Source organism: Lepidochelys kempii, chromosome 1, assembly GCF_965140265.1.
Source record: "Lepidochelys kempii isolate rLepKem1 chromosome 1, rLepKem1.hap2, whole genome shotgun sequence".
NCBI classification, from domain to species: Eukaryota; Metazoa; Chordata; order Testudines; family Cheloniidae; genus Lepidochelys; species Lepidochelys kempii.
The window spans coordinates 335,544,275-336,690,174 of NC_133256.1; the positions used below are offsets into that span (position 1 = coordinate 335,544,275).

Genomic DNA, 1,145,900 nt, shown 5'->3' on the forward strand with positions numbered 1-1,145,900 from the left:
ATTTCCTTCCCTGACGAACCGAGGGACGCACCCCACCCATGTACTTATTCTCTACACCAATACTGACTCAGACTCTTAATACATTCCATGGGTGGCATACCCGAGCCCATTTATCCACTGATGCATTAAAAACTCCCACACCTCAATCTGGATCTATGCTGGTTATGTGATATGTATGTACCTCGTGAACCTTGTAACCGATACTTGCAATCCCCCATAACCCAAGCCAAACCCCAGATGTACAGTACCTTCCCTCTTAACTGTGTAAATTTGATTTTAAACATTAACTTTAATAACATTTTTAAATCTGCCTCTCTTAGGGTGGGAGGTAGGTCGGCGGAAGAATTCTTCCGTCAAGCTAGCTAGCTGAGCCTGCAGGGGGGATAGGTAGGTCGACCTAACCATGTTGCACAAGGGTGTGACATTTTTCTAGGTCGATCTAATGCTGAGGCATGGCCCAGGCCTAAGTGATTTCCCCAAGGTCACCAGAGGGTCTGTGGCAGAACCATGCCACGATCCCATATCACCTGAGTCCCAGTCCAAAACTTTAACCATGCACAACAAAGCCCTGTCACCAACACAACACCTCTCCGACCCAGAGGGGCACTGTGGTGTGGGACAGAGGGGCACATAGGGTTTTTCTCTCTTAGAATCATAGAATATCAGGGTTGGAAGGGACCTCAGGAGGTCATCTAGTCCAACCCCCTGCTCAAAGCAGGACCAATCCCCAATTTGTGTCCCAAATGGCCCCCTCCAGGATTGAACTCACAACCCTGGGTTTAGCAAGCCCATGCTCAAACCACTGAGCTCTCCCTGTGGGGCTCGGGCTCTTCGTCACAACTCCCTCTCATTCGCCCTTCCTCCCAAACACAACCCTCTCTCACCCCCCACTAGCCCCCTTCTTCGGAAACTCACAGCAGCCAGTGAGCCGCCCCCCGACCCACCCCTCTCCCCCTCCTCCCGGGGACCGTGACAACAAAGGAGGCGCTGGCTGGCTGGCTGGCTAGGTGCAGAGCCGCGGCACAGCCAGCGGGGCGGGGAGCCGAGGAGGAGGAGGAGGAGCTGCTGTGACTCAGCAGCCAGCCCCGTGCAGCTCCCCCCCGCCCCCGTGCAGGCAGCAGCCGGGGCTTGCCTGTGTGTGCGGGCAGCGCGGCAGCGGCAGCGCGAGCCGGCGGGGCAGCGCGAGCGCGTGGGGCAGGAGCCGCGGCCAGCGCCGCGCGTGGAAGCCCCTCTCCCGGAGCGGCGGGGCGCAGCGCGGGAGGAAGGTGCCTTTTGTGGCAGCTCAGGGGCAGAGCCGCCCAGAGGGGCGAGGTAGGTGTCTGTGTCTGGGGCTCGCGCTCTCCTTTGCATTGCACACAAAGACGCGCTGCTGGGGGCTGGTTGGGGTGTGTGTGTGTGCATTGGCTGGGGAGGGGGATTGGGGGGAAATAAAACCCAGGGGTTTTGTTTTCTAAAGGGAGGCTCAGGGCCGGGGGGGAGGGAAGCCCCCTCCCTTCTCCCAAATTGTCCTAACTTAATGAATAGCAAAGACAGATATTTAAACCGCCCCCCCCCCTCCGCCGCCGCCGCCTTGTGCTGGAAATCTGCTCGTGTGAGTCAGGGAAGCGGCAGCTCCAGGGCTTTCATTGAGGAAAAGTTCCCTCTGGCAGCCCCATGGGGGGTGCAAATGCCGTAGGGTGCGATCAAGGGAGCTGAGCTGGGGGTGGGGGCCAGAGTGAGTGCCCCTTCTCTGCTCCCAGAGAGAGAAAACGAAGAGGGTCTCTGTGCCTCGGTTGTAGGGTTTTTCGTAAGTGCGATAAAAAGGGAATTAAAAAACAAAAACCTCACGGAGAGTTAATTGTTCCTTTAAAAGGAAGGATGCATCGTGCTCAGTGAATCATGTGGTTCCCTGGACAGATACTGAGCTAAGTCTGGGTCTGAAATCAGGGTTCTTGGCCATGAGGCATTTTTAATCTGGAGCAGAACAGTTATGTGTGTTTCCAGATAATGGTAGGTTTCCCCTGCATTTGGCTACCACGCTTTTTTTGAGCTTGTGGGGTATCTTTGTTCGCCAGCATGTGTCTCCGAAGTAACTTCTTCTCGTGACTATTTCCTGAGTCTCTTTCCAGCGTCTCTTTTCTGTGTTAACAGTTCATTGCTGTGCCATACAGCTTCTGTCTGCTAAAGGAAGGTGTGTGCTGCTTGCATCCTCTTTCCATTATTCACAGACGTCTAACATGTCTAGGAATGTATGTATGTGTCCTTGGATAGACAATCAGAGATACTGTAGGGTGGCAAGACCTATTAGATCATCCTAGCATTGCAGAATTATTCCCTATATTGTCTACCTTTTAAAATGTGAAAATAGTGTTCAGCCTTGAAATTCTGATGGGTAGGAGGATGGGCTGCGAATGTCCTGGGCCAGTCATACCAAACCTATGGTAAAAAATTGTGTAGCAAACCACAGAGATTTGTTCTTTCTTTTTCTCTCTCCTTGGTTCCAACTCTTACAGTTTATGATTTTGTCAAAATTTCCCCTAGTTGCCTTGAGGCTGTAATCTACTAGATTTTCATAGTGCTTTGGGTTAAAACCCTGTACAAAAAGTTAACAGCCCAGATATATTTTTGCTAATAAAATCTCTGTGTTCATTTGATTGAGAGTGTAGGGGGAAGGATGTTATATATATATATAACTTTACATATAAAGTTTTTACTTCTGTTACATCATTTGATATTGGGTCATCAGATATATGTAGTCTGACTAGTATACAGTACATGTGTGCTTGACTGGATTGTTAGGGTTTGTGGGACAAGGCACAGGATCTCAGTTCTGTGTAATGAATCTCATGCCTGAAAGTTTTAGTATACGTGCATGTATGTTTGTAGCAAACTCTCAGGAATGGGACAGGAACACATGAACATTTGGTTTCACTGAGACTTTGTATAGTAAAATTAAAACACAGTAAAGAGAGAGGTATTTCTGAATGACATAGCTAGGGCCCTTCCAAATTTGTGGCCATGAAAAACACGTCACGGACCATGAAACCTAGTCTTTTGTGTGCTTTTACCCTATACTATACAGATTTCACGGGGGAGACCAGCGTTTCTCAAATTGGGAGTCCTGACCAAAAGGGAGTTGCAGGAGGGTTGCAAGGTTATTTTGGGGAAGGGCGGGGTGGGTGTTTCATGGTATTGCCACCCTTACTTCTGCACTGCCTTCAGAGCTGAGCGGTCGGAGAGCGGCAGATACTGGGTGGGCACCCAGCTCTGAAGGCAGTGTCCTGCCCGCAGCAGCGCAGAAGTAAGGGTGGCAATACCGTACCATGCCGCCCTTACTTCTGCACTGCTGCCTTCAGAACTGGGTGGCCGGAGAGTGGCGGCTGCTGACTGAAGGCCCAGCTCTGCAGGCAGCAGCGCAGAAGTAAGGATGAGAATACCATATTATCCTTACTTCTGTGCTGCTGCTGGCAGTGGCTCTGCCTTCAGATCTGGGCTCCTGGCCAGCAGCCACCGCTCTCCAGCCTCCCAGCTCTAAAGGCAGCACTGCCGCCAGCAGAAGTAAGGGTAGCAGTACCGCAACCCCCCCTACAATAACCTTGTGTTCTGCCCCCCCCAACTCAGGTCATTTTGGGGGGGGGGGGTCATTTTTGGGTCATGACTCCTACAATTACAACACCATGAAATTTCAGATTTAAATAGTTGAAATCGCGAAATTTGCTATTTTAAAAACCCCGTAACTGTGAAATTGACCAAAATGGACTGTGATTTTGGTAGGGCACTAGATATAGCTGCTGTATATAGTCAAGGATTGTTCTTTGAGTCACTTTTGGCAGTAGTGCTATTATACTTTTGGGAGGGGGCGGGTATTTTTACAAGCTGATACATGTGATAGCAAAGTCTGTGTACATTTGCTAAGGTGGCAGATTTTTAAAATAAAATTGCCTAATGTAACAGCCAGGCTTAGAACAGTTTGGGTGAGTAAGTCAAAGGTGCAATTCAATGTATTTTTGTATAGCATGATGCATATAAGGTATCTGCTTCTCAGCGAGGTCAAGGAGCAGTATTGGTTTACAGAGTTGGGTACAGTGTTCTTCAGAAGAACAGAGGCAGAAAAGCGATATACAAAGATGGAGCAGAGGAAGAAACAGTCAACAGATATTTTTGTATGTTAGCTACAAGAAGGGGAAGATGGAAGGATGTAACAGTGTGGCTGAGAATCAGTCCTAAGCTAAATGAAAAAGGGCGGTGTAAAACTGAGTTCAAGCAAGCATCTCTTCTTTAAGGAAGGCCATTCTAGATAGATGGGACGATTTAAGGGAAAGGGGGACTCTATCTTAGGTACTTTTTTGGCCTCCCCTTAGTGAAGTATGTGAGCAGCTCACAATCTTTTAATTTATTGATCCTCACAACATCCCCGTGGAATAGGAAAGTGCTATTTTTTCCCATGGGGAACTGAAAGGCAAAGAAACTAAATGACTTACCCAATGTCACAGAGGAAATTGGTGGCGGAGCAGGTCTCCCAATTCTTAGGCTGATGTCCTAACCACTGGGCCATCCTTTTCTCTCTCTGCAAACCATGAGGAGTGAAGCAAAGAGACATGGACAAGACTGACTGAGCAGAGGGGCATGAAAACCCCTTTTTCATTGGGATTTGGTGCCAGTTAATTGTGGTGTATGTAGTTGTTATCTAAGGTACAAATTTATGTGGGCCTTTGGTAGAGAGGCCATAAAACCAGGAGAGACCTGTAGAGTATGAAATGGGTGTATAGATGGGACTCTTACCCTAGTCTCAACACAGAAACCCAATTCTGTTCAAAATCTTAGGAAAAGAGCCGCTCCACTGCCTGGCACTGTGTGTAGTCACTACATGGGTATAAAACAGGACCATTCTCATTGGGTTTTGCACCTGCTTTGTGTCAGTGTTAACGAGCACGCATAGTGCGTGGTAGTGAAGAGCTGAGTCAGTGACTTCCTACATGAGGGAAATAGCATGAACTCATTAACTCAGCTTGACAGCAGAAAGTCCTGACATCTGTGAGAGGGGAAGGACGTGGGTTAACCAGACCAAAACTTCCTCTCTAACTGTAATCTTAAAACCCCTCAGAATCTCCCATCTGGGCTCTTTGCTTGCTTAATGACTAGACATTTTATTAAAGCGAATGTTAAAAAATTATATAATACACAGGTTAAGAAAAGAGTATCTGTACATCTGGGTATAGTGCTTAGATTATCCACAAATTACTAACGTCCAAAACAACATTTTCTTACGACATCGAGATTGGTAGTTGGCAGTTCTGTGGGCAAAATTAATGTAATCCTGGATGTATTGTTTTGCACAACCCTACAATAACAAATCTGTGTGTAAATGCAATGCAGAAAAGACTTTTTGATGAGGGAACAGATTTTTAGTTTAAGGCTTCCAGCTGGTGATTATAAATGAATAATCCAAAAGGGTTTGGGCTGCTGTGTGTGTAGAACCCCCATTGGGCCATATATATATATATATATAAAAGAACATCTCAAATAGGCTATCAAAAATCCAGAGTAGGGTAAAGAAAGTAGTAAGCATGCCAGTGTTTCTAATGGCCTAGAGGAGTTTACATTCTAATACAGAGCCGAATCTGGCTTGCTTTACATTCAGAATGAGGCCTGTAGTCCATCATAAGCCTAGGCAGATGTGTCCAGAATTGTAGTTTCACAACCAGAGCAAGGACTATAAACAGTTTCCTGTATGTCTCGTTTCTTGGTTTTTCATATATTATTTTCTAACACTTCTGGTTTCATGTTGTTAGAGAATGCATAGGTGTATGCTCTCAATGAAAGGGAGAAACAAGGCAGTCAGGAATTGAGGGTGAAATTCGTTTTACCCACATAGTCCAAGAAACCAGGGTTCGTGCCGTTGAGGAAGAGAAATCCTCCCCCCCCCCCCCCCGTCATGTCTTTATTCCAACCTATAGGAAGCACCTTTGCTTCCATGATGTATTGCAGATTCTGTATTTCCCTTCCCTGGGATATCCTAGCTAGCTACCATTGTTGGCCTTTGGTACAATCCATGTGGGAAACCTCTCTGTGGCTTGAAAGGGTGTGGAAGGGTTCTAACTGTTGGGAGGGTTCAATGGTTTCACCAGTGACTTCTCCCCTATCCCACACTCAGCCTCAAAGTGGGGAGATGGGAATTGTTTTTGTCCTCTGTGCCTGAGTGAATTTTACCCGCAGGCAATACAACAAGTTAAGAATCTGAAATCTACAGGACAATTCTGCGGGAGTATCCTCAATGGGTGAGTGTGAAGTGATTGGTCCCTCAGCTTCACGGTCAAAGTATATTTGTTTCAGTGATGTATATTTGATCCTTGAAACAGCTTAATATAATTGTGGGTTTCCCTTTGTGCCCATAACTTTGTTTGTTTGAATATTAAGGGGTTTCCCCCTCTGGTGAAGGACACTGACTTCACCACCCCTGTGCCAGCTGGGGCTAGCTAATACATGGAGTCCAGTTTCATCTGCTCCAGAAGGAGGCTGTGCCAGTCAGAGGTAGCTTATAATGATAACATCCACTAAAGTCTTTTTTGATGAGAGGGAGGGTTCTGGGGAGAGTGTGCTTCTATGAGGGGGAGATAATGGAATGATTCTTTCAGTGCCTTGTGTGTACAATGAATAGGCATTCATGTGACCTCATGTTTATACACTGTCCTTTGTTCTACTGAAAATAATAAATACCCAGGGATGTTAATTCTATTTTAAGAGGACGTGACAAGAAGTGGGTCAAGAATGTTCTGCTGTACATAAATACAACCTAGATCTAGGCTGGCATGTATGTATGATATTTCTATACAAACTTAAATGATTTCTAAGGCGTTAATTTACACTTTTTGATGTGCTGTTGGACCCCTGCTGAGCAAAGCACTTACGTATGGGGATCAAAATTGTTTAGTTACCTTTTGAATTCAGATTCAAAGTAAAGTGGAAATCTTATTGTCAGGTAGCTTAGGAAGGAAGGCAAGGAACCTGTTTTGGACCAAGTGAAATTTTATTACTTACTGGCAGGCCAAGGGGCATGGATCAGCGTTCATGTTGCTCTCCCCATCAGTACCCGGCCTGGGTTGGGGAAGTTAATGATCCAACCAGCAGACCAAATTCGGTGATGAATCCTGGTCATGTGCCATCTTAGGCACGTTCCGCATATGCTAAGAAGATGACTGGTAGGTTAGGTTATGAGCAGCACTTAAAAATAAATCCTGTATACGTTGACTTGCTATTTAATTTGAAAATGGGCGACAGGGGATGGATGACTTGATGATGACCTGTTCTGTTCATTCCCTCTGGGGCACCTGGCATTGGCCACTGTCGGAAGACAGGATACTGGGCTACATGGACCTGTGGTCTGACCCAGTATGGCCGTTCTTATGTAAAAATGTCTTTGCTACCTCAGTTTCCTTGTAAGTGTAAGCACCAGGGAAATGGACGGTTTACTGAACAGTCCTGTTAACTTGCTAAAGTCCTCTTCTAGGTTTTCTCCCTTAGTTGTGCCCCATAAGGTAGTTCAAGAAAGAGTGTATGTGGTTAATCATGTCTGTGCTTTCCCTGAGATGCAGGATGGGATACAGTTGTCTCTTGGAGGTCAGTTCATGAGGTAACTGAGGCAGGAGGCCAATGTTCACTTGCAGCATCAGGATTTTATTTTTTTATTTTGGGTCAGTTTGGATTATGATAATTTTGCATTATATGGTGCCTTTCATTCAGAAGGTTTCCAATGCAACTTGTCCTTGAAGGAGAGCTGTATTGAATAAAGTACTGAAAACAACTTATATTTTAAAAAAACCCTGCTTGCTACCCTCCCACCCTAACACACACAATTGCCTAGAAAGAACTGCCAGAAATTTGGAATTCAGGTTTTCTTCTGACAGTTTCAAATACAGGAATACAGAAGATGGGGAAAATTGGTTTTGTTTGCACCTTTTGATTTGCTTCTTTATAATGTATAACAGGGATTGGCAACCATTGGCACACAGCCCGCCACGGTAACTTGTTTACCTGCCGCTTCCGCAGGTTCGGCCAATCGCAGCTCCCACTGGCCACGGTTTGCCGCTCCAGGCCAATGGGGGCTGTGGGAAGCTGGGACCAGCACATCCCTCGGCTCGCGCCACTTCCCGCAGCCCCCATTGGCCTGGAACAGCGAACCGTGGCCAGTGGGAGCTTCGATCAGCCGAACCGGCGGACGCAGCAGGTAAACAAACCGGCCCGGCCTGCCAGGGGGCTTATCCTGGCGGGCTGAGTGCCAAAGCTTGCTGATCCCTGATGTATAAGAAGGCCTGAAAGGTATTTTCAAGGGTGTTTTAAAAATGTTCACTTTTAGAAATATCAGTAACATCAAATCTGGTCATCTCCCATCATGCTGGAAGTGTCTGGAGAATCCAGAGATACCCCTTGCAAGCAATTCTTAGGGTCCGATCCTGCATGGTCGTGCATGAGGATCTTTACTAAAATGAGTACTATATCCAGTGGGACTACATGCATATGAAAAGTTACTTGTTTTTGTGTTTACAAGATTGGGCCCTATGGCCTTAACTGAAGGGGTGAGAGTGACCTTTAACAAAAGTGTTTTTCTTCTAACGGTTTCTCGGGCTGTTGAGTCAAATGGACGTTAACAGGAATGCAAAATCTCAATAAAAATTACTTCCCTTCTCAATTAACCAGGTTTCACCTTCCTTTGGTGCCTGTGATGTCATAGCCTTACTAGTTCTCCAGTTGTCCCTATATTCTTTCAAGAAAAACAGGCTAGACAAGAGCTAGATTTCTAATGTAAAAGATGACCAATTCTCTCCCCTTCCCCCCCCCAACCCCCAAAATTTCAGGCTGCCTTAATAGTAGCAAAAAAACTACAAATCCATTGTTCCCATTTGAATGTCACTTTTGTAAAGGTTGATTGTTTTAAAAAAAACAAAAAACAAACCAATAGCTTACCTAAAATAGTAGAGTGGTAGTAGTCACTTCACAGATAAAGCTGCAAGTGAAGTTGTCCCGCTGAACACACATGCTTCTTTAAGACCGTTCAGAGAATACTACTCTGTTGCAACTGAGTTGGGGTTGTGGTTTACTTGGGTGTGACTGGCTTTTTGTGGAAGTGCAACCTTAACTCTGAATTTCCTAGGATTCTGTTTTTCTTTCTTAAACTAATATCCTTTAAAAAGTGTAACACACCTCAAAAACGGAGGTGCCTGGAGCTGTAGCACCAGATTTTGTGAAGTAAATTATAGTCATTTAATCATTTCTCTGTTGCATGTTACTTATTTATGGCTGTAAACGTATATGGTGCTTTACAAACACAAAGCAAGACATCGTGCCTGATCTACCAAGGAGCCTGCAATCTACTGTTAGAGAAGACTAGTAATAATAAGATGATTGTGGCCCTACAAAAGCACTTATTTTCTTACAGTTTAGTTGTGTGTTATTCATGTATAATTTGCCTTTGTTTTGTTCAGTTGAAAATACAGTTAACTCATCTCTAGTAGCTTTGAATTCCTTGATATATGTAGAGCTCAGGGGTCAGATAATCTCAGATTGATATTTGCTCATTTGTAGCTCTGAATGAATGGCGTCCAAGGATAAGAAGAATAGGAACATACGAACTACCATAACAGATCCGACTATCTAGTTCAGTATCCTGTATAATGTTGGTGCAGTACAGTGTCATAAAATGTATGCTGGCTGCATAGAATTCCCTAATTCCTATTTAACTGACAGAATAATTTTAATTCTCAGTATTTTTTTCCAGTCTGTTCTTGAGCAATTATACAAGTTGAAACTATACGGTGGGACATACAGTTAGCTTCCCACTATTGTTATAGAGATGAAAATGAAGAAGCCTAGCATACGTTTATTTTGGTTCACCCATTCCATACATGCTTTCCTCTCATTTCCTTGTGGGGATCATTGCCGGTGCACCCTTTCTTTCATTGTAATTATATTTTTCAGCAAATACCTTTTTTAAAAAAAAGTGATTGCTGAAACTAAAGAATCCCCGCTCTCTGAAAAGCAGCAACTTGGTGCTCTATAGATAGGGGAATATTTCCTTACGCATAGTTGAATTGGAAGGATGTGCAAAGATACTTCTGTAAATTTCCAGCAACTAAAAGCAACACTGTTATTGCTTGTAAAATGAAAGAACTAGCTAGATACCACTAAGCTTCGATTCTGGAGGGAATGTCACTTAAGATTTCATACCAACTTCGTGTGTGTGAGGTTTTTTGAAAAACAGCATAGTTTCCTATCATTCATAATACTCCTGCAGATCTTCATAACAAGGTTTTAGGGATGCCACTAGCTGCATTGTGTTATGAGGAACATCCAGCTGAGAAGTGTTCTGGTAAGGTGTGTGTTTCCTCTCTCTGCAATGCACTTGGTGTGTGTGATCAGTCCCTCCTTGTGAGTGATTGAATGAATGCATGCATGCATGCATGTACAGAATGCCAGTAATCCCCCAATTAAATGTGGGGATTGGTGAGCTGCTGGAACCCTGTAATGATTCTGAAAATGTAATGTTGTAGCTTAGTAACATGCCAAATATAGAGTACACTTGTATTACACATAATACTTTGGTAAGCTATTTTAATATATTGTCTCGTCTATCTTAAATCTTGCAGTCTATTTTGAAAAACTTGGTAAATGTCCCTGTAAATCATTTTGTGTGGAAGGTTTTGTGAAAGGGCTATTATGCAACAAATCACACATTTGAGATGAGCCTGATCCAAACCCCCCTTCAATTTTGGGAAAGTTAGACCCAAGTCTGCACTCTTCAGCTTGAGTGCATTTCTACTGTCTTACTACATGTGTGGAATTGTGGTTTATCAACAAAAGAGACTTTTGCTGAAAGAAAAGGCAGTCTGTAAGTTCAGGCTGGATGTGTTTTATACTTTCTGTGATACCTTTTTCACTATGGCTGCATAATCCAAAGATTCATACCTCATAAATCCAGGAATTTACTGAGCATTCACTAGACTGTGCTTACATACTAGAATTGTCAGTATGTCAGAATACGTAATAAAACAGATCTCTCTTGCTTTGAGGAAGCAACCAATGCCTTTAACAAAAAAATTTACACGCCAACTGTTAATAATTATTTGCCTTACAGTAGCGCCTAGAGACTTTACCAGCCATCAGGGCCCGATAGTGTTAGACGCTGTTCAAACACCGATAAGAAACAGTCCCTGTCCCAAAGACTTTACAGTGTAACTACACAAGAGGGACAATGTGTGGAGGGGAATCAGAGGCCCTGAGAGGTGAAGTGACATGCCCATGGTAAAAAAGCAGATAAGTGGCAGAATCAGACATTGAACTCATGTCTCTTGTATCCTAGGCCAGGTCTATACAGTCTTTGTACTGATTTAACTGTTTTGGCGAGGGCTGTGATCCACCCCACACCCCACCAAAATAGTTAAAGTAGTGCAGCCTCTAGTGGGGATGTAGTTACATTGGAATAAAGGTGCCTTGTATCGGTTTAGCTCATTCACTATTCCTTACAGGAATAAGCTATACTTATAGTAAAGCACCTTTATACCAGTGTTACTATGTTCACACTAGGGAGTTGCATTGTTTGAACTATGCTGGTACCATTTTTTGTGTGCAGACAAGCCCATATTCTAGCACCCGCTCCTCTGAACCATGCTTATCACCTCCTCCCCGTCACATGCAACAGTCTCGTTATCAACTTTGAAAATCTGGTATGAGATTTTTAATAGAGCTCAGCACCCAGCAACTGCTGTTCCTTTCTTTGGGCACTTCTGGGAGCTGAACTTCTGTGAAAATCTAGCCCCGGTTGTGGATTCTATCCACTTGTGCCAAAGCTTAATGAGTAACGCTGTACAGTCCTCATCAGAACTTTGAGAGTAGTTCAGAGATGCTGGGTCTTCTAGATGAAGTATAATGAAGTTCACTGGTTGTCTTTAAAGAGACAATTGCACTGTATGCAATACTACAGGTATTGGAATCCATATCCTGTGATAGAAGAAGGGTTATGTTCAGTGGTTAGGGCATTGTCCTGGGACTCAGGAGACCTGGGTTCAATTTTACTGCTTCACCACAGACTCCTTGCATGACCTGGGACATGGCACTTAATCTCTCCGTGTCACAGTTCTTCATCTGTGAAATGGAACTAGCAGTATTTCCCTACTCCCAAGGGAAGTTGTGAGGATAACATAGGCCTGGTCTACACTGGGGGGAGGGGGCGGATTGATCTAAGATACGCAACTTCAGCTACGAGAATAGCGTAGCTGAAGTCGACGTATCTTAGATCAACTTAGAATCACTTTCTGCACGTCCTCGCGGTGCGGGATCGACAGTGGCCCCTCCCCCGTCAACTCCGCTTCCGCCTCTCGCCGTGGTGGAGTTCCGGAGTCGGCAGCAGAGCGATTGGGGATCGATTTATCGCGTCTACACTAGACACGATAAATCGATCCCCGATAGATCACTACCCACCGATCCGGCGGGTAGTGTAGACGTTGGCCATACATTAAAGGATGGTGAGATACCCAGATACTATGGTGAGGGGCCATATAAGTATGTCACAGAGAGAGTCAGAGGGATCCTGGCCAAATTGTAATTCAGGTATTTACATTGTGCCTCTCCAAAATCTGCTGCTTATGATTTCCTATTGCTAAGTTGTTATTCCCTTCCTGAAAGCTGTCCTGGGTGTTGCTGGCATGGAATTGCTTCTGCATTCTACTGCAGAGGTTTTTCATTTTCTGTGGTGTACACATAAAGACCACTTCAGACATTATGCTTCTGGATGGAAAGTGCTAAATAAGTAAGAAAATGCCAAGCTAATAAAGTGCTTCATGTCAGTAATCTGAGAATCCCAATCAAATACGTATTTTACTATTCAGTTGTGGTGGGTGAGGTTTTCTAAGCCGTTTCTCTTGTTGTGCGGAAAACTCTACAATTAAAACTCTTTTGCTGCTGAAGAACAGTTTAACTTATCATGTGTGAATGTCATTTTTCAGTTCATCCTCCAGGAATGGAAAGCTTTGTTATGACTTTCCAACAAATTAAGTGTCAAAACTGAATAACACCCACTTGAATGAAGTAGATGCAGATTTAAAGTACTATTCTGTGCATTGAAACAGATTATTGTTAAATCCTTTAAAGAAATATATACTTAAAATAAGTTTAGTTTTCCAAATGCTTAGAGAAATTGAACTGATAAGAGTGCTATCAAACAGAACACATAATCTGTGTAACAAACCATGTTTTGTGAAATGATAGTTTTTAAAGGGATGATCCAACTCTCACTGAAATGTAAGTACAGGTCCATCTGTATGCTGGTGCCCCTTTAGATGTACTATTCATGTTTGAAAACACTATAGATTTCAGAGTTCTTCTTGTTTTATTTACAGAATCAGTCATTGATATAGGATTTTTTCTTTTTTAAAGAAAACTGGCTAGCTTTCTGTCAAAATGGCAACAAATATGCAACATTTACTTTCTAAACCCAGACACTGAAAAACAACGTTGTTATATCAGGCAAAGATTGCATTTGGGAAGTACCACACTACCAATACTCGTCAAATTCTGTCATGTATGGATAATTAGGCATCACTATAAGAGGAATGAAATAAAGAATTCCCATTCCTATTGCCACAAAAGGGGGACAAAAGTTACATGCTGTCAGGTACAATGGTTCAGAATATTTTTAAGATTAAACTTCTTTGTAATCAGTGCACAGATTTTCTAATGCACCCTCTTTAAGATGTGCAAACCCAATTTAGAACAACATGGTTATTTCAAATGAGACTCAGAAATGTAGTGTTGGAAACCACATATACAGAAAGAAAACAAAAAATATTCAAGGTTTACAAACACCAAATAAATTAATTGACAGAAAAGAATGTAGATCAGAGTATTCATTACTTCGTACTTACATAGAGCTTTCCATATGTTGAAAGCTGCACAAATACAAATTAATCCTCTCAACATCCCTCTGAAGTAGAGAAGTATTTGTTTTTATTTTTCAGATGCTGAAAAGAAGGCAGAGAGCTTGTCCAAGGCCATATATAATTGGAGGCAGAGCTAGCTAGAATTTGAACCCTGGACTTCGTGAATTCAGTAGGATTTTTAAAAGGATTAGACTTTTATATGGGAACAGAATGAGATAATATACAAGTAAGATACAGTCCTATGTTTCAGGGCATAAACTAACTGCTAACTGGCAAAAGTGAGGTAGAAACTTACCTAATGGGTAGTTTAGGCAGTTATGTGTTTAGAGATCTATCAGTTAGTGAGTTTTTAATGCATTTAATGTATGCTATTTTGATTTTATGTAGTACTAATTTTTAAAATCAGAATGTCAGGTTAGTAGAACATAACAACCATACTGGGTCAGACCAGTGATCTATCTTGCACCTTATTTTGAAACATCTGATACCGACCAGAGGGTGCTGGACTAGATGGATAACTGGTCTGACACAATTTAGTGATTTCTCTGTCAACTCTCTGCATGTTACTCTAGATCATGTCACCTCTACACTGCTTATTGCTGAGTTGAATGCCCAGAAGGGGAAGTTAGTTTGTGCCATTCCTAAATTGCCTCATTTGCTCCAATCTCAAGATTATGCAGACACAGAAAAACAACCTGGGGGTAATTCCACTTTGTTTTGAAAAATTGTAACAATTGCCTGGTGGCAGCAACATAAATAAAGTAAAGGAAACCATCCCGAGTTTCCCCTAGACAGATCCAGTATTTGCGAAAGTTGTCCACGGTGGCTTTACTGAACACTGAAATGCAGCCAACTCAGGGGTGTGATGTGGCATTTTTTCATTAGATGTCACACACGAGTTTTAGGACAGAAAGTGAAGTGAATTCATTAAGTTAAAATTTTCCCTGTTCATTCAAGTACACAGAGTGTAACTACCTATATTAGAATTTGGAGTGGGTGTAGAGGATAAACATGCCTTACTCTTGTGAAAAGTGCCTTGGGGTCAGTAAAGAACACAAGTACTCAGGATGTTGGTTTTTATGACTCATCCCCATAAGTAACACACTTAACACATAAGTAACACATAATGTCCCTACACTATGCTGGGGGCTCAGAGAAAATTTGAACTGGAGTCTGCCACCTGCAGAATTACCAACACCACTTTTTATTTGACCCTGTTTAAGCTTGAGAGATCAGATGTGATCACAGCACCAGAGGCCAGTCCTGAGATGTTACTAAGATTGAGGATTGGTGGTTTTAATCACAGAATGTTTTAGTTACATTTTTAACTCTTCTTTGTTCTTGAGCTCCAAAACCTTTTATACGAGCAGTTCTCAAACTTGAGAACGTGGATTTGTGCAGGAAATGGCCCACCTTGATTATCATACACATTGTGAAGAGAGTTGTCACTTTGGATGGGCTATTACCAGCAGGAGAGTGAGTTTGTGTGTGTGTGTGGGGGGGGGGGGGCGGAGGGTGAGAAAACCTGGATTTGTGCTGGAAATGGCCCAACTTGATGATCACTTTAGATAAGCTATTACCAGCAGGACAGTGGGGTGGGAGGAGGTATTGTTTCATGATCTCTGTGTGTGTATAAAAAGATCTTCTACACTTTCCACAGCATGCATCCGATGAAGTGAGCTGTAGCTCACGAAAGCTCATGCTCAAATAAATTGGTTAGTCTCTAAGGTGCCACAAGTACTCCTTTTCTTTTTGCGAATACAGACTAACATGGCTGTTACTCTGAAACCTCTCAAACTTCAGCAACCCTGAGGACCCACATTTTGATTTAAAAATATTCATGGACCTCCAAACCCCCTGCTCAGCCCCAAGACCCACCACTGTCCCTCCTCTTCCCGCGCCTGCTCCACCCTGCCCCTCCTCTTCCCCACCTCTTTCCGCCCCCTCCCTCCAGCACGCCCCGTCCCTGCTTCGCCTCCTGATTGCCAGGGAACAGCTTTTCACCGGCGTGCAGGAGGCACAAGGGAGGGGGAGGAGTTGATCAGTGGGGCCCACGGATCCCCTGGAGGAGGTCCATGGACTCCAGTTTGAGAAATAGTGCCTTATACAAACGAAGGGTACTTTCTCTTGCTCTAAATCTGAGTGCAAGTTGAGATCTGGCTCTTAGAAATATGCAAACTTCAAAGTGTAACTTACTTGTTACATGTCAAATAATATAAATAGGAGGGTGAAATCCCAGCCCCTTTGAAGTCAATGGGAACTGCTTGTATTGATTTAAATAGGGTCTGGATTTCACAGTAAGTCACCAGTGCAACTATTCCATTCAAATAATTTGGAGTTCCAAAGTGGTGTGATTGTAACAATCCATTCTGTATTAATTTTGATTAAATCATGAGTCTTGTGGCTTTTGGTACTTAAGAATTTAGCTATAATGTTGTAGTCCTATAATAGGGTTTAGGTTTTTTTCTTTTTTGAAGAAGAAGTTGAAAGGCTTATTTCAGTGGTCTGTTCAGACAGCTTGCTTGAGTAAGATACTAAAATGAATGGAAAGGGAGTTCCATTTCAACATAATTTTTAGAAATTTCAGCACTGCATAATAAAAGCTGCAGATAAGGGTAGGGTTCATTGATACTTTTGCATGAATGGTATGGGAAAGTGTTGGGTGACCCTTGAAAGAAAATGACTGTTGGTGCTTATACCTAGATTTATTGATCTGGTGGAAATTCCTCCTCTTATTTTTCTCAATTAATATATTTCTTTTACACTATACACTGCTTAAATAATATTCATAACAAAATAATTTAGATTCCTTTGGCTTGACTCTGCTGGACTCTCTGTTGCTTGGGCTTCAGCTTAGTAGATGCTAGTCAACACTTCACTAATGGAAAATCTAAGGTAAAAAGTGGATATATGTTGCATCATGAACTGTAGAGCAGTGGTTTTCAAACCGGCACCGCTGACCAGGCCATTAAAAATCCTGTTGGTGGTGCTGCAGAGCCAAGGTAGGCTGGTCCCTACCTGTTCCAACACCGCGCTGCACCCTGGAAGTGGCCAACAGGTCTGGCTCCTAAACGGACGGGGGGAGTGGGGGGGCATGCTGCCCCCACCCTGAGCACTGGCTCCGAACTCCCATTGGCCAGTTTGTGGCCAATGGTAGCTGTGGGGGGCGGCGCCTGAGGGTGAGAGCTGTGCAGAGCTGCTTGCATGTCTCCGCCTAGGAGCCAGACCTGCTGCTGGTCGCTTCTGGGGCGCAGCGCAGTCCATGGTACCAGGACAGGCGGGAAGCCTGCCTCTGCACCCCGGCTGTGCCGCTGACTGGGAGCCATTGGAGATAACCCCACGCCACCATCCCCTGCCCCAGCCATGAGCCCATTCTGCACCCCTCACCCTAACCCTCTGCCCTAGCCCTGAACCCCCTGCCATACTCCAGACCCCTCATCCGCAGCTTTGTTGGTTTGCGAGCATCAATAATTTTCTTCAACTGGGTTGCCAGAAAAAGTTTGAAAATCACTGCTGTAGAGGACTAAAAGATCCTGCAGTGAAAGTGCGAAACTTTTAAAACATTGCATGAAATGCTTTGAAGAAATTGTTTTTGTTAGTAGAAAATTGGATAGTTGGAATTTCTTGGCAATAGCACCCAAAAGTTGGAATCATTAAAACTTTGGACATTTATAATTCAACTAGTTTTGAATGTAAGGACTTTGAAGCTTATAATGGAGGGGGCAAAGAGTGGAAGGCAAGTATTTTTGTAAAGTGTATTATTGATCTCAATTTAGTTTTTTATGATGGATTGGTTGATCATGCTTATGAAGGGTTAGAGGATGATCTTGGCATCTAGAGCATTAATACATAGGCCAAGTGTAGTGCAGACAGCTTAACTGATAGGATTTTTGTGCTGTCTACCTTTTGTGCTGGGGTTCGGGTGTTTTTTTTGTGTGTGTGTGTGTGACACCCATGTGTTTTCAAGTTCTGCTGTATGGAGGTTTTCGCTTAACTGGGTACTCCGCCTCCCCCCTCCCCCCCCCCCCCGGAGTAACTTTTTGAAAGCATATCTTTCTTTTTATACTGGGGCAACACTTTCGAAGTTTAAACACAAGTTTAGAAAGTTAAAGGCTCTGGGCCAAAATCTTGGTAGACGTATATATGTTGACACCCACCATAAAAACAAACAAAAATTTGTCTTGCAGCTGTTGCCCCACCCCATTCTGGACTCCATATGTTGATTTGATAGGCAAAGCATAAAGCAAAGTAGCCAAGGGCTGCATGTTATGATGCAAACATGTATGCATCTTCCAGGACCAAGCAATGGTTCATACAAACAGACTCTTCTGCATTCTGATCCTACTGTCTGCATCAATAGACTAAACAAGGGGGCTAGGAGTAGTGGAAATTGTAAGGTCTTTTGCAATATAGATATGCAGGCTTTTGGGGATTAGGCTTGATTTAAATAGTTCTCTTTTCAGCAATCAGAATTTGATCTCGTACGGTCCAGTGGAAAGTGATTTTTTTAGATTTATTCATGCACAAATAAAATGTAGAATATATTTCACAGTAATGGTATTGTGTAGCTATGGGTCAAGGTTCAGGAATGTAGAATGATCAAAACCATTCTGGCAAAATCTGAATTAAGTTAATTGATGTAGCATTTAATCAAGGCAGGTAAATATTAACAGATTTTAAACCAAAGTCTCCATAATGGCAATATCTCTCTTCTTTTAAACCGGACTTTTATATTTGAAGCTGGGACACTGAAAATGCTCCAAGAAGCCATAAAAATCACATATAGGAAAAATGTTTGAGGTAGATACAGGAAAGGATATATTACTACTACTTAGTAAAGAAATGTCAGTTGCTTAAGACTCCCTCTTGTGAGTTCGGAAGGAGCGGGGCATGGTTATAACAGTATGACTGAAATGTGCAAACTTAAAAAAAAGCTATCTTTGTGGTGTGTCTGTATAGAGTGCATTTCCTTTTCCAGCTGATACTTGTACAGGCACGATCTGATAGCCCTGTGAGATGGGTGTGCATGCACGCCCTTCCCACATCAGTTTAATCCCTTTTAAAAGTACACAACTAAAAACGTAGATCCTGTTTACACACTCGCCCATGTGCCACTGGGTGAAATGCTTCTCCAGTCCTGCTCCCCCAAAATAGCAATGAGCTCCTAGGAGTTTTGGCTAACATTTAGCCTCCAAATTGACCGTAGTGCAGGGGATGATTTACCTACTTCTGAAGAATCTTGCCCCTGCTTTCTTGTTACACTAGATCATTCCCTCTCAGAGATCATTTATTGCTGGGTGAAGCTCATAAAAATCTCTAGGTAGAGCAAACCTTTTGCATTTGGAATGCACCAAATCACCAAGTGTCAAATTTCTCAGGCGAGTTTATATTTGGAATCCCCTATGAAGTGTGCACAGGCCCTCCAGCCCATACTCAACCCTAGCTACTCAAGCTGAATGTGGAGCTATCCTATTAATGTGGTCAGTATATTTCACCAGAAAAAAGTAAAAACAGTTCCAAGGAAGCACACTTAATATATGGTAAATTTGTCTGCCAAATGGTGTTGCCTTCTCCCATTGGTGCCTACTCCTGCAAGGTGATGAATGCCCTCAGCTCCCATTGGTGTCAGGAGGGCTTTAGAATGCTCAGCACCTTGTAGAGTGGGTAGAATAGGAGAATGTGTCTTGTTTAACTAGAAAAATGAATTCATACATTCTCAGTACCTCATCTTTCTCTTCTGCAAGCAAATACACTCCCCATATGTGGGGTTTATCCCAGACTAAGGGGAGCAATGTAGGAATCCTTGATTAAAATATTAGCAGCCCATTGTTTAGAAAATGTCCCTTTGTTTAAATGCATGATTATATCAAACCTTGCTTCTTGGTTATGAAATCCTTCTTGTTTGCTCCTTCTCAGTGTTTGCGTGATGCTATATGTTTTATATAGCCTATATTCAGCCACCCAAAGGACAGTCTAATGTGGTTCCGCAATGAACCCTTTAAAGCCCAGTCTGTACTACAACTAGGCAGGTTTAACTAAAATGTGTGCAACTGAACAGTACTCCAGATTCCTTCTCCTCAGTCCCTAAACGCTTTTCAACATGGTTGCTAACTTTAAAAAAAAAAAAAAAATGATTGTGAAAGAAAACCACAATAATTTCCTTAACACAGTTTAACTGCCACATGGTGGGTATCTGAGATGGGGAAATAACAGCTACACTTTCATTTTAGTTAACTTTCTAACCTGTAAACCACACATAGAGTTCATGAGGCTCAAAGGAAAAAAATGTGTGTACCTCCACTCTCCTCTCACTCATTACTTACCAAGGTACATTGCTCGTTTAACATTGTCCTTTATAAACTTTGTGTTTATCTGCATGTCTTATTCCTGTACTTCATTGACCTCAGATATCAAAGTCCTGAAACTTAGATGTTAGAAAACTTAGAGGGAATGCACATCGTTACACTCTCACACACAGCAGTTTGAAAGTGCACCTCATTTTGGTTCTTTGGCTTTTAAAAACTAACTACTAAACTAATTAGATAGCCAGATGTTAGCATGATGAAAGTACAGCAGTTTTAGCATAGTGTCTGTCATGGTGTATGGAATTAGAGTCCTTTTTTAAACTGGAGATATTGATTAAAGAAAACTGCTACAACTTCAGACACAAACAAAACGGTTTTCCCCATAGCTTGAGTTCCAGCTTGGGCATTTCTGCTTACCAGGAACAATACCAGAAAGATACCTGGTAGCTGAATAATATATTGCAAGTAAAGATATCATCACAGGATCTGGGTACACTTGGCCGAGATGGAGACAATTGGCATATTCCTATAAAATAGAGGAATCTAACTTTCCCACCCTCCTCATTCCTTTGAGTCTTATATTTTAAGTTGATCCATTTCTTCCCCGCCCCACCCCCCAGTCACCAACTTTAGTCTTTTAGTGACCAGCTCTGAGGTTCTAAGCACCCTCGACTTGTGTTGTTTTCAGTATAAGCATAAGATGCTTCCCAATTTTCAGGCATAGTCTACACAGGTTTTCTCCTGGTATAACTATGTCGGTTAGCTGTATGACATTTTTATCAGTACAGTACAACTCCTAGTGTGGATGAGGTTATACTTGTAAAAAGATGCGTTATACTGGCATAAGGGAATAAGCTGTAAAAATATTACCATAGTTATACCAGTGTAACGGTGCCCACACTAGGGGTTGTACTGCTTTAACTCTATCAGTCTAGTTAAATGGCACAATTCTTGTGGGTAGATGAGGTCTCGGAAGGTCCTCATATGCCTGGGCCTTAATCTGACTGATGCTCACATGTATCTTGCAGGGGTGAAAGTTACATGGATTTATTTATTTATTAATAGTACATCTATAGAGGTCTTAGGGCAATGTTCTCCCAGGAAGAATGGAGCAGTCACGCCACTTAAGACTGTTTCTGATATTGCTTTCAATAAAACTTGATTTAACTAAATGCACTGTCTGGCTCCCTGCCCGTGTGGTAAATAAAAATAGATGTATTTTATTAAGCTGTTATGGCCCATTTTTTTTAAAATAGTGGAATGATAGCTGCTTTCTGAGAGTTAAACACTGGGGTGGGGGACATTATACAACAAGGCAAAGATTGTTAGCGAATATTCTCCATTCAGACAAATCGTGGCAATTCATGTCACATTGGTCCTTATTTTGTTGCTTTTTAAAAAGGGTTCCTCTCTTTCCAAACCCGATGAACGTTAAACTTCCCTGTGCCTACAAATGAGAAAACCTGCTAGGGTACTTGCATGGAATTCGTTTCAGAGGACTTCGGCACTATGTATTGTATGTGATGCCATCGTCAGAGTCTGAAAGTAACTTTTTTCTCTCCTGGTTTTGGCCTTTTTTACATTTGGCAAACCTTCCTCCTCCTAGTCCTCTGCAGTTAACGTGGCTATTGTTGATGCAAAGTCCTCCTCAACGTTACTGGGGCCCTACTGGATTTAAAATATCTGAGCTGGTATTGGACAGCTGGAATCCCTCTAGCCAGAACAGGCAGACCTCTGTTTACTCCAGACAGAAACATCTCCTTATTCAACATTTCCTGAAGCTCTTCTGTGGGTGTGAGCCGCCTGTTATACACTGAAGTGGTCCGAGGAAACTGCTTCCGCAGGTCAGGCTCAGCCTTCTGTTGCTTGGAGAATCAACTCTAATGCCTTCTGTCAGGTTATTTTTTCTAGAGTACAGAGTGAACATGATGAATTAACAAAAGGGGAAAGTAATAACTCTCACTTCCTTCCCTGATCCCCTTCCACTGCATCTTGGTTCTATCTTATCTTCAAGCTTATCTTCAGGATAATGGTGTAGTCACAGATCCAAGTACTGAACATCTTCCTCGTGACTGTTGCAGAGATCTTGGAGAAATGAAATGGATAGAAGTCCTCAAAGGAAGCGGGTGAGGCTTGTGCCTGGTCTCCGCTTGAAATGGAGCAGCATTTGTTTCGCCCCCGAGTGGTTTCTTTTTTTAGGGAGATTTAAGAATTTTATTAAGATGATAAAATAAAAAGAAAATGGTACAGAATTTAAGCATAGAAGTTTCTGGTTATCAGGGAATAATGTACAGATTATCAAGGGGTACAAAGTTTGGTTTAGGATTGGATGGCATAAGGAGTACATAATCTTCAATATCCCCAATTGGGGGTTAAAAGATTAACAGATCAAAGTATAGATATTGAGATATGAGGGTTTGTTCATATAATGGCTATGTTCAGGTGTGGAATATAATGAGTGGATACGATGATGAGGATGGATTTACCTCATTTGGTGAGATTTAATGTTCAGTGAGTTTATTTAATACACTACAATGAAGTTGCTGCCTTAGGCCCCCCGACAGCAATTATGGGCCCCAGGGCCATGGCCATCCCTGGGGGGGTGGGGCTCAGATCAGAAGTGATGAATCCACCGCTTCTGGGACCAATTGCAATGCCCCGCGGGGACCCCCAAAGCGCGGGGCCCAGAGCGGTCACATGTGCCTAGGAGCCCTGTGGCTCGCCTGTGTGATTTAAAAGGGCCTGGGGCTGCCGCTGCCATGCCCTTTTAAATCGCCTGGGCCCCAGGGCAATTGCCCCCTTTGCCCCCCCCCCCCCCCCAATCGGTGGGCCTGTGCTGCCTTGATTCAGAATGAACGTTACCAAATCACTCCAGGGGATACTTCAGAATGGCAAAGATGAAGAAAAGATGGCCAAGAATTAGAAGCACATGTATTTCCCATGTATGTATAAGGGGCCCCGTTGCCACACAGGTGCACAAGGCTATGGCACAGTGTCCCCCTCTTCTGCCCTAATCTAGATTCTCCCACACAACTCCCTCCATCGCCCCACCCCACCCTTCTGATATTGGATTGGGGCAGGCAGAGCTCCACTCCTGGCTGGGTGCCTGCAGTCACCTATGCCTGGGAACCTGGGGCTGTCTTCTTTTCCTACCATATTTCCCACCTGTAATCCATGAAGGACGGCAGAGTGAACCTAAACGGCTATGGACCATCGCCTGGGCTCTGCAGAAGTGGGTGTTAGTGCACAGAGTGTCTGTCTTGCAACTCCATCCCCATCCCCGGAACACACCTGCAAGTGCCGCTGATGATTGCTGGCCTGCAATTGGAGCCACGGGTTCCTGCTGTGCAAAGTCCAGAGTTCTAGGAACTGCTCAGGTAGTACATGAAGGATGCTACGCTCCCACGAGCATCTAGCTCCCTTCTCTCTGTAGTAACTCACTCCCATCAGCGTGCAGTCATCCTCAGCCTTCGAAGAGGAGCATAATAGGATACAGAATCCCTGCTGGCTTGTCTTCAAAGGAAAAGTCGTGCCTCTAATTCACTAGACTTCTTTGAGCGTGTCAGCAAAGCCATGCATAAAGGAGAACTAGATTATAATTTAATTGGACTTTCAGAGAACCTTTGTCAGAGACCACGTGGCATTTGTGACCTGCAAAATGGCTGTTGTGCAGTGAAATCTATGATGGTTAGACTTAAGAGGCAGGGACAGAAGAAAGGAAACATCACATGGAAGTCCCACTGTACAGTATAGCAATCCTCCACCCAGACCCTGGCAACTGAAATTTAATTGGGACTCTACTTTTAACTTTATCACACTATAGAAAGTGGGAACTTCAGCTGAGCGGTCAGCCCAGGGACAGAGGAAATATCCCTTTTTTTGCTCAAGCTCACTTTTTAATTTCCTGGCTTGCCTCTGAGTTAATTTTTATTTAAATATTGTTTTGATTTGTAGCCTTAAAAATGAGGAAATGTTTTTTTCAAGAGAGGCTGTTTTGAAAAAAAAAAATAAATAAATAAAAGTCTGAGATTATTTAAGGAGTGGCCACTATGTCTCCTTTAGTTTTCTCATCCCCTTGACCCATCCTGGTATGAGTAAATTATTGTCTAGTTGCAAATTGCCATTCCTTTGCTGCAGTCATTTGCTAATTGTGGCATGGCAAGCAGTGAGCTCATACAGAGTTACTGTGCTCAAATTACTGTTGAACCAGTTTAGACCTCTTTAGTGAAAACCTTCCTCCTTCAATCCCTTTTGCAGTTGTCCTACACAAGCAATAAACTTCTTGCATCTGAGACTTTTTAAAATAAAATCTTCAATGTTAATTTCATTGCAAAATGCTTTTGATCCCTTACCTATTTTATTTAATATTGTTACCTTAGTTCCGGAGGGATAGTTTCTGAGGAGGAAAAAACTTCTACTTTATGAAAAATTAAAATGGTTTAGCTAAGGGAGACTTTATTTATAACTTAACTCATTTTACAATGAGTTAAATGTCCATTTCAGCTTAAGATTTAATGTGGAAGCGTGGATCATTCCAAAAGCCAGCAAAGTTTTCTGGATGTAATAGCATATGGATGGGATAATATTTTGTAGTGGCTGTGCAATAAAGGGACACATCAGACTGGTTATGGCAAAACTTGCATAATTTATCTAGGGGTGCATAGACTTGATCTCATGACACAGAGCAAACTCCCACAACCACATATAGCAATGAGTGGTGTGTGAGAACTTTGAGATAAAATGTCAACCAGTTCTCACAAAATCACATGATCAGTGTCACTTCACCACCATCTTTTCAAATGTGACTTTTTTTCTCCTGAGATTGAGATGTCAGGATCTACTGTAGACTTTGCTAAAGTAAATTGAATCTTTGTTTGGCTTTGCATGATATTGAAAGGTCTATAAACTGTATTTTATTTAGGGAGTGCCTTTGTTGCGTAAGTACTCATATGGGCATTTTTCTGAGCCTCTGTTCATATTGGTTGCCCATTTCTTGGTGACCTTACATTTCTGCTATCTTTTGAGTTGGGGTGACGTCATTCTAGGGCATTGCTGTCAAAAAGAGAGATTTTTTTCCCCCTCCTCCCCCCCACCCTAGGATGACAACACCCAAAACAGTACATTTTGGTGTCATCTGATGTCTCTTCTCTTCAGAACTTCAGTGCAAATCCCAGTGTCATGATAGAAGTAAACATTCTTTCTGGCCATTTTGTTTGACTTTTCTCATAAGCAACCTTACTGCCTTTATAATAATTTTAGTTCTAAAAAAATCCATTACTCTCTGCACTGCTTAGTAAATTACACTTTAAAAAAAAAAATCAAATACCTGCTTGTTGTCTTGTTGCTTTTTCCACTCTCCCTTTTCAGGTGACTTTATATTCTTGCATTTCCTTGCATTCCTTAGGACAGGTCTGGGAGATGTAGCTATTTAATAAGGGACAGGGCCCAAAGAAACCAGTTTAAGTTTCTCTTAATGTAATAAAGCTGGCAGACTTGTTTAGGCTTTTGTTTGTTGTGCTTATGTAAACTGCTCACTTATGAATTTGCACCTCAAGACGCAGCCAGGCTCCTGTACCTGGCTTATTTGTTTGTTTGTTATGTAAGTGCTCTCTTTGATTACTTCTGCCTTAATTTATTCTAATACACACACATCATCTGTGTGTATGTGGAGAGCCTAGGAAATTGGAATCTTTGAAAAATCCATCCCATAGTTTTGACGACATTGTTGTACTGACAGTTTTGGGGTGAATCTTCCCTGGGAGGCAGCCACAAGAGGGTGTACTTCATATCCCTGTGTCTGTGACAACTTTGATTTTGTCCTTCTAGGTGTGAAATACCCATCCTTAGGTTGGATTGCTCAGTAAGTCAGTCAGTCTCTTCACACTGCCCTACCTACCTCCTGCTTCTAAAGCCCTTCGTAAGGCATTTTATTGAATGTACTCAATGGGTTCGTCTCTAGAATGTAAATTTAATGCCAGCTACAACTCCTGCGGTGTATCAACTTGCTTCCTTTTTAATTGAGATTGAATAATGAGGGTGGGAGGGAATTAAATACCGCCAAATCATTTGCTTGTGATGTAAAACATTGAAACTCACAGAGCTTGGGGAACCTCGATTTACAGAAGTTCCTTCTAGGTCTGTATCTGGATATATGTACACCCAAACGCTAAACTGCTTCTCCCTTCTCCCAAGGAAGAATCACTCAGCCTAAAGTACAATATGAAAGCTCATTGTGACTCCTTCGGAGGAGCTGAGTGCTTTTGGTCTAATAGATGCTTAGATAAAGGACATCAATTAAGGTTTAAGGTTTAAAACTGTGCTCTGGGTCAAATTTCAGAGGTGACTAAAGAATATTTTAATGCTTTAAAACCTTAGCTCTACTGATGGAGACAAATCCAGCAAGTTATACTGTAATTTATGATTCTGATAGATTTCCTTTCGTTCATGACTTGATTTACAAGTTACAGCATCTGTATTGTTGAAGTATTTTAGGTGCATATGTGGAAGCTTTTTAATAGGTGTACCAATGGCAGGTGAAGGAATAACAGAAGTCAGAGATAGAAATGACCTGACAGGTCATTTCTATCTAGTCTGTCCCTAGTACCAATGCAGGATTGTTTTTGTACCACGCTATATCCTTCAGTTCATTTTTAAGTGACTGTCCAAGATCTATATATGCAATGGTTCTAATGCCTCCTGATCTTGGCCTGTTAGCCTTCTTTCTCCAGTCCCTCTGCGACACAGCTTGGTTACTGTCAGATTGCCATTAACTGAACTCCAAGCCCTCTCGCCTGTATCTTTAGTTTGAAAGAGTCCCTCTGCGCTCTCCTACCACTTTATAAGTCTGTCAGCCACAGATTCCCTGGCTGCTTCTGGGCATTGCAGACCTTTAATCCTCTTTGTCATTTGTTAGCTCAAGACAGCAATGCAAAAATTATCATAAACTATGGCTGCCCTGAGAGGAGAGCATGCGGTGTAGAACAGCTGTTTCCTTGACTCCACTGTAGTCCTTGCCACTGCAGCCATGGATGGACGAGAGGTGGATAAATGGGGGAGGAAGCTCTTCTGCTCACATTAGCACAGTGGAGATGAATTTACGCCCTTTGGTGTTTGTTTATTCTCCAGTATAGAACTGTTGGAAATATGTTTCTAGTAGATTTCCCCCCCCCTTTGAAATAGTTGAAGGATTTCTCTCCCGCCCCCCGCCCCCCTTTATATCTATCTAAATATCAGTTTTGAAGTAAAAGTGCGGGGGTTAGGGAAGGGGTTGACAGTGGTTGTATTTAGTGCATTGTACTATTCTTTGTAAATTTGCTTCTCTAGTCACTGCTGGGAAGAGTTCTGAATCCGAGGCGTTTCTACTTCAATAGAAAATCTAACCAGTGAGAGAGAGTGAATGTTGATGAGATAATGGAAAATATTAACAAATGGAAAGGTCTGGCATTGAACGGGGAGGAAGAGGCAGATATGCAAAAACAACAAAAGAAAGGCCTTAGTTTGCATGTTAATTATGGATTAAAAATTTACAATTTAAATTATGAGATTTAATCTGGTAGCTAAATAACATTTTTATAACCAAAGTGTGGGAAATAGATTTTGGGTGATAATCTATTAAAAACGGAGCCAAGATGATGCAAGGGGGCCTGATTCTAAAAGGCCTCAAGCCTCCAACTCCCATTGCAGAATCAGGCCCATGTTGTTGGATTTCTAGGATAATTTCCCCCCCCCCCCCCCCCAAAGTATGTAGTCAGAAAGATGATCAGAGAAGGCTGTAATGCAGGTATTGAAAAGTGCTTGATTCAAAAATTGAGGCCTAGATTCCATTGAAATGCCAGTGGAGTGTAAAAATCAGAGGAGGTTGAGGAGAAATGTCCTATTTGTCCATAAGACCTGTTGAATCTGTGTACAGGTAATGAATATGGATTATTGCTTAAAGTTATTAGTAAGAATGTACATTTACTGTCCATTCCAAAAAAAAATGTACAGCACCAGAAAGAAATAGAGGGCCAGAACCTCAGCTGTTTAGAATTGACATAAACCTATGGAAATTAATGGGAATTAAACATGTACTTAAAGAAAAGTGATATCTTTTGATTATCTTCCTGTTTTTCATGCCTTCTTTATACTGAAAAGCTAAGAGAAATATGAATTAAAACGAGAGGGGGAGTTATGACACAAAGTACTATATATATTGAATTAATTGTCTGGGACAAACCAAGAGGAAAATTGTAAATACTGTATTATGAATCTGCATTTACACTTCAGAAGCACTCGGCTTGTGATAAATGCAGTGAAGGCCTGTGGTCTTGTCTACATGTTATCTGATGAAACTAAGGTGTATGTACTATATTAAATCTACAAGCCAAAATAAATATTGCTATTAGGAAGTCTAAAAGTAACGTACATGGAAATGTACTTTCTTTATTATTCAAATAATAATAAAAATACATATATTTTTGGATACAGAAATAAAAAATGAATATACAAAAGATAAACCTCACATTTTCAGATGCATGTTCTAGAGATAGCAAGTCTCTGGAAATACGTGAGCAGATCAAATATGCTGGTGGCTCTTTTGTAACAAGAGTGGTAAAGTCAGAATGAGAACCTTGGGTTCATGTGGACATCTAAAACAAAAACAAGCTTGGACCAAAGGTAGTAGTGGGGAATGTATCAGCCATAGACCTACATTTAATGGAGCCCTCTCAGGCCACGGCACTGAGAATGCTCTCTGGAAACATCGCTTGCGTGATTTGAGAGTCGGCTATCTAAACTAGTGGTTTTTCAACCTGAGGTCCGCAGACTGTCTAAGGGTCTGCAAAAGGCAGCTATTAAAATAAAGTTTCAGATCCCAGCAAAGGCATTACGTTTTTCTGATCAATCATAAGTATGTGAATACCCCCACTTCCATGTCAAAGCCTGAAAGTGTAGTCATTACTATAAAAGCCCAGTTTAGCACTCTTTCTCATGATGCGTCAGATGTCGTGCTGAACATGTGCAACGTTAATAGTTGAATTCTGTTCAGTCAGTTTTCAGTCTGACTTCTATGGTAGGGGTCGACGGACCACAGGTTGAATTTTCAAAGGGGTCCGCAGATGAAAAACCACTGGCCTAAACTAAGCCACATATAATGCACTCTAATAGAATAATGATATGCTCTATATGGACACAATATAATAAACAAACCTTGACAACCGCAGACATAACTCATAAGGGAACGGTGCAAACTTGTTACTACTAGTTTTTATTAGATAGACCACCTAATGTAGTTCCTAAGCACCAGAAGTGTGAGGAGGGGATCTTTCATAGATTCATAGAAGGTTAGGGTTGGAAGGGACCTCAGAAGGTCATCTAGTCCAACCCCCTGCTGCCAATGTTGAATGTGAAATGGCTTAACCAATAAGTCTTCTAGATGGGTATTGAATCAACAGACATGCAAGATGCATGGCTTTCTAATCTCCATAGCCTAGAACCTCCATCAATATCTAGATTTGCACTAGCTTTTCTGCACCTGGTATCCAGAGACCTTCCCTTTAGACTGGCTGTCTCCTCAAGGATCTGTATGACAGCCAGGGGGGTCATTAGAGCAGCCCTACAGAACAACTGTTCATGGTTATGCTGGATGTTGGAGTTTCTGTTCGTTTCTTCAGTCAGTATAAAGGATTAAATTTGGTTGCCAAGTCTGATTTTTAGACCTGGAATCTTGCAAAAATACATGATCTTTTTAACTTGGAAATATGAATTTATTTCTAGCATGGGATTGCTTCAATACAGCCAGCATTTGGTGTTTGTCTTTACAGTGAGTTAATACAGAAGATAAAGGGTCTGATCCAAAGCCCAAAGAAGTCGGTGGAAAGATGCCTGTTGATTTCAGTGGACTGTAGATTGGACCCATAGGTACACTTGGTGAACAACTCATCCAGGAAATGCTTTTGTTGTCTTTAGAAGTTCCTGGAAGGATGATTAATAATGGGCATGCTTACTCCTTTGAATTATAGGCTCATTGATGCAAAAATAACAATGCTTATCAACTGAGAAACTGCTCTAATCTTGTTTGCAATTAAATTAGCATACTACTCCAGCATCTGTAGTACCCAGCTCCCATTAATGGTCTTTGAAAATAAAAGGACTTTCTGTGGATTAGCTCCTTTTGTTACATGTGATCATAGTTTTTCTGTAGTTTTGGATCTTGTATTCTACATTTAGCTGTAGCCTGTGATGAGTCTCTATCACAAAGGACCTATGCATGCTTCTGTTGTTTCTTGTCCGTATATTTATAATCATGCTAGTGTCTCTGTGACTCCAAGTAGTTTTAAGAATCTCTCTTCCTGCCAGGGTTTGGGTGTGAGAAGAGGTGTTTTGGTTTTTTCCATTCTTAAGAGGCTCCTAAGCAGCCAATAGCCTTGGAAATGTTTTTTGCATTTATACACAATTCTCATTTCTTCCATGTATTTCTGATAACCAATCTTGAATAGATTATTTTCTTCTTTTGGAACGCTATATGGATGAGATATGCAGGTGCTCCTCCTGTCACATATGAAGAAGCTCATTCAGTAAAAAATATTCTTTCCATCTATAGGCAGGTAAAAATTTGAACAGTGAAATAAAATTCTATTAACAATACCAGCTTGACTGTTCACTTGCACCATAAGCACCTTATTGTTTTTTTCCGTCACCTCTTTTACATGGAGTGGAGGGCAAAACTCCCAGTCAAAATCTATAAAGTTGCCATATTATAGTCCTTCTAAGTTCATCTATAAAACTCATCTCTTCTGTAATGACTATAGTAAATGTCATCTGATGAAGGCCACATGAGTTGTGAATTGTGGTTATAGCTACTAACTGTGCAAGAACTGTGCACCCAGCTAGCCTGTGCTAAAACATCCTTTTTTTGTTACCCCATCCTCTCTTCCAATCCACCCATCCCACCTGCTTGTTTGTTTTATCCTCTTGCAGTCTTTGAGGCAGGGACTGTCATGTACTGTATGTTTGCATAATGTAGCCCTGACTTGTTGAAGCCTTCTGCTACTACAGTATAAACATTAAATATCTATGTAATAGATTAAGCTTTACATGCAGTCTTTAAAGTACAGTTTTAATAATAAATTCCATCTTGCATGAACGAAGTAATTTGGAAACCTGGAGACGTATCTCTGTAATAGCATACCTAGTAACAGGACAAATCTTGCTCGTGCAAGTAGCCTCATTAACTGTAAGCCTATGTCTACACTACAGACCTTACAGCGGCACAGCTGTACCGATGCAGCTATGCTGCTCTAAGGTCTCCTGTGTAGCGCTCTGTGCCAATGGGAGAGAGCTCTCCCGTCGGCATAACTAAACCACCCCCAACGAGCAGCAGTAGCTATGTCCGCGGGAGAGCATCTCCCGCTGACATAGCACTGTCCACACCAGCGGTTCTGTTGGTGAAACTTATGTTAGTCGGGGGGGGTGTTTTTTTCACACCCCTGACTGACAAAAGTTTTACCGACCAAAGTACTAGTGCAGACATAGCCTAAGGTTTACTAAGGTGAACAAGATTTCGTCTGTCTACAATAATTCCTTGATTTTTGCATGGAATATATAAATCATATTTTTACACTGCTTTTAAACCTGTGTGTACAGATATGGTTACAGTTGGATTTTTTAAGCTGAAAAGCAACTCTTGCAAACTTACCATACTCTATGTTCATTCAAAAACAACTACATCGTTTGCAAAAAGCTGCTGCTGGTGTTCATTAAATGCTGTGGGGCCTGCTTCGGAGCCCACTGAAGTCAAGGCAAAGCCTTTCATTGACTGCAATCTCTAAATCTAGAACAGGATCCATATATTGTCTGTAAAATGTTTCTATGGCCCAGTCCAAACCAACAGAAACCTACGGTGCTCAGCAGCTTGCATACTGAACCGTTAGTTACTACAATATGATGGAATACTTGTGGCACCTTAGAGACTAACCAATTTATTTGAGCATAAGCTTTTGTGAGCATAAGCTTTTTCATCGATGGAGTGAGCTGTAGCTCACAAAAGCTTATGCTCAAATAAATTGGTTAGTCTCTAAGGTGCCACAAGTACTCCTGTTCTTTTTGCGAATACAGACTAACACGGCTGTTACTCTGAAACCTACAATATGATGGTCTTTCCACAACATGTGTGGCTAGAATTTTCAGGAAATGGCCATGAAGAAAGAATCACTGATAGCATGACAAAGACAAAAGGGGGTGGGGGATGAGAAAGCGCTGGTTGTCAGAGGAAGGGTAGGTTGCAAAAGTAAGCAATGGGTAACTGTGTGTGAAATAGACGGAGGCAGGAAACACTCAACTCCGTCTGAACTGGTAGCACAAGTAACATTAAAGAATGTTTCTATTGCTATGGATTCTGCTGTCCTAATATGTTCAATGGGAAAAATCAAGGCTAATTTAGAGCAGATTCTTTTATTTTCCCACCATGCCAGCTCACATCTCACTTTGTTGTTATCTTGGTGACGGACACAGCTGCAGATGATAATGGGACCACATACTGTACTGGTGTCTTTTGAGACTGTAGTTCACTGACACCATAAAAAGTCACACTTAAGGAAGATCTTCCTAAGAGTACATACGTAGTGCATGTTTTTATTATTATTATTTTGTAAAGACTAATCAGTCTGAAACCCATTTCTCTTCCATTAGAATGACAGCAAAGTGTTTTGTTGAAGCTGTATGCTGTAGTTAAGGTTACATCAACATTTCCATTATAAACCCCTCATTTCCTATAACTCTGCTATATAATACTGATACATTACAAAGTTCTTAGTGTAAAATGGTTTTATCGAGACTAAAGATGTCTGCTTTTTTTTTCTTTTTTTCCAAACCACCCCCTGTCCCTCTGTATCTGATTAACATGGGCTTAAATGTAGCTTAAGGCCCCTTTATGCTGCCAGAGCAGTGTAAAGGGGACATGGTGTAAATGAGAAGCAGGTGCCATGTGTTACAGTTGGAATGTAGAGATGGCTGAATGTAAACAGAACAATGTTTTCCAGTAATTGGGAGCTGTTGAAGGTTAAGAGTATTAACCTACAGTAGTAGATATTAACATTCACAAGGTTTGCACACTGAGGAGGGAAGCTTCTGGGAGTGAGTGCAGAAGAAACACAGGGGGCTGTTTTCTTGGAGGGTGTAAATTGGCACAGTGCCATGTCTTCGCCGGCACTGCGCCAGTTTATACTAGTGGAGAATTCTGACCCACATCATGGAAGAATCAACGGATAGGATTTGCATGATGAAAATAATAGAACCCAAGTGATATATGACTTGAAATAGACTAGCTGTTCTGCTTTCCAAACCCACAGTGGTAGGTATTGTACGTTTAGGGGAGCTGGGAGGATGGATGGAAAACCATTTACTTCCTTTAGGGCAGAGAAGCAAATAGCTGCTGCTTATTATCCTTAAGTTTGATGGTTTGGAATGTAGACCGTGAGGAAATGTGCAAGCTGCCATTTTTAAACCGGTGCTGACGCAGATGCATGTTGTTCTGGGTTTTGTTTTATTAACTGCTCCATGGGTCAGTCATCTCTAGCATCCTCTTGTTCGGCAGTTGAACTCTGAGTTTGTACCATCTGCATGTGATCTGTGATAGATTTTCTGTGACCTTGGACCACCTAATTCAGACAGCATCAGAGGAAATTAACAGAATTGATGAACCTGTTCTTTAAAGGTCAAACTTGTATTTTTAAACATAAAGTTTTCAGGACCTCCGAGTATTAATCCCAGTGGCCGTGACTCTTGCATGAAAGTGAAATGTTAACTTTCTTTTTCCAATTTTAAAATATTTGCTTTCCCTGATACACATGTAATTCATTGATGCTGTGGAGTATAGTCTGTGATTCCTCATTTATTCAGATTTGCATTTATAGAAGTTGTGAACAGCTTTCTATGTGGAGTTTATTGGTTGAGGAAGCCTTTAGGAATCGGGTATGTTATCTTTAGTAAACAGAAACTTAACAGTTGTTACATAAAATCTTCTAGGGCTGGGCATATGGACTGTGCCATTGAGAACTGCTGAACCGCTAAAAGACCACGCATAGCTGAAAGTGTAGTTAAAAGTTAATTGCTGTCGCGTAAGTTCAGTTCCATGTGTTTTATTACTTTCCAGCTTCATACTTTTTTAACACGAGTGAAATGAATAATTGGGTGAGGACTTATACAAAAATGGAATATTAGACTTCACAGCACATGAGGGAGGAAAAGGTGATCTCATGATGTAAATGTTGAGTTAGGACTCTCATGGTATTGTAGCAGGTCAACTAATTTTATTCTTAAGTTCTGATCTGAAAAGAATAAATTCACATCTGATATTATTAGGAGGGGTATAATTCTTTTTACAGTAGAGTACTGAAAATCCTAATGAAAGGCAATCATTGCAGACTGAAGAGAAATGAACTCTTTCAGTTAATAGTCTTAAAAAGTAGTCTTCTGTTCTTCAGGATTTAAGTAGATGCACAGTTTACTCACACAGGTTGTCCCAATGACTAGTTGTCATGAGTACAACTGTACTGAATGTGGAAGGAGAGGAAAAATACAGTGATCTAAAATAGTTTTATTGTACATGAAACTGAAAACATAATTAGGGCCTACCAAATTCATGGCCATGAAAAACGTGTCATGGACCGTGAAATCTGATGTCCCCCGGAAATCATAGAATCATAGAATATCAGGGTTGGAAGGGACCTCTGAAGGTCATCTAGTCCAACCCCCTGCTCGAAGCAGGACCAATTCCCAGTTAAATCATCCCAGCCAGGGCTTTGTCAAGCCTGACCTTAAAAACCTCTAAGGAAGGAGATTCTACCACCTCCCTAGGTAACGCATTCCAGTGTTTCACCACCCTCTTAGTGAAAAAGTTTTTCCTAATATCCAATCTAAACCTCTCCCACTGCAACTTGAGACCATTCCTCCTCGTTCTGTCATCTGCTACCATTGAGAACAGTCTAGAGCCATCCTCTTTGGAACCCCCTTTCAGGTAGTTGAAAGCAGCTATCAAATCCCCCCTCATTCTTCTCTTCTGCAGGCTAAACAATCCCAGCTCCCTCAGCCTCTCCTCATAAGTCATGTGTTCTAGACCCCTAATCATTTTTGTTGCCCTTCGCTGGACTCTCTCCAATTTATCCACATCCTTCTTGTAGCGTGGGGCCCAAAACTGGACACAGTACTCCAGATGAGGCCTCACCAATGTCGAATAGAGGGGAACGATCACGTCCCTCGATCTGCTCGCTATGCCCCTACTTATACATCCCAAAATGCCATTGGCCTTCTTGGCAACAAGGGCACACTGCTGACTCATATCCAGCTTCTCGTCCACTGTCACCCCTAGGTCCTTTTCTGCAGAACTGCTGCCTAGCCATTCGGTCCCTAGTCTGTAGCGGTGCATTGGATTCTTCCATCCTAAGTGCAGGACCCTGCACTTATCCTTATTGAACCTCATCAGATTTCTTTTGGCCCAATCCTCCAATTTGTCTAGGTCCTTCTGTATCCTATTTCTCCCCTCCAGCGTATCTACCACTCCTCCCAGTTTAGTATCATCCGCAAATTTGCTGAGAGTGCAATCCACACCATCCTCCAGATCATTTATGAAGATATTGAACAAAACCGGCCCCAGGACCGACCCTTGGGGCACTCCACTTGATACCGGCTGCCAACTAGACATGGAGCCATTGATCACTACCCGTTGAGCCCGACAATCTAGCCAACTTTCTACCCACCTTATAGTGTATTCATCCAGCCCATACTTCCTTAACTTGCTGACAAGAATACTGTGGGAGACTGTGTCAAAAGCTTTGCTAAAGTCAAGATACAATACATCCACTGCTTTTCCTTCATCCACAGAACCAGTAATCTCATCATAAAAGGCAATTAGATTAGTCAGGCATGACCTTCCCTTGGTGAATCCATGCTGGCTGTTCCTGATCACTTTCTTCTCATGCAAGTGCTTCAGGATGGATTCTTTGAGGACCTGCTCCATGATTTTTCCGGGGACTGAAGTGAGGCTGACTGGCCTGTAGTTCCCAGGATCCTCCTTCTTCCCTTTTTTAAAGATTGGCACTACATTAGCCTTTTTCCAGTCATCCGGGACTTCCCCCGTTCGCCATGAGTTTTCAAAGATAATGGCCAATGGCTCTGCAATCACAGCCGCCAGTTCCTTCAGCATTCTCAGATGCAACTCGTCCGGCCCCATGGACTTGTGCACGTCCAGCTTTTCTAAATAGTCCCTAACCACCTCTATCTCCACAGAGGGCTGGCCATCTCTTCCCCATTTTGTGATGCCCAGCGCAGCAGTCTGGGAGCTGACCTTGTTAGTGAAGGCAGAGGGAAAAAAAGCATTGAGTACATTAGCTTTTTCCACATCCTCTGTCACTAGGTTGCCTCCCTCATTCAGTAAGGGGCCCACACTTTCCTTGGCTTTCTTCTTGTTGCTAACATACCTGAAGAAACCCTTCTTGTTACTCTTGACATCTCTTGCTAGCTGCAGCTCCAGGTGCGATTTGGCCCTCCTGATATCATTCCTACATGCCCGAGCAATATTTTTATACTCTTCTCTGGTCATATGTCCAACCTTCCACTTCTTGTAAGCTTCTTTTTTATGTTTAAGATCCGCTAGGATTTCACCATTAAGCCAATCTGGTCGCCTGCCATATTCACTATTCTTTTGACTCATCGGGATGGTTTGTCCCTGTAACCTCAACAGGGATTCCTTGAAATACAGCCAGCTCTCCTGGACTCCTTTCCCCTTCAAGTTAGTCCGCCAGGGGATCCTGGCCATCCGTTCCCTGAGGAAGTCGAAGTCTGCTTTCCTGAAGTTCAGGGTCCGTATCCTGCTGCTTACCTTTCTTCCCTGCGTCAGGATCCTGAACTCAACCAACTCATGGTCACTGCCTCCCAGATTCCCATCCACTTTTGCTTCCCCCACTAATTCTACCCGGTTTGTGAGCAGCAGGTCAAGAAAAGCACCCCCCCAGTTGGCTCCTCTAGCACTTGCGCCAGGAAATTGTCCCCTACGCTTTCCAAAAACTTCCTGGATTGTCTATGCACCGCTGTATTGCTCTCCCAGCAGATATCAGGAAAATTAAAGTCACCCATGAGAATCAGGGCATGTGATCTAGTAGCTTCTGTGAGCTGCCGGAAGAAAGCCTCATCTACCTCATCCCCCTGGTCCAGTGGTCTATAGCAGACTCCCACCACTACATCACTCTTGTTGCACACACTTCTAAATTTAATCCAGAGACACTCAGGTTTTTCTACAGTTTCGTACCGGAGCTCTGAGCAGTCATACTGCTCCCTTACATACAGTGCTACTCCCCCACCTTTTCTGCCCTGCCTGTCCTTCCTGAACAGTTTATAACCATCCATGACAGTACTCCAGTCATGTGAGTTATCCCACCAAGTCTCTGTTATTCCAATCACGTCATAGTTCTTTGACATCACCAGGACCTCCAGTTCTCCCTGCTTGTTACCAAGGCTTTGTGCATTTGTATATAAGCACTTGAGAGAACCTGTTGATCGCCCCTCATTCCCAGTATGAGGCAGGAGCCGTCCCCTCACAGACATTCCTGCCTGTGCTTCCTCCCGGTATCCCACTTTCCCACTTACCTCAGGGCTTTGGTCTCCTTCCCCCGGTGAACCTAGTTTAAAGCCCTCCTCACTAGGTTAGCCAGCCTGCTGGCAAAGATGCTCTTCCCTCTCTTCGTAAGATGGAGCCTGTCTCTGCCCAGCACTCCTCCTTCATGGAACACCATCCCATGGTCAAAGAATCCAAAGCCTTCTCTCCGACACCACCTGCGTAGCCATTCGTTGACTTCCACGATTCGACGGTCCCTACCCAGGCCTTTTCCTTCCACGGGGAGGATGGACGAGAACACCACTTGCGCCTCCAACTCCTTTATCCTTCTTCCCAGAGCCACGTAGTCCGCAGTGATCAGCTCAAGGTCATTCTTGGCAGTATCATTGGTGCCCACGTGGAGAAGCAGGAAGGGGTAGCGATCCGAGGGCTTGATGAGTCTCGGCAGTCTCTCCGTCACATCGCGAATCTTAGCCCCTGGCAAGCAGCAGACTTCTCGGTTTTCCCGGTCAGGGCGGCAGATAGATGACTCAGTCCCCCGGAGGAGAGAGTCCCCGACCACCACCACTCGCCTTCTCCTCTTGGGAGAGGACTCACCCGTGAAATCTGGCTAGTGTAGGGGAGGGACAGGGCTGGGGCCTCTTACTGCGCGTCAGTCTCCAGATGCTAGTCCCGGCTGGACTAAGGAGGGACGGGACTTCCTCTTCCCTACAGGGGCTGCTCCCAGGGCCGAGTCAGACCCATCTCTGGGAACCTCCCCCAGCTGCTGGTAGCTCCGTGGCTGCTGGTTGGGAGCCCAGCTCTGAAGGCAGCGCCGCTGCCAGCAGCGGCACAGAAATAAGGGGGACAATACTGCAATCCCCCTACAATAGCCTTGTGATCCCCTTACTGCTCCCTTTTGGGTCAGGATCCCCATTGTTACAACGCTGTGAAATTTCAGATTTAAATACCTGAAATTGTGAAATGTATGATTTAAAAAATCCTATGCTCGTGAAATTGACCAAAATGGACCATGAATTTGGTAGGGCCCTAAACACAATTATCCAAAATATCTAGGCCCTTCAGGACTACAAGCAAATATTGTACATGCCAATTCAAAGCTAGTAATTTTCCTTTTTTCCCCAATAGCCTAAAATACTTGGAAAAAATGCAAGATATTGGACTTAAATCTGTGACAGGTCCAGGATTGGATGTTGCCCACCCTGGGCCTTAGGCCAGTATAATTATTGTAGGCCAGTATAAATTCCATGTTTGGTGGAAAAGAAGGAAATATTTCCCTGGCAGGTTGATTAAAAATTTAACCAAAAGATGGCATGTGTAGCTTTCTCTCAGGCTTGGAATGTTATAAGTCAACTCTGTGGAGATGTGTTGGTGGTCAGGGTGTAGGTGATGTGGTTAAATGCAAGAAGGACGACATTATGGTAGTGGACTCGGGCTTGGGAGATCTGGCTGCAGTTCCTGGCTATGCCACAAATTCTTATGTATCTTTGGGCAAGTAGCTTAATTTCTCTGGCTCTCTCAGTTTCCCAGTCTGTGAAATGGGGATCATACGTCTCAACTTCACAGGAGTGCTATCAAGATAAACTGAGTGTTAATTAAACACTCAGATACTATGGCAATGGGAGTCACACAAGTAACTAGACAGGTGCTGCATTTTTCCTGTGTGATGGTAATATCTATGTGATCTGTCTAATGTAGAATATTTCTACTAAAGTTTTCTGTATTGATAGCAGGTATCATACACATTTTTATTTGAGGAATTTTCCTTTCTAATGTCTTGGCATTTAGATACTGTACTTTAACATTTAAAATTAAATTTGTCATTGTTCCAGTCTTTTGGAAGTGACACATGTCTAAGTCTAGGCAGAACCGTCTAAAGAAGTAAGGGCAATCAAGTTTTATCTGTACTGCAACCTTCAGGTAGGATGTTGTGGGACACTTTATCCTGTAATATGCGGAAGAATGTTGAGCAGCAACTTGGTACTACCAGGAAAAGGTCAAATGCTGACCAGTTGGACAGGTTTTTTTCCTTTCTTTATGGCTAGGTGATGGAGTGTGTGTACCATACGCAGGCCGTGAATCGATTAATGTAGGCCTGAGAGTCCAGGTATGTTATCTGGCTGCACCTGGAGGGAGTGCCAGGCTTAACTGATCTTGTAGGCCAGTGGGGCAGGAGCAGGCTGGCTAGCATAAAGAGAGGAAGTTTGTCACAAAAGGAGGTTGCAGAGTGTAAGTCTGAATGAAAAATAGCGTACACAATAACTCCTGCCAGAGCAGTGTATAAGAGAGATGTCATCCTTCTAGTGTACAAGACAAGAAAGGTAACTGAGCTTCAACAAAACAGTGAAATTGACTCTGTTCTGAGTTATCAGTGCGCAAAGTAAACAGAAACAATCTATATGTAAATATATAGTCTCTCTAATCTTTCAAAAAGAAAAGGAGTACTTGTGGCACCTTAGAGACTAACAAATTTATTTGAGCATAAGCTTTCGTGAGCTACAGCTCACTTCATTGGATGCCACAAGTCCTCCTTTTCTTTTTGCGAATACAGACTAACACGGCTGCTACTCTGAAATCTAATCTTTCAGTCAGTCATCTGGGGGGTTACTTGGAGTAATAGTAGATACAAAATTTTCAGTTGGAATTGTGATTTTCTTTTTTTTCTTCAGGCTAATTGTGCCATTTTATCTCCTTTAATTGCACTGTTGGGGCACAGCAGTGATCCAGGTTGACCACAGCTTTTCTGATTGTATCTACTTGGCCTCTCTATAGAGGCCATATATTTTTTTAGGTATCTTATCACTTGATTCATGCTAATTTAAAGTGTTCAGTTTTCTGAAGCCGCATGGTGATAGAACATTTTTCATGTTAACACTAGATTCTCTACAATAGTTTCATGACAAAGTATTATGTATGGAAACTATAGAATTTCTTGCACCATCCTCTAAAGCACCTGGTGTTTGAGATAAGATACGGAACAAGATAGAACTCGGGTCTTCTACAGTATGGTAATTTCTGTCTGTCTTCCTATTTTCCTTATTGGATGTTTTGTTCCTATGATGGATTCTGCAAGGAAAAGCTGAGCTTGTCTTTTGTTCTACATAGCATTGATTTCATTTGTGCATTACCTGTAAAAGCACAGATCTGACAAATCATTGTTTTTGAAATAATTTGTAGTTCGTATGTGGTTTTTTTCCCCTTCAAATAAATTGAATTTATCAATTTTTTTGCTCAACTATTTCAGTTGAAATGGGGCATTGTATTGGGACTTTTTCTTTTACATTTCATGGACCAAATGAAATGGTTTAACATAATGTTGAAATATGAGGGGAAATGTCACTATTTGGGGATTAGAGATCTGCTGTTCAATAGTATCCAGCAAGACAACTGGCAGACGTGTGTGCAGCAAACCTGGTATCAGTATAATGCAGGTCATTTGAATTATTAGATATTGTAGTCTGACAGCATGGGCAAGCTTTGCAGAGCGTATCTCCACTATAACATTAACTTGCTGCTATTCTGAAGGCACAGCCTTCTTCATTTGATTGACAGCTGTATTTTGTGCTTCTTTCTAACGAAAATGAAACGTTAGTGGTTAGTCATAAAACATCCTTAAAGTAATATTGCTTTGCTAAATGTAACCTTCATTAAGTCTTGTGCCATTTTGTGCACTCATTTTATATTCCTACAAAACGATAGTTTAAAAATGCGCCTCCACTGAAAATTAGAACAGTAGCTCTTCCTAGTTAAACTACCGACACTGTGGTGCTAGTAATAATACCAAGCAATTACTTTAGAGCCAGCTTTCCTGCTAATTCCCAGTATATTGCGTATGGCAGCTGTTATTGCATTAGAATTTCCTCCTACCTTGCTTTGGATAGCATAATTGTTTTGAATAGCGTTGGTCACTAGTAGACTCTGATGCCTTACTGCTCTATTTTTAAGCCAATGGCACACTATGACCATGTATTTTTAAGTGTGTTCTGTCATTTTTCATTATGCACCTTAGCCTCATTTCTGGAGAAGAACTTAATTATCAAACAGATATTTCATAAACATATGCTGACTTTTTCCTGATGATTTTCATCAGATATTTGGCGACATAAATGCATAACACCAGTGAAAGCAGCTACGCTGACTTAATGCCAGCTGAAGATCTGGCCCACAATTTTCATCTCTCTCTGGATTTTGATTTACTCAGAACGTGGACAATAAGTATCTAAACCAATATGGAAAATTATTTTCACCATGTTAAAAATTTGTATTCACTTCCCTTCATTTTTAACCTTAAGGGGTATAGCTAGTTAAATGATTTTTTAACTTTTTCTTTGCAGGGAAGCAATCTGTGCATGATCATTCATTTATTGGGTGGAGGAATTAGAGAAGTGTGGAAAAATAATCACACCCAAGGTGAAACTGGGGGAATTTAAGTAACTTTTGTGGTTGAATACTTTGCTTTCTGGCCTGGAATACCTTGAGGGCCTCAGTCCTGAAGCAAATAACCCAAAGAAAGGCAAGCCCTTTCTTGTTGTTTTGCTCACTAGGAAATCTAGGAACTAATAAGATGTCCACAGGCACTTTTTTTCAGCCTGTGGTTCCAACACCAATAGCTGACGAGACTTGGATTTTACAACTCTGTCGGTAAAAGCTTCTGGCTGGAAGGACGTGATGTCCGGGTCTGTGATGCTGAGCAATGTGAATGAAGGATGTGTACAATAATTGTACCTGGGTGTACACAGTACAATGTCCCAAATCCCTAGTTTTCCCCCCCCCCAATTACTGTTAGATGTTTTTGTAAATAACTGGTAAAGAAATATAGTTAAAACTAGAAAAGTTGTATACGTGGAACATATCTCAGTCTCTGTTCAGTGATGTACATCCATGGCTGTCCAGGCTATTCCCACTTGAAGAACTTGGCCATATCCATCAGGAATGTGTGTCTGTGGAAATCCATTCTGAAGTAAACACTAACATATGATCTGCTGGCTGAGAGGTGAACTCCAGCAACTGAATTTTCTTACGACTCTGGCCCTATTAGGTTGAATTTATGCTGCCCGTCTTCTCTTGTGATTATAACGCTGAAGCTCTGGGTGGGCTGTTGGCACCAAGGATTGAATCTGGGATCTCCTATCTCTAAAAGTGTGGCCTTCTGCCTAAGTTAAAGGGCCCACCCCTCTGAGCTAGGGCTGTGGCAGGCTTATCCTCTGCCCAGCCACCACTTGAGGGGGACGTGTATCACACTGCGTGAGTGTGGGTTACATGCAAGGGTGCCACAACAGGTGGGGTGGAGAGGGTCGAAGCCCCCTACCCCCACCCCCAATTTATTTGGTAAAATTTTGTCCCCTGGCTGGTAGTTCTGCTGCTGTGGCCTCAGAAGCAACGCGATACTGAGCTGGCGGATCTCCTTCCCCTGCCCATGGGGAACGGCAGTGACGGAGGAACTCGGGCTGCTGCTGGCTGGCAGGGTCGGCGCCGCCTATGGGAAGGGAGGATGCCGAGGAGCTGGAGGTGCTGATTCTGGGGAGGGGGCGCTGGTTGCCTGGTGAATGGCGGTGCTGCTGTGAGATCTCTTATTGTGCAGCCTGTTGTGGCTCCACCCAGCAGCTTGAACTTCCCTGCTGTCTCCTAGTAATGCTTGGGTCAGGGCTGGACTGGCTCAGTCCCAGGCATTGGCCAGAGTGAAGGGCCCAGCCCAACTTCTGGGGGGGGAAGCTAGCACAGAAAAGCACCAACCCTACTCAGCAATTCAGCTCCATGGTGAAGGATCACATCTGCTAAGGTCCATCCTCCCTCACCCACCCAATTCTACCCCAATATCCTCCCTCTGCCGCTGTTACTATGGGGTAAATTTTTGTGAAATGTTCAGTAAATTGTTTTTTTTAGGTTTCACCCTCCTCCTGCTTGAGACCTCAGTAAACTAGTAGTTACTCCAGCTCTAAGCCTCAGCTTTCCCATCAGGTCTCACAAAGACAGAGGAACAAGGCGGGCACACCTACCTAGCTAACCAGTGACGCATGGAAGAGCTCACCAGTGAAATAACAGCCATGACCCCTTTTTAAGACTTCTCTGACTAACATAAGGACATGCCACCGTCACACTCTTTCATCAGTTGGGGAAGAACTGGTTGTCATAGCAGCACTCTTGGGTGCTCTCATTCTGAAAGTGGAAAACTCCCAGTTCACCTCGATTTCATGATCTCAGCTGCCCTGTTAGGCTGGTTGGAGTCAGTGATTCCTTTCTAAAGAGGGGAGGTGATGGCACAGAATGCTCAGCATGCTGTACTAAGGTCAGTGATAAGTGGCGGTGCTCCTCTATCTTGCACAGAATGCCAATGGAGACCAAAAAGCTCATTGACTCATAGGCTAGCAGACGTGAGAACAAATTCTCAGTGAACTTTAACCCTAAACTATCAAGCTGGAAAACTGCCAGTCTATAAACTCTCTCATCATAATCATTTCTGCATCTCTAATATGGTTCACAGAAAGGAACCCCCGTTTATCATGGGAAATATTTTACGTGTCTGTGGTTCATAAAGGAATAGAGTAATTAGGCTACACCACACATTAAGGAGTATTTCTCTCTTACTGGTTACTGGGACATGGTTACTGAGGATTTTTAATACGGAGAACGAAGAGGTTCCCAGAAAACTTGACTTTTTTTTTTTCAAAACAGATATTTTGCATCTCAGAAGTAAACTGTTTTAACTTCCTTAATTAAAAGTAATGATCAGCGCATGCAGACTAATAATAGAAATTAATTCTATTACACTTAATGTGAGAGTTACAATAATGGATTTATATCTTATTAAAATGGTTATTTCTTAGTGTGGTCATTTGCTGTAGCTCAAAATTTTCTTAACAAATGAAATTAATTTTCATACAGTGTTTGGAAAAAGGGCGAGAAACCAGATATGTATTTATAATTGCTACCAGTCAGGAATAAGGCATGTCTGTAATCCAGGATAGATTTATTATGAGATGAAATGGAAATGTCAAAGCACAAAAATAAGCAATAAAGTTGTTGGGGGGAAGAGAAGTTTTTCCATAACTGAAAAAGGGAAAATCCCCCAAAATAACTTTGCCTCAAAAACAGTAAAATCCGATGAAAGCTTCAGTTATCAGAATAAACTGGGACCAATACATGTTGATTTGTATGATTTGTTTGCATAATTGCATGCAAAGACATATATGGAAAAGTACAAGAAATATGTTATATACCATTTAGAATCTAGAGGATAAGCGTGAGTATGTGTTTCACACACTTAATGTGGCCCAGATTGTCTGTTCCACTTATGCAGAGGTGACGAAAACCTATAGGACTGTGAGCTGGTTGATCCACTGGCCTGGGGCTGTGGGAGAGTGCTGCCTTTGCAGCATCATGCCGTGCATCACTAGACCCCATGAGTGCTCCCCCTTCTGGATCTGTGCTTCCTGGAATTTTGGAGGTAGAGCTGGAGGCAGGAAATGATGGAACAGGGGAACTAGCCACTGTCTGTGGTGTCTTCGTCTTCCGTACCCATGGATTTCTGGTGTGAAATCTGAGTGGGAGTTACTGCGTCTTGAAGTCACATTAATTCCTGCCTGTCTCATCAGTGACTGTGACCGTGCAGTTGCAAGAGGACTCTGGTAAGATCATTTAAAGGCCAGGAAAGAGCCCTACTCTCTGCTGGGAGTCGATTTGACTGGAGCAACAGTGTGGAGGGAATAACCCTGCATGGGAACTGGGTGTCCCCCGATCTCTGCATTCTGGGATGTGGTGGATTTGGAAGAATGCAAATCCTGCTTCCTCTATCAGCTCCCTAACACCTTCCCTTAAAGAGGACGATTTGAGAGGAACTCTGAAGAGAAACTTGCAAAGTTTCCTGTGGCCTCTGTATTCTCATCTGGGTATACCATAAAAATTTTAAACTTTAAACAGTGTCCACTGAAAATACATATGTCAGGGTTTTTTGGTATCCTGTTTAATTCTAGTTCTCTAAAGAAGAAAGTCCCTTCCCCTCATCTCCTGCAAATTTAGCAATGGCACAGTTCTGGGTTAAGCACTGTTCATGTGCAAGTGTAACCCACACACACTTCTTGGGTGTGGTGCTCTGTCTCATCTAGTGGCATTGAGACTACTCAGAGATTAATGAGTCTGCTCTTTAGCTCATGCAGTAGAGGCTCATGAACTAAGCTCCAGGGGTCTTAGGTTCGATCCTGCCCACTGACGACCATGGTCTGTTGGTGTTACACAAGGATTCAACATTCAGTAGCTTTTAGTTGTCGTCATTAAAAGCACAATACCTGGCAGTTAGGACAAGGTGGGGTTTTACCACACAGTCTCCTAACCCTGAAAAGGCTGAATAACAATTTTGGGGTTTTCATGTTCATTTTTTTTTTTTTTCCTTTTGGATTGAGACCAAGCATGAAACATTTCTACCCAAAACCTTCTGGGGATTGCAGTAGACATTAGTGGTGCAAATTTATCTATAGCAGTCACCATAGGCAATTGCTACAACAGAAATGTTTTTATGACTTTTAAAAAATTCAATAGATGGGTTCATACGGGCAAAGGGGTGGGGGGCTGTGGGTGCATTTCTTTTTTTTTTTAAATAAAGATACACCTGTGCGACATTGTGCTACTCCAGCACATGCTAACTAGAGTCCCCAGTCCTCCAAGCACTTATGGATGTGCTTATCTTTACATATGTGAGTCCATGGGGAATTACAGTATTAAAAAGTAGAGGTCAGATCTTCAGCTGGTGTAAATTGAGGAAGAGCCATTAATTTTAATGGTCCTGTGCCAATTTACACTAGCTGAGGATCCCATCCTGTAGTATTTTAAAGTGTGTGCCAGAAATCTTGATCATGTAATCAGTCTGAATTTCACGCTTCTTGAACTTAAGAATATATGTCCAAAAGATCAATGCAACTAGTGATTTTTTATTTTTGAGTGCCTTGCCCAATTGAGCCACATTAAAGGGGCCTGATTTTAAGAAGGCAGTTGCTTGGCACATTCTAAAAGTCAGACTTTTAAAGGGTTTCAGGCTAGGCAACCAGAAATTGAGGTGTCCAAAATCATTAGTTTCTCTTGAAAATCTTTACTATAATGTGATTAAGTGGAATGTTCAAATTTCGTGTCAACAGCTACAATTGGACCTCTGGAAGTATCAGTGAAGACACTGCTATCATTTTTCAGACAGCCACATCTGTGTCAAATTTAGCGTGGTAGAAACTAAACATATAGAGAACATTTTTGAGCCAGATTTATCCCTAATGTAACTCCACTGAAGTCAATGGAATTACATCAGTGATGAATTTGGCTCATTGTATTTTATTTATTATCCAGGATGTGTACGTAGCTACAGCACATCCTCGCCCCGGGTCTGGTACACGAGAGGAAAACATGCATGATTCCATCAGTACTTTGTTAATTTAATTATAACAACAGATGCAGCATTTAATCTATTTGACTTCTGTTATTGGGTTACTAAATCGTACTCCGAGAACACTTTCATTTAATTATCCCCATCTATCGCACGGAGTAATAATAAGCCTTACAGCTTTTCAAAATGTTAAGCAGCTTTGTATCTTCCTCTATACTCTACTACATCAATAAGCTAATATTTTTGCTGATAGTACTTTGTTTTGAAATAGGAGATGTAAATCTTTCTTCCGCTTAGCAATACCTATTTCCTGTTACAGTCGTTTAAAAAATAGATGTATTTTTCTCTGTGACATTTTCCCCCCCAGGGCCAATGAGCTCAAAGTTTTTAATGAAAAAGTAAGCCCCCTTCAGGACAGCACTTAAGCACTTGCTTAAAGTTAACGTGCTATTTGAGGCAGTGGCCTGAAAATAACAGCAGGGTTTCCACTTGTATTTCCAGTGGTGCAATTTTTATAGCCTTTTTAAAAAGAAATGTGTGCATTCCACTGATCATGATGTGATTAAGTGGGGGTTTCCTACTGAATGGTTAAGCCCAACTGCTAATGGGGACAGTAATTCCACTCTAGGAATGTCTGCAGTTGATTTAGCGGTTCTTAGGTCTCTATGTGTCTCAGTTCCATGTGGGTTTTGTCTCCTTTTCTTCTTAGAGCTGTGATATGTGCAATGAGCGTCTTGCCTTCTTGTGATTGCTGACTTGCTCTTTCCATTCCAGCGATACACTTTTGACCACTGTGTCAGATACCTCACAGCTGCACTGGTTACTGGTGCCTCCTAAGTCCATGGACCTGACTGGTAACTGTGTGGGCAGTCAGCTGCAAAGCAGTGTTACTACGGAAAGAGGAATTCTGCATTATTGGAATGAAAAGCACCCCAATTAAGTGGATTTCACTGTATAACATTTACAGCGTACTAATTTAACATAAATAATGCTTTGTCTCTTCATTTGGTTTCAGGTGAACAGTCTTTGCTTTTAAACTTCATGTCCTTTTGCTCTGTTCCTGTTAATTTTGAATACTTCTTCCCTCCAAATATGTAGGCATATTTCTCCCTTCTCCCCGTCCTACACATTGGAACTTCTTCTAATTGTGTGAGTGCTTATTTCACCTGTTTACATAATGTTTCTGCAATATGTTTCTGCAATATCAGGAAAGGGGCTTTGCAACATATGCCATATTTGGTAGGAAATTCTGGTGCAAGAAAATTGAACTGAGGCAGAACCCCATCTATTTTGACAGTGTTCCTAACAGATAACAAGAACATGTAGCTTCTGATTCTTTAGCTGATTACTACAGACCGATGATAATAATGCTACTTGCATTCATTTTATTATCATGTGATTAGTGTAAAACAGGGGCTCTCAATCTTTTCAGACTGCTGTACCCCTTTCGGGAGTCTAATATGTCTTGCGTAGTCCCAGGTTTCATCTCACTTAAAAACTACTTGCTTACAAAATCAGACCTAAAAATACAAAAGTGTCACAGCACACAGTTATTGAACAATTTCTGACTCTAATTATATGCTAAAAATGATAAAATAAATCAATTGGAATATAAATATTGTACTTACATTTCAGTGTATCGTTTATAAAGCAGGATAAACAAGTCATTGTCTGTATGAAATTTTAGTTCGTACTGACTTCGCTAGTGCTTTTTATGTAACCTGTTGTAAAACTAGGCAATATCTAGATGAGTTGATGTACTCCCTGGAAGACCTCTGCATACCCCCAGAGGTATGTGTACCCTTGGTTAAGCGTCACTGATGTAAAAAGTATGGTAGACAGTGTGACGAGTAATACAGGAAATGATTCAAAGGATACTTTCCATGATTTCCTGTTCCCTGGTGTATGACACTGGAAGCAACTGGCACACTGGAAATATTGTTGAAAACATGGGCAGGTTAGACTTATCAGGTGCAAGTAATTTAAGAAACTTGGGGTGAAATCCTGACCCTGCTGAAGTGTAGACCCTATTGAAATCCCACAAGGTGCCTATTTCCATCTTTAGGCACCTAAATACCTTTAAACATTTGGCCCCCTAAGTGCCTACCTCACTTTTGAACTGGGGACCTAGGAACTTCTGAAAATTTTAACCCAAGTCCATGAGTTATTTTCAGTTAGTCAAATGGCAGGTAAATGTATCAAAAAATATACACCCTTATCTAAATTCTGATGATTCTTGAAGGTTTTAACAAGATAATGTAAAGTTATGTGGTGCCTGATACGATTCTTAGCCCTACCTTCTGTAAGTTCATTTTACCTTTTCTCTGCCATCATGAGAACACGTTCCACATTAAAAGGGCACCCACTGTGTTGCTACAGATGCTCGCAGTCACATAGAGTTCTGAATGGCTGTCAGACAGTGGCTGATTGACTACAGCAGCGGTCTCCATTGAGCCAGTGATCTAGCAGCCCAAAGCTCCGTATCCCATGAGTTCTTTTTTTCTTTTTTTTTTAAGCAATAATTTAATGTTTAAGACCTAATAATCAAGAGGTGGGATATATCATGAAGAATAACAAAGTGTTCGGAGGAGCCGATTGTCATTAGCTTGGCTTCAGGCTGTTGGTCCCAGCTGCTCTTCGGTGCCCAAAGAATCCCTGCCATGCTGTCGTCATTGCTAATATCATGGAAACTTTTTTTTAAAGGTTCTGTGAGAGCTGTTGCATTGTGCACAGTCTAGGATATTACTATTCAGCCCCCCAACCAGTCAAGTCTTTGGGATAATTTTCAATCTTTCAGTGGAAATTATACTGACTAGATAGTGGATTTTTTTTTTTTAATGAATCAAGAAATCTGGCAAGCGGGGGGAAGATATTGAGCATTTCTATTATCTCAACAATTCTCTTTGGCAGAGAGGGGATGGTGGTCAGGAATCTCTTTCTCTCACACACACATACGCACATGTATGGGTGTTATACATTTGTATTTTTCAGTATCCTCAGAAAAATGCTAGTTTTAGTAGTAGAAGTTGTTTCTCCATTAAAACTAATAGGCATGATCCCTCTATTTTCCTATATGCAAAACACTTGTTGGAGTCGCTGGAAATACTGTGTCCACCTTTACTTCCTTATATAGCACCCAAAGTGCACTAAGCAGGATTGCAGAAATAGTAGGTTGTGGTGGTCTACAGCAGTAACTTAGTTCCTTGAAAGGAAACTTCAGATTCAGCAAGTCCAGGTTCACTTCCTAGCTTTGCTACAGACTTGTGTAATGTAGGGCATCACTTAATCTCTGTGTGTTTTGTGTATTTAGATTTAGTTTTTGGGGCAGGGACACTATGCTGACTGTGTGTGTATGCATAGCACCTAACACAATAGAATCACTATCTCAGCTGGGACACTAGGCACTTTTGTAATACAAAATAATATATCTTACATGGCTTTCATTTGAGTTTTTTGTCTTGTGTATTTCAATCAGCCTGCTATAATTCTTTACTCGCAAGTTGTCATAAAAGACAAGCAAAGCAGCAGTTTCCTTCCTAAAGTTTCTTTAGAAGAAATCTTCTCGATTTTTTCCTTCTGGCACACACCAATTTTATCCTGAAGTGTTGCCATACATAATTTACTGCAATCTTGTCTGCACTAAAAAGTTGTACCACCTTACACCAGTATGGTTAAAGCGGTACAATCCACACAGTGTGGACACAGTTATACTGGTATAAAGGTACTCTATGCTAGTAAAGCTATTCCCATACAGGAAGGGGAATAAGCTATAATAGTATATGGCACCTTTATACTGGCATAACAATGTCCACATGAGGATTTTTACTGGTCTATCTGTAAAAAATCACAACTCTAACTGACATAGTTTTACTGGTACAAGTTTCAAGTGTAGAACAGGACTTAGTCCAATACCACTAATGCCACCAATGGCACTACCATTGGTGCAGCTGTAATGCTGTAGGTGAAGAGAAGACACAAGGAGTAATAAACACTGAAGGGCTGTCAATGCTGGGAAAATTTTCTGTGTTGCTTCTGGTGGCCTGATCCCTTTTTACTGAATGGTTTTCAAAACCTCAGGTCAGGCTGCCTTAAACCACGTAACACCACATCTTTGCTGTGGTTATATCCAGTTTTTAAATTGCTTTAGCTGGACCACTTTTTAAGAGGGTTAGTAAATGTCCCTTGTGTAGATAGGGTCTTAGATGTAAGAATGGTGCCTGGTGGAATGGCAGGGAGGGCTTAGTCAAGTTGGTATTTGAAATGGTCTCCAGAAAATATACAGTACAAAAAAAACACGAAGGAGAAACTTGTTAATATTTCATATCAAAATTATAGGATTACTGCACATTTTCTTGATGGAATGGTAAATTAGCTGTTCCTAGTAATCGATGCAGTCTGAAAAATCTAATGTGTAAAAACCAAAAGTCACACTGAAACACTGTCTGAAACTGGCGTATTTTCTCCCTTTTGTGCTTTGAGACATTTGAAGAGCCCATGCTGTTTTAGGGGAGGACCGTTTTTGATAAATGATTGTTATTGCTAAGACACTCTTGAGGACAGTGCTATATGCACTAGGAAGGGCTTAAACCCTCAGGCTTTTGGCCTTTTATTGATGGTTTTTTCAATGTGGACCTTAAGCTCTAAGAAGCTGAGTTTTCTTTAAATTTATATATTTATTAGTGCAGCTTGATGGATATCTTTTTTTTATTATGTGTTTGTATTTCTGCGTGAAAAATTGTGGACAAAAAATAAAAATCAGAAAAGAATAAGAGTGCTATAATGACTGAAATAAAGAAAATGCATAAAAGTACATGAAAAGCAAAATATCGGCATCCCCAGGCTTTCAAGCCGTAAAACTAAGGTATTTTATTCCTCCAACACTGAAAAGAGGTTTCACAGCCATTATGATGATTCCAATCCATTTTCTTAAATTTCCACTGTTATTTTATTAACCCCTATTTTTTAGCTTGCTTTTCAGTACTACCAATACGATTTCTCTCCAACGTAATATACAAGTGAAAATTATTTACTGGTTTAGTAGAATTTGGGTTTTGCCTTTTGAACAGAACATTTGTTTTTAGAAGCAATAATATTCCTTGTTTAAAAAAACAGATATTCATAATGAAATTGTTCTGTATCTCTTCCAGAAGTTTAGTCAAGGTGCTGCTTATCCTAAAATAAAGTGTAAGATCGTTCTAATGAATTTGTATGCCTTCTGTAGAGGCTTTCATCCTAAGATCTCAAAGCACTTTAATAAAGTAGGCTTCACTGCTCCTATAAGGAAGGGAGTGGTGGTCCCATTTTATAAATAGGGCAATTGAGCTCAAAGAGTTTGAGGCCTGTATTTTCAAAAGTGACCACTATTTTTTGCTATCTCAATTTTAAGGTGCCCAACTTAGTGTCTCATGTTGGGCACCCAAAAATTGAAGCACGCAAAATTAATGGACGCTTTTAGAAAACAGAGCTCAGTGACTTGCCCAGAGTCACAAAGCAAGTCTGTGGTATCGTAGAGTAGAATCTCTCTCTCTCGACTCTTGGCCCTACACTCTAATTACTAGGCCACACGCTAGCCACATGATAGAATTTGTGTGGTTGTATCTACTGGAATGTACAGATCCAATTTTATAAAAGTTACTTAATTCATGGAACGTGTGCCCTTTCCTCGGCGCTGCAGGCCGTTTACTTTGCAAGTAAATTTTAAAACCTGGTCAAATGAAGTGTCTGAGTCTGACCTAAAAGGGAAGTGTTAAGTTTCTGTTTGGCAATTCATTGTTGCTTGGTGCTGTTACAATACCTTTAAGTAAATGGGTTGGGAAACTGTTGATACTGCAAGTAGAAAGATGATTGGAACTTGAGCAATTTTAGTGGAAATGTTTGCAGGGACTGGGGAGAACTAGTTCCTCTTATTTGGATTAATAGGATTGGTACTAGGCCAGGAATTTGACAAAGAGTAAAGAACTACCCCCGCATACACTCTTTAAAATTACTCTGCTTGCATTTCAGGATCATGGAGCAACTTCAATAGCTGAAGAATGTTTTAGGCCAGGGATTTCACAGGGTGAGCTACATCTGCAGAGAGAAAGGTGTGACTCAGTTTCCTCTTCCATTCACAATTTCATAGACCACATCCACTCTGTCTTGATTGCAAGGACCAGTTCCCTCTCTTTCAAAATTGTGTAATATCCCTGTGGCATCTACAGCAATTGCTTATGTGAAAAATTAGTAGCCAGGAAGTATTTAGAGTGGGATTTCTAAATCTCTGAGCAATGGCCGATCTCTGATCCCAGTGAAGTCGATGAAAGTTTTACCATTGATTTCAAGGGAAGCAGAGTTGGGCCATCTCTGAAAATCCCTGCCTTAATGTATATGGTTAGTTCTTTTCCAGATGCTAAACTGCATTAAGGGAGGGGCCGGTATCTTGTGACTATCCACCTAAACAGGGGCTGTCAGCTTAGGCTCTGCAGATCACCAGTGGTCCATGAACAATAGTATGAATACAGTTGTTTTAGGCTCTGAGAGGAAGTCCATAGTGCCTCTGTTTGGTAAAGAAAGAGAGGGCTCCATAAGAAGAGCTTCAGAGGATGAGGAATTTAGATGAGGATTCATTTCAGATGAGATTCATTTCAGGGGGTGAAATGAATTTGTTACAGGATCTTAATTAAATGTGTCAACCCTTTCTTTCTGCATTATCATCCCCTTGCTTTTTTAAAAAACAAATGGGCTGTTTTTACCATTAAAAGAGTGCAGGCATCAGGTTACAGGTTCTTCCTCTCCCTTTCTTCCTACCTCCTACAAGTAACTGGAAGGTAACACTGCGGTCTCATTCCAGGTGGCCTCAATATGGTAACTCTCCCCATACCTCCTTAGCAGCTGCTTGCTGCCAGGCTGGGGAGCAGGGATATCTGTTGGCTTGCAGGTTTCTCCTTGAGGGTAGCAGAAGCTGGGCCTAACAGACAGCCCACTGAGTTGCCTATTCATCTGGTGAGTAAAGATCAGAGATGACTTCAGAAATGAAGTGGTACAGCTGGCAACTGGTCGTTACTGTTACAAATGAATAGGTATTTATCCTATTAATTAGGCAGCTATTGTCAAAATCTGAGATAGGGACATCTTTTCAGCCTGTCTGCCTTAAAGATAATCTGGGGCACAGAGACAGTGTTTGTAAGGGGACTCTAATGTAAGGTGAATGGAAGTGAAGAAGGGTTTCTTCAGATTCCCCTTCTCTTTTCCTCTGTCCTGAGTGTAGGCTGTAGAAGAGCCGGCTGTAACCTCTTTCAGAGCCATTTGTTGTGTTGGCTGGCCATATTTGAGTGCTTTAGGGCAGTGGTTCTCAACCAGGAGTACACAGAAGTTTTCCAGGGGGTACATCAACTCATCTAGATATTTGCCTAGTTTTACAACAGGTTACATAAAAAAATCACTAGTGAAGTCAGTCCAAACTGAAATTTCCTCCAGACAATGACTTGTTTATACTGCTTTATCTATGGTACACTGAAATGTAAGTACAATATTTATATTCCGATTGATTTATTTTATAGTGTTCAGTAATAGTGGGCTGTGACCCTTTTTTGTGTGTATTTTTATGTCTGATTTTGTAAGCAAGAAGTTTTTAAGTGAGGTGAAACTTGGGGTACGCAAGACAAATCAGACTCCTAAAAGGGGTATGGTAGTCTGGAAAGGTTGAGAATCACTGCTTTAGGGTACCTCCGCACAGCAGCTGGGAGGTGTCATTCCCAGTTTGAGTAGACGTACACATGCTAGCTGCGTTCGAGCTAGCTCCTAAAACAGCAAAGTGTGGCTAGCCACCCCTGTATGTGCCCAGGGGGTCAGGCAGAATGCTCTTTGGCAGCTAGCCTGAGCTGCTGCCTGTGCCCCTCCAGTCACACTGCTATTTTTAGGTGCTAGCTCAAGCAGAGCTAGCATGTGTATGTCTACCCCCACTGGGAATTATACCTCCCAGTCTGACGAGCAAAGAACCAGACACTGACCTGGGTGCTGATTTCCTTGCTGCTGCTGCAGTCTGGCTAGTCAGCAGGAGGCTAGGAGCCCAAGACCTCCCACATCCCATTCCTGTCTTTGCCCAGGGCTCGGTGTGTGGCCTTGAAGTCGCCTAACCTCTCCGTGCCTCAGTATCTTTTTCTATAAGATTGAGAGGACTGTGATGCTTTTTTCCTTGGAGGAAGAGCGTGAAGATTGATTAGGTCATGTGTGTAATGTGCTGAAAGCCCCCCAAGTGCACTGGGGGGGAACTTAAAATCCCAGAATTGGCTGGCCCAGTTGGAGCAGAGGTAGACAAAGAGTAGCTTTTAAGTTCACCTCTTCAGAGCAGAGCTCAAGTGAGCCATCGCTTGAGGGCTCCAGGAAAGGAGGATGTGGGGGGCGGGGGGAGGGTTCTGCCACTTCCAAGGGGGCTGCTGGACACCCCCTGAATGTTTGAGGGTGGACAGTCTCTGGATTACTGCCCTGATCCCTTGGTCTCCAGGGGCTTGACAGCAGAAAAACTGTGTGGGGGAATGATAACTCTAATATTCCCTTACATGCCTTCTCACCCACAAGCTATCTCAGCTGTCCTCTGGTACACAGATTGTAACTAGTCTATAGCAGTGGCCCCTTTTTTCTCCCTCCAACTATCTCTAATGAAAAGCAGCTTCCAGTTTTGCACACTACATCCTGAAAGGAGACCAACATTCATGTAGCTTCTAATCTGTGCTCCTGGAGGATACATTTTATCTGTGTGTGCAAAGCTTTCTGCATATGTTTGGTTTTTATTTTAAAATCATGCCATTCTGACTCCTCTGTGAAAGGGAGATTAAAGGTCCAAAGGATGCTCAACTTTGTGAGGAAAAGATCTACAGGTTGTTTGGTCAGAGATGCATTTCTTTAGAAAACGATGCCCCTCTGTCTGGGGGGAGGTGCAGTCTCCGTTGCCTGTATCTCCTGTAGGCTGGCTGCTGCTTAGTCTTGCTCTGGTGTCTTTGCTTCCTGATTTGTGAGGCTGTGATGGGATCTGCTCATTGTAAGTATACATAGAGCAGAAAAAGGGCCATATCTGTCAAGGCTGGTAGCTTGGAAACTGATCTATCTTGAGGATACTGTTCTCTGTTAATTTCTGGTTTTGGAGCCATTCCTGCTGCTAGACAAAATTTTAAAAATGCATCTTTTGACTCTCAGGGCTGGTCTACACTACAGGGGGGATCAATCTAAGTTACGCAACTTCAGCTACGTGAATAACGTAGCTGAAGTCGACGTACTTAAATCTACTTACCATGGTGTCTTCACTGCGGTGTGTCGACGGGGCATGCTCTCCCATCGATTCCCCTTGCACTTCTCGTTGAGGTGGAGTACCAGAGTCTACGCTAGAGCGATGGGCAGTTGATTTATCGTGTATATACTAGACACGTTAAATCGACCCCTGCTGGATTGATCGCTGCCCGTCGATCTGGCCGGTAGTGTAGACAAGCCCTCAGTAAATGCACTAGTGCACGCAGGCATCTCTACTGTATCTTGCCACCTCATATAACTACTGTTTACAAGCTTTGCAGACTTATTCATCCTGACTGTCCTTATTCCCCTAATGGCATAGGCCCTAGCTTTATTAAGATATTTCCCTGAGCCTTGCTGTGACTAGTATCTGTGCTCACCCCACCTGTCAGGGATCCCACTGTTGCAGTTTAAATCTACAGGGCACTGTGCCTTTGCTGTGGTGAGCCCTAGGATCTGCTTGACCCCCTTCTTTCTGTCTCTCGCTCCACTTATAAGACGATGCTGTCACATGATGTCTTATTAGTATAACTATTATTGGTCCCTTATATACTGCCATCTCCCGCAAACCCTCCTCCTCCTCTTTGTATTCGATTCTCTTTTGCTTTATGTACTTAATTTTTTAAAAAGAAAAGGAGTATTTGTGGCACCTTAGAGACTCACAAATTTATTTGAGCATAAGCTTTCGTGAGCTACAGCTCACTTCATCGGATGCATTGAATTCCACTGAATGCATCCGATGAAGTGAGCTGTAGCTCACGAAAGCTTATGCTCAAATAAATTTGTTAGTCTCTAAGGTGCCACAAGTACTCCTGTTCTTTTTGCGAATACAGACTAACACTGCTGCTACTCTGAAACCTTAATTTTTTAAGAGTGCCATGCCTAACAATATCTCAGAAAACAAAGACTTAATAAAACAGGTTGGGGCAGGAGAGCGAGTCTCTCTGTCTTTGAACACAGCATGGGGATGGATCTTTGATAATGAGGCCAGAGCCAAGACTTGCAGTTTGGGAATGTAAAATTTTAGTTTCTTTTCTGTCTCTAAGGACGAGTGTGTGTCTGGCTGATGGCAGGACTAAACCTTGGTATGTTAAGCCACCATTTCTTTTATTCCATTCCCCCTCCCCCCCTCCAGTTTTGAATAAATCTAGTTTTATGGAATTCTTCTAGTGCAGTGGTGGACAAACTTTTTGGCCTGAGGGCCACATCTGGGTATGGAAATCGTATGGTGGGCCGTGAATGCTCACAAAATTGGGGTTGTGGTGTGTGAGGGGGTGAGGGCTCCAGCTGGAGGTGTGGGCTCTGAGGTGGTGCTGAGGATGAGGGGTTTGGGGTGCAGGAGGGTGCTCTGGGCTGGGACTGAGGGGTTCGGAAGGCAGGAGGGGGATCAGGGCTGGGGCAGGGGGTTGGGGCGCCGGAGGAGAGGACTCTGGGGTGGTGCTGAGGATGAGGGGTTTGGGGTGCAGGAGGAGGATCAGGGCTGGGGTCGAGGGGTTTGGAAGGTGGGAGCAGGATCAGGGCAGGGGGTCAGGGCCCGGGAGGGGGTCAGGGGTGCAGGCTCCAGGCGGTGCTTACCTCAAGCAGCTCCTGGAAGCAGCAGCATGTCCCCGCTCCGGCTCCTATGCGGAGGTGCAGCCAGGCAGCTCTGCATGCTTCCCTGTCCGCAGGTGCTGCCGCTGCAGCTCCCATTACCTGCAGTTCCCGGCCAATGGGAGCTGCAGAAGCGGTGCTTATGGTGGGGCAGCGTGCAGAGCTCCCTGGCTGCCCCTACACCTAGGAGCCGGAGAAGGGACATGCCGCTGCTTCCAGGAGCCGGGCGGAGCCACAGCACACGCGGAAGCAGGGCAAGCCCCCAACCCCGCTTCAGTTTAGGCACCTAAATGAAGTGGTCACGTTTTTAAAAGCTCTCAGTACTTCCCAACTCCATTTGTTCTTAATAAGAACTGCCGAGTGCTAAGCACTCTTACAAAATCTGGTCCTAGTTGTGCATGCTTTTAGCAATGTTGAAAATCTTGCCCTGTATTATAAAATAAAATAATATGGGCCCTATTTAAATAAAGTAGACATTATGAAGTATGTTAAACTGAAGAACCGCTGGGACATGGGTTTTTTTAGTAAAAAAAAAAAAACCAAACCCCAAACAAACCAGATTTGGGATCATGAGTAAGATTTCCAATGCCATAATTTTTTTAGTTGTAACTATTTTGCATAAAATCCTCTTTGTCAAGGTTTTTTTTCTTCTGCTCCTTTCCAAGGTAATTTCTGCTACTGTCTGTAGGAAGTCCTTTACCACTGGGTGACACTGTTTGACAGTATTCTTGATGTTCACTACAGTAAAGCCTGAAGAAGCTGTCCTTGAACTTCTGATTTTCATACTGAAACGCCTAGAATTTATATTAGGTATGCTGTCTTCATATGTAGTCCCAAAATGTGATTTATCTGGCTCTGCCATAATCTGTCCAGTGTTTGAATTCATTCCTGATGAAACACTGTTGATGTCAATGGAATTACATGAGGGACAAATCAGGTCTGATTCTGACCTTTCTTCCCCCCCCGGCCTGCCCCGTAATCATATTTTAAAGTAATTTAAGGTTTGAAGAAAATTTACAGTTGCTCTGGGTTGTGTGTGGATTAATGATGAACTGCATATTAATGAATTGCTAATTCCTTTTTGGGGGAACAATATTAATGCAAATTATGCTGTCACGTTTATTTCCCAGGAGGCAATAATTTGAATGATCTGATTCTACTAAAAGTCAAATTTGATGCAGTAGGCACAGATTAACATTATAACTCTTCAGTGAGAACCAGATTTCATATACTTGGTTACATATTTTTAGTAAATCTTGCTTAATCCCTGTAAAATGAATTGTGTGTGTATACCCCTAAACAATATTTCTTTTATTACTGCAGAAGCAAATGTGGTTCATCCGTATGCATGCGTTCTTTGGAACAAGTCCAGGGTAGGATCAGATTGTTCCCTTGTCCCCAGCATGTTCTCTTCCCTCCCCCCCGCCCCCACAAGGCTGTCCCATATATAGGTTTGAACACTGACAAGACCATGGTGTTACCCTTAATATAAAGGACGTAGAGAAATTGATAAACGTATTTCTAAAGAGGCAGAAAATCGAAGCCAAAAGGTGTACCTGAGCCTTTATAGCCTGATTTGATTCTCGTCAGTCTCTATTGAGAGTCAGCATTGGTTAGTGGATTGGGCACTGGACAGGGAATTAGGAGAGCTGGGTTCTGTTCCCAGCTGTGCCATTGTTGTATGCGGGGAGACCTTGGGCAAGTCACATACCTTCCCTGTGCCTCAGTTTTCCCATATGTAAAATGGAGCTAATGATACTTATCTTTTCTCAAGTGTTTTGAGGGCTACTGATGAAAAGCTCTATATAATAGCTAGGTGGTATTATCATTGACCAGCTGAGAGGTCATGGGCAAGTCTCTTCACTTTTCTGCGCCTTCCCACCGCCCCCCCCCAACTTTTTATCTATTTTGTCAATTTGGACTATTTGCTCTGTGGAGCAGGGCCTGTCTCTTACTATGTGTATGTACCGTGCCTGGCATGCACAATATGACCCCCAGGAGTCTCCAAGTGCTGCTGTAATATGTATTAATTAATGGTGCTAGTCTCTCTTCTGCACCTTTGATTCCACCTCAGTCTACCCTACGGTTTGAACAACTCCTCTAGTATGGAAATCTGGCTCATTACATCCTGGAAGGGATATTCTTCCTTCTTCCCTTCCCTGCCCCCAATTCAACAATGGTATTTGTGACTGCAGCTTTTCACCATTTTAATCTAGCAGCTTCCTTTAACTATAATTCTAAGCAGGAATGGAACTATGTATATCTTATAATTCACCTCTTCACCCTCTGAAGCAGCAATTCTGAGTTTTCCATAGGATCTTGCAGCCACAGTGTGAAACCTTTGGGAGAACTAAATACAGCGTCTGTCCACCAACCCTTCCCAGTGTCTTTGGAAAGTGTAAAAATTCTCAAAGCCATGTGTCTGTTGCTGCCCATTGTTATTCCATGCAGATTACAGAACTGTGGTTCACTCCTCAGTGTAACTGCTCTGTTGGGAATTGTTCAGACCCAAGGAGGTTCATTTATCCAGCATATCCCTCAATATATCTGATTGTTTTTCTCTTGGAAGCACTGGGATGTAGAATGAGTCTGGTGGTGTTCGAAAAAGAGATGCTAGCTTATAAATATGAAGCGAGAAGCACTAATGTGGTGGCAATTGAAGAAGCAAACACTGCCACGTTTAGTCTGTTCTTCTTCCTTTGGGTGTCCGTAAACCTTCCAATGCAAACATCTTTAAGCAGATATTGCCTATTCTGGCTGCTCCATCTGTGTTCGGTTGATGTTACAGTCACTGTAGTATTTTGAGCGGGTTGGGGAAACAAACTTTAAATATTTAATTGGATTTCCTGGAGGTTTTGAGTGGTTTAACTAGTTTAATACCCACTCAAGTCACAACAGAAGTAGTTGTAGCTAGCAATGCCTGCTGCTTTCTGGATTCCAAATCCCCAACATTATTGGAGTATCTTAGGCTATGTCTACACTACAGCAGGGATTGACCCTCTGAGATCGATCCACTGGTGGTCAATTTATAGGGTCTAGTGAATCTAGTAGATCTAGCAGATCGCTCTCTAGTTAACCCCTGTACTCTACCCCCAACGAGAAGAGTAAGGTAAGTCGATGGGACCCCCTGTGGTGTAGACCCCGCAGTAACTTGACCTAAGGTACATCAACTCCAGCTACGTTATTCACATAGCTGGAGTTGCGTAGTGTATCTCGACTTACCGCGGTAGTGTAGACATAGCCTTAGGACTGGATCCTGCACCACTTAAATCACTGGTAGCCTTGCTGTTGTCACCAATGGGAATAGGATCAGGTTTGTAGTCTCTTGGCAGGTAGGTGATTAATGAATCCATTAAATGCTGTTAGTAGTATCTTATTTCTTAGGTTTAACACTGGTCTCCAGCTAACCCCATTCAATACCATTCTAATCAACAAAACATTCCAAGATAATGTTATGGAGTTTGTCTCAGGCATGGCTGGCCTAATTTCACATCACTTACCAGGCTCACAACTTTCAAGTTCATACTTCCTATCTCCCATTATCACATAGCTTGCGATTCCAGGGGGAAAGACTGCAGCTGTTTTAGAGACGAGATTAACAATAATTAACCATAACTATTTGCATTTAAACACAATGTTAAAACAATGGGCTCTTTATTACTGCCTTCTCTCAACACAGTAACCAGGGCTTTCAAATCTATATGCCATGGATGAGGAGTTAGGTGGTTACTCGTCTAAGGGAAGTTTTATGTCGGGCTGTTCTGGGTATGGTAGAGATCCAGATATTCCAGATTTGCTACCTTTGCTGTCCCCTGGCATTGAAAACCACTTACTTTCTAACACTAAATAGTCTTTGGTCTTAATATAGGGGAATCTGGGTGAAAATTAATGGTTTGTGATACACAGGAAGTCAGACTAGACGATGTAACGGTCTCCTTCTGACTTTAAACTCTATATACCACCCTGCTGGGCTCACCTTGTACCAGTTTCCCTCCTTTCCCTGATGTTAGATTCACCATAAACTATCTCTTATTCTAGATCAGAGGTTCTCAAACTGTGGCCCGTGAGCTCCATTCAGGTGCTTCACACACAGTTCCCTCTAAGGTGCGTGCCTGGGTGGCCACACACGAGAGAATGAAGGGCCACCCACCTAATTAGTGAAGCCGTGAACTAATTAGGTGCCTGGACCCTGGAGAAAACGTTCATGTAAGGTGAGGTGGTGACCTTGGGGAAATAGGGGGTACGTGGGAGGGGGCAGTGGGGGGATTTTGGGATGTGCAGGGCCGCGGCGGCCAGAAAAAGAGGCAACTTGCTCCAGCTCCAGGGCTGCAGCTGCCAGGGGGAGACCCCCCTTTCCCCCCCAGCCCCAGCTCGGGGGCTGCTGTGGCAGGAGAGACCCCCCTTCCCCCCAAGCCCCAGCTCGGGGGCTGCCATGGAGGGGGAGAGAGGACACATCCATTGCATTAGAAAGGAAAGACTATTGATATTAAAATATGAGTTGTGTGCTTTTATTTGTAGAACAAAAAAAGTTTTGTATTATGTTTTTCTTTATATAGTGCTTTTATCCAAAGTGCTTTACAATAGTTAGCTAATGGTGCAAACAACATTTGGAAATATCATTAAGTGGTCTGCCGAGACCCTCAGCAATTTTCAAGTGGTCTGTGAAAAAAAAAGTTTGAGAACCACTGCCCTAGATTATAAACTGGCCACAAATAGAATCATGAATACGCTGAAAGCTGATTATCTTGCCAACTTACGTTTGGTGTGTAAGCGCAAATCTTGGGTGGAATGACTGGGAAGGTAGAACTCCTCCTACCAAGGGCTGTCCACTGCTTGCCAACTGTTAAATAACCAATGAAGGAGGAGTGTCTAACTCCAACCAAGACTGGGTAAAAAGTTTTCCACAAATTGCTCTGGAGTACAAGCATATAGGGTGATACTGCATTCTGGAAGGAGGACGTTAACAGTCTTAATGACTCAGTGGACTATATAGGTACTGCTTGTTCTTTCCCACTCGCTACAAGCGGATTTAGCTTTCCAGAAAAAAATATCCATCCATATGAAAACTGTTTTTCATTCATGTGTTATAGCATCTTTGACCAGTCTAGTGCTTTACACTGAAACACTCACACACAACCTTGTATAATACATTATACTTGGATTGCTCCTTCCATCAGAGTGTTTTGAAATGCTTTGCAAACAATAGTGAAGTTGAGCTTCCAATGCTCCTGGGAGATAGCTAAATTATCCCCATTTTGCAGATGGAAAAATGGAGACACGCAGAGGTTCTGTGATTTGCTCAAGGTCACCTAGGAAGTCTGTGCTGGAGCCAGGAACAGAAGCCAGGTCTCCAGATTCCTAGACCTGTGCCAAAAGTGTGCCCTTTATCTGGTGTAAATAGCATATGTGGTAGTGTATTACTATGAGAATATTAAAACAATCACTACAATATGTTTATCATTTATGTACTGCCATAGGTGTATCCCTATGGTATGCCTTATGTATTCCTTGTGTCTGCCATAGGGACAGGTAATGGCCACAAGGTCCCTGACCCTTGCCTTTTATAATCTAGAGCCAAAATTCTTGCCATCTTTAAATGGCACATGCCTAGAACAAGAGCACGATCGGGCACTGACACATCATTTACCTCTCTCTACCACAGCTCCCAGCCAGCAGCACCAGAACCCGCCTCTTGCCAGCACCACCCACCCTCCCCTCCCCCAAAACAAATGTCTGATTCTTGCCTTGACCTAAATCCCATAATCCCATGGGACCCCCAAAGGATTCTTGGATTAAGAGTCAGGCTAATAAATCACGGCTGGTTTTGGGATCCCAGGTGGGTAAAGTATGAGAACTCTTTCCCTAGATTAGAAAGAGAACGAACAGTAACTGGAGAGTTAGTTCTTAAAGGGGAGTTAATATGAACATTCCTTATCTGGGATCTCTTGCATTCCTCATGAACAGATATTTAAAAAAAAAAATTATAGTGGTGCTTAGTTGATACACGCGAACAATGTGCACAGTTCGGAAGGGAAGTGGGAAAACTTGTGCAGCATGGATTTAAGCAGCCTTTTCCACCCAAGCGTGGCTGTGCAAGGCTGCGCTAGTTATGTAACTTCTGATCAGAGGCATGCTGAAGTATTTTCATTCTAATGCCCCTGGAAAGCAGAAAGTGAGAGTGGAATCATATTTCTCCTAAAAGACTGCTTTAGGGTTACTTGTTACAAACCACAAGTCTATGCAGTAGTTTTAAAGATCTAAAAATGTAAGCCTTTCAAAAATAGTGTTTGATGGGTTATAGTATGCTCAGAACAGATGTTCAAGCTCTTTAAAGAATAAAATTTCATGTCCGGAGACATTAAGCGATTGAGTGAACGCTTCTGGGCAAGATTAATTTCAAAGTTTATCTAGGCAAAAACTAAAAATTAAGTGAATAGTCCTAGTTGCTTGCTTCAGTGTAACCCTCTGAGGCCTGGATAAGTTTATTATTTATTGATATATATATATGTATAGGCCTTGATTTTTTTTTTTTTAAAGGGGCCTCAACTCTGCCTCTGCTTTCACAGCTGAAGATAATTGTGTGCACAATTTGAAATGTGTAAATGCTCCATATGCATACATTTATGGTGTTTTTGTTCTCTCAAGAAAATTTTGAAATTCAAATTCTATATTAGTTCTGTTAGGAAAACACCACATTTAAGGTGTTTTCCACTGTAAAGCAATTAAAGCAAAATATTGAGACTTCCCAAGGGGCTTGTGACCACTAGGGTGTTTTGGCATACATTTCCCATTGTTGCAAGAACCAGTAGGAACACTAGTGTAGTGAAGACTCCTGCAGCTGCCATGTTATAAAGACCTGCCTTGGAGAAGGGTCAGATGACGCTGTTAAAAATGCTAGTGGCGACCTGTAGCCCTTTTTATGCTAATGCTCGCACTGTTGCTAACATCGGTAGACCTAGCCAAAAAATCCTAGTGTAAACACAATAAAATGTGTAATATGAAGAACATTTAAAACCAAAAATGTACACTGGAGTGTATTTATGGATAGTCTCTCCACAATTCAGTTTGTAAGTTCTCAGACCATAGTGTTCTATCTGCATGTATAAAATAATAAAGATCAATGGATCGCTTCTGATTCTGCTCAATTTATTGGCAAAACTCCCATTGAGTTCAATGGAAACAGGCAGGATCTGGTCCTGACTTCTGATTTACTGAAGTGCTGATAGGATAGCTTTGAATGACTCTGAAAGTAGCTTTCATACCTCTGAAAATATAAAATTTGTAGCTGATTGGATCATTTTAGCATATGGCTTTAGTATGAGGTAGACATTTTCCTTGGCTATTTGGATACCCAAATATCCACGCTGCTATGTTTGAAAAGTCAAAACTTTTTTGTTTCTGTTTAGTATGGCATATTAAATTGATCTAGAATACACCCATGGTAAATAAGAGGTACATACAAAATTCATGTGAATCTACTTGTATACATAGACTTGGAAGAATTAGATTTTTATCAGTAAATATCAATAAACATCAATTTCACTGCACACACATACACACACACCAATGAAAAAATATTTCCATTGATGATGATAGAAATTTAGAGATAGGAAAAGTAAGAAAAATGCTGTTTGAGAATTTATTAGAGTGTGATTTAAGGATATTTACTTTGTATATTTTGACATGTCATTGACAATTTGTGCTTTAATGGTTATAAAACTTTAACTTTTTGAATCTCAACATCTGCTGTTATTAAATAACCATTGTCTAATTCCCCCATTGTCTGATGCCCCCATAATTTCCCACTATTTTGAAAACGTCAATAAACATCTAAAAAAAACCCTTAAAAATAAACATTGATATATTTATCTGTCGGAATTATAAAAAAAAAATAAAATTGAATTCTGCCAAACCCCCGTCTGCAGTACTAGACGCAGCAGATAAGTGCTTTTATGTTGCTACTGGGGCAACTTGTTACAAAATACACTGAGAAAACTAATATGCTACTGCTTTGGCCCAGAGTTTCAAACTCAGCCAAACATGTCCAACATCTGTATAAAAGGTTTCTTAGCCTTGAATTAAGGTACCAATAGTATAGTGAAGTGAACTATGCACCCGCAGTAGATTTAAATACTGCTAACAGAAATTTAGTGGAGCCTCTCAAATGCTTGCAAAACAAAATATTTGTGTTTTAATTCTTTGTACCAAAACCCACACAGTACTGCTACAGAACTGAAGCCATGACACCTATCTGGGATATCCAAATACTAGCTTTGTACAAGGACTCTCTTTGCTTCAGAGACTTTTGTATAAAAGACAAAAGGTCTTTAGGACCTAAGCTGCTTTTCTATATCCCTCAAGAACAGGGCTTGGGAAATTTTTAATGTTAGGCCCTAGCTTCTCTATATCCAAACCATCCCTCAAGAAAATACCAACCCAAAATGTTTAACATGATTCTTCGTAAGTTTCACTGCTGCCCATTAGGGTTCTGAATAGCAGCAGTGAAAACTGACAGGGCGCTATTCGGTTTTCATTTTGCTGCAGCTTGACAAAGCTATTTGTAGCAGCAGAGGCACCTGTGTGTAGACTCAGGAAGATAATGCTGCATCCTTTTACATTCACTTCACTTATGGAAGGTATTTTCGCAATCCTGAGGACTAGAAACTGCAATTTATTTTCTTCTTAAATAGGGAATTTTACATATTTTAAAGAAACTGTTGGCACTCACCTGGGAAATAATTGCAACAATATGAAAACTGATCAGTGTCTTGGCAGTTTTTATTGCTGCTGTTCAGAATTCCATGGACAGCTGGGAAACTAACAAGAACAGAGCACTTTCCTCCCTTCACCACATACTGGTGGTAGGCTATGCTTTGTTACCAGGGTATTAATTTTTGGCTAATAAGTTTAGTCCTCTGGCTGTTGTCTGGTAAAATACTCAAGCCCTCTATGTCTAGGAATTTGCCTTTAGTAATCTGCATATTAGCAAGATTCCATATTCAGTTCTGCTTTTCCACTACTGGTAAATGGCATGTGCAGTCAGTGAGAATTGTATGGCCCCAGACAATGGCTCAGTCTTTTACAAGCTAATGCAGACAAAGACAGTTATGTGTACTTAAACTTTTTAAGGACAAAAAACCTAGTGAGAGGAAAAAAACGAAACAAAAAAACCCCTTTCATTGCTTCCAGTGAGATCTAAAGTGTTATATATTGGTGTCATCGAGAAGACCCGCCTGCCCTACAACTAAGAATATTCAAGTAAAACGAACAATATGGGAAAAGTAACTGAAATCTGTTTTTGCTACTTGTTCAGGGGAGAGAGAGTGTATTAGGTTGAAAAGCAGTAGGAAAAGGAAATGATTACTGTATGTAGTACTGGTACATTTCTAAACTGAGCAAGTGTATTTACTGACTAGTTTACATGCTGTAGATAAGTGTTTGGTGAACATTTAATCTAATGTTGTGCAATGGAGGCATTTTTGTTGGGACATTAATTGTGTGCATGTTGTGACTTGAGAAAGGATTTTATCAATGTGGGAGTAGTCTGAATTCATCTGAGCCAGAGTTTGGTTCTACTCCCAGTTCTGCCACTGTGTAGCTGTGTGACATTGGGCAAATTGCTTCTGTGCCTCAGTTTTTCCATGTGTGAAATGGGGATAATACATTGTGAATGTATGAATGGAAATCATGTTAGTTCTGCTCAAATATTGTCACTGATTATTTATTTACTTAGATTGTAACCTCTTTGGCGTAGGGACTGACTTTTTGTTCCATGTTCATACAGCACCTCGCACAATGGGTTCCTAGTCCATGGCTGTGGCTCCTAGGCGCTATGATAGTACAAATAATTAATATTAATAATCATTGTGTAGGGAAATGCAGGATTGGGCCCACAGTTTGTGATTAAGGCTGGGATTTTGCAAAGGCACCAAAGGGAATGACTTGAATGGGAGTTGGGTGTCTCGCTTCCTTATGTCCAGTTGGAAATCCCAGCTGGAGCTAAGGTCCTTTGTTTTTGGTATTTACTAGTTCTTCTCCAAAAAATGTGTGTGTTTTGAAAAAGTCAGTATTTGGGCTTTACTAGTGTCAGGGTTCCTTCCCCACTCTGAACTCTAGGGTACAGATGTGGGGACGAGGCTTTCTTCCGGCAACTAACGGAAGTTACTAGATCGCAGGCCCTGGTTCTCATGGGAGACTTCAATCACTCTAATATCTGCTGGGAGAGTAATACAGCGGTGCACAGACAATCCAGGAACTCTTTGGAAAGGGTAGGGACAATTTCCTGGTGCAAGTGCTGGAGGAACCAACTAGGGGCAGAGCTCTTCTTGATCTGCTGCTCACAAACTGGGAAGAATTAGTAGGGGAAGCTAAAGTGGATGGGAACCTGGGAGGCAGTGACCATGAGATGGTCGAGTTCAGGATCCTGACACAGGGAAGAAAGGAGAGCAGCAGAATACGGACCCTGGACTTCAGAAAAGCAGACTTTGACTCCCTCCGGGAACTGATGGGCAGGATCCCCTGGGAGAATAACATGAGGGGGAAAGGAGTCCAGGAGAGCTGGCTGTATTTTAAAGAATCCTCATTGAGGTTACAGGGACAAACCATCCCAATGTGTAGAAAGAATAGCAAATATGGCAGGCGACTAGCTTGGCTTAACAGTGAAATCCTTGCTGATCTTGAACACAAAAAAGCTTACAAGAAGTGGAAGATTGGACAAATGACGAGGGAAGAGTACAAAAATATTGCTCGGGGATGCAGGAGTGAAATCAGGAAGGCCAAATCACACCTGGAGTTGCAGCTAGCAAGAGATGTTAAGAGTAACAAGAAGGGTTTCTTCAGGTATGTTAGCAACAAGAAGAAAGTCAAGGAAAGTGTGGGCCCCTTACTGAATGAGGGAGGCAACCTAGTGACAAAGGATGTGGAAAAAGCTAATGTACTCAATACTTTTTTTGCCTCTCTCTTCACGAACAAGTTCAGCTCGCAGACTACTGCACTGGGCAGCACAGCATGGGGAGGAGGTGACCAGCCCTCTGTGGAGAAAGAAGTGGTTCGGGACTATTTAGAAAAGCTGGACATGCACAAGTCCATGGGGCCGGACGAGTTGCATCCGAGAGTGCTGAAGGAATTGGCGGCTGTGATTGCAGAGCCATTGGCCATTATCTTTGAAAACTCATGGCGATCCGGGGAAGTCCCGGACGACTGGAAAAAGGCTAATCTAGTGCCCATCTTTAAAAAAGGGAAGAAGGAGGATCCTGGGAACTACAGGCCAGTCAGCCTCACCTCAGTCCCTGGAAAAATCATGGAGCAGGTCCTCCAGGAATCAATTCTGAAGCACTTAGAGGAGAGGAAAGTGATCAGGAACAGTCAGCATGCATTCACCAAGGGCAAGTCATGCCTGACTAATCTAATTGCCTTTGACGCGATAACTGGCTCTGTGGATGAGGGGAAAGCGGTGGATGTGTTGTTCCTTGACTTTAGCAAAGCTTTTGACACGGTCTCCCACAGTATTCTTGCCAGCAAGTTGAAGTATGGGCTGGATGAATGGACTATAATGTGGATAGAAAGCTGGCTAGATTTCGGGCTCAACGGGTAGTGATCAATGGCTCCATGTCTAGTTGGCAGCTGATATCAAGTGGAGTGCCCCAGGGGTCGGTCCTGGGGCCGGTTTGTTCAATATCTTCATAAATGATCCGGAGGATGGTGTGGATTGCACCCTCAGCAAGTTTGCAGGTGACACTAAACTGGGAGGAGAGGTAGATACACTGGAGGGTAGGGATAGGATACAGAGGGACCTAAACAAATTGGAGGATTGGGCCAAAAGAAATCTGATGAGGTTCAACAAGGATAAGTGCAGAGTCCTGCACTTAGGACGGAAGAATCCCATGCACCGCTACAGACTAGGGACCGAATGGCTCGGCAGCAGTTCTGCAGAAAAGGACCTAGGGGTAACAGTGGACGAGAAGCTGGATATGAGTCAACAGTGTGCCCTTGTTGCCAAGAAGGCCAATGGCATTTTGGGATGTATAGGTAGGGGCATTGCCAGCAGATCGAGGGACGTGATCGTTCCCCTCTATTCGACATTGGTGAGGCCTCATCTGGAGTACTGTGTCCAGTTCTGGGTCCCACACTACAAGAAGGATGTGGGAAAATTGGAAAGAGTCCAGCGGAGGGCAACAAAAATGATTTGGGGACTGGAACACATGACTTACGAGGAGAGGCTGAAGGAACTGGGATTGTTTAGCCTGCGGAACAGAAGAATGAGGGGGGATTTGATAGCTGCTTTCAACTACCTGAAAGGGGGTTCCAAAGAGGAGGGATCTAGACTGTTCTCAGTGGTAGCTGATGACAGAAGGAGTAATGGTGTCAAGTTGCAGTGGGGGAGGTTTAGGTTGGATATTAGGAAAAACTTTTTCACTAGGAGGGTGGTGAAACACTGGAATCTGTTACCTAGGGAGGTGGTGGAATCTCCTTCCTTAGATATTTTTAAGGTCAGGCTTGACAAAGCCCTGGCTGGGATGATTTAGTTGGGGATTGATCCTGCTTTGAGCAGGGGGTTGGACTAGATGACCTCCTGAGGTCCCTTCCAACCCTGATATTCTATGATTCTGTGAAAGATCCCCCTAAGCTTATTTTTATTAGCTTAAGTTAAAAACTTTCCCAAGGCACAAACTTCGCCTTGTCTTTGAACAGTATGCTGCCACCACCTAGTGATTTAGACAAAGAACAGGGAAAGGACCACTTGGAGTTCCAGTTTCCCCAAAATATCTCCCCAAGCCCTTACACCCCCTTTCCTGGGGAGGCTTGAGAATAAACAAGATGAGCACAGACCAGCCTTGGATTTTTAACACCCAAAAACCCCAATCAGATTCTTAAAATACAGAACTTTATTAGAAGAACAAAAAAAGATAAGAGAACAACTCTGTAAGATCAGAATGGAAGATAATCTTACAGGCAGTCAGATTCAAAACACAGAGAATCCCTCTAGGCAAAACCTTAAGTTACAAAAAGACACAAAAACAGGAATACACATTTCCTCCAGCACAGCAAATTTCACAAGCCAAAACAAAGAAAACCTAATGCATTTTCTAGCTAGATTACTTACTAACTTTACAGGAGTTGGAGGCCTTGCATCCTTGATCTGTTCCCGGCAAAGGTATCACACAGACAGACAAAAGCCTTTCCCCCCCCACTCCAGATTTGAAAGTATCTTGTCCCCTCACTGGTCATTTTGGGTCAGGTGCCAGCCAGGTTATCTGAGGTTCTTAACCCTTTACAGGTAAAAGGATTTTGCCTCTGGCCAGGAGGGATTTTATAGCACTGTATACAGAAAAGTGGTTACCCTTCCCTTTATATTTATGACAACTGATTTTGTTGTTTTTCTTCTACATGAATATTGGTGAGCTAGGACCTCTATTCCTTCCCCGCCCCCCACCCGCAACAGCAGGGAGCGAAACAGGCAGGGAGCCAGGTCTGGCAGCTGAGACCACCCGACCACCGACAGGGAGCAGGTGGTTTCCTAAGGGCTATGTCGTGTGTACCGGGCACCTCCCCCCTTCTGCTGCCCTTTGTTTGTGATTTTTGTTACGTTTTCACTCCTTTTAAAAAATTTGGAATAAACACTGGTAAGTTCCTGGCAAATTTTAGACAAAACTAAAAACCAAAAGGGCCTTGTGGCCAGATTTTCAGCTCCTGAGCAAGCTGTTATCAACTCAAGTCTGTCACCAGTCGTTCTTTTTACAAAGGGAGACCTCAATTCCTGACACAAAAGATCAAGATTACAATGGTGGATAAATCTTTTTTATATTTTTTTAATAAAGAAATGGAGAACAGTATTTGAGCAATATTTAAAATAAACCGTATGAAATTTCAGACGGATCCTTTCTGATGCCTTCCAAAGTAGACTTACGTTCTGCAAAATGCTTTATCGAACATTCCCAGACAAAGAGACTGATTCATATTCTATTTCCCGGGGCTCTTGTGTTAGAAAAATGATCCCACAGTTGTGGTGTACCTGCTGTAGGTAATTCTGCATTGGCTATCTCTGTGTGAAAGTGGCAATAAGTGTGTTGCTGGTTTATTTTTGTGATCATAAATGCTTTTAAAAATACAATATGTTTACCCTCCACCTATAATAAGCCTGCATTGTACATATTTGATTCTGTTTGAGCTGACAGACCTTGTGTTAACGCTGAGAGAATCTGAATTGTCCTGTCCCTTAAAAACAAACAGGTATAAAGCTGTGTAGCAGAGCCTGTTCAAAGGCTGCAATAAAGAGAATGGACCCTGGCATAAACCAATGGTGGGGTGCACAGTATGGTCCTTCCAGTCAGAAATGTACCTTTTTATTTTGTATGTGGCAACTTGATAATATACTGAGAGACATGCGATAAATTGTTAGTCGCAGCATATGAGAAAATGTTGATAACCCTGTGATGATAAAGATGCATTAAAAAATGGGGAGAAGTGGTGGGTTTTGTTTTGTTTTTTTTTAAACATCTCTGTATTTTTGATGTCGATAAAAGATTTTCATGACATGTCTTGAACCCTATAATAGCCAAGTCTTGAGCCAAGTCTGATATTTACATTAGCACCCAAAGGTCCTAACCAGGATTGGGGGGCTATTGAGTTCGTCACAGGGCACGTGCCTACAAAAACAAAGTCCTTGCCTTGAAGGGTTAACAGGCTAAGGCCTAGAGTGAACCTCTTACTGTGGAGAACAGGTACTCCCAGGAGTAGTTCCAGTGAAGTCCACAGCTGATGTGTGATGGGTAAGGGAAGAAATTGTATGATTCAGATAAATTATTAAAATGGAGAAGCCAAAGGGCCTGATTTATTTCAGAGGTAGAAATGCAGAGTAATTCCATTGACTCCATTGAAAAAAATATGGCAGTACTCTGGATCTGTGGTCTCCCTCTATACCACACTCACCTCTATGCTTTGGGAATGTTACTGGCATAACAAAAAAACCTGACCTAAAGGTCATTAAAGCCAATGGATTTGGGATTCTTTCCATTGACTCCAGAAGGCTTTGGATTGGGCCCGTAGAACAGATGTGGGACCCAAGCTCTGAGCTCTTTTATATGGGAATAAGTAAACAGTCCCTGTCTAATGATTAACTGGAGTGAAACTGCTGGTTTTGTACTCCACTGAGTAACAAAGTAAGGGAGATCACAGTTCAGATTTGGTTAAAGCGTGGATTCAGTTTTCGCTCTGGAAAAAAACGAAGAGGTCTTTGAGTTTCTCTCAGTAGCTCTATATTAAAAGGTCTGCAATGTTCAGCTGTTCCATCAACCATGAGGATCGAGGTCTGTATTTTTTATGCAACGTCATATCAGTTTATCTCTGAAACACAGCATGCTGTGAGGCATTTTTTGTCTTTGAAATGAGTTGTTGGTTGTCTCCTGTGAGTGTTTAGTTCCAGTGTGCCACCTTCTACTGGTGGGGCTCCGTGATAGTAAATGAAGGCAGAATTTGGCTCAAAATGTTTAATTTCAGGTGCAGGAGTTCTGTGTGGTATGACTGCTAATAAACGTAATTAATAGATGTAACTAGATATTAAATGCTGCAAACAGATAATTTCAAAACTTATTTGTGGATTAGCTGCTAATAGAAATCTCTCTTTTATTGTGATTTATGTATGATAAGAATACGCTTTTTACAGCTTGACGTAAATGTGAATCCAATGTAGTTTCATTGACTCAAATCACTGGAGCTGTCCCGATTTACACAAGCTAAAAATATGGCCCTTAATTGTTAAAGTTCCCAGGTCAAAGTTTGGATGTTTTATTCAAAATCTAACTGTGATCAAGATGTGAATTCTCATTGTGCATTTTGGGAAATATTTTCCAAATTAAATTATTCTTTTTTCTAAGTAACAACAAACAAAAAAGAGGGTAAAATGATTTGTTAAAACACATGATTCCGTTGGTTAGTAGTGCTGCATTACAATACTGGACGTACTTAAGAGAGATCGTATTTTCCACTGTCATTATTAAATGGGGTTACTGGTAGTGGGAAATGAAATCCTAATGGACTCAATGTATTTTTCTTTTTTTTCAGAACTACAAGATACTGAGGTTATGCTCTTAGGTCCCAATGAAGCAAAACAGACTTAAGCATATGAGAAGTCTCATTAAAGACAATGGGACAATTCACATGCTTGAGTTTAGGCATGTGCTTAGTTATTTTGCTGAACTTAGTCCTTAGTGTTAAGATTTGCAAAAAGAAAAGGAGTACTTGTGGCACCTTAGAGACTAACCAATTTATTTGAGCATGAGCTTTCGTGAGCTACAGCTCACTTCATCGGATGCATGCCGTGGAAACTGCAGCAGACTTTATTTATGCACAGAGAATATGAAAAAATACCTCCTCCCACCCCACTGTCCTGCTGGTAATAGCTTATCTAAAGTGATCACTATTATTAGATAAGCTATTACCAGCAGGACAGTGGGGTGGGAGGAGGTATTTTTTCATATTCTCTGTGCATAAATAAAGTCTGCTGCAGTTTCCACGGCATGCATCCGATGAAGTGAGCTGTAGCTCACGAAAGCTCATGCTCAAATAAATTGGTTAGTCTCTAAGGTGCCACAAGTACTCCTTTTCTTTTTGCGAATACAGACTAACACGGCTGTTACTCTGAAACCTGTTAAGATTTGATAACTAAGAAGGTCTAGTTTATTGAAGTCCATAGCCTGAAGAATTTTGAGGAGGAAATTGTTCCTCAGTCTCCCATCCACCCAAGAATACTGTGATTTTTAGTAAAAATTAAGAAGCTAAAGTAAACTGCTCTAGAGCCTTATCTGTACTTACTGTCAAATGTATCTATATCTATCTATATATAAAAAGGTAAATGTTACCAACATAACATATTTTAGCTGTGTGGACACAGCCACCAATTCTGTATTCCTTTATGAAAAAAGGTCTTTAAATGTTGTTTTAACGTGATTGTTCCTTGTGTTTTACAGAGAACTTGAGTGAGGACACTGAACTCAAAGATCCATATCTTATTCCAAGAAATATCATGGCTGAACCAGACTACATAGATGAAGAGAACCCTGAACTAATTAGACCTCAGAAACTAATCAATCCTGTGAAATCATCCCGGAATCATCAGGACCTTCACAGAGAGCTCCTTATGAACCAGAAAAGGTGAATTCGACTGAACTTTTACTCCGTAATCAAAGGGCTCGTCTTCATGTACAGCGATACAGCAGCACGGCTGCACCGATGTCGCTGTGCTGCTGTCGTGCTTTGGTGAAGACGCTATTACGCAGATGGGAGAGCTTACCGAGAGGCGGTAGCTTCTCCCATCAACAGCGCTGTCTACAGCAGGGGTGAGCTTGGTATAACTACGTCGTTTGAGGGGGTGGATTTTTCACACCCCATACCAATGTAGTTGTACGGATTTAGGTCTGTAGTGTAGACCTGGCCAAAGTGTCTCACTACCCAAAACCTGACTAATATTTTATGTAGCTTTAAAGATTCAGTGTTGGGAAGACTTAGGGCTTGTCTTCACAAACATTAAATTTGCAGAAAGCTGGGGTGTGAATTGACTCCACACTCGCTTGCTTCCTTGTGTGGACCCTGCTGCTGCACATTAACAGGTCATTAGTTCAGTTTGATGTAGTCACCTTTGAAATGAGACTAGATCAAAGTGAACTAATGACCTGTTAATGCACAGCGGCAGGGTCCACAGGGAACAATGAGTCTGCAGCGGGCTAGTGCAGGGTTCATTCACACCCCAGTTTGCTTCAAACTAAAAGTTTGTGTAGACAAACCCTAAATTACAATTGCTACCCATAGCATTTAATTCTATTTCAGGAGTGTGCTGGATTGAGTTGACTAGTCCTTTTTCCTTGGTAGCTGTATCTTGTGTTCCAGAACCTAATCTTGTGTTTCTTTTTTAAAATATTTATTATTATTATTATTTATTATTATTATTAATTTATTTAAATAAATAAATAAATAAATATTTATATTGCAGTAGCACCTAAAAACCTCAACCAGGTTGCGTCTTGTTGTGCTAGGTGGTGTGCAAATATGTAGGACAGACTCTGTCCAAAAATATTTCTTAGTCTATGTCTATGCTAGATACCTTTTTAGTTTGTGCTTACTGCATTCACACTGGGGAGTTACAATGCAGCACACTGGTGTGCGTTGCAATTCACACCCCTGTAGTCTGAACTGTGGGGCCATGTATACAAGCCCTTAGATAATCTTCAGAATCTGAACTGTATATACATAGGGCGGGTCTAGTATAGACCCGCCAAATCGACTGCAGATCGCTCTCCAGTTGACCCCTTTACTCTACCCCCAACAGGAAGAGTAAGGTAAGTTGACAGGAGATTTTCTCCCATCGACCCCCTGCGGTAACTCGACCTAAGGTACCTCAACTCCAGCTATATTATTCACGTAGCTGGAGTTGTGTAGCGTAGGTCGACTTACCACGGTAGACATAGCCATAAATTGATTCACTCTACAAACAGCCTAGAACAATATATTTCTGAGAAAAGTGCAAGCTTGCCCCATTTATCTCAATGGGATGATGACTTGGAACCTAGTGATGGTAATTCATTAGCTGTCTCACGGCTGATCAGAGATCACAGTAAAGAAGAAGCTTGATCATATCATGAAGTGCTGCAAAATCTGCTGTAAATGGCATTTCATTTGGCCTCACAAGTAGGCAGAGTTTGAGTTGTGGGCACGGTTGGAAAAACGCTACTGCTGGTTTTTGCCACTTCCAGCCTGACTTTTTATTTATAAAGATACCTTTAGGTCACATTTATTATTGAAGATAAAATTTCTCATCAGTTCTATAGTCTTCTTTACAACTAAGTTAGGTGTATATTTGGCATCTGCTTTCCTGATACATATGTATTACTATACATTATGCAAGTGTTACTTCCTTCATGCTGGTAGATGATACAAAGCATGCTGCTTTGTTTATGTACTGCTTAAGAGCTAAGGGCTCAGATCCTGATTCTATTGACATCTGTAGGCCCAGGACTCAGCTCAAAGTTAGCTGGGATTCTGTTTTAAATTAGTCAGCAATGGAGGGGAATAATTTTGAAAAATTTAAAAATAATGCATACAACCAGACTGTAAAATGAGCCAGATTACTTGAAAGAATTGTCAATTTAAATGGTATTAAAGATTTGGCCAATTGGAGATGATATCCCTTTGCCAATACTTTGCTGAGAAACTTGGTATCCTCTTGTGCTGTTCAGTCCATGCTGTGTCAGATTAACTAATGTTTCCAACTTGACTCCCTTCTTTTTCATTGATGTATTAGTAAAATCCCTGGTCTGAGCTTTAACACAGAGACCTGGCAACTGGTATGTTCTTAACGAGGACACTTATTAGCTCTGCAGCCTTGGGTAAACCATTTAACCTCAGTTTTCACATCTGTTAATTGGAAATTATACGTACCGACCTTGCAGGAGTGTTTGTGAAAGTTTCAGTATATTACTCCTGGGGAATTCTTCACCAAAAAATTAAAAATTCTGTGCACAATATTTAAAATTCTACATATTTTATTTGTCAATAAATAAATGTGGATGTTCCAGCATGGCAGTGGGGAGCACAGGCCACTGGCTGCACGGAGGTGGGAGATCACCCTGCAATCTTGCCCCCTTTCCCCCCAACCTCCTCCACCCCGCAACATGGACTTGGCAGTGAGGCTGCATCCGACCCTGATTCAGGGCAAGGGCTGGGCCTGCCCCAGAAATACTCTGGGGCCCTGTCCCTCCATGCCAGACACGCTAAAATAGCAAGCAAGAGGGACAGAGTCTTGGACATATACCCAGCCTTGGCCCCTGATCCAGGTGTGGGGCAGTCAGGCTCAGCCCAGCAAGATCCAAGTGTCGGGTGAGAAGGTTCTGTGTGAGGCAATCTGGATGCGGGCAGCTCAGTGAAGGATCTGGGTATGGAGAGGATCTGTATGCACAGGGGCTCATTGGGGAGTTCCCAGTGCAGGGGGAATGGGACTTTGCAGGGGGGTTCAGTTGAAGGTGGTTGGGGCTTGAGAGGGGGTTTGGCGGAGAGGCGTTTGTGTGAGAGGTTCATCATGGGGGTCCAGTTGCTGGGGAAGTGGGGCTTGGTGGGGTCAGGGTCTGAGTGCAGCTGGTTGGGGCTCAGTAGTGTGGGGATCTGGGTGTGGGCGGCTTGTTGGAGTGGTCCAGGTGCAGTGGGGATAGGGGTAGCGAGCTCAACGGGGATGGGTGTCTGGATGCAGGGGTGGGGGCCCAGATGCAAGGGAGGGGTCCAGGTGCGGGGAGGATGTGGCTCGGCGGGAGTGTCTGGGTGCAGGGGGGCTTTGGTGTGGGGGTTCTCAGTGCAGGGTGAATGAGGCTTGGTTGGGAAGATCTGGGTATGGTGGGATCCGGATGCACAGGAGTTGGACAGTCTGGGACGCAGCTCCCCGTACAGTGACCCCTCCCCCCTGCAGCTGAGGAGCAATGGGGGCAGAAAGCGGTGGAGAGGGTGCGGAGCTTCCTGCAGCTGAGGAAGTTTCTGGGGATAGGTCTGACCCACCACCAGACCCCACCCCAGTCCCAACCACTCCTTCCAGAGAAAAGAAAGTTCTGTCACCCCCTGCTCCCAGTCCAGGCAGGGTATCCCCTGCTCTGCTTCCCCCGCCCCAGTGATGAATTACCTCTCCAGCAACTTCTCCAGGTGCCTGAAATGACGTGCCTGCATTGCTGGGGAGAAGTGCATGACGGCTTTTGCGGCTTCCCTATGCTTCCATGTCAGAAGTCATTTTTCTGTGGGGAAGCAAAGAAATCTGCAGGGGCCGTAAATTCTGTGCATGCGCAGTTGTGTAGAATTCCCCCAGGAGTAAGTATGTACAAGCAGGTGAAAGGTCATTGCTACTTGGGTCAATAAGAACTACTCGCATGAGTAAAGGTTTGTAGACTTGGACCCCAACTCCTTGAGAGATGAAAAAAGGATTGTTTTTAGTTGTTGTGTCAGAATATACCCCTGCTGTTTCCACAAGCTGTTGTAATAATCTTTGTACATGGTATGCCTTGTGTGGTATCATTTATCATAATTTGCTGATCAATAATGTCACGGCAAAATGCAGATAGCAGCGTTAGATGTGAAGTTATAAACGTAAGCTGAAATCGTGACTAAAAGAATGTTTTCCAGATCAGTCTGGGGAGTGGCCAAACCACTTCCTTAGAGACCAAGGGTGAGCTGATGCCTCAGCAAGGTGTCGTCAAGGCTAGTGCATCATTACCTGCTAAGTGGCAGTTCACTGGCGGGAAAGGGGACAGGGGCAAAAAAAAAAAAAGAAGAAGAAGGCTACATCTTAGCAAGAAACAGCATGGAGTTTTTTCTCCACATCTTGCTCCCAGCTGGAAATGTTTTTTCAAGAGGGGAACTGAAACTATAAAAACAGGGGCAAATGCACCAAGACACACACACGCCCCGGCCCATTCTCCCTCATTCTCTGCACCTGAAAAGACACAGGAAGCAGCTGTTGGATTCTAGGGGGAGAGGTCCTGAATGCTGAAAGCATGTGGTGAGAAAACTTTGCTTTGAACCTAATATAGTTTGTTAAATTAGGCATCAGTAAGCATTTTATCTTTATTTTTCTTGCAACCATTTTTGACTTTGATGCCTCATTACTTGTACTCACTCAAAAGCTATCTCTTTGTAGTTAATAAACTTGGTTTACTGTTTTATATAATCCAGTGTGTTTAAATTGGATTTCTGGGTACTCTATTTAAAATAATAAACAGGTACATTCTTCCCTTTTGGAATAACAGACTTATTATATTTGTACTGTCCAGGAAAGGGCTGGGGAGTACAGGATATTAATTACGGGGAGAAGATCTGGGATGGGGTTGGGGTGCGGGGAATCACCCTGCAGCATAACCAAGGCTGGTAAGAGCCACTATGTGGCTGGTTGGCTGCAGTACACATAGACACAGCTGCGAGTGACTTGCATGCAGGAGGCTTTTTGTGAGCAGTCCAGGTTGGAGGCTTCAGGAAACCCCGGTTACAGGGCAGGGCTGACACAGCTACTCATTAGTCAGGATTGTGCCCCAGTATGTCACAGTTATAGATAATCCATGGTCAGGTAAATTGATATGGTTACAGACAGCTAGGATTTTTGTCTGATAATTTGTTCTTCATTCCTGTCTTTGTCAATGACATTCATGGATATGTCAACTCCAGAGGATCTGGAATGGGTTCAAGTAGATTGTTTTAGATTATAGGACTGCTGTGGGTACCATTGCTTGGGGTCTCTGGCCAGTGTTGGCATGACTCTCTGATTATAAAGCTCTTCTACGTTAGAGTATTGTCCAAGTCCCAGCCAAGTTTTGGATTCATATCCTTAGTTTGAGAGTTTTTGAATTCTTTTCTGGGACTGGGAGGAAAGGGGGTAAACACCAAAATCCTTTGGCAGGTTTTAAGCATTCCAATCCCTATATATTTTCCTTTTTGTTTGTAATGAGTAAATATCTCAGTTGGCTTTGCCTGGGAGCATGGATTTTTCTAAAATCAGAAATGTATTCTCACAATTGCAGAAGACTACATGCTTTGGAGTATGGTTTTAAAGTGTGTGTGTGTGTGTGTGTAAAATATGTATATATACACACACATATGCGTGTGTGTGTATATAAACACATATACACACACACTTTAAATAATTTTAATGTTAATTACAAAATGTTACATATATACCCACTATATCAATATAAAATTAGTATGACGAAATGACAGTTTTTTTAATGATCGTTTTTTAGAAGTAGTGGAAAAAACCTGAACATGAATGGGTATCCTCAGTCATTTTAGAACACAGTATATAAGTGTTTTTCAGTGGATCGGCCCTGTTCATTTAAATATTATCTTAATATTTTGCATTTGTCCAGTACATTCCATTTGATCAGCATCCTGAGGTTTAATGAGTGTGATATTTGGAATCCTGCTCCTTCCACAGCAAGATCACATTGATAGAGGGGAGGCTCTTCACTTCGCATCCATTGCTCAGGAACATTTAACTTTGTCCATTGCTTTAAGGGGGCAGGATGACAAAGTTTCAGAGCCCACTCTCTTTTATTGTCCTTGCTCCTTTCTGTCTATATCTGTTTATCAAACTTTCTACGTACAATGTTTATGGCACCCATGTCATATTGACTGAGCACATAATAGTATCTCCCTCACCCTGCAGTGTGTTTGCAAATACAAGGCACAGCTGTTGGATCAATGTCTCAGATGTAGCTATTCCTAAGGTAAGAGATGGGCGGGTGACACAGGAAATTGAAGGGGAACAGGATAGCTCAGAATTAACTTGTGGTTTCAAATACCATGAACAGCCAAACAGTCTTTATTAGACTGACTGAAACATTTCTCCATGTAGGAGAGACAGGAGTGTCATCGCTTTATGACATCCAAACTGCCTAGATTTCCACGTATTAATCTTCCTGCCTAGTTCTGATTGTTCCTCCTTTTGTATTTAGTGTGATAAGATATTGAGGGGGGACATGAAGAGGGAAGGGTCCTTTTGCGTATCTAATGCTGAAATTCTCCCAAATGCCAGGGGTCAGCTATCTAAAGCTAAATGAATCCTGTACACAGTATAATAGCTTTCCAATGAAATGGATACATTGCACAGAGGCCAAGCGGATTAGAGAAAGTTGGCAGTTTGGTGTGTGTGCGTCCTATTTTGTGTTAATGGGATTAAACATCAAAGACTAACTTCTAGCACCAAAACATTTAAAGGCATTGAGAGACACTTGGAGTTTCCTTTCTTACGCTTTTAATCTAAAGCATGTTTAGGCTGCCCTGAATTAAATCTGCTTTTTCCCTTTAAGGTTTATAAAAGCATAAAGCACCTTAATGTAGTCTGGAATTTTTCTTTCCTTGTGTAGAGGAATATCCTATTACACGAAGAGCTGTGCTGCCCGCAATATCCACACTGCTATAATTGTCATTTTGATTAGCAGCAGTATTTAATTTTAGAACCTCATTTGTTTCTAGTGAAGTGAAGTATGCCTGTGGTGCAGAGTTTTACTAAGAGAGAGAGAGGGGGGCTGCTACATTTTTAATTCTTTTCTGGGATTGGGAGGAAGGGAGTAAACACCAAAATCCTTTGGCAGGTTTTAAGCAATCAAATCCCTATATCTTTTCCAGGAAGTACTGAAGCTTCTTATTGGGAATTGGCTACTCTGGTCTCTGGCGCGATCGCAATGTTGTTGCGGAGGTCTGCTCTCTTTTAGCTTCCCATGGAGCTCTGGGTTTCACGTGGGAGCTCTCAATGTTTTCAGTGAAAATGGTTCAACTGTTGACCGTCACAGCCACCCACATGTAAAACTCCCAAATGTTGAGAAAATGGCAGAAACCGCATTTCCCAAGAGTAATGTGACAAAAAGTCCAGATGGGGAAAAACGTTCAGCTCCACTGTCACAGACGCCTCTGGACAGACCGTTCTATGCAGAGCTGACTGGATAAAATCTGTGTGGTCTGTTGGTTAAAACAGGGAGGCAGGAGTCCCAAGTTCCGTTCCTAGCTCTGTCCCTGACTTGACATGTGACCATTGTTACATGATTTCCTCTGGAATGGAGAGAGCTCCGTGAAGATTACCGCTGAGAGTGTGAATTAGTCAAGAGGAAAACTGATATGTGTATTAAAAGGAGATGTTTTTAGTGGTAATGCGGCGCTCCTCTCTAACTTTTGTTCATTTGTTAGGTTAATACTGTTGCATATTAATACAGAGATATTTATCTTAACCTGAGGGAGACGTGCATACGTTTCTGTGCGAATATACAATTTATTAAAAGCTCTATCTCTGTTTTTTTCCCCAAAGGGGTCTTGCACCTCAGAATAAACCAGAGTTGCAAAAGGTGATGGAGAAAAGGAAACGAGATCAAGTTATTAAACAACAAAAGGAAGAGGAAGCGCAAAAGAAGAAATCAGACCTGGAAATAGAGTTAATGAAACGACAGCAGAAGCTGGAGCAGGTGAGAAAGGCAATGGCGTTAAGAATAGGCGGAGAAGATCACTGGGCTAGAGATTAGAATGGACTGGGATTGATGGGGGAATTACAGGAGCCTTCTGTCTATGTAAGTATTTGTGTGTTCTCTGTGTGCAACTAAACAATCCTTAGTGGATTTTATCCTCGCAACATTCCTGTGAGGTAGGGAAGTATTATCCCCATCGTACAGATAGAGAACTGAGACTCAGGATAGGTTAAGGCCTGCCTACCGTAGGAGGATTCATAGCTGTAGTACAGTATATAGACGCAGAACAGAAGTGATTTTGCTGGTATAGTATATATCAGTAAAACAAGTAAAGTAGGCTATACCAGCATATACACTTTTATGCCAGTTTAACTTCATCTACGCTGCGGGTTTTGCTGGCATAGCTATGCTGCAAAAAAAAAATCCCATCCCAAGCCAATATAGCTATGCCAGCAAAACTTTTAAGTGTACACCAAGCCTAAGCAGCTCGCTTAGGGAAGTGCATGACTGAGCCTGGAACTGACCCCAGAGTCCTGACTCTCAACCCAGTGCTCTATCCACTAGACCATCCTTCCTACCCCTCCCTTAACAAACGTTTGTTTTAAAGGTATGCAATGTTATCGTGTATTCGCTTTTAACACAGCCAAATGCAAGGTCACACATCTAGGAACAAAGAATGTAGGTCACATTTATAAAATGGAGGAATGTCTCCTGGAAAGCCGTGACTCTGAAAAGGACTTAGGGGTCATGGTAGAAAACTAGTTGAACATGAGCTCCCAATGCAGTGATGTAACTAATGGGATTCTTGGATGTATAAACAAGAGTATCTCAAGTAGGAGTAGGAGAGTGGCATTGCTTGTGTATACATTGTAACATGACCATTACTGGAATCCTGTGTCCAGTTTTGGTGCCCACACTTCAAAATGGAATGTTGAAAAATTGGAAAGGTTTAGAAAATAGCTACAAGCGTGATTTGATATCTGGAAAATACGCCTTAAAGTGAGCTGCTCTCATTCTGTTTACAGGTTTCAGAGTAGCAGCCGTTTTAGTCTATATCCACAAAAAGAAAAGGAGGACTTGTGGCACTTTAGGGACTAACAAATTTATTTGAGCATAAGCTTTCGTGAGCTACAGCTCACTTCATCGGATGTAGCTCGTGAAAGCTTATGCTCAGATAAATTTGTTAGTCTCTAAGGTGCCACAAGTCATTCTATTTAGTTGATCCAAGAAAAGGTTAAGAGGTGATTTAATCATGGTTTACAAGTACCTGTATGAGGAAGAGATTTCTGATAGTAGACGGCTCTTTAACCCAGCAAAAAAAGTCATAATGGATGCCGAAGCTAGACAAATTCAGACTAGCAATAAGGTGCCAGTTTTTAACAATGAGTGTGATTAACCTTTGGAACAACATATCTAGGGATGTAGTGGATTCATCATCCATTGCAGTTTTTAAATCAGGTTTGACTCTCTCTTGGGGTGAAATTTCACTCTGATGCAAAGGGCCAGCCAAAGGTCTGTGTGTTCCTTAACGAGGTTTGTTGTTTGCATTAAGACAATCCAACACACACCAACGTGCCTTCAAACAACGAAATAATTTACTCAAAAGCATTATTTTTTTAATTTAAAAAATCCATTTAAATAAAAAAATCAGTTAAAATTATCATAATTAAAATACAATTAATCCTGCTAATTGTCTAGCTAAATATTAATTAATTATATTCCAAGCCCCATACAAAAAATTTAGAAATTAGAAATTTTGGGGGGTAAGAGATTCTGTTTTTTAAAATCCTCGCCCCCATGAAGAGCCCAGTCTCAAAACAATCACTACTTGGAAGCTCCCTAAAATGTCCTTGATTGGCTCAAGTTAAATCTGGAAAAATAAATCCTGTTGCAACAGGGAAAACCTGCCCATAGCAAATAGTGTTGCCACTCTGCATGTGTGGCAGGAGTGAAGTGACATCAATTGACAAAATAATTCATTGTGGAATGGAGCCATTCTTTATCATAATCAGATGAGTCCCTTGTCACAGAGCCAGAAAAAGGAGAGCTTGTTTGAGTGGTATGTGGTCCCCATTAATCATCAGGAAGACCCTAATATATTCAAATGAACAATTCCTCTCAGGACTGTATTTACTGTTCGCTTTCCGGAGAGTTGCTTCTTCCTGCCTACTGGCTCATAGGTTTGCACTCAGGACTTCCAGAGTAATTGTTGTTCAAAGCAATTCATAAACAGAGTTTCTTTACTAGCACTATATGACCACACCTCATGGTGCACAGTAAGCAACTACATGCCCTAATGTTTTTTGACGGCTGCCATGTATGGGCAGGAACGCCACGTGCTTTAAAAATGTTCGTAATTGGACACTCAAAATGTCTGCAACAGATGGGGTTGGGGGAACTGTTGTTTTACTCTTCTTCCGCTCAAGATAAGCAAAGCAATTGGAGATGTCTCCATTAGATACCTAAATCCATATTGAGATCCTACAACCATGCATGTTAATAATTCTGATCTCCTGTATTCTTTCTTTGGGCATGATTGTTCTCCTCCTGCACTGAAAGCCAGAGGAGAGGACTTTATTTATTTTTAAATTGCAAGGAAATTCTCATGGATATCTCCAAAGACTTAATCCCATTGTCCCATCATGTGAGTATGGTTTGCCCCACATGGCAAAGCTATTTCCAAGCTGGGTGGATCTTCCAGGAGAGACTGATTAGAGGATATTGTGTCTCGTCTGAATGCCACTTCACCTCTTTTTGTTAAAGTACGTTCTGGTACTTCTAAGTCTTTGAGGCTAAATTTCCTTTTGTATGAAATCATAGCTTTAATTTTGGCCTGTGACTTTTCATTCGCTAATGCAGGTATTTTATCTTTTTATAAACGTGACTCTCATTTCAGCTGGAACTTGAAAAACAGAAGGTCCAGGAGGAGCAGGAAAATGCACCTGAATTTGTTAAAGTCAAAGGCAACTTGAGGAGGACAGCCCAAGAATCGGCAGAAGCTCCAGACTCATAGAGGAAATACCTGCTAAGACTGTCAACATTCCAGCAGTGGCTGCAGAGAAGGGCTTCTGCAAATTGTCTGACCCCTTTGCCCTTGGGAGGGTAGATATATGGCATCCAGGTGGTGTTTACCGAAGATGGGTTTTGAATTCCTGGAACCTGTGTGGATTAAAAGTCTGCAACATAAACAGATCAAACTCGCCAAACACAGTACTGAGACCTGTTTTCAGGTCAGGATTATTGACATGTCTGAAGTGCTTAATGAGAGTCTTAAATCAGGGACAGTAGAGAAACCCTTTGAGTGCTGCACTGCTTGGTTTCTTCTGATCCCAGTTTAGTGGAGACATCAAGCTTATATTCTGCTTTTAAATAAAATAAAATCTGTGGTCATATTTTATGGAACTTTGCTGTGTAGGGAAGTTCTCACTTTCTGTCCCTTCAGTCTGTGTAAACTCCATTTTGAAAACGTGGATTCCTCAATTTAATTTTCATGGGGGTTAAATGAGTGGTGTGTCCTGGTCATTGCTGGGCATCTGCACTAGCTGTTACCACTGGGCAAATTGGTGCACAGATATAGGAATGTTTAAAATTCCAGGGCACTGAAAAAGCTAAAAAAGTTTTTAGGACCAAATTCTGTCTTTGGCAGTGCATGTAGAATTTGGCTCTTGGGAGCGCAAAAATTGGAATATTTCCTCTGCTGGGCAAAAATCAAAGGCTGGTTTCCCCTCTCTCCTCAAATGCTTCCCTTGCTCCTCCCCCGCCCCCCCAATAGGGCAATTACACCGTACAGGCCCATGTAGCTCCACTGGTGTACCTTTTTCCTGTCAGCTGTTAGTGGGAAATGATGCATCCTCTAGTTTTTATGTTCTGCTTGGTTTGCTGGCATGGTCTTTCTCCTCTGAGACCTACAGATCTAAACTAAGTGTTAACAGATCAGTAGCATTAAACTCACAGGACTGACTGTGAGCATTTGAACTAGGGGCCTTGCTCAGAGCACCGTGAAGACAATGGGAATGCTGTGCATGGATCAGCTACAGAATCAGGTTTAAATGAGACCAAACTAGTTCTCCAAGGCTACTGATATGAGAAACTTTCCCTAATGTTAGGTAAGCTCTGACTTCTCCCATCTTTTGTCGTCTCATAAGTTGATTCCCTTATTTCATCACTGAGTCTTAGGGCGATATTCTGTCCCCTACACGTAGCCCTGTTGACTTGCCACCGAGTAAGATGGAACTCGGTCTGAGTAAGGGTGACAGAATCTGACCCTTAGTGCTTGTGACTACTACTTTCCCCCTGTCAGGAAAGCCTGGAGTTGGAGAGGAGACTGCTCATGAAGGGTGAGAGCCCCCGCTCGGTTAGGTGTGCACGCTACTAATGCCTTCGTGGGAGGGATGTTTATCCACACCCGCTCATCGTTTTTGCCCTAGAGCGTTAAAGAGAAATAAATGCTCCTTTGTAATTACATCTGAGCTAACTGCTTGAGAATATTTTCTCTTAACATCAGGGGTGGGTGGGTGTGGGGGTGTGTGTGTAACATGCTGTTTTTCTCTCTTGCTTTTCCCAGGGTACTAGAAGTTTCAATACAATTTCAGTATTGGATTTAGGACATAGCGTTCACAATTAACAGGGTTTCTTAGGCATATCCTTCAAGTTGTCGAGATCAAGCTTTTTTTTTTTTTTTTTTAAATGAGGACCCAATTAGATTAGAAGTAAATTAAATATTGGGAAACTTATTACCATTAACTTAGATTGACAGTGCAGTTCATATTTAGAAGATTAAATGTTAGAAGTGGTGTACAGAGCCGTTCAGTCTGTGGTCATACAAAACGCAAAGGCAAAATGTAAGACACCACATTTTGTCAACTCTACCATATTGTATTTTTGGGAAACAGGACCGTAACTGCTGCAGTTTTTTTCCCCCTGTGCCTTTCTTGCTTTGGAAGAAGGTCTTCCTTTCTAGCAGCCAGTCATTCAAACACACTCTCTGACTGGATTTGCCTCCTGTCTTCTGTTCAGACAGCCCTATGCTCCAATTTTCTGTGCTGCATCCCCCAGAACAAGGGCAGTTGAAAATACTCCTTTAGAAATCGTACCTTGATGCTTAGCCACTGCTGTTTATCTTTCTCACCCACTCCCTGCCTTGTGAACTCCTTCAGGTCTGCTGGATTCCACTTCCACAGGCAGTCTTAAGTCTTCAGAAATTGAAGAGACAACCTCATTTTGCTTGACCCGTACATTGCTTCAGACAAAGCTCAGCCTCTGCCATTTCACCTCAACGTACGTGGCAACCCTACTAACTCAAACTCAAATATAAAAGAAATAGGGCCTAATCCAAAGCGTGCTGAAGTCAGTGGAGAAGGTTTCCCATTGACTTCAGTGGACTTTGGCTCAGGCCTTACTGGGAATACTGGATGGACATTTTCCACTTCCCATTCGTGTTGGTGTAACCAGTTGACTTGTGGTTAAAGGTAGAGTTTCTCTTTCTAAAAGATGGAAGGCCTGAATACTTCTTGCATGTACAGTGTGAAGTAGTTTTAAAAAAAAAAATCCCATTCTGCATTACTAGACTAAATATCAGTAGAATGACGATGTTTTTTGGTTTTTTTAAAATATCTTAGAATTCTGCTGCACTTTTGTCTAGGAACCCAAAAGTCAATTTCATGTGGATTTGGCAGGCAAAACTCTGTTTTATTTAAATCAGGTCCAACATTGGTTTAGATGATGCAGCCCTTAAATAGGTGACCAATTTGTCACACCAGAAATCCTATTAAGTCCAGAGGCTACTTGTGTGAATATCTGCTCACCAATGTGAGGAAAGGGATTTATGATCTGGCCCTTAGTTATGTGAAATTTTAAGCAATCCTCTGTTTTCATTGAGCTATCTTCTTGAATTAAAAGTGGCTTGCTTTTACCACTTTCTGTCTGTAATAGGGCAAGACTTTGTTTGTTTGTTTTAAAAAAAAAAACCCTTGCTTTTTGTTAGTAAATTTAGGATTTCTTTCTAGCTCTGAAAGCTGACTTTAACCTTCTGTTAATATCTGTACTTGTTTGAGTGTACATATATAAATATATATAAATATAAAATGGGAGCCTTAATAGGTGTGTTTTCATAATTTAATATTTTTTGTATTTGCTCTTGTATAATTGTTTTTAACTAAAGGTATTATAAAAATGATGGTGGAATACTTAGAACCAAAGTTATGCTTAATAAAATCTACTACATGCTTGGAATATGCAACTGTCTCTGTCCTGACCTACTGAAAACGGAGCTTTGGAGCTCTGCTGAAAGTTATCCAGGTCATTTTAAAATTATATTCTGTCTTTCTTTTTGCAAGCAACAATTTCAAGGCCACACTGACTTGATTCCTGTAACTTGCCTCCATATTTATATGCATGTAACATAATGGGCTAATTAGTTTGGCAGAGGCAGCTAAATCTTGCTGTTTTTTGCATCTTATTTTCACTGAGAATTTTTTAAAGACACTTAAAATCCAGGCAGCATGGAGAAGTGATTTAAGAAAGGAAAGGACTGCTGAGCTATTCAGCTAGTACAAGTGAACAAGGGGGTGGAAAGTATTAGGAAAGTTTTTGATGGGATTAAATAATTCCTGGAAGCTATTGTGTATATAATTTTGCTGACCTTATTAAAGCACATGGGGCAAAATTCATTGCAGAAATCAGCTGATTAACAACCAGGCTACATTTGGCCCATTTAAAAAAAAGTATCGAGGAAAAAGCACTGAGCCTGGCCCTGGGCTCAGTTCTGCAATGTGCTCCTGGTCCAGCAAAGCATTTAAGCATATTGATTCCTATGGGGACTACTTGGGTTTAAAGTAAAGCACATGCTTAAATAATCTGCTGGGTTGGGGGTCAGTGTGCTCAGCACCTTCAAGGATTGAGGCCTCTAAGAGCAAGATAACGATCTGTAAAGGCAGACTGGAAAAATACAGAGGGAAGAAGATAGGCCAGGGGAAAATGTGGGTGTACAATTCACTCCTCCCCGCCTAAGTCCTTAAAGAGAATGAAAATGTCAGCCTGGGTGCTAATGGCAGCGTAGTACAGATGGTGATAGGAGATTCAAAGGCCAATAATGGGGTGGAGGTAGGGGAGGAGAAGAGCCGTGAATTCAGACCAGATGTCAGGAAATGCTTTTTTCCTTCAGAAAATACTCAGCATGTGGAATGGATCCTGGCAATGCTGCTGAAGCAGAAACTGGAGCCACTCCAGGAGCCGTCAGATGTGGGGGAGGTAGGAGGGAATGGAGTTCTTTAAAAAGGGATAAGTTTCTATGGCCCGTTAGAAGCATTGCCACTTCCCATCCCCCCAACCCCAAACATATAGAAATGTGTTTCAAATTATCTTCTAGATATTTCATTCCATTTTCAGAAAGAAATAAAACAAAGAGCGTGGGATGTTTGATCTGCTTTTGTATCAAGTCCAGCTAAAACAAAAACAAAATTATCCTCCTTTGTATGTATGTAGATTGCACCATGTTAAATGGCTTTACACTTACATATCGGTTGTAAGCTCACTACAGGGTGAAAGCCCCTTCAGCTTTGCTCCTGCTGTCGTGTGCAAACTGGTGATGGCATGACATACTGTGTGGGGAGACAGCGTGGTCACTGCAAAGGTTGAGCAGACCATAGATTTTCATCCCTGATTAAAAATTACTTCATTAGACTTGATGCCATAAATCCAACTGATGTAATGATTGCTGACCTGGAGTGGGGAGGAAGCAGACTAGGCAGTGCAACTTTCGATGGGTCAAAACCAGTATAATCAAGGTTGGTAATGGGAGGGCGTCAGATTAGGTGCGATTCCCAAGCAGTCTTACTACTGAGGATCCTCAAAGGCAAGATGTGTCCTATTAGTAGAAAGTCAGTATGCCCAGATAATGGACAAAATCTGGAAACCTGAAGATTGTTTGCTTTAAGTTCTTTTCACTTTAACAGCCTTTCATCTGAGGAGATCAAGACTTGTCAGCCCCCCGTGATGCAGGTAGGGGGAATGTGGGGGAACTGTGGCACAGAGAAGGGGAGAGAATTGTCTGAGGTCACGCAAAAGTATGTAGGAGCAATGCTAACAAAACAGGGAACTCATGATCTCCATTACCATGGTCCAGCCACTGGACCATGCTCCCTTCCCCAAATTTTTGCCATTGCTTTAGGCCAAGTTAAAAGCCAGGGGTGTCTTACAGGGATGGGAATGCAAAGAGTAGACAATAAACCACTGGTGGGGTTTGTGATGGGTTCCCCCAGGGGTGCCACTAAGCCCTCTGACCCACCAGCCTGAGCTCACACGGTGCTGCTGTGACAAGCTGCAAAGCCCTCCAGCGTGCACTTTCACCAGCGTTAACACAGGGACACACCCAGCTAAAGTTACACACAGGCTCTTTAACTAGCAGCTTCCCAGTCTAGGACCCCAGAGCAGTACCGTCCTGCCCTGGTCAAATCTGGCCAGTATATGGGTTTAATACCCAGTCTGCCTCTCCTTCGAAGTGAAGAGAACAATGCACACTTGTAACCAAGCAGAGATTTTCCCCAAGCACTCCAGTCAAAGCTCACTGGTTTAGATTAAAACAAAACAAGTTTATTAACTATAAAAAATAGATTAAGTGATAGCAAACAGATCAAAGCAGATTACCTAGCTAATAAACAACAAATGCAAACTAAGCTTAATAAACTAAATAGATTAGATCTGAATAGGCAGATTCTCACCCTGAGAAATGATACAAGCAGATTCTTAAGGGGAAAGCTACACTTGCTTTACAGCTTGGAATCTCCAGGTCTTCCATACACAGGCTAGAAATCCCTTTAGCCTGGGCTCAGCACTTCCCCCCCTTTCAGTCTTTGTTCCTCAGGTGTTTCCAGGAGTCTTTTTGTGTGGGGAGTGAAGAATCCCGTATGATGGCACTCCGTGCCCCATAGAGCTTTAGCATATGGTGGAAACCCTTTGTTTCAAAGCTTGGTTCTCAGACCAGTTTGTGGAGAAATACTGGCATCTCAAGGTGGAGTCCAGCGTCATGTGGCCTGGTCACATGTCCTTGTAGTGTCATAGCAGCCATTATTTACAGGCTGTCTGTAGCATTCTCAGGAAGGTTCACTTCTATGGCCTACTATTTTTCCTAATGGCCCATTACCCTGAATAGGCCCTTCCACACCCACTATCTAGACGGAAAGCATCTTGTCTAGTGGGCGTTACCCTGGTGCGACTACATTTAAAGTACAGATACAAAGTCAGCATTTATAACTTTAGATACAAAAATAATACACGCATACCAATAGGATAATCCTATTCAGCAAATCATAATCTTTCCAATGACCCCTTACACAACCCGTCTTGCATAAAATGCAACATAATTATTCCATAATCATATCATCATCATATCACTGCGAAGAATATGGTGTGCCATGCTTTAGAAACCGTCAGGGATTGAACTCGCATACATTAGCGATGGGTCATTCTAAGAACCTGGGCGTAGGTAGATAGGAAACTATGCTGCCTGTGACACTTGTATGTGAGTGACAGGGAGGAGGACTCCCCAAGCCTATAGATGGGCTTCATCTGCTCCATTAAAATCAATAGCAGCAAGATCAAGCCCTTAAAAGCCTTTCAGTATGACATTGCCTCACAGACTGACTAGTTTACAAGCAGCTTTCGGAGCCAGCCTGAGGGGCAGACTATATAGGCCATCTTGGGGGCTGATGTGGTAGGAGAAGCTCCAGCCAGACTAACCCACCACCAGGTGGGACAGCATTAGAGTGGGGAGCCTCTCCACTGCACCGGCTGGCAGCAGCAGTCTGGCACCTCAAACTGTCCAGCATCAGCCTTGCTTTGGCCGTATTAGAGTTGGTTCTGGGAGCGCCAGTCGGGAGCAGTTCTAACCAGAAGCCATGTCAAGTAGATGTGTCACCTTGACATGTGAGTTTAGGGACAGTGGCTTTGTCATAGGGCAGGCATGCCTGGAGCACACTTCTATGGCTGGCAGGGGCACAGCAAGTGGGCCTATCTCTGGTTCCCTCCTTCAGAGTCCTCAGGAATAGTCCGAACAGTCTGAGTACAAATATAGCCCTTGTGGGGTTCATTATAAACATCCCCTGCACATAAACCATAAGAAAACAAGTCCCAGTACCAAGCCCCACAGCCATAACCTATACAGTACATCAAATAAAGCCCTTGCAGGCCTGCCCTGTCTCTCCCAGCTCCCAAGAACCAGCAGGCAGCTCCCCCTGCTCCTCTCTCAGCCTTCAGCCCTCTCTAGCCTTCTCTGGCCATGGCTTTCTGTCTTAGGAAGGATAGCTAGCTGTCTCCTCCACTGGTTTCCTAGCCGTAAGCCCTTCTTAGCTTCCTGGTGTTGGCTTTGGCTCTTTCATAGATTCCTAGGCCAGAAGGGACCATTGTGATCAGCTGGTCTGACCTCCTGTATAGCACGGGCCATAGAACTGCCACAGAATAACTCCTAGGGCAGATCTTTCAGAAAAAACATCCGCTTTTGATTTAAAAATAGTCAGTGATAAAGAACCCACCATGACCCCTTGGTAAATTGTTCCAATGTTTAACTGCTCTCACTGTTAAAAATGTACACCCTCTGGAAGCTCAGCAGGCTAGCACCTCCGCTGGCTTCCTGCAAAGTCCCCCTCTTTCCTTTCCTTTGCAGATTGTTTTCTGCAGCTTGTCCAAGATACCTCCCTGTGACAGTCAGCCCTAACTCACTGGGCCTCTCTTCCTCTCAAATTCTCCCTGGACTTTTATAACCCTCCACACCAGGCTGCCCCATCCCCTTAATTAACCAAACTGGGAGTTCCTGTTCTGGCACCAGAGGCTGAACCTGCTTCTTTGACAGAGGCCAACCACCCAGTGAGAAGCTTCCTTTCAGCCATGAGTCTGCACTGGAGAGAGGTGCTCTGACTACAACCGTAGGAAAAGCAGGGACCCGAACAGAGGTGGCCTAGCATGCAGAAGCTTTGAGCAGGAGTATGTATAGTCCTTTGCTGACATGTTCATTAGTGCTGCTGTTTGGGGGCTGGTTCCTTAGTGTAGGTGAGTGATTGTGAATGTGTTGCCCAGTGTCTCCATGTCTCCTCACAGTTTGTTTGGTCAGAGGGGGTCACTATCTAGGGAGGTTGTGGAATCCCTGTCATTGAAGGTTTTTAAGAACAGGTTGGACAAACACTTGTCAGGGATGGTCTAGGTTTATTTTCTGTGACTCTAATAAAGTAAGTATTGGCAGAACTGGTGGGATTTTTAAATCCCCACTTTTTCATTTAATACAGTGTTCTGAGTGATCAACTTCTTTATTAATATTAATTTCCTTGCCTTCGAATGGTAAGCTCAAGCACTTTGATAAATACACACAGACACACACAATAATATTAAGTCTTTACCTAGTGCCGTACATCAATGCACATCAAAGCATGAATATTAATGATCACAGAACTGCTCTCAGACACTGTACCATGTATGTATTATGCACATTTCACAGATGGGAGTAGCTAGGCAGAGCAGCTTGCCCCAGGCCACAGAATAGTTTGGTGTCAGAGCCAGGATTAGACTTGCGGTCCTGGCCCCCAGTCCTATGCTTGGATCATTAGGTGTCTAGGTACCTATACAGTGATTGGCACTGTAATCTTTAGAGGAGCCTAAGGGAGTCAGGTGCCTAACTGACTGAAATTCAACTCCTTTGAAAATCCCAGCCTAAATATCTAAGGCAGAAAAGCCTTCATCTGCCCTCCAACCACCATGACTTGGAGTGCAGCGGAGAAGGCCTAGGAAGTGTGTAAACTTTGCTGCTGCAGGCTTCTCTGGTACCATTCCCTTTCAGGAATTCCCTAGAACACTCTGCTGTCTTTGGTGTCCCAGCTGGTACTGCTCGCTCTATCAACAAGGAGGCAGCATGCATGCAAGATTAATTAAAGATGCACCTGACTGGAGAACAAAGGCATGACCGCTACAAGATTCAGGTGTATAGGAAATCTGCAGTTTCCTATTTGCTTACAGGACAAGAGTGTCTACTTGTCATTGAAAAGTCACTCTAGCAGAGCTGTGTTCAGAGCATAGCAGAACATCTCCGTGCTCGGGGTCTGCACATGCACCATTTGAAGGCTTACACACTTTGACAACAAACGGAACATCTGGGTTTTATTTCCCGGCTCTGCTGCTTACTATATGTAATCTTGGGCAAGTCACGTAGGCCTAGATCTACAAAGATATTTAGGCTCCTAATATCCATTGATTTAAGTAAATTAGGAGCCTAAAAGCCTTTGACAATCTAGGCCTTAATCTCTCTCTGTGCTTCAGTTAAACAGGGTTAATAATGCTTCCTATGTCCCACCTTTGTCTGTCTTGGTCAGGGACTGTCTTGTAGTGGGTGCAGTACTTACTGCAGTGGTGACCTACTCTAAGCTGAGGTCTCTGGATGCTACAATAATACAAATAGTAGTAACTTTTCCTTCTGGGTGCTATTTACTATATAAGCAGAGTGTAATATCCCCAGCTGATGGTCCAAGCACCATAGCTCAAAGATTGAGTGTGGTGTGGAGGAACCCCCAGCATCTGACTCTACAACAAGAAGAAATGTATCTCCTGCCAGTTTTCTCTTCTTCACATGTAGAGAGGTGAACGCTTCCTACAACAACTGGAGTTCTGAGCACTTTTCATGGTGCTGGAATATCAAGGAGCGTCCAACAAACCCAAGCCCCTTATGTGGTACAACTGTGACAGCTTAGATCACCTTGTGTAAAGATAAAGATGTTCCAGGTGAATCACAAACCGTAAGTGGGGGTATGTTAGCAAATCAGCCTGCCTGCTCTTGCCCATTTGGAAAAAGGAGGAAGGGCTGGGCAGGGGTGGGTTTGATACGGTGTGTAACGGTGGCGTCTGTCACAGGGGCCTTGTGTTGAACGGGGCCGCCCCCTTGGCTCAGTGCAGGGTTGGTACGCCCAGTCACACAGCTGCTGGGACTCCCTGTTGGATCAAGCAATTTCAATTAGGAGGACTCAGGGCTCCTGATAGGGCCCAGTAAACACTCCATCCATGCATCCCAGCTGGGGCAAACAATCATAGCTGGGCTTTGACCCTCTGGGCAGGGTAAAACCAATAGTCTTCAGACCCTGGGCAGGGCAAAGCAAATACCCAGTCTCTAGTCTCCTGAGCCTCCTGGCTGGGACACACAATAGCAGTTGGGGGGACTCTGGCCCTCTGGGCAGGGCAGAGCAGTCTGTAGCTGGAGTCCTCAGTAGCCACCCCTAGTGGCAAGTGGGGGGGGGGGGTAGGGAACCTGGGCCCAACCCTACTCCACCAAGTTCCTACCCAGGGCCCTCTGAAGCCAAGAAATTCCCCTTTAAGGGTTCAAGAATTGGCTTCTAATACATTCCCTCGGTCACTTCCTACTGCAAAGCTCATCTCGAGTATCTCCTTGGCTGGCAGCGGCTCGGCATCCCGGTCAGTCTCCACAGCCAGCTGGTCATCTGCAGCATAGTCCGGGTCCACGGTTCGCATCACTTGGAGAGTTGTAGGCAGCTCTCTGCAGAAGCCTGCAACATACGTCCTTCCGCCTCCTCAGCCAGCCCAGACTGAGCTGATCTGCCTCCTTTTATCTCTCCCTTCCACCTGGAGCATGCACAGCAGGGACAAGGTAGCGTGGTCTCCTGGGCTCACAGTGTTTGGTCCGGGCCTGTTGGCCCCATGCAGAATTGGTACACCGTGTCACAGAGTCCACAGAGAGACGTCCTTTGGCGAATGGTGTCGGGACAAAAAGATCATTTACTGATGGAAAGTTGAACAGGAATTAGCTTTCTCATTAGTAACAGAGGAGGCAAGAGACTTTCTTTAAACTGCCAGACCCTGAAGTCCTTATTCAGGCTTTCATTGGGGAAAATTTTAATTAAAGTCCATCTCTGTTTTTCCTGATCAGTTACTTCAGGATTTGGTCTGTGATCAACAGGATTTCATTGTTTAAAATCTGTTAATAGATCAGTTTCCCTACATCTGCAGCAGTGGGATTTAGGGTCAAATTTTCAGGACCACCTCAGGCCTGGTCTACATTAAAAAAATATAGGTCAACCCAGCGACATCATTCAGTGACATGAAAAATCCACATCCCTGAGTGGCTTAGCTAAGTGGACCTAATTCCCAGTGTGGATAGTGCTAGGTCAACAGGAGAATTCTTCCTTTACATTGCTGATTTCTCAGGACCAGTTTGTAATGAAGGACACTTACTAGACATGAGCCCTATGGCTCAATTGTAAAATGAGTATTTTGGACTGCAAACTGCCTTGCTATTCATCCTAAAAAGAAACCCCATCTCACTACTTATAGGGAGAGAGGAAAAAGAAAGAAAGAGACTTATACACAGGGAAAAATGTCAATTATAACGGCAAAGAGCCCTACTAGGGACAGAATGGATAGGCAAAGCACCGCACTCAGGAATTCGGAATTCTTTTCCATGCTCTGCTGCAGATATTCTATGTGATCATGCACAAGTCACTCAATCTCTAAGAGCTAGACGAGTTCAGACTGGAAATAAGGTGTACGTTTTTGACATGGAGGATAATTAACCATTGGAACAAATTACCAAGGTCATGGTGAATTCTTCGTCACTGGCAATTGTTAAAGCAAAATTGGATGTTTTTCTAAAAGATCTGCCCTAGGAATTATTTTGGGGAAGTTCTATGGCCTGTGTTATATACAGGAGATCAGACTAGATGATCCCTTTGAGCAGGGGGTTGGACTAGATGACCTCCTGAGGTCCCTTCCAACCCTGATATTCTATGATTCTATGATCCCAATTTCTGGCCTTAGACTGTACAAATCTATGTGCAAGTCACTCCGTCTCTCTGTTCTGCTGATCCCAAGCTGTACAATGGGAGCAATAATACTTCCTGGCCTGACAGGTGGCATGAGAGTAAATGCATTAAAGACTGTGAGGTGGCCAGAGACTATGGGCACTAAAATACACAAAGAAAATTGATCATATGACAAATTCACGCCTTGCTATTATGTTTCCCTGTTTAAGCTATAAAAGGTGTATTTTCTCCTTTTTATTATCGACATAATATACTTGTAATAGAATCCAGAATAAATGTTTTTGATTAGTAGTATTTGAAATTTAAAAAAAAATAACACTAATACCTTCCCCTGAGGCTTTGAGTGTCTATGGAGGCTTCTAGCTGGCCTACCCTCAGCTATGCTTGTGGCTGGGTTTTTGTCTTTAAAAATGATAATTCATTTCAACTTGTACATAATGCTGCCATCTAGTGGTTGAAAGCGATACCAAAACAGGCATTTTCCAGCACGGGTACTTATTTTATTAATACAAGGCCAGGAGCAGAATTTTGGAACAAGGATTTTCATGGGCAGTATGTTTTTCCTTAGTATAGAATTTAGGGGCCGATCCTGCCAAGAGCTGGGTGCTCAGCTCCTATTAAATTTAATGGGAATTGAAGGTACTCAGCACCTGTTTGGAAGTGCAGGATTGGGCCCTGGGTACAGTTCTTGTTTATTTAATGTTTACACCTAAAGACCACAACAAGGGTGGGCCCCATTGTGCAAGGCACTGTGCAAACCTATGGAGGCAAGACTAGGATTCAGGAGTTCTTGGCTCTGAGACTCTTGCTCAATCTACTAGACAAAGCTGCTCCTCTCACAATTTCACGTAGCAGTAAATAAAGTGGGGAGAAAATGTTGAAAAATGAGACTTTTGGAGATTTGTTGCTGCTGTGTAATGTAATGTGACTTTTCAGTGCTTGGGGATGTTTCAGTGATGGGCATTAAAGCAAAACCTGTGATAGGACCCCTGCATCCGCTGCTATTCTAACCCAGAGCTTTCCAGGACCAGAAGGTCAATCTCTTTCCTCCCAGCTCGACTGACCAGGGAAACTACCACTTCTGCTATAGATCCGTATCCATTTGTCAACAATTCAGCCTTGATGAATGTTAGGAAAATCACACCTAAGCATCAGAGATCAGCCACTTCCTTATAGGCTGTGGATATGCTTTCCTCTTTGACCCTTTGCAATACAAGATTGTGTTTTCCTTTCACACCCCCTTGCACCTAGGCTGCCTTTGTCTTCCTCTGCTAGAGTTAAAATAGTCAAATTGAGCCTGTCAAGTAGTTTAAACCACAAAATGTAGGGGACGTTGTTTTTTATTAATTACAAAAAATCTAATAATAGAATCATAGAATATCAGGGTTGGAAGAGCCCTCAGGAGGTCATCTAGTCCAATCCCCTGCTCAAAGCAGGACCAACCCCAACTAAATCACCCCAGCCAGGGCTTTGCCAAGCCTGACCGTAAAAACCTCTAAGGAAGGAACTTCCACCGCTTCCCTAGGTAATCCATTCCAGTGAACAGGAATATTTTCATGTAATAAAAATGAGGGAAAATCTCCGTAGAAAACATTTTCTACCTGCAGCATTGAGAACCCAAACTCAACAGCATGGTGCTAAGGCACTGACTGGTGTAGTTTTAGTGTCCAAGCTAACTGAAATTCAGGGAATTAAACAGCATAAAGAGTGGAAAAAGAGATTTAAACCTTGCACTGCAAGCATGGGTTGAGATTTTTAAAAGCCAGATGGGAGCTTTAGCCATGCAGCTCTGTATTAACATCGTTCAGTGTGCACTACCAGCATGGATATTCCTGTGTTTATACAGCGTGTTATACAATGGACCCCCCAATACTGATTGGGGCTTGTAGCCACTGCTTTAAACAAATAATAAGGGATAATAAGAATTGCACTGTCATTACTCAGGATTCTTGCGTTCCAAGTTAGGAAGATGCAAGCTGCCCCGAATCCTGTCAGATGGGGAGGGAAGGCTTGGAATTGCTGCTTTAGGACCGGCTGCATGGAGGTAATCCTATTTCACCTCTTTAAAAAAAACAAAAAAACCCCTCCCTCTGGACTTTCAACTGAATACAGTAGTCCACGCTTCCTGTCCTAAGCTGCTGTGTGCTGCTGCTGTCCCAAAACAAGTGCTCCCTGAATTGCCTGTTTTTAGGTGGGGGAAGAAGTGATGACTGCAGACACTAGTGTAGTTGGTTTGTGGAACATTTTGAGATGACGGACACTGGGCCAGATTTTCAAAATGGCTCACTGCCCTCCATGCTGAGTTCTTTCAAAAGTCTGTCCCTATTTAGAGTGTATTTTTGGTACACACACACACAGTCTGACTGATTGTGGTTTGTGTAACGTTCGTAACTGCCGTATCAATGCTGATTTTCAGCCAGTCATAGGTGGATATTTTTATAAGTAATTAGAAACAAGATCTTTGTTATTCCAATGAAAGCTAATTTATTGGACTGACTAAAATTTCCTATTTTTGACCAGCTTACTGACATTGTTTATTTAAATTAAGACAATATTTCATTAGTGACGAAAAACTGTAAATTTAAAGCTAGAGTAGGTATTCCACTACTGAGTCTGAATATTCTAGGGGGATTTTGTTGGTGTATGTCAGATGTATTTTATTTAGGTTTCATGTTTTGTTGTTGTGATAGCCTGCCCCTTTAAATGGTTGGGCGTTCTGTACGCAGTGCAGAGCCTCACTTCCATTGGTTCCAGTTTGTTGCTGGAACAATAAAGTCACCACAGCAGACAGACACATAGGGGGCTGATTTAAACACAGCTGTGTCCAAATATAACCGCTATGCTCTCAGTTAGGCACATTGCTTCAGTGTATTTCAGTTCCATTGTTTAAAACAAAGCCCTGCACCGTCAGTACTAAAATCTATCTAACCTAGCTATCTGATCAATCTGGTGTATTGCAGTATCACTGAGAGGCCCCAGTTGGGGATTACAGCCGCCCCAAAGAGCTTACAATCTACGTATAAGGCAAAATACAGCAGGTGTGGGGGTTTGGGCTGGGGAAAAGGTACACAAAGGAATAGTGAGACAATTATGATAAGTTTTATGTGCTGTGACCACTGCTAACAAACTAACTATTGTTTTGTAGGCATCTATCTACTACCTATGTGATGGACAAATCTTTAAATACAGGCCACCAAACAGCCATCAGGCTGTAAAAGCTTTCATAACCTGAAGGAGAACATTTCAATAATGCTGAGGTGGAAATAATGAAGCCCCTATAGGCAATTTGTTTGCCCCAGCGGTCCTGCTGCAGAAAAAAATCCTGTTCAGTCAGGATTCTATGTGGACTACAGAAGATTGAATGTGATCACAGAAGACAATTCTTAGATGATGTATCAGACTTTCCGGTACAGACAAAAAGAATTAGGACCTTAATCTTGCAGCAACAGCTATCATTTTTCAATTAACAAATATTCTAAACCCACAGATTTAAAACAAACAAACAAAAAAACCCTCCTAAGATTGTTTTAGCAACTGCAGCCTCTGGGCTTTTTGTTCTCATACCAGCAACCTTCCAAAAGTTGCTAAACTCTTTGCCGACAAGCCAGAACTTCAAATACTCGTTGTTTCATGGACCATGTGCAGGGTGGGAACATGGAGGCCACTTGTGTTATTAAAACTAAACTGGCTTTTTAGTAAAAGAGGTGCTGCAACAACAGCTAATATTCTAGACATGTGCACACGGACTGACTTCCTAGTGCTACCTCCAAACTCTTCCTACCTGCAACCTATGGTCCTCCCTCCAAGTTCCATGCAGGTTGCTGCACTGGTGATATTTCATGGTAATTAAAATATTCCACTTTGAGCTCTATCTTGCTGACCATAAAGAGATTGTGCTGTTATATTTAGGGTGGAGTGGTCGTATTCTCATGCAACACTAGTATTAAAGACCCAACAGAATGGAGATAGAGTCAGATTTTTGCAGCAGATCGAGTGAAATAAACCATAAAGCCAGATCCTCCACTGGTGTAAATGAATCAGTGTAGTACCATCTAAGTCAGTGGAGCAAGGCTTATTTGCACCAGCAGAGAATCTGGCCCACAATGTCTTCCCTTAACTCAGCTTGGCTACTGACCACCATGCATTGAGTTTATTCTTCCTACAACTGTGGCACCTAGAACCCAGCGCTCACAAGCAAAGCTGGGTAAAACAGGGTTAGCCCTAGAATGGGAGCCCTCCATAGAACATCTGCTTAAGGCTAATGAGGCAAATTCAATCAGGGTGGCTGTGGCCCATTCCCAACAGTTGACAAGAAGGTGGGAGTATCAACAGAGGGAAAATTACTTTTTGTAGTGAGCCATCCACTCCCAGTCTTCATTCAGGCCTAATTTGATGGTGTCCAGTTTGCAAATTAATTCCAGTTCTGCAGTTTCTCATTGAAGTCTGTTTTGAAGATTTTTGTTGAAGAATTGCCACGTTTAAGTCTGTTATTGAGTTGTCTAGGGAGATTGAAGTGTTCTCCTACTGATTTTTGAATGTTACAATTCTTGATGACAGATTTGTGTCCATTTATTCTCTTGCATAGAGACTGTCCAGTTTGGCCAAAGTAATTTTTCCTCTGTTGATATTCACCCCTTCTTGTCAACTGTTAAGAATAGGCCACTTCCACCTTAATTGAATTGGCCTTGTTAGCACTGACCACCCACTTGGTAAGGCAACTCCCATCTTTTCATGTGCTGTAATATATATACACTACTTACTGTATTTTTCACTCCATGCATCTGATGAAGTGGGTTTTAGCCCACGAAAGCTTATGCCGTAAATAAATGTGTTAGTCTGTAAGGTGCCATAAGGACTCCTCGTTGTTTTTGCTGATACAGACTAACATGGCTACCACTCTGAAGCTTGGATATTTTTGTTATTTGTTATAGAGATGCCTCATCCACTTTCTCTTCCTGATTTAGTGATCTAAAGTAGACCCTGCCATGATGTTACCTCTATTTTTTACCCATCTTATCTTTGTCCACAGACTCTCAACTGGTCTGCTTCCCACCTTGTTCTGGACCTCAGAACAAAAATACATATTATGGATGTAAAATTCAACCCCTCCTCCCAAGCTATCCCACCTGTATTGATATTCCAGTCATGCAACCTAACTCATCAAGTCTCTGTGATTCCAGTTAATGGCATGCTGCCCCCCTCACCCTTCCAAACTGTATTGCAATTATATATTTTGCAATTTTTAGAGCTTAATTTTCGATCTGGGCTTCTGTTCATAAAGCACAAATTTTTGCTTGGAATGAATTGCATTCACAGTTTAGTGCCCAAGAGAAATATTTGCATGTACAGCTTGTAGGAGACAAAATTTATTGTGAGTGCAAAAATGTGCCTACAAAAATGGTAGCCTCGCTGAACCCCCACCCCATATTTCCCCCTAGTTTTATTTACTGCTCTTATGTGCAATCATGGGGTGAGGGAGAGAGAGACAGCCTGGCCTTGTGGACTGAATGAGTTTCTAGGAACCCAAAACTCCTGCGTTTTAATTGTGGCTCTAATTCTAACATATTGGCCTAGGCATTTAAGTTTAGTACTATACTCAATATTGGCTTGAATTCAGATCTGCCTGCAATGAAAAGCCTGAGATTTTCCTGTTCTTCTTCACCTTTTGCAACAGAAAATTGGTTCAAAGGGATTAATGCGGCTAAATCCAGTAAATACAATAACCCCCACTGCAAAAGAACTTGAACAATGTTGAGGTCAAGAATGATCATCTTTGTTGTCTGCAGAAACCGAGCCCATCACTCTATTTCTCCTCCTATTGTCAATGTCCCCCCCCCAAAAAGAGTAAGTGTCACTGGGTGATTATTGCCCTTTAAGAGGGAGCAGGGACAGCACCTGTGCCTCATGAGTTCAGTCCAATTTGAGATTAAAAGGGGGCACCTGAGTCCTGGAGAGGGCAGAGATGCAGTGAGCGAGGGTTGCTTTAGAGCAGTGGTTCCTGGGAGAAGGCTGAAGAGGAAGTTGACTGCTGTCTTTAAGCCAGAGAGCTGGAGCTAAGGGTTAGAGAGGGCTGAAGGCAGGGAAGTAGAGGAGGGGCTTACCTGCTGACATCTCCACACTGGGCCCAGGGGAACAGTGAGGAGCCAGGGAGAGTGGAGGATACTGCCATGGTAACGATGATCTCCCAGCAGAGGGGGAAGAATGGGATTGAATTCTAGATGTGCTGGCAGAGAGATGAAAGAGGACCAACAAAGAGCCCACGTGTGGTATGGAAGGGAGTATGGTATGGAAGGGCCCCTAGCAGAGAGGCTGGTAGGGATGCCTGCTGGGAAGAGCGGGGTTTTAAGGACTATGCACACTGGGTGTGGGAAATGGACAATGTTTGGGACTTTTGTAGGGGATTCAATGAACTGTGATTTGGGAATAACCAGTCCCAAGGAGGGGAATTGTTTAACCAAGAGAGCCTGATGTGGAGTGTCTGGGGACTCTGAAAGGGGAAACTGAGGCAGTGGGGCCTTTTATGTCATGGCCTGCTGCAGGAGGGCACTCCAGGGGTGGTCGCCTTCTTACAGTAAGTGTCAGGGCAAAAGCCTGATGTGAAGCATCACGCATCTCCCTAATGGGACATAGAATTTCCCGCTCTTTAGAATGGGTTTAAGAATTTACCTACCTTTCATGAGTGCTGTGGGGCTTATTTCATTATTTTTCACAGTGCTTTGAAAAGGTTGGATTCAGTTCAGCCCTGTGCAGAGGCTCAGGACAAGGCCTGGGCATGAGTTAAGCTGCCATCTTGTTTTGAAAACTTAGATGGTGCATGGTTTCGGAGTAGCAGCCGTGTTAGTCTCTATCCGCAAAAAGAACAGGAGTACTTGTGGCACCTTAGAGACTAACACATTTATTAGAGCATAAGCTTTCGTGGGCTACAGCTCACTTCATCGGATGCATAGAATGGAACATAGAGTAAGAAGATATATGTACACGTACAGATAAATTGGAAGTTGCCATACAAACTGTGAAAGGCTAATTAATTAAATGAGCTATTATCAGCAGGAGAAAAACACTTTTGTAGTGATAATCAAGATGGTCCATTTAGACAGTTGACAAGAAGGTGTGAGGATACTTAACTTAGGGAAATAGATTCAATGTGGCGCGTGACTCATGGGGACCTGCAGAGTTAAAAGCAGGAGCTGCTACAGCTTGAGTTAAAGACCGTGTAGCTGCGAGCTGTAACAACTCATGCTCTTTGGATTGGCACAGTGGGGAAACTTGTAACACATACTCACTGGTGGGTTACACACAGACCTTGTGCTGGCCCTGCGGGCACAGGTGAACATCCTTCATGAAGCACTGAGCATGACAGAGGAGACTGTGTGACCTCATGGACAGTGCACCAGATTAGGACCTGGAGATCTGGCTTCTATTCCCAGCTGCACCATCGGCCTGCTGGGAGGCCTTGCGCAAGTCACCACATGTCTCTGTGCCTTAGTTTCCCCATCTGTATAATAGGGATAACAATACTGACCTTCTTTTGTAAAGTGCTTTGAGATCTACTGATGAAAAGTGCTAATTAAGAACATTAGAACATAAAAATGGCCCTACTGGGTCAGACCAAAGGTCCATCTAGTCCAGTATCCTGTCTTCTGACAGTGGCCAGTGCCAGGTGCCCCAGAGGGAATGAACAGAACAGGTAATCATCAAGTGATCCATCCCATGTTGTTCATTCCCAGCTTCTGGCTAGGATAGGTATTATTATTAAGTCCTCTTATATCTTCAAAAGTCTATGATATTTCCTAAACACATGCAAAGAAAGTTGGTTCCCTAAGTAGAAAACTGCAGACTAGCTCCTTCTCTCATGGACCTACTCTCTCAGGGTTGTACCTTGCTTAGGATCTTGGATTTAGGCCTAGGCAGAAAACTGGGGCCTCTCAAGGCAACAATTCAAAGTTGTGCATAGGGATTTAGAGACAGAAATCCTATTAAAATTCAACAGGATTTGTGTGCATCTAAATTCTGAGTGCTACTTTGAAAATGTACCTCCTCATGATTACAGTTGACTAGATAAGCTGGTATAAAGCAAATGGTGCTCAATGTTTCTGAGCTCTTATATTTGGGAGGTTGCCTTGATATATTTCCAAGTTTCAGAGAATGCTTTCAGAGAAATATAATTCACACTTTAAAAGGAAGAAGACTGTATAGGTGATGTGGATTATTTATATGCCCTAACCAAGGAAAATCCAATAAATATTCATGTTCTTAATTTTCAGAGTGTAACTGCATTTTATCTATAAAAATGGCACTATAGGGTTCCATGTTCCAGATTCAGTTTGCTTGGTTGATGGATCATTTTTCTAACTTCAAGCCCAGCCAATTTACCCTGGAATCTGAAAGTTGAGCTCAGGTTTTTTTGGTTTATGCATTACCCCGAGTATTACAATCCAGATTCTGCCATTGGAACTTAGTTAATAATTCTGGCCAAGGTTTTCAAAAGTGACTAGCAACTTTGGGAACCTCAGTGTTTGAGTGCCCACCCTGAAATATCATAAAAGGGTCTAATTTTCAGAGTGGATCTACACTCAGAAAAAGAGGCTGTTGAAAGGTGTCCTGGCTCGAGCACCTAAAATCACTAGTCACTTTTTGATACTTTATTATAGAGCTGGCTGGGATAAAAAATTCCCATGGAAAATGTAGATGAAACAATATAGTTTTGTAGAAATTGAGTGGAAAATTTCAACTTTTCATTAAAAAAACTAAAAGCCTAAAGTGGAAATGTTTATGGCTGAAAACAGAAAAGTTTGGGTTTTCTTAGTTTTTTCTATGAAAAATTTAATTTTTTGAGGACAGCAATCACTTTCCGTGGAAATTTTCATTCAGCTGAAAACCCAATTTACTATTTTAAAAAAAAGGTGGTGGAACATTTTTGACCAGCCCTAGTTTATTACATGTGAGACTGAAGAGAGAGTAACTCTCACTTCCATGCTCTTTACTGTGCCTGCTGATGAGCACACAGCTTAGTGCCCTCAGTAGTTTAGAAGAGGATGTGCCAAAGACTCTGCCCAGTCCTCAAGTGGCATAAATTGGCATGGCTCCATTAATGGAGCTATGCCGATTGTTACCAGTGCAAGGTCTGGCCCACTGTATGGAACTGAAATTGTGAGGCATTTAACTAGACAGAATGTAATTTGACCAGGTCAGGAATAACTAACTTACTCTTACAAACAGTGCTAGGAATTTTATATGCCCACTATTTTCTACGACAGGGTATTGGATTTACAGATCATCTGAAAGGTGGCATCTCCAGCCACACCCTGTGGAATGATAAGATGAAGGCGGTGGTCTGTTTCCTATGTGCTTTAAATGAAGAAAGGATTTTGATAATACTAAAGATTCAGCTCCATAGAGACACCAACATATTAGTGCAATAGCGAGTTGACAGAACTGAGGATTCAGCAGGCTCAAACATTTTTATGCTTCTTAAGGCAGCAGCTGGGTAGGGAATCTTTCACCCTGTAGTGTGCAAATGAAAAGGTGTAACAGACACACTGATTGAATGGGTTGTATCAATAATCAAAGACACCATGCTGCACCTGGGTCTTCAAAGGGGCTCTAGTATATTGAAGATTTTCTAAATATGCTCATTAGAGTTTTCATTTTTAAGCTTCCAAAGTTCTGAAGCCCCAGAGGCACTAAAGAAAAGAAATATACAAACAGAATTTTAAATATAGTTCTCTCCAGAAAGAAAAGACTGAAAAATAATGACTTAATTCCAATATGAGAGCAAACTAGCTGAACACAAGAAGTCCTTTGTTCCATTAGAGTCCCTCTCCATATCTACAAGGTCCTACCATTTGCAGTGTCTTTGGCCTTATAACAAAGATATTCGACAACAAAACATCACAAAAAGCAACATGCATCTCTATTAGTCAACTTTATTTCTTGGCTGCATTTACACAATTGGGCTGTATAGATAAGCAGCAATAAGTTTTTCAGGCAATAAAAAGTCCAACAAGTTATTTAAATATTTCTTTTTATGTTTTCCTTAAGAAACATTGCAACTAGAGTTGCATGAAAGATCCATAACCAATAATTAATTGAATGGAATCACTTATGTACTTCTCAGTTTGTAAAGAGTCTACAAACACATCCTGGTTTTCTTGAACTATGTGAAATTATTTGCTAAGGAGCTTTTGGAAACAATTCTTTGCCAGCAGCCTGATTGCAAGCAGTTCCTATGCAAAATTTGCGCTGTTTTGCTTGATCGTATGGAAAGTCGATTCTTGATCGGACGCCTACAATTCTTAGCTTCCAGGCGCGAATACTAATACTTGTCATTACAAACCTGAAATTCACTGTTGGTGAATATTCTGCAATATTTGCTCAATTTTTTTTTTTTTTACTTCCGTGAACATTCTGGTCTGTAGACTCATTTGCTACAAAAGCTATAGAAAGCAAGACAAAAGAACTGTGAACCTAGGTGAAGTGAAAATTGTTTTAACTATTAAGATAGGGAGTCAACGTCTCTCAGTCTAGCTGGGCAGCACGTTTTTTTAAAAAGCTCTGATAACTTTTCCTCATTCCTCAGGTGCAATTTCTTGACCTGCAATGTGGTGTCTGTGGTGAAAACAGGGATACCTGAAACTAGTTTTTACTCTCCTTCTCTATGGCAGAGAGAACCAGCAGGAATCACTCCGAGTGGGATTTTTGTAAGTGCTCAGTATTGGTGTAACTCATGGTCCCACTGAAATCAAACTCCTGTTTGTACTCCTGACATGCTGAGTGCTTTCAAAAATCCCACCCTATATTTCTCTGCGGTAATGGAGTCAATGGAGTTGCCAGTGACCACCAATGAGTCTCTGTGAGTAGTTGGATAGAGTGAGGTGATGGCTGTCCCACGAGCAACTGATTGGCAGCCCTGTGCCAGATTAGTCAACTTTGACTTCTACTGTACTTTGACAATACTGGACTTAACTGGATAGAATGGTACTTAGGACCTGTCTTTAGTATCCAAGTCTCCTGCCCACACTCTTTGCTCATTGGCAACGTAAGATGGCAACGGCATTTTGTTTAGCTTGCTTCCTACAGACAGATCCTTGAATGTCCAGTTTTAGGAGACCCAGTCAATGAAAACTTCCTCCAAAAATATACAGTGCGTGATCAATGCTGCTATGTGGACACAGAACTTTGAGAAATTTGGGGTTCACTCCTGCAAACCCCTATGCTCATGAGTAGTCTGCTCCGTTCATGTCAGTGGGATGGCTTACATAAGCAATTGCAGGATTGAGCTCCCAGTTGCTAGAGTGATTTGGGATCTTCAGTATAGGAGGATGCCGAATATACATGTACAAAAGGCTGATCTTTTCTAAAGTCACTTAAAACTTCTGACCTATTTTCTGGTTACTTCTGATGTAAATAAGAAGAGAAGGGAGGACAATACCAGATGAGCCAAGAAAGCCCAGAATGCTTAGCTCTGCTAAATCCTACAGCACTGTAAGCACTAAGACAGGATGTGTTTAGACTCAACATAAACTCCTTGTTGTCATCTTATTACATTTGAAAGAGCTATAGGAAGGCACATGCCCTTGACAGTTAGTGAGCTCCATGGAAAGATGTGTAGCAGATGTAGGTTGTGACCAGCTGTGATGTGTTCGCAGCTCAAGGATTCTAACTGAAGCCTGGTTTAAAACCAAACCAAAGCCCAGAGTCAAAATGGTGTCACAATAAATAAGGCATGTTGCTGTAGAGTCCAATTTAAAAAGGACAAGATTCAAACTGCTGTCTGTGGATAATGTTCTGCATCATTGTATGTACATGCAGAAGAAATGCATAGATATGATGGTTACTCCTGGGGCAATTCTATGCCAAAAAATTAAAAATTCTGTGACTATGAGCTGACAACATTGAACTCTCCCTGGGACTCCCCTAAGCTAGCAGGGGAGAAGGCAATGGAACAACTAATGTTATTCTCTTCTCTCCCCAGCAATTAATTGAGCAGCCAGCAGGGGAGCAGCTGATCAGGGAAAGGACAGCAGTAGTTCAGAGCACTCCGTTGGCTTAAGGCTCATTTGTGCCAGATGCTGTACAGAGAGAGAGAGAGATCGTCCCAAAGAGCATACAGTATTCTATTCTATTCTATTCTATTCCGTTCCCCACACTGCATCCATGCCAGGGGTATCTGAGCACCTTCCAAGGGGACCTTAAGCGACATGGCTAGCATCTGTCACATGTGGTTATTGCAATGTCACTTCCCTTTTACTGTATTTTGTCGATAGTTCCACTATGAACTTATCTTCAGAGCTTGCTGTGATTGAATAAAATGCTCTTGAAGACTATTTAAAAATCATTCTCCCCTTTAAATTCTGTTAGCTGCAGAAATAACACATTGCTTACAAGTAGAGCAGGCATCCCTTCTCTCTCAGCACTTGTATTCCCTCTTCTTTTTGATGGCTCACAAGCTACTGCAGAGCATCAACCAGAGGGACACCGGATCTTGGGGGAGGATAAATTTGGTGCCTAATCCAAAACTCATTGAAGTCAAAAGAAAGACTCCCATTAACTTCAGTGAGCTTTGGATCAGGCCCTTGAAGATCTAATTTACATCTCCAATAACTGTGATCCTTTTCTGTCTTTTTTTTTTTTTAAATTCCTCCTTGTGGCCCCCGATCTTCAGGAGAGTCCCAATCAGAAAAGATCTAAATGCCAAGCTAAACAGCGAATAATGGATTGCTCAGCACAGATACATGGCCCGAGCAGTAAATGTAACCGCTCAGACCCTTCTTTATTATAAATGATGGTTCATTGAGTGACTAACAGTGTAAGGCACTCTGTGCAAATGTGAAATGTTGTTATGAACTGCCTCGTTTGCTGTGTCGCTTGCCGTATCAACCCCAACAAGGCAAATCTTCCCATGTTGTGGTGAACCCTTTCCCAGCTCCTCCTCATTTATTTATGCAATCATTTAAAAAAAAAAAGCAAAACTAGGAATAACAAGAACCAGAAGGAGAAATAGAAGGAAAAATCCAAGGTAGCTAAACTTCAAAACTATTTCTTCCTGGCTGGCTGCTATTAAAAGCATTTCATAGTTATGAAATGCCAATGCTTTATTAACTTTATGCCCACTAGCAAAGCATGACCTTCAAGCAATTATTCTGGATGGTAAAAATGCACCTGTATCTCAAAGAAGGGATGATGGGAGATCAAGTCTTACACTGATATCACCACAGGGATCAAATACCAGAAGGGGGATTCTGAGTTAAATCTTGGATGTGTTTTGCATAGTGTTTGTATTCTCTATTTTCCCTGTTGTGCATCATGATACCTGTTAGCAGTGGTTTCATGACATAATCACTGTTTATATAACTGAGCAAGTCTGGTAAAATGCTCTCACTATGTGCACATTGCTGTGACTAATTTCATTACTTATTCTGAGCACTCATCCAGTTAGCATGATGCTGAGATTACTCGGCTCCTGTCAGGATCAGGTCTGTGGCTTATGTATTTATGGCGGAAGTGACAAAGTAGACATTGCATTGGTTTGATAATGGTTTTACTAAAGCCCATTGATCTTACTAAAATGGAAGTACTGAGTTACTTCAATGAACATTGCGATCAGTAGCTAAACCGTTTCTTATTGCAAGGTTATGATGGAACACTGATTCATGGAAGAGAATTCCTAAGAAAAACGTAGGGCCAAATTCTCTCTATAGACTTCAAGAGAGGATCCAGTGATTAGGTAGTAGCCAGGGACTTGGGAGCCTGTTAGTTTGGTTTTCAACAGTGGTTTTCAAACTGTGAGTCGTGACCCAGTATTGGGTCGCAGAATGTAAGACACTGGATTGCGGCGACTGCTCAGTACCACTGACAGGCTGTTACAAGTCCCATTGGCAATGCTGCCTGGCTCAGGCAGGCTTGTCCCTATCTATTCTGACACCGCACTGTGCTCTGGAAGTTGCCAGCAGCAGGTTTGGCTCCTAGGCGGGGGGACCACAGGGCTCTATGTGCTGCCCCTGCCCTGAGCACTGGCTCTACACTCTCATTGGCCAGTTCCTGGACAATGGGAGTTGGGGGGTAGGTGCCTGTGGGCGAGAGCCGCTGAGCTGTGGAGAGGACACACACTAGCCTTTATAAACTGAGCTGAGATTTCCTAAGCACTTCAACCAAAACTCACTGTTTTAGGTAAAATATAAAATAGATTTATTCACTAAAGAAAGATAGATTTTAAGTGATTGTAAGTTGCAAGCATAGAGGTCAAAGTTGGTTACCTAAGAAATAAAAGTAAAGTCGCAGTCTGAGTTCTGCAAACTAAATCGGATTTGAATCAAGCAGTCTCTCACCCTGACAGATGGTATAGTTCCTCAGTACACACGCTGGGACTCTTTTCCAGCCTTGGACTACCCTTCTCAGTTAAAAGTCTTTGTCCTCCCAATGCGTTTGTAGGTGTTGAGTTGTGGGGGTGTAACCCGGGGTTCTTTCAACCCAAAGCTCTTGGTAACTTTTACTCTGTGCAAGGTGGTGTCAGGAAATAAATCAGGGGAGACACGGCCATCTGACCGATAGATGGCTGGCACAAACAGGACAACACGAGTGTTTTCACTTAAAGCTAAACTTTACTTAGTCTCAAGCACTAACACATGTCCGCAAAAGGTTAGTAAAACACCCCTAACCCTTGATAATTACCAAAGCTGAGTGTGGCTCTTGAGTGGCACAGCGGCAGGCTTCCGGTGGCCAAATCTTCCGTCTGCCGGTGGGGACTGCAAGAGGTATCCAGAGGGAGAGTCCAAAAAGAGTCCAACTACCTCAAACTTTTCCCCCTTATTTATACATGAGTAATAGAATGGCATGTCCCTTAAAGAAAACTTAAGTAAGCAGTTTCAATAGTCAAGCAAGAGGTTCCTTCTGATTATCGATTAACCAGATGTGGGTTTTTCCAGAGTTTGCAGCCTTGAGGCCCCAATAGACATTCCTGGGGCACATTCTGCTCTTTGAAAATGTATGTATCAGCCACTTCAACACGATTCTAATCAGGAAGGATGGGGGTCAAGCTGCCCTTTCTGTGGCACCCAAAACTCCCCCCCCCATGCCTTGGTCAAACTGAGAGTGCTGACTTGGCTAATTTACAGCCTGCTGACTTGGCTGCTTTTAGCAATAAGCCATAGTGGTTTCAGACACTTTACTGGTTTGCCAAAGTCTCCCCGTACAGGGGGAGTGAGACCACATCACTTTTTTATAGTTTCTTTCAGCTTGTTGGAAAGCTCTTTTGATATGGGGATCAGGCAGTCCCCATTGGTCAAGCAATCTCCATTGTCCACGTGTTCTCTCTGAGAAGACTTCTGGGATGGCTGTTGGGAGTGGACTCCCTTTAATGGGCCATCAGTGCATCTGGCTGGTCCTTTAAAGACTTTTAAAATGATGCCTCACAAGGCATATTTCATACAAAACATATAATAATTATATGACAATGGGGAATATAGGGGTTCCAGGGTGCTACTTTGAGGTACAGAGTGTCACAGAATTACACTAACAAAAAGTTTATTTTAGGTCGGTCCCTCTGGATACAGAAGGCTCATGGGATCTGACTTCAGGGAGCTCCTATTTACATTGTTTTGAAGTGAGATGTTTTCATAGGGGATGCAGGCATTAGGGTCAGTTCTGGGTTGGAGTGACTACTGTTGTAGCTTGCTATGTGGGGGTCCTTATTTGCAGTTGCATCCCTTTAGCATGGCCGCACATTCTCTGAGGTACTGGAGATGATGGAGGATCTTTGTAGTCTGGAGCCACATTCTTCCTGGCTAGTGAATTGTCATTGCCTCCCTGAAGGAAAAGACAAGTAACTAGCAAGTGACACTAACAAACTGGCCAACTATTATCCTGTGTCTGCTATCCCCGGTTTGTTGAGGAGAGACAACACTCACCATATTGAGATGTTTTGGAGTTCCTTGGTCTTTCTCAATCTGGATACCAATCTGTCTATGCAGGAGCTACTGCAGCAGTCATAGCAACTGATGATTTCTTAATAGTGGTGGAAGAAAACCAAGAGTGAAATTCTGGACTCACTGAAGTCAATGGCAAAACCCCCATTGACTTCAGTGGGGTCAGGATTTCACCTAAATATCTGTGCTGATAGGATTAAATCTGCTAGATGCCCTTTATGTTGGTGCGCATGAAGACAAAGAGGGGTTTGATGTGAATGGGGTGCTACTGAGCTTAGTTTTTATCCTGATCCCAGAGGATGGTGATCTCTATGCCAGGACGCTTATGTGGAGTTCTACAGAGTTCTGTCTAGTTCACCCCTTTGTTCAATCTGCATGTGAGACTGCTGGCTGGATTAGTATGGAAACCTGGATTATGTGTCTTCATTAGTAGAATGACCCCCAGAATTATGTCTTTGTCTCTCCTGATTCAGCTGGCAAAGGTGAGTGCCTTCCCCAGTGCTGGGTGGAGATTGGGGTATGGGTGAAAGCTGGTTGAATGAGCTGGCTGGTGAGCCTCAATTCAGGTGAGACAGATGTTAGTGACTAGGGACAGCAAGTGACTGAAAATTACAGCTGGGATTTTAGCACCCAACTCTCTTAGGCGGCTTTGAAAATCGCATCTGACGTGTTCCTTTAAATGTTCCTAAAGCAAGTACAGTTGCCATTTCCCTATAGTCTATCTGCATGTGGGAGTGAGGCTACCCTTAATAAATGTGGCTGCCACCTCCCACTGTCTTCAGCTCACAAGCAACATGGCTGCCACTCTATGGTTCAGGGGGCTGGACAGGACACTCGGACTGTGAGGAGCAGCAGACACATTATGAAAAGTGGAGGGGAAGGGGGAGCAAGGCACTGGTGGGAGCTGGAGGCTAGGGGGCTAAGGGGGACCTGAGGGCTGTAGGGGGATGTGGGGACAGGCGAGGTTGATGACGGGGCAGGAGATGGAAGGGATAAAATGGCAGCTCCTCAATCTTGAAGGTGGTGGTGGTGGGTCGGGGTGCCCCATTCTAGCAGCCAAGGGAAGGCAGTGTTGCAGTAATGTCAACTCTCTCAAATCATGGGATTTTGCACCTGCAGGAGGAGCTGTCATGATTCTGCAAGAAGCTCCTCCGATCCCATGATTTTCAGGGCTGGGCACAGCTCTGTGTGAGAGCCTTGGGGCTGAGGACACAGACCAGGGCCCTGAGCCCAGAGAAACAATTCCCTCCTCTTGATGCCTTGGGATCTCTCCAGTTGGGATCTGAGCAAAGGAGAAGCTGCAGGAGGAGTCAGGGAGTTGGTGCTGAAAGGTCCAAAGAAAGGGGGAGAATTGCAGGGGGTAGTAAGGCAGTGCACGGGCAGGAATGGCAACCCTCTCCTCTCCCCTAAAATAGGGGAAGTGGAATCTTCATCTGAGCAGCCAGGGAGAGGTATGCATTTTTGTGCACTGAAAGTTTATTTTTCAACCTGAAAGGATCACACTTGCATAGCCAGAGGAATAGAGGGGAGTTAAAAAGTCAAAAGTCAGTCTAAAAAAACATCGATTTTAAAATCTCATGATTTGTGGGGACAATCTCATGACTTCGGGGGATCTGAATCATGATTTTTGAGCTCTTGAGGTTGGCAATGCTGGATATAAGGCCAGATCCTTAGCTGGTCTATGCTGACATAACTTCATTGACGTCAGTGGAACAACATTGATTTACACTAGCTGAGGATCTGACCCACCATATCAAAGTCTAATCTCATTCTGATGGGTGCAAGGGCCTGTTCCTGGGAGACGATGAGAGCCTCCTGGGAGTTGAGGATTCAGAACCTCACAAGCAGTGCTCAGCATGCTGAAGTACAGTATTGGGTTTCTGATCTGGAGTAACTCCACTGAAGTCAATGGAGTTATACTGGGTTACATTCAGAATACCTAAGAGAGGAATTGGGCAAATATTCTTTATAATACAAAATCTGTGTGGATCTGTTATGCTATCTGCCATGACTAAATAAATACATATCAGAGCTTCTCCCGTTCCAATCCCCAAATCCTCAGAGTTTATTCTTCAAAACCCTTGATTAGAACAGTGGGGGATTCCACAAAGCACCTTTTTCATCACCTACAAATTATACCTTCTATTCACAATTCCCATGAAAGCAAACGATTAAGTGAGAATTGGCTTCCGGAAAATGTTTAATGAACTCCTGAAAAAATCAGCAAGAAGAGTCCCACAGTTTTCAGAAAAGCGCGTTCAGTATATCCTTGGAATATAATTATGTTGCTCTGCTGACTTATAACCCCTGCTGCTTGTGAAAATTAGAAGCTTTTGGAAAAAGTCATTTATGTAGACAGGAAGTGAACCATGCAGGTTCAGATTTCTTGTTTTCCATGTTAAGTCCTTATGATACTTGAAGATGAAACAAGAGTTTGCTTGGTGTCAAAGGTCTGTTAAATAATTTTTGGGTCCTGATCCCAGCTGAGTTTTACAGTTCAGTTGGTCTACAGCTATCTCTAGTGGGCTGTCAGATCTCTGGAATGCTGCTGGTTACTTAGGAAACCTATTTTCTGGTACAAATATCAGCAATGTGTAAAAGACAATATTACTAGCTCCGTTATTTAAGTGTTTTGCCTCATTAAGAACTGATACAGTATAAGTCTATGTGCCTATCTACCTCTCCTCACTCACACTTGTAGCTCATATGTGTTTCATAAAGGCATAGGTGGCAAACTTTGTTATATATTATGCAAAGCACATCTGGCTCCTGCTCCATTGTCAGTGAGAGCTTTTCCATTGACTTAGCAAGCAGGGCTGGGTTCAATATCTAGGGGTCCTTTTCAACAATACAACACAGAACTAGCTCAAGCCCCAACCCCGTAACCTGGGAAAATTACACACCAGTCCCTTGGTGCCTCTGAAGGGGAATACTTCCCCTCTAGCAAGCACAGAGTCTGAGTGTAGAAAAGAAACTTTTAATGAAAGTTAATCACCCAACATTCACTAGAGAAAATGCCACAAGTAGGATTCATAATCATAAAACTGTGAGCAGGACACCCACCCCAGAATGCATGGGGCAGGGTCTTCTGCCTCATGTTCTTGAGTTCTACAACCAAAACTTCATTTTCTGTATTCCTTTCTGCTCCCTCACCATACCCCACTCAAAGTGGTTGTCCTTGGTTAGTGAGGACCCAGGGTTCAGAGATGCAGCTATAGGCGTTCACCTCCCACCCGGGGAAGAAGGCACCTTGCTTGTGCCACCATCTGAGCACGTGTGCTGGCTGGCTGACCCACCATAGAATCATAGAAGATTAGGGTTGAAAGAGACCTCAGGAGGTCATCTAGTCCAACCCCCTGCTCAAAGCAGGAGCAATCCCCAATTAAATCATCCCAGTCAGGGCTTTGTCAAGCCGGGCCTTAAAAACCTCTAAAGATGGAGATTCTACCACCTCCCTAGGTAACCCAGTCCAGTACTTCACCACCCTCCTAATGAAATAGTGTTTCCTAATATCCAACCTAGACCTCCCCCACTGCAACTTGAGACCATTGCTCCTTGTTCAGTCATCTGTCACCACTGAGAACAGCCGAGCTCCATCCTCTTTGGGACCCCCTTTCAGGTAGTTGAAGGCTGCTATCAAATCCCCCCACACTCTTCTCTTCTGCAGACTAAACAAGCCCAGTTCCTTCAGCCTCTCCTCATAAGTCATGTGCCCCAGCCCCCTAATCATTTTTGTTGCTCTCCGCTGGACTCTCTCCAATTTGTCTACATCCTTTCTGTAGTGAGGGGCCCAAAACTGGACGCAATACTCCAGATGTGGCCTCACCAGTGCCGAATAGAGGGGAATAATCACTTCCCTCGATCTGCTGGCAATGCTCCTACTAATGCAGTCCAATATGCCATTAGCCTTCTTGGCAACAAGGGCACACTGCTGACTCCTATCCAGCCTCTCATCCACTGTAATCCCCAGGTCCTTTTCTGCAGAACTGCTGCTTAGCCAGTCAGTCCCCAGCCTGTAGCGGTGCATGGGATTCTTCTGTCCTAAGCGCAGGACTCTGCATTTGTACTTGTTGAACCTCATCAGATTTCTTTTGGCCCAACCCTCCAATTTGTCTAGATCACTCTGGACCTTGTCCCTACCCTCCAGCATATCTATCTCTCCCCCCAGCTTAGTGTCATCTTCAAACTTGCTGAGGGTGCAATCCATCCCATCATCCTGATCATTAATAAAGATGTTGAACAAAACCAGCCCAGGACCGACCCCTGGGGCACTCCACTTGATACCTGCTGCCATCTAGACATGGAGCCATTGATCACTACCCTTTGAGCCCAACAATCTAGCCAGCTTTCTATCCACCTTATAGTCCATTCATCCAATCCATATTTTTTTAACTTGCTGGCAAGAATACTGTGGGAGACCGTATCAAAAGCTTTGCTAAAGTCAAGATATATCACGTCCACTGCTTTCCCTATATCTACAGAGCCAGTTATCTCATCATAGTAGGCAATCAGGTTGGTAAGGTTGTGGGGGGAGGGATAGCTCACTGGTTTGAGCATTGGCCTGCTAAACTCAGGGTTGTGAGTTCAATCCTTGAGGGGGCCATTTAGGGATCTGGGGCAAAAATTGGGGATTGGTCCTGCTTTGAGCAGGGGGTTGGACTAGATGACCTGCTGAGGTTCCTTCCAACCCTGATATTCTATTATTCTATGACTTGTCCTTGGTGAATCAATGTTGACTGTTCCTGATCACCTTGCTCTCCTTCAAGTGTTTCAAAATGATTTCCTTCAGGAGCTGCTCCATGATTTTTCCAGGGACTGAGGTGAGGCTGACCAGTCTGTAGTTCCCCGGGTTCTCCTTCTTTCCTTTTTTAAAGATGGGAACTATATTTGCCTTTTTCCAGTCATCCAGGAAGTCCCCTAATCACCATGAGTTTTCAGAAATAATGGCCAATGGCTCTGCAATCACATCAGCCAATTCCCTCAGCACCCTCAGATGCATTAGGTCTGGACCCATGGACTTGTGCATGTCCAGCTTTTCTAAATAGTCCTTAATCTGTTCTTTCACCACTGAGGGCTGCTCACCTCCTCCCCATACTGTGTTGCCCAGGACAGCAGTGTGGGAGCTGACCTTGTCTGTGAAGACTGAGGCAAAAAAAGCATTGAGTACTTCAGCTTTTTCCACATCATCTGTCACTAAGTTGCCTCCCAAATTCATTAAGGGTCTCACACTTTCCCTGACATTTTTCTTGATGCTAACATACCTGTAGAAACCGTTCTTGTTACCCTTTACATCCCTTGCTAGCTGTAACTCCAGTTGTGTTTTGGCCTTCCTGATTACACCCCTGCATGCTCAAACACTATTTTTATACTGCTCCCTAGTCATCTGTCCAAGTTTCCACTTCTTGTAAGCTTCCTTTTTGTGTTTAAATTCACCGAAGATTTCACTGTTAAGCCAAGCTGGTCGTCTGCCATATTTGCTATTCTTTCTGTACATCGGGATGGTTTGTTCCTGTGCCCACAATAAGGCTTCTTTAAAATACAGCCAGCTTTCCTGGTCTCCTTTTCCCCCTCATATTCACCTCCCAGGGGATCCTGCCCATCAGTTCCCTAAGGGAGTCTAAGTCTGCTTCTCTGAAGTCCAGGGTCCGTATTTTGCTACTCTCCTTTCTTCCTTTTGTGGGGATCCTAAACTCAACCATCTCGTGGTCACTGCTGCCCAGGCTGCCACCCACTTCTACTTCCCCTACCAATTCTTCCCTGTTTGTAAGCAGCAGACCAAGAGGAGAATGGCCCCTGTTGTAACCCAACATCAGCCAAAGTTGATCACTTTGAGCAACACAGCTCCATCTGCTGGATATTTTGGCAGAGTAGGAGTGTTCATGTAAATACAATTTGCTCCTGAAGTCTCTCCCCCTCCCAGCTAACTGTCAGGGGAGAACTCATTGAGACCCTTCTTATATTTGTAACTTCCATCTATTACTGGACATTGATGGAGTCAGGATACAGGAGTTGATAGACAAACTGGCAGCTCAGGTGTGACAAAATCTGTTCTCCTTTGAACATGAATGAGAGAGGCACGTGGGGCATAAATGCAGAATATGGAGACCTGCACTGCAGGCTGGAGAGGATAATTTTGCTTACAACATAACATCTGCTCTCTGGAGGACCGGCATCCCTTATGTTATGTTGAGGGCAGGCTTGGAATTGTACAAATAGAAAAGACATGGTCTCTGCTCCGGCGAGTTTACCATATAATTTAGACACGACCAGTTCAAATACAGAATGAAATGGGTGTATGCAATGCATCCCTTATGCTACAGCTCAGTGAATAATAGAACTGATAAAGCAACACAGTTCTTTGTGCAAAAAGAAAGAAAGAAAGAGAGAAATTAAACCCCTCCAAGCACTGGTTGTCCATTGTTTGTTTGTTTTTTTAAAAAAAATTGTTTTAGATTTTAAGTGAAAACAACAAAATTAGGTGACGACAGGAATTTTCTTGTTTCTTCTCTTTTTTGACAAAAAAATTTGCAAGTAACGTTTTATAAATAATTTTAAAATTATGTACAGATTTTCATTTAAAATGAAATTAGTTAAACAATTTAATTGATTTGACGAACTTTGGTGCTTTTTCCGTTTGCTATTTCTGCATGTCATTGAAGGGTTTGTTTTCAATTATTCTACAGAGTTGTTTATGAATTTACTCTACATTCTCCAGTTTGAAATGGATTGCTTGTTTGCCACTGGCCACATAAGTTGCATGGTATTATTCCTCTTCACTGAGTGCATTAGTTACTCTAGTCAGCTTTCTTAATTTAAAACAGCTCTTGTGGATATTTGACCTTTGAGAGTAAAGGTGAAAACTTGGGAGCATTTGGGTTATTAAAAACTCAGTTGTGTGAATGTTCATGAAATAGGGATACATGCAGGAACAGTTAATTTGTTTAAAAATTCTAGCATAAAGTAATATTTATAAAATGTGCCCAGATTATAGAGCAGCTATGAATACATTATGCTTCACTTTCATTAGCCTAGGAAGCAGAGACTAGAAGTAGCTCAGGGTACCCCAGCCACACCACCAACTGCCCCTAGCACCACAGGTTGGGAACAGAGCCAGGATAAAGGCCTAAGCCAAATTGACATGAATTGGGAAGGTCTCCTGCTCAGGGCCATTCTCATAGATTTATTTCCGCTCACTTTAAGGCCTCTTTACACTGCTGGAATGGCATAAAGGGGCCTTAGTGTAACTAAAAGACTCCGGCCCATTCAGTATTTTGCTAGGGCCAGCCTGTGAAACTGGAAGTGGAAATAGAGGAAGGCCTTGTACTATGTGCAGGGGTATTTTCAAAGCTACCTAACACTAAGAGGAATCTGATGCATTCCTAAGGCAAAAAATAAAAATACAAGCTCCTATTTTCATAAGCCCCAGGGAAAAGTCATCTCTGGTGGGAATGACCAAGCAGCATCTGGGAAAAGGCTGGACTCCTTTAGCATCTGGGACATCACCCCAATCCTCCTACCAAATTCACAGTGGAGTTTTAACAAAGGGCTCCTGTAATCCCCTACAACCCCTCAGCTGTACATTGTTGCACCTAAGCTACCTGGCAGCATCCCTTAAGATCCAGCCAAATTTGTCCATGCTGCACTCTCTGATAATAAAAATACTGAAGAGTGGTGGGGGCAGAAAAAAAAGCCCCAATTGATGGGAGTGAAAAAAGTCAATTACAGAGATAAAAGAGGTGTATGTTTCTGAGCTTGAGAGCTGGCAGGTCTGATGATCTAATTATTTTCTAGCAAGCCTCACTTTTCTCCTTTACAAGAGGCTCCAGCTGAATAAATCTCACGCCTGCCTCGCTCACCTGAGCCAGTGTTAGCAAAAACAGGCTAGATGCCGTGTAGTGGAAGGTAGCAACATGCATGTGGAATTTTCAGAGGGAAGAAAGATAGCCAAAGAGTGAGAGGCGGGGGAAGGAAGCTTAAAAAAAGAGGCCTAGGTGAATCAGGTAATCGAAACCTCCGCGTTAAGTAAAAGGCCCCACTAATAACTGAGGAAGTGAGACAACACAGAATGCCATGGAGGGAGATCTCATTTGTCTGAGGAATGAAAGGGGCAAGGGTGAGTGAAGCGGGTACAAAGGTTGCAGTTTTCTTCATTCAACATCCACAAGCTTCTTACTCTCGAGAAGTGTTGTCAGATCTGTCTCAGTGTCTGACTGCACACCACTTCTCAGCTTTAGCTAATTCCCCCATGATCCGTCGCTGGGCACTGAGTGGCAGATTTCCCCAAAGGGAGGAGGGTAGGACTCTGTGTGCTGCATCTTTTTAATCTATAACTGATTTATGTGTGTGGCTTGTGCTGAGAACACACACATACGTGATAGATGTATGGAGTGTGTGTATGTTTTATACAGCCATACACACAATACGTATGCATGCACCCAATACATCTTACATATAAAAAGCTAGATTAAAAGAACATTATTAAAGTTGCAAAGTCAAGTACTCAGCTGTTAGGAAATGCCAGAATTAAGGTTGCCTGTGAAACCTTAATCCATCCCCCTTGTGCATATACATTATGATACAGTCTTTAATTGCATGACCACATACTTATTTTTTCCATATCTCATTCAGTGCACAGAAGAGACGTGCTCTGGAAATGAATCTGGGCTCTGTAGTGAAAGAGGCTGACGGCTCTAGGTCTCCTGCCTCAAGTGCTGCAGAAGTTGGAATGTGTGCAGTGAATGAGGGAGGCTGGTGGCTGGAAGAGACCAGGATAACCTCAGGATTAAGGCAGTTGAGTGCTGCCCTAGGGAACTGGCTTCGATCCCTGCCCCTGCCACAGAGTTCTTACGTGATGCTGGGCAAATCACTTACGCCAAATGTGGTCCCCAATTATGGGTGCCTCATTTTCTGTGTGCCCAACCCGAAACCGTGGTCTGATTTGTGGAAGTGCTGAACACTCACAGCTGCAACTGAAGTCAACAGGAGCGGCACTTTGAACATACAAAGTGCTATATAATGTTAAGCACTCTGAAAAGTCAGACCAGAAGGGTTTCAAATTGGGCACCCAGAATTAGTAGACACTTTTGAGCCTAATCTCTCTGTGCTTCAGCTCCCCATCTGTAAAATGAGGATAATACCAGCCCCTTCTCTCATACATTTGTTGAGTATAAATTAAGGTTTGTAAAGCACTCAGATAACTCTAATGATGAGCATCATAGAAAAGCCCAGGGGGGAATTAATAATTATGTCTTCATAACAGGATTTGACTGGCATGCAGTCAATATAGTCTAGGGACACTTTAAACAGTGAGCATAAAACAAAATATTGAATAGCTGCTCAGTCACTGAACACCAGCCATCATGTACACTGAACGAGACAGGGGTTCTGTGGAAAAAGTGGTTTGTAATCATATAATTAAAGACTATATCATAATTCATGCACACCAGAGAGCCAAATTAAGGTTACACAGGCGATCTTAATTCTGGCATTTCCTAAATTTTGAGTGCTTGACTTTGCAACCTTAGCAGTGTTCTTTTAACATAGCTTTCTGCATGTAATACAAACACTGTCATAAGTATATTAGACCAGGGTGAACTCTGGAAAAGCTTTCTGTGACTATGCCCTCACCATTTACACCCAGGGATTGTCAGTGTCCATTTCACGATCGCTTTTTGTGAACAATCATTCAATTGCATGTAAGCTCAGTCCTTCTTGCCTCTGACTTGAGTTTCTTTAGCCAAATGAGCCAGGAAAAGTGAATTGAAATGTAGGGATATCTGTCATCCTCACCTTCTAGTTCTGTTGTACTTGATTTGGCACATGTCCAAATAGTGGCACCAGCAAGAAACAAGAAAATCCAAAGAGACATGAGTGAAATCTCAGAATGAAGATTAGATTTAGTGTCTGCCTTCAAAAAGAATAAATGTACGCTCATGGACGAGCAGCTTAGACCTTTCTCCCATGCTGTGGCCATACCACTGCTGGGTGCGGGTAGGGTTGGCAGAATAGTTCCCGTTCCCAAGTCCTCGGTTACATGTGTCTAATTAAACCCCAATCCTTTCTGGTGTGGCAGGGGACTAACCCCTAGGCACAGACTGCACGCAATCATAGGAGCAATACCGTTCGGTAAGTAGGGGCAAGCCTTTAGTCAGTACCAGGGGTGATCCCCGGCGGAGACTCCAAAGGGAGTTATATATATACTTTCACCAGCAAGAGGGCAGCCTGCCCAGTCCCCAGTGCCTGAATATACAGATTATTGCTCTCCGACCTGATCCAGTGTCCATACAGTCCAATAGCCAGCCTCTCAGTGCTGGAAAAAGGTATGGTTAGTTCCCTTTGTGGTGCTCTCTAGAGGGCACTGTGAGCTCAGAGGGATGAGACCTTGTTCCTGTGGCATAGGCTGACTCTGGCCTCCTTGCTGCTGGCTTGGTCTCTGCTTCTCAGCTACAGCCTGCTGCTCCCAGCTGTGATGTTCTCTGCTCTCCTGGCTCAACACCTCCACCACTGTATAAGCGGGGAAATGGTCCCACTATTGTGGGGAATTTTCCTGGCTTCTATACTACCCCGGTGGAATTGGCCAATTAAGGATTCAAGTCCCCGCCCCAATTCAATGTACCTGGATGCCTGCCTGACCTCGAGGGCTCCTATTCCACTTTCCTGTGCAGCAGAGTCCTCATAACCCCAATCAGGCTGGGCCCAGGATCCCCCGGGAGGCTTAATCCCCAGGCTCATCATGGTCACTCAGGACAGGGGCTAGGGTGTCTCCACTCCAGGGTGCTCTGTCCTCAGGGATTGCTACATTGAGTTTAAACCACATACAATTTATTAAACAGCCATTGTCAACAAATAAGGGAAAAATGGAAAAGATTAAAGGATCCGGGAACCCACACGATGGGCATGGGAACACCGTAACCAGTCGTCTCTGAGACTCAGGAAAATTCATAGTCTATTCCTCACACGTCCCAGGGCCTTGCTGCGCTGCGGTGATTTCCCAGGTGAGACACCTACTCTGGTGGCAGCAACACACCCGCAGGCTCTCGGTGGTGGGACCCTTCTTCCCAGTATCAGCCCTCCCGTCAGATTTGCATCCCAACCTCGCGCCCAGTCTGCAAGGCCATCGTCTGGCGATGCCTCCCAGCCCATCTCTGCCCAGGGCCCCACCTTGCTTTCCCCAGCCGCTTGCCACACTCAGCTCCAGTGTTATGTGTGGCATTGCCAGCATCCGCTACCCTGGCTCTGGCTCCCACTGCAGCTCGGCCCTGGCTTCTCGTTGGTAGGGCTCATTTCCACTATTCCAGCTCAGCTCTGCTGCTTGGCTGCTGCTCCGGCAGGTCTGGCTCTGGCTGCTGCTCTCTCCTTGGCTCTCCCTTACTCTGCCCAGGCAGCTCCAGCTCACATGGAGGATGGGCCCTGGGCTCTTGACTCCCTCATTGGCCTGCCTGCCCTGTCTAGCCAGCTGACTTGGAGCTCTGGTCTCTCCCCATTCACCCTGGGGACTGTCAGTTTCAGGATCCTGATTCCTCTACTGCCCTCCCCCTTTCTCCTGCTATTGGGAGAGGGAAAACCAAAACCCCACTAAGTTTCAATATGGGATCAACAGCCCCATTACAGCTGCACTTCTCTCTACTCTCCTTCTCTCTACTCTCCCAGCACAAAGTGAAAACGGAGGCAGCCACAGTAGCTTTTTTCCTGCCTCTGAGCCTCGGGCCAACTGAGTGGCCCAGCATCAAGGAGATGCCCCATAGCCAACCACTCTTTGCCCTGGTCTACACTAGGACTTTAGGTCGAATTTAGCAGCGTTAAATCGATGTAAACCTGCACCCGTCCACACGATGAAGCCCTTTATTTTGACTTAAAGGGCTCTTAAAATTGATTTCCTTAATCCACCTCCGACAAGTGGATTAGCGCTTAAATCAGCCTTGCCGGCTCGAATTTGGGGTACTGTGGACACAATTCGACGGTATTGGCCTCCAGGAGCTATCCCAGAGTGCTCCATTGTGACTGCTCTGGACAGCACTCTCAACTCAGATGCACTGGCCAGGTAGACAGGAAAAGAACCACGAACTTTTGAATCTCATTTCCTGTTTGGCAAGCGTGGCAAGCTGCAGGTGACCATGCAGAGCTCATCAGCACAGGTGACCATGATGGAGTCCCAGAATCACAAAAGAGCTCCAGCATGAACTGAACGGGAGGTACGGGATCTGATCGCTGTATGGGGAGAGGAATCCGTGCTATCATAACTCTGTTCCAGTTTTCGAAATGCCAAAACCTTTGTCAAAATCTCCCAGGGCATGAAGGACAGAGGCCATAACAGGGACCCGAAGCAGTGCCGCGTGAAACTTAAGGAGCTGAGACAAGCCTACCAGAAAACCAGAGAGGCGAACGGCCGCTCCGGGTCAGAGCCCCAAACATGCCACTTCTATGATGAGCTGCATGCCATTTTAGCGGGTGCAGCCACCACTACCCCAGCCGTGTTGTTTGACTCCTTCAATGGAGATGGAGGCAACACGGAAGCAGATTTTGGGAACAAAGAACATGATGATGAGGAGGAGGAGGTTGTAGATAGCTCACAGCAAGCAAGCAGAGAAACCAGTTTTCCCGACAGCCAGGAACTGTTTCTCACCCTGGACATGGAGCCAGTACCCCTCGAACCCACCCAAGACTGCCTTCTGGACCCGGCAGGTGGAGAAGGGACCTCTGGTGAGTGTACCTTTTAAAATACTATACATGGTTTAAAAGCAAGCATATGAAAGGATTAATTTGCCCTGGCATTCGCGGCTCTCCTGGATGTACTCCCAAAGTCTTTGCAAAAGGTTTTTGGGGAGGGCAGCCTTATGGCGTCCTTCATGGTAGGACACTTTACCACTCCAGGCCAGTAACACATACTCGGGAATCATTGTACAACAAAGCATTGCAGTGTATGTTTGCTGGCATTCAAACAACATCCATTCTTCATCTTTCTGTGTTATCCTCAGGAGAGTGAGATATCATTCATGGTCACCTGGTTGAAATAGGGTGCTTTTCTTCAGGGGACACTCAGAGGAGCCCGTTCCTGCTGGGCTGTTTGCCTGTGGCTGAACAGAAATGTTCCCCGCTGTTAGCCACGGGGAGGGGGGAGGGTTGAGGGAGTAGCCACGCGGTGAGGGGAGGCAAAATGCGACCTTGTAACGAAAGCACATGTACTATGTATGTAATGTTAACAGCAAGGTTTACCCTGAAAGAGTGTAGCCGTTGTTTTATAAAATATGTTTTTTTTAAATACCGCTGTCCCTTTTTTTTCTCCATCAGCTGCATGCGTTTCAATGATCACAGGATCTTCTCCTTCCCAGAGGCTAGTGAAGATTAGAAAGAAAAAAAACCACACTCGTGATGAAATGTTCTCTGAGCTCATGCTGTCCTCCCACACTGACAGAGCACAGATGAATGCATGGAGGTAAATAATGTCAGAGTGCAGGAAAGCACAAAATGACCGGGAGGAGAGGTGGCGGGCTGAAGAGAGTAAGTGGCGGGCTGAAGACAGGGCTGAAGCTCAAATGTGGCAGCAGCGTGATGAGAGGAGGCAGGATTCAATGCTGAGGCTGCTGGAGGATCAAACCAGTATGCTCCAGTGTATGGTTGAGCTGCAGCAAAGGCAGCTGGAGCACAGACTGCCACTACAGTCCCGTGTAACCAACTGCCCTCCTCCCCAAGTTCCATAGCCTCCACACCCAGATGCCCAAGAACGCGGTGGGGGGGCCACTGGCCAACCAGCCACTCCGCCACAGAGGATTGCCCAAAAAAAAGAAGGCTGGCATTCAATAAATTTTAAAGTTGTAAACTTTTAAAGCGCTGTGTGGCATTTTCCTCCCTCCTCCACCACCCCTCCTGGGCTACCTTGGTAGTCATCCCCCTATTTGTGTGATGAATGAATAAAGAATGCATGAATGTGAAGCATCAATGACTTTATTGCCTCTGCAAGCAGTGATCAAAGAGAGGAGGGGAGGGTGGTTAGCTTACAGGGAAGTAGAGTGAACCAAGGGGCGGGGGGTTTCATCAAGGAGAAACAAAGAGAACTTTCACACCGTAGCCTGGCCAGTCATGAAACTGGTTTTCAAAGGTTCTCTGAAGCCTACCGCACCCTCCTGTGCTCTTCTAACCACCCTGGTGTCTGGCTGCGTGTAACCAGCAGCCAGGCTATTTGCCTCAACCTCCCACCCCGCCATAAATGTCTCCCCCTTACTCTCACAGATATTGTGGAGCACACAGCAAGCAGTAATAACAGTGGGAATATTGGTTTCGCTGAGGTCTAAGTGAGTCAGTAAACTGCGCCAGCGTGCCTTTAAACATCCAAATGCACATTCTACCACCATTCTGCACTTGCTCAGCCTGTAGTTGAACAGCTCCTGACTACTGTCCAGGCTGCCTGTGTACGGCTTCATGAGCCATGGCATTAAGGGGTAGGCTGGGTCCCCAAGGGTAACTACAGGCATTTCAACATCCCCAACAGTTATTTTCTGGTCTGGGAATAAAGTCCCTTCCTGCAGCTTTTGAAACAGACCAGAGTTCCTGAAGATGCGAGCGTCATGTACCTTTCCCGGCCATCCCACGTTGATGTTGGTGAAACGTCCCTTGTGATCCACCAGAGCTTGCAGCACTATTGAAAAGTACCCCTTGTGGTTTATGTACTCGCAGGCTTGGTGCTCCGGTGCCAAGATAGGGATATGGGTTCCGTCTATGGCCCCACCACAGTTAGGGAATCCCATTGCAGCAAAGCCATCCACTATGACCTGCACATTTCCCAGGGTCACTACCCTTGATATCAGCAGATCTTTGATTGCATGGGCTACTTGCATCACAGCAGCCCCCACAGTAGATTTGCCCACTCCAAATTGATTCCCAACTGACCGGTAGCAGTCTGGCATTGCAAGCTTCCACAGGGCTATCGCCACTCGCTTCTCAACTGTGAGGGCTGCTCTCATCTTGGTATTCTTGCGCTTCAGGGCAGGGGAAAGCAAGTCACAAAGTTCCATGAAAGTGCCCTTACGCATGCGAAAGTTTCGCAGCCACTGGGAATCATCCCAAACCTGCAACACTATGCGGTCCCACCAGTCTGTGCTTGTTTCCCGAGCCCAGAATCGGCATTCCACAGCATGAACCTGCCCCATTAGCACCATGATGCATGCATTGGCAGGGCCCATGCTTTCAGAGAAATCTGTGTCCATGTCCTGATCACTCACGCGACCGCGCTGACGTCACCTACTTGCCCGGTATCACTCTGCCAGGTTCTGGTGCTGCATATACTGCTGGATAATGCATGTGGTGTTTAATGTGCTCCTAATTGCCAAAGTGAGCTGAGCGGCCTCCATGCTTGCCTTGGTACGGCGTCTGCACAGAAAAAAGGCGCGGAACAATTGTCTGCCGTTGCTTTGACGGAGGGAGGGGCGACTGACGACACGGCTTACAGGGTTGGCTTCAGGGAGCTAAAATCACAAAGGGGGGTGGCTTACATCAAGGAGTATTTCAGGCAGGACTTCACGGAGGGTTCCAATAAGAAATGGTGCACCTAAGTTATTGTTCTTTTTGGAAGAAGGAGGTTAGTCTGGCCTCTGATTGATACATGGCTAGATTTACCTCGCTGCATCTTCTCTGTGAATGACTGCAGTGTGACCTAGAGGAATGAGTCCCCTAGACGGGAGAGGAGGGGAAGCAAATGAGTACAAAACAAATCTGGTCTATTTCTTGTTTTGATACACTCCATCTATCTTTTACATCTTTGGCTGGCAGCAGACGGTGCAGAAGGACTGCATGCCATCCACATCTCATGGCTGTTCGGCAGAAGATGGTGCAGTAGGACTGCTAGCATCCTCATTTCTTGCCTGCCTGGTAGAAGATGGTACAGTACGACTGCTAGCAACCCGTATCGCCTGCCTGCTCACCATAAGATGGTTCAATAGGCCTGACTGCAGGACTAAAGAGAATGACCTGGTCAAGTCACTCCAAATTTAGTCCCTGCGCCCATGTCTGCCCAGGCGCTCCTGGCCGATATGGCCAGGACCACCTCGGACATGACGATGATGGCTACCAGTCTATTGTACTGTCTGCTGCCACAAGGCAATGGGTTGCTGCTATTGTGTAGCAATGCAGTACCACGTCTGCCAGCACCCAAGAGACATACGGTGACGGTTACCTGAGCGGGCTCCATGCTTGCCATGGTATGGCGTCTGCACAGGTAACTCAGGAAAAAAGGCGCGAAACGATTGTCTGCCCTTGCGTTCATGGAGGGAGGGAGGGAACGGGGGCCTGACGATATGTACCCAGAACCACCCGTGACAATGTTTTAGCTCCATCAGGCATTGGGATCTCAACCCAGAATTCCAATGGGCAGCTGAGACTGCGGGAACTGTGGGATAGCTACCCACAGTGCAACGCTCCAGAAGTCGACTCTAGCCTTGGTACTGTGGAAGCACTCCACCGAGTTAATGCACTTAATGCAATTAGAGCATTTTCTGTGGGGACACACACACTCGAATATATAAAACCGATTTCTAAAAAACCGACTTCTATAAATTCGACCTAATTTCATAGTGTAGACATACCCTTTGTTTTGCAAGGACATCCCTTCCCACCAGTGCAAACAATCAATTGCCTGTTTTCGTTACGGAGGGAAACTCCTCCCTCAAATTAAAGTCAGGGGCCTCTTGGCTGATCTCTTGTCCCCAGGTCACCTCCTCCCAGGAGGCAAGAACTGAGAAGGGTGGTGCCCTCCCTGCCCCAGGTCAACAATGACTTTTGGGGGAAGGGCTCTACACAGCTCCACAACTACAAAACATCATCACAGCTTGAATGCCCCTTTTGGATGACAACTTATTGTAGCATCCACCACATCTCATAGGTTAGTGTGTCCTTTATCTGGCTAATTCTCCCTGCTTTCTATGCATGCAGAATTAGAAAACCCAAAACCTTGATCCTTCTTCATCTGTGCATCCATATTCCTCAAAAAATGCTTTGCTTCATCTGTAAATCCATTCTATCTGCCTATATTAACTGTATCTCTCTAGGTTTTGATGCTTCACTCATCTCTCTAGGTTTTGATGCTTCACTCATCGCTGAGTACCTAGCAAGCCATTTAAAACATTATATTAATATGATCTCTCTCCCTTTCCTCCACACCTAGGGGGATTTTTTTTAATAAGTACTCCAGTGGGAAAGGTAAGTCAAAGAAATGGGATTTGCATTTTGCCCTGGAGGTAGCAAGATTCATGATATGTCTAATCTTCCCTAGAAACAAGTTCCAGAGTTTTGGCACAGTTGTTGGGAAAGCCTGGTCCCTAATGATGACATTTCTGTAGTTCCAGAGAAACATAGGGAGAGCCTGAGAGATCATGTCCTGAGAGATCATGGTAATGGCGATTGAGGTGGTCTAGAAAGTAACATGGGCCAGTCCCATGAATGACATTTTAAAAAAAGATGATGTGTTTTTTAGGTCAGGCTCTTGACTTTTGAACTCCTCCTCCCCACCCCCAGAGCATGTGCATGGGACAATTGGTGTTGCCCACTCTCCCGCATGTACTGAATAAGGGGATTTTTTTGGCCTCTGCTGCATGACCTTTTACCCCCACATTGGCCTATCTCCTGCCCAGCAATTAATCCTGTCCCCCAGTGCCCCATCAGTTCTCTCCCCACCCAACTCCCCTCAATTCAAGTGTGCAGGATCATTAATCGCATCCTGCTATGAAGGACCGTGACTCTTGGAAACGTGCATGAAATACTGGATGGCTTTGAGGCAATGGAATTCCCTAATTGCGGCGGGGCGATAGATGGCACACATATTGCAATTTTGGCCCTGGAACACCTTGCGACAGAGTACCTCAGTAGAAAGGGCTACTTCTCTATGGTATTGCAGGTGCTGGTGGATCACTGGGGTCATTTCACTGATATCAACATGGGGTAGTCAGGGAAAGTGCACAATGCATGCATCTTCAGGACCACTGGTGTGTACAGAAAGCTGAGAACAGAGACTTTCTTTCCAGACCAAAAGATTCCAATGGCGGATGTTAAAATGCCCACAATGATCCAGCCTACCTCTTCCTCCTGTGGCTCATGAACCTTACACTGGAAACATGACAGCAGCAAGGAGCACTTCAACAACAGGCTCAGCAGGTGCAGAATGATTGTTGAATATGCATGTGGCAAAATAAAGGGTTGCTGGTGATGCCTTTTTGACAGGTTAGACCTCAGTGAGGAAAATATTCCTATGGTCATAGCAGCCTGCTGTGCTCTGCATAACATTTGTGAAGCCAAGATGGAAAAGTTTCCCTGGGGGTGGAGGGTTGAAATAGATTGCCTAGTGGCTGATTTTGAGCAGCCAGATATCAGGGCTATTAAAAGGGCTCAATGGAGGGCTATTTAAATCAGGGAGGTTTTGAAGCACAATGAGTTCCAGTAATGTGTGTTTCTGTAATGCATTCAGCCTGGCTTTGTTTACTTGCTGCCTGAAAGGACCTTTGTAATGATTGCTTCCTGAGCGTAACTTGTAGTCTGAAACGGTGCCAATTGCTACTGTGTATGAATTCCAGCAGCAACTACCATGTCTAGGAGAAAAATAAAGATTTATATTATTTCTGACTACATTTTTATTAAACAGAAATAACCAATACACAGAATTTGATTTCTTGCAAGGGACATGACACTGAGGAGCACATTCTTAATGGAGGCTCTCATAGCTCTGTGTAAGTCCAGCTGTTATTAGGGGACCTGTCCGAAGGGACAGAGTGAAAGGGGCACTGCGACGGGCCAGGAATATGCAAGGAATGTGTAGGGGGAGTTTGGGGAGGGCATGGCATGCAGTTCTATATGGGCTGCAAGGGGAGCCAAGCACCCACGTGTTCTGACTGCAGCGCAATCAGGGACTTCAGAATCTCTGTTTGGTCCTCCATCAGTTTTATCATCTACTCCTGGCCCTGATATTTTCAATTTTTCATTATTGTCTCTCCCCATGCCCTGTCATCATGTTCTTTGGCATTAGACAATTGGAGCTCTTCCCTAAACATGTGCTCCTTACTCCTCCGGGTTTGCCTCCTTATCTGATGGAGGCACTCCACTGATGTGCAGGGGATTCCCTTCAAGGGCACAGCTGCAGAAGCACAAAAAACAATAAACAGAGGGAGCATTGTGAGTGCACTCACAGCATTGAATAATAGTTAAATACACCTCTTTCTCACTCTCCCTTGGCAAGCAGACAGCTTGGCGAGTTCCCTAAACATGGTGAGTTCAGCATGGGGTGGGGTGGGGGGAAATCCAAGATGGCACAAAGGGCCTAGGTGTTTTTTTAAGGGGATCACTGCAAGCACCTAGGTACACTATTGTAAATTCTGCCACCATTTTCCACCGGAGGGGGTGATTGAAGCGGAGAGCAACCGAAGATGCAAGGGTGCATCTCCTGCATGCATGAGCCTTCACAGTGGGTCCATATGCTGCTCATCTGTGTGCCGCTTTGGTCTCTGCAGAAGTGATTGCCAATTAGCATGGCAAAGTTTCCTACAGTGGGGGAAGAAACAAAGCAGCTCTGCCAAGGAACTTTTGGCAGAGGATGCCGAGTACCTCCAGGAAAGTTTCCTAGAGATCTCTAGATCCTAGAGATCTCTGTGAAATCTCAGTGTGCATTAACAAACCTTTCCACAGAGCCCCTACTGCATAGCTGCACAGGGGAATGGAAAGCAGATGCAAACACTGCTAGTCTTGTACATTTCTATCCCTTAACCCTCTTCTAACATATAATGAAACAAAGGACAGCACTACCTTATGTCACTGAGCTGTAGCAAATCAAAATGAGAGCTCCACTCTCCTGCATCATGAGCGCCAGAGCTGGGCTGCTGGGACTTGCTTGAATCCTCCAGAGTTGAGAAGAGGTCCTGGCTTGCCACACTACCAGACCCTGTCGCCTGTCCCACCCCAACCTCCAACTCCACTTCATCATCTGTCACTTCATCCTCAGGGTTGAGTCCACTGGCCACTGTCTTCAGCACCACCAAAGTATCCCCGAGGCTCTTGGTGGTGGAGATGGGGTCGCTGCTGAGGATGGCATCCAGCTCCTTGTAGAAGTGGCAGGTCTTTGGTGCAGCACCCGAGAGATGGTTGGCCTTCAGCTCCTTGATCTTCGCATGGCACTGAAGCATGTTGCATTCATGGCCCTTCTCCAACATGCCAGGAGAAATCTGCCCATAGGTATTGAAGTTCCTACATCTGGCACAGAGCTGGGACTGCACAGCTTCCTCTCCCCACAGACATAGCAGATCCAATAACTCCAGTGTACTCCAAGCAATAGTGTGTTTGCTGCATGGAGCCGGCATGGTCAACTGGGAAGATGTGATGGAGCTCTCCAGCTGAGCAAACAGGAAGTGGCATTTCAAAAATTCCTGGGCCTTTAAAGGGGGAATGAGTGGATGCCTGTACCTGGGTGCAGGACAGAGGAGTTTGAATTGCTGACCAGAGCGGTCAGAATGAGCATTGTGGGACACCTCCTGGAGGCCATTTACAGCGACATAAGCAAACACAGTGTCTACACTGACACTGCATCGATCTAACTTTGTCGCAAAAAGCACTACGCCTCTCATCGAGGTGGTTTTATTCTGTCAGTCTAACAGGAGAGTTAGATCAGCAGGAGGAGCACTGTAGTATGTGCATCTTTCACTGATCTGTCGATGAAAACTGACTTTTGTTGGCAAAAGTGTGTAGCGTAGACAAGGAGAAATTGCGTCACTGGCGACGAATTGACGAGAGTTGGCATGTCTGCTGCAGGTCACAAATGTGTGGAGCAGTTTCACCAGATTCAAGTCTGAAGAGGCAAGGCACAGTCTCTAAAACAGGTGTGGATGGAAGAGGAAGATTTTCTCTATTGTACACCCTTATCTGCCTAGTACCTTAGGTAGAATCTTAGTGGAGATTATTAGGCCACCGTAACAATTATATTTTAACTGAGCTGCACTGTATGTAAGGGATATTTACAGTAGGCCTGATCCAAAGCCCACTGAAATCAATGGAAAGACTCCCATCAATTTCAATAAGTAAGACTCTGCATTTCAAGAACTATTCTTACATGGATGTAGATCAGGAGGAACTCAACTGAAGTTAATGAATTTACACAGATTTAGAACAAATACAAGTGGGAGGGGAATCAGGCCCTTCTTCTAATCTACTGCTTTGCTTAATCTATTCCACTGTAATGCTCTGGAGGAATTTACCCTATTGTTTTTTATCATTTGTATTATGGTACCACTTAGAGGCGCCAAGCCAAGACTGGAGCTCTTTTGTGCCAAGCACTGGCTATAAACATCCATGTCTGCCTGAAGAGCTTAACTTCTAAACAGTCAAAGGATGGGAGAAATACAGTGACAGAGAGGTGAAACGACTTGCCCAAGGTTACCAAGTGGATCAACAGCAGAGCTGGGAAGAGAAAGGGTTCTCCTGACTCCTAGAGACAGGTTTCTGCAAGAATTACCCTCTTTTTTTTTCAATTTCTTTCTTTCAAAAACTATTTGATTAATGCAGCAATGAGAGCAGTACACTTTAAACAGCACAACTATTGCATTCTTGCCTTTCCTCTGCAGCTGTCCTGCTCTCACTCCTTCTCGTACAGAGCAACAGAAGAAAGTCCCTTTGTGAATAAAGAGAAAAAACAAAATAAGAAGATCCAGATGTTTGCACTGGAGAATATTAACAACACCCGGCACAAATGATTTCATTCTTCTTTGATAACCATCTCCGGGACAGCTGGTAAAAACAGACACAATTTAGCTTGGTAAAAACATAATGCTTCAGCCTTAGTAACGGACCGTACCTAACCCTGCTGCTTAGGGATGTTATGTCAGAGATTCCTTCTCTTCTGCCCCACAGTCATGACCTTTAGAGCTGTTCCTTCTTGTAGTTTGCTTTTGGGGGAATTCTGAAAAAGTCTCATTCAGAGATTAATTATGTCTTCCCAAGCCATAAAAGCAGCAGCAAAATCAATACACAGAGCAGCACAATAAGCCCCCAATCCTGTACTGAGCTCCATACAGGCACAAGGTTGATGCTCACAAGAGCCCCATTGACCCAGAAAGCTCAGTGCAGGATTGAGGCTTAAGATTCCGTTCCATTCATTTGTCAGATAGACTATTAAATACAAAAGCTGAAGTTCCCTGGAGAGTCAGGAACCCTTTCTCCAGCACTTTCCCGTAGTAATATTATTACAGTAGTGCCTACAGATTGCAACATCAACACCCCACATTGTAAGAGACAGCCCTGTCTCATAACACCTGCAATCTAAATAAACAAAGGGAAGGAGAAAGGCTCCTATGGCCCAGATCCTCAAAGATATTTAGGCCCCTAACTCCCATAAGTGTCTAAGGCCATGGCTACACTTACGTGTTTACAGCGTCACAGCTGTACCAATACAGCTGTGCCACTGTAAGAGCGCTTGTGTAGCCACTGATGTCGCTCAGGGGTGTGTGTTTTTTTCACCGACATAAGTGCTAGTGGAGACATGGCTTAAATATCTTTGAGGAGCTGGACCATTTGGCCAGGTCTCCACTGCAAACTCACATAAATATAACTATGTCGCCCACTGGTGTGAAAAATCGACACCCCGCAAGCAGTGCCGTTATACAGACCTAACCCCCGGTGTGGACAGCGCTATGTTGATGGGAGGGTTTCTCCCACCGACACAGCGACCGCCTCTCGCAGAGGTGGATTAACTATGCTGACTGGAGAAGCTGTCCCATGGCATAGTAGCCTCTTCACTGAAGTGGTCCAGTGGTGCAGTTGCACCACTGCAGTGTTTTAAGTGTAGACCTGCCTCAAAGTGTAGAGCTGGCATGGTCAGCTGGGAAGATGCTGTGTGAATTGTGCATGCCGAGCAAACAGGAAGACAAATTTCAAAAATTCCCAGGCTTTTAAATGGAGGTGGGGAACATACATGTGTACTTGGGTGCAGGGCAGCGGAGTTAGAATCATAGAATCATAGAATATCAGGGTTGGAAGGGATCTCAGGAGGTCATCTAGTCCAATCCACTGCTCAAAGCAGGACCAATCCCCAAATAAATCATTCCAGCCAGGGCTTTGTCAAGCCTGATCTTAAAAACCTCAAAGAAAGGAGATTCCACCACCTCCCTAGGTAACGCATTCCAGTGCTTCACCACCCTCCTAGTGAAAAAAATTTTCCTAAATCCAACCTACACCTCCCCGCGCTGCAACTTGAGACCATTACTCCTTGTTCTGTCATCTGCTATCACTGAGAACAGTCTAGATCCATATTCTTTGGAACCCCCTTTCAGGTAGTTGAAAGCAGCTATCAAATGCCCCTTCACTCTTCTCTTCCACAGACTAAACAATCCCAGTTCCCTCAGCCTCTCCTCATAAGTCATGTGTTCCAGTCTCCTAATCATTTTTGTTGCCCTCCGCTGGATGCTTTCCAATTTTTTCACATCCTTCTTGTAGTGTGGGGCCCAAAACTGGACACTCCAGATGAGGCCTAACCAATGTTGAATAGAGGGGAACGATCACGTCCCTCGATCTGCTGGCAATGCCCCTACATATACATCCCAAAATGCCATTGGCCTTCTTGGCAACAAAGGCACACTGTTTACTCATATCCAGCTTCTCATCCACTGTAACCCCTAGGTCCTTTTCTACAGAACTGCTGCCTAGCCATTTGGTCCCTAGTCTGTAACGGTGCATGGGATTCTAGCCTAAGAGCAGGACTCTGCACTTGTCCTTGTTGAACCTCATCGGATTTCTTTTGGCCCAATCCTCCAATTTGTCTAGGTCCCTCTATATCCTATCCCTACCCTCCAGCATATCTACCTCTCCTCCCAGTTTAGTGTCATCTGCAAACTTGCTGAGAGTGCAATCCACGCCATCCTCCAGATCATTAATGAAGATATTGAACAAAACCGGCCCCAGGACCAACCCTTGGGGCACTCCACTTGATACTGGCTGCCAACTGGACATGGAGCAATTGATCAATACCCTTTGAGCCCGACAATCTAGCCAGCTTTCTATCCACCTTATAGTCCATTCATCCAGCCCATACTTCTTTAACTTGCTGGCAAGAATACTGTGGGAGACAGTGTCAAAAGCTTTCCTAAGTCAAGGAACAACATGTCCACTGCTTTCCCCTCATCCACAGAGCCAGTTATCTTGTCATAGAAGGCAATTGGATTAGTCAGGCATGACTTGCCCTTGGTGAATCCATGCTGACTGTTCCTGATCACTTTCCTCTCCTCTAAGTGCTTCAGAATTGATTCCTTGAGGACCTGCTCCCGACCCCCGAGCATGCTCAAATAAATTGGTTAGTCTCTAAGGTGCCACAAGTACTCCTTTTCTTTTTATGATTTTTCCAGGGACTGAGGTGAGGCTGACTGGCCTGTAGTTCCCCGGATCCTCCTCCTTCCCTTTTTTAAAGATAGCACTACATTAGCCTTTTTCCAGTTGTCTGGGACCTCCCCCGATTGCCATGAGTTTTCAAAGATAATGGCCAATGGCTCTCCAATCACATCCACCAACTCCTTTAGCACTCTCAGATGTAGTGCATCTGGCCCTATGGACTTATGAGGAGAGGCTGAGGGAACTGGGGATGTTTAGTCTACGGAAGAGAAGAATGAGGGGGGATTTGATAGCTGCTTTCAACTACCTGAAAGGGGGTTCCAAAGAGGATGGCTCTAGACTGTTCTCAGTGGTAGCAGGTGACAGAACAAGGAGTAATGGTCTCAAGTTGCAGTGGGGGAGTTTTAGGTTGGATAGTAGGAAAAACTTTTTACTAGGAGGGTGGTGAAGCACTGGAATGCGTTAGCTAGGGAGGTGGTGGAATCTCCTTCCTTAGAAGTTTTTAAGGTCAGGCTTGACAAAGCCCTAGCTGGGATGATTTAATTGGGGATCGGTCCTGCTTTGAGCAGGGGGTTGGACTAGATGACCTCCTGAGGTCCCTTCCAACCCTGATATTCTATGATTCTATGGACTTGTGCTCGTCCAGCTTTTCTAAATAGTCCCAAACCACTTCTTTTTCCACAGAGGGCTAGTCACCTCCCCCCCATGCTGTGCTGCCCAGTGCAGTAGTCTGGGAGCTGAACTTGTTCGTGAAGACAGAGGCAAAAAAAAGCATTGAGTACATTAGCTTTTTCCACATCCTCTGTCACTAGGTTGCCTCCCACATTCAGTAAGGGGCCCATGCTTTCCTTGACATTTTTCTTGATGCTAACATACCTGAAGAAACCCTTCTTGTTACTCTTAACATCTCTTGCTAGCTACAACTCCAAGTGTGATTTGGCCTTCCTGATTTCACTCCTGCATGCCTGAGCAATATTTTTATACTCCTCCCTGGTCATTTGTCCAATCTTCCACTTCTTGTAAGCTTCTTTTTTGTGTTTAAGATCTGCAAGGATTTCACTGTTAAGCCAAGCTGGTCACCTGCCATATTTGCTATTCTTTCTACACATTGGGATGGTTTGTCCCTGTAACCGCAATAAGGATTCTTTAAAATTCAGCCAGCTCTCCTGGACTCCTTTCCCCCTCATGTTATTCTCCCAGGGGATCCTGCCCATCGGTTCCCGGAGGGAGTCAAAGTCTGCTTTTCTGAAGTCCTGGGTCCGTATTCTGCTGCTCTCCTTTCTTCCTTGTGTCAGGATCCTGAACTCAACCATCCCACGGTCACTGCCTCCCAGGTTCCCATCCACTTTTGCTTCCCCTACTAATTCTTCCCGGTTTGTGAACAGCAGGTCAAGAAGACCTCTGCCTCTAGTTGGTTCCTCCAGCACTTGCACCAGGAAATTGTCCCCTACACTTTCCAAAATCTTCCTGGATTGTCTGTGCACCGCTGTATTGCTCTCCCAGCAGATATCAGGGTGATTGAAGTCTCCCATGAGAACCAGGGCCTGCAATCTAGTAACTTCCATTAGTTGCCGGAAGAAAGCCTTGTCCACGTCATCCCCCTGGTCCAGTGGTCTATAGCAGACTCCCACCATGACATCACCCTTGTTGCTCACACTTCTAAACTTAATCCAGAGACTCTCAGGTTTTTCTGCAGTTTCATACTTGAGCTCTGAGCAGTCATACTGCTCTCTTACATACAATGCAACTCCCCCATCTTTTTTGCCCTGCCTGTCCTTCCTGAACAGTTTATATCCATCCATGACAGTACTCCAGTCATGTGAGTTATCCCACCAAGTCTCTGTTATTCCAATCACATAATAATTCCTTGACTGTGCCAGGACTTCCAGTTCTCCTTGCTTGTTTCCCAGACTTCTTGCATTTGTGTATAGGGACTTGAGATAACTCACTGATCGTCCCTGTTTCCCAGTATGAGGCAGGAGCCCTCGCCTCTCATGCTCTCCTGCTCGTGCTTCCTCCCGGTATCCCACTTCCCCACTTACCTCAGGGCTTTGGTCTCCTTCCCCCAGTGAACCTAGTTTAAAGCCCTCCTCACTAGGTTAGCCAGCCTGCTTGCGAAGATGCTCTTCCCTCTCTTCATTAGGTGGAGCCCATCTCTGCCTAGCACTCCTCCTTCTTGGAACACCATCCCATTGTCAAAGAATCCAAAGCCTTCTCTCTGACACCACCTGTGTAGCCATTCGTTGACTTCCACGATTTGACTGTCTCTACCCAGGCCTTTTCCTTCCACAGGGAGGATGGACGAGAACACCACTTGAGCCTCAAACTCCTTTATCCTTCCCAGAGCCACGTAGTCTGCAGTGATCCGCTCAAGGTCATTCTTGGCAGTATCATTGGTGCCCCTGTGGAGAAGCAGGAAGGGGTAGCGATCCGAGGGCTTGATGAGTCTCGGCAGTCTCTCCGTCACATCGTGAATCCTAGCTCCTGGCAAGCAGCAGACTTCTCCGTTTTCCCGGTCAGGGAGGCAGATAGACGACTCAGTCCCCCTGAGGAGAGAGTCGCCGACCACCACCACCCACCTCCTTCTCTTGGGAGTGGTGGTCATGTAACCCCCATCCCTAGGACAGTGCATCTCATGCCTTCCAATCGGCTGAGTCTCCTTCTGCTCCCTTCCCTCAGATGTATCATCTAGTCCACTCTCCGCATTTGTACCTGTGGGGAGAACATGAAAATGGTTGCTTACCTGTATCTGCATTGCTGGTACATGGACACTCCCCTTTCTTCTTCTGGAGGTCACATGCTGCCAAATTTCTTCACCGTTCTTCTGTCCCCGCTGCACAGCATGCTCTGAATCTTCAGAATGTTGTGTCCGTAGAAGCATATCCTGAAATCTGTCCAGGAAATCTTCAGTTTCTCTTATGCAATGCAGGGTCGATACTTGTTTCTTCAGATCTTGGACCTTCTCTTCCAATATGGAGACCAGCTTGCACTTTGTACAGGCAAAGTCGCTTCTGTCCTGTGGAAGAAAGACAAACATGGCACATCCTGTGCAGGTCACAACAGCTGAATGCTCACCATCTATATTACCTTCCTTCTATGAGCTTCCTCAGGAGTTGTAGTAACTACTCAGAGAAGCCTGCAAGATGTAAGCCTCAGTGGGCTCTCCCTCGGCAAACTCCCAGGCAAATTCCCTCTGTTAGCCGCTCTGCTGTTCGCCGCTGACTGGCTTTTTATAACAGTCAAGCCCACTCAAGGCTCACCTGGAACAAAGCACTCCCAATTCACACTTTTCAAACAAACAATCAAATACATGGTCAAACCAACAAACTATCCCCACAACAGACACTCAGCAATGAATGTAATAACTTCTGTGCGTGTTCCAGGAGAGGGCAGGACACTGCAGGGACACAGCTTTGGGGAAATTCAGGATGGGGGAGAGTGTTGAGGTCACTCTGCAAACATTCACTGGGCGGTGGAAGCGAGGGTTCAAACTGCTGATCAGAATGGTTAGGATGGGCATTATGGGACAGCTCCTGGAGGCCAATTAGGGCACCATAAGCAATTGCAGTGATGCTGCATTGCTCTAACTATGTTGCAAAAAGCCCAATGCCGCTCGTTCAGGTGGTTTTATTATGTTGTCATAGCAGGGGAGTTTCATCGGCGGGAAGAGTATTGTAGTGTGTACACCTCCACTGTTTTGTCAACAAAACTATGTAGTGTAGTTAATTTCAAGTGCTGTGCCTTCTCTCCTGCCGACCTCCCTCCTGAGCACTTAGTAAACAGCACTTGGACTTGATGAGGACTAAAGTAAGGATGAGGCTGTACAAGATCTTTTTCCTGACCTGAGCTTAGGATACTGAGTACAGATATCCCCACAGGTAAATGCTGGGCAGTCTTGTAAGATATCAAACTGAAGAGTTCTCTGTTAGAACAGTGTGTGATTGCCAGCTCTATTCACAACAGCTCATGTTACAAAGAAAAAGTACTTTTAATGCAGTATGGGCATTATGAGAAAACCAAACATATTTTAGAGAGCTGGTCAGAAAATGGGAGGGGGGGCGGGGGGAGGTGTGGAGGAGAGAGAGAGTGAGAGTTCCAAGGAAAATTTAAAGTGTTTTCTGAAAAATCAAAAACCTGAAAACTTTCTGGTTTTCTGTTGAAAAGATTTTGGTTTGGGGCCAAAAAGTATTTGTTTTTCACTTTTTTGTCAAAATTCTCCACAAAAAGCAGAGAATGTTTGTCTAGATGAAAACCCAATTTTCCACTGAAAAACATTTTTGATGGAAAGTTTTTGAACAGGACATCAAAACATCTAAAGGCCTGGTAAGAAGATTAAATATGTACTTTAGTTTAATAGTGATAAAAAGGCAACAAAGGAAAATACTGGATTTTTTTTACCATCATTTCTAAAAAAAACAAGGCTGGGATTCCTCTGAGGATAAGAAATAAAACCCTTCAGTCTAAATAGCTAGTGTCAGAAGCTTCTTAGCTCTGATGTGTTTTGATTCCACAGCCAAGTATTTCTAATATGTCAGGCATGCTAAAAAGTTGTTGAAATATGTGTTGACAGAGGGAACAGAAGTTGAATTCAGTTAGAACTCTTCCAAAGTGCCAGTGGATAGAGCTGATCCATCAGAAATGTCCAAAACAGTTTGATGTATTAAAAGGAACAGGATGAAGTCTGTTGCTGCAAGTTGTGTTATTCACACGTCGGTCAGTTTCCTTGTCTTTAACACACACACTCTCTCTTCAAAAACTATAATTTAAAATTAGAGACATTCTCAGCTGTCCCCAGAAAAAGATAATCCAATAATATTATGCATTTCTAGCACCTAGCATCAGAAGCACTCAAGGTACTTTACAAATAATCTTCCCAGCCTCTGGGTGAAACTGATAAAAATCATTCATCCTTTATTACTGAAGAGGAAAGCGAGGCACAATTTAAGGCCCAAAGACATCCAGGCTCAGATCCTCAAAGGGAGTTAGGTCCCTAACTGCCTTTGAGGATCTGGGCTCCAGTATGTCAGTGACAGAACCAAGAATAGAACCTAAACTGGGTGACTACTGGGCAGGTGTGGTGGGGCAGTGCCCCACCCCCAGGGCAGATTGGGCTACAGCAGGCCAGAGTGGCTGCGCGGACAGCCAGCCAATCAGAGAGGGCCTGCAGGGAGCCAATCAGGGCTGAGCAAGAGGCAGCAAATCAGGACCAGGCTAGGCGCTATATAAAGGCTTCCCAGACCTTCAGAGGGTGAAGGTCTGTCTCCTGTGTGAGGAGACTAGCACCAGGGACAGCGCAGTACTGGGCAGGTGGCAGGAGCAGAAGGGAACTCCAGCCTGCTATCTGCCAGGCTGCGGGCCCTGAGAAAAGGACCTAGCCTGTGCAAAGGGGCCAAAGGGGTAATGGCCCAGGGAGAGAGATGGACAAGGGGAGGGAAGGAGGGCAGGAAGGCTGCCGCCAAAGGGTCCCTGGGTCGGGACCCAGAGTAGAGGGCAGGCCTGGGTCCCACCCCCCTTGCACTTACGCCCAGCCATTAGAAGCGGCCATAGCGGACTGCACCTGACCCCTGACAGAAGGGGTTAGACTCTGGGGGTGTGGTTGGCCACGGTGGCTGGGGCAAAGTGGAAGGACTGCTGTTAACCCCACCGCCCTGGAAGGTGGGTGGACTAGGGGGCACTGCTGGAGGGCACTGTCCTGAAGAGGATGCTGCGAGAGAAGGGAGCAATGCGGGCCCAGATGCCAACAGAGGGTGAAAGATGGATGGGACACCACCAACGGAGGGTGCGCCACATGGACTGAGCTAATTCCCATATGTGCCAGCAGGAGGCGCTGCGGTGGTGAGTCCCAACCCCTTCACAGCAGGGTTGGCTCTAGGTATTTTACCGCCTCAAGTGGAGTGCTGCCAAAGTGCTGAAAAAAAAGGGGGGGGGTGCGGAATGCTGCCCCTTGAAAAATGCCACCCCAAGCACATGCTTGGTTTTTCTGGTGCCTAGAGCTGGCTCTGCTATTGGGGACATACTATTATCATGAGACGCTGCTTTTTTCTTCCTTGCTAAGAGATTACTACTAGGGAAGTCCTAGCATCAGCTTTGAGGACCATCAAAAGCTCTGAGGATCATCGAATAACAACAGAAAGAGCACCTTCAAGGCCCAGTAATTCTAATTCGCAATAGTTAAAAATGAGTTAAAATAAAAAATAATTGGGGTTCTGCCCTTTTTGCTTCTTTGCAATGTACAAAAGTTGTTGTATGTTTTTTTCTTTAAAATACCTGCTTTGTTTTGTTTTTTTATCTTAAGTATATCAGGAATGTATTCCTGGTCGTCTTTGGTTTTGGTGGAGGACTCAAAAGGTGTCGTATGTGGATTATAAACTTTTGCCAGCCTGTATTTGAAAACTTTGGGAGAGGCTGAATGCAAACAAGGACATATTTTCTCCCAAGCCTTTCACAGGTATTTGAGTTATGGACTTTGGATTAACAAGAAATCCTCGCCCCACTGAAGCCAATGACAAAGCTTCCATTGCTTTCAATGGGGTCAGGATTTCACACACAGAGTTTTAAAAAGCCTGAATAAAATCACTTTCCTGTTCATCCAAGCTTCGCTAGCATGGTGCCTCTGATTTCAAAACCCTGTTAACTTCCCACTCACTACAAATCTCTCTTTAAAAATGCAAGACTAATTTTTGGCATAAAAAGTCCCAAATCTTTATTACAAACTCCCTGAGCTTGTTTGCATGTATATATGGTTTGAAAGAGTTTGGTGAATGCCTTTTAAAAACAAGAGTTAGGATTTCGGTGGTTTTCCCACATGGCAGATGTAATAGGGAGCACAGAAATACCACAATAGTGATTGTTTTTATGCAACCTCTGGCCTAACATGAAGCACGAGGAAGCTTTGTCTTGTAAGAAGCCCGTCCCAGTTTCCAGCCCAAGGAAGTTTCACCAGGCATCTGAACATTGTATTGCCAAACCAAAGCATTTAAAAAAAATCACGAGCCAGGCCCCTCCAAAATCATGAGATTAAAAAAAAAACATCTTTGGGGGGGCTTTTCCTTTTTCTTCTGGTTTTTGACTCTTAAGTCACACTCAAGTTGCATTTTCAAGCTTTCCTCTGCAACCATGAGGGCTTGAAAATTACTCTTTTTAAAATGAAAACTGAGATTCTCGGCTAATCGCAGGCCTTCCCAGTGCAGTGGCTTTAAGAAAAACAGCAAACATCATAAGACTCGTGAAAGTTGGCACCACTGAACTTTTACAGTTGCTCACCTGCCCCAAACTTTTTGAAGAAGCAGGATGCTATATGGTCCATCTTACCTACATTACTAGTCAGTATTAGTTATGTTTGCTGAGCAAATGAATCTGTGCCTGAACAAAACCATCACATCAGGCTGAAACTGATGTAGCAACAAAGGTAGGTGCAATCCCCTCCCTCCTGACCTTCACTGGCTCCATGTTTACTAAAGAACAGAATTCCAAATCTTGGTCTTAAGTCACTTGTATGCATGAGTTCTTCTGTGGATGGATTATAGCCACAGAGCTTTGCAGGAGAAATGTGTTTTTTTTAAGGAGGCATTCGAATTGGGAGGGGGAGAATATTCCAAGCCAGGCAAGGAAACAAGAGTGGGAGAGGCAGGGCATTTACATGAGGCAGTAGGAGATGTTCCCTTGTTGCATCTGGTGCACTCGCTACCCGTGTCATAGTGCAAATTCTATTGTAAACTTTTCAGGGTAGGGATTATTTCTTCCTGGGTGATTGTCCCAGCACAAAGGGACCCCTGATCTTCACAATTGGGCCGTACTCCTGATGGGTACCTCTGGAGCTACTGCAAGGGGAAGCATGAGGGAATTAGAACAGAGTTGGGGGTTGGATGAGTGTGCAGAGCCTTGAAGGTGAGGACAGAAAGCTGCATGGGAACTGCACCTTGGTTATCACTACAAAAGGTTTTTTTTTTTTTTTTTTTTCTCTCCTGCTGGTAATAGCTCACCTTACCTGATCACTCTGGTTACAGTGTGTATGATAACACCCATTGTTTCACGTTCTCTGTGTATATAAAATCTCCCCACTGTATTTTCCACTGCATGCATCTGATGAAGTGAGCTGTAGCTCACGAAAGTTTATGCTCAAATAAATTGGTTAGTCTCTAAGGTGCCACAAGTACTCCTTTTCTTTTTGCAGATACAGACTAACACAGCCGCTACTCTGAAACCTGTCATCGTTATGATTGTTATGATTCATTTATATGGAGCTGTAAGTGCAGGTGTCAAATCTGTAAAGAAAGAGTGGAAAGAATCAATATTTTCTTGTTACCTTTACATAGTTTATCAAAATCCTGTAAATTATAGGCATTTTTGGAATCAGGATGTCACTCACCTGTATTCTGGGCTTCACGTGGAATCCAGCTACTGTGTATGTTCTAATGTATAGCATCAGCACAGTTTATTGTTAGACATAATAAAAGAGAAACTAACCCTAAAAGGACATTGAGCTCTCTAACTCTGACCAACTCATCTCAGTGAAGGGTATTAGCTAGGGACACATAAATATTGGATGGGAAGCAGCTTTCTTTCTTTCAGCACATTCTACAGGATAATCCATTTGGCTTCGCAATGTCAAAAGCTTTTTTTGTGTATTAACAAGATTTGTTTCGTTGGTCCCCACTTGCTCTCCCCGGGGCTCATGTTTCCTTTAAAATAGTTGTGCTTCAAGCTCAAGACCCACAGATTGAAAAGTGACATTAAATATACCAAACTGCTCCCGGCCTGTCAGTTATTTAAGGGAACTGTTAAGTGTAGTGTGGTAGGTCTGAAACTACTTCCCAAATTATTTCAGGGTTCGCATTATGCCGGTGCCTGGCAATTAGCCCTCAATGGGCAAACATGACTTTCCAACGCTCTATGCACCGAGATTGCAACGCACTGGAGTATATCTGGAGTCTGAATGGCAGGGACTGATGAGGAGATAAAAGAAAAGCACTAGCGCACAATACTTGGAAGAGCAGCGGGTGATATAAATATGAACCAAATTTTGATGCCTCCTACATAAGGAAAAAATTGCAGCGATAATTTGCAGTTTCATTAGAAGGACTGTCAGACCTTTTTGGGAGGTGGAAGGTTTTAATGGGACAGGGGGGAATATTGCACTACAAATAGCAGGCTTCTTGAAAATGCCACAGGAAAACCCGAATGATTTATCATTTATATACGCTCACGGGAGAGCCACTGAAAGAGTCATTATTTGCACCCAGAGATTCTGCACATCCAGTCTACACTCCTTCTTGTACTCCTTGCTTTGTTTAACTTTGCTGCAGAATATATAACTGCTAAAGAGAGAAGCAGAAAAGTCTCCAGCAACTTTATGGGCTTTGGTGCTAATATTTGTTTGTTGAATCCTCAAGTCCCTTTCACCCTAACAAGGAAAAGCTCCATTTTGAGAGTCAGCAAATTTCCTTCTTTCAACACATGGGATGAATCCAAAAGCAAATGTATGAAACAGGGATAGCATACCTCATACAGCATGATGATACAGCATAATGTATGGCCAGGCAATCAATATATGTGCAAACATATGTACAATAGTGGGAGAGAATATACAGCCATGAGATGTGGTATAAAGGTTTTATTGATATGAGTTTTTTCATGAGGCTGATGAAGTCTGAAGTCAGTTATACGGGGTTGCCCACAAAAAACCCCAAAAAAACCCAAAAACATAATCTTTATACAACAGCGTGCAAGCAGACGTGGTTAGGAAGCAGTGTTATCCAGAGGATAGAGCACCAAACTAAAACTCAGAAGCTCTAAGTTTGGTTTGATTTTTGGCTTTTCTGTTGCTCTGTGGGGCAAATCACTTCTCTGTTTCTCCTCCTAACCTCTGTCTGTTGTATCCGTTTAGATTGTTTGTTCTTTGGATCAGGGATTGTTTCTTCCTGTGTATATGCACAGCACCTATCACAATAGGGCGTCAGTCTCATTGGGAACCTTAACTCAAATACCATAACACAAATAACGATAATCAGTCTCCACCAAAGTTTTATAGAAAAACTATTTGGCAAATGAATAAACCAATATATTGGGGCTATTTTTAGCATTCATCCAACTGTTAAGCCAGGTGTTGTTAGTTAACATGAATTAAGGAGCTTGAAAGAGGAAAATACACAACATGTACATTTTAGAACCTATAAAAATCACCTAAACAAGGTTTGCCATGTATAACCATCTGGAAGTGCTGAAGTCTGATTGCTTGAGCAGGGCTAGACACCTTGTATTTTGTGGTAAGTTTGAGATCTCGCCTTATCCGAGGTATAATGCTCCTGTTTCTAGTTCTGAAGGGTTGTAAGTGCTAAGGTACAGATATGACTCCCATTACCCTAGTATGTGAGTATCTCCCAATATTTCACACAGTTCCCAACACCCCTGTGAGGTAGGGAAGTTCTGTTATCCTCATTTCACGCATGGGGAATGGAAGCACTGAGAAATTGAAATTAAGATAATAGAATCATAGAATCTCAGAGTTGGAAGGGACCTCAGGAGGTCATCTAGTCCAACCCCCTGCTCAAAGCAAAAAAAAAAAAAATCCCCAATTTTCGCCCCAGATTCCTAAATGGCCGCCTCTAGGATTGAGCTCACAACCTGGGGTTTAGCAGGCCAATGCTCAAACCACTGAGCTATCCCTCACCACTTTCCTTGCATATGCTGATCGTCAAAGTTCTTGAGGCACCAAATTCCCATTAAAATCAATAGAAGTTTGGAGCCTAAATAGTTCTGAGGATCTGGGCCAAGGTCACACTGAAAGTCTGTATTAGAACAGGGACTTGAACACCGGTTTATCTACACCTAAGACTGGTGCCCCTAACTGCTAGACCAGCCTGCCCCACCCCATGATTGAGCTATTGATGAGTATTGCCTCTCCCTCACTTTTTCAACCCAGTGTTGGGAAATTCATATTTTTTGGGAAACTGACAACAAATAGAGCAATGGCTATTTGTAGCCGCTCAGAGGTTCGGAATGTTAAATGCAGTCACATGGATTTGTGGGCAAAGCGCAAGTGAAGAAGTCAAACTATACATAATTGATCACATGGCTTTGCAATTTATTAACAGGATCACATATGGCTACTGAGGCCGGTGGTGTGATACCATGGTGATAGCAACCTCCTGACTCTAATTAACTCTGGTACAGAATTGCCCTATGATAGGAACATTTCCCAGCATGCCTTGTTGTGACAGGCACTTTAAATATGGCAAAACTGAAAAGCTGCAGCCCTTAAGAAGCTGTTTTGTAATTGGTAGCTGTGTGGCTTCATCCATTTCTATTCAAGCTGATAAATAACTGGTATGTTTTCCCTTTCTTGTTGCTGAGGAAATTGCATATGCCCAGAAGGGGGAATGTGTTAGTTCTCTCATATATATTTTGCTAATCTGCATTTATCCTATCTGGTATGAGACCTTTCTCAAGTAAAACTGTATTTTTGTCCTGTCGTTTCAAGTGACATTAAGAAAATTCTGTTGGAAACTAGCCTGGAACTTGAGGGCTGGGCACCGCGGTGGGGGATTGGCATTCAGGAGCTCTAGGTTCAAATCATAGCTCTGCCACACAATTTGCATGTGACATTGGTTACATTGGTCTGGATTTTCAAAGGTAGTTAGGCTCTGAAAGGTGCAGATAAGTAGGTGTGCCTGGTGGGTGCCTAAATCCCATTGAAATCAATAGGAGTCAAGTATTTAAACTATCCAAAATCCTGATAGGCACCTGTCTGTCTGCACCTTTAAAAATCTGGCCCTTAATTTCTGCCATTCTGTATTTATAAAAATGGGGGAAAATAATCCTTCTGCCCTTTGCCTGGGTTTTTGAGTCTTAAAAATATATGTCTAAGGAAATCAGACAGCTCAGTGATGGGGTCAAGTCAGTACCTAGATAGAGTGGAAACAAGGAAATAAGCAGGGTCAATGGTGGGCTACTTAGGCAAGCAGAGAACAACAGGTTCCTGCCCCCACCAACAAATAGCTCTGTTAGGGTTCCCTCCCCACTCTGAACTCTAGGGTAGAGATGTGGGGACCTGCATGAAAGACCCCCTAAGCTTATTTCTACCAGCTTAGGTTAAAACTTCCCTAAGGCACAAATTCTTTGCCCTTGGAGGGTATGCTGTCACCACCAAGTGTTTTAATAAAGTATCAGGAAAAGGACCACTTGGAGTTCCTATTCCCCCCAAATATACCCCCAAGTCCTTACATCCCCTTTCCTGGGGAGGCTTGAGAATAATATCCTAACCAATTGGTTACAAAGTGATCACAGACCCAAACCCCTGGGTCTTAGGACAATAGAGAAATCAGTCAGGTTCTTAAAAGAAGGATTTTATTTAAAAAAAAGGTAAAAATCACCTCTGTAAAATCAGGATGGAAAATAACTTTACAGGGTAACAAAAGATTCAAAAACACAGCAGAACTTCCTCTAGGCTTAGTTTCAAAGTTACAAAAACAAAAAAAAAAGGAATAAACCTCTCTTCAGCAAAGGAAAAATTCACAAGCAAAACAAACATGCATTGCCTGGCTTTTATTTACAATTTTTGTAATATGAGAGACTTGTAGGATGGTTTATAGGAGAAGGAGTTTTCTGACTAGAAGCATCAGAAGAGAGCACACACAACAAAGCCTCCCCCACCCCATGATTTGAAAGTATCTTCTTTCCCCATTGGTCCTTTTGGTCAGGTGCCATATAAATTTAGGGCACCATATAAATTTATGTGGAGTGTAAATCCTGCTAGTTAGCCTCATTCAATATACTCTCTCATGCCTGGTAAATTAGTCATGTGTCCACACAATCACTATTCTTTCAGCCACAACAAACATTTCCTAATAATATTATCCCAGGGAATGTGACACACAGAGATTTATTAAACTGAGAAAGGTAACAATGGATAAAACTGATGTTTGCTAAATCATCGCTCAGTTAGAAATGCATATGGCAGGGAAAAGAGTGTGATGGGGGGAAAAAAACCCCCATTTTAATCTAAACTAAAGCCTTTTAAAGTCCCAGAGTGTAGGCAGTTCATTTCACTCAATGTTTGTATGAACACAGCATGCAGGTACAAGTGTATTTCTATGCACACATCTGTGGCATAGGCAGCATAACCAAGACTTGCTGACTGAAGGCTGGTAGACCATCAAAGTGCTCGGATATGTTACAGTGGTGGTGCCAATAGGACTCGGTGTAGATTGATGGAATGACTTTTGATGTGAGCAGTTCAAGTTATTCCTTAGCCCACTTCCTAACGACTTGGGGAAATTTTGCTTCTATGCTGTAAAATACTGTATTAGGATGCAACACTTAGGATTGTTAATTGCGCCAGTTGTTGCCCTGTGCTACACTTGTGCAGCTATGTTGAAATCAGTGGGGCTGGAGAAGGGTGGAATTGAGCCCACAGTGTTTAATCAGTGCGGGGCTGGGGAGACAGACAACATCAAGAGGGGGAAATATGTCTGTTCTTTTGATCAAATACTAGGCTGAACAATCTGAAAAGAGACAGGATATAGGGACAGACCCTTAGAGAGTGTAAATTGTCAGGGTTTCACTGCAGAGGAGCTGCCTGATTTACCCCAGCTAAGGATCTGGCACATTATAAGAAAAAAGAAAATCATGGAGGCCCCTCCTTTGTCCTAGTGCAGCTATAAAAATTAGCACTGACTTTATGCATGGCACTTGCTAAGAGTATAAAACCACACTATTGACACTTATCACAAGCAATAATCATTTGATGGTTCGACGGCTAGAGTGTTGCCTGGCCACATGGATAGCTGGGTTCCATCACCTCCTGGCAGCATCAGGGAAGATAAGATGCTAACATCTTTTTTGGGGGGTGGGGCAGGGGTGGGAGAGAGGGAAGGTGGAGGGAGGATGAAATCTGCATTGCTCATTACTCTGAGTCAGGATTCAGCTTCCAGTTCAGAGCAGTGTTAAAGGTCTGGGGACAGCTTGCCACGGGAAGGCCTGGGGTGGAGAATTTGCCCTATTATTTCCCAAGTACAGTGGAATGTTTTTATAGTGAGTCACTTAATTCACAGAACAGCTTCACACTGGCAGCTTGAGTTGCAACTGCACATTACAATGCATTAGGTGGAGATGTTCATGCTGCATTGTTGCAATTAGAGTTTCGTTGTCTCTGTTTTCAGTGGATATTGATTCTACAATAACAGGCTCAGTGATACCAAAGAGAATCACTCTGTTCAAGGCGGAGCAAAGGATAAATCTGTGCTCAGACACCTTGCGTCAAATTTTCCATGTATTCAGCACCCAAAAGTCAGTGCTATATTTTGAAAGAAGAGCTCAAGTCCTATTTAGGCACCCTAAATAAGATTTTCAATAAAGGTCAGTACTCAATATGTTGAGTTCCTTTGAAAATCTGCCCTCTTGAGTGTATTTCCCCCCTCCCCTGCTATAACTATAACTATAAAGTGTGTGTGTGTATATATATATATATATATATATATATATATATATATATACACCTCCATATGTGGGTCAAGCATGATTATCGGACCATGAGATTTAACAGCTTGGGAATGTATTACAATTAATAATGAAACACTATTACTCTACTTTGTAATCTGTTACAGACAAACACTATCCAGCAGGGTCAGGGTGACTGTAAATACCTAACAGGCTCAAATGCCTCTTCAGCAGCATAGCCCTGAACTTCATTGTGCTTTCAGTTTTTGCTTACAAATGATATTTAGGGCTAAATTCAGACTTGGTGCAAGCACCTTCCAGCAGCTCTGTCTTCTGCCCTTATATTATAAGAATTATGGGCCCGATTCTCCACCTTTCTAGTCATTTGCACCTGTGTAAAGAGGGTGCAAACTGAGTGTAAAATTCCACAGGAATGACAGTGTTTTATACCCTGTTTGCACAGGTATAAATGGCTACCCAAGGGGCAAGGCAACGGAAAGTCAGGCCCTTTATAAGTTGTGTTTTTGTGAGGGTCACCATAATTTTGTATTTATAGCATAGGACTAGGCGTTAGGGGACCTGCAATTCTTTCTAGACAAATACTTCATGGGTGACCTTAGCCAAGTCCTTTGGGTTAAAACTTTGGTTCCATGAGTAGGGTGGGTACTTTTATTTAGGTGCCTAAATATAAATTTAAGTGCTGAATTCTGCTTTTCCAAACTTAGCAATTTTGGTCTTAATCAGCTTCAGTGTTTGCATAGTGCTTTGAGATCCATCAGTGGAAGATGCTCACGTAGCCCAAAATGTTGTGTCATAGTGTGTAATGATCCCATGGCACTTAAGGTTAACAAACTGATAATCAGTCTATATAGGGACCATTTAATCCACCACTGAAATACTACCACTTGTGGGGTTAAACATGGCACGTGTTTCTCAGAGCAGACCGCCATTTCACACCAGTTTGGAACAGAAAATGAAATCTACCTTATTCATTTGAGACTGGATGGGGAAGAAGGAAAGAAAGCTATTTATTATCTTTGTAAGCATTTAACAGACATTGGAATTACACCCCTCTTCCACCCATGCCCTCCCAAGCCTCAACTTTCCAAAAAGAGCTACAGGATTTTGAATAACCCACTAGCGATCAGGACTTGGTTTTAGCTTTCCTCCAATGTTCTAGCACCATGCTGGGGTGCTGGTTCAATAGAGACTCAAAGGGGAGAGTGCTGTTTACTGAATCACCAGCACTCTGAGGTATTTGGATTTTCTTTGTGGGTTCCCTAGCCAAGTACTGATCAAGCCCAGCCCTGTTCAGTCCTATGTCATGTCACATTGCACTCTGTGATTTTATGAAAATATGCTAATGAGTGTGAATATAATGTAACTGGAATATGCTTCCTACAAAAGGTCTCTTGTAAGTTATCTTTACAAAGCTTATAATCTACTAAGTGTGGTCATCCTATTTGTATAAATGTATCACTCTTGTGTCTGAAACTAGAAATATGAAATATAACTCTGAGGGCCTATTGTAATTATACAAAGTGAGGGCCATTGATGGTGGTTTGGAATCTTGATGGCTCCCATTAATCAGGACAATTGATTGTAGATGGCTCTGTTTACTTGCAACTCTTCCTGTATACCTGTGTACCAGCAAGTGGGTAATGAAGTGTTACAGTGACCTGTGATCATGTCACCTGAATTGGGATCCATCTTTAACCCGGTGCTTTTCCATTTAGAAGGAGGGGTGGGAACCCAGAGAGGGACAAAGGATTCCCGCCTTGTGCAAAAGATATATAAGGGGGTGGAACAGAACAAAGGGGGTTGCAGTCATGAGGAATCCCCTAGCTACCACCTGAGCTGGAACAAGGATTGTACCAGGGGAAAGGATTGTGCCCAGACTGGAAAGGTGTCCAGTCTGTGATAGAAGCTTATTGAAACATCTCTGAGGGTGAGACTTTATCTGTATTCCATGTTCTTATTGTTCTATGTAGCACTCATGCAAGGTTCATGCACTTGGCAACATTCAGGGCACACCCGGAGTGTTGTGTAGGAGCAGTGCACACACGGCTCCTCTCAAGGGCATGAACCATGGAATCTCGCCAGATGACGTGAACCGTGGGAAGCCTCCCAGGACTGGGCTCAAGGCCCGAGAGCAAGGAATGCGGTAGATAGATATTGGTAAATAAGAATATTGAACAAAGCCAGTGTATTCCTTTTATCTGTTGGAGTATGTAATGCGCAGGAGGAGGGAGAGAAATAAAAGAGAGGGTGGAAAGCTGACAGGGGACCAGCCCATCGGCAGACCAGCCTGCTTGCTTGCTTAAAGCCTTGTTCTGTCTTGTATTTGAACGGCAACAGTACTAGGCTTAGACTTGCATGTTTTATTTTATTTTGCTTGGTAATTTACTTTGTTCTGTCTGTTATTACTGGGAACCACTTAAATCCTACTTTTTGTATTTAATAAAATCTCTTTTTACATATTAATTAACCCAGAGTATGTATTAATACCTGGGGCGGCAAACAGCTGTGCATATCTCTCTATCAGTGTTATATAGGGCAAACAATTTATGAGTTTACCCTGTATAAGCTTTATACAGGGTAAAACGGATTTATTTGGGGTTTGGACCCCATTGGGAACTGGGCATCTGTGTGTTGGAGACAGGAGCACTTCTTAAGCTGTTTTCGGTTAAGCCTGCAGCTTTTGGGGGATGTTGTTCAGAACTGGGTCTGTGTTTGTAACAGGCTAGCGTGTCTGGCTCAAACCCAGGCAGGGCATTGAAGTCCCAAGCTGCCAGGGAAAATGGGCTCAGAGGTAGTCTCGGCACATCAGGTGGCAGTTCCAAAGGGGGTTTCTGTGATCCAACCCGTCACACCCTAATGCTCCAATTCCACAAAGCATTTAAGCACATGGCGATGTGCACTCAAGTCACAGCAAACAATTTTGGCATATTTCTCCAAAGTCTGGGAGGGAAAAAAAGACATGGAGAGTGAGAATCAACTTCTCAGAATTCACCTGAGGCTACGTCTACACTATAACTTATGCTGGCAAAATGTATGTTGCTCAGGGGTGTGAATATTACACACACACACACACACACACACACATCCAGAACGACATAAGTTACACCAACTTAAGCGTTCATATACACAGCGCTATGTCAGCAGGGAAGCTTCTCCCGCCGACATAGCTTATGCCGCTCGCAGAGGTGGCTTTTGTATGCAGCCTGGAGAGCTTACTCCCATCAGCTTCAAGCCTCTTCACCACACATGCTGCAGCTGTACATATAGACATGGCCTTAGAGATGGACTTGAGCATATGCTTAATGTTAAGCATACGTTTAATTGCTTTATCAGAGCCTAAATTCTAAGTTGCTCTTTTTGTTACCCCAGACTTTGACATTCCTGCATGTACCGCAGAATTTGATGGTACTGCAGTGAGCAATTTTGTATGTTCAGCCGCTGCCAGCTGAAGACCAAACAATCACATAGCTAGGAAAATCTTAGGCTCTGAGTGGCCAGGCCAAATAACTGCATGTTTGCTATCAGAATGGGAGGATAGGATAAGAAGTGAATGTACTGTGAGAATAGAAGGAATGTTTGGGTGGCTGACCTTGGTCTTGAGCACCTCTGGCACCATTAATATGTAAGTTTAATTATTGTTACAACTAGAAATGTTTTGATAAGAGATAATGAGTAATTTTGGTGAAATTAGGAGAATTGGTGACCCATTGGGGTGGTTATGGTGACCCACTAGGAGTCACTATAGCTTCTGTGCTTTGTTTGAAGTTAGCTATAAAAGATGAGGTGAAAGAATTTGCTTTAGAGCAGTCCAAGGAAGCTTTCTTTGGGCAAGGAACTGACAGCTAAGGTCCCCAGCAGCTAGACGGAAGGCAGGGCCCCTCTGAAGCCTGCCACTGATCTCTTGAAACCATTTGTTGACTTTAGGTAAATATAAATGTTTTGAAATACTCTAACCCTATTGCGACAGCGTGTGTGTGTGTTTGTGTGTGTGCTTGATAATATAAAAGAAGATTTAGGTGAAAGCACTCTGGTTTGTATCAATTATTTATCAGACGGATGAGCTATGCCCCCACTGATTTATTCCTGACAGCGCCTGGGGAAAAACAGTTAAGTTAGCACTGCTGTGGGTTCTGAAAACCCTGGGTAACACTTGCACAACTCTTTTGTTCCTGACTTTGCAGAAAAAGCTTTGAAGTAACGTGGGCACGGCACATTTTCTTGTCATTGCTTCTGCTTTGAGGTGAAGTCGTCTCCTATTGGAATTAGGTTAATTCATAGACTTGAGGGACTTGGTCTTTCCTCATTCTATCTGATTAACTGTGAATTTACAACCTGTCCCTAGATCAATAACTGGGTAAAACAGAGTCCCAAGTCTTCAAATCTAGGGGCTGTGGGGCTTGAAATGCTATGGGGCTAAAAATAGCACTGTAGACAATTCTGCTCAGGCTAAGCTTGGGCTCTGCGACCCTCCTCCCTTACCAAGTTTCAGAGCCTGGGCTCTTGCCTGTGCCCAAATGTCTACACGGCTCTTTTTAGCCCTGTAGCACAAGCCCATCCTGGCTAATCACCAGGGATGGCCCTATCCTCCATGATTAAATCTAGTTCTTTTTTAAATCCTGTTATAGTCTTGCCTTCACAACATCCTCTGGCAAAGTGTTCCACAGTTTGACTGTGCGTTGTGTGAAGAAATACTTCCTTTAGTTTGTTTTTAAACCTGCTGCCTATAACTTCATTTGGTGTTTACACTTCCTTGTTTACTTTCTCCACACCAGTCATGATTTTATGGATCTCTATTATATCCTCACTTAGTCATCTCATTTCCAACCAGAAGAGTCCCAGTCTTATTAATCTCTCCTCAGATGGAAGCTGTTCCATACCCCTACTCATTTTTGTTGCCCTTTTCCAATTCCAATGTATCTTTTTTGAAACTGGCATCACATTAGCTATCCTCCAGTCATCTGGACAGAAATTGATTAAAATGATAGGTTACATACCACAGTTAATAGTTCTGCAATTTCACATTTGAATTCCTTCAGAACTCTTGGGTGAATTTCATCTGGTCCTGGTGACTTATTACTGTTTAATTTATCAGTTTATTCCAAAACCTCTAATGACACCTCAATCTGGGACAGTTCCTCAGATTTGTCACCTAAAAAGAATGGCTCAGGTTTGGGAATCTCCCTCACATTCTCAGCTATGAAGACTGAGGCAAAGAATACATACCATACAATAGAATAGACCAATTTGTGACACAAGTCTGCTTTATTCTCTGGCCATGCTGCATACTGAATAAAGTAGGACTCCTAAGGAAGAAGCAGTTCTCGTATTGAGAGAGGATTATTTTATGATTCAAGTCTGGACTAGGATTCATCAGAGCTGGGTTCAATTCTTACCTCTGTCCCACATTGCCAGTGTGATCTTGGGCCAGTCACTTGATCTCTCTGTAAAGTGGGGTTATAACTTTATTTTCCCATAGTTTTGTCTTGTATAACTCTTCATGGCAGGAGCTGTCTCTTACTATGTACAGTGCTTCTCACACTGGGGCCCTGACCATGGCTGAGACCTCTGGGGCATTATCGTAATAGAATAATATCATCCTGTGTCATACTGCATAGGCACAAAGGATTGACATGAGTTCCGGCAGCCCCTCCTCCTTCCATATGCAGCCTCACTCACTGAATGAAAGAGACTCTTCCTTCCACACATAAACTCACATATCAGAAAAAGGTACTCGCTGCCAACAAACTTTCTTAAGCTCCATATGCATGGATGGGATCAGCAGAACAGTGGCAGACCATTAACTGAAAGTATAACAAAATCCAATGTGCATGTGCAAAGTATATTATTTAAACCCTTATGACTTAAGCAAGTAACAACCAATTTTCACCAGACTCCCAAAAGAGCCAGCTGTGACTTTGGGCCCATCTTTCTGCACAATTTCAAATTTGTACCACTGATCTGCCAGAACTGTTTTTTTTCTTAAAATAAACCCACCACCATATTTTTATAATGGGAAAAGTGTATTTTTTTATATCTTAGTTCTTGAAAGTAAATGTACTATTTTGACTCAAGCTTTCCAGAAACATTCCTTCCTAAACTGGAAACAAACTTGCCAAATTTCAGCCAGAAAGAAAAAAGACTGCAAAAGTTACAAGCAATTTAAAAAGACCCCTTAGTACAAAAATTCTTGGGCACCCTTAATAACAGGCATTGGTAAATTGTGTCATAATTAATAAATCACTAACGGGAATTAAAATTGTGGTTAGTATTCTGTCTCCACATGCACCCATGTAATCTTGCTGATGTATGTGAAGCAGGGACCGACAACCTTTGGTACACGACCTGTCAGGGAAATCCACTGGTGGGCCGGGAGAGTTTGTTTACCTGCAGCGTCCGCAAGTTCAGCCAATCGCAGCTCACGCTGGCTGCAGTTTGCCATTCCAGGCCAATGGGGGCTGTGGGAAGCAGTGGCCAGCACATCCCTCAGCCCACACCACTTCCTACAGCCCCCCCATGGCCTGGAACGGCGAACCACGGCCAGTAGGAGCTGCAATCGGCCAAACCTGCAGACGCTGCAGGTAAACAAACCATCCTGGCCCATCAGCGGATTTCCCTGACAGGCCGTGTACCAAAGGTTGCCGATCCCTGATGTGAAGGAAGAAATTCACTCTTCTGTTTACAATCAAAGACAACTGGGCGCATTCCCCTTAGTTCTAAAACTAAGCCCTTTGTGAATATGGTTCATCGCTGCACTACCTTTTTTGGGTGGTGTTTATTTCAATGGAGTTAATTTACAGCCATGTAAAAGTGGATGAAGCAGTTGCGAATAAGGCCCTGTACCTTCAAAGCACTGTCTATACGTCATTAGCACAGTGTTCCAAGGAAGGTTAATTAAAGTGGATCAGATCCTCAGCTTGCTTACATCATCTGAGCTATGCTAATTTTCACCAGCTGAGGATCTCGATTAGTGCATGTATAATGCTACCACCAGTGCAAGCAAGAGGAGAAATCTGCTTTGGTAATGTTTTACACTCTTTGAACTGGTGTAAATGACTACCCTGTGCAATGGAGAATCAGGCCCTTTTTCCTCTACAGTTTTCCCATATTATTATTGAAAATCCCCCCACCCAAAATCAAAATTTTGGTTCAGGGACAACAGGAATTTGTCCATTGACAATATTAAGGATCATCTTAAAAATAACAAATAATGTTTCTCTGTGAATAATGACTGCAATGTATACTCTAATAAACAAAAGCCTGCAATGTAGGATCTGTACTTCTTTTTCAGACTTGTAACAAATACATGTATGTCTTTTAAGGCCACTTAAATTAAAACATACCATAAAAGTCATGTGAAAGGCAAATTAGTCTCATGAGAAATTTAATCTAAGGTGAGATTCCACAGTGGGACGAAACATCATGTAGACCATATAATGAAACGCATATATTTTATGGTGAAAATGCATTCTGTAGTGACACATGCTTTGTGTTACACAATATATTAAAGAAAATTTGATCATTTTATGAGCTACCATATAAATACCATTTAGGATGTACAGTTAAAAACTATGAAGTCAAAGGGTGTGAGTTAAAATTGCAGGGTCATCTGCCATGGAGCTAGTGGGTGAAAATAGTCTGAATGCATAGTACTACTTGATAGATCTCAGTACATCGACAGCTTCCTTGAGCAGAATCCCCTATTTTATAATGTGCAAAACTCCCAATTTCCCATCCCAAGGCAAATATCATCTGGAAAGTGTGAGACGAATTTCCAAGAATACCCCACTTCAGGAATGATCTGACCCGATATAATTTAGAGGCATTCTTGAGTTTTGAAAATATGGGTCCTATTCTGGATTTGCTTTTCAACATCAGAGCCCTATAGTCTGGGGTGTTAAGATTTGGGACTTTGTTTTACCCTGTTACTGATATAGGGACAGATTGTAAATTCAAGTGTGTATCTGGGTTTGGTTTCTGAACACGTTCCCCACCTTGAAAATTTGGGATGCAGGCTTTGTGCCCATCTCTATTGCAGAACACTCAGTCTCGGATACCAGACAAAATCTCAGACACTCAATCTCAGAAACCAGAGCAGTCATGATTTCAGTAATGGGACTACTGGAATGCTTAGGGTTAAAAATGTGCATAAGCTCTTTACAGGATCAGGGCCTCAATACATTTCGAAATGGTAGATGGACTTGGAAGTGTTTCAGAGTTTCCTAATGCCAGACAGTGCTGGTGCCTAAGGACTGAGCCAAATGCAGAAACTTGTACACAACCAAAATAACAACCAAATAGAATATTGGTCAAAAATCTCTAGTAAGTGTATAATGGTGGAGCAGCATGGGTTTTTTAAAATTTTTTTTTCTTAGAAAAAAATGCATTGTTTTGAGGCCCAAAACTTAGGCTGAATGCAACAAATTTAGGCTGAATGCAACAAATAATTTTGGTTGGAGATAACTGTTTTACAAAAGAATCAAAATGTTTTGTTTAGACTTTCTTGTTTCGAAATATTTTTTTAGAAACATTTCATTTCCATTTCAAATTTGGCCAATTGTTTTTTTTTTTAAAAAAAAGCACACACAAAGGTGAAAAACACCTGGAACAGCTGAAAAAAGTTGTTTCAAGTCAACAAAAAAATTCTAGTTGATTTGAAATGATTTTTTGTTTTTGTTTTGAGTTTTGATTTGACAGAAAAAAAAAAATTTAAATGTGTTTTGGTTTGAATTGAATTGGATTCTTTGGGATTTTTCAGTTTGGCCCCCAAACAAACAAAAATTATTCAGGTTTCAGAGTAACAGCCATGTTAGTCTGTATTCGCAAAAAGAAAAGGAGGACTTGTGGCACCTTAGAGACTAACCAATTTATTTGAGCATGAGCTTTCATGAAAGCTCACGCTCAAATAAATTGGTTAGTCTCTAAGGTGCCACAGGTACTCCTTTTCTTTTTTTAAAAATTATTCACTTAGCTCCAGATAATGGCTGCAGTATGATTGGAACTAGAGAAGAAGGATCAGGTTTCAGGGGGGACCTCTACTGCAAGGAGGGGCCCAGCTGCGTGCTCTCACATGGTGGAGCCGCCGCATGTAACACTAGCCACTCAGTGTGCCTAAGGAAGCTCTGTGTTCTACAGTTCTGCTTGTCTGCTGCATCGCTTATTACTAATGAAACCTGGCCTTTAATTACATGATATTTACTGTGTATGTTTGCTAGTAAAGGATGTGTCTCTGTGGCATGCTGTACGTGATATAATACATGCATTGCTCCCAAATGTGATTTCATCCAGAATACAATTGAAGCTAATGGGAGCTTTGTGTTCTGAGACATCGGGATTTGAAAAACAAGGCACAGTCAGGCATCCACTATTCTCAAAGGAATGAATTGGTAGTTCACTGTCTAGCAAAGGTTTATAGGTAATCAAATCACTGGGCCTCATCCCCTCCTTGCTTACATCAGGAATAACCACACTGAATGAGATACACTGGCGTGTGAGGTGAATCAGGGCTGCTGTCTGCCTGACAATAGTAATTAGAAGTGGAATTAGGGCCTTGTCCATGATTCAGACATTCAACTCTCACTGTCACCAGCCAACATTAGAGAAACAGGGACAGCCTATTAAGGTCATACAGATGTGTCCTTCTGGAGCCATTAAAAGCTGTTCAGAAAATATTAAAGTTTGAAACAAATGATGTGACTAGGAATGACCAGCACAGAATGATTCAGGCCTTGATCCTTCACTTTGTAGAGTCTAGAGTCTAGAAATGCAAAAAACCCAAAAACTCAGAACTTCCCCCACAAGCCAAGCCAGCCACAACCTGAATCACAAGGCAACTCCGCAACTCTCCCCCTTCAACAGTCACATATAGTACCTAGAGAGAGAACACACATAGATAAGATTGATAACCTCATTTTCTTACCACGGTTGTGTTTCTCCAAGCTGCTTTGTTTGTGTCCGTCTTCACTGAGATTATTTTTTCCCAAACTGCATTGGGTCTACATTTTAACTATGCTTGAATGTGAACGTTTTGGAATTTTATACCTTAATAACATCCATTGAGTCTGTTTCTTGAATTTGTGTTTGCCTTTTGATTGTGCCTTTTTCAGCAGTTTCTTATTTTTAATGGTAACATCGTAGCATCTTTAGCTGGTCGCAAACTTTTAACATTAGATATCGCAGTGTATTGTGATGATGCTAGTCTTTAGACCCACATGAGAAAACCCCCCAGTAGATTGAATTATTTTTCTGGCAACTGGGAAATCCATTAAAAAAACAGGCAGACCAGTCAAATACCCACTGGGGGTAACCCTAGTGTAATCCTCTGTAAAGTGAGTGTAAAATGCTTCCACCAGGTTCTCCCCATGGCAAGAAGGCGGTGGAGAGGAACTGGGATTGGGCAGATCCTTGGGTAGACATAAACTGCGCACTTTCAAGAGCTCTTTCTCTATACAGCAAAAGGGGAGCATGGAAGGAATTGTGCCTCTGAGTCAGAATTCCTTCCTTGTCGTACTTCTCCTTGGATGGTGCCCGACGTGCTCACCCTTGATTGGGTGTACCTACTACCAGCTCTGTTTAGCACATAGTATTTCACAGCTTTAAACCGTTGTTGGCCGTGTTGTAGCCATGTTGGTCCCAAGATATTAGAGAGACAAGGTGGGTGAGGTAATATCTTTGACTGGACAGCCTTCTGTTACTGGAAGAGAGAAGCTTTCAAGCTACACAGCACTCTTCTTCAGGTCCGGAAGCACCTATTGCAGTAGGTCCAGAAGATGAGAGCTGTGTCGCTTGAAAGCTTGTCTCTCTTACCAACAGATGTTGATGCAGTAGAAGATGTTGGACTCACCTTGTCTCTTTCACAACTTTAAATGCAAGCTCGCAAAAGTCAAGACACAACAAAACGTAAAAGTAGTACCGGTGCAAGAGCTGCTTTTTATTGCGTTTTTTCACTATTATTTTTTGGGGTGTCTGATAGCATCCAGAAATGAAGGTATTGGAGACTAATATATTATAAAAAATTGTTTGCAGCTGGGTTATCAACCTAAAGTCCCAAAATTATGTGTAGAGCTTTTGGATTTTTCTGCCCAGTGGTATTCAAAGTGTCCTTCCCAGCTGTCATAAATATAAAGGGAAGGGTAACCACCTTTCTGTTTACAGAACTAAAAAATCCCTCCTGGCCAGAGGCAAAACCCTTTCACCTGTAAAGGGCTAAGAAGCTAGGACAAACTCGCTGCACCTGACCAAAATGACCAATGAGGAGACAAGTTACTTTCAAAGCTGGAAGGCGGGTGGGGGGGACAAAGGGTCTGTCTGTGTGTGTGATGCTTTCGCTGGGACCAGAGCAGGAATGCAGGTCAGAACTCCTGTAAAGGGCTAATAAGCAATCTAGTTAGATATGCGTTAGATTCTGTTTTGTTTAAATGGCTGATAAAATAAGTTCTGCTGAATGGAATGTATATTCCTGTTTTTGTGTCTTTTTGTAACTTAAGGTTTTGCCTAGAGGGATTCTCTATGTTTTGAATCTGACTACTCTGTAAGGTAGTTACCATTCTGATTTTACAGAGGTTTTTCTTTTACTTTTTCTTTAATTAAAATTCTCTTTTAAGAACCTGATTGCTTTTTCATTGTTCTTAAGATCCAAGGGTTGGGGTCTGTGTTCACCTATGCAAATTGGTGAAGATTTTTATCAAGCCTTCCCCAGGAAAGGGGATGTAGGGCTTGGGGGAATTTTTGGGAGGGAAGACGTCTCCAAGTGGGCTCTTTCCCTGTTCTTTGTTTAACATGCTTGGTGGTGGCAGCATAAGGTCCAAGGACAAAAGGTAAAAGTTTGTACCTTGGGGAAGTTTTAACCTAAGCTGGTAAGAATAAGCTTAGGGGGTCTTTTATGCAGGTCCCCACATCTGTACCCTAGAGTTCAGAGCGGGGAAGGAACCTTGACACCAGCTTAATACCTTATGAGGTTACTAAAGAAACTTGATGATAGTTCATGACTAAGGCTGCAAGTTTGTCATGTTAGTAATGGAGTCTGTGACTTCTGCAGTGGCTAGTGTAGCTTGCCCGGAGGCTGCCAGAGCAGCTCAGGCAGCCCATGGGCCAGCCACACAGGCCACTACTGGGGCAGTCTCGGGCCACCGCACCCCCCTCCTCCAGCAGCAGCAGGAGTTTGGATGTGGGAGGGGGTTGGGGCGCAGAAAGGGGTGAGAGCTCTGGGCGGCGCTTACCTGGCAGGGGCTCCCTGGAAGCGGCAACATCCCATAGCTTCTAGGTGGAGGCATGGACAGGGGTTTGAGTGCTGCCTCCTCCTGCAGGCACCACCCCCAGAGCTCCCACTGGCCATGGTTCCCAGCCAATGGGAGCTGTGGAGCCAGTGCTCAGGGAGGAGACAGTGTGCAGAACTGCCTGGCCGCGCCTCTGCCTAGAAGCTGAGGGATGTCGCCGCTTCCAGGGAGACACGGAGGCAGGTGCAAGCCCCGCCAACCCTGCCCCCCCCCCCAACAATAGCAGAGGTCCCAGTCCACAGAATACCGCCTGCCCCCCCGCAAGCACTCGTGGGACCCTGGGGATGCCCCCCAGCACCTGCAGCGCCCCCTGGGCCACCCCCATTGAACACCCACTGTGCCCCCTGGGATACCCCCCAAGCACCCGTGGCACCCCTGGGCTGCGCCCCACACCAATATTTAATCGGGGTATACAGTACAAGTCATAGACAGGTCCCAGGCCTGTCCATGAGTTTTACTAAAAATACCCATGGGTAAAATGTAGCCTTATTCATGACTAGATGGAGAGATGCAGAGGAGCAACAATATATACTCAGCAGGCCATCTGAATGTTTTTTAATGCTTTCATCCTGCCATGCAACTCCAAAGAAGCTGCTCCTCACTCACTTCTCAAATCAGTCTACAGATCTACCAGGACTGTAAAATTCATAATTCATTAATGCTCAGTGGTAAGGTTTTTGCAAAAAGCACCCCTAACTTGGTTGTTATGTAGGATCTTCCTTGACATGTCCAGTGCTGGATTATTGGAGAAGTATAATAATATATAAAAATTGCACAGTAACCTTATTATAATGTATATACTATTCATAATAGAAAATTGAAACTAACAAAATAGATCAGCCTTGTCAACATGTGCACACCTGAGTAACTTTGATTTCACTTGGACTGTTTATGGGAATAAAATTAATCATGCATGTAAATGGTTGCAGGATTGGCCGTCTGCTATAATCTACTAATTTAAACACCATGAATAATACAAACATGAAATTAACAAAATACAAATTCTTCTGGCTTAAGGCTAGGAATATAGAATCAAAACATGCACAGATTAATTTGCAAAACATAAAACAAAACCAAAAAATATATAGAGATTTTCAAGATATGGAGCTGAAACAAAATGTTTCTCTTTTACATCTGTCTAAATAGATTGTTCTCCAACTCAGACTCCCTGATGTGAATCAGGAGGTAGGCCTCAGGTGCGGAATTAGGAAACAACCACAGGGAGAGCATCATCTGAGAAGCCATCGATATAAGTGAGCCGGCTGTACTCCACACAGTGGAGTTCGGCCATTTTCCCAGATGGAACAACTTGAAAGTATCGCCCGTGATATTGGTGCTCTCCTGACAGTGCCGTATCATGATTGGCTGGTGCTGGCTACATCCATTCTTAAAGTAACTTGTTTCAGAGTGCAACTGTGAGTAATGCCATGGTGCTGTCCCCTTCCACAGATTTTAGTCAGAGGACTGCCTACGTAGGGGCTTCCCTGCAAGCAGCAAGGAATTGGACAGTAAACATCTCTGCGGGTATTCGGGCACTTTGGGGATTCTCATCGGCATTGCCTGAGCAAATAACCTGTATCTGCAGTATTTCTTGTAGTGCGAGCTATAATGCATGAATATTGCCATTTTGGGCAAAAGAATGAAGGATGTAACTTCTTGGATGCGTTGCTCACCCCCAAGTAACCATCAAAGCTCTGAAGTTTCTTGAAGCTCACCTCTGATTTTGTTATGTATCCTGACTTCAGACAGTTGCATTATATCGAAGCCAAAAAAAGAAAGAAAAAGAAGGCTGTCAGGTGATGGTGTACAGACATACCTATCATATTGCAAAAACAAGCTCTCTGTATTAATGTCCTTTCCAGCTTGATCAATAGGTGCAAGGTTTATTGAGTTCACATGGCACTCAGCTTGACAATAAAGCAGACTCTACAAACTGTGCAGGAAGGTCATCAGATCCTTCCTTATCTTCTGGATCAGGTGGCCCCTATCCAAATCCCCAGTGTAATTTACCATTTAAGGGTTTACAAATTAAAGGACTGTATTTTAAGGTTAGAAAAAAAATAAAGCCCATTTTTATTTAAGCTACAGGCAGTGAATGACTAGTCACATTTAAACGTCTTTAAAAAATAGGGTTTGAGAAAGGGACTCATTTGCACTCACACATGTCTGAAGTCCTCTTTTTATCTACAGAATAGGTACAGGATTGTCAGTGACCATGTAAGCTCACCCCAACATGGTGCTGCCAATGTATTTCAACCCTGAACTACTTTCACACCCTTTCACCTGAGAGGTTGTAAAAGTAGTTCAGATTCTCTAAGGTCCTGATTCAGCAAAGCACTTTAGCATGTGCTTAAAATTAAGCATGTGAAAGGTATCCTTTGCCTAGTATGTATGTGATAAAACAATACTATACATGGTAAGTGTGACAGGATCCCTGGATGCAACCTGGAACTGGGGTACCACTTTGCCCCCTTAACTCTTCAGCCTCGGCTGTCTCTCATATTGCTTTGCTAGTGACAAGTAGCAACCCCCTCCAGGCACGGCTATCACTCAGCACAACCACTTCCAGCTAGATTGCATGAATGCTCCCAAAGCCACTCATGAATCACCCAGAGAAAGGTGTCACCCAATTCCCCCCAGCTCCCCAGCCTTATAACCCAGAGCTGTTCCATTTTGCCCTGGTCAGAAGCCTGACCAGTGTATGTTTATTACCCGGTCCACCCCTCCCTCCATGTGGAGAGGTCATGTGCCAGCTTTTGTAAACTGAGCTGAGATTTCCCAAGCACTTCAACCAAAATGCACTGTTTAAGTAAAGTATAAAACAGATTTATTAACTACAGAAAGATAGATTTTAAGTGATTATAAGTGGTAGGCATAAAATATCAGGGATAGTTACCAAAGAAAATGAAAGAGAAACGCACAAATCTAAATCTTATTACACTCAGCAGTATTTAGATCAAGCAATTTTCTCATCCCGCTGGATGTTACAGTTCATAAGACACAGGCTTCCCTCTTAAACCTGGACCAGTCTCCTCACCTGAAGTTTTTGTCTTCTCAGTGTTCTTACTGCTTCCCGTATAGGTGGGGGAGGAGAAAGGCAAAGGCATGTGGCCACTGTTCCCTATTTTGTATCCTTTGTCCATGTGCCTAGAAGACACTTGCCCAGACATGTCCTGGTGGGCTTTGCTGAGTCACTGGGTTGAGCAACCCCTCTGGCGGGTCTTGTGCAACTGAGTCATAGAGTTGGGCAGCCCTTATTGAATTATAAATCCCTTGATTACAACTCCCCTTCTGATTAATGGTTGTTGAACACCTTCCTGGGCAGGGGTCTTTGTATGTCACTAGCAACCATATAGCAAAATCTCATAACTTCATACACACTATTGATATACATATTTGGATAGAACAATGGGTTTCAGCAGATCGTGATCTTTCATATGATATCTTAAATGACATGATTTGTAGGAAATATATCATAATTTTACAACAGGGATAGATATGGGGGTTCCAGGGTGCTGCTTTGAGGTACAGTGTGTCACAGTATGTGATATACCATGTGATAAAACAATACAAAACAACCTCATTACTCTTTCAAAGCTGCCAATCAGCTATAAGAAACTGTTATCAAACAAAACACACTGCTTGCATCAATCTATCAATTTTAGGGATGTGTAGGGAGCACATCATCAGAGCAGCCAAAAGGCTGTCTCATTTTGAACTGACATAAATAGGAGGGAAAAATTACTATGTTCAGTCCACCACAAGACTTTTGGTGTGATAAGCCCATTGAAGGAACATTTTGATAGATACCAGAGCTCAATCTTGCAAGAGGCTGATCAGTCTGGCCCTGATCTAGAAAAGCACTTAAGCATGTGTTTAACATTAAGCATGTAAGTAGTCCTATTGACATCAATGAGTGTTTGGCAAAAATGGTCTGCTTTGACAGACACCCCTAATGTCCTTTCTTCATATGTTTCCAGAAAACACTTCCAGTGGCTCTGACTGTGGTAAAAATTACAATCACACCACAGCCTTAGTGAGGTACATGCATAGAGCTGACTGCTGGTTACAGGTGCTGGAACACAGCTACGTTGTGTCTCGTATGTTTGCCAAGTTTAAAGGACTCTGACGCTATTCCATTACATGAGAAATGCAGTTGGCCTTTAATATAATAATCTTGTCCTCTTCATTGTTTCAGAGCCAAAATTATAGATGTAGAATTGCCACATGACCTTATATCATACTACAGGCTTAGTGAAGGAGGATAAACCCATTTAAAAGAGACTGAAACCTAGTTAACAGGACCTTATACAATAAATTTCCCATTCCATCCTGTCAAATGCCTTGTCTGCTCTCAGAGACATGGTAATAAGTAGGTGAGATGACCCATGAATGCCCCATATTAATTTTAATTAAGTCCTCAGATGATACATTGATTTTTCTCCTCACCAACCCAGATCCTCTGCTCAGCTGGTATAACTTGGTTTCAGTTGAGCTACACCAATCTGGCTCTATCTGTCCAATCCTGACACTAAGACTTTGACCTAGATCTTTACCTCTACATTTAGTTTTGATGTTTTAGTTGGTAGTTTTAGTACCTACACACTAGCACGTCCCTACTTTTCTTGAGCACTTTACTCAGCTTCTAGGAGCTACCACCACCACAATACCAAACCGTCACCATAAGATTTATGTAATGGGTCTGCCATGCTGTCCTCACCTGGAAATGTACCTACTTCTGAGTTTTTTATTACCATTTCTGATCTCTACAGAGGGAAGCAACTTTCCCTGTGGTCTGTTATAGGACCTTGTAATTTTGATAAATTAATCCTTTCATGAAGCAATCAACTTATAGTAAAGGCTGAATCATACTGATTATAGTATTTGTAAAATTTCTTTAGGTACTCTCATTGAGAGATGAATTTGAAAGCTCTATCAGGAAAATATACTTTATATTATTATTTGTGATTACTATCTCTTATTTGGACAGATAAGTTTACTTGCCCTTTTCACCCTGTTAAAACTCGTGAAATTTACAACAGAATATTAAAACTTGCATGAAAGATGTTTTGTTCAGTTACATTTTGCAAGGACTTGTGCGCCCAGAATGTATGTCTACAGTAATCTGCTGAACTTCTTGTACATACATGAGACATTCTGAATAAGCTACTCCATCATGCTTCCTAGAGTAGGTCACAGCTGAGAGTGCCCATTTCAGGTCAGAGTGCCAGAATACAGGGCATATACCCCAGGCTGGTGGTGTATTCTATCAAAAGGCTTCACCAAACCAGTAACAGATATGTGCTTCTGAAATACAGTGCTAGTTATTATGGAGCCACAGACAATCCCCTTCAGGCCTTCTAGCCACTCAGGCACCACCCAGACAAACCAGACTTCTCTGATAAATGATTAAAACCAGAAATCATGTATATTAGGTTCTTCCAGCTCCAGAGAGGCAGCCATTTACCCCAGGTCAAAATATACTTCAGGATATCACCCAAAACTCATGCTGGTAGCCAATCCTTTAGTAATCTAAACCTAAGGGTTTATTAACATATAAATAAAGGAAGAGAGTTATTAAATGGTTAAAGTGAATCAGATACATTACAGTTGACTTCAGAGTCTGTAGATCAGAATAATAGCAGTGATATTAAATCTGCTAGCTTCCAGTAAGTCTTTCTCGTTCACCCAAAAGATTGAAAGTCCTCTGTCCATTGTTCAAAGCTCCCCTTGTTAGAAATCACAGCCCAGAGACTTAGGGCAGGAATGAGGCAAGGAGATGTCACAGTCTCCACTTTATACCCCCAGTCCACGTGCATGGAAAAATACTAGCTAAAACATTGAGCTATGCATCACATGTTCTGCGTACCCTGCTGAATCATGGGCATCCATAGTCTGTATGCTCTCTGAGGCATCCTTAGGAGGAGCCTACTGGAAGAGTTGATTCTCCTTAAGGACCCATCACCAGATGGCTGGCTTGTCTTGACATAAATCGGTCTTTGGGAGTGTTACCCAAGAACACAGCATGTTTAGTAACAAGCATGCAGTAAAATTTCACAACTTCATACCCAATGGTGATATTGTATATACACATTTCAACAGGATAATAATAATTAGCAGATTATAACTTTTCCAATTATACCTTGCAAGGCATACTTTGTACAAGATTTATTGCAATTGTGCAACAGCGGTGATGATGATAATAATGTAAATATGGTTACCTTCCTTTTTATACAGTATCACACTTCTTCTCACCTGAATTACAAGGACACGCATGTCAAAACCAGAAAAGGTTTGTGTCACCATTTTCACTGGATTAGAAAAATAATCAAAAGAGAAGGCCATGACTCACCTGAAAAAAAAATCATTATTCCATTTTCCCAACTTGCTTTTCACTGGGTTTGGTTAATTCCTAATGGAAATTTCTGCAAACAATTAGTGATTCAAGTTACCAGGGAGAAGCATGTTTTCAAGCTACTTGCCTCCCACTCAGAACAAAGGGACCCTAATCGGATTCAAATACTGTACATTTGGAGCATCACTGCCCATTACACAGACATGACTCTATTATAGAATAATTCTAGAATAATTAAACAGCAATAGTGTTACCATGCAGTTACTATTGTTTTGAGTGAATCCACTGGATAATCATTACATAGTTAGCACAAAATGTATTGTGTATTGTGCTCCATGCTCCCACTGTAGGTTTAATCTATATATATTTAAGAAAAATTTGCATGTGCTAGGGCCAGATCTTCTAGTTTTTAGTCACTCTATACTCTTGCAAATTTTCTTGCAGGATTTGGCTCATTATGAATGTGCGTCTAAACCTTATGTATCTCATGGTGTAAATAATGGCTCACATTCTTGAATGCAAAGCCTTTTAGAGACTGAGCTAGCAGCTTGATTGTCCTGAGTGCCACGTCTGCTATTAGTATTAACTCAGATTAGTGTTCACATGTGTGATTCAGGGATCATGTCTATTCATAAGTCAGTCTTGTGGGTTCAATCACAGCTCAATTAAAAGTCATGGACATGAATGGAAAGGCTAAGAAAAAAGTTGTAATGGCCCAAGGACCAATTCCTGACCCACATACCCACAGTTCCTCTCCGTTGGAATGAAGAAATCTAGTAGCCTTTAGTTCTCTCCCATCCAGCTTCTTCATCTGTCATAAGATACAGCATGAATGCTCTGCCCAGTAACAGTTGGAAACCTTTTTAATGTTATCTTGTAATTTCAGCCATTAGCCTCAAACCATATCTCAAATCATCAGTCTCCTATCTCAGCCTCTTCCTTGTATGCAGAGACCTAGCATTGACTAGGGTGAGAGATTTAAAGAGCTCATGGTTGAGAGAACTGGTAAATATGGGATGAGGCTTATGTTTAGGGGGAAGCACCCCTTAACATTCTATTTGTGGTACAATGTTGTACCCAGTACATAATGATACATACGTTATCACTGTGCATCCTCCTTTCTGGAGCTGATTAAGTAATATTAATTAATTAACAAAATTTACAAATTTTGCAGTTTTTTCAAATGACAATGGGATGGTGTTCCATGAAGGAGGAGTGCTGGGCAGAGACAGGCTCCACCTTACGAAGAGAGGGAAGAGCATCTTTGTGAGCAGGCTGGCTAACCTAGTGAGGAGGGCTTTAAACTAGGTTCACCGGGGTAAGGAGACCAAAGCTCTGAGGTAAGTGGGATACCGGGAGGAAGCACAGGCAGGAATGTCTGTGAGGGGAGGGCTCCTGCCTCATACTGAGAATGAGGGGCGATCAGCAGGTTATCTCAAGTGCTTATATACGAATGCACAAAGCCTTGGAAACAAGCAGGGTGAACTGGAGGTCCTGGTGATGTCAAGGAATTATGACGTGATTGGAATAACAGAGACTTGGTGGGATAACTCACATGACTGGAGTACTGTCATGGATGGTTATAAACTGTTCAGGAAGGACAGGCAGGGCAGAAAAGGTGGGGGAGTAGCACTGTCTGTAAGGGAGCAGTATGACTGCTCAGAACTCCGGTACGATACTGCAGAAAAACCTGAGTGTCTCTGGATTAAGTTTAGAAGTGTGAGCAACAAGAGTGATGTAGTGGTGGGAGTCTGCTCTAGACCACCGGACCAGGGGGATGAGGTGGATGAGGCTTTCTTCTGGCAGCTCGCAGAAGCTACTAGATCGCACACCCTGGTTTTCATGGGTGACTTTAATTTTCCTGATATCTGCTGGGAGAGCAATACAGTGGTGCATAGACAATCCAGGAAGTTTTTGGAAAGCATAGGGGACAATTTCCTGGTGCAAGTGCTAGAGGAGCCAACTAGGGGGGGAGCTTTTCTTGACCTGCTGCTCACAAACCGGGAAGAATTAGTGGGGGAAGCAAAAGTGGATGGGAATCTGGGAGGCAGTGACCGTGGGATGGTTGAGTTCAGGATCCTGACACAGGGAAGAAAGGTAAGCAGCAGGATACGGACCCTGGACTTCAGGAAAGCAGACTTCGACTCCCTCAGGGAACAGATGGGTAGGATCTCCTGGGGGATTAACATGAAGGGGAAAGGAGTCCAGGAGATCTGGCTGTATTTCAAGGAATCCCTGTTGAGGTAACAGGGACAAACCATCCCGATGTGTCAAAAGAATAGTAAATATGGCAGGTGACCAGCTTGGCTTAACGGTGAAATCCTAGCGGATCTTAAATATAAAAAAGAAGCTTACAAGAAGTGGAAGGTTGGACATATGATCAGGGAAGAGTATAAAAATATTGCTCGGGCATGTAGGAATGAAATCAGGAGGGCCAAATAGCACCTGGAGCTGCAGCCTAGCGAGTGATGTCAAGAGTAAGAAGAAGGGTTTCTTCAGGTATGTTGGCAACAAGAAGAAAGCCAAGGAAAGTGTGGGCCCCTTAATGAATGAGGGAGGCAATCTAGTGACAGAGGATGTGGAAAAAGCTAATGTACTCAATGCTTTTTTTGCCTCTGTCTTCACGAACAAGGACAGCTCCCAGACTGCTGCGCTGGGCATCACAACATGGGGAATAGATGGCCAGCCCTCTGTGGAGAAAGAGGTGGTTAGGGACTATTTAGAAAAGCTGGACGTGCACAAGTCCATGGGGCCGGACGAGTTGCATCCGAGAGTGCTAAAGGAATTGGCGGCTCTGATTGCAGAGCCATTGGCCATTACTTTGAAAACTCGTGGCGAACGGGGGAAGTCCCGGATGACTGGAAAAAGGCTAATGTAGTGCCAATCTTTAAAAAAGGGAAGAAGGAGGATCCTGGGAACTACAGGCCAGTCAGCCTCACCTCAGTCCCTGGAAAAATCATGGAGCAGGTCCTCAAAGAATCAATCCTGAAGCACTTACATGAGAGGAAAGTGATCAGGAACAGTCAGCATGGATTCACCAAGGGAAGGTCATGCCTGACTAATCTAATCGCCTTCTATGATGAGATTACTGGTTCTGTGGATAAAGGGAAAGCAGTGGATATATTGTTTCTTGTCTTTAGCAAAGCTTTTGACACGGTCTCCCACAGTATTCTTGTCAGCAAGTTAAGGAAGTATGGGCTGGATGAATGCACTATAAGGTGGGTAGAAAGTTGGCTAGATTGTCGGGCTCAACAGGTAGTGATCAATGGCTCCATGTCTAGTTGGCAGCCGGTATCAAGTGGAGTGCCCCAGGGGTCGGTCCTGGGGCCGGTTTTGTTCAATATCTTCATAAATGATCTGGAGGATGGTGTGGATTGCACTCTCAGCAAATTTGCGGATGATACTAAACTGGGAGGAGTGGTAGATACGTTGGAGGGCAGGGATAGGATACAGCGGGACCTAGACAAATTGGAGGATTGGGCCAAAAGAAATCTGATGAGGTTCAATAAGAATAAGTGCAGGGTCCTGCACTTAGGACGGAAGAACCCAATGCACAGCTACAGACTAGGGACCAAATGGCTAGGCAGCAGTTCTGCGGAAAAGGACCTAGGGGTGACAGTGGACGAGAAGCTGGATATGAGTCAGCAGTGTGCCCTTGTTGCCAAGAAGGCCAATGGCATTTTGGGATGTATAAGTAGGGGCATAGCGAGCAGATTGAGGGATGTGATTGTCCCCCTCTATTCAAGATTGGTGAGGCCTCATCTGGAGTACTGTGTCCAGTTTTGGGCCCCACACTACAAGAAGGATGTGGATAAATTGGAGAGAGTCCAGCGAAGGGCAACAAAAATGATCAGGGGTCTGGAACACATGACTTATGAGGAGAGGCTGAGGGAACTGGGATTGTTTAGTCTGCAGAAGAGAAGAATAAGGGGGGATTTGATAGCTGCTTTCAACTACCTGAGAGGTGGTTCCAGAGAGGATGGTTCTAGACTATTCTCAGTGGTTGAAGAGGACAGGACAAGGAGTAATGGTCTCAAGTTGCAGTGGGGGAGGTTTAGGTTGGATATTAGGAAAAACTTTTTCACTAGGAGGGTGGTGAAACACTGGAATGCGTTACCTAGGGAGGTGGTAGAATCTCCTTCCTTAGAAGTTTTTAAGGTCAGGCTTGACAAAGCCCTGGCTGGGATGATTTAATTGGGGATTGGTCCTGCTTTGAGCAGGGGGTTGAACTAGATGACCTCCTGAGGTCCCTTCCAACCCTGATATTCTATGATTCTATGACAGTTGATTTTCATGAACAAACAAACCATTAATGTTCAAGAATGTAAATTAATTTTACAACAATTTTCAAATAACATTTGCCAGTTTTTAAAAAAATTGCCCATCTCCAATCCTTGCAGGATGAATACTGAAACATGGCACAAAAACATTCTCGATGATGACTTGATAGAGAGACAGGTAGTTGCCTTAGTTGAAAGTCATAGTTCTGTTGATCTCATTGTTCTTTATTCAAATTCTTAACAGAACTGTGGTTTCTGCCTCCCACCTTCACTCCTCACTTGTCTTGTTCTAAGTCCGGTGACGATTCCTTCCATGTTTGCAATGTCCACCTCCCACCCCATCACCCACTTCCTCACTTATCAGAGTAGTAGCTCATCTGATGAATGTGATGATGCATCCGATGAAGTGAGCTGTAGCTCACGAAAGCTTATGCTCAAACAAATTGGTTAGTCTCTAAGGTGCCACAAGTCCTCCTTTTCTTTTTACTTCACTTAGTGACTTTCTCCATTTAAGCCACTAGGTATCGTAATTACTCACAACTAGGTGAGAGGAGCTTTTAGATTTGTCTGTCTCTGTCTACTATATGTCTATAGAATATATATGTAGAGTTATATCCTTAACTGTAAGGCTGTTAATTTTTGCAGGTGTTAATGTTGTAAATGAATAGATTTTGAAGACTGGAAATAGATGCGTTAATCTGGTAATGAAGGCGATTGATTTTGATTCAGGTGGGGAATTATTACTTAAAAGAAAACCAGTAAGGGAGGAAATATTTTTCTATTTCTCCTTTTTGCCCCCTTTAATAATTAATGTTTGCACAGTGCTGCTAGGAATTTTGTGAGCTGATTCAGTTGTGATTCCTGTGCTCTTTTTCTCTTTATCTTGCAATACTGGCTCCTGGGCACGACTTTCTCAGAAGCACTCAGGTAAAGGTCTTAAAGTAAGTTATGTAAAGTAAGTTTATTCCTTTATAAAAAAACACAAAACCTCAATTCCCAAATGCCAAAAAAGGATTAATTAATGTGGACTGGGGTGCATGCTGATAAACCCTAATGAATATGAAGGATTCATGAGAACTCCAGTAAAGGATTTCTGAGACTTTAGTTTCTACGTCGGGCATTGTTCTCGGGGAAGCCCAGCTTGGCAGCAGTAAACCAAGACATGCCACGCAGGAGTGCTTGGAAGAGTGATTTTTTTTATTTCTTGGCCTCAGTCACATGACATTGGTTAGGGTTCAAAACATTTATTGCCCTGTCACGTGGTAGGGGTCAGTGTCCACTGACTTCAGTCTCTTCTGTTACAGTGCCCATTAAAAGACCTCAAAGGAGTGAAATAGACCCACCCTCCTTTTCAATTTGTCACCCCGGATTTTAGGGAAGCCATTTTAAGACCTCTGGTCCGGAAAGCATAACCCATTGGCGTGTGCTCCAGGTCGTCCCCCAGCCCACCCAGACCCTCAGAGGGTACGAGTCTGTTACAGCCCCAGCTACGGATCATTGGCTCAGTTTGTAGCCGCTCATGTGCTTAATTCTTCCTTGTGTTAGCCAAGATGGCAGCCAGCACTGAAACACATGGATAACATTACGCCAGTGAGTAGTTCAGTAGGACATTTGCACAAGTGTTTGCACAATTGGTCCCTAAACCACGCACATGGCAGATGTGCACTGTGAATATTTGGGAATCAGCCTAGTGAATTTGAAATCATCCAAACATTGATAGTGGGAGCCACCTATTGGGCAAACATTCCTCTGTCTCTGAGTGAAAGGAATCATTGTTCAAAATGAACAGGGTCAATTAGGCATTTCTCTTACTCTTCCCCTCTCTCTCTTTACTGGTTTCATCCATTATTAGTAGGATTTGGATGAACCAGTGTGAATAAAACCAAGCCTGAACTGAACCTTCTTGGAGGTTTGAATATGGATGGTTAACTTTATTTTGTTGTTTTTTCCCTCCAAGTGTTCTCCTTTCAAGTGTTCCATCACTTTCTGGTCTTATGGGGGGTAGTCTCATTAAAGGTAATTCAGGCTCCAGTGTGTAGACCCCAAGAGATCTGGAGAAACAATCCCAACTTTTGGCTGTTTGTCTGAACTGAATTTCCAAACCTTTTGAGCTTCATGCTAATTATAATGGCCAGAGGTTCAGATTTGGTTTGACAAGCTCTTTCTACTAATGCATAAGAGTGTCTTTGCTCTCCCTAGAGATGAATGCTGTGATCATTCTGGCACAGCTGTTTGGGATTAGGGATTTGATCATTAAACTCACTGAAGTCAATGGGAGGCTTTCCATTAACTTCACTGGCCTTTGGATCAATGGCTACAAGATGGATCCGATGTCTCCTTGTGGCATCAATGAGATTATTATAGTTAACGGCTGCTTTTACTAAGGTGCCCTTTCTTCAGTGCAACCGTTATGGCAATGTCCGACAGAATTTAATGGGGATGAAACCAGTAGGTCTTGTCCTAAAACTGCCCGTATTTATTAGCAGAGATCCTTTCCAGAGAATTTTTAAACCAATGTATGGAATTTAATAGGCAATTCCTATAGCGGTTTGAGTAAAAATGTGTAAAGAGTTTATCCTGCTTAGGACTTTCCCATAAGGGAAGAGAGTGCAGTTATGAAGCTAGCAGCAACTCCAAGAAGAGTGAACAGCTTGTACTGCGTTATTTTATTGCCATCTTTTCACAGACAGGCACAGCCACAGCCACCCTCAACAGAACTGCCACCAAACTCAAATTGCTCTTCCTACTCACAACCATCCTCAAATGCCTGCCACTGGAGGGGTCTTTTCACTCCAAGGAATAACTAAACAAATACCTAGCAATGGATTGTAGTTTAGCAATGGAAACTATTCTTCAGCATGACTGGCTGTCAAACCTAAATATCTCTTACATAGGCTGTGCCCATGTGGGTGGTGGTTATGCAGCTGCTGCTGTTGCAAAAACAAACCATCGATGGGAAGGGCAGAAAAGAAGACTGAAGTGAAGAAAACGTGTACAACTACTGAGACCGCATGCTAGGTGGATATATTACATGGAGATCCTGGGTTATGATGGCAGAAGTTGGCATAACTCAGGGCTGTTTCTAACCCATAGTTTGTAAAGAAAATTGGGATCCTTCTGGATGAAAGACATAATAGTAAATGTAAAGTGCACCTATATCATTATTATTGCATCTGCTATCATCTTGAAATGACTGGTTCCAGAGACACACTGCTCTTTTTCAGGCTGTGGTGCAGGAGTAGCGAGGGAAGGATGGTGTCCCAAATGGATCATGCAGCAATGCAAAATTGATAGGGCGTGTAGTTGATATCTGGCCTAAATTGTTTTTAGGAATGCATACATAGCTTGACTTCGCAAAAGTTCGTCCAACCTAATGCAGCGCTTGACAGATCTTTTAACTCAGGCAACAGCAAGCCCTTTTATGATGGAAAAATAAATAGAAATGTTTGTCCAAACGGATAGCACTCGTTTGGCCACTGGAAAAGCATCTAAATGCAAAGGGCTTTGTGAGTGTACTCAGTGTGATTCTGGGTAATGGGATTCACTGGTAATCCTCCACTAGACAGCCTTTTAAATCTTTCTCTTGATTTGTGTGCTGTTTGGTCCATAATATACATATTTTCAAGTGTCATTTTTAATTTAATGCATGATTGAACATATTACCCCTGGCAGAGCTAACTAGTTAAACTAGAATCCATCAATTTGGCTGAACTGTTGACATGCAGAATAATATTACAGATACATTAATTTTAAATGGAGAATGGAGAGCTGGCTTGGTGGTTTGTCAGTCAGGTGGTACCCCTTTGCTCTGTACAAAGCAGAAGACATTGACTATAAACATGAGAGTCACTTCTTTGTAATCTCCTAAAGCAGGAAGAGATATCATGTAATTAGAGATGGTCTAACGCCTCAGAATTCAGACCTTCCAAAGTATGGGGTTGTTTGACTCTTGGGTTTTGAATCCGCACATTTATAAAGATAGTATCTGCCACAGTTTCTGGGTAACTGCATGTGTAGTCCCCCTTGGCACTCCACCAATGGTACCCACTTAAGTTTCCAGCTCCCATCCATCTCTCTCTCTGTCTCTCCTCTCCCTCTGCCAACTGGGGGTTTTTAAGAGTGCACAGTTCCCTGCCTTACACTGTAATATTCCCAGGAAACCATTCTGCCTAAACAGGCTAGCATTTGCACTTCACTTTCTCTCCACAGGCTCTGAACAGTGCAATTGCCAATAGTTACAAGTCACCACCCAGACCTTTTTAAGCAAGCACATTTATTCTTAAGGTGGAAGCATTACAGAGAAAATATATTAAAAACAACAAAAGATCCCACACACCTGTTAAAAAGCTTACCAGAGGTCACTCCCCACACCTCCAACCAGGCTGTAGCTTCAACAGGCAGGATTTCTGCATAACGAGAGGTGGGGAATTTGCATTAAACTCACCTTATGTATTCCCCAGGAAATTCACTTCACACTTATTGTCTCAAAATTCCATTCTTGCCTGGCACATTTTCAACATAGTTCTTTGAACTCCCAGGCCTCATATCACCCCCCTAGAGAGGTTATGTACAATCCCAGTCCACAATAATACATACATTTAGCATTTAATACAATGGACCCCAAAGATACTTAAACTTAATTCAGTAAGGTTTTTCAATGCTATTTCAGGAAACCTGTCACAGTGCCTTGTGCAAATTCCAACACCAGGCTGGGATTTGGCTTTTGAACACCCCAAAATCTGGTGGGTATTTGGAGCTCAGGTTTTGATTTAGTTTTATGTAACTAAGAAGAGCATTCACCTCTCTGGGGATTGATGTGATTTTGAATTATTTCTGATTTATACCTTTTATTACCTGAACAGTGAAGACCTGTATTTTTTGCATGAAATTATATCCTGATGTCATGTCAATCATTGTTTGATTAGCATACAAGCAATGAATCTATTTTGGGGCACTGTACCTTTAAATTTCTAGGAGTCAACTGTTGTGTTGGAGGCAGCTGTTGTTTTGAATCCAGGACAGAAGCAGCATGTTATCAAAGATACACATTCTAAGCAGTCTTGTGCAGACTTCACTTTTGCTTCATTTTTATATTGTTGTTCTCTTAATATGAAATTAAAGGCTATTTTGATAGAAAGTACCTGGTAGCTCATGGCTGTATGTGGAAAAACATAGCCATTGCTACTATCATGAAGAACCCACAAACACTCAAAGAAGGAAATTAATGAGCAGGAAAACTGTTTGTTAAAGAGCCAGTGATGCTTCATAGCCAACTTTGATATCCTATCATGAAATGCTTTTCTATGCAATTATATTTGATGATTAAGATATTTTCTTTATTATGAAAGATAATTGAATGAAGGCAGGATCTGCATAGTTTAGGACTTCAGAGGAGGAATTATAATAATACCTAACTGCTTTATAGTTTTTTTCATCAGAAGATGGCAAAGATATTTACAAAAGGAGACTCAGTATCATTGTCCCCATTTTACGGAGGTGAAACTGAGGCATGAAGAGGTGAAATGATGTGCCCAAGGTCACTCAGAATGTCAGTGGCAGATAGAAACCAGGTCTCTTGAGTCCCAGTCTAGTGCTCTATCCAACAGATGAACTCCTGAATAGGACTTTGTTTTCTTTTTAATTTTTTTATGTAAGCAGTGTTTGCCAGCCTGATAGTATGAACCCCTCTGGATATCCACGGAGCAGAAACTACCCCTGCCAATGTGCCGTACCTCTGATCTAGAGACACCACCATTAGGGGTGAAAAGGGTAATTTGTCTGTCTTTATCTGCTCAGACTTGGCATCTGTGCTGGGGCTGCCAATGAGGTTAGTAGCCGCTGTGGTGGGTTTTTGTTATGTAGATGCTGGTCCACCAGGAGCTGGCAGTACATGGGAAATGGCAGATTCACTCTCCTATGTTCTGGGATTGGAGACAGCCAGTCCTTCTTTCTCCCTCTACTTCATGGAACACACTGCTCCTAGACTGGCCTCTCTTCTTTGCTCCGGGGATATGATTCTGGAATGCACGGCTTCCTGTGACTGGCTGCCTGGCAAGTGGTTGGCCTTCTTTTTCAGGAAAACTCCGTCCACCTAAAGTGTGTGGGAAAACATTGTCCCTTTCCTGTTGTATGCAGAAGATGGGTTTTGCTAAGTGGGGAGATTAGGAAGGTGCAAGTCCTGTCATCCAGTGGTCTGAGGACAGGCTGCCTTTTGGGCAGGTGCATAGGATAGAACTGCCCCGTCGTCTTATATTCCAAGAATCAGGTCCTGAAACCCAAGGCTCTGTCTTGCTTGTGCTCACAGGATGAGCTAGTTCTATTCTTCCCAAGCTACAGGGGTAGTTTTTGGGAGTATTAAGATTCTGGCAGGTAACATGGGGAGCTGCTGGCCCTTCTCCCTCATGGTGGGGTGATTTTTTGCAATTCTCCAGGGCTTATTTTATATTCGCTGATATTTTTTGCTTCACCATCATCATTTTATAAAGGTTTTGTTTACTCCCCAGACTCTCTGAGAGAAAACAGTCCTAGAAGCCGAGCAAAGTTAGGCGGGAACACGAGGGGAAAAAATTACATGGCTTCCCGCATTCTGTTTCTGAGAAGAACCTTCCAATCACCTGCACACCAGATGCATGGGGAAGAATTCCAGTGTCAGTAGAGCCTCTTGTTTATTTCATAATTGCATGATATATTTCCTCACCAAGAGCCTCAGAGACTGTGGAGTGGTTATGGAATTCCCAGTCCTCCACGGTCACCAGAGAGGACCAGAATGTGTTGCAGTAGGAAATTCCTGGTGAGGGAGTTCTCTAGTTGCTGCTTAAAACACGGTTGGTTGATTTTCCCCTCCCACTACATGGTCTCAGTTTAGCTGGGCTGAGTACGTGCCCGCTGGTTTCAGGGGGGGTTGCACCTGGCACAGATAAACCATCAGGCCTCCTCTCCTGCGACCTATGCTACCGCATCTACACCTCTATTTATACCTCCACTAGCTTGATGAGAGCTAGCGTGAGCATGTGATTATGAGCAGCGGGTTCACACCCTTCACTTGTAGTGTAGACACAGCCAAAGAAGGAGGAAAGGAAAGGAAAGGAAAGGAAAGAGACCCCCAAATTTCCAGAAGTGGTGAGCATGGAAAGTGGAAAATCGGAGAGCACCTGTGAAAGCTGCAGCAGGAAGGAGGCACAGCCCTGTCTCTATACAGCAATGGAGCCCATAGCACAAATCCCTCTGTTGGAGAAGTTTGATTTTGGCACTCAGGCAGCAGCCCTTGCTGGATCAGGCACAGGCACCAACTTTCCAAAGTGCCGGGGGGTGCTCTGCCCCAGGCCCTGCCCCCACTCCAGCCTTTCCCCCAAGGTCCCACTCACGCCTCACCTCTTCCCGCCCTGCCCCTGCCCCGCCTCTTCCCATCCCCACTCCACCCCCGCCTCTTCCCACCCAATTCTGCCCCCTCCCCAGAGCACACCGTGTCCTCGCTTCTCCCCCCTCCTTCCCACCACAGAATGGCTGATTGCGGTGGGTGGGCGGAAGAACTTTCTCCAGGATTTAGCCACAAACATCCAATGTGGTGTTACTAGTCCCACGTAGAATCTTATTTGGTCTTTGCAGATCTCCATCCCAGGATCGATTATATTGACTCTCTCTATATATATATAAATACAAGGACTATGCCTATCAAGTCTGCCTCCAATACAAGGATTGCACCTAATAGAGAAACTAGCAAAAACTAACTATCTAGCAGATGTATCCACATGTCTTCACAGGACTGGGAAAGGGGGAGTACAAAATAAAACTGGTGCCATCAGTAACTCCCTTTGCTTTCACAGCTTCACTCTGCATCCCTATACCCTTGCTAGGGAAAGGCAAAGAAGAATTAAAGAAAATGGAAGATATGGGGGTTATTTCCCAGATATAAAAAAAACCAACGACTGGCGTGTGGGGATAGTTATACCAAAGCCCAACAGCAAAATCCAGATTTATGTGGCCCTTACACAAATTAATAAAAGTGTGTGCAAAGAAAAACATGCTTCCTGCAGTTGACCAGACATTAGCTCAGTTATCAGAAGCCAAAGTCTTAAAGTTAGATGCTACAGCAGGCTTCTGGAAAATCCTCCTTGCTAAATAATCTGTACCATTAACTACATTCATCATTCTGTTTGGAAGGTACTGTTTCTATCACCTTCCATTCAACATATCTTCAGCACCAGAACATGTCCCAAAGAGCATCTCTCAGATCATGTTGATTATGCCTAGTGACCTGTGCCATACGTTGGTGACATGTCAGAGATAAAAAATGAACACTATGAGTGAATATGTGCAGTCTTGAGACACTTTCAATGAGCTGACCTAACTCCGAATGAGAAATGTGAATTTGGCAAGGAGCAGACAAAATGCGTAGGGCACATAATTAGCAAACAGGGAATTCAACTGGATTCAGACAAACTGAAGGCATTACTCGCCTTATCTGAACTCAAAGATGTTTCTGCTGTAAGAAGAGTCCTGAGCATGACACATCATGTTGGGAAATTCTTGCCAAATTTAACTCATCTAACAAACCCTTAAGAGATCTCCTGAATGGTCACAATATGTGGATTTAACAAAAATAAAAGAGCTACTGACATGATCCCACCTGTTTTGGCACAATACTCAATAAAACTACCCAACAACAGTAGCAATGGACACATCTTCATGGGGTTTAGGAGCAGTGCTCACCCAAAAGCCGCCAGAAGGAGACCAGAGAACTGTTACTTTCATATTAAGAAGCCTCACTGAAACTGAACAGCAATATTCTCAAATGGAAAAGAAAGCAATCACTTGAGCCTGTGACTGGCTCAGTGCACATCTGTTTGGCTTGAATTTTAACAGAGAAACAGAACACAAGCCCTTAGTGGCATTATCAGTTTCAAAACCTCTGGATGACCTTCCACTTAGAATTCAAAGATTTTAACTACAGCTGATACAGTTTCCTTTCAATACTGAACACATACCAGGAAAGCACTCATAGTGGCAGACACTCTTTCTAGAGCCCCAACTGAGCAGCCACCAATGGAAGACGAAAAGGCCTTAGAGAAAGATATCATTGTCTTCATTGACCTTGTTCTGGCAGCAATTCCAGCATCTGCCAGATGACTTCAGCAAACTGGAGATGAGCCTACTAAAAGATGAGACTTGCCAGAAACTGACTCAGCTCTGTCAAAAAGGGTGGGATCAAAGGAGTCAACTTCCAATAGACCTATTACCATCGTGGCAGAACAAAAATGACCTTCACATGCCCACTGGGCTGATGGCCTGCTTCTGACAAGAAGGCATATTCTTATCCGACAGTACTTCAGAAAGAGATGCTTTTCAAAATCCATTAGGCACACCAAGGTATAAACAAATATGGGGTATAAGCACAACAATCTGTATGGTCTGAGCAGAGCTTAGTAGAGAGCTACGGGATATGTAACAAGAAAAAAAAATCTCTGCAAAGTTACCTGATGGACCTCGGCAGCAGGAAGTCACAGATTTGTTTTTCTGGAAAGGACACACATACATTATTGTAGTCAGCTACTTCTCCAGATGTATTGACTTGGCTATTCTTACACCGACCTCATTGGCACAAGTTATCCAGAAACTGAAGTGAGTATTTGCAAGACCTGGTGTTCCTGAAGTCCTAATAACTGATAATGGACCTCAATTTACTTCTGAACATCCTAGCATTTGCACAGGACTTTGATTTTGAACATTGCCTTATCCCCAGAGCAACGGTGAGGTGGAGAGAGCAGGGCAAACTTTAAACAGACATCTGAAAATGAACCCATATAAAGCACTCCTGGCATATTGGTCAACAATGCTTATGCCTGGACTATCTCCATAAGAACTTCTGATGGGAAGATGAATAAAGGATGCCTTTACCAGTGGCACTAATACAACTTAAACTTAAGGTTTCAGAGTAGCAGCGTGTTAGTCTGTATCCATAAAAAGAAAAGGAGTACTTGTGGCACCTTACAGACTAACAAATTCATTAGAGCATAAGCTTTCGTGAGCTACAGCTCACTTCATTTATTATGTTCTAATAAATTTGTTAGTCTCTAAGGTGTCACAAGTTCTCCTTTTCTTTTTAACTTAAACCTAAATAGCTCAACCTGAAGGAATTTTGAAAATGGGATGCCGAAATATAAATTTGGCAACAACAAAACTTCAGTGTTCAGCACAGAACTGGCATGGGGTCCACATACCCCATAGTAGCTGAGCAGCCAAAGGGTTAAACAAAGCAACTGCCTGCAGACCTAGCCAAGGCTGATTCTCAGCCTCCCAGCAGCTGAGAGGCAGGAGGGTGAGGTGACAACGAAACAGACTGAGGGATCTTAGCCAGAGCATCCCTCCAGCAGACTGGGGAGGAGTCACCAAAGATAGCAACTCAATGAAGAGGGAAAAGCAGTGTGAGAAGCTGAGGAAGACTCCCAGGTTAGGAAGTAGCTGAGCAAAGAGTGAACAACTCTGGAGGATTGATTTCTGGCTGTTCCCCAGCAAGGGTCCTGAGCTGGAACACAGCAGAGTGAGTGGGCCTCAGTTCCCCAGCCAGCGACTCTCAGAAAAGAAAGGAATTAGGGCCAATTAACCTCTGACAGGTCCAGATCTTTCATTTCCCCATTGCCTCAAAGGGAAACAGACTACTGAGGACTAACCCAGCAGGGCCCAATCCTCGACCAGGACTTAACAAAGCAGAGTCGGGTGTGACAAGACATGGGCAGATGAGCTGAATCTGTGTATCTCCCTGCCTCACCACAAGGAGGAGCTGACTGCTAAAGACCCTCCCCTGCCCTCTCTCCATTACAAGAACAAAATCACTTCCTGGACTGAGACCAGGGAGCAAAGTTTGGCTCAAAAGCTCCCAGACATTTGGAACTGGTCAGAATTTGACAGAAACGCCCAGATCCCAACTGGAGGAGACTACAAGAAAGACGTCTCCAGAGGAATCGGGTTCATCTTCAATATTTCCAACACAATGAAGAGTGTATCTGGGACCTGCAGGTACTCTGTCAGGAAGTGAGCCACCTCTCCAGGGATCTCCATGCACAAACTCAACAGAAGTGAGAACATGGTCTGGAAGACTGATCAGGCCCATTGAAAGACTTGATCTTTAGAATACTGCTCAGGACTATTTAAATGCAATTGATAAAGGGACGCAGCAGTGTAAATCGTTTTAAGGAATCTGAAGGTTAGTTTGAACTGTTTGTGTATATACATTTGTTTATAATTTAAGTTTTTTACTCTTTTTTATTATAAAGAAAGGGAGATATGGAGCAGTTATAGAGTTCCTGAGTTACCAGAGTGGACCAGGATGTGTTGTAGCAGGGTGATTAATAAACGTAGCAACTTCCTGGTTAGGGAGGTCTCTAATTGCTGCTTAAAGCATGGTTCTTTATGTTTATGACCTCACACTACACAGATTTGTCAATAAATTGGGACAACGTTGAGCTTCCTTGGTTTGGTTTGAGCCATGTCATCTGAGCTAGATTTCAAAGGGCTTCTGTTCCCTCTAATAGAAAGTGTGACACAGAAAGAGTTGCTGTACTGTGAAGGAGGTAATTGATGCTGGTTGAAATTGGCAGGTTTGCTAGCAGGCACTGATCATCTAGTTAAGAGAAGACAGATAAATCTGCTCACGGAAACCATCATGTCCTCTTGGTTGTGACTGGAGTGAGCAAGGCAGAAGTTATATAGCCATAAAGTTTGTCACCTGGGACTGGAGCTACATTACAATGTGCTGGTGCTTGTATGGGTGTGCAAATGTTTTTGCATCATCACTTCAGTCTAAAAGAGCCCGTCCCCAGCGGGGGCAGGGAGGAAGTATGGAAGCCACATGGAGAAGCAGCATTCTTCCTTACTCCAGAGCTGGGCTCTCAGAACTGTTCTTGTCTAGCTGTTTACTCTGCTTGCACCATCTCCTGGCATCCATGCTCCAGGAATGGGTTTAGAGATCCTGGCTTCTTCTGGGCTTAAAATCTGATGTTTGCAACATGCTGTCTGATGACAGGACCTGCAACGTTTGGGTGGGTTAGTTGGACTCAGTCAAGGACAGCTCAGAATTCCACCTGGTCCTGTCAACCGGTTCCTAGTTTCAGTGTTCTAAACAAACTAAATGAAATTAATGAATGGGTCTCAGTTTAAAGGGTGCTTTAAAGGAACAGTATTTCAGACTGGAAGTGGAATAAGCACCATACAGTGCATCATACTCATTGCAAAGCTTTAGAAGAGAACGAAGTAGGTCCAGAAAAGAGAAGATTTGGAGGGAATGTGATTATAAAGTCTTTGGAGCAGGGACGGTCTTTTTCTTGTTTGTACATCACCTAGCGCAAAAGGGTCCTGGTCCATGACTTGGGCTCCTGGGAGTTAACACAATGCAAACAATACATAATATGATCAGCCCATAGGTACTTTATACCCAAGGTAGATATGTGACTTTTATGATTGGGAATTATTTAATCTCCAATGATAAGATGTACATTTTTTTTATTTCTTAATAACTGGCTGACAAATGTCAACCAAAACTAAAGTTACTCGGGCCCACAGTCAAATAATAGGCAGTGAAAGCCACCATTTCTCACTGAGACAAAAATGTTAGGGACCAAGGAGCAACTGCCTGAAATTTTAGAAGGGCATGTTTTGGCAACATATTAGAAAACTGTCCTTTATAGTGAGGTAGAGGACAAGGCTCCCAAATGAGGTGGTTGAGCTAACTCATGTGAATAAGCTTTTGCACGGGAGTGCCTGTCTTTAACAGTTCTTCAAAACTGAGGGAGGTCTGACTTAATGATCACAGTGGTCCACATTTGTTCTGATGTCTAGGAGACTGATCCTGCAGACACTTCCTCACAATCCCATTAACCAAAGTAGGACTATTCACATGATTGAGCATTTGCAGGATTTGACCGTATGAGTAAAATATTGAACAGGCTTCTGTGCTTCATAACATCCCAGAAAGCCGTTACTATACTTTATATCTTCATGTCTTCTGATTAGTCCTGTTCAGTGGATAAAGAGCCCTGACCTGCCTATAAAAATGTACTTTCCTTTTACCCATTGCTTAAACATCTGCACACTGGGTCTTCTCTACATGGTGCATTAATCTGCACCAGAGGGGTGTAAATTCTCATGCACAGTAGCATGTTGCATGCTAACTGCCCCATGTGGACTTTGCTGGTGCACGCTAAAAATTCCCTAGTGCACATTAGTGTAATATTGTTTGACACAAACGACCTTAATGTGGACTAGGGAATTTTTAGCGTGTACTAGTCAGGATCCCATTGGCCAGTTAATGCATGACACACTGACACACTATTATTTACACCCCTTTGCTGTGGACTAAAGCACTGTGTAGACAAGCCCTTAGAAAGAAGTTTAAGTGACTTCACTGACACAAGAAAGGAATGAATCCATTGAACTGTGAAGTCTGTAGTTTTCAAAGCACTGTGTATGGGAGTCAGGTCCACAAATTCCACTGTTCGTTAATGGGATTTGAATGTGTGACTCCCACATGCAGCTTTGAAAATTTACTCCATCTGCTCCATTTTATTAACTTATTTTTTTTAGCACAGGAAATGGTGCCTTCTGTTTTCCTGAGGTAAGCTTTTAAAACTGTAACTTTCCAGTATAAATTATAATTTTATCAAAACAGGTTTTAATACCCATCAGGGTTTTTTCCTATAATGGCAGCATATGTAAATTTGGAAGTAGATCAAGCTGGGTTATAAATGGAACTTGATGCTTAGCCAGTGATGACACTTGCTCACAGACGCAGGCTATAACTGATTGCCACATGTGTGGTGGAAAGGGAAGCAGCAACAAAAATATATGGACCAGGCTGAATTTGGTGATTTTTCAGCTTCCCCTGGGGATCACCTGTTAGGGTCATGTAGGTACATCACACATTGCTGATTTCCTACCATCTTTGTTTGCTAAGTGCCCGTATCACGGCATATATAGGTGCATAAACATAAATTATTATAATGCCACTCAAAAGTTGACTACTGTCCACTAAATCTAAAGCAGATTTGTGCCACAATCAATTATAAGTTGAACTGATTGGAAAATAGTGAGAAATTGAAACTATTGAAGTTGCTTCCATTGTGCAGGGTTCAAAACAACATTTTTTCACTAAATTTTTTTAAACATTTCTCTTTTTTAATCCCGCCCCCCTTTTCTCCCACTATCAGCAATAAAATAAATGAAGTTTAGAATGGGGGAATTTTGGGAGAGGGGTTCCACTTCTTCACTTTACTTTTTTTTTCTCATTCTTCTGTTCTTTTATCAGTATTCTGTGCAAGATAAATGTCCAAACCCTGCCAAAGTTGCATACCTATGTCTTTGAATGTCACCCTGAAAAAGCTCTAGCTGGTACAAGATGCATCAGCCCATTGAGTTAGGAACATTGTCACTGTGAACATATCACTGTGGTGTTCTGCTATCTGCACTGGTTCCCCCTTGCATGCAAGCTCCAGTTCAAGTTCTCTGTCCTGATATTCAAAACTGTTCATGGGACTGGCCCTCTCAAGCTCAGAGATTACCTCTTCCTCTGTGACTCCCAATAAGAGCTGTGTCCCACCTGAACAATGAAATGGTTGCCCAATGAGGAGTGGTTTGGGAGTGCAGGAGATGTGAAAATTCACAAGTACTGGTTCTAGACTTTGGGACTGACTCCCAGAAGAGCTAAGAGTGACCATGATCCTCATCACCTTCAAACCAAATGGAAAACTCCTTTATTCAACTTGGCCTTTCCTTCATTAATTATAGCATGTACAGCCCTTCGCCTCCACCACACAAGCATAGCCCAAACTAAACAGCCTCCCCCATTATAAACTAATCAATCTCTGTCATCGGCAGGTGGTGGTTGTCATTTCTATTTTTAAATACTTGGGAGGTGCTTGGTTACTATGGATATGGAGGACATGTTAGTGCCTAGATAGATCTCAGAGGGAGCTCATCACCTCTCAAGATCAGGCAGACTCGTTGTGTCCTCACTGTTCATCTTTCATGGGGAACATAAGAAATGCAACTTCAGTGGCTTGGTCAAGTTGGATTTTGATAGACTCATTCCCTGGGTGCAGAGCCCCAGGTGAAGAAGCCATATAGAAATACATAGGGATGAAAGCATAGCATTTAATTGCAATTACTCTAAAAACCTACAGAATTTAATAGAGAATTGAGATAATTTCTACAGAATTTCTAAGCCAACCAATGAAGTTCTATAGCAGTGACATGATTATCCATTAAATTCTGTAGAAGAATTTCATAGAACTCTGTAGAATTAAATAGACAATTATATGTAATTCTGTAGAAAGGATCTCATTCTCTATTATGCTGGCTAGGATTTTTCTATAAGGGAAACCCATAGGCTCTTCTGCTGTGGAAATTCTTGACCCTCTTGTGAAATGTTAGATTCCTAAACCAAAATTCATGTTAATTAGTAAAGCAATAAAAACACACTGGTTCTGTCCTTTATCCATTCAAAAGTGCAATACATTTATATTTACAGTGTTGCTACCAGGATATTAAAGAGACACAGTGGGTTCGGTAATATCTTTCATTGCAACTTTTCGTTGGTGAGAGAAACAAGCTTCCAAGCTTAAACAGAGCTCTTCTTCAGGGAAAGGTACTCAGCGTGTCACAGCCAAATACAAGGTGGAAGATATTGTTTAGCATAAGTAGTTAACACACATTCTAAGAGACCATTCAAGGTGAAGTCTTAGGACCATTTTGTCCTATGACTGCAGTGGTGTTAACAGCCCACTTCACTTGTATGGTTTAAGTTGCATGCCTTTACTGCTGATGCAAATCATTGTACTGTAAACCCAGGTGTGCAAAGAACTGTCATGCTGAAAAATGCCAATCTGTAATGGCTAGTTAAAAATCAGAAAAAAATAGGAAAAGAAGAATGACATCAGAACCACCCATATTAAATGTCACTGAAGTGTAACTGTGTAGAGCTGTTCGGGTAATATTGTAGAGGAATTTGTATCCAATATCTTCAACTGCAGTGTATACAGATATCTCCTCTCTCTCTGAATCATGCATTTCACAGTCCAGTAATCCTTTTCAGGGGTGAAACAACTCTGTCTTCTGTATTCTGCTGCTATTTCAAAGTCATTCCTATAAACTCCATGGTGAGGTTTGCCATCTGGGACAGATGCGTGCAGACTACAACAGTTCCCAAGATAATATAGACAGTGAGTCAGTTCCTCAGCCAGTGTAAATAAGCGTACTCTGATTTAAACCAGGTAAGGGTCTGGCCCACTTAATTTAAATATAATAATAATTGCTAGCCGAATTAAAATATTATTGTTTGACCCTGATCCTGCAAACAATTCATCCAGTTGGACCTTATGGTTGGATGGAATCCCATCAGGAGGAAAGATGGTCCAGGGGTTTGGGTGCTAACTAGAGGGAGACCAGGGTTTGATTCCCTGTTCTTCCCCAGATTTCCTGTGTGACTCTGAGGAAGTCATTTAATTTCTCTGTGCATCAGTTTCCCAACTATAAAATGAAGCATTGTGAGGATAAATATGTTAGATGCTATATGAGGTGCTCAGATGCTACAGTGAGACGACCATATGAGCATCTTTAGACATTGAAATTAGTGGGATTTCACATAAATGCCAGGATCAATGTACGTGGGTTGCTTTGCAAGATTGGGGCTTATGGTTTGTAACTTCAGTGGGAGCTGGATAGGGCTCTGACTGGATAACTGCTACTCAAATAACTTGATCTGTATCATCTATAAGCATATTTCAGAATAAATATTAATGAGAATTTAATGACTGGACTTCAGATTCATAAAGAATAATATTCACTATGAAAGTGCATTAGTGTGAAATCACTGTTAAATGTCTAGTACAATTAATATATAAAATACGGTAATTGTCTTGCAAATTACTTGCTGAGAATGCAAAGGCAATTAATCGTAGCATCAGTTTATATTCAGTGAGTTTTATAATGAAATTTGCAAATTACCAGCCACAATATTTAGGCCAATTACCAGTGCAAACCTACACTGAACTGCTGGCTCTCTCATCCTTTTGTGTGAGTTTTCCATAGAACATATTACTAAAATAAAATAGAGGAATTAAAATAGCACATTCATTTTTAAAGTATTTAATATTCACAAATGTTTCCATAACCGTAGATGATGCCTTGCTAACAATGATGTTTTATTACTACTACTTTAAACTATGAATTGTTATAAATAGCTACATGAATTAAATTTTTCCATTTTTAAATAGATTTCTATGTTAAGTATGACACCACTATCCTAAGTATATTTTGAAACCACAATTAAGTGTGAATTTTTTAAAGCTTTGGTAACTTGCTTTGGCAAACCGCGCTATTATCAACATATTCATTGCTATATACATTCTGAATGATTTCACCAGAAATATCTGCACATCTTACTGTTATGGCTATTAATTTCAACAGTGGAACCGCTTTTCCTTTTACACCAGCATTCTCACATCCTTCGGCTTGGCTATGCAGATTTGAAGCTCTTCAAAGCAGGGACTGTCTGGTACAGTGTTTGGAAGTGCCCAGCACAATAGGGACTGTATATCAGTTGGAGTCTCTAGGCATTACTATAGTACAATTAATAAGGTATTCTAAGGGGAGAGATGAACATAATAATGAACATTGTTCATCCTAACTCCCATGTGTCTTAGGGTATGGTATAGCACTAGTCACTTAAGTACTCCAGACACTTCCCATGTAAACTAAATCTGCATAGTGAGTTCCTTAGTGGATATAGCAGTCTGCTCTTCATTGAACATCTATATAAACATTTAAATATTATTTAAACCACTATTTATTGTTATTTTTTGAAGTTCTGTCTCTTGTTGTGGTGACATTCTTAAAGAGGGAGCTCCTGGTGTATGTAACTTCCTAAGGGACCAGTGGTTAGAGAGCTACTTCCAGAAACTGGAAATCAGTTCCTTGTCCCACCACAGACTTCCTGTGTGACCTCGGACAAGTCACTTAGGACCACATCTTTAGAGGTATTTGGATGTCTAACTGTCATTGATTTTAGTGTCTCTCTGTCTCTTCAGTGCCTATCTGTAAAATGGGCATAACAGTAATTCCCTGCCTCACAGTGGTGTGGCGAGGGTACACTGACTTTTAGTTCTGTGGCTGTACAGTGCTTAGCACAATGGGGTTCAGGCCATGACTGAACAAATAATACATACTAATCAAGATTGTGAGGCACTTAGATAGTATCGTAATGTTAATATAGAGATGTCCCAGAAGTTCTTAAGCTCCATATTAGTTTGAGCAACTCTGGTGATTCATTCTGTAGCCAGAGCCCGTTGTCTGTGTGCACTTTGTTCTGGGTGATGGTGGTTGAGGAAGGGGAAGCACTCCGAAGAATTCACCTCATCACTAATTTCACCCCCCACTGAGGGCATCTGCCTTCACATCATCAAGGCAGTCTTCAGCCTCAGTGGTCTCCCAGTCAAATAGTGACAGTAGCAAATAATGTCCTTTTCCCATCTCTGGCTGGTAGACAACTGCATCCCCTTTTACTGAATTCAGACTCAGCCAAGACATAGCTTCACAGGCACGTGAATCCCAGGTCTGATTACTGTAACACTGAATGTAGGTATGAAATCGCCAACCGTCAGGCTACAGTTGGTTCAGAATACGGCTCAGAGAGTTTGCTCAGAAAGACGTGCTGTGAACACTGCTCCTCAGTGCCCTGCTCTGCAGCCATCTCACTGAATAGCAGGCCATGTGCAAGGTTCCATTCCTCATCTTCCCAGCTCTCCACCAGACTGGCCCAAGTTATCTGAGGGAAGTGCCTCGCCCTGTGTGAGTGTGACCCTGCCCACAACAGCTGTGTTCCACTGGAACAGTGGAACTGTCAGCCTCCAGGAGAAGGCTCCTTTGTAAGACAGACCAAACTCTTGTCCACGACGTGCAAATCTGATCAGCACCACCTCGAACCTCAGCCCTTCAGAGCAAAATGCAAAACCCATTTCCACCTCACCTTCCTAGAGACAGAGGTCATCTTTACAATTTCACTTCATAATGATAGGAGGCACCATCCCCCTCCCATGGTGCTGGGTACAACAGAGAAACCCAGATCTCATGTTTAAACCAGTCAAGCTGGTAATTTTGCTCTGATTGACTCCTGCTAGGCCTCAGCTGGAGTGTTGCTTTTGCTTCTGAGCATTGTGTTACAAAGAGATAAAACTGGAAAGAGCTGGTTGGAGAGTAACAGAGATAGGGAAAAGCTTTGGAAATGTACATAAGAGGAAAGGTTAAAGTGACTGGAGAAATTAGGAGAAGGAGTTGAGATAAGTGAGCAGGTGACCTGACAGCTGCTATTTACAAATAGCCAATAGGAAATATTTTAAAAGGAGAGGGATCAAATATTGTGGCTGCTCAGTAAGGACAAAACAAAGGTGTAATGTACATAAACTGCAGCAGAGAAAAGGGCTAAGAAAACTTTGAGTATGATTTAGGTTTGCCATCACCGCAGATGTGCAAGACTAAGAACCAGTCTGAGCCCTTGTCTTACTCACTGAGGTAGGAATCTAAGGGTATGTCTACACTGACAAGTTTCTGCGCCACCAGTTATACCATTTTTATTAAACCGCTGGAATTAAACCGCTGTTGCATGTCCACTCTGTGCTCCTTGTGACGCTGAAGTGCATCCACATTAGCAGCTCTTGCAATGGCAAAGACAGTGCATTGTGGTAGCTATCCCACTGTGCAACTGGCCGCAGGGTTTGCAATGCCTCATGGGGCAGGCACAGGGTCACATGATGCAGGTTTCCCAATCCCATTGTTCCATGGGCATCCTACTACATTGCCACCTGCTTTTCAACTGAAAGGGGTGGGAGAAGAGTGTGTGATGGGAGTGTGTGTCTGTGTATGGGCGGGGGAGAAGAGAGAGACTGTGTGTTTTGAGGGACAGACAGCGTGTCAGCATGTTATCTTGTAAGTTCAGACAGTGGCAGGAAGTAACCAGTCCTGAGGCAGGGATAGGGGGAAACCCCAACATCAGCCCCTGCCTCCCTCTCACACACGCACACACACATCCCTGCCTCTGTGTTCGCCAGCACAAACATTCCACATTAATGGTTTGCTTTATGTCCCGGAGCAGACCAGCACAGCACGCAAGGGCTGTCAGAAACGGTGCTTTGAAAGTGGAGGGGCCATGTCTCCAGGGTAGCCGAGTTCACAACAATGAGCAGAGCTGTCACTTCAGGCGTTATTGGACAGCTCTGGAGGGCAATTACAGCGCAGAAAGCAATCAAGTATCTACACTGGCAATAGAGCGCCGGAGCCTCCGTGCAAATAGACTCACAACTTTCGTCAAGGTGGTTTTTTTGCAGTGCTGCAACTGAGCAGTTTCTGCGCACAAAGTGGCTTGGCAGTGTGTACACGGCTGCAGTTTGAGCACAAAAAGCTGCTTTACGGCACAGAAACTTGCCAGTGTAGACAAGCCCGAAGACCTTTCGCCCAACCTCTTTGCTCACCATCCCCATATCTTTGGGTCTGGATCTGGTATAGAGCACAGCCCCTCATCTCCAGATACTCCCCCTTGCTGCAAGTTGGTGACAAGGGGCAGGGAGTGGCCTTGGCTCCATTCCCTTGTAAGGTGGCGTGGCCGCCCCGCCGAGTCCGCCTCTGCGGAAGGTCGTGCCTCTTTGCAGTCTGGTCTGTTAGAGTATGCTCACAACCAAGGATAGGGGGAATTAACAGTACTCAGTAGGCCCTGGCCTTCAAGTAGGGCGGGGCAGCAAACTATCAGGATTCTGGCCTGCAGTCAGGCAGAGCTGCAGCAGTTTATATGCCCAGGCTTCTAGTAGGATGGAGCAGCAAACAGTCAGGGTTCTGGCCTGCAGTCAGGCAGACCTGTAGCACCAAGCACAGGTTGTCCTGGCTCTGGTGGGTGACAGACAAACGTAGGGGCTCTTGGCCTACAGAGGGGGAGTACTGCCACCCCAGGGACGAGGTGGCAGGGGGACACGGGCCTACCCAACTCTACTGTGTCCCAGCCCAGGGCCCTAACAGTGGCAGAGTGGTCTGCCACTGGGTCAGCGGGGAATCACCCCGCAACACTGACTGTGTTTCCGGTGGTATCCCAGCCAGACGGTAGTCTGGTTCCCCTGGACTGCTTCCTACTCTCCCCCTCGGGTGTACCTGCATCCAGGGATCATCCTCAGTCTTCCTGGATACACCGCCAAGGGTAGTGGTAGCAGCTCCTCAGGGTCAGGGCTCTCTGGAAGCTTGTGCCGGTCCTCAGGGCAACAGTGGTTCACCTTGGCATCCTGCTCCAGCAGCGGGGAAGGAGCATTTGTCTCCCTTGGCAGCTCTTTCTCAACTAACCTGCTGGGCCGGCCTTTTATACTTCCTTTTCCTGTCCCACACCTCTGCTTCCAGTCTGTGGGGCACGGCCCTCCTAGTTCTGCCCACCAGGTGGCTTGCGGCATTCCCTTCTAGTCCGCCTCTGAGGGAGGCTATGCTTCCTTGCTACACCCCTCCACTAGCTGACCAGAATAGCCAACCAGTTGTGAGGTGGATGGAAGTAGATTGCACTAATTTCATGTTCACAGACTGAAGAACTTCCTTCCTGTTGCAAGGGTGAGATTTCTGAGACTCTGTCCTTCCTTAGGCTGCTAATGGGATGAAGCAGATATGCCCCTCACTCAGGGCTGGGAGTAAAGTCTCAATCTAGCACTAAAATAGACATCCGACTACTAAGAATGGATTAAAAATTGTGAAACTGGTCCTTCCTTAATGCAGAGAGTTGGAAAACAAGGTCCCACTGGAACCAAATGATTCTATGGTGCAAAGTTCCTTGCCTCTACCTTTTACTTTTTCTTAGTAATGCTACTGGAAGTAAAATTCTTGCATGACCCAATATTCAAATCTAACTGTGGGGAAGGCTGGTGGGCATTTAACTTGTATGCAGTTGTGTCTGGAAGAGGAGCTGCTGTTGTTTTTAAAATATTTTTGAGAGCTCTTGGGGATTACAGGTGCTCTTATGCCTCTGAAAAGTAGGTCAGTCCGCACACATGTAGCCTAACAGGTCACTTAAAATGTTAGTGATTAGGCTTTTCAGGACGCTTACATTAAGTTTGTGTAGGTACTGTATTTTAAAGGCCCTCCAAGCCCTATGTGGGGCCTTAATAAATCCAGCCTTTTTTAATTAACACTGAATGAGCCTGTCTGGGTTATTATCTTATAAACCTCCTATCAGTACAAACCAGCCATCATATAAAATCTGAGGCTTTTAATTGAGTAACACCGTTATAGACTGTTAATTAATTATCATGTCATCATTAAGACAGTCTTTGTGATTAACTGCTATATAATATGTTTATTGCCCAGTCATTAACCTCAAATAATAATTAAAATATTTTAGTATTGCATCAACATGCAGTAATTATTCTATTTAATTTAACTGTGCTCTTGAGAACCTTAGCCTGATGACTATCAATAACAAAGGTGTGACACCCATAGGAGTACTAGCGAGAGGCTGGGCTTTATTTCTGACTTCATAGTAAAGGTTACAATAAGTTATTCCTCTGTAGCATCATTGGTGTCAATATCCACTGTGTTTACTGACCTTACATAGTGTCTGATGCAAAGCCTGTTGAAGTCAATGGAGAGACTCCCACTGACTTAACTGGACTTTGAATCAGGCCCTTACACCAGATTAAAACCTTGTCTTCACAGGTATAGGGTAGGCTGTGAATTTAAGCCACTACAGTTACACCAGTATAACTCTGTGTGGCCACTCTTATTCTGGTATAAGAATGAATGCCTTTTCCAGGTTTGCTTATGTCACTTTGGAAGTAGTATAAAATAAGCCCCCCAAAAAAGCCCTAAGAATATCCACATGGAGTATTTAGCCATATCAGTTTAATTATACGGGTACAACTGGAAAAATATCCTATGCAGACAAACCCTTAATCTGAAATAACTTCACTGAAATCAGTGAAGTTACACCAGGGTAAACTTGGTATAAGTGAGTTTAGAATAGGTTTCCTGTGATTTTAGTTACCCAGGGCCGTCTGTCTCTTGGTCCCTTAAGAAGAATTTTTCTCTGGGGACCCCACTCTCCTGGCCAGCCACAGACGTCTTGGTGGTTGTAGCCACAGCTTTGGAGTTTGGTGACGAGACGAATGTCAACTGGCTAGATAGCACATGAAGCCAGGTACCCTCATTCAGTCTGGGGAGAAACTTACTTATCTAAAAGAAAAGGAGTACTTGTGGCACCTTAGAGACTAACCAATTTATTTGAGCATAAGCTTTTGTGAGCTACAGCTCACTTCATCGGATGAAAGCTTATGCTCAAATAAATTGGTTAGTCTCTAAGGTGCCACAAGTACTCCTTTTCTTTTTGCAAATACAGACTAACACGGCTGTTACTCTGAAACCTTACTTATCTAATTGTCCCACTGAAGTGAATGGAACTGTGACAGGATCCCCAGGGTGCAGCCTGGGACCATGGGACTGCTGTGCCCCCTTAACTCTCCAGCCTGGGCTGTCTCTCACAAAGCTTTGCTAGTGACAACCAGCAAACCCCTCCAGGAGCTATCATCACTCAGCACAACTGCATGTGGAGCCCCATACCCAGCTAGATTGCATGAATGCTTCCAGAGCCACTCATGAATCACACAGAGAAAGGCACCAGCCAAATGCCCCCTGCTTCCAGCCTTGTACCTCAAGAATATACCATCTTGCACTGCTCAAGATGAGCAGTGAAAATTTATTTTCCATTAATCGATGGAAAGTAGATATACACTAGCCTTTGTAAACCTGAGCAAACACCATTACCAAACACTTCAGGAAAACTCACCGGTAAAGATAAACAATTAAACAAATTTATTGACTACAAAAGATAGATTTTAAGTGATTATAAGTGATAGGCAAAAAGAGTGGTTACCAAAAGAAAATGAAATATAAGCACACAGTCTAAACTCTCAACCCTATTAGACTGGACAACATCTAGATTAAGCAGTTTTCTCAGCCCACTGGAAATTGCAGTTCATAGTATGGGTTTCACCCTTGAAACCTAGGCCAGTCTCCTCTGTTGGAGTCTTCAGTCTTCTGAATGTCCTTGTTGTTTGCAGCATAGGTGGGGGAAGTAGAAAGGCCTAGCATGTGAGCACTGTGTTCTGTTTTATACCCTTAGTCCATGTGCTTGGAGAACACGAGTCCAGGCATGTGCGGTGGGTATTGCTGATTCACAAGATGAAGCAATACCCCTGGTGTATCTCCTTTGAGTGAGTCATTGAATTGTAACTCCTCTGCTGAACAATGGCTGGTGATGTCTGTTCAGCACCCACCTGGCCATTGGTTACCTCCCTTGTCATTGTCTCTGGAGAGCTAGTATCTGGGCGTTTCCCAAACTCTCAGCATATTTTAGCGACAGCCATACGAAACAATTCTCATAACTTCATATACCCTAATGATATACATATTTAGATAGAACGATGGTTTTCAGCGGATCATAACCTTTCCCGATACCTCACACGGCCTGCTTTATATGAAATATCACAATTGTATATCAATGATGAATATGGGGGTTACAGGTATAGAATGTCACAGGGACCATTCACCAGATAAGGTGTAACTGAAAGTGAGCAAGGGAGAAAAAAAATGGCCCCATAGCAAGTACCCTGCTTCAAATTAGGACCAAGCCATTGGCTTTCTTCACAGCACCCCTTAAATGTGGTTGTCCCGTGTCTAAAATTGGCCCTATATTGAGTTTGGCTGATTTTCTAATGATATTTTTCCATGTTACGTCCTCACGTGGGACAACAAATGCTGCCTCTTCAGCTGCCTCCAGTGTTCCAGGCCAACTAGCAGGAAAGAATGATGGAGTAACCACAGACTTCCCTTCTCCCTCAGGGCTCCAGTGTTGTCTCTTCTGTTGACAGCCTACTGGCCCCAGCACCATCCAATTCTCTCTAAATTTGGTAGGAGAATCTTCTGACCCATAACTATATTTGCCAGGAGCTTCTGATAAGATTCTGGAAAGAAACAGTTAGGATCTAGTGGGATCTGTTCAGAGGCCATGATTAATGATTTTTGAGCAATTGGGTTTGTGGAGGGGAGTGTAGGAAGGAGAAGACATAATGGGATAAATCTCTTTCTATGGCTTTATTACAGTGGAATGAATAATTCACAAAGTCATCCTCTTTCCCTGCTTGAGGATATTCTATGAGTAAGTCAAGAAGTCCTCAGATTTGCCTGTTCAAGTTTATGTGATTTTAAATGTATTTCTCTGCAGCTTGGTTATGACTGTTAGAAATTCAAGTGGCATCACTTTGTTGCAATTTGTCAGATTGTCCCATGGAATGATTTCTGTACTCTGACTGGATGAATGCAGATGCACTTCTGGTATGTGTATTGGCACATGCAAATCATAGAATTTGGTTTTTGAGAATGAACGTCCAGTTGAACTCGATCACTTGAATATAGGTAGGAAGAAAACACATACAAGAGTGCAAACATTAGTGAACAGAACGTCATTCTAGCCTGTATCATTGACACTGGAGCTGAGTTTAAATGGCAACAGTCAGATCTGAATTCTGAACACCACAATGATTTGCAGATATTTGGATGTGGGGCTTGGGTTTGGGCCTGTCTTTCAATGCTAAACTAAAAATAATAAGATTATCATTGATTCATGGGGAGTTGGATCAGATCCCAATGGGTGCCTGATCCCATAATCCTTACTCACTTTGAGTAACACTTACTCATTCAATGTAAATAGTACTACACATGTGCATAAGTACTGCTCAACATTGGTAAGGGTTGGATAATACTGCCTTTTAAGAACAGAAGAGCGGCCATACTGGGTCAGACCAAAGGTCCATCTTGCCCAGGATCCTGTCTTCTGAAAGGGGCCAATGGCAGGTGCCCCAGAGGAATGAACAGAACAGGTAATCATCAGGTGATCCATCCCATCTCCCATTCCCAGCTTCTGGCAAACAACAGCTAGGGACACCATCTCTGCCCATCCTGGCTAATAGCTATTGATGGCCTATCATCCATGGATTTATCTAGTTCTTTTTTGAACCCTGTTATAGCCTTGGCCTTCACAACATCCTCTGGCAAAGAGTTCCACAGGCTGACTGTGCATTTTGTGAAGCAGTACTTCCTTTTGTTTGTTTTAAACCTGCTGCCTATTAATTTCATTTGGTGACCCCTAGTTCTTGTGTTATGAGAAGGAGTAAATAACACTTCCTTATTTACTTTCTCCAAACCAGCCATGATTTTATAGACCTAAATCATATCCCCCCCTTAGTCATCTCTTTTCCAGGCTGAAAAGTCCCAATATTTATTAATCTCGTCTCATATGGAAGCCGTTCCATACGCCTAATCATTTTTATCGACCTTTTCTGAACCTTTTCTAATTCCAATATATCTTTTTTGAGATGGGGCAACCACATCTGCATGCAGTAATCAAGATGTGGGAGTTACCATGGATTTATATAGGGGCAAATGATATTTCTATCTTATTATCTATCCCTTTCTTTATGATTTCCAATATTCTGTTTGCATTTTTGACTCCCACTGCACATTGAGTGAATATTTTCAGAGAACTATCCAAAACAACTCTAAGATTTCTTTCTTGAATGGTAACAGCTAATTTAGATCCCATCATTCTATATGAATAGTTGGGATTATGTTTTCCAATGTGCATTATTTTGCATTTATCAACATTGAATTTAATCTACCATTTTGTTGCCCAGTAACCAAGTTTTGAGTGATCCCTTTGTAGCCCTTTGCAGTCTGCTCAGGATTTAACAATCTTGAGAAGCTTTTTATCATCTGCAAACTTTGCCACCTCACTGTTTACCCCCTTTTCCATCATTTATGAATCTATTGAATAGCACTGGTCCCAGTACCAACCCCTGGGGGACACCACTATTTACCCTCTCAATTCTGAAAACTGACCATTTATTCCTACCCTTTGTTTCCTACTGCTTTTTAATAATTAAAGTAATAATGATATTATTACTGACTAATATAGGGAATTATTTCCCTACTACCTGAATAATAGCCCCTTAAGTACTATATTCATTCCCAGTTCTACAGGCTCACACACTGCACTATTTCCTATTCAACACTGTTGATACCTCTAAAAGTCATTCTATGATAGACAGGAGAGAAGGTTTCTCGCTGCTCTTCTTTGCCCATAAGGGATCATTGTAGCATAGATTTAGGGCTTATCTATACAGTGGGATAGGGTTGCCAGGCATCCAGTTTTTGACCGGAACGCCCGGTCGAACAGGATCCCTGGCGGCTCCAGTTGGTACCGCTGACTGGGCCGTTAAAAGTCCAGTTGGAGGCACAGCAGGGGCCTGGGGCTAAGGCAGGCTCCCTGCCTGCCCTAGCTCTGCATGTCTCCCAGAAGTGGCTGCCAGGTCCCTGCGGCCCCTAGGCACATGAGCAGCCAGGGAGGCTCTGTGCGCTTCCCCTGCCCCAAGTGCCCGCTCCACAGCTCCCATTGGCCAGGAACTGCCAATAGCTGCTTTCAACTACCTGAAAGGGGGTTCCAAAGAGGATGGCTCTAGACTGTTCTCAATGGTAGCAGATGACAGAACGAGGAGTAATGGTCTCAAGTTGCAGTGGGGGAGGTTTAGATTGGATATTAGGAAAAACTTTTTCACTAAGAGGTTGGTGAAACACTGGAATGCGTTACCTAGGGAGGTGGTAGAATCTCCTTCCTTAGAGGTTTTTAAGGTCAGGCTTGACAAAGCCCTGGCTGGGATGATTTAACTGGGAATTGGTCCTGCTTCGAGCAGGGGGTTGGACTAGATGACCTTCTGGGGTCCCTTCCAACCCTGATATTCTATGATTCTATGAACCACGACCAATGGAAGCTGAAGGGGTGGTGCCTGTAGATCCCGTACCCCACACCGATATTTCAACCCCTTGCCCCAGCCCTGAGCTCCATTCTACACACCAAGCCCCTCATCCACCGTGGCATAACAACCATGTAAAAGAAGCAGTGAGAGATAAAAAGGCATCTTTTAAAAAGTGGAAGTCAAATCCTAGTGAGGTAAATAGAAAGGAGCATAAACACTGCCAAATTAAATGTAAAAATGAAATAAGAAAAACCAAAAAGGAGTTTGAAGAACAGCTAGCCAAAAAGTCAAAAGGTAATAACAAAATGTTTTTAAGTACATCAGAAGGAGGAAGCCTGCTAAACAACCAGTGGGGCCCCTGGACAATCGAGATACAAAAGGAGCTCTTAAAGACGATAAAGTCATTGAGGAGAAACTAAATGAATTCTTTGCTTCAGTCTTCATGGCTGAGGATGTTAGGAAGATTCCCAAATATGAGCCGTCTTTTGTAAGTGACAAATCTGAGGAATTTTCACAGATTGAAGTGTCACTAGAGGAGGTTTTGGAATTAATTGAGAAACTTAACAGTAACAAGTCACCAGGACCAGATGGAATTCACCCAAGAGTTCTGAAAGAACTCAAATATGAAATTGTGGAACTATTAACTATGATTTGTAACCTGTCCTTTAAATCAGCAACTGTACCCTATGACTGGAAGATAGCTAATGTAACGCCAATATTTAAGAAGGGCTTTAGAGGTGATCCTGGCAATTACAGACCGGTAAGTCTAACGTCAGTACCGGGCAAATGAGTTGAGACAATAGTAAAGAATAAAATTGTCAGACACATAGAAGAACATAAATTGTTGCACAAAAGTCAACATGGCTTCTGTAAAGGGAAAGCGTGTCTTATCAATCTATTAGAGTTCTTTGAGGGGGTCAGCACACATGTGGACAAATTCTATTCAACTTATTCATAAATGATCTGGAGAAAGGGGCAAACAGTGAGGTGGCAAAGTTTGCAGATGATACTAAACTGCTCAAGATAGTTAAGACCAAAGCAGGCTGTGAAGAACTTCAAAAAGATCTCACAAAACTAAGTGATTGGGCAACAAAATGGCAAATGAAATTTAATGTGGATAAATGTAAGGTAATGCACATTGGAAAAAATAACCCCAACTATACATACAAAATGGTGGGGGCTAATTTAGGTACAACTAATCAGGAGAAAGATCTTGGAGTCATCGTGGATAGTTCTCTGAAGACATCCACGCAGTGTGCAGCGGCAGTCAAAAAAGCAAACAGGATGTTGGGAATCATTAAAAAAGGGATAGAGAATAAGATGGAGAATATTTTATTGCCCTTATATTAATCCATAGTATGCCCACATCTTGAATACTGTGTACAGATGTGGTCCCCTCATCTCAAAAAAGATCTACTGGCATTAGAAAAGATTCAGAAAAGATCAACTAAAATGATTAGTAGTTTGGAACAGGTCCCATATGAGGAGAGATTAAAGAGGCTCGGACTTTTCAGCTTGGAAAAGAGGAGACTAAGGGGGGATATGATAGAGGTATATAAAAACATGAGTGGTATGGAGAAAGTGAATAAGGAAAAGTTATTTACTTGTTCCCATAATATAAGAACTAGGGGCCACCAAATGAAATTAATGGGTAGCAGGTTTAAAACAAATAAAAGGAAGTTCTTCTTCACTCAGCGCACAGTCAACCTGTGGATCTCCTTGCCTGAGGAGATTGTGATGGCTAGGACTATAACGGGGTTTAAAAGAGAACTGGATAAATTCATGGAGATTAAGTCCATTAATGGCTATTAGCCAGGATGGGTAAGGAATGGTGTCCCTAGCCTCTGTTTGTCAGAATGTGGAGATGGATGGCAGAAGAGAGATCACTAGATCATTACCTGTTAGGTTAACTCCCTCTGGGGTACCTGACATTGGCCACTGTTGGGAGACAGGATACTGGGCTGGATGGACCTTTGGTCTGACCCAGTATGGCCCTTCTTATGTTCTTATGGTCCTTTCCGGCCTTAAAAGCTATGATTTTCTGGCAGCATGGCTTGTGTCCTGCTGAGGTTTCCTTTGATAAAGTTGGATCTGAAATTTGTGTGTTTGTATGTATGGGGGGAAGGTAACTGTTATATTCTCTTTTGTTTTCAGTTCTTGTTAATGTCCTAGAGGATTAAAATTCTGACCATTAGAGGTAAGATTTTCCATATATCAAATACCAGTTAGGTACCTAAATAAGGATCAGGTTTCAAGAAGTGCTCAGTATTCAGCAGCAATAACTGCATGGGTACAAATCCTTCTAAACACAGCCTGGTTTGTGCTCAAGTCGAGGGTTAAACTGTTTGCCTAGTTTCCAGATAGGAAAACATTTTCCCCTCAGCCCCACGACATACTACCAGTGACTTAGGGATGGTGAATAAAGCTGGGTAGGAAACAATTTACTCATTCCATTAAAATTTAGGAGTTTTCCTGTTCCACACTGGGAAGAAAGCAAGACTTTTTTAAAAAATTGGGGAGTGGGGAGGGGAAGAGCAAGCCACCCTAGAAAGCCAATAGCCTGGTGGTTAGGGCACTCACATAGAATATGGTAGATGCAGGTTTAAGTCCCTGCTCTGGCTGAGTCTGAACTGGGTCTCCCATTTCCCGTGTATGTGGTTTATCTAGTGCAGGGGTTCTGAAACTGGAGGTTGTGACCCCTCAAGGGGTTGAAAGGTTATTAGGTGGGGGGTCGCGAGCTGTCAGCCTCCACCCCAAACCCTGCTTTGCCTCCAGCATTCATAATGGTGTTAAATATATTAAAAGGGGTTGCACTCAGAGGCTTGCAGTGTGAAAGGGGTCACCAGTACAAAAGTTTGAGAACCATTGATCTAGTGGACTATAGGCTATCCTGGGATCTCTCTCTTTCTCTGTGTAACCAGAAAGTCCATCCTGATCCTAAGGAAATTTTTGTTGGAACATTTCCACAAAAAGTTTCAGTTTCAATGAATAGGCATTTTCCAACAAAAAATGTTTCATCAAAAAATGGCAACCAACTCTAGTGGTAGAATCTGTATCTGGAGCATTGCTAATGTATCTGGTTGTACTTTCCGACCATCCCCACAATGGGTCTCACCAGCCCTTCTCTGGCATTTATTTATCGGGGGGAAGACCACAGTCTCTTCCTTGCCTATGACTTTGTACCCAAGCCATATGTGCTGATGCCGTGGGTGCTCCGGGGCTCAAGCACCGACCAGCCTCAGCTGTTTGGTGGTGCTGCCGATCAGCTGTTTGGTGGCTGGTGGGAGGCACTTGGGGGGGGAGGAGAGCAGCAAGCCGCAGGCACCACAAACCAGAACTAGCTCCCAGTCTTTGGTTAGGAGTTCACCCTACAACTGTACTCTTTATAGAAGCTGGAGATTGAAGAGACCTCTGTGATCAATTTATTATCTTGCCATTGCGGGACTGTTGACTTTACATTGGTCCCACCCATCTCTGGAAAATTATAACGAGTGGCTCCAAAAACCAAACAACCCACCAACCCTAAAGGCACTTGCCTGGGAACTGTGAAAGTATCTCACATTTGTCAGGCAGACTCTAGAGTTGCAGAGCTGGCTGTTTACGCGGCTGTGTTATCCTTGTAATCACACAAATACAGAGCTGTACAGTTCCACATGTGGGTTAGTACAGGGAAAACTTGAACAGCTGTAGCCTGTGGGTATTTGCTGTTGATGTTTAAAATCTTCTGTTACATATTTTATATTTTGATGCCCTTAGACATTTTTTAAAAGGTTGCTTTCATCTCCCCCCCCCAATTCCCCTGTCTTGAGTTATTTAAGGAATTTGTCTCTGTCTTCCTTAGAATATTGTCAACCTCCTGCTTCTCCTCAGAGAAGAGTGTTTTGTTTGCTTATTTTTGGTGCAGTCCGGGGGTATAACAACTTGTAACATCCCATGCCGGAAGGAGAGGGAGAATAACCCAGTGGAGAAAGAGACAGTAGCCTGACGGTTAGGGTGAGATCCTTGGGGTGGGGAGATTTTACTTCAATTTCCTGCTCCATCCATAGACTTTCTGTGTGACCATTCTGTGCCTCAGTTTCCCACCTGCTTTAAAAAAAGTGGGAATGATACCTTGAGGTGGGTTGTGAGGATAAAAACATTAAAGAGGAGCTCAGGTACGATGGACTTGGGTGCCTTACGAGTGCCTTAGATAGAGTATTCCATAGGGGAAGTTCTGCTAATTACCTTGATATGCTGACACTTTAAACTGGTGGCCTTCACAATAGAATGCTTTATTTTCTAAAGTTCTGTGAAAACCAATCTCTTTCACTTAAATCCAATATTTAAACAAGTGGCTTCTTCTCAGGCTAATTTGTCTTGTGTCTTAACAGTCTCCCATCCCCACAATTAGCCTTCGACGTCTGTCTGAGCTATAGACGCTCCACAGGGGATCCTAATATGTAGCCTTATGGAGGGGAGTGCGGGGGGAGAAGATTCCTGGCTCTGCTGTTTGCATGTGGTACAGCCAGTGTGATCAGAGCGCTAACAGAGCAGGCTATGTAATTACATGTCTCTAGTAAGTGTGTTAGCTCCACAGGGAGCTGAGTCCATTTGGAGAGGAGGAGAAATAGATTTTATTTTTTTGGGGTAAGGTGAAAAGGGTGAGTGCATAACCCAGTTCTCACTCGAATATGATAAAGGTAATTGTTGCTCTCAAGTGAATGCCTGGCGCTTCCTGGTTCTGCTCCTCTCGTTCATTGCTCATGTCTGTATTATGCAGACGTCTGCTTTCCAAAGAGAGGAGCAGGTTTTTATGAGAAGAGAGAAGAAAATTGCCCATTTTGGAAGCGGTATGTTGTGATATTTATTAGCATTGTTTCTGCATCAGTACTGCGGGGGGAAGGAGCAGAGAGTCTGGGATATTGCTGCTTTATCCACAATAAAGATAATGACAATTAAATCAATTAATCGTATTCAATATGGTGGGTGTGGGGGGGAGGGAGAGGGTTGTATCCTGTATTCTAACCTCTCATGTAGGTGTTTGATATGAGTCTTGTGTTTCTGCAGCTTACTGTAGCTTTGTACATCTAATCTTTAAATATCCTGCAGCTTCCGATATCTCATTCTTCCAGCAGGCTCTCCATTCCATTTCTCTCCTCCCCCTAGTGTAAAATTTGGCCTAGCTTCAGCTTTTTTCCTGGATTGAGAAGGGGTGGTTGTTGTTTGTTTGTTTTTTTCCTACTCCATCTCTAGGAAAATGCTATCTGACCCTGATTCTGGATTTCTATTTTTGTAATTTGCTGTAGGTGCTGCTGGATGCTTTGCTGTGATACAAGGCCAAAGGCTGACCAAATCCGAGGGAGGATTTGTATGTAGGAAGAGAAGGTTATGGCTGTTCAGCGTGCTCCAGAATCTGCCCTTAGCTTGTTGATGGTAAGTGCTTGCTGAAATGTGGAGCTTATTGAGGGGCTGGTGGGGAGATTGCATGGATCCTGAGCAGAAAATCATTGAGAGACCATGTTGACTACATGCTTTTCTTTAATAGGTCCTGGAGAACTTTGAAAATGAGTTCATTTGGAACATACATAGAAACATTCCTCTGATGGTGGTTTTAAGCATATTGACCACTAATAATGTTCATATTTTGAAATGCCTTTAATATACAGGTATATTTGCATCTTGGTTTATCCCAACCTGTAGAGACTTCCACATAGTTCATCATATGAGAATCTAAAATCTGTCTTTTCTTCCTTCTGCTTTCTCTCATTTTTTCCTTGCTAATTGCAAGACAGCTAAATGCCAAGGAGTCTTTCCCCCCATCAATCCATGTACATATGTCTTTAACAATGAATGGATGCTTAGAGATGATGCTGTTATCATCATCTGGTAAACCAGTGAATAGTCACTTGACTAGCTAATGAGTATGCTGGATGTGATATTGACGACAACCTGTAGAGAGAAATGGCTAGTGTTTATATGAGACATTTACTACATGTTGCGCTACTGACCTACTTTTCAAAGTTCTGCAGATTTATAATATTTCAAAGAAGATTATTTAGCATAAAACGTGGCGGCTGAGTCCAGGAAAATAATGGTATCTTGCTGCAATTAAAATAAACCTTTGGTGGCATCAGAGATGGATATTAAGCTTTATTTTTGTTTCAATCTCTCTCTCTCTCTTTTAAAAATCATTTGTGTTGCCATTTTCTATGCTGCAGCATAAGAAGGAATTTTAGTGTAAGATCTCTGCTGGATTTGTTTGTGTCCAAATGTCTCCGTACCATTTCCACAAGAGGCTTTTTACAAGCAAAGAGCAAGTGCAATATATGTGTATATATATATATTGATCTTTGCTTTCTGACTGAGAAAGGGAATGTCTCCTGGAACATAGCATTTGCAGACATGATGAGTTTATCAAGGGGATGCTGCAGGATAATAGGTCTGTAGCGTCTTGAGTTGTTAACAAAGGTCAAGCTGAGAAGGGCAAATCTTATGTCTGTTGCTTGAAACCCTAAATACGCTATTAAATGTACTGATGATTTGTTTTTATATTTGTTGGAGACTAATGTGCTATACAGGCTGCCCTTTCTTTCTTCCATCTCTCCCAGGCTTTTTAAATGGTCTCTTCCTTTTCCCTGCCTCTGACCTTTCACAGGTATACTAAAAGGTCCCCAGCTTCTAAAGCAGTCAGTGCAAATAGTTGTAGGAGGAATTATTTATTTTGTTTTACTTCTGTCTTAATTCTCAGCCTGTATTTTTATCTTTCCAATTTACCCCCCACCTTGTTTTATTTCTTTTAGCCAGTTCTGTATGTTGGGTGAAATTCTGTCACTGTGCAAAGCTGCCTGAAAAATGTGCACCCAAAAATCTGAGTTTCTACAGCTCTGTGCACAACAAGGCATGCCCACATGTATATGTATCCTGTATTCTACCTTGCAGTACTATTTTCTGAAGTTTACTGTGCATCTAATCTCTAAATATCCTGCAGCTTCTGTTATCTCAATTCTCATGCACCTGTATGTAACATAGCGGCAAATTTTGTGGTGTAGATCCCTTTAGTGGCTACTTCGCTAGTGCATAACTGCCCAATACTGCTACCAGCTATTGGAGCTACTCCTTTAGCTCAAGTGGTAGGGTTGTGTGCCATGGATCTGAAAGTCTTGGTTTCTAACCCTTCTGACAATCTCTTTAGAGGGTTGATATAGTGCTGGGACAGGGAAATATGCATTGAAACTCAGTAACAAATGCCCCAAGCTTCTAGGTTCAAATGTCTCTCTGGGGCTTCTGTGCAAAGGGGTGTTGTTCTGGCGTATTCTGAATGGGATGAAGATTTGTAGCTAAAAAAATTCCACTGCCCTTTTGCCTCTGCTGTTTTGTTTTGTTTTGTTTTGTTTTGTTTTCTGGTGTATGACGAGATATAGCCACCAATCAGAATCCCCGCCTTTGCCTCTATTTAAAATGCATGCTTGAGCAGCCTGCCCTTGGGTCAGTAACAACTACTTACATCATCCTGCTGTAATGAAACCTTTTCTCCGAATTCCCCTACACTAAAAGGATTAAACCCTTCACCTTCAGGAAATAGCTCTTAATGCTGTGGTGGGCTATCCACATCAAGGGAACCTTTTCTAAACATTTTCAGTACCACACTTTCCCATCAGTAATGTGTGCCTCAAGGGTTCCATCATCCTTTTTTTTTTTCAGGCACAAAAGCAGTGCTGTTGGAGAGGGGTTACTTCTCTGTGCATGCTACAAGACTACTACTACTTAGCCTTTAAATGGTTCTTCCAACTGGAGATCTCCAGGCATTTACCTAAGGTGGTGATGTGATCTCTATTTTACAGATAGGGAAATCAAGGCAGTTAATGGGCTTGCCCAAGCTCATACACACAGTAAGTCAGTGGCAGATATGGGAATGTAGATGACCCAAACACTGGACCATACTGCTTTCCCAAATGCCACTGGCAATTGTCATGGAAAATTATAATTTGTGGTCATGCCGACGGCATGCTAGGCACTTCCCATAGGTACCAGCTGAGTATGCCGCAAGGGGCTCACAGATTAAGGAAAGACAGGCAGGCAGGCTTGGTCTGCACAAGGTTTAACTAATGGTGTGATCTAGTTAAATCAGTGCAAACCTTGTGTGGACAGTCTTATTTCAGTTTATTATTATTTTTATTTATTTATTTGTGTAGCACTAGTGCCTAGCAGCCCCAGTGATACACCCAGGACTCCCATTGTGCTAGGACCTGTACAAACACAGAACAAAAAGACAGTCCTTGCCCCACAGGGGCTGTCTTTTTGTCTGCTTTTACATCAAAATAATCATGTCCACACAGGCTAGAACTAGCTTAAATAAACTGGTTTAAAAACAGATTCAAGTTCAACTGGTCCAACTTTCCCCTATAGACAGAAGTCAGGGAAGAGGCCCAGTGAAAGGGCTTTTTTACACAAATCCAAATTGGGTTTTTCCTGCTGTAGAGTTGTTACATTTAATACAAATAGGAACGGACTGAAAAGTTTAAATGTGAATCCCTTATTTCTTGGCAATGATCCTTCATTATTAGAAATGACTTGAGCCTGGGCAGTGCCTTGCTTTGCAGAATTCATGTTACCAAGCTGCACAGATTGCAACAGACAAGCAGTGTCACTTCCTCTGGAACCGAGGAAGTAGCCTGCTACAGAGCATCAGCAGTTTTATCTGTAGGATCACCTGATCACTAGTGTCCAGGTTGCATCAGCCTCTGTGTTCCAGGAGGAGTGAGCATTATAAGGGTGTAAGAGCAAGTGTATCTTCATCCCAGACAAGCCATTGCATTTTCTGTGTCAGGCTCTTTAGCACTGATGCAACAACAGTACAAATTTTATGTTCATCTGATCAGTCTGCTGCAATGTTTTAAAGCAGCAGACAGGTATTGATCATGGGGGGTTTAATGACATAGTAAGTTATGTTACCTGGTTTCTGTTGAGACAGCATCACAGCATTTCATCCAATTAGTTCTCAGGGATGTGACCTTTTAGAGTACCATAGGTTAAAACACCTTTTAATATGCACTGATTGACTGCAGAGGTTCAGAATGGGAAGGCATCAACCACAGCTGTCCTCAGCAGTTAAGCCAAAATGCTGCTGCACAAAGTGATCTCCTCCTGTCATGTCACTCATCTTTCCATTGGCTCTGCTTCCCCTGTATCTCACGATGAAGCTTCTCTTTCTCCTCAGCAAGGGCGTGGTAGGCCCTACTTCCGTTCACATCTGAGCTTTCGTCTCCTGCTTCCCCTCGTGTTGTCTTCACTGCCTCCTATCTAGCTAATGTAGCATCCCTATCTGCCTGGATATCTCTTTTAGCGCCAATCTCCTTACAGGCTTTGATGGACAGACCTGGTTCTTCTGGATACCACCTCCAGCCCAGCAGGGTGTAACTTCTTTAGTTTCTTCCCATATGAATTTAGTTGGTGGTGCCTCCAGCCGCCTCGCTCCTTCCAGGCAGGGTCACCAGGGCAGCTTGGAAGGAAAATTACAATAACACAACCACATACAATATATGCAACACAGTCATTATACTAAACAGGAAGTAAATATAACATAACAGGGTAAACCACTACTCTCACGCTCACTGGTGGCCATGCCGTTAATACCCGTGAATTTCCCCTGTCACATGACCTGATATTGCAAACCAAACAATTAGTCTCCTGTTCGTACATGTATTTTGTAGGGGCCCTTGATAACTCGTGACAACAATATCTTCCGTAACAGCAATAAGCAACCTAGCTGACTTCATTCAGTACAGCCCAAAAGATTCTCACGTGGGATAAAATGGTAAGTCCTTCCATGGATTTAATAGGCTGCAGGTAATAAAATCCCCAAACCTTCAGCCCCTGGCTTGAGGACACAGATCAGGGAGTCTCCCAGACCATTTCCCTGACCATCTAAAAGATGGTCCATTCACAAGTCCATCAATGATTCTTCAGTTCAGAGATGGATCTTGACTCCTCAGCCACTGCCGACCACTGCTGAATAAGTGATGATCACAGCTGGCAGGGATCCTCTTCATGCAAGAATGAGGCTGCTTCTTGTCCCAAGATTTCCCCTCACCACAAAGGGATGCAGGGGTCAGGTGCAGATACAAAACTCCACTAAACATCCTCACTCCCCTAGAGCTCAGACAAACTCACAGTGGTCGGGCAGCCCTAAGCTAGCTGCCAGAGCAGGAGAGGCTGATTTTACCTAAGGCACAGAAGCACTAACTCAGGGACAGGGGCCCTGCCAGCTTGGGGGAGGATAGCAGGTGTGGCTGGATGGCCACCAGTGCACCTCATCAGGGGAGGGGTAGTGTCTGAAGGAAAGGAGGGGGTAGAGTCAAATGATTGACAAGTAAAAGCCTCAGAGCTAGCCTGGCCAATAGGAAGTGAGATGTGCCCTCTGGGAGCCATAGGTGCCGAGTTTCTAATCTGCCAAGGGGTGCTCCCCCCCGGCGCCACCCCTTCCCTCAATGCCCCAACTCCGCCCTGCTTCTTCCCACCCCTGCTCCATCTCTGCCCCGTCTCTTCCTGTCCCGCCCTCTCCCCTGAGCACGCTGCACACTCGCTCCTCCCCTCCGCCCTCCCAGTGCCTCCAGACATCGCGAAACAACTGATCCGTGGCAGGTGATAGGCACTGGGAGGGAGGGGGAGGCACTGATTGGCAGGGCACACCGCCGGGCAGGAGGCACTGGGGGGAGGCAGAGGTTCTGATGGGGGGCTGCCAGTGGGTGCTAAGCACCCACCATTTTTTCCCATGGGTGCTCCAGTCCTGGAGCACCCTTGGAGTTGATGCCTATGCTAGGAGCATTGAGAGGGTGAAGCCCAGAAAGGGTAGGACTTACTGTGGGACAGCTCATGAGTCTCAGGGTGCATGCAGGGATCCCCCTGAGAACTGGCCTCTGGGTATCTGGAGGCAACAGCCCTCAGCTTGGTCCTTTCCCTCTTCAAGGTGGCTCCCGGTTTAAAGAGCTTTGTTGGGAAAACTCCCCACGCAGGCAGGGCCCCTGTCCCTCGAAATAGTGTCTCACTTACTTGGGTGCCTAGCAGACTCTGAATCTGCCCTTGGCCCCCCTTTCCTCCCCAGGACAGTGCATCCCCCTGAGTTGTTAGCGCACAGAGACCCAGGAACCTAGGTAAGCCCCCTGATGGTTACACTGAGGTGCTTATTTGGCCCCCATTACCATAGTATCTGAGCCCCTCATGGTCACTGTTGGACTTAACCTTCCAATACCTTCTAGGGCTACATAAATGATCAATAATAAATGTCAGCCCTCCCTAAATAATGTTCCATTTAGAAATCATGTATATCTTAGTACAATAGTAACGACAATCGCTTGTGTTTATAGAGGCATCTTTGGTCCCAAAGAGCTTTGTAAAGTTTAAAACATCACTAACACTATGAAATAAAAATAACACTGACAACACCTATCTATAATATCCAGTTACATTATAAATGGAGGATGCTGAGGCACAAGGTGGGATTCAGGATACCTGGGTTCCACTCCAGTATCTTTGTGAATTTCCTACTTAAGATAGGCTATTTCAAAGGAGCTGAATGCAGTCAGGTCCTGAATTGCACTAAATCAATGGGCACTCAGTTCCAACTCCTTTAGGTTCCTTTGAAAATCCCAGGGCCTGTTTCTCTGTGCCTCGACTTCTCCCTTTTTAAAAAGGGAATAATACTTCCCTCTCAGAAGTTAGACTTAACTCTTCAGAGTCTCTCAAACACTTCAGAATGTTTGGCCCTGATCTTACTTCTGTTGAAGTGAAAGGCACAAACCTCAAGGGCTGGCCCTTGTGCTGAAAGGCCTTTATACAGGAGTAGTAGTGCTTATTATTGCTACCAAACATATAAAATGCAATGCCTGCTTTTGCTGGCTTTAGAGGTATTGGTCTTGATAACAGCTTTGACTCTTCATAAACATAGGGCACAGAGGGACGGCTAAATTTACATCCACTAAACCCATCCTCGTGAGTGCAAATTGGGTAGTTAGCAGCCTACCCAGCTTCCATGTGCAATGCAAGTTTTGGGCAAGTAGATGCTGGACCAGAGAGCCCAAATTTAGATCCCTGAACTGAAGGAAATGTGTTCTATACTATTCAGGCTGTGCCCGTTACATCTATGGCAAGACAGCTTGGTTTGGAGGATCATATTAATGCCTTTGGGAGAAGCAGTGTTACAAAAGAAGGGTGAGCTCATTCACTATCTAACTGTAAGTGTCACTTCTCAGGCTGAAATTATCTCACTGTTTACTACCCTCACTCAGTATATGTAACAAGCACAGGACATTTTAACCTTGTGGCTCTGACCTCTACCTACCAATTAAGTGACCTCAGCCCCTCGGATGTAGATCTGAGCTGCCTCATTCCTTTCAAGCAAGCGAAAAGCACACAGCTGTTTCTACACAGGGCTTAATGCAGAAGCACCTGCAGTCCTCATTTGACTTCAGGGGGTCTTCAGCACCTGTTGGAGGACAACACCGTGTCATCAGTTTGTAAGGAGAACATTCTGTTGCTTAGAAATGGATAGTGCAATATTGCCTAGAATCAGGCCAGCAGCTGCCTTTTCACCCTCTCGTGCCACTGTTTCAAATTCAAATCTGAAAGGGTGAAATGAAATCACCAGACCAGGTGATCACATAGTGCTTATTATAATCATAGCACCTAAGAGTCCCAGTCATGCACCAGGACCCCTCTTCTTGCAGGGACTTTTACTAAATATACTAATTTGTGGTTTTACCACAAGCCTTGGGCATGAGCTGACGTGTAGCTGCACAGTTCCAAGATCACCCTCCCTACAGGCCAGCTCTGCTGGTTGATGTGTTGGAGGATGGGGGCGGAGGAGTCAAGTAGCTGCTCGGGGGGGGAGAGGGGGAGTGGCCGACGCCCAGCATTTTATATAACACTTTGGTCTAATTTTGGTTGTTGGGTTTAGTGTGCAGGCGCTGGGTTGTGTGGATGGCCTGTGATAAACTGGAAGCCAGATGAGATGATCTGGTAGTCCGTTCTGGCCTTAAACTCTATAATGCTTGCTCCTAATTACCCCTCCAGGCCTGGACTCTGGCCCTCATTTATTTTTGTGTAATTCTGGAACGCTCACCACAACGATATCGAGGCTCCATTCGCAGTGTAAACTGGTGAGAGAAAGAGGCCAGGATGTTAATATTACAAATACAGAAGCCACTTAATTCAACTCAGTCAGGTTGAATCCTTGGATTGCAATTAACCTCTTTGTGATGGGATCTGTTATGTGATACCTGTGCTATTTTAGCTGGAGAATGATGAAATTATTACCATTGTAATTCTGTTACAGCACATGTGACTGATTTCCTTTTCTTTCTTTTTTGCACACATGGTTTTTAAAGTGTGAATGAGCAGATGGCAATGTTTCCATGCCTGACTTTTCCCCTTTATTACCATGCTCAAATCCAGGCACAAAACAGAATGCTAATTTGATGATGTTTACTAAGGATAAGGTGGTGGTTTTCATTTCAGGAACATTTTTCAACCACTCATTCAGAATGACTGGGAAGATTTTTTTTTAATTATTATTTATTTTTTGTCCAAGACATAGTCATCAATTTTGTATGAGATTATAGAAATTGGATGTTTCTGGGAATGAGTTAGTGGGCATTTGAGTAGGCTTTCAGTATGATTAATGTGAGGTTCTATACAATTAAGAGACAAGTGGTCAATTAGCAGCATGGATGGATCACTTGGTGTATTGACAATGAAAGTTCTCAGAGTATATTTTTTTAAACAAAAATTGATTATTTGTTAATTTGACAGTGTTGATTTATCCCCAAGACATAATTAATAATATATTATTTCACCCAAAATATTTCAGTTTCACGTGTGTAACAGTCCAGTCTTTACTTACTGTAGTTATTCAATTCCCTGAACTCTGGCTATGCAAGTCTTAGGGCTTGTCTACGCTAAAGGGAAAAGTCGATCTAAGCTACACAATTTGAGTTACGTGAATAGAGTAACTCAAATCGATGTAGCTTAGATCTACTTACCGCGGAGTCCGCACTATGCAACGTCAATGGGAGACACTCTCCCATCGACTCCCCTTACTGTTCTCGACCAAATGGAGTACAGGAGTCAACAGGAGAGCGATTGGTGGTCGATCTGGCGGGTCTTCTCTAGATCCACTAAATCAACTGCCGATCCATCGATCACCACAGCGTCGATCCTCCGGTAAGTGTAGACAAGCCCTTATTTCCATAGTAACTCTACACTTATTTCTCAATACAATGAAAAGCGTTTATTCCAATTGGCTAATGATATGAACCAGTCACAGTATAGGGAGTTCCAAAATTTCTGTATGGTTACTTCTCAATAAATACAGTGAATGTGCAAGTCTCTGTAATCTGGCAACTATATTTCAGCCACTTATATTAGCTTTAGGGTCAATAAAAATGTATATTTTTTGAAAAAATAAACAGATTTTTAAAATTTAAATCAGATTATTTTGATTTTATTATGTAAATTACAGTATGTTTTTCTTTTTTAAAAATAAAACTAATTAAAATGAAATCTGAATTTAATACAAAATATGTTAAGGCCTAAATTTATTCTAATCTCTTAAAACACCTATATAAAAAAATAACAATGCTGAATCCATGATCCTCCATCAAAATCTTTGAGTTAAAGGCTGCTTTTCTATATAAAAAAAAAATCTAACTTTTGAGGTCAAGCTTTATAAATGTGGCACGATAGATCATGTATTGTATTAAAGACTTGTTTTGTTGAATAAAAATACATTTTATATTCTGTTTTTGTGTGTTTAATTAAATTCCAGTTACCATCCTAACAATCCTAAAGCAACTTGACATAAATTGTGAGCAAAACATTAATTATCTAATAGATAAGCAATATACCATTCACCATTTTCTAACTTACTAAAATGTACAATTAATTCATTAGAATCTGAAAATATTAAGCTATATAATGGGTTAAATAAACATATATAATTATAGTTGCATCCTCCAGGGTAGAAAAAAATATACTAAATCTGATGTAAAAGGCTCTATTTGGTTGTAAATCAACATGTTGTAATGGTTATATCAACCAATGGGAAAACAGCTGTAGTACAAATGGACAAGTTGATTACAATCAATGAATTAAATTGACTCAGTTCACGAGGTGATTTAAATCACATTGATTTAAATCAATCCACCCCTGAGTTTCATTTTAGAGCAGTTAGCCAGCAACAAAAATGGCTGCCTCAGCTTCGAAGAAGCTTCAAAGTACAAGACAATAAAATAATACCAAAAAAGAAATCATAATAAAAGTTTAAACTTATTTCTCTTTTTAAATGATCTTTTTTACTATCCCATAGCATGTTAACAGAGTGACTAAGCTGTATATATTTCCCAGAAGAAGAGTTTTGCACGTTGAAACCTCTTGCTCCATCAAGATTGTACTGACCCTTGAAATAGACAAATGTGAATAAACAGATCTCAGTATATGGCACAGAACATGCTTTAAAGGGTCATTAAGAAGCACCGGATCAAAGTTATTTGGGGTTTTTTTTAAGAAAGAAGAATGAATTTAAAAATCAGTGCATGGTTTGTTCTTTCAGAATAGGTAAAATGAGATGTTCATACCATTCCCTTGTCACTTGACATTGAGCAGATGCTTCCTGCACATGTTGTGGTGTCAGCATGGCCTTTTGGGGCAAACCAACTGTTAAATAATAGCATGCACTTGTGCTGAGCAATATGGACGGGCATCTCATGCTCCAAGAGGCTCAGATATGAATGCACACAACTAATATTCCTTAAGCACTGCTGAAAGATGTTTGAAGTGTAAGGTATTAAGGTGGGGCATTCAGTAATGAAGCCCAAGGAGCTGATGAGGTTATGAGAACTGGCAATTTGGCTACAGTTCAAAGAAATAAAAGGCAGTGGTGAAAGGACTGTAGATCACTTCCAGTGCCAGTTCCAGTCCTTGGTCCTAATCTTTAAGGCCCTAGAAGAGCTGGGGACAAAGCTTCCTTGAATGATGCCAACAGCCAACCAGAGAAGATAAGATTGAGCCCAAGCTTAATTCTGTTCAGAGTGTGTTACAAAACCCACCTGTTTGCAAAAGCTTTCCTTTGATAACTGAAGACAAAGAATTGCAATGGCCAAGACGGTACAAAGCGGCCAAATGTAGGAAAGGCAAAGAGCGGAATCCACTAAGGACAATTGTACAATTCTTAATTACCTTATCTGGTGCTCAGCTAGAGCTACCAAAACTAAAATACTCTCTCTCTCTGTCAGTGCAGGATTGTTCCCTACAATGAGTTCTCCCTTGCTCCCATCCCAACTCATCTAACCAGTTTTAAACCGTTAAATATCTAAAAAGTAACTCCTTTATGGGGTGCTCCAGTAATATAGATATCAAAATCCATTTTGAGCATATTTCTCATCTCTGGGCAGCCTGTGATCCTGAGACTTGAAGCCTCTCCGGTTTAGTTACCAGTAACTTGGGTAACATTAATGGAGAAATGTTGTATAACAAATGTTCAGACTAATATACGTTTGATTTTTGCAACTAATGTATTAAAGTAAAGCCAGAGACACAGCTTTGCAATAAATGTGGTTGAAATGTTTTTCATTCTGAATAATCTGAACATAATTGAAACTTAATGGTCAAAGGACAATGTATTTCCAGGTAATTAATTATTGGCCATGATAGTTGATAACCTAAAATTATACCTTGGGCCATTAACCGTAGGTCAGTAGTAGCCAGGGACATGCCTAGTCAAGGTCATTATTTCTACCATGGTATAGGCTACTGTAATAGGAAAGCATGAAAATTAGCTGTATTAAAACCTGTTTCCCCACTCTCTTCTCTCTTCAGCGATACAGGGCAAATAGTGCCCTCAATTACTCTGGATTTATAATGACTTTAATGGATTTACTCAGCATTTATACAGGTATCAATCTGAGCAGAATTTGGCATGTTGTCTTAAACATTTAAATTAAATAATTGCGTTATTCCATCTGATGCCACTGCCCATTGTAGATAGAAGCAAATGTTCTTTGTGTCTGATCTCACTCCAATTCTTAGTGGATAAGTGTCCACAACCCGAAAACAACTACAACAAGGCATACTCTTGTTAGGCGTTTCAGCAGTAGGCTGAGGAATGAGTGGCTCCTGGAGACTGAACTGTTATCTCATCTCTGTTTCATTAGCAGTAAACACTGCATCCAGCAGACAGTTTTGTAGGAAAGAATTCTTTATTAAGCATTCTGACTGGCCAGTCTTATATGCTGAAAATTTAGTGTGTGTGTGTGTTAGCAGCCTGGCCTCAGCTTGCATTCCTGAGACCCCTTGGTGTCACACAAAACAGGATCCCTCATGCAACCTGACCCTTTCTCCAGTTCCAACTATCATCCTACAATCACTACAAATTTTCCTGCCAGCTCAGAGCTGAGGCACATTAATGCTTTGGGGGAGCGTGTCCTACTGTTTCTCATGTTCCACCTGTTTTGAGGATAAAACAATACCCAGAATTGTCCAGCTGGTTCTCACCAAACCTAAACTCACCGAAAGAAGGATGATAAATAATATCTTGAAAAGAAACCTGAGAGTCACTGAAATAACTAAGACTTCTTTTTTTTAAATTGAAAAGAATTACAGTAAGAACTATCGAGTAAGGATAACATATTACAGTAACATCTTTCTTTTAAAAATGGTGATAGTCATGTTCACTGGTGGCCAAGGTTTTACATATTTGTTACATTAAACACAGCACAATAATGATGGTGTATCTTGTTTGGTTGTGTTCATCAAGTGTCCAGAAGTGTGCTAGGCAACTCCCATTGCATAAGATGGCTTCCTGCTCAAAAGAGCATAGCCCCATGGAAGTTAGGCACCTAAATACCTTTAAAAACCTAGCGCTGAGCTCTTCAGGGTAGAGAGTTGTCTTACTCTAAGGCCCCGCTCTTGCAATGGGACTGCACGGGGGCACTCGTGGATTACAATGATCCCTAAAAAGCCAAAATAGGGACCAGGATGGGGAAAGCAACAGAGCACACAAGCAATGATTGCACTGAAATGTGATGTACAACTTATTAGTGCTAAGATTTTTTCCCCTCTTAAGTTATTTTTTTTTTGAGTCAGGTGCTGATCAAGAAAGGCAGCTTAATCAAATAGCATAAGTTGATTTCACGTTGCATGGAGCCAATATCACTTTTTGCATCCGTATCAAAGCAGACTTTGCAAACACCTGTATGTATGCTCACTGATTCAGTGAAGGTAAAGGTCTCTCATCTTTATCTCTCATTTTCTTTGTATATCCAGTAGCTGATGCTTTCTGTTTGCTTTCCCATGCCTTGCGATGGGACATGCATGTAATTTCATTAATTGTGTCTCTGTTTTGGAAGGCCTATGCTTATAGCGTGAACACATTTTTAATAGCTTCTTGTCAGCCTAGATGGATGTACATTCAGCTTTTTCCTGGGAAATAGTTTTCGGTTAGAATAAGAGGCTTCTTGCCTTTGGATGCAGTATTTAAATTCCATTAGGGACCACTCATTATTTAGCACGTTGTGAATCAACGCGGTAGGGAAGATCAGCAAAAGAACGTTAATTAGAGATGGCCCAAAACCAAGCCCCAGATCCTGACATCTCTGAACACTGGGGAAGTTTGGATTTGGATCCACTTCCAAACACTCCAACTTTGGGTTGCCACTCATTACAGCATTTTTGACAGTGGTCCTGTGGTTAAGTTTGAAGAAGCCACTTTCAAATACAAGTTGCAGTTTTGAACTTTCTACACCTGTGTGCTCACACACCTGTGCCCGCACACATACTTTCACATGACATTTTTCATGTATAGCCTCAGGTTTATTTGTAAAAAATGTCTGTGTAGTTAAGCCCTGCCAAGCTGCACACCCATAATGTGCACACTGGACACTTTTGAGACCTAGTTTGGACATGTGCCAAAGTGTGCCTGACTGAAAACGGGTTTTTTGGAATATAATATAATGGAACTGAAGAATATGATTCAGTCCTAGATGTGTTTGAATTATTGACTCATTGATGGGCAATAATAACTTTATTGCCAAAGTCAATATATGTAAAATACATACTTTCTGTCTTATTTAATGACTAACCTCTTGCTAAGAGGGCAATCAGGTGGATATTTTCCAAGCAGTGCTCAAATTCTATTATTTGTGAGTAAAATGTATATGTAGAGAATTTTGAGAATTTGTTTCTTAGAGACAGTGAGGGAGTCATCTTGCCATCAATGGCCCCATTCCTGCAGCCTTTAATCGACCTGAGCAGTATTTACTTACACAAGTAGTCCCATATCAATTGACCACTCTTTGATTGATGGTTGCAGTGCTAGGCCTGTTGATTTCAATGGAATTTTTGCCATATACTTCAATGGGAACATGCTTGGATCCTAATTCTCTTGGGGATAAATTCTGGTTTTGGCGACATGAGTGTAGATTCAGAGTAACTTCATTTTCCCCGGTAAGGTTAATTCTGATTTAAACTAATATAAAAAAGAGCAAACGTCGGCCCTTCTCTTAGTGCCTAATATAGTTGTCAGAAACTACAACACACAAAGCTCAGTCCAACCCTTCTTCGCACTGTAGTCCTATGGTTTCAATCAGTAAAAATTTCTCATATGGATGAGGGTAACAGGACTGTGGGCATGTGCGTTGTTTGACTTTGGGGTTATTATTGGCTTATTGAATATTCCTGTTCAAAAAAGGGTGACTTCTTAGTAGTGATGTGTCATCAAATGTGTACTTTGCGTTGATATTTTTAGGTGCTAAAGCCACCATTTCAATGAAGCTGGGGTGGTGAAAATTGTCCATAACATTTTAGATATATAATTAAAGTACCATCTGCCTCTGAAATGCAGCAGATGTATAATTGATATTCACTGCTGATTTGCCACTTGATTTTTGAAGACATTCAATGCTATAATAGTTTATACAGTGGGATTCTAAATACCCATGTGAGAATTCTCCTCTGCACTTGTTCCCTACCAGAAGTATAACTATCTTTCCTAGCGCTCAGAAAGTAGAAGCAGTAAAAGATAATTTGCAATAAACCAAGCCAAAATGTTACAGCACGAGGATGTAAATAGATAAGAAGCTGCCTGACATTTTAAAAATTTCAAAGAGCGCCGTTCACTCCTGTAAAATCACAATTTTAGGCCGAAATGCTTGTTAGAAAAATTAAAATGTTACTCCCAGAAATAAACAAATCTTCTGCACTAATGAGGATCCATGCCTTATAACTCGGATTAGAAAGAGGGAGAGGTTTTTGCTTTTACGTGGAAATGTAGATCTCCCATTTGAAAATATGAACATTCCAGCAGCAGAAATGTTTAGGTTTTGGGAAATCAGAAGACCAACTGTAAAATGAAAGGCAAGCTTTCTTCACTGGAAGAACTGCACAGATGATAATCGGATTGAAACCCATAGCAGGTTGTTGGGGTATGTAAGGGTTAAGTAAAGACCTGAGTAACTGCTAGATTGGTACTGGGGAGGAAGGCATGGGTTTTTCAGCCTTTACATTCCACTCAAATCACATTTTCAAGCTTGTCTCCATAGCTATAAAGAAGCATATATTTTTTATGTTGTTGATTTGGTTTGTTTTATTTATCTATTTATTTAATTGAAAGCTGAGATTCTCTGGTAATTTCATAACTGGAACTTGGGCCTTAATAAAAGCATCAAATATCATGAGCCTTCAGATAAAACTGCGAGAGGGACTGGAAACATCTCTAATCTGTTTTAATTCTTCCTGAAAATAAAACCCACCTACTGTTTTGTTTTGTTTTTTAACCAAATTATTGACTGTTTTGCTTTAAAAAGACACCTCCCTCAACTTGAAATCTAGTCAATTTTAAAACAAAGAATTAAAAGTTTCAGGTATAGCCTCGAGTTTCAGTACTCGAGTCCTCCTTCTAATTTTGTAGTTTTAAAATCACATTTCCTTATGTTTCTTGTAGATGTTTTTTTCTCTTCCCTGTTCCTGCCTGAAAAGATCACTTCTATTTTTTGGGCAACGTTTTGGGGTTTTTTTGGAAAGGTCTCAGTTTTGTCCCAATAAGGAACAAAAACTAATTCTGAAACTTTGACATTTTTCATGAAATGGAAATCTTCTTTTCTGGCCAGCCCTACTGGCAGGACATGGGAAACTGGAGCTGACTAGCTACTAGTGCTGTCAAATATACAAAGTAAACAGAGAAAATGTTTTTTCTTTAATCTCTCTCTTACAGTCATGCTAGATGTTACACGTAACAACAGTAAGGGCTTGTCTAGACGGGCACTTTACAGCACTGCAATTTTCTTGCTCAGGGGGGTGAAAAAACGCCCCCCTGAGTGCAGCAAGTTTCAGTGCTGTAAAGCTCCAGGGTAGACAGTGCACCAGCGCTGGGAGCTACGGAGGTGGGTTTTTTAGAGTGCTGGGAGAGCTCTCTCTTAGAGCTCCGCTGCGACTACACAAGCCACATTAAAGCCTGCTGTAGAGCGCTTTAACGTTGCCAGTGTAGACTAGCTCTAAGGGTTTGTTTACACTGAATGTGGAGGTGTGGCTGCAGCATGTGTAGACATGTCCGAGCTAGTTTTGATCTATTTATCTAGATCAAAGCCAGCTTGAGTAACAATAGCAGTGAAGCCATGGCTGGATGGGTGGCAGCTGCTTAAGTATATAGCCAGGGTCCAGGTGGGGCTAGTCAGTGAAGACGCCCAAACTGCTGCAGTTGCTATTGTTACTCAAACTAACTTTGATCAAACTAACTACATCAGCTAGCTCGTGTATGTCTAAATATGCTGCAATCACATATCCTGTTTTCAGTGTAGACGCAAGTGTGATTTTTTTTTAAGGTAACCATATAATTTCTCTTTGGAGGGTCCTACTTGGTTTTATAACATTTTTTACAGTGCTTTGACATCTTTGGATGAAAGGGAATCTATACGTGCAAAATATTCTGTATTTTTTTATTCCTGTCGCCCTGGTCATGGACAAGGACCCCATTGTGCTAAGCACTGTACAAACACAGAACAGAAAAAACAGCACGTTCACAAAAGAGCTGGCAATCAAAGATGAGGAAAGGGGCAACAGATGGATACTGACAGATGGGGGAATACAAAGAAACAATGAGACAATATTGGTCATCAGAACAGCCTTTGTCAAATGGTTTGTAGGCTTTGTGGCAAAGGAGAGCTCTAATCTTCTTGGGCCTGTAGCGAGCTTTTGCTTCCCTTTCTAGGGTAAGGAATCATTCTGAAGTCAGCGTACACCAACTCTAACACGCTCAAGCTCCAGGGTGTGGTGTTTTAGCAGCAGAGCTAAGCCAGAAGTGTGTTGGGAGCGGAAGGCATGCGTGGATGAGGACAGTGGGAGAGTGATGGGGTGCGGAGAGAAATGCAGAGGAGATGGAGACTTGAAATGGGTATGGAAAGAGGATATGGGGAGGGAGTAGACACCAGCACAGACATAGGGAAGGCATGGAGTTGCGATCCCAGGTCTTGGAACTGGGGGTGCTTCGTAGGAGGAAGGAGTAGACCAGATGCTGTCTGCCTATAGGGCACATCAGCTAACTGAATATCACCAGACTCTCTCTGACATTTTCCTTGCTCTTAAATTGGCTGTTAACATAACTTCCCTGTGCTCAGATTTTGAATGCTGCCTTGAGGATTGTGTGCAGCACTCACTTTTTCCATCAGTGTAAATGGATGTATTAGAACATGTAGCTCTTCAGTAATAAACAAATCTCAGCCTTTGAAAATATCAAGAGATTTAAAAAAAAAACCTGAAAAAATAACACAGCACGCAGGAAGCAAATGACTTCTTGTGATCATTAGCTATCACTGTCCTTCTAATAACATGATAGTCCGTTAGATTGTGAGCTCTTCCGGGTAGCGGCTGGTCCTCTGTACAGGAGCCAGTACTGTGGGGGCCTGATCATGACTGAGGCCTGTAGGTGCTGCCAAGTTATTGACCAATATTAATTAATTAATTATTGTCAAGGTTCCTTCCCCACTCTGAACTCTAGGGTACAGATGTGGGGACCTGCATGAAAGACCCCCTAAGCTTATTCTTACCAGCTTAGGTTAAAACTTCCCCAAGGTACAAACTTTTATCTTTTGTCCTTGGACCTTATGCTGCCAACACCAAGCATGTTAAACAAAGAACAGGGAAACTGCCCACTTGGAAATGTCTTCCCCCCCAAATATCCCCCCAAGCCCTACATCCCCTTTCCTGGGGAAGGCTTGATAAAAATCCTCACCCATTTGCATAGGTGAACACAGACCCAAACCCTTGGATCTTAAGAACAATGAAAAAGCAATCAGGTTCTTAAAAGAGAATTTTAATTAAAGAAAAAGTAAAAGAAAAACCTCTGTAAAATCAGAATGGTAACTACCTTACAGAGTAGTCAGATTCAAAACATAGAGAATCCCTCTAGGCAAAACCTTAAGTTACAAAAAGACACAAAAATAGAAATATACATTTCATTCAGCACAACTTATTTTATCAGCCATTTAAACAAAACAGAATCTAACGCATATCTAACTAGATTGCTTATTAGCCCTTTACAGGAGTTCTGACCTGCATTCCTGCTCTGGTCCTAGCAAAAGCATCACACACACAGACAGTCCCTTTCTTTCCCTCCCCCCTCCAGCTTTGAAAGTAACTTGTCTCCTCATTGGTCATTTTGGTCAAGTGCCAACGAGGTTATCCTAGCTTCTTAACCCTTTACAGGTGAAAGGATTTTGCCTCTGGTCAGGAGGGATTTTATAGCACTGTATACAGTGCTTTATATTTATGACAATTATATTATCCTGGAGTGTTGTTTATTCCAAAATTTTAAGAGCAAGAGATGCACTTTATAATCCCAGCATACACACAGAAAGTTAGAAACAAAACAAACATAAAAATACTTTATTTCCTGGAACCCAGAAATCTAGCACACAACAGCCAATTGCAGAGGAAGAGAGAGCAAACTGCCCCCTACAGCAGAGAGGCATATTTCAACTCACGTCGCTCCAAAGTGATGCTCAAGACCTAAGGCTAGTCTACACTACAAAGTTGGGAGAGCTTAACTACATCGCTTAGGGCTGTGAAAAATGTCATGCCCTGTGTGATGTAATTAAGCCAACCTAAGCCCCAATGTAGACACCACTAGGTTGCTGGAAGAATTCTTCTGTGACCTAGTGTTGTAGCAACCAGGCAAGGTACTAACAAAGTTCAACAGCACTTTATTTTTAAAGTGGAAACCTCTTTACCAAGCTGCTGCTGCACCCTCGGTAGCTCTCACTCCGCGTCCTCAACTTCCCCCCCCCCACTTTCTGTTTCCTGTCCTTTCAGACTCCCAACAGCCAGTGCTCCCAGTTCTAATAATTACAAGCGGCATCTAAACACCACATTCCCTCCTCTCTTAAGAAACGCTCCCACTTAAAATAAACACTGTTGTTCTAATCAAGGAACAAATATGAAACAAGATACTATACTGTTGGCAGAAATATTACAGTGAAAACACTGTGGATACTACATAACATAGTTTCTAGTCCAGACAGGTGGTCGTCTGGGTCTGACAAGCCGTCTCTCAAGCCCCGGTTCCAGTGCAATGTCTTGTTGTGTTGATACTACGGTGAAGTCGTCCAATGCAGACTGGGTGTTGGCATAATCTCCTCGTGGTGCATAGGCAGGTGCAAGATAAGAAGCATTCCATACTCACCCATCAGAAAGTCGATAGGTGTAAGGTCCCTTCTTCTCTATGATTGTAAGAGGAGCTGTGAATTTATGGTCCCCTTTGTGTAAAATTCCAGGTTTTCGTATTCTAACGAAGGAACCACACTCAAACTTTGGTTCCTTAGCACCCTGCCACTTGTCTGTGAAAGCCTTATACTTTGCTTGGTTCTGTTCAACTGTTTTTCTCACATCATCCTTGGTTGGGGCCTCAGGTCATGCCTTTAACAATCCAGCAATGTTCAGTTTAGTATTCATCTGTTTCCCATGCAGTAACTCTGTGGGTGATCTTTGCATTGTGGCATGTTGTGTAGTCTAGTATGTTTGCAAGAAATCAGTAGTGAAGGTTATCCACAATCGCCCTTCCAGTTTAGCCATTTACAAACTCTCTTTCAAACTTCTGTTAAACCGTTCCATTTCCCCATTGGCTTGAGGATAATATAGGGATGACCTTCTGTGTAAACTGTTCCTCTCTGCTAGAAAAGTTTCAAACTCCAGGAAAGTAAATTGACTACCATTATCTGAAACCAGTTCTTTGGGGTTACCTTCCCTGCTAAAAACTGAAGAGAGGAACTTAATTACTGTAGCAGAAGAGATTTGCGATGTAAACGCTACCTCAGGCCATTTACTGAAATAGTCTATTAAAGTGATGGCATAATGGCAGTCACTTGGAGCAGTATCAAAGGGTCCTACAATGTCAATTGCCACTTTTCCCCATGCAGATTCAGGAAGAGGAACAGGCTGTAATGGAGGGGTACATGTCACTGCTGTCTTATCATGCATTTGGCAAGTGACACAGGATTCTGAGTGCTTCAGTTGGAGAGTCCATCCCTGGCCACCAATACAGATCCCATAGTCATTGTTTGGTTCTGACAATTCCTTGATGAGTATCATGTGCCAGGTGTATGAGTTTTGACTGTAATTCTTCTGGAACAAAGTAGCCAGTGTGTACCTCGTAGCACACAGCCATCAAGCAAAGAAAGTTCATCCTGAACTCTAAAATAAGCAGCAAAACTGGGTCCAGGTTTTTAGGGTTACTGGTCCATCTGTCAGAAATTCCCGTAGTTTTTGTTGAATTGGACACGCTGAACAAGCAGCTTGAAATTGTTCTCTTGTAACTGCAGTAAGAGTGCTTGTAATAAGTGCAACTACTACATCCTCATCCTCCAGTGGACCATCTGGTGAAGGCAAAGGCAGGCGAGAAAGGCAATCAGCGACCACATTTTCATTTCCAGGCTTATATTCCAGTTCATAATTGAAAGAGAGTAGTCTTGCAGACCATCGAGCAATACAATGTCCTGCTCTTTCCAGTCCTTTCATGATGAGCAACGTCGTCAAAGGGCTGTGGTCCGTGTGCAACTTGAACATATGGCCCCACAGGTAAGTTCTCCATTTTTCAGTAGCGCAGACACAAGCAAGTGCTTCTTTTTTGACTGAATATTTCCACTCAACATTACTTAGTGTCCTTGAAGCAAATGCAACAGTCCTCTCTGTGTTGTTCTCATGCAGTTGTGTGAGGACAGCCCCAAGTCCATAATCAGAAGCATCAGTAGTTACAATTGTGGGCAATGCAGGAGTGAATAGTGCAAGTCCTGGACTATGTACAATCAAGTCTTTTACCGTTTCAAAACTAGATTGTGCATCCACGGTCCACACTAAGGTTGAACTTCTCCGTAGTAATTCTCGTAACGGTTCAATGACAGAAGCATAATTGGGAATGAATTTTGCATACTAGGAGGTAAGACCAAGAAAGAACGTAAGATTTGCAAATCTGTTGGAGGAGGAGCATTTGAAATTGCCAGGATATGATCTGGATCAGATTTTAGTCCAACCTGTGAAATTGTATGCCCCAGAAAAGAGAGTTCAGTTTGTACAAATTGGCATTTGGACCTATTGAACTTTGAAGCCTGCTTTGCTGATACAGTTTAGTACAGACTGCAGGTTATTGTCATGCTCCTCAGAAGTATTTCCAAACATGATAATATCAGCCAGATAGTACTGAACTTCATGTTGATTCTTCAGAATCAATTGCATCATTTTTTGGAAGGCACTTGAGGCAGATGCGAGACCGTATGGAACACGTTTAAAACGAAATAGTCCCTCGTGTAATAAATGCTGTGAGGTCTCTGCTATCTTCATGCAACATAACCTGGTAGTATGCACTCTGCAAATCAAGAGCAGAAAACATCTTTGCTCCATGGAATTCTGCAAATACTTCTTCTATGTGAGGAAGAGGATGGCTGTCAATCACAATAGCTTTATTTGGCTCCCTTAAGTCCACACAAAGGTGAATGCCTCCACCCTTCTTCTGCATCACTACTATAGGTGAAACCCATTCCGAGGAGTCGATCTCTTCAATAATGTCCTTTTGAACAAGTTTTCTAAGCTTTCCTGACTGAAAATGGTAAGCGCCGTAACGTCTGTCGCACAGGCATCACTTTACTCTGAATTTTAACTTTATGCAGAAACCCATAAGCACAGCTGAGTTTCTCCTCAACCTGGTGTTGAGTCCCAGCTGAAACTGGTGTGTGTACCGAAAGAATGCTTTGCTGAGGAAGATCAAGTAATCCATTAACTACCCTGCAATTTAAAGCAGCCAATAAATCTCTGCCAAAGATAGGAGTGCCTTTGTGGACAATGTAGAACTCTGCAGTTACACATCAATCACCAAAAATAACTATTGCTGCCTTGCAGTCATGTACTGGAATATGTTTTTTCAAATATCACACCAAGTGAAGTTTGGGTTCAGTAAGAGGTACATCTTTAAAGTAATGCAAATAGATGGAATCAGGTAGTACAGATACTACTGAGCCAATGTCCAACGTTAGCGGAATAGAGTGTGGTTTGCCTGAGGGTATGGTGGAAATGTTTACAGTGCACTTTATTTGTTCTGGAATATGTGCAGTAGTGATTTTGTCCATGCTCAGCACAGTAACCTCTGGTATTGTAACTGCATGCACCTATTGATTGAACTGTCTGCTGGGACATACTTTAGCAAAATGCCCAAACTTTTTGCAATGATTGCACCGAGCTACTTTTGCCGGACATCCTGTGTAGCTTGCAAGGTGTTGTGGGGAGCCACAGCAAAAGCATGCTTTTACTGTAGTTTGAATTTGCTGAGCCGGTGGTTTTCCATTAGTTTTCCTTTTGTAATGATTTGTCTGCAGCGATAGTGAACTTTTCTGCAAAGGAGTCACAGCCTGGACTGTGCCTCCTGTATCCATGCTCATTATTTTGGCTTCAGCTATAGCTGACTCAATCTGAGTAGCAATGGTTATTGCTTTTTCTAGTGTAAGTTGTGGTTCTAGAAGTAAGTGTTCTCTTACACGAAGCATGGTTGTTTTCTCAATGAGCTGGTCTCTAATCATCTCATCTGCCATATTTCCAAAGTCACAAGTTACAATCAGACTCCTCAGGGAAGCAATATACTGCATTATAGTCTCCCGTTTTCTGCTCACGCCGGTGAAATCTGTAGCGATTATCTACTATATTCACTTTTGGCACAAAAAAGTTTTTTAATGCAGCGAGTGCAGTCTCATAATTATCATCTGCAAGGGGAAAAGTGTAAAATATACTCCGCCCTTCTGCTCCAAGGCAGTGGATTAGCAGAGCACGCTTTCTTACTTCAGAAATCTCTGTAGCAGTGATTGCAAGCAGATAAGTCTGAAACCTGTGGATCCAGACAGTAATGGAGGCTCACCTGGGCTTTGCAGAAAGGGTACAGGTGGGTTCAGAGGCAGAAGATCCAACCCTCATTGCCAAAAAGTTGTAGCAACCAGGCAAGGTACTAACAAACTTCAACAGGACTTTAGTTTTAAAGTGGAAATCTCTTTACCAAGCTGCTGCACGCTTGGTAGCTCTCACTCTGCCTCCTCAACTTCCCACCCCCTCCTTCCTGTTTCCTGTCCTTTCAGACTCCCAACAGCCAGTGCTCCCAGTTCTAATAATTACAAGCAGCATCTAAACACCACACCTAGGTACCAACTCTCGGAGAGGTGCAGATTTCCTGCTGTGACAGAAAAACCCCTTCCATTGCTGTAGTGTTTTCAATACAGCACTGCAGCAGTAGCATTTCTAGTGAAGATATGCCCTTAGATTGCACACTTCTCTACTTCCCCCGCTAGCAGGCAAGCGGGACTAGGAATGCCCTTTTAATTTACAGTGATAGCTTGTAATTTTAACACAGTTTCCAATTTACCATATGCTTCTTAATCCAGGTTATTCTTATTTCAATTTAAGGAAAACAACAAAGAAAGAAAGAACGAATATAAAGTCTCACTGGAGAGAGTGGTTTACTCCGCAATGCTGTGTCTGTGAAATGAAACAAGAAATGGCAGTTGCCCTACAGCTGCACTTGCAGCAAGCAGGAAATGCCTCAATATTTTAAAGGTGCAGTACACAGGTGGTTATATATAGAGCTATGCGAATAGCTGGGTTTTTTTTGGTTCTTTGGCTGTTTTGATAAGCAAAACAAAAAAATTGTCTTTGGTAAGACCAAAAATGATAGTTTTCACAAACGCAAGCCAAGTGAATTTAAAAAAATTTCATTTCGGGTTGAATGATATATTTTGATTTCATCCATTTTTCAATATTTTTGAATTTTTTAAAAAAAAACAGAGTTAAAGTAAAATTTGAAACCAAAAAGTTGTTTCAAACCAAAAAATTGCAACCTTTAGTTTCAAAAAATTCTAAATGAAATGTTGATTATTAAATTTTTATTGTTTTCAACTCGAATAATTCAGTGCAAGTAGCATGAATCTGCGAAGCAGTTCAGTGTCGGTGAATCTGCATTTTTCACCGAACAACATTTCACCCAGTTCTAGTTATACACTCATCACATTCAGGGAACAGCCATGAAGTAGCTTCTTTTATCTATTTTCAAGCCATGTTAGTCCTCCTTTTCACTTCTCTGTTTGCAGTGCTGCTCACTTTATTTTGTACATTAATGAAGGACAACTGTGATCCCCATTTGATCTCCAAGAAGATGTGGCCAGAAGAATCCTAATGACCCAGCACCCTTTTTTCTCCCTTTCCCCTTGACAGCAGATCAGACAGGCCTCTCTGTTGTAAAAGGTGATTTTTCCTCTCCTCTTCGCTTAACTCCGTCTCTCATTCTACTTGAGCTTTGCTAGTTTTAATTCTAGTTCTGCCAGTCTAAATAAGAATAAAATTCCCCCTAGGAAAAGCTTTCAAAGTTTCACATAAAGTGTCTTAATTTTTATTGTGTAGATCCATACGTGGCGGTTATGAGCTGCAGTATTTATGTAGGCACCAGAGTGCAAGAAACCACAGAGTGCACTCCAGAATGGAACATCTGGTACACAAGGCAACCTTGATTAGAAAATGTGTTATGCTATTGCCAGCATTAAAATATATAAAGGGGTCTTATTGGCACATAAGTTATATCAACTTTTCTGTATCCCATATTGCTGATCTGAGGATTCTGTCATACAAGAGAAGTTAGCAAGAAGGAAATGTTCTCTATGGTAACTTTTATAGTCTAGTCTATCATCTAATACTAAATGAACTGAGATCTGGGGTTCCATTACTTTTGCTGGGAGATGTTCCACTTCCACAGCCCAATGCAGTGTTTCCCAATGTGCCTCCCCCTGGAAAGGATGAAGGACTTACAGAGGGGTGGAAGATAGTGGACATGTATAGATCTCTTCATTGTTCTCCAAGGTATCAGCTTTCTCTTTGTTTTTTAAGTATGTCTCTAGCTGCTATAAGAAAAGGAGTACTGTGGCACCTTAGAGACTAACAAATTTATTTGAGCATAAGCTTTCGTGAGCTACAGCTCAGTTCATCGGCTGCATCCTATGGATGTGGGAAGATTTGATTTGTGGGACTGATGTGGATAGGACCTGACCAGTTGACGGATTGCTGCTTTGTTGCCTGTAGAAATTTCTCACATGGCAATTTGATGTTGGGCATTGTTTGTGTATCTATTTCTAGCGCAGTGTGGTCAAGGAGAAGTTAGGCCAGGTCTACACTGTAGAAACTTTTGCTGGTCTAGTAATGTCGGTTAGGGGTGTGATTTTTGTTTTACGCCATTTCTGTACCAGCAAAAGCCCTAGTGTAGCCGCAGTCATACTGGCATAAAAGTGCTTTTGCTGGTATAGTTTATTTTGCTCAGGCAATTGGTATAAGCTTTACCAGCAAAACCATTTTTCTGCGGGCATAAGCCATGTCTCCAGTAGGAGGGTTTGCTGGTATAACTATACTGTCTAGAAAAACCAGCAAGCAGTTAGCTTTATTCCACATTCTCATTTAGGCCCCTATTCAGCAAGGTACTTAGGCACATGCCTAATAAGTTTGAAGAACTATTCATGTGCTTAAAGTTAGGCATGTGTTTGTTACCTTGCTGAATCCCTTAAACCCCTCAATCAAATGGTTAAAGCAGAACTAAGCCAATGTCTTAAAGCAGCCAGACCTATCCTTCAAATAGATATAGCCAACACCCCTTGAAAGTTGTATCAGTACAATTATGTCAGTGAGGGGTGTGATTTTTTTGCCAATATAGGTATCCGTACAAACCCCGGTGCAGGCATGGTTATACCAGTATAAATGTGCCATGTACCTTTGTAGCTTTTTTCTCTTAGGCCTGGTCTCCACTATGAGTTTAGGTCGAATTTAGCAGCGTTACCTCGATTTAACCCTGCACCTGTCCACACGACGAAGCCTTTTTTTTTGACTTATAGGGCTCTTAAAATCAGTTTCTTTACTCCACCCCCGACGAGGGGATTAGCGCTGAAATCGGCCTTGCCAGGTCGAATTTGGGGTAGTGTGGACACAATTTGACGATATTGGCCTCCGGGAGCTATCCCAGAGTGCTCAGTTGTGACCGCTCTGGACAGCGCTCTCAACTCAGATGCACTGGCCAGGTATACAGGAAAAGGCCCGTGAACTTTTGAATCTCATTTCCTGTTTGGCCAGCATGACAAGCTCAACTGCACAGGTCACCATGCAGAGCCCATCAGCACAGGAAACCATACAGTCCCAGAATTGCAGAAGAGCTCCAGCATGGACCGAACAGGAGGTACAGGATCTGATCGCTTTATGGGGAGACGAATTTATTTGGCAGAACTCTGTTCAAAAAAACAAAATGCCAAAACATTTGAAAAAATCTCCAATGGCATGAAGGACAGAGGCTATAACAGGGACCCACAGCAGTGCCGTGTGAAAATTAAGGAGCTCAGGCAAGCCTACCAAAAAACCAGAGACGCAAACAGCCGCTCTGGTTCAGAGCCCCAGACATGCCACTTCTATGATGAGCTGCATGCCATTCTAGGGGGTGCAGCCACCACTACCCCAACCCTGTGCTTTGACTCCATCCAAGGAGTGGGAGGCAACACGGAAGTGGGTTTTGGGGGCGAGGAAGATGAGCGGGAGGAGGTTGTAGATAGCTCACAGCAAGGAAGTGGAGAAACCGGTTTCCCCAACAGCCGGGATCTGTTTATCACCCCGGACCTGGAGCCAGTACCCCTCCGAACCCACCCAAGGCGGGCTCCCGGACCCTTAAGGCGGAGAAGGGACCTCTGGTGAGTGTACGTTTGTAAATATTATACATGGTTTAAAAGCAAGCGTGTTTAATGATTAATTTGTCCTGGCATTCACGGCCAGTACAGCTGCTGGAAAAGTCTGTTCGTGTGTCTGGGGATGGAGCAGATATCATCCAGGGACATCTCCATAAAGCTCTCCTGGATGTACTCCCAAAGCCTTTGCAAAAGGTTTCTGGAGAGGGCAGCCTTATTCTGTTATCCATGGTAGGACACTTTATCATGCCAGGCCAGTAGCATGTAGTCGGGAATCATTGCAGAACAAAGCATTGCAGCGTACGGTCCCGGTGTTTGCTGGCATTCAAACAACATCCGTTCTTTATTTCTCTGTGTTACCCGCAGGAGAGTGATATCATTCATGGTCACCTGGTTGAAATAGGGTGGTTTTAGTAACCAGATATTCAGAGGTGGCCGTTCCTGCTGGGATGTTTGCCTATGGCTGAACAGAAATCTTCCCCATTGTTAGCCACGCGGTGCAGGGAAGGGTGAAGCCATCATCCCAGAGAATTGGGTGTGGGGGGTAGTTGGGTTTCTGCTGCACGTTAATCCGGAAACCGCAGCCCCTCCTTTTAAATTGCCAACCCATTTTAAATGGCCAACCCAACAGCTACTTCGTATGCGAAATGAGGGCGCTGCTTTTTGAAACCATTCCCACATGTTATGAAGGTTAAAGAAGCCAAAAGACTGTGGCTTACCATGGCTGCCTGCAAGCCGAATTCTGCTGCCCGGCCCTGTATGAGTGATCTCTCACACCAAACTGACATACCCTCAATAAGAGGCAAAATGCGACCTTGTAATGAAAGCACATGTGCTACATAATGTTAACAGCAAGGTTTACCGTGAAAGAGTCTACCCATTGTTCTATAAAATGTGTCTTTTTAACTACCACTCTCCCTTTTTTCCCCCCTCCACCAGCTGCATATGTTTCTCCTTCCCAGAGGCTAGCGAAGATTAGAAGGCAAAAAAAATGCACTCACGATGAAATGTTCTCTGACCTCATGCTGTCCTCCCACACTGACAGAGCACAGCAAAATACATGGAGGCAGACAATCTCAGAGTGCAGGAAAGCACAATATGAACGCGAGGAGAGGTGGCAGGCTGAAGATGGTAGGTGGCATCAGCTTGCTGACAGAAGGCAGGAGTCAATGCTCAGGCTGCTGGACGACCAAACTCATATGCTCCAGCGTATGGTTGAGTTGCAGGAAAGGCAGCAGGAGCACAGACCGCCGCTACAGCCCCTGTGTAACCAACCGCCCTCCTCCCCAAGTTCCATAGCCTCCTCACCCAGACGCCCAAGAACACGGTGCAGGGCCTCTGGCCACCCGGCCACTCCACCCCAGAGGATTGCCCAAGCAACAGAAGGCTGGCATTCAATAAGTTTTAAAGTTTTTAAAGTGCTGTGTGGCCTTGTCCTTCCCTCCTCCACCACCCCACCCAGTGCTTTCCTCCTCCATCACCCCTCCCAGGCTACCTTGGCAGTTATCTCCCTGTTTGTGTGATGAATAAATAAAGAATGCATGAATGTGAAGCAACAATGACTTTATTGCCTCTGCAAGCAGTGATCGAAGGGGGGAGGGGAGGGGAGGGTGCTTAGCTTACAGGAAAGTAGAGTGAACCCGCGGTGCGGGAGGGGGGGTTCCATCAAGGAGAAACAAACAGAACTTTCACACCGTAGCCTGACCAGTCATGAAACTGGTTTTCAAAGCTTCTCTGATGCGCACTGCACCCTCCTGTGCTCTTCTAATCACCCTGGTGTCTGGCTGCGCGTAATCAGTGGCCAGGCGATTTGCCTCAACCTCCCACCCCGCCATAAACGTCTCCCCCTTACTCTCACAGATATTGTGGAGCACACAGCAAGCAGTAATAACAGTGGAAATATTGGTTTTGCTGAGGTCTAACCGAGTCAGTAAATTGCACCAGCGCACTTTTAAATGCCCAAATGCACATTCTACCACCATTCTGCACTTGCTCAGCCTGTAGTTGAACAGCTCCTGATGACTGTCCAGGCTGCCTGTGTACGGCTTCATGAGCCATGGCGTTAAGGGGTAGGCTGGGTCCCCAAGGATAACTATAGGCATTTCAACATCCCCAATGGTTATTTTCTGGTGTGGGAAGAAAGTCCCTTGCTGAAGCTGTTGAAACAAACCAGAGTTCCTGAAGATGCGAGCGTCAAGTACCTTTCCCGGCCATCCCACGTTGATGTTGGTGAAACGTCCCTTGTGATCCACCAGAGCTTGCAGCACCACTGAAAAGTACCCCTTGCGGTTTACCTATGCGGTTTAGGCTTGGTGCTCCGGTGCCAAGATAGGGATATGGGTTCCGTCTATGGCCCCACCACAGTTAGGGAATCCCATTGCAGCAAAGCCATCCACTATGACCTATACATTTCCCAGAGTCACTACCCTTGATATCAGCAGATCTTTGATTGCGTGGGATACTTGCATCGCAGCAGCCCCCACAGTAGATTTGCCCACTCCAAATTGATTCCCAACTGACCGGTAGCTGTCTGGTGTTGCAAGCTCCCACAGGGCTATCGCCACTCGCTTCTCAACTGTGAGGGCTGCTCTCATCTTGGTATTCTTGTGCCTCAGGGCAGGGGAAAGCAAGTCACAAAGTTCCATGAAAGTGCCCTTATGCATACAAAAGTTTCGCAGCCACTGGGAATCGTCCCAGACCTGCAACACTATGCGGTCCCACCAGTCTGTGCTTGTTTCCTGGGCCCAGAATCAGCCTTCCACCGCATGAACCTGCCCAACTGACACCATGATGTGCACATTGCAAGGGCCCATACTTTGTGAGAAGTCTGTGTCCATGTCCTCATCACTCTAGTCACTGCGGTGCAGTCGCCTCCTCACCTGGTTTCACTTTTCTTGCAGGTTCTGGTTCTGCATATTCTGCTAGATAATGCGTGTGGTGTTTATAGTGCTCATAATTGCCACGGTGATCTGAGCGGGCTCCGTGTTCCCAGCGCTGTGGCATCTGGGCTGAAAAAACAGCGCAAAGCGATTGTCTGCCGTTGCTCTGACAGAGGGAGGGGCGACTGACGACATGGCTTACAGGGTTGGCTTACAGGGAATTAAAATCAAGAAAAGGGGTGGCTTTGCATCAAGGAGAAACAGAATGGCCCCCTCAAGGATAGAACTCAAAACCTTAGGTTTAGCAGGCCATTGATTTCTTGGAGGGAGGGGGGAGAAAATGAATACAAATGAATACAAAACAAATCTGGTCTATTTCTTGATTTGATCCACTTCATCTATCTTTATACATCTTAGGCTGGCAGCAGACGGTGCAGTACGACTGCTAGCCATCATCATCTCCTGGGTGCTTGCCAGAAGACGGAGTAGTACGACTGTTGCCCATCGTCATCTCCTGGCTGCTCACCAGAAGACAGTGCAGTAGGACTGCCAGCAGGACTGAATCTCCATGAGATGAAACTTAAAAAGGGAAATGACCTGGCTGAGTCACTCCCATGTCTGCCCAGGCACCCCTGACCGTCTTCACCAAGGTTGGCTAAAAGAGCACCCAGAAGTACGACGACGACAGCTACCAGTCATACTGCACCGTCTGCTGCCAAAAGGCAATGAGCTGCTGCTGTGTAGCAATGCAGTACCACGTCTGCCAGCACCCAGGAGACATACGGTGACGGTTACCTGAGCGGGCTCCATGCTTGCCGTGGTATGGCATCTGCACAGGTAACTCAGGAAAAAAGGCGCGAAACGATTGCCTGCCGTTGCTTTCATGGAGGGAGGGAGGGAACGGGGGCCTGACGATATGTACCCAGAACCACCTGCGACAATGTTTTTGCCCCATCAGGCATTGGGATTTCAACCAGAATTCAAATGGGCAGCGGAGACTGCGGGAACTGTGGGAAAGCTACCCACAGTGCAACACTCCAGAAGTTGACGGTTGCCTCAGTACTGTGGACACACTCTGCCGACTACATGTACTTAGAGCATTTGTGTGGGGACACACACAATCGACTGTATAAAAACGCTTTCTAAAAAACCAACTTCTATAAATTCGACCTAATTTCGTAGTGTAGACATACCCTTATACTGGGAATAGCTATTCCAGTAGAAAGCATCTTTTAACGGATAGGACTGCGTCCACACCTGGGGTGGGGGCTGTATCACTTAACTATACCAGTATAGTATCAGAGGGGTAGCTGTGTTAGTCTGGATCTGTAAAAGCAGCAAAGTGTCCTGTGGCACCTTATCGACTAACAGAAGTATTGGAGCATAAGCCTTTGTGGGTGAATGCCAGTCTATAAGGTGCCACAGGACTCTTTGCCGCCTATACCAATATAGTTAAGGAGACAAGGAGGGTGAGGTAATATCTTTTATTGGACAAACTTCTCTTGGTGAGAGACACAAGCTTTTGAGGTCGACAGAGCTCTTCCTCAGGTCAGTATAGTTAAAAGCTACTTTTTAGTGTAGACAAGGCCTAAGATATTAACTACATGTTCCTGAATGGACATTTCAGAGCTAGTGAATTAGGGAGGTGGCTACTCTGAGAGCTAGATAAGAACTAGGATTTAAGAATCAGCCTCGTGTATATTAAATTATGGGTGCGATTGCTCAATATCCTTGGCATGTGCATTTTTGCACCTAACCAGTCAGGGGTCTGTGAGACAGTAATGCAATATAGCCCCAGTATTTTCAAGATGACTTGCAGAGAAAAATCATGTGAGAAGATTTAGGATACCCTGACCTTGCTATCCCCTAACAAAAGGTGTCAGCAGGTTAACGTGAGGCAGAATGCATTTACTCCTGTAAAAAAAAAAAAAAGATTTTCACCTCTTTATTAGTTTTTCTGAGCTGTGCTAAGGGGTTCAGTTTCATTGCATTGCCTGTTTGAATCCCTCTGAATCAGGGGCAGAAGATTACTATACACAGGAGAGGAGCATGGTAATCATTATAGAGTCAGGGGTCAGCGAGCTATGGATTGCAATATTCGGCAGAGTTATTGCATTTACTTTGAAACCACAATCATGTCCTGATTATTCTATCTGCCTCCAGCCATGTGAGAGGAGAAAAATGACTATTCTGCTTTTGTTTATCTGGTCTTTTTCATTATTCCACGTTAAGCTGTCTATGCGTCTCACCTACTAGGTTCTGTCTGACTGTATTATTGATTGTTTTTAATCAAATGGTTCCAGGTTTTTTCCTCACTTGTCAGTTTCCTTCATGTCACCCTCTGGATTATTGCAACACATTGACATGAAGGGAATAATCATGCGCCTCGTGAAATTTAGAGCTGAAAGAGAACAGGGGAAACCCGTGTAGGTTAGTAAGCTGGGTTTGTTTGATTTGGTGCCTGAAGTTCTCAAAGATTGTGTCTACATAGCACTATTTTTCTTAAAATTTCCCACTGTTGCTACCACCATTTTAATCTGCCTGTAGCAGCAACAATGACTCTGCTAAGAGAGAAGAGGGTTTTTTTAGTAGTTAGGGTGCTAACCTTAGACTTCGGACACCTGGCTTTAAGTCCTTGCTCTGCCACAGACTTTCTGTGTAATTTTGGGCAAGTCACTTAGCCTCTCTTTGCCAGATTTCCCTGTCTGTAAAATGGAGATCATAGCACTGCCCTATCTCATCGGGTTTTTTTGAGAATAAGAATAAGTACATTAAAGATAGTGAGGCACTCAGGGACTACAGTAATGGGGGACCATATAGATACCATAAGTAGCTACACAGATAGTACAAACCAGTTGCTTGGCTTTTTAACCATGTCATCTAACCTTGCTCAGAGCAGGCCTCAGGCAACACAGTGACTAAAATCCCAGTGACTGCTGGCACTTAGTGTACACTGAAATTCCTACCATTGCTACAACCAGTGGAGCGGCAACCTGGTAGCGATGGTGCAAAAGTCTAAAAATAAAGGTCTCATGTAGACAAGGCCAAAATCTGCCAGGCTTCTTATTGATGATGTGCAAATCTTCAAAATTCAGAGCTTTGGGTAGGATGCTTAAAGCTGCTTCTTACTGGAACCTCTTCGTTAGCTAATCTGGCTGGAAAATGAAAGGGCACAGAGAATATTTCATGAATCATATTAAATACCATTATGATGATAAAGGCCTGTGATTTTGGATGGTGCCCCCGTCTAAATGTGTTAGGGCTCAACAACTGGGATAGTTTAGAGAATGACTTTTTTCAGCTATTTGAGACTGTTTGGGTTTTGAAATGAGTTAAAAGTCTATGTAAACTCTTTCTCCTCCCTCTTACACACAGGTCTGTAGGCCAGGACTTCTGCCCCAGACTCCTCTTAAAGATTGTCCCAGACTCCCAATGCAATCAGGTTTGGGTTTTTAAGATTATTCATTGCACCTCTAATGGGAATATTCATGTTTGTAGCAAAAGAACCTCTGCAAAGGATTTGCCTGTGGACTCTTTTAGTGTGAAATACATTATAAGATGTATCCTGCCTGCTGTGACTTATCCTTGTAACATTGCCACTGATGGCCAGATTTTTAAAAGAGCTCAGTTTCCGGCTGCTCCTGTTCTCTGTGAGAATTGTTGGGTGCTCTCTGCTTTTGAAAACCATCCCATTTCATTGAGGTATCTAACTAGGAGCGGGGGTCTTTTGAAAATCTCGCCATTGGTACCAAGGTTCATAGGGAAGCAGGGAACAAAACTAGCTGGCTGAACAAAAATTTGTTGTAAATATCACCATGGTTCCTTTTTGGTAGAGCATGTGTCCTAGATGCACCAGGGTACTTCTGGGTACGCTGCCTAGCCTTTAATGGACAGAAGCACTGGAGAGTAATACTCTTGTATTGGCAAGGGGAATAATCTTATGTTAGCAGCAAGATTACATGACTATAAGACCCACCTCCAATATCTATTCCTAGATTTTAAGACCAGAAGACACCATTATGATCGTCTGACCTCCTGCATAACCCATGCTAAAGAACTTTACCCAATAATTCCTGCTTCATGCCTATTAACTTCTGCTTGAGCAACAGATATCTTCTAGAAATACATCCAATCTTGATTTGATCTATGATCTTCTGGAAACCTGGCCTATCAAGGTACACATGCCCTTGGATCCAAAGATGATGGTGACCGTGAGTTGAGGGAAAGGGAAGACATTTGAGTAAGATCAATCGTGTGAATGATAGAACATGAAGAAATAAAATAGCTTCTGAATGTGTAACACCAGAAGTGAAAGTAAACCGGTCTGGTCCGGTACGGCATGCCAGACCGGACCAGCTTCCCCAGGTTGGCGATTTAAAGGGCCTGGGGCTCACTGCAGCGGTCGGAGCCTCCTGAGGCCCACTGCTGGAGCCCTGGAGTAGTGGCGGCAGGGGTCCGGTGGTGATTTAAAAGGCCCGGGGCTCCAGCCGCTGCAAGGAGCCCCGGGCCCTTTAAGTCACCGCTGGAGCCCTGCCGCTGCTACCCCGGGGCTCTGGCAGCCAGGTTCGGGTGGTGATTTAAAGGGCCTGGGGCTCCCTGCAGTGGCCGTAGCCCCTGGCCCTTTAAATCACTGCCGGAGCCCTGCCGCTGCTACCCCGGGGCTCTAGCAGCGTGGCCACTGCCGGAGCCTCGGGGCCTTTAAATCTTGATTTAAAGGTCCCGCCTCTTCCAGTTGAGGCCACACCCCCACTCAGGACTCCGTTCACTGGTAAGTCCTTTAAGTTACTTTCACCCTGTGTAACACCTAAGTCTTCTCTGAATGTGCTTGGCAGTGGAAATTCTAATGAGAAGGCAGACTTTAGTGGTTCATCTCAGAGCCTCTTACCCTATTTGTCAAAATTTATACTACCAGACAAAGCGAAAGCTTTGTCCTGTAGTTTCTACTAACCACTTGCTGCAGCTGAAATGAAATGATAGTACTTGAGGCTGTGAGTACTGAAGGTATTCCGTGTGAAATACAACTGTGTCAGTCCTTTGCTATTATATAGAACATTTGGCTGGTAGTTTTGAGCAGTTTTGCCCGTCACTATGTAGCTTTTGTCTCTCATAACACTTTCTACCTCTCTTTAACACTTTTTTTTCCCCAAGCAGAGGCCTGAGAACCACTGCAGTGAATATTAATAAATGCAATCTGGATCAGAGAAGTTGCCGTGGCAAACAGCCAACTAACGGAGGGATTGCTTGCTTTGAATCTTAGACAATGCCACTGAGAAATGTGCCTCTTAAAATTTCTTCTGACCAGAATTAAACAGCAATGTAGGTGACTGTTGAAAGAGAATACCAGAAGGAGAGATTTGATTTGATATTTTTAAACCTATTCTGCCAAATATAGAGAGAACAAATAAATAATACAGAAAATGTAAACAAGGCATTCATAATTGCATTTCTCAGTTGGCTGAAGCAAAATCCCTATTTTAAAAATGCTAAAAGTCTTGCTTCAAAGGCAGCTGTGTTAAGCTTCCAGATTAGTCTATGAGTCACCAAGCTGTCTGTTTAGGCCACAGGAAAGTTCTTGTTGTTGTCATGGCAAATTGCAAATTTCCTGGACCTGGAGAAACCAGTGGTTTAGCGCAATATCCAGACACAACACCTGCTCCAAAATACTGCGGTATGCTGCCATACCCCCACACTGTGCATCTTAAATCTTTATTCCATCCTGCTGACTTGTTCAGAGGACCTACACTGGTTCAGAAGTGCCAAAGGGACCTGTGAGCCCGTGGAGCTCAGGATGGTAGCTGCATCTTAGGGCTATGTTGTGGGGTTAGATAAGGGCCAACAGGAACTGCAAGTGAGAATCTGAAATCACAGCATGGCCCCTGATTTGCACTCTTGAACCCTGGAGCACAAAAAGTTCACAGTTCCCTTGAAAGTCCTTTCCACAAGTATGATTTTCTATCTTGCATGCGTAGCTATTATACTAATAGATGCCTTAGAAGCAAATTACATTAGATTTAGTGGTGTTAGGGGAAGCTGTAAGTAACAACTGGAAATACCATGAGAAAAGTTATTCTTCTTGTATCACCGTCATGGCCTAAAAACAAAGGAAGTCTTTAAAAAAAAAAAATCTCACACGAGCCTCTTTTCTGGAGGCATCCAAATGGATTTCTAGACTCCAAAGGCATTTAGGTAAATTAAGATAAGCTTTGAATAAGACTAAAGTACTCACCTTTGGGATGAATAATGAAAAATTTAACCTATGAATCTGCAGCACAATCAAAAAGTCTTTTCTAATATTTCATATCAGGCGATCTTGTCTTCACATTGTCGGTAATTGTGTTCAGCATCACTGAGCATGCAGAGAGTCAGTCGATTACAGGGAAAATAACCTAAGAGACATATTACCAAAAGTAGTTGACCAGTAAGAATTCTCTCTGCAATAGAGGCCTGATCCATAGCCTACTGAGGCAATGGCAGTCTTTCAATTGGCTTCAATGGGCTTTGGACCAGGCCTTTACTGAACTGCAGGTGAATTTTTGTTTGTTTATAAATACAAGTTGCATACATATGGTTAAAAAGCGGAAATCATGGCCACTTCCGGAAGGAGTTGAAACCTTATTTGTATTTTACAACAGGTGACATACTTAGTAGGAAAAGTCTAGTTTTGCCAGTGGAAAATCTCTGAAATTAACAAGCATTGTCATGTTGAATGTTTGTTTGGAAAGGGAGGTTAGCAGTGGTCACATTAGATGAGTTCTTAACCTCCAGGAGCCCAGGGCAGAGAGAGAGACTGCATACAGTGTGAAAAATATTTAATCAGTAAGGCATAAAATTTGTCTAAAAATAAAAGGAGTACTTGTGGCACCTTAGAGACTAACCAATTTATTTGAGCATGAGCTTTCACTAACACGGCTGTTACTCTGAAACCTGTCTAAAAATAGACTCCCAAAATCAAAATTAAAACAAACTCTGAAAAAACAGAAATGGTGTGTACTTTATCACTTCTAAATAGCCATATCACTGATCAGATAAGCATCGTGCACATCTGTGTAGAGCTGTACAAATAACAGATTTATTTATTTTTTTTTTGGTCTGCTGGGAATTCTGGAAAAAATGAACAATTTTTTGTTTTTAATTTGACCTGAAACACTTTTAGAATTTTTTAGTATATTGAAAAGTAAAAAAAAAAAAAAATCTTTTGGGTTAAACAAAACATTTTGTTTGACCTGAAAGGAAATGTTTCATTTTGATTCTGAGCATTTTTAAACATTTATTTAAAAAAAAAAAAGAAATTTTGAAAAAAAAAATAGTTTCAAATAGAAACATTTTGTTTCAAAAATGTTGAAATGAAATGTTATGAGGGGGGTTAATTTGTTTTTTGTTTTTTTGACAAACAATTCCATGAAATTGGCACAAATTTGTTGAAAGTTTCACTATCGCCAACTCTTCATTTTTCACTAAAAATGAGCTTTGGTTGCAAAATTTTGTCTAGCTCTACATCTATGGCTTTGTGTTAATCATAACAGAGGACAAGATTATGTCCTGATCCTATGCAGTCACACGGGATCTGCATCCCAGCTCAGGTGCGGAGGGAGGCAGGAGCTGTAGGGTTGCCTGATGTGCCCTCCCATCCCATCACCTTCCTCCAGGGGCAAATGGGCAGGCAGGGATGGGCAGAACTGGCCAGATCTGGAGAAGTCAAGTGTTGTAACTTACATTCAAGAGGGGGAAGCAGTGTAGGTATGGTGACTCTGAGGGTATGTCTATATTGTAATCAGGCAACCATGGCTGGCCCATGCCAGCTGACTAGGGCTTGGGCTAAGGGGCTGTTCAATTGTAGTGTAGACGCTTGGGCACAGGCTGGAGCCTGGGTTTTAGGACCCTGTTTAGCGGGAAGTTCCCAGGGCTCAGGCTGCAGCCCAAGCCCGAATGTCTACACTGCACTTAAACAGTTCCTTAGCCTTAGCCCCACAAGCCTGAGTCAGCTGGCACAGGCCAGCTGCGGGTTTTTAATTGCAGTGTAGACATACACTGAGCCACAATTCCCTCTAGGGCTCCTCCTAGAGTAATGTGGCTACATGCCAGTCCACATGCAGAACTGGTCCTAACAGCTCATTCTGTCCCCTGCTAATGAATGCAAACGATCTCCACTGTCATCTCTTTGGCTTAATTAACATAAGGTTTGCTTTTTATTAGCTTTGTAAACAAAAATGGTTGGTTATAGGAAAAGCCATTAACATGATCTGTAACAACAGAATTTTATACCCTTAAAAAAAGGCGTGTGCTTGGAGTGGGGAAACAGTCATTTTATAGACATTATAATTCTCTCTAGTATATATCTCTATAGCTAGAGACAGATCAAAGGGCACGAACTGCAAACAGCCCCCCACAACAGCCGATCTAGCAGGGCACCGCTTCACTACAGCTGCTCCAAGACCCAGAATGTATATTATGTTGGGTGTTAGCGATGGATTAAAGTGCTTTGTATCTGGAATCCTATTAGCAGCTACGAGTGACAGTGTAGTAATGTCACTGAAGGAAAGGACATGGCTAATGTGTTCCTTCTGCTCTTCAAAGACTTACCAATTTTATAATCAGCAAATGGCTGTGTTCGGGTTTCTGGAAGTACTTTGTAACTGCCCACACATGCCTTTAAACATTGTCTGCAGTCCTAACAACACATCTCCTGCAAAATTCGGTCTATAATTAGTGATGCTTTCATCCTCTGAATCATCTTATAATGGTATCTTGTGTTAGAACGGTAACTGCTTTCTTTAATATTTCAGTAGGGTAATTGCTAATGCAATTTTAAGGCAGTAGAGCTGGCACCAACAGGTCATTAATTTTATGATCGCCACTTACTCAGCCAGGCTACTTCTCGCTCGCCTAGATATGGCTGCTAAGCGAATCAACTTGAATTCGACATCTGGTCAAGTATAGAGTATCAACCAGAAAGTATACTGTGCCTGATTTAGAGAGAATAGATACCTCCAGCAAACGGGACTCAATTTTCACCTCACAAATACCAGTCTGTGTGCACGGAGGGTGAAGTAATATGTTTTATTGGACCAACTTCTGTTGGTGAGAGAGAAGCTTTCAAGCCCCACGAAGCTTTTCTTTTCTTCATTTACGGAGCTTTTCTTCATTTACCAGCATTTACCAGCAAACTCTCTGCTAGGCATGTGAGTGCAAGTGAAATGATGGATTTTCCAAGATCCAAGGTATTGTGCTTCTGCATATGAGGCCTAGAGGCCTAATTTTCATCTCCCACTGATTTAATACCAACTCCATTGCTTTGTAACAGGGCTGCTGCTTCCTGAGCCGTTCCTTATGGCCAGATTTCCTTTGAGTGGCCTCCCTCTGTTCTCCCTCTTCAGGGCCCCTTATGGCTCGCCATGGACCTATCATCCCTCTGTAAACCATTCCAAACAGTCCCACCAATGAAGTCCATGAGTGCAATCCAAAGGTTTACATTTATCTCTGGCTCTTCTGCCAGCTCCGCAGAGATCTTCTCCTGCCACAGCCTGCTTTTCCCAGTGTCACATCTCTCTCCCTAGAATTTAGCCTTTTGGCTCTGGCTTCTTTCTCTGGTCAGTGTCTCCCCTGTTCTGAGGGTGAGGACAGTCTATGTACTGCCCTCTTCCAGAGAGCTCCTCACAACTGGCTAGAAGAGAAGGGAACTCTGCCCCACCTTAGTCTACGGGGCTCTGATCCCTGTCCCTTAAAGGAATGATGCCCTTAGGTTTTCCCCTATCCAACTCCTAATTTCCCAGGACCACTTCCTCTCTTCCACTACCAGGCCATTTCCTGCTCCTTTGTTCATTCCAACACCCTGGGAGTCGGTCTTCTGCCCCCTGCCCCTGCTCTCAAAGGGCCAGTATACCCCATTACAGACTTAATTAGACTTATTCCTGATTTACACCAATACATCAGGCTGTAGATCTTTGAGATACTTGGTAAGACTGTAAACCTTGATCTCTTGCCCATCCCATTTAAACATCTTCCATTTATGAAATACTGTGACAGGGTGTAGGGATCTTTCAATTGCCCTCCAGCTTTCCTGACAACAGCTAGACCTGTTTCTTTGGCAAAAAGAAAAGGAGTACTTGTGGCACCTTAGAGACTAACCAATTTATTTGAGCATGAGCTTCATCGGATGAAGTGAGCTGTAGCTCACGAAAGCTCATGCTCAAATAAATTGGTTAGTCTCTAAGGTGCCACAAGTACTCCTTTTCTGTTTCTTTGGGTGGCTCAACTCCCAGCAAGGCTTTGGAGCCACCTCAGGGAGGCATTCTCAACTAATTAGGAACTAATTAGGTGCAGCTAAATCTAATTAAACTCAGCGCCTTAAAGAAAACTCAGGTGACTCCAATTAGGGAGAGTCAGGGGCTTGTTGAATAGAGACCAGGATAGGAAAGTATGGGGAAACTGGAAGGCTGCTCTGTTTTGGTTATGTTGTTGCTTTGACTCTTTGTTGTCTTAGGCATTTACAGAGTGTTGTGCTGCATGGAAGGCATGTGATCAGGGACCTACCCATTTGTATTATTTTGTTTTCGCCAGAATGGAAAACTCAAGGAAGGACTGGAGCGAGCAGGGGCGGGGGGGAAGGTTTCAAACTGAGCCACTTCTGAACTGTCTCGAGCTACTTAGACCATGGCCCTACCACAAGCAGAATTGCTTATTGGCATCTTTTCTTCCATATGTGGGATGAAGCATGGTAGCTGCTTAGCTGCAGAGCAGAGGTATCCAGCAGGTCAGGATAGGAGGTGAGCAGTAACCTAGCCCACTGAAACTACCAGGGAAGCATAGTGACCATAGGGAGAGCCTTATATGCTCATTGGAATTCTCCCACTCAACCACTGAGCCAGTTTGCCATGATTATGTGTCTGCATTCTTGCAGAGACCAGCCCCTTACCCATTCGGTACCTGTTGGAATTAGGAGTAATCGGTTGGTGGTTGGGGCTGTATCTGCTGTGATGGACAACCAGTCTCCTAATCCTTATCCTGCTTGCAAAGGCCACTGCTAGGTCACAGAATGCATAAGTATGCAGACCATGCCCCCTGATTGCTCACTCGTGCCCTGTTGTACTACCTGCCAGATCTTGGAGTAGCCAGAACTTGGGCCATCAGCTTTTTGCCCCATTCTCCCTTTCAAAAGAATAACAAAAAAATAAAGGGAAAAAATTTCAGAAGTGCCTAAATCCCCTTTTCAAAAGTGCTTTAGGCACTTAGGAGCCTAAATCCCATTGACTTTCAATGAGACTTAAGTTTGTAACGACCTAAGTCACTTTTGACAATGGGACTCAAGTGCCTAAGCAACTCTGAAAGGAACCTTTGAAAATTTTACACCATGAAAAGACTTGAGGCCCAAATCTCCTTTTACTTACCCTGGTGTGAATCAGGAATAGCTCCACTGAAGTCAACAGAGTCACACTGATGTATGACGGATGTCAGAGGATTGGGTCAATACAATTCATTACTTTTCGTAGACTCATAGATTCCAAAGCCAGAAGGGACCATTGTGATTGTCTAATCTGACGTCCCGTGTAGCACAGGCCACAGAACTTTCCTAAATAATTCCTAAAGCAAATCTTGTAGAAAAACATCCAGTCGTGATTTTAAGATTGTCAGTGATAGAGAATCCACCGTGACCCTTGCTAAAATGTTCCAACGGTTAATTATTCTCACTGTCAAAAATGTATGCCTTATTTCCAGTTGGAATTTGTCTAGCTTCAACTTGCAACCATGTTATACCTTTCTGTGCTAGATTGAAGAGCCCATTATTAAATATTTTGCTCCCCATGTAGAGTTAAGTCACCCCTTAACCGTCTCTTTGTTAAGCTAAGTAGATTGAGCTCCTTGCGTCTATCACTATAAGACAGGTTTTCTAGCCCTTTAATCATTCTCATGGCCGTTCTCTGAAACCTCTCCAATTTTTTCCAACGTCCTTCTTGAATTATGGGCACCAGAACTGGACACAGGACTCCAGAAGTGTTTGCACCAGTGGCAAATATAGAAAGAAAATGACCTCTCTATTCCTACTGTTTATGCATCCCAGAATTGCATTAACCGTTGTGGCCACAGCATTCACACTCAAGAGAGAAAGATTATAACCTTACCTCTGAGGACACTTGAAGAGGTGTCTGGATACTTTCTGATTTTTTTTCTTCTTTTTCCTCTAGTGGTTTCAAAATAGATTAAAATCAATAACATTGACAGAAAAATGAGTGCTCTTTGGCTGAGGGATGGAATTAAAAGCACATCTGTAAAAATACTGTGCCCCCTTTCAAATAAGATCATGATCACTTTTACAAGATGTGCTTTATTCATGGCTTTTTATTAGCTTTCTACATCTCTTGTTATCTTTCACAAAAACTGTATTTGTCAGGAGCGCAAACCAAACAAACCCCTCGGCCTGTCATATTGAGAGTGTGAAAGGCTTTGATGAGCTGATCTTAAAGAGTGTTCAAGTAACACTTAGTGCTGTGCCCTTATCTTTTGTGGGTTTCTATACAGATTTCAGGGTTTTTCCATAGACTGTGCATGTGCATATGAGTTTCCAGGTTACATGTCTTTACGTTGCATGCATCACTCTGATGGGGGGGCGCTAATCATGTGGTTAAGGGCTTCTAACTTGAGTCACAGCTGCAAGACTGGGTCTGATCTAATTTCCAGGAATTTGTGGAAAGCAAGCTTGTGGTTATGGCACTAGTCTTTGGCTTGGGAAACCTGTATTCAGTTCCCTTCTCTGCTACAGATTTCTTGTGTGTCCTTTGGCAAGTCTCTTAGGCCCAGATTTGTAAATGTATTTAGCTGTTCCTGAACTCAGCATTGCAATTCCTAACTGATTTAGGAGCCTTAAAGGGCTTAGGCACTCAAGCACCTAAATCCTATCGACTGTCAATGGTATTTTGACTCTTAGATAAGTCACATCTTTAAAGGTATTTAGGCACTGCTGCATTGTGTCATAATGCCTAACTGAATTAGGACTCTATTACTGCAGGGGGCTGGACTGGATGATCTCTCGAGGTTCCTTCCAGTCCTACAATTCTATGATTTTATGAGTTTCAAAAGGGGTTTAGGTACTTAGGAGTCTAAATCCCATCAGCAAGCTACATCAGGCATTGCAATGCTGAATGCAGCAATGCCTAAATACCTTTAAAATCTGAGCCTCTGGGCCTCAGTTCCCCATCTGTAATATGAAGATAATAGCATTTCCCTATGTCACAGGAGTTTTGTGATAACGTTAAAGAGTATGAAATGGTCAGATACTATGGTAATAGGGGACATAGGCTCAATGCACTGTTGGTAACTTAGCTAGCCTGAAGACACGAGATGATCCTTCTATAGATTTGCCATTTCTATAGGATGGCACACTGGGTTTTAAAAAGCCACTATTAAGTCCTTGATGGCAATGATGTAACCTATAAATGGCTGTCTCCACAGTGGTCAGGAAAAATTTCCCCCTCCAAGTTCAGTATTACACCATTGCCTAGCTGTATTAGGTGAGAAGTGGTTAGGTTCCTCTGAACAGTTAAAGTTAGTATGTGGGCATTTCTGCACTGATGCTTGGACTTGCATAGTCTTCACTTATGTAGAAGGGATGAATATTTCCCTTCAGTGCAGGAATCACTGGGTGGAATTCTAAGGCCTGTTATATAGATCAGACAAGATGATCATATTGATCCCTTCTGGTTTTAAAATCAGAGTGATGTGGCCCACTAACTCAAATCCATTGTCTAAGGGTTTGTCTACATAAGGACACACAGGAAAATTAATCTGAATTAACTAAAGGTGTGAATTTAAAGTGGATTAGTTCAACAGCATTAAATCTCCACAGAACACTCTTATTCAGAATTAAAGTAGCCTTAATCCAGTTTAATTTTTTAATCTTTAATCCAAATTAAGGCCAATTTAGCTCTGAATAAAAACATTCATACCAGGGTTTAATGTGGTTTAACTAAACCACTTTAAAAATTAATTTGGACTAACTTTCCCGAGCATCCCCATGTAGACAAACCCTCAGTTGTAAATGCAGAACTTTATCTGGCTCCAGTAATGGTGTGTTATAGTAACAGATGGTCCATGGGCATGCGCTGGTGTGAGAAACGGCAAAGCAGTGATATCTAGGCCAAGCAGACAAACAGCAATGTGTGCACAATCTATTTACAAGAAGGTGCAAAGGTCATACTCTAGAAGAGATATGGAGAGCCTACCCTGAGGAGTCTGAACTGGGGTAACAGAGCACATTCCCCTTGTTTTTCTAAATTATTCAACACTGGAGGATTGATGTGCCACTTTAAAAATCTGTTTAGTGTCCGGTCTAATGGATTTAGCAAGTGTCTGTTGTAAAAAGCCATTAAATACAACTGAATAATTTTGGATGCAATCCTAGTTCCACTTAAGTCAATGGGAGTTTTGCCATTGACTTCAATGGAGCCAGGAATTTGCCTTTTATATAGGGATTTGGGCTAAACTCCCTTGTGGGGGAACTGTTCCTCTTCCACCCTTCACCCCAAGTATTATTTGGAGCAATCTGTTCAATTCTAAAGGCCGGGGGGGGGGAGAGGGGGAAATTGCTCTTCAGAAGTATCTGTGAGTTAGGGCTAAAAAAGAGATTCCTGGTTCAGCAGTGGCCTGATGCATCTACCTTCACACCTCTGGTGTTCTTCTCCCCCAATTGTTAACATTTGTTAAATGGTCAGTTCTGTTAGTGATTAATGGAAAAAATCACTGTGACCCACTGTGCTCTTATGTTCACCACTTTCACAAGACCGTGGTACATTTTGTACAAAGTATGCCTTGTGGGGCATCATTTGAAAACTCATCATCTACTGAATATTATTGTTCTGGTAAAATGTGTATAGCAACATTGTATGTAAGGTTATAAAGTTCTACTGTACGACATTGCTGGCACATGCTCCAAGTTTAGAAAAGCATCCAAACCAGCTCCTCAGAGACAAAAGGTTAGCCAGCACCTCAGTCGAGTGTTAACATAATCAAGTGGACGATTACCAGGTTAAGCAGCCATTCTTTAGCAGGAAAGAGCAGTGTAAGTGAGAAATATACATCTTGACAGACAGACTTACTGTTACCTGAACCCCAGCTGGAGATGAGCTTCAAAGGGAAAAGAGACCTATAAGAAATGAGAAGAGAAGCCCCAAAACACTTCTCCCTTTCTCTCTGCTCACGGTATCAATGACACCTGAAGAAACACTGAACTGGAGGAGGGGTTCTGACTGAAGGAGTTCAGCCAGTAAAAGCATGTGGTGGGAAAAACCTTTGCTTTGAATACATTTAGCTAGTTAAGTGAGGTATTAGTTTGTAGTTTTATCTTTTATTTCTTTGCAACCAATTCTGACATTTATGCCTCATTAATTGTAATTACTTAAAATCTATCTTTTTTTACTTAATAAACTTGTTTTATTGTTTTATCTAAACCAGTGTGTGTTTGGATTGAAGTATTTGGGAACCTCCATTTGGGATAACAGCATTTGTGCATATAATTTACTATTAATAAAATGACAGACTTTCCATGAGCTTGTACTGCGCAGAAGGAAAGAGCTGGACAGTATAAGATGCACATTTCTGGGAACAGATCTGGGACTGAGAATTTGCTGGTGTCACTCTGCAATATAATTCAGGAGTGGCTGGCTAGAAGCACTCATATCATTCAGCTGAGAGTGATTTTGCATGCTAGAGAGGCCAGGAGTAGCTGCTCTCATAGCAAAGCAGTGTAAAAGGCACCCCAGATTGAGAAATGAGGGGACACAGCTGTACAAGAGTCCAGATTGTACCCTGGGGAATGTCACAATAATAATTTACTGGAGGTTTGAAAATGGTCTGTAGTAATTTAAAGTGAGGTTACCTTAAGGAATCTGAGCATGTTCTCAGAAGGAGTAAATCAACAAAAGTCCATTGACTTGCATGGAGCTATGCTGATTTACATTACCTGATGATCAGGCCCAGTGTGCATAAAATTTAGAGCTGATTAGAAAATATTTTTCCACTAAAATTTTTAATGAATTTTTTGTTTAAAAATCCTTTAAAAAACTAATCAAAATATAATTTGCAGTTTTTGGTTTAGGAGCGTTTAGTTTTTCAACAAAAAGTCAACCTTTTCCAAAGAAAGCATACATTTTGTGAAAAATTTAATTTCGACAAAAACACAATTTTGTATCAAAGTTCTAACAAAAACTGTTCAGCCAGCCCTAGTAAAATCGTTTCATTTGGCTATGATATCTGAACCTACTTATTTGGTTCTCATGTTCAGAGCTCAGTTCTTGTAAAACATACACATTTTGCTTGGGATAAAATATTGAAATTATTACCAATAAAGGATGTGGAAATTTAGAGAGAAATGTCATGGGTTCTTATGCAATTTAGATAAGGAACATAACAAAATTAATGTTCAATATGCTTGGACCACTGCAGAAGTTCCAGAAGCCTAGAAGAAAGCTAATGTGCCAATGTTTAAAAAGGGTAAACCAAATGACCAAAGTAATTATAGGCCTGTATGCAGCGTTATAGCTGTGTTGGTCCTAAGATATTAAAAAGACAAAGTGGGTGATGTAATGTCTTTTATTGAATCAGTCATGAGCCAGACAAGCTTTTCAGAGTACACAGAAGAAGAGCTCAGTGTAAGCTCAAAAGCTTGTCTCTCTCACCAACAGAAGTTGGTCCAATACAAGATATTACCTCACCCACCTTATCTCTCTAATTATAGACCTGTGAGCCTGATATTGTTCCCAAGCAAGATAATGGAGCAGCTGATACAGGACTCAATTAATAAAAACTAAAGGAGGGTAATGTAATTAATGAAATCAACATGGGTTTATGGAGAATAGAGCCTATCAGACTAACTTGGTTTCTTTTTTTATGGTTGATAAAGGTTACAGTGTTGACATAATATTCGTAGACTTCTATAAGGCATTTAACTTGGGGACATAAGACAGTTTGATTAAAAAATTACAATGATATAAAATCAACATGGCATACATTAAATGGATTAAAAACTGACTAACTGATAGGCCTCAAAATGTCATTGTAAATGCAGAATTGTCACTGAGGGGGTGTGTTTCCAGTGGGGTCATAAGAATGGCCATACTGGGTCAAACCAATAGTCCATTTTGCTCAGTGTCCTGTGTTCCAACAGTGGCCAGTGCCAGATGCTTCAGAGGGTATGAACAGAACAGGGCAGTTATCAAGTGATCCATCCCCTGTTGTCCAGTTCCAACTTCTGGCAGTCAGAGGATTAGGGAAATCCAGAACATGGGTTTGCATCCTTGACCATCTTGGCTAATTGGCATTGATGGACCTATCCTCCAGGAACTTATCTAATTCCTTTTTGAACCCAGTTATACTTTGGCTTTCAAAACTGCCACTGCCAATGAGTTCCATAGGTTGACTGTGCATTATGTGAAGAAGTACTTCCTTATGTTTGCTTTAAACCTGCTGCCTATTAATTTCATTGTGTGAGCCCTGGTTCTTGTGTTATGTGTAGGAGTATATAACACTTCCCCATTCATTTTGTAATTCGTCTCAATCTGCTTTGGACTTAACTATCTTGAGTAGTTTTGTATCATGTGCAAACTTTGCCACCTCACCGTTTACCCCTTTTTCCAGATCATTTATAGATATGTTGAACAGTACTGATCCCAGTACCGACCCCTGGGGACACCACTATTTACCTCTCTCCATTCCGAGAATTGGGCATTTATTCCTACCCTTTGTTTCCTATCTTTTAAACAGTTACCAATCCATGAGAAGACCTTTCCTCTTATCCCATGATGGCTTACTTTGCTTAAGAGCCTTTGGTGAGGGATCTAGTCAAAGGCTTTCTGAAAGTCCAAGTACACTATATCCACTGGATCAGCCTTGTCCACATGTTTGTTGACCCCCTCAAAGAATTCTAGTAGATTGATGATGCATGAGTTCCCTTTACAAAAACCCTGTTGACTCTTCCCCAACAAATTGTGTTCATCTGTGTGTCTGATCATTCTGTTCTTTATTATAGTTTCAACCAATTTGCCTTGTACTGAAGTTAGTAGTTCTGCAGTTCCACATTTGAGTTTCTTCAGAACTCTTCGGTGAATACCATCTGGTCCTGGTGACTTATTACTATTTCATTTATCAGTTTGTTCCAAAACCTCCTGTAATAACACCTCAATCTGGAACAGTTCCTCAGATTTGTCACCTAAAAAGAATGACTCAAGTTTGGGAATCTCCCTCACATCCTCAGCTGTGAAGGCCAATGCAAAGAATTCATTTGGTTTCTCTGCAATGGCCTTATCTTCCTTAAGTGCTCCTTTAGCATCTCGATCATCCAGTGGCCCCACTGATTGTTTAGCAGGGTTCCTGCTTCCGATGGACTTAAAAATATTTTGCTGTTACTTTTTGAGTCTTTGGCTAGTTGTTCTTCAAATTCTTTTTGGCCTTCCTAATTATATTTTTACACTTCACTTTCCAGAGTTTATGCTCCTTTCTATTTTCCTCATGAGGAATTAACTTCCACTTTTTAAAGGATGCCTTTTTGCCTCTGAATTCTTCTTTTACTTTGTTGTTTAGCCATGGTGGCACTTTTTTGGTCATCTTACTATGTTTTTTAATTTGGGATATACATTTAAATTGAGCCTCTATTATGATGTCTTTAAAAAGTTTCCATGCAGCTTGCAGAGATTTTACTTTTGGCACTGTACCTTTTAATTTCTGTTTAACTAACACCCTCATTTTTGTTTAGTTCCCCTTTCTGAAATTAAAGGTTATTGTGGTGGGCTTCTTTGGTGCTCCCCTCCCCCACAGGGATGTTAACTTTTATTATCGGCAAAGAGTCCTATGGCACCTTATAGACTAACAGACATATTGGAGCATAAGCTTTCGTGGGTGAATACCCACTTCATCGGACTACATGAATCTGACAAAGTGGGTATTCACCCACGAAAGCTTATGCTCCAATACGTCTGTTAATCTATAAGGTACCACAGGACTCTTTGACGCTTTTACAGATCCAGACTAACATGGCTACCCCTCTGATACTTGAAATTTTATTATGTTATGGTCAAGTGGTTCAGCTATATTCACCTCTTTGACCAGATCCTGTGCTCCACTTAGGAGTAAATCCAGAATTGCCTCTCCTCTTGTGGGTTCCAGGACTAGCTGGAAACTTTATCTCTGCATCTCATTCTGAGGTGACATGTACCCTGTCAATATGGGAATAGTTGCAATCCCCCATTATTATTGAGTTTTTTATTTTTATAGCCTCTCAATCTCCCTGAGCATTTCAGTGTCGCCATCACACTCCAGGTCAGGTGGTTGGTAGTATGTCCCTACTGCTATATTCTTATTATTCAAGCATGGAATTACTATCCATAGAGATTTCTATGTGGTGCAGTTTGGTTCATTTAAGATTTTTAATTCATTTGACTCTACATTTTCTTTCACATAGAGTGCCATTTCCCCACCAGTATGACCTGTTCTGTCCTTCCGATATATTTTGTACCCTGGTATTACTGTGTTCCAGGTATCATCCAGGACATAATACATTATTTGGCTATTCCTGTTTTATACTTATTTCGGATCACCCAGACTGGAAAAGCATTTTCAAGTTACCATGATATTTTCGTTGTTTTGTTTTGTTTCGTTTTTTGAAGGGATATATATGGTGAAGATATATATACTGTTTCTTTAAATCTGGATGAAGATGTCAAACAGGGAGGAGATGTGGGAAGCTGAACAATGAAGGGGGAAAAAGAGAGAAAGCAGACTGAAGTTGATGCTGTTTTCGTAGTCTCACAAAGTTTGTTGGCCCACTGTCGCATGACATGACTAACACTTGATCTGCGCCCCTGGCTGTTATGAAAGGCGGTTCCAGGTGTGGAAATCGACAACAGCATATAACAGCTGGGAAGAATTTAAAAAAGCATTTTCATTAACAAAGGGAACTGCTGCACTGCAAATATAGGTTGAATGTGGCCACTGAGTAGGCCTGACATTAGAGGATGGGTTGTCAGGCACAATCAAAGCAGATTTTCACCCTCTGAGCCCTATCCCTTCCTCTCACACCATGGATGGGCATATCCTGCTTGTCTCTGACTATGTTTACACTGCATCTGGGGGTGTAATTTGCAGTTTGTGTAGACAGACACTCACTAGCTCTAATCTAGCCAGCTCACTAATAATAGCAGTGAGGAGGAGGCAACATGGGCTTTAGTGCAGGCTAGCAACATGGCCTGTGTGCTCCAGCCGGCCAGTTGGGTTGTGCAGCCTTCACTGAAACCCGTGCTACTCTGTCTTCACTGCTCTTTCTAGCAAGCTGGCTAGATTAACACCAGCACAGGTCTGCCTACACGAACTGCAGATGACACCCCTTGGTTGCCATGTCTGCAGAGTCTGAGACATTTTAAGTAATGAAGCATCAGTGGGCTGTTTCCCAAAGAGGGGCTTGGGCCCCACACTTTCGATTTTAACACTCCTGAGTCCTGAGGGCCAGGGGTATTTATAACCCAAATCTGGATCCAGATCTGAAATTTGCAGTTGGCCTTTATCCCTCACTGGCCCTAAATCCAAGATCTGAAAACAGAGGTTGGGGAGGGGAGAGTGTGAAATCTTGAGCTGAATTTTTGCAGTGTAAATCCACCTCTAACTAAACGGCTGATCTGGGATGTGGAGCTAATGCAGAATGAGGCAGCATGATTATTGGGAAGAGGAAGTTCTACTCCTGCTGCTTCAGTCTACAGCTACTGTCTCGGGGAGTACGGATGAAATTAAAGGTTACTGACAAATGTCAAGTTCACCTTTGAGACAGGCCAATGCTTTCTCGTCTGTAGGAAAATGTATCAAACATTAGCTAGTTCAAACCCTTAAACAAAAAGAGGCTCAGATCCTCCTTCCACATGATCTGAAGCTCTGTCTCTTGGGGCTTCAGCTCCATGTATTTCATTCTCACTGCTTCTCAGTAACAAGTATCTACGTAGCTATTGGATATCAGAGCAGCGCAAACCTACACGGACGGGACTAATGGTTTTTGTTTATCAAAGACTTTGTTGCCCATGCAACAGATCACAGGGCACTTCGCACAAAGTGACATTGTTTCTGAAGAGGAAAAGTGATTATCTGGAGTACTATACTTTTGCAAAAACTCTGTAGCATGCTACTCACCATACAACACTGAAGACTCTTTAGGCCTATATTCAGCCCACCTAGCCTCTCTCTCTAATCCTGTCTTTGCTGTCTATTTATTGTGCTATGATCTGCAATATTTTTAAATGAGATCAATGCAAATATGTAGGTTCAAATCCTCAGCATGATGGAGAGATCTGGTCAAATAACATATTCGGACCTGGATAATACCTGGATTTAATCAGATGAGTTGAATCCAAACCTACCCATCCCATGGGCTGCCTAGTGCTTCTGGAAATTTCCTTAACCATTCTGGGAAACGAAGCTGAGTGCATGATGGTGAGGATGTAAGAAGCACTGGATTGCCTATGGGGTGTGGCTATCGTTGGTCTCTGCCTCAAGGAGCATCGGCAGAGCTAGATATTCTTTTCCCTCCTCTCAGGAAAGTCTAGGGATGGGATGGTGTAGGGGAAAAACATGGAGGTTCTCCCCCAAAGAGGTGAAGGGCAGAGGATGCTGAAAGAGTGGCTCTTCCTTTCATTCTACTTATGTGGGTGAAGATATGGACAGGAATGCCTGGCTAGCTGATGCATTTCAAATGCAGCAACCAGGCAGAACTCTCATACCCCTCTTTGTGGACTTCTTGCTACTGGCAGCAGCACTGCAGGCTAAAGGGACAATCACTCAAATAGTCTGTCATCCAAATGCAGCCAGCATTACTCAGCTGACAAACATTGTTAATATTCATTCTACTGAGAAAATGTGGTTTTCCTCCCTCCCATCTCTAGCACGGAGATGCTGCATGGCAACCACATATGTGTTGTTTCAGTGAGGGGATGCTTATTTATGGACATTTGCTAACTAAATTTATTCAAACAAGCCTTGCGTCTCCTGAGGAAAGTGCCGAGCAACTCCATGTTGGAGCTGGGTGGGGGCAAATAAAGTGGAAGATTGGTTGTTCCTGTCCTATCAAGCATAGAGTAACACAGGGGAAATTCTGCAGAAAGCTAGTAGGCAAAGCCCATATTTCAGCCTTGATCCTCCAAGATCAAGGGGGAGGTTTAGATTGGATATTAGGAAAAACTTTTTCACTAAGAGGGTGGTGAAACACTGGAATGCGTTACCTAGGGAGGTGGTAGAATCTCCTTCCTTAGAGGTTTTTAAGGTCAGGCTTGACAAAGCCCTGGCTGGGATGATTTAACTGGGAATTGGTCCTGCTTCAAGCAGGGGGTTGGACTAGATGACCTTCTGGGGTCCCTTCCAACCCTGATATTCTATGATTCTATGATTCTAAGACTCTGCACAGTGGACAGCACTTCTGGGCTCCTGGCTAGGTTATGCATAGGTACAAGTAAGGCTCAAGCCTATGCATAACCGTTCCCAAGTAGTGAGTTTCATACTTCTTGTGCACCTGCTGCCTTACTCACAAGTGTGGTGGACTTGAGGATGGAGAATGGGCACGCTGAACAGAGACAGATTTGAATGTGGTGATCCTCATCCTAATGAGGTGCTTAGCTATTCCCGCTCTCAGGCTTGAAGCTAGCCACAGGAACTTGGGGGCCATGATATAGCACTTGCTTTAATGCAGAATCCAATTGCCTGCACCCACTCTCTTTGAACCTTGCATTTCTACATGCAACTGTGCTGTGTAGGATCAGGCCCAAAATAGGTAACTACATATCTACAGAGGAAATTACTGGGCCTGCTCCTCATCTTGTGTCAATTGGCATAGCTCCATTGAAGCCAATGCAGCTACGTTGTATGACATGAGCTGAGGAGTGGACTGTTTACTCAGGGTGAGGAGTCTCTTACTCCACAAATAGTCACATTGTCTTCAATGGGACTCTTCATGGGGCAAGATATTACTTAACATGATTTAAGGCAGGTGTAGTCAATAGGCAGACTGTGGGCCAAATCCAGAACACCAGACTCTTTTGAACAGATCTTTTTATTTACTTCTCATTGTCATTATTGTTGGGTTTTTTATTATTTTCTCTGGGGTCTGGACCTTGACTATAGCTTGACCAAGAGAATTGGACCTTGTCAAAAAATAATTGACTGCCCCTGGGCTCATTGTGACATGGTTGGGCCACTAAATGTGAGCACTACCTACTGGGTCTTCAAGTCCTGTCCTTGCAGCTTTCTGTGAATGTTCTGTTTGCATTAGTTGTGCTCTGTCTGCATTCATTAGTGACTCCTCCTGGATGTTTTGCCCTGTATTATATATGAGGAGGCTCTACATGACCTAATGGTTCATTCTGGCCTTAAAAATCTATGGATGTAGCCCCTAAAGCATTTAGCTGCCCCCTCTGCATGTGCAAACGTGGGTGCACACAGATTTTGCAGGCAGAGTGGCCATTTCAAAAAATTTTCCCTTGCTATTTGAAAACTAATATGTTTGCTTTATTGTATGAACATGCTTTAAATAATTTTCACCTTCAGAAGAATTTCAGAAAAGGTATTAAATGTGACCATTGCCAAGAAAAATTAAAATTTCATTGCGGGGCCTAAGCTGACTGATCCATACCAGGAAGCACCAAGTTGCCTGCAACTTACTATATTGTTTTAACTCTTCTTAGAACAACAGTTCAGACTGCCTTATTGTGTGTGCACAGCATAACACATTAATCTATACAAAGCTTTACATTTCCATAGGGAGCGGAAAATGTAAAAAAAAAAAAAAAAAAAGTCCAGACTTACAGCTGTCTCTCCACATATGACTGTTCATTTATTCACTGGAGCCCACAGAGAAGCAGGTAGTGCAGAGGGGGCAACAGCATTGCCATATTTCTTTATGAAGATTAATGAACAAAGAAATGGACAGGAGGGCCCAGCAATCTATTAAATTGGAGCGTTCAGACCTATTTGTGGAAAATAAATAGATCTAGGGCTCAAGTAGTCTAGATGAGGGGCGTTAAGATGTGTTCATTGATTCGACTTCAGAGATCTACAAACAGAAATCGCACCGTGTGATCTGTCATTCATTTTGATTATGGATTACCAGGCAGCAGTGGAAGGAGTCTTTGGAGGGTACTGCAAGGAATGGCCTTTTTTACTGATGATTTGTAGACTGAGCTAAGCTGCTTGTTTCTAAGCACAGAGGAAGTAGATGGGAGGAGTAATTTTCAATTTGAAGCAAACTTTTTGTTTTAAACAGCTTCAGGTTACATGATATCTCTAGTTTCAGAGTAACAGCCGTGTTAGTCTGTATTCGCAAAAAGAAAAGGAGTACTTGTGGCACCTTAGAGACTAACCAATTTATTTGAGCATGAGCTTTCGTGAGCTGTAGCTCACGAAAGCTCATGCTCAAATAAATTGGTTAGTCTCTAAGGTGCCACAAGTACTCCTTTTCTTTTTATGATATCTCTAAACTTTCCTGTTTTATACTTCAAAGCTGACTGAGTACTATAATACCTGCAATAGATATACCTTGTGTTTCTAACTGAAAAGGGAACATACACTTTTAATTATAGCCATTCTAGAGGCTCTGATTGTTACGCTATGCCATTTGCAATACATTACACTATGTGATGCCCTGTCATGGCAACCTACATAACATGTATGGTCATCATTCAGCATTACTCAACATTCCATACTGAAATCCACAGGGGTCACATTGCCGATGAGAACAGATTCATTATTCTTGTGGTGGCATTTAGAGGTTCCAGCTGAGATCTATGCACATCTATGCTATGCACTGACATATGCATAGTAAGAGACAACCTTTGCCCCAAAGTCCCAGGTCACACAGCAGGTCAGTGGCTGAACCAGGAAAGCGATTCACATCACCTGAATTTGTCCTGTCCCCTGGAGTGTGCTGCCTGTCAGACATGTTACGTTTCTGGACCAGCACATGTGACACACAGCATCCATTTTAAGGAAGTGCTGTGGGCATGATCCATCAGAGCAGTTTACTCACCCATTTGTCTCACTAAAGCCTTCATGAGATTAGGGTCTGTATTTGCAGGAGGGGTTGGGTGAGAGGCTCGGGACACTTTATTCTCATGCTGACTTGGTATTATTTACGGCTGATCTGTTACTTTTATGATTGCAAAGACACACAGAGCCCAGGGTAGGTATGTTTATGTGTGTAAGTCTAAGGGCCTGATTCTGCCACACTGAATCACTTGAGTAGCACCTCACTTTGCAAGTAGTCCCATTAAAATCAATGACTCAGTGTGAGTAAAGGTGGTGGAACTTGACCCTAAATAAAAATTTTGATCTATTTTAATCTGGTCTGAAATTTGTCCTGTCCATGTAGTCCAGTGTTGTTGTTGTTATTTTATTATTTTTTGTGTTACCATAGCAACTAGGAGTCCTAATCATGGGCCAGCATCCTATTGTGCTAGGTGCTGTACAAACACAGAATAAAATCCTGTCTCTGACACAGCCCTGCACATTAGGTCTCATTTTGATCTCTAAATACACCTTTCTTTGCATCATGGTTTGATAGGGCAATTCACATTAACGACTGGTCAGGAACCTGAAGATTGAATGTCCATTTACATCATCTCTTAAATAAAAAATTTGAGGCACCCAACCCTGATATCTGTTTGCATTTGTATCTTCTTTGGCTGGTGAATGGATGTTCCTCATTGGGAGAGTTCCCCAGCAGATCAAACTCTGTCCTTATCCTCCAGTTATGGGGTCAGTGTGAACACAGGTGACATTTTGGGATTCTGTGGGCCAGACTTGGCCCATGTGCTGCTTTAAGGTTCCGTGGTTCAGATGTAAATGAATCTTTTCCATTACAAACAAATACACAGGGTTATATTTAAACTAGATCATTTTCCTCCAAATGGCCAGAGGCAATCTCACAGATTTACACTGTTTAATATTTTAAAGGTTAGTTGGTTCTAAAAATCACCTCTGCCGAGACAATGGATTTATATGATAACAGGAAGCATTAATTTCATGATGTGGATGATTCAAATGTTTCTTTATTATATTTTAGTTCAGTGATGCAAATACGTGGACTAATGCATTTGTGTGTGCTCGTGTAGATACTTCTTTCAAAATGAAGCATTTTACTGCCTCCTGTATTAGAGTGATAAGTTAAAGTAGTAAAATATGAAATTATTCCTATGTAATTAAATTTTGCGCATGTACGCTATTGTCTCTTCCTGTAGGCAGCAGAAAAAACAGTTAAACTGATGTGTATGTCCATACAATTAATGGGATTTTTCAGATATGAAAATGCGGGTACACCCTCACACATTCCCTTTCACAATCTGTGCAGGAATTGGTGTCTGGGTAAGTGAATATCAACAACTTTTAACCTGATGGCCACTATTTAGTTCAATATTCACTGAAACATGAAGCTTTGATACTGCTCTTGGCTACCCACATGTAACGCCGCTTCATTAAAATGAGGTTTTCTGGTAACTAAAACTGGCCCAGCGCATGTATAGTTACAGACATTGCATGAAATTCACCCCTGTGCGGCCGGCCAAATAGGCTATTCGCCCCTTCGTTCCCAATTAATCCCTGACGTTTTGGGTTGCTTTAGTCCAGCTTCCTGGTTCAGGCTCCTTTGTATTTTTCATTCCTTTGTGTTTACTTTTAACAAACCATTTTTATTCTCTTTCCTATGGTAAATAAGAGAGGCTTGGAGGTGTGGGGGAGGAGATTGTGAATGCTGTAGTTATTTGTGGAAGAGATGGAGACACTGCTTACCAGGCCCATGCAGTACAGCAGTCACAGTAAGGTTACAACATAGATGTAACCTCATTATTAAACTTCTCATTATAGAGGACCCAGAGTTTTAGGCTGTGTTGAGACTTGCGCTTAAAGTGGGACTACAGTCTCCCTATTTAAGGCTTTAATTATTTGAATTTAGTCTCCAGTTTTAACACATTCTTTGGGAGATATGTAATTTTTCAACAATAATTTTCTGGTCATAGCTTTACTAAGGGCTTGTCCTCCCAGAGAGTTAGTGGGCCGCAAGCTAGGGGGTGAATGTACAGCACTATGGCCTGCTGCCACACGAAGTTCCCATGTGGACCTTGCTAACCAGGTGCTAAAAGTTCCATAGAGTGCTTTAACCTGCTACAGTTTGAAACCAGCTGTGGGAGAAGTTTGAAACAGCAATAGATCAAAGTGCACTATGGAACTTTTAGTGCTCAGTAGCAGGGTCCGCGCAGCCAGCTAGTGCATGGCAAGCTAGTGTGCTGCAGATTTACACCTGGCTTGCCATGCACTAACTGTAGACAAGCCCTAAATTTTATAGAATATTAAAATATTAGCTTTTAAACACACGCAGACTTGTTCCCCTTATTCATCATAACCTCTTTTAGATCTACAACAAGATTTGATGGAATTGCCTTATTCCACAAGCTACTTCAGTTCCTTGACTTACCAGCTTGGAAAATGGGCAGCAGGGGGTCACAGACATGTTACAAAATTGTCCATACTTGGCATCTTTCTCTAAAGCATCTGGCGCTGACCACGTTTGAAGACATGAAACTGGACTAGGTGGATCATTGGGCTAAGTAGGTAGAGCTACAGCGTGAATGATCCAGTAGTTTGGGCACTAGCCTGAGACCTGAGATATCTAGGTTCAGTTCCTTATTCTGCCCCAGACTTTCTCTGTGAGCCTAGATAAGTCGCTAAGGTATCTAGGCATTGGTGCACTACGTCACAATGGTGAACTGATTTAGGAGCCTATCTCATTTTCAAAAGGGATTTAGGCATTTAAGGGCTTGCCTATATTACCCGCTGGATAGGCGGGCAGCGATCAATCCAGCTGGGGTCGATTTATCGCTTCTAGTCTAGACATGATAAATCAACCCCTCTCCCCCCCCCCCCCCCGAGCGCTCTCCCATCGACTCCTGTACTCTACCGGCGCGAGAGGCGCAGGCAGAGTCGACAGGAGAGTGTCTGCCGTCGACTCACCGCAGTGAAGACACAGCGGTGAGTAGATCTAAGTACGTCGGCTTCAGCTACGTTATTCACGTAGCTGAAATTGCGTAACTTAGATCGATTTTCCCCCCACCCCCAGCCCCATGTAGACCAGGCCCATTTAAGAGTCTAAATCCTGTTGGCTGTCGATGGGACTTAGACTACCAAGTGCCATGATCCCTTATGAAAATGAGATCTAGGCTCCTAAATCAAGTTAGGCGTTGCAATGCCGAGTGCAGGAACATCTAAATACCTTTAAAAATCTAGGCCTTTGCCTCTCTGTGCCTCAGTTCCCCATCTGTAAAAATGGGGATAACAGCACTTTCTTACGCCACAAGGGTGTTGTGAGGATAAATATATTACAGACTATGTGAAGTCCTTTGCGATCTACTGATGAAAAACATTATATAAGAGTTAGGTATTCCTATTATTTCTGATGTGCCTATATTATACTCCTACTTTTGCTGTAGAAAGGACAGTAGTGATTCATATTATGGTACGATAACATACATGTTCATTTCAGTAGTAACTCCCTTGAGAAGTGCTATTAGTCACATGGTGTCTTCTGCTATTGCTACTGAGTCTTCTCCTCAGAGTTGTGTATCATTAACTCAGGAGAAACCTTTGAAATAAAGTTAGTGTTATTTTAGCAATTCTCTTCCTGAGGTTTCCAGTGCCTGCCTGAAGGCCCCCTATGCTGGTGTTGTATGTTCTACAGCTGCACTGGGCTGCTTCCAAATTCTAATCATGTTTGCATTTGCGCTTCTAAGACTCTTCCTCGACCTCTCTCTCTTTAGAAGACAACCCTTTGATACCTCTCTCTGAGTATGCCTAAAGGAGTGTTGGGAATGTTGATTCCACCAGAAAAGAAAAAGAGCTTTAGCTTAGCAGCTGATTTTGTGCCCTAAATAGATTACAGACCCTAATGTGCCATTGTCCATGCTGGGAGAACCTTTTCAGGAAAAATAAGAATACCAAGCATCTCATGATAATGACTCTTGAAGGTCTCCTAGCAATTGGGCACAATGAGCCAGATCCACAAAGGGATTTAGGTGTCTGAAGCCCAGTTTTAGGCATCTAAGCCCCCATTCGAGGCAACGCTCTGATCCATAAACCCCCCTGCTTGGCTATCACCTAACCTTATAGGTGCCTAAACTCACTCAGCATCCAAATTTTCACCGTAAAAGCTCATTAGGTTCCTAAGTTTCTGCCTCAAAGCATCCACAATACTGCCTCAGGCAAGCGTCTGGATGCCTGACCTATGGCTGAGCCCCAGTGTGATCCTCACACCAGGTGAGGATAGGCATCCCTTCACCTATTTTCCTTGAGAGGCCAGATCTGGCAGGCATGCTCAAAGAACAGAACTTCACACAGAATGGCTGTAGGGAAGAAGCGGCAGCAGCTTCCCTTATCATCTTTAGCACAGTAGTTAAAGCAGTGGTTCTCAACCCATGGCTGCTTGCTGCCCAATCAGCACACAGTTGCAACCAGTGTGACATCCTCAGGGCCATGCAGGTAGTATGTATATTGTGTGGGTGCGGCCCACATAACACAGAGAGAGCCGCATATGCGGCCTACCATGGTAAACAGGTTGAGAGCCACTGCTTGAGCACTCTCACCTGAGTTGTGGGAGACCCTGGTTCAGTTCCCCCTCCTGCCTGATGAAGAGTAGGGATTTGAAGAGGGGCCCCTCAGGCAAATGCCCCAGCCACTGGGCTAGCAGATATTCTGATGTGGGTCTCTCTGAGTCTCTCTTGTTGAAGCCATTCCATTTTACTTAAATATGAATTGGACCAGTGACCGAATGAGGATTTGGGTCTAAGTCTCTTTGTGGATCCAGGCTTATGCATTGAGCCATTAGTTGAAGCACTTTATTGGAATAACCTTTATTTGGCTGGTGACATTTAAATGGTCATCTTGTTCTTTCTGCTACAGTGCCGCACCAGAAAGGTATCTTAAATCAACAGACCAAGTACATTAGAGAGAGGGGGTGGAAATCCAGGCTCCTCCTAACAGGAGTGAAGTCTGCCTAGGAAACTAGGGCTGCAGGAGGAAGAGAGCTCCAATTTGATTTGCAAATACTAACCTCCATTGCCCTTTCCAGGAATAAAGCCCATATGTCTACCAAGCGATTGCTGTTCAAGGTAAAGCTCCACATCACAGAGGATTTGTTGGCAGAAAACGAAAGAAGCAATGCCACTTGGGTTACTTTTGCCAGCTCTAATAAATCTGCGGATTAATTTCCTGGCTTCCACAACTGAACCGACTCTCAACCATATGGTTCCCCATTTCTTGTGTTTGTTCTGGGGAGAGCCAAGCAATGATAAGAAGGAATCATAAATGTGGAAGAATCATGTGACTTTATTTTTCCCAGTTGCTAGTGCGGTTGGCGGCATGAGATCAGAATTGGGTTTCATTTACCTTTCTGCAATTTCCTTCTGTTTTTACAGTCTGTCCCCTGGTCCCCATTCTGAATTGAAGTGTGGCATGACAAGATTGTCTGATTCATTTATGTGTAAAGAAGAGTCCCTGGGACTCTTCTGAGCCAGGCTTGGTATAATCTTATTGAGTGTCTTATGAAATTAGTGGTTCATGGGCTGCACGTAACAATTTGGTACAGAGATATGTTATTAATTCTGTGTCTTCAAGTCTCAAAGATCATTTGATGCATTAAGCACTAATCTCAACAGGTAAATGGCCAAAGGCCTGGTTCCGCAGACCTTACTCATGCAACTAGCTTTTACTGATTGGGACGGTTCTTGGGCACCTTGTTACCCCCTGCTTCCAGCAAGAGGGAGTCTGTCTTGTAGCTGGGTGTAGGCTCCCTAGCCCTCCCCGCCTTTCAGCCACTCACGCACTCTCCTCTAAGCTATGCTGGCCCTGTCTTCACCTTGCCAGTTAACAATAGGCACACCCACTCCCCGAATCCTTGTGAAGCGTTCCCCTATGATATCCAGCTTCTGATGCTAGGCTCACCACAGAAATTCCTGCTCCTCTGCCCCCAAAGATGCTGTGAACCCCAGTTTAACCTTAAGCCACCACGCAGCACCTGAGAGCACTTATACTAAGACACAAAAGAAAAAATTATTTCAGAAAAAATAAGGATTCAACTGGAAACAAATGGTTACAATACAAAACAGAATCATAAAAAGTGAGCATGGGTCCACTCTGATCAAGAGTTACCTTTCCTAGCCCATAAAGTAGATTTTCCCACCAAAGTTCAAACTGTTGCAGAGCTGGCTGGTTTCTCAAGAACTAGGTTCCATATGTTCAATAAAGCATCCCCGCTTCATAATGGGTTTTCCTCAGTGGTTCTCCCTCCTCTGCGTTACACTGAAAACAGCCTTTTGTTCCTATTTACAGACAGAGTGAACCCCTGCCTTGTTGTAAAGTTTCTCTCTCTTTTTTTAAAATCTTTAAATGGTTTTGATTGTTGTTGTCTCTGATGGTTTCCCATTGAAAGTCTTGGGACTGAGCAAGGCTGAACAACTGAGCCTGGCATTGCATCACCAGCCAAACAGGGCAGGGTGACAATTCCCTCTTGCCCGAATGGCTCATCACAGAGATGTATTGCCTCCTGGTGACTAATTTTTACTACAAATCCATAAGCCATGCTTTCAGTATAAATACATTATTCCCTAAATGTTACCCATAAATACGTCTCACAGGGATTATGAATCTTGACAAGTTATGAGCTTTCTGTAGATGCCTTACATGTTACTCTTCATTATCCCATAACACGTATATGGTGTAGTGCAGTGGTTCTCAACCAGGGGTGCGCATACCCCTGGGGGTACACACAGGTCTTCCCAGGGGTATGTCAACTCATCTAGGTATGTTTCAGAGTAACGGCCGTGTTAGTCTGTCTTTGCAAAAAGAAAAGGAGTACTTGTGGCACCTTAAAGACATCTAGGTATGTATCTAGTTTTACAACAGGCTACATAAAAAGCACTAGGGAAGTCAGTACAAACTAAAATTTTCATACACACAATGACTTGTTTCTAGTGCTTTATATCCTGTATTATATGCTAACATAACACACTGTATTAAACATGCATTTTATGTCATTTACTGATGCGTGCAGCACATTAATGAGATTGAAGTTGTCATGGTCTGCATGCGGATGTGATGCAAAAATGGATACATTTTTAAAATGAGGAGCTCCAAGCAGTGGTAGTGGTGACAGTGAAAATTGCAAGAAATTGAAAATGACTGAAAAAAAACCCCCATCGTCAGTTCCGCGAGGAATATATTTCTTTTGTATTCACTTCTGCACACAGTGATCCACCTCGAGCTTTGTGTTTCCTTTGTGGAGAAGCTATCAAATAACAGTATGAAGCTGGCACATATGCAACAACGTTTGAAGACAAAAAATCCCTGCACATGTGGGTAAGCCAGTAGAATTTTTTCAGAGAAAGCTTTCTGAGTTTCAGACTTGCCAGCTTAAAATGAAAAAAGCTTTTCTAAGCACTATACCATCTACAAGTAGTGCAAATAGTTTTAGAATGAGATGAAACTTGGGGTACGCAGGACAAATCAGACTTCTGAAAGGGGTACAGTAGTCTGGAAAGGTTGAGAACCACTGACATAGTGAGTTTGTCATGGAGACAGAGTTTGTCAGAGAGATGTTTGCAAGGAAAGGAGACACTTTATCCTGGGGTCTCTGTCACACTTATGCAAGAAGTCACATTGCAGTTACATGAGAAAGGGTTGCAGGATAGGGCCATATGAATAAGATTTTTTAAAAGTGACAAATGATTTTGGATGTTCAACTTCATACACCTGAAAGGGACAGAGCATCCACCCTCTTAAAATCAAACTCTTGAAGGAGTCTGAAGCTGGGCATCTAGAAACTGAGACAGTCAATCACTAGAAACTTCTAAAAAATCATTGCCTTAGGCCTAGAACATAAGAATGGCCATACTGGGTCAGACCAAAGGTCCATCTAGCCCAGTATCCTGTGTTCTGACAGTGGCCAGGTGCATCAGAGGGAATAAACATAACAGGTAATCATCCAGTGATCCATCCCCTGTTGCCCATTCCCAGCTTTTGGCAAACAGAGGCTAAGGACACCATCACTGCCCATCCTGGCTAATAATTTATTAATTTATCTAGTCCATTAATTTATCTAGTTCTTTTTTGAACTCTGTTATAGTCTTGGCCTTCACAACATCTTCTGGCAAAGAGTTCCACAGGTTGACTGTGCGTTGTGGGAAGAAATACTTCCTTTTGTTTGTTTTAAACCTGTTGCCTATTAATTTCATTTGGTGACCCCTATTTTGTATTAGGAGAGGCCTGGTCTATATAGAGCTTTTGTACCAATATAACGACTTCATTTTAGGAGTATGATACTTTCACCTAAATAGACCAATACAACCTCTAGCATGGACACAACTGTACTGGTGTAAAAGGTGCCTGATACCAGTATGGATTATTCCCCTTCCCATAGGGAAGAGCTGGTCTGGTACAAAGCAGCTGTATACCAATATAACCTCATCCAAACTAGGAGGATTGCACTGCTTGAATTATACTGGTGTAGTTAAAGAGGTACGACTTTTGTGTGTATAGAAAGTGTTCTTTAGAGTTGCAATGCTAGAGTCCATTCAAGCTGCTATATTTCCATCAGCTCATCCTGTGCTGAAGGAGTTGGCACCCTGTAGATTTCCAGCCCTTTTTCTCTCTAGCCCATGGCTTTGTGCTAAGTTCAAGGTCTGACATTCTTTTAAATGTGAGCATATTGTATCATAACAGGTCAAGTAAAATAAGACAAGCTGAGTTAGACCGTCGACCAGGCACTTAACTTTACTCTGCTTAGTTTCTACCCACACAAGGCCCTGCAGTCAACTTCTTAGTTTGGTGTGTAAGACTTCTCTTTGAAATGCAGTAGCTATGGATTTATCCACAGTGTCCAGGTTTAATAATAGCTTCCCCAGGAGGAAAGATGTGTCTACTGTCTGAGATCGTCAGAGGAGATTTTTGAGAGTGGTGTAAAGCTTTTGTTATGAAACCAAAGCCATGCAACTCTTGCTTGGTTTGATCTACTGTTGTTAGATAGCAATTTAGGCCTAGGGTCATTGGAAGATTTTCTCAGAGCCAAACACCTGTTCAAACCCACTTGGTGTCAGGTCAAAACCCCAGTAATTGACAGGATTTCAGCTGTTAGCTAAAATCCCTTATATGTTGTCTGACAGTCCTTCCAGGGAGATAAAGGTCTTGTGGCTAAAGCACTAGGCTGGGACTTGGGAGAATTCATTCCCAGCTCTGCCACAGACTACCTGTGACCTTTGGCAACTCACATAATCGCGCTGTACCCCAGTTACTTCCTTTCTCTCTCCTCTTGTCTGTCATTGTTTATGCAGATTGTGAGCTCTTTGGAGAATGGTGTGTGTGTGCATATGTGTACATACAGTGGAACCTTAAACTCCTCTGGGCATTACCAGAATACAATTAATAAAGTTAAAATTATTATTGGTTTCAGAGTAACAGCCATGTTAGTCTGTATTCGCAAAAAGAAAAGGAGTACTTGTGGCACCTTAGAGACTAACCAATTTATTTGAGCATAAGCTGTAGCTCACGAAAGCTTATGCTCAAATAAAATTGGTTAGTCTCTAAGGTGCCACAAGTACTCCTTTTCTTTTTGTAAAATTATTATTGTTTCACTGTGAGTGTTTTGGTCATTTGCACCTGAAACTCCAAGCCCCCATGGATTGAAGCTGAAGTCAAAGTTCTCCTGAAACCCTGAGAAGCAAAACTGCTGAGCTTTGCACGGCTCTAGAAATTACCTTCCTGTCTAAACTGTTTCTGTAGTGGAAGAAGACATAGACTCAGTTCCAGAATAGGCAGGATGGAGCCCTAGTTTGTACAGAGCCAGTAGAGAGAGGAAGGATGGACCAGTGGGTAGAATGCAAGCCTAGGACATGAGTCCTGGATTTGATTCTTTGCTACAGGTTTCCTTCGCGGCCTTGGGCAAATCACTTTGTGCATCACTTTGTGCACTCTCTGCATCTGTAAAATGTGGATAATAGTACTTGCCTACTTCCCAGGGGTGTTGTGGGGAAAAAGACATGAAAGACTGCGAAGTGCTGAGACACTGTGGAGATGGGGGCCATATAAGTATGTTAGATCGATAGGGTGAGACAGAAAAGGAGAACAGATGAACGGTGACAGAGACATGAACCAGAGAATGTAGCAATGCTCTGTCAGATTCCCCTCCCAATTTCAGGTGCGGCAGCTTTCCTCCCCCTGGCAGGTTTGCCACCTCTGCCAGCCCTGTCTCGCAAGGGTTACTTCCTGACTCCACCATCTCTCCCCCGGGGCCTGTGCCTGCTTAATGTCCAAATTGTATACTATGTGGCCACAGCTAATTGCAAGTACAAAACTGCTCTCACAAAATGGGAGGATGTTTCTGGAAATCAGGCCCATACAATGTATCTCTGTCCCGCTGCTGTAATATGCAGCTGTTTGCTAGTAATTGTATTTTTTTGTATTAAATTCAAACAGCAGAAGTCCCCTCCCTCCCCACCCCGGAAGAGCACTTGAATGATCATTTTTTCAGAGCAAGCCCATGGCTTTTGGGGCAGATAAAACCTTCAAAGCAAAAGCACTGGAATCAACTCCATCCCTGGTGTAATTCCACTGAAGTCAATAGGGGTCCCACGGAGCTTATTCAAATGGAACATCTTTCTTTTCTTTTTTGCTTTCATTTGTGTCAGTACGAATTTTAAACACGTTGCCCTGCTCATGACTTATTTATGCTGGGCCACATATTTAAACTCTCGAGTTTTGTGGGTGTTTTTTAACATTATGCCCCCAAACACTGTTGTTCCTGGAGCAGATGTCCAAATGATTTGCTAGCAGAGGGAAAATGCTGTGGGGCATTATCATATGAGAACTCCCAGCTACGGTTGCCATATTTCAGGTTCCCAAAAAGAGGACACTACTGGGGGGTGGGGCTGGGTACAGTTGGGGGTACTGAAGAGGGTATCTGAGGGGTGCAGGAGGCATGTGTGTGTACTAGGAGGGGAATTTAGAGGCACTGGAGGGGGTACCTGCAGCGGGGGTACTCCCTAAAGGTGGGGGGCAGTGTTGTTCCTTGTCACTGTGGCAAGGCAGCAGCCACAAGCCCAGGATGCAGCACCAGCCGTCAGTCAGCGCCTTCCTGTGTGGGCTGGGAGCCGAGGCTTGGGTGGGCAAGATCCAGCAGCTGTGACTGCAGAGGAATGGACTAATCAGCTGTGGAGGGACCAATCGGGAAGCGGACCAGTCGATGTTTTCTGAGCTGCAACGATTGCTCTGCAAAAATCCTGGACATCGCCTGTTTTTGAAAAATCTGCCCAGACAGAAGGCAGAACATCAAAAAAGAGGCAGTGTCTGGGAAAACCCAGATGTATGGTAACCTCAGCCCTGCCCCCAATCCTGTGGCATGTGATAAAGAGGCTATAGGGTTTGGGTTTCCTTTTTTCCTTATACTATCAAGGAAATGTACATTCTTCGATAATAGCCAGGCTCTCATACAGTAAAGGAAAACAGCATCCTGCAAAGCACTCCTTGGATGTCTCGGCAAATCAGTCCATCCCCACATCATCGAAAAGCTCTGAGCTGACGTTGGAATTTATTCATCGGTGCCAAGGTGGAGTTAGCAGTTAATACAAAAGAGGCAAATCTGGGTTCAAAAGCAACCTGAGGACGCCTGTTCCCTCTCAACTGGTAATGGGGGAAACTCTCAGCCTCTGCTTTTGCTCACCCCCTTCCACCACCACTCCGCATGGGTCGTGATTTTGATATCAGTTTCAGGAAATAACGTGTCTGTACTGAGGCAGGCTTTGCTCAACTGACCCAACTGAAGTTGGAAAGGGGAAAAAGAAAGGAAGACATGAGAGTGGAAAGAGAAGCTATTAAGTATAAACAGGTGGTTTACATGTATGGAAGTGCTTTGATCCTTAGGCAAAATCAAAGTACGGGCTGGATCTCCCATAACTTGGCTTGAATGCAATGAATGGAAACCCATGATGTCTCTCCCCTCTGCCTTTCCATCCCAGAAACAAACTACGTCTATTCATTTTATATTACTTTTTTGTGCTGCATTTTATAATGATCAGGTTAGAGCAGTGGTTTCTCTTGAGAAATCCAAGAGAGAAAAAATAACTTTGCGCACTAATCAGCGGTGAATACTGCATGTCCCTGACAGCCATCACAAACATAGCAGCTTTGCTTCTCAGAGTTTCCCATGGACATTTGACTCGGTGAACACCCCAGAGCTAAGCCCCCAAACGAAAGCGAAACTAAACCATTGAGTCTCACATTGAAACTGTGAATTTCAAGTGGCTACGCCGTTCAACCGTACTTTGGCCCAGGATCTTGAACATTACAATAAACTTAGCCCTAGTTATTATTGGTGTGACGCATAGCACACCTGGGGTGAAAGTTGTCTTCCAGACATCCAAGAAAGTCACAGTTTAAGGACAGACAAGTAGGCAAAGATCAAGAAAGAGGAACAAAGAAAAGTGATTTTCTATACAAATCAACAAGAAAAGTGGTGTTTTAAAAGAGGCCTAAGTGGAGAGGGTAAGTGTCTTTCAAATGAATTCAGGGAGGCCATATCATGCACAGGAGACTACATGGGAGAAGTCACAGAGGCAATTGTTTCAGAAACTGACAGGTGAATGGATGAGGGTACAAAATTTGACAGGGTGGAGGGTGACATGAAGTTTGACGAGGAGGATAAGTAAGGAGGAAGGGATTTATATAGACAAAGTCTTTATATTCATAATAAAACTCAGAGCCAAATGATTCTTCATGTCATTTTTATTTTTTTGCTATCACTTTGCAAATCTTTAATTTGAAGGGTGTGTTCCCTTTGAGATGTCCCTGATCTGTCCTACTCTGATATTGCACAGAAGTTTTCCTTAGCCTATGTAATATTATACCTGGCAACTAAAGAAGAAAACCAAGCTGTGCTGTGTGTATTTACATTTCACTGGGGGTAGAAAAAGTTGCAGGCCAGGGTGGCAAGTATAAAGGCTCACATTGCAAACCTTAGATACCCATTGTTCTACTCTGCGTGGGGTGTTAAAAATGACCTTAGCTCGTCTATTTGATGTCTTTCTATAAAAGAAGTGGCTTCCTTACTGGCAACAAGATACTTTAACGGGTGTTTAGTATAACTGGTTACCTACTGATTCAATCAATTATGTGAACACGGAGCCAAAGAGAACATTATGTGGCTTTACACTGTTACTGCAGCTGCTCTGCTGCTTGACCTCATGACACGTTCACTGTCTGCTGTAAATATTTGCATCTGTCAGCAAAACCTGGACAGTCTCCTCCTGCTGCCAAATTGCTCTGTTATACAGACTAAAACCCTTCCTTATTAGTTGACTCAGGGCCCCAAATACAACTCGGTTGAGAACTCAGGTTGATGTGACTCAGAAGGGAAAGTAGAAGAAATCATTGAAATGAAACTGCCTTACCATCCTGGAAATATTGATGAAATTGCGATCTAGTTGTCCACGTATGGGCCTTATCCAAAGCCTCCCATTGACTCAATTGGGCTTTCAGTCAGGCCCTTTACATGGTGTTCTTTTAAAGAAAAACAAGTGGGTTTTTTACTCACAAAAGCTTATGCCCAAATAAATCTGTTAGTCTTTAAGGTGCCACCGGACTCCTTGTTGTTTTTGTGGATACAGGCTAACACGGCTACCCCCGATACTTTTAAAGAAAGGGTGTTTTCACTGTTTGACTTCCTATATGCAAAAATAATGGATAATGAAGTTGACAATGATAGCGTATGGAGTAAATTGCAGCTGCAGTTTTTATCGATCAGGAAAATGATTAGCAATTCTGCAATGGCAAGGCTTTGAAAATGAAAATACCTTGCTATGGCCAAGATTCTTTGTTGTAAAGAATAAGCTTAATAGAGCCGTGTGTGATGGCTCTTTATTCAACCAACTGTTATAATTACCCAAATCTCTTTGGCCCCTGAGCTTGTATGTGATAATGTATTTGGTGCACCAATAAAAGGGATCCCTGTATCCCTAAGGCAGGAAGAAAAGAGATATTAAAATCAACTCTTCAGATAGTCCACAATACAAAATACCCACCATGCTGGCGTGTGTTGACCCTCTTTTGGGTAGTCTTTCCACACAACTTAAAGAGCGAATGGGCCATGCAGTGAATGGGCCACAGAAACTGGACTATGCTCTGACAACTGGTGGTCCCTTTGCATAAGCCTGCACAGCAAAAGAAAAAAAAGACCCAGCAGTGAGTCTTAGTGCCCCAATCAACTGATCTGGGCTCACGTTATGGAGCTAAAAATAGCAGTGTGGACATTCCCACTGGACAGAAGCCTGGGCTCTGAGATCCACCCCCTCATGGGTCTCAGAGCCTGGGCTCCAGCCCTAGCCCAATCATCTACACTCCTATTTTGAGCCCTGTAGTACATGCTCCATGAGCCGGAGTCAGTTTACCCAGGCTCTGAGACTTGCTGCCATTATAGGGGCTTTTTGCAGAGTCCACATGCCCTGAGGATATGTCTACACTGCAGTGTAAGCCTAGGGTTGGAACTCAGGCTCAGGCCTAACCCCCCTCTGTTTACACACAAATCATGCTAACCCAGGGCTCAGTCCCAGGATCCCACAGAGGTGGAAGGTCCAAGCCTGAGACAAGCCAGGACCCAGGGTTCAAGCACTATTGCTTTGCAATGTAGATGCCGTCCTACTGGACTTGTGCTCTGGGAGTCAGCCAAAAGTATCCCACAATCCCAGCGGCTCACTTTCTTTGTCCTCTGAACAGTCAAGTTTGGTGGTTGGTCAAGTTTTCCCACACTGCACCGCAGACAAAGGGCTAGAAAATTTTGAGAGGGCGCTAGGAAGTTTGAGATATGGGTGCTTGGACTCATTATAATGCAGTGTAGACCCTGGAGCCCCAGGCTAGGACTCAGGGTTCAACAATTCATAACCCGGAGTTACAAATGAGTGTAGACACTCAAGTTCTAGGTTAACAAATCCTGGGTCCGCTAACACAAGTTCTCCTAATCCTAGGCTCACACTGCAGTGTAAACATACCTTTAGGTGATGGGAGAAGGTCCCACAGCTCACAGCCCAAGCCTGAATGTCTACACCACAATTTTACATCCCTGCAGCCTGAGTCTTGCAAGCCTGAATCATCTGACACAGATCAGCCTCAGGTGTTTAATTGCAGTGTAGACATACCCTGAGAGGTCAGGTTTGAAGCACAATGGCAGGGCAGCATGGATAATCTTGAACAACACCACTCCCTGTTCCGAACCTCTTGATTGGAGAAACTAAGGTCTTTAGGGCTATCAATCTGGCACATTTCATATGTTCTAATTTGTTGTGAAAAGTCATAGGTATTTGTACATTATTTAGTAGTAAATGAATAATTAGGTCTGGTTGAAAGAGAATCAGTACACAGGCAATGCAGCTTTTCTATTGGCTTACCTTTTGCACCTTGAAACACTTACATCCTTAGGTTTCTTGCTCAAAAGTGCTGTCTTAAATGGAGAGTGTGTCCTTCCTGCATGAGAAGGTTGCTGGCCGAATTCTACTTTAGGGTACACTGTTGTAAATATGGAGTATTTTGGTTTCATTGTTCCCCTGTGCTCCCCACTCTGTCTGCATCCACCTCTTGTCCTATACTTAGACTGTAAGCTCTTTGGGGTAGGGACTGTCTTTTTATTTTGTGTTTGTACGTAGCACAATGGGGTCATTGTGTCCTAGGCCACACCATAAGGCAAGTTAATAATAATAATAATTAATAAATGGAGTGACTGAAGTCTGGAATCATTGTGGATTTTAATGACTACAAATGAGAGCAAAAATGGTTTGTCTGTCTTAAGCAGGGGTGTGTGCAGAAATTTAAATGTGACACCTTTTGGAGGCGTACATTCTGTGCTCCCCCCTCCAGGAGCTCGCTCTGCCCCCTTCCCACTGGGCCCTGGGAGAAGCTCACTGCCCCCACTGCCCCTGCCCCAACAGGAGCTTGCTTTTCCCTACCCCCCCCCCCCCGCCTCAAGAGCTCGCTCTTTTCTGCCTCCGTGGCCCCGGGGCTAGAGAAATGCTGTGCCCCTGATGATTACGGGGGGCGGGGCTGTGCCCCTACTTGCCCCCAACGTGTGCACGCCCCTGGTCTTAAGCCTTGGTTGTCTTAAACCAAAACAATTATAAGAAGTAAAGGAGCACAAATAATGGGTCTTTTTTACTGTGAGGAGACAATACTGTAGTTGCAGGGATTGGCAACCTCTGGCACGCGGCCCGTCAGGGAAATCCGCTGGTAGGCTGGGACGGTTTGTTTACCTGCAGTGTCTGTGGGTTCGACCAATCGCAGCTCCCACTGGCCGCAGTCCGCCATTGCAGGCCAATGGGGGCTGCGGGAAGTGGCGTGGACCATGGGATGTGCTGGCCACTGCTTCCTGCAGCCCCCATTGGCCTGGAATGGTGAACCACAGCTAGTGGGAGCTGCAATCAGCTGAACCTGCGGATGCTGCAGGTACACAAACCATCCCAGCCCGCCAGCGGGTTTCCCTAACGGGCCGCGTGTCAAAGGTTGCCAACCCCTGTGTAACAGAGATCAGTATATTGTAGAATGAGTGACTCTAAGAAGGAAGGACGAATGGTGTGGTGGTGAAGGTTGAATAGGAGTGCGACTGACTCCTTGTGAGACCTTAGAGAAGTCACTTGGCATCGCATTTCGAAACGGTGATCTCCTCTTGGGGGGTGCAACTTCACCTACAAAACTTACACCTGAATTTTGCACCCGTAATGCAACAAAATGTGAGCACAAGCTGCTCCCCCCAGAAGGAAATCCTGGATTCAGCCCTTTGAAAATATACCCCTTAAATCTCCCTTTGTTTCCGTATCTGTATATGTAAAAAATATATGGGGGATAATACTTCTGCCTTTAACAAGGATATTGTGAGGCTGTTTCTATTTTAAGGCATGTTGAGCTCCTGGAATGAAGGGAGCTCTGAAAGTGGATGGTATACTTGTATCACAGTCACTGATGGGCTGGAGAGACCATTTAGGTTCTGATCCTTCAATGGCCTCCATAGGAAGTGCAAACTGTTATCAGGGAGGTTAGTTAATCATGGGAACAACTCACCTAGAGATGTGGTAGATGCTTTTTTTACCTGAAGACTTTAAGTCAAGACTGACTGTCTTTCTAAGGCCTGGTCTACACTTGGGGGGCGGGCGGAAATCGATCTAAGTTACGCAACTTCAGCTACATGAATAACGTACTGACACTCCCCCGTCGACTCCACCTGCACCTCTCGCTCCAGTGGAGTACCGGAGTCAACGGGAGAGCGCTCAGAGCTCGATTTATCGTGTCTAGACTAGATGAGATAAATCGACCCCCACTGGATCAATCGCTGCCCATCAATCCTGCAGGTAATGTAGACAAGCCCTAAGAGAGAGGCTCTAGCTCAACCAGCAGTCAGGGGCTTGATGCAGATATCACTGGGTGAAATTCTCTGACCTGTGGGATGCAGGAGGCCAGACTAGATGATCATAACAGTCCCTTCTGGCACTAAAATCCATTAACGTATGTGGACCCTCAGTGAAGTCAATGGTACTCTGTCCCCACAGAGCTCATTGCAGGGCCAGGGCCTCACTTCCTGGCATTTATTGATCTCCTGAGTAGTGGTTTAAAGATTTTAGAATAAAACCAATTTTAAGATATTCATCTCAATTCTGCCATCAGCAATGGCTGTGCAACCCGGTGACTGCGATGTAATTTCAGTGACATAATATAGGGCAGAGTTTATCCCAGGATACTGGATCCAGATTTGAAACATTCTTTGTAAGTGTAATTACTAGATCTGACTCTTTTTAAACATCGTGGCCTGCTGTGGATATTTTTTCTGTTGCTTTTTAATTGACAGCAATATCCTAGAAAAAGATGAACATGCATTAATGACAGTCGAGTTAGTCTGTTTTTTTATTTCAGGTTTTGTTTTTCTTGATTTGCCAGTATCTAAAATTCTGAATGTAAAACAACCTTGTATTTTAAACAGAGATTTCTTCCAAAGGTCTTCTCAAAAGGAGCTTTGTTTTTTAATGTCCCTATAATAGCTTTATCATAGCCTTGCAGCCATTGTAGGAGGACTTGTGTTATAATAATGAAATAAACAAGTTACAACCTGCCCACAAACAAGGGAACCATTGGCATTTATTTGCCTGTAATACGCTATCTGCCTAATTACCTTGTATACTAGGGGTCCTACATGAGTTACGACAAAAGAACAAAGTGATGGAAGTATAAGCCACGCTCACATAGCTTATGTTTTCCTGCTAATACACATCTTCATCTTCTTCTTCAGTCAGTTTACACAGCTGTGAGTATCTTGCATGGTATCCATTCATGGTATCCCTTTCATTTAAATCATGATAAAAGCAGCTTCGTTTGCAAAAACCAGGGGACTGGAATATGGGGTTTTGGAACTCAGACTATAAAAGCTAGGAATTGGAAGAGCTTGGGAGAAACACCACCTATGTTGAATAGATTCTTAGAGCAGAAGGGACCATTGTGATCTAGTCTGACCTCCTGCCTAGCACAAGCCATACATTTCACCCAGTGATTCCTACATCTAGTTCAACAATTTGAAGCTGACCTAGAGAATAACTTTTAGAAAGACATCCAGTCTTTATTTAAATACTCCAAGTGACACAATTTACCGCATCCTTTGGTAATCAGTTCCAGCAATTAGATACACTCACTTATTTGCATCTTATTTCCTATTTGAACTGTGGTGGACTTCAACTTCCAGCTATTAGATCTTGTTACAACTTTGTGTGCTGGATAAAAAAATCTTCTACTAGGGTGGCTTGCTTTTTGAAATCAGTTCTTCCAGCTGGTCAAACTGGTGAGCCACACACAACGGGTTTAATTAAAGTCCATCGTACAGAAAACACCACCTAACATATCTAAAAGGTTCTGCCCTCCCTTGAAAAGTTGTGAACTAGTTGTGATGAGTCTGTGTGAAGTAAGCTGGTGGTCTCTATACAGTTCCTAATGGACAATCATCCATGACATGCAAGCCACCACTTCAGTTGGCACTAAATGGAACCCTGGTTATAAGCCTCAACAGAAGGGACCCGTGGAGCCTTGTTGTAATATGTCTGTGCTTTAATTAAATAACTTCAGGGCTAATTTCTGCACTTCCCCTTACAACCCTCGTCATTTAATCAGGGATGCAAATCACCTTGAATTGCAATAGTGGCTTTTAGTTCTTTTGACAGAAGACCTCAGATGCTTTGATAAGTAATGGACACGGAAAAGAGTTTACAATCTAAACAGACAAGACAGACACAGGATAGAGGACCAGGGTGTCACTGAAGCCACTTGGGGGCTTCTCCACAGCTTCACCATCTAAGAAGTCACTCCACTAAAGTATGATACCCAAGCACATCTCTCAGTGCAGGTGTGGAGATGCTGGATCACAGGCTGAAAGAAAAAAATCTGATCTTTTTGCTGTTTGTGGACAAAGCCTTAAGATCTGGTTGTTCTGGAGAAAGAAGCAAACAAACAAAGTGGTTGTCCCAGTTTTCAGTCTGTGGTTTAAGCCTCCCAAATAAATTAAACTGAAATATTGCTGATTCTCTCTGCTCGGTTTTTGACTATTATGCCAGGGTTTCTCTCTTTATTCTTCTGGTTTTAGTGACTCTCTCCCCCTCCACCTACCCCGCCCCCCTTTCCTTGGTCTAGTGTTTAGTTCTGTCTTTACATTTGGCCTGAGGCTATGAATCAGACTATATAATCATTTTGTTTCTAATTTAAGTAAAAACTGTAATATCTGGATAAAACTCATCAGGTTTGAAATCCAGATCAGATCATACAAAACAGCACATGCCTGGCACTGCCTCTGCTGTTGTTGACTTCTCATACTGTCACCGTGTCTAGGAATTAAAGCTAGGCAAATAACTGATTTTTTTGGTTTGCTGGCCGTTCCAAAAAAAAAAATAAATAAATAATTCTCAGTTCAGGTCAAATCAAATAAAAAAAATTCCAAAAAACTTTTTGGCAATTCAAAAGAATCCATTTTAGGGTCGAACAAAACACATAGTTCAAACCAAAATGTTTTATTCCTGGGCCATTTTTAAAGGACCAGATTCACAAGATGGCTGGAGAATGAAGGATTCCCGCCGCCCCCCACCCCCGCAGCCTGGTTATGCCACAGCTGTGGAAAGAGCCTTTGAGCCTCTGGACCCAGCTTCGACATAATCAAGCTGGTCTTTTTAATGCAAGATCAGAGCAGACGGTGTCCCAGACTGAAATATATTGTGAAGCAGAAGGAAGCTGAGTGAAGATGTGTCCTTTGTGGTCTGGAAGGCTTGAGGTAATGTGGAAGAAGCGAGATCAAATGCATGGCTATTGACCATTTTTCTGTGTTAGCAGAGCATGGTTCTGTTAGGCTGCACTGCACTCCCAGAAATATGTGTGAATTTCATGTGAACCTGCATTGATTTTCTTACAGATTGCATTAGTTCCAGTCACAAAGAAACTGTATCTCCTATATGACTAATGCAAACCTACAGCAAACGTTTCCCTGCAGACTGGTGTTCCTGTAAAATGCAGACACTCAAATACTTCTGGGAGCACCCTGAGTATTTCACACATACTCCTCTTTTATAGATATCACAGACGCTGCACCAGTCAGCCCTGATGATATTAGTAAATGCCACTGTTACTTCTCTCCCCTCAAACTAACCCAGGAGCCGGCAATTTCAAATCGGGAAATGTGGCAAAACTACATCACTGAAGTCTAACAGAGCCTTCCTTTCATTAGGCAGATTTTTAGTTCCCCAGAAACCTGGAGCTCTGGTGTTTGCTTAAAAAGGCAACGGTCCCCTGTCTAGTCTATAGGTGCAAAGAACTGAGGGACAGATCTTCAGCAGGTGTAAATCAGCATCGCTCCACTGAGGTCAAGGATGCCAGCCGAGGATCTGGTCATTAATGTCTTCACGGTCTGACCATGCTTTTCAGTGCAACTGTTTCTTTGCAATGTATGTTTTTTTTCAGGTTTTCTAAGTGAGTGAGGTGCTAGTGAAAGGTGCCAGCAGGGGCGTGCAGGGGCTGGGACAAATCAGCCTCCGCCAGCTTGGGGGCCCCACTCTGCATCGGCGGCTGGGCTGGCAGGACAGATCCAGCCTGGTGCTGGGCCATCTGCTACTGCTGGCAGTTGCCAGGGCCTACCACAGGACTATTGTTGACCATAGCGCCACAGTGGCTCACGGCTCCGGCCAGGGCAGGGGACTCACTGCACCAAAACATGGGCAGCCGAGCTGGGCGCTGTCTCCACTGACTGCCCACATGATGGCGGGCCCTGTGGAAGTGATGGATTCGTCTTCCAGGACTGACTACGCTGGCCAATCACACCGGCCTGCGGGCCCCCGCAAAGTGCAGGAGCAGTTTGCCCCGATTTTCCTTTCCCAAGGGATAGTTCTGGGTGCCAGGCTATTTCACCTCTGAAGTCCCACCATAGGAATGACAATGGCAATTCTTGATTTAGTCCTAAGTGGAGCACTGGATCTGGTCCTAGAGGTGAATATTGCTGAACTGCTCAATAATAGCAATGTAAATGTAAACATCCCCGTAGGGATGAAAATGCCAAAGAAACCCACCACATTAGCACTTAACTTTAAAAAAGGGAACTACACAAAAAACAAGGAAGCCAGTTAAATGGCAAGTAAAGTAATAGTGGCAAAAGTGAAATGCCTGCAAGCTGCCTGAAAGCTATTTAAAAACACCACCATAGATGCTCAAACTAAATGTATACCCCAAAGCAAAAACAAAAACAAAAAACCAACAGTAAGAGGGCCAAAAAAATAACACCACAGCTAAACATCAAAGTAAAAAAGGTGGTTAGAAGCAAAAAGGTGTCCTTTAAAAACTGGAAGTCAAATCCTACTGAGGAAAATAGAAAGGAACATAAACTCTGGCAGGTCAAGTGTAAAAATATAACTAAGAAGGCCAAAAAAGAATTTGAAGAGCAACTAGCAAAAGACACACAAAGTAACAGAAATTTTTTTAAGTATATCAGAAGCAAAAAGCCTGCCAAACAATTGGTGGGATCACTGGATGATCAAGATGTTAAAGGAGCATTCAAAGAAGACAAGGCCATTGTGGAAAAGCTAAATGTATTCTTTGCATTGGTATTCACAGCAAAGGATGTGAGGGAGATTCTCACATGTGAGCCATTCTTTTTCGGTGACACAGCTGAGGAACTGTCCTAGATTGAGGTGTCAATAGAGAAGGTTTTGAAATAAATTGATAAATTAAACAGTAATAAGTCACCAGGACCAGATGGCATTCATCCAAGAGTTCAGAAGGAACTCAAAATATGAAATTGCAGAAGTACTTACTGTTGTATGTAACCTATCACTTACATCAGCCTCTGTATCAAACAACAGGAGGATACTTAATGTAATGCCAATTTTTGAAAAGGCTCCAGAGGCAATCCTAGCAATTACAGGCCAGTAAGCCTAAATTCAGTACTAGGCAAATTGTTTGTTTGACACTATGGTAAGGAGCAGAATTATCAGACTCATAGAGGAAAACAGTACGTTGGTGAAGAGTCAACATGGCTTTTGGAAAGGGAAATCTGGCCTGACCAATACATTAGAATTCTTTCAGGGAGTCAACAAGCATGTGGACAAGGGAGAGCCAGTAGATATGGTGTACTTGGACTTTCAGAAAGTCTTTGACAAGGTCCCTCACCAAAGGTTCTTAAGCAAGCTGTGCAGTCATGGGATAAGAGGGAAGGTTCTCTCATGGATCAGTAACTGGTTAAAAAGATGGGAAACAAAGGGTGGGACCAAATGGTCAGTTTTCACAATGGAGAGAGGTAAATAGCAGGGTCCCCTAATAATCCATACTGGGACCTGTGCTGTTCAACATCTTCATAAATAATCGGGAAAAGAGGGTAAACGGGGGGGTGGCAAAGTTTGCAGACAATACAAAATTACTCAAGATAGTTAAGTCCAAAGCTGACCACAAAGAGTTTCAAAAGGATCTCACTAAGATGCATGGCGGGGCAACAAAGTGGCAGATGAAATTCAATGTTGATAAATGTAATGTAATGCACATTGGAAAACATAATCCCAACTATACATGTAAATTATGGCGGTCTAAATTAGCTGTTACCATGCAGGAAAGAGGTTCTGGAGTCATTGTGGATAGTTCTCTGGAAACATCCACTCAGTGTGCAGCTGCAGTCAAAAAAACTAACAATGTTGGGAACCATTAAGAAAAGGATAGCTAATAAGACAGAAAATATCATAATGCCCCTATATAAACCCAAGGTATGCACACATCTTGAATACTGCGTGCAGTTCTGGTCATCCCATCTCAAAAAAGATATATTAGAATGGGAAAAGGTACAGAGAAGGGCAACACAAATGGTTATGGGTATGGAATGTCTTCCGTATGAGTAAAGATTAAAAAAACTGGGACTGTTCAGTTTAGAAAATAGATGACTGAGGGGGATATGAGAGAGGTCTATAAAATCATGAATGGTGTGGAGAAAGTGAATAGGAAAGTGTTATTTACCCCTTCACATAACACAAGAACCAGCGATCACCCAATAAAGCAAATAGGCAGCAGATTTAAAACTAACATAAGGAAGTACTTCTTCACACAACGCACAGTCAACCTGTGGAACTTGTTGCCAGGGGATGTTGTGAAGGCCAAAAGTATAAGTGTATTCAAAAAAAGAATTAGGATAATTTCCTGGAGGATAGGTCCATTAATAGCTATGAGCCAAGATGGTCAGGGACCCTGCCTCTCGGTCTCCCTAAACCTCTGACTGTCATCGGACTGGATGACAGAGGCTGGATCATTCAATAATGGCTCTGTTCTGTTCATGCCCTCTCAAGTGTCTGGCACTGGCCACTGATGGAAGACAGGATACTGGGCTAGATGGATCATTGGTCTGACCCAGTATGGCCATTCTTATGTTCTTAATGGCCACCCCTCAGGAGAGAGGAGGGGCCAAAAAAGACACAGAGGTCAGCTAAGTACAGGGACAACCAAAAGAGAATCGAGGATAGGAGTGAAGTGAGAGGAACAGTGCAAAGGAAAATGAAGCAGAGAACCCACTGCTTCAAGAGCATTTTCAGGGAGTCAATGGATGGTGCCCCAAGGAAGCCTGCCCAGAGGTCTGCTCAAATGAGTGGCAGGAAGAAGACCCCACAATCACAGAGGTCCTCCTCACAGTCAACCTTCTTCATCTGGGACTGATTCACAGCCATTTTTGCCAGGATAAGGTTGATGAGGAGGAGGTCTTTGGACTTAGTGGGGTCTTGGACAGGCTAACCATAAATTAAAATATGAGGGGAAAAGTGCAGCCAGAACCTAAAGAGGTTCTGGAGGAGGTAGGAAAGGGGCTGCAGCCCAGTGCACTGTGGACAAGAGTGTGCCAGGGTCTCCGTCTCACAGCAGAGGGGGTATGTGTCAGCCACGTTAGTGAACAGTGCCAACACAACATCCATGAAGAACCTACCAAGTGATGTCCCTGGCAGGTTGTGGAGTGAACGGTGTCAGACTGACACCTCTGGAGACTGAAGCTCTCTTTCCACAGAAGAGGTACAAGAAACCTTTCCCCATTCTCTCCTACCAACATGCCTCAACCAAGTCCCAGAGAGAACTCCTTCAGGTGGTGACAGGGAGGTCCATTCAGTCCTTGGCTCCTGTACCAAGATTGCCACTATGGATGCCAGTTGTGATGTAGTGATAGAGCTAAACTGTTTCATGAACCATACAGTCCAGCATCCATTTTCTCCTTTTATTCTATTTCTCTTCACCTTCCTGTTACAATTCCATTACATTCCTTCCACATTTCTTTGCCTGTTTTTAACTGTTCTGTAAATTGTTCACACTTGAGGACCATATAAATGAGAGCTCAATCCATCACCATTGAAATCAATTGGATTTTTGCCTTTTCCTGCTCCAATGCCTGTAACATGTAGCAAAAAGTGGTATTTTGCACAGGTTCATATAGAATCTCTACCACAATGGCATCTGATCATTCAGTGATTTTTGTGATTGGATTATAAAAATATGATATGGCAGAAATTCGATGTTAATTGCTCTTGGATGAGTCCTCTTCCCTTTCCCTGTACTAGACTCTGTGATCGATGGCATCACCCAGTGGGGTCCAAATGGGTCACTTTTATGACATTAAAGAACTTCCCCACTTCAGTAATGTTGGGCATGGAAAGTCCACATATCCAAAAATATATACAGGTAGCAGGTCCATGGGTATTTTGAGACAGTTGAAGTCATGGAGCAGTCCACAGACATTACATCAACCAATGTATAAAAATCCACAGTCGGCTGTGATGGGAAGCTGGAGAGTGGTGCCACACTGGAGAGTAATGGCGCAGAGCCGGTGATTGTTGACTTGGTGCCAGAGGTGCAGTGCTGGGGAATTGGTGATTGGGAGACCAATAACTGGTGCTGTGATGACAGGGAACATTGCTGCGGAGCCAGCAACCGGTGACACAACAGTGATCGCCGCTGGGTCAAAGACCAATGAGGCAGCCCCATAGAGGGCTTCCCTCTCAAGGGACCACCTTTGATGACTCCACAGGAGTCAAGCATGGGTCTCCAGCAAGGGCAGCAAAAATTTGGAGTTTTCCCAGGATTTCAGTCCCAATCTTATACTCACTCAGCCACGCATACTGAAGAACAGGTCTACTGGAGAGGGTACAGAAAAGAGCCACAAAAATGCCCCAGGGGTTGGAGAAAATGCCTGCCAGTGAGATACTTCAAGAGCACAGTCTGATTAGCTTATCAAGGAATAACAAAAACCAATGACTGGAAGCTGAAATCAGACAAATTTAAATTAGACATAAGGTTCAAACTTTTAACCATGAAGGTGATTAACCATTGGAACAAACTACCAAGAGAGGTGGTGGATTCTCCATCTCTTGATGTCTTCCCATCCAGACTGGATACCTTTCTAGAAAATATGCTTTAACTAAACACAAGTTGTTGGGCTCAATAGCTTGGTATTGTAATGTAATGTAATGGCCTGTGATATGCAAGAGGTCAGATTAGATAATATAGTGGTCCCTAGGGCCTTAAACCCTATGAATCAAGGAGAGTATGGGGTTAAACATAGTGATATTATTATTATTATTATTATTTATATTACTATAACTCCTAGATGTCCCAACTGAAACTGAGACTCCATTGTGCTAGTCATTGTACAAATATATACATCAGTAAGAGAATAGTCCCTTCCCTGAAGAGTTTTCCATCTAAATGGACAAGTCAGAGAGAAATGAAGTTTTGTCCCCATTTTTGAATGGGCAACATAGGACTATGTTGTGAACATAGACGGTGTTGTGAAGGCCAATACTATAACGGGGTTCAAAAGGGAGCTAGATAGATTCAGGGACGATAGGTCCATCAATGGCTATTAGCCAGGAATGGTGTCCCTAGCCTCTGTTTGTCTGAAGCTGGGATTGGGTGACAGGGTATGGATCACTTGATGATAACCTGTCTGTTCATTTCCTTTGGGGCACCTGGCATTGGCCACTGTCAGAGAACAGGATACTGGGCTTGATGGACCTTTGGTCTGACCCAGTATGGCCGTTCTTAGGTTGTAATATAAAGTCATTTGCTCAAGGTCACGGAAGAAGACTGTGGAAAAAATGGATCTGAATGCAGATTCTTTGAGGTCCAGTCAAGGGGCCTAACCAGAAGACTATACTTCCTCTCGACTGTAAAGAGCCCAAAGGTTTTGAAGAGGAACTGACGACATTAGGTTCATTGTTCCATTCTGAAAGTTTTACTTCAGAGAGAATAGGGTGGGACCCTCTTTGGCAAACAGTAGCTGTACTCAGAGTACCCTCTTAGCACTCGTGGAAGGGCTCAACCGTAGGATAAACAAGGAAATTCAAATCAAAGTCTGACACACAATCCATAAATCAACTAGCAGTACCAAGGTATTACGGCAAATAATACTTCATCTCATGTACTGATCTGACAGCCTGGTAATTGCTTACAATGGACTGTCACCCATAACTTTGACATGTCTTGCTCTTGTTGGTTACAATCTTAATAATAACTCAAACACAGAGCTTGGGTTTAACTTTCAGTTTTCACTTCTTTAAAGAGGGGAGTCTTTCACAGGGGACAAATGGGATTCAGATAATATGCTATGCCAGCTAATGAGGTAATTTAAATGCAAATTATATAAAGGTATGTGAAAATTGCTGCTTAAAACATAGAAAGAAAACTTGCAATTTAGCTAAACATATTTTTTAAATGATTCCAGATTAAGCCCACTGATGCCAAGTTTCAGCTCCCACTATGGTGTTTTTTAAGGACAAGATGTCAACCCGCTCTGAACAGGGATTTTCTAGTGGGCAGGCTGATAGCCTTAAGGACAGCAGTGGGAATAGCAACTGTGTAATTGATTTGAGATAAAATATTCATATTCCCCTGTGATCAGGTAGCGTGATGCCTTTCTTAACCCATAGCACAGCTGTCATCATTAAAGCCAGCATTGCTTAATGTGCACTTAGGTTTTGAATGGCACAGGATCATCTGTCACTTTTCTGGTTGGATTTTTCCAGACTGAATTTTTTCTCTAGCTCGAAAGGTTCTTCAGATGGTTTACAGGATCTGGAGAGCTCTGGATCTTAGCACAAGACAGAGTTCTCATTGAAAAAAATGGCATCCGGAGTTAGTTCTCAGAGGATAAGTGTGTAACAGCTCCTTCTATGTGAAACACTAAACAATTAGGAGAAGTAATCATTAGGTGATAGTCAGGACCCAGAAATAAAGGAGCATCAAGAGCATGCCTGTAATATACTGATGTGCACATTGTTTTAAAAGTCTGGAAGTGCATTAAAGCTAGGCATCTCAGCAGGAGGCTAGTAAAGGGGTTTCTTTATACCTCTCTACATAGGTCCCCAACTCATTTTAAAGATGATGTTGTGAATGTTAAGTAGCCTGGGGAGAGGGCAAGCTGTCACATTGTTGCAATATCAGTTAATGGCTCTTCAATGCAATAGAAAGAGGTACGTGCATCATCTCCAGGATGGCAGTTTTGATCTTACTAAATTGATAATTATTAATAATTCTAAGCCTTATACATTGTGCAAAGGGTGATTATAACTAATATGGATTTGTGGGGGGAAGGGGCTCTATATTCTCTAAGGTATAAGCCTCAATTGTAAGCCTGTAGAAGCTTGGTTGCCACTGAATTCGGCGAAAGATGCTGGTGTTGCCCATAACAACCGTTGCTAAGCGACATTTGCTGGCATGCAGAAGGATTGAAATTGCTGCAGATTATGGCACTATTTATCATAGTTGTGTGAATAGTCTTGTTAAGGAAATGCATGACATATAAATTTAGTGTGCACATGATAGAAATGTCATGCATACATTGCGAGAGGAGATTGCATTATAGGAGGAATATTTGTGAATCATAAATAGTTGTCTCAATTTGTACTTAACTGTCACTGCTTTTGTGGTTTCTGGTTAAAACTTCCAGAAGAGTCTATGAATTCTAAGACAGCGATTAACTGCTTAACAAATCTACTTTTCATGGAAGTACCTTTTGGGGGTGGGGGAGAGAAATACTGACATCAGTGTTACATATTATTATTAGGTAGTAACAAACTACATATGATCTGGGCCTAATTCTACTCTCAGTTACAGTGGTATAAAGAAGGAGTGATTCCTGTTAATTTCAGTGCATTTACTAAGGCTTTACCCTGGTGTAACTGAGAGCAGAATCTAACCTCCTCAAATCTGTCTCTAACTGGCCAAAGAATGAATGACTTCTTTTCATTAGATCACGTTATTAGTAAATTACCACAGCCTTTCTGAATAATTCACTTCCTGGGGTGAAAAGAGTTTATGCCAATACTTGTTTTTTGTTTAATGGATTCATTATGCTTTTCATCATAAAATTCATCAATGTTAATTGAACGGATTAGCAAAATGTAATTAGAGAGGGAGGGGAAGTGTACATCTCTGCTTTCTCCTATTGCTCCTTTCCTTTAGCTACTGCTTGAACATTAAATTCTCTCTCCCCATTACCCTTTCCAATTTGGCTAATCAATATAATCTCAGCAGTCATATGGCATTTTAGATCGCAGGTTAATACAAGATCAGAAAAACATTATTGACCATTTGTTTAGTTTTTTATATTTTTTGGGTAAGGAGCCTTCTTGGTTAAAAATGCCTGCTCAATGGAGAAGACAGTGCAACCTAATTAATCTATTAATTCTCTTATGATTGTTGCTAGTGCAGCCATTAAGCACCTCCAACAGTCTTTGGGTTTCAGGGACTGAGTGCCAAGTGATGGGGTTTTTTTCTGGGTTTTTTTGTTTGGTTTTTTTTGGAGGGGTGGTGGTGTTCGTGGCCAGTTGTGAGTAAATTAAGTAGTGACTAGGTATCTCAGGGCAATTTTTCCTGTAGCTAAGATAATTAAAGCTACATTAGCTGCTTCAGGGTGAAATGGCATACCTGCCTCACCATTTTCTTCATGGCAAGGATGCATTTGTCACATTTTTGTAAGTTAGCAGGCAGCTATAAAGACGTTTGAGTTGTGTGTTAAATAAAATTAAATTAAAAAGAAAAACCCATAAAGAACTCAATTTCCCAGGATGGGCTCCTTTAAATGTCCGCTATGTTCAGATGAGGGAACTCTTTCAGGCCAAGAGACAGCACTCCTGGGGCTGTGAAACACTCTGATAAGCAGAGAGGAGGCTGAATTGGAGTCTTGCCTTACTGAGCACCACATCCTTGCTGCGGCTGAAAGTGCTTCGTGGAGGACTTGGAGTAGCTGAGCGAGCTGGGGAAAAGTGGATCGAGTAGCTGTGGAGAGCAGGGACAGGGAAGTTGGTTCTAAACTACTTTTCTGCTCCCCTGATCCAGGAGCCAGTATAACTTAGGTTTGGCGCTCTGGGCCAATGGCTCTGGGTGGAACAGATGTTGTCGTGAAAGGATTTGGGGTGTGGCTGTAGAGATCACTCCACATTGGAAGGTGCGGCCTTGAAATTTAGGGCAGACCAGGGATCAGCAGTTTCTGACTTCCCTGCTGTTTATAATGTTTGAATAAAAAGAATGCAATTTTTGCACAGAAGGGGTGAAATCCTTGCTCATTGAAGTAAATGGCAAAACTCCTAAGTCACTAGAACAGGAACTTGAGTCTACATCCCAGGGGAGGACCCTAACCACTATAAAGTCATTCTCACTCTCTAACCCAAGGACAATTTAGTTACTTATACGAAGTGGGACAGCTTCAATGGGAGGCAAAAAAAGACCCACCCAAGAACATCCCAAAGCCTCATGGTTAGGGCTCCCCTCCTGAGAAGGGACAGATGTGGCTCCAAATCAGGCAGAGCAGGGATGGAATCTGGGTCTACCACATACTGGGTGAGTACTTTAACTTCTGGGCTAAAGGTTATAAGGGAGGGAAGTCATGCCACCACCACTACTACCATTTTGTGCAGGGCCTGATCCAGTGGACCTGCTCTATGGCAGCCTCTGAGAATGCTACTGGATTGGGTCCCACAGGTGAGACAGGCAGGGAAATGCCTAATTTGGGAATCCCACTGGGGCTTAGCCTGGAGCTAGGGGCCTGAATGAAGGACTTAGGAGGCTACACTCATGCCCACTGGCAATTTTTAGGCACCAAGGGAACTTTATTGGCAGAAACATAGGCACCTAGGGATGGCAGGCATCCACAGGGTTAGGCAACAGCCAAGCAGGTATTTCAGAAATCTAAATTTTGGAATTAGGCACCTAAAGTAGTTGTCAGGTGCCTAAATCCCTTTGTGGATCAAGCTCTTACCGTTTAAACAGGCAGCGAAAGGGATATAATGTGCCAGTGGAATGACTGAGGGGAAGTCTGGGGTGCATCTCATTAGTTCCATTATTATTTTTCTCATGACCCCCCCCCCTCCTCTCTAAGGACCTGGTCCAAAGCCCAGTGAAGTCAGCAGGCAGCTTTCCATTGATTACAATGGCTTTTGCTTCTGGTCTACAAGAATGCCCTTTTTCTGTTCCTCTGTTCCCCTTTCCCCTCTCTTCTCCGTAGTGTGAGAAGATAGCAATATAAGGGGATTCAGTCATACAGGAACTAGCCAATAAGGACGTGCCTCTCAGACTACATCTACACTTACCATGATGTGCAGAGTACAGACATGATGCGCCCAGCTAGCAGGGTTATAAATCAGTGTAGATGGTGAGGCGCAGCTTCAGTGAGTAGAGTCCACTACATAAATGAACCACCAGGTGATATACCCCACATGCCTTTCTACACACCCAAGCAGTGCCTTCCACGCCTACCCTGCTGCTTTTAGCAGCGTAGCGTCCCTCTGCCTGCCAGAGCCTCTCCCCACTGCCGGAGCCTTTCCCTGCAGCGTGTCACTACTCATGTAGTACCTTTCCTCTCCATGCCGCTGTAAGTGTAGACTTAGCCTAAGAGTTGCAAGAGTCTTGGAGCATAAGTGTCTGTGGGGGACAGGCTCCTTATTGCTTCTCTCACCCCCTCCTTGGAGTCTCTGGGTACCTCCAGCCTCTCGCTTGGGAGACTAGCGGTGGAAAGGCTCTGCAGGGCCCATTCATAGCCACAGTCTTGGGGAACGATTATGAGACTGGGGGGAGGGATAGCTCAGTGGTTTGCTAAACCCAGGGTTGTGAGTTCAATCCTTGAGGGGGCCATTTAGGGATCTGGGGCAAAAATTGGGGATTGGTCCTGCTTTGAGCAGGGGGTTGGACTAGATGATCTCCTGAGGTCCCTTCCAACCCTGATATTCTATGATTCTATGACATTGTGTCTGCATTTGCCAGAAGTGGGCTAACAAAGCAGAAATGTTTTATCCTCTTCCTTGGCCTCAACAGTCTTCCTGGTGTAATAAATGTTCTGTCTGGCTAGAATCCTATAACCATTTACCAAATAATTTCTCAGTATGTTTTTCTTGTACCATTCATGCTTGTAATGTGTGAATGATAGTTATAGGTTTCGGCAGCAGCACTGAGAAGCGCCCGATTCAGCGGCATCGTCAAGCTGATGATAATGATGTGAGAGCATGATCAGTCTCTATCACACTGGGGCTTTTCGTGGGTGGAACGAGGGCACCAGCAATTCAGAACAATAGAGCTGGCTTACTTGGTGAGTCTCCAGTATCCACCTTAGTGTGTGGCACCAGTTAGTACCCAGAAAAGCAAAAGGAAAGCCGCAGCAGAAAGTAGGTGGAAGAAATAGGAGAACAATTTGTAAATCAGGAATGTAATACAAATCAAGAGTGGTGCTTCAGCTGCTTAGCCCTGATCTTAGATGAAATAGACGAATGGACAGTCCTTGCACTTTTAGCCATTGCCAGTAAATTTACTACATCTCCCTTGGGGTTTTTTAGTTACCCCAGCCTCAGATTTTAAAAGTGACTACTGATTTTGGGTGCCCAATCTGTGACATTTTAAAGGGCCATGAGTTTCAGAGAGTGCTGAGCACTTAAATTGGGCACCCAAAAGTCACTTCTGAAATTTGAGTCCCCTGTGTTTTTCTCCACATCAGGAAACTTGTACAGTCCAGGTCTCCATAGTATACACACCCCTGAAAAGCTGGGAAGCATTATTATCCTTGTACGGATGTGAGGCACAGAGTGACTTGCCCAGGGTCACACAGGGAGTTTGTGGCAAAGCTGGCAATTGAACCCAGATCTCCTGAGTCCCATTCTAGTGCCTTACCTGTACTTGTACAGCACCTAACACAATGGGGTCTTCATCTGGAACTGGACCTCCCAGGTAGGGTGACCATACATCCTGTTTTGGCCAGACTGTCTCTCTTTTAAGCCCTGTCCCAGACTTCTTTTTTGTGGGTGTGCAAAACTGGGCATTTGTCCCATTTGCTCTTGCCAACTGATCATCAGTTGGCAAATGGCAAATGAAACAAATGCCCAGTGCTGCCAAAAAAAAAAAGGGAATGTTCTGGGGGGTGAGTGGCTATGAGGCAATGGGTGGTGGGGCTCGGGCTGTCAGCCCTGGACAACATGGGGCTTGGGCGGTCAGCCCCAGCCCCAGGTGATGCCAGGCGGCTCTGACGAGTGGCGACGCCAGGTGATTTGGGCGAGCAGTGTCCATTTTTACTTTGGGAAATATGGTCACGTTACTCCTAAGTGCTACGGTAATGTGAATAATGATAATAATTAACTACAAAGGGTAGTTAATTCCCTCCTTTTAATAGTAATTTTCTTTGTAAATTGGCTTTAAGCAGGAACACTGGGGGAAAATTAGAATAATGTAGAACATTTCACACACACACACACAAAATGTTGCTAATCATTTTCTGTCTTCTGCTGCTATTAGTTGAAAAATTGGAGAGGGTTCAGAGAAGATCCATGAGAATGATTAAAGGATTAGAAAACATGTCTGAAAGTGACAGACCCCGAGACCTCAATTTATTTAGCTTAACAAAGAGAAAGTTAAGGAGTGATTTGATTACAGTCTGTAAGTACCTACATGGGGAACAAATATTTGATAATGGGCTCTTCAATCTAGCAGAGAGAGGTATAATACAGTCCAATGGCTGGAAGTTGAAGCTAGACAAATTCAGACTGGAAATAAGGTGTAATTTTTAACAAGTGTAGTTACCCGTTGTAACAATTCACCAAGGATCCATGATGGATTCTCCATCACTGACTATTTTAAAATCAAGATCGGATGTTTTATAAAAGATGTTCTCTAAGAATTACTTTGGGGAAGTTCTATGGTCTTTGTTATACAGGAGATCTGACTGGATGATCACAAAAGTCCCTTCTGGCCTTGGAATCTATGAATCTATTTAAATTGTTACCCATAAACTTTGTTCTCTTCCCAGAGTTGCCTCTGCTTGATCCTTCAGTGAAAATGAAACTCCAGTTTTAAATAATAATATCTTACACTTGGCTAGCACCTTCCTCAATGTGCTTTGCAAACATTCAGTTAGCCTCATCCAGCAGGATGTGGGGTGAGCAAATGTAATTCCTCTCTTTATACTAAAGGGTAGAAGTGAGGCAGGAAGATATTAAGAATAGCATGTGGTCCAAGATCATATGGTGAGTCTACAATAGAGTTAAAATTAGAATCCAGATCTTGGGAAAAGATTTGTGAAAAATTATTAAAAAAATCAGTTTTTGTTTCATTCAAGATTTTCTGTGAACTGTTACTTTGATTAAAAAAACATTTTGGTGAAGGAAAAATGCTTTTTTAAAAAAACTTTTTTTAAAAAAAACCAATGAAATGTTCAGGAAGGGATTTTTTAAAAGTGTTTTGCCCTATTGAAATGAAACAAAGTTGTCCATTTCAAAAAAATTTGTTGAAAAATTTTACTGAAATGAAAACTTTTTGGTGAACATTTTCATTGTGGTCAAACAGGCATTTTGTGTCAAAAAAGAGTTTTGATGGAGTTGGGTTGTTTTTTTAAAAAAACTAAAACAAATCTCCTCAGTCTGTTGTCATCGAGACATCAGAGTCTAAAAGTCTGTGCACAGGTCTGAGTTTACCTACCCTGAGCTCTAATCCTGACTCTGACAATGATTTGTTGTGTGAACCTGGGCAGATACTTACAGTTTCTGCTTCAGTTTCTCCATCTGTAAAAGGAGAATGACACTCTTTACTTATCTATCTACTCAGGGGTCTTGCAAGAATGAATTGGTGAACAAGGACTACATAAATGCTAAACATTATTATTATGGGAAAGAAGGAGATGTAACAAATTTAGCTCTTTGAAAATGAACATAGAAGGAAAGAGACTTTGTCTAAACATCAGTGGGTACCATAACTGACCAATGCTTCTAAGGAGATCATGATAAAATTTGGACTCCCTTAATACAGGTATTACTAAGCAGATCTAAAGATGATGAGCCATATTCTGCTCTTGTTGCTTACAGTAATACTGGAACACCGATCTGTGTTTGTACAACTCCTAGCACAATGAGGTCCTGCCCCTTGACTAGGGTTCCTGGGCACTATGGTAATACAAATAATTTATAATAATAATAATAATAATTAATAATAAATGTTGATAGGAGATGGCTGGAAGAATTTGACCCCATCCATTTTGCAGTGTTCCTGAGTACATAAGGTTTACATACCTTTCTTTGGAGAGACTCTCAAAAGCAAGTTAAGAATGTATGATTTTTTCCCCTTTTAAAAGTCAAAATCACAATCCAGAAATAGATTGCGGGACACTAAAGTAATGTGTTGATAAAGTCATTACCAGGTCTTTTCCCTGAGGTCCTACAGAATAGAGAAACAAAACATTAGGCCCTTGTCTTCTGAGCCTTGGTCTCTAGAGTCCAAACAACAAAGATACTAATTTCATTCATCCACCTGCCTATTCCAGGACATGATATAATTCATAGCATTCTTCATAGCATGAGGCTTAGACACCTAGAACTGTTGAGCTATGCAGCGAGGCAGAGTGGATGTACTAGCTTAGAGTTTTTTCATGGTGCTTTAACTCTCTTGGACTGTTAGCAGATTGTTGCTGACATCCTCTTTTGCACAGCTGACCTCCTTTTGTATGTGCTTCTGGTACATTTCAATAAAATATTAGTTTTAAAAAATCCTGGGTTAAACACAATGGGCAAGTTGGGGAGGACCCGAGTGCTTTTTATCCCTATGAATCTGGCCAAAAATATCATTTAACTACCCAGCTGTGTCTGACTTCTTCCAAGAGGAGCTAGCTATTTTAAAAGTGAATTTAACAATTTTTTGCAGTTAAGGCACTGGAATGGGACTCAAGAACTCCAAGTTCAAATCACATGGTCTGCCACAGACTTCCTATGTGACCTTGGGCAAGTCACTTAGTCTCTGTACCTCAATTTCCCCATCGATAAAAAGAGGGTATTATTCCCCTTTCTTTTCACATGGTAAACTCTTCAGCCTGGGACTGTCTCTTACCACATGTTCGCACAATATCTAGTTCAGTGTCGCCCCAATCTCATCCAGATGCTACTGCAAAACAAATAAGTAACTCGTCCTCTGGGGTTTAAAACCAGTTAATTATCCTTTACAAATGCTAAAAGAACATGGCTAATAAAGCATAGTTTCAGCCAAACCTACATGCATTTGTCACGACTTCTATTCTTCTTCCTCCTTTAGTGAAGTAATATTTTCTACAGCAATGGGAGTTTTGTGTAAGGATTGTTCTCTGTCCGGAAATTCCATGACAGTTGCATTGCCAGAAACTGAACTGCTCAGAAAGGTTCAGTTAAAAAAAACTCCAATTTGGATTCAAATGTTCACAGTCGAGCCACTCCCCCACAACTGCAATTTCCAACCAGTTCTAGTCAGGAACTGCCTTCACGGTGGCCATTTCCAACTGACCAGTAAGCAGTAGTAATGTTTATACTGTGCTCTAAGGTGTGCTAGGCACCTTACAGCACAAATACAAAAAGACCGTCTCCGTCCCCAAAGAGTTTACAATCCAAGGCCCAGATCTTGCTATTGACGGTGTGTCTGTGTGCTGTCAGTTGCAGGATTAGGGCCTAATTATAGGCACACTGCAAGGAGTAAGGGTAAGAGATAATCAGAGAGAAAAGGAGGGAAGAATACGGTTACAACACAATGTGATTAATAAGCTCTGTGTTCCCTTTTGCTGTGGCATGCAGTAATGTCTGACAGATTCCTAACTATTGGCGCGGTTCCATATCTTTTTGATGGGGCTCCTTGCACTGGGACGTGAGTTTCATTAGGGCTTCCTGTGAGGGGGGCTTATGTGCCCCTGCATGTATAAACCAGAAAGGGGTTAAGCCTATTCACCTATCAGAAGGGAGGAGCTGATCCTTAGAGACTGCCTGAACTGCCAGGCCTGGTGGAAAATGCTGGCAGCTGCAGCCTGCAGCTCATTAAGCTGCTGGAGGTGGATTTGACTGCTCTGCCACCTCATTGAAGGGACACCAAAAAAAGGAAGTGGGGGGAGGCTGGGAAAGCTAGGAAACGAAAGGGAGCTCATAGGAGAGGAGCGGAGCTGCTGTCCTGTTCCCCCTAACCTCAAAAGCTCCTGATCCAAACTCAGGATAGGGGGAAGGAGTAACTGGAGGAATTAACTGACTGCTCTGAACTAAGGGGATGAGGTAGATGAGGCTTTCTTCCGGCAGCTCACGGAAGCTACTAGATCGCATGCCCTGATTCTCATGGGTGACTTTAATTTTCCTGATATCTGCTGGGAGAGCAATACAGCAGTGCATAGACAATCCAGGAAGTTTTTGGAAAGCGTAGGGGACAATTTCCTGGCACAAGTGCTAGAGGAGCCAACTAGGGGGGGCGCTTTTCTTGACCTGCTGCTCACAAACCGGGTAGAATTAGTGGGGGAAGCAAAAGTGGATGGGAATCTGGGAGGCAGTGACCATGAGTTGGTTGAGTTCAGGATCCTGACGCAGGGAAGAAAGGTAAGCAGCAGGATACGGACCCTGGACTTCAGGAAAGCAGACTTCGACTCCCTCAGGGAACGGATGGCCAGGATCCCCTGGGGGACTAACTTGAAGGGGAAAGGAGTCCAGGAGAGCTGGCTGTATTTCAAGGAATCCCTGTTGAGGTTACAGGGACAAACCATCCCAATGAGTCGAAAGAATAGTAAATATGGCAGGCGACCAGCTTGGCTTAATGGTGAAATCCTAGCGGATCTTAAACATAAAAAAGAAGCTTACAAGAAGTGGAAGGTTGGACATATGACCAGGGAAGAGTATAAAAATATTGCTTGGGCATGTAGGAATGATATCAGGAGGGCCAAATCGCACCTGGAGCTGCAGCTAGCAAGAGATGTTACGAGTAACAAGAAGGGTTTCTTCAGGTATGTTGGCAACAAGAAGAAAGCCAAGGAAAGTGTGGGCCCCTTACTGAATGAGGGAGGCAACCTAGTGACAGAGGATGTGGAAAAAGCTAATGTACTCAATGCTTTTTTTGCCTCTGTTTTCACTAACAAGGTCAGCTCCCAGACTGCTGCACTGGGCATCACAAAATGGGGAAGAGATGGCCAGCCCTCTGTGGAGATAGAGGTGGTTAGGGACTATTTAGAAAAGCTGGACGTGCACAAGTCCATGGGGCCAGACGAGTTGCATCTGAGAATGCTGAAGGAATTGGCGGCTGTGATTGAAGAGCCATTGGCCATTATCTTTGAAAACTCGTGGCGAACGGGGGAAGTCCCGGATGACTGGAAAAAGGCTAATGTAGTGCCAATCTTTAAAAAAGGGAAGAAGGAGGATCCTGGGAACTACAGGCCAGTCAGCCTCACCTCAGTCCCTGGAAAAATCATGGAGCAGGTCCTCAAAGAATCAATCCTGAAGCACTTGCATGAGAGGAAAGTGATCAGGAACAGCCAGCATGGATTCACCAAGGGAAGGTCATGCCTGACTAATCTAATCGCCTTTTATGATGAGATTACTGGTTCTGTGGATGAAGGGAAAGCAGTGGATGTATTGTTTCTTGACTTTAGCAAAGCTTTTGACACGGTCTCCCACAGTATTCTTGTCAGCAAGTTAAGGAAGTATGGGCTGGATGAATGCACTATAAGGTGGGTAGAAAGCTGGCTAGATTGTCGGGCTCAACGGGTAATGATCAATGGCTCCATGTCTAGTTGGCAGCCGGTATCAAGTGGAGTGCCCCAAGGGTCGGTCCTGGGGCCGGTTTTGTTCAATGTCTTCATAAATGATCTGGAGGATGGTGTGGATTGCACTCTCAGCAAATTTGCGGATGATACTAAACTGGGAGGAGTGGTAGATACGCTGGAGGGGAGGGATAGGATACAGAAGGACCTAGACAAATTGGAGGATTGGGCCAAAAGAAATCTGATGAGGTTCAATAAGGATAAGTGCAGGGTCCTGCACTTAGAACGGAAGAACCCAATGCACAGCTACAGACTGGGGACCGAATGGCTAGGCAGCAGTTCTGCGGAAAAGGACCTAGGGGTGACAGTGGACGAGAAGCTGGATATGAGTCAGCAGTGTGCCCTTGTTGCCAAGAAGGCCAATGGCATTTTGGGATGTATAAGTAGGGGCATAGCCAGCAGATCGAGGGACGTGATCGTTCCCCTCTATTCGACATTGGTGAGGCCTCATCTGGAGTACTGTGTCCAGTTTTGGGCCCCACACTACAAGAAGGATGTGGATAAATTGGAGAGAGTCCAGTGAAGGGCAACAAAAATGATTAGGGGTCTGGAACACATGACTTATGAGGAGAGGCTGAGGGAGCTGGGATTGTTTAGCCTGCAGAAGAGAAGAATGAGGGGGGATTTGATAGCTGCTTTCAACTACCTGAAAGGGGGTTCCAAAGAGGATGGCTCTAGACTGTTCTCAATGGTAGCAGATGACAGAACGAGGAGTAATGGTCTCAAGTTGCAGTGGGGGAGGTTTAGATTGGATATTAGGAAAAACTTTTTCACTAAGAGGGTGGTGAAACACTGGAATGCGTTACCTAGGGAGGTGGTAGAATCTCCTTCCTTAGAGGTTTTTAAGGTCAGGCTTGACAAAGCCCTGGCTGGGATGATTTAACTGGGAATTGGTCCTGCTTCAAGCAGGGGGTTGGACTAGATGACCTTCTGGGGTCCCTTCCAACCCTGATATTCTATGATTCTATGATTCTAAGGAGGATGGTACTTCTGCCAGAGACTGCAACCAGTGAGACTCTATGCTTTTAATTATTTGTTTTGGAGCAATTCACACCTGCCAAGTTCTGTGCTGCTCCATGTGTGGCATTTCATGCAGATTATTTAGTGATCTAATTTCAATATCTACAATTAATTTGCATATACAGGTAAACTTTGAGAACTAGGGTGTGGATTTAGTGTTGGTGAAAGGCAGCTGTGCTGCATAAGGGCCAGAAGGGACCAGTATGGTCGTGTAATCTGACCCTGTGCAGAACACAAGACAATAACTTCTGAATCAATCCCATCACTTCTGTTTGAACTACAGCATTGCTTTTAAAGACTGAATGCTTTTTTTTTTTTACCAGTTTCTTTTAAAAAATAAGATGAACTGAAGTAGGCAGGCCATTCATCTGGTTTTAAGCCAGGCAGTCCTCCTTTTCTAAGGTTTGTCCCCTGTCTGGTACTGAGACAAAACCATACGTGATTTTGTCTGGCACTGGATGTGGGGATGTCATTTTGAAGAGCACACTCCTCCACCGTGTCCCCACCAACATGACCTCACTTGCTCTGCCAATGGGGGCAGGGCAGTGCACTCTTCAAAATAGCATTTTCCATGCGATGTGACTTTGCATGCCTGGTGGGTAAGAGCTCACGCCAGTGGAGTTGGGGGGAGGGCTCATGCTATTCACACAGATGCGGGGAGGGCTCATGCTATTTCCAGAAGTGCTGGAATGTCTGATGTTCTGCGAATGCACAAGTGGCCACCCTAAGCTGAAGACTTAACTCTTCTGAATGCTCTGAGGACAGCTTCTTAAGCACTTTCCACATCAGATACAAAGCATACATGCTGCTAGACTGCTGCTTTCTATCCTGCTGCTTTTCCCAATTGCTCTAGATCAGTGGTTCTCGAAATCTCAACTACAAAGCACTTGCTGATGGTCAGAGACAGCTGGCCAGGCACGTGATGATGGCCCCTCCTACACATCTGCCCATCTCTTCCTACAGGCATCCAGACCAGACTCTTCATTGCAAAGAAAGGGCTGGATGCCTGAAGAAACGGCTAGAAACAGTAGCAAAGGGGTCATCATGGGGTTAACTGAGTTACCCAGAGTATAAGGGGATGAAACTGTGCTCCACCCCTCCCTACTTCCTGTTTGTCAGTGGGAGTCCCCACTACCACGGGCCCATCAGTTTGTTGTGATGCAATTGAACAAAGCAGCTCTTGGCTGTCGCTAGCTCTCCACCATCCATTTCAATAACTTTTCAGTATCCATCGCTTCTTTTGGGTTGGGTTGACTATTACACTTGCTGTCCTTTTAACTGCCTGCATTCTCTACCCTGTGTTGGGGGGTTGAAGCCCAAACCAGGTAGTGTTACCTAGTGGCAGTGATCCGGGCATAGGGGAACCCAGGCCCTCCCTGCTCCACTGAGTTCCAACTCAGGAGCCTGTGAATAATAGCTTAAATGTGTGGCCCATGGACAGGCACCCTTTCGCGTACTCCTTGGGCCACTTCCTACCCCGGCTTTGGTTCCTCCGTTGGTGCCACTGGACAGTTTCTGGATTCCCTCTAATCACACTCCGGAGGGCCTTCCTCTTTCCCCCGTGACCCCTTGTTACTAGCCTCATTGAGATGAAGGGCCTGTGGCAGCTTGACAGTGGAACCAGGTCTCAGCCACATGAAGCCCCAGGAGCTTCTCTGCAGCACACACCTGCTCTGCTTCTCTGTCCACCTTGACTGAGCTGAGCTGCACCCTTCTGAGCCCAGCCACCAATGTGAGCATCCCGAGCAGGTGCAGCTGGGCAGGGCCTTCTGGGCCCAGAGCTGCTATTTAACCCTTAGTCTACCAGCGAGGGGCTCGTACACCTCATCATGCAGACTAATAAACCTCCATGTGATTTGTCCAGTGCAGAAGGACGAAGCCCCACTATTAGTGTGGGTTACACAAGGAGATATGGCCACCATTTCCAAAAGGCAGTGTGATAAAGTGGCTGAGACTTGGGTTGTCACCTAGAGGCCTGGGTTCTATGCACAGCTCTGCCTGGAGTTACCTTGTGCAATCTCTGTTAAAACTGATGAATTTCACCCTAAAGTAGGGGTATGAGGCTTTGGCTAATCAAGGATTGTGAAATACACAGGAATATTAAGACATCTGTAGCAGAGCTGGAATTTAGAACTCATAGGTTCTTTGCTGATAATCCACTGCACCCTTTCCTAGTCTAGGGCACTGTCAGGTAGTCTGTCTTTCTCCCCTCCTCCCAGGAGGTAACACACACTCTCGTTACACTGCCTTAAAGAGCAGAGCAGTGTGGGTTGACTCTGCAGAACAATTTTACTGAATGCAGCAAACTATCTGGGAAGCAGTGTGACCTAGTGGCCAGACCACTAGCCTGGGACTCAGGCAACCTACTTTCTAGTCCTGGTTCTGCTGCTGGGTGACTTTGGGTAAGTCACATGACAACTCAGTGCCTCAGTTTCCACATTTATAAAATGATACTGACCTCCTCTGTAAAGCGCTTTGAGCTCTACTGATGAAACACTATGTCAAAACTGGGTGTTGTATATGTTTACATTGGGGGCTGTTTATAGGAACTTTTATTTTAATATTTTGTTACTCAGGTTAAATAACAAACTTCATTTTTGAGGCTGTCTTACAGAAATCTATTATTATCTTTAGTAGACCTGATCTGAGATTGAAACCGATGCTTTTTATAGCTTGGTCTGTACATGAATTGGTACTTTAGAATACAAAAATGCTCCGTGCTTATTAAGGTGCTCTCCATTACTGGAAATTGTATCAATGCTTGTTGTATGTGTATTAGCATGCATTTAGATTAGGAATTAGCATGCATTTAGATTGGTTATTCAGCACAGCAGCGTTACATTTGACCAAGCTTCACTTTGTTTCTAGGTCACAATAGGCGCCAGTAGCTGCCATAATAAAAGGATAAGGGGAGAAGAAGGGGGCGGATTCCTATTTTTAACATAAAAATAATTATAATTTAATTTTTTGAGATATGCACAATGGTGCATGGAAGCTTAGATATCTGCCTGGTCCATTGGGGAACAGCTTTGACTTTGAAGTGCAGAACTGTGTTCATATTCAATAATGAGATCTTTTTAAAGTGCTGCTTAACTGAGGTTTGTTGATGATTATTCTGCCTCATTGATAAAGATCCCAAACACACAAGAGTTTCAAATGATTTCACAGCTGATTTATATGCAGAAAGCATAATTAGCATCATGTAATTTTCCTTGCCAGATTGATTCTCATTTGAATATTGAAAAATGTCATTTTAAAAAAAACTTTGCTGGTTGACTGAAATACTGTATTTAAATTATATCCCAAAAAATATGTTAAAAGAATCTCTCACTATTTCTGTTCACTATTCAAACCCTCTTCTGAATACAGAATTATTTATTTCCTCATAGGTATTTTTATTATGCCCACTGCTATGGTAAGCACTAATTTATTTCACAACACCCTTGTTGGAGGGAAGGGTCAGATTTTCCCCATTTTACAGATGAGGAGCTGGAGGCACAAAGAGATTAAGGTCAGAAGTGTCCACTATTTTTGAGTGCTCTATTTGAAACGCCAATGGCCTATTTTTTCAGAGTACTTAGCATTATATAGCACTTACGTTTAAAGCACAGATTCTATTGACTTCAATTGCAGATGTGGGTGCTTGGCACTTCTGCATATCAGATTCCAGGATCTCAAGTTGGACATCCAGAAAATGAGGAACACTGCAATTAGTAAAAATAACGAGGAGTGCCACAAGGACTCCTCGTTATTTTTGTTGATACAGACTAACACTGCTACCACTCTGAAAACTGCAGTTAGTGACCTCCTGTGAAAAGTTTGGTTCAAATGACTTGTCCAGCATCACATAGGAACCATGAAGCTAAGGCAGCAATAGAAACCAATTCTCCAGGGTGGCATTTAACTAGAGCTGGTAGGGAATTTTCTGACTAAACTTTTTTTTTTTTTTTGGTCAGAAAAATTGAAACCAATTTTGGGAAATAGTTGTCTTTAATCTTCCAATTCGAACATTTTTGTGTTCAGTTATCTCATTGTAACATTTTCAAAACAGTTCTGTTTTCTGGTTCAAAATGAATCTTCATTTTTAAATTCATTTTTAAACTATACAAAATTGAAACAAAACATTTTTAAATAAAGGAAACATTTCAGCTGACCCAAAGAAGAGCTCTCTGCAGCTTGAAAACTTGTTTCTTTCATCCACAATTTTACCTCCCCACCTTGTCTCTTTAACCTTTTTGCATTATTAGTTTGTGAAGATTTTTGACTTTTCATGCTTGTTCAGGATGGGAATCATTTCAAAATTTCAACTCTCATGGGATAGAAACACTATTTCCCATGCATCTAAGTGCCCTAACTGTGAAACTGGACTTGCTCTTCCTACAGTCCCTTATCTCATGCACTTTAAACCTTCCAACTTGAGCAATAGATGAAGCCTGAGTCCTACGGACAACGGTCTCCTTCATCATGTAGCCCTCCTCCATCCTGTGCACTGAACGAGGCAGGGTTCCTGTGGGGAAAAATAGCATTTCTTCACGTAAGTAAAGACTACACTACACTGCAAACGCGCCAGGGGGGCCAATTTATGGCTGCACAGGCAACATTAATTCTGGCCTTTCCTGACATTTGACTTGGCTTTGCAACCTTACCATTCGTTCAATGTATTTTTGTGTATAACTTGCTTTGTTTAAAACAAACAAACCACTAAAGTTCATTATGTGTTGGGCGTCTGTTTTTCAAGGTTTATTTTTACCAATGTTTGCGGTCTGTGTAGATGTCCAAAAATATGGGGGTTTTAGGGCTTTCGCTTGGTCTATACTGCAATGAGTGTTCTCTTTGTAATGGTCCCTAGTATGCTATAATGTAGTGCTGTTTCAGCACTATGTTAAAGCGCACTGGGGAACCTTTAGTGCACACCAGCAGGGTCTGCACGGACCAATTAATGGGCAGCACATTAGAGTGCTGTAGAATTTATACCCCTGTAATCCTCATTTCTTGCGCTGTGTAGATAAGCCCCTAAATACAAGTAAGCATTTATGAATGAACACTTTGTTTGTTTGTAACAGGGGTGTTTGTCTGTTAAAACCTAAAATCAGAAGCCCTAATTATGTGTTATCTTGTTGTTAACGATTGTTACCTTTACGTCCATTGCAGTGTCTGGCACTTTAGCTAATGGAGTAGCTGATAGCAGTAGTAGGTTATCATCCTCTTTTGTGAGCAGCACTAGAGGGGAAGGGACACTTGGCCAGTGGTTTTCAGAGATATTTGCTGACAGCAGAGGAGTGGCAAGACTTGGGATTTTTGGGTCCATTCCAGGCTCTGGAAGGGAGTGTACTCTAGTCGGCACTTCTTTCTCTGTTCCCCTTCTTCATCCTCAAGCCCTGATCACTTCTTCTTCCTCAGTCCCTTCCAGCCTGACCATGTGCTGTATAACTCCCCATCTCATGCCCTTTTGCCCCCCGCCCGGGGCTCTCTCTCTGTGTCCCGGACTTCCCCACCATGCCTCTTCATTCCAGTCTCCTTACCCAGCCAGCCCTAGTTTCCATGTCCAAACTCAGCTCTTCTCTCCCCCATCCCAGCTTCTAGTCTCAATCTCCTCTCTAGACTCTTTGCTCCAATCCAATCCTTTCACTCCCCCTCCACCCAGGTCCAGCTCTTGTCCCCTCTGCATTAGTTTCAGGCAACTTTCTCCTCCATGCTGCCTGGGGACCAATATGAGCACACGAAAGACAGTCTCCCTGCTCTCTGTTCCTGTGCCCAGTGGCCTCTGCACAGTCCAGGAGCTGTGAGTGAATGGAGCATGCCCATTACAGACAGAATCTTCAGCTGCCAGACTCCAGGAAGTCTCTACTGACCACGTTACAACTGAGACTTTTCACAGACTTAGCCAGATTTTCACAAAAGGAAGACAAAAGGGACAGCCCTGATTCCAGGGCACCCCAGGCTCTGCGAACTTTCAAGCCCTTGCTCCAAAGCATGGAGGCGCTACAGCTTCTCAGCTAAACAGTTATAAGATTTTTTTTTAACATAGTAAGACAGCGGTTTTTTTTCTTAACCTTGTTCTGTGAAATGGCTGAATGTTTTTTGTTGAAGCTTTTTAAAAAAAATTAAACTGAAGCAGACGGCTAGCATTGACAATTTCATCCCAAAGCAAGGGCTTGAAATTTCGCAGAGGGCTTGGGCTGCCCTGGTGTCAGGGCTGTACCTTTCGCTGTTGCTGTGAAAATTTGGCCAAGTTATAAGTCTGTGAAAAGTCTCAGTTTGAACATGGTCAATAGACTTCTTGGAGTCTGGCAGCTATAACCAACTGAAAAGAGAGGCTTGTAATGGGAAGTGTTGGGCAACCTTAACGATAGGCCTATAATATATGCAAGGTGCTGTTAAAATTTTTATTCTATTTTTTTCCTTATGCAAAGGGATAATTGGGAAAGGTCTGGGGTGCTTTCATGTCTGAGCCGTGTCTTGTGCATTGGTCAGGCATTGTGTAAGCAGACTTCAATTCATGACCTCTTTTGTGTTTATGAAATGCTATTCTTAACCTGGTGACATCAGCCCCTTTTTAGAGGTGAAATGGAATTAATTTTCCAGTCTGTCTCTGCTGTGGGCTTCCCTCTGGCTAGAGAATTTCTCATGTACTGTAGTGGGTTTTTGTTATGTAGCCTGGTTTACACCTTGGGTCAGATTTCAACCACAGCCAACAAGTGAAATTGAATTTATTCTTTGAACTCCCCCTCTCTTGGCAGATCTTTATTGTGCATTAGTCTTGATGTTACTAAATGGAAGCAAGATTTAACATAGGATGCCCAATATATACACTTCTGTTTAGATGTGGATGAAATACAATTTAAAAAAGGGCCTGTTTAATGTGTTACAGAATTGCCAACCCCACACATTCTGATGGGTCGCCCCCACCCCCAAATCATGAGATTGGCTTAAAAATCATGAGGTATTTACAAATGTTTTACTTTTTTATCTTTCTGTCTGGTTTCTCAGCCTTTAGAGTTCACCTTTTCAAACCTTTCTCTCTAACCAAGAAGGCTAGAAACTTTAGGGTTTTTTTTAATGAAAACTGAGCTTCTCCTATAATCCCATGACTCCAGAAGCTGAGGCTCTAAGAAAAAAAGATAAGCAAGTGCTACAAAGCTGAAAGTCCTGCTTGAAAAGGTGGTGAGCTCCCCCTGGGCAGGGGGAAGGGTGTGTAACACAACGGCACATGATATCATATTGCAGTACATACAGTGTGGCAGTGAAGGCACTTTGACCCATACACAGATTGAAATGCCACATTCTGTCCTTGCTTTCTGTGGTGTGCCATACAAGGGCATATGGAGCTGGAATATCCGTGTAGGGTGCTCTGATGCAAGCACTGCACTTCTCACCAGTGAGTCCCAGTTCAGTCCCTTAATCAGCAAGCCTGCCTTCCTCTGTGTAATACTAAGTGCTCCCTGGTTGCAAAGTTACTGAGGCCAGTGCTTTCAAAAGTGTCCAGTGCTTCAGTTTTGGGGTGACCAACCTGAGTTGTTTAATTGTCTAAAGTTGGCCACCTAAAGCTTAAGGGCATCCAAAATTAGTGTGGAGTCCTTGAGAACTTTGATCTGAATGTTTAGAACCAGGAGTATGGCTCCCATATCTCTGCAGGAACTAAACTGCTGAATACATAGTGCAGTCCATTATATTAGCTCAAGACAGATTACTGGTTTCATAGTACGCAGCCAAAGGATTTGATGCCTTAATGCAGGGAACATAGTGGTTGGATATTGGCAGAGAAGGGTGGTTATATGTCTGTGCACTGAGGAAGATCTGCCTAAATGTGTTCATTTCATTTGGCAGTCCCTCCATTGTTGTGTCACCAAGTTGATTTTAGAGACTGAAATTTTTCTCTGAGCCAGCTGGGGTGTTCATGCATTTGTGTATCCAAGTTGTGGCTCTTCGCATACACACAGGGAGCCGTGTAGATTTCAGTTAGAATGCAATTGTTGAACTGATGTTTGCAAGGACTATATTTGGAAGAATGTGTAATGGCAGGGAAACAAGAATAGCTGTATAGAGAAATGGGAAGATTGCAGAAGACACACCTGGATTGATTCCTCTGTGGCTCAGTATACTGGTTTCTGCAGGAGTGACAATCACTATGAGTACTTTTTTAGAGAGGGAGACGTGTTGTGGGGCATGAGGTTTTCTTTATTTTTGCACTTGTGTCATATGCACCTGGTGGGGCTGGGGGAAGTAAGTGTGTTTATGAACTTGCCCACAAAAACAGTGGTCTGTTTCCAATGCTATTTCTCCTGACCACGCTATAACTGAACCATGAAAGTGCTTTGTCTGCATTCTATTTAAAAATACAAATTTCAAAGGCTGTCGTACAATAATCGTAGCTTGCAGACTAATTCAGATGTTGAATCATAGATCATAGATTTTAAGGTCAGAAGGGACCATTATGATCATCTAGTCTGACCTCCTGCACAACGCAGGCCACAGAATCTCACCCACCAACTCCTGTAACAAACCCTGTTACGAATTACACCTGAGAGGACACGCACACAACTGCTGCAAATTATACCTGGTAGGACACACACACAAATGCTATGAATTACACCTGGTAGGACATGTTATGTCTGAGCTATTGAAGTCCTCAACTCGTGGTTTAAAGACTTCAGGGGGCAAAGAATCCTCCAGCAAGTGACCCATGCTGCAGAGGAAGGCGAAACCCCCCCATGGCTTCTGCCAATCTTCCCTGGAGGAAAATTCCTTCCCGACCCCAAATATGGTGATCAGCTAAACTCTGAGCATGTGGGCAAGACTCACCAGCCAGACACCCAGGAAAGAATTCTCTGTAGTAACTCAGATCCCACCCCATCTAACATCCCATCACAGGCCATTGAGCATATCTACCGCTAGTAGTCGAAGATCAATTAATTGCCAAAATTAGGCTATCCCATCATATCATCTCCTCCATAAACTTATCAAGCTTAGTCTTGAAGCCAGATACGTCTTTTGCCCTCACTGCTTCCCTTGGAAGGCTGTTCCAGAACTTCACTCCTGTGATGGTTAGAAACCTTTGTCTAATTTCAAGTCTAAACTTCCTGATGGCCAGTTTATATCCATTTGTTCTTGTGTCCACATTGGTACTGAGCTTAAAATAATTCTTCTCCCTCCATGGTATTTATCCCTCTGATATATTTATAGATAGCCTTCTTTTGGTTAGGCTAAACAAACCAAGCTCTTTGAGTCTCCTTTCATAAGACAGGTTTTCCATTCCTCGGATCATCCTAGTAGCCCTTCTCTGTACCTGTTCCAGTATGGTGCAAGATAGCAAGCAAAGCTTAGGGTAATGTGAAATAAACATTGAAAAATTCTGCAGTAATTCTCCCTGAGGAAGGGGTCAAGGTCAATCAGAGCTGGATCCTCATCTATGAAAATCATGGCCAGATTCCCACTGAGGAATATGATTAGGGTGACCAGATTGAAAGTGTGAAAAATTGGGACTGGGGTGGGGGTAATGGGTGCCCATATAAGAAAAAAATCCCAAATATTGGGACTGTCCCTATAAAATTGGGACATTTGGTCACCCTAAATATGACGTCATTGTATGGGCCCAGTTTTCATGTGTGTAAGGCACTCAGGAGGTGAGAAGCCTAATATAATTGATAAGTATTTTATGAGTGAAGCTAGGCACCTGAGCAGCTAATGGGCACTTAATTTTAGGCCCTGAAATTTACAAACTGGGCCTTTAGACTTCAAGGCAGGTGCTCAACATATCTAGCTCCTAGGCTGATTAAACTAAGACAGCCACAAAGGTATAGTCCAGCTACAGTCTTGCCACCTCTGCAGCAAAACTGCTCCAAGCAACATAAATGAGAGCAAGCCAATATACTCCACTTTAGCCCAGTCATCGCTTCTGCAGGAAAAAAAAGACAAAAAAAGAAATGAAATATTGTTGGTCACAATATAAGCTTCAGCTTTGCATGAGCCCTGCCAGAGCGAAACAAAAGAAAAGCTCCATCTTGAGTTGATTTTCTTAAGTTTTACCCAGTAGTTGTTTTGTTGTCTGAGGTTCCCATTGGAGATATATATTTACTCACAAATGATGACTTTCACCACCCATCACAAGTGATCCATGCAGCCCCATAGATTCACAGACCTTACCAGCATGAAGGCTATGGATCATGACCTCCTTAGCCCATATTTACAAAACAATTCCACGGTAGTCTAAATATAATCCAGGGTCAGACTGAACTAGCGTTTGGGTCAGATTGAACTAGCTTTTGGTAACACTCTGTCAGCATTTCTCTGGTGACCTCATCAGTTTCTGAGGAACTTAACCTATTAAAAAAAATGATTTCTGTCCCTTGTGAAGAAAGCGTTCTGAGCATGACTTAATGTTGTGTTACTGCATCTGAAGAAAGAGAAAGGGGGGTGGGCTGAGCCCTTTCAACACAATGGGGTTTTAACTCTGAAGCCTAGTGACACTTTTAACTATAGTGCTGTCCGTCTTTTAGGGGGAAGAATCCAGCAGTTTTGAGGCTGTGGGTTTATTTGGGAGCTAGAGACAAGTATTTTCAGCACCTCCTGGAAATCAGGTTCTGGGTGTCTGAAGTTCTGCACCCAAAATTAATGAACTACTCTGACTGCTGTTGGTGATGTGGTTGGTCCCAGTATATTAGAGCAATGAGGGGGAGAGCTCTGTGTCAGCTCATAAGCTCATCTCTCTCACCAACAGAAGCTGGTCCAGTCAAAGATAGATATTATCTCACCCACCTTACGTGTCCAACATACTGATATGCAGCATTTTCAATAACATTTCAGCCTGAATCCTAGCATAGTGTTGAGTATCATGAAAATATTTCTGTCTGTGTTTATATGTAATGGTTTGGTTTTTTTTAATAAAAAATGGTTCGGTTTCTTTGTTTTGGCTGTTTTAGGGCTTGTCTCGTTTATGGCTGAAGAGCTGGACTTCAGTCAATTGGTTTTTCTTGTATTCTTTGGCATCTTAGCCAGGCTAACAAAACATTGTCTCAAACATTGTTCCTTCTGTATCATTAAAAGGCTTAAATTCTTTCGTTTGACAAAAATCCAAACTCTTTCCACAGAGTCCTAGGCAAGTATTCTAACTCACTGGTATATATTTTAACCTGCCAATTCCAAATGTTTGAAATCATGATACTTTTTAAAAAATAATAATACATTTGGGGGCTTTTTTTGTTTGCCTTCAGGTGTTTGAGTCTTTAGCTGCACATTTCAATGTTTTTTTCCCCACAGCAATGCGGGCTAGAAACTTTTTTGTTTCACATGAGAATTTTGATTCACATTTAATCAGATGAGTCCAGGAGCTGCTGGATCTTTAAGACAACACCACATGCTACCGGACTCATGATAAAATCATGAGCGTTGGCGACACTGGAGGAACTGATTCTAGTTTCGTTCCGTTCCATCTTCCTTATAATTCATCCTAGTGCACTCTCCGTTTGAGCGAAGCCTGATCTGTGATGAGGATCTGAGCCTTTCCAGCTTTGCATTTGATTCTTTTTTGTTCTCGGTGTTGCAAATGCAAATCAAAACTTAGCTCTAAGTAAAAGTAAAAAAGTAAAAAAGTAGCTCTAAGTAAAATCAGTAAATTCAGATTTTTTTAACAGGATTTGTATAAGCAGCCAGATTTCTGGTTGTCTCGCCAAACCAAACCTTCTGAACAATTCGATGTTCATCCATCACTATTTACAACTAGTCACTAGAATATTATAGCAAGTCTGTGGTGTACAGGGGAGTGAGAATTGTCATATGTCATATCTGTTTGTGTTTTCTTTGAAATTTCCCACAAGAAATAGTCGTTAGGTGTTATATTACTGTGTGTTCTGCCTACCTACAGTCATACCTGGGGTTTCAACTGGAAAACCTGTTCTTTATGCCCCTTCTGCATGGTGTTGATTATACAGGTGGCTGCTACCTACTACCCCAGAGCTGGTTGCATTTAACGGGGGGATGAGTGATCCAGAGACAGAGAGAAGGCGAAGTTCTCCCCTCACTTAAAGTTTGGGTACTCCCATTGACGTCAAGCATATATCAGGAGAATCTGACCTGAAGGGCCAGGTCCTTCTGCGGCCTGTCCTGAGGAATAACATGGATCAGCCTCAGGGGGTTGCTGTCAATTCCACCAGCTGCCAATGATCCACAGGCACTATTCTGCCAGCTGGGATGACTGGAGTGCAGGGCCTTTCTGGTCACTCCCCTTTCCCCCAGTCACACCCTCTCTTTTGAGAAGTAGGGCTGGAAGGGCCTCCAGAGGTCTTAAAAACCTCCAATGATGAGGATTCCATAAACTCCCTTGGAAATCCATTTCAGATCTCAGCTACCCTTATAGTTAGGTTTTCCTAATATCTGATTTGAATCTCCCTTGCTGCAGATTAAACCAGTTACTATTTGTCCTGTCTTTTGTGTGTCTGGAGAACAATTGATCACCATCCTCTTCGATATAATTGAAGACTGTTATCAGGTCTCCTGCCAGTAGTCTTTCTCAAGAAAAAATATACCGAGTTCTTTTTAACCTCTCCTTATAGGTCAGGTTTCCTAAAACTTTTATCATTTTTGTTGCTGTCTTCTGAAGTGCCTCCAATTTGTCCATGTCTTTTCTAAAGTGTGGCTTCCAGAATTGGACACAGTACTCCAGCTGGAGGCCTCATCAGTGCCAAATAGAGTGGGGAAAATTGTGCCTTGTGTCTCACATACAACACTCCTAGTAATATGCCATGGAATGATATTAGTCTTTTTTTGCAGCTGCATCGCATTGTTGACTCACATTCAATTTGGGATCCACTATAACCCCGAGATCACCTAGCCAGTTATTTCCATTTTGTAGTTGTGTGTTTGATTTTTCCTTCCTAAGTGAAGTGCTTTGCACTTGTCTTTATGGAATTTCATCTTGTTAAATTCAGACCATTTCTCAAATTTGTCAAGGTCCTTTTGAAGTCTGACCCTGTCCTCCAAAGTACTTGCAACCCCTCCCATCTTGATGTCATCTGCAAATTTTATACACATACTCTCCACTCCATTATCCAAGTCGTTAATGAAAATATTGAATAGTACCAGACACAGGACTGACCCCGGCGGAATCCCATTAGATACACCCTCCCAGTATGACAGAGAACCATTTATAACTACTCTTTGAGGATGGTCTTCCAACCAGTTGTGCACCCACCTTATAGTAATTTTATCTAGACAACATTTCCCTAATTTTCTTATGAGAATGTCAAGTGGGACTGTGGCAAAAGCCTTACTGAAATCAATTGTTATAGCTGTGTTGGTTCCAGGATATTAGAGAGACAAGGAGGGTGAGGTAATATCTTTTATGGGACCAACTTCTGTTGGTGAGAGAGACAAGCTTACAAGCTTATAGGATCTTACACAGAGATCTTCTTCAGGTCTGGGAAACATAATTGGAGTGTAAATACAAGTGTAATACAGCTAAATACAAGGTGAAACAGATTGTTTAGCATAAGTAGTTAATGCATATTTTAAGGGACCATTCAAAGTGAAGTGGTCTGTTAATACACCTCCAGTCATAGGGAGGAAAGGAAGAGAAGGAAGCATCTGGGAGGAGTTGTTAATGGGTGTCAGATTGTTGTAATAAGCCATAAATCTAGTGTCTCTCTTCAGTCCATGATTTTTAGTGACTAGCAGAGTTATGAATTTAAGCTCACAGGCTCGTCTTGTGTTGTGCAGGTTTCTGATGAGGACTGATAGATCATATATAGAGTGATTGCTTTGTGAAAAGTGTTCACCCACAGATGATATGGTGTTTTTGTGTTTTATCATTTTCCTGTGTGAGTTCATTCGAGAGCGTAGTGATTGTCTGCATCCATCCACAGAGTTGTTATTGGGGCATTTAGCGCACTAGATGAGGTATACCATGTGTTGTGATAGGCATGTGTAGGACCCATGGATCTTGAAAGATGTGTTGTGGGGGGCTGTTGGTCAGTGTAACAGTGGAAATATGTCTGCAGGTTTTGTATCTGTTCTGGCAGGGTCTGGTGCTGCTTTCATTGGTGTTGAGTTGCTTCTGATGATGAGCTTGGAGGGGTTGAGAGAGGGTTGTCTGAAGGTCAGAAGATGGGGTTCAAGAAAGATTTCTTTCAGGGTGAGGTCCTCATCAAGTATGGTGGGGACCCCACAATTGGACACAGTACTCCAAGTGGGGCCTCACAGTGCCGAGTAGAGCAGAACAATTACCCCCTGTGTCTTACATACAACACTCCTGTTAATACACGCTAGAATCATATTAACCTTTTTTGCAGATGCATCACATTGACGACTCATATTCAGTGTGTCATCCACTATAACCCCCAGATCCTTTTCAGTAGTACTACCACCTGAGCAGTTATTGTCTGCTTGAGAAATTGCCAGCTCTCCTGAATAACTTTTTCCCTTAGATTTTCTTCTGACAATAGGCTTTTGCTGTTCACATTTTTGGGCATGGTTGAATTTACTGACCATGACAGCTTAATGTCTGCAGTCAGCAAACAGGGTATCCTTTCCCTGTATTCTCCTGTTCTTGAAATAGAAGACTTACCAAGAAAAAGAAATCGCCACCCCCACAACCTACTTGAAGACTCCCTTTGATGTCTGCTTAATCAATGTAAAGCTCGCAGGGCACTGAATCTCGACACATCTGTATTTGCCAGTGCAGGCACCAAAGTAGCAGTAACTCATTTGTGATAAAAGTTTGCAGGCTCACTGTTAGGTCCTCTCTAATTACTAATCAGAAAACAATGAATTTCATTTATTACATTACTCACCTTGTTTTCTAAGCTGCCATGAAATGGTACTTTTCTCCCAACACTTGTTTCTTGTTGCCTTTATCCAGAGGGGGATTATTTTATGAAAGAATAATAATAATAATTTTAAAAAACCCAAACACTCCCTCCTCTGCCTGCAGAATTTGCATCATCTAAATGAAAATACTCGTCTGATGTTTCATGCTGAGTGTTGTGTTGCATGCAGTCATAATGATCAAAATCTTTTGAACTCAGGTGTTAAATTGTAATTATAACCATGCACAGTTCAACACAAATAGCATAAGGCAGATATAACTGAACTGTGCACACTGAGGACCAGATCCTTAGCTCTTCTCCGTCATCATAGCTCCATTGAATTCTGTGTGGCTATGCTGATTTACATCTTTTTAGGATCTGGCCATGTGGTTCTAATTTTGATCTCACATGCATGAAATTTACATTGAACCCAATGGTGTTGCCCTTGAGGAGAATCAAACCCTGTCTTTTTCCACAAGAGAGAAATAGTCTCTGGTTTTAAAGGGGTGCATATTGATGGTGTTAATTATTTCATCGCCCTGTTTCTGTCCTCCAGCACTCCTGTGCCAAGTACTATTATATGCATGGTGCCACTGGGATGCACTTACTTTCCTTAGACACATTAATGCCAAGAAGCGCTGATGGTATAAACTGCTATTCTCCACCTTGATTGATTGCCATTATGGGTCAATAAAACAGTCAAACTTAATCCCCTTTATTTACACATCTACTCGATCTCCAGTCTAACCGGCTTAAGTTAGACAGAGGGAGAGGGATAGCTCAGTGGTTTGAGCATTGGCCTGCTAAACCCAGGGTTGTGAGTTCAATCCTTGAGGGGGCCATTTAGGGATCTGGGGCAAAAATTGGGGATTGGTCCTGCTTTGAGCAGGGGGGTTGGACTAGATGGCCTCCTGAGGTCCCTTCCAATTCTGATAGTCTATGACCCAAACCCATCACATTTGCTATGATCTCGCTGAAATAATTAACTGGAAGTGATTAGGTGAACATGCCTCTCTGGGAACCCAAGTTGCTTTGACTCCAGATTCAGTCTGCGTGTCACAATGCTCAGCTGTACTCCACAAAAATGGGGTGCTTCAGGAATTCTTCATGATCTGGTTTAGATCCCAGAGAGAAATAAATTATAAGCAATGTCAAGGTGAGGGGGTCTCTTTATAATCAGCTGGAGTTAATTATGTCACTGTGCCTCCAAAAGGGTCTTGGTAAGGCAGCAAACCTGGGTGTCTTGTTAGCAACATTGCAGATAATGCTTTTGGGATCACAGGAGATGTCTGTTTGCTTCAGGTTATTGGAGATGTTTTGGGGGTGCAGAGAACCCTTGGCGATGTGCTAGAGTGGGGAGAGGGCTCAGGAACTCTTTTCCTTTTTGACACAGTTTGCACCCACAGGAAGCACAAGGAAGAGGTGGGTTGCTGCTGTTGCAATGCTAACAAGTCTAGAGGGAGATGAACAGAGGCGGGTCGAAGGCCCGCTTCTCACTGCAGACCCACAAGGGTCACGCTGAGTGATGGCCTGCCAGCCCAGCAAGACTCACCTCTCACTGCACCTCCCCACTTACCCCGGAGGCAGTGTGACTTTCATAATAAAGTCCTCTTTCCATTGTAGTTTGGACGTTGGAGGTGCACCCCTTCGCTGGTGCCCCACTGCACCCAGAGAAATAATCTAGCCCTTCTTCTGCAGAGGTGGATGGCTTAATGTACTGATGGTTTTAGATTAGAGTAAATGATTTGCCATATCAGGACTGTAGATCAATTTCACTATTAATGAAAATGCAGTTTGCTAGGAGCCCTGGGCCATCATCTGAGGCAGTGTACTTCCTATCTGATAAGGAGAGATGACAATCTAGATTAGGCTGCAGCTGTAGCTGACTGCTGCTTCCAACAGAAGATGTGACTGTGGGTGAATAAATCCTAGAGAATTAATACACATTGCACACTATTAGTCATTTTGATATAGTAGACGAGGTAGGCATGGTGTTTCGTGGGCAAGCAAAATGACAAGATCAATGCCCCCAAGGAGAGTGCAATCCAAAAACCAGATTAGTTATATGAGCACATTAGTGGAGCAGGTGCATTCAGTCTGTGATGCCTCAGGAAGCAGTCAAGTCCCTAGCACTCTGTAGGATTTGTGTGGTGGAGAGAACCTCCAGCCCTTTTAGCTAGGTGACCCTAGGTGCTGTGCTGGAGACGGTATGGGTATGAGGGAAGAACAATCTTTTTGTACCTTGTCCTGCCGACCCCAGCCCTTGCGTGGTAGGAGCCACAGCTTTGCCTTAGTGTGTAAATCATTTTCTATGAACTGCAGAAAGTCTGAGTGAACATACTTGACCAAGGACTAGTAAGTTGGCAGAGTGGGAAGGGGGAAAAACAAGGCCACAGGGTGGGAAATTGTAAGGATTTTGAATGGGTTCTGAATGCTTTGCTTTAAAAGGTTGCAAGCAACCAGGAAAATGGCTAAACGTGCAGTTAGTGGTAATCGTGGCATTGTAAATCAAATGGGAAAGGCAGACTGGGTCAATAAAAATAAATAAGAGGCAAGGTCTTCTGGGGGAAAAAAAAGGCCGAACTTCTGTTAGTCTGAAAACAGTCTCTCCCGCCCCTTGGTAATCAAGAGCATTTCACTAATAGTAAAATTCAGACAGAAAGAATGTTGAAGTGATTTATCCCAGGGTTATTCATTGCCCAGTGTACCATAATAACCATGGTGAAGCCAAACTACTGCAACGTGATCAACAAATGGTTCCATAGCAGCTCGCCATGCTTGATGAGATCTCTGCTCATCATATATCTTCCTCTCGGTGTGTCTGAAAGCCAGAGAAGTGTATTTTCCCCACAAAACTCCTGTTAGTGCTAAGTTGGAGGTATGTGCCTTCCCAGGAAGGTTAAAAGCTCATCGAACTATTAGCAAAGGCTAGCTCCAGGCACTCTAGTCGCAGCAGCTCTATGGTTAGTTTCCTTAATTACTTTCTTTTCAATCCCAACCTAACACCTCAATCCAATCCCTGGCCTCACCTCCACAAAAATTATGGATCTCTCCTGAGCAGAGACTCCACTGTACTGTACACTCGGTACTGGCTTGTGCACACCAAACTTGTTTCCACTTCTAATTGAAGCAGAATTTGACCTCGAGGTCAAAGGCTATGGTTTTAAACTACTACACCACCTAACCTCCACTTCATTTGAGGTTCCACATCATTGATAAGGTGTTGGATGTGGAATTTATCATGCATGTGACAAGTTATATACCATAAAGTGTATAAATAGCACCCTAGTTTTGAGAGCAATAGTGACGAGTAAAGGTTTACAAAGTGTATCGTATTGCACTTTACTGCAGTACAGTGCAACTCACTGCAAAGTCCAGCACCTATTTATATATTCCCACAATAATTACAATCCCAATTTAAAATAACGGGAGCCACTAGCTATACATCAAGGGCCAGATCCTCAGCTGATGTAAATTAGTGTAACCCCACTGACATCAGAGTAGCTCTATTTTACTTTTCCATCACAGGTGGTTTATACCTACATATTTTTGTGCTGTGCCATATATAATTGCACATCCATAGCACCTTACATTCAAGATTACCAATGCTCTTATAGGAACCAGAGTCCTATGGCACATTTACCCAACATGTCAGGCAGTAACAGAGATGTACTCATGAATTGGTGTTTCATCCATTTGGTAAAATGTAATGACTGTGCACTGTAAAATATCCATAGGCTGTGTATTTCACAGCTGATGATCTGGCTGACAGTTCAGACTCACGCACACGGTTGTAAGCATGGCTATGATGTTAAAGTAGCTGAAATTTTGAGTGGCCACTATATTCTCCCACAAGCAGTGGCAGCAGTTAAAGAGTACTGTCCTGTTATTTCCCCAGACTCGTACAGGGGAGCCCTGTATTCCAATACACTAAGATGAAATAACAAAAGCTGGGCTAGGAATAGGAAGGCTGGAACAGCGTGAGAGCTGCAAATAGAACAAAATGGCTGTTGCATATTGCAGGTACTCCGCTGTGTTTTTAATGGCCTCATTATAGTCAGTGCAAGTCTTTCCGTCTGTTTCAACAGGGGCAGCATCAAGCCCTAAAAATATGAATATTATTTACTGTTTATATAGTGCTGTACCCAAACACCAGCTGATCCTCATGTTGACCTGGGAACTAGGTAAGTGTTATCACTCCCATTTGACAGGTGGGGAAACAGAAGTAGGGGGAGAAAGGGGCAGATCTGAAAGTTTCTGAACACCTGTCTTTCTGGCTCTATGTTCAGAGAGTCAGAGTTAGACTCAGGAATAGAGCTCTGGTGTTCCTGGCAAACAGTCTAACATGAAATCACCAGCAGCCAGTCTCAATTTCTGTCTGACTTCAAGAGCTCTCTTTTTCGGTCTTGAAAGTTGATCATTTCACAGTAAGATTCAGGATCTGTCTCTGAAGGGTATGAGCTAACTATGGCAGAAACATCCTTAGGTAAGAGATGATTGCAGAGGTTATGATGTACAGTATTGCATGTCTGGGTGAATGACCAGCAGTAGCTGGCCCAAAAGAGGGTAAGAGACTGTTATAAATATAAAGGGAAGGGTAACCACCTTTATGTACACAGTGCTATAAAATCCCTCCTGGCCAGAAGCAAAATCCTTTCACCTGTAAAGGGTTAAGAAGCTAAGGTAACCTTGCTGGCACCTGACCTAAAATGACCAATGAGGGGACAAGATACTTCAGAATCTGGAGGTGGGGGGAAAGGCTTTTGTCTGTCTGTGTGATACCTTTGCCGGGAACAGATCAAGGATGCAAGCCCTCCAACTCCTGGAAAGTTAGTAAGTAATCTAGCTAGAAAATGTGTTAGGTGTTCTTTGTTTGGCTTGTAAATTCGCTGTGATGGAGGAAATGTGTATTCCTGTTTTTGTGTCTTTTTGTAACTTAAGGTTTTGCCTAGAGGGATTCTCTATGTTTTGAATCTGACTGCCTGTGAGATTAGCTTCCATTCTAATCTTACAGTGTTTCTTTTATCTTTGTTTTGTTCTTCTAATAAAGTTCTGTTTTTGAAGAATCTGATTAGTGTTTTTGGGTCTTAAAAAGCCAAGGCTGGTTTGTGCTCATCTTGTTTATTCTCAAGCCTCCCCAGGAAAGGAGGTGTAAGGGCTTGGGGGGATATTCTGGGGGAAGATGTCTCCAAGTGGTCTCTTCCCAGATTCTTTGTTAAATCGCTTGGTGGTGGCAGTGTACCAGGTTTTAACCTAAACTGGTTCCCAAGGCAAGAAAGAAATCTGTGCGTTGGGGAAGTTTTAACCTAAGCTGGTAAGAATAAGCTCAAGGGGTCTTTCATGCAGGTCCCCACATCTGTACCCTGGAGTTCAGAGTGGGGAAGGAACCTTGACATGGTGGCAGAGAGGTGGGATCATTTTGAACCAGAAATCATTTTGAACCAAAAGCACAGACCTGAAGAGGTTGTTTTTTTTTAAATTGAAAGCAGTTAGAGTTTTTTCTGTCCCTTTGCCTGGAGGCAGAGGTGTTAGTGGTTTTAACAAAAGCATTGTTCTGTAGCCTAGGAACAGCTGTCAGAGACAAAGGTTTCAAGTTATAGCACAGCAAATTTTACAAGCCAGGTTTTTTTTTCTTTCTAACTCTGGGGTATAGCTAGGTTAAACACAGAGAGGCTAGGATGACAGAATGCAATGTCCAACAGAAACTGGAATTAGCCAGATTGGAAGCTGAGGAAAGATAGAAGGAACATGAAAGACGGGTAGAACTCAGACAGATGGAGATGCACAAGCGGCCAAAGAAAAAGCCAGGGTGGAGGCAGGAGAAGCTGCCCACAAGAGAGCTATGGAGGCAAAAGAAAAAGAAATGGAGGAGAGAGAAAAAGAGAGGAAGCATCCACTGGAGATAGAGAAGGCAAGGGCTCAGCAGAATATACCGAATAACCCTAACAATCCTTTCCCAACAATCCACAAATGGGAGCGACTATGTCCACAGTATGATGAATCCAGTGATATTGCTGAATATTTTCTTACCTTTGAGAGCCTGTGCACACTCCATAAAATTCCTAACGCTCACAGGATGACCACATTTGTCGCAAAATTGACTGGAAGAGCTCTGGACATATTCAATAAGATGCCTACAGAGACCTTCTGCTAAAGTCAGTTAAGGGAGACATCCTAACGTTCAAAGGGTAGTGTTGTGATATTTAGGCCTACAAATTTACCCTAATTGTAAGCTTAACAGTAAGAAGTGAGTGAAAGTTCATGGAATGTCCCAATAACCTTGGGAGAAAAATTGGCTACTTGAGCGAGCTTCACCATCATGGCTGCCACCCCCACCATCTCCTGGGACCCCAGATCTTCTTCACACTAATTCTGAGAGATGTCCTGACCAGATTGGACCAGAGAGATGGAGCCAGTTGATATCATCACCTCCGCCAGCTCCAACTGAATCCCAAGCACCATGTGGGATGTGAGATTGTCACACACCCCTCCTTAATGTGTCCTTTTCCTTCCCCACCTTATTTCTTCTCTCCCCAATCCCCCTCCTTTTGCCATCTGTCCAATAAGAGCCTGGCTTAGCTGGCCAAGACTGAATATTTTGCAACACTGCTGTGAGCCTGCCACCAGAGAGGCAATTAAAAGCAATGCCCTAAAAAAGCTCAACACCAATACAAGTTTGCAGGTCTCAGAATGACTGATCAGACCATGTGCCGTGCCTGGGTTTTTCCAGCAATAAGGTTGCATGTAAAAGTCAACACCAGAGACAAAAGCTGCATTTTCTGTCTTTGCTACTCTTACCTCCCTCTTGTGCATGTTTGTCTTGTCTTGTCTTCTAGGAAACTGGATCAGACTGAACAACAACAGCAACAATGACAGTTCCAGCCCCTTTATACTATCTTCTTCTCTTTTCCCAAAAAAGGACAATTATCAAACAAGGTTTTGTCTCCCTAAAAACTCTCTTCAGCTAAAGGGAAGGGAACAAGGAATGCTGTTAAAATGAAAGCCCTATGTAATACTTTACATTTTAAATGCTTTAACTGCCTGCCCTTCTCTTCCTATATTTGTAATAAAAGGTTTAAAGGATTTTTAATGGTGTGTTTGCCATGGTTCTAAGCAGACTAAGGTCTCTGGCTATGTCTACACTGCAATTTAAAAACCCCACGGTAAGCTCAAAAGCTTGTCACTCTCATCAACAGAAGTTGGTCCAGTAAAAAATATTAATTCACCCACCTTGTTTCTCTGATACCCTAGGACCAACATGGCTACAACAACACTGAAGAGGCAGGGGTGCTGGAACAGTCTTTATAGTGGGGTGCTGAAAGCCATTAAAGCAGACTGTAAACCCTGTATATGATGGAAACTGTTTCAAGCCTGGGTATGCGGCAGTACCCGCAGTGTTACCGGAAGCTTTAATTCAATTGTACTATACCGGTGATGTTGCCTAAGATGCTGCTTTTAATTTAAAACCTTTATTCTATAATTATCTAAACTGTTAACCAAGGTTGTGGCCCGCCCTAAAGGAATTGCCAGGGAAGCAAGCTAGCCTTGCTGGCCCTTGAAAGGACATGGAGACAGCCCTCCAATCAGGAACAGACAAGTAAGCAGTAAGTCTTCAAAAACAAAAATAATATTTGTTTAGAAATGAGTGGTTATAATACAAGAATAGAGAGAGCAAGATAATAGGGGTTACAGTTAAAAAGGGAATGAAGTGACCCGGCAAATGAAGACACAACGCTGTAATAACAATTTCAGTTGATAATAATATACATAAAGATATATCAATTAAATATTCACTACTCAATACTTAAAGCTGGACATCCAGTAAGCGCTGGCCAGGTGGTTACTAGATGGGTAGGGGAAGATCTCATTCACATCACAGACACCCAACTTTATTTCCAAGCAGAACCCATATGCTCTAGGATAATGAACAGAAGAAGGTGAACTTACAAGGGTTTTTCTTATAGAATCCCTCTGATCCGTCTCAAAAGGTCCTTCTGCTTGGTCAGTATGTGAGCAATGGCTGTTTGCTGATGGTGGTCTCCAGCAGCTGCTGTGCTGAGCTGCAGGAGCGATGGAAGCCAGCTTGGTAGCTGCTGCTGTGGCCCCCTGCCGGCTGGGTAGCAGAAACAGCCGTCGGCCGGGGCAAGCTCGGAATGGCTGCGGCTGCTGCTGTAGTAACTGCTTTTCAGGCAGCTTCTGCTTTGCAGGGATCTGCCGATGCTATTGCCGCTCTTATTGCATGTCATCTTCTTTCTAGGTGTCCTGCAGCTTCTTCTGTCTTCAAGATCCCACTACAGGGTTTAGCCACCTGGCTGTCATCCTTATGTACCATTTGGTCAGCTTATGAACATAATTCTCTCACCGATTCAGCCAATCAGCTTTCAGAGATTAGCATATGCTAATTTATGTCATGTGTACCAACACATGGCACTCAGGCTCAGCCAATCAGCTTCCTGGGATAAGCATATGCTAAGTTCAGATTGGTGTATGCTAATTAAGTCACATGTGCGAACATGTAACTATTAGCTCCTCCTCCTCACTGGAAGTCCCATGTATTCCTATGGGCTATAATGTATTCCTATGGGGGGTTTTCAGCTGACCTGTGGATGACCCCAGCTACTTCCTGTTTGGAAGCCCCATGTATTCCTGTGGGCTATAATATATCTCTACGGCATCTTCCTGAGTCATTCCCCACCGGAAGTGGAATTTGCCATTGCTTTACAGGAAGTGAAATAATTATGTCAGAGGTAATGGACCCTTATGTGCCTTAGAAATGGAATCTTCCACTATATCACCCTATAGCCGCCATTACTGGATTTTCTAATTTAAACTACTATTAATTTCTATCTAATTAATCATTTAGTCTTAAAACTAATTACTAGTCTAAGCACCCCAAAGGCTCCTGACACTATCACCACTCTTTTGATGTCTAATTAAGCAAGTTCTAATTTTCCCGATTTTAACCCCCCTTCAGAGGTTTTTCTGCAAACCTTCAATTTAAGGTAATTCGAACAACTGAGGCAAAATCTTCTGTCACATCAGCACCCCTAGTTCCAGCACTGATGTGTAGATGCCAACATAGGTCCAAATTATGACTTTAACGTCGACCCAAATGCTGCCTTTGGTTGCAGCAGAAATCAGTGGGATAGGTGTGTGCACGTTGGAAGGCAGAATTTAACCCTTCACATTTTCTTTGTGACTGAATCCCTAAAGAAAATAGGGCAAAGTCTCCAGTTAAGGGGTCTGATCCTGTGATTTTTACTTGATCCAACCACCTGTTGACTTTGATGGGAATTGACAAGCTGATTTCAATGTGAATTGTGCCTAATAGGTCAACTATCACTGCTTCTATTAAAGTGAAGCTCTACTATGAAGGGAAAGGACTGGAAATCTTGCCCTTGTCAAAGGGAAAACTCCTGCTCCATGTCTGTCACGTACCATCTTGCACTAGGATGCATTCCCCAGGCTACCGTAGTGCCCACTGGAAAAGAAGATAACCAAGAGCACTAAACCCCATCAGCCTGCAGGAGGTGCAGTCACATCATCTTGGCTGAGATCTTGCTTGGCCTTATCTCATGGTGCTTCATTCCCGTTCAGGACCAGCTCCAAAGTCTATTGACATCAATGGAAAGACTCCCGGGAATGTCAAGAGGTTTTGGATCAGACCCGTTATTCCTGAGCCATGGGTTTTGCATCTTACTCTGAAGCTCTAGAGTTAAATAGAATGATTCTCAGTTGAAAATTATAAGCTCAGGAATCTTTAAAATGAGAGAGCCTTGCCACCTCTCATTTCCTAAATGCCACAGTGAGCAGTGCACTAGAAAAACCTACAGTAGCAGAAATGGACCCCCTTGAACAAAAATAAATATTTAAGATTCCTTCCAAGAAATTATTCAGAAAAAAAAAGTGGGGTGTGGGAAAACTTTCTCACAATCCACTGATTGCTTTCTCTCTGTGTTAGTAAGGATTTGCTTTATGCCTTAGGAGTCAGCCAAAAAGAGGGCAGTCTACCTCTCATGCGTATTCAAGCGTTAAAAGGAAAGCTTTCACTTATTTCAGAGGAGGCTCAATTATGTGGATTTTATGTGACTGTTTACTCTCATTTTAATGGCAACACTTATATCATATCCTCTTGGGTTAGATGAGACTGAGGTAAAGTAATAAAGGGCTCAGTTCAGGGCATGCTAGCAGACGGTGGTGGAGCCGAGACCTTTCCTGTTGCATCCTCTGCAGAGGGACTCAAGCTGGCAAGGGTGTATTCCAATAGGGTGATTTGAGGGCCACATAATGCACCCATTACTGCCTATCTAAAGAGAAGCAGAGTGCACTTGATTGACTGCAGTTGTACACACCAGCTTTCTGTGAAGGTAAACTCCCCTTATTGCTCACCATTGGAAACACAGTACATAGACTTGTCAACTAGACAGCCCTCTCTGCTAGAGTATGATGCATTGAGGACCAACCAGCATGGTTCCTGTAGAGAAAAACCATGTCTCTCCAATCTACAAGAATCCTTTCTGCATCACCAGAAAAAGTGCAGGAGAATGGGTTAACACAGCTTATTTGAACCTAGCAAAAGCCTTGGACAAAATCCCTTGTATGAGGCTGTTAATAAGACCCTAGAGGTGTTTGGTGAGAAGTAAAGTACTGTGTCATGGATTAGAAAGCTGCAGAAATTCTACAAAAAGAAGTAGGAATTGCTGGTCAGTTATTCACATGGAAGGTTAACAGTGGGGTGTCAAAAGGAAATGGTACTAGGCCTCTTTTGCTTAATAGACCTATTCAGAGACAAAGGACTTTGTTAGAAAGAACTGAGATTGTTATTGTTTCTCTGGCATCCGGCTAATATCCAAAAAGTGTTACTTTGTTCTAAAATACTGCACTTTTCTAAAAAAGAGTCAGGTTACTTGGACCTTACTGGAAGTGGTTTTCTTAAACAGGCATGGGATTTTATAACCGGATTTTATCGTGGGATTTTTTTTTACCTATTTTGGGGAGAAAATTTAAGTTTGTATGAGCAGTGTAAGTTGGAGGGGAAGGGGGGCAGAATAGTGTTGGGATGGGATGAGGTGCTTGGATCTTGTAAACATTTACTAGTGTGATTATCATGGCCACAGTGTATAACAAAGGCGATGGAGAAATGGCTAAATCCCTAAGTTCTTCACTTCCCGGCAGCGGCAACCACAGCTGTTCACACACAAAGTGCACCGCATTTGGCAGGGGTGAGAAGGGACAGCATTGGCTACCCTACTGCTCACTCAGGTTTGGCCGTGCTGGCCCTCTGCCATGATGGGCGGGGGGGGGGGGCACGCGTGCACCGGGGTTGCAACACCACTCACTCAATTTTGGCCCTCCAGCGGGGCTGTGGGGCCAAACCCGAGTGGACAGTGGGGTGGTCAGCCCTGCTCCTCCTCTCCACTGCCATGGGGCTGGCTCCTGCATTTGGGGAGCCTACCTGGCCTTACCCCACTTCCAGCCACCCATGTCCCTTCTCAGAGATCGGGAGTGACACTGCACCTGGGCAGGCAGGGCTAGAAGATGGGAGCTGAGTGTGGCAGACTTGGTGGACAAGGGACTGAGACCAGCAGCTGCAGCAGGGCTAGCTCCACAGGGATTGAACGTGCGTACCGGGAGGGGGGGATTTCTGGAGGCTCCCTTGCTTCCAGGCATTTTAGTCTTTGGACCTTCCAGATATTTTTGTAAGGAAAATCTATTGTACTTGAGAGAGAGCTGGATTTCACTGAAACCTTACCTCATAATAAAGCAGTATACTGTGCTCAAGTGGTTGAAGCTTTTTCATGGAAGCTGTTTTTGGATGGAAAACTGGGTATTCAGCTGAACTAATTTTTCCCTCGAAAGCATCTGCTTTCTTCAGAAAATGTTGCATTTTCATCGAAAACCACAAGCTTTCAGGCTGAAAACCTTGTTTTCAATTGAATCTTTGGGTTTTTTTTAAATAAAATACCAGTTTTCCATGAAAGGACCAGCTCTCTGTATTCTGTACAGGTCCTGAATGCTGAACTCTGGTTAGTCAGCAGTACAAAGATATTGGTAACTAATGCATAGTGCTTGAATGGTGCTTTTACATCTAGAGATGTCAAAGCACTTCACAAAGGTAGTGATGTCCCTAGAAATGGGGAAACTGAGACACAGCAGTGAAATGGCTTATACAAAGTCAATAGCACAGCTGGGAATGGAACCTAGGTTTGCTAATTCTTAATGCAGTGCCCTGTCTGCTGAACCATGGGGTAAATTATTGGAGATTGAAAATCTTGGAGTTGATTGTTTAGAGATGGGGAAAGAGGCAATGAGTGTGCATAATTTGGAATAGCTCATGTATTTTCTAAAGAGAAAAAAATATATAGAGCTGCCCCTTTATTTTCCAATATAATTCAAGACTATATAGCCTGCATGTACATTGTTACTTTCCTTTATCAGCAAGACGGTTTTTGCTGCATGAAGTCTTTATGTTCAATAGATCTGATTTTTTTTTCTCCAAGCAGCTGGGTTTTCTTACCCTGTGAAAGCTCTGTACTAATCTCAATTTCTCTGCTTTTCTCAGTGCCATTCCCAGCTGCTCAGAAATGAGCAGAAAGCTTTCATCTTTCTTTTTCTTGTTCTTATTAGGTGTGACAGTTTCTACAATATCAGTATATTAAAAAATGCAGATTTTAATTTGTTAAAAAAAATCTAGTAGAGGAAAATCATGGGGGTGGGGAAGATACTGCCTCTAAATTACAAGGGAAAATAAAACCCTGCTGTGAACACACTAATGATGTATTTTCTTGGAAAGATGACTTTTCCAAACCATTATAAAATGTGATTGTGGTCAAACCTTATTTATTTAGATGAGATCGAAGAGCAGGGAAGAAGTTCAAATATAGAACAATTCAGATGAGTGGGGGCATTTCAAAGTATTTGGCCCCGGGGGTGGGGGGATGACCTCATTTTGGGCTAATGAGTTTTTCTGATAATAGGGTTTAGCTAAATGAGTTTTGACAGATTAGACTTCTGATTATTCACTTAAGAAAAGTTTTTCTCGGAACATATGAACACTAGAAAATGAGAACATTGCATAAGATCACATCAACATCTGAGATGTGGGCAGACTATGAAACTGAAATCACTGCATTTTCTTCCTCTGAATGTTCCTAGAAAGGGAGCTATCTTTCTAGATATCTAGATACATATATTGCCCCCATTAGGGAAGCATCTGAGCAGCTATCAATCTTTAATGTATTTCAACATCTCTATGAGGTAGGGAAGTCCAACCAATATCTCCATCCACAGATGAGTACCCAAGGCAAAAAGAGTGGTATTTAGACTTCTACCTTTCATTGAAATCAGTGGGAGTTAGATGCCTAATTGACAAGACCATGTTCGTACAGGAAGCTGCCTGTGGTGCAGCTGGGAATACACCCCCATTTTCCTGAGTACCAGGGACTTAACCACAAATGCCTTCTCTACACTGCCCATCTAGATTGCAAGCTCTTCAGGACAGGGTTTGACTCTCACTATGGCAATTTTGGAGTCCAGGAGACTTTCAGACCTGGGAGTCTAAAGTCAGGCTCTTAAATCTATAATTAAGCACCTAAATGAAGCAGCCTGACTCTCAGAAGTGCTGAGCAGGCCCAGCTCCCGTTAAAGTAAACGACACCTCTGAAAAACAAGTTGCTTCTTTTTAAATACCTACAGTCTGGATGTAGGAGTCTAGGCACCCAGGTTTGTAAGCATTGATTGTAAAATCTTGTAGGCCTCTTTCTGTGGCAGCATCCATGTGTGTTTTACAAGTTGCAGAGCAAGATAGTGATGCTGTGAAATCTACTTTTACTGTCGCTCCCCAAATCTGTGCGAATCTTGGTACAGGGTTCATGCACCTGTGGTGGTGTGGCGGCAGCTGCTGCTGCTTATTTGTGGTTCCCCACCACCAAAGGAGAAAAGGCCACAGCTGCGCTGGTTCTTTATCTGAGATCTAATCCGGAAAGAGACTGGCTCAAGAGAGTTCATGGAGGCTTTTTCAATCTCCATCACAGCACTTACGGTTTTTGTTTGTTTAGCTCAAACAGTGTATTCCATACCGTACAGCTCACAGACAGCTCCTTTCCCGGATTGCTTATAGGCTGAGTGCTTACATCTACACTTTTTTTTTTTAAGTGTGTTCTTCACTGAGGCTAGCTAACTCCCATTAAAATAGCAGTGATGATGCTACTTTTAACTCTGGTTACCAGCTTCAGCTAAAGCCTGTGTGGGAGAAACTGGGGTTGAACATGTTCTGCTAAGCTGAGTTAAAAACAGAGTTGCCATGTCTTCACTGCTATTGTAACATGGGTTAGCTACTGTGAGGTAAAAAAAAAACATTCTTTTCTTGCTGCGTAGACGTACCCTACAAGCAAATCGCATGAAAGATGAAGCACGCTGGAAAATCGAGGTGAAGAGCATTCTCTTGAACTGTAAATTCACTACTTGTGGGTCTGTCAGACAAAGTGGGGTTTTAAGAGGCACTGAGCTAGAGCTGGCAGTGGCTTGGTAAGGGAGGGGGAGGGCACTGCGTGCATGGGGGCCCAGCGGAAAAGTGCACAGATACTGTGGAAGAAGGAAACATGTGGGGTTAACAATACTTTGGTGGAGGAGTCAAGCAAAGATGTGGCGAGAGGAAGGCTGGTCTTGTGGCTAAGGTTATGGGCTTCCAATGGGACCTTGGGCAAGTTACTTAACCTTTTTTGTGTCTTGGTGCCCCATCTGTTATATGTAGATGACGATGCTTGCTCTCTCTGCCCTGTCAATTTAGATTGCAAGCTATGCAGGACAGAGACTGCCTCTCACTATGGCTACGGCCTTGTCTTTACCCCAGAAAAAGAAAAAATGTGTTCACTCAAATAAGCTGACTAAAGATAAGAATGGACATATTTTTGGAGTGAAGCAAAGACCTGTGTCTTCACTGCAAAACAGGTGTGGTTTTTATGTTGTTGGTTCACTTGATGTAAATTCCTAGTGGAAATGAGGCCCAGGTAATTTTTTACTAGTCATGGTGGTATAGGATTGTGGTGGAAAATTAACCATGTGCTGTGTTTGGATCAGAACAAACCTGAAGCTCCTTTATTCAAGCATGTGCATACAGGGGGAGTCAGCCGAAGCTGCTCTGGCGTAAACAGAAATACAGGTGCTTATACTGCTGAAAACCACAATTTGTCAAACCCACTTCCTTCAACAGCATTTTTCTTATTTGGCATATAGTGCCAATAGGCTGAGTGCTTACATCTACACTTCAGCTTCAACAGTAGCTTTGCCTTACTTGGAGTTTAGCAAAACTCCAAGTTATTGACAGGTGTTTTCTTTGCGGTTAATGGTTTTTTCTAACTTCTACCGGTTATGGTTACATTTCTTAAGCTGTGCTGTTGCAATTTTCCCTCAATGGAATTTTCCTCACTCTCTTCTTATGCTTCATATACACAGTTAACTTGACCAAAGTTTTAGGCCTATTAGTTTAGGCCTACTAGATTTTTCCTGCACGGTCCCCCATTTGGTGCCTTTTTGGCACCGCTAATTGGGCCTAAACTTCTATAGCCAGGAGCCTGTTAATTTCCTCCTTTTCGTCCTCCTGTTCTTCTGCCCAAACTGTGACACACATTTCATTTACAATCATTAGTGCCACCTGCTTCCTTGCGCTGAGGTTGGTAGGTCTAGGGCTGGATTGGCAATGCTAAATACATTTCTTACAGCAACAATAACATAACCCTATGCTAAACAGCAGTAAAAGCAACAGCATTTCCATGGTGATAATAGGATGCGGTTGAGATTGTTGTGAATCGGTTGTGAGCTTTAGTCACAAAACACCGTACATTAATCTGGATACACAAAGTAGACATACTATAGGCAGTATAAAAGGCATTCTTTTCAGCTTGATATATATTTTGGAGCATGTGAATTTGTCCTGAAATTCGGAAATTTTCTGAACCTCTGGCAGGATTGAAAGCAAATTTTGAAATCAGTCAGGTACTAAAGCAGTCCAGTTAAAGGGTATCTGGAACCTAAGGGATAATTGTAGAGTTTTATCTGCAAGCCAGCAAATTATAAGATTGCCTGCGGCTGTGGTGAGATTAAAATGTATGTCATTCAAGGTGGTGGTCTCAACATGCACACAGCTATTATTAGCTTGGAAAAGTGGGCGTCCTGTCAGGGTAGTCCCATGTCCCATACACTCCCAGCAAATGTTGTCATGGACAGTGACAACCTCTCCTGGTTTTAGTTTACGTATACACTGAAGTTGAGGGGGTTCTAATGGCCAGAGTGTCCATTGGCTTCCAATCCCTACCCAAATGTCGGGCTTTACTCCAGGAGCACTGACTACGAATCGGTTGGGCATACCAGGTAGTTTAAGTTTCCAGATGTCTCGGTGAATTATCCAATCCCACATGCATCCTCCCCACAGACCCGGCAGGATTCAGTAGGTGGGAGCCCACACCCCTCCGACTGGCCCATATGCTTGGAAGGAGCACTGTGAACGTCTGCATCTCCATTTAGAAAATCTCCAAGCATGTCGCCATGGCCACAGATTACATGGAACTTCTAAGGTATTTGTAAGGGCAGTAGGCCATGCCTGATGTTCAAGATCCTTCTGAATGGCTGTAAGCTGGTCATTCAGAAAATCCTGAACCTCTGAACAAGCCTGATCCCACTGCAATACCTTTCCAGTGTTCATGATACCTAGTACCATCTTTGTTAACAGTTTTTGGGTCATTGAACTAAGGGCGGATATAACATATAATTCACCAACACCAGCCTGAACCTGGGCTAGCTGTGCTCCAGTAATAAGGCCCATGGCTTTTTCCAACTGTCCCAATTTTTCCTCATGTTGCTGACCTTTATGGATATTCCAGATTGCAGCTATGCTATTTGTACCATTCCATAGGTGTCCAGCCAAGTTCCTCTTTTTTCTAGCAGAAACCCAGGTCTGTTGTGCCAATCAAATGGCAGCTCCTTTTGAACAATTAGGATATATAGAGGTAATCTGAAAACTAGATAAGGGTAGTGTAAATTTTACAGTCCCTAGTGTAGCATTAATTACAGTCCATTGAAACTTCAACCCATCTTTCTTTGATGAAGTATTGTACCACATCTGTTGGCTAAACACCTTCACAAAACGGCTGAGAGTCTTCAGCATCAATGGCATAAGAAGGGGTATATTACAATAGGGTACAGGTCAAATAATCAGTTACTGGGATAATTTCAATACAGGCAAAATTTCCGGTGGCAGAACAAACTTTTTGGGTATACATTTGATTATTTACTAGTGAGGCTACTGATTGGTCAAGATCTAGAAAAATATTACTTTCCCATTCCCACCCTAAGTTTGTTAAGAAGGAGAGGCTGAGGAATATTAAAAGTTTTATCTTCAGGTAATTTTGGCTAGCTTTCGCAAGCTATCCTTCAAGATTTCGTAGTCTTAATTCACTTAGCTGTCCAGCAATGAGGCAGCAAGGTAGGGGTTACTAGCACAATCACCTTGCTTGGTTGGAGGCTTTATTATGTTCTCAGGTGGAGAGGTTGTTCCTTCAAAGGCACGGTGGGTCTGTCAGTGGACAAAGGAGAGGTTACCGACTTTTCACCTTGTTCTTCACTCCTGCTGTCCAGAAGGAGCAACAATACCAGAAGGAAAGATAGACCGATCATCAGTCAGAGAGCCATTACAGTGAGAAACATGGGCAGGTAGTCAATTCTCGGCACTTCACAGCAGTGTTGATAATTAACAGGACTTGATAAGGGTCTTTCAGCATGGGGCCAGGGCGGTTCCTTGCTGATGGACCTCTATGTAGATCCAGTCTCCTGATTTCAGTGAGTGACAGGGCTGCTGTATATAAAAAGACCTAACACATTTTGTTAGTGCCTGACAATAATTAAGCATTGTGTTAGCCATTAAAGGACTGTCCATTTGAGCCAGGCCAGTGGGGGCGCAGCCAGTAGTCGCATCAGGTGCCCTGTTAGAATTTCATGAGGGATGAGTCCAGTCTTTCAATTGGGAGTGGCCCTCGTATTCATTAATGCTAATGGGAGGGCATTTGGCCACTTTACATTTGTTTTAGCACAGATCTTGGCCAGTTTATTTTTCAAAATCCCATTTTGACGTTTTACTGTCCCGGCAGACTGCAGGTGGTGGGGGCAGTGGAGATTGTGTTGGATCTGTAAAGCTGCACATAACTTGTTATAATGTGTCCAATAACATTAGGTCCATTATCACTGTTCCTACTCACAGGTATGCCAAAGCATGGTACAAAATCCTTAAACAAAGTTTTACAACAGTTTTGGCATCTGCCTTTTTACAGGGAAAGGCCTTAACCCAGTTGGAAAATACATTAACTAAAACTAACACACTCATAATTACAACATTTAGACATTTAAATAAAATCCATCTGAATATTTACAAAAGGTCCCCAGGAAGGGGGATGTGCTGCCTGCCTAACCTCAACAGCTTTACCAACATTATGTTGCTGGCAACACTGTTGGCAGTATTGCTTAAAATACCCTTGCTGATTGCAGATTGCAGGCAAAACTGAGGAATTACTCCCCATATTTTCCTGTATTTGTTTTATAGGCAGGTCAGGTTTCAATGGCTTCTATCTTTATTATTTAGGTGATTTGCATTAACACAGACATTTTCGGCTTGCTTTTGGATTCAAAGTTATCAGCCGCTTAGAGACTTTGTCTCAAAAGGACACAATTAACTTCTAACTTTTAACTTCTGCTTTTAAACACACATTGATTTGAAAAGGAAAACACAACCCATTTTGGCTCCCCTTTGGCAAAGTGACCATTGATTACACAGAGCCACCTTAAGACTTAGTGTGGGGCATTGACTACAGCTTTTATCTGCTATTTGTTACCAAAACAGATTCAAAATCTTTTCCCATTTTCCTGGCTTTGACTGCCCTGCTGCAGCCACAACTTTGGTCTTTATTCAAAAACATTTTAAATATTGTAAAGCATTAAGTCACCTTAAGGATTAAATGCTAAATACCAAAATTAAACAATACTAGTTTCTTTTGTCTGGCAAAAGTATTTTTTGGTTTTACAATTTTAAAACAACACCAATTCATCTTAAACTTATAAAACAAAGATTGTACACACCAGGAGTGTTGTTTTAGCAAATTTGACTAACTTGTTCATAGTTAAATGATTTCACTTAAATAACGTTTTGCCTGGATTATTTACAGAAATTCCTCCAGAGAAATGTGCCCTTTCTCCAAATAAAACCAAGAAACCAAGAATTTTATTTTTATAACACCTTCTCTTAGCATTTGTACAAAGTTTCACTGCTTAATTTCCTCCAGTAACTACAGAGTTAACCTCTCATTTTATTTCTTTTAACTTCCTCTATTGTGGTTGCCTGCTTGTCTGGGCCCAATTTCCCACCCCCCTCTTTTTTTTCTTTTTCCTTGTTGCATTATTTCTTTCCATAGACACAGGCATTGTTTCACTATCAATTTAGCAAGGAGGGTGGGCTTTTTGACTAACCCCCCTTTTATTTATTTATACACACATTCATTCCTCATCTCTAGATGCATCTTATTTAACAATAACTTTAAACCTTTATGAACGGACTTAATACAACCTTTCCCTTATTTGCGGCAGTAACAACCCCTCAGCACCGGTGCTTTGCAGGAAAGGATAGTAGCAGGGCTAAGGACAATGGGAAAGATAGGAAGAACAGCAGTATTAACAGCACGGTAAAATGGGGGAGTTATACTCACTGACCGTAAGAATAATGACTCCTTGCTGAATGTAGGAGGTAAGAACAAGTTGGATTTTCCCTTGGCCTGTTTTGATAGAGAGTACTGCTGCACCTTGGGAAGGGGTCTTGCTGGCATTAGGTGAATCTTAACGGGATGGGCAGACCCAGTGCACCCAACCTGGTTGGCATGATCTGCTCACAAGGCTTACAAGGAGGGAAAGACCTTAGCCAGCAGTTCCTGTTGCAATGAGGAAGGGCTGGGGTCGGTCTTCTCCTGTAAACTGCCAGGACCTCATTGTGAGTGGGATCAGGCACGTCCAGATACACACCATTTGGGATACCGCAGATTATACAATTTAATTTACACAGCAAGACTTTTCCCAAAAGGTTAGCAGGTCAACAAGGGTTTAGGAGGAAAGCATGACGGTCAAACAAAGGACCGATAGAAACGGATTGAGGTGAAGAGACAGGGTGGGGAATAAGAGTATTGCCCACCCCTACTGCTTTTGGATAGACCAGGGCAGTAGGGACATTTACTGTATCCAATGGCCCATTTGCTTGCAATAGTAATACGCGCCATCACTGGGTCCCTAGGGAAGTTGGACGGTAGGGACCTTGCTTTCATAGAATCATAGAATCATAGAATATCAGGGTTGGAAGGGACCCCAGAAGGTCATCTAGTCCAACCCCCTGCTCAAAGCAGGACCAATTCCCAGTTAAATCATCCCAGCCAGGGCTTTGTCAAGCCTGACCTTAAAAACCTCTAAGGAAGGAGATTCTACCACCTCCCTAGGTAACGCATTCCAGTGTTTCACCACCCTCTTAGTGAAAAAGTTTTTCCTAATATCCAATCTAAACCTCCCCCACTGCAACTTGAGACCATTACTCCTCGTTCTGTCATCTGCTACCATTGAGAACAGTCTAGAGCCATCCTCTTTGGAACCCCCTTTCAGGTAGTTGAAAGCAGCTATCAAATCCCCCCTCATTCTTCTCTTCTGCAGGCTAAACAATCCCAGCTCCCTCAGCCTCTCCTCATAACTCATGTGTTCCAGTCCCCTAATCATTTTTGTTGCCCTTCGCTGGACTCTCTCCAATTTATCCACATCCTTCTTGAAGTGTGGGGCCCAAAACTGGACACAGTACTCCAGATGAGGCCTCACCAATGTCGAATAGAGGGGAACGATCACGTCCCTCGATCTGCTCGCTATGCCCCTACTTATACATCCCAAAATGCCATTGGCCTTCTTGGCAACAAGGGCACACTGCTGACTCATATCCAGCTTCTCGTCCACTGTCACCCCTAGGTCCTTTTCTGCAGAACTGCTGCCTAGCCATTCGGTCCCTAGTCTGTAGCTGTGCATTGGGTTCTTCCGTCCTAAGTGCAGGACCCTGCACTTATCCTTATTGAACCTCATCAGATTCCTTTTGGCCCAATCTTCCAATTGGTCTAGGTCCTTCTGTATCCTATCCCTCCCCTCCAGCGTCTCTACCACTCCTCCCAGTTTAGTATCATCCGCAAATTTGCTGAGAGTGCAATCCACACCATCCTCCAGATCATTTATGAAGATATTGAATAAAACCGGCCCCAGGACCGACCCTTGGGGCACTCCACTTGATACCGGCTGCCAACTAGACATGGAGCCATTGATCACTACCCGTTGAGCCCGACAATCTAGCCAGCTTTCTACCCACCTTATAGTGCATTCATCCAGCCCATACTTCCTTAACTTGCTGACAAGAATACTATGGGAGACCGTGTCAAAAGCTTTGCTAAAGTCAAGAAACAATACATCCACTGCTTTCCCTTCATCCACAGAACCAGTAATCTCATCATAAAAGGCGATTAGATTAGTCAGGCATGACCTTCCCTTGGTGAATCCATGCTGGCTGTTCCTGATCACTTTCCTCTCATGCAAGTGCTTCAGGATTGATTCTTTGAGGACCTGCTCCATGATTTTTCCAGGGACTGAGGTGAGGCTGACTGGCCTGTAGTTCCCAGGATCTTCCTTCTTCCCTTTTTTAAAGATTGGCACTACATTAGCCTTTTTCCAGTCATCCGGGACTTCCCCGGTTCGCCACGAGTTTTCAAAGATAATGGCCAGTGGCTCTGCAATCACAGCCGCCAATTCCTTCAGCACTCTCGGATGCAACTCGTCCGGCCCCATGGACTTGTGCACGTCCAGCTTTTCTAAATAGTCCCTAACCGCCTCTATCTCCACAGAGGGCTGGCCATCTCTTCCGCATTTTGTGATGCCCAGTGCAGCAGTCTGGGAGCTGACCTTGTTAGTGAAAACAGAGGCAAAAAAAGCATTGAGTACATTAGCTTTTTCCACATCCTCTGTCACTAGGTTGCCTCCCTCATTCAGTAAGGGGCCCACACATTCCTTGGCTTTCTTCTTGTTGCCAACATACCTGAAGAAACCCTTCTTGTTACTCTTGACATCTCTGGCTAGCTGCAGCTCCAGGTGCGATTTGGCCCTCCTGATAACATTCCTACATGCCCGAGCAATATTTTTATACTCTTCCCTGGTCATATGTCCAACCTTCCACTTCTTGTAAGCTTCTTTTTTATGTTTAAGATCCACTAGGATTTCACCATTAAGCCAAGTTGGTCGCCTGCCATATTTACTATTCTTTCGACTCATCGGGATGGTTTGTCCCTGTAACCTCAACAGGGATTCCTTGAAATACAGCCAGCTCTCCTGGACTCCTTTCCCCTTCAAGTTAGTCCCCCAGGGGATCCTGGCCATCCGTTCCCTGAGGGAGTCGAAGTCTGCTTTCCTGAAGTCCAGGGTCGGTATCCTGCTGCTTACCTTTGTTCCCTGCGTCAGGATCCTGAACTCAACCAACTCATGGTCACTGCCTCCCAGATTCCCATCCACTTTTGCTTCCCCCACTAATTCTACCCGGTTTGTGAGCAGCAGGTCAAGAAAAGCACCCCCCCTAGTTGGCTCCTCTAGCACTTGCGCCAGGAAATTGTCCCCTACGCTTTCCAAAAACTTCCTGGATTGTCTATGCACCGCTGTATTGCTCTCCCAGCAGATATCAGGAAAATTAAAGTCACCCATGAGAATCAGGGCATGCGATCTAGTAGCTTCCGTGAGCTGCCGGAAGAAAGCCTCATCCACCTCATCCCCCTGGTCCGGTGGTCTATAGCAGACTCCCACCACTACATCACTCTTGTTGCACACACTTCTAAACTTAATCCAGAGACACTCAGGTTTTTCTGCAGTTTCGTACCGGAGCTCTGAGCAGTCATACTGCTCCCTTACATACAGTGCTATGTTTGGCCTTCCACTTCTCCCCCCACAATGGGCAGCTATTACGGGGTCCCTGTATCTTCTGGAGCTGGAAGGTCATTAACATAGTTTTAATGTGGCAGTGAGAGTAGTTGGGTTTTATTCAAATTCTTATTTTTACTTTGTTTACAGGTGCTAATTTTTGCTCCAGTCAGCTTTCTTTGGGCAGACTGTGAGAATTTTATCTAACAGCTTCTCCCTGATTTTATTTAACTTTTTCTGGTCATGGCCTGGATTTTCCTTGGGCCACTGAGCTTCTTCACAAAGGCGATTCAGTGTTTCCCTCGGCATGACCCCTCATAGAAGCTGGTTTATAACCCTACATGGGCAGATTTAACAGTGTATAACAATTTGCAATTCATTTTTGAATTTAACTGGGTCCTCTCTTATTTCTGAAAATTTTTAAGTAAATTATACAATTTCTTAGGAGACCAAGGTGCATGTACAGACACTGAGGTCTCAAGACCTGAAGCACCAATGCCCGGGAGTTGGCGCAAGGGGAACATTTCCTCAGTACGGGGAGACACTGTCTGAGGGGTGAACGTAAGGTGCTTCTGTTACTTAATATTTCTTGCCGGCTTAGTTGGATTTAAATTCTTTGCCAATTTTCTCTTTATCTCTTTTAATTGTGTTGTAAGTTTCTCCTTGGAGTCTTTGAGACTCCTTAATTGAGATTCACAGCACCGTTTTTCTGTTTCCCGACACCAATCGAAATATGCATCAAACTGACTTTGCCCTACTGCCTTGGCCTGAAGTGCACCTTTTGAGGTGCACAATCTTGTCAAGGTTGAAGCTTCCCTCTAAGGGAAACTGTAATTTCAGATCATCCCTGGTATACCAATTCCATTTTTTAAAAAAACTTGCAAGTAAAAGGACTATAATTTGCGTATGTGTAGTACGCCGGTGTGCCTTTTGGCAGGACGGTGATCCTTTTTGACTCACCGGCCCCCATTTTTTACCTGGCAAGGAGGGGATCCTCTTGGACCCTCCAGCCCGCAGTACCCTGGGCCTTTTCCTGGCGAGGTGGAGATCCTCTTGGACCCTCCGGCCCCCAGTGCCCGACTCAATTCACTCGTCACACTCACACAGGGAAGGTTTTGTTTAGGGCCTCCACGACTGTCTTACAGTCCCCTTTCAGCAAAGAGCGTCGGCTGGCGCCGCATACTCTGTCGCTTCAGGTGAGGTGATCAGACCAGTCAGTGGCTTATTAAACCGCATTCAGGGAGGAACCAGAGATAGGGGAGGAAAGAGCATATGGAAACAGATCATCCGAGGATGGAAGGGATGGGATCACACACTCCTAGACCCAGACAGGCCCCTCACTGGTCATGGGCCCACGGCTTCGCAGGGCGCTCTGGGCGTTTTCCTGTGATTCACACTCACACCAGTCTACCGACCTTCACTTTTACACTGGCACACGGGACCAGGTCTATCCACGACCTGCCCAGCCACACTCAGTGGCTCTTCCTGGGGAAACCAAACCTGGATGGGACTCTAACCCACCCCAAGGGTGTCAGGAGTCTCTGGCAGCAAAAGTCCGGATAGAGTGTACAACTCACCCAAGCCCAGAGCCTACGGGCAGTCCTCCACCAGAAACCCAATTTAGAGATTTCAAAAGGTCTCTTACATTTTCGGATGGGCCCAGGGTCTGGTGGGGAACAGCTCGTGGTCCTCCAGCTCTCAGGGGTCGCTGTCTATCCGAGTCACGGCACCAAGATTGTGGTGGAAAATTAACCACACGTCGTGTTCAGAACAAACCTGAGGCTCCTTTATTCAAGCATGCGCATACAGGGGAAGTCAGCTGGAGCTGCTCTGGTGTAACTAGAAATACAGGAGCTTATATTGCTGAAAACCACAATTTGTCAAACCCACTTCCTTCAACAGCATTTTCCTTATTTGGCATATAGTGCAAGCTTCAACAGTAGCTTTGCCTTACTTGGAGTTTAGCAAAACAAGCTTTACCTGTTATTGACAGGTGTTTCCTTTGCGATTAACGGTCTTTTCTAACTTCTAGCGGTTATGGTTACATTTCTTAAGCTGTGCTGTTGCAATTGCCCCTCAATGGAATTTCCCTCACTATCTTCTTATGCTTCATATACACAGTTAGCTTGACCAAAGTTTTAGGCCTATTAGTTTAGGCCTACTAGATTTTTCCTTCACAGCATTGACCTCGACTAGCTACACTGAGGTAAAAACTATCCGTATCTTGCCTCCACTAGGATTTTGCATTGAGATAGCTAAGCCAATGTAAAATCACACTTTTGGTGGAGACATAGCCTATGTGTATGTACAGTGCCTACCACCATGGGGCCCAGATCTTGGTGAGGACCTGTAAGTGCTGCTGTAGTACAAACAATAAGAAATGAGGTAGGGGCAGTGACATAAAGGGCTTAGAAGGTGTCGAATGTAAAGGGACTCTGATGGTGGGATAATATCTCAATGAAAGATTCTTTGTGCTTTGAAAACTCTCGAGGGGTGAGAACTGAAACTGCATTTTTTTTTAATACTCTGTATCCTAGAGGGATCAAATTGAAGGTACAATGAATTCATATCAAGAAAATATGCCTATTACCTGTGCTGCTCTTGAGGCTGGGGCTGTACCTTAAGGCTGTAAACTGGGTAGGGGGAAAGTCTCAATTACAGGAAACTGCTTAAAAAGGGAAACTAGAAATGCTTGAAAATAATGCTGGATCCACAACTATTCTACGGGGTTTGGGTCTGGAAAGGAACAGACAGCGCTGTGTGTTAGTCTTCAGCATGTTCTGAATGCAGCGAGTCTTGTGGTTTTGCTTGGACCCACGCTTCCAGTGAAGGAAGCATTTCATCCTGACCTTGCTAAAGAAGCTATGTTGAGTTGTTTTCTGAAGAGGGCCAAGCATTTTAAATTATGGTGGGTGAGGTCTATAAAGCTGTAGCTATATATCAATTTTGATCCATGGACAGCCGGTGACCCGGCCGCAAGGGAAGCTAGCCCTCAGCCCCTCCTCTTGTGCCCAGGCCCCTCCCCTCTCTGTCTGCTCCCCCAAGACCCTCCTCTTCTGCCCTTCTCCTCCTCAGGGGCCCAGAGCACCCCCACCGTGGCCTCAGCAGCATGGCTGCTGTGCCCCCAGCCCCGGTGCACAGGGCGGCGCGGTCTGAGCCCCAGGCTGGCAGAGCGGCCCCAGCACCAGCTGCCCTGAGTCCCTGCAGGAGGCAGGCCGGCCAGCCCCAGCCAGCTTGGCCAGCCAGGGCAGAGTGCTGGAAACTGCAGGAGCCTGATCTGGGAGCGGAGCATGGGCGAGGCTAGGCACAGCCTCCCCCTGCCTATGATACCTGTCACCCATGCCCTGAGCCACAGGGAATCTTGTGCTGATAAAAGCTTGTGCTGTGGGAAGGTGTGCACCAAAATGGGGATATAAAATGGGGGTTTGGGAGAGGGAAGCCTCTGGCCTGTGTTATGCAGGAAGTCAGACTAGACCGGAATTGTCCCTTCTGGTCTTAACATTGATGAATCTGTAGTAGAATATGGTCCCTGTATAGCAACTAAGCTTTTAGTTTGTAAAGCTACTGATGTATTTGATGTAACTCAGTGAGAAAAATGACAGGGGGTTGTCAAGGTTCCTCCCCCACTCTGAACTCTAGGGTACAGATGTGGGGACCTGCATGAAAAAACCTCCTAAGCTTATCTTTACCAGCTTAGGTCAAAACTTCCAAGGTACAAAATATTCCCCCCGCGTTGTCCTTGGACTGGCCGCTACCACCACCAAACTAATACTGGTTACTGGGGAAGAGCTGTTTGGACGCGTCCTTCCCCCCAAAATACTTCCCAAAACCTTGCACCCCACTTCCTGGACAAGGTTTGGTAAAAAGCCTCACCAATTTGCCTAGGTGACTACAGACCCAGACCCTTGGATCTTAAGAACAATGAACAATCCTCCCAACACTTGCACCCCCCCTTTCCTGGGAAATAGTGGATAAAAAGCCTCACCAATTTGCATAGGTGACCACAGACCCAAACCCTTGGATCTGAGAACAATGAAAAAGCATTCAGTGTTTTACAAGAAGACTTTTAATAAAAAATAGAAGTAAATAGAAATAAAGAAATCCCCCCTGTAAAATCAGGATGGTAGATATCTTACAGGGTAATTAGATTCAAAAACATATTTAACCCCTCTAGGCAAAACCTTAAGTTACAAAAAAGATACACAGACAGAAATAGGTATTCTATTCAGCACAATTCTTTTCTCAGCCATTTAAAGAAATCATAATCTAACACATACCTAGCTAGATTACTTACTAAAAGTTCTAAGATTCCTGTTCTGTCCCTGGCCAAGACGACTACAGACAGACACAGACCCTTTGTTTCTCTCCCTCCTCCCAGCTTTTGAAAGTATCTTGTCTCTTCATTGGTCATTTTGGTCAGGTGCCAGCGAGGTTACCTTTAGCTTCTTAACCCTTTACAGGTGAGAGGAGCTTTCCCCTGGCCAGGAGGGATTTCAAAGGGGTTTACCCTTCCCTGTATATTTATGACAGGGGTGCTCTTGGGACCACCATGATTACTGCCTTCTGTTGAGCAGTTACGTAATTTTGACCACCCAGATGTGGTATTTATGCAAACCAGGTGCCCAGTTTACACCAAAATGAATTGAAAATCTGGATCTTATGATTTGTCTACACCGTGCTTTAGTCCACACCTGAGGGAAGTAAATGCTACCGCAAGCATGTTGTGCACTAACTGCTCCACGTGGACCCCGCTGGCATGCACGAGAAGTTCTTTAGTGCATGTTAATGTAGTGTTGTTTGAAAAAGGACTTCAGTATGAGCATGAGGGAACTTCTCGTGCATGCCAGCAGGGCTCGTGTGGACCAGTCAGTGCATGATACACTAGTGCACAGTAGCATTTACTCCCCTCTGGTGTGGACTAGAGCAATGTGTGGACAAGCCTTTACTTCCAGCCCAAGGAGCACACTTTATTGTCACACTTTAGAAGTTGTGAACTGCTCCATTTTTTAGAGTTGTTGTTTTAGGCTGTCAATAAACTCAAGAAGACAAGTCAGCCTCAGGTTGCTCATCAGTTACATTCTGTTCACTTCAGGGAGACTTTTTTTGAAATTAAAAGGGCTAGAAATTCACAGTGGTATTTCCCCCGCAACAAAAGTTGAAATCCTGCAGAGTCTTAAAGCTATTCTGGTGGCTGAGCATTCAGCCCCACTGTTTCAGAGGATAAGGTGATACTGAGACTAGCTGTTGTATGTTAAAATGTAGCTTTAAAATGAAGTTCCTCTTCCTATGTGACCTTTGGCAAGTCATTTAATCAGTCTGTGCCACAACTCCCCCTGTGGGAAATGGAGATAGTACTTACAGCACCTTCTTCAGCCGCTGGTTGTCACTGGTGGACAATAAATCCATTAATGTTTGTAAACTACCTTGTAAATGACTTGTAAATTAAGTCCACTTAATTATGAATCCACTGATGTAGAACAAATTCGTTAATGATAGCAAAGTGTTTCTGAGAGTCTCAGATGCAAGCAAAGCATGCGAAATGACACTTCCTTCAAATGTTTTTGGATCTCTTAGGAGAGACCTTGCAGGAGATAAAGAAACCTCCAAGATATAGCATAGTAAGTCACAACTGGTCAAACTCTGATAGACAAATACATCATGATCAAGAGGATGAATGACACTGTGTGATGCATCCAGGCGATGCCTTTGAGCCAAGCTTATGGTGGTTCCTTGTGACCAGATGTGGTGCTCTCTTGGTGCAGGGCAGAATGATTGCTTTGTAAGGATGTAGAAATAGTGAAGGGCATCTCCAGGGAAGCAGGGAGAGAGATTAATCACGCAGAAGAGTCAGGAAAGGGCAGGAATGCAAGCACAGTTCTGGCTCCAATAGTGCAGATCCATTTGAGAATGTGAATATTGAAGTGATTAGTAATAACGATGGGACAGAACCAAATAGGGAGATGATACTTTAATATAGTAGGTGACCTTCACAGAGATCACCGGTACACAATGCAAAACAATCCCAAACATAATCACATAAGTTTAAATTTAAGCACGACACAAACATCATTCAGTGTGGCTAGTTTAGATTAGGAGGGCTGTTGATAAATTGTTAGCCAACCACAACTCTCTTAGAATTAGAACCAGTGCTAGTGCATTGCTAATTGATCACCATATAGCTTATTTCTGACAGGTTGTTTTTTTGTAATTTATCTGCTCCGGTGACTTTAATTCAAGTGCAGCATGTGGTTTCTCGTAAGACCCTGCTTGTATCCAGTTTTTACACTTGGGCACAAGATCATATATTCTGAGGGTTTTATATTCACACTACCTCTTGGCATCCTGACTTCGAACTTCCTGGATTGCAATTTTCCTTTGTAGCTTCTTGACTCTCTGACCACAGTTGTATTTCCTTACCCATACAGAATGGAAGTGCTTGTTCTGGTCTCAAACCTGCAATACTTTGTCCATCGAGATCAACTCCGTACTACTTCAATATGACTCTTACTTGGATTGGGACTGCAGGATTGCATTTTAAGTGAGCTGTTCTGCTGTTGTGCCCAGCTCAGTTTTTGTATAATTGGCTACAGGAGCTGTTGGTATTTGTGCCAAACACTTTTTCTTTTTTAAAATGCAATGAGCTGTTTGCTTGACTGATTTTAGTGTGGAGAAAAAGTATCTTTTGGGTCTGGAATGATTTCTCTCTATAAACAATACTTTATATTTCTGTAACACCTTCCATGTGAGGAGCTCTATTACTTAATCTAGCCTCACAATGTCCCTTTGAGGTATGTAACATCCCCTCTTTCAGAGAGATGGAACTCAGCATAGAAGGATTTGCCATGTGACTTATTCAGGATCACCCAGGAAGTATGTGGTAGATATGGGAATAGAACCTGCACCTTCTGATTGCTACTTCTCAACCACCAGACTGACCTTCCTTTCTTCATAATGCACCTTGATGCATTTAGGGATTGTGAAGAAAGCAAACCTCAACCAGTCCCTCCCTCAGGAAGTCATGCCACTGAGCCAGCACGATGTTCAAACTATTCCATGCCCATAAATCAGTAGAGTTGATCAAAGAAAATATAAAGTTCGCCATGGGCTTGGTCACGGTGTGTCTTGATTCTCTATGACTCAAAGTACTGCTTTGAGTGGTATTTGGGTGAACCAGACTGGGATACCAGTGATAAAATGCTCACAAATAAATCCCCTAACCACCTGCATCTGGTTACCTCCTAGTTTTACTCATTGTAGCTTTGGTAACTGTATGGCAACACTGTTATATTAGACCCAGGCTCCTATGAATGCTTTAAAAAAATCCATGTGTGTAACAATCCTCTATCATGGCTCCTCAGTGGAAAGCAAAGCTAGGACTGCCAGTATCAAAGCAGAATCTCTAGTGCTTGTCCTACAGGAGTAGCCCCTCTATACAGCAGCTATTGCAGGCTCTTATTCTCTATGTAACATGCACTAAACTACGGAAAACAGTTGCATAACTCCTTTTAGCACTAGTGGAAGGCAAACCTATAAATCCTCCCTCAATCAATAGGAGAGAAAACTACTTACATATGTTCTTACTTTGATTCTATTTAATCCCATTTTAGGCTCAGAATTGTGTGTTAGGGGGGTGATGATCCACTGCTTTGAAATTGTTTTTAATAAGCTAAGTAAGGGAAAGAGGGATGGACAGTCAAGAAGTAATGAAGAACTTGTACATGTAACTGTAGATTAAAAGCAGGTATGGAAATGCTTCGGGAGATTGGATTCCACCAGTCCCCACATACAGGTGGTACATGGACTTAACACTGTAAAGTGAATTAGCTAATTAACTTATTGAACCACTAGCTATTATCTTTGCAAAATAAAGGACAGCTGAAAAGTTTTCAAAGGACTGAGAGGGGAGGAGAAAAACTGGCATGGTTCCAACTTTCAAAACAGGACAAATAAATTTAACAATGATTTTCTTGTTAATTGAACCTTGTCCCAAGTAAAACAGGGAATGGATATTAAGTGAAAGTATCTCGATCAGATACATTTGGAATACACCCCTCTATTCATACCCTGCACACTATTGTCATGATCTTTGCAAAGTGTGCCTTGTAAGGCATAATTTGAAAACTCATCATTTGCTTGTCAGTATTGTCCTGCAGTTTCCACGATATGCATCTGAGGAAGTGAGCTGTAGCTCACGAAAGCTTATGCTCTAATAAATTGGTTAGTCTCTAAGGTGCCACAAGTCCTCCTTTTCTTATGGCAACACTGTAACTGAAGTTATAAGATTCCCTTGTATGATGATGATAACACATCTTTCAAACCACACAGCCCTGCCCAGGAAGAAGTCAGGTTTGTCCAAAACAAAAGAAGGAATGTGGGCTTGCCTAAATTTGCATTTAAACAGTAAACAGACTCACAAGCAGGGAATGAAAACAAAGGAAGTTGAAACAGGTGGGGAAAAAAGCAGGGAATACCCTTGGATATAGACTCCTTGTCTCCTGGGTCTCAGCTGGAAATGTTTTTCAAGAGGGGGACTGAAACTATAAAACAGAGGGACAACCCCCCTCCCCCACCCCTGTCTATTGCATTCATTGCACCTGAAGAGACAGGAAGCAGTTCTTGGACTATAGGGGATGGGTCCTGACTAAACACATTGGTCAGTAAAACTGCTGAAAGCATTGGGTGAGAAAACTGTGCTTTGCATCTAATATAGTTTGTTAGGCACCAGTAAGTATTTTACCTCTATTTTTCTTATGACCATTTCTGATTTTTATGCCTTGTTACTTGTACTCCCTTGAAATCTGTCTCTATGTAGTTAATAGATGTGTTTTATTGTTTTATCTAATCCAGTTGAAGTGTCTGGGTAACTCCATTTGGGGTAACAAGTTGTGTGCATATTATTCCCTTAAAGAAATAACTGCCTTAATATATTTGTAGTGTCTGGGAGCAGTACAAGATGAAAGTTTCTAAGGGGAAATCCGAGAGTGTGCTGGGGTCACCCTGTGGTAGTCTTTAAGGCTTGTAAATGCCCAAGTATGGCTGGCTGGCTGCTGCACATATACAGACGTAGCTGGGAGTGATTTACATGCTGAAGGCTATTTGTGAGCAGTCCAGGTTGGAGGCTACACTAGGAAGGCATTGTAAAGGGTACCCAAGATTATAGGATAGGGGTGATGCAGCTACTCGTTGGTCTGGATTGTACCCTGGTAAATCACAACGTTCTCCTATCACCAAGAGGAACAATAACCAGTAATCAGCACACTTTTATGATAACGAATGAAAATCATGGTATACAGCCTTAATCCTTGTGTCCGATAGAATTACAGACTCAGTGAATGCAAGGAATGCAGTAGATGTAAGATAGTGTCTAATCCTGCTCTGTGAGCTTTGCCATTGACTTCAGTGGAAGGAGATCAGGCACTTAAATTTTAACAAAGCATTTGATAATAATTCCTCATGAAATCCTACTTAAAATATTCACTCATTCGCTTTGAAGAAAGTAAGGATAGTTGTGTAGACTGAAACCATCTGAGATAGACATGAAGTCTATGAATATAAACATCAATGCATCTAGTTGGGGTGGTGTCTAGTGGGGCATTGGAGAGATCAGTATTTTCCATCTTGATTAATATCCTGGAAGGAATGGGGAGGTTGGTAAACAACCCATTGCACCAATAAAGACAGAAGGGATCTAAGAAGGTCAGAAAGATGTGCAGAAATGCCTTTGTATTAGAGTAGCACAGAGAGGGCTCCTAATGAAATCGGGATGCCACCAGGCTAGGAACTGTACAAACCCATAGTCCCAGATGGTCCCTGTCCCAATAACTTCCGATTTGGATAGTGAAGGGGTGAGACCAGAAACACAGGCATGGAGAGTTGAAATATTCTGCTCGTGTTCATGAAGCAAGTCTGTGGGAGAGCCTGGGATAGAAGCTAGGTCTCTTGAGTCTCCGTCTATTGCCTTAGCTGCACTCTCTCTCCCTAAATACAATGAAATTCAAACTACAAAAGTGCAAAAAAAAATCTGGAAAATAATAAACTGGGCTGCAGAGCGTCCCTAAAAGGGAATTACTTGGAAAGGTTTGGAGCTCTTGGAGCACAGTAAAGTAGATCTGAATTTGTGGTGCAAGATGGCAATAAAGCAGCAGGAGTGTATAGATAGATGGATCACATCACAGAGTAAGGAATGAAACCATGCTTAGAATACCTTGTATTGTTCTGGGCTCTTTGTTATGAGAAGGAGATCACGAAGGTAGCAGAGGAAATTCAGAGAAGAGCTACAAATGACCAAGGGGCTGGAGAAAAAATTGGAAAAAAACAAAATGTTTTGTTTGACTAACCAGTGCCAGGGTGTGATGGTTCTCAGGGTGCCCAGGACCATGAGTCACCTTATTTATCCCATCTCGCCTCCAGCAACAGGAAGATTTGTTTGTGCTTTACTGCATGTTAGCTCCCTTAAACCTCTAGTCTGTTAGCCACGCAAACAATCTGTTCTGGGCTATGCCAGCTCTTACTTTGCCTTGCAGGTAAACAGTAGGTGCACCCCAGTCCCCAAGCTGCTTTGAGGCATCCCCATGTAGTAGTCAGCCTCTTATCCATTGAACACTCACAGGTGAATAGACAACGTTTGTCTGGCAGAAACCTGTTTATCAGCCCTGCCTTGATTCAGACTTTAGGAACAGTGTCACTAGACATACATAACTTTTTTTACATAGCATCTGTATGTACATTTCACAACAATATTAATGAACAGTGTGATCCTGGCTTTCATTTAAGATCTTACATTACAGTCGTTGTTGAACCAGAATGTATGTACCACGATCCGGCTATCCTTGTAACCCGCTTTCCTAGTTGGCATTGAGCAGTTCTTAGGGTCACACAGGGTGATGCCATGATTCTTCAAGTATTTGAAGGGTGTGGAGGCTGAAAGAGGCGCAGGACTTGTTAAGAGTGACCATCTGGCTGCACAGCAGGGCTCACAGTTGGAGCTGTGATGGAATAAATCCTGGGTTCTCTGTGGCATTGTTAGAGTCACTCTTCCAGGTACAGTCACACTTTAAAAGCTTAGTCTGCTGCTCAGTTCTGATTTGTATTGAGCAGCTGATTCTGTCAGGGCAAATGCGTGAGAGGGAAGTTTAAGAGAAGGGATCTGCTCATAGGTTTTAATCCATTCTACGTGCAGTGCCTCTCTAAAGAACCGTTGAAAGCAACAGAACGGGGGGGGTGGTGGCTTTCCTAACAAGCACAAAGTGGAGGTGTTTATGTTGTGTGGGAAGCTTCTTGGTCTTTCTAAAAATCAGGGTGAGGCAGCCAGTGAAAGAAGCTGTTTCCACTGACGACCATGGTGGAAAGGAGTCTACCTGTACAATTGAGCATTTCAGTGAGAGGTTCCTTTCATGCAAATACCTCATATAATACTGATGGTTTCCTCTTTGATGCCTTGCCTGCCTTATATAGAGCTAAGGTTTTCTCTCCTGTCTGAGCATTGTGCATGGGGCAGTGAGAGTATTTATTGTCACTTACAGGATAGGCGGGAAGTCACATCAGAGACTGTTCTTACAGAGAACATAATAGTCAGAGGTAGCGTTTTCACAGAGCGCATAATAGCTGTGGTTTGCCTGAGATGTAGCTTTAAAAACCGGCATTTAATTTAACCTAAATCTTGACAAGGATGTGGAGTCCTTGACATTGCTATCTGCAAAAACAGTTTCTTTTATCCCATTGTGTTGATTCATTCGCGCAATGCAAACACACTTAGTGTCTGTTGCTATATACATAGCACTGAACACTGTGCCCTGTCTGGATGATTACAAAGTGCATGAATGAGTCCTCCGTTTTACTGCTGAAAATATATATTCATACAATTTGTATGCTAATAAAAGGCTTCATACATGTCTTGATAACATCCAGGACCACAACTATACTAGTACTTAGAAAAAAGAAAAGGAGTACTTGTGACACCTTAAAGACTGACAAATTTATCTGAGCATAAGCTTTCATGGGCTAAAACCCACTTCATCAGATGCCTATGTCTGTAACTATGTAAGTTTTTTCATGAAGTTGATGGATTTCCACTTCATAAGGCTAAAGTCAGTGCCTTGCATGGTGACAGGTTTCAGAGTGGTAGCCGTGTTAGTCTGTATCAGCAAAAACAATGAGGAGTCCTTGTGGTACCTTAGAGACTTACCATTTATGATCTACCTTTACTCATATTTACAATGCAACCTTTTCATCAGGAGACAAGGCAGGAAGGTAGCCTTGTGGTTATAGCACCTAGCTGGGAATTAGGGTAACCAGACAGCAAATATGAAAAATCGGGATGGGGGGGGAATAGGAGCCTATATAAGAAAAAGACCCAAAAATCGGGACTGTCCCTATAAAATCAGGACATCTGGTCACCCTACTGGGAATTAGGAGACCTGAGGCCCATCTCCTCTGCTATAGTGAAAACTGACTCTCTTATCTAGCACTTTTCAATTATAGATCTCAAAACACTGGTAAGTCTCATTAGCCCCATCTTACAAAAGAAGCAGCTGAGACAAAGGTTAGGAGACTCACCCAGATCACAAAGCAGGCCAGTAGCAGAGCTGAAATAGAACCAAAGTGTCCTGATTCCCAGTCAGTGCCCTATCCACTGGGCAATGCTGCTTACCCCTGCTCTAGAATGTGGATGACTCCCACCGTTTATTCTCTGCTCCAGATTGCATGGCCATGGGACAATCTTTTCTGCGTCCGTTTCCCCATCTATTAAATGGGGATGATCATGCTTGCCTACCTCACTGGTGTGTTGGGAGACTAATTTTATCAAACTGCTTTGAGGGCAATGGATAAAAGAGCCAATAATTCTTATGCTGCCTTTGTGCCAAAAGTTTTAACTACTAAGATGACTTTGGTTTAAGCTACTTTATTTGTTGGCCTGGATCTTTACATCTAATCTAAGATTTTTCCAAAGTCCCTAGTGATTTTTAAGTGCCTAACTTATAGATCTCTTAAAATTAGGGTTACCAACTCTGACTGAAGCTATTCCAGGAGATCCCCCCCCCCCCCCCGATGTAATGTCATTTTCTTAAGTATCCTATTAAAATCTCCTGGATTGCTTTCAATAGTCACCAGGAAGACGATGCCGAGTCCAGGAGACTCCGGGCCAATCCTGGAGGGTTGGCAACCCTACTTAAAAAGTCATGCTTGTCAGAAAGTGCTTGGCATCCCAACGTGGGCACCCAAAATGACCTGTCACTTTAAAAAAAAAATCTTAGCAGTGACTTTAACAGTCGTAATATTGCTTTGTGGGTGGAATGGAACAACTCTGAGGAATGGGTCATTTAGATCTTAAGGGTGCAATCAAAAAAAGAGAGTTGTGTTGGTTTTTTATTTTTTGACTGCCATAAAATCAGTGCCATGTGGGACAGGCTGTCCACCCCCACACAAGGCAGAGCAGGTTAAATTAACCTGATAGGCAGCACCTGGGGAAGAACCAGGGATTCAAAGGCCAATTGGTGAGGAACCCCAGCTGGGCAGGGGCAGGTTGAGCCTGTGAAAGCAGCAAGCTGAGAAGAGACAGGAGCTCCAGAGGAAGTAGTCTACAGTCACTCCCTGGGAGAGGGATGGGGGAGTTTGGGGTGACAGTCTGCCAAGAAGTTACAGGGAAGTAGCCTATAGTTACTCCCTGAAAGGAGAGTGTTTGGACCAGTAAACCCCAAGGGGGCAGAGGATAGAATAAGGAAGTAAGGAGTCCAGGGAAATAGCCACGTGGTCTGGAGCAAGCCGACTGCAGTTCCTAGACATAGGGTCCCTGGACTGGAATCCAGAGTAGTGAGCGAGCCCAGGTGGGTTTTTCACACCCCTCGGCAATGTAGTTATGTCTGTGTAGGTCGGTAGGGTAGACCTGACTTTAGTTTTAAGGCACCCCAGGTTGCATCTGTAGTGCTGGCAGTCTCAAAACAACTAAAGCCACAACCCTGCAAATGACTTGTAAACAAAGCACATTTGACTATATGAAAGTGACAGGCTAGAATAAACACAGACCAAAACACAACATTGTTACAGACTTACCTTTCTGATCAAAAAATCCTTTTTTACCTGTATTAATAGAGGCGTTCAGAAAGGAATCAGCTAGCCACTTGGAGGGTGGGGGGAGGGATTTATAACTTCACCTTAAAATGAATCCTCTGCTGAAACTGGAACTCAAAATATCACCACCTTCTGTATGTCAGTCTAACCTATCTTCAGTAGTTTTGTGGGTAATGCACAGGACTAGAACTCCCTATCCAAAGTATTAAAGATAGGGAAACTGAGGCACAGAGGTTATGGGTTCGATTGTGACTTTAGGCCCAGTCCTCACCAAGAGGGTAGTACATGAGCTGCGTCACCCTAGGAGTATCCCCAGTAGCACTGGACCTCAAAGACCCCTCTCTGAGTTGCAGTGTTCCCCACTGCCCCCCACTACTTCCTTGTTTGATGGGGAGATGGTAGTTTGCTGGCCTATATCAGTAGCACATTCTACCACCCCATGCACAAGGTTGGCTACACTGGCCAGTGAGTATTGGGGTGGAGCCAACATTATCTATGTCCATCTGCTGTCCCCATTATTCAAAAGTATCATGAAAATATAGGAATTTTCAGGCTTTTGGTTTTGGGTTCTGTACTCTTTCCCATTTGGCCATTGAAAAAGGGGGGCATGGGAGAAGGGAGTGGGGAGGAAAGAAAATCTGTACATTTTTCGTTTTTGTCTGAATTTGTTTCAAAATATTTTTTCATGGCCCTTTTTATAATGAAAAGATGTTGGCCAGCTCTAGTTAGGAGTAAGCAGGTGCACACAGCTCCCACTTACCCTTTCGCAGGCTACCTGGATGTTGGGCCTGCAGGAGTATCTGGGCTGCTCTTACTCTTTTACATGGACTTGTATTCAAAATCACAACTTGGCCCCAAGTAACTTGATTAATGTCATGCAGGAAGTCAGTAGCAGAGCCTGGAATATATTCCAGATCCATGTCTCCTGTTCTGTTAACGTATTCCCAGGACTACGTTGCTCCCTTCTAATGTGGGATTTGTTTTGCTGATACTATGGGTGTAGTGCTTTGGCCTCCATTTGTTAGCATGTGCTATTTAATAAGAGTCTAACAAAATGCAGGAGAAGCTGAAGAAGCTGTGAAAGAAAAAGCATAATCGCAATGTAATTCATACTCTTTTAAAGGCAAACGTTGCATTTATAGCAAACAAGCCACGAAAAGAAAAGCAAGCAGGAAAGACGCTTACAGCGTTAAATATTCATTAGTTTTCTACATGCTGCACATTCTAAAAATAAGGTATGTTTCAACATTGCTACAGTAGGTGACTGGGATTTTCCCCCCTCCTCTTACAATGCCATAGCAATTCAGACTGCTGGGAAGTCACCGTGGCAACACCTTGATACTACCTTTTGTTCAGCTGATGATCTGGCTGGTCACATGATCCCCGAGCAGCGCGCACACAAAATGTAACACAGCAGCTGATCTTATTGTCCTGTTTAGTGACATAGTGAATATACAGGTCACCATAAGGAAATTTTACAGGGATTTATTTCAGGCATGACAGGATCACTGGTTGCCACTTCTCTGAAATGTTACTGTATTGTGAATGACTCTCCTTTTATCACAGTGTACGGGTGTATAAAGACAGCTGGATCACCATACACTTCTTGATTAAACACCCCTAGCAAAGACTGGTGTACCAGAAAGGTATTCTTTGATCATATTAATTCTATGTAAGGGTATGATGGTGATTTAGGACTTTGTCCTGCAACATGCTAAGTATTCCTGTGTAGAGTGCATTTCTATCTTCCACTGACCTCAAAGGGGATTGAGAGCTTTCAGCATATTTCAAGACCAAGCTGTCCTTAAGGACCAAACAGTACCACAGAGTTTGGATCCAGATGATCTAAACTTTCCCAGCCTTTGTGGGTGTTTTGGAGTTTGAGGATTTGATTCATCTATTGTCAGGGGTCAACTTCAAAGCTTGGGTCAGTATGTGGATTCACATCCTATCTTTCCCAAAGTTTACGGGTGTTCAGCTTCATTCGGGGGGGCTTCATTCAGGCCTAACTCTGGTAATGGTGAGTAAACCTAAAAAAATTACTGGATATTCAAAGAAGCATCAAAGTTGAGATGCTTCTATGATTGGAAAATAGATCCTGCCAAACTAACCTGATATCTTCTGTTGATGAGATTACAAGTTTGGTTGATAATGGTGGTAGTATTGGCATAATATACTTGGACTCTATAAGGTGTTTGACTGGTACCACATGACACTTTGAAAACTAGAAAAATATAAAATTAACATGGCACACATTAAGTGGATTGAAAACTGGCTAGCTGATAGGTCTCAAAAAGTTGTTGTAATTGGGGGGGAATCATCGAGTGGGTGTGTTTCCAGCGAGTCCTGCAGGGAATGGCTCTTGGCCCTACACCATTTAACACTTTTATCAATAACCTGAAAGAAAACACAAAATCACTGATAAAATTTGCAGAAGACCCCAAAATTGGGGGTGTGGTAAATAATGAAGAGGACAGGTCACTGACTCAGCGATCAGGATAGCTTGGTAAACTGGGCACAAGCAAACAATATGCATTTTAATGTGGCTAAATGTAAATGTATACATCTAGGAACAAAGAATGTAGGCCATACTGATGGAATGGGGAACTCTATCCTGGGAAGCAGTGACTCTGAAAAGATTTGAGGGTCGTAGTGTATAAGCAGTTGAACATAAGCTCCCAGTGTGACACTGTGGCCAAAAGAGGTTACTTTACCCTATATTTGGCACTAGTGTGACTGCTGCTGGAATACTGTGTCCCATTCTGGTGTCCACAATTCAGGAAGGATGTTGATATATTGGAGAGGGTTCAGAGAAGAGCCACAAGAATGACTAAAGGGTTAGAAAATATACATTATAGTGGTAGATTCATGGAGCCCAATCTATTTAGCTTAACAAAGAGAAGACTAATGGGTGACTTGATTACAGTCTATATGTACCTATGTGGGGAAGAAATATTTAATAATGGGCTCTTCATTCTACCAAAGAGTGCTATAACATGATCCAATGGCTGGAAGTTGAAGCTAGACCAATTCAGACTGGAAATCAGCTGTAAATTTTTAACAATGGGAGTAATTAGTCATTGGAGCATTTTACCAAGGGTCATGGTGAATTCTCATCACTGACCATTTTAAAATCAGGATTGGGTTTTTTTTCTCTAAAAGATCTGCTCTAAGAACTATTTTGGGGAAGTTCTATGGTCTGTGTTATACAGGAAGTCAGGTGATGACAATGGTCCCTTTTGGCCTTAGACTCTATAATAAATTTATAAACTGGATTATATGACTAAATTGCCTGTGATAGACACTGGACTTGATGCAGGAGGTCCGTTCCCGTCCTCTGTTCATAGGACCCTGAAGCATGATCTGGGGTGCTTTTGTCCTGTGACACTGTTGGTGGATTTCTAGTAGGGCTGTTCAGTGCATAGATTGTGTATTACCATGTGTTTGTAGGGAGCTCATTGCAATTAGACCTCCTAGTGCTTCTCTAATATTAGTAAATAGCATGGGTTATGTTTAGTGTCTGCTTTTTTTTTTTTTTTTGTAGTTGCTTCTAGAGGAACTAAGCACTGAAGATCCACACAGAGATTCCCTGCCCCAAAGAGCTCATAGCTCCAATACACAAAGAAAATAAGGAGAGAGATGTTTTACAGACAGGGAACGCAGGTACAGAGAGAGAGAGAGTGATCTGACCGAGGTCGCACAGGAAGCGTGTGTGGCAGAGTCAGGGCTTTCACCCGCATCAGCTGGATCTCAATCCAGCGCCTTAGCCACGAAATCATCCTGCCTTTCCCTAATGAGGACATGATCCCATGGAGTGAGGACAGGGAAACGTCAAGTGCAGCTGGCCTGCTGCTCTCCAATCTTAGAGCCCTGGGTTCCTTTCATCCCATCCTCTTTCCTCTGGGTCTTTCATTTACAAGCAGCACCCTGGAGTCAAACAGACAGGGGCGGGTGTATTCAGCATCCTCCGGAGCTGATGCTGCACTCAGCTGTTGGGGAACTGCCTGCGGTGGTGAATAGGGTATTTGAGAAGAGCATGTTGCTTAAAGCTGTGGATCTGGAATATGGTGTTTAAATAATAACCCCAGAAAATCTTCTGTCTCGCCACACCTGTAATTGTGACATTTGTCCGTCTTTTTAGCGACTCCAGAGCGTGGTTACTTGTCAGCCACACAAAAGGGGGCGAGAAAATTCAGCTTATTAATAACCCTCCTCATGCTACCACAGGCAATGCAGAGTCCCGGACCCTCCAGGCTTGTCCCGTGTGACCTGATCCCTGGGCTTGGGCTAAGATCACTTGTCCCGTGCTGAACGCATTACGTAAGACCGGGAGCGTTTGTCAGCGACTCCGGTACAAATCTGGCTGCAGGCAGCTTATGCAGAGAGGAGGCTGGCGAGAGGAGAGCGCCACCAGGAACAGTGTCCACGGTGCTGCCGGTTTCAAGTTCGCCAGGTTGGCTGGGCGGCTCATCGGCTGGGAGGGACGCGTCCCTGTTGGTCATGGGGGAATGACCGAGGACGGGAAGAGGAACTAAACGGGAGGACGGATTGGCATGAGGATCCAGCCCCAATGGAAGGGCTCCTGTCTCCGATGAGAACCAAGGTAGGCGCGGGGAGAGGGGCGGAGGCTGGTTAATGCCTTGGGAAGCTGCTGTCACCCTGGGAGGCGCGGGGCGGTCTGGGCGAACAGGAGACTCGCTCCGCTTTTGTCTCCCGGCTCTTGCAAAACTGCCCTTGGGAAGGCGACTCGATGGAGACGCGAGCCGAGCCGCCGCAAAGGGAGATCAGCCCTGGCCCCGTCGCTCTTTCTCGCCGGAGAGGACCTTTGCCCACGAGTTTTCCTTTCGGGGGAGACAGTCCGCTCTTGACTGGAGTTGCCCACCTGAGCCTCTCGCGTACGGGGGGGGGGGGGGGGGGTGCGTGTACAGACACCCAGGGCGCTGGTCCATTGAATGACCACCCGCGGGGCGGGGGGGTGGGAGGGCGACACTTTCCAGGCGAGGAAAAGCGCCCACCTAGGCAGGGACCGGCGCGTGCTCTTGGCCCGGGTGCGGAACGGACCGGGGCATTTGCCTCCACGCTCTGCAAGAGAAAGTGAAAGTGTTGCGGGTTCCAGGAGCGGTTTGCCCGGCGGGTCCCCCGGCTTCTCCGCTCTCCTTAGCGGGGCCGCCTTCCACTCGGGGACTTTGAGCTCCCAAAGGACATTCAGTCGGGGGCGGCAAAGCCCAGTGGGTGGGGTTGGTTCTGCAAAATCTGGTGTGCCAGAAAGGTGTTCTCTGGTCCCTGTTGTGGGATTAAAGGGTACGAGGGGGGACGGAGGACTCTCTCCTTCAAGATTTCAAGACGGGGGTGGTGGATCCCGATCCTACATTACCCAGTCGCTACCGACACAGACGGCTCCAGTCTGCCGTAGCTTAGCATTGAGAGACCTGGTACAGAATGAGAGTTCTCGGCAGCAGCCAGACTGTCTCCCGTGCAAACCATTTAAGGGTTTGTGTGGAGCGGGGGAGAGAACGAACTATTGGATTGGGTAGAGATGTAAACCCGCTCCCCCATTTCTGCTACCCGGAGTTCTGCACGGATACTCTTACCTTCATTACTGGGTACTTTTAAACCTCTGTTTCCAAGCTTTTACTATTAAAAACACTGTACTGCCAACAAAGGGCTACATCATAACCCTGTATCCGAGTGATGGTTTGTATCACTGTCTCGCTCCTTTTTTGTTTTGCATGGTAACTTGGGAATGGGGAAACCAATCGGGGCATCCCCATTCCTTGTTCGCGTTAGTGTATCCCCTCTGCTGGGCGTGATAAAACAATGTTGCTGACGGCATTTGAGAAAACGAAAGATTCACATGGTAATTTAGGGTCAGACATCTGCACTTACTATGATTAAAGGTGGATATGTCCATTTCACTTAGTTCTTCTAACGTGTTTTTTAATCAGACGTATTTGCAACAAGATTTCAAAGACTGACAACCGCATCTTCCTTTGCACAGAGGGAAAGTCGGTAACGTTTGGGGTGATGTTTCCATTGTGTGTTCCTGTATCCACCCTTTTGAAATTCTCGCCTTAGGCAAGGCACCATGGTATTGGTGCGTTATCAGGCTAAGGTTGGAATTACATTTGGATTTGACTAATATCCACACCTGCAGTATCATTTATGGTAAATGCACACACAGCTATAAAAATGATAGAGTAAAAGAGCTGGAAATTTAATGCCAGTGGGCTGGCCCCCTAGCCATATATTCGGCTTGTCAATCTAACTTGCATCATAAATGCAGCTGGAATTTAATAAAAAGAACGAGGAGGACTTGTGGCACCTTAGAGACTAACAAATTTTTAGAGCATGAGCTTTCCTGGGCTACAGCTCACTTCATCGGATGCATAGAATGGAACATAGAGTAGATATATATACTATTCTGAAACCTGGAATTTAATAGTAATACTGTTAATAAGACTTCATTGTGACAATTATGTCTTCAAGGTTATTTATTGCTCCTTCAGAGGAATCTGTGGGAATTTAGACCCAGACCTCTCGGTCCTGTTGTGTTCTGATAGAATACTAAGGGTCAGACTCAGATCTCAATTATCTTGGTGTAAATCCAGAGTAACCCCTTTAAAGACAGATCGCTGTTTTGTTTATATTGGTGCCAGAGTAACTGCACTGAAGGTATAAGGCCAGATTCTGAACTTGGTTAAATTGGAGTAAATTTGGAGTTTCTCCATGGAAGCTCCAAGATGCAATTACTCCAGAGTAACACCATGTAACAAAGGTCAGAGTCTATATTTAGGTTTGTGTGCAAAAGCAATGTAAAAATTACTTCAAGATATATTTTTAATTCACTTATGTTCTCTCCGAAGTCCTTGCCTAATAGAGAATTGAATATAAATACAATTACCTCACAAAATAAAATCTGACAGTAAATGCAGATAACTAGAATTTTTCCATTGCATTATGATGAGGTGCAAATGAACATTTGCTTTAAAAATTTAACTTTCCATTTCCTGAAGTCACGTGCAGATCTATTTCAAATGCTCAAATCTAGAGAGGGCATTTTAAAACAAACCCACACAGAACACTCATTTGTCCACATGGATAATTAAAAGCAATAGGCCTGCTTCTTAGGTACACTAAGTCCCTTTTACAGTACTTTGGCAGGGTGAAGGGGCCAAAAAGTGATGTAAACTGCATTCACACCTTTCTTTATGCTGTTAGAAAAGAGTAAAGGGGCCTTACTGTGAATGAGATTCTGTTAATTTGAAGATTAGAAACACTCTTCCAGTGACAGGTTTCAAAGAGCAGCAGCCGTGTTAGTCTGTATCCGTAAAAGAAAAGGAGGACTTGTGGCACCTTAGAGACTAACAAATTTATTTGAGCATAAGCTTTCATGAGCTACAGCTGAAGCTCACGAAAGCTTATGCTCAAATTTGTTAGTCTCTAAGGTGCCACAAGTCCTCCTTTTCTCTTCTAATGCTATGCTCCTACGTGACACTTCAGTCTATTATTTTGCATGGAAGTTATATCTGAGTTTCAGATTCCATAAAATGTTGATCCATTTGGTCACTGAAGCATGCTAGGTTTCTGTATAGCGTGGTTACTTAATAACTTAGCAACACTTAAAAATATTTGCGGTAATTTGGACATCAAACAGTAATTGCAGTATACCATGTAATAGACTTCACCAGGGTAAATCATGGATGCTTAATGCATTTATACCTTAAAATTTGCCTAAATGGCACATAAATATGAGTAAGGTTAAGGCAAAGTAGAGTAGTGTGATGGTAAATTAAAATTAAGGCAGCTAAGTGGAATGCACCTATGCACCTTGACTGCATTTTTGTGTTTGATGGTTATATTTCACATGACTTAAAATAAGGGAGTGATACACTACCACTCTAGGATAATCAGACTTAATTATGACTTTAAATATTACCAGCACATATCAATTGGATTCTTTGTTCTGCCTAGCATGGTTTGCCTTTCTTAACATATACAATACTATTAATAGAAATCTTAACAAATGAACACATACAATGGTGATGCAACATACCACCTTAAAAGATTAGGAAGTTGATGGAATAAAGCTGGTCTTTAAAAGAAGGAAGAAATGTATAAATATAACTAGACACTCCCTTTTGATTTGTTTTATAATCCTCAAGCACTCAACAGTTCTCCTTAATCCTCAATGCGCTGCCTTCAGTGAATTATACTGGCATAAGAATTTCAGTTTCTGTGCAACTAACACATGCCAATGTATGCTACTGAATTTGCAATGAGCACCTGGCTTGAACCATGCAAAATTGGCTAACTGTATTATTTTTCTCCTGGGGAAGCATGGGTTTGCAAAGGGGGAGGGGGAATTATCAAAACAATATGTTTTCTTTGGACTGACTGAAAACTTTTGAGTGAACTTTTCATCTGTTCACAAATGTATGCAGAGGGTAAATGGAGATTAATTACCATTGAATTGACTAAGCATTGCATCTAGAGATAATGAATTTTTAGTGTTTTGTATACAGAGAATTCAGCTAGGGAACTCAATAAATACTGTGTGCAATGTTTAGATAGAGCTCTCAATGGGGCTGGTCTCTATTATTGAATCTTATTAACTTTATCTGTTTATTATAGGTTCTTGGGATTAGCAAATTCCCATGGTGTTACTGTTTTTTGTTGAACCTTTCTTGGGGCTACATTAAAGACTCTTTATTTTTCAACCACTAGATCACTCCTTCTGAGTGGTTGAATTACCCCTTGTGTATTCTATAGATAAGTTCATTCCTTATGAAGCAATGTTGATAAGCCCTGGAAGATATTGCGCCCATGTTCTGCCTTACTTTGACAGCCATTGGATGGTGGAGTCACTGGGCCATTGAGATTGATGGAGGGAAATGGGAGGGGGACTTCTGGAGTAGAAAATGCCCAGCCAGCTCTACTCAGTAGTTAGAGGTCTTGGGTGTCTGATAACTGTATTTTTTTTTATTGTCTCCTCTTGATGTGAACTGAAAAATGAAGTTTTCAGAAACAATAGAGAAGCTCTAGTGTGCATTTTTTTTTGTCCTAACAAATTTTCTATAAAGCTCCAATCCATCAAATCACTTGAGTGTGTTCTTAACTTTAACCTCAGTGGGACTGCCCATGTGTTTAAAGTTAAGCATGTGCATAAGTGCCCCGGTGAATCGGGGTTAAGCATTTTTATTCTATCTTTAAGAATTACATGAATGTTGTAATACAATATATGGGAATCCTTCACGTAACTTCTGCATGACGTATTAACATTGACGGGTCGCCATGTGGGCCCAGTTTTCCGACAGAACATGCACATCGCTCCATTGGAAACTCAAATCACATAATAAAGGGGCACTTGTACATCTAAATTTGGGTGACCTATTTAGCTATCTACCTATGAAAATTGGGCACTGTTAGTGTACAGAGGGTGGAATTTTCTCAGTCACCTAAGGGATTTGAGTATCTAGCTTCCACTAACTTCTAATGGGCATTGAGCATCCAAAGCTCTAAACTCCTCCCCCTGCCACCAGGTATGTTATCCATATATAAGATATAGTAGGTGATCTGCAAAGTGTCAGTAATATCTGAGGGTAGTACAATATTCTGTATAACAACTTAGAAGGATGCCTCTGTCTCTCACTGTGGGGTTAATGATGCTGTGTGTGAGATGTGCTGACATGGTAGATAGTAAAGTATAATTCAAAAAAATAATGAAGAGCTAGGTCTGTCTTTATTAATCATAGTGTTACACATGTAGGTGTTGTATGGGTGTTACCAAAAGCAGAATTTAGCTTCATATTTGAATAGATCTTTCCTATAGAAAAGTTAGGGTGCATTTTAAAGTACGAGTAGAATATAAAAAGGGGAGGTGGTGTCTATTTCATAACATTTCTTCAGTCAATATAGTGTTACCTAATTGGTTTTGCTTCACGTTTTAAAAAATGGAAAAAAATCAAATTACAAGGTGGGTTTTTCTTTTCCTTCCCCAATCCTGCTTTGTATCAGTGCAGCATGGTATTGTATCTGAATGTCTGAACTGCTACTGCACTTGGGCACAATGTCAGCAAGCGTGCATTGTTTAGAATATATAGTAAACCACTGCTGCATATCTTGGGTGGGAACTGGGCCGCTGTACTGCTGGTAGAGATGGTTGTTTATATTGAAAAAGATCCCAGTTGTGTGGGGCGGGACAAACCCATGACAAACCAATCCCTTTCTCAAAGAGCTTTCTAGCTAAAAAACAGGGTGAAATCTTGGCCCCTGGAATTTTGACATTGGTTTCTATGGGAACAGATTTCCCCACCGAATCTGATACCTTACTGGCTTTGACTAGCACCTCACTCAACTAATAGTCCTATGGAAGTCACTAGGACTAGATTCAGGTACTGTGAAGCTAAAGCAAGAGTAATCTAATCTAGCCCTAAATAAGAACAAGATGTAATAAGAGGGTATGGAACACACAAAAGAGGAAGAGCGACAAGGGTAGGACACATGGTTGCATATCCAGTTAGCTTACTGTACAATGTAGAGGCTTCAAGGCTTTTCAATAAGTGGTGAAGGATCTCGCTGAACGGCTACCTACCCTAGTCATTTCAGTAAGCAGTTTACCATGTTTGCCTGTCTGCGAATAAAGAATTAAAATTCTTCCCACTGTGAGACATGAATCATAAGGTTACATAGGTATCAGTTGTGAATGGTCTTAAAGTCAGTACAGCTGTAAAACGGAAAGCTAAGAGGAAGATTATGCCGGGAAAAATGATGGTCCATTCATGATGATAGTAAAGCACTGATCTATGGAGGAAAACTGACTGCACAGCTCTCTGGGCTGTAAGGTCATGCTGAAGGAAATTCTTGGCAGGTCACAGTGCTGTGTGCTTAAGCCAGTTGTTTGTGAATACTTGGCATGCACTAAAGTACTTGCATAATGCAGGTTTCACAAACACTGGGCCTGATCCTTTGCTAGTGCAAATCAGTTTAGCTCAGGGGTCTCAAACACACGGCCCAGGTACCTCCCCCGAAGGTCCCATTGGCCACAGTGCCCCATTCCTGGCCAATGGGAGCTGCGGGAGGTGGTGCCTGGAGGCGCAGCCAGGGCAACACACAGACCCCTGTGCCCCCCCTCCTCGCAAGGTCCCAGCCGCTTCCCAGAGTGTTGTGGGGGCAGGGCAGGAAGGCAGGGAGTCTGCCCTGCCCCTCGTACATGCCAGGCTGGAGCCTGCCCCCTGAACCCCTCCTGCACCTGGACCCCCTGCTGCACCCCTCCTGCACCCCAACCCCCTGCTCTGAGCCCCCTGCTGCACCCTGCACCCCTCCTCCACCCCCTGGGGGCAGGGAGGGGGCAGAGTTGGGGTGCGGATTTCAGGGAAGGGGTTGGAATGGGGGCTGGGAAGAGGTGGGGCAGGGGCGGGGCCTCATGGAAGGGGTGGAGTGGGGGTGGAGCCAGGGCAGCAGTGGGGAGGAGGTCAGTGGTGCGGCCCTCGTGCCGATATACTAGTCCTCATGTGGCCTTGTGGTCATTTGAGTTTGAGACCCCTGGTTTAGCTCCAGGGATTTCAAGGGTACTCAACAGATTTATGCTATCTGAGCATGTGCCTCATAATAGTTTCACTGGCTTTTTGAGTGTGTGCGCACACAGACAAACACTGGTCAAGGAAGGTGTAGGTATACTTAATCCTGCTTCAGCATGCAGGCCCGAGGACGGGGACGGGAACACTAGCTGACCTCTTGAGGTCTCTAGCAGCCCAACATTTCTAGGATTTTGTGTAGGCTGACCAGATAGCAAGCGTCAAATCAGGACAGGAGGTGGGGGTAATAGGTGCCTATGTAAGAGAGAGACCCAAAAATTGGGATTGTCCCTATAAAATCAGGACATCTGGTCACCCTAATTTTGTGTGTTATATAGGCTTTAATCCCAAAGCATGTCTGTGTATATCAGTAAACTTGAACGTCCATTGCATTTATCACAATCTCTAAGCATGTTACAATTTTAAGGCCCACATTTTAACAAACTGCAATTAAAATATCTTCTTAAAAAACCAAACTTCCAAAAGTCTTGCCAGACCCAGCATAATCACCTTCATAGCCCAGGCATAATCACATCATCCAGCTGCCATGAAAGACTACTTCACTTCATAGCTTCCAGCATAATCACCCTCTATTTCTACTGAATGTCCTTCCCCTCAGTCTTCCTGTACAGGAAAAGCATGAGAAAACAGATTGCTTTTGCAGCAGGTCATAAACTAGCAAATCCCAGCTCCAATGAACCAAGGCAAGAAGCTAGATCTTTAGCCATGGTCTTCTCACTGAGAGTGTCCAGATCTCAGCCCCTCTTCTATACCATGGGCTGTTAGCTCAAGTGTTTGGGAGGATTGCATCTGCCACAGCATTGCACAAAGGTAGAGGCAGTCTCTCAGGTAGATCTTCCCTAATTACATGCTCAGTCAATCCCGGTGATTTAAAGCAGTGAGCTAATTAAAAGGGAAAACATTAGTGTTTCATCTAAGGCTGGATCTCTGAATTGCTGGGTTTGGAGTAAGATTGTAGAAGTGAGTTTTTTAAAAAAGCAGACTTTATTAAGAAGAGATTAATTCAGGTTGGATAAGGGGAATCCTGTCTGATGCCATAGAAATTCCCTGCCAGTGGTTCCAGTGGGACTACTCAGGTGAGTAAGGGCTCTGCGATCTGATCCACTAGGAATATCTGAGGTATACTCTGCATAAGTAAGGATGGCGCAGTCTTGCCTGTAATGTTTTGTGGTCCTTGGAAATGGATTGGGTGAGATGGAAAGTTAACAAGCACTAGAAGTTCACTGAATTTTATCTATCTCCTTATTACATCACCCTCTGATGGAGCTATATAAACCCCACATAGGCTGAAAAGGTTAATGAATTGTGCTCACTGCAATCAGCCCTGCCTGCTACACCTGTGGGTGGCAGGCCTGTAGGAAGGGGGATGAAAAGGGGAGAGCTGGTGCAGTTGTAGCTGACCAGGAAGGAGAACAGATAAACTGCTCTCCGTTGAGAAGAGAAGCCTGGCTGGAAACCACACCTGATAAACTGAGGCAGAGTAGCTATGGCAGGGCTCTGTGCTGCAAGGAGGTGCATGGGGGCAGAGATGGACCCTAGCACCTTAGTAGTAATAATAATCCTCACATGACTATCAAGTACAAAAGCGGTATCTTATCCCCATTTTACAAATGGGGAACTAAAGTATTTGGTTAAGTTTGTAACTGAGCCAGGAATTAAACCTAGGTCTCAAGTCCTAGTCCCATCTTCTATCCACTAGATAATCCTTCCTACACATGGACTGCAACTATAAGTATAAAATTAATACGTTGGGGGTGACCCTCTGTGACGGGGTGGGGACTCAGCAGCACAGCACCTCCTGCTGTTCACTCTGGGAATTAGCTCAGTTCATGTGGAGGTCCCTCTGCCAGTGGTGTCCCATCCAGCTCTCACCCTAGATTGGCATCTCTACCTGCGTTGCTCCCAGCTTGTAGCATCCTCTTCAGGACACTGCCCTCTGGCAGTGCCCACTGCTCTGGTCTCACCCCCGGGTTTGGTGTTATCAGTAGTCCTTCTCTTTGCCCCAGCCACAGTAGCCAACTACACCCCAAAGTCTAACCCCTTTTGGCAGGGGTCTGGTGCAGTCCATGATGGCCACTCCTAACAGCCAAGTGGAAGTACAAGGGGGGGGACCCAGGCCCGCCCTCTACTCTGGGTCCTGACCCAGGGACCCTTTGGCGGCAGCCTTCCTGCCTGCCCTCCTTCTCTCCCTTTGTCCATCTCTCTCCCTGGGCCATTTCCCCTTTGGCCCCTTTGCACCGGCTAGTCCCTTTTTCTCAGAGCCCCCAGCCCAGCAGGTACCCAACAGGAGTCCCCTGCACTGTCCCTGGTGCTAGTCTCCTCACACAGGAGACAGATCTTCACCCTCTGAAGGCCTGGGAGAGACTGCCTACTGCTTTCCTGGGCGGCCTTTATATAGGGCCTAGCCTAGCCCTGATTGGCTAGTTGTAATACTGGCCCTGATTGGCTCTCTAACAGGCCCTCCCTGATTGGCTGCCGCCTTGCGCAGATGCTCTGGCTTGTTGTAGCCCAATCTGGCATGGGGGTGGGGCACTGTCCCACCACACCCTCCTTTGTGAATGTACGGGTGATTTAAGCACAATACTTTTTCCACTGCTGTTTTTCCTTCTCAGTGGTTGACATGTGTACATCTATTGGGGGGGGGGGATAGTCTTGGACTATGTGGTTTCCCACAATACAACTGTTTCAAAGCAGAGTTGCACACAATTTATTATCTCTTAGGCCCGACCTTGCTCCCACAGAAGTCAGTGGGAGTTTTGCTATCAACCCCAGTGGCATCAGGATCAGGGCTTTAATTAAGACATCCCATCAGTACAAGAAAATCTGTTAGTACAATTTTGTCCCCTCATGCTGGTAGGGGAAATAGACTCAAATGGGGAATCAACCTGGTGTTTAGGGTGGAGATTAGGAGTTCCAGAGGAGGCATGAGCTCCCCAAGAGATGTGATAAAGGGATATTTCTCCCCAATGCCCGAATCTCACTCCTGTTCCTGCCAGCTCTGTCCAGTTTTGCATCTTCTCCAGCCAGCTCCAGGCCCCTTAGCAAGTAGAAGTTGGTGGTGGATTGTGGTGATTAGAAAACAGGAAGTGTTACCCTTGGAAAATTTTCAACCCAAAATGGAAAGCTAGTATGAGATTGTGATTGTAATGAAAGACTGCATCATAATATGTATGCACAAGGGCACCGAATTAAGATTGCACGTGAATGGCCAATGTGAATAACCATGAATAATCATTGGGCCAGGACAAGAGAGAGGACCACCAGGCCATAGAGACAAAGGGCATGCACCTAGGGTGACCAGATGTCCCAATTTTTATAGAGACAGCCCCGATTTTGGGGTCTTTTTCTCACATAGGCACCTCTTACCCCCACCTCCTGTCCCGATTTTTGACACTTGCTGTCTGGTCAGGCTACATGCACCTCAGATGTAGAAGTCCCAAGTTCAAGTTCCACTTTCTATATCTAAATAGCCAGTGGAGCAGGAACAGCTTCAGTAGGAGAGGTTGAATGATAGCCCAGTAGGTAGGGCACTCTCCTGCAACGTAGGAGACCCAGCTCTAAACACCTTCTCCACATCAGATAGAGGCAGGAAGTGAACCCCTGCTCTTGCCTGCCAAGAGAGTACCTTAACCTCTGGGCTACAGGCAAGCTACTCCTCTTCCTGCGTTTCACAAATTGTGTCCACCTTCGCTTTTGCCAAAAATGCCCCAGATCAATACAAATGTCAAGTTACAAAATGATTCAAAAAGTTTTTTTCAACTTCTTGATTTGCCAGAAATTTAGAAAATCGTTCATTTTCTGTTTGACCTGAAATCAAACGTTTTTTTTATTTCGATTTGGAACTGCCAGTAAACCAAAACAGCCATTATTTGCCCAGCTGTATTTGGGAGTACCCCCTACCTGATAGTGATGTGTGAGCAGATGTTAATAGTTTTATCAAGGGAAAAAAATGTCCTAGTTCTTCCAAAGTATAAGTAAATAGTTGTTGTTTTGTTTTTCCTATGGCTGAAGTGATTATGGTGGAGTTTGCATATGTGGCCTTCCATCTTTGAAGTAACTTCTTTGTAAACTATAGTATTCCATACAAAAGCCTATATCTGACTAGTTTCAGAGTAGCAGCCGTGTTAGTCCGTATTCGCAAAAAGAAAAGGAGTACTTGTGGCACCTTAGAGACTAACCAATTTATTTGAGCATAAGCTTTCGTGAGCTACAGCTCACTTCATCGGATGCATTCAGTGGACTAGTTTGTTTACAGTAACTTGGTGGGACAGTAGACAAATCTTTCTAAAACTAACCCGACTTATTTTGTATATTAGTTTTTTAAAAAGACGTTTTAATCTTTCTACAATAGTGGTTATTCTGTCTTTATTGAATCACACACATTTTCTGGTGGTATTCACTACCTTGAGTGCTAGTTTTCTAAGTAGCATGCACAATTTTGCTACCAAGGTAAAATGTCAAGGAGATTAAGCAGAAAATGTGACCTTTATTCATTGTTCTATAATCTATGATGAGCTCTTCTGGCGTTCTAAATATATTTTTTTGCTTAGTCTACAGCTTTATCCCAGAGGAACAGGTTGGGTTTTTTTTAAAGGCATTCTTGACCGGATAGTAACTCTGTTCCGGTGCTTCAGAGACAACCAGCAGAAGCACCACTAATTAACTAAGAATTATTCAAGGTATGGCAGTGTTTCTCATGGATACAAAGGATAAAGGGAAGGAGGAAGTGGAGGTAAAAACAACAGAACGTCTGAGATTACACCACATGGGCAGATACTCTGCTGGTTTAACTCCATTAAAGTCAGTGGAGTTATACTAGCAGAAACTTGGCCAGAGACTGGCTGAATCAAAGGAAGGATAGAATTGATTCTGTTGATCATTTGTGGCCTTAAAACACTGTGGTGGAAGCCACAGAAAAGTAGGTAGAATCATAAATGGCCCTTCATTGTCTCTATCTGATGACCAGGTTGCACAGAAAAGCAAATACACATTCATTTGTCTTAGGCAGACTGTGCTTATGTTCTTAATGTATTTGGCAAGCAATGCATAACTCTAGCCCATATCAATAACTTTGTACACATGGTACATACATCATACAAGAATATTAATGATCACTGAATTTAGTTTGCCAGTGATGTATGACATGCCCCGTATAGGGTATATACCACAACGACAGTGTTTTAGGTGTAGTGAGTACAACAGGCTGCTGAGTTCCTGACACAGTAGTGAATACCCCAAAGTGCCATGTCTGTGGGTGGGGGGGGGGGGGTAAAGATTATACATTAAAAACTATAAATCTTAAAAATGTTTGGCGAAAGACTGAGTTACCAGTTAAACCTCCCCAGAAGCAAATCTGAACTCTGGTCATTTACATATGTTGGATGGAATTTATCTGTTCTTCTGCTCCATAAAAGATAAATTCAGTACTTATCCTCCAACTCCAGAAATGTCTGGCATGTGTGCTGCTTCCCAGAGACAGGCAATACTTAGAGACATATGCAGCTGGAAGGCAGAAAGAAGTGGAGTAGGTGTAGTGCTACCGGGAGGAGGAGCATTATTATACAAATATCAGACCTCTCACATCTTGCCACTCACCTGAGGGTTCTCTGTCACCCTCACTTCACCTTCACATAGGCCAGATTTTTGCCTAATTTGAACAAGATCGTAACTAGTTGTGGGCCTTTCATTTGATTCAGCATTCAACCTGTTATGATGATGGCAACCCTCCTAATGTAACCACTGGTACTGAAGCCCTTACAGCGATCACTGTCTCGCTTTGGCACAAACCCCTCCGCTGTTCTAAATGGATGTAGTTCCATGACTCAATGGAGTGACCCTGATTTTTACACCAGTTGAGGATCTGGTCCTCGGGTGAAATTATGCCCCTATTTGGGTGTTTTGTATGGGGGGGAGTGAGAGAGAGCAGGAGGGAGCAAGCTTTCCTTCCGACACCCTGTAGTAAAGTCAGGCAGCGGCTAGAGGCATAACCTGCCTTCCACCTGCACAATGGAGGTGGAAGCCATTAGCATCGCTAGTGTGGGGAGCATCTGGGCAGGGTGTAGGTGGGACGATGTCTGTTTCTTGCGTGCCACAGTGGTGCCTCAGATCTAATAAAGTACACCTTGCCCTGCATCCCCCAGAAGCACCATGGGGATGTAATGCCTCTTCCCACCAGCATTCCCCACCCTATGCCACCACCTCATTCCAGATGCACCTCAGCCTCAACCGAGGCATAGCTGAGCCCTCTGTCATACAGGGAATAATGGTTGACCTCCATGGGGCTACGCTGATTTACACCAGCTGAGGATCTGCTCCAAAACATGTAGTTACATGGAGGGGAAGAGGAAGAAGAACCTCTGTGACTACTCAGAGCTTCAACCAAGGAACCCCGTACTCCTAGTAGTAGCTTCTAATCACTTAAAAATGCACAAATGCCTGCAGAATATTAAGCAGTAGATCCACAGCTGTTGAAAATTGCCATACTCCCTTTAAGCCCATGAGCAATGGTGACATGCATTAGCTCCTAAAAGTTGACCTTTTGGTCAACACTTTGCTTTCATCAGGGTTAAGAAGTTGATGAAGCCCTGCTCTGAATCTTGTCCATGTGCGTAAGTGAGGAATGGTCTTCCTGGTTAAAATAATTCCTTGATGAAATGCTAATGGTCTTCTCACCCGCACACAGAGAACATAGGATTGCAAGGGAAATACTGTGGAAGTAATACACTCCAAAGGATAATGCACTATACACTTCTGCTGAAGTCTCCCACAGCATTTTCTATAAAATGAAAAATTAAAAGCGTTGAGGGCCTTCCCTTAATTATACGGCTCCTGTCCAATATAAGTGCACTGACAAATCAAATGCAATTGCTGGTATATGTGCCGAAAATATTAATCAGGAACTTAGTTGGTATTAGCGTGGATATAACATGTAATTCCATAGGAAAATCCACTGTGATTTGGAATTAACCCTCTGGTACCAGGATTTTCTGGCTTGACATGCTAATGCACAGTGCTAATGATGGGCTCTCTAGACCTGCCTGTTCCAAGGGATTAATTAATAGCACGATGTGAAAGTATTACACAATTTTTGCAGAAAGGAAAAAAGGGGCAAAGGATTGTTTTGCTGAATGGGGATATTGGGGCTTGTGAGAAAGCTGAGGTGGCAGTAGTATAATAAAAATGCTTCTTACCAAAGCACAAACAAATATCCAAGTGTCTAGGATATCTTTAAGAAAATGAATAAAAATCATATACATGAATAAAAGTGTGTGTGTGGGGGGGGCAAATAAAAGTGTCCTTGTCTTTGTGCTCACTGTTTTCATATGGGAATGGTCTGCTTTGTAATGGGTTTGTTGAGGCTCTGGGAGAAACTGTCTGGGGGCCAGGGACATGCTTTCCATAGCTGAAAGCTGATCCTTTTAAAAACTCTGCTTACCATTCAGAATGCACCTGTATGAAAAGGGCACTGCGCTTTGAATTGCACTTGGAACGAGTCACACAGAAAACTCTCTCTAAGGGCTAGCCCAGACTTTATCCTAATGCTGGACAAGACTTGATTGAGTTCAGAAGGGATTTTTCTTTTCCTTTTTAAGCTGGAATTCTAAACTGGCTAAGAGGGTTTTAATGCATCTCTCCAAATATTCTTCTAAAAGGAACACATCTCTGGAAGAAGTATGCCTTAGTCGGGCAGTGCAAATATCACTCCCTCAATCTCTCACCAGCATGATTCTACCCTGATCTGGAGGGACTCCACCTCTAAGACTGAGAAGGTAGTTCATGGCCAATTCAGTTATTGGCTTCTCTGAGCCTGCCAGTCCCTGCTGCTGTTGTACTGATAGTTTTGTGATGGAAATGCTTTATAGCAATGTGCCCATTAAGAACTGGAGAAAGTCATAAGTTCCAAGGCCAGAAGGGACCATTGTGATCATATAGGCTGACCTCCTGTGTAACACAGGCCATACAGCATCCCCAGAATAATTCCTAGAGCAGAGCTTTTACAAAACATCCACTCTTGGTTTTCAAAACTGTCAGTGGTGGAGACTACACCATGACCCTTTAACTTGTTCCAATGACTAATTATTCTCTACTAAAAATGTACGCCTTATTTCCAGTCTGAATTTTTCTACTTTAATATAATCCAATGGCTGGAAGTTTTCTCACCTAGACTGAAAATCCCATTATTAACTTTTTGTTCCCCATGTAAATACTTATAGATTGTAATCAAATCACCCCTTAACCTTTTCTTTGTTAAGCTACATAGATAGACTTAAGGAACTCAGTCACTATAAGGCATATTTTTTAATTCTTTACTCTTTCTCTTGGCTCTTCTCTGAACTCTCTCCAATATTTCACCACCCTTCTTAAATTGTGGGCACCAGAACTGGACACAGTATTCCAACAGAATTGCATCAGTGCCAAATTCAGAAGTAAAATAACCTCTTTACTCCTACTTGAGATTCCAGAGCTTATGCATTCAAGGATCGCATTAGCCCTTTTGGCCGCAACATTGCACTGGGAGCTCAGCTGATTATCCACCACAACCCACAAATCGGTTTCAGAGTCCCTGTTTCCCAAGATAAAAGCCCCCCATTCTGTAAGTATGACCTATGTTCTTTGTTCCCTAGATTATACGTTTACATTTAGCCATATTGAAATGCATATTCTTCGCTTATGGCCAGTTACCAAGCGATCTGGATCGCTGTCAGTGACATTTTAATGATGACCACTGGACATGTGTACAGTATGAGTGGCCAAAGTACAGCCCACAAGCCTACCCCTGGTCTGCAGCCTCCAAAATCCTTAATATGGCTCTGTAGCCCTTGGAGACTACAGGTCCTAACATGCACTGTTCTGCCTTGAACCAAGCAACCTGCATCTTGCTTCAAGATGAAACGTATGCTGGGACCTGTAGTCCCTGCAGGATACACATGGCTAGTAAAGAAGAAGGTGGCTGCAATCTGCTTAGTTACATGTGAATTAAGCGCAGCCCTTTGGCTTTTGTCATGCAGCCGTTAGACAATGTTTGACCAAAACTAATGTACAATGTGAATTCAGAAAGTTTGACTATGTATTAACTAACTTGGAATCCTAGATGGAAAAGTTCATTCCTACATTAACCCTACAGACACACACACGTTCCATTACAGACTACATTGCCACCAATTGTATTTTTAATTGTTGTGTTTAGACTATCTCATCGATCTAATCAAAGCTAAATAAGCCCTATGGTGTTTGGCACAATAACATTCACTGAGGATGTTTCTTCAGTCTGCTGGGCTGCCACCCGTCAAAAGCATAATGCTAGTGAGAGGAGAGAGAACATACCATACTTTAATACATTGGCTATTACTTTGGCCGTTCCGAATATTATCACACAGGCAGCAGAGAAGCAGCTGGGTGACATTATCAGTAATTGCTCAATAGTGTCATCACATTTGCTTACAAGAAAAGTAAAGCAACAGACTATCAATCAGCTCACAGAGTATTCATAGTTTGATCCTAGTAAGTGCTTTTGAATGTCATGGCAACCGTCCCATGAGCGACAATTTCGTACTTGATTGCTTCATTCTACATTCCTGATTGTGGCTGTGTTGCTCTATTAATTTAACTTTTTAAAATCTCATTTTTTATAAGTTATGCAAAACATGCAACATATATTTACTCATGCATCCTTTCTGAAATTTGATATAAGCCAAAAGAACTGCAGTGTGTACAACACTGCACTGTGTGCATAGCTGTTATGTAGCCTGTGAGGATCCTATGAAAGCATGTAGCATTCCTTCCTATATTTTTTGGAATGTGAATTTTGGAATTATGTATGGATGTTTACAATGAGACATTTCTGCTATAGATATTTTGAAGATCACCCACCCCATCAACAGCAAAGGAATAATCTGTTGTCATGGCTTTCAGACAAGGAGAAGTAATTGATCTTGATGACAATTGTTTAGGCTCTAGTCTAGCAAAATACTAAGCGTGTAAATAACTTTAACCACAAATGTCAATAGGATAGTATTGCCAGTTGCCATGAATCAGGCCCTGCAAAATCCTGATTACTTTTTAAACCTGTTTCACTTTTTTGCCTTCTGCTTTTGGGGTTCACATTTTGCAAGCTTACATCCAGAGCCATGAGGGTTAAAAAACTTATGAAACCTCAGATTGACGTGATTTGTAGGGCTCCAGCTGCCAGGACTTGAAAGGGAAACAAATAGATATCACAAGGCCTATGACAAAAAATCACAAAAGTTGGCAACACTCATGGGACCACTCACATGCTTAAAGTTAGGCAAGTGCTTTGTTGGATTAGGACCTACATAGCCCCTTATTATGAAGACGTATGCTGTTGTGGTGAATACCCAGGGCTAGGAATGAGGAAACCTGGGTTTTATTTGTGGCACTGTCAAATCTCAGACAAGTCACTTATGCCAAAATCTAGGCCTTATAGCTTTGACAAAATTGGTGTATCATCTTTCAGTCATGTTAGGTCAGTTGAGTTCATGGATTTTTAGGGTCAAATCACCATTGTGATTACCCAGTCTGTCCTTCTGCATAACACAAGCCAAAAAATCTCACCCAATGCCTTTTGCAGCAAGGCCATAACTTTGGTTTGAGCTATAGCATAGCTTTTGGAAAAAGATGTAGTCTAAGCCAAGGCTAGAAGTGATGGAGAATCTACCACATCCTTAGGTAAAAAGAAAAGGAGTACTTGTGGCACCTTAGAGACTAACCAATTTATTTGAGCATGAGCTTTCATGAGCTACAGCTCACTTCATCGGATCAGATGAAGTGAGCTGTAGCTCATGAAAGCTTATGCTCAGATAAATTGGTTAGTCTCTAATGTGCCACAAGTACTCCTTTTCTTTTTGCGAATACAGACTAACACGGCTGTTACTCTGAAACCATTCTTAGGTAAAATGTTCGTTTGGCTTTTTTCAATGGTTAATTACCTTTCCTGTTTAAAAATAAGTGCAACTTCTTATTTCTAGTCTGAATTTGTTTAGCTTCAGCTTCCCACCATTAGATCTTATTCTGCCTCTTTCTGCTAGATTACAGAGCTGCCTACTATCAAAAATCTCTTCCTCCATGTATGGGCTTGTGGACCATGATCAAGTCACTTCTTCTTTTTCCCTTCGATAAGCTAAATTAGCTTAGCACAGTTGAAAAGACCCATTAAGATGCAAACAAATGTGTTAGATGGCTGTGTTGTTGTGCTGGTTTCCACCAGGCTACAACACAGTGGTCTGGCTGCTTCTCAGAGTAAGACCCTAATTGTGGAATGATTGCATTTCACTCATCACTGTTTTCAAGGCCCAGTTCTAGTGTGAGATGGACTTCAGACCAATCCCCCAATCAGAACACCCTGAAATTACGAGTAGTGGGGTAAAGGGGGCGGAGGGGGAATCCAACCTCAGATTCAGATGTGAAATTTGCCAATGGTGCATGTCTTTGTAGCTGAATCAAAATCCCGGATCCACCGCCTTTCCCCAAATTTAGTCATTTTCAGATCCCAGTTTTTCAGTTCAGTCCTCTCTCAATGAAATTCAAACAATTTCTGTAAAATTACAGTGCAAAATGCTGTGTTAAAGCTTTTTGCTTTCTTGTCTTCCGTTTTAAAAAAAGAAAGGCAAGACAGTGCTTGTACTTGTTATGAAAGTGAGGAGCAGGCATTGTGGCCTGCCTCAGATATGCTAAAATGTTTCGTGGAGAAATGTACAAACTAATTCCAGCATGAAACTGGTGTGGTATATAGATGCAGGATGGTGTTGTACTCAAGGCAGAGGACTGGGAGATCATGGGTGAAATCCTGGTGTGGTATATAGATGCAGGATGGTGTTGGATTCAAGGCAGAGGACTGGGAGCTGGGAGATCATGGGTGAAATCCTGGTTCCATTGAAACCTCTGGAGTTTTGCTATTGACTTCCAATGAAACCCAAATTTTACCCCTCAGTTCTATTCCCAACTCCGTTTAGATCCTTCCTGTATAATCTTACCAAGCCTTTCAATTGTAATTTCCTTGTGCCTCTGTTTCTCCATCTCTGTAATGGAACTAATACATGATAGTGCTTAATTCTAGATCTGGGGAAAAAAAAAATTTGGACACATTCTATTTGACCAAAAAAATGCAGCTTTGGTTGACCTTAAAGGATTTGCAAATTTGACACAAATAACTTTAGCCATTTCCAAAACGGTCGGAGGAGGGGATGGTGTTGCTTCAACCCCTTTACCCACTTCCTCCATAATCTTTAGTCGAGTGGTGCGGGCACTCATTTGGGATACAGGGAACCCAGTTTGAATCCATGGTCTGGATCAGAACCAAAGTGGACTCTTTCAATTCACCAAAAATTCAGAAAAATTTCAGATTTCCTTTGACCTGAACAGAAATTTTGTTTTCAGTTTTTCAGCACTGCCATCAAAGTGAAAAATCAATGCTTTATCCAGCTCAGATTCATTCCTTAAAGAATGAAATTCACCCCTGTGCACAAAGCTGGCTGAAGGGCTATTAATCAATTAAGTGGTGCATAAATCTTGTGCTGGCCTTCTGTATAGGGGTGAATTTGGTTCTATCATTTGTAAAGTGCTTTGTTATGCTCTTTGGAAAGGAGAGAGTTAATGACAAGGCTCTTTTGGCTTGGATGGTTGTTGCCCATCACTGCATTAAGTCCACAAGTGGAAATCAAACTGCTTGGCTTCTAAAGGGGTTTTGGAGGTGTCAACCCATATTTTATAGTTATGGAGCAGATGTCCTATTTTGCCCTGGAGATCTCATTACTGCTCAAATATATATATGCAGATTTTTCTACATTAGCAAAGCAGCAGGTCCCTCCTCCCCCACATAGTAACATTATCTGCTGGTGTCTCTAGAAATGTTTGTCTAAAAAATCTTCTGAAGGGTTGTGTGTGTGTGTGGTAAGAAAAAAAAAAAGGTAAAAAGTATCAGTCTTTAATTACCAGATGATTAATTATTTCATCTGCTCAGATATCTGTATGCACAACGCGGCTTCCTCTCTCATTTATCAGGCTTTCCGCACCATTAATCAATGGAAGTTTTAAATGTGAAGGCAGACAGGTTGATTTAAAGTGTTGCATTGTGGTAACCTCTCCTGTATATGCTGACCTGCTCTGGATCCCGGACAATCTATCACTGAGCATATCACTGTCAAAGCGCAAGGTTTGATTTAGAGATGAAACTCCTGGAAGGGAACCACCAGAAATTGCCCATCTTCAAATGAACTATGTGTATTTTGGCCAACTTAGGACCCAATCCTTTGTTCTTTTGCTACACAAAACTCCCATAGTGTGTTACAGAAATGCAGGAATGGGCTACTTCCCTACACACTGTGATAAAGAGAGAAATTCATAAACTGACCATGTTTCAATGTTAAAGTTACTAAGGGCTAGATGGTGACTTGGATTATACCATTCAAGCAAAGGACGAAGAACATCCTTCATATCCCTGTGCAGGCTGCCATAGACCTTGGCTCAGGGGTACAGGCATAAGCAGGGCTATCTGCTTGCTCACTCCCTCCCTGGAGCTGTGGGGTGCAGAAAGGGTGCCACTTTGTCTCAATCCCTTTTTAAATCAGGCCCAAAATCATTTCTCTGCTGTATACTCTCAACTTCCTGCTTAAACTGAACTTGGAAAATCTCAGTATACCAAGCCACGATTGCTAACTTTCATGATTTTTATCACAAGCCCCCTGGTATTTGGTATTTTTACTCAAGCCCCAGCTCCTGGAGTCATGTGACTAATGCTGAATCTCATTTTTTTTTAAAGGTAAACCCTAGCCCTTGTGGTTGCAGAGGGTGACCCAAGCATAATCTAAAGTCTCAAGAGCCAGATGGCAAATAAAAAGAACTCACATATTGTTTTGTAAAAACAAGGAGTACTTGTGGCACCTTAGAGATGTACAAATTTAGTTAGTCTCTAAGGTGCCACAAGGACTCCTCATTTTTACTGATACAGACTAACATGGCTACCACTCCGAAACCATTTTATTTTGTAAATCGCATGCGTTTTTAAAGCCAATTTCATGCCTTTGGAAGGCCTGACTCATCCTAAGGCTTGACAGTGTTGTAAAACTTTAGTAGTCATTCTGCTACAGGCATTCAAAGGGTGGTGAAGCAGAGTGGCACATTTGTTTGGTTCCTGTGCTGCCCTGAAGGCAACCTTGTGCCAGTTTCTTTCATTGCAATTTCAGATTATAAAATGTGTAGCTGAATGGCTAGTAAGTTTGGAATAGATATTTTTATTTATTTTATTTTTAATTTTAGAAGGGGAGATTGTGGCTGATAAGGTTTCAACAAGTTTCCTCTGAGTAGCAATGTGCAGAAGCCTCTAAAGTGGAATTTTTCTTTTGCAAAGGGTTTTAGGATAGAAAAAGACAAAATTCCTCCTCTCCTGTGCCAAAGTAACAGCCTCTTACTGTATGTATACACATCTGTAAGACAAGCTTGACTCTGGTAGCTAAGAAGCTGCGCTCTGATTATCAGTAAAAGCAGAGACGACTTTCAGTTCTTACACAGGTTAGAAATCACACTTTTAATTAGTCCAGCTCCAGATTATTGGGTGTCCTCTGATCAGTAATGATCAAAGAATGGTTGGTTCATGTCAGGAAATGACACTGATAAACCACAGACTCTTGTAAAATAAATTAGTTCTGTGGCACTTCTACCCTTATCTTTCTCCTCTCTCACAGATTTTTTTTTAAATCATATTTTGACATTTAAGAATGAATAGATGCTAGTCACAGCCTACCTTACTGATGTTTGATTTGTTTCTTCATTGCATCCACGGTGCACCAGGCCCCATCCAGAACATACAGACACATTTCCTACAAATAAGAACAAGAAGGTAAAAGGAAAGGAAACCTTGTAGCTAAGGCACTAGACTCGGATATGTGAGCTCAGTTCCTGGCTATATCTTTCCACAGGCTTCTTAATCTCTCTGTGCCTCAAGTTCCCTGATGAGCATGATGCTCTCACCTCTCTTGTCTGGCTTATCTATTGAAATTTTAAGCTCTTTGGAGCAGGTTCTCTCTCTGCTTGTGTGTGTACAATATCTGGCATAACGGCGCTAGTTCTCAGTTAGTCCCTCAACCTGCTGCAGTGCATCAGTGTATTTTTTGTGGTCCCTGGCTATTTGGTGCCATGCATCTTCCTTTTATGTTTATGCAACATACTTCTGGGTTAATGTTGGGGTTTTTTTAAACAAGAAATCTTCTTTTCACAATAAAACTCTAATTACAAGTTGACATTTATTTGATTCCTTGTGACAATACTGGTGTCTCTGTAGACCACCTTATGGAAAGGGAGTATGACATATAAAAAAAATCATGTTTTGTTCAATTTCCTCTTGAATATATCCTCTCGTGTCTCTACCTACTACTTAAAATGTAGAATGGATTTTAAAAAAAACCCATCCTTTTTGAATAACACAAGTGTGTAAGAGCCTTCCAGATTCTATAATCTCATGTAGTAATAAGGGGGTAGGAGGGGTGGGGAGACTCTGGCACCAATGAGAATTTTATCTGAATAATAGATGGAGAAAATATAGAGTGCATGCATGTGCAATGCAGTGAGGAAGGCTGGATGATTTCACTTCTAAGGTAGATTCATATTTATATTTTGGCCTTAACTTTAAACCAAATTCTCTGCAGATGCAAATCATTCCCTTACAATTGTATCAATTTGCCTCTTCTAAAAGTGTTTCAACACAGGGAGTCAGATCTTGTAAATACCTTTGCATGCAGAATTCCCACTGGAATCAGTCAGGAGTTTTTGTGAATATAGGTGTGGCAGGATCAGGCCCAGAACATTAAGTATCTGATCCAAAGCCCACTGTAATAAATGGAAAGGCTCCCATTGATTTTGAGTTCTTGGATGAGACCTTTACTGAACAGCATTTATCTTGTATTGACATTCTTTGGCTTGAAAGGCCCAATGGAAACTGACAAGCTAATGAATGTGTCCGTTGTAATTGAAAGATCTTGATTTGGGAAAAAAGCTCTTACATGGTGGGGTAATGACATTTGCTCTTATTTATTTACATATATACACCCCTCTCTGTAGATTTGAATCAGAACTTTTGATTGAAGGAAAAAAATGGATGAGAGCAATCTTGGTTCCAGCGGAGAGCAGAGAAATGTACCAGCTTGGAGCTATCATTGTAATAAACATTTTTCGGAACCTATAATGGGGTCTAGATCAATAGAACAATTGCTGGGAAGCAAGGGAGAAATATGGAATAGTATCACTTAACATTTATAGAATGCCTCTCTTGAAACGATTTCTAAATGCATTCATTAAGCATTGCAACAATCCCATGAGCAGTATTATCCCATTTTACCTGTGGGGAGTCTAGAGCACAGAGGTCAAATCTGAGGCTACATAATGAGTCATTGGCAGAGCCAGTAATGACAGTCAGAATCTCTACTTCTCACAGATGTGTCCTAGCCATTAGACGAGGTTCCCTTCCGATAAGGTAATGAGTGTGTGTGTGTTTAGTGCCCAAACTTTCTCTTATGTTCTCTGCATGTGGAACTCCCAGTAAAATCAATGAGTGTTCTTTGCACAAAGCATTCACAGCATAACCTTAGACGGTAGTTTGTATTTCGTTACATTAAAGAATGGGTGAATTAGGTTGGAAAGCATAAAGATCACCCACTTCCCCCATGTCAAACAAACTGGTTTGTAAGGTTTATTTTTTCTCTGTTACTTGCTGTTTTTGCCTGACTTGTCACTTTTAGGTTTTGTCAGGGTGTAGAAAAATAAAGCAATGGGATATTTGGGGGGGGGGGAGAATTTCCCTTGCTGTGTTTTCAGCCCAGCAGGTAGCCAGAAGTACCACGTATCTGCAAGTGAGCTGTGTTCACGAAATTTCCAGCCCAGCGTTGTTTCTAAACCTGATAGTTCAGTCATTCTTTTGATAAACCCTTAAAACATCTGAATTTAACTCCAATCACCGATTATACACAACGAGATTCACTGTTAAATCAATATTGGAACTACAACAACAATAAGGCTATTCCGATTAAACAACCCTAATACTGACCACATAACCCTTCTGACTACAAACCATGCCTCTTAACAACTGAAATCCCTTTCTGACCGTTTCTATTCAAAGCCACCATATTTAGTCTGTACATTTAATAGGAAAAGATGGCTGGTGATTTAAGGTATAGGATTGGCTTTAGAGGTGGGTCCAGTTCCTGGCCCTGCCACAAACCACCTTTGTGTCCTTGAGGAGCAAGTCATTTCATCTCTGCCCTTCTGTTCCCTATCTGTAAAGTGGGAATATTAATAACGTTCCTTTTCCCCCACCCGTTTCTCTGTCTTGTTTATTTAGATTGTAGGATCTTTGAGGTAGGGCCTCTCTTACTTTGTGTTCGTAGAGCGCCTACAACAATGGGGTATTGATCTCAGTAGGATTGCTGTCCTACAAATAGTACATAAGAAGGATTTAGTCTGTATGTGATGTAATATGCCAAGCCCACTGAGGTTAGAAGATTTAATTATAGCTTTTTATTCTTATTCTTTATTATTTCCTTTTGGCTCTTCTCTGTCCGGTTGGATCTAAAACTTCAGCCTGTTGGCGTTAGTGGGCAATGAAAGCTGTGGGGAGAAGCTGCTTTGCGTTGATTTTTGTGCATGCGAATGTAGTGCTGATTGAAGGCTCCTGGAATGAGAGCAGGAAAGTCATCAAGCGGGGGCAGCACGGACAAAGAGTAGTTCAACATCAATGGCATATTCTATCTCCGGCATCTTTTGTGAGACTAGCAAAGTGATTGCCAACTAATTTGGGTTTATTCAGTCATACCCCCACCTGTGTCTTGGGAGCAGGACTGAGATCTCTTTCTGTCACGTGCTCATCACCCTGGCATCTGGAATGAGCATTCCTTATAACAATCAAGCAATTAGGAGCCAAATTCTGCTGTTGAATCCACATTTGTCTCCCTTTCTTTGTGGGAGACACTCAGAGCTCCAAGGACTGAACTTGGACTTTAGTGCATGAGACCTGAAAAGAGCAATGTCCAGCGTTGCACAGTTCCTACTGTCTATAGGAGGAGTCGGTCAATTTGGCTCAGTTAGTAAAGCTCCTGCCTTTATTGACCCTAAGGATCACTGGTTTGAGTCTAGACTGTGATGACACTCAAAGGCCATGTCTACAGAACCACTTTTGTGGGCAGAACTTGTCACTCAGGAGTGTGAAAAAACACAGCCTTGAGCGACATAAGTTACACCGACAGAAGTGCCGGTGTGGACAGTGTCATGTCGGTGGGAGAACTCCTACCGACATAGCTACCGCCTCTCGCGGTGGTGGGTTTTTTATGCCGATGGGAGAGCTCTCTCCTGGCAGCATAGAGCGTCTTCACCAGACATGCTACAGAGGTGCAGCTGCATCGGTGCAGCTGTGTTGATGATGTGCTTCTAGTGTAGACTAGCCCTTACACTTTTTGCATTTAGCTGTGACACTGGAAGTGAAGACCTGAAGAAGAGCTCTATGTAAGCTTTGAAGCTTGTTTCTCTCGCCAACAGAAAGTTGGTCCAATAAAGGATATTACCTCACCCACCTTGTGGGTGGCTAGGTATTAACCTAGAGAGGCAAGTGGCAGACACACAGCTCCTATTTAAAAGGAGAGGAGGAGGGATTTTTGTCTTGTTTAATATTTTTCATTCAAGCCCTGTTATATTTACAAATCTAATTCAAACTGTACAGAGTATTCCAACGTGCTTTTTGTAAAATGACTTTTTTTTTTCAAAGCATTTATAAACGTCTCTTAATACAGAGTGCATCTTTTATCTTCAAAAGCCATTTCTGTGGCAGAATTTCAAGCAGGCTTTTTTTTTTCCCCCGAGTCAATCTTTGGGTTGGAAAATGTTTTGACACAGAGGAAACTGTTAATGTGTAATGGGCTAATCATTTGTTGTGGTTGCTTCTGAAATTTGTATACATTTGAGACTGCTAATAAAAATAGCCATTTACACCTAATTTAGCTGATTTAGTTCTAACACTCTTGCAGCAGCCTCTAAAGTGCACAGTTACTTAAGGTTATCATTTTGAGAAGGTTTTTAATTTAGATAGAAGCCAGACATGCAGGCTATTCTTATTAGGAGTCATTCTGCACTGTCCTTGTACTGTCTATTATATAATTAGTGCACACTTAACCAGTGCAACTATTTAATAACCCCTTTGTGTGTTTCACATAATGATCATAATTATAGCCAGTGACTGAACACAGAAACAGAGTATATAACAGGATGTCCTTGCGTCTTAGAATGGGACCGATTTTAATAGTTTCGTACTGTAATCTGGGGCTGAAACTGCAAAGAATTCCAGGTATGGGGAGTCATGGTTCTAATTTCAGTCATTTTGTGTTTACACCCAGAGGGAAATCTAATTCTTTATAAAACCTTTCAAATAAAATAGGCCTGATTTTTGTCTCACTGACGGAGGTGTAAATCGGAAGCAACTCCAATAAAGTGAATGCTGCTCTGCCAGTGATAAATCACAATATGTGGGACACAATTAGACCCTAACAACTCAATACTAGAAGGTGCTGAGCAATCTTGTAATCTATTGAGAGCTTTCACCACCTCTGGAAATCAACCAGAGGGGAAATGGAGTCACAGGAGTGCTCAGCACCATGCGACATTGAGCACTGTCTTCACGATCACACCACAGTTTACATGTAAGGAATTAAACCTAGGCTCTGGTGATGGGAAGATTCACATTTACATCAATGGACTCTGCATCAGGCCTATAAGAATAGACTGTATACTGAATTTTCTTCTTTGTACTTGTAGAGGTCAAATTATGATGTCAGTGTTGTAAAAAGAATTTGTTTTAATATGTGGGTTTTTTCTGTTTTTATGAACTGCTCACATATCAGCATATTGTAAATATATTCTGGCACAGAGAACTCCTCAAACAATTATGGATAAGGGTAAAAGTCTAGAGTGCATATATCTCGTGCCTAGAGGCATAAAAAATTAGCCTTCTCTGCCTCCAATTCATTATGGACTTTTCTGCAAGTCTTGCTACAGGAGATATCTCGGAGGCATTAAAAAAAAGAGGGCAGCAGAAGTATATAAAAAGATGGTTTTCTCTCAAGAATAGTTTTGTATGTTTAAAAAAAAAAAAACTTTGACAAATCAAGTTCACAACTTCCTAGAGCTAGGCAAAGTCCTCATTTCAGGAATGTGCTGGAAAATTTAGTTGCCTTCGTTCCCTATTTACAAGCTGTGTGTGGGCTGATCCTGGCTTTCTATTAATGAAGAGTTCTCCAACATGGTGTTGGACAACTTCTTAATAGAACATTTGTGTACCAGTCCTGTGGCAGCTACAGTAGTTGGTTCCATGGAAAAGTGACATCAAAAAGTATTTAGGATAGGTTTTCAAAAGGGTTGGCCCTAGCTGTGCTCCCGTTGAAGTCCATTGTCAAACTCCATTGACTTCAAGGAGCAGAATGAGGCCAACGCAGAGCACTTCTGAAAATCCCATCCTTATATTTTCAGTTTCTTTTAATGTATCTTAGCAGATGGAAATGAGGAGGAGGAGGAGCCTATCCCATGTGATCAATCGTCTCTTTGTGGAGCACCAGCAAGTTCTCTGTGGATCACTAGTGATCCATGCACCACAGTTTGGGAATCACAATAGCAACGCATTACTTAATGCATAAGTATTCGCCAAATAGTTGAAGCCAACAAACTTTAGTCAAGGGATTCTTCCCAAGTTACACACCTCCGGCCAATTGGAGTTGGCTGGTGTAAACTGGAGTTGGCTACATTGTCACCAATGGAACTATATCAGTTTACACCATTGGAGGATCTGGTCCATTGACTGTACACAATTCATTCTATGTATGTAATTAGCCACCCAAGCCACATAATACTCTTTACTTCTTCCTTTTAAATGGGAGAATAATAAAGACCGATTAACAAATACTGTGGAGTCAGTCACGCTAAAATTCATGAAAATGCTCACATTTCCTGGACATTCATGAATAGCTGTCAACTATTGAAATGCACTCAGACAATAAGTAATCTGACCCTAGCCAATAACCTGCAGCCTGAATGCCTTGCTTTTAGCCACAAAAACCTGTGCAATCACTTCTTTGTGTTATCCGCTCAGCTCTGCAGCTTACTTTAGGCATAAACATTTTCTCCTAGCCTCCATCTCTTTCAAGTGCTTCACTGACAACCTTGGATCACCTAATTTAATTAACTTCCTGATGAAGAGAGAAGAGGCTGGTGTTAATATTTTCTCTGATCTTCTTGGAATGATAAATAGGGCTCGAGGTGTTTGTTTTTAATTGAGGGTCCTGAGCTGAAATAAAATAATACCTGCAGGCCTTTGAGTGAGCTGAGTTAGTGTGATACACTGACAAAATGTATCATTCTTTTTCATATGGAATTAGGGCCTCTTGCAATCAATGGGAAGACTCCCCTTGACTTCCCTGAGTATTAAATTGGTGCCCAAGGGCCAGATTTGTAAAGGTGCCTAAAGATGCCTAGGGAGGTGGTGGAATCTCCTTTCTTAGAAGTTTTTAAGGCCAGGCTTGACAAAGCCCTGGCTGGGATGATTTAGTTGGGGATTGGTCCTGCTTTGAGCAGGGGGTTGGACTAGATGACCTCCTGAGGTCCCTTCCAACCGTGAGATTCTATGATACAGATAGGCACTGAGTGGGATTTTTTTTTCCTGCATCTTTTGGTGCTTAGATGCTTTACCCCTCTGGCCTTCGGTGCTTGTGAAAGGTGATAGCCACAGGAAATGGACAGTGCTGGCAGCAGCATTACGAGTTTGCCAGAGTGCGTCAGCCCTACACTGGAAGGATCTCCTCTATGGAAGGAAGGACCGATGATGCTCCCTGCCCATTATTATAAAAGTATTTATAGTGCTGTAAATTTATGAAGTGCTGTAGAGACCTAAATAAACCCCCATCCCTTGCCCCATTAGATTAAGTATGACTAGGCCCAGGACAATAAAGGGGTATGAGAGGATCTTCTATGAAGAGAAGAAGGGTGGCTTGCATAGATGAGTTCTAGGATGTTTAACAGAGAAGTGCAAGAAGACTGGTCCGTGCATGATAGATGGTACAAATCCATGGGGGAGGATGACTGTCAAGGAGTAAAATATTGAAGACTTTCCCCCCTCGCAGTTGCTAGAAAGCTGAAGAAGGGGTAGGCTCAGAGAACCCTTCAGAGAAGGGAGGGGAGAGATTAGCAGAAACCCACACCCCCTGTACCAGCCAGGATGCCCTGGAGTGGAGGAGAGACATTGAGAGAAACTGTTCCTTCTCCTTCCCAGCAGCTGGGTAGGATGGCCAACTTTCTACTTGCACAAAACTGAACACCCTTGCCCCACCTCTGCCCTGCCCCTCCTCCGAGGCCACACCCCCTCTGTCACTCGCTCCCCCCACCATCACTCACACTCTCATTTTCACGGGGCTGGCTCAGGGGGCTGAGGTGTGGGAGGGGGTGAGGGCTCCAGCTGGGGGTGCAGGCTCTGGGGTGGAGCCAGACATGAGAAGTTTAGGGTGCAGGAGGGGGGTCCAGACTGAGGCAGTAAGTTGGGATGCGAGAGGGTGTAAGGGCTCCGGCTGGGGGTATGGGCTCTGGGGTGGGGCCAGGGATGAGGGCTTTGGTGTGCAGGAGGGGGCTCCAGGCTGGGGCATGGAGCTGAGGGGATCAGAGTATGGGAGGGGGCTTTGGGCTGAGGCAGGGGGTTGGGGTGTGGGAGTGGATATGGGCTCTGGGCTGGGGGCGTGGGTTCCAGGGTGGGGTCAGAAATGAGGGATTTAGGGTGCAGGATGGGACTTCAGGCTGGGGCAGGGGGTTGAAGTGTGTGTGTCGGGGGGGGGGGTTCAGACTCTGGGGGGGGATGAGGGGTTTGGGATGCAGGTGGGTGCTCTGGGCTGGGACTGAGAGGTTCGGAGCGCAGGAGAGGGATCAGGGTTGGGGCGGGGGAGGGGTGCAGGCTCTGGGCGGCGCTTACCTCACGCAGCTCCCAGAAGCAGCAGCATGACTCCTTTTCAGCTCCTATGCGGAGGTGCAGCCATGCAGCTCTGCACGCCGCCCCCTCCACAGGCGCTGGTCCCATTGGCCATAGTTCCCAGCCAATGGGAGCTGCAGAGCTAGCGCTTGGGGTGGGGGCAGCATGCAAAGCCCCCTGGCTGCCCCTATGTGTAAGAGCTGGAGGGGGGACATGCCACGGCTTCCAGGAGCTGTGCAGAGCCACGGCAGGCAGGGCGCCTGCCTTAGCCCTGCTGCACTGCTTACTGGACTTTTTTCTGCATGCTGTTGAGGTTTGATCTTTTGTATTCTTTGGCAAGCAGGTTTAGAATCATAGAATCATAGAATATCAGGGTTGGAAGGGACCCCAGAAGGTCATCTAGTCCAACCCCCTGCTCAAAGCAGGACCAATTCCCAGTTAAATAATCCCAGCCAGGGCTTTGTCAAGCCTGACCTTAAAAACCTCTAAGGAAGGAGATTCTACCACCTCCCTAGGTAACGCATTCCAGTGTTTCACCACCCTCCTAGTGAAAAAGTTTTTCCTAATATCCAATCTAAACCTCCCCCACTGCAACTTGAGACCATTACTCCTCGTTCTGTCATCTGCTACCATTGAGAACAGTCTAGAGCCATCCTCTTTGGAACCCCCTTTCAGGTAGTTGAAAGCAGCTATCAAATCCCCCCTCATTCTTCTCTTCTGCAGGCTAAACAATCCCAGCTCCCTCAGCCTCTTCTCATAACTCATGTGTTCCAGTCCCCTAATCATTTTTGTTGCCCTTCACTGGACTCTCTCCAATTTATCCACATCCTTCTTGAAGTGTGGGGCCCAAAACTGGACACAGTACTCCAGATGAGGCCTCACCAATGTTGAATAGAGGGGAACGATCACGTCCCTCGATCTGCTCGCTATGCCCCTACTTATACATCCCAAAATGCCATTGGCCTTCTTGGCAACAAGGGCACACTGCTGACTCATATCCAGCTTCTCGTCCACTGTCACCCCTAGGTCCTTTTCCGCAGAACTGCTGCCTAGCCATTCGGTCCCTAGTCTGTAGCTGTGCATTGGGTTCTTCCGTCCTAAGTGCAGGACCCTGCACTTATCCTTATTGAACCTCATCAGATTCCTTTTGGCCCAATCTTCCAATTGGTCTAGGTCCTTCTGTATCCTATCCCTCCCCTCCAGCGTATCTACCACTCCTCCCAGTTTAGTATCATCCGCAAATTTGCTGAGAGTGCAATCCACACCATCCTCCAGATCATTTATGAAGATATTGAATAAAACCGGCCCCAGGACCGACCCTTGGGGCACTCCACTTGATACCGGCTGCCAACTAGACATGGAGCCATTGATCACTACCCGTTGAGCCCGACAATCTAGCCAGCTTTCTACCCACCTTATAGTGCATTCATCCAGCCCATACTTCCTTAACTTGCTGACAAGAATACTATGGGAGACCGTGTCAAAAGCTTTGCTAAAGTCAAGAAACAATACATCCACTGCTTTCCCTTCATCCACAGAACCAGTAATCTCATCATAAAAGGCGATTAGATTAGTCAGGCATGACCTTCCCTTGGTGAATCCATGCTGGCTGTTCCTGATCACTTTCCTCTCATGCAAGTGCTTCAGGATTGATTCTTTGAGGACCTGCTTTAGTTCTCTGGCTGCTAGGTGTCTGGAATTGAGAGGATGTGGATGCACATGACTGCAAGGAGTTTGAAGAGAGAAAGGGAAAGATCAATAGGATAAGTTGGAAAAGTAATGGCAGGGGCGGGAAGTCTTCTGAGAAGAAAGGAGACAAAAATAATAGGGAAGAAGAGAACAATGGACCACATTCTCAGCTGGTGGAAATCGACATAGCTTCATTGATTTCAGTGTAGAAAAAGGAGAAGAGAGCTGGTGCAAATCTTTAGTGGCGCCACAATGACTTGCACCTGCTGAAGATTTGGCCCTACATCTTAAATGTATTCAATAGAAAGTTGATTGTCAATGTTATGATTGGTGGGATACACAGTCCATGGTGCACAACTATTTAATTCCATTAAGCTTCAAGGGCATGGTTTAGAGGGACATACCAATAGGCAGGAAGGGGAGGGGGGCAGGCATTTTTCACCCTGGTGAGCAGGCTTAGTCCTTGTGTCAAGGTAAATTATTTCCAGTGTTGTCCAGTACCAGTCCCCAGACCCATTAAGCCCCACATAACATGTCTAGTACTGTACCTAAATATGTTGAGATGATGTGTTTTTGGGCAGCTGAACTGCTGGCTGTCTTTTAACTAGTGTGAAACATCTAGAGGCTAAGGCATTGTGTGTCCTGTATAAATAGCTATGGTGAGATTGTTTTTTTTTTAAAGCCTGACTTAAGAGCACACGTTCCATTGCCTTGTGATGGAATTATGCTCCTAAATCAGGTAGGTGTTTTTGAGACTTCCACCATCAATGTTACAAAACACTTATGTCTGTATTTTTGCATCATATGTCTTTATGATATAATTGTGCACATGTATAATCACTAAATGGGATATATGCTTATTGTATCTAGTATAAATGAATCCAACTCATCTTAATATTGAGTTGCACTGAGTTAACATAGCTCAGTCTAACATGATGCAAAGGATAGGGGGCTCTTTTCAAATAGTTTTTGTGACATATTGGATATCCTGAGATGCAGATTTGTTTTGGGGCCTTGCTGTCTTTTGGAGTTTGTGGATCTTTCAATATCTTTAAACTGTGACCTCTCCAAGTCACTCAGAACTTAACTAGCTGAATTTTGCCTTATCAATGAAAATATTTTATGTAAGCACACAACAGAAGGGATCTGTTAAAATGTGTTTTCTGATGGAATAAAGCAAATGTGTTTCATGGTTTGGCATGTTGTCCATAACAAGATATGCATCCGATGAAGTGAGCTGTAGCTCACGAAAGCTTATGCTCAAATAAATTTGTTAGTCTCTAAGGTGCCACAAGTACTCCTTTTCTTTTTGCGGATACAGACTAACACGGCTGCTTCTCTGAAACCTGATAACAAGATATGACATCTCTAACTTCCATTGTTCTTTAGTTTCCTTTTTTATTCTGTTTTCATAAGCTGCATGCTCAGAAATCCGAGGGTAAAGCTACAGACAGAATGCCTAGAATACATTGTTATTGGACTAACGTCTAAGTGTGGATTTTAGGTACCCTTCGGTGTGGTACTTCAGGGCCTGAATTCTCAGTTACATTATTTTATTTACACCAACTTTCATGGCCCTTTGCACTCCCAGAGTGATGTAAATGGGCTCTGGTGTAAATGAGTATCAGACCCTGAATACTATAGTGCCTTCAATTTTCAGATTTTTTTACAAACCTAAAGTAACTTGGTTTCATAACACTGGTATAGGTGAGCCAGTATTATCATCTCCAGTTCCTAGAGAAGAGAACAGAGACAGAGAGATTAAGTGATTTGCCCAAGGTCACACAGGAAGTTAGTGGAAGAGACCAGGATTGAATCCACATCTCTTGGCTCCAACTCCTGTGCCTTAACCATAAACACTCCTTCCCTTCATTTTTTATACAACTAGGACTGGATACAAATCAGCATAACTCCACTTAAGTCAAAACAGCTACCCTGATCTACACCTGTTCTAGAACTTAAAATCGTACTTGCTGGGTTAGTGTACTGAGAGTCACATCTCACAAGAGGGTCCCAGGGGAGAGCAGAGATACCGTCTCACTCGGTCATGCTTCAGTAGAATCCAGACAACATAATCCAGGGCACTCACTAGAATTTAGTGGATTATTTGTTTAGATTCCTATTCCATGCCCATCAAATCATCATAGTGTCTGAGCTTTTCACTTTCCACTAACAAGGCTGCTTAAAGAGCAGAATGCTAAAGCCTGTCCATCTATAGAATGATTAATAAGTCTTAGGTTTCAGAGTAACAGCCGTGTTAGTCTGTCTTTGCAAAAAGAAAAGGAGTACTTGTGGCACCTTAGAGACTAACCAATTTATTTGAGCATGAGCTTTTGTGAGCTACAGCTCACTTCATCGAAGTGAGCTGTAGCTCACAAAAGCTCATGCTCAAATAAATTGGTTAGTCTCTAAGGTGCCACAAGTACTCCTTTTCTTTTTAATAATTCTTAGCATTTCTGTAAGGCTCTTCACATTAAAAGTCCTTTTAGTTTTACAAGCGTCAGTTCACCCAGTGAAGTAGGCAAGTGTGACTGTCCCCATTCTGCAGGTAGACAAGTTGAATGACTCTGCCACTGACTTGGTGTGTGACCTTGGGTAAGCCATAGAGGTCAGAATGTTCAAAACTTGGCACCTGGCCTAAGATTTTCAGAAGTTATTTTGAGAGAGATTAATGGAGCTTGATTTTCAGAGTGTGGATCCTTTTAAGCTGTCCTCCAGAATCACTAGCTGCTTTTGACAATGTTTTTCCATGTTTAGGCTGAATCATGGCTACTCAGAACCTCTGAAAATCAGGCCACTTTTTATTTAAGGGTTTAAACATGGATATACGACTAATTTTGGCCACTTATGTCTTGAAAATGTTCGTTTTACCCTCTCTGTATCTATCTCCCTGCCTGTAAGAGGAGAGACTTACCTCAGTTTTACCTCAGAGACTTAAATAGATTTTTGAGGCCAGAAAGAACCATTATGATCATCTCGACTGATCTGCATAACACAGGTCCTTGAATTTCATCCCACAATTCCTGCATCAAGCCCTTAACTTCTGGTTGAGCAAGAGCATATTGCTTAGCCCAGGTCTACACTACGAGTTTCGGTCAAATTTAGCAGCGTTAGATTGATTTAACCCTGCACCCGTCCACACAACAAAGCCATTTTTGTCTACTTAATGGGCTCTTAAAATCGATTTCTATACCCCTCCCCGATGAGAGGATTAGCGCTTAAATCAACATCGCTGGGTCGAATGTAGGGTAGTGTGGATGCAATTCAACAGTATTGGCCTCCAGGAACTATCCTACAGTGCTCCATTGTGACTGCTCTGGATAGCACTCTCAACTCAGATGCACTGGCCAGGTAGACAGGAAAAGACCTGCGAACTTTTGAAATTCATTTCCTGTTTGGTCAGCGTGGCAAGCTGATCAGCACAGGTGACCATGCAGATCTCATCAGCAGAGGTGACCATGGAGTCCCAGAATAGCAAAAGAGCTCCAGCATGGACCAAATGGGAGGTACTGGAACTGATCGCTGTATGGGGAGAAGAATCCATGCTATCAGAACTCCATTCCAGAAGACAAAATGCAAAATATTTGAAAAAATCTCCAAGGGCATGAAGGATATAGGGTATAACAGGGACCCGCATTAGTGCTGTGTGAAACTTAAGGAGCTCAGGAAAGCCTACCAAAGAGGCAAACGCCCACTCGGGGTCAGACCCCCCAGACATGCCGCTTCTAGGATGAGCTGCATACAATTCTAGGGGGTGCCCCTACAACTACCCCACCCCGTTTGTGGACTCTTGCAAGGGAGTCTCATGCAACAGGGATGAGGATTTTGGGGACGAGGAAGATAGCGCACACCAGGCAAGCAGAGAAATTGTTCTCCCCACAGCCAGGAACTGTTGATCACCCTGGAGACAGTACCCGCCCAACCCAGGCTCCCGGACCTTGAAGGCAGAGAAAGCACCTCTGGTGAGTGTACCTTTGTAAATATAATACATGGTTTAATTTGCCCAGAAGACTTGGGATGCATATGAGGCCAGTACAGCTACTGGGAAAGTCTGTTAACGTGTCTGGGGTTGGAGCAGAAATCCTCCAGGGACATCTCAAGGAAGCTCTCTTGGAGGTACTCCCAAGCCTTTGCAAAAGGTTTCTAGGGAGGACAGCCTTATTGCATCTTCCATGGTAGGACACTTTACCACGCCAGGCCAGTAGCACATAGTATGGAATCATTGCATAAGAAACCATGGCAACATATGGTCCTGGTGTTTGCTGGCATTCAAGCAACATCCGTTCTTTATCTCTCTGTGTTATCCTCAGGAGAGTGATCTCATTCATGGTCACCTGGTTGAAATAGGGGAATTTTATTAAGGGGACATTTGGAGGTGGCCATTCCTGCTGGGCTGTTTGCCTGTGGCTGAAAAGAAATCATTCCCGCTGGTAGCCACACGGTGTGGGGAGGTGTGAAGCGATCATCCCAGAGAACTGGGGGGGAGGGGGTTAGTTGGGTTTGTGCTTCACATTAACCTGAAAACATCAGCCCCTCCTTTTAAATGGCCAATGTTTTCTTTTTAAATAGTAGTCTCCCTTTTTTCCTCCCGCAGCTGCAAACGTTTCAACGCTGCCACTATCATCTCTGTCCCAGAGGCTAGTGCAGATAAGGTGAAAAAAACGCAGTCACGATGAAATGTTCTCTGAGCTTATGCAGTACTCCTGCACTGAAAGAGCCCAGCAGAATGCTTGAAGGCAGACAATGTCAGAGGCCAGGAAAGCACAAAATGAAGCAACAGGAGCGGTGGCGGCAGCTTGATGAGGAGGCAGGATGCAATGCTGAGGCTACTGGAGGATCAAACTGATATGCTCCGGCATGTGGTTGAGGTACAGGAAAGGCACAGACTGCCAATGCAGCCTTTGTGTAATCAACCGCCCTCCTCCCCAAGTTCCATAGCCTCCTCACCCAGATGCCCAAGAACACGGCACCCAACCACCCTACCCCAGAGGACTGCCCAAGCAACAGAAGGCTGGCATTCAATAAGTTTTGAAATGCAGTGTGGCCTTGTTCTTCCCTCCTCCACCACCCCCTCCCCGGCTACCTTGGCAGTTATCCACCTATTGTGTGATAGTAGTGATGAATTAATAAAGAATGCATGAATTTGAAACAACAATGACTTTATTGCCTCTGCAAGCAGTGATCGAAGGGTGGGGGGGAGGGCGGTTGGCTTACAGGGAAGTAGAGTGAACCAAGGGGGCAAGTTTTCATCAAGGAGAAACAAACAGAACTGTCACACCGTAGCCTGGCCAGCCATGGTTTTAAAAGCTTCTCTGATGCGTACCGTGCCCTGCTGTGCTCTTCTAACCACCCTGGTGTCTGGCCGCACATAATCAGCAGCCAGGCAATTTGCCTCAACTTCCCACCCTGCCATAAACGTCTCCTCCTTACTCTCACAGATATTGTGGAGCACACAGCAAGCAGTAATAACAGTGGAAATATTGGTTTTGCTGAGGTCTAACAGAGTCAGTAAATTGCGCCAGCGCACTTTTAAACTTCCAAATGCACATCCTACCACCATTCTGCACTTGCTCAGCCTGTAGTTGAACAGCTCCTGACTACTGTCCAGGCTGCCTGTGTATGTCTTCATGAGCCATGGCATTAAGGGGTGAGCTGGGTCCCCAAGGATGACTATAGGCATTTCAACATCCCCAACGGTTATTTTCTGGTCTGAAAAGTAAGTCCCTTGCTGCAGCTCTTCAGACAGACCAGAGTTCCTGAAGATGCGAGCGTCATGTACCTTTCCCGGCCATCCCACGTTGATGTTGGTGAAACATCCTTTGTGATCCACCAGTGCTTGCCTCACTATTAAAAAGTACCCCTTTCGGTTTATGTACTGGCTGCCTTGGTGCTCCAGTCCCAAGATAGGGATATGCGTTCCGTCTATTGCCCCACCACAGTTAGGGAATCCCATTGCAGCAAAGCCATCCACTATGACCTGCACATTTCCCAGAGTCACTACCCTTGATAGCAGAAGCTCAGTGATTGCGTTGGCTACTTGGATCACAGCAGCCCCCACAGTAGATTTGCCCACTCCAAATTGATTCCTGACTGACTGGTAGCTGTCTCGTGTTGCAAGCTTCCAGAGGGCTATTGCCACTCGCTTCTGAACTGTGAGGGCTGCTCTCATTTTGGTATTCTTGCGCTTCGAGGCAGGGGAAAGCAAGTCACAAAGTTCCATGAAAGTGCCCTTATGCATCTGAAAGTTTCACAGGCACTGGGAATCATCCCAAATCCACAACACTATGCGGTCCCACCAGTCTGTGCTTGTTTCCCGGGCCCAGAATCAGTGTTCCATGGCATGAACCTGCCCCATTACCACCATGATGTCCAAATTGCCAGGGCCTGTGCTTTGAGAGAAGTCTGTGTCCATGTCCTCATCACTCTTGTCACCATGCTGCTGTCACCTCCTTGCCTGCTTTTGCAGGTTCTGGTTCTGCATTTCCTGCATGATAATGTGTGAGGTGTTTACAATGCTCATAACTGTCGTAGTGATCTGAGCGGGCTGCACGCTTGCCGTGGCATGGCGTCTGCAGGAGAGCAGAGTTGCAGGGGAAGCAGTGGTTGGATGACCAGTTTTGCAGACCTACTGCACCTTCTGCTGCCAGGACACAACAGCTGAGCGGGCTGCAGGCTTGTCGTGGTATGGCAAGAGAAAAGCAGGAGAGCAGAGTGGCAGTGGAAGCGGCGGATGACGATGGTCATATAGAGGACCTGTGAGACGACCAGGAAAGCAGAGCAGAGTGGCAGTGGAAGTGGTCATTCGATGACAATGGTTAGCAGCCCTACTGCACCGTCTGCTGAAAGCTGTATGGAGCCTACACAGAAAAAGGCACAAAACGATTGTCTACCGTTGCTTTCACGGAGGGAGGGGTGACTGACGACATGTACCCAAAACCACCTGTGACAATGTTTTTGCCCCATCAGGCATTGGGAGCTCAACCCAGAATTCCAATGGGCAGCGGAGACTGTGGGAACTGTGGGATAGCTACCCAGAATGCAACGCTCCAAAAGTCAACGCTAGCCTCGGTACTGTGGACGCACTCCGCCGACTTAATGCACTTCGTGGGGACACACACGATTGTATAAAATCGCTTTCTAAAAAATCGACTTTTATAAATTCAACCTAATTTCGTAGTGTAGACATACCCTTAGAAAGACATCCTGTCTTGATTTAAAGACTTCAAGTGACGGAGAGTCCACCATATCTCCAGACAAGCTGTTCCAATGGTTAATTGCTCACTGTTAAAAATTAGTGCCTTATTTATAGTCAGAAATTTGCTTAAGTTCAACTTCCAACTGTTAGATCTTGTTATACCTTTATCTGCGAGTTGAAAAGTGCCCTCTACTGTGAAATCTTCTTTCCATATAGGTACTTATAGGCCCTCCTGTAGTCACCTCTTATCTTAACCTCCAGGTGTTGCTTAACTCATTACTGTTTGTGCACAGCTTTGAAATCTTCAACTGCCAAATGCTGTGTGTGCGAAAAGTCTTGTTGCTGTGTGTTAAAGATTCCCGTTGGGTTTCTGGGGTTTTTAAACTTGCTAGTCATGCTTCATTTCCGAGAATCACTTCACTTTACAGATCACGAAGGAAGAATTTTAGAGTACTTCTAACTGGGAGTTAATCCATGAGTTCCCCAAAGTAACTAAGTGTGTCAAACTCTGGCTGTAGTATAGCATTTTTAATGCGTTCTCTAGGGATCTAATTTTTGTTACATCAAATGTGAAATGACAGGAAAAAAAAAACCCAAGCAGCTTGTTGTACCAGATGCAATTTTTAATTGCTATCGTAAGCCTGTTCATCTGCCGAGTTTGGGATGCAAACAAAAGCTTCAGTGGGACAGGGTGTGGGACCAATGGGAGAGCTGGTCTGCTAGTTCACGAAAGTCTGAACTTTAGTTTCCCAGCCAGAGATGGCAGTTAAGATCAGCCAGTCAGCTTTGCAGAAAACAGAGCAGGGCAAGCCCTCCTGGTATAAGGCACAGACTTGAAATCTGTACTGATTATTTGGCATAGGTTGTCATTCCTATTTTATTAGACCATACTGAACACCATGAAGGCCTGAAGACACTTTATACCACTCTGACAGTGTTAATGTAACTCACATGTTGGTACGACAGCAATTTTTTAATATATAAATATGAGGGCTGTCATTCATTGCAGTTAACTCACACAATTAACTCAAAAAAATTAATCGCGATTAAAAAAATTAATCATGATTAATCGCAGTTTCTCACACTGTTAAACAATAGAATACCAATTGAAATTTATTAAATATTTTTGATGTTTTTCTATATTTTCATATATATTGTACTCTGTGTTGTAATTGAAATCAAAGTGTATATTTTTATTACAAATATCTGCACTGTAAAAATTATAAACAAAAAAAGTATTTTTTCAGTTCACCTCATACAAGTACTGTAATGCAATCTTTGTCGTGAAAGTGCAATTTACAAATGTAGATTTTTTTGTTACATGATTGCACTCAAGAACAAAACAATGTAAAACTTCAGAGCCGACAAGTCCACTCAGTTCTGCTTCTTGTTCAGCCAATTGCTAAGACAAACAAGTTTGTTTACATTTACAGAAGATAATGCTGCCCTTTTCTTATTTACAGTGTCACCAGAAAGAGAGAACAGGCATTTGCATGGCACTTACCAAGCAGAACCCATCATCAGCATGGATACATGTCCCTTGGAATGGCGGTTGAAGAATGAAGGGACATATAAATCTTTAGTGCATCTGGCACATAAATATCTTGTGATGCCGGCTACAACAGTGCCATGAAAATGCCTGTTCTCACTTTCAGGTGACACTGTAAACAAGAAGAGGGCAGCATTATCTCCTGCAAATGTAAACAAATGAGCGATTGGCTGAACAAGAAGTAGGACTGAGTGGACTTGCAGGCTGTAAAATTTTACATTGTTTTATTTTTGAATGCAGTTCTTTTTGCACACAATTCTACATTTGTAAGTTCAACTTTCATGATAAAGAGATTGCACTACTTGCAGTCCTTGTATTAGGTGAATTGAAAAATACTATTTCTTTTTTTTTACAGTGCAAATACTGGTAATCAAAAATAAATACAAAGGTAGCACAGTACACATTGTATTCTGGTATTGTAATTGAAATCAATATATTTGAAAATGTAGAAAACATCCAAAAAATATTTAAATAAATGGTATTATGTTATTGTTTAACAGTGCGATTAATCGAGATTAAATTTTTTAATTGCTTGACAGCCCTAATAAATTATACACCTGCCTAAAAATGGGAAAGAGGCAATGTGTAGGAGACATGGATTTTTGTTGAACACTCTGTGTCTCTGCACATGTGCAGAGAGCAGGGCATGGCATTTAGGCCTGGTCTACACCTAAAAGTTAGGCTGACCTGGCAGTGTGTCTCGGGTGTGAAATGATTCATAGATATTTAGGTCAGAAGGGACCATTATGATCATCTAGTCTGACCTCCTGCACAACGCAGGCCACAGAATTTCACCACCACTCCTACAAAAAAACCTCACACCTATATCTGTGCTATTGAAGTCCTCAAATCGTACTTTAAAGACTTCAAGGAGCAGAGAATCCTCCAGCAAGTGACCCGTGCCCCATGCTACAGAGGAAGGCGAAAAACCTCCAGGGCCTCTTCCAATCTGCCCTGGAGGAAAATTCCTTCCCAACCCCGAAAATTCACACTCCTGAGAGATGTAGTTAAGCTGACCGCAGCCCCAGTATAGACATTATTAGGTTGATGGAAAAATTCTTCCGTCGACTTAGCTACCAGCTCTTGAAGAGGTGGATTAACTACAGTGATGGAAAAACCTCCTCTGTCACTATAGCATGTGTCTGCTCTAAGTCGCTACAGAGGCAAAGCTGCAGTGCCATAGCTGTGTTGTTGTAGGGTCTGTAGTGTAGACAAGCCCTGAGTTAGAAGGGCCCAGAGGTATCTAGAGGAGGGGAATGCTGTAGGTGCTGAGTATGCTCAGTAGCTGTCTTGGAAGCTGTTCAGGATTCCATTAAGGGCAAGCAGTATAGTACGTTCCACACACCCACCGAGAGCTGAACCATTTGAAGCTCAGCAAAGAGAGGTTATAAATAGGCGGAGTTGAAGACTGCCTTGTGGAGTTAATGACTGACTAAGGTGTCTGCTGGGAGAGCTGCGTCCCAGAGCCTGTGCCACTTTGGCAGACTCCCTTTCACTCCTTATTCCTATCATAGGAGATGCCAGCTGTTGAATCTGGGGCTAGAATTACTACTGGCCATGAGGATCTTCAGATTGTTTTGCTGAGGAGATTGGAAGGGGACTGTGGGTCTCCTGCTCACCTCTGGCTCTGAGGAATGGAAAACCTATCTTATGAAAGGAGACTCCAGGAGCTTGGCGTGTTTAGCCTAACTAAAAGAAGGTTGAGGGGAGATATGATTCTCTCTCTAAATATATCAGAGGGATAAAAACTAGGGAGGGAGAGGAATTATTGAAGCTCAGCACTGTTAGAGGGCTTATTCCTTCACCCACTTACTTCCCTGGTCCTTCTCACATGAACAGAGAGCAACAATACCCGAAGTCCAAAGGTGCAAACAATTCGATGTTTATTGGGGTGAACTTCCAGCAAGCATGATTCCAGTTTCCTTCCTTAGTGTCCTTCTTCCCAGCTCTGACACCACAGAGCCTTAGACCTGTGTCCCTGTTCCCATTCCTACCCTTAGCCAAACATGATTCCAACTTCCTTACTCCCATTCCCTGTTCCCATTTCCCCCTTTAGCAAAACATGATTCCAATTTTCTTACCCCCATTCCCTGTTCCCATCTCCCTCACCCACGTGCCCATGCCCATGCCCACCCCCACCCCACCCCACTTCCTCATTGACTACAGATTATATAGTAAAACTTGAGTTCTGCTTAGCTATACCTTAACCAATCATTTTCCTGAAATTTAACTAACCAATCCTAACATATTGTAACATGATTATGTAACCAATTATATCCCACCACCTTAATTAGTTTACACCCAGCAAAATTAATTATACAGCAGACAGGAACAATCACAGAACCAGACAGAGATTATACAGACAAACAATAGCAAAGTGGGAACTATAATGACAAAACAATACAGAAGTGAGGATTTCACATCCCAGCTATTGATAAGTGAGTTCTTGCCAGACAGGATGCTATCAAACTAAGTTTCCTTTTACATTTTCTAGGCACTTCCCTTTCTCTGGAGGTGATAGGAATACAATCCTGTCCTGATAGTGCCTAATAGCCCAATAGCACCTTATTTCAATGTGACTAGTTTGGAATGTGAGGATGTGACTGTTCGCTTCCCAGCTTATGGCTGCCTCTGCTGCTTAGCCAAAGGCCTTAGCCTAAGAACAGGGCCTCAGACTGTCACAGTAAGAGAAGACCCTTACACCAGCAGATAGTGATTTTGATTCTTTCTTTTATACCTCTATCACTAGCCAAGTGATAAGAATACACCTAAATTCTTAGAGTACAGGCCTTTGCAGGCAGGCCTGAATATCTATATCCTAACAAGCACCAATGTGGACACAAGAACAAATGGATTCAAACTGGTCATTGGGAAGTTTTAGACTTGAAATTAGATGAGGGTTTCTAACCATCAGAGGAGTGAAGTTTTGGAATAGCCTTCCAAGGGAAGCCGTGGGGGCAAAAGACCTATCTGGCTTTAAGATTAAACTCGATAAGTTTATGGAGGAGATGGTATGATGGGATAACATGATTTTGGCAATTAATTGATCTTCAACTATTCATGGTTAATAGGCCCAATGGTCTGTGATGGGATGCTAGATGGGGTGGGATCTGAGTTACTACAGAGAATTCTTTCCTGGGTATCTGGCTGGTGAATCTTGCCCATATGCTCAGGGTTCAGCTGATCACCATATTTGGGGTTGGGAAGGAATTTTCCTCCAGGACAGATTGGAAGAGGCCCTGGAAGTTTTTCGCCTTCCTCTGTAGCATGGGGCACGGGCCACTTGCTGGATGATTCTCTGCTCCTTGAAGTCTTTAAACCACGATTTGAGGACTTCAATAGCTCAGACATAGGTGAGAGGTTTTTCGCAGGAGTGGGTGGGTGAGATTCTGTGGCCTGCATTGTGCAGGAGGTCAGACTAGATGATCATAATGGTCCCTTCTGACCTTAATATCTGTGAATCTATGAAACACATGAACCTCTTTGAGGCCACACTGCAGAGAATGAGAAATCCTCTCCATGAAGAGTGTGTGTACATTAATGAACGCCTTGCGCCTACGTAACAGCAACAAAACAGGGAAGTGTCTGTGGGAAGATACCAATAGAGTTATTGCATGATAGTTGCTCAAGAAAAGCCAGAACTGACATAAGGGCTGTACACAAGCCTGCTCCCAAAACGTGGCAAAGAGAGAGGGTAGGCCAATGTGAAAGTGGGGTCATAGCCAGAGTGCACTGAGCTCTGGCTATTCTCTGCTCACCAGGGTCCATGGCAAGCAGAGGTGTAAGTTGAGGAGACCTGATGCTACTGTAGCTTACAATGGGGATAGGCAGGCACCCAGTGGAGTGGTAAATAATGAAGAGGACAGATACAGAGCAATCTGGATCACTTGGTAAGATGAGCACAAGGAAGCAGACTCTGTTTTTAATACAGCTAAATGTATTCATCCAGGAACAAAGAATGCAAGCCATACTTACAAGGTGGGGGACTCTATCCTGGGAAGCAGTGACTCTGAAAAGGATTTGGATAACCAGCTGAACACAAGCACTCAGTGTGGTGCTGAGGCCAAAATAGCTAACGTGATCCTTGGATGCATAAATGGGAATCTCAAGTAGGAGTACAGATGTTGTTTTACCTCTGTATTTGACACTGGTGCGACCACTGCTAGAATACTCTGTCCAGTTCTGGTATCACAAGTCAGGATGGATGTAGATAAACTGGAGAGGAGAAGAGCCTAAGAATGATTAAAGGATTAGAAAATGAGCTTTACTAGTCATAGACTCAAAGAGCGCAATCTATTTAACCTTCTCTTTGCTAAGCTAAGGGGTGAGTTGATCAGTCTATAAGTACCCACATGGGGAACAAATATTTGATGATGAGATCTTCCAGTCTAGCAGACAAAAGTGTAAGATGATCCAATGGCTGGAAGATGCAGTTAGACAAGTTCAGATTAGAAATAAAGTGTACATTCTTAACAGTGAAGGTAGTTAACAAAGGGTTGTGGTGGATTCTCCATCACTGGCAATTTTAAAACAAGATTGGATTTTTTTTTTTAAAGATATGCTGTAGTTGAAAAGGAATTACTTTGGGGAAATTCTGTTGTCTGTGTTACACAGGAGGTCAGATTAGATTATCAGAGTGGCCTTGGAATTTATGAATATAAGAAGTGCTTAAAGGCACTCTTGTCACCTTTTGCTCCTACAAGCACGGGATCATCGGTACTGAGACTTGGGGCCTTGTTTTGCATGTCAAACCAGTGAAGCCAAGTGAGCTTCATAGTTTTATTACTGAAATTAATTTCTTCCCTCCAATTGCACAGCACTAAGACCCCAACCACACTGATCTAGCAAGACACTTGACACTTCTATGCTGCTCAACCAAGAACAGAATAGTATGGGAGTACTAAATTTTTACAGGCAACCAGAGTATAGAGTGTTGTTTCTGTAACAAGCTTATACAAGTATTGAGGCATACGTGTAGAACCAGAAGTAAGGTCTGGAGAGAGACCGTGTAGTGGAACAGAACCAAAGTTCTGAAGGATAAGAACATAAGAATGGAAATACTGGGTCTGACTATTGGTCAGACCAGATACTAGCCCAGTATCCTGTCGTCTAACACTGGCTGATGCTTCAGAGGGAATGAACAGAACAGGGCAATTATCAAGTGATACATCCCCGGTTGTCCAGTTCCAGCTTGTGGCAGTCCGAGGCTTAGGGACACCCAGACTATGAGATTGCATCCCTGACCATCTTGGCTAATAGCCTTTGATGAACCTAACCTCCATGGACTTATCTAATTATTTTTTTGAACCCAATTATACTTTTGAGCTTCATAACATCCCCTGGCAATGAGTTCCACAGGATGACTGTGTGTTGTGTGAAGAAGTATTTCCTTATGTTTGTTAAACCTGATGTCTATTAATTTAATTGGGTGAAGCCTGGTTCTTATGTTTATATGAAGGGGTAAATAACACTTTCTCCACTCCATTCATGATTTTCAGGATCTGAATGCTTGAGAGACTAGATATATGATGACAAGATCAAACAGAAATGCAGACAGATCATAGGACAAAGAAGAAATAGAGATTTGAGCCATTCTGTACTATTGCTGAACCCACAGGTGAATGATCACAAAAACATTCCATGAAATAGAACAGAGTCACAGAGGATGGCAAGGATGACTGGGAGCAACTCAACCCATGGCCTGTACTGAAGAGGAAAGACTTGCCTGCTGAGATATGCTCCTAACTGCTAGGGATAACCAAGTCTTCAGGGAACTGTATGGTGGGTTGTTTTTTTTTTTCAAGTGATAGAGGAGGTGAGAAAGGGAGTAAAATGTCAGAACGATCCAGCTTTGGGAGGGGTGTGTAAGAGAGACTTCATTCTTCAGCTCCTGCTGTTGAATAATCAAAGTTAAAAAGGATTCTGATGGAGATAGTGTATGAATTTGTCAAGTAATCTGTAATATATTTTTTGAAGTCTACCACTAGACATCTATGTGAGGGATAGGATTCCAGACAGAAGGTGGCTCCTGGTAAACAAAAGACAAAGCTGGAATGCAAGATGTGGAAACTTATTTATTTATATTTGTACTAATAGTTGTCTTTTTAATAAATGCCTCCTGATTCAAGATGGATTGTGATTCCATATATCACGGCAGCCTTCATGTCCTAGGAAAACATTGTCGTTATTTAAGAATGTGCCTCTTACATATGCAACAGTTAGCATAAAAATAAGTTTTGTGTAAAAAAGAAAGACACAGGAAATATTTGGTTTCATGACCATAATGTGCATAGATAAATGTTGAGACAGACTAAAGCTATCCACTGTACAGAGCTTGCCAATGATCAATACAAAGTCTTCTGTACAAAGCAGCAGAAAAGAATGTAACTCTTTACAGAGAGGAATCCAGAGGAATTGTTGGTTGCAAGATTCTCATTTAATGGGGTTTAGTTCCCGTGAAAATGTGAATCAATCTTCAAGATAGAGAAATTTAAGCATCTTTCTTCTATTTTGTGTTGCAAATTTGGTGCTACTGGGGTTGTGGGATCTAATCCTGTTACATGTTGGGTACCATCACTCCCATTGACATCAGGGTGAGTTGGTATCAGCAACTTGCAGCAAGTGTTCAGCCCTATATAGGGTCAGACTTAGGATGCATTAATATTGTTTAACAGAAATATTAGCTGTCAGGGAATATAGAGCTGTTCAGTTGTTTTTATAAGTGGATCGTGTTACAGCAGCGGTTCTCAAGCTGTGGGTTGGGACCCCGTTTTAATGGGGTTGACAGGGCTGGGGTTACACCTGCTGGGTCCTGGGGCCCAGGGCCAAAGGCGAAGCCTGAGCTCCACGGCCTGGGGCCAAAGGCAAAGCACAAGGGATTCAGCCCTGGGTGGCAGGGCGTAGGTTACAGGCCCTCCGCCTGGGGCTGAAGCCCTTGGGCTTCGGCTTTGGCTCCCCTGCCCGGGGTGGTCAGGCTCAGTCTTTCCGCCCCAGCCCGGGGTGGCAGGGCTTGGGCAAGCTCAGGCTTCAGTCCTCCCTCCTGGGGTCATGCAGTCAATTTTGTAGTCAGAAGAGGCTCGCAGCGCAGTGAAGTTTGAAAATCCCTGGGTTATAGCAAAAGGAGAGGGGGATAGATTGTTTTAGGGTTGCTCACAAGGCACAAAAACAAGAGCCAATGCAAACTGATTTTTGTCTTTCTTTGGAATGTTCTTGATTGGAAGGCTGAGGGTTTGCTGGCCAAATTTTTTAACGTTAACATAGATGAGGAATCTCCACACAGAATATTGATCAAGTAAGATGCTGTGGAGGCATGTGCCACAATGAGTGGTGCCATGATCCACCTCACCTTCAGCCTCCTCACCACCAATGGTAACTTCCCCCAGAGCGGTTTCCATTGGCTAAGGGTAGAAAGGAAGAATGGCACTGATGACACCCTTCCACACCACCCTGTCCTTCCTCACGGCCAATGGCTCTACAAGAATTATGTGGGGTTAGTCCACTGTATCGAAAATGCTTTACTTTTCCAAAGACATGTTTGGAATAATGATGGATTTTCTTCAGGGCTAGACTTAATGCAAGAAGCAAGTGATGAATACAGTGACTGCTTCTTAGGCTTGTCTACATGGGGTGTTGCAAGCCCGGGTGTGAATCCACAGCACAGTACCTTGCTATGTAATGTCCTATGTGGACCCTGCTACAGAGTCTAAAAGTTCCGTAGTGCACTTTAAGGTACTCCCATTTCAAACAGTGGTATGTCAAAGCACATACAGAACATTTAGTGTGCCATGGCATGTCCATGCAGGACGTTACTGCTTGGCAAACTCCTATACTGTAGATTCATGCGCTGGCTTGCCATGCATGAACATCCCATGCAGACAAGCCTTTTGTAAAGTTCTTGAAACATTTATGTTACGTTCCTAGGTGGTGTTGGCTCCATTGGTGTCCTCATCCTTCAATTCATGTAATTTTTAATTGATTATCAAGAGATAGTGTTAGGACATTAAAGCTTTATCTTTCATAGTTTTAGAAGGTAAAACAGTATGGAAAGCTTCTGGAAGAGAGTGCCTGTAGGAAACTTGCAAATTGCTATCTGAGAATAGGAAAGGGAAAGTGATGGGCTCCCTCTCTTGAATACTAGGTGTCATCCTGGCCCCTTTGTAGTCCACAGGAGTCTTGCAATTGACTTCAGTAGGGTTAGGATCTTACCCTTTCTAAAAGTTATGCTCCAGTTCAAACACAAGTGACTTGGCTTGATACAGGAATTACTGGGTAGAATTCTATGACCTGTGTTACGCAATAGGCCCAACTAGATGATCAGAATGGCCCATTTTGGACTTAAAAATCTGTGAAAAACATCCTTAAAAGCTAATAAAAAGGATGCAGCCATTCTCTACAATGATTTTCCTGCATTAGTTTTCCCCGGCTCTTTCTCATGATGAAATGCTCCAAATTCCCAATACATCATTATATTTCCATTGTCTTCAATTTAATCTTGTTATCCTTCCCCTCTCTATTGATTGGTGGGGACATAAAGGCTACTGCAGCTCCCTTTGGTGCTCTTAGTGCTTGCCAAAGGGCAATATCTTAAACCACAGATAGACAGCCTGGTGTAATTAAGGTCTTGAAGCACTGGTTAACATGCTGAAGACTGCATTACATACACTTAATTGTATACCACATTCTGTATGCATGCACATTGAATGGTTTATCTTAATGCAGAATTGGATCATAAATGTTCAGATGGCTACCAAAACAAAGCTCCACAACTGGGAACTACTGCTTGTATCTCTCTCAGGGTTTCTAGTGGCACACAGGACTGTGGTGTCTTGGCAAATGAATAAATAGCACCTCACAGGATATGAGCATTTCAACATCATGCTAAGCTAGTGCCTGTACTGAGAGCACCTTGCAGAGCAGACTGCCATTGCATACATCTTGTCATTACTGGAGCATGTCCCTGGAAAAATCATGGAGCAGGTCCTCAAAGAATCAATCCTGAAGCACTTGCATGAGAGGAAAGTGATCAGGAACAGCCAGCATGGATTCACCAAGGGAAGGTCATGCCTGACTAATCTAATCGCCTTTTATGATGAGATTACTGGTTCTGTGGATGAAGGGAAAGCAGTGGATGTATTGTTTCTTGACTTTAGCAAAGCTTTTGACACGGTCTCCCACAGTATTCTTGTCAGCAAGTTAAGGAAGTATGGGCTGGATGAATGCACTATAAGGTGGGTAGAAAGCTGGCTAGATTGTCGGGCTCAACGGGTAGTGATCAATGGCTCCATGTCTAGTTGGCAGCCGGTATCAAGTGGAGTGCCCCAAGGGTCGGTCCTGGGGCCGGTTTTGTTCAATATCTTCATAAATGATCTGGAGGATGGTGTGGATTGCACTCTCAGCAAATTTGCGGATGATACTAAACTGGGAGGAGTGGTAGATACGCTGGAGGGGAGGGATAGGATACAGAAGGACCTAGACAAATTGGAGGATTGGGCCAAAAGAAATCTGATGAGGTTCAATAAGGATAAGTGCAGGGTCCTGCACTTAGGACGGAAGAACCCAATGCACAGCTACAGACTAGGGACCGAATGGCTAGGCAGCAGTTCTGCGGAAAAGGACCTAGGGGTGACAGTGGACGAGAAGCTGGATATGAGTCAGCAGTGTGCCCTTGTTGCCAAGAAGGCCAATGGCATTTTGGGATGTATAAGTAGGGGCATAGCGAGCAGATCGAGGGACGTGATCGTTCCCCTCTATTTGACATTGGTGAGGCCTCATCTGGAGTACTGTGTCCAGTTTTGGGCCCCACACTACAAGAAGGATGTGGATAAATTGGAAAGAGTCCAGCGAAGGGCAACAAAAATGATTAGGGGACTGGAACACATGAGTTATGAGGAGAGGCTGAGGGAGCTGGGATTGTTTAGCCTGCAGAAGAGAAGAATGAGGGGGGATTTGATAGCTGCTTTCAACTACCTGAAAGGGGGTTCCAAAGAGGATGGCTCTAGACTGTTCTCAATGGTAGCAGATGACAGAACGAGGAGTAATGGTCTCAAGTTGCAGTGGGGGAGGTTTAGATTGGATATTAGGAAAAACTTTTTCACTAAGAGGGTGGTGAAACACTGGAATGCGTTACCTAGGGAGGTGGTGGAATCTCCTTCCTTAGAGGTTTTTAAGGTCAGGCTTGACAAAGCCCTGGCTGGGATGATTTAATTGGGAATTGGTCCTGCTTCGAGCAGGGGGTTGGACTAGATGACCTTCTGGGGTCCCTTCCAACCCTGATATTCTATGATTCTATGATTCTATGTTGCAAGCTCTTCTCTTGTTGTGTCGACATAAAGACAAATTGCAAAACAATTGGTACAGCAATAAAAATAATTCAAGGCAGTCTACCCTAGTTCTGTTTTTGACACAAGGTTTAGAGGTGTATTGACTTTCCTGTTTGCAGAAGCTCAGCAGCGGAATAAAAAGTTAGTCTGCAATGTCCTCCTTTATATATATGTATTGCCTACTTTGATTTATAAAGCTCCTTTCTTCTATTCGAAGGGCTTTTGGTGTTATTTAAGATAACAGTACAACCAAAACAAACCCAGCAGCAAATTTCCAGAACTCTAGCCCCACCCAAGCCACTAGGCAGGACTTCCCCCACCAAAACTGTCTTCCCCACCCTTTTCAGTTCCCCAGAGGAGCCTTGATATGTGCCTTGAAGCTCACTAATCCTGAACTATTTCAGAGCTGGGAGCCGGTTCTAATCTGAGGGCTTCTCCTGGAGAACCCTCAACCATTTTCCTTATCTCACGCCTCATATCTAGGTATTCCTGGGCTATCGGAATAGTTTGGGCTTGATCCTATGAAGTGCTAAGCGCCTCCTGAAAGATGTCAAATGCCTGGAACTCCTTTTGACCTTACAGAGACAGGCCATAGTGCAGTTGCTGCTATTCAGACTACATGAAGTTTACTTATCCCAGTATTTTCTAATCATGTGTGTACTAAGAGACATGCCAGGTGACCATATTGAGCTCAGTGGAGTTGCTTTGTGAGTCATAAGGGCAGCTTGTATAATATTTATTGAATAATTGGACATATTTCTATATATTTTTTCAGCTAAATTATGCAACAGATATATTTTCTCATCTCTAGAAAGGGTGGAATTTGTCCCTTTCTATGTATACTGCATACCCAAACCAGACAAAGCCAGAGTGCAATTCAAAGGGATTGAACAGCAGGGAGAACAGGACGCTCTAGGATTGAATTTCAGAGCTTCATTGACTTCAACAAGAGCTGAAGGCATAATCCTCCTCCTGGAAATCGGATCATAAGTGCCTGCAAATCTCTTATAAGGAGCTAATTGTTCTAATTTGGTATCATGAATAAAACCCACCCAAATATACAATTTTTTTTAAAAAAAAATCTCACTTATAATTAGAACAGGTTGCCGATTAATTAATTTAGAGGAGGTCATCAGGTCCTTGATCCTGCAAATGTAGCTCACTGGTCAGGGTCAGTGTGTATTGTCCTTCTCTGGGCCAGCTCCACAGAGGATAGAGTTCTGTAGCTCTCAATTTGAGAGCCTGTCTCTTTAGGTCCAGCGGTAGGGACTTTTACTTTCAACTATGGAAATCCCTGGTTCAGTTTCTGATGTTAGCCAAGATAATGGCTGTTGCACAAACACTTGTGCAACCCACTGGTGAGAGTGTGTTTACAGGTTCCCCTTACTGTTGGTCTGCAGAGAATATGAGTTTGTTACAACTCCAGCTAGAGAGCCCTGGCTGTAGCAACTCATGCTTTCAGCTCTGGAGGTCCTGGGTTCAATCCCCAGGGTGCTAGCCAAAATGGTGGCCAACACACTCATGCACCTGCTTAACTTCAGGGATTGAAGCAAAGGGATGAGGAGAGCCCAACTCCCCCATCCTCCCTCTCTTTTGGGAGAATAGGGCTCCCTTCCTCACGTCTTCTCTTGGCTACTATAGTGAGAGCTCCCCCTTCTGGTTTGATTTATAATCATAGCTAATATGTGTAGTTCCATTGACTTCCATAGGACTAACTACATGAGTTGAGCATGTGCATAAGTGTTTGCAGGATTGGTACCTAGGTTTGCTTTTGGTCTGGAATCTTTGTCTGCTGAGTCATTAAACCCTTCAGAAATGAGATCAGCAAGTACATAGCTGCTCCTTCCATAATATCAGTCTCCCCCTGCCTCCATATAAACATTTCCATGAACAGTCATTACTTTAAAATAAAACTCTCATCCTTTTTATCTTGTTTCTGTAATTGTCCTCCCGGGCACGTTCACTAGATGGCAGTGAACAGTAGCCAAATGACTTAAAATCTGAATTTTAAGAAGATGCCTTTAATTTTGGTAGCTTGAGTTGGGCATCTCAGAATGGAAGAGCCACCCAAAGAAAATGGCTACTTCTGAAAAGGCGGGGCTAAAAAGGAGGTTTGGAATTTTATATTCGTATTCAGCCTCAACTGAACTTTTATGAAATCTCTATCATAAGGCGCACGCTCTGTTTTGAAATCTCATCTAAACACCTCTCTTCTGCCTTTCCTATATAAGGATGTAAATGGGAATTTGATGAGGCCATACTTCTTAACTTTTTCTCTATTCCCCTGGTTCAAACCCTCAGGCCCTTACTCTCTCTTTTCATCCAGGGCCAGATTCTACCACTCTTGCCAACAATGAGTAGTTCCTTACTCCACAGGTAGCCTCACTGGCTTCAGTGGGAGTAAGGTGCTACTAAACACGTATAAGGGGCTCTGCATCTGCCCACTAGTTCTTAATCCCAAGCTCTCATTGACTTAATAAAAGTGAGTAAGTTTGTGAGGGTTTGGCCCTTCACAATCACTTTTGTTTTACGGTGGTGACTGTGAGCTAAATTCTGGTCTACCCCGCATTCACTTGCAACTCTGTTAACGCCAACAGGGTTCCATCCACGTAGTCTCGTCCCTGCATTATTTAGCTCTGTACATCATTTTGGACTTGTCTGAATACTACATTAAATTAAGTGCCCATGTATCTTAGATTAATAAAACCACTACAAATAGCATAATGCTGAACGGCATTATGACTGCCAGCAGGTGACTTATTGATCTGAAGACAATCAGGGGTTTGTGTACACAGGGTTTGCTGTGTAGACACCCACTGACTCAAGGTCACGGGGCTCAGGATGTGGGGCTGATTTCACTGCTGTTCAGAATTTCAGGCTCAACTTGGAGCCTGAGCTCTGGGATCCTCCCACCTAATCGGGTCCCAGAGCCTGGGCTCCAAGTTGAGCCCAGAAGTCTACATAGCAATGAAATAGCCCTGCAGCCAGATCCCCATGACCTCAAGTCAGCTGGCATGGGCCAGCCACGAGTGTCTAGCTGCTGTGTTACTCTTAAAGACCTTGTTAATGCCCGTGGGAGTGCCAAGCGCTCTCCGGGCTCCACAGAAGGAACAATGAACCCCATGAGGTAGTGAAAACAGCCAGAGGCTGTAGGGGAGCTCACACCCAAGATATTAAGCCACATGGCAGGTCAGGGCTAAGCCAAGTAGGCTGCAGGGTTTTCTTGGTTGCAAATGCAGGGGCTATGGTACACGTTTCAGGTTGTGTATGTTGGGTGCAACAAAAAAGCCGGAGGTGTTATGCACCTGAGAGAAAGCAGAGACCAAACTTCTTGAGCACAGACTTCACTGATGTGGCAGATTTGAGGGTTTCAGAACAAGGAAACTGCCGGCCGTTTGTCTTTACGGTGTTTCTTTCTTCTATAAATAAACAAGAGTACGCCAAGATTACTCCTATTTAATATCATCGATCTCTCCTGCTAACAGAAACTGCCCTGCAAGGCCCTGAACTTCAGGCCAAAGAGACAGTAATAGAACTCATGTGTCTAGGGCAGTAGGAGGATAATGGATGGAGACATCCTGTTAACCAGGAGCAACCTATGAGATGCAGCCAAGTCTGATAGAGATAGAGACAGAGATCCTGATTAATCAAGTTATTATCACTGCAGAGCTCTCAGCCAGCATGAAGCACCTTGTACTCTACACCAAGCAGGGCTAGAGGATAGAGCACTATGCATTCTACCTGTATTTTAATCCAACCCTGATGGCATGAGGCTGTTGTGATCTGGAAATGCAGGTTTGGTCCCCTGGAGCTGCAAGTTGCACAGCACTTGTACGCATTCTGCTGGCCAGGGCCTGATCCTATAACCCTCACTCACCCAAATAGACCCATTGGACCAAATTGCATACAGATGAATAGCACAAGAAGATCTTCAGTCCTTGTCTAGGCAAACTCGGCCTTACTTCAATGGAACAGCTAACGTGAGGAAGCCTTGCAGGGCTGGGGGCCCTTTTAAAGTATAAATCTTGGTCCCATTGAAGTTGATGGTAAAACTCCTGTTGACTTTCACAGGACAAGCATTGAGAGGTGGAAATGAAAGATGTTTTTCCCCCCTTCACCCACTCAGTGTGAAGTTGCTATAATTCCCAGTAATTCTGTACACACAGCACTTGTTAGATCATGAGACGTTGTCCCAAGAGTCCTCTAGCAATCTTTCAATCTCATTGCTGTTAAATCTCGTAACATTACCGCAAATAAGCGATGCGAGGCCAGCACTGCAGTTTGTTTAACATAAGAAGTGAAATGAACTTTCAGCAATAACACCGACGCTGATAATATCAGGCTCTCCTGCACTGGGCACGAACAGCCATCTCATGACCACTGCCCAGTGGGGCTCCAGAAATCCGTATTGATTACTTTGAATGCGAAGCTTTTGAAAGCACCGGCTGTGCAATGTTAATTTGCTGCTACAGAGCTTAGCAGGACCAACGTGTTGAAATGCTCGCAACGCTCACGTTATTGATGTAGCTGATCTGGAGCTTTCCAGGCTGGTTTGGGGTGAAGTAATCTACGCTTCGCTAAGGAGATTAAATAAATTAAGGCTAGGTTACTGCAAGCGATGACTCTTGCGTTTTCCTGCAAGACATGCTGCTGTTAATTATCTTGAAGCCACCGGTCTTTGCTGTGAGTAATGTTTCAGCTCTTGATTGCAGTGGTTAGGGAAGCAGAGGTACATGCAGTACATTTTAATGCACCAGTTAAACAAACAAACACTAGCTTTGGTTGCTGGATTTTCTTCCCTGCTGTACTGTGAGCATGTAAAACGTAAAGGGAAATATCCATGCAAAATCAAAACACTACACAGACTTGGATTATCTCAGAAGTTCCATCCCATATGTTGGTGCAGCCCTTACAAGGACCTGTTTTCCAAAGGTTTACAGAGGTAAATGTTCAGATTGCTGCGTGGGAGGAAGCATGCATCAGTCCTGTTATTTGTTAATGAGATTACTGGATCTAATGCTCACCAGAGAGACCAAAAATCCCCGCTCTGTAGAGCGTATAGAATATACAAGGATGATCATTAAAAATCCGCTCTTACCCAGCGAAACCACACAGTGGTACGTGAACTAACACAGGTCTATCCTATTCTGTGCATAGCGGAATATTGCTAGCTGACTTGTGAATGGTGAACACTCTAGAGTGTAGTATTATTCTGCCCTCCTCCCTTGCATTGACATCATTCTGCGGAATGATTTAGGGTAGCAGATGCCCAATGGGCATTCATCTGTTTTTATATAGTGCAAGCATGTTTTTTTAGATAAACAAGAAACCCCTGCTCCCAAGTCTCTTCAGATAAGTCCCTCTTAAAAAACATCTTCATCAAGGCCTCCGGTCTGACACCAGAATGCTGACTCCTGCAGCTGGAATGATAGCCTGCATGGGCAGTGCAGTGATGGGGGAAAGTTTATAACAGTGAGCAGGAGCGCAGTGAGGCGTGCAGCCCACATCATTTCGGAGCAGTTTCCCTTACATCGAAAATCAGTGTTTGTTAGAAAAATCGGAAGAAAAGTAAGGATTGCTTTTGTGATAAATGAAGGGGGGGTAGCTCCCTTTTATGGACCCAGCCAGCCAGTTACCTGTAAAATCCCTCTTGGAAGCTGTTCTCTGCTTGCTTTACCTGTAAAGGGTTAAAAAGCCTCCCTGCCTAGGTTAAGAAAAAGAAAAAAGGGAAGTGGGCACCTGACCAAAAGAGCCAATGGGAGGGCTAGAACTTTTTAAAATTGGGAAAAAACTTCCCTTTGTTGTCTGTTGTTCTCTCTGGGCTGCAGGGACACAGAGCAGCAATGCTATAAGCAGGAATGCATCCGATGAAGTGAGCTGTAGCCCACGAAAGCTTATGCTCTAATAAATTTGTTAGTCTCTAAGGTGGCACAAATACTCCTTTTCTTTTTGCGGATACAGACTAACACGGCTGCTACTCTGAAACCTGTAAGGTTTGAACCAGGTATGAAAAATTGTCTTCCATACCTAGAAGGAATCATTTGCGCAGGGAATGTTTAGGTAGATGCGATCAGGTTTATTTTTTTATTTTGGCTTGTGGATTCCTTTGTGCTAACCCCAGATGCTTTTGTTTGCTTGTAATCTTTAAGATGAACTCCCACGAAAGCTATTTTGGGTGCTTAATTTTTGGAATTGCTCTTTTAAAATCTAGCAAAAGCCTAAGTTCCAGATGTATTTTCTTCCTTTTTGTTTTTAATAAAATTTACCTTTTTTTAAGAACAGGATTTGGATTTTTGTGTCCTAAGAGGTTTGTGCCTATGCTGTTTGATTAGCTGGTGGCAACAGCTAATTTCCTTTGTTTTCTTTCTCAGCTCTTCCCCAGGGGGAAGCGGGGTAAAAGGGCTTGAGGGTACCCCATAGGGAGGAATTCCCAAGTGCTCCTTCCTGGATCCAAGGGGTTTTTTTTGCATTTGGGTGGTGGCAGCATTTACCAAGTCAAGGTCAGAGAAAAGCTGTAACCTTGGAAGTTTATTACAAGCCTGGAGTGACAAGTATTAATGTTTTTAGAATCCTTGTGGGCCCCCACCTTCTGTACTCGAAGTGCCAGAGTGGGGATTCAGCCTTCACAGTTTTACATTAAAGTTCACTGGTTAAGTATAAGAAAAAAGAAAGGGCACCAATGTCAAGAGGAAGATGGGGTGTAACTTGAATTTAACATGGTGTTTCACTAACAGAATCATTTGTTCTAACTGAGGCATCATAATCCAGTTCCGAAACCTCCGTGTTTGCAGAAATCATGCCATCCCTAAGGCTGACAGAACGTTGTGATTCTTTTGTGGGGGAGAAGGGGCTTCAAAAGTTGTGGCAACCGTTTTGTTAATGGTGTGGTTTTGGTGTGGTCAGTTCCAATACCATAAAACACCCGGCGAACAGAACACCAGAAACGGGTGGTGCACCCACACGTAAGCCCCAGCATATTCTGAGTGAGTGGCATTGCGACTTGGCACACAGGGTCTCAACACCACTCAGATTTGGGCCAACTGTCAAAAGTTGTGGTGTGTGTTCCAGGTTGCAGGTTCTGAAACAAAATCACAGTCTGTGATCTTCTTACAGCCTTAGCCACTCCTTTTCCTGGCTCGCAAACCAGGAGCTCTTTCATGGTTCATGGAGCCTAGGATGTATTAGAAGTTGGAGCACAGGATGCATCAGTCAAGTCAGACTTCTTGAAGTCAGGTTAGATGATCTAATGGTCCCGTCTGGCCTTAAAATCTATGAAAGCTGGAGGCATTGGGCCTCATTTACACTGTTGTAAAGCCACTGTAATTCCATTGGGTTTATGTCTATATGGGACATACTGGGCCAAATGTATCACTTGTGTAACTGTGAGAGGCAATGTGGCCTGATGGATAGTGGGACTCAGTAGAGCAAGGTTCTCTTCCTGGTTCTGCCACTGGCCTACTGGGTGACCTAGGCCAAGTCACTTCACCTCTCTGTACCTCAGTTTCCCCATCTGTAAAATGCACATGATGATACTGGTCTCCTTTTGTAAAGTACTTTGAGATCACCTGCTGACAAGCTGTGTGTGAGAGCTAAGTATTATCATTTGTCTTTTGGGTCCAGTGAAATTACAACAAGGGTGAATTTGATGCAATGCCTCCAAAAAGGAGTGGAGAGTGGCATTCACTGTGCCATTAGGGATGCCTCCTCCACTGAAATCTTGGGGTCATAATTCAGACTCTACCTCTCCAGAAGCCATAAGTCTTGACTATCCTAGAAAAATAAGCCATGGCATAACAAGGTTGTCAACTCTGAACTCTAGGGTACAGATGTGGGGACCTGCATGAAAAAACCTCCTAAGCTTATCTTTACCAGCTTAGGTCAAAACTTCCCCAAGGTACAAAATATTCCCCCCATTGTCCTTGGACTGGCCGCTACCACCACCAAACTAATACTGGTTACTGGGGAAGAGCTGTTTGGACGCATCTTTCCCCCCAAAATACTTCCCAAAACCCTGCACCCCACTTCCTGGACAAGGTTTGGTAAAAAGCCTCACCAATTTGCCTAGGTGACTACAGACCCAGACCCTTGGATCTTAAGAACAATGAACAATCCTCCCAACACTTGCACCCCCCCTTTCCTGGGAAATGTTGGATAAAAAGCCTCACCAATTTGCATAGGTGACCACAGACCCAAACCCTTGGATCTGAGAACAATGAAAAAGCATTCAGTGTTTTACAAGAAGACTTTTAATAAAAAATAGAAGTAAATAGAAATAAAGAAATCCCCCCTGTAAAATCAGGATGGTAGATATCTTACAGGGTAATTAGATTCAAAAACATAGAGAACCCCTCTAGGCAAAACCTTAAGTTACAAAAAAGATACACAGACAGAAATAGTTATTCTATTCAGCACAATTCTTTTCTCAGCCATTTAAAGAAATCATAATCTAACACATACCTAGCTAGATTACTTACTAAAAGTTCTAAGACTCCATTCCTGGTCTATCCCCGGCCAAGACGACTACAGACAGACACAGACCCTTTGTTTCTCTCCCTCCTCCCAGCTTTTGAAAGTATCTTGTCTCCTCATTGGTCATTTTGGTCAGGTGCCAGCGAGGTTACCTTTAGCTTCTTAACCCTTTAAAGGTGAGAGGAGCTTTCCCCTGGCCAGGAGGGATTTCAAAGGGGTTTACCCTTCCCTTTATATTTATGACACGCCCCCCAAATCTCAGCTAGGGTGAAACACTGGCTGGGATTTCTTCCTGGAGCTCTAGGAAAAACAGAGTTAATAAGACACATGCATCTCTAAATATACTACCAAGTACATAAAGACTAACAATATTTTCCACATCTCAAGGACGATTTTAACCAGTTGATTCTGGGAAACTTTCACGGGAGAGTGCATCAGCCACTTTGTTAGAAGCTCCTGAGATGTGTTGGATGTCGAAATCAAAATCTTGGAGAGCTAAACTCCACCGAAGAAGTTTTTTGTTAGTTTCCTTGACGGTGTGAAGCCACTTCAGTGCAGCATGGTCGGTTTGCAGGTGGAAACGCCGTCCCCAAACATATGGGCGTAGCTTTTCCAGAGCATAGACAATGGTGTAACATTCTTTTTCAGTGACTGACCAGTTGCTTTCCCTCTCAGACAGTTTTTTGCTGAGAAACACTACAGGGTGGAATTCTTGATCAGGTCCTTTCTGCATTAAAACTGCTCCCACACCACGCTCGGACGCATCTGTGGTTACTAGGAACGGTTTGTCAAAGTCTGGGGCCCTTAGTACAGGGTCAGACATGAGTGTCGCTTTAAGCTTGTTAAAGGCCTTCTGACACTTCCCGGTCCACTGAACAGCATTTGGCTGTTTCTTTTTGGTTAGGTCTGTCAGTGGGGCAGCGATTTGGCTGTAGAGCGGTACAAATCGTCTGTAATAACCAGCCAAGCCTAAGAAGGATTGAACCTGTTTCTTTGACTTTGGGACAGGCCACTTTTGGATAGCATCCACTTTGGCCTGTAGGGGGCTGATAGTTCCTTGACCCACCTGGTGTCCAAGGTAAGTCACTCTGTTTAGGCCTATTTGACACTTCTTAGCCTTAACAGTTAGTCCTGCCTCCCTTATGCGCTCAAGGACTTTTTGTAGATGTTCCAGATGGTCTGCCCAGGAATCCGAAAATATGGCCACATCGTCAAGGTAGGTGACTGCATATTCTCCTAATCCCGCTAGGAGACCATCTACAAGTCTTTGGAAAGTGGCGGGTGCATTTCGCAGCCCGAAAGGGAGTACATTAAATTCATACAGCCCGAGATGTGTGATGAAGGCTGACCTTTCCTTGGCAGATTCATCTAGCGGTACCTGCCAGTACCCCTTGGTTAAGTCCAAGGTAGAGATGAACTGGGCCCGTCCCAGTTTCTCTAATAGTTCATCTGTGCGTGGCATTGGATAGTTGTCTGGGCGAGTTACAGCATTTAGCTTACGGTAGTCCACGCAAAAACGTATTTCCCCATCTGGTTTGGGAACTAGAACCACTGGAGATGCCCATGCACTTTCAGAGGGGCGGATTACACCCATCTGTAACAAATCCTGGATCTCCCGTTCTATAGCAGTTTTAGCTTGAGGAGATACCCGGTAAGGGTGGACCCTAATTGGGTGAGCATTACCTGTGTCAATGGAGTGGTATGCCCGTTCAGTCAGTCCTGGGGTGGCTGAGAACGTTGGCGCGTAGCTAGTGCACAGCTCCTGGATCTGCTGTCGCTGCATACGCCCAAGGGTCATGGAGAGGTTCACCTCTTCCACACCACCAGCACATTTCCCTTCGTAGTAAACACCTTCAGGCCACTCAGCGTCGTCTCCTCCCTGGGCTGTAAACTGACAAACCTTTAATTCTCTGGAATAAAAGGGCTTTAGAGAATTAATATGGTACACCTTAGGCTTTCGGTTGGAGGTGGGGAATGCTATGAGATAATTAACAGCTCCCAGGCGCTCCTGGACCATGAATGGCCCTTCCCACGATGCTTCCATTTTATGGGCCTGGAGCGCCTTTAAGACCATGACCTGGTCCCCTACTTTGAAGGAACGCTCTCTGGCATGTTTATCATACCAGGCTTTTTGCTCTTTTTGAGCATCCTGTAAGTTTTCTTTAGCAAGGGCTAAAGAGGTTCGGAGGGTGTTTTGTAGGTTGGTTACAAAGTCCAGAATATTAGTTCCTGGAGAAGGTGTAAATCCCTCCCATTGCTGCTTCACCAACTGCAATGGCCCCTTAACCTCACGGCCATATACAAGTTCAAATGGGGAAAACCCTAAACTGGGATGTGGTACAGCTCTGTAGGCAAAGAGCAACTGCTGCAACACTAGGTCCCAATCATTGGAGTGCTCATTTACAAATTTACGTATCATGGCCCCCAAAGTTCCATTAAACTTCTCCACCATGCCATTTGTTTAATGGTGGTAAGGAGTGGCAACCAAGTGATTTACCCCATGAGCTTCCCAAAGGTTTTTCATAGTTCCTGCCAGGAAATTAGTCCCTGCATCTGTGAGGATGTCGGAGGGCCAACCTACCCTGGCAAAAATGTCTGCTAGTGCCTGGCACACACTTTTAGCCCTGGTGTTGCTTAGAGCTACTGCTTCCGGCCATCGGGTGGCAAAATCCATGAAAGTCAGTATGTACTGCTTTCCTCTGGGTGTCTTTTTCGGAAAAGGACCCAGAATATCCACAGCTACTCGCTGAAATGGAACTTCAATGATGGGGAGTGGCTGGAGAGGGGCTTTGACCTGGTCTTGGGGTTTTCCCACTCTTTGGCACACCTCACAAGACTGGACATAGGTAGAAACATCCTTGCCCATTCCCTCCCAGTGGAATGACCCCCCCAAACGGTCTTTGGTCCTGTTCACCCCAGCATGGCCACTAGGGTGATCATGGGCTAAGCTCAAGAGCTTGGCCCGGTATTTAGTTGGAACTACCAACTGTCTCTGAGGATGCCAGTCTTCCTGGTGTCCACCAGAAAGAGTTTCCTTGTATAAAAGTCCTCTTTCTACAACAAACCTGGATCGATTAGAAGAGCTGAGAGGCGGTGGGTTGCTCTGTGCCGCCGTCCAAGCTCTCTGGAGGCTTTCATCTGCTTCCTGTTCGGTCTGGAACTGTTCCCTTGATGCTGGAGACATCAGTTCCTCATGGGATTGTGGACCTAGGCTTGGTCCCTCTGGAAGCGATATAGGGGATGGAGCTGTTTCTGTTGACTGTGAACCGCTCTCCGCTGGTGCACTATGTTGGGATTCAGGCTCCGGCTGAGCCTCTTGTGTAGGGTTATCGGCTGCTGCCAGTTCAGGTTCGGTGGGGCCCTCTGGTGTTGAGGTTGCAAGTACTGGATTCAGTGCTGGCACGGGGTCTGGTGTTGGTTGTTTGGCTGGTTCCGGTTCTGGGACTGGTTCCGTCTGGGTCTCTGGGACTGGATCCACTACTGCTGTTGCAGACATTGGCCTGGGGTCCGGGTCCATCACCTCTGACTGGGTCCTGATAGAAGTTTCCGGAACAGAGCTAGGCCTCATGGCTTGTTTAGCCTGGCTGCGGGTGACCATTCCCACCCTCTTGGCCTGCTTCACATGCTTGGCCAAGTCTTCCCCCAACAGCATGGGGATGGGATAATCATCATAGACTGCAAAAGTCCACATTCCTGACCAGCCCTTGTACTGGACAGGCAACTTGGCTGTAGGCAAATTGAAAGAGTTGGACTTGAAGGGTTGAATCGTCACTTGGATCTCTGGGTTAAATTGGGGTCCACTAAGGAAGCATGGATAGCTGACACTTGTGCTCCGGTGTCCCTCCACGCGGTGACCTTCTTCCCGCCCACACTCACAGTTTCCCTCCGCTCCAAGGGTATCTGGGAGGTATCTGGGCCTGTGGACCTCTGGTGTGATTCCGGTGCAATGAACTGTAATCTGTTGGGGTTCTTGGGGCAGTTGGCCTTTACATGCCCCAGCTCGTTACATTTAAAACATCGTCCAGCTGACGGGTCACTGGGGCGAGGTGGGTTGCTGGAGAACGGGGTGGTGGGACGATAAGGGGTCTGGAGGGTTCTTTGGGAGGTAGGTGGGGCTTTGGGCGGCCCCCGGGAATAGGGTGTGGTCTGGGGTGGTCCCTTCTGGTCTCCGCTCCAACTGCGACCAGTTTTCTTCTTCTCTGCCACCTCCACCCATCTGGCTCCAATCTCTCCTGCCTCGATTACAGTTTTGAGTTTCCCATCTAGGATGTATCTTTCTATTTCCTCAGGAACACCCTCTAAGAATTGTTCCATTTGCATTAGGAAGGGCAAATTTACTGGAGATTCAACACTTGCTCCTGATATCCAGGCATCCCAATGTTTCCCAATGTGGTAGGCATGTCGGGTAAATGACATGTCTGGTTTCCACCTTAGGGCTCGGAACCTCCGACGAGACTGCTCGGGTGTTATCCCCATTCTGACTCTCGCCTTGGATTTAAACAGTTCATACTTGTTCATGTGTTCTTTAGGCATTTCAGCTGCCACCTCAGCTAAGGGTCCACTGAGCTGCGGCCTCAGCTCTACCATGTATTGGTCAGTAGAGATGTTGTACCCAAGGCAGGCCCTTTCGAAGTTTTCTAAGAAGGCCTCAGTATCATCACCTGCCTTGTAGGTGGGGAACTTTCTGGGATGGGAAGTGGTACTTGGAGAAGGATTGCTAGGGTTTGTTGGTATATTCTGCTGGGCCTTTATCCTCTCCATCTCCTCCACATGCTTCCTTGCCTCCATTTCCCTCTTGTGGGCAGCCTCCTGTACCTCCTTCTCCAGCCGCATGAGTTCTATCTGTCTTTCATGTTCCCTTTGTTTTTCCTCAGCCTGAAATTTGGCTAATTCCAGCTGTAGTCGAGCTGAGGATTTGGTCATTCTAACCTCTCTGTTTTTAACTAACTTTACACCCGAGGTTTAGAAATAAACAAACAAAACGTGGCTGTAAAATTTTGCTGTGCTGGAATAGAATACCTATTCTCTGATAGCGACTGTCAGCCTACAGAAAAAGACAATTCCCTTGTCTCTGCTCTGGGCCCAAATTAAAGCAAAAAACCTCCAACTACTTGGAAACCTGCTTACCCAGCCCAAAGAAAAAGCAAATGGGTAGAACACACACCCCCTATTTACTTTTAGGAAGAAAAGAAAAAAAAACCTCTGGGTTGGAAGACTGTGAATTTCCCTGCAGGAGTTAAGTACCCTGCCTCCAGGCAAAGAAAACCTGCAATTCACAAGATAATCCCCTTTTGTCTCTGCTTGGCCACAAAGCAGAGAAAAAACAATCTGCTTTCAGTTTCAACTGCTTTCTGGACTTTCTTTCCAAAGGAAAAAAAATTTCTTTTTAAAATCTGTATTTCTAGTTCAAAAAATCTCAACTGGATCTCAAAATGATTTCAGGTTAATCCCACCACTATGCCACCATGTCAAGGTTCCTCCCCCACTCTGAACTCTAGGGTACAGATGTGGGGACCTGCATGAAAAAACCTCCTAAGCTTATCTTTACCAGCTTAGGTCAAAACTTCCCCAAGGTACAAAATATTCCCCCCGTTGTCCTTGGACTGGCCGCTACCACCACCAAACTAATACTGGTTACTGGGGAAGAGCTGTTTGGACGCATCTTTCCCCCCAAAATACTTCCCAAAACCCTGCACCCCACTTCCTGGACAAGGTTTGGTAAAAAGCCTCACCAATTTGCCTAGGTGACTACAGACCCAGACCCTTGGATCTTAAGAACAATGAACAATCCTCCCAACACTTGCACCCCCCCTTTCCTGGGAAATGTTGGATAAAAAGCCTCACCAATTTGCATAGGTGACCACAGACCCAAACCCTTGGATCTGAGAACAATGAAAAAGCATTCAGTGTTTTACAAGAAGACTTTTAATAAAAAATAGAAGTAAATAGAAATAAAGAAATCCCCCCTGTAAAATCAGGATGGTAGATATCTTACAGGGTAATTAGATTCAAAAACATAGAGAACCCCTCTAGGCAAAACCTTAAGTTACAAAAAAGATACACAGACAGAAATAGGTATTCTATTCAGCACAATTCTTTTCTCAGCCATTTAAAGAAATCATAATCTAACACATACCTAGCTAGATTACTTACTAAAAGTTCTAAGACTCCATTCCTGGTCTATCCCCGGCAGAAAACAGTATGTAGACAGACACACGGACCCTTTGTTTCTCTCCCTCCTCCCAGCTTTTGAAAGTATCTTGTCTCCTCATTGGTCATTTTGGTCAGGTGCCAGCGAGGTTACCTTTAGCTTCTTAACCCTTTACAGGTGAGAGGAGCTTTCCCCTGGCCAGGAGGGATTTCAAAGGGGTTTACCCTTCCCTTTATATTTATGACAAAGGTGTCTGCCAGAGATGCAGCTGAACTGGGGCTGGCCCAGAGCTTCACTGCAACTAGCCAGGGAGAAGACATGTTCAGTTCTATTTCAAAATCATGGTTCAAAACTGCTCTGAGCAGAATTCTGTGCTTGCTCCACTCCCCTATAAAAAGTTTCCCTTTTTCATTTAGCATCCCTTTATTTTGCCAAAACCAATATGGCAGGCGTGGTTGGTTTTCATTTGACATTTATCCCCACTTTTCAGGTTTCATTAATGTTTGCCCTGTATAATTGTTAGCGTTAACGCGGTGGACATAGATCATTTGTGTCTAGAACTAGTGGAGCTATTGAAAGGTTCCTTGATGTAATTGGCTGCCCTGTTAAGACTAGCAATAATTTGAGCAATTCGTTATTCCTCAACCTGGGCTTTAACTTAGGAGTACCTCTGTGGAGCAGCTGCAGACCTATTTATACTCCCCTGTCAAGTCCCAGACTGAAATAGTGCCTCAGGAGAGTAGTGAATAATCAGTCTCTTTGCAATGACTCAAGCAATGCTAAATAAGTCTGGTATCAATTATATTAATGAAGCTGCAAGGGGATGGCACATCCAGAAATCACCCACAACCCTCTGGGGAAAGCAACTTCATAGTCTGCATGCAGCAGCTCTTGGATCTTCCCCAGTGATCCCCCAGGAAATACTGTGACAGTCACCTTGCTGCACATGACTGGTTGATTTGGAAACATTCTTCCGTCTCTTTGATCTCAGAAGTGTCTTTTTTCAATTGATGAAGAATCCTTCCAACAAGCTGAGGTTTGGACCACCGGGGACCTCCACCAGCAGACAGAAAAGCAATCTCCTCCCACTTAATCTAACGAGGGATCTCCAATAGCTGTAATTTGTAATAGGCACCAGTCATCTCTCCTTGCTCTTGTTCTTCACTAGTAGGTTATATCATATAAACACTTTTGTGGTCCTACGTAAGCAGGACTTTGAATTACGCAGGTAACAGCAGCCCTTCAAGATCTGAGAAATATCTCCTGATCATTATCATGATAGTTCCTGATATCGCCACGCTGTGGTACAGAGGCACTCAGATTCCATGCTGACAGTCCTAGTATAAGACCCTAGCTATTATTAATTATTTTTAATACAATAGTGTCTAGACACCCCAGATCAGGACCCAGTGGTGCCAGGGGCTGTAAGGACACATAGTGAGTCAGTCAGTGCATCAAAGAATTTACAGACTCAACAGATTAGACAAAAGCCGGGAGAAATGGGGATAACAATACAGCCTATTACAGTGGAGAACTGAGAACCGAGAAATTACATGACTTGCCCAGGGTCAGAAAGGGGAAGCCTCATAGAAATGAAGGAGTGGAAGGGACCTGAATAGACCATATAGTCCAGTCCCCTGCACTGAGGCAGGACTAAGTATCTAGACCATCCCTGACAGGTGTTTGTCCAACCCATTCTCAAAAACCTCCAGTGACAGAGATTTCAGTGTGGCAGAGCTAGGAATTGATCCTACATATTCTGAGATCCAATCCAGCTCCTTAATCAAGATAACAGTAAGGGCCTGATTCAAATCAACCTTGCATGTCTGCATAACTCTTCTGACTTCACTGAAGATATTCCTGATTTACTAGTGCAAGAGGAGAATCAGGTCACAAGTATCTTCCAGGCAAGAATACTGTGGTACAAAAATTGGTCCATTAGGCTAAGTAATGTATAGCTACATTAAACTCTCCTGGACATTTCATAATAAAAAAGATTTTCAGTATAAAATGTCTGTGCAATGTCATTTTACTGGTTTAACTCTACCATTTCAGTGGCTATTTTTGGATCTCATTAGCACTGATACAATCTGCATATAAAATAAAGTGTCTGCTGTATTATTTTCAATTCAGTTAGAGCTTTGCCATTAATAATAGTAATTAACAAACTTGCTTTTTTCTTCAGTACTATGGCTCTCATGTAGCAAAGCTCTTGGGTAAGTGCTCCTTCATCAATTTTAAGGCCAGAGCAGACCACTATGATCACCTAGGCTGACCCTTCTGTGTAACACAAACCCCAGAACTTCACCCAGTAATTCTTGCATCAACAGATTAAAGAACTCTCTGCTCTCAGAAATCTCTTCCTCATGTAGGCAGCTCTAGAATGTGATCAAGTCTCCTCTTAATTTTCTCTTAGATTGAAGTCTGTCAGTGAAATTGAAGCATGTGCTTGAAGTTAAGCATGTTCTTGTATGGTTAGGTGAATAAGTACATAAGTTAGCATGAAATATTTATTGCACTGGGGCCGGGCCTCTAGATTGCCTATTCAAAAAACCTTGCTGGAAATAAGGGATGGGCAGGCAAAGAAATACCATCTGCTTTAGTGAGTAATTGGCATCCTAAATTGGGAGTGATTTCATTCTTTTCCAGTGAGTTGCAGTGTAATAGGATCAAACAAGAATCAGCATCTGAAATTAGTGGGCACACAAAAAAGGCCATATATTAAATTGCTGATTTCTATACATTGTAACCTGAGATCAGATGAAGCTTCCCCAAGGAACTGGAGACTGGGAGAAAGTGTTAGAACATGGGCTGCCGGGTTTTCTGTTTTGCACATAATCCCCTGAAAATAGGAAGGTCCAAAGTCTGGGGGTGAAATAAGGAGGGAAAATATGCTGGGATCACATGAGCACTTAGTTGGTGCCCGAGCAAAGAAATAAAAAAAATATGGCACTGGGAGGTCAGCAGCCAGCTAGGGGACAACAGTGTTGGGCGTGGTCAGTTATGGGTTATGCCGACTCTGAACTGAGCATCTCTCTAGATTAAGCAGTGAAAATAATAGAGGTTGGGAGGGCAGGGAGAGAGGTTCCCAGATGATGTGGGCAACTGTAAAAGAATCAGCTTTTCATGGGTTGCCAGGGCATCCATCCATATGATTTAGTAGAAGACTAAGATCTCTCCTTCAACACATGGTGTGGGGGGGCGAGGGAAGTGTGTGTGTGTGTGTGTGTGTGTGTGAGAGAGACTAGGAAGTGTTTACACTGCCACCATTTTCAGCATGGAGCAAGGGCTAGGCAAGATGTGGCACGCTTGCAGGGCTGGCTCATTGTAATGTTGTTTGTGGGTTTTGTTTATATGCAGAGTTTGAGAAGAGAGAAGTTTTGCCAGTGGAAATGTTTGGTTGGTTAACGCCCTCTTCAGGAGGAAAAGCAGTTGGCTGGTGTAGGTGGGTTAACTCAGAAATGTCATACGTACATCTCAATCTCAGGCTACATCTACACTACAGCTGGGATCGATGCTCTGAGATCGATCCACCGGCGGTCGATTTAGCGGGTCTAGTGAAGACCAGCCAAATCGACAGCAGATCGCTCTCCAGTTGACCCCTGTATTCTACCCCCACGAGAAGAGTAAGGTAAGTCAACAGAAGAGTTTCTCCCATCGACCCTCCGCAGTGTAGACCCCGCAGTAACTCGACCTAAGGTACGTTGACTCCAGCTGTGTTATTCACATAGCTGGAGTTGCGTAGCATAGGTTGACTCACCATGGTAATGTAGACATAGCCTTAAATAAAGGGAAACTTTAGCCATGTGCAACATTTGTGGCCATGAAGAAGGCTTGGGAGAACCCTGCTCTGTCTTTATTGTACACAGCTGTAACCCCACTTTTTCTCCCCTCCTTTGAATAATGAACATAGGAGTCAGCCCTCTGTGACCTCACAGTGACATACGCTTTCTTCCCCATGATGAGTACCTTGATTCTCTAGTCTACCCAGCTCCCAAACCCTTCCCCTGAATGCATTGAGGAAGTCATGAAGCCCAGATCTTCAAAGATACTTAGGAACCTACCAAGGTTATCTTAAGGTACCACCCACATGTATTACTTTGTGCAAAAGCTGGTTCTGGCTCTGGTATATGGTCCAGTAGATGCCAGTCGTTGTCTAGGGAGCCTATAGGATGAGGAATTTCTGTTCCTACATTTATATGAATAACTGTAGTAGTGTCACAGTTCAGGGCAACCACACTTGTATTTCCCCTCAGTGGTCCAGCAAGGGCACCCACTCTCAGGCTTCCATCTCCCCAGCTGTTTCCCCTCTGGGAGCAAACCCATGTCTCTCTCTCTTCTGACCAGGGCATTTCTAGGCAGCACTGTTCCCTGCCTTCAGTGTGTTATTCCCAGCATAAACAAGTTGCCCAAGGACACCTGCTTGCTTTCTCTTCAGAGAGAGATAATAGGTGTAAGTGCAAAAGATATAAGGTACCACACAGCACGTCTTATGCAAGCCTACTTTATTCTTAAGGTAAAAAGCATTACACAGAAAACATATTAAAAACAATAAAAGAACCTACACACATGCTAATAACCTCACCAGAGTTCATCCTAACATGGATTCTGGCAGTAGAAGTCCTTCAACTCCCCATCCAAGAAGCTTCCTTGTAGTTACAAGGTCAGCCCTATTCATTTTCTGGATCAGGAGGAAGGCCCTAGCCTGTGTAAAGCCAGGCTATTAATCCAAAACCCCTTTCTTTATCCATTGGTCCCTGGAGAATCCAGTTTGAACTAGTATATGTGCACCTTTCAAGGGAGCGGCTTCAAAGGGCTTACAACAGAGGAACTACGTTAATCCCCCTCCCTGCTAGAGAGGGTAGATGTGATACCACAATAACACATACATAATTACATTTTCATACATTGTACTTCAATAAATTACACTTAACTTTAATTCTATAAGGTTTAAATTTATTGAATTATCTTAATTCCATAAGGTTTGTTCAGGATATTGTAAGTCAGTCACTAGTGACATCCACGGTTACAATGGCTACAATAAAATTACCAGGGTTAACCTCGTACTTCAGGGCAAAAACTAATCACCAGCTGAGGTCAGGAAGAAATCTTATCCTACAGTATAGTCATAGTCATAGAATCATGGGAATGGAAGGGACCTCAAGAGGTCATCAAGTCTAGCCTCTTGTGCTGAGGCAGGATCAAGTAAACCTAGACCATCCCTGACAGATGTTTGTCCAACCTGTTCTTACAAACCTCCAATGATGGGGATTCCACAACCTCCTTGAATGCTTACTTCAGAGCTTAACTACCTTGATAGAAAGTTTTTCCTAATACATCCAACTTAAATTTATCTTTCTGCAGGTTAAGCCCATAATTTCTTGTCCTACCTTCAGTGGTCATGGAGAACAATTAATTATTATCCTCATTGTAACAGCCCTTAACATATTTGAAGACCATTATCAGGCTCACCTTAGTCTTCTTTTTGCAAGACTAAACATGCCCAGATTTTCAATCTTTCCTTGTAGGTCAGGTTTTCTAAGCCTTCTATTGTTGTTGTCCTCTGGACTCTCTCCAATTTATCCATGTCTTTCGTAAAGTGTAGCACCCAGAATTAGATACAGTATGTCAGCTGAGGCCTCAAGTGCCAAATAGAGTGGGACAGCTACCTTCAGTGTCTTACATAGAACACTCCTTTTAATACATCCCAGAATGACATTAGCCATTCTTGTAACTGCATCACATTGTTAGATACCAACTGTATTGCACAGTTCCTTTCATAATGAGGTTTTTATGCCTTCCTTTAAGGTGTCCAGCATTGGCCTTCATCAGAATCAGGAAACTAGTCTGGATGGACTGTTGTGTTGGGTCAGCATGGCAAATATGTCTTTAAGGGGACTATGGTCCCCTTCGAATGCCAGACTAGATGATTAACAGTGCTGGGCAAATAGTATGTATGTATAATGAACTCCACTATAAAGCTGTCATCCGCGGTTAGTGTGTGAGCACATTCAGATGGTCCATCCCTGGTGACCAGACAGAAGAGCAGATATGAGTCCCAGAAGTTACATCATTATAGTAAAAAGAAAAGGAGTACTTGTGGCACCTTAGAGACTAACCAATTTATTTGAGCATAAACTTTCGTGAGCTACAGCTCACTTCATTGGATGCATACTGTGGAAACTGCAGAAGACATTATATACACAGAGACCATGAAACAATACCTCCTCCCACCCCACTCTCCTGCTGGTAATAGCTTATCTAAAGTGATCACTCTCTTTACAATGTGTATGAAAATCAAGGTGGGCCATTTCCAGCACAAATCCAGGTTTTCTCACCCTCCCACCCCCATACACACACAAACTCACTCTCCTGCTGGTAATAGCTCATCCAAAGGGACCACTCTCCCCACAATGTGCACGATAATCAAGGTGGGCCATTTCCAGCACAAATCCAGGTCTTCTCACCCCCCCCACACACACACACAAACTCTCTCTCCTGCTGGTAATAGCTCATCCAAACTGACCACTCTCCTTACAATGTGTATGATAATCAAGGTGGGCCATTTCCAGCATAAATCCAAGTTTAACCAGAACGTCTGAGGGGGCGGGGTAGGAAAAAACAAGGGGAAATAGGCTACCTTGCATAATGACTTAGCCACTCCCAGTCTCTATTTAAGCCTAAATTAATAGTATCCAATTTGCAAATGAATTCCAATTCAGCAGTTTCTCGCTGGAGTCTGGATTTGAAGTTTTTTTTGTTGTAAGATAGCGACCTTCATGTCTGTAATCGCGTGACCAGAGAGATTGAAGTGTTCTCCGACTGGTTTATGAATGTTATAATTTATTCTTTTACGTTAAGACTGTCCAGTTTGACTAATGTACATGGCAGAGGGGCATTGCTGGCACATGATGGCATATATCACATTGGTGGATGCGCAGGTGAGCGAGCCTCTGATAGTGTGGCTGATGTTATTAGGCCCTGTGATGGTGTCCCCTGAATAGGTATGTGGGCACAGTTGGCAACGGGCTTTGTTGCAAGGATAGGTTCCTGGGTTAGTGGTTCTGTTGTGTGGTATGTGGTTGTTGGTGAGTATTTGCTTCAGGTTGGGGGGCTGTCTGTAGGCAAGGACTGGCCTGTCTCCCAAGATTTGTGAGAGTGTTGGGTCATCCTTCAGGATAGGTTGTAGATCCTTAATAATGCGTTGGAGGGGTTTTAGTTGGGTGCTGAAGGTGACGGCTAATGGCGTTCTGTTATTTTCTTTGTTAGGCCTGTCCTGTAGTAGGTGACTTCTGGGAACTCTTCTGGCTCTATCAATCTGTTTCTTCACTTCCGCAGGTGGGTATTGTAGTTGTAAGAATGCGTGATAGAGATCTTGCAGGTGTTTGTCTCTGTCTGAGGGGTTGGAGCAAATGCGGTTGTATCGCAGAGCTTGGCTGTAGACGATGGATCGTGTGGTGTGGTCAGAGTGAAAGCTGGAGGCATGTAGGTAGGAATAGCGGTCCCATAACTATTTTACATTTGGGGACAATGTATACCTTCAGATCAGCGGCACTGCTATGGGTACACGCATGGCCCCACAGTATGCCAACATTTTTATGGCTGATTTAGAACAACGCTTCCTCAGCTCTCGTCCCCTAACGCCCCTACTCTACTTGCGCTATATTGATGACATCTTCATCATCTGGACCCATAGAAAAGAAGCCCTTGAGGAATTCCACCATGATTTCAACAATTTCCATCCCACCATCAACCTCAGCCTGGTCCAGTCCACACAAGAGATCCACTTCCTGGACACTACAGTGCTAATAAACAATGGTCACATAAACACCACCCTATACCGGAAACCTACTGACCACTATTCCTACCTACATGCCTCCAGCTTTCACCCTGACCACACCACACGATCCATCGTCTACAGCCAAGCTCTGCGATACAACCGCATTTGCTCCAACCCCTCAGACAGAGACAAACACCTGCAAGATCTCTATCACGCATTCTTACAACTACAATACCCACCTGCGGATGTGAAGAAACAGATTGATAGAGCCAGAAGAGTTCCCAGAAGTCACCTACTACAGGACAGGCTTAACAAAGAAAATAACAGAACGCCACTAGCCGTCACCTTCAGCCCCCAACTAAAACCCCTCCAACGCATTATTAAGGATCTACAACCTATCCTAAAGGATGACCCAACACTCTCACAAATCTTGGGAGACAGGCCAGTCCTTGCCTACAGACAGCCCCCCAACCTGAAGCAAATACTCACCAACAACCACATACCACACAACAGAACCACTAACCCAGGAACCTATCCTTGCAACAAAGCCCATTGCCAACTGTGCCCACATATCTATTCAGGGGACACCATCACAGGGCCTAATAACATCAGCCACACTATCAGAGGCTCGCTCACCTGCACATCCACCAATGTGATATATGCCATCATGTGCCAGCAATGCCCCTCTGCCATGTACATTGGTCAAACTGGACAGTCTCTATGTAAAAGAATAAATGGACACAAATCAGATGTCAAGAATTATAACATTCATAAACCAGTCGGAGAACACTTCAATCTCTCTGGTCACGCGATTACAGACATGAAGGTCGCTATCTTACAACAAAAAAAACTTCAAATCCAGACTCCAGCGAGAAACTGCTGAATTGGAATTCATTTGCAAATTGGATACTATTAATTTAGGCTTAAATAGAGACTGGGAGTGGCTAAGTCATTATGCAAGGTAGCCTATTTCCCCTTGTTTTTTCCTACCCCGCCCCCTCAGACGTTCTGGTTAAACTTGGATTTATGCTGGAAATGGCCCACCTTGATTATCATACACATTGTAAGGAGAGTGGTCAGTTTGGATGAGCTATTACCAGCAGGAGAGAGAGTTTGTGTGTGTGTGTGGGGGGGGTGAGAAGACCTGGATTTGTGCTGGAAATGGCCCACCTTGATTATCGTGCACATTGTGGGGAGAGTGGTCCCTTTGGATGGGCTGTTACCAGCAGGAGAGTGAGTTTGTGTGTGTATGGGGGTGGGAGGGTGAGAAAACCTGGATTTGTGCTGGAAATGGCCCACCTTGATTTTCATACACATTGTAAAGAGAGTGATCACTTTAGATAAGCTATTACCAGCAGGAGAGTGGGATGGGAGGAGGTATTGTTTCATGGTCTCTGTGTATATAATGTCTTCTGCAGTTTCCACAGTATGCATCCAATGAAGTGAGCTGTAGCTCACAAAAGCTTATGCTCAAATAAATTGGTTAGTCTCTAAGGTGCCACAAGTACTCCTTTTCTTTTTGCGAATACAGACTAAGAAGGCTGTTACTCTGAAACCTATCATTATAGTACACACCATTACAGTGCACCACTACAGTACAGTATAGATCCTTAGGGCTGGTGTCTTTCCCTTTGGGGTCTCTTGAACACAGCAGGAAAGGGTGGGGGGGAACTCATGTGGTCGTGGATGTGTCGATCACTCAGATAGTACACAAGAGGGGTTTGCAGGTGCTGCTGGGCATGCATATAGACTATTCCAAGCTATACTGGCTTGGCCAGGGGGGCATTGTATGGAATCAGTTTTTATTATCGCCTCGCAATGTATGATGCTATGTTGGTATTGTATGTCAGAGGGGGAATGAATTGGCAGTGTCAAAATGCATGGACATCATGAATCAAACAGAGAGAGGATAGAACCAGGGTCCTTCAATGCCCCCAGCCCCCCTACAATCACAGGAGACTGATTACAGCAGACTCCCAGTTGACCTCTGCTCATGCTTGGTGCTCCAGAGGAAAATGAAAATCTAGTGAAGTCCCTTCCAATGTGCCCTAGAGGGAGATGCTTTCCCAAATTCACATGCAGTGACTGGTTTGAAATCAAGCATGGAAGCCTGGATCACTGGAATTAAGCATCTAAGTGAGAGACTTTGCCTTCTGCAGAGCCTGTTGAATAAAATATTTCCTTCTGGGCACAAGATCCTACTTGTTGGAATACAAAAGCAAAGGAGGTGCAGGAAAGACTCTGAAGCAGATCAAAATGCAAATCTACAGGGAGGTTAAAAATATCAGGAGTTTCAAATGCAGGAGGTGGTGCTGTAGATCAAACCTTTGTTTCTTAATGAGTGCTGTGATCGGAGCGTTTTGAATCAAGTGCCGGTTTTCTGTCTCTCTTCCTTAAGAGCTGGATGGAAGCAAAGGTAACACTAGGTTGTGCTGTTTCCTCTAGTTCTTGTGGATGTTGCAATTCAAGGACTGCTCACTCGCCTCTCTCAGAAGGTCCGGTCTTATCTTCTGCTGTAGTTTGTGATGGAATGGTTCTGGTGTTCAGAGACACGTAGGGAACTGAATTGCATCTGGTAGTTGGAAAGCATCAAGTATCTGAGGCAGTTCCATGTGTTCCTAACAAGCCAGCCTTCCGATGATCTATTGAGAGATGACATTGTTTGTCATAATTTTATAGAGATGGAATTATGTATAGAGGTTTGTTTTTTAACTAGACCCCTTGTTTTCCTATCAAGGGTTCAACAGGGAAAAATAATCAAGGACTTTGGAATCTGCCTATGAGATGAACTCAACTGCCTGCTGATGTTAAATATGACAGAATCCATTGGGGGGGAGGGGAAGGGGGATTTTTTTTATGTATATTGTATGACCTGAACTGGCGAATACCTCAATCCATTTTACCTGGAGGCTAAGCATTTAGCAGACTGGGACAAAGTAATACAGTCTCTCAGTAGGGGGAAAAAGCTCAGATAAACGGTGTATTGACTTTGTTTCCCTCACACAGTAAAGAAAACTCCCCACTCCCAGAGAGAACGTTCTTTGTATTGCTGCTGCCAAACAGCCACTTTGTGTCTCTTTCGGCTTTCAGATGAACGTATGAAATCAGGTTAGGGATTGTGAGCTCTGCAAGGCTCCTGGGTGAGTGTCACATCTCTGCATCCCAGAAGCTTTGAGTGTTTGCCTTTAATTTAACAGGACCTCGCTGCTGCTGCTGGGGTGCTTAAAGGACTATTCCCGTCACAAATCTTATGCCTGTTGAGCAAAAGGCACTGGGCTTTGTTAAACCGCTATATGGAGGGCAGTGACTTTGGAAGCAGAGGTCAGAGCAAACTGCTTTTCAGTATAGTTTATAGTTAGATAGTTCAGTATATCACCTTCTGTGTCGCTGTTACCTTAACACTTCTATGTCGATTCATACACAAGGGACCATTCTGATCATCTAGTCTGATCCCCTGCATAACAAAGGTCAAAGAACCTCACCTAATATAGGTTCTTTCTTTCTATGGGGTTTCTGTAGCATGCATTACTGCATTCTCTAACAGCTTGATCCTGCATGGGGCTGAGCCCTCTGGCCTTGATGCTGCAAATGACATAATCGCATGCTGAGTACGCTGACTTAACTTTAATTATCCTGTAGGATTGAGCCCTAAGCCCTCCCCAGGTATCCCCATGGTCATGATATGGTGCCTAGGTTCTCAGGTACACGTATGTTCTTATAGACATCCTGGGGGACATGATGACTTATGACATCAATAACGGAACAAGAGAGGTTTTCACTGTTTAGGTAGCCAATGTGAACCCTATCCCAGATGGTAGTAACCAAATTTGCCTTTACGATTAGTCCGTTTTTGCCCCACTCCAGCAACATAAAAGAAGCAGCAGACTCTGGTCAGCTAAATGGCTAGAGTGACGTAAAGCAAAGGGAATGCCTCAGTGAATCTGGTCCACGAATCCCTGTCTGTTCAGTGGCCTGCATTAAATGCATTGGTGGACCCAGTCCACCTCCTGTGAAACTGTTAGGCCAGTTCCATGCACAATTGTGTCTGCACCTCTAAAAGCACCAACACACTTGGGCCCCTTGTGGGTAGCCTCAAAAGAGAGAGAGCAAGGACTGAATGGGCCACAGAGACAGATCTTTCATCCTACCTCTACAAGGCTGGGTCAAGATGCATTGGCAAGGCAGCAGATGTGTGATGTGTCACTGCCTGAGTTGTACCTATTTTGTAGCCAAACAGAGGACTTCGCTCCAAATCTGGCAGTTAAGCTCCCTGCAAGAGCACAAAATGAATTAAAAATAGCAATGTAATCTCAGTCCTTGTGCATTGGTTTTTTTCTTTTTTAGATGTAAAAAGAAAATTGTAGAAGGGATATAAACCCTCGTGCATCAGCCAACCTCTCACTAATGAGGGTTAGGAAGACACTGCCCTTGTGTACAAGCTATCCTATACTTGCTCACTTTAGGGCTTCTTGTACCAGTCTCTCAACCATCTGTTAAAAGCCACTGTCAGACAGGATACTGAACTAGATGAGCCATTGTCTGATCTGGCCATTCCGATGTTCCTGACCTGTGCTTCGGCTACTCCTATCTCAAGGTCAATGCAAATGGGTATATCTGTATGCAAAGTGTGTGAGTATCCTCTGAGAGTACAACATATTCCTGAACATGGTTCCACAAACGGTCATGCAGACTCAGAAATAAGAGTGGCTGAATTGCCTTGCTTTCCCAAGGAGATTAAAACCAGAGAAATGGAAGCAGGCAAGATTTAAGAATACCTGGATATTGTACAAAGAACACCCTGGCCTACACCTCTCCTCCCACCAGTACGTCACCCTTAAAAAAGACATTCAAAAAAGACCTTTCTAAAAGATTGGGGCGTGGGGAGTGTTTGGGGGAAGAACAATTATTTCAGCACAGGATTTTTTGGAATCTCTGTTCTTGTATTTCTGCACTGAGACCTTTTTCACAGGGGGTTTGGAGCGTGAGCATAACGTAGAGTCGTCGAACTTGTCTTTCCAGCTGATAAAGCAGAATTACACCAGGGCCACATTGAAGTGAACCCTGCCTACAGGTCAAGTACATAAAATACACTTGTCCTCTAGCAGGCTGAGGTTACAGATCTGATTTATATTTATAGAGGCATATGATTCTTTTCTGAGTCTGGCATGGTTACACAGGAGGTGTTCGGTCAAGCTTGGCATGCCCCTCTTCTTGACTTTTTCGTGTGGTGGGGTTTGAAAGGTTAGGATGGGGGCAATTTTAAAAATAAGAAATTGATGAAAGTGATGTGTGTGCCATGCAGTCCATTGTGTGTGTTACTGTAGATTCAATTTTCTCTGATCCAGGGAAAGGATATTCATGGCATTCCTTTTGCAAACTGGGACAAATCTACGTGTTCCATAGTCTGTGATACTTGACCCTAAAATCCTCAGTAGTAATAATGGTCACAAAGTGCTTAATAAATATTAGCTTTTGTCCATGGATCTCAAAGCATTTGATAAATGGTAACGAAGCCTCACAACGCTCCTATAAAAGATAAGCGATCACTAGCTGTATCATTAGGCACCTAAATACCTTTGAGAATCAGGCCCCTTGCCCACTATTGAAATGCAGCCACCTCTGAGGTGCAACATAAGATGTTTAAGAGTACATAGCATCAGGCCGTGGCAAATGTTAGGTGTGAAAGGAAAGAGAAGCACCATATACAGTTATCACTGCAGGGGAAATGTGGGCAGGCAGAATATAATTGGCCCAATTTAGAACTTGGCCAGGATGCCCAGGTTAACTCTCCGGCACTTTCAGAAAGTGTCATGAGATTTTTAATGACCACAGGTGGGCATAGCCTCAGTTTTATGTCTCATCTGAAAGATGGCACCACAAAGCCTCTTGGTGTCCTGCGGGTGGACTGGTTCGCTGATGACTCAGAGGGAAGAGTGCCACCTACTAAATCTCCAGCACTATTTACTGTACTAGCCGCTTAGGTGTTTCTCAGCAGCCTCGCATCCAGTAGCAACTCTACGCAGCTAAGGCCTGATTCGGTGCTGTGCTGAGCACCTCCACCGACATCCTTGGGAGATGTTGGTTCTCAGCCCATCTTACAATGAGGCCCGTTATAAGAGTTACAGCCATAATAGCTAAGGATGGGCAACCAGGTTCACACTTTGTTTGCTTCCGATGTGCATCCAAAAGTTCAGATACTGCAGATCCGTGCAGTCTAAACTCCGAAGAAAAGGCTTTCATGTGGGATCTGCTGCATATCCACTTGTCATCTCAGCCAGAAAGTGGGGTGAGAATATATATATTTCAAAACCTCAAAAAAGGGGATTTGTTTCCACCTGTCCTAGTGAAAGGAGCCCTGTGAACATGTAAGGGGTCTTTTCATTTCCCTTGAACCAGCACGCCCAGTCGTCATTACTGCTAACCTACTTGAAAAAAAGCTAGAATGGGTCATTCATGTCTCGCTGGTGACAGATGACTGGGGCATTGATCAGTAACTAATATTTTGCATCTCTATGGTGTTTTACTTCTGAGAATCTCAAAGTACTCTTTTTAGAAAATGTGTGGACAAAGCATTGCAGTATCCCAAGGAATGAGACATTAGGTATGATTTGCAAAGGCACAGATGGGTGCCTTTCTATGGGAGTTGGGAGGTTTAACTGCCCTTTGGCTTTTGAAAGTCTCCGCCATAATGTCTATATTGTACAGAGAGATTGAGGCCCAGAGAAGACTGGTCTCAGCTCAAACGGTGAGGCAGTAGCGGAAGTGGGAATAGTACATTCTGACTCCGTCCCATGTTGTAGCTATTAGACAACAGTGGCAGCTTCCCAAGTGTCAATCTTGCCAGCAATTCAGGGTAGAAGGGTAGTATTTAATCCAGCGTGGCTGTGAGAAAGGTGAAGTTGCTTTACCATGGCAGGTATAATCCTTGGCAGAGGACATTTAATTGAGGTCCTTTCCAGTTCTTCAGATGATTGTTCAGCTACAATCTCAGGCTCATGTGACATGATTCAAAAGGAGCAGGGGATGCCCCAGGAGTTGGTCCTATCCATCATTCCATTTCTCCTTGTCTCTTTCTCTCAATCACTTGCCCAGGTAATACCTTTGGTGCTTGGTACGTTCTCGTTCTGTCAGAATTCTCCCACCATGCTGGGAAGATCTGAGGGACACCATTCCTCTGGAGTCAGGGGCCCGCAGCTGGCTCGCTGGCCCCACCTTCTGCACCTGAGAAAGAGCTGGGACTTCATTAGCTGATCCTTATTAAAGAGGGCAGCTGGAAATGGAGGAGGGCACTTCAACACTTTCCAGAAATCTGGGGGCAGAGGCTGGGTTCCCAGTGGAGCTACTGCACAGAGGAATTGCTCCAGAAACCAAAGTGACAGAAGGATGGCTGCGTGAAGTCCTCTATTGATGAGGCTCTGAGGTAAGAGCCAGGAAATTTTGGGTTACTGACGTTACTGGCGTGAGGGACAGATTTGGGGAAGGGTCTACTCAGTCTACACAAACGTTTGAGAAAAGAATTTGCAAGGTGTGTTGAGAAGTCTTACAATAAAACAATTACCCCTGCTGGGAACTGCTTGCCTGGATTCCTTGAGCGTGCTCGGACAGAATTACCCCAGAAGCGAGCGGACTCAGCAAGAGCAAAACCTGCTCTGGAAGGAGGAGGGTGTGATAAGATAGGCCCCAGTCCTGTTACACACATAACTTTAGTGCCCTTGTGGCCAAGATGGAGCCTGCTCTGCAGGCAGCTCTGGCCAAGAGAAGGCACTCGCAGGAACAGCAGGGATAGCCCCTTCCTCCCCAGGGGCACCTGTTCCAACCCCCCCTTCCCCCCGCCAGAGTGAACACACACAAACTGGAAAAGTACAATGAATATAGGAAAGGGAAACGTTTATTTACAGAGGAGTGAAAGGAAAAAAACAGGTGGAAAGATAGGGGGAGTGGTTAAACAGGGTTGCATTCAGCTCAAGGCCCCACAGGCCCAGTGGTAGCACAGTCTGAAAGGGCAGACACCGAGCAATGTGTCTGTACACAGAGACCAGGAGTCCTGGGCAAAGTTCCAGTCTGGTGGTGAGTTTTGGGTGCTCCTGGTCATCTTCGGCACCAGTAAACTTCCCCCAACAAACCCCTTCGGTGCCTTCTTCTGCCGCTCTCTGCAAAGCCACACAGAGCGACAACCTCCCCACTTAGCTAGCTAACAGCTTCCCTCCTTATTCCCAATGCAAAGTCATAATCCCCAGTACTCACAGCCCCATGCAGCACTGGGCAGCAGTGATACTGGGTCCAGCTCCAGTCTGTCCTTCTTGGGCAATGCCTCCCTGGCACAGTGCTCCTCCTGGCTCCTGTCCTGGGGTGTCCCCGATTGGCCACTCTAGCCCTTCCAGGCTTCAGGCAGGTTCTTGGCTGCTTCACTCTGTGCAGGCCCTCTTGTCTGGAGCTCCAGACACACACACCCTGTTGCTCTCTCCCCCTTCCACCAATAGCACTCCCGCCCTGAACAATCAGCACTTCTCCCCTCAGGAAAAATATTTAAAGGGGCCATGTTCTCTGAACCCCAAAGGGGCTACACTCTCCCCCCCAAAAAAGAAATAATCCTTGATGTCCTCAGTAGAGTGGGCAACTCTAGGCCATGGATCCCCGGCAAGAGACCCAGGGCCTCCATTGGTCAAGAGTGTCCCCATCATCCAACCCACAGGAGTCCGAGGGGGAAACAGGTTTCCCATGAGACAACTTGCCCACTGTGGCACCCCAGAGATCTGTAGATCACTGGGTTCCCCCAAAGGATCATATATGAGCACACACCTGGGCTTCCCTTCCCTGGAGGAACATCTAGGCTGGCTGGCTGGCATCAGCTGGGGTGACACAACTGAACATGGAGGCAAGATGATGGGTCCTTGAGGCATGAAATCGAGGGCATCTGGGTTTAAAGTGGCTATTTGTGGTACAGGGTTCTCTGCCTGCACTGTACCTTCCTCATCAGGCTCTTGGGTGATCACCACAGCTTCGGACAATGGGGCCTCTGGGATGCTCACCGTGAGTTCTTCCCCTTCACCATCTGTTTGTGCAACGACAAGAGGATCATAGAATATCAGGGTTGGAAGGGACCTCAGGAGGTCATCTAGTCCAACCCCCTGCTCAAAGCAGGACCAATCCCCAATTAAATCATCACAGCCAGGGCTTTGTCAAGCCTGACCTTAAAAACTTCTAAGGAAGGAGATTCCACCACCTCCCTAGGTGACGCATTCCATGTTTCACCACCCTCATAGTGAAAAAGTTTTTCCTAATATCCAACCTAAACCTCTCCCACTGCAACTTGAGACCATTACTCCTCGTTCTGTCATCTGCTACCACTGAGAACAGTCCAGATCCATGCTCTTTGGAATCCCCTTTCAGGTAGTTGAAAGCAGCTATCAAATCTCCCCTCATTCTTCTCTTCTGCAGACTAAACAATCCCAGTTCCCTCAGCTTCTCCTCGTAAGTCATATGTTCCAGTCCCCTAATCATTTTTATTGCCCTCCACTGGACTCTTTCCAATTTTTCCACATCCTTCTTGTAGCGTGGAGCCCAAAAGTGGACACAGTACTCCAGATGAGGCCTCACCAATGTCGAATAGAGGGCAATGATCACGTCCCTCGATCTGCTGGCAATGCCCCTGCTTATACATCCCAAAATGCCATTTGGCCTTCTTGGCAACAAGGGCACACTGTTGACTCATATCCAGCTTCTCGTCCACTGTAACCCCTAGGTCCTTTTCTGCAGAACTGCTGCCTAGCAATTCAGTCCCTAGTCTGTAACAGTGCATGGGATTCTTCTGTCCTAAGTGCAGGACTCTGCACTTGTCCTTGTTGAACCTCATCAGATTTCTTTTGGCCCAATCCTCTAATTTGTCTAGGGCCCTCTGTATCCTATCCCTACCCTCTAGAGTATCTACCTCTCCTCCCCATTTAGTGTCATCTGCAAACTTGCTGAGGGTGCAATCCATGTCATCCTCCAGATCATTTATGAAGATATTGAACAAAACCGGCCCAAGGACCGACCCTTGGGGCACTCCACTTGATACCGGCTGCCAACTAGACATGGAGCCATGAATCACTAGCCGTTGAGCCTGACAATCTAGCCAGCTTTCTATCCACCTTACAGTCTATTCATCCAGCCCATACTTCTTTAACTTGCTGGCAAGAATACTGAGGGAGACCGTGTCAAAAGCTTTGCTAAAGTCAAGGAACAACACGTCCACTGCTTTCCCCTCATCCACAGAGCCAGTTATCTCGTCATAGAAGGCAGTTAGATTAGTCAGGCATGACTTGCCCTTGGTGAATCCATGCTGACTGTTCCTGATCACTTTCCTCTCCTCTAAGTGCTTCAGAATTGATTCCTTGAGGACCTGCTCCATGATTTTTCCAGGGACTGAGGTGAGGCTGACTGGCCTGTAGTTCCCAGGATCCTCCTCCTTCCCTTTTTTAAAGACAGCACTACATTAGCCTTTTTCCAGTCGTCCGGGACCTCCCCTGATCGCCATGAGTTTTCAAAGGTAATAGCCAATGGCTCTGCAATCACATCCGCCAACTCCTTTAGCACTCTCAGATGCAGCACATCAGGCCCCATGGACTTGTGCTTGTCCAGCTTTTCTAAATAGTCCCAAACCACTTCTTTCTCCACTGAGGGCTCATCACCTCCTCCCCATGCTGTGCTGCCCAGTGCAGTAGTCTGGGAGCTGACCTTGTTCGTGAAGACAGAGGCAAAAAAAGCATTGAGTACATTAGCTTTTTCCACATCCTCTGTCACTAGGTTGCCTCCCTCATTCAGTAAGGGGCCCACACTTTCCTTGACTTTCTTCTTGTTGCTAACATACCTGAAGAAACCCTTCTTGTTATTCTTAACATCTCTTGCTCTTACTAATATAAACAGATCGACTGTGGTCAGAGCCTCCCAAACAGGATGTTTGCCAAACCCCACTTTATCCTCACTCTCCGAGGAGCTGGATGTTCACAGAGGCAGGGTATATCTCCGTTATTGGGACCCGCAGGGCTGGGGGGCTCAGAATCTGTGGAAACAGCCTCATGGGGAAACAATACTTGTCCCACAGGTAACAGATGACTCTGGTGAAGAGTTTTGGTGTGGCCATGACTGCCCTCCGGATGTATGCGATATACTGGTAGATCCCCCAGTTTTTCCTTTATAATGTATGGGTCTGTCAAGGTTCCTCCCCCACTCTGAACTCTAGGGTACAGATGTGGGGACCTGCATGAAAAACCTCCTAAGCTTATCTTTACCAGCTTAGGTCAAAACTTCCCCAAGGTACAAAATATTACACCCGTTGTCCTTGGACTGGCCGCTACCACCACCAAACTAATACTGGTTACTGGGGAAGAGCTGTTTGGACGCGTCCTTCCCCCAAAAATACTTCCCAAAACCTTGCACCCCACTTCCTGGACAAGGTTTGGTAAAAAGCCTCACCAATTTGCCTAGGTGACTACAGACCCAGACCCTTGGATCTTAAGAACCATGAACAATCCTCCCAACACTTGCACCCCCCCTTTCCTGGGAAATGTTGGATAAAAAGCCTCACCAATTTGCATAGGTGACCACAGACCCAAACCCTTGGATCTGAGAACAATGAAAAAGCATTCAGTTTTTTACAAGACGACTTTTAATAAAAAATAGAAGTAAATAGAAATAAAGAAATCCCCCCTGTAAAATCAGGATGGTAGATATCTTACAGGGTAATTATATTCAAAAACATAGAGAACCCCTCTAGGCAAAACCTTAAGTTACAAAAAAGATACACAGACAGAAATAGTTATTCTATTCAGCACAATTCTTTTCTCAGCCATTTAAAGAAATCATAATCTAACACATACCTAGCTAGATTACTTACTAAAAGTTCTAAGGCTCCATTCCTGGTCTATCCCCGGTAAAGACCAGCATATAGACAGACACACAGACCCTTTGTTTCTCTCCCTCCTCCCAGCTTTTGAAAGTATCTTGTCTCCTCATTGGTCATTTTGGTCAGGTGCCAGCGAGGTTACCTTTAGCTTCTTAACCCTTTACAGGTGAGAGGAGCTTTCCCCTGGCCAGGAGGGATTTCAAAGGGGTTTACCCTTCCCTTTATATTTATGACAGGGTCTGACTCCAACAATCTGCAATTTTGTGCTTTCCCTGTAATCCGAGATTTCAGGCCAAAACTCGATCACCGATCTGAAGCTTCCATTGCCTCATTCATATCGGAATTTATTCTTTTGATTCTGGTGACCAGATGCTTGCGTTGCTACCCGATATGCCTCCTTCAGTTGATCCCTTAGGCGAGTCACATACCCCAAAAACGTTTCCAGTAGTGCCCCATCTGAAGACACTTTGAAACCGAGATCAACCGGCAAGTGGGCTTCTCTACTGAGCAGTAGCACATATGGTGTGTACCCAGTTGTATCGTGTCGAGTGCAGTTATAGGCATGTACCAAGTGCTGCACATGCTGGCTCCAGTATTTCTTCTGTTGAGGCTCCAGGGTTCCCATCATGTTGAGTAGAGTGCAGTTGAATTGTTCTGGCAGTGGGTCCCCTTGTGGTTGATAAGGGGTGGAGTGTGATTTTTTTTTTTTTTATCCCCATGATCTTGCAAAGCTTTTATTAATCAACTTTCAAAATCCCGTCCCTGGTCTCAGTGTAGTCTCGCAGGCAACCCATAGTGAATGAAGAGCTTTTCCCACTGGATCTTAGCAACCGTGGAAGCTTTTTGGTCTTTGGTGGGATAAGCCTGGGTGTAACAAGTAAAATGTTCAGTGACCACCAAGATATTTGCAGTATCCCGGCGGTCAGACTCTAATGACAGAAAGTCCATAAAGACAAGCTCCCTGGGTACTGAACTTGTGATGCTGACAAGAGGCACTGCCTGCTTAAGCAGAGTCTTTCGTCGGATACATCTGGTGCAGGTGTGAACATGGGTGGGCGATGTCATTCCCCCCCCCCAATCCGGTGCCAATAGAATCTTGCTTTAATGGGGGCCTCCAGTCGCTCTACTCCCAGATGCCCCATTCGATCATGGAAGCTATCCTGTTAGCTGGTGTTCACCTCGCTGGAAAGAGTTAAGTGGGTTGTGCTCGAATCCCTGATACTTCTCGCTTTGGTGACTCGGTCAGAGTTTTGAGTTTGACTGTATGCAGCAGATGGAGTTTGTTTGTAGAGACGTTGGGAAAGATGTCTGATCACCAACTTCTACTGGACTTTCCCTTCCTTAAGAACATGTAGACCTTTCACTGGTATTTCATTGCTGAAGAAATTCAGGTTCTCTTGGCTTGCACCTGCTGCCTCAGCTGCAATATAAATTGCTGTGGGACTTGCATCTGAACATTGACTATAATACAGAATTATAACCAGTCTGATCTATAGAAAAAGATGTCATAGTGTTCAAGGCCTCTGCTTCCAACTCTTCCAGTAAATGCCTAAAACCTCTCCAAAGAGGCTCATTACCTTTTGCTCTTTGTTACTCCCAGCAACTAGATTTTTCAGAACAGCATAAATGTAGTAGTGAGACATGGGTTCACTTACAGAGGCTTGAGGGTTTTATAACTAAGTGCTTCTTGATGGATCTGTCAAGGCTACCTGGGAGCATAAAATGCCCTGTCACTCTGTACAGGGAACATTGTTTTTATTTCTAGAATCCCTGCAAGCACCTTCCTTTTTTCCTATTGAATTCATAGAGGGAGAGAGAGGAAAGGACAAAGGCTCTTCTTGCATGACTACTTTGCTCTCAAAGAGAACAAAGATGAGGCAAGAAGCAGGGATGCATGCACACAGCATTGGGACAGAAAGCCTGGGCAAATGTATCCGAGCACATGAATATACAGTACCAGATGGCTGAGTATTTTCACATGGGATGCAGGGTGGAAGGGGAGATAGAAAGTAGCTTACAGGCTTGTGATATCCAACCTGTTAAACTCTGAATGACCGGATGAAATGACAAGCCAGGAGGGAGGAATAAACACTGGGATTTTGTTGTGGTTGCAATTAAGAGGAAACGCATTTATTTAGGGTTGTTATTATTATTTTATTATTATTTGCAAAGCCTAAAAATTGAATTTCATCCTATTACTACTAAGCTTTCTAGCACCGATTAGCCGTGTAGTGGAATCTTCACATAGCCGGCACCCACAAATGCTCTTTGCAATGGAAACTGACCAATACTACCCACTTGGATTCTCTGCAACTTGCTAAAAAGGTGCTTCTAATTCTGGATTCAATCCTGCAAGGTGCTGAACTCCCTCCACTGCCGTAAATTTCTCATTAGGTACTCACACGTCACAGGAATGGGCCCTTCTGTTGTATCAATCTACTTGGCTCAGTGTTTGCAGAAGGATCCTTAATAGGAATGATGGGGCCAAATCCTCTTTAGTCTTCTCAGGTGTGCATTCCCACTATAGTCAAGGGGACTGCTTCCATGTGTTCGGTGAGCAGGACTGGCCCCTCACTTTTTCCACATGTCTTCTAAGGCTTTGCATCTATGTAGGCGTAGCAGGGTGGTTACCCCGCTCTGGTCCTGAAGGGGTTAAAGCAGCCCTAGAGAGGGCTGCAGCGAGGAAGAGGAGTGAACTGGGGCTAGATGGTGACTGGCAGTATAATTGCCACTCATCACAGGCAAGAGGGGTTTGGACCTGCTGCCTTTGCCTACCCATGGGCTGCCCCTTGCAACCCCAGTACCTAGTTGGCCTTACTCTAGGCCTGCAGAGGTTTCGAGGCCGGAGCTCCCCAGCTCCTCTGGCCTTCCCCCAGCCCTGCTCCACCTTCAGTATTCCCTCAGCTTCCAGAGAGCCAGGCCCTTCTCCCTCAACAGGGAGAGTCCTCCTCTGGCTTCTGGCCCACTGCCCTCTTATAAGGGCCAGCTGGGCCTTAATTAACCTGGCCACAGCTGAGGCTGCTTGGCCAATCAGCTTTTCCCCAGCAGCAGCCCTCTCCTGGGCTGCTTTTAACCCTTTTTTCCAGGAGTGGGGCAATTGCCCCACTACAGTAGGGTTCAGATTGGAAAAGATCAAAATCAGGAGCTCCGCAAAACCTTTGTTCTCCCTGTGATCTGTATGAGCTATTCCTAGGGGAAACACCTTCTCTTGCCTTCCTAATGCACAATGACTTTTTGAAAGACCTTACCTTTTTCTGCACAAGCTACTTGCAATTTTCAGAGAAGGATGGCCATTGGTGGTACTTAAAATGCTTTTAAAAAACAAAGTGAAAACCAGTTGTGGGCTGGTCTACCATATGGCTTGTAAAGGGAACGTTTCAAGAACATGTCTGGGGTAAAACCCAAGTCAGAGACAAGTCCTGTGCATCCATGTCCGTGCACCATTTCTTTACACTTTTGCCATATCTTTAAACTTTGAATATCAGTTTTGGTCAGTGAAAATAGTCTGGTCACTTTCATTTTTGTTTCTAGTCCATTTCTTGGTCAATTCATTTTCTGGCTCTGGGATGCTTCACTGTTGCCAACTATCATGAGTTTATCATGGGGCTCACACTACTTGTTGTTTTTCTTAAAACCCCAGCTCCTGGAGCCAGGTGAATATGTGAGACTCTCAGCTTTCATTAAAAGAAAGGGGGGGGGGGTGGTAAGCATCTAGCTCTCCTGATTAGGGAGAAAACGTTGAAAACTTGACCCAAGAGTAACCTAAAGGTTCAGAGACCAAAAGGCAAAGAAAAACACCCACATTTATTATTTTTTAAAAATCCCATGTTTTTAAGTAAAATTACTGTTTTTTGAGACCTGATTTGTGATATTTTGAATGCTTAGGGTAGGCAATACTGCAATGTCTTTATTCTGGTTTGTTTCAGAGTGGTAGCCATGTTAGTCTGTATCAGCAAAAACAAGGAGGAGTCCTTGTGGCACCTTAGAGACTAACAAATGAATTTGGGCCTAAGCTTTCATGAGCTAGTGAAGTGGGTTCTAGCCCCAGAAAGCTTATACCCAGATAAATTTGTTAGTCTCTAAGGTGCCACAAAGACTCCTTGTTGTTTGTTCTGGTTTGTGTTCATGCACAGAATGGGAATATATACATCCAAAAATACTGTGGGTTTCTTTTTGCTCTCCTCTTTCTTGTTGTTATTTGTCCTTTCTAACTGATCAGAAGTCCAGTAAAGAATGAATATAATGGAGGGAAGGAAATATAGGAATTGATATTGCAGCATCAGAGGGCAGTCTATTCCTGACTCCAGTCATAGCAGGATTGGGGCCATATATATGTAATGTTATTTCAAATTAAAATTTAAGTAGCTGAGACTAGTTTTTACGAGACTTTTCAAGACTGGCTGGGATGGAATTATACTTATCTAGCCAGGAATTAATAAATGAATATATCTGAATAGCTGCTGTCAACATCTGGTTCCAAATTATAAAAGGAGCTTTATCCTTAGCCAAAATTCTGGGGCATCTAAATAATCTTGGAGACAAAAGACCAGATTCTGCTCTCAGTACTCCAATGTAAACCCTAAGTGACTCCACTGAAATCAATGGAGCAGCTCAGGATTTACAGTGGCATAGGAATGGAGCAGAATTTGGGCTGTGATTTTTCCAAGCATGCAAATAAAATCCTGTGTCAAAGCCAGACTTCTGAACTACAGTGTGTGAGGAGATTGTCATAAACAAAACCCTCTGAAGAATTTTGGGGGACAGTAAGAGCTCTGTTTTGTTTGGATAAAGCGGAAGTGTTCTGCAGTAGTTTCTCACAGAATTTCAGTGCACACAACCGAGTGAGAGGTTGGAAGAGAGAAGTTCGTCTCTTGAACCTTTATTCTGATCTTTCTTACTCCAGATTAAGCCGGGAATAACTCCACTAAATATAATAGAGCTGATCCAGTGTGAAACTAGAATAAGAGATAGAAAACTCGAGCTTGGTAACTGTTTTCCTCAAAAGTTATTTTATACATAGATTTAAAATTCAACCCATCATGGCAGCCCTTTTGGAAAAGCTAGTAAGCCCCATATGCTAAAAATCCATTGTGTCACTGAGAGAACCAACCAGTACAAACACACAGTCTTATGAGACCAATCGCGGGGGGAAATCTTCCTACCTCAAGAACAGCCTTCACATTAGGGTGATTAGCTTTCAAAGTAAACTAAAACAGAAGGGATAACAAGGGAGGAAGCATGGTCTGGGGGAGGAAGTGATGTCTAGTGGTTAAAGCTCAGAAGTTAGAGTCTGGAGATGAGGCTATGACATTGATTTGCTTTATGGTCTTGAGGAATTAAGCCCCTTCGTCACCTCAGTATCTCTATCTGTAAATAGGGGTGGTAATTGTGACAGATACGGAAATTTCCTGGGAGATTTTACTGTATTAAGTGTAGGTATCACTGTGGGCCAGGGATTTTATGTCACTCCATAGGGGAGGGTGACCGCAGCTCCTCCAGGAACTAAGAACAGTGGGGGTGATTAGGCAATCTCCCTCAGGTTTCAACACCTCAAGAGAGATACCACCACCTGTAGAGGCTCACTTATACTGGTTCAAACAAACTGGATTCCCCAGAGACCAACAGACAGAGAAAAGACTTTTGGATAAACAGTCTTTAAGTTTAAACTGACTCAGGGCCTGCTTTGTGATCCAGAAAATGGACAGGACCTTCTGTCCAAGGAGGGCCTCCTTCCTGGGAAGGATTGGAAGGGCTTTGGGCTACTGAGGCCCCATAAGACTGACAGGTGCCCTCTGGTCAGCTTTAGCAGGTGTACAGGAACTTCTGTTGGTTTTTTATGTTTTTCTCTGTAATGTTTTCATTTAAGAATAAATGTGCTTGCTCGGAAATGTCTGTGTGGTAACTGAAAGCTGCAAGCAATCACACTGTTCATAGTCTTCAGCGAGAAAGCAAAGCACAGATGCTGGGCTAATTAGACAGTCTGGCTTCCTGGGAATACCACAGTCTAGGCAGAGAACTGTGCAGCCTGGAAAAGCCCCTGGTCAGGAGAGAAAGAGATGCAGGTCTCTACTCAAGAGAGGTGTGGCTGGGGACCTGGGATCCTAGAGTCTGTGTCCTTGGTGGATCGTGGAGAGGTAACACAGGTGCAGATACCCTGACCTGTGACAGTAATATTTCAGTGTTGTACTGGTACACAAATCTCCTCTATAAAATAGCTAGTTAATTAGAAATATTGTATTTTGTTGTTCTACAGAAGTAGGGTGACCAGATGTCCCAATTTTATAGGGACAGTCCCAATATTCATGGTTTTTGTCTTATATAGGCACCTATTAACCCCCACCCCTGTCCTGATTTTTCACACTTGCTATCTGGTCACCCTACACAGAGGAGACTTTGTGTACCACTACAACCCATAGAAACAAAGTTCAGACTGTCCTTCCTACAGAGCTCCAAATTTCCCCACCAAATTCCAGCCCACAAGCCTACTCTGTGCCTCCTATTGATGATCTCCTCCTGAACAAATTAACATCCCATTAATTTGCACATTGCAGTGGCTTTGTCTTTGCATCACTGCACTGCAGCTTTTCAATGTTTAACTCAACATTATTACACCTGGGAATTTCGCTTGAGCAACACTCAGTTGAAATTATGGACATGATCCACCTGCCACTAATGTCAGTATACTACAGTGGGAGACTGGCATTGGCCACTGTCGGAAGACAGGATGCTGGGCCAGATGGACCTTTGGTCTGACCCAGTATGGTCATTCTTAGGTTCAAAATTGGCAACTCTATCTACACCAAGCCCACGTTTGGTAGAGAGTAAAGCTGTGGTTGGTTTCTTGAAAGCCCTACCACCTTCTTTCACTGTTCCTGTGGTGGCTCTGAATTCAGAGTGCAACTGTAAAAGGCAAAAGACAACAGCCTTGTAATCCAGAAATCTGCTGCTCCTGCAACACTCAGTTTAGCCATGAAAGCATCAATGGCTTGATAACACAATCACCACTGCAGCCTCTTGCAATCTTCCATCCTGAACAGCATTTAGTCTTTTAAGGAATTAAGTTTTTAAACCATGATTTGAGGACTTCAGTAACTCAGTCAGAAGTCTACAACAGGAGTGGGTGGATGAGGTTCTGTGGCCTGCAATGTGGAGGAGATCAGACTACTAGACGATCATGATGGTCCCTTCTGGCCTTAAAATCTATGAGTCCATGAGAATATGAAGGGGAGCTTCCCCAGGGATAGGAAGCAAGAAAAAAAGCAAAAGGGAAGCAGAGAGAGAGGGAGGAAAAATAGGGTAGAGGAAAACAAGAAGAAAAAAGAACAGATACAGAAGAGAAGAGAGACAGTAGCACCTATGTTAGAGCATGAGGTGAGGGGACATATGAGTCCAGCCAAAATAAAGTAGAAATTATGACCACCACTTTCAAACTTGAGATTGGTACCATTAGGCACCTTAGACCTTACTTAGACACCTTAGGAGAAGTGACTTGGTTTTCAAAGGTTCTGAGCTCCCCCAGCGTCCATCAAAGTCAATCAGAGTTGCCTGTTCCCACAGATGGAGCCGCTGGTATAGTGTCACTAAATATTGCTAGTTACTGTGGGGCATTTTAGTCCTGAAAGGTTGAGCCAACCAAAAGTACCTTGGCAAAGGATGGTGTTGATGAAGTGGATGGGTCAAAATAGCAGATGGTGCCAGTGGAGTGGTGTTTTCATTACTGCTTTTAAAACAGGTTAACCACTGAGGGCAGCCAGGCTCAGTGACGTACTATATGTGAAATGAACTGGTGGCCTCCCCATCTACACAGACAGCCAGGCCTCCACCCAGACAGACAGATATCCAGATCTCAAAACAATTACCCTCACAATTAGCACACCCTTTGGCAGTCTTACCAAAGACATGGAGATGGAATGTTCCCCTCAGGCCTAAAGATGGCCTCTCCAAGTCAGTGATGAAACACGCTGGTGGGATGGGGTGCAGTGTCTATGAGAGAGCGGTTTTTTGGGTGTGCACAGGAGCTCAGATTCTCCAGCTCTAAACTCATAAGAGAGAGAAGAGAAATATATATTTCAAGGCTATAAAAAGCTTGAGTGGCTAAACTTGACAGGGTAACTCCGCTTGGGTCATTGCTTTTCTTTGTTGTAATGCCTCAGGCCTGCCAGTGCTTCTCATTTGGAAAGATTCTTATAAAAACATTTATCTTGTCATGTGGAAGCTGCATTTTTCACTGTTGTGGATTTATGTCAATCCCACTGCTGGCGAGAGGTCAGAAGAGGGACTCCCATGCTCATTCTTCAATTTACTGTACTGTGAATGGCCATCCCAATCGTGGTGAACCCAAGCAGCATGTGAAATAAGAGTTATGCCATTCTGCAGCAGGAGTGGTGACTGATAACTGTATGGCTTTTTCACTGGGTTTTCTACCGGTACAATTCAAATGCAGCACAGACTTCAGGTCCTGTCCAGCACAACACATTGTATCTGCAGCCTTTTTTGTGCCATGTGGGAGGGAGGGTTTTGGCTTCTGCCTATGGGCAGAAGAGCTCATGTAACTAATTTTATCCCCTCCCAAACCTTATTATCACTGTTTCTGTCCCCCCTCTCATCTCTCAGGCCTGTGGTGATGCAGCCAATGGGAGCTAAGGTGACATGCTCCTAGGGTCAGAGCAACTTTCCCTCTGCATGGTCCATCAGGAGGTGTGGGAGACAAATGGGTCTTTCTTCATCTTCTTCTTCTTCTTCTTCTTTCTTGCATTAATCCTATCAAATGGGGTCCATTCCACAAGTCCTCTCCCTCCAAAGCACTCTGTTCAGTGCCATATCCTCTATCATGCCACACACTAACATGTCTTTCTTTATAACAGCCCACCACGTCTTGGGCTAGCCCTTCTGGGTATGTCTATACTGCAGTGAAAAACCTTGGACTGGCTTATGCCTGCTGATCTGGGCTCGGGCTATGGGGCTGTTTTATCACAGTGTAGATTTCCGGGCTCGGGCTGGAGCCTGGGGCTCTAGGACTCTGCAAGGTGGGAGGGTCCCAGAGCTCAGGCTCCAGCCCAAGCCAGGAAGTCTACACAGCAATGAAACAGCCCTGCAGTCCAAGCCCCGTGAGCCCAAGTTGGCTGGCATGGCCAGCCACAGGTGCCTAATGGCTGTGTAGACCTACCCTCTGTATTTCTCTTTCAGTCTTGATCCATTGGACTCTCTTACTAGCATAGTTGTTAGGACTACACTTTACATGGCCAATCCATCTGATTCTCCACTCCCTCATTTTTCATGTACGGGTGTTACTTTGAGCATGTCTTGAACATACACGTTTCTTCATGTGATCTTTCTTGTTTACACCAGTCATCCATCTCAACTATTCAGATTTCAGTTAGACCTATTTCTTCTTCATTGCCCAGCATTCAGCACCATACACTAAAACTGGACAGACCACTCTTTTATAGACTTTCCCTTTTAACCTTACTGTCACATACTGATCTCTCTCTATTTGAGTCAAGCATTTCTTATCCTCACTCTAATTTCATCCTGAATTTCCCTATTTTCCTGATTTCTGGAACCCAGATGCCTGAAACTTTGCAGTTCCGGTTTTGTCGGCCCATCTAGTTTCAAGGATAATTCTTCGGTGTTCACATAATTAAAATTACATAGCATATGCTCTGCTTTTCCTCTACTTATTTTGAGCCCATGTGTCTCCAGCATCTCTCTCCATTCATCAAGATCCTCTTCTAGGCTATCTTTCTCCTCAACTGCAATCAGCATGCATCAAGGTGCCCCCTGCTATATGTTCCTTGGGAGGTACACAGGACAAGGATAAACAAAGAGCTCAGTGCTGATCCCTGATGTGTCTTTATTTCTCACCTCCCTAACCCCAAATTTTTTTTTTAAATAAACAAATACCCTTCCAGAAGGCCATCCTTTCCAACTCATGGTCTCTAGGCAAGAGTTCCCTATTGGGTTTCTGCTCTTGACTGGTTGACAAAGGTCTTGGAAACTCTATCACTATAGTGCCTAAGTGCCTTTTATGTAAAACTAATAGCAATAGTGTAGTACCTAGTGGACTTCATGGGGTCTCTGGCACTGCTCCCTTTGTCAGGGTCAAACTCTGGCGTGGGTTTTTGTCGTTTGGTGGGGAGGGGTTGAGTGTGGGAGGAGTCGGTAGAGGTTTGAGAATAAATTGGGTGTTTGAATTGTGAATGTCCACTTATGGTGGAAAGGCTTTCTCCGCAAGGAAGGTTTTCAACATAAAGATGGTCAGACAACACTGAATTGACCAGATCTCCTCTGGAAGACTCTTCTGTAGTCAGATCACCTTGCTAGAGAATGCTTTGTCCCCAGCTCTCATACCCTTGTTCCTGGGCATTCTCACAGGGAATTGCTGCTGTTGTGATGGTTCAAAGATCAACGTTTAATCCATTAATTGCTTTGAAAATTAGGACCGAGGCCTTAGACAGGCATCAGAGGCTGAGTGGGAGCCAGTGGAGGGACTTGAGAATGGCTTGAGGTGTTCACAGCAGCCTGAGCCACGGATAAGGCAGACAGCTGCATTCCGCACAAGCTGGAACTTTTGTATTATCTTCACGCTCAGTTTCAAATACAAGTTACAATAATCCAGCCTGGAAGTGATATGTTCAAGGATTACTGTGGCCAGGTCCTTGCCCTTGAGGGAGGTATGAAGTTTCTTAGGAAGGTGAAAGAATGTAGTTTTGGAAACTGATACTACCCATCATCCAAGATTAGTGGGAAGTCAAACAGGACCCAAAGCTTTGCACCACTTCACAGCACTGTGAACTACACCCCAGAGTTGTCATAGTAATATTATTATGATATGATTATGATATCATTGTGATACATCTTGTACAGGATATGTCTTGTGAGGTGTCATTGGAAAAGTTGTGATTTGCTGAACATGGTTATCCTATTTGTGTGCATATATCATTTTTGTATCTGAAGTTATGAATATTGACTATGGGTCTGTATTTCAAATAAGCTTACTCCGGAAAACACCCACAGCCAGCCTTTCAGACACAACAACGAAGAAGCCAGACAGTTCTGATGGCTCATCAGCAAAGACAATGGGCTGTGGAATAGCTCAGCCTTCCTCTGGATGTTTTGGCCAGCCTGTAAGAAATGGCTGCTATGACTCTGCAAGGGCATGAGACCAGATCACATGACTCTGGACTCCATTTTGGATGCCTGTATTTTTCCACAAACTGGGCTGGGAACTGTTTTTGAAACAAAGGGTTCCTGCCACATGCTCAAGCTATATAAGTCAGGGAGTAACATCATCTGGTGTTCTTCACTCCCCCACAACTCAACATCGGAGAGAAGCTTCTGAGGAAAAAGAACTTGGAACAGTTGTGAGGATCCCAAGCTGCAAAGCAAATGCAGATTGTCCCTTAAGAATTGGCCAGTCGGAGTGAGAAATGGCTATTCATATCCAATCTTTCTAGTATCTTAGGCTTAGTTTGAGGTTTCATTTATTTACTAGGTAATCTGCTTTGATTTGTTTGCTATCACTTAAAATCTATCTTTTTATAGTTAATAAACTTTGTTTTATGTTTTATCTAAACCAGTGCATTTCGAATGAAGTATCTGGGGAAAAATCCCAACTTGGTCAACACAATCTGTGCATATCCTCTTCGCATTGAGGGAGAGGCGCACTGGGTATTAAACCCATATGCTGGCCAAATTTGACCAGGGCAGGACGGTACAGCTCTGGGGTCCTAGGCTGGGGAGCTGGTGGTTATTTTGGCTGTATCCTCTCTATTGTTGGTTCACATGCAATGGCTGGTCAGAGAGCCTGCATGTAACTGCAGCTGGGTGTGTCCCTACCTGTGTATATGCTGGTGAAAGCATAAGACCAGGAGCGGGGCTGCAGCTTGTCACAGCAGCACAGTATGAGAGGGAGCCCAGGCTGGTGGGTCAAAGGGCTTAGCCGTACCCCAGTTGCAAGCAGCACCCCGGGAGAAACCCGTCACAACCACCACTGTGTTGGAGCACTCCTTTCTCTCTCCGTGGGAAGGCTCCTTCATTTCACCCCACCACCCAAGTAAGCAGACATCTTCACACTGAGCTACAGCCCATTCAGTCAGCCAGGGAAGAACAAGTCACTCACACCATAGTCAAAGACCATAGTAGCCTGACTAACATGCATATCAAATGAGGTGGAGAGATGTTGAGACTCTACTCCTGGGAAGAGGTCACTCTTTGAAGGCCAGGGCCAGCTCTTCAAATGTGCTAAGCACCTTCCACTGAGAGTGACTGAGGACAAGGCTCCTCTTTCTTACCCTGTGGAGAACAGTGGGAGCTGATCTGTGTTCTGTCAGGCTCATAACATCTAAACAGGGATTCATAGACTCCAAGGCCATACAGGACCATTGTGATCACCTAGTTTGATCTCCTGTACAAGACAGGGCATGGAACTTCCCTGAAATAATTCCTATTTGAACTTCCAGTGATGGAAATTCCACAACCTCCCTTGGAAATCTATACCAGAACTCACTTGGTAGTTAGAAAGCTTTTTCTCTGCTATATAACCTAAATCTCCCTTACTGCAGATTAAGCCCATTACTTTCCAGAGCAATTGATCACAGCCTTAACATAGCTGAAGACTGTTACCAGGTCCCCGCTTAGTCTTCTTTTTTCAAGAGTAAATGTGCCCAGAATTTTAATCTTTCCTTCTAGGTCAGGTTTTCTGAACGATGTATAATTTTTGTTGCTGTCTTCTGAACTGTCTCCAATTTGTCCACCTCTTTTCTAAAGCGTACCTCCCAGAACTGGACACAATACTCCAGCCGAAGCCTCCCCAGTTTTCTCTGTGTCTTAGATACAACACTCTTGTTAATACATCCCAGAAGATTAGCCTTTTTCACAACTGCATCACATTGTTGACTCATACTCCGTTTGTGTTCCACTATAACCCCCAGACCCTTTTCAGCAGTACTATGATTAGTCCTCATATTGTAGCTGTGCGTTTGATTTTTTTTCCTTCCTAAGTGAAGTACTTTGCACTTGTCTTTACTTAATTTCATCGTGTTGAATTCAGACCATTTCTCCAATTTGTCAAGATCCTTTTGAATTCAAATCCTGTCCTCCAAAGTGCTTGGAACCCGTCCCAGCGTGGTATCATCTTCAAATGTGTATTAGTATACTCCCAACTCCATTATTCAAGTCATTAGTGGAAAATATTCAATAGTACTGAACCCAGGACAGATTCCTTTGAGACCCCATTAGATACACCCTCCCAGTTTGACAGAGACCCATTGATAACTTCTCTTCAGCAAGTTGCGCACTCACCTTATAGTAATTTCCTCTAGATAGCATTTCCCTAGTTTGTTTATGAGACTGTCATGTGAGACTGTGTTAAAAGCCTTACAAAAATCAAGATATATCCCATCTGCTGCTTCTCCCCTAACCCCGAGGCCAGTAATCCTGTCAAAGAAGGAAATTAGGGTGGTTTGGCATAATTTGTTCTTGAAAAAATCCATGCTGGCTATTCCTTTATAACCCTATTATCCTCTAAGTGCTTACAAATTGATTATTTAATAATTTCTTCCAGTGTCTTTCCAGGAATTGAAGTTAGGCTGACTAGTCTATAATTCCCAGGTCCTATTTGTTCTCCTTTTTAAACATAGGTATGGTACTATGTTTGCTCTTCTCCAGTCTTCTGGGACCTCACCCATTCTTCGTGAGTTCTTAAAGATAATTGCTAACGGTTCTGAGATTGCCTCAGCTAGTTCCTTAAGTACCCTAGGATGAATTTCATCAGACCTTGCCAACTTGAATACATGTAATTTATCTAAATATTCTTTAACCTGTTCTTTCCCTATTTTGGCTTGCACTTCTTCCCCCTTAGTGTTAATATTAATTGTGTTGAGTCATCATTAACCTTTTTACTGAAGCAAAATAGGCATTAAATACCTCATCCTTCTTGATGTCATCAATTATTAGCTCTCCTTCCCCGCTAAGTAGAGGACTGGAATTTTCCTTTATCTTTTTCTTGCTCCTAATGTATTTAAAAAAACCTTTTCTTATTCCCTTTTACGTCCCTTGTTAGGTGTAATTCACTTTGTGCCTTAGCCTTTCTGATTTTGTCCCTACATACTTGTATTACTCTTTTGTACTCCTTAGCAATTCATCCATTTTTTCCACTTTTGGTAGGACTCCTTTTTGAATTTCAGGTCATTAAAGAGCTGATCGCGCCATATTGGCCTCTTTCTATTCTTTCCATCTTTCCTATGCATCGGGATAATGTGCAGTTGTATCTTTAATATTGCCTCCTTAGGAAACTGCCCGTTGTCCTGAATGCCTGTTTCCCTTAGATTTTCTTCCCGTGGGACCTTACCTATCACTTCTCTGAGTTTGTTAAAGTCTCCATAATTGTTCTTATTCTGCTGTCTCATTCCTTGCTTTCCTCAGAAGCATGGAATCTGTAATTTCATGATCACTTTGACTCAAATTGCCAAATCAAGTCTAAAATGGCATTCCCCTTGTTTACTTCCTTCATTTTCTGAAATAAAAAGTTGTCCCCATCACATTCCAAGAACTTACTGAAAATCTTGTGTTTCGCCATATTACATTTCCAACAGATGTCTGGATAGTTAAAGTCCTTCATTATTACTGAGGTCAGTCCAAACCTTCCTAAACTATGGGAATGTTCAGAATCTGAACCTGAAATCAGACACAATTTTTTGCAGAGAAGTTGGCATATTTTTATTGTGGGTGAAACCAGAATGCCAGATCCAGTTATAATGAATATCTATGTATATTTCAGTGTTGTTGTAGCCATTTTGGTCCCAGGATATGAGAGAGACGGGGAGGGTGAGGAAATATCTTTTATTGGACCAACTTCTGTTGGGGAAAGGGACTAGCTTTGTGAGCTTCTGTATACAACCAGTATATCGGCTATACAACCAGTTACGGGTTAATGCATATTTTTAATTACAAAGGTTATATATAGTATCTCTGAATGTGATAATGGGGCACACAGGCCACAGAAATCAGTCAGCTCACCCTTAAATACCTCTTTGCTGCATAGATGCTGGAACTGGAGGTGCTGATGCACCCCCTGGCTTGAAGTGGGTTCCATTATATCCAGGGTTTACAGTTTGCTTCAATGGCTCTCAGCATCCCCACTATAAACATTGCTCCAGCACCCCTGCCTTGCTCTGACCAGTGGAGCACGTGGCCATGTTAGTGACAAATGGCTACAGAGGGAGAATCAGAGAAGTCATTATGGGTTCCCATCATCCTTTTTTTCCCCTTATTTGTGCCTGACACTGTCTATCAGTTTTGAAATCTTGAAATTCATCTTTGTGAATAGAAAAAGGAGTCTGTGTTTGTCTTAGTGATTCATCAGATAGGAAAATCATTTTGAGCCCTGAAAGACATCTCTGGTTGTTTAATCTCTCTGGCTGATATTATAATACAGCTATAGGAAGAGTGAAAAGACACTGTTTACATGTTCTATCTAATTTTGCTCTGAACAAAATGCTGTACCAGTGCGTCAAGGCGTCCTATAGAAAAGAACCTATAAATTAGTACTTCTGTATTTAACAGATAGCTATTGTGTGCTAAATATAGAAGAAATCACTAGTTTTACTGCAATGAAAGTTCTTTTTAGCCAGTCTAGTCAGATACTCACATTAGTTTGAAGGTGAACAAACGTATAATTCACTCCTGGTGGCCACTGGTTTCCAGGGACATTACACCAAGGATGACTTTAACCCCACGTCAGTCTAACTGCCATTAATTGGTCAGTGTTTGCAGAAGAGCTTTGAGGGGGGGAAACTGATGAGTAAGACTATAAGGATTGCCATATTGGACCAAATCAATGTTCATTTTCTGACTTGGCGCTGACTCAGTTCCTCTGTAGGTCCACTGCCCCACAATTATTAGCTCTTGAGTAGTGATGGGTGAGCTGCAAAAGGGTTGGCATTTGCTTTTGATTCAAATGACTATCCAATGAGTTTAGGGCCTGATCTTGCAAGGTGGCAAAGCTGTGAGATGCTGGGCACCTTCAGCTCCCATTGACCTCACCTGGAGTAGAGGGGTCCCAGCAGTTCACAAGATCAGGCCATTAGGACCCAATACTACAAATACTTTCTACTGAGCATAGTGCTTTTGACTGTGGTCAGACTAACGTGAACATGACTCCTCATGGTAGCAAGCAGTATGCTCATTAGCATTTGTAAGATTGGGCTCTTTGCTTGCAAAATTCAGCTTTTATGAGATTGCTGGTTCTGGCCAGATCTGGGCTGAGTGAGCAGTCTGTACTTTGGATTGTGGTTCCTTGAGTTTTTGCAGTCTTCAGTGCATAACCCTCCAGAGTTTGTTCCTTGCAATTTTTTATTTTTTTTTTAATTGTGCTTATTAAGAAACCTATTCTGTCCAGTTCAGTGAAGTTACATACTTCATCTAAGTTTTAACAAAAGGGTGGCAGGTACATGATGAACAGGCTGTTGAAGGCAGCTGCTGTGCTAAAGATTCTCCCTCCAACACAGAGTCTATTTCTGGAGTGGCTAACCTATTATCTGATTATGGAAGCTTGTGTGTATCAGAGTTTGTCCATCAGGAAAATATATTACACACCCTTCTTTGCTATTGAAACCATCCATCACAGCATGCCCCAAATGGTCTATCATGCTGTTGTCTAGTAAAAGTCTCCCATTGGAGACAGGTCCTGTTCAGATGCCTGTCCCAGATGTCTGCAAATGTGATTTCAGCTATAACTCTGAGAACATTTAGACGGAATTTATGATTTAATGCCCCGCTGAGCTGCATTGACTGACTCCATCTCCCACCTTTATAAATAATATTGAGCCTCCTTTCCTGAATTCTTTGGTCAAGTCCCTTATTTTATCTTTTTATTCTGAAATACATCGTGTGCAAAACCACTCAAAAGATATTAGCGAGTCTGAGTAGATTTAATACAAAAAAGCATTTCGTAGAGTAATACATAGGCTGAACGTGCTCCCATTGATGCCAATGGGAGACAACATAGTTCAGCAAATAGGACACCGGCTGGGAGTTGAGAGACCTGAGTTCTGTTCCTGGCTCTACCAGTGACCCTGGGCAGGTCATGTCATCTGTATGTGCCTCAGTTTCCTCATCTGTAAAATAGGGGTAATGTGTCCAATCCGATGCCCCCTGAAATCCCTAGAACTACTCCCATTGGCTTGAATGCACATTGGATCAGGCCCACTGATACTTCCCTTCCTTTGAAGAGCAACGTGAGAGCTACAGGTGAAAAGTGCTACGTGAGACCAACTATGATTATTTCACCACTGACCGAAATGGGAGCAAGAGCAAACTCTCAGAGAAACAGGGAGGTAGCAAGTCATTCAGCTCATGCTCCAGGCTTGGTTCTGTTTTTTAAATAAAATAAAAAATGAGCCTCTGATCTTGGAAAGGGCTCAGTGCCCTGGAATCCTGTCAGGCCCAAGTATTGCAAGACCCTGAGCGCTCAGCTCCCCAATGAAGTCCATGGGACTTGAGGGATTTTGACCGCTACAGAAGGCCCTCAAAACCTGTCAGGATCCAAACTGGCTGCAGAAGGAGTTGAGGGTGGTCAGCATGTTGCAGGCTTGAACCCTGGGAGATCATTTTAGGTTATTCCTGGTCATCCCAACCCTGAACAAGGGCCACGGATTTGCCTCTATTTTGATTCTTTTAGGAGTGGGTAAGGGGATCTAATGATATTCCTAGGAAAAAACTAGTATCCAAAAACTTTCGTTTCCTTGTTTTTTACACATCTGTGCTCCCCTCTGTCCCCAGCTACAGTGAAGAGCTTGATATGCTCTGACAAAGAACTATTGATAGCGTGCTTGTGTGAATTGGCCCGGCGCTGGTCACAGCCAACTTCTGTGAGACCTACTGCCCCCGCTTTACAATACGCTCCAGTGTCCTAAGCCATTTGTGAAAGGTCAGAAATGAACAGAGAAATGGACTGGAGTCAAAACCATGTAGTCCTATAAATATCAGTCATAGTCAAAGGCAGTTTATTCCACTTGCTCCCTGTCTCTTGCTCTGTGGGTGTGGGTGTGTACGTCTTGCTCGGTTGTGCTCTCCCAGATGCGACACTGTGCTTCTGACTGTGAAGTTCTAAAAGAACAGCGCGTATACTTCGGCTTGGACTTTAGCTTTCCACATATGGAATAACCCTTGGACCCTCTGTCAGCAGCGTGAGAGCCGGTTTTAGGTTTGGCAGCCCTGAGTCTGAGAATTACCCAGGCTCAGATGTTATGTTTTATTTCACTGGTTTTTCTTTACCTGTAAATAACACGTTTGTTACAATTAAAGAAATAGCTTCAGTGACAGACAATTTGTACTGGGGCTCTTGAGGATTCTTCTGTTTGCTGGACCTGAACTAACATTTGCCTTCACAATGACTTTAGCAGCTAAACTAGAAGACATTGAAGTTACGCTGGAACACCTGCTAATGGATGTGTTTGTAAGTAAACCACAATTTCCTATTCAAAGTGAGATGCTAATAATCCGAAAAGAGACATCAAATTTAATAGTACATTAAAGTGTTTCATTGACCTCTTACCCCTTTAGGTTTCCTGATCAACGGTATATCCAGCAATATCCCGAATGCTATGGAACAGCAATGTCTTTTGTTCCAAGTGATAATATATAAAACAAGAAAAGTCTGACCCGGAGGCAGGATATATTTTGCACTTGTTTTGTAAAATATGCACAATTGAGAGATGGCTTTGGACTTAATAGCTCTAGGAATATTTTGTACAGTGACAGAGCATTTAGACAATGTACCCCTCAGCATCAAGTGCCATTGTCTTTAGCATTTTGATAACTGTTAAATCATAGACCTTGATCTTGGGTTTTTGTTTTGCTTTTAAAATAGATGAACAAGCCAACAAAGTATGTTTTCAAGAAAATCATACCTGTGTCTGATCTCTGCTACTGTACACTGGTGTAAATCTGGAGTTTCTCCCTTGCAATCATCAAGGCTCCTATTCTAAAAGTAATGGAGCTACTTTGGATTTACTCTAGGGCAGTGGTTTTCAACCTGTGGTCCACAGACCCTGGGGGTCCACAGGCTATAGCTAACATTTCCAAAGGGCTCCGTGCCTTCACTTGAAATTTATTAGGGGTCCGCAAATGACAAAAGGTTGAAAACCACTGCACTAGAGCAGCTGACATTAAAATCCCATAATAATTTTAAAGAATTTGTTTTTAAAAATAACAAAACATTTTAAACAAGATTTCTCACGACTTTTCTTGAATAGCAACATATTTTGAGTAATGTGCAAAGTATAACATTTCTGGCTGTTGTGTATTAAGATTGTAAAACACTGTTCAAAGGAGAGGATTCTGCTTTCATCTCTCACGCAAACAGCAATCGGAAGGAATCTCTGTGCACCAGAAGGGGTTGTGGACAAGTCAGTTTTCCTTGGAATGTTGCAGTCACTTTAAATATTTGGGGGCGCAATACATTTCAGCATACTCATAATTCTGAATCATTTCATCAGGTTAGTTCTAGTGCTACTGAAAGGTTCTGGATTGACTGACCTGGAGACTGAAGTCCCTGATCAGCAGATTTAATTAAACAATGCAGGGGACTGGACGAGGTGACCTCTCGAGATCCCTTCAAGTCCTGTGATTCTATGGACATTTACTGTACCGAGGTACTTTTCATTGTGGTACTTGCAGTATTTCCTGTCATTAGAATGGGAAATACTATGGTCAATTTAACAGTTGCCAAGAATGTCCAGTTTTTAATCCCATGTTTGTCCAGTCACACCTGAGCAACAGTGCAAGTTTCCTACGCCGCCCTGCAACCATGCTTCACCCCGAACTCAACCGATTGCCTCTGGCACTGAGAGCAATCCACTCTCTGTTCCCATTCAGTCCTAATCTTGTGGCTGGGTAGTGACAGCTTTTTCAGTTTGAACCAAGTCCGTTTTTATTTTCTACCCACTTGACCATTCAGTCTCTTTCTGCAGCATTATTATGACAACGTGTGGGGGAAAAGTTAAAATAGTCCAAATAAAATACAGGTCAGATTCTCAGTAAGTGTAAATTGGCATAGCCCCTTACATACACAAAACAAAATCCCCAACTACATTAACAGAATTGGGGATGGAGCTTTTTGGATTGTGCCTAAGTGCCAACTTTCCAAGTTAGGTGCTAAGTATCCTCAGCCTTCTTGAACTCAATGGGAGTCAAGAAAGCTCAGCAACATTTGGCACCTTGCAGGACTGGGCCCTAAGGGCATGCTGGGTCCAAGTCTTTTTATAGTCATTTTCCACTTGTCTTTCAGAATCACTGTAATAGTGGATGCTGCTCTGGGTAAAGATCCCTAGAATGGACAGATGGTCTTAGCCACAAAGTTCAGATCTGGATCTAAATGCCCTTGTGTTCTGATATGGGGGGTTGGTTGGGAACCATTTCCAAATTAGAAATCAAAAGGTTCCTCAGCACCAGTCAGTGCCAGATTATCATCTTTCTAGACATCAGTCTATCGACATTCTCATGTTGACCTCTACTGGCACCTGATAATGTCACTTGTCTTTTGCTGGTGACATCATCTGTCTATCATCTGCCCTGTCAGCAAAAGAGAGGCTCTGATTTGTTTGTTTTTCTTTTTATTGACTAGAAGGAGTAGGAATATTGATGCAAGTAAGGGTAGCACTGGGGAAGAGGTTGGGTGAATAAGTGGTTTTGTATTTAGCTCTGGGTGTGATGAGATTAGTGCTCATTCTTATTCCTTCTGGTGGTAAATTCTATAGTCTTAGTCTGGCCTCTCTGAAGAATCCATATTCCATACCCATGAATCCCCCTCCCCCGCACTGATCAACATTTTCATTCTCCCAGTAGAAGGTAGCTGTCAGATGGAGATGCAAAGAGCTGGTTTGTCAAGTAGATTTAGGACCAATCCTATGTATGTGTAACCCACACCAGCTCAGTATGGTGCTCTCTCTCCCTCTGGTGGTAGATTGGCCCCATATAGAAAATAATGAGCCCAGGCCTGGCTAAGAAAGGTGGATACCCTAACTCAGGCATAAAAGGCTTGTGCTTTAAAATGCTGAGGTCATATAATCATAGAAGATTAGAGTTGGAAGAGGCCTCAGGAGGTCATCCAGTCCAACCCCCTACTCAAAGCGGGAGCAACCCCAACTAAATCATCCAGCCTGGCTTTGTCAAGCCAGGCCTTAAAAACTCGAAGGATGGAGATTCCACCACCTCCCTAGGTAACTCATTCCATTGCTTCACCACCCTCCTAGTGAAATAGTTTTTCCTAATATCCAACCAAGACCTCCCCATCTGCAACTTGAGACTATTGCTCCTTGTTCTGTCATCTGCAGCCACTGAGAACAGCCTACCTCCATCCTCTTTGGAACCCCCCTTCAGGTAGTTGAAGGCTGCTATCAAATCCCCCCTCACTCTTCTTGTCTGCAGACTAAATAAGCCCAGTTCCCTCAGCCTCTCCTCGTAAGTCACATGCCCCAGCCCCCTAATCATTTTCGTTGTCCTCCGCTGGACTCTCTCTCCAACTTGTCCACATCCCTTCTGTAGTGGGGGGCCCAGGTTCAATCCTTGTGGCCGATGACCTACCCAGTGTAACACATTGCTTTGAAAGTCAGGATGGTGACCCTGACCTAGACTCTGTGCTCAGTGGAGAACCACTGCATAGAATGGCAAATCAGGACAGTGTCATCCCATTAAGCAGCAAAGCTGTTGTGTTCTGAACTAGTTGTAAGCTTCATCTCTAGACATAGCGACTTGCCATAATTAAGCCTAGATGTTACAAATGTGGAGTCATTTTGCCTGATAGGGTCAGGCACAATCTTCTAACCAAACTCCAGTGAAGTGCTACTTGCATCTTGTATGTTGGCTTGCCATGCACTGTGGCTGTGCTTGTCATCGTTTGCTTTAAATTATCTTTTCATTAGGGCTGATGAAGAGCCTCTGAGACAGGAGACAGAAAAGCTGACGTGAAATTCAAAATGAAGCATGGACAGAACATGAAGCACATCCCGTTGTAATAGACCATTCTAGTGGCCAAGTTGATATGGAGTCATTTGCATATTACCTAGCACTTTACCATTACCAGGAAAATTAATATTCAGCTTAGCACTGCCCATACCAGAGTAACTGAAGTGAGCTGTAGGCAGACAGTTCCACCATCAGGTAAAAAGAACCACTTGGGAATGATCCGAAAGAACGTTCCAAACCATACATCTTTATCAACATCAGTTTTATAGCTTCAAGCGCTAGGTGTTTTATCCCTGCTGCTGTTTCAATCCTCTTGTGCCCTCCATTGCTCCAAACCAAGAGGTTGCTTACAAGACTGGGTAACTGTAGCGTATGATGCTGGAGTGTTAAAATTCCACCTTCCCTATGTCAAAGGATTGTCCTTGTTTCTTTTTCTTTCCTTTTCTGGAACTTAGTGTCATTTCAACAAAACGTACCTCGTAGGGCAGTAAAACCCCCTCCCAGGCAAGTGGAATTTGAAAGCTCCAGGAATGCATATCTCATCGCACAAATGAGCGCTCATTCCAATTTTATCATAGGGTGGAACAAGGAAACAGCAGACAGAAAATAAGAAGCAGTCTGTGGGGATCTAAACATGAGTCCAGTCCTTGCTCAGGCAAACTCCCCATTGACTGTGATTGACTTCAGTAAAGACTACAGGATTTGGCCCATTGTCACTTACTGGTCCTGGCGGTTCAGCTCAGCCTGAAGCATGTTCTTCTCACTTAAGTACTCTTTATGCTATTAATACTGGCCTATCAGTTAGAGGACACCAGAATAAAAGTCCTGAATAACAGGAATTGGGGTCTTTTGGGTCACCTCAGCGTAAATCTGGAGGAACTCCACATGAGTGGCTTAACGGAGTTTTGCAGGATAGAAGTTAGGGTGGGATTTGGCACAAGTTGTGTTTCGTACTTCCCCCGTAAAGCTAATATTCCACTTGAATATGATTTTTGAGAGGCTAAAAATTTGCATCCGCCTCACATTTGCCACAGCTTCCTCCCAGCACATAATGTACTTGTTATGTTGTCATTCTACTATCTCAAAAGCAGCTGTTCCCATATTGACACTTCCTTTCCCTTCTTACTAAAGGGCACTGGAGAGCTTTGTTGGCTTCTGTGGCTTCTGTGAGAGGAGATGAAAGGGAAACATCAGACATGACATTTCCTAATTAGCTGTCAGCACTAGTGGGCTTCCTAGGAGCTGCTTGTTGAGAGGAGACTCTGCTGTGTTTGCAAGCCCAAACCAACGATTCACAGACAGGAACGGGCCAAAACTAAGGACACACATCTGAGACTAGGTCATTGGCTATTTCAGAAGGCTTTAATAATAGATCCAGGAAGTCTGGGGACCAGGGGAGAAGTACTGGTGGTGTGACACAACTTATCCAGGACACACATGCATGTTAAGGGGGTCATCGCTAGGTATCTGGGGGGCTGTGCGTGTTTAACTGTTGGTCACCAGTACTGGAGCCATTGCCCCAGAATGTCAACTTCTCCAACAAAACCAGAAGCAAAAAAGGTAAAGAGGGAATAACCCAGATGAAAAAGGGAGTTCAAAAGAGTCAGCAATGCAATGGCCTGAGAAATAAGGCTTTGTACCGAGCCTGGAAGGCAGTGTAGCAGAATTCTGATGGGTATATTCTGAGCAAGGATCCTTGAGCTAAGAATGTTGAATTCCCATCCCAATCCAGATAGAACCTCAGAGTGGATCAAAAAAACACCTGACTGATTCCTGTTGCCTTGTGGGGGACTCAGTCATCAACCAAGCACAAAGCCGAATACCCAATCTATAGTGCATTTCCCTTCCTAACTGCCAACCTTTCCAAAATCACCAGCCCTAATGCTCCCTCCCTGTACACCAAGTATACCAGAAAGACCAGGGTTGAGGTGGGGAATAATGATGACCCCTGTGTCTAGATGCAAGCCAGCCTCTCCCAAGATAAAATGGGACCTTCTGCTGGAAGTGATGGGGCTGCTGGCACGTGCCTAATTCCAGAGTTCCATATACCCAGGTCCCAACACAGTTAACATAATAACAAGGAAAAGAAATTTCATGTACTTTATTAATACCAGCATTTATGTAGGGGAAAACAAAGGCTTGGCTACCTGTTATGGCCGAATGGCTACGTTCCTTATTATTCACTCTTCTTCCAGGTAATGTGCAGCAAGTAGAAAAGGGTCTAAGCCAAACTCTCACACCCAATTAGGTCTCCAGTTGCTGTCTTTATAGTAGGCAGGACGCAACCCCCAAATCGGAAGACAGCCGAACATATTGGGGGTCCCATAAATCAACATCTGAAGCCCAAATCTTCAGGAAATGCCGATTTGCTGTTTGGAATCGGTCCATTGCAGAGATACAAACCAAGATCTAGAATTTGAGGTCAGGCCCATTTCGGACCAGTACCTCTGCGGTCCATCAGCAGCAACTGCACCAAGTGAGCCCAAAGGAAGCCTGACTCTGGTTACACTGACAGGAGCTGTGCTGAGCTTTTAGTGTATGTGTGGGGTGGGGGGGAAATCGCTCTCTGCTGATTGTTTCTTACAGTCACTATTGCTGATCTGAAACACTTGGAAAATATCCCCCCAGTCCATGCAAGGGCTGCCCACAACTGCAATCCCCCATGAAGGACTGTGGGATCTCCCTCCATCTGCCCTGGGGGATACATACACCAAAGGGTTGTGGGGGGGGGTAGGATTCCCTATTATACAGTCCCTTGGAGTGAGCTGGATAGTACTGGGGGGAGCAGGCTGCACTGCTCAGGAAAGGACTGTGCCACTCTGACACAATTGTAGACCATGCCTACATGCAGAGGTGCTGGGAGTGCGGCAGCACCTCCTGGCTTAAAGTGGTTTCCATACTATACAGGGTTTGCAGTTTTGTTCAATGGCTCCCAGCACCCTGAATATAAAAATTGTTCCAGCACCATGACCTACATGCTTTGGCCTTTGCAGTCTGGAGTACCAAGACAGAGACAGTGTCTCTTTTGTGTCTTGTACAGCAATGAGCAAGCTTAACGAATTCATATAATAGGCACTTCATTAATAAAATAGAGATGTCAACGCAAGGCAACCATAACACTGATACCTATCTCTTCTACAGTGCTTTTCACTGGCAGATCTCAAAGCGCTTTACAAAGGAGGTCAGTACCACTTTACAGATGGGGAAACTGAGGCACAAAGCGAGGAAGAAATATGCCCCAGGTCACCCAACAGGCCGGTGGCTGAGCCAGGCATAAAACACAAGTCTCCTGAGTCCTACGCCAGTGCTGTATTCGCTAGGCCACTATTCTTGGCCTGGGCATACCCAAAAGCATCCCCAACATGTCACATAGAGCCCGTGTTCCAGCAGCAAAGTGTATCAAGTAGATAGTGTTTGCAATCAATACTATAAATAAGAGTGTTTATTTTCTCATTGTTGGTGCAATTACATGGTTTATATTGTACTCTGCCACTTCATAAACACAGGCGATCAATACCCGTTATCAAAATCCGTACTCGGTGACAGCACACGAAGGGGAAGGCTGCCGGAAGAAGATTGTGATGGAAGTGCCTAGAAAACAAATCCACAAAGCAAACCCCAGGCGTGGTGGGCTCCTTCCCTGCTTTAGTCACGCAAACCTTCTCTTACCTGCTATTAAGCCTCTGTTACCTGGAGATTACATTGCTCTTAATAACAAATGCAATAATAAGGCATTATCAAAATGTAAAGTGATTAACCTAGGTAGCAGCAGTAAATCGCCTGGTTTAGCTGAGCTGCCGGGACTTGCTAATGGAAGAGTGAGCAGCTAGTTTGTACTTTGAGCAGTCACAAATCATGCATAATGTAAGAGAGCAACTGCTAACGTCACCCCCTATAGAATAGCTGATATTCTCATTTCTTTGTTTATCAGTGGAATCAGATCTTTGAAGCAGCCCCTAATGAGATTCCCTTTGGCATTAACAGCATCCTCCAGTTCACCCTCAGCATCCACTGCCCGTTTTTTAAGCAACAGAATAAGGACTCATTTAAGGTCTGACCTAGCACCATTGAAGTCAATGGGAGTTTTATCATTGGACAGAATGGGAGCAGAAACAGGCCCTTAGTTGTTGAATTGCTGTGGGAGTTGAGATTGCTCAGCACTTCCGAGCAGCTTGCAGGATTGGGTTCTCAGGGATACTATTAAGTAGATTTGGGGGCGGGGGACAGAGGAGAAAGTATTATTTAAAGGAGCTTTTATAAAACCTGTTATGAATAAAAAATATATATATTTTAAGAGCCAAATAGAAAATGCCAGAAAAGAGCTGGGGAGAAAGGAGTGTGGATTTATTTTATAAATTTCCTACAGTGATGGAAACTCCAAAACAGGGGCCAGTTCTCCAGTGTATTCTTCTCCCCTTCAGCCAGTTTGGATCTGACCACTTAGGGAGTCCCATGTTTGACCAAGCTCAAACTGGGTGTCACTGGGAGAGGTTACGCTATGGGGGGCAGAATTTGACCTACCACTAGCCTTGTGCTACTGCAGGAAAACCAGAAAGTGAAACTGTGCAGTGTTGGATGACTTGTCTGAGCCGAGTGAAAGGCGCAAAGTAGAAAGTGTGACGGTAGCACTGTGAATTAGATTAAAGTATTTAATGATTTAAGGTGTTATTAGTAGCACAAGGAACAGTGAGAGTAATTAACCACTGGAACTTACTAGAGATGTGGTGGATTCTCCAGCACTTGACTGGAGACTGGATATCATTCCCAATAGAGATGCTGTAGCTCAAACAGAAGTTATGGGCTTACAAAAATTACTAGGGGAGGTTCTTTGGGTTGTGATGCGGGAGATCAGACTAGATGAGTATGGTGGTCTCTTCTGGCCTTAAAAGCTATGAAGGTTAAAGCATAATTAGATACCCGTCTTCATTTTATTTTGACAGTGTTGACAATGCCCCTCCAAATTTGTACAAATGAAGTTTTTACTTTATTAGGAGAAAGGTACCCATCATCCTCTACTTACAGGCTCCCAACAGTAAAATGCTATCTCATTTAATAGCCTCATTTTTGTGGGGGTGGTAGGGCCCTTTTAAATTCTCCTAAAAACTCTCAGGATGCCTCTATTTCTCTGCTCTCTCAAATGACCTTCTGTCATGGCTGTCTTCCTTCTGACCACGTGGCTTCTCTTGAGCAACGTCACTCCCCTACTTTCCTGCAGTTTAAGATTTTTTTTTAACAAGTGTTACTTTAATTGAAGAAAGAAAGAAACTTACAAAGCATATGAAGGATGAAAGAAAATAAATATTCAGTGTTGTTTGACATAGTCCATATGTCACTTAGCCGTTATACAGTCCTATTTAGAGCCCAAACCTGATAAATTCTGAGTACCTCCTATGGATGCTCAGCATCTCATAGCTCATACTGAAGTCAATGAGAGTTGAGCATTCTCAGCACCATGCAGAATCAACCTCCTAATACCTTTGGACCCAATGCTGAGCACCTGCATCTCTCCTTGGAGTCATGGGTGCTCAGCATCTGGCCACTGACAAAAACTACACTCTGGTAATGTCCTAGGTAATGCATTACTACGCCTGTAAGTGCCGCATCCAGCTTCTGCAGCCTGGCCATGATGTGGGAACATAGCATTGCTGCCAAATATCTCATCTTTAATCTATGTAAAGGCCAAAGGCCACTCCCTGTTCCCTTGATGCTGTGGCAATGGCATGTCTCCCGGGCACTTGTGTCAGACAACTTCCCTCCCTGATTCATTACTGGCTCTCTGACGTACGTGGGAAAGTTAATAAAACTAAATTATTCTTAACTTTTATTATACAAACCAGGGGTTAAGTATGTACAAGAAAGCTCTAGGGTATTGGGGAACCGAGATTGACCTACAGACTGTAAAACAGAAGGAAAACTACTATATATACACAAGAAAAATTCTTCAGCTAGAACACACACAACCACTAATTCCTATTGCTGTCAAGAAGTTTGGCCCATGGCCTCTCACCAAAACACAGCCTCTGGCTAGCTTGTTAGGCACTCTGGGGAATTTCCCGTGCTCACTTCCGTAGGATCTATTCCTGTACCATTGTGAATGCCTCTTGCGGGCACTCACCTCCACTGAAGTCACACCTTGCAGGATTGGGCCAGCAGGAAGGAGAGGTTCAGTTTAGGGCTCCATTTTGGGATTATGCTTTTTTTTACCCTCCCCTTTCTCAGCAAATCAAAGCAACTGAAACCCTGTCAGCCCAGCTGCAAACTCTCAAGCACTCAACTAAAAGATCCTGAAAGTATCCATCCTTAGTTTGCCTTGCACATGGCACAACAGACCTCTCCTGCTCTATACTGTTGAGCTATCTGACATACTCATTCAGGCCCCATCCCCCTAGTACCTGAGCACTTTACAATCTTAAATACATTTATCACCACCACAACCCTGCGGGGGAGGGAGGTGCCGTTATCCCTCATGTTACCGGTGGGAAACTGGGGCACAAAGAGGCCAAGTGACTTGGCAAGGGTCACGCAGGAAGCCTGTGACAGAGCAGGGACTTGAACCCAGGTCACCAGCTAGTCCCCTAACCACTGGACCATCCTTTCTCTCTTCCTGCATATGGCAGATAACAGCACAGTCCTGTGGTGTTTTGTGTAAAGAAGAACCTGCTTCCCCTTTCTTCTGTGTCCTAACATTGGTCCTTCCAGTCCTGTGTCCCATCTGGGCCTCTGCTTAATGCTTTAGAGTACAGATGAGCCTGGATGTTCGAGTGTGCAGCACTAGCCTTTGGTTCAATCCAGGGAGTTTCAGGTTTGGATCTGAACTTCCCCAGATTTCAGAGATCCTTGATTTCAGATGGTTGGATTGGGCCCATGTCTACCAGCCTTGCCTATGTGCCAGTGAACTTCAGCCAGTAAAAGTTAATGTTGTGTTGTGCAACATAGAGCTGCCATTAGAAATGTAAATCATCAATAACAGCAATCAGCATGCCCAGTGGATACACTACACAAGCTGTATGGTGAACAGAGTAAAAGCCTTCATTCATGTCCTGTACGGGGCTTCATGGTAACTCTGACCTGCAGCCACTTAACCAGGCTGTTACAGCTGGTGTGTTTGTACACCCTAACTTGCTGTTTAGTTTAATAGCAAAGGATATGGACTGCCCAGGTTAGCCGAGGGAGGGGTGGGGTAAATGGATGGTGAAGGGAGAATTTTCTCTGCATATTAGTACAGGTCAGGCAGGTACGTTGTATTGCACTGCTTTTCCTCTCTGCTTTTCAAGTTGGATGGAAAGGTAAATGGAAACCGAGGCTTCAAAATTCTCCCGTGCTGAATTTCTTCCCTTAGCATGCAAATCAATGAAGGCTGGTTCCACAGTACTTGTTTGCCTATGGAAAGCTAAAACCAGGCTCCTAGAGCTGAGCCACATAGGCCAGCAGCATCGTGTTTACCCAGAGCAGGAGCAGGCATATCACTGAATGTGCTATGGGGAGTTTATACACCTCCTCACAACACATGCTACGTGTGACATGTTCTCACCAAGATGGGCGGGGCCAGGACACTGACTCCACCCAGCAGTGCCTCCTTCTGGTCATTCAGCACTGCTGGCACAGCCAGAGGCCCCTCCCCTACACTCATGCAATCTCGACAGTCAACTCATGGCTGCCTCCTGTGCAGGAGATTTAAATGGCAAAGGGGGCTCCCTCCCTCCTTTCCCCCCCTCCACACCCACATTACAGCAACCGTTGTACGTTCCCCTTATAAAAGACTGGCAAAGCTAAGTGCATGGGAGTTACTTTCTTTCCCCCTGCTAAGCCCAAGTTAGAAGTATGATTTTCCATAAGATCCTTGCTGATTTTGCTCCTGGGCTAAGAATCCTTGTGATGGGGTGTACTGGCCCCACACTGGAGCGGAAGGGGTTAAAGTGGCGCTCTTAGCAGCAGAAGCCACGCCCCTGGCCCAACCCTGCTGGGCACGCTCCAGCTGCTGCTGCAGTATAAAAGGGAGCAGCCCAGCTCAGTCAGTAGGAAGGATGCATCTCACCAGCTCCAGCCAAGATTCCAGACTGCATGAGACACAGGCTCAGGCAGGGGCTCATGTACTTGTGGATGCTCCTGGGAGATTGCACTCAACTTCTGAGGAGTCCAGAGACTCCGAAGGCACCCCAACTTCAACTGCAGAACTTAAGTCATGGTAGGAAGTAGCCCAGAGAGGGACTAGCCAGTGCCCCGGCAGCAGTCAGCATGATGCGGGCGGCTTGCCTGGCAACTTAGTGGTGAACCCATTTGCCACTACCAGGGCCCTGGGTTGGGACCTGGTGGAGCATGGAAGGTCCAGGTCCCCCTACCTGGCTGCCCCCTTTGTGGGGGTGGCCCACTGAACCACCTCTTACTGGCTCTGGCCATTAGGTTGTGCTTCCCAGAGCCAAGGGGAGCCCTACTGACTTTGGCCATTAGGTCATGTTTCCCTGCAGCCAGGGGGGCCCCTACTGACCCTGGCCATTGGCCTACATTTCCCGGCAGTTCAGGAGAGTCCTGTTGACTCTGGTGATTAGGCTGTGCTTCGCTGCAGCCAGGAGAGCCCCACTAACTCTGACTATTAGACCATGCTTCCCTGCAGCAAGGGAAGCCCTACTGACTTTGGCCATTGGGCTGCACTTCCCTGCGGTCCAGGGGAGTCCTATTGTCTTTAACTGTGGGCCTATCCCACCCTTTCCCCACCCCCAGGAGGACAGGGTGTACTGGCCCTGCGACAGTCCCCTTTATAATTTCAGGCCCGTATTAAGCCTTTCATAACCCACCTGAGGTAAACACCCCATCACGTGCGTAACACTTCTGAAAATCAGGCCTTTTAATTATTTTACTCGGGATAGTTTTACCAAATGGAGCTGTTACTGACAGTGCACCAACACAGCACATTATGTTTCAATTTATGCCAGTGCCTTTGCTACTGTCCATTTCCTCATCTCCACTGGGCATTTATTGACCTGAAATGTGACTCTCGTGTTTCAGATATAACACACACCCATGCATTTTGCATCAGTAAATTATTTTCTTTCCCCTTTTCATTAAGGACAAAAAGATGTCAAGTCTGATCTAGTAATAGATAAGAATGTAATTCTCTGTGATGCGTCATTACCACAAACCACTGTTTCCTGGCAGCGTGCAATTAGCGCTGGAGAGCCTCTGTCTGATTAAACAGTTTCCCCTTTCAGCAGTTAGTAAATACCTCGTGTCTCTGTTGTGGGTCTTGTGGTGAGCCAGGTCAAGATGCTCCGTTGGAGCAGAGTTTGGATTTGATTTGATTGTCCCACTCTGTTTTACCACTCTGTTTCTCTCTAAGTTTTAGGCTAGACATGAAGGAAAAGGTTCTTAACAGTTAGAACAACTTTACCCGTGTGGTAGACGAGGTATCTGACTGACCCACGGATCTGGGATCAGAGGGAGCTTCCGAATGGGGATCTCCCCTTATGGGGATGTCAGCTGCTGCTAGTCAACCATCCCCCAACCAATGGGGAAGAAGGGGGTGGGTTGAGGAGACATAGTTCCATCTCACCAACTCTACTGAGAGTGCCTTAGCTTGTCAACAGAGTCTCTTATGCAGCACATTACCCGCACACGCTCACAAAACCCCACTGCCAGGGAGGTGGATGGGATGGGACGGGACATGCTGAAGGCGCTGCATCTAGGGCAAATTCCCCTAAATCCACAACGTTTAGGCAACAAACCCCCACCCCCTGTGTGGGGAAGGAGCCCATGGAGTTCTCCTCCCACCTGGCCATCTGCTCTGGGCTGTTCTATGGGGGGGGATCTGACCCATGGTAGGAGGGGAACCCATTTTTCCCAATTTCAAAGCCACTTTGCTGTTGTGGGTTCGACGGCGCAACGTGAACATGGACATGGGGAAGGGAGGGGCGGTGGGGAAAGGAGGAGAGAGAAATTAAGAGAATTAAGGCAGATGGCCAGATTCTCCTCCCATTTAGCGTAACTCCATTGACACCAGTGGAACTGCTCCTGATTTGCAGCATTGTAAGTGAGAGAAGAATCAGGCCCATTGTGGTCATTGGGCATACAGGGTGCCTGCTTGTGCCAGCCCTGCAGTAGCTTACAGGGCGGTGGGTGTCGTCTATCACTGCCCCTGACCCCCGCTACCTGCCCCTTGCCATTGTTCCAAGCTCCCTTCCATGGCCTCAGTTCCTGGCCCGCCCCACTCCTTGCCTCCTGACCATGGCGCCCTGGGCGGTTGCCCACCCATACTGCCAGCTCTGAGTGGGACTCTTTGACCCTAGTGGCTAGACCCTATTGAGAGTCTGAGTCTGCTGCTACTGAGTTAATGGAGCTGGTCCACCAGCTCAGGTCATAAAGACTCTTGCTTGTAGAGTAGCCCTTGGGTCCAGTCACTTGCAATGACTCATCCAGGGATATCGTTACACCCTCGCTGCAGAAATGTGAGAAGAAATTGGGGAAGGCATAATGGAAATGATGTAGGCCGGAACCCTGAGAACCCAGGTCCTTAAATTAGATTACTGGAGAGATCTCTGCTAGCCCTGCTGTACATTTTATGGTCTAATGCCTGAGGTTCTGGCTCAGACATGACTCATCCCTAGTCAGACAAAATTTCCAGTGGGCCAGATTGCCAGTCCTATTAGACTGGTGTAAATCGGAAGAAATACTATTGATGTCAGGGGAGTGACTCCCCAGTTTTTGGTGTCAACAAGAACAGCATCTGGCCTTTAATGTTTGGTTCAAACAGGGAGTGGTTAGCATTGGAGAGAGATTTTTAATTGTCATGAAAAAAATACTTAAAAAAAAAAAATTGAGTCATAACCTGTAACCCTATCCCTAGTCTCTAGAAAGAATCTATATCAGTCAGCCATGCTTAAGACATTTCCATCTTTTCCTGTCTCTCTCTCTCTATTTGGCAACACACATATGGAACTAATTAGGAACAAAGGCTGATTGTTTTTAATATTTGGAATTTCCCACATTAAGCTGCTGCTTTTTCTTTTTTTACTGCCTTATAATGCATGCACATATGCTGGACAGATACATTCTTTTCTCTGTTATAAATGGTGTGCTGAAGGCCACATTCCCAATACCTTCTTTTGGGCTTTTAGACGTGAACCAAAAACACAAACAAAAGAAGTAAGACATTCAATTGAGCACTATCTGTAGGAGAAGAGATTAATCTCTGAAGCTTATCAGAGATCTGGCCAAAACTGGACTGATCTTAAAGAAAGAACAGTGAGCCAAATTCTGCTGTAGTAGACCACGTGAAATAAAAAAACCAGCGTGGAGTTGGTGGAGTGACTCTCAATTTGCACAGGTTAACTCAGAAGCAGATCCATCCCAGTACCTGTAACAGAACGTGAAAATAACAGAATAGACCTTAAAAGCAATTGTTAAATCACATATATTTGCTTTGGGGCATTTCATGGTGTTTGCAGAAATTGAAAGAAATTTGCCAAAGCTCAAATCACCTCTGTACCAGTAAAATGATGGATATTCTTTCAACATAAGAGTGGCCATACGGGGTCAGAACAAAGGTCCATCTAGCCCAGTATCCTGTCTTCTGACAGTGGCCAATGCCAGGTGCCTCAGAGGGAATGAAAAGAACGGGTAATCCTCAAACCTCTTTTATCTTCTGTAAAAGAAAATGTGATCCTCTTCTACTGTACAGTTGGATTCCAAGAGAAAGCAGAAGTACACACTAAGACTCTGCTTCTGTACAGAATGTGTTACAGTAAAGTCCAGTTAACTTATTGTTTTAGTACTGGTGAAAGTAGCAGACACTTCTAAAAATAGGCATATAACTTTATATGTTTCCACTGGTATATGTGTGCATGTATAGTTATAGAGTGTGTGTATATAAATGTGCACTGTATTCATACACATAATATATACGTGCTAGATATAATATACAGTCGGGGGGTGGGGTATTAACTGAGCAGATTGGAGAATCCTTTAAAGTCCAATTACTCTGTATGTGCTCCCCTATGTCTAGAAGAGAGTAATATCAGAATGTAGGATTTAACGTTAATCTCTGCACCAGATGGTGATACACCAGATATTCTTTTTAAGGTGAACATGTGATCTACTGTACAGCAAACCAGAGGGGTCTGCCATCACGTGATGAAATGTATAAGAAGTCTGATAGAGCTTTGATTAGACAACTGACCTGGTTACCATCTGTAGCTACAAGAAGCGAGGTTGACATTTTTAGAACATTCTCCCCAGAAGCTTAATTCTTCCACCTCTCTGGCACAGCAATCCAGCTGAGCAAACTACACTGAGTGAAACAGAAGGAAGCTAAAGATATGCTGCTTAAAACATGTTAAGGTTGCAGGGATTTTTTTTTTCCTTCCTTCAAAACAAGCCACATCTTGACTCACATGGTCTAAAATAAAAACCCACTCAGCTATTTGATATTTGGGAAATCTGCAGGAGACTGTAAGTTATTTCAAAGGAAGCTTCTCTCTGCTCTGAACACACACTCACTCACTCACTCTCTGAGCTCTGCACTATGGTAGTGCAGACAGCTGTGACTCCCGGTAGGACCCGAAGACTTTTGTTCAAAATACCATATGGATCACTGAGAAGACACAGTGTGGAAAGGGTAAGCTATGATTTCTTTGTACTAAGTAAATGCCCCAGAAAATGGAGATGGTCCCATTGTATAATCTTTTAACTATTAGTAATCAGTACCAGTGGGGGCTGTGTGATAATGTGTAGAAGTCAGTAGTAGTGAGACCTATTTGATGATGTATAGTAATTAGTACAAGTCAGAGACTATATGTTAATGTATGATAGTAATCAGTGCTAGTAGGAGCTATAGGATAATGTGTAGTAATCAATACTAGTCAGACTTCATGGTAATTCATGGTAGTAATCCATGCTAATGGCATCTATAGGATAATTCCTAGTACTCAGTACTGGTCAGAGACTGTGAGAATGCAGGATAGTAATCCGTACTAGTGAGGTCTATAGGATGTCTGGTAATCCATATTAGCTGGAGCTGTATGATGATGTATAGCAGGAATCAATACGAGTAGATGCTATATGATAATGCAGCATAATAACCAGCACTAGCAGTGATGTATAAAAGTTAATTAGCACTCATGGGGGTTATATGATGCACACTAGTAAACTGCATTAATGTGCACTATACAATGATGGCATTGCAGTAATCGGTACTAGTGATGGCGATGTGATAACACACACATAAACATCCCTGGGTAAATCAGATGGCGAGGGTGGGAAGTTTCCTGTTTCCAATGTGTGGCGGTGAGGAACAGAGGGAGCAGGTCACTGCGAAAGTGTCAGGTATGCAAGTGCTTGTTAAGGAAGGCATCCAAAGTTGTTTCTTGGAGCCTCCCTGTGCTCTTAGCTTCAGGAAAGAGGTTTCACTCTGTGACCAGCAGGACAGTGGGGTGGGAGGAGGTATTGTTTCATATTCTGTGTGTGTATATAAAGTCTGCTGCAGTTTCCACGGTATGCATCCGATGAAGTGAGCTGTAGCTCACGAAAGCTCATGCTCAAATAAATTGGTTAGTCTCTAAGGTGCCACAAGTACTCCTTTTCTTTTTGCGAATACAGACTAACACGGCTGTTACTCTGAAACCTGGCACTCTGTGACCGTGCACAACAAAGTGACAGAAGATGGAAAAGTGAAGGTGTTTTTAGTGGTTTTAACAGCATGCCTCAATGGCTCTGAAGACACTGGCTATCATTTGATTTTTTTAATACAATAGGGCCAGCATCATAATTGCATTGCTAATTTCCTGAAAGGACAGCTGTGGTGCTTTGAGCCAGGGGAATGAGATCCCCTTAGCTTTGAGGAATCACAGAGATGATAAAATGGCTGTAGTAAAAACAAGCCTCTTGGCTGACTGATAACATCGCACTTGTGGAAACCAAAGAGGACAGATATGTGTGTGAGCTAATGAAAGCTAAAGGCTGCCTTTAAATCATGGATTAACCCCACTGTGAACTGTCCAAAACCCAGAAGACTTGGGAGTTCAGATGGAAGTGCTGTGTTGCCTGAGGGAGATAGAGACTACTCTTGGTGTGTGCACAATACCTACCCAGGCCAATACATCTTACAGCACTTAGATCTCCCTCAGTTAACGTACGCAAGCACACTTTGCATACTCGTGGCTTTTTTGTGGCTTGGCTCTTGCAGAGCATGATTAAGACTAGAGGAACATAATTCGTAACTGATTAATGAATTGTGACACCTTTATAAGTCTGCCTTGTCTATATGATCGGAAGGTGAAAAGCTCCCCTGATAAGCTGGTCCTGTTTGCTTATAATGTATTCAAAGATGTCACCCTAGTTAAATTTGGGCTTTGACAAATTAAAGTCCTGATGCTGGGAATTGCTGAAAGACCCTCGATTCCTAATGGAGTCAATGGGCCTACGTGTGTGAGTAAGGACTACTCACTTAAGAATTACTGGGTCAGGTCGTCTCGGTCTTTGGGGCAGGGACTGTCTTTTTGTTCTGTGTTTGTACAGCACCTAGCACAGAGAGGTTCTGCACCAGGATTGGGGCTCCTACAAGCCATTGCTATCCTAATACTACTAATAATAGTAATAATTAATAAATACATAATAAAAACCAATAACCTCTTTATATATAGTAGTTACATAGGATAAAATGTAGAGTATTCCTGTCTACATATGTACACTCATAGAAATAGGCCCTGATTCTGCAATGTGATCCTTGTGCATTCGTCAGCCCCCTTTGGTTTCATTAGGGCTCTGCACGGTGGTAAGAGTCCACCTACATGGATCATCTTGCAGCAACAGCAGGGAAAGATTCCCAGAGATAAATACCATCTACACAGCAAAGAAACCCAACAACCACAGCAGCAAGTCTTAGAGCCTGGGTCGATAGACTCAGGCTTGTGCTATGAGGCTAGAGTAGCAGGGTAGACATTCCTGCTTGGGCTCTGAGACCCACCCCCCTCGCTAGTCCCATGGATCGTCTTGACTGCTATTTTGAGCCATGCAAGCCCATGTCTGTAGACACCTGAGATTGCTGCCACAGAGGGTTTTTTTGCAGACCAGACCTATCCTCCAGCTCCTGAGATTTGTAATAAGGGGGGTGTGACTCGCAGGAGCATGAACTTTATTTCCTGAACCCAGTCACATGACACATGAAGTGTCTAGTGACTTCATGGTCGGGATTACAAGAATGTGTGCATTGCCTGAAGCCAAAAACTCAGGCACTGCTTTAAAATTCTCTTCCACTTGAAATAATTGCTAATTCTCCCAGCACAGGTGAGCTCTCAGCTGACATACTCAGCCCTGCACCAACTGCCACACTCAGTCCTGGGGCAGGGAGGAGGTGTGGCCAGAGTGTGGTATGCTCCAGCTATGCTCAGGTGGCATATGGGCCCCACAGCTGCCAAAAGTTAGAGCAGCCCCTGGGCTGCTCTCGTGAGCACTGCAGTTCGTAGCAGTGCAGGTCTGGGGCTGAGTGCAGGAGAGTATCTGAGCCTGTTTGTTTCATTATCCTTTGGGACTTTTTATTGTGCTGAAGTCTTTATGCTCATAGAGACTTCTGAGCCTAGAGATTTCTCAGCAGAAACCTCTTGCCAGATGGGAGAGTCGCCTGGCTCCTCTCTCCAACACTATCATCAGCCAGGGCTTCTCCCACTCCACCTCCTCCTTACCTACTCACAGTAGGGAGCATTGAGCACTTACTCTAAAGCACAAGTAGAGTATTGGGCAAGTAGCCATTGCTCTTCTCACTATAGCCTGAGTCACGATCTAAGCAGCCCCAGTGTGGCAGAGAAAGGGCTATGACAGACAAGGCCTTAGGCAAGAAGGTGGAGGGGAGAGGGATACAATAGATATGGACCGTTTATCTACATGCCCGTGCCATTTAAATATATAAACATGGAACCCAGCCTCATTACTTGGCTAATGACTCCTAGGCTTTGTGGCCATGTTGTGTCTTGGGGAAGGATCTGAAGAAGGATATGGCCTTACAGATCAGTGCAGGGACTCTGGGTGGAAGGGCATTGTGGAAGAAGATGCAGAGATGTCTTCATGAGAAGCTGGCAAACAGGTGGACAAGGTCGGCATTGCTGGTCGAGCGGAAGGGTCTGGGAGCAACAAAAGCGGACAAGTAGAGGGGGCAGAGAGGTGAGGAGCCTTGAAAGTAAGTGTAAGGAGCTTAATAATAGCTAATTACGTGGTAACAACTGGAACATACTATTCACCTTATAGGGTACAGTACACACATGTATGTGTCCATAGTATATCTCGCACATGGGTGTACATACATGACGAGAGAATATACATAATGGTCGGGAGTGAGACATTCTGTAGTGCATAAATCATAACTGTCCACAAGTGAGGCTGAGGGTCATAACTCATCTGCAGCACAGCTCAACGTGACTTATTTAAGCGCCTCTCCTAGCTCACTTTTCACTGTTCTCTGTAGCGACACTAATATGAATGTACGAGGCAACATCAATGCTAATACCGCTTCTTAGGTTGTCTGCTGGCTTCGAGGAGCTCTCTGAAACCACATCATGTATTTATATAAAGGAAGAGTGAGCACTGGTGGTAGTGTGGAATACGACTTCTGATGGCTCTCTTTACGTGTACAAGCTTAGGATCAGCCTCAGCTGTAGGTATTTTCAAATGAATGAAAACGGTTTATTTCGCTCATCCCCACTGTGTAATCCGAGATTGGTTGGTTTGTTTTTTTTTTTCAATCAAAGGATGTAGCCGCACCCATAATACAGGTTAGTGATCAGGTAGAGCATAAATAAAATGAATATTCTGAGAAGGAACATGTTTGCAACAGCTCATACCTCTTCTTTCATCTACTGTCTGCATCTCAAGTCAGCATTGTTGTCTGTGTTACAATAATTCTCAGAGGCCAACAACCAAAATTAAGGCACCATTCTGCTACGTGTTGCACAGACACATAGGAAGAGATGGATCCTGCCTCAAAGAGTTTACACTCCAAATAGATTAAACAGATTAAGGTTGGGAGAAAGGTGCCCTATTTTACTAATGGGGAGCTGAGACAGAGAGACTAAGCACCTTGCCTCGGGTCATGCAGAAGTCTGTGTCTGAGCTGGGAGATGAGACCAGATCTCCTGAATCAAATCCAGTGCCTTACTCCTTCTCTCTTGGACATTTTGTTTTCCCCACAAGCCTTATATCTAGTGGTTAACAACATAATATACATAGTTAATGGCAGAGGATACTATTCATATAAGATTATGTACATTGGCCGGGTGCGAGAGGAAGATCTGTGGAGTGTTGTTAATGTCTAAACAGACATGCCTGTTGCAATGAAGTTTCTGTTTCCATCGTTGCAAGGAGCTGTTTAAGAGCACATGTTGATTCCTCATTTCAAGGCTTCATCAGCTGTTTTCCAGTTGCTGGAATCTTGCTCAACACATGCACAAGCCTTAAGACAGAAAGCCAGCGAAGAAAGCAATGCACGCAACCATAGCAAAGTCTGCCACCTCCTATTCGTTCAGACCTTGAAGGGGTGGCACTACAGAGGCTGTGGGGAAAAAAAGGAAAGGCAGACTCAAGGTTAAATGAAGGGTTTCATATATGAAATACTTCAAGACTGTAAGAAATGAAGTCAATCAAACAGACGTTGCTGGAAAAGTGATTTTAAATGAGATGCGACAGTTTGCATCCATGCTTCTTAACTCCTGGTCCTCAGCTGGTGTAAATCAATGTAGTTCCACAGATTTCAGTGGAAGTCAAGAGTGCTATGCTGAATTATGCCAGTTGAGGATCTAGCCCTATTGGCATTTTATTCTGGTCAGCCTATTATCAGCCTGATTTCTTGACCCTTTCCATTTTGCAGCTGCTGAGAAGGATAAGCTAAGAATTTAGACTGCAGCAAGGTGCCGCTGAGCCACAGGCCAGAACTCTGTTGTTGATAACACAGATGTAAATCAGCAGCAACTCCACTGATGTCCTTCCAGATTTACATCCCTGTAACCAACTGCAGGATTTGGTGCAATGTCTATGATGCTTCCATTCCAAATGTACATCCATGCGTAGTCGTTAAAACATAACCACACAAAGATAAATCCTTAAGTGGATATTTATTACTATTAAAAGCAGACAGCAATGAAACTGCAGAGACAAGTCAGCATAAGCTCCCACGTTATCACAAACTTCAAATACATTAGAATGCTGGAGGAGGCCTCGTTCCTTCTATAAATAAATTTCTCTTGAGAAGAGAGAGCTCTCGGGGCAGATGAGATTCAGCCTTCGCGTCACAGGCTAACTCCATGACAGTTTTTCCCACGCTATTCCACTAGCTTATTGTGACCTTTGCTTTTGGAGAAAGAATATTGTATTTATTACTCATTTTCCTTTAAGTGATTGCAGCCATACACTCTTGTCCCCAATATATGCTGCTCTTGTACAATCTGCTGGAAATATTACTCTCCTGGTCCACTGACTGGTTCTTTCTTTTTTCTGCTAGACAAAACATAATTCACAACACTTGTTTTGTTATTTAAACGTCTTCCAGCATGGATTCTGGAGCAAAGCAGAAGGTAACCTAGGATGGGTTCTGCTCTACTAACCGCTCAGTGGTGCCTCCTTGTGGCTCATCTGGGGACTTAGCTCTGTTGCCTGGTCCGACACGCCTTCCTGCTGTTACCCAGCCTGTCATTTCCCTCAGTTATTCTGTGGTCTCTCATGCACCGGGAGCTGCAGCTCTTTCCTCTTCATGGCTTAGCCCTCCAGCTAAATAACATTAAAGTTCTCCCCCCTTCCAGGGTATCATCAAAGTCTGCTTCCAGACTGCTTCCAGCCGGCCCAAAATGGCCTATCCCTAGTGTTTCAGAGTAACAGCCGTGTTAGTCTGTATTCGCAAAAAGAAAAGGAGTACTTGTGGCACAAGTACGCCTTTTCTTTTTATCCCTAGTGTGTCACTCCAGCAGTGACTTGTAGGGGAACCCGGGCCCACCATCTACACTGGGTTCCGGTCCAGGGACCCTCAACCCAGCAACTGTGGGCTTTTACTCTCCCAGACCTCAACTGCTCCTTCCCTGGACCGCTTCCTATTCTTCCCCCTTGTATCTGGGAGTATGACTGCAGGTTTCCCCCCTTGCAGCCTACTAACTTCCTCTCTTTATAGATCCCGCCCAGCTGAACTTCATTAGCAGTAAGTCCTAGCACTCCCTGGGTTTCCTCCAGGTGCAGCCTAAGGTTAATTGGCCTGATTTACCCCTTCAGGCCTTGTGTACGGTGGATACCGCATCACACAAACTTTGGTACCAGGAGCTGCAGTAGGAGCCTACCCAAGTGTAAAAGATGGGATGGTTTTTGTGGAATTCTTGCGGGGCCGTGCTGCTCGGTTGTAAAACTCTTTCATACAGTATAGGTGAGTAATGGTGTCAGCAACTGAGCAGGACCCACTACAAAGCAAATTCCCCTAGAGAGAAGCTGATCCTTCCAGATCATAGCTGAAGTCACTTAAACGCAAATTTTCAAAACATCACGCATCAAGCCCTTTGCGTATTTAGAGGGCTTTGCCTGAGCGTCTCCTGTGAAATGTGTTGAAAATGTGCCTCTTGTGATTTTCACCAGTCCAATAGACTGCCTGGGTGACAGTGATACCTCTTTGCAATAGAGCTGTTCAAATAATGGGGAGAACTAATGATTTTTGGGGTAATTCAGTGGAGGAGCTGCCTGGAACAAGAGAGAGAATCTGGTGGCTATGAACTTCAGTAGTCTTTTCTTGCAAGGTGCTCGGATCTGAAGGTGAGGAGTATGGTGTATATATACCTGGGTAGATGAAAAAATGCAGTATTTTGTGACATGCATTATTTGCAATGAATTATTCACTAGCATTAGGTGACAAATAATTGTGTATCGAAGGAAACTGAGGGGGAGGATTAGCCGATTAAAACTGCCACCAGTATAGTGCTCTGATATGAACACCACTTACGGTTGCTGAAGCATCAGTTGTATCTGTTTAATCTGATGTTTATTTTTTCTGACTTGTGCATGAGAATTTTAGAGCAACTGGTTTAATTCGACCTATGCCTAGATATCCAAATGAGTGGATCACCAATGGTTAGTTGAAAAACATTCTATTTTGTGATACTTCCAAGAGCTGTAACAAATCAAAATAGGCTTCTCTGTGAAAGAGATCAGGAACTGTTCCTGATTTATTCCTCCTAAAAGGTAGGCAAGTTAATAACACAAGAGGTTAGAGAGCAGCATCAGCTAAATAAATAGTGATGGGCGAACCGCATAGAGATCAGTTTTGGGGTTCTACTCAGATAGGCCTCCCCACAATGAAGTTTAACTGAATTATCCAAATCTTTCAAGGCTGGAGAACTCATGACAAGAAGCTTTTCTGTGCAATTTCTGGGACTTCAGCATCTCATATTGATCAGAAAATGAAAAGCCTTTCTCATTGCAATTTGGTACTTCTAGTCCAAACCTTGGCTGGAATCCAGAAGTACAAAGACATGTAGCAAAGTAGGGGTTGGGGTGAAAAATTATCTGAATACTTCATGTCCTGAAAAGAGATTTGGTAAAAATTCAATTCTAAAAAAGGGCAAAGGCTTGGAGGAAGGAGCCAGGGGATGGCTCTTACTTTTTATGCACTTATTTGCTCATCCCTGCTAATAAGCCTAATTAAAAGGCTCATAGTGCTAGCTATCAATATGATACTACCATGCACGTTCCTTATACATCTCCAATACCAGCACAAAGCTCTTGCATTACAGTTGGGTAGCATGTTACCTGGCTACCATCAAGTACCACCCTGAGTCCCAGAGACATAAACTAACATGTCAGGGAAGTCACCCAGAGGTCCTCTTTCATATGAAGACTACTTCCTGTAGGGATAGTGATTGATTGTGAAGATCAGTACAGAGGTGCTTTGGGTTGTGTATTTAAAAGATTGGACTTACTCACAAGCCTCCAGACTGCTCTATATTTTAGTCCAAATTCAGAACCAGGCCTGGTCCATCTGCGGTGCATGCATTACATAAACCCACAACTGGTTTTGAAAGCCCCCACCTGGATCACTCTAGTTCCCACTGACCTTTGAGTGTTATTAAGTGTGATTATGTGTTTTTTTCTACTTCTTATTTTCTTAGATACTCCTTCTTCCTTCATGCTGGGATACTGTACAGCCCGTCTTTTTTTAATGAGCATCCAAGGAGGGGCACACAGGTTTGGATAAAATAAGAACTGAATCCAAAACTTCACTCAGCCTTTTTTTTTTTTTGCGGGGGGGGGTATAAAAACATATGACTAATTATTTCCCCCTCCATTATTTTTCATCTTTATGCATCGGTGGCCAAGTGGAGGCACTTCCATTATATTAGTGATGTTTGCACCAACTCCGGTTTTGGCCTCAGAAGCAGAAGCGATGCCTTGAGAGAGGCTATGCTGGCTAGATAGCTCATCAATTTCCATTGGTATCAGAGATTTGGCCTCTTCTTTCATCTGTTTTTTTTGGTTGGTTGGGGTTTTTTTTTGTTGTTTTGCTTGTTGGTTTTAAGAAATTCGATGTCTGTGACTGAAATTTACCTTGAAATACATTTAAATAAGCCCCCAAGTGATAAATTTTGGATGTTCAAAAATATAATACCATGCAATCAATGCACCCATCCTGTCATGTGCTATTCTAAACTTCTGTAATGGGCACTGGATCTGACCCTACATGCCTGACCATATAGATAATCACTGAAATGGTGGTGGTCTTTACAGTGCACTGGCAGATGGAAATGTGCAACTTTTGTACCATATTTTGTCTTGCTTGTACCGCCTCTACATGTATCAAACTCTCTAATTTACACAAGGCAAAGAATGCAATTAGTCTCCGCATCCCAAAGATATTGGATGAAAAGCTTTTGAAAAGATAATGGGCTACAAACGATGTTGTTTAGTCACGCGAACGCACTCTGCAACCCAGCTGTACTTTTGGAGTATATTTAGAAGGTGTAATTAGGGTTGTGCACGATTTGAAATAAGTAAGCAAGTCTCTTAAATGAAGTTTAACCTTGTCTAAGTTTCCAACAGCCGTTCTGTAAAAGCAAACTCGGGCTTCAGTGGGACCGGAAAAGCTGTATCTATTTTCTCAGCAGATTTTTGCGTCGTCGAATATTAGGTAAACTCCTTGTGAAACAATAAATAAGGACAGGGACCCTGCAATTCATGCAGTTATGGTATGGAGGAAGGGTCTGACCTTTTGAGATTTCCATACAACACAAGTACCAGTTATGATCTTCTTTAGAACAGGTGGTTGCTAAGTAAGTACGTTCTTGTCTCTTGTCAGCTCAACCGCAGTGTTTGGGAATGCCCTCCCTGCCTCCAGCCCACTGATGGGGTAGAGAACAAGCTACACTTTTTTGCAAAGAGAAACTCTTCTAGGAAGGGTGTTGTAGTTTACATCCTTGCTAGGTCAGCATTTCCCAAAGCAGTACCTCATATTAACACCTTAGTAGAGGTCCTCCTTTCAGAACCACTCAATCCACATGGCTGCAAAAGGTGACCTTGTAGTGTCGTTTCTTGATTTAACAGCAACAGGGCTTTATTTATTCTCGGACTAAAAATCATTTTAACCAAGGGAGTGAATGCAGCAGTTGTTCAGCTCTCTGACCACCCCTGCTGGGGTCTGTACCCCATCCTGTATAGGTTATAGCTTATCAGGCTAGTAAAATGTAGCACAGCATTGAGAATGTGTGTCTAGTGGTGAGAGCAGGGCGCAAGGAGCCTAATTTTAGATTGCCTCGCACCTTGTCATGGCATTTACATTCAGGACCGGCTCTAGGCACCAGCAGAGCAAGCACATGCTTGGGGTGGCACATTTCCAGGGGCAGCACATTCATAGGCGCCAACTTTACCTGGCACCAGTGGGTGCTCGCCCCCTCCCCCACCGGCCCTGCCCCAACTCTGCCCCTTCCCCAAATCCCCGGCCCTGCCTCCTCCCCTGGGCGTGCCGCATTTCCACTCCTCCCTCCCAGGCTTGTTTCGCACAGCAAGCCTGGAGGGGGGAGAAGCAGAGTGGCACTGCGCTCAGGGGAGGAGGCGGAGCAGAGATGAGCTGTGGGGGAGGGACATGGGAGGCCTGCAGGAAGTAACCCTCGGGGGGGGGGGGGGCAGAGGAACCGCTCCCTGCCCCAGCTCACCTCCGTTCCGCCTCCTCCCCTGTGTGCGCTGCTGCTCCGCTTCTTCCCCCTCCCTCCCAGGCTTGTCATGCAAAACAGCTGTTTCGCGGCAAGCCTGGGAGGAAGGAGAAGCGGAGCTGCAGCAGTGTGCTGAGGAGAGGAGGCGGAGCGGAGGTGAGTTGGGGTGCGGGGCAGGGCGGGGAGCTGCCAGTGGGTGCAGAGCACCCACCAATTTTTCCCCAGGGGTGCTCCATCCCCGGAGCACCCGCAGAGTGGGCGCCTATAGGCACATTTCCGGAGGCGGCACATTTCCAGGGACAGCATTCTGGCCAAAAAGGGGCACGGCCAAACATTTTTTTTGCTTGGGGCAGCAAAAACCCTAGTGCCGGCCCTGTTTGCATTCATGCAAAGTGAATGTCGAAGGCTGCCAGATCAGTGTCGAGTGTATTGCCCTCCTTTTGTACTGATGACAAGAACTGTGCAAGGAATGGAGCAATAGAGAATCAGGCCCTGTGGGTAAGGAACCTGTGTCCTATTTTCCACTATGTGATCTTGGGCCAACGTTTCTATAAAGTGGCCACTACTTTGGGATGCCTCCACTTTTGGGTGCCTGATTTTTAGAGGTGCTGAGAGCTTGCAGGTCCCATTGATGCCATTGGAGATCTGGGTGCTCAGCCCCTCTGAAAATCAGGACAAGACCTGTCCTGAATTGGGCCCCCCAAATTAGTGACTGTTGGAGCCGCAACCTCTCTGCATATATTATAGACATAACAATTCCCTACCGCCTCCCACCTCAAATGGATGTTGTGGGATTTGATTCACTGTAAGTGTTTTGAGTGGCTCAGACAAAGAGCACAAGTTCAGAATGTTCCCTTTGGAATGATCCATGAGAAGCTGGCAGATTTGCTTCTCCTTTCTGAGCAAACTCCCCAACATCTTTCATTGGCTGGCCTTCCTTCTGCACATTTCTTAGCCATGTTGTCTCGACTCTAAACGAGTGGTTGCATGTTGTCCCTGTGAGAGTTGCGGAGGCTCACAGTATTATACACACATGCATTGCGAAGACTTGGGAAGTTAGATGAGAAGAATCACAAGCTGCTTTCTCCCCAGTCTTCCATTAATGGATCTTGATGCATCCCAAGGTGGGGGGGTAAAACAACCCAGATTGATCAGGAGGGCCCATATCATTGTGCATTTGCACCACTTGAAAGTGTAATGCGTTTTTTTTCCATAAGGGAAATCAAGTTGCAAGCATTTCAAAAGCAGCCTCTTCTTACCAGACCTATTGAGCACCCTGGCTTAGAGCAACTTCTGGTGTTAGCAGGCAGGGACTGGAGTGAACAATTTTTGAAAGAAAATCTCTCTTGGCCTAATGATTGACAGGCCATTGCAGGAGGGAGGCTTTTCAATTCTAGGTCACAATTGAAAATGGTTCCTCATAATATATCAAGTTTCCTGCATTTGAGGCGCTCTGCAGACACTAATCCTCACCGCACTCCTGGGAAGGACAGTCAGGAAATATCATCATTCCCATTTGGCAGGCCGGGGATAGTCCCGTGGAGAGCTGCCCATGGCCACACAGCGTAGGCATGTCAGAGCCAGGATTAAAATTCAGGGCTCCTACCCCACAGTGCCTCCCTTTGAATACCTCCCCACCCGGCTCCTGATGGAAACCACACTCGGGATTGGGAGGGTCTCTGTTTTTCAGTATTTCCACCAGAATGGTTGGAAACCTCCCCTTTTCCCAGGGGGCTCTGCTGTAATCCTGTGTCCTCCTGTAAACTTTCCAATGTACCAATGACAGCAGCTTCCTGGGGAAATGATTCACCGCTGTTGCAAGTGGGGGGATCCTTGCCAAGAACAGCAATAAAGACAGAGGACGTTGATTTCTTTTTCACTTATTTCTTTTATTTTTAAAGACCTTAATTTGGATCCAAGGCCCGGTTCCCGTGGTTTCAGTCAATTGTGTTCGAGTGAGCTTTTTAAACTGTCTTGAGCCGGATCCTAAACTGGCGTCACTCCGTTGAAGTCAGTGGAAGGAGAAACTGATTGGCGCGCCAGCAGCAGATCTGACCCTGCCTCCTTAAAGCATCACAGTGAGATCTGCTGGCCAGGCATTGTGTTGCAGCCAGCACTAACCTCTGAATCCTTTTCATTCCCAAGCATCTTGAACTTCTTTTTTATTATGCTAATAATAATCTAAGACATTTACTGTGGCCTATTTTCTGATGTTTAGTCTGAAGGGAAAGAGCAGAAAAATTAAAACCAGTGATGTAGACAGGCTGTATCCATTTTACCTGTAAAGAAAGAGAGGGGGAGAGAATCTAATGAGCCCTCTGAACTCTCCCTACAGCGCCTATTATTTCTATGCTATCTAAAAAGCGTCCGCTGCAACTGCTTTCCCTCCCCCCAGAATTCTGTGAGCAAAGTCCAAATCCATAGGCATAATTTTGGGTAGCCTGCCTGAGATGCCCCCAGCATACCTTGTTTTGAGAAGAGGAGTGCTCAGCCCTTTCTGAAAAAATCAGGACCTGTTCAGGTAACTCAAGGTGAGCACCCAGAAATAGAGGTATCCCAAATCACTAGTCATAAGAACATAAGAAGGTCCTTACTGGGTCAGACCAAAGGTCCAACTAGCCCAGTATCCTGTCTTCTGACAGTGGCCAATGCCAGGTACCCCAGACGAAATTAACGGAACAGGGAATCATCAAGTGATCCATGCCCTGTCACCCATTCCCAGCTTCTGGCAAACAGAGGCTAGGGACACCAACCCTGCCCATCCTGGCTAATAGCCATTGATGGACCTATCCTCCATGAATGTATCTAGTTCTTATTTGAACCTTGTTATAGTCTTGGTCTTCACAACATGCTCTGGAAAGGAGTTCCACAGACTGACTGTGAGTTGTGTGAAGAAATATTTCCTTTTGTTTTAAACCTGCTGCCTATTTATTTCATTTGGTGATCCCTAGTTCTTGTGTTATTAGAAGGAGTAAATAACACTTCCTTATTTACTTTCTCCGCACCAGTCATGATTTTATAGACCTCTATCATATCCCCCTTAGTCGTCTCTTTTCCAAGCTGAAAAGCCCCAGTCTTATTAATCTCTCCTCCTATGGAAGTCTTCCATACCCCTAATCATTTTTGTTGCCCTCTTCTGAATCTTTTCCAATTCATCTTTTTTGAGATGGGGCAACCACATTAGGCCACAGGTCCTCAGCCTGCAATCTTTAGTTTGGGTATGTCTAACATTGGAGCTGGAAGATGTCGTTTCCAGTTGGAGAAGACATACCCACGCTAGCTTGCTAAAACGAGATGCGCGGCTGTGGTCAGGCTAGGCGCCCCAAGTGCAATTCTGCCCAAGACCGTAAGTATGTACATAGGCAATTAGGCTGTCCCACCGCTCGCGTCACTGCAGCAAAATGTGTATTTTAAGCGCGCTAGCTCAATCAAAGCCAGCATGAATAAGTCTGTTTGAGCTGGAAATGACACCTTCCAACTCCCATGTAGACATATGCTTAAACGCTGACCGAGGTCAGTGGGAGTTTTGCCCAATCCGGGACTGCAGGATTAGCCCCGAAGTCATGCTACGCTGGGAAGATCCTTTGTTGCTCTGGTTCCTTACTGACTGTTCATGTAGTGTGTGCTTTTCCTGATTGCTGGCAGGGGAGGCCAAGAAGCCCTAGCATAGAGAGGTCTCTTGTCCTTAACCTCTTGTCCTGGAATGAACTAATCGAGCCTGGTCAGATCAGGACGAAGAGCAAAATGTAATGTACTTGCATTTTTTTCCCATGACACTTTCCCAAGCAGAGCTCAAGTGAACATGAAGTCACTACCGATATATAATAATTTAAAATAATCTCTTCTCTAATCAGAATTTTTTTTTGAGAATTCCAGTGTTTTTATTCTGTGTGCATTTTAACCACTGTGCTGACAGCCCAAGCATGGAGCCAGTTGTGCAATCAACTGGGTTCCCAGGGGAACTTGCCCATCAGAACAATGTCCCTTGTCCAACTGGATGCCTGTCCTGGATGACATCAGGTTTTCCGTACTCTACATGTAGATCTACTCAACAATGGAAAACATAACGCTGGCTCACGCCATGCAAAAAAGGGGCAAGATATCCTATAGCCACAGTTAGAAACCCTTTGCGTTGGATTTCAGTTGCCCTACAATCCCTTAGGCCACTTCAGCAGTGTGAAGGACCTGTAAAGTACTCCGTGGAGAGGAGATCTGCTAATCAGCCTAGTCTATGGGCTTTCCTAGATGGCACGGAGCTGGCATGGAGACCAAGCCTATGAGATTAGGGGTGGCCAGAGTGCCATTGTGCTCCAGCTATTCTTGGCTGATGCAGTGGCCCTTAGGGGAACTGTTACTGCTGTAATTTATGCCCAGAGCCAGGCAAGCTCCCTCACATCCCAGAATACAAGGAGACACAAAGACAGCAGAAAGCCACCTTTGCTCCCATCCCTCCATTCCTGCCTTAAGTGGAACTGGGGCAGGACATTGAATCAGGGACAATGTGATAAATTGCAGCTGTGTCAAAATCTGTGTGGTTTTATTCACGGGGTTGGTACAATCTGATATTCGATTGTAAGCTATTTGGGGCAGAGAGATCACCATCTTGTTCTGTGATTGTACAACACCTAGCATAGTTGGGCCTTGTTCTGGGACTTGAGCTCTGGGCCACTGCCACCCTACAAATAACAAATGTAGTGATCTTGTTTTGGTTCACACCTCTTTGGGTTTCTGGTTTATGAACCCCAAAACATTAGGCAAATTTAACCAACATTACCAAGTTTGCCACCTGAAACCATAAGTCATCCCCGGTTCTCACACAACAGAGCTCAGGCCAGCAGAGGGTTCATGGTCCCCAGAGAAACTCAGGTTGTGGTGCAGGTTTGTAGTGATTCCTAAAATGAGAGGACCTGCAGGTATGTCCTGGTTTTGTTACAGGAGTTTTACCACTGAGCCAGAATGCCGACAATAGGCATTGACAGCCCATGCAGCCTGTGCATCGCACCCAACCTGCCACATATAGATTATATCCTACCCCAGACACTTGAAATTCAGAGTGTTTTAAGTTCTGCAGATCATATTCTAGAACAGAGCTTATAACAAAGAAGTCTCTGGTAGAAAAGCACTATATCTTTTTGGTGTAGTCAGATGTACAGATAGGAGCCACCCTTGTGCTCAGAGCTCTGCACTAACCTGTGAGAGGCATGAGTTTGACCTACCAATGCAGGTTTTTATTTCCCATGCCAAGAATAGCATGCAGGCTGCATGCCCTCCTGATGGTAGGAGTTGGGAAGGGAGTGCTTTGTGTGGCTCTGCAGTTCACCATTCTGGACAATCTAACAAGAGTGTTGGTGGGTTCCCAGGGAATCCATCTAGCTCTTCTGTGCTTGAAGGAAGGTCACTCTGACACAAGGCATTTTGGGACAGAAGTGTTAACTAATGGGATAATGTGGGTAAATCTCTATAGCAGAAGAAAGTCAATTAGTCTTAGCTAATTGGGAGAGCTTGCTCTAGTAACTGAGCATAGGGCTGGGAACCAGGAGACTTCAGTGTAGCCTTGGTCAAGCCAACTAACCTCGGTGCTTCACTTTCCCTGATGGCAGCTTTCCACAGCTCACAAGGTTGTTGAATAGATTCATTTGCTGATGGCAGTGCACTGTTGAACCAGACCCAAACTCTGATCTCTTGAGGTTCTCCCATCACTAGTTAAAACCGCACTTGTTGGGCTGTTCAGCGTGATGCCCTCAACCTGTGTGCATGTCCCTTGTTAAGATCAGTGGACCATGCACTGCCAAGATCTGTATGCTGATGTCCAGGGGAGTTCCCTGTGTGTATTGAAGACAGTTGTATGTAATCAAGAGCTGCCTATGGCCCATTGGGAAATGTTTTCATAGTAGAATAGTGACAACGTAAAACTGAGTTACAAGCATGGATCAATGACGTATGTGGCCCAGTGGGAGTTCCATGCTTAGAACGAGGCTGTGCTGTGACCTTACTGGAGTCAGGCATGTGAAGTCAGATAAAGATATGGTTAAAAGGGATTTGTGCTCCTGGACTGAAGCAGTATGTGTCCTACAGAAGAGGGTAGTGAGGGTAGTGCCATGTATGGCAGATGGGAATTGCATGGATGGAGGTGCAAGGGCAATACTCTTCATGGCGCAGTAGGAATTGCATGGATGGAGTATATGGCCCCGAAGCAACAAATGAGGAAGGTTTTTTATTTCAACTGATTTGTGTTATGCAAAGCTGTTCAATTGGCTAACGGTTAGCCAGCGCGTGATCACTCTTCTTTTCATATTACCCCTGTGTTTGGGCAGAATTGAAACTCTCCAATTTTCCAACATTTGTTTTTCTTCGACTCCTGCAGTACTTTTAAAACACTGCCATATCCTTCAGCTGCAAATGATTTGATCACTCTTGGCTTTGTGTGATCTGAATATTTTCTTGTTCTCTTGTTTCACAGCTGTGACCTACTTAATTGCATGCAGGAAGCGAACCCCAGAATCATTAGACATTCTGCTTGGTTTGAAAAAAGGAAAAGAAAAAAAAGTTGTGTGCTGCTAAATATGAGGATGTCCTTAATAGCAGGAAGTCAGGTTCCAGATAACAGCAGCAAACATTTGAATTCTTTGTGCATCAAGATAAAAGGAGAGTGAATGGTATGGATGGTGTTGGGGGAAGGGAAATGGCAGCCGTTTTGAGACAACGACCAAAATGGGGATGAGTCATAAATTTCTAAATCATGGGCATAAATCCTGTCTGTTGGCGATGGGTTTTAACCCTCTGAACAACTTCCATCTGCTGTCTGTGAAGACAATGAAGCGACTGAATCATGGGTTCAGTCTGGCTGCTTTCAATTTGTTTTCCCCTCTTTTCAGAATTTATTAACAGCCAACCTAGAAAATGACTTTGAGTTTCACTGCAGAATCACATTGCAAATCAGCAGGTTCTAAGGCTGAGCACAAGGGAGTTTAGTAACTTCACTCCACCTCCACAATTGATTCTTTGCTGCTATTTATACTACTTCTCGAAACTCAATACATTGTGCAAATATTATGGGATGGAGGGGGAGTCAACAGCAGTGCAGAAGTAAGGGTGGCAATACCATGACCCCCTCTAAAATAGCATTGCAACCTCCCATGACTCGCTTTTGGGTTGGGACCCCCACAGTTACAACACTGTGAAATTTCAGATTTAAATATCCGAATCCATGAAATTTAAGATTTTTTTTTTTAATCCTATGACTGTGAAATTTACCAAAATGGAACATAAATTCTGTAGGGCCCTACGTATACAGTTTGTAAATCAGGCTATGTCTACGCTACCGTGGTAAGTCGACCTACGCTACGCAACTCCAGTGACATGAATAACATAGCTGGAGTCAACATACCTTAGGTCGAGTTACCACGGGGGGTCAACAGGAGAAAATCTCCCATCAATTTACCTTACTCTTCTCGTCGGGGGTAGAGTACAGGGGTTGACTGGAGAGCAATCTGTTGATTTGGCAGGTCTTTACTAGACCCGCTAAATCGACGACGGTGGATCAAACTCAGAGCGTCAATCCCGGCTGTAGCGTAAACCTGCCCTTAGTTTGGGATCCTTCAATTTAAAGCAGTGTTTCTCAAACTAGGGCCGCCAATTGTTCAAGGAAAGCCCTTGGCAGGCCGGGCCAGTTTGTTTACCTGCCACGTCTGCGGACACGGCAGGTAAACAAACTGGCCCAGCCCGCCAGCGGCTGTCCCTGAACAAGCAGCAGCCCTAGTTTGAGAACCAATGGTTTAAAGAATCTGTGTCAATGTGAGCTATATTTAGTACTGCCGCTGTTTACTGTATAATTGTAGGAGAGCAATTAATGGATTTCAAGGCCAGAAGGGACCGTAGTCTAGTCTGACCTGCTTTATAACACGAGCCAGAGAACTTCCCAAAAATAATTCCTAGAGCAGATCTTTAGAAAAACATTCAATCTTTATTTAAAAATTGTCAGTGATGGAGAACCCACCATGACCCTTGGTAAATTGTTCCACTGGTTAGTTACTCTCACTATTAAAAATATATGCCTTGTGGTCAGTCTGAATTTGTCTAGCTGCAGCTTCCAGCCATTGGATTGTGTTATGCCTTTCTCTGCTAGATTGAAGAGCCTGTTATTAAATACTTTTTCCACATGTAGGTATTTAAAAGCTGTAATAAAGTCACCCCTTAACCTTCTCTTTGTTAAGCCAAATAGATTATGCTCCTTCAGTCTATCACTATAAGGTATGTTTTCTACCTTTCATCATTCTCATGGCTCTTCTCTGACCCGTCTCCAATTTATCAGCATCCTTATTGAATCCAAATGCAGGGGTAAAATAACCTCTCTTCTCCTACTTGAGATTCCTCTGTTTATACATCTAAGGATCTTGTTAGCCCTTTTGGCCACAGCGTTGCACTGGGAGCTCATGTTCAGCTGACTGTCCACCACAACTCCCAAATCGCTTTCAGAGTCGCTGCTTCCCATGACAGAGTCCCCCATTCTGGAAGTATGGTTGACATTTTTTTTATTCCTAGAGATATGTTTATATTTATCTATATGTTAATATGCATATTGTTTGCTTGCGCCCAATTTACCAAGCAATCCAGATTGGTCTGTAGCAGGATCCTGTCCTCTTCATTATTTACCACTCCAAATTTTGTGTCACCTGCAAACTTTATCTGTGATGACTTTGTTTTCTTCAAAGCCATCAATAACAATGTTAAATAGCATAAGGCCAAGAACCGATCCCTATGGGACCCCTCTAGAAACACACCCATTTAATGCTAATTGCAATTACATTGTAGGCTTTTACCATGATGAGCACTTAAATGTATCCTCCATTTAATATCCCCACCACTCTAAAGTCTTTGCATCAAGTATTTCATAGCACTCCACAAACAGTAATGAATTAATCCAGTCAGGTAGGTAAATATCATTATCTGTGTTTTCTAGATGGGAAAATTGAGGCACAGAAACTTCGTGACTTATCCCAAGGTCACTCCAGAAACCTGTGGTACAACTGGGAATAGAACTCGGATCCCCTGACTTTCTATCCCATGTCATTACAATAAGTCCCTCCTTCCTTTCTATGACAACGGGGAAATTTGAGCCACCCCTATCCTTCATTCTTTGCAGTGAAAATGTAAGTCCTGATCGGCACAATGAGGATATTTTTAATGATCGTTTATAAAGAACCTCATAAACATGAAATGTGTCAACTTTGCATAAGTAAGAATGGACTTTCCAACAGGGCTAACACATGAACAAGATCAAACACATGAGAAATATGATCAGTTGATTTTCTAAAATATCTTTTCATGTACTGCTCAACCCCCTTCTGGGAACAGAAGGAACTTTGTGTTGGTCCCTGAATGCAATGACTGTTATGAGTGGGTCACATTCTGTCAAAACACTTAAAATAGCTGTAGGATGAGTTACAAGAAATATCTGTACTGAAGCAGGCTCTTCAAGCTGTATGCAAGCTTGTGTTATCTAGACTTCTAGAAAGCTGTTCACTAAATTACCCATCCTGCCATGGGGCAAAAATGTAGACTTTTTTTTATGAGCTAGCAGATTTGTTTTCCATACCATATGGTAGTGTCAGCTCAAAGATACCTGTATATAGCGAGGCGGTGGGGTGCCCCCCACCCTGCCAAGGGAAGAACCTCCCCAGACCTGTGGCCTGTGATGGGATGTTAGATGGGGTGGGATCTGAGTTACCCAGGAAAGAATTTTCTGTAGTATCTGGCAGGTGAATCTTGCCCATCTGCTCAGGGTTTAGCTGATGGCCATATTTGGGGTTGGGAAGGAATTTTCCTCCAGGGCAGATTGGAAGAGGCCCTGGAGGTTTTTCGCCTTCCTCTGTAGCATGGGGCATGGGTCACTTGCTGGAGGATTCTCTGCACCTTGAAGTCTTTAAACCACGATTTGAGGACTTCAATAGCTCAGACATAGGTGAGAGGTTTATTGCAGGAGTGGGTGGGTGAAATTCTGTGGCCTGCGTTGTGCAGGAGGTCAGACTAGATGATCATAATGGTCCCTTCTGACCTTAGTATCTATGAAAAGTGGGTGGAGCCAGCAGATCCTGCACCCGCCCCACAGAGGTCAAGGCGCAGGACAGGAAGTATAAAAACCCAACCCCAGAGCTCACTTGGGCAGCAGCCGCCGGAGAGACCAGACGCCTGTGGCCTGGCTCCGGCTTGGGAGACCCCGGCAATCCGTGGCCGACCAGAGGACTGGCCGGACCGGCCAATGCCTGATGCCCACCGTGGCACAGAAGAGCTGCCAAGCCTACCCATTGCCGCCTACCCATTGCCACCTACCCGGAGAATTGCCAAGCCTACCCATCGCTGGTACTGATGGTACTGGAACCCTCCGAGGACACCACCCTGACCCAGGTACCCTACGAGGGGGAGTCCAGAAGTAGCCCGGGGGCAGCCGACCCTAGTCTGGCTGCAATGCTGCCAGAGCAAATGTCAGTGTGTTATGGCCAGGATCCCCACTGACACAGCAGCGGGTCTTCTGCTGCTGCTAGGGCCCCAGGCTGGGACGCAGTGGATTGGGTGGGCCTGCGTCCCCCCTGCCACCCACCTTGCGGGTGGCAGTCTCCCCCTTTCCCTGGTCACTAAAGCCAGGAGCCTGGGCTTACATTGAATTATTCGCTCAGCGCCTGCCTGAGGGCCTGAGCTTCACTGTTTGTTTGCTGCCCTGCCCTGACCCAGGGCCCAGGCTTATATTGAACTGCTTGCGGGGCCCTGCCTGAAGGTCTGGGCCATAGACTGGGTATTCCCCAACCCAGCAGAGAGGGTGTAGTGAGGCGGTGTGGTGCCCCACCACCCCACCGAGGGACGAGCCCTGGCGGAGTTCCCTTACACTGCAATATAAATGCAGAATCAATCCTACAACCCTTATTTACGTGGGTAGCTCCATTGATTTTTTTGATGGTTTATGTAAGACACTCTAGTATGGGGATGAGCACAGTATAAATACATAAGTGGGTAGATTTTAGTGGGACGACTTGTAAGCATAAGAACTACATGACTGCCTTCTAAGTCGATAAAGGACTAGGCAGTGACTTTCTATTCCATGCGGAAGCTTTTGCCAAAGTCCGATATGCTCAGCCATCAGGCAGAAGTGTGCCGTTTCAGCCCACCTGCCTGGTGAGGTCCAAACACAGGTTTGTAGCCTAGCGATAACAACGCTGAGTGTGGCCAGAGAGCAGCTACAGGAAGTGGGTGAATATTATGTAGGGAAGAATTTATTGCATTAAGTTTGCCTCTCTTTCTGTTCACAAATAACCTGCGAGCAGATCATGAATTTCTGTTTCATTTGTCATTCAAGATTATTTGCCAGATAATTTCGCAAATAATTTTTGTGTAGAATGTTCATCTGAGATATTTGAAAAAGTGTTTGTTTTTTTGTTTGTTTGTTTTTTTTTACTGGACATCCTTGTCACATGACCTTGTTTCCATTCCCGGACTGGATAGGCGTAACTCAACATCAGGTTTCCAAAGTGAATACTTGCAATTAAGAACTTGCCATTCATTTTCCATTAATATTCTCCAATTGACACTTCAGATGTGCTGTTCCAAGCTAGATCCCTGACAGTAGCCACCTTCATTAAAATGTTCACAGGCAAGTAGAGTTTACTGGAAAGTCACCATCAAAACTTTCTTTTTTATACCAAACCTACATAGTGGAAGCACATTCACGTGAACAGTTAGGACAGTTGAACCAATACAGAAATATCTTTTCAGGATTCACCTCGCTTTGCATTCCACCCAGCTTTAAATCATACTAACTTACTAACACAGCTTAATTCAGCAAACAAAATACAGTTTAAGGATATGATGTATTGTCCCAAAGAACAAGACAAATGTCCCTGTAGAAGAGGAAGAGTTATGAGCATTTATAAACCTGCACACAAATAGCTGACGTTCACATAACTATGATAATACAGAGCACTTCTGTAGTATTTTGCATTTTTCAAGGTTGATCAATATAGAGGACACAAATAGTAATACATTTTCACTCAATATTATTGTAATGTGGTATGTCAGGCCATTATGGAATATATTGGGCCATGTTGTGCCATCCATTTTAAAGAACTCCTCCATGAAATTGACCAGGAATTCTGAGTTAAAATCTATAGCATAATAGTTAAGCGATTATGGGTAGTTTGCATAATGCTGGCAGATCTTTGGGGAAATGTTTCTTGGAATGGTGGTTTTGCCTGTTATTCTGGAGAGATTAATCAGAAGGGTCAGTGCCTGCTTTGTACTTTTTCAGGGTCCCAAAATATTTTTATACACAGTAATACAAGAATATTTCCAAATATTCTGGCTCCACTAAGACAAAAGTAAGGGTTATGAGCCAGATCCTGTGGCCATTATGCCCAGCTAGATTTTGATCTTGCGCTAGTATAATTCTGGAGTAATTCCACTGATGTCAGCAGAGTTACTCTGGATTTACATTGGTGTAATGGAGATCAGAAACTGGCCCTCGGACCTTACTTGATAAAAACTCTCCATGGGCCAAATCCTGAGGAATTTATTTGGGCCTTACTCAGTTCTTGTACTCTGGCAAATTCCTATTAACCTCCATATTGTTCTCCCAAGATCTGCATACACATGGGACCATCCATGTATGTATTATCCCCCTCCAAAACTGAAGGGGAGGTCAGTCACCTCCATATCCGTATTTCTCCCTTCCCAAGACCCATTGGAGGGAGTAGGAGAAGAAGGCAGAATAGGCTGCATTTGGGGGACTGGGTTGTCCTACGCTGGGCAGGAACAGGTATATTCACATAGTCCTCTCCAATGGCCCTGTGCAGAGTCCCCAGGAAAGGTAACGCAGCCTGGAGCACTATTATCTTTCCCTGGGCTATCCCTCCATGATTGACACACACACCCCTTTATGGTGGTCACCTTGGGTAGCTGGGAGGAAGCAAGTCTTTGGTAACCTGGCTCCATTGGAGGTGCACTTCCAGGAGGGAAGAGGTGGTGGGGCAAAAAGCTCTAGCTTCCTGCTGATCCACTGGGGTAACACGTCAACCTTTTGGGGGCTCTATCAGGTTTTGAGACTGGGCCTGCTCACAGAGCAACCCCCTCCCCTGATGACAACTGGGGAGCAACCTAAGAGAGGATCCTTCTGGAAACTTCCTCCCACTCTGCCTCATCCAGCAGTTTCTACCACAGGATGAAAGACCCAGCCCTGAGGAAGCTCCCCTCAGGATTTAACGCAATGTTTAAGTTCCAATTTATTTCAATGAACTGAGCAACAACTTTTCATGTTCTGGATCAGATCCAGGCTCCAGGGCACCTTCTGAGGTCTGAGACTGAGTGTGTGTAAAACAGAAAGACAGGTGGGCTGGCTCCTTCTCAAAGCATTTGGTCAGGACACACTTTGCTTGTCCAATATTGTTTCTGTACATTATGCCCCTGGACACTGAAATGGAAACCAGAGGGAGAGATCATCACATTCTGGTACCTGATACTTTCTGGGGGCATTGTGCAGAAAAGATGGTTCATAATGATATATTTTAGAGCCAGAAGGCTCCATTATGATCCTCTCATTTGAATTCCTGCATAAAAGTCTGTAGAACCTCCCATGGTAATTCATGCATCATGTCTGTAACTTCTGTTTGAGCAACTGCACACCTTTTAGAAGCCCAGCCAGTCATGATTTAAAGATTCCACCACATCCCTGGCAAATGGTTCCAATGGTTAATTACATTCACTGGTCAAAATTTGCATCATACTTCTAGCCTTACGTCTTTTCTATCTATTGGATCCCACTGTGATTCCTTCTCCTAAATTGAAGAGCCATCTTCATAGAGAACCCTCTTCCCCATGTAGGTACATGTAGACTGAGTAAAGGAACTCAGGGCCAGATTCACAAAGGGACTTAGTCTCCTAAATCTGGGCTTTCAATTGCATATATCCCAGTTTTAGGCACTGCTGGGATCCACAAATCCCCCAGTCGGCTGTCACCTGACTTGGTGCCTGAATGTTCTCTGTAAAATTCCACAGGTGCTACACCTACGCTTGTGCTTCCTGGCATGCACACTGCTGCCTCACACAGGCATCTGGACACAGATCAGGCATCTGGAGATCAGTGTTCCTCCACCTATCTGGCCTGTGGACCCTGCTTAACGCTACACAAGATGGCAGAGGAGGCCTCCCTTATAACCGTTAGTCCAGGTTAGCATACTTACCCAGGATGTGGGAGACCCTTCTGCAGGATGAGAAGGGATTTGAACAGGGTTTCCCACTTTACAGGTGAATGCCCTAACCACGGGATGACGGGATATTCTGATGTGGGGCTCTTTCGCTGAAGCCATTCCCCTTTGTATTAAATATGAATTGGGTCGGAGTGTGAGAATCACTCTGTGGTCCAGTGGCGCAGGCATTCACTCGAGAGTTGGTGAGCCTCTGTTCAAATCCCCTCTCCTCAGGCAGAGGGAGGCACTCCCAGAGTCTCCTAGGTGAGTTCCCTGACCACAGAGCCAAAGGTTATAAGGGAGGTCCTCCTCCCCTACCACCCAAGCATTCTGTGTGGAGTTAGGCAGTTTCCTAAGCCAGCCTCCCAAGACATAAGAGAGGGATCCCCAGCTATGGGTTGCCAGCAGAGATGGGTGCCCAGTTCTGTGAGGAGGACACCTCTCTCATTGGCATCTCCCATTGGCTAGCTTGGATAGTTTCCCACCTAGCATGCTGGCTTTTGTGGATCTCATTCTCAGATGTCCATCTCTCCCCATGCATTGTTTAGGGAGCCTAGATGCCTAACCCAGGCTTTGTAGAGTCCTGTGACTTTTTTTCAGGTGGCTTAAAAGGTAGGCATTGCATTGTTGAGTGTTGCAATGCCTACATCTCTTTGTGAATCGAGGCTTCTGCTTTTTGGTGCCATGGATTCCATATTCCATATGTGCACAAAAAATGCATCACTGGCCCTTATCAAGAGGGACAAAGAATATACAAATCTGTAGCAACTCCTTCAAAATCTGTGTCCCCTTCGTAATGTGGTCAGCCTAAACAAGGAAAGGCTGTTAAAGCAAGTGTGAGTGTTTGTGTGTGTGTGTGGGGGGGGGGGGGGGGGAGATAAGAAAAGTGAATTATCTCGGGCAGTCCTTTCCAAAAGAGCAACGCATGAAGCTACAGCATGAAAGGAACCATTAGATATAAAGATCTAATAACATTCATTCTGTTGACATTATAGAAAAATGAAGATCAAGAAGAGTGAGAGATGTGCAATAAAGTGTAGGTTTTAAACAGATCAGTGGCTTTAAATTGAAAGACCATTGGGACCATATGGAGAGCAGACACAGGATGTCTGGTACATCACAGTAAACTCAAAGGAAATCTGCTACCTTTCACCCAAAATCACACACACACACACACACACACACACACACAACCCCTCTGAAAACATGAAAAGATGCCCCATCACTTCTAGTTCCTGAATGCAGACAATATCTGCTTACCTTAGCGCAGTTCAGAGCATTGTCAATTCAGCTTTCCCAGCATCGTGCTGAACAGGACTGACTTTTATTGCTGTTTTAGCTCAGGTTTGAAAGCCTGCCCTTCACCTTCAGTGCTCGTTGACATTCAAATGAAGCAAGGGTAGTGGCACAATGGATGGGTTTGTTTTGGTTTCTTTTGTTTGTTTGTTTTTTTGTGTAGAAAGTGACTGGCTATTTTTATATCCTAGTGACAACCTTTGGCCTGCCCGTAAAATGTGGGAGGCTTTATAGTAAATGTTTTGCCTGACCTTTTTTCAGAGGTGGCAGGAAATAATCAGCACAATAATTAGAGAGGCTCTTTTGGACAGATCTGTGAATATCGATAGATTTATATACAGTGTGAATGGCCTTGTTTCGTATAGATTTTAATAGGGTTCTTTCAGGAAGAACTATTTTACATTTACTTGCGAAGGGAATCTGTCCTGCTCTACCACTGCAAAGTCTCCTCTCCTCCTCCAGCTCTCTGCCAGAGCTCAGTCTGCTGGCCTTTTCAGATCTGTAACAACACACTGGGAGGGGTCCTCTGATGGGACCATCCCCGGTACCTCTGGATCTAAAAGCATGAGTGTCTGCTGCTTGAGCTAAAGGACCAGCTCCATTAGCTCAGAGGGAGTATAAACTTCCAGACAAAGTCTGTCCACTAGAGTGGGACAATGAGCAAATAATCTGTTGGTGTGAGTTATGGGGGTGTGACAATTTGGGAGGGGCGGGGTGTCTGTCCATGTACAACATATGAATTTCTGGTTGACGTTATGGAATTGTTATGAAAGAGTTGTTTCATGGATGGAATGCCACTATGTGGATGTGGAATCCACCACTGCTGACAGGGTTGTAGTATGTCTCTACCAGACCAGGGATAATAGTCCGTCATTAACATTAACAACTGCGCTCTGACCAAACAACGGTTACACTAAGGAGATTGCCTGAGCGAGGAGACTAAGTTCTCTGCAGAGGGCATGTGACTTTGGAGAGTGGGAAATCATCAGCAGCGGAACATAGAAACTCTATAGACACTCAAGAAGCTTTGGGCAGGCTTTCACAGCAAGGGGGTCCAGTTTAACGGTAGGGGAGACCAGCCAAGGTCCGAGAAAGCTAGCTGATCTAAAGCAGCTCCATGATTCTGAAGCAATGCCACATGCTGAAAGGGGAAGGGTCCTGCGTACCACAGAGGGCTCTGCCCAACCCCAAAGAACTCTCCAGAGTGGTGAGGAAACTGAGGCAGGGAAATGTGGAAAGGTGCATTCAGTATTTCATCTCAATCTGTATAGTTCTCACGCTGCCAAGCAAAGGTTTAGAACCCTGTGCCAAGTCTGTCTGCGTGTCTGTTGACTTTCACTATCATGTGGCCCTGAAAAGGCAGACAGTAAACCCAGAGCACCTGCAGGGCGTTTATGCTACAGGGGTGGACCCCAAGCACAACAACCTGAGAAGTGGACAGCCAGAGTGGGTGGGGTGTGACAGGAAGTTAATACAGCCGCAGGCGGCGCTAACTATTGTACAGGTCTCCTGTAGGACTTGTGTGCTCCCACCCCATGTAAGGAGTCCAGTGTGAATCCATGAAAAGGGGGTGTGGTACCACAGAAGTGGCTGCCCATGCAGGAAGGGGAAGATCCATGCACAGAAGGACCAGACTCAGAGCTAGGAGAGCATGATCTACTCAAGGGTTCTCTGCCCGGGGCCTCCGGGAGGGCCGCAAGCAGGTTTTAGGGGGTCCGCCAAGCAGGGCCAGCATTAGACTCGCTGGGGCTCAGGGCAGAAAGCCGAAGCCCCCCGACATGGGGCTGAAGCATGGGACCCTGAGCTCTGTCACCCAGGGTGGAAGCCGAAGCCTGAGCAATGTAGCTTTGCGGGGGGCCCTGTGTCTTGGGGCCATGGGCAATTGTCCTGCTTGGTGCCCTCTAATGCTGGCCTGGCTTTTATATGTAGAAAAATATTTGTTGTGACACAGGTGGGCCGTGGGGTTTTTATAGCAAGTTGGGCGGGGCGGCGGGGGGACTCGGAAAGAAAAAGGTGGAGAACCCCTGATCTGCCTTATATTCGCCTGAGCAATGCACATGGTTTGAATTTCATTGTAAGCTGGTTTCCTCTGGTAAATCTGTATTCAGGAAATGTCCCACCCCGACCAAAAATAACATTCTGCGTCTAATTGGCCAGGAAGAGTCCATAGGAGATTGAACAGGTTGTTCTAATTGAGCAGATAAATCTACGAGTTAAAATGCTCGTTACATAGCCAGTAGATTCTAATGCCCGCTGCAGAGTCTGTCCCCGTCTATCCGTTAAATAAATACAGAGCTAAACTGTTTTTGGAAAGTCGTATTATGTAATCAATACATGGAAGGGTTCCTTTAGCACCATTCCCATCTATTGTGTAATTATATACTTGGGATGGAACTGTTCAGAGCCATATGGACAGACTCAATGCCCATGTGTAGTAGCTAATTTTAAAAATGGCAGCATATCTGTTTTTCTCTCCCCCATTTTTCAGAATACCAAAGCAGTTAGCTCACATTATGGAGCAATCGGTTTCTCCAATTCTTTCCTCCTCGTTTTTGTTTAATCAAACACATTTCTTTTTCTTTCTCTTTAGTGCTCCCAGACAGAGATCTTATATGCCAACTGTAGCCCGGAGCAAACGTTTTCTAGTCAAGTTATAAAAACCTCCTCCAAATGGGGCTTTCTAATGGAACTGCTGCTTGTGCTCTCTCTGTATTGCTGGACAGAACAAGGACAGTGTTACCGAGAGAGAGAGAGACCCCGAGACAGGTACATAAGTTGACGAAAGGAGGGATGGGAAGGTTCAGAAATGGGCAGACCGATTCAGAGACAGAGAGGAGGAAAAGACCCACAGAAAGAGAGAGAAAAAATGATGTGCTACTGAATGAACTGCATCTAATAAGTCAGAAGGAAATATTATGATTTTTATGATGCTGCTATAAAACCTGAAGACGCAATTAGGCTGAGAACATAAATTTTGCAGCTGTATTTTCCTAGCATTACACCGAACTAGTGAATGAGCGGGTACAGAGCTGGTTGTGGTATTGTTATTATGTGCCAGTTGTATTAGTCTTTCCAGTCCTCAAAGATCAGAGTAACTGTTCTATAAACTGTGGAAGATCAGCGAACAATTAACATTCCCTCTGCACTTTCTCGCTTGCTCTCTTAATACCATCTGAGGTGTCAAGTCTTCTTCTAGAACCTCTGAATACTCAGGTTTCATCGTCTTGTGGGTCAGTCCTGCAAGGTCCCAGTGTCTGATTGTCTCCTATGGGCTCAACTGCCCCTGGGCCTGATCCTATCAGGTGCTCACCTATCAACACCCTTTAGCTGCAAGATCAGGCCCTGTACATGTTAGTTTGCTTCTGACAGGTTTTTCTTACAGGAGGCAGTGTGGAATGGAAGGGTGAAAGCAGCATGGAGAGAGAGACAGGTGGGCTGAATTCTAATCCTAACTTTGCCCCTGGTTTGCTGTGTAGCCTTGGGCAAATGACTTTAATGCTGCCTTAACATCCCTATCTGTAAAATGTGGATATTAATACTTACCTATCTACCTCCCAGAGGTGTTAGGAGGTTTAGTTAGACAGGTTCTATATTAGGTGCACCAGTAGAATTAACTGGTTTTAGTTAAACCAGTGGAGACTGCTAATGTAAACGTACTTAAGTCAGTTTCACCCTCGCTTAATTATGTAATACACGGACCCAGGCTAATCCTCTCCCAAACTGGTTAAATGTGTCTACATTAAGGGTTTACACAAGTTTAACTAGACTGATTTTAAAACAATTTGGTTTAACCCATGCCACTTTTCTAATGGAGTCACAAGCCCTCAGCTAATGACAATGCCACTCTGAACGTGAGAAGTGTTATGTAAGTGCTAAGTACCATTATGTGTCCCAAAACCGTAAAGATTCCAGCACTGTAGTAAAAAGACCCTGATGTCAATATTCAGTGGTTATTCAGTGTGTTAAAATAAAGGATAAGATTTTGCATGTTACAAAGCCATCCTCTCGGCTGTTTTTTGTAGCATTTGAAAGAGTTAAGCCTAAAACCGGAATGTCTTGGGAATGTTGGCAGAGAGGAGCCAGAGCTGCTTTTATTTTTTTTCCCCTGGATGGAATCCCAGCACTTTGAAAGCTAAGTGATGACTTTGGATCTAAGTATGTTTCTTGGTTCCACTGCAGAGAGCTGGGAAGTGAGATGCAAAGTAACCGAGAAGCCCTTTGCGAGGGATGTCTGATTCCCTGCCTGTCCCAGGACAGATATTTTTACCTTGTCCCTAGTGATTCCTGGGGGCAGCGGAATTTGATTTGAGAAGATACATATGGATCCATGGAAGAAATAATTTCCTTAAGGAGGGGAAAGAAACATCCCAACTGGCTTATTTTGGCTGCAGCTGTTTCTCCTTTGATGGAAATCGTTGTGACACTTGAACCTTGCATTTCATAAGGAGTCTAGGAATTAGCTAACTGCCTTTGATAGGGGGTGCTGGGTCTTTCATGAGACTAGCTGGCATGGCTGCCGTACTCTTTGGCTTTGAAGATCTGCTCTACAGTTGGGACAGCCTGGTGTGGAACTTGACTTCACGGGCTCTGAGGACTTGCCGGTTTGGAAATCTGCGGGTCCTGCAGCTGATGCTGAAGCCATGGTGCATTTCCAGAGCAGTTTACCAGGTAGGGAGCAATGGTTTTAAAACCCTGGGCCAAATCCCAAGGCCTTGACTCAGTCCCTGCTTGGAGTCAGGCAAGACCCAGTCCTGCAAAATGCTGACCACTGTGAGCTCCCCATTAAAGTCAATGGGAATTGAGGCTACTCAGCACAAATAGGAAGAGATGTGGGGACAGACAAAAACAGTTTGCGATCCAGGGGAGTTGTGCCTGAGTCAAAACTAAGGGCCAGGTTCTGCAAGCTCGAAGATACCCTAGTGTATACATAAGGTAGGCAAATTCTGGCCTGGAGTAGGGATCACAGGACTGCATTCGACTGCATAAATTCTCCTCATGAAACTTTCTCTATTCACCAGGGGCTGGACTCTGCCACCCTTACTCATGCTGAGTAGCACCTTACTCCTTGAGTATTCCCACTGGCTCCACAAGGAGTAGGGTGCCACTCAGTATGAATAAAACTGCTGAATCTAGCCCTGAAGAACTATCATTTGCATGCAGAAAATGATTAAAAGTTGGCTTAAAATGTAACAAAATTAAACAGTGGAAGTCCTATGTACTAATCCAGCCTTGCAAAACTCTATTCACCTGCTGATCTGAAATAATATTGGTTTTAATTGGATTGGTGTGTAAAATACTGTTTGTGGTTTTTTTCTTATCGTTATGGTAAGAGTGGGCAAATAGATTTTTCCTGGCAATTTTGCAAGGTTTTACTCATTAATGAAGGGAAATGCTAACCAACTGAGTCGGGACATTTAGGGTGGTCACAGATTGGACTGTATAACTGAGATAACATCAGACCTTGTATTGATGGATCCACATCTGTGTTTGGAAAAGGCATTTTTCGCTACACTCGTTTGCTTAGTGTGTGCCTTCTCTGCTCATTGGGAGTCACCATGTTCAGCACAGTTGTGCATAATAGACCTGATTCAAAGCCCATTGAAATCACTGGAATTCTTTCCATGGATTTCAGCAACCTTTGGTTCATTCCCACTATGACCAATCTTGAATGCTTTGGTCCCCCTAACTTTATCCACAGATTTGCAGTATTGTTTGGAATTCAGCAGGCACAGGCAGCTGGTTTTTTAAAATACCAGTTTGCCCTGGAAGGTATCAATGAATAGTCATAACAGAATGAATCCCCAGTCCCTCTTTTTTTGCCCCCTGGTAGATGCTGATTGTATTTGTGTCAGAGACTGCTTCTGAAAGCTGCATGGAAGTTAGTGCAATGAACTGATGCATGCTCCATGTGAATAAAGCCAAACACTCTGGCTGTGCTCTGGTCTCCCTTAAACCAGTATAAATCCCCAGTTCCTGAATGGAGTCTGACACATGCTCTGTGTACGGGGTAGAATGTGGCTGCAGCACCCCAGAGGAACACAAGAAAGGAATTGTGCTTCTGAGAGGCATAGTTCCCTTCTTGCTTACCCCTGGCCCTGGAAGTGGGAGTTACTAGTAATTAGCTGCTGGCCTATACCAGCAGCAAATTATGTTCCCCCTTCATGCTGACTCAGCTATGATAGTTCCTTTATGCCCCTGCGTGGGTCCCTAATCCAAGCCACCAATTTAACCCCAGTGTAACTCCTTTGAAGTCACAAAAAGAAAAGGAGTACTTGTGGCACCTTAGAGACTAACCAATTTATTTGAGCATGAGCTTGGTTAGTCTCTAAGGTGCCACAAGTACTCCTTTTCTTTTTGCGAATACAGACTAACACGGCTGTTACTCTGAATCCTTTGAAGTCAACGGTTTTACTGCAGGATTTGCCCTGCAGTCAGAGGTGAACCTGGCTCACCCTGTTTAACTAAATTGCTTCTTCTACAATGTGCACAAGCAGTAACTCTGCTGTACAATGATTGCAGGGACCCCATTCATTCATCAGAACAGCCAGAGAAATCACATGGCCAAACATCGGTGCATGCATTCTAAAAACTGACATCCATTAGGAATGACTGCCCAGGGCTGGATAGATTTAGAACCGACCTGGACCTTTGCCCATTCTTCAGATAGAACCTGTGAACCTTTCTGGAGCTTCGATACAATCCACACCTCCTTATTTTGTTGCTGTCGATCACGTCTTACTTTCAAGCTCTTCTGCGCTGCCTGGTTGGAGAAAGGAATGGAAGCATAAGTGCCAAAATGCTGACAGAGAGACTGCAGTGGGGGAGGCTGATTTGGTGAGGTGCTGAGCATCCTCAACTCCACTGACTTCAAGGGGAAGCTTGAGGGAGCTCAGCATTTCACAGAATTGGGCCCTCAAGATTTCTGGAGCTGGTAGTAGCAGAAATCTCGTAAGTAGTCTGTTCTTGTGGGATTTCTAGCCTAGTTTCACAGCCAAGGGCTCAAGTCAGGTATGGATAAATGTGTGATTTTTAGGAGACAGGCCTCATGGCCAGTCCCAATCCTGGCAATGACACATTCTGTAGCCTTGGGAAAGTCGCTTCACTTTGGGAAAGTGACTGCGCTTTAGTGCCTCAATTTCCCCATCTATAAAATGGCCACAAAACCACTTGATCTTCCCTAAACCTGAGTGTGTAGATTCCAAGAACTTTGCAGAAGGAGTGGGGGGCAAATCTGGTGTGTTTTGGTTGGGGAGAATATTGGAATCTGAGGAAAAGAGGTGCTGAAAGGCACGCATCCATCCTTGGCCAGAGTTAAGGTTGTGGGGTGTTCTCTGTGGTTGTGATGGTGGTAGATAAGCTACCTGGGTGGAGGAGTAGTGGGTACGTAATACTGATTGTCTTGCTTCTTAGGTTTTCTGTTAAGCTATATTACAACAGACTGACCTTTACTGACACACAACACAGTGCTTTTATGTATTCTGTGAATAATTTCCCCCGATATCTGACCATCTCTAAACATTGACATGATATTTTAATAACATTGTGACTAGCCAGAGAGCTTGCCTGCATAATCATTTCCTACTTTGAAACTGAGACTTTTTCAGCTGCTTGTTACTGAGCTGATCTAAATAATGCCTCAATTACCCTAGTTTTGTCTGCCTGGAGCATATTGATTCCCTGATGCTAGTTCATCTTGAAAGCATTCTGCACATCAGTCACAGGACTAAACTGTCCTTAAAAAGAATTATACAGCTCTGTGCAAATTAGGGACAACATTCTGCCCAGCACTCAAATCTCCCTTCCTTTTGTGCTGTTTCTTAGAGCTTCAGCTTTACTGTTACAAAACAGAGCTAATAACCCAGGGGCACAACTGCATTTGCTGTGGGAGACTTACTGGTTCACCTATCATGAGATTGGCTTGAGGGTGCCAGAGTTTGAAGCATTTCCTGCTTGAGTCATGTCATGTTTTGGAGAGTGGGTGGGAACGGAAGAGGAGAAGGAAAATATATGCGTGATTTCTGGGGACTGGATTTCAATGTCTAGGGCAGTCGCAGATTGATAGCACCGGGCTAAGCTTAGGTAACTGTTGCGGTTTGGGAGGGTCCCAGAGCAAGCCTGGAATGAAACTACGCGGCAATGAAACTACCCCGCAGCCCAAGCCCCACAAACTCGAGACAGCTGAACCGGGCCAGCCGCAAGTGGTATTTTGTAGTGTAGACATACCCTACGTTTCCAGATATGGCTCTGTCAGTGCACCGTCGTCCCACACAGTCCTGATCTGCAGCTCAATACATTCAAGTAGCAGCTGTCTGCTGAGTACAGCGTGCCAATGCTGCCGAATTACTGTATGTGGGTGGCTTTGAGATGTACTGGTGGGAAACCACCTAAACTATTTCACTGGTGAGCTGTGCTCTCGGGGCAACCTAGTGACAGAGGATGTGGAAAAAGCTAATGTACTCAATGCTTTTTTTGCCTCTGTCTTCACTAACAAGGTCAGCTCCCAGACTGCTGCGCTGGGCATCACAATATGGGGAATAGATGGCCAGCCCTCTGTGGAGAAAGAGGTGGTTAGGGACTATTTAGAAAAGCTGGACGTGCACAAGTCCATGGGGCCGGACGAGTTGCATCCGAGAGTGCTAAAGGAATTGGTGGCTGTGATTGCAGAGCCATTGGCCATTACTTTGAAAACTCGTGGCGAACGGGGGAAGTCCCGGATGACTGGAAAAAGGCTAATGTAGTGCCTATCTTTAAAAAAGGGAAGGAGGATCCTGGGAACTACAGGCCAGTCAGCCTCACCTCAGTCCCCGGAAAAATCATGGAGCAGGTCCTCAAAGAATCAATCCTGAAGCACTTACATGAGAGGAAAGTGATCAGGAACAGTCAGCATGGATTCACCAAGGGAAGGTCATGCCTGACTAATCTAATCGCCTTCTATGATGAGATTACTGGTTCTGTGGATGAAGGGAAAGCAGTGGATGTATTGTTTCTTGACTTTAGCAAAGCTTTTGACATGGTCTCCCACAGTATTCTTGTCAGCAAGTTAAAGAAGTATGGGCTGGATGAATGCACTATAAGGTGGGTAGAAAGTTGACTAGATTGTCGGGCTCAACGGGTAGTGATCAATGGCTCCATGTCTAGTTGGCAGCCGGTATCAAGTGGAGTGCCCCAGGGGTCGGTCCTGGGGCCGGTTTTGTTCAATATCTTCATAAATGATCTGGAGGATGGTGTGGATTGCACTCTCAGCAAATTTGCGGATGATACTAAACTGGGAGGAGTGGTAGATACGCTGGAGGGCAGGGATAGGATACAGAGGGATCTAGACAAATTGGAGGATTGGGCCAAAAGAAATCTGATGAGGTTCAATAAGGAGAAGTGCAGGGTCCTGCACTTAGGACGGAAGAACCCAATGCACAGCTACAGACTAGGGACCGAATGGCTAGGCAGCAGTTCTGCGGAAGAGGACCTAGGGGTGACAGTGGACGAGAAGCTGTATGTGAGTCAGCAGTGTGCCCTTGTTGCCAAGAAGGCCAATGGCATTTTGGGATGTATAAGTAGGGGCATAGTGAGCAGATCGAGGGATGTGATTGTCCCCCTCTATTCGACAGTGGTGAGGCCTCATCTGGAGTACTGTGTCCAGTTTTGGGCCCCACACTACAAGAAGGATGTGGATAAATTGGAGAGAGTCCAGCAAAGGGCAACAAAAATGATTAGGGAACTGGAACACATGAGCTATGAGGAGAGGCTGAGGGAACTGGGATTGTTTAGTCTGCGGAAGAGAAGAATGGGGAGGGATTTGATAGCTGCTTTCAACTACCTGAGAGGTGGTTCCAGAGAGGATGGTTCTAGACTATTCTCAGTGGTGGAAGAGGACAGGACAAGGAGTAATGGTCTCAAGTTGCAGTGGGGGAGGTTTAGGTTGGATATTAGGAAAAACTTTTTCACTAGGAGGGTGGTGAAACACTGGAATGCGTTACCTAGGGAGGTGGTGGAATCTCCTTCCTTAGAAGTTTTTAAGGTCAGGCTTGACAAAGCCCTGGCTGGGATGATTTAATTGGGGATTGGTCCTGCTTTGAGCAGGGGGTTGGACTAGATGACCTCCTGAGGTCCCTTCCAACCCTGATATTCTATGATTCTAAGGGCTACTGCCTGCAATCTCTGCACCCATCTAGCGCTTTATGATGGTGATTACAACAGATGTGGCATGTACAGATCATTTATAAAACCATAAAGGACTATCAGGGTGAAATAAGGTTACAGTGGGCTTGGTGTCTCCGGAGTGCTACCACCCAGCTTCATGAAAGGAATCCGTCTTGTTCCTCCCAGCCACTGGCTGGGCCCAAATGGTGGTTCTCCCTCTGTCCTGACCCAGCAGCAAGAAGCAGCCATCTGTGCGGCATCCTGCTTGCTGCTCCGTGGTTCACAGCTACAGTAGGGCCCCTTCAAACTGCAGGCCCCAGTCCTCAGGTCTATCAGTCCTCATGCTGCAGGGCATAAGGTGAATACCAGCTGAGGTCAGGATGAAATGTATTATTTGAATTATAGCAGTGTGCAGAGTGATTGCACTGTCCAAGCACAGAAGAAAAAGACAGTAAGCTCTGTGGGACAGGGACTATCTATGTCTGAGACAGTGGACCAGGAAGCACAAGGAAACCATGAGGTGATTATGGTGAGCACAACCAACTGCTACCCACTGTCCAGATTTTTAAAGATATTATGAGAAGGGGAGTTTTAAAGAGGGATGTGAAAGAAATCGCCCCTCCATGATCTAATATGGCGCAATGAGTGCATTAGGCTGGAGTTCTTACATCTTCCTCCAAAGCATCCAGCATTAGCTGCTGCTGGAGTCAGGATACTGGATTTGAGGGACCGTTCTTCCCTGGCATGACATTCCTTGTGTTCATACGGGGTGCTCAGGAGTGAGGGGAGAGTCCTACATGGGGTTATGTAAGAACATTTCCAAATTGTTATGCCAGAGTGGGGGTAGGCTTAGAAATGCCCCATCTCTGCAGCACATCCAGGGGAATTTGGAAAAAAGCAGAGTTCTTTTCTCCTTATTTCCTTAGGAACATTGGTAGTGCATTATGGGGTTTCAGGCTGCCCCTGCCTCAGCAGAAGCAATGCAGCTCCACTGTGCAAGGTAAGGGGAGTGTAGGGTCTCCGAGAGCGGTGTGTGCAATGCAGACCCCTGCGTGAAATGGAGCTATGGGCTCTGGGCAGCTCTTGCATGGCCGCATGCAGGACTGGGGCAGGCTGTGCATGGAGCTGAAGGATCCATTGCTCTATGGATCTTCCTATCTAGTGTCAGAGCAACAACTCATCTGATGGGGAGGAAAACATTAGGGCAGGGATTTTCTGTTTGTTCAGAGGATGTAGTTCTGTGGGGACTGAATGGCTCAGGGGACTGGCAATAGAGTAGATCTTTCACCTCTAGATCACAGTTGAATCTAACAGTGAGTGAACTGTGTTACCATCTGATTCCTGACGCCAAGGATGAATAAAAATGTGTGTGTCGCAATGCAACAGTCCAACTGGTACTTCTCTGTCTAACTCTTTGCACTGTGCATGCAATAGCCAAATGTTTGGGCAGTCTTGCCTGCAAACACTAATGTGCATTTGCTCTGGTTTTGTTAGGTCAGGGCAAGTTTTTGATTTTTTTTTTCTTAGAGGTTACTGTGCTGTTTCCAACACACAAACCCTGAAAACAATTTGTGGGGCTTGGCCAAATAATCTTCAGGTTTGGGTTTTTTTTCTTCTTAAGCCACATCTAAATATTGTCTGCACAGCCACGAAGTGCAACCCCTAGTTCTATTTTCTGCTAAGCCCGGATATGCTGAATTGCAGCTGACACTATGCTGAAGGGCATCGTTCCAAGATTGATGTAAGAACGCTAGCGAAGGCCAGCTTTATGGGTTTGCCCAAAGCAAAGGCACTGCAGGCCTCAATATAATCAATGCATCCTCCTTTTTATTTTCGACAATTGGTATTTTATTTGCTTTCTCAGATCTCACACCATCAGCCTCGTGTTTATAATAACATCAGTGAATTAGCCAAGCCCAGATGGAATAGCAGCGTTTCTACAGAATTATTCTGGGCCCTCTGGACTGAGCTAGGAATTGCATCCTTTCCGTTAGATATTGCAGTCTCTAGCTTTAAAGCTGGAACTAAACTAGCAAGCAAATGTGGCTGGAGTGGTTCAGGCTCTTTGTTACAAGTAATATTTGTTACAAATTTAGGCTGAAATTATTGAAAGTGCCCTCTGATTTTGAGTGTCGAAACTGGACCAGTCATCGGTGGTGCTGAGCACCTGCCGCACCAATTGACTTCAAGTGGCCCATGGGCGCTCATTGGGAAGATAGGCACCTCAAAATGAAATGCTCCCAGATTCAGAGGGCACCCTTGAAATCATAGACCTCAGTCCCTTTTTTCCTCAGGGAATCATTTTGGGAGCCAATTGCTGGAACGTAGTTTACTAAATAGGTTGGACAATAGTTTGCAGGGAACTGGGCTACTAGATGACCTCTCGAGGTCCCTTCCAGTTCTACGAGTCTATGAAATAACTTTTTTGCCCGTGAGTTGTTTGCAAACTGTTCACTTCTACTGTTTTCTATGCTGTGTTCATATCCTGTAGCTGGTCACCTAAATTACATGGTAAGCACCCAGACTGGATGGCAGAAACACATTTAAAAAGGAAAACAGCAAATAATATACTTCTGGAACTTCGAGACAAACATTTGCTTGTGCTAGAATTCATGGAACTGTCGGGATCTGGGGCATTTTCACCAGCGCCCAGAAGCTGTCTGAATACCATGAATAGCTAATGTGACCCCCATGAACCATACTGAAATAAACACAGTGCATTTATTTATGGAACTATTCACAAATCAAGGATCTGGGTGTGGGGGAGAGGGAGGTTGACCAGCAATTAAACGGGATTTTGGTAAATACAGTTCTAAACACTCTAGCATATACATTGACCTCTCAAAGTTCCTTCACTATTTATTCAAGCTCAGAGTCCATAGGCAAATTTTTTTAGTTTCCTCGCCATGTCTGTGCAGTGTCAGAATGTTCAGCAGACAGGGGGATAATGTTAGTAACAGTCGGTTTGGGTTACAGTCTGTTTAAAATCCTACCGACTGTTCTTAGCATGTCTGAAGCTGGAGATTGGACAGAGAACACTTTTCTGTGGAGCTGTACTATCAAACCTTGAAGACATTTAATTGCTCACAGACAATATATAGCAGCCGTAGTTAGCATTTACACAGTGCTTTTTGTCCCTAGATCACAAAACACTTTACAAAGGAGATTACCATTGTCTCTATTTTACTGCTGGGGAAACTGAGGCACAAAAAGGTGACGTAACTTGTACAAAGCCACAGAGTGAGTCAGTGGCAGAGCCAGGAATAAAAACAAGGTCTCAGTATTCTGTCTAATACCCTATTTACTGGATCTCACTGTTCCTTAATCCAGCTCTGTCTACGTATGAACACATGGGGAAGGACCCAGGCTATAGCCTGTGAGACTCCAAGGGTCAAAGGCTAACCTTGTGTGAATGAATTTCAGTTCCCTTTGAAAAGGAAGGAGTTGCCCAGGGCTGAATTTGGCCCTTTGACTCTGTCCAGTTGGCAGGCCAGGAAAGAGGAAACAGGGGGATGAAGGAAATCCAGAGGAGAGGAAGGAGAAGACGACGGGTTGTGAAAACAAAAATCGAGAAAGAGGGGTAAGATGAGGGGAATGGAGTTCAAGGAGGGGGATGAACAAGGAGGAAGAGTTCTCTTGAGAAACTGCAGGAGGAGGATAAAGGCAATGTGAGCTAGGAGGAAGAATTTCTGCAGGCAGGCTTCAATGATTTCTGTAGGGTTCTGTGGTTTTGGTGACTCCAGACCGCAGTTCGGGTCTGATCCTGCTCCCATTAAAGTCAAAGGCAAAACTCCCATTGACACGTGTGGGGCAGGATCGAGCCCTAAGTCTCAGCACATCCTTGTACTTGAAAATGCTTAACATAGCTTGTAAGAAGCTACATTGACTCCTGGATGGCCTTCCCTGATCCAGCCCATAGTCTTCTAGATCCATTTGAAAGGCTTCAAAAATAACATCAGGACTTTTCCTTTATTCCACAGAGCTCTCCGTTGATGAAACCAAGAGCTCAACTCATCACCTAACCATGTTTACTAGCAGAGAAAGTTTCACTCTGGAAACAGTGTTCCCTTTCTGCATGCAGGCTGAAATCTGTCTTGCAATATGTAGTCTTAGAACAGACTACAGCTGGGTTGAGAGAAAGTGTAGTCCTGTGTTTTAACCACAAGACTGATTCATGGCTTCTGTCTTTCAAAGCTTCCATGAGCCAGGACTCCTGAACAAGTCACTTGACTTTTCTGTGCCTCCGTTAACCACTTGTGAAATGGGTGTAATACTTACGTACCTCATAGGCATGTCCTAACAAGCACGCTGCCTCTGCGTCACTACCGACACCATCTGAATGTGTTCCATTTTGACAAGAGAAAATAAAATCTGCAGCTTCCCTAGATGAATGTGCTCAACTGAGTAACCAAATAATATTCTCTCTGTAACCCTCGTCCTCCTTTACCCCTTTGTGTATGTTGTATCCTCGTTTGTCTGTCAAGTGCAGCACTAAAATTGTACGGCCTTTAGGGCAGGAATCTGTCTTCCGTGTGTAGAAAGTAGTTGATTTTTGTTCATATAGGTTAATTCTTACAATGAGTGTCATGGCACTGGCAAAGAGCTTGGAGGCCCTTTCTTGCCACTCCACCTCTCCGTGACCCAGTTACCCCACCTGCAAAGGGAAGGCATGGTGCCCACATATCTGTGTGCTGTGAGAGTCAAGGATTTCTGGGCTTTGGGTGACATTTATCCAGATGTAGAAGCAGGGGTGCTGGAACAATTTGTACAGTGAGGGTGCTGCTGAGAGCCATTGAACCAAACTGTGAACCCTGTATATAATAGAAACAACTTCAAGCCAGGGCGTGTGGCAGCCCCCTCCCCTCCCCCCCCCCAGCACCCTGAGTTCCAGCACCTTTGTGTAGAAGGCTCACATAGAGCTCTGCGAGCCACTTAAGCAGGCAAGAGCAAAGCAGCCAGACTCTGTTCACTGAACAATGAGGGGTGACCACTGGGGATGGCCCGTAGGAGGAGATGCTGGGCCCACAAGCCCATCGATCGCATTGGCCCTAACACCCTTCACACGTGGCAGTGGGACTGCAGCCACCGCTGCAGCTTTTGACTTGGAAACCAGCTATGGAAGGCTGTGTCTCCACCCAACTCCCTGTCCTCAGCCTGAGGGAGACAGGGACTTGGCATTCCTACACATGACTGCCAGGCATTCAGGCACTATATGTGGGTAACATGGATTTCACCCCCCAGGAGGCATATGGGAAAGATCCATCCTCATCTTTGTCATTTCTCATTCCAGTCTCTCTGAAAACATTTTATTATGTGTAACCACAACGAGGCGATCTGCCTTTCATGGGCCTGCCATACGGCTCTACAAAGCCGAATGAGCCAGGGCGCATGCGGCAGGGAGGAAGGAGAGGGCTGAAATGTTAAACCTATCATTTCAAACTGGTAAAACTTTGGGCTCTTGATTTAAAGTTTCGTAGCTGACTAGATTAATGTGGAATTCAAGCAAGCCAGCTCTTTGCTTTCTTTTCTCGTCTGGCGTATTAGCATTTCACATTAATCTAGTCAGCTCTGAAGCTAGGCGGTCTGAGGAAACAAGGGATTAGGGGTGTGGGAGTGTGGGGTGGGCAAGAAAAGAGCCAGATAAATTCATCATTTAACTAGCTGAAGAGAGAGCAGGGGCCTAATTTAGATCTCTCAGAGCAGTGTAAATCAGGAGTGACTCCTCTGAAGTCAATGAGCCTAATGCTGCTCTGATGCTCGGTTTTGTGCCTGTTTAACTGCATTGATACTCCTGATTTGCAATGGTGTGAGGGGGGAATCTGTCCACTAATGAGTTTCACTTGTGCAACATTTACTTACTGTGTTTATTACAGTAGCGCACAGGGGCCAACTGAGAATGGGGCCCCATTGTGTCAAGCACAGCAAAAACACAGAATGAGGGACAGTCCTGGCCCCAGAAGACTTACAGTCTAAACAGACACGCCAGATGCGGTGGGGGGAATGAACAATATCATGGCAGCCAGCATCATGACATTGCTACAGTATTTGTTCCTTTTGTTTTGTGATTTAAATGTTATCTGATTCCGGTGTCAGAGGGATCAGAGTCAGGCCCCTAGACTTTGTGCAATGGCTCTATGAACAAACCTATCTTCAGCCAGGGCCCAGTCCTGTAAGGTGCTGACATCGGTGGGAATTGAAGGTGCCCAGGATCAGGCCCTAGAGGAGCTGTCTCCTGTGGTATTGTAAATGGGTCAGGCACTTCAGAGGGAGGCAGCTCATATAACTCCCAGCTTTGAGGCACTCGCGGTGCTTTTTCCCCAGCGCTTTCGCCCAGCAAATCTGCAGACTCTCTACCCGCCCCTGAGACCTTTATTGCTACATATTTAAGCATTTATGAGACTTGAACTGCTTTCCTTAAAACACTAGAATCCCAGAAAGGGATAATTATCCCCACATGTTTCATAAAGTATTCAAGACATTTCTGGTTTTTAAGCTTCACTCCCCCTTCTCGTTAGAGGTGGGAAAGGGAGGGGAGAAAAAGCAAACATGTTACAAATTCATCCTTGCCAGAAAACTAATCTGAGTGGGCAATAAAACCAGTCTGGGAAAGAGCAGTAACTGCACCTGGCTGCCTGTTCACAGCTCGGTTGGAGACAGTACATGAGGTGTTCAATAAGTTCCTGGCCTGAGGTATTTTCACGAGACATTTTAAAAAGAAAGTTCACTCTGTATGATATTCCCTCCTCACAGCCCAGTTTCCCTGATCACTTTCCCTGCCTTTCTAGAGCTGTCAAGGTCGTCAGCAGTTTGGCAAGTCCCCACCACCACCGCAGTCTGCTTCCTCCATAACGCGGCCGCGGAGTGGTACCAGCAGGAAAGAAGCTGAAACTTTAATAACATGAAATATTCAAATAAAGTCAAGTGCTAATCGTCCCGCACAGGATGCCAAATTGGCACGCGCAGTCCACTGTTCCCTCTAAGCTGTGCACATGTGCGTGCGCACACAGATCTTAAACCCCACGCACATGGCGAAACACCGTGCGCACTCCGGCTTCGGCTTTTTTTTTTTTTTTGGCAGTGGCACAGAAGAAATTTTTTGCACACACGGCCTGTTAAAAATCAGAGGGAACATTGGCACAGACTGCATCTTGTTGGCCTCCCTTGCCATGCAGCTGAGCCTCTCCATGGGGGAATAGTGACTCTTTCCAGTGACCAGTAGCACAAGAGAGCTATGGGGAATATTAGGCCGCAACCCAGACCAGCTGGGACTGAACCCTGGTTTCGAGTTTCAATGTGACAAAGTGCCCACAGTTGTTGAAGTTCAGTGAATATGAGCAGAGGTTGTTTGCACAGCTGAGAGAGAAGGGAATCTCCCTACAATCAGATGGCTCCCTCACTGGCCCCAAAACACCATCAACCCCTCTTACCTTCAGGAGGCTTTGGGATGGGAGAAGAGGCTTAGGGGCTTGCCAGTAGTAGGGAGGGGGGAAGTGGAGGAGAATAGACTGTCTTGGGGGACTCCATTTGGAGGCTCAAGTGAGCCAATAAAGAAACACGTAGGACTGCAGGGCTGCGTTCACTAACTCCTTGCAAACCCAGCCTTGCAGGACTCACACAGTCATGTCACAAATTGTCCAACTCTCATGGAAAACAAAAACAAAAACCACATCATCCTACCTGTACCATTTTAAGTTCATTTTTAGTGCTGGTGGAAAGGGATCGGATGGCACGGTGTGGAGACTGAGTTCCTTTGCAGGGTTTATCTACAGAAGAAACAAAGCATGGTCTACAGCAGTGGAAGCTTCCCCCACACTGCCCTGTTACAACCTAGATTTGCAGGGACCTCCTCTGTGGGTAAAAGGATCCTTCAGGTCCATTCTTTCCTTGGGAGTAGAGATGGCCAGTACAGACTTTGTGTGAGGAGTTAGTCTCTTACATTGTCAACTCCTGACCAGTAGGAAGTCAAGTGAGAACATCAGCTTGGGCCACCAACCAGACAGCAGATACTAATAACTTTCAGTTGACACTGGCCTGGAATGAATTTGGAATAATGACAAAATGTAAAGGTTCTGAATCCCGTTGCCCCTCCCCTGGGCTGTCTAACGCCTGCTCTTTGCTTCTGCTCACATGGGACAATCCCAATGACAAATAAAATCCACCTAAAAAATGACAAACACCCAGGGTTCTGGCCTGTGCATAATAGTCACTCAACCCCAAGGGGAATACTGTTAAACCCCATGATTGGTGGAAACCAACGCCAAGCTCCCCCATAGCTAGACTACCTAGGACCAGATCCTGCAATCCATATTCAGACAAAACACCAACTCACTTCAACTGTTCAAATTCACATAACTTGGTCTGTAATAAAAAGATCAGTGGCTTTACCCAGCAGCCCATTCCTGGTAAAGAAACTGTCCCTTTCCCCAGTAGTGTTCTTGTATGAGGCACAGTATTCTGGAAGTTTTTGAACCCAGTGGGGAATTTTGCCTGAGTAAGTATTGTGTGATTTGGCCCTTGGTGGGTTTCCTCTTCACAAGAGAGAAGTGTACACTAATCTATAGGCTAATGCTATGGTTCGAGATGCCTCCAAACTGGGAGTGCACTCATCAGCTTCTTTTGCCTCGTAAAAGACAACGTCCATGGGAAAATGTGCTTTCCTCTCTGTGAAAGAAGCCATCCAATGCTGTACTGCAGCGAAGAGGCACTCCTTGGCGTGGAGCTGATTAGTGTCTTTAGTGAGATCCTTCCCTAATTTTATTTGTGGCTAGATCTGAAATGTTAGGATGAATCATCCGCACTTATGCAGAAACACTCTTCACTTTCAAAAGATGGCACTCAACTGTTAGGAGAAAAATATCTTGCTCTGGGGTACTGGGCGTGTTTGGGAAAAACAAGCCTGAATTAGACACTTAAAAATCACTGTCTTCTGATAGAGGGAGTGAAAGGAGAGAGTGGGGACTTGGGTTGGGGTGGCAGTCCTGGTAGTTATAACAATAGCCACTACAGTTGAGGAATACTGACCTACTGTCATGTGACAAGGGAGTTAACCCTTTGTAACCCTGACCCATGCAATGTGACTGTGACCAGAAATACAGCTCAGTCCTTTACCGGCACTTCTGTGAGTCCTGCCTACATTTCATTAGTGATTAAAGTTATAGTTTTTGACCTTCGTCTCATTTTTTAACACATCCACTGGACACTCTGAAATTTCTCATGATGAGATTCAAGGCAGAAAAGTTTATTTTTTCTGAGTTTGAAAATTCTTAGGCAAAAAAAATTGTTTTTGTCGTAGGATTTTAACATTTGCTTTTGGGTTTTTCAGTGAGGGGGTTAGTTGTTTCTTCTGTTTTGGAGAAGTCTGTTAACTGCATTTTGTCCACTTGTAACTCCAAAACAGCTGGCTGTACATAGTGCAAGCTGGTCTTGGTAACCAGCCCTCAAGGAGAACTGATGCATCAGGCCAATTTCACAATGCTTCATTTCAAATTTGAAAAGTTCTCCAAGGTCAAATTATGTCATGCTGTAAACGCCCATCTGGTACCCCAGTGGGGGATTAACTTCTGGCAGACACCTGGCAAAAGTTACAAGATGTCTGTTTGGTTGCTTAACTTGTAAACTCTGTCACAAACAATAAACGTATAACCCCTGCAAAGCTGAGTTTGCAAAGAGTTAGCAAATGCAACCCTGTGGTGGTTATTCCATCAGAGCTGATGACCACTGTGAGTTTCATAGGCCAGGTTGGCAGATCTTGTAAAAGCCTGGGTTGTGGCAAATATACCATCTATTGCAACTATAAGCCAACATTGCTTAACTTGCATGAGGTCTGCTCAGGCCTGTGGAAACGCCTAGTTCAAACCATGTACACCCAAAGGCTTAATATATTTGTATGGTCAGTCCCATGCTAGTACCATGATAGCTGTCTTGTTGGGGTAGGGATTGTTTGCTGGTACTTGGAATTTTTATAAGCGTGTTACTGTACTTGGATTGACGGACTTATTTTTGTAATAGTGATGTAAGAATTCTGAGAGGCTTTCAGGCATCCTTTATAAAACCACAGCTGACATAACAACATAGAGTATAGACAGGACTGGTGGTGAGGTTTGGTTCTGCAAAACCTTAGTCAAGCTGAGGTGTCACAAAACCAAACCAGGGATGCTTTGGGTCCAGGTGCCACTATATCAGATCAGCCATTGCAATTTGGAGATAATAAGGGATTTGGATAAATAGCGCGGCTTGGGCTGGCCTTGAATTCAAGTCAGAAAAGGGTCATTCTGGGAATCTATTCACACTGGAAGAGAGAGGTCTAGAGCAGTTCATCATATTGTCAAGCATTCCTCAGTTGAAAAGTTCCTTAATTGCCACCATTATCTCATTCATAAATATTTCAGTAATTCCTCAATCATATCCTCTTAAAAAGTGATTTTTTTTTTCATGTAAAACCCTTTTTGGAGAAATATTCTCCCTTTGGATTATAGCCCTGTAACTTGACTCAGATATGGAAACTTAAGGAGCTTTAAAAAAACACACAACACTCTGGATGTTGCTTTTCAGCAAATGTTTCAGTAAGTAAGTATGTGATATTTTCAGCATGTTCTGTTTGAGATGATCCGTTCTCAGCAACTGCTTTTCCTCTTATGGTAAAAGCTAAACTGTAAATAAGTGGGAGGTCTTAACTGTCAGAAAACATTTGAGCTCAGCAAGCTTAACTGGAGGGTCCCTGACACTATGCCTTAAGCATTTGGCATAACACACACAATATATTTATACTGTAAACTATCCTTGTCGGTTCTGAACTCCTGGTTCCAATTTTAGAACCATTAGAGTTTCTGGGAATTGTATTTTCCCATCATTTATGAGAGAGCTGAAATTTTCTCCTCAGAGAAATATACTGGTGTGTCAAAGAGCAAATGACCTAAAAATATCTGCAGTTTATCAGGCTAAATATAGTGCCCAGCCAAAATCTTGAATTCCTGAAAGGGAGCTAATGTAAACAATATTCTATGGAACTGAAGAGGGGGATTTTGCCGCTTGAGATCTTTTATTAATTATTTCTGCTACAGAAGCTCATAGACCCTCAGCTGAGATTGGAGTCCCCCTTGTACTAGGTACTATGCAAACACACTGAGAGAGAAATGGTCCCTGACCCAATGAGCTTGCAATCTAAAGGCTACATTTTAAAATCCTCCCTCCCACTGCTGAGCCATTATTTGCGGGAGTCCTACTGACTGCTGTGTAACTGCTCACCAATGATGGGTTCACCAGCTGGCCCTAAATAGGTAAGGGGGAGGGAAAACAGAGATGAGGTGACTTGCCCAAACTCACACAAGTAAGTCAGTGGCAGAGTTGGGACTAGAGCACAGGTCTTCTGACTCCAGATGCAGCATCTTATTCAGTAGCGCACGCTGCCACCTGGCTGTGGGAAGTGATGTGCTATAGTCAGATCTATCTCCATCTGAATAGAAGAGGTGCCTCTGTTACCTCACCTCCTTGCTTAGAAAACACCACCATTGAATTCCCCCACTGAACTGATTTCCCACGTCACAAAGCCAAGGTCTAATGTGGTGGCAAGAAGAGAGAGTGGGAGAAGGAAGCAAAGTAAAGCTGTCTGTTGTAACAATTAAAGGGCCACCTAAGATGTAATGTTCTCAGTACTGTGCATACAATGGCCAATGGGACCATCCTGGTGCTAGCAATTCTCCTCCCACTTCAAAAGCTGCAAGGTCCCTACTACTTCAGCTAAAGGAGACCCTCCTTAGAGGTTACCAGTTTGGGGGCTAGGACACACTGGTGTAGTTCTGATTCTGTCCACTAGAGGACAATAGTACACAAACACATTAGCCAGTCCACTATGTTTCCCTGTAAAAATACCTTTGTTAAAATAATTTAGAGCAAGAATCTCTCTCTCAATCAATTGTTAATAGAATCTTGAAGTTAAAATACCATAGGTGGTGATATTTTTGTTTGTTTTATTTAGATTCTTATACCATGCCTATCACTACTGTATGTGAATGCTTTCCTGGCATCTGTCATGTAGGGTGCTCTAATGAATCTTCTTGTCTTCTGAGCAGGAAAAATAGTATATGGATTTGTTTTAATTGTTATGAAGTGATATGTGTTTCTGTAAGTGATGACTAGGGTGAAGCAATGGAACAGAAAGTGGTGAGATGCTCATGCAGCTTATGAAATGTCCTATCCCATTGTAATCCCTTTGGCAAATGTGTTAAGCATTCTCTCTTTGTGGTTGCTCCATAGAGGACCACCAACCGCTCCTTCTTCCAGCTAATGGATCTTTGACCTCATCCAAAACCCAGTAAAGGCACTGCAAGCCTTTCCAGTGACTTCAGTGCACTTTTGGCTCAGTGCCTGGGTCCTTGAGCTCAAGTGGTAGCAGTCTGCACTTTGGTATAGAAGGTCATAGAAGCAAACCTTGCTGAGTGCTTTAATTGAACACTGCATCACCCAATAATGCAGCATAAGTAAATATAACTCACAAAACCTCTCACTAAAAAGAAGTAATAAACCTTGACTTGAAGGATGCCACAGATGAACTGTGCTATCCAAGGAGTAGCATTCTCATTATGGGCTCTACAGAGAAGGCCCTTGCTTCACATTTTATAACAGTGACAGTAAAACTGATCACTTGTTAAACTCAAAGTACTTAACACAAGCTAACTAATTCATCCTCCCAACATCCAGTGAAGGGGTTTACGTAAGGGTAAAATGTGAAAGAGCTGTTGGGTGAAATCCTGACCCTACTGAAGTCAACGGCAAAACTCCCATTGACTTCAATGGAGCCAAGATTTCAGCCATTGTTTCTTGAGGCCTGATCCTGTTAACCCCTTCAAACACAAGTAGCCTCATTGTCTTCCCTGGGACCTCTCACATGGGTAAGGATTGCTTATATGCACTCAGGATTGCAGGAGCAGCCCATTGCTTGAGGTCCCAGTCTCTCTCCGCTGCCTTCTAAAAGTACTATTGTCTGCTTTCATGCAGCACTGTCTCTTGACCCAACCCAAATCCCACATCTGACCAACGCCAAACTTTGGAGGTTCAAAATTCACATGTGAATTTTGGTGGGTCCCTCTCTACTGCTCTAGGGGCCTGGTTGGAAGCCCACTGAAGTGGATTGAAAGACTCCCATTGACTTGAAAGGGCTTTGGATCGGACTCAGTTAAATCACTTAATGGTGCCATGCCTCCTGTGTTAGCACACCACCCCAATGAAAGTCCAGTGGGTAACTCCTAAAACTTGCTGTACCGCTTTAATCAGCTTGGAGAGACTGGGAGGTAGATGAAACCTGATCATCCAAATGCAGGAGGGAATATGTATGCCACGCTGTTGAAATGAGTTCAGTATTCCCAGAGGGGTATGGAAGCTAATTTTTACCCTACCTGTTAATTGCTGGTTTACGTTACTGCTTTTTATTTCTTAAACCATATTCTCAGTAGAACTAATTACATCAGAAGCAGTCCACGAGACCCCTCCTGTAATAACACTACAAACACCTTGTTGTTCCCTAGAAATTAATTGTCGTTAATATGCGATACACACAGTATTTCTCAATGGAGCATTTGCTTTGGTGTGTTCTGAAAGTTTCCTGCATTCTGTGGAATTTTGTATGTGTTTGTGTGGATGCTTTCTAGAGATTTTTCCCCAAAAGGTTTTCAAAGGAAAGGTTGCCTCAAAAGTTGTCTGCTACCGTCAGACCTCTTTTCGCAGGGCATGTTCAACCTGTGTTGTTCTTATTGTGCGAGTGTTCTCCACACCACTGCCTGTCCAGCGCTGCCTTTCCAATAGATCAAGTTCTAGCAACACCACAGAACAACTTAGGACAGGAAGTGAAGAATATGACCATATCCAATGCAAACTGCAGGGGGAAATTGAGGTGGACAGAAAGTGATTAATCACATTGGAACTTGGCCAGGATACCCGTACGAACAACTCAACGCCTGTGCTAGGATACTCTTTTATGAATGGTGCTATTTAAAAAGTGAATAATATTGTACGATTAGGGTCTCTTTCTCTTGCAGATTCAGCATAGCATGTGCAGAAACATTCCTCCCCCACATTTGCTCTTTGTTCTCTTGATTTTCCTGCATTTTGCCTGGGATTCTTCTCTCTCCTTCACAGGCTGTGAATTGCACTCGGCTCCATGCTGTCTTCCGTTCAAAAGCAAATTTCATTTTTAAAGTGCTTGCAGATGATTCCGCTTCTAACTCATCTGAAGCAAAACCCAAATGCTGTTTAGAATTCGGAAGCACAGTGCATGTCCATGCACACAGGGAGTGAATGACTGAGGACTGATTGAGTATTATACTTTGGCAGCTGGGTAGTGGGAAGCCATTTATTTGGAGAAGCCTCCTATCTTAGTCACCACCACAAATTTAACTTTGATTGCCCACCAGTCTGTGTCTCTCTCTTTGCATTAAACTGCCTGGGAGCTCTGCATTTAAAAAACCAGAAATTACTTGATTTGCTGTTTGTAAGTTTGAGCAATCCATGGGCCACTGATGGGCTCGACAGTTTTATAATTGTAAAGAAAACATAGTTTTAAAATACTAAGTTGAATAGCAATAGCATATGATTTGGACATAGTGGGACAAAGATAGACCTCTGAATGGATCACCGATGTCAGCATATTCTATTCTGAAGTTGATGTTCATAGCCTGAACACTTCGTACTATAGTTTAGCTCAGTGAGATGCTGGGCAAGATATTTCATATTGGTGCTTGTGGGGGGAAATCAACAATACTGGTTTTTGCATAAGAGGAGTAGTGTAGGCCAGAGGGTGGTGCACAGATTGGGGGGTCAGGAGATCTGAGGTCTGTTTCCAGCCTTGCCACTGACCTGCTATGTGACCTAGGGCAAGTCACTTCACCTTTCTCTGCCTCTGTTTCCCCTGCCATTTTTTGTCTATTTAGACTGAAAGCTCTTTTTGAGAGTATTGATTCTTGTCTATGCAGTTGAAAAGTGCAACGTGCCTAGCACAATAGGGAGCTGATCTCAGTAAGAGTCTCTAGGTGTTTCTGTAATATGTGTACTGAGTAGATTTCTGAATGGGACATTGTGCAGTCCACTAATTTATGCAGAATAATTGCACTGTCTATGTCATAGGCTTTTTATCTTGTGAAGAAAAGTGAAGTTGCTGCAGAGGGGTTAGTTTGTGTGTCTTTGTTAAGTGACTGTGATGCCCAGGTATCAGGCTGGATTATCAGGCTTGAAGACTGACATTTTTCATACATAAAACATGTACAACGTGAGCACTGACAGCAAAAGCTTTCCCCCTGGGTTGAGAGGGTAGCTTAATCTTCATGCTCATTCAATCCTTTGCCTCTGTGCTAAGATGAGGGGTCCATCTGTAATGGTTTTCAGTGGTGCAGACATCTGCATGGTTAGGGATCGATCCTGCAACCTTTGAACTCAATGGCAAAAGTGTCATTGAGCGGGATGGGTACAGGCCAGGCACTGTGACCTGACTAAGGACCTGATCTTGAACCAGAGAAATGGACAGAAGGTTTGGCACTGAGTTCAATGGACATAGCCTCAGGACCTACAATGACCAACGTAAGCCACCAAACAGATCTTGTCCGGTAATAAATTTGATGACAAATGAACTGATCGATTTCATACTAGCTGTCTAGTAGAGCTGATCAAAATTACCCAGATGTTGACTTTTGATCAAATTTTGCATCCAACATTTGATTTCTATAACACAAACAAACACACACCCCAGAAACCCCTGAAAAGCTTGGAATTTTTTGTAAAAATTTCACAACCCCCTATAGAACTGGTTGAAACTATTTGACGATCAAAAGCTTTTTTCTAAAAAAAAAAAAAAAAGGAAAAAAAAATTCCTGTGAAAGTTTTAACCATTTTTTTCTTTACCATCTCTATTGTCTCACGTCAAAAGACTACAACCAGTTCCCTCAGCTAACCACTATTTCATACTTTTTATATTTTAACATCAGGGATATAAATCAAGCACCAGTGCTCAGCCGCAGTTAGTTGAGAAGGATTTTATGGCCTTGGTTCCTCACATGCTTAAAGTTAGGCATGTGCTTAAGTACCTTGTTGAGCTGGGGGCTATATTCTTTATGTAGAAGTAAAATATCCCACAACAAACGAAATACAGAAATCATTGTGATCAACAAACTCACTTAAGAAGAAGTGAAGGATTAGAATAAAGCAGATTTCCAAGACATGAAGATGTAATACACAGTACCACCTAGTGACAGAGTGCAGCTACAGTAGGGTGGGCAATTCCACCTTAAGAAGTCATTAGTACTCATTAGTGGTGACTGTTTGCCTGTGTGATCTACAATGCTAGTTCCCAGCTGTATCGTGTGTAGTACTATATTTGACTAGCGTGTTCGGCAACGGTGTAATCTTACAAGTACTGGCTCTTTCTCTGGCTGTATTTTCTCTTCCGTGCTCAAGTCGAGATACGTAGTTTTATTGTTGAGTCGTGCCAAAGCAGAAGGAACATCTGATGATGGGTGTATTTCTGCAGCATTGTGTTTATTACACTCCGACTGCAGGTTGCTTCCTGCACAAACCACCCACTGAGTCATATGCCTGGAATTTCTCAGTGCATTGTGCAGAAAGGAAAAGGAAAAACACAAAGTCCAGTGAGTAATATACCCTCAGAGGGCATCTTAAGTGAAACGAAATACCATGGGCATGTTCCATTTGTGTGAATAATGCCAAGGAGCATTCTGATGGGGCTCTGTTCAAGTGAAAGCTTGTAACCTTTACCACTAATTCCTTTCCAAAGAACTGCCTGTTGAAAACTAAATTGTGCATTTATATGCGCTGGAAGCTGAGTGTGTGTCTTTGTCCTTTTTATTATTATTTTCACTGTGCCTTTCTTTTTGACTTTTTAAAGAGAGAATGGGTGCCATACAAAGGACACATTTTTGGTTTGGCCAAGTAGCAGTTCGCACTGATGTGGGGGATTCAGGCTGGATTCTAGTCAAACCTCTGGCTGAAGGTGAGGTTAAGTGAAGTGTCTTTAAGCTGAGGCCTGGTCTACACTAAAAAATTAGGTCAGTTTAACTATGTTGGTGAAGGGTACAAAAAATCCACCCCCCTGAGTGGCGTAGTTAAGCCAACCTAAGTCCCTGTATGGACAGCAGTAGGTGGATGGAAGAATTCTCCTGTTGACCTGGCTACTGCCTCTCGGGGAGGTGGATTGCCTACGCCGACAGGAGAACCCCTCCCGTTGGCATAGGCAATGTCAACACTGAAGCGCTAAAACAGCACAGCTGCAGCGGGGCCACGGTAGCGTTCTACGGATAGACAAGCCCTAAGAGTTCAAACGGAAGGAATCTGTATGTGATTTCTACCATATTCCAGCACAACCATTAGCACCCCCTCACACCACACTTCCCAATGTGGGCACTATCTGGGTTTGACTGTTCCTTGCAGTAAGGCTGCTTTATGCTACTCTGGCAAACTCTTGGGTTGGAGTTCAGACGACTCACCTTGTCTGGCTATGGGGGAGAGTGTGTAGAAATAATTCTGCTTCTCTCTGCCGGGCCTGGAACCTGACAACCTTCTAAAGAGACAAGCCAAGCTGAATGTAGTATTCTGCATGGAGTCTCACACAGCCTCATTAAAGTTGTGGGGGAGGCAATATCGTTTATTGGGCCAACTTCTGCTAGGGAGAGAGACAAGCTTTCGAGCTACACAGAGCTCTTCGCCTTGTCTCTGTCATATCCTGGGACCAACATGGCTACAACAACACTGCGTACATTATTAATATTGTAGCCTTTAGAGGCCCCAACAGACCAGGGCCCAGTTGTGCTACACACTGTACAAATGCATAGAAAGAGACAGTTCCTGCCACAGACAGCTTATACCCTAACTAGAGCAAACAGACAAAAGGGGCCAGGGAAACAGAGGCACAGAAAGGTGAAATGATTTGAGCAAGGCCGCACCGTAGGTCAATGGCAAAACCAGGCATAGAACCCAGGTCTCCTAAGACTGTGTCTTATCCAGATTGCCTCCCACAGTTTTCCCTCCCTTCCCACACTGTGTTATCTCAATAGATGAAGCAGAAATCTGCACTGGCCTTTTTTACTGTATCTTGTTATAAATGCCTACTTAACCTATACCTAGGGTGACCAGATGTCCTGATTTTATAGGAACGGTCCCGATTTTGGGGTCTTTTTCTTACATAGGCACCTATTACCCCCCACCCCAGTCCCGATTTTTCATATTTGCTGTCTGGTCACCCTACCTATACCCTATCCAGTGCCTGGTCTCCTTTGCTACAGGATATCTGTGCAATGCTTCCTGTGCGGCTTTAACATCTCTCAAACTGATACCTTGCATTTATTATTACAAGGTCATATTGGATAGTTGTGGCAATGTTTGTATCCCAGCCACTCTGGAGCGTTTCCCCGCTATTATAAATTGGCTTAGTTCCCCAGACTTCAGTGAAGCTACTCCAATTTATGCCAGCTAGAATCAGGCCCAGATATGATCCATTTACTGCTTTCCCTTCATCCATTCAATTTACTACATCTCCCTCTATTTTAAAAAAAAATGTCGTACTCCTTTCATATTTCCCACAGTCCCTGGTGCTGCATCCTATCTACGCTGTGCACCTGTCCATGAGAAGTTCAGACAGCTGGGTAAACACAGCTTTACTGAATAGGACTCTTGCAATACAGTTACAAGAAAATCTAAACAAGATAAAGGCCAACTATTGAGAATGGACACAATAATATCTTTACCAGGCGTGTCCCTCTCTAGTACTAGAAAAGTACCGCTTGAATGTGGCATAACAAAGGGCCGTTTCATAAAAGGGCACTGAAGAATAGTGTTCCCAATAGACAGGCCTTCAGTCTCCTAGATGGAGCTCAGAAGAATCTCCTCTTACTTTTTTTCTGTTATACTGCCACCCCAAAGCTCAAGACTTCACCATAGCAGCTGGTATCTTTCCTGGCAAAGAGGACTGAAGAGGACTCTCTTTGGGAACCATCCACTCTGTTGTTTAATCATCTTGGGAGAGCGCATAGTCTACTGAGAGACATTAAGCATTCCCTTCTCATGATTGTTCAGCATAGGCTGAATGTTCCAGTTCTAGTCACTAGTTTGACACTGGTGATACTCCAGTGAATCACATGTGGAATTGCTCCTGATTTACACTGGAGTGAGAGGACAATCAGGCCAGCCACCTGCACCTTTGTTAGGAGCTTGCAGGAGTTAGACATTGACTGGGGGTGATAAATAGGGATGAGAGAATCTAACTCTCCCTGTACTTGTGTAACATATACTCTCCTGACCACTCAACATGAATGTTTGAAGTAGAATGTGATTTACTTTAACTTACACTTTTATACACCCTCCTGCTAGTTGCTCTCCCTGCTACATTCCTCTCTTCTGGACCTTTGGCGTGTGAGTTACACCAGTTTAAACTCCCTTACCCATAGTGGCCCCAACTCATAGTTCCTCCACTTCTGCATTTTTCAGAGGAACAGAACCAACTTTGTGTGCCCTGGATTCTTCCACCCAAGCATTTGAGCGTCAGTCTCTCAGGCAGAGGAAACTCTGGTCAAAGACTGAGAGGTGCTGCAGGGAAAAACCTAGGAAGAGCCAACCTCAATAGAGGCCTGAGGTTTATTTTCTGTTTTTGTTGTTACATTAAAAATGAAAGGAAACCTTGGGAAGGTGCTAAGTGTGGACCAGACCCAGTATGTGTATACAGAGCAGTGTGGGGTTGCCAACCTGCTTGCATCCATGCTAGCAGAAAGATAGAAGCAAAGTGAAGTCAGCTCAGAGGAGGGATGCAGGGATTAGCTTGAGGAAAGATCTGAAGACTAAATTCTGCTCTGAGTTACACCAATATGAATCCAGAATGACTCCACTGAGGTAGTGGAGTTAAATGAGAGCAGAATTTGGCCCTGGACATATGTTGCTGAACTGAGAGAGAGAACATTAACTGTCTCTAAATCTTTGAAGGAAGTAAACTCTAAGGAAGGAGGGAAATTATTGAGCATGGTACAAAGAGATATGAAGTCAGCAGCTTCAAAGTGAGAGCAATTAGACTATGGACGCCTCAGTCTTTGAGACATTTAAAGTTAGAGCAGACAAATCCTTGGAAACTAGATTACAAATCACCGGTTCTCAAACTGTAGGTCGGGACCCCAAAGTGGGGCCGGCATTAGACTTGTTGGGGCCCAGGGCCGAAGTCAAAGCTCAAGCCCCATTGCCTGGGTGATGGGGTTCTGGTTTTGGCTTTGGCCCTTCCTGCCCAGGGCACTGGGGCTCAGATGGGTTCAGGCTTCGCGCCCCACTCCTGGGGTCGTCTAGTCATTTGTGTTGTCAGAAGGTAGTCATGGTGCAATGAAGTTTGAGGACCCCTGTTATAAATAATAATCCTTCAAAGGTTGTAGGTAATCTGAAAGGTCTTTTCCATCTCTCAGGTCTATGTTTGTGTGAACATGGTGGCTGGACTTGGTCTAGATAGCACGGTCTGTGTCCATGCTTTGCAAAGAATCTGCAGGCTGATTTCCAAAATAGCAGAGAGCAAGTTCTCTCCAAAACTTCAAGAGATGCATGTAACCCTCGTGACTTCTCCAGCAAATCCACCCCAATGATTGGATCTGAAAATTCTGTTCCCAAGAGGACTTGGATCATTCACCCTTGGGTTTAGTTCTGATTTGGAATGAAAACCAATATTTTTCCAAACTCTGCGAGAAGGAATGGAGCCCCGGCTGTTAGAACCTGTAAACATGGTTGCCGGTCAATATACCAGTGTAACTAGCTGTAGGATTAGACCCTGTACATATTCAATACGGCTCTTAAGATGTGTGAGTACTCCGAGAAGTGAATCTACAATGAGGGCATATTGGGCTTCCTTCCTTACAGTCTAATGCAAAGCCCCGCTAAGATAGTGGGAGTCTGTCTTTACACTCTCGCTGGCTGTTCTGTGGATAATTATAAATCTGGCAGGCTGCCCCAGAGCTGTGGAGGCTGGCAGTCCTGGGATCACTGACTCTGAGGCAGCGAGCCATGGACTCTAGGAGCCCATGCTGAGGAGCCATGACCCTGACAGATTGGGAGCGGGGACTCCCCAGGGCTTGCCCAGTACGTCTACACTGCTGCTGGGAGCGAGCCTCCCAGCCAAGGTTGATAGACATGCCCTAGCTCCGCTTGACCTAGCACTCTAGCACATCCTAGCATTCGGATGATGAAGTGAGCTGTAGGTCACGAAAGCTTATGCTCAAATAAATTGGTTAGTCTCTAAGGTGCCACTAGTCCTCCTTTTCTTTTAGCAGTAGCAGTGTGGACATTGCAGTATGAGTGGCCACACAGGCTTCGCCACTTGAGCTCGAATGCAGGGGGCCAGGCAGGTATGGACCCAGGCAGCTAGCTTGAGCCACCTCCTGGGCCACAAGGTCCACGCTGCTCTTTTGAGCGGAGCGAGTGCCTGTCTGTGTACCCAGGGTGGGAGGCTGGCTCCCAGCTGCAGTGTAGACACCCCTCCCCCCCCCCCCGACTCAGGCTCCCCGTCAGCACATGTGGGCTGCAAGGAGCCTTGAACTCTGGTCTCCCCAGCAGCGCCCCAGGCAAGCTGTCGAGGAGCTGAGCTGTCAGGAAACCAACCAGAACACTACCTGTAATCCATCGGAACTTTGTCAGGATCGAACTGTTGCTGGGAAATGTTTCTATTCTGAGGAATCGGTCAATTCCAAGGAGAAATGTTTCTTTGGGATTTTTCCAATCAGCTCCACCAGGGCAATTCAACACCAGTGGAACCTTGTTCCCTCCCCCCCCTCCCCTGTCAAGGTTCCTCCCCCACTCTGAACTCTAGGGTACAGATGTGGGGACCTGCATGAAAAGCCTCCTAAGCTTATCTTTACCAGCTTAGGTCAAAACTTCCCCAAGGTACAAAATATTACACCCGTTATCCTTGGACTGGCCGCTACCATCACCAAACTAATACTGGTTACTGGGGAAGAGCTGTTTGGACGCGTCCTTCCCCCCAAAATACTTCCCAAAACCTTGCACCCCACTTCCTGGACAAGGTTTGGTAAAAAGCCTCACCAATTTGCCTAGGTGACTACAGACCCAGACCCTTGGATCTTAAGAACAATGAACAATCCTCCCAACACTTGCACCCCCCCTTTCCTGGGAAATGTTGGATAAAAAGCCTCACCAATTTGCATAGGTGACCACAGACCCAAACCCTTGGATCTGAGAACAATGAAAAAGCATTCAGTGTTTTACAAGAAGACTTTTAATAAAAAATAGAAGTAAATAGAAATAAAGAAATCCCCCCTGTAAAATCAGGATGGTAGATATCTTACAGGGTAATTAGATTCAAAAACATAGAGAACCCCTCTAGGCAAAACCTTAAGTTACAAAAAAGATACACAGACAGAAATAGTTATTCTATTCAGCACAATTCTTTTCTCAGCCATTTAAAGAAATCATAATCTAACACATACCTAGCTAGATTACTTACTAAAAGTTCTAAGACTCCATTCCTGGTCTATCCCCGGTAAAGACCAGCATATAGACAGACACACAGACCCTTTGTTTCTCTCCCTCCTCCCAGCTTTTGAAAGTATCTTGTCTCCTCATTGGTCATTTTGGTCAGGTGCCAGCGAGGTTACCTTTAGCTTCTTAACCCTTTACAGGTGAGAGGAGCTTTCCCCTGGCCAGGAGGGATTTCAAAGGGGTTTACCCTTCCCTTTATATTTATGACATCCCCGAAACAAAATGTTCACAAAATCAACCCAGTTTCAGGACGTGTTTTGATTTCAAATGAAGGCATTTTCTGACGGAAAGCTGTTCATCTGGAGATTTTGCAGCTCCAATAATGGCTCCTCACAACAGCTGGCCATATTGACAACCTTAAATATAACTGTTGATCAGGGAGGGGAAAACTTGGGGGTGAATCTTTTACCCCAATGCCGGACGTATTAAATATCCCCATATAAAGAGATTAGATTAGATTCACACAAATGAGTTTCTTCATCTCTGTGTGGGAGCTTGCTCTTTGCGTGGCTGAACGTCTCGTTTTTTTAAAGCGAAAGGCCTGTGGTTTCAAAGCTGTGAGCTAAGGATGGTGTCTCAGTCATAAATCTGAATCCTTCACTCTAATGAGTTTGCGCAAAGAAGGGAAGTAGGCGGAGCCAGGATTCAGGAGACATGGGTTCAATCCTCAGCACTGCCACCCGCTTCCTTTGGAACTTTTGTGTCTCTGTGCTTCAGTTCCCCCACCTTAAAATATGGGCAATAAGGCTTCCCCTACCTCCCAGGATAAAAAAGATTGTGAGTACCACACACTGTGTTGAAGGGACCCTAGCTAGCGAGATGTCAGAGTCTTATTGTGTGACTTGCATGGGAATGCCTCTGCAAACAAGATTATGTAATGTTAATATGGGTGTGAGTATGCTGGCACCTTTGGATGCTCAGTGGGTATTCAGTGTTTCCAGGGGCCTGGATACTGGTGAGCTAACCATCAAAAAGTGCTGAGGGCCTCTCTCCTGGCACACTAGATTCCTGGATGCCTTGCTACTCGTTGCCCATCCCTTCAAAGGAAGGATCCCTTTCCTTGGGGAGCAGTCTTAACCCTGCTTCTGCCATTATTGTCTTCCTGCATTTACACATTGTGCACAGATGATCCACCTCCTCCAAAATAAGGGAGCTGGGAAACACGATCCTCTGCAGCCTATCTCTGAGTCATTAGGGTTACCCTTCCCCTTGCGAGGTTCCCACCGAGTGCAGACAGGATGCCTGTAATTGGTGTGCAGGGTAACCTTAGGGGGAGAGCACAGACAAGGCAGCCTAGTAGAAAGTTTTCCAGACTGCCTGCTAATTATTCCATATGGAAAGTGAACTGATGGAGCAAATTGTGAAACATGAGGTCTGTCAGTGCTGGAGGGGGATTTGCATTAGGCAGTACCTGGTTTTCCTGTAGTTATTTATTTATTTGGCTACAAGCTGTCACTCTGTGAATAATTTGTAGTTTTCCTCTCAGCCGCCTCTCTCCCTAATCAAGTAAAACACAGGGCCTGATGGACTGCTCCGGTAGACCTGTGTGATGTTGGTGGGACTCCATTGATTTCAGTAGTTACATGAACGTAAGTGAATGGACAATGTGACCCAAAGAGTCAGGGGCTGGCATGTAGGACCTGATCCAAATCCTGCTGAGGATAGTATGATAAGGGGTTCGGGGAGGAGGGAGGGGATGGTCAATGAGTCTTGGGTCAGGCCTTTAGAGAGAAACCTATAAGCTGGATTCTGGGCCTGATTCACTACTGTGTTACTTCAGTTTTACATCAGTGTGACGGCACTGAAATCAGTGAGGCTCCACTAGTGGAGAGCTGGAATAATGCAGTCCTGAATCGAAGCCTCTGAACTCTGTTACACTGGTGTGCATCTAGCATAACTGATTTAAACAGGGGTTTCTCTATATATACCCCAGCATATCCGAGACCAGAATGCAGTCCAGGGACAAGAATCCACTGGCACTTATTCTGGTGTCAATCAAGAATAACTCGGCTGAATCTAATGGAGTCACACTGGTATAAGAGAGATCAGAGTCTGGCCACCGTCTCTTCTCTCACTAGTGTAATTCCATCAAAGCCAGTGGCATAACTCCAGATTGAAACTGGTGTGAGAGTAGAATCAGGCTCTATGTGGCTTGCTAAATTCTCTTTGGAACTACATTCTGATACTTGGGCTGCTTCATTTCATTTTGATGTAAATGTCCTTAATTACAAATTCCACATGGTACTAGACAGGAACTATTTCTACCCTATTCATTCATGCTTTTCATTATTCTCTTACATATAACTCTGTGGGCGAGGCGAGGGTAGGAAAAACCATGACTTCAAATAAAGGGAAAACAATCTGTGTCAGCTGAATAACTCCAGTTGTTCCATAAGCATCAGCTCCAGTTAAATCGTAATGGAGCGTGATACATCGCAGCTTCAAGATTACCTAAAAAAAGGTACTTCAAAACAACCTCAGTGCACCAGTTCTTGTTGAAATCACATGCACCATTAGAGGAAACTATGTTCCCTAGCCATATGTGCTATTTAAAAAAACCCACAAAACAAAAAAATAAAAAGGTATCTATAAAACGAGGAACTAACTGCCAATCTCCTTGCAGTAGACTTTACTTTTATTTGATATGTCAGGGGGTGGGAGGGTTCAGGGGAGAGAAATGTTGTTATATAGGACATTTGGTTTTGTGCCAAGAAGCAAATTCCCTTTCCTAGTGGAAAAGGTGCCAATTCAAATATTTGAACTAAAGGGGTTGATTTCTCATTGACGGGGATTTATAGTTTGCTGGCACATTGCAACAGAGCCAGGCAAGCAAAGGTCACACAGCCAGTCATCTTTAGATTCGGAATTATTACGGATTTTGATTTCATTCAGAAGGGATAGACACAAAATTCCAGGTTTTAAGAGTGAATCAAACAGTTAGAACCTGTAAACATGGTTGCTGGTCAATATACCAGTGTAACTGACTGTAGGATTAGACCCAGTACATATTCAATACGGCTCTTAAGATGTGTGAGTACTCCGAGAAGTGAATCTACAATGAGGGCATATTGGGCTTCCTTCCTTACAGTCTGATGCAAAGCCCCGCTAAGATAGTGGGAGTCTGTCTTTACACTCTCGCTGGCTGTTCTGTGGATAATTATAAATCTCTAGTCTCTAGAGTCTGGTGCAGCGGTGCCTTAAAAAAAAAAGCATCATAGAAACAATGTGTCAATGTTCCATTAACTGCCACTTCTGCAGTATTATTCTGACTGCATCCCTTATGCCAACCGTGTCCAACAGCAAAAGCTCTGAACACTGTAGTAACAAACCCTCCTATAAGCCGTAATGTTTGGACCATTACTGTTGGCCGCCGGCACATTATTTGATAACAGATGCTTTGAAATAGTTTGATTTAAACGTGACTAACGGGGTAAACAATGCGACGGTATTTTCCCCTCCCGTGAGGCCGATGCATTATGAAGGGAATTGGGTCAGCTCAGTGTATTCTTTGGGTGAGAAACGATGGAGTGTAGTAAACACACTGCAGATTTCAGAGGAGAGGGCTCTTATGCTGACTCTCGCTTTACTCTTCCCAGAGCAGCAGGCTGCTGCTATAAAAACTAGTGACAGAGAGACAGTGAGGTAGGCAGTGTTCTCATTCCCAGCCTGCTGTGGCTGGCTTAGCATGCAAACCCCCAACTGCTGGGCTTTTTTCTTATTTGTATATCCAAGTCAGACAATCCTTCAAGGGGAGGTGGCCTCTCAAAGCAAACTTTGTTAACGACCTTCGTGTGTAGCAAACTGCATGCTGCTCGCAGCTCTTTCAACACCTGACATGTGTTGCCTGATATTGGCCTATCAGATCCCATCCTATGAATCGCTCACAGAGGACACCTCCCCCGCACCAGCTCCACCTCTTGGTCTGTGTTTCATGTACCGCATGCTGGGTAATAGAATGAGGACTCTGTGTTTGTAAAACTAAACTGGCTCTTCATCAAGAGGACAACTTACAGAGATGCTGCAACTGCAGCTAGCATTCCAGCCATGTGCACACAGACCGCCTCCCCAAACGCTTCCATCCTGCAACCTGTGTTCCTTCCTTCCAAGCTCTGTGCAGGTTGAAAGAGTCTATGGGGCAGACAGAGCAGTGGACTGGATGTGTGGGGAGAGGTAAAAAAACAGGGGACGCAAACTGAGGGACTCCTGCAGAAGTACTTCCTGTTCTGAGCTGGTTTTCGGCCCCTGCCTTCCATGCAGTGCCCCAGTAGCCTTTGGATGGCTGCCCCATGCTGTGCTCTGTGAGCAGAGAGCTAATGCTGCCTCTGTGGACATCGCCCCCTACGGAACATTCTGTAGTTTTTGGTAGGGAGCACCGCTTAGTGTGGTTTCTTTCCTCCTTCTGGCTCCGCCCACTTTTTCTGCATGGTCCAGGAACCACACAGATTTGCAAGGGAAGAAAGGTGGATAAGTAGAGAGGAGAAGGAGCATCTCAGTGAGCCACATCCCGCGTTCGACTGCAAGGGTTTGAGCCTTTTGTTTTAAAGCTCTGAATGAAGTGGCTGGGGGTTCCTTACAGAGTGCATGGTTTCGGCCCTGCATCTGAACGGTGCTCTGCTGCTGGCTGCTCGCTATAGAGCTCAAGTGGACTTGCCTTTAATATGTGTGTGTGTTGCCTCAGTATTACTCACAGAATCAGAGGCCCGGGGGTTATCCCTACTACCCCTTGCCAGTGCGGGATTCTCTTCAGCCGTTTGTGCTTTGTTAGATGACTCCAATGCTGGGCTATCATTCCACAGTCGAACACACCTCACCGCCAAGCCTTGGTCTGAAATTCTGCTCCAGGGTGAAAGTGTCCAAGGCCCTGCTGCCCAGTGCAAGATGCCCAGGGGTCTGTATTGTCTCAACAGCCACTGAAGCATGCTGGCACTGTGCAGGGCTCCACCAGCAGAGGCTCTCCACAGCGTCAGCAGTCCACGGCACGCCCCTCAGAGTTAGCCAAACGGAGGCAGAGCCCTATGTGGAGAACAGTCATGGGGCAGAGCCATGGGATCTACAATTATGTATGTCCAGGGGCCCTACTCCCTTGTTCAAGTGGAACAGAGGGGCTTGTGGCCACCGTTCCAGCCCACAGGCTGATGTCTTGAAATGCTACTGCTAGGATCAGGGTGCCTTGCTCAGTGTCTGAGCATCAGGGTAAGAGTAAATGAGCCTCAACTTGCAGCCTGAGCGGCTTGCAAGATGCCTTGTATCTCAGGCAAGAGGTAACTTGGAGAAACAGACCCATCTATGTGAATGGCTGCAGAGTGTTTCACGGGGGATGTTTTATATTTGTGGTATTTCGATTGCTTTGGGCTCTTCTGTCTTCAGTAGAGGACGGGAGTTTGCGTTTCCTTGCTTCCCAGCACTGAACTGTAATTAAATATAAATGCCACACTTCACTTGCAGGCAACCAAAGGCCTTTTCAGACTGTACTGCGGGTTAGCCGCGACCTTCAGAAAAACAGCGTGTGTGGAAAAATAGAGACATTCTCTATGCTTTGTCATCATGTTAAGTAATAGCCCTGCCAAGTATGGTAAATACTGTGTTTGAGGCCCAAAATACCATGGAACGTGTGTTTTAATATTTGCTAGCACAAAATTTGCATCTGATGAGGGTTAGATTCCTTATGGGGACCTCTGGAGTGACTACTCTCGGTTATCGTTGTAGTCTGAGTGCATTTTTCATCAGGCCTGCTCATATCTAGGCATGCCATTACCAGTGAAGGACCTGCTCAGCATTAGCCTTATTATTAAATAGCAAATCAATCCTGCTATGCAGAGTGCAATCCATTTATTGCTAGTCATTACTCTAGACTGATGAAGTCAAAAACAAATGAGTGTGCTGGAAGTATTTACATTTCACACCCACTGTACCAAACCAGACCCGTCCCCTCAAACCATGCACTGTTTGTGGATTGAGCCTACTCTCAATCATTGGGGCTTGGTGGTTTTTTAGCCCCAATGCTGCAGGTGTGCCTCTGCAGTCTCTGGGGCTTTGGGCAGGTGCAGACAATAGGGGTAAATGTAGGTTACTTGCTTTCATTTCCAGAGGGACGCAGCATGGGTTAGTGGTCAAAGAATGGCATTCAGGACTTCCCAGTTCTCTTTCTGCTTCTGTTGTTCACTTATTGAACTTACAGCCTGATTTTCAGAAGGGCTGAACACCCACAAATCATCTGAAGACAGCCAGAGTTGCAGGCATCCAGCACATTTAGGGTTGCCAACTTCGTAATATTTAAGAACTGGACATTCCAGCAGGAGTGCTGGAACCTCCCCCGCCCCCCGTCTTCCCCTCCCCAGGACCTCACCCCCGTTCACTCCTCTCACCATCACTTACTTCTTTTCCCCTCTCCTGCCCCCACCGGGAACTCACCTGTGGAGCCGGGGCTGGGAGCTGCAGCTGCCTGACACAGGTAGAAGGTGGCCCCAGCTGAGTAGGGGCTGCCGTGGGTGATGACTCGGCACCTGCCCTCCTCCCCTTGCCCACAGTAACCGGACTTTGCGTGTCCAGTCAGTAGATCTGACCAGACACTGTCAGGTCCCCTTTTCAATCAGATTTCCCAGTTGAAAGCCGGACACCTGGCAACCCTAAATTGGAAAGTCAGGCCCTTGCCACGCTTTCTCTGTGTCTGTTCCTTTGTGGGCACAGCGATGCTGACCTCCTAACATAGGGGTGCTGAGAGGTTTAATCTAGCAAAGTTTGCAGCATCTTTCCTGGTGCCCAGCCTTATTCACCTACCGCTATTTCCACCCCAGCTCCTGTTTGTTGATGTTTATTTTTAGAACCTGCTTTTCAATTTGTTTGGATTGCATTGTCAGGAAATAAAGCAGGGCCTGCATCTTATAATATACAGGCACCCAGTTACTCATTACCTCATTAGCACAAGGATGTATGAACAGCCACAAGAGTAAAATGATACTCTGCTGTAATAGAAACAAAGTCACTAGTAAACCAACTCATTGAAAATGTATTCTCCTACAGCTGGCTGGCTGGCTCTCTTTCATTTCTACTTTAAAGAACATTTTGAAACAGGACTGCTCATTAAGATCATTTTTAAATGTCCAGCGGACATTATAATTGTTCTAGGAATAAGTTCTGCGTACACAAATGTATAACGTCTCCCTTAGCATTAGCATGCAAACAGCTGTCACTCTCGGCATGCACTCCAGCAAGCTGGTTCTCCGGTCCCAACAAAAATAACGTACACAGTCAGATCTGTATATGTGGCACTCTGAGCTAATATGATGCTCTTGTAGCAATCAATGGAGGGTTAAATGAATCTTTTGTTAAACACCCTTCTTATTTGCTGCTACTGCTAGTAAGTGAGTAAAATGGATATTTAAAACATTTCACCACGATTTATATAACTTTGTGCTGAGTCACTTGGCAGCTCAGAAATGAGTTTTCTTCAGTAGCTTTCTAGAATAACCCATTTTGCACCACTCTCTGTGGAACAGTCACATTTCTGCTTTTTACAAAGTTGATCTTCATCCATCATTTTGTGTAGAAGTGAATAAAAAGTGTCTGGAAATTGGGCCCAACACACTGGGGGATGTTTCACAGGGTTTGAGGTAGAGGGGGGGGGCAGAGGGGCGTTGTTGGTTGGTTAGTTTTGTTCATTTTCCTGAAAAATTAGCTACAAAAATGCATCAACCTGAATTCCTAGATGTTCAAATTTCACAGCACAGCCCTAACAAATAGTCTCTTGGAAGCCTGACATTGAAATCTGTTTCCTTGGTACATAGTTTACCCTCCATCATATGGATATAGCAGTTTATTATTTTAGGGCTGTTCATTGCATGCTGGTCAGCACTGGATGCTCATCTGAGGCTCATCTGAAATATCTAGAGCTTTCAACCTCCAGCTCTGCAATCCTCTGTTCCTCTGCTCCCCTCTCAAAAACCTAGCTTCCCACCTTGTCTTTTATGGCCTCCAAAGGTGGATCCCAGCAGCCTTCTGTCCCTCTTCTGCATCTCTAGGAAATGAGCGAAAGATGTACTCCCCTTCCAGTGTGGGTTTCTGAGGAGCAGGGGCAGGTGCAGCCAATAGGCCGGGTCCTCTTCCCAAATCACCTGGCTGGCACTGAGTGTGGCCTGGCCTCCAGTGCTTCTGGAGCAGGATCCAGGAAGGCTGCATTGCTGCATGCTGGCCCACTGACGGGATGTACCACGGCACAGTGAATTCTTCGCTGATATCTATTCTACAGTCTATTTGATCCCCAAATAAAAACCCATTGCTGCTCTGCAGAAACTCTTAGGATCTGTCTTTCACTTCACCTGCTTCTGCATTACTAGTGGCATATGCCATATGGATGGCTTAGGGTTAAAGCAGGTGAATGGGGGTCAGGAGAGCTGGATTCTAGTCCAAGCAACCCCATTAACTTCTTGTATGATCTTGGGCAAGTCACTTATCTCTCAGTGCCTCACCTTTCCCCTTTATAAAATAGGGACTTTAATGCTTTACAGCCCCTCAGGGAGTGGGGTAAGGTTTAAGTTATCAATGTACAAAGTAGTTTGAGATGGATGGAAAGTACCATATACCGGTATGAGCAGTAAGTATGATTCTTAACTGTGCCTTGAGAGTTCAAGTCATAGAGGAAGAGCATCTCTGCTGATGAATAAAAACAGAAAGGGTCAGATTCTCAGCTGGTGTAAATCAGCATAACTCCATTGACTTAAATGGAGCTCCACTGACTTCCTCCACCGATATACAACTGAGAATCTGGCCCCATTTGCTTTTAGTGGATGTTTTGTTTGTGACATAACTTCCACGGGACACAAACAGGAGTAAGATCTCAGAGGGAGGAAGCGGACAAAGCTTTACAGAACAGCTTGTTGTGCCTGGAATCCCGATGGCTGGGAATAAACATGCACAGACACCATGTACAGTGCTCGCCATTTAAAAAGTAGTCATTAGTCAATAGTTCTCCTCCCCGGGCACTGGAGACACTGCAGCTATTCCCTGCTTTAAGTCTAGGGCAACTCTGCGTTTCCCTCATAATAACAATGTGGCATCTTTTGGAAGGTGACTTTTTAATGGTGACCACTGTATGCCTGCATTAGATTTACAGTCATGTTAATTAACTCCACTGAATTGGAAATCAATTACCTAGAGCCACAACATGACCCAGAACTGAAGTGTAGACAAACACCGAGTGTGCAATAAGCTATGCTGCCATCTGATGATGAAACTGGGGAAAAACAGCAGTTGTGATTTACAGGAAGAATTGTATGTAAATAGGATGTCCCAAGTTATCGGGGCCTTTAAATTTTGCCTTGTGTTTAAAACACTTTTATTTTAATGCACAAAGTGTTTACTCAGTTCAGTTCACCTCAAAGCTATGTCGCTGTACAGCCAGGTACCCTTAATTCTCTAATCTGAATCACTGCTCTGGGGGAAGAGCTATTGCTGAAGTCCTTCAATCTGGAGCTCCCTGGCTGTGTTACTCTGGGAAATTACCTTTTTTTTTATATCTCAGCTTGGGTTGTGTTTATTTTTATGGGTGGCTTGTTCTCTGGACTGGGAGCCTCGATGCTGGTGGGACCCAACACATACTTTGTTATCCAGTTCTAATGGCCAGAGAGTGCCAGAATATGAACTGCAAACCGCCGCTGCTCTCATCTTATCCCCCGGCTGATCCCATTAATTTATTGGTGTTGTAATTATATTAGTTGGTGAAGTGCTTTGGGACGCTTGGCATGAATAGTGTAATATGTTGCTGCTGCTGTTCAAAACGCTGCAAAAAGGCACTTACGCTATAAATGTAATCAACAGACAACAGTGCTGTTACTGATCTCAGCCCCTGTGTTGGATCGTTAGCATCGGAGACACATACCTCTCCACTGTCCTTCATTAGGATTGCCCGTCACTTTAGATCCAAATTTGCCTCCATACCACGCGTACCTGCTGCCTTTCCACTTTTTCTCACTGTAATTAATTGACATTAGTACTGCTGATTTGTAAAGCAAAGCTATAGAGAATACACTTCATGTTTCTGTTGCTCTGCCTAGCCGCCCCTTTGTCTCCTACCACTGGTTTTCATACTTCATTCCATGCCACCCCCTATGTCTGGAACAATCCTCATCTCTTCCTCCTTCAAACCCCCTGCAAAAAACACATATCTTTCTTCTGCAGCATTGCTGCCCCACTTCGAAACTGGACCACCCAGGTCAGCTTCTCAATCTGGAAATAGTTTTTTCTGTGTTTACAAGGCAAAATCTGGAGAGAGAGCATTACTTAACAACTCTTTTCGCTGGCAGAGAAGCAACCACTGTCTCTTTCACCTCATTAACTGCTGACTTTGTCAACCTCCCTTTTGTTTGTTTCCCATTTCTTTCAGTCTCCACTTTAAATAAAGTCAGGCCTCTGAACTTTCTGAACCTACTAGTGCATCATGAAACTATGACTTGTGAAGATCACCTGACCACTGATTGCTATTAGTATAAAATGGTCTTTTGAAAATGCTGAACACTGGCATGGGGCTTTCTAAATTGGATTATTATACACTAGGTAATAAGGTGCTTAAAAAAACAATATGATAAACAACCTTAAAGTATCTGTGACAAAGGAAAACATGCTCCATTTTCATTACAGTGTACAGTAACACTGTTGCAAAAAACAAACATCATTCTGGGATGTATTAGCAGGAGTGTTGTCAGCAAGACACAAGAAGTAATTCTTCTGCTCCACTCTGCGCTGATTAGGCCTCAACTAGCGTATTGTGTCCAGTTCTGGGTGCCCCATTTCAGGAAAGATGTGGACAATTTGGAGAAAGTCCAGAGAAGAGCAACAAAAATTATTAAAAGTCTAGAAAACATATCCAGTGAGGAAAGATTGGAAAAATTGGGTTTGTTTAGTCTGGAAAAGAGAAGTCTGAGAGGGGACATGATAACAGTCTTCAAGTACATAAAAGGTTGTTACAAGAAGGAGGGAGAAAAATTGTTCTCTGAGGACAGGATAAGAAGCAATGGGCTTATGTTGCAGCAAGGGTGGTTTAGGTTGGACATTAGGAAAAGCTTCCTAACTGCCAGGGTAATTAAGCACTGGAATAAATTGCCCAGGGAGGTTGTGGAATCTCCATCATTGGAGATGTTTAAGAGCAGGTTAGACAAACACCTATCAGAGATGGTCTAGATAATACTTAGTTCTGCCATGAGTGCAGGGGACTGGACTAGATTACTTCTCAAAGTCCCTTCCAGTCCTACGATTCTACAATTCCATGAGTCTGCGATTATTGAAAATTCCAGGTGTTCAAAATTATGCAATTGCTTTTAAAAAATAATAGATTTTAGGTTTCTTCTTATTTGCCAGCTGGTGTTTGAGTCTTTAGGTTTCACTTTTTTCAATTTTTTTATCCGCAACCAGGAATGCAAGAAACTTTCTTTTTTAAAATGAAAGTTGAGATTCTCACATTCTGGTATGATTCCAGGAGCTGTGACTTTAAGAAAAACCTAAAATATCCTAAGACTTGCAATAAAATTGTGAGAGTTAGCAACACTGCATTTTCAAAGCACAAGGTCACTGTCGTGGAAGGGAATAAACGATTGGTATGTTGAGGAAGAGAGGGATGTGACTGGCTGGGAATGACCTGCTGTTTTAAAAATTAGGAGCCCCATTTTCAAAAACAGAAGCCTAAACTGCACTCACAAAATAGTGTAATTTCCAGTTTGAATCTTATAGTGGAGCCAATCCAAAGCCCTTGAAATCCATGGGAGTGGCTCAAATGTGCATTCTATATATATATAAAGGAGAGAGTTGTTGATCCAAATGGCACTGGTTTGTTCGGTTACAATCTGTGTGAGTACAAAAGATAATGTGTGCATGTAATTAGCTGTTTGCATGGGTGCATATGGATTCTGGAGGTGCACCCAGGCAGTTTACATGTTAAAAATTAGGGACCAATTTTTTTCCCACCCTCACTTACTCCCATGCAGCATTCCATTACAAGTTCAGTGAAAAAATCTGTTTTCTGGAAAATGTTCTTCTGACCAACAATATGTACATTTAGGCCCAATTAATTGCTTTAATAACAAACACCCAAATTACACTTACTCTGAAAACATTTTAAATGTGCTCAGAATCTTATAAATAAACATTGCAACAGTCATAATACTGCTCTGCCAAAGGCCGAACATTACTTGATGTGTGTATAGCTTTAGTTTAATTGCTGTGTATCTTACATCTCCATTAGCATGGGCTGTTATTGCTTGTCTGAATTTAATTTCCATTTTTGTAAATTGATTAGTGGAAAGTGTCAGACTAGCAAGTGGTGATTTGTTTATTTATTGTAACTGAAGTATTTGCTCCCCACTCAAACTTTAATGAATGAAGCTTCACAACACACATGGGAGGTAGCGAAGTACTGTTCTGTCTGTCTCAGTTTCCCCATCTGTAGAACAATGCGCAATTGTATAACTTCCCAAGGCCATACAAGGCATAGTAGCAGAACTGGGGACAGAACTCAGATCTCCAACATCAACCACAGACCCTCTTTCCTCGGGCATGAAAGCTGAAGTCTTCCTATTAATCTGCTGAACGAACAATGCACATTTCCTCTGGAGTGACACGAGGGTGACTCAGGGCAGAATTTAATCCCTAATTTTTAAAATCTGGTGATGAATGTCTGCCCTGTTATCAGACTTTATGAATCCAACTGGGTCAACTTTCTAGTCAATCCACTCAGTGTCAAGAGTTTTATCATTGGTGGGACTGGATGGCTCAGGGACTGGTTATGGGATAATGGAGCATTTCACTCAACGATGACATCTGTGAACGAAGCTCAGGTTGGTAATGGTCACAAGCTATTATTATCGGATGGTGGCTTGGTGATCTGAAAAATGTCCTAGTGTCTCAGCCTGCTCTGAGTGAACAACTGTCCGGATCAAAGAAACTACCCCTGTAAGAGCCACTAAGAGTATGTCTATGCTGCAGTTAGACCCATGCCAGCTGACTCAGGCTCACGGGGCTCAGGCTAAGGGGCTGATTAATTGTGGTGCAGATGTTCGGCCTTGGGCTGCAGCCCAAGCTCTGGGACCCTTCCACCTTGCAGTGGCCTACAGCCCAGGATCTAGCCCAAGCATCTACGCCACAATTAAACACCCCCCAAGCCCAAGACAGCTGATATGGGCCAGACGGAGGTGTGTAATTGCAGTGCAAAGATACCTTAAGTGGCACCCTTGTTGGCAATCCAAGCAGGTTAGGTCTTAGAAAGTAAAATACCCCTTCATTCCTAAAAGGAGGGCTTACATTCAGCTGGAGCCCTTCAGTAAATATTTTCAAACCTGCAGGAGCCCCAGCACCTGCCACGGGGCTGAAGCCCCAAGCCCAGGTGCCATGCCCTGCATGGCTAAAACCCCAGTTCACGTACACATCCACCCATGGGACTAAAGCCCTGAGCCCCTCCCGCCCTGCAGCTGAAGCCCTGAGCCCCAGCACACCCACAGGACTGAAGCCCTGAGCCCCGGCTCCTCCCCCATCCAATGGTTAATTATCCTCACTGTCAAAAATGTACACCTTATGTCCAGTCTGAATTTGTCTAGCTTTAACTTCCAGCCATTAGATTGTGTTACACCTTTCTCTACTAGATTGAAGAGCCCATTATCAAATATTTGTTCCCCATGTAGGTACTTATGCACTGTAATCAAGTAACCCCTTAACTTTCTCTTTGTTAAGCTCATAGGATTGAGCTCTTTGAGTTGGTCACTCTAAGGCATGTTTTCTAACCCTTTAATCATTCTCATGGCTCTTTTCTGAACTCTCTCTCCAATTTATCAACATCCTTCTTGAACTATGGACACCAGAACTGGACACACACTATTCCAACAGTGGTCACACGAGTGCCAAATACAGAAGTAAAATAACCTCACTGCTGCTGTTGCTTGAGATTCCCCTGTTTATGCATCCCAGGATTGCATTAGCCCTTTACAGTGTTGCCCTGGGAGCACATGTTCAGCTGATCACCAACGACCATCACCCAAATCTTTTTTCAGTGTCACTGCTTTGCAGGATAGAGTCTCCCTTCCTGAAAATACAGCCTACATTCTTTATTCCTAAGTATCTACATTTACATTTAGCTATATCAAAACACATAGTAATTGCTTGCAACCAATTTTCCAGGAGATCCAGATTGTGCTGCACTAGTGACCAGGCCTTTTAATTATTTCCCACTCCTCCAGTTTTTGTGTCATCTGCAGACTTCATCAGGGATGATTTTTGTGTTTTCTTCTAGGCCATTGATAAAAATGTTAAATAGCGTAGGGCCAACCACTGATCCCTGCAGGACCCCACTGGAAACAGATCCACTTGATGATGGTGCCCTGCTTACAGTTACTTTTTGAGATCCATGTTAATGAGCGTTTAACTCATTTAATCTGTGCCATGTTAATTTTCTATCATTTTAGATTTTTAACCAAAATGTTGTGTGGTACCAAGTCAAAGTACATTACATCAACGCTATTATCTTTATCAACCAAACTTGTAATCTAATCAAAAAAAGATATCAAGTTAGTTTGACAGGATCTATTTTTCATAAACTCAGGCCGATTGCCATTAATTATGTTACCCTCCTTTAATTCTTTATTAAACAAATCCTGTATAAGCCGTTCCATTATCTTGCCTGTCAGACCGGCAGGCCTATAATTGCCCATGACATCCCATTCACCCTTTTTAAATATTAGCACAACATTAGCTTTCTATTCTGTCTTCTGGAACTTCCCCAGTGCTCCAAGACTTATTGAAAATCGACATGAACAGTCGAGCGAGCTGCTCAGCCAGCTCTTTTTTTAAACTCTTGGCTACAAGTTATCTGGACCTGCTGATTTTTAAAGACGGACTAACTTTACTAGCTGCTGTTTAACATCCGACAGAGATAGCAGAGGAATGGAAAGAGCATCATCATCGTTGTCATCTGTTTTTCCCCCCCAAATACATGCTTTATTAATGAAAAGGAAATTGTATTCAGAGCAGCACATGCTCATGGAGATGTAAGACACACAACAATTAAATTCAAGTTATACAACAAATTGAGTAACATTCAGCCCTTGGCTTTGGCAGTGCGGTATTATGATGGTTGCAATGTTTGTTTATAAGATACCAAACCCACTTTAAATGCTTTTGGATTAAGTGTAATTTGGGTGTTTCTTATTAAAGCGATTGACTGGGCCTAAATGCAAACATGATCAGTCAGAAAAGTATCTTCTAGCAAAAGAGATCTTTCCCTTGAACTTTCCATTATGTGAAGGTTTATTTGCTGTTTACTTGCTTTGTGTGCAAGCATTGCCTGGTAAGACTCCAAAAAACAAACCAGATGTGAAATAGAAATTGGAGATTAAACTATCAGAAGTTAAATAGCCTTTGTTAAATACTGATTGATTAATTAGAAGGTAGAATGGTTTTGGAGTTAAAACAAAGGACTAGTAGTCATGAGATATGGGTTCTATTCCCCAATCTGCCTTTGATTTGGTACATGACCTTAGTCAGGTAAATTAATCTTTTTGTGCCTCAGTTTTCCCCATCTGTTCAACCTGGATAATAATCTCACCTCACAGAGGTAGTCTGAGTCTTAATTAAAAGGACAACATCAATTTAAAAAACATAAATCTATTTGGCCTGTATCATTGCAGCCAGTTTCCCCTATTGTTTGTGTGTGTTTTTCACACTGCAACAGGGCAGAGAAAAAATATAACAATAGAAAAAACGTGATTGTAAAATAACAGAAATTTGTGAGATGGCTTAGAGAGTACCACAACAGTTGAGCCTGAATATAACTCATTTTTTAAACTGACCAGATTTTAAACTGATTGCACCCGTTTAGTGTTTGTAACCTGTTTTGAGTAGGTTTGGTTGAAAAATAACTTACTTTTGAAAAAATATATGAACTGCTGATGTTGTTTTCATTTCCAAGTGTTTCACACTCACCTGTTGTTTGCTTGCTTGGGGCCATAAAACTTTTTTTAATTTTAAAAGTTGCTTTAAACCTTTGTATTTTGAAACATTGTCTAAAACATTATCAAAATGGCTTTTGAGATTTTTTTTTATTTACCAGAAAAAGTTTCAATTACCATTTCAATATCATTTTATGTTTTCAAGATTTTTTTTAAAATATCAAAAGAAAGGCACAGAGCTGTTTGTGGAAAAAATATGTTTTTAAAATCACACCATTTTTGGCAGGAAAAGCTTTTTGATCAACATTAATTTTGAGATAGAAGGCACTGTTTAAACACAAAATACTGTTGTTCTGTCTGGTTTCTTATAAAATACATAGGGCACTTTGGAAGAAAGAAGCAAAGTAAACAAAAATGATTATCATTATAGTGACGCTAGTCACTGCTGACCTAAGTAATAATGTAGCGGCAAGTCCTACAGATTACAGGTACCAGTTTGGTGCCATATGAGTGTCACTTAGGAGGAAGAATACTCTATACCCAAGAGCAGTCAACTAGTTAATTTTATTTCATTCACAACTGTCTTTCCTTAACAGAGAAGACTATTCAGTGGTCTATACTGGGACTGGTTAATTCTAATCCCTGACGTTCTTCATAAAGAGGTCAACAATCTCAGTTGCCTAAAGCTTGTCCTCAGGCCTTTGCTACCTACACAGTTTTTCTGTAGCAAAGGAGACAAGTGCCCAGCCTACCAATGAACTATCAAGAGTCATTTAAAGCCCCCTCCAAAGGCTTTATTCAGCCTTAAGGTGCCCCTCTGCCACGGAGGTAGCTGTATGCTGAATGGGAAGTTCTTCCTTTTGAGTTCTTCCTGGAGTACTGTGTTCTATTCTGGGTACCACACTTTTGGAGAGATGTGGACAAGCTGGAGCAAGCCCAGAGGAGAACAACAAAAACGAGAAAAGGTTTAGAAAAGCTGACCTATGAGGAAAGGCTTAAAAAACTGAGCACTTTAGCCTTGAGAAAAGAAGACCCAGGGGGGACCTGATACCAGTCTTCAACTATATTAAAGGCTGTTATAAAGAGGATGGCGACTGATTGTTCTCTATGTCCACTGAAGGTAGATCAAGAAGTAATGGGATTAATTTGCAACCAGGGAGATTTAGGTTAGATATTAGGAAAAACTTTCAAACTCTAAGTATAGTTAAACTCTGGACTAGGCCTCCAGGGGGAGGTTGTGGAATCCCCATCAGTGGAGGCTTTGGAGACTAGGTTAGACAAATACATGTCAGGGATAGTCTATGGTTTACTTGGTCCTGCCTCAGCACAGGGGGCTGGAGTAGAAGACCTCTGGAGGTCCCTTCCAGCCCTACTTTACTATGATTCTGTGCCCTTCCCATCCCCCGCAGGGTGGAGTCAGTGATATTGCCCCACCCCTGCCATAGAGGCAATCCAATTCTAAGGGTGGAGGAAGTACACAGAATGCTCCTTGCTTCTCTCAGCATCCTGACTGGGGGATGGGTTGGGGGGGCGGGAGGAGAGCGGGGCTGGTGCTACCCTGGCTGACTGGCAAAGGTCTTTAATGGAGCTGTGAGGCCTATGAACAATTCTCCATGAAGGAGTACTCCTGAGCTTTGCTCAGCATGAAGAAGGGACATTTAGAGGCCAACAAACTCCTTCCACCCCACAGCAATCATGGAGAGTGGAAGCCAGGGCCAAAGCTTGCCATCCGCTGCTCTTTCCCAATGAGATGGAGCAGGTCCAAGCCCTTCACATCAAGTTTCAAAATAAGCAAGCATCCATCCCTTCCCACAGGACTGCTGTGATTCCCACTGCCCTTGTGTCCCAACGGGAGGGTGGGAAGTTTTTTGGCGTGGGCTCCACATCCCCCATGCTGCTCTGTTAGTGCCCCTGTGCTGCAGGGCTCTTTGCTTTTATGTCCCCCTGGATGCCCAGGCACACCTGTAGTAGGTCCTGAGTAGGTCAATCTGGGTCACAGCCAGCCACCATGAGGTCTGGGCACCCCATAGGGCCGCAGCCCAGGGCTAGAGTCTTAAGCCCCAGTGCTGAGCAGCTAGTATTCCAGCTTGTGCCCATATTCCATCTCTCATTACCTCACAGAGAGCTAAGTTATGGACACTACCCCAGCTCGGCTTTATTTGCCTGGATAATCGCTCAGCATCCTGCTGGCATACACTTTTGTAGTCCAATGAACCAAGAGTTTATTACACTGACTCTCTGGAAACATCAAGGTCTGCTTTCTTCCTCCTCTAGCTTCCCAGGATCCGTTCTGTATAGTCTCTGTGAAAACTGATCTGATGCCCTGCAGGCATATTTGTCCAAAGCCAAACTCTCCCTCTTCCCCTCACTTACCTCCTTTGCACTCCCAGGACTTAAGGGATTGCCCTGGAAACTAGTGGAAGAATGGGATGGAAGTAAAGAGGCATAGTTTTCTCAGCAGTTTAACATTTCTGGGTAAGAGTTAACTGGAAACATCTTGTGGGCAATGCAGCCAATTTGGAGATAGTCCCAGCCTGAAATGCACTGCTCTGTGGCACTCAGTATTTTATAGCTTCTAACTCCTGAATCGTTTACAGGCCATCCAGTCCATATCCAGCTCCATGAATGAGGTGCCGTTTATGACGGATTCCATTTCACGTTTCTGAATGAGTCATCTGTGGTTTCTGCATGGTTGTTTTGGGCTCTCGGTATCTAACAATGTCAGAAAGACAATTCATTCCAGGCTATTACTGAACACAAATGAGATAGGAGAGGACTGGCTTGGTTACAGAGTATGGAACTTTTCACCTCTTGGTCGCTGGCTCAAATCCAGGCCCACGAGAGTAACGGCTGACGGAAGTTCAGACCTGAGAACTCCTTGGTGGCATATGTGTAATGACTGGGTCATCTCAGTCCAGTTCCTAGTTTCCTAGTGTAGAGGTTTGTTTGCCACGTAGCGACAGTGACACTTCTGTCATTACTGAACTGAGCGCTGAGGAGCACAGTGAGCCCGGCTGTAACCGTACGCAATGTCCATTGACTTCAGTGGGAGCTGCTTCCACTTACAGCAGGGCTGAAAGTGGTCCTTGCTCTCCAGGGCTGTCTGTCTGATTCCATTCATTAATGGAAAGCACCAGCATTGTCCAGTGGACACCTGGCAGTGCAGAAACCAGTTCCATTCCTACCTCTGTCACTGGCTTACTCTTGGCCTTGGACAAGTTGCTTAGTGTAACATTTTCAAAAAGCATCAAAATCCAATTTTCAAAAGTGACTTAGAGCCTCAAAGGTATTTAGGTGCCTAACTCATTGATTTCAATGGGAGTTAGGCACTTAAATAGCTGAGAGGATATGGGTCATGGGAGCATAAGTACCATTAACTTTCAATGAGATTTAGGCTCCTAAATGCCTACGTCACTTTTTAAAATGTGACAGACTCCTAAATCACTTAGTTACACTTCACCTCCTTGTGCCTCAGTGTCACCATCTGTCACACAGGGATAATGACATTCTCTTTAGCAAAGTCCTTTAAAGTCTATGGATGCAAAGCACTCTAAGTATTATTTCATTATGTGACATTTTGTCGAACCTCCTTCGTACTAATTAATGAAGTTCTGGCATATGCAATATCTATAAGGCTGGAATTACACTTCTGAAAACACTAGGAATGCTCATATAACGGCTCTCACATTTGGATAGCACCCACAGGCCTAGCACCACATTCCATGTAAAGCATGTCGATGCTTTAATCTTTGCTAACGAGAATGGAGATGATTGTCAACATTTTTTTCTTTCTCATGAGGCCATTGTGTGTTTTTGTAACATTATTATCGGAAAGCAATAACAAGCAACGGGTGTGTTGTTGTTTTTGAGTCTGGGAATCTGCTTGCTAGATGCTTCCCTCTGCATATTTTAAAGTTAAATATTTGGGTTGCTGTTCCCTTTTCAGGTCCTGCCATGATACAAACTGGCTGGAGCAAGAACGAGCTACGGCCTGCTTCTAATCATCCTGGTGACTGTAGCTTAGACGAGTCCAGACTAAACGGTTGTTACGTAGTTTCATTGTTTGGGTATTGACAGCCCCCAGAGACCTTGTGAAGCTATGGAAACTTCTTGAAGAAAAATATTGTGGCTGTTGCTTTTGAATTATACTAGGCCATTTAAAGAGGTTTGAGCATAAGGTGAATAGTCACACTTGGAAGAATTATTGTTGGGTAACTCTGCATTTGAATACATATGTCCATTAGAAGAGGTGGAGACTAGTGGTTTCAGCATTGGGATAAAGGGTCATGAATCCTGGCTTAATTCTTGGCTGTGCTGCTAACTCAGGGGATAATGTTGGGCAAGTTACTAGGCCTCTCTGTGTCTGCCCATAGGAATAACACTTCCCTGCCTCTCAGGGGTATTGCAAAGCACAGTTAATCGATATTGTGCTGATGTTTGGATTAAAGGAACTACATAAATGAAAACTCTTGTTTCTGTTTATGTGGGGGACTCTATATATTATTCTCTACTATCCCTTCTGATTGATTTGTCTGAGACTGGGAAATGGGAAAGAACACTGACCCTCAAAACAAATTATTTCCTTCTGCTTTACTGTTTTCTGTGTGCCCCACCTTTCCCACTTACTGTTGTCCCCGCAACATTGTTCTTCCAGAGAACTGAATCCTTGGTTTCTGGGTTCTATAACACCCCAATATCAAGTCACCCAAAATCAGTGGCCAACAGAATCAGTGAAAATGTTGGTCCTGGTTCTTCCTTGGGAACCTAACTTCTCTCCTGCAGTCTGTGAGGTTACATGTACTGTTTCTTTAGATCTGAAGCGGGAAGCCAGTTGGGACCAGGCTGGGGAAGGTTCTAGGCAGCAGCTCTGCAGTGAAGTAGGGCAAGTTTGGGGATAATGCCTCTCTCCTTAGGCTAAGAGAGTTCCATGTCCATTGTTAGCAGAAAAAGCAACTGGGTCTGCCCCCCTTCCTCTTTGCCACAAGGCAGAGGCAATGAATGTTCTTCCTTGGCAGCCGTGCAAGAAGCAGCCTCCATTTCTAGGCCCGAAGTTTGCTCCTTTGTGCACAAACCTGATGTTATCTCTGCTCTGACTATACAGTTATTTAAAGCACAGATGCTGAATCATGACAGTGAAGATGCAGAAAATGGCTCAGAAGTGAGTCCCACATTGCTTAAAGTTTCCTGCATTTGTGTTTCCTATGTCCGTCTTTTTGGTGATTTTCCCGCATATTTGGGCTTCAGCAGATTGTGGGAAGGTGTTATGTCTACGTAAGGGGATGGTGGGCTGAGGCTGTAGCAGCAACATGGCCGGTAGATTCACGTCTACGTGGATGCACTAGCTAGCCGTTGCACTTGCATGGAATGATGCAGGAGTATTTCAGAGAAGAAGGATGGTCCAGTGGTTATGCTGTTAGCCTGGGTTTCAGAAGACCTGGGTTCAATTTCTTGCTCTGCTTCAGACTTCCTTGGACAAGTCACTTGGTCTCTCCATGCCTTAGTTCCGCATCTGTAGAATGGCAGTAATAGCACTGTCCTACCTCAGAGGGGCGGTGTGGGGATCGAGATGTTAATGTCTGGGAGGTGCTCAAGTACTGTGGTGATGGGGGCCATGTAAGTACCTAAGCTAGATAGATGGCCCTGCATTAGCGATAAGCGCTTCTGGTGTGGGCCAGGGGGAAAGCATCCCATCTTAATGCCTGGCCAGTGCCCAGCCCATTTACTTGGAGCCCTGTGCAGAGGGGAGAGGATTTGGGCCATTGTGAGTTGGCCTTTGTAGCCCAGGATAATGAAAATCCCCCATGCTGCACTGAAATGGGCAAATTGCACTTCTGAGCAGACTGAACCTCACCTTCCAGTGAAGCTTTGTTACTGTACATGAACTGAGTCATTTTTCAATTAGAGGCTTCCACTGTCTCTTGCCGTTTCTTTAACATAAAAGCCGTGCTTTCCCACTGTGAACAGAATAATGCACCGCCAGGGTGTGGTTCGTTATGTACGTGGAGGGATGGCTTTCAGTCAAAGGCTGGTCTGAGATGCAGGGAAATGGGTGAGCAATATTACTTTGGGGCTTTTCTAATTGAAGTAGCTGCCTAACTGAGAGTGAAGTCCATTGGACTGGCACATTCCTGTGCTGGAACAAGCCTGAGCAGACACTTGCATGGTGAGTGATGTCCTGAGACAAATTCATCTTTCTTACCAGTGATTTTTGAGGAGAGATGGACTGGGAATGCTTTGTTCCCATTCTGTGCTCAACTAGATTTAGCATGGCATTCAGATTCAAGGCCAGTGAGGGCTGCGGTTCAGGTCCTGAGCTATTCTGGCAAGATTTCTGGTCAGGGGTGCTGGAACAGTTTGTGTAGTGGGGGTGCTGAGAGCCATTGAACCAAACTGTAAACCCTGCATATGATTGAAACAACTTCAAGCCTGGGGGTGCAGCAGCACCCCTACTTCCAGCACCTGTGTTTCTGTTCCCCGCCGATCACCACAAATGCCAAAAATGTCTTGAGATCAGCTTTCTAGTGAGATTTCAGCCATCTTGGGCTGCAGCCAATGAGAATCCATAAAATAGGACCTTCCCTTTCATCCTACCTGGGTGAAAACTGTGGAAGGATGGGTATGAATCTGACCTGTCCCTGAAATGATGGGTTTAACGTTGTGGCCCAGCTTCAGCTAAATTTGGAGACAATACTATAAAACGGGGAAGATCCATTTCCAAAGCAATTGCACAAGGGACCAAATCAGCTGGCGTTTGTGCTGTTGCCACATAAACAGAAAGCAGGGTTATATGCTGTATCAGTGGTTCTCAAACTCTGGGTCGAGACCCCAAAGTGCATCGCGACCCCATTTTAATGAGGTTGCCAGGGCCGGTATTAGACTCGCTGGGACCCACAGCTGAAGCCAAACCTTGAGTGCTTTCGCCTGGGGCAGCGGGGCTCGGGCTCTGCCTATTCTTCCCCCACCCAGGGTCATGTAGTAATTTTTGTTCTTAGAAGTGCAGTGAAGTTTGAGAACTGCTGCGGTGTATTAATCGGCATTACCATTTAGGTCCATCTCGTCTAGCAAGAAAGCATGCTGCCACCAGCAGGTCAGGTGCTGCACTGCTTATAAAACAGGCGGCGACCACTCCTGAAAATGCCGCTCCTCTTGCCCACACGTGGCCAGTGCTGCTGTGGGTGCTCCACCTCGGACTCTGCCTCGTTGGCTCTTTGCACACCAGCGTGCATGGTTCCACAAGCACTGCAGCTGCTCCTCTCAGTCTGCTCAACAGCGTGATCGGAGCAGCCTCCTTCGGGACCGCTCCATCTCCCTGAGGAGCTCAGCAACAGCTTCTATTCCCATGGGTGGGCAGGTCCGACGCACACGGGTGCACTTGGCTGAGAAGTGTTCAGATAGGACACGCCGAACTGGGAAAGAACTGGCCCCTGCGAGCCTGTCGTCTCCTACCTCTTGTCGGGGGTGGCTTTCCGCTTTCTTGCAGTGTCCCCCTTTTCCTGTCTCCTGGCTTGGAAGTTTGTGGGGGAGGATGTGGAAAGGAAGAAATGGAAGCCACAGACTCTCTCTCGCACACTGCAGTGTTAAGGGGCCAGGCTGAGCGTGCCTGCCTGATCTGTCTCTGCTACTCTGGGCTCTGCCCTCTGGAGCCATGTCCAAAGCAGGAAGGTCAGTCACATGCCCGGCTTTTGGCTCCGCACCCCCACCTCCTCCCCACGTTGGCCCTAAGCGCTCAGAGGGCATAATCATGTTTCTACTTATTTAAACAGTGCCAGCAGCAGCCTGGGGCAGAGAGATTTGGATTTGGAGACCACAGGGCGAGCATGGGTTGCGTCTAGATGTGCTATGCCATTTCACAAAGCCCAGACCACAAAGCCCTGGAAACAGGGACCATTCTGGCCATGCTGAGCTGCAACTTCTGAGCGTGAAAATGGGTTATCTCTGATAATACTAGTACGTAGCTTGTACTTGTAGCCATTGATCTATCGGTGCTTAACAAAGGAAGCCAGCACTCTTCTTGCCATTGGACAGATGGGGAAACTGAGGCACAGAGTGGTGAAATGACTTGACCATGGTCACCCAGTAGAGACGGGAATAGAACCGAGTTCTCCTGGCTAGTCCCACTATAGGAATCAGAATGATTCTATAGTAATCAATCTTTGTTCAAACCCAGTCACTATTCAAAGGACCAGGGCTGTCATTGCTGGGGAGGAGACACTATTTTCTCCTACAGAACAAAAATTGAATCTCTACTCTAACTGCAAAACTGAACTCAGCCTGAGCTGCAAGCAGCACCTCTGTAATATAAAATTAATACAGACAATTTCTGTAAAAGCCTGATTCTCATATTTTCCTCACATCAAACCAGTGCTATTTCTGGAAAGCATTTCCCACTAGAGTTTCTGTGAAATCCTCGTCAACAGCTAATGCTCAGCGGTTACCTTGCAGGAGAAACTCCAGTCCTCAAAGGGAAATGGTGAGAAGCAAATGTGGAAGCTCCCTTACTAAGAAAAGGAAAAACACCCTCCAGTGTTTTATAGCAGTCACCCCAAATGCTACAGGTAAACTGTAGTGGTTTGGACCACTTTTCACATGGGCTTAGATTAAGGTAATCAGACATCCCAATACTAGGGGCTTTGTCTTATATAGGACCCTATAGCCCGCTTCCTCCCCCTCCCCCCCCATCCTGATTGTTCATACTTGCTACCTGGTCACCCTAGCTTAGATCTGGTTTGTACAGTGTTTGCACTGATTTAACTGTTTCACTTAGGGGTGTGATTTTATACTGGTATAGTTATACCGGTACAACCCCTAGTGTGGGCACAGTTATACTGGCATAAAGGTGCCTTTTCCCATTATAGTTTAGTCCCCTTCCCATACAAGAATAGCTAGACTGGTCTAAGCACTGTAGCCACACTAGGGGGCTTGTACCTTTTTATACCAGGATAGTTAAAGTGGTACAAAAACTGTGTGTATACAGGATACAGCCCCAGACTGCTGCATCTTTGAATCAGGCTCGTGCTGTTTTTCCAACAGACTCGGGACCTCCTGAGTGAAGGATTTCTTTGGGGCTTGTGCTGATTTGTTCCCTCCTCTTCCTTTTCCTTAGGAATATTTTCACCGACTCAGCATAGCTCCTTCCTGCTGCTAGCATAATTCAAGACATAACTTTGCCCTGACTGCATATGCCGGAAAGGAAATTGAAAGATTAACAAGTCCAGGCTGCTTCCCCCACCCCCTCGCCCGCCACTTCTTCTCATGATTACTATTATTATTATTTAAAGGTGGGTGTGTGTGTATTAGGCATTGTAGGGAAATCCACATACACACAAACCCCGCCATACTGCCTATCTTTCATCTCCCTTCCCAGGTTTGGCATTAGTCATAAACCCAGATGTTAGAAGGCAGAGCTCAGCAGATCACCAAATGAATATACTTGCACGCTGCTCCAAGGGTTCATATATTTCACATGACCCAGCGTCAGTGGCTGATGCTTGCCCCCACCTCTCTTCCCCCACGCACACACACACAGAGCCAGCCTCCTTTCATTTAAAGTGTGTTTTTGCCTGCACGTGAGCCACTAATAGGAAAAGCTCTCAAAGCAAAGCCTGCAGAAGAGCTATTGGTTTGAATCTGCTCCCAGGCTTTTCTGGTGGCATGTTCTGCATGTGTGAAATCTTGCAGTGTTGCAAGCAGGTTTTGGTTTGTTGTTGTTTTTTCTCCCCCACTCTCTCTCTCTCTCTCGCGCGCTGAGGATGGAGATTGCTGTGGTTCACTCTGGATCGCCGCCAGTGTCTATCTAAGAGACCGTTAGCTGGGAGATGGGATGTGGTAGCATTGTGGAACTCCTTGCAGACACACACACAGAGGGAGGGGAGAGAAGAGGAGAAAAGGGCTGTGCCTGCCTCCTAGCGAACCACACAGAGGAGGAGGGACAGGGAAATGGATGCTGCTTGTTAGGCCAAAGGCCTGCTTAATCTGGATTTAATGGGATGCTTTTTTCTGTGGACAATCTGGTTGAAATCTGAAGTGCTGCGGCTGCCGCTGAGGTGAAAAAAAGAAAGGTAACGTGTGCCTTTGTTTTCAGATAGGGACTTCGGTGGGGCCATGGCTTGGGCTGCATATTTAAAATGCTGTTGGAAGAACAGCTCAAAATAGATCTTTTATCTCTTATCATGTGCAATTAAAAACAAATCTCTCTACAAGATGCAAGGGTTTCCCCTCCCCCACGGATTTTAAATGAGGAGACAGAAATGTGTGTGGGAGGGATTTTAAAAAATGAATACATGTTGTGTTCAAGAAGCAGAGGTGCTAGCAGTATGAATTCATTGGGAGCGGGGAGCGGGGATTTGGGAGGTGGAGATGTTTGAATTCAGACAAATCTGGATGCATGCTTCCATTGACTGCTAAGATGGACTGTTCTTTCTACATTCCAAATGGCTGCAGCAAGTTAAATGCAGAGCTGGGGATTGAAAAAGCAAAGCCCTGGAAATATTTTCACTTCAGGCGTGCTTCTCTTCCTAGATTGCAGCAGAAAAGTTGTTACATATAAAGTCTAGAAATGGCAAATAAATGGCCCTGTTTCTAACCTCTCTGTGCATATATATCTATACGCACTGCAAATGGGTACACGTAAGATTGTTTTCTCCACTGCATTGTTAGCCTGTTTGCTGCTGGGGGAGAATTAGAAAAGTAGATTTGAGCATCTAATGCAAAATTTCCAGGAGAGACAATTGTTTCTAATAATAGCTCTGGCACTGGTTTAGTAAGGCACATCCAGGCGCGTGAGTGATCCAGCAATACTTGCTCGGAGACAACCCAGGTTGTGGAGAAATGTGAACCACAGCCTTTAAAACATTGTCTTGAGCAAAGTAAAAATAGCTGCACTTAGTTTTCTTTTAAATGGAATGGGGGGTACTCTGTGTGTGTGTGTGTTCTGTATGGCACTTAATAGCTCGCCATGGAGCTTACAGTTAAACTGCACATGCCTTTTTCTAAAGCAACGGTGCCTTATTCAGCATCCCCTTGTGCCAGTTTTATATCAGAGTAACTCCACCGGCTTCAGCTCACTTCTTCTGGTTTCACACGACTCGGATTTTGTGAACAGCCCCGAGGATGTGTGTAGTGCAAGGAATTGGGAGCTCTGGTTTGTGTGGCCGTGCCGTTTTCCCTGCTGAAAACTGAATCCCTCGCCCCAGAGAGATCTTGATGGTGCTAAACTAGAAGATTGAGTCTTGTTCACGTTCTGGGGATGGCAGAGGGCCCACAAGGAGGGCTGCTGCATGAATAGATGACTGCACACTGTTTGAACCCATTGCTTGCTGCTGACCCTGGCAATGTTATTGTGCTTTGGCTCAGGATGGCTGCTCAGAGCTACTTGTTCTAACCTTTCTGGCACAAGTTACCAGAAGCTTAACCTCTGCTGAAAATGTACAGCAAGTAATATTTTAGAAGAGAGACACAATAGGGCCATGCTGATTTATACCAGCTGAGGATCTGGTCCCAATGCGTCAGAACTATTTAGGGTTTGTCCTTTCTCAATAACCTGGAGTCCATTCATAATTTTTTTTAATACCACTAAGGTTCGGTGGCAAAGCAATTCTTTGAAGCAGCCTTTAATGGGAGCTTGGTTTGGGATTTAACCTTTAGGAACAGTACAATCAGCCCATCCACAGCAGCATATGGGGGCCTGCTACTGTTCCCGTTCAAATCTTCCATTGATTTCACTGGTGCAGGAATAAACCCAAATTGCCTTGTGCTGTAGGAGGAAAAGCCGCTGGTGGTGTAGAGTTTCAGCAGCAGACAAGTCTGATCATTTTCTGCCATGGAACATGGAGTTTATTTAAGCACAAAGCGTGCGGCGGGCACTGTGGCAGAAGTCCGTGGTAGCTAAATACCTGTTGCTTCCTTTAATTAGATACAATATTTTGAAATGCCTGGGAATCAACACCAACCTGAGCTGCGAATGGGAACTGTATTTTCTGCAAAGTGGGGGATCAATCAGGAGGGGAGGGAAATGGTAGAAATTGCTATTAGTAGTTCCAGGGGGCTTGTCTTCATGTACAGTGCTGCAGCAGCACCGCTGTCATGCCTTAGTGAAGACGCTACTGCACCGATGGGAGAACTTCTCCGTCCGTGTAGTTAATCCATCTCCCCACGAGGCGGTAGCTATGTTGACAGGAGAAGCTCTCCTGTCGACCTAGCACTGTTGACACCGGGATTTTTTTTCACACCCTGGAGTGACGTAGTTATACCGATTTATAAGTTTGTAGTGTAGACCTGACCTTAGTCTACAAGTGAGGAGTCAACTCAGCAGGAGTAAGGCTGGCTGGATCTAGCCCTGTGAGAAGGTAAAATAAACCCTTGTGCTCTAGATAAAGTTGTTTTTAAGACACATGCTAGGAATGTGGTACCTGTGCCATTATGAAAATGAAGCTAGGTACAAGAGTGATTACTGGTTTAGTGAGGAAGTATTACCCACATTTTTGCATGACAGAACAAGGAGTAATGGTCTCAAGTTGCAGTGGGGGAGGTTTAGGTTGGATATTAGGTAAAACTTTTTCACTAGGAGGGTGGTGAAACACTGGAATGCGTTACCTAGGGAGGTGGTGGAATCTCCTTCCTTAGAAGTTTTTAAGGTCAGGCTTGACAAAGCCCTGGCTGGGATGATTTAATTGGGGATGGTCCTGCTTTGAGCAGGGGGTTGGACTAGATGACCTCCTGAGGTCCCTTCCAACCCTGATATTCTATGATTCTATGATTCTACCGACTCTTGATCTGATAGCCATCTTCTAGTGCTCTCCTCCCCAGGCACTCTGAATTTATTAATGGAGAGTGAAAATTTTCAGCTACTGCATCCTGTGAGCTGACTGTCAAATCATATAGGGCCTCCACCAACATCCATTGAAATCAGTGAGAGCCTTGCCATTGATTTCAGTGACCATTGGATCAAGCCTTTACGGGTGATATGACACATGACAGCACAACTTTAGATGTACAGCATCTTCCATACAAACAGTACCTCAACATATTTTACAGACCTAAAGACTGCAGCGAGGAGGAGAAATAGGATGATGATTATTGCTGTTGGTTAGCATTTGTATAATACTAGGAGAGTCCTGGGGGCTTAAATAACAGCAGAGGAAGAGTAAAACCACAGGGTATAGACAGGAGAGAAAAGATGGTGAGTCACTGCAGTGGATGCTACAGCTGTGGCAGGAGCTGGAGTGGAGGAGGCTATCGCACCAAGCAAGGTGTGATGTGAAAAGAGGCCAGTGATAGACAGACAGCCATGGAGAGGACAGAGAACAAGGTTGATGAGGAGTGGGGTGATGAGGGAAGAGTCTTGGTTTATATGAAAGGAAAGTAAGAGTTAGACAGGTTCACTGTTCAACAGCGTCTCCTGAAGATGTTGCCTGGTGGCACAGTGATCTTTCACCAGGGCTAAGAAGGGCTGGACTGGATCAAATGTGGATTGCAATCCACCAGGCAATGCCTTGGTGCTTCAGGAGGTGGTGGTGGGGACTGGGTACCTAACAACCTCTTGGCACATGCATTTTGCAAAGTATGAGCACTAGTTGCTTAGTCCTCCCAAGCCCCCTTCCAAGTGAGGTCCATGAGTATCAATATTACCCACTTTACAGAAGGGAAAAATGGAAGAAGAGAAATGATTCTCTGTGGCCTTATAGTGGAGACTAGGTGTCCTGGCTTCCTGGTATTGAGATCTATCCATTAGAGACCACAACTGACTGCCACAGCGCTCTTCTCTCTGATTCAATACTGAATAGAGGCTCCCGTGTGGTGGGTGGGGGGATGCTGTCATGTTGATGAAATACAAACTCAAGGGGTTTGAGTCTCTTTTCCTCTGTTCCAAGCCACCTCTGCGTTCCGGCTCCTTATGGGGCAGCTGGGGGACTGATGACCTACTTCTTTGGCTACAACAGCCCCCTCAGGGCCATCCACCAGACGAGTCACTGGAGCATGGTGTGCTCTGGTCATGATCACTTCCCTGCTACACCCCCTATTCCAGGGCTGGCAGCTCCATGAAGTATCCCTGTACAATGAGTGTATTCCCAGGGGGCTCCTCTTTAAATCCCTGGAGGAATTTAAAACACAAGATAGAACTGAACCCAGGGTCTTGGCCTCTTTTGGTACTTAAAGAGCCCATTGCACTTTCATAAGAGTAGGAATGTTCCAAATTCCATTTCAGGCAACTAGTCACTTTCTGCTTTATATTCCCACTGCAGTTTTCAATTGGATATGGCTTGCTTCTTTGCGTCTTTGCTCTTGTGGAATGTTGCCTCATGCTGGTTGCTGCGTTCCATCCCAGAGGTGGCTACCTTTTACGTGCTGGGTGGCTAAGTGACCCTTTTGTCCTTTACCTGCTTCACCAGGGTGTTGTATGACTTAATCAAGCGAAGTTTGTAAAGTTCACTGAAATCACCAAACAAAGAACTTTATATAAAAACGAAGTATTACTATTACAATGCTTCACACCCAGTCTAGAAGGCGAGCTGCAGTATTTGTAAAAATAAAACACGCTGGAAATTATTCAAAACAATTTCTAACCCATTTCGTCCCATATAAGTCCTTACGCGATGTGATTATTGTAGGAATGTGTGAGTGCTTTTAGACAATGAATGCTGTGCTGGCAAATGTGCAAGGCTTTGATCCTGTGTTTAGAGTTTTCCTTCTTAGAAGTTCAAAATCCCTCAATCAAAATAAATCCACTCTTGTTTTAGTTTCCTAGCCACATGGGTTCCAGTGTGGCTACAGCCATACCACACACACTGAACTATCATCGGTATCCTCTCCTTCTGTGCTGAAAGCACCAGTATAGTCAGGAACAACTCTGCCAATGGCAGAGCAGCAAAACATATGAACCTCATGCTGTTAGACAGCATTTGCATAGGACAAGTCTACTGTGAAAACTGCTGTATCAAGCAAATGGCCTTCGGAATCAGCACAATATCCTGTAGTCAAAAATCTTCATAACAGCACTTTCAATTAAGCTTCCTAAATCCCCAAACCAAACAACCACTCCATCCCCTTTATTATCAGCATGTGCCTGCCCTATGCAATGTCACAGAGAATCTCTTCAGTTTTTACCATATTCATTTGTTACTGAAACTTTACTCCCGACAGCGAGAGACTGTAGATCACACTGTTTTTAAAGGTCTATTTTGCCCTTGATATATACATGAATGGTAACTCTTATTAGCATCGCTGAAACTCTATGTTGGGTTTCTCTAGGGTGCCTGTCACCATGGTACCCAACTGCCATGTATGCTTTTGTATCAAGGGGGAGATTGGACCCCTTCATTTTCAAATGAAATATTTGCTGTAGAGGACGAGGGTGTCTTAGGGGATTTGTAATAAGATATGGTGCCTGGTTTATATACGCACATGCACAGCGCAATGATGAAGCAGGCTGGAGAAAAGCAAATTGCTAAGGCTCTTCCTATAGCCCCTTGTGATGTTAAACTTGTTGGGATTTTAAAAAAAAAACTCTGGAGAGGTTTGGGATGGGAAATTTGCCATGGGAAATTCTATAGCCATTTAGGAAACGGTAACATGGCAACAGAAGGCTTCCACTTGGACTCATGCAGCAAGATGAAATTGGATGGGGGGAGGGGAGATGTATACCTGAGTGAGACTGTGGAGATTTGGAGGCCATCCAGAAGCATCTGGGAAGCATTAGAAAGTTCGGCCTGCATCAAACATGCTGCATGAGAACAGGAGGAAACTCCTTGAAATGGTCTTTCTTTAGTTTTAGAGATTCTGGGGCAGCCCCTTGTGCTGCCTCTCTCCGCTTAGGCACGGAATGGATCAGTGTGGCAGAAGTTAGGCACGAGTCAGTTGCAAACCATGTTTAGTATTTTTCAATTCCTGTCCCAAACTCTGGTGTAGTGTTGCTGTGTGCTGTTATATAGCCGCTGTGGTTCACTCCAGAAGTGGGTGCATGTCACTGGTGGGTAAAGTGATTGCTGTTGCGAGTACAAGATCCTGTCATTGCTGGGGGCAGGAAGCAGGGACTGTAGCGGTACTGGCTGTGTGTCCAGCAAACTGTCTTCCCCTCCCCATCTCTGCTAAAGGGCTGGCCACACTTGCAGCTCCTACCGGGACATAGCCACGGATGGCCTTGGTTCCAGGCCCAGCCAAATCTGAGCAGGGATCTAGTGCTGCCACAGTGCCCTGGAGCGTCACTCAGGCACCTGAACTCCAGGATGGAGCTATGGGCCTGCCCTTCAGCTCTGCCTTGCCATTTTCTGAGCCAGCCCATGCTCGTGCCCAGCTCGGCAGGTGAAGCCCCATGTCTGGGAGCACCAGGGCCAGGAGGAGGGTGTGGCATCGGGGTAGAAGCTGAACTAGCAGGTGCTCGGGAGCTGCCCGTGGCTCTCTCCACACAGCTCATCCCCTGCATGGCGGGAGGCAGCAGCGAGGCCAGTCTCTCTGCAGAGCTCTTAGGAGAGGATGCACTGTGCTGGGCAACTCAATACAGAGTCCGGGCCAAGTTGCGCCCCCTGTTCATGCCCCTGCAGCACAGCTGGAGCCGACCCCGCACAGGGGCCGTACAGCTCACAGAAGACGCGAGTCCCCAGCTGAAGGCGAGCAGCCCATACCCTGCAGTGGGGCAACGGCTCCCTCTCTTCCCCTGCTGCACAGCCGAGGGGACCAGCACTCCCTGCCCCCGCCAGGCTGCACAGCCAGCCGGCATGGCCGGTGGATAGCACAGTCTGTCATTGCCTGGCCACCCGAAAGTCAGAGCCCACCCAAATTTCCACTCCTAGCTTTGCCTGTGGCTCCTACGCTTCCCTTAATGCAAAGGCTGCTCAGGACTAGCGCATCTGTGGGAGCTGGGCCTCACAAGGGAGGGTGGGGAGAAGGCAGGACCATACCTCACAGCCTGCACTCCCCAGCCAGGAGCGCTGTGTGTATGCAGAGGGGCAGCACATCCTGAACCGTCCCCTCGGGGAGGTATTGTGCCCATATAAGAGTCATAATGCCTCTCAGGAGCTCCCCCTGGGGCAGGGCAGCTCTGCCACAATCCCAGCTCTGAGCTGAGCCTGAGCGGCACAGTCCAGCCCACAGTACGGAGACAGGCCCAGACCAAAACTGCATAAAATCATGTAATATAGGGCTGGAAGGGACCTCAGGAGGTCACCTAGTCCAGCCCCCTGTGCTGAGGCAGAATCAAGTGAACCTAGACCAGCCCTGACAGGCGTTTGTCCAACCTATTCTTAAAAACCTCCAGTGACGGGGATTCCACAGCCTCCTTCGGAAGCCTGTTCCAGGGCTTAACTACCTTTATTGTTTGAAAGTTTTTCCTCATATCTAACCTAAATCTCTCTTGCTGAAGATTAAGTCCATTACTTCTTGTTCTACCTTCAGTGGACCTGGAGAACAATTGAGCACAGTCAGACCTCTATATAACAGCCCCTAACATATTTGAAGACTGTTATCAGGTCCCCCTCCCCGCTCCCCCAGTCTTCTTTTCACAAGACTAAATGTGCCCAGTTTTTTAAACCTTTCCTCATAAGTCAGGTTGTCTAAACCTTTTCTCACTTTTGTTGCTCTCCCCTGGACTCTCCAATTTGTCCCCATCTTTCTTACGTAAGAATGGCCATACAGGGTCAGATCAAAGATCCATCTAGCCCAGAATCGTGTCTTTCGACAGTGACCAATGCCAGAGAGAATGAACAGAACAGGTAATCATCAAGTTCTTAAAGTGTGATGACCAGAATTGGTCACAGTACTCCAGCTGAGGCCTCAGCAGTGCCAAGTAGAGCAGGAAAATGAGCTCCCTGGTCTTCCATAAGACATTCCTGTTAAAATACCCCACAATGATAGTTGCCTTTTTTTGCGACTACATCACATTGTTCACTCATATTCAATTTGTGATCTACTGTAATCTCCAGATCCTTTTCTGCAGTGCAACCACCTAGCCAGTTATTCTCCATTTTGTAGATGTGCATTTGATTTTTCCTTCCTAAGTGTAGTACCTTGCACTTGTCTTTATTGAATTTCAACTTGTTGAATGCAGACTAATTCTCTAGTTTCTCAAAGTCATTTTAATTCTAATCCTGTCCTCCAAAATGCTTGCAACCCCTCCCAGTTTGGTGTCATCTGCAAATTTTATAAGCATACTCTTCATTCCATTATCCAAGTCATTAATGAAAATATTGAATAGTACTGGACCCAGGATTGATCCCTGCATAACCCTACTAGTTAGACTCTCCCAGTTTGACAGTGAACCATGACTGCTAACTACTCTTTGAGGATGTTCTTTCAACCAGTTGTGCACGCACCTTATAGTAATTTAATCTAGACCACAGCTCCTTAGTTTGCTTATGAGAATGTCAAGTGGGGCTGTGAGAAAAACCATACTAAAATCGAGATAGATCACGTCTACTGCTTCCCCACTATCCACTAGGCCAGTAACCCTGTGTAAGAAGGAAATTAGTTTGGTTTGGCATGATTTATTCTTGACAAATCTATGCTGGTTTTTCCTTATAATCCTGTTATCCTCCAAGTGCTTACAAATTGATTGTTTAATCATTTGTTCCAATATCCTTGCAGGTAGAAATTCCAATCTGTAGCCAAAGTTTGCAGGTTGGCCCTGCCTCTAATAAAGCATGCAGGACTTTGGCAGTAAGTCCCCCATCCTTAAGCCCAATACACTCTGTGTGCTTCCCCATCCTCCTTGTAAATACAGTTTGATACACAGCTTCAGGGCTATGGTGCATACCATCATCTGGTGTCGATCCATTGACTTCCATGAAGCAGCATCCACTTATGCCAGCTGAAGATCTGGCCCTGTGAATTAAATATATGGTACAGTTACTGAAAGTCTGTGTTGTGCGTAACCCCAAACAGCCTACTCAGCTAATAAAAGCAACTACACCACCTAAATGTGTGAATGTGAAGCAGTACAATAAACACAACAGATGGCACTAAAATGGGTATTTTAAGAATTAAGTCCTGATTTGCCCTTCAAGAATATTTCACACATTCTGTTGCTTCCAGCATCTAGGTCAGTTTGGTCAGTCTCCTAGGAACCCACATTGATTTTTTTTTTCCAGCAGATCACATTAATTTCAACCACAAAGAAATTGTCCTGTTCTCCTATATAGTTAAGCCAAACTTTCTGCAAATGTTTTCTCATGGCTGGTTTGTTTTCTTGTAAAAATTACCACCCAGTCCACATCCACAAAGGAATTAGACCAGGAGACATTTGTGGAAAACATGATGAGGTAAAAGGCTGGTGACATCAAAAAGATTTGATTTTTTTTTGATGATTTGTTAAAAAGAATTAAAAGTCAGCCGTAGAAGAGTCAACAGCTACTCAAACACCTTGGGGGGAAATAATTTATTATTAATTATATTACATTAGTATCCAGATGTCCTAAGCAAGGTCAGGGCCCGCTGTCCCAAGCACTGTACAAACTCACAGAGCTTACAATGTAAGTAGACAAGTCAGAAAAAGGGTAGTAAAGGCCATAAAGAAGTGAAGTGACTTGACAACTGGTGTTGTGAGACTACTGCCTATCATGGTGACTCCTTGTGCTTCCCCATCTGTCTGTATCCAGCTGTTGTCTCTTGTCTTATACTTAAACTGTAGCTCTTTGGGGCAGGCACCGCATGTTCTGTTTGTACAGCCCCCAGCACAGTGAGGTCCTGGTCCATAACTAGGGCTTCTATGGTAATACAGATAACAAACTAATCATAACGTCCAAGATCATGCAGCAGATCAGTTGTGAAACAGAGGTTAGAACTCTGGCTCCCAGTCCTGTTCCCTAGACCACACTGTCTCTTGGTCAGTGGGGATTTCCACACTAAAAATTGGGACTAATATGGGAGTGTGGGAGGGGAAGTGATGTCTGGCCCCAGGTATCAAAACACCAAGAGATATGCTCGAAACTCCCATCAGCCAACCACCCTAATGTTGGATGCTCTGCAAATCTATGCAAAAACATACTCCTTTCTCAGACTCTTCATCCTCCCTCCCAACCAACCCCTCACCTCTTTCTTCTTCCTATTTACTTGTACTGCTGAAGTGTCTAGGAACCCCATTGCTAGGTGCTGTACAAACACAGGAAACAAAGAAGCTTACAATATACGTAAGTGTGTGTTTCTTTCATCCATCTGTTATGTCTTGTCATTAACATAAATTGTAAGCTCTTCAGGTCTCTTTTACTACATGTTTGTCCAGTGCCTAGCACAATGGCACCTCACACCCTCATTACAGTCTCTGGGCGCTACTGTCATACAAATAATAATTCATCATGAAGCCCATACATATGCAGTAAGGACAGTATATCACTGTCAAGTCCATTCATGTCATTTCCATTGGCTAGTAGCTGCTTTCCCCCCCCAACCCTTTTGCAATGCTCGCAGAAAGCAGAGCATTGCTAGCATTTGCTGTTTACATTTCCGTGTTAAGCTGGCACATTGATCAAGTGTCTTCCAAGACACCTAAAGCCACTTCCCGGTGTTCGGTACGCACAGCATATCAACTTCGCAGTCAGGAGTCACAAGCAACTGAGCAGAACATTTCTGAGTGACTTCAGGGTTCCCTCTATTAGCAGCAGTTGCAGTCAGCTCTAGGCAGAAACTGATCTATTAGATCTATTAGCCTGTGCAATAGTCTCCCAAGGGAAGTGATGGAAGCCCCATCACTTGACTCATTTTAACCTAGTCTGGACAAAGCATGAGGAAAATGTAATGCTGGGAACAATCCTGAGCTGGCAGAGGGTGGAGCAGGTGTCCTGACAGGATAGATCATTCATTTATTTATTATTTATTCCATTTCTATAGCTCTTATCATCTTGAGGTGTTTGTAACAATTACATTAAAAGTACAGATGTCAGACAGGAGCAACGAACACTTCCCAGATCCAACCATAAGGAAAGGCTGGATGGGCAGCACGGCCCAGATCCAGATAAACACTTAAGCACATGCTTAACTTTGCAAGATGGACTTGAACAGGTGCTTAAAGTTAAGCATGTGCTTAACTGCCTTGCTGAATGGAAGCCTATATGGTAAGGAGCCATGCACGTGGGAAGGAAGAAGCATTTTCAGGGTCTGCACCCAAATGCAGAGTATTTTGCAAACAGAGCAGCATTTGAGAGGTCTGACCCTGTGACCAATGAATCTTTGGCTGTGTCTCAGACTAAGAAAATAGGTCATGATGAAAAACATGCTAGCTGTTCGTGGTCCACCCTAGCCCTGGAACCTAGGCTGAATAACATGCCTTAAAGGAATTAAACTCTCGCTATACTAGTGTTTGGAAATGGGTGTTGTTAAAATGCGTTAGCCCACACAACCTGTTTTCCTAGGCAGGGTCTGTTTGAACGGTGGGTGGGTGAAATAATTGAAACGGCAAAACATAAATATTGAAAATACCCCGATGCTTTGAAACAATGTCAGGTTTGTGAAAGGAAGAAAGGGGAGTGGAATGTCCAGGTTTCCTTTGTTTTTCAAAAGAATATAGACACATATTATTTTCAGAGAGGAAAGCGATCGGTGACATAAAACAACATAGCAATCATTCTGGTGAGGAAACCGGCATGTCCAGGAAAGAAATTCCTTATCTCAGGATACTGTTGAAAGTAGGCCCTTGAGGCCAGCGTTTCTCAAACATATACCACTGATGAGCCGATTCAGAAGTCTGTTGGGTAGAATGCTGATTGGCTTAAAGTACAGTGTCAGACTAAGAATCCATTCTAACTACAAGGTCAAATACTAAGTAGTTTCAGTTTTAGATGTGGCGTGCTAGGTCTTCACATTTGAGAATCTCGGCTTTGTACTGTAAACGGACATAAGGGTATAAGGAGACAGTCGGAGAATGTTCACTTGGACCTGATTCAGCAAGGCCTATCATAAACAAAAGGGTGTAAGCACATGCTTTGTTGAATCTGGGCCTTTACATCCCTTGGTGTTTGTGGAAGAAACAACCTGTGGAGAAAATCACTTGGGGAAGATTTTCAAAAGTGTGTAAGTGCCTTGGGAGCCGCTGGGTGTCTTTGATCCAACTAGTTGCTAAAAACAGCAGCGTAGCCGCAGCAGCGTGGAGTAACCTCCCGACTCCGTACCCACTGTGCCAGGCAGTATTGTATTTGGGCAGCTAGCTCATCCTGCCACTCGTGCTGCCACGGCTACGGTGCTATTGCCAATGAGCTAGCTCAGTCAAAGCTAGCTTGGGGGTGCCCAGTCACGCCTTGCAGTTGCTGTGGAGACATACCCTGAGTTACATAGGCATGAATGGTATCCTCCCCGCGTTAGGAAGAAAAGGATCCCGCTGTAGGCCAAGAGTTCTTTTGGCAGCTGTCAAGGTAAAATAGTGAACTCAGCAGCTCCTGGGGCAGTATTGCTCAAAATGTAAGGAGAGGCATAGAGCGGAAGTGCTGGGGACAGAGGACACTCGCACCCTCAGGCGAGGGAACATGTTACTCCAGGTATTCAATCTAAATTTGCTCTTTGTTTAATTTCATCCCGTTATTCCTATTTAACTCCACCGATAGCCCATAATAATTTCTCCCCTTGTTGCTGTTCCCATCCTGCAGATAGTTAAGTTATTCCCCTTAGGCTATACATATTTTGTGTTTAATCTTTCCTCCCAAGAAGTCAATCCTCCTAACCACCCACTTACTCATTTTTGTTATAGGTCTCTTAAATTCCATCTTATTTGTTGCTATCTTCTTGGCATTGACAGTCCCATAAATGTCTGCACTATTCCGCATTCCCGGCCCTTTAAAATACTGTCTGTTGTGCCGAGGATGCCCTGCCCTGCCAGGTGAAGTCCATTGAATAACGCTGAAGGCCTGTTTATAGCCACACCACCGCCATGCCCTTCCTGCAGGAGAGGAGGAATTTTAAAGGGCCAGGACTGTAACTGGCACTGCACCAATGTCATGTCACTCCCCTGGTCTGGGATGTAATGGTCTCAGTGTATGAAACCCACAGTCTCACTGTGGGTTTTTTTCTTACCACTAAGAACTGCTGTAAAACGCAGCGCAAAGGAAGCCGTCTGCATTACACATAAGTTGCAGATAGCCTACAAAACCCAGGAACAATACTACATATTTTTCAGTGCCATCTGCTGGCACCTTCCCAACTAACTGTTTACCTATATTCAGCTTTAGAGGACACGAGGAACGTTCAACACTGTCGTGTTTTATGAGCTCATATCTAATTTTACGTCTACTATCACCACTAAGGTTGTCATTAACTTTAAAAGGGATGCTGCCTGTTGCTGCCATTGCTTTAAAGGGGTGCCATAGATCCTAGTCAGTTCCACTACAGAAAGACTTTTAGTAGATGGCCAATGCTTGAGGACAGGGCTTAGAGAACAAAGATCAACATCCTTCCTAGGGAAGAACCACCAGGCTTACAATTAACCTCTTCTAGCACAGACTGCTGAATAGTATTCTTGGTAAAGAAGAACAGCATGAATAGCTGTGAATGAAAGAAGATTAATCCACAGAGTGCCCCTGGGTTTAGTGTGTTCTGACTCCAAAATGGCACCGGGACTTCGTAGGACTTGCTGCTAAAATATTATTTAGGTCCCTGGTTCCTAAACATCATTAGCCTCTTCTACCAAAGATCCTAGGTATTTTATAATAATAGAACAAATATGAGAACATTTCTGTATTGCTTTCTGTGTTGCATTTCTGTATTGCTTTCTATCTGGGGATCTCAGAGCAGTTTACAAACATCAGAGACGCTGTCAACTTGGACCGTAGTCCGTTAAGCCCTAAGTGATAGAAGTATTTCCAGTTGTGCCAATTTTTGTAGTTCTACAATCACTTTTTTCCTCTTTTGAAAACATTTCTTCTCTCCCCTGGTCCTTCATAAAAGACCCATACAGACAACAGGGGCAAATGCCTGACTAACAGACTGTGCAAAGGAAAGCAGTGAAAATGACTGTGCACAAAGGCCCTGATTCTCAAAAGCATGTAAACACGTGCCTCACTTTAAACACATGCATAAGTATTTTCCCTAATAGGGATTGTGGGCCAGTGGGCCAACCTGATGGCTGGGGAAGATGAATGACTCTCAGTCCTTTTTCTCGGCGCTTCCTTTTAATAAGTCACAAAACAAAGGATTCCAAAAGTAAACAAGTCACTCAGAACAATAGATCTCAAAGGCCTGGGACTTTTCTGGCTTCTTAGCCAGCTGGGAGGGGAAGGTCGCACTGTTCGCCAAGGTAGTCACTTCCCTTCTACTTTTGTATCCTTACGCCAGTCAGCCAACAAGCAGGGGTCTGGGTTAACCCCTTGTACGCTGGGGCTTGTGAAGCACCTGTCCATCTTGTCGCAGAGGTGCTTTCTTGAATGAGGGACAAAGTGCTGGTAAAAGCACAAAGTAAACCAAAATATTTTTTCTCTCTCATCTCTTCCAGATTGAGCAATGTAGGAGTTCCTGTACCACAAGTCAGTTAAAAGTTTTCAGACAGGAGCATGATTTTTAAGCCAATAGTATCCCTTTAATCAAGGAATCAATCTCTCCTTCCTCCTGTCCAAACAACAGGCTCTGGTGACACAGGTTTTGTGTATTCAGTACAGTAATTACCTCCTGTACATGCAGCAAGCATTTAGGAAATATTCTGCTTCCAATTATAATATTTTATTTGAGTCATGGAAGAATACACTGTATCCTCTTTATTTCTGCAGTCAACTTCTAATGAAATGTGCCAGGGATATTTATAGAACTGTCACTGAAGATAGCATTTGCATTTTGTGCCTTTGAGTTATTTAGTGTGGCAGTTTTCACCTACAGGATTTTTTATTTTTTTTTGAAGAGCAGCTGAAAAGGAATCACGTTGCAACTGTTTCTTTTTTTTAAAGAACATTATTTGTGTTGAATCCAACCATTCTGTGAGCAGTGCACACTCATGGTAATTTACTGGCAGGCTGACCTGTGACCAGAATTTAACTGAGTGTTCTGGTGTGTTTCCAGGGTATGTTGGGGACAGTCTGTAGGACTCTCTGAGCCAGTGTTGGGCGTTAGAGTCCAGATGAATGGAGAAGAGGTGAGCTGCTGAAATAGTTCACATAACAGTGCAAAACAACTGCCAGCCTCTCTACGTAATACTTTCCTCAGAAACGCACTACGTAAATATTTGGGCAGCCGTCGCCAAATGAGATTTAAAGCTTTATGTTGATGTCAAACAAAGGTAGTTAGAAAATCTTTCCTTAATGCAAAAGGCAAAGATCTAAGAGAGTCAGCAAGTAACTTTTAAGAGGAATTTACTTTCTGCTGTGGTGAAATACTCTGGGATGAACAAATGTGTACGTAGTTCTCACATAGCACTTTTCATCCCTAGATCTCAAAGCACTTGGCAAAGGAGGTCAGTATAAAGAAAAGGAGGACTTGTGGCACCTTAGAGACTAACCAATTTATTTGAGCATGAGCTTTCGTGAGCTACAGCTCACTTCATCGGATGCATGCCGTGGAAACTGCAGCAGACTTTATACAAATGGAAAAACTGGGGCAGAGAGGTGAGGTAACTTGTCTGTGGTCACCTCGCATGCCAGCAGTAGGGCCAGGAATTGAACCTAGGTATCGGTCTAGTACTTTACCCACTAGACCACACTGCCTCAGAGATTTTTTATACATATATACGCACACACACACGCGCACACACATACACATGGAGAGGGAGAGAGAGAGAGAGAGAAAGAGAGACCATCCCTGACAGGTGTATGTCTAACCTTTTCTTAAAAACCTCCAATGATGGAAATTCCACAACCTCCTTAGGTAGTTTGTTCCAGTGCTTAACCACCCTGACAGGAAGATTTTCCTAATGCCCAACCTAAATCTCACTTGCTGCAATTTAAGCCCATTACTTCTCATCCTGTCCTCAGTGAATAATGAGAATGATTTATCACCCTCCTTTTTCTAACAACCTTTTATGTACTTGAAGACTGTTATCATGTCTCCCCCTCAGTCTTCTCTTCTCCAGACTAAACAAACCCAAGTTTTTCAATTTTCCGTCATAAGTCATGTTTTCTAGACCTTCAATCATTTTTGTTGCTCTCCTCTGGTCTTTCTCCAATTTGTCCACATCTTTCCTGAAATGTGGTGCCCAGAATTGGACAGTTTTTTAATTGGAGTGTATTGCAGCTGAGGTCTTATCAGTGCTGAGTAGAATGGAAGAATTATTTCTCAGATCTTGCTTACAACACTCCTGCTAATACATAGGCACTAAAAGCTCAGATCCTCAAAGTATTTAGGCTCCCAACATCCATTGGAAGTTAGAAGCCTAAATACCTCAGAGGATCTGAGCCTAAAGCCTTGCCACAAATTAATGAAATCCAGACAGATGCTCTCCCTGGCAAGCAGCAGGTACAGCTCTTGAACTGAATGTGAAAGTAATAAATCCTGCAGTATTACAATGACACTCCGGTGCATAATTTCCTGCCCAACTCCGAACAAAGTCCAGCTTTGAAGTATTCATGAACAGGGATCCTAGTTTTTCATTATAAAAAAAACCAACATTCTCTGATAAAAAAACATAAGAATTCGTGTTTTTCTGTGATTAAAATGAAATGCTGAACTTTAGTTATCCTAGCCACAATATATATAGGTATCAGTTGACCATAACATTTTATTGATGTATTTATAATTTTTAAGCAAGTTCAAAGCCTATTGGTGCCATCAATCATTATAATAAAATAAAATTAATAGAATTGCAATTCAGCTGAAGCCCAAGCCCTGCTGCCCAGGGCTTGGGCTGTCAGCCCCAGTTCGGTTAATCCAGAGAGCTGGATAACGGAAGCTCGGATATATGGGGTTCTACTGTATATGTTTTTATTTTTTCACAAAATGTAAAAACTAAAAATGCAAATTCTGTATTTTTCCATGGCAAACGGATTTCTAGGATCCCTGTTCATGAAGAATCTCTTATGCTCAAACATGTTTCCCTTCACCATCAAGCATACTTGTCTTCTACCCATAATCCTCCCTTTCTTAATCTTCTTCCCCCTCCCCCCCCCAGAATACTCCAAATGCTTTTAGTAGCTAAGGGAAAGTGAGTCCCCAGCCTCCCTTTCTGCTTTGAGCTCCCCCTGTGCCCCTCTCATAGTAGCAAGATCTTATTGATGGAGCTTAAAGACCTTGTGCCACTCTTTGCAGGCTCCCCCATCAAACGCCTCTGCCACTGAGCAATTGTTAATGGTTAGTGACCTCCTGCTCCCTGGTTCCATCTGTTGAGCATTGGCATTGATTTCTCTTCTCTTGTTATGTGACAATCCAAAGCTGCTCCTTGGTTCATCTCCTGAGAGACCAATGGAGGTACCGGCCCAGAGGAGCAGACACTGGGGAATTGCAACTTTGCGGAGGGTCAGACGCAGCAGCCTCAGTGCAGCCAGAATGTGCTGGATCAGTTCTCTCTTTCAGTGCCATGAAACACTCCTGCTTCTCACTCCAACACACTAATAGAGCTTGTTTTACTTTGTTGCTGGACAATAGCTTTCAGTGTGAGCAGGTGCCCTTGTGGAATTGGAAACCAGCAGGAATATGGGCATTGCCATAATGTCTTAGCTCATAACTGGTCTGGTAGTCCTGCCTTTTTCACTGGTTAGTACCTGTTGCTTCAGAGGAAAGAAAAAACACATAATACACTTAGCCTGGGGTCCTGATCTCAGGGAAAAGTCTGTAAGAAATCTCTGGGCATGTAGCAGCTTCCCAGCTATCACAGTGCTGCACATCTCAGCCACACTGAATTTGAAGACAACAGCAGGACTAGAACTCAGCTCCTCCTGCTCCAAATTCTCCTTTCCTTATAAGCTCAAGGAAAATCTCCATTTGTGGTCACAGTAAAAGGCCTATGACAGTCAGCTAAAAAGTTCTGGTTCTGCCCAGTAGAGAACAACAGTACCCATGCCCATTAGCCAGTTCATTACATTGTGATTCCAATCTCAGAAACAATATGAAGCATAGGAATCTACTGATACTATAAAACTTGGGCATGAACTGTGAAGGAACCCGCCCTGCTCTTCACATGTATATCAGGGTGGATAAAAATTGAGAATTTTTTTGACAAAATCAAAATAAATCAAATTTTTTATTTAAATCAGATTTTTTTGGTTTTATTTAAATTATATTTTTTCTTTTAATTTTAAACAGGTTTATATTTAAAATCTGAATTTAATACAAAATATGTGAAGTCCTAAACTTATTACAATCCCTTTAAAACATTTCAATGAAATATAAAGATGCTGAATCCAGGAGCCCCTATCAAACATTTTGAGTTAAAATCTGCTTTTTGTATATAAAGAAAGAATCAAGGGGGAAATCATCTAACTTTTGAGGTCAAGCTTTATAAATAGTGCACAGTAGGTCAGCCTGAGTAACTTAGGAGACTGTCTCATTTTCAAGAGATTTCGGCAAATAGGAAGTTAAGCTCCAGCCACTTTCACTTAGGCATATTTGAAAATTTTCCCAGGCTGACCTGAAATAATCAGTGTAATTCACTGACTACAGTTAATCCCTCTTTTTAATAAATCATTTAGTTGTAATGTGAAACATGTTTTCATAAGAAAAGTTTATATATCCAAAACACTTTAGGTTGTTTTCTTTAATAAAAATAAATTGTATATGCTGTTTTGTGTGTTCAATTAAATTCCAGTTACCACCTTAATGCAGTAGTTTGACACAAAGCAGGAGCAAAAAGTTGATTATCTAGTAAATAAGCAATATACCATTCATCATTTTCTAACATACTAAAAATGGACACTTAATAAGCATCTGAGAATATTAAGCTACATAATTGCTTATATAAATGTATATAGTTATAGTTCCTATGTAGCAAAATTATGTGCCAGATCTAGTGTAAATGCTCTATTTTGTTGTAAATCAACAAGTTTTAATGATGATATCAACTAATGAGAATGCACCTTTCTTTAGAAAAGAATGGAAGTGCAAAAGGAAAACTTGATTAAAATCAATTCATTAAATCATGGCTTTTCATGAGGTAATTTAAATCATGATTAAAGTTGTGATTTGTATTGCCTTCATTTAAAATCAGTCCACCCTGATATATATACTATGTGATCATACTATATATAAACTATTACATATCCCTTCAAGTCTGCTAGGTAGTTTGCAATTGCCAGTCTAACATGAAAGCCACTCAGATGCTCTGGTGATAAGCAATATTGCAAAAACCAAAGATACATTAACTTTTCCGACAGTTTCTCATCTCTGCAGGTGATCAAAATATGCACAACACTTCGCACCTAATTGAGATTCTGTGTCATGCACGATATCTGTAACTTATTTTTGAATTCCAGGATACCATCTGTTTGCATTGGGAAGTCTTTTACTAACAAAACTTAACTAGGAGGTTACAAAATTAAGGAGCAGGAAGCTATAAAGTTCCAGTTGAAAACTGAGCCTTTTTTGAGCCATGATAGTGCAAAACCAAAAATATCTGCACATTTAAAAAACAAAAAAACCCTCTTATGAAGGCAAATACTATAACCGGATTCAAAAGGGAGCTAGATAGATTCATGGAAGATAGGTCCATCAATGGCTATTAGCCAGGATGGGCAGGAATGGTGTCCCTAGCCTCTGTTTGCCAGAAGTTGGGATTGGGTAACAGGGCATGGATCACTTTATGATAACCTGTCTGTTCATTCCGTTTGGGGCACCTGGCATTAGCCACTGTCAGAACACTGGGCTTGATGGACCTTTGGTCTGACCCAGTATGGCCACTCTTATGTTTATGTTGTTATTTTAAAAAGCGCTGCTGTGATCTAGTGGATTATGCACAGCACTGAGAGTCAGGGGCATTGGATTATATTTTTATCTCTGCCACTGCTTCAAGATGTGGCCCTGAGCAAGTCCCTTACCAGTTTTCTGCCGCAATTAATTGAACAGGTAAAAGTGGGATATACATGCTTCTCCACCTTTTTTAGGTGTGGTATAGCACCATCTTGTGGACCCTGCAGGTGTCGGACAGGAAATAGGCTAGAGAGAGACATGGAGACAGACTATTTTGAAGTTCTCCAAGTAAGACATTGAATCCAGTCTCCCCCATTAAGTTGCTGATGGAACAGTTAAATGAAAGCCTTTTAGTAAAACCTGAGAGTCCCTGCTTGCTCAGGAATACTACATAAGGCACTCTGAGATCTATGGGGAAAGTGGGGAAACACACTTTTCCTTCTTTTCTGAGGCCTTAGATGGCAAGCCTAGAGTACATCTTTACCGCTGCGTTGAAAACCATTTAAATACCAACAAGGTTTATAGTGCACATCTCACTCACCAAGCAACATAACCAATGTAGAGCAATATTTTGCATGCCATTACTTACCAGAGATATATCTTGTAGCAAGACCGTTTGTAGCCATGGCGGTAACCAATTAACATTTATGAGAAGTCTTGTTTTACAAAGGATTTTCTTTGGGTTGGATGCCAGAGCTCCAATTGTGCCTAAGAAACCGGAATTAGTTAGCATTGTTGGTATTCAAAAGATGTTCTGGTATAACTAGCAACACAGACAAAGCCTGCAGGGTTTTGAGTGATGTTTATACATGCCCGGGGTGATAAATCTCATGGGTTGGTGGTAACTGAAAAGAAAAGGTGCCTTTGATTAATATTGCCGATTATAAAGCTCACCTTTAGGAGTTTAATGTCGCAGAGTGCTCTGTGAAATTGGAGTAGGGTGTGGTTTTAAACCCATTGAATCCTGATAACTCAGATCTAAAGGCAAAGCTGTCCTTGCTTAACCCATTGGACTCAAGTATCCTGGTTGCTCTGGTTCTCTAAAAGAAGGCCTCTGAACTTAGAGTCAGCTCTGCTATCTCCCATACGTAGAGCTGAGCTAGTCCTGGAGGAAGTATCTGCTTTCCAGGTATAAGACCCCAGATGCACTATGAAGAATGCATCCTGGGGAGATTGTAGCTCACTCTGGCAGATATTTGAGGATTCTGTTTCAGCAACACCTACAGAGCTTGTCAGGGCACGAAATGTTATTGAATTGTGTATAGAATCCTCTCAATACACAGAAATCTGCCTTGGCCTTCAGATAAGAATATTCTTAATTCTGCATTACCCTTAAAAAGTCAACTTTGAAAGTGCTGCTATGGGGCTTTCCCTGTATGACTTGCATTGACTTTAAAGGGAGTAACAAAGCTACTGCCTTACTCCCTGAGAGTGTCTGTATAATACAGGACTGGAAGTTTCAAAAGCTCCTACATGACTTAGGCACAAATCCCCCTGACAGCCAATAGGATTATTCACATGTTTAAAGTTATGCATTTATTTCAGTGCTTCGCTGAATCAGATTCTGAATGCCTAACAGTGCATAGAAATCTCACACTTTTGGTCATAGTGACTTGTCCATAGGGGCACTCTGTAAAACTCCCGGCTGGCCATGGAGAAACTTCCCTGACTCCATGGAAGTACTCTCATGCATTTCAGTGCAACCACAGTCTACATGAGTTTGGAAGAGGCCTGGTCTACATTTACGTTTTAAATGGGTCACTACAAAAAGTAAATTTTCCCTCTGCTGATATGCACACCTTCTTGTCAACTGGTGGAAATGGGCGACATCCACCTTGATTGCATTGGCCTCGTTAGCACTACAATAGTAATTTTCCTCCTTTGATATTCACCCCTTCTTGTCAACTGTTGAGAATAGGCCACTTCCCCCTTAATTGAATTAGCCTCGTTAGCACTGACCCCCCCACTTCGTAAGGCAACTTCCATCTTTTCATGTGCTGTAAAATATATACCTGCTTCCTGTATTTTTCCCTCCATGCATCTGATGAAGTGGGTTATAGCCCATGAAAGCTTATGCCCAAATACATTTGTTCATCTCTAAGGTGCCACAAGGACTCCTCATTGTTTTTGCTGATACAGACTAATACGGCTACCACTCTGAAACTTAAATTTTAGTGGTATAATTATGTCTGTGAATAGCTGGAATAGCTGTACTTGTATAAAGCACCTTTAAATCAATATAGCTGTGTCCATGTTGGGCGTGTGGTACCAGTTTAATTATACACCGGTGTAGGTAAACTGGTGCAACTTTCTAGTGTGGACGAGCGCAGGTGGGAAAGATCCAGGGCCAAATTTATCCCTGATGTAACGCCAGTGAATTCAGTAGAGTTACACCATGGAAGAACTTGACCTGCCAGCCTTTAAACTATTTCAGCAATGGTTGAATCTTTGCTATGATGCATCAACCACTTCCTTGTAACTTGTACAGAAGTTTCCCCTGGCACTGCCTATTGGCCAAGCAAAGCACCGAAGACGGGGGCAGACGTATGAAACGTCTGGGCTGTTTCTCGTACTCAGTGCAGGACTAGCGGTCTCGTTCACTCCACACCTTGGCCTCATTTTCAACACTGGAGCGATCCGCTCTCTGTAGCTGAGTCAAAGCCGCGCTGTGCAGTGAAAGTTGGAAGGGTGTTATTTCTTTGTCTCATGCAACCTTTTCTTTTCCTGGTGCCAGGGAAGGGAAAACAAGGAATGAAACCCTTTGCTGGGACAGGGCTTCAAGGGAGCATGCCTGCAGTGCTTTAGCGGCAGCTCTCGATGTTTGCCAAGCCTGTAAATGAAGCACCCTGAAACATAGTTTGCTTCTCTCTTGCAGATGACGGAGGGCCGCCGATGTCAAGTGCACCTCCTCGATGACAGGAAGCTGGAACTTCTTGTGCAGGTAATATCCACTGATGGCAGCATTTGCCACAACTCTGAATTCTGCGCCATATGAAGTAAATCGGGCTTGTAGCAAGCTCTCTGCTATTCAGGTACTTTGTGCTGGGATCCTCTTGGATCTTGCAAGCTAAGCAGCATCAACCTGGGTCAAGACTTTAGAGAATGGGAGACCTCCAGGGTGCTGCAGGAAGTGCTGGCAGTGATTCATTAGCTGGCACTCCTCACTCTGTGTCAGAGCAGGACCAGTGCTCCAAAATGGAGCTGGGGCCACACTGTCAGGGTTGCTTGTGGTCCTTAATAATCCCATGACACCTTCTGAGGCATTAACCATCATGTCCTGGCCAAATTTCAGCTCCAGGAACAACATTCTGCCTACCTAAAATTCTCTCTGCAATGTCAGTTGCACACACGCTGTTCTTCGATTCTGAAATCATCGCTGGGTGATGTTAAACTGCTGTCGGAGACGGCGGTGCTTCAGTCATGGGTGAAGTGACCCGCACATATGTAGTTTGCATGTCAGTGTGGGTTTATAGTACATGCTTCAGGATAAAAGGCAACATATGGAAATGTAAGAGGTGATTTATCTTTGGCGATATTTCAGAATGTACCTACCTAGTAGGATTCATGAATATGCCTTGAACATGTGTGCAGTCCAACTGTAGCTATTTCATTCTTTTGATTGCTGGGATTTGAACTTACGTCTCCTGGATATGTGTCTGTTTTAAATCTGTGGCTGCTTTTTCTCCTTCCTCTGTTCTATTTGTACTGGGGTAGAGTAATCACTCTGAGGTCCCAATCAGGATCAGAGTTTTATTGTACACGGCACCATACGAAGCATCACCCCTGCCCCTCAAAATGTATAATCTGACCCCCAAACTAACCCCTGCAGCTTGATGAGAGGTCACTCAGCAGTGGGTTGGAAATCTCTGGGATAGCTTGCCATAACTGCGTAAGACCTGTGAGGGCCCGTGGGAGGTAGGTTCTTAGTACAGATACTTCACTCTGTATGCTTGGGGATTCTGAAGGTACATCGTCAGTCAGGATTGAGCTCCTCCTAGAAAAGCAGGAGCTGACGGTCCATGCCACATGTCCTAGGAAAGGGAGCGTTTCTTGCCAGTCACAGTAAGGTCCCAGGTTTGACCTGTCACAGGGTGGCTGGCCCTTCAGGTCAAGGGGAGACTGCTACTGAAGCAGGCTGGCTCCTGCAGGAGGCCCTGGAGCACGGCATGACTCTCAGGCAGACAGCCTGTGGAGTAGAATAGACAGACTGGAATAGACAGACGGACGCCTCTGTAAAAGACCCCAGGCTGGGGGAAGGGATGATTGATGCGCTGTGTTAGTTTGATGTGGAAGAAGTACAGCTGAAATCCTGGGAAAGGGGCCTGACCCAGACCCTGGGCATGGTGTCACTCCTTGCTGGGCTGAGGGGACAGGCCAGCAGCCTCTAGGGTCTAGATCCTAATGCTAATGAAGTGGTGTGATGTTACTAACAGAGCATGTGTGCACCCACTTGCTGCAGTGATTACTGCGCCTGCTAGGAACTCTCCGGGTCCTTCTCCTCACTGCTCACTGACTAAGGTCCTGGTCCCGCAAGTCCTTGAGCAGGTCACGGGAGGCTGGGTGAGGTGATCGGCCTATAGCAGTCGTGTGAGTGGAGGAGGTGACATGTGGGCACATGGCCTCCACACTGAATGGGAATAAGCTTCCAGCCCCACCCCCTCATACACCTGTCCTCTTACCCAGAGTAATGAAATTGGCCAGGGGTGGGCAGAGAGTGGCAGGAATGTCTGAGGAAATCTGTGCGTACCTTTGATCCTCCTCATGCAATGAATGGCTGAGGTACAGGCCATGCACTCGCTACTCAGCAGGAATAATTTGGTAGCCATTTAGCACAGCTCTCATTAATACAGGGCTGGGTTCCCCTGCTCTTCCTTTCCTGTTTAGCACTATTTTACCTTTCACTTACATGTGTAATGCTCTCCACCTACACTGGGTAGGATCAGTGCCTAAACGCATCATCTCTTTAAGGTACAGTAGCACACACAACAAATTGATACCCGACAAGATGTTCTTCATCTCCACACTCTTAATATCCAGGCATACAGGTATATGATGTGTAGGCCCTGCTAGGATTTCCCTAATTTACATAGATCCACTAGCTCAGTTTGTAGAATTCATTCATTGACTAGAATGGATTCATTTTAAAATGTAACGTATTTCCACTAATATGCCCATTTCTTGGACAGGAAGCTATACCACTCTATAGCTACAGAGAGACAGAAACTGAACCAGACTTTCAAAAATGTTCAACACCCACAGTTAGGGGTAGCTCTTTCGAAAGAATCAAACTGGTAGAAAAAGGCAAGTTATTTTCCACAGGAAATTTTTAAAAACATGATTTCTTTCATCAAAATTTCCCATGAAAACATTAGTTTCCCATCGAAAAACCAGAAACCAAAAAAAAAGTTTGTTTTTTTTCAAAACCATTTTGGTGGTGGTGTTTTTTTAATAAATGTTTTCTGTTTTTTAATCCCCAAACTGGAAGAGTCTGACAAAAATGTTCCCAATGCAAGCTGCTGGGTGCTAAGTTCTTGTGAAAAATCTGGCTACTTATTTAGCTGCCTAAATCGGGACCTGAGCTTTCTTGAAAATCGGGACCTGATTGCAGCTTCTGAGCCCTCTGGAAATTCTGGCCTGTCCTTGAGCTCTCCAGAGCATTAATGATAAGAATTAGAAAAATGACTTTCTTCTTACAAATGCTGCTAGCCTCGTTACAAGTGGCACTAGAAACAGGAAATGAAACTTCCCATAGCACTCAAATTAATGTCCGGCAGCTGATAAGCTTGGGGTGGGCAGGATGAGTGTTTGCTTCGCTATAGCAAACAGGGAGAAGATGAATGGGGACTTTTCAAACCAGTTTGAATCACAGGAAATGCATTTCAGCACTGATTTGTAAGTGACTCTGGACGGTTGTTCAAAAATTGTAGGGAACAAAAAATAAAGGGTAAAATTTTCAAACGCACCTAAGGAGCTTATATCCCATTGTCTTTCGGTGAGCGTTAGGCTCCTAAGCAGCTAAGTCACTTGTGAAATTGGGTCTTGGATTCCTAAATCACTTAGGGGTACATCTACACAGCCTGCGGCAGGCAGCCCATGACAGCAAGTCTCCGAGCCTGCATTGACAGGCGTGGATTTGTGGGCTTGTGCTAGTGGTCTAGAAAGAGCTTTGTAGGCAGCACTTTGACGTTGCAATTCAGGCTTCAGCTCGGGCTCTGAAGCCTAGGGAGGGGGCGGGGGCGGGGGCGGGCTTCAGAGCCTGAGCTCTAGCCCAGTCCACATCTTTGAAGTGCTGTCCGCACAGCTAGTTTTAGAGCACTAACACAAGCCCCACAAACCCAGGTCTTTCAACCTGGGCAGGCTGTGTGGACGTACCCTCAGGTGCTTCTGGAAATTTTACCCTGGGGCCAGTGCCAGTCCTCAAATCCTCCCAGTGGGTCAATAATGTCACCCAGGCCACCCAGAATCCACCCCCCAAAACTCCGCCCCCCCCAAAAATAACTCCACCCCCCCACCTGCCTAAGGCTCTGGGAGGGAGTTTGGGTGGGGGAGGAGGTCTGGAGTAGGAGGTCTGGAGTAGGGGATGGGGGGGGCAGGCTCTGGGAGGGAGTTTGGGTGAAGAAGGGGTGAGAGGTTGGGCTTTGGGAGGGCGTTTGGGTGGGGAGAGGGTCTGGGGGTGCAAGCTTTGGGATGGAGTTTGGGTGCTGGGTGCAGGCTCTGGGCTGGGGCAGGGGGTAGGGATGCAGGAGGAGGGGGTGGGATTGCAGGCTCTGGGAGAGATTTTGTGGGCTGGGGTGTGTGGGAAGGGGGTGCAGGCTCTGTGAGGGAGTTTGGGGGTGGGAGGGGGTGTGTGGGGAGGGGCTGCAGGCTCTGGGAGGGAGTTTGGGAGCAGGAAGGGGGTGGGGGTGCAGGCTCTGGGAGGCGGTCGGGTGGTGGGGCGCTTACCTGGGGCTCCAAGGCGGGGCGGGCCAGGGGGCCTCCACACGCTGCTGCCCCCAGGCACCATCCCCGCAGATTCCCATTGACCGCAGGGGCGCTTGGGGCGGAGACACAGCCCTGCCCTGCCCCGGGGCTGCAGGGAGGGGCTGGCAGCCACTGGAGCGAGCAGGCAGATGTCGCTCAGCTCTGCTGTGCTGCCGGGGCCCCGGGCCATTTTAAACCACCTGTCGTGGGAGTGCCTGGGGCCGCAGGTGGGGCCAAGGGAGAGACCCGGCCCCAAAACTGCTGGAGCCCTGTGGGCCACGTTGGGGAGATTTGCGGGCTGCAGATAGAACAGGGTGAATGATTTGTTAAAAGGAATTTACTGGACAAATGTATCCTCTTTTTATGTCTGAATTAGTTGTGATCTGACTTGGAGTCTTATGAATTAGTTGTCCAAAGTCTGTCAACACATGGTTTATGGGCCTATACCTCAGCCCAAGGAGGGAGGGGAGAAATTTGCCACAACTGTTGCTTTGAGTATTTGACCTTGGCTGTGTGTGATAGCTCACCAAAGTCATGTGGTGATGTTTCAGAACCCTGATTGGACTGCCAAAGCCTCAAATAATTCTCAAGCTGGTCCCGCGATCATCTCCAATGGGAGAATGTATGCAGATACAGATTATTATTATTATTTATTATCTATGTTACCCAGAACACAAAGATCGTGCCTTCCCCAAAGAGAATGTTCACAACATATTCTGCAAACATTCCTGGGAACTAAAATTGAATCCTGTCAATGTTGGCAGAAAATGAATCAAGAGGTTAAGAACATAAGAAGATAGGAATAGCCAAACTGGGTCAGACCAGTGGTCCATCTAGCCCAGTATTCTGTCTTTCGACAGTGGCCGGTACCAGATGCTTCAGAGGGAGTGAACACAACAGGGCAATTTATCGAGTGATCAATCCTCTGTCATCTAGTTCCAGGTTCTAGCAGTCAGAGGTTTAGGGACACCCAGTACATGGGGTTGCGTCCCTGACCATCTTGACTAATAGCCATTGATGCACCTATCCTCCATGAATTTATCCAATTCTTTTTTGAACCCAGTTATACTTTTGGCCTTCACAACATCCCCTGGCAGTGAGTTCCACAGGTGGACTATGCGTTGTGTGAAGAAGGCTCTTAAGCAAAGTAAGGTTGTAAATACCACCATGCCAAATGTGCTGTTTTTATTTAAACTAGTGACCCTGAGGTACTTTTGTGTTGTTTTTGCAGTTTTCTCCCAACTTTAATGGCCACAGAGCTTTATTTACAGCAGCACAAAGAAAAAGCAGAAACATGGGCTTTAGGAATAAAGAAACCAAAAAAGTGTTTTGACAGATAAGTAGCAAAATTGAGAAGCTCTAATCATAAACCAGGCAGAGTATCATCGCATGAAAATCTCTTCCTGGGGCTCTGAAATCCAAAGCCTGCTGGATTTGGGATTATGGAAAGGAGTTACATTTGGTATGTCTTTCATTTGATAAATGCCTGTTGATGTTCTGTTGCGTGCGGTGAGTTTACATAAGATTTTTTTTTACCGCGTTTTCTTTCTGAGAAGCAACAGAGCCTGGCTCCTTGAATCTTCCTTACATTTAAATTCTTTCACAGTTCCATTTCTGTTTGAAGTGTGTTGAGGTTTATAATGCAAGTTTTTTAGGGAAATGTTTGGCTTTATCCAGTTAATCCTTTCCAGTGAGTGAATCTTCTTTCTTACTTGTGGATAATGGGTTTATACAAATCATTCCCCTTTCTCGGCCTTGTTTTGCATTAGTTATTTACTATTTCCATTCTGCTGTGTACCCTTTGCCCATTGCACATGAAAGGTTTGCCTCACAAATTTTATTTGCCTTCCTTTATTTAAGGTTTTACGTAATTGACATTTTGCTTCTTTTCATGTTGGGTTCATAAATACAGCTTTTTGTATGAGAGTTGAATCACAAGTACTGACTGCTGTTGTCTTCACTTCAGCCATGGATGTCTGTTCCCACTATCTGACTTCAGCTCAAAGAATTGTCATCTTAAAGTGTTAAGGCACTAATTCTTTCTCTTTGGAAGAGTAGTTTCCAGATGCAGAGCTCAGCCAGTGTTTACAGCAGACGCAAACTACAGGGACTGGAAGGCTCATAGATTTGATAATGGGATATATGGTGCATTTCATTTCTAAACTCCACCCACAGAAGTGTTAACGACACAGACACACACATGCGCGCACTCTCAAAGTGAACAAAGTGTGTGCAAAACTTCCCACTCAGCACCTTTGCTCTTGTCCATCTGTGCACTGACTTTAGATTTGGAATCTTCTGGCTTGGTGGGCTTGTCTATGAAGTGCCCAGCGTGTTTTGGTGCTAGATAAACAACAGCTACTTTCTAGGTACCCATTCAAAGCCAGCCCAAGTTGTAAAAGGCTAAAAGTTGTGAGCCAATGGATGAGTGTTTGAGCCCTCTGATGTGAGAGGTGGTTAGAGCTTATTTCCATGGGATGAATGTTCACATCACCAAGCTACCTCCACATTTGGTAGTTCTAGCAGAGAGGGGCCCATGGTCGAGAAGGCGAAACTGAGCTGACTTTTCACTTCACCAGACAGTTCCTCCAGAAGTAGACTCAGCCAGGCGTGTTGGCTGTGCAATACTTTTCTTGCTCTATGGATAAACAGAGGGCTTAAATATCCAGGGCTGTGTGTCTGGCATCTTCTGCGAGCACTAACTTCACTCACAGTGATAAGAGAGAGAAAAAAATGTCCAGCAAATGAAACTTCTCCCAAAGGATGTTTGTGTTGCCTGTAATCCTTTCAGCATTGCCTCCTGGCCATGGAGTTCCAATTAAATGGGATTTGCCAGTGTGAGCTCATGATAGACTGTAGCATTGTGTTTAATTTCTCAACAGTTTTGTCTGGGTCTGTAGGGGGGAAATTGGCACAGTCTTTAATCAGACTGGTATGAGTTCGGACTGCACAAACCCACTAAGTCCCTGAGGATGACACCTGCCTTAATCAGGGCAGAATGTGCCTCACTGTATATAGAGGCTTTCATGTGAGCACTAAGAGCTTTGCAAACATCCGTTTAGCCTCACAGAGGGGTCAGCTGAGTCACGGAATGGGTTAAGTGACTTGTCCAAAGTCTCACAGATAAAACAGAAGTGGTTCCTAGTCTCCTGGGCCACAGTTCCTCTCTTTAAATTGAGTTTCATGCGTTTGCCCATGCACACCCACTTATTTTCCCATTTTATGGTGTTATTCTACGTTCCGAGTCAAAGTTGTCAGTGGCCCTTTAAAGGAACCGGCTTCGAGGCTGCTACAGCTTCAGCACCCCACTGCCTTGACCGCAAATGGGAAGGATGAATCACAGTAACTGTCCTCACGCAGCGAAGCAGTCTCCACGATTCCCTACAGTGTTCCTAAGCCAGTGATTTAAACGTCCCAGAAGTCGGCTACCCGGGCCCAAGCACGGGGGTGTGAGCTGAGAAATCTGACAGCGCAAATGTGAGTATGGAATGCCCCTCCCCAGCCCATGGCGGCTACTATCACTGCCCTGATGTTCGCACAGTGCTCTCCTAGAGCAATGATATATAGGGCTAAATTCTGACTCTGTGTTACAGCCAGGTCAGCTGGCTGGTGGGGGCTGAGAGGCAAGGCCTGAGTCTCCTCTCTCTCAAGCCGGTGTAAATCGGGAGTGGCTCTGCTGAAGTGATGAGGGGGTACGGGGAAGGAGAACAAGGCACATAGTCCCCAAGACGTGACGCTGTGAGTGGCCTCGCTGGCAAGGGCAGTGGCATGTGAATTGCCGCGGGGACGTGTATTGACAAACCCCCCGGACCAGTAGGGAATCAAGGGTGAACCTGGGTAAACAGCGCTTACCCACTTCTCATTTGGGGAATAGGGTATTTATGTTACTTTAGTTTCGCCATCTCTTTTTTTTTTTTTTTTTACCACGACATCACTGCTCTTCACTACTGCCGTAGTGTGTGCTTCTCCTGGGGCCGCTTTTAGGTGGTAGCAGTTGCACAGGGGATGCAACCCGGATTACAGCCCAAACCCTCTGGCCACATCCTCAGGTCCAGGGAGCTCTGCTAGGTGTGCCGCTCCCTCTCACACACATGGCCCAATAGCATCAACATCCTCCTGCACAGCTGCGTTGTGGTAGAAAGAGGCTCCCTGCAATCTGTCTTCCAACCCCCGCCCCAGGACACCTGCACAATGGTGACCAGAATGTGTCCCTAGCTGTTAACGCAGGCACCATGTGTGCAGAAGCTCTAGTTACTCTTTAGCAGTGGTTTATAGGTTATTTGTTTCTATCCCACCCATCTCACAGCAGCAGTGGGGTTGCTGTGCAGGATAAATCACAGTTAAAACAAATTGAGCTCAGTGTCCAGTGTGCAAACAAACTGGACCAAAAAATCTCCCACAAGAGGAAGAGCTGGTGGAAAAACAGAGGGCACGCTGGTCCAAGGTGGACTGACCTGCTTGGAAATCCTTGCACTTAGCAGAAATTACTCAAACTGCCAAATTTGAATTTGGTTCAGGATCTAGACCACCTGAACTTCTGGCCAGGCCCTGCATTGGTACAGTATTCAGCTCTGGAGAAGGAGCCAGAACATGAATGCCAGTTCCCTATGTTGGTTTAATGTGTAAAATCTTCTCAGAAAACCCAAAGGACAGAACGACAATCTGGGGTTTTGCTTTGGCCCATTTTAGAGCTAAAAGGAGCCTGATTCTATGCTCACCTACACCACTTGGATGTGGTGTAGCTCTGCTGATATCAGTAATGAGTCGAGATTCACACCATAAGAACGGCAGTATTGGATCAGACAAGTTGTCCATCTAGCCCAGTATCCTGTCTGCCAACAGTGGCCAATGCCAGATGCTTCAGAGAATGAACAGAACAGGGCAATTATTGGGTGATCCATCCCCTGTCATCCAGTCCCAGCTTCTGGCCGTCACATCAGTGAGACCAGAATCAGGCCCAGTGGACATTTGAAAAATTTGAGCTAGATTGCTGAACACGCACCACATTAAGGGTTGCTGGGAGTCCATCGCTTTGGTTCATTCCAGTCTACTATGAAACCATACATCAGTGTGGAGTCACAGATCTGTGCCGTCACCCTACACTGAGGCTCAGATCTGTAATGAAATGCAAACTGGACGAGTTTCATGTGATTTTGAGTTTCGTTGTGGAATATTTTGCATGACTCTGTTTTGAAACCAAACTGGGGGACAAGATTCTGCTCTGCATCCTTCAAGCTATCTGGAGAGGTGTTCAAAGGGGCTTCTTGGCCACTGGAGCCCTGCTCCCCACCAACTGAGTTAGACACAATTCTTCTTGGGAGATCCCAGGGTCCTTGCATCAGAGCAGTCTCTACTACCTTTGACGATCTTGCAGAATACTCCTGGCTTTGCACCTAGCCACCCCATGCCACTGCCCTGCCCCTTCTTTCCTTTCAGACACCTTCATGATGCGGGGGTGTTAGCAGGGACTAATCCCTTTAATGGCATTATTAGCACCAGGGAAGGGTGAGGAATCTTTGCACCCTCTTGCTTCCCTTTTGTACCAGTGCAGGGCCAGTATTCAGTTCAGGAGAAGCAGCAAGAACATCAGTGCTGGTTTCCTAAGATGGTTTAATGTGTAAAATATTTGGAGAAAACCCAAAAGGCAGAAGGACAGCCATGAAATGGCTGAACTTTAGGATCTTGCTGGTATTTTGAAGTCGAGCTTTGAAAATCTAAAGAGAAAGCTCTGGAGGATTTTGAAATGCAGCAGTATGAACAGAAAGAGGGTCAGAGTTATCTTAAAAGGAGAGAAATTAAGCCACATGACAGAATGTTAGAATACAAAAGCTATACAAAGACCGAGACTGCTGAGTGCTGAAATGGGGGCACAGACAGCAGGGGACCCTGCACTGGGTGGGTCGGCATAGAGGGGAGAAGAGTGAGTGAAGGGCAAATGAAGTGGAATAATGTGAGGGCAGAATGAAGCTGCAGCTGGAATGGAAGGATTCAAAGGGAAACCAAAGCAATGAGGAAGGCGAAATAGGGCGCCAAGGACTGAAGCAAGGGCAGAAGTGAAAAATGGGACCGAGCAATTCAGATGATAAGTGGCTGGGAGGATACAAAGGCAGCTTGAAGTGCGTGTGGCAAGGAGACAGGCAAGCGCAGCCATTCAGAGAGAAATGAAGTGGTTGCAAAGATAAAGCTGACAGGGTGGTCAGGGCGAGGAGGGACTAGAAAAGAGAACCTCTTGGGCGAAATCTCTGACAGGGCTCAGGGACTCTGGGCCACATCCTCAGCTGGTGTGAACTGGACTCATTCCAGTGAAGTCAGTGGAACTAGGCTGACTTTCCTCATCTGAGGATCAGGCCTGGAACTTCTGTAAGAAATTCATAGGGCAGCAAACCTGATCAGGCTTGATCTTCAGAGTGCCGCAGGCCGGACCGCCAGCAGTGGGGCTGCAGGTTGCTTCTCAGGCTCCCATGCTAGCATTTCTGTGGGTAGTGGCTGTTGCTTGTTTGTCTATAGTAGGGCCCTCTGTGGGCGAAGTCTTTTGCAGACACTCCAGAAGGGACCCTCCCTGCCTCAGAGAGCACACACTCTGAGTCCAGAAACAGACAAGTAAACTGAGGTTAGGGGAAGGTGAACAAGATGGGCCTTTTTGTTCCAGCTGTCCGGGTTTGCTGTAAGCAGCACGGAAGAAATGAATAAGAGGGACGTAAATGTGGACAGGCAGATTAGAAAAGGGTGTAAAATGTGAGGCACAGAGCCAGGGCAGTAGATGAGCTGGGGACATAAATGAGTGGCGAGCTATCAAAGAGCCATGCAAACTATCTGTGTGCTTACAAAGGTCATGCCAGGCAGGCAGCTGTAGAAAAATGAAACCCACTACGACTAAGAAATGTTAAGCTAGTAATTAATGAAACCCAGCAGGGATAACTTGATTGCTCCAGACTTGTTGCTGAACTGCCGGGGGAGGACATGGGGAGGGGAGGAGAATTAGCAGAAGGAGGAATTACTGGTGGCAGGGGGCAATAACCCTTCGGGGGCCAATTGACCCTGATAAATGAGCCCACTAGTTTATGGCTGACCTTGCAGCAGAGAGAAATGGACAACAAAGACCAGTTTGTGTCTTAGGACGTTAACTGGAGGGGGTCAGATGTATAGGGTCCAGACTTTCCCTGCATTTCAGTATTATACATTCCCAATTTTCCAAGCTGTAGGCTTTTTTTAACACAGCAGCTACTTAAACCGAGATGGAGAACAAGTCCCTGTGTGCGTCAGCCTTGTCCTGTTTTGACATATATCTGCTATAAGTGAACACTGCATGCATTTCGGATGACATGATCATAATTCTATAAGGTTTAGGAGCTTTGGAGAGTGGTCCCATATAGATAACCGCTGAGTTTTATAACAATAAATATGTCAGGGGACAACAATCCTTCTGTTCCTTGGGAAGAAAATGAAGATGCAGTTTCAAAGGTCCCTCATAATCAATATCCCCATTATTAATTGTCCACAATGAATTGCATTCTAAATAATATAGGCCTTGGAGCTATCTGTGAGCTGTTGGAAGGCAGATAAACTGGAGGCATATTTTTTTATTCATGCCAAATATGTGAGGGATGGGATATGATTTGGAGCTGGTCAAATAATGGAGAAAAAAATTCTGTGGATTTTGTTGTTTATTGTTGAAATTTTCCAACCAGCTTTACTATTGGGCAAAAATAGAGGGCTCTGGGATTTGCCTAACCTGGTTGTGTTTCTGATTTGCAAAACTAAAAGCATGGGGTGGTTTGGTAATAAGACACCATTTTATCCCAAAGTCACAGCGTTGGTGAGAGGGGAAAGCAGAGGATTTGCTATTCATCTGTTGATGAGTTTAGCTCCCAAAATCATGTTGTGTTTCAGCTAATTAACATACCATGGTCGAGGCACGCCCATATGCACATACAAAGTTGACTTTAATAATTACCTGCCCAACACCTAACGGATGCTGTTACATAGGAGAGAAAACAGCTTGGCTCATGATTGGTTGGAATCACTCATATGATGAGTCAGGAATTTTCTATTGTTGCTCTCCGGCTCAGCTGCAGATGAGCTCATTGAAACTGTTGTTCATGCCTGAGCTAACTTGATAGTATATGACAATGGCTCTTAAATATTTTATTGTTATGGGCTGAATGCTTTTGAAGATACAGGGCACCTGAGGGCCATCTCCACTCCTGACCACAATTCTGACCCTTTTCTGGAGCAACTACAGTGACTAACAGGACAGTACAAAGGGGACAAGATGAAAACAAACTCAGTAAAGTGTGAGGCTGTGGTTGGTTTGCTTATAACCCCTCATTTTGCTCTCTATCTATTTCTACTTCCGGGCTATAGGGCTTTACAGGTCTGAGTACTAGCTCTGCCTGCTTTGCCTTCAGGCCCCAGTACTTGTCCAACTCAGTCACTTTGCAGGTCAGCCCTCTGGAGTGTTTGCTGCCCCTCCAATTGAAAATGGTTTGTAGGTGGGATCACAGTTGAATTTACACAGAAGAAATTCCTGACACAGAAGACACAGTCTGCAGGGAGCAGAGAGATGAAGGATTGTTTCTACTTTAGTTATTCAAAAAAGCTGCTGAAACCCTAAAAGGCTCAAGGAAGATGGTACAATTAGCAGGACTTGTCACTGCCTGAAGACCCAAATGCTTCACAGTTGTGATAGCAGCCCCTTCACAGACTACAGTGTCTGAACTACTGACATGCCAATCCCTGTTTGATTGACTTACCAGAGCTGAATAATAGGTTTTCCTATTATTATTATTTGTACAGCCATAGTTCTTAGATTGGGGGTTTTCAACCTGTGGTCCCTGAACCCCTGGGGGTCTGTAGACTATGTCTAAGATTTTTAAAGGGGTCCGTACCTCCATTTGAAATGTTTTAGGGGTCCGCAAATGAAAAAAGATTGAAAATCACTGGCTTAGAGGCACTACTCGCTAGGTGATAATTCTGCTAGGTGCTTTTATATATAGACTTTTAAAGTATAGACTTTTAATAAAAAGAAACGCCAACATTTTCAAAAATGAGTGTCTAAAATTAGGCTCCAAAGTTTGTATTTAGGCCCCCAAATGACTGAAGTTCTAAGCATCCAGCATCTCCCATTGAAGTCAAAATATAAACTTAGGGTAAAATTCTCGAAAGTGACTTAGGAATCTAAAAGTCCCATTTAAACTCTCAAGTCAAGATTTGAAAAGATATTTCAGTGGAGAAAGATAAAGGGAGGTGGATAGTGAGATTTTCAAAAGTTCATGTATACCTAACTTGCACAAATTTTACTTTAAAAAATCCCAGAAATACCTGTCTGTACCTTTAGACACCTAAATACCTTTCAAAATCTGGCTCTTATAGTCACTTTTGAAAATGGGGCTTGCATTCCTAAGTCACTTAGGTGGTTTTGAAAATATTAGCCTTATTGTCTAAGTATGGCCTTAGGAGCCTTAACATTAGGCACTTATTTTTAAAAATCTTTGCCCCCAAATAGCTTCCAATCAAAGTAAGTTTCTAACTTCATCTCCCTTTAGAATGTTGGTTATTACCCTTTAGAAATTTCTAGCTGTAATGGAGAGATTTCCAAGTATTCTGGATGGAGCCATTCAGAAGGTATGTACAATTAAAAACACACAGAGCATATTGACTGCATGTTTTCAGTGAACTTCAGGATTTATCATCTCTCAAGGTAAATACTGAGTGGTGCAATATTCAATTGTCTGTTCAATAACTCTTCATATTCCCCTCAACAGAAGTCAGGATCTGCTTATTATTTTTAAATAACAATAATGCTTTGTACCTACTCAGTGCTTTTCATCTGAAGATCTTTCATCTTCATCTTGCTGTATTTTACAAAGGGCAAATCATATCTCTTTTTAAGAAACAGAGAAGCTGAAGCACACAGAGATTAAGTGACTTATCCACAGCCACACAGTCCGTGGCAGACACAAGACTAGACACCGGGTTTCCTGACTCTGTTTCCTGTTGCAACCACTAGGCAATGCTTCCCTGAAGGAAAATCAGATAAAAATATATTTAAAAATAGTGAGGAAATGTAGCACAGGACAATAGCTTGGGAACCTGCCTGCTGGGAGTCAATGAAAGTGGAAATAGCAAATTTTCTGTGGCACGTTCTGTAGGACTGAGTTAAAAAATATTAGCTAGTGTTTTCAATAGATACAGGATAATATAGGAAAGGGCAGCTCTGTAGAAAGGCAGATGAAATTGACATCAACTAGCATGGTAGATTAGGTTTCAATCTAAAGTATAGAAATTGTGCTTCCAATCTGAGTCAGTCTTTCATGTTAGAGAATTTCCTATTACTACGTCCTTCTTTTTGCACAGGTGGAAATAGTAGGTTACGTGTGACTGACAGGTGCCAGACTGACTACATTACCCAGTGTAAAGAAAAAAGTTTTCTGTGCGCGTGCTTGCTCTCTCTCTCTTTTTTAATTCTAGGGAATATGGTTTAGACAAAAGGTGCCAGTTTGACAGCTCTGAGGACTGCAGCTTTCTGTTTGTCCACAGTGCAGAAACAGCACGGGCAGCACCAGCACAGAGAAATTCCCAGAGTAGTCCAACCCTGTCAGTGACGTGGGCAGCCTGCGTAGTTGTGCAGCACCTCCACGGGCAACATACAGAAACAAAATGGCATCCTCCCAGGAGGCGCAACCTCACACCTGTGCTACAAAATGGCATCCTCCACGCGGCATGACTTGGCACGTATAGTGCCTGCATAGACGGAGAATGGGGCAGGTTCTGGATTGCGCTGCATCTGGAATAGTCATTTACGCCCGTGCAATGTGAAAGCCAGATTGTAAACTCTGTGGGGCAGAGACTATCTCTTTGTTCTACCTTTGTACAGTGCCTAGTACAATGGGGACTTGGTCCATGACTAGGACTCCTACGTGCTACCACAATACAAATAATAAATAAAAAAGTGGTTGTCAAACACTGTCAAATAACTTTGTGCCCTTGCTTTATGCTGGTGGAAATGTTTCTACAAGGTTCAGGGCAGTGGAGAATTGGGGCTTATCTACATGTAATGTTGACTGATTTACCTAAAGGTGTGCATTTAAACCAGTTTAGTTAAACCAATGCATACCCCTCCCTGCATGGACATTTATTTCAGTTTAAAAGTGGCTTATCACTGCCTACTTATGGCAACTGGGAACAGGCTAAAGTTAAACTGAAATAAGTATCCTAACAGGAGTTTGCTCCAGTTTAACTAAATCAGGGCAAACAAGGCCCAAAATGTTTTAACCATGAAGTGGAGAGACTTAGGTCCAGAAGGGAAAGGTTATTTCAGTCTCTGGGTCTGCTTCTCCATTGCTTTTCACCTTGTATCATATCTACACCTATGCAGATTGGATGGAAAACGCTTCCATTCTGAGTTGTTTAGTTTGCTCAGGTGTAAATGATGAGATGAGGGCAAGACAATGGAGAAATTAGGCCCTTTGTGTCTATTTAATGCTAGAACCACTCCTGGCATTGAAAAACAAGGATGTCAGTTGTGTGGGATGGTGGGGTTTTTTCTGGAGATGTGAGCACTAGTACACTATCAACTAACTAATTTTGCATAGACTTAAGAAGAGTAATCCAACTACAGATCATCACTGAATGTAACTGCATTCGAACCAATAAAGGAAAGGTTCTGTATCTGATCAGCAACCCCTCTATTCCTTCATATTTCCTGCCTCTGAATGATCCCTGTTTTCAATTGGTGGAAAATTACCCTTTGAGTTTACCCAAGAGTGTGTATCAAAGGCTTCTCTCAAGATATGGTGTATTTTATTAGGAAGCGAAGCGAAACACAGTCTCTCTAACAACATAAATATCCATTCCCCGGACCCATGCAATATTTCTAGCCTGCTGCCTGTCCGTTCTTTTGTCTTCATTTTGGGGAATTGCCTGTTCATGACAGTTGACTAGGAGGACTTCAGAAGTTCTGTTGCCTAAATGAATTTGTCTTTCTCTTTTGTGATGTATTTTTCCAAATCTCCCCTTTCCTCCAAGGGCATGTTAGCTTGCTGACTGCAGCCATCTCACTGCCTAGAGAACAAGCAGGGCAGACACAGTTTCCAGCCTCATGCTTTCCTGCTAGAAGTACAGAAAAAAAACCCGTGGCATTTTTTTCTGTTTGCTATGATGTGGGATGTCATGATGCTTTTATGCCCAAAGATAGCTCTCCTCATTTTCAGGACAGAGGAGCTGACTGTTGGCTCAGAATTGGGTCATCTTTAAAAAAAAAAAATCTTGCATGACCTCATTCTGAGAAACAGGACCTGTGTTCATCCTGCTCTCAAATTCCTTCCCTGACCTCTCCTGTATAAGAGAGTTGTTCAGATGAAAGGCATGCTGGAACCCACGGATGGATCTAATCTCTTTCTCTAATATCTGTATTCAGACTCTGCTTGTCACTCTAATGTCTGTGCACCTGTCAATATCCCTCATGCAATCACCTCTGCCATTAAAGTGGCCATATTTAACCAGAGAGAGGCTCATGGATAAACCCTGAGATGTGCAAGCATTAGGAGGAAGTTTGGATCTTGAGCACAACTTTGCAGCTGGCCACTATCTCTGTAATGGATCAACCCAAGCACTTGTAGGTAGATGCTCCAAAACCATCATCTCCAAGCATCCTTCAATTTTGGGAAAGGTAGAGCCTCGCCCTCATCTAGATCTGAACTTTGCAGTTCAGCCCCATTCTCCCCTCCACTGCAGTCCTTATATACTGCTGTAACATTCTCTTAGCCAGTCAGAGATAGTTCCCCCATCACAGGCACTGTAGAGAACAGCCATAGGCAGTGTGGCCTAGGAAACTGGGACTGACGAGATCTGTGTTTTAGTCCCAGCTCTGCTGCTGGCTGAGTTTGGGCAAGTTACTTCTTCTTTGTGCCTTAGTTTCCCCACCTGTAAAATGGGGTGACCACCTTTGTAAAGTGCTTTAGGTCTTTGGCTAGAACTTGCTAAATAAGAGCTAGGTATTATTATTATAGCCATTCTAGCATATTCTCTGTCTGACTCGTGATGCAGCCTAGGAGTGGGGTTGCAAATGATTCTCATGCCTATTTTACTCCTCAGGGAATTCTGTGCTACTGTGGCACAGTAGAAAAATGCTCCCCCCTTCGCAGATTCTCTTTACTTTCCACAGAAAATGGTTTCTGTGGGGAAGCAAAGAGAAGCTACACCAGTGCTCACTCACCCCTCCCCGGCAGCTCTGATGGGTCTGTTTGGGCAGCTGGGGAGAGGTAAATCACTGGTGGGAGGGGAGCACTCAGACCTCCCCGCCCCCAGAACCCCACATTGAGCCCCCCTTCACCCAAACTCCCCCCCGAGCTTCACCCTACATTGGGAGCCCCCGCATAGGATCCCCCTGCACTCTGAACCCCCCACAAGCCTCTGAACCCACACCCCACTGAGCCCCAACCAGCTGCACCCTGACCCCCCACCAAGCCCCATTTCCCCAGCTCTCCCCCCCCCAGCCCTAACCACCTTCACCTGGACTCCCCTGCAGAGTCCCATTCCCCCTGCATCCAGAACCCCGTACCAAGCCCCTGTGCATCCAGATTCACCCTCACACCCAGATTGCTCCACACAGAACCTGGTACTCTTGAGGGAATTCTGTGCCAAAAAATTACAAATTTTAAAATTCTGCAAATTTTATTTGTCAAAATAACACAGTAACACAATACCAATATAATTACACCATTTTCAATTATTTTGGTAATTTATTTCAAAATACTTGTCAGCAAATTATTGAAAATGGTGTGATTATTGACAAAAGATGCAGAATTTCAAAATATTGTACACAGAATTTTTAATTTTTTGGCGCAGAATTCCCTCAGGAGTACTATTTGATCTTTGTTAAGGACAACTATTATTTCATCTTCTCTACTCGCTCTTCAGCCATGTGTAAAAGCCAGGCTGTTGTACAGGAATAGATTTTAAAAGGTAGGGCTGTGGAACAGCTGAAGGGACAAAAAATGGAATGCTCTGAAGGTGAGAATGGGGGGTCCTCATGGTAACTAGAAAGAATGTTTTCCTCTGTGCTTAGCAAAACCATGTAGCTGTTTCTTGGGCTAATTTATGATGCTTACTTTCAGTGGCTGTTTTGCTACTATGCCTCATGTTAATATCTTTTTGCCTAAACTCTCTCCTTACTTTCTTAGCTGTGGATCCAGCCCCATTATTATTCCTGTCCACAGAGCCTAGGGAGCTTATACAATTGAGTCAAATGTGTTCATTGCCTTTAAAAATATTATAAGTGTAATTTAGGTCACCATGACACCTTCCATCTCTCAGTGAGGCTGGGGCCTATATGCCTAGAACAGGGGTCGGCAACCTTTCAGAAGCGGTGTGCCGAGTCTTCATTTATTCACTTTAATTTAAGGTTTCGCGTGCCAGTCATACATTTTAACGTTTTTTAGAAGGTCTCTCTCTATAAGTCTGTACATTATATAACTAAACTATTGTCGTATGTAAACTAAACAAGGTTTTCAAAATGTTTAAGAAGCTTCATTTAAAACTAAATTAAAATGCTGATCTTACGCCGCCGGCCCACTCAGCCCCGGGGGAGGCTCCGCTTCTCCCCCTCCCGCGCAAGGGCCATCAGCTGATCGGTGGCAGGGAGGAAGAGGAGGAGGGGCAGGAACCCCGCATGCTGGGGGAAGAGGCTGGGGAGGGGGGAACTTGTCTGCCCTGCAGCAGCAGCCGGCAGGACCAAGCTTCTTCACCCTACCACAGGGGGGCGGGCAGGATTTTTAATGGCACTCTGCTGCCTGCCGGGGTCCTGGCCTGGGTTCAGCAGCGGGCTGTGCGGGGCCGGTGGCTGGGACTCGGCAGGCAGCAGCGCGCCATTGAAAATCGGCTCGCGTGCTGTCTTTGGCATGTGTGCCATAGGTTGCCGACCCCTGGCCTAGAACCTGGTGTCCTTTTCAGAATTAAAATGTGCAAAGCATAGGTGCTGACTGACTTCCTAATGTGCCGGGGGTGTGGGGGTGCTCTCCCCAGGCCCCACCCCGACCTTGTCTCTTCCCACCCACCTTCCCACCCGGTTCTGCCTCCTCCCCTAAGCATGCTCTGCCCTCGCTCCTTCCCCCTCCCCCCAGCGCCTCCTGCATGCTGCAGAAGAGCTGATCCACAGTGGGGGGAGGCATTGGCGGGGGGAAGTGCGAATCGGTGAGGCCACTGGCAGGCGAGAGGTGCTGGGGGGAGGGGAATGCACTGATAGGGGGGCTGCCGGTGGATGCTCAGCACCTGGAGCACCCACGGAGTCAGCACTTATGGTGCAAAGATGAAGAAGGGGTGCACTTGTGGGGCGAAGGCCTGTGGAGAACCTGCCACTTCATGGGAATGTTGTGAATACAGTTATGGGTAACTCAGCAGTTTTGGTTCCCAGGTCATCATGAATTTGCACTCCCTGAGTGACACCAAAAGTACAAGCGACCAAAGTTCTATCAGAACCAGTGTGTTTCAATGGGTTTTTATGTAAACCACAGGAGTTTTTCCTGGTTTCAGCAGGAAATCATCTATCAGACGAGGTGGTTAATCCAGACCCAGGCTTTGCCAAAGTTCCAGGGTATTCAACTCCATCACTTGTAAGTTTCATGCATCTTTTTCACATTGTTCAGCAGACAAGTTTAGGTTTCAAGTTTGTAATGAAACTCAAAGTCAGGGGAGTTTTCCATTATTCTGATTTTGTTGCAAACATTTTGAACAGCTCCAGCTCTGCTGCTTAATTAATGTTTGTAAAGCAGGGTCAAAGCATGAATTATTTATTTTCAGTGTGTGGAGAATTGAGTAGTGACAGATGCTTCAAATAGTATTAAGCAAATAGAAATAATGAAAATTAGGTAATAGATTCTCCAGGAATTTACATTTGGGTTGAGTTACATTTTGCTATTAAACAATATACTGAAAAGACACATTGTGTCTTCAGCAGAAATGGAAGCTGATGTATCAGTTTTAGTTTTTCATTTGATTACTTAAAAATTGAAATAACATACGGTCCTTAAAATGTTTGACTCAAGAGAATGATTTAATAAGTGTTTTTATGTGTCTTGAAAAGACAATATGTAACAGTGAAATTGATAATCAACAAACATTTCCCAAACCAAAAAAGAAAAAAAAAGTCAAAGAAAAAAACTTGACTCAGAATGTAGATAATGGTCCAATCTTGCAGTCATTGCTTAGGCAAAATTCCCATTGATACCCATCAGAGTTTTTACTGTGGACTGCCGGGTTGGGTCCAGTCTAAGTGTCTAAGGCCAACGAGGATTACAAGTAAGTTGCATTCATAGAAGAGAATGTGTGTACCCCTCTTAGGGCTATACCACACGGAGCTCTGTGGGAATTTCAGGTTGATTATCACAATGGCCATACATGTCATGTAACTGATGTGATTTATTCAAGGACAGCTGAGGGAAAGTAAATGTAGGTGCATGCCGTCTGCGCTGTCAGCTGGAAAAATAGTTGAAACAGGACTTGAGTATACATGAAGGAACAGCATATGCTGCCTCCAAATGACACATACATGACACTTATCTCCTGATTCATGCCAAGAGGAAATGAGCTGTGTTTCAAACCACCAGAGGTTTTCCTTTTGGGATTCCTCTTAAGGCATTTTTTTTTAATCTCCTAGTTTTCAAGTTCAACTTCAGCAACTCAGAAATGTGTGACTGCCTTGTCAGCAGAGAGAGGTTTAGGTTCAGCTGAGATTATTGTCTCTCTCTGTTTACTGTAGAATCCAAACCATTTCTTTTTTTTTTTTTTAATCTAACCAGCTGGCTCATTTTTATAGTGTCTTAATAAGCCCATTGAAGTCAATGGAAGTCTTTCTGTTGGCTTCAATAAGCTTTAAATCAAGCCCTAAGTCACCTGTCCATTATAATTCACATTACTGGGGCTTCTTGTTCAAAGAATGGGTACGTTCAGTGTAAATAAATTAGGCTCCAATATTAAAGTGTCCATGTCTATTCTTCTATGTATAATAAAATTCTGGCAAATCTGCAAAAGTATTGTGGGCCAAAGCCTCAGCTGGAGTAAATGGGTGCACCCCCATTGATGTCAATGGACGCACAGCCATTTATACTGGTGAGGATCTGGCCCTAGTATACATTACTTTGTTTGTATAGTACCTGTCTATATGTTAACGTGCCTGGAGATCATCATTCCCAGTCCATCTCAGGCCAGATCTACACTAGAAAGCTTTGCTGCGATAGCAATGTCAGTTATGGGTGCAATATTTGATAACATTTCTACACCAGCAAAAGCCCTACTGTAGATGCAGCTATACCAGTATAAATGTGCTTTTGCTGGTATAGTTTATTTTGCTTGGGGAACGTGTGTAAATTATACTGGCAAAAGCCGCCCCTTATTTTTTTGCCCGTATAAGCAGTGTCGACAGTGGGGGGGGTTGCTGGTATAGTTATCGCAGTGTAACCATACAGGCACGCACTTTCTAGTGGAGACTAGGCCAGAGTCACTGCTACAAGTCCTTGCTGAAAGTCTAGCAGAAAATGTCTTTTCAAGATACTTCCATCAGCCCCTGGTAATCTAGGTCAAGTTCAAGTCTGACCATCCATCCATTCACAGGGGCATAAATCTGTATCACATCTTAAACTGTTTTCATTTTGAGATATTGTTTTGTAGAGCAGAACATTGAATTTGAGGTTTTCCATTTCAGTTGGTAGCAAAAATCCCACTGACTTTAGTGGGTGCAGGATCGGGCCCTCCATCATGAGAGGACACCCACTGTGGTATGGTGTGCATTGGATCGGTTATACTTGCTTTGCTTGCATTGGGAGGCACAAAACCCAAGGCTGAATAATGCCAATAGCCCAAATGCTTCTTGCCTGAGCAGCAAGCAATGATTTTCTGGGCTCCTCTGAGCCCATCTTTTGGCTCCATTGTGCTGTCTGGGTCTTTTTTTTTTTTCTCCTGTAGCCTTAAATCAGAGCAGTAGGGCTTCTGACTTGCCCCCTTTCCGCTGGCTTCCAAAGAGACTGCGGGCATGTGCTAGAGACAGTTGTTTACCTGATTTTTAAAGCTTTCACTTAATCTGCAAGTATTTAAGTTATTTGGGAAAAAAAAGAATCAATAGAAATGCAGTTCCATCCGCTTAAATAATGAACATTTGTCAGGGGCAGATGTCCATTCAATCCAGGCTGTGCTTTAAATGTGAGGGAGGAAAGAAAGACACAGTCAGATTGTATAGGCGATAAGGAGGCATGAGAGAATTTGAACTACTGGGGGTCACTAATCCTTCAATGGTTAGAATTAACTCCCTATTATAAAGCAATCGTCTATCCTCTGCTCCCTAACTTCACCAAAGGAAAAGTTATCAATGCACCTCAAATTTCACATGCCACATTAATATCATTGTTTTGTTCACCCTGATGTATAAAGTGCAGCCATTTTAAAAGTCATAATATTTCTTCATCTGAAAAGTTCTCAGGCAGGCAGTTTTCATTGCTTAGTGAACTTTTCTTGGTTTCCCAGTGTTATGTAATGAAGCACCAGTTTGGTAGAATGCCAGGAGGTGAGTCCAACACTTGTACAATGTGATCATCAGCTGGTCATTGGGGGGCATGACAATGCCCTGAGGGTCCTTGTCAAGATCTCTTCTGGGTCCCTTGATTCTCCCAGATGCTCAGAGGGTTTCATCATCTGTAGGTAGCTTTACAGGGATTCTGATCTCCTACCTGGCTCAGCTTTTCAAATGTTTGCTCTATCAGCCTGGGAAGTGGAACAAGGAAGTTCCTCTCTGTAATTGTACTGCCTTCCATTGCTACCCTAGAGCTCAGTCCTGCTCCCATTAAGGCCAGTGAGAGCTTTCCCAATGAACTTAATTTGCCACGTAGGAGGCAATACAGCCCCTATCCTGTTTTTTTTTTTTTAAGTGCATAACTGAGGCTACCTGGGAGTCAGCAAGGAGAGAGTTAATTCTGTCCCTGAGTAGAGGAAAGACCACAACTTCCCTTGAGGGCAGGCAGCTGGGCTGCTTGGTCAGGAAACCTGTCCATGAAGGAAGCATAGCAAGACCCAGCTGTGGTGAAGGAGCTCCTTCCCCCAGCTCCGTGTAAGATGGGCAGGCAGTCTCCTAATGCGAAGAGGTGCAGGCTGAAACAGCCTGCTTTTGCTGGGCTCAGCTTTAAGTTGCACAAAGCCATCTTCCCCATCAGTTCCATTTTCTCTCAGAGCTGAAGGAAGCCTTTTGAACGGTTGGAGCTAGGGCCAGTCCCTACACCAGAATGCAGTGCCCATTGATTTAACCTGTATCCGTGGCATGGTCAGCAGAATGTTTCTGTGTATTTGGACTTGGAGTGAACACAAAAAAGGGTACCTGTCCATATGCTCTGGGCACCCTGGACATTTTACAACCAAAAGTTACATCAGCATCAGGCAACTTAACCCAGGACCAGCAAACTGGGAATTCAAAAATGTCCTCCCCAGTTCCAGCTTTACAAGTCCCGCCCCCCCACCCCCAATGTATTTATAAAACTCCTGGGGTGGAAGATGAGCTTTGCAGGATTTCCCCAAGGTCCCCTTAACTTAAAACCCTTACTGGTGGTGGTGGTACGTTGTCTCTTTTGGCCAGTTCCCAAATGCCTGGTTAGGTCAGCCATTTGCCTTCAGAACCCGCTCCTGTCCTATCACTAGGCTCACTTGACCTATTTCAGAGCTCCTCTGTCAGCATCCAGAATTCCAGGTGCCCGTAGTCTTGTGGTGGGCACATAATACCTCTTAAAAGAAGTGGCTGACCTTTAGCTGAGAAGCTTGATCAGCTTTGCAAGTCTGTTCCATACTCAGTGGTTAGAAACACCCAGAGCCAGATACATGATCCCCAGCTCCACCCAACAAAGGAGACAGAAACTGCCCTAATGGGGCAGCCAGAGATTCCCTGGACCTAGAGCAAATGCCTGGGTGATGGAAAGCTGGCAGAACCAAGTAGGTCATCCACCCCTGCTCCTGAGCCTAGAGGACATTCCTGGGTGGGTGGTGGGAGGGGGTGGAGCAAAGTGAACACAGCTACTGTGCTCTTTTCTTCAACTACTGTTGTAATTTTGTCTCCCCAAACCCCAGTCAGGCTTCTCTGGTAGGATAAACCAAGCTGCTCCTGTGGATGTTTTCCTCTTTGTCTTTGAATATTTCTTCTCATATTTGGCTCTGGGCTGAAGTGCTACTTACAGGATGGTGCTTGCCAGGGTCATTCCTCCTCTCTTCTGCAGAAATTGCTCCCCATCCCCCATCCTCAATAAAGTCTTCAAATCTATCTCTCCGTGGCTCATTAAATTCATTGGCTGATTCCTCGATCACCCTAGCATACAGCCCATCATCCAGATTGGTATGCATTTACGTTTTCCAATTATTTCCTGGCTGGCTGTTTATCACTAACAGTTTTGATGCTGCCTGGATTCCCTCCTAATCGACTAGACTTATTTTCTTCATTTTTCATATGGGAGATAGATTTTTTTTTAAGTCAGCATCTCAGCTGTTTTACAGACGTCATTCATTTCCTCCTCCTCCTCCTTTATTAACAGGCCTACTTTTTCACTGATAGTGCTTTCTCAAATACCAGTGGATATAGGTCTTTCTTATTCCCCTTCATCCGTTTGGGATGGAAGCATGAGTTGGAAGTATTTCTGCTGTTTTTTCTCTGTTTCCCTATGAGCCATGGCTGATTTTCAGTATCTTGTTAGCTTCCATCACGATTTATTGTAACTGTGGGTAACATGTGGGCTAGTAACAGCTAGAGTCTCCCCTCAGGGAGTAAAGCCCAATTGTGCCGTGCACTGGATGGACATGCACTAAAAAGATAGTGTCTGCCCCAAAGAGTTTATAGGCTTGGTTTGGACAAAACAGGTGAAGGCAATAAAGGGGGGAAGAGGAAGTGGTAACAGTGAAATGAACAAGTTTTGCACAGTAAGCCGCACTCGCAGCTTGCCACACCATTGTAGTGGACTGTGTCTTGCAGAGAGTTGGTAACAGGGCACACTTGGGAATGGAACCACCTGGATCCATTTGGGCTGCAGACAGTGGGATCTCTGAGATGCAGCAGTAAAGGAGGTCTATTTGGTTTGAACCCTCCTGGGTTGTGCCTCAGCATTGCCTACCACCATGAGTGGTACCAAACTGGAGACATTACTGCACTGATCAGCATGTAGGTGGCAGCAGGCATCACTGCAGTGGTGAGAATTAAGGATTTGAAGGCTAAGAAGGCAGCTTTGCAGATTTTTTCCCCCCCAAGGAAGTTTTCCCATGCACAAAGGGCAGTTTGGGTGAAAGCCCAAAGGTGCTTGGTGGAGAATCTGAGTGGTGGGGTGGTAAAGGCTGGGAATGTTGCTGCCTGTAGTGAGTCTTGTTGCTATGTACATTAAGTAAAAAGAAACAATATGTATATATCTCATTTCTCCTAAGTTCCATCCATTCATCTGTCTGTCTCTAGTTTGTGCAAGAGATGCTCAGAGACTGTTCCTTAGTGAATTTCTTGAAATTGTCTAGCACATAGTAGGCCCTATCATAAATTAATAACATTTGTATTACTGAAAGCAGTGGTCAACACCACGATGAGTTAACAGAGCATCTGGCTAGGACAGTACTAAGCCGTAAAAGGTCTTAGAGATGTAGACAAGGTACTTGTGTTTATCCATTTCCAGCGTGGAGAGGTTTTTGCTCTCTGATCTTCGAGCAGTTGCAGATGGCCTGATCCTGTCTAGGGCGGAGCACCTTCTGTGCGCTGGTGCATGTCCTCCTGTTGAAGGCATTGAGAGTCGAAGGAGTCAGCATGTTGCAGGATCCCAATCCAAAGCCTGCTGAAGGCAAGAGAAGTCCTTCCATTGACTTCAGTGGGCTCTGGGCGCAACGCCAGGCTGAGGAAATTTGGGGCCAGATCTTCTGCTAGTGTTAGTGCAGCTGCAGTGATTGACACCCGCTGAGGATCTGGCTCTAAGTAGGTTGTTGGGTCATTATGGGGTTGAGGTTAAAAATCGCTTACTATTCTGTTCCCTATTTGTTGTTATTCCGCCCTCATTACCATAGTATCTAAGCACCTTCCAATAGCGCATAAGCGCTATGACTAACGTCTGTCACCTATGGTTTTTTCTCATCCCCTCCCCAGAGGGAGAATTGCATGTACAGTGTGTAATGGTGGTTTTGGGTGGTTTTTTTTCCCCAATACCTGTTTGGGGCCAGTAGCTCGAGAATACTGTAGTATATCTTCGCAAATAATTCAACTAATAATTAGTACACATATGAAGCAGTGCATGTTTAGACTGCTTAGACTCTTTGGCACCGGGACTTGCTTTTTGTCCTGTGTTTGTACAGCGCCTAGCACAAGGGAGGCCTGGTCCATGACTGGGGCTCCTAGGCACTACCACCATACAAATAATTAATCATAATAAGTAATACATATGGGGTTTTGTGTCTGTTAGGTTTCCGCCGTAGCTGCTGAATCTCAGCACATCAGTCTGTGACTCTAATTATTCAACTTAATTAGTCTCTCTGCACTCGCAAATCGTATCCAAATGGTGAGATATAATGGGAGGATGTAATTCTACACATTAGACTTGATGCTGCTATTGATTTTATTGACTTTTATATTTATTGCCATTAAATGTACTAAAATTTGAACAGGTTTAGCTTTGCACATAAACTGGTCATGTAGATACGTTTTTGTAAATGGTTTTAATGGGTTTAGGAAACCTACCAGTACATGCTACCAAAATGAATATACCGTTCCTATTTGAGCATATCCAGCAATGAAGAGGTGGCTTTGATTTGAGACAGAAATAAATATCTGTATGCAGGCTACATTGTTAAAAGTAAATATAATATAAAAATGGTGCCAGAGTAATATCTCCTGAAAAAATGATTTTTTTGTTTTCCCATCAGCGATAAGAGATCAAGAGCATTTCCAAGTAGTAATTTCTTTAGTCTGGGATGAAGGGAGATGGACATTTCTACAATTGATTTGAAACTGAATGAACTGGAGAGCTTCGGAGGTTCACAGATGAAGAGATAAATGGGTTGTGTGAGCTGTCCGATTCAATTATTTGCCCCAAGCAACCCATTCTGTAATGGCTGGTAGAATTATGATGGAATATTTCAAAATAAAAATGCTGACCTCTTACTGTTGGTGACCTTGTCGGCACAGATTTAATTAAAAAACAAAACAAAAATCTACTTATGCTGCAAAACTCCAACAGATGCAAGAGAAAGCAAAATTTTTGTGCGTGGCCGTTGGTTACTTGCATCCACCATGCCCTGTTCCAAGAATGTGTGTCAGAATGTATTCCTGCCAAGTGAAGTTGGCTCCGAAACTAACTTGATGCTCAAAGTTTGATTTGCCGTGCATGATTCAGTTGTATGGTTTTAAAAGACAATTGATTTTCTTGAAGCAGTTGACTAACCTCTTGGTAATTATACGTATCTTCAAAAAACCCTGAAGCAAGTAAATGGGAAGACTGTTCTACCCAGAATATTTTAGGCAATCCGTCTGGAATATAAATGACTTTTATAAATTTGTCATGTTTTAAAAGTGTTTTTTAACCTGGATCATTTTAACTACAGACCACAGTATGTTCCAAAGAACTATCATGTGCTACTATGTTGTTTTTATTTGATTTAGAGAAGAGCCTGCACCAAAAACTTGAATCCAAAAATTCTGAAATTTGGGACATTTGAAATCCAGATTTGAACTTTACTCCTTGAGCCATTTTTACTTATCTTATTTTACCACTAGGTCCTAGCCGAATAGGAACATTAGCTTTGCTGCACTGTGTAAGTCTATTCTTCCATCTAACCCAGTACCTTGTATCCATTGCTAGCTATGCCAGATGTTCAGAGGAAGGTGAAAAGTCCCATGTGACTCACTCTAGTAATCAGTTCCATGACCTGAAGAAATAGATTTGGTTATTCTCATCAAAATCTTAGTTCGCTTAAATTGATTACAAAATGTTATTAACTGTGTTAAAATTATGTTCCTTAAAAAAAAAAATCCAGGCACTGTTTTCTTCTCAGTCTGTTGCAGCAGTGAATTCCACAGGTTGGATGTCTTTGAATGTCAGCTCAGCCATAATTAGAGAATTTTACCTGTTTGGCTTTTTAAAGGCGTGGTTTAAAAAAATGGCTGGGGTACATACATAGCACCTGGCACCTAAAAATGTTAATGCATGGGAGCATGCAATCCAAGGGTCTGATCCTTCTTTCACTGTGCTGGTGTAAATCAGGTGTAGCTTCATTAAAGTCAGTAGAGTTATACCTATGTGAGAAGTGAATCAAGGCCCTATTCCCCAATGGACTAAACCAGGGTTATATTCATTACTTTTGATACTAGATACACTAGAACCTCAGGGTTACAATACCAGAGTTACAAACTCACCAGTCAACCACACACCTCATTTGGAACCGGACGTACACAACCAGGCAGCAGCAGAGACCAAAAAAAAAAAAAAGGCAAATACAGTACAGTACCGTGTTAAACGTAAACTAGTCACAAAATAAAGGAAAAGCAGCATTTTTCTTCTGCATGGTAAAGTTTCAAAGGTGTATTAAGTTAATATTCAGTTGTACATTATTGAAAGAACAGCCATAATGTTTTGTTCAGAGTTATGAACATTTCAGAGTTACGAACAACCTCCATTCCTGGGGTGTTCGTAACTCTGAGGTTCTAGTGAAGTACTACTGCTGTTAGTAAAGGAATGAAGAATAGAAACAAACTAGGTGAAAGAGACAATGGGTCGTAAATAGTCTGTGTTTGTAATGACACCCTGTGACGGGCTGGATCACAGAAAACCCCTTGGGAACTGCCAACTGATGTGCTGAGACTATCCTTGAGCCTGTTTGCCCTGGCAGCTTGGGACTTCAGGGGCCTACCTGGTTTGAGCCAGACACACTTAGCCTGCTGCAGACCCAGACCCAGGTCTGAACCACGTCCCGCAAAAGCTGCAGGCTTAACTGAAAACAGCTTAAGAAGTGTGCCTGTCTTTAACACTCAATGCCCAACTCCCAGTGTAAATAAATCCCCAAATAAATCCATTTTACCCTGTATAAAGCTTACACAGGGTAAACTCATAAATTGTTCGCCCTCTATAACACTGATAGAGAGATATGCACAGCTGTTTGCCTCCCCAGATATTAATAAGTAAAAAATGATTTTATTAAATACAAAAAGTAGGATTTCAGTGGTTCCAAGTAATAACAGACAGAACAAAGTGAATTACCAAGCAAAATAAAATAAAACATGCAAGTCTAAGCCTAACACAGTAGGAAAACTGAGTATAGATCAAATCTCACCCTTAGAGATGTTTCAATAAGTTTCGTTCACAGACTGGACACCTTCCTAGTCTGGGCACAATCCTTTCCCCTGGTACAGCCCTTGTTCCAGCTCAGGTGGTAGATAGGGGATTCCTCATGATTGCAGCCCCCTTTGTTCTGTTCCACCCCTTTATATATCTTTTGCATAAGGTGGAAATCCTTTGTCCCTCTCTGGGTTCCCACCTCTCCTTCTAAATGGAGAAGCACCAGGTTAAAAATGGATTCCAGGTCAGGCGACATGATAATATGTCACTGTAAGACTTCAAGCCTTCATTTCTCCCAGCCTGCCTCACAGGGAGGCCTGCCTGCAAACAGAGCCATCCACGGTCAATTGTCCTGGTTGATGGGAGCCATCAAGATTCCAAGACACCATTAACGGCCCACACTTTGCATAATTACAATAGGCCCTCAGTTATATTTCATATTTCTAGTTTCAGATACAAGAGTGATACATTTATACAAATAGGATGACCACACTCAGTAGATTATAAGCTTTGTAATGATACCTTACAAGAGACCTTTTGCATGAAGCATATCCCAGTTACATTATATTTACACTCATTAGCATATTTTCATCAAATCATATAGAGTGCAATGTCACAGACCCTTGGAAGAGTCATCTGTAGAGACTGAACCTCTGATTCTAGCCATGCCAGGCTCTACTGCTTGACCGAAGGGATCCAAGCCATTAGCCTCGAGGCAGAAGTAGACTTGTATACCTCTTTGTGTGGTCTAGCCGCTAGAGGAGAACAGAGACCCACACTCTGCCTGCCAATGTTACAGTCAAGAATGTGTTGTACTGAGGTCACTGCCTGTGGGTTACGCTGTATTTTTAGGGCATAGCCAGGAAGGGCTTCAGTCTCACTCAGGATCTAAACTGTATCATGTACCTGGAGCTGTGGGAAACTTTTGTTACAAAACATGAAACATCCATGATAGGTCACCTGGTTGGGGTTTTGTTTCAAGACTGAAATTCAAGCTATGTTTGTTGAAAACAGACACTGCAAGCTAATTTGGGCCCAGATTCTCTTTCTTTCTTTCTTTATGTATTTTCTGGTTATATAACCTATTATTCTCAAGCAGTCTCCTATCCAAGTACTAACCATGGCCAACTTTGTGTGGCTTCGAAGATCAAATGAGATGGGTAGCTTAAAGGGTGGAATGACTTTGGCTGTATATTATTGCTTTGTAACAAAGCTCCTCTCTCTAACTTACTTGAAGCTGTTATTCTCCAAACTAGGGCAATGTCTATCTGCCCTCCTGTGGATCTTTTCTCAGAACTGCCAGCAAGCTGTATATTCTGCTCTTATTGGCTTGTGCAAATTCTGTAGACGTCACGGAGAGCTCCCTGTGCAGAATGAGGTGGAGGGTATGCAATAGATCTTTAATGTGGCTAGGAGCTCCAGAGTACAGATCTGAAGGGAAAATGTAGCCCAGGACTTTGGAGTTGTTTTTTTTTGTTTTGATGGGCCCATGTTCATATGAGACTTGATTGTTTCAGTTCACAAAGGTGGGTGTATCAGTCTTTCTGGGTTCATACCTTCAAGTTCTTTGGAAATTCAAAGCAAAACTCAGCCAAAACTGCCACATGTGGGCTGGTTTATTTTATCAAAGTCATCTGAATCTGCATTACGTGGTGTCTGTCAAAACCACTCATCCCGCCATGGAGGGGAGAGGAGATTTGATGTAAACGTGGCATGGGTTCACTTAAAAGCTTAGCAAAACCAATCAGCAAACCAGGGCTCGGTTTCAAGTCTGCAGTGAAAAGAACGGGGTGAGTTTGAGGTGATGTTGGGTTTCACAATGAAAGTTTCTTGCTGTTCTAGATGAGACCTGCTTTTCAAAGGGGAGAGGCTGTGCAAAGAGAAACAATGGGAAGGTACAAGTTCCCACGCTCCCACTTGCCAAACCTAGCAAGTCGAAATAAAGACAAATACTAAAGTTGTATGCTCAGGTTGACTCAGGGCAACTTTTAAACCTGCTTCACTGGCATTTACACAGCTGATTAGCTGAGCTAACAGCGACCTTGGCCTCACTGCAAAAGCAATTTTTACATCAGTTGGCATTAGGACTTCCACACTTCCTTTATCAAGTCACCTAAAAAAGAAGGGAGCCATCCCTGTGCTCCTCATAGTCTGTGATAGAGTCTATGGCCATCCAGATCCTTTCTGCCTGCCTGTGCAAGAACAACCCATTATTTTGGAGGCTTTTGAGGATGTGCAGCTGATGCTGCTTGGCTCTGCTGAAGATCCAGATCCAGTGGAAAGGGCTGCAGAAAAGGAGGAAAGGTCTGCAGGAGAACAGAGGATCGGAGCAGGGAGATGTTAGCATGGGGTTCTTTAGAAATATTAGCAATCCAGTGAGTGGTATGAATTCGGAGAGCAGAGGTTGAAATGAGAGAGAGAGAGCGAGAGGGTGAGAGTGTGTGTGTGTGTGAATTAGAACTTCACTGTCTAAGCCATTACACAAAAAATACCCTGCCCTGAAGCAATGTAAGGGAAAGGGTAGCCCAGTGAATTATCCCAATCCACATAGAGCCTTCTCAGAAGTAGCATCACGCCTATGACTCATGGGGCCCCAAGCACAAGTAGTAGCCCAGGCTCCTGCGATATGGGAAAGCAGTCTGTGTGTGCTTGGCAAAATGTCCTTTCCTCTTCAGATCTCACTGCCAGAGAGGTGGCCCAGGGTTTGCAGAGTCCCACACAGGATGTGGTGCTCTAAGTCGCCACGTAATTTGCTTCATGCTTAAGGCCTGAGAATAAACGCAGTGCGAAAATGCACAAGAAGCAGCTTCTCCTTCTATCCCAAGCCATCAGCAGTGCTGGGGAAGCCGAACTACTCCAAGAGGTATTTGCAATGCAGTTGCTCCAGCAGCAAGTACCAAGAGGAGAAGTGGGGAGTAGGTGGGCCAGAGAGGAAAAGAGAGGAATTTGAAGGGGAAGTAAAGAGGGAAGGGGGAAAAGTTGTGGATCTGTGGCTTGTATTGCGGATCTGTGTCTTGCATGGAGGAAAGGTTTTTGCATTTCGGGACAGTTATCCCATCCCTGACTGCTGGCGATTAAGCAAACCACACTGGCTTTGCTCTTGTGCTTTATGCGTTACCTGAACCCCTTGCTGTCAACACAGAACTAAGGTGAGCTAGGAAAGCAAGCTCTGACGTGGGAATCAAGCAGTGCTGCGTCTTAATCTTGGCTCCGACACTGATTCGAGGCACAGACTTGATCCTCGGTTTCTCTAGCTAAAATAATACTTACCTCCCTGTCAGTGTTACTGCGAAGAAGAATTAGTTAATGCCTTTAAAGATTTCTGAAGATGTTAAATATTCAGTATTAACATAACTCCATAACTCAGTTACCTGGGGTTTATTTTAAGATGCCTTGTCAGTGTGGTATATCCAATCCTTTCTCCAAAGGTAGCTTTTCTAACTATTAAGCATTCTGTCCCTTTTTTTTCTGGCATTAATAAATCTTAATGGTTACACACATCCTGCAAAAAGAAAAGGAGTACTTGTGGCACCTTAGAGACTAACCAATTTATTTGAGCATCCGATGAAGTGAGCTGTAGCTCACGAAAGCTCATGCTCAAATAAATTGGTTAGTCTCTAAGGTGCCACAAGTACTCCTTTTCTTTTTGCGAATACAGACTAACACAGCTGTTACTCTGAAACACATCCTGCAGTTGCTCACTTTTCAAGAAAGAAGGCAATTACACTCCCCCCCTCCCCCCCCCACAAGCACACACCCTCTATTTTTGAGGAGGTTGCTGGAGGCAAATTGTTTCATTTTCCTATGTAAATTGGGGCCAGAGGTTTCAGAGTCAAACACTGACTCATTGAAAGAGGCGCTGAAAGTACCACTGTGAATAATACCCCCATCATTTGTCCACAACCGTGACATAGTTCGACTGTTCCGTGATAAAAAAAATAAGACCTTCCCTCTGCAGACATCTTGCATTTTGATGAATATTTTTTCACACAAATACATCTCAGCCTGTTTAGATTATGCACCCTCCGTATGTTAACACATTAATATGGAATTAAAGAATGGGAAATCTAGCCCATCAGAGGAATTTCAAAGCTCCAAACCCTGAGGCCTCAAATCTTCAGCATGAGTGGATTTGTACAATGTTATTACATTGCATTGAGATGCACAGATAGCTGAAAGGACTGTGATTTTGTATTTACAAAACATTTGTCCTGATCGACTTAATTTTTTTTTTCTTTTAAGTGCACAAAGTGGGTTAAACAATTGGGTGCCTGTGCCTTGGTAGCAGCACTATGACCAGGAAAGAATGGTGAATGACTGACAGCTAAATGGCCCCTCAGTGAAGGATTTCTGTATTTCATGCACAAGGGCTATGGAAGCAAGAAAAATTATAGTACATAAGCAATCGGAGTGTAATGTACTGACTAATGCATGTGGGTATATGTGTGCACTGCTGACTTTTAGTAGATAAAAGCCCTTTCTCTGAATAATGTGTTCCTTTAGCCTATATGCTGGGAGCACAAAGGTCCTGTGTTCTATTTCCATTTCTATCTATCTAGGCATTTTTAATGCACTCATCACCACGCTACATGGGCATAGTGTTTATGGCTTTGCTGATGATCGCTATGCCTATAATGCCATACAAACAGCCACACCGTTTTTACAGTAGAGAGGCACAGCTCCACTTCGTTAGAGAAATGGAGAGAGGGAGGAGTGGAACTCCCATTTTTCTCATTTCCTTCTATTCTGTAACACTCTCCAAGATCTAGTGGAGCAGTGAGCCTCCCTCCAGCCAAGGAGCCCTGGAAGTTGTTAGCTCATGAGTCTGTCAGTGTTGCTTTGGATACATTATGTATTTTGTATTAATGCAAATTGCTTCCTCTCTTCTGCCTCACCTCCCCAGTATATGAAGGATCAATTGCACAGCACTCCCAGACTGTAAATTTCTTGCATCTCAGATGAACAACTGGAGAGGTATTTTACAAGCAGTGACCCACCTAATACTTGGGAAGTTGAACCCACTCATAGAATAAGACGAGTTCAGCTTTGGGTTAACTTTGAAGTCCTTCCAGCAGTGGCTAAACTTGTTTAGGGAGTCAAAGGGTGATAGAGGGTCCATGCAGTGGTCACTAAGTCCATAATGGATGGGTGAGTCCGACTGTGATATCTGAGCCTTTGCTTTTTGGGAAATATGCACTCATGATGGGGACTTTCATTTAGGACAATCTAAAATCAGTCACCACTAGGATGGTTAGCAGGATTTTGGAGCCTGTTTTTTGGTCCATTTGATCCATCCATTTGGTGTTTTGTGTCTCTTTTGATCATTCTATCAATGTTTGAAACTTGTTTAGAGACAGGCACAGCCACCGTCACATGGATCTGCTCAGACCCCAGCTTTTGGGAAATTTTAGTCCAGACTCAGAAGCAAACTTTGGACCTGATTCTCTACCCACATACCAATGGAAGAACACCAGCATAAAATTGGTGTAACAAAGTGGAGAATCCAGCCGCTTCTCTGTCATGGGACAAAACACAAATCAGATCTAAACCCCTTTTGTGAAGTCCGGGGAGAGTTCAGATCCTGATCTGAACTATTTGACTCAAGCCCATCTCTGATTTTACCCTACATACTTTTTACTTACAGAATGTGGCACTGTATCCTGGAAAGCAGTGATTCTGCAAAGGATCTAGGGGTCTCATCGTGGACAAACAACACAACATGAGCTTCTAGTGCAATGCTGTGGTAAAAATGGCTAATATGATCTTGGGTGAATAAACAGGAGTAGGAGGAGGGAGGTGATTTTACCTCTGTATATAGCATTCATGAAACCAATATTGGAATACTATATACACTTCTGATGTCCACGTTTTATAAAGGTTGTTGAAAAACTAGAGAGGGCGCAGAAAAGAGCCACAAACATTATTCAAGGACTGGAGAAATTACACTGAGAAAGGTAAAGAGCTTCATCTCTTTCATTTATCAGAAAGAAGATTGAGAAATGACTTGATTACAGCGTGTAATTGCCAATGGAAAAGTGGTGGGTTCTCCATATCTTGACATCTTCAAGTCAAAAGTGGATGCCTTTCAAGAAGATATTCTTTAGTCAAACACAAGTTATTGGGCTCAATCCAGGAATAACTGGGTGAAACTGAATAGCTTGTAATATACTGGAGGCCAAGGTAGAAGATCTAGTAGTTCCTTCTGGCCTTAATCTCTATGAATCTGGTTTACTGAGTCAGATTCTGAGCTCTCACTCATGTAAATCTGGAGTGACTCCATTGAAGTCAATAGTCCAAATCCCTGGCCCTAGCTAAGGTCCCTTCGCAATGCTCCCATGGCACAAAGGATCCTTTAAACTAGCCTTGGCATGGATGACTATTCACCACCTTCACACACCTTGAGGCTTGGAGAGGGCATCGAGAGACATGTCAGGAGTGGAAGTGGGCAGAGCCAGAGCGTGATGTAGTCTAGCCAAATGGCCCCTAAGGGACCACTGTAGCAACAGTAAATTAGAACAGCCCTTTGGCTGCTCTAAATTGCAATGAAATCCTGTTTGCCAGGTGGCTTAGAGGATTCATCCCAATGGCTTTACTCTGAAGTTACACTAGTGTACGTGAGATCTGATCTAATTACACTGAACATAGCATAGCTCTAATATTAGGATGTCCACCTAACAACCAAATCTTTCTGAGCACCTTACAAAACCAGACCAGTGGTGCCAGGAGGAAATCATTTGTCTTAGCTGTCAAGCTGCTTGCAGTGGCTGAAGAGCATGAGTATCAACCTCAGGGTAGACGGCTAAGAACCAGGGCACAAACCCCAAATGGGTTGTGAGGTCTATACTTGGATTTCACCAATCAAGTGTAAAGTCCTCTGGAACTTTAATAGCCTAAACATAACAGACAGTCCCTGTGGGTATTCCAATCTATTTCACCATCCAGGTGAGCGTGCCTTTGTAATAGATGGTCCCTTAGACCAGAGTTTCTCCATGACCAGTCTGTGGACTGGGGCAGATCCTGGAGATCTCCCTGACACAATTTAGGAAGGCAGCAGGCTGGTCCCTGGTATCAAAAAGGTTGAGAAACATTGCCTTGGCCTACCAACCACAGCAATATTCATGTTACTCCCACTCCAGGACCAGTCACTTACCCCAGGTCAAGTGCACCTTAGACCTCACACCAAAAACAATGCTTGTAGCCAATCCTATAATAAATTATAGGTAGATTTGTTCAAAAGGAAACGAGTTATTTACAAGGCTAAAGCAGGTAAACGTATGTAGACAAATCAGTTACAGTCTTAAGTTTCAACAGGTAATAGAAGCATCTATAGTAAGCAAGCTCTATATATCCTTTAGGGCTAACCCAGGCTAAGCAGCTGGCGTTCTCTTACTTATGCCTAGAAAGCCTTGCCCTCCAGAGTCCAAACAGCCAAGAGATACAATTCCTTCTTGTTAACAGTTATTATTCCCTTTCCACCCACTCTCCCAGCTCCCTTGTGCTCTGAGCTGTGAACTCAGCTAATGGGAGTAATTCACTGGCGTGGCTCCTCATCATGGGGTGTGAGGCCAGGTAGAGCAGAACAACAAAATGTATTGTTCTCTTTAATGTTCCACAATAGTCTGTCTGGTGTCCATGGGCCTTCCTTGTTGGCCAGGACGTTATACTAGTTAATGTCTCTCTCCTGTCTGGTAATTTACAGAGTCCGATAGTCTTACAGTACAAATGCTTTAATATTACCTGAGAATATGGGATACGGATGCTATAAGAGAGGTTAATGCAGGCAGCAACCCCCAAGCATTCAATAAAGTTTAAAACACTAAACACATTCTTATAATCCTAATGTTTGCTTTAACAAGACTAACACAGAGATGAGCCAGACCGATACCAGCAATGTATTTGTCAGTGTCCAGCTGAGACTTGGGGACCTTGGCATGAACTGGCACCTGGTCTGCCAGCATCACACCTACGAGTTGCCAACTGTCTAATCATACAAACCCAAACACCCCTGCCCTGCCCCTTCTCCAAGGCCCCGCCCACTCCCTCCCCCCTCCCTCCATTGCTCACTCTCCCCCACCCTCACTCACTTTCACAGGGAAGGGGGTTGGTTGCGGGAGGAGTGCGGACTATGGGCTGGGGTCGAGGGGTTCAGAGTGTGTGAGGGGCTCTGGGATGAGCCTGGGGCAGGGGGTTGGGGTACAGGAGGAGCTCCGGGGTGCAAGCTCTGGGAGGGAGTTTGGGTGCAGGAGGGGGCTCAGGGCTGGGGCATGGGATTGGGGTGTGGGAGGAGGTAAGGGGTGCGAGACTGAGCAGGTAATGATATTGCTCCCTTGCTGTTGGATGAGATTCCTCCAAGTCAGAAGTGAGGCATGTTGCTGGGGTACGGGTAGTTTGCACTGCTCCATTCCGAACAATATCTGTTCTGAGGACAGAGCACTTTGGTCTCCAGGCCTGTTGAACTGCTGCTATCTCTTGTGAGCACCACATTCACTCTTACACACGTGTTACCACTAGAACTGGCTGAAGTTTTATCAGGCAAAGCTCTTTTCTTCCATTCAAAAGTAGCCTTTTAACAAACTGGGAAACTTTCATGAAGGAATTTCCCCCCCACCCCCCAACAATGTCCACATTTCCTACAGAAGTGGAAGATGTAGCTTTTATCAAATATCCTCTCCCCCACCCCCTCGCCTTTCAGTGGCAACATGGAAAACGTGTAAAATGGTTCCCCTTTGAAACCTGTGGAACAAAAATGACTTCAGCCTTTGCAGTCCCCTCCCCTTTTTTTAATTGACCTTGAGTTCCCAGGGGTTCAAGTTAGGGCAAGCAGAGGGGGCATAGATTCCCTTCATCTAGAAGGCATATCCCTCCTCTTCCTTTCCTGGGGAAGGCGTGTGTTCCCCCATCTCCCCTCCTCCTCAACGTGTGCCGGAGCTGCTTCTCCTCTTTCAATCTGCTTTTACTATTTGTCATGTTCCTCCACAGCCAATGTTACATCCGTGAGTTGCCTGCAAGTCCAATTAAAAAGAGACACCTGTAAAATATTATCAGTCCACAGATAAGGGCAGCGCACAGAGGAATGAACAACGTGCTGATGTTAATTTGTCACTTTTGAATGCTCCTTAAAATGAACCTAAGAAAATGTAGATAGCATTTGCCATGCACGAAAGATCTATTCATGCAATTCTCCGGGGTTGTCACTAGCATGTGTCAGCTTCAGCCACGGCATCAGGGATATTATGATGGGTTCTCTGTCAGCCAAATTTGCATTCTTTTCATGTGCTGCAAAGGAAAGTGGTGTGGCCAAGCCAGCTCTGTGAATAGATCCAAGCCTGCACTGACAGTTCTGTGATCAATATACATTGTGTTCACTAGCCCTTCAAAGCACACACAGGCCTTTCAGAGGTTGGTACAGGCCATCTCAAATTTTGGAGCAATCTGCTCCTGTTTTTAATTAAAAACAGCCTCCTTTGTAATCCTGGGGCCAAATCCTTAGGTCCCTGCTCAATTTTTACTCAGCCCTCAGGGTCTGGCCCAATGGGAATGTTGTCTGAGCAAAGACTTTAGGATTTGGCACACAGACATCAGGAGACTTGCTTTTCAGAAATGCTGAGCACCCATGACTCCAGTTGAGCATATGAAACCTCCGGTGGCTCATCAGTCTGCTGCTACCCATCAGTACCAAACTGCTACCAATCAGTGCAAGGAGCTGAGAAAGGCCTGTTAGAAGCGTAGACTATCTGGGTTGGAAGAGACCTCAGGAGGTCATCTAGTCCAACCCCCTGCTCAAAGCAGGACCAACACCAACACTGTTGGATCATCCAGGCCCCTACCACTGCCAGTCTATTGCTTAGTCCTCTTGTAAGCCATGTGTTGTTACGCTCTCTGCCTTCATTCACTAAGTTGGCTCCCAGCAGCTGTTCCACAGGACCCACGCTGGGTAGGGAGCTGATTGCTTCTAGGCTGCAGAAACCAAGCCCCAGCTCTGTGTTGATTTTGTTCCTCGCTATCAAGGCAGAAACGCCGAGCTGCTGCTGTGCATCGAACACCATGTCAGATAAATACCTCTCTGACACTGCCCAGAGCGTGCTGCAGGGTGTTTGGGTTGCTGTATTTGTAAGGAGGCAGCCTCTAACGAATACCCATCTGCTCATCTTCCTTCCCAAGGGGGCAGGAGGAATGCCTCAGTTGTTCAGAGCTGCCAGATCTGGTTTCAATATCCAGACTATTAGCCTGTCAAAAGTCACCCACTCAGACAGTCATGTCAATCCATTCCTAACGAGCCCATCACCATTGTGTCTAGGCACCAAAGCTTTGCTTCTTGTATAATTCAGAGGTGATGCTGCCCTGACTGTCACAGGCACAGAGGGCCCGGCCTGCCATGCAGCCCTGGCAGTTCTGCTGTGCAATGTGACCAAGCAGGAATTGAGGAGGCCAGGTGGGAATCCAGCTCTTGAAGGGCTCTCCCCCACACGCTGCCATGCAGCAGGGGCGTGGGGACAGGGCACGTGCCAGCCGAGGAAAGGGCTCCACAACACCAGCACGTGGGTCCACCAACCTTTCCTCCAAGAGAGTGGGAGCCCAGTTGCCAGGGCAAGCTGTTCCATCCCTGAGGCTGCAGCTTAGAGAAAGGATTCCTTCTCCCTTCTCTTTTCCTCCAGCTTGTGCTGTGCAGTAGAACCAGGATCTGGGCTGCAGTGATTTCTGTGCTAGAAATAGAAAGACATTCCATTGCATTATTGTTTCTTAGTTTGCGGTTTGGTAGAGGTGGCCTTTGACGTAGGCTAAATAAGCAGCCAACTAGGGCACCCTGTGGAAGAAAATACTGGAAGAATAGCCCTGGTACCATATCCCTCACCAACAAACCGGCTTTCAGCCCTCACTACTCCAGATGCGAGTTTCTGATCACCTGCCCTGTCCCAGTTTTGGCCCAGCAGCCTGCTGCTGCTGTGCGTTGGATATTTCTCATAACCCTTTCCTGCCCTTAGAAATGATGCCACAGCCAGCACAAGAGATTCTGGGCGCTGTTGCGGTCAACTGAGCAGAAATGGAGATAACTGAGGACAGGGCAGAGTGTGGGTTGCAGAGTAGGCTGGATGGGAAGGAAACAGAGACTGGCTGAGGCAGAGGGGTGCCAGATACTAGCCTAGTAGGGCACTAATGCACTTCGGTCTGACCCTGCAATTTTGCACACTTGAGGACACGTTTTGATCGCGTTTACATGATTGTAAATCAGGAATAACTCCAGTATTCCCCATTTACACCTACAGGAGTGACATCAGGATCCAACCTGCAGACCTTGTCTGGATGATATATTTTAATGCAGAGAAGTCCTAATGTCCCAATAATGCCCAGTCATACCGCAGACCCCTCTGCTCCATTGGGCTAACCTGCTTTTCTTCGTTGTGTCTAAGGTGGAGGTTTTATTAATGCAAAACAAGCATCCTCTGGAAGGTTAAGTCCAGAAATTAATAATGAATTAAAACATGCCATGGACATGGCTAATGAGCTCTTTGTCTATGTAGCTCACACGAAAGGAGGTCATGGCTCATCCGTTCTCATCCTGAACTGCAGTCAGCTTAACTGTTAACTTTCAGCACCCAGGTCTGTCTTGAGATGGGGATCCAGGCTGCGACTTCACTTGTCTCGGCCACAATTTTCCTGCCCTGGGTCCCAGCCAGGTGGGCCGTCCCCTTAGTATCAGTGAGTTCCTGCCACCAAGAATCAGAGTCACTGACACTCATCCCTTCCAGGGCTCTCTGCAGGGAAGGAAGGGGCTCATTCCATTGCACTAAAAAGGCCAATAACCTTGCACAGCTGTGACAAGGCTTAGGATGACTGAGGAAAGTAATCTTGGAGAGGACTAGCAGGGCTTAACTTCAGTCTTAAGCCTCTGCGGGGATGCTGAGCCAGTAACTAACCTGGCTCGGAGCCAAAGCCATCTCTGCATCTATTGTTCTTTCCCTTATCTGCCAAGACAAGGGTTATCCCATCTTATCTGATACAGCAGTTTTTTAAAGAGACTCACCCAATACCTGGAAGCAGTCTCCCCTCTACTTCTCTCTCCCCACCCCTCTATTCCCCCCCCCTCCCGCCTTTCCCCTCCAGACCCACTGCAGCAAAGGGCCAAGAAGGACATTTTGGTTTTGTCAAGGGTGTTGGGTCAGAAGAATACAGAGCGACCAACCTGGGAGCAAGCGAGGGAGGCGGAAACCCCAGTGTACCGCTCGCTGGACGACATCATGAGTTGTATCAGTCGGATGCTTCCACTCTGCGGAAATAATGAGCAAACACTTTGCATTTATTCAGATTAGTGGAGCTCCCTGAGGATGACGGGTGAATGGTTGTGCTGCCACACAAAGCAGGAGGCGCTTGGTGCCCCGCAGGACCAGGAATGCCTGTTTCAGGTCATTTATTTAGCACTCCTTTTATTTTCTCTGCCCAGAGAGAGAAATCTGATCTTCCCACTACTTCCCGCCCTAGGGAGTAGGGAGGTGTCATGTCACCACATCTCCAGCTTGGTTCCGCCCTGGCAGGTAGCAGGGCTGCTGAGGCTGACGTCTGGCTTCTCTGCTCGGCCACATAATGGCTCCTTTATCGAATATCTGCGTGGTAGCAGAGCGGCAGCTGCCAGGCGGTGCCAGGGGCAGAGCTCAGGGCTGCAATCTATGCCATTGTGGGGAGCCTGCTTCACCTGGCCTCCATCAATGGCCTTGGCTGCACAGACAGTGCCGTCACAACGCACGTGCTTTGTCAAGTCGTCATTGAATCGGAGGAAAACAGAAAAGCCTTTCTCCTCTTCCGCTGCTGCCGGCTGGCTGCATATGACTCTGAGGACTGCTGCGTGTGCCCCTGTGCAGGGAGGTGGATGGAAAAGGACCCAAGGGAGGTTCCATTTAGGTGAGGCAGGCGTGGGGGGGAGAGGTTATCGGCATTCAAATTTAAATGAAATGACCATTTTTACTACTCTGTCCTGCCACTGATCCTCCTAATCTGAGGTGAGTGTGATGAAGTATTGAGCTGTCTCTGTGTATCTATCTAGGTACTCGTATAGCCCCCAGCACCATAGTGTCCAAGCATCAGACAATAATTAATGGATTTTGTCCTCACAACACCCCTCTGCATTAGGAAAATATCACCCCCATTTTATAGAGGTGGAGCAGAGAGATGAAGTGACTTGGCCAAGATCAGGCATAAGAAGTTCTGAGTCAAGAACTGAAGTCAGGTCCCTGGAGACCCATTCCACTTCCTTATCAACTAGGCCATCCTTCCTGTCCGGTAACTCAGGCCCTCTCTATACGTGGGGAACAAACTGTTTTAGCTACAGCCGCGTCTGAACATGGCTGCTGCTGTTTCATTATTTCTGTTGTGGTGGGACCTAAAAACCACAGGCAAAGATCAGGGCCCCACTGTGCTAGTCGCTGTACAGATAAGTAATCTCTACTCCAGGTGCCAGGATGTAACGGGTGGACAAAACAGATGAATTGTTGTAGGATGAGGTAACAATTAAATAAACACACCAGCAGATGTCTTAGGCTGCCACTTGCCTCACCAATGCCAGTGAGCTATGGGCTTCGTGGCAGAGGTAAGTTTTAAGGAAGTATTTCAGAGGATAAGGAAATGGCTCTATGAGTGCAGCAATAACTGGACTCTGTTTAGTGTGGGCTGCAGGAGGGTATGGGAGAGGTTCTTGTGAGTAAGGCATAGGACTAGGCATTGGGACACCACGGTTCTCCCAGCTTTGCCACATATTTCCTATACAATCACGGTCAATCTCTCCAGGCTCGATTCATCCCTGGTGTAACTCTATTGACTCCAACACTTAGCTGACTTGAGTTGTGTTAACGAAGCCTGCCAATTGCTGCACTGTAACTGGGTCCTCCAAGACAGTAGGATTTGCAGCGTAGACAGGGCCACAATCCGTATCAACAGTGGTCAGGGAAACTGTGCTAGTAGCCACTGGCCATAACCATGTTTTAATGCTGCTGTCACTAACAGAACTTTGGTCCCACAGGTCTTGTCTACAGTAGTCTTTTTTCCCCAAAATTTCCCAACTATTGTTAACATTGGCATAGCTCCCCCAGTGCTATCAACGGTAGGAGCTTTAGTCTAGGTAAGACCACAGTGACATGGTGGTAAACACTAGTGGCTTCCAGTGCCTTGTCTACACTAGAGCGCCTGCCACCACTGGAGCTGCTATTGTAGGAAATTTTAGGAGGAAAGGACTAATTGTAGACATAAACTGGGCAAATAAAGCATACAATGCAAAAGGGTCTCCTCACATTGCTTCAGGAGTGCTAGGTACACCTCCTTTGGTGAACCTCAGTGGTAAATCTGGATTTGATGCTCCTGTGAAAGATAGTTTGCAAACATGCCTTTGTTTCTGCTCTTTTCTCCCAAGACCCTAAATCCCATGACAATCTCACCTACAAACAATGAGAGGACCTAACAGGCAACCGTTTTGTTCTGTCATCACAACTGATGTGCTTTTCATTTGGTCCCACACATCTGATCTCCTGATGCTACATTTTTTATTAATGTCATAAGCCTAGATAATGTGACAGTGTCAGAAATAAGAGGGGTAGCCAAGTTAATCTGTATCCACAAAAACAACAAGGAGTCTGGTGGCACCTTAAAGACTAACAGATTTATTTGAGCATACGCTTTCATGGGTAAAAAACTACTTCTTCAGATGAAGTGTTTTTTTACCCACGAAAGCTTAAGCCCAAATAAATCAGATTGTCAGAAAAGTGCTTTTAAAGGTTACTCAATAAAAAAGCTCTGGAAACTAAGATAAGAAAGCTGGGCATGGTGAGTCTGAAGTAAAGACAACCAATTGAAGGCATGTTATCTGTCTACAAATAAATGAAGAGAAGGTTTAAAGAAGACAGGGACCAACTATTTTCATTAGTCCACAAGGAGAAAATCTTGCTTAAAAGAGCTGCTGCAATTAGAAGACTTCGCTTAAATAATGGGGTGGAACAATCCCATAGGGAGGCTATGGAATCGATATTCTGGTTTAAACTTCACACCTATGTAACGGGATAGTTTGGCAGCAGTGATAGATACAGCATCCCTACAATGCTGCTGGATATAGTCAAAGACCCAGCAAGAGATCCTATCCACCCTTACTGATTCTGTAAATGTCTACAAAGAGTTCCTAAGCTTTGCTAGCTCCAGTGTAGAATCATGAGCAGAGGTTGTTAGCAGAGCAGTGCCCACTGAAAACTGGATGTGAGTCACCTGATTTAAGGTTTTGCTACTGACACTCAGACAGAGTTACTCAAAGGTTTGCAAAAGGGGCCCACTTTCAAGTAAACAGAGGATGTTAGTCTTCAGACCCGTCATTGCAACACTGCATTTGTTCATTGTGTCGCCTTCTCATATACTTAACTTGTCATCTCTTTGGGAGATTTTTGTTATGCATGTGTACGTTGCTTAGTGCAATGAGACTCTGATCCCTGCTTGGGGCCTCTAGTTGCTACTGCAACACAAACAATAATTATTTTTTCTTTAAATGACTACTTGATTTTGACTTCCAGTGCTACAGAGGCATGGTGTGGTGAGTGCTGGCCACTCACAACTCCCACTGACTCTCATTCACTTCATGAGGTCAGCAGAAGTTGAGGGTGCTCAGAATCTTTTGGGAGGTAAATTACCTCATAGAACCCTTTGAAGAAGGATTTTCATTACTGGCTCCAGATATGAGGATCTTGTGTCATGTCTGCCATCTTGGTAGACACACTGGGGATTGAAGCAGGAGCTTCCAGAGCTAAAAGCATGAATGGCTACAGCTAAAGAGCCAACGCTCCCTAGCTATCCCTAGACCAGATTCCTATTCTACGTGGATCAGACACATAGGAAGACCCGTGACACACTCACCAATGGGTGACACTTGCATTCCATTCCAGCCCCTCTACAGGACTGTCCCTTAGCGAGTCCCTGTGTGAGGGTATAAGAGATTTCATTGCTTGTGCTAGGGAGCATCAAGGGAGTATATCAAACCTAACCTCATGGATCACTTTCTTTCCTTCCTTCCAGCCAAAGCTTTTGGCCAAGGAGCTGCTTGACCTGGTGGCGTCTCATTTCAACCTGAAGGAGAAAGAATACTTTGGAATTGCCTTCACGGATGAAACGTAAGTGCCACAATAGAAATGCCGGGAAGCAACTCTTAAATCATGAGAAAGTTAAATGTCGTCTCTCCACACCATACACAAGGGGCAGCATGAAGGTCTATTTACCACGTAAGCCCTTAGCACAAAGCCTATAGGGCTAGGGACTTACATGGGCCTTAAGAGGTACATAAGCCTCGTACTGCACCGGGCCGGGGGGATAATGTCATTTATTGTGAATCAATCATTGTCTGCGATGCATGAAGACATTAACGATCCCATCCTAGTCAAATGTTAAATGAGCTCTTGTCATTTGGCATTGGCAAAAGGTCAGTTTAAGCAGTCTTGGATTTAAAATCCAGTTGCTTCTTCACAATCTTTATCAGTACAACGGAACTGTATAATTAACATGTTAACAGGATTATGCAGTCAGGCAGGTTCAACAGTAATGATAAATGATTTGAGGGACAGAGAAAAAATCCTTTTAAATCACACTGTCCCAGTCATTTTAGGGCCCACATCAATGTTTGTTAAAAAAGAAAGGGGGAGTAGGTGGAGGAGGAAATGAAGGGGTTGCAAACTTTAATATTAAATAGAGATGTTTTCATGAGTGTTTAAAGTAAAGAATTACAGTGAAAACAGGGCTTTGGAGATTTGAACTCCCTGAGCTATGATGAAACCCAAATACAAACACACCTGTGAACGTGCCAGAGAATCAGAAAACAAAGTTGAAGATCACAGTGTTGTCCTCTCTTGGTGCTTTTCATGAAGCTCAAGCTCCTGGAGGAATGTGATGATATCAGAACTGCAGCTTTCATTTTAAAAAAGGACATCTCTGGCCCTTACGGTTTTAGAAAAAAGCTTGAAAACATGAGCTCTAGCAGCTCAAAAGCAAGAAGGCAAATAAATACTCAGTGGGTAGACTGCTAGTGTGCTGTGGCCACTATTTAGCATGCTGACTAGTACTGTCTTAGTGTGCTCCCTCTCTGTTTGGTAGCCACCTGTTGGTTCTTGTCTTATACTTAGATTGTAAGGTCCTCAGGGCAGGGTCTATCCTTTTGTTCTATGTTTGCACAGCACCTAGCACTGCAGGACTCTGGTCTATGATTGGGCCCCCTAAGTTTTGTCAGAGTACAAATAATAATTAATAAAAAGGATCCCATAGGTATTATTTTTAAAATGTTGTGATTTTTAAGTCAGTCTCATGGTTTTTGAGCATTTGGGGTTGGGAATGCTGCTATCACTAGTAAATGCAACTAGCCAATCCAATTTCACTTTCCTGGATGAATGGCAAGCAGAATAGATGGTGTATGAAATGAGGTAGGGGTCCTGTGGAAAGATAATAATGCACATGCAGCAGGGAGCTATATTAAGGGGGTGTTGTACACTACAGATCTACCGTTGTTATCCTGTTCCCATGCCCAAGTGGCTTATGGAGACTCTATGGAGTACAGGTCTGTAGTCTGTAAAGGAGCCGTGATCCAGCAAAGCCCTAATTCACAGGGGTAGCTTCAGTCATGTGAGTGAGTAGCAATGGGATACTCATGCTCAAAGTTATACACATGCTGGATTGGAGCCTGAATAAGGATCACCTGTTTGTAGGTCCAGAATCCTGCCCCACTCAGGCACTGATTTCACAGCTGGTGAAGATCTTTTCAGCCTTGGGCAGGTTGACAGAGTTTGTGCTTAAAAGAAGAGAAGCAGGAGATGGTGTTCCCTTACTGTTTGCTCCGTGTGTTGTTCTGAGTGGGAATCAATCCCTTTACCAGAGCTGGTGAGCCACTCCATGTGAATTGCCCCAGGGGGAAATAGAGTCAGAGAGGACCAGCTGATGCCGTTATTCTCAGGATAAAGGTAGAGGCACTATTTAAAAAGGGAAAACACATGGCAAGACAGACAGGGATTGAAAATGTTTAACCAGTCTCATAGGTACTAACTGGGGAAAGTGGGGTCACTGTCTACACCCACTGTGATGTGGGGGTGGGATTCCCCTGGGAGCATGGGCAAATACTAAAGAGGAGGTGGTGTATCAACTAGATATACAGGCAGACATCTCAGACTCACCTGGGAAAACTAGACTTTAAAAAAGTCCAGTGGGAGTAAAGGTCTAGGTTACAGAAGGGGAAAGTGCAAGAGACTGACAAATGTTGTCAAGCAAAGCGCTCAGAGCTTTGGAGAGCATCTGAGATGGAAACGATGCTGTCTGGATGATCACTGTCTAGACTAGGATTTCAAGGTGAGATGCTAGATCCTGGTTGCTAGCTCAATGGTACTAACACCTTCTAAAAAGCTAGTCAAGATAAAGCAAGATGTACTGTAACAGGTGCTACACTGACCGAGTTAAGGCCTGGGGGCTTTCCTAGATCAAGCGAGCGAACACAATCTAGTGATACACCCTTAAATCCTAGCTTAGCCAAAGCCTGGTCTGCAGACCGTCACTGCCCCTCAGTGAGTGCTAACCCATTTCAGCAAGGCTTCTTGCCTACTGGGGAAATAATTACTTTTCTTTTTAACTAGTGTATGCATTGTTTTCCCCCTCAATATTAGTAGACTTTTGCCGATCAGTCACACAGCCAGTGAAATGTAATAATGATTTTATTTGGCCAAACACACCCAAAAAGGTAGTCATGTCATTAAGGCACTGGGCTGAGACTTGGGAGATTTGGGTTTCATTCCTTGCTCTGCCACAGGCTTCCTGTGAGTGACTGTGGGCAAGTCACTTAATCTCCCTGTGCTTCAGTTCCTCCAGCTGTAAAATGGGGATAATTTTTTTAGATCCCTTCACCCACCCTCTGTCTGTTTAGATTGTAAACGCTTGGGGAAGAGACAGTCTCTCGCTACACGTTGGGGCAACACCTAGCACAACGGGGCCCTGGTATTGGTCGGGGCTCCTGTTCAGCTACTGTAATACAACCAGGAATCATTTAATTCTGAACATTTCTGCAACATCGATTCCAGGAGCTGTCCCTGGTTTTCCTCCCTGACATATAATTTCTCTGAATCTAGGAGTTCACTTCCTTGCATGAAGTGCACCATGCTTATGGTGGCTGAGGCAAAATAGGTTCTGGTTCATAAATATCCTCTGAGGTTGGCTTAGCTGCAGTTTTAGAAAGGGAAAAAAGCAATGAAGTATTACAGCAATTCTTTAATTTAAGAGTATAAAGCTCTACGAGAGTAAGTTATTTAGAAATGATTTGGACTGGGAATATTATGACAACCTGAGAAGAAAATCAATAGGAACAACCTTTGTGCTCGTGACTTAATAGTTTCTTCTGATAATATAGGGTCATTACCGCATTCAGCATGACTTTGAAATTAGATTGTCAGGCTATTATGGGAGAAAGACGTACGCCTTGTATTTTAACGGTCATAGAAATGCTTTACAGTATTAACCATTAGCTGAAGATCAGCAAGGTCAAAACGATGGCATCTTTATGGCAGGTCAGACACCTGGGGCCAAATACCAACCCTGATATAAAGCCAGTGGAGTTATGATTTGGCTGATTGGATAGGAAGGATAGTCTTGTGCTGAAGGCACTGGACGTGGGGGGAAATGGCATTTTTTTGAATTCCTGAGATTGTGACTCTCCACTAACCCTCTTTCCTTTAACATCAACATTTCCAAAATTCATTAAAGTAAAATCATCTTTGCAATGACCAAAATTCAACTTCTCTCGAGGAACAGTCAAGCCTTAGAGCTGGGTGCAGGTCTGCCAAGCTGCCTGTTCTGCATCAGGGGTTGTTCAGCCCCTACAAAACCGCAGGTTATTCCCCACGGCATGCTGTTCCCTATTTCCTATTGCAGGGCCTGATCCCAAGCCCACTGAAGTCATTGGGTTTTGAAGCAGGCCCCTAACCTCTTACCAGAGTAGGTCCAGCTGAGCAAGGGGAGCAGTGATGAGCTGCCGAAATCTTAACAACCAGTTCCCTCCTCACCCCACGAGGGGGTCCTTGCTCACCCCCGCCCCCTGGGACTCCTGTCCCATCCAACCCCCCAAGTTCCTTGATGACCCCACCCCAGGATCCCTGCCCCATCCACCCCTATCCCCTGTCCCTTGACTGCCCCCAGAACTGGGCAGGAGGGTCTCGTGGGCCACCGTAGTGGGTGCCCACCCCATCCCTATGAGCCAGAAGGACCTGCCAGGGGGCGAGGTGGGGAGCCTGGCAGTGCTTACCTGGGGCAGCTCCCGGGAAGCATCCGGCAGGTCCCTCTGGCTCCTAGGGGCGGGGAAGCGTAGCTGGGGGAGAGCAGGGGGAGCAGCCACTCCCCACACTGATCACATCAAAAGTGGCGCCTTAGGCGCCAACTCCCTGGGTGCTCCGGGGCTGGAGCACCCATGGGGAAAATTTGGTGGGTGCAGAGCACCCACAGGCAGCTCCCCGCCCCATGTCCAGCCCCAGCTCACCTCATCTCCGCTCTACCTCCGCCCCTGAACGCACCACCCCGCTCTGCTTCTCCACGCCTCCTACCTCCCCCCGGCTTCCCGCGAATCAGCTGTTCGGCAGGAAGCCGGGGAGGGCTGAGAAGCAGGTGGCAGCTTCCCGCTCAGGCCAAGGGTGGCGGAGGTGAGCTGGGAGGGGAGCGGTTCCCTTGCGCGCCCCCCGGGTTACCTGCTGCGGCGCGGGCAGCCCTACTCGCTCCCCCCCCGCCCCAGCTTACCTCCACTCCCTGGGCAGGAGTGCAAAGCCGCCACCTGCTTCTCAGCCCGCCCTGGCTTCCCGCGTGAGCAGCTGAATCGTGGGAAGCCGGGGTGGGGGGGAGTGAGGGGGCGCGGCGGAGAAGCAGAGCGGGGCGGTGCATTCAGGGGAGGAGGCGGAGGTGGAGCGGAGATGAGCTGAGGCCGGGGGTGGGGCAGGGAGCTGCCTGTGGGTGCTCGGCACCCACTAAATTTTCCCCTTGGGTGCTCCAGGGCTGGAGCACCCATGGAGTCGGCGCCTAAGGTGCCACTTTTGGCCGGTTAAATTTAGAAGCCCTTTTAGAACAAGTTGTCCCGCGCGGAACAACCGGTTCTAAAAGGGCTTCTAAATTTAACAACCGGTTCTAGCAAACCGGTGCGAACCGGCTCCAGCCCACCATGCTCAGCCCCATGCTCAGCAGGGTCCAGGTCCTGGCTGCCCGTCCCCGTGCTCGGCGGGGTCCGGGTCCCAGCTTCCTGGCCCCGCTCTGTGGAGAGGTCTCCGGGTGGGGGACGCTGGGCATAGGGGTTTGTGGGGTAGTTTAGCGGGGGGCACTGTGGTTCTCAACCTGCAGCCCACGTAGCACATTGTGGGCCACATATACAGCCCACAGTGATGAATAGGTTGAGAACAACTGGCCTGGATGAAGAAGAAATTTCCTCTGAAGCATCTGGTACCGACCCCTGTCAGCGCTAGGATTATTATTTGTATTTCAGTAGTGTTGGAGGCTGTGCCAGGCACTGTACAAACACAGTACAAACTGTCCCTGCCTCAAAGAGCTTGAAGTCTAATTAGAGGAGACAGATCAAAGATGGGAGGGGAAACACAGGCACAGAGAGAAAGTGACTTGCTGAAGGTCACGTAGGGAATCAGCAGCTGAGCCCGGAAGAGGCCCCAGATGTCTTGATACCTCATTCAGTGGCCCAGCCAATAGACCATGCAGCCTTTCTGAAATGGGCTACTAGTCTGAGTCATTATAGCAGTTTCTATGTTACGGACTCCACTGTTGTGCTGAATCTGCACCATGAATCCCGCGCAGTTTCCTAGACCCTCCTTTTCCTTCCCAAGAGTTTTCCATCAAAGACAAGGATATAGCCCTAACTCTGGGAAATCAGGGACTTAATTTAATAGGGTTCTGCTGTAGTAGTTGATGGCAATTGTAATAACAATAATAATAATAATCTGTAGGATTTCTATAGTGCAGTCAGGCCTTAATCCTGCCCCGCTGGAATGAATGGAAGTTTGACTTGAAAGGGAGGTAGGTCAAGCTATTAATCCACAGATCTCAAAGTGCTTTATGCACACTAATAGATGTAGATCCACTTGCTATAAAACTGGACACTAGCCAGTATAACTGAATCCACCTTGAGGCAAAGTGTTCATTGACATGCTGCTTTCCATGGAAAACCCTGATGGGAGAAAATGGAAACTACTCTATGCAATTGCAAGTGCCCAGCCCACATGCCAAAATCTATACTCAGTCCATAAAATAAATGTGCTCCATTTCTGTTTGCTAAATGCAATTACATATTTGTTATTGACACAGCAATTTAACTCCAGCACCTCTATTTGTTGTTGGATCAACAATTTAACTCCAGTGCTTCTGTCATAAATATAAAGGGAAGGGTAACCACCTTTCTGTATACAGTGCTATAAAATCCGTCCTGGCCAGAGACAACATACTGTTACCTGTAAAGGGTTAAGACACTCAGCTAACTTGGCTGGCACTTGAGCCAAAGGACCAATAAGGGAACAAGATACTTTCAAATCTTGGGAGGGGGGGAAAGGCTTTTGTTTGTGCTCTTTGTTTACCTGAAAAAAGAAAAGGAGTACTTGTGGCACCTTAGAGACTAACCAATTTATTTGAGCATGAGCTTTCGTGAGCTACTACCTGGTTGTTCTCTCTTGGGCCTGAGAGAGGCCAGACAGAAATCCATCTTCTCCAACCCATCCTAATCCAAGTCTCCAATATTGCAACCAGTATAGGTAAACCAGGCAAGGCGGATTAGTTTATCTTTTGTTTTATGTGAATTTTCCCTGTGTTAAGAGGGAGGTTTATTCCTGTTTTCTGTAACTTTAAGGTTTTGCCCAGAGGGGGGATCCTCTGTGTTTTGAATCTGAATACCCTGTAAAGTATTTTCCATCCTGATTTTACAGAGGTGATTCTTTTACCTTTTCTTTAATTAAAATTCTTCTTTTAAGAACCTGATGGATTTTTCATTGTTCTTAAGATCCAAGGGTTTGGAGGTTCACCTGTACAAATTGGTGAGGATTATTATCAAGCCTTCCCCAGGAAAGGGGGTATAGGGCTTGGGGGGACATTTTGGGAGATGTCTCCAAGTGGTCTCTTTCCCTGTTGTTTGTTTAAAACGCTTGGTGGTAGCAGCATATTGTTCAAGGACAAGGCAAAGTTTGTACCTTGGGGAAGTTTTTAACCTAAGCTGGTAAGAATAAGTTCAAGGAGTCTTTCATGCAGGTCCCCACATCTGTACCCTAGAGTTCAGAGTGGGGAAGGAACCCTGACAGCTTCCATAGACAACAAAAAATGACCTAGGTTTCAGAAAGGATCAACTAAATAATAATATACAAGCCCCTCTGTGACAGGGTAGAGTCTGTGCAGTTTGGACTATTACTGGTGATTCCACTGATGTAAATTCTTAAGTGCAAAAACCAATGCAGATAATAAACACAAAAGCTGTCATGTGTCTTCATGCTGGAGCATATTAGGGGGTTCTTTGTGCAAGCTTCCTAGTGGGTACCTAAAGAACATCAAGACTACTAGATATCTAGGCCAGATTCTGATGCCCTTAATTGTGTTGAATAGCATCTTTCTCCAGGAGTACGACAATGAGACCACTTGCGCAGTAAAGTGCTGTGTGGCATATCAGAATCTGGCCCCTTGGTAGCTGGCAGCAGATTCTGGCAGCTGTTTTATACTTGTCAGAGGGTGCATGTGTGTGCTTGAAAAGGCAGAGGGTAAGTGGTGATCTGCTATAAGGCAGTCCTTGCTAAACATTTTAAGTAGTAACTGTGGATATCATTTCCCTTGTGAAAGGAGCAACAGAGTTTTCTTTGCACTCAGGTACAAGGGAAATAAGCATGTTAAAAATAGCTCAATGCATTAGCTTTGTGGCTGGCTTTCCTGCCTCTTCTTCTTGCCACCTCTTTGCTACTTGTGCAATATAGGAAGCAAGACACAGGCAATATTATATACATATATTCTTTTGCACCGATTAACCGAGTTCCTTAGGCTAAAATGCAGATAGAATGATTCTTTCCAAAAGAAGCAACCACCTAAAGTGTATGGCTATTCTCGGCCCTCAGTATTTTCGACTGTGGTTGGGGATCATTGCACATGTAAGGCAAACTTGGATCTTCCCCTTGAATAAACCCATAGGACTTACACAGCAAGTCCTTCATCAACATATTGACTTCAATGGGAGATTGGCTCCTGGTGTGTAATGCCATCAGCTACTATGACCAACCTAGTAACACAGAGGCAAAAGGAGAGGCTGCGGACAGAGTGGTGGCCTTAGGGTTGCTCTTCCTTGCTTTTGACAGTGTTTTGTACATGGGCCCTAGTTTATTGAATGCTTGCTTTTTAACAGTTGTTTAAGTAGTAATGGATACGCTTGTCCCATTTCAACCTCCTCATATAATGTGGCTTCTAAAGTCCAGTCTAAGTTTTAGCATCACTGGGTTCATGTTCCACTTAAGGATACTATAGATAAAAGGAACAGAGAATTGGGGCAGGGGGGAGAAATGTGCATAAAAAAAGGTCCAAAATGTTTAGAAGTGACTCATGATTTTGGGTGCCTCAGGCTTTCAGTACTTAACTTGAGACACCTTAAAGGGGCCTGATTTTTCAGAAGGTGCTGACCCCCCACCATCTGAAAATCAGACCTCTTTAAGGGCTCTTAAGCTGGGCACACACAATTACTAGTCACTTTTGAAAATCTTGGCCATAGTGTTTACACTGTATATAGGGCACCCACTTGTGCTAGGCAGGGGCTGGGTGAGTGTTTCAATCCCTAGCACCCCTCACAAGCTTCCATTAGCTGGGAAAAAAAACATTGAACAAACTTTGAAAAAAAAAAACCACACAGGCTGAAATCACAAGGAGAAAGCTTTGGGTACTCAAACTGGGTTTGTAGGTCAAACCAAAATATTTTGAGAGGGAAGGTTCAGAAAGGTGAACCTCACAGAATTTGGAGACTGTCCCTAGTTGAGACAGGCAGAGAGAGCAATGGTAGAACTCTAAGGAAATTGGCACAAAAAGATTATAATTGCCTTAGTTCCTCATGGATTGTAACTACTGTGGCAAATTGCCGGCACTACTTTGATGGGTCTCACACTTTCTCTTCTTGGGGAGGGTTCAGGGCAGTTTCTTGCCCCTGAACTGGGGTATTAACTGCCCCACTAGTGTCCTAGAGGAGGGGAGTGGAGAGGGAGGGACCCGGGCCTGCCCTCTACTCCGGGCCCCAGCCCAGGGGCCCTAGGGATAGCAGTAAACTGCTTAAACTAGCAGTTCCTTCTCCTGGACTACTACCCTCTCCTGCCCATCAGCTTGCGGGGCTTTCTGCCCTCCCTCTGCACAAACCAGGTGTCCCTTTACCTAGGGTTTTGGTCTTCTTCACCCACCACAGCACTTCTCCAAACTGCTCCAACACCAGTCTACTCTGCCTCAACTCCTTCCCTTGTCTGATTGAAGCAGGGGGGTTTTATCAGGTGACTGGCTTCAGGTGCTCTACTTGGCTTCAGGTGCTTTAATTAATCTATAGCAAACTTTCTTCCCTCTACAGGGAAGAAGGCTCCCTTCTGGCACTCTGCTGCTGCCCTCTGACCTGGGCTTTCCTTGCTTCTTGCCCCTGCTTTCGGCTTCCCCCACGACCAGGCCAGATGCTCTCCCTCCTTCTCCTCCCCCCCCCTTTTTTTTTGTTTTTCTGCTGTTGCTTGGGTGCTGGTTGGCTGCCGGCTGGCTGTGGTACCCCCCTCCCCCCGCCTGCCCTTGGACGCTGCTGCCGCTCCAGCTGAGGCCCCCTGAGAGAGGGGGGGCCTGCTGGCCCGCTCCCCGGAGGGGAGGAGTGGAGAGACCCAGCCCCCGGACCCAGCCACTTGCTGTTTGTTTGTGGACCTGTATCTGGCCAAGAGAGACTCTTATCATCTGTTCCGGCATCCCTGGAATGCTACAGCTGCAAAGAAAGCCCGGAAAAGAAAGGGAAAAAGCCGTCTACCAGAGGAACACCGCCCGGGGAATCTACAAATCGCCGTGGAGGGGGCCTTAAGACTGAGTAACTTTCGAACTGTGCTCTCGTGTGCGGGGAGGCCTTGACTGTGTCTTGATTGTGTTTGTAGGGACACAGGGGGTGTGGCACGGAGCTGCCCCCCGATCCATCTGTGTCCTCCCAACCCCCACACTACGATCTTCACCACTGCCCCCCTCCACCGTCTTAGCTGGCTGTTTAACATCTGCCTCTGGACTCAGCTGCTCGCCCTGATTCCACCGTGTGGGCCAGAAGCACCAGCCAACCAAACAGGACTCTCTGGACAAGCATACGGTAGTTCATGTGCCCCCCCCCCGAATTATCCACCCCACAGCTTGTCCCTTTTTACCTGACCCCAACTCCTGTTAACCACCTGCCACCACCCCTGCTGGGGCATTGGCAATGGAGGGCACCGGGGTGACCTCCGCCGCTGCCATGCCGCATCGCCTCCCCAGACTCTAGGGGAGCCCCCCAGCCGGCGGGAAAGGCCAGGGCAAGAGCCCCGCTAAAACCACCAGGCCCTCCATGGCAGAGGCCACCCCCACTGCTGCGGCCCCACCACCGACCATGGCGTCCTTCCCCGCTGCCTCCTCCACCAGCTCTGCGGGTGTCCCTCCCTCAGCCCCCAGGACGTATGCCCGGGCGGTGGCGGCCCCCCCCGCCTGCCACCTCGTCATCTCTCCCGCCCACCGGCTCTGCCACCATCAATAGCGGCCGGGGCCCCTTTCCCACCATGACAAGGAAGCACGGTGTCCGATGCCTCCTGGTGCCCACCTCGCCCCACGTGGAGACCTACGTGCGGGCGTCGGTGAGGGTGGTGGGGCCCTTGGCCATTGTGGCGGCCTCCAAAATATATGGGAAGGTCGTTTTCTTCTTAGCATCGGAGGCTGCTGCCCAGGAAGCGGTGGAGAGGGGCCTGGCGGTGGGGGGCTGTTTGTCCCCCTAGAGCCGCTGGAGGACCTGGGCGTCCTCCTGGTCCTGACCTCTGTCCTTCCTTTTCTCCCCAATGCTGCCCTGTTACCCACCCTTTCCACCCTGGGGAAACCTGTTTCTGTTTTCATCCCTCTCCCGCTGGGCTGCAAGGACCACACCCTCCGTCACATCTTTTCCTTCCGCCGGCAAGTGCAGCTTCTACTGCCGTCAGCAGCGCATGACAGAGAGGCGCTCGAGGGGTCCTTCCTAGTCTCCCACCAGAGGGCCCGTTACCGGGTGTACTTCTCCACGGGGGAAGCCCGGTGCTACCTCTGCTGGGCGTCGGGGAATGTCCGGAGGGACTGCCCCTTAGCCCGGCAAGGAGGGGCACCTGGGATCCCCGAGACCTGGCAGGACATCAGCCCCGTCATTGCCGACGCCCCTGGCCTCCCGGTACCCGAACCCGCCCCACCTCCTCTTCGGACCACCACTACTCCCACTCAGACCCAAGGGGCACCTCCCCTACAATGCCCAGACGAGCGGGAGAGCCCTGCCCTCGCTGCTGATAATCTGGCGGGGCCTATGGAGGAGGGTGTGGCAGAGATACCACCAGGCATGGGAGAGAGCCTGCCCCAGGGAGAATCCTCCCTCCCTTATGCTGCCCCACCGTTCCCCCCCCCCCAAGTCCCTGAGCCATCGCCTCTACCCCCTGACATGACCCCTGCTAACGAGCCCCCAGATGATGCCATGGAGGGCTGGACCCTAGTCCAGGGGAAGCGAGGCAAGCAGAAGGCTCGAGCTCTGCCTCATCCACCCGAAGCGGAGGCCCCCCAGAAGACCAGGAAGGGGGGCAGCAATGCCGAGCCTTCCGCTTTGCCAATGAGTGCGTCCCATCCACTGGTGTCAGCCGGGAAAGACATGGCAGCACCGGAAGGTAGTGTCTCCCCTCCAAGGGAGACCATCCCCGCCGAGACCCTCGAGGAAGCCCCTTCTGTCCTGACACTACCCAATGCCCCCGTGAACCTTGAGGCAACCGTCGTGGTGGGTGCCAGCGGGGAGAACCTCGGGGTGGCGGAAAGTGTCCTCTCCTCCATGTTCGAGGAGATCGAGGCCCTAGATCTGACCCGGTCGCCCAGGGGAAGGACGACTTTTTGCCAGCAAACCTCGATCTGGGCGACCTCACTACACCCCTCTTTTCCCCATGCTCCCTCCCCCTAACTGCTGCTTCTGCTCCCACCTCCGAGGAGCCCCTGGACTCCTCCATCAACCCGGCTGCTGATGGCACCCTGCTGACGACCACCAAGCCTGCTCAGGTGACAGCCAGCACCACGCGGCCGGGACACAAGTCGCCAGGGGCACCCCCCGTTGGTGCGGAGCAATCAATTTCCTTCCCGGGCGGGGGCCCTACAGAAGATAATCCACCTCCTGATGCTGTGGCCGCTAAATCCACCATAGAGCCCATGCCCGGTATCACTGAGAGGTCCCTCCCCACCCCCTTAACCCTCTAGCCAGATCGGGAGGTGCCAACATCCAGCTGCTTGCCTCCCGAAACCCAGAACCTCACCTTTGCCCCTGCTCCTTCCCCTACCCCTATCCAGTTTACCTCATGCAATGTTATTGCCGCCCCCAGGGCTGTCTCCTTCCCTTTTCCAACTGATGACCCCCAGGGAGCGGCATTTGTGTTCTCCTGCCCCGACCCATTAGGGGCTGCTATTTTCCCTCCACTGCCCCCTATTGCCCCAGCGTTTGAGGCGGGCCTAGAAGCTCCAGCCCATCAGGCACCCCATCGGGGGTCCGCACCCTGCTTGCCCGTTTTAGTGGGCCACGGGGCTGCACCAAGGGCTCCACCGGGGAACAATTGGGAAACCGTAACCCCATCCCTCCATGAGCTGCGAGGAGCGCTGCGGAAGTTTTTAGAAGATGTCCGTGGCTCCCGCAACAAGGTACAGCTTGCTCTCCAGCGATGGGGGGACTTTTCTCAAATCCTCCGGGCCACAAGGGCCCTCATGGGGGAAGGTAAAGGGACAGGGAAGCAGGGTGCTGCGGCCTACTGGCGGATCCGCGTCTTCCGTGAACAATTACTCACCTACGGGATGGATCGAGGATTGTTGCGCGGCGCGCTGGGGGATGCGAGCGTCCCTGCCAGTGAGGATTCCCCCCGGCCCTCCCCATGACACCTCTCACCATCGCAACGTTGAACACCCAGGGTTGTAGGATGGCTCTCCGCAGGTCCCAGGTGCTCTCCTTCCTTCGGGAGGGAGGGTACTCTGTGGTTTTCCTGCAGGAGACCCATACGGATCCGACCGCTGAAGACAGTTGGCGGCTGGAGTGGGGGATTTAGCCATTCCACGGTTCGACAGGCTGGAGTGGCGACCCTGTTCTCCCCCGACCTACGACCCGAGGTGCTAGGGGTCGCCGAGGCCGTGCCGGGTGGCCTGCTGCATCTCTGGGTCCGTATGGAGGGGCTCGTGATTAACCTCGTTAATGTCAATGCCCCGACATTGGGCCCGGAGCGGCTGCAATTCTATCAACAGGCGTCCGCCTTCCTCGGCACCTTAGATTCTCACGAGTGCCTGGTCCTGGGAGGGGATTTTAATATCACCCTCGAGGAGCGAGACCACTCGGGGACTGAGCAGAGCCCAGCCACCACAAACACCCTTCGGGAGATAGTCAAACATCCCTCCCTAGTGGACATCTGGCGTGACCACCACCTGGATGACACTTCCACGTTCACCTTTGTCCGGGTGGAGGCCCATTGGTCGTGCCAATCCCGGTTGACCGCATTTATTTATCACACTTCCATCTCTCACGAGCCCACTCCTCCAGCATTCAGCTGGCCCCATTTTCTGACCATCACCAAGCCACCGCGACAGCCTCCCTCTGTGCGGAGAGGCTGGGGCCGGGCTATTGGCATTTTAACAACAGCCTGTTGGAGGATGAGGGCTTCGTGACGTCCTTCCGGGAATTCTGGCTGGCCTGGCGAGGGCAGTGGCGTGCCTTTCCCTCGGCGCGGCGATGGTGGGACCTGGGGAAGGTGCACGCCCGGCTTTTCTGCCGCGACTACACCCGGGGCACCAGCCGATGGAGAAATGCGGCGATAGAGCAGTTGGAACAGGAGGTCTTAGAGCTGGCGAGGCGTCTGGCCGCCAGCCCCGAGGACCCGCTCCTCTGCAATGCGTGCCGGGAGAAGCAGGAGGAGCTCCGGGCCCTCGAGGACCATCTGGCCCGGGGCGTCTTTGTTCGATCCCGCATCCGCCTCCTTCAGGAGATGGATCGCGGCTCCCGCTTCTTCTATGCCCTGGAGAAAATGAGAGGGGCCAAGAAACACGTCACCTGCCTCCTGGGAGAAGACGGCACCCCCCTCAAGAAACCAGATGTGCGGGAGGGCCCGAGCCTTCTACACAAGACTTTTCTCCGCGGATCCAACCGACCCTAGCGCTTGCAGAGTTCTCTGGGAGGAGCTCCCTACGGTCAGCACGAGAGACCGAGACTGGCTAGAGTTGCCTCTCACTCTGGCCAAGTTCTCAGAAGCCCTCCGTCGTATGCCCACTAATAAGTCTCCAGGCATGGACGGGCTGACCGTGGAATTCTACTGCGTGTTTTGGGACGTCCTCAGCCCAGACCTAGTCATGGTCTGGGCCAAGTCTCTGCAGAGTGGGGTCCTCCCTCTTTCATGCAGGCGAGCTGTGCTCGCCTTATTGCCGAAGAAGGGGGTCCTCTGCGATTTACGAAATTGCATCCCATCTCGCTCCTCAGAACGGACTACAAAATCGTAGCGAAAACAATCTCGCTGCGGCTAGGGTCTGTGCTGGCGGACGTGATCCGACCAGACCTACACTGTCCCGGACTGCAGTATCTTTGATAACCTATTTCTGGTTTGGGACCTTTTGGAACTCGGGTGTAGAGACGGCCTGTTGTTCACCCTCCTGTCCCTAGATCAGTAGAAGGCATTCGATAGGGTGGACCACGGGTACCTCCTGAGCACTCTGCAGGAATTTGGCTTCAGACCCCAGTTTGTGGGTTTTCTTCGGGTGCTGTACGCTTCCGCAGAGTGTCTGGTTAAGCTCAACTGGACCCTGACCGAACCGGTCAGCTTCGGGCAAGGAGTGCGGCAGGGGTGCCCCCTCTCGGGCCAGCTGTACGCTCTGGCGATCGAGCACTTCCTCTGTCTCCTCCACAGGAGGTTGACAGGGTTGGTGCTGTGGGAGCCGGAGCTGCGGCTGGTCCTGTTGGCGTACACCGATGACGTGCTCCTCGTGGTCCAAGACCCGGGCGACTTGGTGCGGGTGGAGGCCTGCCAGGCCATCTATTCGGCAGCCTCCTCCGCCCGGGTCAACTGGGTCAAGAGCTCTGGCTAGGTGGTAGGAGACTGGCGGCAGGCAAGCTCCCTCCCACCCGAGCTTCAGACCATCCGGTGGAGCGCGGGTCCGCTGCTCTACCTCGGCGTTTACCTTTTGCCACACATCCCTCTCCGCTGGAGAACTGGGAAAATTTAGAGGGCGGGGTGATAAATGGACGGGACTACTCCGATGTCTCTCCCTCCGAGGGAGAGTGCTGGTGTTTAATCAACTAGTCCTGTCCATGCTCTGGTACCGGCTCTACACCCTGGTCCCGGCCCCGGGTTTCCTGACCAACCTCCGGACATCGATTCTGGGATTCTTTTGATCAGGAATGCAATGGGCCCCTGTAGGGGTTCTTCATCTACCCCTGAAGGAAGGAGGACAGGGCCTAAAGTGTCTGCACACTCAGGTCCGCGTCTTCCACCTCCAGGCCCTGCAGAGGCTCCTCTATGGTGCAGGCAGTTCAGGATGGAGCACACTGGTGCACGCCATCCTGCGCCGTGTCCGAGGGCTCCAATATGACCGGCAGCTCTTTAATCTCCGTCCAGGAGTTCTTCCGCGAGACCTCTCCGGGCTGCCGGTCTTCTATCAGGACCTCCTCCAGACTTGGAAACTGTTTTTAATGACCAGGTCCATGGCGGCCACCGAGGGGGTAGATCTCCTCACGGACCCCTGCTACACAACCCCCAGCTCCATGTGCAGGTGGCGGAGTCCCGCTCGGTGCGCCAGAGCTTGATCCTGGCAGAAGTCACGAGAGTCAGAGACCTCCTGGACTACGACCAGGAAGACTGGCTGGATCCCCTGACGCTCGCTCGGCGCATGGGGCTCTCCAGACCTCGCACCCCTCAGTGTGTACTTCAGGAGGTGAAGGCCGCTTTGCCGCCCGCTGCTTGAGCTTACCTCGACCGGGTCCTGCTCGAGGGCACGCCCCGCCCACCCTCTACCCCAGGCCCACCAAACCTTTTAATTGGACCCCTGCCCCGTAGTCCCAATCGACCCCCTCACCCCTTTACTGCGAGCCGGCTTCATGAACTGCAGCCGGTATGCTTCCAAACCACGCCAAGGAAACATCTATACACGCTCGTGCTCCACACCCTTCACGCCCTCACCCTTGTGTCCCGCCCCAACACAAAGTGGCGAGACCTTCTGCCACCTTTGGAGGGTGAGCAGCCTCGGTGGGCCAGCCTGTATTCCACCTTGGTTCTGAGGCCCATCGGGGACATCAGTTGGCGGCTCCTTCACGGAGCTGTGAGCACGGGCACGCACTTGGCGCGGCTCACCCTAATCCCAGATACTTGTCCCGTTTGCGGTGTGAGGGAAACCCTGGCGCACATATATTTGGAGTGCGCCAAGCTGCAGCCCCTGTTCCTGCTCCTCACAAATCTTCTATTACGTTTTTGGTTGCATTTTTCCCCTCATCTTTTTATTTATGCACTCCCCATCCGTGGCCTCACAAAGTCGCGGGATCTCCTAGTTAACCTCTTCCTGGCCCTGGCTAAAACGGCCATCTATAAAACCAGAGAGAGGAGGTTGGCCGATGGAGTTTCCTGTGACTGTGGAGCCGTTTTCTGATCCTCAGTCCATTCACGTATCCGGGCGGAGTTCCTCTGGGCGGCGTCCACCGACTCCCTTGACGCTTTTGAGGAGCGGTGGGCACTGTCCGAGGTTCTCTGCTCGGTGTCCCCATCTGGTTCCCTTTGTTTGACCCTTTGATTGGGGGAGAGAGTAAGGGACCCCAGCCCCCGCCATTGCTGCTGCGGACACCACCACCTTAATGGGGTCCTTTCACACATGGGTGCACGTGCCCCTCCCCCCAATTGTCCACCCCATAGCCTGCCCCTCTTGTTGGGTGCTTTCAAAGGAGGGAATTGTTGGTGACACTGGGCGTGGCACCAGGTAACTCGAGGGGGTGGCAGACCTTGAGAGTCGATGAAGCCCCCTCGCTCTGGGCCACCAGGTAACTCGGAAGGGTGGAAGACCACGAGAGTCGAGGAAGCCCCCCACCCTGGGCCCAGGCAAGCTTGAACACTTCCCTCCCCTGAAGCTAAAGAGGAAACAATTGTGATTGGTTGCTGTGTTACACATTGCATATGCTGTTGTTTTTGCTTTGTAAGTATGTTATGCAAATAAAAACACCTTTTTTGCTTCAAAAAAAAAACCCCTCTCCTGCTGCCCTCTGGCTATGCTGTATCACCCTACCCATTTCTGGACTTTGAAGAGGTAAATCATTGACCTCCATGGATCCTCTTTCATTGCTATAGTCTACAGCAATGATTTTCTATATTTGATACCGAGGAAGGATAGTGCAGTGGACTTCACTAGGAGGTAAGTGCCTAACCTTCTTAGGTGCCTTGTAAATCCAACTGGGTGCTGATCTGTATCTTTAGGTGCCTAAATACTTTTATAAATCTGGCCCTCTGTGTCTGCCTTTCCCATCTGTAAAATGCAAATAGTTTTGTGAAGAATAATTAGCACCAAGAGACCCTGTGGTGCAGTGGCCTGGGACTCAAGAGACCTGGGCTCTATTCCTAGTTCTGTTGATGACTTGGTGTGTGATCTTGAACAAGTCACTGCATCTCTCTTTCTTCTTGTGTGTTTAGACTGTAAGTTCTTCAGGGCAGGGATGCTTTCTCACCACAAGTGAAATCCTATCCCCACTGAAATCAATAGCAATATTCCTATAGTTGAAATCAGGGCTCATTGACTTCATTGGGGCCAGCATTTCATCTTATGTGTTTGTGCAGTGCCTAACTTAGTGAGGCCTTGCTCTCATTTGGTGGTACTGTAATATAAATAGGTTTCAGAGTAGCAGCCGTGTTAGTCGGTATCTGCTAAGGTGCCACAAGTACTCCTGTTCTTTTTGTAATATAAATAATGATTTTTCTATAACACTGTACGTGTACATGGCACTTCACAGTGTGTAGAACGTGACGAAGAACAGTACTCCAGCCTAGGAAAGCTTGTTACATAAAGGCATAAATGGATGAATTAGAGGTGAAAACAATAGAGGCAGGTATGATCCAGACACAAGCGAGCAGCATGTGGTAATTGGAGCTAGGAGGCTCCATGGAACAGCTGTGTTTTTCAGGAGCTCTTTGAAGGAGGAAAAAGAAGAGCTTGGCAGGCATTATTCAGAGGCTATTCCAAGCCAACGGGGTGGCAAATAAAATGTCTGAGACTTTGTACGGCTGGGTTTAGCCATGAGTGAAATATTACTGGCATTGTACAGACTCTTAGCAATAAGGATTTTTAATGGAAATCCTGACAGACTTTTAATTATGACGCCACACCAGGGGCACTGTAATAAAAGATGAAGTTCTTATCTTTTTGGTCATTTGTGCTTTTGTTCCGTGCTACCAGCTTTCACCCTGACAGATTGAACTTTATGTGTTAAATATTTAGACTGAAATGTTGCCAAGATGATATCACCTCTTTTCTCCGCACATTTTATGTGAGTTTCTCAAATATCGTACAATATAGCCTAAGGCAAATAGCATGCATTATAGTTCTTGTGTGTGTGTTTTAACACCTCAGCCCTCATTACAGTGAGTAGCAAGCAGTCTCTTGTTGCTAATATAAACTAAGTAAGTACCTCTTTTCTTCTCTTGTCAGGGGACATTTAAACTGGCTTCAGCTGGACCGTAGAGTGCTAGAACATGACTTCCCCAAAAAGTCAGGACCGGTTGTTTTGTACTTCTGTGTCAGGTAAGTGTGTGATTGCCAGCAGGCCCCATGGCACACAATTAAAATGACACATTTCCTAGAAGTCAACAAAGTGGGCCTTTCTGTTCTTGTTTTGCTTTTCATAAGGCTCCGCAAAGATGCATGTAAAAATAACAATAATTGTTTACTGAGGCGCTTTTTTATCTGGGTGTCATTCTTCTTTTGTTCACACCAGTGTCAATTAGGAGTAACCCCACTGTAGTCAGTGGAGTTACACAGAGAGAAATCCCCAGTGTGAGGGGAAATCAGGCCCTATATCTTTTGTAAGTTAAGGGCAAGTCAGTCTACACTACAAAATTAAGTCAACCTAAGTTACACCACCATACAGCCACTGCAGTAATTAAATTGGTTTTATACGTCCACACTACACTCCTTGTGTCGGAGGTGCACATCCTCACCAGGAGCGTTTGCACCGATTTACCTGTGTAAGGCGTCGTGGGATGGTTTCTGAAAGGCAGCAGCAGTCGATGTAAGCAATGCAGTGTCTACACTGACACTGCATCAACCTAACTACATCAACTTACGCGCTACGCCTCTTGCTAAGGTGGTGGTGGAGTTATTAAGTTGGTGTAGTGGGCAAGTTACATCAGTGGGAGCTACATTTTAGCTTAGACGCTTACAGAGTTAGGTCAGCATAAGCTGCCTTACATTGACCTAACTCTGTAGCTCAGACCAGGCCTAAAGATTTCTCTGGGTGTTAATTGAGCACAAATGGAAGGTGCTGGATTGGCATCTCTGCAAAGTGAAATCCTCTTGTTATCCATAGATCAGGTACAACACAAACGTTAGCTTCTCCTGCAGTGGCCTAACAGGGCTCAGGCCTGAGTTAGAATGACCAGTGCATTCCTGTTCAGATTGTTGACAAGAGCATTAATTAGTGCCAATTGTCTTGGTCATTTGTTTTTGTTGTTTGTTTTTCTTAATTTGGACACTTTTGTATTGAAAACTATATCAAGACCACCAGCTTGTCACACCTGAGCCACTAAACAGTCACAGCTTTTGGTCCTTATCCACCCTGGCTGGATTTGAACCAGCAACCTGGAGGAAAAATACCCATTTCCACTTCACTGAGCTATCCATTTGCTCTGTCTAATGGCACTAACTCTGTCAGTAACCAAGTTCATCCCTGATATAACTCCACTGAAGGCTCCCTATACCAGATATTCAATGGCACATCTTTGGTGGTAAATTCTCGGCATATTTTGGCAGCAGATGGGCCAATGAATGTATATAATATTCCAAATACCAAGCATCCCTCCTGCCAGCAGACCAGGGGAGGCACTCAGCTGCCGCAGTAATGAGCGGGGTATAAGAACCTATATAGAATTAGGGAGCTCTTAAATTCCACCAGCTTGAACGACGGTACTGGTTCTGGAGAGATTTCCCCATTCTGGGGGATTCTGTGAGAATCGGTAGAGTTTTTCAAACCATTAGAACAGTTGAAGTGCTCCTGCTGTACAGAACTTTTCTGTCTCTGAGGAAGATATTTTTCCACTTACTTTTATAATGGATCACTCATGTTTATAACTAATATGTGAAATTATAATGTGCTGTGTTCGATGGACTTTCCATTTCAGTATTGCATTAAATCCATCGTCCCACTCAAAAATAAAAAATCATTCCACCATGCCCAAGAAAAATGTAACTCCTCCCCGTAAGTTGTCTTTTCAGTGCACTCACTGCCATTCGTGAAACTTGGATTATAGGGAAAGAGGAGAGAAGGCAGACTTTGTTCTGTATCTTTGATGTCTGATGTTGTAGGTTCAATGTTAGAACTGTGCTAGGTCCGATAACGGCTACAACTGCCAGTGGTTCAGGGAGCTCTTATGTTTGTAGGTTACTTTACATGTGGCAGCTTTGGCTGTTTAGAACTAGAGATGGGCCCAGATCCATAAACCCCAAGTATGAGCAGAGCCACCTCTGTTTAGAACTAAATCAGTCAGTTAGGCAGTTTCTATAAAGGTGCTCAGCGTAAATGCACAAATGAATTCCTATAGAAAATCTAATAAAAATACATATGATAGATAGTAATAATGGTCCAACTACAACTTTCAAGAGTATTACTGTAGGCCCAAATTCAGAAGTTCTTACTTGGCAAAAATCCCACTGAAGAAATTGGGAATTTTGCCTCAGCAAACGCTGAATAAGGACTTCAGGATTTTGGACCCATGGTGTATTGGACCCATTACTACAAATAAATAATAATAAGCACCATAGAACTACTGTAGCATTAATTTTGTTGTGAGAGTTAGTTCAAAAAACAGCTAGATAAATTCATGGAGGATAGGTCCATCAATGGCTATTAGCCAAGATGGGCAGGGATGTTGTCCCTAGCCTCTGTTTGCCAGAAGCTGGGATTGGGTGGCAGGAGATGGATCACTTGGTGATTGCCTGTTCTCTTCTTTCCCTCTGGGGTATCTGGCATTGGCCGCTGTCAGAAGACAGGATACTGGGCTAGATGGACCTTTGATCTGACCCAGAATAGCCGTTCTGATGTTAAAAAAACACAAGTGTTACTCTATAGATCTTGTGAAAACCCTCATCTGATGTCATAGGGCAGCATATTGTAACCAAGAGACCATTCCACTGTGGGTGAGGAAAGAAACATCCTTAGAGCTGTGGATCAGTACAGTAGTTCAGCATTAAATGAAGGACCCCAGGTATTTCTGTGACCACTGGCGAAAAGTCCGTGTTCAGAAGTCAGAGATGTACGCTGAGCAGTGGGCTCCACTATCCCCTGTGGTAATAATGAGTACTTTGTGCTATAACATGAAAGGTAGTGGGATACCAGCAGGCTCAAGAGACAGCAATGGATTACTTACCTTCAGTTTACTATCTAGCTGCATCCCATCGGTGCATCAGAGGTCTATGGCAAGGTGTAAAGGCTCTCTAGCACGCAAAGGTTATCCCATGGCTGATCTCGGCCGAAGAAAAGGGTGGCTGCTGCAAAGGAAGCAATAGACAGAAGGGTTTGTCCTCTCCCCTGCCAGCCGGTGGAAGCTGGAAAGGCCCCAGGCATTGGTTACCCAGTAATTTGGGTTGGTTTGTCTGGTTTTGAGCCCTGAAGAAAGGGGTGTGGAGAGTCCTGTAGCTGGGGACTTTATTTTTCCTTCCCCATCTAATGAATGCATGTTGGTTTGCCTGGCCCTCTACTGCTAGTAGCTAAAGGAGATCCTTCCTTAATCAAGTGGTTGGGATCTGTGTTCTATCCCCTCTGTCACTGACACGTCCCAGTTGGTCATGGGATGCCGTACAGAGACAACCATGATGTTTCCCCTAGGTCAGTGATTCTCAAATTTTTGTACTGGTGACCCCTTTCACATAGCAAGCCTCTGAGTGCAACTCTCCCTCCTTATAAATTAAAAACACTTTTTAATATATTTAACACCGTTATAAATGCTGGAGGCAAAGTGGGGTTTGGGGTGGAGGTTTCAGCTCGTGACCCCCCCCCCATGTAATAACCTCGTGACTCCCTGAAGGGTCCCAACCCCCAGATTGAGAGCCCCTGCCCTAGGTGTCTGCAGCTTTGTTCTTCTTTAGTGTATACGGCACATCACCTACTCTGGTGTTAGTGACGCCGTCATTGAAGAAGATTGAATGTGCTTGCAAATATGTCTCTTGTATTATCGCTGCTGTATACTTACAATGGACAGAGCCTGGCTTAACATGCGGACCCTAATCCGGGATATCAACATGACTAATTCAGTGCACCAGATCTTCATTACAGAGAATTCTGTTTACTGGTATTTAAGGATCATGTGTTTATTCCTCTGATATTTTAAATGTGTCATTTGCACAGGTATCCAGTAAAGACCTGGATAAAGAGCGGTTAAATAGTAATTTGCAGGAAGGTGAAACTAAGATAGAACTCTTGTATTTCATGTGAAAATCGTCGGGTTTTTTTATCCTTAAAATGCCTGTAGCAGTTCTGACGGGTCAAGTGCCCACCTGAGGCACGTCACTGTCTAAATTGCTCCAAATTTAGATTTAAAAAAGAAAAGTTTTGGGCGAAGAAGAAAAGATACCCTGCAGACTGAGAGTATGAAAATAGTAATGTCTTTGTCAGGGAGAATTTCTCTACCTTTTAGTTAATCTGAACTCTCTGGAATAATGCCACAGCCCCCACCCTCACTACACAGCACAGCATTTCTCAGTAAAACCTGCCTTGTGTTCTTGCACTTTCATCTGATTACATTACCAATAATCTACTCTGATGTGCCTCCCTATGGAAATCAGTGGGGCGGCACAGGAGTTAGTCGTGGTAGTATTTGTTCCCAAGGGCCCAATTTTGTCCTCAGACCCACTTAGGCGATTCCCACTGACATCAGTGTCTCTCTCTGTCTTAGGTTTTTATACAGTACTTCTTGGTAAGGTTTCGAATGGGAGGTGCCCGGAGAGGGCGGAACTGGTTGGTCAGATGTGAACTGCCCCATGATATTATGTTATGGTGCTGTGTGTTAATATGCATCGTAAGCCCACATGCTTTTTTTGCAAACAGGTAAAACCGTTTCCCAGTCCCAAAGAGCTTACAATGCAAATAAGGCAGTGAAACCGAGATTTAGGACAAAGATCCAGGGAGTGTATGGAGAGGACTAAAAAAGAGAGAGAGGCAGGAGGGACTGGTTGCAGAGGTAGATTTTAGGGAGGTATTTGAGAGCCATAGGTGGGCAGATGAGGACAGAGAAACTGTACCGCACACAGAGAGCAGCATGTCAGAAGCCATGAAGCTAAGATTAGGAAAGAAAGAGTGCAACATCAGATGGGTGAGGGCATTAAGAGGCAAGACACAGTGAATCAGCGGAGGGATTCGAAAAGTGTAGGGGGTGATGTTATGTATGCAAAGGGAAAGGAAGATGTAGCAGCACTGTGGTCTCTCTTCGAGATGCAGGAGGAAGAGTTCAGACCTCGGGCCCCCGGAGATGAGTAGGTCACCGTATTCTGGGTGAGAGAGGACCAGGGCCCAGATAAGTGGACCATTAGAAAGTGAATTTTGCCTTGATTTGCAATCTCCAGCCTGAAACAATGGTCTGGATGTCATGGGAGGTTAGTAATTCCTATTCAGGGAATATGTGAGCAGGGAATAGATAGTGTGTGAATGGTTTATCTTTTGGAGATTCATTTCCATTTTATTAATTGACATGAAGAAACAGTCAGTAGAACTCATTCCTTTCTCTAGTGCAATGTCCCTTTGGTGAGGATATCCATCCCAGGGGTCCCTCCACTCGTTGCACTGCAGCCATTAATCCTTCTCTGCAGAAGTAGCTGTGCTAAATCAGAGTATTCATCCTGTGGCTGGGGGAGGACCTGGGGTGCTGTGAAGGAATCGGTAACACTCCAGCCCCATGGAAGCCAATAGCTTGTATCTATGGCAGAGCTTTGGTCCCCCAAAGGAATGTCCATTTCAGATTAAGCCTACAATGTAGGTTGATTGTTACCAGCTGAGTTAATTCATCATGGGATGGGAGGTCAGAAACCCTAAACATAGCAAGTGAGGGTTGCACTCCTGGGCAACCAGAGCTGCTGTAGAACAAAATGGCTTCAAGTGTACTGTAAGATGCCTCAATGAAATCAATAGCACAAGGTTCAGATGTGCTGCTGTTTGTAATTTAGCTTTACCTTGTGTAACCCTTCTGCCCGTCAGAGTTGGCAGCAACAAGGGCCGGGTTCAATATCTAGGGGTTCCATTCCAATAACACAATGCAAACCGGCTCGAGCCCCCACCCAGTGACCTGGGACAAATCTATACCACCCCTGCTGGGCGCCTCCAAGAGGCAATACTTCCCCTCTCGCAAGCACCTAGTCTGAGTGTAGCAAAAGTCTTTTAATAACAGAGAGAAACAATGTGGCATTATGTTGGGGAAACACCACCAACCGGATTCATAACACAACCCATGAGCAAAACAACCCCACCCCAGGCAAATTGGGGCATGCCCTTTTCCCTTTGGTTCTTGAGTCCAGCAACCCCAAAAGTCCAATGCCCCAAAAGTCTCTGTCCCTGGTCAGGGCAGCCCCAGAGTTCGAAAGTTTATCGGCGGAGCTTTACCTCCCAACCTGGGTGGAAATGGGACGGGGGTAAGAGGCACCTTACGTGATCTGAAGCTGACCGCCCCATAGCTCCATAGCGGCGCTCCGCTCCGCTCCGCCAGCCGCCCCACAAAACTCCTTCGCGCAGCTGCACTCCGCTCCGCCAGCCGCCCCACGAACTCCTTCGTTCAGCTGCGCTCCGCTCCGCCAGCCGCCCCACGAACTCCTTCGTTCAGCTGCGCTCCGCTCCGCCAGCCGCCCCACGAACTCCTTCGCTCAGCTGCGCTCCGCTCCGCCAGCCGCCCCACGAACTCCTTCACTCAGCTCCACGGCCCACAAGCAGCTCCTGCCATCCACACACTGCTCCGTGTCGAACTGCTTCACCAGCCCTCCCGCAAACTGCTCCACAATATATCTTCAGGCTCCCCCACTACTTAACACAACACTCAGTGATTTCAGCTCTTAGGTGAATTCAGCTTATAGTAGGGGAGCCCCAGTGCTGGGGCACTGTCAGCCCAAAGTGAGCTCAGCAGCCTATAACTAGACTTCTAATGAAATCAAAATTAGCTCTGATATTCCACAGTGGAGAGAGGAGGAAGTGCAATCAGCATGTAAGGCCCTCACCAAGGGGCCCATGCCACCAAGTATTAATACTTGTCCCCAGCCTCTCTCCATTCACACAGTTTTGGAACCCATGACCCTTGCCTAGCGAGTGCTACTTAGATGATGGTGAATCCCTCCATCGTAACAAAAGGCCACGTACAGTTCCAAGCACAGTTCCCATAATCAGGGTAATAACAATTTATTCTTCCTGCCCCAATAACAGAGACACTGGGGATCCCACAGCAGCCAAAGTGACCATTTGGGCAGCTATGGTCTCATTCTAGGCGTGGTGGGTGTGCCTATGCAAATGAGATCTGCCCCTGAAGTTCTTTTCCACAACTTGCCACACCTCACCACCAGATGTCAGGGTGGAGCTCATCCTGACACTGCTTACATCCTCCCCCCAGCCGAGACTTTGTCGTCCCGACAAATCACACTCCCTTTATACCAACTCATTGGTTTCCTCCAAAGGGCCTCAGGAAGCCCACTTTAGCTTCCACAAGCCTGTGTGCTAAATGTATTGGCTCCTCACTAGTCACCCCAGGTGCATCATAAGTTAACCGTTTCACTGGTCTTATCACCCTGTCTCGTCTATTGAGAATCTCTGTTGCCGAAGTAAGGGGAACATCCTCTTGAGTGACGGATGGAGAGGCTTCCCTGGAGGGTCCCTCGGCTACTGGCGTAGGCCCCTGCACTCCTAGTTCTAACGCTGGAGGGTCCAAGGTGCCCAGGACATCCTCTACCTGTCTGTCCCCATTGTCCAATAACCTGTGTGTGTCATCACAGGGGGGTCTCATCAGCAGCACCGGGGTATCAGAAAGGGGCCTAAATAGTTCCGCCATTGGGTTTAGGGCGGAAGAGGGAAAACTCTCGTTTGGTTCAGCTGATCGAGACTGAAATCTTGTCTCCATCCCAGGATACACCAGGGTTGTGTCTTCCTCCTCAGACTCACTCTCAGATGTGCAGAATAGGGGTAAGTTAGCTGCAGGGGGCCCACTGTCTGTGTTGGATGGCGGCTTTGGTCTAGCACCTCTGTTCTGCCCGGCGGCCCTGCCGTGGCCCATCTCACAAGGGGTGCTTACCAATTCCCCCACAGGGAGCAAAAGGTTTCTATGCACCGTCTTTATTTGCCCTGGACCGTCTTCAGGTTTGATCTTGTAGACCGGCAGATCTCCCAGCTTTTCCATCACCAGGTAAGGTATTGCCTTCCATCTGTCAGCTATCTTGTGTTTGCCAGCAATACCCAAATTTCGCAGCAGGACTCTGTCCCCCGGCTGGAGCTCCTGCGAACGCACTCTAGCATCATATCGATGTTTGTTGCGGTCTGCGTTCTTCCGAGCCGCAGCGGTAGCTAAGCGATAAGCATCCCGCAGCTTTTCTCTTAGTCGGGATACATATTGCTGATGAGTTTCATAGCTATCTCCATCCTCTGATACACCAAAGCACAAGTCTATGGGTAATCTTGGTTCTCGCCCAAACATCAAGAGATATGGGGTGACTCCCGTAGCATCGTTCTTTGTGGCATTGTAGGCATGCACCAGAAATGCGACATGCTGGCTCCAGGTTGCCTTCTGCTCTGGTCGCAAAGTTCCCAACATATCTAATAGGGTTCGATTGAACCTCTCTGGCTGAGGATCACCTTGGGGGTGATAAGGCGTTGTCCTAGACTTTTTAATTCCTGCTATCTTCAGCACCTCCTTCAGAAGGTGACTCTCAAAATCCCGCCCCTGATCAGAGTGTATCCGAGCCGGGAATCCATAGACTGAGAAATATTTGTCCCACAATACTCGAGCAACGGTGGTGGCCCTCTGATCACGTGTGGGATATGCTTGTGCATACCGTGTAAAATGGTCAGTCACTACTAGAATGTTTCCAACATTCCTCTTGTCTACCTCTACAGACAAGAAATCAATGCATACCAACTCCAAAGGTTTGTTGCTGGTGATGTTCTTGAGATATGCAGCCCTCGTGGGCAGAGTTTTCCTTTGAACACATCGAGCGCAAGTCTCACATTTCCTGCGAACATCTTCAGCCATTCGGGGCCAATAGAACCTACTACGAATAAGTTCCAGGGTCCTCTCCATCCCTAAATGCCCAAAGTCATCATGCAGGGCCCTCATGGCCAGGGCTCTGTACTTTTTTGGCAGTACTAGTTGTGCTCGTTGTTTTTGTAAAGGGTCAGTGGTCATTCGGTGTAGCACTCCCTGAATCAGTTTTAGTTTGGTCCATTCTCTCAATAGTAGTTTACCCTCCGGGTTAGGTGGGACAACCGCAGTCGGGCTTCGCCCCTCCCTTTTGGCAAGTAGTGTATCACGAATGTCAATATCTTGCCGCTGGGCTTCTTGCCAGTCAGCCGCATTGAGCATGGGCAAAGGAGATTGGTCTAATGCAATATAGTTCACCGAAGCAGAAGGCATGCATTCAGGGGGCAGGCCCAAAGCTTCTGCAACACATCCCTGAAAGTCTTCACGGGCCTCTGGCTCTCGGCGACTCACACTGCAAATAGCTCTCACTCCATCTGTGGGTATCACAGCAACTTCTGGAGCCTGCGGACGCCTGGACAATGCATCTGCATCTACATTGCTTCTCCCTGATCGGTACTGAATGCTGAACTCATAGCTAGCCAAGGCGGCCACCCATCTCTGCCCTGTAGCATCCAGCTTAGCACTTGTTAACACATAAGTCAGTGGATTGTTGTCTGTCCACACCTGGAACTGAGCACCATACAAGTAGTCTCGAAATTTCTCAGTGATGGCCCATTTCAAGGCCAAAAACTCCAGCTTGTGGGTGGGATAGCGAGTTTCACTATCAGACAATCCTCGGCTGGCAAAGGCTACAGGTTTACATTTGCCTTCCACTTCCTGGTACAGGACTGCTCCCAGACCCTCCAAACTGGCATCAGTATGCAGGATAAATGGTTTGCTTGGGTCAGCAAAAACTAGGACTGGAGCATGAGTTAGGCAAGTAATGATTTCTTGAAAAGCCCTTTCACATCTCTCATCCCACCGTGGCCCAAATGGTGCACAGGGGCCATTGTGTCTCTGCACAGGAGGCTTTGGGGACCTCCCCTTATTCTTGGACTTAGATTTGTTCTTGCTGGACTGATGTCCCCTGGTAAGATCATTCAGAGGCTTTACAATCGTAGCATAGTTTTTCACAAATCTGCGGTAGTAGCCACTAAATCCAAGGAAGGTCTTGAGTTCTCTGTAGTTACTTGGACGTGGCCATGTAGTGAGTGCTTCTATTTTATCAGGATCAGTACTCACACCTTCTTGGGACACAATGTGACCCACATACTTCACTGAGGTTCTGCAGAACTGGCATTTGTCAATTGAAAGCTTCAGACCATAATCCTCCAACCTATCAAGCACTTTAAGAAGTCTTTCTTCATGCTCCTCTAAGGTTCTTCCAAACACAATCAGGTCATCCAAATAAACTAACACTTGCAGTAAATTCATGTCTCCCACAACTTTCTCCATGAGACGTTGAAAGGTGGCAGGTGCTCCAGAAATCCCTTGGGGCATGCGTTCGAACTGATAAAACCCTAATGGGCAGATGAAGGCTGTCTTCTCCTTATCTTCTTCTCCCAGAGGGATCTGGTAGTATCCACTTCGAAGATCCAACACAGAGAACCACTGGCTTCCCAGCAAACAGTCTAAGGCGTCTTGCACTCGAGGCATAGTGTACTGGTCGACCACCGTACGGCTGTTTAGGGTGCGGTAGTCAATACACATCCGGATTTTCCCATTCTTTTTGCGGACTACCACAATGGGTGAGGCGTATGGGCTGCGGGACTCTGTAATGATGCCATTCGCAGCCAGCTCCTGAAGATGATGTCGCACATCTTCCATCTCAGAGAGAGCAATCTTCCTAGATCTCTCCCTGAAAGGTCGAGAGTCATGTAGTCTGATATTGTGCTCTACTCCTTTTGCACATCCCACATCCCACTCATGCAGTGAGAACACCTTGGATCTTTCACAAAGTTTCTTCCTCAGGCGATCTTTCCAGTCCTCGGACACTGGTGAATCTCCAAAGTCAAACTTTGCTGGGTCTATTGCCGGAACTGGAGTTTCATACTGGGGTTTTACAATCGACTCAGGCTCAAAGAGGTCTGCTATCTTTTGTCCTTGCTTCACAAAAATATCACGACTCGTTTCATTAGCAATCAGTATAGTCACCCTTTCCTGGGCTTCAGCAGGTAGGGTTATGACTCCACTGGGGACCAGCACTCCTTCAGGGAGCTCTCCTCCCATCGGCTGCTCTATCATTGCTAACTTCCCTTTACTGCCTTTCAGACAGGTACTCATGACAAGCACTTCTTGCTCCGTCCTTGCAGGCACTACTAAGGGGGTTGTGCCCGCGTACTTCAGTGCCCCAAGCGGTAGCTCAGATGTGTCCCTTTTAGCGCTCTCAATTTTCCTATAGGCTTCAGCACAAAGCGTATGGATCATCAGGGTATTCAGGTACTGGTCCCCAGCCCGCCTTCTGCAGTAATCCGCGAGTACCTTGAAGAGACTGGAGTTGGTCCCTATCAGCACAGACACATCAGAAGTCCCTTTAGGGTCAGGGCATATTAAGGCAGCTGTGTCTACCTCTTCTCTTACCCCAGCAACCTCCTCTGGGAATTCCAGGTGCACTATGACATACCCTTGATAGGGGTATTCATCCATGCTGAGGCCACATAGGCCAAGGCCAGTCAGTGGCTGTATAGGCAAGTGCCTAAGCATCTGTTGGTAGAATGACTGAAATATAATAGTCACTTGAGATCCAGTGTCAAGCACTGCTTTACACTCCACCCCTTCGATCCTCACCATGACCTCTGCTCGAGGCCCTATCAGTCCTGCAGGGATCCCAGCTGGAAAGTCTTTTCTGGGGGAATCTTCAAATCCTGCAGACCTGGGGGGTCCCCGTCCCCAGACCCTCTGGCAGCTACCGGATCTCTCCCAACTGATCCTCAGCTTTCCATACACTAAGGAGGGGTTTTCTTCATTACGGCACTTGGCAGCACTGTGTCCATCCTGACCACATCGGTAGCAGAAGAATTGACCTTTCCCCCTTCGCCTGGGGGGGATGGTGGCTCTAAGTGCGGGCTTCTCAATCGCCACAGTTTGAGGCTTCTTATTCCTAGAAGTCTTAACTCGGTCAACGGTACTTTGCAGCTCAGCTATCCGTTCCGTCAGGACCTGCATTTGTTGGGCAAGTTCCTCTCTGGTGCTCACCATCAGTACACTGGCCATTTGCAGTGGTGTTGTGCTGGCTGGCTCCGATGTTTGGGCTTCCCAAAACTCACTGGCAGCCTGCCTTTCTTCCTCCTCTCGGACCTCTTTTATCAGCTGGGAGTAACTTGGGGGATGTTCCCGTCGTTCTCTTAGCCGGAGATGAAGTAGAATCGGGTTCTGATACTGAGTTCCTCTTACAATTTGAGCCAGTCTGGTCTGATCCATCTGCTCAGCAGTCACTGCTCCCCTCATGACAGCTCTCTGAAGCAGTCTCTCCAGTCTCTGTATGTAGGCTGAAGCCTTCTCGCCCTTTTGTTGTCGGGAATTAAGGAACTTACAGTAGCTGTCTTCAGGGCCCTCTACGCTCCCAAAGTTGTGTTCAAGGGCCTCTAGGCAGTCCTTCACACTGACCCCAGGGTCAATGAGCTTCAGGGTGCGAATCACATCTAATGCTGGGCCGCCAAGGCTCTCTATAAGGCATCTTCGCTTTTCTGCATCTGGTACGGCCCACTCTTGCAGCATTTCAGTGGTATGCTCTAACCAGGGTTCAAACTCCTCCTCCCCAGCAAATAATCTTAACTTACGACAAGAGTCTGACTCAGCATGGGGCAGCACAACCTTTTCCAATATTTGCCCCAGAGCTTTTGTCCAATCATCAGCCGAGGCTGCAGCCTCCGAGCTAGAAGCTGCTGAGCCAGGGCCCAACAAACCTGACATATTAGCCATTATACAAACAGTAATTTCCTCAAAATATAAGCACAAACAAAAAAAATATATAAATTGTTTCCCAATGTAGTGGATCACTCAACAGGTGCTTGCGAGGGGTACTGACCCAGGCGATCCCGGACGAGCCCCCAAAAATGTAACCCTTCTGCCCGTCAGAGTTGGCAGCAACAAGGGCCGGGTTCAATATCTAGGGGTTCCATTCCAATAACACAATGCAAACCGGCTCGAGCCCCCACCCAGTGACCTGGGACAAATCTATACCACCCCCGCTGGGCGCCTCCAAGAGGCAATACTTCCCCTCTCGCAAGCACCTAGTCTGAGTGTAGCAAAAGTCTTTTAATAACAGAGAGAAACAATGTGGCATTATGTTGGGGAAACACCACCAACCGGATTCATAACACAACCCATGAGCAAAACAACCCCACCCCAGGCAAATTGGGGCATGCCCTTTTCCCTTTGGTTCTTGAGTCCAGCAACCCCAAAAGTCCAATGCCCCAAAAGTCTCTGTCCCTGGTCAGGGCAGCCCCAGAGTTCGAAAGTTTATCGGCGGAGCTTTACCTCCCAACCTGGGTGGAAATGGGACGGGGGTAAGAGGCACCTTACGTGATCTGAAGCTGACCGCCCCATAGCTCCATAGCGGCGCTCCGCTCCGCTCCGCCAGCCGCCCCACAAAACTCCTTCGCGCAGCTGCACTCCGCTCCGCCAGCCGCCCCACGAACTCCTTCGTTCAGCTGCGCTCCGCTCCGCCAGCCGCCCCACGAACTCCTTCGTTCAGCTGCGCTCCGCTCCGCCAGCCGCCCCACGAACTCCTTCGCTCAGCTGCGCTCCGCTCCGCCAGCCGCCCCACGAACTCCTTCACTCAGCTCCACGGCCCACAAGCAGCTCCTGCCATCCACACACTGCTCCGTGTCGAACTGCTTCACCAGCCCTCCCGCAAACTGCTCCACAATATATCTTCAGGCTCCCCCACTACTTAACACAACACTCAGTGATTTCAGCTCTTAGGTGAATTCAGCTTATAGTAGGGGAGCCCCAGTGCTGGGGCACTGTCAGCCCAAAGTGAGCTCAGCAGCCTATAACTAGACTTCTAATGAAATCAAAATTAGCTCTGATATTCCACAGTGGAGAGAGGAGGAAGTGCAATCAGCATGTAAGGCCCTTACCAAGGGGCCCATGCCACCAAGTATTAATACTTGTCCCCAGCCTCTCTCCATTCACACAGTTTTGGAACCCATGACCCTTGCCTAGCGAGTGCTACTTAGATGATGGTGAATCCCTCCATCGTAACAAAAGGCCACGTACAGTTCCAAGCACAGTTCCCATAATCAGGGTAATAACAATTTATTCTTCCTGCCCCAATAACAGAGACACTGGGGATCCCACAGCAGCCAAAGTGACCATTTGGGCAGCTATGGTCTCATTCTAGGCGTGGTGGGTGTGCCTATGCAAATGAGATCTGCCCCTGAAGTTCTTTTCCACAACTTGCCACACCTCACCACCAGATGTCAGGGTGGAGCTCATCCTGACACTGCTTACATCTGTATTCTGTCCGCACTGGAGATTTGCCCTGACTCCAGCCATTGGTGGCTCAGTGTAGCTGTCCCGGTGTGACCCCTAGTGAACGCAGGACAGACGACTACAAGCTGCTGTTTACACTTGTGCTGCTTTCAACACAGCTTAGCTCCACCAGTACTAACAGTGGCTTTGCCAGTCAACGCTGGGGTCTTGCATGGATGGCTGGCCATGAATGTCTGGCACCAGGGTAAATGTCCAGACCAGACAAGGCCTTCAGCTGCTTTAGTTTTTCAATCTTTGCCAAATCCAGTGTTTAAAACAATATTCCACCATTAGAAAAGGGCTGATATCAAAAAAATCAAAACCATCGGGGCATGGCTGTCACTGTGGGAAGGTGAGAATGAACTGCTAATGAATGCAATGTCCGTGGGGCTAGATAGACCTTTCCTCTTGTTGCCGAAATGCCCCATCACTCCCAGGGCCGGCTAGAGGACAAATATGGGACATTGTTCCCTGGAGCTCTGAGTCCTCAACCTTGCTTGAGTCACTTACGCAGCGATCACAACGCATCATTGTTATTTGTGTCATTCACTTCTGCTGGCTTTCTCTTGTCTTTGAGAAATTAGATTGAGGGTGGTGCTGACGGCAGCCTGCTGTGTTGTGAATACAGAGATGTGAATGTAACCGCACTAAATTAACCAAAGCAATGTATTCATCTCGCATGTAACGGGTTCCATTTGTCCATCTACAGTGTTCGCCACCGGAAAGAATTGAATGTAACATTCAGAGGTTTTTCCTTTTTTGGGTGAGGGGAGGGGGATTAGCGATGATGGCCACTGAATACATTTCTGGACCAGGCTGTAAGGCTGGAGAAAGGGAGGCAGGAAACTGATGCTTAGGTGAGAGCGGACGGTTTATAGGGTAATGCCTCATTCCATTGCATTGCCAGAAGTTCCTTCTCCCCTCAGGGCCTGTCTCTCTCTCTTATGCCCACTGAGGTAGGAATAGAAGCAGCATTCACAGAGATCGGAGCCAAAGGACTAATGATGAGATATTAAAACAGGGCACTCAAAATAAGTTTCACAATCCAGGGAGCAGTGCTTTCCCATTGTATTTTAATGGAAACACAGCAGATACTCTTCACCTGCCGTTGCACCTATGACAGTAGAACCCAGAGGACCCCTTGTGCTAGGCTCTGGCCATATACAGAGGAAGAACCAGTCCCTACTCCAGATTGCTTACAGTCTAAATAGACAGAACAAAGGGAATGTTTGACACCAGCAGGCAAGATCTCTAAGGGACCAGCCACCAGACTGGGCACGGGAGGCATTCCCTGTCCCTGTGCTGGAGCTGTGAGGTGACCCCTCTCTGTCCCTATACACCCCAACATCCCATCTGCACCTGGAGCTGTGGGGAGGAAGGTGTTGGAGCTAGTTTAATCAGCTCTGTGCCTATGGGGAATCCACAGCACCAGACCTGTAGCCAGTTTCTGCTCAGGTTGGTGGGGCATGGGGGGAGGGGGCATAGACTCTACCCCCATATCTCGTTATGTCTGTACAATACCATGCATGGCTATGATGCTATATAAATAACAGTAACAATAAAACTTTGTTAAATCTGTCTTCATGACCAGGTCCAATCTAGCTGCCAACCCAGGTTCCCCATGATTGGACCTGCCTCTTCCACAGACGCTGGCTAAGCTGTGCCATAAACCAGATTTTCCACAGCTGCATGTAAACAGGGTTCTTTGTACAGTGTGCACCAGGCCTGTCTGTGCTCAGGGAAAAAGCTTGGCACTCACCCGAGTGAATACGTAGCTTGTCTAGCCACCGTGTATAAATACAGTAACTCAGACTTTGTTTGCATCTTGCTGAAAGCAAAAAGACCCTGCAGACAATTTATCACTGCCTTCCCAGGATGGCCCCACGTTTTAGTCACCATGGGGAAGGTGTAATAAATGGCCTGTGGGAAAGCTCCACTCCTCTGAGTCTGTTTTAAGGCTTGAGAAACTTCCGTCCAGAAGATTTACTTGTGTGAGGACTGACCTTTGCTTGAGCAAAGGAACTAATGGAGACTTTGCTACTTAACACACATCTCTGTGTTCTGGACCTAGCCATCCATTAAACACATATCTTAAAAGCAGTTTCACTCTGGAGTCCCATAATGTAATTTCTGCCTTTTGCTTAACTGAGAATACATTTATATAAGTGAGCAGTGGTTAGAGAACAGGATAAGTAGTTTTCACTTTTTCCTTTACAGTGAGTCTTTCAGCAAAAAAAAAAAAGTAATATAAAAACTCAATCTATAAGCCACATTTTGAAGTTTCAAGTGTTGGCAAGATTGTGTGGCATTTATGAAGCTCTTAGTTAATGTAGTGAGAGGCACTATACAAAAACAATAGATGGGCAAGCTGTCAGTATGAGATTTGTACCTATTGTTTTATCTAATTAATACTTAAGCTAATGCATTAATACAGAGACTTGGTTAAAATCACATTGTCACCACCTCCACTGTCCTTCACCTTGTGCAGTTATGTCTGTACAGAGTGGGTATGCAATGCTACCACCTGTATAAGCAAGTGGGTAGATCTTCTTTGAGAGTGTTTCATTCATGGCATGTTACACGAGATGCCAGGCACTGGAGACACTGATCCCATGAGTCAGTAACAGCTAGGAATAGAAACCAGACATTCTGAGCTCTAAACCAGACGAGCTTCAAATCCCTGTTGAGATAAATGGCAAAGCTGACATTGGCTTCAGTGGGACCAGGATTTCGCCCAGAAGATTTCTGGTCAGTGTGCTCATCTGTAAAATGGATACATGAATTACATCAAAGGGATGTTCTGAAGCTTAAGTGATTAAACTTCTAAAATGCTTTGAGATCTTCGAATGAAAGGTGCTCCATAGGTGCAAAGCAGTAGTGTTATGAAGTACAGGGCACCCTCTCAGGTTCCTCTGTGGTTGGGAAGTGACTGTTGGTGGAAAAACTAAGACTACCTGACTTGGAAGGCGAACAATGGGCCATGGAGTTTAAGACACAGCATGGGAAATTCCCATTCAGACCCTCCTTTTCCACTTGGATTCTGCTGCAAATTGGCTGTTGGAGAGGAGATGGGGGAGGTGATCGTTTGCACTAGCGCTGCCTTCTAGTTCTCAGTACCTGCTCAGCCAATCGCTCCCTCCACCAACGTGTCTGTGCCTGTGGGGACTCCCCAGCACCAGAGTCAGGTGCAGAGTCAGGGTTCCAGGATGCCTTTCAGGGACAACCCCCTCTGGCCAGAACACACCTCGCTACGTTGTGCTGCTCCGTTGTTTTCCATCAGGTGATTCTGGCAGGTCTATGCTCAGCACAGCTGGGGGACACACTAAGCACCCGCGCACAGGCTGCTTGATGTCCCACCTAAACATTGTAGTGGAATGAGCACCTGCCTGAAACACCTCCCAAGTCCTCCCTTCTTGCCTGCCCATGGAACGTGCAGCTTTTACAACGGTACATTTATCTAGAACTTCTCGTCATCTCTGCCCTGCTCCTTTAAGGGGGGGTTCCCCAACTGGGAGGAGGCTCCATTGGGGAAATATGCAGCCAGAGGCTCTATCTAACTTTCCTCTCCTCTCACCACTGAGTGCTGGAAGCAACAATGTACGTGCCCCCATACAGGTACTCGGTCCACTTGTTCTTTCCTCCCAGACCATCCCCTCCCATTGTGGTTTCTGGGCCCAAAGAACCCCTTCCCCAGGTCCGATGGAAGGCTATGCTCCTGAGGTGGCTGGCCACCCCACCCTCCCCACACACACACTTCCATAAGGTGAGGGGAAAATGTGGATATGGCTCACTGAAGCAATGGGGGTCTTTCAATTGGCTTCAGTGGCTTTTGGATTGGGACTATGTAAGTCCCCCTCAACATGCAGTTCAGAAGGGTATCTGGCCCTAAGTAATCAGACCTCACACTGCCCCTGTGAAGTAGGCCCCTGCCTGTCAGTTTGTATTAATCTACCCATTTTAGACAGTTAAACTGTGGCACAGAAAGATTAAGAGATCTTCCCAAGCCACCCCGCATGTCAGGAACAAACCTGAGACCCAAGGCTCCCAGTTCCCAGCATGGTCTGCCCCAGCCGCTCGATGGATTTTTTGTCAGTGCTCCAGAGATGGTGTAAGGATGGAAAATGTGCAGTGGCTTGATAGCATGTGATGCAGGAAGAGGATAGGGAGGGGAAAAACACGTTGGCTCTGGTCAAATAATAGCCCTGGCTTTCTAGGCTCAAAGCCCTCTCTTAGTAGGATTGCATTCACCTTCCGAGTAAAACTAAATGTTGCAGCCACCATGTGACCAAATGAAAGCAGACAACGCTCCCTCTTCCCAGGCCCCATCTCCCATGTACTAAATTGCCCGTCATTAGCTTTGATTGCTGGTATCTGGTATGGAAAGAGAATAGCACCAAGTGAGGGGGTGGAACCCCACTTTCCCAGTCTTCAAAGGAGGGAGGCGTTCAGTGCTAAAATGGATGTGAGGGTTCCACCAGAGAGGGGAGATGGAAGGGGCTGTCACTGCTTTGGATTTTCATATTTGTTTCTATCTGATTACTTAGCAGATAGCAGCAGGGTCATTTTTCCCTCCCAAGGAACATTGCGTGCTTTAAATGTCAACGCTTAAAGTGTGCATCCATGAACATTAACACATGGGGTTTGAACATAAAAGCAGCCCAGCCCTTCGAGCTGTCTAAGATAATCATTTGCCACAGGATGCTAGGTGTAACAGCATCTCCATCTGATGTGCTCATACATATAATTTATTTTTGCAGAGAGCAAATCATCCCATTCGCTCCATATTATCCACTGAGGTTTTAAATGACATGGCAGGGAAACTACAGGCCGGATCCAAAGCACTGCAGATGGATAGCTCTCCCCATTCAGGGAAGTGGACACTGAATCCAGTTTTACCCATTACTTTGTTGATAAACCTGAGCGTCTCTGCTTCTTTGAGAGCTTTGCACTGCATCCCACTGAGAAGAGAAATGTTCATAGATTTTTCAGGCAGCAGGGCATGTTTTGCCCTTGTCCTGTGCCTTCTATCCTAGGAGCTGAATGTACTGCACAATAGAGCTGATGGGGAAAAAGGAAAATATATAGGTTAGAAAGAAACAAAAACAATGTTCTTTTGTTTGGAACTTTTCACAGGATTTTTTTTTTCAGTTTTACTAATTTTTTGTTTGTTTGCTTCAGTGGGGATGAGAATGCACTCTCTCTCCAACTGTATTTCTCCCCCCACCTCTGATTAAAGAATATAAAAAGGGAGGAAAGAAGTAAAAAAACTAAGTGGGTTATTTTTCCCCACCAAAGCGAACAGAGTACTTTTGAAAGTGTTTGAAAACTATTCAATCATTTTCCAAAAAAATTATTTTCAAATTTTCTTGCAAATGAAAAATGTTGACTAAAAAAGGAAAAAGCTGTACCAGTTTTGTCCAAAAAGCCAAGTTTCATTCCATAAACCCTTTTTGACCACCTCTGTACATAAGCATGAATTAAGCTTCACAACAACCAGGAGACGTAGGGAAGTGTTATTATTAAACACATGCTACCTTTGGGCAAACTGAGACACACATATATTAAATAATAATCAGGGGCAATGGAGACTAGGGACGAGGGGCTCTCTCAGAATCAGGCACCTTAATGATGAGATAATGGAACAGGGGGCAGATTTTCAAAGGTCCAAATGGCAGTTAGGCACCTAACTCCTCTTGAAAGTCAATGGGAGTTAGGCACCTAATTGCCATTCATGCCTTTGACTGTCTTCTCCCCTCTCCCACTCCCACCCTCCCATCCTCAGCTCTTATAAATCTGCATAACTCCGGTGAAGCCCATGCAGCTATGCCAGTGTCCATCAGCTGAAGATCTGGGATTTCTACAGTTGCTTGTAATAAACACTATAGCAGCAATATGTTTTGGCTGGTTGAGATACGAATTGCCATTGATCACTGCATGGCATGTCTGAGGCTTTGCTGTTTAAGAGTGAGTTGCTAATATTTAACATGAGCATGGTCTGATCCGAGCCAGACGTGCACTCCCAATTAATAGATTTTAGTGCTGTTGAAATTTTAAATGGTTCAGATGTAGTGGATTCAGAAATCCTCCAACATCTATTACATTACTCACTATAATCTTCCTGCCACTGAAAGGTAGCAGTCAAGACAAGCTCTTTGTGTTCATTACACAGTGAAATATTCAGTGGTCCATTTAATTAATGCTTAGAAAATGTATTTGGTGATGTGACAAGGGGATGGGGACAGGGAGAATCAGGTTTGTAATTAACGTGATCTTTTTAATGTAGATTGTGAAGTCAAAACCCTCCCCAAAAGCCCTTTGGAGATTTCATGCCTCCTGGTCTGAGAGTGGGGAACGACGCTGTCCTTGAAACACTTACTGGCTAATGGAAACACGGGAATTAGCTGTCTATGTAGTATTATTTATTGTTTGTATTACAGTAGCATGTATATCCCCAACTGAGATGTGGGCCCGATTGTGCTAGGCATTGTCCAAAAAGATATGCCTTTCTAAAAGCTATGCTCAAGGTCAGCCAGAAGTTATGGGCTTGATACTGGGGTTATACTGGGTGATATGCTTGGCCTGTGTGATGCAGGAAGTCCGACTAGATGATCTGAATGGTCCCTTCTGATTTAAAATGGATGAATATATGAACACATTGTAAAAGTCCCTGCCCAGAAGAGATTACAATCTAAATAGACAAGGGGTGTGGGAAAGAAGTAATATAATCCCTGTTCTAAAGCCTGGGACTAGCAGCACAGAGCGAAAGAGAGTTGCTCAGGGTCATACAGAAAGCCTGTGGCAGAGTCAGGAATTGAATCCAGATCACCTGAGTTTTAGTTCAGTGCATTAACCACAGGGCCATTTTTCCTCCCTGCTTCATCAGAGCGATTTGGTCATTGTGAAGTGTATTCTCCTTCCATGCATTTGGAACTATGGATGGTGGAGGAAGGGTTTATAACCAGTGTGCACAAAAAAATAAAAGTGCCTTCTCCCACCCCCCTACCTGTTCCAGTGCTGGCTGTGAATTCAAGGGACTGAGCTGCAGTTCTGGTATTCTGAGCACAAGAGTTCTCTGCACAGACCGATTTTCTTTTAAATAAAAACAGCAGTTTCCCTGGGTACATGTACTGTATTCTCGAGGGGTGCATCTGCTCCAGCGCCTTCCCAGAATACATTACACCAGGCAGGTCACTTGAGAACTGGGTTTTCTTTGTGCATCTGAAGTATCGTGTGCGAGCTCTCAGTTATGCTGGGACTCACTTTTACACAGCAAAGGGGTTTGTATGTGCCCACTTCAAGAAATGCAACTTCAAGAAATGCAGCTTCAAGAAATGCAACACTGCCCCCTAGCGTTGAGCAGGAGGTTATTGTTATTGTTCCCAGAAGTTACCTACTACAGGACAGGCCTAACAAAGAAAATAACAGAACGCCACTAGCCGTCACCTTCAGCCCCCAACTAAAACCCCTCCAACGCATTATTAAGGATCTACAACCTATCCTAAAGGATGACCCAACACTCTCACAAATCTTGGGAGACAGGCCAGTCCTTGCCTACAGACAGCCCCGCAACCTGAAGCAAATACTCACCAACAACCACATACCACACAACAGAACCACTAACCCAGGAACTTATCCTTGCAACAAAGCCCGTTGCCAACTGTGCCCACATATCTATTCAGGGGACACCATCACAGGGCCTAATAACATCAGCCACACTATCAGAGGCTCGTTCACCTGCACATCCACCAATGTGATATATGCCATCATGTGCCAGCAATGCCCCTCTGCCATGTACATTGGTCAAACTGGACAGTCTCTACGTAAAAGAATAAATGGACACAAATCAGATGTCAAGAATTATAACATTCATAAACCAGTCGGAGAACACTTCAATCTCTCTGGTCACGCGATCACAGACATGAAGGTCGCTATCTTAAAACAAAAAAACTTCAAATCCAGACTCCAGCGAGAAACTGCTGAATTGGAATTCATTTGCAAATTGGATACTATTAATTTAGGCTTAAATAGAGACTTGGAGTGGCTAAGTCATTATGCAAGGTAGCCTGTTTCCTCTTGTTTTTTCCTACCCCCCCCCCCCAGATGTTCTGGTTTAACTTGGATTTTAACTTGAAGAGTGGTCAGTTTGGATGAGCTATTACCAGCAGGAGAGTGAGTTTGTGTGTGTATGGGGGTGGGGGGGATGTGAGAACCTGGATTTATGCAGGAAATAGCCCAGCTTAATTGTCATGCACATTGTGTAAAGAGTTATCACTTTGGATGGGCTATCACCAGCAGGAGAGTGAATTTGTGTGGGGGGGTGGAGGGTGAGAAAACCTGGATTTGTGCTGGAAATCACTTTAGATAAGCTATTACCAGCAGGACAGTGGGGTGGGAATAGGTATTGTTTCATATTCTCTGTGTATATATAAAGCCTGCTGCAGTTTCCACGATATGCATCTGAAGAAGTGAGCTGTAGCTCACGAAAGCTTATGCTCTAATAAATTGGTTAGTCTCTAAGGTGCCACAAGTCCTCCTTTTCTTATTGTTTTTTGAGCTGACGCTAACAAAGATCTCTGGCAGTGCTGCAAACTCCACTTGGGATCTGAAAATCAAACCCTTCTCTCTCCTTACCTCAGCACCAGTAAGAAAGATCACACAGCCAGCATTTAGCTGCGATGTGTGGGGTAGAATTTAGGTCTCCATTCCAGTGCGGTATGGGCTCTCGGGCGCAAGCAACAGTAATCATTTTGTCAGAGATTTCAGCAGCTGAGGGTTCAGATGCATGCAGAGAGCAGACATACCGAGAAGGTGCCTGTTTTACACAGTTCCTTTTCAGGACATAACTGAACGTGTAAAACAGTTTGGATAATATGGCAAGAGAGAAGCAGTTTTGAAGGGTCTTCAGGGGAGACTCAGGATTGGGGATTACAGTTATTCAGTGTGCATATTGCAGTCGTACCCATCACCCTAGTCAAGGTCAGAGCTCCACTGTACCAAGGTCCCACTCAGGATTAGAGTGGCACTGTATAAGCACATGCAAAGAGCTTACAAAGTAAGGCCTCCAATCCTGCTAACTACTTAATATGGGCAGACCCTGTGTGTAGCCCCCTGGACTTCAGCGGGGCTCCTCACGGGCATAGATCAGCTGGGAGGGTCAGAGTTTAAGACTTCACTGAAACTGGACCAGCTTAAACCAGCACTCAATTTAAGCCTGCATTTTTAAAGGGTCTTTCTTTTTCTGATGGACCCTGATTATACAGACAGCACTTCCCTGGCACTTTCCCACTTGTAATTGCCTCTGGTGCAGTTTGTAGTGTAGTTTAGATGGGGGCTGTATCTGCCATTGTACTGCAACTTAAAAATCAGCATGAACCAGAGTGGACAGAAGTATGATTTGATTTTTTCCCTTTCAATGAAAATACAGAATGTGCTTTAATCATTATTTGAATCCAGAGTATATATTTTTTCTCTCCCTATAGTAATGTTAGAAGCACATAAGGTACAAGAATAATTATATAAAAATAGCTTTGGGTTTTAACTGCATCTTGCATTTATTTCACACAACTTATTAAGGGCCAGATCCTGTGCCCATTGAAACCAATGGAAAAGCTCCTGTGGATTTCAGTAGTACAGAATTCAGGCACCAAAACAATAAAGAGAAGAGAATTCCATTTATGGCAAGTAAACAGAGCCCCGCGCAGATACAAAATTTGTATCCGCATCCAATATGCGATCCACAAACATGGTCCGTGGATATAAAGCGAATACCTATGGATTTGCAGGTCTCTACAAATAAAATCTGTTTGAGTGTATTTTGACTGGGTTTTTAGCGATAAGGATTTGGCTAAACAAATTTCTTCTATATATTCAGGAATCATTTCACCCATTACTAAACTGCAACCTCTTCTGGGTTAGAATGAAGCCATTTCTTAACAGCGCCCAGCAATGCTACCCAGTGTCTTAGGGCAGGGAGTGAAAAAGATGTACCAACAAAGACTGCAGAGAAAGTTTAGATAGGTATAAATATAGATAGGTATAAATCCAACACAGAAATAAAATAATCCACTTGGCAATCCTTTGCCTTTCAGCACGGTCAGGATTTATACATACAGTTAAGATGAATGATCGGGTCTTAAAGGAGACACAAATCTCTCACCAAACCACAGAATCCTCATTATAAACAAAGGAACTTCCTTAGTCCTCATGTCTTTATTGATCACATTTTTCATGTAATCAAAGTCTAGTGGTAAGTTTCCTGTGTAGCTCATCTATCTGTCCCTTTCCTTTTCAGGTTCTACATTGAGAGCATATCTTATTTAAAGGATAATGCCACCATTGAGTTGTTTTTCTTGAATGCAAAGTCCTGTATTTACAAGGTAAGGACTCCTTTGAATTAAGGAATGAACTGGGGGATTCAAAAAAATGGGGTACTCATCTGGACATGGGGTTTTCCATTTGCCCATAAGTAGGGATACTGCTATAGATAATCCGCTTCCACTACCGGTGATTCTGGTTGTAATGAAATAAAATGCCCACAGCACTTCTAAAGAAATAAGAGAGTTCATGTGAATAAGAGAGGCTGGACCGGGGTGACCTTGCATTACTAGCCTTCCAACAGTCTCCTGATCTATTTACTCTCCCTTCTATGGATTGTCTCACCCTGCTTCTGCCGTATCCCAGCTCTTTTCAGAGCATCCTCATATGTGATCTTTTGTCTATGATATGCCATTTGTTTTATCTGTTTTGTGTACTGCATGCTGGGTAATAACAAGAGAGGACTCCATGCTTGTAAAACTAAACTGGCACTTTATTCAGGGAACTATTACAGAGGCGCTGCAGCAGCCGTTAGCATTCCAGCCCTGTGCACACAGACTGACTTCCATTCCTGGTGCCTCCTCCAAACTCTTCCCTCTTACAACCTGTGCTCCTTGCTCCATGTTCCATACAGGTTGCTACAGTATCTGTCGTAAACTGAAGGATTGATTGTATGTATGATTCTTACAGGGCAGAAAATAAGTAACTTCCTTGAACGGAGTTACACCAGTGTGAAAGCTAAATCAAGCCCCGTGTCCCTGGGGAACAAAAGAGCCCTTTAAAAGAGTAACCCTAGCACAAATTGAATGGTGCAGCTATATCATGAACACAGCTGTGCAGGTGCATCATGCTGCAGGTACATCATGCACAAAGCTCACATTTCTGTTGTGAGCTCTGTACAGCCAGTGGGGTGATGGTGCACATAGGCTATCTGTCCTGCACACTCCTGTCCTGGCCCCCCATCTCCCCTCCTGCAATCTTTTCTAGCCTTTGGAGTTCTCTATGTGTTCCTGAGGCAGAGGCGGCTGACTAGCCTGGCCCATGAAGAAGACACCTTCAATACTGAACCTAGAGCACACCATCAGGCTCTCTGTACTTCACAGTCAGTATGTGTTACACATCACCCTCTGTGCCCAATCCACAGAGGTGATGGGTGTATTACAGCTCTTGGCTTGAAGAGCCTGGATCTTTAGTTCAAACTTTGGAGGCTGATGCTTTTAGCTCTCCAAGGTCCCTGGCGTTGGAACAAATAGTGACTGCCCCATTTGTACAGCAGCTTTCATGTGAGGTTGTCAAGGTGCTTTATAACTATTAATTATCTCAGAAGTAGATTATCATCTTCAATTTATGAGTGGGGAACCGAGGCACAGAGAGATCGAGTAACTTGCCCAGGGTCACATAGGAAGTGTGTGGCAGACTAGATGCACTGAGCACAAGCCATACGAGACAGATGAGGGCTTGAACAGGTGATTGGAGGCCAAGAATTCCTCTTGAGTTGTAATCACCGCTCTGACAATGACTGTGTCTGTAGCCATGGACAAGTCACCTTGCCCCTCTGCCTTCTTCTTGACAGCTATAAAATAGGGGTAATACGTGATCAGACATACCTACATCTAATCTAGATAGTGCTAGTTCTTGCAGCCCATCCATTCCTTTTATATCTGTCCGAGTGCCTCTCACAAGAGTGCTGGGATGCTAAATAATTCTGTTTGTAAAGTGCTTTGAAGATGCTGCTGTTTCACTTTCGCAGACAATGTGGGAGTGTTTGCATCCAAACAAAAACGTCTTGGACTGAAAACGAAAAATTGTAAAACATTTCCACTGTGACATTTAATTTCCACTTCAATCCCCAACCTATCACTTCAGTCTTCCGTCCCCGCAATGCCCCCTGCCTTTCTTTTTCTCAGCATACCTACATTTTTATGGCCTAGCCAACTTGCCATTTTCTCTTCCACAGAATCTGTTAGAGGTAAAAAAGAACCCTGAAAATAAATTGAATCACATTGTGCCAGAGGTAGATGTGAGCTTGAAACTGAAAGTATATAACCCAGCCAGTGTTTTTAAAAAAAAGTTCTGCTTTTGCATAAAGAATAGAAACGAGTGATTGTTGCAGGTTACCCTAGCAGTGGTAGTGAGAGGAATCCACCAGAAGAGGGTGCCCTTGTAGCTAACGTAAATGTCAGGATCCGGAATGGCTTCCCCTACCCATTTGGGGGGAGGGAGGAGAGGAGTGAAACCAGTACATGGTGAAATGTTTTTGTGCCAAAAATAATCTGGCCTTGTGAGCTGTTGAAAAAACACCAGCCTGTTGTCACTAGTTACTGAAAACAAAACTAGCCCTTGCGCAGAATTTAGTGTGAAATAGATAAGGAGCTTCCTGGCTCAGAACTCAAATGTGTTGAGATGAGTTAAGCGCTGCCCAGAGGCAATGGGCCACACAGTTGCTTTCTCCTATGTGGCCAAGAAAATTGTCTTGTGAAAAAGAAAAGGGGGCAGCTCTGAGTCATCTGATTACCCTGAAAGTCCTGGTGTAATACGTGCTTGGAGTGGCTGGGGGCTGGATTTGCTGGTTCCCAGGGATCTATGCAGATCTTGGGGGATCAGGGCCATCTGTGCAGAGACCTTGTTCCTCCACACAGCTCCTGGAGCTCCATCATACACCCTTCACCCCCATTGCATCTGTGCTGCCTTGGCAGCTTGAGCTGAACCTAGAGAGCCCTGCTTGGAAGCTGGTTGTTCTAGGAGGCTGTGAGGGGGGCCCTGGTGGGTGTCTCTAGTCTGGGAATCGCTGGGAAGCTGGGCCCTTGTCCAGAACTATTCCCTGTCCACCTTACCTCTTCGCTGGCAGAAACCATCCCTAGTGACTCATCTGCCAGTGAGGGAGCAGCAGCTGGAGAAAGTTGAGAGGGATTAAGAGAAGAATGAGGGGGGATTTGATAGCTGCTTTCAACTACCTGAGAGGTGGTTCCAGAGAGGATGGTTCTAGACTATTCTCAGTGGTGGAAGAGGACAGGACAAGGAGTAATGGTCTCAAGTTGCAGTGGGGGAGGTTTAGGTTGGATATTAGGAAAAACTTTTTCACTAGGAAGGTGGTGAAACACTGGAATGCGTTACCTAGGGAGGTGGTAGAATCTCCTTCCTTAGAAGTTTTTAAGGTCAGGCTTGACAAAGCCCTAGCTGGGATGATTTAATTGGGGATTGGTCCTGCTTTGAGCAGGGGGTTGGACTAGATGACCTCCTGAGGTCCCTTCCAACCCTGATATTCTATGATTCTATGATCTGAGAACAAGGGTATTATGCTTGTCCCAGCGCTCCAAGCAGGGAAGGGACTTGCTCAGTAAGAAACGTTACACAGGCTTTTGGCTCCAGTTGACATCAGTGTACCCCACAGTGCCATGTCCTAATCCTCACTAGCAGCAGTCCCTTTGACTTCAATAGGATCACAATTGGTCGCTCAGATTTTGTGTGTGCAGAGCAGGTGCTTAGCTGCCAACTCCCTGACTCTAGGCACACCTGCACATTTACGTGCTCAACTGCGCAAATGTAGAAGCAAAGCTGAGTAATATCATTGAGAGAGGGTTGTTTTGTGGTGAAGGCACTAGCCTGGGAGTCTGGAGATCTGGGTTCAAATCCTGCCTTTGTCACAGCTTCCAGTGTGACCATGTCTGTGCCTCAGTCCTTCCCCCTGTGAACTGGGGAGAATAACCATCCTTCTTCCCACCCTTTGTCTGCCTTGTCAGTTAGGGTGTAAGCTCTTTCTAGCTGGAGCTGCCTCTTGCTTGCGGCACGTGGCACAATGAGATCCCGATGTTGGCTGGGGCCTCTAGGTGGGACCGCAATACAAGTAATGCAACCTTCCATCGAAGCTGGATGCTCTGGGGTCACAAAGCACAGCCCAGCTGCCATTCCCCAAAGGCAGATGGAATCCAGGGGGCCGATAGACAATGCCAACCGAAATGCCCTTCGTTTGTATCATTGCTTTCACTTAGGTGTGGGAAATCCTGGCTCCTGACTCCAAATCCTGGCTGCTTTTGAAACCCCCCAACAACTAACGCTGTCAAAGCCCGTTAGAGACAAGGCCCATGGGGTTTGGGGATGTTGCCCGTGGGGTTTTTGGACAGCCGCGTGGTCCCTTGGCTGAAATTTGAATCCATCTAGCACCGTCTCAAAAGCTTCCGGCTGTGTTATTTTTTAATTAAAAAAGCGAAACAACCTGCCGCATGCTAACATGTGTCTTCAGGATTTCCTAGATCCCAGGCAGGAATGAGAATGAGGGTTCCTGGTGGGAAGGTCTGGGTTCCCCACACCCCAACCCCACAGGAACCTTCGCACACAAAGAATACAGTGTCTGTCAGGGTTGCTAACCGATGGCCCCATCCTGCTGCCCCTGGCAAAGGCCTCACTGACATCAGTGGGAGCGGGATTGGGCCCTGGGCCGACAGACCATTATCTGCATCTGTGATGCGATGGCGGGGACTCTGCAGGGATGGCAGCGGGGCAGGGTCCCATGAACCTAGCCCAGCAGTAACTTTGCAGAGCTCCGCTTTTCAAAGAGGCCACGGTTCGAAATGCTTACTCAGCCCACTGGCGGCTCCAGCCGCCACCGGCTCTGTACGCAATGCACTTTGGTGCCCAGGGACCGTCCTTTGGGAATATTGCCAGGAAAAGCTTATGCTGCTGTTCTTATTCTGGAGGAGGCTTAATAACAGAAAGCGGAGGGGGTGGGGGGAGTCTAGAAATCTGGGTCGATCTATTTCCGTCTGACCTCTCCTGAAACCATTACTTTGCACATTCAAACCTACTGTCATCCGAATACAAAAATAGCCCTCTCTGACGGCAAGATTCCCTCCCGGGGCCTTCCCAGTCTGACTTCCTGCCTCCCTCAGGTTTTGGTTTGTTTTACAACATGTGTTTGAATTTTAGTGCCTGTGAAAGATGCTGGGGAAAAGCGAGTTGCTCTTCTCAGTCGGAGGCCAGGCCGGGGCGATGCTGTGGAGAGATCGGCCAGGGAGCCAGAAGGGAGTTCAGTCTCCGTGCGTAGACAGTGCTTGGCCACACTGCTGTGCGATGGTGGATGGGAACTGGGCAGAGGCCACCAAACAGCCATGGAACTGCGCTAAGGAGGGCCCCTCTGTCACTCAGTCCATGCATGGAATTCCCAGAGGCCTTCTGGGTACTGAGGAACGGGGCTGTACTCCCACTGGCCTGTGGGGCTTAGCTATACTGAGGGCTTTCTATAGAGCGTAGCGGGTTTAGTTAGTAAGTGCCTGCTTAGAAGGTGAGCTCCCTGGGGATTTGGTACGTGTCTGGGCATGTCAATCCTATACCAATTGTCCAGAATAATAGGCAATAATCATTCCCATTGGCTTGAGATCCTTCCTTACACTGCAGGGCTTCTACTGCTCACCTAGCCATCACCACGGATGGCTCCTGGAAAACTGGGGTGAGGAAATATGTTCATTTGGGGCCAGGTCATGCCTGGCACCGGCCATGGCTATGCGGAGAGGGAGCAAGCATGAGGCGCTGTCCCCCATCTGCATGGTCCTTATGGCTGGGTCAGGCAGAATCAGAATCTCTGCACTCAGTGGAGTGCCAGGACAGTGCCATTTCTGCGTTCCCTGGGGCTGCGCAGTGCCCCAAAAGGAGGGGGAGACACGGGTAGAGCTGGCTGGCTGCAGAGCAGGGCATAAGCTGTACCCTGAAAGAGGTGTAGGAGAGAATGTATTGCCTCTGGGAGGCCTTTTGGCTCCTGATGCTGTGTGTCTCCCTCTGCTTCTCTTGGGGTATGTCTGCACTGCAGCTGGGAACGTGCCTCCCAGCCTGGATAGACACCCACTCGCTGGAGCAGACTAGCGGGTGTCTGTCTGCCCGGGCCGGGAGACATGCTGTCAGATGCAGCGCAGACAGGCTCTTGGGATTCTGCAGCCCCACACCACCCCTTATCATGGGCTGTGCCTAACTGGGCCCTGCCTTTGTGCTGATGTAACTTGCACCCCCCACCGCGTTCCCTTGGTGCATACTCGTCATTCGTGAAATCACCCCAAGTTCATCAAACACTGAAGCAGCAGCAGAATCCGGGGGAAGCAAGAGGAACCTCTTCACTGCAAACTACAGAGCCTTTCTTTGCTCCCACCTCAATGCAACCCCCAGTGGATCATCAGAGAGGCGGTGAGGTAAGCTGCTTTTCTAGAAAGCTGGCTTTGCTGAACCACAATGCTTACACAAGAGTACCTCTGTTTGCCAGGGACAGAGCCAGCACAGCTCTTATGGCAGTGGTCCCCAAACTTTGTATCTCGCACCCCCCCTTACCTCTGTCTGCGTCCCCCCTCCTGGAGCTGCAGCCCCAGCGCCAGGGGGCTGAGGGAGTGCGGACAGGAGTAAGGGGGCTGAGGCTGGGGCCACAACTAGGGGCGGGCATGGAGCCCCGGGCGCAGGGCTGGCAGCCAGGATCCCTGGAGTGGGGCCAGGAGTGGAGCCCTAAGCACAGGGCTGGCTTGGGTGGCGCTCCCTCCCCGACCTCTCTGGGGGCTGGCCCAAGCCCCAGCCACGCCCCCCTGAACATTCCTTGGTGCCTCAGTAGGGGGGCACACCCCTCAGATTCGAGACCTTTGTTTTACAACTTGTGAAATGAGCTGTGTCCATTACCTGCATGGAGTGTATCATCTAAATTTAGATCTCAGGTCCCGGATGCACCTTTCTTTCCAGAGACAGTAAAGCAATTCAAACATGAACTTAAATTCCGAGAGCCCTGCAGGAACGTCCAGAGTTGGAATCCGCCGTAAGGCGATTTGGACAAAGTAAGGCTCTGACCCAGGTGCCCCAGCAGAGCCCTATTGACCTCAGTGGAGTTGTGCGTGAGTTAAGGGCACTGCCCATGCAGATGCAATTGCTAGATCAGGGCCTACATCATGTGGCAGCAGAAAGAAGCACAGTTTATATGACTTCCCCGAAAGCTGAGGGAGACAAGGTGGGTGAGGCGATATCCTTTATTGGACAACTTCCGTTGGTGAGAGCGAGAAGCTTTCAAACTTTACGGAGCTCTTCTTCGGGTTTGGGAAAGGTAATCGGAGTGCCACGGCTAAATACAAGGTGGAAGAGATTGTTAGAGATGCTGGTTTGACGTGTCATTACAACCTCTAACCTGCTCACTCTCCTTTCTCCTATGCTTGCAGAGCGTGTTAATTGCCCACTTCGTTTTGAATATTTCTTGCAACATGTGTTAACTCCTTACATCTGTTTCCTGAGACCTGTTGCTTGGGGAGTCCAGATATGTGTGTTGTGGGGAGGGGAAGTTGAACTTGTGGCTGAAGCCAAAATCGCAGTTTCCCTTTGCTGCTTTTCTTGGTGCCTGGATCCCACAGTGATGAGCATTGTAAGGAAGTGCTTAGAACAGATCACATTTGACTACCATGCAATGTCAGGAATACGATTTCAGTGCAAAACCATAAATCAGTCCAGGCAGTTGTGGGAGAGAGATGGTTGTAATCAGCCCACTGGGTCTAAAACCTTCCTCCGGGAGCTCAGATTGGAATCCAGCATTAGCATGGGCTCAGCATAGCACTGGCTGGGAAATCTGAGGCCCGGTCAGTTTTGTGGGGCTCTGGATTTTATTGCAAACATAGCACACTGGGGGGGAAAAGCCATGTTCCCATGAAGCCTGAGTGGTATTTTGGGACTAGAAAAATATTACATACTACCTTCTCCTAAAAGCACATGGGAAAGAATGATTTCTCCTCCTCCCGCGCCCCCTCCCCTGCAACTCCTCCAATCCACCCTGGTTGAGCTCTGATGTCACGCTTCATTTACCAGAACAGAGTTCTGTGTATTTTGCTTTCTCCACATCGCTGTGAGCAGGTCCAGTTGGTCCCTGGGAGTAATGGGAACCCTTTGAAGCCAAGCCAGAGGAGAAGGCACATTTCACTGTGCAGGAACGAGCAAGTTCGTCTTGGGGGAGCTGAAATTTAGTGAACTCTGCTTTTTTTCCCTTCTCTTTTCTTCCTAGGAACTCATTGAGGTTGACAGCGAGGTGGTATTTGAATTGGCTGCGTACATCTTGCAGGTAGGGGTAGCAGCTGTCTCTTGTTCCTTCTGTATCTGCGATGCTTAAATCTGTTGTTGGGGGTTCAGAAATCACAGACCCTCAGAGGGGGTTACACCAAGCATACAGGAACAGAGAAGATAGGGTGTATTTTGCCAAGCTAGGGGGGAAAAGCTGGAACGCTTTAGTGCTGGATTGTAACCCTGCTGTCCCAGCCGAGCGAGGGGCATTGATTTGCTGCGCTGCCCCAGGAGCAGGACGGGAACCAGCTGGAAGTGGATGTGGAAGTGAGCTACCCGGCACAGATTACTTCCCCATCCACTTCAGCTCCAGTGTGCTGGCTGGCACGCTGGGGCTGGAGCCATGGTTCTACTCACTCCCACCCCTGCCTATCCACTCCTTGCACACCTATGTGAGGAGGGGAATAGCAGCCCAGCAGCATATGCTGTCCTCCTCCTTGGAGATTCCAGCGATGTGTGCCATCCACACAGGGATGTAAGGGGGTTCGTTGCACCCCATCATTCCCCTGTACTGAAGTGTACAGTGAACCTAATTTGCATCCATATCTAGTGATACTTTGCACGTCTATAGCACCGTTCATCTGAGAATCTCAAAGGGCTTTGCGCACATTCGTCATGAATTAACCCTCACCACATCAGCAGGTAAGAACCCAGAATACAAGCCAGATCTCCTGATGCCCCAGACAGGGCTGTGCTCAACCGTTAGACCATGATTCTTTCCTTTCATATAGGGTGACCAGATGTTCCGATTTTATAGGGACAGTCCCAATATTCAGGGCTTTTTCTTATATAGGTGCCTATTACCCTCCTCCCCCCGTCCCGATTTTTCACATTTGCTATCTGGTCACCCTACTTTCATATGAGACATAAGTTTCCAAATTCGCTGACTACCCTGTGTCAGAGCCAACCCAGTATCTAAAGGAAACCTAAAGTGAAAATATTAAATCCAGTTTTGAAAAGCAAGGCCAGGTTCTGCTCTGTCACCAATTCTACAGTGGTGTAACTGCACTAAATTAGTGGAGTTGCTTCTGGTGGACACTGGTGTGGGAGGAGAATCAGGCCCACGGTTGTGCCTGATTTTGAGATGTGTTGAGGACCCACAACTCCACTTGAAGTCAGTGGGAGCTGCAAGTATCAGCACCTCTGAAAATGAAGCCTTAAATTTCCACCTTAGGATTTGGCTTCAGAAAAGATTTGTCAGGTCTTATTTTATCCAAATTAAAAGACTGGCCCAAACTAAAACCCTGGAAAATTTGGATCTGGAACCAGATCTGAACTTCGTAGTTCAAGTCAATCTCCAGTTCAAAATGAATCACTTATTCCTGGGCACTTCAACAAGCTGGAAAGGGGATGGGAAGTTACATGGCATGGCGGGATTCCCTTGTCCACACAAAAAGAAAAGCAGTTGAGAGGCAGCTTTATACAGCCCAACAGGAAACACAAAATTCTCCCAAGGCTTCCAGTTCAACTGGGGATGAGGATTTAATATGTCTATAAGTATGTCTTCACTGCAATTAGCTCGAGTTAGCTATGTTCAAGTTACTCCTCTCGAGTTAGCAGCGTTCTTATGAAAACAGCTGCGTCCACACTGGTGCTATACTTGCTCATGTATGGCACAACCCATGTGCTCTCTTTTAACTCAGGTTTACTCTGCAATTAAGACAAGCCCTAATCCTTCAGCAGATGAGCAGCAAAGTTGTCTCAAACAGCACTGATTCCCTATCTGCCCTGTACCATTTGCACCTATGCAGAATGTTACCAAATCAAAATCCTCCATTCCCTCACACAGATGTAAATGGCCAGCATTTTGCACTGACTGCCCAAATGTAGATGACTGGCAAGGTGCAAGACTCTGGAATGTAACCTACAACCTAGAGATCAGGGTAAACTGAAGTGGGCCAAATCCAGACCTGTTGAGTGCAACTCCACTGGCTTCAGTGAAGTTACACCTGCTTACACCAAGATTGAAGTTGGGCCTATGATTTTACTGAGACCACCTCTTTATTCATGAAGAAGGGGGGGATGATGCACCAATTATCAAGAGTGTTTAGTAGTGTTTGTAGTTCAGTACAAGTGACCTGGCAGGAATAATTCATAAAGGCAGAGGGTGGGGGGTTTGGGGGCATGTCATTCTTTATGGGCGGTAATTATCATGGGAGAAGATCAGAGATAATGGTCAGCAGATTTCTTCTTTTTCTCCTCTTCTCAGAGCAGTTTTTAGTCTCTTTCCAGTCAACCATGAGACTCTGATCCTAAAGGATCCGTGTGGAACAGCCAAGCCATCTCATCAGCATACGTTAATAAATAGTAATCATTGCACTGTGTTACAGAAGCAATTAGTGCTGGGGAGTTTCATTCTTCATTAAGATCAATTTTAGAGTAATATAGCAAAAATGAGAGAGAGAGAGAGAGAGAGAGAGAGAGAGAAACAATTAAAAGCACATTATAGCAATTGCGTATTGGCCTGCTGGGTGAATACACATCTCAGACTGCAGGCTCATTGTGAGAATTAGTGCTAGGGATAGGAATCTATTGTTTGTCCCTGCATCCTAATGGATAACTTGAGCAATTAGCAACTATAGATGTAAGCCCCAGCCAGTATGCCACTGTATGCCTGACTGCTGTGATCTGAAGTATTTACCATCACAAACAAACACAGGATATTACACACATTGGGGTTGTAGTTTGAAGTCAGACTTAATGAAATTAAGCAACATAACTGTACTTTTATATGTGACCAAGTTGTAATTATTACAACCTTTGTGTGTGATACGCTCCAGTAGAGAACAAGGTGGATCGTTCAGCTATCTGTTTTGATTCAGTACCTGCAATGCAGAGTCAGCTTGGGTTAGCCATGCTGCAAAGTCAAACCCAAGTTACTGTGTCCTCACTGATTCTGCACTCACCCTTGTGTGTCGCTAGGACTTCTGGGGGCATATCCCAGGCTTCTTTGTACTGCAGTAGCCTGAGCAACTCTATGATTCATTCTTAGTGAATTTTGAGAGAATTTGTGTGTTCTGTGCACACAAGGGGACGTGTGGGAAGGCATTGGAGGACTGTCAGCGCTCAAGTGGTTCAGCTTGTGTCCTCCCTGCAATGTAAGTGGGATACCCAAATGAAAGCAGCAGCTGAGGTCTAGCCTGCACACCCAGCCAGGCTAACTAGCCCTGGTTTAAAGCACCACTAAACTTGTGTGAGAGGATTTTGTGCATGGACCGGAGGGGAATTACAGGCAACACCCAAGTAAGAGTTCAGGTTAGCTCTACAGTGAAGACATGCCCATTGTGGAGGCTCCATTACTGGCCAGTTGCAAACTAAATGATTACAATGCTCTGTCTACACTATAAATTTAATCATGTTAAAGCAAAGTGTGTAACTCTTGGTAAATGTTGACTTTCTAATGGCAGCCACTGTGTATATTGGGAATGTGACACAACCAATTTTGGGGATGCTTCAGATATCAAAATATGGCTACAAGACTCGAGCAGATACCAAATTCTGGTACTGATGCCATCACTGGAGTGGAGCGCCACACACCAGTATAGGATTGGACTCTGATGTTGATTGATAGATCACAATGCTTTCATGGACGAAACATAAAATATATACTCAGTGTTTCCCAAAGTACTTAATTAGGTAGGAAGGACAGCAGTTTAAGAAAAACACTGTGTCTAACAAAAAGCAGAATGGGAAATTTAGATATGCAGAATGTAATTACTCAGACTGGAAACTGATCCAAGCAATGGGGCTAATACTTGCAAAAGGTCTCATGGGGTTTTCAGTGACCACAAGTCACTTGGGCTTTGGAGATCTTGTAGCAATGCACTTCCCCTTAACCACACAGAAGTAATGGTTTAGTACTAAGAACACACTTACTAATTCACCAGCTCTACTTCCTACAGCACTTAGCATAGGTATCCACTAACAGTGTAGAGTCATCAGCCCTAGTACTTGCTATGCCTAACCCTATTTGATTTGTAAGATCTGTCCAGATTGCAGCCCAAAGTGGTATGGCAAGCCCGCTTAGTTTAAAGGGTTGATACTGACATTACCACTGAAATTTGTTAAGTAAGGAAACTATTGTTGACTGATATTTGTAAGTGACAAATCTAGAAATGTATCTTTTCTGAATTAAATGTTGCTATTTTAGTGACAACTATTGGGTTTTTTCCATCTTTTTACAGGAGGCGAAAGGAGATTTTGCAAGGTAAGTTTGTTGAAAGTTCTCTCAGTGCCATTATTTGTTCTGACAGTGAAATTGATTACATCTGCTGGAGGACTGATGTGACAGTTTATAACTGTATTGCAATGGGGAACTCTTCACACTGTTAGCCTAGACATTATATTTCCTGTAATAACTTAGGTCCAAAATGCTGCCCTGGCCCAGACCACATATTGAAAACAGCATTGTTTGTGATTACATTGTTTATGAATTTCTTGATGTGTTCGTGAAGTTCAGGAAACAGGGTAGCCTGCAGAAGGAAATTACTGAGGAAATGACTCCCCCACAGTCCGTGTTGTAATATCACATGTCCAGCGGGACTTGATGTTAAAAGTCTCTCACTAACTGGTATTAGGTGGCCTCTGCATGGGGGGACCTCTTAGTTTGAGCCTGATTTTCAGAAATGCTGAAAAATTTCCCCTGTGGCTGGGGTTAGATGACTCGGGGGATTGTTAATGAAACGTACAGCATCTGAGTTACCAGCACAGATCAGGTCCAGGTCAGTAGTGACTGAAAGTCATTATCATCTGATGGCTGTTCAGTGCCCTGTGTAAAATCTGTGGATGCTCTCATTCTGATACTGAGCAGACCTAGGTCCATGTTACAAAAACAAACCCCACCATAGATTACGCTGTACTGCTCTCAAACTGACTGCACCTGGAGTCACCATCAATCATCCTTGCGGCTGATCTCAGAAGGAAAGCCAGCAAATGGTTGGGCAGGGAGGCATCCCCTAGAGAAGGTCCCTCCAGTCAAGGCTGAGATGCATTGGCAGAATGCTCACAGTGCTACTGGGATGAACAGAAGATTGTGACTAAACAGAGGACCAGATAAAACGAGACTTCATTCTCTGGCTCTGACAGGCTAGGATCTTTAAGCAGCACTAACATAAACTTAATTTTTTTTAAAAACTGGAAAGATGGAACGTGCATTACAAATACTGTAACCTCGCCCTGCAACAACCAGGAATGTGAGATGACACTCAACAAAAAGGAACTTTGGTTCTGCCCTATCATTTTTCAGAGTCCCAGTCGGCTTGCGAAATCCTGACATGTTTGTGACAAGGAGACACAAGCCTGATCTTGCTTCATTTCTCAATTCCAACCATTTCAGAGCAGTGTGATTATCAGCAGTGCCATTTAGTTAGGTAGCTAGGAGAGACATTCAGCTATTTTATCATGCAGGCTGATTTAAAACACATTGTCAAGTGAGGGATGCTTTCCCAGTTCAATCAAACCCCATGATAACCACGTCCTCCATAGCACACACAGGGTTATGAACAGCAGAGTGTCCTGTACATAAAAAAACATGCACAGGCTGGACTTGAATAAGGTTGAGGACTGAGCAGTTTGGGTGAGGTGGTTCAGAGGATTGGATGTAGAACCTTTCACTTTTAGGTGTCCGATTCCAATCCAGTGCAGAGCTGGAAGTAGCAGTGGAAAGTTTTCACCAACTGAAGGCTGTTCATTGCTCTGTGTCAAATGAATTGGTCAAGTTTCAACATCACAGAAAACCTCACCCTAGGTGGGGCTAAATGGTCCTCCATGTGAGGGTGAAGGTAGTACCTAGTTTTTACATGGTGCTCTTCATCTGTAGATCTCAAAGCATTTTAAAAAGGGTCTCAGTATCCCCATTTTACAGATGGGAAAACTGAGGCACAGAGTGTGGCAATGACTTGCCCAAGGTCACCCAGTAGGCCACAGCTAGGAGTAGAACCCAGGTCTCCTGAGCCTACTTCTGATGCACAATCCAGTAGGCCACACTGCTGCAAGGTATGCTCCCTGTGTAGCCAACTAATTTTGATAGTGAATGAAAGTCTTCATTGTGTCGTGGTCTCTGTGAGTCTGATGGTCTCGGTGTAATGTCTGCTTTCCAAACCCCACCATTATAACTGGCACCCTGTTGGCGGTCTCATGATACAGAGGCCAAGATATGAATGGGCCTTGGAGACTGACCTCCATGCCTGTAGGCTGGGTTTGAGGCATGTTGTAGGAGCAACATAGGAGAAGCTTGCACTGCTTTATGCCCTTTCTCCAGGGACATCCATCCAGCACCTTTCATGAGCACTTCAAATTCACTAGAGAGGGTTTACTTATTGGGTGAAATCCTGACCTTACTGCAGTCAATGAGAGTTTTGCCTTTGACTTCATTGGGGCCAGGATTTCACCCACTGAGATCTGTGCTTATGGGTTTCACCAACACAGCAGTGTATGAACTTGAAGTCTTAGGGATAAATTCAGCCAGATGCAAGCAGGGGTAATTTTGTTTATAGACAATAGGAGTTGTACATATGTATGCGAGGGCTGAAGGTGGCTCCTGTTGTTACATATCTGTGTTTGAGGTAAATCATTGTTGAAATGTTGTTACTAATAGAATTTGTTATTGTCTGATATGGAGAAGCTTTGCAGTTACAGAGAGTCTTTGTTACTGAGATTTAAAGATTATATCTTGTAAATGACAGCATAAATTTCATGAAGGCTGCACTATTGAACTCTGCTTTCTGCAGAAACAAAGCTATCTAAGAGATGCATGTTTAGAATGAAAATGGAAAATTTCAACAAACTTACTGCCTGAAAGCAGTGTCAGATTTACCGCTCAGGAGACTAATGGTCTCTCTTTGGCCCCAATCCAGCAAAGCACTTAAGCGGGTGCTTAACTTTAAGGAAGGGAAAATTCCCACGAAAGCACTTGTTGCAGAATTCCTGCCTGTGGGGACTAGCGTGGTTTGATATCTAACCCTATGGTGCTGTGATCTTTACATCACAGCTTGGCATCAGCACAGTGCGATATAGGCATGATGACATCAAAACATCATCACCCTGCGAGGTGACGTCTCATGGTGATGAGGGTTCGTGCATTCTGAAAGTGATTTGGGAATGTGCAAACCCTCATGGAAATCAGAGGCGACCTCACAGAATCCAGGTGGCAACTTTCTGCCATTCTTACCTGATCAGTTGTCACCTGTTACATGACGGCTGCTCCTGCTGCAGGTCTTGGGGAAGATGAGTTGTCCAGTGCTGGGGCATGCTAGCCATCCTTTATTGGACTCTCCCTGCCTGTCCCAAAAGGGGATCATGTACCATTTCAGACACACAGCACCACAGTAAGCTCTCTGCTGTAGCTGCTCTAAGCCCATGGGAGAGAGCTCTCCCGTTGACTTAATTAATCCACCCCCAATGAGCGGCAGTAGCTATGTTTAAAAACAACAAGGAGTCCAGTGGCACCTTAAAGACTAACAGATTTATTTGAGCATAAGCTTTCGTGAGTAAAAAACCCAACTCTTCAGGTGCTATGTTGGTGGAAGTAGCTCTCCCTCTGGCATAGCACTGTCCACACCGGCGCTTAAGTCGGTGTAACTTATGTCGATCAGGGGGGTGGCTTATTCAGATCCCGGGGCCATAGGCACCGACTCCATGGGTGCTCTGGGGCTGGATCGCTCACAGGGAAAAAATAGTGGGTGCTTAGCATCCACCAGCCGATCAGCTGTTTGGCAGGCCCTGCTGATCAGCTGTTTTGCAGCAGGTGGAAGGCACTGTGGGGAAGGGGTGGAGCAGGGGTAGGAAGACGTGGAGCGAGGGCAGGGTATGCTCATGGGAGGGGGCGGAGCAAGGGCGGGGCCTCAGAGCGGGGGTGGGAAGGGCTGGAGTGGGGGTGGGGCCTCGGGCAGCGCAGCCTCACCCACCCGGAGAAAGGCGAGTCAGCACCTGTGCCCGGAGTGACATAAGTTATACTGACATAAGTGGTAGAATAGACACAGCCTTTGATGCAGGCGGCAGTAGCCGTGTGTGACTGAGATGCATTCTGAATGAGTTACAGGTGATGTGCGACCATCACCATTCAAAGCAAAGCAGATGGCTACGTGAGTCTGGAACCAATTGAAACCTTGGGTGGAAATTGGTTCCAGGGGCAGAGATGCACTCTGCTTTGTCCTTTGATGGGCAGGCCAGATAGCCGGTGTCTACAATGGGTAAGAGTTCCTTCACTGAAGGAAATGTTGGTGCTATAGTGAGTTTGCTGACAGACAGCCTTTGTGACCTAACTGTTAAGAATTTCAAAGGACAGGAAGCTCTGCCCCTCTGCCAGCCTACACGTCTGTGTGGCTTGGGGGCAAGGGCTTGCTCAGTGGCTATTCAGTAGCAGAATATCATACACCAAAAGCTGCCATTCAGCGGAAGTCTGTCTGCTAGCACCAGGGCTATACAAAAGACAGCAGCCACGCTGCAGCGCCACCCCTCAGCGCATTCCCTTGGACTCTGGCTTCCCCGACTCTCCTTCTGAACTTTCCCCTGACTATAAATGTAGAACAGAAAAGGTTATCACCAAATGTGCCTATTTTCCCACATTAGAAACACACAAGGACGCTTGTGTGCCGTGCTGTGAGCTCTCCAGTGTAGCCATAGCGAAAACACAGTGCATCAGCAACCCTGGGATGGAAACCCCTGGTGTGGGAGAGACAGAAAAAAATAAGCCATATAAGGCCCAGTGTTTGTTATCATCAGTCCTCTCCAATTCTTTAGATTCCAAGCAGAGTTCTACAGTAATTATCAAGGGCTCTGGAGTCAACAGAAGCATGATTGGGTCATTTTCCTGACTATCTCTTCAGATGGAGTTTTTCTGGCTACTGCCGACTGGGTTTCAAGAATTTCCCAACAAGTTCACATGGCTTGAGAGGCAAAACGGCAGAGGATGTACTACTCAGCTAGGTTTTTAAAGACAAGTTAAAGCCCTTCGTATGTTAAGGGAAATGGACGTGTCACCTTTGTTTTGGAGGAGTTACCAAAGGATATAGTTGTTTAGACTGAAAAATTACATATTCAGGCTCAGATTTCTAAAGGAGCCTATGGGAATGAGGTGCTCAAATCCTATTGACTTTCAATAAGAGATGGACACTTAGCTCTTGATTCTGTACTTTTTGAATTCAGTGGCAAAATTCCTATTGACTTCAGGCCTTGAATTCTCTTAGACTCATCGGCACTGACTCCAGGGGTGCTCCGGGGCTGGAGCATCCATGGGGAAAAAATGGTGGGTGTTCAGCCCCCCATCAGAACCTCCCCTTCCAGCGCCTCCCACCCACCAGCAGGCCCTGCCAATCAGTGCCTTTCCCTCCCTATCAGCACCTACCACCTGCCCTGGATCACCTGTTTTGCAGCATCAGGAGGCACTGGGGGGATGAGGGGGAGGAGTGAGCGCAAAGCATACTCGGGGGAGGGGAGGGAACACGGTGGGGAAGGGGCCGAGTGGGGGTGGGAAGAAGCGACGTGGGGCCTTGTTGAAGGGGTGGAGTGGGGGCAGGGCCTGGGCAGAGCCAGGGGGAGCACCCCCCAACAGATTAGAAACTCGGCACCTATGCTTAGACTCCTTTGATACACCCAGTCCTAAATCTCACAGACTGCCTCCCTCCTGGCACCTCTAGGTAAGACACTGGGAAATGCTGGGGTAGTTCCAGAAGACTGGAAGAAAGTTAATGCTGTGCCAATATTTTAAAAGGGTAAATGATGTGACCTGAGTAATTATAACCCTGACACTGATTCCAGGCAAAATACTGGTGCAGATGGTATTGGACTTGATTAATAAAGAATTAAAGGAAGGTAATATAATTAATGCCAATCAACATGAGTTTATGAAAAATTAATCTTGTCAAACTAGTCTGATATCTTTTTTCCGAGATTACAAATTTGGTTGATAAAGGAAAAGTGTTGAAGTAATAGACTTCTGTAGGGTGTTTGACTTGGTATGCATGACATTTTGATTAAAAAACTAGAATATTATGACAGTAACATGAGACATATTAAATGCATTAAAATATGGCTAAGCAGTCTCAAAATATAACTGTAAACGAGGAATCATCATCAGGCAGGTGTGTTTCCAGTGGTGTTCCACAGGGATCAGTTCTCGGCGCTACGCTATTTTGACAACCTGGAAGAAAACAAGAAATCATCACTGATAATATTTGCAGATGATCCAAAAATTGGGGGAGTGGTAAATAATGAAGAAGATAGGTCAATGATACAAGAGTGATGTGGCTCGGTTGGTAAGCTGGGTGCAGGCAAACAACATGCATTTTAATACGGCTAAATGTAAATGTATTCATCTGGGAACAAAGAACACAGGCCAATTTTTACAGGATGGGAGACTCTATCCTGGGAAAAAGTGACTCTGAAAAAGATATGAGGGCCGTGGTGGATAAACTCCCAGTCTGACATTGGGGCAAAAGGGCTAATGCAATCCTGGAATGTATAAACGGGGGAATCTCAAATAGGAGTGGAGATGTTATTTTACCTCTATATTTGGCACTAATGCAAAGTCTGCTGGAATAATGTATGGACTATAAGGTGGATAGAAAGCTGGCTAGGTTGTCAGGCTCAACGGGTAGTGATCCATGGCTCCATGTCTAGTTGGCAGCCGTATCAAGTGGAGTGCCCCAAGGGTCGGTCCTGTGGCCGGTTTTGTTCAATATCTTCATAAATGATCGGGAGGATGGTGTGGATTGCACCCTCAGCAAGTTTGCAGATGACACTAAACTGGGAGGAGAGGTAGATATGCTGGAGGGTAGGGATAGGATACAGAGGGACCTAGACAAATTGGAGGATTGGGCCAAAAGAAATCTGATGAGGTTCAACAAGGACAAGTGCAGAGTCCTGCACTTAGGATGGAAGAATCCAATGCACCGCTACAGACTAGGGACCGAATGGCTCGGCAGCAGTTCTGCAGAAAAGGACCTAGGGGTTACAGTGGACGAGAAGCTGGATATGAGTCAACAGTGTGCCCTTGTTGCCAAGAAGGCCAATGGCATTTTGGAATGTATAAGTAGGGCCGTTGCCAGCAGATCGAGGGACGTGATTGTTCTCCTTGACAAAGCCCTGGCTGGGATGATTTAATTTTGGATGGTCCTGCTTTGAGCAGGGGGTTGGACTAGATGACCTCCTGAGGTCCCTTCCAACCCTGATATTCTATGATTCTGATGGCCACAATTTACGAAGGATGTTGATAAACTGGAGAAGATTCAGAGAACACCCATGGAAATGATTAAAGGATTAGAAAACGTGTCTTACAGTGGTAGACTCAAGGAACTCAATCTATTTAATTTAACAAAGAGAAGATTAAGGAATGACTTGGTCACAGTCTGTAAATACCAACATGGGGAACAAATATTTGATAATCGGCTCTTCAATCTAGCGGAGAAAGGTGTAACATGATCCAATGACTGAAAGTTGAAACTAGACAAATTCAAGCTGGAATTAAAGGGTACACTGAGGATAATTGACCACTGGAACAGTTTACCAAGGGTCGTCATGGGTTTTCCATCATTGGACATTTTAAAATCAAAATGTGGATATTTTTCTAAAGAATCTGCTCTCTGAATTATTCTGGGGAAGTTCTATGGCCTGTCATCCCTTCTGGACTTGGAATCTATGAAAGTTTTGAATACTTCATCTGAAACATATTGCACTGCTATGGAGCCCTTGCCCTGGCAGAGCAGAGCATATTGCTAGTGTTTGAACTTTCCCCCCCAATTTAATCCTCCCTGATTTCGGGGCCTGATCCAGCACCTGTTGAAGTCAGTGGGAAAGCTCATGTTGCCTTTGGTTTAATGGAGGGTTAGGATTTTAGATCTTAAACAACAATGCCAAGAAAGCTAGCCACCCGTCACATAGAGTACTTGTCCCCCAGCTTGATTTAAAATAAGTAAATAAATAAATAAATAAATAAACCACTCTTTTTAAATAGCTCCCCAAACAGTCCATCTTTGTTAGTCCTTTTGAGTCAGGAATCACGATGCATTGGGAGAAAGCTACGCGAGTATCCCCTCACAAAATGTTGAATAGTGACAACAGCCAGGGAAGGAAGGCAGAGGGCTAATTTGCAACTAAATGACATTTTAAAATAATATACATGTTGGTGCCTGTTGTAATCTCGAAAACAATTATATGCTTAGTTTTAATCCCGTGTAATAAAACAGCATTTATGCAATTAGGGTTTAAGAATTACAGGAGCCAACATGCAGCCATTCATATTGCACCATAACAATAGTGATCATAAAACCTTGCTCCTGCAACGGCACCTTTTCTGCCAGAGTCTCAGAGCACATTCCTCCCCTTTTATTCAATGGAGATAATTATTAGACTGATAAGAATAGGGAGAGTTAGCCTACAGTTTCTTCTGTAATTGATGGTTGATATTACATGTAGCAGAAAGTTTCTGAATTTGCTGAGAGCAGATGGCACAAGTAACCTAGCTTAAAATTACTTGCAGGAATAACAGTATGTAACATGTTTCATTTGCTAAGCAACTTGTAAACGTCTAATTTTTGCAAAGCCACCCTGAGGTAGATAGATACTGTTATTTTAATGTACCAGTGGGGAGGTTGAGGGGTTAATTGACTTGCCTAAGGAGGGAGTCAGTATCGGAACCAAGATTAGAGCTGCGGAGTTCCGGGCTCCAAGCCTGTGCTTAGATCAGTCAGCCATACCATATTCTCTTTCTCTTACCCCCTCCCCTTTAAAATGGCTTAACTGACCTATAGATGGATTTTTTTATAATCTATGTTCATATTGTTGTTCAATCTTTTCCTTAATATAGTATAATTATCATTAATCATCATAACTAGCAAAAAGAAAAGGAGTACTTGTGGCACCTTAGAGACTAACCAATTTATTTGAGCATAAGCTTTCGTGAGCTACAGCTCACTTCATCGGATGCTCAAATAAATTGGTTAGTCTCTAAGGTGGCACAAGTACTCCTTTTCTTTTTGCAAATACAAACTAACACGGCTGTTACTCTGAAACCTGTCATCATATCTAGGTGACCAAATTGCTTGAGAGACTTGGTAATTATATATAAGGCAGCCTTGCACCTATAGATCACCAGTTCAAATCCACCCAAAGTCAGGTATTGGTCGTGATGGCTGTTTGGGATTCTCAGTTTATTTCTCGTGAGACCAGGGTCCTCACAATAAAAAGCAGTATCATGGCAGACTCAGCAGAAACCTAGAGATTGAATGGGCCATGGAATCTAAACTGCTGTCTCAGCCCGGGAGGTGATCCTCTGAGCTATACTTGGCAGGGTGGTATGAGCTTGAACTATCTCCGCTGGTGATGGACCCATTCTGTGGAACAGGAACACTCTGCCACCCAAAGTAACATTTACATTTAAAACATTTAAAGGCTGGATATTAGGAAAACCTTTTTCACTAGGAGGGTGGTGAGACACTGGAATGGGTTACCTAGGGAGGCAGTGGAATCTCCATCCTTAGAGGTTTTTAAGGTCAGGCTTGACAAAGCCCTGGCTGGGATGATTTAGTTGGGGATTGGTCCTGTTCTGAGCAGGGGGTTGGACTAGATGACCTCCTGAGGTCCCTTCTAACCCTGATATTCTATGATTCTGTGATTCACACTGTGTTGATGCTGTCCATGAAGGCCACCCCATCCAATCCCACTATTAATGACTTTTACTTTTCCTCTGATCCTTAGAAGACTTTTTGCCATGGTTCAATTATATCCCTCACCAAGGGAAGCATCAGAGTTCACAGGATTAGTTCATCCTTTCACAGGCTGTCAATACCAGTTCTGGGATTTCTCCAGCCGCTCAAGGGCAGTTCATCATCATTAGACTTGTCATCTGTTTGACAACTTTCTGGTTTGGGGCTTGGAACAGCCCATTTTAGAAATCACTTCCCTTTGTTTCCCAGATGTGTTTTGGAAACTTCTCAGACTTCCCTTTGTTGTTGGCAGATGAGACGGGTTGGATCACAGAAACCCCCTTGGGACTGCCACCTGATGTGCTGAGCCTACATCTAAGTCCGTTTTCCCTGGCAGCTTGGGACTTCACTGTCCTGCCTGGTTGTGCCAGACACACTAGCCTGCTACAAACACAGACCAGGTCTGAACCACATCCCCCAAAAGCTGCAGGCTTAATTGAAAACAGCTTAAGAAGTGTTCCTGTCTTTAACACTCAGATACCCAGTTCCTAATGGGATCCAAACCCCAAATAAATCCGCTTTACTCTGTCTAAAGCTATACAGGGTAAACTCATAAATTGTTCGCCCTCTATAACACTGATAGAGAGATATGCACAGCTGTTTGCTCCCCCCAGGTATTAATACTTGCTCTGGGTTAATTAATAAGTAAAAAGTGATTTTATTAAATATAAAAAGTAGGATTTAAGTGGTTCCAAGTAATAACAGACAGAACAAAGTAAATTACCAAGCAAAATAAAATAAAACACACAAGTCTAAGCCTAATACAGTAAGAAACTGAATGCAGGTAAATCTCACCCTCAGAGATGTTCCAATAAGCTTCTTTTACAGACTAGACTTCCTCCTAGTCTGGGTCCAGCGATTACTCAGTTACCCTGTAGTTGCTGTCCTTTGTTCCAGTTTCTTTCAGGCATCTCTTTGGGGTGGAGAGGCTATCTCTTGAGCCAGCTGAAGACAAAATAGAGGGGTTTCCAGGGGTTTATATAGTCTCTCTCTTGTGGGTGGAAACCCCTCTCCCCCCCTGTGTAGAATCACAGCTACAAGATGGCGTTTTGGAGTCACATGGGCAAGTCACATGTCCATGCATATCTCAGTTCTCTACAGGCCAACACCGTTGCCCACCTGTTAGCCTGAACATTCCCAGGAAAGCTCAGATGTGGATTGGCATCTCCCAAGGTCAGTTGTTAGCTAAGTACTCCCAATTACTTGAATAACCCTTTCACACCATGTTGGCCAAATCTGCCTTAGGTGCTTCCTACAGCAAACACTTTAAATACAAGCATAGAGCCAACGCTCATAACTTCAGATATAAAAATGATACATGCATACGAATAGGATGAATACATTCAGTCGAACATAACCTTTGCAAAGATATGTTACATGGCACATCTAGCATAAAATATATTTCAGTTATGTCATATTTACACTCATAAGCATATTTCTATAAAGCATTATGGGGTGCAACGTCACAGTAGAATTCAGACAAATTTCTTATATGGAACCTGCCTGAGCAGAGGTACAATGTGGGTGCTGGCTGCTTCTTGGAGAATTGACTTTTTCAAGCCTTTCGCAATGTTAAAAAAGGTTGGCAAGGGTCGCGTGCACAGTTGCTGTAGAGGAGACTGACCTGTCTGAGCAAGTACAATGAATTATGTACATGGTAAGGTGGTATTATCTGGGTTGACTCTTCTGTCCGCCACAGAGCATAGAGGTCAGATCAGCGGATAATGCTGAATAGAGCAACATCTCAAACTTGTGCAGATATGTGTGTCCTGCAGAAGTAAAACACCAGAATGATTTTTGAACATTTGTTCTTAAGAAGGATTGACAACTGAATGATGGGGTAGAAGACAATGGTAGCCCGTAAAAGGTCTGCATTTGCCAAAAGTCATCTGACATTGGTATCTGAGATTAACATGAGTTAAAACATGACCACAAACTATAGTCTGGACATATCCATCTAGGTTCTTAAACAGTGTCTATCATTGTGGTATGTGAGTGGAGAAATGCTGTGGCAAAATGCTTGCATCCGATGCATCCGATGAAGTGAGCTGTAACTCACAAAAGCTTATGCTCAATTTGAGTTTGTTAGTCTCTAAGGTGCCACAAGCCCTCCTTTTCTTTTTGCGGATACAGACTAACACAGCTGCTACTCTGAAACATGTCTAAAGTGGTGTCAGTTGCATCACAATCTCTTCTTTCACCAGAGATAGTTCATTAGCAAATCACTTCACCTGTGATGGTCACCAAGCTCCAGAGTGAAGTTTCTTACCTGTTCTGAATGGCTTCTAAATACCACCATCATTTTTCCTTACTAACTAATCACAAATTATTACTGTATATTAACTTAACAACTTTCTTCTAGCCAATTCTGATCTCATTTACACTGGTTTTACACCAGTGTAACTCTATTGACTTAAATAGACTCCAGACTTACACCAGTGTGACGAAGGGTAAGATTATTACTCAAGGGGAGGTTTCTTGCTATCTTACCATCGATTAGTGTCCTAGTGTTTGTTCTTTTTTCCCCCTTCTGTGTCATGGATGTGAGCCCAGCCCATCTTCATAGGGACTGAAAGTCCTCAACAAAATGGCTATGATTTAGCCTGTGTGAAATGAGCTTCAGTGAAATGTGGTTTCAGTCCATATCTCAATGGAGAAGCATCCACATAATTCAGCAATGAGGCCGAAGACTGAATGGGCCACAGGGTGTGAATGACATTGGCTGTGCTATTGTTGCCTACTCTGTACCTGTTTTGCAGGGGGGTAGAGGGTTTCGGTCTCCAAGGCTGTCGGCCCGACACCTTTCAACAGCACGCCAATTAACTTCAAAGAAAAGTGTTTGTGTCTGTGCATTAGAGGCTTCTATGAGTATCAAGAACCCACAACAGAAGGAGGAGCAACTTTAAATAATCATACAGAAAATGATATTTGGGGAGGAGAGGGTATGGCAAACTCACATTTTATTGAGGAAGGAAAAATTGCTGTTAAGAGGGAAGTCGGTGAGTGTTTTAACTCTGGCGTTTCACATCACACAGACTGTCTTATATTGCCCCTGTTACCATTGTATCTGAGTGGCTTTTACATATAAAAATAGAAATCAAAATAACAAGTGTTTGCGCTCTCGCTCTCTGTTTTTCCTTCCCAGCCTGTAGGAGAAGCGGAAGCAGCCTGATTGGTTTATAGAATATTTTTAACATGCTTATTTATTTGGGGGGAGGGATTGCTGTGATTCTATAAAAGTAAGTTCCACAGCTGAGCTCCAGTTCTTGCAATCCCTTCATCACCCGTGCTCACCCGCTTCCCCCTATTGGTCTGCAGTTTCATTGTTTCCGTGGGACACAGCCACCAGAGGAGGTCGTGGAGGGGGAGCCACTCTCTCAGGTGGCTGGGTCCAATCCCAGGGAGGGTTTTGAATAATAGGACATAGGCCGCAAATGGGCCCCTGCTCAGTGAGGAACCAGTGCAAAGAGTGGATCACCGTGGTGATGTGCTAACAAGCAACCTGTGTTGCTATGACAACAAAATGCAACATTTTGCACCAGACGGGAATTGTTTTAACAAAGGTGCCTTGTGCAGCCATTTCTCCCCCCTGCTCCTCTTTCCATATGCATTTACCCACAGTGCTGCTCAGTGAAATTGTACCATTGGGGGGTATTTATATTTTGAGGCGATTATATGAGATGAACAAATGTAGCCAGCTGGGACAGCTCTGCTCCGAGTGTGGTACTGGAGGAAAAAATTACTACGCTGCCTTTGAAGGAAAGAAAGGGAAGAAAGGAGAGCCCAGTGCATTTCGTTAAGGAGGAACAGATGCAGAGCCATAGCAGCCAGCCAGCTGGGTTGGGTCATATCAGATATTGTGGTGGTTTCTTGTAGTCTGATCCCCCTTTTCAACTCTCTCTCTTTCAGCAATGAAATTGTAAAGACCGACTTGAAGAAGCTTCCAGCCCTTCCAACGCAAGCCCTGAAGGAGCACCCTTCCCTTGCTTACTGGTAACCTATCTATCCATGTAATTGTCTCACCCATTGTGAGTCAGCCCCGGCTAGCTACCAGCGAACAGATCTGAAATCCAGGACCTCCTGAGCTCTAGTCCTGGCTCTGCCATTAACTTACAGTGTGATCTTGGGCAAGTCACTTTAACCGCTCTGTGCCTCAGTTTCCGCATCTGTCAGATAGGTACAATACTACTCCCCAGCCTGAAGGGAGAGATTTGAGACCCAAATGCTGCTTGCTTTACTCATGCAAGTCATGCAGTGCCTTACCACTGAAGTCAGTAGGCCTGATTCTCCACATGTACCTTATGCAGCTATTTGCACCTGTGCAACGTGGCTGTAGAGTGCTCCAGTTTGGTACGGTAGCATCTTATACCCACCTTACGCTCTTTTTGCACAAGTGTAAATGGCTACACAGGGTGCAAAGCAGTGGAGAGTGGGGCCCTGGGGGACTGCTGGTGTGGGGAAGGTGAGCAGGATTGAACCCAGAAGCAAGAAGGAATCGTTGGGCCTGATTCTGCAAATCCTGTTTGCATGGACTAACCAACTCCAAAGGGTCTGATTCTCCTCCTGTATAGGCAGGGGCTGTCCATTTGTGGAAGGCTGCATTCAGATCCAGCGCTCGGAACATATTAAGCACTATGTAGGTGCTAAGTGCTGCATTACGTTTTCCTCCTCCTGTTATTGCATTGAAAACAAAATCTGTTGGCATGGGGCGAGCGGTAGACACAGCACCCCATCTACCGCTCACCCCACCACCACCAAAGCTTCTTTGTCTGCCTCTCCCAGCCTTTTCAGCAGTGCAGATAGGGATTAGTTTGAGGAAAGGCCGTTTGAGCATGGGGCGATGGATTGATTTACTTTTCTGTTTGTGATTCTTTCATGTTTGTCCTTAAAGAATCGGGCTCCCCAAGCCTGGCGGTGGGAGGATAGTTCTCTTATCTGCTACTCCTTTAGTTTCTGCAGCCTGGTCATTTGATGATGGCAGGGAATTCGGATTTCGTTTTCTGATCTATGATCCCCGGGAGATCCTATCCATTTCTCTTAGCGGGGCTACATCACCGGAATTAGCTGCAACTGGTGCACAGCAGAACAAGAGCTAATCTGCAAAGCTGCTAAGCACTTTCTGAGCTCTTCGGAAGAGGTTGGAAGAGTCCCAGGCTGTAATTCAGAAACGTAGGCTGGGGCACTGGCAGATTGCCAGTACTTCTGTGTCTGACTCAGCACACTGAACCTTTTTGAAAACCTGAAACATGTAGCCGAAGATGCCCACCACCCACTGCTTCTTTCACGGGCTGGCTGGGCTCATGTGTGAAGCGTGGGGGAGGGAACAGCTGAGGAGCCTACTGTTTCCTTTGGCCAAGAGTTTGGTCTCCTCTTCAGGGTGAGACCTGACCTACCCTCCAATACACCCACACATTCTACCTCTTGGTCGGGTCTCTTTCCTTTCCCAGAGGAAACTGGACAGCTTATTCACCACTCCAGAGTCCATTGCCCATCCTCGCCAAGCCTGATCATCATCGTTCCTCAATCCACCAGCTCAGAGCCCTGGGTCCCAGCTTTCCCCAGTCCATTGGATTTTGGTCCAGCCATGGATTTTGCTTTTTCCCCTGTACACACACAGCCAGTCACTGAGCTCTCTTCTCTCCCCCACCCCGCACCCCGATCTTGCCAAACTCCTGGCTCAGTGCAAGAGCAGAGACTTTAACAACAAAGGCCTGGTAACCTATTTCCTCCTATGCACACTCCCTTGGTCTGGAATTTAGATTGAATCACGCTGGTCAAGCCAGATAATCTGTTTAAAATACTATGATTTACAGCAATTAGCAAAAGACAAATCCTTCCTCACAGTCAAATGTAAGTTAATGGGAGTCCTCGCACAAGTAAGTTAAAGTCATAGGAATAAGGGATACAAGAACAGGCTCCAGGTTAAAGGGATGTAGGAACAGGTTCCAGGTTTAAAAAGTTCATTTTTTTCGATAGGGTAATAAACCAAGTGATTTTAGCCATTAGAATCCCTTGTGATCCTGGTTTCACTTCACTGACCAAGTACTTACACAACTTTATCACATGTACTGTTCATTATTTTTAATGACAGTTTTTTGTCCTCCAAATGTTCACCCACCTACTGTAACCTCTGACGGGAAATCAGGCCCACAGTCACTTCTCTGAAATATTGGTCAAACAGCAGATGATCTAAACGGAAAGAATTTTTAACTCCAATTTACTTTTTGACATTTCTGCTGTGCCCCTGCTTTTGGTTTCTGACTGAGATTTTACGGAGAAAGCAGATTTCACACTTCTCTTTGCCATTTGCAATCAGTTTCATGCTTGGGTTCTCCTGCGTTAGCACAGGGCTATGCTGTGTGCGTTTCCAGCATTACAAGGCAATGTTGAAAGTGCTCTTTCAATTGCTTTTGTTGACTTATTTTTCATGTCCTAAAAACGAACTAAAATGATTATAAAGTTATAACCGCATTGGTAAGACTCAAAAGAGCTATGTTGGTTGTATGTGTATATTCACCCACTGCAGATTTTTATATGACCACTTCTAGCTTCACCCGTAGATAATAATGCAGCTACATGTGAACTCAGTATGAACAGAAACTAAAAGTTTGGCACCTTTACATAGCTGCCACTACTTTAGTAGTTGTGCCCATGTATATTCTTCCTCTGGGCCAAACCTTGAGAAGTGCCGATCACCTTGGGTGTGTTTGCACTGTATTTCGGAGGTGTGATTCCCAGCACAGGTAGACAGAATTGCACTAAGTCAGCTTGAGCTAGCGCACTGCAAATAGCAGTGTGGGTGTTGTGGCATTGGCTGGGGCTAACCCCCCGAGCTCAGACCCAGGGAGTCAAGTGGGCTTGGGTGGGTAGCCCGAGCCATCAGCTGTGCCTCAACATCCATGTTGCTATTTTAGCTGAGCTAAGGTGAATTTGTCTGCCAGCACTGGGTGTCACACCTCTCAGCTGTAGTGGCAGCAAACCCCCTACAGCTCTCACTGAATTTAAATTGGAATAGGTATAGAGACACAAGTGTGACAAGTGCTGGACATTTAAGTGTAGGCAGGACTGAATTAAGTTAGTCTGGGATCTTAGGCATAATCTACACAGACTTTCATGGCACTGTCCCCATGCTGTTGCCCTGCCCCCACACCATGGCCCCACCCCTCCTTGTGGTGGCAGCAGACTTCAGAGTAAAGATGAATGGGGCAATTCACATCTCTTGGAGCTGTTGTTTCAGGCTCTCTGCAGACTCAGGCAGGCATCAGTTGTGGGTTAGATTTGCAAGCTTTTCTTTGCATTCATGAGGGCTAGCGCAATGATTTTTTAAAATGAATGTGGAGATTCTGGTCTCACCATGCAACCACAGAAGCTGGAGCCCTAAACATGGGTTTATAGTTCCTCCACCTTAATCCATCCCTGAATGTAGGTATTCAGCAGGATATAGAGTTGAAATCTATAAAGCACTGATAGCAATGGAAGAACTATGGGCCAGATTTTCAGTGAGGCACCAGAAAGAAGCGATCAGCTATTAAGAACAGCTCAGCATGATGGGAGCTGAATACTTTTGAAAGTCTGGCCCTGATTTTGGGAGCTTAGCACTTGGAAATCTGGCCCCGAGCTCTTTTGGAATTCTGGCCCGATGCTTGCTTACAAGTTGCCTACTTTCTATTTCTATAAGCTGCGAGGGCCAAGGGAATTCTTGATCTTCATGCTTATAAGATCTTTCCTGCAGGATATCATTCACATAAATTCCCCTTCTGTAGCATTCATAGGAGATGTTTAGTAGCTGACAAGCAGACTTCAGCTTCATGTTATTTCATCAATACCAAAGCATTAGTCACTTTGTTAAGTGGCTGCTTGTCACTGTCATGTGCTATGTCTGAGCTTATATGTCACTGACATGGCGACAATCTGGAGTCAGTGCTGTAACCGTGATACCAGCAGGTGTTCCCAGCCAATGCCCCAGCGCTTGCCTAGCTGTCAGTAACAGTTAGCTAAAAGATGAGCAGCTGAAAGGATAGATGAGAATTTGTGTTAACCCTGCTAAGGCTAAGGCTTGTCCTGTTGAGTGAATGACTTTGTTTGTTTTCACTGGCACATGTTGAGGTGACCCCCTTGTAGCAAAACTGGAGACAGAAATTAGCCCCTGTGTCTGATTATATCTTGCATGTGGCAGTGGTAATGAAAAAGAAGATGCAAAAAATACGTTATGTGAAAGAGGAGTCTGTAAGGCAGTATACTTTCATGGCATCAGTGTAATCCAGGTTTTATTATCTGGTGCAAAAGAGAGAGAACTGAAGGAAGGAGGAATAATACTCTTATATATCACATTTCTTCTGTAGATCGCCAAGCATTTTACTGCTGGGGAAACTGAGGCACGGGGAGATGACGTGATTTGGCAGAGTTCAACCAGCAGGCTGAGTCAGAGCCAGGAATAGAATGCAGGCCTTCTGACTCCTACTCTAGTGCCTCAGCCAGGGACCATACTGCCTTTTGAGGAGGCTCTCTAAAGACAGGACTTTGCTTTTCAGGAAAATGTGCCATTGATTAGCTTCCACGCCCAGGGGGAAATGATGTAAGAAACATTCCGTTATTTTATGTATTTTAATAATTTGTAACAAAAGCAAACAAAACTCAGAGGCATTGCACAGGGCAATACACAGATAGGAGGATATGTCCAGCCGTGGGAGTGAAGTGAATGAAGTTAACATCAGGGATGGATTTGAACTACAAAGAACAAAAACCAAAGCAAAGCAGCACGCACCAGGCTGGTTCTGCTCTCATGCGACACACTGGGGTAACTCCATTGATTTCTGTGTAGTCACTCCTGATCTATCTGAAGCAGAGGCAAATCAGGCCCCTAAGTAATACCGGGCTTACAAGGACATTTCAAAGGACTATAAGTCCTCTTTGTTCTTCTTTATCAGTGGGAATGATGTAGCCTGGAGACCGTCCAGCATTTGTGTAGTCATGTAACTCAATGATTGTTCCAGACGTTAATCTTGTCTGTGACTATTACATGGTAAGGGCCAGATTCTGCCTTCAGATGACACACGTGATTTCAGTGGGAGCCACCTGCACGAATGCAAGGCCAGAATTTGGCTCTTAGGCTATTGAAGCTAAGGCTATCACTTTCTGTATGTGAAATTTACTCTCCGACATTTGTCAGGAGAGCGAACGCACTCCTTTCCCTGCCCAAACAGCAGCACCCTTTGCAGGCGACCTCACTGCAGTGCACGTTGGGTATGTCTACACTGCAATAAAAAAACCCGCAGCACCAAGTCTCAGGGCCCAGGTCTGCTGACTTGGGCTAGCAGGGGCTGGGGCTGCGGGGCTAAAAGTAGCATTGTAGAGGTTTGGGATGGGGAAGGAGCCCGGGCTCTGAGACCCACCCCCCTCATGCCCATTGCTGACTGATGTTTACAGGCTTTTTTTATTTACGTTATTTCGGCAGGATTAGAGGGGGAATCACACCTAAGGCTACATCGACACAGCGCCCCTTACAACAGCACAGCTGTGCCACTGCAGACACACCATTGTCAGGTGCGCTCTGTGGCTGCTCTTCATCGCCGGGAGAGAGCTTTCCCAGCCCCAAAATAAGACCACCCCCAACGCGGGACGGTAGCTTCATCAACCGGAGCACGGCTCCTGCCGACAAAGTCCACACTGGCGCTTTTCATCACTAAAACGTTTGCTGTTCAGGAGGGTGTTTTTTCACACTTCTGAGCGACAAATTTAGCGACAAAAGTGCCTATGTAGACATAGCCTGAGGGAATAAATGAGGAAAGTAAGTCACTTGCACACAAACCAATGGCAGGGATGTTAAAGAGCAGCGGAATTGAAAAATCTTCTCCTTAGAAATGATCCTACCCCTTTTCCCCCATTGTCTGCTTGTTTGTCTTTGTTTTTCCGCCTTCCCTTTGTGTTATTTTTTGAAATGTTCTGTGACGGCAAAGTGCCAATAACATGCTCCCATATTACATCAGCCATCCGGATTACTGGTTTGGGAGCCTGCCTAAGGATTCTGGGCTTGCTGGCTGGGGGAGCCCTCCTTGGGTGACCAAATTAGGGATGATTTATATGAAAACAGGGTCTTCACCTCCTTCGTTCAAGCTTCTGATTCCCCACCTGTTTAAGGTGTCACAGTGATCTGTCCTCTGCATGGCAGCTAATTGAATCACAGAATCATAGAATATCAGGGTTGGAAGGGACCTCAGAAGGTCATCTAGTCCAACTCCCTACTCAAAGCAGGATCGATCCCCAATTAAATCATCCCAGCCAGGGCTTTGTCAAGCCTGACCTTAAAAACTTCTAAGGAAGGAGATTCCACCACCTCCCTAGGTAACGCATTCCAGTGTTTCACCACCCTCCTAGTGAAAAAGTTTTACCTAATATCCAACCCAAATCTCCCCCACTGCAACTTGAGACCATTACTCCTTGTTCTCTCATCTGCTACTACTGAGAACAGTCTAGAGCCATCCTCTTTGGAACCCCCTTTCAGGTAGTTGAAAGCAGCTATCAAATCCCCCCTTATTCTCCTCTTCCATAGACTAAACATCCCCAGTTCCCTCAGCCTCTCCTCATAACTCATGTGTTCCAGTCCCCTAATCATTTTTGTTGCCCTCCGCTGGACTCTTTCCAGTTTTTCCACATCCTTCTTGTAGTGTGGGGCCCAAAACTGGACACAGTACTCCAGATGAGGCCTCACCAATGTCGAATAGAAGGGAACAATCACGTCCCTCGATCTGCTGGCAATGCCTCTACTTATACATTCCAAAATGTCATTGGTCTTCTTGGTAACAAGGGCACACTGTTAACTCATATCCAGCTTCTCGTCCACTGTAACCCCTAGGTCCTTTTCTGCAGAACTGCTGCCAAGCCATTCGGTCCCTAGTCTGTAGCGGTGCATGGGATTCTTTTGTCCTAAGTGCAGGACTCTGCACTTGTCCTTGTTGAACCTCATCAGATTTCTTTTGGCCCAATCCTCCAATTTGTCTAGGTCCCTCTGTATCCTATCCCTACCCTCCAGCATATCTACCTCTCCTCCCCGTTTAGTGTCATCTGCAAACTTGCTGAGGGTGCAATCCACACCATCCTCCCGATCATTTATGAAGATATTGAACAAAACCGGCCCCAGGACCGACCCTTGGGCACTCCACTTGATACCGGCTGCCAACTAGACATGGAGCCATGGATCACTAGCCGTTGAGCCCGACGATCTAGCCAGCTTTCTATCCACCTTATAGTCCATTCATCCAGCCCATACTTCTTTAACTTGCTGGCAAGAATACTGTGGGAAACCGTGTCAAAAGCTTTGCTAAAGTCAAGGAACAACACGTCCACTGCTTTCCCTTCATCCACAGAGCCAGTTATCTCGTCATAGAAGGCAATTAGATTAGTCAGGCATGACTTGCCATTGGTGAATCCATGCTGACTGTTCCTGATCACTTTCCTCTCCTCTAAGTGCTTCAGAATTGATTCCTTGAGGACCTGCTCCATGATTTTTCCAGGGACTGAGGTGAGGCTGACTGGCCTATAGTTCCCAGGATCCTCCTTCTTCTCTTTTTTAAAGATGGGCACTACATTAGCCTTTTTCCAGTCGTCCGGGACCTCCCCCGATCGCCATGAGTTTTCAAAGATAATGGCCAGTGGCTCTGCAATCACATCTGCCAACTCCTTTAGCACTCTCAGATGCAGCGCATCCGGCCCCATGGACTTGTGCACGTCCAGCTTTTCTAAATAGTCCGAACCACTTCTTTCTTTACAGAGGGCTGGTCACCTCCTCCCCATGCTGTGCTGCCCAGTGCAGTAGTCTGGGAGCTGACCTTGTTCGTGAAGACAGAGGCAAAAAAAGCATTGAGTACATTAGCTTTTTCCACATCCTCTGTCACGAGGTTGCCTCCCTCATTCAGTAAGGGCCCCACACTTTCCTTGACTTTCTTCTTATTGCTAACATACCTGAAGAAACCCTTCTTGTTACTCTTAACATCTCTTGCTAGCTGCAACTCCAGATGTGATTTGGCCTTCCTGATTTCACTCCTGCATGCCCGAGCAATATTTTTATACTCATCCCTGGTCATTTGTCAAATCTTCTACTTCCTGTAAGCTTCTTTTTTGTATTTAAGATCAGCAAGGATTTCACTATTAAGCCAAGCCAGTCGCCTGCCATATTTACTATTCTTTCTACACATCGGGATGGTTTGTCTCTGTAACCTCAATAAGGATTCTTTAAAATACAGCCAGCTCTCCTGGACTCCTTTCCCCCTCATGTTATTCTCCCAGGGGATCTTGCCCATCAGCTCCCTGAGGGAGTCAAAGTCTGCTTTTCTGAAGTCCAGGATCCGTATTCTGCTGCTCTCCTTTCTTCCCTGTGTCAGGATCCTGAACTTGACCATCTCATGGTCACTGCCATTGTGATGTCACAGACAGGGGGTTATGATTTCAGCTGAGCTCTGCACTGCAGGGGTAGGTGAGCGCCTTTGCAACAAAGATCCTGTCTCCACGCGCATGGTTCTGGCGCAATAATAAACACAAGGGGAAAGAAATACGGAGAGGAGAAGACACTGTTATGCAAGCAGAACTGTTGCTAAGTGAAATGTTTTGCAAAGATTTCCACAAAGCCTCCAGGGCCGGGGTCTCTAAGCACTTGGGGTGAGTTCATCACCCACCCCACCCCACTTCACCCCAACCTGGCCGTTTACACCACATAAAAGGACAGGAGAAGCATAAAGGGGCCTCAAAAGATTCAGTTCCTGCTGGGGGGAGGATTCCCTCAGGGCAGGCACTGTGGGGTTGCCACCTATCCAGGTTTTACCCAGACAGTCTGGTTTTTGGCTTCTGTGTCCGGGTGCCGTTTAGGGTTGCTAGGTGCCAGGTTTTTGACCGGAAAGTCTAGTCAAAAAGGGGACCCGGCAACCCTAAATGGGAACTGAACCAAAAGTCCAGTTACCGCAGGGAAGGGGGAGGCACTGCCATTGGGTCATTAACCTAAGCCAGCCCATGCTCAGCTGAGGCTGCCTCCAACTTGCAGCGAGCAATGTGGGAGAGGGAGGGAGAGAAGCGAGCAATAGGGACAGCGTTTGGGGGGAAGGCAGTCAGGGGTGGGGCCTGGAGCCAGGCCTTGGGGGAAGAGGCGGGTCCTTGGGGGCAGGGCCATGGGGGGTCCGGTTACCAGCAATTAGAAAGGTGGCAACCCTACTCACTGGTGCACAGCCATAGGGCTGCATACTGATAACTCTATTGCAAACTCTGAATAGGGGTGTGTGCTGGGGACAGGGCCGCAGCATGCAGCTCTGCAGAATTTCCAGACAGTGCTGTGGCTTGCAGGGAGGCTGCCATAACTTAAGACAGGCCTCCAAGACTGGCTGAGTTATGCCAGAGGCTTATGTAGCCCCTAGAGCAGCCCAGGACTGGGAGGGCACAAAGTTGACTGAAAGACACGTTAGCCTCCTCCTGGGCTATGAGTTCTGTGCTGTGCGTCTGAGGGTATGTCTACATTGCAATTGAAACCCCACCTCTGGCCCGTGCCAGCTGACTCTGGCTTGCAGGGCTGTTTAATTGTGGTATAGCCATTCAGGCTCAGGTGGAGCGCGGGCTCTGGGACCCTGCGAGGTGGATCTGCAGCCCACAGCTGTGGGTGTCTAACTGCAGTGTAGACATACCAAAAGCACAGCAGAGAATCTTCCCCTCAGTGAAAAGGCACAAAGGCCAGGAGGTTCCAATTTACACCTGAGGACCTGATTCTCCTCTCAGACCGGTTTACACTGGTGTAATTCAAGTGACTTCTTTGACATTATTCCTGATTTACACTGATGCAGGTGAGAGAATCAGGCTGGCCCACTGGAGCTACACCAATATAAAACCAGTTTGAGAGGGTAATCGGGCTGGGCTGTTCTGTTACATGGGTGTAAATCAGGAGTGACTTTTCATTGAAATCAAAGGAGACCCATGTCACTGAGATCCAAATGTGGTCTATAATTTGCCCTTGAGAGTGCCGCTCATACTCATACTAAAGCTCACATCACCCTGGTTCTATGACCTTCTGTGATCCATATCCGCTTCACTAGTGGGGGACAATACAGGCAGTTAAGGATGGAGTTACAAGTCTGGCTTACTCTGTAGCTCTGTGGATGCTAAGAGATTGGCCCTGAGTAATAACAAGCCTCAAGCCTGCTCTCTGTAGTGAAGCTGACTCCCATACATGGTTTTGTCCTCTGTACGGTAGCAATGAGGACTGAGGTGTGCTCCTGAAGGCTCGGGACCCAGCCTGCTGTGAGTGTCAGTAGCTCAAGAGGCCAAGAGGCCTCCTTCAGGCCTGCAAGGGGAACACAGGGCCACAGTTTGTCTCAAGACAAAACTTGCATTCTTGTAAACAAAACAAAACCCAACGAGGAGGAGACTGAGGCACAGAGAAGAAAGTCTGTGGGAGTCGATCCCATTTCCCTTAACAAAACTAGCACCATCCAGAAACCTTTCTCTTTGCAATCCCATCTTGTATTCTACATTGGCTTCCTTTTCTCTGGGGCTGAATACAGTCCCATTCTGGGTAGTCTCTGTTACACACCCTCTTAGTTTCCCAGGCTGGTAGCCGTAGGTAACAGAAATGCCTGTTCCCCTGTTGAAATCTTTTCTGTTTATTGAGCTGAGATAAAAATAACAAGATTCTATGTCTCCCTTTGCAGCGAGGACAGAGTCATCGAGCATTACAAGAAACTGAGTGGTCAGACAAGAGGCCAAGCAATTGTAAAGTAAGTTGGAAGGACAATGCTGGGGAGCGACCTTTGTTTGCTGGGAGATAGTCTACACTGGGCTGTAAATTCTGCACATAACTATGTCTACTGTCTAGTAACTTCTTTTTTTTAAGCAGATGCTTTTTCGGGAGAACCCCACTCCTCAGTCTTGTTATTCTTCTTATGTTTCATTCTGCAGTTACATGAGCATTGTAGAATCCCTCCCAACGTATGGAGTCCATTATTATGCAGTAAAGGTATGTGCCACCGACAAAGGGCATTTACTGAATTAAACTGATGATGGTGACAAAAATTCTGGCCTCTGTTTACACTGCACTTTCCTGAAAGTACTGTTTCACTTCCTTTGTTAAGATAAACTTTGTTTCAACTATTCAGTGACTGTTTGGTAAATACAGTTCAGTAGAGGAAAATCCTGTTCTTCAAGATAAAATTCCAGCATCCCCTCCACTAGGGCTGGAGCAATTGACTCCAGCTTGCAGTCTTCTGACTGGATTTAATGCTGGGATTCTCCCTCATTAAATCCCTCTTCCAGGCTCACCCCATTTGTTTAGCAATCCGCCACCAAGGTGGACTCATGATCTCGCCTCTACCACTTCCAGGCCTGCCCAGCAGTGGAGGTTTTTAACAAGTGATATCAATAAACATAAAAAAGGAAGCTACGTTTGCTGTCCCCGGAGCATTTCCCCTTGTTCAGCACCCACGGAGTTTTGAAGGCTCGCATCATTATCTGTACTGACCTACCTGGTTTTAGGTACAAGGACATTACTTTCTTGTACATCTACAAAGTCTCTTGCACACTTATGATATAATAGATACAGTTTGACAATAAATACCCTAAATATGATCTCCCTGGCCCGTCCACCTTCCCACACCCTGTATTCAGAGAAGGGCAGCCACAAGTCAGATAGTAGGACTCTGTTGGCTACATCTTGCTGACCTGAAATGGTTTGCCCATCCCTTGTCACAGGGCAGGGTCTCCTGCACACCCAGCTTCCATTGACTTCAGTGGGTGGAAGTTGCAGGGAATGATTTGGGTTTTGGTGCCTAAACCTGCAAATGCTTGCTGCTATGCACAGTGCGTACTACTGAGGGTTGTTCCAGTGAACTCCTCTCGATTGGTGAGTGTGTGTCAGTTGTCAGCTAGCAACTATTACACTGGGTGGCCTGTGAATCAGACCTAGGGTACGGCTACACTGCAGTTAGGAGGCGTGATTCCCTTGTTGCTGCTTAGTATAGTCATTTTCCACCTTGCCGCATAATTTGTTTTTTGTTTTTGCTATCTTTTCCCCCTGCCCTTCTTCAGCATCTTGGCAAATTGGAATCGTTTCACTGAGGGTTGCAGTTCACTAAATCTAAACAGAGCTTGTATCAAATATCACTCATTACTCCATAAAATAGTTTTCTGGCACACTCAGATGGAAAGCATTTGAGTCCAAGTCTGTCAGACCTTATCGCTTGGTAGCCATCGGATCCCATTAGCGCTGCATTTTATCGACTGATGTCAGGGTTCCCACACATAATCCAAGTCAGCTGGGCTATTGGGTTTCACCCCCTCCAATCTCCAAGGCCAGACAGAGCAGTGTTCAGACTGAGACATTTGCAGGAAGGGGGGCAGCAGAGAGGATGAATCATTGCAAGGGGGACCCAAGGAGATCCTTCCATGGGGATGTTTTTTTAGTAATTAGATGCGATTTGGTGCATTCCATAAACTATTATATGCCCAAGATAAAAGTGCCAGGGATCTTCTCCATGTTCATGGGCTTTTTGTGACCCACGGATCCTCTGGCATGGTACGGGATGATCCCTTTCACACACAGAGGAATCCTTCCCTTGAATATTGGGCCAGGGAGCAGGGGCACCTGAACAGAGGGGACCGGGGGCCACAGCCCCCCCCACCTTTTACCAGCTGTAAGGGCAAGCAACGGGAGAGAGGGAGAAGAGAGGAGCGAGCAGGGGTGGGGTCTTGAAGGGAAGAGGTGAGTGGGGACGGGGTCTTGGGGGGAAGAGGTGGCATGGGGTTGGAGCCTTGGGGGAAGAGGCAGCGTTGGGGCGGAGTCTTAGGGGAAGGGGCAGTACAAGGGTGGGGACCTGGGGAGAAGGGACGACATGGAGGTGGGGCCTGTGAGGAAGGGGCGGTGCGGGGGTGGGGCCAGGGTTTGGGCCCCAGTGCCCCCCACACACACACTTTGAGGTAGCTTCCGCAGCTCCTGCCAGGGAGTGTCCGGAGCATCCCCCTCCCATACAATGTCATTCCCTCTATTTTATCTCCTAGGACAAGCAGGGAATTCCTTGGTGGTTAGGACTTAGCTACAAGGGCATTTTTCAGTACGACTACCATGACAAAGTGAAACCAAGAAAGGTAAGTGTCTTCTTTCCCAGGCTGCTAAGAGATGTGCTCACCTCTCGTGTTACGGATTGAGGGGCAGCATAAAAGGTGCTGAACACTGGCACTGAATCATATCACTGATGTATAAGGATGGTGGGGGAGGATATAAGGAGTTTCTCCCAACACTGCCTGAATGTCTACAGAAAGTTGACATGCAGAACTCGCCCCTACTTTATTGAAGTGCTATAGTGCTGGGAAAAATTGAGCACTGTTAAATACTGCAGCTTAAGATATTGTATTCATCTTGGCTTGGCCCAGTTCCTCCAAAAGCATCGTAAGTGGGAACGTATGGCCTGATCCTGCAAGATGCTGAGCACCTTCAACCCCATTGGCTTCAGTTGGAGTTGAGGATGCTCAGTAGTTCACAGGAGTCATCCCTAAGGCCTGATCTGGTGGCACTTTGGCTCAGGCCATAAATGATCAGAGAAGTAAAGAGAGCTGGAGACATATAAATAAGGGTGAGAGTGGAAGGGGTTGGTAGAGTTTTGGATTTTCTTTCTCCCCCTCAGGACAAAAAGCATCATGTTTCAGGGAGCAAAATGGCAAATTTAAGGGAGCCAGATTAACTTTGATGAGTGGATATTTTAATGGTTAAGGGCCCGTATCAATCAAACAATGGTAAAAATGCTTCGTCACACACCTGAAGAAAGGGAAGGAAAGCATTCCCACTTGCGCTGTAACTTGTTAGGGAACTCTGCTGTGAAAAACCCCGCAAGTCAAGGCATTACCTGCAGGCAGCTTTATTCTAAAGCACAAGCTTGGCCTACATTTTCAAAAGTGACGAGCCAAGCTGGGCACCTCCTCTTTGAGTGCCCAACTTGAGACACCTTAGAGGGGACTGGTTTGGAGGGAAGAGGTGCTCAGCGCTTTCTGAAAATCAGGCCCCACTGAGGTGTCTCAAATTGGACACCCAAAGCTGGGGGCACCCAAAATGACTAGTCACATTGATAATTTAGGCAAAGAAATTTTAATAAAATCAGCTTAAACATCCTGAAACTTCTTCGGAAGGAATGTTTGGGTCACCTGAGCTCATTCTCCGATATAGACTCCCATTTTCTGGTGTTATGCCCCCAGCCTTTATTCCTTAGCAGTGCAACCTAATGCAGAAAGGAACACCTTTCAGCACTGCTCTGCAGACTGGTCCGCAACATCAGCTAACAATATTCCTCCGACCTGGGAACCAGTGAGCTATCAGAAAGGGGCAGATTCTAGCCTGGCTTCCAGGGGGCAATGCACAGCTGAGCTCCCAGAACACTGAATAGCACATTAGCAGATGTAAATGCTTCCACTAAATTAAGAGCTCTGCATTTCTTACTGCGTTGTTTCTGTGCCAGATAGCTATTTCTCAGTCCCCATTTGTCCATGCACTCTGCTTCAGCAGAATCAACCTTCCTCCTCTTCATGCAAATTAGTTTGTAGGTGATGATCACAAGTAGTTCTTTAGTTATGATAAACTGAAATGTTGTCCACAGTAGGAAAACAGAACTCATGCTGTGGAGATCAGAATATATATTAGTTAACCAAGCCCTTGTCTCAGTTGGGGGGGTTTTACACAGGGAGTGACCACGCCACCAAAGATGCACCTATGAACTCCTAGTGCAGATGCATTGCACTGGGGTAAATCGTTACGTGCAGAGTAAGCCACATTCATGCAAGTGATGGTTTACAGTGCGTCTACATTAGGGGGTTTGCACTCACACAGCTACATCGGTGCCAAACCCCCAATAGAGACATGTCCTTAGAATCTGCTTCCAAAGGTCAAGGTCAGCCGCAGAAACTGCTCCTCCAGGGCACCTCCCTGCCACAGCCTGCTTCCTATGATAGGATTGAAGCAAAAGCAAGGATGATAGAGAGGGAGAATCAACCTGAGGAATCCAAGAGAAAGGAGACTACACCCTGGCACCTTGAGGCAACAGTGCTGTTCTCTTTGGTTTCAGAGTAGCAGCCGTGTTAGTCTGTATTCGCAAAAAGAAAAGGAGGACTTGTGGCACTAGTTTGTTAATTTGTTAGTCTCTAAGGTGCCACAAATACTTCTTTTCTTTTTGTTCTCTTTGGGAGAGTCAGGCCTTCGTTCTCTCATGTTTTGTCTTCCCTTCTCTCCCTGCTGCGGCTCTGAGTGGTCTTGTCTGCCACTCAGCCCCAAAGTAGGCTAGCGCTGGCTACAGCCACGGCCCTCACCCTTCTTGCCTCCTGTCCTCTCGTCCCTACGGCAGCAAGCTGAGTCGCATGTACCTCCCAGCCTTTCCTCGGAGCAGTGGCAGTAAGCAAGGAAAACTGGCTGAGAGTTTGGAGTTCGCATTGCTTTTGCTGAGATTGTTGTTTTTACTTTGGCAAATGGGCAGTTTTGTGTGTTGTGTGAAAGCCATGATGACCATGACAGTAATACCGCCTGACTTAGAAACATGAGGGAGAAGTTCTGTGGCTTAGTGGGAGGGATCACAAATCTTGGGGTCTGGAATGGGCAAGCTAGATGATTCCTCGGTGGAGTCTGTCAGACGTAACCCAGAGTTCGGGTGACCAGAGAGCAAGCGTGAAAAATCGGGATGGGGGTGCAGGGTAATAGGCACCTATATAAGACAAAGCCCCAAATATCGAGACTGTCCCTATAAAATCGGGACATCTGGTCACCCTCCTCAGTGCTGCTGAGGTGCAAAGTGCTTGCAAACCCCATCCACTGGGGGGAATGCAGACAGCTAGTGTTGCCCCTAATATGAGCAGCGTGGCAGGAGGAAGGCATGAGTTAGGTGGGCCAAGGATGCACTGTGGATGCCCAAATGCTATTTAAAGCTCTCTTTCCCTGGCACAGTAAAAAGCCCAAGCCAGAAAACCTCTCTGGTTAGAGCGATCCCTGTTGATTCAATGTGGCACAACTTTTGTTCTGCCTAGTTAGGTTTTTCACATTGCAGCCACCACCATGGCACCTGGGAGTCTCTTGTGGTATCTGATTCACCTCTCCATGCGAGCAGAAGTTGTCTCAAGCTTTCCAAGTGCAGGAGGAGTGGGGGAAACACTTTGTAGGACTTTTTGCAGAGAAGCTGTAAATGTAAAGCAAAGTATGTAGGGAGGAAAGGCTGCAGCTTTATGGCTTTTTTGATCTTTCTCATTCAGTTTCTCTGTGATGCCAAGACCAAGAACAAATTGAAAAATTGCAATGGGGAAAAAAAATCTCTCCGGAAAATGCACAGGCAGCAAATTGTGGCGAGGAACCAGCTGAAACCAAGAAATGTGTATTAAATGCATATAAAAACCTCGCTCGTCGTATAAGAGAGACTGTAATGGTTTCCTATTATGTCACCTGCGAGAGTTTTCCATGCTTATTGTGTGCGCAAGTGGAACTGTAATCCACACTCGCTAGCCGATCTCACGTGAGTCCGTTAGCATTCAGTCAAAACCAGCTTTCTAGTGAATGGCTGGGGTACATCGGCGAGATGTCTGTGGAATCCTAACTAGGTTTGTCAGCAGGTCTGATGATGTCAGAGAGGCAAATTCATGCAGAGGATGATATCATTTGCACAATTTTAAATCTGGAGTAACTCCATTGACATCACTGGGGTTGCAACAGAGCTCAGTCTCTGGCCCAGAGAATCAAATGGATTAGGGTGCGGGGTGGGGACGGGGTGCAGGGATGTTAAATAGGAATGCAGCTCTTAGTGCACTATGGAACTGTATATGACTATATGGCTGTGCTTTTAAACCCGTCCTGTTTATGCTTTGAATCACTGGAAATGCCAAAGTGCAGTTACACTAGCATTCACTCTGAATCTTATTTTTCCTCCCACCCCGCTCTGTTTTTCTGACTGACATTTGGAGTAAGTAGTTGGCTTGGAGGGTTGGCAATGGGCAGTGCTTCATTTGTAATGAAATAAGTGCTGGGGCTCAAGCCATGTTTTTACTTTCATAACTGACGTGGCAACCCCAGAGGTGCCGGGGCTCTGAACTACCAAGCCCAGAGGTGCCGGGGCTCAGCCTTGGCAAGCCCTGGCACAAATTAAGCACCGACAATGTCCAGGAGCTCCAGAACAAGTATGGGTGAGCGATGGGGTGAGGGCCTCAGGGGGGTGGGGCCTCAGGGGAAGAGGTGCTGCTGGGGCAGTGTCTTTGGGGAAGGGGCAGTGCAAGGCCGGGGCCTCGGCAGGGAATGTACGGCATGAGGGTGGGGGTTCGGAGAGAAGGGGTGGGGTGGGGCCTTGGGACTGGCATGGCATGGGGACGGGGCCACAATTCGGCTGCCTGTGGTCCCCCCGCTTTTAGGGCACTGCCACCACTCCTGGCAATGCTCCAGTTCCCATGCTCTTCCCAATTACATGCTCAAATGCAGATCTGGTCTGCAAGGACTGAAAATCGTTACCTGATGACTGTTGAGTGATCTGCATGAAGTGAATGTCATGATCTCAGACAGTTCCTGATTGACACGTGTTTACATCACAACTGCCCTCCCTGCTATTCTCCCTAATTGGTACCCTTGTTTGCATTTCCAGCAGAGAGGGCAAGGGCACAATAGACATGGAAATTTCACGCCCTTGTCACACCTTAAGGTTGTTCTTCCAGCTCTGGACAAGCTTCCACTTCCAAAACCAATGCTGTACCTGTTCCATGTGTAAACAGAAGACTTCAGTCTCTAGCGTTGCATGCACCCCGTCCCTGCTGGTTCATTTCCTGTCACCCATTTTAGGTCCTTTGGCTCCTCCCTCTTCTGAGGGGGCGGGTCTTTCATTGCTTTGATGGGCCTCGCCCACCATCTCAGGATTTAAATAGGCTGGCACTTTTCCCTGGCATTGAATTCATGATAGAACTAAGAAAATATTTTGAGCCCGTTCTTCAGCTGGTATAAATTAGCCTAGTTGTGTTGGAGTCCATGGAGCTACAGTGACTTATACCAGTTATGAGGAAGGGGTTCTTTGTTTTATGCATTTTTCTGAAGTTGAATAGCAGTTGGAATATGAAGAGCATGGTAACCACAGCGCCACTTGGAAACCGTCGTGTCTGTGAGTGGCATTTGTTCAGTTTAGTCAGCTGTATCTCCAGTGTGTTCTAAGAACTCCCAACGGCATTTGATCAAGCAGAAGTGCATAGCCTGTGGCTGTGTGATAATGAATAGTGCATGCTGGAGTGACTGTAGTAACAATAGGCATCTCTCTGTGGTTCTGGTGAGATGCTCCCACTGTTTTAAGAGTCCAAAGGCGTCCTTCAATACATACATTTTAATAGTTTTAGCAAACAATTAACTCAGAAAAGGCTTGGGAGTGAATGATTAACAAAGTCAGCCAAAGTGTTTCCATATGGCCCAATAACAGCCACTGCTAGCTGGAAACAGAATGGCCTTGAAGGAATGACATGTACTTTGTGTAGCTTTGCTGTAGCTAAATGGGAGACAGCACTATTCTGGATTAGCTCGATAGTCTCTGGCAACAAAACATTGGATGTGTCCACTCCAAAATCTTTCTTCAGCCAGAGGGAATGTAGTTGCGAAACAGGCTTTGAAGGACGCTGAGGACAGAATAAAAGGTAGAGATGTGGAGTATCGCAAAGGAAACTCTCCAAGCCCCAGCTGAGTTTGTAGTGGCACAAAGCTTCTCCTTGTGACAGCCAGAAAAGTGTTTCCAGTTGTGTCCGTTCTCTGAAGTCGAGCAATAAGATATTTTGCCAAAATATTGCCATTTCCTGGCATATGGTATCCACAAAGCTCTCTGTATTTTACTGGATTTTTCCCCACACTGGGTCGAATTCTGATACCAGTAGCACCAGTGCAAACCCAGAGTAACTGCAACAGACTTATTCTACATTTACACGAGTGTAACTGAGAACAGAATTTGATCCCTAGTGCCTAACAGCATATAGCAAATGTGAAATCAGTAGTTCTGAATGTCACAAAATAGTCAAGTCTGGCCAGTATCCTAAGAGAGAAATAGCCTGTGTACTGAGAGTATGATCCTAGTAATCAATAAATAGACTTTGTTTAGAAGGAGCAACCTTGCTGTGTGATCTCACTTGGCCTTATCTGAACAGCAAGGAGCAGAGTGAACTTCCCTAGATCCAGATAGAAAATGGGGTATTAACAGGCGTGGAACAACAGCCTAATTAAGAGCTCTTTTACTGCAGAACAAATAGAGATCCTCTTTGCTTTAGGGCATAAAGAGGCATTGTCAAGTTGGTAGGTTCATTGACTAAGTGGTAAAACTTGAGTTTCCTGTGGTGATGGAATGACAGCCCCTCAGAATAAACAAACACAAAGTGTAAAATACTGCTAAAAGTATACAAAATACTGAATGGTATGCGAAGGCAGATCAGGAGCTTCTGTTCACTCTGTCTCAAAATACAAGAACTAGGAGACAGTCAATGGAACTGAAAGGTGGCAAATTCTAAATAGATACAATAAAACACTATAGAGACTAACCAATTTATTTGAGCATAAGCTTTCGTGAGCTACAGCTCACTTCATCGGATGCATTTCCACTGAATGCCACAAGTGCCACAAGTACTCCTAAGGTGCCACAAGTCCTCCTTTTCTTTTTGCGAATACAGACTAACACGGCTGCTACTCTGAAACAATAAAACACTGTTTCACTCAATGTCTGGTTAGACTGTGGAACTCATTGCCACATGATACAGAATCATAGAAATATAGGGCGGGAAGGGTCATCTCATCTATGTCACTGAGGCCAAGAACTAAGCAAGATTGAATAAAGAATTAAACATTTATATGGATTACAGAACATCCATATTTACTATAGTGAATATTGAAAGAATAAACGAGTTTGGGAAGGGATGTAAACTGTCATGCTTCAACCTCTAGCTCTTGAAGGTCAGGAGGAAATTTCTCTGGAGACAGGCTATATTATACCTTCAGGGGTATGGAATATGCAAAATTCTCCACTGTATAGGAGCAGGTCTAGACTACGGGGCTAAGTCGACCTAAGTTACACAACTCCAGCTACGTGAATAATGTAGCTGGAGTTGACGTATCTTAGGTCAACTTACTGTGGTGTCTGCACCATGCAGGGTGGACGGGAGAAACTCTCCCATTGACTTACCTTATACTTCTCGTTTGGGTGGAGTACTGGAGTCGACAGGAGAGCGATCAGCGGTCGATTTAGCGGGTCTTCACTAGACCCACTAAATTGACCCCTGGTGGATCGATCGCCACGTGTCGATCCCCCAGTAAGTGGAGACAAGCCCTAACATTGCACAGTTAGGTACTTTTCCTCCAAAGCATCCAACACTGGCTGCATCTCCGAGAGACAGGATACTGGCCTCAGTGGGTAATTGGTCTGTTCTTGGAATAGCAGTGTTTCCTGAGATCATTGCAAACATCTTTATATTACAAGAAGGAATTAAAATTTTCCAGTATACAAGTGATGGAGGAGTGGGAGGGAACATTTTCAGGAAATATGGCTTTGAAAGGCTAGCAAAGTCTCAGTGGCATTACTCTAGTAAATTATTCATTGCTCTTAACTCTCTATTAAGGGCTACCTGCTGACTTCTTGTGCTTAGATGTGCTTATTTCTTTTCCCATTGCTGAACCTTTATGCTTTTTGGACGATGGGCTTGGCGATAGCATGGTCTGATTTTCAAGCTATGGCAGGTTTTGCCTAGTAAAGTGCACCAGATTTTTCACTGCTTGTTTTAATTCTGAAAACATTCAGTGTTGGAGAGAGGAGATAGACCAGGCGTAAAGCCAGGTTTTCCTGGCAATGTCGTTCTTTTTATCCTTTTGGCGTATCCCAGACCCACCCTCTTCAACACATTAAACCTCTCACACACACACACCAAAATGTAGGTGGAAGATCCCTCTAGGTTAGTAAAAAAAAGAAAAAAACAAAGAGTACTTGTGGCACCTTAGAGACTAACAAATTTATTTGGGCATAAGCTTTCATGGGCTAAAATCCATTTCATCAGATGCATGCAGTGGAAAATACAGTAGGAAGATATATATACACAGAGAACATGAAAAAATGGGTGTTACCATACCAACTGTAATGAGACCAATTAATTAAGGTGGGCTATTGTCAGCAGGAGAAAAAAAACCTTTTGTAGTGATAATCAGGATGGCAGCCACAGTGTCATTGGCTGCCCTTGTTTAGTTCAGTTATGAGCAGCCAGGTCAGAATAATTCCTGTCATGACCTCTTCAATTTAGGCTGGGAATCCCCTGAGAATGGGTTTTTGTCTGGAGAGACCCAGGACTTTCTCCTTCTGATCTGGCCAGAAATTCCATGAGAACAGCTGTTCAAAAAGCAAAGCCAACCTTTCAGCCCTGTGACAAGGTTCCGATCACGTTTAGTTTGAGTAGTAGGTAGAGCTTGGCCCCTCTTTTAGGGGTTGTCTGGATTAGGAAAAGAAGTTGAGTATAGGTCAGGATTAGTTAATGTGTTAATGGATTGGTCACCCCAGTCCTTCACCTTGATTAGCTAAAAAAAATTAACCCTAGGCTCCTCCCACCAGCTAAATCAAGGTGAAATGTGTTAATATGTGTCTAGCCTAGGGAAAAGGTCTCTAAAATGTGTTCGCTAACCCCAGCCTAACCAGAGCCACTTGTCCTAGCCTCGACAAATGCACAGCCAGATCATCCAGAACATGAGTAGATCCTAAAGCTGCTCAGAATCTGGGGCGTATTGCTGGAACACTGGGGAAGCTGGCATTGCCAGCCAGCTGTGCTGTGCCCCTGATCTGTGCATAAAGGGTTTCCAGGGATTCAGTCTCCAGAGCTGTTAATATAACATCCTCCAGGAGCTCAGCAGTCACACAGAGCAGAGCATTGCTGTCCTATGATGCACTGAACCAGTGAAGCACGTAACCACATGGTTAACTTTAAGCACATGAGCAACCCCATTGAAGTAAAGAGGAATACTCACATGCTTATGTGCTTTGCTGGATCCAGGTCTTAAAGGGTAGCCATATATACAAATGGAATAACCACGCCATAAAGGATTCTGTGGTGCATAGTATCAACCTCAGTAAGATACAGATGAAAAGCACTTTGACAAGAAATGGGGCATCAGAGCTGTCAAAAATATAAAGGGAAGGGTAACCACCTTTCTGTGTACAGAACTATAAAATCCCTCCTGGCCAGAGGCAAAACCCTTTCACCTGTAAAGGGTTAAGAAGCTAAGATAACCTCACTGGCACCTGACCAAAATGACCAATGAGGAGACAAGATACTTTCAAAGCTGGAGGGGGGGAAACAAAGGGTATGACTGTCTGTGTGATGCTTTTGCCGGGACCAGGTCAGGAATGCTCTTCAGAACTTCTGTTACGTTAGTAAGTAATCTAGCTAGAAATGCGTTAGATTTCCTTTTGTTTAAATGGCTGGTAAATAAGCTGTGCTGAATGGAATGTATATTCCTGTTTTTGTGTCTTTTTTTAACTTAAGGTTTTGCCTAGAGGAATTCTCTATGTTTTGAATCTGATTACCCTGTAAGGTATTTACCATCCTGATTTTACAGAGGTGATTCTTTTACTTTTTCTTTAATTAAAATTCTTCTTTTAAGATCCTGATTGATTTTTCGTTGTTCTTAAGATCCAAGGGTTTGGGTCTGTGTTCACCTATGCAAATTGGTGAGGATTTTTATCAAGCCTTCCCCAGGAAAGGGGGTGTAGGGCTTGGGGGGATATTTTGGGGGGAAGACGTTTCCAAGTGGGCTCTTTCCCTGTTTGTTTAACACACTTGGTGGTGGCAGCATAGGGTTCAAGGACAAGGCAAAGTTTGTACGTTGAGGAATTTTTTAACCTAAGCTGGGTAAGAATAAGCTTAGCGGGTCTTTCATGCAGGTCCCCACCTCTGTACCCTAGAGTTCAGAGTGGGGAAGGAACCTTGACAAGAGCCTTGGAGTTCGGGTGGAGACATGGGGTAGGATTTCCTCCACAGGCATTTGTGGTTTGGCACTAAAGCCGAGTGGATTCCCTGTGAGCCCCTCCTCTACCCAAAACACAGACCTACAACTCCCCGTGGCCTGATTTTCAGAGCTACAGCCTCTAGTATTCCCAAGAGAGGGCTCCCCACCAACTACTAACCAGGCCTGACCCTGCTTAGCCTTTGAAATCAGAGGTGATCAGGCACGTTCAGGGTGGCATGGCCATAGAGCATGCTTTGAAGCCAGTGGGAGTTGTGTGTGCATAGCAGCTCTGAAAAGGAGACCCCTAATGTATGGTCATGTCAGGGTTTGGGGAAGGGAGTTCAAGTGGCAAGGAGAGAATTTCTGTGTAGAAATAAGCTGCTTCTGGTTTAAGAGGTTTAAAAGAAGAGGAAAAATAGAGATATAAGGATCAGGGAAAAGAGTTATCTCTCTATTCATTCCCGTCTAACCAGGACCATCACTGTCACATCAAGAGACTTATTATTGATTGGTGTCTTGGTAGGATGTAGAGCCTTCCTTTGGGAGCAGAGCCCCATTTGCTAGATACTGTGGCCCAGATCCTCACAAGTATTTAGGTGCCAAACTCCCATTGACTTCACTGGAGCCGGGATTTCACCCATTAATTTTTAAGGCCAGAAGTGACCATATTGATAACCTCTGCTCTGGCCTCCTTCACAACATAGGCCATAAAATTTCACCCCGTGACGAATTACACTTCTGCATCATGGTTTTTAAAAGGTCTTTAGAAGACATTGAAGCTTTCAGCTAGACTCAACTGAGTGGGTCAGAAGTATGTGGAGTGGATCCCTGTCATTAGGCAGTCAGTTATGGCAGTCGGTGCATTTGGGGGCATTATCGCTCCCCGCAAGTGCTGTGATTTCAGACAGTGACTTTAACTGCCTGAGAATGAAGTGGGGTTTCCCAGCCATGGGAAGTTCTAGCCATGTGTTTACTGGGTATGACAGCAGTGCCATCCAAACTCCGCTGTGTCTCGACACCGCAGTTAATAGACGCTACCGCAAGGTAATTAATACTGTGAGAGCACAGTGTCTTCCATCAAAGGATCACAACACGCTTTACAAATGTCAAGTCCAGATTCTCTGCTGTGCCCAGGGCTAAGGGGCTGTCAGGGAACTCCTGATTCACCATCTAGTCTTGGGCTCAAGGGGAAGCAATCTGGGGACTGCTCTAAACTGCATCAGATGACTGTTTCCCTCAGGACCATAATCTGCCTGGGGATTGCCAGAGTGCATGGGGCTCCACATACTAGTCCTGCCACCACCAACACGCACCCTCTACTGGGGTCTGCAGGGAGGGAGGCATAGGAGCCAGATGATGTCTCTACACCTGCTGGGGACCTCCCCTTGCAGGGACACAAGGGAGTCCTCAGCTGGGGACTTGCAGGAGGTTTCCTCTCCCATTCTGAGCGGCACAAAGGAAGCCGAGCCGGGCAAGCATTCAGCCCTAACTAATTCAGCCTCATGACAGTCCTGAGAAGGAGGCATTCTCCCCAGGATGCAGATGACGAATCAGAAGCACAAAGAGCCAGATTTTCAGGACACCGGAGGCACAGTTGCATGCACAGCAAGTCTAACTGTGTGTCTGTGTGTAATTATGCTGCATGCACCGGCATGATGGATTGTGGGAACATGTTCAGCAGACTCACACGCTGTCTGTCACACCACGTGGGCCCAAACTCCTGAAAGCTTGGCTTTTAGTGTATCACTCAAGGCCACACAGAGAGTGTGTGGAAGAGCCAGGAGTGGAACCCCTGTCTTTTCGCACAGTCCTGTGCGTTAGCTGCAAAAACCATCCTTCCTTCCGTATCATGAGCGTCCAGCATTCTTTCCATTCTGTAAAGCCAGCCTGCCGCTCCTGAGTCATTCAAAACTCCCTTTGATTCGCCCAGGATCGGGCCCATAGTCAAGTGATTTGCTCAGACTCAGACTGCTGAAAGGGATGCAGATCGCCCGGCCTCTTCTCCACCAGGCTCAACTTAATTAGGGAGTAGCCCTAGCCACAAATGTTCTCACAAAAGGGGCTGGAGACTGAAAGGCTCTGACTGCAGCTCTTTGTCCCGAGTCACAAACATCTGGTGCCTGGCTAGTTAGACTGCTCCTTGAAACAATTTCCAATGAGAAAATCTCCTAGCTTGCACCTGAACTCTCCATGGCGTGCTGTGCGACCGTTGAAATCCCTCTCCCAGCTCCTTTTCCAAGCTGCCAACTTTTGCAGAAAAGCATTGTACCATTTCCGACCCCAGCTTCTTACCAGAATCACCACCCCCACCCCCGAGTATGGACCAGTTAATAAGGCACTAGCCAGTTTAAACTGCACATGCTGCCTGAAGTGAATTTATTATTGCCATGCAAATGCTTCTTCTTAAAGGGTAAACACATTTACACACAATCTTGCAAATTAGGCTGATTGCTTTGTTTCAGCTTGTCTTGGAGCAATGAGCCAGAGGTCCCAATGTGTGTCAGAGGTTACTAGGATAAATACGGGGGTGGAGGGGGGTGTGTGTTTTGGTTGGGATTTTTGGGGGGAGGTTATTGTTTTCTTTTGTTTTCGGGGGGGGGGTGTTTTTTAATAGCCACTTTTCTTTCTGTCTCTTTTAACCACGTAATTGAAGCTGTGCTGAAAAGCCAGACTTGGTGAGCCTCCTTCCGTATCCATTGGAAGACTAGATGATCTCATTACATTCAGTGCTCACCAAAAATTGTTCCCATCTGAAAGCAGCTGAGTGCTGTGCTAGGTGGAACAGGCTGGTGACCTCCACATAGTTCCCAATGGACATGTTTCCATATCAGAGAAATCACTGCCACAATAACCACTAATTGGCACCCTTGCAGGCGGTCTCAAGAGTGATCCCCGTGGTTAAATGGGCATTGAAATTGATCTGTCCTCTCACGTTTCAGAATGACCCTCCTGCTGAGCTATATTGGTGTGGTGTTGCGGCCTCGATCCCAGCAGTACCTAGTTTATGGATAGATGCAGGTTTTCAGTCTCCAGGGCTGTCAGTTTCACAAGCCTACTGTATACTGTGGGCCCAATCCGACTTCCACAGATGTCAATGGGAGTCTTTTCATTGACTTCAATGAATATTGGATCTGACCCTATAAATAACCTAGTTAAAGGATGAACCAAATTCTGTCACAGTGTAAAACGAGGCAAACACATAAGTGAAGTCAGTGCACCCATTTATGCTTGTCCCAAAAATCATATCGAGAAAAATAAACAGTCCTGGCTGTTATGACTGGATTTCTGCATGATTATGCATGATTAAGCACATGGTCAGTTTCTTACTGTTTCCCCTTCCCCTGTGAAGATTTAAACAGCAGCATGATAAATGGCTCTTGAGGGGTTAAAGCTATGCCCTCTATTAAAAGGTCAGGCTAATGACACCCTGTGCATATGTCACTGAATAACCAATATCGATTTGAAACAATAATAAACTGGGGAACAAGTGAAGGAAACATCTTGGTTACATTACATTGGGTCCAGCTGAAGAAAGAAATTAGACATAGTTTCTCCTGCTGGGGATGTGATCAGCCAACAGGAAAGTTCTGAGGATTAAGGTTTTTGCATATTGCATTCCCTATCAGAAGGGTGAAACCTCTCAGATCATCACTGAGCCCTAAGTGGGAGGCAACTGAATAGCATCTAGGAATTTAAAGGAGCGCAGAGTCATAGCAACGGAAAAATATGTACAAGTTCAGGAAACGAGCATTTTACACAAAGACAAGACCCTAAAAATCAGAATGTAGCATCACTTTCATCCTCTTCCTCCTAAGCACCCGGACTTGTCTCTTTCTGTGCACAGCCAAAAGGAAGTAGAGAAAATAGAAACACAGTGCAATGATTCAGCATGGTACAGGTTAGACTTAATCACATGAGAGATATAGTGCAATTTAACTATAGCAAATGGACTTGTGCCCCCTTGCTTGAGCAGTTCAATAATGGACTGGAGAAAGCATCAAGGGAATAGGTGGTAGGGAACAGTTCAGCACTGGTCAAGGAAGATGGCCTGGATGATTTAATCGGACGCACGTTTCTGTCTCTAGCCAGTTTGGTTCTGTGACTGTATATGAACATACTTAGGGAGCAGTTGCTGCCAGACACTCAGATGAGGCTTTAAAGTCCCATTTGCACTGAGGGAAGGATCTGTTGTTTATCCACATAAGTCAACAGTGGGAGAAACACTGGAAAGCTGTGAGCTTCTGCTTATCAAGGTATTGATGTGTCCCGCTGTGAGCGCCTCCCAAACATTTACAAACATCTCCCCTGCCCTGTGAGAATGGGTACTTGGGTAGGGTTACTGTATCCCCATGTTACAGATAGACAACTGGAAGCACAAAGAGACTGAGGGAAATTTTCCAAGGCACAAATGGCTAGCTACCATTGGTGACCTTGGAAATCCGCCTCTTATGTGACTTGACCGAGGTCACACAGGAAGCCCTTGGCAGAGTGGGGAATTGAACTCGGATCACGTGACTCCCAGTGCTTTCACCACAAGGCCATCTTTCCCCTCTGCATAAGGTCATGGATGCTTCCATGCGCCCTTGTTATTTGTGGGTTATTTTAATGAGACGAAAATGTCTCAGAAGTGGCTAGTTCATTTCTGTGTAGTGATTAATTTTTCCACCTGGGAAACAAATTAGCTCCATAATGATAATGTTGCACTTCTGGGTTTTTTTGGGGGTTTTTATTATTATTATTATTTATTATTATTTTGCCAGCCTCAGCTCGATCACAGGGACAACTGCAGAACGCAGTGTAACTGAGCAGCTTTTGCTGCACTGAAAGTGAGACAAGTCCCCAGCAGCTATTCCGGGCATCTGGAGTTTTATCGGCAGAGCATGATTGTGTGCCGAGGGGTCACGAGGTGCTGGCGTGTGTTCTCCACCCTCCACCTCCTTCTCTACACCCACCATATTAAAAAAAATCTCTTGGTTGGAAACTTTCACAACACAAACATCTGGCGGGTTTTGAATTCCAGTGCCACTGCAGTAGTGACAGGGGAGAATACTTGTATCTATGCTAAGGGATCCGATGAAGTGAGCTGTAGCTCATGAAAGCTCATGCTCAAATAAATTTGTTGGTCTCTAAGGTGCCACAAGTACTCCTCTTCTTTTTGCGTATACAGACTAACACGGCTGCTACTCTGAAACCTGTATCTATGCTGTAGATAGCTTTAGTTTTTAGATCTCCACCCTCCTCCTCCCCCATGGCTGATCAATCAATGAAGATCAAAGCACATTTTCTGTTTAACTGAGTTATCTTTGTAACTTCGATATTGAGGGGTGGGTGGTTTTGGTTTATCTCAGAGTAACAAGCTACTGCTTCTTCCTTACGATAGGAATTCCACTGGAGCTGCTTTTATTATGAGCGTTTGCTTAGACAGGGTGGGATCTGGTGCTTCTGTTCAGCAGCAGATACATAACCATTGCAGGGCTTGCAGCCTTGCAATTTGTCCATGATTAATCTGGGGCAGAGATGAAGGAATCCAAGATATCCATTCATGCTGCGGGTGATTGCTGCCTTTTCTCAATCAAAGGGGAGAAAGAGTGTTGTTTAGTGGCTGAAACAAGTAGCCTGAGTGTCCGGAACTCGGTTTTATTCTTGGCGCTGTCACAGACTCAGAATGTGACCTCGGGCAAGTCAATGAACCTCTCTGTAGGATGGTTGTAATAATCATAATCAGAGGATGCCTCGGAAACATCATGACATTTGCAGCCATTGTGGTGTTCTTTCTGCTGTATGTTCTGTCCTTCTCTTCTGTCTTTGCTCTGTCTTGTGCATGTAGATTATAAGCTCTTTAGGGGTCCAGCCTCTGTCATTCTGTGTTTGTACAGTGCCTAGCACAATGGGGACTACCCTATAGGGTGACCAGAGGTCCTGATTTTATAGGGACAGTTCCGATATTTGGGGCTTTGTCTTATATAGGCATCAATTATCCCCCACCCGGTCCTGATTTTTCACACCTGCTCTCTGGCCACCCTACCACCATAATAAACAGAAACAATACATTGCAAAGGTTAGTTCATGTTTGTAAAAGCTGGCAGTTAATCACAGATGAAAGCTCATCTCTAAATAGGAGCTCACCTGTCAATCCTCAGCAGAGGCAATTTACATTAGCTGGGGATCTGGCCCACAAAATATCTCCTGGGCTCCTCTAAATCTCTTCTTCCCTAGGAAAGCGTGTCAAGCTGGAGTGCTCCATGGTTTGCTACCAGGCATGCCAAGCGCGCATTCTTTGCAGATAAAAGGGAAGGCCTCCTGCTTGTCCTTTGGTGGCTTTTGTGGCTTTATATCTTATTAAGCCCTGTTAAAAAAAGAGAGCGAGCTGGGAATTCTGTAGCTGCCGAAGGAATTGAGCTCCTCCACCAAGATTCCCTCTTTGCTTCCCCCCTTGCGGCTTTCCCCTTCAGAGCCGAAAGACCCTCCCGGGCCCTGCCCAAGCTCGAAGCGTAGCCGAATGCAACCGGGCCCGCGGGGAGGGGGGGATGAAACGGCGTGGCGGGAGCCGGGCGAGGTGCACGGGCGCCCAGACCCCGGCCTTTCCCTCCCGCCCGGCATGTGGCTGAAGCTTTGTCTGCATATGTCAAGGGCCGGCCTCGTTGCCTGCGAGCCCAGCCGAGGCTGCTCGCTCCGTGGCTTTCGGGTCACCCCGCCGCCCGCGCCCCGGGCAGGCGGGCGGCTCCCAGGCCCGAGTCCGGGGCTGCCGCGCGTTGGCGGGCAGGAAGGGCCGGCGCTCAACCCCCCGGTTTCAGCACCGGGCGCGGGAGGAAGCTCAGTTCAGCACCAGTGGTGGCTGGCGGCTGCTTACTCCCGGGGCGGGGCGGGGGGGGGGGTTGTGCAAAGCGAACAAAGGGCTGGCGGCGGCGGGGGGGGCTGGTTTGTTTCTTGCTGGGGAGGGGGAGGGCAGGGAAATCCGCACCCACGCCGCGCCCTGCCTGGCTAAAGAGAGTTCTGCTTTGCGCCTCTTGGAGCGAGGAGGGAGCCGCGCGGGGGGAGGTACCGCGCCGCGGCAATGAGCTCTGCATTTCACCCGAGGCTTTTCCCCGGCAGATCTTCCAATGGAGGCAGCTAGAGAACCTGTACTTCCGAGAGAAGAAGTTTTCCGTGGAAGTTCACGACCCACGCAGGTAAGCCGGCCGCCGACAGCCAGCCTGCCTGAGGCGGGTTTCCACGCGCGCGGGGTTGTAATCCGGATTCGTGCCCGTTCGCACGGGAGGGAGGGGAGCGGCTCGTTCCATGTGTGTGATGGACAGCAACTGTTCTAGGGGGACACGGAGGGAATTGAATGAAACCGGCGCCTGGGCTCTGTACGGGGTCGGTTGCGGCGGTGAATGAAAGTGGATGCGATTTTTATGGCCGGTGATTGCTGTCAGTTTCCAGCATGTGCTTCACATTCAGCGCGATCGTTTAGCCGTACGGTCTGGTTTTGTTTTGTTTTGTTTTCCCCCTTTTCTTTTCTTCTAACCTGCTGGGGAGCTAACGCCCTCTTGCAAATTGCTCGCAAAAACTAGCTATCTGCAGATCTCATTTATGCCTTTGAGAATCTTCCTGGCAGTCCATGTGCTAATGTGAAGCTCTTAGCTAGAGGATCTCAGTGTACTTACAACTTCAGAGACTGAGGGGCATATTCAGAACTGGAGTACCCCCGTGTGACTCCGGAGTAATTCACTGAAGGGAATGCAGGTAGAAGTGAGAGCTGGATCTAAGCCTGGTTTCCTGAATGAGATACGTTTCTTTGTTGCTAACAGGGCTGTTACTCTGAAACGTTTCTTTGTTGCTTACTCTAATTTGGGAGACGGCTTGCAAGTTAAGATGTCTGTAACACTTTTAATCACTTTGGGTCAGAGTCTTGCCCATATTAAGCCTGATCCAAAGCCCATTGAAATGAGCAGAAAGGTTCCCATTGTGCGTAGTACATGACTCCACAAGTAGTCCCTGTTAAAATCAACTTGCAAAGCAAGGTATTACTCAGCAAGAGCCAGGGTAGAAGAAGCTGGTCCTGTCTTTCCAGCTCAGATTTAATTTAGGTGCTGCCCTGTGACATGTTTTGCAGCTCCTTAGCCTGCAATCCTAGTTCATGTTACAACAAAGATCACTGTCTGTTGTGCCATTTATGTGGTTTGGCAGGGGTCACAGTTAAGGGCAACTGTACCTGTATTCCACCTCCATGGTCCACCAAGGGCACCCACTTTCAGGCTCCCAGCCATGACCTCTCTTGGGCAGAGACCCATGTCTCTCTGCGTCCTGACCAGGGGGTTTTCCAGGCTGCACAGTTCGTACACTGTGGTATTCCCGGCAAGCCAGCCCAGTGTCTGTGCTTCGCTTTCTCTTTGAATGCTGTGAACAGCATGATTGTTACCACTCAGCCCTTCCTAAGCAAGCCCATTGATTCTTAAGATGAAAGTATTACAAAGAAAACAAAAACCAACAGAAGTTCCTGAATGCATGCCTGCTAAACACTGACCAGAGGTCACCCGGCAGTCTTATGGGGCCTCAGTAGGCCAAAACTTTCCAACCCTTCCCAGGATTGGGGCTCCCCCCTTGGACAGAAGGTCCTGTCCGTTTGCTGGATCACACCACGGGCCCTGAGTCAGTTTAAACTCAGGTTGTTGATCCAAAAGTCTTTTCTTTGGCTGTTGTTCACAACCTCTGTGAAATTGCCTAATCACCCCCCAGACTGTTATCAATTCCTTGAGGAGCTATGGTCACCCTCCCCCATGGAGTGACATACAAGCCCTGGGCCACAATGCTACATAAACAGTACAGTGAGATCTCCCAAAGATTTTGCAGGAAAGTGCCGGGTCTGTCACCTTTGCTTTGACAAATGGTTCCAGATCAGAGGCAACAGTCTCTGAGCCAGAGGTGTGGGCAGTCCAGCCATGGCAGCTCTGGTGTATTTCTCTTAGGGCTAGCCTACATACAGTTTTTGTGCCTCAGCATATCTGTACAACCACCCACCCTTCTAAAGGGACTTATATCAGTATGGCTTCTTTCCGTACATTTGTTAAAGCAGTACAAAAACGGTGTGTAAACCAGGCCGTCCGGTCCCATTGGTCCTGTTCCTGGCCCCGGTTCAGCTAGATACTTAAGCACATGCCTAACTTTAGGAACATGGGTAGTCCCATTGAAGCCAACAGAGCTATGAATATGTTTAAAGTTAGGCACATGCTTAGGTACCCTGCTGAATCAGGAGTCCTACATTCCCTTACCCAGTCAGACCCTTGGTCCGCAGTCAGTCCTGCAGAAGCCCATACCACAAACAAACCAGAGACCCACAGACACTCTCGACCCTAAGGCAGAATGTGTCATTTAAGTTGGGACTAATCAGAGTTACTAAAAGAGCACTCCAGAAAGGAAGGCAAGTAGTTATGAGATGTGAAGACAATATTAAATTCGCAACTCAATAGCACGCGAGAAAATATGGTCACCCATTATATCTGTGCACAGTTGAACCGCTCCTATCCCAAACTGCTTGCAATCTGAATTTAGGTGGTTTGGATCCCTGACATGGAAAACCTCCCCATTCCTTTCCCTGTAACCTTTACTGAGTTGCATAAATGCCATATCCTGAATTCCATGTGGACTAGGCACTATATTGTGCAAATGATTTTTACTCTGTTAATTTTTCACTGTGTAGAATAGAAGCGTGTTGAATGTAAAAGCCAGACAGCACATGTTTAATTCTAATGCCTTGTAATGCCAGACTGCCGCTTCTAGTGTAAAACAGTAACCCACGCTGCACTATCAGCTGGGAGTCCTGAAGGAACATATTTCAGATTCTGGTCTCCTGGCCGGGGAGGGTGGGGGTGGAGGGGCGTGGACTTTTTCATGCTAAATTGCGTAGTCTGTGGGGTGGGGACATGGCCAGAACAGCGCGCTCTCAGCATTTCTTTTGAGTCAGCCCAAACCAGAGTCTGAGTCAGCTTCCCCACGCTCACAAGCAGAATAGTAAGGAAGGAGGGGTGTGGGTGAGTGGTTAATGCACAAGGCTGGAAGTCAGAAGGCATGAGTTATAGTCCTTGCGCTGCAAATGACCTCCTCCTTTGGGCAAGTCATTTAACTGTGTCTTAGGCTATGTCTACACTACCACAGTAAGTCGACCTCAGTTACTCCACTCCAGCTATGTGAATAATGTAGCTGGAGTTGATGTAGCTTAGGTCGATTTACTGCAGTGTCTACACCATGCTGGGTCAACGGGAGACACTCTCTCGTCAACTTACCTTACTTTTCTCATTCGGGGTCGAGTACCGGGATCAACCAGAGAGCGATCTGTAGGTCTTCAGTAGACCCGCTAAGTCGACCCCTGGTGCATCGATCACCGGAGCGTAGATCCAGTGGTAGTGTAGTCATAGCCTCAGTTTCCTCATCTGTTGATTGGGGATAATACCTATTGGGGAAGAAGAGCAGCATTGAAAGGATTAATTCATTCATAATTGTAGAGTGCTTTGAGATCCTTGGGTGGAAGTCACTACAGAAATGTAAACTGTTACTCTCTACAGTAAGAGGAGGAAGACATTAGGAGAATCATCTGAGGAAGACATTTCCAAGAGGTCAAAGCTAGTAATTAAATCTGACCTCAGTAGAACTACTCAGTGCTTAGAGTTAGGCACATGCTTAAGTACCTTGCTGAACTGTGCCTTTGGCCCTGGATATATAAGGAGCTCAATTCACCAGTACGCTGTGGCTGCTTTGCATTACTTGACCAGCACAAAGCCTCCGGAGTGTGCCAGTGTGTCTGGGCCAAGGTGCTTAAATATAAAGCTCCTAACAATAGAGGAGGGGCTCTCAACTCTGGATGTTTCAACTCCCAGGGAATCGAGAACTGGTGGGAGAGGTTTGTGACCATAGTGCTCAGTGGGAGGGCATTTCCAGCGAACTCCCGGCTCTGTGCAGGGGGGAGGGGTAAGCAGTGGCAGTATGGAAAAGGCCGAGAGCACTGGACGATAGGATAACACCAAAACATGATACCAACAGTGACAGCCTTTCACCTGGCTCCTGGATCATGCTGTTTCTCAGCACTCTGAGTCTTCCAGCCCTCACCCCCCATTACCGCTCGCTGGATTCTGAGCAGTGACCATCTGCCTGTTCATCTGCACATTCAGCTGGAAAACTTTTAACCCTACATTGTTTGGTGCTTCCGATTTGGTTCTGTGATAAAAATGTGCCATTGAAATGGTCCCAGACACAACAGTGGCCATGGTCTGCAAAGCCAAGCCTGGGCTGGCAGTTTCAGTTCTGGATCCGCAGGGTTTGGGATTTGGGGTTTGTTTGTTTTTTCTGTAGTTGTTCTTAGCTTAGTTTCAGTTTTCCTCTGCAATTTGGCTTTTTTTTTTTTCCTGCGTCGATTTCTCAAGCTCCCACTTCCACAAAAAGAAATTAAATCAGGAGCACGCGAACACCTACAGATATAGCATGGAATTGGAAGTGAAAGTTAGGATGCTGACGAGCCAGTTAAAGCTGTAGCCAAGAGATGGCGGGGGGGGTCAGAGTGTGTGTGGGGGGGAATCTGGGCTTCAGCAGGGAATCTTATCACCTCTGGGCATTGGAGAAAGATTCCCTTGCTCACCCTCGTCCATTGCACAGCTGCACCCCCTAACTACACCTGCACACCACAGATGCACCCCCTCACCATCACAGCGATACCACCTCACTACTTCCCGCACTGTGCAAAGACACCCCCCACCACTGCACCACCTGACTACCACCCTGTGTTGCGTGGCCACACCCCACAGACAAAAGTCCATGACAATTGGTATCAGGTTTCTGTGTTATCCTATATTGCAGTGTTCTCAGCCTTTTCCATACTGGCCTCCTCTGCTACGCCCAGCCAGGGTCACATAAAGAGGCCCCTTTACCTGACCAGGTTGGGGTTTTTTGTCAGGGAGAGTGCTGGACTTCATAGTCTAGTGGCTTGATCCCAATCCCATGTCCAGGGAAGCTGGAGATGCATACTTTTAGCAGTTTTGGACTCCGTGACTTCTCAAGGACGCTCAGGGCATCAGAAGCACAGCTGGGAAGAGAACCCAGGAGTCCTGACTCCAATCCAAACTCTGTCCACTAGACCATATTACCCCGAGATATTGTTGCAATCACTGTTAGTGCTTTTCAGGTTCGGCAGCTTGCACGTCAACGTGCAATGTAAAATAAAGGCTCAATTGGTGTAGGTGGCCGCCGTTTCCCTTCTGTGATTTTTCCCTTAGCCCAGAACAATAAGGGGAGCAGCTTTTTCAGCACGGTCCTTGGTTTTATTCTGCAGGCCAACCTGCTGTTTGATCATTTTTTTCGTTCTCTGTTTAGAGTCAGAGGAAACCCTGGCACAAACACAGCTCATTCTATCCTCCTGTCTAGGGCGTCTGTGACCAGGAGAACGTTTGGGCACAGTGGCATTGCCGTGCATACATGGTACGCCTGTCCTGCATTGATCAAGTCCATCTGGGCTATGGCCATTAGCCAGCACCAGTTCTACCTGGACAGAAAGCAGAGTAAGGTAAGACGCTCATTGGAAGGGGAGCGCGCTGTAGATGGCTCCCGCTCACTCACCACATCTCCGAGCTGCGGGTTCCAGTCCACAGCGTGGTTCCTGGACTGCCTCATTTTATGCTTCTAACGAAATGGCTTAAAATATTGTTGGTTTTGTGCCAGAACAAGGGAGTTTGATTTCCCCAGAGGCCTGGGGGGGGAGGGGGGGATCTGAGGGCTTAGGTGGAACAAACCAGAATAGCCAAACGTGATTGCGTTCCTCTCCATATTGTTTCAGCATATTCTCCAGTTCTCAAAGAGATACCACTGTGAAGTCAGATCCGTTTCAAATAAATCCGTTAAAAGTACTTTCAGGTTCTACATCTGCCTCTGAGTCTCGTGTCCATCCGTCCCGTTCCGTCCCCCCCGCACCATTCTGTGGTGTTATAATCACACTTCCCTAGGGGAATAGTTTTTCTCCCCCTTTTTGTGGTGTGAAGGACAAGCTGACTAACTGACCATACAACTGAAATATTTAGGTCTTTTCTACACTACACAGTTTTTGTCGACAAAACAGTGGAAGTGTACACACTGAAATGCTCCTCCTGCTGATAAAAACCAACAAGGAGTCCGGTGGCACCTTAAAGACTAACAGATTTATTTGGGCATAAGCTTTCGAGGGTTTACCCGCCTCTCTTCAGTTGGTGAGGACATCAGCCACCGCAGTAATTAATGCAGTGGCTGTAAGTTGACCTAACATGGGTCGACTTATCTTTATAGTGTAGACATAGCATTAATCTGGTTATATACAAAGTGCTGTCGAATGCACAATGGAAACAACCTCAAAAAATAGAGAGGAATGTATTTTTCCCCTCTCTCTAATCCTGTTCAGTTATAATTTTAGGTGTACCCACCCTGGAAGAGCAGCAGGGAGATAATTTTCAGACAGACGTATGATTTTGAAACAGGTGATGTCCCTTTAAATATGAACATTGCTGGTGTAACAAAGCTTAGAGGCACTGTAGGAATTGTCTAGTGGGGCCACCAGATTCTTGAACCCTCATCTGCTCTCCCCTCGTTCCTCAGGAAGTTCCAAATATTCATACCCTTTGCGCCCCACTAGACATCATGGGCAGCTGCACTTTCCTCGCCTCCCTACGCAGCTGTGAATAGGAGAAATCTGTATGTAGCCTGGAACATTAGAGCCTGTGGGGACTTTCAAAGTGCCTAGCTCTTTTTCAAAATCAGAAGCTACCAACAAACAAAAGCAGATTCCCCTCCTCTTGGTGGGAGGGTGGGTTTTGAGTGTCCGGAACTTCTCATGGCTAGCTTCTTTTGTTGCCAGCAGATTGTGTTTCAGATTGTGAGTGCGCATCTGATCTCTCTCTCACGCCCACAGGCAACACCACCCACCAGCCATCATCAGTCAATCAGTCATGTTTGTGACCCTGTCAGAATGCTTTGTCGCAATAATCCCACTGTCATGCTATTGCTTTGATGTTAATACACACAAATATTTTTGTCCCTTTCTCTGAAAGGGTTGGGATTTTAGTCTGTTGTCCCCATCTTTAAGGGACATTGCCAAGACTGATGGATAAACGTCTCAGCTGGGCTCATTTAAGGGTACGTCTACACTGGAAACTACAAAGCGCTGCCGCGGGAATGCTCCCAGGGCAGTGCTTTGAAGTGTGAGTGTGGTCGCGTGCAAGCACAGGGAAGAGCTCTCCCAGCGCTCCTGGTAATCCACCTCCACCAGGGGATTAGCTCCGAGCGCTGGGAGCCTGTCTACACTAGCGCTTTAAAGCTCTCTGACTTGCTGCGCTCAGGGGAGTGATTTTTCCCACCCCTGAGCCAGAAAATTAGAGCACTATGAAATGTAAGTAAGTTTAATAGCTCAGCAGGGCTAATCAAGCAGATCAAAGTGTTGTTCCTAGATGTGTTTGTTTTATAAAACCAGCAATGGACACTCCAAAGTGAAGCTGTGAGATACTTGATGGCTTCAGTTCTTAGAGGTTTGTGCAAATATTTTTTCAGTTCACTTGGGTTTGCACCCCTTTAAAATTTCACTCTGAGGGCTTGTCTACACCATGCAGATTTTAGCGACAAAGCTCTTTTTCAGTACTTTGTCAGCCCTTTTGCCAACAAAATACTTCTAGCCCCGCGAGCGGCGTTAGGAGGAGCGCCGCGTCCACACTGCCACTTGCGTCGGCAAAACATTTTGTCTTTCGCGGGGGACCTTTTTAAAGTACCCGTGAAAGAAAAGTTTTGTCGACAACTTCGCAGTGGAGACAAGCCCTCAGTTGCACCTTTAGATTAATCCCAACTTGAAAGCAAAACATACAGGATTCCCTGGTTTTGCAACAAAACTTGTCATTTCACATGGTTTTGACAAAAGACAATAAACCTGCTGAAACTTGCTCAAAACTGGGCCCAGATTGGTTCTAGCAATTGAGATGAGATTAGATGCAGCACTGTATGACACAATACATTCTGACAAACCGGGCTTGAATTCTGAGTTCATAACAAAACCTGAAACCAAGCAAGTCCTGCATCTTTTCAGATGTTGCTGTGACATTTGGCACAGCTCTGCTTGCAAAGCCAATCTACTGGATTTAAAAAACAAAATAAATAATATGCATTGGTTTTGACCCGCTTGCAGGAAAACCGATCCACAGCTTTTGTTCACAATCGTATGCACAATTGAGCATTTTGCCAGACCCTGGAGACCCTGAACTCTTACTGCTACTGTTTCTATCTGCTCTGTTCTGGAATTCAAGCAGAATGTGGAAATTTACAAGACTTCCAGCTCTCTGAATGAACTCTTCATGGTGCAAAATTCTTGTCAGTTCCCCTTTTTTCTGCACAGAGCAGACAAAGTCAGCAAGGCAAAGAGCCATGTCTATGCATTGGTGACTACACCAAGTCAGTCAAACGTTTGCCATATTGGTCTCAAGAGACTTGTTTTTGTGGGACTTTCTGATAACACAGATGCTCTTGAATGCAGCAGGACTCTCCAGTTGCATGGAGCTTAAATGAGTTAAATTGTCAGAAAAGATGAGAGAGAGTCTAAATGTCCCGCTGAAACACACACAGCACAAAATCCTTCAGCACAAGTGAAAAGGCCAAACTGATCCATGGTGTCAATCCATCCCTTGTGCGACTGCAGGTTCCGTAGACCATCTGACCTCATTGGAATGGCACCACTGATCTTAAAAACTGCTTTGAAATTAATCCCAAATGAGCAAGTTTCCCTCCAAATAAATGAGACTTACCAGGTCTGTGCAATGATTCATTCAAAATTTTCAGAATTGGGGACTGAATGGCCCAGGGGAGCGGTAATGGGATATAGTCTAGCCTTTAACTGCTGAGCTGCCTATACAAATCCAGCCCAGGCCGCATAACTAGCTGTTCAGTGGCCTCTGTGAAATGAGTTAATTGATATGAGTCCTGTTCCCTCCAACGTACAAAAACCCCATAAGTTAATCATCATCATTGTAAGGCAACTGAGAGGCCAAGGGTAGAAGCAGTGTAGAAACTAAACCCTTCTCCTTTATAGAAGTATTCCCTCTATGTACGTTAGTGAGACTGTGGACCTGAGTCCTATCCAAAGCCTGTTAAAGTTAAGAGGAGTCTTTCCTCTGACTTCAGTGGGTTTTGGGTCAGGCTTTTACTGGGGAAGCCTGCACTGCCTGTTCTTAGTTGTACTTCTCCTTGCTTTTGTCTGAATGAGTAGCGGACTTCAGGCTCCAGGAACTTCTGGCCAGGATCTTTATCAGCACTAACTTTACACACGCACACACAAAGGAGGGCATGTTTCCAGCAATTAGCAGGGTCTGCATGCCAGTAAGGGACTGTAGTAATACCATCTAGTATTACTACCTCTGCTCAGCATTGTTCTATAAGGACGTTAGCCAATGCGCAGTCTGATAGATGGGCCCAATTTCTGCTCCGATTTACACCCTGGAGATCAGTGGGGTTGAACCACAGGGCGTCTCCCTGAAGTTGTAATACAAATACATGCAGCACATGCTGCATGAGGATAAGAAATCACTAATGTGTGAATAGCTCAAAGACTTGTCACCCCTGAAAATCAGACTAGCCAAGTAGATAGATAGTAGATGGCCAAATATCAAGCAGGTCATGTGCAGGCTCCTGGTCAGCAAGTGGGGGAGGGACAGCTCAGTGGTTTGAGCATTGGCCTGCTAAACCCAGGGTTGTAAGTTCAGTCCTTGAGGGAGCCATCTGGGGCAAAAATTGGGGATTGGTCCTGCTTTGGACTAGATGATCTCCTGAGGTCCCTTCTAACCCTATGATTCTATGGATAGTCAGTTCAGACAAAATATGAAGCAACCTGACCCACCAGCTAGAACTGAGATTGAACCTTCAAAAGTTGTGAAGGGAATGTCTTTTAAAAATATTGTTCCGTTCACGTGCCTCAGCACTTCTCAGTTTTGACCAGAAACAGCAAGGCCAAGAGGCTGAAAGACTGTTCCTCCAATGTTTCTGACCTGAGGTGATGCAGGTACTATTGGAGAGGCAGGCTGAATGGCTAGGAGGCTCGGCATGCAGCCCTTAATCTCTGTGCCTCAGGTCCCCATCTGTAAAATGGGGTTAATAACAGTTCCCTATCTCACAGGGGTGTTGTGGGGATAAATACGTTAAAAATTGTGAGGTGCTCAGATATTACAGTAATGAATGTCACATAATTACCTAAGATAAATAGAGGATGTGTGACTAGTAATACTTCTCTAGCACCTTCCATCTGAGGATCTCAAAGCACTATGTTTACATATAGTCACAAATTAAGCCTAAACCCCCCTGTGAAGTAGGGATCCATTTTATCCCCTTTATTATTCCACAGATGTGGAAACTGAGGCAGAGAGGTTAAGTGACTTGCCCAAGATCACATGGCAAATTAGTAAGAACCAAGAATGGAGCATAGAACTCTCCTTTCCCAGTGCTAGACCATTCTGCCTTCCTTAACCTATCTAAACTATCCGAACTTTTTCAGAGCACAAAGTAAGGCTGGATATCTCCTAGAACCAGGTTTTCTTGCAAGATTTCTAGGATTCCGTTTTCATTCCAATGGGCATACGCAGCCTAGTTTTTGGGTGCCTGCCCAAATCAGACTTCCAAACATTGTGAACATTTGCCACTTGAAAACATTAAGGCTATAGTACCTCTCCTAGCCTGGGGGAGGAATTACTTACCCAAGTAGTCCTACTGCATCAAATGGGACTGCTAATGTAAATGCCCACCAATGGAGAGACGGGTTCCACAACTGGGCCCAAAAATTAAACATGAAATGAAGATTTTCAGGCCACTGGCAAATCCCGGATCGTTCGGCACAGTGTGACACCAGTTCTCTGAGTTAATAGAAACTCCAGGTTAACCAAAGGTCAGCATATCCTTAGGGTTGCATTAATTGAAGCTCCACACAGCAGTGGAGGTTCAGGTTCTTATGAGCTGGGCCTGGGCACCCAGCTGTCTGAATCCAGGATTTTACAAAGTGTTCAGATGGGAAGCCTTCCCTGAGACCTCTATAAAACTGGGGGTTTTAGTTGTTAAAAGCATTTTAGGTTCAAAACTAGTCTGAAAGAAAAACCAATTTCCATAGCAGAGGCTGAATGACAGTCAGCTCTCAGATCCATGTCCAGCATGCTCAAATCACATCCAATTGGGTTCTTTTTGGTGGAGGAATTTCTGTTTGCTTAGCCTGGCTTTTTAGTTTATTTAGTGGATTTAATAACCAATGTACAGAATAGGGTTTACAATGTACAGGATACTGGGTTTACAATGGTACTGTGCCCACACTCATAAGGAGCCCTGGCGCCCAGACGATGGCCTTGCACCCCGCACCCTGCCCATGAGACCCCGCCCCTGCTCGGCCTCTTCCCCCCGAGGCCCCACTCACTCCTCTCCACCCCCTTCTTCCTCCAGCCTCCTGCTCACTCTACTCCGCCCCCTCCTTCCCATGTGAGTGGCAAGCAGGACCTTGCGGGGGAGGGGGGGGGAAGAGCTAAACAGGGGCAGGGCCTCAGGATGGAGCGTGGGACAGGGCCACTCTCCAGGCACCAGGGCCCACAAAAGATTAATCTGGCCTTGCATAAGCCAGTTCTTAATTAATTGAAGGGGGGGGGGGAAGAAACTTTCCACATGGGCTGATTCTTCCATAACTGCCTAGTACAGGGTTTCTTGCACATTTCTCTAAAGCATAGGTTCTCAAACGGGGGTCCACAGACCCCTGGGGGATCCACAAGGGTACTCCAGGGAGTCCACGAGTTATGTCCAGGACCACCAGCCCTGCTGATCAACTCCTCCCTCTCCCACCCAGCACCTCCTGCACGCCGCGGAACAGCCGTTCCGCGGCGTGCAGGAGGTGCTGGGAAGGAGGGGGAGGAGCGGGGACAGGGTGTGCTCAGGGCAGGGAGCAGAAAGAGGCAGGGCAGTGATGGGGCAGGAAGAGGTGGGGCGGGTGTGGGGCCTTGGGGGAAAGGGTGGAGTGGGAGCGAGGCCTGGGGCTGAGTAGGGGTTGAGCACCCCCAGGGAAAATTAGAAGCCGGCTTGGGGTGGTCCGTGAAAAATTTTAAATCAAAATGGGGGTCCTCGGATTGCTAAAGTTTGAGAACCGCTGCTCTAAAGCATCTGGAGCTGGGCCCTATCAGAGACAGGATACGGGGCTAGACTGACCATTGACAATCTGGCAATTCCTATTGTAAAGTAGATGAGGTGTGTAATCCAGACACAAGAATTGACTAAAATTGTCATGTACATACAAAACACTGCTAATATCTAGGGCTTGTTTTCACAGCAGCATCGCTCATGGAATACTTCAAGTGTTGGCCCCAACCCAGCTCCTGTCCACATGCAGATATCTCTAGCTTGAGCTAAGTGGTGCTTTCCACTCGAGCTAGCTGGCCCATCCGGGGTGTGGGTGGGTCGAAGCTCTAGCGCTGCTGACCCTAGAGCTAGCCGCTGCAGTGAAGACAAGCCTGCAGTCTGCACAGCCATAGTAAAGGACTGAAGCCTGGCATTGCTTTCTGTTGTAGAGCTTTATACAGCCCTGCAGAGTGAAGTCCTCTGTTCTTAACAGATACGTCATGGGCGCCACGTTTTCCTACCAGGGTTCCCAGCCCTTATTATGAAGGGACCGTGCGGGGGCCTAAGTAAATCTTTGTGCTCATTCAGGCCCAGATACAAAGCTGACTGTAGCCAATGGAAAGAGTCCTGTTGACTTTAGTGGGCACTGGATGGCTTCTGCACTGAGGCTACCCAGCGAGAAGGGTGCTAATTATGTTGGCATTTTTGGTGGTTTCTTACTGTAGCTCTTAACATTCAGATTTTCTGGATGTGGTTCTCTGATTTAAGGGCAGGGAAGAGGGGAAAGGAGTCCCTGGCAAATGAGAGATATTAACGAACAAAGAAGCAATGGCAGAATTGCCCCCAGATTCTAAACACAACAAGGGCAGTAGACAACGTGGACATTCGAGTGCCAGTTTCCTTCCATTCTTGGGAAAGTGAGTTGGCTGAGTTGGCTTTTGAGGGCCTGTTTCCTGCCACGGTGAAATGATTCTTTGCTTCTGTGACTCTTAAAGCAACGCCAGAGTGTAAAACACAGCTCTGTGTCTATTCCCAGTCCAAGATTCATGCTGCGAGAAGCCTAAGTGAAATCGCTATTGATCTGACTGAAACTGGAACGCTGAAGACTTCAAAACTAGCCAACATGGGAAGCAAAGGCAAAATTATCAGCGGAAGCAGTGGCAGTCTTTTGTCATCCGGTAAGTCCTTTACCTTGTAACTACATGGGAAATATGGGTTCCTGCCCCTCGGCTGGAGAAAAGAGGAAGATGTAGCTTTGTATTATGCAAGAGCTGCCAGGTGAGGTGAAAGATGGGCCCTTCAGAAATGAATCTGACAGTAACAAGATTCTTCCTTTCAGCTTCGGTCTCTCTGGGTATGTAATATCTGTCTCTCATCTCCTCCTCCTCCCTCACCCAAAACCCCCACACCCAACAAGAGACCCAGGCTCCAATGTGACCCCGTTCCTATCCTCACTGCTAGTTTCCTCTTTCTCCCCAGGATGTCATCTCCAGTCTTCTCAGCTCCCTGCTGCTACCTGACCTATCCCCACACCCTGCTCCTCCAAATCCCTCACGCACTCATCTCCCTGATGCTACCCAGCCTGTCTCTCACGACCTCCGGCCTATGCAGCCATCTCCTCCCCATGACTGGGTTGGTGGCCATCAGTCGTTGTGGCTCATTTGGGAAGCACATGCTGGGGGATTGAAGAGGGCGCCTGGTAGTAGAAAGACAGAATCTCCTCTAGAGATTCTGCACTGATCTGCCTTGTCTCTTAGCTGCTGAAATTCATTCTTCATCTTCCAGCTAGTGCCCCCTGCTCATCTGGCCTCTCAGCTCCCCAATGAGCCAGTTTCCAGGTACCGTTCACCTAGAAACTGCCTAGAGCCCCAAGTTTTATAAGGTTTTTTCCTGTGGAAAATGCTTAGATGCTTCTGTCAAGATGTTCAGTGTGTATTAGGCTGCAGAGCTAAGGGGAACTGGAAGCTGTCATTTCCAGCTCAAGTAGACATACCTGTGCTAGCTCTGATCGAGCTAGCAGGCTCAAAATAGGAGTGTAGCAGCATGAGTGGCAGGAGGGATTAGACACCCCTTAGTTTGGCTTCTTTATAAAGTGGAATCGTCAGTAGTTATGGAAGAAGCCAAACAGGGATCCCTGTCAAAGGGATTGCACCACTGAGGACTGGGAGTCAGGAGCCCGAGGTCTATTCATAGGTGACTGGTGAAAATATTCTTTGCAGGCAGCAGAGCCCACCCTGCAGTCTCCCCGCAGCTCCCTGCTCCGGCCCATTGGCCCTCGCTGCTTGGCAATTCAGAGGAGCTCACCACAGTGTCATCTGAGGCATGTATCCACCGTCAGGCAAAATCCTCCACCTGTGATGCCCCACTCTGACCCCTTCCTGGCCCTGCCACACAGACACAGGGCTTCAAGATCTCTACCGTCCCCCGGGACTCCCCTTCTACCCTCCATCACCTCAGGGTCTGCCCCCTATCCTTGGGCTCCCCTTCTCCTCCGCATAACCACAGATCTCACCCTTTCTCTGGGACTCCCCTTCTCACCCTCCCCCCCCACCCCCCACATCACCTCATGGTCTCTCCTTCTCCCACACCAGCAACTCAAGGTCTGCCCCCTATCCTGGGACTCCCCCTCTCCTCATCCCCTCAGTATCTCCCCCCTGTCCCTGGGGACTCTGCATCCCCTCCCCATCCCTTGAGGATCTCCCCCCTCCTCAGGATTCTCCTTTTAGCACATCCCCATAGGATCTCCCCCTTCTTCCTGAGACACTCCTTTCCCCCATTCCCGTCAGGATTTCCCCCCTTCTCCTGGGACACTCCTTCCCCCCGCCCCATTCCCTTTAGGATCTCCTCCCTTCTCCTGGGACACTCCTTTCCCCCCCATTTCCCTCAGGATCTCCCCCTTCTCCTGGGACCAGAGGTGCTGAAACTAGGGGTACGGCTGCACCCCCGGCTACAAGTAGTAACAACAACCAAATACATGGTTTCCACCTTCAGCACCCCCACTATAAAAATTGCTCCAGCGCCACTGCCTGGGATGCCCCTTTCCCCCCCATCCCTTCAGGGCCTCCCCCCCCCATCTCCTGGAATTCCCCTTCCCCATCCTCATCTCCTCAGTATCCCTCTCCTTTGGTCTGGGACTCTCCCCACCAGTCACCTCAGGATCCCTTCCCCATGCCTGGGACTCTCGCCCCGTCTCATCAAACCTTCCTGGGAGGCACCAGTCAGGAGCCATCACCCCCTGGGGACTGAGGAATCTAGTTCCACCTTCCAGGAATCCAGCGAGCGACCAGGACCCACACCCCATGACACCCTACCCTGCCTCTGGCCCCACTAGACATGGGGCTTCCCCAGCTGATCTGGGCATGCACATGGGTAGCAGGGTGGCTCAAAAATAGATTTTGGAGGGTTGAGCCCGCTCTAGCCCTAACCGCCTATGGGTCTATTCCTGGTTCCAACACTTCCTGCCTGCGAGATGGCTTCTTCCATAACTGGGTAAATCTCTTAACCACGCTGTGCCTCAACTTTACCATCTGTACAACAGTGATCACGTACCTCCTAGGATCAGTGTGAGGACTCATGGTTTGTGAAGGGCTGCAAACTCCTCGGGTGAAAAGCCACCGGAAGTGTAAAGCATTATTATCACAATGATGGGTCATTTAAGTGAAGTGTAGAAGACATCACTTAGACTCATTAAAATCCACAAGAATGGAAACGTGACATGGGAGAAGGATCTTTTCATAATTACAGAGAGAAATGTACCCTCTGAGAACCACTGGCTACAAAACCAAATCCATACTGACTCTGTACATCAACTGTGCTGCAGAACGTCCTTTGTGGCTAACTTGAAATTCCTCAAAAACAGGCAATAAGAGTTACGCTTTAAGCTGGCTGCAGTCGAGAGCAAGTTGTTTTGGAATTCTCTTCCTAGCCCGTGAACAGAGACACCTTTCTGTTTCTCCTGTCCCTCAGGAGGCAGCACACAATCCACTGTTTGTGCCAAGTATCTGTTCAGGGAATTGCAGTGGTGGTGCAGTTTCTGGTGTGGTGTTGGGTTGTTGGCGTTCTTTGTGAGTTTGGCTCTCCCACTGCTGAAAGCAAATAACATCAAGAGCCCCTCCAGAGATCCCAGCCTTGCTGGCAGCATTCCCATCCTCAAAAGCTATTTGCCGCCAATGCGGCGTCTGTGTTAGTACGTTGACTTTCAACCCCCTGCATACCAAGGAATTCAGAGTGCCGGATTCTGTGCTCACACCAGTCTGACTCTGTTGACTTCACTGGGTTAGCCCTGATGGTCACAGGCGGAAGTCAGGAGAAAATCCGGCTCCTAAACGTCTTTAGGTCAAATCCTGATCTCGATTACACCAGTGTAACCCAGAGCAACCCCACTGACAGCAGATCTTTGCCCGTTATTTTTTGCTCCCTGCTTAAAACCCAGCCAACCTGGATAAGTTCAGAGTGCTGGGTTTACATGTCCAGCAGGCTTGCCACATTGACGGAGAGCATGTGGAGTTAACTGACCTGGAGCTGGGCAGGTGGTTCAGATGGATCCAGCTGCAGTTGTGTCTGCACACCTAAAACCCAGGAGTATGTGAAATTGCTCTGGTTTATGCTGTGCTCCTGGTGTGACAAGGTGGAACGTCAGCTTCCAGCTGCACTGTTAGAGACCCATACTCAGAGCCAGATTTTGGGGTCCACCAAACCTATGGTCAAGGACATTTGCAGGACTGTCTCAGATTTAACAGAGGGCTCTGGAGCTTGCTACTGTCTGGTGGCTGCAGCTGTGATGTCTTAGCTAATGAAAGAGGGGACACACAAAGGGGATCTGTAGGAAGGAGGAGCACTTTAGAGGAACTTGGGTCCCTGTAGTGAAGCGACGACTCACCGGTGTGGCGCCTCCTACTGGTCATCTTGGGAATTAGCTCTTTTTCAGCTCCGGAGCACCTCCTTCTGGCTGGTGTCTCACCTGCCTTAGGTCCCATGTCCCTCATGGACCCCGGTGCCCCTTTACCTCAGGGCTCTGCCCCAGCAGTACCCCCACACTCTGGGTCTCCCCTTCCAGGGGAACCCCCAACCCTCTAAGCCCACCTTGCCTCAGTGGCTACTGCCAGTCGTCATCTAGCCCCTGCTCACTGGGGCAAACAGCAGTCTGTAATGGCCACTCATAATTGGCAAGGGGGTAGGACCTGCTGCCTTTGCCTATCCCTGGGCTGCCTCTCTGCAGCCCCAGGACCTTTTGTAGGCCTTCACCAAGGCCTGCAGCCTGGGGGTTTACCAGGCGGGAGTTCCCTAGCTCCCTTTGCCCTTCCCCACCACTGCTCTGCTTCAGGTACCTTGCTCCCAGACAGCTAGCCCTTCCCACTCCAGAGCTAGAAAGGGATTCTGACAGCTCCTGGCCCCCTGCCCTCTTATCAGGGCCAGCTGGGCCCTAAGTGAGATGGCCACACCTGCGGTCAGCCACTCCCTCAGCTGCTTTTCACTCCTTTTCTCCAGGGCTGCTTTTAACCCCTGTTCTGCAGGAGTAGGGCAGCCACCCTGCTACAGTCCCCAAGAGTGATCTAGCCCAGGGTTCCTAAGAACGCAACACTGATCCCATGTGCACACTGGGAAGCTATAACTGCCGCCTGAGGAGGAGGAGCAGGTTGGCTGCTTATGGCTGACCCATGAGAATTATTTGTATTACTGTAGCACCTAGTCATGGACTCTGGCCCCATTGTGCTAGGTCCTGTACAAGCACCATGCTGCAGGAGCTCATTCTTCTCTGCAGGGAAGAGGAGGCAGCTTGAGGCTGCATCCAAAACCCAATGTAGTGAGTGGAAGACACCACTGACCTCAGCAGGCTCTGGATCAGACCCCTGGTTGCTTCCTTCTTGCCCACAAGAACCCTGTGACCAGAGAGCCAATTCATTAACGAGAGCTGAAGTTTGGGTTTACTCAACTTTCTGATAAACACAGAAACTTTGCTGGGTTCATCTCTCCTTAGAGTCAAACTGATCAAGCCCCTAAACGTTGCTTAATGTGAGCAGACCAGAAGTGGAGAGTGTAACGGTCATGGATGCACCGCATTCCAGATCCTGGTGAACAGCTAGCACATTCCCCAGGCTCCCTCCAAACGTTTGCATTTCCTCCCTTTGTGCTGACGATTATTAATACATGATCATAACAATGGTGTGTTATTGTTTGTAGCAGAGGGCTACCATTTATGGATCTCGAGAGAATGAGAGTTGAGTGATTAAGAGGCCACTGTAAATTTCCAGACTATAAATACATGGAGTTATCATGAATCACCACGGGAAAATAGAAAATGTTTCCCTTTTTCACTGCTGGGCCCTCTTTCCCGCTCCCTGTTTTTCTCTCCTCTTTTTCGTGGAGTTTCTTCATGTCTTCCCCTAAAGGAACAAACCAAAAACCACGGTGAGGAGCTCAGATTGAAACTGCCAAGTGTCCCCTTGTTTTGTGTAGATGACACATGAAACCACAAATTATTATTATTTATTATAGCAACACGTAAAAGTCCCAACTGAAATGGGGCGCCATTGTGCTAGGTGCCATCTAAAGACGTTGTGAGAGACGTTCCCTGCCCTGAAGAGCTGACAGTCACAATAAACAGGACGGACAAAGGATGAGTGGCAAAACTGAGGGCAAGTCAGCAGCAGAGCCAGGAATAGAACCCAGGTCTCCTGACTCCCTAGCCAGTGCCCCATCCACTACATCATGCTACCTCTCTCCTTATGTGTCTTTGCTGCAAACTGTAATGCACCTTTAGAATCTCTCCCATGAACCTTGGCCCGTCTTTTGAGCAGAGAAAGGCCTCAACCAAAATCCTGGACCAACAAGTGAGCAGAGCCGAGTTCAGGGCTCGAACCTCTCTCTTCAGAGCGTTGTGCTGAATCAGAATACCCTAAAGTTTGGGCTAGGGTCTGACCTGGATTTGGAACCTAACGTTTAGGGCTGTTTGGATATGAAGTGTTAGTTTTGTCGATGGTAGAGATGTGAGGTCTGGTTCTGATCTCATTGTGGTTTAAAGCAGGAGTAAATGCACTGAAGTATTGAAGTCAACAGAGATACAGCCATGTAAATGAGATCAGACAAGTCCCCTGACTTTCAAATCAAGCATTTTGATTTGGGCCTATCACTGGTTTAACTCAACGGTTTGCAATTTAACACAAACCCAGCTGAGCGTGGAATGATTCTGGGGTTTCTAGTGAAGGTTTGCACTGCTCTGACCATGTCTCCCTGTCAGTGGGCTACCATGCATCTGTGGGGGCCTTATTTTGCAGTCCCCTCTGCCTGTAGAAGTCCCATTCATTTCAATAGGAGGTTGGTGAGCAGAGGAGAGCTTGTAGGATTTCTTTGTAGAGAAGAGCCATACTTTTGCTTTATCTCTGCACATGTAAGTGTTAAAATAATCCATCCCCTTCCCCCACGGCATGGCATAGACACAGTCACTTCTGCAACTGTAGGTTTCCTGTAAATATGCCTGCTTATATTTCAAAAATGTCTTAGTCCTGCAGATAGATTTTTCCTTCCCAGCATGGCAATTCACCCCTCACTTCCGCTACATCCGTAGAGGTGAATTTCCTACTACTCTACACTGAGTGTTTTCATTGGTAATCAGCAACTAGGCCAGTCTATGGAACGGCAGATGAGCAAAGTGACTAATGAAGAGCAGTCGCTCTGCAGGATATCTGTGTGCATCCTGTTCTGAATAATTCCAGATGGACACTGAAAAGCCAGGAGCGGGTCTCTGGCCATCGCTAAGGAGGATATCCTATTTGTTAGTCAGAGCTGGGAGATAGTGGCTGTTTGTGGTCACTTTCAATCATTCCCCAACATCCTGCAGCCATGAATCATACCGTGGTGTGGCGTGAGGAGTGTACTGTGCAATGTCAGTCCCAGCTCCACGTGGACTTGGATGAAATGCCTGCTTTAGGCCAGGAGACTAGAGATGGCAGCCAGGCCACAGGATACAGCATGAATCATTGCCGCGTTTACATTGTGTTTTGCTTGTGAAAAGCAAGAAAAAAATGCATCAAAGAGCCATCCAGAATCACACATCTGGACCACAGGTGATGTCACTGGCCCATGAAAATGTGGCTTTTTACTCTGGATTTTCTTCCCTCTCTGCTCCAGCCCTATCGCTGACAGTCACTAAACCAGTCTCACTCCTCTTGCTCTCTGTGATCCTCTCCTTCCTTCTCTCTTTCCCCTCAATGTCCCTCTCACTTCCTTTGTCTTTCCTTTCAGCTTATCCCTTCCTGCCTTCCCTCCTGTCCGCACTCCTCGCCTAGAAGATATTTAATGCAGAGAATGAATAAATAAAAATAAACGAACCCCCTAGCCGTCCTCAGAAAAATCATAGACATAACATGACATTTATAAACCATCACTTTGGTTTATATTAAACTCCTTTCTTCCCCCACCTTTGACTGTGATGTCTGTCCTGACTGTAAGTTCCTCAGACCAGGGATGGTCTCTGGCTCAGTGAGGCACTGATCGTGGTTGGGCCCTCTAGAAGCTACTGGAATACAAATAATAATAATAATAATTAATAATATATTGAAAGCAGTAAACATACCTATTCAAACTACCAAAACGTGCCCTGTCTTAGAGGCAGCAGGGTCTACGCTCGAGGCACATGCACAGGGCTGGGAACTAGGAGCTCCCGAATTCTGATGACAAATCGTCCTCTGACTCATTGTGTTGCGTTGATCAGATTCCAAGGCCAGAAGGGACCATTGTGATAATCTAGTCTGACCTCCTGTACCACACAGACCAGAGAACTTCCCCAAAATAATACCCAGAGTAGATCTTTTAGAAGAAATTCCGCTTGATATAAAAATTGCCAGTAATGGAGACTCCACCACGACCCTTGGTCAATTCACTTGGGGTCTGACAGTCCCAGCTCTCACAATGGTTTTATACTAGTGTGACGCCATTGGAGTTACTCCTGATTTGCCCCAGCCTAAGCAAGAACTGAATCAGGCCATTAATCGCTACAGGAAACGTTCAGCAGTGATGTAAGCGGTTGTGTAATTTACACATTGGGTGTAAATTGTTCAGAAAGGACCAAACTCTCCTCCCAGCTTCACAGCTGTAATTCCCGTTGATGTCCGTGAGACAAGAAGTAATCAGGTCACTGAGAGCAGAAATTTGACCCAAAGTTGGATGTAAGAGACATAACATGAACCAATCTGGCATTCCTTGTGTGTCTAAATGGCATGACTTATACCTGTCACCATATAATTGGGAGAAAAGGCATGTAGGATTCAATAGGAATTAAACCATAGGTCTGTATATAAATGGAGGTCCCATTCTGCAAAGGATTTAATCATATCAATGGAGCTATTCCCATGCTGAATACTAGATGATTACATCTCTTGCAGAATCAGGGCCTTAACAGGATTCTAAAGGAATTACTGTAGAAACCTTATAGAATTTGGTGAGTCCTAACCTTCAAAAGGTCTTTTGAACCATTCTGTATAATTTTCCAATAAATTCCATAGGACGGTCCAAAAACCATACAGAAAATGTATGGTTTTCTATTGAATTTCAATATGACTGTTCCATAAAGGTATAGCTCCTCGTGGCAGGTAAGATCAATAGAAAGCAGCTTCTCATGGTTTGTATGGTGGAAATCAGTGATCTTTTCTCGGCTAATAGTGCTGTTTGGAAGGCCTTGATGGGCCTGAATTCAATGGCATTAAGTAAGGCTGATGTATTTATTTTGTGTAGCATGTAGTTGGTTGGTTTGGTTTAGTGTTTGTTTGTTTTATGGTCTCTTGCTTTGTTCTGATTTTTGGTTCTTCATTTGCGTTTGGTCTGACATTTGGGGCTGTGGTCACAGGTCTGCTAGTGTCAGTAATTTTCTCAGTATATACAGAGCTTCTCATGGGCACTCGAGGCGCACAAAAATACAGAGCTGAGTTCTCTCCCTGGCAGCCATCTCACGCTAGTGTGACTCAATTGGCTTTGATGGAGTTTGCTCTTGGTTTACACCAGTGCAAGTGAGGTGAGAATCAGGCCCACAAAATCCTAGGAAATGCAAAAATAATCCAAACGTTCATTAAGAAAAAAGGGGGGGTTATGAAAGAGAACTCAAACAGAAAGCCCAGCTCATCCTATCTCTTCAGAAAAGGGCTGTGGTAACAGATAGATCTTGCAAAATGCCTCCATGGTTAACAGACGGACTCTGTCAGACCAAGCAAAGTCTAGCATTGAGGGCCCTGAACTGAGAAGTTCCTGTCCTCAGTCATACGAGTCTTGTCTACACTGCACAACTTTATCATTTGAAGACCCAGTTGGAGTAGATTAGTCTAATAACCCACTACATTCTGAACTGGTTTAATGCCAATGTGAATGTGGACAAGCTGAAATAATTCCGCTAGTCCTCCCCCTACTTATCCAACAGTGTATTGGTGGCCTTTTGAAATCTCCCAGAATCCATTGCTTCTAGGAACTGTACCAGGAACTGTGAGATGGGTACCCAGAAAGCATTGCAACTGAAAGGCCTTGAACAAGGCTAGTATGGCTCTTAAACTGACACAGCACAGCTGACACAGCTAGATGCAATGCACTGTGCTTAAATCAGTTTAGCACAACCAGTTCAACTACACAAACTGTTTAATTCTCTAGTGTAGACATGCCCATAATTAGAGGTGTCAAGTCAAGCATCCAACTGCCGGGTGTGGTGCATATAATTTATGTGTTTTTAAATGTTGCAACAGAAGCATCCGTCTAGATGCTGTGGTGATAGGTGGTTTTATATATATATAAAATTTAAAAATAAATTACATTCGGGTGGGGAGAAGAGAGGAAGGAGAAAGGAAAACAGAGAAAGGAAAAAGCGCTCCAGCCAGTTACTCTAAAAGAAAAAGAAAGGAGCGAAACATCTGCAGGAATCATGAGCAGCTTGTTGTTGGAGGTCAGCAGTTCATCAGCAGTTGCGTAGAAGAGTTCAGCAGTTCACTCGCTGCCAGTGAGTGCTCACTGCCGTTATTATTAGGGAGGTGCTAGAGAGGATTTACCCGGCCAGCTTGAATGCAAAATGGAAATTCCTTTAGGAAAATCCCATTGCACTCTTGCAGTGCTGAGCATTCCCTGGCTTGAACTTGTGTTACTTTGGGCCTTACTTGTGGTTAAGGCTATAAAAAGACCCGAATGAAATCCATTTGATGCTCTTAATTTTATGTCTGGATAAATGTGCTCCGCGTTCCCATAGAGTTGTCTTGATTTTTGCTGGTGACGCATTGTAAAATGGCACCCGTCCTGTCCTAGAGTCCAGCCGATCTCTAGAGAACTCCAGTCTGGTTTTGCACTTCCAACACATCCCAGTAAACACTGTAGACACACGCATGTTGCACAGGAGGGGGTCATTGTGCAGAACAAGCGCAAGTTGTTTTGTGGTGTGCAGGTCACAGAAAGTAGCGCTGGAGAAGCTCCATTAGCTCTAGTCCATCCCCTTTGGGCTGGTGTGAGGTGTTTCCCTCCAGTATATTTCGTAGTCCCTTTTCCCACTTTCCGTGTCTGAGAGGAGAGTAGGAGCAAAGAAACTCAAAGCAAAACGTAGCTGAAAACATGAGTTTCATCAGGTTTTGATGCAAAGCCATAAATTTGCCCCTAGGGTCACTCCAAAGGTTTGCAGAACCTCAGCAAAGCTTTCGACAAACTCGGACTGAGAATACTGACTGCACGCTTCAGCGTCAGTCCTGAAAGTGCACCTGTAGGTCCTTATACTCACAGGCGTGCTAAGCTTCATCCTGATGTTCACAGGCATGCTAGCTGAGGCTTGGTTAAGGCCTCTTGGAAAATCTGACTAAGGTAGACAATAAGAGCCTGATTCTGCACTCCATTGCTTTGCAGAGGCCGAGGCAGCATCAGGAAACTGGTGAAGGAGAATGGCAGATAAGTCCCATAGTGTATACAGGACTAGATTGGAAAGTGGGGCTCAACTTGAGACACCTTAAAGGGCCAGGATTTTCAGAGGCTGGATGCTCAGCACTTTCTGAAAAGCAAGCCCCCTTTAAGATGCCTCAAGTTGGGCACCCGAAAATGGATGCAACCAAAATCACAACTCACTTGAGCAGGGAGCCCCTGAACAAAGATGTGTGCCCCATTCAGTGGTGAAATTAAATAAGGAGATCAATCAATACCTCTTTTTAAAAGAAACGAAGTACAAAGATTAACACAAAATCTCAAGGCCAGATTCTGATGTCAGTTAATTCTGGATTTACAACAATGTAACATCACTGACTTCAGTGGTTCTTGTCACTTGAAAATCAGGCCCCTTATTTAGGCATCTAAATATGGATTTATGCATCCAGCTCTGAACATCATGGCATATAAATCCATGGGAAACAACAACTGCCATGAAAAGACCTTCTGTTAGCTATTGCGGGTTTTTAACTTTGTTTCTATTTTGCAAAAATCTAGCTTCAGTTACTACATTTCTTCTGCGTAGTTAGAATTAACCACAAGTAAGTGGGCTAGATGCAGCAATCATTGGGTGAAATTCTATACAGGAGGTCAGACTAGATGATTGTGATGGTCTCTTCTGGCCTTTAAGCGATGAACATGTGTTTCCGATGCGTTGTAAATTCCGTTTGCTGTTGGGAGCTTTCGTAAGAACTGTATGTAGTATTTTCAAGAGGAGCTTAAAAAAATTACCTGATTGTTTTTATTTACAGAGAAGAGAATTACAAATCTCTTTATGCTCAGATGTCTGACCCCATTCTGTTAGTTTAAGAATGAAGAACTTGTCATAAACAAACATGACTGTGTAACACCCTGCTTCATTTCATAGTCTGATTCTTTTTTGGAAAGCTCTCGTCCAAAGGGTAGGCTTTGGTGAAATTCATTAATGCTCCAGATGTGTGTCCTGCTGTCAGCTGGCCTAGTGAAATCATTGTTTATTGACAGGTTCCCAAGAGTCGGATAGTTCTCAGTCTGCCAAGAAAGACATGCTGGCTGCATTGAAATCCAGGCAGGAAGCTCTGGAAGAGACACTGCGCCAGCGACTGGAGGAACTAAAGAAACTGTGTATCCGAGAAGCGGTAGGCAATAGAAATTTTATAACCCCGGAAAACATTGTGGCTTGTATTTTTATATACTCACAGCCTCGTTTGAAAATGGATGGAGGCTGGAAGGAGAAGTAAAGCCTTCCTAAATCCTATCTCACAAAGTGTGTGGTGCCTAAGGACTGAGTGATCCCAAGGCATTTCATGTCTAGTGTGGCACAAGGCCTTCTTTACACTAGAGAAGCTGGACTCACACCAAACCAGTTGTGCACCCGTAAGGCCTGATCCAGCAAGGTGCTGAGCATCTGCAGCTCCTATTGAAGTCATCATGAGTGGTGGATGCTTAGTAGATACTTAGCGTCCTTCAACAGGGCTCCTAATGGGCAGTTTGCCATTGCCTTCAATGGGAATAGGCTAGTGCCTGTAGATGGCACATCTTGTCTAGCCATTGTTTGGTCACCTGGCCTGGTATATGCCCCTTGGTCCTCATCTTCAGTAGGAGAAAGGTGTGTTTGTAACATGTGAGCTAACTCACCTCTTTTCCTAGAGTAGACATGGCCTCAGGTGCACTCTTTCTATGTTCATTTCCCAGCATGCTCTTCCAACTCCCAGCTATTTCACAGCACAGTCCCTTTGCCTGGCATGGGGGTTAAATCACCACCGTTTGGGGCCCCCCAAATACAAATAGCACAGTTTGGGGTGAACTTGTGTGCAGCATGGTGGGGTCTTCCCTTCACTGAGCTGTATGTAACATGACAAATGCTGAGGAGGTCCCTTGGCTACATCATCGGTATCACTAGTAGAAGAGAATGTTAGGTAACATTGTCAAGAGAAAATCACCTTTCTGCCTTAAATATCACCATGGGACAAATGGGGTGCCATATGATGAGGTCATATTGTACTTGGCATGTGTCTGTTTAATTACCGTTGGGGTTGATTTAAACTGGTTTGTTTTAAAGCAGGTCATCGTGAACATCAAACCATTTCAAATGCTGGAGAAGTTAGGATCCTTGCTGCGTTTGTGCCTGGAAACATAATAAATATTAGCAGCAGCTTATATGAAGTTTACACTTCGATCACACATGCATACATAACTCCTGTTTCCCAGGCCTGGAAAAATCCAGATTTAACAAAGATCACTGCCAGGAATAGAGAATGGGAGAGTTGGCTCTGGGCAGCGGTACTGAGATCTTTAAGTTGCTGTTTATATTTAAAGTGCGTATCACTTTAAAAAACAAACAGAAAAAAGACCATTGCCCATTTTTTAAAAATCTCATTGCGCTTTGTTTAGACTTGGCTCTGACTTGAACACCAGCTGGGATAAGCGGGAGGAAAACAGCTTTTCAACACAGAATGTCAGAGGAAATATGTGCAGGCCTCATCCCACAACTCTTCCTTGCATGAGCAGTCCTGATGTATGAAGTCTCAATTGGCTTCGACAGGCCTACTCTCTTGCGTAAGGTTTGCAGGATCAGGTCAGACCAAGTGTCCATAAACCATTTAGCTTGGATCAGCTGCAGAAAGTGGTCAAAAGTTTCACTGGCTCTTTTATTTTAAACGTTTCCTCTTGGGCGATCCTGATTCGGTTTGTTTGCTGTGGGACTTGCTGAGTTAAAATGAGGCAGAGACAGGCAAGGAGAAGAAAAAAGGGTTCACGCCTGGGCTTAATCAAACTAGCATGGCCCAAACCATTCACAACAGTGGCATCATGTTGATTCACTTATTAATTCAGATTAATTTCAGGTCCCTGCCTGTAAATCCGTTCCAGTTTATGGCACCAGCACAGTAGCCCGCTTTGCTTTTGTTCTTACAAAACCTTGGGCGTTCTGGAGTCTTGGCAAAGAAGCCATTAAAGATGTAACTCGTTCCCCACACCTGCGCTTCATGTTAAGATTGGGGTTATAAAGGATCCTGGTGATGCTCAGTAGAAAGACCCAGAATCTGTATCTTGATGCACTATTTGTAGCCAGCCATTTTGTGCAACAGGATAAACATGTTACAGAAAAGGAGCTAAAACAGCCACTCTGGAGAGGGAAGCATTTAAACAACCTTGAAAAAGGGCATTGTACACTTCACTGCAGTGCTGGGTTAGGAATTCATTGTGTTGGGAACTACTTAAGCTAGGGGCTGAAATGGCCAGGGCCTCATTTCCCAGTGACCTGAAAACAGCAGAAAGAAAGCCCCCATTAGGGAGTGGGTCGTGGGGGCATGAGGAAGGCAGAGAGCCGAGCTACACGCTGCACATTAAGGTCAGCCACTGTTATATGGGATTCAGATGATTTAGGGTTTTCTGCCAGCTGGATCCTCTCAAGGCTGGTGATGCAGAACACAAAAGCCTTTTGTCCTCAGTGCAGAGACTGTTCAGCTCAAGAAGCTGGGTTGTTTCTTGTAGCAATACTCTCGCCTTTCTCTGCAGGCATTTGAATGTCTTTAATTCAGATCAGTGTAGATGTATTGTACGTACCAGAAAAAACACAGAGTTAGCATCAATCCTGGCACTTGCTCCTTTGCCTGCTTCAAATCTATTCCAGTGTACATCCCCTGGCTGTGAAAGTTTGCAGGGTCTGCTGCTTCACACTTGAAACTAATCTTTGCAAATGACCCTTTCAGTCTGATATTGCTCCAAAACTGCTCGTGACATAGCTTGGAGTTTGGCAAGGATTTCAATTCATAAAACATTATCATATCGGTACCAGGCACTGCTTTAAATCACCATTTTCACTGCAGCTGTCTCAGACAGGTCATGAATTAGATTGTAGTAGTTTAACATGCAGTTGCGATCAGAAAAATGATTGTAAAAGTGGCACTCGACAGCTCTGCTCCCTGAGTGAATTCAGAGTCAGCTCTGCTGGCTTCTCCATCAAAAATAACTGGTTTCCTTACTGTTTTCTCTATAGAAACAACACTGCTGAAGGAATGTGAGTTGGCAACTGTCCTGGCTCATGCATCATGCGCTGACATCCTGCTGATGAGCAGCACCTAAGACCCTAGACGGACAGATCATGTTAATTTTTCTTCTAGTTGTGGAATATATATTCGTGTTGATGATGCACAAGCCAAAAAAGAACTCAGCTTGACTTTCAGACCACAGGCTGAGCTCACAGGCCTGGAAGTTAGAAAAACCTTCTGTATATTTATCAACTGATCATATTTGATATGAAAGATGATAAACAATGGAACCCTGGCAGTGCCATTTTTACAATCATTTTTCAGAGTGTTGCTGCACTTTAAAAATATACATGGGATGGGTTTGCTTTTGCATATTCCCCTCCTCACTAATAGCATCTTATGTTTTCAGGAGCTCACAGGAAAGCTGCCCAGGGAATACCCCCTAGATCCAGGGGAGGAGCCACCTATTGTAAGGAGAAGAATAGGGACTGCCTTTAAACTGGATGAACAGAAAATACTGCCTAAAGGAGAGGTGAGGACTTGCCTTCCAGTCCAGTCCTATCTATCTATCTTATGCCTAGGACATCTCTCAGCGTATTACTCGGAAACCACAATTTTTAATTTAACTTATTTATCTTTTTATTCGTTTACTCATCTTTGCTTGTATTTGGGGCAAGGAAAGGGTGAGAGAACATGCTGGTCTGAGCATAGGACTGGGAGCCAGGAACTCCTGAATTCCAGGCCCAGCTCTGACACAGGCAAAGAGAAGTAGCTTTGGGTGAGTCACTTATGGCTCTGATCCTGTTAACTATGCAAGCTGCCCTTAATCGCACCAGTAGCTGAATGACATTGCTGGTGCAGGTCTAGATTATTCATGTGACTATGGGTAGCAGGATTGGGTTCTGAGTTGCTCTGGTCTTTCAAACCACTTCTGGTATCATTCTGAGTGTTTCAAGCTGTTCTCCCTCCCTTCCTGCAATAGTCCTTACTCAGTACTAAAATTGGTACTGTTTCCGCCAAAGTCCTTTAATAAAGTGTCGGATCAATTCTTCCGCACTGGTCCTGTGATTGCAAGACAAACGCACTTTACCTCCTACTGCTAAACGAAGGAGCCATCCTCCCTGCCTCTGGGCAGCTTGACTTGTGTTTGTGTAAGTTTGCCTGGGAGTGTTTGTTCTGTGCTCTCTCTCTCACAATTGGCTGGGTCAGTGCCCTGAATCATGGCTGTGAAAACAGCCCTGGAGCAGCTGTAAGGCGGGACCGGAATTCACAGAAAAGCCATTGTCTGTGGAGCTTGGTCTCAAGACACTTGTGGATATTCTAGTTTTGAGTTTCCTTTTATTTTTATAATAGAAGAGAATGAATCTGTGGTTTAAGGTCGGAGTCAACTGGAGAATTAACCCTTTATTGTTAGCATTTTCTTTCTGCTTAAAACATGAACAACCAAAGCTGTTAGGGTTTGTGTTTGACGGAGCCAGTGAGAGGAATTCCACTGAAGTAAAATACTCATGAGCTTGCACATTTTGTTTAGCTTTTACAAGGAAAGCCCTGACTCCTAAAAGCTTTGCACTCTGTTTGCTGCAGTGTTATAAACTGATCTTCAAATTCCCATGTCTCGTCCTGGGGTGCGTCTACAATGCACACCTTTTTCGGCGGCGTATAGTGTACATATGCATGTAGGCCCCCCTCCCAGCACAGGTATATGGCAGTGTAGACTGAGCGAAAGACTCTGACAGCAAGGAGTTGATGAAGCCTTTCTCACTGTCTCCCCTTGCCAAAGCTTTTCCCTAACACGTGTAGCTACACACTGCAGTGTGGACACAGCCTGCCTCTCAGTGCAGCATGTAACTACACGTATGCTACACGCCGCTGCCAGTGTAAACCTAGCCTTAGTGTTAAGAGATGGCTTCCAGGCCAGGGACGCTGGATGGAGTCTGTTTTCCTCTCGATCCTTCGATTAATAGTGATGCACGGTCCGTGCGTGCAAGAGAATGATTCTCCTCTATAGGGAAAGAGGATAAAGCCACTCTCCACCTTTGCAGGTGATGTACATTTCAGTAAAACAGGATTGCCAACCTCAAGCATTCAAAAATGCTGACTCTGGCCCCCCAAAATCATGAGATTGTCTTAAATATCATGAGCTTTTTAAAAAAAGGTAAATGTTGGGATCTGTTTATTTGTCTTCTGATTTTTGAGCCTTTAGGGTTCATGTTTTCAAGCTTTGATCTGCAACCATGAGGGCTACAAACTTTGGGGTTTTTTTTAAATGAAAGTTGAGATTCTCTCAGGATCACATGATTCTAGGAGCTGGGGCTTTAAGTAAAACATCAAATGTCATGAGAGTTGGCAACAAGGCAGGGTTCCATCTGAAGGCAAATGACCGCCCTGGTGCTCCAAGGCAGTATCCATAAAGGCATCCATCAAAAAAAGAGATTAAGGGAGGAGAGGCAAATGAAGACAGCTGTTTACGATGTTAAGGGTGATTTAGAAAAAAACCGTTAAGGTCAGAAGCTGCAATTGAAGCCAAGCTCTCAGTATCTTCACTGGGAGTGTTGTCTGAGTAAGGACTGGAGGCCTGAGCCCTAGCTGGATTTATTTTTAATCCACCCTTGCTTACTTTCAGTGGGCGTTTTGCCAGAATAAGGCAGATCGGGCTCTCTGTCTTAAACCTCCATTGTGTCGAATGCACTGTTAATAAGTTTAGTGTTGACAGAGCTTATAAAATCTTCAAAGTAAAACTCACTGTACAAAACAAAACCAGGCCTTCAGCTGGCAGTAATGTGAGAGAAGCTATAATTATAGATTTAAAGCAATGTTGACTCACCACTGACAGTAGAGGGATTTTGAAGCTAAGATGCCCAAACTGAAAACTTCACAGAGCCATTCCGGTCTGAGAAGGGGTTATTCCTATAGCATCGACCGCTCTGTGTATGCCTGTTAGTAAATGGAGAGGTTCTGAATATGGCTAACGATAGGGTTTCACTGAATATGGCTAACGATAGGGTTTCACTGAATATGTGACTAAAAGTGCTGCAATCTGAGCACTGAGCATTTAGCAAAGCTAATGTTTTAATTTGCAGCTCAAATCCCACTGGAAGTTAACAGGACTTGGGTGCGTAAGAGAGCCAGACCCCTTTGAAAATTCCAACCCATGTGCTCATCTTCACGGGCTACAAGCAAAGAGTCAGATTCTCTGCTGGTGTAAACTGCCATAGCTCCACCGGCTTAATGTCAAAGTATCACTGCCAATTACACCAGCTGAGAACTTGGCCCTAACTGTGTTAACCCTGCTTAAGCACATTTTAACTCCGCCATGGCCAAACAGGATGTATCTTTTTGGCTCTCTGGCATGGCCAAAGCCTTCTATTAAAACCATTACACATCCCTATCTTGTGCATGGCCTCGTTATATCACACCTCTGTGATGTCTCATGCTAACATTCTGTCACAGTGCATTTATGGATCACCTCACGTTAATGACGTTTGGCAGGATTGGACTGTAACCGGGATGAATTTGACACATTAGTTCAACGGGTGATCAGCACTACACAAGTGCTAACCAGTAACATTATGTGGAAATGCCATGACTTTGCATTGGGACTTAGTGTGACATCCTGACGTTTCATTTTCATACAGCACTCGGTCACCATGGTGACAGACACCTTAGAAATAATCGTGGGAGAGAGGTTGGGATTCAAACACCCCCCACATAGGGATACATGAGTTTGTTCTGCAAGACAGATAGCAGACACAGCCATATTGGGCCAGCAGCCGGAATCGATTGAGTTTAGTATTGACGATCCTCACAAAATAAGGGCTAGTTCAGTGGTTCTCAACCTATTTACAGTTGTGGGCTGCGTATGCCCTGAGGATGTCACAGGGGCCGCAGCTCTGTGCTGATTGGGGCACACGCGGCCCGCGGGCTGCAGGTTGAGAACCACTGGGCTAGATTGTGCAACCTTGTGCAGCCCTTTGACGTCATGAGTTCTCTCACGTGAGCAAGTGCTCACAAACTTGAGGAGCAGTCGCACAGGCTGGCCCTAACAATGCACTCGTGGTCGAGCTAGGGGCAGGTTGGTAGATGGATTCGTCTCTCGTTAAATGCCATTTAGGGCCAGATCCTCAGCCGGTGTAAAGCAGCATAGACCTATTGAAGTCAGGGGAGCTTTGCCATGCAGCTACACCAGCTGAGGATCTGGCCACGACAGCTTGCAGCCAGAACAGCCAGAATCTCTTCCCAATTTGACAGGAAGCCGAGCTGGAGCGCCTGGAGAGGGAATTTGCAATTCAGTCACAGATCACTGAGGCTGCTCGGCGCCTGGCCAGTGACCCCAATGTCAGCAAAAAGCTGAAGAAACAAAGGAAAACCTCCTACCTTAATGCCCTAAAGAAACTGCAGGAGATCGAAAACGCCATCAACGAGTACCGCATCAAATCTGGAAAGAAGCCAACGCAGAGAGCCTCCCTAATCATAGACGGTAAGTGCGGTTCAGGGCCTGGGGTATATCTTTAAGGGCTGAAGTGGGCCTTGAGTGGTGTATAGGCCTCGAATAGAGGCCTTGGCACAGGGAGTGAATTTCACTCACACTGAGCCAGAGCTAGGAACTGAACCCAGGAGCCCTGGTGCCCAAAGCCCTTCTCTAACTTGTAGCCCAGTAGTGCCCCTCTCCCTCTAATGGACTCTGAGTCTTTGTTTCTCTGTGAATTGTTCTATCCCTTCCTTGTCGTGGTTGGAGAGCTGACATGGGGCTCGAGTGGTGCCGAGATAATGTGCTGGCTCAGAAAACATGGGTAAATTTCAGGCTATTTGAGCTTAAGCAAGGCACTTAACCTGTCTGTGAGTCAGTGTACCCACCTGTAAAATGGGTATAGTAATACTTCCTTCAGAGGAATGTTGCTTAATTAATATTAGTAAACCTTGGGTGAGAGGCATCATATAAAATCCAAGTATCATCATCATCACAATTGTTTACAAAAGCATAATCCTCAGGATACTTTTTATGATTTACACTGTTTTTTAAAGTCATTTCTATTGACCTCCTTCAAAGCTTGAAAATAACAGCTTTTTCTTGCTGATTTTGTCCCTTTCCACATGACAAGCAGAGATTTTGCTCTTCCTGTTTATAAACAGAGCTGAAATTATCACCGCTTCTCTTGCTTCCTTATTTGTAACCTAGCTGTGTTCTGCTGCCCTTAAAGCATTTTGAGTTCCTCTCTGCTTAGTAACACTGCATATGTCAGAGCAACAAACACAAACGCCAGGGAGATATGTACGTCAGAACACTTCTGGCAAAAGGACTGGGGTGCTATTCCTTTTGTTGCTTCAGAGGGCACTCGGAAGCATTGTTGAAAGTCCTACAATCATAGCACCTTGTGTTTGTTTTTAATTGGCAACGCAATGGTAACTTCATAAGGGTAGGGGCGGGTCTAATCCTGAACTCTATAGGGCCTGATCCTCAGCTGGTATAAATTGGTGTAGCTCCATTACACCCTCTGGGGATCTGGGCTCTCAGTTTTGACTCAGTCCTAATGCCGACTGAAACGAGTGGGAGTTGAAGGCACTCAGCAACTCCCAGGAGGGAGCTCAGCATGTCAAGGGAGCTGGCCTGGAGTTTTTACTCAGGCTTTTTGCCCTGCGTTCTGCCTGAGTAAGAACTGAGTAAGCTGGTCTCTATTAATAGAAATCGTACTGCTTCTTGGTAGTGTGGAGAACAAGGGACAACTGTGTTTTATGATTAGGGGGGAAGATTCTGTTGCGATTCAATGTTAAATCACAGTGATATTAATGGCCTTTTGATTATTTTTTTTTTCTTCTCCTCAGAAGGAAACATCGCCAGTGAAGATAGCTCCCTCTCAGATGCCCTTGTTCTTGAGGACGGTATGTTGTCCATCTCAGACCCTAGAAATCTAGCACAGTAAAGGGAAGGATGACTGCATCCTCCTGAAAATGGAGGAAATCCCCTGTATGCCGGTGTCATTTCACAGAGACGAGGTGGGAGATATATTTTATTGGCCCAACTTCTGTTGGCGAGGGAGACAAGCTTTCCTGCTTACTCAGAGCTCTTCTACATACACTCGGAGGCTTGTCTCTCTCACCACCAGAAGATGGTCTAGTGAAAGATACTGCCTCACCCACCATGTTTGTCTAATATCCTGGGACCAACATGGCTACAACAACACTGTCCTTGCCATTTGAGAGCAGATAATTTCAAACAGCCACCTTCCATCAAACCCCCCTGAAGGTTTTATCAATTATGTGTAAAAAGTACAACGTACAGAAGTAGAAATGTATTCTGTAGGAAAAGGCTCATACATATTGTAACAAATCCACAACCGCTTAAGACCTCCTACGTGGTGGAATAGGGGATATGACTCACACTAAAGGCCTGATTTTCAGGGGCTTTGAGCATCCATAGCTCCCCCAGAAGGGGGACCATTCGGATGCTCGAGTTTGACCTCCTACATAACACGGGCTGGAGAAGATCACCCAGTGATTCCTATATCAAGTCCAATAACTTGTGTTTGAACTAGTGGAATGTAGCTCATCCTTTCCAGGTTGGTGATCCCTAAGTCAAGTCCAAAACTATTTGCACCCCCTCTTACATTTTTTACTCTTTTACAGTAAATGTGTTCATGAGAACAGTGCTAAGCCTATTTAATTGGGGTATGTTTTTCAAGAGGTTGACAGTGAATACTTGACCTTGAAGGGGAAAGGTGTGTGCAGAGAGGGGGGAAGGGAAAATCGGAGATGGTTGCCGGCACAAACATGAAAGCAGCAGAACTATGGTGCACACGGGTCTAGAAGAGTTTTATTTTCTGTGCTTTAGATTGAAAAGTTTATTATCCCCCCGATTGCCTTTCATGACCACCACCCTTCCACCATCAGTTGAGAAACACTGAACTAGAGCATCAACTGGAACACTTCTTAAAATCAGGCCCTTTGTTCATTACCATATAATTCATGCTCGGAAGAAGCATCTCTGTCTGCGGCACTGTATCCAAGTGGTAATCTCGGGCATGCTGGGTGAAAGCCACACTGCAGCCTAGTGTCCTTCAAAAGCATCAGCTGCTCTCCTCGTTTCTCTTTGCAGAGGATTCTCAGGTTACCAGCACAATATCCCCCTTACAGTCACCTCACAAAGGACTCCCTCCCCGACCGCCCCTACATAACCGACCGCCTCCTCCACAGTCATTGGAAGGACTCAGACAAATGCACTACCACCGGAATGATTATGACAAGTCCCCTATCAAGCCCAAGATGTGGAGCGAGTCATCCCTGGATGAACCCTACGAGAAGGTCAAGAAACGCTCCTCACACAGTCATTCCAGGTGAGTCAGGCAGTCGGAGATTGCCCACTACGTAAACATGCTCCTTTCCGTAGATACCCATTTGGTATGGTAATGACAGGTGTTTTCTGGTAATGTCGTGTGAGAGAGAGAGAGAGAGACACTGTCTTTGAACTGAGCCTATATAATGAAAGCTCTTCCCAAATCTCATGGCAGAAACATCGCTCACTTGAATGATATTTAGCTGTTTTGGTAAATAATCGTGCCCTAGAAGATCGTAACAGCTATAATCACACAAAGTGCTGGTCAGTATCTGATCGTTATTTTAAAAGGCAGTTGGAGAGGACAGACGACAGCCTCTCACTCAAACTTCTGCTGAATCTTTGTAACAGCTTGTGCTTGAACTTTTCTTACTGTAAAAAACAATTCAGATCAGTTACGTGTGTGGAATGCCATTCGCTTCAGCAGGATGTGTGTCACTGAGAACTGAATTTGGCCCCTTGACTCAAGGTCCTAGCTGTAGAGTGTTTCTGTCTGAAGTTTGAAATGCAGCGTTTGCTTTGCAGCAGTCATAAGCGGTTCCCCAGCACAGGAAGCTGTGCAGAGCCTGGAGGGAGCAGCTCTCTGCAAAATAGCCCCATCAGGAGCCTCCCACATTGGAATTCCCAGTCCAGCATGCCATCCACACCAGATCTACGGGTACGCAGTCCGCATTCTGTCCATTCCACGAGGTAAGTTCTGCCGCTCCCAAAACAATTCGCCTCCCTTCATTTATGCAAAAGTATTTTTTGTTTTCACACTTTGAAGACAAGAGGCCTCAATTCAGGAAGGAAGTGGTGTCCTCGGTGGGGATTCATTCCTGAATCAGGGCTTGAATCCTCAACTTACTTCAAATAAATAAAAACTAAAATGGACCAAGTGAGATCTTAACCGACGGTTCTGACTCTTCATGGGCATTGCAACCTCCAAGCCACTCTTTGAAAGTGACAAGGTGTTAATATCAATGCTCAAATTAAGGTTAGGTAATTACCCTTTCCTTTTGGACACGAAAGGTTGGGTAATGTTAAACCACTGCTACAGTGAACGGGGCATACCGAAAAGCCTGTCTAAAGTGACCATCCGAGGAACCAAGTAAAGGTGGGTCTGATTGGTCACATGGTATCATTTCTGTTCCTTGAGTGACTGATTGAAACTTTATAAACAGGGGATGAGCCCATGCAGCATGAATAAAGACCACTCAGATTTGGATGTGAATCAACACCTTTCTACACATGCAAATCTGGGCGTTCGCATGAAAGACAGTCACACTGTGACTGTCTTGAGACCTAAAGCCACTCAAGAGACCAGCAAAACATAGCTGCTTAATAGAGGCGGCTCTTCTGAGAGGGGAGGAGAAAAACATTCATTCCCTGTGGGATGGTGCTGCATGAACTGGCCTTGACTACCCTGTTTCACTGTAAACGTGAGGAAAGGCCTGCAAAGCTTTCACAAGCTACCTGACAGCAAAGGAAGTGCACCTTACCCTGGGGCTGCGCTTTGTGTGTCATTGGACCCTCACATTGCAAAGCAGCCGGGAGGGGGCATGGAATCCCAAGAACAGAAACCAAAGGAAAGGTTTGCACAGATCCACAGCACTCTGTGTTCCCTGCCACTGTACTGGTGAAACTCCCCCTGGGGCAGTGCCCTCTGCACCACTTGTGCCCAGGGAGGTGGCTAGTGGGGTAACCATGCTGGGAGGCTTCTGTGCTCCCCTAGTGGCCCCAAATCCCCACACAAGGAATGGGGAGGTGGAGTTGGCTCCTTTTTCAACCCACAGCAATCAGAGGGACTGAAGCCCCACAAGCTGCCTCTGGAGTCCAATCCCATAACTCTGCTTAGTTCCCCTTCACAAAGCCCCCTTGCTCTTGCTTTGGGCAGGGAGGTGGGAAGTTCACCTCAGATGGGTACATCTACTTCACTTCCTGCATTATCATGCCCGCGTGGTATGCCCCGTGTTCTGCCGGGGCTGATGGAGGTGGGGGGAGTTGTGAGCACTCAGCACCTCTCAGGCTTAGCTCCGTGTATTTGCGCTGATTGGCGCGTGCTGTTTTGGCATTAAATGCTAGAAAAAGACCCCGCGTGTTTTGTTAAACAAGCCGACTCAAAACCTGTCTTCCTGACACCTGCAGGTCAGTAGACATCAGCCCGACCAGACTGCACAGCTTAGCTCAGCACTTTAGACACAGAAGCTCCAGCTTAGAGTCACAAGGCAAGCTCCTTGGGTCAGAGAACGAGACGGGGAGCCCCGATTTCTACACCCCAAGGACTCGAAGCAGTAATGGCTCTGACCCCATGGACGACTGCTCTTCCTGCACCAGCCATTCCAGCTCTGAGCACTACTACCCTGCTCAGATGAACCCCAACTACTCCACTCTGGCTGAGGATTCCCCCTCAAAAGCCAGAGAGCGGCAGAGGCAAAGGCACAAATCTGCGGGAAACCTGGTCTCTTCTAATTCAGGGAGCATGCCCAACCTGGCGGCAAGGAACGGAACTGGGCACCCCGGAGTCTATCTGCACAGCCAGAGCCAGCCTTCCTCTCAGTACAGGATCAAAGAGTACCCCCTGTACATCGAAGGCAGCTCCACACCCGTGGTGGTGCGCAGCCTGGAGAACGACCAGGAGGGACACTACAGCGTGAAAGCACAATTTAAAACCTCCAACTCCTACACGGCAGGGGGGATGTTTAAAGAGAACTGGCATGGGGACGAAGTGGACTCAGTAAGACTGACCCCCTCCCGTTCTCAGATCATAAGGACTCCGTCTCTGGGCAGAGAAGGCCATGAGAAGGGCTCGGGCAGGACTGCAGTATCAGACGAACTCCGACTGTGGTACCAGCGGTCCACAGCCTCCCACAAGGAGCACAGCCGCCTGTCGCACACGAGCTCCACCTCCTCGGACAGCAGCTCCCAATACAGCACATCTTCTCAAAGCACCTTTGTGGCACATAGCAGGGTAACGAGGATGCCTCAAATGTGTAAAGCAACATCAGGTGAGAGCCGGCCCCAGGGGAAGCAGATCCAAGTTTGCTCTTGGCTGTCTAATGCCTGCATTGCGCTTTGGTAATTTATGAATGAAACCAGACCAGCCTGCATCCCCTGTCCTTTTGTGAACATAGCACAATGCGAAGCACAGGCATGTGGGATGGGTGGATTAGCAGTGAGTGAACTTTATCAGAGAGTGCCATTGGCTGCAGGTTTTCCCCTGGAGCTCATCCATCATGAATGACTTCTTCGGAGGGCGAGGAGAGCCTGAGCCAAAGCCTCTGGAAGTCTATGGGAATGTTTCCATTGACTTCAGTAGGCTTTGGACAGGCCTTTAGAGTAGTAGCAGAGAAAAAGCCCATTAGTGGGGGGTTGATCCTGAGCATCACGTTAGGTTTATCGCTGTGGGCAGGGTCCACTGAAGTGAGCAGTGAGGAAAAACATAGCAAAACTCAAGATTTCCCCCAATAAATAAATAGAGGAGTAAGGCATTTAAACAGTGTTACATTAGGAACATAAGACTATCTGGTATGGCAAAAAAAAGCACAGTTACTTATAATAAAGAGCAAGCGACCCCACTAAAAAAGACTTCGGTGAGCGGTTGAAGGCTGAGACCCTCGATTCATACAGTACCTTCAGCACAACTACGAGAGGTGCTTCCTTACCCCTGGGGGAATCTTGTAAGCTCTATAAAATAGGGCCATATCATACCTAACATGGTGGAGCCCCATCCTGTTTGGGCCTCTGGTCACTCCTCTAATATTCGTATTAAATAATAGCAGGACCTTGCAGCAGTTCGTACATTGCAGAGATTGTGCTACATTTCCCTGACATGAGATGAACTAGTTTAAGATTCGATACCTGTTTGCCATCACTCTCTGTTTCGAATAAGGCTGGGCAATCCAGGGTGCATGCAATACGGACTAACCCGAGGCTTTGCCAAAAAACTTGAATCTAACCCAACTCGGTGAGAGCGAGGGAGCGAAGGTTGATGCATTGACGGCTTCTATTGACAGAACTGGTACAGCCTGGGCAGCATCTTGGCAAGCTTCTCTCATTTCACTCCTACCCATGTGCCTCAACCTTGCCCTGAGGACACCACCTCTAAAGGTCCCATTTCCTAGGCCTGCTCAGCCCTGGGAGCCTCTGTTGAGATTGCCAGCCAGGATGCCAATTAATAGTGGTGACGCTTGTAAAATGTTGCTATTTGCCTATTGAGAGCTGAACAGAGCCTATCCCAGAGACCACTGAACAGCCATCAGCTGGGTATGTTCATTCACTAGAGACCCTAGGCTGGATTTATCTGAGCCGAAGATTTAATGGTGAAAGGCTTTACAGTCCATTACCATTCACCTGAGCCACCCCAGCCCTCTTTGCTCTGCAAACATTCTTTTATCCCTTTTTTGACAGGAAGTTCAGGGACGTTTTGGCATTTCTGCCCCAAACAGAAGCAGGAAGTACCTAAAATTTAATTAACCCGCTTATCCTCCTGAGCTGTAGAGACCCATCTTGGAAATCCTATAGTTTCAGGTAGTTGGGGCATCTAAGAAGGAAAATGCTAGTAGTGAAAACAAAAATTGTTGTCTCATTTGTTAGTTGCCCCAGCTGTAAATCGCTTTCACTGACCATGCCAATATGGACCTAGTCATGTTCTAAAAGCCAGTCCCCATTGTGATAATAGTGGCCAATGGGGCCTTCACTTGTAAGGAACAGATTAGACTTTGCCTCTTTCTTCTTTTTGAGTGTTATTTAACTGCAGGTAAAGAATTTAACAGCTTGTGGGAGAGTGTTAGTTAGAATCATTTGACGGATCAGCCATGGCTCTAAAATGTCTACCAGACCCCACAGTGTCCTTCAAAGACGACTACGCTCCTGAGCTTGTCTGATTTGGAGAGGTCACTGTTTCAGTGATCTGAGCATTGGGACAGAACGACCAAAGGAGGGGTTTCTTGACTAGATCCTTAAAGCAGAAATGCCTTGAAAAAAACCGTACTGCTACATTACAGTATTTGTCTAGAGTTTGTAGCTGCTGTCATTAACATAAAATTAAACAAAGATCAGCCCACTTTTGGCTCATGCTAGTAAGTTCACTGTAGCCCCATGAATCTTACTACTAGTGCATGGTCAAAAACATCTTTGGTCTTTGAAATCTATGGAGCTGGTTTTTGCACAGCAAGTGGTGTATATGCCTGGAAGCTCCCAGCTAGCAGCCCAACAGCTACCAGCACAGAACTCCTCCCATGGTCCCCGAGCTGCCTGTGAAGCCTCTGAAATGAGACCACCAAGGTGCAAGGCTGGCTTTGCGCCTTCATTTCAGATCATATGGAGGGACAGGTGCCGAGCCACTGCTATGGCACAAGGGTGCTGTGGGTTCAAATAGCAATAAAACATTGATTTGTTTTCATGTTTTGAGGGACTGGGTATTTCCCACTCTGGATTGCAGTGAGTTTGGAAGATGGGGAAGGATCTTCAGCCCATATGATCACACGCAGTCAGAGGCTGGGTTGGGACAAGATTTTCCCCATGCATCTGAACGCAGAGCCAGGCACATGTGCATGCAGCAGAGGGAGTCAGGAGTATGCTGACTGGCCATTCTCGCAGCGGCTGTGCTGCTCAGGGAGTACATGCCGAGATCCATTTGTAAATGGGATGTTCCAACTCCTGGACTGTGTTTAGTCACAACTTGTTGTGTTTCTTCTGCTCCGATGAGTTGACCGTGCTGGAATTCCTTAACCCTGTTCTCCTTGTCTAACTGGTTATTTTTTTCGCTCACTTTTAGCTGCCTTACCTCACAGCCAGAGGAGTTCAACACCATCTAGTGAACTAGCAGCTACACCACCAAGCAGTCCCCACCACATCGTAGCATGGCAGACTGGGTGAGTCTCGGGAGGCAGGGTTAGAGGATTAGCATTCCTTGGTCTTCCACAGTTTTCTCTAGCCACTCCAAAACCACCATCCTGGCTGCTGAAGCAGGTTCCAGGCTTTGGCATGCCGGAGTTGCCTTAAAACATGGAATGTAGATTTGATTTAATCTTTAGGTAGATGATCGCAATAGTTCAGGCACTTGAGGCAGAAAACAAGTTCTAGTACAGTGCTTTGCTATACAGTGCAAGGAGAGGACACTGGCGAAAGAGGATCGGTCTGGGCACAGGAACACGCTCAGGTATTCAATGGCCTAATCTACGCAGAACATTTTTAGATATTCGCTCACCAGTGGTCTAGCATTAGTGCAGTTCTAGCAATGGGGAAACCCCTAATTTAGCCTGGTTCAGGCATTTGCATCCGTCTGTCGTCCGCATACAATCTGCTACCAGTGCTAGCATCAGCGTCAGAGCAGTGGTGGGAGAACGTCTGTAAAAGCTGCGTAGACACCACCCATGCTGTATGGAGCACTGACGCTGAATTTTCTTCATGAATGCCATTGCGGTTGTCCAAGTTCTCAGACATCAATGGAATCTTACGGTATAAATGCGAGACGCTTGTCTATGGTAATTCTTGCACACATCCGGAAGGTTGCTCAGAGGCGCATGGTTCAAGGATCAGAAAGGAAGCTTCCCCAAGGGCACTGGTTCTCCAGAATTTTCATTCTGCTGCCTACGTTGTAAGCTAGGTAAAACAAGGGCCCTTTCCTGGATCTACGCAGTGCCCCATATCCCAGTGTTTGATTCTCAGAATGTTGTGTTCTGTGAACCCACCAAGAGAGTCTTCAGGGAACACAGTTTGAGAACTGCCGCCCTAGGGTTGCAGAGACCTTGAGCCATTTGTAATGGTCCTCTAGGAGCAGTGAACTAAGATGTGGTGGTCATTCCAGGGGACAAACACTGGTGGGTCTTGAAGTTCTTACTCTAGTCTACTTCTGTGTCACTCTGTTGTACCCAAATACTTGATTTTACAAGAGAAAAAAAAATTTTTTTTTTTTAAATCAAGTCACTACACTTGTAGATGCTCCAGTATAAACAGACGTCCACACATGCCATTTAGTTTCATGGCAACAATAACCCAGAAGATATTAAGAGAAAATTGAGCTTTAAAACAAAGATGGGGGATAAAAACAGAACCTCAAATCCCTAAACAAGTTCATCTGCATTTCAGCATGCTCAAATTCAAATTCTTGGCCCCCAAACCCATACTAACAGTTGTGGGTTTGGGTCAGGTCCAACACTGGAGTGGGTATTTTTATTGGTTCCAGTTCAGAGGCAGCCAAAGTATTGTAAGACTCCAAAATGGCAGAAATCTTGGGTGAACAGCTGAGATTTGCCCCCTTCAAGGTATGGATCCGAGTCCAAGCCGTAGCCTTGATTCTGCCTCAGCCCCCATTGTAATCATCTTCCTCAGCACATCCCTATCATGGATACAAGCAATATGATCTGAAACCAGCTGAGAAGTCTCCTAGTTGAAGGTAGCAAAAAACTTAAGAACTCTGATTATTCTCTCCATTTTCCATGCACCAGAATGCCTCCTCCAGGCTTCACGCAACAAAAAAACCAGGCCAGATCCTCAGCTGGTAGAAACGGAGCTATGTAGATTTACATCATCTGAGGATCTGGACCAACATCCTGTGCAAAAAGGAATCAAATAGATGAATCCATTATTGGTTGCATGCCTGGGTAAAATGACAAAACCATTAGGGAAACAAATTTTAAACAGAAGCAAGTACAATTTGTTACCAGACTTGGCCATCACAGCAACACATTTTGTTATTTCCCCAACATGAATCAAAGGCTTGAAATTCTGCCTGACATGTCTTCTTATGTCACTAACTCTTTTGTCTTAAGGCGACTCATCAACTTGTTTTCCCACTGTATTAATAAGCTCTTAACAATGTGTGTCACTTCTTTTCTTTAACATTTCCTCTTTACTGTTTCCTCCCTGGGCGCTCTCCTTTGTTCAGAGAAGCAACAGACAACTCACCCACTATGGATGAGTCTCAGTCTCCAACTCACCAAAGTACTGATGAATAGAGGTATAGTAAGGGAATGTTTTGTTCTTTCATCCTTCTTCCCTGTAACGTGTGCTCTGCAAATGATTTTTGACATCCCAGTATCCATGAGAAGCAGACGTTTGGGTTGTGTGGGCGTTTGGATAGTGACAGCAAGGCTTTGCTCAGCTCCTGGAAGAGCAAGTTGGAAGCATTTGTAAACCTCGTCGGCATATGTGGGTGGTCCTTTCAGCAAGTCTGTAGCTCTTAGTTTTCCCTATGAAGGCAGGCTTCACGCCAGTTGGGGTGGGAATGCAAGTGGATAAGCATGGCTAGCCAAGGGTAGCAAGGGAAGCCCCTTTGCTTGAGACATTTCAAAGCAGTCTGGACAAAGTGCTGGGGAGTGTTTCTATTGAGATGAAGGGTGGCTTAAGTCTCCGGAGACTTGGGTTCAATTCCCAACTCAGCCACAGGCTTCCAATGCAGTCTTAGGGAAGTCGTAATCTGCCCTGTACCTCCATTCCTCATAAGTAAAATGGGGATAATTCTTTCCTAGCTCACAGGAGTGCTGATAAAATCTAAAAGATAAAATCTAAAAGGTTTTGGAACAAATTGATAAACTAAATAGTAATAAGTCATGAGGACCAGATGGTATTCACCCCAGAGTTCTGAAGGAACTCAGATGTGAAATTGCAGAACTACTAACTGTGGGATGTAACCTATAATTTAAATCAGACTCTGTACCAGATGATTGGAGGATAGTTAATTGACATCAATTTTTAAAAAAAGGCTCCAGAGGTGATCCCAGCAATTACAGGCCAGTAAGCCTAACTTCAGTACCAGGCAAACTGGTTGAAACTATAGTAAAGAACCAAATTATCAGACACATAGGCTAACATGATTTGTTGGAGAAGAGAGTCACCATGGTTTTTGTAAAGGGAAATCTTACATCAGCAATCTACTAGAATTCTTTGAGGGGGTCAACAGGCATGTGGACAAGAGGGATCCAGTGGATACAGTGTACTTAGATTTTCAGAAAGCCTTTGACAAGGTCCCTCACCAAAGGCTCTTAAGCAAAGTAAGTTGTCATGGGATAAGCTCTCATGGACTGGTTAACCTTTAAAAGATAGGAAACAAAGCATAGGCATAACTGGTCAGTTTTCAGAATGGAGAGAAATAAATAGCGGTGTCCCCCAAGGGTCTGCAGTGGGACCAGTACTGTTCAACATATTCATAAATTATCTGGAAAAGGGGATAAACAATGAGGTGGCAAAATTTGCAGATGATACAAAACTACTCAAGATAGTTAAGTCCAAAGCAGACTGCAAAGAGTTACAAAGGGATCTCACAAAACTGGGTGACAAGGCAACAAAATGACAGATGAAATTCAATGTTGATAAATTCAAAGTAATGCACATTGGAAAACATCATCCCAACTATAAATATAAAATCATGTGGTCTAAGTTAGCTGTTACCACTCAAGAAAGAGATCTCGGAGTCGCTGTGGATAGTTCTCTGAAAACATCCACTAATGTGCAGCAGCAGTCAAAAAAGCGAACAGAGTGTTGGGAATCATTAAGAAAGGGATAGATAATAAGACAGAAAATATCATATTGCTTCTGTATAAATCCATGGTTCGCCCACATCTTGAATACTGCGTGCAGATGTGGTTATCCGATCTCAAAAATATATATATATATATATATATACACACACACACACACAGGAATTGGAAAAAGTTCAGAAAAGGGCAACAAAAATGTTTAGGGGTACGGAACAGCCTCCATATGAGGAGAGATTAATAAAACTGGGACTTTTCAGCTTGGAAAAGAGACAACTAAGGGGGGATCTGATAGAGGTCTATAAAATCACGACTGGTTTGGAGAAAGTAAATAAGGAAGTGTTATTTACTCCTTTTCATAACACAAGAACTAGGGGTTACCAAATGAAATCAATAGGCAGCAGGTTTAAAACAAAGAAAAGGAAGTATTTCTGCACACAATGCACAGTCAACCTGTGGAACTCCTTGCCAGAGGATGTTGTGAAGGCCAAGACTATAACAGAGTTCAAAGAAGAGCTAGATAAATTCATGGAGGATAGGTCCATCCATGGCTATTAGCCTCTGTTTGCCAAAAGCTGGGAATGGGCAACAGGGGACTTAGCAAAGCAATGAACTAGTCATGCCGTGAGTACACCAGCAACAGTTTCCTTGTCTGGTGTAGAGGTGCCCCAAATATAAGACATTCGCTAACTGAGCAGAAACACGCTATGAAGCTTTTGAAAGTCTGTCTGATGAGGCAATCCCTGTGTGTCACCATGAGACCTTTATATTGTGAGGCGGTGGTGGCATTATGTCAGCATGTTGCGATGCATCATCCATCACTGTGTAACACCACAACACCAAGATGCCACAGCACCATGCTCCATCAGAACCTCCTCTGGTCACCAAAAGTCACTGTCGTCACACAACAACGTTAATGTCTTTAATCCTATATGATAGCGTGAGCCTCTTGTTTATGAAGTCACTGATGGAAAAAAGCCATCCGGAGGTCTGGCCACTAGTTTCCTGGCCTATCCTGTTCGAATGATTTCCAAGGTCCACTCGTCCTAGTCAGAGATTCAGCCCTGACAAAGGTTTTCACATGTTGGCAGCTATGTGTGAGAGGTGCTGCAGAGAAGCACTGAGATGACAGCACAAGTCCTTCCACTCCCCTTTAAGTCAGTCAATAAAAGAAGCAAGGTTTTATTCCCCCATCTCAATGACCAAGCGCACAATCCTCCAACCCTGGCCCCTAGGCAGAGGAGAGAAGAGCACCCTACAGAGAATCACTCCAGGGAAAAAACCTCCTACTTATGAAGGATGAGACATCAGTGGCTGCTGCTAGAATGTGAGAGAGAACCAGTGCACATATCAAGTTGCATGCATATATACAGATGAGCAAATATACCCACACTTTATGCTCTGGTAGAGAGGGTTCTTCCTCTAGCTACTCAGCCACCATCTCATTTAGGGACAAATGCATGTAGAAGCAAGTAATGGTGCATGTACTTTTGCACTAGACATGACCCCTGTCTTTTCACCCATCAGTCGTATCAAAAGCGCCCATGAGAACAGGTGCTACCTGCTAGAGGCTTCTCTTGGCCTCTAAATGGCGAAAATAAGACAGATACACAATTCTGTGCATTCCTTTGTGAGGAGGGGCCGTGAAATGTCATTTGAACTCGGTTTTGTCTAGAGAAATTAGCTTAACCCAAATTGGCATGGAGAGATCCGAGTGAGAACTGTTCACCCAGCACTGCTTCTGCTAAGGTGAGCTGTTCTGGAGAGGACTCCCGGGTGGCCCCTCCTCGCTGAATCCGCCCCAGTTGCCTGCTCCATGGTTGCCTGCAGAACCAGCACCAACCCAAAGTGCCAATGAGCATGCTGCATTGTCTTTCCTTTCCCACTCTTGCCACATGGCGGAGTGCCTATGGTTGAATTTTTGCATGACCTCTTGCCATAGCATTCGTTCTAATGGCAGTCTCCTTTCCTCTGTAGGAACTACACCGATAGCTGTTTCCTGGATTCTCCCCTCTATCCAGAACTAGCAGATGTCCAGTGGTATGGACAGGAAAAAGCCAAGCCTGGGACTCTAGTGTGAACCCCTGACCTCAATCGGATCACATCAATGCCATTCTGAGATCACCTCACTGCCTCTCATTTGCCTTACCCAGATGCACTGTCGCCCGGCACCAGCTTCAGTGCTAAGCACTTTTCCCGAAATGCGATTCAAGACGCCATTACCGATACTGGCCCCCAGGATGCTTCCGCAGCCACCAACGGATAGCAGTGTTTCAAAGCAGATTGCCATGGACTGAGATACAACTCCGCTAGCTCAAAGGGCCGGGGGGTGGGGACAACATATATGAATAACTATGTTAGCAGCCAGATGGCAGGGTTTTTTTTCTTTAAAATACTGAAAGCCTTTCAAGGTATAAATACAATCTTACTGGTCTATGGCATGGGAAAATAGTAAGATTTCTACAGCTTGCAGTCTGAAGCCAACAGAACATTAGTTAAGAGGGCGAGAAACAGTGGTTGTGAAATATATTCCTTACTCCTGAAGTATTTATTTGGAGTAAAGAAAAGCTCCTCTTGCTTCAGAGATGTATCAGAATATCGCAATCAGTTCAGTGCTGCCAAGATCACAGAATTCCTACGAGACAAGAGCATGGGCAGCATCTCTGTAATGACCGCCTACAATTTGGAAACTGTTTTTACTTCCTTCCTCACTTCAAGCCCTTCCAAAAAATAAAACAACAACCACCACCACCCACTGGGATGAAGACACACCAGAACTCTGGGCTGGGAGCGTAAAATCAGTCTTGAAAAGCTACTGTTTAAGCTGGACAGACACAAAGGTTTACAAAGGTATTATCTAAAGCAGAGGCATGTACGGCTACTCTTAGCATCTCTGGCTAACCACCACCACAGAGAGTTTTGGTTTGGGTTTTTTTTGTAACACTTATGATAAATTAAGGTGAAAATTGCCAAGAGCCGTTCTGTGAATAGAAATAACCAATAAAGGATATCCTATTTATGCACAAAGTGTTTCACATGAAATCAAAGGAAAGCACATTACAAGCTAATCGACATGGTAAAGCCACATTAGCCTAATAGTTCCGATTATTACGCTCTTGGTAGCGCCAGTGTAGCAAAGGGCTCCTCACCAAAGTATTGCTGTCCAAGGGACCCCACTATGTCATACAGCGGAAGGGTTCCGTCTTGTTGTCTACTAACCAGCAGACCAGGCAAATTTTCAGATTGCAAGAAGGGACCATAATAAATCAAAGCTAATTAATTGGTAACCTTGATGCACTCGACGCAGACTCTAGTTGTCCACAGCTACCAAAAGGAAACATCGGAGAGAGTCGCGGCAGGTTTACATGCACTTTGGAGCAACGCTTTACACACGTGGAGCCATCCAGCGGCCTCAAAGACACTTTTGTAGTGAGCTAGCACGCAAGCTAGGTGGGGGGTTGAAGCTGGCGCATCTTGTCGCCGCTACGGCGTTTTATTGCCGCTAGATGGGGCGGGGTTCTCGCCCCATTTGTGCATGCGGATGATGATTTCCTATGGGAAAGGCAATTAAAGAAATGGCTGGAGGGGGTTACTTTGTGAAAAGCAGAAACTGATGTTAGCTTTAGTTTGAAGAAATAAAGTCTGCTTGCGTGCGTGTGTTGGAAGAATAATGCTAGTCTACCAGACAAGGAGGGCAGGAAATTTAAAACCAAACTTGCGGGCTGCCACACCTTTTTCTTGTAATAGTATCGCTGGAAAACTGTTTTACCAGAAGCTTGCAAGAGCACAGATTCCCAATAACTAGGCTTAGAAAGATTAGGGGTAGGGAGAGTGTTTAAAAATGAATGTTAGCAGTTACTACGAGTGCTTGTTTCTACACGTATTGACTTATTTTAATACTCTGCACTTATCTGCTACCTTGCAGTCTCCCAATACTCCTGGGAGGCACTGTAGGAGCTGTGGCTGGGGGCAAGTGAGGCACGGGGCGGTTATCTGACTTGCCCAAGAGCACGTAGGAAGAAATAGAACTCAGATCTAACTTCTGTGCCGTTAGCTATAAAAATTACCTCTCCATAGAGCTGACAAATTTTTGCACTGGCAAGAAATTTAAATTTAAAACACTAAAGCCTCTGTTTGCCAAAAGCTGGGAATGAGTGACGGGATGGATCACTTGGTGATGACCTGTTCTGTTCGTTCCCTTTGGAGCATCTGGCATTGGCCACTGTTGGAAGACAGGACACTGGGCTAGATGGACCTTTGGTCTGACCCAGTATGGCCGTTCTTATGTACTAATCATTCCAAACCTAATGTCTGCGGAAGTCAAGAATCATTAGATATTCAGAAATAAAAAACATAGTTGGCAATAATAATCAATCTTGCTAACCCAGCACTAGGCGGATCTGACAACCAGGAGAGTGCACCTGTTCATCTAAAAGTGCAAGTATAACAAATGTGTTTAAATTTTCCCTCTCTCTAAATATGAATTGTTAACGAGCGGCTTGTTCTTATAGGCCCTCTTCTGTTTTTGGATGGAGAGAAGACATCATTGATTAATATACGTTGCTGATTAAACTCTAATCCTTCCAAGTCTAACTACAAACAGAGGGCCCAAGTTAATCACCAGGCAGGAATTAGCCCAAGAAGTTCACGGGCTTTGAGCAACTGTTTATATTTTCATTTCCCTGGTAAATAATTTTTCTGTGTAGCCTTTTTTATTTAAAAGGATTCACGCCCAGCAGCACAACAGGGCCTCTGGACACTACTGTAATACAAATTACTAATCAAAATTAATTGCTCCAGAATCCGAGCAGGCCTGCAGTTTTGCACAAGGGCAAAGAGGTGGCAGCCCTGAAGTGCATGATGTTGTAAGTCACATTGCAAACAATTTGGTCAGCCTGCATTGCCAACAGGCTTGAGGTGAGAAAAATCTTTTGAGAAACGGATTGGGTTTTGCGTTGTGGTCTGCTTTTCTGGTTTGCAATCAAGGCACACGTGAGCCAGTCTGGTAGTAAAGACAGATTAAGTAAAACAGGTTTTACTGTTTAGCTCAATTCAATTCTACACAAATGTACATACAGTGTTAATCAAATTAGATTAACATGGTTAAGTATAACATGGAGGGGTAAAACAGAACTGTTATATACAAGCACTTGACTACCAACTTACCAGCCTCTCTCTCTCTTTTTTTTTTTTTTTTTTTTTTTTTTTTAAATAAAGGCCCTTTTTGGATATAAAGCCACTCTTACCGTCTTAGTCTCTACATATGAAACTCCCTTGGTTTAGCCAGAAGCATGGTGTATGCATACACCAGGCCATATTGTGAGGCAGGGTTTATTTTTAAATGATACTATATGCAGTCGAGTGTTGAAAAGGTCACATTTGTTTTCCCTCTGTATTAGTTTTAGTTTTGGACATAGCAAACCCCATTCAGGTGCTATCAGATGACCAGTTACTGCTTAGTTAACTAGATGTAAAGTTTTACATATATATTAATGTCAATAGTTTTATTACAAGTTGTGTAAAATGGACTCTCTAGTTTAAAAAAGGAAAAAATTAGGTCTCTCTCTGAAACTGACTTTAGAGCATGTAAAATGATTTTACTGGATTCTGTTCACCTGTAATCAAGGGACAAATATGTATGGTGTAGAAAAAGTTGCAGAATTTAAAAAAAAAAAATCTGCTTTTAATTTATTCTTTTTGTATTAAGAATTTGTATAGTTACCTTTACATTTTGCAGAACAGTGTTGTCAACACTTCCTTATTAAAGCATTTTCAAAATGAAACGTTGCAGCGGCTCTTTGAGATATTAAACGAGGCTGAACAACGCTCTCCTCTCTGGGTACGTTCATTGTCTGGCTACAGCCATAGCAGAAGCCTGTAGACACTGCAGCCGAGAGATTCGAAAGTAACCTGTGATTTTATGTGCCTACCTCGAGACCTTTAGTGGGAAAGTGCTTGGAAAACTCTTTTCGTTTGTAGTTTTGCCCAATATCTGCAACCTGTTGTCGTAAGGAAGGACAACGTAAGTGTCGCTCTGGGGCTATCTTGGGTGGTGGGAAATTACGTTGCTCATTTTAAGGACAGTACCTAGGACCTGGTGGCAACAATATTCCATTCTTAATACATAAAAATAATCAAACCAATGGGGCTTCTAACATGGTGCAAGGGCATTATCTGGTTCCCAGAGAAGAAGGGGTTAACTTCAGCTGTTTCCCTCCCTCGTGGGGAGGACTATGAATTGGGTGCTTGGGAGTCAGAGGAGATGGCCTGGGGGAGGCTCCTCTCCCAAGGTCAGAGGGTCTGGACTGAATGCCAGCTTGGAAGAGTTTTCTGTTACTCTTTTATGCCCATGTTAACATACGCTGATTTGAGATTAAACGCATTGTTCCTGAAAGAAACGTCCCCCCACTGCCTACGCCTGGGGGTGGATGGGAGTTGTACTGAGTCACTGCAACTTAGAACCTTTCACAGGCAGATTTCCCCCTTGATGGGGGGATGGGACACTCTTTGCAGAGGGGCTTAGGACCAGTTTAGGGGTTGTCCGGCTCTGCGCTGTGTGGGAAATTGGCAAGCAACCACTACAAGTACCAGAAATTTTCACCAGCTCCCAGACAAGATCTAACATGATTGCAAAATCCTCTAGGCAGAGATCTCGTCTCTGTGCATTTCTGTGAAGTGCCCCTCAGACCCATGGCCCTGTATAAATATTAAATAAAACACCCAGAAGTAGCAGTACCTGTCTCAGATTTATGGGTGTTCTCTGGGCCAGGACCTTGCAGCTGGTCTCCTTATGGAAATCGTATGGCCACCCAAACCACCCCTGCAAACACCTGCTACACCGGGAACAACATCACGCGTGCCATTAAGGCGCCAATAAAGAAGCCTTGCTACTAGCACCTAGTGCCTCCCACCGCAATGTGGGAAAGAACCACCAGGAGCGCTGCGGAAGAGTCTGCCACATTTACAATCATGAGGTGTTTCTGTGATGCGGAAAACACAGCTCTGCTCACAGCCTGAAAGTCCAGACCAGCACTTGGGATAGGGCTGGCTTAAAGAAAGCTGCCCACTAACACCCTGGAGGCCAAATACAACTACAAATCAGTAGCCATTACAACCTCCCACTCTGCCTTCCTCTAGTACCTAGACTCCCCCTCTCTGAGCTCCGATAAGGGCGTCTTCCCTAATGGTTCCTTTCGTCTTCTTCACCCACTCCAAGAATTTATTCACACCTCTCCGTACACCAGAAATAGCCTCCCGGGCAATAGGTGCCATGTCCCCAACAGACACTCCTAGAAAGCCCGGGTGCTGTTTACACAGCCTGTACACCATGGGGTTTTAGTCCAAAGTGACACGGTGTCTTGTAGCCACGCTGACTACAGAGTGCAAGCTCTTGGGTCAGGGACCAGTTTCTTGTTTGCCACAGCTCAGCCACTGGCCAGCAGAAACTGTAGCCAGTGCCAGCTACGTGGAATAGCACTATGCTGGCCCTACTGAGTAGTAAGCTGTATGACTTTACCCTTCACCCAGGGGGCTGAGTCAGAAGGCTTTTTATAGCCAGATTTGAAATAAGCATCTTTGTAGCCATACTACTTAGCACCAATAACAGCTTTCAGCCAGGGTAGGAAAGTTTTATTAGCCCAGTTTGCAGATAGGAAAACTGAGCCAGCGGTCAAGTCGTTTGCGTTAAACTAGCTCAGCACATGCCAGGGTTCCTTCCCCGCTCTGAACTCTAGGGTACAGATGTGGGGACCTGCATGAAAGACCCCCCGAAGCTTACTCTTACCAGCTTAGGGTAACAACTTCCCCGAGGTACAAACTTTGCCTTGTCCTTGAACAGTATGCTGCTGCCACCACCAAGCTTTTTAAACAAACAGGGAAAGAGCCCACTTGGAGACATCTTTCCCCAAAATATCCCCCCAAACCCTACACCCCCTTTCCTGGGGAGGCTTGAGAATAATATCCTAACCAATTGGTTACAAAATCATCAAAGACCCAAACCCTTGGATCTTGGAACAATGGAAAAATCAGTTAGGTTCTTAAAAGAAGGATTTTATTAAAAAAAAAAGAAAGGTAAAAATTATTTCTGTAAAATCAGGATGGAAAATACTTTACAGGGGATTCAGATTCAAAACACAGAGGATCCCCCTCTGAGCAAAACCTTAAAGTTACAGAAAACAGGAATAAACCTCCCTCTTAACACAGGTAAAATTCACATAAAACAAAAGATAAACTAATCCGCTTTGCCTGGCTTACCTATACTGGTTGCAATATTGGAGACTTGGATTAGGATGGGTTGGAGAAGATGGATTTCTGTCTGGCCTCGCTCAGGCCCAAGAGAGAACAACCAGGTAAACAAAGAGCACAAACAAAAGCCTCCCTCCCCCCCCCCCCTTCCAAGATTTGAAAGTATCTTGTCCCCTTATTGGTCCTTTGGGTCAGGTGCCAGCCAGGTTAGCTGAGCTTCTTAACCCTTTACAGGTAACAGGATGTTGCCTCTGGCCAGGAGGGATTTTATAGCACTGTATACAGAAAGGTGGTTACCCTTCCCTTTATATTTGACAGCACACAAGCTGGCTCCGACTGCAGATACTGGTGAGGTGCTCCTTACTGGGCAGAGGCTACGGCAACAAGAGCCCTAAGTTAGGGGTTGGCCAAACTGCACGTGGCAAAGTTTTCTGCTACCCCCCCTCCCGGGCAGTGGGTTTTCTGGGAGTGCAGCTCTAGCCCTCCAAGAGCCTGAATATGGTGTGCTCTTTGGCGTATTACTTTACCCTCTTAAACATCTGTCTAGCAGCGTAGGTCTAAAATTGGAATAACTTTAAATCGGTTTTTCAATAGCATTAAAAACAAAGCACCTCATTTCTTCACACTCTAAGGCCCTCAGGAGGGTGACCGGCCTACCTTTGTGTTTGTACAATAGCAATGGGCACAATGGGATTTCCTCTGCTAGCCAGGGCCTCTGGATGCTACTTCAATGCCTTTAGGCTAAGAGTGTTCTTTAAAAGCTGCCCTTTTGGTGTGGCACACAAAAATACCAAGGTTAGCCAGTCGTGCAGCAACACCCTCAAGTAGGCCTAGATTACAGCACTAGCCTTGTTCCTGTGTGACCTCAGGCGAGTCCCTTCGTCTCACTGGGCCTCAGCTCCCCATCTGTACACCATTTCCCTGCTCCGCAGGTTGGGAACGTGAGCACGGTGCGAGCTAAATGCACCAAACCCAGTGTCACTCAGCCTCATGTCTACACTGCATTTTAAAAACCCACAACAGCAGCTTGGAGACCAGGTCTACACAGTCTCTGGAGCTGGGGTTGCACGACGGTGCTAAGAATAGTTGCAGAGCCTTTTGGGCTCAGGCACTGAAGCCTGGCGAGTGGAGTGGGATTCAGTGCCTGTGCGTCTACACACCTGGTTTTAGCACCAATAGCGTGAGCCTCGCAAGCCCAAGGCTGCAGGGTTTAAAACACAGTGAAGCGGTACCCTCAGATATCGTGGCAATGGGCACCACATAAAGTACCTTATAGCACAAGTCAGCCACGTGTCTAGTGTTGTCCATGGCAATTGTTGTCCGTAGCTACCGGCGAGGTGCTCCGCTCTGGTTCGATGATGATAACAGTCAGCTGCGTGCGTGTTCCCTCTGTGTGCTGCCCCAGCTCTGCGCAGATAGCTGACACAGCAGACCCCGAGAGAACCCCCCAAAACCACAGACTCTAGTAAGGTACGAAGGAACCCGAGCCAGGTTTATTGTCAAACGAAGCACAGTAATAGTTCCCTATAGACTACACAGGGCATACGACGAATTTGCGCTCTTTGGCAATGGACACAGCTTAGTCAGTGGCAGGACACTCCACTGCCCCCCTGGCTGGACAAAGATGTGCGCTCCCGGACCTGCTTTTATACCGTTGCAGGACAGATTACTCATCATAGTTCAAACGAATCTATCCATCATGTTCTCCTTTTGACCCTGTCTTTAAGATGCACCTGCCTGTTCCTTCTTTTGTCTGTGGAGTGTCTTGCTGCCGTCTTGGCGCAAGTTCCCCTCATTAGCACATATGTGTGTGTGCGCGTGTGCTTCTAACAACCTTTTCTTGCCACTGTCTGAGAGTGGGACCTGCCTCTGGCTCACAGCCCAGATTTACTTAACACTGCCTGGAAGTGCTTTGGTTCAGGCTTTACTTTGGTTCAGGCTTCAGGCCTCAGACTAGGCCTCTGATACAAGAATTAATGTTTCAGGGCCTCCTCTTACTACAGCAATCGTCTCACTACAGTCAAAAACCAATAGTGCCCATGCACCCTGAAAATAAACCTGCCTAGCTTGTCCTTCAACTTCCAGCCTCCGACTGTAGCCAGAGGAACAGTAACTTGAGAGAGGGAGGGGAAGAGCCCACCATGATCACCCTCAATAAAGGCAGCAGATTAGGCTCAGGAAGCCACTCCTTAGCTATGTAAACAAACGGGGGGAGGGGGATTCTGGTGGTGGCATAAAATGCTCCATTTACCCTCCATCAATTCATTGCCAATTTACAGCCTGCTTGCTTTGGGGGCTGCAGCAAAATGACGTTTTGGTTTATTTTTCCTACATAATTGATGCACACGCCCTTGTTATAGAATACATTTATATCAGTAAATGTCATACCTTGTTGAGGACAAAAGGGACCGGTATGATCATTCTTGCATAACATATGTCATAGACATGAAGGAGCACAATTACTGTGCATTACTAAATAGCAGAGAGTCTATGCCAGGGATGGGCAAACTTTTTGGCCCAAGGTACACATCTGGGTGCAGAAATTGTTTGCAGGGCCATCACTGTAGGACTGGGGCAGGGGGTTGAGGTGCAGAGAGCAGGAGGGGGGTCAGGGCAGAGGGTTAGGGGACTCAGGGAAGGGGGTTGGGTGCGGGGCGCAGGAGCGGTTCGGGATGCGGGCTCCAGCTCAGTGCCACTTACCTCAAGCAGCGCCAGGGTGGCAGCAGTGCGCAGCGGGTCTAAGGCAGGCTCCCTGCCTGTCCTGGCGCCGTGCTGCTCCTGGAAGTGGCCAGCATGTCTGGCAGTGGCTCCTGGGAGTGGAGTGGGGTGGGGTGGGGCAGGCGGCTCTGCCTTGTGCTGCCCTTGCCTGCGGGTACTACCCCCAAAGCTCCCATTGGCTATGGTTCCCTGCTCCTGGCCAATGGGAGCTGCGGCGGGCGGTCCCTGTAGGTAAGGGCAGTGCACAGAGCCCTTTCCTCTGCCCTGCCCCCACACGGACCGCAGGGACGTGGTGCCGGCCGCTTCCGGGAGCAGCACGGGTCCAGGGCAGGCAAGGAGCCTGCCTTACCTCCGCTGCGCCATGGGGCTGGATTGAAAGCCCTGATGGGCTGGATGTGGCCCGTAGGCCGTAGTTTTCCCTCCCCTGGTCTATGCACACAAGGTTGAATTATATTAGGTCATGTTCTTGGAGCAGGAAGACAGATTCCAAAGATGGTGCTTAGTCTTAACAGGAAGTAGGAAGAGTTAAACAGAGCAAACTTTTCCCAACTTACTTTAGACAGTAGCCAAAGTATGAAAAAGTGAGACGCACACTGAAGTATTGCCAGCTCTCACCATTTTTATCACACTATTTGGTATTTTTTCTTGAGCCCCAGCTCCTGGTGGTAAGTGACTATGTGAGCTGCTCAGCGTTCGTTTAAAAAAAAAGTTTCTAGTCCTCTTGGCTGCAGGGAAAAGCTTGAAAATCTGAATCCTTAAGACTCAAAAGAATGTAAAAGACCCACAATTTATTATTTTTGAAAATCTCATTATTTTTTGGAGCCTAGCTCACAATACTTGAACACTTGGGGTTGGCAGGACTGCATTCTGTTGGTTTTAGTAAACTACCCTTAGATTTGGACTGATTAGATTTTCATCTCTGAATATCAATTAACCATTCATGTATAGTTTGTATTCTGGTAGCAGGAAGAGGTCCCATTCAGAACTGGGGGCTGTAACAGGATGTGCTCTGGTCCTTTAAGGGACGCTTGGCTCCAGTCCAGGTTCAGGCATTCTCTGGGATGTGGCCCTGTGAGCTGATGGAAGGTATAATCTGAACCATGTGACTGGAGGCTGGGACGATATAAGGCTAGAATCTCACTAAGCCTAGCGAGACTAAGGACAAGGCAAGATTCAGAGAGGGGTTCTGCCCCAGAGAGCAGGGGAAGCAAGCAAGCCAGGAGGGGCTATGAAAAAGAGCCCGTAAAGAGGCAGGAAAGCTTCAGGGAAGGGAAAGGTGCTCAAGGCCATTGAGAATAAGGGGTTGGGGAGGAGGTTTAGAGACAGCCAAGACAGACAAGGACCTGAGAAGGAAGCCGCTCAGAGGTGATAGCTGTAGCCAGGATGGGATGAAGGATTAATACGCAATTCTATGTCAGAAAGACTACTAAGGCCAGGAAGGGTTGAAGGACAGTTCTGCACTTGGACTCAGAGAGTCAAGCTACCAGTAGGAAAACAGAGGCCTGAATTACCCAACTGGCACGAGGCCTCTTCAGAGCGGAGTGAAAACTGAGGCAGAGATGCATGACCTGCTGCTGTGCTGGTGGCTGTCCAAACCCAGGAACAGATGCCCCTGCCCCTAAGCCCTTACGGTTATTTTTCTTACCGCCCAAAAGCACTGCCTACATCTCTGTCCGCAGAGAGAAACCAATGGAGAGGGAAAGTCACCTATGGCCTGGTGGAGGTTTGCTGTTGGTGTTATGAATCTTGACTCGTCATTAGTCCTCCTGCTCCTAGAGACCACAGTCATTGGTACGAAAATACCCTGGCTACATTAAAGGCCCCATCCTGCAACCCTCACTCCCATGATTAACAGGTTGTCTTAAGTCGGAGCAATCAGGTTTCTTGTGTATGAGTAAGGGCTACACTTTATATACATTATGGTAGTGCCTGGAAGCCTCAAACAAAATGAGAACCCCAGTGTGCTAGGCACTGGACAAACACAGTGAGAGTGTCACTGCCGTTCCTAAAATCAAGAGGCAGGACTGACCAACAGTAGAGGAGGAACTGAGGCACAGAGATTAAGTGATCTGCCCAAAGTCACACAAGACGCCTGGTAGCAGAGTCAGGATTTGAACCCAGATCTGAGCTCGAGTCTAGAGCTTTTGCTACAAGACCATCTTTCTACTCTAAGGCTACAGGATCAAGGCCTCCTCTGAGTAAGACAGTTTCCTGCTAATGCAAAAACGGTCAAAAAGATCTTAAAAATATACAGGCATCTGGTGAAATCCAGAGGAAAACCCCAGACCTCTAACTCTGAACATACTGTGTCCTTCCAACCTGTAGAACAGCTTAACAGCTGCTGATTCTTGTTGGCTACATCCACCCTCTCAAACTATTTACCCTGGATTTTTCAGAGAGATACCGTTAACTATTTCAACACAGTCTGGAAGCTGTGATTTGGGCCAGTCCAGATGCGAGGAGCCTCAAATCTGTGATAAAAGCTGTTGCCATAACAGCGTTCCCATAGTGACACTCCAGGGACTGAAGCTGGCTCACACACTCGGGACAGCTGGAAGCTCTTACATAAAAATGCCTTGAGAAAGTATTTTTCAGTATCTAGGCTCTCAATACGGTGCCATTCCATAAACTGCAAGGGACTCAAGTTATTCTGTCTTGGGATCCGTTTGACTGGGAGGGCCATATTTTTGGGGCTGTCAGCAAGGAGACATTGCTTAAATTACATTCCTGCTGAAATCTGATTAGATTAAAGGAACATTCACATACAAAACCCAGGTCCCTCCAGGAGGAACATCCCCATTTAAACTATTAGCCACTGCAACATTAAAACAATCCTGGTTGTTCCTGAATGGAACAGGAGAGTTAGCTAATGGTGTTATAAATCTCCAAGGGAATCTGGTTCCCACTAATGCAAATACCATCATTCTGCCTTAAATCATTCCAGGGCTATTTACTTACTGTACCTTTCCAGGCAAAGTACAGTTCTTTTCAATCAGGGCCTGTAATGTGCCTAAATTATTTAGAGGGTTCAAAACTAAGGTCAAGCTAAAGAGGTAGGAACAGATCAACAAACCATCTGGGAGGATAAAGTTGTGGTGTTATAAATATTTCCTGTTGCACTAAACCCTCTCCAGGGGCGGTGTGTGTGTGTACAAAACCCATCAGGCTCAGTTATTAACCAGGCTTCCTAGTGTGCTCTCTTGACAACTGCCCAACTCCTCCCCACAAAAACCAGTCTGTTCTCTAAAGCCCTTTCCCTAAGCTCTTTTCACTGGCTCTTGCTTTTATTGCTTCTAAACCCATGAAGCTCTCTGTAAAAAGAAAAGGAGTACTTGTGGCACTTTAGAGACCAGCTCTCTGTGTTTTCTCTTGGGTTCCCATACTTCAGACTGAACAATTACTCTGACCAAAGATGCACTTAAAACTCCAGAGACTCCAGCAGGGCCAGGAGATTCCTCTAGAGACTCTGCTAAGTTTTCCAAAAGCAGAACTAGACACAAAGGATCAGCGCCTCACAGCACAATGAATTAGGAGGAAACAACTGTCTTCTAATAACACATTTCCCTTGCCCCCTTCACAGTTAGGATCAGGACTCAAATAAGCACCAACCTGCTAAATGAAACTTGGTGGTACTTCAAGGGTTTGTAAGGGATGGATTGTGAATGGTTCAGATTATCACTATGGAGTCTGAGCACACACAAGTCCACATCATAAAAGTGTCACTGTTCAGAAGATCTGATGACTGATGGGACTGGTATTGGGAGAGAAAGCCTCTCTCATTGCTAACAACAGTTTGAACCCAGCCCAGGTCAGCTGCGACTAAAAGTTGTCGTCATGTCAGAGCCTTCTGGAGGCCTGTGTTGTGTGTGAGTGATCTAACTCCAGTTCCTACTGGGACAATGTCCATTACCACAAAAACCACTCCCATCACTGGCAGTAATTAGCATCCTCTGCAGAGAGGTCAAAGATTTAAATAAGCAAGAAAAGTGAGCGACCCTCCAAACCCTGGAAATGTCTCTCCAGGACAGGCCAAGGCATATTAGAAGAAAAGCCTGGCTGCTGAGCACACAGGAATCACTACTGCTACGACTTCAACAACCATTCAATATTTCACTGTTTCTGTAGTACACGTAAATGAGGGAGCATCATTCCCACTCCTCCCTAATCAGGGTGCATGATAGCAAAGGTCAGTGCCCACTTGAAATACTATACCTGGCCATGGGAGGTCTTGTTTCCACCACTAATTATTCTAACTGCAATGCCCAGCAGGCTGCAATCTTCTCCAGATGTGTAAACTAGAACTCTAAAACCTAAAGAGCCCAAAGATTCCTTACTCCAAGCTCACAAGGTTCATATTAAAAGCTCCACTAAAAAAAAAAAAACAACAGATCCATTCAAGATCAAAAACTTTTACCAGTTTGGCTGTACTTTTCAGCTGAGAAATATGTGAGTCTTTTTTCTGATAAATACCACATGAAAGATTAGACACTGAAATGTTCATATTTACAGAAATAATTAGAATTCAGTTTCAACTGTTTCCTTCTAATCATCTGCCCATGCCAACCTCAATGGGAAAGAGTCCAATAAAAGCAACAGATGACCGCGATCTAAGCTTCTGAGCTGTGGGAAAAGAAATAATGTTCGGTCCCTATGATTTCCAGAATAATTAAAATAAAGACCCCCCCCCAAAATCCCAAATGGGTTCAGGATCAGTTGAGTGTAATGTACACAGAGCTTAAAAGAAACATAAATAGAGGTGGTTTGTAGAAATCAAGCTCTAGACAAAGCCCTTGGCTTTATGCTATTGCTCCAGACACACCCCAAGTTTTTAGTCGATTTCAAGCAAAGTCTGGGCTGTTCTCTCCTCTCTCTCTGGGTCTTGGAGAGCAGAAAATGATTTACGCCTTGGGCAGCTGAGAGACTCACAAGGCATTGTACTCCACGCATTTGGATGGGTCTGTTGGGAAGTGTTTCTGGCAAATGGTCATGAGCCTCTTCAACCCCTAGAAAGTCAAGAAAACAAGGAGAGGTCTGTAATAAACCAGCAGCAATCAAACCAACTTAACTATATCCTGGTCAACTTTGAGTTTCGGGCACAGAAGCGACCCACCCCAGTGTAACCAGGTTTTTCAAAAAGTTAGGCACCTTCCAGAAGACACACGTCTCTTGGACAGGGTAATTGCAAGGAAAGGATTTGCTGAATGCTCCAAACAGCAGAGGGAATAGTGGGGCATAATCTATTAATTTAGTCCGTCGTTCAAACAGATTCATGGGACAACACGTATCACTAACTGTCACTAGCTGTTTAGACCTTAGGAAACTGGTTACCTCCTCCGGGAGAGGAAACTGGCACTATCAGGTTAACTGTGATAAATACTTTCACCATTTGTACTTTTTGCTTCTTATACTATACTCAGGTTTAAAATTAAAAGACTGAAGAAGAGCTCTGTGTAAGCTCGAAAGCTTCTCTCTCTCACCAACAGAAGTTGGTCCAATACAAGATATTACCTCACCCACCTTGTCTCTCTCTTATCCTGGGTACACTACTACTGCCTAAGCTATCTGACAATATCATTCGGACTCTCTAAAAAAAAAAAAAAAATGACATGTAAACAGCACACAGAGTGAAGAATAAAGTGACCCCAGCTTCGGCTGTGGTGTGCTAGGCTGCAATGGCAAGATACCACTAGCTGGCAGGTGTGACACATGCTTGCCATGAATTCTGCAACCCCTGCGGCTTTAGATTTAGGTTTTCAGGGTTCATTAATTTCAGGGTTCATTAATTTGGGGGGGAAGGGGGGCTAGTGCAGCGGATCTCTACCTTTTTCTTTCTGAGGCCTCCCCAACATGCTATAAAAACTCCACGGCCCACCTGTGTCACAGTAACTGGGTTTCTGCATATAAAAGGCAGGGTAGCAAGCAGGGCAATTGCCTGGGGCTCCAGGCCACAAGGCCCCCCCATGAAGCTACACTGCTCAGGCTTCAGGGTGGCAGGGCTCAGGGCCCTGGGCTTCAGCCCCATGCCAGGGGGGCTGCGGCTTTCTACTGTGGGCTCCAGTGAGTCTAACACTGGCCCTGCTTAGTGGCCCCCTGAAACCTACTCATGGGCCCCCAAGGGGCCCTGGACTGCTGGTTGAGAACCACTGCACTTTAATGTAGTACAGTTTCAAACAGCACTAGGTTAAAGCGCACTAGGAAACCTTTACTGAGCACCAGCAGGGTTTGCATGGTCCAATTAACGTGTAATATGTTAAAGCGCTTTAAAAGCCATGCCCCCGTAGGACACATTGCTGCTCCACATAGACAAGGGCTTAGAGACAAGTAACCATTTCTGGTGTTTTCTCAGTGCTTATGGTTAAACACCATTTATTTTATTCTATTTTAAAGCAGGGGCATTTTACTGGTGTTTATCGGTTAAAACCAAAAATCAGAAGCCCTAAATGACCACCCTTTGCTTTGGATGCTGTAACCGTGGACTTCTAGCAAACAAATCAAAGTGCACCTGACACTGTTGGGCTGAGCAGCAAAGATCCTGCATAACCCAAATACAAACAGTATCTACTAAAGACTATTATGTGTGTTTGTAGTGAAGACAAAGCACACACATGCGTAAACGTTAACCCTGCATATGATTGTACAATTAGCCTTGTGGTTGAGCAGCATAGACCTGAAAATTCTTCCCACAGTGAAGGAGGATTGGGACGGATTTGTACAGAAATCTGCACAGTTGGGAGATGAACACAAGGATCCCCTGGACAGGCAAATTTAGCCCGTATTAGAGATAATGGGAAGAGAAACCCCTGCAGGACAGTCAAATACACTGCAACTTGAGAAGGCTACTCGAAAAAGATATCACATAGCCCTCTGGGGTAAGGATTATCCCCATGTTAGAGAAGAAGGAACATAAATGAAGGGACTTCCCAAGGCTACAGATGAAATTTATATTAAAGCCCCCATAGAGCTCAGTTTTTAGCCCCCAGGGCTGAAACCCTCCTCTGACTTAAGTGCCTAAAGGCCCCTAAGTACAGTATTTTCAGAGAGAACGGCATGAAGATGCTGAAACTTAACTTGAGGTATTTCAGAAAATACACAGCTTCAAACATGTCTCAGTCAGGGGCCCCAAAAGCAATCTGAGTGACACTTCCTTTTCCTCTAAGTGACATCCCCTAGTTACAGGGCCACCACTGGCTTCTGTGAATGTCCGAAACGGGGGGCAATGTGAGGAAGACATTTCCTCAGATGATCAGCAAAATAAAAGATACTCTCCTTTTCCCCCACGGTAATGTGACAGCAGAGATGGCATCATGGTTCATAGCAGGAGCTGGAAGCCATGGGAGTCTTGGTATTGCAGCAGGAAGGACCGCTCAAAAGGGCCCGGGGTAGAGGCCACTGGCTAGTAGGGAAGTTCCCTGCCCCATGGAACTATTTCTGCAGGTCCCATAGAGAAGGTAGGAGGGCTTTACTTGAGAGCTGCTGCTGCTACAGCCAAACATGTATTTATATGGGATAAGGAGAGGGGTAATCCTCTCAGACCCACCTGCTCCCCTCTGCTGAGGGACCCTACCATACATCATCAGAAAAGCTTGTACACCAATTCTTAAAGGAATCATTTTTTTCAGTTCAGGATGTAATTTAACAGCGGGCTCTATCTGAACCTGGAATGTTGTACCCATTTTGAGTTGGAGTCCCTTTAAGGAGAGTTACACTAAGAGAACCACCATGTCTGTCTGGCTGCAGAAATACAAGACCAAGTTGGAAACTTGTTTCATTGTTCAGTCAATTCAACAACAGTATCATAAACTCCAGACAATATGTGACGTTAATGCTAGAGGTTAGAAAATGATGGAGCCCAGGAGACTGAAGCATGGGTTTATAGCTATTTCAGCCGTAATGTAGAATCATGATAGGTGATGGAAAAAGACTTATTAGACTCCATCCCTAAACCACAGCAGGAGAGCCCCAACGGGTCCAGGATGCCTTGGTTATTAAACGGATACTGCATTCAGTCAGAGCCAAAAGGCAACAGCCCGTACCTACCACCTTTTATTTTTGCCTTATCATTTGTGCTTATAAAATTTGCACTATTCAAAGGTCTTCCTAACTTTTAATGTGTAGCCTCTGGAATCCCGAGTCTAACACTCCTTAAGCCCTTACCTGAATATATTTCCTCTGAGTCTCATCGTTCAAAACATGGGCCACATGCTTAGAGAAAATCTTTTCCCGGCCAGTTCGGGCATGGATGCCAACCATAGTGACACCAATAGGCCAGGGAGCATTTCCAATGGCCATTTGAAGGTAGGCATCATTAGCCTGAAAAAAAAGTTTATAAATACTTAGAAAAGCAGAGAGAGACACAGATAGGCTAAAAGCTCAGGGTCTAGAATCCATACAGCACTGGCCTGCAGAACCTGGAAATCTACATTCCCCAGCAGTCAGCAACTAGCTGTGAAACCCCCTGGCAAAGTTTGAGTCTTATCCCCGGCTCTAGTGACTGGTCCAGAGGATAGCAGCCTACTACTGCTACCAGTTGCTCAATTAGCAGAGTAACAGAGGTTTGTGTTGTAGATCAAAAGATCTATATCCAGCTCATGCTGGGGGGGTCAGTATGGTTCGACATAATGAAATTTGTTTTTTGAGGGCTTTTTTTAAATTAGGAAATAGTCTACAAAATGTTCAAAGAATGCTTAATTTTGCAATTGTAACAATCAAAAGTTGGGAAATGCCAGAATTACATGATCGCATACTATATTTTCCACAGGACTCCTGCCTCATGCAGTGTACAGGCTAGCATGAGTCAGGGTTGTGTAGTGAAGGATGCTGTTTGTAGGAGGAAGCTGGAAGATGTGCAGCAAATGAGGCAGGGGATTGTAGGAAGAGAAAGGATGGCTTCCTGGTTAAGAAAGTTGAATGCCACTCTGGAGAACTGGCATCTGTTCCTGCTTTGACACAGCGTGGTATGTGATGCAGAGGTTAATGGTTTGCCTTAATTCTGGCATTTCCCTATTTTCAAGTGCTTGATTTTGCTACCTTTTAATACATTTGGATGTAATTAAATACATAGCATGCATAATGTACACCATTCTGTACAAACCAAAGAGTATCCAAGACAGCAGACTGTGACAAAGGACAACTCTTGCTAGGAATTGAGATGGGGAAATAAAGAAGGAGACAATGTGTTTTTTAAAGTTCCAAGCCTCACAAAAGCTTCCACGTGTGAACTCAAAGTGCCCAGTTCAGTCGACTTAATGAGTATAAAATCAAGCACCTGTGAAACAGATAGGCACAGCTGATCCACCAACATAATATACTATAGCCCTATTGCTCTCCTTGCAAAGAGCTGGAAGGGGATCTTTTAGACTACACAAAGCATAATTGAAAAATACACTTTGGCCTTAAAGTGACTTGAATTAAACTTGTCCTAGGCCAGCAAATTTTAAGAAAAGTCAGAAACAAAAATCAGACTTGGTTATTAGGCAGACTACCCCAAATCCTCACAAGTCTTATCATACTGCTGGGAAAGTGAGGGGAATTACAAGGCTCCATTTCTCCTGCCACCCACACAAGCTACCATAGAACTACCATTGGCATTCCAGTTTCATTTCTGGAGGTGGCTACAGAACGCTCAAAGTAAAATGTAACACTGATTGTTCTTGTATGCCAAACCTCTCACTCCTCCTTTAAGCACACTGTGTTCACTAAACTTTTTAATAATTTACCCTCAACATCACCCCCTCTTTAAGCTTGTACAGGACTATTGATGTGGGTACGTCCAATACAGGATGTAGGGAGGGACAAGGTCTTATGTGTGTTTGATATTTTACATACAGCAGTCAAACACATAATGTGGTATTAATTGAGAGATAATGTTGAAATTTCCATTCAAGTTTCCTCTTTAAGTTAATATAATCATTTACAGCAAGATTCTGCCTGGACTTGCAACTGCACGGACTTCAACAGTCTCTCAGGTTGTAAATCAAGCAGGGTTTGACCATAAAGCAGGAGATGTATCCAAGACACTTCCAAGCTGCCCTCTTTTCCTGAGAATTAAATACCATACCAGAACCTGGAAACTTGTCATTCAGTTCCAGGAACTATACAATCAGTGAATTCCCCACATCCCTTTACCTGGTGCCTAACCAGCAGAGGCTGATGTCAGTTTTGTTTGAACATGTGTTCTCTCTAACGACATGCCTCTGAGAAGCCAAAATGAAACATTCACAGTATATCATCCAATTAATACTACATGGCTTGAACACTTTAGAAGCTTATAAGTAAGCATACCTTCACGTACTCCCTTTGCAACATGAATTTAATAATATCTGTTATTGATTCTTTGATGTCTGCAGGGAGAGTCTGAAAGAGGAAAAAACATTAGTTTTACTTCTGAGAAATACATAGCTTTTGAAAGCGATAGTATTTTGCACTTACACAGAGCTTTGCGGCCACAAATCTCAAGCACTTTAAAGAGGATAAATATCTCCATTGTATAAATCAGGGGTTTTCAAAGTGGGGTAAGCAAGTTCTCCTCAGGGGGCACGCAAGGAAAATCCTGTATTGGCGGACAACGCACTTTGTTTAGTAACACTTGGCAATCTAATCGTAGGTATATTGTGACCCTATCTCAGACAGGGATATGCGGCATGCATTATTTGGAAATGGGTACGCAGCCTAAAATGTTTGAAAACCACTGGTACAAATGAAGTAACTGAGGCACACACAGGTTATGTAACTTGTGCCAGAGTTGTGAATAAAACATAAGCAACCCATTGGATCACTGATACACATTATGACATTTGGGAAGGCATCTATTTTAGGCAGGCACTAGGATTCAGTGGTTAAACAGGAGTGCGAATCAGAGACTGGGTTTCTGTTCCCAACTGCGTCACTGAATGACCTTGAGCAAGTCACTTAGCCTCTCTGACTCCACTTCCCCATCTGTACAATGGAGACAATCAATAAGGAGCACTACGCAGTTAGGAAGCAGAGGTGAAGAGAAGTCCAGCTGGACCCTGTCATTTTGAAGATCCCTCACCCTTTTCCGCAGTTTTCTGAAGAGAGGTCTCAGATAGGATTCTGTCTGCTTTTGTGTGGCACTGTTCAGTTTCCCCTGCACACCGCGTTTCACGTAATCCTCTCTGGCATTCAACTCCTTCGCCCAGACACCCAGAAGAAACTGGAAAAGGAAGGAGTAAGTTTATGCCACGGTGCCACCTAGTGGCTACACCAGTAAAATGTCTGCATAAAAGTGCAGCATAAATGTCAAAACTAAAAAAAGCAGGGTTTCAGGAGGGACTTGAATGAAAAGAGGCAAGGAACCAGACATGCCATAAGAGGTGGCAGGTACAAAGAGGAGAGGAAGAAGGAAACTAGGGAGATGCTGAGGTGGACATCAGTGATGGAGGCAAGTTGGACTATAAAATGAAAGCAGAGATGTAGGTACGAGATGCCAACAGCCTCAGGCTCACTTAGAATGGACACGCGCCCAGCACTCCCTTCAGACCACAGCCCACAGAATGTCTAACACATTGTATGTGAAGCCAAATACATGACTAGGGGCACCACACTTCATAGCTTGTGCAGGTCAAACTCACTGACACACCAGGGGCTGCCTATTTCCCTCAACACACACACCTCCCTATGTGCCCCCCTTTTTTCCGCCTCTATTTCTGGGACTCCTCGAAATCTCTTCCAATGCCAGAAGCTGTGTGCCACCCTTTCCTCTCCCCATCACCAGGGGTTCTGTGTGCCCCCATCCCAGTTCCACCCTTTCTCCCCATGGTAGGAGCTCTGTATGCCCTCATTTCCCCTTACACCTGCAAACAGCATTCCCTGAAATTTTAAAGATGATCAGATGCAGCATTAATGCATACCAGACAAACATAAAAACACCATCAAATTGAACGTAGGGCCTCAAAAGCTCAGCCAACACATCCAACTTGCCCTCACTTTAATACCTGAACTGTCGGAGAGAGCCAGGCTTATCTTAAAATTCTTACGTCTGGTTACCATCAAAAAACACTCAATATACCAACTCACATGACTAGTTACAGCTCAAAAGTCATGGGACTTTTGATACTCTAATTAGTTACCTGAGGACCAAGATATATGACTGAATCACCAGGTGGGTTTCTAGCCAGGAAAGCAGTTTACTTTACCCTAGTTGCCTAAACATGAGTTTCTTCAGTGAAGCCATAGGTGGAGGCCAGTGGAATTCTCTTTAATTCACTTACTAAATCTGGTGAAAACAGATGGAATTTCATTTTCTCCAATATGCACTGCTTTTCTTTTTAAAAAATGGAGTTTTTTGTATGCACCATATTAGTACATAGTGACCATAATCCTGCTTAATCTCTCTAAATTTAAGAACAATTGCTACTGAATTCATTGTCACAGAACAAGGCATAACCAAAACCATGTTAATGAAGACTGGAAAATAAGGACCTATTCTTCAGAAGTGCTAAGCACCCACCAGCTCCTGCTGGAAATAATGAGAGCTCCCAGGCACTGAGCACTTTTGAGAATCCCACCCTAAGTGTGGAAATAAAAACTGACATGCAGAATAACCACAACTGGCATTTCTATCCTGAGTATATTCAGCCACATTTGAATCTTTGCTACGGCTCAAATATAACTAATTAACCAAGTTAAAGTTCTTTACCTTCAAAAATTTGGTTATGATGTCCATGTCTTTGTGATCATCACCTTGTCCTAAGGATTCTCCCAAAGCCTGAAAGAGGGGGGGGGAAAGCCAAAGCAATTCCTCATCCTTCTGTGATACATATTTGTCAAAAAAGGAAAGCTATCAGGTGCATCACCAGTGTTTAGAAATGCAATTTTTACAGCCAGTAGTCTCAAACATTTTGGGAACAGTGACAATAATCCAGCACATGTCATCAACATCCATGAAACTATGAATGATATCGAGTGATGAAGAACCAGTTTTACATTTCAGAAACCTAAATCATGATTTTTAATCTAAAAGCATCCCTTGACTATTAATAATTGGCCTGATTTGCAAAGATGTTCAGCACCCATAGCTCAAAAGGATTTCAATGGGAATTTACAATCACCCTGAAGTTATTCCACTGTTTATACTATTTAGCGTCTGTTTACTTTACATTTCTCTTAACAGGGTCAGTTTTTCATTTTGTTTTTTATTTTAATAGTCAACTTCACTTTCACAGAAATTCTTAAAATGACCCTTTCCCGGTTATATATTTTTAATTTCATGAATTTAATTTTCATCAATTTCCTAAAATTTTTAAAACAAAACCCAAATTTAGAACCTAACCTGTCATGTCCCTTTAAACAACATTTTATTGTTCAACCTCAACTCAATTTAAAGGCATAAAACTGTGGATGTGTGTTCAGATACCGCTAAAATGGCCAAACAAATATAAAAACTTCCCAAAAATATTCACTTCTTAGCCCAGACCAAGCTGGTACAAATACAGACCCAAAAGGTCATATTTGACAAAGTTAAACAATTAAGGTTTTACAACATTAGCCCCATCTCTTCTATCACAATTAGTGATTATTAGAACTCCTATTGGAAAGAGAAAAAACTAGTTACACGAGTGTTTAGGCCAGTAACTGTACGCCTTGCAAAATTATCTTAACAGAACATTTGGAAAACATACCTCAAGAAGCTCAATCTATTTCGCTTAACAAAGGGAAGGTTAACGGGTGACTTGCTCACAGTCTATAAGTATCTACATGGGGAACAAATATTTAATAATGGACTTTTCAATCTAGCAGAGAAAGGTGTACCGTGATCTAATGGCTGTAAATTGAAGTTAACCAAATTCAGACTGGAAATCAGGCGTACATTTTTAACAGTGAAAGTAATTAACCATTGGAACAACTTATTATGGGTTGTGGTGGATTCTCCTCCACAATTTTTAAATCAAGATTGGATACTTTTCTAAAGATTTGCTCTAGGAATCATTCTGGGGAAGTTCTCTGACCTGTGTTATACAGGAGGTCACAATGGCCCCTTCTGGCCTTGCAATCGATGAATGAGCTCCAAGTTATAAATCAGGGTATTTCTCTTTAATAGACCTTTCAAGGGATGTTAAAAGGATTAACTTCTGAAAACAGTTTGACAATTAAGGGAATAAGTCTACACTATCGGCCAGATCGACAGGCAGCGATTGATCCAGCAGGGGTTGATTTATCATGTCTAGTATAGACGCGATAAATCAACCACCGATCACTCTAGCGTCAACTCCGGTACTCCACCTCAAGGAGAAATGCAAGGGGAATCGACGGGAGAGCGTCCCCCGTCAACACACCGCAATGAAGACACCACAGTAAGTAGATCTAAGTACGTCAACTTCAGCTACGTTATTCACGTAGCTGAAGTTGCGTAACTTAGATTGATTCCCTCCTGTAGCACAGACCAGCCCTTAGGCTATGGCTACACTCAATTGAATGACAAATACATAGCTGGAGTCAGTCTGGCTCACCTGTGTGCTAGTTTTGTTAAAATAGGTATTACGATTATAAGTATGTGTACAGACTTTATTGAATGCTTGTGAGTTGCTTGCTGCCTGCACTAATCTCACTTGTAACATCTATATCCCATATTGTAAGGCAATATTTGAGCATTTGTATTGTAAGCCTCTGACTGTGTAAGGGACAGGAGAGAGTCATTCACCTACGTGAAGTGCTGGTCTCCAATAAAAGTTATGTCCTGACCCAGAGGGAAGGTCCATCAACACCAGACTATCATGGAACATTAAAGAGTCCAAAAAATGTTTGTTGTTTTGCCCTTCACCAGCCTGTGAAGATGAGCCAACCAAGTGAATTCCTCCTGTCAGCTGAGTTTCCAGTGAGGAAGGGGCTTTATACCCCTAACAAGAAGGAACTGTATCTCTATGCTGTTTGGACTCAGAGGCAAGGTTTTCTAAGCATAAGCAAGGGATCCCCAGCTTGCTTATTACAGAAGCGTCTATTACCTTTTGAAATTTAAGATTGTAACTCATTTGTGTATATATGTTTATCTGCTTTAATCTTGTAGATAACTCATTTTTTTTTCCTATTTAATAAATCTTTAGATAGTTTATGATAGGATTGGCTAAAAATATGGTCTTTTTTGTGAGATCCAATGTGCAACTGACTGGGGTAGGTGACTGGTCCTTTGGTACAAGGAGGAATCTGAGTATTAATGTGATTCTTGGTGGAAGAGAAAGGTACCCTTATCACAAAGGTACCCTTTGGTGTTGGTGCCCTAGGGAAGCACCTGTGTTTAAAACCAGCCCTTAAATTTCTCTATAACAGTACAAGGACATAGAACTGTATTGAAAAACAGAGTTAAAACCCCCTCACTGCATACCTCCAATTCTTCAATAGTAGTATTTTCTTCATGGACTTTCAGATCATTCTGGGTGTCTTCTTCTCCTGGTTCCTGACCACCTACAATTTCATTCAGATACTGCTGGTCAATCTTATCCAAAGCTGCTTTCAGGTCATTTCTCAAGCCCTAGGAAAGGGAGAAGAAATAGTTACTAGATAATCACGATCTTATTTTATTTTTGATAATCAAAGGAAGCTTACCACATTTGTTCATTAAGGGCCAAATCCTGCCGAGACAAATATAGGCTTGGCAGAATTCAATTGTTATTTTTTTCTAATTTTGGTTATTTTAATTTTTTATTTTAAGATCTTTTTCTATTGTTAACCATTTTTACATTTACAGTTGTGGGGGGTAGGACTGGGATTGAGGTTAGGGCAGTGCTGAGAACAGTGCTGCCGGGAGCTCCAAGACACCAGGGTATGAGGGAAGCAGAGGTTGTCCCAGGCCAGTGGAGCAGAGATCCCTGGCCAGAACTGTAAAGAGAATGATGACCCCCAGCTGCAGGAGAAGTCACACTGCTGCTGAAGAGCTCCTGCCTGCGGATGGCTCCCAGACTCCTGGCTGGTGACTGAGCGAACAGGGTTGTGACAGCAGAGCTGCAGAGGGTTCCCCTTCATGGCCAAACGGCTGATGGCACCAGATCCCTGCAGACATGCCAGCTGTTACTGATGGATATTTTTTTCCCCTATCGATTTCAGTGTCAGCTGAAATCAACATTTACTGACAGTTCTCAATTAAAATCAAATTATGCCAAGCCGACTTATTAAACGGCTTAACTTTAAGCACATGAATAGTTCCACTGGATGCACTCAGTGGGATCACTTGCATGTTTAAAAATTAACCATCTAGATAAGTCTCCACAGGATCACAGACTAAGAAAAAAACCAACCAGCGGACGCGGATATTTTCAGGAAAAAAAAACATGGAGAACTGACTCAGCTTTCAGGGTTATCAGTATGGTACCTTTCATGAGCAATAAACTCACAAACACAAAAAATACATCAGTGAGGCCTCATCCAGCTGTCTGCTCTGCCCTGAACAAACACTGACATTTATTTACAATGACTCCGAACATCTGTGCACCATCCCCCTAAATAGCACAGGTCTTTAACTAATACAATAGGCTATAGAGTAACAGTCATGTTAGTCTGTATTCGCAAAAAGAAAAGGAGTACTTGTGGCACCTCAGAGACTAACCAATTTATTTGAGCATAAGCTTTCGTGAGCTACAGCTCACTTCATCGGATGCATACTGTGGAAACTGCAGAAGACATTATATACACAGAGACCATGAAACAATACTTCCTCCCACCCCACTCTCCTGCTGGTAACAGCTTATCTAAAGTGATCACTCTCCTTACAATGTGTATGATAATCAAGTTGGGCCATTTCCAGCACAAATCCAGGTTTTCTCACCCCCCCACCCCTCCAAAAAACAAAAACAGAAAAAAACCACACACAAACTCACTCTCCTGCTGGTAATAGCTCATCCAAAGTGACCACTCTCCCTACAATGTGTATGATAATCAAGGTGGGCCATTTCCAGCACAAATCCAGGTTTTCTCACCCCCCACCCCCATACACACACAAACTCACTCTCCTGCTAGTAATAGTTCATCCGTGCAGAACACAATGCCATCCACAGCCTCAGAAACAACCCTGACATCATAATCAAAAAGGCTGACAAAGGAGGTGCTGTTGTCATCATGAATAGGTTGGAATATGAACAAGAGGCTGCTCGGCAGCTCTCCAACACCACTTTCTACAAGCCATGACCCTATGATCCCACTGAGAGTTACCAAAAGCAACTACAGCATTTGCTCAAGAAACTTCCTGAAAAAGCACAAGATCAAATCCGCACAGACACACCCCTGGAACCCCGACCTGGGATATTCTATCTACTACCTAAGATCCATAAACCTGGAAATCCTGGGCGCCCCATCATCTCAGGCATTGGCACCCTGACAGCAGGATTGTGTGGCTATGTAGACTCCCTCCTCAGGCCCTACGCTACCAGCACTCCCAGCTACCTTCGAGACACCACTGACTTCCTGAGGAAACTACAATCCATCGGTGATCTTCCTGATAACACCATCCTGGCCACTGTGGATGTAGAAGCCCTCTACACCAACATTCCACACAAAGATGGACTACAAGCCGTCAAGAACACTATCCCCGATAATGTCACGGCTAACCTGGTGGCTGAACTTTGTGACTTTGTCCTTACCCATGACTATTTTACATTTGGGGACAATGTATACCTTCAGATCAGCGGCACTGCTATGGGTACCCACAGTATGCCAACATTTTTATGGCTGATTTAGAACAACGCTTCCTCAGCTCTCGTCCCCTAACGCCCCTACTCTACTTGCGCTATATTGATGACATCTTCATCATCTGGACCCATAGAAAAGAAGCCCTTGAGGAATTCCACCATGATTTCAACAATTTCCATCCCACCATCAACCTCAGCCTGGTCCAGTCCACACAAGAGATCCACTTCCTGGACACTACAGTGCTAATAAACAATGGTCACATAAACACCACCCTATACCGGAAACCTACTGACCGCTATTCCTACCTACATGCCTCCAGCTTTCACCCTGACCACACCACACGATCCATCGTCTACACCCAAGCTCTGCAATACAACCGCATTTGCTCCAACCCCTCAGACAGAGACAAACACCTGCAAGATCTCTATCACGTATTCTTACAACTACAATACCCACCTGCAGAAGTGAAGAAACAGATTGATAGAGCCAGAAGAGTTCCCAGAAGTCACCTACTACAGGACAGGCCTAACAAAGAAAATAACAGAACGCCACTAGCCGTCATCTTCAGCCCCCAACTAAAACCCCTCCAACGCATTATTAAGGATCTACAACCTATCCTGAAGGATGACCCAACACTCTCACAAATCTTGGGAGACAGGCCAGTCCTTGCCTACAGACAGCCCCCCAACCTGAAGCAAATACTCACCAACAACCACATACCACACAACAGAACCACTAACCCAGGAACCTATCCTTGCAACAAAGCCCGTTGCCAACTGTGCCCACATATCTATTCAGGGGACACCATCACAAGGCCTAATAACATCAGCCACACTATCAGAGGCTCGTTCACCTGCACATCCACCAATGTGATATATGCCATCATGTGCCAGCAATGCCCCTCTGCCATGTACATTGGTCAAACTGGACAGTCTCTACGTAAAAGAATAAATGGACACAAATCAGATGTCAAGAATTATAACATTCATAAACCAGTCGGAAAACACTTCAATCTCTCTGGTCACGCAATTACAGACATGAAGGTCGCTATCTTAAAACAAAAAAACTTCAAATCCAGACTCCAGCGAGAAACTGCTGAATTGGAATTCATTTGCAAATTGGATATTATTAATTTAGGCTTAAATAGAGACTGGGAGTGGCTAAGTCATTATGCAAGGTAGCCTATTTCCCCTTGTTTTTTTCCTACGCCCCCCCCCAGACGTTCTGGTTAAACTTGGATTTATGCTGGAAATGGCCCACCTTGATTATCATACACATTGTAAGGAGAGTGGTCAGGTTTGGATGAGCTATTACCAGCAGGAGAGTGAGTTTGTGTGTGTATGGGGGTGGGGGGTGAGAAAACCTGGATTTGTGCTGGAAATGGCCCACCTTGATTATCATACACATTGTAAAGAGAGTGGTCACTTTGGATGGGCTATTACCAGCAGGAGAGTGGGGTGAGGGGAGGTATTTTTTCATGCTTTGTGTGTATAAAAAGATCTTCTACACTTTCCACAGTATGCATCCGATGAAGTGAGCTGTAGCTCACGAAAGCTTATGCTCAAATAAATTAAATAAATAAATTAATATGCTCAAATAAATAAATTAGTCTCTAAGGTGCCACAAGTACTGCTTTTCTTTTTGCGAATACAGACTAACATGGCTGTTACTCTGAAATTTATCATGAAAGTTGAATTTACAAATGTAGAATTATGTACAAAAAAACCTGCATTCAAAAATAAAATAATGTAAAACTTTAGAGCCTACAAGTCCAATCAATCCTACTTTTTGTTCAGCCAATCGCTCAGACAAACAAGTTTGTTTACATTTGCAGAGGATAATGCTGTCTACTTCTTATTTACAGTGTCACCTGAAAGTGAGAACAGGCATTTGCATGGCACTGTTGTAGCCAGCGTTGCAAGTTACTTACATGCCAGAGGCACTGAAGATTCATATGTCCCTAGATGCTTCATCTACCATTCCAGAGGACATGCGTCCATGCTTCTGACGGGTTCTGCTCGATAACGATCCAAAGCAGTCTGGACCAACGCATGTTCATTTTCATCATCTGAGTCAGATGCCACCAGCAGAAGGTTGATTTTCTTTTTTGGTGGTTTGGGTTCTGTAGTTTCTGCATCAGCGTGTTGCTCTTTTAAGACTTCTGAAAGTATACTCCACACCTCGTCCCTCTCAGATTTTGGAAGGCACTTCAGATTCTTAAATCTTGGGTTGAGTGCTGTAGCTATCTCAAGAAATTTCACACTGGTATCTTCTTTCCATTTTGTCAAATTTGCAGTGAAAGTGTTCTTAAAATGAACAACATGTGCTAGGTCATCATCCGAGACTGCAATAACATGAAATATATGGCAGAATGTGGGTAAAGCAGCAGGGGACATACAATTCTCCCCCAAGGAGTTCAGTCACAAATTTAATTAACGCATTCTTTTTTTAACGAGTGTCATCAGCATGGAAGCATGTCCTCTGGAACAATGGTCGAAGCATGAAGAGGCATATGAATCTTTAGCGCATCTGGCATGTAAATATCTTGTGACACTAGCTACAACAGTGCCATGTGAATGCCTGTTCTCACTTTCAGGTGACATTGTAATTAAGAAGCGGGCAGCATTTGTAAGTGTAAACAAACTTGTTTCTCTTAGCGATTGGTTGAACAAGAAGTAGGACTAAGTGGACTTGTATGTTCTTAAAGTTTTACATTGTATTACTTTTGAGTGCAGTTATGTAACAATAAAACCCTACATTTGTAAGTTGCACTTTCATGATAAAAGAAAAGGAGTACTTGTGGCACCTCCGAGACTAACCAATTTAGTCTCTAAGGTGCCACAAGTACTCCTTTTCTTTTTGCGAATACAGACTAACACGACTGTTACTCTGAAACTTTCATGATAGAGATTGCACTACAGAATTTGTATGAGATGAATTGAAAAATACTATTTCTTTTGTTTATCACTTTTACAGTGCAAATATTTGTAATCAAAATATATAAAGTGAGCACCGTGCACTTGGTATTCTGTGTTGTAATTAAAATCAATATATTGAAAATGTAGAAAAACATCCAAAAATATTTAATACATTTCAATTGGCATTCTATTGTTTAACAGTGCGATTAATCGCGATTCATTTTTTTGAGTTAATCACATGAGTTAACTGTGATTAATCATCAGCCTACTTTTAACCCTATTGAAGTGGAGCTAAACAACTACACGGGCTTGAAACGTGTTCAAAAATTCCTGAAGGAATTTTATTTACTGTCTTATAGCCAGTCCTGCTTCCATTAACGGCAATGGCAGCGTTGTCATTGACTTCAATGGGATGAGTCCTTTGTCAGCAAGACTTCTTTCAAACATTTGTCTTGTTTATCCTGCTTCAAGCCTTTAGAAAGGAAAAGACAGACATGGGTACTGCACAAAACCAACGGGTTCCAGAGTGACTGGGCAGACCCCTGTTTAGCAGCCTGATGGAGACCTGAGACAGGCTTGAGAGGGTTTTCAAACCAGTGACACCTAACTAAACAATGCTGATGATGAATGAGAGAGAACAGAATCCAGCTCACTCTTTCTAGTTGTGTTGCAGATACCAACAGGGTACACTGGGAAATATTCAGGGCTTGTCTACACGGTGAGTTAGTGTGCTGCAAGCTGGGATGTGAATCTATAGTGCACAAACCTGCCACACACTAACTCAATGTGTGCACCTTGCTATCATGCACTAAAAGTTCTGCAGTGTACATTGACACACTCCCAAGCAGACAGGCTCTAAACACATCTCCTTCCTTGAAAGATCATGTCTGATTAAGGCTATGTATGCACTTACAGCAACATACAGAATACAGGCACTGCACATGTAGCTACACGCCAGAGTAAAAGGCAGGCTGCATCCATACGTGTCACTGTGGTAGATAGTTACACACGGCAGTGAAAGGCACTGGCAGGGGGAGAGAATGGGGAAAGCTCCGGCAGCAGGGTGCTGGTGGATTTTCCTGCGGCCTCCCCACTGCCAGAGCCTTTCCCCTTCTGCTGGAGCTTTTCACTGCAGCAGGGAAAGACTGTGGCAGGGAACTTCGCACTACTACAAATAGCGCCGTAGAGGTGGGAAGCACTGCTTGGGCATGTAGAGAGCCCATGTAGGGAATATACCCTGGAGCTTTGGGCATAAAAGGCACTCTGCTCTGCTCAACCTGCCTAAGACATGTCTCGCCATCTACACGGACATTTATACTAGAGCTAGCTGGGCGTGCATTATCTGTACTTTGCATGCCACCGTACGTGTAGACCAGGGATCGGCAACCTTTGGCACGCAGCCCGTCAGGGAAATCCGGTGGCGAGCCGGGACGGTTTGTCTACCTGCACAGTCTGCAGGTTCGGCCGATCACCATTCCAGGCCAATGGGGGCTGCGGGAAGCGATGGCCAGCACATCCCTCAGTCCACGCTGCTTCCCGCAGCCCCCATTGGCCTGGAGCGGCGAACCACGGCCAGTGGGAGCTGCTATCGGCCGAACCTGCAGATGCTGAAGGTAAACAAACCGGTCCAGCCCACCAGCAGATTTCCCTGACAGCCCACGTGCCAAAGGTTGCCGATCCCTGGTGTAGACCTACCCTAACACAGAAGGAACATATCTGTTAATTAAGATGCTATCGTAAGTCACTTTTCAGAGCTGAACTGTACTTTACATTGGAAAAAAGTTTCGATTTTTAAATCTAGAAGTAAGGAATTTGAAAAAACTATAACTGCATACCAGAAACAGTGCATCCCTCCTGTTAATAATCTGTCGCTGCTCAGAGGCAAGCTATTCAAAATACTCTTCTCCAAACAGGGATGCCTATAGTAGGCTAAAGTTTCAGAGCAAAAGACTACACTGCTTCCCCACCCCCCCCGGTCCCATAGTTGGAATGCAACCAACAGCACAGCTTCTGACATCACTGCCTTCCAGAGATCTCTTTTCCAACTCAAAGCCCTGAAAACTTTCTTCAAATTAACATGCCCAGTTTGACCATTTTAATAGGGCAAGAGAAAGTAAATCATATTTAAATTATCCTCCCAGAGACTTTATAGGTGAGAACTGAAGGTAATTTTCATTGTTCTATGATTTTTCATCCCTATGAAACGCCTCAGGTGCAGTAAGTGCTCAGAGAAAGCTAGTTACACATACAGCTGTTACTTATCTGGCCTTACCTTGTTAACTTCAGGTGCAAGAATTTCTATCTTCCTCAAACGCTGAAATGCATCATAATCTGTTTCTCCAAACAATCTGATTGGTTCACCTCTCTCTCGTAACCTCCTAATCACCTGCAAAGAGTCAACAAAGTATTCCCTTATGCAAAATTGGAGAGAGAGAGAGAGAAAAATAAAAATCACTTCATTTACTTAGCATAAAATAGCAACCTAAGCCAGGAGGGAAGGGAAACACTATATTCTAAGCAGCAGCAGTAAAATGTTCCACTTTGTGGTTTAAATATAAAATTCCCACAGCATTTCAGTTAAAGGTCATTTCAATTCAAATATTACTGATCTAAATTCTGTTTAGAATCTCAAACAGACTCCTGGAGTTTCTTACTGACTTATTTTGAACTAATATGCAAGAATATAAACCTTTGATTGGAGAGCGGGATTTTTAAAAGCGCCCAAGCGACTTAAGAGCCCAAATCTCATTGGCTGTCCATGGTACCTGTGCATCTAAATCATTTTGGTGCTTGAGAAAGTTCCATCCAGTTTTTTAAACTTTGCAAAATTCTACTCAGCCATTTGACTGGGGAAAGAAAAACCTTTTTCATCAACATGAGTGTGGGTGAGTAGATTTGGTGCTTGGGCTGTTAAGATGTCATGATGTGTTTGCAAGGCTGACTTACATGAAGCCTTTCCATCCATGGATCTCAGAGCACTTGACAAACATTAATATACTAAGTCTCAATATTCTGATGTGGTACTTACATATCCTCATTTTAAAGGAGGGTATACCGAGGCACAGAAATTAACTTACCCAAGCTCACATACCAAGTGACAGGTAGTGTCAAGACTACAATCCCAGGTCCATGCACTACCTGCTAAATCACAGAGCCTCCCTCATCACATTCACGTTCAGGCCCATTGGTAGCGTACATTTAATATAGGCAAAGCAGCACTCTCACTCATTGACAGGACATGCGACATTTGGCAGTGCCATCACTTTAGGATAGCAACGGACTGTCTGGAAAAGCAGCAGTCTGAAGAGTTTGAGATATTCATTCTGTAACACAGTTCTTTGCACAGACTCCTGTATTCGGACAGGCACTGAACTTTCAGTACATATTGCAAAATCAGGCCCTGTGGTTCCACGTGGCATACAGCTAGTCAAACATTAGTGGTTACAGAGCTGGCATGTGGACACTCAAACTCCTCTCAGATGAAGTTACAGTTCTTACGAGGGGAGCTCTCATGCATGGTGATGGGACACCACATTTCATACCAGACTGCATGGATGAAACCAAACATGAGACCAACGGCCTACGATGCACATTTTTGATACTTCACTACAGAAAGAGAAGACAGGTGTCTGGCAATGCTAAGAGGGCACAGCTAAGATGCTCTGGGTATCTTAACTGTGAATTTCCACACTTCCACATGGTTAAGTTTATTGTAAATTTAACTTAATTCTGAATTTCCCAACTGTTTTTTGGGGAGGGGTTTTGTTTTACTAACGATGATCTTGTAAGACTTTTACTCTCAAAAAGATGAAAGAGCATATCAGTAACTTTAGCTTAACTTTTTGGGGAGGATGTAGAAACATTTTTTAAAACCTAGTTTGTGTCTTGATTTGGATTTGGACTCACAAGTCACAGACGCACAAGCTGGAAAAACAGAACTTGAAAAAATTCAGCCTGCAGCCTTCAATCCTTTAATCCCATATTCATCAGATAGTTCAAAAGGTCATCTGGAAGGGTAGTAGAAGCAAGAATTCATGCAGTGATTTGGGGGAAAAGAGAGGCTCTCCACCAAACAACGTCCCTGTGCATTTACCTGCTACTGCTCTCTCTCATTAGTGTTTTGCGCAATGACAAAAGAAGGCCCTTGTATGAGAACTAAATAGAACCACTGTAGTAAGCACTGAGATTACAATTATTTAATTAAAAACTATTATTCTGTAGCAGGACAGATACAACCTGAAATAGAGCGCTACAGATCATTAGGAAATGTAGCCCTAATGGGGAAATTTAGATCCATTTGCTGTAGTCTCAGGTTAGTTTGTGATATTTGATTTTACCTCTTGTCTGGAAAGTGTCATGGGTAACTTCTCTTCTGCCAGTTCTAGCTCCAACCCTGGATTTGATGAAGTCACTGGTTTCTCCTCCTCCTCCTCCTGCTGTACCTACATAATAAATAATAATAATAATATCTATTATAACAAATCCAGGGAAGTAAACCTATAGTGTCAAAGGTATACATAGACAGACTGTAAACTCTCTGGAACAGGGGCTGCTTCTTACTATGCAATTGTATAGCACAATGGGTCCTGATTGTGATCAGGCTTCTAGGCATACCCACAACACTAGTAAAATGATACAGATAGAATCCTAGGTCAGTATACACTTCTATGGAAGTATGGTTAAGCTTATGACAAATATCAGTGTTTCCCTAAGTGCACTTCTAAGGGATGGGGAAGGAGACCTCTTTAAGGCAATACAAAGACACAGTGGATTTTGAATACAAACAGCAAAATGACTTCTTGTTTTTTGGAAACGCTTCTTTCAGAAGAACCTATCAAATGAACATAGTTCATTGCAAAAACATAAAAACACGCCATGCCTTCGTCATAGCTGTAGCATTGTATCGGCAGTTCCCCTCCATCAGAAAAGGAGGTTCTTGAATTAAGTGGAACCACCTCTTATTTGTAAGACTTGGTGTTTTCATAGTGCTGTAAACTTTTATGATTAAAGATATTTAAAGACAGACAGCACTCATGTCAATGCAGAGTCCTTTAAAAGCCCTGCTATAAGTTACACCTGTGAAGCTGCTGAAAATAAATGAAAATCAGATGGGCAGATTGATGCTGGTAATTTTCTGGAACAAAGCGAAAAAAAATCAGAGGATGCGGGTGAGCAGTGTAGAAACTTTCTAGATGCTTTCTTAGGTTTTAAAAAGGTACTTTTATTTTCCATTTCATTCGACAGTATATTACATTTTGTTGGCATCTCTGCATCTTGACTGTATGTTAAGCCAGTTCCAGTTTCTAGTTTTCTCTAAAACAATTATTTGATGGATGTCCTAGACAGACTAGAAATGAAGCTTTTATATTGTTGCTGGCCAAGACCCCAATCCTGCAATGAGAAATTAGAAGGACCATAAGGGTCTACCTATTTGGACCTACACGACCAGGGCACAAATCTGTATTTAGTGCTACACTAGCAAATCCAGGGACCAATCTTGCATTACTGATTCACCCAAAATACCCACTGATATCAATGGGAGTTTTGGGTCAGCAAGCAATGGAGAATCAAGCCAATGGTTAGCATCTAAAAGGCAGATGGGGGACAGTATACTTACTGAAAATAAAACTCATCACTGCAAGGGGGGGAAATAGAAACTAGTTGAAGCACATAAAGAGAAATACACCTCAATGTCAGAAAAATTTCTACACTCTCTACAATCATTTATTTTATGTTTATAACAAACAGTTAGCAGCACATGAGGAAAGATTTAAGCCATTCGGTCAGCTGGGCTCAAAGTTACAAGCAATAACTTTGCTGCAATTATTTTTGCTTTAGTGCTTTCTCTTTATAAGTGAATCAAATGCTTACATGTTACTAATGCAGTATAAGCAAAGCAAAGCACCCGCTTAAAAAAAGAATCAGTCTGCTTTCTACCCCTTAGTAATAAATTTTAAAAGTTCAAATGCAGAAATCTGGGAGGCTCTAGAAAAGCACTAAGTTAACCAGAAAGCTCATTTAAAGCCTCTCTATAGATCACGTTTTAATTCAAGAAGATTCCTGTAGCTAAATAGATATTCCAACTCCAGTCCTGGGTAACTTAACTTTTGTTTGTGTCTCCTATCAGCCACATCCTGCATTTAAACAACAAATCTGAAACATGCAGGACTGGATTCAAATGACACATGCGTGCTGGAAACACCTGCAGTTTAAGGAGTTAATAAAACCTTTACAGGTTACCTAAAAATCTGCAAGCCCCCCCCCCCCTTCACATATATGGGGCCTTCTTATCCCGAGGGACTGAAATTATGCTACAACCAATCAATGGCTCCATGTCTAGTTGGCAGCTGGTGTCAAGTGGAGTGCCCCAGGGGTCGGTCCTGGGGCCGGTTTTGTTCAATATCTTCATAAATTATCTGGAGGATGGTGTGGATTGCACTCTCAGCAAATTTGTGGATGATACTAAACTAGCAGGAGTGGTAGATACGCTGGAGGGGAGGGATAGGATACAGAGGGACCTAGACAAATTGGAGGATTGGGCCAAAAGAAATCTGATGAGGTTCAATAAGGATAAGTGCAGGGTCCCGCACTTAGGACGGAAGATCCCAATGCACCGCTGCAGACTAGGGACCGAATGGCTAGGCAGCAGTTCTGCGGAAAAGGACCTGGGGTGACAGTGGACGAGAAGCTGGATGAGTCAGCAGTGTGTCTTTGTTGCCAAGGCGGCCAATGGCATTTTGGGATGTATAAGTAGGGGCATAGCCAGCAGATCGAGGGACGTGATCGTCCCCCTCTATTCGACATTAGTGAGGCCTCATCTGGAGTACTGTGTCCAGTTTTGGGCCCCACACTACAAGAAGGATGTGGATAAATTGGAGAGAGTCCAGTGAAGGGCAACAAAAATGGTTAGGGGTCTGGAACACATGACTTATGAGGAGACGCTGAGGGAACTGGGATTGTTTAGTCTGCAGAAGAGAAGAATGAGGGGGGATTTGATAGCTGCTTTCAACTACCTGAGAGGTGGTTCCAGAGAGGATGGTTCTAGACTATTCTCAGTGGTAGAAGAGGACAGGACAAGGAGTAATGGTCTCAAGTTGCAGTGGGGGAGGTTTAGGTTGGATATTAGGAAAAACTTTTTCACTAGGAGGGTGGTGAAACACTGGAATGCGTTACCTAGGGAGGTGGTGGAATCTCCTTCCTTAGAAGTTTTTAAGGTCAGGCTTGACAAAGCCCTGGCTGTGATGATTTAATTGGGGATTGGTCCTGCTTTGAGCAGGGGGTTGGACTAGATGACCTCCTGAGGTCCCTTCCAACCCTGATATTCTGTGAGTCTATAAACCACTAGCCCTAGCACAATTTTTACTTATGGTTCTTCAAACAACTAATACAAAGCGTAACTCTCTTCCGAGCTGTACAGTAACTAGATTCTGAGAACCATTTCTGATGCACATATAGTGGTCACAACTGTATGTCTATATCTATTAAGGCCAAACATTATATCTGAGCAGGGTGTTGGACTGACTGACCAACTGGGTAAAGCTCTACTAAAAACAAGGCTTTTTATTTCTGACTAGCAAACATTAAACAAGAGTATATTAAAGCATCCAACTTTAGAGTGAAGTGAGCACCTCCCTATGTATTCATACACACACACCTGAAATAAACCACCATGCTGTCAATTCCAGCAAACTAGCTAAACCGATGCCCTTAAAGAGGAAATAAACAAAGCCTTCCAGATCACTCATTTGTTTCAAAATGCACCCTGAGTTTAAGATTGCTTTCTAGTATTTTTGCCTGAAAGAAAGTAAGTGCTGTGTTGAACTCTTTCAAGCACTGGATCGTTTGGGCCAAGAAGAACAATATACGATTCGCATACGAAACAAGTTGGCTGCGTTTTTCCAAAGCACCCACTCAATGTTATCTCTGCTGATCTCTCTGGGATATTTCAACAGGAAGACCTTAAACTTGTTCTTAGTTTACAAGCTGGCCTTTTTTTTTTTTTTTTTTTTTAAAACGAAGGTGGCTATACCAGATTCAGCGTTCATGCCTAAAACACAATTTAAAAAGAAAAAGGCAAGCTTTGATCCCAAGCCATTTCATGCTTTCCACAAGAAAAAAAGCCAAACCATAACACAAACTTAAATAGCTATATATCATGCATTTTTTTCCTGCATTAAAAATGTTTTAGGAAACTCATACCTCTCCAGGTGGCTTCTCATTTACAGGCTAATGTATAACATTGACAAATTGAACAAAGAACAACAATTATCATCAACAATATTTGGAACGTTGATATTAAATATAGACAAAGTGAGCACACAAACCACTGAAGGAGTAATTACAGTACCTTGTAGCCACATCTTTCAAAGTACGCTGCCTCTTCTTTCTTGGCTAGTTCACTGCGCTTGAAATATTTTCTGTTTCCCTAGAGAGGAGGAAAACAATGTTTTACAGTTTTATACAACTTGATTTCAATCTCCGTTCACTAATGCCTCAAAGATTTGATCAGTCCAACTAGATTTCCTTACAGAGGGGAAAATATTCTCAAAGGCACTCCCAATTTACTTTCCTTTCATGCCAGTGACTACATCAGAGTAATATTAATAAGAATCATACCATCTGGTTGGCTGGTAAGTTCAATGGATACTACAATCTCTCCAAAACACCCAGTGGTTTGAACAAGCTGATCTATCTATTATTGCTTTCATATTATCAGGACTTGAAACTGGTTTATATAACTTCTCTTCCCCCCCCACCCACACACACTTTACTGTACATGATGAGGCCATAGCTATACTACAAAACTGAATGTGTAAGAAACCATTTTAATCAGTTTCAACTAGTGTAGCTGGGTCACTACTGAGGAGAAGGCCTAACTTTTTAAAAGTTTCTGAAACCATTTGAGACAGTGAGCGTATCTACGTTAAACAAGGACATTGTTCAGGGATATCATTTGTCTGTAATAGCTAGCTGTTGTATTTCTTCCTAAAAACAGTTTAGTGCATCCACAAAGAAACACTGTTTTTTGACAGGACCATGTAGACATGTCCAAATACAGCTCAGCTTGCAACCGTGATTGTACAAGTGCTTTCTAGGATGCCTGGAATACCCACTGCATAGAACCCAGCTCAAAAGTCTCTCTCCCTGCCTACAAAAAGGCAGTAAATCCTCTGAAGTAAGCTATGTCCTATCCGTGATGGCAATTGATATTATGGTGTACTTATCTCAATACTTAAAATAAAGTATCCTCAGCTACTATATAATCTCAGCTCTTCTAACAACAACAACATGAAAGTCTGGATTTTTCAGCATAAAAGCTTATCATCATCTAAAGAACTAAATAAATCAGATGGCCTGCAAAGTTGGGGTGTTGTGGTTCATGCAACAGCTAAATAAAATTCCCAGATCAGGGTGGAAGTGATGTAACCACGCATTTGCATGGGTATGTGAGACAGAACAAGTTTGATTAAAAGTTCCTGATCTTGCTGTCCTCACTCTGGCCAGACTCCACACTGACTTTAAGGAGGATTTTTGCCAGTCTCAGGACTACATGATCACTCCTCAGAGACTTTAGTTTATAGCTTCATGCAGAGTTCACCAAAACAACTTCCCCCGAGACCATTTGCAATAAACTGAGCAGCAAACTTTAGCTTCTTTTCCAGGTTTGTTACGTCAGCTACTGTAAAAAAAAAACAACCCACAGAGCTTTGTTGTTTTCTAGTCACCCATATACTGATGAACACGGAAGTGGGTTTAACTCCCTAATGTAAACGCAAAAGCCTGGGGAGGCAAAGAGAAAAGAACCTGGAGCGATTCTCTTCATCTCCATTTCTTGGGAAGCAACCCCAAACTTTACACGGCTGCCAGATCCCCCGGTTACATTGTCAGCACCGGTCATACAGTGTGCTGGGAAATCATTTTGGGTCAACTGCAAGTGTTGCCACTTCACTGCTCCCCCTGCCCGGATGCAGAATATATCAGACAGCTTGAGGATGGGGGGGGGGGCGAGGTTTTGTGCCCCTCACTGAAGGGGACACGGATTTTCCTGCAGTCCAAGGTGCATCGAGCGGGGGGTGGGGAGGGGGGATAAATATGATGGGAACAAGGGATCTCGTGTGTCTCTATCATGGGAAGGGCTGTCGGGGTATCGCTAGAGGAAGAGGCGAGGGGCGGGTCACTGGCAGGAGCTGGCTCTGCGCCCTGACCTGGCAACGGCTAAAGGAACTAAATCCACCCCCACGGTCCCGCAAGAACCAGGGTCCATCGCACACTCCCGGGCCCCCACCGCGACCCAACCCCTCCACCTGCCAACGATCCCGGCCCCCACCGCGCTGCCGGCCCCGATCCCGGGCCCCCTCCGCGCTGCCGGCGCCGGCCCGCACCCCCACTAGCTCCTTCTCCTCCAGCAGCTGCCGCTTCCTGCTGATCTCCGCCTTGAGAATGTCCATGTCCCGCGCCGAGCTCCGCAGCCGGGCCCCCGCCCCAACACCGCCGCCGGAAGCGCCGCCGCCACACGGCTGACGTCAGTTCCGGGCACGCTGGGCGCTAGGCGGAAGTGGGGCCAAGGGAGAGAGCGCCTGGAGCCGAGGGCCTGCAGCGCCCCCTGCCGAGCCCCACCAAGCGGGGGAGGGGAGAGCGTGGGCCCTGTGCTTGGTCGGAGCAGTGATTGTGGGAGCCGGTGGATGTGTGTGCCTGGGTGTGAGTGCGTGTGCCAGGCCGTGAGTGCGTGCGCCAGTTCAGTGTAGTAGCAAAAGTAGTCCACCAGCCTCACGACTTAGAGCCACCCCGTCAGGGTAGCTACTTTTCAAAACCAGTAGTCACGGTTGCAGTCATGGCAAGGCAACAGGCAAGGATCGCTCGTGAACTGATTTGAGCGTCCGTCCCCGAGCATCTGTTTTTCCCATTTTTTCTATTCCTTTTGACTCCCGTGGAAAAAAAGAGTATAATGAAGACGTTCAATTTATGGCTTTTTAAAATGTCTAGTGAAGGTTCTGCGGCTCGTACTAATGCTGATGGAGGAGAGCGTAGAACCACAGAATCCTAGAACTGGAGGGGACCTTCATAGGTCTTCCCGTCCAGGCTCCTGCGCTCATAGCGGGACTAAGTATTATCTAGACCGGCGTTTCTCAAACTGGGGTCCGCAGACCCCTGGGGGTCCGTGAGGATACTCTAGGGGATCCCCGGGCCCCACTGATCAACTCCTCCCCCTCCCTCCCGCTTCCCTGGCATGCAGGAGGGGTAGGAGCGGGGACAGGGTGCACTCTGGAGCAGGGGTGGGAAGAGGTGAGGTGGGGGCGGGGCCTTGGGGGAGGAATTGGGAGTGGGGCCTGGGGCTGAGTGGTTGGGGCTTGAGTGGGGCTTGGGGGTCCGCGACATTTTTTTAAATCAAAACGGGGGTTCTCGGGTTCCTAAAATTTGAGAACCGCTGACCTAGACCATCCCTGACAGGTGTTTGTCTAACCTGCTCTTAAAAATCTTTGATGACAGAGATTCCACAACCTCCTAGGCAATTTACTGCAGTGCTTAACTACCCTGACAGGAAGTTTTTTCTGATGGCCAACCTAAACCCCCCTTGCTGCAATTTAAGCCCATTGCTTCTTCTTCTATCCTCAGAGAATAAGGAGAATAATTTTGCTGCCTCCTCCTTGTAACAACTTTTTAGTTGTTTTAGTTACTATCCCTCCTTAGTGGGGTGACCAGACAGCAAATGTGAAAAATCGGGACAGGGGGTGAGGGGCAATAGGAGCCTATATAAGAAAGAGACCCAAAAATCAAGACTGTCCCTATAAAATCGGGACATTTGGTCACCCTACTCCTTAGTCATCTTTTCTCCAGACTAAACAAACCCAATTATTTCAGTCTTTCCTCATAGCTCATGTTTTTTTGGCCTTCAACTATTTTGGTTGCTGTCCTCTGGACTTTTTCCAATATGTCCACATCTTTCCTGAAATGTGGTGCCCAGAACTGGACACAATATTCTAGCTGAGGCCTAATCAGCACAGAGTAGAGTAGAAGAATTACTTCCTGTGCTTACAACACTCCTGCTAATACATCCCAGAATTATGTTTACTTTTTTTACAACAGTGTTACACTGTTGACTCATATTTAGCTTGTGATCCACTATGATCCCTATATCCCTTTCCGCCATACTCCTTCCTAGGCAGTCATTCCCATTTTGTATGCATGCAACTGATTATTCCTTCCTAAGCGCAGTATTTTGCATTATCTTTATTGAATTTCACCCTCTTTATTTCAGACCATTTCTCCAGTTTGTCCAGATCATTTTGAATTTTAATCCTATCCTCCAAAGCACCCGCAACCCTTTCCAGCTTGGTATTGTCTGCAAACTTCATAAGTGTTCTCTCTCTGCCATTAGCTAAATCATTGATGAAGGTACTGAACAGAACCCAGAACCAGGACTGATCCCTGTGGAACCCCACTCGATATCCCCTTCCAGCTTGACTATGAACCTCTGATAACTACTCTCTAGGAACAGTTTTCCAACCAGTTACGCACCCACCTTATAGTAGCTCCATCTAGGTTGTATTTTCCTAGTTTGTGTGAAAAAAGATCATGTGGGACAGTATCAAAAGCCTCACTAAAGTTAAGATATACCACATCTACTGCTTCCCCCCATCCACAAGCCTTGTTACCCTGTCAAAGAAAGCCATTAGATTGGTTTGACATGATTTGTTCTTGACAAATCCGTGCTACTGTTACTTATCTACTTATTATCTTCTAGGTGTTTGCAAATTGATTGATTAATTATTTGCTCCATTATCTTTCCAGGCACTGAAGTTAAGATGGCCTCTGCAGTGTGTATAGGAGAGATTAGGGTTACACTTTTCTGAGTACTCCACCAGGTCTTCCAGAGAAGTTTGTAGCTCCATCAAATGCACAAGCAGCCATCTGTTTGGGGTCCAATTTACAAGCATTTAACTTTTCTAAGATGTGAGTTGTCACAGATGCATCCAATATGTCTCCTATAACTTGAACATCTAGAAATGCATATACTGGCCTATCACTGACATGAAGATAACATATACAATGACTTAAACTTGACACCCATTTGCATCCGTGCATTCATCAGCCAAGTATGAAAATTTTTTGAATGTGATGAGACAGTTCTTCACTTTTTCAACTGCTGTATAAAAAAATATTGGGATATTAATGAGGTGTTTGAGATTCACATCCTTCAGCTGAATCCAGGAGGCTTCTAATTTGCCACTGTCACTTTAGCATATCTTTGACTTGTGCTGGAGGATCTTGCAGTCACCTCTGCTGTCACACTCTTGAACACTATCCCACCCTTGTCACAATCAACCACATCCATGCACACTCACCATCAGATACACTAACTAACCCCCTGCACACTCACACATACTTATACTCCGACACACTAAGGCACCCCCTGGAACATGCACCCACACTCATCCTCAGACATACTGATGCATAATCACATGCACTCACATTCAGACAAACTGACACACACCCTGGCACACATGCATGCAGATACACTAACACACACACCCTGGCACAATAACATGCATTCACACTTAGACAAACTAACACAATCTCTGGCAAGAAACCTTTTGGGTCATAAAACAATGCCATCCAGGCATCTGCTGCAACAGTAGTAGATCTTACTTCAGCAATAGACGCTACACTTGGATCAATCAGAGAGATGTCCATTGAAAATGTACTGGAAGAAGCAAAGATTGTATTTCAGAAGTTGACTAATGAAGGCACTAATATTGAATCCTTAAGTGAAGAAGACAAGAAGTGTTTGTTAAGCCAGCTGAAAAAGTACACAGACTTGATTCTTACAAATGTACAACTTTCAGAGGAACAGCCGTGTTAGTCTGTATTCGCAAAAAGAAAAGGAGTACTTGTGGCACCTTAGAGACTAACCAATTTATTTGAGCATGAGCTTTCGTGAGCTACAGCTCACTTCATCAGATGTTTACCGTGGAAACTGCAGCAGTTTCCACGGTAAACATCTGATGAAGTGAGCTGTAGCTCACGAAAGCTCATGCTCAAATAAATTGGTTAGTCTCTAAGGTGCCACAAGTACTCCTTTTCTTTTTGCAAATGTACAACTGTGACTTCTGGATTCTACTCAACTCTATGTAGCTTTTATAGAGGCCTGTCTTATAAAACACTGACAGCTGAGTGGAGTGAGGCACTACCAGCAAAGGGGCTGCCATGTGATCAGGACAGAATAGAGAATTTGAACAATGAGTGGAGAGTCATATGACGAATGAAGATTTGACTTCAACTTCTTTATCATCACTAATGGTTCAGCCCAATCTTGGTGCTATGTTTCCTAGCATGAAAGAAGTAGGAATTCATCCCTTGCTACTCCCAGTCACAACAGCTACAGTTGCATGTTCTTTTTAGTCATTGAATAGAATTTTGTGCTCGAAAAGACGTTGTCTCCTCCCTGATCATGTGTATGAACTAATGAGTATATCAGTTGAAAGACTAGAAGTATAGAATCATAGAACTCGAAGGACCTCAAGAGGTCATCTAGTCCAGTCCCCTGCACTCATGGCAGGACTAAGTATTATCTAGACCATCCCTGACAGGTGTTTGTCAAACCTGCTCTTAAAAATCTCCAATGATGGAGATTCCACCATCTCCCTAGGCAATTTATTCCAGTGCCTAACCACCCTGACAGTTAGGAAGTTTTTCCTAATGTCCAGCCTAAATCTCCCTTGCTGCAATTTAAGCCCATTGCTTCTTGTCCTATCCTCAGAGGTTAAAAAGAACATTTTTTCTCCCTCCTCCTTGTAACAACCTTTTATGTACTTGAAAACTGTTGTCATGTCCCCGCTCAGTCTTCTCTTCTCCAGACTAAACAAACCCAATTTTTTCAATCTTCATTCGTAGGTTGTGTTTTCTAGACCTTTAATCATTTTTGTTGCTCTTCTCTGGACTTTCTCCAATTTGTCCACATCTTTCCTGAAATGTGGTGCCCAGAACTGGAGACAATACTCCAGCTGAGGCCTAATCAGCGCGCAGTAGAGCGAAAGAATGACTTCTCATGTTTTGCTTACAACACTCCTGCTAATATATCCCAGAATGATGTTCACTTTTTTTACAACAGTGTTACCCTGTTGACTCATATTTAGCTGATGGTCCACTATGACCCCCAGATTCCTTTCTGCAGTACTCCTTCCTAGGCAGTCATTTCCCATTTTGTATGTGTGCAACTGATTGTTCCTTCCTAAGTGGAATACTTTGTATTTGTCCTTATTGAATTTCATCCTCTTTACTTCAGACCATTTCTCCAGTTTGTCCAGCTCATCTTGAATTTTAATGCTATCCTCCAAAGCACTTACAACCCCTCCCAGGTTGGTATTGTACACAAACTTTATAAGTGTACTCTCTATACCATTATCTAAATCATTGATGAAGATATTGAATAGAACCGGACCCAGAACCGATCCCTGCAGGACCCCTCTTGTTATGTGTCAAGGTTCCTTCCCCACTCTGAACTCTAGGGTACAGATGTGGGGACCTGCATGAAAAACCCCCTAAGCTTATTTTTACCAATTTAGATTAAAACTTCCCCAAGGTACAAAGTATTTTACCTTTTGCCCCTTGACTTTATTGCTGTTACCACCAAGCGTCTAACAAAATATAACTGGGAAAGAGCCGACTTGGAAACGTCTTTCCCGCCCAAAATCCTCCCAAGCCCTACACCCCCTTTCCTGGGGAAGGCTTGATAAAAATCCTCACCAATGTGCATAGGTGAACACAGACCCAAACCCTTGGATCTTAAGAACAATGAAAAAGCAATCAGGTTCTTAAAAGAAGAAGTTTATTAAAGAAAAAGTAAAAGAATCACCTCCGTAAAATCAGGATGGTAAATACCTTACAGGGTAATCAGATTCAAAACATAGAGAATCCCTCTAGGCTAAACCTTAAGTTACAAAAAGACACAAAAACAGGAATATACATTCCATCCAGCACAACTTATTTTATCAGCCATTTAAACAAAACAGAATCTAACGCATATCTAACAAGATAGCTTATTAACCCTTTACAGAAGTTCTGACCTGCATTCCTGCTCTGGTCCCGACAAAAGCAACATACACAGAGAGAACCACTCTCCCCCTCCCCCCCACTCCAGCTTTGAAAGTATCTTGTCTCCTCATTGGTCATTTTGGTCAGGTGCCAGCGAGGTTATCTTTAGCTTCTTAACCCTTTACAGGTGAAAGGGTTTTTCCTCTGGCCAGGAGGGATTTAAAGGTGGTTAGCCTTCCCTTTATATTCATGACATGCCCCCCAAATCACAGATAGGATGAAACACTGGCTGTGATTTCTTTCTGGAGCTCTTGGAGAACACAGTGTTAATTAGATACATGCACCTCTAAATATACTACCAAGTATATAAAGACTAACAATATTTTCCATATCTCAAGGATGATTTTAACCAGTTGAGTCTGGGAAACTTTCACAGGAGAGTGCATCAGCCACTTTGTTAGAAGCTCCTGAGATGTGTTGTATATCGAAATCAAAATCTTGGAGAGCTAAACTTCACCAAATAAGTTTTTTGCAATTTCCCATAGCGGTATGAAGCCACTGTATCGCAGCATGGTCAGTTTGCAGGTAGAAACGCTGTTCTCAAACATATGGGCGTAGCTTTTCTAGGCGTAACATTCTTTTTCACTGACTGACCAGTTGCTTTCCCTCTCAAACAGCTTCTTGCTGAGAAACACTACAGGCTGGAATTCTTGCTCCCACACCACGCTCGGACGCATCTGTGGTTACTAGGAATGGTTTGTCAAAGTCTGGGGCCCTTAGCACAGGGTCAGAGATGAGTGTCGCTTTAAGCTGGTTAAAGGCCTTCTGACACTCTTCGGTCCACTGAACGGCATTTGGCTGTTTCTTTGTGGTTAGGTCTGTCAGTGGGGCAGCGATTTGGCTGTATTGCGGTACGAATCGCCTGTAATATCCGGCCAAGCCTAAGAAGGATTGGACCTGTTTCTTTGACTTTGGGACAGGCCACTGTTGGGTAGCATCCACTTTGGCCTGTAGGGGGTTGATAGTTCCTTGACCCACCTGGAATCCAAGGTAAGTCACTCTGTTGAGGCCTATTTGACACTTCTTAGCCTTAACTGTTAGTCCTGCCTCCCTTATGCACTCAAAGACTTTTTGTAGATGTTCCAGGTGTTCTGCCCAGGAATCCGAAAATATGGCCACAACGTCAAGGTAAGCGACTGCATAGTCTCCTAATCCCGCTAGGAGACCATCTACAAGTCTTTGGAAGGTGGCGGGTGCATTCCGCAGTCCGAAAGGGAGTAGATTAAATTCATACAGCCCAACATGTGTGATAAAGGCTGACCTTTCCTTGGCGGATTCATCTAGTGTTACCTGCCAGTACCCCTTGGTTAAGTCCAAGGTAGAGATGAACTGGGCCCGTCCCAGTTTCTCTAATAGTTCATCTGTGCATGGCATTGGATAGTTGTCTGGGCGAGTCACAGCATTTAGCGTAGGGTAGTCCATGCAAAAACATATCTCCCCATCTGGTTTGGGAACTAGAACCACTGGAGATGCCCATGCACTGCCAGGGGGCAGATTACCCCCATTTGTAGCATATCCTGGATCTCCCGTTCTATAGCAGTTTTAGCTTGAGGAGACACCCAGAAAGGTTGGACTTTAATTGGGTGAGCATTTTCTGTGTCAATGGAGTGGTATGCCAGTTCAGTCAGTCCTGGAGTGGCTGAGAACGTCGGCGCGTAGCTAGTGCACAGCTCCTGGATCTACTGTCACTGCATACGCCCAAGGGTCATGGAGAGGTTCACCTCTTCCATGCCACCATCTCTTTTCCCTTCGTAGTAGACACCTTCAGGCCACTCAGCGTCATCCCCTCCCTGGGCTGTAAACTGACAAACCTTTAATTCTCTGGAATAAAAGGGCTTTAGAGAATTAATATGATATACCTTAGGCTTTCGGTTGGAGGTGGCAATGCTATGAGATAATTAACAGCTCCCAGGCGCTCCTGGACCGTGAATGGCCCTTCCCACAACGCTTCCATTTTATGGGCCTGGAGCGCCTTTCAGACCATAACCTGGTCCCCTACTTTGAAGGAACACTCTCTGGCATATTTATCATACCAGGCTTTTTGCTCTTTTTGAGCATCCTTTAGGTTTTCGTTAGCAAGGGCTAAAGAGGTTCAGAGGGTGTTTTGTAGGTTGGTTACAAAGTCCAGAATGTTAGTTCCTGGGGAAGGTGTAAACCCCTCCCATTGCTGCTTCACCAACTGTAATGGCCCCTTAACCTCGCGACCATATACAAGTTCAAATGGTGAAAACCCTAAACTGGGATGTGGTACAGCTCTGTAGGTAAACAGCAACTGCTGCAACACTAGGTCCCAATCATTGGAGTGCTCATTTACGTATTTACATATCATGGCCCCCAAAGTCCCATTAAATTTTCCACCAGCCATTTGTTTGATGGTGGTAAGGAGTGGCAACCAAGTGATTTACCCCATGAGCTTCCCAAAGGCTTTCCATAATTCCTGCCAGGAAATTAGTTCCTGCATCTGTGAGGATGTTGGAGGACCATCCTACCCTGGCAAAAATGTCTGCTAGTGCCTGGCACACACTTTTAGCGCTGGTGTTGCTTAGAGCTACTTCTTCCGACCATCAGGTGGCAAAATCCTTGAAAGTCAGTATGTACTGCTTTCCTCTGGGTGTCTTTTTCGGAAAAGGACCCAGAATATCTACAGCTACTCGCTGAAATGGAACTTCAATGATGGGGCGTGGCTGGAGAGGGGCTTTGACCCGGTCTTGGGGTTTTCCCACTCTTTGGCATACCTCACAAGACCGGACATAAGTAGAAACATCCTTGCCCATTCCCTCCCAGTGGAATGACCTCCCAAAACAGTCTTTGGTCCTGTTCACCCCAGCATGGCCACTAGGATGATCGTGGGCTAAGCTCAAGAGCTTGGCCCGGTATTTAGTTGGAACTACCAACTGTCTCTGAGGATGCCAGTCTTCCTAGTGTCCACCAGAAAGAGTTTTCTTGTATAAAAGTCCTCTTTCTACAACAAATCTGGATTAGATCGATTAGAAGACCTGAGAGGCGGTGGGTTGCTCCGTGCTGCCGTCCAAGCTCTCTGGAGGCATTCATCTGCTTCCTGTTCAGTCTGGACTGTTCCCTTGATGCTGGAGACATCAGTTCCTCATTGGAGTGTGGACCTAGGTGTGGCCCTCTGGAAGCGATATAGGGGGTGGGGCTGTTTCTGTTGACTGTGAACTACTATCCACTGGTGCAATATGTTGGGTTTCAGGCTCCGGCTGAGTCTCTTGTGTAGGGTTATCAGCTGCTACCAGTTCAGGTTTGGTGGGGCCCTCTCGGGTTGGGGTTGCAAGTACTGGATTCAGTGCTGGCAATGGGTCTGGTGCTGGTTGTTCTGCCGGTTCCGGTTCTGGGACTAGCTCTGTCTGGGTCTCTGGGACTGGATTCACTACTGCTGTTGCTGACATTGGCATGGGGTCTGGTTCCATCACCTCTGACCGTGTCCTGGTAGAAGTTTCTGGAACAGAGCTAGGCATGATGGCTTGCTTAGCCTGGCTGCGGGTGACCATTCCCATCCTCTTGGCTAGCTTCACATGATTGGCCAAGTCTTCCCCCAACAGCATGGGCATGGGATAATCATCATAGACTGCAAAAGTCCAAGTTCCTGACCAGCCCTTGTACTGGACAGGCAACTTGGCTGTAGGCAAATTGAAAGGGTTGGACTTGAAGGGTTGAATTGTCACTTGGATCTCTGGGTTGATTAAATTGGGGTCTACTAAGGAAGCATGGATAGCCAACACTTGTGCTCCGGTGTCCCTCCACGCGGTGACCTTCTTCCCCGCCCACACTCGCATTTTCCCTGCGCTCCAAGGGTATCTGGGAGGTATCTGGGCCTGAGGACCTCTGGTGTGATTCCAATGCAATGAACTGTAATCTGTTGGGGTTCTTGGGGCAGTTGGCCTTCACATGCCCCGGCTCGTTACATTTAAAACATCGTCCAGCTGACAGGTCACTGGGGCGAGGTGGGTTGCTGGAGAACGGTGTGGCAGGATGATAAGGTGTCTGGAGTATTCCTTGGTGTGTAGTTGGGGCCTTGGGCTGCCCCTGGTAGTAGGGTGTGGTCTGAGGATGTCCCTTCAGGTAACCACTCCAACTGCGACCAGGGTTGTTCCTCTCTCCTCCCTCCACCCGTTTTGTTCTGGCTTGCCCTGCCTCTCTGGCAGTCTGGGACTGCTCGTATCCATCAGCATAAGAAGCAAGACTTTCTGCTGAGTCCATTTCCTTATCCCGTAAACACTGTTTTATTTCCTCCTTGGACATATTCAGGAATTGCTCCTGAGCTATCAAATCACACATGCCATTAAAGCTAGTGACACCCCTTCCTTGGACCCATTTATCTAACAGATCCTTCATCTGGTTTAGATAAGCCACATTACTTAGTCCAGGCCCTCTCTTAAGGGTTTGAAATTTTACTCTGTACATTTCAGATGTAATTTGAAATTGCTTTAAAACCAAATCCTTGAACTTATTATACTCAGAAGCCTTCTCAATAGGCATCTTATTGAATATGTCCAGAGCTCTTCCAGTCAATTTTGTGACTAATGTGGTCATCTTGTGAGCTTCAGGAATTTTATGGAGAGTGCACAGTCTCTCAAAGGTGAGAAAATATTCATCATACTGTGGACATACTCGCTCCCATTTGTGGATTGTTGGGGAAGGTTGGTTAGGGTTATCCAATAGATTCCGCTCAGCCCTTACCTTCTCCATCTCCAGTGGTTGGCTTCCTCTCTTTTTCCTTCTCTTCTAGTTCTTTTTCCCTTGCCTCCATAGCTCTCCTGTGGGCAGCCTATAGGGCTTTTTCTGCCTCTTTCACTGCCTCCAGTCTGGTTAACTCCAATTTGTGTTGTGCCTTGGTTTCTGTCATATTAGCCTCTCTGTTTTTAACTAACTTTACACCCAAGAGTTAGAAATAAAACAAAACAAACAAACAAAAACTTGACTTGTCAAAAATATATATATATAGGTTGTGCTGTAACCGGATACCTATGTTCTCTGATAGTGATTGTCAGCCTACAGAAAACTCCTTAAAAAAAAACTTGTCTCCAGGCAAATAGACAGAAAACCCCTCTAGTTGCTCTTAGGTAAAAAAAACAACCTCTTCAGGTCTGTGAAGACTTGTGAATTTCTCTGCAGGAGGCTAACTACCCTGCCTTTAGGTAGAGAAAACTCCAGCTCACAAAAGACAATTCCCTTTTGTCTCTGCTGTGGCCCCCAAGCAGAGACAAAAAAACTCTAACTGCTTTCAGCTTAAAACCTGCTTTCCAGCAGCCCAAAGGAAAAAAATTCCTTTTTAAAATCTGTGCTTCTGGTTCAAAACATCTCAAATTGATCTCAAAATGATTTCAAGTTAATCCCACCGCTCTGCCACCATGTCAAGGTTCCTTCCCAACTCTGAACTCTAGGGTACAGATGTGGGGACTTGCATGAAAAACCCCCTAAGCTTATTTTTACCAGCGTAGGTTAAAACTTCCCCAAGGTACAAAGTATTTTACCTTTTGCCCCTGGACTTTATTGCTGCCACCAGCAAGCGTCTAACAAAACGTCTTTCCCCACAAAATCCCCCCAAGCCCTACACCCCCTTTCCTGGGGAAGGCTTGATAAAAATCCTCACCAATTTGCATAGGTGAACACAGACCCAAACCCTTGGATCTTAAGAACAATGAAAAAGCAATCAGGTTCTTAAAAGAAGAAGTTTAATTAAAGAAAAAGGAAAAGAATCACCTCTGTAAAATCAGGATGGTAAATACCTTACAGGGTAATCAGATTCAAAACATAGAGAATCCCTCTAGGCTAAACCTTAAGTTACAAAAAGACACAAAAACAGGAATATACATTCCATCCAGCACAACTTATTTTATCAGCCATTTAAACAAAACAGAATCTAACGCATATCTAACTAGATTGCTTATTAACCCTTTGCAGGAGTTCTGACCTGCATTCCTGCTCTGGTCCCTGCAAAAGCAACACACACAGAGAGAACCATTTCCCCCCTCCAGCTTTGAAAGTATCTTGTCTCCTCATTGGTCATTTTGGTCAAGTGCCAGCGAGGTTATCTTTAGCTTCTTAACCCTTTACAGGTGAAAGGGTTTTTCCTCTGGCCAGGAGGGATTTAAAGGTGGTTAGCCTTCCCTTTATATTTATGACAATGCCCTTCCGGCATATCGGACACATGAGAAGCTACCAAAGATGAGCACACTGCATTTGAGAAGTTCATTAACAGAATTGTGCAAAATTACAACAAGAAACCAAGAAGGATGTAGATTTAGTGCTTCACAGAAGGCTTGAATAGCCAACTTTAATTTGTGTGATAATTTTAAAACATGAGTTAAATCTAATAAAATGGTGGTGAAACATGTTTTAGTTTTTACTGTGGTGCCATACAGCCCACCTTCACCCTCATGGTCTCACCCTCACCTCCCTATACATTTGAACCACTCCCCCACCCCCATTCCAATTTCTAGGGAAAATACTGACCCTCACCTCTCCCTGGGAAGAGACCGGGGATAGACCCCACTAAGCTAATGCATTTTTTCAACTGACTAATCTGCTGTCTGCCTTCCTTCCCATCTCTCTTACTTTAAGGTAACTTATACCTTGATCCTGCAGTGAGGATCCATGTGGGCACAGGGGTTTCTTTAATTCTACTCCGGGTGGAATCTTTTTTGTTGTCTATATTGTTACAGGCATACTTCCTGACTGGTATTTTGAAATAAATTATCAATATAATTGAAACTGGCATGATTATTTTGTATTTATTTTGACAAATACAATTTGCAGAATTTTAAAATATTGTGTGCAGAATTTTTAATTTTTTTCCAAAGAATTCTCCCAGGTGTAAATGGTTACTACATCATGAAGGTATGGAACATTTGATGGGTCCTGTAGCGACAACTGCAGATGGACTCAGAAACTGAACTCCAAAATGAGGTGTGCCCAATACACCTTGTAAATAAGGATCCACTCACTATGTTAGCTTGATTCATTTTTGTGATTTTATTTTCTTATTGTCTTGATTCAGTTAAAGTTTCATAAATGTGTAAGCAGTGTCAGGATGAGCTCCACCCTGACATCTGGTGATGAGGTGTGGCAAGTTGTGGAAAAGAACTTCAGGGGCCGATCTCATTTGCATAGGCACACCCACCACGCCTAGAATGAGACCATAGCTGCCCAAATGGTCACTTTGGCTGCTGTGGGATCCCCAGTGTCTCTGTTATTGGGGCAGGAAGAATAAATTGTTATTACCCTGATTATGGGAACTGTGCTTGGAACTGTACGTGGCCTTTTGTTATGATGGAGGGATTCACCATCAACTAAGTAGCACTCGCTAGGCAAGGGTCATGGGTTCCAAAACTGTGTGAATAGAGAGAGGCTGGGGACAAGTATTAATACTTGGTGGCATGGGCCCCTTGGTGAGGGCCTTACATGCTAATTGCACTTCCTCCTCTCTCCACTGTGGAATATCAGAGCTAATTTTGATTTCATTAGAAGTCTAGTTATAGGCTGCTGAGCTCACTTTGGGCTGACAGTGCACCAGCACTGGGGCTCCCCTACTACAAGCTGAATTCACCTAAGAGCTGAAATCACTGAGTGTTGTGTTAAGTAGTGGGGGAGCCTGAAGATATATTGTGGAGCAGTTCGACGCGGAGCAGTGTGTGGATGGCAGGAGCTGCTTGTGGGCCGTGGAGCTGAGCGAAGGAGTTCGTGGGGCGGCTGGCGGAGCGGAGCGCAGCTGAGCGAAGGAGTTCGTGGGGTGGCTGGCGGAGCGGAGCGCAGCTGAGCGAAGGAGTTTGTGGGGCGGCTGGCAGAGCGGAGCTATGGAGCCATGGGGCGGTCAGCTTCAGATCACGTAAGGTGCCTCTTACCCCCGTCCCATTTCCACCCAGGTTGGGAGGTAAAGCTCCGCAGATAAACTTTCGAACTCTGGGGCTGCCCTGACCAGGGACAGAGACTTTTGGGGCATTGGACTTTTGGGACTTTGGGTGATTTGGGGTTGCTGGACTCAAGAACCAAAGGGAAAAGGGCATGCCCCAATTTGCCTGGGGTGGGTTTTTTTGTTGCTCATGGGTTGTGTTATGAATCCTGTTGGTGGTGTTTCCCCAACATAATGCCACATTGTTTCTCTCTGTTATTAAAAGGCTTTTGCTACACTCAGACTATGTGCTTGCGAGAGGGGAAGTATTGCCTCTTGGAGGCGCCCAGCGGGGGTGGTATATATTTGTCCCAGGTCACTGGGTGGGGGCTCGAGCCAGTTTGCATTGTGTTATTGGAATGGAACCCCTAGATATTGAACCTGGCCCTTGTTGCTGCCAACTCTGACGGGCAGAAGGGTTACAAATGAAAAAGGCATGATTGGCTTATATGGAGTTGCAGATGTAACATTGTTCATAGACAGTTTCAGAGTCTCCCCACCCGTATTAAGCCTGATGCTGCAAGCTGTTCTGCACAAGCACAGGGCTCCCATCCTGTGGGCAGGTTCTGGGAGCAGGGCCTGAGCTAGTCAGTTTCTCCTAACTGTATGGGTCTTTCACACAGCAGCAGGGGGAGAAAACATAGGAAACTGAAATTGTAAAATGTCACACCCACAACATACTGACTGCTGGACAAACAAAAAAGAAAATGTGGATGGTACCTTCCCCAAAGATCTCCCAATGTAAAAAAAAAAGGGCAAACAAATAGACAAGGCTAGGGGAAAAAGGTATAACAAACATGGAAAGTGGGCGAGGTGACTATGCCTTAGTAAAACAGTTTTGACTAGATTTGAAGCTAATGGTGTCCCTTTTTAAGAATATTCTTGTTTTGAAAATCCATCTAAGATGAGGAACTCTTCCTGCAATTGATGAGATTAGGCACTCATACTCCACTCCTCCCAGCACTTTCAGGACAATACCAGTTTCCCCAGGACAGTCTCGCATCCGCAATTCTGATTTCACTTTTGTGATGTCAAGAAACGTTAACACATGGCAATGCTGTGTTATGCCACCAAAATGTCATGATGCCTGACTTTGTCTCAAAAATCTCAACCCCTAAAATCCCAAAGTGCTTTGCAAACTATGGTCCCAATCCTTCAGTTTCCAACCCCGTCTGTTAGCTGCCAGTAACCTGGATCCCTCTCAGTCAGGCTTCAGGCTAGGGCACATTAAAAAGCACTCATTGCTCTGATGGATAGCCCACAAACATTGGCGTACATCCATACTCAGCCTGTTGAACCTCTTTGCCCTAAACTGGCTCAGGTCCTTCTGCTCAGACTGAACCCAGAAGGTTGTTCCTTTACCTCCAAAGCCCTCACTTGATGATCCCTCAAACTCATTTCCCCCCCACAGTAATATTCATGCCTATAAAGAGAACAGAAAATGACAGCAATGCACAGATGACATTCACAGCCTCATCACATGTAACAGCATACATCCTATGTAATCGCTCCTTTTCCCAGCTTTCTCAATATCTGTCAGAAAGCTGCACCCAGATGAAGAGCAGTTGGTTAGAGCTGACCCTAGCTGCAAGATTCAATCAGATGCTGATAGATATAATCATAATAATTAGCTCTTCTATCAGGGCTTAGAAGAACTCTCTTTCTCCATAATAATCTCATCCATCAAAGATATCTATAATTTGAAGTTCAGCGGAGTAGAAGTGAGCGCTGGGTTCCAATGAAAAGCCTGGAATCTCCTATTTCCAATGGGATAAACCTCTCATTCAAGTTCAGCGGGGCCATGATGAAGGCATAACATTTTTATGTACAGAAACACTATAATTGGTTAATGACTGAATTTTGTCTACCCTATGATAATGAATTGGATGAGATTTCGCATCTTTGGGAGAAGGAAGAAACATTTCTATAGCAGGTTTCTGTGACACTGCACCCCATGTTCTTCGCAGTGATCTGATGATATGATGATGACATAATTATAACATATTTTATGCAAGAAAAGTCATGTGAGGTGTCATCGGAAAAGTTATGATTTGCTTAATAGGATTATCCTATTTCTCTGCATGTATCATTTGTGTATCTAAAGTTATGAATATTGACTATGTGTCTGTATTTCAAATGTAGTTACACCTGGGTAACGCTGACTAGACAAGATGCTTTCAGTAGAGATAGTGAGTGGGGAACGGTATTTAGGGCAATGGGTCATTAGGAAAAAAAATAGGCCTTAGGAGAAGCTTATTTCCTACCTGGGAAGCCTTCCTGAGAACACTAGAACTCTGAGTAATGGCTGCTATGACTCTACAAGGACATGTGATCAGACCATATGATGCTGGACTCCATCTTGGGATGCCAGTATTTTTCCACAGACTGGTCTGGGAACCAAGCTTTGAAACAAAGGGTTCCTGCCATATACAAAAGCTATATATCATCTGGTGTTCTTCACTCCCCACCCAAGAAGACTCCTGGAAACACCTGTGGAAAAAAGACTGAACTGGGGGAAGTTCTGGACCCAGGCTAAAAGCATTTCTAGCCAGTGAATGAAACAGCTGGGGATTCCAAGCTGTAAAGCAAGTGCAGCTTTCCCCTTAAGAATCTGCAGCCTGCTTGTATCATCTCTTAGGATGAGAGTCTGCTATTCATATCCAATCTATGCAGTATATTAAGCTTAGTTTGCGTTTTTAGTTTATTTGCTAGGTAATCTGCTTTGATCTGTTTGCTATCACTTAAAATCTATCTTTTGTAGTTAATAAACTTGTTTTTGCTTTATCTAAACCAGTGAGTTGGAGTGAAGTGTGTGGGAATAATAACTCAGGGGCAAAGACTGTTGCATATTTCTCTCCACATTGGGGGGGGGGGTGAATTTTATGAGCTTACACTGTACAGTTCGCTGTGCAGCACAAGACAGTATAATTTTGGGTTCATAGTCCAGTGAGTCTGGAAAGCTGTCTGCTGCATGTATTTGAGTGGCTTGGGTGAAGCTACTCTCTCAGATAGCTCAGTTTGGGTGTGTTGCGCCCCCTTCTGTCATGTTGGGTGATAACAGGGCCTGGGTAAGACTGGCTGTGCTCCCGAGCATTGTGAGCAGGGCCAACACAACTGAGTGGTTAGAGGACCCCAGCAGTTCCCACAGCTCCCAGACTGCACCGCAGGAGTGACAACCTGTCACAATTTCTTTCCTTTTAATTTTTTTAAATGGTATCTGTTTGAAACTAATCAGGGAGATGGCAGGTGTGTCTTCATTTATTAGAGGTGGTGCTGTTAGTGGTGCCTGTAGTTAGGGTGCCCCAGCACTTCCTGTTACAAGACCCTATTTTCACTTGCATATAACTTTGCCAGATTAACAATTTAGGCTGAAATTTCCTATGCTGTGTCTGCTTTGGGCTGAATTTTTTAAAATTTCAGCTAAAACAGTTCAGTTGTTTCTGAAAATAAGATTAGGGGAAAATACATTGTTCTGCCCACGTTAAAAATTTTTTGCATGCTTGGGAGCAATGAGTTTAAATTTGGTGGGGTGGGGGGAGATGGAGGAGACACTCTGGTGTCAGGGATGTGCTTTTTACTGTCCCCATGAAAAATCTGTTTCATATGCTCATTAGAGACTTGTTACAGTTTGATAGCTAAATTATCTAATATTCCATCTGCACTGAGCATGCTCCATCCCCTCATAGCACCTTTATGTGACTGGACTGAACATGTCTGATCTGCACAGAGTGAATGAGCATGCTCCATCCCAGGGCTGCAGAGGCTGAGTGGGACTTTCCCTGGAATCGCTCCACCTGGCTGCCAGGAGGGCACCATAAATGAGAACAAGGGGGCTGTCTCTCTTGTGCCCTCAAGGTTCCCCTGCTGGGAGCCAGGCAGTGAGGAGGAGAAAGAAGAAGCAACGTGCCTGGAATGCAGAGGGTGAGAAATGATGATGGGGATACAGGAAGAGGAATTGTAGAAGCCAGAGAGTGGGAGGATGCTGAAGTAGGAGGACAGAAGCCCAGGGTCCAGTAGGAGAGAGGGGAAGGAGCTGGGTAGATGAGGAGTTGCATGGGAGCAGAGTGATAGGGGGCAGAAGCCTGGGTGGGAGAGTGTTGATAGAGCAGAAGGGGCACAAAAATAAAGGTGCAGGGGACAATAACCACTAGAGCACAATTCTATGCAGAACCTGGAATTGAACCAGGAGTCCTCTACATTCCTCTATTATCAGCAAATAGCTGAGAAACCCACTGGCACTCAGCTGAGAAACCCACTGTGTGTCTCATCCCCCCTCCACTCTCTGGTCCCCCTAGAGGATAACAGCCTACTACTGCTACTATTTATTCATAAATGTTAAGGCCAGATGGGACCATTAGAATGAATCATCTAGTCTGACCTCCCGTATAACCAGACCACAAAATTTCACCCAGTTACGCATGGATTGATCCCAATAATTTGTTTGACTAAAGCCTATTCTCTAGAAAGGGATCCACTTCCCTTGGTAGTTTGTTCTAATGCTTAGCCAGTCACCCTCACTGTTTAAAAAACTGTGACTTATTTACTCTACTAGTTCCCAGAGTAGACATCTGTGCTGTGTATCTAAAGCCCTGCTGGCAACCCAAGTCTGGGGTCACTATGTACTCAAAGACTGTTATCATGTCCTCCATCAGTCTTCTCTTTTCCAGACTAAACAAACCCAATTTTTTCAATCTTTCCTCATAAGACCTGTTTTCTAGACCTTTAATCATTTATGTTGCTCTCCTCTGGACTTTCTCCAGTTTGTCCACATCTTTACTAAAGTGTGGTGCCCATAACTGGACACAGTACTCCAGCTGAGACCTTATCAATGCTGAGTAGAGTAGAAGAATTACTTCTCGTGTCTTGCTTCCAACTCTCTTGCTAATACATCCCAGAATGATATTTGCATTTTTTGCAACAGTGTAACATTGCTGACATTTAGTTTGGGATCCCACAGATCCTTTTCTGCAGTATTCCTTCCTAGCCAGTCATTTCCCATTTTGTATTTGTGCAATTCATTATTCCTTCCTAAGTGCAGAACTTTGTATTTGTCCTTATTGAAGTTCATCCTATTTATTTCAGACCATTTCTCCAGTTTGTCAAGATCATTTTGAATTCTAATCCCGTCCTCTAAAGCAGTGGTTCTCAAAGCCGGTCCGCCGCTTGTTCAGGGAAAGCCCCTGGCGGGCTGGACCAGTTTGTTTACCTGCCGCATTCACAGGTTTGGCCGATTGTGGCTCCCACTGGCCGCGGTTTGCCACTCCAGGCCAATGGGGGCTGCAGAAAGGGTGGCCAGCATGTCCCTTGGCCCGCGCTGCTTCCCGCAGTCCCCATCCCCAGTGTCGGTCCGGCCCCCCAAATGCCGGCCCCCTTGGGCACAACCGCCGGCCCCAGTGCCTGGCCAAGCCTCCTCACTCCCCCACTCATCGCTGACTCTCTGCGTCCCTCCTCACACCCCCGTCCCCAAGGAGGAGGGATGCTGTGAGCAGTGGGGACCTCCAGAGGGTGGATGGAGTGGAGGAGACATGGCAGGCAGGCAGCAGCAGCAGGTGGTGGGGGGCCTCGAGGAAGGGACGGGGCAGGGCCACCATGGTCCAGGTGTCCGGCGGCGGATGGGTGGCAGTGCCAGGCCAGACTAAGCCTTCCCTGGTCTATTATACCCACCATCCATGACTAGGATGCATTTCATCAGGCTTTGCTGACTTGAATACATCTATCTTGCCAAAGTAGTTAAAGCTGTTGTCTGTAAGACCCCTCACTTGTTACAGAACTTGGAAGGTGTACGGTGAGTGAAGCAGCATTGGACTGAAGGAGGGATCCTGACTGAAGGTGATTCAGCCAGTAAGACTGCTAAAACATGTCGTGAGAGAGACTTTGCCTTGAATTCACTTAGCTTGTTAAATTAGGCATTAGTTGCATGTAACTTTTATTTTCTAGTAACCAATTCTGACTTAAAATCTGTAGTTAATAAACTGGTTTTACTGATTTATCTAAACCAATCTGTTTGGACTGCAGTGTGTTTGAAACTCCATTTGGGATAAGAGGATTTGTGCATATCATTTTCTATTAACAAAATGACAGACTTTATATGAGCTTGTATTGTACAGGACAGAGCTGGGCAGTACAAGACGTAAATTTCTGGGGGAAAGTTTGGGACTGGGTATTTGCTGGTGTTGCTCTGCAGTTCGATCGAAGAGTGACTAGCCATAGCACTCATATGCTATAATTGGGAGGAACTGGAAGCTGTGTGAGGAGACCAGGAGTGGTAACTCCAACAATAAAGCAGTGTAAAAGGCACCCCAGGTGGGACAACTGAGGGGACACAGATGTTCATTGGTCCAGAAAAACCATATGCTGGGTAACGTCACAGAGCTGTAACACCTACCAAACTTACAGGAGTGTTGTGAGGACTCATTAATGTCTATAAAGTGCTCTAAATATATGAAGTGCTAAGTATTACTGTTACTTAGAAACAATCAGGAGTCCGGTGGCACCTTAAAGACTTAGAGATTTATTTGGGCATAAGCTTTCATGAGTAAAAAACCCTACTTCTTCAGATGAATGTTACTTAGGAGGGACAGAAGATCTCTAAGGCTATGTCTACACTACGAAATTAGGTCGAATTTATAGAAGTCGTTTTTTTAGAAATCGGTTTTATATATTCGAGTGTGTGTGTCCCCACAGAAAATGCTCTAAGTGCATTAACTCGGCGGAGCGCTTCCACAGTACCGAGGCTAGAGTCGACTTCCGGAGTGTTGCACTGTGGGTAGCTATCCCACAGTTCCCGCAGTCTCCGCTGCCCATTGGAATTCTGGGTTGAGATCCCAATGCCTGATGGGGCTAAAACATTGTCGCGGGTGGTTCTGGGTACATATCGTCAGGCCCCCGTTCCCTCCCTCCCCCCGTGAAAGCAAGGGCAGACAATCATTTCGCGCCTTTTTTCCTGAGTTACCTGTGCAGACGCCATACCACGGCAAGCATGGAGCCCGCTCAGGTAACCGTCACCCTATGTCTCCTGGGTGCTGGCAGACGCGGTACGGCATTGCTACACAGTAGCAGCAACCCCTTGCCTTGTGGCAGCAGACGGTACAGTACGACTGGTAGCCGTCATCGTCATGTCTGAGGTGCTCCTGGTCGCCTATGTGAGGTCGATCAGGAGCGCCTGGGCAGACATGGGCGCAGGGACTAAATTTGGAGTGACTTGAGCAGGTCATTCTCTTTAGTCCTGCAGTCAGTCCTATTGAACCGTCTTATGGTGAGCGGGCAGGCGATACGGACTGCTAGCAGTCGTACTGTACCATCTTCTGCCGAGCAGCCATGAGATGTGGATGGCATGCAGTCCTTCTGCACCGTCTGCTGCCAGCCAAAGATGTAAAAGATAGATGGAGTGGATCAAAACAAGAAATAGACCAGATTTGTTTTGTACTCATTTGCTTCCCCCCCTCCCCTGTCTAGGGGACTCATTCTTCTAGATCACACTGCAGTCACTTACAGAGAAGGTGCAGCGAGGTAAATCTAGCCATGTATCAATCAGAGGCCAGGCTAACCTTCTTGTTCCAATAAGGACAATAACTTAGGTGCACCATTTCTTATTGGAACCCTCCGTGAAGTCCTGCCTGAAATACTCCTTGATGTATAGCCACCCCCTTTGTTGATTTTAGCTCCCTGAAGCCAACCCTGTAAGCGCCCCTCCCAGCGTCAGAGCAATGGCAAACAATCGGGCATCTGAGAGTGCTGTCCAGAGCAGTCACAATGGAGCACTCTGATGGGGCTAAAACATTGTCGCGGGTGGTTCTGGGTACGTGTCGTCAGGCCCCCGTTCCCTCCCTCCCTCCGTGAAAGCAAGGGCAGACAATCATTTCGCGCCTTTTTTCATGAGTTACCTGTGCAGACGCCATACCACGGCAAGCATGGAGCCCGCTCAGGTAACCATCACCCTATGTCTCCTGGGTGCTGGCAGACGCGGTATGGCTTTGCTGCACAGTAGCAGCAACCCATTGCCTTCTGGCAGCAGACGGTGCAATACGACTGGTAGTCGTCCTCGTCGTGTCCGAGGTGCTCCTGGCCACGTCGGCTGGGAGCGCCTGGGCAGACATGGGCGCAGGGACTAAATTTGGAGCGACTTGACCAGGTCATTCTCTTTAGTCCTGCAGTCCTATTAAACCGTCTTATGGTGAGCAGGCAGGCGATACGGACTGCTAGCAGTCGTACTGTACCATCTTCTGCCAGGCAGGCAAGAGATGAGGATTGCTAGCAGTCGTATTGTACCATCTTATGCCAGGCAGGCAAGAGATGAAGATGGCTAGCAGTCGTACTGCACCATCTTCTGCCGAGCAGCCATGAGATGTGGATGGCATGCAGTCCTTCTGCACCGTCTGCTGCCAGCCAAAGATGTAAAAGATAGATGGAGTGGGTCAGAACAAGAAATAGACCAGATTTGTTTTGTACTCATTTGCCTCCTCCCCTGTCTAGATCACACTGCAGTCACTCACAGAGAAGGTGCAGCGAGGTAAATCTAGCCATGTATCAATCAGAGGCCAGGCTAACCTCCTTGTTCCAATAACAACGATAACTTAGGTGCACCATTTCTTATTGGAACCCTCCGTGCAGTCCTGCCTGAAATACTCCTTGATGTACAGGCACACCCTTTGTTGATTTTAGCTCCCTGAAGCCAACCCTGTAAGCCGTGTCGTCAGTCGCCCCTCCCTCCGTCAGAGCAACGGCAGACAATCGTTCCGCGCCTTTTTTCTGTGCGGACGCCATACCAAGGCAAGCATGGAGGCCGCTCAGCTCACTTTGGCAATTAGGAGCACATTAACCACCACACGCATTATCCAGCAGTATATGCAGCACCAGAACATGGCAACGCGATACCGGGCGAGGAGGCGACGTCAGCGCGGTCCCGTGAGTGATCAGGACATGGACACAGATTTCTCTGAAAGCATGGGCCCTGACAATGCATGCATCATGGTGCTAATGGGGCAGGTTCATGCTGTGGAACGCCGATTCTGGGCTCGGGAAACAAGCACAGACTGGTGGGACCGCATAGTGTTGCAGGTCTGGGACGATTCCCAGTGGCTGCGAAACTTTCGCATGCGTAGGGGCACTTTCATGGAACTTTGTGACTTGCTTTCCCCTGCCCTGAAGCGCATGAATACCAAGATGAGAGCAGCCCTCACAGTTGAGAAGCGAGTGGCGATAGCCCTGTGGAAGCTTGCAACGCCAGACAGCTACCGGTCAGTTGGGAATCAATTTGGAGTGGGCAAATCTACTGTGGGGGCTGCTGTGATGCAAGTAGCTCACGCAATCAAAGATCTGCTGATATCAAGGGTAGTGACCCTGGGAAATGTGCAGGTCATAGTGGATGGCTTTGCTGCAATGGGATTCCCTAACTGTGGTGGGGCTATAGACGGAACCCATATCCCTATCTTGGCACCGGAGCACCAAGCCGCCGAGTACATAAACTGCAAGGGGTACTTTTCGATAGTGCTGCAAGCTCTGGTGGATCACAAGGGACGTTTCACCAACATCAACGTGGGATGGCCGGGAAAGGTGCATGATGCTCGCATCTTCAGGAACTCTGGTCTGTTTCAAAAGCTGCAGGAAGGGACTTTATTCCCAGACCAGAAAATAACTGTTGGGGATGTTGAAATGCCTATATGTATCCTTGGGGACCCAGCCTACCCCTTAATGCCATGGCTCATGAAGCCGTACACAGGCAGCCTGGACAGTAGTCAGGAGCTGTTCAACTACAGGCTGAGCAAGTGCAGAATGGTGGTAGAATGTGCATTTGGACGTTTAAAGGCGCGCTGGCGCAGTTTACTGACTCGCTTAGACCTCAGTGAAACCAATATTCCCACTGTTATTACTGCTTGCTGTGTGCTCCACAATATCTGTGAGAGTAAGGGGGAGACGTTTATGGCGGGGTGGGAGGTTGAGGCAAATCGCCTAGCTGCTGGTTACGCGCAGCCAGACACCAGGGCGGTTAGAAGAGCACAGGAGGGCGCGGTACGCATCAGAGAAGCTTTGAAAACCAGTTTCATGACTGGCCAGGCTACGGTGTGAAAGTTCTGTTTGTTTCTCCTTGATGAAACCCCCCGCCCCTTGGTTCACTCTACTTCCCTGTAAGCTAACCACCCTCCCCACCTCCCTTTAATCATTGCTTGCAGAGGCAATAAAGTCATTGCTGCTTCACAGTCATGCATTCGTTATTCATTCATCACACAAATAGGGAGATGACTACCAAGGTAGCCCAGGAGGGGTGGTGGAGGAGGGAAGGAAAATGCCACACAGCACTTTAAGCACAGCACTTTAAAAGTTTACAACTTTAAAATTTATTGAATGACAGCCTTCTTTTTTTTGGGCAATCCTCTGTGGTGGAGTGGCTGGTTGGCCGGAGGCCCCCCCACCGCATTCTTGGGCGTCTGGGTGTGGAGGCTATGGAACTTGGGGAGGAGGGCGGTTGGTTACAGAGGGGCAGCAGTGGCAGTCTGTGCTCCAGCTGCCTTTGCTGCAGCTCAACCATACACTGGAGCATACTGGTTTGGTCCTGCAGCAGCCTCAGCATTGAATCCTGCCTCCTCTCATCACGCTGCCGCCACATTTGAGCTTCAGCCCTGTCTTCAGCCCACCACTTACTCTCTTCAGCCCGCCACTTACTCTCTTCAGCCCTCCACCTCTCCTCCCGGTCATTTTGTGCTTTCCTGCACTCTGACATTATTTGCCTCCACGCATTCGTCTGTGCTCTGTCAGTGTGGGAGGACAGCATGAGCTCGGAGAACATTTCATCGCGAGTGCGTTTTTTTTTCTTTCTAAGCTTCACTAGCCTCTGGGAAGGAGAAGATCCTGTGATCATTGAAACACATGCAGCTGGTGGAGAAAAAAAAAGGGACAGCGGTATTTAAAAAGACACATTTTATAAAACAGTCGCTACACTCTTTCAGGGTAAACCTTGCTGTTAACATTACATACATAGCACATGTGCTTTCGTTACAAGGTCGCATTTTGCCTCCTCCCACCGCGTGACTACCCCCTCAACCTTCCCCCCTCCCTGTGGCTAACAACGGGGAACATTTCTGTTTAGCCACAGGCAAACAGCCCAGCAGGAATGGGCTCCTCTGAGTGTCCCCTGAAGAAAACCACTCTATTTCAACCAGGTGACCATGAATTATATCTCACTCTCCTGAGGATAACACAGAGAGATAAAGAACGGATTTTGGTTGAATGCCAGCAAACATACACCGCAATGTTTTGTTCTACAGTGATTCCCGAGTACGTGTTACTGGCCTGGAGTGGTAAAGTGTCCTACCATGAAGGACGAAATAAGGCTGCCCTCCCCAGAAACCTTTTGCAAAGGCTTTAGGACTACATCTAGGAGAACCGCAAATGCCAGGGCAAAGTAATCCTTTCACATGCTTGCTTTTAAACCATGTATAGCATTTTAAAAGGTACACTCACCAGAGGTCCCTTCTCCGCCTGCTGGGTCCAGGAGGCAGCCTTGGGTGGGTTCGGGGGGTACTGGCTCCAGGTCTAGGGTGAGAAACAGTTCCTGGCTGTCGGGAAAACCGGTTTCTCCGCTTGCTTGCTGTGAGCTATCTACAACCTCCTCCTCCTCCTCATCTTCTTCGTCCCCAAAACCTACTTCCGTATTGCCTCCATCTCCATTGAAGGAGTCAAACAACACGGCTGGGGTAGTGGTGGCTGAACCCCCTAAAATGGCATGCAGCTCATCATAGAAGCGGCATGTTTGGGGCTCTGACCCAGAGCGGCTGTTCGCCTCTCTGGTTTTCTGGTAGGCTTGCCTCAGCTCCTTCAGTTTCACGCGGCACTGCTTCGGGTCCCTGTTATGGCCTCTGTCCTTCATGCCCTGGGAGATTTTCACAAAGGTTTTGGCATTTCGAAAACTGGAACGGAGTTCTGATAGCACGGATTCCTCTCCCCATACAGCGATCAGATCCCGTACCTCCCGTTCGGTCCATGCTGGAGCTCTTTTGCGATTCTGGGACTCCATCATGGTCACCTGTGCTGATGAGCTCTGCATGGTCACCTGCAGCTTGCCACGCTGGCCAAACAGGAAATGAGATTCAAAAGTTCGCGGTTCTTTTCCTGTCTACCTGGCCAGTGCATCTGAGTTGAGAGTGCTGTCCAGAGCGGTCAGAATGGAGCACTCTGGGATAGCTCCCGGAGGCTAATACCATCGAATTGTGTCCACAGTACCCCAAATTCGAGCCGGCAACGTCGATTTAAGCGCTAATCCACTTGTCAGGGGTGGAGTAAGGAAATCGATTTTAAGAGCCCTTTAAGTCGAAATAAAGGGCTTCATTGTGTGGACGGGTGCAGGTTTAAATCGATTTAACGCTGCTAAATTCGACCTAAAGTCCTAGTGTAGACCAGGGCTAAGTAAAACCTGCTTGCTTTAGGAAATGGTATTGGTGATTCAATTAGTGGAACTCTTGTCATCTGAGTCCCTATTGAATCAGTACTCCACAGCTTATAAATAATCGAATACATTTAACTAAAAACAAATAGCTGAAATTGAATTGCTAACCCACTAACTAGTCACCTATGCAACTCCGGATGCTCTCACTGGCCTCTTCAACTGTCTCTTGGTCTTTCATTTCACAGTGAACTTTTCCCATCTCCAAGAAAAGTAATATTAATATTGCAACTGACAGCCACTTCTGCTTGCACAAACCTGGCAGATTCCTTTATACATGTGATTGTAATACTTTGAACTGAGTCTGGAGATTTGTAAGTCAAGGCTTTTTTTAACATACAATTTTCAAACTAAATGGCCGAGGGAACCTAGTGCTCCTGTACCATCACTCTCCTTTCCTCCTGTCTGCCCTGAGCTATCCTGCCTTCATAATAATTGTTTGCACACAGCGACATATTTTAAATAGCTGAACGTTCCCGTTTTTAGGATAAGCCTTAGAGCAAAGAAGCACTGAGTGTCTAGAACATCCTGATGTAGAAAGCATTATTATTTAGTACTGGAGTAATAATACCTAGCTTTTATACAGCATTTTTGATCAGTTGACCTCAAAGTCCCTTACAAAAGAGACCCGTATCATTATCCCTATTTACAGGAGTGAGTGAGAGAGAGAGAGTGTGTGAGTGTATCAGACCCGGAAGGACGAGTATTGATTCGGGAAGTTGGTTTTGAAGTCAGAGTAACTCAGAACATAGTAAGTAGGAAGGAGAGAGACTGGGTCAGGGATAGAACTGATCAATGTCAGCACTGATCCTGCCTCCATATGGAGCTTATTGTGAGATATGGCCTTGGCTTTATTTTAATGTAATGACTTTTTAAAAAAAACAAATTATTTAATGAATATTTTAACTGAGCAAATAATTTTGACTGTTTGTGAATATATACAAATTTCAAGTGTTATTTTGAAATAAAACATTCCCAAATAAACCTTGACTAGAACTGGATAAATAATACTCCCATGTTTCCACCAAAGAGGAACGATATTTTCTTAAAATGTAATATTCATGCAGCCCTAAGATTTAAATTGAATTAAAAGGTGAAATTAAAAGCTTTCTACCCCTTCGATCCAGTTCCCTTTATTACAGTCACTTGCCCACCATGGAAGAGCAAGGGTATGTAGGGTAGAACATGGCAGCCATGGTAACAGAATAAAGAAGACTTTTATCTGTGGGTCTCTAGTTAGAATAATCTGATAGCGGCCTGTGACAAATGAGCTGATTGTCTGAGTCCAGTTCTAGCTATGTGCCATAACTAGGCCAGCAACAGAAAGGGTTTTTCCATCACCGTAGGTAAAACCGCCTCCCTGAATGATAGTAGCTAGGTCAACAGAAGCATTCTTCCGTCGAGCTAGCTCTGTCTACACTGGGGTTAGGATGGCATAGCTACAGCGCTCTGGGGTGTGGATTTTTCTCAACCCTGTGCGCCATAGCTATTTCCACATAAATTCTAAGTGTAGATGAGGCCTAGTTGTCCAGAGCATAAAAATACCAACCCAGTCCCAACCCATAGACCCAGGAATGAAGGTACATGGAGACCAAACCACCCTGTGATCTCTCAAGGAGGTCCCATCAGGTCATGGTTGAGGCACATTGTCAGTGTACCAGAGAAACAGCCGTGTTAGTCTGTATTCGCAAAAAGAAAAGGAGTACTTGTGGCACCTTAGAGACTAACCAATTTATTTGAGCATAAGCTTTCGTGAGCTACAGCTCACTTCATCGGATGCATACCGTGGAAACTGCAGCAGACTTTATATACACACAGAGAATATGAAACAATACCTCCTCCCACCCCACTGTCCTGCTGGTAATAGCTTATCTAAAGTGATCATCAAGTTGGGCCATTTCCAGCACAAATCCAGGTTTTCTCACCCTCCACCCCCCCACACAAATTCACTTTGGTCACTTTGGATGAGCTATTACCAGCAGGAGAGTGAGTTTGTGTGTGTATGGGGTGGGGGGGTAAGAAAACCTGAATTTGTGCTGGAAATGGCCCACCTTGATTATCATGCACATTGTAGGGAGAATGGTCACTTTGGATGAGCTATTACCAGCAGGATAGTGAGTTTGTGTGTGTGGTTTTTGGGAGGGGGGTGAGAGAACCTGGATTTGTGCAGGAAATGGCCCAACTTGATTATCATGCACATTGTGTAGAGAGTTGTCACTTTGGATGGGCTATCACCAACAGGAGAGTGAATTTGTGTGAGGGGGGTGGAGGGTGAGAAAACCTGGATTTGTGCTGGAAATGGCCCAACTTGATGATCACTTTAGATAAGCTATTACCAGCAGGACAGTGGGGTGGGAGGAGGTATTGTTTCATATTCTCTGTGTGTATATAAAGTCTGCTGCAGTTTCCACTGAATGCATCCGATGAAGTGAGCTGTAGCTCACGAAAGCTCATGCTCAAATAAATTGGTTAGTCTCTAAGGTGCCACAAGTCCTCCTTTTCTTATTGTCAGTGTAGTAAGGACAAGTGCTCAGCAGCTACCCATGTCATATCTGTTCTATGAATAACTAAAGGACTCTGATCTAAAGGGCTGTCCAATTTTCTAGATTTAATTCATTTCCATGCAGCACAGATTGCAGAATCAGGGCCTAAGTGTATGAGTACATGAGTAAATTCATGTGTGTGGTGTTTATGTTTGCACAATCAGGCTCTGACTATACAGGGGAAAGAGTGAAACTGACTGTACCCTAAGTTCTGTCATATGCACAAAGGCAACAAACTACGACTGCCAACCCTCTAGGATTGGCCTAGAGCAGGGGTAGCCAACCTGTGGCTCTGGAGCCGCATGCGGCTCTTCAGAAGTTAGTATGCGGCTCCTTGTATAGGCGCCAGCTCCGGGGCTGGAGCTATAGGTGCCAACTTTCCAATGTGCTGGGGGGCGCTCACTGCTCAACGCCTGGCTCTGCCACAGGCCCTGCCCCCACTCCACCCCTTCCTCCAAGGCCCTGTCCCTTCCCGCCCCCTCCCCTGAGCCTTTCATGCCCTTCCTCCTCCCACTCCCACTCAGAGCCTCCTGCACACTGTGGGAGGCACGGGGAGTGAGGGGGAGGTGCTGATCAGTGGGGCTGCCGGCAGGGGCTGCGGGGAGCTGATGCGGGCTGCTAATGTGGTATTTTCCACTGCATGCATCCGATGAAGTGAGCTGTAGCTCACAAAAGCTTATGCTCAAATAAATTTGTTAGTCTGTAAGGTGCCACAAGTACTCCTTTTCTTTTAACATATTACTGTGGCTCTTTGGCAATGTACATTGGTAAATTCTGGCTCCTTCTCTGGCGCAGGTTGGCCACCCCTGGCCTAGAGTCTCCCGGAATCAGCATCAATCTCCTGGTGACTATTGAAAGCAATCCAGAAGATTTTAATAGGATATTTTAAGAAAGTGACATTACGTCACGTTGGGGGAAAAAAATCTCCCAGAATAGTTTCAGTCAGAGTTGGCAACCCTACAACAAACTGAAAAATGAAATCAGTTTATAATAACTTTCTGTGACAACAGCCTTAGGTGTTACTTGTAACTAGTGTGTACACAATTTTCAGACAGAAAATTTCAAATTGACAGTTTCCTTTCAAGGAAAAAATATAACAAAGGGAAAGAACAAAAAAGGAAGACAACAGCCAATACAACTTTATCTTGCGTATCTCTTTCACAAATTGTATCCCCAAATGCTTCACAGAAATGAAAAACACAAGACATAGAACCACAGAAATACTAGAAAAGATCTCTTTGGTCTGTGCCACATCCCCTGGGCCACTGCAGGATCCTACCATGTGATTAGAATAGCAGTGAATGAGGGACTTATGCTTCATAAAATTCCTCTGTTGTCCTCATTAATGATGAGTGCTAATCATAGCAGTCCCAAATGTTTTAAATCTTTTGTCAGGTTAGCAGAATAGAATCAGCAGTAGTTATTAAACAGTTAACCTGATTTTTGCAAACAAAATTAAGGTACAGCACTGCAGAGTTTGAGACCTGACTTCAGTGAAGTTACAGTGGGTATTACTTTGGCCCATTTAATTTAGCTCGCAGTTTACAACATCAACCTACCACCATTGCTTCAGCATCCACATCTGAAATATGATGTAGGACTTAAGATGGTATGTAAGTTCAACTTTCTCTGACAAAGTCTAGCACTGAAGTTTAGAAAATTCCCCAAAGTAGCATACTGATTGCCTTTTGGAATTGTCCCCATAGCAATGTAATATGAAATGACAACCCTGCCCAGCTATGAGGTTTCCATCACTTCCCTTAGGAGTCTAATATTCTAGATTTAAAGCTCACCATTAGGCATATTTCCTGATATTGTGATTTGAGCCTGGCACTGTCTTTTACTTTGTGTTTGTACATCGCCTAGCACAACAGGAACCTGATTGGAGTCTCTGGGCACAACTGTAATAAAAAATAATAATGGTAATATTCAGGCTGTTTTTCTTTTTTTCATTTCACATCATAACTCTTAAATATGGGTTTGATCTGTACCACTGAAATCAACAGGAATTTTCCTATGGACTTTGATGGGAGCAAAGAACGTATTTCTTCAAATACATGTAGATAGGGTTGCCACTCGTCCGGCTTTTACCCAGACAGTCCATTTTTTGGCTTCTGTGTCTGGGTACCATTTAGGTTTGCCAGGTGCCCAGTTTTCAACCGGAAAGTCCAGTTGGAAATGGGACATGGCAGTGTCTGGTCACATGTACTGACCAGATACCAAAAGCCCAGTTACTGCAGGGCAGTGGGAGGTGCTGAGTCATTAACCCATGCCAGCCCCAGCTCAGCCGAGGCCACCTCCTACCTGCAGGAAGCCTCCTTGTCAGGCTGCAGCAGCTCCCGTCCCAGCCGCAGAGCAGGGGAGGTGGAGGTGGAGGCAAGTAATGGGGGAGAGGAGCAAGCAACAGGGCCAGGGCCTTGGGGAAAGAGACGGGGCAGGGCCTTGAGGGTCTGGTTACCAGCAATTAGAAAGGTGGCAACCCTATTTGTAGGCAAGTTGTGTGCCCTTTTGTTGTTATTTCACCAAGTGACTGAGAGTGGGTCTGACCCACAAAATTCTGATCTGCCCTTCCCCAAAATTTGGGAGTTTTTGGGTCCAGGATTGTATGTCCAGGCTGTTCTCTGCAGACAATACACTTATGCTAAATGCATCCCTAACATATCAACTGCAAAGAAGTTACACCAGGGAACAGTTTAGCCCTTCTACTTTAGCAGACAGCATGCGATGTAAAATACCAATGTGTGAAGGTGTCAATTGGTGAATAAATTAAAGCATTAATTTCAACTGTCGGTTATGTAAACATTAAACTGGGCCTTCTGTAATTCATTACACAAATTGCCAGCTATGCCAAGACATGTTCCTTCACTGGAGGAGACTCTTTCTCTTACTTTGGGTATTCACGTTAAACTAAGCTGCATGAAATTTGTCAGCCTTAATTCACAAAGGCTTGTGCAAAACTTTTTTTGATCTTGGTTTGCATCCCCCCAAAATTTGATACTATTCTGATGGGTAATTTAAATATGCACATTGTAAAAATATGATAAAATAAACATTTAGCTTTTAGTTTTAAGTTTCAGCGAACCCAGAAATGGAGTTTGTCTACACACAGAAGTTGTACTACTTTAACATATACCTACATAGTTAAATGCAGTGTTGTAGCCATGTTGGTCCTAGAATATTAGAGAGACAAAGTAGGTGAGATAGTATCTTTTATTGGACCAACTTCTGTTGGCGAGAGGCAAGTTTCGAACGTAGGAAGAGAGCTGTAGCGCTTAGTGAAGACATTACTTATGCCGATAGGACAGTTTCTCCCATCAGTGTAGGTACTCCACCTCCTCGATAGGCAGTACCTATGTCAAAGGGAGAAGCCCTCCCATCAACATAATGCTGTCTGCACCTGGAGTTAGGTTGCTATAACTACGTTGCTCAAGGATGTGCATTTTCCACACTGCTGAACGATATAATTATACCAACATAAATTTGTAGTGTAGACCAGGGCAGAGCTTCTCTTCTGAAGAAAAGCTCTGTGTAAGCTCAAAAACTTGTCTCTCTCCATCAGAGGTTGGTCCAATCAAAGATACTACCTCACCAACCTTGTCTCTGTAAGGTCATGTCTATACTCCAAAATTATGTTGACCTAACTTATGTTGGCATACAGCCACTGCAGATACTAAATCACTTGTGTGTGCGCATACTTGGCTCCTTGTGTCAGCAATGCGTGTCCTCACCAAGAATGTATGTATCGATTGTACAGTCAGTGTGGGGCATTGTGGGGCAGCTCCTGAAAGCCAGTAACAGTTATCATAAGCAACGTGTTGACATAATTACATCATGTGACAAAGTGAGGATTTTCCCTTGTTTTGCATGAATGCTGTGTGTGACTTTTGCATAGGCTGCTTTAGCTGCCCCTTCGTAATCTGAGATCCAGGAGTGAAATGCGACCAGGTGATTCTGGCCCGGGAAGCAAGACAAACATCAGAGAAGGAGCAACGGGTAGGGCAGGGGCCAGGCAGCTGGAAGCGAGGCAGTCTTGGCTGGCTTAGGGCACAGGAGGAGGGCCAGAGCCCTGGCTCTGGGCTCCCCTCCCCCCAGGATGGACTTGGCTGAAAGTCACTGACTTCTGTGCTAACAAGTTCTTCCCTGTGCTGTGTTCCTGTCAACTAATAAACCTTCGGTTTTACCGGCCGGCTCAGAGTCACTGCTGACTGTGGAGTTGGGGGGCAGGGCCCTCTAGCTTCCCCAGGAGCCCCGCCCAGGTGGACTCGCTGCGGGAAGCGCATGGTGTGGAAGGAGATGCTGAATGCTCCGAGGTCAGACCCAGGAAGGTCGAAGCTGTATAAGCTTCTTGCCCTGGAGACAGTCTGCTCAGAGAAAGGAGGCATGCTCCCCCAGAGTCCTGACTGGCTTTGTAGGGAGTAGTTCCAGAGCATCAGCCCGGTGACTCAGTGACACATTACTTTACTCATGAAAGCGTATGCCCAAATAAATTTCTTAGTCTTTAAGGTGCCACCAGACTCCTCGTTGTTAGAGAGGCATTTACATCAGCAGAAGCCAAATTCAAGTGAAGAACACTTACACAGCTAGTTTGATGCAAGGCAGCTTACATCAACCTAACCCTGTAGTGTAGACCAGGTCTCATGCACTTAAAAGTGGTTTAACCCCCAGTGTGGATCCAGCTATGTCATCATAAGGCACCTCTATACTGGCATAGTTGTATCCACACTAGGAGTGGTAGCAGCATAACTATTCTGGTTAAAGAAAGATGCCCATGAAAGCTTATGCCAAAATAAATTTCTTGGTCTTTAAGATGCCACAAGTACTCCTCGTTCTTTATTCTGGTTAAAAATCCCACCCCTAACCGAAATAGTTGTCCTGGTACAAACACTGCATGCAGACCAGGCCTAAATGAAAATCAGGCAGAATCATCCACCTTTTTTCCTTGCTTTTAATTAAAGCCTGGTGTCAAGGTGTATGCCGCTAGTCTTAAAGGTGATGCCTTTTTCTGATCCAGGGCCTGACCTTTGCTTGTATGACAAATCCTTCCTTGAGCAGAGCTGTGGCCATGGGGGGAGAGAGGCAGGATCCGACCCCCATGGAGGCTGCTTGAGGGCAGAGTCTGCCTCTTCCTCTCTGGGCCCAACCCCCTTTGCGTTGCTCCCCAGGGAAGCTCCACTGCAGGCCATTGCTCGCCCTCTCCCGAGCAAAGTTTGCGGGGCAGGAGGGTGGGATTTGGCCCCGGGTGTGCCCAGCAAGCAGCGCGCCAGGCCGTGCAGAGAAGCGGGCTCCAGGCCCGGCGGGGGGAATGCAGCCCCGGGGGGCGATGCCACCTGCCTGCCTTGATGTCACCCAATTCGGGATCAACAGAGGCGCTGGCTCGCCCCCGAGCGCCCTGCGGGGCCCCCCCGCCCCTGCCTCCCTCGGGGCGCAGCCCGCGGCTCTAGGAGGCAGTAGCGGGAGCCAGCCCCGTGCGCGTGAGGGGAACTGCACCGGGGACCGGGGCACAAAATGGCGCCGCCCCTGCGTTCCCCTCCCCCTCCGACAACCAGACCCCGATCCGTTCCTCCCCCCCCCCCGCCCCCGAGACCAACCGCCCCCCATTCCCGGGCCGGCAGGGGAGGGGGGAGGCGCAGAATCACCTCGCCGCCCTCTCCCTTCACTAGCATGAGGCTGAAACCACTGCCCCCCCGCTCCCTTGGGGCCCGCCGCCGCCGCCGCCGCCTCGGCGTGGCGTGGGGCTGCGGGCCGGCCTCGGGGTGGCGGCCTGCGGGCCAGGCTCCCTCAGCCACCACGGGGCGCGCTGTGGTGCGCGCAGGCTTCCCCCAGCAGGTGGCAGCGGGGGTCCCAGGCGCCGCTGAGGTAGCGACACACGCCAGCCGCGGAGCGCTTCCCTCGGCGGCGGCGGCGGCTTCCCGGAGGCGGCCCGGCCGGCTCCCCGCACACAGCGAGGGCTTCCCCCGCGCCGGGCGAGCAGCCCCCCGCAAAGTTTGGGGTTGGATCCGCGGGGCAAGGAGGGAGCCCAGAGTCAACTTGTCCCGGCTCGCCGCCGACCCGCAGTTGGAACTGAAATCTCCCAGCCCCGGTTTATTTTTGCTGATTAAAGGGACGGACCTTGGTCCTGCGGCTGGGTGGCTGTTCAGCCTCCAACTCGCTCTGTGCCATCCCCTTTCTCCTTCCTTTCTTCCTCCTCCTCCCTTCTGCCCACACCATGGAGTTTACTGAGAGGAAGAGGAGCAGGAAATCCCAAAGCTTTAAACTGATCAACCAAGGTAAAGTGGCGCTGGTGGGGGGCGGCTGGGTGCGTGACTTTTTGTTTATTTGTCCCTCGAAGGGACTTTCGGCTCAACGTGTCTCAAAGGAGAAGAGCAGGGTGTTATGAAATGTGGGCTTCTCCCTTCCCTCTGTCTCCTTCAGCGTCTTTCTGCCTTCTGCTATTTATTATTTAACTCCTTGGATCTGTTTTAAAAACCCTCTCCCCAGTGAGGGCATGGTTTTCAAAGCAGATGCGATCCAAAATAAAGTTGAATCGCAATTTCCTTGTAAGCCCAGTCAAACAAACAAACAAACAAACAAAAAAGCGAGTCAGGAAATTATCAAAATAATGGGTACTTGGGGAAGAGAGAACCCTTTCGGTATTCAAGTCCTCTGGGTTGTTTTTTTTCCCCCTCCTGTTGATTGCGTACATACACGTATGTCAAAGAAAAGCCTAATAGAGGTTGCCTTTCAAATAAAATAAACGCAGCTAATTAATTGTGCATGGGTAAGGAAGAATTCCTGGCATGTAACTTGTTCGCTCGGTGTGTGTTTGCTTTACGAAAAGAAGAGGATGTTTTAAAAGGGATGGTGAAGAAAATGCTTGGATTTTTGTCGGAAAAAAACCAGACAGCTCAATTTCGATCTTTTAAAAAATAAGACAGAGTCGCTGGTGGTCATTTTAACAGGTGGACTTTCCAGCCTTAGCGTTTTATTTTGGTGGGGGTATGTACTGCTACTCCAGCTGATTAGATCTTTTACTCTCATTGATTTGACTTCCGTGTTTTAAAGTATTGAGCTGAAATATCTCCATGGAATGCTGTGTGTGTCCTGCATGCTAAGTTCAAGGCAAGTGACTTCTTTGGTGTAATGTCACACTTTTTTTTTTATGTGACGGTTCTGCACTTAGTGTATTTAGGCATCCCTTTTCAGTCAACGTTAGATGAAAACAAACGGGAAGCAAAGGAATTAAACAATGAAAATAACCTCACTTTGAGGAAATACTGAACAATTAAATATTTTCATTTTACCATTGCAGTAGAATCTTGAGCATTGCACATAACATTTTTTAATCTAAAGGAATACTGTCAGGTCAAAATTGGCCAAAAAATTACTGTAGGTTTTGTAAAAACAAGCAGTTCCAAACATGTTGCCAGTAAAAATGTATCTGGGGTTTAACGTTCCAAAAGAAACAGGTTTGGTTTTTTTTACAATGATATATTCTCTTGCATTGCTTATAATATAAGCCTTGCTGAATTGTGCTAGTATGAGGATCTGAAAATGAAACTGATTAGTTGTTCGTATTTCCAAGTTGAGAAAACTGTAAGATGTGAAGAATAACACAAATAGTCAAAAGTAAATTAATATTTTATAAACATTCAGTCTTAAGATGTCATTTGTAATGTAGATTAATAATTTTTTGAATAATACTTTTAACTTTAATTCAGAGAGAACTAATTTTCACTAGTGAATTCTTAGCCATTTTTGGTTTGTCTGAGAACCCCTCTGGTTATAGAAATTTAAAGAGAACAACCACACTAAACACGATTTCTGAAAAAGTTGTATTTTGATTCTGGGAGAATGGAGAAGATAAAAATTGTATTTTAACAAAGTAAGATTCAGCTTTCATGTACCCCCCTCCACCCCCTTCCCCATTTCCTATGCAAGTTGATTACCAAGATAATTTTGTATAAATAGGTGTCTCTGCTACTCAGCTGGTGCTTCCTGCTTAAGTCATTCAGTAATGTCATAGTTTAGTGTTTACTGTGAGGAAATTGATAGGGATTTCATAGGCCCTGGTCTACGACATCGCAGGCAGAAGAAAGGACTAAGGGAGACACCCACTGTTATATTGACTTATATTATGTAAACTATTGTCATGTTTACTGTATACTGTAGCCTCTCTCATCCCAAGAAATCTCAAAGCACTTTATCATCATAACGAACTAATTCAGACTACTGTGTACATAAAATTGTGTATACCTCCAATGCAGCCACCTCTAGGTGAAATGCAGAAACTGTCATTCAACAAATTTATTTGCTACTCTGAAACCTGTCATACAACAGTTAAGGAACAGTGAAGGGTACCATATCTAACTGAAGACATAGGGAACATTTTAGAGAGATAGCATGCAATCTGTTTCTCTGAGCATTATGAATCTGCCCCTCACTATAGTTCTTAAGCGCTATTACAGCCAGATTTTGACAATCTTCATCAGGAGGTATAAAAATATAGGAAAAAATGAATAATGTATCAGATTCTGGTAAGTCCTCTTTTTTTTTATAATTCTCACAAAAGAGACTCTAGCTTTTCCCACCTGTGTACCTGGAACTTTATCTGTGGTTCCACGTGCTGTGCAACTTAATTCTCCTTCATCCATCTGCCTGCCCCCATCCAAAAAAACCAAAACTAAACCCCATTTCTTCTGACTTACCTATCATCACTCACTTCTTCACCTTTCCTTCCTTACATTCATAGTCCTCATCCTTCCCTTATAGCCCTTCTGTCTGTCATGTTGCTGTATTATGTGTGATTTTGGTTTGCTGCAGGAGAGAGTCTTTTTTTATTATTTTTTTTTGAGGTAGTCACACTAGTAGTGCTTTACAAATAATAAGTAACAATAGAGTTCGTATGTTAGGGGATCTTTGAATTCTGGACCTGATTATTTTGTCAGAGAGGCAGGTGCCTTTCTCATAAAAAGAGTGAACATAATACTCCTAGCTTCTGTTGTGCCATTTTTCTGAATATCTCAAAGCACTTTCCCACACATTGATTAAGGAAGCCTCACAACACCTTTTTGAAGCAAGTGAATGTTATAAACACCACTTTACAAAGGGAGAAACTGAGACATCTGGAATTAAAGAACCCAGTCTTGGTGAGGTGCTGAGTATGCTCAAGTCTCATTAAAGTCAGTAGGAACTGAGTGTGCACAACATCTCACAAGAGCTACTTAGTACCTTATTATTCAGTCCAAAGTGATTTTCGCAGGTCATACAGTCACGAGGTCACGGTCACTGTCAGGTTTGTCAGTAGCAGAGTTAGAAATAGAATCCTGGCTTGCTGTCTCCAGTATTCCCTGTTGTAAATGCTACTCTCTTCTTGTGTGCATGTAAAGAGTGTAGTTGTTTTTACTAAATGCACTCTTGTGGTCAGAGCTCAGACTGTTTATCCAAGTTGCATTTCATTTGAAATAGAAAATCAGTGCTTTTATGATAGCTGTGGAAATCAATTGCCATCAGTCAATATCCATATATAGTGCCCAAATCTGGTCCCATAGGAATTCAATGGCCAAATGACAGCAGCAGCACAGGATCAGGCCACAGAACTAAAAATTTATCCCATAATATATATCACTAATTTTGTTTTGAGATAAAGTGTGAAAGTTTCCCTTGGCCTATAAGAGGGTAAAGTTTTCATTTACATTATACATTTGCTTTCCATCTGTAAGGCAAGAATCCAGATAATAGGCATCTGGTGAAATAATTTACTGTGAAAATGAACATAGTAATATAAGCCAGGCGTAGCTTGTCCCTAAAATGTGTGAAATATTTCAGTTCTCTTCAGTTTGAGCAAAGTTTTTTAGGGAGTGCTGATACAGAGCACATTTTCTGTGGTTAATTTGATGTACATGGAATAAACTGCAGATATATTGATAAATGATTAATAAAACTGTAGCAATGTGTTCAGTGTTCATTTTTTCCAGATCACTTGAGTTCTAATTTTTTTTATACTTTTTCATTCCAGATTATCATCATGAGGTATATAAGATCTCTGACTACAGCAATGATGTTAATGGGGAGACCAAAGAAACACAGTCGGTTTTTTTAGGTATGTTCTTGTGTCGATTAATTTATGAGCAACACAGCGTAACCATTTTCAATTAGGGGGCAGTGTAAAGACAGGAGTTGTATGCCATTGTTTAATATGGACATTCTCTTCAAGACGTTTTTATTTTACAGATTGCCAATATATCCTTTATTAACATTGCTAAAAGTTGTAGTTTCAGACATAAATGTTTATTAGAGTCTACACAGAGTGCTAATTATCATTCGCTCTCAGGGCCAGATGCTGACTGGGCAGTTTTGCAGCTCTCTGTTCACCCCATTTACATTGCATATTCACTGGCATGCTTCACTGGCAATAGTTTGTGTGATTGGGGTATTACATCTTTGACATCTGGATAACAGAAATTCAATTTCCAGGAAGCTGCTATTTGTTTGGTGTTGCTTCTGCTGTGGGTGGGACAGAGGATTAATGTAATGTCTTAATGTAATGTCCTTTCACCTCTGTAGCCTGGCTGCTAACACTGCCATCGCAAAATTGAATTAAATCAACAGTCAAAAATGTGTAAAGAAAACAGAGATGTAATATATAGTCTTCCTTAACTACAGCTTGATAGAACTGGTTATCACTGAACTGCTCATCATTTTTGTGGCTGTGTACTCTTCCTTTTACATTTCCACTCCTGTCTTATCTAGAGCCTGATCTTGAGAGGTTCTGAGCCTCTGCAGCAAAGAGCTAAGTGTCTTAACCAATGGACTTCAGCAGGACTTGAAGATACTCAAGACATCACCTCATTAAAGGCCTGATCCACCTCCCAGTGAAGTCAATATGAATCTTTCAGTTGACATCAATGAGAGGTGGATTTGAAAGCAAATCCAATATCTCTGATCATGAATAGTCCCATTAAATTCATATAAGTGAAGGTTGTCAGGCTCAGGCTCTGGGTCTGATGTTTGAATCAGTAAAGCCCCATAACTGTCTGGCAGATACTGACAGCATGTCTGTTTTAGCACAAAAATGTTAGCTCAGAGATGAGCACGCAAGTCCTTGAGAGGATTGTACTACTGTATCATGCAGACAGTACTGTTACATATAGACACAATGGCTTTTTAAAAGTTGATTGCATACATAATTTCCTTTCTTCAGTCTTTGTATTTTATTATCTTCACAAAAATGTTAAAGTATAATGTAAGATACCTCCTATCTGAGTTTTTTTACAGTGCTTTTGACTTGAAATTCATGCTCTAGTTTGAAAGGTTAATGTGGAAAACTAATTATTATCCTGGTAGCCAAATGTGTGATGAGACATTTGTCTGTGTAATTAACAGTGAAGAACTTTTATAGTTTCATAAAATCGAATGCCACATACAGTATGCTGTGTGCATTTGTTTTGAAGAGGTGTCCAAAACAGAGATGTTTATGGCTGATATAAAGTGGAACTGAAATGTACTGTAATGCAGGTGTCTGTGCATTTTACAGCATTTCACATTGTTAAAATGGAAGTCAGCAGATTAATAACTTTATTTTGTCATGATAAAATAAATAATGTGTGCTTGGAACGGTGGAACAGTGCATAAATTACTCAGTAATTCCAAGAATATATTCTGTTCCTGGAATAATATCTTCCACAATTTATTCATACAGAAAAAGTTGACTTTACATAAGTCTATGAAGTTATTTGTTAGTTTTAATAGAATTATATCCAAGTATGATTTTTTTGTCAGCAGCTATTACTGTATAGTTAAACGTGAAAAAGGGTTTCTTTTATATAGCTGTGTTTTCAAATAAGAACATAAGAATGACCATACTGGGTCAGACCAGAGGTCCACCTAGCCCAGTATCCTGTCTTCTGACAGTGGCCAATGCCAGGTGCCCCAGAGGGAGTGAACAGAACAGGTAATCATCAAGTCATCCATTCCCTGACACCAGTTCCCAGCTTGTGGCAAACAGAGGCTAGGGACACCATCGCTGCCCATCCTGGCTAATAGCCATTGATAGACCTATCCCCTATGAATTTACCTAGTTCTTTTTTTGAACTGTTATCGTCTTGGCCTTCACAACATCCTCTGGCAAAGAGTTCCATAGACTGAATGTGCGGTGTGTGGGAAAAAATACTTCCTTTTGTTTGTTTTAAACCTGCTGCCTATTTATTTCATTTGGTGACCCCCTAGTTCTTGTGCTATAATAACATGTCCTTATTTACTTTCTCCACACCAGTCATGATTTTATAGACCTCAATCATATTACTCCTTAGTCATCTCTTTTCTAAGATGAAAGTCCCAGTCTTATTAATCTCTCTTCATACGGAAGCTGTTCCATACCCCTAATAATTTTTGTTGCCCTTTTCTGAACCTTTTCCAATTCCAATATATCTTTTTTTGAGATGAGGCGACCACATCTTCACGCAGTATTCAAGGTGTGGATGTACCATGGATTTATATAGAGGAAATATTATATTTGCTGTCTTATTATCTATCCTTGTCTTAATCGTTCCTAGCATTCCTAGTGGGGGGTAGATTTGAAGTACACTTTTTCATTTTAAAAAATTCATTGTAATGTAGCATGAAAGTACAGTAGCCCTGCTCCAGAGGAAAATGTTTTTGATCTGACTGATTATAATCTTTTGGAAATCTTACACGAAGCACACACAGTAAAGGGTGCTTTTTTCCCCCTTTGCTAAGCTCATCCAGGGCTAACTCCTGCTCCTGTTGAAGTCAATAGCAAAACTCCCACTGATGGAGGATCTGACCCTAAGAACCTGATCCTGTAAATTGCTCTGCTGAGCTGCATGTCTGCACCCATGTGGACCTTTTGTTAACTTCACTGGGGTTCCACCTGGGCTGAGGGGTTGGCCCATGTCCTTGCAGGACTGGGGCCAAAGAGTACAAGGAAGGAATGTTGTTATACCAGATGTGCATAATTTAGCTATAAAGTGAAATGGCTAATTCGAGATAGCTACAAAACAGCCAGGACAACTTTTCAGTTATTTTGGAAAACCTATGATGTGATGAAAAGGGTCCCCCTCCTGCCTCTGCTTTCTCAGCCAAAATACTTCCTTAATCTAGGGAAATGTGCACAGATCAGGGAGGCATGAGGTTGGCAGTCCTATTCCCACTTTTTCTACTTACTGGCCTTCATAATTGCCTGTACTTCAAAACCCTAATTTGGTGATGTCTGAAGAGGATTACAGCAGAAACAGCTGGAGTTTGAAAGTTATGTTTTGGTATGGAAATAGTCCTTGCAGAGGAGGGTTGCATGCTTTTGTGCCAGGAGAAATTCACTTTCTTTTGACCAAGTGTTTGTAAATCATATAGCCTGAGTATGAGAGTTTTGGCTGGTTCATTACCGATGAATGTAAGAGAGGATGCACTGTGCATGCACGTGTGTGTAGTTGTGTGCTTTAAACCCCCTGGTCCCCTGAAGTGCTTTGAATTGGTCCGTGTAAATTCTTCAAATACGGCAGCTGAGTTTTGCTGGCCTTTGTCCAGGAAGGCAGCATTCTGGTGATGTTCTGAATGGAAGAACTTAAATGCTGTTTTGCAATTATTTGTAATTCAGCAAAACTTTGAAGCTGTGTAAAGTAAAAGGTAAAACTGACTATATTTTTAAAATATTTCCTACTTTTTATTTAAAATAAAAAATGGGAAGTTAAATTTAAAAAGCTGTGCTAAGAGAACATTAAGTTTATTTGTTTAATTTATGCACTTTGTCAGGAAATGCCAAAGCAAAGGATGAACGTGTAATCTCAGTAGAGATTTTCATTTCATGATAACATACCATTTCTTAGCTACTACAGTATAGTCATATAATTTTTTTTCACAATGTGGGGTAGCAAAATTACATAGTTCTATGTAACACTGTGATAAAGACAGCCCATGAAATTAATCTATATGAAAAGTACACAGTGACCTGCATTTAGATAACATAGTACATACAGGTAAAGTATAACAATAAAGAAAAATAGTGACAACATACTGGTGAAGTAGGGGTTTAGGCATTACGTTACAACATTACCAGTGGTGTTTCATTAATCCAAGTTGCTATAAATACACTGTTGTTACTTAATACAGTTAAATATTTAGCACCTGGAAGCACACATGCATTTGTCAGTGGGAGAATTCAGTTTGTACCTGTTTTAATTTGAAGTATTTTGATGATTCTCAAAGCAGTATTGTAAATTCTGTACACAAATTCTCACTCATTAAAGACACAGTTCAACATTATTTTAAAGAGAGCACATCCGTTCCTCAGAATAAGTAGTATCTGAACTTTATTAAGACAGCTTGAAGTTAGGCCACTTGAAAATTACAAATTAGTTACACTTTGGCATAAAAGAGTTATAGTTGAACTAGAAATAATAAGTATATTTTGTCATACACCTTGGTTATGAGCATTTCTCTTGAAAAATGCGTGTGATATATTAAAATAGAGCTAGATTTTGCCACTTTTACTCACAGCTCTGCAGTGGAGCAGAGCCAGCCATAGCAATGTTGAAGCCAGGTCAGATGGGAGATGCATTGATTCTCTGGAGATAGATTTTGCAGCTGTCCTCCCATGTTTATTCCCCACTCAAGACCAGAGCTCTCCTTCAACATAGCTGGCCCCATGGGCACACTGGGGTTGCAGGATGCACAATTACAGACCTATAGTGTGTATTAGTTAAAAAAAAAAAAAAAAGGCTCCAGTTCAGCAAGGTACCGAAGCGCACAGCTGCTATTATTTGTATTGTTGTATCACCCAGGAGCCCCAGTCATGGAGCAGGACCCCACTGCGCTGAGTATTGTTACTCCTGGGGGCAATCTGTGCCAAAAAATTTAAGTTTCTGCACCAAAAATTTAAAAGTTCTGCACACAATATTTTAAAATTCTGCACATTTTATTTGTCAAAATAACACTACATAATCGTGCCAGTGTCAATTATTTTGGTAATTTATTTCAGAATACCTATCAACAATACAGACACACACAAAAATTCCCCCGGGAGTAGAGAGTCAAAGAAACCCCATGTGACAACCCAGTTCCTGTTTCTCTGCCACATTCCCATCTGTCCCTCCGAGCCCACCCAGGGGGCCAGACACCCACAACCCCTCCCTTCCAGAGCCCACCTGTTGCTGCCTCCTCCCCCCGCCAGCCAATACACCCGAACCCCCTCCTCCCCAGAGCCCAGCTCCGGCGCCCCCCTTACCCAGACACCCGTCCCCCTCCCCTCCACAGAGCCCCGGATCCAAGAGGGAGAAACAGCCTGATGCTCAGTCCCAGGCTTGCACAGAGTTTCCTGCATGCCACCCTCTCCTTCCCTCAGGATACGCTGGAAACTACAGCTGCTAGGAACCCTTTAGCTCCCTCTCCCTCCCCCCAGCAGTGTATTCTATGTGCAAGCTGGGCTCTGTCGAGTCCAGTAGCCTCTAGTAGTGGCTAGCAGCACTGCATCCCATTTCTGTGGGGGAAAGGAAATTCTGCATGCACAATGTTAATTTCTGCAAAATTCTGCATTGTGCAGTGGCGTAGAATTCACCCCAGAATATGTTGTGTAGAAACAACAAAAAGACAGTCCCTACCCCCAAAGATCTTTCAATCTATAAGACAAGAGACAGCAAATGGATACAGACATACAGATGCGGGAGTACAAGGAAACAATGAGACCATGTTGGTCAACATGATGTGCTGTGTTCTCAACTGTCTAACTGTTATCAAGTTATTTTAGGCATCACAACAGCCGAATTTTCATGGATAGTCTCATTGAAGTTGATGAGACTGGCTATTTACATTCCTGAAGTTGTGCATGTGTTTAAGGACCTTGCTGAAGTGGAGCCATTACACATTTTTTTCTCAAAATCTGTTTTGTACAGCTATTTTTCCTGAAAATGTTTTAGTTTGGGGGTGGTATGTAAGAATGGAAATTGAAATCTTTTCTAAAGAACAGATGATGCCAAGTAGCACCGTCTTAAATGTATTCTAAGAGGAGGATTGATTTGATCAGTTCCTTGATCTTCATTATTCCTCTTGCTTATGCTGTTTGATTTTTTTTCCCCTATTACCAGTAAAAAATAGAAGCTTCATATTTCAGTAGTTATGAATATTTCCTTATTACTAATGAAATGTAATGCCTACTTTAATGAGCAAAATAGCTACTATCTGCCCCAAACATATATATTCATTGTGCAATCAGTAGTTTCATACATAAAATTAATACTTAAGCGGTGCTGAGAGCATTAAAGTATGTAATTGTTATTATTTAAATGTGCTGAATTTATTTGAAACAGTTACATTTTTCTTGTACATATTTTCTTTTTTCTCATATAATCTGCATTTTAAGGCGTCCAGAAGTTTGGCTATATAAGGTTGTATAGATATTAGCTGTTTTTTCATTTATTTCTATGTATCCCATTATTATGAAATTCTGTGGACCAGGGGACTGATCCTTTTCCCATTAAAGTCAATGGCAGCTATGTTGTTGATGTCAACGGGAGATGGGTCTATCCCTTAATAGGTATCTGGCTTCTCTCTTTACAGTCTGATCCTGCACCCTTCAACTCAGATGAAACTCCCATTGAGGTCAATGTCTGAATAGGATTAGGCTCATAAAAGTATTTGAAACAGCTATACCCATTGTTGTTTCCTTCAGCAGAAAACAGCAAACCAAATACCATTGTATGGTATACGTAAGAGCTTTAAAAACCATGGTATGGTATATGTAAGAGCTTTAAAAACAGTATTAGGAAAGCCAAGATGAGAGGGTTTTTTAACCATGGATATCCCAACTACTGTTTTAATACTGCTGTGTATTAAAGCATGGCACAATACATAACTACCACTCGAGTATGTCTTTTATTTTTATTTATTTGTTGCTTTGTAGTCCAGCAGCTAGAAACTCTTATTGGCACCTAAATCACTAATCTCTATCCATTACCATTTTTGCTAATTTACACTGATAACTGTGGCTCTGTTTTCATTAGGAGATGAAAGCCGGGAAATTAAAAAACAAATTACAGGGATGAGAAGATTACTGAATGACAGCACTGGAAGAATCTATCAGCGAGTTGGCAAAGAAGGAGAAAAACTGAAGGAAGAACCCCAGGATTTAGATATAGCATGGGCCCAGCGCCTGACTGCCCTGGCAGACTCCCAGGCGAGCCTCCATCCTTCTCAGAATGGTGCATGGAATGAAGTGTCACCTCAAACTAGCCATTTTTCAGGGCAATATGGGACTCGGTCTAAAAGCTTCCAAAATGAAACAAGAACTGTAGGATCCAATGGTATGATCTAGATTAGATATTCCAAATACCATTTTTACTATACTAAATATCTACCTATGTTCAGATAATTATAGTATGTATAAATAAATTATAAATGATACTTCATAATTAACAACATTAAATACAGTTATCACTTTGAAAGACTGTGGGTGTGGACCTGGTGCATGCTGCTCCCATAGGTCTTAAGTTTTAAAGTGGATTCCTAGTGGTAGGGCATAATATTAATATTTTATTCTATAAACTTTATTTCTGTACTTATTAAAACCATTGTTACTGAATTCATAGCTCCCTAAGGGCCAGATTCTGTCACTCATACTCACACTGAGTAGCACAATGAAGTCAGTAGCACAATGAGATCAGAGGACTGCTTGTGGAATAAAATCCAACTCTGTGTGAGTAAGGGTGGCAGAATCGGTCTTAAATTACTTTTTACCTCCAGATATGAAATACCATTGTAGCCATGATCTAAAATGCCAGTTTTTTCAACACAGGGCACATGCACATGTAGGCTTTTGTTCTTATGGGACCGTTAGGGATAAATTGTGCTGGAATCCGGAGCATGTTGTCCATCCCGCTTCCAATGTAGGCTTGTTCTCTGAGGTGGATGTTCCAGTGCTTTTAAATGTATTTTTTCTTAGTGCTGTAAATGTCACAAATGAGCTTTCTCTACTCCCTTGGGAGATTCTTCCGTAATCTGCTAGATCTTTCTTTCTGTCCAAGAAATTTCCCTGACATTCAACCTAAATTCCGAATTTCTAATATAAAACCTGCCTCAATTCTGATATCTTGTTTATCAAAATTTTAAATGGCAATTGTGAGCTTCTATCCAAAAACATTGTCAACTAAATTGTAGTTGTCCCCAGAGATATTAATAATTGCATAGAACGATATCTGTTGTGTGTCTTATAAGGACACACATGTATTCATCATTTGTAGCGGATGCAAAAATGATGACTGTTGTTATTCCCTATGCTGTGCAAGAGAAAGTACTATCCATGTACTCAGAAGCTTAGGTTTCAGTCCTCCTGGATTGACTGCATCCCTGTATAGACAATGATTGGTCTCACATGTATTGGCAAAAAGAAAAGGAGGACTTGTGGCACCTTAGAGACTAACAAATGTATTTGAGCATAAGGTTTCGTGAGCTACAGCTCACTTCATCGGATGCATGCAGTGGAAAATACAGTGGGGAGATTTTATATACACAGAGAACATGAAACAGTGGGTGTTACCGTACACACTGTAAAGAGAGTGATCAGGTAAGGTGAACTATTACCAGCAGGAGAGGGGGAAAAAAAACTGCACACCTTTTGTAGTGATAATCAAGGTGGGCCATTTCCAGCAGTTGACAAGAACGTGTGAGGAACAGTGAGGGGGGGAGGGGGGAAATAAACATGGGGAAATAGTTTTACTTTGTGTAATGACACATCCACTTCCAGTCTTTATTCAAGCCTAATTTAATGGTGTCCAGTTTGCAAATTCATTCCAATTCAGCAGTCTCTCGTTGGAGTCTGTTTTTGAAGTTTTTTTTGTTGAAGAATTGCGACTTTTAGGTCTGTAATCGAGTGACCAGAGAGATTGAAGCTGTAGCTCACGAAAGCTTATGTTCAAATAAATTTGTTAGTCTCTAAGGTGCCACAAGTACTCCTTTTCTTTTTGTGGATACAGACTAACACGGCTGCCACTCTGAAACATATATTGGGAAATCCAGAGGATGGTGCGACAGTAACTCATGTTTTGTGGATTTTTGTTTTAGTGTGACAGTATATTTTAGAGCTACAGTAATTTAGGTTTCAGAGTAGCAGCTGTGTTAGTCTGTATCAGCAGGGTTTATGTATCAGCCGTGTTAGTCTGTTTTTAGGGTTTATGGGCCTCACAGGGTTTTGTTTATTAAGGAGACATTTGAATGAATGGAGGATGAGTGCCCTGCACAAGGGGATAGGGTGGGAGTTCCAAGTGTAGAAGACAACAGAGACGAGTGGAGGAAGAAGATGAAGGGGGAGCAGGGATTATTGTAACCAAAGGAAAGAAATAACAAGCATAATTACAAAGCAAGGGCCTGATCCTGCACCACTGAAGGCAGTGAGTGCTTTGATTCGGTCAGGCCTTAAGACACTAATCCTACAAGCTGACCAGGATGGGCAGATTCCTTTGCTCATTTAATGCCCACCGATTTTAGTGGAGGTCTGTCTGGCACAGGGATCTGGGTTAACATCCCAATCCTGCAAACGCTCATGCATGTTAGTGAAGTATTTATAGAATCTGGGCCAAAATTATTTTTTTAGATTTTTTTTTATTTTATTTCTCTGATTCTTTAGAGGATCTGGCAGCAATATGCCATCTTAATTGCTTTTTGGTTACACTCAGATTGTTTTTGATGAATTGTACTAAGTGCTTTTCAAGAATAAATATGTTAAAGTAGTAATGTTGTTACACCAACATGATTTACTCTCAGCGGATCCATTTGTAGAGAACCATTCTGGGGTACTTGCTGATTATGCAGAGAGAACCACCAAGCAATGTATTTGTGTCTCTTCTGTCATATAAGTCAGTCATCAAATTCAAATAAGTCATCAAATTCACATGCTGGCTTGCCTGCAGAATGGAGGGAGATGGGTCTTTAAAGACTCCTCCATAAAAATAAAAAGTCTGCTCTCTTTTTAAAATTAAAAATTGATTTATAACCAGTAAAAAAGAGTTGCTTTTGTCCTCTAAAAATGATAAAGGTAGTGCTTGGAACAATGATTGAGACCATTCTACAAGATGTTTCTTACTCCACTATTGTAACTGATTGGAAGAGAGATGATGGAAGAAAAATAAAAACTCTTCATGAATATGTATGAAGTTGGCAAAAGTCTGCTTTGATTTGAAATACTGGTGGTCTCTCTTCCCATTTACAATACATATGGTAGATTTACATGGGTAATTTCTATCAATGCTAATGGGAATTATAATGTAAATCCCACATGCCTCAATGGGAAAACAGACCTTTTGGTTTTCAGTCAAGGCCTCTGTACCTTCATTAGGAATGTATTACATTTGTACCAGGAAAGAAGAACAGGTATTTACTGGCAGTATTTGTTTAGTCAAAGTATCTATGTTCTAGAGACAAATATGCAAAATCTGAAAATATCTACTTTCAAATATTATTTATTTTATTTGCTAAGCCCCTGCAATATGCTGGATGCCATACAAGCGAGAAAGTAAGACTGGGCCTGTCCCAAGGAGCTTATTGTTCAAAGAAGATAGAGTAGATAGGATGACCTCGAGAAGCCCAGATGTGGGGTGACTGGGATTTTTTTTGTTATTGTTGATCATATAACTGACTCACTTTTTTTGGACACCTAGTATAGCTGTTTACCTTACTAGAGGTGACAGGGAGTGGTGGTGGTGTTGCTGAATTTTTATACCAAGCACGTACACATTTGGAAGCTGCCTTGAACCTAATTTTCTACTGACCTTAAGGCTTTGTCCACGCTACACAGCTTCTAGCGACATGGCTGTGTCGCTAAATCTCAGGCAGTGTGAACACTGTTTGTCAGCACTTTTGCAGACAAAATAATTCCACCCCCTCTGAGTGGAGCTCGTGTTCTCAACAGGAGAGCACTCCTGCCGACAACGAGCTGTTTACACTGCCTCTTGCCGTGGCAAAACTTTTGTCTTGGGGGGGGGGAGCTTTTTTAAGTACCTGTGAATGACAAAAGTTTTGTCGTTTGATTGGGTGTTGGTGGAAGTCTCTTCAGGGACTTGGAGGGCTGGTCTGCACTGGGAATTTATATAGGCGTAGGTATGTCTTAGGGATGAGAAAAATGGACACCCCTGAGAGACGTAGCTACATCAACCTAGCCCCCATGTAAACCATTCTAGGTTGACAGAAGAATTCTTCCATATGCCTAGCTACTGCCTTTCAGGGAGGTGGATTACCTACGCTGACAGGGATCCCCTCCTTTTGGTATAGGCAGTGTCTACACAGAAGCTCAGCTGCAGCGGTTCAGCTGTGCTGCTATAGCATTTCAGGTGTAGACAAGCCCTGAAGCACTAAGGTTGCTGTGTGCCACTCTAGCTATTTAAGTGTAGGCATACCCGGAGCAATCTGCCACAAGACTAAAAATAAAAATCTTCCTCATGTGGTGTTTGTGTAGCTCTAACACTGTCCTGAGCATTTTGTGAACAATTGGGAAGACAAAGTCCCATTCCTCCCTTTAAAGAACCTTAAGGCCATGTCTACATCACAAAATTATATCGACCTAACTTATGTCAGTATACAGCCACCGCAGTTATTAAATTGCTTGTGAGTGCACAGTTGGCTCCTTGTGTCGGTGGTATGCTTCCTCATTAGGAGCACTTGTGTCAATTGTATTGTCAGTGTGGGGCATTGTGGACAGCTCCTGAAAGCCAGTAACAGTCGACATAAGCAACACAGTGTCTACACTGACATTGCATTGACCTAATTACATCAATTTTGACACTGCCACTCAGGAAGGTGGTGTTATTTTTTTATTTGAAAAAAGCAAAAACAAGTTGCTACCTTTTAAGATTGCAAACAAAACCATAAAACGTGACTCAAGTTAACTGGTGCAGTTGTGTTTGCTAAATTCACAGAGAGCCTGAAACAGCAGTTCTCGGAAGTGTGAGGTTCCCCATTCATCGCAATGTGGTGTTAACAGTAAATTCTCAGGGAGAGAATTTTAAATGGTGGCATTCTTAATTACTTTGCCGAAGGCAATCAAAATATGTAAAAAAGGAGAGGAAGGGTCATATTGTGAAGTTCTGTGCAAGCTACTGTGAATGACATTTCACTTTGGTACCACAATCGGGAGGCTCTTGGGAGAATTACCACTGCTTATTTCCCTCCCCAGTCTGATCTATGGGGATGTCACACAAAGCAGTGTGATTGAAGAATTAAATTTTCCATTAATCTTTGATTCCCAGTCTTTGTTTTGATTTTTTTGGTGGGAGATTCAGTTGTTTAGTTTTGCCAGTACTTCTCTTTTGGAAGGACTAGTGCTTACAGGACTTTTGGAAGAAGACACTCTTAGGAGAGATGTGAAGGAAGAGAGGGGTAAAACGTGGTGAGCCACATCAGGCATGATTTTCCAGGGGTTTGGTGAATTGTGGAAGATGCTCATTCACTATAAATAAGGTGACTCCATTGAAGCCAGTGGAGCTGTGCCAGTTTACACTTGCTGAGGATCTGATCCAGAAGGTACGAGCTGAAACTAGAAAGTTATTAACAAATAGGAGGGAGTTCTGAGAAGAGCAACAAAAGTAATTGAGGCTGGAGGGACTTCTGAGAGAAGATTAAATGAGTTAATTACTTGTCTGTACTTCCACTTGGCAAAACTTGTTGCTCAGGGGCGTGAAGAAAAGACATTCCCCTGAGCAACATAAGTTGCGCTGACATAATTGCCAGTGTGGACAGCGGTATGTCAGCAGGGGAGCTTCTCTCGCTGACATAGCTACTGCCGCTCCTTGCGGGTGGTTTAATTATGTCAACAGGAGAGGTTTCTCCCGTCGGTGTAGAGCAGCTACACGAGAGGTCTTACAGTGCCACAGGTGCGTCAGTACAGCTGTGCCACTGTAAGCTCTCTAGTGTAGACATCCTTAGAGTTTGCTAAATGAGAACTAAAGGGCACATGATAACTCTACTAGTCAGATTAGAGAAAAAATAAACAATGGTACTCTCCCAGTGTCCGCACACCTGTGATACAAAAATGAAATGACTTGTATTAGGTTGTTCAGATCTTCATAAGATGATCATCCTTCTTCTTTTGTGCTTTGCAAAACAGTAAAATAGTTACCAATTTAAATAATCATCGTTAGTCTTCAGTATTAATGGTCATTGAAATGAATAGGGGCAGTTCATGTCTGGTTGCAGGTTCAGACAGATGTCTTTGCAGCTCTTGACATTCTATTTGTATTTTGAAGGTTTTCTTTGCACCTTGAAAGGCTAGAAACTTAATTCTTTTTTAACAAAAACTTTAGATTCTCCAGCACAAGATACAGCTAGCAGAGGAAAGTACCAGCTCTCTGAGCTTTTGGGAGCCACCCCATTTCAAGACCTGCAAGTATGTGAAAATAGTCTGGAGACTGAGGCAGTGTTAAGGGTTTTACAGGGCGGGGTAGAACTAGAAGTGAAAGAATGAAATTAAGAAAAGGAAAATGAGGCTGAAATATCCGTAAGAAATTCTGGACAAAGCAATCTATTGGATTGTTGAATAATCTCCCAAGGGGAGTTGTGAGAACACAATCTCCTGGGACACAGCATGAGAGAACGTGCTGTAGGAAACAAACCAGTACTGGCAGAAGGATGGAGCAGATTATGTAGGTTTTCTTGCCGATGGTTCTTTCCCATCAGTAATTTCTGTGATTCTGTGACCAGAGGATGTGATTTTCATTCTCTGCTCTTCATGTTATAAAGCAACATGTGTAGGTAGCATCCAAGAAATTTTAGAATTGGTAGGCCCTATTTAATTCTTAATATAAACCTTTATTACACAGACGCTACCCATTCTTTGTAGGGCTGTTCTAGGAGATGGGGTTTTTTTGTCCATGATAAAGTGAGTATGTTTATAATGAGATTTGGAGCTATTGTTATCTAAGATGAACTAGCCTGACAATAGAGAGCCCTGCTGTGAGAGTGCATTGTGTTCACAGTTTTGTGCAGTTCTCATCAACCCCTGTAATACCATGTCCCCCTGAATATGTAAGCTCATATACTGGTAACTGGATAAAACCCAATGGCCCCCTTCTCCCAAAAATGAATGTTTTGGTAATTATTGGCTGTGCTTTCCTTGGGTCCAGTTTCACAATAGTGTACATTGTTAGCTTCAAAATCCTGTCTAGCTCTTTTGATTGTATCCTTATTTTATTTCACTTCTTCTTCAGGAGAACTTCCAGGGGTCAGTTCATCAGTTGGACCAAACTGTTGTACCTGTAATTGCCAGTCAACTTTGCAGGCCATTCTCCAAGAGCTGAAGACAATGAGAAAGTTAATGCAGATTCAAGCAGGTACCATGATCTCTCTCTCTCTCTCTCTCTTTCTCCTTTAATCTGTGTCTGATATCTTTAGTCAGGATATTTCTAAAGTGTTTTCACTATGAAGAATAGTCAGGGTTAGAGAATCTAGCTTAGTAGACCAGGGTTCAAGTCCCTGCTTCTTGGGGATCAATTTTTCAAAAGTGCCTAGGTGCCATAGGAGTCCACTCAGCCCATTAAGGCCTTTATGACCCCAAGGTTTGGATCCACAAAGAGACTTAAGTGTTGCTATGCTAAGCATCACAATGCCTAACTTTTAGATGCCTGGAAAATCACTTGAACAACAGTGTGATCCACAAAGCCTGAGTTAGGCACCTAGGCTCTCTGTACAACAAATGGGGAGAGATAGGTACCTTAGACTGCAGTTCACAGAAGCCAGCATGCTAAGTGGGGAGATGACAACCAGCTGCTTGTGTCTTAAACCCTGCCTCTCTCATGGAGAGATGCTCCTAAATCTGGGCTGCAGAAAGGCCTCTCTCTGCTTGTGGTCCACTAATGGGAACCCCTCTTAGGCACCCCGAGTTATTTCTTATAGGAATAAATTAGGCAGCTACCTAACTCCAGATAACATGGCCTGGGAGCAAGGGGAGAAGGAGGAGGAGTCGCAGCTCCTTTGTAACTTTTAGCTCAGTGGTTGGGATATTCACCTGGGATGTGGGAGACCCTGGTTCAGTTCCCCACTCTGCCTCATGGGGAGAAGGGATTTAAATGGGTTCCCCACCTCTGACGAGTTATGCTGTTCATAGTCTCTGAGGAGAAGGCAAAACAGGCCTGTTTAGGCCATCTATCATGCTGGAGAATTCACAATGTAGGCAGGGAACTGTGCAGCCTGGAAATACCCCAGTCAGGAGGAGGAGAAATGCAGGTCTCAGTCCAAGAGAGGTGACAGCTGGGAAGCCAGAAGTCTGAAAGTGGGTGCCCTTGGTGAACTATGAGGGGGAAACACAGGAGCAGTCATCTGAAATATGACAGCCCTCAGTTAGAATTTGGAGGGGAGAGGAATTCTTTTAATTGAAATGTGGTGAAGTTGAAAGGACAAAGAAGGTGATTGTATGCATACAGTATCATACTTGAAATAATGTTACTATGAACTAAGGATAGATGAGATGAGTATTGAAATGTCAGCTATCGCGAGTAAAGGTGTTCGGGTTTCAAAGAAGTGTGAGGGTCCTCAGCCTTTACACAAGTAGTTACATTGACTTCAGGGGGATTATGTGCATCAGTAAGGATGACTTGTGGATAAAAAATGCAGGACTAGACCTTCTTCAATAAAAACTGGAATCCAGGATAATAGGAGTGTTTTTCTTTCCATGCTGTGTATCTGTAATGTAAATAAGTTGGTAAGTTAATGGACCTCTTGATGAAAAGCTTTGGGAAATAGTTTATAGTTTGTGGTATGTAGACACTTGTTTGGCACTCTTGTTATTAAAAAAAAGAATTAACACCTAAAATACAAACGTGTACATGAAAGTATAATGATTTATTCTGATAGTTAAGCACCTTCCTATTTAAATGACGAAGTACAAATTGCAGCCCTTGTAATAGTTGCCAGAAACCTCTCCAAAATCCATTAAGTAAATACCACTGTGAATGGGGTTCCTATTAAGAAACCTTTGCAGAGGGTGGCAGTTTGCTGTTCACTGGAAGCTGTAGCATTTTCAATGGGGCTTTCAATTGCCCATGGATAAAAATAAGGCCTGTTCTACATTAAAAAGTTACATTGACCCAGCTACAGTCGCTCTGGAGTGTGAAAAATCCACACCCTTGAGTGATGTAGTTCATAGAATCATAGAATATCAGGGTTGGAAGGGACCCCAGAAGGTCATCTAGTCCAACCCCCTGCTCGAAGCAGGACCAATTCCCAGTTAAATCATCCCAGCCAGGGCTTTGTCAAGCCTGACCTTAAAAACCTCTAAGGAAGGAGATTCTACCACCTCCCTAGGTAGTTAAACTAATCTAACCCCCAGTGTAGACAGTGCTAGATCAATGGAAGAATTCTTCTGTCAACCTAGCTACCACCTCTCAGGGAGGTGGATTACCTATGCTGACAGGAGATATGATTGATCTCTATAAAGATATCAGAGGGGTAAACACCAGGGAGGGTGAGGAGTTGTTTCCTTAAAGGGCCAATGTTGGCCCAAGAACAAATGGATATAAACTGGTCATCAACGTGTTTAGGCTTGAAATTAGACTATGGTTTCTAACCATCAGAGGAGTGAAGTTCTGGGACAGTCTTCCAAGGGAAGCAGTGGGGGCAAAAAACCTGACTGAACTTTCCAGACTGAGCTTGATAAGTCTATGGAGGGGATGGTGATATGAGATTGCCTACAATGGCATGTGGCCCATCTGCAGCTGCTAGTAGTAAGTATCTTCAGTGATTGGAGATGGGACACTAGATGGGGAGGGCTCTGGATTACTATAGAGAATTCTTTCCCAGGTGTCCAGCTGGTGGGTCTCACCGACGTGCTTGGGGTCTAACTGATCACTATATTTGGGGTTGGGAAGGATTTTTCCCCCAGGTCAGATTGGCAGAGACTCTGGGGGGTTTTCACCTTCCTTTGCAGCGTGCGGCAGGGGTCACTTGTTCATAGAGTAAATGGTGAATTATCTGTAACTTGAAGTCTTTAAATCATGATTTGAAGTCTTCAGAAAGTCAGCCAGAGATTTGGGTTTATTATAGGAGAGAGTGGGTGAGGTTCTGTGCCCTGTGATGTGCAGGAAGTCAGCCTAGATGATCACAATGGTCCCTTCTGGCCTTAAAGTCTATGAGATGGGAGAACCCCTCCCATTGGAATAGGTAGTGTATACACTGAGGTGCTGCTGCAGCTGTGCTGCTATAGTGTTTCAAGTGTAGACAAGCCCTGAGTTGCTTGATACTGATTATTTAGCCCTGATTCTGCAATCTGATCCACATGGCTGGACCTTTACATCTGCACAAAGTCAATCCAGACAGATCCGATTGCAGGAGTAGGGCTTTAATTTGTAAGGCACGTATGTGTCCTTGAAAAATGCTGTATAAATATAAAATATTAATACATGTCAGAAAGAAGAACCATTAGGCTTCAAAAAAAGCCAACTGGTATGAAGTCCAGGTAACTGTTTCCCAGAATGTAGAAATTAAACTGTTAAATATTTTTTACTAATTCTTGATAAAATAGTTTTTTAAATGTTCTTTTTGAGCCAATTTTCTTTAGAAAAGAGCGTGATTACTAATGCATCTAGAGTTTTCTTATTTATGTCAGTAAAAAATGTTGAAAGACCATAAGATCTTTGATAATGCCAGAGGATATACAATTTCACACAACTGTAATCATTGTTCAAGTACTTTTTTCAATATTAAGGGTTAATTATGCAAACCTGAGAAAATAGAAATGCTTCATATGCACAAACTGTATTGTAAACAGTGCTGCTTAGTCACAGGATGAATACAGCAAGTCAATAACTTGGTTTAACCTGCAGTGGTGTACGTGTTTCTATAAATATATTCACAGCTGTTTTCCCTTCAGTTGGCACCCAAAACAGACAGCAGCCTCCGATTCCCCTGATCTGTGCACAGAAGTCAACAATATCAAGAAAGAGAAATAAAAAGAAAAAATTGCCCCAAAAGACTCTTGAGCCCATTACTATGAATAAGAAGCCCAGCACTGTAGAGAAGGAAAAGAAGCTGTCAGCAAACTCTGAAAGATCCAGCTTGCAAGCAGCTGAACATACTCTAAAGCCAGAGACCCATGTTTCAGGATTTGGTATCATTCTTGAATCATCTTCCTCAGATGTAAGTTGATATTTCAGTTGCATAAAATGCCAGAGAACTTTACAGCACTATTACTTAGGGATCAATGATGAAGTCTACTTGAGGCTATATTGTTCCCTCTACCTCAAAAAAAGTGAGGATTTGGATTTGGAGTCATGAAAAGGGAGTGTGCTTCCAAAGCCTTGTATTCTCTTTCCCTGACCCCATAGAAACCACGCTGTAGGTGCTCTGTAGGGATCAGGAGCTCTGTTTGCCCCTGCAAGATAAACTTGCTGTCCCCATCTGCCATGCTACCCTGGGCCAAAGTAAGTCCAGGAGCCCCTGCAAGGAGCAGTGTAAGGAATTCACAACCCTAGCCTTTCTTGACTAATGTAATTATTCCACACCTAAGCTTTGCTCCTGAAAAAACATATTTATTTACTTAATTTTACACACTTGAGTAATTCTATTGGTTTCAGAGGGACTGCTCACATGAATAAAGTTTAAGTATGTGTTTGCAAGATTCGGGTATTTAACTTTTATCTGTGTTAGAGTCATAGAGTAGAGAATCATAGAGTATCAGGGTTGGAAGGGACCTCAGGAGGTCATCTAGTCCAACCCCCTGCTCAAAGCAGGCCTAATCTCCAATTTTTGCCCCAGATCTCTAAGTGGCCCCCTCAAGGATTGAACTCACAACCCTGGGTTTAGCAGGCCAATGCTCAAACCACTGAGCTATCCCTCCCCCCTAAAGACATCAGAGGGGTAAACACCAGGGAGGGTGAGGAGTTGTTTCCTTAAAGGGCCAATGTTGGCCCAAGAACAAATGGATATAAACTGGTCATCAACATGTTTAGGCTTGAAATTAGACTATGGTTTCTAACCATCAGAGGAGTGAAGTTCTGGGACAGTCTTCCAAGGGAAGCAGTGGGGGCAAAAAACCTGACTGAACTTTCCAGACTGAGCTTGATAAGTCTATGGAGGGGTATGTTGTATCCAAGTAAAGACCTTGATCCTGCTGTTGAAGTCAGTGGGGCTCTGTATGAGTGCAAGAGGCTGCCCAGGCAGATCCAGTTGCAGGATTAGAATTAGCAGCTATTAGAGTATATGACTTGGTCATTGGAAGGTTGCAGGTGGCATTGTCTCCTTACTTCAGTTAATATGTATATTTTGATTAATGAAGTGTCTATCTGGTGACCATAGGGGTGTCTGATTGGCTTTGTTTAATGAGCAGATGGGTGATGTCTGAAAAGTTCACTGATGAATAAGCTGATCATTAATTTCTTTAATATATTTTTAATTTTGAGAAGGCAGTTTCCAATTTCCTAAGTACAGTGAGCTAGAAGAACATAATTAAATTTTGTATCAATGAGCGTAAATGAAAATAATCCTGTAGATAATGTTGTACCTTTCTAGAAGTGCAAACTAATAATAAAAAAGAGCAGTCATGATAATTCAGTTATATAGATGCAAGCTACACCACTAATTAGATTACAGTGTCATGCAAGAGAGTCTGTGTAACGATATATAGCAACTACAGTAGTTTAATGCTTTTCAAAGGTTCTTTTGTTGCAGTATTGTGATTAGAAATGTTTGAAATGTTTGAAGCGACAGTAGATCGTAGACTCTGAAACAGTAGATATTGGGTAACTTCTGACTCAAATATGCAATTTACATTTATAAGACTTCTGTGCTTGTGGCTTGATTTTTAGGTTGGATCTCCAGTTTTTCAGGAAGCTTTGTGTGTGCAATGGAATTTTATCCACAGTTTCATGGGTTCGTTTCATTCACACTAGTTCTGTGGTGATTCAATCTGGCCGCAGTTCCTTGTAGATGGCAGTTTTGCACCCTGAAAATGGAAGCTTGGCTTAAAAATTGGGCCTCATCTTGCTTCCGTTGTTTGGAACGACCAAACGCTATCTGCCACGCTTGTTGGTTCAGTATGTTTCCAGCATCTGAACCTTCCCCACCACCAAAGCAGCTTCGGACAGTTCTGAAAATAAGCAAGATTTTTTTATTATTATTTAAACCATATGGGTTTTATTTTCAAAAGAAGAAAGCTGAGGTTTGGGGGTGGATATATTTACCAGTGGAAATAAAATGAAATCTCTAAACATTTTGAATGGATTAAATAATATCACTTTTTAAAAAGAATGAATAAGGACATTGTTTTATCTTTTCCTTCTATTTATTTATAGGCATTTCTATTGCACTCATGGCCATCGTGTCTGAGCGCCTATGAAAACCGAAAGGCAGTTTTGAAGTACAGTATATAAATACTCTCACTGGAAAATTGTACAAATTGCGCCTTGTATGTACTGATTAATACAATTACTAACCAATGCCAATATTATTTTCACTACATCTTTGCCTAGAAAGCGATCCCCATTCGACTTCAGTAAATCAAGGATAACTTCACTGAAACCAAAGTTAAGGTTTCAGTTGAGGTACCCTGGAGTCACATCAGTGGATCAGAGCTCAGAATCTGGCCCATGAACCAGATTAGCCCTTTTTAAATGTAATGATCACTTACTTATAGTTAAACTTTCTTGTCTTTGCTTTACTGTTAATGCAGATAATTTATATTACACTGTACATGAATAGTTACCCACCAGTTCTTTATACCCTGATTATTATCTGCTAACAAGAGCTATTCCATTTGATAAATCACATTCAAAATTGTCCATGAAATCTCAATTAAGTACTGATTGCCTTTGATTGAAGAATAATTTGCTACTAAAGGAATGCAGTGATAAATCAGCATTTTACCTTCAATTTATGTGTCTGAGGTACAAATTGATTAATTTATTTTAAAAAGCCTAAATTAACATTACATTGACTCTGTTCTCTCCCTTCCCCCTCCTCCGATGCACAGGTGTTTTTCACAGGTAATTCACAGCAGTATTAATTAGATTTGTTTATGGCATTTCCTCCTTGCATCACTGGGATCTTGTTAGACGATATCTACACGAGCACTTACGTTGGCAAAACTTTTGTCGCTCATGGGTTTGAAAAAAATCACCCCCCTCAGCGACATAAGTTTTGCTGGCCTAAGCGATTGTATGCACAGTGCTATAGCTACTGCTGATTGATGAGCTGCTTTTATTATGTCGACAGGAGAGCTCTGACCCATCGGCATAACACGGCATAACATATGCCGCTGTAAGCTTGTACGTGTAGACATGGCCTTAGATTTCTAAGGCTATGTCTACACTAGAAAGCTTACAGTGGCATAGCTGTACTGATGCACTTGCGCTGCTGTCAGATCTCTTCTGTAGCCCTCTACGCTGATGAGAGAGAGCTCTCTCGTCAACATAAACCACCCACAACAAGCAGCAGTAGCTATGTGGGTGAGAGAAGCTCTTCTGCAGCATAGCGCCGTACATACTACCACTTATGCCTATGCATGCATCTTTGAAAACATATCCATAGTATTTGCAGGTGGACGTTTGCATTAATAAAATGTTGCTTGAGCAAACCTGCCCAAAATGTGTAATTGCACAAAAATACACATTGTTCATGCCCAATGTGTATTGTGAGGTGGGAATCCTCTCCGAGACCTTTGGGAAATGTTAGACCTAAAAGTGCTTAATAAAAGAGTCTAGCTGTGTAGGAAATACAAGGCAGTGATATTTTCCTCCTTTTCTTCTGGCGGTGTCATTTAGCTGTATGATTTACCACAATTTCTTTTTGCTATAATAAGATGTTAATTTAATGTCGTCATATTCTAAGGATGCACTCAGGCTACATGCTAACAAGAAGGAGAGTGATTCGCAAGCCAACACAAGATTTGGGAGCAATCATTTACTCAGTTTCTGCCGTCTTTCACACACACGAGTTGTCCTTGCACTGCAAGGTCCTACTGACTTGACTTCCTGTGGAGCTTTGAATAGAACTTAAAGCCAGTACCCTACTGGAAGATGGTTGCCGTACAACCACCTGTCCTCCCTGGGAACATATCCCTTCTGTGGTGCCCAATGAGTGAACTGCTCCATTAGTGCAGAAAGATGCAGATTGTACTCCCTGTGCTCAGGGGAGTGAATCAGATCCACTAAAAGGTCATATAAACCCTATTTTAAAAGGCTATTTGGCCTTTTCCAAATGACATTGTTCTGGTGGTGACCTTCTGGGCCCTACCGTATTGCAAGGTATCCTTGCCCTTTGGGTTTTTGTTTGGTTTAGTTTTTTGCTGTGTACAAAGAAGTAGCATAGTAAGTGTTGAGTAGCTGCAATGGCACATAAAGATGACAATCTGTATAATTATTTGACTTGCCTTTTAATGTGCTCATTCACTGGTTACTTTTATTTCAGTAAAATAAACTGTTCTTAGAGTGATTGCTTGTATAGATTCCAATTAGGTGTGTCCACGCCACGTGCACAGTCGTCGGAATGTTTTTTCCCGTAGCAGCACCCGTCGGGTTGGCTGTGGAGCCCCCGGGCATGATGTCTTCATGGCGCTCAATATATGACCCTGTCGACCCGGTGCCTCCTCAGTTCCTTCTTACCGCCAGTGATGGTCGTTAGAACTGTGGCATCTTGCTTTGCAAGCTCTCCATGTTTCCCTAGCTTCTCTTTCAGACTGTATTGTGTAGTAGTTCAGTTCTTAGTTTGTTCTTAGCTATTGTAGTTCTAGTTAGTAGTTAGTTAGCTGTTGGGCTGGAGGGTTTACCCTTCACCCTGACTGTGTTCTCTTTGTGGGACTTACATGCCTAAGTCCCAGGGGTTCAAGCCCTGCAAGTCCTGTAACAAGCCCATGCCAACGGGCGACCCTCATGACGCTTGTTTAAAGTGTCTGGGGAAGCACATCAGTCAGAAGAGTGCAGGATTTGTGAGGGCTTTTGTCCCCGAACCAAGGAGGAGTGGGACTTTAGTTTGAAACAGCTCCTTATGAAGGCAGCACTTAGACCACAACCCACATCGGCACGGCAGGACCCAGTCCTCCCCCCTCCCCCATCCCTCTTCAGGGACCCGTCTCATGAGCATCTCCTTATCCAGGAGATGCAGGCGCTCCTTGCCATAGGAGTGGTGGAGGAGGTTCCTCACTGGCAAGGAATTCTATTCCTGCTATTTCCTAATCCCCAAAGCCAAAGGGGGTCTCAGACTCATTCTAGGCCTGCAAGGACTCAAGTTCATGGTAAAGTTGAAATTCTGCATAGTTTCCCTCAATATAATTATCCCTTCTCTGGATCCAGGAGACTGATTCTCCACCCTCAACATGAAAGATGCATACTTTCACATAGTGATTCTCCCTGCTCACAGACATTTTTTCAGGTTTCTGATTGACCAAAAACATTATCAGTTCACAGTCCTTCCCTTCGGCCCGTTGACAGCCCCACAAGTGTTCACCAAGTGCACGTCAGTGGTAGCAACCTTCTTCTGAAGGAGGCAGATGCAGGTATACCCTTACTTTGAAGATTGGGTGCTCAGGGAGCATACCAGAGAACAGGTGGAGTCACAGGTCTGTCTGGCCATATCCACGTTCGAGAGACTGGGTTTCCTCCTCAACATGAACAAGTCCACCTTGTCTCCGACCCAGAGGATAGAGTTTGTCGGAGCCCCAATTCCAAGCCATGGCAAGCATCATTCCATGCATGAGAGAATACCTGACCGCTACAGCAAGGAATTGCCTCAGTCTCCTTGGTCACATGGCGGCCTGCACACACGTGGTCCAACATGCCAGGCTGAGACTCAGATCTCTGCAGACGTGGCTCACTTCGACATATCGCCCGGGGTGCGACAGCCTGGGACTAGTGGTCACAGTGACATAGCAGGTGCTAGAGTCACTCCAGTGGTGGCTTGATGCTCAAATAGTCTGTAAAGGAGTCCCCTTCAGCAGCCCTCAGCTGTCCTTGTCTCTAGTTAAGGATGCATCAGCAATAGGTTGGGGTGCACATCTGGGATATCTGCGAATGCAGGGCCTCTGGTCACAGGATGAGCTTTTTATCCATATCAATATCAAGGAGCTCAGAGCAGTGTGATTCACATGCCAGGCCTTTCAGTCTTGTCTGCAAGTCCAGCCACATGGCCGTCATGACCGACAATACCACTGCAATGTTTTAAATCAACAAGCGTGGTGGAACCTGGTCCTCGCCCTCTGTCAGGAGGCTCTCAGTCTGTGGGAATTCTGTATAGCCCACTCCATTCACCTGGAAGCATCATATCTGCCAGGAGCCCAGAACTTACTGGCAGACCACCTCAGCAGGTCCTTCCACAGCCAGTCTATCTGGCTAGACTTTACTCCATCTTCCAGAGGTGCGGGTTTCCCCAGGTCGACCTTTTCACCACTCAGAGCAACAGGAAGTGCCCAGTTTTTTTTCCTTCCAGAAAAGCAGCCCGGGCTCAATCGCAGACACATTCCTGCTACCCTGGGGAGGCCGTCTGCGCTACGCCTTTCCCCCGATCACTCTTGTGCACAAGGTCCTGCTCAAGGTCCGCAGAAACGGGGCAAAGATCATAGAATCATAGAATATCAGGGTTGGAAGGGACCTCAGGAGGTCATCTAGTCCAAGCCCCTGCTCAAAGCAGGACCAATCCCCAATTAAATCATCCCAGCCAGGGCTTTGTCAAGCCTGACCTTAAAAACTTCTAAGGAAGGAGATTTTACCACCTCCCTAGGTAACGCATTCCAGTGTTTCACCACCCTCCTGGTGAAAAAGTTTTTCCTAATATCCAACCTAAACCTCCCCCACTGCAACTTGAGACCATTACACTTTGTCCTGTCCTCTTCTACCACTGAGAATAGTCTAGAACCATCCTCTTTGGAACCACCTCTCAGGTAGTTGAAAGCAACTATCAAATCCCCCCTCATTCTTCTCTTCTGCAGACTAAACAATCCCAGTTCCCTCAGCCTCTCCTCATAAGTCATGTGTTCCAGACCCCTAATCATTTTTGTTGCACTCCGCTGGACTCTCTCCAATTTATCCACATCCTTCTTGTAGTGTGGGGCCCAAAACTGGACACAGTACTCCAGATGAGGCCTCACTAATGTCGAATAGAGGGGGACGATCACGTCCCTCGATCTGCTGGCTATGCCCCTACTTATACATCCCAAAATGCCATTGGCCTTCTTGGCAACAAAGACACACTGCTGACTCATCCAGCTTCTCGTCCACTGTCACCCCAGGTCCTTTTCCGCAGAACTGCTGCCTAGCCATTCGGTCCCTAGTCTGTAGCGGTGCATTGGATTCTTCCGTCCTAAGTGCAGGACCCTGCACTTATCTTTGTTGAACCTCATCAGATTTCTTTTGGCCCAATCCTCCAATTTGTCTAGGTCCCTCTGTATCCTGTCCCTACCTGCCACCGTATCTACCACTCCTCCTAGTTTAGTATCATCCGCAAATTTGCTGAGAGTGCAATCCACACCATCCTCCAGATCATTTATGAAGCTATATGAACAAAACCGGCCCCAGGACAGACCCTTGGGGCACTCCACTTGATACCGGCTGCCATCCAGACATGGAGCCATTGATCACTACCCATTGAGCCCGACAATCTAGCCAACTTTCTACCCACCTTATAGTGGTAGTAGTATCCAGCCCATACTTCTTTAACTTGCTGACAAGAATACTGTGGGAGAAATACTGTGTCAAAAGCTTTGCTAAAGTCAAAAAACAATATATCCACTGCTTTCCCTTCATCCACAGAACCAGTAATCTCATCATAGAAGGCGATTAGATTAGTCAGGCATGACCTTCCTTTGATGAATCCATGCTGACTGTTCCTGATCACTTTCCTCTCATGTAAGTGCTTCAGGATTGATTCCTTGAGGACCTGCTCCATAATTTTTCCAGGGACTGAGGTGAGGGTGACTGGCCTGTAGTTCCCAGGATCCTCCTTCTTCCCTTTTTTAAAGATTGGCACTACATTAGGCTTTTTCCAGTCGTCCGGGACTTCCCCCTATTGCCATGAGTTTTCAAAGATAATGGCCAATGGCTCTGCAATCACAGCTGCCAACTCCTTTAGCACTCTCGGATGCAACGCATCCGGCCCCATGGACTTGTGCACATCCAGCTTTTCTAAATAGTCCCGAACCACTTCTTTCTCCACAGAGGGCTGGCCATGTACTCCCCATGCTGTGTTGCCCAGCGCAGTAGTCTGGGAGCTGACCTTGTTCGTGAAGACAGAGGCAAAAAAAGCATTGAGTACATTAGCTTTTTCCACATCCTCTGTCACTAGGTTGCCTCCCTCATTCAGTAAGGGGCCCACACTTTCCTTGGCTTTCTTCTTGTTGCCAACATACCTGAAGAAACCTTTCTTGTTACTCTTAACATCTCTTGCTAGCTGCAGCTCCAGGTGCGATTTGGCCCTCCTGATTTCATTCCTACATGCCCGAGCAACATTTTTATACTCTTCGCTGGTCATTTGTCCAGTCTTCCACATCTTGTAAGCTTCTTCTCTATGTTTAAGATCCGCAAGGATTTCACTGTTAAGCCAAGCTGGTCGCCTGCCATATTTACTATTCTTTCGACACATCGGGATGGTTTGTCCCTGTAACCTCAATAGGGATTCTTTGAAATACAGCCAGCTCTCCTGGACTCCTTTCCCCCTCATGTTATTCCCCCAGGGGATCCTACGCATCAGTTCCCTGAGGGAGTCAAAGTCTGCTTTCCTGAAGTCCAGGGTCCGTATTCTGCTGCTTACCTTTCTTCCCTGTGTCAGGATCCTGAACTCGACCAACTCATGGTCACTGCCTCCCAGATTCCCATCCACTTTTGCTTCCCCTACTAATTCTTCCCCGTTTGTGAGCAGCAGGTCAAGAAGAAAAGCTCTCCCCCTAGTTGGTTCCTCCAGCACTTGCACCAGGAAATTGTCCCCTACATTTTCCAAAAACTTCCTGGATTGTCTGTGCACCGCTGTAGTGCTCTCCCAGCAGATATCAGGGTGATTGAAGTCGCCCATGAGAACCAGGGTGTGGTGGCACCAGCATGGCACCAGTATAGCCTCAACAACACCGGCACACCACGCTTCTGGATCTGTCGGTCGACACTCCGATCACGTTGCCGCTCCTCCCCGACTTGATCACTCAGGACCACGGTCATCTTCGTCACCCAGACCTCCGGTCCCTCCTCCTTGTGGCCTGGAAGCTTCATGGCTGAATCCTATGGAGCTCCTGTGCTCGGAGCAGGTAAGGGAGGTCTTACTCTGCAGCAGAAAGCCCTCCACGAGGACCACATATCAGGCGAAGTGGAAGAGGTTCACTTGCCGGTGTGACCAGCGTCATATGCCCCCACTTCAGGCACCATTACCTCTTATTCTGGAGTACATTCTGCATCTGAAATAGCAAGGCCTCGGAGTGTCATCCATAAAGATATACCTAGTGGCTTTCTCGGCTTTCCACCCCGGAGCCTCTGGACGCTCCGTCTTCGCCAACCCCATGGTTGGATGGTTCCTCAAGGGTCTGGACCAGCTACATCCCCAGATTAGACAGCCTGTTCCTGCGTGGGACCTTAATTTGGTCTGCTCCGTTGGTGACTTGGTCCCTTCTCTACCTATCGTAGAAGGTGGCCTTCCTAATTGCCATCACATCAGCAAAAAGTGTGTCTGAGTTAAAGGCCCTTACCTCCAACCTACCTTACACAGTTTTCCACAAGAACATGGTGCAGCTCAGCCCTCACCCGGCCCTCTCTGCCTAAAATGGCATCACATTTCCATACTAGCCAAGACCTATTCCTGCTTGTTCTTTTGTCCGAAGCCTCATACCAGGAGCCATGAGCAGAGGCTGCACTCCTTGGATGTTTGACAAGCATTAGCCTTCTATATTGAATGCACCAAGCCATTCAGGAAATTGAACCAGTTGTTCATAGCAGTGGCTGACCGCATGAAAGGCCTACCAGTCTCATCTCAAAGAATATCTTCCTGGATCACGTCCTGCATCCACACATGCTACAAGCTGGCCAAGACACCAGCCCAGGCACTTACTGCACACTCCACAAGGGCACAGGCCTCATCGGTGGCATTCCTGGCCCAGGTCCCAATCCAAGAAATCTGCAGGGCAGCAACTTGGTCCTCCGTTCATACGGTACCTCTCATTACGCTATTGTCCAGCATGCCAGAGATGATGCCGCTTTTGTCAGAGCGGTGCTCCAATCTGCGATTCCATAACTCTGACCCCACCGCCTAGGTAAGGCTTGGGAGTCACCTAATTGGAATCGATATGAGCAATCACTCGAAGAAGAAAAAACGGTTACTCACCTTCTCGTAACTGTTGTTCTTCAAGATGTGCTGCTCATATCCATCCCAAACCCACCCGCCTTCCCCTCTGTCAGAGTAACCAGCAAGAAGAAACTGAGGAGGTGCCGGGTCAGCAGGGTCATATATTGAGTGCCATGAAGGCACCACTCTAGGGGGTTCCACAGCCAACCCAACGGGTGCTGCTAGGGGGAAAACTTCCCTACGACTGTGCACGCGGCACACACACACCTGATTGGAATGGATATGAGCAACACATCTCGAAGAACAACAGTTACGAGAAGGTGAGTAACCGTTTTTTATCATGACTCCTGGGTAAGCTTCATGGACGTGATCACTAAGTGACAATGAAGCTTGCTGGATGTGCACGTAGCACAACATGTGTGAACACTATTTTAATTAAAATATTTGTTTTCCTTTGGTAGCCAGAAGTGCAACTTGCTGAAGGCTTTGATGTCTTTATGCCCAAATCTCAGCTGGACTCTATATTGTCAAACTATACTCGCTCAGGAAGCCTGCTGTTTAGAAAGCTGGTGTGTGCATTTTTTGATGACAAGACCTTGGCTAACTCTTTACCCAATGGCAAGAGGAAAAGAGGACTCAATGACAACCGAAAAGGACTAGACCAAAATATTGTGGGTGCAATAAAAGGTATATTTCTGCTTTGTTTCCTGTATATACATATCTCCATCCTTAGCTGAGAATATGCTCTAGTCATTGAGTAATGCCAGGACCTTAGAATCCTTGACATTTGGGTCAGAAAAATGTGCATTCTTCTTTTTATAATTTTTCCATTATTTCTGATTAAGCTAGAGGCTCATGCCTAGGTCCCCAGCCCCTGAAGACATGTGATGAGATAAGAATCTCAATTTAAAATTTTTTTTTCTGGCCTTCATGGATGTAAAGAAAAACACTTGATATCCATTTTGAGTCAGAAGACAGCCTGAAACAATTGCTCCAACTAGAGAAATGCACTGCTCATTCATTAGATTGAAGCCTGCTGCCACTACATGGAGATGTGGGGTCATGGGAGAACTCTCCTGAGTTTTACCTTGGGTCCTGGATTGCCATAATTCTGCCTTGGTCCTTCCAGATCAGGGTAGAGGCACATTGGCAGGGTAGAATGGAAAAGCTTGCTGTGCACCTGACAGTGTCATATCTGGTCTATGAATAACTGGATTAGTAGTTTGTGGCTGGCAGTGAGGTGGGAAAGATCTTATTGAGGAAAATCTAGTAAAGGAAATGAGTTTTGTATCTAATTCTGATGTCAGTGAGGTTGTGGTCCTGCTTGTCTTGTGAGAGTGAGTTCCATAGTCTAGGTCAAGCTACTGTGAATGTTCTGTCCACCTCTGAGTTGTCTTCCCCCATTGACAATCAGTAGAATATAGCTGCAAGAGGAAATTATGGTCCAGGGCTTTGAGTATTAGGACAGAGACTCTGTATTCAACTTAATCAGGGATCTAGTGCAGAAAGGGGTGATCTGTGGTAAGTGGACAGGCTGCTACATTTTGTACCATCTGGAGCTTTTAAAGTACATGTGATTCATTCCTAGTTATGAGTGGCTATTAGCTAATCTGGAAGTTAAGAATATATGGACTATGGAGACCTGGGAGAAGGGTCAGAATCTGGGCCATTATAGCAGGGACAAGGGAGAGACAAGAGGAAACATAGAGGGGAAATCAAATCAGCGTCTTAGATATCTATATACTAATGCAAGAAGGATGGGGAATAAACAAGAAGAACTAGAAATGCTAGTGAATAAACACGACTATGACAGTTGCATCACAGAGACTTGGTGGGATAATACACATGACAGGAATATTGGTATAGAAAGGTACAGTTTGCTCAGGAAGGACAGGCAGGGGAGAAGGTGTTGCCTTGTATATCAAAGATGTATGCATTTGAACTGAGGCGGAGATGGAAGTAGGAGACAGACTTGTGGAAAGTTTCTGGGTAAGGATAAAAGGGGTAAAAACCAAGGGTGATGTCATGGTAGAGATCTACTACAGACCGTCTAACCAGGAAGAAGAAGCTGGATGAAGCTTTTTTTAAACAATTAACAAAATCATCCAAAGCACAGGACTTGGTGGTGATGGGGGACTTCAGCTACCCAGACATCTGTTGGGAAAATAACACAGTAAGGCACAGATTATTCAACAAGTTCTTGGAATGCATTGCAGACAATTTTTTATTTCAGAAGGTGGAGAAAGCAGCTATGGGAAAGCCTGTTCCAGATTTGATTTTGACAAATAAAGAGGAACTGGTTGAGAATTTGAAAGTGGAAGGCAGCCTGGATGAAAGTGATCATGAAATGATAGAGTTCATGATTCCAAGGCATGGTAGGAGGGAAAACAGCACAATAAACACAATGGATTTCAAAAAGGCAGACTTGAGCAAACTCAGAGATTTGGTAGGTAAGTTTCCATGGGAAGCAAGTCTAAGGGGAAAAATAGTTTGAGAGAGCTGGCAGTTTTTCAAAGAGATATTATTAAGGGCACATGAGCAAACTATCTTACTGTGTAGGAAAGATAGGAAGTCTGGAGAGAGACCACCCTGGTTTAGCCAGGAGATCTTCAATGATCTGAAACTCAAAAAAGAGTCCTACAAAAAGTGGCAACTAGGTCAAATTACAAAGGATGAATATAAACAAATAACACAAGTATGTAGGGACAAAATTAGACAGGTCAGGGCACAAAACTAGATTAAACTAGCTGTAGACCTAATGGGTAACAAGAAAATATTCTACAAATACATTCGAAACAAGAGGAAGACCAAGGACAGGGTAGGTCCATTACTCAGTGAGGGGGAACGGACAATAACAGAAAATGTAAATAGGGCAGAAGTGTTAAATTACTTTTTTTTGTTTCAGTTTTCACCAAAAAGTATAGGAGTGATTGGCAGTCAAACATAGTGAATGCGAGGGAAAATGAGGTAGGATCTGAGGGCTAAAATAAGGAAAGAACAAGTTAAAAATTACTTAGACAAGTTAGATGTTGTCATTTCACCAGGGCCTGATGAAATACGTCCTAGAATACTCAAGGAGCTGACTGAGGAGATATCTGAGCCATTAGCGATTTATCTTCGAAAACTCATGGAAGACAGGAGAGACTCCAGAGGACTGGAAGAGGGCAAATATAGTGCCAAATCTATAAAAAGGGGAATACGGACAACCGGGGGAATTACAGACCAGTCATCTTAACTTCAGTACCCAGAAAGATAATGGAGCAAATAATTTAAGTAATCAATTTGCAAACATCTAGAAGATAATAAAGTGCTAAGTAACAGTCAACATAGATTTGTGAAGAAAAAACATGTCAAACCAACCTAATAGCTTTCTTAGACAGAGTAACAAGCTTTGTGGATGGGGGAAGCAGTAGAAGTAGATGTTATATCTTGACTTTAGTAAGGCTTTTGATACTGTCTCGCATGACCTTCTCATAAATAAACTAGGGAAATGCAGCCTAGGTGGAGATACTATAAGGTGGGTGCATAAATGGTTGGCAAACCATTTCCAGAACGTAAATCAGCGGTTCACAGTAAAGCTTGAAGGGCATATCGAGTGGGGTCCTACAGGGATCGGTCCTTGGTCCGGTTCTGGTCAATATCTTCATCATTGATTTAAATAATGGCATAGAGACTACACTTATAAAATTTGCAAACAGTAGCAAGCTGGGAGGGGTTGCAAGTGCTTTGGAGGATCTGAACAAACTGGAGAAATGGTCTGAAATAAATAGGATGAACTTCAATAAGAAGAAACGCAAAGTACTCTACTTAAGAGGAACAATCAATTGCACATACAAAATAGGAAATGACCACCTAAGAAGAAGTACTGCAAAAGGGCTCTGGAGGTTATAGAGAATCGCAAGCTAAATATGAGTCAACAGTGTAACACTGTTGCAAAAAAAGCAAATATCATTCTGGGATGTATTAGCAGGAGTGTTGTAAGCAAGACACGAGAAGTCATTCTTCCACTCTACTCTGCGCTGATAAGGCCTCTACTGGAGTATTGTGTCCAGTTCTGGGTGCCACATTTCAGGAAAGACGTGGACATACTGGAGAAAGTCCAGAGGAAAGCAACAAAAGTAATTGAAGGTCTAAAAAGACATGAGCTATGAGGAAAGATTGAAAGAATTGGGTTCGTTTAGTCTGGAGAAGTGAAGACTAAGGAGGGACATAACAGTTTTCAAGTACATAAAAAGTTGTTAAAAGGAGGAGGCAGACAAAGTATCCTCTGTGCTCTCTGAGGATAGGACCAGAATCAATGCGCTTAAATTGCAGCAAGGGTGGTTTAGGTTGGACATTAGGAAAAACTTCCTAACTGTCAGGGTAGCTGGAACGAATTGATAGTTGGAAGCACTGGAACGAATTTCCTTCGGAGGTTGTGGAATCTCCGTCATTGGAGGTTTTTAATAACACATTAGACAAACACCTGTCAGGAATGGTCTAGTTATTACATAGTCCTGCCTTGAGTGCAGGGGACTGGACTAGAGGACCACTTGAGGTCTCTTCCAGTCCTACCCTTCTCTGATTCTGATTGTGACCATGTCTAAGTCCTGACTTATATTTCTGATGGAATCTCTGGTATTGACTCTGAACCTGGTTGTGGTTTTACTAGGTTTCGATTAGAAGGTTGATTTTAGATTGCCTAACTCAGGGGAAAAAATTGGTTATTTCATGATTTGTCCAGTGAGGGGTTTCTTACACACTCTCCTCTGAAGAATCTGGTACTGGCCCCTCTGCAAGAGACAGAATACTGGACTAGATGGACCACTGATCTGATCTGTAATGGCAGTTTCTATATAATGTTCATTGACTCAGTGCCTCCATTCACATCTTATTGATTCTTTTGTCCCAATGCATTGACAATATATTAGCTTTGAAAGGTCCCGTAGAGAATACTGTATTGCTGATAAACATTGGCATACAAGGAAAACTTATTTTTTTACATGGTATCCTTCATACAAGTCCCAAAAAGCTTTACAGGGCAAGTTGGTCATAAACTCGAGAGAACAGTAAGGTTTGAATATGAATTTTAAAATCTGCTGACATGGAGGAAAGGGAGCAGGGGACAGATATTTCCAGTAGGTGGGGCAGCACCATTGAAATAGCAAAACTCGCCCCACTGTAGAAAGCAGCGGTCACAAGCAGTTAAACAAAAATGACCACATTTCAGTTGAAAAGCCTGTGTTATAAACCCCTCAAAAATAGAATTTGTAATGGAAATAGAAATGTGTCTGTGGTGGTACTACTAGGCACTGGTATAATAAGAGGATTGCATTCACTGCATTTAGAGTATCAACCAAATGATAGTGCATGACCTTTGTCATGTTTCATTAGGGGAGTTCTTTCCTAGGGGCTAATGCAGCGAGTTGCCAAGGGTTGACACAGCATGGAACTTTACTCAGCCTGGCTCCAATAGCACTGGTTTCCCCGGAGGAGCTATGCTCTAAGACACTGTGGTTTCATTTATTCCAAGTAACGACTGAGCCAGTATGAAATCTCCACAAGAACAACATCACGTTGTTTGCATTATCATTGAGACATTACTCTACCAAACTCACAGATATTGTTTAGTGATGAGTTTTGTCCTTTTCCATGACATAGATACAGAAATGGAGAAAAAGCTACATTCATTGGAGAAATTAGCTGAGAACTTAAGGGCACACTGTCAACTTGAAAATCATTCTTCTGTCTGAAAACATTTTACCTACCATCATTACAAGTTATATATAAGATTTCTATACCTGAAAATGATTAGAGGAGAAATTCTCTCTTTCTACTTTGTCCACAGTTCGTGTAGCGACAATTTCACTGTTTTCCCTGTGTAGTCATTTCCTCCTGTTGTTTGTGTGTGTGTGTGTGTGTCTTTGTCTTTCACACAACATAGAGAAATCTTGTTTAAAAATAAGCAAACGTGATCGTAAAATCACAAAAATTGGCAGAGGAGTAGAAGCTGAAACTACTATCAACTTTTTTTAAATTTACTAGAATTCAAGTTGATGCCTGTTTCAAAGGACAGTGTAATCTTTCACCTCATAGACTCTCTGATATTGTAATCAGTTGATTATTATTACTTGTATTATTTGTATTATGGTAGTACCTAGGGATCCACAGGCATGGACCACGACCCCATTGTTCTAGGCACTGTACAAACACAGAACAAAAAGACAGTCCCTGATCCAAAAAGCTTTCAATTCATGCAAAGCTGACCACCGCATCTATGTGAGACCCTGCTGACATCTGTGGATTCCAGTTGGGCTACCCCATGCCCACATTGATCAGACTGCAGGATTGGGGCCATAGATTGTAAACAAACAGCTGTATATTGTGAATAGTGCCTTACATTATTAAAACTGAAATAATTTTTAAAATACATTATTTTTGACCCTTTATACTTATTTATTAATATTTTGAAGAGTGTGTGTGTGTGTATTTTATTTATATATATATATATATATAAAATCCTTCATATATCACTTATCCTCTTGGATTGTAAGCACTGTGAGCCAGAGACCATGTCTTCCTGTGTATTGCCCTAACATATTGATGCTCCAGATTTTGAGAGATCTGGCCACTACTGCAATAGTATTGTTAATCATAGTAATACTTTGACTATTTATGTTCTGATTTACTTTTGTCTCAGATGGACAATGAAAACAATTTGTCAGTTTCACCTTTGTTGATACTCAGTTTCATTTCTTGCTTTCAATGTTCAATGTGTTAGGGTTTGCAGACACAGCAGGGGAATGTTTTATCTGTTTGTCATTGGAATTACAATTTTTGAAAATATATCTAGTATTTTAGGCTCTGTAAAAGCTTGTTTTTTTACAAAATCGAAGTTTTGGACCTGATTGACATTGTCCCCTTTAAAGCAGTTTGTTTTTATATATGTTTATAAAAGTTCAGGGTCCTCTTCTATTTTGCCAATATGATAAATGCCCACTGAAGGTTTAGGACTTCTTCATATCTCCTGTTTGCTAGCAGCCTGACAGACAAGATCATGAGACCAGAAGGCCCAGGAGGAGACCTGCAGTTCTCCACTAATGCCAAAATGAATATGGTGAACCGGCAGTTATAAATATCTACCACTCATGAGGCTTAGTTCAAAGTTCACCATTTATTGTACTACAGATTTTCTGTATGTGACATAAATGAGATGTAGACATTCTCTCTCTTTCTCAGGTTTTTTTAGGCAGTTAATCAATATAGTATCTAGGCACAAAATAATATTTTTAAAGATAAACACACAGAACATTGAATTGACCTCTGGCCTTGCTCTCCCAGTTTTGGCCACTTTAACTTCAGTTTTTTGTTGTTGTTGTTTTCATTCTCCTCCTCCTCTTTCCCCCCTCCTTCTCAATTTTGATAAGACACTTTAAAAAAATGGTACCTTTTATTTTAGTCTTCACAGAAAAATATTGCACTGCTAACCACGTGGATAAACTTCCTGGCCCCAGAGACTGGGTGCAGATTCTACAGGATCAAATTAAACTGGCAAGAAGACGGTTAAAAAGAGGCTCAGGTGAGCATGACAATGTCCGAAATAGCAACTTAGCATAAGACTAAAGTCATAGAGCCTGATGTTTTTCAGAGGTCAGCTGAGCACCCACTGCTCCCCTTGACTTTAATTGTCGTTGTGAGGGCTCAGTACCTCTGAAAATGAAGCCTGTACACTTTTGGCATGTTACCGCTAGAATGCAAGATGTGGTGTTTTGAATGGTAATAGTCTTAAAGTATGTCTTCACTCTAGAGTTAAGTCAGACTCTTTCTCAGGAGTTGCCTCTAAGCCCTTCCTGTCCACCATACACACAGCCATCTCACCTGAGTTTAGTGGTGCTTTAAGCTAGCTTCCCAGCTGGGGCTATAGACTACTAGAGGTTAGGGGCTGCTTTCACTCGTGCTGATAACCTGCCCATTTCTCAGTGAGGACACAGGCTAAATTTCTCAAATGCTGAGAGTCCTCCAGTACCTTTCCACAATTCTCCCCCATGCGCCCAAAGGGACAGACAAGTTCTCCCACAATTCACTGAGAGAATCATAGAGCTCAGTTTACTGCAGCCCAAAGAATCATAGGATCAGAGGTGGATTACTGTTTTATGGGGCCCTGGGCCAGGGCAAGTGGGGACCCCTTCCACTTGCAGTCCCCCCTCCCAATGGCACTCCTGCTGGGGAAATGGGTGTGGGGTTTGCCCCACCCAGCACGGGGATTGGGGCACGGGGGCTTGCCCCGCTCCGCCCGCCTGGTGCTCCTGCCGGGGAGCAGGGTCGGAGGGCGCAAGCTTCCCCCACTCCCCGGCAGGAGGTCCGGGTGGGCAGAGCGGGGCAAGCCTCCATGCCACATACCCGCTCGCTGGCAGAAGCGCCTGGCGGAGGGGGTTGTGACACGGGGGTGCCCAATTGGCCTGGGCATGGGCGTCATTGGCTTAGTGGCTAATCCGTCACTGCATAGGATATGTCCCCAGAAGTCTTAGCACCTGACCCCCATTGTGTGAGGCACATCATTTGCATCACACCAATAACCCTTCCTTACAGCCACCTTTCTTAGGACATGGCTACACTGGAAACTTCAAAGTGCTGTCGCGGGAGCACTCCCGCGGCAGCGCTTTGAAGTGCGAGCGCCGGGAGAGAGGTCTCCCAGAGCTCCTGGTAATCCACCTCCACAAGGGGATCAGCTCCGAGCGCTGGGAGCGCGGCTCCCTGCGCTCGGAGCCTGTCTACACTAGCGCTTTAAAGCACTCTGACTTGCTGCGCTCAGGGGGGTGATTTTTCACACCCCTGAGCCAGCAAGTTAGAGCGCTATAAAACGTAAGTGTAGCCAAGCCCTTAGTTTGCTTTCTTTTTTTCTCTCTTCCTGCTCCTCGCTGCAAATAAGTGCGTTGTTTCTGCTGGTTTAAGGAACAAGATGAGACACTGAACCCAAGTGTCCGATATGACAATATAAAGCTCTAGGCTTCTGGGCCAACTGGAGTTATTCTAACCTGTTGAAATTGTGTGTGTTTATGTATTACCCTTTTTTTAAAAAAATTCCATAGTGAATTCTAAAGGTTGAATATTCAGCTGGCCAAAGAGAATGAGATAGATCATGGCAGATGAATGAACTGTTGCCGTTTGCTGGATCCATGCACCAAAGAGCCAACATTTTCAGTCCTGAGCTTTGTCTGTAGCATTCGGTTAGGCAAGTATCTGAGGTAACTGTGCAAAAGCTGAGGCATTCTTTTATCACACAGTTCTGTCAACACCATGGGAAGTACACAGAAAAGTGTAAGGGTGTAAAAGAAAGGAGGAGGTGAAATAGAAACAAAAAGGAGGAAAGAAGTGCAGATCATTTGCTAGCATAAAATAATGCCCCTCTTCAAAAAAGGTGAGTTTACCAAATCCCCTAGACTATCAAGCCGACTCTCTGCCCTTGAACATGAGGTTATGAGGTGAGCTTGCTAGTGAGAATCATCAGATTGCTTGTTGTTGCACAGCAGCATCCTTTCCTACCATTGATGGAGGCTTCAGAAGGCTACCTATTCCTCCTCGACTGGAAGAAATATACTATGGTGCAGTTCTTCAGTGACATGAAGATTCATAGATTCATATGTGCAGTGAAGGAGGCAGGCAGGGAGAGAGACTGGGGGCCCTTGGGGTGTCTGCAGAGATACAGAACTTTGTGAATAACTCCATTGACCTAATTTGATTTAGTTTGTTTTGAATATATTTTCTACATTCTTGTTTGCTTTTTTTCGTGTGCCTCTCCAGGATGTTAGCTAGGGCTGCAGCTCTACCGTGGGAGTTAGCAGTGACTGTACAGGTTTTCTTTTAAAGAGGGGCCACCAGGAACCGCCCCCACCTATGCTCTTTCCCCAGTATTGGGGAGCCTAAGTGGAGAATGCTGCATCTCAGCCTTAGCGGTAATAGGCTTCCTATGAAAAGATGAGTGAAACTGAGGCCAGTATACTAAACTAAGTGGGATACTAACTATGCCTGCCAAGAGATGAGAACCAATCAACCCAGTGTGTGGCTGGACAATGAAAAGAAATACAGTAACCCATTAGTCCCATTTTCCAGTTACTATACGGAAGCTGAATTGTTGTAAAGGCTCTTTATTTTACATTGTTTCTTATATTCTACTGTATTTTTTTTCTACTGGCCCTTCACCTACATCCCAATCTCTCTGGGTCTGGTTGTCCTCTCGCTTAGGCCTTGTCTATACACAGGTTGTACCAGTATAGTTAAAGTGGCACTATCTCCCCAGAGTGGATGCAGTTATATTGGTATAACGATGCTTTATACGAGTTTTTTGCTATTCCCATATGGAAAGTGTGCTGGTAAAACAATTTTAAAAAAAAAAATTACACCCTTAATTGACATACACTGGCACTAAAACTAAAAACTGTCTGTAGATCTCTAAACTTGTAAATCGGGAGTAATTCCACTGAAGTCAATGGAGTAGAAGTAGAGTAAGTGAGAGGAGAGCTAGGCCAGGAGGTGAAATTCTGGCCTTTTCAAGTTAATGACAAAACTTCCATTGACTTCAGTGAGGCCAGGATTTCATCTTCCATATGTGGTTGCTTTTTTTTCTTCCTTGTTTACTTCATCCTCAGTTCTGACATCATCACAGAACTATGTAATAATCTTCCTAGCACAACATGCTAACAAAAGAGTTCTCAGAGCAGAGCTGTAGCACCTTGGGGCTAATTTCTTTCTTGCTTCCAAAATGCTGCTTCATGTTTTAAAACCAGATCCCTTTATTCTCGCTTTAAAACTTTGCATAATGAACGTAGTGCCTGGGAAAAGTGCTGGTCTATTTGGCGGTCCCAGAGACTGACATTCATTATTAGGGAGCACAGATATGCAGCTGGTGTTGGCCGTGCAAGCTTCCCCCACACTCCACCTGCCGTGGAGAGACCAAGGTTAGCAGTCTGTACTCTCCAGGAGTGAGAGTATAGGCTGCTAACCTAGTACCAAAGGCAATGCTTTGTGATGGGGATGCTTTGCCATTAGAACACAAACTGGAGTTTGGTCTGAATTCTCAGGCCCATATCCACAAAGGTATTTAGGTGATTCATTCCCATTGACTTCAGTGTGCCTCAGTTGCACCAGTTTACTTAAATGTGTGATTTTTAAATGTACAGTGTTGTTGTAGCCATGTTGGCCCCAGGATAGTAGAATGACAAAGTGAACAAGGTAACATCTTTTATTGGACCAACTTCAGTTGGTGAAAGAGACACGCTTTCGAGCTCCTCAGAGCTATTCTTCAGTACTGGGAAAGGTAATCAGAGTGTCACAGTTCAATATAAGGTGGAACAGATGTTAAGCATAAGGAGTTTACACAAGTTGCAAGAAACTGTTCAAAATGAAGTTGGCAATTAAGATCTTTGTGGCATAGGACAAAGGAGAGAGAGTGGGTTACAAACTGTTGTCATGAGACAGTGTCTCTATTGAGTCCATGATTTTTGGTGTCTAGCAGAGTTATGAATTTAAACTCCCAGGCTTGTGTTTTGAAGGTGTTATGCAGCTTTCCTTTGAGGACAAGGACTGAGAGATCAGATGTAGAGTGATCATTTTCTACAAAGTGTTCGCCCGGGGGCGGGATAGGGTGTTTTTGTCTTTTATCATTTTTCTCTGTGAGTTCATTCAAGAGTGTAGTGATTGTCTAGATTCACCCACATAGTTGTTGTTCTTGCATTTGATGCACTGGCTGAAGTACACCACCTTGTGATAGTCATGTGTAGGACTATGGATCGTGAAAGGCATGTTGTGGGAAGTATTGATCATCACAGCAGTGGAGATATGGCTGCAGGTTTTGCATCTATTGCTCTGGCAGGCTTGACTTTGAATTGGTGTGTCCTGGTCTTGTGGGTAGCTTACTTCTGATGGTAAGCTTAGTGAGGCTGCGGGTGTTGTTTGAAGGCCAGAAATGGGAGTTCAGGAAACCCTGGTTTCTTGCAACATGTGTTCTTTCACCAACAGAAATTGGTCCAATAAAAGATATTACCTCACCCACCTGATTTTTAAGTTGATTTATGCAACTTCTAGTGCAGACACTCTTAAATCAGTTTAAGCTCTGGTCCACACAGTTTTTGTAGTGCTTTAACTATACTGGTATAGAAACAGATTTAGTTACACTAGTACAACCCTATAGTTATAGCTGTATACATGTGTAGGAATAAACTGTAAGACACCTTTTTTATTGGTATAACTGTGTCCACCGATGTAACTGTTTCCATACAAAATCACACCCCCTACTGAAATAGTTGGATCAGTCCATAAACAGTGTAGTCCAAATCAGAGGGGTTGTCTACATAGAAAAATTTATTCAAATTGAGGTAGTGTGTGTAATTAATTAAAGAACGACTATTCCTGATTAACTCTGTGTGTGGGTGCTCTGATTCTGGAATAACTCCCCATGTATAACTCCCCAGACGTATCCTAAGGGCATGGCTACACTTGCAGATGTAGAGCGCTGGGAGTTAAACTAGCCTTCCGAGACCACAGCAGCAAAAGTGCTGCCTTGTATTTACACTGTCAGCTGGAAGCACACTGGCATGGCCACATCAGCAGCTCTTGCAACGCCACAGAGAGCAGTGCATTGTGGTAGTTATCCCAGCATTCAAATGGCTGCAACGTGCTTTTCAAATGGGGGGGAGGTGGTGGAGTGTGACAGGGAGTGTGTTGTGTGTATGTGGGGGGAGAGAGAGTTGGTTTTTGGGGTGCTGAGAGTGTGTCAGCATGCTGTCTTGTAAGTTCAGAGAGCAGCAGACCCCCGTCCCCCTTGCCTCTCTCTCTCTCTCACACTCACAGCAAGCAGCATTCCACAGTAATGGTTGCTTTGTCCTGGAGCAGATAAGCAGCCGGCTGTCAGAAACAGAGCTTTGAAAGAGGATAGCCTCATTCCTATAGCCGAATTCAAAACAATGACAAGAGTGGCCACTTGACTTAAGGGGATTATGGGATGTTTCCGGAGGCAGATCAGAGTGCAGTAATGCAACACCTCGTTCACACTGACTCCCAGGCCTTTCAGCCAAGGTGCAGCAAACATGCTTCTCATGGAGGTGGATTACCAGGAGCCCTCCAGCTGCAGAGTCCAGGTGCTCTACATGCCTTGCCAGTGTGGACGGGTTGGGAGTTAGGGCACCTGGGGCTGCTTTAATGTGCTCTAACTTGCAAGTGTAGCCAAGCCCTAAGTTCCAAGGTGCCTAAAGATCTTATTTGCAATTGAGTTAAGCTAAACTGGTTTAAGATTTTGTTAAACTGATATAAGAGTGTCCACATTGGTGGGTTGCACCAATTTAACTAATTCAATTTCTAGCTAAGCTGGTGCACAAACTGTGTGTGGACAGGCTTGAGACCACTGTTTTTTTTTCACAAATGCCACCAAAAGCCGTTTGGCCCCTTCTGAGTTGGGCTGAATTTGAACTGCTGACTTGAAAGGGAAAGGCTCTCTATTCCATTACCAATCCTCTGATGCATTCAGTCCACCCTCTGACTGGGTTTTCTATTTAGGCCAAGTAGCTATTTGCATGTCCAAATGATGACAAATTATGTTCATGTGTAATCTTCCATGCTCAATCCTGTGGTTTAATAATTTGATAAGATAATGATGTAAACACCAGTGTATTCCCCTAGCTGTCTGTGGCAGTAATACCTTGAGAACTCCAGCAAATGGATGGGGAGGACCTGCTTTAGTGCTGCTTTCTTTAGTATTTACCCTCTTGAGTATTTTCAAATTAAACGATATTCTGATCACAGGATCATAGATGTTGTCCAGCTTCAACCTTATTTATCAAATTTGGCTCATTTCCTAGAATTAGGTACAGAATAGTCTCTGACTGGGAAGGCTAATCAACAAACTGTTTTTTAAAAACCCCTGTTCTCTCTCTAGAAAAAACTTCTCCTGGGTAGGTTTTGAAAGGTTGTTATCCTAATACAAATAGAAATTAATTTAAGGTTAGCATCCGCTATAACATTTTTTCATAACTGGAAGTAGTCTTATTTTGCTTTGGATTTTTCTCAGTCCCATTAGATTATTGCCTTAGATCTGAGACTTGGGGTTTTTCTTTTAATTTGCTAGATCTGAGAATAAAGCTGTCATTGCCATTAAATTTTTATTGGCCTTGTTCAGTCTTTTCAAATTTCACAAGTTGGCTGTCACAAGGGAGGAAAAAAGACTTTGAGGTTAATGTTACAAATAGAAGTTATAATTAAAATAAAATAGCATGATAATATTCTTCACCTTTGACTATTGGTCCCACTTCATACAATTGGCATGGCCAAAAAAAATCCACATGTTTGTATGCATTCTGGGGCACTGGATCATATTGCCAGTTTTATCCCCTCCACAACATCTAGGCTCAGCTCTCTGCAGCTGCTGGAGAAGAAGGGCTATTGGCCAGGGAAAGAGGGACATGAAGTTGAGGGAAAATCAGATGTATACATTTCCCTTTTTAGAACAGGATAAATTACAATGCAAATTGCATTGTGATTTACAGCTGCCCTGACCAGCAGTAGCTCCCATCGTGTAGTCTTGCCATGCTACAAAAGGGGAATATGGCTAGGTGGTTAGTGGACCAGCCAGCGACAACACAGCCAGAGACGCAGCTGTTGGCGCAGAGATTTAAGGAGGGCCATGAATGGGCTAGTCTCAGCAGGAAACAGCCCTGCTGTTCTCATCATCTCTGCATTGAAACCTTCTGGCTATTCCACTCTATCTCCAATAATAAAAAAAATGGGGCATGAGCCACACATCTCTTGTGATAAGTCCTCTCTCCCTTTTCATGCCTTGAAAAGGATCTGAGCCATTATTTAATGGCAGTATGTTGCTAAAAGCCTCCATATAGACAGGAATGCTGGTACAGTATGACTAAATGCTCCTAAAGCACAGCGTGAGTAAGAGCTCTTCATGCAATATGATTTTACTGATTAACTCAAAAACCTTTAAATACTGTACATAATAAAGGAAAATGAAGCGGCGCTATGAAATCTGCTCAAACTTTTCAGGTGTGATTGGTGTGAAGTAGTCACCTGACATGATGGTAGTAGTTGCATCATTGTACTATTGTTTATTTTAAACATTGCCTGATTACAATGGAAAATGCTGGGGGCGAGAGGAGAAATTTTTTTAACAATATTAAATCCATGCTGGACTGTGCTGTCTCTCCCACCCATGTGTTGAGACCTCCACTCCATCATTACCGCATCTTCCTATGTCTTGTGTGGTATTCTTCTCCCCTTCTGTTTGTGTCTTTGCCCCTCCTCTCAGTCCTCTGCTTTCTCTGGTCCTCTCTTCATGATATAATTAATACACAAGGCATCTGTGTCTTGTGAGATAGCAGATTCTTGCTAGTGCTGATTTATGTTTAGCAGCAGACACAAGGGCAGATAGTATGTTGGATGGGAATCACAGGAGTAACATTATGCATTCCCGGCCAGTATTTTATCTAGATTAAGTAAAATAAAGACAGCAGAACTAATAAGGGCAACCTCTGTATTAACCTCTTCATTCCTGCACATACATGCTTCTGTGCAAGCAGCAAAATAGCAGGTGCACATTTACCAGACAGGTACATTCCGCAGCTAGCAAAGTGATTTTGGAAAAAGGTCTGAAGGACATGGCTACAGGAGTGTTTACAGCAGTTACCAAACTATTTCTAAACAAAGAATATAAGAGAGTTTCAAAATTCCAATGAGAGGGTCTAATCCTGCTTGCCTTGTCATGCAGGTAGGCTCATTGAAGTCAAGACAAGTATGATTTGGCTCATGGCCAATGGATGTGGTGTTTGAAGGCAAACCACATCTTCCTGTTTAGAATGGAATGTGGAAAGGTGATCTGCCTCAGCATTTGTAGGGTCAAGGTGTTCATTACTAATTTGTGAACTTGAACTTAGCTTGACATGCTTCCCCGATAGTCATCTGAAACATCTTCTGTTGGGAGCCAAGGGAGCTCACTGGATGAGGGCTCTGAAATAGGCTGTTTAATGTTGGCTCTGAGCAAGTCATAGTGCTTTAATACCTTCAGCTATTTAAAAAGTAAACTAATTCTTGTTTTCAGTGAGTTTGGTGCTGTTTGACAACACTGTTAAGTAGGGTGACCAGATGTCCCATTTTTATAGGGACAGTCCCGGTTTTTGGGACTTCTTCTTATATAGGCACCTATTACCCTCCACCCCGTCCCATTTTTTCACAGTTGCTATCTGATCAACCTACTGTTAAGGGTAATCAGCACAAACGACCCAGTTAAGGACATGCACTGAATTTGGTTGTTCAATATATCTGTATTACTTTGGCCAGTTTTTGATATCTGCGAAGTCGGGGGCACACTACAGTGGGAATGTACCCATTGCTTTATGACCATGATCCTCGTGGGGGAAAAAAAATATAAATATCAATATATAAGGAGTGGTACATGAAATAATAGTACAGAGATGGTGTATTGGAGCTCCTGCTTACTCTTCTTGCCACTAGAGATTAAAATCTTAGCAGTGTTCAAAAAAGATGTAGAAATTTGTGTGTGTAATGAGAACATCTGAAGTTACATTAGATGGGGTGTAGAGCCTGATCCAAAGCCCACTGCAGTCACTGACAAGACTCTCTTTGGCTTCAGTGGGCTTTTGATCAGTCTTGTAAATTCTCATGCTTCAGGACATAAGCCAGCAACTAAGGGCCAGATTTACAAAGGGATTTAGGTGCCTAAAGATGCTGATAAAACCTACTGGGTTTTACAAAAGTGCCCAAGTGAATTTGACACCTAACTCCCATTGACTTTCAATGGGAATTAGGGGCCTAATCTACCCAAGTAGGTTCCAGTCTGCATCTTTAGGTGCCTAAATCTTTTTGTAAATCTGGCCCAAACTGATTAGGGTTAGGAAAAAAATCACTTTGGGCAGGCTATTACATAGTGGTCACATTCGGGGATTCTTGCACCTTCCTGTGAAGCATCTGATACTGGCCACCACTGGAGACTGAATACCAGGGTCAGTATTACCACTGGTCTGATCTGGGATGGCAATTGTTACGTTAAATTTACAAAATTATTGTAAGCTTCCTATATCAGCAGGAGTTTGAGTTCTTCAAGGGGGCAGTGTATTACTCCCATCCAATGGCCAGCACAACTGCAAATTAATACCCAGACTACCTTTCCTAAGTTTGCATTTTTATTATATGACATTTTCACACAAGCAGTGACTGTTTAACTGGATGCTAGCAAATTGCACATGAGAAGTGTAGATAGAAAATGCAAAAGCACTCTATGTAGCTTTTTAATCATATTCCTTTATTCAGTAAAAGTAATGAGATTTCTTGTTTATATTTGTAATCAGCAGAGACGACTGACTGCGATGAGAAACTGGACATTTCTCTACTGCAAACAGGTAAAATGCATTAAGTTTTTTATCAGGTTCCACTTCTTTATTTATTTATTTTGCATAAAGCAGTTTTCAATATTCTAGGTATGGCATATACAGTCTGGGTAATCTGCATACAAGGCCCAGATGTCTAAGATTTGAATGCCTAGTGGTTGAAAAAAAAAAAAGAGAGAGAGAGAGAACATGCACCAGAATTTCACTATTTTTCCCTTGATTTCCTATTCATAAAACCTCCAGTTTGACAGTAACGGCTAAGTGACACAAACCAGTAAGTGATCTTCATGACTCCAGATGGCAACTTGTGCTCATTCATGATATTTCTGGGTACTTTCAAAATTCTTGACACAACATTACTTCCAAGGACTGGCAAAGTAATTTGTATCATAGTGTATTTCAGTTCTGCATTGGTGTACTACTAGCAATAATATCTTGGGTTTACAAAGGGATTGCAAAGCTCTTTATCTGATATGGAAGGATCACTTTTAACCCCACCCCATTCCCTCAAAATGCACCCACCCCTTGAGTCAAACATGACAGTTGTTTAACAGCAAACAGCAGTACTATGCAACAGTCTAGGGCAGGAACTGATGAAGATTTCCATGTGCCATTGAAACTTCTAGTTGGAATTTAAGTAGGTAGGCCAAGATTTTTTTTGGTGATTTTTTTTGAGTGCTGCACTTGAGATACCCTACCAGGACCTGACTGTTAGAAAATGCTGAGCACATATCCTCCGAAAATCAGGTGTTCCAAGTTGGGCATTCAGAATAACTAATCATTTTTGAAAATCTTGACTATATAGATGGTAATTACCTGTGTTTTAAAATTTCACCAAGATGCAGCTTAATACCGCTAGACCCGAGAAAAATGTGGTAAAAGTCTTGAATGATCAAGACCTTGGGTTTACAGTTTCTCCCTCAGATTAATACAATATAGTGAATACTAATGAAAAAGACTCCTTGGAAATTAGTCACGCAATGTCTGTAAAGAGTAAGTGTAGACTGTTTACTGCTAGCAATTGCTATATCCAGGGCAGAACTTTAACAGCAGCTCCCCACAGTGCTGTAATGTACCCTACAAACACTCTGTGGTGGTCATGAGAGCAGTATTGCGACACTTGACCCAGCCCACTATCTTCCCAATAACTCTACATAAGGCTTGTGATGGGTCTTCAGACATCCTCAGTGCTGAGGTGCTATGGGTTGGAGCATGAACTGCTAGCAGTGAGGCACTGGTGGTTGAAATCCTGTTGTCAGACCATGTGGAATTATTCAGGAGCAGGACCAGGACCAAGGGGACCAGGACCAAGCAGCTATAGTCTTGTTCATGGGGGGCTGGGAGCACATGCTACCTGATCGGAGCTGCAGTGCTGCTTTCTTAGCTACCCACTGAGCATTTCATGGTACTAGTTTGATAACAGATGCAGGAAGCTCTGGTTTTAAAGGTCTCTTCCAAGTGACATCCTGTTTGTTTCTGTTATCAGGGATGGAAGCAATTCTAGTAAAGGAGAACCCTAATAAATGTTATGTTATTATACAGTGTTATCTTTTCATTGCTCTGGTAAATTTATTCAGTACCAGAATTATTTTATTGGAGCCTAATGTGGTTTCTACAGTATTTCACATCTTACATTATTAGTGAAAATGAATGTGATGCACTGAGACAGCCACATTAGTAAAGAGAGAAGATTTCCATCCTGGGGATCTTATATTCTCTTTTCTGCAAGATTTCCAGTGTGTATTTTTGAATGTGTGCAGACTGCATGCCCATATACCTTTGAATATGCATGTGTGCACAATTCTAAGGCTTAATATTTGTCTTGCAGTATATATATCTCCCTGGGATCTGTGGGAGGATGCCTAAATTGACAGTGGAATAGTCATTTTCTTTTTCAGATTGTGTGTGTGGAAGGAAAAAAGGTGAACTCCAAAGGCTTTCAGCCAAGCATTTGAATTTCACACATTATTATATATGTACAAGTGACTTTTATAGAATGACAGGTTTCAGAGTAGCAGCCGTGTTAGTCTGTATCTGCAAAAAGAACAGGAGTACTTGTGGCACCTTAGAGACTAACAAATTTATTAGAGCATAAGCTTTCATGAGCTACAGCCTAGTTCGTCGGATGCATAGAATGGAACATATAGTAAGATATAGATTTTTTTTCTCCTGCTGATAATAGCTCATCTTAACTAATTAGCCTCTCACAGTTTGTATGATAACTTCGAACGTATCTTTATGTCAGGTTTCAGAGTAACAGCCGTGTTAGTCTGTATTCGCAAAAAGAAAAGGAGGACTTGTGGCACCTTAGAGACTAACCAATTTATTTGAGCATAAGCTTTCGTGAGCTACAGCTCACTCCATCGGATGCATACCGTGGAAAATACAGAAGATGTTTTTATACACACAAACCATGAAAAAATGGGTGTTTATCACTACAAAAGGTTTTCTCTCCCCCCCACCCCACTCTCCTGCTGGTAATAGCTTATCTAAAGTGATCACTCTCCTTACAATGTGTATGATAATCAAGGCAGGCCATTTCCAGCACAAATCCAGGTTTTCGATTAAGTGAGCTGTAGCTCACGAAAGCTTATGCTCAGATAAATTGGTTAGTCTCTAAGGTGCCACAAGAACTCCTTTTCTTTTATCTCTGTGTGTGTGTGTATATATATATATAATCTTACTATATGTTCCATTCTATGCATCTGATGAAGTGGGCTGTAGCCCAAGAAAGCTTATGCTCTAATAAATTCGTTAGTCTCTAAGGTGCCACAAGTACTCCTGTTCTTTATATAATGTATCAGTAGTTAATATTATACCATTCTTGGGACTAAATCAGTTTAAGTGATATACAGCCAATATAATTATGGTAGTTATAATAAAGGTTACTGAAGTAGGGAGCCAAAATAGATGCCTTCCATCGAGGAGGCTGGTAAAGGAGGTCGATATAACCTTTATAGCGATCCTCACCTGTAGATTAGATTCCCTTGTACAATAGCTGGTTTTCAGCAGGGATGTCACTGGCGGATCATTTAAGGAGAGTCTCGGATGTGATCTTTTCAGCTGGCTTGTGTGTTTAAATTGCAAGCTCTCTGGGGAAGAGGTGCTCTCGTACTGTGTGTTTGTTCAGTGCCCTGCACAATGGGGCCTTGATCTCTGGAGGGGCCTCAAGGCAGTACCATAAGACAAATAATAAATCAATAATGGTCAAGGGCAAACTGATTATGTTAGTCTTCCATGATGTAGAGAAAACCTTTGACACAGAGTTTGAATAGGATTACTTGAAGGGAGTGCTGCAGGAAGTGGGACTGGGAGCAAGAATGGGATGCTGAATCTATTTATGGTGTGTATATTTAAAACGTTTATTACCTGGGTATCCAAGAACTAGACAAAATTGGGACACAAGAGAGTCCAGAGCAAGTGAATTGAATAAGGTTTGGATAAACATGGACAAATCAGATGTCTTTAAGCTGCATAGAGGGATGACTCAGAGGTGCCCATTCACCCCTTTCTTTGTCCCTGCGGAAAAAATAAAAAAAATCTGAACATGGGGGATACAGGCTGAGGAATCCCAGTATACAGAGGGGTTTAGATCCCTTAGCCTTTGTGCATACAGTTAGGGAAATCCTGGACGTATGATTTCCTGTGTTAAGATAATATGACATCCAAAGGTTTCATTATTTTTCATTATTTTTAAATCCTAAAACCAAGGAAGGATTTTTTGCCTAGCCATATTTCTGTGTTTAGGAGCACAAATCGTATTGTGGTTAAAAAGTATCTTTGATGCTAATTATTCCCTTCTGCTTAAAGGATTTAATTAATTGGGAGACCTTGAAAGTGAACCAGAAGAATTATGGCTGTTAAATTTTAACTTATCAAAAACTTGGGTTTTGTTTCAAACTTTGTGATTAGGGTCCCCTAGAAAATATTGGTAGAGTTACATATTCGCTTCAGCATAGGCAAAGACTGCCTAGGACCTGCCAAAATCCAAACTGTAGGGACCTGTATTGAGGGAGACCAGGCAGCCAGTGACCCTGATTGGTATCTTGGTGGTGTGGAGACCATGACAGATGTTGGATAAACATTGAGCAGAGTGAATATAGGGCACCCCATTAGGATCTTTAACTTTCCTACTTAAGGAATAGTGGCTATGACAAAAGAGTTTTGATCCTGTCATATGATTTACACTGCATATTTGGAATTAGTGAGGATTAACGCCAGTCTGACTCACTTTCCTAAAATATCAAACGGGAACAAATCTAAGCCAACCTCAGCACTGGTGGTTATATATCTTTAGCCAAAACATTACACACTAAGGATGTGTATGTCCAGGGATGCTACAAGGTCCTCTTTAAGCCCCAGCACTCTGCACTGGAGTGAATTTCAAGCTGTGAAAGAATTTGAGACCACTAATAGGAGTACAAATCCCAGTCTTTGGGTCCCAGGGAGATACAGCTTTGTGAAAAGATGGGAACAATCTCTTGCTAAAGAAACAGATAAGAAAATAACTATGAGCCAATCCTGTATGGTCTGCCTCCTTTTCTCTTGGAATACAATGTGAAGAAAATGCTTAGAAACCTCTTCAAACCCTTAAATATAAATCCCTTTATTGTAATATAATTCTTTATCCTTTCAGTGCATGATTCTACAAGTCCTCCCTTTTCATCTTGTTGTATTTGGCTCTTACACTGATTGATGTCTGTCTCGTATATACGCTGTGTTCTTACTTCTATAGTTGTAATTCTTCTGTCCATCTTCCATTGTTCTGTTTAAAAATATACTTTAATGTGGTTTAAAAAAAGATGTGATATAATCATGCAACTTATCTCTGGTTTTTATTCTACCATATGCATTTACAGTATCATGATTTTTCAAGTTTTCCAAAGAATAACCCAGAGTACATACTGTAGGCTTAAAATTCATGTGGTGCTTTGTTCACCTCTTTAGAGCCATATAACTTCAAAGATCTAAGCACTGTAGTGCAATTTGTACGATATTCTAACACTTTACACCTCACTTCATGTGTTCTGCATTTTGCTAGCAAAACCTCTATTCACAAATTCAATATATAATAGGATCTTTTTTTAGACAACTAAACTGATACCCAACAATGGCCATCTAAACACACAGATAATTCAGCAACCTCACAAGTACTATATTTGAGTCTCTGACTACTTAACTCATGTAGGTTAATTTGGAACACAATTTTAGGAAATAACTGAATTGGTATAATTTTTTCTAATTTATTTAAATCCTCTCTTTCTTCAGGTAGCATTCTTGAGATCACAACAGATAAGCTGGTCGACTCAAAACCAGATTTTTCTGCTTAAATTTTACTTTCTGCCTCAATGTTTCATTAGCAGATATAAACATCCTTCAGTTTGAATGGCATTCCTGCAAGATCCGTGTAGGCATTTCAGCATACTTCAAGGTGTGAGATGTTCCGTGCAGTTTTCCCTTCAAGTTTGCGTTTTCACCTATTTTTAATGAAACATGGGATAATAAAGCCACCAAATTGTTTCAAGATTTTCCATCATAATTAGAAATGATTTTTTTTCAATATCCAGTACATTGTCTAATTAGTGTGGTATCCACTGCAACTGAATAAATTCCCTTGCCTTTGTTTTTCTTCATGATTGTATTTTCCCACATGATTGTATGCATGCTAACTGTATTTCATCTTCAATTATACAGAAGTAAAATAAAACAGTTCAGGGAGCTGTGATGGAATCTCCCCCCTTCATGGGTCCAGGAAGCTAATAAGAATGTTTGGTTAGGGGGATTGGTTAGTCCTCTATTGTTCGGAAGACCCACTTTTCCTTTTTGCTCACCATTTGACTATGTTTGAAGAGAGATGGTACAAACTGCCTGTCCTACACTGTCTAAATAACAATGCTCACACTGTATTTGACCACAGGGAGACTAGAGCAGGGTACATGCTGATAATGTCCGTTCTATTGGATAGTATACAGAATGTGTTTGTGAAAGGAGTTGGAGTTCCCAGCCAGTTTCTGGTGCAGTGGTTCTCCAGCATTTTCACTTCATAAAATCTTCCTGCCCCACCTCCTCTCCAGCCTCTCCGAATCCCCCACTGCCTGGTTCTCAAAACATTTTATTTTGTAGACCACCAGGAAAAGGGTTCATGGAGTCTACTCATCCACAGACCAGGGTTTGAAAACCTGTACAAACCACCGCCATTTACTGGCACTCTATTGTCAGTCTCAGCAGTTAGGATGAGTGAATTGACCAAGTGATTGAACTACCCTCTCACCCTATAAGCGGCCCCTTTAGGTCAGGACTGAGGCTTACTGATGTGGCAGGGTGGGGAAAATTGCACTGCTGCTTCTTATGCAACATCTCCTGCTGCCCTCTGCACCTTTAACTCTGCACCTTCACCAGCACTAAATTCACTTTAAAAAAAAAATAGAAAAAATATAGAACTTATCTTATCCCACAGATAGATTGATCACCAGCCAGTTAACTAATAGCGTGCGTTTTCCTGGAACGCTACAGAGTGCAGTAGCCTTTGCCTTCGTGTTTCGTTTTCCTTTGTATATTTTCAGCCCATCATGATGCTTGCTCCTTGAAACTATTTGGTCTTTTTTATCGAGTGTGTTAACAGAAGTGCTATTACAGAGAGTGGGACTGTTTTCAAAATATTTAAAGTTTTCTGCTGCTTTTCGCAAGGAAATACTTGTCATGATCATTAGCTAGCATAAAGACAGGCGGCCTGATTGTCACAACTGCTGAATGCCTGCAAATAACACTGAAGCCAACAGGAGCTACTGATTCTCAGCACCATTGAAAACCAGGCTTTTGATCTTTCCCCTCCCATTTAAAAAAATGTACGATTAAAGGTGATGATGTTCTCTTTAAAACTGTGGACTATATCGAATGTGCACTGCAGACCTTAAAGAGCATTTCCTTCAAAGGCTGATGTGACTGCTTCCCTCCTGGCCTGGATTTCTGAGCAGGGCTGTGGCAATCTACAGCCTGGGCAGCAAATCTGCCAGGTACATGTCACAACCCTTAGCTGATGGAATCAACATTTTGTAAATTTTAAAAAATTGCATTTTGTGTTTACTTACTGTGACTACTGTTCAGACTTTCTTCAGCAATCTTTTTATGGGGTTTATTAGAAAAATCATTCCATGTTTAGGTAAAGCATCTCAATCTTCTGTATATATGTTTTATTAATATGTAAATATTTAGATATTTTTAAATTACTATGTTCTTAATAAAACAACAAGGGGCTAGTTGTGAAATGGTGTATAATGTTGTGTTGTGTTACCAATCTCTGGGAAAACCCTCTTTGTCAGTTCAGAAAAGAAAAACCCACAATAAATTACTTTAATTGAACATGTGTCTTCTGTGTTATGTACTAGATGTCCGTATTTCAGAAGGGGGTACCTGTTAATTCAAAGATCTTTATTAATATGTTAACAGCCTTGTACAAAAAAATGGCATTTGCAGGGAAGCTTATGGAAAAACCCATAGCAATAAGATTTTCCCAACTACCTGAATTTTGAACTATTTCGCCTGCCAATCAGAAAAATGGCTATATGAAATCTCATAAGTATTAAGTGCTGATATGCTTGAAGTCTAATTTTAATTGAATTAGTCGCCTTTATAATCTTCACTTAAAAGGTTAAGCTCCGCTTCTATGGAAACAACACATAGGAAAGACAAACCAGTATTCGTAATGCAAAAGTAGCGGCTACAACATATGTCTTCATAACTTATTACAGTAGAACACCAGAGTTATGAACTGACCGGTCAACCACACACCTCATTTGGAACTGAAAGTATGCAATCAGGCAGCCAAGACCCCACCCCCACCCAAAAAAAAAGCAAGTACTGTGTTAAATGTCAACTTCTAAAAAAATAAAGGGAAAGTTTAAAAAAAAATGTGACAAGGTAAGGAAACTGTTTCTGTCTTGTTTCATTTAAATTAAGATGGTTAAAAGCAGCATTTTTCTTCTGCATAGACGTTTCAAAGCTGCATTAAGTCAATGTTCAGTTGTAAACTTTTGAAAGAACAACCCTAACATTTTGTTCAGAGTTACGAACAACCTCCATTCCCGAGGTGTTCGTAACTCTGAGGTTCTACTGTATCACACCTCATCAAACATTGTTTAGCCATAGAAAATATTTCCTGTGAAAACATGTTCATTAGTAATAATCAATCAATTACAATGGCCTATTGAAATGAATGTGCAGCCAGCCACACCTTGTCTATTTTATATAGTAGCACCTGTGAGGAATTGTATAGTAAAACGTCTCATGGTCATTCCATTATAGATCTCAGAGGTTGCATTGAGCTTCTGAAATCTTGCATGTCTGTACAGAGCTTGAATCCGTTAAATGACTTTTAATTGTAGAATATCTTTTTAAAAATTGTTTAGCTGTGTTCACTTCGGTCTTCCAGGTAATTAAATTGGTTTCCGATCCAAATGTATTTCATAACTCCTACCATGAATGCTCATCGAGCTTGATGGAACAAATCACAAACACATTAGTAACTTTGCTGAACTGCCCTGTGCTGTACTACTTAGGTTGTCTCAGTGTGATTTGAGTTTGTTTTAATTTTGTCATCTTTTGTTTTTAAATGTATCTAAATATGAAATGTAAACTTCTAAAAATATTTTTACAAAACCTAAATTGGAGCTTAAGCTACATGACCAGTGTTGTCATTATACCATCAAAACCCAATGCATGGTCAATCTTGCTATCTACTATACAAATAAATATCAAATGTTATTGTAGGGCTGCCATTTCACACAGTTGAGACAGCTATGTAAGTACTAGCAAACAAGCTAGCCACCTGTGCTTCAATTAAAACGTCAGCGACCAATGCCTTGTCATTTGACTAATATGTTCATCTAAGCTATTTACAGGACACTAGAGATTATTACTTTGGGGGGAAATCCTTGTGCAGCTTAACAGGAAAAGGATATCCTCTCTGTAACATAAAAGGAAACTCGAGCCTGAGCTTTATAAAAAATGTATTAATTGCAAGACCAGAAGAAAACCATCTGAAGTGTAAATGCCTTTGGCGTGTTGGTTCAGAGGAAAAGGCTGTCTGAGCCTTTGGGATATTAGAAAAACTGTATGAAGATAAACTTTCACACTCTTCGGATCTACTCCACAGCACCTGAGAACAATTCAAGAGCTGGACAAAGAAAACACATCAGTCGTAAATTTCATAGAATTAATTTGTGTGGGGGGCAGGAGGGTTCAAAACTTCCCACCAGCTCTACCAGAATCTGATGATTTCATATTGGAAAAGGAATTTCTTCTTAGCTGGGAAAAGGAGGTGATGAGGTCCAGGGGATAAAGCACTGCACTGGAATTCAGGAGATCTGGGTGTCATAGATTAGGTCATCTGCACCTGCATTTTCTCTCCATGGTCCAGCAAGGGCACCCACTGTAGGCTTCAGACTCCCCAGCTATCACCTCTCTTGGGTGAAACCTGTTTCTCTCTCCCTCCTGACTGGAGTATTTTCCAGGCTGCAGTTCTCTGCCTACAGTGTGATATTCCCACCAAGCCAGACTGCTGGAGAGGCCAGCGTCTGTGCTTTGCTTTCTCTCGGAAGGCTCTGAACAGTGTAATTGCCAACAGTCACAGGTTATCTCACAGCTCTTTCTAAGCAAGCAATTTATTCCTAAGGTGAAAGCATTACAGAGAAAATATATCAAAACAAAAGAACCTAAAAGTATGCTAATGAGATCACCCCATCTCCAACAAGGGCTCTGATAGGAGTCAGTCCTTCAAACCCCACAAAGGGGTTTCTCTGTGGTCAGTTCATGCCAGCTTTAGCTCAGAACTAGCACCTCAATGAATAGCTCAGTTTTTCCTTTATACAGGTTGGCCTCTGATATTGAGCCTTTGGGAACAAGTAATCATCAGACTATGGTCCTCTTCTCCAGGCCTAGCTCCGAAAGGGGCTGGGTTTGCTTAACAGGAGGTGGGGAATTTGCATTCACCTCCCTCTAGAGGTTCCCCAGGCAAATCACTTGACAGTGTCCCAAAACTCCATTCTTGTCTGGCCCATTGTTCAGGACAGTCCTTTGAGGTTCAATAAATCAATAATCAATAAATACAACGGACCCCTAAAATGTTTCAACTTAACTCAATAAGGGTTTTTCAAGGATATTGCAGGAAATTGCCACATCTGGTACAATGGGTTCAAGTTCCAGCTCTGCCACTCCTTTGCTGGCAACATTGGGCAAGTTATTTTCTGCTCTGTGCCTCAGTTCCCCATTTGTTTAAAAAAAAAAAAAAGGGCGGGGGGATAATGATACTGACTTCTTTTGTAAAATGCTTTGAGATCTACCGAAGAAGTGCACTAGCTAGAACAGCCTGGTATCATCATAATTATCTTCCTTTGCAGACTGCTGTGAGATCTCCGGTTGGAAAGCACTAAACAGGAACATTAAGTGGTGGTGATGTTGCTGTTGTTATAAGAACTAGTGATTATTGCCATAGAACCAGACCTGACGGTGAGGAGATTCCTTCACTCACTGGAACAAAGGCAGAGCTGTCAGTCAGTAGGGTGGCCACTGGAGAGACCCCCTTTCGTGAAACACTCCAGAGCAAGCCAATTCCAAAGCTGTAGCAACGATGAACTCCTGCTCTGTCAGCCCCGACCCTGTGCAAAGCCTTAGCTATTCGAGGAAATGGATGGTTTTGTCGCAGCTGAGACTGGGTGCGCAAACAAAGTCTGGCCACACAGATGCTCACCAAAACCCAGACAAATGGCGGTTCACACTCTGGGGACATGTCTGCAAAGAATGGGGGCTTGCGTTTGGCCTGGTGTTCCTTTTTACATGCCACCCAGGGAATCTTTCACAGCCTGGCTAGCAGAGGCAATACATGGGGGGGAGGTGCATGCGAAGTCACGTGCCCCACCCCCACCCCCCGCAGTTGCTGCTTGGCTTGTACTGAGCATGCTCACACCAACTGAGCATGCTCGGTAACAAATGCTGAAGCTGCTGCCCTCATTCTGCTCCCCAACTACCTGCAGGTACGGGCAGGGCCAGCCCTGGACCAAACGGCAGCCCAGGGGAGGAGCGTCTTTGGCACCCTCCCCCCCGAATTCATTAAACTTTTGAATTGATTATTTTTAACTGCATTTGTAGCTCATTTCACAACTTTGATGCCCGATTCGCATGCGTGATTTATCCCTGTCGTATAAGAGGATAAATTTGGACGCTAGGATCTGTACATCTGTATTTTATTCATGCCATGTATAAGCAAATAAAAAAAAATGTTTCCTCTAAGCTTATAGAAACTTTTTAATTTTAAGAATAACTGAAATGTATTAACATCAAGATATTGGACTGTGTCCCGACATTGGGTGGACCAATATTAAATAGTGCTACAGTAGGTGACAGCGTTAATATGTTAACCCTAGTCCTTAAATTCAAAAGGTCATTTTTCTCACCTTTGCCTTGGCAAACTGAAGCACAGCATCCGAGAGATCCAAAGACTGGCCAATGGCATTTTCATGTGATAAAATAGTGAGTGACGTCAGTCCCTTGTTGGCCATCGTAGATCGAAGATGTGTTTTAACGAGCCTGAGTATGAGCAAAAAGAAAAGGAGTACTTGTGGCACTTTAGAGACTAACAAATTTATTTGAGCATAAGCTTTCGTGAGCTATAGCTCACTTCATCGGATAATAAAATGCATCCGATGAAGTGAGCTGTAGTTCACGGAAGCTTATGCTCAGCACCCGGCCCATCAGCATAATCCACTGGCGGGCCGCGGGACATTTTGTTTACATTGACCCTCCACAGGCACAGCTAACTGCAGCTCCCAGGGGTTGTGGTTAGCCGTTCCCGACCAATGGGAGCTGTGGGAAACCACGGGCCACAGGGATGTGCTGCCTGCCGCTTCCCACAGATCAGGTTGGCTGGGAATGGCAAACCACAGCCACCTGGAGCTGAAGGGGGCCATGCCTGCGGATGGTCAACGTTAACAAAACATCTCATCACCCACCAGCAGATTACCCTGACGGGTCGTGTGCCAAAGGTTGCCGACCCCTGTTCTAGACCATTCCTGACAGGTGTTTGTCTACCCTGCTCTTAAAAATCTCCAATAATGGAGATTCCATAACCTCCCTAGGCAATTTATTCCAGGGCTTCACCACCCTGACAGTTAGGAAGTTTTTCCTAATGTCCAGCCCCAACCTCCTTTGCTGCAATTTAAGCCCATTGCTGCTTGTCCTATCCTCAGAGGTTAAGAACAATTCTTCTCTTTCCTCCTTGTAACAACCTTTTATATACTTAAAAACTGTTATCATGTCCCCGCTGTCTTCTCTTTTCCAGACTAAATAAACCCAGTTTTTTCAGTCTCCCCTCATAGGTCATGTTTTCTAGACCTTTAATCATTTTTGTTGCTCTTCTCTGGACTTTCTTCGATTTGTCTATATCTTTCCTGAAATGTGGTGCCCAGAACTGGACGCAATACTCCAGTTGAGGCCTAATCAGCATGGAGTAGAGTAGAAGAATTCCTTCTCATGTCTTGCTTACAACACTGCTGCTAATACATCCCAGAATGATGTTGGCTTTTTTTGCAACGGTGTTACACTGTTGACTCTTATTAAGCTTGTGGTCCACTATGACCCCCAGATCCCTTTCTGCAGTACTCCTTCCTAGGCAGTCATTTCCCATTTTGTATGTATACAGCTAATTGTTCCTTCCTAAATGAATTACTTTGCATTTGTCCTCATTGATTTTCATCCTATTTACTTCAGACCATTTCTCCACTTTGTCCAGTTTATTTTGAATTTTAATCGTATCCTCCAAAGCACTTGCAACCCCTCCCAGGTTGGTATCGTCTGCAAACTTTATAAGTGTACTCTCTATGCCAATATCTAAATCATTGATGAAGATATTGAACAGAACCAGACCCAGAACTGATCCCTGCAGGACCCCACTCGTTATGCCCTTCCAGCATGACTGTGAACCACTGATAACTACTCTCTGGGAATGGTTTTCAAACCAGTTTTGCACCCACCTTATAGTAGCTCCATCTAGGTTGCATTTCCCTAGTTTCTTTATGAGAAGGTCATGTGAGACAGTATCAAAAGCCTTACTAAAGTCAAGATATACCACGTCTACTGCTTCCCCCCTATCCACAAGGATGGTTAACCTGTTCAAGAAAGTTACCAGGTTGGTTTGACATGATTTGTTCTTGACAAATCCATGCCGACTGTTACTTATCACTTTATTATCTTCTAGATGTTTGCAAATTGCTTAATTATTTGCTCCATTATCTTTCCGGGTACAGAAGTTAAGCTGACTGGTCTGTAATTCCCCAGGGTCTCCTTATTTCCCTTTTTATAGTTTGGCACTATATTTGACTTTTTCTCGTCTTCTGAATCTCCCCCATCTTCCATGACTTTTCAAAGATAATCACTAAGGACTCATATCTCCTCAGTCAGCTCCTTGAGTATTCGAGGATGCATTTCATCAGGCCCTGGTGACTTGAAGACATCTAATTTGTCTAAATAATTTTTAACTTGTTTTTTTCCTATTTTAGCCTCTGATCCTGCCTCATTTTCACTGGCGTTCACTATGTTAGACATACAGTCACCACCAACCTTCTTGGTGAAAACTGAAACAAAGATATCAAGCACCTTTGCCATTTCCACATTTTCTGTTGTTGTTCTCCTCCCCCCCCCCTTCCATTGAGTAACGGGCCTACTCTGTGTTTGGTCTTCCTATTGCTTCTAATGTATTTGTAGAATGTTTTCTTGTTTATATCTCTAGCTAGTTTGATTTTCATTTTGTGCCTTGGCCTTTCTAATTTTTATCCCTACATACTTGTGTTGTTCGTTTATATTCATCCTTCATGATTTGACCTAGTTTCTACTTTTTGTAGGACTCTTCCTATTTTTAGATCATTGAAGATCTCCTGATTAAGCCATAGTGGTCTCTTGCCAGACTTTCTGTCTTTCCTACACAGTGGGATAGTTTACTCTTGTGCCCTTAATAGTGTCTCTTTGAAAAATTGCCAGCTATCTTCTATTGTTTTCCCCCATGGGATCTTACCTACCAACTACCTGAGTTTGCTAAAGTCTGCCTTCTTGAAATCCATTGTCTTTATTTTGCTGTTCTCCTTCCTACCATTCCTTAGAATCATGAACTCTACCATTTCATGATCATTTTCACCCAAGTTGCCTTCCACTTTCAAATTCTCAACCAGTTCCTCCCTATTTGTCAAAATCAAATCTAGAATAGCCTCTCCCCTAGTAGTTGTCTCCACCTTCTGAAATAAAAAATGGTCTCCAATACATTCCAAGAACTTGTTGGATAATCTGTGCCCTGCTATGTTATTTTCCTAACAGACGTCTGAATAATTGAAGTCCCCCATCACCACCAAGTCCTGTGCTTTGGATGATTTTTTTAGTTGTTTAAAGAAAGTCTCATCCACCTCTTCTTCCTGGTTAGGTGGTCTGTAGTAGATCCCTACAATGACATCACCCTTGTTTTTTACCCCTTTTATCCTTACCCAGAGACTTTCAACAAGTCTGTCTCCTATTTCCATCTCAATCTCAGTCTAAGTGTATACCTTTTAATATACAAGGCAACACCTCCTCCCTTTTTTTCCCTGCATGTCCTTCCTGAGCAAGCTGTACCCTTCTATTCCAATATTCCAATCATACGTATTATCCCACCAAGTCTCTGTGGTACCAACTATGTCTTAGTTGTGTTTATTTACTAGCATTTCGAGTTCTTCCTGCTTATTCCCCATACTTCTCAGATTAGTATACAGACATCTAAGATACTGATTTGATTTCTCCTCCACCCTCTCCGCCCAGTTCTGTCTTGTCTCTCCTTTATCCCTGCTATAACAGCCCATGCTCCCCCCACATTACGACCCTTCTCCCAGGTCTCCATGTTTTTGACTTACCCATGGGCTTTGGTCACCTGCCACCTTCAAACCTAGTTTAAAACCCTCCTCACTAGTTTAACCAGTCTGTATGCAAATATGCTCTTCCCCTTCCTCGATAGATGGACCCCATCTCTGCTTAGCAGTCCTTCTTCCTAAAACAGCATCCCGTAGTCAAGAAAGCCAAAGCCCTCCTGGTGACACCATCTTCGCAGCCAGGCATTCACCTCCAGGATGCATCTGTCTCTGCCTGGGCTCCTACCTTTGACCGGAAGCATCGAAGAGTACACTACCTGCACTCCGAACTCATTCACCCGTACTCCCAGAGCCCTGTAGTCACTTCTGATCTGCTGAGGGTCATTAATGTATCATTAATGTCCACATGGATGAGTAGCATGGGGTAGTAGTCAGAGGGCCAAATGATCCTCAACAATCCCTCCATAACATCTCGGATACGGGCCCTTGGGAGGCAGCATACATCCTGGGATGCCATGTCCTGGTGACAGATGGGTGCCTCCGTCCCCCTCAGAAGAGAGTCACCAACCACCACTCCCCTACGTTTCCTCCTGGGAGTGGTGGCTGTGATCCTCCTAGCCTTGGGGGTACATGGCTTCTCCTCCTCCTCCTTTGGGGGTGATTCCTCATCGCTCGTTGCCAGGGCAGCATATTGGTTTTCTATCACCATGATGGGTACATTGGGAGTAGGGGTGGAGCACTGCCTGCAGCACCAGCAGCCAGTATCCTCCTTGTGACAGAGCCATGTCCTATTCCCCTGGTGAAGTGACAGCAATCCTCTGTAGCTGGATAGCTTCCTCAGCCTTGGATGTCTCCATATGCATACTCTTGAGGAATTCCTCGTGGGCACGGATGCTCCTCAGCTTAGCCACTTCCTCCTGTAGCTCCCCACCTGCTTCCTGAGAGATTCCACCAGCAGGCACCTTTCGCACTGGATGGTCCCCCCCACCACAACCACCACCCCGCCCCCCAGCTTGGCTTTCTGTGAGTGGGAAATGCAGGCCACAGTCTCTGCAAATCCACACCAAGATCTGGGTAGAGGCATCATGGTCAGGTTGTCTGTCTGGATAAAGGCACAAGTGGAGGAGACAGGAGCAGCATTGGCACTAGCGATGTGGCCTTTCCTAACCATAACAACTGTATTGCATCTCCCTCTCAAACTCCCCTGTTTGTGGTCTCCTGTTTACTAGGCACAATGGCAACCACAAGGCACAGAGAAAGCTCTTGGATTCGGTGCAAGAATCCTTGCCTGGATGCCACTTTTTCTTCCCTTCGTGTTCACGCCGTTGTCGTAGCCTTGGCCGCTGCAGTCGTGAAGCTTTATTTTATTCTCATTCAAAATGTTCATAAACAATCTGTTAGGCCTTTTCCAGTAGATTACTTGTATACAACCATCCTCATCGTCAACAAATCTTACTGAAAACAACATCTTTTTCACTGTGATCAATGTCGGGAGTGCAGTCCATTATTAAGGAGTAGTACTTCATTTTTCTGAGCCACATCAATGTGTTATCAAGCACGTTCCTTACCATAAGGACAGTACATTTGTTTTTAATTGTTTTGGTGCAGTAACGGTCCATAGCTTCTTTATGAATTTAATGTAGGTGCTCACGCATGGCATCCTCGTATTTCCCAAGGAGCTCTACCAAACTGAGGAAATTACCGTTCTGCTCAGTGAACAATTTATGCAACGCGTCCCAGAAAACCAAATTATTCTTTGCGAGGAAGAGGGTGATTGAGATCAGACACTTGAGCACGTTCTTCCAGTGCTAGGTTTCTACATTACTAATGCACTGGTTTTCTGCATCTATGCATTTATTCAGCTTGAGCATGGACTCAACCTCCATCCATTTGGAGTAGGTCATAAAATGGCCAAGTGACTTTTCATATTGCTTCAGAGCATCAGCTAGAATTATGCCAGTAATTGTACCCAGACAGCGCAAGCAACGATTTGGCATTCTTGTCAAATATTTTGCTACAAAAACAGAACACTTTGTCAGTTGATTTCAATAAACTAGTCTTTGCCAATTCAGTTTCTCACTATTTTCAATGACTCTTTTGCAGTGTGACTTTGAGAAGTGTCTCTTCAGCTCATTTACTGGAAACGTCATATCCTCGATTTTTCCCAACCCATTCAAAATTACACAATCAATATCGGCAGACTTTAGGATTACTGGCCATAAAACAGGATCTGGTGTATCGATTTGTGGTGTGCAATTTTTCTCACTGCTGTTTCTGTCATTATGCGAGTCTCATTCTTCTTCATCATTTCTCTCCTTTTCATGTAAGCCAGATTTTTCTTTATCATCACTCCCCTTTACACCACCAGGAAAACTGGACAATTCTCCATCACTTTCCTTGCATTTCCATTCCTTATCTTCAGGTAAATCTGCTAATTCCTTAGTAATAGGACTTCCATCATTTACACTTTTCTCCTCAATTTCTTCTGCACTGGGACAATCGCTACTGCCTAAAGCCTGGTCTAAGTTGTTCTGTTTCAGATATTTTCCCATCAAATTTGCCTCTTGCTGCAAAGTAGATTGTAATTGAGCTTTTCGCGTCCTATACTGAGCTCCTGAAGGCTTCTTCAGGAGTATCTTTTATTTTCTGCGGGGGAAAATAGACAGTATGTGGAACGTAGACTTTTGCTCTCCCTAAGTCTTAGAAAGTCACACATTACATGTTAAGCATGGCAGAAGATGTGACAGTATTTCTTTTATATTGTTGCGTAGATAGGGGTTCAATAGATATATCTGGCATTTCATTAATATATGTCCTTTATTAGTCACTACTTACACACTTCAAGTCTAAAACACAAGTACATTTTCACAATGGCACAATAAAACAAGGTTCACAGCATTGCAGCTGGGCTGTCCTCTCACTTCACTTCAGTTCATTCTTATATCTCACTGACTAACTGTCGACACCCCACCCCTTATATACCCACAAGGGCATGACTGACAACATCCTAGGAGGTTCGAGGAAAATGTCGTTTTCAGAAAGTCTAGAAGGTTCCACGAGATTCTACAAAGGTCCAGAACATTCTAGGAGGTTAATGAAAAATGAATCCACATACAGAATACCTGAAACTTGTTACTTCAAACATTCTATTTTCCCTTTTGTCACTAACAACAAAAACAGCCCCTCAAGCCCAGAGCCCCCCACGCCTGGCACCCCAGGTGATTGCCTGGGTCGCCTGCCCCTAAATCTAGCCTTGGGTATGGGTTGTCTCTCGTGGCTAGAGAATGAAGGTTCATCACTAGCCCCTTCCCTGTGTATCCTATCTTTGTAGAGAGAGACTAGATCATTTTTCATAAATAGGTCAGGTCTGATTTCTCATACACTGAATGTTAATAAATGCCACTGATGTGAAACCTATAACATTATAGGTATAAATAATTTAGCTAAGCTGTGTAAACATTGATTCTGTGCTTTAAGAAATGAAATAATTTCACTGCCTTTCTCTCTGTGGAGGTGTTATTGTGCGCCAGTGCAAACAGGGACTGTTTATAAAAATGGTCAGCACTAAGGAAGACTGAGAAACCTCGGCAACAAACCTGTTGTGTTTCTATTCTAGTTCCTTTCTTTGTGGAGGCCTTAGCGGCTTTGTCAGTCTGAAACCCACACGGCGGCACAGGTGCTTTGTGCGTTTCCAAGAGCTGTAGAAACAGCTTGATTTGTAATTGCCTGACTTCTACCTATTTCTCTCAGCATCTGGCCTTGTTGGATCTGAGGTGCACGGTTAGTTAGAAGAAACTAGCGGGAACTTCTTTGGGGGGATGGTCCCTGCTTACTTCTAGTGTTTTCATGAGTTCATTGGGAGTTTTCCATTGATGTCAGTAGAAGCAGAGTTAGCCAGTGCTGAGTGCTTTTGAAAGTACAATGATCAATGTTTGGGGAGGGAGATGGCTGCTGCAGATAAGGCCACTACCTCAGCCCATGGAGCTAGTTGGTGTAACAAATAGGGTCTCTCATCTACATGTGGGAGTTATCACTGTACTGTAACCTACCGGGGTCCTGTAGGAGACATTCCGCTGGACAAGCTCCATTCGCAACATGGCCCTTCCTCGCCTCAGCTGGGGGGGCAGAGCCTTGCACTGAAATTGTGAGCTCCATGAGGGCGCTGTACATGGCAGAGCCTGCTGTCGGCATCCAGTGAAGCCAAAAGTGGGGCATTGAGAGACTTAACTGCATGCGTGTAGAGATGCCATGGCAATCCAAAGGGGCAGGATGGCGTAATGATCACAGCCCTAGGTGCCAAGGCAAAGCAAAGAAGAAAATGCAAACTCGAAATAATCAAATAGAAAAACAACAAAGTGAACATCAAGTTAGCCTGCTCTTTGTTGCATCACTGAATGGTCATTTTGCCCTTCCCTCTGCCTCGTCCTATTGTAACTTTGTCTTAAAGGGTTTACGTACTAGCAGTCCCCTTGTATAGCTAACGTCCTGCATCATTTTCATGACAGATGCAGGATAAGTCTGTGAGATTTGTCTTCCATGCCCTTGGCCCAGCACTTGCAGATGCATTTACTGCACCAAGGGATGGCATTTCCCAGCGTCCTGTGCCCCAGCCTGTGTCCGTGACAGATTAACTCTTTCTGCAGCCCTGAATGGAGACTGTTAAACAGTCTCGTTCTCCACAGTGCTGTGCAGGAGCCCTAGGATGAGGTCCCACCACTGGGCTTTGAGCCAGTGGGAGCTGGGATTCTTCAGAGGAACCATGCTACCTCAGCCCCTCAGGATAGGGAGCGTCTCATGTCATTCAGCAAAAGTGTCCAGTGCTCCTAGGCCTGGAGACTGATGCTCTCCAGAGCTCAGGCTGCGCTCCTCGTCGCAGACCGTGCATGGCCAAGATGAGTGCCCGAGTCTGTCTGGGGTTTAAAGATAATGTAATACCAGTGAGAGGAGCCAGCTTGACAGCCCTGGAGGCTGCAGCCCTGTATTTCTCCACAGGCTCGATTCAGTGTGGGCAGCTTTGGCCTGGCCAGGAGCTGCCCCCAGCATCTTGTGGCATGGGGAACGGTCACAACAGAGTCATGTATTGATGTTATCTAATCACTGACACTGTGCTAAATAGACAATTCATACCCTAGCGAGTTTAACAGCACTTGCCCACCTCACAGCGGTGTTGTGAGGGTAAATGCACTGAAAGACTCTCAAGTGGTTGTAGGGCCCAGGGGGTCTCAGACCCAGGCTTGTAGAGCTGCTAAGCAGCAAATACCTCCAGGCTGCCACTCAGCAGCACCTGCAACCCGCTTGCACTCCGCTACCCATGACACACTGTAGACACAGACCAGGGGAAGTCCTGTCCCAAGGAGTCTAACAGGCAGCAGCCTCATGGCTGTTGATTGGCTCCTTGCCCTCTATAATCCCAAGGGCTGTTCCAGGAAGCATCCAGGCAAAAACATGTGTCTCCTGTAGCTACTCTGACCAATCCTGCACTTCACCCCCTGGCTTCAACCTTGGCTTGATTTGAATCTCGCCTTCTGACCCAGACCTTAAAATTTGACTTGGACTCTGATCCTTGATATCCACCCCAGCCTGGAACTTGACTACAAACTTCTCTGCTACTCTCAGTCTCAGGTTTGACCCTGCTCCAACCCTTGGTCCTGACTGCCCTTTTCAGACTGTTGGATAGATTGATACATTCATCTTTTTTGGTGCTCTGGCCTGGGACTAAAAATGTTGCCCCTGGTCCCACTTCATCGAAGAGTAGAAATTAACATTTTCACCAATCCCCATAGGCTGTCTAAGGGACTAGAGCCAAAGGCAGCAGGCAGACAAAACTTCCCACACAAGTGAAAGTGCATTGGATGCATTCGCCACTAGATCCCATGGATACGATTGTTTTTCTTCTCGCAAATAAGAAGCTTAGCGTACTCCCATTCCTTGCACAGTTTTTGGGAATAGAGCTCAGGCAAGGTGCCTGATAGGAGAGGGACAGGCATCTCAGTTTCATAATGAGTCACTGGCAAAGAACTGATATCACAGGAAGTTTTCAAAAGCACAAAGGGCAAGGCAATCAGTGTGAAAATCAATAGGAATTAGGCAACCACCTGCCTCATTCGAGAGTTTTGGAGGGAAGGCACTCTCTGCCCATCTATTGGTGAACCAGAGTAAGAGACAGAATGAGCAGGCCTTATTTGCATGTTGGTTACTTACCATCCTGGTCATTTTGTTTAAAAGTGATTAAAGTTTTGGCTATGGGGTAATGAAATATTGTTGTTCTGATTATGTGACACAAGGGGAATAGAGCTGTAATTAATATGTCCTGAGTGGGGAGTCACCATAACTAAATTCTTGGTCTTGCATGGCTGGCTATTGGAGTTTGGCTAGGCAAGGAAGATATTCCAGTTTTGTAGAAAGGACTCTGCTTTGAGGTTGTATATGTTGCTGTACTCTGGTAATGATATTAAACTGATAAGAACAGGTATAACTTAAGAGATAATGTTTGTACTTCACAGTCCAAGAGACACAGACGAGGTTTTCATCTTGGGGCCAAAAGACCAAAAACATCAAGACACTTGATCACTGCCTTTGATAGGCCGAGAGACTACTTACACTTGATCTAAGCTCTGAGGAGCCGAGAAGTGAATTCACGATAGCTATATCAAGTGAAAGAGCCTGAGGACCCAGGCTTGGCGTTGTGATAAGACATAGTAGTGTGATGAGAGATGGTGTGGAGGCTACATTGCAGTGAGGGGTAGCAGCATGGCAAGAGATGATGCAGAGAGTGGTAAGGCATTTCCAACCCAGTACCACTAGAGCTGTAACCTCTCTACCTGTGTTAGGAGGTGGAGCCATTGGGCTGAATTGTTGCAGAGATAGTATTGCAGCTAGAGGTAGCAGCCAAGCACCCCACAGAAGCGAAGTAGCACTTCTTCCTAGGAGCTGGAGCCGGACCTGCCTGAGTGCACTTTTGGACTTTGCTAACCACTCACAACATCCCATCAGTGGGATGCAGCTGAGGGGAAAAAGGGAAAATGGTACATTAAAAGCACATCTATTCATCAGATGGTTACCGCATCATATGGGGAAACTGAGGTGGGTGTTTTACTCATTATTCATATAAACATGTTGATTTATTGTTGCTGTGGTTGTCCCAAATTAATGCTCTGTCCCCTTAATACAATTTTCCAGTGGTACATTGTTAATTTTAAGAGGAATCCCTATATCAGTGGTGGGCAAACTCTTTGGCCCGAGGGCCACATCTGGGTTGCGAAACTATGTGGAGGGCTGGGTAGGGAAGGCTGTGCCTCCCCAAACAGCCTGGCTCCCGCCCCTTGACTGCCCCCCCTCAGAACCCTCAACCCATCCAACCCACCCTGTTCCTTGTCCCCTAACTGCCCCCTTCCGGGACCCCCCCCCCGCCCCTAACTGCCCCCTTGAAACCCCAGCCCCTATCCAACCCCTCTGTCCCCTGACCACCACCCCCAATCCAACCGCCCCTGCTCCCCGTCTCTTCACTGCCACCCCCCATCCAACAGCCCCCTGCCTGCAGCCCGGGACCCCCTGCACCTTATCCAACCCCCGCCCCCTTACCATGCCGTTCAGAGCGGCAGGAGCTCACAGCTGCGCTGCCCATCCAGAGTCAGCCGCGCTGCCCATGTGCCGCCATGAGGTGAGGCTGTGGGGGAGGGGGAACAGCAGGGGAAGGGAGGGGGCTAGCCTCTTTGGCCGGGAGCTCAGGGGCAGGGCAGTGCCACGGGCCATAGTTTGCCCACCTCTGCCCTAGATATTGAACCCCACCGTTTTTGCTACTGGGAACCCGGTAGAAGAGTTACACTAAGAAATAAAAGTGGCAAAGAGTCCTGTGGCACCTTATAGACTAACAGACATATTGGAGCATCCATGCATCCGACGAAGTGGGTATTCACCCACGAAAGCTTATGCTCCAATACGTCTGTTAGTCTATAAGGTGCCACAGGACTCTTCACTGCTTTTCCAGATCCAGACTAACACAGCTACCCCTCTGATACTAATAAATAATGTTTCATTTCTTCAATTGCCTAGACATACTAAAAAGGGGGCAGAGATACATGTTCTCAGCCCCCAAGACTTAACTGAAAAAATAGAAGGGCAGCAATTGAAGAGAATTCACCCCACATCCCCCTCAAATGATTCCTTATGCCAACTCTTACAATCCCCACTTTCAAATAGCAGTAATAACATGACTTGGAAATCTCGGCTAGAAACAATGTTAAATGGTCTGTTCCTCTGCCTGTGCTCCTGAGAGTATGTCTATACTGCCATGAAAAACCCACGGCTGGCCCGTGCCAGCTGACGCTGGGGCTCAAGCCTAGGGGCTGGTTAACTGAGGTGTAAGTGTTCGGGCTCGAGCTGGAGCCCGGGCTCTAGGACCTTGCAAGGGCTGAGTCTGCCTGACCCGGGGAGAGCATCAGAAGGCCGGGGACCTGCGGTGACACCATTTTATGTGGGTGCAGCTCCCTGGTAGTAACAAAGAAGTTCTGCTAGTTGGAGCAGGAATCTGGGGAATAGGTACTCAATGTTTAAATGAAAAACCACATGCATTGGCTACAGTGTCCAAACAATCCCATGGACCTTAGTGAAATAACTTCTCCAGTGGACTCGACACAGAGAAATTTTTTATTATTATTCATTTGTATTACCATACCACACAGGAGCCCCAAGCATGGACCACAGCCCTATTGTGCTAGGCAATATACATCCCCACATCAAAAAGAAGCCCCTGTTTCAAAGAACTTGCATTGTTGTGTCTCTTTTAATGCTGAGATATTGTTCCGTGTTTCCCTGGTGCATGTGACTGCTCTCCCCCCCTGTTTGTCAGGCATTTGGTTAAAATGATCATAAATAATGATTTTTATGTTTGTCTGAACACATCAATGCTGTTCAATCAAGTACAAAATCATCAGCTTGTAATAAAAGTACCTTGGAAGAATGTGCAACTGATCCCATATATGGATATTTCTAATAGCAAAGGAATAGAAAAAGAGATTGATTTAATACTTGTGAAACTGAGCCCAAGAGAGTTTTAGGACTTGATTCTCCACTCTCATTTATCTCATGTCTTCATGTGTAGCTGTGCAGAGTGAGCATAAACTGCCCGTGTTTTTACCTGTATTTCCATTCCATTCTCTCTTCCATGTTACACAAATATAAATTATGATTTATTTACAGACAGGCTGCTGGACTAGAGAGACCTTGGCTCTGATCCAGAAGGGTACCTCCTGTAACACGAGGTGGTGGAGAATCAGGCATTTAACATGAGGCCATATTTTCAGCTGGTGCCTGGAGCGTGGCTCCGTTGATGTTGCTGGAGCTATGTCAATTTACCATTTACAACTGCCTCGGATCTGACTCTTAATTTCCAGCACAGTCCTGCGAAAGCAGTTTACACCGCCGTGCACCGCGCTTCCCAGCTCCGTTGTAAAGATCCAATGAGTGGCAATGGACTGCCACACTCTGAGTGTCAACAGCCAAAGCTGGAAAGGACCAGATCAACGTTTTTTGCAAGATTAAAGAAAACAGAGATGACCACGTGTAAAGACAGCAGAGTTATCAGTAGTGGAGTTAGGAAGGATGTTAAATCCAAGCAATTGAGGGGAAAACTTTGCATTCACCTGGAGATGCGAAACAGTCGTGTTAAAAACAGCAGCATAAAGGATGTTGAAGAGAAAACAGAATCTAGAGTAAAACAGTAGCAGAATGTCACCAAAATGGTACAGAGGCACAATTAAAGGTTCCTAATAGGATGAGAAATGATTTGGCATATGTGTTGTCTGTTTATTCACACACACACACAACGGGGGTGGTGTTTGGGGCTGTGTGTGTGTGTGTACACACAAAGACCAGCAACTAGATTATTATCAGGCCTGCACAATATTTGCCATCCTCGGCCCAGATCCTGCAGCTCCTTATGCACATGTTTAGCTTTACTCACATGAGTAAGGGCTTTTGCAGGATGTGTGATTCTCAAACTTTTCGGTCAGCTCGAGCACTTTACCACACTAAGATCTCAGCTGTCCCAGCTATTCCCTGCCATATTCTAATCTGTTGTCCTTGTTCAAACACACTTTGTAGTGTAGATCCCAAAATGGGTTTAGAGCAGCCTCTAGCTTCATAGTTGGTAAGAACAAGCATGTTTGAATGGCAGGCAGACCGCAGTGATGCCCAGAGACAGCAAAGAGGCTTATTACTAAAGCAAGGAGCTGAGATCACCAGACACAGAGCCTGAACCAGTACTGACGCCTGTGTCTGTGGTGGGATTTACTGATTTACCCTACAACAAGATAGGATGCAGCAAGGGATGCAAGACAGGATGAATTTTCTTCTGTAAGGAAAAGGAATGGGAAAAGAACACCCTCAGGCAAAGAAGGAAATGAACAAGCTTTCAAGCATGAGACGACCATCTCTGGCCTATGATTTACATTCTGCCTTTAACACCAGCACTGGAAAGAGTTTTTCTTTTTTTTCAGAACTGCCTTTCTTGAGATTTTCATAGTTGACAACGTACAGTGACAGGAATACTGGAACAATCTTTATAGTGGGGATGCTGAGAGCCATTGAACCACACTGTATACCTTGAACATGATGGAAACCACTTCAAGCTACAGGGTGTAGCAGCACCCCTAGTTCCAGCACCTATGCGCAGCAGCACCCCCAGCACTGTTACCAGGTTTGCCCATTACTTTGGGGTATGCTCATTTATTAGGAAAAAGAACCGATGCATCCGATGAAGTGAGCTGTAGCTCACGAAAGCTCATGCTCAAATAAATTGGTTAGTCTCTAAGGTGCCACAAGTACTCCTTTTCTTTTTGCGAATACAGACTAACACGGCTGCTACTCTGAAACCTGTCATTTATTAGGGTTACTCTTCTAGGGAGGGGGGTTCTGTAATTCTATCAATGTGCTGCTTGTGTCACTTGTGTTCTCATACGGAGCTCTACTTCTCCCTGCTGAAAGTTCCCTCCCAGTGGAGCGATCCTGCAGGACCTAGGTTCCCCAGGGCTGCGTTCTTCCAGCCCCAGGATCGAACAAACAAACACACGCACACACACCCCCCGCATCGCATCGGAGAGGACCAGGTTAATCAGCAATCCCAAGCTGACCCTTTATATGACCCTGGGCTCAGCAGGCTGGGTCGAACAGCACCTCCAAGCTGTCACCCTTGTATGCCGTGGGCACCGCACTGGAATAGAGTATGTCTGAGCAGGCTGGATCAAGCAGCACTTTCAGTCTGCCACTCTCATATACCCCTAGACTCAGCATGTCCCTACCCCACTTTCACGTTACAGTTGTTCTGGTAGTAACCCACTTCGTTAGCAAACCCCACAGGATTTTTTGGTTCTGCAGGGATCTTTAGCTTAAATACGAGGAGCATTGCTGCAGAGCGAATAGGGAAGCCAAAAAACACCCACCGGAGGAGGCGGGAGAGAGAGAGAAGCAACCAGCTTAACCATGAAAGTTATTTATTGCCAGGTAATAACCATACAAGGGGAGCCAAACAAACAAAACAGTGATAATATTAAATCTAACTTAAATTTGATTATAAAAGTCAGGTTTAGAAAACTATAACTGATCACACAAGTCGGGGTCAGAAGGCTATACCGAGAGTGAGAGAGAGAGAGAGAACTGGGTTCTCACCACTCCTTGAAGCTTGAATCGATTGGGGATCCCAGATGGTCGTGGTGGCTGTGGGTCCGGAGTGCTGGAGACAGGCAGAGCCCCCAGCATGATCAGGCAGGAGAAGATGAAGTCCTAATGGAACTGATACAGATTTTGGATCGAGGCATCACAACACTTACTTGAGCATGGGTAGGGGTTTTTGTAGAGAAACAACAATGGTTCAAGGGAGAACACTAGATTTGTTTATGGGTAAACTGATGGCTCAAGGGAGTATACCAAAGTTGTTTTGTTCAGGCTAGACATATAGGAACTGATCATTCCTGGCTATGGGCCATGTTCCTTGGAGGGAGCTCACAATGCAATTAGGGAACTTCAGTATTTTGGATACCAACAAAGGATTTATTACTAGAATTGGTCTGATAACGACTGTGCAGGCATGGGTTCGTTTACGTCTGGAGCAGAGATTCCCCATCATGCAGTGCTTTCCTGCTTTTCTGGTCCCAGAGTTCCATGCGGTTCTTGCCTTGGAATCTCTGTTCTCCATTCTGTATGTTAATGAGGCAATGGATGCAAATGAGGCTAGGGAAGTTTCCTTAATTCTGTCACCCTTGTCCGGAGGGGTTTAGGTGTGTCTCTCCCTGCCTTTTCATTGCTTTTTGTCTTTCTACTGATTGGCTTTGGTTCAAGCAGAGGCTGAGGGGGGAAGGTCTTTCGTGAATCAGACAGGCTGGGTACTGCACCCTGGTTCCCCAAGAACACAAAACTGATAGGTAACAGCACTTCTAGTTCCAGCACCTATGTACAATGAGACAACAGCAGCAATCATGAGGGGAGGTCAACTCTGAAATACATGAAATAGAGTACATCAAAGTAGGGTTTGATCAGTCTTCTTCTAGAAAGCAGAATTGGGCCTTAGCCATCATTAGCAAGAGAACATTGGCTGAGAGAAGCAAACAAGATGGTCCAAATTTATCCTTGGTGACACCCCATGGACTTTCCTGGAGTCACACTGGAGGTGAACTTGGCCTACTGAACTGAGCAAGCATATTGAACTTATGGACAGGATCATCCTATGTGCTGAGAGAGAAGCATACAAGTATAGCCCATGTTCTCTTGCCCTAAATAAAGAGAAGGCAAATCAAATGTCAAATTATGTGTCAGTAAAAAACAAAGCAAACCTTTAGTGCCATTGCCTGTGTTCGATCCCGGCTGTGGACAAGGCAATGATGATTTGCATGTATTTTTTTCTGGTTAATCTTTATTTCTCTTTAAATAAGAGGTTGAACTTTTATTTTCAGGGCCAGGTTGTGCACCCCTTGTTTGTGCTGGGGAGCACTAACTCATACGACTACTCCCATTTACGTCAATGGGTTTATCTGGGTCAGTAAGTGCTCACCAGAGCTGCACCATAGGGCCATAGGGAAATTGTGAAGAGGGCGGTTTCCCTGATGGAAGTTGATAGCCCCTTCTAGCTTTGGGAGAGTGTGTGTATGTGATATAATTAATACACACGGACAGTATGATGTCACAGTAAGTACTACTCGAGTTTTGTCAGAGAGTAAACTGGATCTTCAGCAGCCTCTTTACTAACATTTCTCATGGCATTTGCAAGAGCTCCCATTTGAAGCACACTGTGTATTCTAATACTACTGCAAGAAGGGACCACCACTCTAGGTATGCAGCCATTCTGAAGGGCGTGTCCCGCTGTGTTTCATTAGGACCTCCCATCACTAGCACTGCACATTCTCCCTGCCAAGGATCACACCTGGCTTACAGAAGACAAAAAAAGGGCTCACATTTAATGCAAGACCTCTAGGTTTGATGTAAGGAGCGGGATTGGCTAAAGGCGCTTATAATATTCCACCCACCCAAGGCAATGGTGTTGAGGATGCAATTTGAAAACTGCTGGGGTTGCACATGTGTAACATTGTGGCCATAATTTGGCCTGCAGAACATTTAGTGCTGGCATGGCTGCATGAGAAAGAAAGAACCTAGCCTGCCTCTCAGCTTAGTATGACACAAATGTAGCCTTTATTCAATGGGTTTAAAACTGTAACTAATAGATCACAGAAGTGATTGTACATAAGGAATCATCATTTGGGGGGGGGGGTTACTGCCCAGATTTCTTCTTGGCCCTCTGCTATTCAATGTCTTTATCAATAATCTTTAAGAAAATAGAAAGTTATGGGTAAAACCTGTAGCTGGCACAAAACCAGGTAGAATGGTAAATAATAATGGGGACAGGTCAGTTATGCAGGCTGAGCTAGATTAGTTGGTAAGGTCAGCTCATTTAAGCAATATGCATTTTAACACAGCCAAAGGCAGGGTCAAGAACAAAGAACATGGGCCACACTTAGAAGATGGGAGGGACCATATCCTGAGAAGCAGTGACTCTGGAAAGGACTTGGGGGTCATGGTAGATCATGAGATGAACAGGAGCTCCCCTGGTGTAGCTAAGTGGGTGAATGAGATCCATGGATGTTTAAACAGAGGACTATGAAGCAGGAATAGGGAGTGGTATTACCGTTATATACAACATTAGTATGACCATTGCTGGAATGCTGTATCCAGTTGTGGTGTTCACACTTCAAAAACAATGTTGACGAATTGGAAAGGGTCCAGAAAAAAGTGACAGTAATGATGCAAGGTGTAGAATATGGTCTGTGTGTATATAAATCTCCTCACTGTATTTTCCATTTTATGCATCCAATGAAGTGAGCAGTAGCTCACGAAAGCTTATGCTCAAATAAATTGGTTAGTCTCTAAGGTGCCACAAGTACTCCTTTTCTTTTTGCGAATACAGACTAACACGGCTGCTACTCTGAAACCGGTGTAGAGTGTCTATACTAGAAATGCTACAACTGCATCACTGGAGCATAAATCACTTACTATCGTTACCAAAGGGGTTCTTCAGCCACTGTAGTTAATCCACCACTCAGAAGGCAGTAGCGAGGTTGACTGAAGAATTCTTCTGTTGCCCTAGCAGTGTGAACACCAGGGCTTAGATCAGCTTGACTATGTTGCACAAATTCAGACTAGAAATAAGGAGTACATTTTTACAGTGAGGGTAATAAGCCATAGGAACTAGTTATCCAGGGATGTGGTGGATTCTCCATCACTTTGAAATCTTTAAATCAAGACGGGATGACTTTCTAAGTGAGAGAGAGGCTAATGCTCAGATAGATGTGATAGGCTTGATGCCGAGTTTCCTGGACAAGGTACAGTTTGCAGGGTTGGCAGTTAGAAAAAGTGAGCTGGATCCTCAGCTATTGTAAATTAGGGTAGCTTCATTGAGCTCAACTGAGCTATGCTGATTTACCCCATCAGAGAATCTGGCTCAGTGTCTTTTGCATGTAAAATAAAAGTTGCTTGAAATGGAAATCCCTGAGACATGATGGAGGAAGAACAGGTTTCAGAGTAGCAGGCGTGTTAGTCTGTATCCGCAAAAAGAATAGGAGGACCTGTGGCACCTTAGAGACGAACAAATTTATTAGAGCATGAGCTTTTGTAGGCTACAGCCCACTTCATCAGATGCATAGAATGGAATATATAGTAAGAAGATATATATAGACACACATACAGATAAGTTGGAAGTTACCATACAAACTGTGAGAGGCTAATTAATTAAGATGATTATCAGCAGGAGAGAAAAAAAACTTTTGTAGTGATAATCAAGATGGCCCATTTAGACAGTTGACAAGAAGTTGTGAGGATACTTAACTTAAGGAAATAAATTCAATATGTGTAATGACCTAGCCACTCCTAGTCTCTGTTCAAACCCAAGTTAATGGTATCTAGTTTGCATATTAATTCAAGCTCAGCAGTTTCTCATTGGAGTCTGTTTTTGAAGCTTTTCTGTTGCAAAATTGCCACCCTTAAATCTTTTACTGCGTGGCCAGAGAGGTTGAAGTGTTCTCCTACTGGTTTTTGAATGTTATGATTCCTGATGTCAGATTTGTGTCCATTTATTCTTTTGTGTAGAGATGGTCTGGTTTGGCTAAAGTACATGGCAGAGGGGCATTGCTGGCACATGATGGCATATATCACATTGGTGGATGTGCAGGTGAACAAGCCCCTGATGGCATGGCTAATGTGATTAGGTCCTATGATGGTGTCACTTGAATAAATATGTGGACAGAGTTGGCATCGGGCTTTGTTGCAAGGATAGGTTCCTGGGTTAGTGTTTTTGTTGTGTGGTGTGTGGTTGCTGGAGAGTATTTGCTTCAGGTTGGGGGGCTGTCTGTAAGCGAGGACTGGTCTGTCTCCCAAGATATGTGAGAGTGAGAGATCATTTTTCAGGATAGGTTGTAGATCTTCGATGATGCGCTGGAGAGGTTTTAGTTGGGGGCTGAAGGTGACAGATAGTGGCGTTCTGTTATTTTCTTTGTTGGGCCTGTCCTGTAGTTGGCGACTTCTGGGTACTCTTCTGGCTCTATCAATCTGTTTCTTCCTTTCGGCAGGTGGGTATTGTAGTTGTAAGAATGCTTGATAGAGATCTTGCAGGTGTTTGTCTCTGTCTGAGGGGTTGGAACAAATGCGGTTGTATTTTAGAGCTTGGCTGTAGACAATGGATCATGTGGTATGTCCTGGATGGAAGCTGGAGGCATGTAGGTAAGTATAGCGGTCAGTAGGTTTCCCGTATAGGGCGGTGTTTATGTGACCATCGCTTATTAGCAGAGTAGTGTCCAGGAAATAGACTGCTTGTGTGGATTGGTCTAGGCTGAGGTTGATGGTGGGATGGAAATTGTTGAAATCATGGTGGAATTCCTCAAGGGCTTCTTTTCCATGGATCCAGATGATGAAGATGTCATCAGTGTAGCACAAGTAGAATAGGGGCATTAGGGGATGAGAGCTGAGGCATTGTTCTAAGTCAGCCATAAAAATTTTGGCATACTGTGGGGCCATGCGGGTACCCATAGCAGTGCCGCTGACTTGAAGGTATACATTGTCCCCAAATGTGAAATAGTTATGGGTGAGGACAAAGTCACAAAGGTCAGCCACCGGGTTTGCCATGACATTATCGGAGATACTGTTCCTGATAGCTTGTAGTCCATCTTTGTGTGGAATGTTGGTGTAGAGGGCTTCTACATCCATAGTGGCCAGGAGGGTGTTTTCTGGAAGATCACTGATGGATTGTAGTTTCCTCGGGAAGTCAGTGGTGTCCCGAAAGTAGCTGGGAATGCTGGTAGCACAGGGCCTGAGGAGGGAGTCCACATAGCCAGACAATCCTGCTGACAGGGTGCCAATGCCTGAGATGATGGGGCGTCCAGGATTTCCAGGTTTATGGATCTTGGGAAGCAGAATACCCCTGATCAGGGCTCTAGGCATGTGTCTACATAGATCTGTTCCTGTGGTTTTTCAGGGAGTTTCTTGAGTAGATGGATGAAGTGAGCTGTAGCTCACAAAAGCTTATGCTCTAATAAATTTGTTCGTCTCTAAGGTGCCACAAGTACTCCTTTTCTTTTGGTAACCCTCAATGGGATCAGAGGATAATGGCCTGTAGAATGTGGAGTTAGAGAGCTGCCTAGCAGCCTCTTGTTCATATTCTGACCTATTCATGATGACGACAGCACCTCCTTTGTCAGCCTTTTTGATTATGATGTCAGAACACTTGTTTCTCAAAATGCAACACTATGATTCTCTCAGTTACAGTAACTCACCTGCACTGCACAGGCAAATCTCTCTGAAGATACGCAGTAACAGCCTAACTAATCAGCACATTAACTTACCTAAACTACATACAATAATGTAACCATGAGAATATTTTCATTTCCTGGCTTGTGTGTGTTTAAAGTCATTGCCTTCCTGACAGCATAACCTCAATAGCATCAACTCTGCCTAACCCTAGTGCGCGAACTGATTTTGCATCGAACATTTATTGCAGTACTATGCTCACTGTCAGCCCTTTACTGAAGGCGATCAATAGCAGTGTACCTTTCAGTTAACTTCTCCAGAGTCCCCCGGGGAAGTTGTCTTGTCTAGCAGCTCAGGATTCCTGACTCAACCCCTGCCTCAGCTGCGCCACCCGTAACAATAGCAGGTGGACTCAGTGAGTCGCTGGGCCATAGGTGGCAGGGGCATTAACCTTTGAAGCCCTGACCCAAACCACGCAGTGGGGGCCAAAGAATGAATCAGTTTCTCCTATGTGCTTGTCTGCCAACACCTCTTTCCTCTCCCCTTTGGCTTTTTATTTCTGCCACTTAATCTCTTTCTTCCCATTATATGTTTTGCTCCCCCCTCCCGTCCCTCCAGCTCGGCAGGTTACATGCAGCTGAGCATGAGAGTGGGGGACATGGGCTGGTGCCACATATGGCTGAGTTGAGCACTGTGCAAGCAGAGAAGCTGCAGCAAGGTACATTTGAGCCAGTCCTGTGGCTGGCTGCATTAAAGGCTATGGCGGGAGCAGGTAGCTGGGTAGCTTGCAAGGAACTACTCACAGCAGTGGAAGCAGAGCTCCGTGGTTGCAGCTGAGAGAGGATGGATTGGGTCCTGAAGCTTTCCCTGTCCCCACTTCTCTTCTTTTCTCAGCTTCCCCCTTTCCTGGACTGGTCTGGTACTCCCTAAGGAGACCAGACTGCCCATCAATGGGATTATCCATGTGACTAAGACTCACCATTGTGAGTAAGGGCTGCACAGTCAGGCCCCTAGTGAATTGTTCCTAGCTGGGCAGCACTCTTCTGAGGCTTCCCATAACTTTTGCCTGTAAGTTTTCAGGCAAAAAATCTAGTATTTACCAGCTCGCTGTTTCCTGTCAAGCCACTGTGTCAGTAATTCAATGAGTCAGACTACAAAAGGCCAGAGCCCAGCAATGACAACTCCAGGGCACTCGCTAGGAAATAATTTTGCTATTATAATGTATAAACCAGTGGTTTTCAAACTGTGGGTCGCGACCAAGTACTGGGTCACGGAATGGAAGGCATTGGGTCACAGTGGCTCTGATCACCACCACCGGCCGGGCCATTAAAAGTCCCATCAGTGGTGCTGCCCGGCTAAGGCAGGCTAGTCCCCTACCTGTTCTGACACCGCGCTGTGCCCCAGAAGAGTCCAGCAGCAGGTCTGGCTCCTAGGCTGGGGGGGCCACAGGGCCCCATGCGCTGCCCCTGCCCCGAGCACCAGCTTTGCACTCCCATTGGATGGTTCCTGGCCAATGGAAGCTGGGGGGGAAGGTACCTGCGGGCAAGAGCCACTTGCACACCTCCGGCTAGGAGCTGGACCTGCTTCTGGCCACTTCCGAGGCACAGTGCAGTTTGCGGTGCCAGGACAGGCAGGAAGCCTGCCTCTGCACCCCCGCATCACCACTGACCGGGAGCTGCCAGAGGTAAGCCCACGCCCCAACCCCGTGCCCCAATTCCCTGCCCCAGCCCTGAGATGCCCCCCAAACCTGGAGCCCCCTCCTGCACCCCAAACCCCTCATCCCCGCAGTCCTTACCCCCTCACCCCAACCCTCTGCCCCAGTCCTGAGCCTCTCCCACATGCCATACCCCTCCTTTCCAGCTCTGTTGGGTCATGGGCATCAACCATTTTCTTCAACTGAGTCACCAGAAAAAAAGTTTGAAAACCACTGGTATAAACCTAGCTTTTATAGGACACTTACCTTCCATAGATCCCAGAGCACTTTACAAAGGGAGTCCGTGTCAATAGCCCCAGTTTAGATATCAGGAACGTGAGCCACTGGGGAGGAAGCAACCTGCCCAAGGGCACACAGCAGGGCAGTGTCAGAGCCAGGAACGGCACACAGGTCTCCCGAGGCCCAGAGCACTGCTCAATCCACTCTGCCATTTTGTTTACTAAACAGTAAATTGCCTTTAATCAAGCTGGAGGAATTCGGGATTCTCCTCCCTTAGATATGAAATAGATACCTCAGCCATGTGTTTTGTTCCAGGCCCAGCTTTTGTGCCAAAGAGTTGCATGCTTGGGATAAAAAGAAAAGGAGTACTTGTGGCACCTTAGAGACTAACCAATTTATTAGAGCATGAGCTTTCGTGAGCTACAGCTCACTTCATCAGTTTCATGGTTGTATGTGAAACAGTAATATTTCAGTAAAAAAATCAACAAATGAATAAGTAAAATAGCTAGTGATCTGGTGCACATGGCACTTTAAAGTGCTTTTATACTAAGGGCCCATCTACACCACAAACACAGCTAGGTCCAGGGACCCTCAGCTACAACATGATTGCAACTTTTAGGCTGCTCAGGACCTAACACTGATTTACCACGTCCTATAACCAGGCTTTAGCCCATATCCAGTACAGGACTGACCTCCCTACAAATTGTAAGTGTTATATTAGATTCCCATGCCCTCTCTCCAGAAATAGCTCCCCCTCCCCCAACTCCTTTCATCTCCATGCTTAACACACGCTATTATGTGGCCCTCAAAAGCCAGAAGGATCCAAACCTGGGTCACTTAAATGCAATGCCTAATTTGTAATGAAAGAGGTGCTGGGCCCATAGGCACCGACTTCCTCTCTACCCAGGAGGTTCGACCCCCCCGCTCTGCCCCAGGCCCTACCCCTGCCCCTATCTACCCCTTTCCCCAAGCCTCTGCCCCACCTCTTCCTGCCCCCGCTCCACCCCCACACCACCCTTTCCCCCAAATTCCCATCCCCGCTCTGCCTCTTCCTGCCCCCAGCCCTGCCCCCGTTCCACCCCTTCGCCCAAGGCCCTACCCCCACCTCACCTCTTCCCCCCCAAGTTCTGCCCCCTACCCGGAGCACAGCCCGTCCCCACTCCCTCCCAGCGCCTCCTGCACACCGCGGAACAGGGATGGGGAGGAGTTGATCAACAGAGCCCGCGGCAGGCAAGAGGCACTGGAGGGGTGAGGGGAGACCTTGGCTGAGGGTGGGTGCTAAGCACCTGCTAATTTTTTTCTGTGGGTGCTCCAGGCCTGGAGCATCCATGGAGTCAGCACCTATGGTTGGGGCTCAAGCAATTTTTTTTACATTCATAACTGATGCAGCAAGCCCAGAGGTGCCGGGGCTATGAAGTGACAAGCCCTGGCACCAGGGCCATCCTTAGGTATACAAGGCTACATAGGGCATCCAGACATTTGGGGCACCCCTGGGTCTTAGTGTTCACTCTGCCGCCTCTTCCTATCCCTGTTCTGACCCTTCCTGCAGGCTCCCACCACAGCTGGCTGTTGCAACCTGGTGAGTCTTCCTCCAGAGCAGATCTAAAAAGAAAAGGAGTACTTGTGGCACCTTAGAGACTAACCAATTTATTTGAGCATAAACTTTCGTGAGCTACAGCAGATCTAGTACTTAAAAGTGAAAAAGCCTTGCAACCTGCCAGACCTATTAGCACAACATTGAAACTGTTAACGAGCCATTCAAGTGGTAATGAAGTCATTTAACAGGTATTTGCCAACCCCCAGTATACACTGTCAGTTTCCGAATTTACTGACAAAAACAGCTGTGCATGACTGTAATATTTACTCAGAACATGTTAGTCTACAGGACCTTAGTTGAAAATTTGCTTTAAAAGTATTTCATTAATATGTTGCTGAAGATTATAAAATCACATCTATGCAAGGATTTTTTTAGAGATTTTTAGATGAACAATCTGAGTATTCATCTTTAGCCTTAAATGCTTGGATCAATAAATCCTTCAAAAGACCACTGTTATCTAAAATACACATGCGAGCCCAGGTTGCCATGGGGCATGGGGCACCAGTTTAATAATAAAAGGAGTACTTGTGGCACCTTAGAGACTAACCAATTTATTTGAGCATAAGCATCCGATGAAGTGAGCTGTAGCTCACGAAAGCTTATGCTCAAATAAATTGGTTAGTCTCTAAGGTGCCACAAGTACTCCTTTTCTTTTTGTGAATACAGACTAACACGGCTGTTACTCTGAAACCAGTTTCATAATACTGCATAGGGCCCCATAAATGCTAAGGATGGCCCTGCCTGGCCAGATTAAGCACTGCTTAAATGTGAATGCTGATGTAATGGTGTGTCAGGTTCAAAGGCCATGCACAGAGATGCAGAGTCCTTCTGTTGCCTTCCTCCGATGTCAATGTAGGCCCCTGCACAGCAAGATACAGCTCTTCCGAGTGACACACCCTCACAGCCAGACCAAGTGAGTGTTGTTAGGAGCACACGTGAGGTTACAGCCAGATAATCTGCAGGGAAAGCCAAAACGTACATTGTTTCTTAAATTAGGCCTAAACTAGGAAAATTAGGACCCACAATTTACCCCCTGGGTAACTGCATTGATGGTAGCTGTAGTGGGCTGTGCTCATCTGAATGTTACTCGCTCTTGTCCCAAAATTACCAGCCCTCCGCACAGATTTGGCAGCATGGTCTGTTGGATAAAACACAAGGAGAGGAGAGGTGACTTCCATTCCTAGCTCTGCTAATGATCTTGGGTAACTCACTTACCTGCACTGTGCCTCTGTTTCCCCATCAGCAGTGGGAAAAAGAATGAGACTCACCTTGTAGAAATTGCTTTCAGGTTTTCAGAGGACAAAATGTGATGTTAGTGCTAAGGTTAATGCATGAGACCTTTACAGCGTGGTGCCCTTCTAAATAAGGCACAAGTTTGCTGGGGAATCCAGATCACTTCTTACTGAAACAAATTGCTCTTCAACTATTGCCATCTTGTGGCATCTGTGACCTGTTACTCATTCCTTTATCTGCTAATGGTGTTAGTGAGGATCGGAAATGTACACAGGCAATTTTAAAATGAAATGTAAATGAATTAGAAATGCCAACAGAAGAGCCATTAGCATAAATCCAATCAAAGGGCTTGCTTTGTTTAGCTTGTTAAAAATGACTAAATATTTAGCGACTGTGGGTGGATGAGGTGGTTTTGCTTACATTCTGTAAGTCTGAGACTCAAAACTACCTCTGATATCATAAATGACAGAACCTATCAGCAATTTTCTATCCGATCTTTGCTGCCTTTGGCCTATAATACACTATCGCACCATTGCATACACAAGGGAACAGCCTCTAAAATATTATTACTTCTAATAATAGTCAAATCACATAGCAATGAAAGCCTGGAAGTTCAGACTTCACAGGAAAATGTAACACACCCTGGATATTGCAGGCGGATTCTAAGCAGTGGGTGAGCATGCAAACCATGGACCAAATCCTACTTACCTTACTCATCGGAATAATCTTGTCAGCTCCACATCATTAGCTGGAGTAAATTAGAGTAGTTCCATTGACATCAATAAACTCTGCTGATTTACACTACCTGGGAATCTAGCCCATTGTCTTTAATGGAATTAATTCCTAAGTAAGTGCTACTTGGCAGGGAAAGATGGTCCAGTTGTTAGGGTGCTAGCCTGGGACCCAGCAGACCTAGGTTCTTTGCTCAGCCACAGACTCCTGTGACTTAGGCAAGTCACTTAGACCGTGTCTAAGCACAAAAGCTGTATTGCTTTAACTGTACCATATGGGAAGGGGATTAAGTCACAAGGAACACTTACACTGGTATAGTTATATTAGTTAAAAAAAAACCCACACCCCTAGCTGACATAGTTACACCTGTACAAAAACTGTGTGTCAACCATATCTAAGCCTCGGTGCCCAAGTTCCTCATCTGTAAAATGGGGACAACAGCACTGCCCAATCTCACAGTGGTGATGTGAGAATAAATCCATTAATAAGGTTGGGAGGTGTTTAGATACTTTGGTAATGGAGCCATACAAGTATATCTAAAGATCTAGATAATGAGATAAACAAGATTTGGCCCCAACAGCTGTAATATATAAACCTGTAAGCAGGGTCTGAATGAGCTCTCCCCTGACACCTAGTGGTGAACAGTGGGAAAAGACTTCAGAAGCTGATCTTGTTTGCATGGACACACCCACCCTGCCTAGGTGCTCAGCATGATGGGGTTGCTTGCCCAAATGATCACTTGTGGCTGGTATTAGATCCCCAGTCTCCTTGTTATTGGGGAAGGAGTAATAAAGGGTTGTTAGCCTTGTTGTGTGAACCGAGGGCAGCAGAACTGTACCTGGCCTACCCCAATGGAGGGACTCACCCTCAACTAAATGGCACTCTCTAGGCAGGGGATGTGGATTCCAAAGAGTTGAGAGAGGGCAGGGTTAGTTATGTGTGCTGCGTGATTCAAGTCCTATTTAAGTGTCCTAGGTACTATCTGACCCTTTTTTTTCTCTATGGTATAATGAAAGAGCTAATTTAAATTTAATTGAAAGTCTTGTTATATGCTGTAGACTTGAAATCACTGATACCTAGGGCTAGGTATTAGGCCTACTTTAGTGTCTTTATTGTAGAAGACTGCCTAGTGTGTACCAGCAATGAGGCTCCCCTACTAATAGCTGAAATCACTGAGAGCTGTGTTAAGTGTGGGGGCCCTGAAGATATCTTGGTGAGTGGACAGCTGGTAGAGAGGTGTGGCAAGCAGGTAGTTGGCAGAGAGGGCCAGAGCAGAGCCCTGCAGAAGTGTGCTAATTGGTCATTTGGGGTGAGGAGTAAGTGCCTGAGCAGTGGACTGTATAAAGTGCCTTCTTATCCCCCTCCCTCCACACAGGGTGGGAGGTGAACTCTGGGGCTGCACTGACCAAGGACAGCAACTGTGAGTAGAATACAGAAAAGGGACAGGCACGTTAAAGGGACTTTTGGGTTGCTGGACTTAAGAACCCGAGGGGAAAAGGACACTGCCCAACCTACTTGGGGGTGGGTCTTTTCCTCATGGTTTGTGTTTATGAACCCTAGCTGCGGTGTTTTCCCAAATCAATGCTGAGTTAATTTTCCCTCCTTTTATTAAACGTTTTTGCTACACTCAGACTCTGTGCTGGCGAGAGGGGAAGCATTGCCTCTTAGAGGTGCCTGGGGTGTGTGTGTGTAATTGTCCCAGGTCACTGGGTGGGGGCTCGAGCTGGTTCTGTGTTGTGTTGTTGAAAAGGAACCCCTACATACTCAACCCGTTGCTGCTGGCTCCACCTGGCAGAAGGGTTACAAACCAAACAGAGTGGGTTGAAGATACAGGGCCAGAGTCTGACATCAGTTGCACCAGTGTTGCATCCCTATGATTCTATTGACTTTACTCTTGCTTCACACCACTACAAGTGAGAAGAGAATCAGGCTTAGGCCAGTAGTTTTTGTTTGAAATGATGTTACTGTCCTCAGAACACTAGCGTTGTTTTAATGTTGAATTTTCACTCAATATTTTCTTTGGGAGGGGTTGGAGGGGGGTGTCTGAGTGGCCGGACTCATGGTGAGTGCTATGCAAATAATGAAATTTTTGTTTGTCTGGACATTTTGAAAAATTGGGGAGGGGTGTCAACCTGAAAACTTTTTTGAAAATTTCAGCAAGACAAAAAGTTAAAAAAATTGTTTTGTATCAAATGAAACACTGAGTTGTTGTTTTTTAAGAAATAACATTTTAAATTGAAGTAAATTGAAAAAAATCAAAATGTTTCATTTAAAAGAGGCCAAAACAAAACATTTAGGCTTGGTGTTTCCCCCAGAATTGTTCTAGGTTTTTTCTACCAAAATAATTTGGTGAAATCAACATGAATTCTTGGAATGTTCTGGTCAATCCAAATCTGAAAAAAAATTATTTTTGCGGGGGGGGGGAGGGAGGGAGTGTCAGACCAAAAACTTGGCATTGCTCCACTAGCAGTGACTGCAGTAATGAAGGCTGTACAAAAGTTTCTATTCAAACCTCCTGTCTTTATGCATTATCAGCTCCCTGCAACATTCACCTTTGCTCCTTGGTCTCTGGTCTGCTAGATGGTGACTTTCTGTCTTTTGTTAGCTTAAGTTAGAGGAAATACTTTCATTTGCATGAACCTCCACCATGTTTTCCATTCAAAAATCAACAGCATTCTGGCCATCTTATATTCCTGTAGCGTTAGCTCATTCATGGCTTCAGAGCTGCAAACATGGGATTAAATTCTATACCCAATAGGGCTGCTCTAGCAACAGGGCAAAGTAGCCTTGCAGCTAGCTTAGATGCCCATTTTGAAGTCCTCAGTATAGAGCAGGGTTGTGCGTGTGGCCAGGAGAATGGAATTCTGACTAGAAGTGGGTGAAATTTGTTGTACAAATAGGTTGCTAGCCAAAAGACGCAGATTCGAGTGGACCCAAAACTATTTGCAAATTCAGGTCAAATTTGGCAAATAATTTTGGGGTGGGGGGAAGAATTTCAGAAATTTTAGAATATTTGTTTCAGAAATGCAGAAACAAGATGCTTCAACTTTTCATTTTGGAAAGATATTTTTCTCTTTCAGAATTTACCTACATTTTATTTAAAAAGAAAATTAAACACATGTTTAAAGCCCCAAAATGAAAAGGAAAGATTTTGTTTCAGGTTGATCCTAAGTGATTTTTTTCAGGCTTTTGGTTGGATCACCAAACTGAAAAAAAATAAATCAGTTATTTGCCCAGCCTTAGTTGTGACCAGGGAGCAGCTATCTTCAGACAACTCCTACCTGCCAGCATGGCCTATGGGCAGCTGGACATAAAACAGAGCAGCCTTGAGACTGTATTTTATGCAAGGGACTGGACTGGCACCCAGTGAACTTGAAATCCGGAGAATGCAGTGTCTCCTGCAGGTGGCACGCCATGGTCATTCCCTAGGGCAAGTCTACACTTAAAACGCTGCATTGGCCCAGTTGCAGTGACAGATTAGCCACTGAACCAATGGGGCCTGTGCCCAGGGGGTGCAGGGGCAGGGCAAGGGGGAATGTTGTCCCTCAAAAAACGAGTCATGAAGATTTGAACATGTGGGAATGAACATGCCCAGTAGAAACTTGACTTCCAAGAGGAAAATTAAGCTATTAGCTGCACACATGGGACCAAGTTTTTTAGCCTATGTAGCTGGGCTCCTCGGTAGCCAGAGGGAGGTGTCCTTAGCCAGTGCCTGCCAAGCCATCCCATGAGATCACTAATGCTGAAGTAACCCAGCATGCCCCCATTGCAGAGCAGAGAGCCAGAGGATGTGTGTAGCAGCCCAGGAGCCAAGCCAGTGGAGGCTGCTGAATCAGCACTTCCTCTAGTTGAGCTGGCCATGGCCCCTTCCTGGCCAGCAATGTCTGCACAATGTCTGGGAGGCTGCAGCCATTTTCTGCAGCTGCAGCCTTCTCCCCTTTCCCACCCCAGTGGCCTCCACTCTGGAAAATGACTCCATCAGCATAACACTGTGGAGTCCCGTAGTTATAATCTGAGTCTAGACCAGCTGCACCCAGCTGTCAACTCAAGAGATGCTTTTTCTAACTCCGTGGTTCCCAAACTCGTTCCACCGCTTGTGCAGGGAAAGCCCCTAGGGGCTGGGCCAATTTGTGGGCCAGGCCAGTTTGTTTACCTGCCGCGTCCGCACAGGAAGCGGCACGGGCCGAGGGACGTACTGGCCGCCGCTTCCAGCAGCTCCCATTGGCCTGGAGCGGCGAACCATGGCCAGCGGGAGCCACGATCAGTCAAACCTGCGGACGCGGCCCTCCAGGGGCTTTCCCGGCACAAGCAGCGGAACAAGTTTGGGAACCACTGGTCCAGCTAATAGCCCGGAGAGCTCACCTGGGACCAGAAGATCAGGCTGTGCTCATTGTGCCTGGGACCCTGCCTCCAGTTCGAGACACAAAAAATGCTACACCAGGGCCAGACCAGTGATCAGTCTAGTCAGTGGCCAGCACTAGGTGCTGCAAAGGAAGGTGTAGATTCCCCATAGCAGGCAATTATGCAGTCACAGGCCTAGGTTCCAGCATAAGGAAATACTCAGAACTTGATAATGAAAGCGGAAGGGGTTCCAGATGTGGGTGAAGTGCAGGAAGAAAGAAACTGAGCCCAGCGATGGGAGAGAGTAGAAAAGAGATAATGGGGGTACACTGCGCTTTTCTGTTTTTCATGTGATTGTTAGTGCTGGTGAAAGGTGGCCTTGAAGACTGAGGTCCACACCACATCCACAGAACAAGTTGCCCAATGCAGCCTCTCTGTGTTGGCCTATCTGTATCCTTCTAGCTTTTCCTGAATGAAGGCCAACTTTAGGGATGGAGGGTGGTTCATACCTGGCAATGGTATCCATAATATTGGCCTGAGTTCAGTTCCAAGTAGCTAAGTACCAATGGCTTGTGTGACATGAATTTGGTTCACTACTATCCAATAGTAATAGCTTTTGCTCACCACCAATCTGGGTGGAATTGGAACTAACTACAGCCTGCGTATCAGAGAGAATCCAATGAAGTGCACATGAATGGCCATACTGAGTCAGACCAATGGTGCATCTAGCTCAGTATCCTGTCTCTGACAGTGTGCAGTACTAGAGCTTCAGGTGAGTGTATAGGTCAGTTGGAACAATCCATCCCTGTCTTCCCTGCCTGCTTCTGGCAGTCAGAAGTTTAAGTTTGCCCAGAGCATGGGGTTGCATCCATGACCATCTTGTCTAATAGCCATTCATGGGCCTATCCTCCACGAACTTATCTAGGTGTTTTGTTTTTTTTTTGGACCCTCTTATCCTTTTGGCCACCCCAACATCCCTTGGCAATGAGTTTCACAGGTTAATTATGCATTGTGCGAAAAAGTACTGCCTCTTCTTTGTACTAAACCTGTTGCCTATTAATGTCATTGGGTGACCCTTGCTTTTTTTATTATTGGAATGGGTAAATAACTCTTCTCTGTTCATTTTTTCCCCATACCATTCATGATTTTATAGACCTATCATATCCCCCCTTAACCATCTCTTTTCTAAGCTGACCAGCCCTAAACGTTTTAGTCTCACCTCATAGTAAGCGTTTCATACACTTGATCATCTTCGTTTTTCTCCTTTGAACCTTTACCAGTTCACTATATCCTTTTTGAGATGGGGCAACCAGAACTGGATGCAGTTTTCAAGGTGTAGCCCCGCTCCCAACCTCGGCTCTGGCTGTGGGGCAGGCAGGAGTGGGGGGGCACAACCCTCAAAATTTTGGGGACTACTGATCACAGGGATAGGAGGGGCACAACCTTCGAAAGTTTGGGGACCACTGAGCTAGATGGAGTATTGCATGCTGGGACCTATCCTCTCCATGGGTCACATGTCTCCATTAAACAATGTTTGCAGTCCACTCCATTTTATGCAAATCAGGGGCTCCTGGAAAATTACTAATGTTGTCCTCAGTTTAGCAATGTTTGTCTCTCCTAGAACTAGATGGACTGACAGATAGGAAATGGGAATTTTTGTGTTCATAGAGACCACGCTGCAGCAAATTACTATGGCAACAGTTTGGCAGCGACTTAGTCCCTACAATGAAAGGAAAAATGCGCCTGTACTTAATAGCAGTACACATGGAAATAATTGCATTTAATAACTAAAGCCATTTGACTACACTCTTCATCTTCAGATCTCAAAGCATGGTGCAGAGGGGAGTTGTATCCTTATGCCCATTTCCCAGATAAGGTAGTGGATCTACAGAGGTGAAGGGCCAAATTTTCCCAAGTGGCCTCTAATTTTGGGTGCCCAACTTGACACCTAGAATCGGAGTTTCTTAGAGGTTCCAAGCACCTTCAGCTCCCACTGACTTCAGTAACACCGCACCACTGAACAGCAAGCCTCTTTAAGCTGTCTCAAGTCAGGCATCCATAATTAGAGGCCACTTCTGACGACTTAGGCTTAAGTGACTTCTTGCCCAAGCCCGTACAGCAAGGCAGTGGCAGAGGTGGGAGCAGAACCCAGCTCTCCTGATTTGTAAGCCTATGCTCTGAAGATAAAAGATCTACAGGTGAAGTTTGCCCCTGTGCAGCAAGCCAGTATGAGTCCTCTCCGTGTCACACAAGTCCTATTTGAGGGTTAAAAGGGATTTAAGTGGTGCATAGGCCTGGTACTGGGCCCCTGCACAGTAATCACCCTATGTGCATAGCTAAACTTAAGGGCAGAGGTTGCTAAAATCAGGAGCTACTGCTGTGGGTTTGGTGCACACACATAAAAAATCCTGGGTTGAGAGTTATTAAAAAGACTACATGCCAAAAAAATTAAATGAAGCAGGTGGTTCCAACTTGCAGGAACTCAGTTCATAGTCTCAAATGACTCACTAGAAGCTGTGCACAATGCAGGCCGGGCAGATGTTTTAGTGACTGCCAGCTGCTGGAATATGATACCTAGCTCAGTCCCACTGCAGAGATGGTAATTCAGGAAGTTAGGGTTTAGTGTGCATCCCAAGAGAGTTAAGCCCACGTATCGGGTCTCTCCAGATCTGGCTACAATGATTACGCACCCCTTTTTTGAAACAAAGGGGGATGGTGGTGGTGCAGTAACGCTGGTAGGTGAGGCTTTTAGACTGTTCAGATTCCAGATGCAGAGAGAATGGTGATACAGAAAAATAGAGAGTGTGCTGGCTGCATTAAATGAAAAATGAGACTGACATCAGTGGGGCAACTAATTAAAAATATACAAATCAAAGCTTCCTTCCTATGCTGGAACCTGTTTGCAAAGCAGCAATCAATGCCATTTAGGAAATAAAGGTCAAATCTACAGTACAAACTCTTGTCTGCATACCTGTGTTGGTCAGGGATGAGAGGCGGTGTGATCCCTGACTGACAGAGCCAGCAAAAGCCTCTAGCGTAGTTGCAGTTATACTGGCAAGACGGCACTTTCGCAAGTATAAGTTGCATTCACACTAGGAGTGGGGTGTTGGTAGAGCATGCTAGTGGTTCCAGTGTAGACCTGGCCAAAGTCTTTTGGCTTGGAATGTATCTTCTGGGTACTATATCGTTTCAAAAAGAGAGCCAATGAAAGAGTAACAATGGTTAATATTCAGTATCACAAAAATGCTCTAGAGTCCCCTGTAAAGGGAAAGGGACAGCATACCTGGTAGATAAAGAGTAGAAGTGAGAGCAGTCCCCCAGATCTGAGATGGAAGCTAAATCCTTGTTTAACTTATACCAGCAGAACTATGTCAGTTAGGGGTATGATTTTTTTAAAAAGCTGACATAATTATGCTGGTATAAGCCCTAGTGTGGATGCTAGTTTTGAAAACTGGTATAAGCTATACTGGCAAAATAACCTTTTCCAGCATAAGGTGTGTCTATACTAGGAGGATTTGCCAGTATAGCTGCACTAGCTATTTTAGACAAGGTATAAGGCTTGAAACTCATGGTGATGGTAGTTCTTTTGGGAGCATTGTAGTTGACTTTTGGTTTAAAAAGGAATTGTCTTTTTTTTTACATGCCCCAGAGACTGTGGTAATGAGAACATTGCATATATCAAATAAAGTCCATGGGATGTTCTGAAAATCAGGAAGAACATCTTAGCTTGAATTCAGAGACAGGTAGAAAACCAATGAAAATGGTAGCGGGGAGGGGCATGGACTCACCTCCTGAAGTGAGAATAGCCTAGTCACACCAAAAAAGTAATCTGAGCACTGGATTTACTGCTGTCCTTAGAACTGAAATGTTAAGCACATGTTTAAGTACTTTGATGAATTGGGACTTAAACGGGTAATACGATTTTTCCACGATCTTCTCCAAAATGTGACTTGCAATTTTTTTTAGAAATTGCGTAAGGAATAAATCGAAAATATTTTTTCTAAGGTTTGGGTTTTTTATTCTATTTTAAAAAAACCACTAAGGAAACTTCTAGATAAAACCTTGAAGTCAGTCTTGTAAATAAGATATTCATAAGTTTCAAACATAACTAGAACGCTGTGGTTATGATTGAAATCTGGAAACTAGGATATCTAAACGCCGGAAGCTGTAGAAATACTCATGTAAATTGCTTTTTAAACTCCAACTTCCAATTTTATTTAAAAGTTAAACTTTTTTAAAATAAACGTCACTCCGTTTTAATGAAAAATGACCCCTTTGCCAAAATTTGGGGTCTTGTGAGTTGTGTCCTTAGGGGGAGAAATTGGTGATCTAGTCAGGTATTTTTGATGACATCTTGTTTATTTACAAAGAATGTGCAAAGTCCTGTTTCCCTGAACACAGACCGAGACAGTTTGTTCCCAATTCCACGGTGGCATAACTACAACGGTGCAAGTGGTACAGTTGTACCAGGGTCCACGAGCTATGGGAGCCCAACCACTGAGGTTGCCATTGCCGGGGACAGTGGAACCTGCTGGTCCCCCATGGCAGGGGGGCAGCTGGAATGATGGGCCACTCCAAGGCTTTGGGTATAAGCAGCCAGTAAGAATGTGTGGAGAAGGCGGGATAATCGTGATTCATGGGGATGTTTGGGGGTTCAAGGGGGTGCCTGAAGGTAGGAGATGTGACCAACCTAGAGATGGCGTGCAAGGTAAAAGCAGCAGCCTCTTTGCATGGGGCAGGGAGTAGAGAGAACTAGGTGAAGCTGGAGGGCTGGCTTGGAGCTGTTAAGTTGGGGGGTGTTGGAGTGGAGCTCAGGGGGCTCTGGATTAGAGCTGGGGGCATGGAGGGGTGGAAAGGTTGGAGAGGAGCTGGGGGAGGGCTTGTGGGGCAGATGAAGAAAGTGGAGGTAACAGGAAGGGAACTAAGTGCCTAGAGGGGTGATTCGATTGGGGCTGAAGGAGCTTAGGGCTGGACTGAAGGAGGCTGCAGGGGGGTGGCAGGAGAGTGAAGAGGACTGGAAGGGAGTGAGGTTGGTTGGGGGAAGCTGGAATGGGGAGGGGCCAGCAGGTGCTGCTCTATCTAGCTATAAGCAAGCTAGGCAGCTGCTCAGGGCAGCAGATTTCTAGGCAACTGCCCCTTTGTCCTGGCACTGTGACCCCATGCACCAGGTTGCAATGCCACTCATTCAGATTGATCCAGTCACTCCCTCTTTCAGTCACGATGGAGGGGTACGCAGGCCAAATTTGAGTAGCATGGGGGATGGCACACTGAAGTGTTGCCGAGGCTGGCAGATTGCCTTTAGCTGGCTCTGGGACTGGATAGGGGCTGTGGAGGAGCTGATTTCAAACTCAGGAAGGGAACCCCTTACCTTTTCTTGCATCAGGGTCTGCTTGGGCCTTGTTACACCGCTGCAATTTCAAGCCCCCTTCTGGCCAGCACTTAATCCAAAAGTGCTCTGTTTTTCAGGGTCATTCTACTAGTGGTGCTGTGTCCGTCTAATGCTTTCTTGCGTGGGTTTGCAGTGGTTCTGGCTGCATCTTCACACACACAGCTCCCTCAAACAATGCCCAGAAAACCCTTTCTACCAACCTCGCTGAGTTTCTGACTGGCCCTATATGGCCTGTGTTCCAGGCCGTGGCTCCGATCATTTCAGCTGTCTGTTCCACAAAGAAGCTTGATTGTTTCTTATGTTATCCTGAATGAAGGGTTACAATTACATCCACCAGCTTCAACAAAGCTTAACCCAGCTCCCAGAATAACCAAAGTTGTGTGTGTTGGGGGTGGATGTCACCTGGGAATTGTAAGATATTGGATCAGTAGGGTCAGGATTTCACCCACTGTTTTTTATAATCTTGCAATCGCATCTTTGCAGTCCGAGCCTCCAAAGAGCCCCCACTAGAGTCAATGGGATCTGTGCTGGTTCAGAGGCCAGCCCATTTGGATGCAGTTGCAGGATTGGGGTCAAAATATGCGTTTACTACAGACTTTCCCAATATTGTGTGTGTCTCTAGGAGAGGAAGTAGGGAAGTGAACGGGCACAGCAGCATTACCCAACTGGTTAGGGCAGGAAATTGGGAGGAGAGCGAGAAATACCAGACCAAACAGAAATTTCAGAGAGAATTTGATGTGATGTGGGCAGACTATAATTACCCTAACAAGAATTTAACCAGAACACCAGGATTAACAGCTGCACCCTCTTGCAAACAGGACCATGCAAGAACAATTGCACATGTGAGAATGATCACAAGTGAAGGAACTCTCATCTAGGGGCTGGAACTTCAAAGCTCACTCCACCATCCTGGAGGAATTGTGGGAAGAGCCCCACCTACTGAATTACCCACACCAGATCCTGTGGCATGCTGGGTTTTCTCTGGCACTCCCTCATTCAAGCCCTGACTCTGGCCAACTTTCTTGTGAGATCCAACAGGATCCATGCAAAGTTGTGTGGCCGCAAGCCATTATTAAACCAATGGGATGAGTGGGGAAATAAATACATAAAAGCAAAGAAGTGAATAGTCTATAGTTGTTTTCAGGCTACCCAAACACAGGACAAAAGACCTAAAGCGAGGCATGCAGCAGGACTAGCAAAGCAGAAAGACAGAAGTTATGTGGGATACATTCACATGTAATGGTGAAATGCATAATTTCAGTTTCTTGGTTTGGCATTTATCTAGTAATGCACTAGCACCTGGAGGCATCATCCAATTGGCATTTGCTCCAACCCCTCAGACAGAGACAAACACCTACAAGATCTCTATCAAGCATTCTTACAACTACAATACCCCCCTGCTGAAGTGAAGAAACAGATTGACAGAGCCAGAAGAGTTCCCAGAAGTCACCTACTACAGGACAGGCCCAACAAAGAAAATAACAGAATGCCACTAGCCATCACCTTCAGCCCCCAACTAAAATTTCTCCAGCGCATCATCAAGGATCTACAACCTATCCTGAAGGACGCCCCATCACTCTCACAGATCTTGGGAGATAGGCCAGTCCTTGCTTACAGACAGTCCCCCCAACCTGAAGCAAATACTCACCAGCAACCACACACCACACAACAGAACCACTAACCCAGGAACCTATCCTTGCAACAAAGCCCGTTGCCAACTGTGCCCACGTATCTATTCAGGGGACACCATCACAGGGCCTAATCACATCAGCCACACTATCAGAGGCTCGTTCACCTGCACATCTACCAATGTGATATATGCCATCATGCGCCAGCAATGCCCCTCTGCCACGTACATTGGCCAAAATGGACACAAATCAGACGTCAAGAATTATAACATTCAAAAACCAGTCGGAGAACACTTCAATCTCTTTGGTCACTCGATTACAGACCTAAAAGTTGCAATTCTTCAACAAAAAAAACTTCAGAAACAGACTCCAATGAGAGACTGCTGAATTGGAATTAATTTGCAACTGGTTACAGTTAACTTAGGCTTGAATAAAGACTGGGAGTGGATGGGTCATTACACAAAGTAAAATTATTTCCCCATGTTTATTCCCCCCTGCACCCTCCTCTGTTCCTCAGACATTCTTGTCAACTGCTGGAAATGGCCCACCTTGATTATCTCTACAAAAGGTTTCCCCCCCCACCCCCGCTCTCCTGCTGGTAATAGCTCACCTTAAGTGATCACTATCATTACAGTGTGTATGGTAACACCCATTGTTTCATGTTCTCTATGTATGTAAATCTCCCCACTGTATTTTCCACTGAATGCATCCGATGGAGTGAGCTGTAGCTCATGAAAACTTATGCTCAAATAAATTTGTTAATCTCTAAGGTGCCACAAGTACTCCCTTTCTTTTTACAGAATAAGAGACGAGCCTTGTGCTGAGGACTTCACAATCTAAACACACAAGAAGTGAGATGGAATATTATTGTTCCCATTTACAGATGGGGAACTAAGGGACAGAGAGAAGTGACTTATCCAGCAAGTCAGTGCCCAAGCCAGGAATAGAACCTAAATCCCTGTCCTGTCTACTGGCCCTTATACCATTAAGGGATTAAACACTGCCATGTTGATGGATCTCATTTGAAGAACTTCAGAGAATGTTGAGGCACAGGAATAACAGCAGTAACCAGTAACAAAGGGGTTAAAATCATGTACAGTTAGTTTTGGTGAGAGGAGGGGGAGAAAGGAAAGATAGTCCAGCATTTAGGGTTCCAACCTGGGACTTGAGACACCCAGCAATCCCTGTGCTTCCGTCCACATTTGGCACCATCTTTCAATGTTTTTTGTACTGCGCGCGCTGTCTTCCCTTTCAGTCTGCAGGAATGGATCCCAAAGTGCTGAGGAATATGCTGATGGGACTCGCCAGCACATCACGAATGGCAGTCGAGTTACTCCTTAAGCTACAAACTGACAGTGAGGAGTCCGATGATGATGTCGGTTGCATAATACATACGACACAAGATTGCTTGTGGCATTCACGGACATGCTTACCGCAGTGGAATGCCACTTTTGGGCTCGGGAAACAAGCACTGAGTGGTGGGATCACATCGTCATGCAAGTCTGGGATGATGAGCAGTGGTTGCAGAACTTTTGGATGAGAAAAGCCACTTTCATGGGACTCTGTGATGAGCTTGCCCCCACCTTGCAGCACAAGGACACAAGATTGAGAGCTGCCCTGCCGGTGGAGAAGCAGATGGCTATTGCAATCTGGAAGCTGGAAACTCCAGACAGCTGCCGATTGGTTGCTAACCAGTCTGGAGTATGAAAGTCAACCGTTGGAATCATTGATGCAAGTTTGCAGGGCCATAAATCGCATCCTGCTCAAAAGAACCATGACTCTGGGTAATGTGCATGACATTGTGGCTGGCTTTGCACAAATGGGTTTCCCTAACTGCGGAGGGGCGATAGGTGGGACGCATATTCTAATTCTGGCACCAGCCCACCTAGCCTCTGAGTACGTTAATCCCCAAGTGTGTGTTTGCCTTTTTTGGCTGTGTCTACACTAGGAAATTTAGATGATGCTTTAGGGTCTGAACCTACAAACCTTACTGGGTTTGCCAACAGTATGATAAGAGGTGCTGTTTTAGAATGTATTAGATAACATGTAGGGCTGGTTGAAAACGGAATTCTGTCCCATGGGAAAGTCCAATATTTCAACATTTTGTTTCATCCCAGACTGAGACAGAGAGTAGAAATCTTGAAATTTGTCATGAAACAAAATATTCTGAAATATATCAGCTTTAGGAAAGTGTTTGTTTTGATTTGGTCAAAATGTTCCAACTTTATCATTTTGATTTTTATATTATATTCAATAATACAATGTAAAAGTTTAAACAATCTAGTCAGAACAAAATGTTTTGATAATAGGTAGTATTTTAACACATTAACATGTTGTAGCCTACGCTTCCCCTGACCCTATGGTTCACTTTGACCAGCTAACGCATGTTAAAATATAACTTGCCCTGTTGAATGTGTTTTGAAAATACACTCTTTATACCTGATGTAGACATGCCCCCTGAACTAGTATTCAGTGGAACTTCTTGCTTCAGCAATAGTTGTGTGATTACAGGGTATGTTTTAGCCCAAGTGTAGGATTGGGCTCTTAATTTCATTTCAAATGCATGATGTGACCATAAGGTGCTCAGATACTGTGGTGATCACCCTGGTATAAGAACCTAGATCGAATAGAATATCATGGTGCATACTTTTAAAGATTTCTTTGCTGGGTTATTACAAATCAAACATTTCTTCTGTTACTGGCTTTTCCCCCTCGGTTGCAGTATAAAACTCTGTCATCATTTATAAGAGCGCCTCCCACCAATCACCTACCATCGGCTATTTTAATTAACAAAATCAAAGTTTGAAAGCTCCCACTCCTTGACAACATCTCCAATGTACTTGCCCTAAGCCAAAAAGTGAGTCAGTGCAAGACCCAGGGGTTCTTGCTGCTACTTTTAAGGCAGTGTTGCTGCCATCTCTCTTTTTAAAAGAGCTCTTATGTTTAAATTTGAAAATTTCGGATAAAATCTATTAAAAAAACTAAAGAGCCATAAGGAACATAGATGACATTCAGTCTAGTTCAGGGAGCTTACACAAACCTCTCTGTGCCCCTTATGTCCCACTTAATACAGCACCTACATGGGATGTAAGTCTTGTTATGGCCCTCTGGACTGAAATGTATTTCACCCAATAACTGTTCAGGGAGTCTAAATCTAATGTCATTGCAGCCTCAAGTTGCTGGATGCCCCAAAGAAATCAGTAGGGTTGTGCAGTTGTAACAGACAGCAGAATCTGGCCCACGTTGTATGTTCTCTTGATATGTTTCAGACACATCGTGTTTTATTAAGATAATAGCCCTGATTCTCCTCTCATATGAGTGTAAAATCAGATGTAACTCCAGTAGGGTTACGCTGATGTAAGCGAGAAGGGAATGAAGCATACCAAGTATAGTAATAGCTAAGGAGAATGGAGGGTAGGGGGAATTGCAACTGCTCAAACTCAATAAATTAAAACATGCACCAAGCTGAAACATTACAAATGCAGAGTCTCATTCCAGGGCATGTGCTGTTAACATGTTTTCAAAAATGAATCTGACCTCTTGGAATCTAAAATAATAACAAGGGCCCAGATTTCAGTCTTTTTCATTTGATTGTATAACTCAGAAATGGTTTGGATTTTTTTAAAATTGATTTCATTTCCAAGAAAAGAAAACCACATTAACAACAACAAAAAAAAACCAAGACACTTTAGCTTAAAACTTGTTTGGCTGCACATGCCTGGTAAATTTTCTTCACAAATGTGGATATTTTGATTTTATGGATAGCATAGGACCCAATTTTGTAATTACAGAATAGATTGGAAAGGCTGTTAGTATATTGTAATGTGCAATTAAGTACCTAATTAAGTAATTGCCTCCTAATTCAAAGAGTCTCTTTTTGTGGAACTGTCTTAGAAAAAGTCCTGTCTAAAAATAAATAGAAACAGAGGAAAATAAATTGTTGCTTTTCTTTTCTGTTTTTAATTGATCTTTAATTTGTGAGAGAATGTAATGCTCCTGGGCCCAATCCTACAAGATGCTGAGTCGTTGCGAGTCGGAGGTGCTCAACAACTTATAGGATGAGCCTCCATGAAAGGCCAGGACTAATAACATATAGCTGCTTTGCAAACTTCCCTATATAGATCTGTTAATGTACTTCAAGTTCTTCAACTAGTCCAGTCCTAAGCCTCTCCTGAATGGAGATTGTCTATTCGCATGAAGGTTTTTATGATGTGGACAAATGGGGACTAGAACGAGCAACCTCATACTCACTTCTGACCGACATTTTTAGAAGGTGGGTTGGTCTATGGCAAGGGGCAGTTGGAGATCAGGTGATGTTTTGTGCAAATTGAGTCAGTGTGGTTGTATCTGTTTTGATAAGATATGTACATGTGCCGAAAGGTTTTGACAGCAATTTTAATTAAGTCTAAAAAAATCATAAGTGTCTCCCTAGGTGACAAGCTAGTTCTCTTAACCAGCGGTTCTCAAACTTTTGGCCATCACACTATTGCCATTGGATGGGGTGGCAGGGGGCAGTTATGGGCAGGAGGTCTGGGGGCGGTCAGGGGACCGAGAGTAGGGGTGGTGGATGGGGCAGGGGTCGCCAGGGGGCTGTCAAGGAACAGGAGGGGTTGGATGAGGCAGGAGTCCTGGGGGCCGTCAGGGGGCAAGAAGCAGGGGGGGCGTCAGATAGGGGGCGGGGGCAAGGCCATGCCTGGCTGTTTGGGGAGGCACAGCCTCTCCTAACCGGCCTTCCATATAATTTCAGAAACCCGATGCAGCCCTCAGGCCAAAAAGTTTGCCTGTCCCTGTCCTAGACCCTTTACTCACGACTCTGGGAGCTGGGCTTTAAGCCAAACACCAAGTATTGCAAGAGTTGTGATAAACTTCCTTCCTTTTCCACCTCTCCTCTGGGTTTACCCTTCCCACAGGATCAGGATCCTAGGGTTCCCACTTTGCTTTCTCCCCACCAGGTTTCCTCCTCTCGTCACTTGCCCCAGAAAGCAACGGCAGACCACCACACAACAGCCTTCTTCTGCTTTCACTTCCTGGCTTTATACAAGCCCCCCAACTACTCCTGCCCAGATGGGCTTGATCTTCAATTAGTGCTTGACAATCAAGCCTAAGTCTCACCCCAGTATACTGCCCCTCGGGAATTAACCCATTCTGAGCCACCTGAACCTCTTCAGGGGTGGCATGGGGTGAACACTCCATCACAATTAGATGAGATGCATGCTCTCTATACAGGTTTTCTCTTGGAGGAGTTTCCACTTGCAATTTCCCCCAATTTTCCCACCAGGGATGAATTTGTAAAATCTCCCCCTCCTAAAAGTCATAGATCTCGAGGTAACGGCAGAGGGCAGGAACAGCTGCATGGGGTCCAGTGCTGCTATACTGCTCCCTGGGCTCCTTCCTCTTCTGGGGATGACAGCATAGCAATACGGTACACTTAGGCTGCTAGTCAGCACAGTGATTCAGTCAGTTCAGGCTTCCTCTAACAACCGGGTCTGTAGTGTGGCTGGTGAGGCCTGAAACTATTGTGTTATGGCTTTATTTACAACCTTGAAAAGCACATCAGTGCATGGGATTTCTTTCAGATTCTCTACATAGTTGTTCAGGCTAATGTTTTTCTCCCACTACGTTCTCAGCAGGTTTGCAAGGACTGAGTGTAGAGGACTGGCCTCTTATAGGAGCACACACCAGGAAATGCAACTGGTTGGTGCAGTCAGAGGGGTTTCCGACCAAGTTAAAGGTTTGGTTTGCTAGAACCTCTTAGAGTCATAGAATCATAGAATATCAGGGTTGGAAGGGACCTCAGGAGGTCATCTAGTCAACCCCCTGCTCAAAAGCAGGACCCATCCCCAATTAAATCATCCCAGACAGGGCTTTGTCAAGCCTGACCTTAAAAACTTCTAAGGAAGGAGATTCCACCACCTCCCTACGCAGCGCATTCCAGTGTTTCACCACCCTCCTAGTGAAAAAGATTTTCCTAATATCCAACCTAAACCTCCCCCACTGCAACTTGAGACAATTACTCCTTGTCCTGTCCTCTTCCACCACCGAGAATAGTCTAGAACCATCCTCTCTGGAACTACCTCTCAGGTAGTTGAAAGCAACTATCAAATCCCCCCTCATTCTTCTCTTCTGCAGACTAAACAATCCCAGTTCCCTCAGCCTCTCCTCATAAGTCATGTGTTCCAGACCCCTAATCATTTTTGTTCCCCTTCGCTGGAGACTCTCCAATTTATCCACATCCTTCTTGTAGTGTGGGGCCCAAAACTGGACACAGTACTCCAGATGAGGCCTCACCAATGTCGAATAGAGGGGGACGATCACGTCCCTCGATCTGCTGGCTATGCCCCTACTTATACATCCCAAAATGCCATTGGCCTTCTTGGCAACAAGGGCACACTGCTGACTCATATCCAGCTTCTCGTCCACTGTCACCCCTAGGTCCTTTTCCGCAGAACTGCTGCCTAGCGATTCGGTCCCTAGTCTGTAGCTGTGCATTGGGTTCTTCCGTCCTAAGTGCAGGACCCTGCACTTACCCTTATTGAACCTCATCAGATTTCTTTTGGCCCAATCCTCCAATTTGTCTAGGTCCCTCTGTATCCTATCCCTGCCCTCCAGCGTATCTACCACTCCTCCCAGTTTAGTATCATCCGCAAATTTGCTGAGAGTGCAATCCACACCATCCTCCAGATAATTTATGAAGATATTGAACAAAACCGGCCCCAGGACCGACCCCTAGGGCACTCCATTTGACACCGGCTGCCAACTAGACATGGAGCCATTGATCACTACCCGTTGAGCCCGACGATCTAGCCAACTTTCTACCCACCTTATAGTGCATTCATCCAGCCCATACTTCTTTAACTTGCTGACAAGAATACTGTGGGAGACCGTGTCAAAAGCTTTGCTAAAGTCAAGATACAATACATCCACTGCTTTCCCTTCATCCACAGAACCAGTAATCTCATCATAGAAGGCAATTAGATTAGTCAGGCATGACTTTCCCTTGGTGAATCCATGCTGGCTGTTCCTGATCACTTTCCTCTCATGTAAGTGCTTCAGGATTGATTCTTTGAGGACCTGCTCCATGATTTTTCCGGGGACTGAGGTGAGGCTGACTGGCCTGTAGTTCCCAGGATCCTCCTTCTTCCCTTTTTTTAAAGATTGGCACTACATTAGCCTTTTTCCAGTCATCCGGGACTTCCCCCGTTTGCCACGAGTTTTCAAAGATAATGGCCAATGGCTCTGCAATCACAGTCGCCAATTCCTTTAGCACTCTCGGATGCAACTCGTCCGGCCCCATGGACTTGTGCACGTCCAGCTTTTCTAAATAGTCCCTAACCACCTCTTTCTCCACAGAGGGCTGGCCTTCTATTCCCCATGTTGTGATGCCCAGCACAGCAGTTTGGGAACTAACCTTGTTCGTGAAGACAGAAGCAAAAAAAGCATTGAGTACATTAGCTTTTTCCACATCCTCTGTCACTAGGTTGCCTCCCTCATTCATTAAGGGGCCCACACTTTCCTTGGCTTTCTTCTTGTTGCCAACATACCTGAAGAAACCCTTCTTGTTACTCTTAACATCTCTCGCTAGCTGCAGCTCCAGGTGCGATTTGGCCCTCCTGATTTCATTCCTACATGCCCGAGCAATATTTTTATACTCTTCCCTGGTCATATGTCCAACCTTCCACTTCTTGTAAGCTTCTTTTTTATGCTTAAGATCCGCTAGGATTTCACTGTTAAGCTAAGCTGGTCACCTGCCATATTTACTTGTGTGGCTTCTCTGTATTAGCTTAGCTGTAGAGGGTGAAATAGGGAGAAGCTGAGGGGTATGGTAACAAGGATTGAGATAGTGCCGAACGTAGCTGCTGATTGTAGGATCCCTGGACTGGAACCTGGAGTAGTGGGTGGGCCTAGTTTCCCATACCCACCACCTCATTGGGAAGACTACCTGGAATGGCACCCAGCCAGTGGATCTAGTAAGCCTTTGTTCCCCTGGAAGGGGAAGACTGTCTGGTGATCTGGATGGAGGGCCAAGCCATGAAGAGGAGCCACTGTGTCTCCTAGAGAGCAAGATGGACTGTGGTCCAAGGAAGGGGGCATCAGTCTGGACAGAACTAATCCCCAGATGCAGCTATGAGGACATAGGCACCGGAACTAGGGGCCTGGGGGATGCTGCACCACCCCCAGGTTTTACGTGGGGCTCCGCTCCTGACCTGAACATGGGGTCCGGGCTGCTGGCCCCACACCTGGGCTCTGCTCCTGGCTCCACACACAGGGTCCCAGCCTTTCACCCGGGGCTGCACTTCTGGCCCTTCCACACGGGGTCCCGGCTGCCAGCACCACGACCGGGGCTCTGCTGCTTGCCCTATACCCAGAACTCCACTCCTGGCCCTGTGCCAGCCCCCAGCTGTGGCCCCAGCCTTGGCCCCCTTATACCTGTCCAGGTCTGTTCCCTCCCACACACACAGACATGATCCTGCTTGAGGGGGGCATGGACAGGGGTAAGGGGGCTGGCTTTCAGCACCCCCACTATTAAAAGTGTTCCAGTGCCACTGTATGAGGAGGTGCACCCAGTGGTGAGTAAACCCCATGGCACTAATAATCCACACAAAATGTGTTAAGAGAACACTAAGACTGCATGTTTAAACACCCGGCAGTCAGGAAATGCCAACATTAAGGTTGCATATGTAATTTAACTGCTTCCTGCATTATCATAGAGTTCTTAAGTATAATCTTAGAAATACATACATTTTTGTGTGGCATTGCCTATGGTGTTTTAGAGGATTTCTTTCTTGAGGACTTCAGAACTGTCTAGCTTGCAAAAAAAAAAAAAAAAAAAAAAAAAAACCCTGGCCATAGCATGTATAAATTCCATGATCTGGAACTGCTTGGCCAGATGCCACTGATCTGGTCTATGTCTCTTCACTGCAACCATTAAGACCTCCATGGCTTCTAAGTCTCATCAAATCAGGGCTGTCTCCTGTGTATCTTATTAAGCATGCAGCAGCACTCCTCAGTCTTGCTACATGTTAAAACATCCGCAAAAACTGAGTTTCTTGGGTCTCTTTCTCTGATGATTCAGTATTATTCGCAGTTAGATGGCTATGTATCCTCTTTGGCAAAAGCAAAGTTACATTAAAGCAATGTTGCTTGGTCAGTTTAGCTGCCAAATTTAGGTTATGTAACTCTGTTTATCAATAGAAATATTTCCATTATTTTTCTTTAACAAAACAAATAAGCATCCTCTTGCAGGGTTTGTAACTAATACATTGTAACAGGCTGCTAACACGGGAGAACTAGAAAATAGAACTGATTGGAATCATAACAGTAAACCGTGAAAGCAATTATGGTTGTGTCGGGGTGGCAAATGGTGATAAGTGATAAAGAAGTATATATTAGGCCCCAATCCTGCAAAGACACCTTCATGTGCTTAGCTTTACAATCAGAGTAGTTCCACTAACTTAAATGAACATACATATGCATAAACTCTAAGCACAAGTCTTTGCAGGATTGGGGCCTTATATGTTAAATAGTCTCTTATGTTAGTAAAGAGTTTTCAAAATATGTGATTTTTGAATCTGATTGACATTTTTGAACTGCATGCTAAATTTAAATGGCCCCTGGGGTTTCTCCCACTCTTCCCTAGTTCTTGCTAATAAACGTTATTGTCCGCTTTTGCTAATTCACTTTCCACTTCCTCCTGCAAATCATTAATACATAGTATTAAATAACCATGATTCCAGTACTGACCTCTGATACGCCTCAATATTTACTTCTCTTTACTCAGACAAGCAGATGTTTGTTATGATTTTGTTTTCTGTCACTCATTAAGGACTTTGCCCTTACTCCGTGATAAATTACTTTACTTAATAGTTTCTTTATGAGGGACTTTATCAAAGGCCTATGAAAATCCAAGTAACCTATGTTCACCCAGCTCACTGTTATCCACACAGTTTTATTACGTTTTCCCCAGATTATTGTAACAGTGTACAGAGTGCAATTTTCCCTTACGGAAGTTGTGCTTACTTATCCACATGTGCTACTACCCCGTTTCGCCCCTCTCCCCTTACACACACAATGATGGGAAGGCAAAGTGCGTATCTTGCAACTGTCCTAATTTCGCAGCTGGATGTACTTCCATTCCACATAGATCTCTCTCTGATTCGGGCATTTATGTGACCATCATTACTGTAGTATCTGAGCACCTATCAATTTTTAATGCATTTATCCTCACAGCACCCCTCTGAGGTAGGGAAGTGCTACTATCCCTATTGTACAGATGGTAAATTGAGACACAGAGATTAAGTGATTGACCCATGGTCTCCCAGGAAGTGTGTAGCAGAGAGGGAACTGAACGTGTGTCTCAAGTACCTATTGAGACACCAAACACCATTTTTATTTTTCAGATTTGGACTTAAACACTCCCTTACAGTATTTGCAATCGAAACACTGCGCATAGGAGCAGCCCACGCAAACCACATGAAAGCAAAAAAAGTTACTGTAAACACCTGAAACTGACTCTAGTCTAGTCTCTAGTCTGCAAAATGTGAACAAATGTAAATGGTTGAAAGTCATATTTTTAAATTTTCTCTTGATGTTAATAATGTAAAGTATAATTTGTAGAAGAGGTAATGACTTATTTTTCAGCATAGATTTTTAACCCAAATATCCCTATATTTTCCCTATATATAGGGCTTGAAAAAATGTTCCTGATACCTATTAGGTCAAGAATTAAGCCTTATCATCAGGCTGAAATACAACCATTCAGAGCCATGCACCTCCCAAGCTACACTCCCTTATCCTCTGTCTACTGACGGTCAGTCCACTGCTTGGGTCACAAGACCCTGGGCTTCCAATTACTGCTGCTCACCACCCCCCATACCAAATAAGTTACCACCTGGAGAGTCCTCCAATCAATTTGTGTTAGCCCCCAAATACAGAGTCCTCTTCTGGGGTGAGAAGTAGGAGCTGATGTTTCTCTTCTCCTGGACTGACCCCCATCCTGTCCTAAAACAGGAAGAAGCTGCTGAAGAGCAGTGAAGCCACATCCATCCTGAAGACCAGCGGTAACAGGTCCCCTGCCAACATTACCCCACCAAACAGCAGGCTCTTGGGTGGTCAGATCTCCTACCAGGCCAGCAGAGAAGGTTCCATATAGGGAGTTCACACTCATATCTTGCAAAACTCTCTGCTGGAGTGGTGTTAGGGTTGCCAACCCTCCAGGATTGTCCTGGAGGCTCCAGAAATTAAAGATTTATCTTTAATTAAAGATTGTCATGTGATGAAATCTCCAGAAATACATCCAACCAAAATTGGCAACCCTAAGTGGTGTTAGGACCAGCCTCCACTCTAGCTGAAATCCCCTGCTGGGTGGCAGCAGGAGCCAACCCCCACTAATGGAATACGACCATCAACTGCCTCCCCCTCAGCATGCAGAGACCTCTTTTGGGGTAGTAGGGTTCATGCTCCAGCTAGTGACACACCTCCCAAAGGCTCTCTGCTCAAATGGGTGCACAGCACATCCAAGACACCCTGCTCCTAACTGTACCACTAGAGCTGTTTCCCTGAAGATTTGTTGCACTATAATTGGTATAAACTAAACTGGAACAGGTACTGGAAAAGCATGCCCACACAGGGAGTAAAAGTGGTGTCATTATGTGGGTAGGTTTCCCTGTGTAGACGTTAAGCCCTTAGGAAGACAGCACCACATTAGTGATTCTCCATACAGGGTTATTTGGGCAAAGTAAGGGCTAGTTGTGTGGTGTTTGTTTTTCAAATGAAAGCTTAAATTCTGTAGACGTTAATGGCATTTTCCAAGGAAAATCCTACTTGGATTTTTTTCAACACCTCTGTCTTAATATGAACTAAAGATTTTTTTTTACAAAGCGATTGATGCCCTAAAGGTGAATGATACTTCTCTCCCAAAAGAGAAGAGCATGCTTTGAAACTGAAGTAGTCCAGACAGAGACTGATCTCAAAACTGTCTGTGCTACAACTCTTTCAAACGATTCACTAAAGAGCATAGTGCAGTTTGCATACTCAGCGGCGCTGCATGCTTAGGATTCCCCACTCTCCCGGCTTCGCACAGGAGGCCCACAGAAGTTTGCATTTCAATCCCCCGCCGCGTGCATGGCTGGAGTTAGCGAGTGTGGAACACTCCACTCCCCACAACTATACGTGAGCAAACCAGTGGAGTTTACAATTTCCCCCACCCCAGGCGTTACATTCACCCGTTCTCCGCCGGCGTGGCAGGGCCGGGGATCCCCCGGGGGTTTCACCCCCATTCCCCTAGGGAGTTGCAGGGCCGGGGATCCCCGGGGGTTCACCCCCATTCCCCTCGGGAGTTGCAGGGCCGGGGATCCCCGGGGGTTCACCCCCATTCCCCTCGGGAGTTGCAGGGCCGGGGATCCCCGGGGGTTCACCCCCATTCCCCTCGGGGGTAGCAGGGCCAGGGGTCACAGGGGGTTCACCCCCATTCCTCTCAGGGGTAGCAGGGCCAGGGATCACAGGGGGTTCACCCCCATTCCCTTAGGGAGTAGCAAGGCCGGGGATCGCAGGGGGCTCACCCCCAGTCCCCTCGGGGGTAGCAGGCCAGGGATCACAGGGGGTTCACCCCCATTCCCCTAGGAAATTGCAGGGCCAGAGATCACAGGGGGTTCACCCCCATTCCCCTAGGAAATTGCAGGGCCAGGGGTCACAGGGGGTTCACTCCCATTCCTCTCGGGGGTAGCAGGCCAGGGATCACAGGGGGTTCACCCCCATTCCCTTAGGGAGTAGCAAGACCGGGGATCGCAGGGGGCTCACCCCCAGTCCCCTCGGGGATAGCAGGGCCAGGGATCACAGGGAGTTCACCCCCATTCCCCTCGGGAGTTACAGGCCCAGGGATTGCAGGGCCAGGATCACAGGGGGTTCACTCCCATTCCCCTCGGGAGTTGCAGGGCCGGGGATCGCAGGGGGCTCACCCCCATTCCCCTCGGGAGTTGCAGGGCCGGGGATCGCAGGGGGCTCACCCCCATTCCCCTCGGGAGTTGCAGGCCCAGGGATTGCAGGGCCAGGATCACAGGGGGTTCACCCCCATTCCCCTCGGGAGTTGCAGGCCCAGGGATTGCAGGGCCAGGATCACAGGGGGTTCACTCCCATTCCCCTCGGGAGTTGCAGGGCCGGGGATCGCAGGGGGCTCACCCCCATTCCCCTCGGGAGTTGCAGGCCCAGGGATTGCAGGGCCAGGATCACAGGGGGTTCACCCCCATTCCCCTCGGGAGTTGCAGGGCCAGGATCACAGGGGGCTCACCCCCATTCCCCTCGGGAGTTGCAGGGCCGGGGATCGCAGGGGGCTCACCCCCATTCCCCTCGGGAGTTGCAGGGCCGGGGATCGCAGGGGGCTCACCCCCATTCCCCTCGGGAGTTCCAGGGCCGGGGATTGCAGGGCCAGGATCACAGGGGGTTCACCCCCATTCCCCTCGGGGGTTAGAGGCCTCCCTCGTCCCGGGCTCTCTCCCTCACTCTCCCGCTCTGGCGCCCTGAGTCTCGGCTCCTCTCTGCTCTTCCCTCCCCTTAAAGGGAGGTAGCTGCAGTTAAAGGCCTCTGGCCCCAGTGGGACGCGGAGCCCGGGGAGGGGGCGATGTAGGGCCCGATAGGGGGCGGTGTGGGGGAGGGGGTTAACCCGCGTGCGGCGCGGAGCAGTGCGTGGGGGAGGGGGTTAACCCCCCGACTCGTGCCGCGCGGAGCCCGTGGGGGGGCAGGGCCCGGGGTGTGGGAGAGAGGGGGGATAGCCCCCAGCCCGGGCTGCGCTGAGGCCGTTGCGGGGGAAAAGGGGGTTAACCCCCCGACTCGTGCCGCGCGGTGTCCGTTGGCGGGGGGGGCAGTGTGTGTGTGTGTGTGGGGGGGGATTTACCCCCGACTCACGCCGCGCGGGGCCCGTGGGGGGGGGAGCAGGGCCCGGCGGGAGGTACTGCATGTGTGAGGAGGGGCTAACCCCCCCCCCGCCCGTGAGGCGCGGAGCCCGTGGGGGGGGGGCAGGGCAGGGCCCGGCGGGAGGTACTGCATGTGTGAGGAGGGGCTAACCCCCCCCCGCCCGTGAGGCGCGGAGCCCGTGGGGGGGGCAGGGCCCGGCGGGAGGTACTGCATGTGTGAGGAGGGGCTAACCCCCCCCCGCCCGTGAGGCGCGGAGCCCGTGGGGGGGCAGGGCCGGGCCCGGTGTGTGCGCACGCGGGCGCGGAGGGGTTTAACCCCCGGTGCATGGGGCGTGGAGCCAGGAGAGGGATCGTGGTGGGGGGGGCGGGTGTCATCCCCCGCGCCCGGCGGCGGCGGCGGCGACATTTTCATTCAGGCGGCGCTGAGGGAGCCCGGCGCGCCCGGTGCATTGTGGGACTGGGTTGGGAGTCCCGTTCGCGGGAGGAGGCGGAGGGAGGGCGAGGAGCGAGCCGGTAAGAGGGAGACCTGGGGAGGGGGGGGGCAAGCGGGGAGATTTAAAGGGGAATCCGCCTCCGCCGTTAAACACCCGGCCCCGCACTGGGAGCGGGCTCCCCGCGCTGCGCTGGCCGGCCGGCCGGGGCGCACGGGGCATGCCTGGCCCCAGCCCCTGAGCCCGGCCGCGGGGGGGGGCGGGGGAAGGGGATGCGAGGCGCCGCCGGGGCCGCTTTAAAAAAGTCTCGGCGCCGAGGCCGGCAGGCGATGGGTTAAATTTTTCACCCGCCGACATTTTTGCTGCCGCTGGGGCCCCGCGCCGTGGAGTCCCCTGGCCGGGGAGCCTGGCGCGCGCCGCGCCCGGGGAACGTTCCATCCCCTCCGCGCCCTCCCCGGGGCTGCGGCGGCAATGGGGGGCGGCTGCGCCTCTTCGCCTTTAAACGCTGCCCCTGCAGTTCTGCTTCCAGCGAAGGGTTAACTCTGCTTCTGCTGACATTTTACCTGCCTCCCCCCTTCTCCCCGCACTTTTGCTGCTAATAATTTCGTGTGTAAGGGAGATCGTTCTCTCCCCCCACCCCTTGCAAAGCTCTGTTAGTAGGAGCCTCCTTTGGGGGGATAGAAGGGGATTTCTGTGTGCACGGTTCTTTCCTGTGCACAGCCAGCTAAGGCTCCCACACGGCTGCACAAAGAGCAGCAGTAGAGGCCCTTGCTTTCCTTTAAAGGCAGCAGCTTGAAATTTAAGGTGTCCCAGAGCCATGTCTCTCCACAGCCCTCTGCGCTACACTCCATGGAGAAATGCTTGTTGCAGTTCTTCGCCTTGTAGATGCCCCTCACTTGTGTTGCTATTCCCTGTCCTTGGGTTTATTTTGGGTAGGTATCTGGTCCTGTTCTGCCGTCATTTTTTTCCTTGCCACCCTCCAACGTACATTTTTATTTAAGGTCAGGGTTGTAGAGTGGCAAGGGTTAAACTCTATCTTTTAATATTTGTCATTGTTTTAAAGTAACAAACATCTGGAGTATGGGGGGGATTTGTTCTAATGGGGAGGGTTGTTTATTTTACAAATACACTGAATGCTAGAAATGCATGTTTGTGCAGGGTGCCAAAAGTCACATGAAATTGGATCTTGTAAGGTTGCTTCCATGGCAGTGTACGAAATTATTGCACGCAGCACATTCAGATCTTCATCAAAGTCTTTTGTGCTCCTTTCCATATTGAGGTTTTTAACTAAATAACTTTGTCACTTGTCTAGTCCAACGTTTATTTTTAAAATCAGGGAATATATATCAGTGCGTGTATTCGTGCTCAAGACTATGCAAAAAGTTCTGCTTGTTGCCTTTGGCCTCTAAATCCTTTCCTATAGAAGTGGATAGGGGGTGCTAAGAATACACCAGTGTTCCGGTAAGTGAAGGGAAATGTTTCCCCACTTGGAAAACGCTATTTTTTACAATTTTTCTGGAAAATATCAAAAAATATTTTTCCATTAAAAGCCAGTTTTTTCTCCTACTTCTCTCGACAGGTTGTTTTCTAGTTAGTATCCTCTCTGATTGCTAGTCCTTATTGTCTTGCATTGAAGACAAAAGTTACAACCCAAATGCATTGCTCATCCAAGACACGTTCTTGTAATGAGAGCTTGGATTATTGCCCAAGCTTGGGTTTTTGAAGATTTGTTTTAAATAAGTGACACGCCTCCCAGGGAAGGAGGGAAAACACTGTAAAGAGGAGTTCAGTTCCTAATCAGAAATTTTCAGGGACTTTAAAACTTGAATTGCCATTCTATACCATAGTCAATAAAATAACATCCCTGAGAGTTTGTAGAACTTTTTAGGAAGCAGCCTTCTGATAAGCTGTATACTGGGGGACCCAGTTGCATAAGGCTGTAGATGATTTTTTTTTTTTTTGAATGGTACCAAACGAACTGAGTAGAGGCCAGTAGTGGTGTTGAACTTTTCAGCTGAACCCAGTAACAACATGATCAGCAGTCAGTCAGTACTGCCTGTTGAACCCTTTTGATAGGCATGACATTTGCTTTCTAAGACACTACTGTATGTAGGTCACTTTAAATAATTCCAGGAAAGATTTTTCTCCAAGAAAGATAAATGGCATCATATCCCCACCATTCTGATGTAAAAGTTAAACGCTTCAGTTTGGCCTCTTATTAGTTTTGGAGTGTGTTGTATGTCTGACTCGGAGTGGAAAAAGAGTTCTAAAATTAGATGTGCATTGTTAAGAATTTTATTAAATGAATTTCATCAGTCTCTTTTTACATTAACTTTCTAATGGGCGGTTTACTCTGATTACGTATGTTCAGTTCCAAAAAAAGTCCTGAGAGGCATGAACTCTGTTTCTATTGAACAGCTTTCGGGTATGAACATCATAAAATATGCTTTTAGAGGAAATATCCTGATTAAATGTTTTCCCTTCGTAATGCTTTATATTACGAGCACATAGGTCTTCTAGGGAAAATATACTGCTGGTGTGAACAGGTGTATTTCTGCTGACTCTAAATGAGTTGTGCCCTCTTATACCAGAACTGAGTTTGAAATAAAGAGGCTATTGCCTAAGGTTCTGATCTTGCAATGAGCTTAAGCTTTGTCTACACTACACACCTTTTGTAGCTGCTGTTTGTCGGCAGGAGAGAGCTCTTCTCCCAACAAGCGGCGGTAGCTTTATCCTGTCGACAAAGCAGTGTTCACACTGGCGCTTTTCGTCTGCAAAACTTTTGTCGTTTGGGCTTTGTTCGTTTTTTGGTTTTTTTTTAACACCCCAAACGACAAAAGTTTTGCTGACAAAGTTCCATTGTATACAAAGCCTTAGTGTACAAAGACCCCTATGCCTGAGCATGTTGCAGGATCAGGGCCTAAGGCTCCTCTTAGGGATTGTTCCCAGTAACTAAAACTGTAACGCTTATTTCTCTCTCTCTCTCTCTCTCTCTCTGTTAAATGGGGTCTGTAGACTTTTTTTTTTTTTAATTAAACACTGGTGTGGCATAACTGTAGGGGAAAAGTCATATAATTCCTCTGACTGGCCTGACAATGTTGCAGTTTAAATGTCAGAAGATGGAAGAGGAACCATTCCCTTGTAGCCTCAGGAAGCTTATCTGTGGGATATACCCTCCTATTGTAACAGATGATGTCTGCTTGATGTTTTGTTTTGCCTTTTTTTTTTTTTTTTTTTAAAATAAGTAAAGTGGAGGGGGGGAAACAACAAAAAGATCCCTCCCAAAAACCTCTACATTAATATTTTGATATTATTTACAGTACATACACTAACTTGTTGTCTTGTAGGTTCTAAGAATTTTCTAATGTTCTCAATTTTTCTAACTAGGTTGATCAGCAGAGAAACCAACAAATACGCTTGCTCAAGGTGGGGGGGGAGGTAGCATTCAGAACCATGTCTGTTCGGGAGTCCTTTAATCCAGAAACTTATGAACTGGACAAGAGCTTCCGTCTGACTCGATTCACTGAACTTAAAGGCACAGGCTGTAAAGTGCCTCAGGATGTTTTACAGAAACTGCTTGAGTCCCTACAAGAAAACCATTTTCAAGAAGATGAACAGTTTCTGGGAGCAGTTATGCCCAGGTTGGGTGAGTATTTGTTTCTCTAGTAACAAGCGATACTGCTATTTCCCTGTTTCATAAACAGTAGATCAAGTTAGCTGTTAGCCTATTAGTTTATTTTAATTTAAAATTAAGGTGTTGTCCGATGCATATACATTAACAAGATAGGGATTGTGTCCAGAAATGCGAGGGATAAACCTGCAGTTGTCATCTTGCTGTACAAGAAAAATAATTTTGTACTGCAATTATTCATATCCTTTCTGCAAAGCACTTAACTATGAAGGGGAAAAAAGGAGCAATGAAATGACTCTAAAAGTAGAGAGAGCTTATAATATGAGAAGAACAATAGTCTTTTTCACTAATAGATTCTGTACATGAATTATGTGGAAGTTCAGTAACCAAAATAGTAACAATTGATTTCTAAAAACAACTGTATCCATTTTAGTATTTCCTTGGTGAATGCAAAATAGATAATTCTGAAACAGTACTATGACTATAGTTGTGGATTTTCCCCCTAAAATATTGAACAGTTTATTTTCTGACTCAAAGTGAAACTGAGAATTGATTGTAAATAATTATCCAGTTCCCAAATTTAGCCTGCCTTCATTTCTAAATTGAATCCACTGTTGTGAGCCAAAAGGGGGAGGGCGGTTGGGGGGGGGGGGGGGGAAATCAGTCTTTCAGTCCTCTCATTGTGTCATGTTCTTTATAACTTTTCTGTTCTCCCTGTAGAGGTTTCATGGGAAAGGCTGTCTCTACAAGACCTATATGGCTCTTGCCAGATTTGCTTTCTCTTTGGTATTTGCATAGTGATGCAAGGAGAACAGAAAAGTAACCTGCAGAAGCAACCTTCACAGGGAACAGGGTGCGTGTGGGAATTTTGATACCAGCTACAGTACCTAATATTGATACAGATAAATTAGTTAAGACAAAATGTTTAATCACAGGTTTTTAATTCCGTTCATCTGTTTGTTTAGCACCGTGTATTTAACCTCGTCTCCACAGTGCAAATTTTAGAAATTCTTCCACTTCAGGCTTATCAACTTAGTTGTTTGGTGTTTTTTTTAAAATATTTTACTATTATTTAATCTGGCATACAGTGAGCTCACTTTAAACAATTTTAATGTAACTAGATAACCCTTATTAGACTAACAGGTCACAACATGGTTTTCCCAAAGAGGGCAGAATCTGTGAAAATCAGTAGAAAGCCAATGTTCCCACTTAAACAAGGGCAATCTTTGTATGAAATATATCTATGAAGTAATTGTGTTTGAGGCTCAGTGGCAATATAATTTAAGAGGACCCATGATAAGAGACGCTCTGATCTCATTTTGGCCCAAAATTTAATTTTTGTGTGGCACCTTTTTTTAAATAATAGAAATGTTTTCATGAGTTTTTTTTTAAAAAAAAAAGGGTGCTTGTTTAATTGGATTTAATTAGTCCTCTGCAGTTTTTCAACCGACTGTTGTTTCATGAGGGCTAGAAAGCAAAACTGGCTGTAAACAACACTGAAATTGCTAGTTTAGTTTTTATTGTTCAACCTTATGAATGGGCAACAATAAATGGGGGGAGGGAAAATAAGTTAAAAGCTGGAAGGAATTTTCAAAACTTAGTTTTCTCACCTGTGTTATTAATAGACTTGCTAAGTCTTTTTAAAATGTGCTTTAAGATGAATATCCCTTTAACAAATGCATCAAGAAATGCATTTGGCAGTATTTCTTTTGATCTTTTGTGCTTTAAAAGAAGGCCAGTGACTTCCTTATCCGTGTGTATGGATGGTACTTCTAAGATGCTGTTAGGGAGGAATAGGATTTGCAGAATTGGGCCCTACTCTCACAAGTAGTTATGACTCACTCAGAGTAGTCCCAAATGCAGTCAGGAATACTTGCATGAGTAGGAGATTGCAGATTTGGACACTCAGGCCCTAATCCTCTGAGCTGTTATGTATGGCAGAATGTTTTGCCCCTGTGAAACCACACTGAGATCAGTAGAGCTTCACACAATTACAGAGGGTCCACGTGCATGAATCAGCTTGCCGAATGAGGACCTAAGAGGTGGACTGTAGCACATTTAGCATTTTTTTTCAAAGTGGGGAAAGTATATATTGAGGCTATATAGCCAACCACTTCCGTCAGAGTAGTTCAGTTTCAGCATTTTTCTTGGTATGGGTTTATTAGGATGGAAGACCAATGGATTACAAAGCTTGTTTACCAAGGAATGCTGCTATGCAGTCAGTGATCTCGTGGGTACCAAAAGCTTTGTGCTTGATCTGCAAGGAGGCTACGTGCCTTTGTGGTTTGCCGTGATGATTGTGGTAAATTATTACTGAAGATTAAAACTACTGTTATAATGTTTTGGCAAGGTGGTCCGAGAACAGCCACCTAGCAAACTTGAACACCTGCCAGGTTTCCCCCCAGAATGATATAATACAGGGCAAACATCTTCAAAAAAGAAGAAACCCCCATCATAATTAAACTTGCCATACATTATTAAATTGCATTAGATTGTAACTCATGGATGTTTAGCTCTTACATATATAGCTTTCCCACTTCAGTTTCTTGTCCCATTCTCAAGTTTTTCTTCATCTTAGTTTGTTTCATTTGTTTACAATATACCTCCTGAGGAACAAAATCGTGGTGGTTGCTCCTTTGGCCGTGGCTTGTGTTTCATAGGCCTGTTTTACAAATTCCCTTTTATTGAGAATTTCAGTCATCTAAGGGATAAATAAATTATTCAGTTGATTGATGGTTTCCTGTCCTTGCAGGAATTGGGATGGACACTTGTGTCATTCCTTTAAGACATGGTGGTTTGTCTTTGGTCCAGACAACAGATTACATTTATCCCATTGTGGATGACCCTTATATGATGGTAAGTTGCCTGAATTTGCAATTACATGTATCGCTGGCTTTGGTTTTTGCTTTCATTAATCTGAGTTGTCTACGCTGGTGAGAACTTGCTGTCTTGTACAATCAGCCATTGCACTGGTTGGTTTGTCATGCTCTGTGTCTCTCAGAGATATGTATGAGACAAAGAAACTCTTTCATATTTCCGCTCCCGTGTCATTCCCATATTTGCCAATGCAGTTGCAGCAATGCTTTCTAAAGGTGGGAATGTCTGGAGAATAGCTAAGATTAAAAACAAAGCTGCCCCCTACTGCTATTCAGTGAGTCACTTTCGTTGGAAAAGTGCTGTCAAGGGAAATGGGGTTCTCTGTGAGGCACTGGGCAAACTGGTTCAGATTAAGTAGAAAGCCCTCTTATCCTCTGACCTACTCAGGGAACCAAATTCCAATTAGGATGTTTTCTGGGCTTCTGAAATGATTAGATAAAATTGCAGGACTGGAAGAGCCTAAATAATCATACTTGGCAATTATATTGCACTCTTCAACTTCAGAGCTCTTTGCAAAATCACTAGTCTCCCCAACACTTCTTTTTATTGTCTCCACCTTGCAGATGGAGAAATTGAGGTTGAGAGAGATTATGGCCCAGATCCTCACAGGTACTTAGGCACATTAGGTGCCTAAATAGCTTTGAGGATTTGGGCCTACATGACTTGTCCAAGGTTATGTAGCAAGTCAGTGGCAGAGTGAGGATTAAAGTCCAGGAACGGTAACTGGATTAGGATTCGCGGCTGGTTTCCAGTTCTGTACTCAGATTATATTACTGCTTCTCTGACAAAAGAGATGCATGTGTTTTTACAGTGCTATTTGCACTGGTGGTGATCCGTATTATACACCAAAAAATTTTTTTAAAGACCATTATTAAGGTTGGAAAGTCAAGCACTCAAAAGTTAGGAAATGCCTGAATTAAGGTTGCCTGTGCAATCTTAATACATCTCTCTTGAGCATATGCATTATGCTACAGTCTTTAATAACACGATCGCATACAGTAACTCCTCACTTAACGTTGGCCCGGTTATGGTTGTTTCATTGTTAAATCACTGATCAATTAGAGAACATGCTCATTTAAAGTTGCACAATGCTCCTTTATAACATGGTTTGGCAGCCGCCTGCTTTGTCCACTGCTTGCAGGAAGAGCAGCCTGTTGGATCTAGCTGGGAGGGATTGGAACCAGGGTGGGCCAGCAGCCCCCCCAACAGCTCCCCTAAGTTCCCTGTGTGGCAGCTGCCCAGCAGGCTATCAATTTCAGTCAGTTCAGGTGTTCCTCCCCTCACTGCCCTGTGCTGCTCCTGCCTGTTGCCTTGGAGCTGCTCCTGGTAGCCTCCTGCTTGCTGTCCGGGAGAGGGAGGGAAGAGGGGTGCTGATGTCAGGGTGTCCCTGTCCCCCTGCTCCTGTACCCCATCTCCACAGAGCAGGGTGGGGACACAACAGGGCTCAGGACCGAGGGAGCTTGCTGGCAGCAGCTGCTGTCTCAACTTGTTGATCTACTTAAAAAGGCAATGTACTTAGAGTGGGGTCAGCGTACTTAAAGACACGCATTGCCCCTTTACTAGTGTTCTTTAAACAAAGTTTGTGTGTGATTTTCTAGGTTTTTAAAAAATATATAATGAAAAAGCAAATTCCATCATGTGGCTTCATAATGACACCCTTGCGGTTTATCAGCAGAGTTGGAACCTTTGGATCCACCATGCAGATCTCTGCCGCTTGAACTAATGGAGTAACTGATATAATAGTAGGTTGTCAAAGCTCTGTGTGGACCAGCACTAGAGGGGCATGAGACACACTTTGTCAGTGGATTTCCTAGGTATTTGCTGACAGCAGAAGAACAGTGAGACTCCGGAATCTTGGGTTCCATTCCAGGCCCTGGAGAGGGGGGTCTTGTGTGGGCGCTGACTCTTCCGACCATTTCCCCCAAGTTTGACCCCTTTCTGTCTCATCCTTTCCAACCTGTCCCAGTTCTATCTCTTCTCAACTCCTAATTCCTTGTTCCAGTCTAAGTCTCTGCTCCTCAGACATCTCACCCCAGTCTCCTTGTTCAGCCCATCCTAGCCTCCCCCTATGGGCACCCTCAGAGTTCCAGTTTCCCCCTGACTCCCGGTCTTTCCCCTTTCCCACACCCAGTCCCAGTATCCTTGTCCAGCAAGTCCCAGTTTTCCCACTGCTGGCTCCTCATCCGTCTGTTTCTCCTCCCATCCCCTCCATGTCTCCTTGTGCCAGTCTCTTTGCCTGGCTATTCCCAGTTTTCCATCTGAACCCCAGCTCCTTGTAAGATGTGTATCTCCTCTCCCACCACACACACTGGTTTCGAGTCTGTCTTCTTGTCCAGGTAGCCCCAGTCTCCCTCCACCCAGCTCCCCCTCCAATCTCAAAGTTCTCTCTGCCTCCAAGCCACCTGGCTCAAAGTCTCACCTCCCTCCTCTCCCTACCCTACAGTTCCAGTCTTACCATATTCCTTGTCTGAATTTGCTCCTTTCCCTCCTATCTGTATTTGAATCAGATGGCTTACTCCTCCATGACTCCTTGGGGGCACTGAAAGGAGAAATAGGTGCCGTAGTGTTAGCTCCGGTGATTGGCCTCACCCCAGCCTGGAGCAACCATTACAGGGAAAAGCCTCATGAGTCCACGTAGCCCTGAGTTGAATCACGGGCAGTTGCTCTGTGAGGATAACACATGATGTGCAGTCTGAGTAATATTAGGAACTGAGGGGATAGAGGACAGAATCTTTGGACATTTTAATTGATAAGCTTCAGGAATACTCTACTCAGCATGTGCAAGCAGTTATATATATATTTTTCTTCCAAGGGCTTATAACGGGGACAAATTCGGGTGGATTTTTGGTTAGCATATGGTTAGCAAAAGGCTCATCTCTGACACAAAGGCCACCCCCTGCTGCCAAATTTCAAGTCCTTGCTTCAAAGCATGGGGATGCTAGATCATTTCGAAGTAAGAGTTGCAATAATTTTTTAACGTGGACAAAACAACATTTTTTGTAGCCTTATTTTTGGAAATGGCTGAACCATTTTGGCTGAAATTTTCCAACATTCAGCCTGAGGCAGATACAAGGCATGCAGAGTTTCAGTCCAAATGGTTATAGTTTGACAAAGTTATAAGCCAGAGGTGGGCAAACTACAGCCCGTGGGCCATATCCGGCCCGCGGGACCGTCCTGCCTGGCTCCTGAGCTCCCAGCCGGGGAGGCTAGCCCCCGGCCCCTCCCTCACTTCCCCCTCCCCGCAGCCATGCCACTGCGCGAGCAGAGCTGCTTGCGCCTGCCCACCTCCCAGGCCTGTCCTGCTGCTCTACGTGGCATGGTAAGGGGGTGGGGGGAGTTGGATAAGGGGCAGGAGGTCCTGGGGGGCAGTCAGGGGACAGTTGGATTGGGTGAAAGTTTGGGAGGGGATGCGGTCAGGAGACAGGGAGCGGGAGGGGCAGGGTCCGGGGGGGGGCAGGGAGCAGGGCGGGTTGGATGGGGGTGGGGTCTTGGGCGGGCAGTTAGGGATGGGGGTCTTGGGAGGGAGCGGTCAGGGGACAAGGGGTCGGGGTTGACTGGGTCAGGGGTCCCGGGGGGCCTGTCGGGGCAGGGGTGTGGATAGGGGTTGGAGCCGGGGGTTGGATAGGGGGGTTCGGTTAGGAGGGGGGGCGGTTAGGGGCGGGGTCCCGGGAAGGGGTGGTCAGGGGACAATGAGCAGGGGGGGTTGGATGGGTCGGAGGTTCGGAGGGGGGCGGGAAGTGGGAGGGGGCCAGGCTGTTTGGGGAGGCACAGCCTTCCCTACCCGGCCCTCCGTACAGTTTTGCAAGCCTAAAGTGGCCCTCAGCCCAAAAATTTTTCCCACCCCTATTATAAGCAATTGAAAACAGCTCTTCTAATGGGAAGTGTTGGGAGGAGCCTAAATAATAGGCGGAGTCTTTTACAAGCCCCTCATGCAATATGAGAGAGGCATGTTTTAAGTACAGGAGCAGAAGAGAGCTTTGTTTTCATGAGTTGTCCTTACTCCTAAAAGTAGATCATTTGTTTCAGTGGGACTAATCATATGGCTAAAGGTTTGCAGGGTGAAGCCCCAGATAAACATCCAAGAGCTTGGACACTTGTACCCAGGCTAACCACAATTATGAACCTTCTGGTGTTTGCCAATACTGGAGGCAAAGTACGTGTGTTGCCAAGTTTTTCTCCACCTCAGTTTTCTCAGACTTGAGATCTGCAATTCCTGAGTGTGTCTCCCTGGGGGTTTTACCTATTGGCAGGGTATTGCATTGACCTCCTACCATTAGACCAGAGAACTGTTGTCATTGTGGTTTTGAAAACCTTATCTCTTGTTCTTAAGAGAGCATAAACTAGCAGCTTGCTTGGTAAACACTGAAGATAATGCTTAATAGTTTGATAATCCCAGTACAGAAAGGAAAATGACATGTTCGAGCCTCCTTACAAAAGCTTATGCCCAAATATATTTGTTAGTCTCTAAGGTGCCACAAGGACTCTTACAAGTTCTAGTTCTTACAAAACTAGCAGTGGGTCTCCTTGGAGCCATTTAGTGTGCATAGTGAGCAAGCCTTTTAAATAATTTAAAATACTCAATTATATTCCAGTTTCAGATATATGCAGAGAGCCCCGCTAACCTCAGTGGGGAGCTCTGTGTGTGTAGCTGAAGTGGGATGATGGTCCATTGTGGTCAGATTGTATGGTGTAAAACAGTATGCTCAAAAGATGAGCTGGGCACCTTCTAGCAAAGTGAGTGTCATGGTCTTTGCTCTAAAGAGCTTGCATTCTAATATAACTCTTACAATGAAGATTTGCACTTTAGTTTAAATATTTTTTTTCTCTGCTTTCTATCTAGGATTTTTTTTCCTTTGGCCCAAACTGTTGTGTTTAAATATGTGGAGCAGTTATTTTTATCATATTAAGGTTTTGGGGAAATTGCAGAAAAATGGATATTAAAAATATAGGGTCAGATTCTGTTCCATCTCTATAGTTGTAAATCCAGATTAATTTTATTACTCCTGAGGAAATTCTGCGCCAAAAAATTTAAAATTCTGTGCCAAAAATTAAAAATTATATGCACAATATTTCTCTTTGTTTGCCTGCCATTTTCTGCAGGAATTCTGCGGGGAGGGAGCTGTTTTTGCGGGTGCGCAGTCGCGCAGAATCCCCCCAGGAGTACTTTATTAAAGCCTGTGGAGTTATCCCAGACCTACACCAATGTAATTGAGAACAGAATTTGGCTGATGATGTAGGCTTGTTTTGTTTTGACATCCCTTCCAACTGGGCATGTTCTTCATCAGAGAGCTCAGTGTCTTCAGCTCTGTTTCCTCATCAAGGAGTTTTTGCTATCTCCTCTCTGCTCTCTACATTCTTACAAAAACTGTTTTGTAGGCTAAATAGGCCTTCGGTTACGTCTGCATAACTGCATTATGTTCTGAGTGATATCTCTGCATTTCCATCTGTAGTTTTGCACAGGTATAACTGATGGGAACTTAGTAAACAATTCTGAGATAATGCAAAATAAGGATTAGAATCCAACTCACTGCCTCATAGCTATGCTGGTTCTGGAGGGCTAACAGAATCAGAAAGCAATATAAACTTATGGGGCTAGATCCTCAGCTGATGTAAATTGGCATATTATTGCTCCATTGACTTCAGTGGAGGTATGGAGGAACTGGGCACATTGTTATTAAAGAGAGAAGCTCTGATTTAGAGTGGAGGCAGGGAGCAGGTCTGTGGAGTGAGAACATGCCAGTTTTACAATCTCAGAGTATAACCATGTGTTAAAGACTAGAACTGTCCTGTTCATGTGAAGCGTTATCTAAACATATGGAAATACTGATCTGGATTTTTTTGTCTTTGTTTCTTTGCAGGGACGTATAGCCTGTGCCAATGTCCTAAGTGACCTTTATGCTATGGGGGTCACAGAATGTGACAACATGTTGATGCTCCTTGGAATCAGTAATAAAATGACAGATAGGGTAAGGTCCATGATGATTACTGTGAAACAAATGAACCCAAATAACTACACCTCCTACAGTGTGTTACCCTAAATGATCATTTAGCTTTGTAGTATACATGTTAATGCTTTTTTCCTCAAAGTTTTGGGCCTTTTTAAAAAGGGGCTCGGTGCGTGGTTTCATAGAATGCTACTCCTAAGAATCAGTTACTTGCATATTGATAGGACTTCTGTGTCTGCTTGCCAACAGGCTGGTCCTGAACAGCTCTTCTCTGGCTGCACATTTTCTGCCAGTACTTTAGTTGTCTTCTCCCAAACAGTGTCCCTGTTCCTGCTCAGCCCTGTACGGTAGGGGCCTGAGACAACTCTTGAATACCATGTTGATAGGTGTGGTATAAGAACTTGTATAGGTACTCTCTGGGGTCTTTTGGGCCAGCTGTTGTGATGCTTCCTTTGAAGCACTACTGATCTGGTGCCAAAGAAAGTGAGGTGGATTTTTGGAAACTACCAGCACCTGTGGCAGATGGCAGGGCAGAACAAGAGCTGCCCTCTTGGAGGAAGAAATGACCTGGGACCCTGTGGTTGCTCAGCTGGGTGGGATAGTGGGAAGCAAAGAATAGAGAGCAATCTTTTTCAGGGACCAGCGGCCAAATTCCTCTTTCCCCTATGGCACTAGCATGCTGTGGGCTGCACCAGATTAAACAGAAGGATGATCTGAATTTGCAGAACTTTTTTCAGTCCATAAGGAGCAGAGACTTGGATCTATGTGATCCTTGGTTCATGTCCCAGCTTTTTTAGCTCCTGTGTGACCTTTTGGGGATGTTCCTTCAACATTTTACAAGGAACTGTGAATCCATGACAGTACTGTGTGGAATGTCAGTTGCTGGAGACTAATGTTTTTTTTTAGGGCTTGATCCAGCTTCTGCTGAATGAGAATCTTGCTGTGGACTTCAGTGGGAGCTGGATTGAGTTCCTAACGCCCTGATCCTGTTGTGAAATGAGTAGACACTGCTAAAATGAAACTCTGACCTCTGTACTTTGATCTATAGGAAAGGGACAAAGTGATGCCTCTAATTATCCAGGGTTTCAAAGATGCAGCGGAAGAGGCAGGAACATCTGTGACTGGTGGCCAAACAGTGTTAAATCCTTGGATTGTTTTAGGAGGAGTGGCCACTACAGTCTGTCAGCCTAATGAATTTATAATGTAAGTTAAATCACTGAACAAAATTGCATGGTGCCATATCAAAGGGTTAAATAAAAGTGTATCTTCCTTTTTAATACCATATCATGTTCTTTATTTTAATTTTTCCTGATGAATAAAGATGTATTTTCTCAGTACTTGGGTACTCTTGTGATGGATACCTTAGAGATATCTAAGATTGCTGCCAACATCTTTCTTGCACTGGTTTGCTTTTTCAAAAAGAGTGTTTCATTTCTGATATGTTGTGCTCATATATGCTCCTTCAAGAGGAAAATTTAAACTTTGGAATCTTTATATCTGAATGATAGTTGGAGATGGATAGCCTGGCTTTTAAAAACTGGTCAGGATGCTGATGTGTTTTGTTTTTTTTTAAATGGTATCTGAAGTAAAGAACACAAATGTCACACCAGTGCTGTGCTTACAGTTTTCAGGCTATCTATTACCTTGTGTCCAACATTGGCCAATGTTGAATGCTATGGAGGAAGGTATAATACTCCTTCCCTGTGTGGAGTATTATACCATAAGAAGGAATTTCCCCCTGCCCCCAGCTGGTGATTCACGTATGCCTTGAATTATGAGGACTGATAACATGTCCTTTGTTTCTTCTGTCCTAATGTACCCAACAACTTAATAGGAAAAAATGCATGATCTTATGCAACTGCAGGCACTATCCTTTATATGAAGATATAATCTCCTTTTAAATATATTCATAAGCTCTCTGCCTCGATAATATTCTGTGACAGCAAAACCCACAGGGTAATTAGATGGGGGTTTTTTAAGTTGTATATGTCTTCTAAAAATATCAATTTTAAGTGCAATGGAATGTATGGTACTGTGAAAATATAATTTCCAACCTAATACTCCTATTCAAGTGTAAACTTCACTTTGTAATTAATATGTGAACACTTTGTTTGCAGGCCAGACAATGCAGTGCCAGGAGATGTGCTTGTGTTGACTAAACCCTTGGGAACGCAAGTGGCTGTAGCTGTCCACCAATGGCTAGATATTGTGAGTAAACTGCTTAGAATGGGATGAAGTGTCAGTGATATTGCATGAAGGGCCACAACATTTTTAAATTGGAACACTCTCTAGTTTAAGTAGTATTTAAGGGGATTGCTGTCTTATCGCTTTCCCCACACCCTGTGTCTGCCTTTTGGGTTTAGATTACAAGTTCTTCCAGGCAGGGATTGTCTGCTACTCTGTTTGTACAGTGCCTAGCACAATGGGGTCCATTTTTGGTTGGTCCTTAGGCACTACTGTACATGATTAATAACATGATTAATAACAAAAAAAAAAACTGGATCTGGATGCCTGTCAATGAACAAAGCAATGACTTGACATCCTGGGTGAATTACTGGCCACGTTGACTTCAGTAGGGCCAGGATTTCACCCAATGTTCATGGATTTTCTGTATGTGGGTACATGGAAATATCTCTACAGTCCATATATTACACTTTGAGTTTAAGAAAATATCGATAGTTGCACTATGTACGTGGAAATATTTCCATATGTACTTAAGGCAAACGTAGCTACTGAACTGAAAAGTGATTGTAAAATGAGCATCTGTTTGTGATTTGGCTCTCATTGTATGTCTTCAGAATTACCACTGCTTAGTTTGCATTTTAAAAAGATGCATTTTTACTATTATGGGGACTGCAGAGCCAATAGACTGGCAGAAAAGTGAGCCGATATCTAATTTGCCTGGGGTGTCAGCCACTAAATTGCCAGATGTATTCTAATTCCAGAATCTCTTTTCAGCAAAGGGAGTGTGGGGCGGGAAACTAGCTTGATTCCTCCCTCTCCCCCCCCATAGAGCCTAGATTGAGTCTGAAGAATGGGCAGCTAGAAAACACTTATTTTCTCTCTTAAATTTGTAAAAGAAGATCTAAGGTCTGATCTTACAATCTGCGTAGCTGCAGCGTCCCACCCATGCCAATCCAATCTCAGGATGGGGAGCCTCAGAGAAAATACCTAATGTAAAAGTCATTGGTGGGAAATAAACATGAAACAGCAAGATGACCTTTTTATGGTCTCTTTTCTGACCATAATCTCACTTATTGACCTGTTTCACTGAGGTACAGACTCACAAATGAAGGCTATTCTGAAGTGCCACATACTTCAAGTACTTTTAATTTTCCTTGACTGTCAACCAAAGCACTTTCTGCTGTGAAAAACAGAGGCAGAAAGGAAATCCGTGTATATCTTTAAGCAAAAGAAAAATTCTGTTGAGATTGCACCAGCTTTTTTGTTCTTTTTTTAAAAAGAAGAGAAAACAGAGATTACCCATCATATTTATCTATATATAAAGCTTCTAAAGGATTATTACTTATATAAATAGATTCTTTAGTACCAGAAAATGCTTTGAAGAGAGACTGTATGGTACAGCAACTTTTGTACAGGAAAGAAAGGAAAGCTTGAATATGGAGATTGATTACAGAGTAAAAAGTGAGCGAAAACATTAAATGTGGTAAAGAAGTAGTGAAAGGTTCTTGCAGAGTATCGCTACAGGGATAATGAAATGGAAGGATGCTGTATTAGGAAATATGAGTGGGCTTTGTGTCATTCATAGGCAAAAATGAAAAGGAAGATTTTTAGAGTGAGAGTTGAAGATAGGAAATGATGCAGGGAAGATTGCAGCCCACATCTTCTTCCCTCAGTTGTGTAGTCGCAGGGAGTGGAGCAAAGATTGAAGAGCATGGAGTGGGATTGCTCTGACTTGCAGATATCTAAGATAGGTCAGTCCTTGATTGGGAGAACTTTCAAATGAAACTGTGTGCTACAGGAAGTGGTGGTGGTAATGATATTGGTAGGTGGAATTCTCTTGAGTCATTACCAAACCAGTGCTCTGAAAAGTACTCTCCTTCAGATATTGGTTACTACCAGTGTCCACTAGTGGTTATTAATGATTGTGTAGATCTTCTTATAAGAGTGTTAATCGCAATGTCCTGACCAGATTCCAGCTTGGAAAATTATATTTTCATCTATTCCAATTCTCTCCCCTGGTTTTTCATTACATATGCTTTTCACTTCCAGTCTTAATCCTGTTTTGTTTCAAACAGTTCAGAGCAACACTACAAAGGGATAAATACTAGAGAGGGAGAGGAATTATTTAAGCTCAGTACCAATGTGGACACAAGAACAAATGGATATAAACTGGCCACTAGGAAATTTAGACTAGAAATTGGACGAAGGTTTTAAACCATCAGAGGAGTGAAGTTTTGGAATAGCCTTCCAAGGGAAGCAGTGAGGGCAAAAGATCTATCTGGCTTTAAGATTAAACTCGATAAGTTTATGGAGGAGATGGTATGATGGGATAACATGGTTTTGATAACTAAATATTCATGGGAAATAGGCCCAATGGCCTGTGATGGGCTATTAGATGGGGTGAGATCTGAGTTACCGAGGAAAGAATTTTCTGTAGTATCTGGCTGATGAATCTTGCCCATATGCTCAGGGTTTAGCTGATTGCCATATTTGGGGTTGGGAAGGAATTTTCCTCCAGGGCAGATTGGAAGAGGCCCTGGAGGTTTTTCGCCTTCCTCTGTAGCATGGGGCACAGGTCACTTGCTGGAGGATTCTCTGCTCCTTGAAGTCTTTAAACTACTATTTGAGGACTTCAATAGCACAGATATAGGTGTGAGGTTTTTTTTTGTAGGAGTGGTGGGTGAAATTCTGTGGCCTGCGTTGTGCAGGAGGTCAGACTAGATGATCATAATGGTCCCTTCTGATCTAAATCAACTGTTAATGTAGATGTGGCATTATTTCCAGTAATGAATTAAGTTCTCTGTTTATTGAGTATCCGTTCGTGAAGTGTTTTGGGATTGTTTGGGATGAAAGGCACTATATAAATACAAGTTGTTGTTAACACATGATGTTAGAAAAGGATGGAATGTGGAATAAATCTATGAAAATGTTTGGAAAAAGGAAGGTAACTTTAAAATGGAGGTGAACCTTACAGGATGATATGATCCCAGCTTGCTACAATGAGAGCATGCTCTCCCCTACAGTGCTCAGAACTGAGGAAACAATGAAAGATCATTTGAAACTCTTGCTGTCAGTCCTGAGGGTTGACCTCTTGGGTACTGGTGGCCCAGCCTTCTTGGTGGAGAGTTGCCAGCTGTGGAATTATTCCCTTTTTGTCCAAAAGTGCCTTGGTTTGCTAGATGTTGGGGCATGTTGTAAGGTGCATCTCTTTTAATCCTGCATTAGTTCTCTCAGAGGGAGGTATTTAGAGGATAGATTACCCGACTGCATCTGCCCACAGAGGGCAGTGTAAAATGTGTACAGCACTTAAATGTTGTGTCTAATAAATCTTTAAATACAATGCCCTATGAACTGCAATATCTAGGCACAACAGGGTAACCAAATATAAATGGAGAAACTTGTTTTATATTTCTGCAAACGTAAAGACATTAGTAAAATATCATTGACTTTAGTTTAGTTTAATTTTTAAAGGGCTAACGTTTTAAACATTCAAGAAGTGGAAGTACATCCTGGATTAAAGTTGCATAAATTTGAATGCATTTTAAAACACACATCCACAAAACTAAGAAAATAAACTAAATCATGCCTCTCCTTCCACCAATAGCCAGAAAAATGGAATAAAATAAAGCTAGTGGTAACTCAAGAAGATGTGGAGCTAGCATACCAGGAGGCAATGATGAACATGGCAAGGCTCAACAGAACAGGTATGAAGAATGAGAATGCCCTAGAGGTCTAGGTTGTTTTGGTTTGGGTTTGGGTTTGCTTTCCACATTTAATTTCAGCTGTCTGCTGTGGGGAAATAAGCTACATCAGCTCAGCCTCTCATCTTTAATCTATTCAATGTTCATGAAGCAAGATTAAAAAGACCCTGGTTAATTATATAGCAAAGGCACAAATGGTGCTTGAGATGAACATTTTCCTGGTGAGTGAAGTAAATAACATGAGTTAGAGCAGCGTTTCTCAATTGGGGTTCTGTGGTCCCATGGGAGCTGTGAGCTGTTTCAGGGGGTCCATGGGGCCCATGGCTGAAGCCTGGAGCCCCAAGCGTCAGCACTTCCTGCAGGGCTAAAGCCCAGAGGTGCAGGGCTGAATCCTGGAGTCCTGGTGCCCCCGCCAGGGCTGAAGCCCCAAGCCCATGGGCGAAGATGCGGGGAGCATGGTGGGGGAGGGGATTGCTCCCACAAATTGCAGTGCCTTAAGCAGAGTGGGGCAATCCTGGGGTCAGCTCCCCCTCCTCCTCCCTGTCCCCCAGCACCCCCAAGGCCCCGTCCCCCGGCCAGAGTGGAGGCTGGAGCCGAGCAGGGCAGGGCAGGTGCTGCTCTGTCTGGTGCCATGGAGTGGGCAGCTGCGGCGTTCTCCCATCTCCTGCTGCTGGGGTCCAGGGTTGCAGCTGCTCCTCAGCTCCCAGCCCTGTTTGACTGCTCATGCAGACAGTAAGAGCCACCCAGGTGAGGGTACCTGGCTCCGGGGCTGGCAGAGCCCTCGGGGAGCAGCAAATGCAGGGGGGGCCCCTCCTGACACACAGACCCTAACTACCCCTCTCCCTCCACCCTCAGCTACCCACTTGCCTATATACAGCCCCTAGCTACCAACAGCCCTCGTTGCACATGGCCCCTAGCTACCCCTTGCCTGCACCCTGAGCAGTTTGCAAACTTTTTGAGCTAGCATTCCCCCCTCTGAGTTTATAATTTTTGATTGTGTCCCATTCCCGTCCCCCCAGCCCAGACAGGCTAGGTGGCCTGCTGAGGTGAGTCAGGGGGTGGAGGTGGCACACTCTTCCCCAGGCCCTGCCAGACACAGCTGGCCCAAGCCCCGCCAGGCCCTGCCCCCACAATATGGAAGTCAAACTACACTTCTACCCAAGGCACCCTCCACCCCCCTCCACATCGGCTGGGCCCTGGAATTTTTATAGAATATTGGGGTGGCCTCAGGGGAAAAAAGGTTGAGAACCCCTGAGTTAAAATATTCTCTTAAGGGAAATTGGGGTCTGTGCTGCTGCTTTGCTTTTTTTTTTATTTTGCGTTTCTCTGATGCCCTGACAGTAGGGGTGGTCAAAACTTTAAATTTTAATTTTCACAAAAACTTTTCAAATAAATGATGTTTTTCATTTGTTTTGAATTCAAAATTTTGTTTCAGGATCTTTTCCCCTTGCGCCACTTCTTCCCCTTCCCCCCATCTCATTTTCTTGCTTCCCCGCCCCCGCCCGCTCCTTTTTTCCTGCTGGGAAAAGTGGTATGTCAATTCTTTCCTTTAGTGTTTGGGGCTTTTTAAAAAAAATTGTTACCATAGAAATAGCAAGCAGTGTGGCCCTATTTTTTGTTGGACATCTTTCTGGAGGGGGATAAAACTGAATATGGGAGTTTTTTAAGCTTTAATGGAGGGTGTTGGGATGCTTAAAAATCTTTTCTCCTCTCATTTTCTCAGATTTTACTTCCCTGGTACTTGCCCTCCTGTTCCAGGAAAAAATAGACTATATGACCTGGATTTCTAATGTTAAAAAACCCCTCTCAAATCTTGTTCATACATCAGAAAGTTCTTAGAGGGCAAAACATTTTTCTCGCTCCCCTTTGTAGGTCACCTTCAACAGCATTTAAACCGCTCTTAACTAAAGCTATTGTCCTGCACATGGAAGTTTCTTTCTACTGGCCAGGAGCTTGGCAATTACAAATGCTCAAGGATTCCGTGAATGCCTAGATTGGGAGGCTGGAACATTATGGAGTTGGCTCTGCTTGTCTGTCTGTACTGCCTGACCTGTACATGTTCTCTTCTCTAAGCCCTCGAAATGCAACACGCAGGTCTCATGTTAAAAGTTCTGAAGTAAATTTTGAAACCAACAAACCAATTCAGTCTGAATCCTGAACTTTACAGCTAATGGGCCAAGCCAAAACCCGGGGCACTCAACACCTCATCCCCAAATGCTGGGGGAAACTTGGATCTGGCACCATTAGCACTTTTTATATAACATGCTCATAAATATAATTCAATTTAAAATGATCTTTTGCTGTATTTAATTACACTGAAAAACCAACAGTCAAATCAAATGTTTAAAGAGAATCTGCTCAGTACCTGTGAATTTCTGTTGTCCCTATGTTTTAACTGCCTCTTCTACTGAAAGATTTGAAGCTGGATGGTTTTTATTCGAGCAGGGAGGCTAGATATTTATTTTTAAAGGTCTGTAACACCATTTTAATTCTCTGTCATACTGTATAAATGTTACTTTCCCTGTTTGTTTTTTCTTGTCAAGCTGCTGGACTCATGCACACTTTCAATGCACATGCAGCTACAGATATCACAGGATTTGGAATCCTGGGGCATGCACAGAATCTAGCCAAACAACAACGAAATGAGGTGTCCTTCGTTATCCATAACCTTCCTGTCCTAGCCAAGATGGCTGCAGTTAGCAAAGCATGTGGCAATATGTTTGGCCTCATGCATGGGACTTGTCCTGAGACGTCAGGTGAGTGACTTATTTTTTCCCTTCAGAATTTCACATTATTCCAGATGTGTAGCTACAAACACCATGTGTTGAGTTCTGAATGGTGTTACCAGGCTGATAAGAGTGTTAGCCATACAGCTGCTCACAATTAACTTTTTCAGCCTGTGAACAAACCACCAAACTATTTTGAATGTGCCTCTCTTCTCCCTTATGAAATACTGTATTTTAAAAACCTCTTGTGGGGAATATCTGAAACATTTAGCATTTACAGTTAGTGATGGTTCTGAATTTCTTTAAAATTTTATTTCTTTTAAAATTACAGATCAGTGAATATTTGAATTTGTTCATAGCCAGCACTGCATTTTCTCAAAAGTAATACTGCCTACAGTGCTACTGCCAATCAAATAAGTATTCTGTATTTTTCTTTTATAAATCTGTATATGAATTTTAGTGCTGGATTGCCAACCCCAGAGACTAAAGCTGTCACTCTATCCATACATAGCACAAGCATCAACAGTGCAGGTTTATTCTCCCACTGCCCTGTGAATGTGTCACAAACCTGACCTGGAGATACTATCGTTAGTAGTGAGAAAGGAATTCAATCTCTAAGAGCCATTCAATACTTGGTCTCTCTAGAGTCTGTCAAGTAAGATGCAGATTGTAGTGATGATTTTGTCCTATTTGCATTCATCTATTAGAAATTAGGCTGATAAAACCAAATTCATTTCACATAAACCTCTAAACAGCCATCAGGTGGCACCAACTTTTGGTCACTACCTCCTAGAGGTGCATTTGAACTGGAGACCAGGAGGTAAACAACTCTGTATCTTGTTAATTCCCTGGCCATATAGCCTCTCAGAATAAGAGCTCTTTTCTTCTCCTTGAAGTTTCTCTACGTCATTTTTCCTCTTGGTCTCCCGTTCTGTTTCTTTACACACGCTCTCGCCCTCCCTCCCTCCCCCCAAAAGTATTATTCAAGTTCTCTGCAGAAAGAGGGCCCCTGAAAGAAAAACTTAGTCTGAAGATCTGGAAAGAGGTATCCCAATGAGAGCTATAAACTGCCTAGTGAATATGCAACTTACTGTAATATGTTCAATTGTTTTTTAGCCATAAGTGTTTAAAGAGAAGCTCTGTCCTGGGGAGACTTTGTGGTTCAGATGTTTAGGATATGGAATATGATCCCTTTCAAGAGTTCAAAACCAGACCCAGTCAGTACAGATGAAAAATATCATGTGGTGGCTGTCTGGGGATCTACATGAATGTGTTTGCTAGTCTGAGTCCCTTTCTTGGTGGACAGATATCTGCATAACAAACACCACCTCAAATGGGACTAATTGCCACCTTAGTTAGCAGTTACAGAGAGACCAAACACGGAATGGAGACTGAATTGAACTACCTTACTCTTTGATGCGCTTCCCTCATGAGTGAGAGGCTGTGGAATACTGGCCCCTGCGCTATCCCTGCTCTGTGAATAGAGCACTTCTGTCTCAGCGCCGTCCATCCCACACCTTGGGCCAGCACTGTCTTTTTCTAGAAAAGATGAAACCCTGGAAAACAAATTAGATGATTCATAAGGAAGGTAGGAGTACTAGTAGCACCTTAGAGACTAACCAATTTATTTGAGCATAAGCTGTCTCTTAAACTCTGTCATGAATTCCTTTCAAATGGCTTCTCCACAATTATTTACATTCAGTGTAGATGTGGATGGATGTTGCTTGAATACCTCTTGCCAGTTTTCCACGTATTTATGGACTTGGATTTGACAGGTGTTACAGAACATGTGAATTGAACTTCATGGATATTTGTAGCATTTCCTGTATTTACTAGCAGGATAATTGGAGCAGTTACCCGTTGTTTTCTTAAATTTCCTGAAATATTACCTCTGTAGCTTCATATTTTGTAAACAGATTTTTGTAGCAGAGTACAGCAAATGATGGAAAGCACTCATAACTGATGTTTCTTGAGTATCCACCAACACCGGTGTTAGGGTGGCATGACTTTAATAACACATAGGCGTTGGTGACGTATACTTGGCCAGCACATTATGGGGGGTGTTCAGATGAGAACTGTTTTCAGTGGAAACTTGCAAATAGCCTCAACTTATGACATTTCTATTTCTAAAGATCATAAGGTAGATTTATCATTGGCATACGATAGCAGGATAGGCAACTAACAGGAGGGGCTGAGGGGGAAAATTGATGAGTGCAGGTTACTTCCTTATACCTTTATTGATCATTTGTCCTGCTGTACTTCCCACCACTCCTCCCTTTTGTTCAATTGGTACGCAAGTTGTTCACTGAATGCCAAATGCAAGTTATGTTGTTTTATTATTTAAACTTATTCTTTGACCCATTTGCATGACCAATGAAGTAACTGAATTTGAACCAGAGACTTCTATGGGAATAGCACTTGCTTCCCGTAGGGGTTAATTTGGCCCATTATGTTTGGAGTAGTTTAAACATCATGGTGTTTTTTGCCTTTCTGCTTTTGTTTAAAAGATAGGCACAGAAGAGTGAATATCTTCAAATGCCTGGGAGATGTAGGTGTTTTCATGTGTAGCAGACATAGTGAGTCCACATTGCACCTAGAAATAATGTTTACATATATTATTTTTTAATTACCACTACTATTGAAAAGCTGCTTCTTCTGCAGCCTTAAATTAAAGATGGTTTCTGTTTCATGTAATTTCTTTCCCTTTGTGCATATATCGGAAGAGCATCTTGTACATGAAGATATTCAGTATGCACAAAAAAAAAAATCTAAAGTCCATGGCATGCTATTAGCCTGCAGCTATACCCCTACAAGCTGTGATCCATAAGATCACACAAGATAAGTAGGATTGGCACACTTTTAAAAGAGCTCAAAGAAACTCCTGTGTACTGCTGGAATGTTTGTGGGTGATTCAGTAGATGGTGCTCTTCTCCCAGGGTCTCTTCTAAATCAGTGACCTGCTATGATGATAGTGGGCATTGTGCTGCTGGATGTGCCATCCTAGATTAGACATGAGACCCAAAGTCTTTACTATTTCTGGTCACTTAAGATACTGTTTCAGAGTAGCAGCCGTGTTAGTCTGTATTCGCAAAAAGAAAAGGAGGACTTGTGGCACCTTAGAGACTAACCAATTTATTTGAGCATAAGCTTCCGTGAGCTACAGCTCACTTCATCGGATGCATTGAACATTGGATGCATCCGATGAAGTGAGCTGTAGCTCACAGAAGCTTATGCTCAAATAAATTTGTTGGTCTCTAAGGTGCCACAAGTCCTCCTTTTCTTTTTAAGATACTGTGGCACTTTTCATAAGAGTAGGAGTGCCCTGGCTAAAGTCTTCAGGGACTATCCATTTTCTGTACCAGAGGGTTGTGTGAGATTGCTATGTACTGAATGCGGTAGTTGTTTTAATAACATATCAATTCCTATATGTCTCTTTCCTATCATCAGGTGCTGTGAGGTTTGATTAGTAAAATCAACTTATTTACAGATCTTTTTATGGCACTTATTGCCATAAAATCTGATCACTTCACATACACTATTAGATTTGTCTTCACAACAGCACGATGAGGTGGGAAGTATTTTCAGCTTTTTACACATAAGAAACTGAGGTGCAGAGAGATTAATTACCATGCCCAAGGTCTCACAGGAAGAACCCAGATCTCCAAAAATCCATTCCAGTACCTTTCAATGCACTGAAAAAGGATGGTCTTGCAAGTAATAGTTGGAAGAAAGGTGTTGAAGTACCACGGTTTTCCTATTTTTACTAAGTGAATGTTAAATATGCTGCTTTCATTAGCAAACAATATTATTTTCAATCAATAATGAGCGTGTGGGAGAGGGTTTTGTGGAGAAGACTGTATATTTGAAAACGCTATTCACATAAGCAACCCTACGAAAATCAGAGAGACTGAGCAAGACTTGTAGGGTCATACCTGGACCACATACCTGGACCACATACCTGGACCACAAAGTACTTTGGGTCACATTCTGACACCTTTACTCACCTTGAACGGCACCTTACTCCGTGAGAGGTTCCAGTGAACTCAGTGGAATTATTTGAGGATTAAGGTGCTATGCACATGGGAGTCAGGGTATCAGAATAGGGCCCATTATTCATCATAATGATTATATGTGAATTTTTAGTAGGGGTGAGTTGCAATATTTGTTGTTGTTTTGTAATGCCTTTGTGTTTCAATATATCTTTTGTTGTCCTTAGCATGTTGCTAACTTTTGCAGTGCGTATTTGGTTACACTTACATTATTTATAACCATAAATTTAACAGTAAATTTCATGTTTTACAGTGACAGCAGAAAGACCTCCACCAAATCATCTTCTGCTGTCCTTATTCTGCCAGAGAACCTATAAAGTCAATAAGAGTTTGCCTGAATAGGGGCTGCAGGGTCAGGTTCTAAATGTTTTGATGTTGAAATGCAACCAAAAGTTAATATGCTGATCCTTTTTCTTTGCAGGAGGTCTCCTTATCTGTCTACCACGTGAACAGGCAGCACGTTTCTGCGCCGAGATCAAATCTCCGAAATACGGCGAGGGTCACCAAGCATGGATTATTGGGATTGTAGAGAAGGGCAATCGTACTGCCAGAATAATAGATAAACCACGAATCATTGAAGTTGCACCACAAGTGGCCACTCAAAACGTGAACCCGACACCTGGTGCCACTTCTTAATCTAGATAAAATAGCTATTTGTTTTGTTTTTAAATAGATCTATTCCTTTATCATCCTACAATTTAAAGAACTGTAAAAAGAAAAAAAAAAACTTCAATGTGTCTGCACATCTGATGGCCTTAGGTCAGTTTGAGTGGATACAATTAATAAAATAAAATCCATTGCCTTTTTTTCCTGTTACATTAACTGAAGATGCACCTAATCTTGAGGCAGCTTCTGAGTTGAGAATTATATTGTTATCCAATACTGTTGATTCATTTTGAATCTTTAGACACTTATCTCTTGCCGCATAGGCTCTTTTTAAAGGTGCTTTCACGTAGCACAGACATTACCAGTAGTAGTGTCAAATAGCAGTGTGTGTCCTTTCATTATATGTATATTTATCATTGTCTAATTTTGGATGCCTTGAATGATATTCTGGAAAGGCAGTAAATTGATAGGTGACACAGTGGGTATACTCAAGTAGTAAGAGGGTTGCATGATTCCATTCAGTCTTTGATTTGTAAAGTTTAGTTTTACTCGACAGCATCTACAACCCTGGACGTTGCTTGGTAGCGCACACTGTTAAACAATCAAGTGCTAACTTTGCATGGAAAGCACTTCACAGTTGAAGGAGAAATTTTAATTTCATTATTTGTAGACCTGACAATATTTACTGTATTATCAATAATTGTTTTCTTTATTGATAGTAAGGAAAAAACAATAATTGCTCAGTTTTGCAACGTGATTGGATATGCTATAGTGCAACAAAGGAATTGCAAACCAAAAGGACTTTTCTGTATAATATTCATTTACAATTCACTATATAATTAACTACACAAATAATTTTTAAATATAATCACTTTAAAAACAAACCTCTGTTCTGTGGATGGTAGTGTTTAATACATTTTACATTTTGTATAGTGATTACAAGCCTTTTTTTTGTTTAAAATCAGCAGCTGTTTAGTATATTTTTAGTATTTTTGTTCTTTGCTCAAATACCTTTTGTGAACGCTTCTGTGATCTGTGTTTAAAATCTACATTGCCAACTTTGCAGCTTGAACTTAAGCTTGTTATTCAAATAAATATTTAATTTTTTTTATTGCTCTTGTACAAGTGCATGACGTTTTTTGATTTGTACTTAAATTACAGGAATGGAAAAATCCTACCTGCATTTTTTTTAAAAGTGGAATTATTAAAACTTGTTCTTGCCCTAATAGGTAGGTTGTGAAAGTTGTTCCATCCAGCTTGACATCTCTTGTGATATCAAAGTAGTGGGATGAGTTGATTATCTAAAAGTGTCTAATGCTTTTTATTAAGCATAAACTCTGGGATGATTTTTAATCCTTTTATCCATAAATCATCAATTAACTAGTGCTGTAAAACACCCAAATGAGATTCCATTTAAGAGTGGAAGGAATGCATCATGCTCTTTACCTAAAAGCTTACCTGCCTTCCCCAACAATGGGTTAAGCTGTGTAATTGTACCCTAGGGTAAGGAAGGAACGCTACTAACAACCATACCAGGAGGAAGAGCCCTGCATATGCTTAGTTTAGCTGTGCTCGATCACTTTCCAAAAAGAAAAGGAGTACTTGTGACACCTTGGAGACTAAAGAGTGAGACTTGCACCCTATGCAGCTCGCTTACTGAATAGAATTCAGTGTATTTTGCTGAACCAGTTGCTTTAAATGTGTTTGCCAGATTGTTGTATGGAGTGTTGTTGTAGCCATGTTGGTCCCAGGATATTAGAGACATAGCTCAGACATAGGTGAGAGGTTTTTCGCAGGAGTGGGTGGGTGAAATTCTGTGGCCTGCATTGTGCAGGAGGTCGGACTAGATGATCATAATGGTCCCTTCTGACCTTAGTATCTATGAATCTAAGTACAAGGTGGGTGAGGTAATTTTTTTTTTTATTGGACCAAAAGGTACTGCCTCACCCACTGGGTCTCATTAACGGATTGAAATTCAGACTGGGAAGGAAGAAAATCTTTGTTACTGCAAGAAATGTGTCCAGGAGCCACCCTCAAGAATAACAAGGCTTGTAAATTAAGAATTTTAAATAAGAGTTACCATAATCATTAGAAATGAACCTGGCTTGTTCATCCAGCAGATGCTTAAAGGTCTGGTCTTGTTTCCATTGAAATCTTTAGCAAAAATCCCATTGATTTCAATGGTAGCAGGATCAGGCCTTTAGTGGCTACTCTAGAAAATGTTGGTCTTGTTCCCCCCACTGCCCCAACCTCTGAAGATTAGCATAACTTCCGTTGAGGTAAATGGGAGCTGTGGGAGCTCAGCATTTGTGGAATCAGACCTGAGGCACCCAAAATCAGATTCCAGTGCAGAGCACCCACAACTTCAGCTGAAATCAAAGGTAACTGCAGGTGCTCATTTGTTCTGAGGCTAAGGGTCTGAAGTGGGGCACCCAAACCAGTTGTCATTGCAAAAAAAAAAAAAATTGGATCTAAATCTCTTTGGCCATTCTGTATGTCCTGTGGTCTACACTAGGGGACTGAGACTCAGAACTCAGGGTCTGGCTTTCATTAACTTGCTTTTTGATTTTGGACACTTCACTTTTGTGAGCCAATGGGGGTGAGGTAATATCTTTTATTGCACCAACTTCTGTTGGTGAGAGAGGCAAGCTCTCAAGCCAGCAGAAGTTGGTCCAATAAAAGATGTTACCTCACCCACCTTGTCTCTCTAATATCCTGGGAATGATACAGCTACAACTACACCTTCATATTTTACTTTTGTATCATTTTTAACCAATTGTAAATTAATTGTCTCAGGAATCTCATTTAGGCTAAATAAATATTTATAAATCACTTTGCATTCCTCAGATGCTAGAAGTGTAAAACTTGTTATAAAGAGCTGTCACATTTCAGACCAATGATTGACGTGAGACTGGCCTTGAGCAGAAGAATGCACTGTTTTGTGGATCTATCTTGTTACACTGGTTAGTTGACCAGTCATCTGAAGGGAACATTTCACATTTACTGAAGATAGCTTGAATGGTATAAGAGATCAACATCTTAGATAAGGTCGTGTAAGGTTAGAATATTTAAAAACAAAAGACCACGTGTGAATGAAAATCTGCAACAATCAAGCAGTCACATTAACTTTTCTCATTGAGAACCTTTTTTTACTGACCTTTCAGAGAAGCAACTTTCTCTTACTAGTGCCTTGTCTTCTAAACCTTCTCTCATTTTGCAGTGCCTGACAAAGCAATCAAGTTGTTTTAACTGTCTGAATTTACATTCTGAAGTGCAAGTGCAGTGTTATCCGTAGTCAGAATTGATATGGATATTATTTCTAATTGAACCATTCTAAACCCCAAATGGGTGATTATTTAGGTGACAATAATAGAGCACTTTACAACTAATCTCGCTAGAAACATGTAATTTGTATGTCACAGGTTTTTTTGTTTTGTCTTGGTAAATGCAGATTGTAACTCAAACAAAGCAAGAAGGCTGTAGACATTTACAAAAACAAAAAAACTGAGAGCATGCTCTAGTGTTGTGCCTAGGACAAAGAGCCGGCAACTCCTGAGTTCTAATCATTGCTCTGGCACTAACTTCCTATGCGTTTATCAAGTTGCTTCAGGCCAAATTTTTCAGATGTGGGTGCCAAAGATAATGAATGATCATGCATTATTTTGAAAGCCAGATTCCATCAGCCAAGTACACAATGCTATTTGTACATGATGTACATAAGCAGAGAGAAATGCATTCAGTTTAAATGTTCAAACTTCAAACAAATATAATCAAGGGGGGAAACTTCTAGGCAATAAAAAGGGAATTCACAAGCCAAAGCAATTAAGTTGGAAGGCAAAGTATATTACATTTTTTTAAAAAAACCTAGCATTTTAAACTTATTTTCAATGTCTCCAGAGCGTTTTGCTGTAGAGAGAACCCCAAATGGGAGGGGAGTTTTTTCTTTCTTTATGATGTATAAAGAAGTTGAAAGGTTTTGTCAATATAATTTTTCTGCTTTGTTGCTGCTGTTTCCTAGAGATTCAGGTCTTGTTACCCTATTCTTCCTGGAAGAATTGAAAACTATCAGGATCATGTCATGAGCCCCAAGGAAGTGAAACCTGGGTAACTGCAAAGAGAAGGGATGTTTAGGCAGATCGTTGCATACTTTATTTTGTTTTGTTGCTTTTTAACTCTTATCTAGCAAACAGCTGGGAAAAATGACCTCTTTGTTAAATTTCCACCAAGTGCGTGTGGGGAAAATGCTTCCATCCTAGTTCTTTGGTCCTTCAAAGAGACCAAAACAGGGAAACGAAGAATGTATTTAATATTTCTAAAGTAATAAAAAACCCATACCACTTCCAGTCTTTATCCTTCTATCAGGCCTTCTCTATTCATCTAGAGTTCTCTACCTATGGCCCCATCACCATTATCTGAGCAGCTACATCATAAAAAAGCAAAAAAGGCCAGCCATTTTCACTCTGTCCAAGTTACTGATAAAATAGGCAAATAAATTGAAACCGCTGGTGTTGAGGACAAACCTTCATATGCTTAGTTTAGTGTGGATCTATCACCTTAGAGCAAGGGTGTTTTGTATTATTATTTTTTAAAATTAATTTTGCCAAGTTGCAGCAGCAGCTTCCTCTCCACTATAGTAAATGAAGCTTTCAGGAGACCACATCTTCTGTATTCCAGTTCTGATCTTAATGTAGATTTTAATAGTCAATCAAGCTGCTTGCTAAATTATAGTACTGTACATTAGGTCTATTCCTGCACTGCTGTAGAAATCTTGATCATTTGGTTTTTATTACTTTTTTGATTTAATGAACAGAAAACATTAAAGCTAAATGCAAAACAGCTATATAAAAATGTTCAGAAATCCAGAAAAATGACAGACATAGCTGTGGAAAATACTTACCAAAGCCATTGTCCCTGGTAAATGCCATTAACTTTGATCGAATGCTTCTGGTGGCCTTCATTTTTTTCCCCCCCTCTCTCCTACATTCCTTTTTCTATGTTCAGAATGTTCAAACTGTATATCAGTATCTCTTGTCACGTGGCTATAAAAATAACTCACTCCAGCCTGTCTTGTTTATTAGGCCACGATTCAAAAGTCAGAAATGATTAATCACCCAACCTTCTATCATATAAATATAGCTGCTATAAAATGAAAAAAATCTATAAAATTCCCATATAGTTAAAGAATCTGACTAGATCACTGGCTGCAAGAATCTATCAAAAGTGCTAGTTATCCTACAGAAATGGTGTAGAGCACTACAAGTTACTGCAGTGTTTGGAATCAATACCATATTTTTGGTACTGACAGATGAATGTGTATAAAGTTCATTGGCTACGAAATGCACTAGGACATCACCCATTTTTTCATTAGTGATGAAAATGGAGCCAAAAATGAATGAGCAGGAGTAAATGTTGCGAAGTCAAGAGTGAAAACAGCTTTTAACCCAAACTGGACAGTGGATTTTCTTTTTATTATGCCACCTCATTTAAATGCAAATCCTTTGTGTTTAATATGCAAAATCACTCTCTCTGTCTGTAAGGTCATCAACATGAGGTGCCACTTTGAATCAAAGCGCAGTAACTTCAACGGGGCCTATCCTCCTGGCAGTGTTGCAAGACGTGACAAAATTGAAAATCTGAAGTCTTCATATCACATTTCAAATGTCATTCTTACAACATCAGCGACTGTACAGGGAAAAGCAACAGCCACTTCTCTTTGGATAATGTTGGTACTAGCTAAAAAGAAAAGGCCTTTCCTGGTTGCCACGCTTGTGAAGGAGTGCCTGTTGGAAATGCTAGAAGAGCTTTTTGCTGGAGATGAAAACAAATATGACATTGTGAACTGTGTGAAGGCAAGTTCCCCTGTCTGATTCCACGGCACTGTGAAGAGTGGAGGTAATTTACAAGGATTGTTTCACTGCTTTCCGATTTAAAAAAAAAAAAAAAAAAACAACCCGCCAAATATGTGTCTCTTGCAGTGGTGAATCAAACAATTTAAGTGACACTGTGCAGCTATCACTGTTTGTTAGAATTTATGATTTTATGCTGTCTGAAACAAAAACTCCACAACATGAAGGAAAAAGAAGCAAAACTTAACCGTGACATCTACTTGCTGAGCAAATGCAAGAAACAAAGTATAATCCCCAGAGGTCTCACCATCTATAACTCTCTAACCACAATATACAGATTCAAATAAGCGGAACAAAAGGACTTCAGAAAAACTCAGGCACCATCTCCTGCACCTCACATGGTCCAGAAGGGACCACCTCAAACAAGAAATCATCACACACTCCCACGCACTGGAAAGAAAAAAAAAAAATCAGGAAACCTTCCTGGACATCATGCAAGAAATGCAAAATAAATATCAGAAAAACCCGATGAGACACATCCCACACAAAAACGAGTGGAACAACTCCTCCACAGCACAACAACTCCTCCACAATACACAGAACTTCACCTCCAGGATAAACCAGGGCCCACCACACGGGCACTATACAGGATCTCAGCATCATCCATTTATCAAAAGTACCTCTAACCGGCACAGAACAATCTGTACTCTCCAAGGAAGTAAACTTCTGCACCACCACAGAACCTGATGATACCATACTAACATATGGAGAATTAGAAGAATTCTTTTGCCGACTCTGCCTCAAATAATTTTACAACAACGACACCACTCAAAACTACCGTGTCCCACTGGCAGTCATAAGTAAAAAAGAATCTTCTGTTTGGACACCCCACAGTGGATGAAACCACACATGTGATCATTATGTCGATTGCTTCAGGAAAAAAAAAATGAACTATGAAATCCTTAAGAAACATCCCATCCACCAGAGACAATGCATGGGTGGGAAGGCACGTGGAGTCACGTCCCCCCACCCCTGAGTTGCTGCTTGGCTTGTACTGAGTATGCTCATATGCACGGAGTATGCTCAGTAACATCTGCTAAAGCTACTGCCCTCACTCTGCCCCCCCGCCCAATCGGTAGGTACGAGTCATCTCTGCCATCCACCACAACCTCTCCACCTCTGAGAGGACAGCTGTACAATCCATGAAATCCAACCACCAGATAGTGACCAAACTAGCGGACAAAGGAGGTACCATCATAATTCTCAACCATGATGACTACATCGGTGAGCCAACCGCCAACCCTCTGACACCACCTACTATAAAGAACTCAAAGAAGACTCCTCACCGCAAGTCACCCAGGAATTTAAGGATATAATCAAATACTTCCCCAAACAACTCCAAGAGAAACTCTACAACCTCACCACCCATAAACCCACTGCTGGGATCTTCTACATGCTTCCTAAGATACACAAACAAGGGAACCCAGGTAGTCTACTCCTGAGGGAATTGTGTGCAAATAAAATAAAAATTCTGTAACAAAAATTAAAATTCTGTGCACAATATTTTAAAATTCTGCAAATTTTATTTGTCAAATACATGTGGAGGCTCCAACATGGCATTGGGGAGCACATGCTACTGGCTGCCCAGAGGTGGGAGATCACTGTGCAGCTCCCCGCACTGGGACACAGACTCAGCGATGAGGCTGCACCCAACCCTGACACAGCACAAGGACAGGGCCTGCCCCAGAAACACTCAAGGGCCTTGCCCTCCATGCCAGGTGCACCAGGTGTGGGCAGGCAGGCTCAGCAAGGCAGGATCCAAGTGTGGAGGGGCTTAGTGTGGGGGGATACAGGTGCGGGTTGAGAGGGTTCTGTGTGGGGCAATCGGGGTGCAGACAGCTAAGTGAGAGATCTGGGTGCAGGGGGGGGATCTTGATGCACAGGGGCTTGTTGGGGGGTTCTGAGTGCAATAGTAATGTGACTCTGCAGGGGGGTCCAGGTGAAGGTGGTCGGGGCTCAGTGGGGGGTGTCTGGGTGTGAGGGGGAATAGAGCTCGGTGGGGGGTCTTGGTATGGGGGGTCAGATACTGTGGGAGTGAGGCTCAGTAAGGTGGGAATCCAGGTGCAGGTGGCTCATTGGGGTGCTCCAGATGCAGGGGGATTGGGGCTCATCAAGGGGGGGTTCTGAGTGCAAAGGGGTGAGGCTCAGAGGGAGGGTCTGAGTATGAGGGGGTCTGGATGCAAAGGGGTTGGGTGGATGGGGGAGCAGCTCCCTGTACAGCAATCCCTTCCCCTGAAGCTGAGGAGCGAAGGTGTGCAGGAAGTGTGTGTACTGGGGGGGAAGAGTCTGCACAGCTTCCTACAGCCAGGGGAGAAATCTGGGGGTGAGTCTGACATAGCCCCAGATGCCATGCAGGGGAAAAGGAAGTCCCGTCCTCCCCAGCGTAGCTGGGACTAACAGATGAGCCCAGTGCAGGGTAGGAGCCACCAGCCAGGTCTTCCCCAGTCCCATCCCCTGCCCCACAGAGATTTACCTCTCTGCTGGCTGACCTGGGCACCCAAAACATACTGCTAGGGCGGGTTGCATGCTGCTCTTGTGGCTTCCCTTTGCTTCCCCATCAGGATGTCATTTTTCTGCGAGGAAACAAAGAAATCTGCTGGGGACAATTTCTGCACATGCGCAGTGGCACAGAATTCCCCCAAAGGTAGTAGACCCATCATAGCTGGTGACAGTACTTTTACTGAAGGAATACCGGGATTCATAGAAACCATCCTCCAACCACTCCCCACACAAAGGGCAAGCTTCCTCCAGGACACAACCGCCTTCCTCCAGAAGTCCTGCAACATTAACAACCTCCCTCAGAACACCATCTTTGCCACCATGGATGTCCCCTCCCTGTACAGCAACATCCCTCACAATGACGGCATCGCTGTCTGCCTCAAATATCTACAAGGTAATGGACAACACTCAGATACCCACCCCAGATCCATCTATTTCATCCTCAGCCATAACAATTTTACATTCAACAACAAACACTTGGTTCAAGTCACGGGAACAGCCATGTTTATTAGGATGGCTCCCCAATACACCAGCCTCTTCACAGGCCACCTTGAGGATGAATTTCTGGACAACTGCACCATGAAACACATGAGATACATGGATGACATTGTCATTCTCTGCACAGATGACCTAAACTCCCTCCTAGATTTCCACCACACTTTCAACAACCCCACTCATCCATCAAACTCCCTCTAGAACACCTCCGCAACAGCATCAGTTTCCTGGCCACTATGATCAGTGTGACCGGGGTCTCAGGAAGGGCCAGACTGAGATTGCTCAATCAGGGCAAACGGCAACAAATGGGGCAGACAATCCCCAAAACTGGTGGTTATTCTAATAATTAGATTCACCAAGCCAGCAACAAAACAGCTTTTACAATACCTTACTGGTTACCCAGAAGCCAAAAACACAGTTCCCTTAAAGCAATCCAGTTTTAGGCTCCAACCCAGACAGCCAGGTCAAATATGAGGAGGATTACTGAAAATCTTGTTAATCATATATAAAGTTCTGCTTACCCACTAGGTCAATGAATATTTCAGATCTTACTCAAATACAGCCAATTCTTATTAACTAAACTGAGATTTATTAGAAAGAAAAGAGAGAGAATATTGGTTAAAATATTTTAAATATAGATATGAATAAAATTCTTAGGTCCGCTTCATAGTAGAGGTGATGAGCTTTAGAGCTGCAAAGAGTTCTTTGAGAATTAGTTCCATAGGTTAAATTCCAATGTCCAATATCAGGGTGATCCGGACTGGAGCTGGAGACCTCAGTCTTGCTACTCAAACTTGCCCTGAGGAAGCTTAGGCAGATCTGAGATAACAGGATCAGGGCCCTAAAGTTCTTTTATAGATCTCTGGAAGGCTATTGACAGCCTCTTGACAGTAAGTGAATAATAGGTGATCATCATGGCTTTGAAGACCTCCTATTTCCTAAGTACCACCAGTAATTAGCTGCATGGATTAGCATAAGGCAACTGCCCATCTCCTGCCTTTTACAGGTAGTTTACTACAAACTTCAAAGAGAAATAAAGACAATGGTATAAAAATATTATTAAAGCTAATGTTAAAAAAAATTATATAGTACATAGGTTGGGAAAAGAGTGTCTGTACATCTGGTTATAGTGCTTAGATTATCCACAAATACAAAATTTGTTTTTTAAAAGTCATTGAATACATAGAGTACATAATCGGCAATAAACCAATTTAGGTGAATAGATTTAACAATAGAGTTTAGCAATTAGAATCCAAATACTCGGGTACATCACTCATGAAAAGTTGTACAGAGATTTGGTTGTGGAAAGCAAAATATATCAATGAATGGCGATTGTCCCTCAGTAATTGAGAATTAGGTTGGTTGCCCATCTAGAAAATACTTTCCTAACTCAGCTTCTCATCGGCACTTCAGCTCATCCCTCCTGATATTGCAGATGTCCAGTGATGTGTTCTATGTAGATATCTCTCGACCACCTGATGGTGTCCGACACCATGAGTTGCCACATCAGCCAAAAGAAAAGGAGGACTTGTGGCACCTTAGAGACTAACCAATTTATTTGAGCGTAAGCTTTCGTGAGCTACAGCTCACTTCATCGGATGCATTCAGTGGAAAATACAGTGAGGAGATTTATATACACACAGAACATGAAAAAATGGGTGTTATCATACGCACTGTAAGGAGAGTGATGACTTAAGATGAGCTATTACCAGCAGGAGAGTGGGGGGAGGGGAGAAAACCTTTTGTAGTGATAATCAAGGTGCGCCATTTCCAGCAGTTAACAGGAACTTCCGAGGAGCAGTGGCGGGGCGGGGGGGGGGGGAATAAACATGGGGAAATAGCTCATCTTAAGTGATCACTCTCCTTACAGTGTGTATGATAACACCCATTTTTTCATGTTCTGGGTGTATATAAATCTCCTCACTGTATTTTCCACTGAATGCATCCGATGAAGTGAGCTATAGCTCACAAAAGCTTATGCTCAAATAAATTGGTTAGTCTCTAAGGTGCCACTAGTACTCCTTTTCTATCTGCGAATACAGACTAACACGGCTGCTACTCTGAAACACATCAGCCAAGCGTAGCATTGACCGATTCCGCATTCTCTCAGTACTGGGGTCCCATGTGCCTAAGGCTCCGATGATCAGTATGTGTGTCTGGACCTGGTAACCCTTAGTTCTCAAGGTTTCGGCCAGAGGGGAATATTTCTCTACTTGCGAGCTTGGGCATATCCTTTTGATATTTGAATCAATAGAATGGGGTTCTCAAACTGGGGGTCGGGACCCCTCAGGGGATTGCGAGGTTATTACATGGAGGGTCGTGAGCTGTCAGCCTCCAGCATTTATAATGGTGTTAAGTATATAAAAAGGTGTTTTTAATTTATAAGGGGGGTTGCACTCAGAGGCTTGCTATGTGAAAAGGGTCACCTGTACAAAAGTTTGAGAACCACTGTAATAGAACATAGCGACAGACAGGAATTCTCTGGTTACATTGTTAACCTCTAACAAGATATAGTTAAACAGACACAAAAACAATCACTATCTTCTTCTAATTCTCTAACAATGCAAGTCTACATTTCAAAGCTCTAATTTATCTAACATGGAATGGCCCTAATTACCCATTTACATACTTTTTAATATGTCTCTAAAGGTTGAATTTGGGTGATGAAGCCTGCTAGGTGCTTAACCCTTTCTGGCTCAGTGAGACAATCAGCTTGAACAATGGAACCCTACAGATAACTATATACAAGAAACCTGTGGGATCACCATACCTACCTTCACAGATCCAGTAGCCACCCTGTGATAATGTGTTCACCCCACACCAGTCCTGAAGGGACTAAGCTGGCATAGTCAGGGCCAATTAACCTTACAGGCCACACCTGGTCAAGAATCTGGCTTGACTGAAAATGACTAATGGCTGATCAAACCCAGCTGGAGGAGAAACTGGCTAAGGTATAAAGCCAGGAAGTTGGGGGCAGAAAGGGGTTGAAGTGTGAAAGCTGGTAGTCACGCTCTAGGTTTAGAGAGGCAAAAGGAGGAAACCCTAGGGACAGAGAGATGTCCTGGGATCCTGGCCCTGAGGGAAGGATTTACTCAGAAGTTGTGGAGAAGAAACCCTGTGGAAGATGAAGCAGGAAGGAGCTCAGTGAAAAAGCAACAAGACTAGAGGTTGTGCAGACCTTGGCTGCTGATTGTAGGGTCGCTCAGCTGAAACCCAGAGTAGCAGGCAGGCGGGGTTCTACTACCAACCACGGGGAAGTGGCACAGGATTGCGGGGGACATCAACTGGACTTGTCCAGAGGCACTTTGACAGCCCCCAAAAAGGGGATTATATAGTGACCTAGCTGGAGAGCTGAGCCATGGAGAGAGAGAGAGAGGCCACAGGGTGAATGTGAAGTTCTAGGGTGCAATTTAGACTAATGAAGAGTTGTCACCTTTTACCCTGTACCCCTTAATGCCTTATTATGCCTTGCTACTGTAGGGTTTTCTGCCTGGAACACCCACAGACAGCAACAAGTATGAACTTAGTCTCTATGTATTATACAGCCCTAGTTAAATGCTCTAGATTTCAGGAGCCTGCCTGCCTCACCATGGACTTCCAATGGTCTTCACCAGCCTTGGTTAACCCCTGGTAAAATAACTCCACACTCTCCCCAGACTCAATTTTCCCCAAAAACCTGGGTTCTGCACTGTCCAGCCCTCTCCGGGCAGCTGAGATTTTAAAGGTCCTGTTGCCCCTGTAAAGGATCAATATTCAGCAGTCTGCTACGTTAACTAGAGTTACTAAACAGTTCAGTTTAAACACAGCACTGAATTAGTTTAGATTAAAAATAAAATAAGCTTATTTAACTACAAAGAGAGAGATTTTAAGTGAGTACAAGTATCAAGTATTTAAAGTCAGAATGGTTATAAGAGAAATAAAGGTAAAATGCTTTCTAGAAGATAAAATTTAACAAGCTAGACTTGGTTCAAGATAAAATCCTTACTACATGTTCCCAGCAACATGACTGACCAAATTCAGGGCTGGTTCCTTTGTCTTCTTGGGCGAAAGAGAGATGAATCAGGGTGTTTTTGCCCCTCACTTTTATAACCCAGTCACCCTTTGAAATGCATTTTCCTGAAGGTTATCCCTAAATAAAGTTCATTCCAGTTGTGAGGAAGGAGATATGGAATCTCATGGTGAAAGAGGTTCTAGGCTGTTGTTTGCTAAAATGCAGATCAAACTGTTTCTGCGCCCCTTTGTTGCCAAAGAATGGCTACTTGACAGGTGATTGCCAATCAACTTTGATGACACCTGGCTAGAGGCACCAACTTGTCCTTTGTCTTTGATAAACCAGTTTACCCACTCCAGATTTGTCTGGTAAACCCACTGTAGTCATAATTTCAGTTTATATTCATCTTAATATGCATTTCATACATACATTACAAAAGAATATTAATGATCAGTGTGTTATTAGTTTTAAAGGATATCTCAGTTTTATTAGTTTTATAGGATATTTTGCACAAAGATTATTACAATAATATGTAGGGTGTGAATACAGGGGTGCTTTTTGTCATAGTGAGCGAATGATAGAAGGGGGCGCCAAACTGGATGAGAGCTGATTCCCTAGACACAGCCATTAGGAGGTGCCCCAGTGGTGAGTGAACCCCATTACACATCCCAAATATACCAAGAAATTTGTTATCTACAGCCAGGTCCTCAGACACCACAGAATATGCTGCGAGGAGAAAATCTGGGATATACATCTTAAAACTGCCTTCACCAAACAAGGACACTCTGCAGAGAAGCAGATCGGCTCATGGAACAGGCTACCTGAGTACTCTGAGAGAACCTGCTTCAATACATAAAAAAAACAACCCTCTGATCACACACCCCTAGTTGTCAACTACCACCCCACACTGAAACCTATACAGGGTATCATTAAACAATTACAACCCATATTTGATGGGGACCACGTCATGAAAGAAATCTTTCGTGAAACCCCTGTTCTGGCCTTAAAACAACCTCCCAGTCTTACAGAGCTCATCATCAGAAGCAAACTTCCCGTAGACCAGGATCCACCAACTCAAAGTGGCACCAGACCCTGCCAGAATAACTGACACAAAACCTCCAGATTTATCCCCACTGCTGCAATGATCAATACCCCCCAAAACACACCTTTCAAAATCCATGGTCCTTCACATGTCTGTCACCTGTGGTGTACCTCATCCAGTTCACTAAATGCCCCAATAACAGTTATGGGTGGGTGAAACCAAACAATCACTACACTCTTGAATGAACTCACACAGAAAAATGATAGACAAACACATAACACCTGTCGAAGAACGCTTGTTACAAAACAAGCACGGCATATCTTATCTCTCAGTCCTTATCCTCAAAGGAAACCTGCACAACACCTTCAAAAGATGAGCCTGGGAGCTGAAATTCATAACTTTGCTAGGCACTAAAAATCATGGTCTAAATAAAGATTCTGAATTTATAGTTTATTACTACAATCTGTAATCCATGAACCCCCCTATTTTGATCTATGACTGAAGGGATGAACGGGCCACTTCAGTTTGAATGGTCCCTTAGAATATGTGTTAATTACTTTTGCTAAACTACCTGTTCCACCTCCTAGTTAGCTGACACTCTGAGTACCTTTTCCCTGACTGGAAGAAACTCTGTGTAAGCTTGAAAGCTTGTCTCTCTCTCACCAACAGAAGTTGGTCCAATAAAAGTTATTGCCTCACCCATCTTGTCCTTCTAATATCCTGGGACCAACACGGCTACAACAACACTGCAAAGATAAATGATAGTATTCTAAGGACAATGAGTCATAAAAATACCATTTTTAAATAAATGGAGTGAAACTACATTTGCCATGGCTTACAGGAAATGGAGTACCATTCAGGCAATCAGAACGGCAGATAAGACAAATTTGCAAGCTGCTGTGAGGCTATAGGCAGACCTCTTACTAGGGTGACCAGATGTCCCGATTTTATAGGGACATTCCTGATTTTTGGGCCTTTTTCTTATATATGCTCCTATTACCTCCCACCCCCTGTCCCAGGCGGTGGAGGGTAATACATTTCACATTTGCTGTCTGGTCACCCTACATGTTACGCCTATGTAAACTGACAAGGAATTACTTTAACACCAAAACCATGTGTGATATTTATGAACCGTTCCAGGGTGGTGGGTGTGAAACATCATTTCCGACCCAGCGAAGCAGCTGTCGATGGGCATTCGTGGGCTACAGCCTGCTTTAAGAACAGCCTCGTGGAAGGGGTGCTGAGCTGTTTCAACCACCCCGCTGTCTCCGCACCCTATATGGCCACCCCTGCAGCTGGCTCACCCAAGGGTGATAATTTTGATCCTGCTGCCGCTGTCTGGCAGCTCATCTCCCCCGTCCCTAACCCCAGCCTCCTCCATCCTCACCCTGATTCTGCCCATCTGCCCCTCCCCTCACCTGTCTGGACTCCTCCCCCACACACAACCTGGCCTCTGCATAAGCTCCGCCCACCCTTCCTCCCCCAGAGCAAGGAGACAAGTAAGGGCGGGCAGGCAGACTGAGGGCAGCGGCTTCAGTAGACCTTAGTGAGCATGGGCTGATCGCGCACGCATGCGCAGGAACAGCCATCGGCCCCGCCGGGCTCGGACAGTAAGTAACGCTACCCTTGAGGGAAGAGCTGGTGCGTGAGGCTCGGGCTGGGCCACGCCCCTCTGTGGGCGGGGCCCGGATCCGCCCCGCCCCGCGCGGAGGAGCGCTCCGAGGGTTGGCTTGTGTCCCGGTCGGCTCCTGTCCTCGTCCCCGCTCCGGCCGCCGGCGTCATGCAGGAGGCCGCGTCCGCAGTCCGGCTGGGCACCATCCTACGGCACCTCTGCCCCCGGACCGGCGCAGCCGCCCTCGTATCCTTCCCGAGCCGGGCTGCGGGGTGGGGAGCCGCGGGGGGCAGCGGCAGAGCGGGCTCTGGCCCAGGCAGCCTCGGCTGCCCCGTTACTCCCTTCGCCCCTCATGGACTCCGCGCCCCCGGAGGAGGGGTGTCTCGGGGGGGGGGACTCTGGGCTGCCTCCCCTCTTCCGTCCCCCCCTCCATCGGGCTGCCTGCCCCTTCCCTTCCCCCCCAACCCCTCTTCAGCGCGGGCTGCCTCCTCCTTCCCTTCCCCCTACCCCCTCTTCCCGTCCCCCCCCATCCGGGCTGCCTCCCCCCTTCCCTTCCCCCCCAACCCCTCTTCAGCGCGGGCTGCCTCCCCCCTTCCCTTCCCCCCCAACCCCTCTTCAGCGCGGGCTGCCTCCTCCTTCCCTTCCCCCTACCCCCTCTTCCCGTCCCCCCCCATCCGGGCTGCCTCCCCCCTTCCCTTCCCCCCCAACCCCTCTTCAGCGCGGGCTGCCTCCCCCCTTCCCTTCCCCCCCAACCCCTCTTCAGCGCGGGCTGCCTCCCCCCTTCTCTTCCCCCCCAACCCCTCTTCAGCGCGGGCTGCCTCCTTCTTCCCTTCCCCCTACCCCCTCTTCCCGTCCCCCCCCATCCGGGCTGCCTCCCCCCTTCCCTTCCCCCCCAACCCCTCTTCAGCGCGGGCTGCCTCCCCCCTTCTCTTCCCCCTACCCCCTCTTCCCGTCCCCCCCCCATCCGGGCTGCCTCCCCCCTTCCCTTCCCTCCCCCACCCCCTCTTCAGCGCGGGCTGCCTCCTCCTTCCCTTCCCCCTACCCCCTCTTCCCGTCCCCCCCCATCCGGGCTGCCTCCCCCCTTCCCTTCCCTCCCCCACCCCCTCTTCAGCGCGGGCTGCCTCCCCCCTTCCCTTCCCTGCCCCCCCACCCCCTCTTCAGCGCGGGCTGCCTCCTCCTTCCCTTCCCCCTACCCCCTCTTCCCGTCCCCCCCCATCCGGGCTGCCTCCCCCCTTCCCTTCCCCCCCAACCCCTCTTCAGCGCGGGCTGCCTCCCTCCTTCCCTTCCCCCCCAACCCCTCTTCAGCGCGGGCTGCCTCCTCCTTCCCTTCCCCCTACCCCCTCTTCCCGCCCCCCCCCATCCGGGCTGCCTCCTCCCTTCCCTTCCCCCCCAACCCCTCTTCAGCGCGGGCTGCCTCCCTCCTTCCCTTCCCTTCCCCCCCTCTTCAGCCCGGGCTGCCTCCCCCCTTCCCTTCCCCCCCCAACCCCTCTTCAGCGCGGGCTGCCTCCTCCTTCCCTTCCCCCTACCCCCTCTTCCCGTCCCCCCCCATCCGGGCTGCCTTCCCTTCCCCCCAACCCCTCTTCAGCGCGGGCTGCCTCCCCCCTTCCCTTCCCTGCCCCCCCACCCCCTCTTCAGCCCGGGCTGCCTCCCCTTGTGTGTGTGTCCCTACAGACATTGTCACTGTTTTGCCCTGTGATTGTATTAGACTGCTGGGTGCGGATCATGTCTCTTTCTATGTACAGTGCTGAGCATGCTGAGGGGCTGGGTAAATAGCAGTGATTCTGCCACCCACTGCAGGCTGGTACCTTTGCCCTTACCCCTTGCAATCATCTCTCAGCAGTTGCTTGTTGCTTCAGAGAGTATTTTACAGGGAGCGGGGTGCTCGTTACCTTCCTCCTACACTCCCTTCCCTGTGCTTTCTTCCTGAAACTCCAGTCCTGTAGCTGCTGTTGGCCTTTGTTCCTGTTATGCTTTCCTAAGGGGCACACTGCAGCCTTACTGTTCCTTGGTGTGTTCCCCCGTTTGAAATGGGTTTGAAATTGAATTGGAATTGTTTTTTAAATGCTAGACATGAAAGGTCAGATTTTCAAAGGTGCTTTGCACCTATCTGTGCACAAAAATTGGATAGCCATGTAAAGGAGTTCCTGTTTTTGTGTACAGCTACCTGATTTGCTCACATATATGCTAGTTTATGCACACAAGTCTGGGGAAGAAAGAGGCTTGTACATGTTAAGCTTTCTCCTATATTTCCAAGAGTTTGTGGGGGGCTAAATTCTGTGGTATTCAAATTTCATGGTGAATCTTAGACCATGCTGAGATATATGAGCTCAGCATGTGGAAACAAACACAAAAGCTTATAGGTTATGTATGTTCTATACTACTGAAAACTTCCTTTAAAAACATTTTAAAAGTTCACAGGAGGTGAATGGGACACTTAGAAGGTTGAAAAACAGAAGGTATAGAGCAGAAATGGGATAAGAGAGAGCTTTTATAGTGGTTTTTTTTTTTTTGTATGTACTACCTTTCAACTTACTGTCTCAAAGGACTGCATGAAGGCTATTAAGTAGTCTCTATTTTACAAGTATGGAAATTGAGGTACAGAAGAGTCATGTAACTCAGCGATTGTCAAATACTTTGTTTTTGCTGTAGTTTGGCTATAATGTGCAGTTAAATTCACAGCAAAAGTTGGGAGGTCAGAAGCATACTTTTGAGTAATAATCTGGTGAAAAGATAGTGATAGAGAAGGTCAGAAGTCTACAAATATCTGAAGGTTCTAAATACCAAGGGTAGATAGTAATTACTTAGGATGGCATATGAAAAATTTGATTAAATTAAGAATGGGAAATTTAAGCTGCATATCAGAAGAAACTTTCTGAGAGTGAGAAAGGAACAAATTCCTGATGAAAGGTCTAAAACTAGACATGCAAACATACTGTAGGGAACAGTTTTGCATCTGCTGAGTATAGATGGGGTGACCTAATGCTGTAGGTATTTCCCATTATTATTTTTATTATATTTTACATATGTTAGCGTCACCTAGAGGACTCAATCAGGTTTGAGTACTATTGTGCTGGGCATTGTACAGAAATATAACAAATGGCAGTCTGCCCCAGAGAGTTTAAAATCTAAAAGATATGACCCAGCAGGTGAATTAGATAGATGAACAGGTGGGGGAAGTTGAGGCTAATGAAAATAAATAGGATGGGAGTGGCTGTGTGTGCAATTCTTTTCCATCTTAAACTTCTGTGGAGGATTTGAACATGGTTAAAAGGTTGCTTCTCATTGTAGAAAATGGCATTCTCTTTTTTCAGAGTGATAGCAGTGTTAGTCTGTATCAGCAAAAATAAGGAGGAGTCCTTGTGTTAGAAACTAACAAATTTATTTGGGCATAAGCTTTCTTGTAGGTTAGAACCCATTTCATCAGATGCATGGAATGAAAACACAGGAGCAGGTATAAATACATGAAAGGATGGGGGTTGCTTTACCAAGTGTGAGGTCAGTCTAATGAGAGAAATCAATTAACAGCAGGATACCAAAGGAGGAAAAATCTCTTTTGAAGTGGTAAGAGAGAGGGCCATTACAGACAGTTGACCTGAAGGTGTGAGTAACAGTAGGGGGAAATTAAGTTTAGGTTTTGTAATGACCCAACCACTCCCAGTCTCTATTCAGGCCTAATGTGATGGTATCCAGTTTGCAAATTACACTTGGTAAAGCAACCCCCATCCTTTCATTTATTTATACCTGCTCCTGTGTTTTCATTCCATGCATCTGATGAAGTGGGTTCTAACCCACGAAAGCTTATGCCCAAATAAATTGGTTAGTCTCTAAGGTGCCACAAGGACTCTTCATTATTCTTTTTTTATTCCCTTCAAGATGGCAAAGCCTCTCTATAGTGACATCATACATCTCCAGGGTTATGAAAGATTCAGATAGCCCTGAGACCATCTAACCTAATTCTGAGCTGGTATTGGTGGACATGCAAATGTATACATGTGTCTTTTTTTGTGTAATAATCCTTTAGTTTGTACTCCTGGTGCCAAAGCACTTCAGGCTCTGGTCTTGCCAAATTTTATAAGCTAAGCAAGGCTGGTCTTTGTCAGCACTTGGATCAGAGACAACTATGAAAAATGCAGGTGCTGCATAAAGTGGTGTTAGTGATTTAGAAGGTGACACTTTTCCGTCTGAGCTTTTTCTGAGTAAATGCTGCAGGAGGTGCTGTCTCTTCCCCCACTCCTCCTCCCACCCCCCAAAAAAAGGGTGTGAAACTCAGGTCCTGTCCAGGTGTGTTTGTTTAAAATTAATCCCACTTCATTTTTTTCTCATCGTAGAGAGGCAAACTCCTGGATAAATTCCCACTGAATGTTGCATTCTATGTGCCTAAATGGTTTTATATAGCACAGTGGTTCTCAAACTGTGATCCTTGAACTTTCCCTGGTGGTGTCCAGAGTGAGGTTTTCAAGGATAGAGACGATCCATGAGAAGAGTTCTCATGGGCACCTGAATTAAGAAGCTGGAGTACAATATTGTATACAAAAAATTTTATTTAGGAAATGCCCACTTACTACTGCCCATGCAACTTTAATTCTGTCCGCTTGTGTGTCCAACCTTTGCACTGACTGAGGCAGGGGTTCTATGGAAAAATGTGAATCATATAATTCACTGCATCATAATGATACTACATAAGGGAGCAGAAGTAAGGTTGCATGGGGAAGCCTAAATTTGCCTTTTCTAACTTATGAGTGCTCATCTCTGCAACCCAGATAACATTCTTCAAATGCAGGCTTTTTTTGTCTAATTTCATTGGTGTTTTTTTATTAAAGGAAAAAAGTAAAAAGAAATTCGTGTGTCCAACTGGAACTCTTGTGCCACTGTGCCCCGCGCCTCCCCCCAAACCCATCATGCATTATTAGCAGGGTTTGAGGCCTGAACTGTCAGCGCTGTGGCATAACCAATTTATTTGAGCATAAGCTTTCGTGAGCTACAGCTCACTTCATCGGATGCATCCAAAAGCTTATGCTCAAATAAATTGGTTAGTCTCTAAGGTGCCACAAGTATTCCTTTTCTTTTTGCAAATACAGACTAACACGGCTGTTACTCTGAAACCTGTCGCTGTGGCATAGAAATCTACCACTTGTTAGTCCTGTAGCTCTAGAAACAGGACAAGACCATTGCAGTCCATCTTCCCTTTAAGGTAGACGTACTTGTTCTGACTCTTTCTCCTCATCTGACTTCCCATCCCAGGAGGTGGGGGGCTCCTGCCTCATGTGGTGCCTTCAGAGGTAGGGATGGGCTGCTGGGGCCATATCCAGCATTTGAGATGGTTACTAGGGGTAGCCCAGCCCTGTACCCACTTGCTAGGTTGAACTGCCCCATGAGGTGATCGTGAAGAGAAGGATCAGATGCTTATGCCTTGTGCTTGGTCTGGAGAGTGTGATTGTGGGGGAGGGACAGCCTGGCCCGTGTCATCCCCTGCTGCAACAGCTACTCCAGGTAAGGCATGTGCTGCTCTTTTGGTGATAGTGTGGTGTGGGCCCAGGGCTGTAGACTGTTTGTGTTCAGTTATTATTTTGACATGCTGCCAGCATTTTCCTGAATCCCTTCCACAAGAAAAGGGGAAATGATGATTTTTAACAGTTCATAATTTTGCTTAATCTGAATGGAATTTCAGAAGAGGTGCTTCTCTTGCTTTTCCCCTGGCAGATTTCTAAATCCCGCTTCACACAATGGAGGTGTTAAAGCTTCCAAAACAAAGCTCCAAGGATTTTTTTATAACAATGGGAAGTGTTAGGCAACCTAAAGGAAGTTGCTCTCAGTGAAGAGCACTTGGGGAAACTAGGAATGAGAAGGTTTTATGAAGGTATCAATTATCAGAGATTCAAACAAAATATTGAAGTCTATAGTGTTAGATATTTGTTTATTCAGTTTAACATATGCATTTTCCATGAATAAAATATTCCTGAAGGGAAGTGGGGAGAAAAAGGTATTATGTACCTGGTCCTGTTGTTCAAATTAAAGATGAACATACCGTTTGTAGCTTCTTTGTTCTGTTCCATTTGATTTTGTATTTGAGAAGTTTATGTGCAGGGTCTAGAATTGGTATGGTTTGGGGTTTATTTGCATTAGTCTTTTACGGGATTGTCAAAGCCACACATAAGGTTGAAATTACCTAAGATTTGTTCTTCTCTTGGTATTTCAGTTCATAGATAGTTGCACCATCATGATAAATAATTTTGAGCACATAAATGGCTCCCTGAGACATTAAAATACCTAACCAAGGTACAGCAGACCTTCCCAAATCCATACTTCACTGTATGCACAAAAATATAATGATCTGTCTCTCAGCAGTGGTCCGATAAGCAGAAATGAAGCTGTAGTATCTCATTCGGTAGTATGTGAGGCTTGTTTTACAGGTTAAACTATACATCACAAAGTATTATCTTAACTAATTAAAGCTAAACTTGTTAAAATATCACAAATTTACTTCACCTTAATTAATCTTCATTGGATGCTCATAGAGGGCCCTATCGTGTGGAGTGCTAAGACCCCCTCATCTCATTTAAGTCATTGGGAGCTGAGGATGTTGAGCACCTCAGGATGGGGCTCTAAGATGCTGATCTGGCTCCTGTTGGGAGTTTTGCATTTACTTTAGCATATGCAGGATCAGGCCCTTGGTAATCTCTATTTTGAGTAGACAGTCTTGCAGCAAAGTACAGAAGGGGGAGTGGATTCTAGGGAAAAAATGGACAACAATCCAAAGCAAAATACATTTTTAATGATTGAACCTGGATTACAACAAAGTATGAGAGTCTGGAATTCCAAACCAACTTTTTTCCACTGAATGCATCCGATGAAGTGAGCTGTAGCTCACGAAAGCTTATGCTCAAATAAATTGGTTAGCCTCTAAGGTGCCACAAGTACTCCTTTTCTTTTTGCGAATACAGACTAACACGGCTGCTACTCTGAAACTTTAGATCTGATACTCAAGTTACTGTACTTTATTATTTGCCTTAATTTATACTGTAGACAGCATTTCCTACTTCAGCACAAATTGCTTCTGTTAAACACCCAGTGGAGTTTCAGTAAGTGACATTTTACTATCTTCTATTAAATTTGAAGATATTTTCATCTGTATATAATCATTCTTATTTCCATGTTTTCTAAAATTCACATGTTGATTAGAAGTCCTCATATAGTTTCAAATCTTGCAAGGACACTTTCTGAGCTGTTTCATTTGGCTTAATAAAGTAACTTAGAGCTTGATCTTGAAAATGTGAATAGTTTGACTTCAAGGGTCTGTTTACATAAGTACTGGTTCTATGAGTAAGAATATTGAAGATCAGACACTACCTTTTCACTCCCTCCTTTTGACAAGGTATAATTTTTGCCTCAAAATATGTTACATTTACAAATAGGAAAAACAATTGTGCTGAAGAATCATATAATGCATTGGATGTACTCAACAGGATTACAGTACAGGTGTATCTTGTGAAAGAGCTTATTTCCTCTACACATCTCCTTCTGGCATATTGTGTGCATCTTACCCTACAGCTCATCATGTTGTTCCACCCAAAACTGCAAATTTCTGAGGGCTGGGCCATTTCTATGTATTCAATATAAATTGTCATGGACATCTCTGGAGTTGTATACAAATATTAACTCATAGTAAAAATTACAGTAGGAATTATTTTTTCTACTGGAGATAAAAACTTCATGTTGAGAGAATAATTCTCTCCATTTTAAATTATTTTTTCTGACTATTTGATGTTCACAGAGCAGATTGTAAGACCAATGTGTGTGGGGTGTTTGTTTTTTTTTTCAGAGGAACAGCCGTGTTAGTCTGTATTCGCAAAAAGAAAAGGAGTACTTGTGGCACCTTAGAGACTAACCAATATATTTGAGCATGAGCTTTCGTGAGCTACAGCTCACTTCATCAGATGTTTACCGTGGAAACTGCAGCAGACTTTATATACACACAGAAATCATGAAACAATACCTCCTCCCACCCCACTGTCCTGCTGGTAATAGCTTATCTAAAGTGATCAACAGGTGGGCCATTTCCAGCACAAATCCAGGTTTTCTCACCCTCCACCCCCCCACAAACTCACTCTCCTGCTGGTAATAGCCCATCCAAAGTGACAACTCTTTACATAATCAAGTCGGGCTATTTCCTGCATAGATCAAGGTTTTCTCACATCCTCTAAGGTGTCTCTAAGGTGCCACAAGTACTCCTTTTCTTTTTGTTTTTTTTTTGTTTGTTTTTTTTGCGGCTTGTTCTAATCTACATTAACTACTGAGAGTCTGCAGATAATTGTTGACAGAAGAAAATTAAATAAATTCTGTTAACTTCGTACTCTTCCTTTCAGGTCACTGCTGAGAAAATTCTCATCAGATTGCTTTTTGTTTAGTCTTCTGTTTCTCCCCCGCCACTCAATGTGTACTTGTATAATTTCTCTTGTTTATCTTTGTAGTTACACCCTGGACAATAACCTTTTAACTCCAGAGCAGAGGCACTTTTATGATGAAAATGGTTACCTGCTCATTAAAAACCTGGTTTCTGGTGAAGACATTGAGCGTTTCAGGTACAGAACAGCTGTTTGGCTAGACTCAATCATATTGATATTTAGTAATGCTGTGAGGCTTTTTGAAACAGTATGAACTTGGGTTCTCCTAAAATGGAAGCATTTTATTAACAAATAACTTATTGCTTCATTGAAACAAAATGTTTTGGTATAGTAAAATGGTAGAATGTGTTTTGAAATGGTTTTTAACTGTGTTTTCTAGAAATCAGTTTGCAAAGATCTGTAAAAAGGAGGTACAGGTGCCTGGTTTAATCATAATGAGGGATGTGGCCATTGCTAAATCGGAGTTTGTTCTGGATCAAAAAGCAGTTACTAAAGTACAGGATTTTCAGGAAGATGAAGAGCTCTTCAGATATTGTACCATGCCTCAGGTAAAAAGGGAAAACCCTGGTGTATGTTTTAAGTAATTGCCCATGAAAACTAAATGAAATCACTTCCTATAATTTTTCTTAAAACAACAAGAGGAATCTGTGTGAGTTCTCGGAATAACCAAATGAATTTTCATGTTTAGATATTTAGATGCAGCTTAATTTAAGGCATTGTACAGTTTAGAAAGCTTATGTTGATGTTCAAATAGCTTGAAGGAATTCTTGTGAAGGTTTTTTGCTGTTCCTCACATTCCTCTCACATGTATGTCCGTGGCAATGGATGATGGAGTATGGAAGTAATTTTTGGAAAATAAATTAGTCTGCTTGAAGTACAGTTGCTATATAAATAAATCCTCTCTTTGTAATCAGATTGTATTGCACATAGCAACCTAAAACCAGAAAATGTTGCTTCTGAAGGACATTTATCTTGCTGACTAATTTGGAAAAGAACAGATAAATGCGCAGAATGTTATAGTTCTTCTGTCATTGCTCTAGTCAGGTATATGTGAGTTCGCTTTTTCTTAGCCACTCCCATAGCAGCAGACACTGCAGCTAGGTCTACACTAGGAATGCTTTGCTGGTATAGCTATACTGGTATGCCAGACTCAGCAAAGTGTTCCTAGTGTAGATGCAATTTTATAGTGGCAAAACTCTTTTACATATTATTCCAACACTCTTCTCTCTTTCTCAGCTATGTCGATCATAAAGCACACCTCATCATATTCCTGACCAACATAGTTATGCGGGAAAAAGTTTGTAGTGTATACTTGGCCTGCATGATATGGTGATCAGTTTTGGTTTGATTGTAATATATATATATATATTGCAGCATAAACATCTAACTTTTTTTCTAATATATATTCTTCACCTTAGATCCTAAAATACGTTGAGTGCTTCACAGGGCCAAACATCATGGCCATGCACACGATGTTGATAAATAAACCTCCAGATTCTGGTAAGGGGCACTTGTGTGAGGAAGAATAAGGAATATGATTTTGTATAAAGGGGACATGGTCTAGTTTAAAAAACAAAGAAACCTCACAGAACAAACAATTTCTAAGACATTAAAAATGTTGCCCTATTTTGAAAATTGAATAAAATTCATTTTGACAAAGAAAATAAAGTAGGCTGTTTCGTTTTCTGGCTGTTAGGCTCCAATTCAGCAATGTACACATGCCTAACTTTAAGCATGTCAGTAGTCTCATGTGGTGAATGCATGGCTATTTGTAGGATCGAGCCCTTAGAAGCCTGGCTTTCAACAGCACTGAGTACTCAGCAGCTCTCATTGACCTCAATAGAACAGAATAGAGGAAGAGTGTCCTTCATCTATACGACATACTCTCTTTGGACTGAGAGTTTAGATATGTCAAATTTAGTTTGGACATGTAGATACTCGCCTCAGTGGAAGCTGTTGGGTGCTCGAACTTTTTAATCTGGACATTTATTTAAGTGCCAAAATATGGATTTAGAAGTCCAACTTTTGGCTCCTGTTTTTGAAAATCTTGGCATTAAAACGTATGAGATAGTGAGGTTTGTAATACTTTAGATGAAGTAATGGTTTCTAAAGATACTCTTATTCTGGATACATTGATGGTTTCATATTCAGCTATATGCTACTTTTATTATTCACAATGATCTTGCTTTGTATTTTCAGCAGACATTGATTTATGTCAAAAGATTAAAATACTTAGTTCATGCATACCATCAACCCTCGCACCCCAGTTAAAAAATACAGAAGAGCTACAAAATGAGTTTAGAAACATAGTAGGAGATAGCCTTGGTCCATGTGGAATATTATTTAAACAGCACAAACTACAATTTAAAAGAAGTTAATAGAATTAATAAGCAGCAAAGGCAGAATACCCTGTTGGAAATGCAATGGATTTCAGTGTTCTGATGCCCCCTAAATACATGTTCAAATGCAGAGCAAGACTAATTCTTGCAGCATGCCCTGTCCCCTCAGTGAAATTGAACAGTGTTCAGTTTAAAATCTGAATCTCTGTTTAGTTTAAAACCATTTAATTTTTTTTTTCTGATTCAGACTCTTCTCTTTTTATTCCAGGCAAGAAGAGCTCTCGCCATCCCATGCATCAGGATTTGCACTACTTTCCATTCCGGCCTGCAGATCACATTGTGTGTGCCTGGACTGCCATGGAGCGGATAGATCGCAGCAATGGCTGCTTGGTTGTTTTGCCAGGAACACACAAGGGTTCCCTGAAGCAACACGATTACCCTGATTGGGAGGTAGATCTGCATGTGGGATTAATGCAGTATGCATTTTGGAGTTGGGGGAGGCGAGGGGATTTGTTTTTTGGCTCACAACAGAGTTGGTGAAAGTTAGTCAAGTTTTACAAGGCAATTATGAATATTCTTTTTCTTGGTCAGAGACATGAAAAGGTTTTGAAGTTTTTCCACGTCTAACCTCATGACAGTGTATGCTTACTCGGGCAGGGACTGACTTCCTCTGTATCTGGAAAGTGCTAGCTTGTTGTGGGTGCTTCTGCAATCAAAGTAGTAATGATTGTAATATGTGTGCTTCACATGAACCGTATGCAGCTGCACAAGCCAGCTGTTCACTAGGCTGACCTATCCAAGGTCAGTTCAGCAAACAGTAGAGCAATGGAAGGAGCCTACCCATATGCAAGTATTGAGAAGGCATTGTGATTGCTTAGTGACTCCCTGATGATGTTTCATGGTATTTAGGTGTGTTAGTGTCAGAGATTCTGTCCCTGGGGATAGAGAGGAGTTTGGCCACATATGAGCTATGCAGCTACATCTGGAGGGTTGAGGATATTCTCCCCAGCACTCCATTGTCACAACGTCTGGACAGACCATTAACCTCTGTCAAGCTGTGTCAAGGTTCCTTCCCCACTCTGAACTCTAGGGTACAGATGTGGGGACCTGCATGAAAGACCCCCTGAGCTTATTTGTACCAGCTTAGGTTAAAAACTTCTTCCCCAAGGTACAAACTTTGCCTTGGCCTTGAACCATATGCTGCCAAGCGTTTTAAACAAAGAACAGGGAAAGAGCCCACTTGGAGATGTCTTCCCCCAAGCCCCTACACCCCCTTTCCTGGGGAAGGCTCGATAAGAATCCTCACCAGTTGGTACAGGTGAACACAGACCTGAACCCTTGGATCTTAAGAACAATGAAAAATCAATCAGGTTGTTAAAAGAAGAATTTTAATTAAAGAAAAAGTAAAAGAATCACCTCTGTAAAATCAGGATGGTAAATACCTTACAGGGTAATCAGATTAAAAACAGAGAGAATCCCTCTAGGCAAAACCTTATGCTACAAAAAGACACAGTTTATTTTACTAACCATTAAACAAAAGAAAATTTAATGCATGTTCTAGCTAGATTACTTACTAACTTTACAGGAGTTGTAAGGCTGCATTCCTGATCTGTTCCCGTCAAAAGCATCAAACAGACACACACCCCTTTGTTCCCCCCCCCCCCCCTCCAGATATGAAAGTATCTTGTCCCCTTATTGGTCATTTTGGGTCAGGTGCCAGTGAGGTTATCTTAGCATAACCCTTTACAGGTGAAAGGGTTTTGCCTCTGGCCAGGAGGGATTTTATAGCACTGTATACAGACAAGTGGTTACCCTTCCCTTTATATTTATGACACGCTGTTTAGCAGATACGGATGCAGTGTTTGCTCCCAGGATATTAGAGAGAGAAGGTGGGTGAGGTAATATACTTTATTGGACCAACTTCTGCTGGTGGAAGAGACAAGCTTTCGAGCTTACACAGAGCAGTGTAAGCTCAAAAGCTTGTTTCTCTCACCAACAGAAGTTGATCCAATAAAGTATATTACCTCACCCACCTTGTCTAGCATATTCAAAAGAATCTAGGGCCTAAAAGGCTCTGTAAGTACATGTTTATCTTCCTCAGGCAATTGGGACCTGTCAAGGTTCCTCCCCCACTCTGAACTCTAGGGTACAGATGCGGGGACCTGCATGAAAAACCTCCTAAGCTTATCTTTACCAGCTTAGGTCAAAACTTCCCCAAGGTACAAAATATTCCACCCTTTGTCCTTGCCACTACTACCACCAAACTAATACTGGTTACTGGGGAAGAGCTGTTTGGACACGTCTTTCCCCCCCAAAATACTTCCCAAAACCTTGCACCCCAGTTCCTGGACAAGGTTTGGTAAAAAGCCTCACCAATTTGCCTAGGTGACTACAGACCCAGACCCTTGGATCTTAAGAACAATGAACAATCCTCCCAACACTTGCACCCCCCCCTTTCCTGGGAAATGTTGGATAAAAAGCCTCACCAATTTGCATAGGTGACCACAGTCCCAAACCCTTGGATCTGAGAACAATGAAAAAGCATTCAGTTTTCTTACAAGAAGACTTCTAATAAAAATAGAAGTAAATAGAAATAAAGAAATCCCCCCTGTAAAATCAGGATGGTAGATATCTTACAGGGTAATTAGATTCAAAAACATAGAGAACCCCTCTAGGCAAAACCTTAAGTTACAAAAAAGATACACAGACAGAAATAGTTATTCTATTCAGCACAATTCTTTTCTCAGCCATTTAAAGAAATCATAATCTAACACATACCTAGCTAGATTACTTACTAAAAGTTCTAAGACTCCATTCCTGGTCTATCCCCGGCAGAAAACAGCATATAGACAGACACACGGACCCTTTGTTTCTCTCCCTCCTCCCAGCTTTTGAAAGTATCTTGTCTCCTCATTGGTCATTTTGGTCAGGTGCCAGCGAGGTTACCTTTAGCTTCTTAACCCTTTACAGGTGAGAGGAGCTTTCCCCTGGCCAGGAGGGATTTCAAAGGGGTTTACCCTTCCCTTTATATTTATGACAGGACCACACATCTATTTCATATGCATGTAATATTTTTATATCTTAGCAGTGTGCATCTCTCATTAGGGTGATGTACAAGCTGAAGTTTGAAAATTAAGCTTTTTTTCTTATCTGAGTAATGTTCTTGAATAGAACATTTTCTCAAAGCAAAAAGTTGTTTTCTCATTTAGTATAAATAAAAAGAGACCAAATGAACTTTAGCAGACTTTTCCTGTTGTGCGCACACGCTATCCTTTGGCTGGAATTTTTCATGGCTTCTATTCAAACCAAAGTCATAGCCTTTGAAATCTGGGAGAGTGCTCCCTTAACAACAGTGTCCTTACCTTAGTATAAGACTCTAGTACTGGACATCATTCATTTCTGGATCAATGCCCTTTTTGGAAACTTGAACACAAATCCACCAGAGTTCTCTGTGGTGGGTCAGGAACTCTGAATTACATGGTGCATTATTACATTTCAGACACACACTGTGCGCATGTACGAGCCTTTTCCATCACACTGACCGCTCATTCCAGTCTGTTCTTTTAAAGCAGAAAACAAAACAATATGGAACCAAATATAGTTGTATGAAGTGAACATTTCAGAGGGACTAGTATGTTGCTTATAGCTCAAAAGAAAGCAAATTAAGAAAGTGCAAAGTGAATGTCATGTAAGACTAGAATCTTGTTTGTTTTTTTTTCAAGGAATTCAGATTAGGATATTGGAATCTGAAAAGCAGCAGGTACATTCTGACTCATCGGCTATGTCTACATTGCAATTAAAAAGCCATGGCTGTTTAATTGTGGTGTAGATGTTCTGACTTGGGCTGGGACTCTCCTACCTTGCAGGGTCTTAGAGCCTGGCCTCCAGCCCAAGCTCAGATGTCTACACCACAGTGAAGCAGCCCGTTAGGCCGAGCCTCTGGGGCCCAAGTCAGCTGGCATGGGCCAGCCATGGGTTTTTAAATGCAGTGCAGACATACCCTTAGCAGCTGAGCTAGATTTGGGCTTTTAGGGGTGAGAAGACTCAAAGGCGAATAGGCAGACTCTTAGGCAGGCATATTGCATACTTTGGATTGTTAGCTGAAAGAAAGCTGAACAGTGCAGATTTTTGTCTACATTAAGACAGTAGTTTTAATAATTATCCCATGATGTAAATTCTGTGTTTTTAGGGTGGTGTTAACAAGATGTACCATGGGGTGCGTGATTACAACAAAAACCTTCCCAGGGTTCACCTTGTTATGGAGAAGGGAGACACAGTATTCTTCCATCCCTTGTTGATTCATGGCTCTGGAATGAACAGAACTCAAGGCTTCCGGAAGGTAGGAAACCATTTCAAGTTACAGCCATTGAACATGTTTTAAAACAGATTGCATAACACTTAAGACTCCCTCCAAATTTATGGAGACTTTATAGTCTCTTGCATATGAAATAGATTTTTGTAATCTTATTTTTTGTTTTGGTTTTATAGATTTCTGATGTAATTTTGATGTAATGATACTTGATCTTGGATAATTAGTTTTGGAAAAATTATATAACCCTGAGTTAGATTTCTTGGTAGGTGTATGTTGCAGCTCTGACTCAGGGAAGTGTTTAAGCATGTGCATTCCTTAATCGGACCTTAAACATGTTGGACAGTTTTGGATTCTTGTTTTTTGCTTCTGCACAAGGTCTCTTCCTCTGTTCTGACTAGCTGTGAATGAAATTTGTCATTGTCTTTTCTGAGCACCAGAGGCCACTGTAATCTGATTATTAACAACATAATTTAATTATGAATTACCTGTATACATGGCATAGCACTTTACAGAAAAAGTAAATGGAGTTACACTGCACTCCACTCTAAGGGCATGTCGATGCTTACCAGGGATCAATGCACCGGGGGTTGATTTAGTGGGTCTAGTGAAGACCCGCTAAATCAACAACAGAGCGCTCTCTCCTCATTCCAGTGGAGTACCAAAGTCGATGGGAGAGCGTCTCCTGTAGATCCAGTGCGGTGTAGACGCTGCAGTAAGTCGACCTGACCTACGTCAACTCCCAGCTACCTTAAGCTGAGGTCGACTTACCCCTGTAGTGTAGACAAGGCCTAACTGAGAGTAGAATCAGACAAAGAACTTACAAAGAGGGGCCTGATCGTGCATCTCTCACTGCTGGACTTGGTGGTAGTAGTCTCCTTGTACTAGATTCTCGTCTTGTGTACATCAGCATAGCTATACTAAAGACAGTGGGATTGTGCTGATGTACACTAGCTGAGAATCAGGCCCATTGACTTCCATTTTAGTAAAATGGAGCAATAGTTATAAATTATTTGTTTTTTATAAAAACCTAGAGTGTTATGAGGATTCTTGTTTAACACCTTCCAGTAGCCTCCTACAGGGCTAAATAAGAAGGAAGAGTAATATGCAATGTTATAGCTGTGTTGATCCCATAATAATAGAGATGGTGAGTGAAGCAGTATCTTTTATTGAACCAACTTCTGTTGGGGTGAGAGAGAAAAGTTTGAACTTACATAGAGCATAAAACTATCACTACTCCAATTCCATCAGCAGCATAGAAACTTGGGTTTTCCTTGGAGGTCTCTTATCCAAGTACCCATCCAACACAATTCTGTTTAAGTTTATGAGATCTGATGAGATCAACACACAAGATTGCGTAACTATATGGAAAAAAGCAGTTCACTTTGCCAGTGTGCTTTGTGTTTTCCTTGTTTGTCTTTTCTCTCCCCCTCCCCCCCAGTCCAGCTTTCCTTCTACTTAAACTTTCAGAGAAATCATAGTCCTGTCTTTATCATGTGCGATATCATAAAATGGGTGCTTTGATCTCACCATATGAGCGAGGAGAAGATGGAGAAAGTGATTCATTAAGCTTACGTTATTGTGCAAGTTTTCTGTGTGAATCAGTGGCAAAATTTTTTCCAAGTGAACATTTCCAAAAGCATGAGAAACAGAAAATATTCAAATTTGGTTACAATGGTGATATTTGCATTTAAGATAGTGGCGTGTTAATACATGTCACTGATCAACAATTCTTGACTCAACAGCTATATTGTGATTTATTCCTGACTTTCTTCATGCAGGCGATATCTTGTCACTATGCTAGTGCAGGTTGCCACTATATTGATGTCAAGGGCACTAGTCAAGAAAACATTGAGAAAGAAGTTGTAGGAATTGCACAAAGAAAATATGGTGTGAGCACGCCTATCACGCTGAAGGTAAGCTTAAGTGTCCTGCAACAGTATATTTCACACTAACCCTATTTACACAGCAAAAGGTTAGTTACATTTTACTTTTATAAGTATCTATTTACTGCTGCTTGTGAGAGTTTGTGCTTTTTATAATTAAATTCATAAGCAATTTTAATTGCATCAACCCATCCGATCATATATAACACTGTGGGTTTATGTAGGACTGATCCTGGGTCTAAGCAGATACTTATCTGAGGGGAAAAAAAATCTTGATTTTCTTTGGAAGACAGTTGTTATGGTGGCTGGCAGATTTAGTTGTTCTTCATCACGCCTTTCATTAAAGCACCTCTCTTTAACTGGTTTAACTGTTTTGTGTGGAATGGCAGAGCTACCTTGGGAGATGATAGGGATAGTGCTGATGAGATGACCCAGTATATGGCAGTGTGGATACAGGTTTCATATTGCTAGCCACACTCTTCCTTCTAAGATTAATGGTGTGGGTGAATATCTAAAAATAAACTTAAAAGTTTTTCTCAGTTACATGTGGACTGCACAGAGTGGACATTAGCAGCTGGAAGGTACTTGCCCTCCTAATTTGCAGATGCAATTTTTTTGTACTCGTTAGCAATAGGCTGAATGCTACTATGTTCAGAACAATAAGAAGATTAGGGCATGATTATAGGATTAGGGCAAAATTCTGTCTTTAGATAATGGGTGCGACTCCTGTTTGAAATCAGTACCTATACCCATATATCTGATGGTAAATGTTAGGGAGCTTAGTTCCTTCACCCACTTACTTCCTTGGTCCTTCTCGCATGAACAGAGAGCAACAATACCCGAAGTCCAAAGGTGCAAACAATTCGATGTTTATTGGGGTGAACTTCCAGCAAACATGATTCCAGTTTCCTTAGTGTCCTCCTTCCCAGCTCTGACACCACAGAGCCTTAGACCTGTGTCCCTGTTCCCATTCCTACCCTTAGCCAAACATGATTCCAACTTCCTTACTCCCATTCCCTGTTCCCATTTCCCCCTTTAGCAAAACATGATTCCAATTTTCTTACCCCCATTCCCTGCTCCCATTTCCCTCACCCACATGCCCATGCCCACCCACACCCAGTCACTTCCTGATTGACTACAGATTATATAGTAAAACTTGAGTTCTGCTTAGCTATACCTTAACCAATCATTTTCCTGAAATTTAACTAACCAATCCTAACATATTGTAACATGATTATGTAACCAATTATATCCCACCACCTTAATTAGTTTACACCCAGCAAAATTAATTATACAGCAGACAGGAACAATCACAAAACCAGACAGAGATTATACAGACAAACAACAGTAAAGTGGGAACTATAATGACAAAACAATACAGAAGTGAGGATTTCACATCCCAGCTATTGATAAGTGAGTTCTTGCCAGACAGGATGCTATCAAACTAAGTTTCCTTTTACATTTTCTAGGCACTTCCCTTTCTCTGGAGGTGATAGGAACTATCAGGACAGGATTGTATTCCTAACAGCCCAATAGCACCTTATTTCAGTGTGACTAGTTTGGAATGTGAGGATGTGACTGTTCGCTTCCCAGCTTATGGCTGCCTCTGCTGCTTAGCCAAAGGCCTTAGCCTAAGAACAGGGCCTCAGACTGTCACAGTAAGAGAAGGCTCTTACACCAGCAGACAGTGATTTTGATTCTTTCTTTTATACCTGTATCACTAGCCAAGTGATAAGAATACACCTAAATTCTTAGAGTATAGGCCTTTACAGACAGGCCTGAATATCTATATCCTAACAGTAAACATTGACTCATTTTAATATAATCCAGTAGTAATCACTTAAACTTGTGGCGTTTTGAGGGAGTGGATGCATGGGAGGTGTTCCTTTTGTGCTCTGATCCATTCCAAAAATAATGAATGCAGCAAATTCTTCTCAAATCCGCAGCATAAAAATCTGGTTTCTACAGTGGGGTGACAACTGGAGGGGGTTAAATCCAACTGTCACTTGGGTTTTGGTGCCACCTAATCTTCCAAACTCAGATCTACTGCATTTTTCAACCACCAATCAATATAGTATCTGGAGGTTAGATTTAAAATAAATATATTTAGGCACCTAGTGGACTTTTCAAAAGCTGCTAACTCCTATTAGAAATCAATGGGACTTAGGCAGAAAGGTGCTTTTAAAAATCTCACTAGGTGCCTTTCTGCATCTTTAGGCCCCTAAGTATCTAAGGACAGATTTTTAAATATATTTATCAGCAAAACATAAGTCTGCTTTGCCTATGACTCCTGCATTGCTAGTTATACACTGATATTTTGAGTGTTAATGTAAGCACTGTTGCTTGTTTAAATGAGCATTTTCTACAGTTTGCTTGCTTACATTGATAACACTTTACATCTAAATTAGCTCTGTGCATTTCACCGTTACTCCTGGGGGAATTCTGCACCACTGCGCAGGCACAGAATTCATATGATCCGCAGATTTCTTTGCTTCCCCACAGAAAAATGGGGAAGCAACAAAATCTGCAGGTGACATGTGCCCCTTCCCTGGCAAACCAGGCGCATCTGTTTGAGCGCCTGGAGCGGCCGGCAGAGGTGTAATGGCAGGGCGTGGGGATGTGTGTGCACTGGGCGTGTGTGGGAAAACATTAATCAGTGCCAGGGGGTGGGGTTGTGTGTGCAAGTGAGACGGACTCTGTCCCTCTCACGCATCCGGCATGGAGGAATAGGGCTTTTGGGCTTGAGGCAGGCTCTGTCCCCTGAGAGAGAGCAGAAATGTAGCAGCCTGCCTACGTAGGTGTTAATGATCCTATTGTTAGTTAGTTGTTCCCATTCTTACTCAATTCCCCCAGGAGCATAAAACACATGTAAACGTTTTAAGGCTCCTTTACATTGCCAGAGTGGTGTAAAGGAGCCTTATTGTAAACATCGTCAGGGAATCCTCAGCTAGGAAGATCTATGTTTAGGTTGGATATTAGGAAAAACTTTTTCACTAGGAGGGTGGTGAAACACTGGAATGCATTACCTAGGGAGGTGGTAGAATCTCCTTCCTTAGAGGTTTTTAAGGTCAGGCTTCACAGAGCCCTGGCTGGGATGATTTAGTTGGGGATCGGTCCTGCTTTGAGCAGGGGGTTGGACTAGATGACCTCCTGAGGTCCCTTCCACCCCTGATATTCTATGACTCTGTGCTTTCTTGCTTTTTTTCCTGTGCCAGTGTCACCCTGGTTGCAACTCAGGATCAATTTTACTTACCCATTTAAAAAAAAAGAGAAGACTGAGGGCAAATAACATTTATCAGGCAGTCAGTAACATGTCAGGACAATCAGCGCTTCCCAAAGTAGCCAGTCAGGATTATAACTGGAATGCAGGGTATGGGTTACCAAGTATTCGTAAATTAACTTTCATGTGTTTAGGAAATACTGGATAGTTATTGTGACTATTTCCTGTATTGTAGTTTTAAATAAATTACCAAAATAATTGAAACTGGTGATTATACTGCATTATTTTGACAAATTAAATATAAAAATTCTGCAATTTTTTGGCACAGAATTCCCCCAGGAGTACATCATACTTTCTGTTTTAATCAGATTTTAAACTTTCTCTGAAGAATGCTTAGCACTTATTTTTAATCTTCAAAGCATTTACAGGCATGAACTAACTAATCCACGCAGCACCCTCCATTCCCATACAGAAGCTGAGGTAGAGAGGTTGCGTGACTCGCCCAGGGCAAGAGCGAGTTGCTATCAGAACTGCAGTTGAAGCTGACTTAATAGCTCAGTTCTGTGCTCAGCCTCATCCCATCGCTCATCCCCCATGCTATCTTGTCAGTTGGCACCACTGTGACTCTTTGCTATCACAAAGCGATCACGATAAACAATGAAAAGTGTGCAAGTTCCTATTTGTGGTTGATATTGGTCCACTGAATTCTGTTTTAAATCTGTTCCCTCCCTGCTTTCTGTGTGGTGCATAAATAGTAGCATTGCATGCCTACATAATATTCGTTGCCAGCTGTAGATGGACTCTGAGAAATCCAGTGTGCTTCTTGAATTGTAGAGAAGATAGGAGCAATTGAAAATGCATTAAGGAGACATAATATAATGTGTACAAGACAATGAGAAGGAATGTTTATTTTTCCCTGTCATCTGGCTTGCTCTGTTTGCAATATAAGGATGATGCTAGCCAGGCACATTATTTTTAAATGACAGCTTTTTGGTTTTGGTTCAGTAATTTCAGTGTAGTGCTGTTTATGTATCTTTTCCTGTTGCTGCCTTTCTTGATTGCCTTTTATGCATCATGCAATTCATATAAATCTTACAAATGAATTCATCTTTTTGGTGATCTTCAATATTTTTCTTTGACTTTACCATTTGTTGCATTATAATGTATTAACATGTTCAGAGCCTATGGATTTGAAGGGAAGATCAATAATTCTGTTGATACTGTACTTTGGTGTTTTTTAAAATATGTAAGTAAGAGAAAATAACTTCTGCTTTATTCAGAAGTAAACATTGTGCCTTGGTTTATTTAATAAGCTCTTCTTTCTTTGCTCTTTTTTTTTTAGGATACTTGGATGGTACGAGGGCGGCTTGTAAAAGGAGAAAGAACTAATCTTTAGAACAGTTTTTGAATGGCAGAGTTAGAAAAATGTGTACCTGAGTATTGTGTTCCCTGATCAGAAACCATGGTCCTCACAAATTTGCATTGCATTTGTTAGAATTTATCCAAATATTGCACCGAATGTTCATTTACAACAAATTAGTCATACAAAATATTGTAATATGAATGTACTGAAGTTTAACAAAATTTAGCTAATATATACTTGGCATATTTTTAACCTGTTAACTACAGTAAAGACTTCTATTTTTGTAATTTTAAAAATCATTTGTTTTAAAATCCACTGCTTATGAAATGGATGAGAAATCCCATCAAATCAGCTCTTTAAATACTCAACACTGTTACTTAAGAACCAATTTGGATTCAGATAGGTCTATCCTGATGTAATTTTTGGCTGCTATTAAAGTAACTCTTTTATGCTAACTCATGGCTATAGTGAGTCTAACCCTGGGTGGAAAAGACCAGTTGCATCATCTAGCCCTTTACCTTAGCTGGAGCATGACTGTATATTTTCTAGTCCTTTGTCCAGTTTATTAAATGTCTGAAGCGATTGTGCTTTTACCAATTCCTTTGGGAGGCTATTGTGGAATCTAATAGATCTCACTGCCAAGAAGTCTTTCCTAATATTTAACCTATATTCCCCTTCTTTAATTTTCTACCATTACTCCCTGTCTTCCTAAATAATTCTTCTCTCCTTTTTACTTATGCTTCAAATAATAAGTGTGTGTGTGTGTGTGTGTGTGTGTGTGTGTGTGTGTAAAATTCACAGTAACTATCATGTACTGTATTGAAATGAACACAATTTGGAGAAAAATGTCCTCTACCCCTTAAAGACATATAATATTCTGATCAGAAGCAAAGTAATTTTAACTGTGGTGTGGTAGTCACTGTGACAGTGGTTATCTCTGTGGACAGTGAATTCATTTGAAACTAGTTGTGTGGGATTGAGTAATTTATCTTTAACCTTACTTGCATCCTTTCCCATTTTTAAACAGAGGAGGGGTTTCCTCTTTTGACTCTGGCATCTGTAGGGGTAGACTCGGTAGTTGACTCCAGTGCAAGAAAATTATACAGAATGAAAGAAAATAAATATATTAAATAAAAATGGGAAGAATGGGGATACTCATTATAATTATCATGGGGCATAATATCTGGTGTTTTGAAATGCAGTTTTTTAAATCATTGTTTTGTTTCAAAAATAAAAATGTTTTTGAAATACAGATTAAACTAGAGCAAAAACCAAGTATGGGCGCATTGTATTTTTACATATTAGTCTGGTGACAGATGTTATAGAAAACCCTTATGACAGAAAGATTGTGGGTTGTGGTGATTGATGATCCTGTCAATTTCATGATCCTTTTAACAGGTAGCCTTAAAACTATTCCATAAATAGTTAAAATATGCTTAACCTGAAAACCTGGAGATCATTTTTCTGTGGCATCTTTGTGCCTGATGGAAAGCCCACTGAATTTCTCTCGCGGAGCCCTCTTCAATTAATTGAAGTCTTTCTGGTGACTTCAGTAGGCTTTGGATCAGGCCTTTTCTAACTACCTTCATGGGATCTTTGTGATGACATCTGACAGGAACACCTTAAAGACAAGATTCACTAGCATACTTGATTCTTTAGGGCTTTGTGCATGTAACTTAGCTGACAGCAGAGGGAGCTGTGGCCATGGAAGAGCTGCAGATTTTCTCAAATTCCCAGCCAGCAAACCTTTTTTAAAGATGGAGTTAAGTTTGAGTTAAATTTATCACTTCAGGAAAAACCCCTTAAGCGAATGTTACAGGATTCTGTAAAAATCGTTTTGGCTGCAAATTCAAAATTACATTTTCACGTTCCTTAAAGAGTATGGAAAGACACAGTTAAGATCACCTGTATAACCTAAACTCAGCCTTTCTACTACCTGTGAACCACCAGAGTTAGAAACAATGACAAAATGTTCATTGACTTCAGTGGGAGCTGGATTGGGCCCAGCCAGAGCCTTGAATTGTGTGTGCGCGCGCACATGGTATTATAGGATGCAACAATAAACACATTTCATTAAGCTAATTTAGCCTTCATCAGGGATAACATGCAGTTATATCATCTAAACCATACCTGTGCCATGCAAGTATCCATTCTGTGAATCCCACCCTCAGGTGCTTATTTCTCCCCATTCATTGTGCAGGGAGCTAAGGCACCTAACTCAGACTTTGTGAATCCCAGTGATTTTTCTAGTTGCCCAAAAGTTAGATGGTGCCATGTTTCCTTGTGACTCCCATCTGATGTAGATCATAGGTCATCCAAATAGCAAATGAGACAGTCATTCCCTGTGTACACAATACCAGAATGAAGCCAGTGGGAAAATGCTTTTTGGCAAATAGTGTTGGAGGGCTGCCATGGATTATGCAAAGCAAGTTGTTGAGCTGTTAGTTGGTCTTATGGGAGCCAACCAGAATCATCCCCTGGAAAAAGGCCTCTCCTTCATTGCTCTGGTACAGTTCCCTTCACACCCTAGCAATTTGTCCCAATTTCTGTTCCCTTCAGTGCCTGAAGACCCAGCTCCCCGCACCTCTGTATTCTCCCCTCCTCATTGCCTCAGCACCAGCAGGGGGAAGCACTGAGAATACAGCATAGAGCAGTGGTTCTCAAACTTTTATACTGGTGACCCCTTTCACAAAGCAAGCCTCTGAGGGTGACCACCCCCCCTTATAAATTAACAGTTTTTTACATATTTAATACCATTATAAATGCTGGAGGCAAAGCGGGGTTGGGGTGGAGGTTGACAGCTTGTGACCCTGCCCCTGTAATAGCCTTGTGACCCCCTGAGGGCTCCCAACCCCCAGTTTGAGAACCCCTAGCATAGACAGCCTCCCTCCTTTCAGCCCCAGTTCTTGAACCTACAGTAGCCGGGAGCAGCAATTGCAGGGTTGGTCCTGCTCAGCTTCTGCAGCTGTGGACTGGAGCATGCCCAGTCATGCTGTGGAGATGGTGTATGCACAATCCAGTCTGCACATCTCGGCGGTGGGGGGATGAAGCACACTTAGTCACTGAAGCAATGACTCACTCCCAGGTGAGTGCCCCCTGGGCTGGGCTATAAGGTCATATTTTTCTCTCTCTCTCTTTCTAACCCCCATCCCCAATGACTGATTAAGCATTGTATACAAAGTGAAGAAGCTTCGATAGGCAAGACTGAGATACCCCATAGCTCAGGGGTTAGGGCACTCTTGTGGGAGAAGAGAAACTTCAGTTCAAATCCCTGCTCCACATCAGAGGAGGAATGTGTAACATAACTGCCCACTGCGGGGAGTGCTATAACCCGCAGGCTATTGGACGTAAGTGGGAGAACCACCTCCTCCAGCTGTGTTTTGTGCAGGACCTGATCCATTAGACATGTTTTGAGGCCACCTAAGAGCACATCCACTGGATGGGGCCCCACTGATGAGACAGCTGGGGGAATGCCTACTATGTGACTCCCCCCCCAGGAGTTAGGCACTGAACTACAGGATTTAAGAGGCTGAGTGCATCCCCACTGGCAGAAATTTAGGCATCTGGAGGACCTTACTGGTGGAAACTTAGAGGCTGGGGGATTTTTAGGTACCTATAGGGTTAGGCAGCAGCCTTGAAGCTGTCAGTGTCCACGTGGTGGTGTCAGGTGCCTAAATATCTTTGAGGATCCAGCCCTTCGTGCCTCAGTTCCTTTATGTAAAATGGGGATAATAGCACATCTCCCCCAGGGGTGATGTGGGGATAGGTCTTTTAAAGATCGTGAGGTGCTCATATAAGTACCTCAGATAGGCATAGGTAGTAAAGGTGTGAGAGCACAGCCGCATGGGGGGTCGTCGCCATTCAGAAACAGCTGCTGCTGTTTCCACTGCTCTTACCTGGGAGTGTCGTGCTTGTAAATGACATCCAAGTCCAGTGCAGGTTGACTAGGGCCTGGTCTACATTACCAAGTTTTGCCAGTATAGCTGTGTCATCTAGGAGTGTGTGGGGAAAAAAATCACAGGCCCTCGGCTCGCTTAGGTGGTTCCCTGCTCATCTGGCTGGCTTCTGAGGGGCCCCTTTCCCAGGGTATGTCTACACTGCAATTAAGCATCTGTAGCTGACCTGTGTCAACTGACTTGGGCTTATGGGGCTCGGACTACTGGGTTGTAAAACTGCAGTGTAGACATTCAGGCTTTGGCTGGAGCCTGAGCTCCAGCAACCCACAAAGGGGGAAGGTCCCAGAGTCCAGGTTCCAAACATCTATGCTGCAATTTTGCAGTCCTGCAGCCTGAGCCCTGCAAACCTGAGCCAGCTGACATGGGCCTACCACAAGTATTTAACTGCAGTGTAGACGTACCCTCAAGCGCCTAACTCTCCATGTGCATTGTATTACTCCTGGGGGAATTCTGCGCACAACATTTTAAAATTCTGCAAATTTTGTTTGTCAAAATAACAATATAATCCTGCCCGTTTCAATTATTTTGGTAACTTATTTCAAAATACCTGTCAACAAATATGTACAATACAGACAAAAAAAAGATTCAGGAAATGTTTTTTGACAAAGAGATTCCTTACTAGGCATATTAATGCAGATATTTGAGTAATAATTTACTTAACCTACAACGTTTGCAGAAATGTGTTTCCTGGACTCCCCAGAAGCAGTGCAAAGGCTTGGAGGTGTCAGGAGGAGCTGAGGGAAAGGGAAGTAATTGCTGGGAAAGAGCCTGGGAGTGAACCTGGAGGACTGTTGGACGTGGGTAGGGGAAGTACAGAACAAGGGGTTTTTTTTTGGGAGGGGGATTATTAGGGAGGTGGAGGAACCTCCCCTATGCAGACCCTGGCTGGCCCCTAACCTCTCCCATTCAGTCAGGCACATCTGCCCCCTCCCCATGTGTCCCTGCACCCCCTACCCCTGTCCTCATCCATCCCTGCACTACCTCATTCCCATGTGTTCCTGCACCCCACTCAGCTACCCTCTTCCTCATTCCCTTGTACCCCTGCACTACTCTTTGTGGGGACTGACCGGTATAGATTTAATTTGTTTTGTTTGATTATGTTTATGTATAAATGAAGATAAGGTATGTAGATTATGAAGTAGCCTTGTTATTCAGTAGAGATTAAACTGCTATTAATTATTAGTTATTATTATAAAATGTTATAAAGTTGGTGCTTAAGAATTCAATTTGTTTCTTTTGTTCTTTTCAGGCTTGATTGTGGGGGCGGCTGACCCTGTGAAATCCTTGCTGGAAATCCTCAGTGTCTGAATTCTGGCTCTCCATAGACTTTTCTCTAGGAATTGTGTTGAAGTGCTAGGAGAGGAGAGGTAAAGCAAACTCTAGCCCAGCAGTTCTTAACCAGGGGTCTGAGACCCCCTGGGGGGCCGTGAGCTGTCTTGTGGCAGAAGTGCAGGGCCTCAAGCCCTAGCACCCCCATGGATCTGAAACCGGAGCATAGCTGCGGGGAGCTCTGAGCCTGGATGCCCCCTGTGCCCTGAGTCCTGGTGCCCCCCACCAGGCTGAAGCCCCGAGCCCAGGCACCCCTGCGGGGCTGAAGCTGTGAGCGGAGCCATGGGTCTGAAGCCCTGAGCCTGGTGCCTCTGTAGGGCAGAAGCCCAAAGTCCCCCCTGACCCCGCAGCTGAAGCCCCAGCTCTCCCACACCTGGTGGGTGAAGTCCACAGCCTCAACCTCCTCCCCTGCAGCTGAAATCCTGAGCCCTACAGGGGCTAAAGCCTCGAGTCTCCCCACCCCTGGTGGCAGAAGCCAGGAACCCTGAGCATCCCCCCCACCACCTCCCACTGGGCCCTGGAGTTTTTATAGTATGTTAGGGGGGGACCTCAGAAAGAAAACGTTAGAGAACCCCTGCTGTAGCCCACCTAAAACTTACATGAACACAACAGGGATGGAACCATACTCAACGCAAATGTGTTTAAACGTCCATTTGAAATGAATGGGCATGGAAATAGTTTGTACTGTTTGCCCATCTCTAGTTATATGTGTTCAAAGCTTCTTTGCTGACGGTGACAATTTCTTAACAATTTCACCCCAATCCTAAATGTAACAAACCATTTCTCAGGGCATTAGAGAGAAAACCAGACATTCACGACCTTAGTCACCTCTCACTTACTGTCAGTCCTACAATGGTATAAATCAGATTGACTTCATGAGAGTTGCTCTTGTTTTATATTGGTTCACAAACTCTATAATTAACTAAATATCTTATTGCTGCAGAATTGGCTAATCTTTCCAAAAATGACTAATCTAGAATCAGTAGAACTGCTGCGATGTCTGAGTGTGTGAAAGTTGTGCACTATTCTGTTTTCTTTTGGGTCAGGATCCCCAGTACTGAATAGCAATCCTAACCATCTGCCTATTGGCCTGTTAGATAGCCTCAATCTGACTCAACCACTGAAAGTCAGACTGTACCAGGGACTAACAATTTTTCTCTAAAATGATTTTATCATTTGACTTGAGACGAAAGAGAAAAGTGGTTTAATGCGCAAGTTCCCTCTCCCATCACTGAAGAAATATAGAGAAAGCCATTGGGGAAACAACTTGGGACTGGTATCATTGGCCTGTGAGTGGATCACGTACAGGAACTCATCTGTAACAATAAAATCATAAATAGATAAATAGCAGTTTCGGTAAAAATGCCTTTCTTGAGGTCCTTGTTTGGTAGACCTCGGAGTTGATGTTTACTAACTAGCTGTGTCTGAGGCTCACAGCTAAGTGGCAGATCCTATGTATTGCTTGGAATACCTCCAGGGATGAGGATAAAGTTATGTGAAGGAGACTTTGTCCACAAGGTATTGAGAGCTCACAAGTGGAAAAAAATAAGATTCTGTATGAACATGTTCTTGAACTGCATTGATTCAAAATTTCCAGTCCACCATCTCCAAGCTGTAGGCGACCTCCCTCAGGTGAGTTCACAGAACACTGCTATTGCCTCGGGGACTACCTCTCCCCCTGCCCCAACCCCTGGGCAATACTGCCAGAGTTACAATTGGAAGATTTCAGAGTAACAGCCGTGTTAGTCTGTATTCGCAAAAAGAAAAGGAGTACTTGTGGCACCTTAGAGACTAACCAACTCAGACTAGATTCCCCTTAATTAAAAAGAGAGGGGGGCAGGTCATGGAGCATTCTCTGTGAGGGGCTCTTCACTCTGGAACATGCTTCCCTCTACTCCACTGATCCAAAAAAGCCTGGTTCTACTGCCCTAGTCCAGCAGTTCTCCACCAGGGGTCTGAGGCCCTTGTTATGATTAACGGGATCATGAAACGATTGATTTCATGATTCTAAGGAAAGGAAGCAGCAAGAGCAGCATAATAAAAACAATGGACTTCAAAACAAAAGCAGACTTTCACAAACTCGGAGAACTGGTTAGGTAAGGTCCCATGGGAAGAAAATGTAAGGGAAAAAGGAGTTCAGGAGAGCTGTCAGTTTCTCCAAGAGACACTGTTAAAGGCACAACTGCAAACAATCCCAATGCAAAGGAAAGGAACAGACCAATATGGCTCCATCAGGAGCTCTTTAATGACCAGAAAATCAAAAAGGAATCCCACAGAGAGTGAAAACATGGACAGATTGCTAAGGAGGTGTGCAAAAGAATAGCACAAGTATGTAGGAACAACATTAGAAAGGTTCAGGACCGGGTTTACAATGGCACCAATGGTCCACACTAGTAAGGGACTCATAATCCTTCCCCTTACTAAAGTCGAGCAACTGTAGCTAGCTGGCTGAGGTGCGGGACTTAGGGAGGATGGTCTGGGTGCATTTTTCGCTCGGCATCGCATTGCAAACACTCCTGTCCTCCTTCCCTTCCCATCCCTGGAGCAAAGAAGCAGAGGTGGCTGCTGGAGGGGGAGAGAGCAGCAGAGACTGAGTGGCAAACACAGCCGCTCCCCTCGATCCCCAGGACAATGGTGCTGGACCTGGAGAAGGGTAGGTTGGAAGCTGAGGGGGGTGAGATTGTGCCAGCGAGCTCACACGGCTCCTGTCCTCTCACTTGTCTGTGGCTGGATAGGCAGAGCCAGCTGCAGGAGGAGACAGTTGCTGTGTGTATGTGGAGCAGGGGCAAGTGCATGTCACGGTTGTTAGTGTACAAATCAGAGCAGGCTGGCGTGTGTGTGTGTATGGAGGGAGCGGTGTCTTAAGGGAGGCCTTGGATGACTGTTACTAAATTCGATAGGATTTGTCGGATATTTACTTCCCCAGCTCTTATTTAATAAGAACCGATTTCTTCCCATTCACATTGTTTGCTCTCATTAGCAAATGGGATTTTCTGTTCACTAGATCTTTCTGTCCTAGATTAGATTTCCTGCCTCTTTGAATCCATTAGTTTCTGTATTTTCTGTTCTCCCAGCATGTCCACTGTTTGTCATCTCCTGTTATGTATTTACCTCTTGCCTATTTCACCCTCACACACACCCTCTCCTCTCCAACTCCACCCCCCCTTTATGGCTCTAAATCTGTTGTTAATGACTAAGAGCTCACAGCTTTGCTAAACTGCTTCACAAAGGGCGTCTTCTTGGCTTATTGTGGAAAAGGATTTACTTTTTAAATGAGGCTGGAAACAAAAGGGGGTCTGTGTATGTAGAAATGAGAGAGCTGACTGCATGCAAGTTTAGATAAACCATTGCTTATTGTCAAGACTTGCTAGAATTTCATTTGGACTCACTTGGGAGCAGGGAGGGAGGCAGTGTTTTCGGCAAGATTGAAAGACTATGGCCGTGTCTACACTACCAAGTTTTGTCGCCAAAAATGCCGTTTGTCAACCCAAACAGTGAGTGCATACACACTGCAAGGTGACTTTTGTTGGGGAGAATGCCCGGTTTTGGCGACAAAATACATCCACCCTCAAGAGGGATTTACGTCTTTCCCCCCCACATTGTTGTCGACAAAGTGCAAGTGTAGACACCATGCTTCATTTCATCGCTTTAATTGATCTCCAGGAGATGTCCCACCATGCCCACCCTGTCCACTCTGGTCAGCAGTTTGAACTCCACTGCCCTGCAGCCAAGTAAACAACTCCCCGTTAGAAGCCCCAGGAATTTTTAAAATTCCATTTCCTGTTTGCTTGGCATGGAGAGGTCTCAACACATCTTCCCAGGTGAGCATAGTAGTTTATTGCACCAAACGCTCTCCCGCATGGACCATTGCAGAGCTGTTGGATCTGCTCAGTACATGGGAAGAGGAGGCTGTGCAGTCCCTGCTGCATTTGAGCCGCAGGAATTGGGATATCTGTGGGCAGGTATCTCGAGGCTTGTGCGAAAAGGGCTATGATTGAGATACGCAGCAGTGCAGAGTGAAGATAAAGGAGCTGAGGCAAGTGAACCAAAAGGCAAGGGAGGCAAACCACCACTCAGGTGCTTCACCTAAGACCTGCCGGTTTTATAAGGAGCTGGATACTATCCTTGGTGGCAACCCCACCTCCATTGCCAAGAACCACATGGATACTTTTGGAGGCCACAGAAAGAGGAGTGAACCCAGAGGATGAAGTTATTGATGAAGAGGTGGAGTCAGATCATAGAATATCAGGGTTGGAAGGGATCTCAGGAGGTCATCTAGTCCAACCCCCTGCTCAAAGCAGGACCAATCCCCAATTTTTGCCCCAGATCCCTAAATGGCCCCCTCAAGGATTGGAAGCAACGCTTACATTGATCCATAAGCATTCAGGAGGTGTCAGTGACTCAGAAACAGGTAATGCCCTTTTTTGACAGAGTACCCACTCCTTCATCCCTTTTGCCTATTCAATCCTTCCTAAATAGCTTATAACAAGTGATGTTAACATTCCAGTCATGCCAGTCTTCCCACCACAGCTCAGTAATACCAACTAAGTCCAGTTTATGCTCGTAAACAAACAATTCCAATTTCTCTTGCTTATTATCCAGGCTCCCAGCATTAGTGTATAGACAGGTGAATGCAGGCCTGGTGGTGAAAAAACTCTGCCGAAGAGGGCAAGGTAGAATGGCTAAGGTTGACTTGGAACCCCTCACTCTGCCTAGGGGGCCTGGAACTGGCCAGAGCAGCCCAGAAATTGGAGCAATCCAGCCAGGAACTTAAAGTTGCTTCTGCTTGGTGAAATCCTTGGGAGTGAATCTGCCATGTGGCACAGCTGCCCCTACAGGCTCAGGGGTACAGTCACCTCACCTCAACCAAGGCCAGCAGGGCAATATAATTAGATGTAGTTCCACAGAGTTTTTAATTGGTTGGTAAACTTTGTTGGGTTCTTCAGGAGCTTTTAGTCAAAAAATGTTATGTCAATGTCAGTCATTATCATTATCACTAACTTTCAGAGCCCTGGCAAAATGCCATCAAAGGCCTTGCGGGGTTACCTTTGCCATGATGACAGTGGGAGCAGAGTCTGAATGAATTCTCTGCTGACATCTAGTGATGAGCTGTGGAAGAGGACTTCAAAAGCTGATCTTGTTTGCATGGGCACACCCACCCTGCGTAGGTGCTCAGCACGATGGGATTGTGTCAAGGTTCCTCCCCCACTCTGAACTCTAGGGTACAGATGTGGGGACCTGCATGAAAAACCTCCTAAGCTTATCTTTACCAGCTTAGGTCAAAACTTCCCCAAGGTACAAAATATTCCACCCGTTGTCCTTGGACTGGCTGCTACCACCACCAAACTAATACTGGTTACTGGGGAAGAGCTGTTTGGACGCGTCTTTCCCCCCAAAATACTTCCCAAAACCTTGCACCCCAGTTCCTGGACAAGGTTTGGTAAAAAGCCTCACCAATTTGCCTAGGTGACTACAGACCCAGACCCTTGGATCTTAAGAACAATGAACAATCCCCCGAACACTTGCACCCCCCCTTTCCTGGGAAATGTTGGATAAAAAGCCTCACCAATTTGCATAGGTGACTACAGACCCAAACCCTTGGATCTGAGAACAATGAAAAAGCATTCAGTTTTCTTACAAGAAGACTTTTAATAAAAATAGAAGTAAATAGAAATAAAGAAATCCCCCCTGTAAAGTCAGGATGGTAGATATCTTACAGGGTAATTAGATTCAAAAACATAGAGAACCCCTCTAGGCAAAACCTTAAGTTACAAAAAAGATACACAGACAGAAATAGTTATTCTATTCAGCACAATTCTTTTCTCAGCCATTTAAAGAAATCATAATCTAACACATGCCTAGCTAGATTACTTACTAAAAGTTCTAAGACTCCATTCCTGGTCTATCCCTGGTAAAGACCAGCATATAGACAGACACACAGACCCTTTGTTTCTCTCCCTCCTCCCAGCTTTTGAAAGTATCTTGTCTCCTCATTGGTCATTTTGGTCAGGTGCCAGTGAGGTTACCTTTAGCTTCTTAACCCTTTACAGGTGAGAGGAGCTTTCCCCTGGCCAGGAGGGATTTCAAAGGGGTTTACCCTTCCCTTTATATTTATGACAGATTGCTTGCCCAAATGATCTATTTTGGCCAGTTTTGGATCCCCAGTCTCCTTGTTATTGGGGCAGGATTAATAAGGGGTTGTTATCCTTGTTGTGTGAATCGAGGGTAGCAGAACTATACCTGGCATAGCCTGATGGAAGGACTCACCCTCAACTAAAATGGCACTCGCTAGGCAGGGAGGGGACATGGGCCCCAAATCTGGGGGATAGGGGTTGGCAGGCACTTATATTTTTTTGTGGTGAGGGCCCTGTTTAAGGGTTGTAGATACACAGTGGAGAGAAAAAGGTCAAATAGTAATAACAGAGCTAATTTAGACTCAACTGAGAGTCTTGTTACACATTACAGAGCTGAAATCACTGATATCTAGGTCTAAGTATTAGACCTGCTTTGGGACAGTGTCTCTGATGCAAGAGGCTGCCCAGTGTGCACCAGCAGTCAGGCTGCCCAACTAACAGCTGAAATCAATGAGAGCTGTGTAAGCGGTAGCCCCTGAAGACATCTTGGTGAGCAGCGTGGCTGAAGGAGGGACTTGGCAAGTGGCCAGCAGGGTGGTTGGTGGAGAGGGTCAGAGCAGAGCCCCGTAGAGAGTGAGTGCCTGAGCGCCTGAGCAGTGGAATGAGTAAGGTGCCTCCTTACCCTCCACCCCAGGGTGGGAGGTAAACTCTGCAGATGCACCTCTGAATTCTGGGTCTGCACTGACCCAGGACAGCAACTGTGACTGGGGTACAGAGAAGGGACAGGCATATTAAAGGGATTTTTGGGTTCCTGGACTTCAGAACCTGAGGGGAAAAGGACCACTGCCCAACTTACTTGGAGGTGGGTCTTTTGCTCATGGTTTATGTTTATGAACCCTAGTTGTGGTGTTTTCCCAAATTAATGCCAAGTTACTTCCCTCCTTTTAGTAAAAGTTTTTTTTTTTTACACTCAGACTCTGTGCTTGCGAGAGGGGAGGTATTGCCTCTTAAAGGTGCCCAGGGGGTGGTGTGTAATTGTCCCATGTCACTGAAGGTCGAGCTGGTTTTGTGTTGTATTGTTGAAAAGGAGCCCCTAGCTACTGAACCCCGCCCTTGTTTCTGCCAACTCTGATGGGCAGAAGGGTTACAACGGAATACGATTGTTTATCAGTTCTCAGTAGATAATGAGCCCAAACCACAAAGTTTGGAGCTGAATTTCCGAATAGCTTGAACTGTTCAGATCACAGGCTTTGGTTCAGGCCATTATAGGCCCGCTGGCTTCCAGATCAAACTATCCAAGGGCTAGAGATGTTCAGATAGGGAGTTTGGATACAGTCCCATTTCTGGTTGTCAGTAAAATTACAAGGCCAAATTCTCTCAAGTTATGCCATAACCAGTCCATTGGCTTCAGTGCAATTGCACCAGTGTTAAGAGGTTAGGCCATACCATTTATTTACTGATTACATATTAAATACATGTAAATAAATACGGCGTTGAAAACAGACTGTCCCCAATAGACAGTTGTATATTTCACTTGATAGAATCTGAACTGCTAAAGACAACTCACTTGTAATGAAAGAGGCTATGCACACTTTTCCCCCATTGATGCTTTTTTAATGAGAAGCTTTGCCAAGCAACAAAACAAAAGGTTCCTGCAATCAGTTTACTTCCACAAACAGCAGATTAAGAACCAGTTCTAAGCTTAGGGATACAAAGTAACTTGCATTCTAACAGCAGGTTTTTGAGGGCGAGTAACAGATGCAAAACCTGCTGTGACTGGATAGATTATTTCAATACAACAGAAAATGATAGTGGGGTAAAAAACTATGCAACAGGCAATTGAAAAGGAAATTTGTTTTTCTTCTCCAAAAATATTACTGATAGTTACTCATTTTTGACCCGGAGCAGTTAACTAAAGTTTGGGGCCATGCAGATTGATTCCATTAGGAGGATAAATTGATGATGAAGTCATCTGTCTTTGATACAACCCTGTTGATTTTTAGAGTGTACAAAGTCCTCTTTCCCTGAACACAGGAGGGATTAAACAGAAAATAGTTACTTTGCTTAGAGCATCAAGCCTTCTTGCTCACAGCTCCAATCCTCTTCCAGGCAGCACTCTGCCCAAAAGCTCTGTCATTTAGCGTTTTCTGAAGCTCATGCTACTAATGTTTCTGTTGCTACATCTGGTACTTCCTTCTCTGTCCCTTCTACTGTTTCTCTCACCAAACAATAATCAGTGAAACCCCACTGCTCACATGTCCTTTCGCTTTAGGTGGTGACAGTGTGCCTCTGTTTGGGATGGAGAATGCTACCCAGCTACATAAAGGAACGTCTTACAACAATCTGAAATGTAGGGCTGCAGGTGCAACACTGCTGTAATGGATTGGGTTTGGAAGTGGGGCAGGTAAAACAGACTCCTAAGGAGCTGACACGTATAATTTAACTAACCTGCCAAGTGTGCTGTAGCAGTAAAGAAAGCAAACAGGGTGCATAGGTGCATGCATAAAGGGGGAAGAAAGTCATATGGAAAATCTTAGTGATATGGTATATAACTAATATTAAACTCCGTCATCTGCCATGCAGTTGTGTTTTTGGTTACTGTGACCTGAGTTAACAAGAGCCAGAGGGATGATATGGGAAAGGTTCAAAGAAGGGCAATGAGAATGGTTACTATTAGAATATTGAGAATGGCTGGCCTTTTACAATGCCACACCCATGCACCAACTCCCTTGTCCCAATTTTGTATAAAAAATTAGTCAGTGGAAGGGGAACTTGTACTTGGATCTCCCACAGCCCAGTCGAATGCCCTTACCAGAGGACTATGGAGTCCAGCTCATGTTTTCTGTGGCCTAATGATTTATATTTATGCAAAGTGGAACAGATTCAACAGGCGAGACAGAGAGACCCTGCACCCAAATATCTCATAGCCCCATGCTTAGGGCACTCACCTGAGACCTGGGGTCAAATCCCTACTCCACATGAGGCAGAAGAGGTATTATCCCAGGTCTAGCACTTCCTGGGTAAGTACTCTAATCAGTGGGCCAACAGCAGGCACCGTCTCATATGTTTTGAGAAAGGGCTTAGATACCTACCTCCAGAAGAGGGCTCACAGCTGTGAGTCCTGAACAGAGAGAAGCACCCCCAGCAGCCCTGAGTTAGGTGCCTAATTCCCTTTGAGGGATGGGGCGTAGACCACACCCCTTGCCTCAGCATTTCCTGTTGGCTAGTTTAGGTGACTGCCAACTCAGCTTGCTGGCTTCTGTGAATCTCACTCTTAGGTGACTAACTCTCCCTGTGCATTGTATAGGGAGTCTGGGTATTTACTCAGGGCTGTGGATGGCACAAGGCGGCAGGAGTTAGGCATTGCAACATGGGTTTAAGTCCCCTTTGCAGATCTAGCCCAAAGGGGCAGCTTTGAACTGCCCTCTCTCTCTTTCTTTCAAAGTGTCAAGCTGCCCATTCACCAATCATCTGTGGGCTCTCGGCAACTTTTAACCCATTTTACTCCCAGTCCTGCAAAACTTTAGTAGACAGAACTTCCATGAATTCATTGGCACTACTGGCATGAGTAAAGTGAGCAGGATTTTATTAGAGGTATGGTATGTTAGCCACTACATATGTTAGGCACAGTATACACCTCGTTAATAGAATCATTGAATCATAGAATATCAGGGTTGGAAGGGACCTCAGGAGGTCATCTAGTCCAACCCCCTGCTCAAAGCAGGACCAATCCTCAACTAAATCATAAATAAATAAATGCTGAATGCTTGATTTTGCATTTCCCCCCCTTTTTCTATTTCCCCCATTTTTGGTTTTGCATTTTCCCCATTCCCTCCCCCCATTTTTCTAATTTCAAACTTTTTCTCTTCTTCCCCCCCTCCCCCTTTTTGCCATAGAGTGTGATAATATAAACCATGGCCAGGGTAGGATTTTTGCTTTTCTCCTCTGCTTTTTCTGGGTCCCCCCCTGCCCCCCCACTTCTGCTCTGTAACTTTTCAGAATGGCTCCATGTTTGGAATAGTTACCCAGGGGCCAAAGGGAAAATGAGAGTTGGGCCCAGACCCTCCAAGGTATTTAGGCACCTAACTCCCACTGAAATCACTGGGCCCTTAGCGACCACCTGTGCAGATAACCCCCTCAGCGTAGCTTCAGATATAGCGGGGGGAAGAGTGTTTCTGTCGGTGTAGCTAACATTGTTAGGGGACATGGTTTCCTCCACAGGGAGAACAACTGCTTCCGTCGGTGTACGCTGTGTGTACACTCGGAGACTATGTTGGTAACGGTTCTGTAGTGTAGCCAGAGCCACGCTTTCGTTTTCCCGTTCAGTGATTTTGCTGGAATTGGAGATGTTTTGAAAAGTTGAAAATAGGTATTATGTGCATGGTTTTAATATGATATATGTGTGTGTGCTGGGACATTATGTTTACTGGGCACAAGCAAACAATATGCATTTTAATACAGCTAAATGTAATGTATACATCTAGGAACAAAGAATGTAGGCCATACCTACAGAATGGGAGACTCTATCCTGGGAAGCAGTGACCCTGAATGAGATCTGGGGGCTATGGTGGATAATCAGCAGAACAGTAGTTCTTTTGGCCAGTGTCACACTGGGAGCTTATGCAATCCTGGGATGTGTGAACAGGGAAATGCCAAGTAGGAGTTGAGAGGTTATTTTACTTCTCTACTGGCACTGATGCAACTGTTACTGAAATACTGTGTACAGTCCTGGTGCCCACAAGTCCAGACAAATGTTGATTAATTGGAGAGGATTCAGAGAAGAGCCATGAGAATGATTCAAGGATTAGAAAACTTATAATGACAGACTCAAGGAGCTCAATCTATTTGGCTTAACAAAAAGAAGGTTAAAGGGTGGCTTGATTACAGGCTATAAGTACCTAGAGAGGGAACAAATATTTAATTTGAGTTCTTCAATCTAGCAGAGAAAGATATAACACAATCCAATGGCTGGAAGTTGAAGCTAAACAAATTCTGACTAGAAATAAGGCATGGATCTTTAATTGTGAGTGTATTTAACCATTGGCTTTAATCAAAGGTCATGGAGAAAAATTCTGTGGCTAGATTTAGTGATAGTAATAACAAACCTATATTGGATGAAAGATGTTAGATCAGATAGTTCCTGAAGTCTTTACAAGCTTTATTAAATGACTGAATAAAACTATCTACTGCATTATTGCAGTACTGAGCGTGGGGTTTAGAACCCAAACTCTCAAGAAATGCAGAAGTTGAAGCTCCCACAGAAACATTAACTTGCCCACATTGCACATCCTGTGTTAAGTCATGGCATACGTTGAGCAATATACACAGTTATATATTGGTAGGGCAGAAGGAATACACCTGTGCCTAGGGCACAGAATTGGAAGTATGGAGACATGGGTTCTAACTTCTAATCCTATATCTGCCCTAGGCTTCCTGTGTGACCATGGGCAGCCATGAAAGCCAAGAGTGCTGACTGATTTGGGGCGTCAACCTGGAACACCTTGGGCTTGGTTTTCAGAAGTGCTGAGCACCCATAAATTCAAGGTGGAGTCAATGGAAATAAGGGTGTGTATGGCTAAATTAACATTTCTGAAATGCATTCTGTTCTCCAATTAGAAAGCAGCTATAGAAGTGCAAAATATTACTCTCTCTCAAAGGTACTGTAACATGGGCCATATAAGTATCTGAACACTTCATGATCCTTAACATACTTATCCTGACAACAGCCCTGTGGGGGAGGGAACTGCTATTATCTCCATTTCACTGATGGGGAAACTGAGGCACAGACAGACCAAGTGGCTTGCCCAAGCTCACACAGGAAGTCTGTGGCAGAATAGGGAATAGAACTCAGATCTTCTAAGTCCCAGGCTAAACCCCCCAACCACTGGACCAGCCTTCCTATCTAATCAATACAGTATTAAATATGTAATTGAATATAATAAGGGTATTATATTAAACTACATAATTAATAAGAGAAGAGTAGAGAACATTATCGATGTACAATATGGATGAGTTCATTGTTGCAGAAAGCTGAAATTTATCATTTCCTGCAGAGATGACCCAAGCCTGCAGACAGCTTCATCCATGTGAGCATGCTTAGTACAAGCCAAGCCACAAATTTGGGGAGGCAGTTTTTGGTCACAAAAGTGTAACCCTAACATTGCCTTAACAGAGATTTTCACATTTATTTTCTTTTTTTTAAATTTAAAAAAAGTGAGAAAAAGACTTTAAAATTGAGGAAAAAGTTTGAAAACCCTTGAGGCATCCTAAACTTTTAAGTCCATTAAATTTTTAAAGTAGTACAAGCTTTTAAGTATTTTAAATCCTTTAAATGCATAGGTGCTAAAAGCTCCCTTAAAGCCTCCGGATTTAGGAGTGTGAATTAAGGGCCTGGAGGACTGACGCAGACACTAGAGCAGCGGTTCTCAAACTGTGGGCCGGGACCCCAAAGTGGGTCACGACCCCCTTTGAATGGGGTTGCCAGGCCTGGCTTAGACTTGGTGGGGCAGTGGGGCTGAAGCCAGAGACCCACTGCCCGGGGCCAAAGCCTGAGGGCTTCAGCCCTGGGTGGTGGGGCTCAGGTTGCAGGCCCCCTGCCTGGGGCTGAAGCTCTTGAGCTTCAGCTTTGGCCCCCCTTCCCAGAGCGGTGGGGCTTGGGCTTTGACCCCCAACTCAGGGAAATGGGGCATGGGCAGGCTCAGGCGTCAGTCCTCCTTCCTGGAGTCATGAAGTAATTTTTGTTGTCAGAAGTGGATCACGGTGCAATGAAGTTTGAAAACCCCTGCACTAGATTGTAGATTATGAGGCAGCCGCTGGGTACTACTTTGAAACCAGGGTTAAAAAAATCCTTCTTGGGGTACTGCTGACTCATCCTACCGGAAATGTCTCATTCTTGGTGCTCATGACAATGCATCTGATGAGCAATTTTCCACCTTTGGAATAGGAAATTTGTTGGTGATTACTTGAAAATGTCCTCTCTTCAAGTCATAAGGTCCAAAGAACTCTTACAAGGGTTCTTCAGCTTGCTTGAAGTTTAGGGGCAAAGCCAGACCTGCCAGTCACAGGGAACAGGGGAATGCCCTACCTTTTGAAGGTCTCTCCAGTTGAAATAACTACCACAGCCAAGATAATTCAAATCTATTTTCCTAACTTAAAGGTTGTGTTAGCTATACTTTGAGGAAAAAGTACAGCAGACTTTTCTTACTGCAGAGTATAGGAAATTCCCACTAGTGACAACAAACCCAAATTCTTCATTGTCAGTTTTCATCTCTATTCTGAGCGATCTATTTTTCTGCAGCAGTGATTCTCAATCTTTCTAGACTACCATACCCCTTTCAGGAGTCTGATTTGTCTGAGTACCGTAAGATTCACCTCACTTAAAAACTCGAGCTTCGGCTTTCTGCTCTGGGTCCCAGTGAGTCTAACACTCGCCCACAGTTTAAGAACTCCTAATATAGTATATAGAACAGTATAAACATGTCTTTGTATGAAATTTTAGTTTGTACTGACTTTGCCAGTGCTTTTTGTGTAGCTTGTTGTAAAACTAGGCAAATATCTAGATGAGTTGATGTAGCCCCTGGAAGACCTCTGTGTACCCCTGGTTGAGAACCACTGATCTGCAGGGTGGCCCAGATCTGTGGACATTATTACGCAAAGGAAATTTTCAGATAAACATGGATAAATATTCCTATTCTTCACACAGCTCCAGCACAATAGGATTTTCATAGCATTGTGCCTCCAGTGTGGGAAGCAGGATCATCCTTTAAATGTGGACATTCCAAACGAGGTATGTTTTATTACTGTATGTGTAACCCTTCTGCCAGGTGGAGCCAGCAGCAAGCAGGGTGGGTTCAATATTTAGGGGTTCCTTTTCAACAATACAACACAGAACCGGCTCGTGCCCCCATCCAGTAACCTGGGAAAATTACACACCACCCCTGGGTGCCTCTGAAGGGGAATACTTCCCCTCTCACAAGCACAGAGTCTGACTGTAGAAAAGAAACTTTTAATGAAAGGAGGGAAATCACCCAACATTAATTAGGGAAAATGCCACAAGCAGGATTCATAATCATAAAACTGTGAGCAGGACACCCACCCCGGAGTGCATGGGGCAGCGTCTTCTGCCTCATGTTCTTGAGTTCTACAACCAAAAGTTCCCTTTTTGTTTTGCCCTCCCCTCTGCTCCCTCACCATACCCCACTCACAGTGGTTGTCCTTTGTAAGTGAGGACCCAGGGTTCAGAGGTGCATCTGTGTGAGTTCACCTGCCACCCAGGGAAGAAGGCACCTTGCTTGCTCTGCCATCTGAGCACTTGCTCTGGCTGGCTGCCCCGCCAGCCGCTGCTCCTCGGCGCCTGGCTGCCCTGCCAGCCACAATTCCTCTCTGCTGGCTGTGGTTCCTCGCAGACCTGCCTCACCAGCTGCTTGTTGCCTTGCCAGCTACTTGTTAGCCATCTGTCAGTCAGCTTCTGCTGCCACCTGCCTCTCTGCTGTGACCGCTGCACATCAGTCTCTTGGTAATTTTCAGTTCTTTGCAGGCTAGGCAGAAACACTGCCCCATCTCAAGTGATTTTAGCTCTCAGTGATTTTTTTAGCTCTTAGCAGGCTGGGCAGAAACACAGTCCCACCTCAACTGATCTCAGCTCTCATTGAGCATTTAAAATAACAAAGAGGCTCCTAATAAAGCCTGTTTAGCTCTTTCTTTGAAAAGTGGGGGGGAATAGGTTAAACCAGTCCAGGAATCCTTAGGGAAAATCCACACCTCCTGCCTGGGACATCTGTTCTCACCCCATCTTACTTTCCTAGGCCTCTGGCATTCAAGCCCCTGGCTTAACTAGGTCCTTTCAGATCAGGGTGATCCCCTTATTTGGGACAGGTTAAATGCAGTTCTGCTTCCCTTTATTCATACAATAATGACAACAACATTGGTAACAGCATTTTACTACTCCTGCATTCAGTACGAAAGTGATTTGTCATCCAACACCAGCCAAAGTTGATTACTTTGAGCAACACCACTCCATCTGCTGGATAGCTAAGCAGAGTAGGTGTGTTCTTGTAAACACAGTTTGCTCCTGAAGTCTCTCCCCATCCCAGCTAGCTGTCAGGGGAGAATTCGTTCAGACCCTGCTTACATCCATGGGACAAACAGAACTGCCTATTAATAAGTTTACTTGACACTTCTCACTGTAAAACCCTATTTTCAGTTGCTTATAACTTTGCCAAACTAACTATTTGGGCTGATATTTATATACCTCAGGCTGAAATACATATATTAAATTTCTGCCAAAATGAGGATAGGGTAAAATACATTGTTTTACCCATGGTAAGATATTCTAGTGACCTTGTCTTTGAAAAGCTCTGCTTTGAAGCAGAGAGATGTGAAACTTGGCAGGGGGTGGCCTGTGTAAGGGATAGCCCTTTTACCATCCCTGTGAAAATCAGCTCAAATTTAGCCAAGTTATAACCTTTTGAAAAAAAATTGCAATTTGTGCTTGCTCATTAGAAATTTCTTCAATTTTAGCAGCTAAGATCTCTGAAGATTACATCCTCACAGAGCATGCTTGAAACTATCATAGTTCAAAGAAAAGGAGTACTTGTGGCACCTTAGAGACTAACCAATTTATTTGAGCATAAGCTTTCGTGAGCTACAGCTCACTTCATCAGATGAAGGTGTAGCTGTCGCTCACGAAAGCTTATGCTCAAATAAATTGGTTAGTCTCTAAGGTGCCACAAGTACTCCTTTTCTTTTTGCGAATACAGACTAACACGGCTGTTACTCTGAAACCTATCATAGGTCAGATTGCTGACTAGACTGTGCATGTACCATCCACACAGAGCGAGAAATCAGGCTTCAGCCCAGAGCTACAGGAGCAAAGCTGGACTTTCCCCATAATGGCTGCTCCAGACTGGGGTAGGGCCAAGCTCTGGAAATGAGAGCAGGGAGCTTGTCTCTTCTGTGCCCTCAATGATCCCCCTGTTGCAATTCATTCAGCATGGAGGAGGAAACTACCCAATTTGAATGCAGATGGAACAAAAGCCAGACCAGGGGAGTGAAAGGAGTAGGTTGGGACAAGGAATGTGGTGAGACTGGGTGTGACGTTATCTGATTAGAGTATGACCATGCAAATCATTGTTGCTACCACTGCTATATAATTGCAACAAATCTTACATAAAGTGCGACACATGACTAGAAAGGGTTTAGCATTCTGCAGGATAAATGACCCAGGTTCAACTTTTAGAGACATGTCAGAAAAGTATGTAAATGGTAATTAGGGCCATTCCATGTTAGATAGACTAGAACTTTGAAGTGCATACCTGTATTGTTAGAGAATTAGAGGTGATACTAATTGTATGTATTTACTTATATCTTGTTAGATGTTAGTTCCTGTCTGTCTATTGATTGATTCTATTCAAAGATTGATTCAAGGATCAAAAAGGAATATTAACAGTTTAATGAATCCTGGGTGAAATAATGTCATTGTCTATATGTCTCTTTAAAGTTTGTGATAAACTGCCTAATGGATAAATTGTCTTATGTTAATCCATGAAGCTAATTACTGGTAATGCTTAGGAAATAGATCTACTTCAAAGTCTCAATAATTGCCTATTGTTCACCTAAGGATTCTGACCTGTCAAAAGAAAGCCTGGAACTGTATAAAAACACCTTGAGTCCTGATCCTTTTCATCTCAGATCTGCTTAATGCTTCATGCAGGGGAATCTTAAACCATAAGGCCGAGATCTCCAGACCTAATCTGGATCACCCTGAATATGAACATTGGACTATAACCTATGGATTAATTCTAAAAGAACTCTTTGCAACTACAAAGCTCACCATCTCTACTATGAATCTAATCTCAAAACTGTACTCATGTCTATATGTATAGTGATCTTTTAACCAATAATCTCTCTTTTCTTTTTTAATAAATTTTAGTTTAGTTAATAAGAATTGGCTGTAAGCGTGTATTTGGGTAAGAGCTAGAATATTCATTAACCTGGGAGGTAATGTGTCCAATCCTTTGGGATTGGTAGAACTTTCTTATATGATGATTAAGATTTTCAGTAATCCTCATCGTATTTGACTTGGCTGTCTGGGTGGAGGCCTAAGGTTGGGTTGCTTTAATGGAACTGTGTTGTTGGCTTCTGGGTAACCAGTGAGGTATTATAGAAGCTGTTTGTGCTGGTTTGGTAAATCTAAGTATTGGAATATCCACCAGCTTTGGGGATTGTCTGCCCCATTCTTGCAGTTCATCCTAATTGAGTAACTCCAGTGTGGCTCCCTGGGACTCCAGTCACTCTGGGACTGGAGGGTGGGAGAAAAACTGTGACTGGCTCGGCAAGGAAACTGGGATTGACTAGATAAGGAAAGGGAGGAATGACTGACTGGGAGCAGGAGGGTAGGGGAGACTGGGACTGGTTGGACAAGGTGACTGGGATCCAGAAGGGGGAGACTAGACCTCAGAGCCAGTGAGGGAAATGTGAGGCAACTGGGACCCAGGCAACTGGGATGCCGGGAGACACTGAAATCAGACAAGGAGCTGGAAGCAGGGGAAGAGACTAACCCTGGCTGGACAAAGAAATGGGGATTGAAACCAGCTTGGGGGTCAGAATGGGAGTGGGATGGAAGGGAGACAGATCTGACAAGGAACTGGGGTGCAGAGAGCTCGGGTGGGACTGGCTGGGCAAAAAGACTGGGACAAGGAGCTGGAGAAGAGGTGGGGGATGACATTGAGACTGGATGAGCGTTTTAGGGAGTAAGACTAGGATTATGAGTTTGGGGGGGAAGGGAGGGGAGAGAGATTGGACAAGAAGCCTGGAGAGGGAAAGTGGCACTGTCTGGGCAAGGAGATTGCGGCCAAGTAATAGAGGAAGGAGCGACAAGCTGCACAAGGAGACTGGGATAGGGGGTGAGGAGAAGGAAAGACAGAATGGGGGAGCGGGGGGGACATTAGAGGTTAGAGAGTGAGTCCAGAGGGAAAGAATAGGACTGGCTGGGCAAGGAGACTGGGATTGCAATGAGAAGCCTGAGAAATAGAGACTGAGACTAGATCAGAAAGGAGAATGGGACAGTGATAAGAACCAGGGGTGGGAAAGAGACAGGATTTGACAGGGACAGGTTGGAAGGGCAGGAGTGGGGTCAAGCAGGGGTGGGGGGAGAATGGGCAGAAGTCTGTGTCCATGTCAAGGTTCCTCCCCCACTCTGAACTCGAGGGTACAGATGTGGGGACCTGCATGAAAAACCTCCTAAGCTTATCTTTACCAGCTTAGGTCAAAACTTCCCCAAGGTACAAAATATTACACCCGTTATCCTTGGACTGGCCGCTACCATCACCAAACTAATACTGGTTACTGGGGAAGAGCTGTTTGGACGCGTCCTTCCCCCCAAAATACTTCCCAAAACCTTGCACCCCAGTTCCTGGACAAGGTTTGGTAAAAAGCCTCACCAATTTGCCTAGGTGACTACAGACCCAGACCCTTGGATCTTAAGAACCATGAACAATCCTCCCAACACTTGCACCCCCCTTTCCTGGGAAATGTTGGATAAAAAGCCTCACCAATTTGCATAGGTGACCACAGACCCAAACCCTTGGATCTGAGAACAATGAAAAAGCATTCAGTGTTTTACAAGAAGACTTTTAATAAAAAATAGAAGTAAATAGAAATAAAGGAATCCCCCCTGTAAAATCAGGATGGTAGATATCTTACAGGGTAATTAGATTCAAAAACATAGAGAACCCCTCTAGGCAAAACCTTAAGTTACAAAAAAGATACACAGACAGAAATAGTTATTCTATTCAGCACAATTCTTTTCTCAGCCATTTAAAGAAATCATAATCTAACACATACCTAGCTAGATTACTTACTAAAAGTTCTAAGACTCCATTCCTGTTCTGTCCCTGGCAAGAGCAGCATACAGACAGACACAGACCCTTTGTTTCTCTCCCTCCTCCCAGCTTTTGAAAGTATCTTGTCTCCTCATTGGTCATTTTGGTCAGGTGCCAGCGAGGTTACCTTTAGCTTCTTAACCCTTTACAGGTGAGAGGAGCTTTCCCCTGGCCAGGAGGGATTTCAAAGGGGTTTACCCTTCCCTTTATATTTATGACACGCCCCCCAAATCTCAGCTAGGGTGAAACACTGGCTGGGATTTCTTCCTGGAGCTCTAGGAAAAACAGAGTTAATAAGACACATGCATCTCTAAATATACTACCAAGTACATAAAGACTAACAATATTTTCCACATCTCAAGGACGATTTTAACCAGTTGATTCTGGGAAACTTTCACGGGAGAGTGCATCAGCCACTTTGTTAGAAGCTCCTGAGATGTGTTGGATGTCGAAATCAAAATCTTGGAGAGCTAAACTCCACCGAAGAAGTTTTTTGTTAGTTTCCTTGACGGTGTGAAGCCACTTCAGTGCAGCATGGTCGGTTTGCAGGTGGAAACGCCGTCCCCAAACATATGGGCGTAGCTTTTCCAGAGCGTAGACAATGGCGTAACATTCTTTTTCAGTGACTGACCAGTTGCTTTCCCTCTCAGACAGTTTTTTCCTGAGAAACACTACAGGGTGGAATTCTTGATCAGGTCCTTTCTGCATTAAAATTGCTCCCACACCACGCTCGGACGCATCTGTGGTTACTAGGAATGGTTTGTCAAAGTCTGGGGCCCTTAGTACAGGGTCAGACATGAGTGTCGCTTTAAGCTTGTTAAAGGCCTTCTGACACTTTCCGGTCCACTGAACAGCATTTGGCTGTTTCTTTTTGGTTAGGTCTGTCAGTGGGGCAGCGATTTGGCTGTAGTGCGGTACAAATCGTCTGTAATAACCAGCCAAGCCTAAGAAGGATTGAACCTGTTTCTTTGACTTTGGGACAGGCCACTTTTGGATAGCATCCACTTTGGCCTGTAGGGGGCTGATAGTTCCTTGACCCACCTGGTGTCCAAGGTAAGTCACTCTGTTTAGGCCTATTTGACACTTCTTAGCCTTAACAGTTAGTCCTGCCTCCCTTATGCGCTCAAGGACTTTTTGTAGATGTTCCAGGTGGTCTACCCAGGAATCCGAAAATATGGCCACATCGTCAAGGTAGGCGACTGCATATTCTCCTAATCCCGCTAGGAGACCATCTACAAGTCTTTGGAAAGTGGCGGGTGCATTTCGCAGCCCGAAAGGGAGTACATTAAATTCATACAGCCCGAGATGTGTGATGAAGGCTGAACTTTCCTTGGCAGATTCATCTAGCGGTACCTGCCAGTACCCCTTGGTTAAGTCCAAGGTAGAGATGAACTGGGCCCGTCCCAGTTTCTCTAATAGTTCATCTGTGCGTGGCATTGGATAGTTGTCTGGGTGAGTTACAGCATTTAGCTTATGGTAGTCCACGCAAAAACGTATTTCCCCATCTGGTTTGGGAACTAGAACCACTGGAGATGCCCATGCACTTTCAGAGGGGCGGATTACACCCATCTGTAACATATCCTGGATCTCCCGTTCTATAGCAGTTTTAGCTTGAGGAGACACCCGGTAAGGTTGAACCCTAATTGGGTGAGCATTACCTGTGTCAATGGAGTGGTATGCCCGGTCAGTCCTGGGGTGGCTGAGAACGTTGGCGCGTAGCTAGTGCACAGCTCCTGGATCTGCTGTCGCTGCATACGCCCAAGGGTCATGGAGAGGTTCACCTCTTCCACACCACCAGCACATTTCCCTTCATAGTAGACACCTTTGGGCCACTCAGCGTGTCTCCTCCCTGGGCTGTAAACTGACAAACCTTTAATTCTCTGGAATAAAAGAGCTTTAGAGAATTAATATGGTACACCTTAGGCTTTCGGTTGGAGGTGGGGAATGCTATGAGATAATTAACAGCTCCCAGGCGCTCCTGGACCATGAATGGCCCTTCCCACGATGCTTCCATTTTATGGGCCTGGAGCGCCTTTAAGACCATGACCTGGTCCCCTACTTTGAAGGAACGCTCTCTGGCATGTTTATCATACCAGGCTTTTTGCTCTTTTTGAGCATCCTGTAAGTTTTCTTTAGCAAGGGCTAAAGAGGTTCGGAGGGTGTTTTGTAGGTTGGTTACAAAGTCCAGAATATTAGTTCCTGGAGAAGGTGTAAATCCCTCCCATTGCTGCTTCACCAACTGCAATGGCCCCTTAACCTCACGGCCATATACAAGTTCAAATGGGGAAAACCCTAAACTGGGATGTGGCACAGCTCTGTAGGCAAAGAGCAACTGCTGCAACACTAGGTCCCAATCATTGGAGTGCTCATTTACAAATTTACGTATCATGGTCCCTAAAGTTCCATTAAACTTCTCCACCATGCCATTTGTTTGATGGTGGTAAGGAGTGGCAACCAAGTGATTTACCCCATGAGCTTCCCAAAGGTTTTTCATAGTTCCTGCCAGGAAATTAGTCCCTGCATCTGTGAGGATGTCGGAGGGCCAACCTACCCTGGCAAAAATGTCTGCTAGTGCCTGGCACACACTTTTAGCCCTGGTGTTGCTTAGAGCTACTGCTTCCGGCCATCAGGTGGCAAAATCCATGAAAGTCAGTATGTACTGCTTTCCTCTGGGTGTCTTTTTCGGAAAAGGACCCAGAATATCCACAGCTACTCGCTGAAATGGAACTTCAATGATGGGGAGTGGCTGGAGAGGGGCTTTGACCTGGTCTTGGGGTTTTCCCACTCTTTGGCACACCTCACAAGACTGGACATAGGTAGAAACATCCTTGCCCATTCCCTCCCAGTGGAATGACCCCCCCAAACAGTCTTTGGTCCTGTTCACCCCAGCATGGCCACTAGGGTGATCGTGGGCTAAGCTCAAGAGCTTGGCCCGGTATTTAGTTGGAACTACCAACTGTCTCTGAGGATGCCAGTCTTCCTAGTGTCCACCAGAAAGAGTTTCCTTGTATAAAAGTCCTCTTTCTACAACAAACCTGGATCGATTAGAAGAGCTGAGAGGCGGTGGGTTGCTCCGTGCCGCCGTCCAAGCTCTCTGGAGGCTTTCATCTGCTTCCTGTTCAGTCTGGAACTGTTCCCTTGATGCTGGAGACATCAGTTCCTCATTGGATTGGGGACATAGGCTTGGTCCCTCTGGAAGCGATATAGGGGATGGAGCTGTTTCTGTTGACTGTGAACCGCTCTCCGCTGGTGCACTATGTTGGGTTTCAGGCTCCGGCTGAGCCTCTTGTGTAGGGTTATCGGCTGCTGCCAGTTCAGGTTCAGTGGGGCCCTCTGGTGTTGAGGTTGCAAGTACTGGATTCAGTGCTGGCACGGGGTCTGGTGTTGGTTGTTCAGCTGGTTCCGGTTCTGGGACTGGTTCCGTCTGGGTCTCTGGGACTGGATCCACTACTGCTGTTGCAGACATTGGCCTGGGGTCCGGGTCCATCATCTCTGACTGGGTCCTGATAGAAGTTTCCGGAACAGAGCTAGGCCTCACGGCTTGTTTAGCCTGGCTGCGGGTGACCGTTCCCGCCCTCTTGGCCTGCTTCACATGCTTGGCCAAGTCTTCCCCCAACAGCATGGGGATGGGATAATCATCATAGACTGCAAAAGTCCACATTCCTGACCAGCCCTTGTACTGGACAGGCAACTTGGCTGTAGGCAAATTGAAAGAGTTGGACTTGAAGGGTTGAATCGTCACTTGGATCTCTGGGTTGATTAAATTGGGGTCCACTAAGGAAGCATGGATAGCTGACACTTGTGCTCCGGTGTCCCTCCACGCGGTGACCTTCTTCCCGCTCACACTCACAGTTTCCCTCCGCTCCAAGGGTATCTGGGAGGTATCTGGGCCTGTGGACCTCTGGTGTGATTCCGGTGCAATGAACTGTAATCTGTTGGGGTTCTTGGGGCAGTTGGCCTTTACATGCCCCAGCTCGTTACATTTAAAACATCGTCCAGCTGACGGGTCACTGGGGCGAGGAGGGTTGCTGGAGAACGGGGTGGTGGGACGATAAGGGGTCTGGAGGGTTCTTTGGGAGGTAGGTGGGGCTTTGGGCGGCCCCCGGTAATAGGGTGTGGTCTGGGGTGGTCCCTTCTGGTCTCCGCTCCAACTGCGACCAGTTTTCTTCTTCTCTGCCACCTCCACCCATCTGGCTCCAATCTCTCCTGCCTCGATTACAGTTTTGGGCTTCCCGTCTAGGATGTATCTTTCTATTTCCTCAGGAACACCCTCTAAGAATTGTTCCATTTGCATTAGGAAGGGCAAATTTACTGGAGATTCAACACTTGCTCCTGATATCCAGGCATCCCAATGTCTCACAATGTGGTAGGCATGTCGGGTAAATGACATGTCTGGTTTCCACCTTAGGGCTCGGAACCTCCGACGAGACTGCTCGGGTGTTATCCCCATTCTGACTCTCGCCTTGGATTTAAACAGTTCATACTTGTTCATGTGTTCTTTAGGTATTTCAGCTGCCACCTCAGCTAAGGGTCCACTGAGCTGCGGCCTCAGCTCTACCATGTATTGGTCAGTAGAGATGTTGTACCCAAGGCAGGCCCTTTCGAAGTTTTCTAAGAAGGCCTCAGTATCATCACCTGCCTTGTAGGTGGGGAACTTTCTGGGATGGGAAGTGGTACCTAGAGAAGGATTGCTAGGGTTTGTTGGTATATTCTGCTGGGCCTTTATCCTCTCCATCTCCTCCACATGCTTCCTCTCTTTTTCCTTCTCCTCCTCCACATGCTTCCTTGCCTCCATTTCCCTCTTGTGGGCAGCCTCCTGTACCTCCTTCTCCAGCCGCATGAGTTCTATCTGTCTTTCATGTTCCCTTTGTTTTTCCTCAGCCTGAAATTTGGCTAATTCCAGCTGTAGTCGAGCTGAGGATTTGGTCATTCTAACCTCTCTGTTTTTAACTAACTTTACACCCGAGGTTTAGAAATAAACAAACAAAACGTGGCTGTAAAATTTTGCTGTGCTGGAATAGAATACCTATTCTCTGATAGTGACTGTCAGCCTACAGAAAAAGACAATTCCCTTGTCTCTGCTCTGGGCCCAAATTAAAGCAAAAAACCTCCAACTACTTGGAAACCTGCTTACCCAGCCCAAAGAAAAAGCAAATGGGTAGAACACACACCCCCTATTTACTTTTAGGAAGAAAAGAAAAAAAAACCTCTGGGTTGGAAGACTGTGAATTTCCCTGCAGGAGTTAAGTACCCTGCCTCCAGGCAAAGAAAACCTGCAATTCACAAGATAATCCCCTTTTGTCTCTGCTTGGCCACAAAGCAGAGAAAAAACAATCTGCTTTCAGTTTCAACTGCTTTCTGGACTTCCTTTCCAAAGGAAAAAAAATTTCTTTTTAAAATCTGTATTTCTAGTTCAAAAAATCTCAACTGGATCTCAAAATGATTTCAGGTTAATCCCACCACTATGCCACCATATCACGGTTCCTCCCCCACTCTGACCTCTAGGGTACAGATGTGGGGACCTGCATGAAAAACCTCCTAAGCTTATCTTTACCAGCTTAGGTCAAAACTTCCCCAAGGTACAAAATATTACACCCGTTATCCTTGGACTGGCCGCTACCATCACCAAACTAATACTGGTTACTGGGGAAGAGCTGTTTGGACGCGTCCTTCCCCCCAAAATACTTCCCAAAACCTTGCACTCCACTTCCTGGACAAGGTTTGGTAAAAAGCCTCACCAATTTGCCTAGGTGACTACAGACCCAGACCCTTGGATCTTAAGAACAATGAGCAATCCTCCCAACACTTGCACCCCCCCTTTCCTGGGAAATGTTGGATAAAAAGCCTCACCAATTTGCATAGGTGACCACAGACCCAAACCCTTGGATCTGAGAACAATGAAAAAGCATTCCGTGTTTTACAAGAAGACTTTTAATAAAAAATAGAAGTAAATAGAAATAAAGGAATCCCCCCTGTAAAATCAGGATGGTAGATATCTTACAGGGTAATTAGATTCAAAAACATAGAGAACCCCTCTAGGCAAAACCTTAAATTACAAAAAAGATACACAGACAGAAATAGTTATTCTTTTCTCAGCCATTTAAAGAAATCATAATCTAACACATACCTAGCTAGATTACTTACTAAAAGTTCTAAGACTACATTCCTGGTCTATCCCCGGCCAAGACGACTACAGACAGACACAGACCCTTTGTTTCTCTCCCTCCTCCCAGCTTTAGAAAGTATCTTGTCTCCTCATTGGTCATTTTGGTCAGGTGCCAGCGAGGTTACCTTTAGCTTCTTAACCCTTTACAGGTGAGAGGAGCTTTCCCCTGGCCAGGAGGGATTTCAAAGGGGTTTACCCTTCCCTTTATATTTATGACAGTCCACGAGGGAATATTTCTGAACCTCAACTGGAACCCAAGATTCCTGAGTCTGACCATTCCTCTGCTGTCAGAAAATGTCTGTGAAGCCCACTCATCCTTCTGTAGTGCTGGTCCAGACTGTGCCAGAAAGTGTCACTCCTCTGGTGAGTTTCCCCCTCCACCTCCTTCTTCTTCCTTAATATATTTTACAATTTTAATCCACTGCAGCCTTCCTCCCCTCAGAAGAAAGAATTCCCTCTTGAGTGAGGGTGTGCTGGGCTTATGTCTCCCATCCCCCAAATGAGCCCCTTCTGGGTCTCTCAAGGAAGGTACTGGCTTGGCCCTCAAGGATGGGATCTCCAGACACTCTACCCAAGGGGTGGTCAAACTTTTTGGCCCGAGGGCCACATCTGGGTGGGGAAATTGCTCTCAGGGCCATGAATGTAGGGCTGGGGCAGGGGGTTGGGGTGTGGAAGGGAGGGAGTGCAGGGTATGGGAGGGGGTGCGGTGTGCAGAAAGGGGCTCAGAGCAAGTGGTTGGGGCAGAGGAGGAGTGCGGGGTGTAGGAGGAAGCTCAGAGAAGGGGGTTGGGGTGCAGGCAGGGGGCTCAGGGCAGGGAGTTGGGGGGCGGGGTGCAGGAGGGGTTCGGGCTCTGGCCCGGAGTTGCTTACCTGGAGTGGCTCCAGGGGGGCAGCGGCGCACACCGGGGCCAGGGCAGGCTCCCTGCCTGCCTACCCTGGCCCCGGCACTGTGCCCGTCCAGGAAGTGGCCAGCACCACGTCCCTGCAGCCCCTGGGGGAGAGGGAGCAGAGGGCTCCGCACGCTGCCCTTGCCTGTGGCTACCTCCCCCGAAGCTCCCATTGGCCGCGGTTCCCCTTCCCAGCCAATGGGAGCTTCGGGGGAGGTACCCACAGGCAAGGGCAGCACGCAGAGCCCTCTGCCCCCTCTTCCCCAGGGGCCGCAGGGAAGTGGTGCCGGCCGGTTCCCGGACTGGCACGGGGCGCACGGTGCCACCAGGGTGGCAATCCCACGGGCTGGATCCAAAGCCCTGAGGGGCCGGATCTGGCTCGCGGGCCATAGTTTTCCCACCCCCTGCTCTACCCCCTCTAGTGCAAGGGATCCACATGAGCCAGATGTCAGCTTGGGATATGAGTAGGGATCCGCTGGGGGTAGGGGGTTGTTATAGAGGAGGCAGCATGAGGACAGAGCTGGCCCTGAAGGCCCCTTATCCACTGTCCAGCCTCAGCAGTGTCCATGCTGTGTCTGGTGCCCTCCATTAGTACCTTGCGGGGAAGTGAAAGGGGACGAGGCGCCCAAGCGCCGCAGTCGAGGCATAATTGCTTGTGCGGACTGTAGGGATTCGGGAACTATCTTCCATCTGGTGCTCTGCCCTTCTGCGATAACTCCCCTCCCAGAAATGGGGGAGTGGGAGGTGCTTGCCCCAGAGCCATGTCTTTTCCACTCCTGCTTAGCTTCTTTCCTGCCGGGCAAAAGAGGACAGAGGTGACCCCCCCCAGCCTGGGCTGCATCTTACCCAGCAGAGCCAGCATTTTCAATCCTGCCTGTCCCTTTCCTGCCTGGGAAAGGGGGACAGAAGTGACCCCCCCCAGAGTGGGCCAGGAGGGAAACAGCTCTCTGCACTTAGAGCCAGCTACGCTTCCCAACAAGAGACACTCACTAACTGTTGAAGCAGGAGACACAAGCCCTTCCTGGTGCCTCTAGAGTTCCTTGGCCTGACTCTCTCCCTGAAGCCTGCAGAGGCCGGAGCTGCTGCAAATGCCCATGTAGTGGAAGCTGACCCCGCGAGCGTGCGGAGAGGAGATGATCTCCTGGAAAGGTAAACGTAGCCCTGGGACACAGCTGGGAATCAGAGGCACATGGTTAGTCGGAATGTTTGTCAAAACACCTTCCCTCAGTACTTCAGTTTGTTTGCCAAGTGTTCTTGCCCTCTTCCTTGATTGTGGTCGTGGTTAGGGGAAAGGGTTCCTGTTTAAATAGGGAAGTGCATGAATAGGTTTCCCATTCCCTCTCCTCTCTCTTTGAGTACATGGGCCCCCCCACTCCATGGGTTTGTCACAGGTGAAGAGGAAACCTTTGTGGGAGGGTCCTGTTAAAATATTAGTAACACATCACTAACCGTGCGTGGTTGTTTCAGGGGCTCATCTTGCCCCCTGCCCCACGGCAGCAGAGAGTGCCCAGGCAGAGGAAATGGTGTGGCTCTGCTGTGAAAGTGCAGGAGGTTTTTTCGGGAGTCACAACAAGAACGCCCCTTCACTCCCCCATGAGACCTCCCATGCAGTATTCACATGGTGAGGCAGGGGTTACGTGGATTTGCTAGTCCTCCCTCCTGCAGGGTTGGGGTGGGAGCGGCCCATGAAGGTCAGTAAAAGTTAATCAAGCCAGACCATATGTGAAGGGAGTGAACTACCCCTTTAAGGGACAGGCTAGAGCATGCAGCTGGAACAGACTTGGGCGTAATCAAGGAAGCCTTAGGATGGATGGGCTATTTAAACAGGACCAGGAAGCTGAGTAAGGAAGAAGCCTGTGGGAGCTATTTTCTCTCTCAGGCTTTAAAGGTGAGATCTACAGAAGTATTTAGGGGCCTTAACCCCAGACTTAGGGTTTAAGTGCCGAAGTCCCACTTCTGGTTCTACTGTGATCCACAAGACTCCCACTGAACCCCTGCTGATCAGCTCATCCCCACTCTCTGCTCGGGTGCCAGGGTCCCCAGCAGCCGAGATGGGTGGAGAGCAGAAGCCACCTCCTCCCCAGCCAGGCTCTTTCAGGCAGCTGCCAGGCAGGGCTTCAGAGCAGCAACCAGGAGGGGCCAGCATTAAAAGCGTCTCCCTCCTGCTCCCCACCTGGGCTCTTGCCCGCCAGGGAGAGCAGCAGAATGTGCTGGGGGTGGTTCCCCCACTATGGGGAGGCACCAGTTGTATATGGGGTGCCCTCGGGGAGAGGGTGGAACAGGGGTGGGAAGAGGTACGGGGGGGTGGGGCATTGGGGGAAGGGGCCTAGAATGGAGTGGCAGGTCAAGCGCCTATGCTGGAAGCTGGTGCCTATGCTCCTAGGGACGTGTGGGGTGGCACCGATGACGGCGAAGGCAGCCGGGTGGGCATGTGGAAGCCCTGACCGTGCCGGAAGAGTGCAGCCAGCAGCTCGGGGGCCGATTGACAGTTCTGCCCTGGGCCCCAGAATTGCTGTTGGCTGGCCTGCTCTAACCACTGGGCTGAAAATGTAAGGAGAATGGCCCCACCATCACCTCCCCCTTCTCTGTGTGGAGTGAGACAGGTGCCTAACTCGTTTCCACAAGGAACCCCTTTGGCGCCAAAGCGTTGTCTGTTGGTGAATGAGCAGCAGAGATAAGGGTCCATCGTCGAGAAAGGGGTGGGGTTTACCACAGAACCCTCCGGTCAGCACCTCCCATTGCTCCCCGCTTTGCAAGCTGGCTGTTGTGGAGCCCATTCTCCGGTGCCATTCTCTCCCCATTCACTGTATAAGGAGCCAAGGTGTGTAACTTGGCCTGGTGGATTGCAGGGCTGTTCCTGGATTTTCTAGGTGCCTGAAAGTTAGGTGGTGTCACACTTAGCGCATTGCAATGCCTAAATCCCTTCATGGATCCCCCAACAAGAGACTAGCCTAAACTGACTCAGCCTTGGTGTTGTAGCCTTTAAATTCGGGAGCACTAAATCAGGCTCCTGATGAAAGGTTTATTGTAATTTCCCCTGCTCTGAAGCTTTATGAAACAGGGATGTACTATTTTGTTAGTATATGTTGGCCTCTCCTTGCCTTGGCTGTTATAGCAAACATATTGCTGCCCCACTCAGGGGAAATTAAGGCAGAGCCTATCTGCAACTCCACACTGGGTTCCCAAGGGGGTTCATGGGGACAGCCCACACACACCTTTACACAATGGCACAGGGTTCTTTTCCCAGGCACATCTGCCTGGGAACCAGCCTTGTCTGGCTAACTTTATGTTCATTAGTATCACTTCTCCTTTTATGAAATAATAAGTTTAACCAAATCTCATGCTTTGGAGTGGGAGGATAGAATTTCCAAACTTTGCACGCCTCCACTGTCGGCTCTTTTCATCTTTTTCAGGTATTGGCCACTACTGGAATCAGGATGCTGGGCTCTGTGTGATCCAATGTGGTAAATCCTGCTGTGTGCTATTGTGTTTCCGCCAGCATGTCCCGATGGAATAATTCTATATGATTAATTGTTTAGGTGGCTAATAAGCACATCATTTTAACGGAGGAAACACAAAGCTGATATTTGTCTTTTATTTTTTTATGGTGGGTAATTCATCATTAATAAAAGCAGACGGGATCCAGGATCCAGACAGGTCTGGTGACTTGCCCATTTCACATACTGTACTTAAGAAGTGTGACACCCAATTTGTGCCAAAATGTCAAGGCCTGCAGGGAATTCAGAATACAAACCACGCATTCACTGAATTCTCAGGCTACAAAGCCAAGTGCAGAGCTCTAGCATTCCCATTATTTATTTTTAAACCCTCATGTATATTCCTTTACCTGACTACTGCCAACACAATTTTTCTGATCCTTGGAATGTCCAGTCCAGCATGTGAATCATCACTGAAAGAGAGAGATCACCCCCTTTTCTATGTAAAACACCTCTTTCCCTTCACTCGGGTTGTTTCTGTGCTCCCTTCTGATATAGCGGGCAACGTGAACTGATGCAACCAACTAAATTTCTATCTTTCTTGACTTTAAATCATGTTGCAGTTTTCCCCTCTACCTTCCTAGAATTAATTTTCTTGAATTTACAATTTCCCTCGAATACACACACATTTATATACTGATATGGCTGAAAGTATAGATATTTGTTACTAGAGAGCTCTTTCATCTAGCAGACAAAGTATGACAAGATCCAATGTCTGGAAGCCGAAGCTAGACAAATTCAACCTGGAAATAAGGTGTACATATGTAAAAGTGAGGGTACTTAGCCGGTGGAATAAGCCGACAAGCGATGTGATAGATTCTTCACCGCTTGAAGTCTGTAAGTCAAGACTGGATGTCTTCTTAAGAGCTATGCTGAAGCTCAGCCTAAAGTTGTTGGACTTGATGCAGAAATCACTGGATGACATTCTATGGCTTGTGCTATGCAAGAGGTGATTGTAATGGTTCCTACTGGCCTTAAAATCTGTTAGTCTTATTTCCAGAATGTCATTTTCTGAAAGCCATTTCCACAGATGAGTGTCCTGCAATATGATAATATAAGAAGCTTAAAAGTAGCCCTAAGCAATATTCAGATTCTTTTGGAGTTCTTCAAGAAGTCTGGCAATTCCATCCAAACATCAACCTATCTGTTACACTAAAACTTTGCAAAAAGAAAAGGAGTACTTGTGGCACCTTAGAGACTAACCAATTTATTTGAGCATAAGCTTTCGTGAGCTACAGCTCACTGAGCCACAGTTGTCCAAAAATTCCTCTTATTTAAAATGAGGTCATGTCTCTTGACCTGCATCACACCCATTAGGTAGCCAAACTCCTCCCAACCGTATCCAAATTATTTTTATATTCCATAAAATAAAGATATAAGATAAACACGGTTTGATTGTGCTGCTGTTACATATCCCCAGCTCTGGGCACATACTTAATGGCTTTCCAGAAGATCAGAGGGATATAATTCCAGATACTTATGTAACATACCCCAGTTTTAAGGCCCCTTTATGCTGCCAGCACTGTGTGAAGGGGCCTTAGTGCAGCTGAGAATTCAGGCCCTAATGTTTACGTCCTCAGTGACACCCGTGCAGCCGCATTGCCTTCATTGGCACTTGCACAGGTGTAAATGAATGAACCTAGTAAACCATTCTGCTCGTAATGCACTAGAAACAATAGAATCAGGCTCCTTTCTTAGCTGGGCTGACTCTGGAGGGCTAACGGAAGTTAAAAAAGCACTGAAAGCTTATAGTCACTAAACTCACTAGATTTGACTCTGATACAGCAGAGAGCAGATCTGCTGAGTACAAAGGGGTGGTTTTTTTTTTCAGAGTTTAATTGCATTTTAAACTATATACAATAGACGACCAAAAATAATATGCTGTATAATCTTTTGCTTGTAATAATCATCACCCATCACCTGCCTGGCAGTTTGTAACGCTGACTTCCATCAAAATGCTGATGACCACAGGATATGTCTCATATAGATGTTTTCAAGTTGCCTGAAACCTCCTTTGATCTGGCAATGAGCAGCCAACTGAAGTGCTACCCCGTGCCCCTCCTCTTTCCCACAGTGACATCCCAGCTCCCTGCTTCCTTTTCCAGCTAACAGGAGGAATTTGCAAGCAGATATAAAGAAACTTCTTGTGATATTCACTATTTTTCTGAGGAGTCAACTGGAGCGCAACAAAGATGAACTGGAAAGAAATCCTTTTTCTCTCTTGCCTTGCAACTTTTGTGCTCTTGGTTGGTATGTATGATCCAGAGTAATAATAGTGCCAGCAGGAAGCATAGAATTTCAGCAAGGAATGATAGAAATCTGAACTCGTGTCATTGGGGTAACATAAGAACACTGTCATTTACCACATTGCTAGTCAAATGAGCATGAGGGAGTATGTGAGAAACTAATCTAATCCACTGTAATCTATCACAATCTCTAAAGGATTTAGGCATCAAGTTATACTAGGAATATACAGACAATTTTTTAAATATAGTGGGATAAACTGGACTAAATGTCCTCATAGGTCTTGTTAATTGCTATTTTTAAGACTTTCTACAAAAATAAAAACCGGGAGCACAAAAATATATGTCTACATAGCTGCTGATTGTACTGTTGCTCTTGCTGTGTAAAAGTGAATTTCCCAGGCAGGTTGTTATTGGACTGCAGGATTTTTAGGGTTTTAGCAGGTAGCAGCTTTCAACATCTGCTTGAGGTTTTTCCTGTGGGATGCTGCATTTCTTCACTGAACCCAATACTATGTTTGTGCTGTTGTCATCCAGTTCTTGAGAAGAGCAACAGTGCTGCTGTGGGCACCAGGAAGGCAGCTGGGGAAGAGGACAAGGAAAGTAAGTGGAGCTGAAAATTTTAGGGGGGAGAGGAGAAAAGTTGCTCCTACGGCTTTTAAATGTACATTGATGCCCCTATTTACTATCCATGGCTGATCAAGTCCTCTCTCTTTGCTTTCAGGTGTGAAAAAGAAGATTTTTATACAAGAATCAGATGCCTCTAACTTCTTCAAAAAGCGTGGCAAGCGAGCCACCAAATCCAGAGATGAGCTCAATGGTGAGGCTGTTCAGGAGTGTTTATGGAAAGCTGTATTTTCTTTGCTCCTCTTTCATCTCCCGCTTCCCTTGAGACAGTCTTAAGTTGCCTGCCACTCTCTACAAGGGTTTATTCACCGATCAAAGTTGTTGTTTCTTTTGGATTAGAACAGGTTTCTTCTCAATTATCTACATTTTAAATTACGGAATGTACCTACAAATAGCAATTTGGGGGGGCCGCCAGAGGGATTAGTGTGTGAGGGGGACAGGGAGGAAATGTAATTTTTATGAATTGAATAAAAAATAATATGGGAGAAGGACAAAAAATTGAACTTTACAGGCTTCCACTTTGGAAGATTTAGGGCATACCGAATCATTTCTGAGTGGGTGTAAGGGATCAGTCATTACTGAGCTCTCCAAAATGAGGTTTGTTCATTGGCATCTTTTTAAATGAGACAAGAGGTAACTTTGGAAAATGAAATATTTTTTCATCTGCAAAATCTCTTGAAGTTGGCTAATAGAACTGAAGTGGATGCCAATTCCTTGGTTTTCAAAAGGGCTGAGACATCTAGCAGGGCAGACAGAGCTCAGCAGGCTGCTGTAGGAGGTGCAGGACAGCACGGTGAAGTGAATATAGGGGCTTATTTAGTTCCTCTCCTCAGCTCCTTTCACACCGTCATCTGATGAAAGCTGGTAAATAACAAGCAGGTTTCAGGCCCGGTGCTGAATGAATGTTTTCAGCTCTTCTTGGAAAACATTTGCAAATGTAGCATTAAGAAATATGCACCTGGCTTCCACAACACCGTTTTATTTCCACATGGGATGGAAAACATAACTTAATTCACATGGCTTGTTTGCTGAAGCACTGAAGAGGATAACAGTAAAATGATCTGTCCTCTGGTTCAACAAAACTTCAGCTAGGTTATTGGGAGAGATGTTAACCTTTCAGTAATAATCTGAAAATTAACTCAGTTAAAGTGCAAGGGAGGGCTGATTTAACTGGTAACACTTTAAAATACAGGGCACAAATATCATGTAATTACTATATAATAGTATGTTAACTGTTGACTATTTAATTACATTGTAATTACCAGGTAGTGTCCATGTAATTGGGTAATAAACATATAGGAGGAGGATGATTACCATTACAGGTAAGTTACAACAGGGTCTATAAAAACAATGCTTGCAGTGAGGTAACCAATAATGTAATATTTTAATGGGTTATATAAAGTGAGCACGATCAACCTTCTGCCATTCGATTGCTGATCTCAGTTACTTGATGGGCTATCGTCCAGAAGCAATATACCATATAACCTATTTTCCCAGTCATTTAATAAAGCCTTTGGGTCAGAATGTATTCTCATTTGCATCAGGGTAAACCCACTGAAGTCACTATTCCAATACACAATTCCACTGAAGTGAACAGGTTTGCACTGGTGTGACTCAGAGCAAAATCTGGCCCAGTGGTTTTATTAAATATGCACAGGCCTGCAGATTATATGGTCATTACTTGTGGATGATGTTCCACCAAATAACTGAGCAGCGGGATTGTCCATGATCATCCCCCTGATGTTCAAACTGGGATCAGGCTGAGATACAAGAGCTTCGTAGTGGTCGGGTCTGATCTCTAGAACTCCCTCTCTAACAAAGTCTAGCCAGAGTCCACAGAATCATTGTACATCCTTTCTGTTTAATCCAGTTTAACCAAGAACCCCCATTTCCATGCATCCTTCCATGCATTAGTGATCTGGTGATGGGGAGCTTTGGCTGGGACACTGGGCCCAGGTTATGATTTTACTATTGATGGCCTCCCCTCTCACCATGTGCAGAACACATGTGCTTGGCAATAAGTGCTTACTAAATTAAACAGCTTCATGATATTTGTATCCTGTAACACAAAGGGCTAACTCTGTCACTTCCTTTACTAGTGAGCGATGTAGAAGTGTCTCTGAACCATGGCAGAAAAATAGGTTAGTCACCCTCCATCAAACAAGTACTGGTTTATTCTATAAAGGGTTGCATCCAGATAGAGATTCAGCTGGCTTTGGCTGATGGGAACCAGAACAATTTCCTCCCACTCAAGATAGGTTGAATGTATCCATTCTTGTCAAATACTAGCATCAGATGGCACAGTTGGTTACATTACCAGCCTTTTATCAATGCACAATTCCGATCACATCCTTATGTTATGGGTTAGGAGGAGCCTGGTGCTTTTTGTCCTATTCCCCTGGGAATATTTAGCATGAACAGAAAATTATACCTTGGAGATGTCCAGATGTCCTGGATCTGACTGGCAATTTGCATGGCAGATCAGAATTGAGGCACATTCGGGAAGCTTCTCTCTTCTGTAGCCTGATGTTTTAGAAAGAGGCACTGGTCTATATTTTTCTTTCAGTTACTCTGAGTGGTGTTACACTGGATTTATGCTGCTGTAGGTGAAAGAGAAATTTGACCCATCAAGTTTTTTTCCTATCACTCATCATAAAAAAAAAAAAAGATGCAAGGAGCCTGTACCTCTCCAGCACTGTCCTGAAATAAGGACATTTTCAGTTGCCCAAACCCAACCTGAAACCTAAATGAAGACTCTGCTAAACTTCCAGTCTAATCAGATCACATCTGAACTGAGTCTGAGTACCAACATAGATGATCATATGCTAAATGTAAGGGCAGTTCTCCCCTTCCCCAAACCAGCAAAGACCTGTACCTCAGCATTGGTACAGATTCAAAGTGATGCCAATGAGAAGGAGAACATAAAATATTGTTTATTCTAGGCTGTGCTCAAAAACACGAGACCTTAAGTAGTTGGCAGACTGGAGCAGACCACAGGCCCATCTATCCCCAGCAATGGCTGATATTACTGGATGTTTCAGAGGAACATGCAACACCTCCCGAATATAACTAATTGTGCAATGCTCTACCTTGGGGTCAATCATAGAATCATAGAATATCAGGGTTGGAAGGGACCCCAGAAGGTCATCTAGTCCAACCCCTTGCTCGAAGCAGGACCAATTCCCAGTTAAATCATCCCAGCCAGGGCTTTGTCAAGCCTGACCTTAAAAACCTCTAAGGAAGGAGATTCTACCACCTCCCTAGGTAACGCATTCCAGTGTTTCACCACCCTCTTAGTGAAAAAGTTTTTCCTAATATCCAATCTAAACCTCCCCCACTGCAACTTGAGACCATTACTCCTCGTTCTGTCATCTGCTACCATTGAGAACAGTCTAGAGCCATCCTCTTTGGAACCCCCTTTCAGGTAGTTGAAAGCAGCTATCAAATCCCCCCTCATTCTTCTCTTCTGCAGGCTAAACAATCCCAGCTCCCTCAGCCTCTCCTCATAACTCATGTGTTCCAGTCCCCTAATCATTTTTGTTGCCCTTCACTGGACTCTCTCCAATTTATCCACATCCTTCTTGAAGTGTGGGGCCCAAAACTGGACACAGTACTCCAGATGAGGCCTCACCAATGTCGAATAGAGGGGAACGATCACGTGCCTCGATCTGCTCGCTATGCCCCTACTTATACATCCCAAAATGCCATTGGCCTTCTTGGCAACAAGGGCACACTGCTGACTCATATCCAGCTTCTCGTCCACTGTCACCCCTAGGTCCTTTTCCGCAGAACTGCTGCCTAGCCATTCGGTCCCTAGTCTGTAGCTGTGCATTGGGTTCTTCCGTCCTAAGTGCAGGACCCTGCACTTATCCTTATTGAACCTCATCAGATTTCTTTTGGCCCAATCCTCCAATTTGTCTAGGTCCTTCTGTATCCTATCCCTCCCCTCCAGCGTATCTACCACTCCTCCCAGTTTAGTATCATCCGCAAATTTGCTGAGAGTGCAATCCACACCATCCTCCAGATCATTTATGAAGATATTGAACAAAACCGGCCCCAGGACTGACCCTTGGGGCACTCCACTTGCTACCGGCTGCCAACTAGACATGGAGCCATTGATCACTACCCGTTGAGCCCGACAATCTAGCCAGCTTTCTATCCACCTTATAGTGCATTCATCCAGCCCATACTTCCTTAACTTGCTGACAAGAATACTGTGGGAGACCGTGTCAAAAGCTTTGCTAAAGTCAAGAAACAATACATCCACTGCTTTCCCTTCATCCACAGAACCAGTAATCTCATCATAAAAGGCGATTAGATTAGTCAGGCATGACCTTCCCTTGGTGAATCCATGCTGGCTGTTCCTGATCACTTTCCTCTCATGCAAGTGCTTCAGGATTGATTCTTTGAGGACCTGCTCCATGATTTTTCCAGGGACTGAGGTGAGGCTGACTGGCCTGTAGTTCCCAGGATCCTCCTTCTTCCCTTTTTTAAAGATTGGCACTACATTAGCCTTTTTTCAGTCATCCGGGACTTCCCCGGTTCGCCACGAGTTTTCAAAGATAATGGCCAATGGCTCTGCAATCACAGCCGCCAATTCCTTCAGCACTCTCAGATGCAACTCGTCCGGCCCCATGGACTTGTGCACGTCCAGCTTTTCTAAATAGTCCCTAACCACCTCTATCTCCACAGAGGGCTGGCCATCTCTTCCCCATGTTGTGATGCCCAGCGCAGCAGTCTGGGAGCTGACCTTGTTAGTGAAAACAGAGGCAAAAAAAGCATTGAGTACATTAGCTTTTTCCACATCCTCTGTCACTAGGTTGCCTCCCTCATTCAGTAATACCGCATCCAGAGCTATGATAGATCTTGGAACAGAAGATTAACTCAATACTTGTTTCCATCCATTTTCCTCAGCCATTCTCATCTCCTTCCTACAGTTCTTTAATCAGTGGTCATGTTACCTTCTTCTTTAAGCCAATATATTTATATTCCACTTTCTTAAAGCTGTTCTTACATTCATCTCTTTTCCAATGTCACAAAGCAGGTTTCTCAACTTTCAGGTGTTCAGCCACTTTTAAAAATACACATGGGAATTGATGTAATACCTATTATCAATATCTTAGAAGGGTATTACACCTTCTAAGATTGGACCCTAAATTATCACCAGGCAAGGTGTAAATGACCAAACCAGGGCTAGATGATGTCATCTTCGTAGCTGTTTTAATGAGATTTCAACCCAAAATAGCAAAAATCTCACAAAATTAGTTTTTCCTGTTCACTTTCTGCCATCTTGGGCAGAAATAGCGTGACTGAAGAAAGTCACAGAAGATTTCCACCATCTGGAGCTGTATCCAAACCAGGGCCAGATCCTTGGTTCAAGATCCAAAAGGTAAAGACAGAGGAGTATTAGGTCATCTTGTTGCCACTCCAGTCTTGGGGACAGCCAGGGTCTGGTTTGGCCCCCACTGCAATTTAGAGAGACTTGACAGCTACCCTAAATTATGCTGGCTGTTTATAGCCCCCAAGGAGCTATTCTTTCAACCAGGATTGCTAGAGCACAGGGGACTCTTCCCATACCACTTCCTGCCTCAGCATGCCCCAGAGAAGAGGAGATGACTATGCCATGAGAGCCTGCTATGCCATCTTTGCCACCCTGAAATTCCCCTGTGCAAGGGCAATTCTCCAGCCAGCTGTTTGACCCTGCTCTGTCCCACTGTGGAACAGCTGAAAGGGCACAGAGCAGGGTCAAAGATTGGGAACACAATCCCAAAGCCATGAGGCCAGGTTCAGAACCAAGGATTTGATTCCAATCCACATCCTGAAATTAAAGGTTGACTGTATCAATTTGGGCTCCTCTCTATTTGAATACATAGCGAACTTTTCAACAAACATGGTATGCATTCTGACATTGTAGTAACACCCCAAAGCCAGCCAATGTCATAAGGTTTCATTTTCATTGGGAACTTTTCATTAGGAAGTTTTAGCTAGTAGGCATTTATCACAGGGTTTTAAATCATTGGACAAATATGATAACTGTAATCCACCAAACTAAATTAGAACAACCTGTGTTTTTCCTATGGAATTTAAAAGGCAAAACACGGGAGCTAGCAATTTCTCTACCAGCATCATTGCATGTATTGTTTCATTGTGCTGCACAATGGGATGATGAAATACATACAGATTGTCTAGAAAGCCTACTGTAAACAAGGACTTTAGCAGCTAAGCCTCCAGTGAAAGCCCAGGATACAGGTGCTGCTATACAAGGCTAATCAGATTCATTGGGTTTTGAGGACAAAAGTTATGCTCTGGCTTCTTAAGATTTTTTTTGCTGCTAATACAATAAACATCTCTTACGCAGCGGAGACCGGGCAGATGCTGATTGCTGATGAGCAAAGGAGGGAGTACTTTGAAGAGCAAAGGAACAAGTTTGAGAATTTTGTCAAGGAAGAACATAAAGGTAAGAACAGCAAAACAACAAAAATTGAAACTTTAGCTGCAGGCTGGTAGGATATTATTATTTATTATTATTAGTGTTATTTAACATTGATATGGTAGCAGCACCTAAAGGCCACAATGTGGTTGGGCCCTGTTGGCTAGGTCCTGTACAAAAATATAATAAATGACAGCCCCTGCTCCAACGAACTTACAATCAAACTCTTTGCTCAAGAGAGCAACTCTTGCCAAATTCTACAGGGGTTTCACATCGTTCATTCCCACAGGCTCAATATTCTGTCATATACCGTATGATTTATATCCCCACCTACCGGTGATGCTCTAATTCTAGATAGGACTATATAATGGGATTCCAGGTTTGCATTTCCTAGGGGTGATTCTATGGAGTCTCTTCCCTGTCCCTGCCTGGAGGACACTGCCACTGTGAAAGCCTATTCCATGAGGTTTTATTTATTGCCTTAAGGTGAAAAGGGGATGCTGGAATGAGGCTTCTGTTTTTTGGGATGGGATTTTAGGAATGTAGAATGTCTCTTGGGTTGCATTTCCTTACTGCTTCCACACAATCTAGCCGGCAGAGAGCTCTTAGAAAGTCACTGCTAACCACTGTAAGCAGCAACTCCTCCATGCCACACACTGTACCTGGAGGCCATCATTCCACATCCCACATATATGAAACCCCACTGGTTTCAACTGGGCTTTGCATCCTATTACCAGCAGGAGAGTGAGTTTGTGTGTGTATGGGGGTGGGGGGGATGTGAGAAAACCTGGATTTGTGCAGGAAATAGCCCAACTTGATTGTCATGCACATTGTGTAAAGAGTTGTCACTTTGGATGGGCTATCACCAGCAGGAGAGTGAATTTGTGTGGGGGAGTGGAGGGTGAGAAAACCTGGATTTGTGCTGGAAATGGCCCACCTGATGATCACTTTAGATAAGCTATTACCAGCAGGACAGTGGGGTGGGAGGAGGTATTGTTTCATATTCTCTGTGTATATATAAAGTCTGCTGCAGTTTCCACGGTATGCATCCAATGAAGTGAGCTGTAGCTCACGAAAGCTCATGCTCAAATAAATTGGTTAGTCTCTAAGGTGCCACAAGTACTCCTTTTCTTTTTGCAAATACAGACTAACACGGCTGTTACTCTGAAACCTGGCATCCTGCATGGTAACATTTCCGTCGAGGAATGTGCATGATGGTAGCACCCTGTGTTTAGCAATAGAATCACTATACAAAACCCCAGGAGGTTGAAGAGTGGGTAGTTTTAAATGCTGGCTGTATGCAGTGTCATGTAACAAGGTGAGAAGCAGCTTTAACTAGCAGTTTCCCTGCATTTATCACTTAAAGATTAGCACATGGATAAACCAATACACAGTGGGGTAAGTGTTTTGATGAAGGTCAAACAGCAGAACTGGGAATAGAACCCAGGTCATCGGACTCCCAGTCTGATGTTCTAAAAATTGGAGCAGAAGCCCAGAACATGAGCCAATGACTTGCTGTGTGACACTGAGGAGTGACTTGCCTAGTTTACCCATCTGTAAAGTTAGGCTACGTCAGAGAGGAATGGTGGGGCCTGATTAATTAATGCTAATAAAACACTTTTGGATCCCTGAATGAACAATGTAAGAGAAAGGCAAAGTAGCACATCATAGAAATGTAGGTCTGGAAAGGACCTCAATAGGTCATCAAGTCCAGCCCCTCATGCTTGCCAAGTAAACCTAGACCATCCCTGACAGGTGTTTGTCCAATCTGTCCTTCAAACCCTCTGGTGATGGGGATTCCACAACCTCCCTTGGAAGCCTATTCCAGAGTTTAATTACCCTTAGAGTTAGAAAGTTTTTCCTAATATCTAACGTACATCGCCCTGGCTGCAGATTAAGCCCATTACTTCTGTTCTACCTTCAGTGGACATTGAGAACAATTGATCACTGTCTCCTTTATAACACCCCTTCACATATTTGGTGACTGTTATCAGGTCCCCCCTCAGACTTCTTTCCTAAAGCCAACACAAGCCAATTTTTTCCCATCTTTCCTCTTAGTCAGGTTTTCTAAACCTTTGATCATTTTTGTTGCGTTCCTCTGGACTTTCTCCAATTTGTCCACATCTTTCCGAGAGTGTGGCTCCTAGAACAGGACACAAACTCCAGCTGAAGCCGCACTAGTGCCAAATGGAGCATTACCTCCCATGTCTTACATACAACACTTCTGTTAATACACTCCAGTATGATATTAGCCTTTTTCGCAACAGCAACATATCGTTGATTCACATTCAATTTGGGATCCATTGTTACGTCCAGATCCTCTTCAGCAGTGCTGCTGCCTAGCCAGTTAGTTCCCATTTTGTGCATTTCATTTTTCTTCCCAAATGTAGTACTTCGCACTTATCTTTATTGAATTTCATCTTATTGATTTCAGACCAATTCTCCAATGTATCCATATCATTTTGAATTCTAATCTTCTCTTCCAAAGTGCTTGCAACGCCTCCTAGCTTGGTGTCATCTGCATATATTATAAGCATACTCTCCACTCCATTATTCAAGTCACTAATGAAAATATTTTTGCTTCTCAGCCATTGAATTGATATAAGTGGAAAGATGTCCTATTTCTTTGTACATGTATCCAACAAAAATAAGAGAGTCTAGAAGGAGTTCTTGAAGAGAACAAAGAGGGCAAAATTTTAAATAGACTTTTTAGACTAGTTGTATGCAACTAAATCGTTCCTCCAAATTTCTGGAAATAGACATCTAAATAAAACATGAACAGTTTTCTTTCTCCTTGGTTGTCTTTCTTCCAGCAATGGCAGCATTTCTTTCTACATGTATTTTTTTCCTGCACTTGATACTTCTCTCACTTTGCCCATAACAAACTTTAGACGCAAGGCCTCATTGACAGGACATGAATGGGGGACATTAACAGCGCAGTTATTCAGTTAGTAAACCCATTGCTCTTGTGTGATGCCTTCCCATTACTATGAGGTGGGGATGGCCCTATGACAACGGTCTTTCAGATGCTCCTCCATACTTTTTCTGTATGGTGGAGACTATACTTGCAGTAAGAAAGCATTCCATAACAGACCTTCCCAAAAAAAATGACCAAGTGGCCGTACAGACATTTCAGCTAGTTCCCTCCAGAGAATGAGCAGTGAAAACCATTTGTGGGATGACTGTTCAGTGAAGTGGTTAAAGGTAAAGACAGCAACGGAAGGGACTGGTTTTCACTTGGCATAATAAAGACATCCATGGAGGTATTTCTGAAACCTCACATCGAGGTGGCTAACCAAGCCAAATTCTCAGCAGCTCTGCAGTACATCCTTTTAAATGAGGAAAATGATTCTAATGGTAAAAACTCACCCAAAAGCATTAGTTATTTTTATTGCCCCATCTTTATTACATTTTTGGTTTTATGCCAGAACTGTCATGGAGACACATGTACAGAATATGAGAGTCTATTGTTTTGAGAAGATTGTCAAAATAGTCTGACTTTCCAGATAAAATAAATAATACCCACCTCCTATATAGCACTTTTCATCAGTAGATCTCAAAGGACTTTACAGAGACAGTCGCTATCGTTATCCCCATTTTACAGATGGGGAAACTGAGGCAGAGAATGGTGAAATTACTTGCCCAAGGCCACCCAGCAGGCCAGTAGCACAGCTAGGAATAGACCCCAGGTCTCCCGAGTCCCAGTCCAGTATTGTATCCACACTGTTTGAAAATGGTGCTTTGGAGAATGTCTATATTTGTGCCTTTGAGAAAAGAAGAGACTCGGGGCTTGTCTCCACTTACCGTGGATTGATGCTATGGCAACTGATCCACTGGGGGTCGACTTAGCGGGTCTAGTTAAGACTTGCTAAATTGATCACCGATCGCTCTCCCGTCGACTCCGATACTCCACCAGAATGAGAAGCATAAGGTAAGTCAATGGGAGAGTTTCTCCTGTCGATCCAGCCCAGCGTAGACACTGCAATAAGTTGACCTAAGGTACGTCGACTCCAGCTATATTATTCACGTAGCTGGAGTTGCATAACTGGAGGTCCATAGTGTAGACCTGCCCTTAGGAAATTAAATGTAGGCTTAAGAGGCCTAAACACCTGATTATTTTTATCTTTTACTTGCTAGCCCTGGCACTGGATACACTGTGCTGCTGTGGGCCTGTGCCATACTATTGAAATTAACCTTAGAACGCTGGCATTGTCCAACCAAATAAGTGCTTAGGAGAGTGTGGATATTACACTATCCAAGGTTTATGTAAGGTCCAGAGTTTACACTTGTTAATGGGTGATCAGGACACACCTGTGGCATTCAGCAGCACAGCAGGTGCTGGCTAATTTGACAATAGCTTGAGCATGCTTTACTCATCAGACAGTTAATCTGGACTTCATGCAGCCGTGTGATCCAGACATGCGGGGGACGTACCTAGAACACTCAAAGCCAGTAGACAGATGTGAGGGACACCATTGTATGACATTCAGAGTAACTTACTTCATCTAAAGCCCAACACTCAAAGCATCACCAAGGTGATGCATCCTGTTGTACTACCAAATGTGTCAGCTAGGACCCATTCCAGTGACTTCAGTAGCATATAAATGGATGGCACCATGGCCTATGGCAGACCAGCAGCTGATGGGTTAATGAATAATTCGATAATGATTTGAAGAACCATACATCGAAATAAATAAATTGTAAGACAACCTTTCGCCACTTCCCCAAGATCACTAATAGTGAACATTAAAATCCTCCCATTAATTGTGTGTTTGCAAGGATATCACAAAGATACAGTCGTGATGGGGCAGGTAGGTACCTAGATAGATCAACCTGAAATAGTAAACCTGGATCCAGTATATGTTGGAGGTAGGAAGAGGGTCATGCTGTGCAAAATATTCACAACAAAACACAGAGGCCCATGTAATGTACCTCTTTTTTTAGAATCAAAGAATCATAGAATATCAGGGTTGGAAGGGACCTCAGGAGGTCATCTAGTCCAACCCCCTGTTACAGTCTAGAAACTCAGCATGTTGAAAGGTTTGCTAATGTTCATGAACACTAAACTTTTGAGCAAACCCGGACCCTGTTTCAGGAAAACTGAGCAGGCTTGGGGTTTGCAAGGAAATCCTGCAAAAATCTCTCTCTAGGTTCTTATATTGGCACCCACCACCAAACTATGTGAGTGCCACATCTCACGGACATAGCATGAAAATAGGTGCAAGTTGGTGCTTTTGACCAAGATTTGCATTGACATTTTGTGGGGGTTTTTTTCTTTTCTTTTTTTTAACTCCAACTGAAAGTTGGGGATGAGGAAAGCTCACAAATCAGAGGTGGACCTGAGTCACGAAATGAGGATTCAGATCTGAACAGTGCAAGTGACAGCTGTCCTTATAATGGGCCAAACGCCTACATTCAAACCCTCAGCCTTTGGGGAAGTATGCTCGGCCTAACCTCCCCCACAACCTCCCTTTATATGTTACACACAACTTGACAGACAGGGATGCGCAGTTGGAGATTTGAGAGCCAACAGTCCTTGCCACCGTTTCAATGTTGCTAGTACATTTGGCATTAGATTAGTTGGCTGTCCGAAAATGAATCACAGTTCACATTGTCTCTTGTTATTTCTACTCCCCACCCCCATCTACAGAGCAACAGGAGAGAAGCCGGGAACAGATCGAGCAATGGCGTCAATATCACTACGATGGTCTCTACCCATCTTACATGTACAACCGTCACCACATCTAGATGTAAGAAGAGTGAACTAAAAAAAAAGTTAAATATTTGCTGACTAAGCCGTTCACAGGACACCAAAGAAGCCACCACATTTCCAAAGTCTTGGCCATGTCATGGATCCCACTGTGGAATCTACTCCACCAAGCCCTCCTCCTATAGTAATTGCATTGACTCTGTTTTAATGGATAGAGCTTCTCATAGGGTGCTGCTTTGCTTTGTATTTTGAGGTGCCTGGATGTGTGACAAAATCTGGATTTAAAACACAAAAGTGGAACAATGCAGACAGAATTAGGTCCCTGAGACATGTATAAATCAGGATAGTTTAGGCTGTTTAGAATTTGTCTTATGTAAACAGATAAGAATTTTTTTTTTAAATCACTGTATCTTGGGAATCACTGAAAAGCAAATCTATGTTTGCTGTAATCCCAGAGTCTCTGTAATATTTTACTTTAAGTTAAAAAAAAGGAACTGTATTAACATTCTAATAGTTGTTTAATTAAACAGTAGTATTAGCTTCTGCAATATCACTCAATATTACTCCTCCTTACTAATCTTATAAATAATGGAAATTCTATACGTTTCAAAGAATATAACTTCCTTTTTAACTATCATCAGTCCCTTCAAGATGCATAAGCAGCTAGTGATGTAAGTTTTATATGAAGGAAAAATAATAACAAGAAAGTTTGAAACTACTCTTATACTTGCATTTACACAGTAGAAATCATGCAACAAACCTCACTGCCAACTCTGCCCACATATCTACACCAGCACAGGACCTAACCAGATCAGCCACACCATCACAGGTTCATTCACCTGCACGTCCACCAATGTAATATACGCCATCATGTGCCAGCAGTGCCCCTCTGCTATGTACATGGGCCAAACTGGACAGTCCCTAAAAGGATAAATGGACACAAATCAGATATTAGGAACGGCAATATACAAAAACCTGTAGGAGAACACTTCAGTCTCGCTGGTCACACAATAGCAGATGTAAAGGTAGCCATCCTGCAACAAAAAAATCTTCAGGACCAGACTTCAAAGAGAAACTGCTGAGCTTCAGTTCATTTCCAAATTTGATACCATCAGCTCAGGATTAAACACAGACTGTGAATGGCTCGCCAACTACAAAAGTAGTTTCTCCTCCCTTGGTGTTCACACCTCAAGTGCTAGAAGAGGGCCTCATCCTCCCTGACTGAACTAACCTCGTTATCCCTAGCTTGATTCTTGCTTGCATATTTATACCTGCCTCTGGAAATTTCCACTCCATGCATCTGACGAAGTGGGTATTCACCCACGAAAGCTTATGCTCCAATATGTCTGTTAGTCTATAAGGTGCCACAGGACTCTTTGCTGCTTTAACAGATCCAGACTAACATGGTTACCCTTCTGATACAGTAGAAATTATTCCTCTACATTATTCTTTTTCTAGCCAGACATTAAATAACTATCTTCACTTTCTATAATGGCTGTTTATCAATAAACATAGCGCCATAGAATCATAGACTATTAGGGTTGGAAGAGACCTCAGGAGGTCACCTAGTCCAATCCCCTGCTCAAAGCAGGACCAGCAACAACTAAATCATCCCAGCCAAGGCTTTGTCAAGCCAGGCCTTAAAAACCTCTAAGGAAGGAGATTCCACCTCCTCCCTAGGTAGCCCATTCCAGTGCTTCACCACCCTCCTAGTGAAATAGTGCTCCACCATCATTCTAGCACGAGGTAGGATCACTCTAGGGATCTTCCATCTGGAGCCTAGGTCCAGCAATGCTACTAGCCAGGATGGGCAGGGATGGTGTCCCTAGCCTCTGTTTGCCAGAAGCTGGGGACATAGGTCCTGGAACTCGTGGTGCTGGCACACCCCCTGGCTTGAAGTGGTTTTCATCAGGGTTTACAGTTTGGTTAAAGCTCCCAGCATCCCCACTACAAAAATTGTTCCAGCACCCCTGGCTGGGAACACTCAACAGGGGATGGATCGCTTGATGATTACCTGTTCTGGTAATTCCCTCTGAAGCACCTGGCATTGGGCACTGTCAGAAGACAGGATACTGGTGAGATGGACCATTAGTCTGACCCAGTATGGCCGTTCTTCTGTTCTTATCTGTATACTAGCAGCTCTGATAACTGGGGCAAAATTAATCAGAGCCTGTGGCGGTTGTTCCTGGGGAGGAGGTGTGGAGAAATAACTTCTCTCATGGGGAAATCTTCTCACACCAGCAACTCTTATAGGAATGAAGGAAAGAGAACACAGGGAACACATGGAAAGATGCCTCAGCACAATAATATCTCTGTGGAGAACCAAGGGCGGGGGGAGGGGACACATTTTAAAAATGTAATATGTCACAATGGGGAGGATCAAACACTTGCCTATGTTACTAGCTTGCTCATCAAAGCACAGCCCCACTGGACGCTTTGGCTAATTGTCCTGCTATGAACTAAAGGAGGGGAATCCCTGCAGAAATGCTAGTGCTAAGAGCTAATTAGCTTCTTTTTCACATGCACTTAACCGGGAAAGGCACCTGGAGCTCTCTACTCGGAGATCTGTAAAAACCTTGGCTGTACCGCCTGCCAAGGTAGGGCAAATGTGATGAGTCAGGATCACTTGCAGGGATCAGAAAGTAATTCAGTTTCCTTCCGTTGAGACAGAGCAGTGGGGCCTATCAGCAGGAGTAGGCTACGGAGTGTGGATTCATCCACTGGGAGCTGGAATGGGACCGTTAATCCATGTTAGATCAATTATCACGTGATTACAACATGAGCATGAAATGAACAAAGGTTGACAAACCTCAGGTGCAGCTTTCACAATGCAGAATTTCCCAGGATCGAATGGCCTGTCCATCCTCTGAAGGCAGGAGGCAGACTTGTATCTGCTGCTGTTACGCACCCCCTGCGTGCTGAGCCTGTAGTCGAACCGCTCCTTGGCGCTGTTGAGGTGGCCAGTGTACGGCTTCATGAGGAGACTAAGGGAGCAGGATCCCCCAGCATCTCTACTGGCATTTCAACATCGCCAGTGGTAATCCACCGGTTGGGAAAGACGGTCCCTGCTTGTAGCTTTCTGGAACAGTCCCGTGTTCTTGAAGAGCTACGTGTCATGCACCTTCCCTGACCAGCCAACACGGACGTCAGTGAAGCATCCCCAGTGAGCCATCAGCGCTTGCCTAACCCCTCCGCTCACTCATCTGAGGACTGGAAGGGTTCTGTGAGAAGCTGTTGGTGTTACCCACGCACGCTAGGGCACCTGCCTTTACCCAGTTCCCTGGGCTCAAGATATAATGCAGTTAATTTAGGCACCTCCTTACCCCATACCTAGGGCTCAGGGCACAACCCTCTGTGGGCTTACGGGACATTTTAGCAGTGAAAGAGCCTGACACAGTAATATCCTGAACATCTATGTATTGACAGTTACCAAAACAGAATGCACACGCTAAGCATACAACGGTCACCACTCCCAATAAGACAGACAAACTTTTCTTGGTGGCCAGTCAGAATCAGGTCATCTGGGGACTCCAGCTTCTGCATGATATAGTTGGCAGGGTGTTGAGATCTGGCAGCTCTGATCTCGGGCTGTGTCCTGGAATTGGTTCCAAAGAACTTCCTTTTGGCCCCCCCAAACCATGCATATAATAGAGAAGTAGGGATCATAAAGGCAAAACAATAAAGACGTAGAGATTTCACAACCACAACTGTCGATAAGTGATTCCTTGCCAGACAGAATGCTAGCAAAGTTTTCTTTAACCATCTTAAGATCTCTTTCTTTATCTGGCGATGGTGGGTACTGTTAGGACAGGATCGCTTCCTGAACAGCCCGATATTACACTGTTTTAATGGAATTTAGATGGCATGTGAGGATGGGACTTTCTGTTTCTCGGCTCATGGCTGCTGCTGTTCTACTGCGGCTGCAGGTTTACTATCAACGAAACACGTTACTAGCACCCTGGCTCCATGGTGACAGGTACACTAACACGCGTGTGCCCATCACAATGGACTCAGCTCAATCAGCAGCGGGCCTTTCTGCTGGACAAAGGTGCCCCTCCGATGATTTCTCTTTTAGACATTGATACAAACCAGTTACGTATTACACTGCTGACGTGGTTAGTTACCAACCCTTGTACCTGCTCGTTCTAACAAAACATCCCCATCCATCATTCTATCCTCCCATCTTTGTCTTTCTCAGGGTTGGTGTGATCCTGTACCATCTCCCAGGAATGAGTTGACATGACTATCCTGTACCTAGGCATGCCTGTGTTTTAGCAACGCTCACCAGGCCTTTGGTTCCGGCCTCAGGCCTTGCACCAGGCCCTGTGCTCCAGGCTCTCTCCTTCTACCACACGGGGGGAGGGTGTTGTATATGTAGAAAAATTCATAAGCATCCATTGTCTGGATAATAATATTAATACCTAGATATGAAAATTAGCTGGAGGAAACCTTCCTCTCTACCCCTTAAAGTCATGTAATGCCCACATGAGAAATAAAGCAATTTCAGCTATGGTGCAGTCATCTCTAGTTTATGACACGACCATACTGAAATTATTATTCATTTAAAACAAATTGTGGGTTTTTTTTTTTTATTTATTTCAGCCATTAGCATGAAATAACATTCTGGATGGAATGAACAACGTTTTTGCTTGTCTAGTCCCATTCCTATTTGCATTAATGAGAGATTGAAGGATACAGTGTCAGATACAGGCAGGAGCTGGGCAGTTGGTGTTACTAGAGATGGCTGTACTTATGTGAACTGTAAATTAGTAGACAAGGTGGAAGCAGACAGTGGTCAAGAATGTGTAGGATGCTTCCTGGAATTTCCATAAAAGTTGTTTTTGTTGTGCATTGCCAGTAAAATCTTGTGTGCAGTTCTTCACATGGACCTCCTAACAGTTGGCACTGAGGTAGGGACGTAAGACATCATAAGCATCACAGGGCATAGTCAGTATAGACAAGTGATTCTGACATTATTCCACAGTGTCTGTTAACAGGCCACCATAGTAAGGGTAGGGCATTACACACTGCTTCACCGATCCAGGATTCCTAATGGATCAAGCCTGGATTCTGAAGGGAAAGGGGAGTAACAACTGGAAGCCTGAGGGAACAACACCACCAGTTTTCCTCTCCAAATGAGTTGATGAACTCTTCCCTGTGATGCAGATGCTGATAAGCTATAGAGAGACGCTGACCCCATCTATCTTATCGACTGAGATGTGGTGACAATTGTAGCCAACTAGTTCATTGTATCATTCAATTAAGTTATCTATTGTCATGGCAAACTCATTTGTTATTTCCTGTGTGATGCATAGATTTAAGTTGTAGATATAGGGAGAGATGTAAGTAGCATAGCATTACAGGCATATAAAATTGATAAGTATTTAGGAGTGATTAGCGTGTATTAGGTATATGAGTAAGGCAAGGCAGTAATGCAAGGCCTATAGGCTAAGGCCTGTAAGATTTCAGCTTAGCCAAACTAGGCCTCAGGTTTACAGAGGCTTGACTTAGGTATAACCCAGGAGTGACCCTATACCAGTAAGGTTACAAGATTATGGTAAAAAAGTGCCAATAGGGGTGTTTCAGAAGAAAATGTGTCATCATGGACTCATCTAGACAGCAACGTATCTGTTCAGTCAGCACGGCACCTGATTGTAACATTATGGAAAGTTCTGCTCTGACCACAGGTTACCATGGGAACATGTTTACATAAATGTTAATGACATGCTAATAAAAATAAAGGGAATGAAAAGAACAACCTGTGAATAGCAAGACACCCCAAAATGTATGGGGTGTGGAAGCACGGAAAAGGAAAAGTAGGTTAGAACCCACATGCATATACACAAGGTGTTAGGAGTGGGCATAATAACAGGATAAAAGGGTTCCTTGGTATGGCTCGAGTTCAAAGCTCCTGAAGGAAGACCTCACTGGAAAGATCCCAGCAGGAACCACTCCTCTATCGACGACCACCTGTTGAGAGACTCTATAACATCTTTGGATGAGTGAGTTTGACTACAGCAGCAGTTCTGGGATGGCCTCTCAGGGTTTGTATACTTATGTGTTATTGCAACCTTAATCATCTGCTTAGTAAAATGTATAATGCAGACAAGACTTCTTACTTGTGACTATGCGTGTGGTCTCTTCGTGCGTTCCTGCAGCCTCCACAGCTAAGGATAATTGTAACCTTGTTGATCTTAAACCTGTAGCAATACAGGAGCTCGATTCACTGTGATTTAATACAAAACTATCAATTCAGTTAAATAAAGGTTACACACGCCTCATTCCCATGCCAATCTCTTTGGGTTCTTATAACGTACTTGTCACCAGGTATCTGAGTGTCTCCCAAAGTTAAAAATAAACATGCGGGGATGGTCATACTGAAATCCAGTGGGCGTTTTAATATTGTCTTCAGTTAAGCCAGGATTTTATCCCAAGAGATTAATCAGAGGTTCTCAAACTGGGGGGTGGGGGAAGGGGCAGGCCCTCCTGGGGGGAACGGGTGCAGAATATATTCTGGGGGGTGTGTGAGAAGCTTTAGTCAAAGAAAAAACCCCCATCTTACTCCACACATTTTATGCATAGCAACGAATAAGTAGGAAGGCTTTTCACTGGCCATGAGACCAAGCAACAAGAAGGGGGCGGAGAGGAGTGAGAGGGGTCAGGGTCTTGGGGGGAAGGGGTAGCGCAGGAGTGGGGCCTAAGGGAAAGAGGCTGTGACAGCATGGGGGCTGGGGAGAAGGGGTGGTGAGGGGGCTGGGCCTTTTGGGGAATGGGCGGAGCAAGGGCAGGCGCTCAGGGAGAAGGGGCGGAGCAAGGGTAGGGGCTAGAGGAGACGGGGCAGGTCTGGGCAGGTCTTGGCAGCTCTGGACTCAGCAGCAATCTCTCCCCCTTCTGGTACTTGTGTATCCCTCCCACGGAGAGATGTTGTCCCTTTGTAAGTCCCTGCTGTGGGCCTAGGGTGACCAGATAGCAAGTGTTAAAAATTGGGACTGGGATGGGAGGGTAATAGATGCCTATATAAGACAAAGCCCCAAATATCAGGACTGTCCCTATAAAATCGGGACATCTGGTCACCCTACGTGGGCCTGTGTCCAGTGCTGAATGGGTGAAAGTGTGTTTTAAATCTGCAGGTTGGGTTGAGGATTTTCTCCCTGTCTGTCTTGTCAGGTGCATGGGAAGGACACACTGACCGCATTGGCTTCACAAATGCTGTGTCTCTGTGGGTTTTGTTGTTGTTGTTGTTGGTTTTTTTACTAATCATAATACTTAGCTTCTCTCTGGTGCTTTTCATCTGTAGATCTCAAAGCTCTTTATAAAGCAAGGTTAGGCTTGTTAGCGCTCAGACCTGCTGACTCCCAGCCAGTGTCCTAGCCACTGGACGGCACTGCCTCCCTTATGGGAAAGTCTTGGACTCAAAACCTTTCTAGAGAATGTTTAAACAAGGACTGCTATTTTTGGAGTAATTTTTTTACTGAACTCTATTCAGTATCTATAGAAACCTATACATTTCATGCTGATTAAATTCTACAGAACTTTTCTGTACCTAAAATAGGGCCCTTGGGGCAGGGCTTGTGTCTTCCTATAAATCTGTACCGTGCTGAATGTGATGTGGGTGCCCAAGAAATACTTACTCTCCTCTACCATCCCCCAGGACTGGCACCTTTCCCACAAACTGTGTCCGCACAGTTTGCCCCTTCAGGCGAGTTGTTTTGGAGATGTTATTTGTCTCTGTGCATTTTCTGTACCCTCTGCGCTCAATCTTGCTTCCTGGAACTGCAAAATGCTCCAGTCTCCAGCCGTTATCACAGTTATTTTGTAGGGTTCCAAACCATACGAGGCACTTCGCTGAAGTCCTAGGAAGATGTGGTCCCTGCTCCAGAGAGCTTCCAACCTGCTTTGAGCAGGGGGTTGGACTAGATGACCTCCTGAGGTCCCTTCCAACCCTGATAGTCTATGATTCTATGAACCTCAATGTAATTGTAACACACGCTGCATGGGGGTAACAAGCAGCAGGGAGGAATGGTGGAGGGAAAGATGGTATAATAATACAATCTCACAGTCTCCACTGAAGAGAGGTACACATCTCGGCGGCAGTGGGATCTTTTTAAATAAGTAAAACAGATCATGTTTAAACTAGTGAAAAGTCGCCGCTCACTTAGGGGTGCATTACAAGTGCTCAGCACCCACAACTGGGGCCAGGTTTTCGAAAGCATTCAGCACCCACTGTGATGAATGGTCTTAAATCTGGTCACCTATGCCAGTGCCTAAACAGGAGCTGAGTTCTTGTGAAAATCTAGCCCTTATTGTGGGTTTGACAGAAACGAGCTGCCAGGCTTTGCACTCATCACAGCAATAATCAGTACATAAGGGGTAGGTGACAACCTGGCAGCTTTCTTCCCTACAGGGGAAGAACCAGGAGCGATATGCAAGAACCAGGACAGAGTCAGGCTGGGGTTGGAGAGCTGAGAGCAGTTGTAGTACCGGGCTGGAATCAGGAGGAAAGAGTCTCAACAGAGTCGGGCCGGGGTCGGAGACCGGAGATCAGAAAACAAGGTGAGGTCTGGAGTCACAGCAGGCCAGAAGTCTGTGTGGTTGCTCAGACAACAGTTCCTGAGGCACCCTCCAGGGTTAAATACTGTGCATGACCAATCAGAGGGCTCTAGGATGCAGACACTCTGGACACTTTGGGCGGTACTTCCTTCAGTGCCTAATCTCCACAGCGCTCCCTGGATATGGATTTGCATGCAATATGGGAATGTCAGCTGACCCCAGCTCAGTGGACCTGGGTTCTAGTCACACATGGATCCCTACAGGGTTTGGTTGGTGACATTCTTAATTTTTAATGATTTTGACAATCTTAACCCTAAACCAACAAAGCTTTTTTTAGAGGAATTACAAAGCAAGTGGGTAGGTGGAGCAAAGAGTAGGATAGAAATGGGCAAGATCTTAATTAAACTCCCAGCAAAGACAATGGCTACAGCTAGACTATGTTACTGATTATTTTCAACAGATCCCCAGTGGTTTCCAAGGAGAGGGTTCCACTTAAAAACAATGGCATGATGTGGCACTTATCGATTTCACTAGACAGGGGGAGAGCATCAAACTCTAGGGTTACAAAACTGTTTTCAGATGTCTTAAGATTTAGTTGACTAGTTATCTGTCTTGCTTTATTTGCCTTAATTTATACACTAGATCACACTTCCTACTTCAACACCAACTGTTCCTGTGAAATGCCCTACAAAGTTCCAGAGGCCAATACCTTTGTAGGGAGGCCAATACCTTTGCTGGAGGAGTTCACATCATGCAGAAGCTGTGTCTGCTGGGTTTGTAGTTGGAACTGAGCCAACCCTGAAGGCATCTCATGTGTAGTCTGGCATATTTGACCACAAATGTGGTGGCTGCCATGTGGCCAAGAAGCTGCAGGCATGTGCGTGCCTGTATTCTGGGGTGAACGGAGAGCCTGACTGAACTATTTCCAGGACCCAGCAGTCCTGTGTGACCTATTGTCAGACATGGTGGAAAAACTGGAGGCGGTGGCCAAATGGGCTAATAGGTGGTGGAGTCAAGGGGTGGTCGTGCAGACCCCCAACCAGTGCTTCAAAATTGCTGTTTATTTCCCGATGGGTGGGAGGTAGCTGGTTGCGCATGAGTTTGCCTGCACCTGGGAGGTCTGTTGCGGTTCCTCCCATTATCATACGGTCTGGACTGGGCCCAGTGATATTGTTGTGCGTGGGGCCTCTGATAAGGTTGATACCATTTTCTCCTGGGGAGGGACAGGTATATCCCCAGTGTATACAGAGGGGCCCTAGAGTCTTTCATAATGTGAAGGACTTCATCGGGTTTTTTTTGGAAAAAAGTTTATCTTTATCAAAGGGAAGGTCCACTTTGGTCTGCAGATCTTTGGGGATACCGGATGCAGACAGCCAGGAAGACCTGCGCATCACCACCACGGTGGAGGTAGTGTGGGCTGCTGTTTCCGCCATGTCCAGGGATGCTTGTAGCACCCTCCTGGACACTAGTTGACCTTCAACAAGGACTGATTTAAAGTCCGCTCTCCTGCCCTCTGGGATATGGGAGGTAAAATCAAATAGCTTGTTGTAGTTGTCGTAGTCATAGCTTGCGAGGAGGGTGGAGTAATTTGCAATTCTGAATTGCAGAGTGGAGGAAGTATAAACCTTGCACCCAGGAGGTCAAGCTGTTTGAGGTCCTTGTCTTGCGAAGCAGGTCAGTATTGTGGCCATTTTGTTCTGTGCTTTGCTGCATCCACAAGAGTTGGGTTGTGGGTGGGAAAATAAGAAATCTACGTCCTTAGCGGGAACATAATACTTATGTTCTGCCTTTTTGCATGTTGATGGGATGGAGGCAGGGGTCTGCCAGAGAGTGTCAGCTGGTTCTAGGAGGGCTTTGTTTATGGGTAGCGTGCTCTTTGAGGGCAAAGAGGGTTGGAGGATTTTGAGGAGTCTGTGTTGTGTCTCCTGGACTTCCTCCAAAGGAATGTCCTGGCTGAGTGCCACCCTCTTGAAAAGTTCCTGGAATTGCTTAAAGTTGTCTACATTTTGTGGAGGTCAAGGCATGAGGGCTTCATCCGCAGCTGATGGCGAGTTAGGAGCCGGTGAATCTGGGAAGCGTTCATAAACCACCTCTTCAGGAGGGGGTTCAGGAGCTCTAGATGTAGAAGGAGCTGGAGATAGAGGTACAGAACAGACTTGTAGTCTGGTGGAAGGGCCGCAAGGAGGAGTGGCAGCAGGGGCCAACCAAGGGTACTACTGAGGCCAAGGCATGGGGTAGGAAAAGTGGGGCCCCGCCTCTGGAGGGACAAAGTAGAGAAACTGAGGCTGGTTCTTGTGAGGTGCTGTGCCTTGAGATAGATACGGCTCCGGTGGGGGAGGAGAATCAGGCAGGGAGAACTCTGCCTGCTGCTGCATGTCATTCTCACTGTCAGTGAGGGTAGCCAGGTTGGGTGGTGAGCGGCAGTTTGAGCGGCAGTTCAAATAGTGAGCGCTCTGTGTCATGGAGCAGAGAGTCAGGCTCTGGGGCCACAGAACTATCAGCTTGATTCAAAAATTGTTGGTGCTCCGTGGGCTGCAGTCCTGTGGGGCGCAGAGTGTGAGCTGATGTCCGCAGCGATTTTTGTTTAGCTTTAGTGGGCGCCGTGGGCCATTTATAGGCACCCTGCGGGGGTTCCGTGTCCGCTACAGGGGTGATAGTCAGGTGCGGTGCCGACATTCTTGTCGGCGCCAGGGTGGAACGCGCTGCTGGTACCGGGTCCATCTTCGGTGCCAACGGGACCCACTGTGGGAAGTCGGTTCCCTGCTTTTGTGTTCCGTGTGAGCTGCGGCTGCAGTGCTGGGACGGTCGGAGGCGCCGGCTTTTGGCGTTGTCAGCACCAAGGGTAGAGATTACACAGGAGACCCTTTACCCTTTTGAAGGTCTCTGTGCGGAGACGTTGGAGCTTCCTGCCTCTTCGCTTGAGAGGCTGAAGCCACGCTCCCAGTCGGTTCCGACCTAGCAGGAGAGCATGAGGGAGAGGGTCTACTTGTGCCCGTCTCCATAGATAGCTGCAGAGCTTTCTACATCAGGAGCATTTTTAGCCGCAAGTCTCTGTCACAACGAGCCCTGGTTTTCAGGATGGTACAGTGGAGACACTTAGCAGGGCCGTGTGTCTCGCCGAGACACTTCACACACAGTGAGTGTCTGTCAGACCATGGCATAGGCTCCTTGCAGGAGCCACATTTCTTGATGCCCGGGTACCCCCATATTGTGGAACTACGATTGCCTGGGAGGGAGAGTCTCAACGGGAGACGAACGTGAGAGAAAAGTTTTTGTTTGTTTGTTTTTTAAATTAACAAACTATTCTAAAGGAAGGGAGAGAACTGGGATATTTCTGTCTAACTGTTTCTATTTATTTTAACTTATTTCCTTCAGTGACCAGGGAAGAAGTTCAGCACTGCCCTGAGTCCCATCTTCAGCCAACAATGGTTGAGAAGGAACTGAGGGAGGGTGCGGGATGCGCACGCTCAGACAGACCCTAACAACGCCGTGAGACAGCAGCTGGGCGCGTGCGTCCCGACCAGGTACTGCTACCAAAGATCTCTGATCAACAGCGCCGGGACGCACCATCACCTGGAGTGGAACACCCACAACAACAGCACTCGAAGAAGAATCATGAAATCTATGGTTTTATGATCCCTTTCATCATAACAGCCTTCCACTTTCAGATTTGCCACCAATTCTTCCCTTTTAGTCAGGATCAAGTCTAAAATGGCTGTTCCCCTTGTTATTTCCTCCACTTTCTGGAACAAAAAGGTGTCCCCAATACATTCCAATAACTTATTGGAAACTTTGGTTTTGCGGTCTTACTTTTCCAGCAGATGTCTTGTTAGTTAAGTCTATTCGGCTATTTCTGTTCATTCTAGAATAGTAGAGGAGGATGCTAAGAAAGCAAATGCAGTACAACTCAGTATGTCACGAACAAATTAAACTGGTATGAGACAGAATACGCAGAGAAGAAATTCTTCAGTTGTTTATAAACCAATGCTAGGAGCCTAGGTAGCAAGCAAGAGGAATTAGAAACTCTCAGTAATGGGAAGAAATTTGATATAATTGGCATTACTGAAACCTAGTGGGACAATCTGCATGATGGGTATGACACCCCCATATTCACCACTGTTATATAATTATGATATGTTTTGTACAAAGCATGCCTTGTGAAAGTCTTGATCTACTAAACATCAATATCTCATTGAATTGTATGTGTTATCATTGCATGTGAAGTTATGAAACCTTGCTATGTAAGTTATGGCCTGGTCTACACTATGGGGTTAGGTCGAATTTAGCTGCGTTAGGTCAATTTAAAAATGACTGCATCCACACAATCAACCCCATTGCGTCAACTTAAAGGGCTCTTAAAATCGACTTCTGTACTCCTGCCCGACGAGGGGAGTAGCGCTAAAATCAACCTTGCTGGGTCCAATTTGGGGTAGTGTGGACGCAAATCAATGGTATTGGCCTCTAGGAGCTATCCCAGAGTGCTCCATTGTGACCGCTCTGGACAGCACTTTGAACTCCGATGCACTAGCTAGGTACACAGGAAAAGCCCCGGGAACTTTTGAATTTCATTTCCAGTTTGGTCAGCGTGGCGAACTCAGCAGCACAGGTGACCATGCAGTCCCCCCAGAATCATAGAGCGTAGAATGTTTCTACGCTCCCCCTATCATCTCCGTCCCTTAGGTTATCGCAGATTAGAAGGCAAAAAAACCACACTTGCGATGACATGTTTGCCGAGCTCATGCAGTCCTCCTGCACTGATAGGGCACAGCTTAATGCATGGAGGCATTCAGTGGCAGAGGCCAGGAAAGAATTAAGTGAGCGCGAAGAGCGGAGGCAGGGCGCGATGCTGAGGCTAATGCGGGAGCAAACAGACATGATTAAAGTGTCTGTTGGGGGAGCAAACGGACATGATGAAGTGTCTGTTGGAGCTGCAGGAAAGCCAACAAGAGCACAGACCCCCACTGCATCCACTGAAAAACCGCCTCCCCTCCTCCCCATGTTCCATAGCCTCCTCACCCAGACGCCCAAAAACACGGGGTGGAAGGCTCCAGGCACCCAGCCACTCCAGTCCAGAGGATGGCCCAAGCAACAGAAGGCTGTCCTTCAAACAGTTTGACTTTTAGTGTGACTACAATAAGCAATGTGGCCTTGTCCTTCCCTCCTCCCCCACCACACGTGGGCTACCTTGTCCATGATCTCATTTTTTTTAATTAGTAAAGAAAGAATGTGTGGTTTCAAAACAATAGTTACTTTATTTCGAAGGGGGGAGGGTGGTTGGCTTACAGGGAATTAAAATCAACAAAGGGGGGTGGGTTTGCATCAAGGAGAAACACACACAACTGTCACACCGAAGACTGGCCAGTCATTAAACTGGTTTTCAAAGCCTCTCTGATGTACAACGCACCTTGCTGTGCTCTTCTAATCGCCCTGGTGTCTGGCTGCTCAAAATCGGATGCCAGGTGATTTGCCTCAACCTCCCACCCCACCATAAATGTCTCCCCCTTACTCGCACAGATATTATGGAGCATACAGCAAGCATCAATAACAATGGGAATGTTGGTTGTGCTGAGGTCTGACCTAGTCAGCAAACCGCGCCAGCAAGCTTTTAAACGTCCAAAGGCACATTCTACCACCATTCTGCACTTGCTAAGCCTATAGTTGAACAGCTCCTTACTACTCTCCAGGCTTCATGAGCCATGGGAGCAAGGGGTACGCTGGGGTAGGTGTGACCATGCAGTGCTGCCAGCTGGGAGAGCAGCCTGAGGCAGAAGCCTCCAGCTCGCATGATATTCCAGGCAGGACTGAATCTCCATGAGACGAAACTTAAAGAAGAGAATGACCTGGAGTCTCTGGCTCCCATTCAGTGCTCTCAGAGAAGAATAGCCATGTTTGTCCAGGCGCCCCGATCGACTTCACCAAGGTCTGCCAGGAGCACCCAGGAAATGTATGACGGCTATCAGTCCTGCTGCACAGTCTGCCGCAAAGGCAAAGAGCTGCTGCTGTGTAGCAATGCAGAACCACATCTACCAGCAGCACCCAGGAGCCATATGGTGATGGTGAGCTGAGCGGGCTCCATGCTTGCTGTGGTATGGTGTCTCCACGGGTAACCCAGGAAGAAAGGCGGGAAACAATTGTCTGCCGTTGCTTTCACGGAGGGAGGTGGGGGGGGTAGCTGACGACATGTACCCAAAACCACCCGCGACAATGTTTTTGCCCCATCAGGCACTGGGAGCTTAACCCAGAATTCCAATGGGCAGTGGAGTCTGCGGGAACTGTGGAATAGCTACCCACAGTGCACCGCTCTGTAAGTCGATGGTAGCCATGAGAGTGAGGATGCACTCTGCTGACTTAATGCGCTTAGTGTGGACATACGCAATCAACTGTATAAAATTGGTTTCCAAAAATCGACTTCTATAAAATCGACCTAATTTCATTGTGTAGACATACCCTAAGGTATGATGTGAGGCTGGAAACACCCAAAAGCAGCCTTCCAGGTATGACAGGGGAGTAGCCAGACAGTGTGAATTGCTGTCATCAACACCCATAGAGGGAAGAATCCACTAACACAGGAACTCTGTATAAGCAAGTTTCCTCAGAGGGAGCATGTAGGCAATGGAGACTGTTTGGCCAATGGGGGCTGGATCCCCCATGTCACATGCATGGACTTTCCAGCAAGCTGGAAGAATCTATAAAAGATGGGGAGTGACATCATGACTTGTCTTCACTTCCCCACAACTCAACACCTGAAAGAACCTCGGGAAGACAAAGGACTTGGACTGGGGGAAGGGGAACCTGGGCTGCACAGCAAATGCAGCCTGTGCCTCATTAATCTGTAAGCCTGATTCTAGCACCAGTCAGGGTGAGATATGGCTGATTCAAATCCTGTCTAGTTTGTATAAGTCTTAGTTTGCGATTTTGTTTAATTTCCTAGGTAACCTGCTTTGCTCTGTTTGTTATAATTTATAATCCCTTAAAATGCATCTTTCTGTAGTTAATAAACTTGTTTTATGTGTTATGTTTTATCTTAACCAGTGTGGTTTTGAGTGATGTGTTTGGAAAATATCAGCTCAGTTAACAAAGGCTTGGTGCCCATCTTCCCCACATCGAGGGGAAAGTGGATTGATTAATTAATGAGCTTGCACCATACAGATCCCTGTGCAGTGCAAGATGGCATAAGTCTGGGTTTATACTCCAGTAAAGGTGTAAGGCTGGGGAGCTGGGAAATTGGCTGAGGCCTCCATTGCCAGTCCATGAGTGGCTTAGAGAAAGCACGAAGGTGACTCTGTTGGGTGTACTTGTGGCACCTTAGAGACTAACCAATTTATTTGAGCATGAGCATTCGTGAGCTACAGCTCACTTCATCGGATGCATACCATGGAAACTGCAGCAGACTTTATATACACACAGAGAATATGAAACAATACCTCCTCCCACCCCACTGTCCTGCTGGTAATAGCTTATCTAAAGTGATCATCAGGTTGGGCCATTTCCAGCTCAAATCCAGGTTTTCTCACCCTCCACCCCCCCACACAAATTCACTCTCCTGCTGGTGATAGCCCATCCAAAGTGACAACTCTTTACACAATGTGCATGATAATCAAGTTGGGCCATTTCCTGCACAAATCCAGGTTCTCTCACCCCCTCACCCCCCTCCCAAAAACCACACACACAAACTCACTATCCTGCTGGTAATAGCTCATCCAAAGTGACCACTCTCCCTACAATGTGCATGATAATCAAGGTGGGCCATTTCCAGCACAAATCCAGGTTTTCTCACACACCTCCACCCCCATACACACACAAACTCACTCTCCTGCTGGTAATAGCTCATCCAAACTGACCACTCTCCAAGTTTAAATCCAAGTTAAACCAGAACATCTGGGGCGGGGGGTAGGAAAAAACAAGGGGAAATAGGCTACCTTGCATAATGATTTAGCCACTCCCAGTCTCTATTTAAGCCTAAATTAATAGTATCCAATTTGCAAATGAATTCCAATTCAGCAGTTTCTCGCTGGAGTCTGGATTTGAAGTTTTTTTGTTTTAAGATAGCGACCTTCATGTCTGTGATTGCGTGACCAGAGAGATTGAAGTGTTCTCCGACTGGTTTATGAATGTTATAATTCTTGACATCTGATTTGTGTCCATTTATTCTTTTACGTAGAGACTGTCCAGTTTGACCAATGTACATGGCAGAGGGGCATTGCTGGCACATGATGGCATATATCACATTGGTGGATGTGCAGGTGAACGAGCCTCTGATAGTGTGGCTGATGTTATTAGGCCCTGTGATGGTGTCCCCTGAATAGATATGTGGGCACAATTGGCAACGGGCTTTGTTGCAAGGATAAGTTCCTGGGTTAGTGGTTCTGTTGTGTGGTATGTGGTTGTTGGTGAGTATTTGCTTCAGGTTGCGGGGCTGTCTGTAGGCAAGGACTGGCCTGTCTCCCAAGATTTGTGAGAGTGTTGGGTCATCCTTTAGGATAGGTTGTAGATCCTTAATAATGCGTTGGAGGGGTTTTAGTTGGGGGCTGAAGGTGACGGCTAGTGGCGTTCTGTTATTTTCTTTGTTAGGCCTGTCCTGTAGTAGGTGACTTCTGGGAACTCTTCTGGCTCTGTCAATCTGTTTCTTCACTTCCGCAGGTGGGTATTGTAGTTGTAAGAAAGCTTGACAGAGATCTTGTAGGTGTTTGTCTCTGTCTGAGGGGTTGGAGCAAATGCGGTTGTATCGCAGAGCTTGGCTGTAGACGATGGATCGTGTGGTGTGGTCAGGGTGAAAGCTGGAGGCATGCAGGTAGGAATAGCGGTCAGTAGGTTTCCGGTATAGGGTGGTGTTTATGTGACCATTGTTTACCAGCAGGACAGTGGGGTGGGAGGAGGTATTGTTTCATATTCTCTGTGTGTATATAAAGTCTGCTGCAGTTTCCACGGTATGCATCCGATGAAGTGAGCTGTAGCTCACGAAAGCTCATGCTCAAATAAATTGGTTAGTCTCTAAGGTGCCACAAGTACTCCTTTTCTTTTTGCGAATACAGACTAACACGGCTGTTACTCTGAAATCTGTTGGGTGTGTGATGCCATCTGCTGTCTTGTTGGGTGATAACAGGGCCTGGGAGGCTGGCTGGGTGTCATCAGCAGAGCAGTGTGAGAGTGGCCAACCCAACTGAATTGTTAGGGGGCATAGCTGCTCCAACGGCTCCCAGACTGCACCCCGGGGATACAACCTGTCACAATGGGAATGTTAAAAATCCCCCTACCCTAGTCAGGAAGGACAGTGTGGGTAAAAGGGGGGGATGGTTTGACACTCTACATTAAACAGACCATTACCTGTTTTAAAACTGATAACTCAGAGCCACAGGAACTCAAATGCATATGGATCAATGTGCTAACAAAGCCCTGGAGGGGATACTGTGGTGGGTCTGTTACAGACGACCGAATCAAACGAGAGAACAGGATGAGTTACTCTTTGAACCTATACTCTGGAGAGAAAACTGTTCTTACAGGGACTTCATTTTGAGAGACAACTGCTGGAGGTTTCATACAGCCATTAGTAAAGCATCATTAGAGTTTCTAAAAATTCTAGATGATTTTCTATCACAAAGTGATTGCATTTTACACTTCATTATGATGGATAAAGATGAATTAATCACTGGACTGGAAGTTGGCGGCTGCCTAAGGACCAGTGATCATGATCTAATTATATTCAATCTGGGCAAACAGAGGTGTGACAGGATCCCCAGGGTGCAACCTGGACTGTGGGACCACTCTGCCCCTTTAACTCACTAATCAGGGTTGTCACTCAATGTCTTACTGGTGACAAGCAGCAAATCCCTCCAGGTGCTGTTACCACTTATTACAACCACATGTGGAGCCCCACACTCAGCTAGATTGCATGAGTGCTCCCACAGCTACTCACAAATCACACACAGAAAGACACGAGCCAAATCCCCCCAGCTCCTAACCTCATACCACCAGAATATACCATCTTGCCCTGCTCAAGACCCTTTCTTGAGCAATGCACGTTTATTAATTGGTTCACCACTTCATCAGTGGAAAGTGGACAGACACCAGGCTTTGAAACCTGAGAAGATTTACCAAGCACTTCAGTCAAACTCATGGGTAACAATAAACATGAGAATAAGTTTATTGATTACAAAAGATAGATTTTAAGTGATTATAAGTGATAGGCAAAAATCAGAGTAGTTACCAAAAGAAAATAAGAGATAAGCATGCAATTTAAATTCTCAACCGGTATGCAATATCTAGACTAAGCAGTTTTACTCACCCCACTGGATACTGCAAATTGGTTATAGTATTTCATAAGCAGGATTTCCCTGTTAGCCTGGGGACCAGTCTCCTCAGCTCCAGCATTCTCATTGCCTCTGGGGAAGAGACAAGAAACCTTGGGAAATTAGCCCTTTTTGTTGATGTACTCCATGGCAAGGTGTTCTGGGACCAAAACAGGGATGTGCATGATGTCTATTACTCCACCACAGTTCGGGAACCCCATAGCTGCAAAGCCATCCACAAGATCCTACCCATTGCCAAGAGTCACAGTCCTGCATAGCAGGAGATGATAAATGGCCCTGCACACTTGCATGAAAACTGCCCCCAGAGTGGAATTTCCCACTCCAAAATGACTTCCCACTGATGGGTAGCAATCTGGCATTGCACGTTTCCACAGCGTGACTGCCACTTGCTGCTCCACAAGTATGTCTGCGTTTTCCAGGGCATTCCTCCAGCACACACACCTTTGTGTGGAAACTCGCACTCGCTTTTAAAATAAAGAAAATTACTCCAGCAGCATGATTTCAGGAAAGTTTTGTGTGGGTACCAAGCTGTAAAAAGGTTAAAAGAGCTGCCTTCCAGCCCTTGCATTGAAATGAATCACTAAAACAACCTCAGCCAAGCACTCAAATGAGATACTGTTCATTCGGCTAGAAAGCCTGTTATAGAAACATGCTGCGGGTTGAATGCTTCGGTGCCTGTAATGCCAAGTTGGCGCTGTACTTACAAATCTGCGCTATAATTGCGTCAGTTTCATATCATCTTGAATTTAAAAACAAAGAAAAATGAAGGTGCTATGGCTACTGTTTTCAAAAGTGTAGTCAATTGTCATTAACCTGTTTTTACTGAATAGTTAATGAGACTGAACTGATTGCAGCAGAAAGTTAAAATGGGAACGGTTTCATTTTTTCCAAAGCGTTTGTGAAGGGCAAGGGAAGAAGCTTTGTTTCAGCAGCCCAGGGTCTTCTTTTCCACTAATGCTCCAAAGGGGAGATGAAGTTTGACAGGAAGACACGTTTAGCCCATCTATTGAAGCAAGTTTGATTAGATATGAGGTATTATAAAAGGGCTTGAACCGCTCCCCTCCCTTTGGATATGCATACTTGGAAGTTTGCATCTGGAAAAAAGAAATAATCCTATGGCCAGGTAAACATTTCCTCCCTAGGAATTCCAGTACCAGCTGATCTATTAGCTGGTGCTCCAAATCCTAATAATGCCCTCATCATAGACTACATTTTTCATATTCAGAATTGAATTCCAGTACAGTTTATTTAGTCCAATGATTTGACTGACATTATGAATTTGACTGCCAAAATTAATACATCAGAGTAGAAGCACATAAGAACTGCCATACTAGGTCCATCTAGACAGTTTCTGACAGTGGCCAGTACCAGAGCTTTAGTGGGAGGGTACAAAATGGGGCAGTTCCAGTGATCCATCCCGTCTTCCCTGCCGGTCTTCTGGCAGTCAGAGGCTGCTGTGAGGATGGTGGGCTTCAGCTTCCTTGACCATGGGATGCTGTTCCAGGAAGAAGGACTGCTAAGCAGAGATGGGATCCACCTATCAAGGAAGGGGAAGAGCGCATTTGGATACAGACTGGCTAACCTAGTGAGGAGGACTTTAGACTAGGTTCAATGGGGGCAGGTGACAAAAGCCCACAGGTAAGTCAAAAACGTGACCTGGGAGAAGGGCCAGAATCTAGGCAGAGCATTGGCCACTATAGCAGGGATAAGGGAGAGACAAGAGAGAACATAGAAGGGAAATCAAACCAGCATCTTTGATGTCTGTATACTACTGTGAGAAGTATGGGGAATAAGCAGGAAGAACTTGACATGCTAGTAAATAAACACAACTATGACATAGTTGGCAGCACAAAGACTTCGTGGGATAATACACATGACTGGAATATTGATACAGAAGGGTACAACTTGCTCAGGAAGAAAATGCAGGGAAAAAAGGGCGGAGGTGTTGCCTTATATATCAAAAATGTATACACTTAGACTGGAGTTGAGATGGAAATAAGAGACAGCCTTGTTGAAAGTCTCTGGGTAAGGCTAAAAGGGGTAAAAAACAAGGGTGATGTCAGGGTAGGGGTCTACTACAGACCACCTAAGCAGGAAGAAGAGGTGGATGAGGCTTTTTTAAACAACTAACAAAATCATCCAAAGCGCAGGACTTGGTGGTGATGGGGGACTTCAACTACCCAGACATTGGTTGGGAAAACAACACAGCAGGGCACAGATTATACAACAAGTTCCATATGCTCAGGGTTCAGCTGATCGCCATATTTGGTGTTGGGAAGGAATTTTCCCCCAGGGCGGATTGGAAGAGGCCCTGGAGGTTTTTCACCTTCCTCTGTAGCATGGGGCATGGGTCACTTGCTGGAGGATTCTCTGCACCTTGAAGTCTTTAAACCACAATTTGAGGACTTCAATAGCTCAGACATAGGTGAGGTTTTTCGCAGGAGTGGGTGGGTGAGATTCTGTGGCCTGCGTTGTGCAGGAGGTCAGACTAGATGATCATAATGGTCCCTTCTGACCTTAGTATCTATGAATCAGTAAGTTCTTGGAATGTCTTGAAGACCATTTTTTATTTCAGAAGGTGGAGAAAGCCACTAGGGGGAGGCTGTTCTTTATTTGATTTTGACAAAGAGGGAGGAATTGGTTGAGAATTTGAAAGTGGAAGGCAGCTTGGGTGAAAGGGATCATGAAATCTGGAAAAGAGAAGTCTGAGGGGGACAGGATAACAGCTTTCAAGTAGGAGGGAGAAGAATTGTTCTTCTTAACCTCTGAGGACAGGACAAGAAGCAATGGGCTTAAATTGCAGCAAGGGAGGTTTAGGCTGAACATTAGGAAAAACTTCCTAACTGTCAGGATGGTTAAGCACTGGAATAAATTGCCTAGGGGGGTTGTGGAATCTCCATCATTGGAGATTTTTAAGAGCAGGTTAGACAAACACCTGTCACGGATGGTCCATGTAATACATAGTCGTGCCATGAGTGCAGGGGACTGGACTAGATGACCTCTCGAGATCCCTTCCAGTCCTATGATTCTATGAAATGATAGAGTTCATGATTCTAAGGAATAGTAGGAGGGAAAACAGCTGTTAGTAGTCCATCACTGATGATGACGATATTGTTGCAATTCTCATCTCTGGCTATGCATATGGTTCCAGTGTTCGATCCCTGATGCAGAGGGCACTGAGGGCATGGGAAGTCCAGGTCTATGATGTTTGATGATGCAGCTCTGTGGAGCCTTTCATGTGCAGCCTGGAGATGATTTTGTCAATCCCTCTCAAACCTGTTAGATGCTGATCTGGTCAGATACTGCCAGTGAGTCCTGTTCTGAGCTATTTGCTCGAGTTCTTTGAGATTGATGTCAGCCCACTGGAGACTGCTCTTCAGGTTATCTTTGAACTGCTTATGCGGACAACCCTTCTTTCTTTGGCCTGACTCAGCTCCCCATACCAGATCTGTTTTGGGAGACAGTGGTCTTCCATTCTGATGACATGTTCAGTCCACCTAAGTTGTGCTCTCAGGAACATTTCCTCAGTGCTGGTTGTGTTTGCTCTCTCAAAGACCTTAGTATTGGTCACTCTGGCCTGACAGTGAATGCTCATTACTGAGCAGAGGGAGCACATGTGAAATTGCTCAAGCTATTTAATGTGCCGGCTATAGAGTCCACATCTCAGAACCATACAGGAGAGATGTTAGAACCGCTGCACTGTAGATCTTCAATTTGGTGGAGAAATGAATGTTGTGTTGGTTAAGGACTTTTGTTCAGAGTTGGCCAAGGGCTTAGCTGTCTACTAATTCTGGAGGCGATTTCCTTATCAAGGGAACTGGCACTAGAAATACCAAATACTTGAACTGATCCACATTTTTCAGCTGTGTGCCTTGGATGGAGATGGCTGATGCTGGGGCACTGGAATGAGGTTGGAACAAGACCTCTGTCTTCCTGAGACTGATGGTGAGGCCAAAGAGCTGGGATGCTTCAAAAAACCTATCAACAAAGACCTGAAGGTCGTCACGTATATGGGCCATCAAGGCACAGTCATCTGCAAAAAGTGCCTTGATAAGAAGTCTTGGTCTTAGCATCTTGGTCTTAGCATTGAGTCTTTGAAGATCAGAGGGAGCCATTGAGTCAGTAGTGGATGTGTATCCCCTGATCCAAGTCCCTTGTGGCATGGCTGAGGACACAGGCAAAGAACAAATTGAACAGCACTGGAGCAAGTACACAGCCTTGCTTCGCTCCATTTGAGATTTCAAATGCATCAGAAGAGTCACCACTGGAGACTACTTGCACCATCATGTGGTCATGGAACAGATGGATCATTCGTATGAACCTTCTTGGGCAGCCCAGTTTAAGTAGAATAGCCCATAGACACTCTCTGTTGATCATATCAAAAACTTTGGTCAAGTACATAAAAACTGCATACAGGTCCATGTTCTCCTCTAAACTTTTTTCCTGGTCTTGACTTATGACAAAGTCATCCATAGTACTACTAGGAGGGAAAACAGCAGAATGAAGATCGTAGATTTCAAGAGGACAGACTTTTGCAAACTCAGGGAGTTGGTAGATAAGATCCCATGGGAAGCAAGTCTAAACAGTTCAAGAGAGTTGGCAGTTTTTCAGAGACATTATTAAGGGCACAAGAGCAAACTATCACACTGCATAGGAAAGATAGGAAGTCTGGCAAGAGACCACCCTGGCTTAACCAAGAGATCTTCAATTATCTGAAACTCAAAAAGAGTCCTACAAAAAGTGGAAACCACATCAAATTACAAAGGATGAATATAAATAAATAACGCAAGTATGTAGGAACAAAATTAGAAAGGCCAAGACACACAAGGAGATTAAACTATCTAGAGACATAAAAGGTAACAAGAAAACATTCTACAAATACATTACAAGCAAAAGGAAGACCAAGGACAGGGTAGGCCAGTTTCTTAATGAGGTGGAAAAACAATAACAAAAAATGTGGAAATGGCAGAAGTGCTACATGACTCTTTTTGTTTCGGTTTTCATCAGAAAGGTTAGTAGCAATTGTCCGTCTAACATAATGAATGCCAGTGAAAATGAGGTAAGATCAGAGGCTAAAATAGGGAAAGAACAAGTTAAAAATTACTTAGACAAGTTAAATGTCTTCAAGTCACCAGGTCCTGATGAAATGCATCCTAGAATACTCAAGGAGTGACTGAGAAGATATCTGAGGCATTTAGCAATTATCTTCAAAACGTCACAGAAGATGGGAGAGATTCTAGAGGACTGGAAAAGGGCAAATATAGTGCCAATCTATAAAAAGGGGACTAATGATAATCCTTCAGTACCTGGAAAGATAATAGAGCAAATAATTAAGCAATCAATTTGCAGACACCTAGAAGACAATAAGGTGATAAGTAACAGTCAGCATGGATTTGTGAGGAATAAATCATGACAAACTAACCTAATAGCTTTATTTGACAGGGTAACAAGACTTGTGGATGGGGGAAGAGGTAGATGTGGTATATCTTGACTTTAGTAAGGCTTTTGATACTGTCTTGCACGACCTTCTCATAAACAAACGAGGGAAATACAACCGAGATGAAGCTATTAAAGGTGGGTGCATAACTTGTTGGAAAACCATTCCCAGAGAGTAGTTATCAGTAGCTCACACTCAAGCTGGAAGGGCATATTAGGTGAGGTCCTGCAGGGATCAGTTCTGGGTCCAGTTCTGTTCAATATCATTGTCGATGATTTAGATAATGGCATAGAGAGTACACTTATAAAGTTTGTGGATGATACCAAGCTGGGAGGGGTTGCAAGTGCTTTGGAGGATAGGATTAAAATTCAAAATGATCTGGACAAACTGGAGAAATGGGTCTGAAATAAATAGGATGAAATTAAATAATGACAAATGCAAAGTACTTCATTTAGGATGGAGTAATCAGTTGCACACATACAAAATGGGAAATGACTGCCTAGGAAGGAGTACTGCGCAAAGGGATCTGGGGGTCATAATGGATCACAAGCTAAATATGAGTCAAGAGTGTAACACTTGCAAAAAAAGTGAACATCATTCTGGGATGTATTAGCAGCAGTGTTGTAAGCAGGATACAAGAAGTAATTCTTCCACTCTACTTGGCACTGATTAGGCCTCAACTGAAGTATTGTGTCCAGTTCTGGGCACCACATTTCAGGAAAGATGTGGACAAATTGGAGAAAGTCCCGAGGAGATCAACAAAAATGATTAAAGGTCTAGAAAACATGACCTATGAGAGAAGATTGAATTTGTTTAGTCCGGAGAAGAGAAGACTGAGAGGGGACATGATAACAGTTTTCAAGTACATAAAAGGTTGTTACAAGGAGGAGGAAGGTAAATTGTTCTCATTAGCATATGAGCATAGGACAAGAAGCAAAGGGCTTAAACTGCAGCAAGGACGGTTTAGGTTGGACATTAGAAAAAACTTCCTGTCAGGGCAGTAAGCACTGGAATAAATTGCCTAGAGAGGTTGTGGATTCTCCGTCACTGGAGCATTTGAAGAGCAGGTTAGACAAACACCTGTCAGGGACGGTCTAGATCAGGGGTTCTCAAACTAGGGGTTGGGACCCAAAAATGGGTCCCAACCCCATTTTAATGGGGTTGCCATGGCTGGAGTTAGACTTGCTAAGGCCCAGGGCTGAAGCCGAAGCCTGAGCCCCACTGCCCGGGGGCCAAAGCTGAAGCCCAAGGGTTTCAGCCCTGAATGTCATAGAATCATAGAATATCAGGGTTGGAAGGGACCCCAGAAGGTCATCTAGTCCAACCCCCTGCTCAAAGCAGGACCAATTCCCAGTTAAATCATCCCAGCCAGGGCTTTGTCAAGCCTGATCTTAAAAACCTCTAAGGAAGGAGATTCTACCACCTCCCTAGGTAACGCATTCCAGTGTTTCACCACCCTCTTAGTGAAAAAGTTTTTCCTAATATCCAATCTAAACCTCCCCACTGCAACTTGAGACCATTACTCCTCGTTCTGTCATCTGCTACCATTGAGAACTGTCTAGAGCCATCCTCTTTGGAACCCCCTTTCAGGTAGTTGAAAGCAGCTATCAAATCCCCCCTCATTCTTCTCTTCTGCAGACTAAACAATCCCAACTCCCTCAGCCTCTCCTCATAAGTCATGTGTTCTAGACCCCTAATCATTTTTGTTGCCCTTCGCTAGACTCTCTCCAATTTATCCACATCCTTCTTGAAGTGTGGGGCCCAAAACTGGACACAGTACTCCAGATGAGGCCTCACCAATGTCGAATAGAGGGGAACGATCACGTCCCTCGATCTGCTCGCTATGCCCCTACTTATACATCCCAAAATGCCATTGGCCTTCTTGGCAACAAGGGCACATTGCTGACTCATATCCAGCTTCTCGTCCACTGTCACCCCTAGGTCCTTTTCCGCAGAACTGCCGCCTAGCCATTGGGCACCTAGTCTGAAGCGGTGCATTGGATTCTTCCGTCCTAAGTGCAGGACCCTGCACTTATCCTTATTGAACCTCGTCAGATTTTTTTTGGCCCAATCCTCCAATTTGTCTAGGTCCTTCTGTATCCTATCCCTCCCCTCCAGCGTCTCTACCACTCCTCCCAGTTTAGTATCATCCGCAAATTTGCTGAGAGTGCAATCTACACCATCCTCCAGATCATTTATGAAGATATTGAACAAAACCGGCCCCAGGACCGACCCCTGGGGCACTCCACTTGACACCGGCTGCCAACTAGACATGGAGCCATTGATCACTACCCGTTGAGCCCGACAATCTAGCCAGCTTTCTACCCACCTTATAGTGCATTCATCCAGCCCATACTTCCTTAACTTGCTGACAAGAATACTGTGGGAGACCGTGTCAAAAGCTTTGCTAAAGTCAAGAAACAATACATCCACTGCTTTCCCTTCATCCACAGAACCAGTAATCTCATCATAAAAGGCTATTAGATTAGTCAGGCATGACCTTCCCTTGGTGAATCCATGCTGGCTGTTCCTGATCACTTTCCTCTCATGCAAGTGCTTCAGGATTGATTCTTTGAGGACCTGCTCCATGATTTTTCCAGGGATTGAGGTGAGGCTGACTGGCCTGTAGTTCCCAGGATCCTCCTTCTTCCCTTTTTTAAAGATTGGCACTACATTAGCCTTTTTCCAGTCATCTGGGACTTCCCCCATTCGCCACGAGTTTTCAAAGATAATGGCCAATGGCTCTGCAATCACAGCCGCCAATTCCTTCAGCACTCTCAGATGCAACTCGTCCGGCCCCATGGACTTGTGCACGTCCAGCTTTTCTAAATAGTCCCTAACCACCTCTATCTCCACAGAGGGCTGGCCATCTCTTCCCCATTTTGTGATGCCCAACGCAGCAGTCTGGGAGCTGACCTTGTTAGTGAAAACAGAGGCAAAAAAAGCATTGAGTACATTAGCTTTTTCCACATCCTCTGTCACTAGGTTGCCTCCCTCAATCAGTAAGGGGCCCACACTTTCCTTAGCTTTCTTCTTGTTGCCAACATACCTGAAGAAACCCTTCTTGTTACTCTTGACATCTCTTGCTAGCTGCAGCTCCAGGTGCGATTTGGCCCTCCTGATATCATTCCTACATGCCCAAGCAATATTTTTATACTCTTCCCTGGTCATATGTCCAACCTTCCACTTCTTGTAAGCTTCTTTTTTATGTTTAAGATCCGCTAGGATTTCACCATTAAGCCAAGCTGGTTGCCTGCCATATTTACTATTCTTTCAACTCATCGGGATGGTTTGTCCCTGTAACCTCAACAGGGATTCCTTGAAATACAGCCAGCTCTCCTGGACTCCTTTCCCCTTCATGTTAGTCCCCCAGGGGATCCTGGCCATCCGTTCCCTGAGGGAGTCGAAGTCTGCTTTCCTGAAGTCCAGGGTCCGTATCCTGCTGCTTACCTTTCTTCCCTGCGTCAGGATCCTGAACTTAGAATCATAGAATCATAGAATATCAGGGTTGGAAGGGACCCCAGAAGGTCATCTAGTCCAACCCCCTGCTCGAAGCAGGACCAATTCCCAGTTAAATCATCCCAGCCAGGGCTTTGTCAAGCCTGACCTTAAAAACCTCTAAGGAAGGAGATTCTACCACCTCCCTAGGTAACGCATTCCAGTGTTTCATCACCCTCTTAGTGAAAAAGTTTTTCCTAATATCCAATCTAAACCTCCCCCACTGCAACTTGAGACCATTACTCCTCGTTCTGTCATCTGCTACCATTGAGAACAGTCTAGAGCCATCCTCTTTGGAACCCCCTTTCAGGTAGTTGAAAGCAGCTATCAAATCCCCCCTCATTCTTCTCTTCTGCAGGCTAAACAATCCCAGCTCCCTCAGCCTCTCCTCATAACTCATGTGTTCCAGTCCCCTAATCATTTTTGTTGCCCTTCGCTGGACTCTCTCCAATTTATCCACATCCTTCTTGAAGTGTGGGGCCCAAAACTGGACACAGTACTCCAGATGAGGCCTCACCAATGTCGAATAGAGGGGAACGATCACGTCCCTTGATCTGCTGGCTATGCCCCTACTTATACATCTCAAAATGCCATTGGCCTTCTTGGCAACAAGGGCACACTGCTGACTCATATCCAGCTTCTCGTCCACTGTCACCCCTAGGTCCTTTTCCGCAGAACTGCTGCCTAGCCATTCGGTTCCTCGTCTGTAGCTGTGCATTGGGTTCTTCCGTCCTAAGTGCAGGACCCTGCACTTATCCTTATTGAACCTCATCAGATTTCTTTTGGCCCAATCCTCCAATTTGTCTAGGTCCTTCTGTATCCTATCCCTCCCCTCCAGCGTCTCTACCACTCCTCCCAGTTTAGTATCATCCGCAAATTTGCTGAGAGTGCAATCCACACCATCCTCCAGATCATTTATGAAGATATTGAACAAAACTTAACCAACTCATGGTCACTGCCTCCCAGATTCCCATCCACTTTTGCTTCCCCCACTAATTCTACCCGGTTTGTGAGCAGCAGGTCAAGAAAAGCGCCCCCCCAGTTGGCTCCTCTAGCACTTGCGCCAGGAAATTGTCCCCTACGCTTTCCAAAAACTTCCTGGATTGTCTATGCACTGCTGTATTGCTCTCCCAGCAGATATCAGGAAAATTAAAGTCACCCATGAGAATCAGGACATGCGATCTAGTAGCTTCCGTGAGCTGCCGGAAGAAAGCCTCATCTACCTCATCCCCCTGGTCCGGTGGTCTATAGCAGACTCCCACCACTACATCACTCTTGTTGTACACACTTCTAAACTTAATCCAGAGACACTCAGGTTTTTCTACAGTTTCGTACCGGAGCTCTGAGCAGTCATACTGCTCCCTTACATACAGTGCTACTCCCCCACCTTTTCTGCCCTGCCTGTCCTTCCTGAACAGTTTATAACCATCCATGACAGTACTCCAGTCATGTGAGTTATCCCACCAAGTGTCTGTTATTCCAATCACGTCATAGTTCCTTGACATCACCAGGACCTCCAGTTCTCCCTGCTTGTTTCCAAGGCTTTGTGCATTCGTATATAAGCACTTGAGATAACCTGTTGATCGCCCCTCATTCCCAGTATGAGGCAGGAGCCCTCCCCTCACAGACATTCCTGCCTGTGCTTCCTCCCGGTATCCCGCTTTCCCACTTACCTCAGGGCTTTGGTCTCCTTCCCCCGGTGAACCTAGTTTAAAGCCCTCCTCACTAGGTTAGCCAGCCTGCTGGCAAAGATGCTCTTCCCTCTCTTCGTAAGATGGAGCCCGTCTCTGCCCAGCACTCCTCCTTCATGGAACACCATCCCATGGTCAAAGAATCCAAAGCCTTCTCTCCGACACCACCTGCGTAGCCATTCGTTGACTTCGACGATTCGATGTCAGGGCTCAGGCTTCTGTTTCAGTCCTCGGTGGCAGGGCCCAACTTACAGGCCTCCCCCTGCCTGGAGCTGAAGCCCTTGGGCTTCGGCTTTGGCCCACCTGCCCGGGGTGGTGGGGCTTGGGCAGGCTCAGGCTTTGGTCCCTCATCCTGAGGTCTTGTAGTAATTTTTGTTGTCAGAAGGGGGGTCATAGTGCAATGAAGTTTGAGAACCACTGGTTCAGGTAATTCTGAGTCCTGCCATGAATTCAGAGGACTGGACTAGATGACCTCACGAGGCCCCTCCTCCAGTAACTTGTCTAGTTCTTTTTTTGACTTAATTATACTTTTGGCCTTCACAACAGCCCTGGCAATGAGTTCCACAGGTTAATTGTGTGGTATAAAAAAGTACTTCCTCTTGTTTGTATTAAAACCTCTGCCTATTAATGTCATCTAATGTTCTTGTTAACTCCTGGAAATGTGCTGGAAATGGCCCACCTTGATTATCACTTCAAAAGGTTTTCTTTCCCCCCACCCCACTCTCCTGCTGGTAATAGCTCATCTTAAGTGATCACTCTCCTTACAATGTGTGCTTTTTCATGGTCTGTGTGTATATAAATATCCTCACTGTATTTTCCACTTTATGCATCCGATGAAGTGAGCTGTAGCTCACAAAAGCTTATGCTCAAATAAATTGGTTAGTCTCTAAGGTGCCACAAGTCCTCCTTTTCTTTTTGCGAATACAGACTAACACGGCTGCTACTCTGAAACCTATCATTGTATATGTATACTTGGGATTTTTTCCAATGTGTTTTATTTTCCACTTATCAATGTCATAGTTCATCTGCCATTTTGTTGCCCAATCAGCCAGTTTTGTGAGACCTCTTTGTAACTCTTCGCAGTCAGCTTTGGACGTAACTATCTTGAGTAATTTTTTATCAGGTGCAAACTTTGCCACTACACTGTTAACTCACTTTTCTAGATCATTAATGAGTATGTTGAACAGCACAGACCCCAATAAAGATCCTTGGACACTGCTGTTTACCTCTCTCCATTATAAAAACTGATCCTTTGTGCCTACCCTTTGTTTCTTATCTTTTAATCAGTTATTGATCCACGAGAGGACCTTCCCTCTTATCCCATGACTACTTAGTTTCCTTAAGAGCCTTTAGTGATGGGCATTGTCAAAGGCTTGTCTACACTATGTCAGCTACTAGATCACCCTTCTCCACATGCTTATTGACACCCTCAGAGAATTCTAGTGGATTAGTGAGGCCTGATTTCCCTTTACAAAAGCCATGTTGACTCTTCCCCAACATACTGCATTCATCTATGTGCCTGATAATTCTGTTCTTTACTATAGTTTCACCCAATTTGCCCAGTACTGAAGTTGGGCTTACCAGCCTGTAATTACCAGGATCTCCTAGAAGTATTTCCTACGGAGTGCTCAGTTATTGCATTTCTTACCCCTTTTGGTGCAGATCGTTTAGGGCCTGATCCAAAGGCCGTTGAAGTCAATGGGAGTCTTAGTCCTTTTACCGTGAAGGATACCACTAGATGAATGTTTATAATTATTACCAAGCAGATTTAACAGGGCTTATCAGTTGAATATCTGATAACATGGTTCGAACAAAGAAATCTCTGTGCTTGCAGATATTAATTAATCCCTGCCACACGCCTAGGACTGAGGTATGTTATCCTCCATAGAGAGGGGAAGACAGAGGTTAAGCAGCTTGGACTCAGCCACACAGCAAGGTGAATTAGAACCAAGGCGTTCATGCCTGCCAGGCCCCACTCACTCCACTAGAGCAAGGTTTTCTAACCCCTTTCTCACCCAGACCAAATTGCCAGTTGTCATTTCTTGCTGTGACCCACAATCCTTTGCAGCCACAAAGGATTGCAGGATCTGGGTTGTTACGAACTGATCCACTAACCCAGTGGATGGCCTGTTGTGAGTGGACCCAGTTGCTGGGTCCCACATGCTTCCAAGCCAACTGGATCTAGGCAACTGGTTCTAGCTCTGGGACTCGAGGCCACCTCTTGTCTGATGCCCTTCCTTGAGACATGGGATGTTATCACCCAAACCCTGAAACCAGTGCCTAAGACCTGATCCTTCATGCCCCCCACCTCGTCCATTGCTTCCGCAGCCTAAGCGTGGCACTGTGCCACGTACCTATCACATTTGCACAAAGGGAATTAACATTAGTGCTCCAAGCCCCACTGAGGATAAATGCTCCTGTCTGGGATATTTCATTTTTGGCTCTCCTGCAACAATGCTTCCTAGGTATGTGCCTACCATGGTGACAGCAACACTAGAAGTTTGGAGAGGGAATTCTGTTTCCCCAAGCGTATAAAAGTGTACGCACCTTTGTGATGGGCTGGGCCCCCTGGGATGACACCTGGTGTGCTGGGACGCTGCTGAGGCAAACTATTCTGCCAGCCTGGACCCCCTTTTATCTGGTCTTACTGTGCTCAGCTCCCCAGCCTTTCCAGCCAAGCACACAGGCAGGGCCATACCCAGCTGCACAGAGAGACTGAGATCCGCTCTGAGAAGGCTCAGCTTATGGGGCGTACCACAGCACCCTGATGTCCACCCTCCGCCTTGGAGTACAAACCCAAAATTAGATGAAATTCACCCCCTCCCTCAATGTGGAGAGAGGAGTGCATAGTTCTTGCCACCCTAGTTAGAAATTACAGAAACTGGATTTAGTAATAAACAAAACAAATGTTATTAGCTATAAAAGGCAGATTTTAAGTGGTAAAAGGGGTAACAAACAGAACAAAGCAGATGACTAAGCAAATGAAATCAAACATGTAAACTAAGCTAGTTTCACTAAAGAAATTGGTTACAAATAGTATTTCTCACCCTAGATATTGTTGCAGGCAGTTTGCAAAGGTCTGTGGTTCAGAGTTCCAGTTATATTTCTTTTCAAACTAGACCCCGTCTCAGTCTGGACTCCCCCCTTGCCTTCAGTTTTTCTTCTTGGGCAGACAGGCCATGAAGAGGAGGAGTCCTATTGCCTTCCTCCCCACCCTTAAATAGGATTTACATAAGACGGGAATCCTTTGTTTCCCAAACTTTACCCCCCCTTCCCTTACAGTGGAAAGTTACAAGATGTCCCAGGTAATGTTTAGTATCAGGTGACAAGACCACCTGACTCTGTAGTATCACAGAGTCCATGAGTCAGTGGCAATATGGAGAGTCCACAGGAAGGCCAAGCTTTTCACCGTCTATTGTCCTCGCTGATGGGCCATCCGCCCTGTCTGGCTTTTCCATTGTTGTACCTGAAATGTTAGTAGTGGGCATCACCCAAAGTAACACAGCTGAAATACAGATACATAGTCAATATTCCTAATTTCAGATACAGAAATGATACAGGTATACAAACACGATAATCGCATTCAGTAAATCACAACCTTTCCCATGACATCTCACATGAGCCATCTTGTATAAAGTATATCTCAGTTATGTCATATTCATATCATAAGCATATTTTCATAAAGAATATGGAATGACACATCACTACCTTATTGATGGAATTTACAGACAAGCCAGAGAGCTCTTTAACATCAGAAACCCAGTGCACAAGCTTTCTGGTTTTGGAATTTCATTAGAAACATTTTTTGCAAGGACAACTCTTCTTCCTTCAGTGCTTTACCTTGGCTGACGAATGAAAGCCCAGAGCTCTTTCCAGTTCCCTAGCTGTACACTGAGGGAAGCTATTAATGAATCTGGTCATGTCTACACTATTGGGTGCTACAATGGACAGGGTTTTGCCATCACTGTAGGTAATCCACCTCCCCGACGGACAGTAGTTATGTCAACAGAAGAATTCTTGCAAAGACTAGTCACATCTACACCTGGGGATAGGTTGGATTAACTACAGGGCTCAGGAATATGAATTTTTCATACTCCCGAGCAACACAGCTAGGCAGATCTACATTTGTAGACCACGGCCTAGTGTTAATTTTTGTAGTGATAGATTTTGTGCACTGGCAGTGAACTCCTACCAGTCTGTGGCCATGTCTATACATAGGGCTCATCACTGCTGTAGGAACTCCACATCCCAGAGCAACTGTGGCTAGGTTGATGGAAGCATTCTTCTGTTGACATAGCTATGTCTACAGCGGGGGCGAGGTTGGCACAGTTACAGCACTCAGAGGTGTGGATTTGTCACACACCTGAGCTCATAGCTATGTAGACCTAAATTTTAAGCCCAGGTCTAGAAGAGAGAATGTTGTCTAGCCAGAGGCTGCGAGACAATTCCTCTCGGTCACCAGTCACGTGTGTACTTGGGCAAACCAACCTACTTTAGCTCCTTGTTTCTGTCAACCTGCCTAAAAGAACTGATCAAAAGAAAAAAAAGCTCTTCAGGAGTTATCATTTATTGTAATACAAATTAACATTTAAACCCCTGGAGCTCTTTATTGTGCAAAGTATTTACAAAATTCCGAGTGACCCCAAATATTTACAATAGTCAATAAATGGCAGTACCCATTTGTCAACTGTCCACACAGTGGATTAAAGCCAATGATTCTGAACCTCTTAGGATGGGCAAGACTGAAGGCAACAGCACCAACTGGGGACACTAATTGTTGCGTAGTGTACAGATACGTCTTTACAATTCAAATTACTTACTCCTCATCTGCATAGCTTGTGCAAAAAAGGGTAACATGAGAGCTTTTGAGCTAGAAGTCCACTGGACATGTTAGGATACGTCTACATGACAGAGCCTATGTTGGCATAGGTATGTCAGTACAGCTCCCTAGCATAGATGCAGCTTTTACATCAACAGATTTTCTGTTGATGAAGGACCACCACCGCCCTGAACAGCAGCAGCTACACAGACAGAAGCGCTCTTCCTTTAACGTAGCTGTATCAGCATCAGGGGTTTGGCGACACAGGTGTTTGTCTGGGAATGGATTTTTCAGACCCCTGATCAACGTAGTTACACTGACATAACTTTTAAGTGTAAACCAAACCGTATGTTGGTCTCTGGGAGTTTGGTCTGAGCGCCTACAAATATATTCATGGTTTTAGGAACCTGATGGACCCAGATGCCACAAACCAGGGCTGCTTCCAAGGAGATTGTCAAATAGGGTAACGTTTGCCAAACACAGCCAGTATTTCTAGGGAAACTCTGTGGGAGACCTGGCATTTGGCAGCTCACTCAGCTCAATGTGAAGCAGATAATATCCCAAAAATGGCTACTTCACACATTCAGGCCCTAGGGGGTCCTAAAGACTGTGGTATTTGTAATCATTAAAAAAAAATTAAAACGCTAGAGAAAGGGTTAAAAGCTATCTAAAATAATTTGTTATTTGTCTGCTTATTAAAGCCATTGACAAAATATTGGCCGATTCATTAAAAGAATTTAAATACCATTTTATAAGTGGCACGTTCTAGGTGTGCGGTTGTAAAGATAACACGTCATCAGTCGGCCCCGGGCAGCCTAGATGCACCGGGCAGTTGGAAGGTGGGGTGCCACTTTCAAAAGCACCTGAGTGGCTTAGATAAAAGTCAAATGCCTGTGCCACTCAGGCACTTTTGAAAACTTTACACATGAAGAACTTCCACAAACAGCTTGAAATTTCCCCTGTGGATTTCTGGAACCAATGGAAAGTGTCATGCCACATCATGTACCTCTATAAGTTCAACTTGCTATATGCTGCTGCTTATGTACCCTGTAACAATGTGAGGGAATACATCCTAGGGCTGGAATAGCTGAATTAAGACACCTTGATGGATGTGTTCCCCATGATGGACCACTATATGAACCACAGAAATGCTACGAGTTCTTGCAGACTGTTTCAAAGGTCCCTCCAAGATTATAATTGTTTACGTCTTACGCGTCCGGTGGGGTAGTTCTAATGAACTGTTCTATACACACTTCAGGATCCAGAGGAAACCACTTCTTGGTTCAGATTCCATGATACTAGATATCTCTTCCCTAAATTAAATACTGTGAACACCACGTTCCTAAGAATGAAGGGCATGAACAAGAAATCCACATGAGGTTCCTTCAATCAGTTTAAAAAGTTCGAAGCTGGACATTCCAATCCACATACTGGAGGAAAGATTATGGGACGACCTTGTCCCAAGAAATCGATTGCCCTGCTTGTTTGTTGCAAAACCCAGCACCCAGTTGCTTTATGATAAACAAGTGATTCATTCGGAGACAAAAAATGAGGAGTATGTTGTGAAAATCACTGGTGGATTACTTAAGGCTAGTAAGAAATTTGGGTTGCTCTTCCCCTCTTGGTAAAAGCGTTTCTCCACCAATCTTCGGGCCTTTCTTCTCCTAGAAATATTAACATACAAAGGAAGATTTAAATCCAAGCTAAGGCAGCTGCAATATATCATCATCAAAGGAGTCATGGGTGGGCTAAATTATCTGAATACGTATCTACATAAATCATAAAAATCATGACAATGTTTCAAGAGTTCCTACAGGCAATCCTGCAAATGCAACCTCCCACCATGCCAGTTAAAATAAGGAACCTACACAACAAAAAGAAAAGAATAAACTAAGGATGCCAAAAAATACTGAAACGTACAATACTGAGGCGTTAAAGTGGAGGTTAGGCAGTCCCATACCACAATTTTACACATGCACACTACAATGCCTAACGAAAACTGGGTGAGTTAAAGGGAAACTGTCTAGTTAACATTCTCCCTGCTTTTACAACCCAAACACATCACCATGTTAATTCATGAAAAAATGAATTTGGAAAATGAAATTGACTAGAAACTGGCTGTGAAACACAGAAGTGAAACTGATCAGTCTGTTTTCACTATCAGAACTGTTCCCTTCTTACATTTCTCCCAAACAGCATGCATAGTGAAATGTTACCACAGAAAAAACTTAAGTATCTAAAACTCTAATGTGTTATATGTAAGTAAGGTAGCAATGTATTTTTTATTTACAACAGTATCATTTTTAAACTGTCAGTGACCCTTCCAGAACAGGACAGCAGTCTGAATTCCCTGGCTCTTGTTGGTTTAAGTCAGTGGTTTTCAACCTATGATCCATGGACCCCTGGGGATCCGCAGACTATGTCTAAGGGATCCATAAAAGGTGACTACAAAAAAAGAATTTCAGATCCCAGAAAAGGCATTCCATTTTTCTGATCAATCAAAAGTATGTGAACAGCCCACCTACAGGTCAAAACCTGGAAGTGTTGTTGTTACCATAGAAGCCCACAGTTTAGTGCCCTTTCTGACACGTCAAATGCTGTGCTGAGTGCATGCAACATTTGTAGCTGAATTCTGTTCAGTCAGTTTTCAGTCCAAGACTTCTAAGGTAGGAGCCTGTAGACCACAGGTTGAATTTCCAAAGGGGCCTGTACCAGTGTTCGAAATGTTTTAGGGGTCCGCAAATGACAAAAGGTTGAAAACTACTGGTTTAAGGTACATCCTGGAAAAACAAAGTCGTCATTGTAAGTTTGCATTAATGTCTACACGGAATGTAGAAACAGGCAGGAGCTCACAACCAAAGCAACCTGGGTGTAATCGGGGGGCTTGCCCTTGGGCTGGCCTCTTTAAACACGATAAGGAAGCAGAACAGGGGTGAGGGGACTAGACGCATTGTAGGCTGCAATGGGTGGTAGTCGTGCTCTCTCTCAGGGTCCAGGAGACCAGCCTGACCAGGCTCAGAGACTGCTTTGTGGACTTGCAGTTTGGGAGCTCTGAGCCAGCATCCCGAGGTAGGCCGTATGATCTGCTGTTACAAGTGCTCCATCCATTTTATTAGCTTGTGTTTGGCTTCCCCTCGCCCATGAATTTACTGACGCCAATCGGAGAAAGGAAGGCTAGGCACATCCGCAGCACTACGCCCGGACATAAGGGGGTGTACAGTGACAGCACACGCCTTTTACTATTCAACATATGGACAATTCAGTCGCCACATCATTCCACCACAGATACTTCAGTAGGAGTGGAAGACTTTACATCTTACCGTAGCGTGTGGTGGTTTGGGCCCTGATTAACCATGGCTATTTTTTAAATAGAGAAGCTGTCCCCTTCTCAGACAGCTCAAATTAGTGCCAAAACAAAGTTTGGGGAAACCCACTAACAGAAGCAGCCCAGTTCCCACTGTTGGCTTTGGCCCAGGCTTACCTTGAGCATTCCATCACGTTCCCATTTGAAGAGGCCACAGGCACTGAAAGAGGAAGATGGAGCGTTAGGGCTTGTCTTCACATACAGCGGTGCAGCTGTGCTGCTGTTTAATGAAAATGCTACTACACCGACAGGAGAGAGTCTCCCGTCAGCATAGTTAATCCACCTCCACGAGAGGCGGTAGCTATGTCGGTGGGAGAAGCCTTCCTGTGGACACAGCGCTGTCTACACCAGGGGTTTGGGTGGGGGGATAACTGCATTGCTCAGAGTTGTAGATTTTTCACACCCCTGATCGATGTAGTTATACTGATATATGTTTGTAGTGTAGACTTGGCCTTAGATTTGGGGTTCGCTTGGTGCCCTGTACAGAGGATCTCTAGCGAACCCAAATCCCTTCCATAATGCTTATCAGCAGGGAGTGACAGTTTTGGGCATTAGCACATGCTAATGTTACTGGGATAAAGTGTCCTCAGATTTTTGGTTGGTGCAACTGAACCTGCCAACATGTTCCTGAGAGCCCCTCCTACCTGCAGGGCTTTTTTGGTAGCCTGTCAAAAGATAGGGCTCTGTTTCCACAGGGACACTTGAAGAATCGCTTGACACCATCATGCCAGTGGTATTCATGATTCTCCTTCACACATGTCTCTCGGAGCTTGAAATACGTGTATTTACACTGCAAGGAGAGAGAGAGAGAGGACACTATGAGAGAGTAGAGACACTATAAGTGAAAGAACTGTTATTCTGCTGTCCAAGGAGAACTGAGTGTCCATTCGGGATTAGCAGAATGCCACCCCTCCCCCCCATTCTTGCATGCCCAGAGAATGGCCCACTTGATAAGATCACTGCCTCCAAACCCTTCCCATTCTGCCCCTCCCTCTTCTTCACTACCACCTTTTGTCATGTTTGGCCCAATTCCCAGCGAAGTGCAGAGTACAGATAGTCTTCTGTGCAGTGATAGACAGATAGGAGGGAAAGTATGTCAGTGGTTCAAACTATTCAGGCAGGAAGAAACTTCCTTCTGTCCCATGGCATTTTAAATTATGGTAAAGCACCACCTCTGCCATTCCAAATGGAGCCACTGAAATGCAGATTAAAAAAATTTAGTCGTTTGGATGCCTTTTGCTATGTTCCAAGGTACCTGAGCTCATTCTTCACCCAGTCCTAGAATACTCCAGATTCCAGTACAAAGTTTCAGACTGACAAGAATTATGAGAGACTATCGAGTCTGATCTAAGTGAAACAACCTGGTAATCAGTTGCTGGGAAGCAGATCTTCCCCAGAGTGACTTAGGCGCTGGGAACCCACAAAGGGGCACTTAACTTTGCTTCCGGAAATCTCAAATGCAATACTAAAATCTGTGCTATTTCACCAAAGCTCTAACTCCTTCAATATCACTCACTGCTCCAGCTGGTATAATCAAGAACCTTCATAAGGATCAAGTGGTTTTCTTTCTAATCACCAATCCAGGCTTCAGCAGAGATAGCGGCTGAAGGCCTCACTCAAATCCAGTTCAAACCACTCTGCATGCTCCACACACCTGCCTGCTCCATTGTCACTCACCGTTTTACACGTCACAATCCGACACTTCACTTCTTTAATGTTCCTCATCGTCTCTTCCAGTTGTTCTTTTTTCACCAGAGGTTCAAAGTACCGTTCCTGCAGCTCAGCCTCAGCCTGCCAGAGCACAAGAGAGGCACTGTCGTCTGATATGCAAACAGCACACCTAGAAACAGTGCAAGCAGCTCCGCATCTAGTGGGTTGGCCAGGACTGCTACATACCACCCCGGAGAGACTGAAACCTCTGAACGACAGATGAATGTTCAGAAGCTCCGAATAATCCATTTCGTGTGCGTTCCTTGTTTGAAAGAGTACAGTATGTAACGCACACGCTGCACTTCACCCACTGCTGAAATGTAGCGCTCGCCCAGGCAGATCTCAGATGCTGATTAACAGCTAACACACGACTTAGTTACACTCACTTCTGTACTGAAGTGTAAAGTGCAGGGAGGCATGCAGGATGACCTGAACTGGGATTTGCCCAGGCTCCCATAGTCAGCTTTCAGACTCTTACGAAAAGTGCCGTGAGATCTTTACTGATTAGTATCTTAGGTTTACGCATCTCATCTCCAGTCGCACAGTGCCCCACACCATCCTGGGGAGTTGTTACAGTACTGTTACCTAGGGAGGTGGTAGAATCTCCATCCTTAGAGGTTTTTAAGGCCCGGCTGGGATGATTTAGTTGGTGTTGGTCCTGCTTTGAGCAGGGGGTTGGACTAAATGACCTCCTGAGTTCTTTTCCAACCCTACTCTTCTATGATTCTATGATACTGACTCCAGGGGAAGAGCGCCATCTACTGGATCGCCTGTACCACTGCCCACATTTTAGTCAAAAGCTTGGACTCTGCAACCCCTCTGCCCACAGCCATGGTTACAACACAGAAGTGGAACGAAATAGGCATGTGTCCATTTTCTGGAGAGCAAAGTGACTCCATAGATATGAATATTTGCAATAGCTGGCCTGCTATAAAACAACTGCTTAGATTATAAGCTCTTTGGGACAGGGACTGTCCTGTTCTGTTTGAACAACATCTAGCACAATGGGGTCCTGGCCCATGACTGGGACTCCTGGTGCTGATAACTGGCACTCTCAGTTGTGCACAGGGGAGAACTAGATTCCAGAGAAACCTCAATCCCCTTATGGTTTCTAGAAAGGGAGAGCATGGAGGCCACATGGATGCAGTGTGTGTGGGGAGCGAGCCAGCCTGGAGGAAGAGGAGGAGGGCCACAAGCTGATGTTGTTAGGACAGAGTGCATGTCAGGCAGGAGGGGACAGACAGGGTGCTAGACGGCAGCTAACTGCAGAAGAGGGAAACAGTGACCGAGACTGACAAGGTGTAAATGCCCTCATACCAGGAACTAGTCCAGCTTTGGTGTTTCAAGTCTGTGGCTCTGACTTCAGATCAAATTTGATCAGTTTAGCAGTAAAATGACAGGGAGTGGGTCAAATCCTCCTCTCTGGGTAAATCTACACTGCTGCTAGAGGTGTGATTTCCAGCTCAGGCAGACACTCCTGCACTAGCTTTGATCAAGCCAGCACTATCTATATCTATATATATATAAATAAACCTAGCACTGCAGCCATCACAGCATAGGCCAGCTGATCAAGTACATACCTAGGGTCTCAGACAGGACTGTATGCGGGGTTGCTATTTTTAGCATGCTAACGCGATCAAAGCTAGCGAGGGAATGTCTACCTGAGCTGGAAGTTACAGCTCCAGCTGCAGTGGAGACACACCCACAGTAAAAGCAGCGTAGACCCAAAGTTCAGCGGAGATATTCCAGATTTACACCCGTAGCAGAGCAGAATTTGGAACTATGCAAAGTCAACCTGGGCTCTCAAAAGCCTTGTCAGCCACACCAGAGAATCACATAATAGCAACCAGCACTGCTGGGACTGAACCAGTGCAAACTGCAATACTGCACGGTGGTCATACTAGCCATTCTGTGTCACGCACACTGCCACTTATAACGCTCCCTGCCGGAGCTTTAGGGCACAGGGGCATTGTACCTGTCCCACGACACCTAGGCCAGCACCCTGGAAGAGATTCATGATGGTTTGTTCCAGTGGGTGCCTCAATTGCTCTGTCTTTCATAATAATGCGCTGGTTTTAGTCACTCCTCATAGCAAAGCTGCATTTCAGGGTGTGTCTAAGTGTGTATGCTACAGGGGGGCACTGTACATTCAGCATCTCAGAAACACCTGCAGGATTGTGCTTGGGCCAACAAAGGGAAATGAGAATTCTTATTCAAAAAGCTTTTATTAGGTGCCATAGCAGTTACTAGCCTTTAACAGTAAATTAAAAAATCAGGACTTGTAGGTTCACCTTGAGACTAAACGGGTCTCTGACATCTGTTCTAATTTTACAAAATAAATAGAAAGTAAAGCATTCCGAGCTCCTCCCGTGAAAAGTGCTATAAATACGCTAAGAATTATAACCAATGTGAGCATCTCCCTTATTACGCACACCCACACACTGTTGCAACTGTGTCTTAAAAGGGACACTGTCAAGTTAAAAATCTAAAGTCTTGGTGCTATCACCCCATCTAACATTAAACCTGACAGTATAATTTAGATATTTAATAGCTGTGTTTTCACTGGCTCTTTGCACCTCATGCACCTTGAACAATGATGCTAGACTAGTCAGTTTCACCTCCTAGTTTTCATATATTATACTCCTGGGGGAATTCTGCACCAAAATATTAAAAATTCTGCACACAATATTTTAAAATTCTGCATATTTTGTCAAAATAACACAATATCATCACATCAGTTTCAATTACTTTGGTAATTTATTTCAAAATACCTGTCAGCAACTATGTCAGACACAAAAAATCATTCTCCCAGGAGTAGAGAGTTAAAGAAACTCCTAGGGCAACCTAGTTCCTGTTTCTCAGCTCCCTTCCCTCCATAGCCCAGCCGCGGGCAACCCCCCAGCCCAGACACCTGCACACCCTCCTCCCAGAACCCAGCAGTGACACCCCCCTCCCCCCAAGCCCAGACACTCACACCCCCTCCTCCCAGAACTCAGCTGCACCCCCCCACCAGCCCAGACACCCTCATCCCCTACCCCCCAGAGCCCAGTCACAGGGCACATCGCCAGCCCAGACACTCACATCCCTTTGCCCCCAGAACCCAGCCGTGCTCCCCCCCACCCCAGACACCTGCTCTTCCCCAGAACCCAGCCGCAGTTCGCCCCCAGCTTCCCCGCTCCACCCCCCAAGAACCCAGTCACATCCCAGACACCTGCACTCTACCCTTCCCCAGAGCCCAGACACAGGGCACCCCCCAGCCCAGAAACTCGCACCCCCTACTCCCCAGAGCTCAGCCACGGGGCACCCTCCAGCCCAGACACCTGCACCTCTTCTCCCCCACAGCCCAGCCACAAGGCCCACCCCCAGCCCAGACACCCTCACCCACTACTCTCCAGGGCCCAGCCCCAGCCCTCCAGGCCAGACACTTGCACCGCCCCCAAGAGCCCAGGGATCCAGAGAAAGAAACAACCTGATGCTGGGTTGTTTCCTACACGTTGCTAGCCTCCTTCCTTCAGCCAGGAACTGTAGCTGCCGGGATCCCTCCAGCTCCCTCCCCCTGGCATTGTCTTCTGTATGTGAGCTGGGCTCCGCCAGGTCAAGCGGCTCCCTAGTGGCAGCCATCAGCTCTGCAGCCCGTTTCTGTAAGGGGGGAGGGGGACGGACAAAATTCTGTGCAGAACATTAATTTCTGCACATATTCTGCATTGTGCAGTGGCGCAGAATTCCCCCAGAAGTAATATTAGTACAATGCTGCAGTGTCTACAAGGGAATGTGGAAATTCAAACAAATGAATTTCACTGGAATTTTTTTAAATTGTGGAAACATTTCTAGTGAATGCATATTTTGTAAAAGCTCATGTACACAACACCTAGGTTTGGATGTTAGAGTGTCTAATTATTTGTAATGATCCTGAACTTTCACTCTCAGTGCAAGTATATGTACAAAGCAATTACCTCCTTAAGGACGCCCACGTGCTTGGACTTGGCATTCAGGATTTTCTGGAACTCTTCAGACTCCAGATATGCCAGCTGTTCTCGACGTTTCTTTTGGGCAGGTTCTAGTTCATCTGCAGCTAGAGAAACAAGACAGGGTTGCTGTTTATGCCGCTGGGTAAGTTTAAAATCATGCTCTGCTTTCTAAGCATAACCATCATTTTGTACTTTACAAACAACAAGCACTCGAAGCGATGTCTCAAGTCGTATGAAATAATATTTTGTAAAGGAGGAGTGAGTGAGAATAGGGTGTGTAATTAGTGCAGTAGCTACAGGCCTTAGGTCAAATTCCAATCCAGTCATCACAAGAGAAAATAAAATGCTACTAACAATGTTAGCTTCCTCTTCTGCAGATCTCAAAGCACTTTACAAACAATTAAGCTTCCCAACACTTATGAGATTGGTATTATTCCCGTCATGCAGAGGGGAAAACTCAACCAGAGGTTAAGTGACTTACCAGAATACACATGGCAAGTCAGTAGCAGAGCTGGAAGGAGAAGCTATGAGTCACTCTCGCACTGTAGCCACTAAATCACTTTCCTTGATGAGATTTAGCCAAGTATGTAATTTGTGTACAATTACAAATACTATAATACCTTGAGCCAAGGGAGGAAAACAGGCTTAGAATAGCAGGTATCGTACACACCGAGTGAGGTTCCTTGCCAGAGCAGGATCAAAGCCCAGTGGATCCTGTAGCAAGCTGGACCTACATTCTGCAGCATTATCCCTGGATTCTGGAGACTAGAAATTCTGCAGCAGCCTCATTAAAATGAAGAAGCTTGGAACCAATTAACTATGAAGGTCAATGAGGATAGCAGAGCCCGCGTTACCTATTGGGATAGTCAGTTAGTTTATGGTAAGCCCAGGTTTGCAATATGCTGCACTACTGACAACCAGCAGCATTGGGTAAGTTGTTTGGGGAGAGCTGGGGGCAAGCTGAAGATTTCGGCAGCCTTACACACACACACGATACTGCAGAAGCCAGGGGAAGTGCTGTAGGGTAAGTAAAGCAGCAGAAAATGTTTCTGCTAAAATGATCAACAGCAAAGTAGTCAGCAATAGTGACATTTACAGGTGAGATTTTCAACAATGCCTAACTGACTTAGGAGCACAAGTCCCATTGCCTTTCAAAGAGATTTGTGCATACCACATTCATAAAAGTGTTAACTCTGAAAATTAAGGATGACATTTCAGGATAAGATTAGGAGATTTAGGAAAAGAAGCCTCTCAGGGTCCGTGGGACTCCTGCTCCTACATCAGTTGGGCACAATTGGAATTCCCACCCTAAAATTGTCATCTCTTAGTTTCAGAGTTAACAATCCATTGTGACAAATGGAGCAGTGTGCACTTCAGGGAAACGGGGAGAATATTTATCTCACAGGATGACTGTGAGGCATTATACAATGCTTTGCTCTGCTTGAACATCTTCCAGCCAACAGTTGCAACATGCTTGATATGTTCATGAATAAACACGTTGATGTTTCTACCATGCTTTCAGCTCTTGCATCATATATGATCCAGGAGGACTTAGTAACAATACACATTTTAAAAAAAAATCACGATTAGAGATCATGACTAGGTTAAAGATTTAAAGCCAGAATTACAGATTTTGTGTTTCTATTCCTTCCAACAGCAGAAAATCCAATAGCACTCATCCTATTTTTCAATTTTAAAAAAAATCTGGGCATGATCTCTGACAGAGCTTTCAGGGTCTGTCTGTCTCCATAGCAGCAGGATACCCCACCTTTGTCACCAGATCCATCATGGAATTAGGCCTTTTAAAATCAGGTTGAAAACCTGTTTTAGTTCCAAATCTCTTTGACACAGCCTGTGATTTTAGTTACAAAAGTACTTTTGTAATTCATCAGCAGCTGCTGAGCTGAACATGGTTGGTCGTAAGGCACCTGGTGATACGTGGAGGGTACTGTATTGTACAACGCACTCACTTTTTAAAGTCAGGTCTGTGCTTTCATACCTTGTGATGAGGGGATGTTTTTCTCAACTCTCTCCATGATCTCCAGAACTTCGGCAAGATCAGATCGTTTCCGTTTAACACTGTTTGGGTTGGTTTTATTGAGGATTTGGCCTTTTGCTCGCAGTTTCTTTATAGCAGCCAACTAGAAGATGGGAACTAAATGTTAATATTGAACACAAGTATCCAAGGTCACACATTCCTAATTCCAAGGCAGATGGGAAAATGTCAACTGGAAGAAGCAATAAGGTGTTCTAGACTTAGCATGGGCATCCCAACCAAATTCTAATCCCAACTCTGCATTTCCTAGTAGTGTAGCCTTTGCCAAATCACCCAACCACTGACTCAGTTTCCCAATCTGTAAAACGAGGCTGATAATTCTCACTGGTGTGTTACGGGGCTACGTGTCTGAGATCCAGACGAAGGTGCTGGACAAGATAGAGAGGAGCTAGAACAAAGAAAATTGCATTTTCAAGGCAGAAAGGAAACATCACTGGAGATTTCTATATAAATCACTCTAATAACTGGGCACTAAAAGAAACTTGCAGATAATCCTCCAGATCTATCCAAAAATGTTAGATTCCTCTCTTCTATCTCACTAGCGAGGAGTCGATTTTCTCTTACAGACAAGAAATTAAACCCCTGCAAAGGAAAGACGTACCTATTCTCTGCTGGCTGGGAACCAGACTACTAAAGCTCATGGCAGTGAGGATGGAAAAATACAGATTACAATGAATCCGCTGTGCTGCTGAATGTACAAGGTACATCCTAGCACTCCAAAGATTTCACTTGGATGTTAACTGACTGAGGCAAAGGACCCAGCCACGAAGGGGTTACATTTAATAAAATGATCAAGAGCTAAGTTCCCTCTAAGCTGCACAGCCACGCAGCTGCCTATTAAACCCTGAGCCGGGGCTCAGGGCTGCGCCAGGGAGAGATGCCTCTCCCCCAGGGCGGACCTGCCGCAGCCAGGGGAGAGGCACCCCTCCCCAGCGCAGACCTGCAGTGGCCGGGGGAGAGGCACCCTTCCCTCGGCAACAATATGGACCTGCCCCAGATCTGCTGTGGCCAGGGGAGAGGAGCCCCTCCCTTGGCCCAGCCCAACCCCGCCAGAGCTGCCGCAGCTGGGGAGAGGCACCTCTCTCCCGGCCCCGAGCTGCTGCGGCGAGAGAGGGCTGGGGAGAGTTCTCTCTCCCCACCGCAGGCCTACAGCCCAAACCCCTCATCCCTGGCCCCACCCCAGAGCCCACACCCCCTGCACCCCAACCCTCTCCCCCAGCCCTGAGCCCCCTCCTGCACCCTGAAGCCCTCATCCCCAGCCCCACCCCAGAGCCTGCACCCCCAGTCAGAGCCCTCATACTCCCAAACCCCAACCCTCTGCCCCAGCCCTGAGCCCCCTCCCACACCCCAAACCGCTCATCCCCAACCCCACCCCAGAGCCCTCACTTCCCTCCCGCACCCCAACCGTCTGTCCCCTCCCACACTCCGAATGCCTCAGCCCCACCCCCACCACATTAATTTTGTTACATGCACCAATATGAAGGTGATGTGTCACACATCACCTCCATATTGGTGCACATAACAAAATTCATTCTGTACATGGACGTAAAAAATTAGAGGGAACACTGATATTTTTATAACATCTCTGAGGAGCTTAAAACTCAAAGCATCTCTCAAAATGGAAAACAAAACAGGCTTTAGCAAACAGAGTGCGGATAACACTCTTGCTTTCTGTGCAGCTACTGCAGATCTCCCAGGTTTGTCTCAGAAACCAGGGCAAACAAGAATTTATGTTTGCACAGTGCATAATATGAGCTTTCAGGGAAAGCCTTTGGCCTCTGGGAGTGAATGTGCTTATGCACCCCATCCTGGTACATGTACTGAGCTTGTTTTCTGGTGCTGACATTTTAAATCCCTGCTGTGTACTGTCCTAGAAACACACAAATACGTCTCCTTCAAAGCAATCTCCAAAGAATGGCCACTTGCTGAAGGGGGAGTCAATCCCACCTTCAGATCAAAGGAAACTAAAGTGCAGCATGTCCTTGGCTAAGACTGACAGCAAGGGTGCCAGTTAGAACGATGGCTTCTGTGATGCTGACACTTGTGCCTTAGGATTTAGACTGACAGCAAATCATTTCTCATAGGCCAGTCAGTAATAACTCACTCATGACTGACTCAGGCAGGATTTCAACCAGCAAGAGGTGAGACTCCAAATCCCAGTGCCAGAAGTTTGCATAGCACAGATTTTCTTTAGCAGATATCCTACCACTTTGAATACTTACTGAAAGACAAACTAGTAGCATGGTGTCTTGGACACAAACAGCTAATCGGAATTAGAAGCTTACAATGGGGTACAACAGAGCTTAACACGTTGATCTCGGAAGTAAAGGCTGCATGTTGCAACATGACCCATGTCAGGAGCTCAAAGTCCAACTGTTCAAAGGGATTGTTACCTTTTTAGCTTCTACTAAACCATTCAGTTTTGGTACTGGAGGTGGAGAATCATCAAAGAAGAGGACGTCATCGCCCTCAGAGAAGCCTATCCCCAGCCTAGGTGCTTGAGGGGTTGACATTTTTGCAGCTTTGGGAAATTCAGCCCCTGGGGTTGGAGAGCGGAGCCCTGAGGAGGATGGTAAAGCTGGGCTATTGGTTTTTGTTGTCTTCTGAAGAAACCTAAAAGAGGACAAAAACACTGAAGTACAGTCATGATTCATCTTGGCAAATCGAAAAGCTCGAAAATAGTACAATTGACTTTAGAAGCCATATTGTAAGCCATTGTTCAATGGGAGAGGCCTTGCCTGTATTGCTATTAAAGCATTCTGCATGTCACCCAGTTGGATAGTGCAGTTAGGCCGGTCAGTTTCCTTTTAATCAGAGCTCAAACCACTCTGCAAACATTAAGGCTCACCGCAACCCTGTGAGGTAGGTAAGTCAGTCACAGAGTAGGCAGATCCCAGGAATCATGGTTCCCAGCCTCCTGCTCTAACACTCTCCCTACATTATCCTTTCTGGTTCTCAGGCACAATGATGCAGCATTTGACTGTTCACTGAAATAAGTCTTATGATATTGCTAGTTAGATAGGTTTCATAAAACTTTAAACCCTCCCACCCAACAGGACAGTCTGCCTGTAAAACATCAGATGATGGAGCGTGTTTTACCGCCTCTGTATATCTTCTGATCGCTTTTTTCTGGCCTCCAGCATTTGCTGTTTCTGTTGTTTGAGCAGTGCTGAAGCGGAGATAGACTGGAACGCAGATCCTTGCTTCCCTCGAGCATCTGAAATAAATATACAGACACTGAGACTTGCAAGGAATGAGCCAAGGCTCAGCAAAGGGGAGTGTCACGGGAGTACCTGGACATACCTGCTGCATCTGCTTTGGCCAAGTGTTTGCAGAGGTTTCGTGCTCCAAAGGTTGGCATTGCCAACAATTCTTTGAATTCATCAGTACATAGCATGGGTCTCTTCACCATACCTGGAGCAGTGTACAAAAAACCCAACAGACTCAGAACCAGGAAGGGAAATGTAGGTCTGGCTTCAGCACTCACACTTAATGCATCAAACATTTCTAACATGAGAATGGCTATGAAACATAATATTCAGTGCTCACATAGTACTCTCATCTTAACAGAGGTCACAAATTAGCTTCACAACATCCCACCTCTTTATTTTGGTACTTAGATGGCCCCATTACTCTAGTATCTGAGCACTTCACTATCTTTAATGTATTTATCCTCACAACACCCCTGGGAGGTAGGGACATGTTTTACAAAGGGGGAATTGAAGCAGAGAGATACTAAGTGACTTGTACAGCATCACACAGAAATATACCAATTGAACCAAATCTCCCAAGTCCCACACTAGTGTCCTAACCACTAGACCAGCCTTCCTCTCTCCCCTGGGAGGCCCAACAAGGGCTATCCTATTTACAGAAAGGGAAATGGAGGCAGAGAGGTTAAGTGACTTGCTCAATGCCATGGAAGGAATGTGTCAGAGCCAGGATTAGCACTCTTGAGATCCCCACCTCCCAGGACTGTGCTGGGACCGCCCCAGCATGCCTCTCTCTTCGGGGCATACTCAATGTCCCCAGAAATCGTGAAAACCCTGTTTCCAATGGTTCAAGTCATTTGTTTTCAGCCCAGTGATTCACAATTGGAGATCTTAGAATTACCAGTGCTCCCTCAGTCTAGCAGTAACTTTTTCATGCTGGCCAAGGACTGGATGGAGCAAGTTCCACACTTTGGCCAGTAATGTTCTATCCCAGAGATATGTGCGTGCAGGAGGTTGTATAATAAAAGAGAGGTACAAAACATACTCTGAAGAGAGCTGGACATTCTCTGTGCAGCTGTGATACCAGATGGAGGTAGTTTACATCATTTGGGGAAGTGAATTCAAACTGGCCATCTTTGTAACTACAGAATTTCCCAGAGGCTCTAAACTAGCTCACACATCATGGGCTCCACAGACATGTCACACAGCAAGCAGAAAGCATGTGACGGGAAGAAAGAAAGTTACCTATTTTCTCTCTAGTTTCCTGTACAATTGCGTCAGTTCCTTTTACGACCAGATTCGTGAGAGTGGTTTGTATCTTCTTCTTCGGGGCTGCAGCTGCTGCACTACAGAGACAAAACCCCACAAAAAGTGAGTGCTGCTCCAAGACATGTAGCAGTAAAGGGTGAGGAGCAGTACTGGAGTTTGAGTACCAGCTCAGCAACTCCCCAAATGCTCCAATTACCCGTCATTCACTCTGAGCAGGTGCTTCCTTCACAAGTAGGGACATTGTGCTGTAATCTTTTGTATCTCAAAGACTTGGGCTTCCCATTTCTGCCAAGATTTAGATACACATTTCTGAGTATTAAGGAGACACAGAGACTTTGACGAAATCTGGCTAATTTTAGCTCAAGAAAAAGATAGGAGAGATTGCTACATGCAGCCACACATGTCATTTAATGAGGTAATCAGGTAGCATTGTTAGGAGAATCCTAAAAGTGATTTGCAAGTATTGGGCATGATCCAGCTTCCACTCAAGTCAATGGGAGTCTTTCCACTGCTGACTTCACTGGGATTTGGAAAGGGTCCAATTAAGTCTCAGAACCCATGTGAAGTAGAGACCAGATACATACAGCTCACTTCACCCATCACTCCCAGGTGGGAGGCAGTAGGTATTTAATAACACACAGCAACATCATATCATTTAAGTTAGGAAGTGAAAAAACACAAGATCCAGGGATATGTCATCAGAATGTAATTACCCACGATAGCATTTGGCCAGGACACAGTGGTTAAAAGTGCCCAGGGATCTTTAATGACCTTAAGTGCTCAGGACTTAAATTTACCCCTCCTTTGAAAGAGGGCAGCACAGCATCCCCAGCCTCACAATGCGGTATTGTTGTGGTACAGATTCTGAGGTAAGAACATCACATACCAACTCACCAACACCACCTCAAGGATAGGAAGGTGTTTTCCATCCAAGCACTGACTGCTTACCTTGGATGGCCAGGCAGGCTCCCTGCCAAATGCGGTGTGGCTCAGAGCAGTTTATTCCTGTTTGGTTAATTTAGTGAACCCAAAGGAATGCTGGCCTCTTTAAAGGTAACTTCAGGCACACTTATAAGTAGTCAGGAAGTGAATTCTGCCAAAGAGCCAAGGGCTGCAAGGAAATTAAGCAGTTTCTCTTACACTGAGGCTGCGTAGGCTGCCGAAGAAACACCTCCATAGTAAAACCCATCCTGACAGAGCCGCTCCTTCAAGCTGGGATTTTTGCAAGCTATCCTTTTTGGAGCACGGCCACTGGAGAAGCTAGACTGCAAATCTGCCCGCTTCGAGCTGAGCCTCTTGTACTGGGATTGTACGTGGTACTGGCAATATTCACAGTCATTCTGAAGGAAAGAAATAAGGGAGCTCTGTAATTGAAGACTAACTGGAGATTGATAGATAACATTTCCCCTGAGAAAAACAACAATATCTTTTTGTAACTAAGCTGTGCTCATACAAACATGATGAGTCACCAGCAAGTATTGAGCTTGACCAACACACACACAGGCCTCTACCACTGTGGGTTGAAGGCTGTTATAATGCAGGGACCAGTCACTAGAGGGAGACAAGATTCCACACACTAATGTCTTACATATTCCCTCTTAGAATAGCTTATTCTCAAAGTCTGCAGGTCCAAGGTTTCACCTCACCGACATCTGGGTCATCAGTATGTATGTGGCCATGGCTCATGACCTTCAGTTACACGGCCTCTTTACAAGCATAGACATGGAAGAAAAGCAACACTAAAAATGAGAAGTTTCCTACAGCCAGTTAAAAAAGTTTACAGACACGTTTCAATATAAACCCAAGAGAGAATAGAGATTAAAATCAGTGATTGTCCTAGTTTGTCTGTTGGGAGGGATCAATACTGTGAACAGCACCCTCCACTCATGGTGTTCATTAACTTTCCATCACAGTTGAAATAACGTCATTCTCTATGTAGTTCTATGTACAGGGTTTCTAGTAGCAATACCTTCCAGATCAGGCATGTTGTGCTTGTTAGCCAAGAACCAGTCACCTCCTCCAGCCAGGTTAGCCGCCAGAAAATGTCCTCCCCAAGGCTCATTACTGCCGGCTCTAGATGTTTATTGATGCAGTTGAGGTTTAGGATACTGCACATCCATGTCACCATGTGCTGACATATAAGCACGTTCCAATGTTGTTGCAAATGTCTTATACAATTACCGTCCTCCTCCATCTCCAAATGCTTCTACCCCACTTCCAATCCTCCCCCATTTTGCTGGTATCCTTCAAGGTTCTGTACTAAGCCTGTATTCTTTTCCTTCTACACCTACCTGTGGGTGCTCGGCTCTGCTCTTATTGGGATGATTCCCCTCTCTGCTCATCCCCACATCTGTCTGAACTCTCAGCCTGGATGAACTACCACCAACTCAGACGCCAGTGGAAACTAGAATATTCCCCACACCCAAACCCTCCCTTCTTCACAACTCTATACTCTCGATACATGGTCTTGACATCAGAGCTGTGAGCATGTACTGAGTCTTAGTCACAAAGGAACAGTTTTCAAGATGCATTTGCTTGTGTATATATCTGGGTAGAACTGAACCCAAAGATTATCAGAGGGGCTCCACTCTCATAGGGTCCCTTGCAGAGATGGCAAAGCTCACATCTTAACATAGCATATGGTGACCAAAGGATATTTAGATTAGATTAAGATTTCATTTCCTCCTTCTTGACCTTCCCACCTTTAATGGAGTGGCCTGCCCCTAAAGGCCGCAGGCCTGGAGCAGGCAAGTATCATACCATTAGCCCTGACTGCCACACCGACGATGGGGTGTGGGGTTTAGTTAGTAGAACCAGCTGGGTTAAGAGCAGGTTAGACAAACACCTGTCAGGGATGGTCTAGATAATACTTAGTCCTGCCATGAGTGCACGGGACTGGACTAGATGATCTCTTGAGCTCTCTTCCAGTCTTACCATTCTATAATTCTCCTATAAAGAGCAGCAGGAAGCTGCCAGCAAGGGGGGATGCTCAGGGAGAGAGAGACTGCAGAGTCTTTGGACATAAGATGCTTCAGCAGAGGCCTGAGACAGCAGGGAGTGGCTGCAGGGAGTAAGTAGACTCCAGCAGGAAACCCTGAGTTTTTGAGTAAAAGGCTAGAGGCGGGGAAGGCCTGGGAGACCCCAAGTAGGGAGACAAGGAGTCAAGATTTGATGGGGATTTGAGAAATTTTATTTTGAATATTCTGTTAATAAATCCTGCCCCAGGGAGATGCGTTTCTGGACTTGAGAAGAGTTTTAGCAATTTGACTGAGAGAGCCTTAAAAAAATGGGGAAACCGAGGCAGGCCACCTGTAGAGCACCAACAGCCCACAAGGGGGCATGCAGGTGAAGGCCTGCCCATTGACACAACTAATGACACACACATTAGTTATAAATTACGACCCAATAGTAATGCACAGAATCAGAGCACTGGCTCAAAGGCACCAGCCAGATTTTCCTTCATCAGTGACCCATAAAAGCAACAACAGATACATACCAGGTTAACAATCTGTGTACATGGGTCACCATTCTTCTTCCTAGCTTTGCAGGTTCCCAAGTCCAGAGCTTCACCCAAAAGTAATATCTTTTGGGGGTGATCAACAGACAAACACATCTAAAAAGAAACAGCACAAAGAGTAAACCCAAGGCTCAATAAACAGACTTCTGGAGAGGGGCTGGATAGGTCACAGGATGGTAATGAAACAGAGCCCTTGATCTCCAGGTCATTGGTTCAGTTCCTGTCTAGGTTGGTAGTGACCAAATGTAATTTACCACAGGACAGCAAATTGATGGATTATGAGCCAGTAGATGGTCTCAGTCCAAATTTCTAGTGAACATGTGTTCGCAGGACAAAAGCCACCATCAAGTGGCCCGGCTGCTGGAAGTCTCCACAGAGAAGCCAAAGACTGAACAGGCATGGAGACCAAATACCTGCTCAGCCCTGAACACGGTCATCCTTGGAACAGAGCTTAGCTATATTGGTATGACTAGGCTGCATTGCTATGGACCATGCTGTATGCATTCTGTGGATAGACAGACGGCTTCATATGTCATTACTGGAAGTTAGCACCTTTTACAGTTCACTTTAATTGAAAGATTTATAGCAGGCTAGCCCACTGTACACAAGGGCTCAGGCTAGCTCACTGTCCACCGCAGTTCAAGGCACCGCCTGTACCAGAAGGGGTATTGGCCTTCCTCAGAAGCGGATTGGCGGTCATTGTGACAAGGGGTCAAATACTGCTATATGCCCATAAATCAGGTACAGGGAGAATTACTGAAAAACAGTGGCTCTAACGGAAAAGAGGAGGTAAAAACTCCTAGCCTTCTGGAAAAGGAAAGAAAAGGGAAAAACAAGAGAGCAGATCGAGGAACGTGATCGTTCCCCTCTATTCGACATTGGTGAGGCCTCATCTGGAGTACTGTGTCCAGTTTTGGGCCCCACACTTCAAGAAGGATGTGGATAAATTGGAGAGAGTCCAGCGAAGGGCAACAAAAATGATTAGGGGTCTAGAACACATGACTTATGAGGAGAGGCTGAGGGAGCTGGGATTGTTTAGCCTGCAGAAGAGAAGAATGAGGGGGGATTTGATAGCTGCTTTCAACTACCTGAAAGGGGGTTCCAAAGAGGATGGCTCTAGACTGTTCTCAATGGTAGCAGATGACAGAACGAGGAGTAATGGTCTCAAGTTGCAGTGGGGAAGGTTTAGATTGGATATTAGGAAAAACTTTTTCACTAAGAGGGTGGTGAAACACTGGAATGCGTTACCTAGGGAGGTGGTAGAATCTCCTTCCTTAGAGGTTTTTAAGGTCAGGCTTGACAAAGCCCTGGCTGGGATGATTTAACTGGGAATTGGTCCTGCTTCGAGCAGGGGGTTGGACTAGATGACCTTCTGGGGTCCCTTCCAACCCTGATATTCTATGATTCTAAGAGACCCTCTCGACATATAATCTGTTTATTGTCAAGTGAGGAAAAGGAAATCCCAGCTTTATATGCTCAGGGTTCCAGGGAAACAAGACAAGGAGCTGTGGTAGGGCTGGAGGTATTTTATAGAATGCATTGCAGGGTGGGATATGAATTTCCTAGCACTTTTCCTTCTGAGGGCACTCTGAATTACAACATCAGTTGGGCAAAGTGTTTTGAAACATTTCCCAGTGACAGCCCAATAAAATTATGAGTCCAAGAGAATAAAAACACTCTTACCTCATCCGAGCCCTCTTTAGGTTTCATGGGATTAGCATTGAGCAGCCCAATGACCATGCCTTGGTCTGTCTTCCAGTGTTCTTTGTGGACATCACCGAACAAAAACAACGAGACACAGCTGTTCAGATCACGCAGGTCGTTCAGCCGCCAGATACTGAAAGTTTTGCCCTGGAACAGACATTGGTTTTCCCTTTAAGATCTTAATAAGAAAACCACTGATATTGCCCAGGCTTACCGCAATCTGCACGAAACTTGTTACTATTTTGCCTTTGTTCTCTATATTTAGTATAGGCTAGGGAATACTATGACAACATTATTTACTTACAAAGGTAATTGTTAAACATGTAATTGTGACCGCTGTTCTTGCTCCTGTTACCAATACTTAATAGCTATAGAGCACTTCACACAGACTCTTATTAATCCGCAATATCCCGTACAGTATGAGTTGACCCCATTTTACAGATGATGAAATTGAGGCAGAGTTTTGCCTAAGACTACCTAGCTGGATCTAGAACACAGACCTTGTGTTCAGCTCCGTGTCGTCTGATGACAAAATACTAGCTTGTAGAATGATCACAAGTGAACTGGTAGAAGCCCCATGATTTGGCATTTTTAGAACAAGATTGAACAAAGCCCTAGTAAGTCTATGATAAGTAGGCTTGGAAGGATTGAATTTTAATTGGTAAATGTCAACAAACATCTATTTCACCTTACACACAAACCAACAAAAAATATTTCCAATAATGATAACCGAAATTTACAAATACGCAAAGAAAGAAAAATTCTGCTTGGGAACTTATTAGAGTTTGATTTTCAGCTACGTACTTTGTATATATTTGTATATATTTGTATATTTTGACATGGGATGTTGACAATTTGTTTTTTAACACTTATAACCCTTTAACTTTTTGAATCTCAACATCTATTGTCATTAGTTATTGTTTGTCCCCTCCATAATTTCCTGCAACTGTGAAAATTTAAATGGATAAATATAGGGAAAAAAATGCTTAAAAATAAATATTGATATCTCTCAAAATTATAAATAATAACAATTGAATTCTGCCAAGCCTTCATTGGAAGGGAAAACGACTGAGTGACCTAACAGATCTTTTCTATCTTGTGATTTCATGAGCTAGACATCAGCTCACCTTTTGGGACTGCAGGACCACGTGATTGAAATTTGGAGGATAAAGAATAAAAATGAAGTTTGGAGGTTTTATTTTTTTTGGTGCTATTTAATATTGTGATCTATTTAATATTCTGCTTTCATAGAGGTAGCTGCTCTTCTGGGGGCCAAAACTAGTGAATTTAGCAATTCATAACAATATAAGTCATAATAAAGATGAAATAATCCTACAGAATGCATGTACCACAACAGAATGAGCAGATTTATACATCATTCTGTAGGTGACAATCTTATGCCATGCATCCAGGTTCTCATATGAGAGCTGACACTAGCAGCATTGAATTAACCTAGACTACCGAGAATATTCAAACGTAATATAGTAGCTTGTTTTAATTAAAACAAGAATGTGGAGTTGGCTGACAAAATGTGCAAAATCTAATTAGCCTGTCAGTGAAAATACCCTCATTTAATTGAGAATAGAACAAAACTGCTTACGTTATTTGAGCTCTGAGGGGTGATTTTCTTTATTATGACTCCAAATGTTACCCAGTCTGTTTCCTCCAGATTCCCCCCAGCCAGCTTGCCTTGCAGTTGAGACAGTCTGATCAGTTTCCGTCCAGCCATTTTCCTGTCTATTTCCACTGATGACACACGGGGTTTTCTACATGAAGAAACAGAGCATATAGAGACCACTAACATTAGCACCAATACATGGAGATGATCAATAGCTTTTACATTCATGAAATTACAGCAAGAGACCTATTAGACTGTCTAGCCCATCCCCAACCACCATCATTGCAGGACTGTTCTTGGGAGTACAGTATGTAGTGCTCTGTTCTTAAAGAGCCCAGCATCCCCCCGGTAGATCACTCCACAGTCTAATAGGAGTCAATGAAAAGTATGTTCTGCACCCGATTTCATCCCATTCCTCCTAGCTGTACAATCTTAGAAAACCTGAAACAATTCCTGTCAGTTACTGGTGTTAAACATACAAATATTTGAAGGCTGCTGATGTAATTAGTTGTGTCCAAGTACCAACACAACAAGTTAAACTTGTATCTGTGGTTAATTCTATTCATTTCAGCAAGGACTGAACAATATTGCTGCCCAAGCATGAGTGCGGGTTTGAAATTCACCGCTCTTTCCAATGAGGAAAGCCATTTCAAGTAACAAGAGACCTTTTGTGGTCACAACAAGCATTGGGAATATGGGTCAACTCCTGAGGGCCCCCTCCTGCTCACATTGAAGTCCATAGCAAGACACCCATTCATTTTGATTGAAGCAGGAGCAGGCTCCATCATGTCTCCCTTGCCTCCACACCATCTCTGAACATATTGTGACAGAAGCAGTTCTAAGCACACTGTCTAATAAAATTACTGCATTGTTAGAAATGGACTCTAGGTGAAAACAGCATGGTTAGCATCTGTAGAAGAGGACAAAAAATGGTAAATAAGCCAGCAGAGATGTTGCTGTCTAATTACTGAACTACCTACCAGTGCTGCTGCTAGATTATTAACATTCCACCCTGATCAGAGAATATTCATTCTGGGATGGGAAAGCTATTTATAAAATACTGCCAACCAGAAATTTCACCCTGGTCTGACAGCCCGAGATCCCCATTCACAATACATTTGACAAAGGAAGAACCTTTGGGACAGTCCATTAGAAGGATCACATCTCTCCTGTTATTTAAAAATGTTCCCTTGACATCCAGAACAGCTTTGGGTCACTGACCTTAATCTGAGTCCAGAGAAGGTTTCCACAGAGACTGGCTGATCAGTCACACTGGAACTCCCTTGCACTTGAGGAGTCCGGTCTCTGGTGGCCATTTTGGGCCTGTTCCCAGGAGTAGATCTGAGTGGTTGAAATGATGAACTTGATATTGGCCTTGGAGGAGGACTCTTATTCTCTGTAAATAAGAAGGAAAATCTGCATAACGAATGAAAAACAATATTCTCAGTTATAAAATTCAGCAATTTAAAAACTTAACAAGAGACACCAACCTAGACCATATTACCCACAGTAGCGATGGAGAAAAACTTATTCTGCTAGTCAGCTGTGCCTCCTAAGTACAAGATTGTTCCCTGTAGTGGAATCTCAAGGACTAACTCCTGCTCACTTGTAAATGACTCAAGTGACGCAGTTTCCTTTAAGAGACGAAGCCAGTGCCTCAGATCTACAGTGTAACTTTCATATTCTCAGACGAGAGCTAATATTTACCAGACAGCAGCATAGCGCTAAGGCAGCTTAACTGCACCAGAACCTAGTTACTAAGACCTATACCTGATGGTGAATGTTTTGGTTTCTGGGCTCCCTGTTTGGTTATTGATAAAGGGCCGTTGAGCTGAGCAGAGAAACATGGTGACTCCTGGAGTTTCGGAGTTTTCCTTTCTTTGAAGGGAATACAGGGCGATTTACCTGGTCAACAAAAACAAAGAATATTAATGAGACCTCATTGGCTGGACACAAACTCTAATACTTGCTCCAACTAAACACATCCTTGTATAAATTAAATACAGGTCTCAACGTGGAAACCTTTCCATATAGCTGCCAGCTCCTGAAGCCTGCATTTGAAATGTAACAGCTGGGTAGAAACCAGCCATTCATCCTCCAGTGACTCAAGACAGCAGGTACAAATGAACCATTAGGCTGTATTAAGCTGGAGCACTGGCAACACACACTTTGCTAGCCCTAAATATGACCCTCTTCCCTTTTATCCCTACCACATTCACCACACAGGTGTGTCACTCACAGTAACACCACAAAGCAATGTGATCTGTATATTGTGTGAAATGTACCACCTACCAACAATGGGCTCCAATGTAGCGGCTTCCATCAGAGGACCTCAAAGAGCTTTATGCACGTGAGTCAGTACAACACCCTCCAGAGCATCATCCCCATTTTACAGATGGGGAAACTGAGGGTCAGTGATTTAGTGACTTGCCCAAGGTGACACAAGAAATTTGTAGCAGCAAAGAACAGAACCCAGGCCTGTGTTCTCTCAACCAGGCTGCCCCCTTCTACTAGTTGACAGCTTTTGCCTAGTTGCCTAGACACCTAGTTTTCTGCAAGACTTGACTATAAATACAAGTTTGGATGTGGAGACATGAGAAATGTGTTTAATTAACCTAGTTACCAAGGGTTTTTTTCTGAGGGCCTGAGCTGGATGGCTGCCCAATTGCAGTCATTTGTAACTGCTCCTGTAACTTCTTCATCTGCTCTTGCAATTTCCTCAGCTCGTCTAGGAGAGAAAAGAAATAATGAAGCTAGCAGGAAACCAGCATGGATTAAGATTTACAAGATTACTGGAAGCTTAGTGGCTTTACTAAATCATGGGAATTTAGAAGTGATTCTAAGGGGAGAGAGAAAAAGGACTGACGCCATGATAAAAAGAAAGCTCAAGTTCTGTAAGGCTCACAGGGAGCACAGACTTTCCCAGCAGCCCCACTGGAGCTGAATTTTTCTTTAACAAAGGTATTTCTTCATACAATCAACACTACTTAGGTGATGCTATGCCATGTGCATTAATATTTCCTCTCAATACAAGCAATGAAGTGAGAGTACTCAGTACCAGCTTCAAAAGTACCAGGACTGGACCGTACAGCTGCGATTGGCAACAGGTGTGTGTCTCCATGGCTCAACTTAGCATAGTAACAATAGCATTGATACTACCCCTTTAAGTTACTCTGATGCTCATTTTTATATTAAGACTTTAACCAATGCAATCAGATTCAGCCCCAAAGATCAATAAACACACAAGAAGCAGTTCTGATGAACTGCCTGTTGTTGAAGTTTAAGTGTGTGATTATTTTTTTTGTACTGGTGAAAGGTGCCAGAGTGACAGCCCTAGAGGGTGAAGAACTCTTTGTCCATAGAACGGGCTCATTCAGTCCTTGGTCTCTCTATTGACAAAGGTGGCATTTGGGATGGTAAATTTTGCCATGTGGACATTTAAAACTGGACTAACCCCAATATACTTACTTAACCCAGGCCACTCAAGAGTCTTCATGAGCGCTTTCAACCACTTCCCCACAGGGCTGGAGTTGAACTGGAGACTTGAGAGGAAGAGCTCTATATCCCTAACCAATCCCGTGAGCCCTCTGGTACACCCCAATCAGCTCTCTAGTGATCCCCGCAGCTTGTAAAGAGACTATATATATTTGAAGGTCATGAGCTTGAAGGGTATGACAAATCAGACAAAAATTGCTGTTTAGCAAACCTTGCAAATCTTGATTGTTTTTCTCCTTCTCCTGATTGAGAGCTGGAGAACAGGGTATTTCCTGTACAGTTTCTTCCTCTTCTTCTGTCAGGTCATCCACATCTCCAAACAACGCAGATGCATTTTCCTTCTGCTCACTGGCTTCACTCTCCTCAGCATCAACCTCCTCGGTGTAGGATGCATCATCCTCTGCGTCAAACAGCTCATCATACTCATCTGGTTCTCCAGCCTCATCTGAGTGAGCTGTGGTCTCTTCAGGAGTATTCTCATCCTCAGCTACCTCATTCTCTTCTAACAGGGAAGCCAACAGCTCCAAGTCTTCATCACCTGCAACAAACCAATCAAACCAAGAGTCACCACAGCCCAATTAAAGGAAAACTGCAATGTAATATGTGCCCAAGATATTGCAATCACATCTAATTACAAAGAAAAGTCGATCGCTAATTAGATGTAATTAGAGCACTGGTTTTTTTTATAAAACCATAAGTTAGCCCCAAGCAAATCTGCTGTTGGAAAAAGGAAGACAACAATGCAATACAGAATAGCTTCCAATCTCTTCGTCTAATGTAAAACAATGTATCTGAGACACTATTTCTTTAAAATTCGTTATGTATAAAAAAAATTACATGGGAAACAACAAAGCAAGGAGCGGAAATTGTCAGCTATGTTGATCAAGAAAGGTACATTGGAGCTGCAGGCAGAAACACAGTGAATGACAGGAGATTTCTACAGCTTGTTAGGTATGCTCTATATTATTTTAGTTCTAGATTAATTTTTGGTTTATTGCCCAGGCTTCCAAACTGTGGTCCATCAATGGCCCGCAGAAAGCTGGCAGGCCCCAATTTGCTAGCATTTCCTTGTTGGCAGCCTCATTACAAAGAAGAGCCTGGAGGTCTGAAAAAGTAGAAACAGGAGCTGTCCAAAAGGATCAGAGCCACTAGCGGGGGTGGAACTGCCAGTCATCAGCAGGAAATATCAATGGGATCAAAGAAGAAGGGGAGCATATCCAGGAGAGCCTGGGGACCAAGCAGCTGGGCAGCATGTCTGGGGAAGAAGGGGATCAAGCACCAAGGAAATATGTGCAGGGCCAGAAGGGACCAGGCAGTAAAGAAACATGAGTAGAGAGAGAGGAACGAAACAGACTGAGGGGAGATGAAATTCAAAGGAAAGAACAATCGCGTGATTTAGCCTTTGATGCTGAAGATTGTTGGATCATATTAAAGAAGTTCTGTGTTAAAATCACAAATGAGTTTGATTCCCCATAGTTTAAATTCCAGGGTATTACTAATTAAGAGGTCTCTTGGGTTTTGGTACTGTTTCTCTCCCTCTCTGTGTGAAACTTGCAAGCTGCTAATTGTGTTAGTACATCCTGAGACAGAGTCTGTTCTCAAAGCAGTTCACAGAGAGAGAGACTCAAAGCAATACTCTGTAACAACAGAAACAGCACCCAGAGACTCCCCACCCTTTTGTTGTATTCATCTCACTTTGTTAACAATTGTGATTAAAATAGAGATAGAGGATGTATGTGAATGGATGTTTGGTGTGGATAATAACTGAATGATCAGGGAGGTGCCAGCCTAAGAATCCAGCGTCCATTGGCTGAAGATGGCGTCAAGTGGAAATAACCAGAGGACCCCCGGAGGGCAGACTGGAATCCACCCAACAGCCTCAAGAATGGGAGAACCAAAGAACAAGATAACACCCGGCAGCATGGAGTCATCAGGAATGTGCTATCTGCTGATTGATTCAGCAACAGCATGATGAAGCAATTCCCATAGACTGGCATAGGAAGAAATTCCTATAAAAATGGACTCTAGAAAGTGAGAACTTTGGGGTCTGATTCTGCAAACCAACTTCCAGGAGCATCAGATGAGCATCTGACAAGGCCCTGCTCCCTCCTCATGTCCAGGCCACCTGGCAAGTGGCTTGGCATGAGCAACTCCAAGGCTGGTAACTATGATAACAACCTCGCAGAACCTCTGTGTGTGTGTGTGTATGAATGAATGTGTGAATAAATATGAGATTGAATGGAATGTTATAGCTATAACTAACTGCTTACTATGATTCTTTCTGTATTCACAATAAATGTGGCATTTTGCCTTTTCCCCTTTAGTAAGATCCTGCTGGTTTTTATTTTATCGATATAACAAGATGTGCCAAAGCAGCCCAATTGAAGGAGGCATTTTGTATAGATTGGTAGGGGATTTCGGATACTTCTACACTACAGACCTTATAGCGGCACAGCTGTACTGTTGGAGCTGTGCCACTATAAGGTCTCCTGTGTAGCTGCTCTATGCTGGCGGGAGAGAGCTCTCCGGCCGGCATAATTAAACCACCCCCAACGAGCGGCAGTTGCTATGTTGGCGGGAGAGTGTCTCCCGCCAACATAGTGCTGTCCACACTGGCACTTTTGTTGGTGAAACTTTTGTCATTCAGGGGTGTGTTTTTTCTACACCCGACCGACAAAAGTTTTAACAATAAAAGTGCTAGGGTAGACATAGCCTTAGTCTCTGGACCTCAAAGGCATCTGCTAATAAACAATTACTGTCATTTAATTTTACACTAGTTAAATGCAGTTTACAACCATGAACTCATTAACTCTGAACTCATTAACTACACTCATTTATTGGCCCTAGATGTAAAAGGAAAGCGGGGGGAAGGAAAACTGCATTTCTCACCATCCATGATTTCAACAGGACTTCTTCAGCAGAGTCCCCAAAGGAAGAATCTCAGCTGTTAGGGAGAGAAAAGCAGCAATCTTGTTAACTTGAATGACAAATAAAACAAGGATTCAATGCATAAACTGGGGACACAAATCCAAAGATTTCTTAATGTGTTTAACTATTTAGAACTGCAATTGTTGCTGTCTTGGCCACTTCCTTATTTCACCAACCCCCTATGCACAGATGATAATAATCCTCTCAAAACTTCCAACTGAAATAGTTTACACTTCTATACCACTACATAGCAAATTAATGGCAGAGCAGGGATGAGAATCCAGTCCCATGATTTAACCATTAGACAACACAGGCTCCCTCAACATGGTGAGCTTATCTCCTCTACTTTGCATGTACATATGATTTCTTAGTCCATAAACTATCATTGGTTTCTTATTGTAGGGACACTGAATTACAGGCTCACATTTATACCAAAGTAACTCAGAAGTAACTTACAAACCATGCCCACCTCCCTTTAGCAAGTGTTTCTTCCCCAGTTCCTCTATTTACTATGCTTACTTTTTGTGTCTCATCTTATGTGAACTCTAATTTTTGGTTTAAGATCTCTATAATGTTGCATTTCATTTTTCTGCACTTAGATTCTGATCCTGCAGTGAGCTACATGCAGGCCCAAGGTCAACAACTGAAGTCAATTGGGCTCCATGCTGAGCTCTTTGCAGCATCAGAACATTAGGTTCCTTATTTAAAAAACAAACCACCCAAACATGTTAATAGATTCATAGATTTTTAAAGCCTGAAGGGACCAATGGCTCTCCTATTTGGACCTCCTGTGTAACACAACCCATAGAGTTTCATCCACTTACTCCTGTATTGAACCAAATAACTTGTGTTTTATTATAGAGTATCTTCCAGAAAGGCATCCAGTTTTGATTTGAAAGCTTCAAGAGATGGAGAATCCACCACTTCCTTTGATAGTTTGTTCTAATGGTTAATCACTCTCACTCTTATAAATCTGTGTTTTATTTCTAGGTTTCTTGTGCTTCTTTCAACACACAGTCATTAAAATAGATGGACCCGTTTTTATTTCAGTATATGATTATTTCAGTATATGAGTATTTCAGTATATTTCAGGATGATGATCCAAACATATGGACACTTCCCTAGAAATCTGGAGCACCAAACTTTGATATTATTAATTAGACAGGAAACAAGTGGTGGTGCGTGGGAAGAACTCAGTTTCTCCTATTGCTTATTATAGGTTACTGGACAAGCAGATTTCTTCAAAGACATTGAACACTGCTTTAGAGATCATCAAACAATAATCTGGAAAGTTTATTTAATGGGGAAAACATCATTTGGTCAGCACTGAAGAGTCAAGTGGATAAATGAAATTGGGTGCAGCACCCAAAAGTGTGCCAGGAGCATTACTGAGAAAAACAGATATGGCCCCATACCCCAAAGAGTTTAACTCCTGAAGTCAGAAAATAAGATACAAGGGACAGCAAAAATAGAGTGGGTGATGGCAGAACAAGAACTACTAATATCAAGTAGCACAGTTTCTTATACACACACAGAGATCTATGGTTATGTAGCGCTTCAGTGTAGACACTACCTATGTTCGCCGGTGTAGGTACTCCATCCACCTCCCTGAGAGGGGTCGACGGAAAAATTCTTCTGTTGACCTAGTGTTGTCTACACCAGGGGTTAGGTTGGTATATGTACATCTCTCAGGGGGGTGGAATTTTCACACCCCTGAAAGACATAGCTAAACCCATGTAAGCTCCTAGTGTAAACCACCCCTAAGAAATGTTTGCTGTAAACTCTAAAGCTGCTTGAGAAGTTTCAGCCAAAGTGATAATGTTTAAGGCTGCAAGTTTGTCAAGGAAGTCACGGATTCCGTGACTTTCCATGACTTCTGCAGCGGCCGGTGCACCTTGCTCAGGGGCAGCTCAGGCAGCCCCTGCCTACACCAGATGCACTGGCCCCTGCTGGGGCAGTCTCGGGTCACCGTGCTGCACCCCATCCCCGTGTGGCAGGGAGCAGGGGGTTGGGGCACCGGACAGGGTGAGGCAGGCTCTAGGCGGTGCTTACCCAGGGGGCTCTTCGGAAGTGGCGACATCCCCCCCGCTCAGCTCTGCGGGCTGCCCCCACCCAGAGCACTGGCTTCACAGCTCCCATTGGCCAGGAACCACCGCCAACGGGAGCTGCGGGGGAGGTGTCTGCAGGCAAAGGCAGCCCGCAGAGCTGCCTGGCCACGCCTCTGCCTAGCAGCTGAGCGAGGGGGATGTCACCACTTCTGGGAAGCCCACCAGGTAAGCACCGCCCAGAGCCCGCCTCACCCCATCTAGTGCCTCAACCTCCTGCCCCCTCCCACATCCAAACAATGCTGAGGTCCATCCTGGCACACAGCCACACGCAGCAAGGCAAAGGGAGCTGGAGCCATAACATTTTAATCATCACCCCATGGAAAAGGGAGTACATCAGGAGATCGGGTGCAGCGTGGGGCTCCCCGGTTACCCTGCAGGGTGCGTGGGGAGCAGTCAGGGAGGAGCTGGTTTCATTTCTGACCCACTCCCCATCTCTTTGAATCACCTACGAGATGCTTCACAGCCGTGACCGGCCTCATGAGCATCCAGACAGAGACACCTCCCAGAACTATCCATGACTCTTCCCCCCGCCCCTTCCCTTCCCTTGGCGCCGCCAGAGCCATCCCCGCACCCCGACTCCACATCCCCCAGCACCGAACCTGCCCCCCACGGGACTCCCCCTCCCGCCCCCAGGGATCCCCAGCCCCCTTCTCCCACCCAGGCAATCCACAGCCCGGATCTCCTCTCCTCCTGGAGTCCCCCCCGACCCGATCCTTGCCCCCGCGGGACTCCTCCCTCAGCGACCCTCCTGAGATGACAAGGGGATCCCTCCCCCCCTGAGACCCCCGATCCTTCCCCGCCTGGGACCCCTGCCCCCGAATCCCCCTCCCCGAGCACAGACCCCGTGTCCCCCTCTCGCCCCTCGGAGACCCCTGCCCAGGAATCCACAACCCCGGTCGCCGGGACTCCCGCAGATCCCCGACCCCTCTTCCTCCTCCTCTAACGGCCCCCGATCTCCTGCTCCGGGCAGGCCCCGCACTTACCGCGCCCAGCTCCGCTCCCCTCAGCCGGGTCACCCGCCAAAATTCTAACTAGGCCCCGCCCCCTCGCCTCTCGGGTCACACGCAGGCGCAACTGCCTCCCCGGCCAGGGGACAGACGCTGGAGTGCTGCGCATGCGTACAGCATCTCTGGCCCGCAGAACGGCGAACGGTGGGAACTGCGCCATCTTTATTAAGGGCGGCGCAGTCCTGCGTATGGTAGAGTAGTGTTGTGAAGCCAGTGGTGCCATCTTGCTTAGGGGCAGGCATGTATCCTGCTCGAGGGCTGCCTCTTTGGGACTAATGTTTGTTAAATGCCTGCCTTGAGCTCCTCGTTCTTCCGCCTGGAAGCCTTGGCGCAACCTCGCTGGGCAAAAACCACTAAAGCACTGGCCGCTGACCAAGCACCATAATGATGATGTCATGGGAAACTGCCTGCCGATGTCACAGAAAGCAGGGTGATGACATCAGACCAATAGGTCACCCTACAGACTGCTGCACGTCACCAAGTGCAGCGGTGGTGCTACACGAAAGGGCTGCCATATTGCCACACTCTTACCCCACTGCAATGGGACATCCCGCATGTATGTCAAACCCATTCCCAGTGGAATGCCTCAGCATCCCAAGACATCACCATGCCCCAAGGGGCAGCTGCATGGCCCTCTAGCACACCAACCTCTGTGTCCCAAGAGAAAACTGCTGGACACCCCAGTATGATGCCCCCTGCTCCTGGGGAGCTGGCTGGCACCTAGCCTAAACCACTCCCCTGCATCCACACAGGCCACCATTCCCCAACTCCGTACAATTTTTGGAACCCAGACCAGCTCAGCTGCCAGCCAGCCAGGAGCAGTTTGCTCTGCTTCAGATTGTAATTCCAAGGGAGAGAATTACAGTCTGCCTATTTAAAGTAGCACCTAGGGATTATTGTAATTGAAAAGAAATCTCATTTATAATTTGCTTGCATTGTGAATTTGCCAAAAAAAAAAAAAAATGTGTGCAGTCTGTTTCAACATTTCCCATGTATAGTCAGGTATGATCCTGCAAACACACATATGAATAGTGCCACTGAATGTGTGTAAGCCTTTGAAGAGGACAGAAATAATCAATCGTTAGCTGCAAGGGAAAAGTGTCATACTATGGCTATTTCTACCAAGATGCTCACCAATAACTTTGTCTGCCCAATCTGCTCACGAGCATGCGTGTCACGCTTTGGACTTCAGAGTCACTCCAGAATCCACAAAAAGAGATAGCATGAAAACGTCATCGTTGAACCAACGGATTACACACGCACACAAAACAGAATTGTCAGACACATAGATGAACATAATTTGTTGGGGAAGAGTCCACATGGTTTTTGTAAAGGGAAATCATGCCTCACCAATCTACTAGAATTCTTTGAGGGGGTCAGCATGCATGTGGACAAGCAGGACCCAGTGGATATAGTGTACTTAGATATTTAGAAAGCCTTTGACAAGGACCCTCACCAAAAGTTCTTAAGCATAGTAAGCTGTCATGGGATAAGAGGGAAGGTCCTCTCATGGATCAGTAATTGGTTAAAATATAGAAAACAAAGGGTTGGAAAAAAATATGAGTTTTCAGAATGGAGAGAGGTAAATAGACCCAGGGCTCTGTACTGAGACCAGTACTATTCAATATATTCATAAATGATCTGGAAAAGGGGGTAAACAGTGAAGTGGCAAAATTTGCAGATGATACAAAACTACTCAGGATAGTTAAGTCCAAAGCAGATTGCAAATTGCTACAAAGGGATCTCACAGAACTGGATGACTGGGCAACAAAATGGCAGATTAAATTCAGTGTTGATGAATGCAAAGTAATGCACATACCAAAACATAATCCCAACTATACATACAAAATGATGGGGTCTAAATTAGCTGTTGCCACTCAAGAAAGAGATCTTGGAGTCATTGTGGAT

General features: G+C 44.4%; 7 protein-coding genes and 2 long non-coding RNA genes across 40 annotated transcripts; 5 read left to right on the top strand and 4 right to left on the bottom strand.

Moving 5' to 3' along the window:
- Positions 1-1,115: 1,115 nt before the first annotated feature.
- On the top strand, positions 1,116-89,141 carry FAM107B (family with sequence similarity 107 member B). 5 transcript variants are annotated; one of them, XM_073328701.1, is made up of 5 exons: positions 1,245-1,311; positions 58,677-58,821; positions 74,976-75,159; positions 82,826-82,979; positions 85,876-89,141. In XM_073328701.1, exons 2-5 carry the CDS (start codon positions 58,743-58,745, stop codon positions 85,990-85,992), a joined length of 534 nt encoding a protein of 177 aa, XP_073184802.1. In that variant the 5' UTR covers positions 1,245-1,311; positions 58,677-58,742; the 3' UTR covers positions 85,993-89,141. The 5 variants fall into 5 exon arrangements, with proteins under 5 accessions (XP_073184807.1, XP_073184802.1, XP_073184805.1 ...); XM_073328704.1 differs by lacking the exon at positions 58,677-58,821 and adding an exon at positions 6,196-6,257 and having other exon boundaries at positions 1,249-1,311; XM_073328706.1 differs by lacking the exon at positions 58,677-58,821 and having other exon boundaries at positions 1,116-1,311.
- Positions 89,142-207,796: 118,655 nt separating this feature from the next.
- FRMD4A (FERM domain containing 4A) lies at positions 207,797-780,936 on the top strand. 15 transcript variants are annotated; one of them, XM_073328715.1, is made up of 24 exons: positions 207,797-208,104; positions 208,561-208,687; positions 586,361-586,426; positions 631,794-631,888; positions 650,670-650,762; positions 675,201-675,285; positions 683,226-683,282; positions 687,466-687,488; positions 700,891-700,974; positions 711,663-711,728; positions 711,910-711,967; positions 714,004-714,090; positions 731,042-731,118; positions 736,289-736,478; positions 744,087-744,228; positions 755,963-756,096; positions 759,359-759,481; positions 763,198-763,426; positions 764,770-764,826; positions 766,040-766,277; positions 766,802-766,966; positions 768,404-769,263; positions 772,035-772,131; positions 777,712-780,936. In XM_073328715.1, the coding sequence occupies exons 2-24, from the start codon at positions 208,643-208,645 to the stop codon at positions 777,812-777,814; spliced, it is 3,174 nt and encodes a 1,057-aa protein (XP_073184816.1). In that variant the 5' UTR covers positions 207,797-208,104; positions 208,561-208,642; the 3' UTR covers positions 777,815-780,936. The 15 variants fall into 15 exon arrangements, with proteins under 15 accessions (XP_073184816.1, XP_073184821.1, XP_073184819.1 ...); XM_073328718.1 differs by lacking the exons at positions 207,797-208,104; positions 208,561-208,687 and adding exons at positions 478,955-479,131; positions 774,147-774,218 and having other exon boundaries at positions 736,340-736,478; positions 777,712-777,800; XM_073328722.1 differs by lacking the exons at positions 207,797-208,104; positions 208,561-208,687 and adding exons at positions 509,641-509,860; positions 774,147-774,218 and having other exon boundaries at positions 736,340-736,478; positions 766,805-766,966; positions 777,712-777,800.
- On the bottom strand, positions 693,281-698,745 carry LOC140905413 (uncharacterized). The gene is made up of 3 exons (XR_012156845.1): positions 698,606-698,745; positions 697,777-697,926; positions 693,281-693,419 (listed from the first exon to the last, which is right to left on the bottom strand). It is a non-coding gene; the product is annotated as an uncharacterized lncRNA (long non-coding RNA).
- Positions 731,166-734,690, bottom strand: LOC140905414 (uncharacterized). Its single transcript, XR_012156846.1, has 3 exons — positions 734,614-734,690; positions 734,212-734,378; positions 731,166-731,252 (listed from the first exon to the last, which is right to left on the bottom strand). It is a non-coding gene; the product is annotated as an uncharacterized lncRNA (long non-coding RNA).
- A 10,153-nt stretch (positions 780,937-791,089) lies between the features above and the next one.
- Positions 791,090-817,782, bottom strand: PRPF18 (pre-mRNA processing factor 18). 3 transcript variants are annotated; one of them, XM_073328724.1, is made up of 10 exons: positions 817,631-817,782; positions 815,596-815,673; positions 811,586-811,690; positions 809,521-809,634; positions 802,034-802,180; positions 799,355-799,423; positions 797,729-797,869; positions 796,978-797,049; positions 794,851-795,006; positions 791,090-791,699 (listed from the first exon to the last, which is right to left on the bottom strand). In XM_073328724.1, the coding sequence occupies exons 1-10, from the start codon at positions 817,694-817,696 to the stop codon at positions 791,619-791,621; spliced, it is 1,029 nt and encodes a 342-aa protein (XP_073184825.1). In that variant the 5' UTR covers positions 817,697-817,782; the 3' UTR covers positions 791,090-791,618. The 3 variants fall into 3 exon arrangements, with proteins under 3 accessions (XP_073184825.1, XP_073184824.1, XP_073184826.1); XM_073328723.1 differs by having other exon boundaries at positions 799,355-799,465; XM_073328725.1 differs by lacking the exon at positions 799,355-799,423.
- A 34,209-nt stretch (positions 817,783-851,991) lies between these two features.
- Positions 851,992-991,938, top strand: SEPHS1 (selenophosphate synthetase 1). 8 transcript variants are annotated; one of them, XM_073328728.1, is made up of 14 exons: positions 851,992-852,494; positions 856,223-856,306; positions 863,217-863,516; positions 870,405-870,527; positions 874,046-874,326; positions 901,773-901,823; positions 968,543-968,801; positions 971,539-971,642; positions 977,522-977,629; positions 978,657-978,811; positions 979,726-979,816; positions 983,397-983,496; positions 986,073-986,249; positions 990,690-991,938. In XM_073328728.1, the coding sequence occupies exons 1-14, from the start codon at positions 852,434-852,436 to the stop codon at positions 990,902-990,904; spliced, it is 2,109 nt and encodes a 702-aa protein (XP_073184829.1). In that variant the 5' UTR covers positions 851,992-852,433; the 3' UTR covers positions 990,905-991,938. The 8 variants fall into 8 exon arrangements, with proteins under 8 accessions (XP_073184829.1, XP_073184827.1, XP_073184828.1 ...); XM_073328726.1 differs by having other exon boundaries at positions 851,994-852,494; positions 986,037-986,249; XM_073328727.1 differs by having other exon boundaries at positions 851,997-852,494; positions 874,061-874,326; positions 986,037-986,249.
- Positions 991,939-1,006,409: 14,471 nt separating this feature from the next.
- PHYH (phytanoyl-CoA 2-hydroxylase) lies at positions 1,006,410-1,028,720 on the top strand. Of its 2 annotated transcripts, XM_073328734.1 has the most exons (9): positions 1,006,410-1,006,665; positions 1,013,443-1,013,498; positions 1,014,888-1,014,998; positions 1,015,201-1,015,369; positions 1,016,240-1,016,321; positions 1,017,429-1,017,610; positions 1,021,350-1,021,499; positions 1,023,251-1,023,385; positions 1,027,918-1,028,720. In XM_073328734.1, the coding sequence occupies exons 1-9, from the start codon at positions 1,006,588-1,006,590 to the stop codon at positions 1,027,969-1,027,971; spliced, it is 1,017 nt and encodes a 338-aa protein (XP_073184835.1). In that variant the 5' UTR covers positions 1,006,410-1,006,587; the 3' UTR covers positions 1,027,972-1,028,720. The 2 variants fall into 2 exon arrangements, with proteins under 2 accessions (XP_073184835.1, XP_073184836.1); XM_073328735.1 differs by lacking the exons at positions 1,006,410-1,006,665; positions 1,013,443-1,013,498 and adding an exon at positions 1,010,247-1,011,909.
- Positions 1,028,721-1,033,158: 4,438 nt separating this feature from the next.
- UCMA (upper zone of growth plate and cartilage matrix associated) lies at positions 1,033,159-1,078,137 on the top strand. Of its 4 annotated transcripts, none has more exons than XM_073328736.1 (10): positions 1,033,159-1,033,261; positions 1,044,726-1,044,862; positions 1,047,000-1,047,083; positions 1,058,564-1,058,707; positions 1,062,644-1,062,694; positions 1,064,802-1,064,977; positions 1,065,508-1,065,573; positions 1,065,695-1,065,790; positions 1,071,956-1,072,054; positions 1,077,678-1,078,137. In XM_073328736.1, the coding sequence occupies exons 6-10, from the start codon at positions 1,064,920-1,064,922 to the stop codon at positions 1,077,773-1,077,775; spliced, it is 417 nt and encodes a 138-aa protein (XP_073184837.1). In that variant the 5' UTR covers positions 1,033,159-1,033,261; positions 1,044,726-1,044,862; positions 1,047,000-1,047,083; positions 1,058,564-1,058,707; positions 1,062,644-1,062,694; positions 1,064,802-1,064,919; the 3' UTR covers positions 1,077,776-1,078,137. The 4 variants fall into 4 exon arrangements, with proteins under 4 accessions (XP_073184837.1, XP_073184840.1, XP_073184838.1 ...); XM_073328739.1 differs by lacking the exon at positions 1,033,159-1,033,261 and adding an exon at positions 1,035,023-1,035,876; XM_073328737.1 differs by lacking the exon at positions 1,033,159-1,033,261 and adding an exon at positions 1,037,018-1,037,044.
- A 31,969-nt stretch (positions 1,078,138-1,110,106) lies between these two features.
- On the bottom strand, positions 1,110,107-1,144,042 carry MCM10 (minichromosome maintenance 10 replication initiation factor). The gene is made up of 20 exons (XM_073328741.1): positions 1,143,969-1,144,042; positions 1,140,839-1,140,893; positions 1,138,161-1,138,487; positions 1,137,078-1,137,182; positions 1,136,225-1,136,359; positions 1,135,676-1,135,850; positions 1,134,437-1,134,602; positions 1,132,816-1,132,983; positions 1,131,112-1,131,228; positions 1,128,756-1,128,955; positions 1,127,592-1,127,692; positions 1,126,441-1,126,551; positions 1,126,237-1,126,354; positions 1,125,531-1,125,750; positions 1,123,081-1,123,222; positions 1,121,067-1,121,185; positions 1,117,081-1,117,194; positions 1,116,048-1,116,193; positions 1,115,521-1,115,563; positions 1,110,107-1,113,703 (listed from the first exon to the last, which is right to left on the bottom strand). Exons 2-20 carry the CDS (start codon positions 1,140,843-1,140,845, stop codon positions 1,113,620-1,113,622), a joined length of 2,598 nt encoding a protein of 865 aa, XP_073184842.1. The 5' UTR covers positions 1,140,846-1,140,893; positions 1,143,969-1,144,042; the 3' UTR covers positions 1,110,107-1,113,619.
- Between the last annotated feature and the right edge of the window lie 1,858 nt (positions 1,144,043-1,145,900).

What these genes read in the sequence shown, in the direction of transcription:
- PHYH (XM_073328734.1), top strand. Translation starts at nt 1,006,588, where the DNA reads ATGCAGGAGGCCGCGTCCGCAGTCCGGCTGGGCACCATCCTACGGCAC. An exon ending in AAACACCCAGTGGAGTTTCA is followed by an intron (nt 1,013,499 to 1,014,887) that starts GTAAGTGACATT and finishes TTATCTTTGTAG; the next exon opens with TTACACCCTGGACAATAACC. An exon ending in ACGATTACCCTGATTGGGAG is followed by an intron (nt 1,017,611 to 1,021,349) that starts GTAGATCTGCAT and finishes CTGTGTTTTTAG; the next exon opens with GGTGGTGTTAACAAGATGTA.
- FRMD4A (XM_073328707.1), top strand. Translation starts at nt 509,687, where the DNA reads ATGAGACTAGCTGGCATGGCTGCCGTACTCTTTGGCTTTGAAGATCTG. An exon ending in ACAAAGTGAAACCAAGAAAG is followed by an intron (nt 714,091 to 731,041) that starts GTAAGTGTCTTC and finishes TTTCCCCGGCAG; the next exon opens with ATCTTCCAATGGAGGCAGCT. An exon ending in AATGTGTAAAGCAACATCAG is followed by an intron (nt 769,264 to 772,034) that starts GTGAGAGCCGGC and finishes GCTCACTTTTAG; the next exon opens with CTGCCTTACCTCACAGCCAG.
- PRPF18 (XM_073328723.1), bottom strand. Translation starts at nt 817,696, where the DNA reads ATGGACATTCTCAAGGCGGAGATCAGCAGGAAGCGGCAGCTGCTGGAG. An exon ending in TGACACTTTCCAGACAAGAG is followed by an intron (nt 809,635 to 811,585) that starts GTAAAATCAAAT and finishes GACTCTTTGCAG; the next exon opens with GTGATTAGGAGGTTACGAGA. An exon ending in CTACTATTGAAGAATTGGAG is followed by an intron (nt 799,466 to 802,033) that starts GTATGCAGTGAG and finishes TATGTATCACAG; the next exon opens with AAGGATGAGGAATTGCTTTG.
- SEPHS1 (XM_073328726.1), top strand. Translation starts at nt 852,434, where the DNA reads ATGGAGTTTACTGAGAGGAAGAGGAGCAGGAAATCCCAAAGCTTTAAA. An exon ending in GTAATAAAATGACAGATAGG is followed by an intron (nt 977,630 to 978,656) that starts GTAAGGTCCATG and finishes TTTGATCTATAG; the next exon opens with GAAAGGGACAAAGTGATGCC. An exon ending in CAGCCTAATGAATTTATAAT is followed by an intron (nt 978,812 to 979,725) that starts GTAAGTTAAATC and finishes CTTTGTTTGCAG; the next exon opens with GCCAGACAATGCAGTGCCAG.
- MCM10 (XM_073328741.1), bottom strand. An exon ending in GTACACAGATTGTTAACCTG is followed by an intron (nt 1,128,956 to 1,131,111) that starts GTATGTATCTGT and finishes TCTTTCCTTCAG; the next exon opens with AATGACTGTGAATATTGCCA. An exon ending in AACGTGATGGAATGCTCAAG is followed by an intron (nt 1,113,704 to 1,115,520) that starts GTAAGCCTGGGC and finishes TAATATTTCTAG; the next exon opens with GAGAAGAAAGGCCCGAAGAT.
- UCMA (XM_073328736.1), top strand. Translation starts at nt 1,064,920, where the DNA reads ATGAACTGGAAAGAAATCCTTTTTCTCTCTTGCCTTGCAACTTTTGTG. An exon ending in TGGGGAAGAGGACAAGGAAA is followed by an intron (nt 1,065,574 to 1,065,694) that starts GTAAGTGGAGCT and finishes CTTTGCTTTCAG; the next exon opens with GTGTGAAAAAGAAGATTTTT. An exon ending in TGTCAAGGAAGAACATAAAG is followed by an intron (nt 1,072,055 to 1,077,677) that starts GTAAGAACAGCA and finishes CCCCATCTACAG; the next exon opens with AGCAACAGGAGAGAAGCCGG.
- FAM107B (XM_073328701.1), top strand. Translation starts at nt 58,743, where the DNA reads ATGTTCACTACAGTAAAGCCTGAAGAAGCTGTCCTTGAACTTCTGATT. An exon ending in ACGCCTAGAATTTATATTAG is followed by an intron (nt 58,822 to 74,975) that starts GTATGCTGTCTT and finishes TGTGTTTTACAG; the next exon opens with AGAACTTGAGTGAGGACACT. An exon ending in CTCCTTATGAACCAGAAAAG is followed by an intron (nt 75,160 to 82,825) that starts GTGAATTCGACT and finishes TTTTCCCCAAAG; the next exon opens with GGGTCTTGCACCTCAGAATA.